This window comes from Manis pentadactyla, chromosome X (assembly GCF_030020395.1).
Source record: "Manis pentadactyla isolate mManPen7 chromosome X, mManPen7.hap1, whole genome shotgun sequence".
In the NCBI taxonomy this organism is placed as follows: Eukaryota; Metazoa; Chordata; class Mammalia; order Pholidota; family Manidae; genus Manis; species Manis pentadactyla.
The window spans coordinates 27,465,228-28,618,660 of NC_080038.1; the positions used below are offsets into that span (position 1 = coordinate 27,465,228).

General features: G+C 36.6%; 3 pseudogenes; 1 reads left to right on the forward strand and 2 right to left on the reverse strand.

The window, feature by feature from the left end:
• Positions 1-7,431: 7,431 nt before the first annotated feature.
• LOC118928573 (coiled-coil domain-containing protein 112-like) lies at positions 7,432-9,057 on the reverse strand (annotated as a pseudogene).
• Positions 9,058-259,992: 250,935 nt separating this feature from the next.
• On the reverse strand, positions 259,993-260,092 carry LOC118934034 (U6 spliceosomal RNA; annotated as a pseudogene).
• Positions 260,093-958,496: 698,404 nt separating this feature from the next.
• On the forward strand, positions 958,497-959,044 carry LOC130682005 (FAU ubiquitin-like and ribosomal protein S30; annotated as a pseudogene).
• The last annotated feature ends 194,389 nt before the right edge of the window (positions 959,045-1,153,433 follow it).

Below are 1,153,433 nucleotides of genomic sequence, written 5' to 3' on the forward strand. Positions count from 1 at the left end.
TAGAATATGAGCTTGTGGTAACTCCTAGTTAGGGGAGAGTGGTATGAAAATAACATGACTGAATTAATTTAGCTTATATCAGCTTCTCTGGCAGACTCTGCTTACGGATGCCCAGGAATGAAGTAACATGTGTGTCTGTTGGTCACTGGCTGGAGTTGGCAGACAGTCACAGCAGTGCTTATCTGGACTTTAACAATATACAGTTTTTACTCCCTTTCTCACTTTCTTAAACATTAGTTTTTCTCTGTATCCAATTAGGAGATAACTGTTCAGTTTTGGTTTTTTTTTTAGTTTTTAACATATTTTGACCCTTGCTAATGGCCTACAAAGTAGTGGTCAAAATTTAAGATTTTTTTATTGTAATTCCTTAATCTCATGGAGCCGCAGAGAGGAATTCTGAGCAAGTATCATTCTCATTAAGAATCAAGGGAACGATCTACTCTGAAAATCCAAATCAATGTCAAAGCCATTAATATTATGACCCCAAGGAAAATTAATCTCACTTTAAATAAGAGACGTGAGGAATATTTTAGGGAAACATCAGGGCAAAGCTAGACAAAATCAAGGTTAAACAAGGACAAGTCACAAGGTGAAAAAAGGTAATGCTGAGTTCCCCGAACAATGTTGTTAGCCTCAAGTTGCAGAGGCTGCCTGTTAAACTTGCTGGAAATGATTTTATCACCCAAAGGTTTAAATTTTTTGGGGGGGGTAGATGTTGGGTGAGAAAAATGAGGCAGATACAGCACTTACTATATGCCTCTAGGTAGCAGGCTATTTTGCATCATGTAAGACAAATATGAGCTCAGCCGGGCTCTTAAAAAACATTATTATGGATTAAGTAGTCACGGTTTCCATGTTCAGTTCCTTTATCTCTTTCATATGATACAAACTCACTTCAAGGGTGGTTGTGATCATTCATTTATTCATTCATTCATTATCTATGCATCCATTTAAAAATATTACTTCAAGGGTGGTTGTGATCATTCATTCACTCATTCATTCATCATCTATGCATCCATTTAAAAATATTACTTGTTTCTCATATGGCAAGCTCTGCTTTTAGTACTATGGATTCAGTAGTAAAAAAACATGGTCTCAAACATTTGGAGATAGTCTTAAGATACAGACACAGTGACACATTAAAATAAGGAATATTATGAGAAAGAAAATATAGAAACTATGATCACATGTAGTAGATGGAGCATTACTGGTAAAATTAAGGATATTAAGGGATACGTACAAAATGCAAGAAACCATCATTATGTCAAAGAAGGAGACAGTAAGTTGTCTGGTTAACACATCAGAACAGTTAGGACAAAAGCAGCAACATTGGCAAAGGCATATATGTTTGGGAATCATTAAAAGTTTAAACGGGTCTTGGGGTAAAACAAGATTGGAAATGAAACTGAGGAAATATCTTTAAAGATATATATGCCAGGCTAATGGCTTTGACTTCTGTATGCCCTGTTTATGGTATGCCAAGGAAAAAACTCAAAATCACAAGACAGAGAATATGGCATATGTTCTTAGAGCATTAATTTTTCTGGAAGGTACATAAAAATCATCAACAGACACATTGTGAAATATAACATGATATTCACATGCCTTATAAAGAAAAAAAATAAGGCAGATACATTTTTGACTGCTGGTAGAAACTTCTGGGCCCAAATTTATTCACCTCTATAATTACTGGATTTTTCTAATTTTTCTGCTTATTTACTGGCAGGGAGTTGTGGAAAGTTTTAGTCAAGCAATGCCATGTTAGGGTATTCAGCAAGACTGCAATTGATGAACATAAACAGGTTAATTTCCTAGCAACTTTCTTAGGAAATAGATCTTAAATGTTTATTTTATCACTAAAAAATTACTTGTTTATAGCCTCACTCTATGTATATTTAAGTTTCTCTCAGGAAAGTGACACTCACAAGAGATAAATCTGTAGTGGTATATGGCAGGATTTTTGGCACTCAGTTGTCTGCCAGGGAACAATGGGCCAGGTTAACACCTCATGGTCACATTCCTAGAGAGGAAATATGCATCCTTGTTCAGCTTTCATTCAGAAGATAGTAGGCCCTCTAATAAGGGATGTTTAAGTTAACTCCAAGGCAGTGAGATATAGGTAGCTAGGTAGGTAGGTAAACAAAGTAAATACATTAAATAAAAATTAAACAAAATCAAGAATTTTCAGGAAGAATTGCTTCCTTAAAATAGCCATAACTTACAGCATTGCTTGACTAAAAATAACAGGGAATTTTAACTGTGGCAAATCTAATGTACATAAATGCCTTTCAAAGGGTCTGATTTTCTTCAGCATCCAGGAGATGATAAAGAAGAGGTACCAGTACAGAAGAGGTTGTGACAGCCAACCTCTACAGATACCTTAGAAATGCTAAGAAATCCAGCAGTGTACCTTTCAGCCTGCTCTACCAGAATTCAAAATACCATATGAGCAATCAAGGGCTAGGTACAGCTTGCCTTCAGGATATAGAGCTAGAAAGAACTTGGGCAATACCCCTTAAAGAGTTTTCACATATATTCACATACAGATTTATTTTAATCACCATCCTATCTATTTATGTTTAATTCTTTTGTTATAAAATTAAAATAAATAGGTACAGAATTTAGGGAAAAAGGGCCTTTTCCAATTAAAATCAATATTTGTCAAAATAAAACCAGTGAATATAATGCATATATTTAAATAAATAATCTCCACTTTTAATTTTTGAGAAACTATAATTATTTTACTGGCATTTCATGGGAATGTTGTTTTCATGAAATGAAGTTATATTTGTAGTTATAAAGAAGTGATCTGCGTCGCAAAACAAATTTTGTTTCAAACTCTAATAACAGTATATTTTGCACACCCATGGGACAGGATACATTTTGCAAATAGCCAATTGTTTTTGCCCTTCGTTTGTTTCTTTACTCCACACAAATGTTTCCTTTACTCATTGAACTAGTGTCATTCATCAGATCAAATTTGGCCTCTGAATTACAAAAGTCTTTTGAAAGCCAGAGCAGAGAAAATCTTGAGAACCAAGTCGTCGTATTTTCAAGAGCCAAGTACTTTGCAACAGAAAGAACTAACCCTGGAAAGAAACTGGGCAAAAACATGTACACTAAATGACAGATTTGAAACAGATCAAAGAATATGCAAACTACCCTATCTTCACAGATTAGAGCAAGGTGGCGGGAGCTGAACAAAGAGCTCCTGAGAAGGGGCCCTGGTGTCATTTCATCCCAGAATGATGAAACCTCGGGGAGGTTTGGGGTGACTCGAGAGAAGAGAACTGTTTCATTCTCCAGGTGAAGTCTGGGAAAGGTTTCCCAATGAAGTTTTCCTTCCTCAATGGCAGTATATTTTGGAATATAATGATGGGAACACACATATAAAATAAGAGTGCCTGAGAGCAAAGAGCATTGATGGCCACAGAGAGCATCCCTAAATCTCCTGTATCATCCAAGAGGGGTGCAGGAATGTGTTCGAGGGAAGACACATGTTCCCCATTAGCAAAGTGGTATCGCACTGGGATCCCCATCACTCCACTTCTGTCTTAGTATTGATCACCCTCCTCCATAACCCATGGCTAGCTCTGGGGAGAAGGGAGGAGGGAGAAATCACCAAAGCGGCTGATTCAAAACGGAAAATGCCTGAGGGGGAAAAAAAAACATCCAAATAAAAAAAATGAATTATTGCAATTCACCTGGAAGTGACTAGAGTAAATTTTCTATCAGGTAGGAGAGGGCCTTGAACAGAGATTGTTATCTTACAGAAACATTTTTTAGCATAACAGCTTGCTCCCTTGGCAAATTTCACTATATACAGAGACTTGAAGATACACAGTGGTTGTTCCAGTCTTCCCTTTGTTCATGCAAATGCCCAAGCTATGCCTCTTTGTAAGGATTTTCTGATTTCTTGTTTAACCCTATCGAAACTCCCATTCACCTCTGCTCAGGAGCGACTACTGTGAAGTGATTATAATGTAATGATGAAAGTGATTCACACCAATTTATAATAAGGCTGAATCTGAAGTGAAATATAAAGAGAACAGATTTTAGAGCAGTGTGTCTACATACTTTGGATGTACAAATGGAAACACATACCCAATGCTGCTGGTTATAAGCTCTTTCATTTGCTATACCCACCCTCACACTCAAAGCATACAAAGGAAGAATCATGCTGCCTTCAACTTTGCCAGTGGTCCTTGGTAACCTTGAATAGAATTATGTTATGTTGATTATGCCTAACATTTTTTTATACTATGGCCCATCAGATATATGGTTATTCTCCTAGACTAATACAGCCACTACCTTAGAATCATACTCCCTACACAGATGAGTGGTTTGAATATATGAATATGTGGATCATAACCTTATCTGTAAAGAAAGAATAACAAAGGTAATACCTGCTTTAAAAAAATTTTTTTTTGAGGATTAAATGAGATGAAGTTAGAAAAATCAGCTCAGAAACCTTGATTCTCTATCTGTGGACATGTCTCCTTCATGCTCAGGATGTCAAATCTACATTTTTATTTGTTTATTTGTTTATTTTGGTATCATTACTCTACAATTACATGAGGAACATTATGTTTACTAGACTCCCCCCATCACCAAGTTCCCCCCATATTCCCCATTGCAGTCATAGTCCATCAGTGTAGTAAGATGTTGTAGAATCACTACTTGTCTTCTCTGTGTTGTACAGCCCTCCCCATGCCCCAACCACATTATTCATGCTAATCATAATGCCCCCTTTCTTTTTCAAATCTACATTTTTAATGGAACTAGATAAATAAATAGGGTAAAGTAGAATTAAGGAGTGTACAGCCCCAACATATGAGAAATGAGCTATGGGCTGTGATTTTGATGATGTAAACTATCATATGAGAAGGGGTAGACTATTAAAATATACCCAAGAAGAGCAATTTAAGAAAATATCAAGTATGTTCAAAGGATCTGAAGAAGAAGAAGAAATAGCTAAAGAGAGCTTTTGGACTTTGAAGGTGTGTTTTTATATTGATTCTTCTCCTGCAGAAAAATATACCATTGTAGTACTCATTTAGAAATGTAGTACTCATGTAGAAATCAGTACTTATTTTGATTTTGTGAAGCATCGTGAGATTAATCTGGCTCCTTTCTGCCCAACCCAGGCCCAGAGTGGTGAGGGTGGTGGGCTACTGCTTCAACACCTCACTCCAAAATTTCTACAGAACTCACTCAAAGAATGGTTAGATGAAGTAATTATCAGTAAAAGCTGTCAATGTGCACATTTTTCAAGAAGCAGCATAACCCTGCATTCATGAGTCGCTCGCCTAACTTCTCCCTCATCTTCTCTCACAATCTGAGATGTTGGGGATACTTAAAACATCTTGTTGTGGGGATTTCACAAACATTGCGAAGTGGTGGGAAAAAAAACATGGATGTAGGAGTAAAATCTTGGCTCCAGGAGTTTGCAGGTATATGACCTTGGTGAGTTATGTTGCCACTTTTACCGTGAATTTCCTGAAATGTAAAGTGGGGAAACTAATTCTTCCTATGGTGATTGTGAAAATAAATACAGCTTCCATCTCATATCAGGAACAGAATGGATGGTCAGGTTTTTTGTTTTCTGGTTTCTGTTTTCATGGACGTGCTGAGAGACTAAATTATATTAACTAAAATTGACTCAGTGTTTACCACATAATAGGACTTGATAAATGTTACTGAAATAAATGGAAGAACGCATGAACAATGAATAAAAGAAATGTAGAAGAATGTTTCTAACAGTTTGTCGTGGAATTCTCTCTTCAATCAATTCTGTTTTTGCCTTAATTGCTTATGCAGCAAAGCGGCCTTACCCAGATGATGGACTTTCATAACTCCTTTGTAAGCTTTTATGTGGCTTTCAAATAGTTGAAGTTTCCTAAGCACACCTTAGATTTTTTGGATGACCACTGTTTTATAATGGCTTTCAAATGATGTTCTAAAATGTTTCACTGAATTTTATTTACTACCTTGTAGGTATTCCTTAAATATGACACTGACTACTATTAAAATTAAGGAAAAGTTCCAATAAAAATAAGTCCTTTACTCAAGGATTACAAGTGTTGCTAGGCCACAGGTTTACTCGAGGTTTATAAATGTTCTTGTCTCATATATGACAAAAATGATGAGACATTTTTATTATAATGTAAAAGATGTATATGTAAGTGATATAGGTACCACAGCAATTTAAAGCAAGTCTTGGTGCCTTCTTTTGTACATGAAATTTGCTATGGTGCCATATCAACATTAAGGAATGCTGTGTCTGTGGAGAACACTTTTATACAGTGATCAGGAGACTGATGTGTCCCTGGGGAGACTGGAAAACAGGAGACATTCTACCAGAGTCATTCTATAACATACATGTAAGCAAAGAAAATGCACTAACCCTAATAAGCAACCCACTGATATACACACAAAATAATTCAAGCTTCCTTCATTAAAAATTTCCAGAAGTGTATATATTCTTTTAAAAATAGCTCAGGAGCTCCACCATTAAAACTGCGCTCACTTCCACTTCGGCTCTGTTGTCAATGCTGTGCCTGAGGCAGCTGCCAGAAATCACACAGATGTAACAGCTGTCACAGAAAGCGGAGGACTTTGGGAGCCCAAAACACCAGAGAGTCTACCTTTTAGATGGAATGCCAACTCAGACCAGGGCATGTGACTTAAACACTGGTGGGTCCGATAGGGATGTCTGTGAATGGGGGTATCTGTCTGTGAATGGGGGTATATGTGTGCACAACGGTATGTGTGCACATGCACATTTTGCTAGTCAGTAAGCATTTGATTGACACTTATTGTCACGATTAACTTTGCTATGCACCTTTGGATATATACTTGAATCAAAAACTGTTTCCAGTGTGTTAAACTAACATATGAAGCCCTGATGTACGATTTTTTTTTTGAAAGACACAAAGATTTTATAAATCTGCGAAGTCCAGAAAGACTGAAGGCAAAGTTGGCACAGTTAAAGGAAACCAAAAAGATGGTATCAGTAATACAAATAAGAGGGTATATATGAAGTGAGAGGCATATTTTTAAAATAAATATTCTCTATATAAAACAAAGCATGCTTCAAACGAATATAAAATATTTACTACACAAAAAGTAATAACTGACAAACCACCAACTTGTTAAACTTAGAAAAAGTACTAACTCATTTCATAACTAAAAAAAAAAAACTTATTTTGTAATTCAAGCAAATTACTTCCAAGTTATAAATGTTACAAAATTTGGGGTTAAAAATGTTACTCATTGCTACTCCCAATTTATTTTGTTATGCAATGACAAAAGCAAAATACCTTTGGAATGTTCCAGGTACTTAAATGAAATAATGTGTGTAACATACGTTTATTAAAAAAAACTTTTACATCAATAATAGGTCAACATACATATCAAAGTCCCTCTTAGGATAAACAGGAAATACTAGTACTAGTGCCACATGGAACTCAATACCTGTCAATTCACATACAACACAATAACCAATCTCACTAGTATAATATGTAAAAATCATGGTTACTCACTGTCTCCTTGTATGACTGAATACGCCAACATTCTCATCACCTGACTATCAATTTCATGATCTCATATTCTTTTCTAAACTTGTCTCCAGGTTGGAATAGCCCTATGTGGGACATGTAGAAGTGGCTCAGAGCCTATTAGTTCTATCTTTTTGGTCGTTCTTTCCAACCTTTGGTAGGTTTGTAAAGCCTAGAGGGATCTCTACTAACATTGTTTCCAACCTTTTCTTTTAATTTTGCCAGTCTCCTTTGTTTTTCTGCCTTTTCATCTTCCTTGGACTGTTTATCCAGAAATTTCAGTTCAAGTTTATGTAAACCTCTTGCTTGAAACCTGGAAATTTCATCAGCAGCAGTTTTCCTTTTTTCTGCCTTTTCCTTTATTTCCTTTTCAAGTCTCAAAAATTCTCCCTGTTCTTTCTTCTGCTGGGTGTAAATTTCTAGCAGCAATTTTAGTTTAAACTGGCATTGGCATGCTTTCTGCTGCTTTTTTCTCTTTCTCTTCTTCTTCTTTCAACCAGGAAGCATATTTCATTGACATTTCTAGACTTTCCTGTTTTTTCCAAGCTTCAACTGCCAATTTCTGCTTCTTTCTTTGTTCTTCCTTTTGCCTTTGATTATCTACTTAAACTTATTAAACTTATGAAGAAGCAAGCATAGGTGTGTTCTCAGCCTTTTGCTTTGACTTGAAAATTTCCTCCTTTTTTTGCTGTTTTTGGGTTTTCCAACTCTGAATAGACTCTTTTTTCCTTTCTTCTAGGGCCAGGAGATTGCATGCTGTTGAATTTCATTCTGGGTTCTTCCAGGAAGGTGTCCTAGAACTTCTCCCATAAATGTTGGCTTCCTTTTATGTTTGTTCCTCACCCTTACAAAATTCTGGTGATCATAATCATCCCAGCCGCCTTGTCACCCTCCTGTTTACTGAAGGAATTTTTCAAAATCTACCACTTCTTCTGGAAAAGAACTTGATGTTACTTTGCCAGCAGGAATTTTGCTTGACTTTGCTCTGAAAGTTTTCTCTGTTCCTGAATTACACAAAGCCCATGTGTCAGTTTTTTTGATATGACATTCAACTCATGATTAGTTGTTTTCTCTTCTTTCACAAGCTCTTCATATATCAACCTCTGCTCTTCCTTAAAAGTGTTAATTGCACTTTCAATTTCTTCCATCATTTCTCTGAGCTTTTCAACAAAATCACGTGTAGGCTTTACATCTTTTAACTGATGCTGAAGTTTCTTTACATTGTTATGTATTTTGGCCAATTGTTGCTGGATTTTTGCTCTTTCTGTTTTCCTGCTGTTAATCAATTTATTTTCCAATTCTTCCAACATACTATGCTCCATTCTGAAGTCACTTTTTTGGTTGTAGAAGTGACTGTGTTTACCTTTCTATGTTAGTAACTGTGTTGCAGCACCAGTGCTGCTCCCACACTGGTCCTGGTAGCCATGCCTGCCCCTGCCACAGGCCTGGCTACTGCGGTGGCAGCAGCCACCACCACGACAGTCATCAGGGCTGCCATGTTTCCCCTCCGAGCGGCTCGGGCTGCAGCGGCCACCCCGGCCTGGGGTTTCTGGCCGCAGGAGCTCCAGGCTCTGCCCCTGGTGTATGATTTTTACAGCTAGAGTTGGGGCTGTGTAAGAAGGCTACTACAAGATTCATCTCTTGGTCATAGAATGACCTGGTTTTCTAATTTAGAAAATAATCTCATATGTTGGGGAACTAAAATAATATGGTCATTAGAGCACAGACATAGAGGCCAAGCATCAAGTCAGCAAGTTGACATAATGTGTTACAAACTATTCATGTATTATGTTTTCAATTATTTTAAAAGAGTTACTTGATCAAAATGGAAAGGTTTTTTTAGGTAAACTCTTACATTCATAGCATTTATAACTGCAAGTAAATTTGGTGGTTATCTCCAATATCTGCTACATCCTCTCCTTTCTGTGCTCATTCATCCATTTGTCATAGGAGCAAAACAACTGTTCTCTGATTTTCTAGAATTCATGGGAATAATTTGATACTAATAACTCATAAAAAGTTTTTGATATACCTTTCTTTTCCACTAAAGCCTATCAAAATAAGAACAATATTTTCCTTGATTTGGTGTTTAGAAATCTTAAATCTTTGAACATGATTTGATAATTCACACATCATAGGGTTGGGATGTATAAATCTGATACAGTAGCTGGCATGTGCTAAATAGCATAAACTTACGCTTACAGTTGTTCATTGTGGTTATTACTTATTTTTTTTATTTTACACACACAAAAATAGAAAATGGAGAAGCTCAAAGGTTTATTCATGGTAATGACACTAAATAGGCAAAGTCAAGACCAGAAGCAAAATATTCTGGCTCTCAATCCAGTGCTCCTTCCAAAATCCAAAAACTCCTCTATAAATACCTTCAGGAACAAGAATGTCTAACCCTAAGTGAACAACAAAAAAAACTGGTTATTGAAGTTTTGTCATTAAAGAACTAATTTGTTTCATCTATCTGAATACATTAAATTTAAGTCTGATAAAGTTATAATAACTGTATGTTAGGTGATAAAACTTATGAATAATAATACATAAAACTTGCCATTAACAAACACTAGAGTTTTAAAGTAGCCTCCATAAATAGACATTGAGAAAGTAGAGAATTTGGTGGTCCAAGCAAGGGACTATACCCATCTGTGAGTTTTTGTTTTCATCCAAAAGGCACAGTGTCCTTTTCTCCTGTTTATAATTGAACTCAGATACCACACCCCCCACCATGATCATAGTGTCCAGTTTTAATGGTTGTTTAACAATTAACTGACTGCAGGAAGGAAAAACAAGGAAAAATGTAGAAGGGAAGAGAAATAGCCCTGTCAGACTGACTTTTGTATTCACTGGTCCTACAGAGGCCATAACCAGATCACCCCAACTACAATAAAAATGCTTCATTGTTCCTATTTTCTCTGTCAGAAGGGGTTTGGCTATATCCATGAAACTATTAATAATAAACCATCTAAGATATATGAAGGATCTCTGTATTATATGTAGAACAAACAATAAGTGGTGAAAATACAGAGACAATAAATAGTATTTCGACTTGAGTTTTTGAGAGTACATCCCCAAATAAGTTTGGTAATTCCCAAAGTATCCTCCCACTGCCTCCACCATCCACAGTCCCCAAACCACCCAGATCATCTGGAAAGCAGAGCAGCTATGTTATGGTTACACAGCCTTTTGTGAGACACCTAGGAACTTAACTGCCATAAGTTCCTAACAACTGATTCAGAGTTTGAAACTGCATGCGTGTTGGCTCAAGAAGGAATCCCAGAGGGAAATGTGAGGGAGGGAAACCTGACCGCCAGTTGTACCACGTCAGCCAGACTGGCCTCTCTCATCCCTGGGGAGGCACATGTGACATCCAGAGTGTCTCCATAACTGTATGGCTTTCCTTCGAATATGAGCATACAAAATTCTGTCACTGGGATTATAAGAAAAACTGGGAAAAGAAGAGTCCACCAGTCATCTGTGTCTTAAGTCATAGAGTCATGTGCACTGAAGTACAGTCACAAAGAGCTGAAGCAGGATCACAGAGTCATGTAACAACAGAGCTCAGTGGCACAAAAGTATTTTAAGCAGAGAGGTTTTGGCAAGTAGTCCAATATGAACACCATGCATAACTCTATCCTACACTAGGTGCAACAAATTTCTCCTGCCAAGACAATGAGAGCAATGAAGAATAAACATGCACAAATATAAGGACTCTTCACAGAGATGAGCTCCTATTTTAGCCTCTATATTTGCATCATTTACGACAGATCTTAAGAGGGCTCCTGTCCAAAGAACTGTGCATGTTGAGCCAATGATGACTGTTAACCTATCTCAGAAAAACAACATACAAGGTTTTATTATAACCAGAAATTTACGAATAAAAGATATATAAATTTTTTACATTTTAATAATAATAGGTTAGGCCTCTGAATTTAAGGGTTTCTCTCACCACGCACTGAGTAACAGGGCTGTAACGAGCTATAGTTCCAGTCTGGAGAATCCTGTTATTTTTGTCCTGGGCAACTCCTGAAAAAAGTTGTGCCAAGATGGCAACTGTTTTGGATGAAACATTTACAACTGGAAAAAGATCAAAGTCAACACCTTGAATGGAGCCCAGAATCTGATTGGTAACTGATCTGGATATAATTCACAGGTGTTACATGCTCCCTGCTTTTGGCACTTCCATCTGTTTTGCATCATTCTGACTCTGAATAGTTAGCACTTTAATCAGTTCATGCTAATCCAATATTCCAAATAGGACAGACACTGAGATCATAGGACTGAACTATTTGGCTTAAACAAACAAGACCATCACGTTTAGGGAATACATGCCTGAGTGGATATATCTGTATGATAATATGCAGAAATTGTCTTAGCCTTTTGACTTTTTTACAATGAAAAAATTTTGTACATCATACATGCAACATTACCTTTCAATCCCGGTGTTACAGAGCCTTGCCCCCAGATAGAATCTGTCTTCCAAATGGTAATCTGTGTTGTGTTTGAACCCAGGCCTAATTCATGTTTCAGGAAATCAAGGTTATAAAAAGATATTATCACTGCCCTTACGGGTGTGGAGTCTACTGTAGGATAAGAATGTGGAAAAAGATAGCGCATATATTCAAACCTATAAATATATGCAAGATAAAAGGTAATTGCTAATGTAGACCATCAGACAAAAAGTTATGGTGGTTCAAAGGAAAGAGAAAGGCTATAACATTGGTCTGGGAAAAGTGAAATGAAGATAGATTACATGTAAGAGGTTGTATTTAGCAGGGTCTTGAATGAGGGGTGATCATTTCAAGAGGTGGTAACTTTTTTAGAAGAGGTAATTTTTGTTTTAAAAGATAGAACTTTGGGAATGAAAATCTATTCTGAGGGAAGAACACAGATACACACACAATGTAAATCTATGATAGGTTTATGAACTAGAAACCTATCATAGTGTACTGGAGGGGTGTGAGTGTCGTTCATTTAAAGTAGAACAGAGAGAACGGTTGGTCAGGAAGAATCCAGAAGCATAAAGATAGAAGCTTACTTTGATGTTAAGGCACTATTAAAGCAAGAAAATTTTACTTAATATTATAGGCAATGGGGAGTCAATGAAGGTTGCTAAGCAGAAGATTTATACTATTAGATCTACTCTTTGAAAAGAGAGCTTTAATTCCAGTGAATATAATTAACAAGAATGGGAATTAATATAGGAAATTATCTGACTATAGAAGAGGCTTTGAAAGATTTTGAGGACATAATACAGGATGATGGCAGTGATTATGACAAGGAAGGAAGAAGACAGGGGAATACTAAGGGAGATTTTATAGACAGGCAACTGAATCAAAGACTGAAAGCAGAGGTGTAAGGAAATTAAGGTATGAAGGGGCCCATGGGCCACTATCTCGAGTCCTAACACCAATGAATACTAAAAAATTACTTCTTCTGACTGTAGTAATGATTAATTCTGTCATATATCTCCCAGGAATTCTGAACTAGAGGAGGCCCTTGTGATCAAGGAGGAAGGAGAGAGGTACCTCCCATCTCCCCCACCCCCAAACACACACACTGCTATCCAGGCTGTTGGAGAGTCATTGAATTGAGAAATTGCTAGGGAACAAAAAATGAAAGACATTTTGATAAAATGTAATTTTCAAATAGTTATAATGGCTACAAAAGAAGTCACAACCAACAGTGTCTGAAAATAAAAATATTGGAAATACATGATGAGAGTACAACATTTATATTACCAGTAACATGAGGTTGTACACATGTCAAAGTGAGAAAAAAAATTAGATGAAGATGAACTAACTGAATCATCATGTAAGTTATACCAAAATGTTCATAGTTTTCTTTTCTTTTTGATATTTATGGAAATTATGACTTTGATTATGCTAAAATAATATAAGCATTATACATGTCATAACTTACATATACTGCCCATGTACTCTTTACTGTGGCCTAACATTTACACCTGCATGTCTCTCTCTATCTCCTTAATGCTATGTTTATGGAAGAAAGAATAACTGTGCTCTTACCAGAAACAGGATCATGAATATGAACTTATTTTGGCAAAAAACAATAAATTCATTTTTGACTAAATTTGATGAACTATTTGGGGAGAAATAGGCCTGAGTTGTGAAAGATATCAGAGTCTGAGATTTAAATTAATTTACAGACAAAAATGGTTTAAATTACTATGTAAGATTGAAGACTAGAAGAATTCACAGGCCAGAACATTTGGTTGAGAAAATACCATTCTCAACATTTCACTGAAAGTAAAAGCTTTTGCAAATCAAACAGAAATCATTTTTAGACTTGATTCTGCAATTCTTGATTTTGATTTGATACTTTTTCTTATCAAATGTGCCTGTTTTTGCCTTATGGAATTTGGTGGCGAAACCATAATTCCAAGTAGCTTCTGATGGATATGTCACAATACAGTCTGGCTGTTCAGAAAACATCCTTTGATAGAAGCAATGGTCAAGAGCAAATCATGCAAAAGAAGTCATGTCTTGACTGAACAGTTACAGGGTAATTATTTACTGGCATCTTCTTACCTCTGAGACAGAATTATTTTCACACAAAAAGACCAAACCTTACTCTGGCAGGTAATGTTCTATGTATACCAGCAGTTCACAGTAACAGTCTAATGCGCACCGTATGAAGTTAGAGTACTATTGGACTTAAAATTTGCAAGTCACAAATTAGACAGGGATACATAGTTTAAGAATTGGTGATCTTGAAATGAAAGCCAAAGATTGTCAATTGGGTGAACATGCATGTGTGTCTGTGTGCTCTTTTTTTAAACTGCCAAAAACATAGTATAATTTAGAGGAATAGGGTTGAAGGCAAGGCACATGCAGGAAAATTGAGAGCACGCTGTGTAAGTAAAGAAGAATACAGGAGAATATGGTGGCAAGAGAAATATGACAACCTGCAGACAAACGAATTAACTGGATTATGAGGAAGAGGAGGCAGTAAAAGGGACATTCGTCCACCCATTCCTTTATTTATTCATTCAATATATATTTGTTGAGTATCTCTTGAGGGCTGGAGATTGTTTTAGGACTGTGGTTATAGCAGTGAACAAAACAAATTTCCTACTCTTAAGAAGCCTGAATTTTGGGATAGGTAGGGAGGCATATTACAAATAAAAGTGTAAGAGCTAAGTAGAGAGTGTGATGTTGGCTAGGGTGGTCAGAGAAAGCCTGCATGGGGAGTGATCTAAGTGACCTGAAAGGAAGCCATGCAAAGGTCTGTGGCAGGGAGAAGGGTGGTCATACAAGACAAAAGAAGAATTCTGTGCAAAAGCCATGAGGTAGGAATATGCTTGGCATAGTTGGTGAAGAAAAATGTAGAAGGAGACTGAGTCAGGAGGAAAATGCTGGAAATGAGACAAATCAGAGAACCAAAGGCCAGATGAGGCAGGCTTCACAGCCCAAGGATAAGAATTTGCATTTTGTTTTAAGGCTGACCACAAGCCATCACATAGACATAATCCAAGGTATGTCTTAAAAGAACGCTCTGGCTGCTGTGTGAATAACAGGCTGGAGAGGAGTGAAACTGGAAGCAGTAACATAAGTTAGGAGGCTACTGGAGTTACCCAAGTGAGAGTGATGGAGGACTGGACTAGGATAAGACAATGAGTGAAAGGTCTTAGAAGTGTGGTTCTCAACGTGTGGGCCAGCAGCAGCACCCGGAAAATGCTTACAACTCTCGGGCCCTGCCCCACCTGTTGACTCAGAGACACTGGGAGTGGGACCCAGCAATCTGTATGTTAATGAGCCCTTGTGGGTTATAGTATCCAAAGAAAGTGGAAGTTTGAGGATTACTGCTTTAGGAGTGAAGGCTCACCTAGGTCGGATAACAGCTCTGAGTAATTCCAGCACTTTTCTGTCACCAAACAAATTAAATTATATATATTTGTGAACTGTAAAAAAAAAGTCCTACCTAAGAAATCAAGGGATCTGTTTATTCAATGAGAACATTCAGAGCAATGTGAGTGGAGAAAAAATTAAAATATGGGCTGTGTCCACCAAAGTACACATTCTCAGTACCTAATGACTGAATTTCTTGCTCTAAATTCAGCTACATTCTGATTCATTTCTAACCAGTATGAGGCTACTTAGTCCAACCTTTAATTTCAGTTGCCAATATTCTTGCATGAAAAAAAGTACAGCTGAATTTAATGATCTCATTATCAGTGATAAACTATTACTTTGCAGATTTTCAGACAAGCCATGTCTCCAATTATTTAAGACACCTGTTTTACCATTGATGGGCATCTACATTAACAAAAACTGAAAACCCCAAATCAACATGAGTTGTACATAATGAATGGGTGCCACAGTCTACAAAGCAAAATTGAGAAGTGCCTAAAAACCTGAATATTTTGAGTTGCTATTTTAGATTGAAAGCATGATCAGTCACAACAGAGACTTGAAAAGCGAGAAGATTCTAGAAAGCTAACTCCCAAAAATAAATCCACTGGGGAAAGCCTGTGATTTGATGGTCTGCATTTCTACTTGTGATTATATTTAAAATATATTTCACAGAATCACTTTGCTGGAAGCAAAAACCTGAAGAAACAGAATTTAAAATGATTAATGTTAAAAGTTATTTTAAAACATGCATCGACATTCATACAATATATATCTATATATGTGTATGTCCATATACATGAAAAAGGACTATAGATATATATGAGACAAATTCTCCAAACTTCAAGCATAGTTCACCAGGATTTTTTTAAATCTGGAAAAACAAAACACATCATTCCATGACTAAAGACCACTCTAAAATTCATCAAATCATATTGAGGATTGAAGCCAAGTGTTTTAGATGTTCACTGAAGATAGAACAAAATGAACTGATGTCATTAGAGCATACATTCAAAACCACAAGGTGCCCAAGTTAACCAAATGGTGACTTCCATAAACACTGCAGTGAACATTCTAGCAAGAATGTCTGACCACATGGCATGTTCAGAGCTGAGGACACATGCTAAAGGGCTTAAACTGTAGGGTGGTTTTGCTCCTTAGTTATATCACACAAAATATAACAATACTGCAAGTCTTGGAGATCCAAGGTACAGCATGGTATGTATACTTAACACTGTATTGTTTATCTGGAATTTGCTAAGGCAGTTGATCTTGTTTTCTCACCACAAAACCCTAATTTGTGACTATGTGAGGTGATGGATAATTACCTTGTTTGTGTTAACCATTTCACAATGCATATGCGTATCAAAACATCATGCTGAACATATTTGATAAATATAATTTTTATTTGTCAATTAAACTTCAATAATGCTGGAAGAATATAAATATCTCTACTACCCAAAAAAATACAATTTTCTTCACTGGAATTCAGCACATTGGGATTTAAGTACAATGCCCATGGATAAGGAATACATTGCTGTGTAACTAAATAGCTTTACACTGGGGATATTGGTGACCCTCTGTGACAAGAAGCTGACAAGGAACAGGAAGGCTGGTTTTGCATTAGAACTTTCTGGCAGAAGACAGTGTTCAAAAGGTAGGATGGATTCATTTTATCACCACGGTAATGCAAACTCACAGTGTACCCAGAACACAGGGAAATAGACTCAATGGCTTAGAAGTTTCTGTTCACAAATATAATTTTCCCAAGAAAGAACTATAAGTCAGATAAAACACAACTGACATACGAACTTCACAGCTTAATCTTTCTTCACCACTCTCTTACCTAGAATTTTATAAGGCACCTGTATTACCAGTTTGCAAACATGGTCTCAAGACAGGTTCTCAACACACTGAGGGGTGTAGAGTAGGAGGGAAAGAGCTGGTGCCAGAAGCTCTGCTTAACCTGCAGCCACCAGGAAGTGACTGTCAAAATGTGGGTATCCCCATGGCATGTCCACTTCTAACACTGTTTTCCAGCAGAAAAAAAAATGTTGGAAAACCTCTAGGACCCAAATGGCCTACCATTTTCAGTTTTTCACAGATGTTACCATACTTTATCATCAATTTGGATTGTTTTTCTGAAAGACATTTGAAAATTCCCCATAATACATCAAATTAAGTATAAACAGTCTGGTCTAGAATTTTATATTCTATATTCCTTTTAGTTTGTCTTAAAAATTTTTATGTGGGCATATATCCATATTTATATCTTATTCTCTACTCAAACTTAAGCACCACTCATTGAACATACTCAGAGTTCTGTCCTTGTTTCTCCATTCATGCTTCTCATGCAATTGGTAATTGAAATAATGAATATATTTTGTGCAAAGCTTTATGCTCAATTTTTTTATTTTGGTATCATTAATCTATAATTACATGAGGAACATTATATTTACTAGACTCCCCCCATCACCAAGCCCCCCCTCCACAAACCCCATTAGAGTCACTGTCCGTCAGCATAGTAAGATGTTATAGAATCACCACTTGTCTTCTCTGTGTTGCACAGCCCTCCCCGTGCCCCCCCACATTATACATGCTAATCATAACGCTCCCTTTCTTCCCCCCCCTTTTCCCTCCCTTTATGCTCAATTTTTAAAGGAATTTAAAAAGAACATTAACTGAATAACTGCTATGAATCACATGGGAGTGGTACAAAAACACTGCTTAGAAAAGGATTAAAGTATTCATCTTAAGAGATGAGGAAACTTAGATTCAAACAGGTTACTTGCCAATATGTCAATATGTTAGTGGTCAATGGTCATATAATCAGAAAGTTTTAGAATCAAGATTTGATATTCAGTCTGAGACTGATGTCTCTGGATTCTTCCTCTTGTCCATGCTACCTATCCTATTTATTTCCAACAGTGTGCAGTTGCATACTGCAGTCTCCAGAGCAGAGATCATCTCAAATGCTTTTGGTTTACCTATCCACCAAGCACAATACCTGCCACATAACACAAACTCAAGCACTTTCTGTAATTTAACTGAAGATAAAATCTACTTAAGGAATTTAGTATCTTGCACAGCACATCTAGGTGAATAATAATAATGATATAAAACAGCACATGTTAAATGCCAAGAGAAATATAAACAGAATAATAAAAGATTGGAGGAGATAAGAAATTCTGACCTAGAGAATAGTCCAGACCAGTAGGGGGCACTGTTGACACCCCATTCAGATGGCCTCCTACTGTCTCTGGGCCTCCATGCCCCAGTTTCTACACGTTGTCGCTAAAGGCTCTCTTTTGCGACTTTCTTAGGATTGTTTTGGGCCCTGGATGAGTAGAACTAGAAATACTTGGGAGTTTTACATTCCCTACCTCCATGGGAGGCCTTTTACCAATGAGGGAATAATATAGAATGAAAGTGCAGTTCTTTTATTTGAGAACAGACAAGTCTCTCAAGTATCACTGATTTGTACTCAGGTCCTCATGGCATCAGTCTGAGCCTGGGACTTCACCTGAAATTACACTCTTTCTTAGTTTCTTTTTTTCCCTATCTTGATTGCCCAGCTTTGTAAGAAGGTAGAGAAGAATACCAAGTATATAAAAATACAGATTATTTTTGGTAAGAAAGCAGAAGTCTAATGTGTAGGTTGCCTAGGTTGTAATGGTAAATAAAATCAGAGAGAAGCTTAAAGAGATGGCAATTCAATGCTGAGGTAGTCTGAATGAGGCAATGAGGTCCTCATTGAGTAGATAAAGGGTGGCCATTGAAGGTCCCCATCCAAACCTGCCAATGAATAAAGTGAGCAAATCCTCTGTATTTCTGCTTCTCTCCTTCCTGTCCAGGAACACTCTAATTGTTCTTCTAGATCAGTTACCATGTTTCTGTATGATTCTTGATATTTCGCTTAGTGCCACAAACCTAAAGGCATTTTCCTTTCTCTATTAGTTACTTGTGCTCACTTTCCGTATAGAGAACTATCTTTCCTTATCATTCCTCACATACTTCTGTCCTTTCCCATTGTAGATGCAAGCTTCCCCACTGCAGTGTCAATTTCCAGTGACTGTATTTCTGAAACTTTGCCACTTCCTCCTCCACAGAATACTCAGTATTTGTTGAATTCAATTGAAAAATTAATTTAAAAACCTAGATTTCGTCACACATTACCGCCCCCCCACCATCAGCACTCTTTATGGCTGTAGAGTAGGAGAGCAGATGAACTCAGAAATCAGTCAGTTTCTTCACATTCTCAATACCTTATAGGCATCTATTTTGACATTCTTTGGAATTGCAAGGTCATTCACTCAATGGTTATCTCAATATCCTCTAAAATCTATAATACTCTGGGGGCAGGAAGCAGGAAGAAGTGGGGTAACAGAGAGAATATTTCACTGTTCTTTTCCCCATTAAAAAAAATCTAATTTGGGTTCTTCTCTAGTTAAAGGAATGATTAAAAAATAAGAGTGAAATAAATCAAATATGACTAGTTTTTAATTATTCTGTAGTATAATACAAGTGGTATTTGCAAAGTCTACAAAAATTTGTCAGTAAATTAGATGATAAATTCTGACAGAAATTCCATCTAGTTGCATTTAGATGACAAGTTGGCTAAATGTTGAAGTGACTACTTGGGGGTGTAAGGAGCAGACTTTCCTTACTTATGCTACCAATGGACTACACAGTGGTGTTTCTTTCACACAGTGAAAAGTATTTCATGGTCACCTTGATAGTGACTATTACAAGAAACATGTGACAGTTTTAAAATGACACTTTAAGTAGATTTAATGTAATACTTTTTCTTTTTTCCTCATTGCTTGATTGCTTTTCTGCCCTGCTATATTATTTTTATGCTAGGAAATTTAAATGTCATCTGTAAAACTTTAAGAGGACTCATTTTAGAAACAAGCATGTCCATCTCTATCACAAGACATATAATATATGAATTTGAAATCATCAGGAGTTCTGCTCTGTGAAAAAGTTCAATGAAATATATAACACTGATGATTGACCCAAAAGGCCTTAATATTTTCTTTTTATATGATTTCATGTAAAATATAGCTGAAAAATTATTTTAGTCATAGCACAAATATCTCATTCATGAAATCTCCTTTGGAAGATTTGAGTGGTGCGATCAAATATTCCATGTGCTCCTGTACATTTCCTCATTTTCCTGAAGTTATGTTGGGATCATGTGACTAGTTCTGTCCAAGGGTCTAAGCAGTTGTGATACTTGTATCTTCGAGGCTTAAATTATTAAAAGTTTGTGGGCCTCTTTCATTCCTCTTTTCCTGTGATGATTTAGAGACTAAGTACAACAAAATACATAACTAGAAGATGAAGAAGAGCCCACTCAAACCACAATCAGACAAATAACACTGGATTATATTAACTCAGTGAGTTTCAAGGCTTTGTCTATTTTGGCAGCTAGCATTATTTATCTTAAATAATATCCATTCCCTGACTACTTCATTTATAATGAACCTCCTCACCTTTCAAGTCAGGTTATCTTCCTTTTCTGCTTGATTTTCCCCACAGCACTTATCACCATCTAACATACTATAAATATCACTTATTTTATGTTAAATAACCCTCAACTGGATCAAAAGCTCCATAAAACAGGAGTGCATTTTTATTTCAGTTTAGTTTATTGATGTCCCCTAGTGACCTGAACTACACCTGGAATACAGTAGACACTCCATCGCTCTGTCACTGAAAGAAGTTACATAATTTCTCAACTCACAATTACACTTTATACCCTACAGCTGTGAAGATAAAATGAGAGCATATGTAAAACTTCTAGTCTCACAATCAGTATATATTCAATAAGAGTTCATGAATTCCAATTCCTATCAAAATTCCAAAGGCATTTTTTGCAGAAATTGAAAAAAAAATCTTAAATTTCATATGGAATCACAGAAGACCTTGAATAGGCAAACCAACCCTTAAACAAAAGAACAAAGCCAGAGGCATCACACTTCCTGATTTCAGATTAGGAGGAATTCTGATCTATACACCCTGACAAGTTAAGTATGCCCTATCAAGGGCACTCACCACTATTTATAGCATTGGCTGCTACAATTTATCAAGATACACACATGCATGCACACACACATACGGGTACACAAATATACACACGTCTGGGTGCATGTATGGATATATCGCATATAAATATACAAACATTAAAATGTAAGTATACATTTAAATATGACAGATAAAAGTAAAACTCATTTTTCTTGGTTTCATCTAAGAGACCTGGGATTTCAATTCCTAATGCTATAGAAGGATAAAGAAATGTAAAGGTGTGCTGAATAAATATTTGCCTTTCTCAGTTTAGGATAGAGGTGTGGGGAGGGCAGGGATAGGGAGAGAAAATTTTGATATTGTGGCAGGTACTGCTCTGCGTGCAAGTCATATACTCTGGAGTTATCTCTGTTCATTTGGTGTATCAAATGCAAGTAGCATTTTGCCACTCTTCTAGCAGATGTCACTGCCTGTCAAAAGATTTTTTCCTGAAGAATGACTCAACCCCAAAACAAAATCAGAGTAGTTCAACATTATCTGCAGTGATGCCTAAAATTCATTCCTTTATGCTAAAATACTCCCTGGGAATGTTTTTGCACCCCAGAAAGTTTCTTCCAGACTAAATATTAATATCAATAATGTATTTTAAAAGAAATAGCTCATAATGAGGTGAAAATACCAACAAAGTAAACTAAAATTATTAAACAGCATGGTGCTTTAAGAGGTTTGGAACTTCTGGAACAGAAATAAACTTTCTAAATTTGCTCAGAGCAAACAAGTGCACATATATATATATATACATATATATATATATATGTATATATATATATATGGTTTATTTTTGACTTCAACATATTTTACAAATTTGAAGACAGAAAACTCTACAGAGAACAAAAATAATCCAAACATTTATGAGTCGTGCATTTTATTTTGTGAAATGCCTTTAACTTCACATTGTTATTTACAGTTTATTTCAGGACATAAGAAATTAATGCATCTTCACTTTCACTTAACCACGGATGAAGGAAGTAGGAATACAAAACAATAGGAATAAATGAAAAGTGTATAGGTGAAGAGATGGTTTGGTGAAATTTCAGTAAAGATGTGTAGGCAGAGCAGAACATATCTTAACCAATAGCAATCCCTTGAATCTGGTCCACTTGATGGCTGCAGACAAAATAAGTTGAGGATCAGAGAGCCATATAACAAGTTGTATTTTTCATGGGTCTCCCAGTAATGTTTTTACGACCTCACTGTTACCCACAATAAAGGTCAAAGAGGAAAACATTTTACTATTCCTTTATTATGCAATACCCAGTAACTTTTCCTAAACAATTCATTTACTATGAAGACGAGAAACTGAGAACCACAAAGCCTCATATGACTGATTTTTTCGGAGATAATTGGCATACATTATATTAGTTTCAGCTGTACAGCATAATGACTCGTTATATATACAATATATGACTGAATTTTATAAGGCCATCGCCTTGTTTTGTTTTACCTGCTGAGTAGTTTCGAAGACAATATAACACCAGCAATCAAGCAGCCAGCTGGCCTCAAGCATTCATGCGCCCTAGATTTTCTGTGAAGGGATTATAGTGTCTGATTCCTGGTTTAGACATTATTTCCTCCCTCGTCATCAATGCTAAAACCAAAAATGTAAAATACCAAAATTCACAGATAAACTTGAGTCCTCATAAGAAAAAGAGAGATGGGAAATAAATACTGTCAGGAAACTGATGTAAACCGTTTTTGGTGTGTGTGCCTTTTAAAAATAAAAAATGACACTTTGGTGTGTCCTTTTCAACACTTTCTTCAATGGCAATTTCATTCTTCTTTACTGTATGCACTGAGGACATCCAAGAGCTTCTCTACCTTCATTTTAAGGATGGTTATTAAAATATAAAGGCATTTATCCTAATACATTTGCCTTTTTGTTAAATTGGCAGTTTTTAGCCCGTTTTCATCTCCCACCTATTTCTGACACATTAAGTGGACATACCAGAGGTTCTAGCAATTCTCATGGTCTTATGTTCATTAAAATAATTATGTCAATAAATGATACAAAATTGTGTCATGGGCATCAGAGTAAGAAGGTCCATTGCTTTTTGTGATATACAAAATACCTGGTGATAATTTTTTATTTTGCTATTCTGAGTAACTTGCTTTTAGGGTAGACTCAGTTTCAAATTTATGCCATTAAAAATAGTACACTGAAATAGATTTCAGCTATTCTAGGTTTGCACAATGGTAATTTATCTTTGATGCACCGTTAATGTACTGCATAGTCACAATATATCTTAGTTAACTCATGCAGGGGAAATGAAGAAAATATGAGAGACAAAGGGAGAAAGCCAAGATGGAGAGAGAAAAAAAGTAGGAGGGAAAGCACCCTGTATAATGCTGTTAAGCACACCCACCTTTCCACTCATTAGATATGTCTATGTCCCTAAGGAACCCAGAGAAAAGATCTGTAGTTATATTGAGGCTTTTTACCTTCAGCCCCACTCTTGGTTATGTGCATCTATGAGTATGAACGCCTTCTCATACTATAATTTAAGGTTGCTTAAGGATATTCAAACATGATTTTAGCTGTACTAGTTTTCCACTTTACTCTCCAAGTTCAGAATCTAATTTCTGCTCAAGATCTGACTCCAGTGTACTTTCTACTCTTAAAAAATATAATTACGCATTTTAGCAATAAAATGGATGTGTATGACTTCATGTTCTACTAGTACTACAGGGACGGATTGCAATTTTCTAATCAGTAACTTGGACAAAATGGCCTCATATTCTTCTTCTTGGGACAGAATAACAGATGTAAGCACCTGGTACAAGGCCTGACTCGGAACAAGGAAACAGAAATTTGCAGCTAAAATTATCATCTGCAAGTTCTATATTTCTTTTCCTCTTGTCTAGGACAGCACTGTATCTTTACATAAGTAGACAAAGCTTGCCTAATATAAAGGAAACACCTAAGCAGGCTGTATCTTTCAAACTCACTTGCTACAAACATGTATAAAAGTTAGAATATTATTTCCAACAATGTACTACTAGTGGAAATGATTCATATTTATTGAAGGTCTATTATGCTTAACCTCTGTAATAAGAGCTTTATATGCCATTTTGTTTAATCTTCATAGTAACTGTACATATAACTCATTATTGCCATTTTATAGAAGTTTCTGCGATTCAGAGAGCTTTAGTAGCACATCAAAGATCAGAATTGTTAAGTAGCAATTGAGGTTTGCCTGACTTTAAAACCAATGCTTTGTTGACAGCTAGTCTACAATAGTTGATTAAATACACAATACCACATGCAATGATTATGCATGAGCTTTACATTTGTGTCAGTGCCTCTTGGTGCCCTCTATCTATATTACTATTTGTAATATAAAATGCATTCTGTTCTGTTGAAAGTAGAATGTGGCAGCACTGCTGAAACATGATTTCCATTTTGCTGTTTCCCAGGTTGACTCATTTGTGACTTAACAGGTATTTCCCCACGAAAAACAAAGTAGGCCATGACATGTAAATAAACAAAAACAAAAACAAAATCCCTGTTAATGATTTCTGTATCCCTTCGAAGAGCTTACATGCATTCGGTTCGTGTACATCATCACTTCGGCAAAAACTAGCCAAACTTAGTCAAGGAATAACTGTGACTGTCATGTTGTACCTTCATTAAATACTACACATAGTAAAACAATCGTAAAGTTAATTTCCATTTTCCAGAAAGTTACTGCAAATGGTTTGTTACTTAAAAGGGACTGTAAATCCTCCTTATAGGACCACAGCAGATAAAAACCTTCCTACTCATTGAAGTTAGGTGAGATTGCCTAACTGCTTTGCCCAACCAAATGCAAGCAGAATTTATGTATATCACTTGGTATCTTCTCCTTCCTCTGCCACGGTACTCACGGAAGTACATGTCAGTTCTGGGGTGCATCCCTGAACCTTCACTTGGAGGGGAGCAGACCTCTACTGCTGCCAAGAGCCACACTGACCTGATATAATGGTGAAAAAAAGTATTATTGTAGGGTACTAACATTTGTTTATAATTTTCATGTAAATACCTGACACTCTAATTCATAAATAACGGATGCTCTTAAGGGAACAGGATACCAAATAAGCACTGAGAAATGATACTGTAACTACGTGAATCACATATTTTCCTAATCCTCCCACAAATACTTTTTCCTGCAGTTCTAAATTTGTACCAACAAATTTCTCAGGTGTGTTATGAATATTTAAAATCAAAAGAGATAGGGTTCTCAAATATTATAAATGTACACCTATGTCTGTGTGTTTATGTATGTAAATTATTTACCAAAGAAAAAGATTCAGATATTGAGTTTCTTAATAGTTTTATTGAGTGAAAAATAACACTAACAGAAACCAAACAAATGTTTCACCAAGATGTACTGTTAACCACTAGCTACTCTTACATAAACTTTATCACCTTAACTGACAAAAAGTAAATCAAAATACACTACAGTAAAACAAAGCACAGTGCATTCTGGATTCTGAATACTCACAACCTTGAATATTTAAAAGTCATTCCATGGTAGCACAGGACTTAACCGAAACTTTCATTTATAAGGATCACTTATCAATATGCTGAAATCTTTAAAAATCTTTTTGGACCAACCCTCAAACTACAAACAGCTTCAAATCCTAACTCACCCACATGTGGAGAAGGAAGGAAAAATATTCATGAGGAAATAAAGCTAGAATCTACTAGATAACCCTGTAATGGGTCCCTGATGATTACTTTCCTCACACTCATGATATTATGATCTCTCCTAATACATTCTACAAAAAATCATTTGCTATCAAAAGGAATCATTGCCTTGCTTCATCTGCCACCTCATAAGAATTAACTACAGTATGATGGTCCTATCATGGGCACCGAAGGAAACGACTTATTTCCTGCCATGCAGTTGATTTCACTGCTTGAGAAAATTTAAATCAACTAATTATCTCAGCCTTCAAAAATCCTTTATGACTGCATTAACAAATTAAAGTATTCCATTTCAAATGTCAAAATACATTTTAACATGCAACATTTAGTCAGGGAAATTTATTTTTTCTACATTAATAACTTGCCACCAATTCAGAAGTTAATTGAGAATGAATGAAATCTCTTCATTAAAAATACCAAGGAACAAAGTTAAGAGATTTTACTGTATCCTTCTTAAATGTTACTGATATTGGGTTGATGTTTGTATTTGATGGCAAAGTAGAGTGATTTTTGTTCAATTCTTATGTTCATTCCTTTTTCAGCACAGTTTATCTGCCAAATAGATGAGACCATGTATATCATAAAGTATTATGAAACCCTAAGACAAGCTCATTTTTTTTGGCCACATGACTGATTCTTTAATAACGTGACCCAAGAGTAGCTACTAGGAATTACTGTGAGACTGCAGAATTATTTCCTTATGTTTCCCTTTCCACTTATAAAAAACAGGTACTCTTAACATGGCCAAACACTCCTTGGGCCCCTGCCCCTCCTTCCTCCCTGCGCCCCCTCCCCCAAATGTGGTCTATTTTCTAAATGATAAGCACTTAGTTGCCATGGCAACAGGCTTTATATAAATATGTCTATAGAACACCTAGCCTAGTCTAGCATTTGCTAATAAGTATCAAATGAATAACAAAAGCAATATTCAGACAGTCATAGCTAAGAAAGGAAAATATATATTCCAAAACATATTCTACGAAGACACACCATAATTTAAGAGCAAACCCACATGAAGTATTCAATTGAACATTAATTCTCAGTAAATCAGAGCCTTGTTATTTTTGACTGCTATTATTTTTAGGTCTCTATAAATAAAAAAGAATGAGACTATATATCCCTACAGAACACAAAGGTGATAAATATAAAATCACAGGTGTCAATGTCTATTTATATCACTAAATCAATGAAGATATTAAGAGAAAATAAAGCAGTAATTTATAATAAAGCATAGCTCTACCTCTAAATGAAGAGAAGCTTTACTTTTAGTTGCAAAAATCAAAAGACAATAGTTTGCAAAACATCTTTGAAAGCAAACAAACCAGAGCTACTTCGAGTCAGCCTATATTTGGTGTGTCACATTTTTTAGAGTATTACTTATGTGATTAATGTAATGAACCACCAAGATCCTTCTTCAAGGAAGGACATTTTGCCCCAGCTGTCATCTATCATCCACTTCAGAGAATGCCTCTGCTGTAAAGGGACACATTTTTCAAGGTTACACCCTTCCTGGGTCAGCCCAATCCAATGACTGATAGAGGCAGGAGTGTAAACTACTGGCCTTCCCGGTCCAGTGTGCATTGATCCTGGCCCTCCAGAGCTCCCCCATGGGGAGAGCTGAGGCCCAATATCACAAACAACTGGAATTCCGCTTTGTTCTTCTCTGGCCTTATAGAGAGTTTGATCGTGAGGCCAGTCCTTAATAACCATTCTGCAAACTAAAATCCGCATATAGTTAGCTTCTGAAAGAATAAGGGAATTAGGAGAAGCATAATAAGGGAGTTGCAGGAACAATGCCATTATTGTCAATTACTAAAAAGGCAAAACAGAGTATTTGAATCCTTTAGGATCTGGCATTGCCAAATACTAAGTCGTGGCCATGAAGGAAAATCTCACTCATTCAGTCACACTGGAGTGGAAGACTTACCTAAGTTTGAAAGCCTGAAAGGGATAACAAAACCACCACAACAGGGAGTTAATGGGATGCTGGTCACAGGACAAGTGAAGCTGTCTGGGCCACCATGGTCTCCTTCTTGGTCTGAAGGAGCCAAGCTGCTGGGGCCAAGCAGCAAGGTGCACCTTGATTTTACTGGCATCTTTCTTTCCCTGCCAAGTCCTAACCCCTGGACAACTGGTCCTTTTGTCTGTTCCCTAACTTCCAAACACAGGCAGATACACCAGAGGTGTTGGCACATGGTGGAGGTGCAGGAGAAACCCACCTGGGCTTCATGCCCCACCCCTCGTGCTGGAGGCCCTGGGTGGTATCTGGAGAAGGCAACTTGCCCTGCTGCTGCTTGCAGGACTGATGCAAAGGTACATCTGCAGTACTTATGGTGAAAAAAAGACTACCGAGCAGCTTGCACAACAGACAACATCAGAAGCTGCCTTCTTGAAGAACTATCATTCAAAAGTGGTACTAAAAATGGGACCTTGACTCCACCACCTAATGCAGAAGTACTGAATAGCAGCTGTTGTGATCAAGAACATGCTTCTGGAGCCAGGACAGGCTTTGCTTTTGAAGAACGATACAAAAGTGACCCTCAATTTCACAAGAAATGCAACACCTTACGTTGTCCAACTGCTAATTTTTTAAACAACTTGTCAGACACAATACTTTCTCCCAGTGAAAGGACAAAAGGAATCGAGACTGTGGATCCATACCTGACATCAAGGCAGACATAGATGAAAAATACAGACTTGTCAGAGACAGCCAGATACATAGGCATAATGTAACCATTAAACTCCATTAAGTAACTATCCAGGAATACTTTTCAATAGCTTCAACAAAGAAGAAACACTGTAAGCAAGAAGAAACTTTCACAACACAACACTTCCAAGGCCAAAGCTTACTAGTTCCCTGGAAAATCCGTCTGCTTGTAAGAACATGTGTGGCACAAATGGAACTGGTCTGCTTGTAGCACAGGATGATGACTGATCATCTCCTATGAGAAGAGTTATAAAGCGACTATGAGAAAAGCATTCAATATCAACCTAAATAAGACCCAAGTTATAATTCTCATTTAGTGACATCAGAACTCTGTAGCAAAAATGTCACTCTTATCTTCAATAGAACTTGGAATAGACACAAGTTCCAGACTGTTTTTCCTACAAGGTATCCACTTAAAAACAACTCTACCTGACACTACAGATCTCAGTCTTCAAGCTTCCAGTGACATGAGAACCTGTCAAGCCCCCACTGGAAATTCTCATAAGTATAATCCTGAGGAAAATGTTCAAGTCACAAGGGCCTCATCTGTCAACATATTCAAAATCTGGATGGTTTCAGGTGTTTAAGTTTGAAGGTGACAAGTTTAGATCTGTGGAAGAATGTCAATCAGATGAAAATAACATGCTGAGTTCTACTGCCATTGGGGGTGCCCTTATAATCCTCATTGTCTTAATTGCTTTTCTCACTGGCAGGAATGAAAGTCATGCTGGGCATCAGACAATTGAGCATGGGAAATTACTTTCCACCATTGTACATCAATAGCAGTTGCAAGAAGTTATGTTCATTTTCCCTGAGTTTCAATTGATTACAGTGGAGGCATACTTCCTTGCAAACAGTTTTTCAAGTCCACTCTACCAAATGTGAAGTTCATCTTGCAACATTTACAATACACCAAAGGGTAACTATTGAAATAGTGGCATTAGTGTTACTAACTGGTTAAATATTAATATTTACCAAAGTAGAACTCTAAGTAAGGGTAAGAGTACTTGTCTAAATTGGCACCAACTCTTCTATTATTATTATCATTATTTTTAAAGATTCTGGTGTTTGCTTTCTGCCTTCTTTATTCAGATTTAAGCTTTACAAAAGGGAGAATCTTAGGTTCTAACACTTATAGTTGGTGAACGGCAACTAACTGCTATACTGACAAATTTCAGAGATTCAAAATAATAAAAGAAAGAAATATCGAGAACAAAAGTACTCCAAAAGATGAAAATTGGAAATGCTTAAATTAAGCTTTAAAAATCAGGACAGACATGGCCAATGTGGGGATGAACAGTGCAAAACTGTAGCATTACATAATCAATTCGACTTATCATTTGGCATTTTTCTGTTCTGCCACTTAAAAACTGGCACTTCAAAAAATATTTAAAATGAGTTACTTTTAGTTACTATTCTGTGAAGTTGATTTTCACTCTTGTTTTTGAAGTTCAGGGTGACCTTGTTTCTGTATTTGTGTACAGTATAGATTTCACCATACTGATTTATCTAAAGCTTGGTTGTGACTGTACACTTAAAAGGTCAGCTCATATGCAATGCTCTGTTTGCAATAATGCTTACAAAATTCTTTTGTTTGTCTTGAAACCACAACAAATGAATGTCAATTATCATTGATCTATGGGCCAGTCACCATACAGTGAAATTCACATTTATCATCTTGCCTTATTTCTTCATATGCTAAATATACTTCTTGTCATCTTAAAGATAAAGTAACTTATACATGCTTATATTGCAAGATTGTAAGGTGACCAGAGTTTGAATCCCTATCTCATTGACCTTAATGTTCAATATCTAGGTTTCTGCCACTTTGCACACTGCCTCTTTCAGCAACAGGAAATAATTTTAAATGAACATATACTTTTATTATTTCAAAATATATACCTAACTCTTCTTAAGTTAATGTAGCTCCTATTTTCTTGGCCAGCCACAGGACTGTTTTCTTAGATATACAAAGTCCCCACTAAGACAAGGTCCATGACTGACACTTCCTACTGGTCCTTCATCATGCACTGGACCATTTCTACTTACCTACACAATCTTTCCTCTTTGCCATATGCCTCAAGCCCAATACTGATTATGCACCACTTCAGGAGCATTTTCCTAGATATACTGAGCTCTGTGTATCTTACTGTCCTGCTGACTGAACCCTGGTTCACTGTCAATTTCACCGTCATATTCTCCCCACAAATAGTTTGTTTTTAGTGGACACAGAGGTGGTATAAGAGCAAAGCTAAGAGGCCCCGATGACATGTATGGCCCCCAAAACCTACAGTATCTTCTGTGTGATAGTCTGCAAGTAATGGAAAAAGAATGCTTCTTTTTGTTAAAAAGAGAGGTATTTTTTAAATAAAAATAATTTCTATTTTATTTTTATTTGTTTTATTTATTTATTTTTATATATTCAGGTCCATTATTCAGGCTGTAGACTGAAGAGCTATGCAGTTTAGGATTCTTCACAAATGTACGATGAAGGCAATGCTAATCAATAATACCAGAACCTATTGTCACCCTGCCAGCCTTCATACCTATCAATCAATGCATCATATCTTTCTCTCATGTCTTCTGTTACTACATCAGTGTTAGGGGTAAGGGTGGCAAAGAGTAGAGAGATCAAAGTAGCATTTGTGGCAGTAACTGGTTGTGTCACTGAAGGATGACTGTGTCTAAAATTCACTACTAACAACTGAGTTCTTTATCACTAAATTGATTTAATCTTGATTTAAAAGTTTCTGAAAAACAAAAAAAATCACTTGAATGAGAGGAAAAACTGTCATACACAGTAGTAAAAAAAATAGAACTTGGAAGGAGCCAAGATGGCGGCATGAGTATGGCAGCAGAAATCTCCTCCCAAAACCATATGTATTTTTGAAAATACAACAAATACAACTATTCATAAAAGAGAGACAAGAGGATACAGTACAACAGCCAGGCTACAACTACATCTGCAAGAACTCAGCATCTCACGAAAGGGGTAAGATACAAACTGTGGCCTGGTGGGACCCGAGTGCTCCTCCCACCCCAGCTCCCTAGTGAGATGAAAGGAGTCAGAGTGGGGAAGGAGTGGGAGCCTAGGACTGCTGAATAATCAGCCCTAGTCATCTGCCCTGGGAGCACAGACACACACTGCATCGTGTGCTGGATATTAGGGAAGCAGAAAAGTAAAATCTGCGAGTGGGTCCCCACAGCTGATTCCCCTGGGACAAAAGAAAAGAGGGTGCTTTTCAAAAGTCTTAAAGGGACAAGGGCTCAACAGCTGGAAGGAATCGTCCAGGGACACTCAGCCCAACAGGCTGGTAATCCTGAGGAACTTCAGGTGCCCCACCCCCTGGGCGGCAACACAGCTCTGAAGCCCTTCACGGCAATAAACAGTCTGCCATTCATTCCCCCTATGGCACAGCCCCACCATAGCGGCCGAGCAGCCAGAAAGTAGCTGCGCCCACAGTGGCAGAGCAGCTTGAGAGTGGTCATGGCCATAGCCGCCACCCAGAGTCTCCTCCCCACATGCAGCCACCCGGGCAAGACGCGGGGGCTGCCACCAGCATGCAGCTGCACAGCGCAGGCAGAGGAAGCCGGGGCAAGGTGCGAAGGGGTGCCATTCTAGCAAGAGAGCACATCCAGCACGACTGCCACTCCCCACAGGTCTCTGGGCTACGCTGACTGTGACCCCACCCATGGCTGCTCAGGGGATTAACCCGGAGGCTGCTCCCAGTGTGCGGGTGACCGACACAGGCAGCAGAGAGGGGCAGGGTGACCAGCAAGCAGGAAGGGACATTGTTCTCTCAGCTGACACACATGCAACCTGCCTACAACTACCTCTTTCACCATGAAAAGGCAGAAGAATTTGGTCCAGTCCAGAATTACAGAGATAACCCCTGAGAGAGGGCCTGGGAGACAGATATAACCAACCTTCCTGAAAAAGAATTCAAAATAAAGGTCATAACCATGCTGATGGATCTGCAGAAAAATATGCAAGAGCTAAAGGATCAAGTTGGGAGAATACAGAAATAAAACAATCTCTGTAAGGACTTAAAAGAAGACTGGATGAGGTGCAAGAGACAGTTAATGGAATAGAAATCAGAGAACAGGAATACAGAGAAGCTGAGGCAGAGAGAGATAAAAGGATCTCCAGGAATGAAAGAATATTAAGAGAACTGTGTGACCAATCCAAATGGAACAATATTTACATTATAGTGGTACCAGAAGAAGAGAGACAAAAAGGGATAGAAAGTATCTTTGAAGAAATAATTGCTGAAAAATTCCCCACGCTGGGGGAGGAAATATTCTCTCAGACCATGGAAGCCCACAGATATCCCAACACAAGGGACCCAAGGAGGTCAATAACAAGACACATAATAATTAAAACGGCAAAGACCAAAGACAAGGACAGAGTATTAAAGGCAGCCAGAGAGAGAAAAAAGATCACCTACAAAGGAAAAACCATCAGGATATCATAAGACTTCTAAACAGAAACCTTACAGGCCAGAAGAGAATGGCATGATATATTTAATGCAATGAAACAGAAGGGTATTGAACCAAGAATACTGCATCCAGTTCAATTATCATTTAAATATGAAGGAGGGATTAAACAATTCCCAGACAAGCAAAAGTTGAGGGAATTTGCCTCCCACCAACCACCTCTACAGGATATTTTAAAGGGAATGCTCTAGATGGAAGCACTCCTAAGGCCACACAGATGTCACCAGAGAAAATAAAATTGCATCAAAGAAAGCAGACCAACCAAATACTAACTAAAGGCAAAAAATAAAATTAACTATTCACAAAAGCAGTCAAAGGAAACACAAAAGAGTACAGAATAAAACACCTAACATATAAAGAATGGAGGAGGAAGACTAAGAAGGGAGAGAAATAAAGAATCACCAGACTGTGTTTATAATAGCTTAATAAGAGAGTTAAGTTAGATGGTTAGATAGTAAAGAAGCTACCCTTGAACCTTTGGTAATCACGAATCCAAAGCCTGCAATGACAATAATTACATAACTATCGATAATCACCCTAAATGTAAATGGACTAAATGCACCAATCAAAAGACACAGAGTAATAGAATGAATAAAAAAGCAAGACCCATCTATATGCTGCTTACAAGAGACTCACCTCAAACCCAAATACATACAGAGACTAAAAGTCAAGGGATGGAAAAAGACATTTCATGCAAACTATAGGGAGTAAAAAGCAGGTGTTGCAGTACTTGTATCAGGAAAAATAGACTTCAAAACAAAGAAAGCAACAAGAGATAAAGAAGGACATTACATAATGATAAGGGGACAGTCCACAAGAGGACATAAACACTATACCTATATATGCACCCAATACAGGAGCACCAACATATGTGAAAAAAATACTAAAAGAATTAAAGGAGGAAATAGAATGCAATGCATTCATCTAGGAGACTGCAACACACTGCTCACTCCAAAGGACAGATCCACCAGACAGAAAATAAGTAAGGACACAGAGGCACTGAACAACACACTAGAACAGATGGAACTAACACACGTTTACAGAACTCTACATCCAAAAGCAGCAGGATACACATTATTCTCAAGTGCATATGGAACATTTTCCAGAATAGACCACATAATAGGCGACAAAAAGACCCTCAGTAAATTCAAAAAGACTGAAATTCTACCAACCAACTTCTCAGACCACAAAGGTATAAAATGAGAAATAAATTGTACAAAGAAAACAAAAAGGCTCTCAAACACATGGAGGCTTAACAACATGCTCCTCAATAATCAATGGATCAATGACCAAATTAAAACAGAGATCAAGCAATATATGGAGACAAATGACAACAACAGCACAAAGTCCCAAAGTTTGTGGGATGCAGCGAAGGCAGTTCTAAGAGGAAAGTATACAGCAAACCAGGCCTATTTAAAGAAGGAAGAACAATACCAAATGAGTAGTCTAAAGTCACAATTATTGAAACTGGAAAAAGACGACAAATGTGGCCCAAAGTCAGCAGAAGGAGGGACATAATAAAGATCAGAGAACAAATAAATAAAATTAATAAGAATAAAACAATAGAAAAAAATTACTGAAACCAAGAGCTGGTTCTTTGAGAAAATTAAAAAAATAGATTAACCCCTAGCCAGACTTACTAAGAGAAAAAGAGAATTTACACACATAAATAGAATCAGAAATGAGAAAGGAAATATCATGACAGGCCCCACAGAAATACAAAGAATTATGAGAGAGTACTGTGAAAACCTACATGCTAACAAGCTGGAAAACCTAGAAGAAATGGAAAACTTCCTAGAAAAGTACAACCTTCCAAGACTGACCAAGGAAGAAACAGAAAATGAAACAGACCAATCATCAGCAATGAAATTAAAGTGGTAATCAAAAAACTACCCAAGAACAAAACCCCCAGGCCAGATGGATTTACTGCTGAATTTTTTCAGACATATACAGAAGATATAATACCCATTCTCTTTAAAGTTTTCCAAAAAACAGAAGATGAGGGAATACTTCCAAAATCATTCTATGAAGACAGCATCACTTTAAAATGCAAACCAGGCAAAGATGGCCCAAAAAAGAAAATTACAGAACAATATCCCTGATGAACATAGACACAAATATACTCAACAAAATATTAGCAAGCCAAATTCAAAAATACATCAAGAGGATCATAAACCATGACCTAGTGGGATTCATCTCAAAGATGCAAGGATGGTACAACATTGGAAAATCCATCAACATCATCCACGACATCAACATAAAGAAGGACAAAAACCACATGACCATCTCCATAGATGCTGAAAACGCATTCAACAAAATTCAACATCCATTCATGATAAAAACTCTTAACAAAAAGGGTATAGAGGGCAAGCACCTCAACATAATAAAGGCCATATATGACAAAGCCACAGACAACATCATACTTAACAGTGAGAATCTGAAAGCTTTTCCTCTAATATTGGGAACAAAACAGGGATGCCCACTCCCCCCACTGTTATTCAACATAGTTCTGGAGGTCCTAGCCATGGCAATCAGACAAAACAAAGAAATACAAGGCATCCAGATTGGTAAAGAAGAAGTCAAACTGTCACTGTTTACAGATGTTGTGATATTGTACATAAAAAACCCTAAAGACTCCACTCCAAAACTACTAGAGCTAATATCTGAATTCAGCAAAGTTGCAGGATACAAAATTAATACACAGAAATCTGTTGTTTTCCTATACACTAATAATGAACTAGCAGAAAGAGAAATCAGGAAAAAAATTCCATTCACAATTGCTTCCAAAAGAATAAAATACCTAGGAATAAACCTAACCAAGGAAGTGAAAGACCTATACCCTGAAAACTACAAGACACTCTTAAGAGAAAGTAAAGAGGACAGTAACAAATGGAAACTCATCCCATGCTCTTGGCTAGGAAGAATTAGTAGTGTCAAAATGGCCTTCCTGCCTATAGCAATCTACAGATTCATTGCAATCCCTATCAAATACCAACAGCATTCTTCAACAAACTGGAACAAATAGTTCTAAAATTCATATGGAACCACAAAAGACCTGAATAGCCAAAGCAGTCCTGAGAAGGAAGAATAAAGCAGAGGGGGATTTCACTTCCCAACGTCAAGCTCTACTACAAAGACACAGTAGTCAATGCAATTTGGTACTGGCACAAGAACAGACCCACAGACCAGTGGAACAGAATAGAGAGTCCAGATATTAACCCAAACATATATGGTCAATTAATATACAATAAAGGAGCCATGGACAAACAATGGAGAAATGACAGCCTCTTCAACAGTTGGTATTGGCAAAACTGGACAGCTACATGTAAGAGAATGAAACTGGATCATTGTATGACCCCATACACAAAAGTAAATTCAAAATGGATCAAAGACCTGAATATAAATTATGAAACCATTAAACTTTTAGAAAAAAACATAGGCAAAAATCTCTTGGACATAAACATGAGCAACTTCTTCATGAACATATCTCCCTGGGCAAGGGAAACAAAAGCAAAAGTGAACAAGTGGAACTATATCAAGCTGAAAAGCTTCTCTACAGCAAAGGACACCACCAATAGAACAAAAAAGCATCCTACATTATGGGAGAATATATTCATAAATGACATCCAATAAAGGGTTGACATACAAAATATATAAAGAGCTCATGCACCTCAACAAACAAAAAGCAAATAATACAATTAAAAATGGGCACAGGATCTGAACAGACACTTCTCCAAAGAAGAAATTCAGATGGCCAATAGACACATGAAAAGATGCTCCACATCGCTAATCGTCAGAGTAATGCAAATTAAAACCAGTGAGATATCACCACACAACAGTAAGGATGGCCACCATCCAAAAGACAAACAACAGCAAATGTTGGTGAGGTTGTGGAGAAAGGGGACCCAGAACACTGCTGGTGGGAATGTCAATTAGTTCAACCATTGTAGAAAGCAGTATGGAGGTTCCTCAGAAAGCTCAAAATAGAAACACCATTTGACCAAGGAATTCTACTCCTAGGAATTTACCCTAAGAATGCAGCAGCCCAGTTTGAAAAAGACTTATGCACCCCTATGTTTATTGCAGCACTTTTTACAACAGCCAAGAAAAGGAAGCAACCTAAGTGTCCATCAGTAGATGAATGGATAAAGAAGAGGTGGTACATATACACAATGGAATATTATTCAGCCATAAGAAGAAGACAAATCTTATCATTTGCAACAACATGGATGGAACTAGAAGGTATTAGGCTCAGGGAAATAAGCCAGGCGGAAAAAGACAAGTATCAAATGATTTCGCTCATCTGTGGAGTATAAGAACAAAGAAAAAAAAAAACACCGAAGGAACAAAACAGCAGTAGACTCACAGAACTCAAGAATGGACTAACAGTTACCAAAGGGAAAGGGACTGGGGACGGAGGATGGGTGGAAAGGGAGGGATAAGGGGAAAAAAAGGTGCATTATGATTAGCACACATAATGTAGCAGGGGATGCACGGGGAAGGCAGTATAGCACAGAGAAGACAAGTAGTGATTCTACAGCATCTTACTATGCTGATGGACAGTGACTGTAATGGGGTTTGTGGTGGGGACTTGATGATGGGGGGAGTCTAGTAAACATAGTATTACTCATGTAATTGTAGATTAATGATACAAAAATAAAAAAAGAGAAATTACATTTAGCCTTATGTGTAAATGCTTTACAATTTAGCTTTCTTCTGACTAACTTGTGTATTTTGCTTCCCCAAATACCTTATGATGGAAATAGTTTCTGAGTTTGTGTAGTAATTTATTTTATTAGACTTAATGCCTCTGCCATAAGGTAAATACTTACCTCTTTGCTTTTGTTTCTCATCTCTATGTAATCAAAAGAATTTGATCTCAATTGGGTGATGGTATCATGGGTGTATATATTGTGCAAGCTCATAAATTGTGCACATTAAATATGTACACGGTTTTGTGTATATCAGTTATACCTCAATAAAACTATGATTTTTTAATTTAAAAAGAGAACCTAGAGCTTACTGATGACTCTGGATGACAGAGAGCTTTGCCATGATGGCAGCACCACTGCGAGCATTCACTTAATGATTACTGGACACTTGCTGGACTGATTCATTTATTCAGAACTTGTACTGAGATTATCAGTTAGCTTCCAAGAACTATGTAAGGGAGGGAGGATGAGAGGGAAAACAGGCAAAATCTCTGTTTTCTTCTTTTTGAAGCTTATAGGACTCAAAGAAAAGATCCTAAGACTTTCCTTGGTACTCATTCCTAATGCCCAAAATGACCAGAGCTGGTAAGGTGTTTTGGACTCTTCACTAAGTGCCTATTCCAAAAACCAAGAATAGACAACAGCTCTGAGCATGCCTGAGCTTGTTTTGTTAATAAGTTGGCTAGCTGGATTTTATAACTGGTCTCATCTCTCTGGTTATGGGAGTCATTGTCTTATCTTTTTATAGAAGAAAAGGAATTTTCCTAAAATATGCTAATAGATGAGGGTGCTAAACAAATGACATTGCAGGACAAATGTGACTCACCATGTATTTCTAAGCAACACAAAGAGAAAAGGTGAAATGCTGCTAGTTATCCCCAGAATTTCACACAGTTTCTACCTTATACCTGAAAGGCTATTTTCAGAAATGAAATGACTTATGACGCTGGAGGGGCAAACTGAAGCCTTCATTTTATTCAGGCAAAGTTATGTTAGGCTCTCTGTTGCCACAGCAAGCTTACATGACTTTGCTCAGTCACTATTTCTAAAAAAAGAAATCAGTTTGGCTGTGAATGAGGTCCGCCCATGCCGTCCCCTGCCAGTTCCACCATGTTTACATCTACTCAGCTCGCATAGCTTAGAGCGTGACCTTGTGATGAACATGACGTCCAAGTAATTGTTTGAAAAGTAGACAATTCCTTCAAGAAACACTAGTTTACCAGTTACACTGATTTATTTTTTCTGAATTCATTTAGGGTCATAGATAAGTCAATCGGCTTTAGGCTCAGGTGCATATCTGAAATATCATTATTGCTATTCACATGTAATAAAATCAATTTCTAATGATAACTGAATAATACTGATTAAATTCTTGTACTTTCCAAACTAAAATCAGGTATATATGGAGGGTCACCAACTACTTTACACTCACAGACACTGCAGTCATCTTTTCTGATGCCTTTTGGTGAAGTATGTGCAATGCATTCCTAGGTAATCCTTTCTAAACTTGGGGGAGAATTTTCTCTACTAGATCTAGACCTTTTTTTTAAGAGATACTTCATTCATATTGAAAAAATGTGTACGTTCTGCCCAGCTTTACTGAAGTATGATTGACAAAAATTTTATATACGTAAGGTGTACAAAGTGATGTTTTTATACTTGTAATACATTGTGAAATGATTGCCACAATCAAGCTAATTAACATATATATTACCTCACTTAGTTACCCTTTTTTGTGTGGTGAGAACACTTGAGACCTACTCTCTTAGCAAACTTTAAGTATGTGATACATTATTATTAACTATAGGCACCATGCTCTATGTCATGTCTCCAGAACGTATTCATCTTACAACTGAAAGTTTGTACCCTTGACCATCTTCCCATATCACTCACTCTCAACCCCTGAAAACCAACATTCTACGCTCTGTTATTATGAGTTTGATGTTTTTAGGTTTCATATATAAGTGAGATCATGAAATAATCATCTTTGTCTGGCTTGTTTCACTCTAGGTTTATCCATGTTGTTGCAAAAGGAAGCATTTTTTCTTCTTTAATGCTGAAGAATATTATACTATATTTATATGGATAATTTTCTTTTTTCATCTGTCGGGGAACACTTGGGTTATTTCTACAATGTGTCTATTGAGAATAATGCTGCAATGAACATGGGAGTCCAGATAACTTTGCAAGATCCTGGTTTCTTATTCTAAATATTGGAGATTGTGATGAATAGGGTAGTGGAGACAGTGATTGCTAGCTGATCCCCAACAGTCAAGTGCTTTTTTCTTCTGGGTAGACTACATTTCTTTTTTGTACTTGCAGTTGGGTGTGGCTATAAGAGTTTTTGCCAGTGAAATGTGAGCAGGAGTAACGCATGCCCCTTTTGAGCCTGGCCCATAAGTATTCCAATGTGCCCTCCCCCATGTTCTCTTGTGCTTCTTCAGCTGGGACAGAGAAGCCCCAGCAGATGCGGCTTCCAGTGCTATTTTGCCACTTACCTCAATAGGGTTGTGATGAGGACCAAATATGGCTATGAATATTTAGTGTAATCCTTATATAGAATTAGTGGTCAATAAATGTTAGTTTCTGTATTAGTATTATAGTCTTTGGATGCTCTAGTAATCATGTGGGGTAGGAAAAATGTAAGAAACCCCATATAATTTAGCAGATAGTACAATTATGTCTGTTTTCCTGTAGACAGGGTATTAGGGTTGCTTATGCTAGCAGACTTTTTTCTTTCTACACAGTTTCTTTATTGATGAACCAGGATAATTTTAAGCCACATTAAATAATATTTAAAGTACCATAATTTGTGAACTACTAAGCTAGTGAAAAGCAGCTTAAAACTGCAAACGATATGAGAGAAGCTTGGTTACAAGGATTATGAGAATTCTAAACTGTGCTAGAACATCTTGCATTTCTACAACATTCTATAAAAGAGCCCCACAACTTCTTTTTCCCCTGTTTATCTGTACCTGATAAGAAAGTCTGGACCTTGAGGGTATTAGGCTAAGTGAAATAAGCCAAACAAAGAAGGACAGACACTGCATGGTATCACTTATATGGGGAATCTAAGAAAAAAAGAAAAAGAAAGTCAAACTCAGAAACAGAGTAGAAAAGGATTTGCCAGGGAATGAGGGGTCGGGGAAATAAGGAGAAGAGGGAAAGGGCACAAACTTTCAGCTATAAAATCAATCATATTTGAGGATCTAATGTCAATAAAACTAAAAAAAAAGAAAAACCCAAAGCTGTCAAAGTCCTCAGAAACAAGCAGTTTAAATAACTGGCGCAGCCAAGAGGAGCCTAAGGAGGCAGGACACGACACGGCGACTCACCTTGATGTGTGTCCTGGACGGGGTCCTGGGGCACAGAAAGGACGTCAGGTGAGAACTGAGGAAATCCGACCAGGTTATGGGCTGGAGTCAGTAATACTGCTTCAGTGTGGGTTCACTAAGGGTAAAATGTACCATACTGCTGTGAACATGTTACTAGCAGGGAAATTGTGTGCGGGATATGGGAGTATTATCTTCACAATTTTTCTGTAAATCTAAAACTGCTCTAAAATATAGAGTTTATTTAAGAAACATAAAAGAGTAGGTAATGATGAGAGATGGGAGACAACAGGATGCCCACTGACTGGGGGCGGCCATGGGGAACAGCTGGGAGGAAACCCTCCTTCCCTGTGGGGGGCACCATGGGAACAGACCTGGAGGAGAGGAGGAGGAGGGTGAGATCAGGGGGAACCTCCTTTAGGGGGTGCTGAGGAAGTTCCCCCACCTGTCTCTAACCACAGCATCTGGACTCCTGGGCTCCTTCCCCTGCCCTCCATGGATTTCCAAGGGTGGGGCTTTGTGATGTCAAGCCAGCCCATGGCTACCATTGGCTAGAGGACTGTCCTGCTGACCAATCAAGTGAAGGGTGTGGCTCCTCATTGTCTTGGGATGGTATAAATAGAGGGGTCAGGGAGCCCTACCTGGCTCTTGATGAAGACAGCAGATCAAGTCACCTATGCTGGGGAAACTGGAGGGAGCCATGAACATCAGGCTCCCAGCAACCAGCAGAGGAAGAGGAGGAGGGCGTCATGTCAACCCTTGGGTACATTAGGTCAGAAGGATTAAGTAAGACAATCCAAAATACTAGCTGATATGCTGCATTATTCACAGTAGGCAAGATATGGAAACAAATTAAATGTCCGTCAATAAATGAATAGATGAAGAAGATGTATATATTTACAACGTGACGCAGAGGAAGAGAAGGTCAGTTTACCCTGTTCATGTGCCTCTTCTTCCTTCCCATCCATCTCCCACCAAAGACTCTTACCCTGCCCTTGCCAGGCACAAAACCCCTCCTCAACCCACACCCATTCTCTGAACGTCCCCTTTCCCATCTATTTTCCATCCTCTCCCCCAAAACTAATGTCTTTCTGGGCTCGCCTTGTTTTTCCTACCAGCTGATAAAGATAGTGAAGAAGAAAAGTGAAGTCACACAAACCACTGAGATAAAGCATAAGGAAGTGAAAAAGTCCACCACAGTAAGTGCCTGGTACTACAGGCAGCGTAAAAAGAATAAGAAGCCAATGAATGAAGAAAGCCCTCAAGAGCCTTCCAGGCCATAATGCCCACCTGCTATGAACCGAGGCAGTGACCACATTCTTGCCTGAAACTACAAAGAGAAACTGTCCCTTAGGATGTTAAAATTTTACCAAGGGTCACTTGTGTGAAGACCAAATAAAGTACTCATGGTGGTGATGAAAACACCAGCACTTGCCAAAAGTAGTTGTGTGTCTTTGTTCTCTGATGATAGGGTGGGAAGGAAGGGAAGGGACAGGTGTGTGGGAAGGGGGAGAGGTGGAATCCTGCAAGTTTGGGGCCCAGACCAGCCAGCCCACAGTCAGCCAGTCATTGGGAATAAAGAGGAGGTGAGGACTGAGCACTGTGAGGACAAATTTCCTCCTTAATACTTTATCCCATTTACAGGGAAGAAAACAAATCCTACCATTTGCAACAACATGGATGGAGCTAGAGGGTATTATGCTCAGTGAAATAAGCCATGCAGAGAAAGACAAGTATCAAATGATTTCACTCATGTGTGGAGTAGAGAAACAAAAAAAAAACTGAAGGAACAATATAGCAGCAGACTCACAGAACCCAAGAATGGACTAACAGTTACCAAAGGGAAAGGGACTGGGAAGGATGGGTGGGAAGGGAGGGATAAGGGGGGGTGGGAGAAAGGGGGCATTATGATTAGCATGTATAATGTGGGTGTGGCTCGGAGAGGCTTTAAAACACAGAGAGGACAAGTAGTGATTCTATAGCATCTTATTACGCTGATGGACACTGACTGTCATGGGGTACGTCGGGGGGACTTGATAATGGGGGGAGTCTAGTAAACATAATGCTCCTCATGTAACTGTAGATTAATGATACCAAAAAAAATAGAACTTGGAAACCATCATGAAGACAACTATAAGTCTTTTCAACAAATCATATTGGGATAATGATATCCACATGCAAAAGAAGTGTACCTTTATCAGACATCATACACAAAAACCAACCCAAAATGGATCAAAGACATAAGTTTAAGAGCTAAAACTCCAAAACTCTTAAACAACAGGGGAAAGCTTCATAACATTGCATTTAACAATGATTTTTGGAAATGACACCAAAATCACCAGCAATAACAAAAAATAGATAAATTGGACTACATCCAAATTGCAAATTTTATGCATCAATGGATGCTGTCGACATAGTGAAAAGGTAACCTACACAATGGGAGAAAATATTTTCAAGTTATATATCAGGGGTTCACTGCCAGAAATACATAAAGAACTCAACACCACCAAAACACAAACAGCCCAACAACGCAATTTGAAAATGTGCAAAGGGCTTGAACAGACACTTATAGAAAGGAAGTACACAAATAGCCAATAAGCACAAGAAAAGACATTCAACAGAACTAATTATTAGAAAAGCAAAAAATCAATCCTACAACGAGACAGCAGTTTATACCTTTGAGGATGGTTATTAGGCTGTTATGTATATTTAAAACACACAGAAAATAAGCACTGTCAGGATGCTTGATACACTGGAGCTCTGGTATACTGTGGGTGGGAATGTAAATGGTGCAGCCACTATGGAAAACGATATGGTAGTTCCTCCAAAAATTTAACAGAATTAGCATATGATTAGGCAATTTCACTTCTAGATATATATCCAGAGGAATTGAAAGCGAAAGTTTCTTAAAAAGGTAACTGTACACCTTTGTTCAGCAGCATAGTTCACAAGAGCTAAATGTCGAAAGCAACCTAAATGTCTATTGATGGATGAATGGATAAACAAAGTGTGGCATATACACACAGTGTAACATTATTCAGCCTTAAGAGGAAGAAAATTCTTATTTATTTTAATATGGACAAACCTCAAAACATTATGCTTAAAGAAATAAGCCAGTCTCAAAATGAGAAATATTGCATGGTTCCACTTATATGAAGCATCCAGAGTACTGAAATTCTTAAAGACAAAAAGTAGAATGGTGGTTGCCAGAGTGTAGGGGGAGGAAGAAATGGAAATTATTGTTAACAGGGCACAGAGTTTCAGTTTGGGAAGATGAAAAAGTTCTGGAGATGGATTTTCTGGTAATGATGGTTGCACAACAACGTGAATGTGTTTATGGTCACTGACTGTACACTTAAAAATTATTAAAATAGTAAATTTTATATTATGCATATTTTACCAAAGTAAAAAGATAAGGATAAGATCAACATTTACATACTTAAAATTTATATTTTAAAACACTTGACTCACAGATGAAGAGGTGAAACACTGGAATTTACAATCCTACAGTTGACTTTTAAGCCAAGATTAGCATAAATCAACTAACTGACATTGAAAATGATTTAAAATGAACTACATTGAGACTTGTGTCAAAATATAATTTTATATGTATACATATCCCTAATAGCTAATAGCAAATACAATATTTCAATAATGATTCAAACATGTTTTGAATGTTAATGAGATTTGTGATGGGGGGCCACTCTCACCTTCCTGCTCAGACACACATGTGGAAAATAAAAGAACTTAATTTCTGAAGTTAGAAAAATCAGTGTGTAGTAGAATAGAGAATCCAGACAAAATGCAGGAGAAGAAACAGGAAGAGATAGAAGTAAATAGGGCAAAGCAAAAGAGAGAGAGAAAAAGAGGGAAGGAGTAAGAAGACATGGTGTCAAGTTACTGAATATATATTTCTGCATTGCAACTTCAGCCCTTTGACTCTACTGGCAGGCAAAATTATTTCATCTCCTGTTGTAGCTTCATCAATCTAAATTGCAGTGATGCTCACATATCAATTCTGATGATACCAATGTTTTGTGACACTTTAATTTAATTAGATAACCATAATTAAATTTTCCAAGTCATTAAATCACCTTTTACAAAGTATATTACTTTTATTTCAATTATTAATTCAATTTAATGAACATTTAAAGCTCTCTTTCCTGTATTTTTCTCTAAGCTATCATATGTGCTTCCTTACACCCCACCAGTTCTTTTTAATTTACAATCAGCAATAGATTCAGGACATAAATGCAGTAACCAAGTTCAGCGTCTCTTCCAACTTGTCCACGAAGAATGATCATACTGATGGAATAGATCTTAGAAAATATTTAAGACTAGAATGTATTTGGATATATAAGGCCAAAGATAAAGAATATAAATGTCATTTCTGGTGTCATGCATTTTGACTAAATAAACTTAATAATTTAATATCATCAATTTCAAATGTCAAAAGCAGGACAGGGAACAAGAGTCAGAAATAGCAAGGACTGCTGCTGCCACTCCCATAAGATTTACTAGAAGAAATGACAGGTGATTTTCAAAGGTTATCATAGAATGAGAAAGGTGCTTTTATAGGTGACACCAACTTCAGAAACCATAAAAAAGACTGATGTATTTAGGTAAATAAACAAACTGCTATTCTGCAGGAAACAATCCACAATAAGCAAAGGCAAAAGGACTGACTGGAAAAATTACATTTTTAACTCACTTGTGGCAAAACTGATCCATTTTTACCCACAGCCATTATGCCCTATCCTATCACATTAGTTTCACTATACATAAGGCTTCCAACCTAAAGGCCCTATTTCCCTGACTCTTGAGAATCTAGACATGGCTTCAAAGTTCTCTCCAATAGAGTTTGATTGACAGGGCGGCATATTTCCTTTGATCCTTGCCCTTAAAATAATTGTGGGTAGATGCCTCAAGACCTCCCCATTCTTTTTGATCTCTGGGGATAAGAACTAAAGCTGTTACCTTGGGCCCATAAATGGAAGCCATATGTTGATTCATGGATTCTGTGTCTTTAGTAGACTCATGAAAGAAAAAAAAATACTTCTAGTTCATTTAAACCACATTATTTCATGATATTCTTGATACCAGTAATGAAAGCTGTCCTCTAATAACACATTATTTTTAAATTTCCCTATTATGTAAAGATCCACAATTTAAAAAAAGTAAGATTATGCAATATAAAAATTATCAAAAGAAAGAGTTCCCAGGAAAGGAAATAAAAACAAAACTTAGAAACCTTAAGAATTGCTAAATCTTTCATAAAAATAAAGAATAAAAACTGAGATTCCATTGAAAGTGATTTTTCAACTAAAAGATCGGCAAATATCTGAAAGCTTGGTGACATACTATGTTCATGAGCATACAGGGGAAAAGGCACTCTCATGTATTATTGATTTAAGTATAAAAGCATAAACTACACACACACACACACACACACACACACACACACACACACACACATTCACTATGACCTGGCCAATTCACTTCTAGGGATTAATCATATAGATATACATGAACAAATTTGAGATGGCAGAAGTAATAGGTAATTTATTTCAGCACTGTTTGTATTAGCAAAAGATCAGAAGTGATCTAAATAACCATTGGTAAGAGATTGGTTAAATATGGTATGTATAGACAGTGAACTACTATACTGTCATAAGAAAGACTGAGTGAAAAAATTCCTTATGCACTATTATGGAGTGATCTCCAAGATATATTTAAAGAGAAAAAAAAGGTACAGTGTACATGATACTGTCTACTACACATGTAAAATTAGGAAAAATATTAATTTAGATGTGATTATATAGTCAGAATACTTAGGAAACTGGCAACAATTTCAACCTCTGGGGAAGGGAACTAGGTGATTGGTTGATAGTAGTAGTAGCCATAACAGCCATTGGTAACTTTTAAATTTTAACTCATGTGGCTTTTTTATTTATTCAAAAATAAAAATAAAAATCATAGAAGTAGTATAATTCTACTTAAATAAAACTTTATTCTATTTTTAATAAAATCAAATGTTTATACCATAAACCTACTGTTATCTATATTCCAAATGCTGAAGATGTAATATACCAAATATATGAACCAGAATGTTTTCCTTAGTAAAGTAAGCTAATTACTGGTGCAATATGCAACAAAAAGTAAAGCAATGAGAATGTATAATATTCTTAATGCATTGATTTAAGCACATTAAAATGGGAAAGAGAGCCTTTATAAGTTTCAAGAAACAAATGACTTTTTCAAGTGGGAGAGAATGAGAGTAAATACATGAAAATTCACATCACCTGTGTCCTCTGAGCTTTCTCATCCATATTTTACAATGTTGGCATATCGTCTTATTTGCAGGATTTAGAATTAAAACGGTTACTACTTATATTAATCTTATAATGTAAGTAAGTACATCTTGAAGTTCAGATTTACTTTATCATATTAATAAAGAATCAGCAAAGCCCCATGAAGAATATTTTTAAAAATTAAATATCCATATAACAATAGACATAACTTTGTCTTTAGGTGACATAGAAAATTCTCCAAATTAAACATGGGGTTTTTTAGTGTCTAATGCCTGGAAAATAGACAACAAAAACAGAAGTATTCTACACCTCAATGAGGGGATGGGGTGGGAATGAGTATATCCTACAATTTAATAAGGCAAAATTATTGCATCTTATGATCTTTCTCCATTTAAATGTCTTCAGTGGCAAAGGAAAATAAAGAAAACTCTTTCAAGCAATGAAACATTCTCAGGCCTCACCTCTGACCTACTGAGTGAGGAACTCTGGGAGTGCTACCCAGAAATCTGTTTTGACAAGACCTCCCAGGGACTGTGGTTTGACAACTACTGTTTTAATTTAAGAGTAGAAATCAGTACCAAATATCACCATGTCAATATTACTTTTTGGCTTCCGACCAAAGTTTTAAACATAAGATATGAATATAGACTATATATCTTTTACAAAGACTACTCATAATGGTTTTAAAAATAATTTGTCTATTTTATTTTATACTAAATTCTTTCACCACATCACACTGCTAGAAAGTATCAATAAAGACACACTGACCTCAAGAAAATTACCCATCAAGCCTCTATGTACTTATACTGCTACTTCTACAATTTATTGGTAAGACAAACTACAACTAAGTTACCCTATTTTGTATTTTTGTTCAAATTCTTGTGGACAGTAATCACCGTGGAGATGGTAATGAGGCATTCGAAAACACTGAGGCTTTCAGAAAGTACCTCAGTGTTTGTAACCCAGAGTTATATCCCACATCTGTCTTCTCATTAATAATAATTTGAATACACCATTTCTTCTGTTAGAAAAAAACAATTTACTTTCAACATGCCTTTCATAAAAAAGCATGAACAGTTTTCTTAAAAGTTTAAATCTCAAAGAATAATACCAACACATTACAGTGTGATACTTAAAATGGGCATGGGCATTTAAAGGAGATATTTACCAGATTCCCCCTGTTAAGACTAAAGTACTACAGACACATTCTCTCATTTCTTTGTCGGTATTTTCTATGTTACCTAACTGTCCCTCTCTCTTATCCTTCATATTCTTGTATTTTACACAGGATGATGTTCTTCTTACTATGTGAAATTCCTAATCCTTATGTCAACCCACTCCTAAATTATTCTAAATTATGTTAAATGCCTTCCTTAATCACAGGTTTGATCATGTTGCTCTTTAATTTTTAATTAGTTCCTAGTGATTTACTGAATTAAGTTAACACTTCTACTTTTAGATCTGGAATGGAATTTAAAGACTTTTTAGAGTGCTCTGCATCATTTTATAGAAAACTGAGAACCAGCTAGTTCGCAAAATTCCTGAGGATAACTCAACAAATTAGTGTTGAGGGCTGGCATCAGTCTCCTATTCTCACTGTGCAGTAACATCTTAAATTTGAATTCAAGACCTCAAAATTTCTTATTTCAACATAAGCATACCCTCCCATATTGCCTTTAGTGAACCTTCTGTATGGATTTATGGAATTATTTACTATTCCTTATACACACTGCAGGCTTACCTGACTGACACTCAGGCTCTTTGCTTAGAAATGCCTTGTTTTGTTTCTCTGGCTTAAAAAAATTTCTTCCAGAATTTAAGGACAAGCTCAGGTGTCACTTTCTCCAGTAACACATTCCAAATCCCCTCAATAATGAAGTGGTGACTTTCCTAAGACTTCTCATGACTCTCAAGAAAATGGTATGATGCTTTTTGTCTTACATGAAAGTACTTGATTCATATATACATTCCCTGATTTGACTACTCTTGAAAGAATTATGTGTGTCTGATCTGTATTTATATCTACCACAGAGCCTAACAGAATGCTTTAAACATGGTATTATTTAATGAGGATATAAACTAATGAATCAAAGAAACCTCCAATTTGATGGAGATAATTGACATAGCTATACTGTCCAAAAGTAAGAGGTTTTTATATACTTGTGTGGACTACTGGATAACCTTCAGATACAATGACTTTTTGAAAGAGTTGGAAAACTCTTCTAAAATAATGTGTTATCCAGAAAGCTCTTGCTATTTAAGCATAATTAAATAAATTTCAATAAGCACTATATCAAAGTATTATCAAAGAAACTTCAAGGCTTAAGGTCAACTAACTTTAGAGAATATTTAACTCTAGCCTTGCAGAACAATCTATGAATTAATTTTCCTTTAAATTACTAGCTGTTTTGTTGTATGGAAGTGAGAATGCTGATGGACATCACTGCAAAACACAGGATTACTGGTGACAAAGTTAACTCTTTATTCCAACTACTAATATGGATGCAGAATTCACATGTTTGCTGTAGTATAAAGACTCAAAATTCAAATGATACCCTGGTGCCTAAATAAAAATAAACTGAAGGAATATATTGCAACAAAGAACAAATTTAACTTCAACAAAATGTAGACTGAATTTATTAACTCAAATGGCCACGCCCAGAGTTAATATGAGAAGGCAGGTATAGGGATAGTGGAAGAATTTCTTGTAGTTTTTACCATCTACCACAACCTGCATTGCCTGTATAAACATCATATGCCTGTAATACTTGAAGAGTTTTGTGTTTCTGATGAAACTCAGACTTGCATAATAATAAAAACACCAGTTGAATCAAGACAGATTTGCTCAAAAGTATTCTTTTCTATATTACATTTCTTTTTATATTGTTTCCTGTATTTTTTCCTATTTCTCACCTTATACCTTTGATCTAGATGTCCACTAGTAATATTATCTCACCACTAGTAATATTATCCTCATCCCAGTAATACCAAATTACTAGAAAATAGCAGAACTGGTATATAGTATACAAAATGAAGGACAAAAGCACATGATCATCTCTAAAGATGCACAAAAAGCATTCAAAAAAATTCAACAATCTTCCATGACAAAAGCATGCAACAGAACAGGAAGACAAGGAAATTACCTCAGCGTAATAAAGGCCATATATGAAAAGCTTAAAGATAACATCCTACTTGACAGTGAAAAACTAAAAGCAGGAACAAGGCAAGGATAAGCACTCTCATCACTTCTATTCAGCATAATACTTGAAATCCTATCCTGAGCAATTAGGCAATAAATTGAAATAAAAAGCATCCAAATTGGAAAGGAAGAAGTAAAATGATCTCTGTTGGCAGATGACATCCTGTATGTAGAAACACCTAAGGTCCCATAAAAAACATTAAAACCAATTCAGTAAAGCTGCAGGATACAAAATCAACATACAAAATTGCATTTCTATACACAATGAATAATTCAAAAAGTAAATAAAACAATCACATTTATAATAGCATCAAAAATAATAAAATACTTAGGAATAAAATTAACCAAGGAGGTGAAAGACTTATACACTGAAAATGGCAAAACTTTGCCAAAAGAAATTAAAGAAGATACAATAACATCCCCTGTTCATGGATTGGAGGGCTTGATACCATTAAAATGTCCATACTATGCAAAGTAATTTACAGATTCAGTGCAATCCCTATCAAAATACTAACGGTATTTTTGACAAAGAAAACAAATCCTACAATATATGTGGAACTACAAAGAACCCTGAATAGCAGAAATAATCTTGAGAAAGAAGAAATCTGGAAGATTCACACTCTCTAATTTCAAAACATTACAAAGCTTCAGTAATCACAATGGTACAGTACACACATAGACACCAAAAAGAGCACAGAAACAAACCCACACATATCCATTAAACTAATCTTCAACAAGGGTGCCAAGAATACACAATGGGGAAAGATACTCTTAACTAAATGATGTTTGGAAAACTAGATATCCACATGTAACAGAATGAAAATGGACTCACAGCGTACACAAAAATCAACTCAAAATATTATTAAGGAATAAACGTACGACCTGAACCTATAAAACTCCTTGAAGAAAATCTTCACAACATTGGTCTTGGCAATGATTTCTTGGATATGACACCAAGAGCACAGACAGAAAAAGCAAAAATGCATGTGGGACTGCATCAACTTATAAAGTTTCTGCACAGCAAAAGTAGATCAACAGGTAAAAAGGCAACCTATGCAATGGAAGAAAATATTTGCAAACCATATATCTGAACAGGAAATAATTTCCATAATATATAAGGAACTTCTACAATCCAATAACAAAAAGGTAAATAATCTGATTAGAAAATGGGCAAAGGACTGAATAAACATTTCTCCTAAGATGCACAACTGGCAACCAAGTAAGTACATGAAAATTTTCTGAACAGCACTAATTGTCAGAGAAATGCAAATCAAAAATACAGTGAGATATCACCTCACTCCTGCTATAATGACTACTATCAAGAAATAGAAAACAAAAAGTATTGGTTAGGATGTGGAGAAAAGGAATCATTGTACACTGTTAGTATGAATGCAAAGTAGTATAGCTGCTATGGAAAACAGTATAGAAGTTTCTCAAAAAATGAAAATAGAACTGTCATATGATATAGCAATCCCACTTCTGGGTATTTGTCTTAAATAGGTAAAGTCAGGATTTTGAAGAGATACCTGTACTCTCATATCTATGGTACCATCATCCACAATAGACAAGAGGTGAAAAAAATTTACACGTCCATCAATAGATGTGTGGGTAAAGAAAATGTGGTATTCAAACACAATGGAATATTGCTCAGCCATAAATAGGAAATGCTACAACATGAACATTGAGGGAATTATGCTAAGTGAAATAAGCCAGTCAAGGAGAACAAATACTGTGTTGTACCACTTATAGCAGGTATCTAGTCAAGCTCACTGATGTAGAAAGACAAATGGTGGTTGCCACAGGCTGAAGGGAGGGGTACATGGGAATTGTTATTCAATGGGTACAAAGTTTCAGTCTTGGAAGATGAAAAGATTATAGAGATCTACTATACAACACTGTGCCTTTTGTTAACAAAACTATATTGTATACTCAAAAGTTTGATGAATGTAGATCTCATGCTATGTGTTTCTTCTTCCCTAATAAGTAAATCTGAAAAAAATTTCAGGAACTAGAACTCAGTAATTACCTTACTTGTAAAGATACTGTGTATATGTTGGAACTTCTAACATTTTGGTTAGTACAGTTTTAGCTCCTACACTAATAGCTTTCTTACTGAACAAGGACAAGCCTTTCTTCACAAATCCAAAACAAGCATTCTCTCCAGTTCACTGACACTTCAGTGAAGATGGCAAATAAATAAAATTCGGCACTAAAAAAAAAAATTAGATAGTGGGAGGCGGAGCCAACATGGCGGCATGAGTAGGACAGTGGGAATCTCCTCCCAAAAACATACATATTTTTGAAAATACAACAAATACAACTAATCCTAAAAGAGAGACCAGAAGACACAGGACACCAGCCAGACTACAACTACACCAGCGAGAACCCAGCACCTGGTGAAAGGGGTAAGATAAAAGCCCCGGCCTGCAAGACCTGAGCACCCCTCCCCCCAGCTCCCGGTGGGAGAAGAATAGGCAGACCTGGAGGGAGACGGAGCCCAAGACTGCTGAACACCCAGCCCCAGCCACCCCCACCAGAGCACAGACACAGTGTGTGCGTGGGGGGCCCTGGATACTAGGGAAACAGGGCAGCAAGACCTCTGAGCGGGTGCCCAAGCTGATGCCCCTGTGAAAAAGAAAAGCGGGGGCTTTTTGAAAGTCTTAAAGGGACAGGGACTTAACAGCTAGATGGAAACAACACAGGTCACAGTCCAGCAACTGGAAAATACAGGGAAAACCGGGCGCACTAACCCCCTGGGCAACAGCTCTGAGACCCCTCACGGAGGTAAACAGCCAAACAGCCCCCCTGTCCATTACCCCTCCGGGCGCTGCGAAAGCAGAGAAGCAGCCTAAGGAAGACCACACCCACAGAAAGGGAAATTCCTCCATTCTGGCCAGGCAAGACACAAAGACCCAGTTTACACGCAATTACCCAACAGAAGCCACTAGGGGTCGCAGTTGTCCCAGTAAAGAAAGGCCAGTAGCAAGTGAAAAGTTTGGCCCTCCCAGCCGACAGTCAATAGCACCTGTCAACATGAAAAGGCAAAAAAATATGATCCAGACAAGACTAACCCAGACAGCTTCGGCATCTGCTACATCTTCCACTGAGAAGGAACCTGGGGAGATAGATTTAGCCAGTCTTCCTGAAAAAGAATTCAAAACAAAAGTCATAACCATGCTGATGGACTTGCAGAGAAATATGCAAGAACTAAGGAAGGAGAATACAGAAATAAAACAAACTCTGGAAGGACTTCAAAACAGAATGGACGAGATGCAAGAGACCATTAATGGACTAGAAAACAGAGAACAGGAACGCAGAGAAGCTGATCCAGAGAGAGATAAAAGGATCTCCAGGAATGAAAGAATTTTAAGAGAGCTGAGTGACCAATCAACAAGGAATAATATATGCATTATAGGAATACCAGAAGGAGAAGATACAGAAAAAGGGATAGAAAGTGTCTTTGAAGAAATAATTGCCGAAAACTTCCCCAAACTAGGGGAAGAAATGGACTCTCAGACCACACAGGTACACAGAACGCCCATGACAAGGGATCCAAGGAGGGCAACACCAAGACACATAATAATTAAAATTGCAAAGATCAAAGACAGGAACAAAGTATTAAAGGCAGCCAGAGAGAAAACCCATCAGGCTATCATCAGACTTCTCAACAGAAACCCTACAGGCCAGAAGAGAATGGCATGATATACTTAATGCAATGAAACAGAAGGGCCTCGAACCAAGACTACTATATCCAGCACGAATATCATATAAATATGAAGGAGGGATTAAACAATTCCCAGACTAGCAAAAGTTGAGGGAATTTGCCTCCCACAAACCACCTCTTCAGGGCATCCTACAGGGACTGCTCTAGATGGGAGCACTCCTAAAAAGAGCACAGAAAAAAACACCCAACATATGAAGAAGGGAGGAGGAGGTATAAGAAGGGAAAGAAATAAAGAATCATCAGACCGCGTTTATAATAGCTCAACAAGCGAGTTAACTTAGACAGTAAGATAGTAAAGAAGCTAACCCTAAACCTTTGGTAACCACAAACTTAAAGCCTGCAATGGCAATAAATTCATACCTTTCAATAATCACACTAAATGTAAACAGACTGAATGCACCAATCAAAATACACAGAGTAATAGAATGGATAAAAAAGCAAGATCCTTCCACATGCTGCTTACAAGAGACTCACCTCAAACGCAAAGACATGCACAGACTTAAAGTCAAGGGATGGAAAAAGATATTTCATGCAAACAACAGAGAGAAGAAAGCAGGTGTTGCAATTCTGGTCTCAGACAAAACAGACTTAAAAATAAAGAAAGTAACAAAAGACAAAGAAGGACCTTACATAATGATAAAGGGCTCAGTCCATCAAGAGGATATAACCATTATAAATATATATGCACCCAATACAGGAGCACCAACATACCTGAAACAAATATTAATAGAACTAAAGGAGGAAATAGAATGCAATGCATTCATTCTAGGAGAATTGAACACACCACTCACTCCAAAGGACAGATCCACCAGAGAGAAAATAAGTAAGGACACAGAGGCACTGAACAACACACTAGAACAGATGTACCTAATTGACATCTACAGAACTCTACATCCAAAAGCAACAGGATACACATTCTTCTCAAGTGCACATGGAACATTCTCCAGAATAGACCACATACTAGGCCACAAAAAGAGCCTCAGTAAATTCCAAAAGATTGAAGTCCTACCAACCAACTTTTGAGACCACAAAGGCATAAAATTAGAAATAAACTTTACAAAGAAAGCAAAGAGGCTCACAAACACATGGAGGCTTAACAACACGCTCCTAAATAAACAATCGATCAATGACCAAATCAAGATGGAGATCCAGCAATATATGGCAACAAATGACAACAACAACACAAAGCCGCAACTACTGTGGAACACAGCAAAAGCAGTCTTAAGAGGAAAGTATATAGCAATCCAGGCATATTTTAAAAAGGAAGAACAATCCCAAATGAATGGTCTAATGTCACAATTATCAAAATTGGAAAAAGAAGACCAAATGAGGCCTAAGGTCAGCAGAAGGAGGGACATAATAAAGATCAGAGGAGAAATAAATAAAATTGAGAAGAATAAAACAATAGCAAAAATCAATGAAACCAAGAGCTGGTTCTTCGAGAAAATAAACAAAATAGATAAGCCTCTAGCCAGAATTATTAAGAGGAAAAGATAGTCAACACAAATCAACAGAATCAGAAACGAGAAAGGAAAAATCATGACAGACCCCACAGAAATACAAAGAATTATTAGAGAGTACTATGAAAACCTATATGCTAACAAGCTGGGAAACCTAGGAGAAATGGACAACTTCCTAGAAAAATACAACCTTCCAAGACTGACCCAGAAAGAAAAAGAAAATCTAAACAGACCAATTACCAGCAACGAAATTGAAGCAGTAATCAAAAAACTACCAAAGAACAAAACCCCTGGGCCAGATGGATTTAACTCGGAATTTTATCAGACATACAGGGAAGACATAATACCCATTCTCCTTAAAGTTTTCCAAAAAATAGAAGAGGAGGGGATACTCCCAAACTCATTCAATGAAGCTAACATCACCCTAATACCAAAACCAGGCAAAGACCCCACAAAAAGAGAAAACTACAGACCAATATCCCTGATGAATGTAGATGCAAAAATACTCAACAAAATATTAGCAAACCTAATTCAAAAACACATCAAAAGGATCGTACACCATGACCAAGTGGGATTCATCCCAGGGATGCAAGGATGGTAAAACATTCGAAAGTCCATCAACATCATCCACCACATCAACAAAAAGAAAGACAAAAACCACATGATCATCTCCATAGATGCTGAAAAAGCATTTGACAAAGTTCAACATCCATTCATGATAAAAACTCTCAGCAAAATGGGAATAGAGGGAAGGTACCTCAACATAATAAAGGCCATCTATGATAAACCTACAGCCAACATTATATTGAACAGCGAGAAGCTGAAAGCTTTTCCTCTGAGATCGGGAACTAGACAGGGATGCCCACTCTCCCCACTGTTATTTAACATAGTACTGGAGGTCCTAGCCACGGCAATCAGACAAAACAAAAACATACAAGGAATCCAGATTGGTAAAGAAGAAGTTAAACTGTCACTATTTGCAGATGACATGATACTGTACATAAAAAACCCTAAAGACTTCACTCCAAAACTACTAAAACTGACATCAGAATTCAGCAAAGTTGCAGGATACAAAATTAACACACAGAAGTCTGTGGCTTTCCTATACACTAACAATAAACTAATAGAAAGAGAAATCAGGAAGACAATTCCATTCACAATTGCATCAAAAAAAATAAAATACCTAGGAATAAACCTAACCAAAGAAGTGAAAGACTTATACTCTGAAAACTACAAGTCACTCTTAAGAGAAATTAAAGGGGACACTAACAGATGGAAACGCATCCCATGCTCGTGGCTAGGAAGAATTAATATCGTCAAAATGGCCATCCTGCCCAAAGCAATATACAGATTTGATGCAATCCCTATGAAACTACCATCAACATGCTTCAATGAACTGGAACAAATAGTTCAAAAATTCATATGGAAAAACCAAAGACCTCGAATAGCCAAAGCAATCCTGAGAAAGAAGAGTAAAGTAGGTGGGATCTCACTCCCCAACTTCAAACTCTACTATAAAGCCATAGTAATCAAGACAATTTGGTACTGGCACAAGAGCAGAGCCACAGACCAATGGAACCGACTAGAGAATCCAGACATCAACCCAGACATATATGGTCAATTAATATTTGATAAAGGAGCCATGGACATACAATGGCAAAATGACAGTCTCTTCAACAGATGGTGCTGGCAAAACTGGACAGCTACATGTAGGAGAATGAAACTGGACCATTGTCTAACCCCATATACAAAAGTAAGCTCAAAATGGATCAAAGACCTGAATGTAAGTCATGAAACCATTAAAGTCTTGGAAGAAAACATAGGCAAAAACCTCTTAGACTTAAACATGAGTGACCTCTTCTTGAACATATCTCCCCGGGCAAGGAAAACAACAGCAAAAATGAGTAAGTGGGACTATATTAAGCTGAAAAGCTTCTGTACAGCAAAAGACACCATCAATAGAACAAAAAGGATCCCTACAGTATGGGAGAATATATTTGAAAATGACACATCCGATAAAGGCTTGACGTCAAGAATATGTAAAGAGCTCACATGCCTCAACAAACAAAAAACAAATAACCCAATTAAAAAATGGGCAGAGGAACTGAACAGACAGTTCTCCAAAAAAGAAATACAGATGGCCAACAGACACATGAAAAGATGCTCCACATCACTAATTATCAGAGAAATGCAAATTAAAGCTACAATGAGGTATCACCTCACAACAGTAAGGACGGCTGCCGTCCAAAAAACAAACAACAACAAATGTTGGCGAGGCTGTGGAGAAAGGGGAACCCTCCTACACTGCTGGTGGGAATGTAAGTTAGTTCAACCATTGTGGAAAGCAGTATGGAGGTACATCAAAATGCTCAAAACAGGCCTACCATTTGATCCAGGAATTGCACTCCTAGGAATTTACCCTAAGAATGCAGCAATCAAGTATGAGAAAGATCAGTGCACCCCTATGTTTATCGCAGCACTATTTACAATAGCCAAGAATTGGAAGCAACCTAAATGTCCATCGATAGATGAATGGATAAAGAAGAGGTGGTACATATACACAATGGAATACTACTCAGCCATAAGAAAAGGGCAAATCCAACCATTTGCAGCAACATGGATGGAGCTGGAGGGTATTATGCTCAGTGAAACAAGCCAAGCGGAGAAAGAGAAATACCAAATGATTTCACTCATTTGTGGAGTATAAGAACAAAGGAAAAACTGAAGGAACAAAACAGCAGCAGAATCACAGAACTCAAGAATGGACTAACAGGTACCAAAGGGAAAGGGTAAGGAGGGATAAGGGGGGGGGAGAAAAAGGGGGGTATTAAGATTAGCATCCATAGGGGGGTGGGAGAAAGGGGAGGGCTGCACAACACAGAGAAGACAAGTAGTGATTCTACAACATTTTGCTATGCTGATGGACAGTGACTGTAAAGGAGTATATAGGGGGGCCCTGGTATAGGGGCGAGCCTAGTAAACAAAGTATTCATCATGTAAGTGTAGATTAATGATAAAAAAAAAAAGCAGTTCCTGTGTGGTGACCTCCAATGAGTTCTACACAAAGATATAAAGGGCATATAAAAGTGTAGGCTAAGTGTCTCTTTGTGTTCATACAGAGGATCAAAGCCTAATTTGGCTACCCCGAAAATGAACTAAGATACGATATGAAAAAGAACTTCCAACATCAGCACTCTCGGGAAGACTCATGCCAGAAGATGATCAGCAAAAAAACCCCAACAAAGATCCACCCACTGCTACAGGTGTAGATGCACTCATCCCACCAATTCCTGGACTTGCCATGGGAATGAAGAAATATATATCTAAGCTGGCCTGTGCATACAGTAAAACAACAAATTTGACTGGATCTATACTGTTGTTCGAACTCAACCAAGAATTAGGAGAAGTGCAAATTGTAGCACTCCAAAATCTTACAACTACAGACTATTTACTGTTAAAAGAACATATGGGATGTGAACAGTCCCCAGGAATGGGTTGTTTTAATTTGTCTGATTTCTCTCAGACTGTTCAAGGTCAGTTGGACAATATCCACCATATCATAGATAAGTTTTCACAAATGCCTAGGGTGCCTAACTGGTTTTCTTGGTTTCACTGGAGATGGCTGGTAATTACAGGTATGCTTTGGTTACGTAACTGTACTCCTATTATGTTAATGTGTGTGCGCAATTTAATTAGTAGTTTAAAACCTATACATGCTGAAGTTACTCTACAAGAAGATATGTCAAAGAAATAATCAATCTTCCCAGGTTTTCTTCCACCTGCTACTTCTATAGCTTTTCTTCTTCCTACCTAATTAAACCCTTAAATAGAATTCGTGCCACATATCAAATTTACCGAGTATCATAATTCTTCCAAGTGGTAAAGATACCTCAAGACAAATGCTGGGCATAGAAGCCACAGGGCATAAAATATGCAAAGAAGTAAAAAGCTAACCATTTCAAACAATAAGGCTTCTCTCTCACTTACCAACTTTACATTTCCCTGTATGGCCCTGGAAGATGACTGGTTAGCCAGAGACGGGTAAGATTCCTCAAGGGAGGAACAACATAAGACAGGCACAGTCGCAGGGGTCCATCAGGTGAGAAAATGGGGATCAACAGAGGTGAGGCTTAGAACCTCCACCACCACATTCTGAGAGAAATTTTCTGCATACGTGGATGTTTTATTGCCCTGGTCTAGCTTGGATTAACACGTAGTCTACAGGCACACACCTGATCATCTACATTTGCTCTCTTACAACACTGAGCTATGTTTTCTACCTTTATCTCGTATCTACCTACCACTTCAGCATTTTATTAAAAATAATAATAATAAAGAGAGAAATGTGGTATCCACATATAAATCAAGTATAAAAATCAAATGAATATTCATATTTGAACTGTTTTTAGTTCATAATGCATGAGCAAAACCGCAAGCTTCTGTGATGACTGCCCTTGTAATGTTCACCATGTAACTTATTCACTATGTAAGAATTTGTACTCCATGTAAGAACTTGTTCGTTATGCTTCAGAAGATTGGAGACTGACGAAAATTAGGCTTGGGGTGGATTAATGATTGTGCATTGAGCATTGACCCCCCTATACAGAATTTTATTGTTGTTAACAACCATTTGATCAATAAATATGAGAGATGCCCTCACAAAAAAAACAAAAACAAAAACAAAACACACACACACACAAATATATATATATATATATATATACATACATATATATATATATATATATATACACTTATAATTGTAAAATAAATAAGTAACTGGGATGTAATGTATAGCATAAAGAATATAGTCAAAATATTGTAACAACTTGGTATGGTGATAGCTGGTACCTAGAATTATCATGTATATAAATGTTGAATCACTGTGTTGTACACCTGAAACTAATGTAATACTGTGTGTCAACTACCCTTCAATAAAAAATAATTATCCAGAAAAAAAAAATTAGATAGTGGTAGGGGGAAGGAAACTATTTAAAGTGATACTCATTGGTGACCATAATAAAGAACATTAAGAACCACAACTTCACATAAAATGAATTGTGCATTCCTGCAGATGTCTAAGAGGTTTAATGGAAATGTTGATACTTCTTTCTCTTGAGGGACTCTTCAAATTATGGTAACTTCTTTTCTGCCTGTCTATAGAACTGGCAGGATCAGATGCTCATTCCAGAAAAGTCTTCACTTTCCAACAAAAACTACACGTCAGACTTTACACTTCACTTAAAGGGAATGCTATGTCATACGGTTTTGCTAATAAGAGTAGCACAAAATCAGTAACAATGGGGAGAGCATAAATTACTAAATTTTACTTTAGCCCTTCTATTCTTCCCTCTTATTGTGTCAGTATGTGTCATATTATTACTGGCATATAAACGGTAATGAATTTCCAGAGCAAAACATACTAAAATCTATTTGAAGTATAAAAGAATGAAATGGAGAAAAAAGCAATAAAGGAAAAGCTATGTAGTAGCAGGAATTGAACATGAATCCTTGAAAGTGCATGTATTTTCAGTATTTCTTCAGAATGTGCTTAATTTCACGTGGGGAGACAGTGTGGTGCATAATCTTGCCATTTCCTATGTGAAGTCTTGGTCAGTTCAACTAATCTTCATATATTCAGTTTCTACAGCACAAAATAGGGATATTATCAGCTAATTTATTATCTTGTGGTAAGGATTAGAAACTTTTGTGTATTAGCACACCTGGTGATATGTATTTGATATATACATAATTGAAAATGTATAATTTTGAATTAAAAGTATAACCATAACCATTATGATTTATTGTTTGTCTGAAGAGACTTTTGCCGATTAACAGTCTTTTCTTGTTTCCCCCATTACAGTGCTCTCTAAACCCTACAAGACACTTCTTTTTTGAGAAGCTAAAAGCCACCAACATTTAAAGCAAAGTTTATTGCTTCTATTGGCTGTCCTATAGCCTAACCCTCTCAGTCTTGGTTTGCAGCCATACATATTGTATTGCAGTAATCCTGCCTGACTCTAATGTTCTCCAACCTTTCTTTACTTCCAGGGATAGATAAAAGTTTTGTGGGGCCCAAAGTTCATGCAATTTTGGTGGCCATGTTTAAAAGGGTATCTACAAATTTCTGAATACAAAATTAATTTTGTGAGAATGTTTATTTACAATGTGAAAGGAAATCACAACAAATGTGAAAAACCTGATATGTACCACAAAAAAACAAACCCAGAAAAAAAATTTGTTTTAATTCACTGTTTGGAACATCTCTATAGCACTTTTTCCTACAGTTGTGTTTAGTTGTCTGTTCATATGACAAGAATTTTGTATCTTTTTAAGGTTAATAGCAGAAGTATTCAGTCTTTACTCTAGAATGTGATTGTTTTTCTTTTTTATGGATGGTATAAAAATGTGTTTTTTAGCTTTACATCTCATGCTGGTACTGTAATGTATAGTTTAGGATTTTTGTCAAATTTGAAAAACTTCTTTTAAATGAACTGTATGATTTTGGTGTATTTCAAGTTTTCTTGTTCCATAGTGATCCTAAATACTCTTTTACGTGATGCTTGCTAAGCATTTTGCTAACAATACCTCCCTGTGGTGGCATAACTCCTATTGATGATATCAAAAAACATTTTCAATCAAATCATCAAGAAATTTAGATTTAATAAATTGATATTTATATTATATTTATATATAAATATAACATTATAGTTATATCTAAATATAATTAATATAGCTATAATATATTAGTTATATTTAAACATAATTGCTATAGCTCACTCTTCTTCATTAATTGGCTCAAATATGAGAGCCTGTTCCTTATTTCTAATAGAAATATATCTCTGTTAATAAATTATTTTGATTTATGTGAATTTGTTACTTTTTGCTATTTTTTTGTTTTTTGATATCAACATTATTCCTATTGAGTTCTTGTCTCTTTATTGTTTTTGTTTCATCTTCCATTTGACATTTGCTTGAATTTTCTCTCATTGCTTCGATAAAATAATTAATATGACAAAAGAAGATACTCTTCATATACTCTAAATCAGAAATCTATTATTTTACCATTGTTTTCTCAAGAACTTCCAAAATGTTTTCAAAGTGCAGATAAAATAACATATTCCCAGTTTTTCTACTCTTTAGCCATATCTCCAATTATATGCATGCTCTCCAATATGATTGAAAGGGTACATGTGTGTATGAGGATTCATAATGGAAAGAAACATTCATGTTAATAACATACTAAAATGTCTTACTTTCGCATCTTTTATGAACACTTATAAGCAAAGGAACATTTTGCTAAGGCCCCTCTTTCAGTCCTTAATGCTGAAGGTTGGTTACTTAGCTTCAGGATAGAATTGCCCATATTGCTTCCATCTTTAAGACTTTAAACTTTGCCATATATCTTATATCCCAGGATAAAATGCCTTTCTGTTTTGTAAATCTCCTAAGCCTTCCTTCAGTCTTTCCCTTCACAGCCATACTTTCTGAACAGTAGTTCCCTCAGTCCACTGAAATCTCCCTCCTCATGCTATATATTAAGCTAAACATAGTGAGTTTAATAAAGATCTCCTACTTAGAAAACGCAATGTACTATTTTTCCTCTCATGTTACATGACAACACTTTAACATTGTTCCCTTGAGTTGGTTATTCTCTTCTTAAAACTTTATCTTCTTTTTTTTAATTTACTTCCCTGTTGCCTAATTTATATATTCTGGTTACTTTTTCTTGGTTCCCTTTACTGAGTTTTCTTCCTCTACTTTTCGTTAGATAGAAGTATGTCTTACAATTTTTGTCTTCATTTTCTCCTTTCCTCATGCAAAACTTTCCCCTAATAGATTTAATCCACATTCATTTCAACTGCCACCTACTTTTTGAGAAATCCTCAAATTATACATCTAGTCAAAACTATTTTCTCTGACCTGTATAGCCTCAGATATTGAATACTCAGAATATCCCCAAAGGAGTTAATTTCTTCTAAACTGCCACGTCCTCGTATAGTTTAAACCTCAGTGAACCACACCATCATTGAAGTATTTGTGTTTCCATAATGGCAATAATTTTCTTGTATCCTTTTTCTTCATCCATCTTTGTTTGGGAAGAGGAGTTCTCTATTTAAAGCATAAATATCCTTTCCTCCTGCTCAGCTACAAAAGGAATATGTTTGAGAAATTATGTTGGGACCCATTTCTTTCTTGTTATTTATGTGGATTAACTTTCACTCTTATATGTTGGGTGAAATAAAGTTTCAAGCAAAATCAGAGTAATATCTTTAAGCAAAAGGATACTTGCTAAAATAGCAAATATGCTTCTTCTCATCTACAGCCAGTTCTGAACTGTTGTAGGCTTTTACCAAATGCTTCCTGATCCATAATTGCTGCAATCATCTCAGGCCTTGCATAAAACCTGAGGACCTAGGAAATTAATCAAAGGTCAGTGCAATGTTGATATAGCATATAGAGGTCAAGTATCTAGCTTGCTTGCTGATTTGCCCAATTTCTTTTTTTTTTTTTTTTATGTATGAGGTCAGTCATCCTTGTGTCATTTATTTTTTTATTTTTATTTTTATTTTTTTTAGATAATTATTTTTTATTGAAGGGTAGTTGATGCACAGTATTACATTACATTAGTTTCAAGTGTACAACACAGTGATAAAACATTTATATACATAATTCTAGGTTCCAGCTATCACCCTACCAAGCTGTTACAATATCTTGACTATATTCCTTGTGTTATACATTACATCCTGGTTACTTATTTATTTTACCATTAGAAGTCTGTCCTTTTTTTTTTTTTTTTCTTTGTGAGGGCATCTCTCATATTTATTGATCAAATGGTTGTTAACAACAATAAAATTATGTATAGGGGAGTCAATGCTCAATGCACAATCATTAATCCACCCCAAGCCTAATTTTTGTCAGTCTCCAATCTTCTGAGGCATAACAAACAAGTTCTTACATGTAGAACAAATTCTTACATAATGAATAAGTTACATGGTGAACAGTACAAGGGCAGTCATCACAGAAACTTTTGGTTTTGCTCATGCATTATGAACTCTAAACAGTCAGTTCAAATATGAATACTCATTTGGTTTTTATACTTGATTTATATGTGGATACCACATTTCTCTCTTTATTATTATTATTTTTAATAAAATGCTGAAGTGGTATATAGATACGAGATAAAGGTAGAAAACATAGTTTAGTGTTGTAAGAGAGCAAATGTAGATGATCAGGTGTGTGCCTGTAGACTACGTGTTAATCTGAGCTAGACAAGGGCAATAAAACATCCACGTATGCAGAAGATTTCTCTCAGAACGGGGGGGTGAGGTTCTAAGCCTCACCTCTGTTGATCCCCAATTTCTCACCTGATGACCCCCTGCGACTGTGCCTGTCTTAGGTTGTTCCTCCCTTGAGGAACCTTACCCATCTCTGGCTAACCAGTCATCTTCCGGGGCCATACAGGGAAATGTGAAGTTGGTAAGTGAGAGAGAAGCCTTATTGTTTGAAATGGTTAGCTTTTTACTTCTTTGCATATTTATGCCCTGTAGCTTCTATGCCCAGCATTTGTCTTGAGGTATCTTTACCACTTGGAAGAATTATGATACTCGGTAAATTTGATATGAGGCACGAATTCTATTTAAGGGTTGTAATTAGGAAGGAAGAAGAAAAGCTATAGAAGTAGCAGGTGGAAGAAAACATGGGAAGATTGATTACTTCTTTGACATATCTTCTTGTAGAGTAACTTCAGCATGTATAGGTTTTAAGCTACTACTTAAATTGCGCACACACATTAACATAATAGGAGTATAGTTACATAACCAAAGCATATCTGTAATTACCAGCCATCTCCAGTGAAACCAAGAAAACCAGTTAGGCACCTTAGGCATTTGTGAAAACTTATCTATGATATGGTGGATATTGTCCAACTGAACTTGAACAGTCTGAGAGAAATCAGACAAATTAAAACAACCCATTCCTGGGGAATGTTCACATCCCTTATGTTCTTTTAACAGTAAATAGTCTGTAGTTGTAAGATTTTGGAGCGCTACAATTTGCACTTCTTCTAATTCTTGGTTGAGTTCCAACAGTACAGATCCAGTCAAATTTGTTGTTTTACTGTATGCACAGGCCAGCTTAGATATCGCCTTCATTCCCATGCAAGTCCAGGAGCTGGTGGGATGAGTGCATCTACAGCTGTAGCAGTGCGTGGATCTTTGTTGGGGTTTTTTGATGATCATCTTCTGGCATGAGTCTTCCAGAGACTGCTGATGTTGGAAGTTCTCTTTCATATCGTATCTTAGTTCATTTTCGGGGTAGCCCAATTAGGCTTTGACCTTCTGTATAAATGCAAACAGGCCCTTTGCCTACACTTTTATATGCCCTTTATACCCTTGTGTAGAACTCATTGGAGGTTACCACACAGGAACTGCCTTTTTTTGTTTGTTTTGTTTTGTTTTTGGTATCACTAATCTACACTTACATGACGAATATTATGTTTACTAGGCTCTCCCCTATACCAGGTCTCCCCTATAAACCTCTTTGCAGTCACTGTCAATCAGCATAGCAAAATGTTGTAGAATCACTACTTGTCTTCTCTGTGTTGTGCAGCCCTCCCCTTTCTCCCACCCCCCTATGGATGCTAATCTTAATACCCCCCTTTTTCTCCCCCCCCCTTATCCCTCCTTACCCTTTCCCTTTGGTACCTGTTAGTCCATTCTTGAGTTCTGTGATTCTGCTGCTGTTTTGTTCCTTCAGTTTTTCCTTTGTTCTTATACTCCACAAATGAGTGAAATCATTTGGTATTTCTCTTTCTCCGCTTGGCTTGTTTCACTGAGCATAATACCCTCCAGCTCCATCCATGTTGCTGCAAATGGTTGGATTTGCCCTTTTCTTATGGCTGAGTAGTATTCCATTGTGTATATGTACCACCTCTTCTTTATCCATTCATCTATCGATGGACATTTAGGTTGCTTCCAATTCTTGGCTATTGTAAATAGTGCTGCGATAAACATAGGGGTGCACTGATCTTTCTCATACTTGATTGCTGCATTCTTAGGGTAAATTCCTAGGAGTGCAATTCCTGGATCAAATGGTAGGCCTGTTTTGAGCATTTTGATGTACCTCCATACTGCTTTCCACAATGGTTGAACTAACTTACATTCCCACCAGCAGTGTAGGAGGGTTCCCCTTTCTCCACAGCCTCGCCAACATTTGTTGTTGTTTGTTTTTTGGACGGCAGCCGTCCTTACTGTTGTGAGGTGATACCTCATTGTAGCTTTAATTTGCATTTCTCTGATAATTAGTGATGTGGAGCATCTTTTCATGTGTCTGTTGGCCATCTGTATTTCTTTTTTGGAGAACTGTCTGTTCAGTTCCTCTGCCCATTTTTTAATTGGGTTATTTGTTTTTTGTTTGTTGAGGCATGTGAGCTCTTTACATATTCTTGACGTCAAGCCTTTATCGGATGTGTCATTTTCAAATATATTCTCCCATACTGTAGGGATCCTTTTTGTTCTATTGATGGTGTCTTTTGCTGTACAGAAGCTTTTCAGCTTAATATAGTCCCACTTACTCATTTTTGCTGTTGTTTTCCTTGCCCGGGGAGATATGTTCAAGAAGAGGTCACTCATGTTTAAGTCTAAGAGGTTTTTGCCTATGTTTTCTTCCAAGACTTTAATGGTTTCATGACTTACATTCAGGTCTTTGATCCATTTTGAGCTTACTTTTGTATATGGGGTTAGACAATGGTCCAGTTTCATTCTCCTACATGTAGCTGTCCAGTTTTGCCAGCACCATCTGTTGAAGAGACTGTCATTTTGCCATTGTATGTCCATGGCTCCTTTATCAAATATTAATTGACCATATATGTCTGGGTTGATGTCTGGATTCTCTAGTCGGTTCCATTGGTCTGTGGCTCTGCTCTTGTGCCAGTACCAAATTGTCTTGATTACTATGGCTTTATAGTAGAGTTTGAAGTTGGGGAGTGAGATCCCACCTACTTTACTCTTCTTTCTCAGGATTGCTTTGGCTATTCGGGGTCTTTGGTGTTTCCATATGAATTTTTGAACTATTTGTTCCAGTTCATTGAAGCATGTTGCTGGTAGTTTCATAGGGATTGCATCAAATCTGTATATTGCTTTGGGCAGGATGGCCATTTTGACGATATTAATTCTTCCTAGCCACGAGCATGGGATGAGTTTCCATCTGTTAGTGTCCCCTTTAATTTCTCTTAAGAGTGACTTGTAGTTTTCAGAGTATAAGTCTTTCACGTCTTTGGTTAGGTTTATTCCTAGGTATTTTATTTTTTTTGATGCAATTGTGAATGGAGTTGTTTTCCTGATTTCTCTTTCTGTTGGTTCACTATTAGTATATAGGAAAGCCACAGATTTCTGTGTGTTGATTTTGTATCCTGCAACTTTGCTGTATTCCGATATCAGTTCTAGTAGTTTTGGGGTGGAGTCTTTAGGGTTTTTTATGTACAGTATCATGTCATCTGCAAATAGTGACAGTTTAACTTCTTCTTTACCAATCTGGATTCCTTGTATGTTTTTGTTTTGTCTGATTGCCGTGGCTAGGACTTCCAATACTATGTTGAATAACAGTGGGAAAAGTGGGCATCCCTGTCTAGTTCCCGATCTCAGAGGAAATGCTTTCAGCTTCTCGCTGTTCAATATAATGTTGGCTGTGGGTTTATCATAGATGACCTTTATTATGTTGAGGTACTTGCCCTCTATTCCCATTTTGCTGAGAGTTTTTATCATGAATGGATGTTGAACTTTGTCAAATGCTTTTTCAGCATCTATGGAGATGATCATGTGGTTTTTGTCTTTCTTTTTGTTGATGTGGTGGATGATGTTGATGGACTTTCGAATGTTTTACCATCCTTGCATCCCTGGGATGAATCCCACTTGGTCATGGTGTATGATCCTTTTGATGTATTTTTGAATTCGGTTTGCTAATATTTTGTTGAGTATTTTTGCATCTATGTTCATCAGGGATATTGGTCTGTAGTTTTCTTTTTTGGTGGGATCTTTGCCTGGTTTTGGTATTAGGGTGATGTCAGCTTCATATAATGAGTTTGGGAGTGTCCCCTCCTCCTCTATTTTTTGGAAAACTTAAAGGAGAATGGGTATTATGTCTTCCCTGTATGTCTGATAAAATTCCGAGGTAAATCCATCTGGCCCGGGGGTTTTGTTCTTTGGTAGTTTTTTAATTACCGCTTCAATTTCGTTGCTGGTAATTGGTCTGTTTAGATTTTCTGTTTCTTTCTGGGTCAATCTTGGAAGGTTGTATTTTTCTAGGAAGTTGTCCATTTCTCCTAGGTTTCCCAGCTTGTTAGCATATAGGTTTTCATAGTATTCTCTAATTATTCTTTGTATTTCTGTGGGGTCCATCGTGATTTTTCCTTTCTCGTTTCTGATACTGTTGATTTGTGTTGACTCTCTTTTCTTCTTAATAAGTCTGGCTAGAGGCTTATCTATTTTGTTTATTTTCTTGAAGAACGAGCTCTTGGTTTCATTGATTTTTGCTATTGTTTTATTCTCCTCAATTTTATTTATTTCTTCTCTGATCTTTATTATGTCCTTCCTTCTGCTGACCTTAGGCCTCATCTGTTCTTCTTTTTCCAATTTCGATAATTGTGACATTAGACTATTCATTTGGGATTGCTCTTCCTTTTTTAAATATGCTTGGATTGCTATATACTTTCCTCTTAAGACTGCTTTTGCTGTGTCCCACAGAAGTTGGGGCTTAGTGTTGTTGTTGTCGTTTGTTTCCATATATTGCTGGATCTCCATTTTGATTTGGTCATTGATCCATTGATTATTTAGGAGCATGTTGTTAAGCCTCCATATGTTTGTGAGTCTCTTTGCTTTCTTTGTACAGTTTATTTCTAGTTTTATGCGTTTGTGGTCTGAAAAGTTGTTTGGTAGGATTTCAACCTTTTGGAACTTTCTGAGGCTCTTTTTGTGGCCTAGTATGTGGTCTCTTCTGGAGAATGTTCCATGTGCACTTGAGAAGAATGTATATCCTGTTGCTTTTGGTTGTAGAGTTCTATAGATGTCTATTAGGTCCATCTGCTCTACTGTGTTTTTCAGTGCTTCCATGTCCTTACTTATTTTCTGCCTGGTGGATCTATCCTTTGGGGTGAGTGGTGTGTTGAAGTCTCCTAGAATGAATGCATTTCAGTCTATATCCCCCTTTAGTTCTGTTAGTATTTGTTTCACATATGCTGGTGCTCCTGTGTTGGGTGCATATATATTTAGAATGGTTATATCCTCTTGTTGGACTGAGCCCTTTATCATTATGTAGTGTCCTTCTTTATCTCTTGTTACTTTCTTTGTTTTGAAGTCTATTTTGTCTGATATTAGTACTGCAACCCCTGCTTTCTTCTCACTGTTGTTTGCTTGAAATATGTTTTTCCATCCCTTGACTTTTAGTCTGTACATGTCTTTGGGTTTGAGGTGAGTTTCTTGTAAGCAGCATATAGATGGGTCTTGCTTTTTTATCCATTCTGTTACTCTGTGTCTTTTGATTGGTGCATTCAACCCATTAACATTTAGGGTGACTATTGAGAGATATCTACTTATTGCCATTGCAGGATTTAAATTCGTGGTTACCAAAGGTTCAAGGTTAGCCTCTTTAGTATCTTACTGCCTAACTTAGCTCGCTTATTGAGCTGTTATATACACTGTCTGGAGATTCTTTTCTTCTCTCCCTTCTTGTTCCTCCTCCTCGATTCTTCATATGTTGGGTGTTTTGTGCTGTGCTCTTTCTAGGATTGCTCCCATCTAGAGCAGTCCCTGTAAGATGTTCTGTAGAGTTGGTTTGTGGAAAGCAAATTCCCTCAGCTTTTGTTTGTCTGGGAATTGTTTAATCCCACCGTCATATTTGAATGATAGTCGTGCTGGATACAGTATCCTTGGTTCAAGGCCCTTCTGTTTCATTGTATTAAATATGTCATGCCATTCTCTTCTGGCCTGTAGTGTTTCTGTTGAGAAATCTGATGTTAGCCTGATGGGTTTCACTTTATAGGTGACCTTTTTCTCTCTAGCTGCCTTTAAAACTCTTTCCTTGTCCTTGATCTTTGCCATTTTAATTATTATGTGTCTTGGTGTTGTCCTCCTTGGATCCTTTCTGTTGGGGTTTCTGTGTATTTCCATGGTCTGTTCGATTATTTCCTCCCCCAGTTTGGGGAAGTTTTCAGCAATTATTTCTTCTAAGATACTTTTCATCTCTTTTCCTCTCTCTTCTTCTTCTGGGACCCCTATAATACAGATATTGTTCCTTTTGGATTGGTCACACAGTTCTCTTAATATTGTTTCATTCCTGGAGATCCTTTTGTCTCTCTCTATGTCAGCTTCTATGCGTTCCTGTTCTCTGATTTCAATTCCATCAATGGCCTCTTGCATTCTATCCATTCTGCTTATAAACCCTTCCAGAGTTTGTTTCATTTCTGTGATCCCCTTTCTGGCATCTGTGATCTCTTTCCGGACTTCATCCCATTTTTCTTGCGTATTTCTCTGCATCTCTGTCAGCATGTTTATGATTCTTATTTTGAATTCTTTTTCAGGAAGACTGGTTAGGTCTGTCTCCTTCTGTGGTGTTGTCTCTGTGATCTTTGTCTGCCTGTAGCTTTGCCTTTTCATGGTGATAGGAATAGTTTGCAGAACTGGGACAAGTGACGGCTGGAAGGACTTCCTTTCTTGTTGGTTTGTGGCCCTCCTCTCCTGGGAGAACAGCGACCTCTAGTGGCTTGTGCTGGGCAGCTGCGCTCAGACAGGGTTTCTGCTTCCTGCCCGGCTGCTATGGAGTTAATCTCCGCTGTTGCTGTGGGCGTGGCCTGGCTCGGGCAGCTGCTCCAAAGTGGTGGAGTCGCGTTGAAGAGGGAGCGGCCGGGAGGCTATTTATCTCCGTAAGGGGCCTCCCTGCTCCCTGCAGCCCAGGGGTTAGGGTGCCCAGAGATCCCCAGATTCCCTACCTCTGGATTAAGTGTCCCGCCCTGCCCCTTTAAGACTTCCAAAAAGCACCTGCCAAAACAAAACAATGACCACCAAAAAAAAAAAAAAAAAAGTTTTTTTTTTAATTAAAAAAAAAGGTGGTCGCTCGTTTTTCTTTATTCTCCGGCGTCAGCCTCAGGCATGTGCTCACCGGTCTTGCTGCCCTGTTTCCCTAGTATTGGGGTCCCTATACCTTTAAGACTACCAAAAAGCGCTTGCCAAAACAAAAAGAGAAAAAAAAAAATGGTCGCTCGCTTTTCTTATGTCCTCCGGCACCCGGCCTCCAGTGCCCGCTCACTGTTCTTTCTGCCCTGTTTTCCTAGTATCCAGGGCCCTGCATTTTGGCCCGGATGGCTGGGGCTGGGTGTTCGGCAGTCCTGGGCTCCGTCTCCCTCCCGCTCTGCCTGCTCTTCTCCCGCCGGGAGCTGGGGGGATGGGCGCTCGGCTCGCGCCGGTCCAGGGCTTGTATCTTACCCCCTTCGCGAGGCGCTGGGTTCTCTCAGGTGCAGATGTGGTCTGGGTATTGTCCTGTTTCCTCTGGTCTTTATTCTAGGAAGAGTTGTCTTTGTTATATTTTCATATATATATGTTGTTTTGGGAGGAGATTTCAGCTGCTCTACTCATGCCGCCATCTTCCGCCCCTCCCTGATTTGCCCAATTTCTTACAGGCTGTCACAGATCTTGCAGTGGGGGCTCACACAGGTAGATGGTCACCCTTAACACCCCATCTGGGGAAAATATGTCTCCATCAAACTACTATTGGGTGGAGTTCAGGCAATGTGGGAAGTTTTTATTGGTTGCAGCTGTATCTATCTTAGAATTTAACAGAAGCAGATGATGAGAATATAATGCCTCACTGAGAAGTGTATTTCTCAGGCAGGAAACAAATTGTTGTTCTTTAATGTTACTAAGATAACTTCCTAGTACCTCTCATGTTTGGAACCAGGGTCATACATACTAAAGCAAAAGGCAAGATGGATTTGCCATCTTGATCATTCAAAAGTAAAAATGTTAAATCTGTATATAAGTGTGTGTGTATGGCAGGGGAAATGGGAGGGGATGAGTGAGGGAGAGATAAAGGAAGTAAAAGCAATATTAATGAAATGAACGAAAAAAGAGAAAGGAAGATTTCAAAGTGGCTTTCTAATACCACTATACCATTCAACAATGCAATTTTTTCCAACTCTTTCAAATCTCTCTAAACATTTCTCTATTCAACACCATCTGCCACTGCTTAATTGAGGCTTCCACCATTACTTTGCCTTGACTGTTGAAAAATCTACTACCAAATATCATTGCTTTGAGTTTTTCCTATCTTTTTCAATCTATAACATTGCAATAAACTTCAACTTTCTAAAACACAAATGTATTTATACTAATCCCCATTTACAATTATTAAATCAATCCCTACCAACTTAAAAATATCCTAAAACTTTCATGTCCTGGCCCTTACATGAGATTAAATTAATGGAGAACATACAGGTTGTGTGGGTATAGACACTATTAGGTTTTGTGAGTGTGATAAATTACTTGTATAACTTAGGGACAAATATAAGAGTAGTACAATAAAATTGTTAGAAAAACACAAATATATATTTTGGTATGTATTTGGAAAGCTTCTTAATGTTTTAGACATAACCATTAGAAGAGCAAAAATAAGTTACTTAAATTTGCACTGGCAGAAGATATTTTATCTGTACAATGTAAGGCAGGAAATGAACAAAAATGAAACAAGTATAGTACATGAAAAAAATCAAGGGCAGAAATAAGTCAATTGAACAAAAAGAAAGCTGATATTTTATATGGCTAGAATATAAGCTTGGTTCCAGAAAATTTTAAGGATATTAAAAGAAAATAAAATTACAGTCTTACTTCACCTGTAAACATACAGATCATACCTTAGTTAGCCAAATCCAATGATAATATTTAAGAAACATATTTTCTAGTAGAGTTTTGCTCAGGAATACATCATAAAATCTATACTTGCAACTTTAGAAAATTTATAAATGTAATTCACCATATTAGATCTTAAATGAAAAACATAACAAATGAAGGAGAGCTTACTGAACTTGATAATTATATACCAACAGTCAAAAGCAAGAGCCATACTTAATGGACAAACTTGAGGTATATTCCCTTTAAAATCAGGAACAAGTTAAGGATAATACTCACTATTATTCTTTAACACAGTACTTGTGCCCCTGACCAGTGATATTAGACAGGAAAAAGAAGAAAAAAGAAACCTAAAGTTTAGAAGAAGAATCCATGAGTTTTGTACATGTTAAGGTAATCTACATAGAAAATAACAAAAAGCACAGGTGAGTCATTTCATTTGCTTCCTGGCTGAGATCCATTCTCCATTCTGCAGAGCAAGAGCTGCAGGTGGGGAACTGGGGACAACACAGCCACTGCCACAGGATATAAATTTTCCATAGCACAGAAAAGTGAAAATGGCATCTGCTAATGTTTGCTGGCTACCAAAATCACTCCAAATAGCTCTTCCATCCCAGGACTGTGAGGGAGATTACAACTACCGCTTACTTGGTCACTGAATTTACTCAGACAGCAATTCTGCACAGGAGAGCTCTGGGGACATAATTTCAGTCTCTGCTTCAAATGCCAAGCCCACCCGATGTTCTTAACCTTTTTCCATTGATTTTGCTTAATAAATTCCCAATTTGTTGTTATCCCTTTGATGAATCTACAGAGACATCATCTAATTGACTTTGGTAATTGTTACCCAATTAATAGATGTCTTTCCAGGGGAGAGCGTTCTCTGAACTGCTCTTGCCATCATTCAAAAAGTTCTCTGCAGCTACTATTGCGGATGACAGTATAAGCCACCCAAGGTAGAATGACCTAGGTGAACCTAGTCAATCCATGGAACGATTTGTTAGAGATACTAATATATTATTGATATAAGCAACTAATTTGGGAGTGGTTTCTTTCTATTTTACTGGAGTATAATTGACACATAACATTAGTTTCAGGGGGCTCAACATAATAACATTTATATGTACTGAAAAATGATCAACACAATAAAGTCTAGTTACCATCCATCACCATATAAAGCTACAAACTATTTTATTTTGTAATGAGAACTTTTAAGATTTACATTCTTGGCCACTTCTCAATATATACTATAAAATTATTGACTATAATCACCATGCTATACACTATATCCCCATGACTTATTTTATAACTAGAATTTTGTACCTCTTTACACATTTTTGTACCCCCAGCTCCCCTGAAAATAACCATTCTGTTCTCTGCATCTATGAACTTTGCTTCGTTCATTCGTTTTGTTTTTTATATTCCACATACAAGTGAAATCACACAGTACTTGCCTTTCTCCGACTTATCTGACTTAGCCTAACACCCTCAAAGTCCATCCGTGTTATTATAAATGACAAGATCTCATTCATTTTTTATGGCTGAGAAGAATTCCATTGTGTGTATATGTGTGTGTGTACACACACACATCTTCCTTATTCATTTATCCATAAATAGTCATTCAGGTTATTTCCTTATTTTTGGCTATTGTAAATAATGCTGCAATGTACATAAGGGTGCATATATCTTTTCAAACTAGTGTTTTTGTTTTCTTTGGGTAAATAGCCACAAGTGGTATTGCTGGACATTATGATGGCTCTATTTTTACCTTATTGAGGAACCTCCACACTGCTTTCCATAGCGGTTTCAACCAATTTACATCCCCTCCCCCAGTGCACGACAGGTCCTTTGTCTCCACATCCTCACTAACAGTTGTTACTTTGATACTAGCCTTTTAGATACTAGCCATTCTAACAGATCTAAGGTCATATCTCATTGTGGTTTTGATTGCATTTCCGTGAAGATTAGTGATGCTGAGCATCTTTTCATGTTACTGTTGGCTATATGTATATCTTCTTTGGAAAAATGTCTATTCAGTTCCTCCACCTATTTCTTAACTGGACTTTTTTTGTTGTTGTTTTGCTATTGAGTTGTATGGCTTCTTTATATTGTATTTGGGATATTAGCCCCTTATTGGATGTAGAATTTGCAAATATTTCCTCCCATTAAGTATGTTGCATTTTATTGATGGTTTGCTGTGCAATAGCCTTTAAGCTCTTAAATAAAATCATTTAACTTATTTAACTAACTTAAGTCATTGAAATTTTCATAGGGATTGCACTGGATCTGTAAATTGCTTGGATGTTATGAATATTTTAATAAATATTAATTGTTCCAATTCATGATTACAGAATATCTTTCTATTTCCTTGTGTGTCTTCTATTTATTTCTTCAATATCTTATATTTTTCAGAGTTCAGGTTTTTGGCCACGTGGTTAAATTTATTGCCATGTAGTTTATTATGTGTTTTGATGAAACTGTAAGTGGATTTTCTTAATTTCTCTTTCTGATAGTTCACTGTTAGTGATGAGAAATGCAACAGATTCTTTTATATTGATTTTATACACTGACTTTACTGAATTCATTTATCAGTCTTAAGCTTTTTTGTCAGAGTCTTTAGGGCTTTTTACATATAAAATGGCGTTGCCTGCAAATAGTGACAGTTTACTTCTTTTACAATTTGGATGCTTTTTATTCCCCTTTCTTGTCTAATTGCCCTGGCTAGGACTTCCAGTACTATGTTGAATAAGTGTGGTGAGAGTGGGCATCATTGTCTTGTTACTGATCACAGGGGAAAAGCTGTCAGCTTTACACCATTGAGTGTGATGTTAGCTTATTATGTTGAGGTACCTTCCCTCCATGTCCGCTATGTTCAGAGTTCGTTTCATAAAAATGTTGAGTTTTGTCCAGTGCTCTTTATGCATCTATTTAGATGGCCAAATGATTTTTATCCTTCATTTTGTTAATATGGTATATCACATGGATTGATTTGTGGATGTTGAACCACCTTTGCATCCCTGGAATAAATCCCATTTGTTTATGGTGTATGATTGCTTTACCATATTGCTGAACTTGGTTTGTTAATATTTGTTGAGGCTATTTGCATCTATGTTCATCAGGGATACTGGCCTGTAATTTTATTTTTTTATGATATCCTTTTCTGGTTTTAGTGTCAGGGTAATGCTGGTCTCATCAAACGGGTTTGCATGTGTTCCCTCCTCTTTAAATTTTTGGAAAAGTTTGGAAGGATAGGTATTAAATCTTTGGATGTTTGGTAGAGTTCATCAGTACAGTGAAGCCATTGAGTCCTACAATTTTGTTTGCTGTCAGGTTTTTGATTACCAATTCAGTCTCCTTACCAGTAAACAGTCTGCTCAGATTCTTGGAACACTGTATGTTCCTAGGGACTTTTCCATTCCTTCTAAGTTGTTCAATTTGTTAGTGTATAACTGTTCACAGCAATCTCTTATGATCCTCCATATTTCTGTGGTTTCAGTTATAACTTCTCTTTCATTTCTGATTGTGTTTACTTGAACCTTCTTTTTTCTTGGTGAGTCTAGCTAAAGTTTGCCAATTTTGTTTATCTTTTCAAAGAACTAGTTCTTAGTTTCATTGATACTGTATATTTCTATTTATTACTACTTTGATGTTTATTATTTCCTTCCTTCTACTAACTTTGGGCATTGTTGTTCTTTTCACACTTCCTTTAGGCAGAAAGCTAGATTGTGATTTTTCTTGTTTCTTGGGTAGGCCTGTATCACTGAATTTCCCTCTTAGAAGTATTTTTGCTGCATCCCATAGATTTTCATATGTTGTATTCACTTTTTTATTTGCTTCAAAGGAATTTTTTTGTTGTTGTTTTGCTATTGAGTTGTATGGCTTCTTTATATTGTATTTGGGATATTTGGGAAATTCCTTAAATTTCATCACTGACCCATTGGTGGGTGAGTAGCATGTTGTTTATTCTCCACATATTTGTGTTTGTTCCAGTCTTCTACTTGTAATGAATTTCTGGTTTTCTACCATTGTGGTCAGGAAAGATCCTTATCATGATTTCTATCTTAAATTTATTAATACCTTGTTTTGTAGGCCAACATATGATATATCTTAGAGAATGTTCCATGTGCACTTGAGAAGAAAGTGTATTCTGTTCCTCTGGTGGAATATTATGTATATACCTATTAAGTCTGTCTGGTCTAATGTTTTATTGAAAGACAATGCTTCCTTATCAGTTTTTCTGTCTGAATGATCTGTCCTTTGATGCAACTGGGGTATTAAAGTCCACCCCCACTCTCTCTCTCTCTCTCACACACACATACACACAATTATTGTATTGCTGTCAATTTCCCTCTTTAGCTATATTAATATTTGCTTTATATATTTAGGTGCACCTATGTTGACTGCATAAATATTTATAAATGTTGTCTCCTCTTGTTATACTGACTCCTTTATCATTATGTAATACTCTTCTTTATCTTTTATTATAGCCTTTGTTTTAACACATATTTCATCTGATATAAGAATAGCTACCCTAGGTATACCACCAAAATAATTATTTTGCACACACCTATTTTTAAAATACCTATGCTCATTTTTTTTGGGTGAATTACATAAATGTCCTTGAACATCTTTTCTAGAATAAAGAACGTCAACCCAAAAGATATTTATAATTTTGTTTTAAACAATACACTTGGAGCTGCCTATGGAATCAATCATATGAAGTGCCAGGATTCTTCAGAATAGTTACCATTTTATTCTCTATCCATCTTGTCTCATCCATTACAATAAAGGGCACAGTAACAGTTCTGTTCCCTTAAAAAGAAAAAGGAAAAAAAAGGAAGTCCTTCTTGACATCAGTCTCATATATATCTCCCTTTTATCTGTAGTTTTCAAGGCCTACGAACGTAATTTCCTATATGTACCTGCCCACCACTTTAAAGGGGCACACATAGGCTTTAACTGTCTATTAAATGTGAATGAACTCCATCTTGGCATAAAATAACTAATGCATGCTATGTTAATAATATATTTTTCCAACACTTTCAAATTCCTACAGATCTCAGTTTAAATCAGGTAGTATAGAATCAAAATACTGTTAAATCTGAAAATAATACTTGTTGAAATCATTTAAAATTCTATACAAATATTTTCTACAAGGAAATTTCTGATATGAAGAGTCTATTTTTGTTTTTATTTTGGTTTTTCTGACATTACATTTCTACTTTGACGTAAATAATGAGCTGGCAGCTGTGCTATGAGTTTGCTAGCAAGTTAGAGAGTGAGATACCTACTTTTTTTAAGAGTGGAAATTTTAGATCATTATTTGGAGTGCAGTTTCCAGTTTACTCTCTCATTTCTCTGAGTAGATAGCTTTGTTAATGAGAAGAAGATATGCTTTGGGATATCAGTGCCAAGTTAGCTATATCTGCACAAGAGTGAACAGTGGAAATTAAAGTATGGATAGAATATAATCAAATTATGTGACTCAAGCCTGCCAAAATATAATTATTATGAATCACCTAAGAATATGACAGCTTTCAAAATTCTATTTGAATACTGCTACAAAGGACCTATTCAAATTGAGAAAGAAAAGCTAAATTCAATGGCTGTCAACATAAGAAATACTGAGCAGGGAGAAAAACTTTATGGAAATGATAATACCCCTGTTGCTTAATAGCAGTCTACCTCTCCCTTATTTCCTAGTTCTATGCTGTATCATAATCAGTTTCTATAACAATAAGAATGACTGTATACATAGCAATGAATATGCTAAAAAAAAGGTTTTCTTAACTGGAAAAGTTAGGTATTATAAAACAGTGTCCATCATAGAGGAAATATGGCCTTCCTGTAATTTATTAATGTCAACCTTAATTGCTGGATATCTTTCATTGGGTTATATAATAATCCTCTACTTTTCTGCATGATATCTGCAAGACTTTGGCTTTAAAAACTCACATTTCAAGCATCAACATACTCAGAAATCCCAAGTCTGTGAGAAAATCCTATAGCACTAATCCTCCCAGAAACCCACTGAAAGCAGGATAGTACCCTTAGAATATTTTATCAAGCTCATTCATTAACTGATTATAAATCTTATTAATAGTTTTATAACTCCAGAGTATTGGTTATTCTTTGAAAGTAGATATCAAGTTAAAAAAAAACACTTATTTTAAACTGAAAAATGCTTTTAAAAAAGACCACAATTTTCACAAATAAAATTATGTGGTACTTCCAGAAATCTCAAAAAAAAATCCCTAAGAACCAAAAAATTTTATAGAACACACACACACACACACACACACACACACACACACACACACACCCTTTTAGACTTTGTCACTAAATCCCTAAAATCTAGATTATGCTGAGCAAGGAACACAGAGCAATTACCAAAGAAACATGTGAATTCACAAGAAAAATATTTTTTTCCCATATCAGTGATCCTTAGAGGGAGAAGTTCTCAAACACATGTATTTAAAAAATGATAAATGATTACTTGGTAATATTTAAGATATTAACATTTGATATGTAAAATGTTGATCAAATCTTCTTACCTAGATGGTGTATATAGAAAACAGGACAACAGACCCTAGTACCAACCTACAGATTCAGTTACATGGACACTCAAAAACATGGAAAACCATAAGCTCATAGTTTGAAGGGTAATTTAAATACATGTGATTTTTAAAGATAAAACACAGAACTTCAATTTAGTTTCGTGTTTTGTGCCCACCTTGTGATAGGCCCTGTAAATACTAAAGAGAATGTGCTCACTTGTACATTCCATGAGAGGTGCTCATGCAGAATAAAAAGATAAAGCACTGACAAATTTCAACTCTTTTGCTGTAAAATATTTAGAAAAATAATTTATTTTTGATATTTGCTTACTGAATACTAATGTTCCTAAGCTTGTACCTATGAAACCTAGATTTGAATTGGAAAAGACAAAAATCAATCCAAGATCATTGAAGAAAATGAATGATTAATTCATGAGTGATATAGTCAGTGTAATTTATGGTTAAGTGCTTGTTTTTCTTATATGGTTCAAAATTATACCAAAAATAGCTTCAGTAATGGAATTCCAGAAATCATGAATGACTCTAACATCAGGGAAAGAAAGGCATGACATTTTAAGGACAGCATTTTGAGAAAGAGTGTTACAAATACTTAAGCTGAATTAGCTTATTAAGTGGTCATTGGTTTATTATTTTAATTAAATTTATATTACGGTAACAATGAAATTTATTAGAATTTCTGTTATAATAATATTATAATCATTATAACTGAATATGCAATGCATGTGTATGTGTTCTCTGTAAAACACTCAGCCATCTAGGCATTTTTGAGAAAGCTTCTATTTTACTCATGTCAATCCAACTGAATCTGTTGCTATGTTCCCATCTGTTTCTAAATGTGGCCCCTACCAGCTACACAGTCCAGCCCCATTTGTTAGTTCATTGCACACCACTGAAAATATAACTTTTCCCTCATTCAAATATGCTAACATCTCATTTATATTACACAGTTTCATGTTCATTTTAACATAAGCTAGTGTAACTTGCACAGAAAACAAATAAAACATCAGGACTAGTAAGTTAACATTCATATCCATCCAGATACCTTTATATTCTTCATCTCTCTCGGCAGATACATAAATTATGTGAGATTCTTGAGGATATTCTCCTCATACATCCTCTCTGTTTCTAGTTTTCTTTGATCTCACTCTAGTTTACTATGAATACTCAAAACCTTCTAACTTTTATCAAAATCTTTAACTATCTCTTTCTCTCACTTTTACAAATCTAGGTTCTACTGAAAACACACATGTAAATGCAGGTTCAGGCTTTATCAATGGAAAAACCCATTCCAGCTTGACAACTTATAATACTCAGTAAAAGAACATCATCCCTAAAAGTTATTGTACTAAACCCCCCCCCCAGTATTAGCTTAGAATCATTATTTTCTCCTTTTTTTTTCTTCTGTTGCAAATATATGAATTAATTAATGTATTTATTCACTCATATGGCCTTCCTTGGTTAAGATAATTTAATTTGGTACATGCAGGCCATATATGGAAACTGATTCCTGAATTTTACTTCATATGTTCTTTTTTTTAATCTTTCTTTTTTTAAATTTTTTATTAAGGTATTATTGATATACACTCTTATGAAGGTTTCACATGGGAAAACAATGTGGTTGCTACATTTACCCATATTATCAAGCCCCACCCATACCCCAATGCAGTCGCTGTCCATCAGTGTAGTAAGATGTCACAGATTCACTCTTTGCCTTCTCTGTGCTGCACTGTTTTCCCCGTGACCCTCCACACCATGTGTACTAAACATAATACCCCTCAGTCCCCTTCTCCCTCCCTCCCCAACCCTCCCCTTTGGTAACATCTAGTCCCTTCTTGGAGTCTGTGAGTCTGCTGCTATTTTGTTCCTTCAGTTTTGCTTTGTTGTTACACTCAAATGAGGGAAATCATTTGGCACTTGTCTTTCTCTGCCTGGCTTATTTCACTGAGCATAATATCCTCCAGCTCCATCCATGTTGTTGCAAATGGTAGAATTTGTTTCTTTCTTATGGATGAATAGCATTCCATTGTGTATATGTACCACATCTTCTTTATCCATTCATCTACTGATGGACACTTAGGTTGCTTCCATATCTTGGCTATTGTAAATAGTGCTGCAATAAACATAGTGGTGCATATGTCTTTTTGAGTTTGAGAAGTTGTATTCTTTGGGTAAATTCCAAGGAGTGGGATTCCTGGGTCAAATGGTCTACTGCATATATTCTTGTTAGAGAAAGAGAAATTGCAATTTAATAATAACTTGATGAGCACCATTTGAGAACTATAAACTACCAATCACATAACGAGAATATGAGCATTATATTTTATAAATCAAAGACTTCTACTCTTGGCTTAGATGGAGTAACAGGAACTACACTGAAGCTCTCATCTGAAACAACTTAAAATCCACAAAATATCAGCTTTAATGGCATTAGACATCAGGCAACAAAGGTAAGTCATCTCTAGAAATGGGGAAAACTAACAAAGTAAGCCCTGTGATTTGCCCCAGCTTAGTACCTGGAGAGTTTTCAGGCTGTTGTACAAGGTTAAGACTACAAAAGGAGTCTGCCAACATGAAAAAAATTGGAGCTATAATTATCGAGAGGCCAAGAAGATTAGAACTGGCGGGGCACAGTACTGGAAATAAGAGAGCCTGCACAGAGGGAGAGCTCTGGAGATGTGCAGAGTCCTTTTTGAACATTCAGCTGAGTACTGATCAGTACAAACAATTAAGAAAAATAAGGAAGGCATGGGAAAGAACAACCCAAAAGGACTGGAGGAAATAATAACCCAAACTCACACAGAGCTAGTAATAGTTCATTTTGAGCAGAGTAGGAAACCTAATAAATCATGGAGCATCAAACAAAGTACTCAGTAGCATTGTTCATCAGCAGTGAGGCAAATTAGCCATTGACGAATGGCTTCTCTAGTATTATAAAACAACGATTAAAATTAATACCAAAAAGAATCAAACTCTTTAGAAGTAACTTAGCTGCAATCTGGAACAAAGTTCAAGAATATTTATGTGATGATAGAAATTTATATGAGTATTTATATGAATAAATCTAGCACCCAACAAGGTAAAAATTGCCATGCTTGTGAACAAATCAAAATTATTATTAGGTAAAGAACTGTGAAATAACAACACAAAATGAAGAGAAAAATTTATCAAAACTGGACCAGAAATAACAACAGTGATAAATTAGTCAAGGTGTTGAAGCTAAACATGTTAATTAGACATGAACATGTTTTCTCAAAAACCTAAACAAATTTTATTGATGAAGATTACAATGAATTAGATGAAAATTTTATTGAGATTAAAGGCAGAATAGAGCAGAAGAAAAAGTAATGAACTAAATTAATACTAAGAGAAGCTATCTAAAATGAAAAGATAAAAACTGAAAAAACATATGTCAGAAAATAAAACTGAAAAACATCTAAGAAGAGCATACCGCTGAGCTATAAGACAATTTATAACAAATTAATACACATGTATTTGACATTTCCAAAGGAGAGTAAGGGTAAAGGAAACAAAATATTTGAAAAAATAATAACCAAACTTTAAAACAAATGATGAATACTATAAATCAAAAAAATTCAAGAAAAGTCAACACAAGAAACTTGGAAAAAACTAAAACAAGGAACATCATAATCAGTGATAAACAGAAAAATTTTAAAACAGCTAAAAAATAAAAGAGACATTACAAGTAAAGGAACTAAGATAAGAACGATCACAGATTTAATTTTTCTGTCAGGAACAAAAGAAGGCAGTGAAGCAGTATCATTAAAGTACTGAAAGAAAATATTGTTATCTGTAATTCTATAACCAGTGAAAAGATTTTTGAAAAATAAAGGTGTACTAATATTACCAGATGCAATATTACCAGATATAAATCATGGTCTATACAAAAACAAAAAAAGAGAATGTTGGAAATAGTCACAAAATAAGTATTGATTATTTAAATACTTATATAATTGGTTCTTTAAAGCCAAAATAATGAATTGTGGTGTTTATAATATGTGTAAAATGTATGACCATGATAGCACAAAGACTGGGAAGAGAAGGATGGAAAGATAGTGTTCTAAGTTTCCTTTATTTCCTCCTTAGTTTCATATACTATATGTGAAGTGGTATAATATCACTTGAAAGTAACTGATATAATATAAAGGTGTATATTCTAAAGCCATAATGCAAGTGGTAAAATAACACAAGAAATTATAGTTAATAGCAAACAAAGTGAATTAAATCACACACAAAAAATAAATTGTCAAAAACAAGGAAGAAAAGGTAGAAAAAGGAAAAAAAACAAATGAGGCAAATAGAAAATAAATCCAAGATGACGAATTTAACTCAATCCTATCAATTATCATGTTAAATAGTAATGGTCTAAACAACCTAATAAAAAGAGACTATTGAATTGGATAAACTGTAAGACCTAACTACATGCTGCCAAAAATTAACCCATTTAAAATATAAAAAACACAAATAGGTTAGAAGTAAAAGGATGGAAATGGTGAAACTTGCTAACGCTCATCATAAGAAAGCTGGAGCACCTATATTAATATCAGACAAAATAAATTTCATAGCAAAGAATGTTACTTGGGATAAAAGCTGTTTTTTAATGATATACGGGACAATTCAGCAAGAAGACATACTACTACTAAATATGTATGCGATATATAACAGAGTCAAAATTAGTGACTCAAAAAGTATTCGAACTTCAAGGAGAAACGAAAAAATCCACAATTATAAACAGAGATTTTAACACTCTTCTCTATTTTATAGAACAAGTAGACAGGAAATCAGTTATTATATAAAAGTATTGACAAACATAATAATCAAATTAATCTAATTGACAATTGTAGAACATTCCATCTCATGATAGAATAATATGCATTCTTTTTAAATGAACACAGATGATGCAATGAAAAAAACCTATTCTGGCCCTTAAAAGAGTATCATCATATTTGAAAGGATTCAAGTCATACCAAGTATGTTTTCTGACCACAATGGAATTCAGTTAGAAGTCAGTTACAGAAAGGTGTCTTAAAAACCCCTAACTATAATACTTTTAAAAAACGCATGCAACAAATGAAAAACCAGAAAAATAAAATTATTTTTAACTGAATGAAAATCAAAACAAAACATAAAGCTCTGTGGGATGCAGCTGAGGAACCAATTACAGGGCAAATTTTTATGCTAAAAAGCATGAAATGCCTATATCAGTAATGAAGCAAGGTGCCAAACAACATCCTCAGTTTTTACCTTAATGAACAAACATGAGAACAAATTAAATCCAAACTCTGTCAAAGAATGAAAATAATAAGGCAGAGTGGAAATCAATGACATATATAGTAGAAAAGGGAGAAAAGCCACATAATAAAAATTTTGGTCATTAAAAACACATATGGATGGCAAGTAAGCACTCAAAAAAATGGTCTACAATGAAAATTAAAAACAGTGAGATACCATGATATACATTTTGCATAGTGAAAACAAAAACCAAACTGCTTATATTAAGTGTTGACAAGAATGTGGAATCACCAGAACTCTTATCTACTGCTGGTGTGAATTTAAAATGGTACAATCACTTCCAAGAGAAGTTGAAAGCACATACACCTACTCTATGACTAGCCATTGTGCTCTGAGTTATTTTCCCAAAAGTAGTAAATGTAGAAAGGGTACACAAAGACTTGAATACCAATGTTAATAGCAGCTTTATTTTAACAGCAAAAAAGTTTTTAAAACCCACCAAAAAGTCCAAACCCAAGTGTGTCCATCAACAGGCAAATGGATAATTAACATATTTATGTAATGGACTATTACTCAGCAACAATTTAAAAGCAATGAATTATTTATGTAGGCAACATTGATGGATCTCAAAATAATTATGCTGAATGAAAGAAACCAGATATTAAAAAGATATATACTATATGATTTCATTTACATAAAATTCTAGAAAGTAAAAATGTATAGTGACTGGAAAAACATCAGTGGCTGCCCAGGGATGGCATTGAAATGAAGTAGTTGGAAGGATTAGAAAAAGGGGGGAAAATTTTTAGAGAAGTGTTGAATGTTTTTATAATATTGATTGTGACAGTGGTTTGTCAGAAACACGTATTTGTTAAAATGAAACTGTACTATTTAAACATGTATAACAGTTTACTATATACCAGTAATACCTCGATAAATTTGTTGGAATTTTAAAAGCATCAATCAGTTGCACAACGATCTTTATATGTATACATCCGTAAGTAATACAAAGTATAACAAAGTGGGTCATGATCGGATAAATGTTATAGTAGCACCAAGAAATGGGGGAATTGATTGCTTTTGAAACTGTACATAGTCCCCACCATGTCTAGACAGTGCAATATAATTTAATGTAAAATGTCATAGAATTCAAAACACCAAAATTGTAGTCACTTGCTCTCAATTAACTAGCTAAGTAAACTTGGGTAGTTCATTTCTCCTCTCTAAGAATTTGTAAACTACAGGGCTTTTCTCAAGAAATGTTGAAGTTCTCCTAACTTTCCAGTTACATGTTTAAATCTGCACAAATAACTGAATTTCTGGTTGAGCTCTACCCCTCAGCTGATGTGTGATTGTGTCAATTACTGCCCATAAATTAAAAATAATGTTACCCTTCCAAAATGGCAAATTTTCTAAGGCTTGAAATACTCAGTGTGAGAGTAATAAAACAAGTAAGATTTACTACAATGACCTATTTCCAGGAAATCAGCACTCTTTCTGATATTCCTCACATTTCTTTGTTCTCACTCAAATAATTCTTCTTATCTGAGGCGTTTTGCTTCTTTGGATTTCCCCGAATGCTTTCTATTTGAAATGTTGCTTATGGGATGAGGTTTCAAGGTAAAATTTTTTCGCAACAGAGTCACTAACTGTTACTGTGAAGTTTGACCATCTGAGCATCTCTTGATCAAAAGTCCATAGTTGTAGATATTCAAAAGTTAACTGACAATTACGGCATTAAACATTTGAAAATTGCACACAACTCTGAGGTAAGTATTATTTAATCAACTGTGTAGAAGAAGAAACTGAAAGAATAGCCATTAAGTTATGCTACTATGATACCCTATACAACACTCACATTTTCTTTAAATTGAAATCAATTCTAGCACTGTACAGTTTTTCTCTTAAAAATATTATTTCATAAACTATAATAAGATAAAAGCTTATAGATTTTGATTCCTAGCCTTCACCTTACTATCACCATTATGTAAAGAAGAATTGATGCTGACCCTGAAGTCGAGTGTTAAAAATACATCTCTGCTGCACTGATGTTTCTTCTCTCTGTTTCTGAAATAACTGTTTAAACTCCCTCAGGGGATTACTCTAATGACCCATTAGCTTTTTATAAGTACTAAAAGAAGCAAAAAAGATGTTTGTGCAGGGAAGTATTTATCAGTTCCTAACACATTTCAATGAAAATATATCAGTGTTTAAATGATGTTGAACCTCCCTACACAGATATTCCATGTAGCTGCTATCATTCAAGATGATATCTACTATTGAGAGGACTTACCACAAAACTTGTACAATTCATAGTGTTAGAAATGTTTATTTTAAAATGCTTACCTAAAAGCAAACATGATTTTCAATTGGTGAGGTACAGAAAAGATGTGACATATCAAGCTTAGTGATAAAGAAATAAATTCCATTTTTGCCATTTTTGCTAATTGTAACAATTAAGCCTTCATGCAAATTTAAATCAACAGTCTCACAAATATCTGCATAATTTTTCACTGAAATACATATTCATCATCATGTTTGTAAGTTGTAAGCTTTGCAATTTTAAGTGTTGTAAAAATAATTTTTTATTGCAGAAGGTAGACATTGCAAAAAAAAATTAAGAGAAAATATAAAACACATTCTTACATCATAGGCAAATCTTACAAAAAAGTCAGTTGAAATTATAGAGAGAATAAAAACTGTCACAGAAAAACTATTGTAGATAAAAAAAACCATCACCCTTGAAACAACTATAACTTTAAACAAGAAATTTATTGAAACTTGAGGATTTCATTAATAAGACAGAATAAGACTTTACCACAATGGCTTCTCTGCAGAGACAAATAAAAAATGACAGTATACCGAAAGTACATACATGTAGGCATTGGAAAGTGGGCAGAGTTTCTGAGAATTTAGTGGACAGTACATGCTCAAAGGAGAGGGTTATATGAAATGCAAGTCCATTTTCATCAATTTTAGCCTAGAGCCAGGTGAAGGCATTCAATGCATAAGGTAGCAAAGTGCTGAAGCATTTCCCGTTTGACAAGCCAGAAAAGTGAAGATGGGGAACCTGTTGCTGAAGAATAATTGTGAGGGAATCCAGAAAAGGAAAGTGCTAATTCCTTCTACCCACAGTTCTACCTAACTCATAAGAGACACTTGCATGCATAGAAAAGACTAAAAACAGCTCATCTAAAGACAAAAGATCTGAACTAAGGCCAGAGTTGTCACTCAGAGATTCCAATTTAATTCCAACTAAGATAATTACTTGCTACAAGTAAAGAACCAACACTCACTTGAAAAAAAATAATAGAATCCAAAATTCTTAAAAGTTCATACCAATATATCCAGGATACAATACAAAATTAAGCAGAAATAACAGGAATCTAGGGATCTGGAACAAAGAGAAATTAAATTAAGCAAAGACCAGCTCAGAAATGACCCAGATGTTGAAGCCACAAACAAGGATTTTAAAGTGGTTATTATAATAATCCTCAATAAAGTAAAGCAAAATATGCTCACAATGAATGAAAAGATGGGAAAAACCATCAGAAAAATAGAAACAACAACTATGGAAATTCAGAAGTAAAGCACAAAATCTGACATTAAAAATAAATCAGTGGATTTATTGGACACATGGAAATAATGGGAAAGACTAAATGAACTTGAATAAAAATCAATAGAAATTACCCAATTGTACAGAAAACAGACATAAAGAGATTGAAAATAAATGAACAGAGCGTCAAAGACCTGTTAGGTAATCCAACTGACCCATGTATAATTGGAATCCCAGAAGACGGATGAAAAATCAAGGCAGGAAACAATCTGAAGGGATAATGTCCAAAAATTTCCCTAATGTGATTAAAGGTAGAAAATTATAAACGGAACATGTGAAAAGAACACCATTCACACTGTTGAAAGTTAGAGATAAGAACAAGTCTTGAATGCAGAAACAGAAAAACAGGCTATAACCTACGGGGCAATGACAATTCAATTAACAACTGACTTTTTCAAGAGACATTATAGAGGGCAGAGGAGAAGAGAATAGCACTTTTAAAATGCTAAAATATACAAATAACATGGTCCACCCAGAATTCTATATACAAGATGTTTGATAAAATATCCTTCAAGAGTCCCAGCAAAATAAAGACACTGTTGGATAATCAAATATTTAAAGAAATGAATAAATAAATGAGAGAATTTGTTGCCAGCAGACATACACTGTAAGAAATGCTAAAGAAATAATACCAGATGAAAACTCAGATACTTTGAAAGGAATGAAAAACACTGGAAATCATAAATATCTGGGGACATGCAAATGACTATTTGCTTTATTTTTTTCTCAATTTAAACATTATGCATATAACTGATTAAAGCAAACATTATGCCATCACATTGTGGGCTTTATAATGTATACAAATATAATACATATAAACACCCATAGTTGGGTCCAATAGTCAGTATTTTAAGTTTCGCAGTCCATAAGAACTCTGCTGCAACTACTCTGCCATTGTAGCACAAAAGCAGCCACAGATAATACATAAGTAGACAGTTTTGGCTGTGTTCCAATAAAACTTTATTTACAAAGCCAGCAGTTGAACAAGATCATTGTCAACTCTGGCATAAAGGTTGAGGGATATATGGACCTATAGGATTCCTAAGATACTACGATTTCTGTGAAGTGGTCAACTATTTACTGTAACAGGACAGTAAAATGTAAGATATTTATGTTAATTCTCAGGATAACTGCTTCAAAAATGAAAACACATATAATGAAGAAGCCATTAGGATTATTAAAAACATTTAAAATAATCCAAAAATGGGGGGAGGAAAGGAGGAACAGAAAATAAACAAACAAATGCAAGAAGGGAACACATAGGAAACAAATAATAAAATGGTAGACACCAAACCGTATACATAATTACATTTAATGTTAACAGGCTGCAAGAAAAGAGATTTTAAGAAAAGATTTAAAAACGAGACCTAACTTGCTGTTAAGAAATGCACATTAAATATAGCCAAAAATAAGTAGAAAGTAAAAGGACTGAAAATGATGTACCATAAAAATAGTGTATAAGAAGGCTTAAGTGACCATATTAATAACAAATAAAATAGATATCAAGATATAAAATACTACCAAAGATAATGAAGAATGTTTCATAATAATAAAGTGTCATGATACAGAAACACAATAATCATGAAGGCATATGCCTCTAATTGCCATTTCAAAATACATGGAGCAAAAGTTTATATAATTAACGAATAAGCAATAACTCAAAATCAGAGTTGAAGACTTTAACACCCCTTTCTCAGCAGCTGATAGAACTATGCTAAGTGAACTAAGCCAGACACAGAAAAATATTGCATGTCCTCACTTACATACGGAATTTTTTTAAAAAGTTGAACTCAGTAACAGAGAATGGTAGTTCCCAGAAGCCAGGGAGTGGAGGGCAGGGTAGGGGGGAAGAGATACTGACTAAAGGGTGAAAACTTAGGATTTAAAAAATTACTACCTGAATACATTCAAGAGACCTAATGGGCAGCATTGTGACTATAGATACGAATAATGTATTGCATACTTGAAATTTGTTAGAGTAAATCTCAAGTGTCCTTACCACAAACAGAAAAAGTAACTTCGGAAAATTATGGATATGCTAATTAGTTTTATTGTGGTAATCATTTCACAATATATTCATATACCAAACATAACACTCCACACCTTAAATATAATTTTTGTGAAAAATAAAATTGAAAATTAAAAAGATAACTTTAAAAGAACTGTGCAAAAATTCAACAGAGAAAACTAAGAAAAGAATTTACCAATTTGAGTTGATTGGTATTTACAGAACTCAAATATAGTAATATCAGAATATAAATCATTTTCATGTGCACATACTAAGTTACTGTGATAGACAATATGCTGAGCCATAAATCAAGTCCCAAATGTGATTACATTTTGAGGAATAAAATCATCCAGAGTGTATACTCTGACCATAACATAAAGATCAGTATAAATAACTAGAAAATCCTCCAAATATTTAGAAATCAAAAAATATATTTCTAAATATCAGACTGCTGAGAGAAGAAATCAAAAAGGAAATTATAAAATATGTTGAACTGAATGATAATAAAACACACAAAATTTGGGAGATGCAGCTTAAACAGTGCTTAGAAGAAAACTTATACCTTTAAATATTCATGTTAGAAAAGAAAGCAATTTAAAATTAATTGTCTGAATTTCCATTTTAAGAAATCAGAAAAAGAAAAGCAAACTAAACTAAAAATAAGTAGATATAAAACCTTAAGAGAGTGAAGAACAGCTTTCAATAGATCTGAAAAAGAAAAGCAGAAAAAATTAATAAAACCAGAAGCTGGTTTCTTTTAAAAGGTAAATAAAATTTATAACCTTATACCTGTAAAGAACACATCAAAGAGAGATACATCAGAAAATACCACTACCTGGAATTCAAGATGATACATCACTGCAGATCCTACAGAAAGAATTAAACAGGTAATAAAAGAAAATAATGAATACTATTATGCCCACAAATATGACAACCGGGATGAAATGAACAATTCCTTGAAATATATAATGACCAAACGATCCAAAAATAAGCAGAAAACTTAATCACCCTTATGCAGAATATTGGCATTGCAATTAAGAATGCTCTCATAAAAACCACCCAACAACCAAAAATCACTCTTGGTCCACATGAATTCACGTGCGATTTCCTCAAAACATTTAAGGAAGAAAAATTACCCATGCTAAACACTCTCTGGTAATACAAGAGGAAGATAAACTCCTCAACTAATTTTATCAAGCCAGCATTTCCTGATACCAAAAAAATGACAAAGATAAATTTCAAGGATAAATCCCTTGAAAAATATAAATGAATGGATAAAAAGAACACAGATGCAAAATACCCTAATAAAAATTTAGCAAAGTAAATCCAACAATGTGTAAAGATGCTATATCATGTTCAAACATGACATATGAAGCAGTGCAATGTTGGTGTACAACTGAGATCACATCCCAATTTTAAGAATGGAAAATGCTTCAAACACTTAGCAAAAAATGTATGCAAATGGACAATAAGCACAGGGAAAGGCCCTCAAAATCTTTATTCATCATGGACATAAAAATTGTCCATGAAGTGATAATGCTATACATTTTCAATAGCATGGCAAAAGTTAAAACTATTGATGACAGCAAGTACTAGTGAGAACGTGGAGCAAGTGGAACTCATATGTGGCTTGTGAGATTGCAAAGAGGTCAGCCACTTTAAAAAACAATAAGGCAGTATTGTATAAAGTAACTGAGACACTTACCAAGACCTAGAAATTCTACTCCTAGGTATTTTACTAAAACAAATGAAAATATGTGTCCACATATTATTTATTCATTTATTATTCAAATAGCCCAAACTGGAAACAACCAAAATCTCCATCATCTGGTAAACAGAATTGTAGTATAGCCACACAATAGAATATTATGCAGTGATGGAAAGGAATGACTCATTAACATTTGCAAGAACATGGATGATTTAGTGAGGGATATCAAACACAAAATACTACATATTATATGATGTTGTTCATATGAATTTCTAGAAAATCTATAGTGACATGAAAAGGATAAATGGCTGCTTGGGGCCAGTGGTTGGTGAAGGGAATTAGAGGGAAAAAAGAAACATTTTAATTTGATGAAAATCTTTGATATTTGAATTGTGGTGGTAGTTATGCACAATTACTATAATTTATTAAAGTTAACACTTAAAATAAGTGAATTCTGTGATATATAAACTATGCCTTAGTAAAACTAGAAAACGTTTTGAAGCCTCAAAGTGCTTTTGTTTGTGGTCCTAGATTCTCTATATACCAGTCTGAGTAACTGTGGATACTTTTGTCTTTTCAATTCCAAGCCTCTTCCCTTCCCTATTATAGTAACCTTATCAATTCTAGGGCTTCACAAAAAGCCTTCTCTAAATTTCTCTCTACCAAAAAACAAAAAAAAGGTGATTTGGATGCCCTCTGTTTATCCTTCTTAGATTTTATGACACAGTCCTAGAATCCTTGGTGTGTCTGTAATGTTCTCTCTCTGGGTTGTTAAATACTTAAAGAAGATGGATTATAAGCATCCAGTAGTACTGGTTAAATGAATGAATGCAGGAATGAATGAAATAATGAAGTAATTGAAATTTTTCAGTATTGTTCATACGATTTTTAGTTGTAGGTGGTTATATACACGCACTTTAAAATTTCTAACAATACATTGTGAAGTATAAATTATGTGAAGTACCTCCATGTTTTTTTCCCTTGCTTCTCCTGTTCCTAATTTTAAGTCTCAGGGAAGAACTCTGTTTAGTCTTAGGATTTTCTCCTCTTTAATAAATGTTATAACATCCAAAATTTGGAAACAGGACTGTGAAACCTACATAACTAAAAATTAGGTTCTATTTTAAGACAAATACCCAAACACACATACAACCCTCAGAAGTGACTAGAATAAAACTTCATAGTTAAGATCAATTTTTCTCCCAAACTAGTAACAAGTCATACTGTATCTTATCTGGAATATTATATGTAGGGAAATTAGACTTGCATTTATTTTAGAATTATCAATGTTATCAGACTGATTTTGAATTGATTATACAGTGAAATAAGTTAAATGCTAGTCAAAACTACTCAGAAAATAATACTTCATGGGTGTGCTGCAATATTGAAGAGAAAACTAGAAGAATTTGACCTCAGACCAGTTCTTTATCAAATTCCAGCTGCAAGTTACAAGGTGGGAAGGAAACTGACAGATTTTAGTGTAACACCACTTGTATGATCAAGATCCCATGTGATTTGGTGAAAAAAGAGAATTGAAAACACAGATACAAGGCTGGTACATGACCTTATGTTATAGACAGAATATTATTGTCTCCCCCAAATCCGTATGTTGAAACTTAATCCTCAATGAGAAGGTGTTTGGAAGTGGACCTTCAGGAGGTGATGCAAATATGAGGGTGGACCCTTCATGAATGAGATTACTGCCCTTGCAAAAGAGAACCCAGAGAGTTCCCTTGCCCATTTCTCCATGTGAGCATACAATGTTCTGACACCCAACAGTGAACCAGTAAGCAGGACCTCACCAGACACCAAATTTGCTGGAGCCTTGATCTTGGACTTCCCAGCCCCCAGAACTGTAAGAAATAAATTTCTGTTGTTTGTAAGTTGCTCTGTCTATGATATTTTGTTATGGCAGCCTAAATGTTCTATGAGATCTTATATAAAAACCAGGTGGAGAAAAATTTCTAACCATATGACACAAAAAGTACTGACACTGAGCAGAGGGTAATACTGCTGCTAAATCAAACCTCCCAACAACAGCAAACATCCTAGTCCTTTAGAGTGCCTACATCTGTAAGTTCCTGGACCATAGTCAATAGTGCCTAGGGCCTAACTGTGCCTGGTTATCCATCAATCCAGTAATTGCTTCCCCCAAGCATCTCCTACAGTCCACCTACACAGGGAAGCAGAACACTTCTGCATGGGAGGAAAAAATCTATGTCAGATACCTTACTTTTTCAAACAGAACACCAGTTCTGCCATGTGCATACCTAGGACCTAAATCACATTGCTCTCTTTCTAGTCAACAACACAGATAATCAGCACTTTGAGCTCTGTCAAGGATTTCAACCATAAATGACAGAATCCATGGCCTGCCAAATCTTGTTGGCAGCATCTGTTAGTTGTGGGAGATGTTTAACTATTTATTAAGTACCAATTAGGTACCCAGCCACATGTTGTGAGAAAGCATTAGGTATTATCAGGAATATAAAAACCCTGGGAAAAATAGAAATCCAAACTCACATTGTTGAAGGGCTGAGATGTTGAGAAAGATTTGGCTTATGGAAAAAGGACCCACTATTATCCTGTTAACAATTAGTTGTGAAGAAAAGTATTATTCAAGATGATAACTTGTTATTACAAAGTTTACTAGAAAAATTACAACAGGGATTCCCATATGCCTGTAATAATACTGTACCATGTTCTACAGTGATTTAGTGACCTTCATGTATAAGTTTCTTTTGGATATGATCTATTCATCATCCTATCCCTCTTTCTACCCATTGTATTGTATGAAACACTTGTAAAAATAAAACAAATATTCCCTTATTAGATTTTAATTGTCCTGAAAATATTCATTCAACAAATGTTTATTGATTAAATCTTATGTTCTGAGAATTCTGTTACATACTGGGTATGGAGTGATGAAATAAAAGCATAATCCTGTTTTCATACCATATACAGGTTAGTTGTGGAGATAGATAATGCACAATGGTGGTTAATGATGTGTCATAAATAAAAGAATTATATGATAAATAAGTAATTCAGACAATGTTTTCTTTGGAAGGGCACTTCTCAGGAGTTTGCCATTTAAAAGGAGTCAGTCATGGGTGCCAAAGCATAGCGGAACAGGAGGATAACTTAAAATGTCAGAAGAGGTACTTTTATAACTGTTAGATATTTTCTAACAGTTTTTAATGTATACATTTTTAATAATAAAAATTAGATATTTGCTAAGAAAAATATCTAAAATTGAAATTGATGTCTAGGCTACCTTTCTCGTATCTGAAGAAATGCAAAGTAAGGTTAAGAAGCATGAGAATGGAGACAGAAAGATGCCTGCATCATTGCCCACTCTTTCTCACTATTCAGTGTTTGGCATTCATAGGAATCTATGTTGGAATTTGCTACCACCAGATACATCTCATCTAGTAATATAGGTACCATGTGTGAATGGTGAAGCAAATGATTTTAGAAATCAAGTGTTTAATCTGGCATCTACTGCCATTTTAACAGGAGGATATGCTTATATATTAAGAAAACTAGTGGCTCCTTCCTACTTCTGACATATGGTTTACTTCTAACACTTGGCTTGATATGCCTACACCCAGTCTGTGGGTACTCTCCATGATCTTCCCTGTGTGGTAGCTGTTTGTGTATAAATACTCACTTTTCAAATAGATTGGAAGCCTCATGAAAGTAGGGGTTGGGTATTAATCCCATGAAAAAGGGCAGTGACTTATAGATAGCTGTTACTCCTTGGGTACTAGCTTCCTCTGAGGAAACCTGGTTAAGCATAGAAAAATTTCTACAGAAAACAAAGCTTTTGTATTTTTTTCTGTTATATAAAAAGGAAAATTGTAGCCTGGAAATAAAATATATCTAAGTTTCATTCTAAATGCTAAAAATTTAGTAGATTTTTTTCAAGGGAAGGGAAATTGGGCTTTATCCCTTTTTATTTGCTTTTCTGTTACCATTTCAGCAAATATAAAACTTACAGCTGGTTTCTCTTATCCTGTCAGAGTGATTTAGCTTTTCTCTGTGGATTTGACAAGAGGGAATATTCCTGTCTTGATTGCCATTAATAGCAATGTTACACATGTACATCAACTATGAATGAATCCCAAATGTTTTAAATAGGTCTATGTAAAGAAATGCTTGAAAGAAAGGATGAAAAGAGAGTGCTACCAAGGGAAGGGGAGCCACATTTTTATGCTATTAGGTTCTTAACCATCAATTGTTATTCAAGTTCCTTATGACTTAAAAAAAAAACACTTTAACACTAGTCCTGTGTGTATGAGCTATTAAGTGACAATCTCCTTAAGACTAGCTTTCTTTTCTTTTTAAAACAAGGATGTAAAAGACACTAAGAATGAAAATTTACATGACTACCTTTGATTAAGGAAAATCCAGTCTCTTACATCGAGTTTAATATTCACAATGAACGCTTACCACAGTTTATCTAACATGACATTCCCTATAATAACATGATGCTAAAATGACCAATGTTTAGTTTTAATATATTAATATATACCTCACATTCAAATACCATATTATAAACACAAATAATGATATGCTTTTTTATTAAACATAGTAGCACAGCAGAACATTTAGAAAAAATATGCTTGAATCTGATTGACATAATAGTTGAAATGATTCCCTCATCTACTTATCAAGGATGTAACTGTTAGACCATGCATCCAAGTTAGGCCATATATGGTCCTTCTTTCAAGCTGAAAAAGCATCTCATAGTTACTGCATCAGGTGGACCACTGTATGGAGAATGGAGGTCCCCATGGCCAGGATGCTCACCTGACCTTACTCTACTTGCCCACTGTGCATGTGCAATGATGTAATACTTGGCCTACTGTGTAGGCACATGCTTAGACATGTTGGCAACAAGCTGCTATTGTATAAAAGAGTGACTGCTAGGCGCTTATGTGCCGAGGTGGGCTGCAGAGGCAGATTGCAGAGGCAGACTTGCTGCATGTGAATGCAGATCCATGGATGTGGCGGGGATTCTAGTGCTTGACCTGCCACCACGAGAATAAAGCTTGGTATAAGACCTTTTAGCCACAATGTTCCATTGTTGTTACTAAGTCTCACTGAATACAGAGTGAACTTGCCTGGAGCTGAAACCCTCCAGCTCTATAATCACATAACTTCACCATATTTAGTAATTTTAGACAAGTTTAGTATGTTAGATTTCATACATTGCCTTCCAGAATATCAAGTTTTTTATTAAGGAATTTATAGTCACATTGTAGACCCTATGCCTCCCTGGTTACTTCGATTAGCCTTTCCAGTTCCTGCTCTAATGTGTTTTTTTCAGAGGTGATGTTAGAGCAGGTAGATATTCAGACATGAGCTGGAAGGGGGAATGGGGACTAGAACAGCTTATGAAGAACATGAAGAATGTAGATAATAAGCTGGCTGGTTTCAATAAGGATGAGAATTTGACCCAAACTTCACTTCAACATGTATTACACACTCATTAACACAGTGAAAAAGTCATACCCTGCCACACTATGACAATTCCAAGAATGTCCATATGAAGGTAGAAAAGGGCTAGCATCCAAATTCTAGGAAATTTCTACCCATTTCCCTGAAATAACATGAATATTCCACCCCTTATTTATCAACATTCATAAAAAGAGAATCCCCATGCTTAGTTGGAGCAATGCACTCTTCAGTTTCCTGCACTCTCTCTGAGTGCATACTCTCACTTAGCTCTTTGCTTGTAATAAACTTTTAAAGCTCAACAGCTTTTGTGTCTGTCTTGAATTCTTTCTCATGATGAGACTAAGAAACTTCTTCCAGCAACAGTGAGAGTATCTAGAGGCAGTATGTCCTTGTGGTCAATGGCACATCCTCAGATTCATGCAATCTAACTTCACAGCTGAAGTATTTAGTGAAGGGAATGATGGTTGTAAATGTTGTATCAAATTACCTACTGTCTTACACTGTTATTTCTATGATCTTAAGTGAAAAGTTGAATGTCATATAAATGAAAGCTGTAATCAGAATGTGTATTTTAAGAATGTATATTAACATGCATAAGATTTCTACTCAACATCATAGGAAAATGATTTGAAAAACTCAGATTTTAGATAATTTTTTTTGTAGATTTTGTTAAGCTTACTATTTATTAGAACCACTTTCATTTTAAAAGTTGATTTCTTGTTAGGAGAGATATAATATTTTACAATAAACTTTAATTTTCTACATGTTGCTATCGTTTAAGAAAAATCTAGATTATTTTCCAATAAGTAGAAAATGCTACCAATTCTCATTTCCCCAAAAGCTATTAGGTTTCCATTCCTCCATTTGCATAACAATCAGGTTTTTCAGACCACAAATATTTGAGGATTAATCATGCTAACAAAGGTTAAATGGAAATATGAGAAGAAAAATTTATATATATATTTTGTAAAAGCTAGCATGGGAGTTAACACCATCTAAATGAGGCAATACTCTTCTAACTTTATAAAATAATTCTTTTAATTTAATGGGAGCAATAAATATGTGTACATATGTTATATCTTTTACATGTTTGTAAATTTGTGAAATACCCAACAATAAAAAGTGATTAATTTTATGCCAGAGTTTATCATACAAAAAAACACACAATAAAGATGCTAAACACACAGCTGCTAATTCACATGACTCTTTCACCACTTTTTTAAACAATTTTTTTCTGTTTTGTTTTTGTTGGTAATAAACTATTACAGTAGAAAATGACTTTTTATTTCTCAATGATAATATTATGTCAACATGAAAATAAGACACAAGTAATGAAAAATTTTATAAGGGTTGCTCAGCAGTTCTAAAATTATCACATTTAATGTTCAACACACTAGGCCAGAAGTATCAGTATTGCCAAAAATTGATGTTAGTGACAATGACCGTGAAGATAGGAATGCCAACATGTACTAAAATTTTGCTATGTGTCAGGCACTATACTAAGCATACATGCATATCCTTGTCACCTCACCACCTCACCAAACTACATCAAGGTATGTAGTTTTATCAATCTCATGTTGTCGGTAAGGAAATTAAGGCTAAAAGATGTTAAGTAATTTGACTTTAGTAATTGAGTGTGTTAGCAATAGTATTTGAGCCAACAACCGTGACTTCTTAAGAATTCAAGAGTTTAACTAATGTCTTATAAGTTATGGTCCTTTGCCAACAATTGTTAGAGGGACACCCTGCAATGCCTGTTTGAAGACAACAACATCCAGGTGGTACAGCACATCCTTGGTCATGCTCACCTGCCCAAGGGTAAAACAATGAGAGTTATATGTTGTTTATTTTTTTCAACAACTGAGGGGCCTTGGCACATTTCCTCTGACTCTCTGATCTGCTCAAGCACCCTTCAAGGCACCAAGGAAAAGGTCAGTCTAAGCTGGAGGTGATTCCAGCCATTTGGCTATCTTAAAGCATAAGGCGATAAACATATTGTATCATGGCCATCACCCATTCATGGTTCTCTGTGCTTTGACACACTGGTTGTAAAGATTTACTCTAACATACAATAATTCAGTAATTATCATTTACCTACCAGACAGTGATGTCGATTATGTTAGTATCATAGATGCATACAAAGAAATTGTGTTCTACCAAATTCAGGATGTCGCTTCTGAATTTCTATAGCTCTCTCCTCCCTACAACATAATCTGGAATGATTATACATTGACATAAAATTTTTATATATGCTTGCCTTTTTTATAAAAAAGTACACTGTAATTTCTAAAGTCCAATGCCTGGGACCTCTAGATTTCATTCACATCTCCCACATATTTTAATAATCTTAATCACATCTTAATAATCTTGCTTGATCATTGTTCCTTGAGCTGTATTTAATGCTCCATCATTCACACCCAAGATGATATTAATGCTTCAGGATTTTTTCGTACTGGGAAGGAATGTACCCATATATATATATATAATTTACTCAACTTGTCTTAAAAAAAATAGCTCCCATTTTTAAGGTGATGGCCAGGATGTGGAAGTCTTATAATAGAGAATAGAATAAAGCCCACCTACCAACAGAAATGTACTTCTTCAACATGGATGTAAAAGCAGCTACCATGAGTTTGGCACTATAACTGGTACTAAAGGTAATAAGACAGCAGATGTATTCAGGAATCTGTAATCTCATTGGCGAGTTCTATATCACTTCAAGAGGAACAAATTACCCATACTATAGCATAAACCATATGCAAGTGCACCTACTTAACTATTTCTATGAAACACTTTATTTAAAACTTGTATTTTTACCTCATAGAACACAGCATATTTTCCTGAAATCTTTTTGTGTTTTATGTAGTAGTTGAATCATATCAGGGTGGAGCTGTCTGCTAAAAGTCAAAAGCTATGTCCCATCTTTTAGTTGAACCAAGTAACATAACATTCCAGAATTAGAGATCTTTAAAAAATTATTTTCTAAGCTTTGAAGTACATTTGATATACAAAAAGTTGTACACATTTTATACATGTTGATGACTTTGGACATACGTACACATTTGTGATAGCATCACCTAAGTCAAGAGACTATACATAACCATCACCTCCAAAAGTTTCCTTCTGTGTGTATTCATTCTGGTAAGGACACTTAACACGAGCTCTATCCTCTTACCATGGTTAAAAATGCATAATACGGAACTACAGGTACAGTGTTGTGCAGCAGATCTCTAGAACTTATTCATCTTTGCATAAATGAAACTTTATACCCATTGAGCACAATTCTCCATTTCCCCCACCTCCCAACTCCTGGCAACCAGCATTCTGTTCTCTGCTTCTATGACTTTGACTGTTTTAGATACCTCACATAAGTGGGCTCATGCACAACCTGTGCTTCTATTTCACTTAGCACAATGTTGTCTAAGTTTTCGAGGCTGCAATAAATGGCAGGATTTCTTTCTGCTTTCGAGGATTAACAATATACCATTATACTGATATAGCACATTTTCTTTATCCATTTTAATTGTCAAGAGACATTTGGGTTGTTTCCGTATCTTAGCAATTTTGAATAATGCTGTTATGAACATGGGGATTCAGATATCTCTTTGAGAACTTGATTTCAATTCCCCACTAAACTGGCCTTACAATAAATGCTAAAGAGTCTTCTTTAAGCAGAAAGGGACATAAACAGAAATTAAAGGCAAAATACATAATAAGATAGTATTAAAGGCAAATACATAATAAGGTAGTGAATCAGCCATTAAAAATGATAGGATGGAGGTTAAAAGATAAAAATAACAAAACTAATTGTAACTACAATAAGAAGTTAAAGGATACACAAGATAAAAAGATGTAAAATAAAATGTCAAGAACACCACGTGGTTGGGGAGTAGAAATGTAGCATTTTAGAATGTGTTTGAATTTAAATGATTATCACCTTAAAATAAATTGCTATATAAATGTAGGTCAATATACATGAACCTCATGATAACCACAAACAAAAACCTACGACAGTCATAAAAATAAAGACAACAGAACTAAAACACTAAAGAAAACCATCAAGCCACAAGGAAAAACACCAAGAGAAGAAGAAATGAACAGAAAAGAAATACAAAAACAAACAGAAATTAATAAAATGGCTCTAAGTATACACTTACCAATAAATACTTTAATATAAATGCACTAAATGCTTCAATCAAAATACACAGGGTGGCTAAATGGATAAAACAACAATAAAAAAACAAGGCCCATATACATGCAGCCTATAAGAACCTTACTTCAGATGTAAAAACACACAGACACTGAATGTAAAGGGATGAAAAAGATATCCCATGCAAATGGAAATTAAAAGGAAGCTGGAATAGCTATATTTGTATCAGACAAAATAGACTTTAAAATAAACATAATAACAAAAGACAAAGGTTACCTCATAATGATAAAGAGGTCAGTCCAAGAAGAGAATATAACATTCATAAAATGTAGCACCCACATTGGGTCACCTATATATAAGACAAATATTAACAGACATAAAGGAAGAAAGTAACGGTAACACAAAAATAGTAGGAGACTTAAATACTCCACTTACTTCAGTGGATAGCTAAATCATCCAGACAGAACATCAACAAGGAAATATCAGGCTTAAATGACACAAAAGACCAAATAGACATAATAGATATGTATAGAACATTATATCCAAAAACAGCAGAATAAACACTTTTTTCAAGTGCACATGGAACATTCCATAGGATAGATCACATGTTAGACCACAAAATAAGTCTCAATAAATTTAAGAAGACTGAAATCATACCATGCATCTTTTCTGACTACAATAGTTTGAAACCTGAGTTCAATTATAAGAAAAAAACACAAACATGAGGAAGCTAAATAGCATGCTACTAAACAAGCAATGGGTCAATGAAGAAATGAAATAGTAAATCAAGATACTTTGAGAATGATGAAAACAGAAACAAAATGACTCAAAATCTGTGGGGTGCAAGCAAAAGCAGTTCTAAGAAGGAAGTTTATAGCAATACAGGCCCACATTAAGAAATAAGAAAAATCTCACATAAACAACCTAATCCTACAGCTAATGGAACTAGAAAAAGAATAAACCCCAAAGTTAGTAGAAGAAAGGAAATAATAAAAATCAGACATGAAATAAATGAAAAACAAAGACACTAAAAGAAAGAGAAGATCAATAAAACTAAACGTTCATTATTTGAAAACATTAAAAAAAATCAATAAACCTCTAGCCAGACTCATGAAGAAAAAAAAAGAGCCCAAATAAATAAAATCACAAATCAAAGAGGAGAACTTACAATTGACACAGAAATACAAAGGATTTTAGGAAACTACTACCAACAATTATACGCCAACAAGTTTGAAAACCTAGAATAAATCAGTAATCTCCTAGAGACATATAATATTCCAAGGTGGAATCATGAATAAATAGAAAACAGAATAGACTGATTTCAAATAATGAAATTGAATCACTAACTTAAAAATTCCTCCCAGCAAAACAAAAGGCCAGGACCATATGGCTTTACAGATGAATTGTACCAAACATACAAAGATTTAATACCTAACCTTCTCTAATTATTTCAAAAAACAGAAGTTAGGAATAGCTTCAAACTTATTTTATGAGGTCAGCATTACCCCAATATGAAAACCAGAGATTCCACCAAAAAAGAAAATTATAGGTTAATATCCCTAATGAACATACATGCAAAATATTAGCAAACTGAATTCACCAATACATTAAAGGATCTCATACCATGATCAAACTGATTTCTTCTTGGGATGCAAGGATAGTTCAACATCTGCAAATCAATGTGATACACCACAATAACAAAATGAAAGATAAAAATCATTATGATTATCTCAATAGATCAGAAAAAGTATTTAACAGAATTGAACATCCATTTATGATAAAAATTTCAACAAAGTTGGTATAGAAAGAACATACCTCAACATAATAAAGGTCATGTCTGACAAACCCACAGCTTACACATATTCAAGGGTAAAAAGTTGAAAGCTTTTCTTCTAAGATCAGGAACAAGACAAGATGGCCACCCTCACTACTTTTATTCAATATAGTATTGTAAGTCCTAGCCACACCAATCAGGCAAGAAAAAGAAAGAAAAGGCATCCAAATTATAAAGCAAGAAGTAAAAATGTCACTATTTGGAGATGATGTTATACTGTATAAAGAAGATCCTAGAGACTGCACCAAAAAACTATTAGAACTAATAAATTCAGTAAAGTTGTGAGAAAAAATTAACATACAGAAATCAGTTGTATTTCTATATACAAATAATAAGCTATCATAAAGAGAAATTAAGAAAATAATTCCATTTATAATTCCATCAAAAAGTATAAAATACCTAGGAATAAATTTATCCAAAAAGGTGAAAAACCCATACTCTGAAAAGTGTAAGATGCTGATAAACAAAATTGAAGACAACACAAATAAATGGAAAGATATTCTATGTTTATGGATTGCAAGAATATTTTTTAAATGTTATTAAATATGTGTCGGTACATACAACTGAAAGCAATCTACAGATTCAATGAAATCTTCATCAAAATATTAATGGCATTTTTCACAAAACTAAAACAAAGGATCCTAAAATTTGTACGGAACTACAGACGACACCAAATAGCCAAAGCAATCTTGAGAAAGATGAACAAAACTGAAGGTATGACACCTCTTGATTTCAAACTATATTGCAAAGCTACAGTAATCAAAACAGTATAGTTTTGGTGGGAAAACAGGCACATAGGTCAATGGAATAGAATACAAAGCACAGAATAAAACCACACATACATGGTCAATCAATCTATGACAAAGGGGGCAAAACTATACAGTGGGGAAAAGATAGTCTCCTCAATAAATGGTGTTGGGAAAACTAGACTGCTACCGGCAAAAGAAATAAACTGGACCACTATGTTACAGCATAAAGAAAATGAAACTCAAAATGGATTAAAGAGAGGATTGGAGCCAAGATGGCGGCGTGAGTAGAGCAGCGGAAATCTCCTCCCAAAACAACATATATCTATGAAAATATAACAAAGACAACTCTTCCTAGAATAAAGACCAGAGGACACAGGACAACATCCAGACCACATCCACACCTGCCAGAACCCAGTGCCTCATAAAGGGGGTAGGATACAAGCCCCGACCCCGCGGGACCTGAGCGCCCCACCCCACAGCTCCCGGCAGGAGGAGAGGAGTCGGAGCGGGAGGGAGAGGGAGCCCAGGACTGCTGAACACCCAGTACCAGCTATCCGGGCCAGAGCGTAGACACAGTGCATGCGCGGTGGGCCCTGGATACTAGGGAAACAGGGCAGCAAGAACAGTGAGCTGGTACCGGAGGCCTGGCGCCAGAGGACATAAGAAAAACGAGCGGCCTTTTTTTTTTTATTCTGTTTTGTTTTGGCGAGCGCTTCTTGGAAGTCTTAAAGGGATAGGGACCCCAATACTAGGGAAACAGGGCAGCAAGACCGGTGAGCAGAGGCCTGAGGCTGGCGCCAGAGAATAAAGAAAAACGAGCAGCCTTTTTTTTTTTTTTTTAATTTAAATTTTTTTTGTGTGTGTGTGGTCGTTGTTTGGCGTTGGCAGGTGCTTTTTGGAAGACTTAAAGGGGCAGGGTGGGACACTTAAACCAGAGGTAGAGAATCCGGGAATCTCTGGGCACGCTAATTCCCTGGCCTGCAGGGAGCTCGGAGGACACTTACGGAGATAAATAGCCTCCAGGCCGCTCCCCTTCCAACATGACTCCACCATTTTGGAGTAGCGGCCCAAGCCAGGCCACGCCCACAGCAACAGCGGAGATAAACTCCATAGCAGCCGGGCAGGAAGCAGAAGCCTTGTCTGCCCACAGCTACCCAGCACAAGCCACTAGAGGTCGCTGTTCTCCCAGGAGAGGAGGGCCACAAACCAACAAGAAGGGAAGTTCTTCCAGCCGTCACTCGTCCCAGCTCTGCAAACTATTCCTATCACGATGAAAAGGCAAAACTACAGGCAGACAAAGATCACAGAGACAACACCAGAGAAGGAGACAGACCAAACCAGTCTTCCTGACAAAGAAGTCAAAATAAGAATCATAAACATGCTGACAGAGATGCAGAGAAATACGCAAGAGATGTGGGATGAAGTCCGGAGGGAGATCACAGATGCCAGAAAGGAGATCACAGAAATGAAACAAACTTTGGAAGGGTTTATAAGCAGAATGGATAGAATGCAAGAGGCCATTGATGGAATTGAAACCAGAGAACAGGAACATATAGAAGCTGACAGAGAGAGAGATAAAAGGATCTACAGGAATGAAACAATGTTAAGAGAACTGTGTGACCAATCCAAAAGGAACAATATCTGTATTATAGGGGTTCCAGAAGAAGAAGAGAGAGGAAAAGAGATGAAAAGTATCTTAGAAGAAATAATTGCTGAAAACTTCCCCAAACTGGGGGAGGAAATAATCGAACAGACCATGGAAATACACAGAAACCCCAACAGAAAGGATCCAAGGAGGACAACACCAAGACACATAATAATTAAAATGGCAAAGATCAAGGACAAGGAAAGAGTTTTAAAGGCAGCTAGAGAGAAAAAGGTCACCTATAAAGTGAAACCCATCAGGCTAACATCAGATTTCTCAACAGAAACACTACAGGCCAGAAGAGAATGGCATGACATATTTAATACAATGAAACAGAAGGGCCTTGAACCAAGGATACTGTATCCAGCACGACTATCATTCAAATATGACGGTGGGATTAAACAATTCCCAGACAAACAAAAGCTGAGGGAATTTGCTTCCCACAAACCACCGCTACAGAACATCTTACACGGACTGCTCTAGATGGGAGCACTCCTAGAAAGAGCACAGCACAAAACACCCAACATATGAAGAATCGAGGAGGAGGAATGAGAAGGGAGAGAAGAAAATAATCTCCAGACAGTGTATATAACAGCTCAATAAGTGAGCTAAGTTAGGCAGTAAGATACTAAAGAGGCTAACCTTGAACCTTTTGTAACGATGAATTTAAAGCCTGCAATGGCAATAAGTACATATATTTCAATAGTGACCCTAAATGTTAATTGACTGAATGCAACAATCAAAAGACACAGAGTAATAGAATGGATAAAAAAGCAAGACCCATCTACATGCTGCTTACAAGAAACTCACCTCAAACCCAAAGACATGTACAGACTAAAAGTCAAGGGGTGGAAAAACATATTTCAGGCAAACAACAGCGAGAAGAAAGCAGGAGTTGCAGTACTAATATCAGACAAAATAGACTTCAAAACAAAGAAAGTAACAAGAGGTAAAGAAGGACACTACATAATGATAAAGGGCTCAGTCCAACAAGAGGATATAACCATTCTAAATATATATGCACCCAACATAGGAGCCCCAGCATATGTGAAACAAATACTAACAGAAATAAGGGGGAAATAGACTGCAATGCATCATTCTAGGAGACTTCAACACACCACTAACCCCAAAGGATAGATCTAACATGGCAGAAAAAAAGTAAGGACACAGAAGCACTGAACAACACAGTAGAGCAGATGGACCTAATAGACATCTATAGAACTCTACAACCAAAAGCAACAGAATATACATTCTTCTCAAGTGCACATGGAACATTCTCCATAAGAGACCACATACTAGGCCATAAAAAGAGCCTCAGTAAATTACAAAAGATTGAAATCCTACCAACCAACTTTTCAGACCACAAAGGCATAAAACTAGAAATAAACTGTACAAAGAAAGAAAAAAAGGCTCACAAACACATGGAGGCTTAACAACATGCTCCTAAATAATCAATGGATCAATGACCAAATCAAAAAGGAGATCCAGCAATATATGGAAACAAACGACAACAACAACACTAAGCCCCAACTTCTGTGGGACGCAGCAAAAGCAGTCTTAAGAGGAAAGTATATAGTGATCCAGGCACACTTGAAGAAGGAAGAACAATCCCAAATGAATGGTCTAATGTCACAATTATCGAAATTGGGAAAAGAAGAACAAATGAGGCCTAAGGTCAGCAGAAGGAGGGACATAATAAAGATCAGAGGAGAAATAAATAAAATTGAGAAGAATAAATCAATAGAAAAAATCAATGAAACCAAGAGCTGGTTCTTCGAGAAAATAAACAAAATAGAAAACACTCTAGCCAGACTTATAAAGAGGAAAAGAGAGTCAACACAAATCAACAGTATCAGAAACGAGAAAGGAAAAATCACAACGGACCCCAGAGAAATACAAAGAATTATTAGAGAATACCATGAAAACCAATATGCTAACAACCTGGGAAACCTAGGAGAAATGGACAACTTCCTAGAAAAATACAACCTTCCAAGACTGACCCGGAAAGAAACAGAAAATCTAAACAGACCAATTACCAGCAACAAAATTGAAGTGGTAATCAAAAAACTACCAAAGAACAAAACCCCTGGGCCAGATGGATTTACCTCGGAATTTTATCAGACATACAGGGAAGACATAATACCCATTCTCCTTAAAGTTTTCCAAAAAATAGAGGAGGAGGGGATACTCCCAAACTCATTCTATGAAGCTAACATCACCCTAATACCAAAACGAGGCAAAGACCCCACCAAAAAAGAAAACTACAGACGAATATCCCTGATGAACATAGATGCAAAAATACTCAACAAAATATTAGCAAACCGAATTCAAAAATACATCAAAAGGATCATACACCATGACCAAGTGGGATTCATCCCAGGGATGCAAAGATGGTACAACATTCGAAAGTCCATCAACATCATCCACCACATCAAAAGAAAGAAAGACAAAAACCACATGATCATCTCCATAGATGCTGAAAAAGCATTTGACAAAGTTCAACATCCATTCATGATAAAAACTCTCAGCAAAATGGGAATAGAGGGCAAGTACCTCAACATAATAAAGGCCATCTATGAAAAACCCACAGCCAACATTATATTGAACAGCGAGAAGCTGAAAGCATTTCCTCTGAGATTGGGAACTACACAGGGATGCCCACTCTCCCCACTGTTATTTAACATAGTACTGGAGGTCCTAGCCACGGCAAACAGACAAAACAAAAACATACAAGGAATCCAGATTGGTAAAGAAGAAGTTAAACTATCACTATTTGCAGATGACATGATACTGTACATAAAAAACCCTAAAGACTCCACCCCAAAACTACTAGAACTGATATCGGAATACAGCAAAGTTGCAGGATACAAAATCAACACACAGAAATCTGTGGCTTTCCTATATACTAACAATGAACCAAGAGAAAGAGAAATCAGGAAAACGACTCCATTCACAATTGCTTCAAAAAAAATAAAATACCTAGGAATAAACCTAACCAAAGAAGTGAAAGACTTATACTCTGAAAACTACAAGTCACTCTTAAGAGAAATTAAAGGGGACACTAACAGATGGAAACTCATCCCATGCTCGTGGCTAGGAAGAATTAATATCGTCAAAATGGCTATCCTGCCCAAAGCAATATACAGACTTGATGCAATCCCTATGTAACTACCAGCAACATTCTTCAATAAACTGGAACAAATAATTCAAAAATTCATATGGAAACACCAAAGACCCTGAATAGCCAAAGCAATCCTGAGAAAGAATAATAAAGTAGGGGGGGATCTCACTCCCCAACTTCAAGCTCTACTATAAAGCCATAGTAATCAAGACAATTTGGTACTGGCACAAGAACAGAGCCACAGACTAATGGAACAGACTAGAGAATCCAGACATCAACCCAGACATATATGGTCAATTAATATTTGATAAAGGAGCCATGGACATACAATGGCAAAATGACAGTCTCTTCAACAGATGGTGCTGGCAAAACTGGACAGCTACATGTAGGAGAATGAAACTGGACCATTGTCTAACCCCATATACAAAAGTAAACTCAAAATGGATCAAAGACCTGAATGTAAGTCAAGAAACCATTAAACTCTTAGAAGAAAACTTAGGCAAAAACCTCTTAGACATAAACATGAGTGACCTCTTCTAGAACATATCTCCCCGGGCAAGGAAAACAACAGCAAAAATGAACAAGTGGGACTATATTAGCTGAAAAGCTTCTGTACAGCAAAAGACACCATCAATAGAACAAAAAGGAACCCTACAGTAGGGGAGAATATACTTGAAAATGACACATCCGATAAAGGCTTGACGTCCAGAATATATAAAGAGCTCACATGCCTCAACAAACAAAAAACAAATAACCCAATTAAAAAATGGGCAAAGGAACTGAACAGACGGTTCTCCAAAAAAGAAATACAGATGGCCAACAGACACATGAAAAGATGCTCCACATCGCTAATTATCAGAGAAATGCAAATTAAAACTACAATGAGGTATCACCTCACACCAGTAAGGATGGCTGCCATCCAAAAGACAAACAACAACAAATGTTGTCGAGGCTGTGGAGAAAGGGGAACCCTTCTACACTGCTGGTGGGAATGTAAATTAGTTCAACCATTGTGGAAAGCAGTATGGAGGTACATCAAAATGCTCAAACAGACTTACCATTTGACTCAGGAATTGCACTCCTAGGAATTTACCCTAAGAATGCAGCAATCACGTATGAGAAAGATCAGTGCACCCCTATGTTTATCGCAGCACTATTTACAATAGCCAAGAATTGGAAGCAACGTAAATGTCCATCGATAGATGAATGGATAAAGAAGATGTGGTACATATACACAATGGAATACTACTCAGCCTTAAGAAAAGGGCAAATCCTACCATTTGCAGCAACATGGATGGCGCTGGAGGGTAATATGCTCAGTGAAAGAAGCATAGAAAGAGAAATACCAAATGATTTCACTCATCTGTGGAATAAAAAAGCAAAGGAAAAACTGAAGGAACGAAACAGCAGCAGAATCACAGAACTCAAGAATGGACTAACAGGTACCAAAGGGAAAGTGACTTGGGAGGATGGGTGCGTAGGGAGGGATAAGAGGGAGGAGAAGAAGAGGGTATTAAGATTAGCATGCATGGGGGGTGGGAGAAAGGGGAGGGCTGTACAACACAGAGAAGGCAAGTAGTGATTCTACAACATTTGCTATGCTGATGGACAGTGACTGTAAAGGAGTTTATAGGGGGGACCTGGTATAGGGGAGAGCCTAGTAAACATAATATTCGTCATGTAAGTGTAGATTAATGATACCAAAAAAAAAAAAAGTCAGTTCCTGTGTGGAGACCTCCAAGGAGTCCTACACAAGGGTATAAAGGGCATATAAAAGTGTAGGCAAAGGGTCTGTTTGTGTTTATACAGAGGATCAAAGCCTAATTGGGCTACCCCAAAAATGAACTAAGATAAGATATGAAAAGGAACTTCCAACATCAGCACTCTCGGGAAGACTCATGCCAGAAGATGATCATCAAAAAACCCAAACAAAGATCCATGCACTGCTACAGCTGTAGATGCACTCATCCCACCAGTTCCTGGACTTGCCATGGGAATGAAGAAGGAGATATCTAATCTGGCCTGTGCATACAGTAAAACAACAAATTTGACTGGATCTATACTGTTGTTCGAACTCAACCAAGAATTAGGAGTAGTGCAAATTGTAGCACTCCAAAAGTCTTACAACTACAGACTATTTACTGTTAAAAGAACATATGGGATGTGAACAGTCCCCAGGAATGGGTTGTTTTAATTTGTCTGATTTCTCTCAGACTGTTCAAGGTCAGTTGGACAATATCCACCATATCATAGATAAGTTTTCACAAATGCCTAAGGTGCCTAACTGGTTTTCTTGGTTTCACTGGAGATGGCTGGTAATTACAGGTATGCTTTGGTTATGTGACTATACTCCTATAATGTTAATGTGTGTGCGCAATTTAATTAGTAGTTTAAAACCTATACATGCCTAAGTTACTCTACAAGAAGATATATCAAAAAAATAATCAATCTTCCCATGTTTTCTGCCGCCTGCTACTTCTATAGCTTTTCTTCTTCCTTCCTAATTACAACCCTTAAATAGAATTCGTGCCACATATCGAATTTACCGAGTATCATAATTCTTCCAAGTGGTAAAGATACCTCAAGACAAATGCTGGGCATAGAAGCCACAGGGAATAAATATGCAAAGAAGTAAAAAGCTAACCTTTTCAAACAATAAGGCTTCCCTCTCACTTACCAACTTTACATTTCCCTGTATGGCCCCGGAAGATGACTGGTTAGCCAGAGACGGGTAAGATTCCTCAAGGGAGGAACAACCTAAGACAGGCTCAGTCGCAGGGGGGCCATCAGGTGAGAAAATGGGGATCAGCAGAGGTGAGGCTTAGAACCTCCCCCCTCCTGTTCTGAGAGAAATCTTCTGCATACGTGGATGTTTTATTGCCCTTGTCTAGCTCAGATTAACACGTAGTCTACAGGCACACACCTGATCATCTATATTTGCTCTCTTACAACACTAAACTATGTTTTCTACCTTTATCTCGTATCTATATACCACTTCAGCATTTTATTAAAAATAATAATAATAAAGAGAGAAATGTGGTATCCACATATAAATCAAGTATAAAAATCAAATGAGTATTCATATTTGAACTGTTTATAGTTCATAATGCATGAGCAAAACCGAAAGTTTCTGTGATGACTGCCCTTGTACTGTTCACTATGTAACTTATTCACTATGTAAGAATTTGTACTCCATGTAAGAACTTGTTCGTTATGCTTCAGAAGATTGGAGACTGACGAAAATTAGGCTTGGGGTGGATTAATGATTGTGCATTGAGTATTGACTCCCCTATACAGAATTTTATTGTTGTTAACCATTTGATCAATAAATATGAGAGATGCCCTCACAACAACAACAACAACAAAAAAAAAGGTACACACTTCCAATTGTAAAATAAATAAGTAACCGGGATGTAATGTATAGCATAAGGAATATAGTCAAAATATTGTAACAACTTGGTATGGTGATAGCTGGTACCTAGAATTATCATGTATATAAATGTTGCATCACTGTGTTGTACACCTGAAACTAATGTAATGTAATACTGTGTGTCAACTACCCTTCAATAAAAAAAAAGTGGATTAAAGACTTGAACATATGACATGAAACCATAAAACTCCTAGAAGAAATCATAGGCAATAAGCTCCTTGGCATCAGTTTCAGCAATATTGTTTTGGACCAGTTTCCTCAGGCAAGGGCAACAAAAGCTAAAATAAACAAATGGGATTACATCAAACTAAAAAGCTTTAGTGCAGTGAATGAAACCATCAACAAAATGAAAAAGCAACCTACTGAGTGGGAAAAGGTATTTATAAATCACACATCCAATAAGGGGCTAATATCCCAAATACAACTTTATACATGTTGATATTAAAAAATTGATGAAAAAGTGGGTAGAGGACTTAAATAGAGATTATTCCAAAGATGACATACAGATGGCCAACAGGCACATGAAAAGATGCTCAACATGTCTAATCATCAGGGAGATGCCAATCAAAACAAAGTGAGATGTCACCTCACACCTGTCAGAATGGCTAATATCAAAAAGACAAGGGATAATGCATATTTGTGAGACTGTGAGGCATGTGTGTGAAGCTATGAGTGGGAATGCAAATTGGTGCAACCACTATGGAAAATAGTATGAAGGTTCTCCAAGCAGTTAAAAGCAGAACCACCATAAGATCCAGCAATTCTATTCCTGGGTATTTATCCAAAGAAAAGGAAAACACCAATTTGAAGAAATATATGCACCCATATGTTCACTGCAGCATTAGTTACAATAGCCAAGATATGGAAACAACTTAAGTGTCCATCAATAGATGAATGGATAAACAAGATGTGAGACCCCCCCACACACACAGGAATATTACTTGGCCCTTGCCATTTGTGACAACATGAATGGACCCAGACAGTATTATGCTAAGTGAAATAAGTCAGGCAGAGGAAGACAAACATCATATGATTTCACAGATACATGGAACCTAAGAAACAAAAAGCAGAATAGAAATAGACTCATAGGAAAAGGAAACAAACTGTCAGTTACCTGAAAGAGGAGTAGTTGGGGTGAAATAGGTGAAGGGAATTTAAGAAATACAATATTCCAGTTATGAAATAAATAAGTCATGGGTATGTAATATGTAACAGGGAATACAGTCAATAATATTTTAATAAGTTTGTATGGTGATTGTAACTAGACTCATCATCGGGATCATAAAAATACTGAATCACTATGATGTAAGACTGAAAGTAACAGGATATGTCAATTATATTTCAATTTAAAAAATGGGTATCATTTGACCTTTTATTTGACTTTTAGGTATTTATCCATCTTCTGTGTTCTTATCTAAACTTTTGAAGAGCATGTTTATGAATATAAGATAAAATGTGAATAGATCCAATGATTAGGAAAACCTGTATTAAGGAATTAAAATGTAACAGGCTATGCTTGGAACTAAATCTCTATTGAACAGAATTTTATGTTGAGGTACTTAAGAATTATTTTTAAACACCACCGTGTGTAATTCTGTAATATTATATACATCATTTTGGAGATGTAGATAACTGTATTGTTTGCATAATAATTTTCATTTAAAAGTACTGAACACTTATTGATTTACATTTCATAGAAAAAAAGAGATAGTTAAAATGGAAAAAAGAACCTCTATCCTGTTTTCTAATGTACCCACTGTACACTGCTATTGAGAATATAAATTGGTACAGCTAATATGAAAACATTATGAAGGTTCCTCAAAAATTTAAAAATAAAACTACTAACATATAACCCAGCAATCCCACATCTGGGTATATACAAAATAACTGAAATCAGAATTTCAAGATATGGTGGTTGGCACAGTGTAGGGGGTTTGGGGGATGGATGAAATATGTGAAGGGGGGAAAATTAGTAAGAATGCTTGATACTCTGATCTGGATGACAGTCACATGGGTGTCCATATACACGTGTCAAAATTCATTGAGCTGCATACTAAAATTTGTGCATTTTTTATATGTCAGTATATAAAATAGTAATAATAATTTTGAAAAGAGGCAGAAAAAAACAAAATTGATTATTGATCGGTGAAAAAAAGAATTTCAAGATAGCATCTTGAATTTTGAGAATTCCAAGGATAAAGATAACATCTTAAGAACTGCCAAAGACGCAAAACCTAGAGATAGAGGTTACTGATAAAGGAATACGAACTGGCCGATAATCAGTCTATAACCAGCATCATTGATTGCATGGTTTCTTGCAAAGCTCTTGCATCAATGACTTTGAAACTGGACTTTAGATACATATAATCTACCTATTAAATGTGAGAACAAAGTTAGGACATTTTCAGAAATTCAAAACCTGAAGAAAGTTATGTCTTAGGCATCCCCTTTGAAGAAGCTCCTGTGGCTATGCTGAGCAGTCAGAGGATGAAAACTAAGTACCTAGGGGAACACAGAATTCAATAAATGGTAGAATTCATTCGGTAACCAAGTGGTAAAAAATAATTATGATAATTCCAAGGTGATATCTCCATAGTAGGTATAGAGTTAGTAACTGCAAAAGAAAAAAGTATGTGGTACAGTCAACAGATGCAAGAAACCATGAAGGCCAATGACTTGCTGATATATTGATAAAAGCCCCACTATCCCATTGAGAGTATGGCAGGTTTTACAATGGGAAGGGAAGATTCCCTTGATTCAAAAAAATTTTCAACTAATCTTATGATATGGAATCATTCAGTAAGCCTTTATGAGGATTTGTTTTCTCTGATGTACACTGCCCTCACTTGAGTTGCCTTCTAGATTGATCCACATAATTCAAAGAGCAGTAAGCCATCTGAACCCAGCTGCTCTTCAATGTTACTGGTTTATGCCATTTTCATTCTGTCAGCAAGAACTATAGATCTGTACATTCTTTTAACTAGGTGTCCAACCTACCCAATCCCAAATTATCTTAGAAATGCTCACACAAACTGTTTACTTTTTTTCATTGTTGGTTTACCTCTAAGCTGTAGCTACTTTTGGAAAATGACCTCTACAATAAACATCATGACCTCCTTATAAAAAATAGTAGCAGCAAATTAAATGGATAGTCAAATATATCTAAGAACAATTTATTCAAGAAGATGCCTGAGATGGATTCTGTAATGGGCAGAGTGTGGATAAGAAGGCTAAGTTATTAGTGATATTATGAAACAAGATTCTTTCCCCTAATTTTGAAACAGGAAAAGCAATCCAGTGAGTTCAGGTAGGAGGAGTGGCATGATGAACAAGAACGTCATGGTTGAATTTTGACAAACACTAAAATGTGTCATCATTAACTGAAAAAAAAATCCACTGCAAATGGAAGTAAGGGGTGCTTTCTGTGAAGTGACACAAGGGTTTCAAGACTGGATATATGCACATAAAATTCAATTTTAGCACACTCTTTTACAATAAGCCATAGTTGTAAGGTAAAATTCATTTAACTAACTAAATTTTTCAAATCAACACAGATGTAATACATGGCCCATTTATATATTATTACAGAAATAAAAGTAAATCCCATTAACCCTGACAAAGAAAGTAAGGATAAAGGTGAAAGAAACTGAAAAAGAAGATACAAGAAGTGGATAGAGGGGGTAGGTTTGCTAATCTCTTCATTATTCATGGAGTAGAATCAAAAATCCTGATAAAAGTCATGAAATAAGAAAGCAATGTTTATGTTGTTTCTTTTTGCCAATTCCAAGGGAAAACAAAAAATCATAAATATAAAAGAAATGAGGTAGAATGAGAGGTGAAAGTAGTGTTAATTTTATCCTTACCGTTGTGGCATGGAGGCAATAGATATTGTCTACGTTAATAGAAAAAAACTGTAGCAAAGCTTAGCTATTAAAGTTAGAATGTTAATAACCAGAAATACTAAAACAAGAGACAGTTAAAACAGTAAAAACTGTCAGACTCTCTCATGTGGAGATAGAGTTGGGCAAGTTGGGGAGAAGACAGAATAATGGTTTTCTTATATTATGCATTTATTACTTAATTTTTTAATGTAAAAATAGAAAAGCATATGTGTTGTCCTATTTAACCTCCTAGGCAAAGCTAAATTAAATGTACTACTTGTGATCCTCTGTATCTTGAAGATGTCTTAGCCAATTTACATTATTATGCAAATAAAATTGCCTTCATAGAATATATATGCTTTCTCAAAAAGCTATAATGTCAGCAAAAATATGATGGCTCATGAAAAAAAGGAAAAAATTTGAAACGTGATTTTTTACAAAATTATCTTAATGTAAGAAATAGTATAACGGAAGTATTTTTCCATGATCAGATATACTTGGGAAATGAACACCAAAAGCTTTTTAATATTCTTAACCACCTTAAATACTATGGAGAAAAGAAGGCACCTGTGTTAAAAAGCCAAAAAGTATATCATGATCAGACATGTAGGAGACTGTCCTAACACTATAAAACATGCTATGCTTGCACACTATAACATATTTATCATTTGAAACTTACATACCTTTCCGTCCATTTCTAGATTCTTGGTTCTATCCCATTAACGTATTTGTCTATGCCAGCACACACACCTTACTGTTTTAACTGCAGTAGTTCTATAGCCTGATTTGATAATCTGGCAGATAAACTCAATTATCACAACCATCCCTATTTCTTTTTTAGTCCCATCATTCATTCATTTATTCATTCATTCATGCATGCATGCTACTCTTGCACACTTATCTTGACAGTTTTAAACACAACTTGCCAATTTCAATGAAATGCCTGCCTATTAAGCTTTTTAGTTTTTTCATCATTCATCCAACTTTTTATCCATCTTTACTGAGATATAACGGACAAACAGAAATTGTATATATTTTAGGTGTATGACTAGAAACTTTGATATACATATACATTATGAAATAATCACCACAATCAAGCTAATTAACATATCTGTAACCAAGCGAAAAAGTGGCATCTCTACCTCCACACTGTATTTGTTTCCTTCTTTGCTGCCTTAACCTTTGGGTGAAAAGGAAAAAAAAAAAACAGGAAAAGGGCTTCTGCTCAGCCCTGTAGCCCTGCACATAAGGCTTGTTGATCATCAAAAGGAATTTTGCTTACAGTTTGGGATTTCTGCAAATAGTCCCTTACCCGAAGCTCGCCTCCTCCAGGACATAGGGACATATGTATGAAAATGATGATCCCCCCCATCCAAAAGTTTTAGGAACATCGTGACCGACCTAGTTCAGCGAGAGTCAACTAACCAAGGACAGAGTTTCTCAGCTCTCCTTGGACCCTCGTGGGACCCCAGATGTCTGGAGCCCTTAGTCTCCCCCTAACCTGCTCCCTTTCCTGTTCCCCATTCCGTAGCATAAAAGAGGCTTGCAAACAATGCTCAGTTAAGATGTGCTTTAGGACATTAGTCTGCCATCTTCTTGGTCTGCTGGCTTTCCGAATAAAGTGACTTTCCTTGCCCCAACACCTTGTCTGTTGACTTACTGGCATGTTCACGCAATGAGTGGCATGAGCTTGGACTCGATAACGTGTCCTTGGACTTGATGACATATCTATCATCTCACAGTTATAATTTTTCTTCTGTGGTCAAACACTGAAGACTTACCTTCTTAGCAAATTTCAAGTATATAATATTAACTATGGTCACATTGTTGTACATTAGATCTCCAGAACTTACTCATTTTGCATAACTGAACTTCTGTGCCCCATGACTAACATCTTTTACTTTTCTCTTTTCCCCAGCCCCTGACAATCACCATTCTGTTCTTTACTTGCATGACTCTTTTAAATTCACATGCAAGTGACATCATGAAGTACTTGTTTTTCTGTATCTGGCTTATTTCACTTAGCATAATATTCTCCAGGTTTATCATTTCATTGTCAAAATGGCAGGATTTCCTTCCTTTTTAAATACTGAGTAATGCTTCATTAAGTATACACATTCTTTATCCATTTACCCATAATAATGGACATTTAGGTGTTGGGTGCATATATATTTAAAATTGTTGTATCTTCATGTTTAATTGATCCTCTATCACTATAATTACCTTGTCTCTAGAGATAGTTTTTGACTACAAGCATATTTTTATATTAGTCACTCCTGATTTCTTTTCATTACCATTTGCTTGGAAAACCTTTTTCCATCTTGTCAATCTCTGCCTATGAATATCTTTAATGTGAATCTCTTGCAGACAGCATATCACTGGATTGATTATCCATTAACCACTTTTGCGTTTTTATTGAGTTCAAACCATTTCCATTTAAATTACTGATATGTAAAGACTTATTATTGCCATTTTGTTAGTTGTTCTCAGTATGTTTTACAGTTATTTTGTCTCTCCTTTTCTTGCTGTTTTACCTTATTTGATGACTTTTTGTAGTGATTTGCTTTGAAATTTTCTGTATCTATTACATATTTTTTCTTTGTGGTAAACTCAAAGCTTGTACGAAATATAACCACCTGTTTTATGTTGATAACTTCGATCAGATACAAAAACTCTACTTTTACTTTCTCCCACCACACAATTTATGTCTCATAGTCACAATTTGCTTATTTTTATATCATATATCTACTAAATTTTTCTTTTATATTTACCTCATATTATGCACACACATTACAGTCTTACATTATTCTGCACTTGTCTATATATTTATCTTACTAGTGAGATTAATAATTTCTTAAATTTTCACATTGCTCTATAGCATATTTTTGTTTCAATTTGAAGAACTCCCTTCATTTCTTATAAGGCAGTTCCACAGTGGTTATGAACTCTGGGTTTTTATTTGCCTGGGAAAACTTTATGTCTCTTTTTATTTGAAATAGTTTTTGTCACATATAGAATTCTTGGTTGGAGATATTTTTCTTTCTGTCCTTGGAATATATCATCCCAGACTCCCCTGTCCTGCAAGTTTTCTGCTAAGAAATTTGCTAATTGTCTTATGGGGATTTCTATACTAGGACAAATCATTTTTCTCCTGCCACTTTCAAAATTTTTTCTTTGACCTTGCTTTTTTATAATGTGTGTCAGTGTAGTGTTCTTTTGGTTAACCCTATCTAGTTTTTTTTTGAGTTTCATGTATTGGAATGTCCATTTCCCTCCCAAGATGTGGGAAGTTTTTAGTCATTATTTTTTAAACAAGCTTTTTGCTCCTTTTTATCTCTTCTTCTGAGATTAACTATAATGTGCACATTGATTCTCTTTATGACATCATAAATCCTAGAGGGTTTTCTCCACCCTTTTCATTATTTTCTTTTTTCTCTGTTGACTCAATAATTTCAAATGACCTATGAATTTTCAGAATCATTCTTCTGAATGACTGAGTCTAATGCTGAAGCTAATTTTTTAATATCATTCATTGTATTTTTCAGCACCAGAATTTGTTTGGTTCATTTTTATGATTTTTTTATTTCTATTCTTCTTTTGTTCATATATTTTTTTCCTGATTTTGTTGAGCTGTTTCTCTATGGTTACTAAGTTTCTTTAAAGCAATACCTTGTCATATATATCGTTTACTAGATAGTTACTGGCATTTTCTCATGTTCCTTTGGTGGTGTCATGTTTCCTTGATTTTTTGTGTTCCTTGTAGGCTTGCATTGATGTCTGCACTTTTGAAGGGACAGTCATATCCTCCAGACTTTGTGGATTGGCTTCGGTGGGAAAAGGCTTTCACCTTTGCATGGGTGTGAGGGTGCTGGCTGGGTAGGGTACTGTGACTCTAGCTCAGGGGGTGGCACAGTGATGGTGAGTCCAGACAGCAGTCAGCCTCAATGAAGACTGTGGGGTCCTCAGTGGTAAAGGCTATGGTGCCTGTGACAGAAGCAGCAAGGGCTACTGGGGTCCTCAATAGTGAAGGCTACTGATATCCTCCTGCTACCCTTTTCCCCTGCTGGGGGAGCAACAGCCAGGGAAGCTGGGGCTGCAGGATCCATTTCCAAGATATTTTCTTTGATAATGTTAAATGCCTCAGTGGCCTGTGTTTTGCTTGCTTGTCTGTCTGTCTCTCTCTCTCTCTATGACGTATCGCCCCCACTGCCAGGTCCTCTCTATGTATCTTGGGCTTCTTACAATGTGTTGGTCTTAGACATGATTCTTACATGACAGCTGATTCCAAGAGTAAAGGTTTCAAAATACAGAAGTGTAAGGTTATGGTCTCATAAATCCTGGGCCCAGACACCGCCACAGCATCACTTTCACCATATTCTATTTTTAAAAGAAGTCTTGGTGCTCTTTTCACTTCAAGGGGATGATAGATCTCACATTTCAATGGGAAAATATTCAAATAATTTGGGTCATCATTAATCTAATGACAAGTTCTTAATGCTTCCAATATAAAATTCAACCTCTATATATGCCATTCGTCATTAGGCCATTGCTTACATTTCCGGGGCCAGTTCATGCAGCATTTACCCACCCAAACCTGCTGCGCATCCCCACCACACACACACTCCACTAATGATCTCTCCAAGGCACATTCCTATATATCTAGACTTCCCTGTTCCACTGGAGACAACAGCTGGCTAATAACAATTTCACCATTAGAGTTAATGCTTTTGCCAAGTGAGCTATGTTCAATGTTCAATTTAGGACCTATATATATATATATATATATATATATATATATATATATATATAAGAAAAACTATAGCATTTGTATAAAATCCCTTTAAAATCTACTAGCAAAGTTCAAGCTGTTAATACTGGCATCCAAAACAACAAATCAGGAATTATAGAATGGAGTTCCAGCTATTTCAATAGAGAAAAAGACAGACTCTGAAAAACACATAACCTTTACAAACGGGTATGATGCATCTTCAGGGTGCCATTTTGTAGTCATTGTGAACATGTGCACCTTCTGAATACACATGTGCAGAATACTAGAACAAGGCACATTGAAATAATCACCAAGAAGCATAGAGAGACCTAGTTAGTTTGAAATATGTTATTCATGAGCTATGAGGATGATAGTAAGTTTGTAGAACACTGTAAGCCTTGACACTACACAAAGCTTAGTGCTACCATATATGGAAATCTGCCATGGAATCCTCAATATTGAATATACAAATGCTAGCCCATGACTACACCTTAAGGAATGCTATGTTTCCTTTCTGTCCTTTGCCTTTATCACAATCTACATTGAAAGAGAAAAGGATCCTATACAACTCCAATATGCACAAGAATAATTCAGTGGTAGAATAAAAAGTTCCTGAAAACTGTAAGAACTTATGGGGTAGATTTATGATTTCATATGAATGCTCACACACTTCTAAGGGAAGTTAACCAGAACAACAAAAACCTTCTCTGGTTATGAGATTCCGTATTACATAAATTCTCCCTCAAAGAGTTTCTCTCTGCTGTGAAGATAGCTGTATAGTTATACACATACACTGCTGATCAGCAATTACCTACATGTGGATTAAGCAGATAAATCCAAACTCTGATCTGCTCCCAAGGTGCCCAAATTCTCTTGTCAAGGTATGTAGCTACAATGAAATGGTACTGCAGCTCAAATTCAAATTTTGAAAACTCTTATTTTCAACTATCTGCACCAATTCAGATACAGATAATCCAATTGATTGACAAACTACAAATTGACATTAATAGAATCAGAATAATTTCAAAGATTCTTAGCCCCACCACAAATATACCTCACAACTTTTGCAACATTTATTGAATTGTCCCAACAACTCAATAGAAAGGAAGAGCAGCATATCATTATTTTAATATATTCTCTAGGTGCATAACAAATCAAGCCATGGAATCAGATTCATCAAGTTCAAATACAACTTTTGTCTTTTACTGGCTAGGTGAAATAAGACAAATTATTTTATTTATCTATACCATAGTCTTTCAATTTTTAAATGTAGATCATAATATGCCAGGATTATATTTTGCATTAAAAAAGGCAATTCACATAGTGTCTAGTATCCACCAACAGTAACTATTTTATTAAAACTTTTATTATGTTTCAGTTACTTTTTGCCAATAATTGAACTTTCTCAGAAAAATCTAAGGTTATGTATTTTTTAGAATGGTGTCACTTTATTATATAAGAAATCCAAATACATTCTTTTTTAATACCTTAATTTTTGTCTGTATGACAGAATTTTTCTGTCTTATGAACATCATTTCTCTCATAATGTTCACCTACTCTTGATTCATTTAGCACTTACTTTGTGAAAGGTGGTGAAAATAATATAACATGAAGTACAAAAGTCCTTGCTCACAATGAATTAATTCCTAACATACACAAGTTGCCATTTCAAAGGAGACTGCTCTTAATCCTTACTTCCAACATGAAATAAGTTTTGTTATGAATACTTAACAGATGAGGAGACAGCCTCATACCTGTTGAGACTTGTCCATGATCTGATAGCTATTAATTATCAGAAATATTTGAGGTGAGTTACTCTAGCTCATTCTCATTCCATTTTACCTTTGATTCTGACTGTCTCAGCAGAGACAGCTAGCTGACCACACTTCCCCAAGATAAGGTCATTAACGGAAGGGAGCTTCTGAGTAAGGGGTTGGAAGTCTACCCCCTAATGATTGGGTGGGGCCACATGTCTTGTTCTGCCTTGTTAAATATTTTAAAGTAACATGTATTCCTCTTGATAAGGGACCTGGAGCCTTCCCCACACTTTCTCATCATCAGCAGCCTTGAAGGCCTTGTTAGGAAGGCAGATTATGAAATGGAAAAGTATAAATTCTGTAATAAATTGCACAAAATCAGAATGAATAATGACTCCCTCACTTTTTGGTTAAGACCACATTTTTTAATGTCTCTGGTGCTGGGGGCACATAGTTTGGGATGGGTTAGAAAACCAGGAGATTTCAAGAAAAGATGATAGGCACTCTAACAGAGTTGAAACTAGAGAGAACACAGAAAAAGATGGTGAAATCTGTGGATTCAGAAAAGGCTCTAGAAGAAAAAGGTAGAAGAATGGATAAACACTCAGGGAACAGCATTCAGACAGTGTATTCTGCAAAGCTGTGATAGTCCTGTTCTGAGCATGATGCTCTATTTGAACATGGTAACATTTATCTATTAATGTGTAACAAACCACACCAAAATCTAGTGGCTTAAAACAACAATCATTGATTAACTCATGTCTCTACAATTTAAGCAGAGCTTGATAGGAAAGTCTGATATCTGCTCTGTGTGGCATCAGCTGACGATGACTTGAACACTTCAAGATGACTCATTCCCATCGCTACCAAGTTTGTGCTGGCTATTGGCTGGTATACAGTTAAGTTGAAATCTTTGGTTCTTCTTCACCAAGGCCTCTCCAAGTACTCTATGATTCCTAAGAGTGATGACTGAGTTCTAAGGCCCAGGATAGCAAAAGAGAGAGCCAGTTGGAAGCTGAATCTTCTTCTATGATCTAGCCTGGGAAGTCATACAGCATCATTTCCACCATAGTCCATTAGTTGATGTAGTCATAAAGTCCCATACAAATTCAAAGAAAGAGAACATATACTGTATCTCTTAATGGAGGAGTGGCAAGGTACTGATCATATGCTATAAACACCAAATATGCAAAGATTGACAAAAATCTAAGAATGATGATGTAAATTATTATCTATCTGGAAAATCTGTTCTAATCCCAAAATGTCTTTTCAAATTGACAAAATGAGGCTAAGTATGTGTTTCAACCTGACTGTTCAGAATTAGGTTTATTACCTTTCACCTATACTACACGGGGTCGATAACTTCTTATATACCAATGTTGACTTTCCAGTTTGATTTGAAGCCTAGCCAGTTGCTTTGAGAAAGTTTTGGTAGATAGTCCTCAGCTTCCAAGAGGACAAAGTAAATATGAGCATTTAACCACTATGTCGAGTTAGAATTTATAGAGTAAGGAAGTTATAAGGCTTCTGAACACCTTAATAAAATATGATAACTTCTAAATATCCTCAAGAAAATCTATTATCCCTTTTGTTGAATTGTTTCAAATAAAACTAAACTAGAATCAAAGAGCAGATGCAATGGCCTTGATCTTTTTAGAGATTCATCTTTTACATCTTTAGCAAGTAATGTCATGGACACACTCCAGGGTCTGCAGATTTAAGGTTGTATAAGAGCTAGTCCCCTGCCTCTAAGGTTTATAGTTTGGGATGGACGGGAATCCAGATAATTGCAAGAGAATGTGGTAAGTACTGTGGTGCTGAATGGTGTTACAGAGGACAGACAAAGGAGTTGGTTAACTCTGGAGGTTTAGAAAAGGCTCTACAAAGAAGATACTTTGCTTGATCCTCAAAGAATGAATAGGATTTGCCAGGTAAAGAAGAGAGATGAACACTTAGTAGAGTAGCAGACATAAGTCACAGGCTGTATGCTGCACTGAATGTGTGTGATAATTAGCTAAATACATTACACGAAGCAATTTTATTAACATTACCATTTGTCATCAAATAGTAAAAGGGAATCCTTTTCCATGAGATTCTGAAACACTAACAGCTTTCCTGCCCAGGGATCCTGTTTGATCTCAGTTCTCTCTGTGGTCCTGGACATGCAAATAAGGCTGTGTGGTGACACCAATGATGTCCAAGAGTATTAATGCAGGTTTGCAACTTTAAGCATTTTGGACTGTGGAAATGAAATTGCATCAGGCAACTATAGAAAAAAGCAGTGCCATGGGAAGAGATAGATCCCTAATCCCCTGAAAAGATCTATTCTGTTATCAAGGGGAAACATATTGCCAATCGTGTTGTCAGGAGCTAATTACCTAGACAAAGGGAAAATGTACAGATACATAGATGTGTATTGACATGTGTGACAGACACATAGGTTCATATATACGGACGGCAACTGGTTAAATTGATTTTCCCTTTGATGTTTAAGAAAGGGAAACAAATGAAACCTGATGACATTCTAGTTACAGAATTAACATTATATAATATAGGGTGTAAGAGCACATGCCTTAGACTAACAGTTTTCAAGTTTGAGAGTATACCAAAATCACCTGGAGGGCTCATTAAAGTACAGACTTCTGGGGCTCACCCTGAGTATCTGTTTTAGTAGGTCTGGAGTGAGGCTCAAGAACATACATATTTTTTTAAAGTTCCAAGGAAATTTTGGTGCTGCTTGGATTTTAATCCTGAATGAGAATCTTGACTCTACTGCTGAACAGTTGTTAACTTGTGGGAAAGTTAATCAACTTCTCTGTGCCTCAGTTTCCTCATCGGTAAACTAAAGACAGAACAGTGTTCAGCCTCTACCTATATCCCCTCTGAACTGGCCTAGTTCATGCTGATGCCACTCTCTACATAAGGGCCTATGTTAGCACCCACAGTGCTGGTACAAAGTGCTAGCAAGTTAATGCCCAAGAAGCCACCCTCGGCCAATGATGGACAGAAGCTGGAAAATAATACCACAGCTCCCTGCTGCCTCAGGTAAGGGAACTCATAGGCGTGCATTCACCAACTGTTCTCAAAGTGTGGCCCCCAGACCAGCTGCAACACCATCACCTGGAAACTTCCCAGAAAAATAGCAGATCCAGTCCCAGACATATTGAATCAGATACTCTGAGGATGAGACCCCAGCTCTATGGTTTAATAAACTCTCCAGGGGATTCTGATTAACGCCAAACTTTATACCACATATATATTAATATAAATATGACTATATTGTTTTATTATATATATACATATTATAAAAATATAAATATATATTAAAATAAAAAGTGTTTAGAATAGTGCCTGGCATATGTTGAGATGCTAAAGATAAGTAAACTATAATTGTGACTGAGATTACTAATTGAAGTTTATTAATCAAACAAATAAAAACAGATTTAATATCTGAATGCTCTAAAAATTGAAAAAGAACCAAATAAGAATTGTCTCTGGTTTTTGAAAGTTAGGAAACACAACCAGTGGCTTCCTAAATACAGCTGACATTTGGGTAATTCGACGTAATAATTAACCACCTTACAATGAACCCCAAACTAGTGACATCTTTTCTGACAGAACAATGCCTTTCTGTCAGCTCTGGCTTGATGTCCCACACAGACAATTGCCAGAATTAAGATTCACCACTGGGAATGGTCTCCAGCAGGGGTCTAGCATCTCTTTCATGACCACAGATGATTCAAAGAAAATGTAGAGTCCATCAGAGGAACAAATCTTCCAAATTCAGAAATGGACTTCTGAATTTAGCAGCTTAAATAATACGGGGCGAATTGAGAATTGTATTTGGAAGTATAAAAGTAGCACAAGGAACTCATGTACCCCTTGAAACTAACTACCTTTGTCTATTAACATTTTGTCAAATTTGCATCATCTCCCTCTCCTTAGTAAATACACACTTGCACAATTAGTTTTATGGAACCGTGAGGGTCAAACTCATCAGGATCATTTACTTCCAAATTCTTGAAAATTTATCTTTCAAGAACAGGACATTCTTCTTACTTTTTAAACAAATACTTTCTAATACTTCTTGGTATTATCATGAAATTCATATATAAAACATCTGCCTACACATAAATGTAGGAAAAAAAACACTATATATAAAATTTAAAAAAAAACCCTCAAGTGTACTGTTACAGAAAAATATATTAAAACCTATGCTATAACCAGCAGTGACATTTTCAAAATCCGGAATTCCTGAGAAACATCTGGACTCAACAAAGCACATGCTTCTTTAACTATATGTAATCACTGAATTAGAAAATCCAGGAATATTAAGAGAGGGCAAAAGTGCTTTGTGTTGCTATATAAAACAAAGTTTGTGTCTATGTGCAGACATATATAAACAGGCTTCTCACCTACATGAATACCTGGCTGTAGGCCACTGCAAAGCTGTGTGGAATGAAAGGACAGGTCTCTACTGTGCAACCTGAGCTGTGCATTACAAGACACCTAGCATACCTAGCTTGCCTACTTATTTACCCCACAATTCCCCAGACACTTCTTGGAGAAGTACAACTCTCAACGACAGTAACTGACCAAAACAAAGCGGACTAGGCACAAAAGACATTTAAAGCTACATGCATTCATTTTTATTAAATAATAATGGCTTTCCTAAAATATTTCATTTATAAACTTTTTTATTCAACAAAACCAAAATTGTATTCATTGAACAAAAAACAAATTTAAAGCCTGAGAGCCTATCTTTTCATGATCCCTGGAACACTGGTAAGCTGTCAGCAGAAATTTTTTTCTAAGATTATAAGTACCAGTGATGAGCCTCCAGATGGAGCATTAATACAAAAGATTTAAGAACTGAAGTAGATCCTTTACGTTACCTTGATCTATTTGCTAAGATCATGCCACCTATTTTTGTGTGTCCAGAATCCCTTTAGAGAGTATTACTATAAAATGAAGGTAGAGATAGGTCTCCCTTTGTCCCTAGGTAAACCCTAATGTCAAAATAATAATGTGGCCATGCCAATATGAGCTATTATACATCAAACAGCTCAAATAATTTTCACTAGGACCTTAAGTCATGTGTACACTGAACTTAAATGACAGCTGTACATTTTCCTAAATTATAACTACATTCTCAGTGATCATGGGTAACAATTCAGTGTGTTGGCTTAAAGGCAAATATACCAATTATCTGAAATTAATTTTAGTTGAATGATGATGATTTTAGACAATGTTTTTCTCCCAAAAGTGCATTTTAAAAAGAAGTTTTGGAATGCAAAGTTACTCTACTGTAACTGTTTCTTTAAGTGAGAAACAATAAAAAATAATCCAGTCATGCAGTAGGTAATGTCTCAGTAATATGCTCTTACCTAAAAATATCAAGGGGGTAAATTGTCAAAGACAAAAATTACAAATGTCTACTTCCAAATTTAGCAACTAAATCCACAAGCACCTAATAGAATTGAAACAGCAATCTTAATTATGAAAGGGCAAAAGGTGCCTCTCTGACCTAATTTAGGTGTGACTAGAGCGTACAAATCATTCTCTGTAACTTACATACTATATAAAAATCACAAAATAGAAAAAATGATTCCAAGGTATTTCAAAATACTTTAAAGTATACAAATGTCAGTGGTATATTTAGCCACTGACCTCTATTCTTTCCAAGTTATGATCAGGAAAAGGAAGAAATTGCAAATGCAATGCATATTCTTTTTTCACAAAGGTTAGTATTTTGGATAAAAGAGAAAAAGAAGCCTTGGTTTTATGCCCAGTAGTACAAATGCCAATACTCGAGACATCATAGTTTAAAGCAATATAAAAGTAAAACACATGCTCTCAAGAAAATTTCCATAATAGAAATAGATGAAGTTTACCCAAATTCCTGCTTCGACTACCACAGGTATTTTTAAATGGTCATTTGGCTTCAAAATGTGTATCAACTCTACCAAAACATGAAATTCACACACATATCCTTTATCTGAAGAGTCTTTGTTCTATGTTTTTTCCATTACACATAAATAGGCATCCAATTTATGTATAAGTCTCTAAATTTTTCTGAATGGCACTCCCAGGAAAATCAAACTGTCCAGAAAACATCACCTTTAAGTACATGTATATGTGTGTGCATGTGTATAGTATGCATATACATATGTAGTATATATGTAAGTCTGCTCATACATATATACCTATATATAGAGAGAGAGACTAGAAAAAGCACAGGATAACTCAGTTTCTCCTCCATTCTATGCAGTGGCTTCCTTCATCAATGTCAAATGTGATTATATTTTGTGTCATGTTATCATTGGATAGATTGAGTGCAACAGCTTTTAGAGTGCAGGTTGTGATACAGCTGTCATATATCAACCAGAATCACATTTAAATTTACAACCTAGAACTGAAAGGTCTTTCAACCCTTTGAACTGAACATGGGAAGCAAAAGGTTTAGAATGCATTTTGACTTTTGAGAGTTGATGCATTTAATAAAGTTTTGTTAAAAGAAAATAGCTGTAAATAAACAACTTCTCTGTCACATGATTAAAAGACTATTTCTAAAGGGTCCATTTATGGCAGAATGTCATTTATCACTACAAACTATGAAGATCTTGTAGATAAAACTACTTATCCACCACAAAAAAAAACAATTTCTTAAAGTTTTATATTTAAAAACTACAAAGATTTATAAAACAGTCACAGTTATTTATGGCTATAATATTTCATTTCAGTTGTAAAGTAATTTGTTTAGTCTTGAAAGCAGAACTTAAAACATACTTGTTATTGGCAGACTCTTAAAATCATATTTAAATGTACAAGAATTATGAAGCAATATGCAAAATATGATATTTAAAAATATATCTAAAGAGAATATATGACATATAGAAGAAAACAAAACATCAATAGAATTTCTATATGGTAGTGAAACTACAGGCAATCTTTATTTTTTTTCCCCTTGCTTATCTGCATTTTCAAAGAAGTTTTCTACAATAAGCTATTACTTTGCTAACAGGAAAAAAGCAAAATATATAAATACCTATGAAAATGTATGGCCTCTGTCTGGATCTGTAAACCTGTTTAAATATATCTAGGGGACAATAACCCCACTAAAATTATTGGCAAAAAGGAGAGAACACTCAGCATCCAGTATGCTTTCCATTTTGTGTCTATATTATAGGAGAGACTCTCTTGCCCTTGCATTCTGAAAAAAAAATTTATAAAATAACAGGTTTAAAACAACAACAGCAAAAATCTCATTTGTTCTTTCCAGAGCTGATTCCTCAGTCTCTTTTCTCTATGACCACCTTAACTTACCCACCCCACCCCCCAAATAATAGACAACTTTCTCACCTTTGGATTTCTTGCTAGTAAGTTGCTGTCTTCATTTAGAACAGCAGGTGAGCTTTCTCACCCTTCAGGAGAAAGCAAAGCAACATATAAAACCAGAAGAAAAAGGAGAAATACTGCTGAAAGACCTCCCTTAGTACACGAAGTAGGAGATTAAGTTTTAGCAGTTTCCCAAAACTGGCTTCAGCATTCACCACTGGAATGTGGGAAAAATTGCAGTGAAGCTCTGTCTCCAGTACCATCATCTAAAGCGCCTCTAAAAGAAGTTACTATGATGATGGAAATGTTCGATGGCTGCTCCCCAATAAGATATTCATTAACACATGTGGCTATTGAACAACGATTACACGACTATGACTGAATTTTAAATTTTACATAATATTAATTAGTCTAACTATAAATCGCTGCATGGAACTAGTCTATTCAAAGTATTCAACTTAACACTTAACGCCCTTGATGCAAAGGAAGGAAGTTAGTTTTAGGGTAAAAGAGAGTAATAAGTAAAATGTTAGGATGCATTTTTTAGTTTTATTGCTATATACTTTGCATACCATAAAATCCATTAACCTGAATTGTGTAATTCAATGTTTTTTTGTATATTGCAAGAGATGTGCACTCATCACCACAATCTAATTTTAGAACATTTCATCATCTGAAAAAGAAACTGAACACATTAACAGTGACTCACTGCTCCTCTACCATGTTCCAGCACTAGGCAATTACTAATCCATTTCTATACAATATATTAATCCATTTTCTAATAATTGGCTTATTCTGGACATTTCACAGGGAATCATGGAATGTGCGTTCTTCTGTGACTGGCTTCTTTTACTTCGCATAATGTTTCTAAGGTTTATTCATGTTGTAGCATGCATCAGTATTTCATTATTTTTATGGCTAAAACATATTCCACTGTATGAATCCAACATATTTAATTTACCCATTTGCCAGTTGATGGGTTGTTGGGTTGTTCCCACTCTTTGGAATAACGCTGTGAACATTCCTGCACATATTTTGTGTGTACGTGTTTTCATTTATCTTGCGTATATACTAAGTGGGATTGATGGGTCATATGATAACTCAATGTTTAACATTTAAGTAACTACCAAACTGTTTTACAATGCAACTGCAATATTGTACATTCCCAACTGTAATATGTAAGGGTTCAAATTTTTCCACATGCTCATCAATACTTGTTTTATCTTTTGTAACAGCTTTCTTATTGGGTGTGAAGTGTTATTGCATAATGGTTTTGACTTGTAATTTTCTAGCACAAACGATGCTGAGCATCTTTTCATGTGCTTATCAGACCAATTTCCTTTAAAATAAACTTCCCTTCAAATCATTTACTCATTTTGTTTTTCCTTTTATTATTAATTTCTAAGAATTCTTTTACTATGGATACAAGCCCCTTATCAGACATACGTATTTTGCAAATGTACCCCCATTCTGTGGGTTCTCTTTCATTTTCTTGATGGTATAACTTGCAATATATTCAGATAAAGCCTAATTTATTTCATCTTTCATCACTCCTACTTTTGCTGTTTTATCTAAGAAACCATTGCCTAACCAAGGTTACAAAGATTTAATCTTATGTTTTATTCAGGTTTTTTATAGTTTCAGTTCTTACATTTAAGTCTAGTACCCATTTTGAGTTAAATTTTGTGTAAAAATCAACAGATCTAATGTCATTATTTTTCACATGGACAGTGTGTTTGGCATCATTTGTTAAAAAGATTATTCTTTTCCCCATCGAATTGTCTTGACACCTTTGTTGAAAACCACTTCATCATAAATATAATGGTTTACTTCTGGACTATCAATTGTATTTCATCCTTTTATATTGTCTATCCTTATGTCGGCACACAGTCCATGACAACTAGCTTTCTGGTAAGTTTTGAATTCAGGAAAAATAAGGCTTCCATCTTACTCTTCTCTTGCAAGATTGTTTTGGCTATTCTTGGTCCCTCTCTTGCTTTCCGTGTGGATCACTTTGTCAATTTCCTTAAGAAAAAAAAACCCTGGGATTTTGATAGAGAATGCATTGAACCTATCAATGAATTTGAGGAGTATTGTCACATTAAATTTTCTGATTTCACTTCTTGGTGCTACTATAAATGGACTTGTTCCTTAGTTTCATTTTCACTTTAATCATTACAAGTACATAAGACTGCAGTTAAATTTTGTGCATTCATATTATATCCTGCAACTTCAGTGAACTCACTTATTAGTTCTAACATATTTTTTGGTATGGATTCCTAAGGATTTTGCATGCACAACATCAAGACACCTGCAAACAGAGGTAGTACTTTCTTTTTTAATTTGGATGCCATTTTTTCCTTTTTCTTGCCCAAATGACATACCCCAAATCTCTAACACAATGTTGAATAGAAGTATTGATAGTAGACATCTTTCTCTAGTTCCAGATCTTTGGGAAAAAGAGCTGCGTCTTTAACCACGAAGTGTAATGTTAGCTGTGAGTTCTTTGTAGTGTGTAGTCTTCAAGTTCAGGAATTCCCTCGTATTCCCAGTTTGCTCAGTATTTTTTCTCACCAAGAATGGGTGTTGTATTTTCTTTTAAATGTTCTTTTAGTATTTATTAATAAGGTCACATGGTTTCATCCTTTATTCTATTAGTATGGTGTAGTACATCAATTGTTTTTTGGATGTGAAACCAACATAGCATTTCTTGGTAAATCTCACTAGATCATGGTAAATAAGACCTGGCTGAATTTGTTTTGCTAGTATTTTGTTTACAATTTCTACATCTGTGTCCATATGATCTATTAGGGTTTATAGTTTTCTTGTTATATCTTTGTCTGGTTTTGCTACCAGGGTAACACTGCCCTCATGGAATGATTTGGGAAGTGTTCTCTTCCTACATTTTTGGAAGATTTTACCCAAAATTTTTATGAAGTCATTTTGAAGATTTAGCCTCCCCAGCAAAGGCTGTTATCCAATTCTTCTAAATTATTTCCTTGAGTTTCAAATTGAGTTTTGAATTGCTGCTGGTAAATGACTGCCTGCTCAAGCAAATATTTGTATTTGGGAGTCAAGTTACAACACAAAGTAACGTAAACAGAGTTAATCTACCACCCTTCTGTAAAGTTGGAAATTCCTTTACTTCTGCCACACCAGGCATTTGAAGCCGGCAGGGGGTGGGTAATGTGGAAATAACAGACACCAGAACCAGACTCATTCTCTGAAAAGCTTTCTAAACAAGGAGACAAAAATTTTCACTTGTTGGTTTATTTGGTTTTTCTTTTATGTTTTACAAACCATCTTGAGAGATCTGATGGATCTTTTAATGGCTAAAGTTTAATCATCATAAAATAGGGTAAACAGCCAATATTCTCACCTTCTGACTGCTTAAAAGATATTAAAATCATTTAGGAAACTGATTTTGTGATATACTAAAGCCTTAGATCAATTAAGAAAAAAAGAAAACATGTAACAAAGCATTTTCAATCCGATATAAACTGATTTAAGACATGCATACAAGGTCCTTTGCATGTGTTTCACAAAGAAAGGACACAGAATCTTCTAATGGAAAGAGCAGAATGTAACCAGTAACAGACATCTCCTGTCACTGAAACAACAACATAATGTGACTAAATTTATGAGGAAATGGTTTTCAGGCACTGGACAATAACATGTGCAGGACTGTGATATGTCAGAAAAGGGAAACACAACGTAAGCAATAGAATAGCATCTCTTTGTATTTCTGTGTGGAAGCACGTTCCTGTCATGGGGCAGGATAATGCAGCCCAAGTAGTGCTGGGTGTGGCCAAGCAGAGGAGCCAGAGGTCTAAATTCTAAGCTGCTGGAATCTGTGCAGCATAGTAACAGAAAAGAAGGAAGTGTGGACAGAGACGCCTCAAAATTCTGCATGGGGATTCACCATCTTTCCATAGCCAGGAGTAGAGCTCTTCACTGTGAAACTAGGGGAGCCTTTGGAAAAATCACCTGCTGTTTGGCTGACAGCTGAGAAGTGATATAAGAAGTCATGTACTGCTAGGAATATTGGCTTCCAGATGAAGTAGAGAGGAAAAACTTCACTGAACACCTTAGGATGGATACCTTCCTCGATACCCCCAGAAAAGCCTTACCTTATCTTACCTTACCAGAACGCTCTATGACTAGTAAAAGGGCCAACGGCCTAGGACTAAGTTCAGGGCTTAAAAGAATATCAAGTTAATAAAGAATATAACCATATTTAATACCCCCAAAAGGAACCACCAGTAATTTAACTGCCTGAGAAAGTTCAATGCCCTTTAAAGGAGTATGACTTTCCACAAGGTATCACTCACAATGTCAGTCATACAATAACATTTTTTTTTAATTCAAAGCATGGAAAGAAGTAGCAAAATGTGGCCCACAGTCAAAATTTAGAAGAGAATATCAATGTCCCTATCAGGAATACAACTCATGCCTGAGTTTACACATGTAGGGTTTCTTCTTTCACCACAGTCCTATCTTTTCCTGCCATGTTCCTGACCATTTTTCAGCAGCTAGCTAAAGTATTATTTGACAAATAGCTATATTCTTTCATTAAATGCTCTTTATTCTGCTGAATCTTCAATAATATACTGCTCATCATACCTCAGAAGCATGTCACTTATTTAGGAAATTTGAAAGAGGATGGCACTGTTGGATTTTTCTCCAGTGGGAATCTTTGAAGCCTCTGATGAGGGCTGAAAAGAAGTTGGTATGCTTAATTCACATTCCTAATCTTGTCCTTTAATACATATTCCCCAACATGTTCAGTCTACTTATAATCATAGATCTCTGACTCAGCCATGTGTCTACTAATACCTATGTATCTTCTAACATCTTTATAGAGTAGGTCTTGTTTGATTAATTTGTGTTTTCTATTAATTAGTTGTCTATTACTAGTCCTTTAACTTACTAGCTCATTTTCTATTATTATTTTCTCCAATATACTGTCCCTTTTTTCATATTTGAGAAGTCCATGAGCATATAACAACTTTCTTTTCTATTTTCCATTTCTGAATTATCTTTAAACTCTTTATGTCAAGGAACATTTACTACCTCTAGGACTTTACAGTCTGTAGGTAGAACTTCAGCAATCAAACAGCAAGCCTAAAAGCTTTTTAATCAACTATTCGACTCTTTTTGATCCTGTTGTTCTGACAGCTGTATGGAAGGATAGTGTGTTTATTTTCTGCAGTAAATATCTATAATTTTAGTTACATCACAGAGAACATCAGATAAAATCCAAATTTCTTAGACTGGGAAGTTCATATTTCCATAATCTAAAATAAACCACATTTTCAAATGTCAGCTGCTTTCCAAATGCTATATCCTACCATAATAACACCCACTTTATCACCATACTCTACCTCTGATCATGCTATTTCCACATCATTGCTCTCTAGATTTCTAAGAATTTCAAGGATCAACTTAAATCTTGTTTCCTCCTGGAAGCCTTCCCTTCTGACATATAACTTTCTCCCATTTTCTCTCCATCCAAATTGCAATGAACTGTCCAGATTATTTTCCTGATCTAACCTCTAAGTTGATACTTACATACATAAAATGTAAATAAAATTCAATATATGAAATTTTCAACAAAATATAAAGAACAAGAACATGGATCATATCTCCTATTTCCTTACATCCTCTGTGAATAACAAGGTATATTACACCTAACGTCTCCTCACAACACACACACATACACATCCTGATAATAAAGTTAGTTATTAAGTGAAGTCAACGGAAAAGCGAAATATATGCTCAAGAAAAATTTAATTGATATGAGGTATGCCTAAAATTATTTCAATACAATGAGAAACTAAATCCTTCTAAAGATTTGCTTCACTATTTACCATATCCATAAACATAAAGTACCTACTTTCAACAATGTAACATGCTTTTCATTCTTTTCTCCTTTGTCTCCAATTTTTCAGTTATCCTCTCCTTTTTATAAAACTAAAAGAAAATTCAAAAGTTCAAAACTGTAATAATTAAGTGGTTAAAGCACACCGTAATCTGGTTCAACAAATTATATAAATGGAACAGCTCTGCAACTCTGGTGATTTGCTCCCTTTCTACACAGAAGCTAAAGGCTAGCTTTACAGTAATAAGCTTGATAGAACTTGTATATACTAATTGATAAAACTAAAACCTTTGTGCTCACTCTTTGTTCAACCGTTTTTCATGAGATGAAAAAATTTTTTTTTCTCTAATCCCTGATCTACTCCATCTCGGGAGCCTATCCAGGTTTCAAATCCTTTGTACTAAGTGTCAGTTTTGTCCCGTGTTCAGGAATCTCTTATCTGCTGCTTAAAACTAACTTATTTAGTTGCCTATTTGGGGGGAAAGAAGTATATCAATAAATGGAAAACAGTGGTTTTCAGTTTCCCATTGACAAGATAGAACTCAGTCATCATTTTGCATCACAGAGATTAAAAACAGACATAGGTAGTCAAGCCAGAACAATACACAGGAGCTCAATTTGATGTCCCCTGAGAACCAAGGAAAGTAGATGCATGCCTTCTCTCTGCTCAACGGTTTAGATCCAATCAAGACAAATTGTAGACTTACATGAAAAGACATGGTATAAAACAGCATATTTACTTTCACTCTTCAGATGCTTCTGATGCAGGGCTAACAGGAATATTAGTCACAATATACTTTGAAGTATCCTTTTAACAAACTCTTACAGTAACACACTAAGCCCTCTCAAAGAGGAAATTCTGCAGGTTCTGAAAAGCTAAGTTGAATTATGCCTTTCATGTTGAACTCCTCTTTTTTTTTTAAAGTGCACAACCCATTGTTAACATTCAATATTAAGTAATCATAAGTATTGCTCCACATCTCACAATATCCTTTCTCCATCAGCCCTAACCCACCCACAAGTTAAACCCCCACAGCATCATTTATGCCACTGGAAAAAAACAGACCTTTTATGTTTCTTTTATTCCACTTGGGTAAGATCTGAAAAATGTCCATGTGTTCTGCAAGCTTTCTTCAAGCCTCCTTTCAGTAAATTACCATAAAGGCCGAACCTGGATGAATCAATAGGCTTTACCCAACATATCAGAAGGGCTGAAATGGAGACAAATAAAAAAGCATTCCAAGTCATTAATAATAAATTCATCTGCAGTTAGTGACATCAGGCCAATGTGAGGAAGGACTGAACTTTGGGGCTAGTCAGCCCCTCAGCGAAGAACATTTCACTGCTGAAAGATACAATTTAAAGGACAATAAAATGTTTCCATCTGACCCCTAAAATAATTTTCCTCTTCACTTCATCAATTCATTAGGTTCAAACAAAAAATCTTCACGGTGTTCCCTGCCCCCAAACTTTTTGTTTTAGGCACTTTTGCCCAAAGGATAGCGACACTGTTTCCTTCATGGATTTCATCAGAGACGGTGATGCCAGTGAAGAAAGAATGAAGTTAGGGGAGATTCAGCATTTCAAAAGGAAGTGATGTGCTTTAGAAGTGGAGGGTGGAGGAATGATTTCAAACTGATAAAGCAAGCTGTAGGAATTCCTGAGTCAGAGATGGGTAATTAAATATATTTTTCCATGAATTGCAATTGCAAGTGTAATTGTCTCTCTGCTGCTAGTCACTCTTTCTACACTTGTCAGAAATTTCCATCAATGTTCTATTTAATACTGTGCGCACAAGCAGGAGGAGAGCCTGCATAGGCCTCGGGCAGATGGCATGCATGGACGCAGACCCAAGTTTATCAAATTCCCCTCAGATCCCCCAGTCTCACATGCTTCACTTCCATGTAATTTGTAAAACAAATAGAAGTCTTTCAGGTCTCTTTACTACTCATTGCTATTGTCTCCATAAATTTATCAGACTTGCCTTCTATGGCATATTTCTAGAGTCCCCGAAAAGATTCATTCACAATCTTTTTTTTTTTTCAAAATGCTCCTTCCCGAACTGTTTTTAACTGACTCTGGTTTGTTTCTATACCTAGCCCCTCACAGGGCATAGTTCTGCTACTGCTAAACTTTTCAATGTCTATTCTACATTATTATTATTCCTTCACCCTCACATAAAACATCTCTGAGAACTTGATCCTGTCCATGGCTCATTCTCCTTTTTATCTTTCAAACTCCTTGCGATTCCATCTTCATCTAGGTTTTGGGACCCTAAACTACAGACTTTCCAGCAATCCAAATCCTTCCATCAAAACAGAAAATTTCAACGTCCAGTTTATTCACTGTATCCATGTTCTCAACTCATTCAGGCCTCAATCCATTCAAATCTGTTACTCCACTGACACTGTCCTTGCTAAAGTCATCAGTTGCAGGCTCATTGCTTAATCTGATATCCGTGCTTTAGTTATTATCTAATCTAACTTCTCGGCACCATTTGTACTGCAGGCCACTCCTGGCTTCTTGAAACTCTCCCATCCGAGATTCTGAGACATCACTCTTCTGATTGCCCTCCTTTCCCTCGAACTCATCTTTTCATTTTCATTTGCTGACTTTTTTGCTCCTTATAAATCAGAATGCCTAAGCAATCCAGCCTCATATCTCATCTTTATTCAACCTATGAATTCCTTTTTTGTTTTAATTTCTACCCAAGGCATCAGCAATCACCTCTATGCTTACTGTTCCTAAAATACAACAGTCTTTACCTGTTTCTGAGCCTCAGACACATACAAGTATCCCCTGCTGTTCAAAATTTCACATTAGGGCACTGTGCTTCTAAAAAAGACCTACATTTGTGCCTGTTTCCACTAAGTGAAAGAAATTCAAGAGGATTTTCGCTTTTATGGCAAAAAGGTGGAAAACAAAAAGCGTTCAGCATTTGTTTCACAGTGAAACTTTTCTCGAGGCAGTATCTCCCCATCCCCTAGCTCCCAGCAGAGCAAGTGGCACCTCTGAGCATCTTCCCTGGGAACTACACTCAACATCAAGCCACCATGTGTTGAACTGTGAACATCTGTGCTTTATCTCAATTTATTTTGTGCATCTGTTAGCAAGATGTGCCCTAAGGTATTGGAAAAGCCTAAGACAGGTTGATTTTGGGGTCTGAGAATATTAAAAAAATTTTCCACATGAAATAATGGTAATTGCTTCATAGGGATGCTCAACTTTCAAATAGCAGGGGAAACCAGTAAAACTTTTCGAAAGGGTTCCTCCATTTGAAGGGATCATGGGAATATAGAAATCAACATATTCAAAACTGAATTTATCAACCCTGACTATTTTTGGGGTACAATTATTCTGGGAGTTGTAAACTCACTGAACCCTAACATCTTCTAGTATTAAAATGATATGGAAAGCGTTGGGAAAACATCATAGAAATTGGATTTACCCAGGATTATGTCTACATCATTTCTTAATCAATCGATTAGCACGTCTATTAAAAGGAAAGGCAGTTAGTTAAACGTAGGCCCTTTTATTAGTAAAACTGTTAGAGAGCCTGTAGCGATCCTCCTGCCCCAGCCTCCCGAGTAGCTGGGTCTATAGGCGCGCGCTAACCGATCGCTATGGTGTAAATGGGAATGAACAAAAAGCACAGACAACGAAGACAGACAAGACAATGGCTGCAGCAGCCCCGATGTGGCGCAGCTCCTTTATTTTTATACTGCCTTTCTCGGACCTCAGCCAAATGCTATACTTATCTTTTTCTGCTCTGGGGGAACAGGCCAGAGCATTCTGTTGATTTCTTTAGAATCTGCCCAGTAAGCAGGGGCGGTGTTTTCACACGCTCCCCAAGGCCGTCCTGTTTGCAGGGTAAGGCATCTTGGCTCGTTTGCAAGACCAAGATATGCTCTTGTGGGCAGGTAACTTCCAAGGACTGCACCAGTTGTTGCCAAGCCGGTGCTACAGGTGCTTCCCCGTTCTGCGTGCAGACATGGGGGAAGACAAAGGCCGTCCCCTTCAGAGCCCAACTACTAATAAACTTCTAATTCATTTAATTAAATATAAGTAATATTATGTCTAAATCATAAGAAACCATAGTCTTCTCATTCCCAGATCAATCAGCCCATATCTAGAATATGTTCAGATTTATTTTGGCTGCCATTTAAAAAGTGGATAGAGTGATCAATAGCCTAGCACATGAGCAGTTGAAGGGGTGGATATTAAAATACAAATATCTTAAACACTGGAAGGGTGGCTATATGTTGCATGATCATGAAGGCAGTTCTAACGGTAGGAGGGGATTACAGGTTACATAAAAAAAAACCTCTTTCACAGAGAGTGTTGCCTTCCACAATATCATAGTCTGCCTTATTATCTCCGAAGTTGCATCCCTTTGAGGTTGTTCAGACAGAGGCTAATCAGCATCTGGAAAGTTCACTGCAGAAGAACTTGCGTTTCTCTGTATGAGTCTGACTAAATGACTGTAATGTCATGTCACACACAGAGATTATGTTTTAAGCCTAAACATGAATCAATATCATTTTACTACTCTATTCCCTACCAATTTTAAACAAAATAGGCATACCAAACTGAACATTTTCCAGAGACTTTAAAAATGCTATCTTTCTAGGCTAAAAAATAAATGAGTTTGAACTAAATTTTAGCTACGATTCATGATATTTAACTTTCTTCACTACCATCTCCAACTTCCCTCACCAATACTTTGGATCAGCTAACAGTTCCTAAATCAGGATTGGTAATTCCCTTACTTTATTGGGAAAGGTAGAAAAATAATAGCTTCTAAAGCAAAAAGAAGTGCTTTTGCCTCTAGTCATTCACTTCACCAGCAATTCTAATATTTCATCAGTACCTATGAACAAAATAGAATGCTTAGAGAAGGCTAACCATTTAATCTGTTCCCTCTGCACTAAGGCTGAAATGGCTTATTTAACAATTGTAGCTTCTGGAAAAAGTAAAGTTACAGCCTCAAGTTACCAAACATTAACCATTTGGTGGTTTATCTTGGCTTTAATTCTTGTTTCTTAAGTACTGTATTCCCTGTACTGTGCACTGACCAGAAAATTCGACTTTGGGTTTTTACATTATTTTCCTTTGCTAATTCAATGTATCTTACATTTCAATGTCTTTGGTAAGAACAATGATAAATTTCAAAAAGAGAGGCATAAGTCTGTGACTGCGCCGCCCCCCCCGGCCAACTTGGCTTAAAACTAAAAGTTAAATATCTGACTGTATGAGTGATGGTTTCAAAAGACCTTCTTTTGCCATTTGCAAGATAAACCAACACGAATATTGTCACAGTTACTCTTACTGCTGATTTGAGTGGTAACTTGTAGCTACAGTACCTGCCAAACATTTTAGTTTCACCAACTCTCTTCTCTTCTAGTCTCTCTCTCTGTACTGTAGCCAGAGGGATATTTTCAATCCTGCCATCTGATCAGATCTCGCTGTGCTTAAAATGTTACAAAGCTTTGCAGCCCTCAAAGGAGCCACACAACCATGTATGGTTGTCCTACCCAACCAGCCTTACGTCATAGCTCCCTCTCCGCTCTTGCCTTATTGCTAGTCAATTCCTATTTCCTCCAATCACTAGTTCTTCTGTTTGCCCCCATCCTTCCCTGACACCCTCTCCCTCATTATATGCACTAAAACACTTTATCCTTCAGATAAACCTCACATAACTTCCTCAAAGAGGACTACACTGACCCCTGGTTTAGCTCAAATTTCCTTGCTATGAGCACTGATAAAACCTGGCCTCCTTTCTTTCAAAGTGCTTTTCTTGGATGTTATTCATGCATTCAACAGCAGAACTATTTAACTGGCACCTGTTTTATACACTAACAAAGTTTCTTACCAGTGACATCATTGGCGTTTGGGGCTCAATAATTCTCTATTGTGGGTGGCCATTCTGTGCAATGAAGGCTGTTTTGCAGCATCCCTGGCCTCTGTCCACTTGATTCTAGTAACACACTGCCTCTCCCCACCTCAAGTTTTGACAACCGTAATGTCTCCAGACACACTAGTGTATATTGGATTAGGCTGGGTATACTACCAAACCATGAATTCCATGACAATACTGACATGTTTTTGATCACCACGTTATCCCTGTGCCAATCATAGTTCTGAGTTTTAGTAGGGTGTACTTAATATTTTATAATGATAAATGTTGGGCCATAAAATTATTTTTATAGCAGAATCTGAAAAGATACTTTATCAAAAGATGAGAGCCATTTATTTATTTTATTTATTTATTTTAAAAGCTTTCAAATACTAAGGTAATTTATTTTAAAAGCTTTCAAATACTAAGGATCATATACATTATCATATACACAAAAAAGCAGCTAATTGAACTTTGCTTTAAGCACTTTTCAAGAAGCTAAGCATTTCCAAAATTGAGATATGATATGTAAAAATCCCTCTTTCAAACTACTCTACTACTACTTGGAAGAGGACCAAGTACTCAGGTTGATAAAGGTAAAATATTATACTTGCTTTCTTCATATTCTTTAACTCAATCTGATTCTAAAGTAGTAAGTTGAAACTTATTTTCTGCATGACTGAATACAGAGATTAAGTTTGGGCTACTAAAATTAGCAGCTGGTCTTGCCAGGGTTTAATGTTTTTAAACATTTAACCACTGAACAAAAGACTGATATTATGCTTCAAGGGAATTATGTCTTTATATATCTTCTGTTCTTTTCATTTAAAATAGAAGCTCAGCTAATGTCCATAAAAATATTAATACAAATTCAAATGGCAGAAACCAAAAGATAATGATATAAGAACAAGTTTAGCAGGCTATCTTTAATTCATCACACAATAACCAGAGACCTGTAGTGGTGTTCCTGGGTGTGTTATAATTAAGTTAATCATGGATATAATAGTTGTGATTTATTTGAATGCCTCCATTCAAACTATTCTCCCATGTCCTATATTCCTGTAAGAAATTTATCTGTTTTTAGACTTCTTTGCTATTCAGAATAGGATTATCACTCAGATGAGATAAGACACAGTTTCTGTAAAGGTTATATGAAGGATTCTGGGATCTGCATGGAAACTACATATTTTACTGTACACACTGATATGCACCTTTAAAAAGGTGATCTGAAGTTAGGGGACTGACATTCTCAGTGTGTGTGGCTATGAGTTTAGTAGGGTAGTGAAGCAAAAACAACAAAAGTTAGAAATTATTTTTTCTCTTCCCATTCTACCAGATTTCAATGCTTTAATATTTCTCTTTTGAATACTATTTAAAGTATGATGTGTAAGTATCAAATACTGACTTCTGATAAAACTTAAGATGTACACAATGACATTTGGAAAGGAAAGAATAAGGTAATTGGGTCAAAGGAAATCAAGCTGATTATCAAACAGATTTCTTTTTTTTGTTTTTTGAGAGGGCATCTCTCATATTTATTGATCAAATGGTTGTTAACAACAATAAAAATCTGTAAAGGGGACTCAATACACAATCATTAATCCACCCCAAGCCTAATTCTCATCAGTCTCCAATCTTCTGAAGCATAACAAACAAGTTCTTATATGGAGAACAAATTCTTACATAGTGAATATAAGTTCTTACATGGTGAACAGTACAAGGGCAGTCATCACAGAAACTTTTGGTTTTGATCACGCATCATGAACTATAAACAATCAGGTCAAATATGAATATTCCTTTGATTTTATACTTGATTTATATGTGAATCCCACATTTCTCCCTTATTATTATTATTACTATTATTTTTTTAAATAAAATGCTGAAGTGGCAGGTAGATGCAAGATAAAGGTAGAAAACATAGTTTAGTGCTGTAAGAAAGCAAATGTAGATGATCAGGTGTGTGCCTATAGACTAAGTATTAATCCAAGCTAGACAAGGGCAACAAAACATCCACGGATGCAGAAGATTTCTCTCAAAACAGGGGGGGTGAGGTTCTAAGCCTCACCTATGTTGATCCCCAATTTCTCACCTGATGCCCCCCCCGCGACTGTGCCTGTCTTAGGTTGTTCCTCCCTTGAGGAATCTTACCCGTCTCTGGCTAACCAGTCATCTTCCGGGGCCATACAGGGAAATGTAAAGTTGGTAAGTGAGAGAGAAGCAATACTGTCAAACAGATTTCTTAACCACAAGTCCACATTATAGTAGATACATCTATGAAAAACTATGTACAATACTTTGCTAGAATTGTTTTTACTAAGAAAATGCAGCTAAATATTGACAAAAGAGTTTTGAAATCACAAAAGATATATATATATATATATACATATATTAAAAATTACCATTAAAAACTCTTTTAGTAATGTATCATGTTGGGAACCAATTAAACCCAATTAAGGCACTACACTGGGGGCCAACATCTCACATTAAGTGTCACCAGAAAATTTTTCCTTCATGATAGGTGCACATAGTTATTTATTTAGTAGGGTACCAGAAAAACTAGTTAGTTTGGTCTTACGGGCCGTGCTGTGTATGACTCACACTCCAGAAAGTGAAGTATTTCCAATCTAAGATGCACATGGAAATTCAGTATTTTGAGGGAAAAGCAGATTCACTTTTCTTGCCTCAGTCAGCTTCCACCAGGTTTTGTGCTCAGAAATAAGAGGAGAATAAAAGGCCCTTAATAATATTTGTATCCTACCTCCAGCATTGTTCTATACTAAGCTTTTCATTTATCAAATGCATATTTTGCCTAACTCCAGAGTCACAGAAACACAGAAATGGGTTTATATTCATGTATATCCTCCAATCTAAACTTAAATTGGTGAACTCTATAAATTTACAAATCATTCACCAAGATCAGAGTTTAATATGAGGTTTATGATTTCAACCTTTTAAAACCTGGTTTCATAAAGTACAGAATTCCATTAGTTACAAGATTATAAAATACATAGGCCCTAAATTTATAGGATCTATTGTAAATTTTGATTTTCTTCCTCGCTTCCAATCTTTGCTCCCTGTAAATCCCACTCCACCCACCTCTTTCATTCAAGAACTTTTATATGCTCTTACCATCCATGGGTTCTCTTCTAAACGATGCCTTCTGGCTTTCTGCCTTTCACAATCTGATCCTACTTTACATACCATTACTTCTATACATGTAGTAGTTCAGCTCACTTATTCATCACCAATAAATATCATTTTATCTCTTGCATCTCCACAGTGTGCTTTGGTTCTGAATGGTTTACCCATCAATAATTTCACATCAACCCCTTATCCACTCTATTATAACCAAAGCAAGTCAAATGACCTCTAACTGTACCATAATACTTCCCTTTTCTTAGCTCATATGATGACAACTATTAATTCCTCTTCCTTTTATTAATAATCTATATTCCACTTAGAGCCAGGTATGTTTTATGTGTTCTTTTATGCAATCCTTAAAATGATGAAATTTAAAAATGACTGTTCTCATATTAGAAACATGAAAATTTAGGCCAGTATAAATAACTTACTCAAGGTCAAAATCACTAATGTAGAGGTGCTGTGACATGAACCACACACTCTGACCCTAAATATGTGCTCTTTCCATATATACCATGAGGTCTCACTGCCAATCTGTTCCTTCCATTTTGATTTATTAAATTTGCTTTGTTACTTGTTTTATTTAATCTCTGATCAGCTAGACTGACTGATCAAAGGAACTTTCTAATGTGTTCTAAGGAACATGGTTCCAAGAACATGGAAAGTGTTTTAAAAAATAACTGAACCATCAATCTCTAAAAAGAATATACCGAGTTTATGTCTTTTTTGCTTATTGTTCTGGCTACCAGTAGTAAAATACAGCAATTCATTAAGAAAAAATATAGAAGAAAATATTCATACAGAATTGGTTCTAAACCTTACTGTGATAAAAGTTCATTTTTTCCCCTCTAGGTCTCAAGTCCCTAATCAGTAAAATGAGCTTAATTCTAAAACCATTTCTACTTCTAAATTCTGGCCAAACTCCAGGGATTATTGGGCAGTTCAAATGAGATATATGTAAGTAAAATATTATAAATCCATAAAAAGCTATTATAAATTTTGATGTAGCTTTAGTATATGAAAAGAAATTAATTCATTTACAATATGTGCTAGTAAGAGGGGAACTTGAATTATTTCATGACTCTAGTTCCCAAAATGTGCCAGAAATCTGAAGAAGTGAAAGGTACTTTTATACTGAAATGACCTAAAAAATATGTCACAAATTAAAAGCCAAGCAAATACTACATACTGTTACCCATTTTTATTCTACGTATTAGAAAACACATTATACTAAATATTTGTAATTTTTTGCATTATTTTAACTATATAGCTTATGTTGCATTTGGCAATTGATAACATGTTGGCTTTTAACATTTCCAAATTATGTTTTTGTACTTGGTTTTTGTTTCTGTGTTTTACATTTTCAGAAATAATTTCCTGTGGATGAAAAAGTCCCAAATCTTCCTTGAAAGCTTGACTTTTCCCTTTGGTTGTACTTTGTTCATGAGAAAAAGAACTACTTATGGAAATGCAGTATTTCATATTTCAGTAATCAATCAAAAGCAATAAATACTGCACAACCAGCATCTTAATAATGCACTTAGGTATCTTATTAATCCCCATAACATTAAACCTCTTACCAGCTCTATTACTATTCTGCTCTTGGATGCATATGACTATTTCCAGTGACTTGATTTTATAAAGAGCTGTGTTCATGAAGGCAAGGGCAAAATTATACCTAAAGATGGGCTTTGTAGCTGCCTGTAAATGCATTTTAGGAATGTTTTATTATGTTCATGGGATATAGCATACATACACTGTTTCCACTGTAAAGACCTCACTACTTAAAAAAAAAACAAAGAACAAACTTGTAATTCAACATATACATTCACTTCTACTTCTCCACTTTGAAGTTGCCAAATTTGGCTAATATAAAGTTATCTGTAAATAAAATAAAGTACAATGCCCTATATAGATCCTGCAGAGATATTTCCAATGTTACATATAATTATATTTGACATTATTTAGATGTGATATAAGTTTACACATAGTATTCTACTGGAAACAAATGTAGGTAAACATAGCCACTCAGTGAACTGCAAATGGAATCTGTCAATATCGGGGAAGAAAAAAGGGAGTTACAATCAGTTCTGCTATAACACATTCTGAAAAAACAAATTTGTTTCAATGCAATTGATATATTCTGGAACAATATAAGCGGAACACAAATTACCTGCTGCATCTGTGCAATTTTGTCCATGAGAGCTACTGCGTGAACTCAGAAAATTGCATCTCACTGAGTGGAATGATGCAGCAGGACAAACACACACACGCATACCCCTCAAACACATACCAGCTACCTTGGGTTACCTCTATCCACATCTGGTATTCGAACTTTACTTCTGATTTCAGATAGCCTACCTTCTATCACTTCACAAGAACTAACAAAAGCAAACTTTTCCTATGCCCACTGCCACAAGTAAAAGTCAGGTCTTTTTCAAGGTAAAGTGCCTCATTCATTGTAGTATTTGTATATGTGTTAATCCTCTAACATGCATAAAAACTATGATACCATGTTCATTAGGTCCCTATGCATTTTTAAGTGACATTGACAGTATTTTTTATTGCTTTTTCTTAACTCCATTTTCCACAATCCCTGTGGTTTTTAATTCCATACTTTTTGCACAGTGCAATGACTTTTAGGACAACACATGTTATGTGATAAAACAGAACTGAAATAACCTGTGATGGTCTATATGGATCAGATAGAAAAAAAATGATAATTTCACAAAAGTATTAATTATCTATTATATGTGTATGGTACATACATGTAAATGATACAAGTTGATGCATAGAAATCCAGTGATACTCTGGTTTCAGGAAAGCATAGTTACAAAATGATCAAAAGAGAATGAATTACATTTACATTTCAGTCCACCAAATGTAGTAAAACTTTAATCTCCATACTATTAAACAAAAGCAACAAATGGAAACAGTTGAGGTATTGGCTTCTTTTTTAAAAATATAATTTGATTGTGATAAGAATACTTAATATAAGATCTATCCTCAATAAAATTTTAAATGTACTTCATCATTGAACAATGCTGTAAGTAGACTTCTAGAGCTTAGTCATCTGGTTTAACTGAAATTTTATTGCCAGTGATTAGTAAATCCCCATTTCCCCTTCTCCATACCCCTGACAACCACCATTCCACTCTTTGAGTCTATGAATTTGACTATTATACATACCTCATGTAAATAGAACCTTGTAATATTTGTCTTTCTCTGACTAGCTTATTTCACTTAACAAAATGTCCTCAAGATTCCCCCATGTTGTCACATATTGCAGTTTCCTTCTTTTTAAAGGCCAAATAATATTCCATTTTTTGTGTGTTCCACATTCTTCACGTATTCATCTTTCTGTGGGCAATTAGGTTGTTCCCACATCCTGGCTATAGTGAAAAGTGCTGCAACGGACACAGGAGTGCCAAAAGCTATTTGAGATCCTGATTTCAAGTCTTTTGGATATATACACTAAAAAGTGATTGCTAGATCTTATACTAGTTCTTTTAAATTTTTTTGCAATCTCCATATTGTTTTCCATAACAGCTGCACCATTTTGCAATCTCACAATATGCAAGGGTTCCAATTTCTCCACATCCTCGCCAACACTTGTCTTTCGACACTGCATACAGAGTTGGACCTAAACTTTACTGTGATGAAAGCTCATTTTTCCCCCTAGCATCATTTATGCCAAGATCCGTTTAAACACTCTCTATTTTGCTCTATTTACATTTCATTTACATTTCAGTCCACCAAATGTAGTAAAACTTTAATCTCCATACTATTAAACAAAAGCAACAAAGTCAAACAAAAGTCAAAACAAAAGTCAAACAAAAACAAAAGTCAAACTCTACTTGTCTGTCCTTGTATGAATAACATACAGTCTTGTTTACCACAGTTTTATATGCCATGTTATATTATACAAGCTCATCCTGTTTGTTTCTCTTCAAGAATGCCTTTGCTTTGCTAGGCCATTTACATCTTGCTATAACTTTTAGAATTGGCTAGCTAAATGGCAAAGCAAAGCATAATAGAACAAAACACCTATTGTGATTCTTATTTTGATTGTTTTACAATCAGTTTTTAGGAAATTTTCAGCTCTTCAATAATAAGCATTTCAATTCACCAGAAAAAGAGGTTTGTCCTCTTTTTATTCTTTAATTGCTCTCTAAAGTTTTGTTATTTCCTCTGTGATGGTTGTGTACATTTTTGCTAGTCTCTTCTAGGTACTTGATTCTGATGCTATTGTGAATGGTATCTTTCTTAAAAAATTCAGTTTTTAATATTCATTATTATTATACAATATACATTTTTAGAGATATCACACACAATTAAATTCACCCTTTTGAAGTGTACAAGTTAGTGACTTTTCATATATTCACAAAGGTGTACGAACACATCACTATGTCATTCCAGAACTTTTTGGCCACTTCAAAAAGAAATCATGTGCCCATTAATATTCACTTCCCATGTCCACCCACAGCTCCTGGAAACCACTACTCTACTTTCCGATTTTATAAATCTGTCTATTCTGGATATTTTATAATAGAAATTATATAATATATGGACCTTTATGTCTGGCTTCTTTCACTTAGAATTATGTTTTAAAGATTCATCCAAGTTGTAGCATGGGTCAGTACTTGTTTACTTTTTCTGGCTGAATATTCCATTGTATGAATATACTATATTTTGTTTATCCATTCATCGACCAATGACATTTGGACTATTTCCACTCTTTGGCTATTATGAACAATGGTATGAGCCTTCATGCAAAATTTGTGTGTGTGTGTGTGTGTGTGTGTGTGTGTGTGTGTGTGTGTGTGTTGTGTGTGTGCGCGCTTGCTTGCTTGCTTTTAATTCCCTTGAGTACTTCAGAGTGAAATTGCTGGGCCATATTGTAACCCTATTTTGAACTTTTTGGGAGCTGCAAAACTGTTTTCCACAGCAGCGGTGCCATTTTACATCCCCACCAGCAATTCATGAGGGTTCCAATTTTTCCATATCCACTCCAAATTTGTTAATGTGCGTGCTTTTTATTCTAGCCATTCTAGTCAGTATGGAGCAGGATCTCAATTTTATTTTGATTTGTATTTCCCTAATAGCTAATGATGTTGAGGATCTTTTATAGGCTATCCTTAAAGCTTCTTTGGAGAAATATTCAGTGTTGTCCCATTTTTAACTGCATTGTCTTTGTATTATTGAGATGTAAGAGTTCTTTAGTATTGTAGATCCTAGACTCTTATAAAATATATGATTTGCTAATATTTTCTTCTATTCTGTGGTTTGTATGTTCATTTTCTTATGAGCTTATTTTCAATCAAAATGTTTTCTATTTCAATGCACTCTTTTTTCTATGGCTATTTGTGGTTTTGGCATCATATCTAATAAACCACTGCCTAATCCAATGTAAGGAAGCTTTTTGTCTTTGTTTTCTCCTAAAAATATTATAATTTTAGTTCTTACATTTTAAGATAATTTTTGTAAATGGTGAGAGATAACATCTCAGCTTGATAATGTTGGCCTACCACTACTTGTTGAAAAGATTATTCATCCCCCATGAAATCTTGGAACTCATTTTTCAAAAAATCAATTGATCATGAATTTCTGGGTTTATTCTGAACTCTCAAATCTCTTCCATTAATCTGTATATCTACTCTTATGACAGTATAACACAGTCTTGATTACTCCAAGTTTGTGATAACTTTTGAAATCAGGAAATAAGTCTTCCAACTTGGCTATTCTTTTTTTAACACTCTTTTGGTTATACTGCATCACATGCATTTCCATATGAAATGTAGGATCAGACTGCTAATTTCTCCAAAAAATAAGACAGCTAGGGTTTTGATACAGAATGTGTGGAATCAGTAGATCAACTTTGGGAATATACTATCTTAAAAAGATTGGGTCTTCCAATTCATCATCAAGGGATATCCTTCCAAATACTTAGGGCTGGAAAGGGGATTCTCCCCTAGAGCCTCCAAAATAGAATGTACCCCCAAGGATACAAGAATTTTATTCCAGTTAGGCCCATTTTGGACTTCTATACTATAGAATTGTAAAATAAGGAAAAATTGTGTTTTATAAGCCATATGTGTTACGGTGTTTGTTCTACCAGTTATATAAATGTAATATACTTTCTGTTTCTAGTTTGAGGTTTGTTTTTTAATCATGAAAGGACGTCAGATTTTTTTCAAATACTGTTTGGGCATCTGTTGGGATGATCATGCTTTTTGACTCTTTATTCTTTTAATAAAGTGAATTATGTAATTGGTTCTCATATGGTGGATCAACTTTGCACTCCTGAAATAAATTGTACTTGATCATGGTGTATAAATCTTTTTTTATGTTTCCAGGCTTCAAATTTTTCTAGTATTTTCTGTAGGATGTTTGTACATTTACTTTTTTATGTATATATATATATAGCCACACCATGTCTTTGGGAAGGTATTCAATAGCTTATTGAAACTTATTCTATGGCCTCCTTGCAGTTACTATTAAGACAGCCTTTGTAATTCTTTATCCCAAATCTCTCATGCTATTATTTAAATCTGCTTTATTATTCATTGTGGCTATAACTTAGATGTAGTTCAAATGTATCACCTTATTTTGCTTTTCTATTGAAATATAATTAATATACATCATATTGGTTTCAGGTGTACAACATAGTGATTTGACAATTATATGTATTACTAAATGCTCACAATAAGTGCAATTATCATCTGTCATCATACAAAGATGTTACAATATCACTGACTATATTCCATATGCTGTACTTTCATCCCCATGACTATTTCATAACTGGAAGTTTGTAACTCTTTATCCCCTTCACCTATTTTGCCCATCCCTCCACCCCCTCCTCTTTGGCAACCACCAGTCTATTCTGTGTTTATGAGTCTGTTTTGTTCTGTTTAGATTCCATACTGTAAGTGAAAGCATATGGTATTTGTCTTTCACTGACTGACTTATTTCACTTAGCATAATACTCTCTAGGTCCATCCATGTTGTCATAAATGGTAAGATTTCATTTTTTATGGCTGAGTCATACTCCACTGTATATATGTAACACATCTTCTTCATCTATTCATGAACTATATTTACCAATTTAGGTACAATGACCATTGCTCATGCAATTTCAAGTCATGGTCTGGTTTCCTGGCGTGGGCCATGCTGCTCATGCTGTGTGACAAGGTCCAGGCATGAGGACGAATCCTGAAAACAGGAAACCTCATAGCTGGCCCCTGCTAATTCCCTCACTTATTTTTGCAGTTATGTTGTTGGTGATTGGGCTCATATATGGAAAATCTTATGTATTTAAGATTGATTCATCATCTTTAGTAAATAACATAACCCAAAATATTGATGAAAGCATCAATTCCAGAAATGAAAGCAGTGTTATGGGACCAACTGTTCCAGGCATACTCCCACAAAGAAGTGAGGCAGAACAGCCCAGGCCTCTCAAAACTAAATGCAGTTTGTTCCTCCTTTTGTAACAGTTCAAACATGACTAACCAGGATTTCTTTAGAATATTAGCAGAGAAGGAGTTATGGGAACCTGGGCCATGGAAAAACCCATTCTCCCAAGAAACTTATATGAAACAGCAAAGTAATAAAAAGAGATTAATAGTCCCCACTGCCCAGGGACCCCTTACGTTGCTTATAATATTAGAGGACACCTCTGGTATCCCCCTCGAAGAAAGAATTTATGGGTAAAATAGGAAGATTTACATTTATAAATATCCCATATATAAAAGTTTATTGATAAAATATTACTATATTAGTGGTAAGATAGTAAGAGCAGATTTAGCATTAATATATAAAAGATTAAAGAGGACTGCAAGGCTCTGGTGCCTGTGGACACAGGAGGAAAGATGTAAATATCTGAAACTGTGGAATGAATATTATGAAATAAGGTGTTTTTATTATATTTGTAGGAATGTTGAGGAATGTCAAAACTTATGGGTGAGAAGAGTACCATCCCTAGACTTTAGATGTAACCTAAATCCACATGTGTAGAATAAGATTTAATTACTAATATAACATTACACTTAATAACCAAAAGACATATAGCTTGAATTTTATATAACCTGTTTAAATTTTATATAGCCTTAGACACGTATCTTAAACTTTATATAATCTTACAGGCTTATAAGTAAAAATCATAGCCCACATGCTTAGCCCACACCCTGTCTCACGCCATTTCTTGTTTAGCACTTAGCACGTAGCTTACATGAATTACTAATCAAAATAGACTAGGGGAAAGTTAAAAATTAAATGTTAAATGGCTACTATTAGAAGAAATGATGATATTTACTTAAGGGTAATAAGCTAGAATTATGTAAATTGACAGGAAAAGGATTGTATTATTCATGAGTGAAGAAAAATGTTTAACATTATGTAAACCTTAAAAAGATATAAAAATAAAGACCCTGCCGCTTGATGTCAGGAGATGTTTCAACCTTGATCGGGTATTTAGTCTCCTCACTCATCTCCTCACTCGCTGACACTGTCCTTTCCTTCGTGACCCACACCTCGGCTGGAGCTGGGCTCCGGCAGTTTCCTTTCATTCAATTCTGGAGGACTTTCTGTAATATATTTTGTAGGACTGACCTACTAGCCATGAACTCTCCTGGTATTTGTTCGTCTGGGAATATATTAATTTCTCCCTCTTTTTGGAAGGGTAGTTTTGCTGAATATACATTTCTTGGTTGATTTTTTTTTGTCTATCACCATTTTGAATATATTATCCACTGCCTTCTGACCTTCATAGCTTTTGAAGAGACTAAGGACCTGTTGTATGTAAGAGGCACGTTCTCTCTAGTTGCCTTTTAGATGTGTCTATGTATGAATCTCCTTGAATTTATGTTAGTTGGAGTTTGTTGAGCTTCTTGGATGTCTAAATTGTTTCAAATTTGAATTTTTGGCCATTATCTCTTCAAATATTCTGTTTTTTGGCCTTTTTTTCTATCTCTTCTTCTGGACTGTCCAATATGCATATGTTAATATACTTGAGGGTGTCTCACATGTTTCTGAGAACCAGTTCATTTTTCTTCATTCTTTTTTCTTTCTGTTGCTCAGACTGGATAATCTCAATTCGTCTTCACGTTGGCTGATAATTTATTCTGCCCACTCAACGTGTTGAGCCTCTATAGCTGTTTTAAGTTAACATGAAAATTGACAGGAAGGCACAGTATTTCCTGTATACTTCCTGCCCTCACACTTGCATAGGGTCTCCCATTATCAACATCCCCCACCCAGGTGATACATTTGTTGCAACTGAAGAACCTCCACTGCCACATCATAATCACCCAAAGTCCATGGTTTACCTTAATGTTCACTCTTGCTGTAATACCTTCTCTGGGCTTGGACAAATGTATAATGATATGTCTTTATATGTTATAATACAGAGTATATTCAATATACTATCATACAGAGTATATTCACTGCCCTAAAAATCCTCTGTGCTCTGCCTATTCATTCCCTGCTCCCACCCCAGCCCCTGGCATCTAGTGAACTTTTTACTGTCTCCATAGTTTTACCATCTCCAGAATGTCCTATAGGTGAAATCACACAGTATGTGGCCTTCCTTAGGTTGGACAGGATGGCTCCAGGGGGCTGGAGTTGAATATTTCCCTTCTCCCACGTAGAAGTCTCAAGCTGAGTGGACTGGGTATTCCCCTTCTTTCAGGTCACTTAGGCTCTGGTTAAATAGCTTCCCCAGAGGGCAGGCCTTATTAAAAGGAACAATGAATCTCTGACATATGTCAGAATATATCTGCCTGCCAAAAGCAGGAAGGGAATTTTCTATGATATCTATTGTGGGAACTTGGTGGGGTTCTTGGAGGTAAATCCCACAAATAGTGGAGGCCTCCCTACAACTGGGTCCCCCTGGAGTTTTTAACTCTGAGTTGTCCACACTAAGCATTCACCAAATTCAATAATTACAGCTCAGGTGTTTGTCCTCCCACACTGGTTCCTATGGTAGTTTCCATTCATGAGTGACCACTCTAGTAAGCTGGGACTCCCTGTACTTGCTTGTATGTTTCATCAGTCTTGGGGGTCCTGGTTTTCCCTATATCCTCACTTCTTTTATGTACCCTAAGAGAATTGTTGGTTTTTTAGTCTCTTCAGTTTTTGACTGGATGTTAAAACGGAGTGGTGACTTCTAAACTCCTTACATGCAGAACTCTATATTTAATCTTTTTATATTACTTTACCATTTGAGAATTTCTCTGTCATCCTTTTTCATTTAACTTCTCTTTTTCCAATATTCTGTTGGGACACTGAGCTCATACTTTCCTTTAGTTCTTTAGACATGGTTTTCTTCAGCATTTGATGTATTTGACATATTTGAAATAGATGACTTAAAATTATCTTCTAGTAAGTCCAATACCTAGACTTCTTCAGAGATAGTTGGTGTTGGCCAATTTTTTTCCCTTCCTTGAACACAAACCATACATTCTTGGTTTTTTTTACATTTATTTTTTTGAAAAATGGATGTCTAAAATAATACAATGTAACAACTCTCAAAATTCTACTCCCTTCTCAAAGTTTGTTTTTAGTCTGTTATTATTGTGTTTGCTTGTTACATAACTTATTTCAACTAATTCTATAAAGCTTATATTCTCTGTTATATGTAGCCACTGAAGTCTCTGCTCAGTTAACTTTCTTACTGGACAGCTAATGATCAAAAAGAGATTTCCTTAAGTGCCTAAATCCAGTAAATCTTCCAATCTTTCCTGAGGGGATCTGTTTGCATGTTGGTGGCACCACAACTCAGCAAGGCAATGTGCAAATCTGTCTTGTCTTCACTTTCTGTCTTGGCAGAACCTCAAGTTCAGCAAGAGGTTAGAGATGTGCTCTAAGATCTTTCCTATGCTGTGTGTACAGTTCAGGACATGCACAAAGTTCTATGCACGTGCATGGCCTTCTTGATTTCCCATAAGAAATTGGAGCTTTTCCAAGCATCTTGCATATATCTTGCTTCCTGGATTTTACTTGCAAGCTTTTTGATTAACCTATTATTATCCTCAGCTCTTATCTTCTACAGGCAACTACAGTGTTAAGTAATTACCTCCTAATATTCTCAAGATTCATCCCCAGAAAAGGCTGTTCACACTATGTGGGCTTTGAATCAGGTCAAATAAAGACAGAGTTATGAGTGAGGTCTTCCATGGACCCACCAGACAGAGAAAATGGCAATTCTCTGGGAATGGGGCTTTGAAGGAACTCCCATCTTATTCTGCCCCCAGGTTGCTCATTTTAAGTTACCTCAGAAAAACAAGTGGGAGGTCACTGTTTCTACCAAAATACAGTCATTGTTCTTCAATAAACACCACCTAGATTGCTGAAAGCATTTGCTTAATTTCCAGAGTTCAGAAGTTTTTGATTCCGGGAGTGTTCTCCAAGTTCTCAGTGCTTTTATGGAGGAATGGATTTATGGGAGTGCTTATTTTCCATTTTTTGCTCAAATCACTCCGTAATTTTACTTTACCAATTTTTTTTAACCTTGCTAAGCTCTCTCATCACAAATTGGTTTGAAGATTATTTTGTTTCATAGGAATACAATGACAGAATTCACAAGTGAAGACAATTGTGTTATTCTTCCAATTCTATAACTTTCCTTTTTCAGCCTTGTTGCACTGATTGACTTCTGGTATCATGATAAATACAGGTTGTGATAATGCTCATCTTTCCCTTTATTCCCAATCTTACCAAGAAAGCTTTCGGTTTTGCCATAATCATTCATATAAGAATATTTCTTTTCTTATCCTAGGTTACTAAACAAATTTACCCTGAGTTGGCACTGAATTTATTATTTATTAGCGTCTTCTGAGATGATCATATGGTTTCCTTAAATTTGTTAATATTTGTAATTACCAAGTGTTAAATGCAGATCAAAAACCGTGGATGCAGTTTTCAGATGGCCAGCTATAGCAAATGATGAAGTCAGCAGGCAGTGACTTTGTCATTTAATATTTTCTTGTCAGAGAATGAATATCTGGGGATACTCAATTCCTATACGCTGCTGTGGATAACACTGAAACCACTAATCCAATTCAGTGTTTTCCACGGTCAGCCCTAGCAGGTGCATGGAATCAAATAATTCCAGGTGATTTTTATCAAGTTCTACCATTGGTCATATCCTTTGAAACCTTTGGTAACTGGAAATCATATCAGTAACACTAACATATTCAAATAAGCTCCACCTTTAGGTATATCCCAGGCGTGAGGAACATATATACTGTTGACAAACTGCCTAGGTTTGAATCCCAGATGTACCACTTAGTAGCTATGACTCTGGGCATAATAGCCCTTCTTTTCCCTGTATGTCAGTTTCCTCCACTGTAAAGATACTAATGATTTTATATGGTAAGTATATTAAGTGCTTGGAAAACACCCCCATAATAGGAAATGTTACAAAAGTATGATTTCTACAACTAACATAAATCTTCATTCTTATTTATTTAAGTTGAGCTACTGCTATTTAGATTGCTAGTATGCTAATGTCCATCATAAAAAATCAGAATTGGGAGTATTTTGAAATCATATCTCTGCACCCAACCTTTACTACAAGAGTTGTAACTGATGTCTTAATGAGAACTTCAGTTGATTATACAAACGTATTTCAGGGTTTTCTACCTTGTTTAAACCATACAGATTCACATTTTAATATTTCTTATATTTATAATTACATTGAAAATTAATTACAAGACAGCTTTAAAAATAAGATTTGATGTTTTGACTTTAAAGTGCTGATTTTTGGTGTCTTCCAAAGAATTCCCAGGTTATGAAGTAACTTTTCTCAAAATGCTACTGTAAATTATTTCCAAGTTAAATGATCCCTTCATAACTATAAACAAATGTAATGCCAGTCATACAGAAAAAGCAGAAACCAGAGGTGAATAGTACATTGCATAAATGATGCAGAAATCACACATGGCATTTTGAATCATGCCAAGAAGTTAAAGGACATCAGAAGCAACAACAAAGAGGATGAGAGCTTTCTAGAGGTGAGAGAACCTCTTGGAGGAACAGTCCCTCTGACTTTGAGTCACTGCATTATTTTGACTAACAGCAGCTAGTGACATAATATACCTGCCAAAGTTTCATTCAAGCTTGACAAGAAAAAACAGAATTGATTAAAATAGTAAGTGACACCATGGTAGCACTTGAAACAGCATTGATAAATGTACCATATTCATTAATTCATTTCTTTGTCCATCTGTTCTTTCATTCAAGAAATACTGTTAACAGGGAGAACCAAGATGGCAGCATGAGTAGAGAAGTGGAAATCTCCTCCCAAAACCATATATATTTTTGAAAATACAACAAATACAACTAATCCTAAAAGACAGACCAGAAGACACAGGACAACAGCCAGACTACATCCATACCTGCGAGAACCCAGCGCCTGGTGAAAGGGGTAAGATACAAGCCACAGCCAGGCGGGACCCGAGCGCCCCTCACCCCAGCTCCTGGCAGGATGAGAGGAGTCGGAGCGGAGAAGGAGAGGGAACCCAGGACTGCTAATCACCCAGCCCTAGCCATCCGCAACAGAGTGCAGACACATAGTGCGTGCGTGGGGTGCTGGAAACTAGGGAAACAGGACAGTAAGACCTGTGAGCAGGTCCCCGCAACCAGCGCCCCTGGGACAAAGAAAAGCGAGTGCTTTTTGAAAGTCTTAAAGGGACAGGGACCTCACAGCTGGATGGAAGTACCCTGGGACACTTAGCAGCTGTGAATCCCCAGGGAACTCTGGGCACCTGAACCCCCACAGTGAAGCTCAGAGGCCCCTCACTGGGATAAACAGCCTCCCGCCTGTTCCCCCTCTGACGCAGCTCCACCATATTGGAGCAGCAGCCTGAGGCAGGCCATGCCCACAGCAACTGCAGAGCTAAATAAATTCCATAGCAGCTGGGCAAGATCAGAAGCCCCGTCTGCACACAGCTGCCCAGTACAAGCCACTAGAGGTCGCTGTTCTCCCAGGAGAGGAGGGCCATAAACTGGCAAGAAGGGACTTTCTCTTACCCAACACACGCACCAGCTCCCCACAAATATATCTATCGCCATGAAAAGGCAGAAGAAATTAATACAGACCAAGATCACAGAGGCAAACCCTGAGAAGGAGATAGACCTAACCAGTCTTCCTGAAAAAGAATTAAAAATAAAGCTCATAACCATGCTGATGGAGCTGCAGAGAAATATGCAAGAGCTAAGGGATGAAGTCCGGAGGGAGATGACAGAAATGAAACAATCTCTGGAAGGATTTATAAACCGAAAGGATAAGATGCAAGAGGCCATTGATGGAATAGAAACCAGAGAACAGGAATGCATAGAAGCTGACACAGAGAGAGATAAAAGGATCTCCAGGAATGAAACAATATTAAGAGAACTGTGTGACCAATCCAAGAGGAACAATATCTGCATTATAGGGATACCAGAAGAAGAAGAGAGAGAAAAAGGAATAGAAAGAGTATTTGAAGAAATAATTGCTGAAAACTTCCCCAAACTGGGGGAGGAAATAATCAATCAGACCATGGAAGTATACAGAACTCCCAACAGAAAGGACCCAAGGAGGACAACACCAAGACACATAATAATTAAAATGGCAAAGATTAAGGACAAGGACAGAGTTTTAAAGGCAGCTAGAGAGAGGAAAAGGGTCACCTACAAAGGAAAACCCATCAGGCTATCATCAGACTTCTCAACAGAAACCTTACAGGCCAGAAGAGAATGGCATGATATATTTAATGCAATGAAAGAGAAGGGCCTTGAACCAAGAATACTGTATCCAGCATGACTATCATTTAAATATGAAGGAGGGATTAAACAATTCCCAGACAAGCAAAAGTTGAGGGAATTTGCCTCCCAAAAACCACTTTTACAGGGTATTCTAGAGGGACTGCTCTAGATGGGAGCACTCCTAAGACTAAATAGATGTCACCAGAGAAAATAAAATCACAGCAAAGAAAGCAGAGCAACCAAATACTAACTAAAGGCAAAAAATAAAATCAACTACCCACAAAAGCAGTTAAAGGAAGCACAAAAGAGCACAGAATAAAACAACCAACATATAAAGAACGGAGGAGGAGGAATAAGAAGGGAGAAAAATAAAGAATGACCAGACAGTGTTTAAAATAGCTCAATAAGTGAGTTAAGTTAGGCAGTAAGATACTAAAGAAGCTAACCTTGAACCTTTGGCAACCACGAATCTAAAGCCTGCAATGGCAATAAGTACATATCTTTCAATAATCACCCTAAATGTAAATGGACTGAATGCACCAATCAAAAGACACAGAATAATAGAATGGATAAAAAAGCAAGACCCATCTCTATGCTGCTTACAAGAGACTCACCTCAAACCCAAAGACTATAGGAACAAAGAAAGACTGAAGGAACAAAACAGCAGCAGAATCATAGAGCCTACGAATGGACTAACAGTTACTAAAGGGAAAGGGACTGGGGAGAAAGGGAGGGAAGGGAGGGATAAGGGTGGGGAAAAAGAAAGGGGACATTACGATTAGCATGTATAATGTGGGGGGGGCACGGGGAGGGCTGTGCAACACAGAGAAGACAAGTAGTGATTCTACAGCATCTTACTACGCTGATGGACAGTGACTGTAATGGGGTTTGTGGGGGGGATTTGGTGAAGGGGGGACCCTAGTAAACATAATATTCTTCATGTAATTGTAGATTAAGGACAACAAAATAAATAAATACATTTAAAAAAAGAAATACTGTTAAGCACCTGCTGTGCATTTGGTGTCAGAGATAGAAAAGGACTGATGTGCTTCCTTCCTCATGGAGAGGGATTAGGCAATAAACAAGCAAACAGCAAGGACACAGGATTTTAATGTGTTTAGTGATTTTAGTAAATACTAAGAAAAACTAATCTGAGTCATGTGACCAAAGAATAATAGTGGAGGCAGGCATATTTTAAGTAAGGCCCTCATGAAAAGCCCTCACTCACTGAGGAACTAACAAGGAAAGTATTTGAGCTGAAACTTGAAAGACAGAAGTTCAGAAGAGCTAGTACATATGGCTGGCACTCACGTCTTGCTTGAACCATCAGTGAATCATGACACATTTTCTGCAAATACTGGATGAACATTCATCACTCTCACTCACAACTCCCTGCTCCCAAATCCATACCATAGTCCTCTCTGAAGGGCCTCAATCTCTTACACCAATAATTTTATTTCACCAAATTCCTAATTCTATCTGCTCTTCATTTTCTTGCCCAGAAAAAAAAAAAACAAAACTCCTCTCCAGGAACATTTTCTCTCATGATGTTTTATGATCAAATCCTTACCTTTGCATTTAGAGGCAGCCACATTTCATTGGTGAAGACATGAGAAGTCCATCTACCCCAGGAAGATTCTTGAAATACTCTTAGTTCTCACACAATAATGCTAATTTTCCTTTTAGCCTCTCTGGTTCCCTTATTCACCAGTATCCTAAACTTGCACTTTATAAAGAACACAAATTCAAACTGGTTGCTCAGCCCTATTGTTAGTTATATTTTTGATATGCTCTGCATCCATCCCTCTATCTCAATGACATGTATTTACAAAATTTAAAAATCAAACTCATGCTGAAGACAGGATACTTGACTCTTCTAACTCTACTGCTCTTCAATCCCCAGCAGTGCCCCCTAGGACTCTCCAGAGGACCTCAATTTCTGTGAACACAGTTGCAAGCCACAACTCCATTTATAAATACCCCTTAGTTAAGAAAAAAAAACTTGCACTTCATAAGTGGACCATGTTTTCTTTTTTCAAACTCGCTCTTTTACGCAATTGGGCTTAATAAATGCTATTCAGGTAGTGTGTCCATCCATTAGTTTAGTAAAAATGCAAGATGTATCCTTAGGAAATATCCTACTGGATTTGCCAAAGGGATACTGTAGAGGACTTGTATATATTACTCCTACTTGAAGCCTCACAGATGAAGCTTAGAAAAGTTTTCTAAGTGCCCTTTAGGACTAGTGTTCTAATATCTTTAAGATGTGCCTGACTGCATCTCCTTTTGCTTTGCTTGCAACAAACTTTAAATATAAAAATCTCAAGCATGTACTTAAGTAGGCCTGTGTGTACGAATCGTATTTTCTCTTTTGAATTGCTTGATGACTTATGTCATTTACTTTACTAAAATAACATGTTATTATGTATCAGAGTTTTTATATATTCAAAAGTTATATATCAGAGACTGTGACGCTTACAACTTAAAACCATGTTTTTGGGGGGCATGACTTGGCTTTGAGGAAAACTTGGCAACAAATGAAATGCGCCAGCTCTCAAGATCTTCTGAATCTCACCATTATTTGGGCTAGTCCTCTAGCCAGCTCTCTCATCACTTTGCCCTTGCCCCCTCTGCCAGGCACTTGCATGGTGTTTCCTCCTTGGCAAAACAAATAATAAACTTGGAATTCCGACTTATGAAGTATCTGTGACTATGGGCTAAAATCTTGATTTTGCAACCCAATGAGTTTGCCAACTTACTAGCTTTATCAAAAACCTATTATTCCATAAATGCACCCCCACAATCTTCCCACTGAAGACATATCTCACAGTATCAACAGAATGTACTCAATTCAACACTTAAAAACAATAATCACAGATAATCATTTCCACTGGATTTGCTCAATGATTTGCCTCGTGTCAGATAATGTGTCCGCTTTCTTTCTTTCCCAGGAATTATGTAATGGTTTCTGCTTTCGGCTGGGCACCTTCCTTTGGTGGATTCCTTTTTTATAGGCATGGTTATCCAAGTTCCATCTCTGGCACTGCTTCCCTGCTTCTCCTACTGCCTACCTCCACAAAGGCCTCATTCTGGGTGACAGAAAGATTAGCGACCACAGAATTTGAGTCATTCCTTTGGTATAAAGAACCTCTGTGCTAGCGGGTGCATATAAACCTTCTCCGTCTGCACATATATTTTAAATAGCCAAAACCATATTTTCGTCTCATAAGAGTGTTTTTCTCACAAAACACTATTTTTAATGTTTAGAGCAAAAAATTTCCCCTTAAATAAATCTTGATATAGTATAAAGAAATGTTAGAATCTCTAACTTGGCTGTGACATATTCCTCTATGACATAATTGGGCCCCCCATGGCCCTGACAGTATACAGACGGCACACCACACAATGGGGTGAGTGCAGTGAGGAATACAGGCGGGCCCTAGCCAGGAAGGACTGTAAAACACATGGGGCCTAATACTACCAGAAAGCCCTTCTTCCCACCAGGCCTAAAGAGATAATGTGAAGGAACTGTAATTCTGGAGCTCAGTGAGAGCTGAGCTTTGGAAGCAGGGCCACACAAACGCAGTGTGCTGTACATAGAAAATTCAGCCAGTTACCCTGCAGGTCACCAGGGAGCGAGTTAGGGTAATAAACGCCTTTCTTTTCCGATGCTCTCCTCTCTTGCCAGCGATTTCCATTGGGTCAACACATCCGGAAGCCATAGTGAGAGGCTGGGTGACAGAGCCCACAGAGATCAGTCTCCCTGGTATTAAGTAAGCAGGGTGGAGAATGGCAGAGTGTAAAATTGAATGGGTAAGCAAAGAAAAATTGTATTGCCTAATAAATCAATTGTATCATCTGAGAAACAGTAGGAATAATGATTCCCCAAGTTGCTTGGCTTACGGGAATATTTAAGACAAAAATGCATGTTTAGGATGATAATTTCAAAACTCGAAAACACTTCACAATAATGCAGTGGTGAAACAATCTTGGAATTCAGAAAAGACAAACCAAATTAAATTAGGTTCCTTATTTTAAGTGTAACTTATTTTTTATAATGAAGAGCTTAAGAAACACTGAGACATTTTGAAAACCATGGTAGTAAAACAGTCTCCATTATTAGAGATTTGAATTGTTTCTAATTTCCAAATGTGTTAAGGAAGCAAAGAAGAACACTTGAGTGTCTTACTCTTGTTTTTGTGATTTGAATTCCTGGGCATTTGATACCTATTACTCTTTTCCAGTAAAGGCTGTACCTATTAACACCCTATTTTATAACAGAAAATTAGTATGATTCCTTTATTACACTGAGTTTCTTACTGTTTATATCCACATACACATAAATACACATATAATGTGCTTGGTGCATTTAACAATTTGTTTAGCAAAATTCTGTCACTCTTCTTAAACTATTTACCTGGGAAAAGTTTTATCTTATCTGTCTCAATTTTTATTATGTATTTTCAGGTTTATATAGTAAAACATTTTTCTCTCCTCATCCATTTGCAATTTATTTTGGTGTTAAAAAAAGGTCTAATAGAAAAATCTAATATTTTACCAATTAGCTAAATAAGTTTCTCAGTGTCACTGTTGAATTCTATTTTACTTTGATTTGTGAAATGTTCTTTATTACATTATAAAAGCATGGATTTGTGTCATTTTTATATTACAGATAAAGGAAGGAAAATCTTATTTTGACTTATTTTGCAATTAACTACAATGTATTGTGATCCTTCTAGACTGATTCTGTATTTGAGTCACTAAATAGCTGGGAAAGTCTGTGACCTTCACAAACAAAAAAATGATTAATTTTATGATTCTTTTTCAATTAAAATGAAACATTGCATTAACACTTTCTGGCTGTTATGAGGAAGTCTAAGACCTCCTTGATTTTTGTTCTGAAGTATATATCTTTTGTTGGTTTATTAATTTGTTCTAGTTAGCCATTTTCAGAAATCTAAAAATGTTAAATATAAGGATAGTTCTTCAAAAATTTATGAAACGCTTTTGGTAAAACTCAATTTTCCGGAGGCGGAGACAACATGGTGGCATGAGTAGGACAGTGGGAATCTCCTCCCAAAAACATGAATATTTTTGAAAATACAACAAATACAACTAATCCTAAAAGAGAGACCAGAAGACACAGGACAACAGCCAGACCACATCCACACCTGCGAGAGCCCAGCGCCTGGTGAAAGGGGTAAGATACAAGCCCCGGCCCGGCGGGACCCGAGCACACCTCCCCCCAGCTCCCGGTGGGAGGGAGAGGGAGCCCAGGACTGCTAAACACCCAGCCCCAGCCACCCGCACCAGAGCGCAGATACAGTGAATGCATGGAGGGCTGGAAACTAGGGAAACAGTGCAGCAAGACTTCTGAGTGGGTTCCGAAGCTGAGGCCCCTGTGACAAAGAAAAGGAAGTGCTTTTTGAAAGTCTTAAAGGGACATGGATGTCACAGCTGGATGGAAACAACACAGGTCACAGCCCAGTGGCTGGAAATTACAGGGAAAACCGGACGCAATAATCCCCTGGGCAACAGCTCTGAGAACTCTCACGGAGGTAAACAGCCAAACAGCCCCCTGTCCATTACCCATCTGGGCGCTGCAAAGCAGAGAAGCAGCCTAAGGCAGGCCATGCCCTCAGAAAGGGAGATTCCTCCATACCAGTCGGGCAAGACACAAAGACCCAGTCTACATGCAACTACCCAAAACAAGCCATTAGGGGTCGCAGTTGCCCCAGTAAAGAAAGGCCAGTAGCAAGTGAAAAGTTTGGCCCTCCCAGATGACAGTCAATAGCACCTGTCAACATGAAAAGGCAAAAAATATGATCCAGACAAGACTAGCCCAGATAGCTTCGGCATCTGCTACATCTTCCCCTGAGAAGGAACCTGGGGAGATAGATTTTACCAGTCTTCCTGAAAAAGAATTCAAAACAAAAGTCATAACCATGCTGATGGACTTGCAGAGAAATATGCAAGAACTAAGGAAGGAGAATACAGAAATAAAACAAGCTCTGGAAGGACATCAAAACAGAATGGACGAGATGCAAGAGACCATTAATGGACTAGAAAACAGAGAACAGGAACACAGAGAAGCTGATGCAGAGAGAGATAAAAGGATCTCCAGGAATGAAAGAATTCTAAGAGAGCTGAGTGACCAATCGAAACGGAACAATATCCGCATTACAGGAGTACTCGAAGAAGAAGATAGAGAAAAAGGGATAGAAAGTGTCTTTGAAGAAATAATTGCTGAAAACGTCCCCAAACTAGGGGAAGAAATGGCCTCTCAGACCACAGAGGTACACAGAACTCCCATGACAAGGGATCCAAGGAGGGCAACACCAAGACACATAATAATTAAAATGGCAAAGATCAAAGACAAGGACAGAGTATTAAAGGCAGCCAAAGAGAAAAGAAAGGTTACCTACAAAGGAAAACCCATCAGGCTATCATCAGACTTCTCAACAGAAACCCTACAGGCCATAAGAGAATGTCATGATATACTCAATGCAATGAAACAGAAGGGCCTCGAACCAAGACTACTGTATCCAGCACAATTATCATTTAAATATGAAGGAGGGATTAAACAATTCCCAGACAAGCAAAAGTTGAGGGAATTTGCCTCCCACAAACCACCTCTACAGGGCATCCTACAGGGACTGCTCTAGATGGGAGCACTCCTAACAAGACCACAGAACAAAACACAAAACATATGAAGAAGGGAGGAGGAGGAATAAGAAGGGAGAGAAATAAAGAATCATCAGACCATGTTTATAATAGCTCAACAAGCAAGTTAAGTTAGACAGTAAGATAGTAAAGAAGCTAACCCTGAACCTTTGGTAACCACAAACTTAAAGCCTGCAATGGCAATAAGTACGTACCTTTCAATAATCACCCTAAATGTAAATGGAATGAATGCACCAATCAAAAGACACAGAGTAATAGAATGGATAAAAAAGCAAGATCCGAGAGAGGCGGAGCCAACATGGCGGCGTGAGTAGGACAGTGGGAATCTTCTCCCAAAAACATATATACTTTTGAAAATACAACAAACACAACTAGCCCTAAAAGAGAGACCAGAAGACGCAGGACAGTGGCCAGACTGCAGCTACACCAGCGAGAACCCAGCGAATGGTGAAAGGGGTAAGATACAAGCCCCGGCCTGGCGGGACCCGAGCGCCCCTCCCCCCAGCTCCCGGCGGGAGAACAATAGGCAGAGCGGGAGAGAGACGGAGCCCAGGACTGCCGAACACCCAGCCCCAGCCATCCGGGCCAGAGCGCAGACACAGTATATGCCCAGGGGGCCCTGGATACTGGGGGAACAGGGAGTAAGACCTCTGAGCGGGTGCCGAAGCTGATGCCCCTGTGACAAAGAAAAGCAGGGGCTTTTTGAAAGTCTTAAAGGGACAGGGACTTAACAGCTTGACGGAAACAACCCAGGTCACAGTACAGCAGCTGGAAATTACAGGGAAAACCGGGTGCACTAACGCCCTGGGCAACAGCTCTGAGACCCCTCACGGAGGCAAACAGTCAAGCAGCCCCCCCATCCATCACCCCACCGGGCGCTGCGAAAGCAGAGAAGCAGCCTGAGACAAATTCCGCCCACAGAAAGGGAAATTTCTCCCTCCCGGCCAGGCAAGACACAAAGACCCACTCTACACACAATTACCCAACAAAAGTCACTAGGGGTCGCAGTTGCCCAAGTAAAGAAAGGCCAGTAGCAAGTGAAAAGTTTGGCCCTCCCATTGACAGTCAATAGCACCTGTCAACATGAAAAGGCAAAAAAATATGATCCAGACAAGACTAACCCAGACAGCTTCGGCATCTGCTACATCTTCCCCTGAGAAGGAATCTGGGGAGATAGATTTAGCCAGTCTACCTGAAAAAGAATTCAAAACAAAAGTCACAACCATGCTGATGGACTTGCAGAGAAATATGCAAGAACTAAGGAAGGAGAATTCAGAAATAAAACAAGCTCTGGAAGGACTTCAAAACAGAATGGACGAGATGCAAGAGACCATTAATGGACTAGAAAACAGAGAACAGGAACGCAGAGAAGCTGATGCAGAGAGAGATAAAAGGATCTCCAGGAATGAAAGAATTTTAAGAGAGCTGAGTGATCAATATAAAAGGAATAATATAAGAATCATAGGCATTCCAGAAGAAGTAGAGAGAGAAAAGGGGATAGAAAATGTCTTTGAAGAAATAATTGCTGAAAATTTCCCCAAACTAGGGGAAGAAATGGCCTCTCAGACCACAGAGGTACATAGAACTCCCATGACAAGGGATCCAAGGAGGGCAACACCAAGACACATAATAATTAAAATGGCAAAGATCAAAGACAAGGACAAAGTATTACAAGCAGCCAGAGAGAAAAAAAAGGTTACCTACAAAGGAAAACCCATCAGGCTATCATCAGACTTCTCAACAGAAACCCTACAGGCCAGAAGAGAATGGCATGATATACTTAATGCAATGAAACAGAAGGGCCTCGAACCAAGACTACTGTATCCAGCACGAATATCATTTAAATATGAAGGAGGGATTAAACAATTCCCAGACAAGCAAAAGTTGAGGGAATTTGCCTCCCACAAACCACCTCTACAGGGCATCCTACAGGGACTGCTCTAGATGGGAGCACTCCTAAAAAGAGCACACAACAAAACACCCAACATATGAAGAAGGGAGGAGGAGGAATAAGAAGGGAGAGAAATAAAGAATCATCAGATTGTGTTTATAATAGCTCAACAAGAGAGTTAAGTTAGACAGTAAGACAGTAAAGAAGCTAACCCTAAACCTTTGGTAACCACAAACTTAAAGCCTGCAATGGCAATAAATTCATACCTTTCAATAATCACCCTAAATGTAAATGGACTGGATGCACCAATCAAAAGACACAGAGTAATATAATGGATAAAAAAGCAAGATCCATCCATATGCTGCTTACAAGAGACTCACCTCAAACCCAAAGACGCGCACAGACTTAAAGTCAAGGGATGGAAAAAGATATTTCAAGCAAACAACAGAGAGAAGAAAGCAGGTGTTGCAATTCTGGTATCAGACAAAACAGACTTCAAAATAAAGAAAGTAACAAAAGACAAAGAAGGACATTACATAATGATAAAGGGCTCAGTCCATCAAGAGGATATAACCATTATAAATATATATGCACCCAATACAGGAGCACCAACATACCTGAAACAAATATTAACAGAACTAAAGGAGGAAATAGAATGCAATGCATTCATTCTAGGAGACTTCAACACACCACTCACTCCAAAGGACAGATCCACCAGACAGAAAATAAGTAAGGACACAGAGGCACTGAACAACACACTAGAACAGATGGACCTAATAGACATCTACAGAACTCTACATCCAAAAGCAACAGGATACACGTTCTTCTCAAGTGCACATGGAACATTCTCCAGAATAGACCACATACTAGGACACAAAAAGAGCCTCAGTAAATTCCAAAAGATTGAAATCCTACCAACCAACTTTTCAGACCACAAAGGCATTAAACTAGAAATAAACTGTTCAAAGAAAGCAAAAAGGCTCACAAACACATGGAGGCTAAACAACACGCTCCTAAATAATCAATGGATCAATGACCAAATCAAAATGGAGATCCAGCAATATATGGAAACAAATGACAACAACAACACTAAGCCCCAACTTCTGTGGGACGCAGCAAAAGCAGTCTTAAGAGGAAAGTATATAGCACTCCAAGCATATTTAAAAAAGGAAGAGCAATCCCAAATGAACGGTCTAATGTCACAACTATCAAAATTGGAAAAAGAAGAACAAATGAGGCCTAAGGTCAGCAGAAGGAGGGACATAATAAAGATCAGAGAAGAAATAAATAAAATTGAGAAGAATAAAACAATAGCAAAAATCAATGAAACCAAGAGCTGGTTCTTCGAGAAAATAAACAAAATAGATAAGCCTCTAGCCAGACTTATTAAGTGGAAAAGAGAGTCAACACAAATCAACAGTATCAGAAATGAGAAAGGAAAAATCACAACAGATCCCGCAGAAATACAAAGAATTATTAGAGAGTACTATGAAAACCTATATGCTAACAAGCTGGGAAACCTAGAAGAAATGGACAACTTCCTAGAAAAATACAACCTTCTAAGACTGACCCAAAAAGAAACAGAAAATCTAAACAGACCAATTACCAGCAACGAAATTGAAGCGGTAATCAAAAAACTACCAAAGAACAAAACCCCCGGGCCAGATGGATTTACCTCGGAATTTTATCAGACATACAGGGAAGACATCATACCCATTCTCCTTAAAGTTTTCCAAGAAATAGAAGAGGAGGGGATACTCCCAAACTCATTCTATGAAGCTAACATCACCCTAATACAAAAAACCAGGCAAAGACACCACCAAAAAAGAAAACTACAGACCAATATACCTGATGAAAGTAGACGCAAAAATACTCAACAAAATTTTAGCAAACCGAATTCAAAAATACATCAAAACCATCGTACACCATGATCAAGTGGGATTCATCCCAGGGATGCAAGGATGGCACAACATTCGAAAGTCCATCAATATCATCCACCACATCAACAAAAAGAAAGACAAAAACCACATGATCATCTCCATAGATGCTGAAAAAGCATTTGACAAAGTTCAACATCCATTCATGATAAAAACTCTCAGCAAAATGGGAATAGAGGGCAAGTACCTCAACATAATAAAGGCCATCTATGAAAAACCCACAGCCAACATTATATTGAATAGCGAGAAGCTGAAAGCATTTCCGCTGAGATCGGGAACTAGACAGGGATGCCCACTCTCCCCACTGTTATTTAACATTGTACTAGAGGTCCTAGCCACGGCAATCAGACAAAACAAAAAAATACAAGGAATCCAGATTGGCAAAGAAGAAGTCAAACTGTCACTATTTGCAAATGACATGATACTGTACATAAAAAACCCTAAAGACTCCACCCCAGAACTACTAGAACTGATATCGGAATACAGCAAAGTTGCAGGATACAAAATCAACACACAGAAATCTGTGGCTTTCCTATATACCAACAATGAACCAACAGAAAGAGAAATCAGGAAAACAACTCCATTCACAATTGCATCAAAAAAAATAAAATACCTAGGAATAAACCTAACCAAAGAAGTGAAAGACTTATATTCTGAAAACTACAAGTCACTCTTAAAAGAAATTAAAGGGGACACTAACAGATGGAAACGCATCCCATCCTCATGGCTAGGAAGAATTAATATCGTCAAAATGGCCATCCTGCCCAAAGCAATATACAGATTTGATGCAATCCCTATGAAACTACCAGCAACATTCTTCAATGAACTGGAACAAATAATTCAAAAATTCATATGGAACCACCAAAGACCCCGAATAGCCAAAGCAATCCTGAGAAAGAAGAATAAAGTAGGGGGGATCTCACTCCCCAACTTCAAGCTCTATTATAAAGCCATAGTAATCAAGACAATTTGGTACTGGCACAAGAACAGAGCCACAGACCAATGGAACAGACTAGACAATCCAGACATTAACTCAGACATATATGGTCAATTAATATTTGATAAAGGAGCCATGGACATACAATGGCGAAATGACAGTCTCTTCAACAGATAGTGCTGGCAAAACTGGACAGCTACATGTAGGAGAATGAAACTGGACCATTGTCTAACCCCATATACAAAAGTAAACTCAAAATGAATCAAAGACCTGAATGTAAGTCATGAAACCATTAAACTCTTGGAAGAAAACATAGGCACAAACCTCTTAGACATAAACATGAGTGACCTCTTCTTGAACATATCTCCCCGGGCAAGGAAAACAACAGCAAAAATGAACAAGTGGGAATATGTTAAGCTGAAAAGCTTCTGTACAGCAAAAGACACCATCAATAGAACAAAAAGGAACCCTACAGTATGGGAGAATATCTTTGAAAATGACACATCCGATAAAGGCTTGACGTCCAGAATATATAAAGAGCTCACACGCCTCAACAAACAAAAAACAAATAACCCAATTAAAAAATGGGCAAAGGAACTGAACAGACGGTTCTCCAAAAAAGAAATACAGATGGCCAACAGACACATGAAAAGATGCTCCACATCGCTAATTATCAGAGAAATGCAAATTAAAACTACAATGAGGTATCACCTCACACAAGTAAGGATGGCTGCCATCCAAAAGACAAACAACAACAAATGTTGGCGAGGCTGTGGAGAAAGGGGAATCCTCCTACACTGCTGGTGGGAATGTAAACTTGTTCAACCATTGTGGAAAGCAGTATGGAGGTACATCAAAATGCTCAAAACAGACTTACCATTTGACCCAGGAATTGCACTCCTAGGAATTTACCCTAAGAATGCAGCAATCAAGTATGAGAAAGATCAGTGCACCCCTATGTTTATCGCAGCACTATTTACAATAGCCAAGAATTGGAAGCAACCTAAATGTCCATCGATAGATGAATGGATAAAGAAGATGTGGTACATATACACAATGGAATACTACTCAGCCATAAGAAAAGGGCAAATCCAACCATTTGCAGCAACATGGATGGAGCTGGAGGGTATTTTGCTCAGTGAAACAAGCCAAGCAGAGAAAGAGAAATACCAAATGATTTCACTCATCTGTGGAATATAAGAACAAAGGAAAAACTGAAGGAACAAAACAGCAGCAGAATCACAGAACTCAAGAATGGACTAACAGGTACCAAAGGGAAAGGGACTGGGGAGGATGGGTGGGTAGGGAGGGATAAGGGGGGGAGAAGTAGGGGGGTATTAAGATTAGCATCCATAGCGGGGTGGGAGAAAGGGGAGGGCTGTACAACACAGAGAAGACAAGTAGTGATTCTACAACAGGTTGCTACGCTGATGGACAGTGACTGTAAAGGAGTATATAGGGGGGACCTGGTATAGGGGAGACCCTAGTAAACAAAGTATTCGTCATGTAAGTGTAGATTAATGATTAAAAAAAAAATGCAGTTCCTATGTGGTGACCTCTAATGAGTTCTACACAATGATATAAAGGACATATAAAAGTGTAGGCAAAGGGTCTGTTTGTGTTTATACAGAGGATCAAAGCCTAATTGGGCTACCCCGAAAATGAACTAAGACACGATATGAAAGAGAACTCCCAACATCAGCACTCTCTGGAAGACTCATGCCAGAAGATGATCATCAAAAAACCCCAACAAAGATCCACGCAATGCTACAGCTATAGATGCACTCATCCCACCAGCTCCTGGACTTGCCATGGGAATGAAGGAGATATCTAAGCTGGCCTGTGCATACAGTAAAACAACAAATTTGACTGGATCTATACTGTTGGAACTCAACCAAGAATTAGGAGAAGTGCAAATTGTAGCGCTCCAAAATCTTACAACTACAGACTATTTACTGTTAAAAGAACATATGGGATGTGAACAGTGCCCAGGAATGGGTTGTTTTAATTTGTCTGATTTTTCTCAAACTATTCAAATTCAGTTAGATAATAACCATCATATCATTGATAAGTTTTCACAAATGCCTAAGGTGCCTAACTGGTTTTCTTGGTTTCACTGGAGATGGCTGGTAATTACAGGTATGCTTTGGTTATGTAACTGTACTCCTATTATGTTAATGTGTGTGCGCAATTTAAGTAGTAGCTTAAAATCTATACATGCTGAAGTTACTCTACAAGAAGATATGTCAAAGAAATAATCAATCTTCCCATGTTTTCTGCCGCCTGCTACTTCTATAGCTTTTCTTCTTCCTTCCTAATTACAACGAATTCTTAAATAGAATTCGTGCCTCATATCAAATTTACCGAGTATCATAACTCCTCCAAGTGGTAAAGATACCTCAAGACAAATGCTGGGCATAGAAGCCACAGGGCATAAATATGCAAAGAAATAAAAAGCTAACCATTTCAAACAATAAGGCTTCTCTCTCACTTACCAACTTAACATTTCCCTGTATGGCCCCGGAAGATGACTGGTTAGCCAGAGACGGGTAAGATTCCTCAAGGGAGGAACAACCTAAGACAGGCACAGTCGCAGGGGGGTCATCAGGTGAGAAATTGGGGATCAACAGAGGGGAGGCTTAGAACCTCACCCCCCCTGTTCTGAGAGAAATCTTCTGCATATGTGGATGTTTTATTGCCCTTGTCTAGCTTGGATTAACACATAGTCTACAGGCACACACCTGATCATCTACATTTGCTCTCTTACAACACTAAACTATGTTTTCTACCTTTATGTTGTATCTACCTACCACTTCAGCATTTTATTAAAAATAATAAACAGAGAAATGTGGTATCCACATATAAATCAAGTATAAAAATCAAATGTGTATTAATATTTGAACTGACTGTTTATAGTTCATAATGCATGAGCAAAACCAAAAGTTTCTGTGATGACTGCCCTTGTACTGTTCACCATGTAACTTATTCACTATGTAAGAATTTGTTCTCCATGTAAGAACTTGTTCGTTATGCTTCAGAAGATTGGAGACTGACGAAAATTAGGCTTGGGGTGGATTAATGATTGTGCATTGAGCATTGACTCCCCTATACAGAATTTTATTGTTGTTAACAACCATTTGATCAATAAATATGAGAGATGCCCTAACAACAACAACCAAAAAAAAGTACACACTTCCAATTGTAAAATAAATAAGTAACCGGGATGTAATGTATAGCATAAGGAATATAGTCAAAATATTGTAACAACTTGGTATGGTGATAGCTGGTACCTAGAGTTATCATGTATATAAATGTTTAATCACTGTATTGTAAACCTGAAACTAATGTAATGTAATACTGTGTGTCAACTACCCTTCAATAAAAAATAATTATCTAAAAAAAAAAAAAAAAAAAAAAAAAAGCAAGACCCATCTATATGCTGCTTACAAGAGAGTCACCGCAAACCCAAAGACATGCACAGACTTAAAGTCAAGGGATGGAAAAAGATATTTCATGCAAACAACAGAGAGAAGAAAGCAGGTGTTGCAATTCTGGTATCAGACAAAACAGACTTCAAAATAAAGAAAGTAACAAAAGACAAAGAAGGACATTACATAATTATAAAGGCTCACTCCAACAAGAGGATATAACCATTATAAATATATATGCACCCAATACAGGAGCACCAACATATCTGAAACATCTATATACTAACATCTAAAATACTAACAGAACTAAAGGAGGAAATAGAATGCAATTCATTCATTCTAGGAGATTTCAACACACCACTCACTCCAAAGGACAGATCCACCAGAGAGAAAATAAGTAAGGACACAGAGGCACTGAACAACACACTAGAACAGATGTACCTAATAGACATCTACAGAACTCTACATCCAAAAGCAACAGGATACACATTCTTCTCAAGTGCACATGGAACATTCTCCAGAATAGACCACATACTAGGCCACAAAAAGAGCCTCAGAAAGTTCCAAAAGGTTGAAATCCTACCAACCAACTTTTCAGACCACAAAGGCATAAAATTAGAAATAAACTTTACAAAGAAAGCAAAAAGGCTCACAAACACATGTAGGCTTAACAACACGCTCCTAAATAATCAATCGATCAATGACCAAATCAAGATGGAGATCCAGCAATATATGGAAACAAATGACAACAACAACACAAAGCCCCAACTACTGTGGGACACAGCAAAAGCAGTCTTAAGAGGAAAGTATATAGCAATTCAGGCATATTTTAAAAAGGAAGAACAATCCCAAATGAATGGTCTAATGTCACAATTATCAAAATTGGAAAAAGAAGACCAAATGAGGCCTAAGGTCAGCAGAAGGAGGGACATAATAAAGATCAGAGGAGAAATAAATAAAATTGAGAAGAATAAAACAATAGCAAAAATCAATGAAACCAAGAGCTGGTTCATTGAGAAAATAAACAAAATAGATAAGCCTCTAGCCAGAATTATTAAGAGGAAAAGATTGTCAACACAAATCAACATAATCAGAAACGAGAAAGGAAAAATCACGACAGACCTCACAGAAATACAAAGAATTATTAGAGAGTACTATGAAAACCTATATGCTAACAAGCTGGGAAACCTAGGAGAAATGGACAACTTCCTAGAAAAATACAACCTTCTAAGACTGACCCAGAAAGAAACAGAAAATCTAAACAGACCAATTACCAGCAACGAAATTGAAGCAGTAATCAAAAAACTACCAAAGAACAAAACCACCGGGCCAGATGGATTTCCCTCGGAATTTTATCAGACATACAGGGAAGACATAATACCCATTCTCCTTAAAGTTTTCCAAAAAATAGAAGAGGAGGGGATACTCCCAAACTCATTCTATGAAGCTAACATCACCCTAATACCAAAACCAGACAAAGACCCCACCAAAAAAAAAAAACTACAGACCAATATCCCTGATGAACGTAGATGCAAAAATACTCAACAAAATATTAGATAACCGAATTCAAAAATACATCAAAAGGATCGTACACCATGACCAAGTGGGATTCATCCCAGGGATGCAAGGATGGCAAAACATTCAAAAGTCCATCGACATCATCCACCACATCAACAAAAAGAAAGACAAAAACCACATGATCATCTCCACAGATGCTGAAAAAGCATTTGACAAAATTCAACATCAATTCATCATAAAAACTCTCAGTAAAATGGGAATAGAGGGCAAGTACCTCAACATAATAAAGGTCATATATCATAAACCCATAGCCAACATTATATTGAACAGCGAGAAGCTGAAAGCTTTTCCTCTGAGTATGGGAACTAGACAGGGATGCCCACTCTCTCCACTGTTATTTAACATAGTACTGGAGGTCCTAGCCACGGCAATCAGACAAAACAAAAAAAATACAAGGAATCCAGATTGGTGAAGTAGAAGTTAAGCTGTCACTATTTGCAGATGACATGATACTGTACAAAGAAAACACTAAAGACTCCACCCCAAAACTACTAGAACTAATATCAGAATACAGCAAATTTGCAGGATACAAAATCAACATACAGAAATCTGTGGCTTTCCTATACACTAACAATGAACCAAAGAAAGAGAAATCAGGAAAACAACTAAATTCACAATTGCATCAAAAAAAATATAATACCTAGGAATAAACCTAACCAAAGAAGTGAAAGACTTACACTCTGGAAACTACAACTCACTCTTAAGGGAAATTAAAGGGGACACTAACAGATGGAAACTCATCCCATGCTCGTGGCTACGAAGAATTAATATCGTCAAAATGGCCATCCTGCCCAAAGCAATATACGGGTTTGATGCAATCCCTATCAAACTACCAGCAACATTCTTCAATGAACTGGAACAAATAATTCAAAAATTCATATGGAAACACCGACGACACCAAATAGCCAAAGCAATCCTGAGAAAGAAGAATAAAGTAGGGGGGATCTCACTCCCCAACTTCAAGCTCTACTATAAAGCCATAGTAATCAAGACAATTTGGTACTGGCACAAGAACAGAGTCACAGACCAATGGAACAGACTAGAGAATCCAGACATTAACCCTGACATATATGGTCAATTAATATTTGATAAAGGAGCCATGGACATACAATGGCGAAATGACAGTCTCTTCAACAGATGGTGCTGGCAAAACTGGACAGCTACATGTAGGAGAATGAAACTGGACCATTGTCTAACCCCATATACAAAAGTAAACTCAAAATGAATCAAAGACCTGAATGTAAGTCATGAAACTATTAAACTCTTGGAAAAAAACATAAGGCAAAAACTTCTTAGACATAAACATGAGTGACCTATTATTGAACATATCTCCCCGGGCAAGGAAAACAACAGCAAAAATGAACAAGTGGGACTATATTAAGCTGAAAAGCTTCTGTACAGCAAAAGACACCATCAATAGAACAAGAAGGATCCCTACAGTATGGGAGAATATATTTGAAAATGACACATCCGATAAAGGCTTGACGTCCAGAATATATAAAGAGCTCACACGCCTCAACAAACAAAAAACAAATAACCCAATTAAAAAATGGGCAGAGGAACTGAACAGACAGTTCTCCCAAAAAGAAATACAGATGGCCAACAGACACATGAAAAGATGCTCCACATCGCTAATTATCAGAGAAATGCAAATTAAAACTACAATGAGGTATCACCTCACATCAGTAAGGATGGCTGCCATCCAAAAGACAAACAACAACAAATGTTGGCGAGGCTGTGGAGAAAGGGGAACCCTCCTACACTGCTGGTGGGAATGTAAGTTAGTTCAACCATTGTGGAAAGCAGTATGGAGGTACATCAAAATGCTCAAAACAGACTTACCATTTGACCCAGGAATTGCACTCCTAGGAATTTACCCTAAAAATGCAGCAATCAAGTATGAGAAAGATCAGTGCACCCCTATGTTTATCGCAGCACTATTTACAATAGCCAAGAATTGGAAGCACCCTAAATGTCCATCGATAGATGAATGGATAAAGAAGATGTGGTACATAGACACAATGGAATACCACTCAGCCATAAGAAAAGGGCAAATCCAACCATTTGCAGCAACATGGATGGAGCTGGAGGGTATTATGCTTAGTGAAACAAGCCAAGCGGAGAAAGAGAAATACCAAATGATTTCACTTATTTGTGGAATATAAGAACAAAGGAAAAACTGAAGGAACAAAACAGCACCAGAATCACAGAACTCAAGAATGGACTAACAGGTACCAAAGGGAAAGGGACTGGGGAGGATGGGTGGGTAGGGAGGGATAAGGGTGGGGGAGAAGTAGGGGGGTATTAAGATTAACATGCATGGGGGGGTAGGAGAAAAGGGAGGGCTGTACAACACAGAGAAGGCAAGTAGTGATTCTACAACATTTTGCTATACTGATGGACAGTGACTGTAAAGGGGTTTATAGGGGAGACCTGGTATAGGGGAGAGCCTAGTGAACATAATATTCGCCATGTAAGTGTAGATTAGTGATACCAAAAACAAAACAAAACAAAACAAAAAAGGGCAGTTCCTGTGTGGTGACCTCCAATGAGTTCTACGCAAGGGTATAAAGGGCATATAAAAGTGTAGGCAAAGGGTCTGTTTGCGTTTATACAGAAGATCAAAGCCTAATTGGGCTACCCCAAAAATAAACTAAGATACCATATGAAAGAGAACTTCCAACATCAGCACTCTCTGGAAGACTCATGCCAGAAGATGGTCATCAAAAAACCCCAACAAAGATCCACACACTGCTACAGCTATAGATGCACTCATCCCACCAGCTCGTGGACTTCCCATGGGAATGAAGGAGATATCTAAGCTGGCCTGTGCATACAGTAAAACAACAAATTTGACTGGTTCTATACTGTTGGAACTCAACCAAGAATTAGGAGAAGTGCAAATTGTAGCGCTCCAAAATCTTACAACTACAGACTATTTACTGTTAAAAGAACATATGGGATGTGAACAGTGCCCAGGAATGGGTTGTTTTAATTTGTCTGATTTCTCTCAGAATGTTCAAGTTCTGTTGGACAATATCCACCATATCATAGATAAGTTTTCACAAATGCCTAAGGTGCCCAACTGGTTTTCTTGGTTTCACTGGAGATGACTGTTAATTACAGATATGGTTTGGTTATGTAACTATACTCCTATTATGTTAATGTGTGTGCGCAATTTAAGTAGTAGCTTAAAACCTATACATGCTGAAGTTACTCTACAAGAAGATATGTCAAAGAAATAATCAATCTTCCAATGTTTTCTTCTGCCTGCTACTTCTATAGCTTTTCTTCTTCCTTCCTAATTACAACCCTTAAATAGAATTTGTGCCTCATATCAAATTTACCGAGTATCATAATTCCTCCAAGTGGTAAAGATACCTCAAGACAAATGCTGGGCATAGAAGCCACAGGGCATAAATATGCAAAGAAGTAAAAAGCTAACCTTTTTGAACAATATGGCTTCTCTCTCACTTACCAACTTTACATTTCCCTGTATGGCCCCGGAAGATGACTGGTTAGCCAGAGACAGGTAAGATTCCTCAAGGGAGGAACAACCTAAGACAGGCACAGTCGCAGGGGGGCCATCAGGTGAGAAATTGGGGATCAACAGGGGTGAGGCTTAGAACCTCCACCCCCCTGTTCTGAGAGAAATCTTCTGCATCCGTGGATGTTTTATTGCCTTTGTCTAGCTTGGATTAACACATAGTCTACAGGCACACACCTGATCATCTACATTTGCTCTCTTACAACACTAAACTATGTTTTCTACCTTTATCTTGCATCTACCTACCACTTCAGCATTTTATTAAAAAGAAAAATAATAAAGAGAGAAATGTGGTATCCACATATAAATCAAGTACAAAAATCAAACGAATATTCATATTTGAACTGATTGTTTATAGTTTATAATGCATGAGCAAAACCGAAAGTTTCTGTGATGACTGCCCTTGTACTGTTCACCATGTAACTTATTCACTATGTAAGAATTTGTTCTCCCTGTAAGAACTTGTTTGTTATGCTTCAGAAGATTGGAGACTAACAAAAATTAGGCTTGGGGTGGATTAATGATTGTGCATTGAGCATTGACTCCCCTATACAGAATTTTATTGTCGTTAACAACCATTTGATTAATAAATATGAGAGATGCCCTCTCAGAAAAAAAAAAAAAACTACGGACTTCCAATTGTAACGTAAATAAGTAACCGGGATGTAATGTATAGCATAAGGAATATAGTCAAAATATTGTAACAACTTTGTATGGTGATAGCTGGTAGCTAGAATTATCATGTATATAAATGTTGAATCACTGTGTTGTACACCTGAAACTAATGTAATACTGTGTGTCAACTACCCTTCAATAAAAAATAATTATCTACAAAAAAAAAAACAAAACTCAATTTTCCTCTCTTCAATTGGTTGTGGTTTTGTCTTTGAGAAGCACAATTGTACAATGGAACATTTCTTATTTTTTTCCACATTATTTTGAGGTTTATATTCCTTTTTTGTCTACATTGTGAAAGGATTAGTTCCTCCATTCCACCCTCTACAGATTCAATTTTGTCTGGTGTTATTTTCTTATATGTACCCCAATGAAGTTCTTAATTCCAATATTACATTTTTAGCTTCCTTACAGTCTTTAATTTTATTGAAGTTTCTTTTACTCTCCACTTATATTTTATGTGATTGTATTCTATATCTCTATGTGACATTTTGAAATTTACTCATGGAACCAAGGTTTATATATCTTTTGAAAATAAATAGAAGATACACCCTTTTTACTTTTGAGTATTTAAAACATATTAACTTCCTAAATCTGAGACGTTTTCATGGACACCAGACTGCTTTCTTTCCTTCCCGTCGTCATCCTTCCCTGTGAAATAATGGACTATATCTAGACATACTGTTTGCCCTTGGTCCCAACTCAGTATCCAACAGTGTTGATATAACCCTATATTAAATTTGAAAGCTCAAATGTATGCGGATGTACATATCTCCTAGACCAACTAGGGTCTCAATAAGAGGTTTATCACCATGATTTTGTGGGCCTGAGATAGACTTGTCCTGACAGATCTCTATGAGACAGGGTAAGTGATTTCACACTGCGCCTTGTGGACCTGTATGCATGTTTAGAGATGTTCTGGAACTCCCCAAGGAACAAGTAGGGGCCTTAATTAGTGTGCTTCTGGGAATCCTGCTTCCACTTCAACCAGAGATGCTCCACTTTTAAAGTTTAAGTATTTAACTTAATGGAGGGTTTCATGAAAAAGTTCTACTACTTAAATCCAATGTCACATAGAGCAGTGCTGCTCAAATGATCACCGAGTAAGCTTGTGAAAATGCAGGCTCTGATTCGTTCTATCTGAGGTTCTGCATTTCTCACAAGCTCCTGGGTGAGCATGCCACTAGGTTTCTGTGGACCACACTTTAGTTACCTGAGCAGTCTGACAGTGTTTGCATAATCTCAGCTCCACCTGAACCAGTTGTTATATATCAAACACTATGCATGCCAGGATGTACTCTTCCCAGAGATCTCTGTGTCTCTGTTAACAGTATTTTCTGCAAGCAACCATGTGTTTTTAGAAAGCAACGTGTTGCAAGCTCTGTTGGAATCCTCTGGTGTTCCTTACTAGTATCTGAAGTTTTCTTGTTTTTTGTCTTTTTGTGATGATTTGCCACAGTGGTAGCTGTCCATCACCTCTTAACCAGACCTACTAAGTTTGGAGAACTTCACACATGAATTCCATCCCTCCAAGATTGAAGCAAATTACTTTATAGCCTCCTCTGAAGCTAGAGCATGGATGGCCATGTTAGAACAATCCCATTCAGACGCCATGTAGCAAGTCTCATTCTTAAGAGAGTAAGGGGAGGGAGCAGGTGCCATTTTCTGGTGAAGATAGTGCTTTCAGAAACAGATATGGGTGATGTCCGAGTAGGAGGCACCATCTATGCATTCGCAAGTATGAAAAGACCTGGGTTCAACTCTGGAGGCAGAAAGTTCTCTAATGAAGCAGACAGAAGCACAGAATTGTAATTTGGATATTGTTCCACCCAGCATATTCTCCAAGCCTGACCCTCTGCATTGCTCCCCTTGTAGTCAAGAATTCCTCTCTGGAAAATATTTAGATCCTTTCATTAACCCCTTTCCATTTCAACTAGCTAGCACGGTTTCTGTTGTGGACATAACCTATTAGGTTATTAATCCTAATAACCTAATAATCCTAATACAGTCTTTCCTAAGAAAAAAATATTTCATTTTTAAACCAAAACTAATTTGCTCTATTCAACAACAATAACAACCTAGTGTGATGTAAAACATGCATTTTGCCTTAAAAGGCATACTAATTTCATGAGAGAGGGAAGGGCACTATGAATGGATGAAGTTCTCCATGGTTAGTTTTCAAAAGTCTGTGAAAGATGATTAAAAACAAAAAACATGAGGAGCAGCAAAAATTACTTATTGTGATGAAAATAAGTAGATGTATTTCTGTGTTTAAAACTCATATGAGAGGAGTTTAGAGCATCTGCCACTCCATAGTGTCTTTTTCTGTGACAGGGTGTTCTGTGTTGTTAAGGGCATTAAGTCCAGTAAACATAGTAACTTCCTTTGTTTTACAATAATATGGGGGTTCTTCAATTCTAGTTCTAGCCTTTATCTGAAATTCTCAAAAAATAAAACTGTAGCATGTTTGCAGATCAACAGATTCCAACTGTCTATAACATTTCTAAAAGAATTCATAATGACTTTATATATAAAATGCATGCCATAGAAGTTTAATGAGCAAGCCAAATCATAAACATTTATTTTGTGCTATGGAAAATAAAGGAGCTTTAAGTCAATAAAAATGCAAAAAAAAAATAAGGCTTAAAATAATAATCTTCTTCAACATCTCTATTATACTTGCTGGTGCTTGTTTTTCCTCCCACAGAAGTAGGGAGAGCATTTGCCATGCCTTCAGATTTTCTTGAAATTGTATTATCTATAGCCAGTAATCAAAGGAAGGGAGAGTACAGTAGAATTATTTCTAAAGTACTGAACAATGATCTCCTGCAATTAAATGAAGGGATAGAAGATACCGATCTTCACATTTTACTCAGCTCAGACCTACCTTCAGTTTTCCTTAAATCATGTGTTAAAAAATGAGATAGAAAGAAATTACAGAGACTCATCCTCTCCTCTTTTTAAAGGTAGCAATCGGTAAAATCTCCAAATCACTGTTGCTCTTCTGAACACCTAAGATATTATTTAGAGCAAAATTCCTATTTTTTAAAGCTGTCACCTGCGTATCTGAGAGAATTATGCCCTATTTTAAACTAACACATAATTTAACCTCTCTCCAATAGGAAGAAAGAAATTACAGGAAAAATATTTAACCATCTGTGTGTGCCTGTTACAGCTATCTTTCTCAAAGTGAACTGTGATTTTTTTACTTGAACAAAAGGTTCACCTCCCATGCTAGGCTATTTCCTTATCTTAAGAAGTACACAATCTATAATCTAATGATCCCAGAACTGTTTTATCCATTTTCCTATAAGTCAAGGAACAGTAAAAATACAAGGTTTTATAAGCTATAAAGATAGATATGTGTATCATGCTTCCTATTCTGATATTTGGCCACTCCTTTTGAGAAATATTTCATGTATGACCCTTCCATTATGATGATGGCACTGTATGATAAATATGGTAACACAGCTTCCTCTGTGGATTACATCTATGGATGGTGCTATTAAGAAAGGTGTGTGCCTCCTGGACTATGGTACATCACTCATTTCCCTAGGGTCTCTCATGGCATGTATTCTTTGCCAAAGACACACGTTGAATTCTACCTTCAGATTGAAGACAGTTTGTCTAAAAATAGTCTCACCTAACTTAAGAAAAAAACGATATGCAGGGGGAAAAATGAGGAATTTGTCTCTACTGAGATCACATCTCAGTCTTCAGATATCCAGCAATAAGACAGAAAATCAAACACCAGAAAGAAAGGAAATGTTCATAGGGAGGGCTCAGAGTGAATTATTACTTACTTTTGTGGACATTTTAATGGGTGATTTGTCTTAACTCCTTAAACTAAATGCACTCACACGTAAAAGAATGTGAACATACTTCCTACTCCTTTGATTGATTTCTACTAGGATGCTGAGATCCGAAAAGAGACACAATAAACGCTCTCAAAATGTGCAGGAAAACTATAGTTGTGTGAAACTGTACTTCACAGAAAAGCTAATAAATATAGGTCTAAAATGTATACATACTTTGATCCCAAGTAAGAAATCCTTGTGTCATAATTCTCCCAAAATAATAAGCCACCAACTATAAGGACTCTTAATTTCTTACTAAGGTTCTGTAACAGGTAAAAACAGTTAAACTATGAAGTGGTACATCTAAAGGTTATTTCTCTAAGAATATTTTACTTACTAAAGAATTTCTACTAGCAGTTTATTAGGCTTATTTAATTCAGATTCTAAAGTATGTGAATAAAACGTTAAGCCAAATCATCAACTGTTTAATAGATTATTATTCTTAAAATAGATATACTTTTATGTTATTCATATAACTTCTAATTGTATAATTATGAATAAACTCAAATGTCATTTTTCTCCAGAAGTCTTAGTTTCCAATTAGGTGTGACTTTTTTTCCCCTGCCATTTTACTTTCTAACTTTAATGACATCTCACATTCTCTGTTGTAATATTTGTATTGTTATTCCCCTGCTAAACAATCAGCTACCTGAAAGCATTTCACAGATCTGATTCTTTATTGTATTTTTCTATCACCCACTTGTAGTAGCTTTCACCAATAGCCATGATTCATTACCCCTTCCCTGTACCAACACCCTTTGCTATGTAACTCTGCATTCTCCTCCAGTCCCCAGCAGGATAATCTGTGCCAATTGATCTTGTACCCAATGATGAGACTTGCTTCGACTAGTTAGTGTTATCTGACATGGTCAAAGCAGAAGCTTAAAAAAAAGTCACACATGGGGCTTGCTCTCTCTCGTGTCTCTCTGCCATTGACTTTTAAAACATGCCAGGGCTTGCTTGCTGGAGCATGAGAGGCACGTAGAGCAGAGCTATGTCACCTAAATCATCAAGGCAGCCTAGTTACAATGATAGCCAGCTGATCTTCAGATTTGTGAAAAAAACAGTCAAAACCAGCAGAGCTGTCCAACTGATCCCAACTTAGAAGTGCTAAAGCCTGCAGGCAAATGAGAAATAAATGTTTGCTTGAAGCCACCAAGTTTTAGGATGGTTGGTTACAAAGCCATAGGTAACATATTGTAGTATATGTTGTAAATGGTCCTGTGCTCAGAAAAATGTGTAATTAAAAATACTTTGTCTGGAAAACTTGTCTTAGAGAACAACACAGACACAATAACTGAGATGAGCCAACAGACCTAACCAAGATTGCATTAGACTGTGGTTTGAGTCAGCTGCCCGTACTGTATAATGTAGTGTATCTCAGGCAAATTCAACCACAGGGATATCCAAATGATCCATTCTGACCAGGATACTACAATACCATGGATATGCTCACTGATTTGTGGGTGGGTGAACAACCTAATAAGGGTCAGAGAGAAATTTTTTGAGACTTACTTTTATCTTTAAGGGTATACAAAAATTAGAAATATACAGATACTAAAAGTAATTTTTGCCACTTCAAGAAAGAGTACCAGTAAATTAGAGATACAAAATATGCCCTCAGATAGCTGTTAAGCCATTGAATAATATTCAATGTACAAATATGGATATAGTACAAGAGAGAATATGTACTATAGAGTTATATAATGGAAAGCATAAGAAATGACAACATACAAATAATCAGCATGAGTAAAGATGAGAGACAGAGACAAGGACTTTTAATTATATCATTTGAGGCACTGTATCCAGCCTTGACTGAATTCGGTTTTCAGTTTTGTGAATGAATACATCCCCTTCTTTTCATGAGCTAGCAAGTGGTGAATTTTACTGACCAAACAAATGGATGATTTTCATTAAAATGAACTGAGATCCTATTCTCTATTCTTTATACCATAACCAGTTGACAGTATATTACATACCAAGATACAGTGCAAAGGGCTGGTCCCTTGTCAATGTTTCAATTTCGATCCCTCACATCCATGATTAGAAGAGGGAGACATAGAACAGATAAATTGTGATGCAAAAGAAGAATTTGACAAAGGTAAAAGCACAGAGCTCAGCCCCAGGATTATAAAACTGACTGATGTGGGCCCATAAGGCACACATGAAATATTTCAAAACAATGACTTGACAATGTAGTTGAACAATAAAACACTATAAACCCATCCAGTAACTAAAGAGGAATACAAAGTTACATATTTTAAAGGATTTATTCTGTACAAGAGTATGACAGTAGTAGGTATTCAATCTAATGGGAGAGAAAAATAAAATATAACTTGATGTGGGCTATATAGTAGAAACACAAATACAATACAATACAATATAATTTATAATATAATATGATATAATAAATATCATATAATGTAATAAATACAATATCATCAGTAATATAAATTAATATAACATAATATAATAATATAATCTAATATATAATATAATGTAATTTAATGTAATGTAATATATAATATAATATATATAACTAATATAATATGATATATGATATAATATATATAATATAATTAATAAACTGTAATGTAATATAATATATATAATATGATATAATATAAAATAATATGCAATGGAATGGAATGGAATGGAATACAATATAATATAATGTAATATAATAAATATAATATAACAAAATAAATATAATAAATATAAAACAATATAATATAAAATAACATAAAATAATATAATATATAATATGATATGATATAATATAATATTAGAATAAAATATCCTATAAAATAATATAATGTAATATAAGTAATATAATATAGTATATATAATATAAAATATTATAATACAATATAATATAAAATATAATACAATATAATATTGGGTCCCAATACCCAGATCTTGATTTCTAATACCATTTTCTAATAAAAGGGATGAGGGTTTTGGAGAAATGGCTGATTATAGGTATGACTTGGGCAGGGAATATTTAAGATGAGCCTGGAAACAAAAAGTAAAGAGGTGTGCCCTCAAACACACACACACACACTCACACACACACAGATGTGGGCAGGTCAAAGGAGCACAGGAATCAACTAAAAGAGCTGACAATGGCCAAATCTTAACAAGTTTAGGCAACCAAAAATTTTAAAATGCATTGGATTATAGACATAAATATAAAACACACACCCATGAGTCCACAGTTATACACATGTTATTGAATAAATAAAAGTAGACAAATACTCCATTCAGAAGAATTCCAAATAATTTATGTAGATTATTTCACCTTTGAGGAGATGGACTCAATTTCCTTACTTCTTAAGTGTGGGCTGGTCACAGTAACTTCCTTCCAAAGAGTATGGTATGGAAAAGGGTAAAAAGACAAACTTTATAGTGGAAAAACCTGAAAAAACGCTATTTCACGGAGGTGATCAAGGACAATATCAACAGTGAGATGTCATGTTGATAGAATGTACCCTTGATATCATGTAATGAGAATGGCATTTTACCTCTGATAAACCCCACCTCACCCAAAAATATCATAAACCCCATCTCACTGTAAGAAAAACATGAGACTGATCCCAAATGAGGAGCATCCTACAAATCCCAGGACACTATCCCTGGAAATTGTTGATAAGTCTGAGAAAATGCCACAGCCAAGAGGAAGCTAAAGAAACATGACAAATAAATGTAATGTGATATCCTCCATGGCATTCTGGAACAAAGAAAGGACAACTGGGAAAAACTGAAGAAATATGAGTAAAATCTGTAATTTACTTAATAATAATGAATAGACAATTGGCTCATTATTTATGACAAATGTACCATAGGAATGTGAGACGTTAAGAGGGGAAATTGAATGTGAGGTAAAAAGGAACTGTCTAAACTATCTTTGCAAGTTTTCTATGAATCTAAAATTATTCTAAAATAAAATTACATATAAATACATAATGCCATGGGAGCTCAGAAGAAACAGTGTCCATCTGCCTGGGGAGGGATCAGGGTAAAGAAAAGCTATTCCTTTTCTCCTTTTTTTCTACTGCAAGGTTGCACCTTAGGTAAAACTTTCAGAGGTGGTAAACTTTGAGTTTGGTTTCTAAAGTGGAACTGGAGCTTGCTAGAGAGAGTGGGGCATTATAAGCAGAATGAATAGCAGGAATAGATGTTCAGAAGAAGGTGAGGACATGGGGTATTCAGACAAGGAGGGTAAATTCATGGCCACCAGATTGGTAAAGGCTACTATAAAGTCAGAAAAATTTTTACTAGAATAAAAAACTCTGCACGCTATGATAAGGGGTTTAGATTTTATCCTGAAGACAACAGACTCAATGGAGATATTGAAGGAGATATGGAGGCTATGCTTGTTTTAAGGACATTAGCCCTCCTAACACCAGTGGAGATGATGTGAGGAGTATTGGGAGGCTAGAATACATTTAAGGAGGCTTTTGTTGTTTTCTGAGTGGGAAATACACAGGATACACAGGAGTATCAATGGGCTAGATTTGGAACTCATGTCATGAATAGTACTAATAAGATTTGGTGGCAACCTGGATGCCAAAGGTGAGAGAAGACAAGAGCTCAAGAAGATTCTGAATTCCCCAGTTTGGTTTACCAGGTGGATTGACCTGCAGCTGTCTAAGGAAAATAAGGGACAGTAATAGTTTATGACAATAAGAGTAGAGAGCACAACAATTGGTAGATAGCCAGAAGGCTTACTTGATATGCATTTCAATTTTTCTCACCTATATTTGTATGCCTCCATATTAGATAGACCTTATTTTTATTCAATAAACATATGATTTCAATAAATAGTTTTTGAAGTGACCCCATTTGAAGAAAATAATCTTATCTTGCCCAAGAAAGTATGGACTTCCACGGAGGTCAAGAACTTTAGAATCTATGTGGTAGGACTTATGTAAGGGTTCCTTAATTACAAACATTATTCCTACCCAATGCACAGCCTACCTCACCTATATAGGCAGTACAGTATCTTCGTTCAATTCTAGACCTGATTAAGTATGTGAGTTACTATCATATCATTACTCGCTTGTAATTTAGCATTTGCTACTTTATTTGTCAGTGTCTCACATGTCTCATCTGGTAAATAGATCGACCTTCACAGGTTGTTGAGAGGATCACAGAACTGACAGGAACATACTAACTGCTCATTAAATATTAGCCATTTATTACTACTAGTATTAATCTTCCTTGAACTTTCTTTCATCAGGCAGAGATGAGAGTTGCAGAAGTAAAATGTTTCTAAAAACAAATTGACAGACTTCTGACTCAAGATGGCGGCATGAGTAGGCAGGCAGAAATCTCCTCCCAAAACCATATATATTTTTGAAAATACAACAAACACAACTATTTCTAAAAGAGAGACCAGAGGATATAGTACAACAGCCAGGCTACATCTACATCTGCGAGAACTCAGCATCTCATGAAGGGGGTAAGATACAAAGCTGTGACCTGGCAGGACCCGAGCACTCCCCCAACCCCAGCTCACCGAGGGGAGAAAAGGAGTCAGAGTGGGGAGGGAGTGGGAGCACAGGACTGCTAAATACCTAGCCCCATTCATCCACACCAGGAGCCCAGACACACATTGCATGGTGTGCTGGATATTAGAGAAATGGAAGAATAGGGTCCAAGAAAGAGGCTGCAAGTGGGTCCCCACAGCCGGCTCCCCTGGGACAAAAGAAAAGCAGGTGCTTTTTAAAAGTCTAAAAGGGAAAAGAGCTCAACAGCTGAACAGAATCCTCCCAGCACACTCAGCCCACCAGGCTGGTAATCTTGAGGAACTTTGGGCCTCCTAACATCCTGGGGGATAAAGCAGCCCAAAAGCCCCTCACGGGGATAAGCAACCTGCCATTCATTCCACACGGCCAGAACTACAAGTACACCGGCTGACCCTCCACAACTGCAGAGAAGCCAGAAAACAGCCTCACCCACAGCAACCACACAGAGTCTCCTCCCAGCACGCAGCTAAACGGCAGATGCAGCGGAAGCTGGAGCAAGCTCCGGAAGGCATGAAGGGGTGCCTATCTCACAGGAGAACACAACCAGCATGACTGCGACTCCCCACAGTGCTCTAGGCTAGCCTGAGGGCAGCCCCACCCATGGGAGCTCAGAAGATTTTCCCAGTCTGCTACCAGTGTGCAGGTAACTGGCACAGGCGGTGGAGAAGGGCAAGGTGAACAACAAACAGGAAGGGACTTTGTTCTCCCAGATGACACATGAGCCACTGGCCTGTGACCATTTCTATCACCATGAAAAGGCAGAAGAATCGGGTCCAGTGAAAAATCACACAGACAACCCCAGAGACAGAGCCTGGTGAGATAGATAAAACCAATCTTCCTCAAAAATAAATTCAAATAAAACTCATAACCATGCTGATGGACCTGCAGAGAAATATGCAAGAGCTAAGTGATGAAGTCAGGATGGAGATAACAGAAATGAAATAATCGATAGAGGGCTTAAGAGCAGACTGGATGAGGTGCAAGAGACTGTTAATGGAATAAAAATCAGAGCAAAGGAATACAGAGAAGCTGAGGCAGACAGAGATAAAAGGATCTCTAGGAATGAAATAATATTAAGAGGACTGTGTGACCAATCCGAGCAAAACATTATTCTCACTATAGGGATACCCGAAGAAGAGAGAGAACAAGGGATATAAAGTTTCTTTGAAGAAATAATTGCTGAAAGCTTCCCCAAGCAAGGGAAGGAAATAGTCTCTCAGACCATGGAAACCCACGGATCTCCCAACACAAGGGACCCAAGGAGGAAAACACCAACACATATAATAATTAAAATGGCAATGATCAAAGAAAAGGACAGAGTATTAAAAGCAGCCAGAGAGAGAAAAAAGATTACCTACAAAGGAAAACCCATCAGGCTATCCTCAGACTTCTCAACAGAAACCTGACAGGCAAGAATAGAATGATATGATATATTTAATGCAATGAAACAGAAGGTCCTTAAACAAACAATACTGTATCTAGCATGATTATTATTTAAATTTGATGGGGGGATTCAACAATTTCCAGACAAACAAAAGTTGAGGGAATTTTCCTCCCACAAAATATCTCTACAGGGTATTTTAAAGGGACTGCTCTAGATGGAAGCACTCTTAAGACTAAATAGATGTGACCAGAAAAAATAAAATCACAGCAAAGAAAGCAGACCAACAAATACTAACTAAAGGCAAAAGATAAAATCAGCTATCCACAAACACAGTCAAAGGGAACACAAAAGAGTACAGAATAAAACACCTAACATAAAGAATGAAGGAGGAAGAATAAGAAGGGAGAGAAATAATCATCACACTGTATTTATAATAGCTTAATAAGAGAGATAAGTTAGATGGTTAGATAGTAAAGAAGCTACCCTTGAACCTTTGGTAACCACAAACTTAAAGCCTGCAATGGCAATAAGTACATATCTTTCAATAATCACCTTAAATGTAAATGGACTAAATGCACCAATCAAAAGACACAGAGTAATAGAATGAATAAAAAAGCAAGACCCATCTATATGCTGCTTACAAGAGACCCACCTCAAACCCAAAGACATGCACAGACTAAAAGTCAAGGGATGGAAAAAGACATTTCATGCAAAAAACAGGGAGAAAAAATCAGGTGTTGCAGTACTTGTATCAGATAAAATAGACTTCAAAACAAAGAAAGTAATAAGAGATAAAGAAGGACATTACATAATGATAAAGAGATCAGTCCAACAAGAGGATATAACTATTATAAATATATATGGACCCAATAGAGAAACACCAAAACATGTGAAAGAAATACTAACAGAATTAAAGGAGGAAAGAGAATGCAATGCATTCGTTCTAGGAGACTTCAACACACCACTCACTCCAAAGGATAGATCCACGAGACAGAAAATAAGTAAGGACACAGAGGCACTGAACAACACACTAGAACAGATGGACCTAACACACATCTACAGAATTCTACACCCAAAAGCAGCAGGATACACAATCTTCTCAAGTGCATATGGAACATTTTCCAGAATAGACAACATACTAGGCCACAAAAAGAGCCTCAGTAAATTCAAAAAGATTGAAATTCTACCAACCAACTTCTCGGACCACAAAGTGATAAAACTAGAAATAAATTGTACAAAGAAAGCAAAAAGGCTCACAAACACATGGAGGCTTAACAACATGCCCCTAAATAATCAATGGATCAATGACCAAATTAAAACAGAGATCAAGCAATATATGGAGAAAAATGTCAACAACAGCACAAAGCCCCAACTTCTGTGGGACACAGCGAAGGCAGTTCTAAGAGGAAAGTATATAGGAATCCAGGCCTATTTAAAGAAGGAAGAACAATCCCAAATGAATAGTCTAAAGTAAAAATTATTGAAACTGTAAAAAGAAGAACAAATGAGGCTAAAAGTCAGCAGAAAAAGAGACATAATAAACATCAGAGAAGAAACAAATAAAATTGAGAAGAATAAAACAATAGAAAAAAATCAATGAAACCAAGAACTGGTTCTTTGAAAAAATAAAATAGATAAGCCCCTAGCCACACTTATTAAGAGAAAAAGAGAATCTACACACATCAACAGAATAAGAAATGAGAAAAGAGAAAATCACGATGGACCCCATAGAAGTACAAAAAATTATTAGAGAATACTATGAAAATCTATATGTCAACAAGCTGGAAAACCTACAAGAAATAGACAATTTCATAAAAAAATACAATCTTCCAAGACTGACTAAGGAAGAAACAGAAAATCTAAACAGACCAATTACCAGGAAAGAAATTGAAGCAATAATCAAAAAACTACCCAAGATCAAAACCCCTGGTCCAGAAGGATTCACCACTGAATTTTATCAGACGTACAGAGAAGACATAATACCCATTCTCCTTAAAGTTTTCCAAAAAATAGAAGAGCAGGGAATACTCCCAAACTCATTCTATGAAGCCAACATCACCCTAATACCAAAACCAGGCAAAGACCCCACCAAAAAAGAAAATTACAGACCAATATCCTTGATGAACAAAAATGTAAAAATACTCAACAAAATATTAGCAAACCAAATTCAAAAATACATCAAGAGGATCATGCACCATGATCAAGCGGGATTTATGTCAGGGATGCAAGGATAGTACATTGGAAAATCCATCAACATCATCCACCACTTCAATAAAAAGAAGGACAAAAACCACATGATCACTTCTATAGACGTTGAAAAAGCATTTGACAAAATTCAACATCCATTCGTGATAAAAACAAAATGGGTATACAGGGCAACTACCTCAACATAATAAAAGCCATATACGACAAACCCACAGCCAACATCATACTTAACAGCGAGAAGCTGAAAGATTTTCCTCTAAGATCGGGAACAAGACAGGGATGCCCACTCTCCCCACTGTTATTCAACATAGTACTGGAGGTCCTAGCCATGGCAATCAGACAAAACAAAGAAATACAAGGCATCCAGATTGGTAAAGAAGTCAAATGTCACTATATGCAGATGACATGATATTGTACATTAAAAAACCCTAAAGATTCCATTGCAAAACTACTAGAAGTAATATTTGAACTCAGCAAAATTGCAGGATACAAAATTAATACACAGAAATCTGTTGCTTTCCTATACACAAATGATGAACTAACAGAAAGAGAAATCAGGAAAACACTTCCATTCACAATTGCATCAAAAAGAATAAAATACCTAGGAATAAATCTAACTAAGGAAGTGAAAGACCTATACCCTGAAAACTACAAGACACTCTTAAGAGAAATTAAGGAGGACACTAACAAATGGAAACTCATCCCATGCTCTTGGCTAGGAAGAATTAATATTGTCAAAATAGCCATCCTGCCTAAAGCAATCTACAGATTCAATCCAATGCCTATTCTTCAATGAACTGGAGAAAACAGTTTTAAAATTCATATGGAACCACCAAAGACCCCGAATAACCAAAGAAATCCTGAGAAGGAAGTACAAAGCAGGGGGCATCTTGCTTCCCAACTTCAAGCTCTACTACAAAGCCACAGTAATCAAGACAATTTGGTACTGGCACAAGAACAGACCCAAAGACCAGTGGAACAGAATAGAGAGTCCAGATATTAACGCAAACATATACGGTCAATTAATATATGATAAAGGAGCCAAGGACACACAATGGGGAAATGACAGCCTCTTCAACAGCTGGTGTTGGCAAAACTGGACAGCTACATGTAAGAGAATGAAACTGGACCACTGTCTAACCTCATACACAAAAGTAAATTCAAAATGGATCAAAGGCCTGAATGCAAGCCATGAAACCATGAAACTCTTAGGAAAAAACATAGGCAAAAATCTCTTGGACATAAACATGAGTGACTTCTTCATGAACATATCTTCCCAGGCAAGGGAAACAAAAGCAAAAATGAACAGCTGGGACTATATCAAACTGAAAAAGCTTCTGTACAGCAAAGGACACCACGATTAGAACAAAAAGGCATCCTACACTACAGGAGAATATATTCATAAATGACAGATCCGATAAAGGATTGACATCCAAAATATATAAAGAGCTCATGCACCTCAGCAAACAAAAAGTAAATAATCCAATAAAAAAAAGGGCATAGAATCTGAACAGACAGTTCTCCAAAGAAGAAATTCAGATGGCCAACGGACACATGAAAAGATGCTCCACATCACTAGTCATCAGAGAAATGCAAATTAAAACCACAATGAGATATCCCCTCACACCAGTAAAAATCACCACCATCCAAAAGACAAATAACAACGAATGTTGGAGAGGATGTGGAGAAAAGGGAACCCTCCTACACTGCTGGTGGGAATATAAATTAGCTCAACCATTGTGGAAAGCAGTATGGAGATTCATCAAAAACTCAAAATAGAAATACCATTTGACCCAGGAATTGCACTCTTAGGAATTTCCCCTAAGAATGCATTTTCACAGTTTGAAAAAGACAGATGCACTTATAACAGCACTATTTACAATAGCCAAGAAATGGAAGCAACCTAAGTGTCCATCAGCAGATGAATGGATAAAGAAGAAGTGGTAAACATACACAATGGAGTATTATTCAGTCATAAGAAGAAGACAAATGCTATCATTGGCAACAACATGGATGGAGCTGGAGGGTATTATGCTCAGTGAAATAAGCCAGGCAGAGAAAGAAAAGTACCAAATGATTTCACTCATCTGTGGAACATAAGAACAAAGCAAAACCTGAAGGAACAAAACAGCAGCAGACTCACAGAACCCAAGAATGGACTAACACTTGCCAAATGGAAAGGGACTGTGGGGTGGGGGTGGTGAGGAGGGAGGGAGAAGGGGAATAAGGGGCACTACGATTAGCACACATAATGTAGGGGGGTGGCACGGGGAAGGCAGTATAGCACAGAGAAGACAAGTAGTGATTCTACAGCATCTTACTACACTGATGGACAGTGACTGTAATAGGGTATGTGGTGGGGACTTGATAATGGGGGGAATCTAGTAACCACAATATTGCTCATATAATTGTATATTAATGATACCAAAACAAAAATTTTAAAATTTGACATAACTTCATAAAATAAAATGCACTTCCAGATACATAGAATTGTGCCCTACTTTTCCAACAGCCCCATTTAGTACATAAGAGGGGTTGTACTACCTGCAATTTGTCGGCATAGAAAGTGAAGCTCAGAGTACCTAAGCTATTATTCTGAGGTTGAAAAGATAGTAAGTTACAAAGCCAGGCAGACCCCCTATACCTTCTGTGTCATTCTACCCAGAATTCCTTGTTAGAATTTTGCCTCTTTTAATAGTAACTGAAATACAGTAAATTGCATCATCGGTACTTGTTTAGGCAGATAGGCGTTCAGATTCTAGCTTTGCCATTTATTATCAAGATAACTTTGGAGAAGTAACTTATTTAAACTTCCATTATTTAATCTAAAAATGGGATAACATTTGCCTTTTAAGGTATGTAGACATTAAGACTGTGCATATTACTCACTTGGCAAGTTGTTGGCATACAGAAAGAATTCTTCACAATCTGTTTATTATTCTTATGTGAGCCTTCTGGTGTAACTCGTATCTCTATGGAAGGACACTAATAGATTTGCTGAAAAACGAGAGTTGCCTAGTCCTAAAAATGGAGTATTGTTACTCAATGCACCAGTATCCTTCACAGGAGTAATGCTGCATTCTCCAGTAGTCAACCAGGTATTCTGATTTAACTACAGTAAGTAATAATTGTTATTATCATTCTTACTGCATTTATTATATACAAGAAAAATTCTGGACAACTTATATCCAGGAAACTCACCATGAGCATTAAGATCACAAGCTGTACAGTACATGGCCTCCAATTTTATATTACAATGAAATAGCAGAAAAGCCTCTTTGGTTTATTAGCTTCCCAGTTTGTATCACTAGGCCTTTTGCCATCATCTCTTCCTCAACTATCTTACTCTTCCTAAATTATCTAAATTAGCTTAAAGTTTGCACTCTATGTATTATATTTCTTTTGGGATAATATTTACTACTTTTTTTGGTTCCAAAACACTAAAGACCCACAGAAGTGGGATTAATCTCATTCTTGTGACAACTGTTTATCAGAACACAAGTTAAAAAATTTAAAGCAAATGGCAGATAAGCACGTAGTATCTTTCCCTGCTTTGATTTATGAAAGATATATGGTGAGTACCTTTTATGTACCAGGTATTATGCTAAGATGCCTAAGACAGGTTTCTAATACACAAAGAGCTCACCATCTAGGTGGGTAGGCAGGAAAAAATAGTATAGAGTGTGACAAGCACCAAGAAAAATCAATTTAGTTTGCATAGGGAAAGGTTTCTCTATGTCACGCTAATGGATTTCGATATATTAGTGTGTTTCTGTTTGTTTTCATTATGTTTTAGAACTAGGACATGGCTTACATGACTGCAATGACTATCACAAGTGACACAATTAATTGTTCTTATTGTAAACAGAATGTGTCACCATTTTCATGAGTGCCTAATAAATGGCTGCTTTAAATACTTGAGCGCTTAATATGTGCTAGGTCCTGTTATTAGTGAACCATTATCTCACTGGATTCTTCCAACAGCTCTATGCGTTGTTCATCCTTAACATTTTCGTGTTACAGATAAATAAACACAGGGTTAGATTATCAAATCACTTGCTCAAACTCTTGTATCTGGAAGATTGAGGAGTCAGGATTTAAAATCAATAAGAGGTTAATATTCTGGGGGGAAAATAACCTTTTCTGAAAGGAGTTCATGCAAATGCAATAAATTAAGGATATTCCCAATGCTATGCTTTCTCAGCTCACAGCTGATTATATAGAAGACCCAGATGACCTTGGCTCTCCTTCCTTGTCCACCAATAGGGAAAAGGGATATGCCTCTTCCCAGGTCTCCTCCCTTCACCAACATAGGTCTAGTAACAGACATGGGAATAACATTTTGGCTGTATTATTTTTCTCTAATACTTCATTATCTAGACCAACATTTACCATGGATCTACTACAGATACTACTTTCACAGGATATTTATTAGTATATTTAAAAATAGAGCTCTATGGCTAAAACAAGCTCCGAAAATGCTGAGATATAACCAGTTTAACATGCCTCGTCCCTGCAATAATTTCTCAGAACCATTAATATACATTGTGAATTTCCAATAGAGGGGATATACAGTGTAACATTCCAAATTTACTTAACTAAGGAATTTTTATTTCTTCATGGATATTTAATGGACCTAGTGTTCTATGGGATGCATTTTGGGGGAGACCATTCTGGAAAAATTATATTCCATATAATTTAAGAACATAATAAGGATCACAGGAAGGAATCATATTTCTTTTTCTTTGGTATATTAGGTGTCTTTCTATAGGCCTTGTTGCTTAGCTACAAAGTAACCAGAAGAGCTTAATGAATCATCTGAAAATCAAGTTATCAATAAAATACATTATTACATTCTATTATTGGGATAGGCATTTGTCTTTTTTCATATTAGGAAGAAAGAGTCATATTTAAAACCTACAAGGTAACACAAGCTGCCTGCTAACTTGATTAAATAAGCATTAGAGCATATTTTGGGATTGCTTTATTGTAAATAATAGAATTGACAACCGTGTTACAGGATCTACAAGAACCTTTCCTGTAAAAGTGTCTCCCAAGAGGATCTCAAGTAGATACTTACCCAAATACCAAATAGCACACATTTTCTGAAAGGAGAGAAGCTATCAGAAGCTTCTATCTTGCATGCAAGATATGAATTATTTGTTTCCATTAACTTGTCAGCAGTGTTTCCCTTTTGAAAAATCTCTTCTGTTTCCTACATGAAGCATTCAGGTTTTTTTTTTTGACTAATTTGATCATTTTCTACCATCTTGTATCCCACCATAATTTCTTAGCTGGGTCCCTGACACAGAGTAGGTACTTAATAAATATGCATTGAAATAACATATTGATTCATACTTCTCCAAAATAAAACCACCACTAACTACTATTAACCAAAACGACTTTTCTGTTCTATTCTAGAAGCATACCATTCTCAATTTTCATACCTCCTAACGCCTACTGGAGTACATGTTCTCTCTTTACATTCAGTAACATCATTAATAATTGCTCTCAGCTTTGGCAGATAGTCATCAGAATGGCCAAATCTTTTCAAATACTTGTACTAGTAGCATTCTTTGTAACAACCAAGGACTTGAAACACAAGTATCCGTTAACTGGTGAATGGATAAGCACAATGGTGTATGACCACATGATGAGATACTATTAGGCATAAAAAGAAGGAAGCACAGATACATGCAACAACATGATGAAACTTGAAAACATCATGCTAAGTGAAGAAAGCCAGGCACAAAAGACCACCTATTTTATGGTACCACTTATGTGACACATTCAAAAAGTGGCAAATCTGTAAAGATAGAAAGTAGGTTAGTGCCTGCCTAGGAGTAGGGGTGGAAAAAGGGATCAACTGTAAATGGACATGAGGGATAGTAATGTGATGATGGAAATGTTTTAAAACTATTGTGGCAATGGTTGTATAAATTGATAAATTTACTAAAATCATTGAAGTGCATATATATACGAATGAATTTTATGGCACGTAAATCACACCTCAATAAAGTTGTTAAAAAGTATGAGTACCACTCTTTGGATTCAAGATGGTGGGATAAGAGTTGAGACAGTGAATTCCTCCCAAAACCACAAATAGTACAAAAATATAGTTAATTAATACAACTAACCCTAAGACAGCAAAAAGAAGGAAGGCTGCACTAGACTGCATACAGACCTCACGAACAGAGCAGACCTCACGAAACAGAGTAACATACGAAAGCACTAATCCGGCGGGACCCAAGCCTGTCCCCCACACCAGCTCACCAGTGGGAGGAAGAGAAATGGAGTGGGGAGGGGGTGGAAGCCTGGGACTGCTGAACACCTAGCCCTTGAGATCTGCTTTGTGAGCAGAAACCTATATTGTGTGGTGCTCTGGACGTTGGGAAGCTAGGACAGGCGGAGTGCTTGAGACTGACATTCTGGCTGTTTGTGGAGGACCAGATCCATGTCCAACCACTCTGTGTCAGAGGAAAGGCAGGCAGTCTGAGAGGCTTCCTAGCAGTGAGAAGGCTGCTGAAAGGCCAGGGTTTTCAGGGAGCTTGCTGCACGGGAGAAGGGAGAACTGGACAAGGTTGTCTGGGCACAATCTGCCCAGCTGGTTGGGAGCTTTGAGGAGCTTCAGGCACTCCATCCCCCTAGCTGCCTACTCAGCTCCGAGGCCCCCCACTGTGACACATAACCAGTTGTGCCTTCCTCCTAGCATGCTAGCACCGGTTCCCAAACCAGCAGGCACTGTGCTGGCATCAGGCCAGTCAGAGGGAGGCCCCACCAACAACAGCTAGTGATGGCAAAGCACAGAGGCTTACACCTGTGGGGTTGGCCCACTGTCTCTGACACTGGAGACGGACACCGCAGACGGGAATCAGGAAACAGATCTTTCCTCCCCCAAGGCACCAGCACCCCTATGTTTATTGCAGCACTATTTACAATAGCCAAGAAATGGAAGCAACCTAAGTGTCCATCAGTAGACAAATGGATAAAGAAGACGTGGTACATATACACAGTGGAATATTATTCAGCCATAAGAAGAAAACAAATCCTACCATTTGCAACAACATGGATGGAGCTAGAGCGTATTATGCTCAGTGAGATAAGCCAGGCAGAGAAAGACAAGTACCAAATGATTTCACTCATCTTTGGAGTATAAGAACAAAGCAAAACTGAAGGAACAAAACAGCAGCAGACTCACTGAACCCAAGAATGGACTAACAGTTACCAAAGAGAGAGGGACTGGGGAGGATGGGTGGGAAGGGAGGGATAAGGGTGGGGGGGTGGGGGGGAAGAAAGGGGGCATTATTATTAGCATGGATAATGGGGGGGCAAAGGGAGGGCTGTACAACACAGAGAAGACAAGTATTGACTCTATAGCATCTTACTATGCTGATGGACAGTGACTGTAATGGGGTATGTAGGGGGTCTTGGTGATGGCAGGAGTAGAGTAAACATAATGTTCCTCATGTAATTATAGATGAATGATACCAAAATAAAACAAACAAAAAACCAACCAACAAACAAAAATATTAAAAGCTATTTCTTGATACTCTCAAGATTGCAGCACCCTCAGTTTACCAACGAATTTTCAGGAATGTAACTGAGGTGGTGGGGCCTTGTACTACATGTGGACGTAATGGATCTTTCTGTTTCTGTGAGCTCCTTTGTGAGTGTTTTCATGCTCTGAGTAAGTGTGTCATAGGAATCTCCTCAAAGGATGTCCTCAGTGTGATGTCATACCTGTACACCCGGAAAAGACTAGACGTGGTTAAAATATTGCCTGCAGATATAAAACATGAGATGACAGCAGTGGAGAGTGACCCCCCTGAGTCCCCAGGGAAAGGGGTACTGCAGCTGAGAGGCTCCTGAAATAGACACAGAGTAGGACAGATTAGCCAAGCACTCTGCTATGACTGCAAATTATTTACCAGTTACTTACTGGGTGGAATCAGTAACTTTGTTAAGATAGATGAAGCCCTAGAACAGGAATATTCACACTGAAGCACCACTTACATTTTCCAGGTTTAAGAACGAGTTAAATTTGGCTCTTAAGTGCAGAAGCAGGGGGTACTCACACCTTCCCTAAATAGGTCTCCTATAATGGTTTTCAATCTAGGAAGGCCCTGTTTTCACTTTGATGGGATCTTTTTTTTTAACTGGGCTGGAAAGTGCTTTTTAACTAGGGAGGAAGGTCCAAAAGGTCACTTTTCTTCAAACTGATCATAAGTGCCAAGGAATCAATTTCATTATTCATTGCATCAGACTGTCCATGTATACTAGAGGATATTTTAGGGCAGTGGGTGCTCTGGCTTTGGGGAATTCAGGCAAGGCAATACTTCCACTGGTTATGTTGAGGCCTGTTTTCTTCTATTTTTTACTCAGTAACTCCCTGGCTGTTTTCATCAGCTTGCCCAGATGTGGGCCAGGAGGAGAAGAAATGAGGCTTAAAAGCTGTCCATATTCAAACATAAAGAATGGAGTCAAATTCATTATTATACACTGCCACCCCCACATATCACCCCTCCCCCAACTGAGGCACCCCCACAAGACACACACAGAAACACCAAGTCTTTCTTCCCTGCACATGGGATAAAGTTTTAAGGAGGAAATTTGTCCTCACAGTGCTCAGTCCTCCCCTCGTCCTTATTCTCAATGACCGGCTGACTGTGGGCTGCTGGTCTGGGCCCCAAACTTTCAGGATTCCACCTCTCCCCCTTCCCACACACCTGTCCCTTCCCTTCCTTCCCACCCTATTGTCAGAGAGCAAAGACACACAACTCCTTTTGGCAACTGCTGGTGTTTTCATCACCGACAGGAGTACTTTATTTGGTCTTCACACAAGTGACCATTGGTAAAGTTTTAACATCCTCTTAAGGGACCATTGTTTCTCTTTGTAGTTTCAGGCAAGAATGTGGTCACTGCCTCGGTTCGTAGCAGGCGGGCATTATGGCCTGGAAGGCTCTTGAGGGCTTTCTTCATTCTTTGGCTTCTTATTCTTTTTACGCTGCTTGTAGTACCAGGCACTTACTGTGGTGGGCTTTTTCTCTTCCTTATGCTTTATCTTGGTGGTTCGTGTGACTTCAGTTTTCTTCTTCACTATCTTTATCAGCTGGTAGGCAAAAAAAGGCGAGTCCAGAAAGACATTAGTTTTGGGGGAGAGGATGGAAAATAGATGGGAAAGGGACTTTCAGAGAATGCGTGTGGGTTGAGGAGGGGTTTTGTGCCAGGCAAGGGCAGGGTAAGAGTCTTTGGTGGGAGATGGATGGGAAAGAAGAGGAGGCACATGAACAGGGTAAACTGACCTTCTTTTCCTCTGCATCACTTTGTAAATACATACATCTTCTTCATCTATTCATTTATTGATGGACATTTAATTTGTTTCCATATCTTGCCTATTGTGAATAATGCAGCATATCACCTAGTATTTTGGATGTCTTACTTAATCCTTCTGAGCTAATGTACCCATATTTAAGTCTCAGCAGAGAAATCAATTGTCACACTTCCTTCAACACTTGGCTCTACTAGACACCTTCCCAGGTAGAATGTATGTGTATGTTTGGGGTTACTGGATATACTTCCAGAAGGTTCCTCTCCGCTGTACTCTCATATTTATAAACTTCTTTTCCCAGAGAACCTTAATCAAGTCAGTATCATCAGGGTTATGGACCTTCCCATGACAATGGCTGAATTAGTCCATTGGCTTTGTCACAAGGGTGCCAAAGATGTTTCTCTCTGGAAACCTGTGTGTGTGTGTGTGTGTGTGTGTGTGTGTGTGTGTGTGTGTGTGTGTATGACAGAGGTGTAAGTACCAGAAGCATTTTTGTAAGGTCACCCTAGGGAGTCATCTGCTTTTAGGAGTGTGACTCCAGCATCCCACATAGTAACCGTTATTCTTCAACCTGAGTCACCATCCAGTGGGCTTATATATTCAGCAGATGATCAGTCTTTTCCCTGAGCACTGTATAGAAAGGGGCCCAACAGCTGGTTGAGACAGAAGCAGTATTCACAAGGTAAGGGTCATTCCTCCGAGTTTAGTGTTCATTACCTTTTGTTTTAGAATGAAGACACATGATTCAATTAGACTCACAAATAGGTCCAGGTTGAGACACATGACCTATGACTGCTTTAAGGCTCCAGTCCAATCATCCTGTCACTACATGCTAATTTGCTAAACTGACTTATGTCAGTCAAATCTTTAGCAAGTAGTTGGTAGGACTCAAAAATGCAGCATAAAGTTCAAAGCCCAAGCTAGGCAGCAGACAGTAAATGAAAAAACATGCTTCCGAGCATGCAGTGGACCCAAGGAAGAAGCCAAAGCAAGAGAAGGAGCCCCCTCATGGTAGTGGGGAACTCCCTGATGTCCTATTCACAGGGCCAACTGTTGTGATCACTCCACAGAGACAGAATGGACCCTTCACCCAAGATTTGGTCTGGATGTCAAGATGAATGATACATGCATGAAGAAGGCATGAAAAAGTTTAAAATGAGGCCTTCTGGGAATAGCAGGACAGGCTCTCCAGCAGTTCAAGAATGGATTGAGAGAGCAGAGAAATGAGATTGGCTTGGCTTTTATGGCATGAAGGGGTGAAGCTGGAGTTTTCCCACATACAATTCAGAACTTCCTACTGGCTCCACAGAAAAGAGTGCCCAGGCTTTCTTATCAGGTACAGATAAACAGGGGAAAAAGAAGTTGTGGGGCTCTTTTATAGAATGTTGTTGTAGAAATGCAAGATGTTCTAGCACACTTTACAATTCTCATAATCTTTGTAACCAAGCTTCTCTCATATTGTTTTCAGTTTAAGCTGCTTTTCACTAGCTTAGTAGTTCACAAATTATGGTACTTTAAATATTATTTAACGTGGCTTAGAATTATCCTGGTTCATCAACAAAGAAACTGTGTAGAAAGAAAAAAGTCTGCTAGCATCAGCAAGCCTAACACCCTGTCTACAGGAAAACAGACATAATTGTACTATCTGCTGAATTATATGGGGTTTCTTACATTTTTCCTACCCCACATGATTTCTATAGCATCCAAAGACTCTAATACTAATACAGAAACTAACATTTATTGACCATTAATTCTATGTAGGAATTACACTAAACATTCATAGCCGTATTTGGTCCTCATCACAACCCTATTGAGGTAAGTGGCAAAATAACACTGAAAGCCGCATCTGCTGGGGCTTCTCCGTCCCAGCTGAAGAAGCAGAAGAGAACATGGGGGAGGGCACATTGGAATACTTATGGGCCAGGCTCAAAAGGGGCACGTGTTACTCCTGCTCACATTTCACTGGCAAAACTCTTATAGCCACACCCAACTGCAGGTACAAAAAAAAAAGAAATGTAGGCTACCCAGAAGAAAAGAAGCACTTGACTGTTGGGGATCAGCTAGCAATCTCTGTCTCCACTACCCTATTCATCACAATCCCCAATATGTAGAATAAAAAATAAGGATCTTGCAGAGATATCTGCACTATGTTCATTGCAGCATTATTCCCAATAGACAACTTGTAGAAATAACCCAAGTGTTCCCTGACAGATGAAAAAAAATTATACATATAAATATAGTGTAATATTCTTCAGCATTAAAGGAGAAAAAAATGCTTCCTTTTGCAACAACATGGATAAACCTAGAGTGAAGTAACCCAATTAAAAAATGGGCAGAGGATATGAACATACACTTCTCCAAAGAAGAAATTCAGATGGTCAACAGGCACATGAAAAGATGCTCCACATCGCTAATCATCTGGGAAATGCAAATTAAAACCACAATTAGATATCACCTCACACCAGTTAGGATGGCCAACATCCAAAAGACAAACAACAACAAATGTTGGCAAGGATGTGGAGAAAGGTAAACCCTCCTACACTGCTGGTGGGAATGTTAGTTCAACCTTTGTGGAAAGCAGTATGGAGGTTCCTCAAAAAACTAAAAATAGAAATACCATTGGACCCCGGAATCCCACTCCTTGGAATATACCCAAAGAATACAACTTCTCAGATTCAAAAAGACATATGCACCCCTATGTTTATCACAGCACTTTTTACAATAGCCAAGATATGGAAGCAACCTAAGTGTCCATCTGTAGATGAATGGATAAAGAAGATGCTGTACATATATACAATGGAATACTATTCAGCCATAAGAAAGAAAAAAATCCTATCATTTCCAACAACATGGATGGAGCTGGAGGACGTTATGCTCAGTGAAATAAGCCAGGCAGAGAAAGACAAATGCCAAATGATTTCTCTCATTTGTGGAGTATAACAATGAAGCAAAACTGAAGGAACAAAATGGCAGCAGACTCACAGACTCCAAGAATGAACTAGTGGTTACCAAAGGGTAGGGGTGTGGGAAGGTGGATGGGGAGGGAGGGAGAAGTGGACTGATGGACAGTGACTGCATTGGGGTATGGGTGGGGACTTGATAATATGGGTAAATGTAGTTACCACATTGTTTTTTCATGTGAAGCCTTCATAAGAGTGTATATCAATCATACCTTAATAAAAAATTAAAAACTATATATATATATACACATAGTACAAGCACTGCTTTTTATATATACATTTTTTAGAACCTGAAAATGAAATGTACAGATTTTTCACCACTCATATGATTTTTCTAATCAAGAAGAGATGAATGCAGTTGTCTTTTGTTTTTTTCCCTACGAATACATTTCTCACTTATCATAAAATGTTTTCCCACCTTACTTAAAAACTCTTAACTTAATATTAATAACTGCAATCATCTGAAGACTTTTCTGATAGTCTACGAATACGTTAAATAGATAAAATTTGAAATTTAATCAAAGGCTTAGAAGAATGAGTATCGAGACTTTTATCTTTAAAATAGTAATTCCATAAACTTGTAGATTAACACTACATTTTATAAGGGAATCATTTAAGCTCTCTTAGAGTACAATGTTGGGCTTACTTCTGTCTTTGAATGTCTGCTCTTTTCTTGTAGATGCTCATGAATCCTTCAGTTACAAAAAAAAAACCCCACTAAAATCCAAAAAGAATCAGTAAGAGAGAGGCTGAGATTATCAACTTTATTTTTCCAGTAAATACCAATGAATTCTAATGTAGAATAATGGGGTTGGCATGGCACAAGCTAATCTGTATTTCCCAATCTTCTACTTTAACTTGAACATACAGAAGAGTTAAACCTAGTAAATGTTTCTAACTATTATGTTCAAATTTTTTCCAAACCATTTATTGAAAAATAATTGCTAAATGGTTGCCATATATGGGTATATATAGCTAAATCTATTCTTTTTCACAACTAAAAGGCAGCCTACAAACAAGTGTAGTTCTCATGCCTCTTTCCTACTCAAAGCCCAGCCAAGTTCAATTCCAGTGACTTTTACATATAGTTCATGACCTTAAATAGCAATATTTTGTACACCACTTAGTTTACCATACTTTGCCTTACAATTTAAGGATCATAAATCGCATGCTTCATGAAATGTACTAGAAATACTCAGCAATCTTTAAAAACCACAATACCATTTTTTTTTCATTCTTTCCTTTTAATTTAGATGCCTAATAAGACATTTCAAAAGAATCTTAAGTCACTGCCATGGATTGGATGCCATGATGACGTATTGCATATGCTTTCTCCAGAAACTCATTTTACTGAATGATTAAAAGTTTATGTGAATGATATACCTGATAACCATTGAAAAATGAGAAACAGCACATTCTCAGTTTATAGTCTGTTATTGTAATGTAGGTGGGATATATACATTTGCAGCAACATTTCATGCTAGGTGATAGATGCATGGTTTTAAACTGTCCATTTAAATAGGCCATTTATGATCAGTCTATTTACTCAAAGTGGTACAATGACCCCCCCAAAATATGATCCATTGCCTTAAAGATAACATTAGGATCAGTAATATGATTTATATGCGCTTTATTTCTAAATTTGAGAAGAAATTTTCCAGGTACCAAGTCAACAGGTTATGATTTTTGGTTTAATTGTCAAACTAAGTATGTATTGAAAGCTTATGTGACCAAAGTTTCCAAAAGTCTTTTGACAAAGCAAATTGGCTCCAATTCAGAATTCCTGCTCTTTACACCAGTCCTTCTCAATCTTCAATATTCATAAATATCACCTGGCAATCTTCTCAAATGTCATATTCTGATTCAGTGCATTAGGACAAGGCCTGAGTCTGTACTTCTAATAAACTCCTTAGTGATGCCAAGGGTACCAGTCCAGACACCACACTCTGAGGAGAATGGGTCTGGGGTTACCATCATATTAAGGCAAGGTTTAAAAATTAGGAAAAAATTATACAGTCCATTATGACATAAATCTTAAGTATTGTGGGACAAGTAAAAGAAAGAAAAATGAACCAAACAACAGGAAAGAACACTGTCTGAAATGGCTGGAAAACCTTTAGGTCTTCAGCATCACTCTGCTGGACTATCTAATAACTCTTTTCTCTCTGCCCACCTTAGATCCATTCTACAAACTCTTTGTAAAGCAGGATGAAATTTGTACAGGGATCTGTGAACTCAGGTGGGGATAAAATTTACATCTTTATTTACATTTACCCCTCACTAACATTTCCTTCCATTATGAATGTAGACAACATACTTTTGTAATAACAGTGCCTGCAATTTTCTCAGTAGAGACATCATAAATGTAATAACATATTATGGACTACTTCACAATTACGACAGGCATTAAATCTGAGTGGCTACTGAGAAGGAAGAATAAAGCTGGGAAGATTATGCACCCCAACTTCAAGCTCTACTACAAAAGCACAGTAATCAAGACAATTTGGTACTGGTACATGAATAGACCCATAGAACATTGGAACAGACTAGACAGCATAGATATAAACCCAAGCATATATGGCCAATTAATATATGATAAAGGAGTCATGGACATACAATGGGGAAATGACAGCCTCTTCAACAACTATTGTTGGCAAAACTGGACAGCTACATGGAAGAGAATGAAACTGGATTATTGTCTAACCCTATACACAAAGTAAAATCAAAACAGATCAAAGACCTGACTGTAAGTCATGAAAGCATAAAACTCTTAGAAGAAAATAAAGGCAAAAATCTGTTGAATATAATCATGAGCCACTTTTTCCTAAACACATCTCCTCAGGCAAGAGAAACAAAATAAAAAATGAACAAATGGGACTACATCAAGCTAAAAATTTTCTGTACAGCAAAGGACACCATCAGCAGAACAAAAAGGCATCCTACAGTATGAGAGAATATATTTGTAAACAATATATTCGACAAGGGGTTAACATCCAAAATACATAAAACCTCACACATGTCAACACCCAAAAAGCCAATAACCCAATTAAAAAATGGGCAGAGGATATGAATAGACAAATCTCCAAAGAAGAAATTCAGATGGTCAACAGGCACATGAAAAGATGCTCTAAATCGCTAATTATCAGGGAAATGCAAATTAAAACCACAATGAGGTATCACCTCACACCAGTTAGGATGGCCAACATATAAAAGACTAGGAACAACAAATGCTGGCAAGGATGCAGAGAAAGGGGAATCCTCCTACACTGCTGGTGGGAATGTAAACTAGTTCAGCCACTGTGGAGAGCAATATGGAGGTTCCTCAAAAAACTAAAAATAGAAATACCATTTGATCTGAGAATTCTACTCCTAGGAATTTACCCAAAGAAAATAAGTTCTCATATTCAAAGACATATGCACCCCTATGTTTATTGCAGCACTATTTACAATAGCCAAGAAATGGAAGCAACCTACATGTTCATCAGTAGATAAATGGATAAAGATGTGGCACATATACACAATGGAATACTATTCAGCCAAAAGAAAGAAACAAACCCTACCATTTGCAACAACATAGTTGGAGGTAGAGGGTATTATGCTCAATGAAATAAGTCAGGCAGAAAAAGACAAATACCAAATTTTTTCCTCATTTGTGGAGTAGAACAATGAAGCAAAACTGGAAGAACAAAACAGCAGCAGACCCACAGACTCTAAGAAGGGAATAGTGGTTACTAAAGGGTAGAGGTGAGGGAGGGGTGATGGGGAGTGATGGAGAAGGGGATTGAAGGGTATTGTGATTAGTTCACATGGTATAGGGGAGGTCACGGGGAAGACAGTGTAGCACAGAGAAGATAAGTAGTGACTCTGGCATCTTACTGCACTGATGGACAGTGACTGCAAGGGGGTATGGGTGGGGTACTCGATAATATGGGTGAATGTAGTAACCACATTGTTTTTCATGTGAAAGCTTCATAAGAGTGTGTATAAATGATACCTCAATAATATAAAACAAAGCAAAACAAAAAAAGACTAAGCAAAACTGAAGGAACAAAATTTAAAAAAATCTGAGTGACTAGATCTAGTTATATAATACAAGTATATATATCATTCTATTACAAATTTGTTTTAATATTCTATTAACTGCATTATTGTATATGTTGTTTCTTTCATAGTCCTTTGCATTTTATTTTATTCATTTAAAAGCATTTTTCGCAGAAGAGAACCCTATGTGTTACCAGACTGCCAAAGGGATCCATGTCACAAACAACTATCTCAACCATAATATGCCTGCCTCTGCTTTATCCCTTCAAACTCTGATTATAATTCCCCCAGTAACAATCTGATTCTCCTCCCACCCCTTCTCAATTTGGGCTAAGTTTCTGCCCTTGATTTTCCCATAACACTCTCTATATATCTGCATCATTCTGTTCATAGCTTACCTTTGAAAATGTATGTCCTTGCATATATCTTTACTACATTTCCAAAGTGCCAAAACAGAAGGAAGCATGACTATTCTCCATGCATCTTCCACATATGGCACATAATAAGCACTTGGCACATTATTGTTCAGCACTGTGAGAAAGGAAATTCAACTTGATGTTTAACTCAAAGGATGCATAGGGATTGAATGTGATGGAAGGGAAGATTTAAAGTAAGGCAGGTCGTAACCAGGATGGTCTTTGCAATATATAAGTATCAAATCAACACTCTGCATACTTTAAACTTTATGTTTAAAGTTATATGTCATGTTATATGTCAATTATATGTCAATAAAGATCAACTATATGTTAGTATGTCAATAATATGTCAACTGTATCTCAATAAAACCAGAAAAGGTGAAGGAATAGAGAACAATGTTGAAACAGGTCTGCTTTAGAGATCAGTAGTATATTTGTGTATTGGAAAAGTACAGGCAAGATCTTGGACTCCACTGCAAAACACAAGGTCTTAAATCGGTTATGTGTGCTTTCCTGTCATAAAAGTTCCTTGATCTTCACTGATTCTAACCCAGGTAAAACACCAAAGACAACTCTCAATGAGTTCACTCATTTAATTGGAACAACTCACCTCTACGATGAGCTAGAAATGTGTTTTTGAGCAATTTGACAAATACAAGGTGGCTATAGCTTCATACTTTGTCCAGGTAACTGTTTAAAGTTCCCAGATCTTCTGAAAATACAAATGTTTACTAGAACTTGATTTATTATGATGACTCATTCAATTGGAAGACCTCCAACATCCTAAATGATTAATAATATATTCATGAACCTGGACAATCAGCTTCTTTGCAACCAAATGTGAAACTGGTTTTTAAAACTGCCATCTAACTGGACTTCCTGGTTCTTCCCTGGTTCCTTTTCATCTTTTCTCAATACAATGTTCAGGCTGATCTCATCCAACTCAAAAATCTACAGCAGTGCCTGGTGTCTACAGTAGACACTAAGTATATACTTTCTGCATAGACAAAGGAAGAACTCCTTGTGTGAAGGTGATATGTACATATAAAACACATTATTGGTTCTGTTTCTCTAGAGAATCCTGATGTGTTTCCTAAGACTCAGGACATATACACCACACCCTTACAATCCATCCTGATGCCAAATTAACCTTTCTAAAAAATTAATTATATAAATATGTTGAAAAAAATACAATGACTTCTTGAGAATTTCAGGATAAAGTGCTTAGCAAATAAAGCTATTGACAAATTTATTCAATACCCTGCCTCTGCTCCGACTCATCTGCCAAAATTCCCCACTAAACACTCCATACCCACATACATATTGCTCCACATATACATAATTGTAGCTACATGAAGACTGACTAGTATATTAAACATCCATTTCTTCTTCCAGAAATGCTATTTCCCCCTCGCCCTATAGTTAGAAAACTCTCTTTTGTATGTCTCATCAATACTCCTACTAAGTCTTTACAGAACTCTTTAAGCACTGCCATTATGAAGGTCATCCGTGCTTACCTCTATTAGAGCATTTAATACTCACTATTCTGAACTTGTTCATCTGTCTAGCATACTAGATAGTAATTCCCTCCATTTTAATCACCTGGCTCCTTTTCTTTTTTTTCAAATTCCCTAGACCTACTACAATTCCTGAGGTATAGAAACCAGGTTATGTTTATTGAATCAGTAAAGAAATACGTAAAATGATTCAGTTTTGAATACCAAGATATACAGGATAGCGAGGTAGAGTATATGATATATGCATTACTTCTTATCAGTGGAGGACACAGTAATGATTTAAGAGTAATTACCCATTCTGGAAAAAAGAAAGCCCTCCATAAACCATTTGTTGAGATAAAGGACCTTTTAATTAAATATTTTAACATAAATAGTAAATACATGAAAATATTAGTTTGAATGACTATTTTTTTTTAATTTTACAGTAGGGAAATCTTTCATTATAAAGACACCAAAAGGAAATTTCAAAAACCAAATGATGAATGGATTTTAAGTATATAAAAGTTGTATGCATCAGAAAGTAAAACAGAGGTATCATATACAAAAAATAAAGAATAAAGATTCATTATATAAATGCATATACATGATAAGTGAAACACATAACCATCTTATACAAAGGTCTCATAGAAATCAATTTTAAAAATACTGTTAGTAGAAAATAAGAGGAAGAAAATGGACAAATGATTTTTTTAAAAAATATAAATAGAAATATAAAAAGTATGCTCATTCTAAAGACCTTCTAAAGAACATGTGAATGTAATGAGGTATCAAATGTGCTGAAACATAAAATAATTATATCTAATGCAGGACAAAACAGAGAGAGAATGTAAAGACTGGCAAATAGCATTTAGAGTAAAATTTGGGAGTATTTGTCAAGTCTTAAAGATACGTGTTTTCTATGAACTCCACTCACAGAAATTTATCTTCGGCATGAGCTTAGAGATCACAAAGGTTTAGCATACTGATATTTATAATAAGGAAACTTTAAACAACTGACTTGTCCCACATTAGAATATTCATTAGATTATAATATATCTACCCAATGGAATATTATAAAGAGCAACACAGCACTGTAGCTGAGAGTCAAACAGACTTACATTTGATACCCAGCCATGCCACATAGCAGCTGTGGGCCTTTGTACACTTTTATTAACTTCTCAGATTTACTGGTACCATGTATGAAATAGAAAAATACTAGAATTTAATGTATAGGCTTGTTGAGATAAATAATTCAATGTATATAAACCACACAGCATAGTGTTTGCTGCATTTTAAGCATAACTGAATAATATTAATATTGATGAAGAATGCTTGTAACCTGGAAAAATATTTATACTTTAATATGGGAGAAAAGCATCATAAAATATAACCACATTCAATTTAAAAAGGAAAGAGAGACACGGAAGCAACCTAAATGTCCACTGAAAAATGTTTTTAAAAATGTGGTACATGTGTGTAGTATGTGTGTGTGTGTGTATATACAATGGAATATTATTCAGCCACAAAAAAGAATAAAATATTGCCATTTGTGACAATATGGATGGACCTTAAGGGCATTAATCTATGTGAAATAATTCCGACAAAAAAAGATAAATACCATATGATCTCATTTATATGTGGAATCAAAAAAAAAGTGAGCTCATGGATATACAGAGCATATTGGTGGTTACCTGGTGTGGGGGTAGGCAAAATGGATAAAGGGGTTCAAAAGGAACAAATATCCAGTTATAAAATAAGTTGTGGGGATGTACTGTACAATATGGTGACTATAGTTAATAATATTATATTATATATTTGAAAGTAGCTAGGAAAGTGAATTTTGAAAATTCTAATAACAATAAAAAATCTGTAACTGTACAGTGACAGATGATAACTGGACTTGCTGTAGTGATCATTTTGCAATATACTAAATCATTACACTGTATACCTAAAATTAATATGCAATGTCAAGTAATTTCAAATTAAAAAAAGGAAAGATATATATATATGTTAAAACCTTTAATACATTTCCTTGTTTAGTTATCTAAAATTTTTAAAAATAGTATGCTTTTTCATTAAGTATTAAAAATTATTAACATACTGTATTTCTTTTCTGTTTTCAACACAAAGACAAATCCAACCTTATCTCTCAAAAGCATATTTTATTAGATAAAACCATAGTGAACAGTTAAATTTTGAGTTCTACTTGTACAATTCATGTTCTAATATATCTTACAGTTGACATAAAAATTATATAAAGTGAAATCTATAAAATATGAAAATTCAGCTTGTTTGCTATCAGTGTATCTTTCAACATAAAAATAATAATTTAAACACACTGAGAGCAACTACTGTCTTTGTACAACAAAGGCAATTTTTGTTAACCAATGAAGAATCACAAGGCAAATAAAAAGAGAACCAAATAAATTTAGTATATGGATTTTGTAAAGATGCTTCTGATGGGCTTATCTCTAAGAAATTACCACTAGCAACTATTTTATCATATTACTGGTGAAAAACCAGTGAGATCTCCAAGGGAATTTTCTATGTTCAAGTACAGCATTATATTCCTCCCACTTCTTCAAAATAATTCAAGAATGTTGTGGTTACTGTAGGCCAAATCTCACTTAAAAATGAAGGAGAAAACAGAGAGCTGAGCAAACAGTTAAATATATTCTAAAAGGTATTCCATTTAATACTAAATCCAAAAGGTGTGTGGAGAATGGGTGCTGTATTCAAATAATTATGGGAATACCATTGTATACTATGTCTCTCTGAGTCCTGAGGTCAGATACTTTTTTGGTAAAGGACCAGACACCAAACATTTTCAGCTTTGCTGGTCATATGGCCTCTGTCACAACTTTCCAGCTCTGTCTATAAGTGTAACATGAAAGCAGCCACAGACTATACGTAAATGATTAGGCACTGCTGTGCTTCAATAATCCTTTATTTATAAAAACAGGTAGTTGGCTGGTTTTTGCTCACCCTTGCCAAAATATGCAAATCCCTGATGTAACCTCCTGAAAGAGTGGAAAGTTTAGAGGACAATCTTTAAATTTTCTTAAAAACAATGTTCCTAAACATACGTGAACATAAATCACCTTTTATTTCACCTAGGAACACATACCACAAAACAAGATCTAAAGTATTTAACAAACACATCCCCGTATGTGTGTGGTAGGGATAAGGGATTATACTGAGATTGAGTAGAAAGGGTAACTCACAACATGACTTTTCTCTGAAATTGCATTTAATAGGAAACTATTTCTAATAATATCAACTTTATTGCCTGAACAAGCAGTATTTAATTCAGTTCTTAAGTATTATTGTAAAAAATAAATACTTGCCTCTGATACTGCACTTTTTTATTTCCATGTGCTTACTCAGCAGTTCATAAACTTAAGTACAAAAAACTTGTTTTAAGTCATATATTTACATGTGACATAAAAGACATCTATTCCATTTATTTTCTTGCTCTAAAATCAGGGTCTAATTTTTCAAAAGTGATGTGTGGGACAGATTGGGTAAGTATAGATACCTCCACTCCTTTATCTACAGACTTACCCAGTGATTTCCTCAGGATCAAACAGTTGCATCTTAGAATATGATAGACAACGACCCCCTCCCTCCACATTTCAGGGCCTCTTCTACCTATCAAGTCCCTAATTTGATCTCTTGATACTTATATATCTTTTACCTTTGACCTAATTTCATTTAAATAAAGTGAATTGCCCTTGTAGGAACAATGTTTAAAGAAATGTTCATATTCCTCCTTGTTCTCTGAAATATTTTTTAAAAAATTTAGATGGCATTTTTTACTTAGCTTTACATAAATTTTTCAAAATCACTTTATTACAAACTATAGACATATACTGGCCTGTGGCTACACAAGTATATTAGAGTATCTCCCCAAACACTGCTCCCTAGGAGGAAATACCTAACTGGTTGATGCCTGATAACTAAAGCATTTTATCCAGCTGCTACCCATTTCAACTAAAGCAACATCAAAACTTTGGTCCAGCAGCAGGTATAATCCAGATATCTGAAACCATATGTCTAAATTCCTAAATGTCCAAATTCTTGTTGACATTAATCTCCAAAGTTAATATCCTCATTCTGTTTGATATCCTTCTCCCTAAATTCGGCATGCTTTTTCAAATGTGCTTGCTTCTTTCACAACTGGATCTTTTAAGCATAAGCTTTCTTTTCCTTCAAGCAATATGGCTCCTAAGAATACAAAACAGGGATTCTAGGAAAAAGATGGTGGAGTAAGAAGGCAAGGCAGAGACCTCCTCCCCAAATCATATAGAACATGAAAATACAGCAATTACAACTAAACCTGAGAAAGATCTGAAGACTGCACACTGACTTCCTACATCTGGGGAAGAGGAGAAAACCTCACAGAAAAGGGTAAAGTGGCAAAGCTGAAATCTGGCAGGATCCTAGCCCTCCCCCAACCCCAACCCACAAGTGGGAGGAAGAGGAATAGAGCAAGAAGGGAGTAGGAGCCTAGGACCACTGAACACCTGGCCCTGGAGATCTGCTCTGGAAGCACAAACCCACATTACATGGAGCTCTGCTGATTAATGGGGCTGGACAACAATGACAGGTGGAACACTTGGGGAGGCTGAGATTCCAGCTGCTTGTGGAGAACAGGTACACTCTACTGGACCCCCTGAGACAAAAGCAAAGCGAGCAGTTTGAAAGACTTACTAGCAGAATGAGGGACGCCAGAGAGGCAAGTGCGACACAGAGCTCTCTGCTCAGGAGAAAGGGCAGGTAGACAATACCTTCCCATCCTGCCCTCAGCCCAAGAGGTTAGGAACTCTCAGGAGCCCCAGATGCTCCATCCCCCTCACTGGCAACACATCCCTGAAGCTCCCCCCTGCAGAATGTGGCCTGTGGCCAGCTGGCAGTGAACTGAGACTTTGCTACTGGGTAGGCAGAAGGAGACCTTCGTAGCCAGCCCTGTTTCAAACCAGCCAGGGAACTGCCTGTGGGACTCAGCCCTGGGAGCTCCTTCCTCCCAGCAGGCACCTAAACTACTTGCCTGCAGCCGACAGCGGATGAAGGGTGGCTATGCCCATGGCAGCACCAGCAGCCCAGCATCAAGCTCCTCCCTGAGCATGGACTGCAGTTGGCCCACTTGACCCAGCAGTGGAGGCAAACTTTGCAGCCGGAAAGACAGAGGGAGATGCCCCCAGCATTCTCAATGCTGTTTCTACCTTTCTGGGGGAGTACTGTGGAAAAAGCCCCAAGAGCTCCCTCCTCCCAGCAGGCACTGGTCCCACCTGCCTGTGGCCTGTGCCACTGCTTCAGGCAGGGCAGAGGGTGACTCTGCCCACAGCAACTCCAGCAGCGCAGTCCCGAGTTTAATCCCTGCTAATATGATCAGCTGAAGGCCCACACAGGCTGCCTGAAATCAGATCACTACAGGCCAGACAGAAAGGCACTCCACCCACTGCATGCGAACAGCTGTGGCTAGCACACAGGAAAATGAAGTGCCTTGAACTTCTGGGCACTAGAGGGTGCCTCATCCATAAAGTGATTATTCCATATGAAACACTAAAAAATGAAGAGGCAGAGGAATATAGTATAAACAAAACTATAAGACAAAACACAAGAGGACTGAGTGAAACAGAAACCACCAGTCTTCTTGGCAAAATTTACAAAGAAAAGTCATTAACATGTTCACAGATCTACAGAAAAATATTCAAGATCTCAGGGAGGACCTCAACAAAATGACAGATGACCTCCAAAAGAGTCACTCAGACCTAAAGAATACAGCATGAAAAATACAATGGAGGGATTTAATAGAAGGCTTTCACAGATTGAAGAAGTTGTAAATGATCAGAAAATTAGGGGGCAAGCAAACAATGAAGCTGAAAAACAGAGAAAAAAGGATCTCTAGGAATGAAAGAAAAATGAGAGCAGTGTGACCAATCCAAATGGAACAATATTCACATAATAGGGGCACAAGAAGGAGAAGAGAGAGACAAAGGGATAGAAAGTCTCTTTGAGGATATAATTACTGAAAAGTTCCCCAAACTGGGGAAGGACATAGACACTCAGGTCATAGAAGCTCAGAAAGCACCTAACAAAAGGAACCCTAGGAAGACAACACCAAGACATATAATAATTAAAATGGCAAAGATCAAGAACAAGGAGAGAGTATTGAAAGCAGCCAGAGAGAAAAAAGATGAATTTTAAAGGTAACTCAACCAGGCTATCATCAGACTTTTTAGCAGAAACCTTACATGCCAGAATATATTAATATATATTTATATTAATGATATATTTAATGTAATGGAACAGAAGGACCTCAAAAAAAAACATCTACCTGGCAAGATTATCATTTAAATTTGAACCAGAAATAAAACAATTTTCAGATAAACAAACATTAAAGAATTCACCACCACTAAGCCAGTGGTACAGGATGTGTTAAAAAGACAGCTCTAGATGGAAATATTCCTAAGGCTAAATAGCTGTCACCAGAGAAAATAAACCCACAGTAAAGAAAGACCAAATAATTAACAAGCAAGTACAAAATTAAGTCAACTATTCACAAATCACTCAAAGAATACACAAAGAGTGCAGAATACCTAATATATAAAGTGTGAAGGAGGAAGAAGAAGTTGGGGGGGAGTACCATTAGATTGTGTTTGATATAGAGTAATCAGTGATTTAAGATAGATTCTTAGTAAGGAAGCTATCCTTGAACATTTGGTAACCACAAATCTAAAGCCTATAATGGCAATAAGTAGATTTTTATCAATAACAACCTTAAATGAATCCACAAATCAAAAGACAGAGAGTGGTAGAATGGATTTTTAAAAAGTCCCATCAATATGCTGCCTACAAGAGACTCATTTCAGACCAAAAGACATACACAGAATAAAAGTGAAGTGACGGAAAAAAATATTTCATGCAAGTGATAGGGATAAAACGGCAGGAGTAACAGTACTTCTATCAGACAAAATAGATTTCAAAACAAAGAAAGTAACAAGAGACATCCTTCTTAAAGTAGTCCAAAAAGTAGAAGAGGAGGGACTACTTCCAAACTCATTTTATGAGGCCAGTATCACTGTAATACCAAAACCAAAGACACCAAAAAAAAGAAAATTATAGACCAACATATCTGATGAACATAGATGCAAAAATCCTCAACAAAATATTAGCAAACTAAATTCAAAAATACATTAAAAAGATCACCCAATATCCATCAACTGGGATTTATTCCAGGGATGCAAGGATGGTACAATATTTGTAAATCAATCAATGTCATACATCACATCAACAAAAAAGACAAAAATCATATTATCTCAAAAGATGCTGAAAAAGCATTTGACAAAATTCAACACCCATTCAAGGTAAAAATTCTTAACAAAATGGGTATAGAGGGTATGTACCTCAACGTAATAAAGGACATATACAATGAACCCACAACCAACTTCATACTTAATAGCGAAAAGTTAAAAGCTTTTGCCCTAAGATCAAGAACAAGACAAGGATGCCCATTCTCCCCACTTTTATTCAACATAGTACTAGAGGTCCTAGCCACGGCAATCAGACAACACAAAGAGATAAAAGGCATCTAAACTGGGAAGGAAGAAGTTAAATTCTCACTATTTGCAAATGACATATTATACATAGAACACCATAAAGACTCCACCAAAAAAACTAATAGAACTAAAAACTGAATTTTTCAAAGTTTCAGGATACAAAATTAATTCACAGAAATTCACAGTTACATTCCTGTATACTAACAATGAATTAGGAGAAAGGGAAATTAGGAAAACAAGTCCATTTACAATTGCATCAAAAAGAATAAAATACCTAAGAATAAATGTAATCAAAACCAAGGAAGTAAAAGATCTTTACTCTGAAAACTGAAATACACTCATGAGAGAAATTAGGGTAGACAACAACAACAAAATCTATCCTGTGCTCATGGATAGGAAGACTTAATATTGTCAAAATGGCCATACTGCCTAAAGAAATTTACAGATTCAATGAAATTCCTATCAAAATACCAACAGCATTCTTCAATAAGCTAGAATAAATAGTTCTAGAATTCATATGGAACCACAAAAGACCCCGAATAGCCAAAGCAATCCTGAGAAGGAAGAACAAAGTTGGGGGATTATACTCCCTGACTTCAAGTTCTACTACAAAGCCATAATAACCAGAGCAATTTGGTACTGACACAAGAACAGACCCATAGGTCAATGGAACAGAATAGAGAGCCCAGATATAAACCCACACATATATGGCCAATTAATATATGATAAGGGAGCCTTGAAAAATAGCGGTGGAAAGGCAGCATCTTCAACAACTGGTGTTGGGAAAACTGGACAATTGCATGTAAGAGAATTAAACTGGATTATTGCCTAACTCCATAAACAAAAGTAAACTCAAAATGGATTAAAGACCTGAATGTAAGTCATGAAACTATAAAACTCTTATAAAAGTCATGAAAGGCAAAAACTCTTGAATATAAACATGAGCAACTTTTTTCTGAACACACCATTTCAGGCAAGGAAAAGAAAATCAGAAATAAACAAATGGGACTACATCAAACTAAAAATTTTCTGTACAGCAAAGGACACCAGCAGTAGAACAAAAAGCCATCCTACAGTATGGGAGAATATATTTACAAATATTTTACCTGATAAGGGGTTAACATCCAAAATATATAAAGAACTTATATACCTCAATATCTGAAAACCAAATTACCCTATTATAAAATGGGCAGAGGACCTGAACACTTCTCCAAAGAGGAAATACAGATGGCCAACAGGCACATGAAAAGATGCTCCACCTGGCTAGCCATCAGAGACATGCAAATTAAAACCTCAATGAGATATCACCTCACATCAGTTAGGATGGCCACTATCCAAAAAAACAAGAAACAAGAAATTCTGGAGAGGATGCAGAGAAAGGGGAACCCTACTACACTGCTGGTGGGAATGTAAATTGTTGCAACTGTTGTGGAAAGCAATACAGATGTTCCTCAAAAGCTATAAATAGAAATACCATTTGACCTAGGAATTCCACTTCTAGGAATTTACCTGAAGAAAACAAGATCCTTGGTTCAAAAAGACATATGCAGCCCTATGCTTATCATTGCATTATTTACAATAGCCAAGATATGGAAGCAACCTAAGGCAACCTAAGTGTCCATCAATAGATGAATGGATAAAGAAGTGGTACATATACGTAACAGAATATTATTCAGTCGTGAAAGAAAAGGTATCCTGCCATTTGCAACAACATAGATGGATCTAGAGGGTATTATGCTCAGTGAAATAAGCCAGGCAGAGAAAGACAAGTACCAAATGATTTCACTCATTTGTGGAGTATAACAACAAAGCAAAACTGACGGAACAAAATAGCAGTAGACTCACAGACACCAAGGAGGGACTAGTGGTTACCAAAGGGGAGGGGTTGGAAGGGAGGGGAGAAGGGGATTAAGGATCACAATAATTCTCAATCACAGTATAAGTAGGTCACAGGGATGGTGGTACAGCATGGAGAATACAATTAATGACTCTATAACATCTTAGTATGTTGGTTGACAGTGACCGCAATGGAGGGGGTGATAATATGGGTCTTTGTGGTGTATTTGAAACCATCATAAGATTGTATATCAATGATACTTTGATTAAAAAAGCCATCATCATAAAAAGAGACTACAAAAACAAGCAAAATGAATCTTTGCTTTGGAAATTAGGGTAATAGTTACCTTTGAGGGGAGGCAGTGATTGGAAGATAGCTCAAGTTCTAGGGTGCTGGAAATGATTTATCTTTTAATCTTGGTAGTGGTTACACACACATATATGCATAAAAATATTCATATGCATGCATACACATTTATATACATATATACTACATAGTATTTCGGGGTGCTTTTGCGGTGCTGGCCATGTTCTGTTTCTTGGTTACACAAGTGTGCTCAAATTGTGAAAATTAATTAAGCTGTACATATATGATATATAACATAGAAATGCTTTCCTTTTCTGTAAAAAAAAATAATAAAAATAATGCCTATTTCTAAAAAAAAGAATCAAAACAGAAAAACATCTTTCTGGTGCATCAAATTAACCAATTAGGACTTTTAAATAAAGAACTGTTACATATAAAGGGTTACTAGGGCTTGGAAGGGGGAAGGCAGAAACAAGAGAATATTCCTATGATGTTTGTCTATACATAGGAGAATTTTAGCTCACCCCAACTGAGAAGAACATGGGGATAACAGAATATGAGTAATAAGTTCTATCTTAGTTTGAAAAGGCCTAAAACAAGAATATGACAGTATGTAGCTTATTTAGAAAGTACAGGGAACACCAGCTGGGCAATGGATACAGAAAAGGAAACTAAGGAAGGATCTGATAATAAACAAGGACTCACAGTAGCTGAATTAATCCTGTGTGAAACACTGAAAAAGGTATAAAACTTACCTCTCTTATTTGCAACTGGAATTGTTAGGGAACTACGGAGGACCATTGGTTGAGATGTTCAGAGTGCTAATTTCCAAGCTTTTTTGGCTTGCTACATTTGGGGACAATCGTCTATGGGCCCAAGGGGAAGGAATGTGGTAGAGATGGAGATCCTGGCATGAGGGTACTGACTGACTTAAGAATGTGACAGGGAGGGGCAGCTTCCTAGAGGAATAAAACTTGAGAGTCAAATCTTGAAAGATGAGTAGAATGTTACTATGTGGACAAGAGGGGTAATCACTATATGGAAAAAAGGAATAGAAACATGTCAAAAGCAGGGGTTCATTATTTGCCTTAGTGTTTGGTACTGTGATTCCCCAGAAACTCTTCAGTTTGATAGATCTATATATGTGATAAGTCATACTGAACACTTGAGACATACAAACTCGAAATATTTCTACATTATTCATCTCTGCAGTGTAGAGAAGTGAGTGTGGCCTATTATTTTTAAAATAGCCTCTATCATATTCAAGGATTGTTAGACTTAATATTGTAAAGATGGCCATTCTCCCCAAACTGATCAAAAGATTCAATGCATTTCTGATCAACATCCTAGCAGGCAATTTTTTGTAAAAATTGACGAGTTCACTCTAAAATTTGTACAGAAAGGCAAGGGATCTACACTAGCTCAAGCAATTTTCAGGAAGAGTAATAAATTCGGGGGACATATGCTACCCAGTTTTAAGATTACAGTGTGACTGTAACCAAGGCAGTATGGCACTGGCATAAAGATACAGGTCAATAGAACAGAGTAGTGAGTCAAGAAACAGATCCACACATAGCCACTTGGTTTTCAAAAGACTTGTCAAGACAATTCAATGCCGAAAGAAAAGTCTTTTTGATAAACTATACTGAAATAGCTGGATATCCACGTAGAAGAAAATTAACATAGACTCTTGCCTTCAACCAAAAACAAAAATGCAAAAGTATTACAGGCCATGAAATTTCTAGAAGGGAACATAAGAAAAAATTGTATGACTATGGGCTAGGCAGAGATTCCTCAGATATGAAACCATAAAAAAAAAAAAACACAGGGAATTTTTTTAAATGACACATTTGTAATGCTATCCCAGATCATTCAGCCCCAACTGAGACAAGCCAGATATAACTGCACAACCAAGCAACATTAAAAAAAAAAAAGGCAGTAAATGCTTTGCTATTTTAAGCTACTAACTGTCAGGGTGGTTCTTTACACAGCAAACATAGATAGACAGCTATTTTAGTAAGAATTAAGGTTTTTAGCGATTATCTGATAACTGGTCACTCAGGCATGTGGAAAAGACAGTATGTATTTTACATGAAAAGCATCTTAATTAACCAATACTTCTGCCACATTGGCCCAACTCTTGGTTAGGGCATTGGATGTGTCAAACATCCTGTACAGCTAATTTGAAAAGGGAAATGTATCACTAGTTAATAAAATGTTATTGGAATGTCATGTATCTAATAACATCATTATTCTCCTCATAGCGTCTCCTATTTGTCCCGATGGAAAGGGACTTTGGACAAGTTACTTCCATTTTGTTCTGAACATCACCCTTATTGGAGAATTCTTCACAGTTCATGCTTTTTAGGTGTATACAGTTCTGAGATTCAACAAAATGCATTTGGGCCTATAACTTTCACAAAATTCAAAATGTAGAATATTTCCATCACCTCAAAATGTTCTCTATCCCTCTGTGCTACTTTTTAAGCCTACTTCCAGCTCTTAGCAACCATTGTACTGGTTTCTGTTCAAGTTTGTCTTTTCTAGAATGTTATATAAATTGATTCATACAGTATATAGCCTTTGAATCTGGATCCTTTCACTTGCCATAATGCTTTTTGGATTCATCTACATTACTGCTAAGTATCATTACGTTGTTCCTTTTTATTGCAGTAGACAAAGAAAATTACCCAAATATGTACAACTCTATGATTTAACACAGAGGTGACATATCTATGTAAACATCACTTTGGGACAAGAGAAATAGCACAGCAGAAGTTCCAGGGGTAGAGGGCACCTCAAACTCAACCATCTTCTTCTGAAAAGGTAACCAGGATGCTGGTATTTAAAACTGTGTTTGCCTTAGAGAATGACATGAGCAGAAAAGTGCACTAGGAGGCTCCAAGCTCTCATTCCTCCACAGAAACGTTAGAGGGTTTACACTATCAGATCTCAAACATTTTAAATTATTTATACACACAGAATGAAATATTATTCAGCCCATAAAAAGAATGAAGTTCTGATAAATGCTAAGTGAAATAAACCAGATGCAACAGGTCAAATAGTATATGATTCCACTCATATGAGTTCCCTAGAATAGGTGAATTCATATAGAAATAAAGCAGAATAGAAGTGACTAGAGGGTGAGTAGAAGGGTTATAGGGATTTATTGTTTAATGTATACAGAGCTTCTGTTTGGATGATGAAAAGTTGTAGAAATGGATAGTGGTGACTGTTGCATGACATTATGAATGCACTTAATGCCACTGAAGTGTATACTTAAAAATGGTTAAATTAGCAAATTTTATGTCATACATATTGTACCACAATAAAGTATCACAGTTGCATTGTATAAAGTGTATGTAAATTGAACCACACAGGTTATACTTTGTTGTGGCAGGGTTATTTTGTCACTGTTTGTATAGTTCATCCATGTCAGTACATGAAATTGTAATCCAGTCACTTTCTTCACTATATAGTATTCCACTCTGTGGATATAGCACTATTTACATATTTATTCTGTTGCTAATACACTTGGCTGTTTCTTGTTCAGGGCTACATAATGATGCTATGAAACTGTTTTAGCTTCCTAATAGGAGAAAATTTTTAACTTGCTTTTGTCGCTACAAATTGTAGATCAACAGGATAAAATGTCATAATAATTCTTGGGGAGTATCAAGACCATGTGAGAAACTTCAAAAGTGCCAAATGTATAGTCTATATATAGTACTACTTTAAATATTCCCAACTTACCTTCAGCATACACCTGCCTTTCATTAATTTTCAGCCTTGTTCATATCTGATTGGTGTAAGCATGTGAAAAAATGCAGATACCTTTATTAGATACTTGTTTTTGCCCCAAATACCACATACAGTGTTCTGAAAATTAGGTTCAAAGTTCAAGAGGAGGGAGGATATTTCACTCAGTTGAATCAAATTTTTCCTGTTTCAAAGTTAGGACAAGCACTGTATACTTCTAGAAGATATTTAAGTGTTATAATATAGATTTACATACATATATATGTATATACACACCCACAGTTTTATGTTCTGGTTCAGTATTAAATATATCTGCCTTGAAGTAAAAACTTTAAATCAGCATGTAATTTTTAGAATTCTTCTAAATTTTTATTTCAAGATTACATTCTAACAAGACAGGTTGCCAACGCAATTCTGTAAGACACATGTACAATGACAAATCGAATTTCCTTTCTTCCAAGTTGCTATGAAATTACCTCTCCAGAAGTAAGAAAGTACCAACTTCTTAGAAAACATTTTATTCAATTAAATTAGCTTTTGAACCTTATTGCCTCCACATTAGGCTAAATCTGCTAAGTTAACACTGGTATGTCTTTGCAAATACTTCAGTGATGATGGTTCGGATGAGATGTGTTGACTTTCAATACTAAAGTTACTCAACCTGGAATCCCAGATCTGCCTAGGATCCGTGGATACAGTAGGCGGGCCACAGCACCTTCCATCATCTGAGTAAGTTCACATGAATGGAGATGACTATATTAATTACCTGATAGAAAAGTTTAACCCAAGTAAACAAAAAGAAAGTTAACTCTACGTATTTGAAAATCAAGCTGGTTACTCAAGTGATGTTAGAAGTTTATACAGTATATCATATAGTACTAAATATATGAATATCCAGTTTAGGGGATGATTACCTTTTTTCACTACTAGTACAAAGAGGTAAAAAATGACTAAAACTAAATAGCTAGAACATAAGCTCTAATGACTCAAATGATAGAAATATACTACCAGTTTTTTAACCTTTTCAATTGGAATCAAACCTAATTTCAATACATTAATTACCTAGCACTTTTGAGTAAATCAAAGAGTTTCTAACATGGGAGAAATTTAAATTATCAACATATGATATTGCTGAATTCCCATGGTCATAAGATTAATTAATTTTAATATATAAAGTAGTCTTGCTATTCCTACCTTTGCAATACTTAAAAAGATATAAATGCAGTAGATTATTGGGCCTGAGCATTTGCTCAACCTACATTATAAGCAGCTATAGAAATGGCAATAAAGAACTTTCAATCTCAGAATAATGTTATTATTACCTTCTGCAACAATCTGATTTCAAACACTCAACCTACTGATAAATGTATTATTGTTGAAAACTGATTTATTGGCAAATATGAGTTGCTAAATAACTTATATAAAATCATTCTAGCACACTTGGAGACTCTATCAATTAAATACATCAGCTATTTATCCAAACTAAGATTTTGTGGCCTCTGAAAAGTGTATAAAATTGTCTGACAAATATACCTACAGGGCTCATGGTTGTGGACAAGAGATATTTAGTAATGGAAACAGCACATATCTTAGCAAATATTCCACACTCTCCACTTCAGCCATGGTTGTGTGTAAAACACATCTGCTTTCTTCTTGTCATGACTTATTACTAACTATATCCACTGGTTTGTCATTAATGAAGAAAAAATTGTACATAAAACTTACATTATGATAGACCTTGAGGCTTTTTTAATTTTCTTAACTTTTCTCAGCACCACAGCATTATTTCCAGCCTTCATAGTGCCTGATGTGGAGGGACCCGACAATGAAGCTTTCAAGGGCAATGGGATTATTGATTACTCTGCTAAATGACCCAGGAGTAACCTTTATTTCTTAAATTGTGTTAACAAGTTGTTACCTGTTATTTCCATTAATGTTAGTTTTCTGATGTCAAACTAATTTGAAAAATGTAGCTAACTCTAATGCTTGGACATTAACAGAGCCTATGAAATTCTCTTACAGTCTATAATAACATATAATTTTATTTAACATATGTATTCACAGACACATTTGATCTTAGGTTCCCCTTTTGTCAAATAGCTATTATCAGTTTTACAAAACACACTGGGGAATGCTAGTCTAGAGGGATTTTGTTTTTAGGTTATTGTCAAGTGTTGAAGACTATTAAGTACTGCAAAAATATTAAAAAAATAAAAGTATACCCTAATACTTAGTGGCATAAAATAATCTTCATATAAAGGTTAGCTAGGCTTGAGCTACTCTTGGCCAGAACCAGGTAAGTCAGCTATGTTCCAAATATCTCTCATCCTCTTTCAACTAATGGGTTAGCAGGGCTCAGTTCACTTCATGTTGATGGAAGAGGCATTAGGAAACAAATATCAAAGCATATCAAAGCCTGGGCTTGGAACTGGTGCACTTTTGCAGCTGATTCACTGTATTTCCAATGGAAGTCACATGGCTAAGTGCAAAGTCAGGGGAGCAGGGAAATATGTTCTGCCTTTAGGGAGGACCTGTAAAGTCACCTAAAAACGGTATGGGATTAATGGAGGGTGTAACATTAGGACTAATAATGTAATCTACCACAAGTCTTTTCCCTCATTTCAGGCTCTCAGCTGTCAATTCCTATTGGTGTCCTTGTTATTGCTTCTGGTATCCTTTTAATAAAATTTAGGCTGGAAAAATAAATCACAAATATGTATATAAAGTAAGAATAAACAGACTCTCAGCAGAGACTCCATGGTTGTTTTCTTATTAATAAAATCCATCACATGTAGTGGATTAACTTGGTAGCACCTATATTGGGCTGCCCAGGGTATCTATTTACTTCTGGTTCCTGACACCTAGAAAGGAGATGGTACATGAGGCTTCAGTTGAGATAAGTGGAACGTTTTTACTATCAACTTTTTTTTCCTTATTGGTCAGTTTTCTTTGCTTAATTTATTATTATTATTATTCCTTCTCTTCCTCCTCTTCTTCCTTAAAAGAGGCTAGCTCAAGAAAGAAATCGATTCATGGCAAATTTTAAGAACCATCAATGTAATTTGCTGATACAAAGCAGCTAACTCTGGAAACTACAAGAATATGGTATAATTTTTTTTTAATTATTCACTTTCTTCTCCATGTAGATGGAATTAAAATTCTCCACTCTACAGATTTTGGCCTGTTTTTGACAAGTAAGATTTCTTTCAGCCAACGGATGGTAAACAAACAATGTGAAACAACCTAACAGAAATGTTTACAGGCATTACAAGTTTCTACCCGTCTTCCTCTCGGTTCTCCACATGAAATGAGAAAATTCCAAATTAGTATGCCTTCAGTGTGGAGCCTGAGGTTAAAAGATATGCAGATAACTTGTCCCCAACCTCTGGTCTGAAATGAGTTGAGAAATAGGCATGTAATGAGAAAAACAAGTATCTGTTGTTACAGGTGACTAAGATTTTGAAGTTGTTTATTACATATCATAAGCTGCAAAACAAACTAATACTACAAGATCAACATATGAGTGTATGGGAATCTTAGACTGCAGCTGAGTGCTAAATGAGTACAGAACACCAACAAAACAGAGAAACCTTAGGAAACCAAAAGGAGCATATATCCCCCGAACCACTTTACCCTCAGTTTGGTGCCCTGCTTAGGTTTTTTGATCATCAGTCTTGCATTCAAAACTGAAATATGAACTAAGTGGATTATATATCAGGATTTCTGGGAAGTATCTTTTTAAAAATGCTTTTGCACCATTATACCAACAGAATCTAGATATATCTTAAAAAATTCCAGTGCTCTGGGTTTACACTCCTATTCTACCCTTCTTTCTCACAATTAGCAGCAGCCTAAAATAATTGCCAGGCTGGTTTGTGATACAGTGCTTACACAGTCTGGGATCTTCACGAACTGTATCTTAACAAATGATCGCCCATTCCACACTTGTAATCTTTTACATCTGAATTAAGTGAACTCTCTGGCCTCGATGCTCCCTCATTTTAAGAAACAAACAAAACATAAAACAGTAAACAAGCTTCCATTTGCCATGTACATTACTGCACTACCTGAAGGAAAACCTCCAGGGTACTTAGTTTTCAATTTTGGGCTCAATGAGGCCTAACCTATTTTTCTACCACATGAACTTTGATAAGCAGTACTAAGAAAAGGTTAAAGCACCTCAATTGTTAATTTATACATATTTAAGCATTTAAATAATACTGTATACATAGCTTAATATATTTTGCATTATATACTATCATTATTGGTGAGTAGATTAAGCTTGAAGGATCCTAATAGGTCGGTAGTTCTTAACCTGTAGGGATCAACCACCCTTTTAAAAATACAACAATATATCTTCTATTCCCCAGTCATGGCAAGAGTGATGGAGGAAAGAAGAGAATGTAAGAAAATGCCACATAGTCTTAAATTAGAGCTCAGGGGACACTTTGCTGACTATGTCCTGAGTAGGGTGAATATTACCCACCCCTTATTACAAAAGCCCAGCTCCTTAAATTACAATATGCCCCTGTGAAAAGGGACATTATTTTACCTGCTGGAATTCTCTTGTAAAATGTAGCAGAGAACATTTTAATTGAAAAACACACAGATTCATTACCTGTTTATCTAAAACCCACCCTTACAGTGCACAGAAAATTACTAGGCTACCAATCATTTCAGCTTTAATGCTAGGCACCAAATCCCATGTCCTAATTCATTGTATGTCTACATGAATATATGTTATTAGCTGCATAAATTATTTTGAACTGAATTATAGGAGATTATACTGCATTACTGCTCACATAGCTTGAAAGTATTGTTTGAATCATTATAATCCACTATATATAAGAAAATAATTTTAGATCTTTTACCAGCATAAGGCATTATTTAAAAAATTAAACTGTAAGAGTGTAAACATATGTTAATATTCTTTAAGCAAAGGCCTTTCAAATAAATTACATACTAATTTATTCTTCAGAAACTAAAGTCAGACTCAGAATCAAGAATATGTTGCTTGCGAACTGAAAGAATGTATCGTTAAGCATCACTTTGCAGATAGACAACAATGCATTTTAATTTTATAAAGTCAAAGTAATTTATGTGAATAAGTAAATCATTTGTGCCCAAAGTTACTTCGTGCAATCATGAGTGGAAAATTATCAATACAGCACATGTACTCATATCTACCTGAATGTGAATGGAGGCTTGCAAGAGAACAGCATAAGCTCATTGCAGCTTCACACATAAGAGACATGTGGTCTCATATAAGATATGTCACCAGAATATGGGGATAAAGGCATAAAATGTCTCTTGAAACTAAAGGGAGATTTGTCAACATAAAACGCATAAGCTTCGTCATCTACGGCGATGTAGATTTATACATAAATTGCTCCTGGAAAGACTTTTGATGTTTAATAATGTCACACGCATAATGTGTCAAAAAGTAGAATGGCTGTAGTGTTAAACATAAAAAATCTAAGTTATAGTCTCATTTTTGAGACTGCCTAGCTATAAGACATTAGGTTATTCAGTATCTGAGAGCCTGCTTCTTTAAGAAGGGAAATGACTTGAGAACTCTTGTGAATATTAACATGTGTTTAATCACAACATGATGGACACCAAAATCATGTCACAGACATGATGGGCTAGAAAATCAGATGTGATTTTCTAATGAGCAGCAAAGATGTAGGAAAATTAAAGGTTCCTGCTCTTTTAATTTTGGCTCTTATAACAGAGTACCTGGCTCACTCCTCCTGGGGTCTTCTATCCCCTGCCCAATACCCTGGTCCATTCAAACCTGTGCCCCCTCCCCCAGTCCCAGGAACTTCTGAAATGAGAATTTGAATCCTGGAACTTAGTTTGTAGTCCTGACATCAGTTACTACTAGCAGATCCCTAAATTCCCCGTCAACATGCTTTATCTAACTAGAAGCATGATCCCCTTTTACTCTTTTCTACAGAATTATCTGGATTCCCTTCATGTCTCTCACTATTCTCCATTCAGGAAAATGTGTTCTGTCCATCTAGATCCCTGGTAATTATTTATTGTAGGATGTGCCTCAGCACCTTTACCTCAAAAAAAAAATGGGAATTTCTAATCTCAGAGTCACACCTGAGTGTACGTACATTCAAAGATACCATGGGACTCTCTTGTCCCCTTCTGGCATGAGCCGGGAGCTCTGTTCTTTCACTGTATCTCTAAATAAAAGCCTCTACCTTGCTCTCCTAAAAAAAAAGATACCATGATTCATGCTTCATACTCAGCTATGATTTTGGAAACTGAGTTACACTTCAAGCTGTTTACCTATGTCATTATCTAAGAATGCAAGCTGTAAATATTCAAAGTTAAAGGATGAACCTTTTTAAGAAATAATCATTTTATCCTCCTTCTCTATGGGAGAAATATATTCCCTTGCCTCTTTGATATCAGGCTTTGCTATGTGACTTGCTTTGGCTGATGAAATATGAACACAAACTCTAAATGTCTTCTACAGTTTGGCTGTGTACCGTGTAATTGCTTCACTTGCTTTGGGAAGGGCATTACCGAAATATCTCCTATTTTCAGAAAGGGGAGTCCTGCGGAATGAAGATGAACACACACAACATGGAGTCAAGCCCCGCTAAGTTCAGCTGAGACCTAGCCTACACCCAGACCAATGAATGTTGTTGTAAACCATTGAGATTCCTGGTTAGTGTTATGCAGCATTATTACAGCAATGGCTAACTAAAACCTGAAGAAAACTGAAGATTCCAGAGGATCATTTAAGACTAACAATGACCAACCTGGAATATATAGTCAAGGACATCTTCTCATCCTGCTATTAATCTCTAACCTATATAACCTTTTATGCATGGAAACATCCGTAGCATAGAATAGACTCTGAATACCTATTTAAAAAGAAAAAAGAAAAGAAAAGCATGCAGGAGTAAAATTACCACCATCAGCAAAGCAAGTAACATTTACTTTGCAATTAACACTGTCAACTCTCAATGATGAGTTCTAAGACCTAACAAGTCAAAAACAGAATACCAACACTTTACTTCTCCATTAAATTATCTGTACAGATTTTGTGTGTGCGTACACAAGGTATTTCCCATAATATTTGTCTCACTAAGCTTCATGTTAAAAGAGCTTGTATTCTGCAAGCATAGACAAATAAGCATTAAATAGGCTATTACAATCGTATGATCAGAGGGATGTAAGTCATTTATGAATCATCTACTTCCTGCAATACACACATTGATCATAGTGTTGATTCTGCCAATTGGATTTCTTGAATTTCTCACACGTTACTTCAGATACCATATATAGACATATTTGCTACTTTTATTTCTTGTCTCTTACCAAGTTAATTTTAAAAAAGAAAAATATTTCAGTTACATCTTTTCTTCCCAATAACTTTTTTTCTGAATATAAAGGGGTAGATAGGTATGTTTTTAAAGATATAGGGTAATTAAAGATTTAGGAGCTTTTTTAGCATGGTGAATTCATTTAATGTTACGTTTTAATGTTTTGTTGAGATTTTAATTTTGAGAAGCCCCAACTATTACAGACATAAAATACAATGGATTATTAGTACAAGTATTTACCTATCAACACACCCAGAAGGTAATGCATAAGATGATAACTAAAAGACCAAGGAAACCACAGGAAAATGGAGAATTATTTCTTAGCTTCCTGAGAATCTCCTAAAGTTTGCAGGAATACAATGGCTAAAGGTTCCTAAAGTACAAAGGGAGATTATACATTTGATGAGTAAACTTGAAAGAGCCCATGTGTGTTTTCATACAAGTATTCACGAGTGGAAATGATTCTGTTTTTGGATCTGTGTATAAGCAAGCGTTAAGAAAATAAAGTTATTTCATGTAGTTCTAGAGAAAAATTTATGTTCATGGGCTAAAGAATACTTGCTTACTTAACCCAGTGGCAGATATACATATCTGGCAACCACAGCATTTATTACCATTGACACAGATACACACACACATACACACACACATACACATATGTATATACATGTCTGTACATGTATATACATATGTATATACATACATATACACATATGTGTGTATGTATATGTGTATGTACACACACATTTCCTCTCTTTTAGAATATAAGCTATAGGAGAGTAAGAACTTCTGTTTGGTTCAATGTTGTACACATTGTGCCCTCTAAAATGAAAGTATAACATCATTAAAATATAAAAAACAGAATGATCAAAATGTAACACTGGAAAAAAGGTAACTGAGGCACAGAGAGATAAAGATATTGGTGCACAAGCAGAATTAGAGTTATATTTAGGACACAAATTTAGGTTTCTTCAGTCTCAATAAATTCTAATTTTCCTTGTATTATACCAAAAATAAATGAAATGATAAAACTAGTATATAGTAAATGGTTTAAAAAATGATGTCAAGGGATTTATTGGACCACACATAAAAAGTAAATCAATATATTCATTATATTGAGTATAAGGCAGAAGAGATTGTTTTGAATGGGTGAGGCAAATGTGAATATCTAAGATACATATGTCAAAAAATACTTAACTTAAAATGTTAATTCAAGGGAAACGTATAAAATAAGAAAGTGCTATATTCTGATATGCCAATACTCAAAGTACTACATAAATGAGCATGGTAAATTAAGAAGCTTCAGAAGTTATCGATATTCTGTATCAACACATGATAAATAATCAACAATATTATGAATAGCTACTAGTATGGAACTTTAAGGCATAGAACTATAAAAAATACACCAAAACCGGAAGCTTTTAAGCAATAAGTATTTTTCTATATTGTGACAGCCTGTAGAAATCATTGAATTACTTTATTCATTAATATTTAGTGAGACAAAGTACTAGGTGCTAGCCCTCTTTATTCCAAAGAAGTATCATCTTGTGAGGAGGAATGAATGAATAAACAGATGATTCAGAGGCAAGAGCAATGAGGTCAGGGCTATTCCCAGGGTGGTATGAAGACCATGGAAAAGTCATTTAACTACAAAGAGGCAATGGGTATTTAGCAAAGATTCTTGGAAGGTTGGAGAACTGAACTGAGCCTTGAAGGAAAATACAAACAAGTGAAAGGCAATCCAGAGAGAGTTGGTGGTCATGGATACTCACGGAGGCATGAAAGAAGATGGTCATATTCGAGGGACTTGAAGCAGCATGGTATAGAGATCTGAAGTGGATAATGCTGAAACATGAGACTGAAGCAGTAGGCTAGGGTCAGTCCAAATTATCCACTATGCTAAGGAGTTCAAACATTATCCACAAATCAATGGTGAGCTGAAAAAACTTTAAGCAGAAAAGTGGCATGGCCATATATGTGTCTTAGGAAAACCTAGTGGAAATATGGTAGAGAGAAAGAGTGGAAAACAGTACTCAGTGAAGACCTGAACAAGGTAGGGTTAAAGAAAAAAAAGGTAGTGGGACAGACAAAAGTAATAACAGAAAAGAAAAAAACAACTAAAATTCTTCAGTAAAGTCATCAGAGTTGAAAGAGAGTAAGACATAAAGAGATGACTGCTTGGTGTCTTGAATGGACATCAAGGTAAGTAACGTTACCGTTTGATGAACTATGGAATATATGAGAAGGCAGGTTTGCAGAAGGGGCTCAGTTTATGAGAACTATTTATACAATATAAGGCTTTTAATGTCTGAAGTCATTCAATTAAAACATTCACTGGAATATCACAGTCCTGGATCTTAGATGAGATGAATCAGAATGGATTTATAGAATTGACTGTCAACAGAACTGGCAACTGAAAAGGAAGTGAATGATAAAAACTATGTAGAGTGAGAAGGGGAGTTAGATGAGAACCCTGAAAAATACCAGTATTTAAAAGAGATAAAAGACAAAAGGAGAAGCAACAAGAAGATAGAAGAAAACCAAGGGAGAATGGTTTTTCAAAGGAGTCAAGAGATAAATATTTTCAAGGACAGTTGTGTAGGAAACATAGGGTGCTTGCTAGAGTACATGTATTCATCTCTTCTCTTCTGGAAAACACATGATTTTCTTTGGAAAACTACTCCCTCTTATTCTCAGGCCAGATGTTTAGATAGTGTTGCCATTTAGCAACATACCTCTTGCTTCTGGGTGCATGCCTGATACACTTATGGCTATCTGAGAAACCTAGTCCTCCTGTCAGAATTATTGATTCAGGAATGGTGTGACTCAGCTACAGCCAATGGCAATGAGTTTTTATCTAAGAACTCTCTGATACAAGGTACTGTGGTGATTTTTTAACCATAAGTAGACCAGGCCATTTCTGGGAGCCACAAGATGGAGCCAAAGAGGATGGAAACAGGGCAAAGAGACCCTATGCCTTGCCCTGATGCTTCTGTTTTTATTATAGGGATCAATGAATTCTACTTTTGTAATTTATTCTGAGTTGTTTCTTTTTTTGTTACGTAAAAAAGAAATATACTACAGTATACAAGGGGCTGTTTAAGAGTGTCAAATACAAACAAAAATAAAAATTAATGCAGACAGACAGATTTAGCAACAAAGACATTACTTGTAAACTTAGCCAGAGATTTTTTTCATTGACTCTTGTGAATTAAAGAGATATGAATTACATCAAAACAACATATATTGTGCTACCAAAAAAGCCAGGAAATGGGACAATGGAAGTTTTATACAAGAATAGGATTCAAAGTTTATGTCTAGAAATTTAGAGTCTTAATCTCATAACTACAGCCTTCTTGAAAGAAAGGTTTCATCAGGTCTTAAATTTACATGCAGTATTCAACTATAAAATATGAATGGGAAGTATTCATATAAACGTGATCATTCCAATCTTGTGTTCACATTGTCTTCTACCACCAGAAATATTATTTTTTACTTTTTGAAAATTTAGGTACATGCAATAAAATGCACAAATCTTAGTATATAGCTCAATTAATTTTGACATGTGTATACACTCATGTAACCATCACCTAGATCAAGATGTAAAACATTCTATTTTTTTACCCCTTCACCTATTTCACCTATCTTCCCAACCACCCATCCCACGGCAACCACCTGTCTGTTCTGTGTGCTTATGAGTCTGTTTTGTTTGCTCCTTTGTTTACCTTCTGCATATAAGTGAAATCATACAGCATTTGTCTTTCTTTGACTTATTTCTCTTAGCATAATACCCTCTAATTACATACATGTTATTGTAAATTGCAATGTTTTGCTATTTTTTATGGCTGAGAAGCATTCTGTTGTGTGTGTATATACACATCTTCCTTATTCACTCATCTATCAATGGGCACAGGTTCCTTCCGTATCTTGGTTATTGTAAATAATACACAATTAATATAACAGTGCATATAGTTTTTCAAATTAGTGACTTTATTTTCTTTGGGCAAATTCCCAGAGTAGAATTGCTGGGTATTTCTATTTTTAGTTTTAAGAAACCTCCATACTGCTTTCCATAGTGGCTGTACCAATTTATTCCTAGTTATTTTGTTCTTTTTGATGGGATTGTCTTAATTTCTCCTTCCGCTACTTTGTTATTTGCATACAGGAATACAACAGATTTCCGTACATTGATTTTGTATCCTGCAACTTTATTGAAATCATTTATTAGTTCTAATTAGTTTTTTGGTGGAACCCTTAGGTTTCTATATGTAGTACCATGTCATCAGCAAATATTAACAGTTTTACTTCTTCATTACCAATCTGGATGTCTCTTATTTCTTTTCTTATCTGATTGCTGTGGCTAGGACTTCCAATTCACTATGTTGAATAAAAGTGGTGAGAGTGGGCATCCTTGTCTTGTTTCTTATCTTAGAGGAAAAGCTTTCATCTTTTTGCCATTGAGTATGATGTTAGCTGTGGGTTTGTTGTATATGACCTTTATTACATTGAGGTACATTCCCTCTATACCTACTTTATCATGAATGGATGCTGTTTTTAGGAATTTGTCCATGACCTCTCCTCTATAGGGCTATGCCTGCAGTGATTTGGGTGGGAAAGGGATGTCTGAGGACCTAGCTAGCATGCTTTCTCCCATTATCACTCCCACTACAACCAGATTCAAGAGCTACACTGAATGCATGAGCAGTACTAGACAAATTCTGTTTTTTCTCTGTCAAGTAGACTTTTAGAAGAAAAGGGAAAACTTATAGTTAACTATATAAAGCATTCCATTTAAATTCAACATGTGTTTAGAATATAAATTTTATAAAAGAAGTGAGTAAATTGAAAGTTTTTTAACAGCTAATTCTGAAATTCACTCTAATTTACTACCCATATGCTAAAGAAAAAAGATCAGATAAAATATATACCTTTACATAAATAAATGAACAGCCTAAAATTAAGGATACAGCCTAAAACTCAACCCTACAACTATCACAACTGGGAAAGTCATTAAGTGGCAGCTGGTGGCTGAAACTCTGCCAACCTGAATCTATCATTTATAATTTTTGTGCTATTAGTGGGAAAATTCTGTTCCCAATACATACATTCTCTAAATTACACTCAATTATTCCAACTTCTTGACCTTTAACAAAATTGGAAACTACTGTCTTTCTTAAGTCACCTGATGATTTTGATAATCTTTAGCAAGAGAGTATTAAGACCTCAGAGTTGTGACTTCAAAACCCCCAGTCAATGCAACTTAGTAACTTAGATTGCTAATTGAGAAAAGTTACTTAAGAATTGTTAGAATAGTATGTACTTTTTTCCTTTTCCAGACTTACTCTTACTATTATATAATTAATATACACCATAAGCAAACAGAACTGTTGAAGAGCTCAGTGTTTACAGCAAGTTATTAAGATTAATTATATCCAAAGCAATACTAAATACTAGCTTTAACTCTAAAGCTAGTAATTCAATTATATAAATACAGAGAAATGCCACAACTTAAGCATTTGTATTCACCAAAAAATATAGTCAAAAACATAATGAAATACATGTTCTTATTCTGAGACATTGCTACAATAAAATGTTGATTTAAATTGCCAAATAAAATCAGTATGATTAAATCTACAGTTTTAATTAATAAATTACCATCACAGAAATACTTAGTATTGTACCTCTAAAAAATGAACATGTATTACATATAAAGGATAATGGGAAAAAGGCAAAATTCACAAGCATATTCCCCCAATGACTTTTCTTCCATACACATCATTTTTTAGGGTAAAATGTGCATCATTAATTCATAAACAAAACATGCAAATAATTTCAGAATTTGTTTTCTTTTGGGTTTCTAAAAATAGCTTTACTGAAGTGTAACTGACATTCAAAAACCTTGGACATGATTAATATATACAATCTGATGAGTTTGGAGATATGCATACATAGTTGAAACTAATACCACAATCAAGGTAATAAACATATCCATCACCTCTAAAAGTTTCCTCCTGCCCTTTTTTTTATTTGCTTTTGTGGTAAGATTTAACATGAGTTCTACTTTCAAAGAATTTTTAACAGCTAACATCATACTCAATGGCAAAAAGATATCTATGGCCTCTTATTTTTTGGTGCAGCATCAGTCAGATTTTAAGGATGTATTTAGAAACATAAATCTGTTTTACTTAAAGTACCTATTAACACTTTCACTTACAGTATTTTGTACAATATTGAATTTTTAGCTATAGGTACTATGTTGTACATTAGATCTGTAGAATTCATTCATCTTGCATACCTGAAACTTTATACTTGTTGAACAGCAACATTCTACTTACCCCTACACTCAACTCCTGGCAAACACCATTTTACATTTCCCATTTCTAAAAATTTCACTATTTTAGATTTTTCATATAAGTAGAATAATTTAGCATATATCCTTCTATGATTGGTTTATTTCACTTAGCATAATGTCCACCAGGTTCATCCATGTTGTCACAAATGGCAGGATTTTCCTTTTCATGGCCAAATAATATTCCATTGCATGTATGAATGCCCATTTTCTTTACTCATCCATTAATGCATACTTAGGTTGTTTCTATATCTTGGCTATTGGAAATAATGCTGCAATGAACATGGGAGTAATGATGTTACTTTGAGATCCTGATTTTGATTATTTTTGGATATATACCCAGAAGTGGGATTGCTGGATCATACAGTTTTTTGAATTTTTTGAAGCACTTCCCTACTGTTTTCCTAACAGTTGTACCAATTTACATTCCCATCAACAATGCATGATGGTTCCAACTTCTCCACATCCTCATCAACACTTATCTTTTGTTTCTCAGATAAAAGCTACCCTAACACATATGAGGTGATAACTGTGGCTTTGATTTGAATTTCCCTGATGATTAGTAATGTTGAGCATCTTTTCATATACATCTTAGCCTCCTGTATATCTTGCTTGGATTCAGTACTAGCTCCATGAAAATCCTAAGGGCATTTTTTAAAACAGAAATAGAAAAAAAAAATCCTAAAATTCATATAGAATCACAAAATAACATAAATAGCCAAAATCAATCTTAAGAAAAAAACCCATCTTACTTCCTGACTTCAAAATATAGTACAAAGCTATAGTAATCAAAACAGTATGGTACTGGCATAATGATAACACATGGACTAATAGAACAAAATAGCCCAGAAATGAACCCATGAACATATGATTAGCTGATATTTGAATTACACACAGTGGGTAAAGAATAATATGTTCAACTGAAGTTTCTGGGAAAACTGGATATCCACATGCAAAAGAATGAATTTGAATCCATATCTTACAGAAAAATCAACTCAAAATGGATGAGAGAGTTAAATGAAAGCTCTGAAACTGTAAAACTCTAGAAGCAAACGAAGGGGAAAAGCTTCCTGACATTTGTCTTGTTATGATTTCCTGGATATAACAATACAAGCAACAAGAACAAAAAGACAAGTAGGACTATATCAAGTAAAAGGCTTTGGCACAGCAAAGGAAAAAATCACCAGAATGAAAAGGCGATTTATAAACCATACATTTAATAAAGAATTAATACCCAAAATATATAAGGAACTCCTACAATGCAATTGCAGAAAAACTAAACAAATAACCCAATTTTAAAAAACGGACAAAGGACTTTAATATTTTTGCAAAGCATTTGTTTTTAAAAATTGGTACTATAATACTGGTTACAAAAAGCTGTATTAACTCCTCACAGAAAGATATATTTGTTCCTCCTTGAACAGGAAAAAAAAACCCTGGAAACTGTAAAAATAGATTATGTGTAAAACACTCTCCATTTACCAAGCTATTTACACTTTACAAAATAGTCACTGTAGCATAACACAAGACACTAGGTTCTTTTTCATCACCTTTTTTCTTAAATTTTTAGTTTTGTTAAAACAAGTCCTATCTATGACATTGTTATAATTAGATCTTAATAATTGTTATACGATTGACTCTGTCATACTAATGGGCTGCTATTTTATTAGTAAATCCCCTTGAAAATTATTTTTAATTCATCAATTTATAGATCAAAGACTTGACACAAAACATAATTTGTCTCATATCTATGGCCTCTTATTTTTTGGTGCAGCATCAGTCAGATTTTAAGGATTTATTTAGAAACATAAACCTGTTTTTCTTAAAGTACCTATTAACACTTTCACTTACAGTATTTTGTACAAATAAAATAAGAAGTATTAGGACACTAAGTTATGACAAACTGGTGCATAGGTTTGGTACAGTTTGCCTTCCCTGTTCTCCTAATCTTATCCACTATTTGCCCCCACGATGAATTGTCATCTAGATAGAATTAGGTAATTCCACCAAGCCTTTCCAGTGGAATCCTGCTGGTTTTGAAAATTCTTAAGTCATTTAAACCAGTGTAGGCCATATTTTAGCCACACTATAATACTTTAATAGGTGTCCTATTAAAAGAATAAAGAAAACTTAAATAATACATTCATTAACTAAATTGTTAACTAGGAATATTCCAAAGGAAATGATAAAATCACCATAATTTTATCTGTGTTAATATATCCAATGCCAAGACAAATGAAGATACTATATTGCAACAATTAAGTGTGCAGGCTCTAGACACAGATTGAGTTGATAGCTATGGTCTACCACTTGTAAATGGCATGCCCTTGGAAAGTTATTTGCCACTGCGTGATTCAGTTTCCTTGAATGAATAACGAACATATACTATCCTGAGTATTAAGTGAGCTAAAACACAGAAGGTTTAGAATCATGGCAGAATGGTAGTAAATAATCTGGCTAATTATGATTAACTCATTAAGTCAAGGTATGACATTTGTAAGGTTAAACATAATCAGGTACTTGGGGTAAGCATTTAGTAATTTAGTTAAAATTTTAAAAAATAAACAATCATTAATGTGTATTGTATTAATGCTTAATACATGTATACTGTATTAATAGGTCCTGTAGAAGGTCACATGGTTAAATCAATAAATTGCATATAAATAATTTATTTTTGCAAAATAATCATATTCTGAGATATTACATGGTATTTATTTACTTGGTAATTTAAAAAATTCCAGTGACAAACCAATTTATATGTTTATAAATTCATAGTGAATAAGAGAGATGCAAATCTTTAAATTTCTATTTTTCCTTCATTTTTAGCTGTCCAAGCTATTAAAAAGCTTACCAAACAACTAAACAAAAAGCACTTAAACTAAAGGCTCAATCAAAACATGGTCAGCAAGAACAGCAATCCAATGTTGTAACACTAATTTTCTTCTGCATGTACTAAGTACCTTTTCTTATTAAGAAACTAGTAGCATTACAAGAATCTCATTCCCCTTGCAAGTGAGGGACATTTATCAGGGTAAATCACAGAACATCACCATTGTGATTTCACAGGAAAGAGTGAAAAGCAAAGGAAACTCATCAAAATACTTAAATGGGGCTAGTGTTCACCACAAATTCTATTTTCCTGTTAAAATTATTTCAGGACTCTCTGTCTTTCTCTGCTGCCCTCTCTTTGTCTCTCTGTCCCCCTGCTCTCCCTGCACTCTCTCCCTCTCTCTCTGCTCTCTGTCCCACTGCTCTCTGCTGCTCCCTCTCTCTCTCTCTCTCTCTCCCCACCTCCCTCTGGTGCAGCCAGTCTCTCCTTCAGATAATAAAGTCTCTTGCATGGGCCCATGTCTCCTGAGTCATTCTGGGTAAAGAGGGTCGCGGCAAGATTTCATTGGTGCCATGACTCGGATGAGGCTCTTCCATTGACTTTGCTCTTCCTCCGGGAACCTGAGCTGCTCTGGGAACCCTCACTGCCTGATCCTCCTCCACGGGCTCACCGTCCATTTACCAGGTCACTCGTCTTCTCGCCCAACACTGGCCTTCAATTTGGATTACCAACCCCTCTCCAAAGACGATGATCCTTATTGAACCTGGAAAATGCCATCGCCACTGCAGACCAAGGGCTCATCTGAGGACCACCCCCAATCAATACAAAAATGAACTTCATCACCCCTAATCATCAGGAAGCAGTTACTGAAGACTAACCTTCACCCCTTCTCAAATCCTCTACCACTTATAAAACAGAAAAGGGAGGAATGTAAGAATATAGTAATTTATCTCCATTTGCCCCATGGTCCCAAGCACATAAGCCAGTGAGAATTATGCCTGGCCTTGCCTGGGGCTGACTGGGCTTACCCCGCCTTATCTCTAAACATTCCAACCCTCCCCCAAAGCAACAGGCCGAGCGGATCCGCCACAATAAAAGGCACCACGCTGCTGCCCTCTCTCTTGGTCTGTCTCTCTGCTGCTCTCTTTCTGTCTCTCCCACTTGCTGCTCTCTCTCTCTGTGTGTCTCTGTCTCTCTCGCTGCCTCTCTTTGTCTGTCCCGCTGCTCTCTCTCTGCTGCTCCCTCTCTCTCTCTCTCTCTCTCCCCACCCCCCCCTCTGGGGTATCCACTCTCTCCTTCAGATAATAAAATCTCTTGCATGGGAAAAAAAAAATTATTTCAGGAATAAAATTAAAAATGAAAATTAAACCTTTCATATGTTGATGAAGTTGTTACCTCATATGACTTACCAAATGCAGCTTTTATTCTGTAAATTTTAACCTAACAAATACTAAACCTTCGATCTTGCAAGGTTCAATAGTGTAACGGGCAGATCAACTAGAGCATACAGCAAGAGACCTGGTGTATGAGACCTTGTTCCATAACTGACTGACTGTGCAAACTTGAGAAAATCATTTCAGGTCTCATTGCTTACTGTGAAACTGTCAAAAGAGTTTTAAAGACAAATGAGCATAATTCTTCAACAGAGGAGAGATCACGGTCATATAAACCTGTGGATGCTCAGATAAACATTAAAGAATTATGACATTGATCAAACTCAATTTAAAAATACAAACCAGCTTTTAATTTTCATATTTAGGGAAGCCAATATGAATTTCACTAAAATGGCAACAGTCAGAAATAACATGAACTAAGGATTATAATGTTACTATTGAATAACATTTGGGAAAATCTCTGATCATATAACAGACTTTCAAATGACCTGAATAAATTTCACCAAAGACTAAAGAAAACTTCATAAGATTTCAGAGGTGTCTTAACAGAGTTAGAAAATTTTCCTTCACGATATTGTCAGAAGCCAAATCAACATGTAAATTCAAGAATATACTCTAAAAATTTCAGAATAACCTGCTTCAGTTTGAAGGAAAAATCGATTATTCAGTATGATAGTTTTTCTGGAACAGATATAAATGCAATCAGTTTCCATGTGTCTTAAAATTGAAGCTGAGTCTAAGTAAAACACATTAAAGTTTTGAGAGGACACTTTGTGAACAGCGACAGCACAAAATCATAACAAGGACTCCCTAACAAATCACTGAAACGAATGAGGCAACAAGAGAAACTCTAAATGGAACTCTTGACAGGCAAATGTTCATAAACATACCATTTCTTAAATATTTTCATCTGTGAACCTTTCTTCTTTGGGTACTGATATTTGTTGTTGTTGTTGTTGTTATCATTAATCTACAATTACATGCAGAATATTATGTTTACTAGGCTCCCCCCTTCAACAAGTCCCCCCACAATCCCCATTACAGTCACTGTCCATCAGCGTAGTAAGATCCTGCAGAGTCACTACTTGTCTTCTCTGTGTTGTACAGCCCTCCCCTGCCCCCCCAACATTATACATGCTAATCGTAATGTCCCCTTTCTTTTTCCCTGTCCTTATCCCTTCTTTCCCACCCATCCTCCCCAGCCCCTTTCCCTTTGGTAACTGTTAGTCCATTCTTGGGTTCTGTGATTCTGCTGCTGTTTTGATCCTTCAGTTTTTCTTTGTTCTTATACTCCACATATGAGTGAAATCATTTGGTACTTGTCTCTCTCTGCCTGGCTTATTTCACTGAGCATAATACCCTCTAGCTCCATCCATGTTGTTGCAAATGGTAGGATTTGTTTTCTTCTTATGGCTGAATAATATTCCATTGTGTATATGTACCACCTCTTTATCCATTCATCTACTGATGGACACTTAGGTTGCTTCCATTCTTTGGCTATTGTAAATAGTGCTGCGATAAACACAGGGGTGCATATAATGTTTTTCAAACTGGGCTCCTGCATTCTTAGGGTAGATTCCTAGAAGTGGAATTCCTGGGTCAAATGGTATTTCTATTTTGAGCTTCTTAAGGAACCTCCATACTGTTTTCCACAATGGTTGAACTAATTTACATTCCCACCAGCAGTGTAGGTGGGTTCCCCTTTCTCCACAACCTCACCAACATTTTTTGCTGTTTGTCTTTTGGATGGTGGTGATCCTTACTGGTGTGAGGTGATATCTCGTTGTGGTTTTAATTTGCATTTCTCTGATGACTAGCGATGTGGAGTGTCTTTTCATGTGTCTGTTGGCTGTCTGAATTTCTTCTTTAGAGAACTGTCTGTTCAGTTCCTCTGCCCATTTTTTAATTGGATTATTTGTTTTTTGTTTGTTGAGGTGGGTGAGCTCTTTATATATTTTGGATGTCAAGCCTTTATCAGATCTGTCATTTATGAATATATTCTCCCATACTGTAGGATGCCTTTTTGTTCTATTGATGGTGTCCTTTGCTGTACACAAGCTTTTCAGCTTGATATAGTCCCACTTGTTCATTTTTGCTTTTGTTTTCCTTGCCCATGGAGATATGTTCATGAAGAAGTCGCTCATGTTTATGTCCAAAAATTTTTTGCCTATGTTTTTTCCTAAGAGTTTTATGGTTTCATGACTTACATTCAGGTCTTTGATCCATTTCGAATTTACTTTGTGTCTGGGGTCATACAATGATCCAGTTTCATTCTCTTACATGTAGCTGTCCAGTTTTGCCAACACCAACTGTTGAAGAGGCTGTCATTTCCCCATTGTATGTCCATGGCTCCTTTATCATATATTAATTGACCATATATGTTTGGGTTAATGTCTGGAGACTCTATTCTGTTCCACTGGTCTGTGGCTCTGTTCTTGTGCCAGTACCAAATTGTCTTGATTGCTGTGGCTTTGTAGTAGAGCTTGAAGTTGGGGAGTGTGATCCCCCCCCACTTTATTCTTCCTTCTCAGGATTGCTTTGGCTATTCGGGTTCTTTGGTGTTTCCATTTGAATTTTTGAACTATTTGTTCCAGTTCATTGAAGAATGCTGTTGGTAATTTGATAGGGATTGCATCAAATCTGTATATTGCTTTGGGCAGGATGGCCATTTTGACGATATTAATTCTTCCTAGCCAAGAGCATGGCATGAGTTTCCATTTGTTAGTGCCCTCTTTAATTTCTCTTAAGAGTATCTTATAGTTTTCAGGGTATAGGTTTTTCACTTCCTTGGTTAGATTTATTCCTAGGTATTTGATTGGTACTGATTTAATATGTGCATCACGTACAGAGGGTTTCAGAGTAGCAGCACCATATACGTGTATGCATTCATATGATTAGATTAAGTTTCCAATTTATTTGGCTATAGATAGAGAACCTCAGCAGAAGTTGGGTAACTATTCAGGTCAGCCCTAGATCTAGGCCTGGCTTCCTTTTGCCAAAGATCTCTAGTGAAGGAATTACTCATGGGAGACTTGCACTTGATCTGAGAAGCTATATGTATTGCTGCCCTTTTACCTTTGGGGCTGATATCAGAAATTATACCAAAAGTATATGTTCTGCTAATTTAGGACATATTTCCTAATACTGGTCCCTCATAGTATTTCAAATCAACTCAAAAAAGGTCATATCATCCATTAGGAGAAAATACAATCTGTGTCTGTGATGGGCTCAATTAGGAGTTTCCCCATAGCTTCCTACCACTCTGGAAAGAGTATTTTTCAACAGTCTATGGGGCTGGTCAGTTTGCTTATGGACAGTGCTATGGCATTTGAGTAAGCAGCCCCATAAAGGAGCCTTAAGCCCTGTGGACATGCTAACACACATTGCTGCCTCTCCTATATAAGTGTATGTGCAAACCAAAGAGGAATTATTGAATCCAGGATATGGCCAGCAGAGCAACATCCTGCTGCTAGCCCCAACTGCATTAAACCCTGGAGACTGTTGAGTGGACGTGGCCCTGGACATTTTGACGCATGGACCAGCAATGGCTGGCCCTTCTGGTACCTTGGGGAAAAGGCCTGGACGCTCTCGTGTGTGCTCCTGGAGTACCAGCATAGTGACTCCCAAAGATCACAGTAGTATACCCAAAAAGTCTGGGAGGTAAGAGCATCTTACAGGGAAGTTTTGTTTTATATTTATGGCCAATGCATGTACCTCCCATAGCCCTATGTTTTGCCCATCTGTAACTTGCACAGGGAGAGGGGTGAAAATCTGGTATACTAGACAGGGATGAGATCCCACTCTCCCACTGTCCTATAACAGGACCACTCTCTTGCATGCATCCTACCTGATAGACAAGGTTTGCCTATGCTGGTGTCATTAAAACATGTATCTTATCGTCCTTAAGGTTATTTTCATCTATGGTCCCTGTGGCCTGGACCTTCCCCACTGGCTGCTGCTGCCATAAGATTGCTCTGAGCACCCTAGCCATTCAGCTACTGACTGCCTGTGAAATGGGAGAGCTATGGACAAAATCTGCGTAGGACTTTGAACTTAGCTGAATCCTCCGGCTTGAGGATTATCATTATTTTATTGCTGTTGTTATGGTATGTAGTCTGGTTACAGTGCTCCAGTTTTCTTGCAGAGGGGCTACTGCAGAAGATGGGGAGTGAATAGATTGTGAGGCAAGATTTCTGTAGGGGTGGGCTGTGGGTAAAATTGCAATATTTCCAGAATCTCTCACCTGGCCTTAGTGCATCTCCATATCAATAGGTAATTACAGGGAGAGCTAGGGTATATCTGGACCGGAGAGTTAGGGTCAGGTCCTGTTTTGCAGCAGGGTCACAAGAGACATAGGCAAGTGGAAGTGGATGACTGATTGTAAGCAATGAATGGGTTTCTCCCACTTTATTTCTCCCTTTGACTGATTTCGGTTCAAAGGTATTTTGCCCCAGGCAGGGAAAATATTTTCCCCCTGAAGTTACAAGTGTGTACATAACTGATACTACAAATATGAATGTACATTATGTTACGTATACATCAGTCTATAGACAATGTTTTCATGTGCGTGGAGATTCTCAGTTCTTTGGATTCTTCTAGGGAATGTAAGGCTTACTCTCAGGAAGCTATAGGCCATCCATTAGTGGTATGTGGTAGGTGAGACTGGTAGGTTTGATCATATTCATTTCTTACTTCATGTAGATGTTTTTCAAAGCAATATGCTAAGCATAGTGAACACACACATATTTTTGCCAGGGAACCCCAATTTAATACATGCCAAAATAAGGACACACACAAGAATTGTAATAAGAGATATGGATGTACCAGCGAGAGGGTGAGGAAAAAAGAATCAGAGTCCAGACCTTGTTCTTGGAGTGAGCATCTACTGAGTTGATCTCAGGAAACTTGACTTTCTAAAGGTGATGTGATTTAAGCTCAAAGGTGAGGAAGATGGACAAGGTTATTTTGGTGCTTCTGAAAGATCAAGGCAGCCAAGGCATTACTGACAGCCACATACTATGTATGAAGGGTGACTACATTTTATTTTAGCGATAGTCTAACAAAAAACTGAGAAGTATACTTGAGCCAGAATTTTGTCAGTTGCTAGAAACTATTTCCTCACTGCATTCTTTTTTCAATCAAGAATCTATATTAATAATAAAGGAAGGGGGAACACCGATACCTACTAAAATGCCCTGGGGAATAATTGCAATTATAATGCAAGTGTCTAGTTCTATAAAACCCCCATATGCAATGCATAGTTCATGTGAAAAGCACCCCTACAATGAGCCTGCTGATGAGGAATGACCTAGGGAATGATGTGTTCAAAGATAATATTTGTAGTGGAAGATAAACAACGTCAGAAGCTAAGGCTCTTGGGTAAGAGGATTAATATTCCAAGCAGCACTCAGGCCTAGAAGATTCATTTCCTGATTCCAAGCACATTAATAGTGTTTTCTTCAAAAGTGGTCTAAAGAATATGTATGTTCAAGCATCTCCAGGGTACCTGTTAAACACACAGTTTCCTAGGCCAAACTGTCAGAGTTTCTGAACTTAGACCCAGAAAATGCCACTGTAACACACAAATGTGGTAATTTCAATGCATTCTAATATTAGAGTCACGGAATGAGAGAAACTCTTCCTCCACTGGTGCCACAGAGGGCAGTTCTATGCTAAAGCTATTTCAAAAAGTACACTATGAGAATCTGAATTAAATTTTAAAACACTAATTATGAGAAAGTTTCTGTGAATAACCTCTTGCAGTAGAGATGATAGAAAAAATGCCAGTAACATTAGAAACAGGCACTCCTATTTAGATACAAAACTTCAAACTTTTTGCAACCACTTAGGAAATCTACTTTTCAGCCTTTGCAGATATAGTTTAAGAACTAGGTTCAAATGTCACATCTGTAGACACCAGGAAGTTAAAAGACTATAGCAGACATTCTTGGTAGGTTACCCAGAAACTACATCAATCACTCCCCACCATGAACACCACCACCACTACTTCTTCTTTAATGAGAGCTGGAATTTGTTCAGGTAATACCAACTACTTCTGGAACAGAATCTATGCCTCTCTTTAACATCAAGTGTGAATCTTAATTAGTCCTTGCTGATTAAGGTAATTACATTCCCCTTATCAGTTATTAGGAAAGGGCATGTGATATATTTATAACAAATGAAGCACAAAAGAGTATCTGTGGGGGGACCTTCCGAGAACAGTCTCCTGTGCATTCTGGCCTCTAGACTGTTAGGTGAGGATATGATGCTTAAATCCGTAGCAATTATTTTGTAAACATGGGAAACAAGCCTAGGAACAAACAAAAAAACAATACTAAAAGTATTATAGAGAAAGAAGCAAAAGCATTAATGAGAAATACATGCTGAACAAAGAAAATAAAAGCATAGAGAAATCTGGAAAAGGACTCTAAGAATTTCATTGACATCAAAGGAGATTGTTAATTAGCACAATAGCCATGCCAATGTCATATCTGTAGTTTTCAAGTGATACTTTGGGGATTCTGCCAGCCGTGATTTATTTTCCTCCAATTCACACAGATTGGTACCTACTACCTTTGCCAGAGATCGTTAGACCGTATCCAGATAACTGACAAAAAGTGGGCCAATCAGATACTCTCCTCTGCGAAATTTTAAATGGGGCTAAGACTGCAACCAGTGTTTGTGCACTGCTGGACATGTAACATGCAAACATGAGAGCTGCAGAAATGACATTATTTTCCTGTTGTGGGACTTAACAAAGAAAACTGAAACACTGAAAAAAAGCATGTAGGTCGTGAGAAAGAGAAATGAGAAATGTACATACAGCTCAAGTAGTTTTGGGTTGGTTTCTATTTCATACATTCCTATAATTCTAACTAATACAGTTGTATATATTTATGCACATCAAAAAGATATGAGACAAGATATGGTTGATTTAGTTAGTTCAGTATGGTTTCAGTTCTCCTCAACCGGCCATTTAGTTTTCCCTATTAAGCACTGATTTTAAAAAGTCATTTTAAGCATTACATTGGAGACCTGACACTTGAGTTCATCTTCCTGCGGACTGAAATTAGTTGACCAGGCAATTTCTCCTTACAGTAAATGACAATTCCTGTTTGCTTGATCTAGCCCATGCATAGTATTTAGACTCAGAATGCAAATGTTTAGAGAGAAACTACTATGTGCAGGTTATGCATAAATCTTTGAACACATTTGCAAAATATCAAAGCCAAAATATGGAGATGGGATATTGGTAAAATGAAGGAATAAAAGTCTTTTGTATAAGAATCTTTTGACCATTTGTATGTGTGTGCATGTTAAAAAAAGATTTAAGTAGGTCTTTAAGTAGAAAGAATAATGCTAGAAGCTGCAAATAGAGACAGGAAAAACATCAAGATGACAGAGTAGTTGCTTCTAAGATCAAATTTTTGCAAACTCAATTTATTGCATTAAAATAGACTTTAGCTTTACTCAACATCAAGGAAGTAACACAATGTCCTCTATCAGCCCTTCATTTATCTCATTGGTTGAGAAAATTACTTATGAGACTCCTTTGGTTCTAGTTTGCATAAATTCTCAACTTTAAGGAAATATATTGAAGCTCCAGGTCCATGCCTGATCTACAAGTTAATGCCAGCCCCTTAGAATAAGAACATAACAAGAATGCAGAAGTAGTCAAGGATTTCATTCATGATATAAAACAAAGGAAAGGACACAAAATGCCCGCAAGAAAAATGTTTTGATTAAATAGAATGTGAAAAAGAGGCAATAGGCCCAACAAGGAGTCACATGTTAAGCCCCATGTCAGCAAACCCAGACTTAATCTAATTGAAGTTTCAGCTTCTCCCAGGAATGCAACCTATATCCAGTCACTCTGTAACGGCCTGGTCAGCACTAGTGAGATAATCTGCCTAACAGACCCCTGCCGACCCCTAAGAGAAGGTGACCTTGCCTGAAACAATCCACTCTTTGCTAGAAACTTCATTCCCTCCCCACCCCACCCCTGCTCCAGCTTCTGCCTATAAAAGCCTTTCATTTTGTATAGCTCTTCAGAGTTCCTTCCTATCTGCTAGATGGGATTCTGCCCGATTCATGAATCATTGAATAAAGCCATTAAGATCTTTAAAATTTACTCAGTTGAACTTTGCGTTTTAACAAGAGTAAAGTAGAAAAACAGAAAACCTAATAGAGTGAATGGAGAACAAGAGAGAAAATAAGTAGAGAATAATATGTTAGATCTTGATCTTGTAGCTTTTGAATATCTATCTGCAACTGAACAAATGACTACACTGTATATGCACTTATTTTTATTTCAAGATGAGAAAGTTGTTCTATTATTTATATCTTTAAGAAAAAAAGTTCAGAATATTCATATATGATGTTTTTGTTCTCTACAAAACAGTCCAACCACAGCAAATGTAAGTCTATGTTTTCCTTTTGTTATCTATCAATACAACTGTATATATAGAATGGCATTAACCAATGTGACATTAGCGATCCCTCATGTTTAATCACAAACATTTTAGTTCTACGATGTGTATGACAGAATTATACATGGAATGCTTCAGAGAATTAAATCTAATTTTAAGCTACATGATAGTTGGGTAAATATGCTGAATAATTTATGAAGCCACATTTAAAAAAAGAGCTGAATGAGTTCCCCGTCTTGATGGCTCAAAAGCCAAGATCAATGTACAAGCCAAGGGTAAACAGTTGTTCTTTCACATGCACACACCTTACCCTTAGTTGTATTCTGTACCTCTTCTACATTTTACCTGAAATTTTCTCTGGTTCTGAGCAACAGCTTTCCAATGATTATCCATATATTCCAGTATTTGATTTTAAGAGGCTTACATTTTTCATATAAGCTACCAGTTATCCTTTTTAATAGTTAGGGCCATTTGGGGCTTCCTAGAAAAATTTCAAAGAAGACACAGATTTACCTTGCAAGAAATTTGGATATTTCGTAGGCCTCATGTCAGTCAGCCACAAAGAAGAACTACAACACAGTAGAAATTACTTCGTAAGACTTGCATAGGTCAAAACAATTAAGAAAACAACTCCAAAACATCCTCCTCCCTGCAGTATTTCGAAATTTCACTCTAATTTCTACTTCTTCCCCCCACAGTCAGTTAGCCACCCACAGTACCTAACATGGCAGGTGGGAAAGGGAGAGACATCTGGAGAAGGAGTTGCAATAGCTCAGATTACAAAAACCCACACTTTGCCCTGAGGAAATTCCTTTCACCTTCTTGAGACAGGGACTGTGGGTGTAGTCAGAGTAGGGTGAGGGCCTCTGGGAAAAGCAGGGCGGAATATTTACAGTCAGAGCAATGTAACAATGGGCAAAGAAGTCCCCACTGAAACTCTGTTAAGCATTATGTAAAGTCAAGGTCACACTAATTCTCTAGAGAAAGATACCTAAGAAAATAGACATCTTCAATGAGATCAGTTAAAGGTCAAAAGACCAGGAGCAACTTGGCCTGGAATGTTTGAGTGATCTGCAAGGGTATCAGCATAACCCGTGACTCCGCTGTCAGCCCTGGCAATCAGACTATGACCCAGCCCAGCTTGAGGACAGGGCAGGTGATGCAGGTCCACACCCCTAAGTTTTTTTCATGTTCTCGAAAAATCCTCAACTGCCTATAAAACCCCCTAGACAACGCACCACTACGGGCTCTCTTGTCCCCTCCTGGCATGAGCCACGAGCTCTATTCTCTCACTTTATTTCTAAATAAAAGCCTGTACCTTGCTCTCCTACCTTGAGTGTTTGTGAAGCTCATTCTTCAGCTTTGTGAACAAGAACCCCGGCATCATTCTGATGAGCTCTAGAATCTTGAGACACCTGGTCTATGAGGTCATAATGATCAAGTCTTTAACCCATGTCTTTGTGTCTAGAATTCTTGCCCACCAGTGGGTCAGCTGATACATGCTCACCCATTTACTAGAATCTGCTGGGATGGGGAGAAAAATTTGCTTACGTAGTTTAAGAGCACAGGCTTCTATAACCTGAATTCGAATTCTCACTCTACGAATTACTAGCTGTGAGATCTTAAATGATTCACTTATTCTGTGCTCCAATTATTTCTCTGCAAACTGAGAAGAAAAACAAAAGCATTTCTATCATATAATATGTGAGGATCATGTAAGACAATATTGCTAAAGTGCTGTGAAAAGTACCGGACAAATTATGATGGAGACAATGTGAAAGCTATTTATAAGAAGGGAATGTAGGTTACCAAATGGTAAATCTGTTTGTTATACATCATGGATGCAGTGTCATTTAAAGAGCTTTCTGCTATTTTTAACTTTTAATTTAATGCGGAAAGACAGATACAGAAATCCATCTTTGGAGAGGTACTTCCCTTGTGCTGAGAGTATCACCTTGCTATCTCTTGATTAGACATTCAAGTTAAATTCCTATATACCAACACAGCAATGGCTCTGGACACTGGCCAAGTAGCCTAATATGGAACTACTTCCAATTGAACAGTTAAGTACATTTGTGGAAAATTATAAAGTATAAACTGGTTTGTTTCCATTGCTTGAAACCAGAAAAAGCTATTGTTTGTGTCTGTATCTGCAAAAAGCCAAGAGAAGCCCCAAATATCAAAAGGGAGAGTAGGAATCAGCAACAGGATAAGTACTAAAGACTAAGAGGAGACACCTCGGTGATGGGATATGCCAAATGACTTTAGCAGAACTGTCTTACATCTCATGCTACATGTTCCTACCCTGTGTTGCTATTACTCTGTTACTCTTGAATCTTCAGGAAACATTACAGAGTGGCATTAGCTTTAATGTGAGGAAAGAAAGGAGTCTGTGTCCAACCTTGAAGGAAAGCATTTTGGAGAGAAAACCCAGCAACCTGGAGATATACTCACAAGAAAGGAAAAACATGGTCAACAGTGAAGTTTGGAGCAGCAGACGGGAAAAAGGTTAACAAGCAGGAGGGATTTGTTAGAACCTGGCCATGTGTTAGAATGACAAAGGGTGAGTACTCTAGGAGGAAGGAGACTTCCTGCAATCATATGGCTAGGGTGCAAATGGATGGGGTCTTTTTAATTTGGATATTGGATGCAGGATGACCCCAAGGCTGGAAAACTTGAGGACACTGCATGAAAAATGGACAAAATGCAGACTGGAAGGTTAGTACATTTTTAATCTTGTTTGTAAATTTCCACACCACAGAAACCCAAGGTAACACATGGCAAATGCTACAAAGTTAAATGTGAATTGTACTCACATTATCCATAATTTGGGTTTCCCCTCACAACTGTCTTTCAGGGAATAAAAAAGTAATGAAGATAATGAAGAAACTTTTAGAAATTCACCCAAATGGGATAATATCATAGATCATAAAGTTTAGATTTCCCCATCATCTAATTAATCTTTCAAAGGAAACACAAAGAAAACAAGCATCAGAGGATCAAATGTGACTCTGACTAAAAAGTTGAAAACACTATAAACTCACTTTTGATTTAAACATGTCCAATTGAATACACATGTTTACCAGCTTACCCCAAACTCAATTACATGAGTAGCAAAGGAAAAAAACATGACAAATATGCAAAAGGACATGAAGACACAGAACAGAAAAAAAAGAAAACATAGTAAAATAAAATCTTGAGAAACAAAAAGCAATTTACCAGAATTACCAAGGATGAATAGAAAAAAAAAATGCTCCATTTGGCAAGGAGGCAGCATGGAAAAAATTAGAAGACAGCAAGAATCAAGCTAATTTGCACCAAAGAATTGTCAGGAATTGGAGGGAACCTGTACCTTGGAAATCATGGTCATGAATGGATGAGGCTGAAAAGATGACTGGGAGTATATTTTAAGATCAGCTCAGTCTCATATCCCTTTTCCAACTTCACCCACATCCTTTCAAGACAGGAGATAACTCCTCTGGAAGTGTTTATCCAGAGAGGATGTAGAGGCAGGAAACTGAGCACACTGGAGGGGAAGGTAGAGGTACTGAATTGAAAATGGGAGAACAATATAAATGCTACTGAATGGCGAACCAATCAGTCTCCTTTCCCAGTCAATGACCAGAACTCCAGGAGCCAGACTGACATCCACAAGCCTTATCCTCAAGCAGGAAACCAGGTTTCCCTCTGGGTAAACAGATGCTGCAACAGAAGAAACTCAACATACAGACATTTGGTGACCTTGTTGGGGAAATGGGTGAGACTACACCCAACACTCCACAGTAACACAGACCTGTTGACAAGACCTGTCCACATATATGGAGATGCTAATGAACATTTTTTGGTCTCTGTGTCTTAAGCCAGGTATTTTGAGGATACTCTCATCTTTAAAAAACAATCAAATCTCAAATCAAAAACAATACATATACTTGTAGTAGAAAAGCCTACAAACAAAATGTAAAAATCAAAGAGTGCTTTAAAATAATTTATAATACAAGCAGAGAGATTAAAAAGAAGGTATTGCACCACCATCCAAAAGACAAACAACAAATGTTGGTGAGATTGTGGAGAAAGGGGAACCCTCCTACACTGCTGGTAGGAATGTAAATTAGTTCAACCATTGTGGAAAGCAGTATGGAGGTTCCTCAAAATGCTCAAAATAGAAATACCATTTGACCCAGGAATTCCACTTCTAGGAATTTACCCTCAGAATGCAGCAGCCCAGGTTGAAAAAGACATATGCACCCCTATGTTTATCGCAGCACTATTTACAATAGCCAAGAAATGGAAGCAACCTAAGTGTCCATCAGTAGATGAATGGATAAAGAAGAGGTGGTACATATACACAATGGAATATTATTCAGCCATAAGAAGAAAACAAATCCTACCATTTGCAACAACATGGATGGAGCTAGAGGGTATTATGCTCAGTGAAATAAGCCAGGCAGAGAGAGGCAAGTACCAAATGATTTCACTCATATGTGGAGTATAAGAACAAAGAAAAACTGAAGGATCAAAACAGCAGCAGAATCACAGAACCCAAGAATGGACTAACAGTAACCACAGGGTAAGGGACTGGGGAGGATGGGTGGGAAGGGAGGGATAAGGGCAGCGAAAAAAGAAAGGGGGCATTATGATTAGCATGTATAATGTGGGGGGGGGCACGGGGAGGGCTGTGCAACACAGAGAAGACAAGTAGTCATTTTACATCATCTTACTATGCTGATGGACAGTGACTGTAAGGGGGACTGTGGGGGGGGGGACTTGGTGAAGGGGGGAGGCTAGTAAAGATAATGTTCTGCATGTGATTGTAGATTAATGATAAAATTTAAAAAAGCAGGTATTGCATAACATAAAAACAGCATGAGAATATGAAAAGAAATGTTAAGAAAGTTAAAATGCCTCTTGGAAATTACACACGTGATACCAAAAATACAAAAACAAAACCAATAGTGATATTCAGAGGTAAATATGAGGATGCCACTCAGGTTGTGACATCAAAAAACAGATGGAAAATAACTGACAAAGATAAGAAAATTAGAGCATACATGCAGGCATAAATACCCAATAATGGAAAATATAGGACAGGGAATTTACTAAAAGTTAATACAAGAAAATTACCATGAGCTTACCAAGAGCATAAGTTTGTAGACTGAAAGGGGTCCAGAGAAGAGTACAATGAATAGAAAGAGAGCCCCTTCAAGGCAGAAAATCATGACATTTCAGGACACTGGGAATAAAAGTTACAACCACAAAGAGAGAATCATAAATCCAATCCCTTTCTTCTCCTTTTGAAGTTATGGTCACTACCTCACTTCTATGCTTCCTTATAAAACAAAAGAGTAGGCATTAACTTTTTTAAAAAGTGGTCTTCCTAAGTTAGTGCCTGAAGATTAAGATAAATACAACATTTCTAACTCTCTGATTCCATAGAACCGCTACAATTCAGAATTTTGCAGTTATACCTCCCTAAAACAAAGTGACTCTTAATGGCCCATGACCAAAGTGATATTTTTACCTTGGTTCTTTCCCGCCACCTCTTACTCTGGGACAAAGCTGATACCAAATACATAAAAATTATATCAACTATTTTCTTCAGTGGGAGTATCTGCTCTGTTTTAACTGGCATTTTTACTGGACTAGTTTTGAAGTCTGCATATGTACACCTTTTTTCCGAATAACTGAGTATGAAAAGCTCACTAACTCAATTTGAGTTCATATATTTAATTTTTCTTTTATCAATTTAAGAAAATCACATTTGCCTCTCTCCTCAAAAGGTTCAAACCTATTTGATCTATTTTCCAAAATATGCCTGGCCCAGATGACCACTGATACCAATTCATCATTAATGTGAGAAACAGTGAGTCACAATTTGCTCAAGGAGCTTTATTCTATAGACCAAAATTTACTTAGACTTAGGCCAAGGTGGCACGAAAACAATTGTCTACAGTCAATTGCATTTAGTGAGAACTTCTGAAACCATTATACTCTGACCAAAGCATCTCAGGAAATTTCCTCATAAGCAGGACATAGCTTATTCAGCCATGGCAAGTCATTACTGTAAAGTTTTCCTTTTTAATATAAAGTAACAAACACACAAAAATTATAATGAAACAATCATTTAAACCATTATTTACCCATACACACAAGTGACAAGCTTTCACATTAAGTGAAAGATCTGACTTTATCAAAATAAAGCTTAAATAGAACTGTTCAGCTCAAGAAACCTATTTTCCAAACCCCACGTCTAGTGAATGGTCTGACAGTAGGAATAAACATTTAAAATTGAATTTATCCCAGAACATTTGGGAAGTGTGATTACCCTATCTGTAGCTATAAAGCAAGTTCACAGTTTCCCAAATAACTAGTCCTTTTTAATAGGGAAGATTTCAGCATGTCTAGAAAGTGTAAAGGGACCTGAAAAAAGAGAGATACACAGAACTCCTAGGTTCAAGGAGTTTCCTTATCATAAGCTCCAGATGTCTTCATTCTTAGTCCTGGGACTTGCTCATCTTTTTGTGCTATCACATCAGGATGAAGACGGGAACAAGTTTACAGAGAAAAGAAGTGCCAGTGTAATGACTCTGCAGCCAGATAATGCAGAGATAGCAAGGCATGCACACGGTGCAAAAGGACACATGTTGTCTAAAATAGGAATTCTAATCTCACAGGGCTTCCCTGTGTGTGAATTTAACCTTTAGAATTAGAATTGTTGAACCCCTGGAAATGAACTAATGCTTTGTGTAAACGACAGAAAACAGATGGGAGTGTGTTCCAAGCAGCACATTTCAATACAAAGACAGTTCCTTTACCTGCCAAAGCTGCTGTGCTGCCTCCAAGGATAAATCTGAGGGTAACAAATCCAGTGAAGCTACCCCACAATGCAGCTCAAGTGCAGAGACAAGTGCTTCTGTGATCCCCAAACATTCACATTATCACAGAAACAAGGAGCGAACAACTTGGTCTGACATAATAGATACTTTTTATTCTAAAAGTGTTAAAACTGGCTCTTCATGGTGCTACAAAAAGCTTTTAAATTGCTTCATTAACAGATTACAGATTTTTTCCAGTTTTTGGTGCTGACGGATTAGCAATAGGTAGCTGTTTCAAAAAATATCTTGAGTTCAATAATTTTTGTTCATTTTGGGATTTAGAAGGCAAATTTTTAGATAGCTGAAACAATAATGCATTATTGTGATATAATCTAAATTTAACATTTTATTGTGGTAAAATATACTTAACACAAATTTGACCATCTGAACTTTTAAAAAAATATGGAACACTGCATGAATTTGCATGTTACCCTTGCACAGAGGAAATGCTATTCTCTGTGTTATCCTAATTTTAGTGTATGTACTGATGAAGTAACCACTCTGCCACTTGTAAGCATACAATTCAGTGGTATTAAGTACTTTCATATTGGGTACTACCACTGCCATCCAGCTCCATAATTCTCTTCATTTGTAGAACTGAAACTCTATACCCGTTAAACAACTCTCCATTCCCTTGTTCCTCCAGCCTCTGGCAATCACCATTCTATTTTCTCTCTCTGATTTTGACTAGGGATATCATGCACATGGAATCATATAGTATTTATCTCTGTGACTGGCTTATTTCACTTCCCATCACATCCTCAAGGTTTATCCATCTTGTAGCATGTGTCAGAATATCCTTTCTTTTTAAGACTGAATAATATTCTATTGTATGCATTTATCACATTTTTCTTGTCCATTCATCCAAAAATGGCCACTGTGTTGGCATGTTTTAGATATTAAGAATAATGCTATCAACATGAATAATCCTAAACTTAAACGAATGCTTAATGCACTTTATTTTGTCAAGAGAGGTAGGTTCATGTTCAAAGTTAAAAACCAATCTATATTATACACTTTTAAAATCACGCAATTTTTAACAACCAGATATGGTAATTATATAACTATAGTTACACTGAGCACCTTCACTGGAGACATCTTAGCAGCAGAAGGGATGCAACCAAATAAATGTTCAAAACTGTGGGTTTACAAAGAAATACAAGGCATCCAGATTGGTAAAGAAGAACTCAAACTGTCACTATTTCCAGATGACATGATATTGTACATAAAAAACCCTAAAGTCTCCACTCCAAAACTACTAGAACTAATATCTGAATTCAGCAAAGTTGCAGGATACAAAACTAATACCCAGAAATCTGTGGCTTTCCTATAAACTAACAATGAACTAACAGAAAGAGAAATCAGGAAAACAATTCCATTCACAATAGCATCAAAAAGAATAAAATACCTAGGAATAAATCTAATCAAGGAAGTGAAAGACCTATACCCTGAAAACTACAAGACACTATTAAGAGAAAGTAAAGAGGACACTAACAAATGGAAACTCATCCCCCATGCTCTTGGCTAGGAAGAATTAATATCGTCAAAATGGCCATCCTGCCCAAAGCAATATACAGATTTGATGCAATCCCTATCAAATTACCAACAGCATTCTTCAATGAACTGGAACAAATAGTTCAAAAATTCAAATGGAAACACCAAAGACCCTGAGTAGCCAAAGCAATTCTGAGAAGGAAGAATAAAGTGGGGGATCTCGCTCCCCAACTTCAAGCTCTACTACAAAGCCACAGCAATCAAGACAATTTGGTGCTGGCACAAGAACAGAGCCACAGACCAGTGGAACAGAATAGAGTCTGCAGACATTAACCCAAACATATATGGTCAATTAATATATGATAAAGGAGCCATGGACATACAATGGGGAAATGACAGCCTCTTCAACAGTTGGTGTTGGCAAAACTGGACAGCTACATGTAAGAGAATGAAACTTGATCACTGCATGATCCCATACACAAAAGTAAATTCGAAATGGATCAAAGACCTGAATGTAAGTCATGAAACCATAAAACTCTTAGAAAAAAAACATAGGCAAAAAATTTCTGGACACAAACATGAGCGACTTCTTCATGAACATATCTCCATGGGCAAGGGAAACAAAAGCAAAAATGAACAAGTGGGACTATATCAAGCTGAAAAGCTTGTGTAAAGCAAAGGACACCATCAATAGAACAAAAAGGCATCCTACAGTATGGGAGAATATATTCATAAATGACAGATCTGATAAAGGCTTGACATCCAAAATATATAAAGAGCTCACCCACCTCAACAAACAAAAAACAAATAATCCAATTAAAAAATGGGCAGAGGAACTGATCAGACAGTTCTCCAAAGAAGAAATTCAGATGGCCAACAGACACATGAAAAGATGCTCCACACTGCTAGTCATCAGAGAAATGCAAATTAAAACCACAATGAGATATTCCCTCACACCAGTAAGGATCGCCACCATTCAAAAGACAAACAACAACAAATGTTGGCGAGAATGTGGAGAAAGGGGAACCCTCCTACACTGATGGTGGGAATGTAAATTAGTTCAACCATTGTGGAAAACAGTATGGAGGTTCCTCAAAATGCTCAAAATAGAAATACCATTTGACCCAGGAATTCCACTTCTAGGAATTTACCCTAAGAATGCAGCAGCCCAGGTTGAAAAAGACATATGTACCCCTATGTTTATCGCAGCACTATTTACAATAGCCAAGGAATGGAAGCAACCTAAGTGTCCATCAGTAGATGAATGGATAAAGAAGAGGTGGTACATATACACAATGGAATATTATTCAGCCATAAGAAGAAAACAAATCCTACCATTTGCAACAACATGGATGGAGCTAGAGGGTATTATGCTCAGTGAAATAAGCCAGGCGGAGAGAGACAAGTACCAAATGATTTCACTCATCTGTGGAATATAAGAACAAAGGAAAAACTGAAGAAACAAAACAGCAGCAGAATCACAGAACCCAAGAATGGACTAACAGTTACCAAAGGGAAAGGGACTGGGGAGGATGGGTAAGAAGGGAGGGATAAGTGGAGTGAAAAAAGAAAGGGGCTATTAAGATTAGCATGTATAATGTGGGGGGAGGCACGGGGAAGGTTGTGCAACACAGAGAAGACAAGTAGTGACTCTACAGCATCTTACTATGCTGATGAATAGTGACTGTAATGGGGTTTGTTGGGGGGACTTGGTGAAGGGGGGAGTCTAGTAAACATAATGTTCTTCATATAATTGTAGATTAATGATACCAAAAAAAAAACTGTGGGTTTATGTTTCTTGTGAAAGGGTGCGGTCAATAAATAAGGGAAATCGGGCCTAAGTTATTCACATCATGTGAGTCCCAAAACACACACACATGAAACACTAAAATTTGTACTAGCAAGAAAGGAGTAAGGAATAGAAAGGACACAGGATATTGTAGGTAGTGGGGATGGGACAATTTTATCCACATCACAAACGCTAAATTTTACCCTACGATTAATTGTATTGCCTTTCTCTGGACAACATGAGTCACACACTGAAATGGAACTGAAATAGGAGGTAACACTTTATAGCCACACATGTGCTGTTTTGATTTCCTTAATTGTCTAAAAATATTTCTTAAACACAAATTTTCTAAATCTTAAGGAAATCTAACATTGGTAGACATGCATGCAAACTTCATTTCCCCACTATTTTCAGGTTAAGCCAATATTTCAAGTTAGACATTTCTCCATTTTACTACTATAGAGTTACATAGTTCATGGACTAGCTTTTTGCCAGGTTTATTGAACCATTTTAGATAATTGTGGAAATTTGCTTCTAAAAATTACAACTCATTATCTGCTCTCTCCAGCACTCAACCAAAACCTGTAGTACTAATTTTAACCTCACATGCTATTTTAATAAAAACCCAACAGCAGGTGTTAGTGTAAGGGGCATATAGGTTTTGAATCAAAACACTTGATTGGCAATTACTACCATGATTCAGCACATTCAAAGATCCATAACTCCAAAAGTTTAAGAACCAGAGGAAAGTAAATATCAGAATTCATGCATCACGTTCAATATTTGTAAAGTAATGGTTTAATGATTAATGTAATAATTTTATGTACCAAAGACAGAAATGCTATTAACTGAAAGCAGGAGTCACAGGCTATGTGGCACATGCATGAAAGGATGTCACAGGGTCTGGCAATTTCCACTTTGCTCTCTCCATCCACCACAGCATTTCTGGGGGTTGCTGCTGGTTGAGCATTTCTAAATTCCCAGTAAATATTAATCTTTGAGATATGAGAATAAGAAATCAGAATTCCCTGGAATGTTCATAAACTTCTAAAACCATTAATTCCTCCCAACATATATTCCCAATGCTCTACATTCTCTACTCAGCAGGGACATATAAAACAGGATTAATAAATGCAAATATTAACTTTACAAAGAAACATAGCCAAGAGTGAATATTAAAACACTGGAAAATACCAGTGAATAATATTGAGTTATATTTCAATAGCTAATATTCAAATTTCCTAGCAAGGTTAATATCAACATCACTACACAGAATCATGTGTTGAAATTGCCAACTGAGAACTTAGTGGTTCCCAAATTCATTATTTTTTGGAACATGACTCATGGGGTTTCTGTAAAGTATATTACGCATATAAACTGTTAAAGCTTATTTTATTTGCAAGAATGATTCGACATTAGTGGAAGACAGACACACCCACACTTATACCATGGTAATAGCTGAAAGACTGCTAAAATTTCCACCATGCTTCTATGCATGTTCTGAGCCTGGTCCCCAGAAAGTTCTCCATTTGGTTACACATCTTTCAAATATGTACTGCTTTTATATTCATTTTTAAGTATTTGTTTTCTCAAGTGGGTTAGAATACATTTTTCTTGTGTTCCAAAACTCTTAATTTTTCTTGTGATTTGAGACTCAGGAAAACAAGCTTCTGAAAGAATGTTGGAGAAAATATCCCAGACGGAAATGTTATGGAAAAACCTGGACTGGATCACTGATGGAAGAACCAAGTGGTACTCGGAGGTCTTGGAGGATAGAGGTTTATTTCACACCAGCGGGCCCAGAGGGGAGTAATCTCCCAAGTTCTGAGCCCCAAGCACAAGCAAGGAGAGCAATATATACCATTTTTGATATGTGGCATTTCAGTGTGTGCAGCAAGCAGGGCGAAAGAGGAGCCCAGAGGAGTGAGAAAGAAGGGGAGGGGGATTGGGAGTATTCTGCTGACTTTGCCAAAAAATAGCTCAGAGGAGTGAGAAAAGTGGAGGGGGCTGAGGGTTTTCTGCTGACCTTGTTGGCCATGTTAAATATTTTCCTTATCAGAACCACTAAGAATCCTTTGTGACTTGGAGAATGTATGGGTATGTTCTTTACCTTACCAAAGTTTAAGGCCAGATCTAAAGGTAGACTTCAACTCATGGGGTTCTACTCTTGACATGGCTTTACTCTCCATCACAAATCACATGCCTTTAGGAGAAAGGAAGTTACATTTGAAACATAAACTTATTTTTAATTTCTTAATATTAAAGGAAAAATTCAATTATTTTTGTAAATTAGAACTACACATAGATCAGAGAAAAAAGACATTTTAGCACTTAAAACATCACTACCTTTACACCGTGCACCATTACTTCCAAACAATCTCCCCCAAAAGTTGTACTCTTTACACACACATTGCACATGTTGATTCATCACCAACTTTGGCGATAAATTTAGAAATGTATCAATTGTTTCTATACTGACATTTTCAGTGCAGACAAAAATTGATTTGTTGATAAATATTTACATGTATTCTAATGTGCCATTATAAAAAGATCTTCAGGAAGCCTTCCTATACCTGCAATCTTTTGTACTTTGCACACAACTTTTCAATGTTTGCTGACCATGCAATAAAAATTCAATTTAAGTACTTTTAATGAAGCAACACTTAGTAAATCTTTGTATTTTCTTGATTTTTATTCCTGCCATACTTATGATTATTATTTCTCAAATTAATCATTTTTTTGTGACAGAATTGTCTTATTTTAACTTTTGACAATTTATGTCTAAGTAATGAAAAAATATTTCATTTGGTAAAGTGTTGGATTACTTTACCTTTTAATGTCAATTTACTTTAATATGATTTAAAAATATGCTAATCTTTACATCATATTATATTTAGCAGTTAGGATTAACATTTAAAGATGAATATCATTTCTTAAAGTGATATTTCTACTTCTGGGTACTTCCTTCATCCTACTCTTTAATATTCATTATTGTAAAACTATATGACATGCAAGAATAACTTTACTTTTAGACAAAAGGCAGAGGGTCATATTTTTATGAAACAACACAAACCATAAATTACCTTATTTATTTAGGCAAGCAGGGCCAATGAAAGTTATTTATAACTGTAGATTAATCAGTAATAACATTTTTAAGATGTCTGAGCATATGCTTAATATGGCAGGTCTGGGCTGTCATGAAACTTTTATTGCCTATAAGAAATGCTAGTAGTTTTCCAGGATATAAACTTTTGCTTCCTAGAGAGTAGAGCACATTACAAAAACGTTTTCAATAGGACTTCATTTTCTGATGATGGCAATAATACAGATGTACACTCCCACTTTTTCTGCCCTAGGCCAGACACCTTTGATTATTACAGATGCTTCCTCTGAGAAAAATTTTCCACTGACTTTTAAAGTAGATTCTACCTAATTAAAATGCAGATCTTCTACTATTTAAAAATTTTAAAGATAGTGCTGCATAATGAGACAAATATATGCTTTGGGAAGTTGGGATGGGAAAGAATTGAAAAGGAGGAAGTTTAATAAGCCCCTATAGAGAGTGATATGGATTCTATATACAGGGCCTCGTGATAAAAAGAAACCTCCCAATCTAGAAAACACTCAATACAAAGACACTTTTAGGAAACAAGGGTCAATCCTAGGTCACTGAGGAAATACAAATGGCAAGAACCATGTGCCTTACAACATAATAGCATCCAAGTTTCCCTTTTCATCCATGTTGTAATAGGGATGAATAGGAATGTGTCTGACAGCAAAGCATACGATGGATTTTGTGTGGCTGTAGGACAGAACAGAAAATTAACCTTTTCAGGAAAGTCTATTTTCAATGTTTTGCCTCAGGCCTGAATTTATTTTGGAATACACAACTGATTTATTCATTTATTTTCTTTTTTCCAGGTTGGGTTCACTGGTAATCCAACTGGAACAGAGAGTTTAAGGTGTTCATTAAGGAGTGCCCTTGGGTTCAGCAACTATAGGGAGAAGAGAAAAAAGGCAGGAATGGAGAGAAATCCGCTATACTATCAGCCCAACAGCAGCTTCTGCCAACCCTCCAGGAAGCTCTGGAGCGACAATGGCCCTACGGAGCAGTCTCAGATTTGCCTGAGATGAAAAGGCCTTTACATTGCCTCATAGATCAGCCTCTGAAGGTGGTCAACCCAAGAGAGTGGCATAAACCCAATGTACTTCTCTGCCACTGAGGCAACCCCTGAAAGGCCTGGCCACTGAAGGTAAAGGCACTTCGTATAAAACGGCCTTTGATAAAGGGGGACTGTGACAACACATCACAGCATCTACCACATTGACTTTATCTTCCACAATACAGAAGATATTTCTTAAGTCCTCTCATAGTTAACATTTTTCCCCTCAGAGTAAAAATTTAAAAATGATAGGCAACATACATTCACACTTTTTCTAACTGGGCTCTACAGGATCATCAACTAGCTCACAGTGTCATTTAGGGGAATCTATTAGAGGACTCTTTTTTGTTGTTGTTGTTATCATTAATCTACAATTACATGCAGAACATTATGTTTACTAGGCTCCCCCTTCACCAAGTCCCTCCCACAATCCCCATGACAGTCACTGTCCATCAGCATAGTAAGATGTTGTAGAATCACTACTTATCTTCTCTGTGTTGTACAGCCCTCCCCTTGCCCCCCCACATTATACATGCTAATCATAATGACCCCTTTCTTTTTCCCTGTATTAGAGGACTCTTCTCATGTTTAATTTAGTTATATAATCCACAAACCCTAGCAAAATTATAACAATCAGTAATTATGATTTTCAGACTAATCTGGTGTAAGTCTGGGAAAAGGAAATCCCAGGGCAAAATATCCCTAAAAACCAAAATCAGTCAAAGGGAGAAATAAAGTTTAAAATCCATTTATTGCTTATAAAACTGCAGTCCAGCCCATCTCTCCCTCCTGCTCAAGCAGCCACAACACTGGCCCTCCCCCTCAGCTCTCAGGTACAGATAAGCCCTCTGTTGCCCAGGTAATTACCCATTGATATGGAGATGAACTTCTCCACCCCTGATGAAAGATGCAAATGCACTAAAGCCATACTTCTTTCCACCTCTGAATGCCTGTTTATATGCAGATGTACCAAAGCCAGGTGAGATATTCTGGAAATACTTCAATTTTACCCACAATCCACCCCTCCAGAAATCTCGCCTTACAATTTACTTGATCCCCCTCTTCCGACCAATCTAGTAACATGCAATAGCAGCAGCAATAGAATCTTGATAATCCTCAAGCCAGAGGATTCAGCCAGATTAAGTCCAAAGCTCGTCCATTCCAGCTATCACACAGCAGCTGCAGCCAGGGGGCTCATCCAGGACACAAAGACCGTAGAAGCAAATAACCATGATTGTCAGGGGCCAATTTGCTGTTACTACAGGAATACACAAAAGGCCAGCTTCCAGGCCTTTTCCCCAAAGTGCCAGAAGAGCCAGCCATTGCCGATCCATGTGTTGAAATGTCCAGAGCCACGTCCATTTTACTCCTAATTGCTGCACCCATCCTTGCAACACATGTCCAATAAAGCGAGTACCTCGACCGTTCTCAGTAACCAGCGACCAACCATAGGCTGCAGAGAGATGCTCTAGGCCCCTCTTGGTGATTTGCTGATCTGCACAACGTGCAGGGCACTCCTTCCGGGCTCAGCTGACTTCTTCAAAAGTGAAAGACAAGCCACACCGATGGGCCCACATTGTCTTTTGAGGTGTCTGTGCCACACCACTCCATGGCCTTTGGATCCAGTCTCGCACCCACCACGCGATGCAATAGGAGGTTATTACCTTGGTCGGCGCTGTTCCAGCGATGGGCTCTGTAGCCAGCAAGACGTGGTACACAGCAGCCAGTTGCTTCTCTATCAAGGTGACCCGGACCTCTGCTGTTTTCCATGGTTGTGGCCCGGCTCCGGCAGGCAACAAGAGCAGCAGCAGTGGCAGAAGCAGTAGCCTTAGGCTCGGGCCACAGGCCGGGGTAGACGTGGCCAGCAGTGGTGGTGGTGCCTCTACGACCACACGAGTGTAGACACATGTCCTTTGGCATGAGCGCCGCTTCTCCCCATCATTTCTAGGGGTGGCCCTCCCAAAAGTCACACCCATTATGACAGATTTTGGGTTCACAGGAACCCTGCCAACTTTCACCAATTGTAAGTCCAGGGAAAGGAAATCCAGGGGCAAAATACCCCTAAAAACCAAAATCAGTCAAAGGGAGAAATAAATTTAAAACCCGTTTATTGCTTATAAAACTGCAGTCCAGCCCATCTCTCTCTCCTGCTCAAGCAGCCACAACACTGCCCCTCCCCCCTCAGCTCTCAGGTACAGATAAGCCCTCTGTTGCCCAGGTAATTACCCACTGATATGGAGATGAACTTCTCCAACCCTGAGGAAAGATGCAAATGCACTAAAGCCGTACCTCTTTCCACTTCTGAACACCTGTTGATATGCAGATGTACCAAAGCCAGGCAAGATATTCTGGAAATATTTCAATTTTACCCACATCCGGTTTAAGTAAAAATTGAAGTTTCTGTACCTTTTCTCAGAACTTCCATGGACATCTTGAACACAACTTATCGGTTTTAATGTAAACATTGCCTAATATAGGAAGGATGAAGAATTAAGGAAATGGCAAGAGAGTGAATTGGAGACATTGATTTATTTTGGCTGAGAAATAATTACTATTACCAAATGGCAGTTAAATTTCCATTCTTAGGAACAAGAACACAAAATAAAAGTATGATGTATCCTGTATGTTAGCATATACTGCCTTATCTTTCTGTGTCTAATTAAAGTACACCCAAGATGCAGATTTTTAATTGCTTTATGACTTGATTTGTTCAGATGTCCACCAGTAATTTTTTTAATTGGTATTGTTTTGATTTAGTGAATAAAATGAGTTTTATGTCAATTTTAATCCAAATCTTTAAGAAATATATGTAATAAGACCATTACTCTGAACCAAACTGTAAGTGACTTAAAATATTAGAGAATAGCTACTCTATTATGAAACATGTATTTCTATAAAATGAAAAAATAAACATTTCTCACATTTGATTAGCTTCAATTAATTCATTTTCTCATGGGGTTCATTTTAAAAACACTTCAGAAGAGACTTTCATTTGTGATTCAAAACCAGCCTATTCCCAAACCTATAGTTACATAACCTCAGTACTCACCATGCATAAATTTGAGAGATGATGCATTTACATATTGTATGGTGATTAATATATTAACTAATAATTTAACATATTTTACTCATTACATGACTTAGGCCAAAGCAAATATTGTCAAGCTTGCTTAATTTTAAAATAAATCTCTACTTAATGTCACATATAGACAGGAGAAGAGATGTAATAAAGTTATTTCAGGAACAATGTGCCAATTACTTATATCACTTGCTTTATTTTTTACATTTACAAGTCAATTCTCAAATTCATATTGCTATCTTATTAAGATGTATGTAATGATCAAACTATCCTCCCATTCAAATCTCTCAGCAAACTCTATAGCGCCATCTCTTTATTGAGAACTTTTCTCTATCAGTCCTCCTTATGCACAGCTGTATCTGTGCCCTCAGTCAATGTTTGTTCCAATTCAACACCTCTGTTCAATATACTGCAGAGTTTAATCTTTGTCTCCTTAGTTAAATCCCAAGACTGGTATATGGTCCTTCTTATCTACTAAGTTTCATTTTGCAGTCTTTTAGATCTACATAAGTATGTCCTGCTATAGGGATCTCTGAGTGAACAGGAATTAACCCAGTCCCTATCTGTGTTTCAGAAGTGAAAACAAACCTTTCACAAGATTTAGATGATCCACATAATTATGTAACCAAGTCAGGGCAGAAACCACATTGACAAGACACAGCTTACAAAAAACATCTTTTCATGGGTGGGTGTGAGATCTCACCTCAGCTCTCTCCACCATATATTGCACAGTAGTTTGGAAGACTCTGGGGTCATGGGTAGCCCTTTTTTGAATCCTACCTTATGATTCTATTATGCCACCCACATCTGATTGAAGCAAATGTTATCAAAGAAAATATCATGATGTGATGATATGTTTGTATTACTGATCTACAAAATAGTATTATAAAATAGCATGCACTTTAGTTTATACTCATATGTATTATCACACTTAAGTATATACTATATATTATATAATACCACTTTTATCTTTTATACAGATGCATATAAATTATGCCTTTCATCTACACATATATGTGCATACATATGTAAATGCATACATGCATGTACAAACATGTCACAATGTTAACAGTGTAGAAGTGGGTTATTTATCTAAATTTTATTTTAGTTACATTCTATCAATTTTGTATAGGATATTCTCTACAAATCATTATAAAAACTAGATGCTATTTAAAAAAATCAGGATGCCCTTCTATAATGGGATGACTGTCATCAGAAACTAAGGCCTTATAACCTGTTGGAGAAAACATTAAACACTGTGGAAGGAAAGAGCATTTCAAATCAGATAGACAAGTGAGCTGGAATAGACCAATGGAATAATGGGTTGATGTATTCTAATTCGTACATACCTATAGTCTACTTTCTTTTCCTAAATTGAGTTCCGTGAAACAATCCACAAAAGGATTCTCAAAAAACAAAATGGTCCATGATTAATTAAGTTTGGAAAACTATAATCTCTTAAGCTTTATATCATGCACTTAAGAATAATAAAATTTCTCAGAAATTACACATTAAGATATGTGTTGACTTTGTTAAATCCATGTGTCCTAAACATATTTCATCATCAAATAGTATTAAAAGCACATGAAATAAATGTCCATGAAGTACAAGCTGGGAAACTATTCAAATTCAATAGCAGAGGAAAACTTAATGAAGAATTTAAGGACAAAGAACTTGATATATTGTGGTTGACAGTAAAATAGTTAAAATAATAAAATAATTTTAGCTGGTGGTATTTCTTTTTTTTTTTTTTTTTTTTTACTGTTAATGCAGTATTTCTTTTTTTTTTTTGAGAGGGCATCTCTCATATTTATTGATAAAATGGTTGTTAACAACAATAAAATTCTGTATAGGGGACTCAATGCACAATCATTAATCAACCCCAAGACGAATTCTCAACAGTCTCAATCTTCTGAAGCATAACGAACAAGTTCTTACATGGTGAACAAGTTCTTACATAGTGAATAAGTTCTTACATGGTGAACAGTGCAAGAGCAGTCATATCACAGAAACTTTCGGTTTTGATCACGCATCATGAACTATAAACAATCAAGTCAGATATGATTTTTCATTTGATTTTTATACTTGATTTATATGTGAATCCCACATTTCTCCCTTATTATTATTTTTTTAATAAAATGCTGAACTGGTAGATATGGTAGTATTTCTTTTGAAGAATTTAGCATTTGTGAAGAAATATTCTATAGTTATGTACCTTTAGTGGCTAAGTGCGTGCTTGGGGGTTTGGGGACAGAGGGAGGCTCTGCTACAGTCCTGGAAAAAGCAGAAAAGCAAGGGAATAACAGCTGGTATGGGCAAACAGCTCAACCAATAAATCGGGCCCATCTGTGATATCACCTGTTCATCTGTGACATCAAGTACACACGCAGACACATCATAAAAAAGTTATTGCATCAGATTAAATAGTGATTTAAAAGGAAAAGACAGAGACACAGAGAATTAATGATTAAGTTCCAGTTAACAAGTACTCATGTCTATAGATGTCTTCAGTCGTTTCAACTGCCTGGGCCTTCTCCTTTCAATGTACAGGCAAAGGATACATCAGAAAGGATTAAGGGACCACTCATATTAATGTCACAAGGTCATTTACTAGTAGGAGCGACTCCATTTCTAATAGCTCTGAACAGTCTTAGACCATCACAACTCCATGTTTTTCCCAACCAGTGATCACTAATTCCTTCCTTTTATATTACAGCACTGTTTCTCAAAGTGTGGTCCTTAGAACAGCAGGATAAGCAGCACTTGGGAACTTGTGAGAGATACAGGTTCTCAGGTTTCACTCCACAACTAATGAATCATAAACTGGGGTTGAAGAACAATGATCTGTGTCTTAACAAGGCCTCTAGAGAATTCTGAAGCACAGTCAAGTTTGAGAACCACTGCAGTAGAGACTGGGATCTATCCTGGATGTTTGTAATGACCATAGTAGATAGTTCTTGTATCAATTCACACACCTAATTTTAAATGAGCCAAAAAATTTTTAACATAGCAGTTAGGTTGTAAAATAAAGCACAAGCAGTCCAAAATCTATACAAGATTTATCTGAAAATTGAACTGAAAGTTGGTATAATGAAACTTGGAACATATTTCCCCATGGGCCTAATGCTACAAACTTGTGGGAAAGGAATGAGCTATTCCAAAGGAGTCTATTCATATTGTAATTCAATTGAACCACAGTATTGACAGCATTAAGTTTGTTCTGAGCAGAGTGACAATGAGATTTAAGAGGGAAATGGAAAGGTTAAGAGAGGAAGGAAATAGAAGAAATAGGAGAAGGAACAATAGTCACTCTCCTCTTTTTGGTGTAGTGATAACTACAGGAATAGTACACACACACACGATCAATTTTCTTTGACTACATTAAGACTATGCACATGGAGCTTTATTCTCTCCCCAAATCTCCTACATCATATGCAGAGTGCATATACTCTGCTTCTAAGCTCTAAAACTGGTGAGGCAAAAAACAACCTACTGGATTCAAGCAGGAAATATGAGTTAAGAAACATAATGAGTAGTGTTATATATTGCTCCAATATCACAGGGAATATTGGGGGTCCAAAAAATTAGACATACATGCTCAAAGGCATCCCCTCTCCTTTATTTGACACTGTATGCTGAATATTACCTTGGATGAATGGCAAAAAGAATGCAACTGAAGTTATTATTTCACATTTAGGTATGGATGACTAAGTTCATTATAATCATATGAAACACAGGAATCTTTAATAGTCACCACAGTGCAAACCACCTAGGAAGGGTCCTATGATAGTTAAAACCCAAAAGCTGAATTGGAAAAAACAAACAAAACAACAAAAAGGCCAGGGCTTCTCAAAACTAGGTGCTCATGCAATTTCCTGGTAGGTACTCAGTACCCAGGTCCAACCTCCAGTGAAAATAAGTCAGAGGCTCTGAATGAGGGGCCCGGGCAATCATACTTCAAAAAAAAAAAAAACACATTCCCTAGCTAGTTACATCACTTAATATAGAGAATTACTGCCTGGAGCATCAGACACTCCTGCCTCCAAATCCAGTCATGCATAATGATAATCCCCGCTTATCAGTTTCCTGAGGAGTCTGACCAATATTCTCTGAGATTATGTAACTATAGACATCCAGTGGCTTCCCCACCTGATCAAACTTGCTACCTATCTTTGTGCTCCTTGACTAAAATTCAGTTCCCCTTTAATCTTTAGCAAACTGACAGCATGGATTTAATCTTTGTTACTATTTGCTTTGAGTCAGAACTTCTTTAAATTAAGTATGTTCATGTAAAAGTATTATATTTGAAATACATTCAAGCCACAAAATAATGTCTCTTTTCCACTTCTACTCATTTTTGTGATGGATTGACAATGAAAGATAATTCCTCAGGACAGGTACATGATGACTACAGAACCCTCCTACCCTATATAATACACATTTTGACACGCTAACCCTTTCTTCTTACTTCAAATGATAGATATTACAGGAAGGGGCACTGGGAGCAGGGAAGCATGGAGAAGGGACAAAGCAGATGGGAGCATTTCACAGTGAAAACTGCTTCTCAAATGGACCAATTTTCAGTAACTATAACAGAACAGGTCCTGAAGGTGTTCACAAGAGGTTATTCCAGCCAGCCTTCTTAGATTAAAATATAGTGCTATATTGTCACCATGTACCTACTATCCTTGTCTTTGGGTATGCCTGCAGTTGCTATCATCTGTCAGAGGGAAATCATGCCCATTCTCAAAATAGCATGTCAGTTTTGTGAGATTAGACAGATCAGATTTCACTAGCAAACAGATTGAAAGGGTGACCGAATGTCCAGAAACTAGGGACACAGTCACAGCTGTTAAATCTTTAAGTCCACGTGCTATGATAGGCTTCACCTGTTTTAAGGGAACAAGAAGCGAGAGCTCATGCCCCAATCCTAACTTAAATTTATGACTGTATTAACAGGAGCATCTAAGGCCTTAAACAGCACTCTATGCATTACCATGACAGAAGGCTCAACAGGTAAGAAGTAAACAGGAAACCAGGCCCTATGACTGGATATCCTAATGTCATTTCCAGTATCCCCTTACTAAAATTCGTCAGAGGCTATGCAAGCTAAATATTCACAATCTTAACATCATTTGGACGTAAGGATAACCATGGAACAGTGCTTGATATGAGACATAAAGTGGCAGTTGGCTGGAGGGAATCTGGAAAAGATACAACTGGTGGCTGTCTTTTCCTTTCTTCTGGCCTCAAGTCATGCCAGAACAGTAGCTGTCATCTTGTAATCAGAAAGGGCCAAGAGAATCACAGTGACACCAGCCTTAATATCAACTGAGATGTCAAATTAATACCAGGAGCAGCCTACCTCCAGATACCTTGTTATGTAAAATGTGTTAAGGCCACAGTTAACTGGTTATTCTGTTACTTTCAGTGGAACGCATACCTGACATGCAGTATCAACATAATGGATTTTTTTTCAAGTTTGTATTTCTCTCATCATTAATATTTCCAGTGTTGTATTGGTAAATATTTAATAGCTAGCTCTCCCCACCCACCAAAGGAAAATAAAAAATCTGATTAGTAGCATTTACTGATTTCTGTGGTATAAATAATCCCACCATGGTAATAAGAGATCAACATGACATCACTGCATGTGGAGACAGGAAGAGATTCACACAACTGGCTCTCATGAGCAAATAAGCTTCAGTACATCACTGGGTATTTCCCTAACAACTAACTACATTTTCACAAAACTATTAGAGTTCATTAATGTTACTTTCAATTTCAATATAGAACAGAGTTTCTACAGAGAGGAAGGTAGAGATCAGAATTACTCAGTGTCAAAATAAATTGGCTAAATTTATTAAATTGGAAGCAGCTATCAACTTTATGCAAAACTTTAAGTAGAAACCTAGAAGTTGCACTCAGTCTCAAGCCAAATGTACTCCTTAATTCAATATGAACATTTCCAATTTTCCTCCTTGGAGGAAATAATAGAAGCTAATTCACTACTGTATCAGAGAAAATTTAAGTAGATTTGAAAACAACATCAGTGTAATGTTAAATAACTTGCATTAAAACACGGTTTAGCCCCCATCTGTTTTTATGGCTGTCTATAATCCAGAATGAGGATATGAGTTTCTCTAGTTTTCTTCTTCAGTCTCTTTTAGCAGTAGGGCTGCTGTCATACTAAATTACCCAACACAGTATAAAACTTACAATTTAGTACAGCACACTTTAGCAGCTGTTATCTATGAAAAGTACTCTGTACAATTTCCTTAGCAAGGCCTCTGTAGAGAAAAATCCTGACATATTAAAGCAAAGCAAAATCTTAACACTCAATTTTTTTCTTTTTCAAAGCACCAAAGCAGGTCTCGTACAAACATACACAACGAATTACCCAACTCCTTAAAAGATACGCATATGATTTTCCTGGGATGGATAAGTACAAGCTTCAGCATTATGGTGATGTTTTAGATATTAAATGGCCTAATAAAATATTTCCAATTGAAATAATTGGCAGTTCTGAAAGAATGATTATTCAAAATGTCTTCTGACTTTTAACTTTCTCCCTTGTAAAGTCCCCAATATTTTTGTCTAATTTGTTTCTTGGTTTATCCTGAGAATATCTAATTGTTGGTGGCATAGAACTATAAAGATATAATTTAAGAGTATTAGCTGAAACTAAAAAAAAAATAAGTTCAATTACATTGCATTCTTGTTTGATAAGGGTAGTTAGAATACTAAATAAGTCAAATGTATTTTAAAATAGTCATTCTGTCAAACTTTTATATACTATTCTTTATAATAGGCTCTTTTAACTACTATGATATATTGCACTGTGCCTATCCAAAGTTTTATATCACAATCTTCCCTAGTCAGAATTTGGAATAAAATATGGAGTCTGTCAATGCAAAACTGGACACGAGATCTTGTCAGAGCAAAACCCAAAGTCAAGCCAAAAATAATCTGTTTTATACCTTTTCTAAGCAAAAGTGCTTAGCTAATTTCCTTCTGAATACTTGAATTTATTTCAGTGTTTAAGAGGTTAAAAAAACCTTTCATGACAAATCCATACGTATACTTACTTAATTATTCATGTATTATTTTTTTCCAGTAAAACATCTAAAGAAGTGCCAGGAGATTCCAAATGAATACAAACCACACACAAAGAAGTCATAAAAGATATCAGAGCTAGTTAAATTTACATCTGGCTTAAAAAGATTAACAGCTGAGGGCTCTTATTTTACATGGTGCTATTTCTAATTATAGGAAAGTACACCCAATCAATAGGAGATCAAGTGCCAGAATTTGTGGTATCCAAACAAGAAAAGACAGTTGTAAATATGCTATATTGAAATGCCTTTAAGTGCTGAGATTTTACCTTTAAGATATATGTGAAATTTCTATCTGACAGTGAGGAGTACTCATTTTGTAACAACAAACAGTTTTCACACAAAGCATATGACTTCTCATGGTTCATAACTCACAGTATGATTACTGAGGTCATGGATGTGTACTGTAATCATATCAAAGTATTGTTTTTTTGTGCAAGTGAGTCAAAAATATGCAGCTGTGATGGGAAAAGTATTAAATGATACAGTCCATATTGTTGTGACTTCTTATCAAATTATGAACCAAGACTACTGTATAAAAACACAACCTTGTCTGGTAAATGTATGTTATAATAATTTCTGTGTTCAATTTTTAAAAGAAAGCCTTTCTTATTAAAGTATAAGAAACAATTGCCAATAGTGCCATTAAAATATAATTAAACATCTTATGCAAAGCTTGTTTTTATATCCTTTGAAACACTTTAATAAAACACTCTAAAATTCCCCTTGTCATTTAACTAGGTCTAGATACAAATATATGAGGAATAAAGTGGAGAGAGGGGACATTGCCAGTATAACAAGTCCTTAGGCTTGCTTTTGGCATTATTGTCAGCCCCACAGTGTTATGTTTTGCCATGAAGAGCAATTGGCTAAAAAAAACTTTATTAATAGCAACCTGCCCTTATGCTTCAGAATCAAAACAATATCAAAACCTAAGTTAATATAAAACAAAAATCCTAATTTCATAATAGGTGCAGAAACTAGAATATGCAAAGATTATTTTATATTTTATTTTATGGCCTCTAAACCCTTAAAGGGAAGGACCTACCAAAAAAAATAGAGGTAGATTTTGAAACTTAGGTAGCCTGTTGGACCTATCAGTCAACCCACTTGAACTTCTTAGAGTTCTAAGAAGAGCTTAATTTCACAAATATAATAAAAATAAAACCTTAAATCATTGCATTTTAAAAACTGACTCTCAAAAGTAGCATCTAATATGGAATCCACAGTTACACTAAGGAGGATTTTTTTTTTTTTTAAGAAATGGAGTTAAACTAGCCATTTCAAAAACACACAGATTCCTATGAACCTAATTTTGAGACTATACTTGTGGATGTTTCTTTCCTCTCTCAAGCACTGAAAAGTGTAGAAGGAGCATAATGATAAAATTACTTTGTAGAATTAATCCTTAAATCAACACATTTTCCCAAAGTAATACACTGTGACAGATTTATAGTAGATATCCTGCATATTTCAGATAATTGTAGCTACAAATTACTACTAAAATGTATGAACAATAACAATTTTAAAGCAATGTATAGAACTACCTAATGTATGTTTTAGGGTAACTAAAGCCAACTGTTTTATTGTAGGTGCTTAAAGTGCATTCCAGTTAAGAAAGTTTACCATTCTTTCCTTTAAAATCTGAGAAGCACGCTAGGTTATTAATAGGCTGAAGAAAAGAAAGGGTAGCTCTGAAATTGGAAATAACTGTTTCTCCCAGGCACTGCCAGAGGCACCATGATTTTCTGACTTAAAAAGCTATCATACCAGCTAAAACCGCCGGTGACGGGAAATCCTGCGCCGCCCACCTGCCATCTTTTGAACTCTTCGGTTTGTAGTTTACCTGACGCCTGTGTTTCTTACTCAGTTGTTTTCTGCTGTGGTATTTCCTTTAAACTCACTTCAGAAACACACTTGTGACTTTATATCCCTGTCCTCGTCAGCATGCCACAATGTGTGTAAAGAAATCTGCAATGGTCCTGTTATTTTGCTGTCCGCAATTTGGTGCATTTCCAAGGGCAAGATGAGCGGATTCAAGCAACTGAAACTTCATCCTTTGGGAAAGCTTAACAGCTGCTTCCATTTACAGCTTTAAAAACCTATCGTAGCTTACAAGTGTTCATATATGTAGGCCGGACTACCAAACACCAGAAGATTCATTACACATGAAATTTACACACAGGGGAGAGAAGCGCAGTACGGGTGCGCTGCGAAAACCTTAGACTTTTCATTCGTGCTGCTTTACTGATTTTCAACTCATAGTTACGCTCCGGACTCTCAAGCTTTCCTGTCACCCCTCTGACATTTTCCTTCAGCATAGCTATAAGGGAGATAAAACTTCTCAGATTTCTTAACTCTGCACTTGGCCACACCCTGACGGGGCGCGTCCTCCTCACACCACCCCATCCCTCCCTCCGCGAAGGCCATGGCAATATTGCTTTTAAATCCGTGTGCTCATTCCGTTTAATTTTAAAAACAAGCTACCATGCTATAATAAAGCCGATATCCGGTGGCTTTCTTTCAAAAAATAAAATGTCACCAAATGCCCACTTAGCCCAACAGGAAAACTAGAGTCTCTGCTCTCCCGGAGAGCGGCACCCCTCCTCCCTCGGACGCGCCCTGCGTGGTTCCCCGCCCTCCCCACGCGCGGGGGCGCGGTGGCAGTCCCCTGCTGCTCCTCCGCTCGGCGCCACAGCAACTTTCCGAAACCCTGCACTAACTTCCAGAGCACAGCCTCTGCGGAGAGTAGCAGGGTACGCTGAAATTAGCCCCCACCACCCCGCAAACACACACACCCTCAAAGGCAACCAGCGAGGTCCTACCAGCGCGGCTCCTGATGACGTCGGTGAATCCGTCCCCAGCGGCATCTTCCCGGGTCTGCTCCGAACCCCCCGGCTGAGCCATAGCCACACGCCACGTGCCCCGGCTCCCCCACGCCCCAAACTTTGGGAGGCGGGTGGGTCCGCGCGGTCCGCCTGATGCTCTCCGACGCAGGTAGCTCGATGGGGCGCTGGTGTGTCTGAGGGCGGGTTTCCTCCTCCCCAGGCCCTCAGCCAGGGAAATAGGGATGCGCGCGGGGCGGGGAGGGACGGGAGCTGGGAAACACAGGAACACCGACACCTGGGTTGGTTGAAAGGGGGTGTCGTCAAAATGCCCAGCCCCTGCTTGGAGAGGAGGAAACAGGTGCTGTTCCCAGCTCCTGACTCTAAAATAGAGTGGGTGAGACCTGGACGGTGAAAGCTGAGGAGGGACCCGATGGTCAATAAATCCACAAGCAAGTTGGAGACTCGCTTTTCCACGCTGCGCAGAATCGATGCAAAAACAGGAGCAATTAGGGCACCTCTTGCCAAACGCAGCACGAGGTCATGAATGATTTAGCATTGCCACTTATAAGATGATTACACTGAGGAGAAGGGTCACTTACTTTAGCCATCTGGGTCACTTACACGTGTGTACCCCACCTTTGTATCCTAACTTGAATGCACTGACCAGAACTGGGGAATACAAGCTAAGCATAATCATATTAGGAGATTTCACCAAAGCTACCCACCGTTCTTTCAGAGTGTATTCACTCTGCCTGCCTCCTCATCCCTTCCTCCCACCACTGAGGCTAGAATTAGATTGGACTATAAACAGCTCCTATGACTTTATTTTCTAAAAATTTCAGAAGTGACTTTCATTTAGTTAGTATCATTACTCCCCCACTCTCTCTCCACCCCTACACATATATAATTCATCCTGCACTTCTTCCTGCCCTAGCCCATTCACCCTAATTCCTGACCATCACCTACCGAAGAAAAATGAACTACAAGAACTTGGCAAGGGGCCTGGCAACAGCTAAGGATTTTCTTTTCCTGTTTTCTTCTTCATTTTCATTCAGAGCAGATTCTTATCCTTTTCTTAAACACTGATTCTCTACCATTGCTACACAGTGGAATCATCTGGGGAGCTTTACAAAACCCTGAAGCCTGGTTTCCACACCCAGAAATGATGATTCCTCCTCTGGGCACTTACCTGAGCATCAGGATAATAAAAAGCTCCCAGGTAATTACAATGGGCAATCAAGTTTGTGATAAAAAGGACTTCTAAACAGTCAATTGGGTGCCTTCATCAAGACAGTTTTACCAATAACCCTCTTCCATTCCCATTATAATGCCTTAGGTTAAAAACGAAACGTTTGCTGTCCCGTTTTCCATTGCCGGATGGGCCTTTTGCATGGCAGTGGATAAGTTATTTTGACAAAAATGTAGTAGTGAAGTTTAGCTCCAGAATTGCCTTAAAGAGTGACTCTCAGGATGGAGTCTCAACTAGGTACCTCTCAATTAGTTTCAGCCTGAGAAATTATACCTACTGAAAATCTATCACTGTTGTTTACAGGCAGACCTCTTAGGTTTTTCATCAAGTGGGAAATATTGAGAGTTAGCATAGCTCCTATTTCACAAAAGGATAAAAGTGTGAAAATTGTCCAGAATTTTTTTTTAAATCACAAAGGTTGTGGAATACTGTATGCATGATGGTACTGTAATCAGAACAGTATAGTATTGGTACAGGGACAGATAAAATGGCAGGACAGAATAGAATCCATAAACAGGTACAGCTAAAGGGAATGCACTAAATATGACATTCCAATTCAGTCATTACAAAATGGAATAGTAAAGGATGATGTTTTCCTAAAGTAAGACTCCTGAAACTTAGCTATATAAAAAATAAATACAGGTAGATTAATGGCCGACATATGTAAGAACTTACAGAAATAAAATCACCAGTATGTAAGGATTTTTTATTGAAGCCTTATTTATAAAAACACATTCACTGAAAACCACCTATCTGTCTTCCCTTGGGAACTCACTAAAGCAATTATACCAAACAGTGGGATATTATTCAGCTATTTAAAAAAAACTTATGATTTATACACAAATTATTATTGAGACAAACCAAGTCCAGTGTGATATTAAAAGAACAGTACATCACAACAAAGTTGGTTTTATTTGGGCAAGCAAAGATTCACTTTAACACTTGAAACACAATCACTGTGATTCATCACATTAAAAACAGGAAGCATAAAAATAAATTCAGAAAAAGTGTTGGAAAAATTAGCTCACACTCACAAGAAAATAAAAAATATAAAACCTCCTGGAAAACTCAGAATAGAAAGAAACTTCCTTACTCTGCTAAAATATACCTATAAATAATCTACAGCAAACACCATATTTAATTAATACAGTAGTGTAACAAGTCAAGAAAACAAAAGGTAAAAGATTTGGAAAGACAGAATGAAGCTGTGATTATTTACAGATTACATACATAGAAAATTCAGAGTCTTCAGATAAAATAATTAATAAGTGGATTTAGCATGATTTCTGGATGCCATAGTAATATCCAAAAATTAACTATATTTCTATAAATAATTAAAAAATAATATTTTTAAAAATGCCATCAATAAACATCGAATGCCTAAATAATATATAAAATATGTGCAAGATCTCTAAACAGAAACGTAATATAAATGAGTGGAATTAAAGAAAACCTACATGAGTGGAGAAATATAACATGCTCATGGCTTGGTAGAATCAATGTTAAAAAGATATAAATTCCCTCAAATTGGTCTGTAGAATCAATTAAATCCCATCAGGAGTGTGTGTGTGTGTGTTGTGCATGTATGCAATGGAGCAAAACTGAGAATACAGACTCACACATATATGATCACCTGGTTTATGACAAGGATGGCACTGCAGATCAGTAGGGAATGGAAAATCCTTTCAATAAATTGTGTGGGGTCAATTAGAGATTTTAGACTTAAATGTGAATAGTTAAAGGAAAAAACAACAAAATTGCTAGAAGATAACAGAATAGCTTCATAACCTTGGGACAGACATTTTTTAAACAGGAAAAAAGCACAAAGCTTAAAGGGAAAAGATTGACATCTTGATGTAAAACAAAAAATTCTATTTGTCAGAGGGTTTTCATAAGACTGATAAAGAACATCAGAGTGGGAAATGATATGCGTGTATGTAAAAAAAGAACTAGTATCTAGAAAGTATAAAGTGCTCATACAAATAAAAAAATACAATTTTAACAAAATGAATGAAACCGTAATAGATATTTTACCAAAAAGGATATCCAAATGGCCAATAAAGATATGAAAGCATGTCAAACATTGCCACTGTTATTAAAATGTATATCACAGCATGTTTATCACAGTATTACTTACAATAGCCAAACTATGGAAACAACTCAAATGTCCATCAATAGATGAATGAATAAAAAAGATGTGGTACATATGTACAACGGAATATTCGCCAGCCATAAAAATGAATGAAATTTTGCTATTTGGGACAAGACTGATGGACCTAGAGGGCATTAAGGTAAGTGAAATAAGTCAGACAAAGACAAATACCACATGATGTCACTTGTATATGGAATCTAAGAAAACAAAACAAATGAACAAATGAAAGAGAAATAGACTCACACAGAGAACAGACTGGTGGTTGCTATAGGGAAGGAAGATGGGAGATAGGTAAGATAGAGGAAGGGGGAAAATACTAGTGAAAATGTTTGATATCGTGATCTCAGTGATGGTTACATGAGTGTATACACATGTCAAAATTCATGGAGCTATTCACTAAGATTTGTGCATTTTACTGTTATGTACCTCATTTTCAAAAAATTTAAAAAACACATAAACCACAAAGCAAAACTACTACACACTCATAATGGCAACGATCAAAATCAAAACATAACAAAACTAAAAATACTAAATATTGATGGAAATGTGGTATGATTGGAATTCTCATATACACTGTTTATGGAAGTGAAAATCTACACAAATTCTTTGAAAAACCATTGGCAGCATATACTAAAACAAACATTATGCATACTGAATGACACTTAAAATTCCACCTTTAAATATGTGCTCAAAAACAATAATGGCAACAACAAAAATGTACCTGCACCAAAGATGGGAAAAGTATTTGCAGCATTTTCCATAATAGTCAAAATTAGAAACAACCCTTATTATCTATCCACAGTAAAACTGATAAAAAAAATATATGGTTATATTAATAAAAGTGAATGCTATACAGCAATGAAAACGAATGGATATCTGCTGTATGCAAGAATATGCATGGATTCTACAGATATAATTTGAGTGTAGGAGAGAAAACAGTGAACGTACATATCTGATTCTATTTACAAAGGGTTAAAAGTAGGTCAAACCGATTTATGTTGATAGAAGATAAAATTGGTTTTCTTTAGAGGGAAGTAATGATTGGGACTGTGTAATAGGAAAGCTTCTGGGATTTTGTAATGACTGTATCTTGTTCTAGGTGATAGAATACTTGTTCATTTTGTAAAAACTAAGCTGTGCATTTATGATTCATATATTTTATTTATGTCTATTTCCATGTGAGATATGTTTTTAAAAGTATGGGTTAAAATAACACATAAATATGTTTAAATACATCTGCGAAATATGTAGTTTAATATTTATAGTATCTCATTTAAAACCTCTATGAGTGTGTATACTGCTTTTATAAGAAACTAGAAAAACACACATATGAACAGACAAAAAGGAAATTACGACATTTAAAAAATGAAACAAGAGTTTGTGAACCTCTGAAATGCTTAAGCTTTGAAAAATTGAGAGAGTAGGTAGCTAGTCATATTGCTCATTATTTTATTCTACCACAGTCATCTTCAAAAGTTAGTTTGAAATCTGCCTGGAAACTGTCTGGTATAGATGATCAAGCAATGAAAAGAAAACCATTTCAATCTTCCTTATCCTAAACCCTTACTGTTGTGTTTGTTTCAACAAATATAAAAGACAGACTTCTTAGGATTTTCTTATTCCAAAACTATGAAGCTAGAGAGGCTAGCATACCTTCTCTGGAGGAGCCCAGTGACTTTCGGATGCCTGTTTAAGTGGCCCATAAAAATTTCAGATATTGTTCACTCAGGTTATTGTCCAAAGTAAAGTAATTCCATGGACCCCTGCTAACCTTTCAGTTACTCAACACCTGGAAGTTTTTGCAAGTAGAGATATAAAAATCATTCAAATAATATCATGTCAAAGGGTTTCAGACTATCAGCTAAGGCCATGCATGTTATGAACTGTCCAATGAATATGAATATGAATAATATAGTATGATTAAATTAAACGGAAACTCCACCACTCTAATAATGAGTAGATCATGACATCCAGAAGCTCTCAAATATGGCACATCTCTATTATACTAAAAATAAGCATTCCACATAGTTTCATGTAGTTTCCTATATCAGATAATGCTGAAATATATTTTAGATGTATGTTTTCTGCACTGTCATCACTTTTATATAGAAGTATCCATTGATTGCAAGAGATAACTTTCATGAATCCACATGGCTATTATTTGGTTTTGTTTTAACACAGATATTTTAGAAAGCACAATTTGAAATAAACATATTTTAGGGAAGCAGAGAAAGCATTTTTTCCCTAGGAGACTGGAAGTTTAGTTGATATTTTTAGATTCCTGTCATGGATTCTGCAAAATTTTCTAAGAAACATTTTCTACACAATCAAGGGTAATTTGAATAACCACACTTTCCCATTCTTGCCAAACTTTTTTTAAGGGATCTCTTTGAAATTTTTGACGACTAGAATGATCTAAATTTAAGCATTCTCTTACATTATGTCCTCAGATTGGAAGTATTTTAGGAGAAGAGGGAATATTGACTTGATTTTGAGGATCTATTGACACTAGAGATAAAATCTAAGTGTTAAACTCTGCTGTTCACTGTCTGAAGTGTTCCAATATCCTGGGCTGTTTGAGATCAGTTTCCTAGGTTGAATCTTTTAATGAGGTTAATTTTTCTCACCCTGGTTGTTACCATCTGAGTCCCAGAGGTGGAGGCTCTCATGAGCCTTTTAAAGTCTCTATAACCTGAAGCAGACACCATTTTTTGTTGGTGGTGTTCATATAAACTCAACACACACCTATATACTACAGGGAAAAGTACTATAGTTTTCAATAAGATTCCTCATCATAAATACTCAAAAAGCAGCAAATGACTGGGTTTCTTCAAAGAGTTTCTCAGTACCGCAGATAATGCGCCAAAGACGAAGTCCACCTCCTTGCCTCTGATTTGCAGCCACTAACACCTCAAATCCAATCTGACTGTAGCCCTCTGTGATCCTAAGGAAAGACCATTTCCTTGGGGGTTATAACACTAACACTTGTATCATTCATGACTGACATTTTAGAATAGTCTTGACACAGTTCATTTTATTGGGAAAATGAGGTAACTACATATATGACAAAGAGAGAAAAGAAACATTGGAAAATAATTACAAGTGTAGCAGAGGCTATTGATGCCTCATACATCCCCTTGGCATACACCATTCCCACATGTTCCCACAGTCCCTTACAGCAAGCATAGGCAACTTTCTGCTCAAGGGCAATCTCTGGCCTTTGGAGTATGCTAAGCTCTCTCTATATATACACATGTATTTTGCTAGGCCCATATTTAGAGAAGGCCATACACACCAGGGTGATAATGCCCTGGGAGCAGTCTGCAATCAACAACAGAGAGGAGTTGGTGGATACATACTGAAACTTCTCACCCCAAGATGAGGTAACTGTTCTTCACCATATCCCAAAGGTTCCCAGCCAAATGGAGAACCAGTTGTCCACAATGGAAACCTGCTATTAACACACACCATATTAGTTTCCTTTCTTTGTCTCTCTATCACTTCCCTATTTCCCTACTAGTGGTATCACCTCCTAATTAATCACTTGCATAGGTCTGCTTCCAGTTATAGCTTTGCCATTAATTTTCTATGTAACCTAGAGAAACTTCTGGATGTCATATATTTATTAAAAGACTGGAATACTACTTAGTAACTAATATCATAAACAGTTCTAAGATGATAATTTGATTATTTGGAGACCCGATTTTTTGCCAAAAATTATCAAATGTATAGTCATGCCTGATTAGATAATGAGGAGGAGTAAACCCATTCTGAGGTAGAGTTATAAGAGGGCTATTTTCAGAAGGGCAATATGTCAAGTAAAAGGCCACCCTAGCAGGCAACAGAAGGAAGCATACTAGTTTATTAGTGAAAATTTCAGACCAGATTAAAATTCCAAAAATTAAAGATGCAAATGGTAGTGGTCTCTTCAAAATGGTCTATACAAAGAAGAAATTTGACATAGGCCAAGTCAAAAAAGACCTGTTGATCATACATTTTTATCTAAGAAGGAGGCCAAAAGGAACAACCACCAGTTTCTTCTACCAATTGATTTACTTTGCAAAATATGCCTATGTTTTTGCCCAAATCTGCCTCTTAAGCACACTGGACCTCATTATTTCTTTATCTGCATGGCAGGTTGCATTTCCAAAGAATATAAAAGCAATATTGTCAGTCCTGCATGCTCTACCAGAACCCTGGAACCACCCAATCAAGAAGTATAGCCTTTTCCCCTTCGATTGAAATTGGGGAGGCCTCAGTGACTGCCTGGATGAATGTAATATGGCAGAAGTATGCTCAGTGACTTCCAAGGTTAGGTAATAAAAGGTGATCAAGCTTCTGCCCCGCTGTCTCTGTGGGGATGCTTATCCTTGGAACCCAGCACCCATACTGTGCAGAAGCCAAGCAGCCACATGGAAAGGCCATGTATGTGGCTGGCCACAATGTCATAAAAGTCCCAACTCACAGCCAGTGTCAACCATCAGACATATGAGTGAGAAGGGAGTGAGCCTTTAGATGACTGCAGCCCACAGCATTTGAGCTGTCCCTTATGATAGCATGTGGAAGAGATCAGCTGTTCATGTCAAACTCTGTCCAAGTTTGCAGATTCACAGCCAAAATAAATGCTACCATTGTTTTGAGCCACTGCATTTTGTGGTAGCTTATATGTAACAAAATATTGTCAAAACAATTGGTAAAGTGGGTACATTACCCACCTGAGATGTGAGGATGAATGAAAGAATGTATGTGAGAGCAGTTTGTTACATGTGAAATGCTACAAATACAAGGAATTGCCAATTAGTCTTTGCCTCTACAGAACTTAACAATACATAGACATATAAGTAATACACATAAATATGTGATGAGTGCCCTATGAATGGTTTAAAAGGTGCTATAACAAACTAAATAGAGATACATTCTGTACATGACAAAACTTCAGTATGAGAGTTTATACCATCAACATATGTTTCTATGCATTACATACGTATATTTGGATTTGTATTCAAATTGTCTACCTATATGTGATCTAAAACTAAACAAATTTGATGTGTGACAAAAAGTCAAGTCTTTCAGACACTGGGAAAATATCCTTTGCAAATCCATAGACAACTCATCCAGTCTCATGGTTTCAAATATGGTGATTTCCCAACTACAACATTTCCCCTGAAATCTAGACTTGTGATTGCACTGCCTATTCCATTTATCCATTTAGATCTTTAAAAGCCATTTCAATTTCTTGATTGTCCCCCCCTTACCTTACCTATCAACATGTTCTTCACCCATCTCAGTTAATATTTCCTTCATTTACCTAGTTGCTTAGGTGTAAAACTTAGGTGTCATCTATTTTTCTGTAACATCTCATGTCAATCCTGCTTCTCTCACATGCAAAATCAATCTATCAGCAGATCTTGTGAGCTTTACCTTCAAAATATGTCTCATATTGTGAGTTATTATGACTTCTATCACCCTACTCTAAGTCACCATCTTCTATCATCTGACCACTGCATTCACTTCAGAGTTGTTCTCTGTACTTCCACACTTGCTCCACTACAGACATGTTTCAGGCTATAACCAGAGTAATCTTTTAAAAATATTTAGCAGATCATATCACTTTCATTCTTAATTCTTCCAATGGCTTCTCATCACACTTGGATTGTAGTCCTGCTTCTTTGAGTTTATTTCCTACTACTCCCCTCCCTCACTCACATTGTTCTAGTAATGCCTATGTCTCATAAAATAGTCCAGCCTCAAATATTATGTGTTGCACTTTGCAATGACCTAAACCCCCAGAAAAAGACACAAATAATTCACCATATTAAGACTGAAGCTCTTTTTTCCAATATCTCATTCCAGCCAGCTTACTTCATTGCATGTGTGCTTAGGTGTATGTGTTCAATAATATATGTAATCTCATATATCCTAGGCACCTTGCTGAGTGCTAAGAATACAGCAACAAGTGAACATTCTTGCCCTCATGGATCATCCAGTCTTGTGGGAGAGGTACGAAAGCATTGATCAAATAATCACACAAACAGATACAAACTTGCAGCTATGTCAAGGTGAGATGTTGCTTCAGGTGCCTATAACAGCAGCACCTGGCTTTTTGGGGAAGATAGGGAGGGCTTCTTTGAGGAAGAAATTATTCATTTGAGATCTGCACACTAGAGCTAACTAACTGAAGTTAGCTCTCTTTTTCAGTCCTGTCTATCTGAGCCAATAGCCTATTTATGGTCCCCTCTGATTATAAAATACACATCCAAAGTCAATATGTCCAAAATATGTCTCTTGATCTCTCCTACCTACTTCCATCAGATCTGCTCTTCCAAGTGCCTTCTCCATCCCTGTAAATAACAACACCAATATTCCAGTTCCTCAGGCCACAAGATTTAATGTCATTCATTTATCCTTACTTTCTCTCTCACACCTTACCTATAAAATATAACTAGAATCCCACAACACATCCCCACTTTCAAAGATGTTTCCCTGATTCAAGCTGTCACCATCACTCCCCTGAATTATTTTATATACTCCTATATGTATGTTTTTGGGTTATGACCGATTAGTGAGTCATAAAATTAATTAATGACTTCATTGCCTTATACAGCAAAACAATATCGTAGGAAATAACAGAAAATATTGAACTGTACAATGTATAAAAAGTATTCTTCTGTAAAAAATTTCAGCTTCATTTATACATACATATGGACATATATAGATTTATGTCTATCTCTATATGCGCACATATGTGTATGTATATATCCTGAATCTCAATGTAAAATTTTCTTACTGTGTATCACTTCAAAAACTTTTAAAGGTATTATGAAATCTCCATTTCAACTCAGCCTCACTGCAGACTACTCTCAAAACATAAGAGTGATGTCCTCTAGAGTCAATACATTTTAATTAATTAATTAAACATAAGACAGATAAAAATATTTCTGTATTCAAAATATTTAATGGCCTCCTATTTCATCCTAAATAAAAGTCAAGTACAAACCCATACAATGGCCTGTAAGAGTCACATATTCAGGCTTTTCCTTCTCCCTCTCTCCCTAACCTAATGTACTCTCATTCTTGCTCACCCCAACCCAGTCACTCTTGCTGTTTTTGAAACACTCTCATCATATATCATCCTCAGGATTTCTGTACTTGCTCTCTTACCTGTCTGGAAGATGCTTCCATTTTCATAATTCCATGGCTTGCTCCCTCACCTCCTTCAGATATTTGCTCACTTTCTCATTCAGGCCATCCATGAGCTGCCTATTTAAAATTGCCATCACCCATCCTCACTGCCCAATATTTCATATCATCTTTGCATATTTTATTATTCTCCATAGAACTTTCAACCTCTGACATACTATCTTTCTATCTCCCCTGATCTACGATAGAATGTGAGCGCCATAAGGGTAAGGGTGTTTTGTCCATTCTGTACTCTGCACAATCCCCTGGGTCTAGACAGTCCCTATTACATAGACGTTAATCAATAAATTATTGAATTTATTGAAATTATTGAAAGGTAGGTGGGTGGATGGAAGGGTGGATGGATGAAAGAATTAATGAATGAATAAGTGAAAGGAAAATTATTCCATGGAGTGGGTGTGATGTACAAAATGGCTCTCTGGCTGGAGAGTGGGACAGACCGTGGAGCATGGCCTAGCCCATGGCCTTAAGAAAGAATAAAAGGCCAATGTAGCAAGGAGGAGGGCATGAGGTAAAGATTGAAACAGAGAGAGATGTGGCCAGAGAGGTATTCAAAAGCCAACCAAATGAGACCAAAGCACAAACCTAAGGAGGTTTGTCTATATCCTAAAAGCACTGGAAAGCAGTTGGAGGCCATTAAAATTAGGAAAGGGGTAGAGGAGCCAAGAACAAAGGACGGTGCCATGATCTGATCAGCATTTTAGAAAGAGAAATTTATTCATGAATATGCTTCAGGTATTCTAGTGAGATCCACTGTTCCTCTCATCAGTTTAATCTGAGCATTTTATCCTTCTTCTAATCACATTCCTGGATTGGTTCTTTTAGGTTTATAATGCATAGGCATTTGGAAACCCCTCACACTTATGCTTCCAGAAACCCTAGTACTATAAAGATCATGGTGCTAGTCCCAGAAGAGATATAGTATACTTCTGAGGTTCACTGTATACACCTTATTAAACATGAGACAGATGTTATGATTCGCAGTTACAAGTTTTTCATAGCTATTACGAAAGAGTATGGCATGCGTGAGGCCATACATGGCTTTGCCTCAGCAGTAACTTTGTTATCCAAGGAACTGTTACATTACCCAAATTTAAGTATGAAACTATTGGTCTTTTTCTAACAATTTAGTGCCTAAAAATACAAAAAGCGAGATAAGCATTGTACTTTGTAGAAAATCTTACTAAGTTTGACACATATAGACACACTATTAGCCTAGTGGAAGATAAGTAGGGCAAGTAAAAAACAAGCTATGCTGCTTTATCTTTATTGTATTAATGCAGCAATGAATTTAAGAGAAATCTGATAATACTGTAATTCAGAAAACTGCCCCTAATTAAAAGGGAAATTAGTGGGTAGAGTCTAATAAATGAGTGTTTAATATACTTTCTTCATACACAAGTAATTCTAATAATATTCTTTGGTATTTTTCAAGATACTACTGCGGACTTGCAGTTACTCTCAAATATTTCTGACTATAACCTACTATAGGAAATACATTTTACTTTACATACTACAGAGTACAAAACACAAACATGCATATGAATAAAATTGAACTAAGAGTCTCACAAAGCAATAATTACCCTTTTCTTTATAAAGCATGTGAATGTTTTCCTATGCAGTTATACCCTATCCTATCCTATTTCATTATAAAATAAATACTGGCTATGAACTACGAGACTGATTTTACAATCTACTAATGCATTTGCAACTCATAATTTGGTCAAACCTACAAAGTAATAGGTGCTGCCTGCAAAGATGGTGTTGGGAATTTTTTTTATAAACTCCACACAGCAAATATTGAATTAAAATATCAAAATGTCTGATTTATTTTACTGATGTGCAAATATTAAGGCAGATATTATTGATAATATTCATATTGCTATTATTTATATTGACATGTAAGTAGCTACCTAGCTGCTATTGAAGCAGTCCCATTCTCAGGTCACTCATGCTGTGTGCTGCTAAGGAAAGTCCGAAGGACTTTTCTTTCCAAAATTTTATTTGGAGCTGTATGAATCATGCTGTAATATCTATCTTGGCTCCAGAAATCCTTTAAATCTCTATTGCAATATTAAAAAATGTCTATTTCTAACTCTATTAAAGGTAATTAATCAGGGAAATCTCAAATACTAATTCCAAGCCTGCACTATCAGAAGGCTGAATAAATGTGCGTATAAGTCATGAATCTTCCTTCTGTGTATCTATGGTTACTACAATTTCCTCTTGCGTTGTAAAAGTTATTCAAGAAAAAGAGTTTAAAAATAGTAGTGTCTAAAGGTGACTGGTGAGGGTAATTGGTACAAATGGACAGCAGCCCAGAAGGATATTAACTGATTTGCCCCAGTAAGACCTCCTGCACATTATCTACAAATCCCTGGGTCCACCATCAGTGGGTCTAAGAGGGACAAAGGGACTATAGGCAGCTACACCAGTAAATGCAAAAGATCCTGAATAAATAGGCCACTGAAATCACCCAAGTCTTCAAACTTGGTGGATAAAGAATGTCTGTGGCTTCTGTTGTGTTAAAGGCACATTTTAGACCTAGGTATGTAACCTAAACATTATTTTAGATCCCAACAAACTGGGATAATATCTCTTTCTGCCAGGATACGAAATTGAAGGGGACGGCCTTTGTCTTCCCCCATGTCTGCACGCAGAACGGGGAAGCACCTGTAGCACCGGCTTGGCAACAACTGGTGCAGTCCTTGGAAGTTACCTGCCCACAAGAGCATATCTTGGTCTTGCAAACGAGCCAAGATGCCTTACCCTGCAAACAGGACGGCCTTGGGGAGCGTGTGAAAACACCGCCCCTGCTACCTGGGCAGATTCTAAGAAATCAACAGAATGCTCTGGCCTGTTCCCCCAGAGCAGAGAAAGATAAGTATAACATTTGGCTGAGGTCCGAGAAAGGCAGTATAAAAATAAAGGAGCTGCGCCACATCGGGGCTGCTGCAGCCATTGTCTGTCTGTCTTTGTTGTCTGTGCTTTTTGTTCATTCCCATTTACACCATAGCGATCGGTTAGCGCGCGCCTGTAGACCCAGCTACTCGGGAGGCTGGGGCAGGAGGATCGCTACAGAAATTTTACTACAAAGTTTTGGTGGTAGTGTTTTCTTAAACCTTTTTCATTAGATGATGAAAAGCTGCCATTTCAAAGCTTCAATGACTGCAGAGTCACAAGAATTAAAAGCTAATGGTTGCACTGTTTGGGAAACAAATATAAATATCTGAATGGATCTTTTAATTTCAAAATTCAAAGCCCCCATCCTCTTCAGAAAGAGAGACTTTTAAAATGCTTTTGTATAGGCAGAGATTAGGTTTTCTTTTCAGAAATGATTATTGGCTATGTATGGACTGAAAGTTCACTGTATGTGAATTTGTGCTTGTTCCCATGGAGTTCGATATAGCCTTGTTTGAGTTATTTATTTCCTCACATAGCACCAAACTGTAAATACAGGCTGTTGATGTCTGAAATCGGTATTAGCAGCAGTGGCCATCTAGGAAGGATGACTGTACCCGGATATCAATAACCTAAAGTAAGATAGCAGCAACACAGGGGTGTGGTGGACCCGAATTAACTAGAAGATAATTGCCGGGTGGGGGTGTGGGGAGGTGTGTATTAGTATCCTAGGGTTACCATAACAAATTGCCACAAACTAGATGGCTTAAAACAACAGAAAATTATCCTCTCACACTTCTGGAGGCCAGAAGTCTGAAATGAAGGGTCAGCAGGGCTATGTTCCCTCTGAAGCCCATACAAAGAATCCTTTCTTGCCCTCTTCCAGCTTCTGTTGACTGCCAGCAATCTTTGGTGTTCCTTGGTTTGCAGCTGAATCCCTCCAATCTCTGCCTCCATCGTCACATGGTGTTTTTCTCTGTGTGACTGTAAGTACAAATCTCTCTCTTCTTTTTAGGACACTAGTCACTGGAATAGGGCCCACCCTAATTGAGTATGGCTTCATATTAACTTGATTGCATCTGCAAAGACCTTATTTAGAAATAACTGCCCATTCACAAGTACTAGAGAGTAGGATTTGAACATACATTTTTGAGAAACAAAATAAAACCCCTAATGGTGGTGAGGTAAATTCCTATATGAATTTATCTTAAGATTAAAAAAGTAAATGGATTTATATACTTAATGGAAGTCTGATTTATTTATTCTTCCAATCTGCTGAGGCCTGGATATGCCAAATATACAGGTGTTCAATAATAGGATCCATGCACATTGATTCTTAGTGAGAAGTCACCAAATAATTGGGTAGTAAAGGTTGAATGAAAAGTATACACAATTCAAAAGTCATCATGTGAAACAGATAATAGCCTTGTTAATTTTACGATGTGACTTGGAAAAAAACTCAGATTTTGGAATTTGAGAAGCACTAGCATTCAGTTCAGATATTTTCCCTTTCCAGAATACAAAATAACAGGATTGCCTTTATATAAAAAGAAAGTACCAAGGATTAAATATTAACCACCCCCCTGAAGGTAATTCCAATGATGGGAATTCATCATTAGTGATTTTGTTCCAAAAAACTTAACATAATTCACATAACTGAATTATGTGAAGTATCTGTTGAACTGCTGTATGTCCAAGGCATAGTGCCATGGTGCCCTGGGGAGTTAAACAGTAGAGATTATTATTTTTATTTAAAGAAATCAAAGTTTGATAAAGAGGGAAGTAAAATGAGTTGATGGTTACTATTTCAGTAGTAAAGCTGGAACTAAAAGGTATATCTAAATTCAAATAATTGTTTTCGTATTTTAATAATTGTTCATCAGACATTATTTCATTAAAAGCCATCCTGAATTTTCATAAATTATTATACTCAATATTTAACATATTTAAATCATAATATTACAGTATTTAAATATGCTTATTATTTATAGCATTTAAGTCATAACAAATATGTATTAAAGTTATTTTGTAATAGGAAAAATCTTGATGACTTCATATTAAATAAGGTTTAATTAATCATTATCTTATACAGAGTAAAGTAAGAGCATATTTTGTGTTTAGTTAATAGTATTCTGACTTCTTGTTAAAGTTTCAGTAGGACTTTGATGAGCAGATCTTACAAATGACCTCCCCTCTAAGAGTTCCTAACAGCTAAATGCCATCAGTGGTGATGATAATACATAGCCAAGTTTAAAAATCTACTACTTTACTAATAGCAAGGCAACAACCCCATAACCTCTAATGCAGCACTTTTCTGGTAATCTTCATGGCAGCATATGCCTCCAGCTTAGAAACCAAAGTAAGGTTTCTTGTTACACAACCTTTTCAAATCTCACTGTGGAGTCAGTTCACTGGCCCAGGTCAGTTTAACCGTTAGGGATATAATACAGCTTGGGATACGGACAATGTACAGTGTAGAAGAAAGGCGGCACATGAGACTCAAGGGCCAATGATTCTTTGTACATTTCTGACCACTTATATTCTCCACTTTGAGGCAGCAAGGGACAAAAACAGTTGATAATCCAAGCCAATTTACAAAAGCCATCTGTGAGGGTTTTAAAACGTAGTCGCTATTCAATGCACTCCCTATCAAAATTCCAATGGCATTTTTCATTGAAGTAGAACACACAATATTAAAATTTATATGGAACTGCAGAAGAACCAGAACAGCCAAGGCAATCTTGAAAAAGAAGAATAAAGCTGGAGGTATCACATGACCTGATTTCAAACTGTATTACAAAACTATAGTAATCAAAACAGTACTGTATTGGCATAAAAATAGACACATAGATCAATAGAACAGAGAGTCCAGAAATAAACCCACACATATATGGTCACTTAATTCACAACAAAGGAGGCAAGATCATACAATGGGGAGAGGACAGTCTGTTCAATAAGTGATGTTCAGAAAACTGGACATCTATATGCAAAAGAATGAAAATGGACTACTATCTTACACCATATATAAAAACTAACTCAAAATAGGTTAACGATTTAAACATAAGACCTGAAACCATAAAATTCCTAGAAGAAAAGAGGCAGTAAGCAACTTGACATCAATCTTAGCAATGTTATTTTGGATTTGACACCAAAAGCAAAAGCAACAAAAACAAAAAATAAACATGCAGAACTACATCAAATTAAAAAGCTTCTGCACAGAAAAGGAAACCACCAACAAGATGAAAAGGTGACCTACAGAAAGGAAGAAGGTATTTGCAACTATACATATCATAAGGGGCCAATACCCTAATTATATGGGGAACTCATACAACTCAATAACAAAACAAACAAACAATCCAATTTAAAAAATGAGCAAAGGAACTGAATAGACATTTTTCCAAAGAAGACATACAAATGGCCAAGAAGTACATGAAAAGGTGTTCAACATCACTAATCATCACAGAAATTCAATCAAATTACAGTGCGATATCACTGCACACCTGTTAGAATGGTTATCATCAAAAAGACAAGAGATAAAGTGTGAAGAAAAGAGGCCCCTTGGGCATCATTGGTGGGAATGTAAATTGGTACAGCCACTATGGAAAACAGTATGGAGAGTCTTCAAAAAATTAAAGATAGAACTACCATATGATCCAATAATTGCACTCCTAAGAATTTACCTGAAGTAAACAAAATCCCTGAGTTGAAAAGATATCAGCACCGCATGTTCATTGAAGCACTATTTATAATAGCCAAGACACGGAAACAACCTAGGTGTCCATCAGTGGATGAATGTATAAAGAAAATGTAGTATGATATATAGTGGAATATTATTCAGCCATAAAAAGGAATGAAATCTTGCCATTTGTCAAATCTTTGCCAACATGGATGGACCTAAAGGGCATTATGCTAAGTGAAATGAGACAGAGAAAGACAAATATCATATGATCTTGCTTATATATGGAATTTGAAGAAAAAGAAAAAATGAGCTCATAGATAGAGAAAACAGACTGGTAGTTGCTGCAAGCAGGGGATGGGGATGGTGAATGAAATGTGTGAAAGTGGTCAAAAGGTGGAAACTTCCAGTTATAATATAAATAAGTCATGTGATATAATGTATAGCATTGATGACTATAGTTAATAATACTTTTGTACATTTGAAAGTACAGAATAGATCTTAAAAGTTCTCGCCACAAAAAGAAAACTGTAAGTATGTATGTTAATGGACATGAACTAGACTTATTGTAGTGATCAGTTTGCAATATATACAAATATCAAATCATTATGTTGTACACCTGAAACCAATATAATGTTATATGTCAATTATATCTCAATAAAAAAACATAGCCACAAATTACTTGACACCCTGTTCATTGAGAGGTGGGCTGTATGTGCTCTTCTCTTGAATGTAACTTGGCTTGGAAAGCTTCAACCAATACAGTCTGGTGATGCCGCACGACTGCTGATGACTAACTTGTAAAAGGCTATGCAAGTTCATCCTTATTTGCTGGAGCACTTGCTCTTGGAGCCTGGAGCCACCATGTAAGAAGTCAAAATACTCAGAGGTTGTCATGCCAGAGAAGATATGTCAAGGGATTCCAGTTGACAAATTCCACTGAGCCCAGCATTCTAACCCCCTCTATCAAGACCACAGACATGTAACTGAAGCCATCTCAGTAGACCACATCAAAAAATAAACATGCAGAACTACATCAAATTAAAAAGCTTCTGCACAGAAAAGGAAAACACCAACAAAATGAAAAGGTGACCTACAGAAAGGAAGAAGGTATTTGCAACTCTTCAGCTAAACACCACTGAAAGACATCTATAAACACCGTTGGCCCTATTTGAATTTCTGACACACAAATTTATGAGATAATAAAATGATTGTGATTTAATGCAGCAAGTTTTGATGCAGTTTGCTATGTAGCAATAGATAACCTAAACACCATTACTACAGAAAAATAAGCATTGTGCTTTGCATCATTCATTTTCATACATTTATATTCTTTTTACATAAATTTATATTCTTAACAGATATTTATTAAATGTGTTCTATATGCTATGTCTTTTCTCAGCCATAAAAATAAAATGGTAAAGAAAACACCAAAAATTCCTGTTCTTATATAGCTTATATTCTGAACAAGAAAGGCAAATGAAAAATATAAGACAATATATACAATACAGCAAGTGGTGTTAATTTCTAAGCATGAAGAAAAATAAAGCAGGATAATATAATGGAGAGTGCCTGAGGTGAGTTAGTATTTCATATAGTGTGGTCACAAATGACCTCTTTGATAAATTGGTATTTAAGCAGAGACCATAATGTAATGAAGTGAGAATGTGAGTTATATAAGTATCTGAGGAAAGAATATTACAGGTAAAGTGAACAGCCAATGCAGAGACCCTGAGATGAACCCATCCTTGGCCTATTTGATGACTAGGATGCTGAAGGATCTGTTTAATATCTTGGTTTGGTACACGTTTAAATGTGTGGGCATGTAGGCCATTACTAGAAAGTAGATAGAACATGGACAGTTTTTCCCTTCTTTATGGGATATTTCTGTAACATAACTAAAGGAGAATTATTATCTCTTCTTCCCAACACATATGACCATAGGTACTAAAAATGATATTTTTAAGTTCCTAATGAGTTACATAATATGAATAATTAATTCATGTATTACTATTAGAAACAGAGGCAGGAGCCTGAATCAAGAAACCAAGATATAAAATTAGAGTGAGGATAAAGTTGGAACATTTACATTCATTCAATATTCTTTCATACATCTATTCATACATACATCTACAGAGTGCTAATAAGCTCTTTGTTACTAATTTCTACAAGATTAGTAGAAAAGACAGACTATATGTCATTATCTAGTATGATTGGGCTAAAAAATACTGATAAGCAAAGCAAATCTATGGGTGGATGGAAACTGTGTCAGAGAAAATACTATGTGTTATTAAATTTTTATTTCAGTTTCCCCTTCTTGATAAGATCATATTTCCCATCCTCCTTAACAGCTAAGTTAGGTTCAAGTGTCACTACCAGGCCTGGGCATAAAACTGTCTGTATAATCCATCTACATTCTTTCTTCCATGTACCATGGCAGTCCTGGAAGTCATGTGCTTTAAAGGGTTTAACGACACTCTGGGAGGAACTTGGATCCGTACATCACCACTTTGAGTACCTCCCAGGTGAGCCCCTGAACACATATTGGTATGTGATATAAGGAAGTACAAAATCCTTGTTTTATTATACCACTGAGTGTTCAGGGTTTATTTGTAACTACACCAAAACCTAGCCTATTCTCAGTTGTGAAAGGGAGGGAGGGAAAGAGGAAGAGGGAGGAGAAAAAAAGAAAAAATACAAGATAAACTCAGCATAGGGGTGGGGAAAGAGATAGGGAAGATACTTTCTTGATTGAAAGTATAGATATGTTAGACATATGTCATTCTCTCATTCTAATCAAAAGGCCCCAAACACATAGTAACCACTGGCCAGAGTATTACCATTTGTACATATCAAGATGAACATCATAGATGTTCCTTGGGTTCATACTCATTTCTTCAAATTAACCCAATTATCAATTACAACCAAGTAGCTGGATTTGTCTATAGCTTTTGCTTTTAGGTATGTTCCAGCAACTCTTCATTGGTCCAACTCATACTTTAGTAAGTCTCAGAAGCATCATCTCTATCAAGAAACTTATACCTTCTTCATTTCAAGTCATTACATATCAGCAGCTATTGAGGCAGCTGTTATCCAGACTGTATAAACATTCTATGGAGGCCGAACTTCAGCACCTCAGTGATTCCAAACTGATTCTGTTCTAAACTCTCGGATTTTGATGAGCCTCTCCTTTTGCCTCCTTTATGTATACTAAAATGTTGACAAATCAGAGATCTAGATTCAACACAGGACTAAGGTAGTTATATAAATGAGACATAATTCCTGGTGAAATGACCACATCCTTACCATCAAAAATAGTAGAATTATTACATTTACTTTCTCTAGACGTGCCCAAACACTTTTACTGACTATAGTGAGTTTTGTTTTTATGTTGCTTCTTTATATGCAAAACAACTTTTTTTTAAATGACCGAATCAATGACGCCGGCCGCCTTCACTTCACTGTATTGGATCTATTTCTCAGTTTAACTTCCTAAGACTTAAGAGAGTATCCAAGGAATGTTTGTTATTTCCTAATAGGAGAAGAATATAGCAGACATTCCTTAAATGTTAAGTTCTGAAGAGTTGAACTGAGGTATGGACACATTACCTATATTCTAATGTTAATGTGTTTATCTTTTTTATTGTGTAACACACTAATGACTTACACAGAGGTTTTTGGACTTAGTGCTTCTGCCCAAGCCACTTTTATCACTGTGCATGGCTGACTGGACCCTACACATGGTACTAGTCCTGCTAGCACTGCAATGGAGAAGGACATTGTCAGAGCTCACAATATCCACGCTACATCTCAAAAGGCAGATGGGATTAATGGGTATGACTTTGTATCTTGGGAAAATATGAAAAAGGCAATAAATCTCCATTGTTTCCCTCTATGACTAGCTCAAGGCTCATGGATACTGGAAATTAAATAACTCTAGAGACAAAATGTGACATATGCAAGAAACCCAGCAAATCCAAGTCCCTTGACCTTGTCGAATGTTGGTTGTAGCTGTTCTGTGGAATTTTCATTCTCATGTTAATCCATCAATGCATTGTAGTGGGCAATAAAAGATGTTATAGGCAATCATAAAAATATGTAGTTGAGAGATGTGTGACACTGAAGTCAGAAATTTAATTTTCTGTGGGAAAAAATGGCAAGGAGACCCCACTGTGAAAGATTTAAATTAATATATTACAAAAATACATTAAATGTATACAAGACTGGTGACACAAGAATTGTGAGGAAAGTAAGCACTGAGAGAAGTGATTAAAACAGAAAGTGAAGGTATTTGAGATGAAAAGTGATCTAGGTCCCAAGAATTACAAACATGCATAATGCATTTTACCAAAGTTAAAGTAACTTGTCCTTTCTCCTTGAGATTAATCATTACAGTAGCCCTTGGGCACACAAATTAAAGTGAGATATAAATCAAATTGACCCAGCTACCACTCAGAAACTCTACAGGCATAAACAAACAGTCAGCCTCTACCAACATCTTACTGTATCTGAAGGTCCTGATTACTACCCACCATATGGAGACAGCACAGGAGACCACGAAGAACACAGGAGTATGGAATTCTGGTTTTAGAGCCATCAATAGTTTTATGAAATTGGGTAAACAATGAATCTTGCGGCCATTCAGTTTCCCCTTCATAAAGAATATATGAGTATCCATTCTTTCTTACTATGCAAGTAGATGCAAATGTCAAAGAAGGTATTTTTTTTAAAAGCACATCGAAAATTCGTACACAAGGCATTTGTGAAAAATTAGATTATATGCAGAGAAATGTGTTTACATGCATAGTGGTGTTCCTTTGTCTGAAAGAGAACTACTGGACATCAGTTGTAATATCATGTCTATAGATCTCAGGTGAATCCAGACCAGGTTTTAATCATTAGAAAATGAGCTAAAATGAATCACATAGGCTAAACATAAAGTGATATTCAACTTAATTGATTGTGAACGTAGGTACATATCTCTAACCCTTACTAGAAACTAATCAGACCTTTATTAGGACACTGGGATTTGAACTTACTTCCATGTTGTATAGAAAATTTATAGAAACCGAGCAAAATACAGATCATGAAACAAACAAAAAAGGATAACACCCAATATTTTAAAGAAAACAAGCTTGAGAAATTGAGCAGTATAGAAAGTCCAAGGTTTAGTTTCAGTTTCCAAGAACTAGGTGATTATTAGAAGGAGATTCATTGCAGTTCTTGTTATTAAATCATTTTCATTTTAACCATTCACATATACTCATGTGATTATGCTCACAGCACTGCACTGTGCCAGATGGATTTAACAACAATAAAACCAAATGCTAAATTAAATACAGCCTTTGCCAAGCAGCCATGCAGGCTTTTGCAGTTAGGTTGGGGAGAAGTGGACCAACACAGATAAGGCAGTTAAATAACAATGTTTCCTTTGCATCTATTGGAAAGTTCCAGTTTGACTTCAAGAAAAAGATAGTTAAGGAGATTGTTTGGAAAATAAACTCCCAGTAGTGTTTTGGACATTTAATCTCCAATGACATTTAACCCAGGATAGGCAAGTACCTGCCTTAGTTAAAACATGGAATATGGGATTTCTCTTTCAGCTTTATAAAAGCAGTTCTCTTTCTACTTTAATTCTTCTAAAACTTGTAGAAGAGAAATTAAATGTAACTTCTTGAAAAGGTAATGGTTCATATATTTATATAAGGACAAACCCATCTGTAGTGAGTGTGATTAAAAGTTGAAAACTAGCAAATATACTTTGTATTTTCTCTTTGTCTCATAGAATTTCCTCTCCAGTTGTCTCTCCATATATCTTCCCCATTTTTATTTACGGCAGAATTACTCTGCCAAACATACCCACACCAAAACTCAACTTCTCCCTTTCTTTCCCTTCATATCCCATACCCAAATGATTGGCTCAGTGACATTTTCTACCATTTTTCCACTTTTCCATCACCTCTTTTAATTTCTACCAATGCAATTCTGAATTCAATTACTTAAAATTTTTGCTTCCAATACTTCCCCCGAAACACAATTTACTTACAGACCATTGCCAAATTTACCTTCCTAAAATGTTGCCTTATCATGAAGGCTCTGCTTAAATATATTCAATGAATCCAATTGGTCACCAACATAGAATATGGGATTTCTCTTTCAGCTTTATAAAAGCAGCACCACCTGGTAGCTTGTTAGAACTACAACTTGTACAATCTTATCCAGAGCGAACTGAATCAGAAACTCTGGAGATGGAGCCCAGCAATATGGATTTCAACACGCCATCCAGGTGTTCATTTTTTTGTGTACTAATAGACCTCTATTTTTGGAGCACTTTTAGGTTTATGGAAAATGGATCAGAAAGTAGAGCGTCTCCATAGACCCCTTCCTCTCCCACACATTTTCCCCTATTAGCAACGACTTGCATTAGTGCGACACATCTGTTACAACTGATGAACCAATATTGATGCATTATTATTAAATAAGTCCATAGTTTACATTAGGGTTCACATTTTGTGTTGTACAATTGTACACATTTTAATAAATGCATAATGTCATATATCATCATTACAATAGTACACAGAATAGTTTCACTGTCCTAAAAATCCCCTGTGCATCTGTTCATCTCTCCCTCCTGCTGAGCACTTGGAAACCACTGAAAATTTTAGTGATTGATAGTTTTACCTTTTCTATAATGTCATATAGTAGGATTCATACAATATGTAGCCTTTCCAGACTAGCTTTTCCACTTAGTGATATGCTTGTAAGGTTCCTCTGTCCCTTTTTGTGGCTTGATAGCTCATTTATTTTTGTAGCTGAATAATATTCCATTGTATGGGTATACCACTGTTTTTCAATCTATGCACCTATTGAAGGGCATTTTGGTTGCGTCTAACTTTGGAAATTTTGGATAAAACTGCTATAAATATCCATGTGCATGTTTTTGTGAGAAATAAATTTTCATCTCATTTGGAAAAACATGTGGAAGCATGGTTACCAGATCATATGTTAAGTGTATCTTTAGCTTGTAATATGCTACCCATCTTCTGAAGCTATACCATTTTGCATTCCCACAAGCAATGAATGAGAGTTTCTGTTGCTCCTTGCCATCATGTGGTGGTTTCAGGTTTTTAGGTTGTAGTTATTCTAACAGGTATGTAGTAGTATCTCATTGTTTTGATCTTTAACTTCCTAATGACATGTGATGCCAAGCATCTTTTCATGTGCTTATTTGCCATCTGTAGATCTTCTTTTCTGAGGTGTCCGTTCACATATTTGCCATTTTTCAATTGGATTTTTTGTTTCTTATTGTTGAGTTTTAAGTGTTCACTGTATGTTCAGTATATGAGTACTTTCTCAGATATGTAATTTATAAGCATTTTCTTTCAATCTGTGGCTTGTCTTTTCATGCTTTTAGCATCTTTTACAAAGCATATGTTTCTTATTTTAATGAAGCACAACTTATTAATTGTATGAATGTACCTAAAAACTCATCACCAAACCCAAGGTCAACTAGATTTTCTCCTATTTACCTTATAAGAGCTTTACAGTTTTGTGTTTAACTTTTAGGCCTGTGATCCGTTTTGAGTTAATTCTTGTGAAAAGTGTAAGGTCTTCAAGTATGATGTTTCAGTCATCTGATTAAATGTATACCCATTGTATCCTACATGGTCATGCTGTATAACTATTTTTATACATTGAATTTAGTCACATATCTTGTCAAAAGTCAAAGGATTTCCAGAATAACACTACCTAAAAATGACGGGATGGGACATCCTTGCCTTGTCCCCCATCATAGGTTGATAGCATCTAGCTGCATTTGATTCTAAAATTTGTATGGAAAGCCAAATAGGTTCTCACCACTAGGAATGATGTTAGTTGTAGGTTTTTTGTAGATTTTTTTTTTTGTAGATTCCCTTTCTTCAATGTGGATGTCCAGTTGCCTCAGTACCATCTGTTGAAAAGACAACTTCCCTATTGAATTGCCTTTCCTCCTTTGTTAAAGATAAACTGAATATATTTGTTTGGGTGTATTTTGGGGTTCTCTACTCTGTTCTATTGGTTTAGTTTTCTATTCTTTGTCAATACCAACCTATGTTGATTAGTGTAGTTTTATAGTAAGTTTAGAAGTTGGGTAATGTCAGCTGTCCAACTTTGTTCTTTAGTGTTTTTGGGGCTATTCTGTATTTTCTTTTTTGCCTTTCCATATAAATTTTAAAATCAATGTGCTAGTATCTTCAAAGTAATTTGCTAGAATTTTTTATTGGCATTGCATTGAATCTATAGTTTGAATTGGAAAGAACTGTCAATTTGACAATATTGATTCTTCCCATCCATGATTATGCAATAGCTCTACAATTATTTGATATTCTTTGATTTTTTAAATCAGTTTTATAGCTTTCCTCATATGGATCTTATCCATATTTTGTTAGATTTATACATAAGTATTTCATTATCATTTTTCATCTTTTGCACTTATGTAAATAGTGTTGTATTTTATATTCAAATTATAATTTGTTACACTAATTCATTGCCAGTAATAGGAAAATGGTTGACTTCTGTATAGTGTCCTTGTATACTATAACTTTGCTATAATCACTTGTTAGTTTCAGGATATTCTTTGTTGCTGTTGTTTTAATCAATTGTTTTGGATTTTCTACATAGAGAATCATGTCCTCTGTGAAGAAAAGCAGCTTTATTTATTCATTCATTTCCAACTTGTATACCTTTTATATATTTTTTTCTTGGTATTATATTTCATTAGCTAGGACTTCCAGTATGATGCTCCATAGGAATGATGGGACAGGACATCCTTGCCTTGCTCTCCATAATTAAGTGGAATGCATTTACCTTCTCACAATTAGGAATGATGTTAGCTGTAGATTTTTTGTAGATCATTTGTGTTATCAAGTTGAAGAAGTTCTCTTCCATTCCTAATTGTTGAGGGTTTTTGTCATGAATGGGTGTTCAATTTTGTCAAATGCTTTTTCAGCATCTGTTGATATGATCACATAATTTTCCTTCTTTAGCCTGTTGATGTAATGGATTTCATTAATTGATTTTTGAATGTTGATCCATTCTTACATACGTGGAATAAATCCCACATTGTCATGGGGTATACTTATTTTTATACATTGATGTATTCTATTTGGTAATATTTTTTAAGGATCTTGTATGTATGTTTATGAGGGATATTGGTCTGTACTTTTCCTTTCTTGTGCTGTCTTTGTCTGTTTGGGCATTAGGTTAATGTTGGTCTCATAGAATGAGTTAGGGAGTATTTCTTTTTCTTCTATCCTCTGAAAGAGATCGTAATTGATATAATTTCTTCCTGAAATCTTTGAGAAAATTCATCAGTGAAACCATTTGGTCCTGTTGTTTTCTGTTTTACAAAGTTATTAATTATTGATTCAATTTCTTTAATAGATATAAGCTCATTCAGATTACTTCTCCCTGTGAGTTTTCATAGATTGCATCTTTCAAAGGATTGGTCCATCTCATCAAAATTATATTGGTGGATATACAGTTGCTCAGAATATTCCTTTGTCATTCTTTCAATATCCATGTGATTGGTAGTGACAGCCCCTCTTTTTGATATTAGTACTTTGTACCTTCTCTTTTTGTCTCGATTAGTCTGGGTAGAGTTTAATCAATCTTATTGATCTTTACAAATAATCGACTTTCTGTGAGCAGTGTCCCTGGGCTGTGCCCTTCACAAGTGTTGCTCAGCTTGCCTCCCATTTCCTTTGGTAATACGGGAAGGCTACAGGGGGCTAGAGTAGGGTACAGACATATGTCATTTTATTCTGTTTTGCTTTATTGTGTATTGACGGACATTGTATTTTTTACAAGTTGAAGGTTTAAGGCAATTACATGGAGCAAGTATATCAGCATCATTTTCCCAACAGCATTCATTCACTTTGTGTCTTGCTGTCACATTTTGGTAATTCACAGAATAGTTCAAACCTTTCTCTATTATACTTGTTCAGATGATCTGTGATCAGTGATGGCAACTTGCTGAAAGCTCAGATGATGGTTAGTATTTTTTTGCAATTAAATACTTTTTAAATTACCGTATGCACATTTTTAAAGACATAATGCTATTGCACACTTAATAGGCTATAGTATAGTGTAAACAAAACTTTTACGTGCACTGGGAAGCCAAAAAATTCATTTGACTCATGTTTTGTCATATTTGCTTTATTGCAGTGGTCTGGAACCAAACCCACAACATCTCTGAGGTCTGCCTGTATTTCTCTTCTACAGCTAGTGAAACTCAGGTCAGTCAGGCTCTGGTAAAATGTTTCCCTTGAGGGCAGGCCTTTGGTAGGGAGAAGTGTGTACCCAACACTAATATACCATAAGATTCCTAAGAGCAGGGACTCTATCTTAACTCATGTTTATTCTTAAGTCTATAACTGTTTTACTTACTTTTTATTTATCACTCTGCATATTTCAAGTACTTACTTTTATTCTTTCCCTGCTGGAAGCATGAGGGAATTTTTCTTTGCTCTTCTGAAGCTTTGTATATGTTGAATTCAGAACTAGAGGTCCTCCAAAAATATTTGAGGAAAAATCAAAATTGAGAACCACTGCCTTGCTGGATAAATTCTAAACTCTTTACCATGAATTCTAGGTTCTACTTAATCTGGCTCCACCAGGATTTTAATATTATTTTCTACACTATGCTCTTAATGCTATCCATGCAATTTGTTCTGTGTTCTACTTTTACTCTGATCTTTTCTCAGTCCCTCTTTTTGCTCTTGTCCTTCTTCCTTTGGACTGCAGTGCTCTTTTCTCGCTCCCCACTCTCTTCCCCTGTATACAGATATATGTGAGTCTATAATAACACACACACACACACACACACACACACACACACCTTGAAAGTATCAAGCATTCTAATTTTTCAACAAATATCTTCAAATGTTTGAGTGGCAGTAGAGGATGGAAGGGTAAATACAATCCTTTTGCTGCCCTCCAGTAATTTATTAACTATCAGGGGAGTTAAAAACCCTATACAATTGCATGCTTTACATTTCACAGGAGTAACAGTGTACTTACCCATGTAACATTCTGTGTCAGATGTACCTGTTAGAGAACAAAAATACCCTGCACTTTCTGATAATTTATTTCATTTTTGTAATTTGCAATGCAACCAATATCACTGAAAACTGAGTTACATAGCATTATATTTCATAATTTCACATAAACTCTAATTCCCAGAAAATAATTGCCTATGGTAAGAACATTTAACTTATCTCATGTAGCTTTCTTCTTAATTCTGTTTAAACATGTTTTGAAATTCTATCCTGGACTGCACTGATTTGTAAGCCTATATATTTTAGGGAAGCAGTTTGTGTCAGAAAAGAGAAGTAGCCAAATCAACTTACAGGTTGATAGTTTCTCTGGCAATGGTCAAGCAGGTATTTGATTTATCACTGCACTCAGCTGAAGCATGTTGCAGAAAGGAGATGTGTAAGTAATTCCACAAAGCAGCCAAGATGCCTCAAGATTCTGGTTTACCACATCACATGGTAACACACAGGAAGGTAGAATCACTTGCTTTCATTGCTCAGTGATTACATTTTCTTCTCCTTGAGGTTGGAGAGGCACAGACTTCAAGGGACAAACCTGAGGTCCTTCTTCAGCTATATCGGTCAGTATCACGATGGTTTGCTTATAATTGAAGCATTCATTCAAAAACACTGTGATGATAACTAGGCAAATGATTTGTCTTCCCAGATCAGAAGCAAAGAAAAGCCTTGAGTAGGAGGTAGTAAAGCTTCCAGTAGGGCTTTTGATGGTAATTACACCCGAAGCATCCTCTAAAGCAGTAGTCTCAACTTGAATGTGCATGGGTGTGATTTGGGACCTTGTTAAAATGCATTGTGATTCAGCACATCTGGGGAATGAACTGAGATTCTGCATTTCTATAAAGCTCCCAAGTAATGCTTCCATCTGCTAAAGTTTGAGTAGCAACACTAATATACCATAACATTCCCAAGAGCAGGGACTCTATCTTAAATCGTGTTTATTCTTAAGTCTATACCTGTTTTACTTACTTTTTATTTATCACTCTACATCTCCTGATTGACTGATTGACCTCATTGTTAAAAGAATAATTTAGTGTTATTTATCAAGACATATTCAATACTTAAAAATAAATTTTAAAAATATACATATATAAATGAGGAGAAAGATGAAGGTGTGAGAAGTGAGGCAGAGATCTCCCAAAACCATATATAATATGAAAATACAGCAAAAACAATTATTCCTAAAAGAGTGACCAGAAATAAGATTGTACCGGCCAGTCTACATCTGGGAAAAGAGGACAACTCAAGGAAAAGGGTAAAGTAATAAAGTTGCAACCTGGCAGGGACATGAGTACTTCCCCTACCTCAGCTCACTGGAGGGAGGAAGAGAATCAGAGGGAGAGAGCGTAGAAGTGCAGGAATGCTAAACACCCAGACCTAACAACCTACTCTGGGAGCAGAAACCCACATTGCATAATGCTCTGGAGATTATAAGGGTTGAAAACCAAAGTCAGAGACTGAGAATATAGCTGCTTCTGGTGAACAGGTTCCCACAACCAGATATTCTGGGACAAAAGAAAGGCAGGCACTTTGAAAGACTTGAGAACAGTGAGAGGGCTGCTAAAGGGGCAAGGATTCAGGAGAAGGAACAGGTGGACAAAATCATCCAGCACTCAAGCCAGCAGCTTGGGAACTTTCAGGAGCTTCAGGCTCTCCATCCCCCTGGTTGGCAACGTGGCCCTAAGGCCACACACAGAGATAAGCAGCTTGCCGCTCCTTTCTCCCCACTGGCACCTGCGAGAAAATCTGCTGCCCCCACCATTGCTCCATACCAGCTGGAGGGCAGCCCCACCTACAGCAACTAGAGCAGCTTAACGCAGAAGTTGTTCCCTGTGCATAGCTCACTGGCCCTGAAAGCGGAGGCAGGCACTGTGGTAGGAAAGCAGGAAAGAGCTCACTCTTTAGAGTAGGGCACTGGCACTGCTGGCCTGCAACCAGTGCCATTGTTCCAGGTACTGGGAAACTCCGAAAATCAGAGCTTCTGGGCACTAGAGGGCACTGCATAAAAAAACCTAATATTTCACACTATCCAATAAGATTATCAAAAGACAGAAGAACATTGTTCAATCCAAAATCTCTCAAACACTAGAAAGAAGGCTCAGTGAAACTGAAATCACCAATCTTCCTAAAAAAATATTTCAAACTGAAAGTCATAAACATGTTAATGGAGCTGCAGAAAAATATTCAAAAGCTAAGGGATGAATTGAGGAGGGAGAGAGACACCTTGTAAAATACTGAAGCTGAAATGTAACATACAATGAAGGGATTTAAAAGCAGATTAGATGAGGCAGAGGAGACAGTAAATGGAATAGAAATTAGAGAACAGGAATGCAAAGAAGCTGAGGCAGAGAGAGAAAAAAGGATCTCTAGGAATGAAAGAATATTAAGAGAAATGGGTGACAAATCCAAACAGAACAATATTTGTATTATAGGGGTACCAGAAGTAGAAGAAGAGAGAAAAAGGGATAGAAAGTGTATTTGAAGAAATAATTGATGAAAAATTCCCCAATCTGGGGAAGGAAATAATCTCTCAGGCCATGGAAGTGCACAGATCTCCCAACACAAGGGACCCAAGGAAGACAACACCAAGACATATAATAATTAAAATGGCAAAGATCAAGGGTAAGGACAGACTATTAAAAGCAGCCAGAGAGAGAAAAAAGATTCCTACAAAGGAAAACCCATCAGACTCTCATCAGACTTCTCAGCAGAAACCTTACAGGTCAGAAGGGAGTGGCATGATAGATTCAATGCAATGAAACAGAAGGGCCTCGAACTAAGAATATTCTACCCAGAAAGCCTGTCACTTAAATTTGAAGGAGAGATTATACAATTCCAAGGCAAGCAAAAGTTGAGGGAATTTACTTCCCACAAACCATCTCTACAGTGTATTTTAAAGGGACTGCTCTAGAAGGAAGTGCTCCTAAGGCTAAATAGCTGTCACAAAAGAAAATAAAACCATGGTAAAGGAAGTAGACCCATTAATTACTAACCAAATGCAAAATTAAATCAGCTACCAACAAAGTCAGTCAAGAGATAAACAAAAAGTACAGATTATGACACCTAACATACAAAGAGTGGAGCAAGAAGGAAAAGAACTGAGAAAAAAAAAAGAATCATTAGATTGTGTTCATAATAGTGTAATAAGTGACTTAAGTTAGACTGTTAGATAGCAAAGAAGTTGCCCTTGAACCTTTGGTAACAACGAATCCAAAACCTACAATGTAAATAAGTACATATATACTGATAATTACCCTAAATGTAAATGGTCTGAATTCAGCAATCAAAACACACAGAATTACAGAATGAATAAAAAAACAAGTCCCACCTATATGCTGCCTACAAGAGACTCACTTAAAACCCAAAGACTAAAAGTGAAGGGATGGAAAAAGATATTTCATGCAAACAATACACAGAAAAAAGCAGGAGTTGCAATGCTTATATCAGACAAAATAGATTTCAAAACAAAGAAAGTAACAAGAGACAAAGAAGGACATTATATAATGATAAAGGGGTCAGTCCAACAAGAGGATATAACCTTTATGAATATCTATGCACCCAAAATAGGAGCACCCAAATATGGGCAACAAATACTGACAGAATTAAAGGGGGAACAGGAATGCACTGAAATCATTTTAGGAGACTTCAACACACCACTCCAAAGGACAGATCAATCAGACAGAAAATAAGTAAGGAGACAGAAGCACTGAACAAATACATTATAAGAGATGAACCTAGCAGATATCTACAGAACACTCTATCCAAAAGGAGCAGGAAAAACCTTCTTCTCAAGTGTACATGGAACATTTTCCAGAATAGATCACATACTAGGTCACAAAAAGAGCCTCAGCAAAGTCAAAAGATTGAAATTGTACCAACCAACTTTCTCAGATCACAAAGGTATGAAACTATAAATAAATTGTACAAAGAAAACAAAAAGGCTCACAAACACATGAAGGATTAAAAACATGCTCCTAAATAATCAATGGATCAATGACCAAATGCAAACAGAGATCAAGCAATATATGGACACAAATGAAAACAATAGAACAATGCCTCAACTTCTGTGAGATGCAGTGAAGGCAGTTCTCAGAGGAAAGGATACACCAATTCAGGCCTATTTAAAGAAGGAAGGACAATCCCAAATGAACTGTCTAAACACACAATTCATGACACTGGAAAAACAACAAATGGGGCCCAAAATCAGAAGAAGGAAGGACATAATAAAGAACAGAGAAGATAAAAAACAGAGAAGAAATAAATAAAATTAAGAAGAATAAAACAGTTGAAAGAATTAATGAAACCAAGAACTGGTTCTTTTTTTTATTTTTTTATTTTTTGTTAAGGTATGATTGATATACAATCTTATGAAGGTTTCACATGAAAAAACAATGTGGTTACCACATTTACCCATATTATCACGTGCCCACCCACACCTCAATGCAGCCACTGACCATCAGTGCAGCAAGATGCCAGAGATCCACTATGTGCCTTCTCTGTGCTACACTGTTCTCGCTGTGGTCCCCCACACGATGTGTACTAAACGTAATACCCCTCAAACCCTTCCCCTTCCCTCCCCACCCACCTTCCCACACCCATCCCCTTTGGTAACCACTACTTCATTCTTGGAGTGTCCGAGTCTGCTGCTATTTTGTTCCTTCAGTTTTGCTTCATTGTTACACTCCACAAATGAGGGAAATCATTTGGCGTTTGTCTTTCTCCACCTGGCTTATTTCACTGAGCATAATGTCCTACAGCTCCATCCATGCTGTTGCAAATGGTAGAATTTGTTTCTTATTTCTGAATAGTGTTCCACTGTGTATATGTACCACCTCTTTATCCATTCATCTACTGAAGGACACTTAGGTTGCTTCCATATCTTGGCTATTGTAAAAAGTGATGTGATAAACACAGGGGTGCATATGTCTTTTTGAGTCTGAGAACTTGTATTCTTTGGGTAAATTCCAAGGAGTGGGATTTCCGGGTCAAATGGTATTTCTATTTTTAGTTTTTTGAGGAATGTCCTATTGCTTTCCACAATGGTTGAACTAGCTTACATTCCCACCAGCAGTGTAGGAGGGTTCCCCTTTCTCCACAACCTCGCCAGCATTTGCTGTTCTTAGTCTTTTCAATGCTGACCATCCTTACTGCTGTGAGGTGATATCTCATTGCCATTTTAATTTGCATTTCCCTGATGATTAGTAATGTGGAGCATCTTTTCATGTGTCTGTTGGCCATCTGAATTTCTTCTTTGGAGAACTGTCTCTTCATATCCTCTGCCCATTTGTTAATTGGGTTATTTGCTTTTTGGATGTTGAGGCATGTGAGTTCTTTATATATTTTGGATGTTATCCCTTTGTCGGATATGTCATTTACAAATACATTCTCCCATAAAGTAGGATGGCTTTTTGTTCTGATGATGGTGTCCTTTGCTGTACAGAAACTTTTTAGTTTGATGTAGTCCCATGAGTTCATTTTTGCTTTTGTTTCCCTTGCTTGAGGAGATGCATTCAGGAAGAGGTTGCTCATGCTTATATTCAGGAGGTGTTTGCCTATGTTGTCTTCTAAGAGTTTTATGGTTTCATGACTTATACTCAGGTCTTTAATCCATTCCTAGTTTACTTTTGTGTATGGGGTTAAACAATCCAGTTTCATTTTCTTGCATGTACCTGGGCAGTTTTGCCAACAGCAGCTGTTCAAGAGGCGGTCACTTCCCGATTGTATATACATGGTTCCTTTATCATATATTAATTGACTATATATGGTTTTGTTTATATCAGGGCTCTCTAGTCTCTTCTGTTGGTCTATGGGTCCGTCCTTGTGCCAGTACCAAATTGTCTTCATTACTGTGGCTTTGTAGTAGAGCTTGAAGTTGAGGAGCATAATGCCCCAAGCTTTATTCTTCCTTCTCAGTATTGCTTTGGCTATTTGAGGTCTTTTGTGGTTCCATATGAATTTTAGAAAGATTTTCTCCAGTTCATTGGAGAATCCTCTTGTTATTTTGATAGGAATTGCCTTGAATCTATAGATTGCTTTAGGCAGGATGGCCATTTTGACAATATTAATTCTTCCTATCCATGAGCACGGGGTGTTTCCATTTATTGGTATCTTCTTTAATTCATCTGAAGAGTGTCATAGTTTTCAGGGTATAGATCTTTCACATCCTTGGTTAGGTTTATTCCTAAGTATTTTATTCTTTTGGGGGCAACTGTGAATGGAATTGTTTTCCTGATTTCTCTTGCTGCTAGTTCATTGTCAGTGTAAAGGAATGCCACAGATTTCTGTGTACTAATTTTGTATCCTGCAAATTTGCTGAAATCAGATATTAGATCTAGTAGTTTTGGAGTAGATTCTTTAGGGTTTTTTATGAACAATATCATGTCATTTGCAAACAGGGACAGTTTGACTTCTTCTTTACCAATCTGGATGCCTTTTATTTCTTTGTGTTGTCTGATTGCCATGGCTAGGACCCCCAGAACTATGTTGAATAAAAGTGGGGAGAGTGGGCATCCTTGTCTTGGTCCTGATATTAAAGGAAAAGCTTTCAGCTTCTCGCTGTTAAATATGATGTTGGCTGTGGGTTTGTCATATATGGCCTTTATTATGTTGAGGTACTTGCCCTCTATACCCATTTTGTTTTTATCATGAATGGATGTTGAATTTTGTCAAATGCTTATTCAGCATCTCTGGAGATGATCATGTGGTGTTCATCCTTCTTTTTGTTAATGTGGTGGATGATGTTGATCAACTTTTGAATGTTGTACCATCCTTGCATCCTTGGAATAAATCCTACTTGATCATGATGGATGATCTTTTTGATGTATTTTTGAATTCGGTTTGCAAAAATTTTGTTGAGTATTTTTGCATCTATGTTCATCAGAAATATTGGCCTGTAGTTTTCTCTTTTCTTGGTGTCTTTGCCTGATTTGGTACTAGAGTGATGCTGGCCTCACAGAATGAGTTTGGACGTATTCCCTCTTCTACTCTTAGGAAAACTTCAAGGAGGATGGGTATTAGGTCTTCACTAAATGTTTGATAAAATTCAGCGGTGAAGCCATCTGGTCCAGGAGTTTTGTTCTTAGGTAGTTTTTTGATTACCAGTTCGATTTCATTGCTGGTAATTGGTCTGTTCAGATTTTCTGTTTCTTCCTCGGTCAGCCTTGGAAAGTTGTATTTTTCTAGAAAGCTGTCCATTTCTTCTAGGTTATCCAGTTTTTAGCATATAATTTTTCATAGTATTCTGTAATAATTCATTGTATTTCTGTGGTGTCCATAGTGATTTTTCGTTTCTCATTTCTGATTCTGTTGATGTGTATAGACTCTTTTTTTCTTGATAAGTCTGGCTAGGGATGTGTCTATTTTGTTTATTTTCTCAAAGAACCAGCTCTTGCTTTCATTCATTCTTTCTATTGTTTAATTCTTCTCAATTTTATTTATTTCTGCTCTAATCTTTATTATGCCCCTCATTCTACTGACTTTGGGCCTCATTTGTTCTTCTTTTTCTAGTTTCATTAATTCTGAGTTTAGACTGCTTATATGGGATTCCTCTTCTTTCCTGAGGTAGGCCTGTATTGCAATATACTTTCCTCTTCACACGGCCTTGGCTGCATCCCACAGATTTTGCCATGTTGAATTATTGTTGTAATTTGTCTCCATATATTGCTTGATCTCTGTTTATATTTGGTCATTGATCCATTGGTTATTTAGGAGCATGTTGAGAAGCCTCCACGTGTTTGTGGGATTTTTCATTTTCTTTACATGATTTATTTCTAGTTTCATACCTTTGTGGTCTGAGAAACAGGTTTGTACAATTTCAATCTTTTTTAATTTACTGCAGCTCTTTTTGTGGCCTAGCATATGATCTATTCTTGAAAATGTTCCATGTACACATGAGAAGAATGTGTATTCTGCTGCTTTTGGGTGTAGAGTTCTGTAGATGTCTGTTAGGTCCATCTGTTCTATGTGTTGTTCAATGCCTCTGTCTCCTTATTTATTTTCTGTTTGTTTGATCTGCCCTTCAGAGTGAATGGAGTGTTGAAGTCTCCTGGAATGAATGCATTGCATTCTATTTCCCCTTTTAACTCAGTTAGTATTTGTTTCACATATGTAGGTGCTCCTGTGTGGGGAGCATAGATATTTATAATGGTTATATCTTCTTGTTGGATTGACCCCTTTATCATTATTATATGTCCTTCTTTGTTTCTTGTGACTTTCTTTCTTTTGAAGTCTATTTTGTCTGATACAAGTACTGCATCTCCTGCTTTTTTCTTCCTATTAGTTGCATGAAATATCTTTTTCTATCCCTTCACTTTTAGTCTGTGTATGTCTTCTGCTTTAAAGTGATTCTCTTGTAGGCAGCATATAGGTGAGTCTTGTTTTTTAATCCATTCAGAGACTCTATGCATTTTGATTGGTGCACTTAGTCCATTTACATTTAGGTTGATTATCGATAGGTATGTACTTATTGCCATTGCAGACTTTAGATTTGTGGTTACCAGTGGTTCAAGGTTAACTTCTTACTATCTAAGAGTCTAACTTAACTCACTTAATATGCTATTACAAACACAATCTGAGGGTTCTTTTCTTTTTCTCCTCCTTTTCTTCCTCCTCCATTCTTTATATATTAGGTATCATATTCAATACTCTTTGTCTATCCCATGATTGACTTTGGGTATAGTTTATTTAATTTTGCATATGCTCAGTAATTAGCTATTCTACTTTCTTTACTGTGGTTTTATTACCTCTGATGACAGCTATTAAGCCTTAAGAACACTTCCATCTATAGCAGTCCATCCAAAATAGACTGTAGAGATGTTTTGTGGGAGGTAAATTCTCTCAGATTTTGCCCCTATCTGGAAATTGTTTAAACCCTCCTTCAAATTTAAGTGATAATCTTGCTGGATAAACTAATCTTGGTTCCAGGCCCTTCTGCTTCATTGCATTAAATACATCATGCCAGTCCCTTCTGGCCTGTAAGGTTTCTGCTGAGAAGTCTGATGTTAGCCTGACGAGTTTTCCTTTGTATGTGATCTTATTTCTCTCTCTGGCTGCTTTTAACAGTCTGTCCTTATCCTTGATCTTTGCTATTTTAATTACTATATGTCTTGATGTTGTCTTCCTTTGGTCCCTTGTGTTGGGAGATCTGTGCATCTCCATGGCCTTAGAGTCTATCTCCTTCCCCAGATTGGGGAAGTTTTCAGCAATTACCTCCTCAAAGACACTTTCTATTCCTTTCTCTCTCTTCTTCTTCTTCTGGTACCCCTATAATGTGAATATTGTTCAGGTTGGATTGGTCACACAGTTCTCTCAAAATTCTTTCATTCTTAGAGATCCTTTTTCCTCTCTGTGCCTCAGCTTCTTTTTATTCCTCTTCTCTAGTTTCTATTTCATTTATCGTCTCCTCCACCATATCCAGTCTGCTTTTAATACTCTTGATTGTGCTCTTCAATGTTTGGATCTCCAACCGGAATTCATTCCTGAGTTCTTGAATATCTTTCTGTACCTCCATTAACATGTGAATGACTTTAGTTTTGAACTCCCTTTCAGAAAGGGTCATGAGGTCCATGTCATCTTTCTCACGGGTTATATTAATTTTTCTCTGGACCGGGTTCCTTTGGCATTTCATATTTGTGTATGACACCCTCTAGTGTCCAGAAGCTCTACTCTCTGGAGCTGCTGAGCCCCTGAAGCAATGTTGGGGGTCCCAGGGGAGTGGTATTGGTACCTGGGGGAGGAGAGAGTTGTTTCCTGCTTCCTGGCTGCTATGCCTGTTTTCACTGCCTGAAAGAGTGGGCCAAGCACACAGATGTAACCTTTTGTTCCAGGGCAGCTGGATATGGACCCCTGCTTTCCACAAGAGGCTGGAATCTCAGTCTCTCCAGGAATTTTGCCTGTCTTTGCTTTCCAACCCTGTAATCACAAGAGTATCATGAAAGCACCATGAAACATAGGTTTGTGCTCCCAGCGCAGATGTCCGGAGCTAGGTATTCAGCAGTCCCAGGCCTCCACTCCCTTCCTGCTCAGTTTCTCTTCCTCCCACCAGTGAGCTGGGGTGGGGGAAGGGCTCTGATCCTGCGGAGCCATAGCTCTGGTACGTTACCCCATTTGGTGAGGTCTGCTCTTTTATCCAGGTGTATGCAGTCTGACGCATCCTCCTTCCTGTTGTTCTCTCAGGATAAGTTGTATTAAGTATATTTTCATATTATATGTGGTTTTAGGAGGAAAAGTCTGTCTTACCTCTCATGCCGCCATCTTTAATCCCTCCAAGAGCTGGTTCTTTGAGAAAATAAAGAAAATAGAAAAACCCCTAGCCAGAATTATCAAGAAAAAAAGAGAATCTACATACATAAACAGAATCAGAAATAAGAAAGGAAAAATCACTACAGACACCACTGAAATACAAAGAATTACTAGAGAATACTATGAAAAATTATATGCTAATATATTGGATAATCTAGAAGAAATGGTCATCTTTCTAGAAAAATACAACCTTCTGATCCTGACCTGGAAGAAACAGAAAATTTGAACAGAACAGTTACTAGCAATGAAATAGAACCAGTAAGGAAAAAAGTACACAAGAACAAATCTCCCATACCAAATGGTTTCACTGCTGAATTTTATCAGACATTTAGAGAAGATGTAATACCCACCATCCTTAAAGTTTTCCAAAAAGTAGAAAAGGAGGGAATACTTCCAAACTCATTCTATGAAGCCAGCATCACTCTTATACCAAAACCAGGCAAATACACCAGAAAAAAAAGAAAATTACAGACCAATATGCCTGATGAACATAGATGTAAAAATACACAACAAAATATTATCAAGCTGAATTCAAAAATACATTAAAAAATCATACATGATGATCAAGTGTGATTTATTCCAGGGATGCAAGGATGGAACAATATTAGAAAATACAATACATCATACATCACACTGATAAAAAGAAGGACAAAAATCACATGATCATCTCCATAGATGCTGAAAAAGGATTTGACAAAATTCAACATCCATTCATAATAAAAACTCTCAACAAAATGGGTAGAGAGCGCAAGTACCTCAACATAATAAAGGCCATATATGACAAATCCACAGCCAACATCATACTTAACAGCAAGAAGCTGAAAGTTTTTCCTCTAAGATTGGGAACAAGACAAGAATGCCCACTCCCTCCACTTTTATTCAACATAGTACTGGAGGTCCTAGCCATGGCAGTCAGACAACACAAAGAAATAAATGGTATCCAGATTGGTAAGGAAGAAGTTAAACTGACACTGTTTGCAGATGACATGATATTATACATAAGAAACCCTGAAGAATCCACTCCAAAAGTACTAGAACTAATATCTAAATTCAGCAAAGTAGCAGGATACAAAATAAATGCACAGAAATCTATATACTAATGATTAAGTAGCAGAAAGAGAAATCAGGAAAACAACTCCATTCACAATTGCAACAAAAAGCATAAAATACCTAGGAATAAATGTAACCAAGGATGTGAAAGACCTATACCCTGAGAACTACAAGAGACTCTTGAGAAAAATTATAGAGGACACTAATAAATGGAAATACATACCATGCTCTTGCATAGGAATAATTAGTATTGTCAAAATGGTCATCCTGCCTCAAGCAATCTACAGATTCAATGCAATCCCTATCAAAATACCAACAGCATTCTTCAACGAACTAGAAGAAAAGGTTCTAAAATTCATATGGAGCCACAAAGGCCCTGAAGAGCCAAAACAATCCTTAGAAGGAAGAATACAGCAGGGGTGATTATGTTCCCCAACTTCCAGCTCTACTACAAAGCCACAGTAATTAAGACAATTTGGTAGTGGCACAAGAACAGACCCATATATCGATGGACCAGAATAGAGAGCCCAGGTATAAACCGACACATTTATGGCCAATTAATATATGATGAAGGAGCCATTCACATACAATAGGTAAATGAGAGCCTCTTCAACAACTGTTGTTGGCAAAACTGGACAGCTACATGTATGAAAATGAAACTGGATTACTGTCTAACTCCATACACAAAAATAAACTCTAAATGGATCAAAGACCTGAATGTAAGTCATGAGACCATAAAACTCTTAGAAGAAAACAAAGGCAAAACTCCCTTGAATCTTAACATGAGCAACTTTTTCATGAACATATCTCCCCAGGCAAGGGAAACAAAAGCAAAAATGAACAAGTCAGACTATATCAAACTAAAAAGCTTCTGTACAGCAAAGGACACCATCAATAGAACAAAAAGGCATCCTACAGAATATATTCGTAAATGACATATCCAATAAGGGGTTCACATCCAAATTATATAAAGAGTTTACTCACCTCAATACCCAAAAAGCAAATAACCTGAATAAAAAATGGGCAGAGGATCTGAACAGACTCTTCCTCTTCTCTGAAGAAGAAATTCAGATGGCCAACAGACACATGAAAAGATGCTCCACATCACTAGTCATGAGAGAAATGCTAATTAAAACCATAATGAGATATCACCTCACACCAGTTAGGATGGCCACCATCCAAAAGACAAACAACAACAAATGTTGGTGAGGATGTGGAGAAAGGGGAACCCTCCTACACTGCTGGTGGGAATGTAAATTAGTTCAACCATTGGGGAAAGCAGTTTGGAGGTTCCTCAAAAAACTAAAATAGAAATACCATTTGACCCAGGAATTCCACTCCTAGGAATTTACCCTAAGAATGCAGCAGCCCAGGTTGAAAAAGACAGATGCACCCCTATGTTTATTGCAGCACTGTTTACAATAGCCAAGAAATGAAAGCAAACTAATTGTCCATCAATAGATGAATGGATAAAGAAGAGGTGGTACATATACACAATGGAATATTATTCAGCCATAAGAAGAAGACAAATCCTACCATTTGCAACAACATGGATGGAGCTAGAGGGTATTATGCTCAGTGAAATAAGCCAGGCGGAGAGAGACAAGTACCAAATGATTTCACTCATATGTGGAGTATAAGAACAAAGAAAAACTGAAGGATCAAAACAGCAGCAGACTCACAGAACCCCATAATGGACTAGCAGTTATCACAGGGAAAGGGGTTGGGGAGTGGGGTAAAGGGAGGGATAAGGGGAGTAAGGGGTATTTTGATTAGTGCACGCAATATGGGGGGGCACAGGAAAGGAAGTACAGCACAGAGAAGACAAGTAGTGACTCTGTAACATCTTACTATGCTGATGGACAGTGACTGTAATGGGGTATGTGGTGGGGACTTGATTATAGGGGTGAGTGTAGTAACCACAATGTTGCTCATGTGAAACCTGAGCAGAAGATTGTATATCAATGATATCTTGGTAAAAAATATATACATATACATATATGTGCATATATATATATATATATGTGTGTGTGTGTGTGTGTGTGTGTGTGTGTGTATGAATTAGGAAAAAAGGAAAAAAGAGTAAAATGAAGTAGCCAAGTTTAGTAAAATTCTGAATATAAGCCTAAAGTGAGGCTCCCAACTTGGTGACCACAGGTCCCAGTTTGTGGAGGACAGTCCTGGTTTATGCCTATTGCATCAATGTAATAATTGATACCACTATATATTCTAGATTAAATGAAAAACTACATGGATACCCCACTGTTAACACTTTTAAACAAATTTTTACCTGAAATAGTATAGACCTTACATTGACCATTGAACTGCTTAAAGCAGGAGGGAGAAAAGTCTTCATGCAAATACCCAAGCATTAGAAAGGTAAGATAAATATTGCATACTATTCTTAAAACATTTATTCATTTTATCACTATGAGTAATGGCAGTACATTAGATTTTAAACTATAGTTTTTATGTAGATGATTGCAATGAAAGTACTTAAAATTCATTTTTGTTATGTAACAATACAAATATCTTGATTTTTTAAATATAATATAAATGACTTATGTGGTGTTATATATAAAATCTTATCACTAGGAATCTTGATAACTGGTATTGCAGAGAGAAGATACCTAAAAGGTACTTTCAGTTTCTAAGATTGCACATCTAAATACATAGAATGACTATTAATCTTATACTCCCCAAAGGGACCCACAAAAATAATGAGGGACATTCTCTTAGATGGATGACATTTCACTTTGCAATTAAAGTAGGATAAGGAGGCCCTTCATCAAACTTTTATTTAGGGGAAAGGGGTGTCATGAAAGAACTTAAGGCCATAACTAATTAATAGTATGAAGTTACAAAGCAGAAAAAAAATCAAACTTCCATTGACTTCTGCAGATTTTAAGTAGCTTCATTGATTAGATCTTGATAGTGATGAGATTTCCTGGAAATACGTAAGAGAATTTATAATGTGCTTTGATCTTTACTCTTTTTATTGTTATTTATATGCATGATTGTTTTTGAAACTATATAAATTAAATATGTCTTATTTTAGCAAGCAGACTGTTTACAGTAAAAAAAATACATTTTGCAATTACTAAACCTCTATTGATTGCAAGGCCATTAAAAAATATCTTGTTTGCTAACCTAAGAGAAACTTCATTTTATAAAGAAATTTAATTCCAGAGTTTCTCTTTGTTCTGGCATAAACAGCTTTACTCTAAGATATCTTTCCCAAATCTGCTGGACTGGATTGGAAGCCTCTATGGTGGACTTCCTTCACACCCTATCCCTCTTCCAAAGCTCTTGTCACATTTTATTTTAATTACTTGTTTAAATGTATAACTTCCTCACAAATCTATTCATTCTATGAGGACAAGTGATGGATTTTCTTATGTTTTTGATACTCAGCATACAGCATTATACCTTGAATATAATAGGAGCTCAATAAATAAGTACATATGAGGGAAAAGTTGACAACGTTTTAGACATTATATATAGTAAAAACACAATTAAAAATAGAGTTTATTTTTTGTGATGCAGAAAGTGGTAGAGGAGAGCAAATTTCTTAACCTGGAGTAAATCTGATCTGGACCTGGTATTAAAATAATGATTAAGTCTACAAAAAAATTGCATTGCAACTGTGAAACTGCTTTAGTCTGCTTAACTGTATTATTCTCTGCTCCTTACAATTGCCTAACATTTTCTATCATTTCTTTTCATTGTTCATCCTCCTTTTTCAAGTCTCAGTTCAAATGTCATATCCTCAGAGGACATCTCTGACTGCTCTATTACTCTGTATTTCAACATCCTATTTATTATCTTTGTAGATAATATCACAAAGTCCAGTCATCTTATATATTGGTTTGCTATCTATTTCCCTCTTATTAGTTTAAATTAAACAAAGGTAGATAGTTGCCAGTTTACACCACCGTATCCTTAACATCTACCTGAATGCCTGACACAGTTACTGAAGGAATGAGTGAAGAGATGGATGGATGGATGGGTATGCAAATACAAACATATGTCATAGGAAGTTCAGGAACACAATGTTTATGAAAACATGGACAAAGTTAAAAAAAAAAGAGAGATGGAACTATTGTGTTTGCCACAAAATAACCCTTGATATATTTTCATTCTTGAGCCCATGATCTACTGTTTGAGTCTAAAACTTGTCAAATCCATCTTTTGGTAATCTAGGATCATATAGTATTCTAAAGGTAGATGGTTTTGAAAAGCTAGCTCTAATTTGAATGCAGTTTTGGCCTTGGTATTTTAAAGCCTACTTCTTGCTTTAAAAAGAATTTATCATTTAATCTGTTACTTCTTTAGAAATCACTTAACTATACACACTTCCTTAGTCAATTTCAAGATGTAAGGGATGTTGTTTGTATATATGTAAGAATATTTAACTTGATATTACAACTTAAGATTTATCAGAAAAAGTACTAAATCTGACAGATACTTTAAATTAGATAAGTGTTGTCCTTTGAAACAAATTTTCTATATTTTTATGTAGCCAGAAGACTTTATTTGGTAGGCCATAACAGCACTCATTTTAAATAATAGTTTGCCCACATGTATAATACTTTATATAAACACGTTTATTATCAGGGTTCTGGCAAAAAATAAATAGGTAGCTAAAAAGAGTTTAATAAAAAGAGACCCATTTTAAAGTTGTGGACAGGGTTTAGGGAAGCAGCAACTAGTAATACAGGACATGAGCAGAGGTCAACCTCCCAGGACAGAGTAATGAAAATATAGAGAATGGAGTAGAAGGGATAAATGGACAAATTGGGCACAGCAAAACAATAGATACGCAAATGCGTTCTAGAAATGCTTGATATTGATACCAAAGATAAATTTTGAGAAAAAAATCAGTACTTTTATTTTTATGTCTCTCTCCCTAAGAAAAATATGTTGTATCTAAAAAGAAAGTAGAGTTCGAAAAGAGAACAGGTACTCCTATACAAATCTCTTCCTGCTAACATCCTTTAACTTTGAGCGTGTTAAATACAAAAGTATAGATTAAGCCCAAGAATGATACAGTCTGTAATCCTGTAGTCAAAGAGATGACTCAGAATGGTCTTTCAGTGAAAGAAATACAGACAAAAATGCTAAATAGAGTTTGAGAACTTTTATGATGAGAAGTTAAATATGACTTGAAAAGTCTTTCCTACAGGTAAGTTTCCTGATTGATATGTTACATATGCAATTTGAATGTTAGGTAGGCATTTGGGGAGTTTTAACCTAGAGATACAGTAAAAGTATATAAAAAGTGGAGTACCTTAAAATCACAGCGGTTTCAAGGTAACTCCTAGCCCAGCGTATCTAGAAGGTTTCAACATTCTGTTCCTTTGTGTAAAGTCAACTAGCTGTTGAAGATGGTTTCTACATTATAAATCTTGTTCAGTTCACCTTTGTGGAATTCCCTCAAGCTTTTGAATAATTTTCCATACAATCAGGTGAAAGGATAGTAATAGTAATAATGCCCACTTAACCACCTTGAGTAAAATGTGTGGAAGCACAGCATTCATATAATGGACAAATAAGTAGATGATAAGATAGGCTCAAATCCCTTTAGTAGGGAACTGAGTGGAAAGGAAATTACTTATGAATTTTCTTTTCTTCCTTTTTCTCTTCCTTTCTTCCCTCCTTCTTTATGCTGTCTCTTTCTTTCACTCCCTCTTTCTCTTTTTCTCATGTTTTCTCTCTCTTTCTTTCCTCTTAAATAGAATATTATTCCTTTTCACTAGGCAATGCCCTGAATTCCTCTAGGAAATAATATTGACTCATGTTTGAAATATATATCCTACTATAACATTTGACACTGAAGTATAAGTCAAACTCACATCAAATAGTTGTAGAGTTCAAATTAATTGAAGTTGCATTACAGAAAGCTTCTAACCAGCTCATTTCACAGAAATTTGTGAAACAATTGTTTTGGAAATGGGTCTAATATTTGTAACATTTCAACTTACATATTTTCACTTCCCCTTAATTCATCTTCCTTTTTATCCACCTCCAAGGTTGAACCACAAAACTTATCCAATTGACCAATATGGTCAATTAGTAGATGACTAAGGAGGCAAGAATATACAATGGGGAAAAGAGAGTTCCTTCAATAAATGGTGTTTGGAAAACTGGACAGCCACATGCAAAAAAATGAAACCGGATCACTGTCTCATGCCATACTCAAAAACATACTCAAGCTGGATTAAATACCTCAATATATGAACTGAAACCATAAAATTCCTAGACGGAAACATAGGCAGTGCCCTCTTGAACACAGGCATTATCTCTATATGTGTCTGCAGGTAAGGGAAACAAAAGCAAAAATAAACAAATGGAACTACATCAAACTAAAAATCTTCTGCACAGCAGGGGAAATGATCAACAAAATGAAAGAGTAATGTTTTGAATGGGAGAATATATTTGCAAATGATATATCCAATATGGGGCTAATGTTCAAAATACATAAAGAACTCATGCAAAATGAAAAAAAAGACCAAATAAGTCAATTAAAAATTGGGCAGATGACCTGAGTGGATGTTTTTCCAAAGAAGACATGTAAATAGTCAAGAGACACATGAAAAGATACTCAATAACACTAAACATCGGGGAAATACAAATCAAAATGACAATGAGATATCACCTCACACTCTTCTCAGTGTGACTAATATCAACAAGAAAAGAAATAGCAAGTGCTGGCAAGGATGTGGAGAAAAGGGAACCCTCATTCATTGCTTGTGGAGTTGTAAATTGGTACAGCCACTACGAAAAGCAGTATGGAGGTTCCTCAAAAAACTAAAAATAGAAATACTATATGAACCAGCAATTCCACTTCTGGGAGTTTGCCCAAAGAAAACAAAATCACTATTTCAAAAAGATATATGCACCCTTATGTTTATCACACCATTATTTACAACAGTTAAGATATGGAAACAATCTAAACATCCATCAACAGATGAATAGATTTTTAAAATGTGGTACATATATACAATGGAACATTACTCAGCCACAAAAAGAATAAAATCCATTTGTAACATAATGGATGAACTTAGAGGGTATTATGCTAAGTGAAATAAGTCAAAGACAGAAAAATATATGATTTCACTTATATATGAAATCTAAAAACAAACCCAACCAACAAACAAACAAAACTGAAACAGACTCATAAACACAGAGAACAGATTGGTGGTTGCCATAGGGAGGTGAATGGGGAATGGGTGAAATAGGTGAAAGGGAAAAAATAATTAGTGAGAATGTTTGATATCTTGATCTGGGTGATGGTTACATGAGTGGATATGCATGTCAACATTCATCAAGGTGTACCCTAAGATTTGTGCATTTTATGGTATGTACCTCAATTTTTAAAAATTAAAAAAAAGTCACCCAAGGGAACAAGAGAATATATGCCATCAAGACTGAAGAGGTCAAATAGTAACTTCAAATCTAAAATTTGCCTCTTCTTTTAAAATTGGGGTAAAAATAGACTTTATGAAAAGAGAATAGATTTCTTATTCTCACAAACACACTTTAAACAAGTCAAAAGTCAGGCCTGGTAAACTAACTAGATCTACTAGAACTTCCATCATATAGTTAGACTATGCCTTCCAACATTAATGATGAGCCACTAAACTTGGTGGCTTCAGAAGAAAAGAAGAATATGGTATGAGAGGAGTCCTTACCATAAAGGAAAACAAGGGGAAAGCATGGAAAAGTCCACACTTTCCTCTTTGGATGTCAGTTAGAAAGAAAGGGAAGAGAAACAAAGGAGAGAAGGAGAGGACGCTAACAGTGAGCTACATATATTTTTGTCCTCCTCTCTCTGCCCAAGTCTCTGAAGAAATATGGCTCAGGATAGGGAAAAGAAAAATAGACATCCTCCTTTGTTAGACATTGCTGTATAGAGGGCCCCCTATTGCACCCTATTCTGGAGCCAACTTGGCCATTGGTTGAGGGTCTGTAGCAGAGTAAAAATTGTATCATTGTATCACAGAGCAGTCAGACAAAGAAAGAGCCTGACTAGGTAATCATGGAACATACTTTATTTGGGGAGGGAAGACAAAGGTAGGAAGAAGCAGGAATGAAGAAATTCCCACAAGCCTCCAAGTGAGTCAGGGAAGTCTCAGCTATTTGCCTGGCTGAAATATTGGGAGGGAATTTATCCCATATCCAAGGCTAATCAGAAATTAGGGGGTCTGGAACTCCAGGTGCTGTAAGATTAAGCCTTGTGTGTAACGTAATGGAAAGTGAATAGGGCCAAAATTGCCTGTGCTATGAAAAAAAGTGCTTCTATGTGTGGATGAAATCATGAGGAAGATTAAATAAGGAAGCCATGTTTTCCTTGCACTTCTGAGTGTAGTGATATTGCATTTATGACTCTACAACATGTCAGGGCTAGCCTGGAATGTCTAAGAATCTGGATGTAGCAAGAATTCATATGCACCACAGTTAGATGAAACTTTTAAACTAAAATTAGTGACAGAAACCATGTTGAGGCCTTGGCTATGCTTGGTTTCATCTGCAGAGTTGCATATGGATAGAAACAGTGGAAGAAAGGGTCATCCTTAAGAGTCTTCAGTTTTGAAAGGAGTGAACTCATGTTTCAGAAAGGCAAGTCCAATTCAAGCAGCAGAAGCTCTCCCATTAGTACAAGGTTTGAAGTAGATTAGATTTGTGCTTGGGAGGGAGAGCAGGGTATAATGTTTGCTTGAAAGTTTACAGAAAGCTGGAAAAACAGGTCTGAGCAGAGCTTATCTCTATAAGTGACCATTTTGTCTTCTAGCCAGAAAGCAGAAGAGAGAGACTATGCAATGACTCTTGGGGAAAGTAGGGATTGGCAGGGAATTATGTTGGTGGGGAAGCCTCCACTTACTGCTGCTGCCCTGATGACACAGACCCACTTGAGGCTCATTTTCAAACAAGGGACACTATCTGATATTTGAGATTAGATTAGATTAAGCATTAACGAAGCTGTGCTTCATCTGTCCATCTGAGTACCGTGAATTAGCTGGGCCCCAACGAGTTGTCATTAGTACCTTCCTTCTTCCACATATGGCACTTTTTTCATCGTGATCTTTTGTCCTACTTATTGTTGACTCTGATCCCAGTGTGAAGGCCAGAGTTTGAAACAGAGAGGATGTGGGAATATCACTGGAAAATATGACTGGAACTTAATCAATGATAATGGCTGAAGACGGAGTTTTTCCTAAGGATATGGCATGCCTTATGAAATCACTCAGGAAGATGTTGCAGGCAAAAAAGAGGGAGAGAGAAAAATAGGTTTGGATGATTTTCCAAAGCTTGGATCTGTAGGAATATCCAAGAAGTGCCAAGTAGCTGAAACCAACATCAGTAAAGAATTGCTTGAAACCTAAGTGGACAACTGAAGTTCCAAGAGGCACTCATCTCACTCAGTGGCCAAGGACCCAGAGGGGCTAAGGTACCAAAGCAGAGAACAGCTGAGGGCTAGTGTAGACAGCATGGAAACTGTAGCTGAAAGAAAACACTAAGTAGATTCTAATGGGGCCAAACTTTTTCTAAGAGGCAAAGAAGTATAGCAAATCTGAGTCTATTTTAGGCTAAGAATCTGAATAGCTGGATAGAGCCCAGGCAAGGGTGAGTCAAGGAGAGGAATTGCACTGCCGTGTTCAGTAAACCGTATCAGCCAAATCAAACTCTGGCCAGATTTTTGTTCCTTTAGGAACAGGCACTTTTTCTCAATGTACCGATTTCATTATTTTTGTCTTTTTCCTTTCTATTTTGATTATTTCATTTTTGCTTCATTTTTTGGATTAAGTTCTTTTTGCAAAAATGTCTCTACTTTTTAGCTAACCTGAAAAGAAATGAGGCATGTCCTCACATAAGGTAAGATGTTTGGAGAAAGTGAAGTGACAAGCAGATGCTACATTGGAAGAGGTAAGAGTAAATGGCATCTCTTTTCATAGATGGAGGGCCTGCGTTCAGATGCTACAATTTGCATTCATATATGAAGCAGGAATGTAGAGTTGGCCACCCATTATCTGATTTCAGATGTGACTAAGTCTTGTTTGCCTGGCACAATGTTTAAAAAATGAGATTTAAATATCTTCAGTAGGGCCATGCACTCCCTAGTCAGCCTTAGGTTCACCATTGACTGTACCTTAACACTGAATTCTATTTTTAATTGTCTATTTTCTACATGTTTCCTGTAGGGACTTCAATGTACAACTCTGAGAGTGGTAACAGTGTTATTACTACTCTTTTCCCCCACTAAAATGAAAGCTGCACAAGGGAAAAGCTTTCTTTCAGGTTTGTTCACTGCTGTACTTGAGCAAGTAGGACATTAGATATTCAGAACACATTTATTGAATGAATTAATTAATAATAGGGGACAATATCTTAGAATTAATTTCCAGTGGCTCCACTTCTAGCACTATAGACAAGATCCTTATATTACATCTCAGGAGCTGCTGTATTTTGAAAAATTTGATCCTAATGAATATAACATACTGCCTTTACTACTCACAAATATGCCCTCCTTACTTGTTTGTCAAGTAAAACAAAAGCCATGAGTTTTATAAAAGTGTACTAGGATTTTAATATTTTAATTAGGCATGGATATTATATGAAGCACAGTCAGAAAGTAATAATATCTGAAAGTTAGGATATTTAGGCCAAAGAGATATAAATAAGAATCTTTTAAAACTGAAAAGTAGAGTATAATGAATCAATTTCTCTGCTTGCAAGAGCAAATAGACATCGTACACAGCTGGATTAAAGAAATTGAATACCTGTCAACATGACCGATACTTTTGTCTGGTGAAATTAAACTGGTAAAATTATAGCACAGATTCAGGGTTTTATAATTATAAAGAACATTAGCAGTCGTTTAGTTTACTGTATATCCTTTTTTGTTTTGTCTGTTTCTATTCTTCTTTAAACTCTCACCCTTCCCTGTGGCTACAGATTACAATAAACTGTCCCTTGATCACTGGCATAACCATATGACACAGACCAGACTTGGTCACCCACACTCATCAACATGAATGCTGAGAAAGAGTCCCGATAATACAGTTTTAGTTTGCTGAATACTCTAGATGGCTTTGTACAGTTACATGAACTAATAAATTACCTTCTTTGTATAAGTTAACCATAGTTGATTTTCTATCATGTATAAGTAAAAGATTCCAGATTAGTGAGCAATATTAATAATACCTTAACTATACAGAAGACAAAATTGTGCTAAGAAAAGTTAAGGAAATTACCCCATACCACTCTACTAGTTAGTGAATGATCCAAGAATAGCCAGACAGCCTAATATGCAGTGTTCTTTATCTTTTAAACGTCCCTGATTCTTTTCTTGTCTCTATTTCTTCTTCCTTTGTGAAAATGTCAACTTTTGTACTATTTATGTGTTGGGATATTGATACTACTGGGTCCTTTTGCTTAAGCACAACTTCTGTCAGTTCTGCAACTTCATGACTCCTTAGTGTATTCAGTAGCGACAAATGTCTCCAACCATCTGTTTGAAGCTTATAATAGAAATGGGATTAATTTGCCTTTGGGAATTCATAATTTAGCTCCAGGAAACCCTACATGTCCTCTCCACTTGAAGCTTTATACCAACTCTCTCTTCTCATATATTTTCTATCCTTCTTTTTTATTCAGTTAGAATAGGAAAGTAGAGGACGTCCATAGCCATCACCAATATGACTTTGCCACTCTTCTATTTCCCTACTTCTGATTTTCCCATTTTTTTAATATTAACAGCTTCTTAGGAAAAAAACCTATAAATTACTTTTAGTCAAGTGTAACAGAGACTACTACTGGCCAATAAAATCAATTCCAGCATCCACAGTGTACAGCCCTGACATACAGCTGCCCAGAATAAGTCTATATTTGCATGCAACCATACAGGTGTGACCATATGAATAGTTTTCAACAAAGGAATTCAAATGGAGAAAAGAGGGCCACTACTGGGTCAAGGCTTTGGAAAAAGAAATGTGCTTCTTCCTTTCCTTTTTTCTCTTCCCATTAGCTGTTTATTTAAAATTATAAGGTGTACAGAGCTGTACTGTCTGATGCAGTAGCCATTAGCCATATGTGGCTATTTAAATATAAAACTAAATCTAAATACAATTAAAAATTACATTCCTCATTCATGCTAGCCACATTTCAAAATTTTAGTAGCTATAGTCTCATTACTGCAGACCCTGCTAGTGAGCAGCCCTGGCTCAGAAAATGTAGAAAGACAAAATGGAAAGAGCCTTGTTTATTGGATCTAAGGGAGGAAAGTCACCTAGCCATTGGACACTTATAAGAGTGTAAAATAAGCCTCTGGTTTGATCAAGTATGCATTTACATATTTTAGGATCCATACTTCCCAATACTTTGGCCTATTCTACTTAATATAGAAGCTGAATGATTATTTTTAAAACACTTTTAACATCTTGTCAGACATCTGGAACATCTCCTACCTCCTTTTGTATTTTGACTCTTTATAAATTCAGTATAAAAACAAAATAGCACATGCATTTTAAAGCAAAAGGTTCAAGAAATAGCATACTCAAGAAAAAACAGGCTAAAAGAAGTTTCTTGTGAAAATTCATTCACAGTGTAGGAGCAATAATGAAACTTCAGGTTTCTGCTAACTCCTGTTTTGCTTAGAAAATAATATCCTTAAAAGCATGAGGCCACGAAGGGCACAGTCTTTGGGCCTGAGTATTGGTTCTGCCAGTTGACATCTGTAAATTTTGTAGTTTTATGAGTATCCATGTATAGCAACGATTGAGAGAGTCAGAGAAGTTACGCAGATGGTAATCAATGTATAAGCTTAATTACTGATAAATGTGGGCTGCAGAATATGGATTAAGTGTGTGGCAATAATGAGCTTTTGATCCTCCTGACCACATCACTTTAGATCTTGACATAGCCCACTTAAGGAAAGGTTGAATTTTCAGGGAGTACTCACTCAGGATTGTTGCCTCTCCCTGAAGGTGGACCTTGAGAAAGAGGGCAGAAAGAGTGTGAATTCCTGAAGTTCAGGAATTTTGATAGATTAGCATCATACAATTTATAAATTTGAACTAAGGTCTATTTTTCCCAACATGATAGTTCATTTCCCAAATGTGGAGAGGCAAAAAAGTAGAGCAGAGGGCCAGAAGGATATAGGGAAAATTTCTCTTCAAGAAAACGCAAGAAAAAAGAGAAGGTTTTGTATTGTGAACCTGTCTATGAAAAAGGGAATTGGTAATAATACTTGGGATGGCTACGACTGTTAAAATGAGGCAATTTGTGTAAAGAATTTAACATAATGCCATATAAATAGCAAACTCTTACTAATTATATTATTAGTAACAAAAATGGTAATGCTTTTATAATTATTATCAGTATCACTTTCTGTCACCTCAACTCCCATAACTGGCAATTAATTATTTAGTAAACTTACTGGAAAAGTTATGGCATTTTATTTAGTCATAAATATTTCATTTTGCATTAAATAGAGGGTTTTTTTTTAACAAAGCCAGTTGGAAAGAGAACTATGCTAGATTTCTAAGAGAGGGCAATAATTAAATAAAGTTTAATGGAAACTCTTGGCATTCTGAGTATTTCATGTTCTTTACAGATTTGTCTGTGTGGTCCAGCACTTAAACAGTTACTTACACATATTAAGAGGAAAATTACAGATTTCAATAAAAAAAGAAAGGGTGTTGATCCTTTGAAATAAAAAAGTACAATAAGTGTATATTCTTATAATTAGCATTTGCAAATGGAAAACTATTAGGGAACATTGAGATTTAATGGATGGAATCATTCTTCCATCTGTTGAGTTGTACTGATCCATTAAATATTTCTTTAGTGTCAGTACATGACAGTATACTATGGTGCTGTTGGGAATACACAAGTTCAACATTGATTCTGTCTTGAAAAATATACAGCTGAATACAGAATATGTGTTTCAATATTATAATTCTGCATAGGAAGTAATGTCTCATAATAAAAAGCAAGGATGAGGGCTTTGAGAGCTCACAGGAAAAGTATTTTCAGTGATAGAGTTCAGAGAAGGTATTATTTTCACCGGGGGCATGGTTATGGTGCGAAGCGAAGCATCAAGGGAAACTCGAAGGAAGGAAATAGCATATGGACTAAGTAACTTTTGAACAGAAGTCATGGTGGCAGACTGTTCCATGCTGATGAAATACGTGGTGTAACTATGAGAACCACGCTGTTTCCATTTGGATAAACTGAGGATACATGAAGAAATCAGAAACAATACACAAGCTTGTAATAAAATAAGTGATTTGCCAAATAATTTATAGGTTTACTTGGTAAGATTATCAGAAAAATAACTGAAACTCATGTTATAATAGGTACAGATAAACTTTTCAAAACTAAAATGTTTAGGATTGACTTGAATTTTAAAAGTTTTGAACTGGTTTAACAAAGAAAGGTTATGAATGACTTGGATCTGGTTTCTGAAGAAGGGTTATATGTTAATAGTGAGGCAGCTTAAATGTGGTTACTTCTTCATAAACATACTGAAATAATAGTCAGTTACACAGATACATACTGAAGAAGAGAGAACCTTGCAGTGAAGATAAAACAGAAATGAGTTACATTGGTCTCTCACATAAGCACATAGGTTATTAAAAAATAGCTTGAAACATAGTAAATTCTATTGTCAAGTTTAAAATACATGAAGATTTGGAATACTATGTTCAGTTTCAAGTATGAATTTTAAAAAGCATATGAAAACCAAGAAAATTTATAAATAGTGAAAGAAGTCTCCAGTTTTTGTTCTTTTCTATTGGATAAATACAATAGACATTATAGGCAGGCACATGTATGCACATACACACAGATTCACAAAGTCACATATAAGCAGTATAGCACATACAAATTACTTATGTATGGAAATTTAAAAAACTAAACTCTTATAATTCCACTTGTTTGTTCTCTTTCTCTAAATGAAAGATTTCTACATTGAAAAATATTCCAGTAAGTTTCAGTAAGTCTATTGTATTTCAACTTTTTATAATTTGTATTCTGTTTAGCTTATCTACAATATTGAACCATGTTTAAAATATAACAAGAAGGAATGTCTATGTTTCCTCACTAGGCTGAACATATACTGAAATGAATAGTAAACAATGAATTCTATTAAGCAAAATAGAAGATATGCAAGCAGAATAAGCTGCAGTATTTTAATGGCTCTTCAAACACTTCCAATTAAATAGAGGCATGCTTTTTTTCCTTTGATGGCCTAGCCCCTCTCTTTCAAACCTTTTGTTCATCTTCCCTCTAAAGGGATTTTGAAAAGCATTTCAGTCACTGAACATTTATAATGTGATTTTTTTAAAATCTAAATCTAAGCATTTGCAAAAGATGTAATTTCTGGTATATTACATACATTGACATTTTAAAATAAAACTCTTACATCTGTATTTTAAAATATATCATCCAAATACCTAATGACCTAATACAACAACACTGTTGGGAAAATAATGCACAAGGCTCTTATTTCACAATCAGAAATTCTGTATTATTCATTTTCTCCTTGAAATTTCACTCCCTCCACATAATATCAGCATGATATTTTAGATTTCAAAGTCTTTTATTGATTACAGCAACTTATACTTTTGCAACAAAATAGTATTTATCTAAATTGACATTATTTCTATAAATGTCAAGTCATAACTAAGGTTCTAAATGCTAAATTTTCTGAAGTTTTGTTACAAATTTTAAATATTGATAGTAAATATTCAAAGTAATATTCATATTTTATAAATTTTGAGGAAAAAAAAATCAACCAACCTAAAGTGTAAAAACTTATTGAAAGTGTGCTCCTAAATGACATGGATGAATCATGTTTTTTGCTTCAGTTGGTTTTGGAATCTGTAGATGGATATTACTTATTGCTAGCATTAGTCAAAATATGGTATCAATTCTATTTCTTTTTTTCATTTTGTAGATGTAAGTACAGAGTAAACTTCATAAACTTAAATAGATGATAATCGAGTTATGTCATAGCAATATCTCTCAAGTCTTTGTATTCCTTCTAAGTTATTTGGTAACTAAATTATACCATCTTCTCTTTGGTTGAAAGCAAAGAATTGGAAATCAACTGAATTGCAAAACAACTTGATACCTAGTCATTAACAGTATTAATCTTCTCAGCATTGACAGCAGTATTATAAATTGTTCCACTGTCAAGCCTATAGGCATTTACAGCACTGGACAACCCTAATATGATAAGTAAAGTAAGAGAAGGGTGAGAGTGAACAGGAAGTGGGGAACCAAGGTGGTGCCTTGACTTTGATACTCTTCCTCACTCATATAAATTAGTTTTAGGACAGAGTACACGCAATAGTTAAGGATGTGGAAATTGCTGTTCTTAAAATTTATAGCAAAATCTATACCCCTATATTCTTTGAAAGTCCTTAGGTACTTCACAGATACCACTTTTTAAGTTATCTTTTCCAGTACCATCTGTGGGGAAAATGGAAATTCCTATTTCCAGGATCCTCACTTGACCCTAAAATACTTGATGATGTAATTGGCCTACTACTAAGCTCATGCTCCTACACCTGCTGGCAGTGAGCTATTATTGAGTGAGTCACTATGTAAAGAGCAGAGGTAGAGATGGAGGTGGACCACGGACCTGCAGACTGCTGGATGCAGACATGATTCCAGTGCTTGACCTACTGCTGTGAGAATAAAGCCGGGTATAAACCCTTTTACCCCAAGACTATTCTGTTGTCATTTCTCGCTCTCACTGAATCCATAGTAAACTTGCCCAGGGCTGAAACCCTCAAGCAAGACACCATCCCATATTTAGCTGTGTTTTCCCCTCACTTTTTTGATTGCTACAGACATGACTGGAATGGGAACAATAAAGTCAGGTGGGGGCACTTAACTGCCATAAACCAGATGGGTATGATTATCATATCATAGAGGGTAGGAGTGGCAACCATGGAGGTCTGACTGAACTTCAGAGATGGTTAATAGAGTATGAGTATCTGGTGGCAAAAATATATGGGCAACCAATTAAATACTACTTATTTTGTACTATTAAAATAAATACAATATCAAGATCCATTGTCTACTGCCAAAATATGAGCTAGTTTTCAGACTTGTGACACACTGACTGAAAATGAGTCATGACCTTCAGAAAGAAAGGAAAAAAAATCTTCCCTACCTTGGGAAGGAATGTACAGTAATGGTTACATTAGTTTTTCCCACAAAACAACTTACATCCATTTTCTCAGTTACAGTGGGAAGAAAAATACCCAAACATTTCAAGGAAGTTGACAATGATGGCGAAAGGCCCTAAGTATCATTATGCAACCCCCTCCATTAGAGTGAAGGTATATGGGAAATAGGTAATAAATAGTGTCCTGCCTGAGGTTTGGCTTACAAAGGGTGTGCTTTTGGGTCTATAAACTCACCTGGTGGTCACCTCCCTTGTACGTGAATGCATAAATGGAATCGACATACTTGGGAGATAGCACAGTTCCCATACTGGGTGCTTGACCTGCGGGAATAGGGCTAACATAGTAGAGAAAGCTTAGTGGAAGCCTCAGACACTGCTCTGCATCACCCAACATACTAAATCAAAACCAATCTTGGTGTGTGGCAGAAATTAACATCACCTTTCAAAATATAAAGGATTCAGAGTGGTTGTCTCTATAATATATCCATTTAATTTACCAGTCTGGCCCCTGAAGAAACTGCATGATAATAATGACAGACTGCCACAAACTCAACCAAACAGCAACATCATTTTCAGCCAGTATGTTAAGACCAGATAATGAGCCTCAGGCACATGGTTTGTGGCCAGTGATAGAGCAAATGCATTCTTTTCTAATAGTTTGCACTTATAAGGATTGAACAAAAATATTCATAGTTTTGCTCCAGGGTTATGTTAATTCATTTTCCACCTGTCATAATATAGTATAAAGAGAGCTGAACTATCTGGACATCCTGCAGAACATGACATTGATCCACTATGCTGTTTTACTAATAAGTCTAGATGAGCAAAAAGTGGCTCGCATGCAGAAAGCCTTGGTGATACGCATGTACTCAAGAGGGTAAATAATAAACTCAGTGAGGTTTCAGGGGCTTTCTACCCCACAAGCTTTCTGGGGGCATACTTGGATGTCTCCTCTAAAGTAAAAGAAAAATCATTGAATTTTTCACCTCCTGTCACACAAAATGAAGTACCACACTGGTGAGAATCTTTAGGCTCTGAGACAGCACATGCCAGCCCTGCAGATAGTGCTCTGGCCCTTCCTTACACTGAGTGTGACTGCAGCAGGCCCAGGTTGTGAAGGAAATAGCCCTGCCTCTTGTAAAATATGGTACCCCCTAGGATATTAGAGGTATTGGTATTGGTGGGGGAAAACAATGCCATGGGGAAATTATAACAAACTCCAGTGGAAGAATCACCTTGCAGGGCTTCTCCCACTGCTCAATCCTGCTTCTTCCTTCTCCCATACACAGGGCTTGATCATTCATAAAAACCATTCTCTCTGAACACTCTCTCAGGGTCTGCTTCTGGAGAATCCAACCTACAGCAGAAGGCAGAGAAATATAACTTCGTCTTTGCCAAGGGGAAAAAGAAAATGGTTTTATGAACACACAGCAAAGGCTGTACTGCTCCAAGTGTTCATTCTTATCCCCAACTTTTCAGGACCACCTCCCAGTGTATTTTGGGAAAACAGAGTTTGTCTCATCAGGTCTACTCTTGAGTCATTTGTCCCTTAACTCTTGCTCTGCTGTCTTCTGTTTTCCTTCATTGCTGGTACCTCTAGCAATAATGGTAATAGCTACCACTTAATAGATGTTTTCTATGTGACCGTACTTTCTAAATTCTTTGCATGAATTAACTTACACAATTTTCACAACAGCTCTATTATTACCCCCATTTTACAGATGAGGATACTGAGCACATTGAGTTGAGTAACTTGTTTGACAAGTTGAGTTATTTCTGACAAGCAAAAATCTGGGATTTGATTCCAAGTAGTTCATTAAAAGAGTCAATGTTCTCAACACTGTGTTTTCATTAACTAGAAGCATCTACAATCCATTATTGTCCTATTTTGGTCTATGCTAGGTGTTACCCTGGTCTTTCCTACAAAATGCCACTAACCAACCAGTGTTATCTGGGTTTTAATGAACATTTTGGGTATTACAGTGTGATTACTTACCTGGTACTAGGAACCTACAATGTCAGTCTTCAGTTTTCATAGATAATTAGCAACCTTAACATTCCACGGAAGTTCCCTTGTTGGCTGTGTCCATTCCTAAGTACCTAACTTCCTATTGTGATCTAAGATCTTCTTCTCTCACTGTAAATTAACCATCCTCGATATCACTACTCTCTACTTATGGACACCTTTCTCCTCAGTCACTCAAGATACAACTCTCCATTTCCTGTTATTTTCTAAAATATACCACTTTAACCCTTTCTTTGTGTGACTTTTTTTTTTATACAATATGCCACTGTTGGTTAAGAAGGAGAAGAGGTGTTCTTTTTTCACCAGGAAAAATCCAGCAAGATATTAGTCCAAATTAAAAGAATAACAAAGAAAACTTTCTCCCAAGAATACACTCCCCATTTTCCAAAAAGTTTTAGATACCTGAATTTAGTCTCTTTGTGAAGCTGTTTTCTCACACTCAATGTAGCAAATATGCATAAAAATATTCAACTAAACATACACATAAAATCTCACCCATATATGATTTTTTGTTTTTTCACTGTGTTTAATTTATATTACTATTAATTCATTTGGCCCTAACAGACTGTTGTAATTATTTTATCTTTATAAACATTTATTGCTTTAAAAGAAATATCTTATTCATTATTGTTCTTTTCCTAAATAACAGCAGCTTTTTGTACCCATTTATTCTGCCATATGAATACAAAATAATTTGTTAATTTAAAAAATCTGTTGCGGTTTCACATGAATAGCTCTATAATTCAATTCAAAGACAATAGACATTATGAAGAGTCTACTGCAGTCTTTTTACAATTTTTCTTGTGAAATATTCCTTATATAACTGAAGTACAAAAAGAATATTCGACTAAGAGAGCTGTTAAGAGTGTGGTTTGTGGATTCAAATACCCAAGATCCAAATTGCACTTGACTCTCCCTCAAGTGCAAGTTATATGACCTTATGCAAGTTACTTAACATGAATGAATTTTTCTTTCCTCATCTGTAAGACAGACTAATAACAGTACTGTAACTCCATGGGGGAAATATGTTCCCAGTCTGGGGCAAATAAACCTTTGAGGCTGAAATCAGTCAAAGGGAGAAATAAAGTGGGAGAAACCCATTTATTGCTTACAAGCAGTCGTCTACTCCTGCTCTCCCATGTCTCTCATGACCCCGCTGCCTAGGCCCCACCAAACATCCCCATTCTGGTGCGCATTCACTCTCCACCCTTTTTGTAATCCCCTTTTCATATGGAGAGGAACTACATCTGTCCACCCCTTGGAAACACCTATTGATATGGAGATGCACTAAGGCCAGGAGAGAGATTCTGGAAATATTATAATTTTACCCACAAATACCTATCTCATAAGGTTGTTGTTAAGAATTAAGTAAGGCAGTAAGTGTAACTCAGCATAATGCTTGCATGAGGTGTTTGGTAAACATTATTTATTATTATTATTAATTTCATCATCCTTAGGAAAAACACTAAAGTTGTTAAATTGTCTTATAAGTCCTTGACTAATCTCACCTGTGTCTTTTAATAAAACAAATGGGACTTTCTGTACAGTAGAAAAAGATCTATATTTGCATGCTAGGAGCAAATTTAAACTTTGTAGTTGCTTGAAAAGATTTTTGCTTCTGAAATACAGAATATAGGTTTGAAAAGAAAGAAAAATCTATGAGAAGAGCTTTTGACAGATTTTGACTTAGTTTCCTGACCACACTAGATCAAGCCAAAAATTTGGAAGAAATCCACTGTAAAGTTACATTTTAGAGGGTAAATTTCCTGAACTTAGATTAATTTCATTTTAAAGTCCTCTTGGATCTTTGCCTTTGGTAATATTATCTTGAATGGCATTTCTGTCTAATATTGGTGTTTATGATATTAATTTTTATTTGTTTCTAGGTCAGTCCTTGGATGAGGTACATTCCTGTGGCTTTTTGGGGACTAATCTCAAGTCATATGAATTTATTAACAAATTCACAATCTTAAGTAAATGACCCATTAGTTTAAGTGTTATAGTTAGTTATTTAATAAGTGTTGAGTATCATTAACCTGAAAAGACACATCTTAGAGAAGCACAAATTTCTCTCAGAATTAATATGGTATTTCCACAAAATGCTTCATTTCCTGGGATCTGATTCAGAAATGCATGCTATTCTAGCTCTATGATCAAATTAGACCATAAGTTACATGCTGGGCTGCTTTTTGTTGCTGTGGGTTGCTGGTAGGCTTTTATCTCACTGCTAATAGTAGCCTTGGAGGCTTCCCACGGTGTTCCTTCCGAAGGTTCCAGGCCATTGTTTTAAAAATATGTTTAGGTCTTTTATAGCAAATGGTTGTTAATGCATTGTTTGCAGAATAGAGGAGAAGTAGAACACTACAATCTATGCTGATGGAGAGCCATTTTCAGTTGCTGCTTTGCTATTAAGATGAAAAGATCTAAACAGTTTCTCAGAAAACTCAGTCCATTTTACTCAACTTATAGTCTCTGTGGGGTTTATAAAAACTTCTACAGAGGATAAAGTTCTGTGTTTTAAAGACTGAAAAGAAGTTATCTGTGGGATTATAAATGGTACTTATATGTATATTATATGTGTTTTTGCATTTATATATATACTTTTAAAAACGATGCAGTTTGTTATATCCTATTCAAATATTAATTCCTTTATGATTAATTGTAGTTACACACATGAGTTTATAGCTTAGAAAGTTAAAAATGGATGAATAATGCCCTACTAATTTATACATATATCAGAAGTATTAGATCATGGAGAAATATATTTAGAGCACTTTCTTGACTTAGCTAATAATTCAGTATGGATAAATTCTTGTAACCAAATGTATGAATTTTTTATATATCACTGTAGAATCATTTGAATTCTTTTGCACTGTATCTGCAAGAAGTATTCTGACAAAGATTATGATAACTAGGTTTAAATGGATAGTGTTTTATATGGAGCAAAAAAATTAGGAGAGAACATATAAATGATTACATCATTGATAACTTTAAGAAATGGCATAATCCATTTATTCATTTACTTAATCTTTTAAGCATACCTGTTATGTGTAAGGTACTGGGCATACCTAACAAAAGGGAAAATAAATCCAGAAGATTTTGATATCAGGAAAACTCAAGAAAAGCTAGTTAAGGAAGCATGGATTGATAAATGGTGTCAAATGCTGCTAAAACGTCAAGATTTCAAGTAAGAGAAAACTTGAAATATATGTATCATATGCATCCATAATTAGTCATTATAAGCTTGATGAAAGCTGTGGATTGAAGTATAAATGAAAGAAAATAAAATGTACCAGGGAATATTCACAATTTACTTAAGAAATGTGTCTATAGAGGAAGAAGAGAAATGAGACATTGGCTAGCAGACATAGGAGAAAGATATCTCAAGGCCCTGAGAGGTTTGTAGGATGGCAACAGAGGTGGAGGGCTTTGGTTTAATAGAAGGACACTATCTCAATCAGCAAGAGTGAATTCCAAGAGATGCATCAGTGAATCCCAAGATTTCAGATATAACACTCTTTTTCCCACTGTGTATTACTGTGGTCTTAATGGTTATCAAGGTCAATTACCTCAGCCAGTATAGTAAATCCTTCCTGCGTCTGCTGGTTTGTTGGCATAAAAATACCAAATGGTCAGGTATTAGTCACAGGTTTCAGTAAAAATTAATTCTCTGAATGAAATATTCTATGCCTCATTGCCCCTAGAAATCAGAATCTCTACCTCAGATTGGATTCTCAGCAGCAGAAGGTATTATCAGCTATGCTCATACTTTGGGGCTTATGCAAAGCTTCCGTCTTTATTTTCATGGTCAAGTACACACTGTAAACTGAAGGCCAAGGAGAGTAGGATGAATTATACTGTTTACCTTGTTTTTGAATAACTTTTCTGTGGTAGATTTTATCTGGCTAGAATGTATGTGAGATGGAAAAATCAACTTACTATGTAGTCCCTCCCAGATACATTCACGTTCTTCAAACCAGGATAAAATACTTCATTCTCCAACAGATGGTTAAATAATCCACCCAACACTTCCTGGGGACAATAGGTGTGGATTGTGAGACACTGATGGAGCAAAGGTTAGGGCCATGGGAGTCCGGGCTACTTGTTCATAGGTTTTCTTTTCTTTCTCAATCCAAGTCCAGAATGTAACATTTCCATCTTATAATGGATCATGATTGCAGTGCCTTATCTTATGCCTTAGTAGAAAGGGGATCAGAATTTTTATCTTTCTGTAAAGGGTCAGAGAGTAAAGATTTTAGATTTTGTGGGCCATAAGGTCTTGATTGCAACTACTCAACTGGTGTTGTAGAGTGAAAGCAGACATAGACAATAATGTAAATGAATGTATATGGTTGACTTCTAATAAAACTTTATTTGCATAAACAAATAAAAGGCTAGATTTGGCCCATGGGGCCATAGTTTGTCATGTGCGTTGTGAAGCAGGTAACACCCACCTTTGGATGGATAAATGAGATTGCTTAGTTATGGTTAGGTGCTACATCTTTCCTGTGGGCAATTTTTCAAATGGAGGTTAGTTCCCTGCTACAGAAGGTATAGAAATTATTCTAGAAATGTACTACATCTCTCTGATATAGGCCATCAAGGAAATATATATATCCATATACATCCAGCACTATTGGACCAGCTGGGTCATGTGGCCCAAGGGTAGGACAGCTTACAACTACATCCTTTACCTGCAGCAGAGTCCTCTTTTTCCCTGGATCCCATTCAAAATTAATAACCTTTCAGGTGATCAGAAAAAAATAGAGAAGTATTTCCAAATGTGATATGTATTGCCTCAAAAATCCAAATAGGCCCACCAAACACTGAGTTTCTTCAGTAGTAGTAAAATATGGGGAATTTAACTTATTTTTCCTTAGAGGGATGCTTTGGTATATCATAGAGTACTGAAATGCCTAAATATACCAAAGTGACTAGATACTGAATTTATGGGGGATGCACCTCTCACTCCATGGGATACATTTAACTGATTATGGAATATGGGGTCTATGTATTGAATGTTCACCAGATTTGATTACTATGATGATGATGTCATCAATATAGTGGACTTGCTTGATGTTTTATAGAATATTTCTCTTTTAAGAATCATCATGATACCACAAGGAAAGAAATTTACAGTTCAATATCCCCAAGGAATATAGTTGCAAAAATTTTCAACAAACTATTAGCAAACCAAATTCAACAACACATTAAAAGGATCACACAACATGATCAACTGAGATTTATTCCAGGGATGCAAGGATGGTTGAACAGCTGCAAATCAATCAACATGATATACCAGATTAACAAAAGGAAGGATAAAAATCATATGATCACAGGATATAGAAAAGCATTTGACAAAATTCAGCACCATTTATGATAAAACTGAACAAAGTATGTATATAGGGACTGTACCTCAACACAGAGGCCATACATGGTAAGCTCACAGCTAACATTATATTCAATGGTAAAAAGCTGAATTTTTTCCCTGTAAAATCAGGAAAAAGACTTTTATTCAATATAGTATTAAAAGTCCCATACAGAACAATAAGGGAAGAAAAATATATAAAAGGCATCCTAATTAGAAAAAGGAATAAAAACTATCACTATTTGCAATATTATATACAAAAAAACCCTAAATACTCCACCAAAAACCTGTTAGAATAAATTAATTCAGTATAGTTACAGCATACAAAATCAATATACAGAAATCTGTTGCGTTTCAATGTACTAATAATGAACTAACATAAAGAGAATTTAAGAAAGCAATTCCATTTATAGTTGCATTACAAGAATGAAATACCTAGGAATAAATTTAATCAAAGACATGAAAGACCTATATACTGAGAACTAGAAGACATTGGTGAAAAAAATTGAAAAAGACAAAAAAAGTGGGAAGATATGCCATGCTCATGAATTAGAAGAATTAATATTGTTAAAATGTCCATACTATGTTAAGAAATCCACAGATTCAATGTAATCCCTATCAAAATTCCAATATAGTTTTCACAGAACTAAAACAAACAATCCTAAAATTTGTATGGAATCTGCAAAAGACTCTGAATAGACAAAACAACCTTGAGAAATAAGAACAAAGCTGGAGGTATCACACCCCCTGATTCCAAACTATACTAAAAAGCTATAAGAATCAAAACAGTGTGCTACTGGCATGAAAACACACACATATATCAGTGGAACAGATAAAGAGCAGAGAAATATATCCACACATGTATAGTCAGTTAATTTACAACAGAGGAGGCAAGAATATACAGTGAGGAAAAGCCAATGTCTTCAATCAGTGGTGTTGGGAAAACTGGACAGCCACATGCAAAAGAATGAAAATGGACCACTGTCTTATACCACACACAAAAACTAATTCAAAATTGATTAAATAATTGAATGTAAGACATGAAATCATAGAACTCCTGGAAGAAAACATAGGTAGTAAGCTCTTTGACAGCAGTCTTGGTGATGTTTTTTGGGATTTGGCATTAAATGCAAAGGCAGCAAAAGCAAAGATAAACAAGTGGGACCATATCAAACCAAAAAGCTCTGCACAGCAAAAGAAAGCATCAACAAAATGAAAAAGAACATACTGAATGGGAGAAAATATTTGCAACTCACATATCTCATAATGGGTCAATAATAAAAATGTATAAAGAACTTGCATGACTCAATAGCGGAAAACCAGACATTTTTCCAAAGAAAACATGCCGATGGCCAACAGGTATGTGAAAAGATGCTCAACATCACTAATCATCAGGGAAATGCAAATCAAAACTACAGTGAGATATCACCTCACACCTGTTAGAATGGCTAATATCAAAAAGACAAGAAATAACAACTGTTTCCATGGATGTGGAGAAAAGGGAGCCCTCATGCACTGTTAGTGAGAATGTAAATTAGTGCAGTGACTATGGAGAGCAGTATGGAGGTTCCTCAAAAAGTTAAAAATAGAACTACCATATGATCCAGCAATTCCAGTTCTGGGTATTTATCTGAGGAAAACAAAAATACTAATTTATAAAGATATATGCACACCCATGCTCACAGAAGTCTTATTTACAACAGCCAAAATATTGTAACAACCTAAGTGTCCACTGATGGGTGAATTGGATAAAGAAAATGTGGTTGTGTGTGTGTGGAATGGAATATTATTCAGTCATTAAAAAAAAGGAAATCCTGTAATTTGTGACAACATGGATAGCCCTTGAAGAGATTATGCTAAGTGAAGTAAGTCACACAAAGAAAAGACAAATAGTATATGATCTCACTTGTACATGGGATCTAGAAAAACAGAAACAAAAAACAAACTCATAGATACAGAGAACAATTTGGTGTTTACGAGAGGCAGGGAGTAAGTGGTGTACCAAATGAGTGAATGTAGTCAAAAGGTACAAACTTCCAGTTATATAATAAACAAGTCATTGGGATGTAATGCACTGTCTGGTGACTATAGTTAATAATACTGTATTGCGTATTTGAGAGTTGCTAAGAGAACAGAAATTAAAAATTCTCATTACACATTACACAAAATAAATTCCGTGTCTATGTATGGTTAATGGTGCTAACTAGATTATTGTGGTGATCATTTTGCAATACATGCAAATAGTGAATCAGGTTGCACACCTGAAACTAATAATATGTTGTATATCAATTATACTTCAATAAAAAAAACTCATCATGCAATCACACCTCTATTTAAAGACTCAACTAGTTTCAATTGACTATATCTGATTTAATTTATCTCTTTATTTAGATGTTCAGCTCTTCATCATCTATCCCATGGGGACAGTTTGGTTTTTTTTTTTTTTTTGGTATCATTCATCTACAGTTACATGATGAACATTATGTTTACTAGGCTCCCCCCTTCACCAAGTCCCCAATGGGAACAGTATTCAACATGCTTCTTTGAATGCTTTAGCATGCAAACATAATTTTAAAAATGTTTGTTAGCCCTTTTTTAATCAAAATGTTCAGCTTTAAGCAGACTTTTTTTTAAGATAAAAAAGAGAGGGACAATATTCCTTATTTCTAGTTGATGGTAATTTCTCCCTAATCTCAACTGCCTAGACTATAAACTTCCCCAATAGTACTTCAAAATGTTGTTTTAACCTTCTGAAATAAAGTTTAATAGAAAGATCAGATGCACTGCAATATTCTTATAATAATGTTAAGAGTGCAGACATCCCTAAAGATCCCAATGGCTTGTAACAAAACCTCAGTTCGGATAGCTTCCCAATCCAATTTCAGAGCCTTATCCAACTTTACCACAGAAGTATTTCTTTTATGCTACAGAATAAAACCCTTGACTAAGGATTAATTTCCAATGGTCAGTACCTAAATTGGTCAATTTAGTTTTATTCATCTCGAAAACTATCCTTGTTCTGTGAAAATAACTAGGTGTCCTGGACCTTATTGATTTTCAATTCCCCCTAAAAATAGCACCAGCTTGGTTCTAAGGTGTTATGGGTTGAATTGTCTCCCCAAAAAGTGATGTTGGAGTCCTATTGCCCAGTACTTCACAATGTCACCTTATTTGGAGGCAGAACCTTTAAAGAGGTAATCAAGTTCAAATGAAGTCATTAGAGTAAGCCCTAATCCAGTGTGATGGGCGTCCTTCTAAAAAGGGGAACTTTGAAAGCAGAGACAAACACACACAGAGAACCCATGTGAAGATGAAGACGCAGACTGAGGTGGCGCTTCTACACGCCAGGGAACACGAACAATCGTGAGAAAACCGCCAAAAGCTAGGAGAGAAGCATGGAGCTGATTCTTCCTCCCTGTCCTCAGGTGCAAACAGCCCTGCTGACATCTTAATCTCAGATTTCTGGCCGCCAGAACTGTGAGAGAAAATGATCTCTCTGTTGAAGCCACTCAGTTTGTGACACTTTGTTACAGCAGCCCTAGAAAGCTAATATACAAGAAGTCTATTTCATTTTAGCAAATCTAGTGAAGGGAAAATATTATGTGCTAGTGGTGCTCAACAGGTTTCTTCATATGAATACTTGCCTGGGCAGAAAAAATGTAGGTCATTATAATGGCTGTGAGATCGCCTTTTAAACCACCAGCTAAGCATGGTATTTTCATTTAACACTAACTTTACTAAATGTTTTCTTATTTTATTCTGATATAAAAGCTTTAAAACCCTTTTTTTTTCTTCCCGAGCTACTACATTTTCTTCTTTGTCTGATGCAGCAATAAAGTGTGCTCTACAACCTATTAAAAACAGAGTCCGCTGGAATTTAGGTTTCATTCATCTCTGCTTTTCTTTTTTCACCAATACAAATACTGAATATTTCCAAAGCATAGGGATTCTTTTTTTCTCTGTACAAGCCCATCCCTTGATTCTTTTTAATCAAAAAGAGGTAGAAATTTCAGGATGCCAAGACCAGTTAAAGGCCTTTACAGAGTCTCTAACGTGAACCTAAGTTGTGAAAAACAATATTCAGATATTGTCTGGACTCCATAAATAGCGCCCCCTGCCGGTGGGAATCTTTAATAATCACAATAATTTTGATCCTCAGAGTGGCTTGCTGCACTGAATGACCAGGCGTCAGTGACGAAACGTTCTGGCGCAGAGACAACTTTCTGTAGAGAAAACACAGGACCTGTTTAACCAAAGGGTAGGAGTATTCTAACCCCTTTTTTAAAAATTAATTTTTATTAAGGTATGATTGGAATACACTCTTATGAAGATTTCACATGAAAAAGCAATGTGGTTACAACATTTACCCATATTATCAAGTCCCCACCCATACCCCAATGCAGTCACTGTCCGTCAGTGTAGAAAGATGCCACAGATCCACTCACTATGTGCTTTCTCTGTGCTATACTGTTCTCCCTGTGATCCCCCACACCATGTGTACTAAACATAATACTGCTCAATCCCCTTCTCCCTCCCTCCCCACCCGCCTTCCTATACCTGTCCCCTTTGGTATCCATTCTTGGAGTCTCTGAGTCTGCTGCTATTTTGTTCCTTCAGTTTTGCTTTGTTGTTATACTGCACAAATGAGGGAAATCATTTGGTATGTGTCTTTCTCCGTCTGGCTTATTTCACTGAGCATAATGTCCTCCAGCTCCATCCATGTTGTTGCAAATGGTAGGATTTGTTTCTTTCTTATGGCCGAATAGTATTCCATTGTGTATATGTACCACCTCTTCTTTATCCATTCATCTACTGATGGACACTTAGGTTGCTTCCATTTCTTGGCTATTGTAAAAAGTGCTGCGATAAACACAGGGGCGCATATGTCTTGAATCTGAGAAGTTGTATTCTTTGGGTAAATTCCAAGGAGTGGGATTCCTGGGTCAAATGGTATTTCTACTTTCAGTTTTTTGAGGAACCTCCATATTGCTTTCCGCAATGGTTGAACTAGCTTACATTCCCACCAGCAGTGTAGGAGGGTTCCCCTTTCTTGTTGTTCTTAGTCTTTTCGATGCTGGCCATCCTTACTGGTGTGAGGTGATATCTCATCATGGTTTTAATTTGCATTTCCCTTCTAACTCCTTTTTACTTACTTTTTTCTAAGGCAAGAGTCATGGATCCATGATTAAATTCAGTGACAGTTCCTTTTACCTTTTTGAGACACAGGAACCATAGATAATAAGGTTCTGGATTCCCAGACTAAGCAAGTAATTTGAAAATGTCAATTATTTTTACTCAGTCTAGAGGCAGCCTAATTTTCAAGAAATAACCCAGCAAATTTTATTAAGAATGGTTCTCATTTATTAATCCAATCTAGTATCACCTAAAGGATCATTATATGGAAATTCCAGGAATCTCAGGCCTGATTCAAGGAATACACATTAGAAAAAAAATAGCAGTTTACAAATTTTATTCAGTTATTTTTCTATAAAAACAGAATCATCTGAATGCCAATAGCTAAGACAAAAAGTATTCATATGAAGTAAAAAAAAATCTACATGTACATTTATGATATATATTTTGAAACAATTTAAAATTTTCTAGGTATTTTCCACTAACTTTTGACAAATTAACACTAATTTATGTCTTTTAGATTTTACTGTTTAAACTAGTTTACCTTTATTTAAAGTTTATTGTTTTCAAGACCCTGTTAGATTTGTTTGTCACCTCAAGAAGGCCTTTTCAGTTTGTGTCAGCTTGATGGTAAAAGTTCTTAAAGACTCTTTTAAATTATTTTTCTTTATCTCAGTAAGAAATATGAATAAGTCACTGTTTACCAAGTGCTTATGTGTGACTGTCACCTCTATTATCCTATGGGTTCCTTACAATATCAGTATACATAGGTTTCATTTTTATCCCCATTTGACAGATGAGAAAAATAAGACACAGGGCAGTTAGGCGATTTGTCCTAATATATATAGCAATGCTCCGGTAAGGGAAAGATACAAAGCCAAATCTGTATGGCTCCAATAACCAGGGAAATCCTGCCCCCGTGTTACTTGATAAATAACCTTAGGGAAGTTACTTTACTTCTTTAGTCATCAATTTCTTCATCTGTGAATGGGGTAGATGAATTGTGTTTAAGGTTGAATGAAACAAAGAAGACTTTAACACACTGCTTGATGCACAGCAAATGCTTACGAAATTTTAGCTATTATTTTCATGATTATTAAATCACCTAATTGTCTATTATCCTGGTTCCCTAAACCATTGACTCTATTCTTTGACTATGCTGAGAACCTCTCCACAGAGTAGTTGCTAAATGTGTCTGTGTTCAGCTGTTATATTTAACTACTATTAAGTGTTTCTCTTTGAGCTAGTTCCTAAGTAACTCCAGAATTCCTGCCCTCCCCTACTCTGTTAGTAGTTTTTTATGTTATGGTATTAAGATTGAAAATTAGCATTAAATAATTACATCTACTCACTTAAAGCAGTATGTAGACTAAAGCAACCACCATCTAATGCTTTAGCAGCCACACAGCTGAACTTTGTATTTTGCATTAATATTCATGGAGAAAGTCCCATTTTAATTATTTTCTTTTTATCTTCAGTTTAGTTCAGATAAAAGCATTTCCTTAATATTGCCTTTTATAACACTTCATTCAACAACACTTTTTTATCTGGTATTAGGACACACTTTTTCTTTCTTTTAAAATTCTAGTTCAATGGTAAGAGCTATGTGTATTTATTTAGTTATTTGGAATCAAAGAAAAGATTTCTAGTGAGTTATCAGTAAATGCCTTAGCTTTCATTTTATCTATGTAAGAAATTTTCTTGTACATTTCTTTCTTGTAATTTCTGCCTGAATTTTTCTCTAAAGAAAATCTGTCTAAAAATATCAAAATTTCCAGAAGTGTGTGAAGGAAAAAGGGAAAATATAAATTGCTGCAACCACTCTTGCCATAGCCCACACCATAGAAATATCCAGCAGAAGTAGTCTGTGTGCATACCACATACACATAATGCTATTTTACTTTTTATTATTTTGGCAAAGAAACACACAACATAAAATTTACCTTCCCAGCAATTTCCATGTGTACAGTACAATAATATCAGTTGCATGCACATTGCTGTTGCAAGATTCCCAACTCCCCCTCATCCTACATGAAGAAAACTCTACACCCACCAAGTAACAAATTGCCACCTCCCTCACCCCTCAGCCCCTGGGGTCAACCACCATTCTACTGTCCATGACTTTGAAAACTTTAGATGCCTCATATAAGTGCTGTCATGCAGTGTGTGTCTTGCTGTGACTAGCTATTTCACTTGGCATAAAATCCACAAGTTCCATCCATGTTGCGGCATATAAGATTTCTTTCCTTTCTAAGGCTGAATAATATTTCACTGATGTACATACTGCATTTTTTTTATTCATGCATCCATCAGTAGACATTCGGGTTACTTCCTTCTCTTGGCTACTGGGAATAATGCTGCAACGAACATGGGTGTACTAATATCTCTTTGATATTTTGCTTTCAGAGGTTTATGAAAAATACTCTTGTATTTCCTTTATAATTTTTTATAGTTCACATTCCTTTATACTTTCCTTTTTTAAATTACTAACCCATGATTTCTAATACACAAATCAATCTGATAAGGCAGATTTTTATCCTTACATATTTACTGGGAAACTATCCATTTTTTATGTTAACATATACGTAGCAACTATGTATATGGAGTTGTCTAAAAATATCAAAATTTCCAGAAGTGTGTGATATGTTGTATTTTTTAGCACTTTGGCATTTAAAATCAATTTAATAATATAGGTTTACAAATACATTTAACTGTACTTAGATTCACAATAATTCACCTGGCTTCAGTGTAAGTATTGTACTAATTATTTGAAGAGTGAATCAAAGCAAGAAGAATTAACGTTATCTAAATGATTGTAGAGAATCCTGTCTGAAACATTTTCTGGTGTAATAAGCCTTTGCCTATGCAGTTTTAAGGGAAGTGCAAATAATTTCACTGTTTACTTCTCCTGACTACTCCAAAAGTCACGTAAATGAGTTTGGAAGGAAATGGTAAAAACAAAAGAACAGCTAAAATTGAGTATGATTTTTTCTTAGGATCACTTAAATTCAATAAAGTTTACAAAAACACCATGCTATCAATGTAAGCCTGTAATCCCTCCCAACAAAACTGTGTTTCCCTGGCACCTTTTTAAGGCCTTTGCGCATTAGTTTATTCTCAGGACAGTGTCATTAGGCATATTTCTACCTTTGCAAGGGAATTAGCCTTACATTTTTGACATCTCCCAATCAGATAACCTTTCAGTTCTCTGGAGACTAGGGCAATTGACAATCAGATTCTGTTGTCCAAAGCATCTTCACATGAAAGACATTTAAACAAGCTTTCAAGTGGTTTGCCCAAGAGAAAAGGTTTCCTTGCAATTAGTAAGAACATTTACCATATTGCCATCTGTGCCTTCTGTCAGGTTTTTATGTATAGAGTTTGGGATAGGTATTTTTCATTTCTAATTTTATATTTTTACTATTTTATTGAATACAGATTTTATCACAATCAATGAATATTATCCATATAGCAAATAAAGAAGAAATTTTAACATCTTGATTGTTTATAATATACTTTAAATATTTATCACTTTATAAAAATCTGTCAGATGCACAAACATCCAAATTTGTTGCACAAGGGACAAGTTTAAATTAATTAAATTAACAAAAATTCAAACATATATATATAAAATAAAGACATCCAAGTTGGAAATTTTGGAATCTTTCATGTCATCTGAAGTTCATTTTTTGCTTTATAATTTGAACAGAGAATTATTTCAATGAAAATGATGGTGTACCAGATCTGACTTTTTTCCTAGGATTTGGAAGTAATTAATGTTTATTGAATAGCCATTTACATTATTTTAATACTTTTAATTTTTAAAACGCAAAGTGCCTGGTTCAAATTTTTTTGTGAATGGTTTTCTAATGCATGTTTTCCACACAGGATCCTTCAGACCACAGACACTGACATATACTCTTTCTGAAACATGGATATATGGGTTCAGCTTTTATGTAAAAGCGCTACTCATTGGAAACAAGAGGTCACATAGACAAAGTGCCCAAGACTTACTCAGTAGTAGTTCTTTAAGCCTAATAGCATAAATATACATCTCTACAGTATCTCACCTTCCAAAAAAACCTAAATTAAACTTTAATCACCTGAAGAATCATATTTGCAACCTTCTAATGTTAATCAATTTGTTTTCTTTAAAACATCCATTATAAAATAATCTACAGCATAGAAATAACTTCACACATCCATGGAAACTTGGTATTTGACAGAGTGGGCCACAGCCAATCGTTAAAGGACAGACAGGTTATTCAATAAATTATGCCAGAACAACTGGTTATTTAAATAAAAGAACTGCAATTGATTCCTTATCTCATATGATAAACAAAACTCAATTCCAGATATATTATGAATCAGTCATGAAAAGTAAGACTTGTAAATGTTTAATACATAATGATGAAGAATGTATCCTTCACTTCAAGGATTCTGAAACAAAACACACAAAAATATGTGGTGTGTGTGTGTGTATTTGTATTTATACATAAAAAATGTCAAAAGGTACTTTAAGAAATTGGAAATATAAACTGTAGACTTGAAGAACAGTTTTCAATATATATGATCCACAATGAATCACTACAGCAAATATTGAAGAAATTCTAGAAATAAAAAAATACATAAACAAAATGTGAAATGAAGTTGAATAGGTAATTCACAGAATAAGGAAAAGAAAAATGCCATACACACAAGAAAATAACATCAAACTTTCTAATAATCAGAGGTATGCAAATTAAAAGTACAATGAGATACTATTTCACACCTATTAAAATGGCAAAATTTAAAAGTCTAGTATCAGGTTTAGGCAAGGATGTGGAACAATAAGAAATCTTATAAAATATTTGCTGGGATATAAACTGAACAACTCTTTTGGGGGAAAAAATCTTGATATTACCCAGTAGATATAATACCAATAATTCCAATCTTAGATGTGTACCTTTATAAAACTTCCAATTTTAAAATAAATTTTGGTTTATGAACTAGAGTTAAGTCTAATAATTTGGGTGAAATTCTACAAACATATTTTTTTTGAAGTTGCAGAAGACTGCAAACCATATGATACTATTTAAATTTTTATTTTTCCCAATTATATTGTCTGAAGTTATGAAAACAAGATAATATCCGTGTGTGTGTGCATGCATGCATGCATGCATTCATGGATACAATACCTGTAAAAGATAAAGGCATGCATGGGAATACAAAACGAAAAACAGCCATTTAAGGTTAGTGATAGAATTCATAGTGCTTATTTCATGTTAAGGCTAGTTTAAGTGCTCTATATACATGTAATATTTCAATCTTTATCCAGTTCAATGAATTGAACACCATTACCATTTGCATTTTATAGATAAGGAAACTGAGGCACAAAAGTAGAACTAAGGTCACAGATAGAGTGGTGTTAGAACATACATTTGAACACAGGAATGCTGACTTCACACCACACTAGCAAGCACAGGGAGGGGAGATGAGATGAGAGGAGAGGTGAGGAAAAAGGCTGATACTTTCAGGAAGAAGAGCATAGGAGTTTCTTCTACAGGGTAATAGTGTTTTATGTCTTAAACTAGTTGGTGAGTATTTGGTAGTTTTCCAAGTATTTTTAGATTTGTTTCAATTATTTTTGAAAAATGTGCATGACTCATAAGTATACTGCTAATAAGTATATTCTTGACCTATTTTTACGAACAGAACACCCATGATATGATCACCTTGATTAAGAAACCGAGTATTACCAGCATCCCAGAAGCTTCCGGAAGCTCCCTTCCAGTCACTACTCCCCCAGAAATAACCACCATTTTCGAACTATTAAACCCATAGACTAGTTTTATCTGTTACTGAACATCATATAAATAGATTCATGCAGTTTCTGTTCTTTTGCGTCTAGATTCTTCAGGAACAAGAAAACAGTATTCTTTCATTTAAGAAGTATTTGTTGAGAGCTTTTTCTATGCCAGACACTTATATCCTGAGGCAGAGAAGTGAATTAAAATGTTGAAAATACCCTGCCCTTATGGAGCTTACACTTCAATGGGAGAAAGGAATAATAAACAAACGAATATGCTAAATATATAGATGTTGGAGCGTGATAAGTAAGAAACAGAAAATGAAGCATGGAAGGGTTTCCAGGAAGTGATATTATAGGAGTGAAATAAAGCTCATCCACATTGTTTGGTATTAAAGTAAGTTTTTCTGTTGCTGTGTGTTTTCTATTGTCTAGAAATACCACAACTTAGTTATCCATTCATCTTTGGTAGGCACCTGGGTAATTTCCAATTTGGGACTACTATGAATAGTGCTGCTGTGAACATTTTTGTACATTTCTTTTAGTGAACATATGCACACTATTACATATAGGGAGAGGAGTAGAATTGTGAGTGACAGGAAGTGCATATAGTCATCTTTAACAAATACAACCAGCTCTCAAATTCCTTGTACTAGTTTCAACCACCACCAACAGTATATGAAGGTTCTACTTGCTTTACATCCTCACCAACATTTGTTATATTTAAAATACTTTTCATTCTAGACATTGGTAAGTATATAGTGCCATGATATTTTTAACATCATAACTATAAAATATTTTAAAATAAAAGAAAAACTGATTAAGTCTGCCCAATTATTATATTATACTGCATGCACTTTTCTTGTGGATTTCTTAATTTTAGCAGAGAAGAGTTATATTTAGGTCCATGACAACTCATTCTGTTAGCTGGTGCTGAAAAAAAAAATCTTGATGCCAATTTTCAAGACTGGAGAAATTATTCAAATGGAAAATCCTTTCACCAATTCCTAGAGATGGAAATTGTTAGATGCTAGCTAGTATAACAAGGCATTTATCTGTCAAGTAGAGATCACCAATTCTGTCAGTTTCTTCATTTATTTACTATAACAATTTCTAAATGCACAGCTCTAGGAGTAGTTCTCTAATTGCCTTCTGGGCAATTGCACATTGATACTGTACTACCACCAAAAGCTGATTAATATAGGGAGAAAGAAGCATTGCACTGGGAATCTAAGGACTGCAAAAGAATGAAATTGGACCCCTGTCTTACACCATTCACAAATGTTAAGTCAAAATGGATAAAGATCTTAAATGTAAGACCTGAAACCATAAAACCCCTAAAATAAAACATAGGGAAAAAAATTCCTTGATATTCTTCTTGACGATTTTGGTTTTGTTAATTTTTTTCTTGACATGACACCAAAAGTGCAAGCAGCAAAAGCAGAAATATACAAGTTGGGACTACATCAAACCAAGAAGTTTACACACGGCAAAGGAAATAATTAACAAAATAAAGGACAACCTACAGAATGGGAGAGAAATATTTGCTAACCATGTATCTCATAAGGGGCTAATATCCAAAATACATAAGGAACTCACAGAACTCAATAACATAAAGACAAACAATTGGAAGCCTTAACCTGAATTGTGATGGTATTTGGAGTAGAGTGTTTGGGAGGTAATTAGATTTAGATGATGGTGTGAGGGTGGTGATTCCCAAGAAGGGATTTAGTATCCTTACTAGAAGAGGAAGAAACTAGAGTTGGGTCTCTTCCTGCCAAGTGAAGACATAGTAAGGAGGAGGCCTTCGGAAAGCCAAGAAGGCTCTCATCAGACACCGAATCCACTGGCACCTTGATCTTGGGCTTCTCAGCCTTTAGAACTGGATGAAGTAAATGTATGCTTAAGCTACCTAATCTGTGCTATTTTTTTGCAGCAGCCTGAGCTAAGAGAGTACCTATGGGAAACTAGCCCTAAAGAGTTAAACTGGACAGTGTAACAATAAAGGATTATTTTTAAAAATCAAGTAAAAATGGGCAGAGGAATTGAATACACATTTTTCCAAAGAGGACAGAGAAATGGCCAACTGGTACATGAAAAGGTGCTCCACACCACTAATCATCAGGGAAATTCAATCAAACTACAATGGGATGTCACTGCACACCTGTTAGAATGGCTAGTATCAAAAAGACAAGATAAAAAGTGTTGGCCAGGATATGGAGAAAAGGGAAACTCCATGCACTGTTGGTGGGCAAGTAGGTGCAACCACTATGGAAAACAGTATTGAGGTTTTTCAAAAAATTAAAACTAGAAGTACTTTGCAATCCAGCAATACCACTTCTGTGTGTATACATCTGAAGGAAGTGAAATCACTCTCTTAAAGAGATAGCTGCACCCCATGTTCACTGCATTATTTCAATATTATTTACAATAGCCAAGACATGGAAACAACCCAGGTGTCCATGTAAAAATGAATGAAGAAGATGTGGTATATATATCTATACACACACACACACACACACACACACACACATATACATATATATATATATACACACACACACACACACACCATGGCATATTACTCAGCCATTAAGTAAGGACATCTTGCCATTTGCAATGACATGGATGAACCTCAAGGGCATTATGCTAAGTGAAATAATGACAAAGATGGAGAAAGAGAAATACTGTATGATCTCACTTATATGTGGAATATAACAAAAAACAAAATCCTAGAAAGAGAATAGATTGATGGTTGCCAGGGATGGTGGGGTGCAAAAAATGGGTGAAAGTATTCAAAGGATTCAAACTTCCAGTTACAAGATTAATAAGTCCTGGGGATCTAAATTACATCATGAAGACTATAAGTAATAATACTGTATTGTATATACTTGAAAGTTGCTAAGAGAGTAGATCTTCAACGACCTCACCACCCACAAGAAAAAGGTAACTATGTGAAGTGATGGATGTTTTAACTAACCTTAATCATTTTGCAATATATATGTATATTAAATATCACATGGTATACCTTAAATTTACAGCATGTTATAAGAATATGACAATTATATTTCAATAAAGCTAGAAAAAAGATTCTATATATTATGTGTTCCATTATTAAAAATGTTACCAGGAGCAGCAAGCTGGGAGAAATTGGGAGATGCTGATCAAAGGGTACAAAATTGCAATCACCCAGGATGAATGTGTCTAGAGATCCAGTGTACAGCACGATGGCTAATAGTTAATAATACTGAACTGAATACTGGAAATTTACTAAGAGAGTGAACTTCAGGTGTTCTCATTCCACACAAAATAAATGATAACTAGGTAAGGAGATGATATGTTAATTAGTTTGACTATAGTAATCATTTCACTGTGTGTACAACAAACATTTTCAGTTGAAAATTAAAAATAAAAATAAATAAAAGCAATGTTCCACCTTAGGAGCAATAAAAACTATGACCCTGCATCTCTCATTGTCATACTTTATTCTAGACTATTTTGTATTGCATTTACTATGTGTGTGTGCAATATTTTTTCAATGCCATACATTTCTCCAGACTTATATTGGTGGAAAAATCATCTGGAATTTTAAATGACACTCTTCAAGGCATAGTGAATATATTCCAGATACATACTTTAGAGCATATAACTCAGGTGGACAAACTTTCCTTCTGTTTTTATAATTTATAGTTATCTATAAATGGATGCTTGAATGTCTATTGCTACCACACACATAAAAATTTCAAAGATGCCATTATTTGAAGAGTTACATTGTATCAGTGAATCAATGGCATCTACTGGCAACTACTTAAAGACTATCTTTCAGTCTTTGAAGAAAAATAAACAGCGATAGACATCTAACAAAGTGATGTACTGACTTAATCAAATCGGGCCTCTCTGTTTAACCAACAATAAAATTATTCATGGGCTTCTGTGGGCTGTACATAAGGCATTACTTTTGTTACCTCAGCATGGTTACCAATGTGATAACATATAAGAAACAACAAATGAGCAAATATTAAAGAGATAACACATTTTGGTGGTCTAGATTTTTTATCTGAGTGAAAAAACAAATTTTTTAAAGGACTCTTTTAAACAATGTCATTTTCCAATGTAGCCAATAGATTTAATAGTTAATTACTAATATCTTAAAGGTTTTGCATGATTGGTAAGATTATGGGTCTAATGAAATTAAGATTGCCGCTTTCATAATTGTATAGGTCAGCTCGCTTCCCACAGATGAACACACCATATTTTTTCATCACTATTAATGAGGATTATGTTCTACACAACACTGATTTCACTGGCTATCAATCAGAATTATGTTATAAAGAGTTTCCCTGGAAGACAAACAGATTTTTGTTTTGTTTTATTTTTACTGTAAACTTTGTGTTTACTTTTAATATGCTCACATGAACTGCAAATCTCTAAGTAAAGAATATAGTATGTAGTATTTCTCAACGATAGTATGATCGCAAAATCCTTTACCACCTTAACATTCGCCAGACTATTATGCTGCAAAATATACTCTGAGTATTCTACTGTATACCATGTAACAAAGCTTCTTGTAAAATGTGTTATTTTTTTGTTCAGATTCATATAACCAAGGTACGTAAGGGAAAATGCACGACTACCTTGTGTGTGCATATCTGGCTTACTACTTTAATCAAATAATACTTAGATGGAGGTTAACTGGACACATTTCATAAGACAACGGCTCTTTGGTGCCTTGCGATTGCTTGGTTTCCACCAAAATTTAGGTACTTGTAGTTTATTCGGAAGGACAAGGAATGCCAGCAGGAGCACAGATGTGAGACAGGGAAGGATAGGCAGCTGATCTTGGGTGTACTGTTACTCCAGCTACCACAATGGACAACTAGAGATGATCCCCTTCAGGGAAATCCTGGAAACCCTGGAAAACAAGAATATGCCTCCATATTATCCCAGCTCTGGGATGCTGGGGCTTTGGTATTTATACCCCCATACCAGTCAAGCATTTGTTAAGGGCTGCCTTGGTGGGCTGGAAGAGGGGTGTGGTAAGAGGCATTATTTCCTAGGTACTTCTCAGCAAACTAAGCTCTAGCAGTACTACCCAACACATGATCTGTTATCAGAAACATGTTTACCAGTTGTGGGAAAAACTTCCCAAAATGCAAGTGCATGTGGAGCACTGAATAGGTTGCAAAGCATTTTCTGATAATAGACTAATGGGAGTTTAGAACAAGATGGTAGTGGCATGCATTTCTAACTTCCCACTCAGATTAATTTTCAAAAAATGGGGAAGAAGGTCATGCAGAGGGGGAAAAGGTCATTAAAGCACTGGTAATTAAGGAAAAGTACATCAGTGGTCCAGAAATTTTTGAGAGAGTACTAAAAGATGGCAAATATATAGAATAGTATTGACTGAAGAAATCAGATTTCAATATATGTAAAAAGGCTGCTTATAGGCAAGACTGGTTCTGTCATAGCTGCAAGCTCAGAGTCAGTTCATACAGGAATGAAAGGAGGCCTTGAGGTATACATCAGGATGATTAATTAGGGAACTTGTTCGGAAAAGCTGTGTTTATTGCTCTTGCCCTCCTCTTTTATTTTTGCTAAGCACCTGTCAGAAAGCTGTAGGCTAAAGCAGTGGGTCTGAGAACTGAGGCTGGAGAAGAAAAGCAGAGCTCAGGTTGCCATTAGACAACCCAGAGAGGCATAGGTTCCATCTCAGCCAGAGGACACCCCCATGAGAAGCATCTTCTTTTTCCCTTCATTCAGCCACAACAGAGATTATGGCAAACAGATTAGGCAGGAAGACAGAGGTGCTCAAAGACAATGCTGAGCACACAAACAGGAGTTAGCAAATACTAGAAGTAAACAAACATCACAGAAAGTAAAATGTTAAAATCCGGCAAGAGTAGATTTAACACTCCCCACCTCCTCCAAAGGGGTGAAAGGCACTGAATAACTGAATCGTAGAATCAACTCTGCTTAGGAGTGAAATATCACATAATAATGAACCAAAGAATCCTTTGTCAAGGTAGGTTGAATGAGTACATGCTGGCAAGTGAAAGAGGAAAAACTGAGCATTGGCAAAACAGGTCCATATATACCAATATTTTTGTAGTTGGATTTCCAGAGGGAGATCTTACAGGAAATAGGAGGGGGGAAAAATCACTAAATTATGGAAGAAAATTTCCCAGGTTTGAAAAAAGGCCTGTACCTTAAGACTTAACTATCCAACAGCCAGTTGAATGGCAAGCAGGATGAATGAAAACTATCTACACTGAGACACATAGTGATGAAATATTAGAACAGTAAGACTAAAGATAAAATCTTTAAATAGTTCCATACAGAAAAAAGGAAAAAAAAACATACAGGGCCCCCACAAAAGAAAATTAATCACATTGTCATCAGACTTCTTATCTACAACATCACATACCAAAAACTGTAGACTGGGAATACTTGGTACTAAGCAAACATCAAGTAAAGCTCATGAACATTAAATCCAGTCAATTTAATAGGAAGGAACTGAAATTCATCAAATGCCTGGCGGATTTTAAATTCTGCAGTATAATTTAATCTCACTGGAATTCATGAGGTAGATAAGACATGGAGATATTACCAAAAGTAACAGAAACTATGGGCAGATTTATAATGCAAACTCTTATTTATCAGATGCCATAAGCTTTCACCCTATTCATTGCTATGTTCAACATACCTCACTATATCTAGAAATATTGACTCTTTGATGATTTCAGAACACAATTTAAAAGGCAAAAGGGTCAGTAAAAAGTACTAGGTGTCAGCAACTTCAAGAGGGCCCTTATCAATACTAATGATTTTTCAGCCTACCCAGCTCTGTGGGCCCTAAATGTATTTCACCTAGGATCTGAACTCACTTATAATAACCTAGCATTAGAAATCAAAATGACCTCACTTCAGAAACTGAGAGTCAATACTTTCCTAGGGTAAGGATGGGGAAATGAATAATTATCTTATGCCCCACACTTTAATAATACCAAAACTATGACTAGAATCCAGTCTTTTGTTTCTCACAATGGACAACTGCAGGGAGATTCTCATTTTTAGAGAGAAAGAGCCACAAGGAGATTTAGAAGAAAAAATGACACATGTGCTGTTATGAAAAATAACTTTGTAAAAATTACACAAGCCCCAGAGCGTGCTGTCATGACAATTCTAGACTGAAATCTGAGATTAAAATAACACAGTTATATCAGAGATGACATGGTTCAGATTTCAAATTTGTAGATGTCGAATTTTCCATGCTTGCACTAATATCATATATTAAAGTATAATGCATCTTCTACACTTACTGATACATATAGTTGTACTCAATACAAGAAAAAGAAATGGAAAAGCATTTCTATAAACACAATAAAACAACAAAAGCAACACAGAAACTACAGTAGTTATAATAGCAGGGATTGATGTTCCCCAGAGAAGCAGGGTCAATGTGAGTGCCATAACACTGGAGCTGATACAAATAACATGGCTTGGAGGCAGTGACAATCCAGGATGCATAAAAGGAAGCATGAAAGGAATTCTCACTGAAAAGTGAGTGCTTAAGCCTGAAACTGCAACTATCTAAATAAGACCAATGCCATTGGGTGAAACACCCCAATAGAAGATAACACTTACATTGGAATATTAGAGTAATTTGTACAGGCCTAAAAGTAAATACATTTAATACCCTCAATAAGCAAAGGCATAATGTCCATTATGTTAGTTAGAAATTTTTAAAAGGAAGTCATGAAACAATAAATGAACAGTTATGAAGATAAACAAATTTGTCACTTTGAAAAGAAATTGTGTTAAAATGAAGTAAAAATCTTAGCACAGGCTTTTACCTAAATGAACACAGGATGATCACCTAAATGAACACAGCAAAAGAATAAGTGAGTAGGCTAAAAGGTCAGGTAGCAGTTATCTGAAACAGATCAAAAAATTTAAAAAAGGAAAACCATAGAAGAAAAGTTTGGAGACATACATAGATCCAGCAGTCCCAACATTTCTCTATTAAGATTTCTGAATGAGAGGTTTGAATAATGTTGGGTTGAATATATTTGAAGACTTAATGCATGAAAATTTCCCAGAATTGGAAGTATACATGGATCCTCACACTGGAAGAACCCATTGAGTATAGAGCAGGACAAATGAAAAATGAAACTTGCCTAGAATCTTGTAGTTTAAATTCAGATCAAGGAGAAGGATAAATTCCTAGAGCTAACCAGCAGTAGAGATTCCCAAATTCCCCTACAGAATTCTCTTAAACATCCTCAACAAATGTATCAATATTTACCATACACAACTAAGAAATGTTGGGCTTTTAATACACGTCAAAGCTTACGTTGGTGCTCTTACTCTTTTTTTTCAGTGTAGAAAGTAATGTTTAAACACTTTAATCACATTTAGGTTTCCTTTGGATTATTACCTTAAAATTGCTGTAGCAATTAAAGAATGAGTGACTGGGATCTTGTGTCATAAATTTGAAGATTATTGCTACAAGTGTTTAACAGTAATTAATTTTAATAAATGAGGAGCATTGTCTAAATATATTCTGAATCCTTATAGTTTAGCTGCTCAGTTATATTAAATTGTATGAGTTATTGATGGGAGAAAAATTTCATAAATAAACAGGAAAACCAGGACAATGTTCCCATCAGAACTCTGATACTATTTTTCTCCTTCCTTTAAACTACATTCTTTCATTTGGTAAAATGTTTCATGTTTATAGTTTATGAAATGTCTCTCTATCTGTATATATATATATATATATATGTATGTGTATATATAATTTTTTTTTGAGAGGGCATCTCTCATATTTATTGATCAAATGGTTGTTAACAACAATAAAATTCTGTATAGGGGACTCAATGCACAATCATTAATCAACCCCAAGCCTGATTCTCAACAGTCTCCAATCTTCTGAAGCGTAACGAACAAGTTCTTACATGGTGAACAAGTTCTTACATAGTGAACAGTGCAAGGGCAGTCATATCACAGAAACTTACAGTTTTGATCACACATCATGAACTATAAACAATCAAGTCAGATATGATTATTCATTTGATTTTTATACTTGATTTATATGTGAATCCCACATTTCTCCCTTATTTATTTATTTATTTTAATAAAATGCTGAAGTGGTAGGTAGATGCAAGATAAAGATAGAAAACATAATTTAGTGCTGTAAGAGGGCAATTGTAGATGATCAGGTCTGTGCCTATAGACTAAGTATTAATCTAAGCAGACAAGGGCAACAAAACATCCACGGATGCAGAAGATTTCTCTCAAAGCAGTGGGGGTGAGGTTCTAAGCCTCACCTCTGTTGATCCCCAATTTCTCACCTGATGGCCCCCCTGCGACTGTGCCTGTTTTAGGTTGTTCCTCCCTTGAGGAATCTTACCCGTCTCTGGCTAACCAGTCATCTTCCGGGGCCATACAGGGAGATGTAAAGTTGGTCAGTGAGAGAGAAGCCTTATTGTTTGAAAAGGTTAGCTTTTTACTTCTTTGCATATTTATGCCCTGTAGCTTCTATGCCCAGCATTTGTCTTGAGGTATCTTTACCACTTGGAAGAATTATGATACTTGGCAAATTTATATATGAGGCACGAATTCTACTAAAGGGTTGTAATTAGGAAGGAAGAAGAAAAGCTTTAGAAGTAGCAGATGGAAGAAAACATGGGAAGATTGATTATTTCTTTGACATAACTTCTTGTAGAGTAACATAAGCATGTATAGGTTTTAACAAACTACTAATTAAATTGCGCTGTGTATATATAATTTATATGTATATTTGAATATATAAAGCCACCTCCACAGTTACTGATTTATATAATTATGTCATGTATTTCAAATGATTTTATCTATGGTTTTCAATAGTTGATATCGACATTGAATTTCAAAATGCTGGAGATTTTACATTCAACTTAATGGAATATCCTAGCAGAGGTCAATGGGATGATCTATTTATAAATACATATTTTAATCAACTATTACATATACTAGTTTACATAGAATTATGTCCTTTGAAATTTATATAACTGCTTTCAAAGGTGACTAACATGAATTTTCTTTACTTAAAATATCTTTGTAAGACATCTCTCTTCTTTATCATACATTGAACCAACCAAAATGAAGTTAACCACTCCAGTAAAAAGATGTACATTAACATCTAAGCTGAATATGTAAAATAAAATGCCTTCTATCTCTGGAAAGTTTAAAGACTGAGAAGATTTGTTGAAGAAATATGGATAGTGTTTAAATAGTTTTATTCTTCCCCATATCTGAACATCCAGCCACCTTATTTACCATGAGATTTTTCTGCTGTTTTAATGCACAAAAGATTAATATTAAGGTAAAAAAACAAATTACCTAACCAAAACAACCCCACAATATAAGAATTGTGCATCTCCTCCTCAGAAGTGGGAGAAGAGAGATATTATATAAGGCACTAGAAATATACTTGTGTATATAGCCATGTGATGCTCAAGGGCAGCAAACATGCTTTAATGAAATTACTACCCTTGATACCTGCGGCAGAATACCTGTCACATGATAGGCACATCATAAAATTTTGTGGCACAGTTGAATAAACTGCCTATATAAACCAAGCCTTAAAGGAAACTTCACAGATATTACACTAACACAATTGATAATAAAAGTCCAAATAAGATTTTATGGGCTTGATTATCTTATAATACTTTAAAGTATTGGAGTAAAAGACATGAGGGCCGTTCTACAAAATTTTTCGTCTGCCTACTTCAAAAACTCAATGTCATGAAAGACAGAAGACAGAGGAGCTCTTTCCAATTAAGGGAAACTTAAGAAACATACATAAATGCACGTGATTTGGATCCTGACCCAGGGGAAAAAAAAGATTGTTTTCAGGTTCTTTTGCTATAATGAACATGAGGTCAATTGATGAAATTTTTAAAAGTCTAGAGATTAGTTAAGAGTAGTACTGTACCAATGTTAATTTTCTGATTTAGATAAGGTACTATGGTTGTATGAGAGAATGTCCTCATTTTTTAAAGGAAATACTGAGATATTTAGAAATACAGAGGCATCATGTCCACAAGAGATTGAGAAGAAGAGGATGTGGCAATATATTAACATTTGACGAATTTAACTGAAGGGTATATAAGAATTCTTTGTACTATTCTTGCAGCATTTCTGTAAGTCTGAACTTATTTTTTCCAAATAATCTAATATTCTTTTTTAGTCATTTTATGATTTTTTTATTCAAGTATAATTGGCATACAACATTATATGAGTTTTAGGAATGCAACATAATGATTAGATATTTGTATACCTTGCAAAATGATCACCACCGTAGACCTAGTTGTCATCTGTTACTGTACAAAGTAAAAAACATTTTTTTCTTGTCATAAGAACTTTTAGGATTTACTCTCTTGGTGACTTCCAAGTGTGTATTACAGTATTATTGACTATACTCGCTAGCTTAACATTACATCCTGATGACTTATTTACTTTATAATTAGAAGTTTGTACCTTTTGACCCACTTCATCTATTTCACCCAACCCCCCCCCAGAAAACACCCTTTAGTTCTCTGTATCTTTTGAGTTTTCTTTTGTTTTATTTGTTTTGTTTTTTTAGATTACACATATAAGTGAACTCATGTGGTATTTGTCTTTGACTTATTTCACTTAGCATAATTCCCTCAAAATCCATCAATGTTATTACAAATGACAATATTTCATTTGTTTTTACAGCTGAGTAGAACTCCACTGTATACATATATGCACATATTCTTTATCCATTCACCCATCAGTGGACACTTAGGTTGTTTCCATATGTTGGCTATTGTAAATAATGTAATGAACATAAAAGTGCATATACCTTTTAAAATCGGTATTTTTTTCTTCAAATAAATATCAAGTAATGGAATTGCTAGATCATATGGTAGTTCTGTTCTTAAATTTTAGAGGAACCTTATACTGTTTTCCACAGTGGCTGCACCAGTTTACATTCCCACCAACAATGCACAAGGGTTCCCTTTTCTCTACATCCTTGTCAATATTTGTTACTTCTTGCCTTTTTGACTAGCTATTCTAACAGATGTGAGGTGGTTTCTCATTGTGGTTTTTTATTTAAATTCCCTGATGTTTAGTGATGTTGAGAATCTTTTCATGTGCCTGTTGGTCATGTTGGCCATCTGTACGACTTTTTTGGAAAAATGTCTATTCATGACCTCTGCCTATTTTTTAATCAGATTATTTTTCTTTCTGTTATTTTATTTTTTTGCTATTGAGATGGATGAATTCTTTATGTATTTGTTATATTAACCCCTTATTGGACATATGAATACCAAAAATTTTCTCCAACTCAGTAGGTTGCCTTTTCATTTTGTTGATTTTTTCCTTTGCTGTGCATAAACTTTTTAGTTTGATGTAGTCCTATTTGTTTATTTTTGCTTTTGTTTTCTTTGCTTTTTGAGTCAGGCCCATAAACTCATAGACACCACTGATGTTCAGGAGCTTAATGCCTATGTTTTCTTCTCTTAGTTTTATGGTTTCAGGTCTTAGACTCAATTCTTTAATCCATTTAGAGTTAATTTGTGTGTATGGTGTAAGATAGTAGTCTAGATTCATTCTTTTGCATGGAGCTGCCCAATTTTCCCAAAACCATTTATTGAAGAGATTGTCCTTTCCCCATGGTACATCATTGCCCCTTTGTTGTAAATTAATTGACCATATATGTGTGGCTTTATTTCTGGGTTCTAAATTCCATTCCTTTGGTCTGTTTCTCTGTTTTTATGCAAATTCCATACTGTTGTGACTACTATAGCTTTGTATTACAGCTTGAAATCAGGGAGCATGATGCCTCCATCTTTATTCTATTTCAAGATTGCATTGTCTATTTGGGGTCTTTTTGTAGTTCCACACACATTTTAGGATTTTTCTAGTTCTTTAAAAAAAATGTTATTGGAACTATGATAGGGATTGGAATGAATCTGCAGATTGCTTTAGGCAGTATAGACATTTAAAAATATTAATTATTCCAATCCATAAGCAGAGTATATCTTTCCATTTTTTGTTGTCTTCTTTAATTTCTTTCACCAATGTGCTTTTCCTGCATCTATTCATATAATATTATTTTTATCCTTCATTTTGTTAATGTGGTGTATCATGTTGGTTTGTTGAGGAACTGTTCAGTTAATTTTCAGGTCTTTTTCAAAAAAGAATTTTTCCATATGTAGCTACATATTTGGTGTGTCCATGGGAGAAAGAGAGTTCAGGATCTTCCCATGCCACCATCTTGAACACCTCCCCCCCTCCACCAAATCATTTTGTGATCTTGACAGGTTATACTAAAAGCATATACTTGACAGAGAACCTATTATTAAGATATTCAGTTATTTTTAAGGAGTCTTTCAGAATTTTAGTGTGTAAAGAGGAAAAATACACAGAAGTAAAAAATGACAATGCTCACATATATAATTCAAAAAATAATAATAGCAGAAAGCAATTGTAGTTTTGAGATACATGTTTCTCATTTTCCCATCTCCAATAACAGGAAAAAATGTTTATAGTTTTAGGGCAAGAAATGTCCTACTATTTTCAATGAACAAATGTCCTGGAAGGATGAAATAAGGTGCAAACTAAAAATACATTTCCAAAATGGCAATAATATATAGCTGAATTCAATAAATTGGGGAGGAAGGAAACAACAGAAAGAATGCATGGAAGGTTTTCAAAGTAACTGTCTGTGCTGTAGAACAAATCTGTAGCTATTGCTTTTCCCCTTAATGCTGTGGTATTCTTTCAGTGGGTCTTCAAGGGGAAGAAATGTCTGTTTGCCAGTTTCTGTGTTCTCATCAGCTGTTCAGACAGTTAAAGGATTTAAGTTGTAAAGGCTGAGGTTTGGGCAATCATGCAGTCTGCCTCTGAGACACAAGTAAGCGTCTTACCAGACTATTTGTAAATTTATTTAAAACTGGCATTTATAAATTTATTTAAAACTGGTACAGACAGGGAGGAAATATAATTTTCTTGCTTATATAAAAAAATTATCGATAAACCAAATACCCAAGAGGGTTGCTGGTATTTTTCTTTACCACTCCCATTTTTTCTTGCTACTACAACTCCCTGAATACTCAAAACTCAGAATTTGATGAAGTAGAAAAACATCAGGTAAATTTAATGAAAGTTTTAAAAAACAAACACAAATAGTTTAGCATAGTACATGTATTAAGTTCTCACATGGTCCCTACAGATTAAATGACTTTCCACCTTTTAAAAATCAAATAATAGAATGATGGTTGCCAGGGGATACAAGGAGGAGGATTTGAGGAGTTGTTGTTCAATGAGTAAAAGGTTTTAGACATCTACTGTAAAACAGTGCCTACAATTGATAATACAATTCAGTTCACCATATCTTGATAAAAGGATAGTTTTCATGTTAAGTATTCTTACCACAAAGGAAAAAAGTAAAGCAAGGGAATCTTTTGGAGGTGATGATGTGGTTTTTACCCTGATTGTGGTGATGATATCAAGAGTATATGCATAGGTCTAAACTCAACAAAATATGTAAATTAAAATTATGCCTTTGTTATATATTAAATACGTCTCAAGCTGGAAAAAAAGCAAAAAAATATCCAATTCATTCCTATTATCCATTGCTTCTATGAATTTGATGATTTTAGATATCTCCATGTAAGTTGAATCATATAGTATTGATCTAGTATTTATTCTTCTGTGACTGACTTATTTCACTTAGCATACTGTCTTCCAAGTCCAACCATTTGCAACAGATAGTAAGATTTCCTTCTTCTTTAAGGCTAAATAAGATTACATTGTATGTATATACCACATTTTCGTTATCCATTCATATGTCAATAGGCATTTAGGTTGTTTCTGTTTTGGCTATTGTGAATAATGCTGCAATGAACATAGAAGTATGCATATGTTTAAGATCCTGATTTCAGTTATTTTGGACAGAAACCCAGGAGCTCAATTATTGATCACATGGTAGTCCTGTTTTTAATTTATCAAGGAATCTCTATGCTGTTTTTGGTAATGGTTGCACCATTATACATTCCTAGCAACAGTGTACAAGGGTTCCAATTTGTTTATATTCTCATCAGAACTCATCTTTTATTTTTTTGTTAGTAACCATTCCTATAGGTGTGAGGTGATCTATGCTGAGGTACTTAATTTCATTTCGCTGATAATTAATGATGTTTAGCACCTTTTCATATACTTGATGGCCACTTGTATATCTTCTTTGAAGAAATGTCTTTTTTTCAAGTTCTTTGCCATTTTTAAAATTTTTTAAATTTGCTTTTGGGTTGTAGGAATTCCTTATATATTTTAGAAATTAACCCCTTATCAGATGTATGGTTTTAAAAAATACGTTTCCCATTCCATAGGCTGCCTTTTAACTCTTGATAGTTTACTTTTCTTTGTAAAAACTTTTTAGTTTGATCTAGTCCCACCTGTCTAATTCTGAAACATATGAAATTAAGACTAGAAAAACAATAAAAAAGATAAATGAAACAGTCGTTTTTCTAAAAAAGATAAAACTGACAAACCACTAGCTAGATTAACTAAGAAAAAATAGAAGATTCAAATAAATAAAATTAAAGGTGAAAGAGAAAATATTACAATTGTTGCCACAGAAATAAAGAATCCTAAGAGACTACTATGAAAATTACATACCAAAAAATTGGATAATCTAGAAGAAATAGATTAATTCCTAGAAACATACAACTTATCAAGCCTGAATCTTGAAAACATAGGAAATCTAAACACATTAATAATGAGTAAGGGGACTGAAGCACTAATCATAACTTAAGAGAATCCCAACACCAGATGGTTTTACTGGTGGAGTCTACCAAACATTTAAAGAAGAATTAATGCCAATCCTTAAGCTTTTCCCAAAAGAGTAAAGAAGAGACACCTATTCCAAATTCATTGTTATGAAGTGAGCTTTACTCAGGTACTAAAGCCAGACAAGGATGCTATAAGAAAGAAAATTGGAGGGCAATAACTCTGATGAATACAGAGGTAGCAATCCTGAACAAAATTCTAGTAAACCAAATTCAACAGCACATTAAAGCAAACATATACCATGATCAAGTGGGATTTATCCCTGGAATGAAAGACTGATTCAACAAATACAAACTGATTAATGTGATACACCACATTAACAACATGAAGGATAAAAATTATATTATCATCTTAATAAATACAGATAAAGCATTTATCAGAATCCAACAGCCTTTCACGATGAAAATTTTAAACAAATTGTGTATAGGAGAACATATCCCAATATAATAAGAGCCATACATGACAAGCCCACAGCTAATATCATACTCATTGGTGAAAAGCTGAAAGCTTTTCCTGTAAGATCAGGATCAGGACAAGGATGTCCACTACTGTGCCTTCTAATCAGTTAGTACTAGAAGTCCTAGCCAGAGCAATTAGGAAAAAGGAAGAAATAACTGGCATCCAAATTAGAAAGAGAGAAATGAAATTGTTTTGTACTTTCAGATTACATGATTTCATATATAGAAAACTCTAAAGACTCTACCACAGTATTAGATATGGTATTAGAACTAATACTATTAGAACTAATAAATTCAGTAGAGTTGCAGGATTCAAAATCAACATACAAAGATCAATTGCATTTACACGCACTAATAAACTATCTGAAAAGAAAATTAATAAAACAATTTCATTCACAATAGCTTCAAAAAGAATAAAATACTTAGAAATAAACAACAGAAAGGTGAAATATTTGTACATTGAAAACTACAATATATTGATGGAAGAAATCAAAGAAGACACGAATAAATTGAAAGACGTCCCATTTTCATAGACTGGAAGAATTAATATTGTTAAAATGTCCATCCTATCCAAAGTAATGGACAGAATGAATGCTATTCCCATCAAAATCCCAATGGAATATGCATAAAATAGAAAAACAATCTTGAACTTCATGTAAAACAACAAAACACCCCACAATAGCCAAAATGATCTTGGAAAAGAACAAAACTGGAAGCATAACACTTCAAGGTTTCAAAATATATTACAAAACTATAGTAATTAAAGCAGTATGATACTGACATAAAGACAGACAAATAACAGAAAGGAACAGAATAGAAAGCCCAGAAATAAACCCACACATAGACAGGGAATTGATCTTTGACAAAGGTTGCAAGAATACACAATGGAGAAAGCACTCTTCAGCAGTGTTGTTGGGAAAATTGTATATCTACATTAAAATATTAAATTGGACCCTTATCTTACACCATACACAAAAATCAACTCAAAATGAATTAAAGGCTTATACTTAAAACTATAAAACTAGAGGAAAGCATAGGGGCATAGAGGAAAATGTTCATAACATTGTTCTTGGCAATGACTTCATGGATATGACATCAAAAACACACAGGTAATGAAAGACAAAATGAATTAGAATTTGTAGAACACATTTAACTCTGTCAAGATCTTGCAACAAAAGTATACATTAACAGGTTATTAAAGATAAAAATTCAGGAGAATATGGGACTTTATGAAAAAGTGTGAAAACGAATAGGAGCCCTTAAAAGTTATTTTACTATTTTGTGTTCTGTAGAAGCTTACATTACAACTTGATAAATGAGAAGAAAAAATATTACTTCTATTTTTCTAAATAGATATACGTTATACTTGAGAATGGCTGTAGTCCACTTGTTCTAAAGACTTGCTTTGTGATTTAACATGCAAATAGACCATACATTTGAAAAATTAAAATAAGCTAAATCATTACATTATTGTATAAATAACACACCATGTGAATATTTAAAGTATTGTTTCTTAGTTACAAGGATAGCAGGTAAGGCATATACCATATTGTTCTGAGTAAATGTGGTAGAAAATTACTTTCAAGCAGTCCATGTAATCCACCCTGAGCTCCTTTGTCTGAGTTTATTCAAAGAGTAAATAAACAAATAAAACCCCCTCAAATCTCAAGTTATGCATATATTTGTTAATGATTTTGAACAATTAAGATCTAGTTGACCAAAACAGATCATCTGTACTCTATTACCTGAAATATTACACAGGAAAATCATTTCAAAGGTAAATAAAAAACTACTAAGCATTTTCAAAATGTGATTAAAAAGCTAAATAACAACCCAAATTATTTCCTTGAAAAGTTATATATACTCTAAATTAAGCAACATCATTCACCAGAACACAAAGATTTTTATAAGCAGGTTGTCTTCCTCTAAGAATGAGCTAGACAGTAAACAAACTTGATTTCTGTCTTTTTTTGTGTGGGGGTGTGGATGGGGGTGGTGGTAACAAGGAGGGGAGTTAACTTAATTTACAGTAATGTAACAGTCCTCTATTATTTCTGCTTTAATGGAGTGATTTTAGACTTCAAATTATGTGTAAGATCTTCCATACTGTTCTGATGTCTATGATTTTCTATAAAACATTTCACCAGAGACTGTCATACTACACATTTACTAATTAGTTCAAGCTCCAATTCCAAGGGCAGTCACTCCTAGGAGAAAATCCATACTGAAGGGTGGCCTATCTGGCATTTTATCCAAAAAGTCACACCCCAGAGCTGTACACCATCAGCATGTCTGTTAAATGTTATCTCAATCAATACCAGGCATTTTGTTAAATCCTGTTCTGAATGTCAAAATTGGCTTTCAATGGGGGGAAGTAAATTTTTGATGAAATGTGGTTTGTTTAAAATTGTTTTGAGATATCCCACTGTTAATACAAATAGGACATAAGAATGCAGCAAGGCCCATAGCAGTAAGAGATTGTGCATGAGACATGATCTCTAAATAGCCTTATACCCAACCAAGAAGACTGTGGTTACCTAAGAGTAATCCTGCCTCTGAAATTTTTATAAATCTTTCCCAAATGAACCCTTTATGAATTGGCTGTAATTTTTTTTTAAATGTATTATTTGTTTAATATCTGTGTATATGAGGGATTCTGTTTGAGACACCTTTTCACTGTCACCTAGTAAAGAAATCCTCACCCACATCCAACTTCTTTGGTGGCTATAGTTATGTACCAAAAATAACTAAGAGCCACCACACATGACCAAATTGGTTTAGGTCACGTTGCAACAAATGGAAACTCTAAATTTGTCTGTGCTATCAAATGACTGTGGTCTGCCTGAGAGATGTTATTTTAGCATTTCTTAAATCAAATGGAGACCAGTTAAGAGAGCATAAACTCTTACCTGCAGTGATTAGATATGTTTATCCTTGGGGACCTTACTTTTTATTACTACCCCTAACTTATCAGATTCTCAGCACATATACATCCTTTCTGAGGGCAGAGTCTATAGGAAGGTGTATCTAATACCTCTTTTCTACCTCCTGCTACTTCAGTAAAGACAATACAATATGAAGGAAGAGAGTTAGGTGAGGAAAGTTCAGGGAGAGAGCAAGTATCCACAACAGTTACCTGTTTACAAACTACTTTGTTATTAAACTGCCTCTAGCTTCTATCTGGAATATTGCCTATCAGTCTTTTGCTGTGACAAAGACTTTTACTTAGGCATCTGTGTTGAGAAGCTGGAGCTGGAGTATTGAATTAGGAATATGTAGATTATGACCTGTTGAATGAGGGGGCACAAGCCACCCACACGGAGTAAGCACGTCGCTCCCTCAGTATTTGCGCTCCCATCTGGGCGAGTGAGATCCACAGGATGGCTCTGATTGAAGACACCGTTTCAATACATACACACAAAAGAAACAGAGTTGCAAGATTAATTATTACTTACACATCCCAGAAATGGGGAGGAGGGGTGTGCAAGGGCCAGAGGAGGGTAGTCCTCCCTCCCAGGTTACTAGCAAGCAGGAGATAGAGAGTAGGGCACAAGTCGCTATTATTATAAGGTGGTTGGGGCAGAGGTCACTAACTTTTTGTGGGCTTAATTCTAAGTGGCTATTTTAAAAGGTACCCCAAGAAAAGCAAGGTGGGGACATATGGTGGGCATCCTAAACTCTAGTCCTTATCCAAATGTCCAGACTCTGGGTATGAGCAGGGTTATCAAACTGTAATGGCAAAGGCAGCAAGTCAGAAAAACAAAGCTGTTTTTCTCAAAAGTTTTTTTCTCATCACAGCATCATCATGACCTACTATGGTCTGAATGTTGGTATCCCCCACAAGTTCATATGTTGAAATCCTATGTCCCGATATGATGGCATTAGGAGGGGCCTTTGGGGGAGCTTAGTCATGAGGGTGGAGGTCTCATGAATGAGATTAGTGCCATGATAAAAGGGGCTCCACAGAGTCCCCTTGCCCCTTTAGTCACGTGAGAACACAAGGAGTCTGTGACTGGGAGGAGACCACCCTCCAGAACTGTAAGAAGTACATTTTTATTACCTTAGAAATATCTCTCCAGGCCCTCTCTTGGGGGTTGTCTGGGTAATTCTGGACTGGACCAAATTCTACTGCCTTTTCATGGCAATAGAGTCAGTTGCAGGCAGGTGGTGTGTGTGTCAGCTGGGAGAACAAAGTCCCTTCCTGCTTGTTGGATGCCTTGCCCTTCTCTGCTGCCTGTGTCGGTTACCCGCACACTGGGAGCAGCATCCGGGTCAATCCCCTGAGCCACTGCGGGCCAGGCAGCCACCAGGGCAGCCCAAAGCCCTGCCGGGAGAGGCAGGAGCACTGGGTGTGCTCTTCTGCGAGAACGGTGCCCCTCCATGCCTTGCCCCGGCCTCCTCTGCCTGTTCTGTGCAGCTGCGCACCAGCAGCGACCTCTGGGTCAGGCCCAGGTGGCTGCATGCCAGAAGGAGCCTCTGGGTGGCTGCTGTGGGCAGGGCCTCTCTCCAGCTGCTCAGCCATTGTGGAGGGGCTGCACTGGCCAGGGGGAATTAATAGGGCACTGCTTATCACTGTGAGGGGCTTCAGAACTGCATTGCCATGCAGGGGGCTCGGGTGCCTGAAGTTCCTCAGGATTCCCAGCCTGCTGGGCTGAGTATACCAGGATGATTCCATCCAGCTGTGAAGCCCCTGTCCCTTTAAGACTTTCAAATAGCACTTGCTTTTCTTTTGTCCCAGGGAAGCCGGCTGTGGTGACCCGCTTGCAGAGTTTTACTCATCTGTTTCCCTAATATCCAGCGCACCGTGCAATGTGTATCTGCGCTCCCGGTGCGGATCACTAGGGCTGGGTATTCAGCAGTCCTGCGCTTCCCCTCCCTCCCGGCTCCAGCTTCTCTCCTTCCCCCGGTGAGCTGGGGTGGGGGGGAGCGCTCAGGTCCTGCTGGGCCGCGGTTTGTATCTTACCCCCTTCGTGAGATGCTGAGTTCTCACAGATGTAGATGTAGCCTGGCTGTTGTACTGTATCCTCTGGTCTCTCTTTTAGGAATAGTCATATTTGTTGTATTTTCAAAAATATATATGGTTTTGGGAGGAGATTTCCGCTGCCCTACTCACGCCGCCATCTTGGCTCCTCCCCTCATAATATTTTTAAGTGATAAAAATACATGGAAGAAATGATTCTAAATCCTTCCAAAGGTGTGGGGTAACTATTTGGTGAACATCCTTTAATCATATCTTTATGCTGATACATACTTAGAAGGACTGAGAGACAAATATATTTATATATAGAAAAACAGATAATTTTACAGGAAAGATATTTATATGCTATATAAAAATCACATTAGATTTCCTTGAATTTAATAAAAGAACAAAGAAAGTGATATGAACATGAACCTGAAAAAAAATTAATGAACTTCAGATAAACATTTCATTATACTTTGGGATATTCCTCCAATTAAGTTTAAGAAAATGTGATTATCAGTAAGATTCACTCATGGCTTTTAAAGAGGTAGGTTTTTAACTTATACATCTTTAATAATGAGGATATTTATTTTTCCTTTTTGTTTATGATAAATTTATGCTTTTAACTGCAATTTTAGTTTCTTCAGAGTTCTATCTTAAAGTGGAATTAATTCATATCACCAGGCATTTTTGTCTCCTCCACTTCTCCATCCACAAGTTCTTTTTTTTATAATTTTTCCATCAAGTGGATTTCATTGTACTGTAAATTTTTTACTATGGAAAACTTGCTTTTTGTCTCTACTTTTGAAAGACAATTTGGGTGAATAAAATATTTTAAGAACATATTTTACTTATTTCAGAACACTGAGGAGATGTGTACATTTTTATTCAGGTTTCAGTATAGCTATGGACATTTCTATGGTTCACTTTGTTATCCCCTCTGTCAGCGATTTTGCTTTTTATACTTAGGTTGCAGTAGAATGTCTTCTTTATCCTTGAAATTCAATAACTTAACAGTATGTGCCTTGATGTCGATTGTTCTGAATGAGCTTTCCTGATATATGATCTGCAGATTCAATTCTTCCTTCATTTCAATTAAATTTTCCTGTATTATACTTCTCTTTGCCTTTTTTGTTTCATAGATAGAGATCTTTTCTTTAGGGATGCCAATTATCCTTATACTGGCTCATCTATGACTGGTGACCAATTATTCTCTCTAATTAGTTTATTCATTCTCCCCCTCTCTCCCCCTTTCTCTCTCTCCATTCTCTGAGGATATACAAAGGCTTTTCTCCTATTGATGGAAATTACTTTCATCTAGGTCTGTTATCTCTGCATTTTCTCATTTATTCATTAGTTTTGTAGTAGTGCTTTGGTTTTCAATTTGTTTCTTTGGCCCTCCAGTCAGTATTTTATCATATTCTCAGAATTTATCATTTCATCTTTCAACTTTTGTTCAATTACTTTCATTTGAAATATGACAGCTTTACTTGTCATGTTTTCACAAGGGCTATGCTAATAATTTACTGTATCATTCCAATTTCAGGATTTATAGGATAAATAAACAAGGAATAATAACAAAAAAAGCTGAAATTTATCAAGTGGGTGCCAGGCATTGAGAAAAGTGATTTACATGCATTAATATATTTAATTCTCACAGTAACACTACATAGAAAGACTATTCTTCTTCTCTATCTACAAAATGAAGAAAATAGAACTAAGAGTTTAAATAATTTGCCCAAATGTATTAAATAGCAAAAGATAGAACTAGATACTAGCAGATAGATTCTAGCAATTTATCATAATGTTATGCATATTTACTGAGTCCCATTCTTCCTCTTCATTAATTATCCAATGAATGGGATATTTAAGAATTTCAATATTTGGCAAAACAGATTTTCTCTGTGATACCAATCTACTTTTTGAAGATAAGGAGATCAAGAAACTTAAATCCAGGGTGAAGAGAGGGGCAAACTCAGGAAAATAATGAGATTTAGAGGAATGCAGTGAAGGTGATATGCTGAAGAAAGCATTTGGGAGAGTTTCATTTATATTATCATAACACCAGGGGAACATCATTTTATGCATTTGAGATCTATTATTATGCTTGTTTGTTATTTTTCTAATATCCATGTCTCTATTTTCTGTCCCTGGGAGTATCACCAGAATATCTCAAAAGAGCTGTGTCTGTGTTGCATAAAAAGGAGACCAGTGAGTGTGTAAGCATGTGGGGTGTGTTTGTGTGTGTTTAGGAGATACCTGTGAAACTGTTCACTGTGGCCTACTGCCCACATGAAAGAGAATACTCAATTAGTAACCACTGGTAGTAACAATGAAAACTGAAGCAGGTGATACCAGCACTGGAAACATAAATAAATGCATTATTAGAATAGGATAGATTAGACTAGACTAGGGAAAAAAAACTGTGAGCAAGCATCGGCATGAAAATCCAGCCTTTTAAGTATAATTTAAGACTTAATCAACTTAGATCCTTTTTCATTATTTGTGCTCAACCCCTACTGACTTCCTGCAACTTAGAAGAGTGGTGCAAAGTAGGGGAATTGGACCAGTGAGGGGTTTAACAATGAAATATGAAGTCTGGGACATCCTGATTTGAAATTTGGGTGAGTTTTTTTGTCTTCATATTCAGATAGCACTTCAACTGACATTTAATTTCCATAGGCTGTGAAACAGTCTGAGGATTGCATTAAAAATAAAAGCCTGTAGCCTTAAAAACAAACAAAAACCCTTTTTTTCCTGAGGAAAGATGTAGGCTAATTACAGAAAACTGATACATCTGTGAATCTCTAACAAAAACCCAGCTCATGCCTTGGTGTCTATCTGTCCCTTCTTAGATCCTTCATCTTTTTTCTGTGGTTCTTATGACATATACCTTAGGCTATCACAAGAAAAACTAAGATGATTTTTTTGAACCTTAAGTGGCATAGGACTTAGAGCAAGAGAATGTTCCAATTACTATATTCACAGATATTCTGGTATCTTCAACAATATGAGTTCTTCCTGGCAAAAGAAAATGATGACCTTATGTCTTGCCAATGGGTTTCAGCCCCAGACAACTTCACTATGGATTCAATGTGACCAAAGAAATGATGGGGTGAACACAATTCTTGGGGTGAAAGGGTTTATACCCAACTTCATTTCCACAGTGGCAGGTCAATCACTAAAATTCTGTTCACTCAGAGCAAGTCTGCATGCAGCAAGCCAGTCTCTGGGCCTCTCTGTCCACACCTCTATCCTCTGGGCCTCTCTGCCCACACAGCCATCCTCTGGGTCTCTCTGCACAGTCATCCTGCACAGCTGTCCTCTGGGCCTCTGTCCTCGACACTGCCACCACTCCAGCCCCAGCTCTGCTCTCCTGCAGCCTTGCAGCCAGGCCACCGTGTCACCCAGAGCACTGGGAGAAGCACTTTGTTTAGAGTCAGTAACAACGTATTGCCCACACATGTGTAGTGATAGGGCCAGGTGAGAATCCTGGCCACAGGAACCTTCACTTTATCCACAATGGGCCTTCCATTTTATCCTTGTTCCTAGCTGTCCTTATATGTCTCAGCTTTGCCATTCTGGGTGAGGTAAAACCAGAGCAGGAGCTGTGGTGCCCTGAAAGGCTGGAGGTGCTGGTTGCTCATGCCTCTCTTCCTTTCCTTGTGAAGAAAACTTTCAAGCTGAGAAGTCCCTGCTTGTTGCTGAACAGGGTCAACTTACGGGATCAGATAATGCAGGAAAATGAAGCTGTTATCCTTTTTTTTTTTTGATTATTCACAAGTTTTTTTGTTCTACTGTGTTGCTAAAATTTCTTAATAGGAGTCTAGAGTGCTCCCAGATCTGCTTTTGTTTGTGGATAGTTGTCTAATTGTTGAGGTTTGTGGGGGGACGAAGAGTCAGGGGTCTCTACATTGCCATTTTGTTCTGCTGTAATAGCATTTTTAAAAGAGTATTTACAAGATGTTTTTGGTTTTCTAAGATTTGTCAAATGTCATGATCAAGCTTTTATTAGTGCTGCAACTGATTTTCAACACTTTTCCCCAGAAATGTGTAAAATAAAGATCATAAGGATTAAAATTAAATTCTTAAAAAATAAGGATTACTGACATGGTACCATGCCAACTGTTTGGTGGGTCACTGACCCCTTTTGGGGCAGAGTTGTGGCAAGATTTAAGGGCCTCTGGTCAGATTTAAACAGTTAGAGTATATCATGTGACAGGCCATTTGCCACTGGCATCCCCAGGAAACAATGAAGCACATGGATTGGCCCAGGTATGATGGCTAGAAGCAAAGCCTGCCTCTGATATGGCCCAATGGTTACATCAATGTTTCTTGCATGCAGGGCAGAAGACAATGTGGCCTGTAGCCCATTGGTGGGACCTGCCTTTGACCTTCGAAGAAGTCATCAGAACCCAGCAGGAGTACATTGTATGCTCTAAAATGGACTTATATTGAGTCCCACAGCAACATGTGACAATAGCTAAGGGGCTGATTCTCTTTGTCAGGTGGCAGATAGAGCATATTGGGCGTCTGGCCATATCAGAAGGGTACCTATATGTCTTGACTGGTGAAGATAAAACTACTGGACTGCACGTTGTGCAGACCAGCAAATGACCAAAAGAGGCCTGGGGAGTCTCTTTGCAGCCTATAGCCAACCGCAGGTGATTGAGAGTGATCAAGGCACCCACTTTACTAGACATGCACTACAAGAATGGATGCAACAACTGGGGATAAAGTAGAAGTTTTATGTATCATATAATCCTACCAGGGAAGACATGATAGAAAGGTACAATGGTTTGTTAGAATCTGGCTTATAGTCAGACACTAATAGTCTATGGGGATGGTCAGTCTACTTATGGACAGTGCTACACTGTTTGAATGATAAGCCTTGGAAGGGGGCATTGAGCCCTGTAGACAAGTTAATACACATTAGCTGCCTCCCCTATACACCTGCAAGTACAGACCAGAATAATAGACTGCTACCACCACTGAATGCAATAAACCCTGGAGGCTCCATTCAGTGGATGTGGCCTTGGACTTTTCAACACATGGGCCAGTGATGGCTGGCCCTCTGGGCACCTTGGGGACAAGGCCTGGAGGCTAGCTCTTATGTATTCCTGGAGTAATGGTAGACTGTCCCCCAAAGATTACGGTACAGTATCCTAATCTTTGGTGGGAGTTTTATTTTATCTTTATGGCCAGTGCACGCACTTCTATAACACTATACATAGAACCCTTGGTAACCCCCACAGGGAGAGAGGTAAAAGTATGATATACTAGACCCAGACGGGACCTCTTTCCTGCTGTGGTATTCTTACAGGGCCACTCTCTTGCATGAATCCTACCTGATGGAAAATATTTGCCTATGTTAGTACCATTAAAATGTGTGTTTTATTGCCCTTTAAATTAATCTCCTCTAATGTCTTTGTGGAGTGGGCATACATCCTAGCAAAAACTGCTACTTGCTGGTTATGCACAGAGTTCTTTATCAGCACTGCTACTGGCTTCCTGCGGAAGTGTGAATCATGAACTGGGACTGGTTTGAATACAGCTGGGATAACCACTCGATGGCAACTGATCTCCTTTGGCTTAAGGATGACAATTATTATTATAATTTTTGTTGTTACAAGTTCCCAGCTTTCTCATACATAGACCATAGCACAAGATTGATTTCGACTGTGGAAAGTGTGAGTCATGAAGTCATCTGAGTAGAAATAGTTTGAATACAAGCTGGAATGACGACTTGGCAGCAATCGATCTCCTCAGGCTTGAGGATTATTATAATTTTTGCTGTTATCTGTATCATAATTTTTGTTATCTGTATGTTGATATTCTCTGTTGCTGTTACGAACTCTGGCTACAATGCTCCTGCTTTCTCACACAGGGATCATCATGGAAGACTGAGGGCATGTAGACTGTGAGGCAAGAATCCTGAAGGGGTAGTGTATAGGGGAAATGGAAGTTATTGTGGCCAGGATCCTCAACTGACCCTAAACTACTTGTTTATATAATTGCCCTACTGCTAGGCTAATGCTTACATACCCATTGGCAATGAGCCACTATTGTCAGTGTTACTATGTAAACAGCTCCATCCAGTGCTCTTGCCAGAGGCAGAGACTGTGAATGTGAATGCCCCAGAGGCAGACGTGATTAGAGCACTCAACCTTCTACCATGAGAATAAAGCTTGGTATAAACCCTTTTACCCCTAATGTTCTGTTGTTGCTATTCCACCTCACTGAATCCAAAGTGTAATTGCCTGGGGGCAATTCCCCTTAGGCAAGACTCTGCAACTGGCCACTGCCACCTCATAGACACCTGCAGCTGTCCCGCATAGCTCAGTGTGTGCATACCACTAGCCCAAGCCACTGCCATTACCTGTACTGGTCCCTAGGTGCAGGACCTTGAGGTGCCACTTGGGGCCAAAACAGGCCTGGTAGCCACTGTAGACCCCCTGCTGCACTTGCTATAGACCACAAAGTTGTTGATTAAGTGAAACTCAGCAGTCTTAGCCATAGGGACATCACATCCAAAACAGACTAGGTGCCACCATGTACCCCCACACTTGGCACTCTGCACCACTAGACCAGGTATCACAGTATACTCCAGTGTAGCCACACCCTCAGGTTAAAGTCAGTCTATAAAGTCTAGAAGAAGTGACTGTCTCTTTAAATGTGCAGACACATACGCAAGCCTACAGAGATTATAAAGAGTCGGGGAAATTTGACTCCACCAAAGAAATACAGTAAATTGCAGTACCTTATCCCAAAGAAATAGAGGTCCATAAATTGCCTGGCAAAGTACTCAACATAATTGTCTAAAGATGCTGAGAGAACTACAATAGAATACAGATAAATGATTTTACCACATAAGGGAGACAATACAAGAACAAAATGAGAAATTCAACAAAGAGAAAGAAAACACAGAAAGATCCAAACAGAAATTATGGAGCTGAAAAATACAATGACTGAACTGAGAAATTCAATAGACAGTCTTAACAGCAGATTTGAACAAGCATAAGAAAGAATCAGTGAGCTAGAAGACATCAATAGAAATTATCCAAGCAGAGAAGCAAAAAAATAAAAATAAATAGGAATAAAGCCTATAAAACATATGGGACACCTTCAAAGACAAGTAATGTACTTATCTTTGGAGTCCTAGAAGGGGAAGAGAAGGCAAAAGGGGCAGAGAGCTTATTTAAAAAAAATAATGGCTGAGAAATTGACAAAACTGGGGAGAGATTTGCACATTCAACTTCATGAAACTAAGGAGTCACCTTAAAATTTCAATTGAAAACCATCTTTTCCAAGATACATAATAAAACTGTCTAAAAGCAAAGACAGAAAATTCTAAAAATAGCAAGAGAAAAAAATTATCGCATGCAAGGGAACCTCTTAAGGCTCTAAGTAGATTTCTCAACAAAGGCTTTGTAAGACAGGAGAGAATGGCATGATACACCCAAAGTGCTGAAAGAAAGAAAATGACAACCAAGAACACTTTACCCAGCAAAGTAGTCCTTCAGGAACAAAGGTGAGATAAATATATTCCCCAGCAAACAAAAACTAAAGGAATTGATCACAATTAAACCTATCTAACAAGAAATACTGAAAAGAGTTCTATCTGAAATGGAAGGATGTTAATTAGTAAAATAAAAACATACAATATACTGGTAAAACTAAGCATAGAGTCAGATTCAGAATACTCTAGTACTGTAATATGGTGATCTGTTAACTAATTCAATATAAAGATCAAAGGATGAAAGTATTAAAAATAGCCATAACTACAACAATTTATGAAAGGAAACACAATATAAAGATGTCAATGGTGACATCAAAAATACAAAAGGGGGCCTAAAAGTGATCAAAGTTAATTTGTATAAATTATATATTTAAGATGTTTTATGTAATCCCCATGGTAACCACAAAGCAAAAACCTACAGTGGATTCACAAAAGATAAAGAGCAGGAAATCAAAGCACACCACTATAGAAAATAAGTTTACACAGGAAGGCAGCAAGAGAGAAAGAAAGGAACAGGGGAAGTACAAAGCAACTAGAAAACAGTGAGATGGCAGTAGTAAGTAGTAAGTAGTAAGATAGTAGTAACTCCTTACCTATCAATATTTACTCTAAATATAAATGAATTGAATATTCCAATTTAAACACACAGAGTGGCTGGATGAATATTGCATGCAAGATGACATCAAAGGACAACAGAGATAGCTTTATTTATATCAGACAAAATATACTTTAAGCCAAAAATAGTAACAATAAACAAATATGATCATTATATAATAAGGTGGTCAATTCATCAAGAAGATTTAATTATCATAAATATATATGCACCCAACATCAGAGCACCTAAATATATTAGGCAAATACTAACAGATCTGAAGGGAGAAAGACAATACAGTAATAGTATAGAAATTCGATACCATATCTGCACAATGGATAGATCATCCAGATAGAAAATCAGAAAGGAAATATTGGACTTGGACCATACTTTATACCCAGTGGATCTACCAGATATATACAGAACATCCAATCCAACATCAGCAGAATACACATTCTTCTCAAGTGTACATAAATATACTCCAGGAGAGATTATATTATAGGTCATAAAACAAGTCTTAGCAAATTTAAGAAGACTAAAATCTTCTATACCAAGTATCATCTCCTACAACAATGGTATTAAACCAGAAATTAATAACATGAGGAAAGCTGGAGAATTCACAAATATGTTGAAACACAGTCCTGAACAACCAAGGGTCAAAGAAGAAATCAGAAGATAAATAAGATTTATTTTAAGTTATGAGATTTGTATTTCATTCTGTAGTCCAATCTTACAGCTGTGCAAGTTGGAACAAATTATAAAATATATAAAATCTTAGTTGTTTATTGGAAACAATTGAGAGGATAATATAATTATTAACATTTACTAAGGACACACTAACTTAGTGATTGTGATTTACATAAATCAAAGCCTCAGTTCTTGGGCATACAAAATGACAACTAATTTTTAACACTTACCGAACATGTATCATGTTCAATGTGGTTTAAAAATATTACCTTTATATATATTTTACAAGTAACTCACTGTGTTGCTTTAAGATAGAAACAAAATAAAAATACGATATGCAAATATGTTTTACAAGCTTAGTTGATGTATTTTCTTTTAACTTCAGAAGATAACATAGAATAAAGGAAATTTATAGATTAAAAGTAGTGAAACACCCTCCAAACCTAGCTGAATTATATTACAACGCTCTCATTGCCTTAATAGGAAAGACTTCTGTCTCATTGATGTCACAACTGTATGTGGCTAAAGCTGTGTCCACATTGTGCTTGGCTGTACTGTGGCCTCTTAGTTACCCTGTGATGTCTTTTCAGGTCAAAGAGAGAAGAGAGGGTGGAAAGGCAAACCAGATAATTAACCACCTTAGCCCCAAAGTCTCTTGCTCACGTTCCGTTGGCCAAAATGAGTCATCTGACCTATTTAACTGCAGGAGAGGTTGGCAATTGCAAATGTGTATGGATCAAGAGATTACCAACAGTAGTCTGATGTACCAGCCAAAATCATTATTAGGAGATTTCAATTTTTGAAATTACAGTTTCAAAGTGATAAGGAAGCATTTTGGCTTGCATTTAAGAGGTGTGCCACCTGACTCAGTATTTTAGCATAGGGAGTTTTTTACGTAGTATATTTTGAAGTTGTTATAATCATGATTATATTACAGTCTTCTGAGAGCAATTTTTGACTAGACAAATTTGATATTAATCACTCACAAGTGAGCTGCATAAAAATGAAACTGCATCAATATGAGTCTCAAAAATTATAAGAAGCATGGAACAGAACAAAATGTGAGCACAAAAAAGGACTGCATGTTCTAAACTATCTAGAGATAAGGTCAGACATACCAATATCTACTTGGACATGGAAATAATACACATACTGCTTAAAAATTAAACAATATTTAGAACACATGCTATATGAAGAATCCCTTGGGAAGTATAACTTTCAAAATACATCAAAATGATGTGCAATAAAGGGCACTGACATTTGCATCTGCCTGTCACCAAGTGCACAAGGATTTTTTACCAAGACTAAAACTATGCTTGGTCATGAAACAAATTTTAATACTTTGAATTCTTAGGGTACATGTTCTCTGATCAAAGTGGAATTAAATTACAAATCAATAAAAATAAGATGTCTAGAAAATATGTAATTTTTTATTAAACAGCTACTTCCTTAACTATTCAAGGAAGAAAATACAGGAAAAAAATAGGAAAACACCTCTAAGTGAATTACAATGAAAGGACAAGTTAAAATTGTGGGATGAAGGCAAAAAAAAAAGCACCAAGAGGGAAATTTATAGCCTTGAATATCAGTTTTATTTTATTATTATTTTTTTTTTTGAATATCAGTTTTAGAAAAGACAAGTTTTATCTAAATGATAAAGATGGCATTGAGGCTGAATGTAATAGAAAGAAGGAAATAATAAAGATAAGAGAAAAAGTCAATTACATAGAAAGTTGCTAGCAATGTAAATGTTTAGAGATCCAAAATTTAGTTCTCTAAAAATTCAAATAAAATTCATAAAAACAGAAGAACATTTCAAGAAAAAAAGAGGAAAAAACATAACCAATAACAAGAAAAAATGAGGCCACTACCTTTTTCAGTGTTCTCATCATGCACTTGATTGTCTGAACTGCATTCAGTTCAGGGACCTGGCAAAAGGTGGATGGGGTAAAAATAAAAGAAGAGAGGTTATATGTTGATAACTATTCAAGTTGGGTAATAAGTGCATTGGGTTCTTCATACTAGTTGCTCAACTTTTCTGTATATTTGAAATTTTTCATATTAAAATGATTCAGAAGCAATAAATAAAAGATCTGAAAATAGATACCAGTACAGACTATAACAAATTAAAATGATAATAAGTAAATATTACAACCTTATGCCAAAAAATTTGTCAACTTAGATATAAATTGGAGAAATTTAAAATACACAATTCACCAAAACTGACATGACAAGAAATATAAAACCTTAATAGCCTTTATGTATTAAATAAATCATATCTAAATAAAAATATGTATTCTCACAAGGAAAATTACAGTCCCAAATGTATTCATTGGTTATATATATTATTTAAGGCAGAAGTAATACAAATCTTAGAAACTGTCAGAAAACAGCAAAGGCAAAATCACTCTTGTACACTCTTTTACAATGCACTCATTATAAAAGATCAAATAAGCCTGGTAATGAATTCTAACAAAGACATTAAAAGAAAATAAAATTACGAAGTTTTATCCCTTATGATCATACATGAACATGCCATTAACTTAGCATTCATAGAAAAAACCCAGCAATTAAAAACAGAAGATAATATGATAAAACAAAGTGAACGTTTCAATACATATGTAAAGCATATGACACATTTCAACTCTTGTTCATGGCAAAAACTCTCAGAATTAGTCATAGATGGAAACTTATTTGATTTGAATAATAACAATTATGAAAAACACACAACTAATATATTTAATAATAGATTTTTCAATATTTTCTTCCTAAGAATGGCAACAAGACATTGCCATTGGCATCTTTGACTCTGGCATCTTTCAGAATACTTTCTTTATATTTGATTTTGAGTTCCTGTAATTTGAAAATGATTTGCCTATGTTCAGTTTTTTTGGTATTTATTTTGCTTGGTGCATCTGAGCTTCCCAGATCTGTGATTTGGTGCCTGATATTAATTAGAATAAATTCTGATTCATTTCTGTTTCAAACTATTTCCTCTGTTCCTTTCTTAATTTCTTCTCCTGGTGGTATGCCCATTTGTGTATGTCACACCTTTGTTGTTGCCTCACAGTCCTTGAATATTCTGGCCTTTTTTTTGTCTTCATTCTCTATGCTTTTCAGTTTTCAAAGTCTCTGTTGCTTTATCTTCAATATTAGATGTTCTTTCCTGACTTTTGTCCAGTCTACCAATAAGCCCGTCAAAGGCATTCTTCACTTCTGTTACAGGTTTTTAAAAAATTTCTAGCATTTATTTTTGGTTTTCTTAGAATTTCCACCTCTCTGCTTACACTGCTCATCTGTTCTTATATCCATCAGAGACCTTAGCAAATTAGTCACAATTGTTTTAAATTCCTGCTCTGATAATTCCAACATACCTGCCATGTCTGGTTCTGATGCTTGTACTCTTTCTTTAAATTGTATTTTTTGCTTTTTAGTATCCTTTGCAATTTTTTCTTGATGGCTGAACGTGATACAAAGGGGAAAAGGAACTGCTATAAATGGGCCTTCAGTTAATTGGCAGTGAGGTGTGGGGGCATGGAAACATTTTATAGTCCAATGATTAGGTCTCAGTGTTTTAGTGATTCTATGCCTCTGGACTGTGAACTTCACAACAGTCTCTCAGTATTTTTTCTCCCACTCAAGGTTAGGACAGGATCCCCAGAGTGGACTGCAGTTCAGTGTTTCCCTTTATCAGGTCAGTTGGGCTCTGATATCCCAACAAGTTATTCTCTGATGAACTAGTTTCCCTTGAAAGCAGGCCTTTTTAAGAAGAACAGAGTGCTCTGGCATATTTTAAATTATTTTCCCCTCCCCCTGCCAGAAGTAGGAGGGGATAATTCTCTGGTATTTTCTATGGCAACCAGCTCAAGCTCCTAGACATAAAACTCATAATATTGTGGGGCCCCCTTACAACTGGGTCCTCCTGGAGATTTTAACTCACAGAGTTGTCCACACTGAACCCCCAGCAATATTTCAGTAATAGTCCAGGCTTTCGTACCCCCATGGTATTTTCTGTTTTAGTCTGTGCTCTGGTAAGCTGTGACTCCCTCTATTTGCCTCTCTGTCTCTCCATACTTGTAGGCAGAAGTTTGCCCTGTGTCTTCCTCTCATTTATGGATCCAAGAAGAGTTTTCGATTTCTTATCTGTTCAGCTTTTACTTGTTAGGGTGGAATGGTGATTTCCAAGCTCCTTACATGTGAAACAGGAAACCCTCCCCTTGTTTTTATGTAAGTTTAAAATATAGGAAAAGGCATAATTCTTTATGGTTAAAATATTATGATAGTGGAGAGGGTTTCTTATGTATGATCAGTGGCATTGATATTTTTGCAACCCCTTTAGTTATAACCTACTTTGAAGCAGGGGGATGGGTAAGTACAAAACATTTATTTTATGAAAGGTATTAAGAGTCTTATTTTAAATCTGTTTGCTCCTTAACAATAACAAATTGCACATTCCATTTACAAATAATATCCAGTTAAATATCAACCACAACCACTCCTAATTATAATGGCTTCAACAAATATCAATACCAAATAACAATAGCAAAGTAAACTAAAGTATTTTTATCTGAATTTTAAAAAGTGATTCAAATTCATCTATGTTTTATCAAATCAAACTACAACTAGACAGTAGAGATTCTGGGTACTACAAAAGTATTTTGATCTAATATTTCACTGTCTATATTGTGGTTCTTAGTTTAAATGTCCTTTGAATTTGGTTATTTAAAAAGTGGGAAAACACAAAGATTTTAAACTGGTGGTGCTGCCTTAGCTAAGGAGTACAGTGTGTTTCTCCAGATAGTATCTTTAAGCATCAGCTAGCAATAGCTTTTTTATTTGTATCACAATTAAAAGGAATTTCTTGAATTGGAATTTTAAGAAAAGCCATGAAAATGTACTGTTTCAGAAAAGCAATGGAAGAGAATAATCCTGAAGAAACTTTTCATATTGTAATTCCTGATATGCATTGCACATTAGACATATCCCCCTTTCTTTCCCTTTCCTTTCTTTGACGTGGAGAAAGTAATGGTACATGTTTTTTGAGATTTTCTGTTCTCCTTTGATCACTATAAAAGATGCTAAAGTTAGGTCATCATTATGAGAATCAGCTATACTTGAAGTTCAATTATTTAACCAGATTAATTTTTTTTTTGCCAAGAAACAACTCAGATTGAGCCATTCAACTAACTAGCATTAATAAAACGATTCTATAAGCCTAATTGGTACATTGCTCACTTTCAAGAAAAAAAAAGTACACTTGGAGGGCTCTTTATGTGACTTTTTTTTGTTACATGATTCATAGAAAGCACCTATGAAATTTAGTACATGGGACACATAGGTGTATAGTATAATTACAGCCTTATTTACTTACTTATATTTGAAGAATAACATTCATTTTTAGTGAAACTGTTTTTTGTTGAAATAAGATTCATTTCAGATGTCATTTTGCAAACTATCTGTTTAAGTATTTAATTTTTTTCCCTAAAATTAGTGGAATTCCTTACTCTAACTACTTTTTAACTACACATTTTCTTGACATAACTAGGCACAACCTTCTAACAATTTTTACCCCTTAACCATTGTATAAATGCAATAAAACTACTTTTGTTCTAGAGGAAACATAAACTTTCCCCAGTGAATGTCTTTTACCATATACACATGAAAACTACTTTCCTTGACAGACTTAACAACTGTTAATGTATTAGTATTTAGTACCTAACTCCAGTGGACAAATTAGGAAAGCAAGCTCCTTTCTTGTTCTGTATCAATATAAATAATTATTTCTAATGTAAATGTAGCTAGAATGTTGTTCAATCCACACTGCAAGTCAAATTTTATCTTGGAGACATATATAGTCAAATATGTATTTTGCTTCTCAACAAGTGTCACATGTTCAGAAAAAGAGTTATTTTTAACTTTTTAAAATAAAACTAGTTTCACAGACCAAATAATATTCTATCTGAACCTAAAGTTATCAAATTCAATTGTCCTCAAACCTACTCTGTGCACACACATAAGCAAACATACTCACAGACTACTTATTTGTATCTGACGCATTTTTTCTTCCAAATTGTTATAGATACGGAGAATTTTTCAGAAAGGAAAGTAAAATTCTGAATTAGGAGTTTTAGAAAAAGCTCTGTCACCCACCTCTCTGCCCACCTCACATTAACTCAACTATGGTTTGGGGAATGTAAACATTAGAGAAACTGATTTCATATAAAAACATCAACAGCATGTCAACCACCCAAACAACACAAGTAGATCATTTCCAAGCATTTACTTATCTCCTCCAATCAATCATGCAACCAATAAAGTTTCTGAAATGCCCACTTAGCAATTAGGAAAAACAGAAGGGAGAACATCAGGTATCTTTTTATCTCCCTATGGTAGGCAGGCAGAACAACCTTGTCTCCTAAAAAAAAAAGTTCATGCCTTAATCCCCAGAACCTGTAAATATGTTACCATAATTGGCAAAAGGGATTTTAAAGCCTTTAAGGACCTTGAGATGGGAAGATAATTCTGGATTATTTTAGTGGGTCCAATGTAATTACATGAGACCTTAAAAAAAAAAAGGAAGATGAAGGAAGGGGACCACCAGCCAAGGAATATGGGAAGTTTCTCAAAGCTGGGAACGACCTTCATATGACAACCAACAAGGAAAAGAGGAACTCAATCCTATAATCGCATGGAATTGAATTCTGCCAACAAACTGAATGAACAAGGAAATTGATTCTCCCTTCGAACTGCCAGTAAAGAATGCAGCCCTGTTGAGACATAGATTTCAGCCTGATGAGAGCTGCATCAGACTTCCAAGTTACAGAACCATAAGATAATAAACTGTGTTGTTTTAAGTCTCTAAGTTTGTGGCAGCAAGAGAAAACACTCTACTTACAAATAATTTCTGCAAAAGACTGTCATTCGGGTGAATTTATTTTAAAACAATAAAGGACTTATAAGTTTTCACTGAAGATTCTTAAATAAGTTCTATAATTTTAGGACATTCTGGAATTCTATTTTTTTACAAAATGATTTCTTTCTTACTTAAACAAACGAAATTCATTTTATCTTGTAGTCTAGGTCATCCTAGATTTGAAACATGGTTCCATTTCTCAGCTGTATTTATTAGGCTACCCTGTAATTGCAAAAAAGCATAGAAAATGAATTGCTCCTATTTCTGTGCCACTTTAACTAGATGCTCTATGTGCAAAACCAAACAGTAATTCTTCAGATTTATTTTTATAACTTAGATTTTCCCTTCCCAATCTTTGCCAAATTACAGTGGGAATGGAGGTAATTTTTTCATAAGCAACAGGGTGTCTGTAACATTGATTATCAAGTGGTTCTGAAATTTTCAGGCCTCACACTTTGTTCTCACAAGACTTTGAGCATCATTAACTATTATATTCATTCATCATTGAGAGAAGAATCTACTTTTTCCCTTTAAAAAAATTACAACCTACCATTTCCTTGTCTGTTACTGCAGCAATGACTCAGGGTATAAAGCAATGACTTAGAGTCAGTTTAAACAATCACTTTCTTTTTGCAAAAAAAAATCTAAAAGGCAATCAAAGTTGAGAAAAAGAAGTAGAAGTATTTCAGTTAGCTGTTTTATGCTCTATCCTTGATTGAGAACTTGCTCCAAAGGTAATGGGCCTTTTACTGTCTCAACTTTTGTCAAGTGAAAACAGTTATGATGAGTATAATTTTTCCTTTTCTTTTCTTTTCTTTTTTGAATTTTAATATTATTCTTAACTCAGATCATTTACATTAATTTTTTAAATCACAAACTTTTGTTTACCTGGCTTCCTAAATTTGTTAGTACTTGAATTAATTTGCCTTTTTATCTCCTAAAGCACTGAGTTTACTGAATGACAAAATGTCCTCAATAGAATTAATTCAGGATACAGTTGATTAGAGACAGCTTCATAAGAAATATGGATTGACAGGCCATCACTCTGAGCAGGAGAAATAATGGCAAAACAAGGGTAAGAGGCTTTGTAGGGACACCCAGGAAATAATCCCATTCTTTGTTGAGGACTGTAAAAGAGTACAATTACTACCTCTTGAGGGCAAAGGGAGCAACATGATAGAAACTCCTAGAATGCTAAATTGTCCAAAAGGTATCTGAAAAACAAAATAGTTTTTTTCTGAATAGAAGAAGAGTGGTAGAAAAGAGCTCTGACATTTATTCAGCAGTTTCTATAGGCCCAGCACTGTGAAACTAATTTTTGTTATCTCTCTAAATTCTAACAGTAGTCTAGGATATAATATTATCTCCATTTTATTGTAAAATAAACCAAGTTTCACAGAAATAGAGTCACATGGACAGTATAAATAGCAGGACTTAAATTTAGGACTGTCTCATTCAATGTGTCTGCACGTTTTCTATTATACTGGGAGATTCGACCTTCTGTCAACATTTAAAATATTCTTGAGTGAACTATGACTTTGTAGAATAGCATGAAAGATGGCTGAACTTGTTCTCCATTTGACTTACTCAACACTGAAATTCTTAATTCTCTTTTAAGAGTCTCTTTTAAAATCAAATATTATTTTTAACTTGATGCCATTTTTATATGTGATTATTTTAATCACTTTGACTATTTTTATGACATACTGAATCTACACATGGAAGGACTAGCATTGCGTTAAGATTTTCTGCATCACTGATATTGATCTTTAAATTTTGAATGATTACACCTTTGCTAAGTATGCTTTTCTTAATTGCAGAATTTCCCTAATTGGATATATCTCCAGATCTAATTATTTCATTTAATTATTATATGATAGGAACTAATGAACTTCACATCATCACAAGTTTTCAAATTTGAATTGTATATATGCTTATGTTAGATGCTGGACAAAGTGACCAATAAGTAAAAGTCTGATATATTCATCATTAAAAACGAGCATGTTTTAAATTCCTAACTAGTTAAACAACTGAAAATGAAAAAGGGAAAACAATTTTGATCAGTTTAAGCTATCAAAATACTAAAATAAAAACAAAATGTCTACTGGTCATTACTATTGAAATGGTGATAGTTTAGATTGTTAACACTGAAGCAGAGAGTTTGAAATGTACATATTTTTGAAAATCAATAGTTTGTACCTTAAAAAAAGTCATAGCCATTGATGCATGAACTCAAAGTCTAGACCTAAATAAATGAAGAGATATTCCGGCAAAATTTATATGATATTGATAGTGGAATAACTAATATTTTTAAATATACAGACACAGTGATTAAAGTAAAGGGACGGTCAGTATATTTTGTCATAAAATGGATATTGTATAGGCATTAAAAATTGCAGTTAAAATATTTATATTACTTAACATGATCTTAATATTAGAGAAAATAGACAATACAGGGAAGATAATCTAAAAGAAAAATTACTAGGAAAAAATTCTTAAAAATGTTAATGTGAATTAACTCAGAAATGACAGCTTATGAGTGATTTTTAAATTTTGTTTATAATTTTTAGAACTTCCTACAATGAACATTGTTTGCCAAAGCAAAAAGCTCATTGTCAATTAGGCAAGCCATTTTGCTTTTAACTCCTATAGACACAAAAGATATTGATTCATACCTTTTCTCCCACATAGTACCCTCTGATTTCCTTTAGAACTTTGAAATTACTTCTTATTAGGCCCAATCAATGACATAATTCAAGTTGGGTTTAGATACATTACTTTCCAATTTTGGTATGAGAGTTAATTTTCTGTGTCAATATGACTGGCCACAGGATAAGAGAATATACAATGAGTAGAAGAGTAAGTTTTAGTTACAAGTACCAGCTACAACCACATGACCAATTACAGGCAGGACTGAAATTGTCATGAGTTATTTTCTTCTTATTTTGCTATGAATACTTTTGTGTGTTTGTCTTCTTTCCACCTTTCGTTTTCTTTCTTTTCTTAATCCCTTATCATGTAACATAAGATATATTGATTTCATGTCATAGTATTTAAGTATTGTTAATTTTACATAACAGTATTTAAATTATGGTGAGATAGGGCTGGGAAATGGGACAAGGGTCATATCATTGTAAAATCTACTTAGCCTACAAAAAGGCCCAGTTTACTCTTTGATGTAATCTATATGCTGTTCTTCCTTTTCTTCCAGCCTCTTAATCAATTAAGTAACTTTGTGACCAGGACAAGAGATAGACCTCTGCAGTGTAAATAAACCTACTTGGGTAAAGAATGCTGAGATCAAGACCAACACAGTCACCTAAATGACTCTATTCTTAAGACAAAACTTCAAAGGAATTATTAATCATCTGTATACATCATGTTTTATATCAACCCCTACCCAAAAGACTCTATAACACCCCAAACCCTAAATCCTTAAGCATGCTTCCTCTCTGCAGTCTCCCGCACTCCTGAGTGTGTACTGACTTATCAAATAAACTTTCTTGCTGCCTAAGCCTATTGCCCTTCATCTCTGAGCTCTTTTTCATGATAAAGACAAAAACTCACTGACCTTCACCTGTGGTACAAAGTGTTTTTGTCACTTTGCTATTTCATTCAGCTTTCTAGTCTTAACTCAATTATTTTTCTCTCTCCTGTTTTAGTTCAGATCAGTAGGTAAGTAGGAGTTCTCAGAACATAATCTCACTTCACCCAGTGCTCTGTGGCTCCTCCAAATTCTAGGGCGGTAGGGATATAATTCCCACACAGGGCCAATCAAGCAGACACTGGACACCAGGTGACCCTGGATTTAGGAGTTGCCAAGAGAATTGCCTTACACTGAGCAGGAGTTCAGTGTACTTCCCTTTTCTCCCTTTCTTCTTCCTTGCTCTCTACTGCCTGCATGGCTGCTGACATCCACTACTACTCTTGCTTTAATGAATTCCTTCCTTGCTGGCACTTGTTCAACCTGATTGTGAATTCTTCTCCGATCAGTGTCAAAAGCCCTCCTTCATCAGGGTTGAGGTTTCACCCAGTACACAGGGAGAAACCTCCTCAGATACAGGTGCCTGGCAATAATGGTATATGACACAGAAGTGTAAACATCACTCAAGGACTTTACCTCTTCTGGGGAAAGGGTAAATAAATTTTCAGTTGTGGTAGGCAGAAAAATAGATATGAGTGGGGTGGAGAGAGAATAAAGGCAGTAAAGCACAATAAGTGGGCCTCTGAGAGTTAACCAGGTAAAACCAGCGAGCCAGAAAGGACTCACAGTGTCAGTGAGTTAATTAGTTGAAGTTCCAAAGGCCAGGAGAAACTTCGAATGTCTGGATATTCCCCAGATAAAGAAAAATATCGGAGCACAGGCAATGTCTTCATTGTATCAGTTAGATCACGCCATTGTAAAATCTACTTCGCCTGCTAAAAGGCCCAGCTTAGTCTTTAGCTTAACCTGTATGCTGTTTTTTCCTTTTCCTCCAGCTCCTAATCAAGTAACATAACCAGGGCAGGAGACAGACCTCAGAAATGTACCTAAACCTAGGTGGACAAAGATCCAGGAACACAGTCACCTAAATAACCCTATTCTTAAGACAAAACTTCAAAGGAATTATGAATCACCTTTCATATTTCAACAAGTGCTGACCCTTACCCTTAAGTGCACTAAATCCTTAAGTGTGCCTAAGTGTGCCTCCTCTCTGAGTTTGCCTGCACTTGCCTTTCAAGTGTGTCACTTACTCTGTCCTTCTTCAGATAAGTAGAGAGGGGCTACTGAGAGCACTGATTTGAGCTTGAGAAGACTACAGCTATACGATCATGGTCCTTAGTAGCCTGCCTGAAAATCTTTTTTCTTTGCCTTTGGGAAGTTCTCAGAACATAATCTCACTCCAGCCAATGCTCTGCGGCTTCCCCAAATCCAGGGGTGGTAGGGATTTAGTTCCCATGCCATGCAGATTCAAGCAGACACTGGATGCCAGGTGACATTGGCTTTAGGAGTTGGCAGGGGATGTGCCCTATGCCGAGTGGGCATTCAATGAGCTTCTCCTTCCTCTCTGCTTTATTCGAGTGAACCTCTGTTTGTCTACCTTAACTCTGACCTGCTCCTTCCTTGGAGTGTATTCAAATAAAACTTTCATTCCACTTCACTACTGTGTCTCTGCCTTTCAATTTGTTGCAGTGGAGAGAAGAACCACAGAGAATAAAGTCAACCCCTAACAGTTGTATTTAGGATAGCTGTATCATGTTAGGCAGAACTATGACCTCATTATGGTCTTTGCATGGAGAGTAACTATGGTTTAAGGAGATGCATATCTAAACTATATCTTAACCAAGTTTAAGGGTGCTAAAAATGCTGACAAGGGGTGGGCTTGTGATGGTTAATTTTATGTGTCAATTTGATTGGTCACAGTGCTCAGATAAAACTTTATTTCTGGGTGTGTCTGAGAGTGATTCAGGATTACATTAGCATACAAATTAGTGGGCTCAGTGAAGTTAATTGCCCTCTCCAGTGTGGTTGGACATCATCCAGTCCCTTGAGGGTCTGAATAGAACAAAAAGCTGATGAAGAAGGCCTTCCTTCCTTCCCCCCTGCCACCTCCTGCCCCCACATCACTCTACTGGGCCATCTCATCTCATATCTAGGATCCTAGTATTATAAGATCTTTCTGAGTTTCAGGAACTTCACACAGGGCCCCCTTAGAACCAGAGATTAGCTGAAACTATTCCCTTACATTTAACTTCAGGTTCTGCACAGCCCTCACCTATTTCCAACCCTTTAAAAGCCCCTCAATCCAAACAGCATGTTGAAGATGGTCTTGGGACATGAGTCAACCTAGGCTACTGGCTTCCTGAACAAGTAACTTTTCCTTTTCACCAACACTTCTCTCATGTCTTAGCCTTTTGAGCTACAGGCAGCTGAACTTGGATTTAGAGTCAGGCTCTGGCCTGGGTTACACTAGGAATGGGATTTACACCACTGATTCTCCTGTTTCTCCTGTTTCTCAGCCATTTGGACTATGGCTGAATTACACCATCAGCTTTCCAAGGTCTCCAGCTTGCATATGGCAGATTGTGTGGATTTATAGCCTCCATAATTGCATGACCAATTCCTTATATCCTGCTGGTTCCGTTACTCTGGAAGAAACTAACTAATATACTTGGTTTTGAGATAATGTAATTTTTTGTTTGCAGGTCATTTTAAAAATCACCTATATCAATGTGTAATTCACATACAACATATTTCACCAATTTTAAGTGTTCACTTTCATAAGTTTTATCAAAATGTGATTTTATTTGTGCTTGCTGTTTTTATGTGCCAAGTTTAGAGTTAGAGTGTGAATAACCACCTCCACTATCATCACAAGTACACCACTGAGGCCCTCAAAATCCCAGATTAGAAATAATTTGTTTCCTCCTCCATTCTCCTCTCAACTTCCTTGAAATGTATGAGAGTCTCTCTGAGGTTCCCTAAGTTGTATGAAGTACAAGTCCTATTTTTTCACTAGTCATCCCTGCAGATATAACTTGATAAATGTACTCTCCACATCAAAGCTGAAGATCTACAGGTGTCATAAGAAGTTTATTTGAAAGGAACCAGTGTGTCCAGCAACCTGGAAACCTGGGAGCCTAATAAGCTAAAGGGCATAGATAGCCAGTAATATTTTCCCAGAGGTGACAGCCACACTACAGGTAATAAAATGGATCTGCAGTGTTCAATTATTTTGAGGTTCTCTGATGTCAGTCTACATTTGACTGGTATCCTCATAACCAGCCTCCAACCCTCATAAAATCTTTGTGTGGTCAAGCATGGAGGGGTAGTAAAGACAAATCAGAAACTAAGAAGCCAAAGTTAGAAACCAGAAGTCACTATGAAGATAGAAACTTTTTTGGAATTTCAGAAATTTTCAGGAAAGTTTGGGGCTTATGTGGAGTACTGAATGGGAATTGAAGCAATTTTACTGAGATAGCAAGAGGGAGATTTGAAAAATGGGTCTGTTAGTAGTCTGACAATTTGTGAAAAGGCCTGGAGCAGAGGTTATATAAGTATTTTGCTGAAACTTTAAAAAATGAAACCATAGAGATTGAAAATAGAACATACAATAAAATTGAAGCAGAAAAATATCTAGTTAGAAACTTTAGCAAGAAATAATAGTTTGCATAGAAAAATCACCAAGAAGAATTGGATTCAGCACAACAGGACAAAATCACAAGGTTTTCTCAGTGTACAAGATATATCAGGAGAAAAAAGTGGAAGGGAGGGTGGATTAAGGCCAATAAAACAGAACTATTTTTGAAGCTGAAGTCTTAAAGAGAGTTTATTTATAAAGATCTTTACTATAGCAATATATTTAATGTAATATCTGTGAGGGTCCCCTAAACTATTTTCTGAAATTCAACTACTACATTGTAATCAATGCTACTTTTAAGGAATAAGCTTAAATTTCCTCTTCTGTAAACTGGGAATAATAGTGTGTTTGCACAGAGGAATTTTATGAGGACTAAGGGCTTTAATGCATGTAAAATCCTTAACACAGTGCCTGAGAGATTAAATGCTAAATAAATTAATGTGGATCTTCTGCAGTTTTGCTCTTCTTTTTGTTATTATTATTAGTGGTCTCATTTACCACAAAAGTCCCCTTTGAAATTTACATTAGGATGTTATTAATAATCTGTGGGTGGCAAACAATTAAAGGACCAGGCAAAGCACTGCCTGGGGCTGTAAATGGAAATCACCAATTTTACACTCCCTCCTCTGTCTTCTACACTTCTACCAAGGTGAGATCTCTGTATCTCATCATGGGGTCCTAGAATGTTTCAACTGGAATAAAATTTAAAAAGAATCCAGGGCAAGGCCAAAATCTCAGGAATCAGTAAACCTGTCCTATAGGGCTTGGGTGGCAGGTCTAAAGTCAATTAGTAACAAATCTGGGACTCAGGAATTAAAAACTCCAATGTTTGAGTGAACTTCAACAACTAACTACTCAATCAGATATGTTGCTCAAGGAGGAGGAGGTTTCCTGCCCAGGGCAAGTTCACTATGAATCTGACCAGACCAACTAAAGACAACAAAAAGTTGGGGGTTAAAAGGGCTCATACCACATTTATTTTCACAGCAGTAAATTGAACACTAGACTCCCATCTGCCCCATCTCAGTCTCTGTTCTGGCTCTAGCCACACACAGCCCAGGGGCTGTCTCCTGCTTAATAGCATGGCACTCTCTTCCCAGGACTCTGCGGGTGGCTCCTGCTTAGCAGCATGCTGTTACATGGCTTCTCTCTCCTGCTTCTTCTCTCCACTCCCTAAGGTCTTCCCTTCTCTGCTCTCACAGCTCTCTCCTTCCCCACTCCTAGCACAGGGAGGCACTCTGTGGGTGGGTCTCCATGATAACTGGCTGAATCCAATCAATTAAGTTCAAGCACTTGTGTGTTTCCTCTCCATCCCTCCCCTGCTCTGGTACTCCCATGACTGACAGCCCACTGGTAAACATCCTGACACCTATAGGTATGCAAACAGGCTTTATGTATACAATAGGTTATATTAAAGCTAGGTGATAATCCTGGTTGTAAATTTCCATTTTCAAAACAGGTGACCAGATAAAATTTCTGGGAATTCAAGGATGCCTGTAGCTTTGAGGAAATATTGGTGCCTACAAATAAGGTTGTAGCCTCCAGGTGCCTTACTTTCTTGACACAAAAAGTTCTTCCTGAACCTGAAACCACAAAGAACAAGAAATCCTACATATAAAATACACATTTGTAACACTTTCTAAATCATTGCCTCTCTTCTTGCTACTTTCTGCTTTCTCCCAGTTGTCAGGCCCACACTGGCAGTACTTAAATGATACTCCATTACTTACATTTTTTAAGTATTTTTATCTCAATTTTCAGGTTGCTGATTAATACAGTACTTTTTGTTAAAGGAAATACTGATACACAGATATCCATCTTCAGTCTTATTCCACTAATAATCAACTAAATTATTTGAATCAGATGGGTTTTTAAAACTATTTTAAACTAATGATTAATTAACATTTAAAAAATTCAATCTATTACTGGTTAAAAAGAATTCCAAATGTATAAACTGTTGTTTTAACATAATTCATTTTTTTCTTGCATTCCATGTTTCTGATGTTAATTTTCATAAAAGGGAGTGACCTCCCATGTTATTTCAACTTGATTCACTTAGCAGAGAAGAAGTGACAAATAAGCTGTCCAAAAGCTTTGTTTCTATGGAAACAGTTTCTCCCACTTCAGACCCAAGATGAATGGGGAAGATTTGTGGTTTTAATATTAATATTCATAAATGGCAAGTTGGATGCTTCTGCTTCTTCTCACTCTTCTTCCAGTGATATTTAGGGGATGTGAGCCATATGAAATGACACTGAGGGTTTGAGAGGGAAATAATTCATTGAATGTAGAAAAGGGCCTGATGTGTTAGTGTAGGCAGTTAGTTAGATATAAGCAGGAGAAATGGGCCAGCCCAGGATCAAGGGAGACTCCACCCTGACCAACCTCTAAACCCTCCTTAGTTCCCAGTTCCACAGTCAAGGACACTTAGTTTATCAGGAGGCTCAGGATGACAGGGGCTTTCCTGATTACCCTACATGTGCAAGGTCCAAAGATCTTGTCTGAAAGTAACCCCACTTCATCAAAATAGCATCTAAATCTAATTAGTATTGCAGTTTTTTTCTCCACCCCTACTGATTGCTTCGCTTAAGTACTTATGGGTAAGGTGCCTGCACACTGAGATAAAGGTTATATAACCTAGAGCTGTCAATCGACCTGTCAATCAAAGGATGTAAAACTCAGGACAGGACTTCCTGCCATCTTAAGAAAAAATAAAAGACAACCCTAAACCTAATAAAGGGGCTGCTTCTGGTTTCCAGACAGCTTACTCTCCTGTCTCAAGAGCAAATTTTTCACTTTAACCCAGTAAATTCTGCACTGCTTTTTCTTGAGATCTGGTCTCTCAACTGAATTCTTTCCTTCAAGAAGACAAGAATTGGGAAAACACAATGTGTTCAACTGGTAACAGATGAAAATATGGCATATTAACATGTACATTTTAAAATATATTTATTTCAATTTTACATGCATTAGTATATACTATATTTTTATACTGAAAATTGATCACAGAAAATGAGATCTGAGAATGTGAATGCGATTCTGGCTTACCAAATTCTCAAAAAGAGACTTTGAAATAGTGTTTCATGAAGGCGGTCTCCCAAATAATGCTGAAGATAGTAAAGGTAATTTTGGATGAGTCATCATATCTGGTAAGTGGCTACAAGGTTTTGGAAATTAATGTTCACTGCTAGGTAGTGGCAGTGAATCAGAGCCCAGATGATTACAATTTTCCATATATTTTATACTGGAAATATTGAGTGGGGCAAAGTGAAAATATAAGGTAGATGCATGAATTAATCAGTATTTACACAGGTATACACACATAGAAACAATCACACATTTTTCAGATCTTTCCACATCTTAGTATCAGAAAACCAAGATAAATATATACAAAGATCTCATCAATGAGTAATACAGCATATTAATATATAATAACTTCTATCTAAAATTTTTTAAAACAAAAATGATTTCTCTTTAAGTAGAAAGTGTAGGCATGGAAAACTTTGCCCTTTCTCAATTCTACGCTGGTGTAATAATTAAATTGACATAAGACAGACTGACAGGAGAAAGACAAATTTTGTATGCACAGGAGCCCTAAAGACACGAGACCCAAAGGCAGCCAGGCATTTGAGGCTTTAATGACATCCTGAGCAAGGAATGGGACAGTGGTCTGGGGCTTCAGATTGGCAGAAGACAATTCACAGTAAGATAAGAGCAGGTGTTTAGTTAGCAGATGTTTGCGATGTCATGCAGGTAATTCTTTCAGATAAAGCTATCTCTGGTAATAGCTCACTTTCTGGGCCAGACCCCCTATCTAAATTCTTTTAGGCAGTTAAGGAAGAGGTAAAAAGGCTTTTCCTGAATTAGTTGGGTCTTAATTTTCTTCAGCTCTAAATTACCCACATGCCAAAGTCGCACAGTTTGGGGTGGTCTATACAAGAGTATGGTATTTACTTGTTACTTTCAACTAGCCCTTTCTTGAGCAAATAAAACAGAACAAAGATTACATTCTCACTGTGTTTTCAGGGTAGCCCAAATGCTAAACAAATAAAGGGAAAATCAATAACTTAGTGAAATAGCATTTTATTGTTCACTGAAACAATAGCCCAACATGTGTGATTGTGGTCAGGTGACACAGGGATTCCTGGACTCGAAAATAAATCTGGGGTAATAGAGACAGCTTTTCTTAACTATCTTAGTCTGGAAGTAACACGTGACATTTTTGCTCTTGTTCTTTTGGTGAGAACTAAATGCATGACCCTAGTAGTTGCAAGGGGCTGGGAATTATAATCTAGTTGTATGCCCAGGAAGACCAAGAAAACCCAAGTATTATTTAATACAGTCTCTGTTATATTCACAAAGGCAATAACAGAGTTCGCAGTCTTTTATTTTTTTGGTTTTGTCATTTAATGCTCATTAAAATAGCAAATGTGTTTTATATTCAGAGAAATGTGACAATAAAAACAAAACATTACAAAGAAAATGCATACTTGTTATACATAATATTTTCTCCTTTAACACTTGCATTGTAAGGTAAAAAGTCAACTTTTGAAATTATGTAATTCTACTTATATGGCAGTCATAAGGTTTGTCACAGTAGAAACCTGGACATTTGGGACTGAATTAAATCGTTGGTCTTAGGTCCAAAAAGTCAAAACAAAACAACATATGAAATAGTATTTGGAAATATTGACTCTGTTGTCTTAACAGAACCAGCTCCCTACTCTCTCGCTGCCCTCTACATACTGGACAGCATGTAGCATGTGTTTTTCCAGCTTCATTCATCTTATATAATTTCACACAAACTATTACAAGAATGTCTTTTCTAATTATACAGGGCTGTTCTATTCTCCTGAAATAGTTTCTTCATCCTTACTGGCAGGATTTTCTGCCAATCAGACCTCCTGAACATGCTTAATTGCTCAAATGATGCTGCTTCAGAACTAAAGGTTGAGTGTGGAAGGATGCTACCTCTTCATGCTACAGGGTTATTAGACCATTAACCTCTGAGCTGAAATGATTACCTCTGCTTGACTAGGATGGCTGACATTTCCACTCTATGACTTACTTTGCATCAGAGACAGCCTGGGACACTACCAAATACCACCAATGAGAAACTAGTGGTGCATTGCCTAAATGAACTAGAAATGCCTCACAGTGGTCCTATCACATTTTTTTATCTGCGCACATTGACCAGCATATTCCATAAAGTCCTATTGGAGGCTTTCTTTGGAACCAGGTTTGGGAGTCAGAAGAAAAACAATTTAAGATTTTTGAATTCTCAGAAGAAGGATCATTTCTCATAACTGTCTCTCAATTTTTACCCTTCAACTCAGAAAACACATTCAACATTTTCTTGGACCACATTCATCTAGTCTTCAACCTAATTCAGAAAATCCAAAATTATGCATGGTCCTTAGAACCATGAAGTAGGTATTTGAGGAAAAACAGTAACAACCACAAAAATAACAATTGTTTGCCTGGCCCTTTCAATAACTACAGGAGTACCTGTTGTAGCAGTCATTTGATTTGTGCTCATGTCTGGTATACTTTAAACAGTTATCTTGGCATTGACTGAAGTGCTGAATGTCCCTCCTAAGAGGAACTTGTCTCCTCTGACTCCTTCCGCCTACTGTGGCTTTGTTCATAGAGTTCTACTTTTTCCCCAAAGTAAATGCTGAGTATTGGTAATGTTGCATGGCACTAAATACACTGTATTGACAGTTTACATTTGAAAGGATTCACCGTGAAGATATCCTCTGAATTGAGCAGTAGTACTCCTCTTAGCACGAGAATTTCAGTCAGTAAATTAACTGCAACATCTCTCTTTCAGACATACTCTCTGGAAAATTCAGTAATCTTTTCCCCATGAATCCTTGTGATAAGGAGCAGCTCCTCATCCTCAAGGACTTCCTCAATATATAGGTTATATGTTTGGCAGTAACATCAAGTCCGCTAAAATCCTCAAAGGCTTTTACATAGCCTTTGCTTCAAGGATTCCAAAATAGCTTAAGAATACTGGTTGGTTGTGTTTCCTTTCATTTTGAGTTAGTTTTAGATCTTAAAACCAAGCTGTAGATCAAGATAATGCCTATAATTTTGGTATGCTTGTTTTGGTTTTGCTCTTGTTTCTTGTGCTGAATACATTTTGGTGCAGTTTAATACTGTGGAAAAGAAGAAAGAAATGTTCTTTGTGGGGAGTGGGTATTAAAAGCTCTGTTTTGCACATTCCTTGAGAGATATAATAAGCATCCAAGTTGAAACACCTAGTACGCCATTTGAGATACAAGTCTGGAACTCAAAACTAAGTGCTTTGCATGAGTTACAAATATGGAGTCATAAGAATGCAAATGATATTTAAACCATTGGTATTGGATGAGATCACCTGAGTTGAGATGGAAAACAGAGGAGAAAGTAGGAAAACAACCTGTGGAATTATTTCAGTATTTAGAGTTTGAATAAAAGACGCACAGATGCCACAGAATAAAGCATGACTAGTAATATACAAGTAAATGTGGTAGCAAAAATGCTAAAGGAAGGATATTTATAAAAAAGGAGACGGTAAATTATAACAATGTTAGCTAAGAGATAGAAAGGAGGTGTTAGTGACTTTGCACAGAGCAGCTTCAGTAGAATGGTGGTATCAGAAGCCCTACCAGACTGGGTGACTAAAGTGGAACTTCACGCGCGCGCGCACACACACACACACACACACACACACACACACACACACAAATTCCAGTTGAATTAAAGCTTTGTCTAAAACCACAAGACAGATATAAATGACAGAGGACACAACTCACAATGATTTATTAAGAAAGTGATCTTAAAACACTGAAAATAGCACAAAAGTATGGGTGTATGTCCTCGAGCATTATCTAACAGGACTCCCCAGATATCATTTAGTTCTCCAGGTAAATGTACCTTTGTAATGTTTTGTGAAGTTAAAGATTAAATTTGTGGATTTTTATCTACAAATCTGATAGAGGTGCAACTGATTGCTGTCTGGCAGAAGCAAGACAATGTACTTGTATTGTCCTGTAGGACATTAACTAATTTTGTATGGAACAGCAATCACATTTGAAAAGTTTTTCTGAAGTGCCAACAAATACTCCGTTCCTCAAATGTTCTTTAATCCGGCTTTATCATTCTGCTGATTAACACTTTAATGAGTTCAGTAAGTTTTTGACATGTGTTGATTTACATTTGTTTGATGTATTAGTTTGCCTGGGCTGCCATAACAAAATACCAAAGACTGCAAGGCTTAAACGACTGAAACTATTTTCTCAAGTTTTGGAGGCTACAAGTCAAGATCAAGGTGCTGGCAAGTCTGACTTCTTTTGAGGCTTCTCTCTTTGGACGGCAGATGGCTACCTTCTTGCTGGATCCTCACAGGGCCTTTCCTCTGGGCACACACGTCTCCGGTGCCCCTCTGCATGTCCTACTTTCCTCTTCTCACCAGTCAGATTGGATTGGGGCCACCCTAATACCTTCATTTTACCTTAATCACCTCTTGAAATACAGTCACATTTTGAGGTACTGGGGAGTGAGGGCTGTAATATATTAATTTTGGAAGAACATAGTTCAGCCTCTCACCTTGGTCTAGAAACATAACCTTCCCTTTTGTCAAAGGATTACCTTGGAGAAATTCATTTAAACAATGAGTGATTATTATAGGGAATTCCTCATCTTCAGAAAAACTTATTTTATATGGTACAGAACCTCCCTTTTATGGCCCTCTCTTTCTTTAAACTAGCTGTGGTAACCCTTATCAATTAGAGGGCAGTACATTCACTGGCAATTTATCTAATTAGTCTCCAGAGTGAAAATGTACAGAACGCTCATATGCCTCTCCAAACACGACACATTTTAAGCACAACTTTGCTCCATATTTTTTCTTTTTTTTTTAGTACATTAGGTCTATGCTATGAAATTTTCTCAAAACACAAATTAAGAATATTTTGCAGCCCCAATCCTTGAAAACAGTATTTTGCCTTACCTGCCAGATCCCTAAGTATCTTTAAACAGGAAATATTTTAAAGCCCTCTTTATCTCTTCTCCATATTATAGCCTAGGTAATATATTTCAAATTAAAACTTTTCAAATATCTAATCCCCCAAACTCCTACTTCCTTAAGAGTCCCCTCCCCAACACAGTCATATCTTGCACTGTCCCCCTAGTAACCTAAAATATAGAAAATGACTCCTCCTTAGAAGCATGGTACCTGCCTGTCTTTCCAGACTTATTTCTCAATACTTCTGTTTCATAATTTAAGCACTAGCAAAAGCAATGTTAATGCCTCTCTTCTAGTTTGCCATCTCTACTCACCTTTCCCTATTTTCTAAGATCAAGTGTCCTTCTTTACCTCTGTTGCATTCTATGAATGCATCTATTATTTCACTCTTTTTATTTTATTGTGATTATTGATACCTGCACAATAGTTTACTGCAGTAGGGCCTATGTTATAGACATCTTTGCATCACAAATTTCAAGCTCTGACAATTCACTTAAGTGATATTTTTCTTCCAAATTCACAGTATTTTGACAAGTTCATGTATATTTTTCTACATATACACAGCCTAATATACTATCCAAGTGCTCATAATTTACAATGGCTAAGATCATAGTGAATATATCAAATTGAGTCTCTTTTTTATTTTCTTTGTATAAGGTAACTTTGTCCTAATATTTGGAAAGAGAGAACTGACTTTAGTGAATAGGAAAAGAAAAATTTAGTGCCTTTTCCCCCCATTAACCTCCTGCTGGTGGTTGGCATTGTGTGTACAATATATTTACTCCCTCTGTTTTCCTGATGCTGGGCTTTGCCTATCAGAGCTTTTTAGAATTTATATTAAAGAATGATTCTATTTACTTCCTGTACTAGCAACCTAATATATCTTATCTTGTCAGGTGCTGAGCATGGAGTAGGTTGTATTTCTAAACACATTACTATTGAATTCTGGCTTCTTTGAACTTTTTCTATAACATTCTAAATCTGCCCTCTTTATTGCTCTTGTATTTTTGCTTATACCTTTGTATTATAGCTGGATCCTCATTTAGCTTTTTTCTTTGCTAAAGCTCCTCTTGACATTGGTAGCTTAGAGAAATACCATAAAGCTAGATTTATATTTTTTCATTTATAAACTCATCCTATCTGTATTATAACTGTTTGATTCTATTACTTTTTGACTGATGATAACAGACAGGAGAGAAACACACAATCAGTTTTGCAACATGAATAACCAACTCAAAGTCAATGGTTTAAAATAATTGTTTATTATTAGAATCCCCTGGGGGGTCATCTGGTTTAGGTTAGACCCAGATGGGTGCCTCTGCAGCTCGGGTCCCTGTGTATCTGCAGGTTGGCTGTACACTGTACTTCAGGCTGGGAGCCAAGAAGCTTCATTGCAAAGCTCAGTTCTATGTGCCTTGAATCCAAGAACTCGGAGCAATCCTAGCTAAATCAACCCTACCTGGTCCAACTGAAGACTATTGGCTTGGATCCTCTGAGAAACAGACAATAAGATGGTATTAGACATGCAAGAGATTTACTGTGATAAATACTTCTGAAGGATAAAGGAGAATGGGAACAGGACTAGATGGGGAGGGACTTCAAACTTCAGTATAGGTCTGTCTCCTGTGAAAGGGGAGATATACGGAAGGAGGATATGGTAGAAAGAGCCTCAGACTGCAGTGTTGCTTTGAGAAAATGTAGACCAGATGATGGATGGGGTGTCCCAGAACATAGATGCCAATTAGAGGAGTCCCCTGTTGGGCAAGAGCTAAAAGAGTGAACTCTTTTATACCTATTGTGTTTAGTCACTGGCTTGGATGAGCTTGAGGAGAGTATAGTCTTCACAAGAATGTAGAGGTAAATCCAAAGAGTGTGCCAGCTGGAGCTTTTCAGCGAATTACTCTTCTCCTGTCAAGATCTTTTGAAGGGAAATTTGAATGACATGACTTAATGGTTGCTACTAAGACTCTTTCCAGAGAATGAATATTACAATTTCTTCTAATCAAGCAAGTATAGACTAATTTATCTATTTTATTCTGTATTATCTGGAGTGTAAACTTACATTTTTTGATGAATAAAACCCAAGAGAAAGAGAATAACAAATTTTTTTTCTTGGAGAACCACTGAATGAATATCTTTACTGTATGTGTTCTTGATTAGTAAGTTAGAAACAAACAACCCACAACAGAAAACACAACACTGAAGAACAATGCTAGAAGACTGGCATTACCTAACTTTAAGACCTACTATAAACCTATACTAGTCAAGAGAGTGTGGTATTGGAAAAGAATAGACACATATATCAATGAAACAATAAAGATTCCATAACTAAACCCACCAATAATAGTCAGCTGATCTTTGACAAAAGAGTAAAAACAACTCTATGGAGTAAGGATAGTCTTTTCAACAAATGGTACTAAAATAGAGAGAAAATCTAGGTGACCTTGGGTTTGGTGATGAGTTTTTAGATACCACACTGAAAGCATGGTCCATAGAAGAAAACAATTTGGTAAGTTGCACTTCATTGAAATTAAAATGTTCACCTTTGCAAAAAATGCTGTTTGAAAATGAAAAGGTAGGCTACTGACTTTGAGAAAATCTTTGCAAAACTTTTATCTCATTAAGGATTTGTAGCCAAACTATGCAATGAACTCTTAAAACTCAGCAATAAGCAAACAAGTCAATTAAAAAATGGCAAAAGATCTGAACAGACACCTTACCAGATAAGTTAAACAAGCAAGTATGTACATGAAAATATACTCAACATCATTTGTTGTTAGGGAATTGCAAATTAAAAACTGAGATAACAGTGTTTATTAGAGTGGCTAAAATTTAAAAAAGAATAAAAAACTGATAAAACCAAATGCTGGTGAGTTTGTGGAGCAACAGAAGCTCTCATTCAGTGCTGGTGGGAAGGAACACAGAATGGTATAGCCACTCTGGAATACAGTTTGACAGTTTTTTACAAAGCTAAATACAGCCTTACCACACACTCCAACAACCACACTCCTAGGTATTTATCAAAAAGTTTTGAGTTCAAAATTTTTGTCCACAAAAAAGCTTTCACAAGAATGTATACCGCACCTTTATTCATAATTACCAAAAACTGGAAGCAACAAAGATGTCTCTCAATGGATAACTGAACAAAACTATGGTACATACATACAGCAGAGTGTTATACAGCATTAAAAGGAATTGGGCTATCAAGTCATATAAAACATGGAGGAAGCTCAAAGGTTATTGCTGATTAAAAAGTTTGAAAGGGCTACACACTGTATAATTCCAAACATAAAATATTCTGGGAAAGATATAAGTATATAGAAAAAATAATCAGCAGTTGCCAGGGGTTCAAAAGGACTAGGGAAGGAAGAACAGGAGAAACACAGGAGGTATTCACAGCACTGAAACTGTTCTGTGATAGAACTATTCTGTTTGACACTGTGATGGTGTATACATGACATTACACGTTTGTCAAAACTCAGAGAATTTGTACAACACAAAGATTAAATCCTAATGTAAGCTATGTTTTTTATTTAATAATAGTGCATGAATATTGGTTCATTTAAATAAATGCACCACACTAATTCAAGATGTTAATAATAGTGGAAAAGGTGGGGAGACAGTTAATTCTTTGTACTAACTGCTCACATTTTTCTATGAAACAAAAAATTCTATCAAAATACCTAAATTCTGAAAAAAAAAAAACCCTAAATTCTGTTAATCTAAAACAACAACAATCTCAGCCTCCATGTATTCATGTTGTAGCGATCTTTGTTTTTCCTTTGACAGATTTTAGAAAGAAAGAATTTGTCTTCCTGATTCTGCCTCTTGCTAGTTACACAATCTTGGCCACTTCTCTGAACCTCAGTTTTCTCATATGTGAAAGGGATTAACAATACCAAGTACATTATACAGTGAAAATACTTGGTTGGAGAAGCATGTGCATGGGATTCTCAATACATGCCAATTTCCTCTTCATTTTTCAAATACTCTTCCTCCTTTTACTAAATGGGAACAACCTGATCCAAATGGCCCTTGCATGCTTTCTCTTTGCATTATGGTTATTCAATCACCCACTCCCATTTCCCCATCATCACACATATTTCTCTATTTTATTCGCCTATTTCCTATTTCTTCAAGTCCCACAGCACAATTTAGAAAATAGCTAGAGGGCTCACAGTAAGGTAGAGGTGAATTGTTCAGCATTATATAAAGAATTCTTTTTGTTGAATTGTTGAGGTAGTGACTGTACCCTATTCTGAGCACCATGAGAAGTCCTAAAAATAATCGTGAATAAAACATGATTCTTGTTTTTAACTCAGTTAGAAAGAGGAGATGTATGTGAAGAAACCATACTTGATACAGTTATCAACACCTCAGTGTGAATTCATTTTAGACACTTTTCTCAGACTATATTGAAGAGGAAGAAGGCTTCAGCATAAGAATGCTGGAATTAGGTTGGGAGAAACGTCCCTTAAAGGGGGTTTGGGGACTAGAGAATTGGGTTTAGTAGCACTAAATAGTACTCTACTTACTTTGAAGCTATATTACCTGAAAGTAAACACTCTCCCCACAAAAATCCCATTTTTTTATTGTACTGCAAATGTAATTATCAAACATTTTTATCAGTGGAAATCAGGAAGAAGGAATTATTTAAGTGCATTAAGCATTGACAAGTATTTGGGTTTTTAATCATTTCATGTTGTTTCTAAGAAACTCGTTCCAGTCGTATTGCTCTACAAAATTAACATTCCTAGAGTTTATTTGGGCTTTATGTTTCTCTTGCATGGATGAATTTTGAATAAGGAGTGGAAGGAAAAGTTAATGATACTGTTTTGTTTTACCTTTCCCTGACTTACTGCTTATAATCAAACTGTATGACATCACAATTTGTGAGGCTAAAATTCATTTTCATTTCATTCACTTTTTTACTAATTTTACTAAGAAACTGTATGGTTCCACAATTGTTTCGTTTATTTTTATCCATTAGAGTGAAAAGTCACAGAACATTTCCTAGATTAATGCCACCTGTAGAATTTCAAAGTAAAAAGATCTTCAAGGGCGATTTACTTACCTGCATTTTCAATATTCTAAATACATTTTTCATAAAATTTATATTCATTCATTACATAACTTAATTAATTCAATAAACAATATTAAGGTAATATCCACAATTCTAGGTATGTACACCCCCAAGTTCCTGAAGTCTTCTTCCAATATTGACTCTTCTTCTGGGTAATATACTATAAAACTAGATCATCCACATAAAATTCTGATCCTACCCTCCAAATGATCCCAGCCCTCCTTTTTTTTAATATAGCAAACTTTTTTCATGTTGTTTTATATTATTCCACAAAGATGCCAGAAAAAAAATCTACAAATTCCATGAAATTAAATCTCCCTTCCAGAGGTGTTTATTAAGCATCAGGTTGGCATTTATGACATTAAAATTCCTGAAAGATATCACAGAATTGAAATCACCTTGAAAGTATTACCAGCAGCACACCTTTTTCCAAAGCGAAACTTTTCATCACCTTTATGTCCACTGAGTTTTTATTGTTTTTCACTGTCTTAAACCCTTAGTGTTTTAAATAGTAGTTCTGTCTTTGAAGATAAAAATAACTTATTTCAGTACAGAGACTTTTACAAAGAACAGTACAGTGAATGTTATTGTTAGGTATTAAGCCAGCATCTAGACAAACAGTCTCACACGGAATTATGGGTACGCTTATAAATCTATTACACTTCAGAGATTAACTGAGTACTCACTAGTGGGTACAGCTAGGAAGGATATATTATGAAGAATAAAACTCACAGCAGAATTTAGATTTCCTGCAGTGAATATATCAGCAATGAAATATAGAAATGACTTTACCAACAGTAGTAGTAAACTTTGGGTGGGAAGAAAATCAACTGTGCACCAAATGCCTCAGGGGAACATTAGTAGCATCATTACAGGTGCCAGATACTCACTCTTACATAAGTTGCACATATTGGAAATTCATGGGCTTGTGTGACCTCCAAGTTTCCAAATACTAACTTGTATCTGGTAAAGTGATTACCATAATAATACTTGCCTTGGCCCTAGGGATAGTCCTTCTTTCAGGGTTACAGTAGAACCCTTTTATTAATAATGATAATTGACTTAAATGGAAGTAGTCAATAGGGAAAGATGACATTAGCCTAAATTATTTTGAAGATAGGGAATTAAGCTTGTCATTGTGTTATTAAAAAAAAAGTGATATCCAGCTGGTAAGGTCTTGTGTCATTGGGTTACAAATTTCACTGCAGGGTAGAGAACACTGTTGGGTGACCTGCCATTTAAGACTACCAGTATTTATCTATAGTCCATCTACGTCTTTTTTCTTATTAACATTTTCTTTGGTGAAAATGATGCTTGCTACTGACTAGATCATCCACATAAAGAAGGCATTTAATCATGGAAGAGTCATATTATGTAAAAGTGGTGTGTTAAAAGTATTCCAACAGGTTTGTTTTCTGCTTGTCACCCCTCTTTTCTAATTACTGATGGCTATTTTCAAGATTCTGTTATTTCTACTTTCTTTGTTCTCAAAATCACTCTATTTTTAAATATTCTCTCTGGTTTTATATTAAAATCCATTATATTTCAGGCAACTAATTGAAGATCAAGTCAAGTAAGAAATTTGCGAAAACAAAAACTCCTCATCAAGTGACTCCTGGGCTGGGCAGGCCTCACTTCAGAATGCCATTTGTGCTTCGTCCATTTAAGAGAACCTGACCAACATCTGTATTAGGCCTTTGCTATTTAGGTGGTCATACTTTTTACTGGACAGCCCATTCCAGTCCAAGGACGCCTATACCATAAAGACTGAAAAATACCTGGTAAGAAATGTTTTCCTCTGTTAACATTTTGAACTGTGTGATGTAATAGAAAGTGAAGATTTAAGAGGTATATGATGTAGGGTAAAAGACAGTTATCACTATGACATGCTATGTGCTATGTGGTATTTGAAATAACAAGAGAGCAAAACTTCAGAGGAGGCAAAGGAGCCATTTGATTGCAAAAGAAAGCATAGAGAAACACTTAAAATGAAGCAGAGATGCCAATGGGGAAAAGACAGCCAAGCTGGTTCCTGATGAAACCAGCTTCGGCTGTTGGCATCAGTCATCATTGATCCTTCTCCCTTTTGGCCTACATCTAGCCCATATACTTCAAAATATTTATGGAATCTGAAATGGTCTCACAGCATCCAAATGACTGCTGTGGTCCAAGCACCGTCATCTCTGTGGCTTATGGAACAGCCTTCTTGTTGCCCTGCTTCTGCCTTAGTCCCATTAAAGTCTTTTCCAGCAGCAGCCATAGAGATCTTTATAAATGTGGAGCGATGATGTCATTTCTCTGTTCAGTAGCCTACAGTGGTTTCCCAGGTCACTCAGGGTAAAAGTAACAATGCTTACAAAGGTTTGCAAAGGCCTATGTGACCTGTCTCATGCCTACTCTTGCCTCCTGTGACCTCATCCTCTATCCCTCTAGCCTGCCTATCCCCCCTTATTCCAGTACATTGGTCTCCCGGTGCTTCTAGGAGTCTCACCAGTACTCCCTGTCCCCTTCACCTTGTTATCGTTTTTATAGCATTTTTTTGCAACCTGATGCAGCATATGTTAATTTCTTGTTTGTGGTCTGTCATCTCCCAGTAGAATAGGAGCTCCATGATGGTTTGTGACCACCCCCCTTCCAACTGGATCCCTAGTGCCTAAAAGAGTAATGGGTCCTTCTAAACCACCCGATAAATATTTGTTGGATTAATTAATACATAAAAATTAGATATATGATTAGGATCACAGAATTTCACATAGAAGAAATGTATGATGATTAGAAATGAATAGGACAAGAAAAGAAAACATGAATAAACAGAGGGAGAAAGTGCATTAAAAATGAAATGTGCATTTACATCTTCACAATGACAACTACTCTTTGGCATTGTTTGTCTAGAGATTCAATGCAAACATCAGGAGAAAAGAGCAAAACATGTGAGGATTAAAAGGATTTAATAAAGATGAATATTTAAAGTGCAATAGACTAATCTTTGTTTTTATTAGGATTTTTGATATAAATTCAGGAAAGAAGAAAACAATTGAAATGGAGGAAGCAAAGGGGAATGTATGACAGGTAAAGTTTTCATGATTAAGCAAATATGTTTTCCTAGTTTTACCACCTATCACTTCCTAATTCATAATTCAATTTCAACTCCTCTATGAATATTTTAAGTTGTAAGCAGTTTTGACAAATTATGACTGAGGAAATACACACTATAATATTTGCACATTATTGGGAGAAAATAAATATTTGAGCAAAATAGAGTATTGCTTTTTGAATAATTTTCTTAGAATATAGTCTTACCACTGCAAATGTAAACACCGCTCTAGATGAACTGATATATTACTTCTATGTGTGATGTCTAAGATTCTAGCGTTTTTAATACTTATACGCCTGTTCTAAAATATTTGACCTGAAGGAGTATATATTAAAAACAGATTCTAAAATGAAGTTTAGGATAAAGTGACCACAAAATATATTACTATATAATTTTTCATATATTTTCTAGCTATTGAGAAGAACTCATAGCAATCAATTTTTGTCTCTTCTTTTGCCTTCTCATTCATTATTTTTTTAATAAATACTTTTTGAGTGCTTATACTCTACCAATATACTGGAAACAAAAATTCAAAATCCCTGCCCTCAAGACATACCACCCAGGCTTTTCTTTTCTTTTTTATGCCCTCCTTTCTGCCTCTCTCCTTAAATTATACAAGCAATACAGGAGTACCCCATTCCTCCCCCTTTCTTCTTTCTCTCCTTTCTTCTTCCATTTGTTCCTCCTTCCTTCCCTTCCTTCCACCCCTTTTTTCCACAGGTAATAAAGGAATACATGCATACAAAAGTGTAAAGAGTGAAATATAAATGCCTCTCTTTGCCCTTCTTCTTGTGCTGCACTGCTTAGGGAGTCACATTTATCTAGATTTGTGAGAATTTGTCCACTTAAATTTCCATCCGTTTATTTACACATGGATGCACAGACACCCATATATGTTTTGTTCCACATATATTAAAAGAATTTATAAGGGTTTTATTCCCTAACAACATAAACTCCATTCTTTTAAATAACTACAAAGCATTACACAGAGAAGGTATAACCCAATTTGTTTAATTGCTCTCCTATGATGGGTGTGTTGGATCTACTCGTTTATTTAGGCTATACAGTCACTGCTCCAATGACTGTCTTGAATGCGGATTACAGGGCATATATGTAGGATTTCCATTAAATAAATTCTTAGAAGTAGAATTGGGGGAAAAAAAGGGTTGGCTTTTTATATTTTGATATGTACTAGTAAATTACATTCAAAAATGGTTAATAAATTTACTCTAGTAACAGATATTCATGTGTCCATTTTCTCACATGCCTAACATCTAATATTACTGATCTTATTATGATTATGAAAAATTTTAACTTGCAGTGCTCAAACATGCTTATAATGAGGTGCATATTTCCTCATATTTGTTGGCCATTTATATTTTCTATTTTCTGACTTGCCTGTTTGTATATTTTGCTGCCCACTTTTTTATTGAGTTGTGTCATTTTTTATGGAATATGTAGCCAACCCTCATGTTTTCTGGATGTAAATCACTGTTTATGAAATGACTTACAATTTTTTCCCACACTGTATTTTTCCACTGGGCATTACGGTATATATTAAAATAATTTACCATTTTCATTTAGCTCCTTCTGTTATGTATATACGAAGGCCTTTCTCACATCGAGATTTAATTTTTTCAACTATTGTTATTTTTTAAGTAGTGTAGCTCTTTAGTTCATCTGGAATTTATTTCTATATATGATATGACATAGGTCTAAGTTAATTGTGTTGTTTAATGTACAGTTAATTGCACTGGCAACCATTTATTGATTCAGAGGACAGTATGTTCTTTACCACTGATTAGAAATGTACTGCTCTAGGGAGGGATTAAAGATGGCAGTGTGAGAGGTGAAACAGAGGCTTCCTCCTAAAATCACATATAATACGAAAATATAATTAATACAACTAATCCTTAGAGAGCAACAAGAAAGAGGACTTCACCAGACTGCATACACCTGGAGAAAAGAGCAAACCTCATGGAACAGGGCACCAGCACCACTCCCCTGTGACCCCTAACATTGCTTCAGGTGCTGAGAAGCTCCAGAGAGTAGAGTTTCTGAACACTAGAGGGCGCCATATACAAATATGAAATGCCAAAGGAACCCGGTCCAGAGTAAAATTAGTAATACAACTCCTGAGAAAGATTTAAATGATATGGATCTTGTGACTCTTCCTGAAAGGGAGTTCAAAATAAAAATAATCAACATGCTAATGGAGGTACGGAAAGACATCCAAGAACTCAGGAATGAATTCAGGTCGGAGATCCAATCGTTGAATAGCATGACAGAGGGTATTAAAAGGAGGCTGGATATGGTGGAGGGGGCAATAAATAAAATAGAAACTAGAGAAGAGGAATACAAAGAAGCTGAGGCACAGAGAGGAAAAAGGATCCCTAAGAATGAAAGAATATTGAGAGAACTGTGTGACCAATCCAAATGGAACAATATTCATATTAGAGGGGTACCAGAAGAAGAAGAGAGAGAAAAAGGGATAGAAAGTGTCTTTGAGGAGGTAATTGCTGAAAAATGCCCCAATCTGGGGAAGGAGATAGTCTCTCAGGCCATGGAAGTGCACAGATCTCCCAAAATAAGGGGCCCAGAGAAGACAACATCAAGATATATAATAATTAAAATGGCAAAGATTAAGGATAAAGACAGACTTTTAAAAGCAGCTAGAGAGAGAAAAAAGATCACATACAAAGGAAAACCCATCAGTATATAATCAGATTTTTCAACAGAAACCTTGCAAGGCAGAAGGGAGTGGCATGATATACTTAATGCAATGAAGCAGAAGGGACTCAAACCAAGAATACTCTACCTGGAAAAGTTATCATTTAAATTTGAAGGAGGGATTAAACAATTTCCAGATAAGCAAAGGTAAGAGAATTTACCTCCTACAAACCATCTCTACAGTCTATTTTGGAGGGACTGCTATAGATGGAAGTGTTCCTAAGGTTTAATAGCTGTCAGTAGAGGTAATAAAACCACAGTAAAGGAGGGGGCGGAAGATGGCGGCGTGAGTAGAGCAGTAGAAATCTCCTCCAAAAACAACATATATATCTATAAAAATATAACAAAGACAACCCTTCCTAGAATAAAGACCAGAGGACACAGGACAATATCCAGACCACATCCGCACCTGAGAGAACCCAGCGCCTCGCGAAGGGGGTAAGATACAAGCCCCGACCCGGAGGGAGCCGAGCGCCCATCCCCCCAGCTCCCTGCGGGAGAAGAGTAAGCAGAGCGGAAGGGAGACAGAGCCCAGGACTGCCGAACACCCAGCCCCCGCCATTCGGACCAGAGTGCAGTCACAGTACGGGCCCAGGGGGCCCTGGATGCTCAGGAAACAGGGCAGAAAGAACAGTGAGCGGGCACTGGAGGCCGGGTGCCGGAGGACATAAGTAAAGCGCGCGACCATTTTTTTTTTTTTTTTTGCTTTTTTGCTGTTTTGTTTTGGTGAGTGCTTTTTGGAAGTCTTAAAGGGATAGGGACCCCAATACTAGGGAGACAGGGCAGCAAGAACAGTGAGCAGGCACTGGTGGCCTGGCGCAGGAGGACACCAGAAAAGCGAGCGCCCATTTTTTTTTTTTTTTCTGTTTTGTTTTGGTAAGCGCTTTTTGGTAGTCTTAAAGGGATAGGGACCCCAATACTAGGAAGACAGGGCAGCAGGACCGGTGAGCAGAGGCCTGAGGCTGGCACCGGAGAATAAAGAAAAACGAGCGAACAGCTTTTTTTTTTAATTAAAAAAATCTTTTCTTTTTTTGGTGGCCATTGTTTGTTTTGGCGGGTGCTTTTTGGAAGTCTTAAAGGGGCAGGGCGGGACACTTAATCCAGAGGTAGGGAATCCAGGGATCTCTGGGCACCCTAACCCCTGGGCTCCAGGAAGCAGGGAGGCCCCTTACGGAGATAAATAGCCTCCCAGCTGCTCCTGATCCAACGAGACTCTACCACTTTGGAGTAGCTGCCCGAGCCAGGCCACGCCCACAGCAACAGCAGAGATTAACTCCATAGCAGCCGGGCAGGAAGCAGAAACCCTGTCTGCGCGCAGCTGCGCAGCACAAGCCTCTAGAGGTCGCTGTTCTCCCAGGAGAGGAGGGCCACAAACCAACAAGAAAGGGAGTCCTTCCAGCCGTCACTCATCCCAGCTCTGCAGATTATTCCTATCACCATGAAAAGGCAAAGCTACAGGCAGACAAAGATCACAGAGACAACACCAGAGAAGGAGACAGACCTAACCAGTCTTCCTGAAAAAGAATTCAAAATAAGAATCATAAACATGCTGACAGAGATGCAGAGAAATACGCAAGAGAAATGGGATGAAGTCCAGAGGGAGATCACAGATGCCAGAAAGGAGATCGCAGAAATGAAACAAACTCTGGAAGGGTTTATAAGCAGAATGGATAGAATGCAAGAGGCCATTGATGGAATTGAAATCAGAGAACAGGAACGCATAGAAGCTGACAGAGAGAGAGACAAAAGGATCTCCAGGAATGAAACAATATTAAGAGAACTGTGTGACCAATCCAAAAGGAACAATATCCGTATTATAGGGGTTCCAGAAGAAGAAGAGAGAGGAAAAGAGATGGAAAGTATCTTAGAAGAAATAATTGCTGAAAACTTCCCCAAACTGGGGGAGGAAATAATCGAACAGACCACAGAAATACACAGAACACCCAACAGAAAGGACACAAGGAGGACAACACCAAGACACATAATAATTAAAATGGCAAAGATCAAGGACAAGGAAAGAGTTTTAAAGGCAGCTAGAGAGAAAAAGGTCACCTATAAAGGGAAACCTATCAGGCTAACATCATATTTCTCAACAGAAACCCTACAGGCTAGAAGAGAATGGCATGATATATTTAATACAAAGAAACAGAAGGGTCTTGAACCAAGGATACTGTATCCAGCATGACTATCATTCAAATATGACGGTGGGATTAAACAATTCCCAGACAAACAAAAGTTGAGGGAATTTGCTTTCCACAAACCACCTCTACAGAACATCTTACAGGGACTGCTCTAGATGGGAGCACTCCTAAAAAGAGCACAGCACAAAACACCCAACATATGAAGAATCGAGGAGGAGGAACAAGAAGGGAGAGAAGAAAAGAATCTCCACATAGTGTATATAACAGCTCAATAAGCGAGCTAAGTTAGGCAGTAAGATACTAAAGAGGCTAACGTTGAACCTTTGGTAACCACGAATTTAAAGCCTGCAATGGCAATAAGTACATATCTTTCAATAGTCACCCTAAATGTTAATGGGTTCAATGCACCAATCAAAAGACACAGAGTAACAGAATGGATAAAAAAGCAAGACCCATCTATATGCTGCTTACAAGAAACTCACCTCAAACCCAAAGACATGCACAGACTAAAAGTCAAGGGATGGAAAAACATATTTCAAGCAAACAACAGTGAGAAGAAAGCAGGGGTTGCAGTACTAATATCAGACAAAATAGACTTCAAAACAAAGAAAGTAACAAGAGATAAAGAAGGACACTACATAATGATAAAGGGCTCAGTCAAACAAGAGGATATAACCATTATAACTATATATGCACCCAACACAGGAGCACCAGCATATGTGAAACAAATACTAATAGAACTAAAGGGGGATATAGACTGAAATGCATTCATTCTAGGAGACTTCAACACACCACTCACCCCAAAGGATAGATCCACCGGGCAGAAAATAAGTAAGGACATGGAAGCACTGAACAACACAGTAGAGCAGATGGACCTAATAGACATCTATAGAACTCTACATCCAAAAGCAACAGGATATACATTCTTCTCAAGTGCACATGGAACATTCTCCAGAATAGACCACATACTAGGCCACAAAAAGAGCCTCAGAAAATTCCAAAGATTGAAATCCTACCAACCAACTTTTCAGACCACAAAGGCATAAAACTAGAAATAAACTGTACAAAGAAAGCAAAGAGGCTCACAAACACATGGAGGCTTAACAACACGCTCCTAAATAATCAATGGATCAATGACCAAATCAAAATGGAGATCCAGTAATATATGGAAACAAATGACAACAACAACACTAAGCCCCAACTTCTGTGGGACACAGCAAAAGCAGTCTTAAGAGGAAAGTATATAGCAATCCAAGCGTATTTAAAAAAGGAAGAGCAATCCCAAATGAATGGTCTAATGTCACAATTATCGAAATTGGAAAAAGAAAAACAGATGAGGCCTAAGGACAGCAGAAGGAGGGACATAATAAAGATCAGAGAAGAAATAAATAAAATTGAGGAGAATAAAACAATAGCAAAAATCAATGAAACCAAGAGCTGGTTCTTCGAGAAAATAAACAAAATAGATAAGCCTCTAGCCAGACTTATTAAGAGGAAAATAGAGTCAACACAAATAAACAGTATCCGAAACAAGAAAGGAAAAATCACGACGGACCCCACAGAAATACAAAGAATTATTAGAGAATACTATGAAAACCTATATGCTAACAAGCTGGGAAAAATAGGAGAAATGGACAACTTCCTAGAAAAATACAACCTTCCAAGATAGACCCAGAAAGAAACAGAAAATCTAAACAGACCAATTACCAGCAACGAAATTGAAGCGGTAATCAAAAAACTACCAAAGAACAAAACCCCCGGGCCAGATGGATTGACTTCAGAATTTTATCAGACATACAGGGAAGACATAATACCCATTCTTAAAGTTTTCCAAAAAGTAGAGGAGGAGAGGATACTCCCAAACTCATTCTATGAAGCTAACATCACCCTAATACCAAAACCAGGCAAAGACACCACCAAAAAAGAAAACTACAGACCAATAACCCTGATGAACGTAGATGCAAAAATACTCAACAAAATATTAGCAAACCGAATTCAAAAATACATCAAAAGGATCATACACCATGACCAAGTGGGATTCATCCCAGGGATGCAAGGATGGTACAACATTCGAAAGTCCATCAACATCATCCACCACATCAACAAAAAGAAAGACAAAAACCACATGATCATCTCCATAGATGCTGAAAAAGCATTTGACAAAGTTCAACATCCATTAATGATAAAACCTCTCTGCAAAATGGGAATAGAGGGCAAGTACCTCAACATAATAAAGCCATCTATGATAAACCCACAGCCAACAGTATATTGAACAGCGAGAAGCTGAAAGCATTTCCTCTGAGATCGGGAACTAGACAGGGATGCCCATTCTCTCCACTGTTATTTAACATAGTACTGGAGGTCCTAGCCACGGCAATCAGACAAAACAAAGAAATACAAGGAATCCAGATTGGTAAAGAAGAAGTTAAACTGTCACTATTTGCAGATGACATGATACTGTACATAAAAAACCCTAAAGACTCCACCCCAACACTACTAGAACTGATATCAGAATACAGCAAAGTTGCAGGATACAAAATCAACACACAGAAATCTGTGGCTTTCCTATACACTAACAATAAACCAACAGAAAGAGAAATCAGGAAAACAACTCCATTCACAATTGCATCAAAAAAAATAAAATACCTAGGAATAAACCTAACCAAGGAAGTCAAAGACTTATACTCTGAAAACTACAAGTCACTCTTAAGAGAAATTAAAGGGGACACTAACAGATGGAAACGCATCACATGCTCGTGGCTAGGAAGAATTAATATCGTCAAAATGGCCATCCTGCCCAAAGCAATATACAGATTTGATGCAATCCCTATGAAACTACCAGCAACATTCTTCAATGAACTGGAACAAATAGTTCAAAAATTCATATGGAAACACCAAAGACCCCGAATAGCAAAAGCAATCCTGAGAAAGAAGAATAAAGTAGGGAGGATCTCACTCCCCAACTTCAACCTCTACTATAAAGCCATAGTAATCAAGACAATTTGGTACTGGCACAAGAGCAGAGCCACAGACCAATGGAACAGAATAGAAAATCCAGACATTAACCCAGACATATATGGTCAATTAATATTTGATAAAGGAGCCATGGACATACAATGGCGAAATGACAGTCTCTTCAACAGATGGTGCTGGCAAAACTGGACAGCTACATGAGGGAGAATGAAACTGGACCATTGTCTAACCCCATATACAAAAGTAAACTCAAAATGGATCAAAGACCTGAATGTAAGTCATGAAACCATTAAACTCTTAGAAGAAAACATAGGCAAAAACCTCTTAGACATAAACATGAGTGACCTCTTCTTGAACATATCTCCCCGGGCAAGGAAAACAACAACAAAAATGAGTAAGTGGGACTATATTAAGCTGAAAAGCTTCTGTACAGCAAAAGACACCATCAATAGAACAAAAAGGAACCCTACAGTATGGGAGAATATCTTTGAAAATGACACATCCGATAAAGGCTTGACGTCCAGAATATATAAAGAGCTCACATGCCTCAACAAACAAAAAACAAATAACCCAATTAAAAAATGGGCAGAGGAACTGAACAGAAAGTTCTCCAAAAAAGAAATACAGATGGCCAACAGACACATGAAAAGATGCTCCACATCACTAATTATCAGAGAAATGCAAATTAAAACTACAATGAGGTACACCTCACACCAGTAAGGATTGCTGCCATCCAAAAGACAAACAACAACAAATGTTGGCGAGGCTGTGGAGAAAGGGGAACCCTCCTACACTGCTGGTGGGAATGTAAGTTAGTTCAACCATTGTGGAAAGCAGTATGGAGGTACATCAAAATGCTCAAAACAGACTTACCATTTGACCCAGGAATTGCACTCCTAGGAATTTACCCTAAAAATGCAGCAATCAAGTATGAGAAAGATCAGTGCACCCCTATGTTTATCGCAGCACTATTTACAATAGCCAAGAATTGGAAGCAACCTAAATGTACATTGCTAGATGAATGGATAAAGAAGATGTGGTACATATACACAATGGAATACTACTCAGTCATAAGAAAAGGGCAAATCCAACCATTTGCAGCAACATGGATGGAGCTGGAGGGTATTATGCTCAGTGAAACAAGCCAAGCGGAGAAAGAGAAATACCAAATGATTTCTCTTATCTGTGGAATATAAGAAAAAAGGAAAAACTGAAGGAACAAAACAGCAGCAGAATCACAGAACTCAAGAATGGACTAACAGGTACCAAAGGGAAAGGGACTGGGGAGGATGGGTGGGTAGGGAGGGATACGGGGGGGAGAAGTAGGGGGGTATTAAGATCAGCATTCATGGGGGTGTAGGAGAAAAGGGAGGGCTGTACAACACAGAGAAGGCATGTAGTGATTCTACAACATTTTGCTATGCTGTTGGACAGTGACTGTAAAGGGGTTTATAGGGGAGACCTGGTATAGGGGAGAGCCTAGTAAACATAATATTCATCATGTAAGTGTAGATAAGTGATACCAAAAACAAAATAAAACAAAACAAAAGGGCAGTTCCTGTGTGGTAACCTCCAATGAGTTCTACACAAGGGTATAAAGGGCATATAAAAGTGTAGGCATAGGGTCTGTTTGCGTTTATACAGAAGATCAAAGCCTAATTGGGCTACCCCGAAAATGAACTATGATATGATATGAAAGAGAACTTCCAACATCAGCACTCTCTGGAAGACTCATGCCAGAAGATGATCATCAAAAAACCCCAACAAAGATCCACGCACTGCTACAGCTGTAGATGCACTCATCCCACCAGCTCCTGGACTTGCCATGGGAATGAAGGAGATATCTAAGCTGGCCTGTGCATACAGTAAAACAACAAATTTGACGGGATCTATACTGTTGGAACTCAACCAAGAATTAGGAGAAGTGCAAATTGTAGCGCTCCAAAATCTTACAACTACAGACTATTTACTGTTAAAAGAACATAAGGGATGTGAACATTCCCCAGGAATGGGTTGTTTTAATTTGTCTGATTTCTCTCAGACTGTTCAAGTTCAGTTGGACAATATCCACCATATCATAGATAAGTTTTCACAAATGCCTAAGGTGCCCAACTGGTTTTCTTGGTTTCACTGGAGATGGTTGGTGATTAGAGATATGCTTTGGTTATGTAACTATACTCCTATTATGTTAATGTATGTGCACAACTTAATTAGTAGTTTAAAACCTATACATGCTGAAGTTACTCTACAAGAAGATATGTCAAAGAAATAATCAATCTTCCCATGTTTTCTTCTGCCTGCTACTTCTATAGCTTTTCTTCTTCCTTCCTAATTACAACCCTTAAATAGAATTCGTGCCTCATATCAAATTTACCGAGTATCATAATTCTTCCAAGTGGTAAAGATACCTCAAGACAAATGCTGGGCATAGAAGCCACAGGGCATAAATATGCAAAGAAGTAAAAAGTGAACCATTTCAAACAATAAGGCTTCTCTCTCACTTACCAACTTTACATTTCCCTGTATGGCCCCGGAAGATGACTGGTTAGCCAGAGACGGGTAAGATTCCTCAAGGGAGGAACAACCTAAGACAGGCACAGTCGCAGGGGGCCATGTGGTGAGAAAATGGGGATCATTAGAGGTGAGGCTTAGAACCTCACCCCCCCGTTCTGAGAGATATCTTCTGCATACATGGATGTTTTATTGCCCTTGTCTAGCTTGGATTAACACATAGTCTACAGGCACACACCTGATCATCTACATTTGCTCTCTTACAACACTAAACTTTGTTTTCTACCTTTATCTTGTATCTACCTACCACTTCAGCATTTTATTAAAAATAATAATAATAAGGAGAGAAATGTGGTATTTACATATAAATCAAGTATAAAAACCAAATGAGTATTCATATTGGAACTGTTTATAGTTCATAATGCATGAGCAAAACCAAAAGTTTCTGTGATGAGTGACCTTGTACTGTTCACTATGTAACTTATTCATTATGTAAGAATTTGTTCTCCATGTAAGAACTTGTTCGTTATGCCTCAGAAGATTGGAGACTGACGAAAATTAGGCTTGGGGTGGATTAATGATTGTGCATTGAGCATTGACTCCCCTATACAGAATTTTATTGTCGTTAACAACCATTTGATTAATAAATATGAGAGATGCCCTCACAGAAAAAAAAAAAAAAGAGGACAGACTTACAATGGTAAAATAAATAAGTAACCGGGATGTAATGTATAGCATAAGGAGTATAGTCAAGATATTGTAACAGCTTCGTATGGTGATAGCTGGAACCTAGAATTATGTATATAAATGTTTTATCATTTGTGTTGTACACCTGAAACTAATGTAATGTAATACTGTGTGTCAACTACCCTTCAATAAAAAATAATTATCTAAAAAAATAAAATAAAATAAAATAAAACCACAGTAAAGAAAGTAGAACAGCTAATTATTAAGCAAATGCAAAATTAAATTAACTATCCCCAAAGTCAATCAAAGGACAGACAAAGAGTACAGAATATGATACCTAATATATAGAGAATGGAGGAGGAAGAAAAAGGAGGAGAAAAAGAAAAGAACCCTTAGACTGAGTTTGTAGTAGCATATTAAGTGAGTTAAGTTAGACTCTTAAATAGTAAGGAAGTTAACCTTGAACCTTTGGTAACCTCGAATCTAAAGTCTGTAATGTCAAATAAGTACATACCTATCGATAATCACCCTTATGTAAATGGACTGAATGCACCAATCAAGAGAAATAGAGTCACTGAATGGATTAAAAAGCAAGACCCATCTATATGCTGCCTACAAGAAGATTCACTTTAAACCCAAAGACATCTACAGAACTCTACACCCAAAAGCAGCAGAATACACATTCTTCTCAAGTGCACATGGAATATTTTCAGGAGTAGATCATACACTAGGCCCCAAAAAGAGCCTCAATAAATTTAAAAAGATTGAAATTGTAGCAGCCAGTTTCTCAGACCACAAAGGTATGAAACCTGAAATAAATTATGCAAAGAAAACAAAGCATCACACAAACACATGGAGGCTTCACAACATGCTTCTAAATAACCAATGGATCAATGACCAAATAAAAACAGAGACCAAGCAATATATGGAGACAAATGACAACAATAATTCAACACCACAAAAATCTGTGGGACACAGCCAAGGCCATGCAAAGAGGAAAGTATATCGCAATACAGGCCTACTTCAGGAAAGGAGAACAATCCCATATAAGCAGTATAAACTCACAATTAATGAAACTAGAAAAAAGAAGAACAAATGAGGCCCAAAGTCAATAGAAAGAGGGACATAATAAAGATAAGAGCATAAATAAATAAAATCAAGAAGAATAAAACAATAGAAAGAATCAATGAAAGCAAGAGCTGGTTCTTCAAGAAAATAAACAAAATAGAAAAAACCCTAGCCAGACTTGTTAAGAAAAAAAGAGGATCAACACACATAGAATCAGAAATGGAAAGAAAAAATTACTATGGTCACCACAGAAATACAAAGAATTATTAGAGTATACAATGAAAAATTATATGCTAACAAACTGGATAACCTAGAAGAAATGGACAACTTTCTAGAAAAATACAACCTTCCAAGGCTGACCAAGGAAGAAACAAAATCTGAACAGACCGATTACCAGCAATGAAATTGAACTGGTAATAAAAAAACTACCTAAGAACAAAACTCCTGGACCAGATGGCTTCACCCCTGAATTTTCTCAAACATTTAGTGAAGACCTAATACTCATCCTCCCTGAAGTTTTCCAAAGAGTAGAAGAAGGGGGAATACTTCCAAACTCTTTCTATGAGGCCAGCATCACTCTAATACCAAAACCAGGCAAAGAAACCACAAAAAAAGAAAATTAAAGACCAATATCCCTGATGAATATAGATGTAAAAATACTCAACAAAGTATTAGCAAACCGAATTAAAAAATACAGCAAAAAGATCATCCTTCATGATCAAGTAGGATTTATCCCAGGGATGCAAGGATGGTACAACATTTGAAAATCCATCAGCATCATCCACCACATCCACAAAAAGAAGGACAAAAACCACATGATCATCTCCATAGATGCTGAAGAAGCATTCGGCAAAATTCAACATTCACTCATGATAAAAACCCTCAACAAAATGGGTGTAGAGGGCAAGTACTTCAATATAATAAAGGCCATATACGCAAAATCACAGCCAACATCATACTTAACAGCAAGAAGCTGAAAGTTTTTCCTTTAAGATCAGGAAAAAGACAAGGATACCCACTTTCCCCACTTCAATTCAACATAGGACTGGACGTCCTAGCCAGTACAGTCAAACAACACAAAGAAATAAAAGGCATCCAGACTGGCAAGGAAGAAGTTAAACTGTCCCTGTTTGCAGATGACATGATATTGCAGATAAAAATCCCTAAAGAATCCACTCCAAAACTACTAGATCTAATATCTGAATTCAGCAAATTTGCAGGATACAAAATTAATACGCAGAAATCTGTGGCATTCTTATACACTAAAAATGAACTAGCAGAAAGAGAAATCAGGAAAATAATTCCATTCAGAGTTGCATCAAAAAGAATAAAATACCTAGGAATAAACCTAACCAAGGAAATGAAAGACTTATACCATGAAAACTACAAGACACTCTTAAGAGAAATTAAAGAGGACACTAATAAATGGAAACTCATCCTATGCTCTTGGCTAGGAAGAATTAATATTGTCAAAATGGCCATCCTGCCAAAAGCAATCTATAGATTCAATGCAATTCCTATCAAAATACCAACAGCATTCTTCAATGAACTAGAGAAAATTATTCTAAAATTCATATGGAACCACAAAAGACCTCGAATAGCCAAACCAATTCTGAGAAGGAAGAATAAAGCTTGGGGCATTATGCTCCCCAACTTCAAGCTCTACTACAAAGCCACAGTAATCAAGACAATTTGGTACTGGTACAAGAACAGACCCATAGACCAATGAAAAAGACTAGAGAGCCCTGATGTAAACCCAACCATACATGGTCAATTAATATATGATAAAGGAGCCATGGATATACAATGGGGAAATGACAACCTCTTCAACAGCTGGTGTTGGAAAAACTGGACAGCTACATACAAGAAAATGAAACTGGATTATTGTTTAATGCTATACACAAAAGTAAACTCGAAATTAATCAAAGCCTTGAATGTAAGTCATGAAACCATAAAACTCTTAGAAGACAACATAGGCAAACATCTCCTGAATATAAGCATGAGCAACTTCTTCCTGAAAGCATCTCCTCAAGCAAGGGAAGCAAAAGCAAAAATGAACTCATGAGACTACATCAAACAAAAAAGTTTCTGTATGGCAAAGGACACCATCAACAGAACAAAAAGGCATCCTACAACGTATGGGAGAATATATTTGTCAATGACATATCCAACAAGGGGTTAACATCCCAAGTATATAAAGAACTTACACTCCTCAACACCCAAAAAGCAAATAACCCAATTAACAAATGGGCAGAGGATATGAAAAGACAGTTCTTCAAAGAAGAAATACAGATGGCCAACAGACAGATGAAAAGATGCTCCACATCACTAATCATCAGGGAAATGCAAATTAAAACCACAATGAGATACCACCTCACACCAGTAAGTATGGCTAGCATCGAAAAGACTAAGAACAACAAATGCTGGCGAGGATGTGGAGAAAGGGAAACCCTCCTCCACTGCTGGTGGGAATGTAAGCTAGTTCAACCATTGTGGAAAGCAATATGGAGGTTCCTCAAAAAACTAAAAGTAGAAATACCATTTGACCCGGGAATCCCACTCCTTGGAATTCACCCAAAGAATACAACTTCTCAGATTCAAAAAGACATATGCACCCCTATGTTTATCGCAGAACTTTTTACAATAGCCAAGGTATAGAAGCACCTTAAGTGTCCATCAGTAGATGAATGGATAAAGAAGATGTGCTACAGATACACAATGGAATACTATTCAGCCATAAGAAAGAAACAAATCCTACCATTTGCAACAACATGGATGGAGCTGGAGGATATTATGCTCAGTGAAATAAGCCAGGCAGAAGAAAACAAATGCCAAATGATTTCCCTCATTTGTGGAGTATAACCACAAAGCAAAACTGAAGGAACAAGATAGCAGCAGACTCAGAGACTCCAAGAATGAACTAGTGGTTACCAAAGGGGAAGGGTGTGGGAGGGAGAAGGGGATTGAGGGGTATTATGTTTAGTACACATGGTGTGGGGGATCACGGGGAGAACAGTGTAGCACAGAGAAGGCACACAGTTGACCTGTGGCATCTTACTACACTGATGGACAGTTACTGCATTGGGTTATAGGTGGAGATTTGATAATATGGGTAAATGTAGTAACCACATTGTGTTTTCATGTGAAACCTTCATAAGAGTCTATATCAATCATACCTTAATAGAAAAAAAATAAAAACTACAAAAAAAAAACAAAAAAACAAAAAAAGAAATATACTGCTCTATTCTAGACCACAGTCACTGCCATGATTAGAGGCTGCAACCCTGGCCTAGGAAATTTATATTTGTGGAGCTCTAAAGTGTGATTTTCCTCATTATTGAAACCTGTTTTTCTAGATTTATTTTACAATTTGCATGGTGGTCACTTTACCTAATTTAAGTTTAACCTGGAAAAATCTAGTGACTACAGAGATATACATTTTTCCCCTTTAGAATATGCCTAGTTTAAAGATCACAACACTATTTATTTTAGGTAATATTTATTTTAGTTACATCTTTATGGAGATATGTTGGTTTGACGATTCTTTTTATAGAGTACTAGATATTTTCAGGGTCAAAAACTCAGCTCTGCACTTAACTGTTGAAACATTACTTGGCAAATACTGCAAAGGCTTTTGACCAAAGCATGCAAAATCTACCTTGAAAATTCATGTTTTTCCGATTAACCCTGCTTTTGTTGCTTTAGTATTGACTGAAAGTAACATCTTCCTACAAGAAAGAGTAAATTTATATCTACCAAGACAATATGATTAAACATCTGACTGTTACATACAGAAACATTTCTCTTAAAAATGTAAATTGGTATTTTTAAGTGCTTTGTTTTCTAAACATTGATAAGTATTTTAGATACTTTTTCTGCATGATTTTTAACTATTTCCTTTACTCCTACTAGTAAAATCTGAAAACACAGTGTACCCAAAGTATACAATATGTTTTTGAGACAAGTTTATATATTTGATATGGTAGGAAAATTATAGATGTAGAATCACTGCTTCTAGTTTTATTAACTCTATTTATTGAAACATGAGATTGTCTTGGTATCTACAAAGAATTAGTGGGGATTTGCTTTAGAAGGAGATTATAGTGTATTACACATTAGCGATAGTATATCTTTCTTTATACTTTATAAAACAGTACACATAATACTTTCTAATCCTCATTCCATAGCAACAAGAAGTTACAAGGAGTATACTGGATTAAGTATTTTAATCTCACATATTGAATAGTCCACCTCTTCATTTCCAATTTATTTGACTGTCAGAAGAAGGAAATGGGGTAACAAATATTATTCCAATAGGGTTAAGAAATTTAATCAATTGGAAATTTAAGATATTTTTCCTTTCTCTATACTTCCTTCTTTAAAAATAATTATTTCCTTCTTAAATTGAAAATGAAATAAGTCTATCTTGATAAATTCAGATTATAGAGACATGAAGTTTCATTTTCATACTTTACACATGTCATACACACATACATATGCATACAGTCTTTTTACGAGACTATTAACATTTAGATTGTTTATAAACTAAATAGTCCATTCTTTTATCCCTAGAATTTTTGTTACTTTAAATGTCAAAAGGGACTTTACATATGTCATTAATATTATGGACTTAAAGTTAGGGAGATTATACTAGATTATTCATGAGGGCCTAGTATAGGCACAGGAGCCGTTAAAAGCAAAGAACTTCCCCTGGCTGGAGACAGAAGAGAGATGAAAATGACACAACAGTCAGGGAGACTCCAATTGTGAGAACTGACGTGCCTCAGCTGGCTTTGGTAAGAGCTCAGCCAGCCAACACCTTAGCTTCAGCTTTGTGAAACCTGTAATGGAGAAACAAGCTGAGCCATACTAGACTTCTGACCTACAGAACTGTGAAATAATAAATTTGTGTCATGACAGTATTATTCATATTATTATTTTAACACATTATATCATTCTATTTATATGTCTATATTACATTATTAAATCATATTATGCCAAGTACCCTATTTTTTTCTTACATTTAAATAATGTTATGTAAAACATATCCAAAACAATATTAAACTTAAGCCTTTATTTCAACGTTCAGATTATGAAGGAATGGTCTGGCTTAGAGAAAAGACAGATTTTTTTTTTATATAGAACTTTAGTTTTAGCAATAGGGTCAGAGGTCTTCTGGTTTGGGAATAATTACTTAAAAGTGGGTCTCAAAAGAGGGAGGAACTGATCTTGTGAATAAGCAGCTAAAGGCAGGACAATTTGTGTTTTATCAAGAACAAGGGGCTAGAACAGTTAGGGGCAAAAACACATGAGAGCCAGAGTGGAAAATTTCCATCCTTTGTGGCCTCTTAACTACATTCTACTTGTCAAGCAATTAGATGCTCCTTTTCAGTTCATTTTCTACTTAGGCAAAGCTTACCCCCATAAACAGCAATATTTTTGTACTTATTTTAAATATTTGTGATAGCAAGCCTCCTAAATGTTAACATCAAGTTCCTAAAAAGACTTTTTTTCTTAAGGAAAGAAGTCAAAATTATTGATTGAATTTCAATAATGACCTACAACAATAATGCCCTCTAGGGATATAGGATATTTATTTATAGGTTAAAATGAAGAAAGAGAGAGAAAAAGGGAGGGAGAGAGAGAAAAAGAGAGGAAAAAAGGAAAGAAGGAAGGAAGGAAAAAGAAAGGAGGGAGAGGGAAAGAAAAATAAATATACATAAATATACATTTAGAAAAATATATGTAGATGGGTTTCATTTTTTACATTTTTTAAATTTAATATTTTTATTTTTCAATTTTTTAATTAAAAATTTTTTCCTTTGTAAGTTTTAAATTAAATTTTGTATTTTGTATTTCTACCTGTGCTATCTACTGTTGCCTGCTTATTTTTCTATCACCCCTTTTTTATAATTATTATGCACATTACAATATACTATCAGACTTGGAATGCATAAATTATTGAGCAAAATTCTCCTACCACTTTCTCCAAATCCTCATACTTTGAAGGTAATTACTGCTTTATATATATATATATATATATTTTTTCCATTTTGGTATCATTAATCTACAAATACAGAAATAACATTATGTTTACTAGGTTCCCCCCTTCACCAAGTCCCCCCACATACCCCTTCACAGCCACTGTCCATCTGCGTAGTAAGATGCTGTAGAATCACTACTTGTCTTCTCTGTGTTGCGCAGCCCTCCCCGTGCCCCCCATGCACTATACATGCTAATCTTAATGCCCTCTTTCTTTTTTTCCCGCCCTTATCCCTCCCTTCCCACCCATCCTCCCCAGTCCCTTTCCCTTTGGTAACTATTAGTCCATTCTTGGGTTCTGTGCTTCTGCTGCTGTTTTGTTCCTTCAGTTTTCTTTTGTTCTTATACTCCACATATGAGTGAAATCATTTGGTACTTGTCTTTCTCCAACTGGCTTATTTCACTGAGCATAATACCCTCTAGCTCCATCCATGTTGTTGTGAATGGTAGGATCTATTTTTTTCTTATGGCTGCATAATATTCCATTGTGTATATGTACCACCTCTTCTTTATCCATTCATCTACTGATGGACATTTAGATTGCTTCCATATCTTGGCTATTCTAAATAGTGCAGCAATAAACATAGGGGTACATCTGTCTTTTTCAAACTGGGCTGCTGCATTCTTAGGGTAAATTCCTAGAAGTGGAATTCCTGGGTCAAATCGTATTTCTATTTTGAGCATTTTGAGGAACCTCCATACTGCTTTCCAAAATGGTTGAACTAGTTTACATTCCCACCAGCAGTGTAGCAGTGTTCCCCTTTCTCCACAACCTCACCAACGTTTGTTGTTGTTTGTCTTTTCGATGATGGTGATCCTTACTGGTGTGAGGTGATTTCTCATTGTGGTTTTAATTTGCATTTCTCTGATGATTAGCAATGTGGAGCATCTTTTCATGTGCCTTTTGGCCATATGGATTTCTTCTTTAGAGAACTGTCTATTCAGCTCCTCTGCCCATTTTTTAATTGGATTATTTGCTTTTCGTTTGTTGAGGCATGTGAGCTCTTTATATACTTTGGATGTCAATCCTTTATCGGATCTGTCATTTATGAATATGTTCTCCCATACTGTAGGATACTTTTTTGTTCTACTGATGGTGTCCTTTGCTGTACAGAGGCTTTTTAGCTTGATATAGTCCCACTTGTTCATTTTTGCCTTTGATTCCCTTGCCTGGGGAGATATGTTCATGAAGAAGTCACTCATGTTTATGTCCATGAGATTTTTGCCTATGTTTTTTCTAAGAGTTTTATGGCTTCATGACTTACATTCAGGTCTTTGATCCATTTGGAGTTTACTTTTGTGTATGGGGATAGACAGTGATCCAGTTTCATTCTCTTACATGAAGCTGTCCAATTTTGCCAGCACCATCTGTTGAAGAGACTGTCATTTCTCCATTGTATGTCCTTGACTCCTTTATCATATATTAATTGGCCATATATGTTTGGAATCTCTATTCTGTTCCACTGGTCTGTGGCTCTGTTCTTGTGCCAGTACCAAATTGTCTTGATTACTGTGGCTTTGTAGTAGAGCTTCAAGTTGGGGAGCGAGATCCCCACCACTTTATTCTTCCTTCTCAGGATTGCTTTGGCTATTTGGGGTCTTTGACGGTTCCATATGAATTTTAGAACTATTTGTTCCAGTTCATTGAAGAATGCTGTTGGTAATTTCATAGGGATTGCATTGAATCTGTATATTGCTTTGGGCAGGATGGCCATTTTGACGATATTAATTCTTCCTAGCCACGAGCATGGGATGAGTTTCCATTTGTTACTGACCTTTTAATTTCTCTTAGAGAGTGTCTTATAGTTTTCAGGGTATAGGTTTTTCCCTTCCTTGGTTAGGTTTATTCCTAGGTATTTTATTCTTTTTGACGCTATTGTGAATGGAATTGTTTACCTGATTTCTCTTTCTATTGGTTCATTGTCAGTGTATAGGAAAGCTACAGATATCTGTGTGTTAATTTTGTATCCTGCAACTTTGCAGTATTCCGATATCAGTTCTAGTAGTTTTGGAGTGGAGTCTTTAGGGTTTTTTATGTACAATATCATGTCATCATCAAATAGTGACAGTTTGACCTCCTCTTTACAAATCCGGATTCCTTGTATTTCTTTGTTTTGTCTGATTGCCGTGGCTAGGACCTCCAGTACTATGTTAAATAACAGTGGGGAGAGTGGGCAGCCCTGTCTAGTTCCCGATCTCAGAGGAAAAGCTTTCAGCTTCTTGCTGTTCAGTATAATGTTGGCTGTGGGTTTATCGTATATGGCCTTTATTATGTTGAGGTTCTTGCCCTCTATTCCCATTTTGCTGAGAGTTTTTGTTATGAATAGATGTTGAATTTTGTCGAATGCTTTTCCAGCATCTACAGAGATGATCATGTGGTTTTTGTCTTTCTTTTTGTTGATGTGGTGGATGATGTTGCTGGATTTTCAAATGTTGTACTATCCTTGCATCCCTGAGATGAATCCCACTTGGTCATGGTGCATGCTCCTCTTGATGTATTTTTGAATTCAGTTTGCTAATATTTTGTTGAGTATTTTTGCTTCTACGTTCATCAGGGATATTGGTCTGTAGTTTTCTTTTTTGGTGGGGTCTTTGCCAGGTGTTGATATAAGGGTGATGTTGGCTTCATAGAATGAGTTTGGGAGTATTCCCTCCTCTTCTATTTTTTGGAAAACTTTAAGGAGAGTGGGTGTTATGTCTTCTCTGTATGTCTGATAAAATTCCGAGGTAAATCCATCTGGCCCGGGGGTTTTGTTCTTGGGTAGTGTTTTGATTACCGATTCAATTTCGTTGCTGGTAATTGGTCTGTTTAGATTTTCTGTTTCTTTCTGGGTCAGTCTTAGAAGGTTGCATTTTTCTAGGAAGTTGTCCATTTCTCCTAGGTTTTCCAGCTTGTTAGCCTATAGGTTTTCATAGTATTCTCTAATAATTCTTTGTATTTCTGTGGGGTCTGTCATGATTTTTCCTTTCTTGTTTCTTATTCTGTTGATGTGTGTTGATTCTCTTTTTCTCTTAATAAGTCTGGCTAGAGGCTTATCTATTTTGTTTATTCTCTCAAAGAACCCACTCTTGGTTTCATTGATTTTTTCTATTGTTTTATTCTTCTCAATTTTATTCATTTCTTCTCTTATCTTTATTATGTCCCTCCTTCTGCTGACCTTAGGCCTCATTTGTTCTTCTTTTTTCCAAGTTCGATAATTGTGACATTAGACTATTCATTTGGGATTGTTCTTCCTTCTTTAAATATGCCTGGATTGCTATATACTTTCCTCTTAAGACTGCTTTCGCTGCATCCCACAGTAGTTAGGGCTTTGTGTTGTTGTTGTCATTTGTTTCCATATATTTCTGGATCTCCATTTTAATTTGGTCATTGATCCATTGATTATTTAGGAACATGTTGTTAAGACTCCATGTGATTGTGAGCCTTTCTGCTTTCGTTGTACAATTTATTTCTAGTTTTATACCTTTGTGGTTTGAAAGTTGGCTGGTACGATTTCAACCTTTTGGAATTTACTGAGGTTCTTTTTTTGGCCTAGTACGTGGTCTATTCTGGAGAATGTTCCATGTGCACTTGAGAAGAATGTGTATCCTGTTGCTTTTGGATGTAGAGTTCTATAGATGTCTATTAGGTCCATCTGTTCTAGCTTGTTGTTCAGTGCCTCTGTGTCCTTACTTATTTTCTGTCTGGTGGATCTGTCCTTTGAAGTGAGTGGTTTGTTAAAGTCTCCCAAAATGAATGCATTGCATTCTATTTCCTCCTTTATTTCTGTTAGTATTTGTTTCACATATATTGGTGCTCCTGTATTGGGTGCATATATGTTTATAATGGTTATATCCTCTTGTTGGACTGAGCCCTTTTTCATTATGTAATGTCCTTCTTTATCTCTTGTTACTTTCTTTGTTTTGAAGTCTGTTTTGTCTGATACTAGTATTGCAACACCTGTTTTTTTCTCTCTGTTGTTTGCATGAAATATCTTTCTCCATCCCGTGACTTTTAATCTGTGCATGTCTTTGGGTTTGAAGTGAGTCTCTTGTAAGCAACATATAGATGGGTCTTGCTTTTCTATCCATTCTATTACTCTGTGTCTTTTGATTGGTGCATTCAGTCCATTTACATTTAGGGTGATGATTGAAAGATATGTACTTATTGCAATTGCAGGCTTTCATTTGTGGTTATCAAAGGTTCAAGGTTAGCTTGTTTACTATCTTACTGTCTGACCTCCCTCGCTTATTAAGCTGTTATAAACATAGTCTGATGATTATTTCTTTCCCTTCTTTTTCCTTCTCCTCCATTCTTCATATGTTGGGTGTTTTGTTCTGTGCTCTTTTTAGGGGTGCTCCCATCTAGAGCAGTCCCTCTAAGTTACCCTGTAGAGGTGGTTTGTGGGAGGCAAATTCCCTCAACTTTTGCTTGTCTGGGAATTTTTTAATCCCTCCTTCATATTTAATTGTAATCTTGCTGGATACAGTATCCTTGGTTCAAGGCCCTTCTGTTTCATTGCATTAAATATATCATGCCATTCTCTTCTGGCCTATAAGTTTTCTGTTGAGAAGTATGATGATAGCCTGATGGGTTTTCCTTTGTAGGTGACCGTTTTTCTCTCTCTGGCTGGCTTTAATACTCTGTCCTTGTCCTTGACCTTTGTCATTTTAATTATTATGTATCTTGGTGTTGTCCTCTTTGGATCCTGTCTCTCGGGAGTTCTGTTTGCCTCCGTAGTCTGAGCAACTATTTCCTCTCCCAGTTTGGGGAAGTTCTCAGTAATTATTTCTTCAAAGACACTTTCTATCCCTTTTTCTCTATCTTCTTCCTCTGGTACCCCTATAATGTGGATATTTTTCCTTTTGGATTGGTCACACAGTTCTTTAAATATTGTTTCATTCCTGGAGATCCTTTTATCTCTCTCTGCATCAGCTTCTATGCGTTCCTGTTCTCTGGTTTCTATTCCATCAATGGCCTCTTGCATCTTATCCATTCTGCTTATAAATCCTTCCAGAGTTTGTTTCACTTCTGTAGTCTCCCTCCGGACATCTGTGATCTCCCTCTGGATATCTGTGATCTCCTTCCGGACTTCATCCCTTTGCTCTTGCATATTTCTCTGCAGCTCTGTCAGCATGTTTATGATTTTTATTTTAAATTCTTTCTCAGGGAGACTGGTTAGGTCTGCCTCTGCAGATCCTTTCTCCGGTGTAACTATCTTGGACTGGACCAGATTTTTTTGCCTTTTCATGGTGGTAGCAGTGGCTGTAGGCAGGTTGTGGGTGTGTCAGCTGGGAGAAGAAAGTCCTTTCCTGCTTGCTGGATGCCTTGACCTTCTCCGCTCCCTGTGATGGTTACCCGCACTCCAGGAGCAGCCACCGCGTTAGTCCCTTAAGCTGCTGTGGGTGGGGTGTCTGTCAGAGCAGCACGGAGCCCTGCAGGAAGTGGCAGGCATGCCAGGTGCGCTCCTCCGTGCTAGCGGCGACTCTGCCGGGCAGCTGTGTGGCAACAGCGGCCTTTGGGTCTGGCCCGGGCAGCTGTGCGTTGGGCTGGGATTCCGATCATTTGCTGGGAGCACGCCTGCTCCCTCTGGCTCCACTGCAGGTGTGCACGGGGCTCTTCTGCGCAGGCTTCTACCAGACTCCTCTGGTTTCACAGAAACAGCCCGGGCTGTTCAGTCGCACCGCTGCGGGCTAGCACAGCCTCTCCTGCAGTGCACGGTTCTGCTCTCGGTCCCTTCTGGCGCTGCCATCCCTGGCACATGCTGCCACTCTCCTGCTACTGGGCCGGTGTGTCAGGGTCCATGCCAGTTGGAGGAATGACTGGCAGGCTTCTTATTGCCATGAGGGGCTTCAGAGCTGCACTGCCTCCCCGGGGTTTAGGGCGCCTAAGTTTCCCCGGTATTCCCAGATGCCGGGACAACTTCATCCAGCTATGGGGTCCCTGTCTCTTTAAGACTTGCAGAAAGCACTCGCTTTTCTTTTTGTCTCAGGGGCGCTGGTTGCGGGGACCTGCCCACAGGTTTTGCTTTTCCGTTTCTCTAATATCCAGCACCCTGTGCACCTTGTGTCTGCGTTCCGGGTGCGGATTTCTAGAGCTGGTTGTTTAGCAGTCCTGGGCTTTCACTCCCTCTCCGTTCTGACTCCTTTCTTCCCGCTGGGTTTTGGGGTGGGGGAGCGTTCAGGTCCCACCTGGCCATGGCTTGTATCTTACCCCCTTCATGTGATGTTGAGTTCTCGCAGATGTAGATGTATCATGGCTGTTGTACTGCATCCACTGGTGTCTCTTTTAGGAATAGTTGTATTTATTGTATTTTTATAAATATATATGTTTTGGGCAGGAGATTTCCTCTGAACTACTCACACCACCATCTTCCCATGATCCCTGGTAATTACTTCTAAGAGTTTGCTATGCAACCTTCCAAATATATCCTATGAATATTCAGATACATATAAGTTAAAGCAAAGATAAGCATGAAATATGTGTGTGTTTTAAATACAAATTAAATCATGTAATTCCTAGAATTCTGCATTAAAAATAACTTATGAAATCATTTGGGGTATTTTCCTGTGTCAGTATAAAGAGATATATTATATTCTTTAACATTCTCATTTGTATTGTAAGCATACCTGTATCTAGCAGCCCCTTTCCACCGTCTAATTTAGTCTGCCTTTGTAAATCGTTCTGTACTGTATTTAGACACTGGATGTGGAGATTACTTAAAATATTCTCATATGAATAAGGTGGCTGAGCCTTTGGAGTTTATCTCAAATATGGACTCCTCAGAGTTGTCATCACCGACCACTGTTTATAACATTGCAGTTTCTAACACACACTGCCACCTCTATGACAGTCTGTGTATTTCCTTTACAGTAATTGGGACAACATGGAATTATCATATTTTCTGTTCTATATTGTCACTAAATCTTCATCAGTCAAAATACTTGTGTGTTCTCTTTGCTGTACTTTCCAGTGGTAGGACACCTTGGTGACATACAGTAGATATTAAGTAAGTATTGATTGAATGATTGAATGGATCAATGAATGAATAACTGGTTGAGTCCCTACTGTATGAGCTTAACTCACAAACTGTTTTTCCTTATTTACCTGTTCTGTCACATTGTGGAAAGTTGAGAATACCAATTTAGTCAACTCTAAGAACATAACCAACAGTGAATATAAACTAGAGGACCTGGACTCCTAGGAGTAATTTCATGAAAGGTAAACTACAAATGAGGTGAAGCTTGCAAAAAACTGCTAAGAGTAAGAAATAGGGCTTTAGAATTATTTTCAGAGCAAGACTCACGACAATAAAAATCACAATTTAATTTATTGGGAGTATACGGGGCAATGTTATGAGGTGACAGAAAAATGTATAATGTCTCAGCTTCTATTTTGCTTCCATTTTTTTTTTCTGTCAGAATGAAAGAGCATTAGACTGGAGGGGATAGAACAAATATCACCATGAAAAAAACTGAACTTTGAAAACAAGAAAAAGGACATGAATACCGTATCCAGGATGAGTTGTGTTATAATCCAGAAGATGGGGTATTGGCATGGGAATCCCTAAACATCAATTTTAACACTAGGACATGGGTACAGGTAACTGAGTTGAAAGATTATCTAAGGAAGCACAAATAGGAAAGGGTAGGTGGAGAAGGGAGAAGGGCAATCAAAGGCACGTTAATGAGCGGCTTATACCACACTTACACTCATAACCAATTCTATCACACTAGCTGAAGTTGCCATCAAAGCATCAGCAGCTTTTCAAGTTCCCCAGGTTATTCCAGTATGCAGCCAAGTTTAAGAGCCATTGTTTCAATCATTACTATTTAAAGCGTGCTCCTTAGAGCAGCATCAGCAACAGCAGCAGATGGGAAATATGAGAATGCAGAATCTTGGGTCTGCCTCAGACCTGCAGAATCAGAATCTTAACCCTAACAGGATTCCCGTACTTATTCATATGAACGTTCAAGTTTGAGAAACATTAAAGCACATTTCAGAAAAGTCAGTTGTTCAAGAGAGTAACTTGATGTAGTATCAATTAATGATTTAACTGGGCAAATTGAAAATGTGCTCCAGGGAACACAAACTCCATAATATAAAAAGGTGTTCAAAATGCCGAGTTAAGTTTGTGAAAAGCTGTCTGCTAAATTATAACCCTGCTTGATTTTCCTACTCAAGAAGAGTACACTAAAGACTCTGAAGAGTCTCTCACTGAGAAGTCTATTAAAAATTGTTCAACCTATGTTTCCCAGACACATTCCAAAACAGAACCTATTTGAGACTAAAACCAGTTAATATTCTCTGGCACCAGGTTTTTAGTTCTCACTTTACAAAACTCTAGGCTCATTTCATTACATCAATAAATTTACAATGTCTAGAAGCATACATGATTAACATGTTCATTAATATAATTAATTATAAACATACTGATGCCCCTTACTAGATATTATTTATGAGGTAATCAATAATGATAATAGTAGTTACTATACAGAGCATCTCCTATAGATTTAAGTCACTGAGGCCTATAAATAATTTATCTTAGCACAACAAATTAAGTAGACATTATGCTCACTTAATAGATGGTGCTAAAACTTCTCTGAATACTAGAAAATAGAAATCGATTTTTATTTGGAAAATGGAAAAATACATGGAATTTTTCACAGCAAGGAGAGAAATCAGCCTTCTGTTCATAGATGGGAAACATCTTCATGAAAATCCAGGAAATTCAACAGCACTCAAATTTAAAACTGCTCTGGCATTTGACACCTTTGAGTTGTTTATATTTTAGCAGGCCCCACATGTGGGTACCCCAGTAGCACTATGGAGCACATGTTAACTGCTCTGTTCATTAACTAGCAAAAACATTACTAATGGTAACTTGATTCATCTTCTAATCATGGTAAATTCCTGATGATCCTCACTCAGCCATATAACCTCATCTGCAACAAGGAAAAATTATCTAAAGGCTGATGTGAGAATTAAGTAATAAGTTTTTCAAGGAAGTTTTATTCCACAGTTTTTTACCAGTTGTATATTAAATACTGTACTAATGTAAGCTTACAGTGCTAAAGAATGAAAAGATAGTGTGCAGACCAAACTATTAAGGCCCTTATATAGGAAGGCACTTAACAGGTATTCCACAATCATTTACTTTTTTCTGCTTGTCTTCAAAGTTCCAGACAAGATAAAAAATCTCACATGATCTCAAGCCCAGATGCACTTTGAAATCTTCAGCAGGGCTTTCAAATTAAAAGCTGTAACCGAGCCTACCACAAATCGTTACATTTGAATCTCTGGGGTAGCACCTGGACATCAGTATTTTTTAAAGGCTTCTCACGTGATGCTAAAGAGCAGCTAAGATGGAAAACTGGAGTAGTAAATATACTGTTAGGTAGAAGTATCAAATGAGAAAGCAGCGGTTGGGTGAAAAATAGGAGATGAAAACCCACAGGAGAATAAACAGGAACAGCACTCAGAGACGGCTGAGAAAGTAAAAAATGAAAGTATAATCTATGACATTAGATTCTAATTTTAATAGAAGCTAGGCATTAAGACACTATAGGGGAAATCTATAAACATTTCTAAACTATAACTCCATGAGAACTGACCTACATCAGTGGTTTTCAAACCGTTTCATAACTGAATCGGCTGGGGGACACTGTAAAAAGCCCGATACCCAGGTTGCACTCCAGGCAAATGAATCAGCATTTCTGCTGTTGGTCCCTTTCATACTGGGGTATTAGTACTTTTAAAGCTTCACAAGTGATTCCAGTGTGCAGTACTGAATTCTACATGTTCAGATTCTCTCAAAGTCTAAAATGATAAGATTCTTCTGCTATATAATTTTCACCTTTGCTATAAAACGTTATGGCATCCAATATATATTTTATCATACAATGTTTTGTAGATGAATTTCTAGAGAATTTCTAGGACTTTAATTCCTTGAATACTTACAATTCCTCTGAATAAGTGGTACGTGTTCTCATGCTGATTATGAGAGCTACATCTTTATGTCGTCCTTGGTCTTCCTTGCCCAAAAGTCAAAAGTCAAAATTTACACATATTCACAGCAAATCTAAAACACTTTAATTATTTTGGATATTTTAATTTCTCCTTTCCTTGGACCAAGTATTCAGTATTCTCTGTATTCTTATTGTATACGGGTTTTGCTTGAAGCCCCCTCAGAGCACTAGAGAGATGTGACATAGAAGTAAACTTTATAAATGGAATTCACTGCCTCTCATTCATTTTTCATGTTTCTTCTAGGCTATGTGTAATTATGCCCAAGCCTCAGTCACTCTGTGGTTTTCATCCTGAACCTCAGCAGGGGCCATTTTTTTTCTCCTCAGGAAACCTTGCCATTTGAGTAGGAAAATGCCTCCTTTCCAGGCAAAGCTATCAGAGAAACATCCCTTTCTTTCTCATCCATCTTTGCATGAAAGAAATGTCCACTGGCAGAAAGTTCCCTACATCAAAATGATTAGAAATCAAACTGTAATTGTAAACTTCTGTCTTTCTTACTTTACTGAACATCTACAGAGGTTATATAATTTTTTGCAGGTTAACCGTAGTTTCCAGCTATGATCTCCTGAGATTTCCTGTTCAATGTCAGCCTCTGCTGTTCTTAAGGATCAGATACGTCATCTTTTCATTGTCCTGAGATCCATTCCTATCTTCCCCTGCTCTGTCCTGCATAACCAGGCATTAACCATTGAAGACTACATTTCTCAGGTTCCCTTGCCAAAAGGATTCCTGGTAGATTTGACCAATAAGAGGTACTGGAGAGAGATTGGGAGAAAGGAGGAGAAAAAGAAGTCAGAGTATTTCCACTCCCTTTTTCTGATTAGGCAGAATTACTGTGAAGTTGTTGCTTCTGCAACATGTTTCCTCTGTGATTCCAGCTTTCAAAGAAAGGCTCTTTATTCATGGTCTTCGCTATACCTGTCGGCCCCAGCTGTGTTATTTTACCAATACTTCTTACCTTACCCCTTTATTTTTTATTTTTAAATTATTTTCCAGCTTTACTGAGATAGAATTCACATATGTTTGCATAAGTTTAAAGTGCAGTACTATAATTTGATATACTTATATATTGCAAAATGATTGTCATGTTAAGGTTAGTTAACACATCCATCATCTCACAGTTAACTTTTTTTTTATGATGAGAACTTATACGATCTACTCTCTTCGTAACTTTCAAGTACACAATACAGTATTGTTCACTATAATCACTATGCTATACATTAGATTCCCAGGACTTATTTATTTTAAAACTCGAAGTTTGTAACCTTTGACCACCTTCACACATTTCTCTCAACCCATCCCCCACCCCTGGCAACCACAGTCTAGGTATGTCTCTTGCATTTACTGACTTCCAGAATTAATAGGAGTAGAAAAATGTAAACACTGCATGAAGTAATAGCTAAGCATGGCTAGTAATAGTTAGGCATTATGGTTAAGAATCATTGATGAAATATGTAATTTATAATGTCTGCTGCTGATGTATAAGCAATTTTGTTCAATCACTACTAGGAATTAGTTCACTTCCCATGCTACATGCATATTTTCCATTTCATTTGGATAAACACTTATGTATGCAATGGTCTCATGAGTTATAATTTTCATTTATCTTGTACAAGAATGAACATCAGTGCGTGGTTCTGATAACTGGTTTGTCTTGCAATGTTTTACCTCTCTTTCCTTCTGAACTAATGTGTTCATGAGAATAGGGCAGATTAGGGAGAGTACAAGTTTAAGAATTAGTTTCACTGAATGAAAATGGGCACTGTGAGTAGTTAGAAAGTATCATTGATTTTTCTCAGCATGATGATTGGTACAGAATCTATTCTGGAGTTCCTTTTTCATCAAAAAGGACTTAAGGTAGACTTAGATAAAATTATAGTATTAGGAGAAACCTCCACAGAGAGGAAAGCATTAGAACATAGGTTTTCACAATGTTATTAAATGTACTCTGGCCATATATGTAATGGGATTTATATTAGCAGGAGGATTTTCTTTTATCTTTTTAATTTTGAGTTTCAATCAATGGCTTTATTTTTATTTCTTTTTTCAAAATATTAGAGTTAGCAAAGAAGGTGTAGGGGAGTACAATCTGCCACCCCAACATGTGTCTCTTTGGCATGTGGATTATTTTAGGATGACTTCTTTCAAGAAACAGAAGGCTCAGGAGAACCTCTGACTTTACCCCTAAATGCCTCAATGAGTCTAGACAGAGGGACCTGCTCCAGGAAAGGAGTTATCAACAAAGATAACTACAGTACAACTTGAACTAGGTGTGGTAGACAGGAAAGAACCTAGCAAAGTCTGTTTAATAAATTCCTCTCTGTGTTCCATTGTTTCTGGATAGCCCAGCAAACATTTGTTTACCAAACATTTACTCATTTTCATCTTCCTGTGAATTGTCTTCCTACCCTTTGAAGTCCCAGACCCCTTTATAGACCCCCTTTTCCTTGGCTCAGGATGTCATATAAGCCTCAATTGCCTGACTTCCTGGGAGACTCATATTCTGATGAAGTCCCCAGTATGCACTAAATCAGAATTTTTCCTGCTAATATGTTTCATATCAATTTAATTCTTAGACCAGCCAAATGAACCTTGAAGAGCAGAGAAAATTTTTTCCTCCCTAACAAAGGTTATAAGTAACAAGCCTAATACTTGGAAAAATAAGGACAAGGGTGAGAAGTTACTCAAGGCAAACTAATTAGATTTTGTACACTTAACTTATTTATTAGTAAGGAGATGAGTCACCCTCTCTTGCCTGTCACTTTGACTTCATGTTTAGCTTGGGAAGAAATTCTTAAAATGACCATTTTAGAGTGCAAATAAACAAAACATACTGCAACATTGACATATTTCCACTTTTGTAAAATTCTATTTCTGGAAACTGAATTTATTTTTTATCAATTAAGGTAAAATTTGTCTTTGTTTCTGTGTATAAAATCATTGAAAAATATCATTTGTTTCAAGTACCCTGAAGTACTGAAGTCTATTCAACTCAACTATGTCTAGCAGTTCCTGACTTGCTTGCTTACAACTTCTTACTAAAATACTTACAAGAACATAGGAAAAAATAAAAAAGAAGAAAGAGGAAGGTGTGGGTAAATTGCAATATTTCCAGAATCTCTTGCCTGGCCTTAGTGCATCTCCATATCAGTAGGTGTTTCCAAGGGGTGGAGAGAAGTAGTCCATCTCCATATTAGTAGGTGATTACAAGGGTGGAGGATCAAGGGTATATCTGGACCAGAGAGGTTGTTTTTGCAGCCGAGTCATGAGAGACACGGGAGAGCAGGAGTAGACAACTGCTTGTAAGCAATAAACGGGTTTCTCCCACTTTATTTCTCCCTTTGACTGATTTTGGCTTCAAAGGTAATTTGCCCTCAGCTGGGAACTTATCCCCTCACCCGGAGTTACAGAAAGGAAAGGAAGGAAAGGGAAGGGAGAAAGAAAAGGAAAGAACAAAGTAGGTGGTTTCAGAAGAAATACTGTCTAACATCAAGGACTATGAAACAAATATAGTGGTGTTAAAAGAAATTAGGGAGCTACAATGGCCTCTCTCTCTTCATTGTTTTCTTTGGCTTCAGTGAACAATCAGAAAACGATGTAGTTATTTATCTACAACAGTTAGTATCTGAGGCATAATGGGCTAGCTAACTCAGCTTCTTGTAATTCACCATAAACACAGTAGTTCAGGAAGCCAGATCATGGACATGGACGGGTGATGACTGAAGGGAAGCAGAATATAGCACCTCAAAATATGCCCATTTGGCATGATGTTTACCTTGTGCTGTTTATTTTTAAGAAACTTCAGACACAGGAGAAACTCTGAAAAACTGAGTAGAAGTTACCCCTTTACAATAGACACTTATATGTACAAGGAAAATCTCCATTTGTAAGGATATCTCCTTCAATGTACCTGGAAGAGAAGGAAGACTCAATCTTTAGAAACTCTTATCAGTGTAAAAACAATAATTCAAATCTGCATAACAATTTTACCCTTGTTTACTCTGCTTTTCCCAGTCACCTCCCATAACTTACTCTCCACCCACTACATCTTCTTTTCTCTTTAGTTGGAGATGCTATTTAAAGTGGTGGCTCAGGCCATTTGGGGAGTCACTCCGTTTTCCTGAGTCTCTCCCATGTATTGTACAGGTGGTCTACATGCTATTAAACTTTTGTTTGTTTTTCTCCCATTGATCTTTCTTTATAACAGGGGTCTCAGTCAAGAACCCAGAAAAGCAGAGGGAAAATTATTTCTACTCCCCACATGATCAACATTCTGGGAAGTGTAGTTTCTCACAAATGAAGTGCTAATGCAGGGGTATAATTTGGAAGGGTTCCTGCAGCAGAGTATTCTCCATGAGTCTGGAGTATTAGGAAATGGAAAGAATTAACCTTCAAATCTTTGTTCCCCGTTCTCAATGAATCTTTGTTGGGTATTTTTAATTGAAATAACAATTTGTCTTTAAACTCATATCTGAAATGGAGATGCTTTCAGCTCCTGAATTGACAATAAGAGATGGAAAAAAAAAATGAAACAAGCATCCTATGGAAATGAAGCCTTTATCTGCAGTCTTGGAGAAAGAATACATCTTCTGTTTTTTTGTTTTTGTTTTGTTTTTCTAGAAGAAAAGGGAAAAGATTTGAAGAAATCTGCAAAGTGTTCTTAAAAAAACTGCAAGGGCACATGACATCTAAAAAACTAAAACAGCAAATCATTAAGCAATAACAATGTGGTGAGCCACATGACTTGTATGTAAGAAAAAAAACACAATATGCTTAGGTTTCATTCTTTTTCTTAAAGTTTCTCTATCTTGAAGAAAAACCTTGTTTTTCCTTCACATAAGTAATTTTATTTTTTCCCATTTCTATTAAATACAACATCAACCCAATGTAGTCTTTTTGAAATTTTATGGTAAAAAAAAATGTCCTCTAATCGCTATGAATAAATTCTCCTATTTCCCCCGACAATAATCTGACTTCAGATTTTTTAATCTCAATCTCTGAAGAAACAAACAAAAAAGTAAATCCACTGAATTCTACGTTAAAAGTTGCACCTTGTACTTATATACACAGTTATAGCATACTTCAAACTGACAGGGCCATAAAAAGACATTCTGAAACATGTGGTAACAAAATATCACACTCCAGAACTTTTGCTCCATGAGCAAATCTAAGATTTGCCTTAATATATCAAAAATGAAACCTTAAAAATTATATGGTGAGTATTGATAGCATTTTTGGCTATAAATATATGAAATTAATATGGTTAGAAAATTGATTACAAAAAGCAAAAACAAAAATCTTAAAAGGAAAGGGTTGTACAATTATAAAAGTGTATAATAGTGAACTGGTTGAAGTTCAAAAATAAATTACCAAAGATTGGGCTTTGGTCAGGTGGTGACAGGGAAACAGGTGTGTTAAATTTTCTATTATGTGTTAGAGGGACAGAGATTTTCAAATGATGTTTGAATACATGTCTGGACACTTAAGGTGCTCAATATATATTTTAGATAAACAAATGTATAACCAAAGGAGAATGAAAATGGCAAGGGACAAATGAACAAAAGGGCATATATAATTACTGAAATAAAGCTAAATTAAGGAATAAAAATGACAGGTTGCACTCCCTTATCCAAATTTAAAGAATACTATTATTTATTTAAAGGACAAAATCATAATATATTATAAGAAGAACACACACACACACACACACACACACACACACATACACTTCAAAAGAAAAGGACAGATGAAGTTATGCACTTGAAAATAAATAACAATCAGTTGCAGCAATATTGATACCAAGAAACATAAATTTTGATCAATATTAAATAAGAAAATAGTGATCTTTTCTTATTCTTTAACAGTACCGTCCAGAAAGATGGCATTTCATTAGTAAGTCTTCAAGCAGATATTAATGTAAAATAATAACAACAAAAGCAAAAAAATCTAGAAGTCCTTTTTTAGGGAGATACATGTTTTTAGGGGATTTATAAAATATCTCTCAACATTTAACATATCAGGAAAATTTAAGAAGTGACACATCAAGATTTCTTGGGATTATGATAGATCTATCTAAAAAAATAAACCTCTGAAGAAAATAAACCATTTTAAGCTTTCTCCAAACATTTATAAAAACTTTTACACTATAAATTGTATAAGCCATAATCTCTAACCAGAATTCTTTAAAATTTAAAATATGTAGTAGCTTAAAACATCAATCAAAAATGAAAAAAACAAATTAGAAACTGGAATACAAAGTACTTTTCTGCAGTCAGATAAAAAAGTAATCAGAATCTGTAGATTCTCAAAAAATAATGGAAAATTATCCTAGAAAATAACGGAAAAATTTTCATTTCTAAAGTTTTGATAATAATAATAACAATAACTGAGGAAAACAATATATCTAAATTAAGTAAGTTAAAGAAATTCCAAAGAAAGTAAAAATGCAAGAATTTATTGCTGTTGTTTCCCCTTATCAAAGAAATTAATAAGCTACAAAATATGAGGTTAAAACTTTTCGGCAGAAAGACAGCTATGAGTGGGATGAAGAGAGGGTAGGGCCCACCAAGAACTCCAGGAGTTAATCAGCTAAAGCCAGAGAGCCAGAAAGGATTCACAGAGTTAATGCCCTTTGCAATGTGAGTTCATTCCACATGCTCTGAATCTGGACTAACCTTGAGACTTGCTCCAACTAATGCAGGTGAGATAGGGCATAGACATGGGACAAGCATCATTATTAATTTTCCTAAGAATGCTGAGAACAGGAGGGATCAAAATATGCCTTCTATACTCTCTTTTTATCTTAAGGCTAAGATTCTATTTTAAAAGCAGAGAGTTAAGAAGTTAGATTCCTAACATATGCTTTGGTTATCAGCCAACAACCTATCTTTAAGGCAAGACAAGCAGTCTTAACTGATAAGTTCCCGATGCTTGGGGGTAGCTACTATCTTGGAGAAGAACAGGAAGTTTATCCTACAGAATTATCTAGAGGAAAGACTATGGATAATGACATATTGTCTCTCACCAGAGATAGACATCATGAGACCACATGACAAGCCTATGCCCCCTGACCCTTTACTTTTATCCCATTCTTGAAAGCCTTAAAAGACAGAATCCTAAGCCCTTAAGTGCGCCTCCTCTGTGAGGTTGTCTGCACTCACCTTTCTTGGAGTATGTATTTTTAAAAGACTTCTTACTGTTCAACTTACTATGTTTTTTCTCTGTGCTCTTCCAGTGGTGTCTTTGTCACTTTGCTATTTCATTCTATTTTCTAAACTTTAAGCATAAGTCTTCACTCTGTCTCTGTTCTACCCCAGATAAGTAGGGAGGGGCTGCTGAGAGCTCTGATTTGATCTTGTGAATTCCTGTCATTGAGCTTCCGCTTCCTCTCTGCTTTATTCAAGTAAAGCTCTCTGTGTCTACCTTGACTCTGGCCCACTCCTCCTTTGGAGTTTATTCGAATAAAACTTCCATTCTGCTTCAATACTATGTCTCTGCCCTTCAATTCTTTGTTGCAGCAGGAACAAGAACTGAGGAGAAAAAACTCAACTCCCTTAACAAAACTACTGAATTAATCTCAATCTTAGTATGGTTATTTTCAAAAGATAAACAAAGAAAAACAAAATAGAAAAACGTATAAATCTAAACCAAGAAAAAAAGAAAGCAATCATAAATACAATTAGGAATGAGAAAGGCAATATAGACATGTTTACAACTATTTATGTAAGAAGATTTGTTACATTAATAAAAAAAGATCACTGCAGAAATCATGGAATTAGCTAAATAATGAGGTAGAAAACTTGGAAGGAATGGAAAAATAGTTATCAAATAATCACCTCTAAAATTAATTGTTGAATGGATGTTTTTGGTGAATATTTTAAAGTTTCATAGAAAAAAAAATTACCTCACTTAAAAATAGTTCAGAAGCAGAAAAAGATGAAAGATACCTACTTTTGTGTTTTGTAAAATTGGTAAAGCTGAGAATCATAAAACAAATCAAGAAAACTAATGACCAAACACATTTACAAACATAGTTTTTTAAAGCCTTAGTAAGTCATTACAATTGTTAAAAAAGAAAAAAAACTACATTGCAATGTAATGAATGAAATTGTATTAATATTGTTTATTGTATTTAAAAATTATAATGTGATAATAGGTTTCCTGGAAAGAGAACAGTCCCATAAATACCAAAAACTGCATTTGAGGAAATCCATCCCTTAATTTTCTTTTTTTAGGCTCTGCAAAAATATTTTATTGGGTATTTATGAGAAAAGGGTTCCATGTTCAAAAACAAGTTTGGGAATATACAGTGGAGGGTATAGAGGGCGTATCTTGATCCCTCAGTTTATTCTGGGGCCTGCCTTTCCTGGTCCCTTGGCCAACCGTGTAACCCTTGCTGGACTAATCGCAGTACTGGTGGCATTAATGATAATTTCAATGGCAAGCACAAGACCCACATGTGTCTAGTTAAAGCCCTTCTATGCAGGCACATGCAGATTTACCAATCAGAGAATGCAAATCTACATATGTCAGTGGTCCTTTTTATACTTAACAGAGAAATTCCCTTTGTAAATTGAAGCCAACATACAAACATAAACAGAAAAAAAATAAGAAAATGACAGCCCTTGATGATGTAAAATTTGCTCTTCAATCCAGACATCCCACAATTTGTCCTATGAACTACCTGATAAAACACATTCTTTCTTTAGAAAATCTGAGTAGAGATTGTATTATTTAAAAATTTTTTTAAGGCTCTGCATATTAGAACTTCTCTGTCATGTAACATTACAGAGAGTTTTTGAGGTTAATTTGCATCACAAATCACCAAGAAGGCTGGCCAAATTAATTTAATTGTGGAACTTCTTTCTTTTTTTCTGAGAACGCATGCTAGAGAACACTACCTCATACCTAAAACAGGCAAGCTTGCTCTCTTTGTCTGTTTCCCTTTATACTTGCCTTTCTACTCTTTTGCTCAGAATAAGCCAGTCTCATTTACAATCTATGCATGTCTGTATTGTTGCATTCTGAAACTATATCTTTGTTGAAGATATGGTGAAGAAAATAAATCTAAATGTCAATTTTGCAAGCACTTGTCTTGCCTCACTGATTTTTACTTAGCATAGGGCAGGGTTTCAGTTGCCCAGCAATGAGATAGTATGAATCTATTACTTTGCACCTTAAAAAGAAAAAAAATTCTTCTAAACATAATCATGGATAGCCATTTTAAAGCGTTAGTTGACATTATATTGAAAGTCAGAAAAGATGGCAAAGATGAATGGCATTACTCATTTTGGAAAATATTAAGAGGAAGATTTGTTCTAAAGCAATAATATTTCAATAGTCATGAAAAATGTATTAAAAACAACATAATTTTCATTTTGGGTACATGATATGCCCTGTTATTCTAAAATAATCACTAGAAATAACTGATAAATAATGAGCATGTCAACAAATGAATAGGTTTAAGGTAAAAAGAAGATACTAGAAGTAGTGTATGTTTACAATTATAAAATTCTTAAATGTTTTTAGTTAACATAGCAATAAAACCAGAACTATACATGAATAAATAAATAATATGTAAGATACATTTAAAGATAAAAATCTTTATTAGGACTGAAGAAAAAGATATGATTTGGAAAGAAATATATTACTCAATATGATTACATATACATATGTGCATATATATTCTTATAAATTATATGTATCTTATAATTAATTGCAATTCCAAAATAAAGTTCAGTGTATTATTATTATTATCAATTTGAAAGTTGGCCACATGATTCTGAAGCTCACCTTCATGAGAATAAATGGGTGAAAATAGGTAACATTTTGCAAATGAAGAGTGACGTTTCACTTTCTGGTATTAAGCTACATGGTAAACTATAATATTTAAATATGTAATTCTGACATAGAACAAACTGGAAAAGAGAAGAGCTGGTGCAAATGCAGTTGTTTGCTATTCTAAAAACATTAAGATATGATAAAGATAGCATAAAGAAGTGATGAAGAAGAAATGGACTAGACAATAATTGTCAGAGGTTGGTTTCTCCTGAAATGGATGCCTAAACAGTGTTTGGGGTGAAAGATGTTTATTACAGATCTGTGTCTGTGAAGGGAAGGAGGAGGAAACAGAATAGGACAGGGAGAAGTCAAACTGTGATGGAGATGTGACCATACTCAGCTATCCCAGCAGGAAGCTCTGGAGTGACTGACAACTACCCATGGTTTCCTAAGTTGGGCAGAGATGGCGACGCCTTTATACCAGACATGGGTTGCTTAGGAAAGAGGCATCCATTGGTTAAGGCAGCTCCCAGCAACTAACGCAGACCCTGAAGCATCTGAGACTGGGAGGCTGCCTGTTGACAACATACCCAGCAGAAGGGCAACAAAGACTTCCTTTAAGTGGGTTCTGAGAGGTGCCTCTCCATGACTGCCACCAAGTGATTAAAAACATTGATTTTTTAAAACCAATTAATAATAGACTAACATCTTTCCCCAAAACAAATACCAAACAAATTTAAAACATTTAATATAAAATGAAATTCTTAATTAGAGAAGAATGTTGGTGACTCCACTCCTTTGATTTACAACTGAAATATTTCATCCCAGTTTTAGGAAGGGATATCTAGCAATATTTGTAACAATGGAAGACATCACAAGGAAAGTAACTAATACATATATGTAAGTCTGGGATATCTTCTAATTCTGTTTTCAGCAATATGGAAATCCCTATTACAAAACATCCAGAAATTGTGCATTTCTGAAGGAAATGAAAACTAGTGAGCATGAAGAGAGTAAAATGGCTTCACTGGGTGGTTTTGTGGACTTTATTAATCCAACAGGAAAAGAAATTATCCCAGGGTCCATAGGAATTGCAATGGAAAGCAGTAAGTAAAGCCAGAGTTTTAAAGACCATTCATTCAATAAAAGTAGGTCTAAAGACTTCCCTCTCTCATAAGAAAATGACAAAGAAGCTTCTCTGTCTTGGCTCGACTCAGAGTCCAGGGGGGTGAGGGGCTAAATTTTTTCTGATTGAAGTTAAAATCACAAGGCTACTCACAAAAGAGCTGGGAGTTCAATTTTTCACTATTTAAATGATTCGAGAACTCCCAATCCAAAGAAGAGAGAATAAAATGATTCTAGGCTGTAGATACTGCTGAGGCACCAGGAAGCAATCACAAAACTTTTCAGAGCAATCTGCTCTCAGCCCAAGTATTTAAAATTAACAAGCAAGTACTAAATTTTTAACATGGATAAAACTCAAGAACACAATATTGCATGAAACACAGAAGTACAAAATTAGAGAAATAAATAATTTACATACAAATTGAAAGCAAGCAAATCAATTGCTTGGGGATAAGTATCTACTTAAGCATAGCATAAAATCATGCTGAGGACTGTGTACTACGATTTCTAGATGGTTTGCTCTGAAAAGGGAAGTAGTAGGAAGAGAAATGAGTTTGGAGAGGGAGACTGAGGAGTTTCAAATCTATCATGTTTTATTTCTTTAAAAACACTTATAGCAAATATGGTAAAAATATGGCTGCAGTTTTGTTTGGATCTTTTTCCTCTTATTGTTTTGAGTGCATGGTGGAAAATGTACTTTTCAGGAATAGAAAAATTCCCATATTATTTCCTTCAAAATTATCTCTGTGTCCTTCTTCTGGAACTTCCTAATTAAGTGAATAGAGAGGATTGATAGGTTAATAACTTAGAATAGTGCCTGCACATTTTAAGTGTTATATTTGTTATAGTTACTATCTTTATTGCTCTTTTATTTTTAAATAATGCCAGTCTTTACATTTGTGATTTCTCATAGTGTTTTTATGCTTACAAAAGCCTTCTACACCAAAAATGTGAAAACACCTTTATTTTCTTAGTGGCTTGAAAAATACAAGCACCATTATTCCTTTAATGCCACATGCTTGCCATGCTTGAATTCTTCATATGAATCCTATTTTGGGCTAGCTGGAATACACCTTTGAGTAATGATGCCAGAAAAGATACAAACTGTTGTTTTTTTCCCTGTGAACTACTACACATCTGAGAACTTGTCTGTCTTGTTCACAAGACAAGCTATTATAGAATATTTGGATCACAATATTTGCCCTCAGGTCTGTATTTATGTCTTCATTGTCATTATGTGTGTATCAGTTAGGACATATTTGTTGACTATAAAAGGGATTAAAATAACAGATAAAAATGTCCATGAACTAAAGGAAAATTAAGCTTTCCAGTTGAAAGTACTCCAAAAGTTCTGAGTTGACAGAAAATCTTGTAAACTTTCAGATGGTAAGTAGGTAACTTATAAAAATATATCAGGAGTGTAGATATAACAGATTCAATATCAGAAAAAGTGAAATTTAAAGCCAAATACACAAAATATAACAAAAAAAGATATTTTGTTATTATAAAAAAGATGATCACATATAACAGTAATAGACTTTTATGTGACAAATGATATAACTGTGAAATAGAGAAGAAAAAGTTCTCCCAGAAATAAAAGAAGCATTTGACAAATCTCCATTATGGTTGTAGTCTTTATTACACTCCTTATAAAATTTGAAATATCAAGTATACAAAATGTAAGCAAAGACATCAAGATATGAATGCAATGAATAAAGCCAACTGAAGATTTATTCATTCAATAAAAATATATTGAAGAAAAAAAGATGGTGGCATAAAATATGAGGCAGAAAGTTCCTCCTAAAGCCACAGGTAAAAAAGCAAATACAACTAATCTTGAGAATGACCTGAGGAATACAACAGACAGCCTACATCTGGGAAAAGAGCAGATCTCGCAGAAAAGGGTAAAGTAGCACAGCCGAGATCTGGCAGGACCCAAGCCTTCCCCCTACTTTAGCTCACAGGCAGGAGGAAGAGAAACAGAGCAAGGAGAGAAGAGAAGCCCAGGACTGCTAAACACCAACCCCTGGAGATGTGCTATGGGAGAACAAACCCATATTACATGGTGGTCTGGAGATTAGAGGGGTTGGAAAGCAAAGACAGGCAGAACCCTCAGAGACATCAAGATTCCAGCCACTTGCGGAGAACAAGTGCCCAGAACTAGCCGCTCAGGGACAAAAGAAAGGTAGGCACTTTGAAAGACTTCCGAACAGTGAGAGCAGTGCTAAAGGGGCAAGGATTGCACATGCTTGCTGCTCAGGAGAAAGGACAGCTGGACAAAATTGTGTGGGCACACTCTGCCCAGCAGGTTGGGAACTTTTAGGAGCTTCAGATGCTCCATCCCACTGGCTGGCAATGCAGTGCTAAGACATTCCACTGAGATACGGAGCCAATGGCTGCCGGTGCTACATGCCTGAGGCCCTGCTGTAGCTCCAGGTGCTGGGCAGCTCAAGACTAGAGCTTTTGGGCCTCCTACACAAAGTTATTATTTTATAGAATCATTAGAAAAATTAAGTGGCAAAAGAACCTGGTACAAACCAGAATCCCTCAAACACCAGAAAGAGGACTAAGTGAAACTGAAATCACCAATCTTCTTGATAAAGATTTCAAAATAAAAATGATAAACATGCACATGGAGCTACAAAAAAATATTCAAGGTATCAGAGAGGACTTCAAGAAAGAGATACAAACATTGAAAAATACAGTATCTGAAATGAAACACACAACAGAGGAATTTAAAAGCAGATTAGATGAGGTAGAGGAGATGGTAAATGAAACAGAACTTAGAGAAGAGGAAAACAAAGAAGCTAATGCACAGAAAGAAAAAAGGATCTCTACGAATGAAAGAATAATAAGAGAACTGCATGACCAATCCAAATGTAAAAATATTCGCATTATAGGGATACCAGAAGAAGAAGAGACAGAGAAGGGATAGAAAATCGCTTAGAGGAAATAATTGCTGAAAACTTCCCCAGCCTGGGGAAGGAAATAGTCTCTCAGGTCATTAAAGGACAGAGATCTCCCAACACAATGGACCCTAGGAAGAAAACAACAAGTTATATAATAATTAAAATGGCAAAGACAAACAACAAGGACAGAGTATTAAAAGAAGCCAGAGAGAGAAAAAAGATCATGTATGAAAGAAAGCCCATCAGGCTGTCAGCACACTTCTCAGCAGAAAGCTTACAAGCCAGAAGGGACTGGCATGATATATTTAATGCAATGAAACATAAGGGCCTCCAACCAAGAATAATCTACCAAGCAAGATTATCATTTAAATTTGAAGCATGGATTAACAAATTTACAGGAAGCCAAAAGTGGCAGGAATTTACCTCCCACAAACTGTCTCTACAGTGTATTTTAAAGGGGCTCTAGATGGAAGTGCTCCTAAGACTAAATAGCTGTCACCAGAGAAAATAAAACAACAGTAAAGGAAGTAGACCAATAAAATTCTAAGAAAATTCAAAAGTAAATAACCACAAAGTCGGTCAATGGGTACACAGAAAGTACAAAATATGACATCTAATATATAAAGAGTAGAGGAAGAAGAAAAAACTGAACTTTAGATTGTGTTTGAAATGGTAAAATAAGCAAGTTAAATTAGACTATTGGATAGTAAAAAAGCTGTCCTTGAACCATTGGTAACCACAAATCTAAAGCCTGCAATGGCAATAAGTACACATCTATAGATAATCACCCTAAATCTAAATGGACTGAATGCACCAATCAAAAGACAGAGTTACAGAATGGATAAAAAAAAGACCCATCTATCATGATTAGTCCACATGGTGTGTGTGGGGGCATGCGGAAAACAGTGTAGCACAGAGAAGATAAGCAGGGACTCTGTGACATCTACATCTTACTACACTGATGGACAGTGACTGCAATGGGTTATGGGGGGGGACTCAATAATAAAGGGTGAATGTAGTAATCACATTGTTTTTCTTGTGAAACTTTCATAACAGTGTATATCAATGATACCTTAAATAAATGAATAAATAAATAACAAAAAACAAGACCAATCTACATGCTGCCTACAAGAGACTCACTTCAAACCCAAAGACATACACAGACTAAGAATGAAGGGATGGAAAAAGATATTTCAGGCAAATAATAGGGAGAAAAAAGCATGTAATGCAGTACTTGTATCAGACAAAATAGACTTCAAAACAAAGAAAGTCACAAGAGACAAAGAAGAACATTACATAATGATAAAGGGGTCAGTCTAACAAGAGGACATAACTATTATAAATATCTATGCAGCCAACACAGGATAACCTACATATGTGAAACAACTACTAACAGAATTAAAGGGGGAAATAGAATGCAATGCATTCATTTTAGGAGACTTCAACACACCACTCACTCCAAAGGACAGACCAACAAAAGGAAAATAAGTAAGGAGACAGAGGCACCAAACAACACATTAGAACAGATGGACCTAACAGATATCTACAGAACACTCCACCTAAAAGCAACAGGATACACATTCTTCTCAAGTGCACATGGAACATATTAAAGAATAAACCACATACTAGGCCACAAAAATAGCCTCAGTAAATCTAGAAGAACTGAAATTGTGCCAGCCAGCTTCTCAGACCACAAAGGTATGAAACTAGAAATTATGCAAAGAAAACAAAAAGCCCCAAAACACATGGAAGCTTAACAACATGTTCCTAAATAATCAATGAATCAATGACCAAATTAAAACAGAGATCAAGCAATATACAGAGACAAATGAAAATAACAACTCAACACCCCAAAACCTGGGGGACGAGCGAAGGCCGTACTAAGAAGAAAGTATATTGCAATACATGCTTACCTCAAGACAGAGGAATGATCCCAAATGAACAGTCAAACTAACAATTAATGAAACTAGAAAAATAAGAAAAAATGAGGCCCAAAATCAGTAAATGGAGGACATAATAAGGATTAGAGCAGATATTAAATAAAATTGAGAAGAATAAAACAATAGGAGGAATCAATGAAACCAGGAGCTGGTTCTTCAAGAAAATAAACAAAATAGATAAACCCCTAGCCAGACTTATCAAGGAAAAAATACAGTGTACCTACATAAACAGAATCAGAAATGAGAAAGGAAAAATCACTATGGACACCACAGAAATACAAAGAATTAAAGGAGACTACTATGAAAAATTATATCTTAACAAATTGGATAACCTAAAAGAAAAGGAAAACTTTCTAGAAAGATAGAACCTTCTAAGACTGACCCAGGAAGAAACATAAAATCTAAACAGATGAATTACCAGCAGTGAAACTGAATTGGTAATCTAAAACAACCTAAGAACAAAACTCTTGGATCAGTTGGCTTCACTGCTGAATTTTTTCAAACATTTAGAGAAGAACTAATACCCATCCTCCTTAAAGATTTTCAAAGATAGTAGAGGAGGGAATACTTCCAAACTCATTCTATTAGGCCAGCATCACACTAATACCAAAACCAGGCAAAGACACCACATACACACACACACACACACACACACACACACAAATTGCAGACAAATATTCCTGATGAACAGAGATACAAAAATCCTCAACAAAATATTAGCAAATTGAATTTAAAAATACATCAAAATGATCATCCTTCATGATCAAGTGGGAATTCATTCCAGGGTTGCAAGGATGGTACAATATTTGAAAATCCATAAACATCATACAACACATCAAGAAAAAGTAAGACAAAAACCACATGATCATCTCCATAGATGCCAAAAAAGTATTCAACAAAATGGGTATAGAGGGCAAGTACCTCAACATAATAAAGGCGATATATGACAAATCCACAGTCAACATCATACTTAACAGAGAAAAGCTGAAGGCTCTTCCTCTAAGGTTGGGAACAAGACAGAGGTGCCCACTCTCCCCATTTTTATTCAATGTAGTACTGGAGGTCCTAGCCATGGCAACTAGACAACACAAATAAATAAAAGGCATCCATATTCATAAACATGTTAAACTGTCACTGTTTGCAGATGACATGATATTGTACATAAAAAACCTTACATAATCTACCCCAAAACTACTAGAACTAGTAACTGAAATCAGAAAAGTTAAGATACAAAATTAATACACAGAAACCTGTTGCATTTCTATACACTAACAATGAACTAGCAGAAAGATAAATCGTGAAAACAATTCCATTTACAATTGCATCAAAAAGAACAAAATACCTAGGAATAAACCTAACCAAGGAACTGAAAGACCTATACTCTGAAATCTACAAGACACTCATTAGAGAAATTAAAGAAGACACCAATAAATGGAAATACATCCCATGCTCATCAATAGCAACAAATAATATTGTCAAAATGGCCATCCTGCCTAAAAAAATCTAGAAATTCAATGCAAACCCTATCAAAATTCCAAGAGCATTCTTCAACAAACTAGAAAAAATAGCTCTGAATTCATATGGAACCACAGAAGACCCCAAATGGCCAAAGCAATCATGAGAAGGAAGAACAAAGCTGGGGGGATTATGCTCCCCAACTTCAAGCTCTACTACAAAGCCACAGTAATTAAGACAATTTTGTACTGGCACAAGGACAGACCCACAGAGCATGGAGCAGATTAGAGAGCACAGATATAAACACAAGCATACATGGTCAATTAATATGTGATAAAGGAGCAATGGACATACAATGGGGAAATGACAGCTTCTTTAACAGATGGTGTTGACAAAACTGGACAGCTCCATGCAAGAGAATGAAACTGGATTATTTTCTAACCCCATACACAAAGTAAAATCAAAGTGGATCAAAGAAATGAAAGTAAGTCATGAAACCAAAAACTCTTACAAGAAAACATAGGCAAAAATCTTTTGAGTATAATCATGAGCAACTTTTTCCTGAACACATCTCCTCGGTTAAGGGAAACAAAAGCAAAAATGAACAAATGGGACTACATCAAACTAAAAAGCTTCTGTACTGCAAAGGACACCATCAGTTGAACAAAAAGACATCATTCATTATGGGGGAATATATTCAGAAATGACATATCCAATAAGGGGTTCACATCCAAAATATATAAAGATCTCACATGCCTCAACACCCAGAAAGCAAATAACCAGATTAAATAATGGACAAAGGATATGAAGAGACAGTTCTCCATAGAGAAATTCAGATGACCAACAGACACGTGAAAATATGCTCCACATCACTAATCATCAGGGAAATGCAAATTAAAACCACAATGAAATATCACCTCACACCAATAATGATGGCCAGCATTGAAAAGACTATGAACAACAAATGCTGGCAAGGATGCAAAGAAAGGGGAACCCTCCTACACTGCTGGTGGGGATGTAAATTAGTTTCAACCATTGTGGAAAGCAATATGGAGGTTCCTCCAAAAACTAAACATAGAAATATCATTTGACCCAGTAATTTCACTCCTAGGGATTTATCTGAAGAAAACAGTATCCCAGACTCAAAAAGACATATGTTCCCCTATGTTTTTTGCAGTACTATTTACAATAGCCAAGAAATGGAAGCAACCTAAGTGTCCATCAGTAGATGAATGGATAAAGAAGATGTGGTACATATACACAGTGGAATACTATTTAGCCATAAGAAGAAAACAAATCCTATCATTTGCAACAAAATGGATGGAGCTAGAGGGTATTATACTTAGTGAAATAAACTAGGCGGAGAAAGACAAGTATCAAATTATTTCATTTATTTGTGGAGTACAACAACAAAGCAAAACTGAAGGAACAAAACAGTGGCAGACTCACAGAACCCAGAATGGACTGACAGTTACCAAAGGGAATGGGCTGGGGAGGGTGGGTTGGGAGGGAGGGAGAAGGGGATTAATGGGCATTATGATTAGCACACATAATTTGGGGGTGGCACGGGGAAGGCAGTAAAGCACAGAGAAGACAAGTAGTGACTCTATAGCATCTTACTATGATGATGGACAGTGACTGCAAAGGGGTGTGGGGGGCAGTAATTGATAATATAGGTTAATGTTGTAACCACAATGTTGCTCATGTGAAACCTTCATAAGATTGTATATCAACGATACCTTAATAAAAAATATATATTGAGTGACTACTCTGAAGAATGAGGATAAAATTTGGTGACTAAAACTGAGAAGGTTGTTGCTCTCATGATGCTTACATTCAAACTGGAAAGAGAGAAAATAATGAAGTAAAAAAAATGATATTTAAAGCTTGGCATAAGACCTATGATAAAGCTATTAAGGGTGATATAATGCAGAGTAACATGCCCTTAGGCAGAAATTGGATGGAAAGCTAGTGTCATGAGGAAATCAAGGAATCGGTGCAAGGGTAGTCTTTAGTTCTCAGCCCCTTCATCCATCACTTCAGCTGCACAGAGGTGCTTGACACAATGCTCTCAGTTCTCAGTGTGGCCCCACTTCCTATGACAGATCAAGATAGGGATACAAAGGCCCCACCAATTCGGCTCACTGCAAGACCTCTTTGATTGCAGACATAGTCTCCCAAGTACCACATGAGAATGGCTGAGGTGTCAAGGTTGTATCAGCTCTATTTCTCTTTCTGCTCAACCCTGCCTTTTTCTCCTCCTTTCTACTAGTGATAATAGCAAGGGTATTCCATAATAAACATACTGCACACTAAACTTCATCTCAGAGTTTGCATTCAAGAGAACACAACCTGTGAATTAGGCAGGAGATAGTCCATATGCACCTTACTAGGCCATTGTAGTAAGTTTGGTTTTATTCAGACTTCAGTGGAATTCAATGGAGTTTTGTAAGCATACTTTTCACATGTTCATGAACTATTCACCAATACGGATCATATATGTGGGCATAAAGACTACCTTCATAAGTTCCAAAAATTACATTTAGTATATATCACATTCTCTTACTTTAGTCAAATAATCAGTGGGTATTTGGGTGGATGGTAGATGGTCTGCTGCCTGTAGAATACAACTGAGGGGCTGTGCTAACCAATTATTTCTATTGCCTCCACAATATCTTTTAATTTCTTAAGCTTTTCACTTTCATGAATCATTCTTGATACAAAAGCGATTACTGAGTGCTAGTTTCATGAAATTTCTAGATTCTCATTTAGGCATTTATTCAAGAAGAACTTGGTTATTATCTTTTAATGTTTCAGACACAATGCTAGAGGCTGGAGATCAAGTGATGAAAATGACTGTCTGGACCCGTCTAGGAAAGTGAATGAAAAATATTATCTAGAATCCTCTCTGTTCCTGCCTCCCTCCCTAATCCTCCCTTTATCCTTCCCTCTTTTCCTCTCTTGCTGCAGATCTATATCAGAAATCCCATTCAGTTCAGCACATATTTATTGACCGGATCTTAAGTACCAGGAGGCAATGACCTATATGTTCAGAATACATCTCTGGTCTTATGCCTTTAGAAAGAGATATTTCCTTTCAAAATTCCATGAGGTTTTGTACATCAGACCTGTAGACATTTTCCATAGGTCTGGTGGGTTTTCTGTTTACTGCTTCTAGAGGAAGTTGAGCTGTATTGATTTTGTTCTTGTTATGAGTACTTCTCTGGGAGGAAATAACTCTTCCCCTGATTTTCTGTGGCCACTTGCTCCTAGAGGAACACCTACAGCAGACTCACCTTTATACTAGCTTGATGAGAATGCGTGTGTGTGTGTGTGTGTGTGTGTGTGTGTGTGTGTGTGTGTGTGTACATCAGGCTAATAATGAGCCCTTTGCCCTCTGAAAAATGGGATATTAGTAAAGTTTTGTTAAGATCTCCTCCACCAATACTCAGGCTCTGAAATCAGAAACACAATGTTCACATAAACATTAGGATATAAATAAATATGAATAAAGTCCAATAAACTGCAGTAGGGTGATTCAAAATGGAAATCCTAGCTACATTAAGTATCTATTTAATTTTTTTCCTCATTAGAAGTCTTTGGTAATTCTATAAATACACTGAAATCACCATCTTCTTGGAATCCTCATAGTTCTCTATGAATTAAACAGGGTACTTTTACAACCCCTGAAGCACTGACGCTATTGATATTTGAAACGAGGTGCCACCCTACACGTGACATAGATGATAGGTAGATATGTAGATAGATTTGAATTTAGTCTTAGATGACATAAGATGGTCAGCATTTGCACCCAAAAATTTACAGAGACACACTGGTTTTCTTGGGTAAAAAGGAATATGACCATGGTTGCCAAACTTTTCTACACAATGGCATCACCTGGATCTTTAAAAATACTGGCTTAAACTAAATTATGTTTTCTACCTTTATCTTGCATCTACCTACTACTTCAGCATTTTATTTAAAAATAATAATAATAATAATAAGGGAGAAATGTGGGATTCACATATAAATCAAGTATAAAAATCAAACAAATAATCATATCTGACTTGTTTATAGTATGATGCGTGATCAAAACTGAAAGTTTCTGTGATATGACTGCCCTGGCACTGTTCACCATGTAAGAACTTGTTCACCATGTAAGAACTTGTTTGTTATGCTTCAGAAGATTGGAGACTGTTGAGAATTAGGCTTGGGGTTGATTAATGATTGTGCATTGAGTCCCCTATACAGAATTTTATTGTTGTAAACAACCATTTGATCAATAAATATGAGAGATGCCCTCTCAAAAAAAAATACTGGCTTAAAAATAATCCAATTAAAAAATGGGCAGAGGAGCTGAATAGACAGTTCTCTAAAGAAGAAATTCAGGTGGCCAACAGACACATGAAAAGATGCTCCACATCACTTGTCATCAGAGAAATGCAAATTAAAACCACAATGAGATATCACCTCACACCAGTAAGGATCACCATCATCGAAAAGACAAACAACAACAAATGTTGGAGAGGTTGTGGAGAAAGGGGAACCCTCCTACACTGCTGGTGGGAATGTAAATTAGTTCAACCATTGTGGAAAGCAGTATGGAGGTTCCTCAAAATGCTCAAAATAGAAATACGATTTGACCCAGGAATTCCACTTCTAGGAATTTACCCTAAGAATGCAGCAGCCCAGTTTGAAAAAGACATATGCACCCCAATGTTTATCACAGCACTATTTACAGTAGCCAAGAAATGGAAGCAACCTAAGTGTCCATCAGTAGATGAATGGATAAAGAAGAGGTGGTACATATACACAATGAAATATTATTCAGCCATAAGAAGAAAACAAACCCTACCATTCACAACAACATGGATGGAGCTAGAGGGTATTACGCTCAGTGAAATAAGCCAAGCAGAGAAAGACAAGTACCAAATGATTTCACTCATATGTGGAGTAAAAGAAGAAAGGAAAACTGAAGGAACAAAACAGCAGCAGAATCACAGAACCCAAGAATGGACTAACAGTTACCAAAAGGAAAGGGACTGGGAAGGATGGGTGGGAAGGGAGGGACAAGGGCGGGGAAAAAGAAAGGGGGCATTACGATTAGCATGTATAGTGTGTGTGGGGGGCACGGGGAGGGCTGTGTAACACAGAGAAGACAAGTAGTGATTTTACAGCATCTTACTACGCTGATGGACAGTGACTGTGAAGAGGTATGTGGGGGGACTTGGTGAAGGGGGGAGCCTAGTAAACATAATGTTCTTCATGTAATTGTAGATTAATGATACCAAAATAAAAAATATATATACGGGCTTTAAGAAAAAAGAAAAAGCCTGGCTTTTGTGACCTGGGCACACCCCATGAAAACCTCTGAATAAAGGTCATAAACCTCCTTCCACAGATCAGAGGAAAATATATTTAAATGTTTGGCAAGTTGGGGTGATACTCTTCAAAACATGATTATGAAAAGGGACACTGGTCATTCTTAAGAAGAAATTTACTACAAGATACGGGCCTGGGTTTCTGAGCAATGTTTGGTATGGAGGCCAGCTGGGAAAACCTTGCTGGATCCTTTTCATGCCTAGACTTCTTTGTACCTCATGTGAACTCCATGAAAAATGCCTGAATGCCTTTTGAAAGTTCAAAAGGATATTACAAGTAAAGGACTACATCAACTGGGGCCCTGCCAGTTTTGCTGTGGGGTCCTGGTGATTGAGCATAACTAAGCATGTTCTATTGTAACTAGTCAAATCACTTCCATTGTGGAAAATCAGCAGAGATAAGGGGGCGTGTGGTGTGAGTAGCTTGGTCAGAACCTCATCTTCATGTGGTACCAGGGCTTCAACCCTTTGATCGACAACTGTTGAAGACTGGCATGATGCAGGAGCTAAGACAACTGAAACCTACAGGGGGAATCTTTAGGAGGTCAGTCACTGCAGAATTCAGCCTCATCCATTGGTACACTTCAGTCAGGTAGAAGCAAGTGCCTGAAAGAGAGTGGGCAAGTGTAAGCAAACTTGGGGATCCTTTGAAAGGGACCCTTAAAAAGGGAAAACCTTGTAAAAGGCTGGATTTCTTGCTAAATCAGCATGTCAGCACTTGGCCCATTTATTTTGGCTATTTGATACTGGTGTGACCTTATTGAGTCATAAGATTTGTTGAGTAATCGACCTGTATTTTTTATTTGTCATCCTGTGCTGTGAGTCTTTGTCTTACTCATCTACCATCCTCACTAGTTAGAATAAAACTAGTAAACCCGAACTTAAAGCATTTAAGAACACTGACTCTGAACTCTGGCAGCTTAGATTCTAATCTTGACTCAGTCCCTTAAAAAAGGTGTGACTTTAGGTTTCTTAATCTATAAAACAGGATTACAGATGATAAAATAAGAAGCATAACAGTACTTGACAAATATGGTTGCTGTTAAATTTAACTGAAATATTACTAATGATGTGTTTTGTATTTATCCTCACACACAGATTAACAGCTATTAAGTATCATTTATTTTACTTTTATATTTCGTGCAATGGACAGTACAATATAGTATATATGATAGGTATTTAGTAAGTATTTATTTAAGAAGAACTGTATTCTCATGTAATGAATCTGAGATTTATGTATGATTTAGCTAGGTCTAGGAAAGGAATATATTTTGAAACGAAAGTCTTTTTAAACCCGGATTATTTTTACTCTAAGAAGGAGAATTTTTCTAGAAGTATTTGAAACAGTATGATAGAAGAGTATATATTAGTTGGAAAACACTGAGATTTGTAGCCAAAAAGCATACAGCAGTTTCAAAATGTCCGGAAAACTTACTGCCCCGTACATTTGGAACTAAGCTAACCAGCAGGCTGAGACAATATATTTATACGTACTTCAATACAGGCACACTGGTATCCCCTGCACCTTGAGTAGATTTTTTTTCCTCTTAGTCTTTGATAGTTTAGAGGGAAAAGAAAATAACTTCACAGTGTCGTTTTATAGTTTTATTGCTTAGGTATTTCATTCGACTTCTTCAGGCTCAGCTTCCAAAGATTCATTCATCTAAATCAGCCTTAGGCTTTACTTATCTCCAATCCCCCCAAATCATGTTCAGATGGATGGCATAAAGCAGTGATCTCACTTTAAATTTACTTAACCTTCCGTTTCCAAAGTTACAATGTTTTTTTCTTTTTTCATTCAGCTCAAGCAATCACAAATTTTAAGTTTCTTTGAGTTTGCTCTTCAGTGGAAGCCTCCAGGATGCACTTAGAAAAATCCATTACAAGTAAGAGTGGCAAGCAAATATAACACATTTCCTCAGCATTCGTGTGTCGATATCCTGAGGCTTACCTTGGTGAACCATCCATGACATTCAAATTTTTTAAATTGCTGATCACCTCAAATGTGACTTCCATTCACTTTTAGGTTATATTTTCTCTTTTAAATGGGCCTATAGCTAACGCTCATGAATTTTTATCAACTCACACATCAGTTCTAATTCCTGTATTTCTTAGAAATCTCAATCAGAATTTAACTGATTAATTAATGAGTTAAAGAAGTGTTTTAAATAATTTTATGCTTGAATGCTTAATTTTATGAAAATATAAGCATCACTTGAAGCATACAAGGACATATGCAGTAAAAAATATTTCTGTACAGTGAAATATGAAATATTTTTCTTTATGCTTAATAACAAAGGATACTTCAGGTGGCAAAAAAGATCAAATAATGAGACTCAAAACAGTTTCCTAATCTAGCTGTAAATTTTGTAAGACAAGGAAACAGTAAAGATGTGTCCTCCCAAACAGTACGAATAAGCTTAAAAATACTTCTTTGTGAAATGAATTATTTTGTACAGACGAGATGTTGGTTTGGTCCATAAAAAAGACATACTTTTTTCAGCTGTTTCTTGTCATCTCTGCTATTTAAAAAAATTTAAGAGGAAGCATCTGAAATGTGGCATTTTGCCTTTGTTAACATCATATAGCAATATTCTCCAGTCCTATATTTATTTGGATTAAGCAGCCAGAAATTTGTATGTCTACCTATGCATTCTTGCTATTAACAAGTAGAAGATTAAGCTTTTAATATCTATTGGAAGCCTTTCAGTGAAAAAAAGAAGTGAAGTTGAGTTACAGCCAAAATGGAATAGTAGTTAACTGCATAAATTGGTAGCCAGGAATCAAGAGATTATGATAACCTTGAGACACAATGGAAACCCCAGGACTGTGCCTACTGTCACAGAATAAACTAGCAGGAAAAAGCAGTTGGAAGTTGAACCAGTCGTGATGATACAAACTAAAGAAAGAAGGAACAAGCTTTTCCATGGCAACTTTCCCATTCTTTCCCATTATTGCTGTTCCTTTAAGAGATTGCTCTTCTGGAAATTGCTACTAAAAAAGCAATGTGTTAATGGTAGACAAGCAGTGACTTAGAAGATCTGAGTCTTAATTGCCACATTCTGGTCATTCCATGTCTAAATTACTAATTTGTAAAATTATGTAATTGCACCAGTACAATCTTCCTTAATAAATTGTGATAAGGAATAAATGACATGGTATGTATGGAGATTCCTTACAAATTATAAATTGCTATAAGCATACGAGGAATTATCATTCTGCCTGCAGCTTTTCCCAATATTGAATCTTAGGAATTTTCAACTTGTTAAGTTCAGGCAAGTAATTGAGTGTCAATCAAATACACTAGGAAATTGTGACCTTTTTGTAAATGCTTCTATCATGATCCCTACTTGTAGTTGGTGTCCCTCAAACTCCTTGTGGGATTGGCTATGTCACTTACTTTGGCAAATGTGATGTGAGTGGACATGACAAAAGCAGAGGCTTGGAATATTCTTTTACACTGGGTGTTGCCTTTGGGATCTTTTGTCACCACCATGAAAAGAGCCCAGATAGTCTACTGGTCTCTGAAGGATCAGGATCATATGCAGCCAACCTCAACCCAATCTGAGGCCTGGAGCCAAGCTCAGATGAAACCAGACTCAATTAGCTGGGTGCCAAACCATTTTCACATGTGTAAGTGAGAAGTAATGCTTGTTTTTAGAAGCCACAGAGCAGGATGGTTTGTCAAGCACAATTATTGGTAAATATAGCTTATTCATGGGCTTATGGAGTCAATAGACAGAAAAATCCAAATGAGGCACACTCGAGAGATTTAAAAAGATCACTGAACATCTAAATTTCTACTAGCAGGAAACAGACTCATGAAACTTCTTTAGTCTAAGAAGGCATATTTTTCAATGACCTCTTCAGGGCAGATGAAGAAAGATGATGGAAGAGGAGGAATCTTGGTGGATAAAAGTTACAGAGAACAATGGACTGAGAAGCCATTCCCAGGCAGTATACAGGGCCCAGTTAACATTCTTGTCCCCAAGTAGAACGATTTAGCAACATTTGCTCAGCAGGATTTCAGAATTCCTATAGACCAGCTAATGTAAACTGTTGATTACCAGATGGGGGAGGGGTTGAGGGGCAAGCAAAATATTTGAGGGGGATTAAGAGGTACAAACTTCCAGTTATAAAATAAGTAAGTGATGGGGATGTAATGTACAGCATAGAGAATACAGTCAATAATATTGTAATAACTTTGTATGGCTACAGATGGTATCTACAGTTATCGTGGGGATCATTTCATAATGGAGAGAAGTATCAAATCACTATGATATACACCAAAAACTAACAGGATATTGTATGTCAATTATACTCCAATAAAGGAAAAAAAAAAGAGAAATGTGGAGTAGGCCTTAACCTTATCTTGATTGGAACCAAGCTTAATGAAGTCCAGTCTAGATCAGATGAACCCTCCACCACAACAAACCTCAGTTGCATGAGTGAAATTTAAATGTTTATAATCCACTGCATTTTGGATTAGTAGTTTTACAGCACTATTAAGAAAACAGCTAACTGACAGAAACATCATTGCTAGATGAAACTTTTGTAAATCCAAAGGAATCTAATGGATTTCAAGTTAGCCTATAGTATGAAATTTATTTATGAAAATTTGTCCATGCTTGTATCATACCAAGTACTGGTGTGAAGCATGTACCTGTTTTAATTCAAAAGAGAAAGGCATGTGTCAGAAATGGCATATTTTTGCATTGGGCTTTTTGAGTTCTGTCGCCTTACCATTGTGACTTCTTAGTCCTTCTAATGACATAATTTGCCTTCCAGTGACAAAAATATTGGGTTTTTAAAAATATGATAAAGGACAATATTGTGAACTGTATGAAGAAATAGGCATCACAGAGCCATTATTGCCATGTTAGAACAAGCCAAAAAAAAATTAAGTGTAGCTTCTATATAATAAGTAATATCAATTTTATGGGGTTAATGGGCTGAAGTAAAATAGACATTACATTTCTTAAACTAGATAATTCAAATGAACTTCAGTGCTCTCAGCAAAAAACATGATTTTAGGAATGGAGGTATTTTTCAAAGGGCCTAAAAATATATCTAAGAAAAATAACAGAATTTTTCTGTAGACTATGTAATCAATATAAAGAAATATTAAAAAACATATTTGCTGACTTTCTTAAAATCTAGCTATTATTTGCAATTTATCTTAACATTAACACTGTACTCTGATGCAAAATATATTAGTGGTAGCTGATACTTTATTTATGCAAAATATATAATTTTAATAGACTTTTTATAATTTTGATTAATAGCAAAGTTAGGAAATCAAAGTCAGGTCATAAGTAGAATCAAAAAGGTTTCCTGTGCAAATTACGACATTATAAACATTTCCATTTGTCATAGTTATTTACCTTTTAAATGTTAGTGTAAAATGAATGGAAAGTAAACACATTCTCTAAACTTTCATAAATAAATGTCCCTTTGCTAATATGGGAAAAAACTGTACCGTCTAACTGATTTCAGAACCTTCATCAACTTGCAAATTCTGCATATGATATACAGATCAAAACCAAAGTCAAAACAACAAAAAAGCCCAAACCTGATAATTTTACATTTGGAACACCTCTTGAACATTAACAATTAAGTATAAAATTAGCTGAACCATACAGATTTATTAAATTGATAGCTTCATCAAACATTTTCTGAAATTTGATAGCACTCTATTAAAAACACACATCAGAACAAATAATTATAGGTAAAAAATTAACATTAATAAATAATAATAAAGAGGCATGTGATAATTATGCATGCACAGCCAATTTGGGACAATACTGCTATGTAAAACTTGACACAAAATTAACTACCTTTAAAAAGTATCCAAAAATCTTAAGAATCGGGAAAGAAGACAGTCAAAAAGAGCTTAGGTTTACTTAGTTTTTTAATCATCAGTTTAAAAACACATCAATTTTAATAGAAGTTTATAGCAATACTAATGGGTTTAAGATGTTCCATTCCTTTTGTCCAATCATCGTCTAATTATTTGGATCCAAGCATAAGTATGACCAAATTATCCACTGTTTAATTCTTCAAATATCCATCTAAAAGAAATTATGTGGTTGGACTTTGTAAATTTTCAGTTAATAATTACTTGTCTGAACCCCTGGAGTTGAACTGTACTCCACTGGAAGGATGTGAACAGATCCCATCTACATGTAAGACCTGTCCAGACATGAAAGGCAAGAGGGGTTTGAAGATACCACTTCAAGTGAGTTATAACAGGCCTCGATCAATGCACTCTGTCACTGAAATGAAATTTAACTAAATCACCAGTTACTAGGCAACCAGGTATATATTTTCATTTATCAGTGATAAGTATAATATATTTTTATATCTTCCAATAAGAATAGTTGCTTTGGTAAAGAGAAAGCCATTATTTATTTGGTAGATTGCTTCCTAGCAGAACTAACCAAACCACCAGCTACCAAGAAAACTTAAATGTTTGTTCTATTTTTTCCTGCTTTTCCAGATAATATGAACTTCCTGCCTAGAAAAAAATCATATTGCTGTGAGAAGAATTACCATTGGCATAAAAATTTTCATTTTTTTATCTTCCAAAATAAACCTAGATAGCAGACAAGAATTTTGGAAGCCAAAAATTTCATTTTTAAGGCAGGGGCTTGCTTACATAACAGGAACTTGCCAATCAAAAGCCTTATATTTGAAAACCCTTGAGTTTGTGCCACTTCAAAAGATTGCAACAAAAGCTTAGACTAGGTAATCTTTAGGAAGATTTTGGAAGAGGGTCCCTGCACTGGAGAGAGTAGTTGATGCAGCAAGACTAAGTAGGACAGCAGGAGCTGGCAGGGAGGGAATATGATCTGGTGGAGAAGAAGGACAGGAGATTAGGTGCAGGAAGACTATGGAGCACTACTGTTTATAATACCAGGGAGCCGCACAAATGTGAAATGGTGCTTGTAGACTCTTATGTTATCATGGGTCTTTGATCCAGGCTCATTTATAAAGAGTGGCCATGTTCACTGCTTTTATCACTACTGAGAGCTATCGATGACAGTCCTCTGCATCACTTAAAGATTTGCCTGCTGAAATCAGAATGACTCATGAGTGATTGACTTGCTCCTCCCTGTCTCATCTGCCTATATGGACAAATCTCTTTCAGTAACATGGTCATAGTCATGAGGCTCCCAAAACAGAGGGCAGGATCCTAGATATCCAAACTAGGAATGGACATAGTTATGACTGTTAACCAGGGAAACCATTTCCAAACTTTCCTGCCCTTATATTTGTATGAGTGCAAAGCAGTGGTAATAGTTTACTACTACTCCAATTACAGTTACTTGTTTTATGTGTTACCAAACAAGTGAATGATTCATTTGGTAACTGCGCAGGATAAAGGAGAGAATGGACACTCATCTGTAGTAATAGATTGTTTTTAGATGGAGTCATGAATCTTGAAAGACTAATGAGAATTTTCTGGTCTTGAGCCAGAATATTGGTTTGGGTAGATATACCTAACAGAAAAAAAGCACTTATATGTGAGAAAACATAACTAGTCATTATGGATAAATTAAGGGATCAGTGATGAAGGTTTGTGGAAAGAATACTGGAGAAATGGAGACTGTCTACTATACCATCAAGGAGCTTGTATCTAACTCTATGCTAAGTCTATTAGATTTTATCTTATAGGTCAAAGAATGCCACTGAGGAATTGTAAAGAAGTGAGTAAAATAAGATTTCCATTTTAGAAAGATCACTGTGGCAAGATCAAGGATATATCGACAGAAGGAAGACTTTTGAAATGTTATAGCCCTTGAGTCTTGGTTGAATTTTGAGTAGAACAAAGAGACACAATCCTTTTGGATATACTTGTAATTAATCATTGGGAAAATCCTGCAATCAGTATTTTTAATATTTGCAATAACTTACATTCTACATTCTATTTTTATTAGTATCATCTTTTCATTATATGTATTGTGGTCTTCTTTTTGTCAACCTTTAATTTTTGTGAAACATAAATCCTTAAGTCTTATATCTTGTATATACCCAGCCATAGACTAACAAGCAGGAGGAGAGGAAGATAATATTTATTGACCTTTAATAGGTACTCTGCTTAGTACTTTTAATTTATAGCTGCCTAAGTGATAGTAGGCAAGAAATAGTTATAACAGGAACAAAAGCTCACCTGCTCTAGCCAGAGATAAACGGTTACTGGTTTTGTACAGAATATATGGTGGTGTTTACTTCTCAGCTCCAAGGAATTATATATTTCATTTTAGACTATGATCAGAAAATAACCTTTTCCTGTCAGAGGATGTTCAAAATTCCTTCAGATGGCACAGCACATGAAAAATGCTTTTTGTTTGGTGAACTAGTGAATATAGCACATGTATGTAAGACAACCTGTTCTTAAAATAGAAAAGAAAAAACATTTACAGAGTCACATGGGGAAAAACATACCAGGAATAATCATTTGTTAGCAGAGGGCAGAATAACATAGAACTAGAATATCCTTGAAGAAGAGTCATCAAAAAAACGTTTGAAAAAGACAAGAAACAAGGATCAACACTGTATCATAAAAGAATCTCAACTTTTAGTTATATTAGGTCAAGGACTTTCAGTTTCTTCTTAGTGAGGGGTAATAGTGAAGGTCAATAAGAAGGTATCCACTCTTGCTGTTGCTAAATAAAGACAGATTAATGTATTTCTCTTTAATGGAGGTTTTGTTAGTCCCAGTAAATCCTTTGTTGTCTCTATAAATGTTTTAGTTAAAAATACCATGCCAATACTGTCCTAAATAGATAACTAGACTGGTTGATCCTCTGGTCTTTTAATTAAGATTTTGATTCCCACAAAGAGGTATGGTAAAATCATATCCCTCACAGATTTTTTTACTTAATAAAGCAGATTATTTGATATTCCACTTAATTCACATGAGCATTCTGTAAGATGAAACTTTTATCCAGAACTTTGCCCCAAGTCATTGTACCATTTTACACTGCCAAAAATAGTGTAAGAAATTTCTGGTTGTTCCACTTTCTTTTTAGAAGAAAAAGACTCCACCAGCCGTCTTTTTAATTTTAGTCACTTTGGTAGGTATCTGGGGATATCTCGTTTTGGTTTAAATTTGAATTTCCCTAATAATAATTTCCAAAATGATCTATAGTGACTCATGATATTGAACATATTCTCCTCCATTTACTCATAAAAAATTTTGTAAGTTTCACTTTTACATTTAAACTTTACATTTTGGGGTGGGTGGGAAGGGTGGGAGAAGGGGATTGAGGGGTATTATGTTTAGTACACATGGTATGGGGGGTCACAGGGAAAGCAGTGTAGCACAGAGAAGGCAAATAGTGAATCTGTGTCATCTTACTGCACTGATGGACAGTGACTGCATTGGGGTACGGGGTGGGGACTTGATAATATGGATAAATGTAATAACCACATTGTTTTTTCACGTGAAACCTTCATAAGAGTATATATCAATAATACCTTAATAAAAATTTTTTTTAATTTACATTTTGCATCTCAAATTAATACACCCATACACACACAGAGGGATATGACATGAGGGAGGGGCTAAGTTAGAAATTTTTTTACATATTATGTCCAGGTGTGTCAGCAAGATATATTTCACTATTTCAATATAGGATTGCTTGGTGCTTTTGTCAAAAAATCAAGTAACCACATGCATGCAGGTCTTTTTCTAGGCTCTCAATTCTGTTTCATTGAAAAATTTCTCCCTTTATGTCAAAACCATACTATTTTAATTACTATAATTTATAATATGTCTTGTCAAGTAGTGTTAAGTTCTGCAAATTTTTTTTCCTATTACTTTTTTTAATATTTATTTATTTTTATTTTTCTGAAGAACATTATGTTTACTAGGCTCTCCCCTACCCCAAGTCTCCCCTACAAACCCCATTACAGTCACTGTCCATCAGCATAGCAAGACGCTGTAGAATCACTACTTGTCTTCTCTGTGTTGCACAGCCCTCCCCTTTCCCCCACCCCCAACATTATACATGCAAATCATAATACCCCCTTTCTTCTTCCCTGCCCTTATCCCTCCCTACCCTCCCATTCTCCCAGTCTCTTTCCCTTTGGTAACTGTTAGTCCATTCTTGGGTTCTGTGATTCTGCTGCTGTTTTGTTCCTTCAGTTTTTCTTTTGTTCTTACACTCCACATATGAGGGAAATCATTTGATACTTGTCTTTTTCCACCTGGCTTATTTCACTGAGCATAATACCCTCTAGCTCCATCCATGTTGTTGCAAATGGTAGGATCTGTTTTCTTCTTATGGCTGTATAATATTCCATTGAGTATATGTACCACATCTTCTTTATCCATTCCTCTACTGATGGACACTTAGTATCCCATACTGTAGGATACCTTTTTCTTCTATTGATAGTGTCCTTTGCTGTACAGAAGCTTTTCAGCTTGATATAGTCCCACTTGTTCATTTTTGCTTTTGTTTTCCTAGCCGGGGGAGATATATTCATGAAGAAGTTGCTAATGTTCATATCCAAGAGATTTTTGCCTATGTTTTTTTCTAAGAGTTTTATGGTTTCATGACTTACATTCAGGTCTTTGATCCATTTTGAATTTACTTTTGTGTATGGGGTTAGACAGTGATCCAGTTTCATTCTCTTACATGTAGCTGTCCAGTTCTGCCAGCACCATCTGTTGAGGAGACTGTCATTTCCCCATTGTATGTCCATGACTCATTTATCGAATATTAATTGACCATATATGTTTGGGTTAATGTCTGGAGTCTCTAATCTGTTCCACTGGTCTGTGGCTCTGCTCTTGTGCCAGTACCAAATTGTCTTGATTACTATGGCTTTGTAGTAGAGCTTGAAGTTGGGGAGTGAGATCCCCGCCACTTTATTCTTCTTTCTCAGGATTGCTTTGCTATTCGGGGTCTCTGGTGTTTCCATATTAATTTTTGAACTATTTGTTCCAGTTCTTTGAAGAATGTTGTTGGTAATTTGATAGGGATTGTATCAAATCTGTATATTGCTTTGGGCAGAATGGCCATTTTGGCAATATTAATTCTTCCTAGCCAGGAGCATGGGATGAGTTTCCATTTGTTAGTGTCCTCATTAACTTCTCTTAAGAGTGTCTTTTAGTTTTCAGGGTATAGGTCTTTCACTTCTTTGGTTAGGTTTATTCCTAGGTATTTTATTCTTTTTGATGCAATTGTGAATGGAATTGTTTTCCTGATTTCTCTTTCTATTGGCTCATTGTTAGTGTATAGGAAAGCCACAGACTTCTGTGTGTTAATTTTGTATCCTGCAACTTTGTTGTATTCCGATATCAGTTCTTGTAGTTTTGGAGTGGACTCTTTAGGGTTCTTTATGTACAATATCATATCATCAGCAAATAGTGACAGTTTAACTTCTTGTTTACAAATCCGGATTCCTTGTATTTCTTTGTTTTGTCTGATTGCCGTGGCTAGGACCTCCAGTACTATGTTAAATAACAGTGGGGAGAGTGGGCATCCCTGTCTTGTTCCCAATCTCAGAGGAAAAGCTTTCAGCTTCTCGCTGTTCAGTATGATGTTGGCTGTGGGTTTATCATATATGGCCTTTATTATGTTGAGGACCTTGCCCTCTATACCCATTTTGCTGAGAGTTTTTTTCATGAATGGATGTTGAATTTTGTCAAATGCTTTTTCAGCATCTATGAAGATGATCATGTGGTTTTTGTCTTTCTTTTTGTTGATGTGGTGGATGATGTTGATGGATTTTTGAATGTTGTACCATCCTTGCATCCCTGGTCTGAATCCCACTTAGTCGTGGTGTATGATCCTTTTGATATATTTTTGAATTCGGTTTGCTAATATTTTATTCAGTATTTTTGCATCTACGTTCATCAGGGATATTGGTCTGTAATTTTCTTTTTGGTGGGGTCTTTGCCTGGTTTTGGTATTAGGGTGATGTTGGCTTCATAGAATGAGTTTGGGAGTATTCCCTCCTCTTCTATTTTTTGGAAAACTTTTAGGAAAATGGGTATTATGTCTTCTTTGTATGTTTGATAAAATTCTGAGGTAAATCCATCTGGCCCAGGTGTTTTGATCTTGGGCAGTTTTTTGATTACTGCTTCAATTTCTTTGCTGGTAATTGGTCTGTTTAGATTTTGTGTTTCGTCCTTGGTGAGTCTTGGAAGGTTGTATTTTTCTAGGAAGTTGTCCATTTCTCTAGGTTTTCCAGCTTGTTAGCATATAGGTTTTCATAGTAGTCTCTAATAATTCTTTGTATTTCTGTTGGGTTCATCGTGATGTTTCCTTTCTCATTTCTGATTCTATCAATGTGTGTTGATTCTCTTTTTCTCTTAATAAGTCTGGCTAGAGGCTTATCTGTTTTGTTTATTTTCTCAAAGAACCAGCTCTTGGTTTCATTGATTTTTTCTATTGTTTTATTCTTCTCAATTTTGTTTATTTCTTCTCTGATCTTTATTATGCCCCTCCTTCTGCTGACTTTAGGTCTCATTTGTTCTTCTTTTTCCAATTTTGATAACTGTGACGTTAGGCTATTCATTTGGGCTTGTTCTTCCTTCTTCAAATATGCCTGGATTGCTATATACTTTCCTCTTAAGACTGCTTTCGCTGCATCCCACAGTACTTGGGGCTTTGTGTTGTTGCTGTCATTTGTTTCCATATATTGCTGGATCTCCATTTTAATTTGGTCATTGATCCATTGACTATTTAGAAGTGTGTTGTTAAGCCTCCATGTGTTTGTGAGCCTTTTTGCTTTCTTAGTACAATTTATTTCTAGTTTTATACCTTTGTGGTCTGATAAGTTGATTGGTAGAATTTCAATCTTTTTGAATTTACTGAGGCTCTTTTTGTGGCCTAGTATGTGGTCTATTCTGGAGAATGTTCCATGTGCACTTGAGAAGAATGTGTATCCTATTGCTTTTGGGTGTATAGTTCTATAGATGTCTATTAGGTCCATCTGTTCTAATGTGTTGTGCAGTGCCTCTGTGTCCTTACTTATCTTCTGTCCAGTGGATCTGTCCTTTGGAGTGAATGGTGTGTTGAAGTCTCCTAAAATGAATGCATTGCATTCTATTTCCTCCTTTAGTTCTGTTAGTATTTGTTTCACATATGCTGGTGCTCCTGTGTTGGGTGCATATATATTTACAATGGTTATATCCTCTTGTTGGGCTGAGCCCTTTATCATTATGTAATGTCCTTCTTTATCTCTTGTTACTTTCTTTGTTTTGAAGTCTATTTTGTCTGATACTAGTACTGCAACTCCTGCTTTTTTCTCCCTATTGTTTGCATGAAATATCTTTTTCCATCCCTTGACTTTTAGTCTGTGCATGTCTTTGCATTTGAGGTGAGTCTCTTGTAAGCAGCATATAGATGGGTCTTGTTTTTTTATCCATTCAGTGACTCTATGTCTTTTGATTGATGCATTCAGTCCATTTACATTTAGGGTGATTATCGATAGGTATGTACTTATCACCATTTCAGGCTTTAGATTCGTGGTTACCAAAGGTTCCAGGTTACTTTCCTTACTATCTCAGAGTCTAACTTAACGCACTTAGTATGCTGTTACAAACACAATCTTAAGGTTCTTTTCTATTTCTTCTCCTTTTTCTTCCTCCTTCTTTCTTTATATATTAGGTATCAGATTCTATACTTTTTCTCTATCCCTTGATTGGCTTTGGGGATAGTCATTTTAATTTTGCATTTGCCTCACAATCAGCTGCTCCACCCTCCCTATCATAATTTTCCTACCTCTGGTGACAGCTATCCACCCCTAGGAACACTTCCATCTATAGCAGTCCCTGCAAAATAGACTGCAGAGATGGTTTGTGGGAGGTAAACTCTCTCAGATTTTGCTTATCTGGAAATTGTTTAATCCCTCCTTCAAATTTAAATGATATTCTCGCTGGATAAAGTAATCTTGGTTCCAGGCCCTTCTGCTTCTTGGCATTTAATACATCATGCCACTCCCTTCTGGCCTGTAAGGTTTCTGCTGAGAAGTCTGTTGCTAGTCTGATGGGCTTTCCTTTGTATGTGATCTTATTTCTGCCTCTGGCTGCTTTTAGCAGTCTGTCCTTATCCTTGAGCTTTCCCATTTTAATTATTATATATCTTAGTGTTGTCTTCCTTGGGTCCCTTGTATAGGGGGATCTGTGGATCTCATGGCCTCAGAGACTATGTCCTTCCCCAGATTGGGGAAGTTTTCAGCAACTACCTCCTCAAAGACACTTTCTATCCGTTTTTCTCTCTTCTTCTTCTTCTGGTATCCCTATAATGTGAATATTGTTCCATTTGGATTGGTCACACAGTTATCTCAATATTCTTTCATTTTTAGAGATCCTTTTTTCTCTCTGTGCCTCGGCTTCTTTGTATTCCTCTTTTCTAGTTTCTATTTCATTTATTGTCTCCTCCACCATATCCAACCTGCTTTTAATACCCTCCATTGTGTTCTTTAATGATTGGATCTCTGACCTGAATTCATTCCTGAGTTCTTGGATGTCTTTCTGTACCTCCATTACAATGTTGATGATTTTTATTTTGAATTCCCTTTCAGGAAGAGTCATGAGGTCCATATCATTTAAATCTTTCTCAGGAGTTGTATTAACAATTTTACTCTGGACAAGGTTCCTTTGGCATTTCATGTTTGTATATGGCGCCCTCTAGTGTCCAGAAGCTCTATACTGGAGCTGCTGAGCCCCTGAAGCAATGTCGGGGGTTGCAGGAGAGCGGTACTGGTGCCTGGGGGGAAGAAAGAGCTGTTCTCCGCCTCCTGGCTCCTGTGCCTGTCTCCATTGCCTGAGCCAGTGGGCCGTGCACACAGGTATAAGTTTTTGTCCCAGAGCAGCCAGATATGGATCCCTGCTTTCCACAAGCAGCCGGAATCCCAGTCTGCCCAGGAACTCTGCCTGTATTAACTTTCCAACCCAGTAGTCATGCGAGTCTCATGAAAGCACCATGAAATGTAGGTTTGTGCTCCCAGAGCAGATCTCCGGAGCTAGGTATTCAGCAGTCCCAAGCCTTCCACTCCCTCCCTGCTCCGTTTGTCTTCCTCCCACTGGTGAGCTGGGGTTGGGGAGGGGCTCGGGTCCCGCAGAGCCACAGCTCTGGTATGTTACCCGGTTTGGTGAGGTCTGCTCTTTTCTCTAGGTGTGTGCAGTCTGACGCCGTCCTCTTTCCTGTTGCTCTCTCAGGATTAGTTGCGCCAATTAAATTTTCTAATTGTATCCAGTTTTAGGAGTAAGCCTCTGTCTCTCCTCTCACGCCGCCATCTTTAATCCATCTTTCCTATAACTTTTGATACTGTCATAAGTTTTCAAATTTTATCCTCCATTATGCACAACTATCTACTAGAAATATTTAAGACAGTAATTAACATTTAAAACATTTTTTTAAAATGAACTATTTTTACAATTTAAACCATAATGAGCTATCACCTCAAAACAGTAAGGATTGCCACCATCCAAAAGACAAACAACAACAAATGTTGGTGAGGATGTGGAGAAAGGGGAACCCTCCTACACTGCTGGTGGGAATGTAAATTAGTTCAACCACTGTGGAAAGCAGTATGGAGGTTCCTCAAAATGCTCAAAATAGAAATACCATTTGACCCAGGAATTGCACTCCTAGGAATTTACCCTAAGAATGCAGCAGCCCAGTTTGAAAAAGACATATGCACCCCAACGTTTATCACAGCACTATTTACAGTAGCCAAGAAATGGAAGCAACCTAAATGTCCATCAGTAGATGAATGGATAAAGAAGATGTAGTACATATACACAATGGAATATTATTCAGCCATAAGAAGAAAACAAATCCTACCATTTGCAACAACATGGATGGAGCTAGAGGGTATTATGCTCAGTGAAATAACCAGGTGGAGAAAGACAAGTACCAAATGATTTCACTCATCTATGGAGTGTAAGAACAAAGAAAAAACTGAAGGAGCAAAACAGCAGCAGACTCATAGAACGCAAGAATGGACTAACAGTTACCAAAGGGAAAGGGACCGGGAGGATGGGTGGGAAGGGAGGGAGAAGGTGGTGGGGGAAGAAAGGGGGCATTACAATTAGCATGCATAATGTGTGTGGGGGGGCATGGGGAAGGCTGTATAGCATGGAGAGGACAGGTAGTGATTCTACAGCATCTTACTACACTGATGGACAGTGACTGCAATGGGGTTTGTGGGGGGGACTTGGTGATGGGGGGAGCCTAGTAAACGTAATGTTCCTCATGTAACTGTAGATTAATGAAGCAAAAGAATTAACTCTTTATAAATTATATTTTAGATCTTGAAACCAAAAGACCTGAGAAGAGCATCCCTTGATGTTTCCAGTTTTGTTGTTATTGTTTTTCATTTTTATTTTATAGTTGAGAAAACAAAGTAAGGAATTTGCTGACAGAACAGAGGACAAATAAAAGGATGGGGGGAAGGAATGGGTTTGTCTCCCACTGAGACCCAAAGGATTTTTTTTTTTGCCCCTTTGAGGAAAGGACTTATAGGATAAATGACTAGAAAATACTTCGAAAGATTCAGGACACAATCAAGGTTACTTTAGGTCCAAAAAGGAAGATATTCAGTCTGCCTCTTTGTTAATATAATGTTTTTCCCAACAGAAGGGCAAATTTATTTTAATGATAATAGTGTGTGTTCAAAGGGATATGGGAGAATAGGCTTCCTCATGCACTGCTGGGGACATAGTAAATGAATGAATTCTTTTGGGAAGCCAGTTAACAATATGCTACAAAAATCTTAAGGTACAAATCATTTGACCCAATAATCCCTTTTATGAAACTTTATTTAAAGAAATACCTATACATGTACACAAATATTTCCATCACTGTAATGTCTATAATACTAAAGATAGAGAGAAAGCCCCTGTTATCAGCTGAATTGTGTCCCCAAAACAACTGTGTTGAAGCTCTAACGTGCAGTACCTCAGAATGTGACCTTATTTGGAAATAGGGTCATTTAAGTTTTGTTAAGATGAGATCATACTCAAGCAGGAATGGGCCCCTAATCCAGTATGACCAGAATCCTTATAAGACAGGAGAACACCTTATGAACACAGGCATGGACAGGGAGAAGATAATGTAGAGACACACACAGAAAAGACAGCCATGTGACTGGAATCATGGATCTACAAGCTAAAGAACACCAAAGATTGCCAGCAAACAACAGAAGCTTGAAAAGGCAGGGCAAGATTCTCCCTTATAGCTCTCAAGGAGAGCATGGCTATGATGACACCTTGATTTCCCACTTCCAGCCTCCACACTGTGAGGCAGAAAATTTCTGTTGTTTAAATAGAAGACTTAAGAGATATAATTGGTGCTTGTATTTATTAGAACTAATGCCAAATTTCACAGGTGTCACTTCTGACATTGTTGAGGATGACTGCCTGTACTGTTTATTTCACTTCTGTTTTATTCTCTGCCTTTGTCTCCTAATTCTATTATAAATTCCATTCTTATTTTTAAGAAGTAATCATCTAGCAATGCCATTGTGGCTAAATGGGACATTTTTCTTTTTAATAGGAATTCTATTCATTTATTTTTTCCTATCAACATTTTCTTTCTCAAATCTTAATTCCTTTGTTTAATCACTATATAGTTACATGTATTTTATATGTCAGTTTAGCCTGGTTCTTTGTGCTTTACAATATAAGTTAATTTATTTTGGTCCTCAATCTATTGTGTTCTAAGGAGAGGAAAGTTAAAAACTATACTGTAGAATATTTGGGAAGTAGTGCATGAAAATATAGGAGCTAAATGATAACACTGATTTTATGGAAACACAATGAAAAAGAAATTAACATTTGTGTTATCTATGCTATGTTAATGGGAGAATTTCATAGGAACCTCAGTTCTACCCATGTTTTAGGGATTGTTAAAACATTAAACAAATGTATCATAAAAAATGGCCTTTTAATTTTTCAGCCACTGCCATACTGTCTCTTAGATGCAGTTAAAGGTAAACTGATATTTTAAATCAAGAATTTCATTCAGTAAATATAGGTGCCAATATAATTAACACACTTATTTTCTAATAATCTAGACATCATTGAGCTTGAAAAACTTGGTTCTAAATGAGATTGTCATAACTGTGTGATTTCTTTTCTTTACATTATAGAAAGGCAGATTATTTATTTTTTCATCAGTGAGAACTGTGAATCAATGAACAAGTGTAAGGGTATATTTCTTTTTTTTCCTCCCCCAACATCAACATTTATGAGATTGTTTTTAGAATGTCTGGTCCTTGGAATTATCATCATTATAGTTTATAAGATTTTATTAATAGATTTATTAACATTTTCAAAAAACAATTTCAATGTTTTTGATGAGCAATGGATTGATTTAAAAGACTGCCATAAACATACACCCATACACACCCAGAGGAAAACACACATACATGCACACACACACTGATAGCAGTATAGTTGGCTAAGGACACCATATGTTCTGGAACTGAGGAAGACAGAGCAAGAGTAAAGCAGTACTTCATTGCAGTTTCCCTTGGCCCTTAGATTCCCTAAAGAAGACATGTGATTGTGTGGGATAATATCCACCAAGGGGTATGTCCTACTTAGAGTAGCTATTTCTTGCTGTCTCATTCAGAAATAAATGAAGATAATACCCATGATATGAAATATTAACAGACTTTGGGACCTGGGACCTCTCTGTTCTCCAGCCAAACTTAGCATCAGCAAGACTATATTCCCTAGGAAGGAGGAAGACAGCAAAATATCCAGATATGCAGCCACACTCTCCAGTGAAATGTCAGGCAATATTAACCAGAAGTCTCCAAACAATACATCTTTTAGGATTCCAATATTCCAGAGATGCAATTCTCCTCCAATATATTTAGTGATACAACAACTTAATAGTATATTTCTTCCTTCAATTTTAGGGTGACATCAAAACATGAGTAATTTGGGAAAATGTTATGAGAGCAAAAATATCTTGACTGAGATCTCAGAACTAATATTTGTACTGGACATTTCTTTCAGTGAAAGGAGCATTAAATCAAGTAACAGAAAAGCAGATGAAGAAATTTGAGAATTTGAGATCACATAAAAGAGCTTCATTTGTTGCTCCCACTTTGAATAATTACCTAAGTGAAAGTAGTAAGCTTAAGTAATGTCTCTCCTTAAATCATATATCATGGTGTTTTAAAAAATATATTCACAATTTTTGACACTGTTCTTCAAGAGGTGAAGCATTATTCCCCTCTTTGTGAGTGTGGCTTACTTTGCACTCTGTTCTAATGACAAGGAAACATCACAACAGACTGTGACTTCCAAACTTAGGTTATTAAAAGAAAATGGCTTCCATTTAATTTCTATCTCCTTTCAATCTCTCTCTCTCTGTTTCTCACTCTCACTCCTTCTCTAGTTCTTAACACTTGCCCTCAAAGAAATTGCTATTTATGAGCAGCCCTATGGATAGACTATGTGCCAAGGAACTGAGATCTCCAGTCAACTCCCAGCAAGGAACTAAGTCTGTCAGCAACCACGTGAGTCTGGAAGTGGATTCCCCAGCTTTCATTGAGCCTGGAGATGGCCTCAGCCTGGCCAGAAATGACTATAAGCTCATAAGAAACAATAATCCAGAAATACCTATCTAAGCCAATCCCTCAGAAACTGTATGAGATAAAAAATATTGGTTGTTTAAAGTGTTAAATTTTGGGATAAGTCATTTTGCAACAATAACTAGTGTGTGTGTGTGTGGTGTGTGTGTGTGTGTGTGTGTGTTTGTGGAGAGAGAGGAAGGCGGGGAGAAGGGACAGAGACAGAGAGGGTGGGAGAGGGAGAGAGAAAGGAAGAGAGAGGAATATTTTTGGAAACTAAAAAGTATATATTGATGAAAAGATAATTTAGACAGGGAAAATTCTAAAAATACAATACATAATAATATCTATGTCTATTTTAATCCAGTAGATGAGAGACTGTTATAGAAAAAATAGTGTACCTATTACATAAATATCCCTAATGACAAACTCACAATTCTATAATAAAATGATTCTGTATGGTTACCTATGAAAGATGTTTCACAGCTGAAACATCCAGATGGAAAAGGTGAAATTAGCATAATTATAATACTGCCGGCCTTAGAAAGCATATCATTCAATCCACTCACTTTTTTTTAATTAGGTGAAGAGATTAAGAAACATTCATGGTTTCCCCTCTAATTATTCACTGTTTTTGGACTAAGTAACAATTCTCTTACACTCACACAAATACATTTTTTAACTATTTTTAGATTAATAAGTGAATAGAAGTCAAGAACATTTTCTTTTTAAACAATATACTTATAAAATACCTTGAATGTAAGATACACCGAAAATATTTTCCATTTCATATTTTATGTCTTTAACAAAGCTTCTAATTTCCTAAGTATCACCATATTCTATGTATGTAGCTCACATAGGAACTTGTAATATACGCTCCAAGTTTACACACACACACACACACACACACACCAAATAATCTTGTTTGGACCAAAGCACACAAATACTGCTATTGTAGATAAGGAAGAGTGATATGATTTGAAGATACAAGTTTTAATACTGTCACAATAAAGCATCTCATTACAAAGTAGAAATCATCTGTTTTATTAACAGGATTTTTGGCTCCTGTTAGTACGTAGAATTTGTATAAAGGTGTTTCTTTTCATTAAAGTCTATGTGATCAGTAAATTATAAGGTTTTAAAAGATTAAATACACATTAATATATCCCATCACTTCCTAAGTTATTTCAAATTTTGCAAACGTATATAATCAAGGTGCTAACAAACAGGTAATCTTTATTTGAATTCCACAAAGAGAAACTCAATTTTTATCATTATGGCTCATTGTTGCAATTAGCTAATACCCCTTATTTGACAAATCACAAATTTGATGGACACTAATTGCTCCAAAGTAGATTGTATGGTCTATCATGTCATTAAGAGTTCAGTACATTTCTCTTAATGAACTAGAATCCCTAGTAAAAAAAACACACACACATTAATTACATTTGCTAATGACAACAAACTGAAGCATGGAATCAGTATCAGTGACTACAGAGACTTACAACAGACTTAGCAAATTCAGAACAAGGAGAATTTTACTGGTATATGTACCTATATATTATGTTTTTCCTCTTTGATAGAGTCTAATTTCACTTGACTGCAAGACACAATATTAACTTTATCATGTGGGAATTCATGAATTTGGGGAAATCTCTCTTTATAATTATTTTTCACTTGGTATTCATGCTTTTCTGTTTACTTTCCTTGAATGCTCCTTTTGTCCTTTTTGTGGCTTTCCATTCTTTCCCTCTTACCACTAGCACTGTAGGTATTTATAAAAGGTATTTGTGGCTATCTCCTAGGGGAGGAGAAAGTCTTTCCAAACTCAGACTCATATACTCTAATACCCCTCCCATTTCCAGATTACTGTGTTAGCCTATGTTCTATATCTTGGCTTTGATTCTTCATGTTGATGCCTCACGTGGACTTTCTTACTGGATATCAATTAGTCTTGTCCCTGATACTGTTTGTGCATTCATTCATACATTCACTCAGGACCTATTATTATTATTTCCACTCAATTGACATCTATTTATTAATTCCTGTGATGTATCTGGTACAGTACAAACCCAGAAGACCAATGTCAGTGAATGGGGTGGAAATAATCATTACTTTCATTGCACTGTAGCAAGAAGGAGTTATTTTACAAAAATAATTCTTTAATTTAAATGGTAATGTGTGCTCTGAAGGAAAACAGCAGAGAAAACTAAGATTATAATGTTGGGGTAATAACCAAAGTCTACAAAGGAAGAAAAATCTTCACTATAGAAACAGTATTTAGGCAAAAACAATTGTAAGTAGTAGGAGTTAACCACAGATAGGAAGTAAGAAAAGAGAAGAAATCTAGCAAAGGAATCAGTATATTAGAATTCCCAGGCAAGCGCAAACCTGTTGGAGAAACTAAAAATTGGTAATCTGTCTGGGAGGGAAAGAACACTAAGAAGTGAGGCTGAGGAATTGGACAGAAGTAAGATCCTGCAGTGATTTGTAGGCAATGGTATAGATTTTGGATTTGGTTCTAAGTACATTAAGTTAATAGAAGGCTAGATCAGTACAAAACAATGTAGTTGGTAATTTAGATTTCTTTCATGGTTTGCCTTTAAGCTGCGATCTCAGGAAACTGCAATTTTAATGAGGATCTTAAATATAAAACTAGCTAAATGGCTCTCAGGATCCAAACTTCAGTCAGTTGTTTTAGTACTTATTTGTTTGAAAATAAAGATCTAATATTTACTAAATGAGCCTCAAGCAATGTTGCTTATAGCAAGGTTACTGTAAGTATTTAATTCATTTTATTCAAAGTTATAAAAATAAATGGATAACATAGTTAATCATAAGAAACTTGAAGCTTTCCCATTAAGGTCAGGTTGAAGGAAAGGACGGAATGTTCCCTATCACCACTCATTTTCAATATTGTACTGGAAGTTTTATCTAATGCAATAGGAAAATGAAATAAAAAATGTACACATTGGGAAGTAAAAAATAAATGTGCTCACAAATTACATCTTCTATGTAAAAAATACGAAATAACTGACAGAAAACCTCCTGGAACTAATAAGTGATTATAGCAAAGTTTTATGATACAAAGTTAATAAGCAAAAGTCAATTCATTTCCTTTATACCAGCAATGACCCAGGAGATTTTGAAATTTAAAGCACAATACCATTCATATTACACCCATAAAAATAGAAATACATATGTTTAAATCTAACAAAATATGTACAAGATCTATATAAGAAAAATTACAAAACTCTAAGAACAGAATGAAAAAATAGTTTAATGAATATGAAGAGATACTCCATGTTCATGGATAGAAAGACTCAATAGTATCAAGATAACAGTTCTTCTCAGCTTAGTCTACAGATTCAGTGTGACTCCAATCTCTATACATAGGCAGTTATTTTGGGGATATCCACAAACTAATTTTAATGTTTATATGAAGATGCAAAAGATTCAGAATAGCCAAAACAAAGTTGGAGGACTGACTACCTGATTTCAAGATATACTATGTAGCTATAGCAATCAGGACAGTATGTTAAGGGCAAGGAATAGATATATAGATAAATGGAATAGAATAGAGAACCCAGAAATAGGCCTACATACATATAGTCAACTGATCCTGATGAAGGAGCAAAGGCAAAACACATAATGGAGTAAACATAGCCTTCTCAACAAATGGTGCTGGAAAAACTAGAAATATGTATGTAAAAAAAAAAAAGACTGTAGACACTGACTTTACATCCAAATTTCACTTCACACAACTTAACTCAAAGTAGATCATAAACCTAAATGTAAAATGCAAAACTATAAAAGTCTTAGAAAATAACAAAGGAGAAAATCCACATGACCTTGGGTCCCACGATGATTTTTTAGATACAACACCACAGACATGATCCATAAAAGAAATAATCAATAAACTTTGCTTCATTAAAATTAAAAATTAAAAATGCTCTGTGAAAGACAGTATCAAGAAAAGTAGAAGACAACCCACAGAACGGGAGCAAACACAAGAGACACATACGATAAAGAACTGCAATAAAAAATATACACAGAACACTTAAAACTCAGTGGTAGAAAAAACTCAATTAAAAAATGGGCAAAAGACCTTAATAGACTCCTCATCAAAGAAGATACACAGATGGAAAATAAGCTTATGAAAAGATTCTCCATATCATATGTCACTGGGGAAATGCAAATCAAAACAACAAGATACCACTACATACCTAGAAGAATACCAAAAACTCAGAACACTGACAACACCAATTGTTCAGGATGTGGAGCAATAGGAACTTTTATTCACTGTGGGTAGGAACACAAAATGGTACAGCTGTTTTGGAAGACAGTTTGGTGTTTTCTTATACAACTCAACACACTTTTGATGATCCTTGATACCCCCAAATTTGAAAACTTATGACAACACAAAAACCTGGAGATAGTTGTTTATGGTAGGATGATTCATAATTGCCAAAACAAGGAAGCAACAAAGATGTGCTTCATTAGGTGAATAGATATATCATCTGTGCTACATCCAGACAATAGGATACTACTGAGTGATAAAATGGAATGAGCTAAAAGATTCCCTCCAAAAATTGTTAGAAGTAATCAACAAATTTGGAAAAGTTTCAGGATGAACATACAGAAATCAGTTATATTTCTATACAATAACAACAAAACATCTGAAAGAGAAATTAAGAAAACAATCCCATTTGCAATAGCATCAAAAACAATAAGACACATAGGAACAAATTTAACAAAAGGGTGAGTGATCGGTACACTGACAACTACAAGACTTTGATGAAAGAAACTGAAGAAGAAATAAACACATGGAAAGATACCTGTATTCATGGATTGGAAGACTGGAAATTGTTAAAATGTCCACATTACCCAAAGTCATCTATAGATTCAATGCAATCCCTATCAAAATTCCAATGGCATTTTTCACTAAAATAGAAAAAAACAATTGCAAAATTTGTGTGGAGTCCCAAAAGACCTCGATTGCCAAAGAAATCCTGAGAAAGAAGAATTAAGCCAGAGGCAAGGCACGCTCTGGTTTAAAAGCATATTACAAAGCTACAGTCATCTAAACTGCATGGTACTGGCACAAAAACAGACACACAGACCAATGGAATAGAACTGAAAGCCCAGAAATAAATGCTCATATATACAGTTAACTAATATATGATAAGGGAGCCAAAAATACTCAATGAAGAAAGGATAGTTTCTTCTTTAAATGATAATCGTGAAACTGGATAACCACATGTAGAAGAATGACATTGGACCTCTAACATCACTCAAAAAAATTAATGCAAAAAATGATTAAAAACTTAAACATAAGACCCAAAACAATAAAACTCCAACAGAAAACATAGAGGAAAAGCTGCTTGGCATTGGTCTTGGCAATGATTTTCTGGATATGACACCAGAAGGACAAGAAATAAAGCAAAAATATAAGTGAGACTACATCAAAGTAAAAAGCTTCTGCACAATGAAAGAAATGATAGACAAAATGAAAAGGCAATTTACAAAATGGGAGAAAATGTTTGCAAATCATGTATCTGATAAAGGGTTAACACAAAAAAATATATAGAACTCATACAACTCAATAACAAATATAAATAACCTGATTATAAATGAAAAAGGACCTGAACAGTCTTTTTTCCAAAGAATACAAATAAATAGTCAACAGACACCTGAAAAGATGCTCAACATCACTAATCATCAGGGAAATGCAATTTAAAACTACAATAAGATATCACCTCACACCTATTAGAATGGTTATTATCAAAAAGACAACACATAACAAGTGTTCATGGGAATATAAATTGGTGCAGCCACTGTGGATAACACCATGGAAATTCTTCAAAACATTAAAAATAGAACAATAATATTATACAGCACTCCCCTTCTGATTGTATATTCAAAAGGAAATTAAAACAGGATCTTGAAAAGATAGGTGGACTCCAGGTTCACTGCGCCATTATTCACAATAGTCAAGATATGAAAACAACTTTATTTCCCATCAAAAGATGAGTGGATGAAGATGTGGTATATATTTACAAAAGAATATTATTCAGCCAAGAGAAAGAAGGAATCCCTGTCATTTGCAACAACTTTGTTGAAACCTGAAGGCTTGATGCTAAGTGAAATAGGTCAGACAGAGAAAGGCAAACACTATGTGACATTACTTATATGTGGAATCTAAAAAAGCTGAACTCAAAGAGTAGAGAGGTTGTCACCCAGGGTGGGGGAATGGAGGAAATTGGGGGATATTGGTCAAAGGGTACAAACCTCCATTTAAAACATTTGTAAATCCTGGGGATCTAACATACAGCATGGTGATTATACTTACTAATACTGCAATTACATACTTGAAAGTTGCTAGGAAAGTAGATCTAAAAAGGTCTTACCAGAAAGAAGAAATGGTAATTATATGATGGAATAGAAGTATTAGATAATGGTATGGTGTTAATTATTTTGCAACATATATCAAATCAACCCGTTATACACCTTAAAATTGTACAATGTAATAAGTCAATTATATCTCAGTAAAGCTGGAAAAATTAAAGAATAAATTTTAATTATAGTGTGAGAGGTGAAACAGAGGCTTCCTCCTAAAACCGCATATAATACGAAAATATAATTAATACAACTAATCCTGAAAGAGCAACAGGAAAGGACTGCGCAAGATGGCATACATCCGGAGAAAAGAGCAGACCTCACAGAACAGGGTAACATACCAAAGCTGTGGCGTGGCAGAACCCAAGCCCTTCCCCCACCCCAGCTCACCGGCGGGAGGAAGAGAAATGGAGCAGGAAGAGAGTGGAGGCCTGGGAATGCCAAATGCCTAACTCTGGAGTTCTGCTCTGGGAACACAGACCTACATTTCAAGGTGCTTGTACGGTACTCTCATGATTAGGGGGTTGGAAAGCTAAGACAAGCAGAATTCCTGGAGAGACTGAGATTCCAGCCACTTGTGGAAAGCAGGGATCCATACCTGGCAGCACTGGGACAAAAGAAAGGAGGGCAGTCTGAGAGACTTCCTAACAAGGAAGCCCTTAGCAAGAGGGCTGCTAAAGGGGCAAGAATTGTACAGAGCTTACTGCTCAGGAGAAAGGACAGGTAGACAAAATTGTCCGGGTGTACTCTACCCAGCAGGTTGGGAGCTTTCACAATCTTCAGGTGCTCCAGCTCCCTGGCTTGCTACACAGCTCCAAGGACCCCTCTGTGATACACAGCCTACGGCACCTTTCTCCTGGCCAGCCTCACCTGGCTCGCAAACTGGCAAAACCTACCCTGGCAATAGGCCAGCCAGAGGTAAGATTTGTCTACAGCAACTACAAACGCAAAGCATAGAGGCTTATACCTATGTGCTCGGCCCACCTACTCTGGCAGTGGAGAAAGGCACAGCAGCAAGGAAGCAGGAAACAGCTCTTCCCTCCCCACAGGCACCAATACCACTCCCTGCAATACCCGACATTGCTTCAGGGGCTGAGCAGCTCCAGAGAGTAGAGCTTCTGGACACTAGAGGGAATCATACACAAATATGAAATGCCAAAGGAACCTGGTTCAGAGTAAAATTATTAATACAACTCCTGATAAAGATTTAAATGACATCAACCTCATGAATCTTCCTGAGAGAGAGTTCAAAATAAAAATCATTGACATGCTTATGGAGGTACAGAAAGATATTCAATAACTCAGTAATGAATTCCGGTCAGAGATCAAATCATTGAAGAGCACAATGGAAGGTATTAGAAGCAGATTGGATATAGTGGAGGAGATGATAAATGAAATAGAAATGAGAGAAAAGGAATACAAAGAAGCTGAGGCATGGAGAGAAAAAAGGATCTCTAAGAATGAAAGAATATTGAGAGAACTGGATGACCAATCAAAATGGAACAATATTCACATTAGAGGAGTAACAGAAGAAGAAGAGAGAAAAAAAGGGATAGAAAGTGTCTTTGAGGAGGTAATTGCTAAAAACTTCCCCAATCTGGGGAAGGAGATAGTCTCTCAGGCAATGGAGATGCACAGATCTCCCAACACAAGGGACTCAAGGAAGCCAACACCAAGACATATAGTAATTAAAATGGCAAAAATGAAGGATAAGGACAAACTATTAAAAACAGCCAGAGAAAGAAATAACATCACATACAAAGGAAAGAGCCCATCAGGCTATCATCAGACTTCTCAGCAGAAACCTTACAGGTCAGAAGGGAGGGGCATGATGTATTTAATGCAATGAAGCAGAAGGGCCTGGAACCAAGATTAGTTTATCCCACAAGATTATCATTTAAATTTGAAGGAGGGATTAAACAATTTCCAGATAAGCAAAAGCTGAGAGAATTTACCTCCCACAAACCACCTCTACAGTACATTTTGTAGGGACTGCTATAGATGGAAGTATTCCTAAGGTTTAATAGCTGTCACCAGAGATAACAATACGACAGTAAAGAAAGTAGAACAGCTAATTACTAAGCAAATGCAAAATTAAATTAACTATCCCCAAAGTCAATCAAGGAATAGACAAAGAGTACAGAATATGATATCTAATATATATAGAAAGGAAGAGGAAGAAAAAGGAGGAGAAAAAGAAAGAACCTTTAGATTATGTTTGTAATAGCATATTAAGTGAGTTGTGTTAAGTTAGACTCTTAGATAGTAAGGAAGTTAACCTTGAACCTTTGATAATCACAGATCTAAAGCCTGCAATGGCAATAACTACATCCTATCGGTAATCACCCTAAATGTAAATGGACTGAATGCACCAATCAAAAGTCATAGAGCCACTGAATGGATAAAAAACAAGACCCATCTATATGCTGCCTACAAGCGACTCACTTTAAAGCCAAAGACATACAAGACTAAAAGTGAAGGGATGGAAAAAAACATTTCATGCAAGCAATAGTGAGAAAAAAAGCAGGAGTTGCAGTACTTGGATCAGACAAAATAGACTTCAAAAGAAAGAAAGTCACAAGAGACAAAGAAGGACATTACATAATAAAAGGGTCAATCCAACAAGAAGATATAAATATCTATGTGCCCAACACAGGAACACCTACATATGTGAAAAAATACTCACAGAAATAAAAGGGGAAATAGAATGCAATACATTCATTCTAGGAGACTTCAAGACTCCACTGACTCTCCAGGACAGATCAACCAGACAGAAAATAAGTAGGGAGACAGAGGAACTGAACAACACATTAGAAAAGATGGACCTAAAAGACATCTACAGAACTCTACACCCAAAAGCAGCAGAATACACATTCTTCTCAAGTGCACATGGAATATTTTCAAGAATAGATCATACACTAGGCCACAAAAAGAGTCTTGGTAAGTTCAAAAAGATTGAAATTGTACCAACTAGTTTCTCAGACAATGAAGGTATGAAACAAGAAATAAATTACGCAAAGAAAATGAAAAATCCCACAAGCACATGGAGGCTTCACAACATGCCCCTAAATAACCAATGGATCAATGACCAAATAAAAACAGAGATCAAGAAATATATGGAGACAAATGAGAACAATAATTCAACACCACAAAATCTGTGGGACGCAGCGAAGGCCATGCTAAAACGGAAGTATATTGCATACAGGCCTACCTCAGGAAAGAAGAACAATCCTATAAGAGCAGTCTAAACTCACAATTAAAGAAACTAGAAAGAGAAGAACAAATGAGGCCCAAAGTCAGTAGAAGGAAGGACATAATAAAGATTAGAGCATAAATAAATAAAATCAGGAAGAATAAAACAACAGAAAAAAATCAATGAAAGCAAGAGCTGGTTCTTTGAGAAAATAAACAAAATAGATATACCCCTAGCCAGACTTATCAAGAAAAAAAGAGAGTCTACTCACATAAACAGGATTAGAAATGAGAAAGGAAAAATCACTACAGACACCACACAAATACAAAGAATAATGAGAGAATACTATTAGAAATTACATGCTAACAAACTGGTTAACCTAGAAGAAATGGACAACTTTCTAGAAAAATACAACCTTCCAAGGCTGACCAAGGAAGAAACAAAATCTGAACAGACCAATTACAAGCAATGAAATTGAACTGGAAATCAAAAACCTACCTAGGAACAAAACTCCTGGACCAGATGGCTTCACAATTGAATTTTATCAAACATTTAGTGAAGAACTAACACCCATCCTCCTCAAAGTTTTCCAAAGAGTAGAAGAAGAGGGAATACCTCCAAACTCATTCTATGCAGCCAGCATCACTCTAATACCAAAACCAGGCAATAACCAAACAAAAAAAGTAAATTACAGACAAATATCCCTGATGAACATAGATGCAAAAATACTCAACAAAATATTATCAAACGCAATTCAAAAATACATCAAAAAGATAATCCATCATGATCAAGTGGGATTCATCCCAGGGATGCAAGGATGGTACAACATTTGAAAATCCATCAACATCATCCATCACATCAACAAAAAGGACAAAAACCACATGATCATCTCCAAAGATGCTGAAAAAGCATTTGACAAAATTCAACATCCATTCATGATAAAAACTCTCAACAAAATCGTACACAGGGCAAGTACCTCAACATAATAAAGGCCATATATGACAAACCCACAGCCAACATTATACTTAACAGCAAGAAGCTGAAAGCTTTTCACCTAAGATTGGGAACAAGACAAGGATTCCCACTCTCCCCACTTCTATTCAACATAGTACTGGAGGTCCTGTCCACGGCAATCAAAACAAAGAATACAAGGCATCCAGATTGGTAAAGAGGAAGTCAAACTGTCATTATTTGCAGATGACATGATATTGTACATAAAAAGCCCTAAAGAATCCACTCCAAAACTAATAGATCTAATACCTGAATTCAGCAAAGTTGCAGGATATAGAATTAATACACAGAAATCTGTGGCATTCCTACACACTAACAATGAACTAGCAGAAAGAGAAATCAGGAAAACAATACCATTCACAGTTGCATCAAAAAGAATAAAATACCTAGGAATAAACCTAACCAAGGAAGTGAAAGACCTATACTCTGAAAACTACAAGACACCCATGAGAGAAATTTAAGAATATTCCAATAAATGGAAACACATTTCATGCTCATGGACAGTAAGAACTGATAATGTCAAAATGGCCCTTCTGCCTAAAGCAATCTACAGATTCAATGCAATTCCTATCAAAATACCAACAGCTTTCTTCAACAAACTAGAGAAAATCATCCTAAAATTCATATGGAACCACAAAAGACCCTGAATAGTCAAAGCAGTCCTGAGAAGGAGGAATACAGCTGGAAGAATTATGCTCCCCAACTTCAAGCTCTACTACAAAGCCACAGTAATCAAGACAATTTGGTACTGGCACAAAAAACAGACCCATAGACCAATGGAACAGACTAGAGAGCCCTGATATAAACCCAACCATATATGGTTAATTAATATATGATAAAGGAGCCATGGACATACAATGGGGAAATGACAGCCTCTTTAACAGCTGGTGTTGGCAAAACTGGACAGCTACATGCAAGAGAATTACTGTTTAACCCCATACAGAAAAGTAAACTCCAAATGGATCAAAGACCTGAATGCAAGTCCTGAAACCATAAAACTTTTAGAAGACAACATAGGTAAAGATCTCCTGAATATAATCATGAGCAACTTCTTCCTGAACACATCTCATCAAGCAAGGGGAAAAAAAGCAAAAATGAACTCATGGGACAACATCAAAGTTAAAAGTTTCTGTATGGCAAAGGACACCATCAGCAGAACAAAAAGGCATCCTACAGTATGGGAGAATATATTTGTAAATGACATATCTGACAAGGGGTTAGCAAATAACCTGATTAACAAATGGGCAGAGGATATGAAGAGACAGTTCTCCAAAGAAGAAATTCAGATGGCCAAGAGACACATGAAAAGATGCTACACATCACTAATCATCAGGGAAATGCAAATTAAAATCACTATGATATCACCTCACATCAGTAAGGATGGCCAGCATCGAAAAGACTAAGAACAACAAATGCTGGTAAGGATGCGGAGAAAGGGGAACCATCCTACAGTGCTGGTGGTAATATAAGCTAGTTCAACCATTGTGGAAATCAATATGGAGGTTCCTCAAAAAACTAAAAAAAGAAATACCATTTGACCCAGGAATTCCACTCCTTCGAATTTACCCAAAGAATACAACTTCTCAGATTCAAAAGGACAGATGCACCCCTATGTTTATCACAGCACTTTTTACAATAGCCAAGGTATGGAAGCAAACTAAGTGTCCATCAGTAGATGATTGGATAAAGAAGAGGTGGTACATATACACAATGGAATACTATTCAGCCATAAGAAAGAAACAAATCCTACCATTTGCGACAACATGAATGGAGCTTGATGACATTATGCTCAGTGAAATAAGCCAGACGGAGAAAGACATTTACCAAATGATTTCCCTCATTTGTGGAGTATAACAATGAAGCAAAACTGAAGAAACAAAACAGCAGCAGACTCAGAGACTCCAAGAATGAACTAGTGGTTACCAAAGGGGAGGGGTGTGGGAGGGAGGGTGGGGAGGGTGGGAGAAGGGGATTGAGGGGTATTATGTTTAGTACACATGGTGTGGGGGATCATGGGGAGAACAGTGTAGCACAGAGAAGGCATATAGTGAATCTGTGGCATCTTGCTGCACTGATGGACAGTGACTGCATTGGGGTGTGGGTGGGGACTTGATAACATGGGTAAATGTAGTAACCACACTGTTTTTTCATCTGAAACCTTCATAAGAGTGTATAGCTGTAACACCTTTTTAAAAAATTAAGAAAAAAACGAAATACAGCTCAGTATCAAAATGGTCAAGAGAGTTGAACAAGTACTTTCCAAATCAGGATATTTAAATAACTGATAAACATATGAGATGATGCTCTATGTCAGCAGTTATCAGGGAAATGAATATTAAAAATATTGACCCTGAGGTGATTATGCTAAGTGAAATAAGGCATCTAGAGAAAGACAAATACTTAGATGTGAAATCTAAAAAGCAGAACTCATACTGACAGAGTAGAATGGTGGTTACAGATGTCGGGTAGCTAGGCACACATGAGAGGGTCCCACCCTGTCCTGGCCCAGGTCCTCTTCCTCCACCTACCAATGGCAGAACATGCCCCAAGCCCCTCCTGTTTATGGTTCAGTCTCCTGCCTTATCAAGGTGAAACAAGATGTAAAAAACGCAATGGGGCTTCCAGACCACCAACACAGCTTGGCTGCAGGCAAACTAAGACCCAGGAGGTGACCTGGAGTCATCTCACAGTTCATTATACCATAACTGTCATAAACATATATTGCAGTTTTGGCCTCCACACCCCCTCCCCACCATCCTGTGGGCTTTTCTTGAGTATTTATGGGTAAGTACACAAATTTAGAGGAAATAACAACCAAACCTAAACCTAATAGTGGGGCTGCGTCTAGTTTTCAGACAGCCAGCTCTCTTTTTTGAGAGAGAATTCCTGAGAGTGTACTTCCACTTTGCTTAATGAAGTCCTGATGCTTAAGACTGTTCTAAACCTGTCTCTTGTTTGAACTTTTTCCTTCAAGAAGACAAAGAACTGAGGTCTAAACTAATTGGTAACCAGAGGGGCTGGGGTGGAGGGGCTGGGGAGATGCTGTATAAGGGTACAAAATTCCAAGTAGTAGATAAATGTTATGCAGATCTAATGCATAGTATAATGATTATGGTCAACAATCTGTATTATAAATTTCAAAATTGCTGAGAGACTAGATCTTAATTTTTCTTACCACAAAAAAGAAATGATAATTATGTGACATGATAAGAGATATAAGCCAATGCTACAGTGGTAATCATTGCAATATATAATTGTATCAAAACAACACATTGTACACCTTAAACTTAGAAATGTTTTATGTCAATTATAACTTAATAACATAAATAACAAACTTTTAAAATAATATTGCCATTCTTTATCAGTTTACATATTCTCATAGCTGGTTAGTATACCATAGTCCACCATCTGGCTCTCTAAGACTCATGCCTGATGCATGCAAAATGCATTCATCCCATGCCAAGTTCCCCAAAGATCTCATCCCATTATAGCATCAGTTTATAATCCAAAATTTCACGGGCAATCTTAACCCAAAAGTCACATATCCATAATCTAAATAATCTCAGTCAGTTATAGGTGAGGCTCAGGGTGCACTCCATCTTGAAACACAATTCTTCCCCATCTGTGGACTTGAAAAACTAAGTCTTATCTCCAAATACAATGGCAAGACAGTCATAGGATAATGATTATAGACATTCTGTTTCAGAATGGTAGAAAATTTAAGGAAAAAGGAGTCAATAGTTCCAAATACTTTCAAAATTCATCCAGGCAAACTCCATTCGTTTTCAAGATCTTGGAATGATCTGTGTTTCTCAACTCTGTTCTTGGTGCCCATTGTCTGGGCTTATCCACTAATATTTCCTTAAAAAGTGCGTTTCTATTTCTGGCTTTTGCTGAAATGGCTAGGGGTTCATTACCCTCAATCTTTCTAGATACTCTATGCTTTGACTGGTGGTTCTGTGAGTGACACCTTGAATCTTATAAAAGAGCTTTTTGCATGAAAATACTATGACTTTTAGATCTTTCTGAGGTATTAGCAAAAGACTGTCAGCCACACCAAGGGTTTTCTTTTCAGAACCAGCTTTCCTGACAGTTGTTAAAAAAGGAAACAAGTCCAAAATAGAGTCGTTTTTCCTCCACAATAGCAAACCAAAATTTAATTGCAGTTTCAATCCATGCCAGAAATGTAACCTTTGAACAGTCAATCTGAAATTTCCTCATTAGCACCAGTGAAGTAACCTGTATGATAAAACCCCTACTGTTCCCTTCCCCCCAAAAAGATGTCCTGGACCAAAACAATTCTTTCTTTTCTTTTGCTAATAACTTCTTTGTTGCCCCCTCACCTCCTTCCTATTTTGTACAGCTCTTTGGAGCATCTCTCTATTTGCTCTCTATTAGATGGGATGCTGCCCTATTCATGAATTGCTTAATAAAGGCAGTTAGATTTTCAAATTTACTTGGTCAAATTTTTTTCTCCACAGACTTGGTGGCAGCATCAGGATCTGTAATGAATTTCTGATTGCCTTTGGGGACAATGGGAAAAATAACTGTGCTGCCTGAGAACCCCCTTTTGAGTTCACTGTCTTTATCACCATTTCTGAGGGACACTGACAAGTTCCTCTCAGTTGAGCCCTTCTCTTTTTGCGTTGAGTTACCAATTTAACTGGCTTTCCAGTCCAGGGTTAATGGGTCAGGCTAGACGGAGAGGAGGCTCTAAGAGAACACCAGCAATCCTTATTCCTTGGTTCAATCCACAATTCCGCATTGGATTCCCTTCTTCAGTTCCAGTCCCCAGTCTCCGTTAATGGAGTCTGGTTTAGTCCACACTGGGAATTGCTGGGGGTGCACACATGGCCTTCCTGGCCAGTCCATAGTTAATGTTTAAACCTTACTTCTTACGTTTGTCCCTGGATTCCATGCTGCGAACTGCTGACAGTTTAGTCTGTAATTTCCCGTTTGTTTGGAATCTTTCCCCATATTCCATGCTGGGAACTATTGGTGGCAGTTTAGGTTCTCCATTTGTTTGGAATCAGTCTGACGTCCCCATTCTTTCAGACCTGCTGGTCCAATCCTGTCCCAAGTGTCTAGTTTATTAGTTACTGCTGATGTCCACAGTTCTGTTTCCTTGGTTACTGTTGGTTTCTGTTAATGTGCACATGTGAAAAAAGCCCTTGCTAAAAGGGAATCTCAGAAGCTAAAGAGCTTAGGTTTGAGTTTTGCTCTAAGAAACTCAAAGGCCTAGCTAAAGAAATGGGGTCATTTATATCCAAAAAGTTCAGTACACCATTTCTGGCATACCTGCTTATTTTATGTATAAGAATTATAGTGCCAGAAATTGCAGCTATCTAGCAAGATGGCAAAATTTTACTAAAAAAAAAACCCTAGAATTAAAATGGTTATTAAGGGGAATTTTCCAATTACACAAAATTATTCATTTAAGAAATGTACTTGAGAACAAGGGATCCCAAGTTGAACAAACAGAATTGGATGATTACTTTAATTGGAATACAGAAGCTTGCAAAAGGCTTCAAGAATCCAAAACAGCTTCATTAAAATACTCATTACAAAAGTTAATGAAAAATTAAAGACACAAGAGGTATCTAAAATAAGACAATGGGGCTTACATGACCCCTACTGCTCCTTTCTCACCTGAGTACTCACTTTGCACTAATTCTTTGTTTGAAGTGCTTTTCTACTCTGAAGAGACTGTTAGATATTAGACAGTTACCATTTAAAATATAACTACCCGACTTTGAAGACAAACCCATTGTGGGTAAAATTGCAGTATTTCCAGAATCTCTTGCCTGGCTTTAGTGCATCTGCGTACCTGTAGGTGTTTCCAAGGGGTGGAGAGAAGTAGTCCATCTCCGTATCAATAGGTATTACAAGGGCGAACAAGGGCTTATCTGGACTGGAGGTTGGGTGTAGCTCTCTTCTTCTGCAGCCAGGTGGAGAGAGATGCAGGATGACTGTTTGTAAGAAATAAATGGGTTTCTCCCACTTTATTTCTCCCTTTGACTGATTTCGGTTTCAAAGGTATTTTGCCCCAGGATTTTCCCCCCAGAATTACACCCGCTCAGGTATTCTTTAGCCCTTGGTGAATGACTGAACTAAAGACTATAGTTAAAGAATTTCCTAAACCTAGAGAGGAACTCCAAGTTTTTTTGAAGAATTTATGGCCATTATTGGGGCCATTATTCTTAACCTGACTCCAGGTTAACAGATATTTATCAGCTTGTGCACATGTTGGTAGGACAAGGGGAAACCCAAAAACAGATGCAGGAATCAAGATGGCAAAATCCTGAGGATTATGTTTGGGATCCTCAACCAGATAAGGCTCAAACAAGAGCAACTGAACTTTTATAACCTATTTCTAGAATTTTTCTGGTCCATGCTGATTGGTTCATTATCCAAACAAAAGAAAGATGAATCTATGTCAGACTTTAAAGCATGTTTGGAAGTCCTCTTCTTACGGCATTCAGGGTTCCATACAATAATAAGGTTACCCAGCCTTTTCTAGCTGCCCTCTTTGTAAAGGGTTATCTCCTGAGATTAGTGGATTGATAAAAAGACATAAAATAGGATAGGAGACCATGGGCCTGACTGAACTTGTGAATATAGTTGAGCATTTTGATAGCACTCTGAAGCAAGATCACAAACAAAAATCTGTCAAGCTAATGGCTTTACAGCTACAACAACTCCAAGGTCTAGGCTTACCATATTATACCCTCCTAGAGGTCTATTATCAAAATACTGGCCCAGAAATCAATGTTTCAAATATAATTAACTGAGACACTGGAAAAGAGACTGTCCTCAAAGCTCCTATGCAAATTCTTCTTGAATGCCTTCGGATCTACCTTCCGAGGAGGACCACTATATGGGCTCACCCACAGTTGACAGGACTGCAAGGGATTTTCCAGTAAACTATTACCAGCAGTTATCTTACACAGTCAAAGGGAAACTAAAATTAAAATTAATGGGTTGCTTCAATACTGCCAGAAATACTTACTTTTTGTCTGGCTTGAAACCTCACAAGATGTTTAAAAGGATTTAATAACTTCATGATAAAAATTTTGGCCAAATTGGAAGCTGATATTCAGAGCCTGAGAGGAATTCTTTTAGGCTTTCTTCCCTAAGCTAAAATAAAACTATGTACCCAGAGGGAAAGAAGCAAATTTGAGAAAATTTAACTGGAATTGTGGGTCAGGCTCTTTATCATTCAGGCTGCAATCCAGTTATTTGGGAATCTGGAAACAATTGTCTTTGTCTTGCAAATCTCTGCAGGGCCAAAGGTGTAGCTCTAGAAGTTCAAGGTTAGCCCGCCTTTTTTATCAATCCCTCAAACCTCCCCTATTTCTCTCAAAATGCTTGAAAAGATCAAGACATTGGAAACAGAATTGTCCTGTGCTTAATCTGTGCCTTTGTGATGTAAATTTTCTATCCTCATCTTCTCCATGACCTGAGAGCCATTCTTTGAAATGCAAACTTTAGAGACAAGTTTCTCATCAGAAGGAAAAAAAGAGAGAAAGAAAAGAGAGAGAAGGAGAGGGGTAAGTATTTGTAAATTGGGCCTATAATGGCCTCTCCACAAATATTAATGAAAAACAAAAGCTTCCATTTGTTGTTTCCTCTTCAATTTCACTTAAGAGAACCTATAGTTTTCAGGGTATAGGTCTTTAACTTCCTTGGTTAGGTTTATTCCTAGGTATTTTATTCTTTTTGATGCAATTGTGAATGGAATTGTTTTCCTGATTTCTCTCTCTGCTAGTTCATTGTTAGTGTATAGGAAAGCCACAGATATCTGTCTGTTGATTTTGTATCCTGCAACTTTGCTGTATTCCGATATCAGTTCTAGTAGTTTTGGAGTGGAGTCTTTAGGGTTTTTTATGTACAATATCATGTCATCTGCAAATAGTGACAGTTTAACTTCTTCTTTACCAATCTGGATTCCTTGTATGTCTTTGTTTTGTCTAATTGCTGTGGCTAGGACCTCCAGTAGTATGTTGAATAACAGTGGGGAGAGTGGGCATTCCTGTCTTGTTCCTGATCTCAGAGGAAAAGCTTTCAGCTTCTCACTGTTCAGTATGATGTTGGCTGTGGGTTTATCATCTATGGCCTTTATTATGTTGAGGTACTTGCCCTCTGTGCCCATTTTGTTGAGAGTTTTTATCATGAATGGATGTTGAATTTTGTCGAATGATTTTTCAGCATCTATGGAGATGATCATGTGGTTTTTGTCCTTCTTTTTGACAAGTACCAAATGATTTCACACATATGTGGAGTATAAGAACAAAGAAAAACTGAAGGAACAAAACAGCAGCAGAATCACAGAACCCAAGAATGGTCTAACAGTTACCAAAGGGAAAGGGACTGGGGAGGATGGGTGGGAAGGGAGGGATAAGGGCAGGGAAAAAGAAAGGGGGCATTATGATTAGCATGTATAATGTGGGGGGAGCATGGGGAGGGCTGTGCAACACAGAGAAGACAAGTAGTGATTCTATAGCATCTTACTACGCTGATGGACAGTGACTGTAATGGAGTTTGTGGGGGGGACTTGGTGAAGGGGGGAGCCTAGTAAACATAATGTTCTTCATGTAATTGTAGATTAATGATACAAAAAAGAAAAACAAAAGCTATAAGATCTCTGTTTGCATCTGTCTGTGTGTTTGTGTCTATATGTGTTCTAACATGGGTTTTTTTTCTACTCTGGATGCTATTACTAAAATTAATTTGCAAAAGAGCTCTATTTAGTTGGTTTGAAAGCATATATTGTAACTACTAGACTTCCCTGGCCTAAGATACTGCCTTTTGTCTTGTTATTGTTCACAGTAACCCCTTTGGGAAACATAAACTCACTCAACATGAGAGTCACAGGCAGAGTAAGATCTACTGGTATTAAACCTTCTGCTGGTCCTGTGTTGTCTCATGCTGGCACGAAGGGCTACTATAAGTCTCTAATGTCTTATATTCAAGCTTATTATCAACAGATTAAAGAAGCCTTACTAGATACCAATTCAAAGGATCCTGTTGGTTACAGTGTAGGGCCTGGTAACTGAGTATACTGGAAACTTCATCAGAGGAAGACAGCCCTCAAGCCCCATTGGGAGGAACCTTACTAAGTGCTCCTGACCACTGACACTGTTACAAACCTAGAAGGTATTGAGTCTTGGGTACACATCTCAGAATTAAAGAAGGCTCTACCTGATACCTAGTCCTGTGCAAACACTGGAGACTTCCAAATCAAAGTGACAAGGAAGAGAAGTAGCTGACATCAAGGCAGACTGCTTCTACCCGAAACAGATCAAGGTATCATACTTTAACTAAGCAAGAGACCCCTTCTCCTTCTTTTCTGTTTCCTTTACTCTGGCATTGGCCTGGGAAGATAATACACTCATTTGTATTTCCTAGGCCATTGCTAAGAGCTGTAACCTTTGGAATTTAGAAAAAACTTTTATTTCATGTTAGGAGAAAATCTAAATGCACCCTTAACTTTCACAAGTGAAATAAGACATTTCATTGGTCGAATCCCCTGAATTTATATTGTCAAGTTAGAAAGGACTTAGCAGGAGGCTTTTATGATTCAATAGTCACTCTTTTTGACAGGTCACTACTTCCCTGGTTAGAGATAAATCTAAACTTGGCTATGACAGGGAACCTTTCCTTAATTCTTGAAATTAATATGAAATCTGCTGCTAAAGCAACAGCATCCTGATAAAGATCCTTAGACTCTTTAGCCAAAGTTGTTCTTAATAATAGGATATTCCTTGATTATCTTTCAGCTGGGCATGGAGGTATCTACGCCATGGCCAATATCACCTGCTCTACCTGGAAAACACTTACAGGGAGGTTAAAACTCAGTTATATAAGATTACCATTTTGCTTGAAGGGGTGACTCCTTCAATGGGGTCTTTCTATGACTTATTTGATTTTGACTGACTTAGGTCCTGGGGACTGTGGTTCCAAACTACATTCCAAACATTAGAAATTATCCTGTTTATAATCTCCCTGGCACATTTTATCCTCTCAAAAGCTTTAAATGCATGTTTGCAGCCATTAACCACAAAGTGGATCTCTCCCTGAGACTGGAATGTCAGAGGAGAAGCAAAGAGAATTACCAATTTAAGGACTGTGAGCCTAGAGTATGTGTATCACAGGGATTAAGCAAGAACATCATGACATGAATATCACAGAGAGGATCAGTAAAAAACCACAAGACTACAGAGAGTGGTGCTAATACCTTAACTTTTTTAAATCACACCTCGCAGGCTGAGAATTTAATCAAATAAGGGGGAGAGGCATTGCTAAAAAAAATAAGAGAAAAAACAAGCCCCAAATGGAGTCATTTTACCCCACAGTAGCAAACCAAGACTTAATTACAGCTTCAACCTATTCCAGGAATGTAACCTTTTAATATAGTCAATCTGAAATTTCCTGGTCAGCACTAGTGAAGTAATCTGCAGGATAAAATCCCTGCTGTTCCTTCCCCCCAAAAGAAGATGTCCTTGGCCTGAAACAATCCTTTCTTTTCTTTTGCTAATAACTTCCTTCCCCGACCCTCCTTCCTATAAAAGCCTTGTATTTTGTACAGCTCCTCAGAGCCTCTCTTGCTAGATGGGATGCTGCCCTATTCATGAATTGCTTAATAAAGCCAATGAGATCTGCAAATTTACATGATTGAATTTTGCTTTTTAACACAGTGAATTTCCTAACTTAGTGTGTTTTTTTTAGTCAGGACAGGCTGAGAATTCCCCAAATCTTCAAGACTTGTTTTCTTTTTTGCTTAACAGCTCTTTCAATTTCTCTCTTCCCTCTAGCATTTTACTATAAACAGTGAAAACAAAATGGCTGTGCCTTCAACACTTTGCTTGGAAATCTCCACAGCTATCCAGGTTCATTTTTTATTATTTCAACTTTTCACATAACAAAAGGACACAATTCTTCTAAGACTTCTGCCACTTTTAACATGAATCCCCTTTCCTCCAGTTTATATTAATGATATCCTCACTTCTGAACTTCTGCTGACAACATTCTCCAGGCACATATTTTTACAAAGAGTATGTGAGCCCTTACTCACCGGGAGTGTCCTTGAAGTCCAGATATCTATTAACAGTCTGTTCAAGGCAATCGAAGGTTTTCTTTTTTTTTTCACATGCTCCTCAGCGTTCTTCCAACCTCCACCTACTTGCATTTCCAAAGCCAATTCAACATTTTTAGTTATTGGTTACAGCAGCATCCTACTTCTAGTACCAAAATCTGTACTTGTTTCCTAATGCAGTCACAAATTGCTCCAAACTTAGTATCTCCAAACATAGATTTATTATTTTATACTTCTGCCACTTCTGGAAATTGCCTGCATTTTTTGGCTTCCTTCCTCTACCTCTGAGTCCCTCATGCTTCCAATATCTCTTCTGTCTTCTTCCATCAACACATCTGACATATGTTTTCCTTTTCCACTTTTAAGGACCCAGGCAATTATACTGGGTCCACCTGGACAATCCAGGATAATTTCCTTGTCTCAAGGTCTGCTGATTAGTAACCAGTTTAGTTAGGGTTCTCCAGAGCAACCAAAACAATAGGATTTATAAAGATACACAACAGGAAATTCATTATAGGAATTGGCTCACACAATTATGGAGGCTGAGATATGCCATGATCTGCCATCTAAAATGGAGAATCAGGAAAGCAAGTGGTATAATTTAGTCTGAGTCCAAGTCCTGGAGTCTGAAGGAAGCCTGAGAAACTGTGATATCCAAGGATAGAAAAAAATGGCTGTCTTAGCTCAAGAAGAGAGAAATAATTTTACTTTCTTCTTCCTTTTTGTTTCTTTTGAGCCCTCAACAGATTGCATGATGCCTGCCCACATTGGTAAGTAGATATCTTCTTTTCTCAGTCTACTGATTCAAATGCTAAGGTCTTCCAGAAACATTTTCACAGACATGCCCAGAAAGAAAGCTTTTCCATCTATCTGGCTTCCCTCAGCCCAGTCAAGTTGAAACCTAATATGAACATAATGAAATATATAAAAGTCTTCATTCCATGTGCAACCTTAATTTCCTTTTGCCGTGTAACATTAATATATTCATAAGCATAAAGCCAAGAGGTAAACATTTTTAGAGGAAGCAGTAGTCTTCCCTACACTTCAAAACAGTTTTTAAAATGAGATTCAGCTTGATATTATTTTTCATATATTTATAAAATCCTAAACACTCAACTGAACTCAGCTAAAATTAGTTCAAAAGCAGCTGTGACATAGTTGGCTTCTACAGTTTTAGTACTGGTCTCCTAACCTACGTACTTGGTCACTGTCTATTCACCCTTCCTGGAGACAGAGAAGTTAAAGAACATTTCTCCCCTTCCCAGCCTCAATAGCTTTGTCTCCTACAGGCAGGTCCAGTTAAACTAAAAGAACTGATATCTGGCCAACAGGTATCAGTATCTGTGATGTACTGCCCACTGACATTTTTCCTGGGCTTCTTCCTCCATCTGATGAGGGTGAAACAGAGAAAGCTAAGCTCTAAGCTTTGACATAACAAGGACAGTACATGTCATGTTTATTAGTATTCATTCTTAGGAGGGGATAATATGCAATATAAACCTATGGAGCAGAAAAAGTCTTGGGATTGATTGTAACATAAATGTAATTTATGACTGTCCAAACAAGATGCAGTATTCTGATCAAAACGAAATCTTCAGTTTCCAAAATTTTAAATTACTTATATATACAAAGTAATGACTAATCTTCTGTAATGTAATTGATGCTGAATACTCAAAAACTATTCAGTATGGCAGGCAGTATTTTCTATCCTTCGTGCTTTTTATTAATAGGAATTTAGTAATGTTTCAATATTTTTTTTAAAACTACTTCATAATCCTCTGTAATCCTTTGTAAATCAAAGTAGGTATCCTAGAATGTTTGTTCAACTTATTTTTAAATATGTAAATGTATTCTTAAATTTTTAAGTCTGTTTCTCAAAATGATTTCAAAATCTCTAGTCAGAGTATTCAATGAGTGCAGCACAAAACAGTTCATATTTTGAAGGTATAAGCATATTAAAATTGAAAATGAAGCTTATAAACTTAGGGGCATTGTTTCCTACTAAAGCAAATAGGAACTGAACAAATAAAATAGTGAAGATGTGAATGTTGTCCATGAAATAATCTGAAATTCTGTAGTAATGATGTGAAGTATTTCAACTTGTGGAATTGTTAGGCAGAAAGACAAGATATGAGTGGATGGAGGGAGAATAAGACCAGTAAAGCTCACTAAAAGGGACTCAAAGAGTTAACCAGATAAAACCAGAGAGCCAGAAAGGACTCATAGAGTTAATGAGTTAATAAATTCAAGTTTCAAAGACCAAGAGTGACGTGGATTGTCCAGATATTCCCCAGATAAAGAAAAGTATCAGAGCGCAGCCCATGTCTTCATTGTACCAATTAGATCATACCATAGTAAAATCTACTTAGACTGAAAAAAGGCCCATCTTATTCTTTAACTTAATCTATATGCTATTGTTCTTCTTCTTCCAACCCCTTAATCAACTAACTTTGTAACCAGGACAGGAGATGGACCTCTGAAGTGCAAATAAACCTATGTGGATAAAGAATGCTGAGATCTGACCAACACAGTCACCTAAATAACCCTAATCTTAAGACAAAACTTCAAAGGAATTCTGAATCACCTGTATACATTATGCCTTATGCTGACTCCTACCCAAAAAGGCCCTATAAAACCCCAAATCCTAAACCCTTAAGTGTGCCTCCATTCTGAAATTGACCGGACTCCCCTTTCTTCAAGTGTGTCACTCTGCTCTACACTAGATAAGTAGAGAGGGGCCACTGAGAGCTCTGATTTGGGCTTGCAAACTCCTGTCGCCTGGGTGACCCAGACGTAACTGCAGCAGTTGTATGGTCAAGTTCCTTAGTAGCCTGACTGAAAATCTCCTTTCTTTTCTCTGGGAAGTTCCCAGAACACACTCTCACTCCATCCAGTGCTCTGTGGCTCCCCAAGATCCTGGTGTGGTAGGGACTTAGTTCCTATGCTGTGCAGATCAAGTGGACACTGGACGTTAAGTGATCTTGGCTTTAGGAGTTGGCAACGGATTTGTCCAATGCTGATCAGGAGTTCAATAAGCTTTCCTTTCTTGCCTTTGTCTACCTCGACTCTGGCCCACTTCTCCCTTGGTATGTGTTTAAATAAAACTTACACTCTGTGTCGCTTTGCTACTGTGTCCTTGCCTTTCAATTCTTTGTTGCAGTAGGGAAAAGAACTGAGGAGAATAAACTCAGCTGGTTACAGAATGAATCCTTTAATCAGCTATTTCTTAATTGGTTACATTTATATTCTGTACTGCAATAAAAAGAAATCTGAGAAGTTTGTAGTATCCAAATCTGGAAACCTTCAAAATAATTATAGACACAAATTATTTGGCTTTTATTTGTAAAAATATTTTTAAAGAAAGATATTCTAAGTTGAAGCAAAAATCCAGTAACTATGAAAATATTGAGGCAGAAATGCTTATATATTTAACTGTAAAATAAAATTGTGAAAATCCTTTATTTAGCAGAATTTACTTTGAGCTTAACAGATACTGTGGCACCTATTGTTATGTTTAACTGATGAGAATATTATACACTCCAGGGAATAATCAATTAAAAGTAAAAATATATTTAATTGCCAATGATAAAATGCAATTTTTAAGATATGACAAGAAATGTTATGAAAAAATCAAAATTATGTGACCATATAAAAATAAAAATTTTCAGAAACACTAGTGGTATATCAGAAATTAAAACTAACTGAATAAAACATTCAACATTATGATTTAAATATATTTAACTGCATTGTTGTAATATTCAAATGCATTAAAAATATTTTCATTTTAGGAACAAATATCTATAAATAATTTTACTTTTGAAAATTTGTTTAAATAAAAATTTTATGCCCAGTCACATAATAAAACTGCTTTTCTTATTGATAATTTTAAATTAAAAAATGTATTTATAGCTTCCATTCATTTCAAAAGTATCCTACTTGTGGATAATAAATCATATGATCAACATACTTACATTACTACTGAGTGACATCTTTTGTGGTCCAACAAAATAATGGTAGAAAAAGCCATTCATAATGTTAGTAGGGACTGGGTTTGACCCCTGACAAACTGTGAACTTACATAATCTCCAGACCCCATATTAGAACTACCTAGCACTGTAAATACTGTATTGGTTGACTCTATGAAGCTATCCACAACTGATTATACTCCCAGCATTTATTTTGGTTTAACAGAGAGTTCTATGAGGGTAGAATTTAACATTACTTCTTCATCATTGCTATTGCTTTTCATCTTATGAGCACTATCAGTGAACAGCATAAACTTGATCTGCTGACCCTGAAGCTGGCATATCGTTACGTTGTGATGACTGGCCTCTTCTGCCACAGGTCAGATAATTTAGTCATTGAATGTCCTTCCTTGGAAGCAGTATACATTCTGTTTCAAGGATATTGAAAGCAGTATTCCAGCATCCTAGTGATGCTCTTAGGAGCAAAGCCTTGACTTCAGATGGAGAAGTTGGGTATCAGAGTGCTCTGTGGACAGACCTAGTCTAGAAAAGCTGGCTTCCCACTTAGCTTAAGGTTTCTCCAGGATGGATGGTAAATAGAAGTTTTTACCAAGAATTTCCAGAATTTCCTACCTGGCCTGAGTCCATTTACATGCCAAAGGATGGTTACCACAGCAGAGCCTCTGGTCAATCCAGAGCAAGGGGTGGAAAGAAAACAACCATTCTCTCCCCTCCTACGTTGCTGATACCTAATTGGTCTGCTGCCAGTCAGTCGCTACAGATCTGCCTATGGAGTTCCTGCCAGAAGGGAAAGCCAGGGAAAGGAGAGCACACTCTCTGGCTGGAAGGTATTGCAGGGTGCAAGGCCTGGCTAGCAAACCCAAGCAAGCTGTGAGAAATCCATTTCTCACAGTTGTTGACCACCTACTAACCCAACCTATTTAACCAGATTCAAAGGGAACTTTTCCTGGGTGGGGAACCCTCCTTCCCTCTGGAGCTACAGATGGGTATTGCTGAGTGACACTCACAGCTGGAAAGACCACTGATCCATAAAACAAACCCTATCAAGCTCTGTAAACAGGTACATGTGAAAAGATTATTTTGAACATTACCAATTGTTAATATTTGCTGCAATTCATGGCTTCTTCTGCTTGAAAGACAAGTGACCATATCTAAATATATAAATAAGCACTTGGTGGTGTTGCCATTGAAAAAAAAATAAAATAAGAAAACAAATGGAAAGCCACAACCACATTGTACTTAGAAAACAAACTACCAGAGACTAGAGCTTCTGGGCACTAGAGGGCCCCACACAGAAATACGAAACATCAAAGGAACCTGGTTCACACCAAAATCTCACAAACCCCAGAGAAAGGGCCAAATGAAACTAAACTCACCCACCAATCCTCCTGAAAAAGAGTTGAAAATAAAAATCATAAACATGCTCATGGAGGTAGACAAAAATATTCAAGAACTCAGGGACGAATTTAGAATGGAGATTCAATCATTAAGAAATTCCATATCAGAAACAAAACATACAATGGAGGGCTTTGAAAGCAGATTAGATGTAGTAGAAGAAACAGTAAATGGAATAGAAATTAGAGAAGAGGAATACAAAGAGCTGAGGCACAGAGAGAAAAAAGGATCTCTAAGAATGAAAGAATACTGAGAGAACTGTGTGACCAATACAAATGGAACAATATTTGCATTATAGGGGTACCAGAAGAAGAAGAGAAAGAAAAAGGGATAGAAAGTGTCATTGAGGAGGTAATTGCTGAAAACTTCCCAAATCTGGGGAAGGAGATAGTCTCTCAGGCCATGGAGGTGCACAGATCTCCCAACACAAGGAACCAAAGGAAGACAACACCAAGACATAATAATTAGAATTGCAAAGTAAAGGATAAGGACAGACTTTTAAAAGCAGCTAGAGAGAGAAAAAAGATCACATACAAAGGAAAACCCATCACGCTATCATCAGACTTCTCAACAGAAACTGTACAGGACAGAAGGGAGGGTCATGATATATTTAATGTAATGAAACAGAAGGGCTTCGAACCAAGAATACTCTACCTGGCAAGGTTATCATTTAAATTTGAAGGTGAGATTGAAAAATTTTCACATAAGCAAAAGCTGAGAGACTTCACCTCCCACAAACTCTGGTACACTTTGGAGGGACTGCTATAGATGGAAGTATTCCTAAGGTTAAATAGCTGTTACCAGGGGAAATAAAACCACAGCACATTAGAAAAATTAATTACTAAGCAGATGCAAAATCAAATCAACTACACCCAAAGTCAATCAAGGGATAGACAAAGAGTGCAGAATATGATATCTAACATATAAAGAATGGAGGAGGAAAAAGAAAGTATCTTTAGGTTGTGCTTGCAATGGCATGCTAAGTGAGTTAAATTATACTATTAGATAGTAAGGGAATTACCCTTGAACCTTTGGTAACCATGAATCCAAAGCCTGCAATGGCAGTAAGTATACACCTATTGATAATCACTCTAAATGTAAATGGTCTGAATGTACCAATCAAAAGACATAGAGTCACTGACTGGATAAAAAACAAGACTGTTTATGTGCTGTCTACGAGAGACTCACTTCAACCCCAAAGACATACACAGACTGAAAGTAAAGGGATGAAAAAAGATATTTAATGCAACTAATAGGAAGAAAAAAGTAGGACTTGTAGTACTTGTATCAGACAAACAAGACTTCAAAACAAAGAAAGTAACAAGAGACAAAGGACATTACATAATGATAAAGGGGTCAGTCCAAGAAGAGTTTATAAATATTATAAATATATATGCATCCAACACAGGATCACCTACATATGTGAAACAAATACTAACAGAATTAAAGGGGGAAATAAAATGCAATGCATTCATTTTAGGAGACTTCAACACACCATGCACACCAAAGGACAGATTAACCAGAAAGAAAATAAGTAAGGACACAGAGACAATGAACAAAGTATTAGAACAACAGATCATATACTAGGCCACAAAAAGAGCCTCAGTAAATTCAAAAATATTGAAATTGTACCAACCAGCTTCTCAAATCACAAAGGTATGAAACTGGAAATAAATTACACAAAGAAAATGAAAAAGCCCACAAACACATGGAGACTTAATAACATGCTCCTAAATAATCAATGAATCAATGACAAAACAAAAACGGTGATCAAGCAATATATGGACACAAATGACAACAATAATCCACACTGCAAAATCTGTGGGATGCAGTGAAGGCTGTGTTAAGAGGGAAGTATATTGTAATACAGGCCTACCTCAGGAAAGAAGAACAATCCCAAATGAACAGTCTAAACTCACAATTAACAAAACTAGAAAAAGAAGAACAAATGAGGCCCAAAGTCAGTAGAAGGAGGGACATAATAAATATTAGAGCAGAAATAAATAAAATCAAGAAGAATAAAACAATAGAAAGAATCAATGAAGGCAGGAGCTGATTCCTCAAGAAAATAAACAAAATAGATAAAACCCTAGCCAGACTTATCAATACAAAAAGAGAGACTACACACATAAACAGAATTAGAAAGGAGAAAGGAAAAATCACTATGGACACCACAGAAATACAAAGAATTATTAGAGAATACTATGAAAAATTATATGCTAACAAACTGGATAACCTAGAAGAAATGGACAACTTTCTAGAAAAATACAACCTTCCAAGGCTGACCAAGGAAGAAACAGAAAATCTGAATAGACCAAATACCAGCAATGAAATTGAATTGGTAATAAAAAAACTACATAAGAACAAAACCCCTGGAGCAGAAGGTTTCATTGCTGAATTTAATCATACATTTAGTGAAGACCTAATACCCATCCTCCTTATTTTCCAAAAAGTAGAAGAGGAGGGAATACTCCCAAACTGATTCTACGAGGCCAATATCACTCTAATACCAAAACCAGGCAAAGACACCATAAAAAAAAGAAAATTACAGACCAATATCCCTGATGAACGTAGATGCAAAAATAGTCAACAAAATATTAAAAAACCAGATTCAAAATACATAAAAAAGATCATCCATCATGATCAAGTGGGATTCATCCCAGGGATGCAAGAATGGTACAACATTCGAAAATCCATCAACATCATTCACCACATCAACAAAAAGAAGGACAAAAACCACATGATCATCTCCATAGATGCTGAAAAAGCATTCAACAAAATTCAACATCCATTCATGATAAAAACCCGCAACAAAATGGATATAGAGCGTAAGTACCTCAACATAATAAAGGCCATATATGAAAAACCCACAGCTAACATCATACTGAACAGCGAGAAGCTGAAAGCTTTTCCTCTAAGATCGGGAACAAGACAAGGATGCTCACTCCCCCACTTTCATTCAACATAATTCTGGAGATCCTAGCCATGGAAATCAGAAAACACAAAGAAATAAAAGGCATTCAGATTGGCAAGGAAGAAGTTAAACTGTCCCTGTTTACAGATGACATGACATTGTACATAAAAAGCCCTAAAGAATTCACTCCAGAACTACTAGATCTAATATCTGAATTCAGCAAAGTTGCAGGATACAAAATTAACACAGAGAAATCTGTTGCTTCCTACACACTAATGATGAACTAGCAGAAAGAGAAGTCAGGAAAACAATTCCATTCACAATTGCATCAAAAAGAATAAAATACCTAGGAATAAACCTAACCAAGGAAGTGAAAGACCTGTACATTGAAAACTATAAGACACTCATGAAAGAAATTAAGGAAGATACAAATAAATGGAAATATATCCCACGCTCATGGATAGGAAGAATTAATATTGTCAAAATGGCCATCCTACCTAAAGCAATCTACAGATTCAATGTAATTCCAATCAAAATACCAATAGTATTTTTCAATGAACAAGAGAAAATTGTCCTAAAATTCATATGGAACCACAAAAGACCCCAAATAGCCAAAGCAATCCTGAGAAGGAAGAATAAAGTGGGGGGGATTATGGTCCCTATCTTCAAGCTTTACTACAAAGCCACAGCAATCAAGACAATTTAGTACTGGCACAAGAACAGACCCACAGACCAGTGGAACAGACTAGAGAGCACAGATATAAACCCAAGCATATATGGTCAATTAATATACAATAAAGGAACCATGGATATACAATGGGGAAATGACAGCCTCTTCAACAGCTGGTGTTGGCAAAACTGGACAGCTACATGCAAGAGAATGAAACTGGATTATTTTCTAACCCCATACACAAAAGTAAAATCAAAATGGATCAAAGACCTGAATGTAAGTTATGAAACCATAAAACTCTTAAAAGAAAACACAGGCAAAAATCTCTTGAATATAAACATGAACAACTTTTTCCTGAATGCATCTCCTTAGGCAAGGGAAACAAAATAAAAAATGAACAAATGGGACTACATCATGATAAAAAGCTTCTGTACAGCAAAGGACACCAACAGCAGAACAAAAAGGCATCCTACAGTATGGGAGAATATATTTGCAAATGACATATCCAACAAGGGGTTAACTTCTAAAATATATAAATAACTCACACGCCTCAACACCCAAAAAGCAAATAATCTAATTAAAAAATGGGCAGAGGAGGTGAACAGACACTTCTCCAAAGAAGAAATTCAGATGGCCAATAGGCACATGAAAAAAAGCTACACATCATTAATTATCAGGGAAATACAAATTAAAACCACAATGTGATATCACCTCACACCAGTCAGGATGGCCAAAATAAAAAAGACTGGTAACAACAATTGCTGGCAAGGATGCGGAGAAAGGGGAATCCTCCTACACTACTAGTGAGAATGTAAATTAGTTCAACCATTGTGGAAAGCAGTATGGAGGGTCCTCAAAAAACTGAAAATAGAAATACCATTTTACCCAGGAATTCCACTTCTAGGAATTTACCCTAAGAATGCAGCAGCCCAGTTTGAAAAAGACATATGCACCCCTATGTTTATCGCAGCACTATTTACAATAGCCAAGAAGTGGAAGCAACGTAAGTGTCCATCAGTAGATGAATGGATAAAGAAGAGGTGGTACATATACACAATGGAATATTATTCAGCCATAAGAAGAAAACAAATCCTACCATTTGCAACAACATGGATGGAGCTAGAGGGTATTATGCTCAGTGAAATAAGCCAGGTGGAAAAAGACAAGTATCAAATGATTTCACTCATCTGTGGAGTATAAGAACAAAGAAAAAACTGAAGGAACAAAACAGCAGCAGAATCACAGAACCCAAGAATGGACAAACAGTTGCCAAAGGGAAAGGGTAAGGGACTGGGGTCAGGTGGGAAGGGTGGGAGAAGGGGAATAAGGGACATTACGATCAGCACACATAGTGTAGGTGAGGGGCACAGGGAAGGGAGTATAGCACAGAGAAGACAAGTAGTTACTCTGTAGCATCTTACTACGCTGATGGACAGTGACTCTAATGGGGATGATAATGGGACTGTAATGGGGACTTGACAATGAGGGGAATCTAGTTACCACAATGTTGCTCATGTAATTGTAGTATTAATGATACCAAAAAAAAAAGAAAGAAAACATGAACTTTGACTGAAGGCTTCAATTATGATAAGCCTACTCAAACTCTACATGTCCCTACAATATTGAACTTAATGTTTTCCGTATAGCCCTGTAGGACACACTGTCCTGTTGAACTGACTTGACAAGTGCTATGTTTGGGCTATATATTACAATCTACTCCTACACTAAGCTACCTGGGAGCTGTCTGACACCAAGACCCATTTTGAACCTTTAAATACTTTTTTATGGTAAAGTTATGGTCAGCTTGGAATCTCATTTACACCAGATGAAAGGGATTGACTTATTTGATAACTTGAGCTTTTCAGTGTCTTTTCTGCTAGGAGCAAAACCAGTATTGGTGTAGCATCTACATAAAGCTAAAGTCTTTATAATTCCAAGCCTAAATAACTGTATTACATAAATTCATAGACTGAGGATTCATGGTCTGGTTAGATGACCTCTTAACTTAGTCCTAAACCTGATATCCTATGAATCTTAGACTTACAGTTCACCAGCTCCTAATACTGGCTTCTTGACCATCATCAGTAAACATCTTTAAGTTCTAAGATAAAGATCCAAGATAAGCTTCAGTTTAGTTCAGGCATTCATAAAAAGTCAGCAATTCTGAAAGGAAACCTTCTTGGTGAAATAAAGATCATCCATGTTACCTAGTGTTTTTCAGATACTACCATTGTTGCACCCCACTCTGTCCCTGAAGAACCCTCTTATTCATCCTGAATGTTCAACTTTCTGGATACAAAACCCTCCCTGGACTTTGTGGCTTGCTGGGAAAGATTTTCCCTGGAAGATTCTGCCTCTCATCTTCAGTATGTGACAAATTATTTAATATCTCCAATGAGGACATTTAGAGGACATCTTGTCTTTTGTCACTTATCCAACTGACAAGAGACATGGGACTTTTATGAGATACATGTTTATCTCAACTTCTTTTTCCATATCTATTACCAAGGTTGTTGGTATTCTTCAAGAAGACAAAAAAATAAAATAAAATAAGGCCTCAGGAAATCAACAATTCACTTCAATTATTTAGAGGAATTCTATGTCAAATGTCCTATTCCATTTCACTGATAATAATAAGCCAACAAGTTTAAGAAGTGATTAATCCATCTGATTATAAATGTAATACTCAAGTTGCTGAGATTTATTTTTTGTCAGGGTTCAAAAGCAAGAATGATTCTGCAATAGCCTATTATTTTATTAGCATATATATTTTACTTGATGCTAAACAGAATAGGCTTAAGGGGTTTATTTATTTATTTTTGTATACTGAAATTTGCAGCTCTAATGGATGCTTGAGGGGACACTCAGTTCTTGCATAAATTTTTTTAGCATTTTTCATCAGTTGACACATAGCTTTGACCAGATGCCTTTTATGTAGTGAGCTCAGTGTTGTGTGAAGGGCAGTGCACGGTGGGATCATGGTGCACTTGAAAGCCACAGGAAAGCACTTTATTCCTTTTCTACAAGTTTATCTGAAAGACAGAACTAAATGATACATGTAGGTGATCTAAACAAAAGCCATATTATCATCAAAGTAAATTTTAATCTTCAAAAAAAAAAGTTATCCATTGATCTAATATCTTTGTCACCTCTATGAATCTTAACTGACAATAACAGCATTATATTCTTTTATTGTATTAAAAATTAACAGTATGGGAGCTGGTTTGTTATACTTAAAAAAACTTTACATTTTAAAAATTATTGCTTCTATTATAATCTGTTCCAATAACATTTCTTGTTGAAATTTCTATTAGAAGCAAAATTTTACCTATGTGGAGTTTCTGGATGTCATTCAGAATTAAAGTAATATTTTCTGCATTTATTTGGCAGTTGCTTTTTTTTTTTATTGATATTACAGTGTGATTCCTTGGAGCAATTGCTATGCAAAACACTTTCAATTCTAGAAGGCCCATAATACTACACAGCAGGACGGCTAAAACAACTAAGGAACTTGAGAAGTCAATACAGGTGCCCCACACGTTTCGAAAGTTCACGGTAAGCCACTTTGCTTTTACTAAAGAGCTACATTAGTAACCATTCTTCGTAACTGAATGAAATCTGAAGAGGATTTCTGCTTTTATGACAAAAGGCAAAAAGCAAAGAGAGTGTTTGGTGGTGGTTTTGCAGCAAGCCATTAGAGAGATAGCAGCACACCCCGAGGAGGTAGAGCGGCCCTGCCAAGCTCCTTCCCCAGGTACTCAGCATCTCAGCATCAAGCCACCATAGCTTTGAACTGTGTGTGCATCTGTGTTTCACCTCCATTTATTTGATGCATGCATTAGCAAGACATGTTCTAAGGTATCAGAAAAGTCTCAGGAAGGTTATTTTTTGGTCTGGGAATGCTCAAAAATGTTTCCATATAAATTAATGGTAATCGCCTCTTTTTGGGCCATTTTGGCTTCACAGGAACACTCTACTTTTAGATAGCAGGGGGAGTCCTGTACATTAAATTAGAAATAAAAATGCAGAAAATAAAAACAAACTTAAGAACACTGAAGAAACAACATTCGCATCATGTACTTTATGGTACGACACAACGTAAGAGATAGCTTGTGGTTTGTAAAAGACAGTGATTAGAGGATTTATGATCTCTAGATTTTAAACCAAGGAAAAAGATATTTTCTTTTTTTGGGGGGATTGCCGTAAAGTTTCTTTTTTGCTTTGTATTATGCTTTAATGCCTTATCAAATGTCAGTATAAGTCGTCTGAGTAATATAATCAGCAATACCTAATTGGAAATATAATTTTACCATGTTAATATGGTAAAAGATTCATTCAATTCAGGAAATTCTCGGGTCTGTTGTTTACAAAATATGGAAACATAGAATCATAATTGTGTAACTTAAGGTCATGAAAGGCATCTGGTCTCCATCTCCAGCATATAAAGTGATTTAATTTGGTCACTGAAGAGTTGCATTCCCTATCGTCTTGGAAGTATCACATTTTTTGTTATTAAAAGATGAAAAATATATTCCTTTTTGTATAAGCAATCACTATTTTATAAAAATACTTTTTAAAAGACATTATTCTTTTCTGAATAATCAATGTTATTAAGAATATTTTGAAAGGTCACTTTTAAAATTCTATTTTATTTAAATAAATAGCCTCTTCCTGGATGTCGAGTAATTTAAATACTTGAAATTTTGAAAATAAGTGATTTATTTCTCTACCAATGAAGTGTATGGCTTTTCCAATTTTCTTAAAATAATAATAGAATAATTACTTTGAAATCTGTTTTTTTTTGTTTGCCTTGGGCAAAATTGACAAGTTTTAATGAAAAGTAGAATAAATTCAAATAGATCATTTGGATAACTCTCCTCACCAAAGAGGGAAAGAGAAAACAAAAGAAGCAGATAAACAAAAAGACAAGCACACTTTCCTCAAATCTTTTTTTCTTTTTCATTCTGGCTGCATATAAAGTATATAATAAAGACATGAGACAGATATTTACATATATACCAATGTTTATCTGTAAAATAAGTTCTGTACTTTAAAGAAGCCATCTTTGAAGGCTCTGCACCCTTTTAAAGAACATTCCTATGTTCAAAAAACTGTTTAATTTCCTAACATCAGGAGGCAAAGTTTTGTATACCTTAGGTTATTTCTATGAATGAGACTCATTTCAGGAAATGAGAGTTAATAACTACTGAGCAACTTCCAAAGAATGTATTCCTGGCTTCCCTCAGTATGTTCAAAAAAGAAATTTCACAAATTATTTTGAGAATAGAATCTTTGTTGGACTAACTGTAAAGTTCTGCAAGGTGGTCATTTAAAGCCTTTCAGAGTAAATTTTTCACATATTTGTTTTAAAAAGGAAACTAACTTAAAAAATCTACTATACTATGAAGATATTCTCATTTTTGAAGCTGATTATTTTTGCAACAAACCACACTTCATATTTCAATATTGAATATTTCCATTTCCATCGGTGATTATTTTCCACATGAGAAATATGATTTCTTACAATTAATTAAGGTTATCTTTTAAAGATTAACTTTTTTTCAGTAAATAAATAGGAGAGTAAGGCTATTTAAAGATTTTACTGATGATCATGGCATTCAATTTACTATTTTCACCCCAAACTGAAAAGCCCAGCACTTATTATCAACATACATTTTGTATTATTCACCTGATTCCTCCCTGAATGGAGATCACATGCTGAATATAAAAAGGCAATATAAAAATAGTAATGGAGCTTACCAGACCCGGTGAGAAACTATTTCGCACAACTGTGTCACTGGAAACTACGCGTTCCCTCTCAGGTCCCCCAGGCCAAAAGTGGCTTTGCTAGGTATCCCGCATTTGTCACCATCTTACTTCCATTTAAACTGGGAATCCTTGGTAAAATAAATCAGAAATTTAAGCTAATGTAATAGAACAAGTATGTGTCTATAATTTTTATGCTCATCTACAGTCTTCTACTCCACATGTTTAGTGGATTATATTCTAGGGAGACAGCATCCTTCCAATGTTGCTCCTCCTTATTAAGGTTTGAGGGGAAGCTCAGACATGACTATGATAGTGTGAGGAGTGAGTGATAAAGTGGAATTTTCTGGTGCCTCACTTCTCCACCTTCCCTTTACTTTGAAGTCTCTGCAGCTGTAGGTCCTTCAGCACTTCACTGACATCATTTGTAAGAAATAGTAACTGATCCACCCAACAGAAATATTAGTTCACAATCAAAAACAATGAAATACTCAAGGAATAATATTATGCTGAAAGAAAAACAACAGAAAACTGCCAAAGGTGTATAGATGACCTTTCTAAGTGAGCAAGATAAATGTAGGAAAAGAAATGAGGGAACATATTAGCAAAATAAAAGAATAATAAGAACTTCCAATGAAAGAACAAAGGGTAAATATTCATATGAAAATGTAATACATGACAGAAGATAAACATTAACATGTACAGAGCTTAAAAACACTTTAAAATCAGGCTGAGAAATTTCCCCAGAAGGAATGAGAAAAAGAAAAAAGAAAAAATTATAGAAGTTAAAAACATATGGAAGAAAGTAAAAATTCCAAAATCCAAATAATAGGAATCCTGGTTAAAGAAAAACAAAAAAATGGAGGAATAGAAATAGTTGAAGAAATAGTGGATATATATTTCATAAAATATAATTGTATCCTTGGATTAAGTAGACTTATGGTATGTGAAGTATATCTGAAAAAAGCTGTTAAAAAAAGAAACTGAAACATTTTCCTGTTATCTGAAACAGGAGATGTGTCCACCAGCAAAAGAGACTAAGCAAGAGGGTTAAGGTACTCAAACCCTCCACAAAGGGCCTCCAAATCCTGCCAAATAGTACTATCTTCTTTTTCAGCGTCCTTTTTGTATCCCTATATCTTTCACATAAATTCGGTGAGGCTATGAAATCAATCTATATTGTAATATAATAACCTACAGAAATAGATTTTGTGCATGATTTTTTGCCTGTGCTAGTCTGAACTCTTTGAGTTAAGACCTTTTGGTGACTAATGATAATGGTGTCATGAGCTGGGAATTTAAAACTCTGAATTTATAATTTTCTTAAGGTCTTCATCACAGGTGAAAACTGCCAGTTTTCCCCCACCGTACCTGTATTCCTTGAATTTATTCATCAAGATCTATCACAGAAGACCTATGATCCATCAAAGTAGATAAGAGAGAACTGGCACTCAAACTAGTAATTATGACAACTTCACATTAGAGCGTAGCAAAAATTCTAAGTAAACAGAGACATAAATTAGGATTATCAGCAGGTATCCAGGCCTTTTTGAAATAAAAAAAAAGTTCTCATTTTTCTGGGTAACAGCTCCATGTATCACCCAATTGTCTTTCAGACAATCTCCAGGTAAAAGACCATTAAATCAGCCAGGGATAGGGAATGGGTTGGATTTGAACACCAGAAAGCTGGGCTTCTTTTGGAAACCAGATGAAGTTAGGAATACTGCTCAAGGAAAGTCTCCTGTATTCCTCTGAGAAAGTATACTCCCTTTTATGATGCTGAACTTGATCCAAGAGCAGGGAGGGCACAAGGTTAATAAAAATTTCCTTAAGCAGAAGTGTTTTAGTTGTTGGTGTAAGTTATTTCAGTTTGGTGACTCCACACCTGAGTCAAATGGGGAAGTTTGATAGCAAGAATTGATGTTACCTTGCACAATCCATGTCATCAGCATCAGTGTTCCACTTGCTAGTGACTCTGGAGACCAAGATAAGTTATGCCGAAAATTGCTGCATTTGCTTCTGCCCTAAGTTGGCACTTAACATCTGATAAGAATTAATACCTTGAGAAACATTGGAAAGTTAATCTTTTACTCTGTGTCAGTGTATGATTTTGCTTCCTAAGCAATCTGCAACACATATGATACCCTGATCCTAAAATTTCACATATATTATCCATTGAAGTGCTTACTCAGAACTTTGTGTATATTAACAAATTTGATTTTCATAAAATCCATTCACAATGAGTTCAAGCAAACATTTATAACTGTTTGTCTTTTGTAGAGAGCCAAGTGTCACTCTTTGCCAGCTGTTAACCTCAGGCCAGACCAATATAATTAGTTTGGGTAATTACTTCTAGTTTTCAGGAATAATTGAAATTATTGTATTCTTACTTCACTCTGGAGTTAAACTGATGCATTCTTCTTGTGTGAGAACTTAGGACCTTTAAGTCTACCTACTCAAAATATGTTCCATACTAATGAAATATATTTTTTCATCTTCCTTCTCTATAGAAAACCTTAATGATCAAAATGCTCCAAAGCACACTTAACTCAAACACACTCAAGTATATTACTCACATTGAGGTCATTAGTTCTAAATATTTCTGGTTTTATAAGGTTTACCTGTATACTGGGATAGTTTCTCTCTTCCACACATGTGAACATTGGTTTAAGAAATGCATGGATAGTGATGGATGTCCCTGAGAGCCTCAAGTGTTGTCAAGGTCTCTCAGAGTCTGAACATGAGCTCATGCAAGCAACTCAAATGCCAATCTAAACTTCAAATAGTCTCCCAAATCAGTAAGTGCCTAATCAGCATTTAACCATAGATTTATAAGGAATGTTTTTCCCTCATTATTCTTGAAATGGTATACAAAACTATTTAATAATAGCGACATTAGTGTCACACATAACTGAGTTTTCTAGTGTCTTCTATTTATTAGCTGTATTGCCTTGGGCTACTTACTTAATCTTTAAGCTCCTGATTTTTCATTTGTATAATTGGAATAATGCCTCGTATTATTTATTGATTAAAGAAAATAATAAATATAACAGTAATCTAAACAACAAAAGCATCCAAGAAAACAATTCAAAAACAATTATGAACATCCCTTATAGAAAATAGTGCTGCATAATTGAAGGATGGCTGTTTTACTGTGAAGTGCTTGGAGATGGAATTATCTATAGGATTCCCAGACTGGTGATACTGTGATGATACAATCTATGTGACAAAATCTACAGAAAAGGTGGTACAGATCATAAAAGCTACTTTAACATCAAAGCACTCTCTCTGAAGGCATATGATTTTTAAAAAATATTTTTTTTCTAATTAGTAATGTTACGGAAAATACTGGAAAGCCTGGACTGGATCACTGATGGAAGAAACAAGCGGCACTCAGAGGTCTGGGAATGTTGAGGCTTTATTAAACAGCGGTGGGCTCAGAGGGGAGTAATCTCCCAAAAGTCTGAGCCCCGAACAAAGACAAAGGGAGCAATATTTATCTTTCTGCTTCTGTATCTGTAACATTCCTAAGTGCATAAAAAGCGAGCAGGCAAGGGGGAGGGAGTTTAGGGAGTAAGTGCCTGGCAGAGTGGGGAGTGAAGGGGAGGGGGAAGTTAAGGGAGTTTCTGTTGTCTTTGCTAAGAAGAGCAGCAGAAGGGAGCCACCTGGACTAGACTGCTGTCCTTGTAGGTTTTTCCCTATCACTAAGTGCTCTTAAATGTTTAATGGCAAATACTATGTATGTCTACACACACACACACACACACACACACACACACACACACACACACACACATATACACACAGACCTATGTTTAAATCTGTGGGCTATTTTGAAGTTAAAATATCAATCCCATAAAAAGTATTTTAATTTGGAAAACATGGAGTCCAGATATTTAGGGAAAATTATGTCCTATTTAATGATAAGTATCATTAAATAACAGGAGGCTTGGGGAAATAAATTCAAATAACCAATACTACAGCAATTGATTCTTGTTAATTTGAGAAAGGAAGTTGTATATTCTCTAAGCAAGCCAATTACAGCTATTGTGTTTACTTCAAGAAAGCCCATTGAAATAATTCATATACATTTGTTTATTGATTTCTAGACTACTCTTACCATTACTGAGGTAGAAACAACAGAATAGTCTGTTATACATCATAGAAACCAAATTTGGAAAATAAAGGTGCTTATTAAATAAACATGCTATGTCACATTCACTGTAACACCAAATTTAATGCAGTTTCATTTAAAAAAAATCTCAAGATGCTTATGGAACTTGACTAGTGGATTCTAAACTACATAAGGGTAGAATAAACATCCAAAACTAGCTACAGTCAATTTGTTGATGCAGAATAAGGAATAACACTACCTTACAATTAGTAAGAATTATTATTAAGTTGTAATAATTAAAACTATGTACCATTAGCACAAGGGTTGTAACACTTGGTCAAAAGAACAAAATAAAGAGCCTGGAAGCAGATCCAATAGCAACACGGGAACTCAGAATATTGAGACAGGGACTGTGGGTGTAGTCAGAGTAGGGTGAGAGCCTCTGGAAAAAGCAAGGCAGGATATTTACAGTCAAAGCAATATAACAATACAAAGTCCCTATCGAAACTCTGTGTTCAGCATTATGCAAAGTCAAGGTCACACTAGTTCTCTAGGGTAAAGATACTAGACTAGGAATACAGACATCTTCATTGAGATCAGTTAAAGGTCAAAAGGCCAGGAGCAACTTGGCCTGGAATGTTTGAGTGTTCCGCAAATAAAGAAGGGTATCTCAGCATAACCCGTGACTTCACTGTAAACAGCCCTACCAAACAGACAACAACCCAGCCCACCTTGAGGGCAGGGCAGGTGGTACAAGTCCACACCCCTATGCCTTTTTTTTCATATCCCCCAAAATCTTCAATTGCCTATAAATCCTCTAGACAACGGACCAACCCGGGCTGGCTCTCTTGTCCCATCCTGGCACGAGCCAGCTCTTTCCTCTCACTTTATTTCTAAATAAAAGCCTCTCCTACCTTGGGTGTGTGCTAAGTTCATTCTTCGACTCTGCAAACAAGAACCCCAGCATCAATATGATGAAAGTTACATGGAAATCACTGGAAAAATTATGGTTACTTCAAACGATGATGATAAAAATGACTATACATGGTAAGGAATAACAGGGTTTTACTTCCCACTATACACAAAAGTAAATTCCAGATGCATCAATGACTTAAATGAGGAAAAGTCAATTTTAAAACTATTGAAAAACGCACAAGACTTGATAACAGAGTATTTGGGGTAAAGTTTTAACTCTGCAGGTATCAACTATGAAATATTAGGAAATTTCTCAGCTCATTGAGCCTGACTTCAGCCAGTGGGAAAATACATTTACTTCTGTAACTTTGGGTTGGGGGTGGGTGGGTGGCAGGAGGTATCTTCCCAGCCCGAGGCAAAATACCTTAGAACTAAAGTCAGTCAAAGACAGAAATAAAGTGGGAGAAACCTGTTTATTTCTTACAAGCAGTCATCCACTTCTGCTCACCCATGTCTCTTGAGACCCAGCTGCAAAAAAAAGGGGCCCCACCCAGTCTCTCAGGTCCAGATATGCCCTCGATCCCCCTGTAATTACCTTTTGATATGGAGGTGGCCTACTTCTCTCCACCCCTTGGAAACATCTATTGATAAGGAGATGCACTAAGGCCAAGGGAGAGATTCTGGAAATACTGCAATTTTACCCACAGCTTCATTTATCTAGAATTTTAGTAAGACATGATACAAAATTTATGGCTGCTACTTTGAGACAACACAAATATCCTCTTGCCCATCACTATTTCACCTTCGTTTATAATTCATTAATGATTTTCTAATTTCATATTTTTTCTTATATTTAGAATTGAAGAGCTATTTTTAGTAAGAAAGAATGTCCCTTTTCACCATTCATTTATTCATTCATTTGTTCATTTATTTACTCATTCGTGTTTGTATATAACTGTATAATGTTTACTTTATTCAGTGTGCCATCAGTTTCACAATCATAATTAATTTCAATGCTGTTAGGAGAATTTCCCGGAAGGATGTAAAAGAAACATCTTCCCCCCAAATTATGAGGGAACCAACAGGCCTAAGCATGAGTTGTACAAGTCCAGATTGGTGAGTCAATTAGTTTTATTAAGGGGTTACTTACAGAGAAGTGGATGACATTGGCAGGTGCTCTAACTGAAGTTGCCATGCCCCAACCCATTAGGCTAGCTTTTATCAAGGAATGGGGAGGGGTGTTACCTGCAGGAATGCAACCATTGTATGCAGAAAAGCAGGTAAGAGTGGAGTTCCTTCTTCCTTTGATTTTTCCTTTAGATACAAAACAGCGCTACATTCCTTGTGCCTTGACTTAGCGCTATGGAACAGGCAGGAACTCTTCCCTGTTCCTGGAGCTACAGTGCAGGAGTGCAGTCCAGCAACTTGTTCTAAAAATGGTGCCTACAAACAAAATGGCATTGCTCTGGCTAGGTTTCAGAAGATCACCTATGCTACAAATTCATGTTTTGCTTCAGATTTGGACAGTAGGATCCCCTTTAAGGTGGTTCCCAATGAGATTTCAGGAATTCCTTACTTTATGAAACAGAAATAAATTCCAGGCTCATATTTTACTTTCCTTTCTCAACCATAGCATCAGCCCTACCTCTAAGTAGCCCTGGTAACTTGGAGCATGGAATTTAGAGATCAAGATCTGGGAGCTGGATATGTTTATTGCTAACAGTGTGTCATTGCTTTTGGGCTCCCTCAGTGAACAGAAATAATAAGTATAAATTTATATATCTTCAGGGAAGGCAGTATAGCACAGAGAAGACAAGTAGTGACTATAGCATGTTACTATGCTGATGGACAGTGAGTGTAATAGGTTCTGTGGTGGGGACTTGATAATGGGGGGAATCTAGTAACCACAATGTTGCTCATGTAAGTGTATATTAATGATACCAAAATAAAAATTTAAAAATTTAAACAATTAAAAAAAATTTATGTATCTTTTTGTTTTATATATGTGTGTGTGTGTGTGTGTGTGTATTTCTCAATGTATATTTTTTTCTATGTATATATCTATATGTACATCTATATAAAATTAAGTGAGTATGTACTGGTCCCTTCAACTGTAATCTCACAGCACAGAGCATATTCTAGTCTTCCCTCTTTCCATGTAGGTACATCACTTCACTAATAGTAAGAATCCTAGCTCCCATTATGTTCTATATATTGATGAATTTATCAAGGATGAAATACACATAAATTAGTTTAAGAATAGATAACTCATGCAACTGTGAAAAGAATACTTACCAACTACTAACTACAATATGATAATTTTTAAGTTTATTAGATAAATTTTACATAGTCCAATGAATATAAATTCACAAATTCACAACATACACATGAACTTCGACAAATTTATGCAATTATTTATAATCCCAGAAAATTTATTCCATTCATCTTCATATAATCTCTATAAGATTCTTCTGATTTTTGTCACAATATTTTTTATTATTCTAAAATTTCATGTAATTGGAAAATGCAATATGTACTTTTCAGGCCCAGCTTAATTTTCTTAGCATAATGTCTGCTAGTTTCATGTACAGTGGTGTATGTATACATAGCTCATTTAATTTTAAATGCTGAGTAGAGTTTAGGAATTTTCCTGTTAATGGCCATTTGGGTTGCTTCCCGTTTCTGGCCATTATGAATAAAGTTACTATGAACATTTGCACATAATTCTTTTTATCGACATATGTTTTGGTTCTCTTGGATAAATATGAGGTGCAGATTTGTGGGCACACGTGGGCATACTAAATATATTAATTTTTTTCATTAAGATATGATGTTAGCTGTGGGCTATTTATAAATGGTCTTTATTGTGTTGAGGTAGTTTCCTTGTATTTCCAGATTGTTGAGTGTTTTCATCCAGAAAGTTTAAATTTTGTCAAATATTTCTTCTGCATTAATTGAAATGATCATGTTTTCATCTTTCATTCTGTTAATATAGTGAGTTACATTGATTGATTTTTGTATGTTGAACCATCCTTCCATTTCAGAAATAAATCTAATTGGTAAGGGTGTATGATTATTTTATATGTTGTTGAAATTAGTTTTGCTATTATTTTGTTGAGGATTTTTACATCATTCACCAGGAATATTAGTCTGTAGTTCTCTTTTCTTGTAGTGTCTTTGGCTTTGGTATCAAGGTAATGCTGACCTCATAGAATGAGCTTGAACTGTTCCCCCCACTTCAATTGTTTCAAAGAGGCTTGGGAGGATTCATGTTAATTCTTTTAATGTTTGGCAGGATTTTCTGGTGAAGCTATCTGCTCCTGAACTTTTCTCTGTTGGGAGGTACATTCTATAGGTTTTGAAAAATGTATAACATAAGGACACATATCCACCTTTACAGTATCATACAGAAGAGTTTCCCTGCTCTAAAATTCCCCTGTGATCCTACTATTTATCCCTCTTTTCCTCCTCAACTCCAATCTCTAGCAACCACTCTTAGTTTCACTGTCTCCATAGCTTGGCCTTTTCTAGAATGCCATATAATTGAAAACATACAGTATGTAGCCTTCCTCCACTTATCAATATGTATTTAAGGTTTCTCCTTGTCTTTTTCATGGCTTGAGAGCTTATTTCTTTTCCTCACTAAACACTATTCCTTTGTATGGATGCACAATAGTTTGTTTATTCATTCACCTATTGAAGGACATATTGGTTGCTTATAAATTTTGAAAAGTATTAATAAGGCTGCTATAAACATTCATGTGCAGGCTTTTGTGTGGACATAAGTTTTAAACTGATTTGAGTAAATACCTTGGAATATGATTATTGGATATCATAAGATACACTTAGTTTTGTAATAAACTGAAGAAACACCTTCCAAGGTGACTGTAAGCATTTTGCATTCCTATCAGCAATGGATGTGACTTCCTCTTGTTCCACATCTTCACCAGTATCTTGTGTTGACAGTTTTTTGGAACTCAGATGTGTGGTGGTATTTCATTGTTGATTTGAACTGTATTTCCTTACTGACATATGATGTTTATTTTCCATCTGTTTCACTTCCTTTAACAAGGTGTCCGTTCTGGTTTTTTTGCCCATTTTTAAATTGGAAAGTGTGTGTTCTCATTGTCAAGTTTTCTGTGTTAATTGTTAACTTTGAATATAGGTACTTTGTCAGATGAGTAATTCAAAAATATTTTCTTCCCATGTAAACCTGTCTTTTCCTTAACAGTGTTATTTGTAGAGCAAGATGTGTTAGTTTTAATGAAGTTCACACTATCAATCATTTCATGTACGGATTGTGCTTTTGTGTTGAATCTAAAAAGCTGTTATCAAGTTGAATGTCACCTATATTTTATCATCTAGAAATTTTATAGTTTTGCATTTATATTATCTCTAATCTGTTCTGAATTAATTTTTATGAAAGATATAAACATGTTGAGCACTTTTTTCATATGCTTCATCATTACCATTTGAATATCTTTGTGACATGTATGTAGAGGTCTCTCAGCCTTTTTTATTGTTTTCTTTGTCTTTTTATTATGTAGTTTTAACAGCTTTTTATATATTCTAGATACAAGAACTTTGTCAGATATATGTTTTGCTAATTTTTTAATGCATTGTTTGCCTATTCATTTATTAATATCTTTTGATAAGAAAAAATTAATGCATTCTAATTTGTTCTTTTATCACTTTTCCTGTCCTCTCTGAGAAACGTTTGCCTCCCTCAGGATAACAAAGACATTCTCTTATTATTTCTTCTAAAGTTTTAACTTTAGCATCTAGGTGTTATGATTCATTTCAAGTTAATTTTTCTGCAGAGTAGCACTTCAGGTTTCATTTTTGCCCTATATGAATACCTTGCCTTGCCAGAACCATTTGTCAGAAAGCCTTTGCTTTCCCCATTTTATTGTTTTGCTTCCTGACTTGAAAATGAATTGTCAGTATAACAGTGGGTTTATTTCTGTACTCTTCTGTTGCATTAAAATCTTCTATGCCTTTATGTTAATATTGTACTGCCTTGATTATTGTAGCTTTGATGCCACATATTATGAAGTCTTGCATCATTGTTACCCTTTCAAAATATGATTTTGGCTATTCTAAATCCTTTAAATTTTCACATAAATTTTAAAATCAGTTTCTCAATTTATATTCATAAAAGCTTTCTCATTGACCCTAGGCAACCAGTAGTCTGTCTATAATATTTTTCTTTTGAAGAATATTATATAAATAGAATCATATACTATGTAACTTTCGGGATTGACTTTTTTCATTCAGCATAATTTCCTTACAATATATCCAAGGTGCTGCACATACCAATAGTTACTTTTTATTGCTTAGTAGTATTGCATGTTATGAATATACCATAGTTTGTATAACCATAAACCAATTGAAGGGCATTTGATTTTTTTTTTTTTGCAGTTTTTGGCTAGGTAGATTTTGTAGTTTTTGTTTTTTTCACTTTGAGTACAGTATTCAGTAAATTACATGAGATAATCAACACTATTATAAAATAGGCTTTGTGTGAGATAATTTTGCCCAGCTGTAGGCTAATGTGAATGTACTGAGCACATTTAAGGTAGGCTAGGTTAAGCTATGATGCTTGATAGGCTAGGTGTATCAAATGAATTTTAACTTATGATATTTTCAACTTACAAATGGGTTTTATTGGGATGTAACTCCACTGTAAGTCACACAATATTTGTATGTCCTATAGACAAGTTCTGTATCACATGTGCGGTTTGAGAGTATTTTCTACTGGTCCGTGGTATATTTTTTCATTCCCTTAAATATGACTTTCACAGAAGAAATATTTTAAATTTCAATGAACTCCAATTTAGGTATTGTTAAATAATGGATTGTGTTTCTGTCATGTGTAAAGACTAAACGAAGCTGAGATATCCCAGTGTTTTTCTAGGTTATCTTCTAAACATTCTACCATTTTACATTTTACGTATGAATCTATTTTCTATTTTGAGTTAATTTTTGTATAAGATATGGGGTCTAGGATAAGATTTATTTTCCCACCTGTGGACATCCAGAATGCTCCAGCCACCATTGGTTGAAAAGATTATTTATTCATCCTCCATTGAACTGATTTTTTTGTCTCTGTCAAAAATGAATGAGCCATACTTTTTGGGGGCTATTTTTAGGTTTTATGTTCCATTCAATTGATCTCTGTGTATATCCTTTTGCCAATACCACACAGTCTTGATTACAATAGCTATAAAATAAATTTTAGATTAATAAAAACAAAAATAAATAAATAAATAAATTTTAGAATCATGTGGGCTTATCTCTTTCATTTCTTTTCCAAAATATTTTTGTCCATTCTAGTCGCTTTGTTTTACATACGAAGTTTAGAATGTTGCTATATCTACAAAGAATCTTGCTTGGGATTTGATAGAAATCCATTAAAGCTGGATATCATTTTGGGGAGAACTGACATCTTTACTGTGTTGAGTCTTCTAATCCATGTTCACAGTATGTCTCTCCATTTAAGTAGATTTTTGATTTGTCAGTCTTTTGTGGTTTTCAACATACAAGCACTGTATATGTTACATAAAATTTACACTAAGTATTTATTTTAGGGATTATAAATCATATAGTAATTTATTTTAGGGATTATAAATCATATAGTAATTTTAACTTCAGTGGTCACATAGTCATTGCTAGTATATAGAAATAAAATTCATTTTTATATGTTGATCTTGTATCCTGCAGTGTGCTAAATTCACTTCTAAGAGTGAGTTCTGCAGATTTATATTGTGCGTTGATTCTTTGGAATTCTCCTTGTAGATTATGTCATCTGCAAATAAGGCAGTTTTATTTCTTCTTCTTGAAATCTGTATAACCTTTTATTTCCTTATTGAACTACCTAAAATTTTCAGTCCTTTTGAGAATTAGTGGTGAGAGCAGCACACTTGCCTTGTTCCCCTTCTCAGGGGAAATGGATTCAGTCTTTCACCAGTAAGTATGACACTAGCTACAGCACTTTTGGAGATGTTCTTTATCAAGTTGAGGAATGTACCCTATATTCCTACTTTTTTTTTAATTTATAAAAACTGTTGAATTTGTCAGATACTTTTTCTGTATCAATTGACATTGCCATCTGATTTTTCATCTTTTGCCTATTAATAAGGTACATTATATTGACTGATTTTAAAATATTGAACCAGTCTTACATCCTTGATAAAATCCTTTTCACCATGCTGTATTCTCTTTTTTAATACTTCTGATTTACATTTGATAATACTTTGTTTGTTTTTTGCATTGATACTCATGAGTGTTATTAGTACATAGATTTGTTTTGTTAAATTTTGTCTTTATCTGGTTTTGGTATCAGGGTAATACTAGCTTCATAAAATGTGTTGGGAAGTGCTCTTTTGTCTTGTATTTTGTGGAAATGATGGTATAGAATTGGTGATAATTCTTTCAAGAAATTTTTTTATTGAGATATAATTGACATATAACATTATGTAAGTTTAAGGTGTATAATGTGGTTTGATTTATTTATGTATTGCAATATGAAAACCACTGTGGTATTAGCTAACACCTCTGTCATGTCGCATAGTTATATCTTTTTGTGGTGAGAACTTATCTAGACCTTAGCAATTCTGAAGTTAATAATATCATATTATTAATTATAATCACTATGCTGTGCATTAGATCTCTAGAATTTATTCATCTCCTGGTTGCCAGTTTATACTCATAAACAACGTCTCCCTATTTCCCCTACTCCATCATACCACACCCCTTGACCCTGGTGCCTGTCATCCACTTTGTTTTTACAAATTTGGATTTTTTTAGATTCCACACATAAGTGGTACCATACAGTATTTGTATTTCTCTGTCTGACTTATCTCTTAGCATAATGCCTTCAATGGTGATAGTTATTTTATAGATGTCTGTAGAATTCTCCAGTAAAACCATCTTGGCTTGAGCATTTGTTTTGATTCATGATTTTTAAATTAATAATTAAATTTTCCAAATAGCTATTATATATTCCAATCATCTATTTCATGGTGAGTCAGCTGTGGTAATTTGTATTTTTAAAAGAATTGATCCATTCATTTATGTTGTCAAATTTATACCTGCAGATTTGCTCATATCTTACAATATTTTTGATGTCTTCAGGGTCTGTAATGATATCCCATTCCATTCCTGATAATGGTAATTTATGTATCCTTTCATTTTATCAATTTAGCTAAAGATTTGTAAACTCAGCAATCTATTCAAAGAATCATTTTTTATTTTATTTCATTAATTTCTGCTATTATCTTTATTGTTTCTTTTCTTCTGCTTGCTTGTTAAGAATTTCCTTGGCTGAGAGCTTAGATTATTGATTTGAGACTTTTATTCTATTCTCCAATGCAAGCACTTAGTGTTATAGATTTCCCCCTCAGTACAACACTATGTCCAAAAAATTTTGATAGGTGGTATTTTACTTTTCACTCAATTTGGTGTATTTTTTAATTTCCCTTAACACTTTATCATAGATTGTTTAGAAGTGTGCTGTTTATTTTCCAAGTATTTGGAATTTTTACTGTTATTTATCTATTATTGATATCTAGTTTGATTCCACTGTGGCCATACACCACAGTCTGTATTATTTCCATTAGTTTAATTTTATTGAGGTCTCTGTTATGGCCCAGGATATCTTCAATTTTGGTATATGTTTCATGATACTTGTAAAGAATATGTGTTTTGCAGTTGCAGGGTGGAATGTGCCATAAACGTAGAGTAGATCTTTTCAGTTGATGGTGTTTTTGTGTTCTTCTATCATTGCTGATTTTATGTTTATTTAACCAATCCATTGTTGACACAGGGTTGTTAAAATCCAGAATTATAATTTTGGATTTGTTTATTTGTTCTTTCTGTTCCATTTGTTTTTGATTCATATATTTTACAGTTCTGTTATTTGTTGTACACATTTGCAAAATTGCTATGTCTTCTTGGTGGCTGACCTTTATATCATTATGTAATGACCCACACTTATTTCTCATATTTTTTTGTCATAAGGCTACTTTTCTGATATTAATAGAGCTATTCATTCACTAGTTTTTGGTTAATGTTTGCATAGCATACCATTTTCCATTCTTTACTTTCAACCTACCTATATACATTTGATTTGAAATGAGATCATTATAGTTAGGAGATGGTTGGGTTATTTTTGAAATTCAGTTTGCCAATCTCTGTCTTTTAATGGCATATTAGACTACTATATTTAATATAATTATTGTCATGTTAGGCTTAAATCTGCCATTTTATTTTTCATTTTCTGTTTGTTTTCTACTTCCTTTCCTCCTGTCTTCCTGTGGGTTTACTGAACATTTCTTTTTGTTTTCTTTTAGAATTCTAGTTTGATTCATCCATTTTTTTGAGTGCATATACTTGAACAACATTTTTTTGTGTGTGTGATGGCTGTAGATATTACATTATTTATATATTCTTCATCAATTTCCTGGTGTTGACATTCTTTAAGTTTTAGTGAAATGCAGACATTGAAATTATTCCTGGGTGGACTTCTGCTTCTGAAAAGCTGCAGTAAATATATAAGACATACTATTCCCTTTTCTTCCCATCAAGTACAACTAAAAGCCCAGACGTTATATAGAAAACAAACATAAGAAAAAATAATAGTTGGAGAAAAGAAGGCAGATTATCTAGGGGCCTTGGGGTCTGTGATGGGCTGAACTATATCTGCCCCAAATACATATGTTGAATCACTAACCCCAAATGTGACATTACCAGTTGATAGAGCCTTTATGGAGATAATTATGGTTAAATGAGGTCATAAGGATGGGACCCTAATCTGATAGGACTGTGGCCTTGAAGAGGACATTCCTTGTCTCTCAGTCTCTCTTTCTCTCTCTCTACCATATGAAGGCATAGAAAGATAGAAGCTATATACAAGCCAGGAAGAGATATCTCATGAGACCCTAACCACACTGGCACTCTGACCTCAGACTCCCAGCCTTCAGAACTATAAGAAAATTAATTTCTGTTGTTTGAGCCATTCAGTCTATAGTATTTTTTATGACAGCCTGAACTAATGCAGGGCCTGAGTAACGACATGGTGAAAAGAATCTTGGAACATCAGGTAGAACAGAAAGAGGAGAAATATGGTAAAGAAAATAAAATAGATTTTCCTTTCCTTGTTGTTTTCTAAATTAAGTTTGTGGATAGAACAAAAATTATAACAGTGTCTAATGTGGCTCTCACTATATGTAGAGAAAATATTTGATAGTTATATTACATATGATGTATTATAGCCTTTACTTAAAAAATAACAGCTTTATTAAAATATGATTCACATACCTTATGTTGGAGAAATAGAATTAAAAATAAAATCTGATAACCCAAAAAATTCTCTACATAAGTAGAAGAGAGAGAAAACTTTTATTAATCATTAATAAATGGATAATCATTAAACTAGGATGTGATGCACATCACAGGCAATCTGCTAAGAAAATTGGAAGGACAGAAAAATTTTACCATTTTATATAGTCAAGCAGATATATTCTATTACATACATTTTCTGAAGATAAATGATATTCCATAAGTAAAAGAACATGACATCACCATTTGTCACCAAAGATTTATCCTAAGTTAATCTTGTAATTGGAGTAACCATCTGTTTTTGTTAAATGCCTTTAAAAAGGAAAATAAACTATTCATCTCTTTATAATCAGAGGTAGGTTTGCAACTTGGAGTTTGTAAATTAAATAAAATTTAATCATTTTATTAATTTAATAAAATAAATATTTTAATTTAAAATATTAAAAAATAATATTTTGTGCCATAGATATACAACATTTTTATATTTATTAGGATGAAGCTAAAGTTAGACTCAATCCTCCAACAGAAAATAGGAGATACAGGTGCTATCTTCTGTAATTATTATATTTCAAAAAGATGGCTGCCAGGTTTTGAGAAAAAAAAGTGGTAGAGAGAATTTACAGTTATAAGTTTTGTTGGTGTCTTAAAGTTCTGAGAAAAGGGGGAGGGAAAAGTCTCTTTTCCTTTTTGTACCAGGAGGAATTAAAGTTTATTTTTCTTTTTCATTTTGTTTGCCATGTACATCTGATTCACCCATTTAAAGTGTACAATTTGATAGGTTTTAGTATATTCAGAGTAATAGTCACCGTAATCAAGTTAGAACATTTTCATCTTCCAAAACAGTTCCCCATCAGCAGTCATTCTCTATTTCCCTGACACTCCCCCTCCCAGGCCTAGCTGACCACTAATCTACTTACTGCTACTATAGATTTGCATATTCTAGACATTTCATATAAAATAAGTCATACAATATGTGATATTTTATAACTGGTTTCTTTCATTCAGCATAATGTTTTCAAGGTTCATCCTGGTTGTGACATGTCAGTACTTCTTTCCTTTTATTGCTGAATAATATTTTGTGGCATAGATATACAACATTTTTATATTTATTGTCAGTTGATGGTAATTTGGGCTACTTCCAATTTTTAACTATTAGGAATAATGCTGCTATGAGCATTTATGTACTAGTTTTTGTGTACTTATCTTTTCATTTTTTGGATATATGCATGGAAGTAGAATTTGGGGTTCATATGATAACTATCTTTCTGAGGAACTGTCAAACTGTTTTACAAAGTGGCTGCACCATTTCATATTCTCATCCACAATATATGAAAGTTCCAATTTCTTCATATTCTTTTAAATACTTATTATTATCTTTTTCATTTTATCCATCCTAGTGGACAATAAGTTCTATTTTATTATGGCTTTGATTTGCATTCCTCTGGTGATTAATGATGTTGAACGTCTTTCCATGTACTTATTGGTCATTTGTATATCTTCATTTGAATATTATATATTCAGATCATTTGTCAATTTTAATTATGTGTCATTATATATTTTACTTTTAAGATTTCCTTGTGTATTCTAGATTCAAGTCTTTTATCAAGACTTGTTAGGAGAATATGTTTTTAAAATATTAGTAAAGTTAAGCTTTTACTAATCATTACTAAAAATGATTTTCTCATTGCAAGAGAAGGCATTAAAAATAGTGGAACAAAATTTCAGTAGATACAAAGAAAACAAAAAGTAAGGTGTAGATGTAAACAACAAAAAGTAATGTAGATGTAAATCTGACAAGATGAATAATAACATTAAAGATGAATGGATTAAGCACTCCAATCAAAAAGCAGTGGTTGTCAGACTACATGAAAGAAATATAACATGATCAAGTGTATGCTCTTTACAGGAGACATTTTTTATTCAAAGATACAAATAAATTGATAGTAAATAATAGAAAAAAGATATAAGATATAAAAAGTAACCATAAGAAATCTTGATTGACTATACTAATATCAGAGAAATAGATTTTAAAACAAAACATTACTAGAGATGAAAAGAAACATTTTATAATGAAAAAACAGTCAACCCATCAGTTAGATATGACAATCATAAAAATATCTGCACCTAGAGAGCTCCAAAATTGTGAAGCAAAAACAGAATTTAAGGGAGAAAAGATTTTCCACAAGAAAAGCTGAGACTTCAATATTCTACTTCCAAAAATGGATAGAAAAACTACACAAAAGACCAACAAGAATAAAGAACACAAACAATACTCTAAATGAAGAATACCTAAACAAACATATATAGAACACTCTCCCTAACAACAACAGAACATACAATCTTCTCAAGTGTACATGGCATATTTCCCAGGATAAACCATGTTCTAGGCCATAAAACAAGCTTTAATAAATCCAGAAGTATTGTAATCACAAAGTAAGTTCTCTGAACTGGAGTGTTTTCCACCACCAACAACCGATTCTCCATGGAGTGTTTTCCACCACCAACAACCGATTCTCCAACCCCAACTTGGTGCCCAACAATTCAATTCAATTGACACTATCTACCTGCAGTTAGCATCAGATCCCACAAGATCACTACCACTTCAGATGCCAGTTAAAAGTCTTGAGCCACCTATACTTCTGACTGAATGACTACAAATTGGGGTACCCACTACCCACTCCTCAGGTTTGATAATCAATTTGCTAGAATGGCTCACAGAACTCAGGGAAACACTTATGTTTACTGGTTTATTATGAAGGATACAATTCAGTAAAGGCCAAATAGGAGAAAGATGTACAGGGCAGGGTATGGGGTTAGGGAAATGGAGTTTCTAGGTCATCTCTGGCCATGCCACCCTCTCAGCTCCACTATGAGTTCACCAGTCCAGAAGTTCTCTGAATTTCACTGAGTTCATAGAACTCAATCTCCAGCCTCACCTACCCCCTTCCCAGAGGTCAGTGAATGGAACTGAAAGTTCCAGCCCTCTAATCGATTGGTCTTTCCAGTAACAAGCCTCATCTTGAGTCTCTATTTAGGGGCCTATACTATGTCATCTCGATAGCATTAACTCTGGTGTGATCAAGTGGCTCATTCTAAGTAACAAAAGTCACTTTTATCATTCATGAAATTACAACAGTTTTAGGTTTCACTCCAGGGCAAGGACCAAGGCAACATATATTCTTATATTATATCACCAACCACAATGGAATGAAATTGCATATCAGTAACAGAAAAGAATTTTAGAAATTCACAAATATGTGGACATTAACACACTCCTAAATAACTGGTGGGAGAAAGACAAAATCATAAGGAAAATTTGAAAATAATTTGAGATGAATTATAATTATTGAACTACTAATTTAAACATTTCACACAAAGATATGCCATAGCCTGGATGGCTTCATGATGCTTAACTATTTAAACAAAAAAATTTTTAAACATTTAAACAAGAATTTATACCAATTCTTCACAAAATCTTCCAAATGAAAGTGAAAAGACTTCTCAACTGATGCTAAGAGACCAGTATTATCCTGATCACAAATCTGGACAAAGACACCACAAGAGAAGCAAACAACAGACCAATGTACCTTATGAATATAAATGCAAAAATTTTCAACAAAATACCAGCAAACCAAATCCAGCAGTATATATTAAGGATTATACACTATAGCCAAGTGGATTTTATCCTAGGAATTTAAAGGTAATTTAACATCTGTATATAAATTAGTGTAATAAAACAGAATAAAGGGCAAAAGCTACATAATCATCTCAGTAGATACATGATACTTTTTTTAAAAATTGAACACCCCTTTTAATAAAAACACTCAGCAAACTAGGAATAGTAGGGAATTTTTTCGATCTGTTAAAGGGTATATATGAAGAACCCATACCTAACATCTGTATCCAGATTTGCTACAATAAAGTATAATCCATATATAAGGAAAAAAAGCAGCAACAGAAATTGCCTGTGACAGGGCCCAAATGTTGGATTTAACAATGGTGACTTCAAAGCAGCCATTATAAATACATTCAAAGTAGTAAAGGAAATCATACACAAAAAAACTAAAGGAAATTTTGTCAATAGTATCTCATCAAATAGAGAATATCAATAAATGATAGAGATCATTAGAAAAGAACCAAATGGAAATTCATGTGTTATAAGAAAAAAAATGAAATTAAAAATTCCCTAGAGTCTCAACAGTAGACTTGAACTGGCAAGAGAAAAAGTAAGTGACCCTGACCATAGACTGATAGAACTTTAGTTTTTTTGTGTATGATTTCCTTTACTACTTTGAATGTATGTATAATGGCTGCTTTGAAGTCACCATTGTTAAATCCAACATTTGGGCCCTGTCACAGGCAATTTCTGTTGCTGCTTTTTTTCCTTATATATGGATTATACTTTTCTTTGCCTTTCAATTTTTTTTGGATGCCTGTAATTTTTTTTTTTGCAAAGCAGGGCATGTCAAATAATATATTGTAGCAAATCTGGATACTCAGTCCCCTCCCCAGGTCTTGTTAAGTTCTTTTGTTTAGTGACTTCACTGGATTTTTAGTGATGTTCATTTCCCCTATACTGTGAAGTTTCTGCTGTTATTCTTTAGAAGGTTCAGCCGCGGGAAGGCCCAGAGCAACCTTGGCATGACAGTGTTTTCTTTGCAGGGCTCTCACTGACTCTTTCCTGAGCCCTGTATCTTATCACACCCAATTGTTAGACTCTACTAATTGCCAGTTGATTGCTCTATGATGGTTAATTTTATATGTGAACTTGACTAGGTCATTAAGTGGCCAGATATTTGGTCCAACAGTATTATAGTTGTTTCTATAAGGACTTTTTTTGATGGGATTAACATTTAAATTGGCAGACTGAGTAAAGCCTTCCCTAATGTGGGTGGACCTCATCCAATCAGTTGAAGGCTAGAATAGAAAAAAAGACTGATCTTCCTCCATGTTAGAATTCTTTTCTATCTGATGGCAGTCAAACTGGGTTATCAGCTTTTTCTTGACTTCATACTTGAAATGAAACATCAGCACTTCCTGGGTGTCCAGGCAGCTGGCCTTTGAACTGGAACTAACACATCGGCTCCCCTGGGTCTCCAGCTTGCTGACTCACCCTGCAGATCTTAGGGATTGTTAGCCTCCGTAATTGCATGAGCCAATTTTTCATGATAAATCTCTTTGTTCATATCCTACTGGTTGTTTGTCTGGAGAACCATGAGTAATACACACAGTATTGTTTTCAAAAATGCCCTATGGTACAAATTGTTTAACAATCTGATGTAATTAAATCTGAGTCTCTTTGCAGGGGTAACTTCTGTAGTAAATTTTAAATTTTTATTGACTCCAAGAGAACTTTCTTTAGTTGGTTTTTTTTTTTCTTGGTTCTAGCTAATAGATTTCTTGGCCTATAGTTAAACTTGGTTCGCTCACGGAGGTATCAGTCTCCTCTTAATTGCTTACCACTCAAATATGGATTCTTTCTGAGTTAATTTCTAGGTTTGAAGTTCTCCATACTCCCTTCCAAATAAACTCAAGTACCTTTGGGGAGAACTTTAGATCTCTCTGTTTTTATGTCCCACCTCTTTCCCTGGGCAAATCAATGAGCCATGGCTCTGGAGCTAGGGCAATGACAGTCACATGTTTTTCTTGGAGTGGCACCCCTGCTTCACGAACAGGATGCTAGGCAGAAACAGAAGACATTGGTCTTCTCAAGTCACTTCTCCTGGTACAGTACCTCTGCCTTACAAGTGAGCTAGGGCAAGGGCGCTCTGGGCCCCAGTATTCTCAGCTTGCCATACCCAGGGTATAGTCTTTGACCTATAAGGGTGGTTAGGAGAAGGAAGGGAGATCTTGGCCACACTAACTTAGAATTTCATCACTAAATTATGGAGCTTTGGAGGATGAGAAATACTGATGGCCTGGCATGCCAGGAAGATACCATAGCACTTGACAAGACAGCTGGGGAAAAGGGAGTCCTGTTTTTGTGGCCCTACCACTCAGATGGAGTTTCTATTAGGCTGAGCTGGGAGGGAAGGTTAGGAGCAGGTTGTGGCTCAACTGATACAGACTCTCACTCTTCCTACTGAGATTTAGTAAATTTTCTTGAATAAACGTGTCTTTATTTAACGCATGTCCTTAAACTTTTCTTTCAGCATTTAAAATGAATCGATGACTTGTTTTCCGGATTTCACTGGTTCTGATGATAATCAAAAAGCATTCAGAGTGTTATTCCCTTGTGCATAATGTTTTGATTTACTCTGGCTACTTTTGGAATTTTCTCTTTCCCTTTGGTTTTTTGTAGTTTGGCAGTGATGTGCCTATTTATTTAATTATTTGTCTTCTCCTATTTGGATTTCACTGTTCCTCATGGATCTATAAATTCATGTTTTTCATTAAATTTGGGGAACTTTTAGCAATGACCTCAGCAATCATTTATTCTGCTCCATTTTCTTTCTCTTTTCTTGTAGGGATTCGAATATACATATGTTAGACCACTTAAAATTATCCCATGTTTTACTAAAGTTCAGTTCATTTATTTATCAGTATTAAAAAAAATAAACTGGATAATTTCCATTGATATGTATTCAAGTGCACTGATACTCTCTTCTATTTCCATCCAGCCCATCTAATATAATTTTCACTATAGATTTTGGAGGTTTCAGTTCAACATTTTCTATTTAGACCATTTTCATAGTTCAGTTTCTATATTCCCACATCTGTTTATTCAAAATGACTTAAAAAAATCTGCATACATATTTATAACAGCTATTTTGTGGTCCAGCACAATAAATGAAACTTTTGCCTCATTTCAAATTTTGGATTTTGACTATTATTTTGGAAATGGGTCATTTCTTTGCATACCTACTGATTTCTTATTGTATTCTATGTATTTTGGATTTTGTATGCTTAAAGCCTGGAGTTTGGTTTATTCCCTAAGAGATGACTAAAAATTAGTTCTGGCAATCATTTAATTTACTAGTAGGTCAGTTTGAAGCTTTTAAAGCTTGCTTTTAAGCTTATTAGAGGTGGTCTAGTGTACTGTTTCTCTGTGGCTTTAGTAACTCAACTTCTAAGGTGTGGTTTTTCTAGAGTAATCGCTTGAAGGCTGCCAGTGTCACTGAGGTCTCTAAAATCCAGCATGACAGAACTTCTGTGTCTTCTAGCACTGTGTGATTTAGGGAATAGCACTGTATTTCCAGTAATTTCACAACTTTCTAACAATTGTTCTCTGCTAGGCCTCATAGAGTCTCACACCTTGCAAGTGTATCTCAGATTCTTCCTAGTGACTAAAATGAATCTATATGCAAATTTCTGGAGTTTCTTCGCTGTACTTCTCTCTTCTCTCTAATACCCTAACACAAACATTAGTTGCCCCAACAGGCATGAACACTGATCTCTCGTATCAAAGTTGAATGTGACACTGTGCTCTAGTTCCTCACTGGAGTCTGAAAATTGTCCTGCAGCAGAAGGCCATGAAGACTGTAAATCTCTTCTTTGTACCAGAGTTGGAAAATAATTGTCTCATATATTTTTCCCAGTTATATAATGGTTTCTAATCAGAAGTATTGCCCAGTATGAATTGCCTAATCATGGCCAGTTTGAGGTTTCATCACTTAGTTTTATGTTCTTCATAGCACTTATCCCTGACATGGTCATATTAATTTCCTTTTTATATTTCTTTTGTATTTCCAATCTTTAGAGATCAGAGTAGTTTCTGACACATCATAAGCATCCAATAGTCAAATTCTGATGCATTAATGAACAAATGAATTAAGTTATCTGTATTAATGGACTACCTATCTCCCTCAGATAGATAGCATCCTTCTTCAGAGGAGTGACTGTGTTTTTGTCTCATTATTACCAGTGCCAAGCACAGTGACTGGCCCTTAGAGGATGTTCATTATAATCCACTATGGGCCACTATTACTGTGTCATATAGAATATATTTAGTGCCCTAAAAGTCCACTGTGCTCCACCTATTAACACCAACCTGCTGACCCCAGCAACCACAGATACATTTACTATCTCCATAGTTTTGCCATTTCCAAAATGTCATATAGTTGGAATCATACAGTATGTAGTCTTTTCAGATTGGCTTCTTTCACTCAGCAATATGCATCTAAGATTCTTTCTTGTCTTTTCATGGCTTGATAGCTCACATCTTTATATCACTGAATAATATTCCATTGTACAGATGTATCACAGTTGTTTTTTGTTACTCCATTCATGTACTGAAGGGCATTTGTTGCTTCCAAGTGTTGGCAAATATAAACAAAATGCTATAAACTTTTATGTGAAGGTTTTGCGTGGACATAAGTTTTCAACTCTTTTCAGTAAAGACCAAGGAGTGTGACTGCTGGATCACATGGTAAGAGTACATTTAGTTTTTGTAAGAAATTCTCAAACTTCCTTCTAAAGTAGCTGTAACATTTTGAATTCCCACCAGGAATGAATGAAAGTTTCTATTGCTCCACATCTTTGCTAGCTTTAGTATTGTCAGTGTTTTGGATTTCAGACATTCTAATACGTGTGCTGTGACAGGTCCTTGTTGTTTTAATTAGCAATTCCTTAATGACATATTATGTTGAGCCTCTTTTCATGTTTATGTTCCATCTGTATATCTCTTTTTTCGTGAGGTGTCTGTTCATATTCTTTCCCCTTATTTTATTTTATTTATTTATTTATTATTTTATTCTAATTTTGTTATCATTAATCTACAATTACATGAAGAACATTATGCTTACTAGACTCCCCCCTTCAACAAGTACCCCCCCACACACCCCATTACAGTCACTGTCCATCAGCGTGGAATCACTACTTGTCTTCCCTGTGTTGCACAGCCCTCCCCATGCCCCGCCTACATGCTAATTATACATACTAATCGTAATACCCCCTTGCTTTTTCTCCGCCCTTGTCCCTCCCTTCCCACCCATCCTCCCCAGTCCCTTTCCCTTTGGTAACTGTTAGTCCATTCTTGGGTTCTGTGATTCTGCTGCTATTTTGTTCCTTCAGTTTTTCTTTATTCTTATACTCCACAAATGAGTGTAATCATTTGGTACTTGTCTTTCTCCACCTGACTTATTTCACTGAGCATAATACCCTCTAGCTCCATCCATGTTGTTGCAAATGGTAGGATTTGTTTTCTTATTATGGCTGAATAATATTCCATTGTGTATATGTACCACCTCTTCTTTATCCATTCATCTACTGATGGACACTTAGGTTGCTTCCATTTTTGTGATAAACATAGGGGTGCATCTGTCTTTTTCAAACTGGGCTACTGCATTCTTATCTTTGCCCCTTTTTTTATTGGGTAGTTTTCTTATTGTTTAGTTTTAAGTGTACATTGTATATTCTGGATGGAAGTACTTTGCTAGATATGTCATTCACAAACATTTTCTCCTACTTCGTAGCTATCCTTTCATTTTATTAAGTGTGTTTATAGAATAAGAAGTTGTTAATTTTGATGAAGTCCAACTTTTATATCTTTTTCTTTCATGGATCTTGTTTTTGGTGGTGTATCTAAAATGTCATCACCCAACTCAAGGTCAAAACTATATTTTTATAGACTTTTGATTTTGCTTTTTGCCATACTCATTGTTTTCAATCGAAAAATGGCTTTTTAGCCCCTAAATCTTATGGAAAATTTTTTTAAATTTGCTATTTTAAAAGTCAAATGCTATTTTACCAATGCTGAAGTTAAGCTAATAGTAGTATTTTAATTTATGTTCTTTAAAAAGTTAACTAATCAAGGCTGCCTTTCTTTACTTTCACTATTTGAAAACAATGTGACCAAATTCAACAAAACTGTAAAAAACTGTAAACATTTCTCATATCCTAAAAGATACTGACAGAAGTTCTAAATCTTTTTAAGTTGATGCCCTATTATGAGATTTAAAATTCATTAAATTTGATTACCAAATATTTAACACAAAAATAACTTTTTTGAAATAACATTGAAATTCATTCTCATACCTTCTTCATTTTCAGTGTTATGACTAATCTTCTATGAGAAACATAAATTAACTAAATAGCTTGAGATTAAATAGCTTCATATATGTTCTCCCCTGTGTTTGGAATCCCAGTCTCAATTTATAGCACTAACAAGTGCTTTCATCTTCACAGTCCATAAGGGGATTTGCAAATTACAAATGAAATACTTGAGCACCTGCTGAAGAACAGCTATCTCAAGCATGTTAAAGGTACAGCAGGCTGGCAAGAAAGTTTTACATGAGAGTGCCATGAAATTATAGTAAAAACCTCTCAAATTTTAGGAATATATGTTTAATCATTTAAAATAGGATGTCCTCAGAATGGAGTTGGATATTTAAGAGATGATCACCCTAGTAAAGTGTCAGAGGATTTGTTTTTGGAGAGAAGTGCTTAAATCATTACTGTGGCAAACATTTATAAGGCAAATGTTACATATTTCTCTTCCAAATCATGAACAAAGTACCATTTAAAAAAAATCCTCACTAATATTTACTTCAAATGGTACAAAGATATTCAGGTCGATGCATTCCACAGGGATGTACTATGCCATACCTACACATGCATATTCTTTTTCTGCTTTTGCCAAGATAAATGATTAGGAGCCAAGAAAGCTAGTTTTGGAAATACTAACTTACCAAGATTTTAGATTATACTGACCTATTTTCATCGTATAGATCAGTGGGTATAGAAAACTTCAGAGAAAGAAGAATGTGTCTAGTACAATTTAGTCTCTTTCTGAACTGGAAAGACCTGACATCCAAATGTCCTACACATACCCAAGGCCTGCTTATCACTGTTCCCTCTCCTGAACCACCTTCAGGGGAGATGGTTGGCACAGGAATTCTCTACTGGAACTTTTCCTCCAAAACTCCCACAACCTCCTCTTTTTATTCCCATCAGAGAAACTGCATACATGGCTCTTGTATGTTCAAAGATCATCCTCAAGTTACCATATCTGAGTCTGAATTAGGAGGTAATTTTGCTTTGCTTTAATATCATATAAGTTTGCTTTGGCTTAATTGTGGTTACATGTTTTCTGATGACCTTCAATCCGCAGTCTGCTTTAGTACTTACTCCAAGTGCTAGTTTTGAAATTACCCATTATCTTGGTTGCCTTACTGTATAGGAAACATGCCATACTCTTTTGGGTAGGCCTAGAATGGCCTATATTGGCATGACCTAGTAGACCAGGTAAAGTCCATGGCTTATCTACCAAAGTTCTGAGTGTTGACACATCAGAATTTACCATCACTTTACTCCTTGCACCTGTCAGGAGAGATTGTACTGCTCATCTCATGAAGTCCCCATCCTTTCCAGAGACTGAATTTTCATGCCAAGATTTGCACTGGACTGCTTGACCCAGTTCCTGTTCTATTCCTATAGGTGTAACTGAGTATCTGCCTGTCTCATTTTGTCATGGGACAGAATGTAGGATTCTGGCAAGGAATGTGATATTAAATTATGAAACTTTTATCTAACTTGTGACCTTCTTAAAAACTACAAAAAACAAACATTTCTGAAGAGATTATCTGCATTATTTGAATTTCCTCATTAAATTTTGAAAACTTTCCATAGAACTGTATCTCAAATATAGTCAATAGCTCTTGAAATGGTGGCATTTTATATGGCTGAAGTAAATGAATACATAAGGAAATAGTTTTGGCTATATCATAACATAACATTAACTACTTACTCATTTTGAGTTTACATTTGGTGGCTCTTCAGGTTAATTTTTCCACCTTCCATGTGACTCAAAGTCCAGCCAGCACTTTTGTCATCAGTAACAGCAATCTTCTCAATACTTTTCTATTATTTTGATTGTCCCTTGGCCTCCTCACAGTCAGTACTCCTTTGAATAAATGATATTTCAATCCATTTGGAGTGCATTTAGTTTTTTACTATGGTGTACAAAATTATATTCCCCCTCTGTACCTAAGTGTTCTTAATCTCTCTCTCAGGTCTATGCATCTTTTTTGAGATTCAGTAATGCTCTCAGCAATACTCTTTGTAAGGCTAAAGCAAATAAGTATAGTTGACTAGTATTTTAATATACATATAATTCAGTTCTTCCTCTTGGCTTAATTATTCTTAGTCTGGTGATAAGGTCAAAGCCATTTATGCACTTGTGGTTTTCTATACATACATAGTAATATATGTTGCATATTACATAGATAATATACAATTATTGATATGTACATATATACAGTCGATCTTCACTATTCATTGATTCATATTTGCAAATTTGTCCACTCACTAAAATGTATGTATAACCCCAAAATCAATACCTGCAGAGATTCCGTGGTCATGTGTGGACATATGCAAAGCAGTGAAAAAATGTGAATAACCAATGTGCATCTTCCCAGCTGAGATCAAACAAGGCAACATTCTGCCTTATTGCAGCTCTCATACTATAAACAAGTATCCTTTTTATGGTCTATTTTGTGCCACCTTGTCCTTACTTTGTTTTTTGCTTGTTATTTTGTTGTTTAAAATGGCCCCCAAGCATAGCACTAAAGTGTTGTCTAGTGTTCATAAGTGTAAGAAGGCTGTGACGTGCATTATGGATAAAACATTTTAGATAAGGTTTGTTCAAGCATGAGTTGTAGAGCTGTTTGTTGTGAGTTTGGTGTTAATGAATGAACAATGCATATTAAAGTATTTTATCTAATGTAAATACACAGAAACACACATAAAACAGGGTTATTTACTGATTGATTGATGAAAATGCTGGAAACTAACTCTTATTTTTGCCTAGGAGCAATGGTTTTGTATTCACTAATTCAGTGTTTGCAAAGATCTTATAGAACATAACTACCATGAAAAATGAAAAGAGACCGTATGTACAGGGAGAATGAGACAAGTACTTTTGTCTTGGTTCATATGAGTTGCTTTGGATTCACCAGAGAAAAACACAGCAAATCTGTTTTCTACCTATGCAGTAAAGGAGAATGGAAATGTATAGAAACTTTCCTTTCCTTACAGCTCTCTAGTCCCACTCTTTCCGACAACTAGTGAATAGAATTTCTATTTTAGAAAAATTAAGAGAAAATAAATTGTTTCAGCCCTGAGGTAGGGAAGAAGACTAAAATTTTGAGTTTAAGGGCTCAAGCTTGGGTGTGGTTTCCATGACACACATGGGAAGAAGACTGCAGTGGAAGGGGATTTGCACCCAGGTTACACACAACAACCTCAGATGTGGACAGATATCCAATGTGATAATGGATGCATGCCTGAGATCTGAATATGAAACATGAGTGGATTCAAAGGAAAAGAGTCCCATGGTCAAGTGTGACAAGAAACTAGTGGAGCTACTTGCCACTGAGCAGAGAACTAATGATAATGGGCAAATCAGCTGAACACGAGAGGCAGGTCTCCCTCCATATTTTTAACTTTGGTTGTATTACTTTACATTCTGCTCAAGTTCTCAAGGACTTCTGCATGGCACTAGTGGGTTCTAGATTTACTAGGTTCAGAAAAATAAAAACATATAATATCTATTTTCTTGGAAAATTACAGAGGAAAATTATACTCATATATACTTGTGTTTCCATTTGCCACTTAGCTTCTTGTTTTTCAAGTTTATTTTTGCCATTTTTCCTTTTGTCTCATCAACTTGTAAAGCCAATAAACTGGAAGATTCTCTTGTTGAAACTATAGAGCATGAGAGCATCTAATAAAGCCTTCATAACTATCACAGCTCAAGTGAAGTCTATGCACTCTTAATATTCCATGTAGAACAGTGTAAAATCAAACACTTTAGATCTCATCCCCTCCAATAAAAATTACATAGCGATGATATGTTTCTTGTGATTTTTTTCCCCCCTTCAATTAGGATCAGCCTATTTCCTGTGTAATTTATTTTTTCATGTGACTGCTTGATATCTTTAGAGACAAGCAGATGCTGCACAGTTTCAGCTAATGAACTCTTCCTACTGCTTGGGTGTGAATGATTAATGTACAATTTCTTACACCTATGACACAGCTTAAAAAACATGATCTCTTTGATCCCTATCAGATCTACCAAAATAGAATAGCAATGTTTTATTCTTTTATTACAATATTTATTTAGTAACTACTAAATACAAAGTACTGTAGCATACAGGATAGTTTATTTTCCATAGGGGAAATATTTTTATTTCCAAGAAATATTTTATTTTCTATAGGGGAAATATTTTATATTAAGTCATATTGGTTTAGAAATAGGAAAATATATTTTATATTTTACTCCTAATTGAATAATCTCTATTCATTTTATATTTTAATGAGTTTGAAATAAATCTAAATAGGAAAAGATATCTTTAACTATGAATATTAAAAAGAACAGTAATAATTATTGAAAAATCATAAAACATCTTTTAGTACAAATCATTAAAATGAACTTATATCCCACCCCTTCAAGTTCATAAGTCACACACACACACACACAAACCAGGTATGAATTCTAAAGAAAGCAAAATCTTTAACAAACATTTGTGTTTCCTTATTGAACTATATTCACCCAAATGAGAATACTAATTTTTGCTACAGACTATTTGCTTTATCAAAATTCTTCCAAAATGGATGGCCCTGTATTACCTTTATGGATATTTAAAATACATTGGAGGTGAAAACCCCATGGAAATCAGTGCACATTTAAAATTTAATTTCCCCAAAGGCTTGTTTATTTCCTAAGTACCCATGAACTGTTGTTTTTTTTAAAGCACTGTTATCTAAGATGTCTTAATTGAGAGTAGGAAATAAGACACTAATTGTTCAATAGGCAAGTTTTGCAGAATCTTCCCTCTTTGACTTTAAAAATACCTTAAAATATCTTGAGGAATATTAGAAGTAATGCATTATAATAGATTTCCTCAGTTTAATTATTTCATTCACTGTAAAAATAATCTTTTCTAATGCCAGTAGTGTGTATTTAGTGCCATGATAACCTTAAACATACAGTAGAGCCATTTTATTTTAATTCTTCAACTTATGGGAACATAGGCAATAGGATATCCATCAATATTGAGACAAGCCAAACCACAAGACTTAGTGCCAGTTCTTCAGAGATTCGTTTCTCTTGGTAAGTTGAGATAAACACATTGTGCTTTTCTATTGGGAAACAAGCAAGACTATACTAAGCAATCCTTCAAGGGGACCAAAGACCGTATTGTTACGAAATTTTACTCTTATGGTGAGGGGCAAATATTTTAAAATATTTTACATAAGCAAACTTCTGACATACATACAAAATGTATTAAATTTATGATGCATTAACAATGTAATGAATAAACTTAACCCTTGCAAGTCAGGTCTAAACATTTTACTTACTGTCTTAGTTTTTGAAGATGATGGTAATTAGGAAGTATAAATTAGTGTTACTTTATTATCTGATAAAGAAAGCATATTTATATGTATATAAACAAATACATCTAAAAATGGAAATAAATCCCTCTCTATAAAATGTCAATCAAATCGTATTTGACTATTATTGATTTGTATATTAAGAGGATCTTTAGAAATAAATAACTCTCCAACAGCTAGAGCTGGGAAATGCTCAAATAACTGACCTAAAATACAATTTTTCACGTATATAAACATTATGTAAGGAAAAAGTAGATATTTGTGGTGACTTACAAAGTATAATATACTAATATTTGCTTAAAAATGTATTTTGCTTCTTTTCCCTTCTTTTTAGTTAAATTTATTGATGTATTTATAGTGGTCAGGAAGGGATTGTGACATATACACATAGAATGGAGAATCAATGTTTTAAAAATGTATTAAAGTGAAATTATGAATCATTTTATGTTTCTTCATAATTGTTCTCTAACATTATTTTTATTTAGTTGTATGAATAAAAAATTAATACTCATTTACATGAATTTATGTATACATTTATATGCTGCTTAAGCAGCACAAAAGATTATTCAAAAATAAACATGGAAACTATAGCCAACAGTCCAATACTATATTTTAAAATATTCTGAATGTACATATTTATATATGATGGGTATATATATATTATATATATGCATATATATGTATGTGTAATGTATATAAAATATAAATGTGTGTATATACATATATAACAAGCTAAACGTGGTGTTATTCATAAAACACATTGCCTAAATAAATGCCTTAATCTGTTCAATTGTGTTAAAACTATAACTACACATAAAATTAGCAATTATTTCAGCAAATTCATTTTGTATTTATTTTGTGACTGTGCTAGGGCAATTTAGGTTGCACAGAACAGTTGGAATTCCATTTGTGAAATGGCCACCTCTTTGAGCAAATTTGTTCTGCATAGCACTTTCAGGAGTAGGTAAATGCTGGTGCATTGGTTAAGATGCAAAACTAGCTACTTTATCCAAGAGAATGCAAAAATGTTACCTGGGCTTCTCAGAACTGCATTTTAAGTGTACTCAACGGACTTTCCTTTGAGAAATCAAAAAACCTCTCCTCAAAACCTCCCAGGCACTAATGCCTCTGAACTTGGCACATTATTAAACATTCGTGTGTAAATTTTATATACTTTTATTCAAATGGATTTGACCATTAGGAAATCCTATTTAACCAATATATCAATTTAAATCTGCAGAACAATGTCTTCAGGCTCTCTAAAATATTGTAACTAGTTAAATTGGTCAGTTGTCTAAATATAAAATAAAGTTTCTATAATGACAACAAATTAAAACTGTTCAACAATGAAATCATGTTTGTTTTTTTAGGAGTTAAAGCAGTAATAACCTTGTCACTTGTATTCAAGCAGAACTTGAATGATTGTCTACAAGGCATCCATTGATTGGTTATTAATAATATCATTTCTAATTATATGATTATATAATTATACAGCAAGGCAGATTATAAACATAACTAACTTTCTTGGATTAAAATAAAAACTCTGAGCTTCAAAATGGGTACTAGTCTTTATTGTAGTATAAAATAGGCAAACTATAGTCACTGTCATTATCCCTATTTTGGGAAGGAAGTTCTCTCTATTGCTTTCATGATGATTGTGACTACTCTCATCTCTCAAAAAAAAAATCAAAATAACTTACTTGAAAGAGATACTCATTCTTATTTTTTGTAGGTTTCTTGGTAATATAAACTACAGTCTATGTGCTCCTGTCCTTCTTCCACTCCATGATCCCCATTCCTTCTGAAAGAGTTTTAATGAAGATGAGCATTGATCCTTATAATAGGTCATGTCTTCACTCAGCAGTGTTTTGATGGTTATGTTGACCTGCATGAGGAAAAATATGTTAGATGGGTTTGGATTTGACAAGATAAACAGAAAGCAGCTTCTTGAGGCCTCTAAACATGGTAGTAGCCTATTAAATATTGTTTGAGCTAGGAAATTTTGGCCACTGTATTTGAGTAGATATAAGTAGTGACAAACTGAAGGTAAAAATCAACCATGGCCAGCTGTTGTTTAAGCTCAAACAAAAACTGACAGCCAAGAAAGAACAATGAGTGATTTACTTACTATCTTTTATAACATATTATTTTGTAGACAGCTTTATTTCTGTGTCTAGTTTAACTGTTTCCTATATATTAGTTGAATTTTTTTCCACTTTGATTTAAATGGTACATGTCTTTAATTAATGCAAAAATGTGATAATGAATCATGGGTCCATTGAAGAAAAGAAGAAAAGGAATATGAGCAAAAACACACTGACTTTTTATAATCAGCTTATGTAACCAAATCTACAGTTAACTAGAGGCACTGAAAAAAATTCAGCCAACAGGCTTGGTGAGAAATGCATGTTCTTGCCTCACCTATCATTTGCTTGCTGCTCATGGGTTGTTTTAAGGAAAATAGGCAGTATTATAGCATGGGGGATTTGGTATGAAAATGTAGAACTCTTACTTGTTTCCTTATTATAAAAGAAATACAAAAGATTTAAATGGAGAAAGTGGGAGGTTGATAATTCTGATGGCTCCTCTTCTCAGTTTAGGACCTCAGAAAATTATTTTGAAATGCTCTCGATCTAAGGTAGTCATTCCAAAGAGTTGTCTCTGAATTAGCAGCATATCGGCATCACCGAAGAACTTGTTAGAATAGCAAATTCTCCTTAGCCATCCATCGGCTGAATAAGAATCTCTGAGATAGGCCCAGGAATCTGTCCTAATAAGGCCTCCAGATGATTCCTTTGCACACTTAAATTTGAGAATCACGGGGCGGAGCCAAGATGGCGGCATGAGTAGAGCAGCGGGAATCTCCTCCCAAAACCACATATATTTTTGAAAATACAACAAAGAAAACTCTTCCTAAAAGAGAGACCAGAAGACACAGGACAACATCCAGACCACATCCACACCTGCAAGCCCCAGCCCAGCGGGACCAGAGCGCCCCACACCCCAGCTCCTGGCAGGAGGAAAGGAGTTGGAGTGGGGAAGGAGAGGGAGCACAGGACTGCTAAATAGCCAGCTCCAGCCATCTGCACCAGAGCGCAGAAACAGTGCATGGGTGGGGTGCTGGAAACTAGGGAAAAAGGACAGTAAGACCTATGAGCGGGTCCCTGCAGACGTTACACTCGGGACAAAGAAAAGCGAGTGCTTTTTGGAAGTCTTAAAGGGACAGGGACCACACGGCCGGATGGAAGCATCCTGAGACACTTAGTGTAGCAGCAGGGAATCTGGGGATCTCTGGGTACTCTAACCCCCTGAGCAGCAGGTAGCACGGAGGCCCATCACGGAGATAAATAGCCTCCCGGCCATTCCCCCTCCAACACGGCTCCAACATATCGGAGTAGCAGCCCAAGGCAGGCCATGCACACAGCAACAGCAGAGATAAACTCCATAGCAGCCGGGCAGGAATCAGAAGCCCTTTCTGCATGCAGTTGCCCAGCACAAGCCACTAGAGGTCGCTGTTCTCCCAGGAGAGGAAAGCCACAAACCAACAAGAAGGAAAGTTCTTCCAGCTGTCACTCGTGCCAGTTCTGCAAACTATTCCTATCACCATGAAAGGCAAAATTACAGACAAACCAAGATACAGAGACACCAGAGAAGGAGACAGACCTAACCAGTCTTCCTGACAAAGAATTCAAAATAGAAATCATAAACGTGCTGACAGAGAAGCAGAGAAATATGCAAGAGAAATGGGATGAAGTCCAAAGGGAGATTACAGATGCCAGGAAAGAGATTACAGAAGTGAAACAAACTCTGGAATGATTTATAAGCAGAATGGATAAGATACAAAAGGCCATTGATGGAATAGAAATCAGAGAACAGGAACGCCTAGAAGCTGACATAGAGAGAGATAAAAGGATATCCAGGAATGAAACAATATTAAGAGAACTGTGTGACCAATCGAAAAAGAACAATATCTGTATTATAGGGGTACCAGAGGAAGAAGAGAGAGAGAAAAAGGGATAGAAAGTGTCTTTGAAGAAATAATTGCTGAAAACTTCCCCAAACTGGGGGAGGAAATAATCGAACAGTCCACGGAAATACACAGAACTCCCAACAGAAAGAACCCAAGGAGGACAACACCAAGGCACATAATAATTAAAATGACAAAGATCAAGGACAAGGAAAGAGTTTTAAAGGCAGCTAGAGAGAAAAAGGTCACCTATAAAGGAAAACCCACCAGGCTATCATCAGACTTCTTGACAGAAACCTTACAGGCCAGAAGAGAATGGCATGATATATTTAATGCAATGAAACAGAAGGGCCTTAAACCAAGGATACTGCATCCAGCATGATTATCATTTAAATATGATGGAGGGATTAAACAATTCCCAGACAAGCAAAAGTTGAGGGAATTTGCTTCCCACAAACCACCTCTACAGGGTATTTTAGAGGGACTGTTCTAGACGGGAGCACTCCTAAGACTAAACAGATGTCGCCAGAGAAAATAAAATCACACCAAAGAAAGAAGAACAACCAAATACTAACTAAAGGCAAAAAATAAAATCAACTACGCACTAAAAGCAGTTAAAGGAAACACAAAAGAGCACAGAATAAAACAACCAACATATAAAGAATGGAGGAGGAGGAATAAGAAGGGAGAGAAGAAAAGAAACTTCAGACAGTGTATATAACAGCTAAATAAGTGAGCAAAGTTAGGCAGTAAGATACTAAAGAACCTAAATTGAACCTTTGGTAACCACAAATCTAAAGCCTGCAATGGCAATAAGTACATATCTCTCAATAGTCACCCTAAATGTAAATGGATGGAATGCACCAATCAAAAGACACAGAGTAACAGAATGGATAAAAAAAGCAAGACCCATCTATATGCTGCTTACAAGAAACTCACCTCAAACGCAAAGACATGCACAGACTAAAAGTCAAGGGATGGAAAAACATATTTCAGGCAAAAAACAGAGAGAAGAAAGCAGGGGTTGCAGTACTAGTATCAGAAAAAATAGACTTCAAAACAAAGAAAGTAACAAGAGATAAATAAGGACATTACATAATGAAAAAGGGATAAGTCCAACAAGAGGATATAACCATTATAACTATATATGCACCCAACACAGGAGCACCAGCATATGTGAAACAAATACTAACAGAACGAAAACAGGAAATAGAATGCAATGCATTCATTTTAGGAGACTTCAACACACCACTCACCCTAAAGGATAGATCCACTGGGCAGAAAATAAGTAAGGACACGGAAGCACTGAACAACACAGTAGAGCAGATGGACCTAATAGACATCTACAGAACTCTACATCCAAAAGGAACAGGATACACATTCTTCTCAAGTTCACATGGAACATTCTCCAGAATAGACCATATACTAGGCCACAAAAAGAGCCTCAGTAAATCCCAAAAGATTGAAATTCTACCAACCAACTTTTCAGACCACAAAGGTACAAAACTAGAAATAAATTATATAAAGAAAACAAAAAGGCTCACAAACACATGGAAGCTTAACAACATGCTCCTAAATAATCAATGGATCAATGAACAAATTAAAATAGAGATCAAGGAATATATGGAAACAAATGACAACAACAACAACACAAAGCCCCAACTTCTGTGGGACACAGTGAAAGCAGTCTTAAGAGGAAAGCATATAGCGATCCAGGCACACTTAAAGAAAGAAGAACAATCCCAAATAAATAGTCTAACATCACAATTATCGAAACTGGAAAAAGAAGAACAAATGAGGCCTAAAGTCAGCAGAAGGAGGGACATAATAAAGATTAGAGAAGAAATAAACAGAATTGAGAAGAATAAAACAATAGAAAAAATCAATGAAACCAAAAGCTGGATCTTTGAGAAAATAAACAAAATAGATAAGCCTCTAGCCAAACTTATTAAGAGAAAAAGAGAATCAACACACATCAACAGAAATGAGAATGGAAGAATCACAACGGACTCCACAGAAATACAAAGAACTATTAAAGACTACTATGAAAACCTATATGCCAACAAGTTGGAAAACCTAGAAGGAATAGACAACTTCCTAGAAAAATACAACCTTAAAAGACTGACCAAGGAAGAAACACAAAAGTTAAACAAATCAATTATGAGCAAAGAAATTGAAACGGTAATCAAAAAACTACCCAAGAACACAACCCCAAGGCCGGATGGATTTAACTCTGAATTTTATCAGACATACAGAGAAGACATAATACCTATTCTCCTTACAGTTTTCCAAAAAATAGAAGAGGAGGGAATACTCCCAAACATATTATATGAAGCCAACATCACCGTAACACCAAAACCAGGCAAAGATCCCACCAAAAAAGAAAATTACGGACCAATATCTCTGATGAATGTAGATGCTAAAATACTCAGTAAAATATTAGCAAACCGAATTCAAAAATATATCAAAAGGATCATACACCATGACCAAGTGGGATTCATCAGGAATGCAAGGATGGTACAACATTCGAAAATCCATCAACATCACCCACTACGTCAAAAAAAGAAGGACAAAAACCACATGATCATCTCCATAGATGCTGAAAAACATTTGACAAAATTCAACATCCATTCATGATAAAAACACTCACCAAAATGGGTATGAGGGCAAGTACCTCAACATAATAAAGGCCATCTATGATAAACCCACAGCAAACATACTGAACAGCAAGAAGCTGAAAGCTTTTCCTCTGAGATTGGGAACAAGACAGGGATGCCCACTCTCCCCACTGTTATTTAACATAGTACTGGAGGTCCTAGCCACTGCAATTAGACAAAACAAAGAAATACAAGGAATCCAGATTGGTAAAGAAGAAGTTAAACTGTCACTATTTGCACATGACATGATATTGTACATAAAAAACCCTAAGGACTCCACTCCAAAACTACTAGAACTGACATCGGAATACAGCAAAGTGGCAGGATACAAAATTAACACACAGAAATCTGTGGCTTTCCTATACACTAACAATGAAACAATAGAAAGAGAAATTAGGAAAACAACTCCATTCACAATTGCATCAAAAAGAATAAAATACCTAGGAATAAACCTAACCAAAGAAGTGAAAGACCTATACCCTGAAAACTACAAGACACTCTTAAGAGAAATTAAAGGGGACACTAACAAATGGAAACTCATCCCATGCTCATGGCTAGGAGGAATTAATATCGTCAAAATGGCCATTCTGCCCAAAGCAATATACATATTTGATGAAATCCCTAACAAATTACCAGGAACGTTCTTCAACGAACTGGAACAAATAGTTCAAAAATTTATATGGAAACACTAAAGACCCCGAATAGCCAAGCAATCCTGAGAAGGAAGAATAAAGTGAGGGGAATCTAACTTCCCAACTTCAAGCTCTACTACAAAGCCATAGTAATCAAGACAATTTGGTACTGGCACAAGAACAGAGCCACAGACCAGTGGAACAGAATAGAGACTCCAAACATTAACCCAAACATATATGGTCAATTAATATTTGATAAAGGAGCCATGGACATACAATGGCGAAATGACAGTCTCTTCAACTGATGGTGCTGGCAAAACTGGACAGCTACATGTAGGAGAATGAAACTGGACCATTGTCTAACCCCATATACAAAAGTAAACTCAAAATGGATCAAAGACCTGAATGTAAGCCATGAAACCATTAAACTCTTGGAAGAAAACATAGGCAAAAACCTCTTAGACATAAACATGAGTGACCTCTTCTTGAACATATCTCCCCGGGCAAGGAAAACAACAGCAAAAACGAGTAAGTGGGACTATATTAAGCTGAAAAGCTTCTGTACAGCAAAAGACACCATCAATAGAACAAGAAGGATCCCTACAGTATGGGAGAATATATTTGAAAATGACACATCTGATAAAGGCTTGACGTCCAGAATATATAAGGAGCTCACATGCCTCAACAAACAAAAAACAAATAATCCAATTTAAAAATGGGCAGAGGAACTGAACAGACAGTTCTCCAAAAAAGAAATTCAGATGGCCAACAGACACATGAAAAGATGCTCCACATTGCTAATTATCAGAGAAATGCAAATTAAAACCACAGTGAGATATTACCTCACACCAGTAAGGATGGCTACCATCCAAAAGACAAAGAACAACAAATGTTGGTGAGGTTGTGGAGAAAGGGGAACCCTCCTACACTGCTGGTGGGAATGTAAATTAGTTCAACCATTGTGGAAAGCGGTATGGAGGTTCCTCAAAATGCTCAAAATAGACTTACCATTTGACCCAGGAATTCCACTCCTAGGAATTTACCCTATGAATGCAGCACTCCAGTGTGTAAAAGACAGATGCACCCCTATGTTTATCGCAGCACTATTTACAATAGCCAAGAAATGGAAGCAACCTAAGTGTCCATCAGTAGATGAATGGATAAAGAAGAAGTGGTACATATACACAATGGAATATTATTCAGCCATAATAAGAAAACAAATCCTACCATTTGCAACAACATGGATGGAGCTAGAGGGTATTATGCTCAGTGAAATAAACCAAGCGGAGAAAGAGAAATACCAAACGCTTTCACTCATCTGTGGAGTATAAGAACAAAGGAAAAACTGAAGGAACAAAGCAGCAGCAGAATCACCGAACCGAAGAATGGACTAACAGGTACCAAAGGGAAAGGGACTGGGGAGGATGGGTGGGTAGGGAGGGATAAAGAGGGGGAAGAAGAAAGGGGATATTATGATTAGCATGCATAATGTGGGGGGTGGGAGAAAGGGGAGGGCTGGGCAACACAGTGAAGAAAAGTAGTGATTCTACAACATTTTGCTATGCTGATGGACAGTGACTGTAATGGGGTTTGTGGGGGGGACTTGGTATAGGGGAGAGCCTAATAAGCATAATATTCTTCATGTAACTGTAGATTAATGATAACAAAAAAAAGAGAAAGAAAGAAAAGGGTGATTACTCCCTGATAGGATAAAACTAACTGCAAATCAACGATTAATGCATGCTTTACATATCCTTAATTTTGATCTTTCAAAGGGTGTCAGATGATCAGCTATGGAAGTACATTTTTATGATAATATTCCTTTCTCTGAAAAAAAAAAGCAGTTCCTGTGTGGTGATCTCAATAGGTTCTTCACAATGGTATAAAGGTCATATCAAAGTGTGGGCAAAGGGTTTGTTTGTGTTTATACAGAGGATCAAAGCCTAATTTGGCTACACAGAAAATGAATTAAGATACGATATGAAGAAGAACTTCCAACATCAACATCCTCTGGAAGAGTCATTCCAGAAGATGAACATCAAAAAACTTCAACAAAGATCTTGGCGCTGCTGCAGTTGTTGCTGCAGTCATCCCGCGGTTCCTGGACTTGCCATTGGAATGAAGAAGGAGATATCTAAGCTCGCCTGTGCATACAGTAAAACAACAAATTTGACTGGATCTATACTGTCGGAACTCAACCAAGAATTAGGAGAAGTGCAAGTTGCAGTGCTCCAAAATCGTGCGACTATAGACTATCTACTGTTAAAAGAACACATGGGATGTGAACAGTTCCCAGGAATGTGATGTTTTAATTTGTCTGATTTTTCTCAAACTATTCAAATTCAGTTAGACAATACCCATCATATCATTGATAAGTTTTCACAAATGCCTAGGGTACCTAACTGGTTTTCTTGGTTTCACTGGATATGGCTGGTAATTGTAGGTCTGCTTTTGTTATATAGCTATATTCCTATTGTGTTAATGTATGTGTGCAATTTAATTAGTACTTTAAAACCTATAGATGCTATGTTTCTCTACAAGAAGATATGTCAAAGAAATAATCAATCTTCCCATGTTTTCTTCCGTCTGCTACTTCTATAGCTTTTCTTCTTCCTTCCTAATTACAACCCCTTAGTAGAATTAGTACCTCATATCAAAAATTACCGAGTATTGTAATTCTTCCAAGTGGTAAAGACACCTCAAGACAAATGCTGGGCATAGAAGCCACAGGGCATAAATCTGCAAAGAAGTAAAAAGCTAACCTTTTCAAACAATATTGCTTCTCTCTCACTTACCAACTTTACATTTCCCTGTATGGTCCTGGAAGATGACTGGTTAGCCAAAGACAGGTAAGATTCCTCAAGGGAGGAACAACCTAAGACAGGCACAGTTCCAGGGGGGCCATCAGGAGAGAAATTGGGGACCAACAGAGGGGAGACTTAGAACCTCACCCCCCCTGTTTTGAGAGAAATCTTCTGCATCCGTGGATATATTGTTGCCCTTGTCTAGCTTGGATTAATACTTAGTCTATAGGCACACACCGGATCATCTACATTTGCCCTCTTACATCACTAAATTATGTTTTCTACCTTTATCTTGCATCTACCTACCACTTCAGCATTTTATTAAAAATAATAATAATAATAATAAGGGAGAAATGTGGGATTCACATATAAATCAAGTATAAAAATCAAATGAATAATCATATCTGACTTGATTGTTTATGGTTCATGATGCGTGATCAAAACCGAAAGTTTCTGTCATACGACTGCCCTTGCACTGTTCACCATGTAAGAACTTATTCACTATGTAAGACCTCATTCACCATGTAAGAACTTGTTTGTTATGCTTCAGAAGATTGGAGACTGTTGAGATATAGGCTTGGGGTTGATTAATGACTGTGCATTGAGTCCCCTATACAGAATTTTATTGTTGTTAACAACCATATGATCAATAAATATGAGAGATGCCCTCTCAAAAAAAATTTTAGAATCACTTTTAAGGTAACCAAGCAAATGCTTCTTAAGGGTTTAGCTTTTCAGGGATCTGAGCACAATAAATTAGCATCAAACCTTACTCTAAAAGAGTGAGTCTCCTTATGACTACTTTCATCCATTTCCCCCCACCGCTTATCCCCTACCTCATCATGGGGGACCAATGATATTGTGTTTCTAAGAGTTCAGTTTTTTTAATTCCACATATAAGTAACATCATATAGTATTTGACTTTCTCTGTCTGACTTATTCCACTTAGCATAATGCTAACAATACTGTATTGTATACTGAAATTTGTGAAGAGAGTAGACCTCAAAATTTCTCATCACACAAAAAGAACTATTTGAGGTGATGAATGTATTCATTATTGTGGTAATCATATTGCAGTACATACATATATCATTATATTGTACAACTTAAACTTACGCAATGTTATTTGTCAATAAAGCCTGAAAAAAATAAGCGTGAGCGTCCTGAGCAGAGCAGTGAACTGCTGGGTGAACTCTGCTGTTTGCCATCACTATAATTATTTTCAAACAGTTCTCAGCTATTTATTGACTAAGGATGCATTCTAGATTTTTCACCATTTATGGCACAGGTTTAAAGAATTACTACTCATATCATCAGAAGTTAGAGTAATTTCTGAAGGATTAAACATTCAGTCACTATTGTGGAGAGCCAGTTTGAGACAAAAGATCCAGATGATGGGCATCATAGGGTACTGTGGGTAAAATTGCAGTATTTCGAGAATCTCTAGCCTGGCCTTAGTGCATCTCCATATCAATAGGTGCTTCCCAGGGGTGGAGAGAAGTAGTTCATCTCCATATCAAAAGGTAATTACAAGGTGGAGAGAGGGTATATCTGGACCTGAGAGGTTGGGTGGGGTCTCTTCTTCTGCAGCCAGATCGGGGAGAGACACAGGTGAGCAGAAGTGGATGACTTCTTGTAAGAAATAAACGGCTTTTTCCCACTTTATTTCTCCCTTTGACTGATTTTGGTTTCAAAGGTATTTGGCACTAGGATTTTCACCCCAGAGTTACAGGGACCCATTCATTTTTATTATTCCCTTCATTTGGTTTTCTTTCTCTATATATTTAACCTGACATACAGGAGGGTAATTCAATAGATAAGTACTACAGAAATTATACACACAATCTGAGTACTTTTGATAAGGAAGTGTACACGTTAATAAAGTAACTACTCTTTTCTTACTGTATCTTCAGTTGGTAAAACAATATACTTACTGTAATTCCATGTACAGGATGTATTTAATATATCTGTTCTCCGTGTACTATGTACCCAGCTATCAAATGTAGCCAGGCATGGAGTCTTATAATTGGTTTTCAAACTCGTTTGAAACTATCTCTTTCCATCCACTTTTTTTTTCCAGAAGTGTTCCTACACTTCCTTCAACCTTTTAAATAAATCGACCAAAATCATTTTTGAACATCTTTCTGAAACTGATTTGGCAGCTCAATGCAAGTGTGATCAGGACAAAAGGATAACACACAAAGAGCAAACCATACACAGCGAAATCAGAGTGAGAAAGATCTGTATGTGGTAACTGCATTTTTATGTAACTGCAAAAAGGAAAAAAATGTGATTTTTTTCTTACCCCTAAATTTTTATTCTCATGAAAACTATAGAAATTATTGGTTCCTCATTACAAAGAATAAAGTCCTGCATAGAAGAGATTCTTTATAATTACCAGGGGGATGATTTTCGGCAGGTCTCTGTTAATTATTTCACTTTGGCCACGCTGAATCTTTTTATCATTACTAAGACGCTTTAATACATTAGCCTGACTTTTTTGAATAAATTTGACATGTACCATTGTGCAAGCTTAAGATATATATAATGTTACTTTGATACATTTATATATTGTGATACGATTGCCAATGTAGTGATATTTATCACGTTACATAATTATAGCACAATATTGTTGTCTCTATTCATTATACTGTGCATTTGATCTGTATGGCTTATTTACTATCTGTTATAAGTCTGTACCCTTAAACACCATCAACTCTTATTCTCCCCCCAGTCTCCTGGTAACCACCATTTTACTCTCCAGTTTTTATACATTTAACTATGCTATATCACACATAAGTGATAGCAAACAATACTTGTCTTTGTCTGTCTTACTTATCTTGCTTAATGTAATGTGCTCAAGGTGCATCCATGCTGACACACATGTATTCCTCAGTATTTCTGCCTTTCTGCCCTTCATTTACTTTCCTCTTATGAAATAAAAAGTAAAAAACAAAAACAAAACACACATTTCTTTACTATCCTCGGCAAGCATTGTTACTATTATAAAAATCAAAGAAATAAGCAATAAGTAATAAACATACTTATATATGAATAGAAGTACACATACACACACACATACATACACATACATACTTGCCTTAAATCTCTAGTACAAGAAAGCAGATTCTATTTAATATGGTCTCTATGAAACTGGAAAACTCGGCTTATGTGGCAACTTTAATAAGCTCTGTGCTTGAAACACTAACAGCATAAATGGCTTGCAAGTGAAATTGAATATGTTACCTATGCACAAGAAAATATATTTTTGTTGGATGACCAATGAGCTGACTAGGCATGTGTTGGGGGCATGTGTAAAGCACAGCACCACCCAAAATAATAAAATATTAGGATATTATGTGGTATTTGAAATATTTTAAAATACCAATTTAGTCATCAATTTAAGGTTAGATATTTTTGGATACATGTAAATTTATTTTATGGTTCAATGTTTTTATACCTCTTAGTGGCACATTGGCTATAGGGAGAATGGTTGGAAAATGATAGCCTTTTAGTGCTTAATCCCAAACCTATCAGTCTACCTCTAAGCAGAACCTGACCATGAGTTTATTCTGCTCTACTTCTATATTCCATGAACTCATTTTCCAGAGACAAACAAATCAGATAAACAGAATAAGCTAAAGTTGGGAAATAAAAATGGAAATATATTTTACATTTAACATGTTGAATTTCTACTTATCAAAAAATCTGAATCGACTATGACACAAAGGTATTTTGTCATTACAGACAGCTACTTCTAAAGGATTTACACCAGTATGTGAATCCTTTAACTTTTTGTCATGTTTGTGAAGTTTTCAGTTTGTGGATTCATTGGCTTATATCTTTGCTGTTACAAATTTACAAATAGAAAGCTACTACTAGAGTCTGAGATAGGTCACCTAATTCATCTCAGATAAATTTGAATTAAAGGAATAATAGTAATAGCTAATATTTATTGAGTTATTTCTATGGTCTAGTCAGGGCACTATTTTCTTACAGTATTTTATTTGACTTTTGAGGCAGTCCTATATGCTCATGAAGAAACCAGTATGAAGAGTTCATATAATGTATACAATAAAGAAGAGTTGCAACTGAGATTTTTATTGATGTAGACTAGCTTCAGGATACATAGATTTCAAGTATGGGATTTTTCAAAGGAAATCTAATTAAGCATTCTATTTTCAACTTGTAAATATAAACATACTTATTTTGGCTGACATTTTACCTATTATAATATTATGTAGGAGATTTTCCTGGACACTGCCCTGCTTTTCTCAGAGTGAAAGGTGACCTATGTCCAGAAAGAACTTTAAGAAACTACTAACACAATAATACCTAACTCAAATGTCACCTTATTGGCAAATTGTACTTTTCACACATGGCTATAATAATAAGTATCTTATCCTACATGCTCTTCTTAAAATTTGCAGTTGACATTCCTCTATCAAGTAGTAGGGATTATGTTTCTTCCCATGAATCTAGGCTATTAGAACTGCCTTGATCAACAGAATCTGGCAAAAGTGATGATGCATGGCTTGCAAGTCATAAAAGGGTATGTGGCTTTCTCTTTCTCTTCCATCTCCCTTCCTCCACACCTCGAGAACCCTGAACCAATATACCAATATGTAAAAATTTCAGCTGCCCTGAAACCTTTGTGTTGCAAAGATCTCTAGGAGAAATTACACAGAGATAGAGACAGCTGAGGAGCCCCATCTTTTCCAGCCCCAGCTATTCCAGTTATGCCAACCTGGGCACTAAACGGAAAAGAGTTAAGAAGTTTCCATAACGACTCTAGTCACAGTCACAGCCACTCTCTGACTTCAACTTTTTGAGATACCCTGAACAAGAACCACCCTACTTAGCATCTCTTGAATTCCTGATAATTATTGTTCTAAACCACTAAGCTTACAGAACATTTGTCACAGAGCATTACATAACTGGAATAATCCCCTTCACAAATCCTCCACAAATGCCTCCATTACTACATGGCATTTTATCACTCAGACAGCATTTTCCCCACGTTGATTTCCTAAAGACAGTGCCAGTTTGGAATGCATGTATAGCCTGATGATACTAGATGGACATGTAATGCTGGTGGAAAAACAAAACAGAACTGACAGAAAATTTAGAGCTTAGAAGGGCACCATAACTGCACAGAATTTGTACAAGTCTAAAGATGAATGCTTTCTATAGCACTGCATGAAGAAGCTTGATAAGACAATTTTAGAGAAAGGTTAGACTCTGAGGGCTGACCAGAATCCTTGCAGGAGAGAGACTGGATAAGGGAAATGCATGGGGAAAACTACAGAAAATCTGCTGAATCAATTCTATTTGGTACCAAGGCAGTTACGTTTTTGTTCTCAAAAATAAATAAAAGATGCAGTTCTGGTCTAAGACTGGAGTGAGAAGTGTAAGTTTAGGAAAGCCCCCTCTCCCCACTTTCCCTACTGTTCTATGAGGACAACTGTTCACTGCTTCACCCCAAGTATGTCTGGCCTTGAGCAACCTGAAAACACAGTGTGTTGTACCCATGAGAAAGGAGCTAGATAAGGGCCTTGAAGGCCAGACACCTGGCCGTGAAGGCCACACTCCTGAGCATCTTCAATACTTCTATAACCATGAATTAGCACTATAGCAATATAAGAAGCACAGAGTTATGTAGAATAAAGTGGCCTCTTTTGAGCACCCTCCATGATGACTCCCACTGCCTTCTTTGCTCTTCACGTTGCCCCAAAACCTCAACAGCAACCCCGGGGCCCCAACAGTAAGTAGAAATAATCACAAAGCTGGAATCTTTTGATAACTTATAATGCAAAATACTAGGTTAATATTAACTGAGGAAAACATACACAGATGAGGAAACTCAAGTCCAGAGATACTAATTTGCTTGAGTTGATGCAGGGTCAGACCCTGCCTTAACTTCTGAATACTGACTCATAGCCCTGGAACTGTCTTTGAGAAACTAACTTAGTAGATTGTCTTTCTGTGTTAGCTTGAATTGGGAACAGAACTTTAGGAGTGAGTCAAGCCAAAGTTTTGAGTGTGAGCTTAACTTTAGAAGCCAAAGTAACAGACACAACCAAATCTGGAAAGAAGGGGGAGAATAATTCATGAAAAACTAAGATTCAGAAACTAGCCTGGAGTGGGAGTAGGGTATAATCCAGTGACGGGGGAGTCACTACAAACCCATCGGCATTCTCCAAGCTCATGTACACATACTGATAAGTATGTACTTGGTGTATCAGCTAGCTGAAAGATAAATGATCAAGGGAATCATCAAAGAACTATTACGTGTATGTGTGTGTGTATGTATATAGTTACACTATTTTCTACTCTGCTGTATTTTACAAGATTTATCAATGGCAAGTGCTATAACTAGGTTAATATAAAAACAATAGATGAAGCCAGAATAAATGGTCATAATACCAATGCCATGGTGACTCTTGATATACGGTTTAACCAACCTTACAAGTGCTACAAAAACATGGGTTCCAGTTATAACTCTGAATGAGGCAAAAACAAACAAAAACTACACAAAGTAAACAATATATTCTTTTCAAGACCTCATGTCTGTTCAGTGTTGGAGTAACTGCTCATGAATGGAGAGGAACAGAAGCGGGATTATGGATAAAGAAGTAAATAAAATGAAACAAGAAAGAGAACATGCAAGAAAAAATAATGTTTTGTAAAGAACTGAAGTATATGCTTACTCAACTGAGGAATTAAGGTCCAAAAGAAAGAAAGAGTAAGGATTAGGCAGAAATACATGATCTTTTAATTTTTTCTGAAAAAATCTAACCAGGATGAATTCAAGATGTGCTCATTACTCTAAGCATTTTTTTTTTATATATTTTAGGGCCTTTCTTAAAGAAAACAAAAGGGACATTGACAGGACAAAGGAGTATAATCAAGCATTTTTTTTTCCTGATAAGTAAATCTGCAGTTGATTAATTTTAAAAAGGCAAAAATAAAACCTAACAGGTGTTATTAGAATAAATCAGCAATTTTTAATGATTTTTGTGTCAATGGGGAACAAAGGGAAAACAAATGGAGAAAGTGCATATGGAACAAATGTTTCATCAAATCTTTTTACAAACTCGTATCCCACTGCTCTATTCATTGTCCACATTCAAATCTAAACACATTATCTAAGGGCTTTGTCTCCATGACATCAAAACTCTACTTATTCATTAAAAAAAAACAATCAGTATGACCAGGTGAGGGTCACAAAGATCGTACTGTCCATCTGCCTGAATGTATAAATGTGTATTCATATGTGTGTGACCTCCACTGGAGTTTTGAACTTGACCTTCCAAACCCAGTATATTTTTTGATTTGCATTCGATGCCGTGCAATACCCACAAAGAATCTCACTGATAATTTGCAACTTTTGTGAATGCAGTGTTAAATTAATTTTCTAATATTTGTTATCTATTAAATTAAATTTGCATTCTTCTCTGACTAGGTTTCCATCAAAAGCATAAACTTGAAGAGAGGCTTGCTGACTTGTTACCTCTGTTGATGACAGAAGATCAAAACTGCCAATGAATCATAACCTTTTAGGCTTTTAGGATTACTTTTTGCCATCACAGTCTTTTCTTCCTGAATCAGCAGAGGAAATAAAAGTACTCTTCAATCATTTTATCAATAAAAACACAGAGGTCACTTTGGAACCAAAAGACGACCACAGTAATGTCTCTACTAGGAATCCTCAAACAATGAGACAGACATCTATCATGATTCAAAACAGCACTGTAAAGTAGATAATCCATCTCAATGTTGTATGTTTTTATATATAGATTAGCAAAGTTAGGTGTAAAAAGTAAATGGACACATTCAGTTTTAAGTACATTACTACTTTGAGGAAAAAGAAAACATTTCTATCTAACGATTATTTTTGCTTGATTGAATAATACTAGTTATTCCCTCTATTAATTTTTTAAATTCACTATTTTCCCTCTATTAATGTTTTAAATTTACTATTTTCCCTCCTTTCAATCTATACTACCATTTCTCTTTTTCAGTCTACACTCCACCCATGATATATGCATATATACATATATTTGAAGTAATGTATCCTAGATGAGTATGTAGTTTATTGCTTCACTCAGCAATAATTTTTAATGTTGCTGAACATACATTTATTTCACTGCACCTAACCACTGTGTAGTATGCATCCTTATTTTGTTATCTCTTTTCCTATAGATGGATACTAAGTTTTCATAATGCTCTACTACTACTGGCAATACAGTAATGAACATACACATACATGTTCCTGCATTAATCTATGCTTTAACTTCTCTTGGATATAGTTAGGATGAGATTGATGTAATGTGCTGGATGACCATGTATCCCAGTTTACCCAGAATAAGTCCAGTGTATGCCAATTTTTCTAAGATAGTTATAAAATGTCACCTTTTGTATGACAAATGATAAATCCATCCTAAACATGGGCATACGTAATACTTTACAAAATGCTCTTCAGATTATTTTGTATTCCTTCCTGCAGAACATGTGGGTTCCTATTTTAACACATTTTATCAAGATTTAGCATTAGCTGACTTTCAGATTTTTGCAACTCTGATAGCTCTAAGTGGTCCCTCTTTGCTATGTTAATTTGCAATTTTTTTCTAATTGCCACTGATATTTGATTGCACTTTTATTTATTTAGTTTACAGCCTTTAAGAATTTTCCATTTATAAGTTAACTACTTATTTTTTAAGCCCATTTTATATTGAATGTTCCATACTTTTTATAGCCCACATATTACTCACCTTTCAGTTTTAGGTATCATATATACTTTTCCTCAGTGTTTCACATCTACAAACATTGGATGTGACAACCCTTGTTGAACAGAAATCTGTAATTTTCAATATATTCAATCAAGTTCATCAAAATGTTGACTATTTTCTGCCTTTTGGAATATTACTTAAGAAGGTCATCCCCATCCCAAGGTCTCAAAATCATTCTCACAATTTCTTTTATGGATTGAATATTTTTACTTTTCATATTCAGATCTTTAGTTCATCTAAAGCTCACTTTAAAATAGTGGTACGAGTAGAGGTGAAATAATTTTCTCTGCATATGTTGGTCCAGGATTCCAAAACCAATTGCCACTGCAATAGTTCCACACCAATTTGCAGAGGCCCCTTTATAATATATTAATTTCCCAGAGGTACATGACTGCTTCTGAGCTTCCTGTTCCATCCCATTGCTCTATTTGTATATTCACACACCAAAGTCGCATTGTTTGGTTTTGTTTTGTATTTTGCTATGACTTTGTAGACTAGTGTAATATATATTGTGGAGAGCCTCTACTCTCTGAACTTTTAATTTTTTCCCATAGAACATATTTATGGGCACCCAGCTTTTCAGATAAATCCTATAATAGGTATTTTAACTGTATCCAAACACCATCTATTAATATAGCCATGGCATGGGAGATGGTCTTATATTGGGCACCTTTGCTAAATAAATCAACTCTCTTGATCGTGCCAATAGCTATTGATTTTGTTCAGGTTTCTATATAGATAATCACAGTACGTGAGAAAACAACAGGTTTTTTTCTTTCTCTTTCAATTCTTGTAATTCTGTTCTCTATCCAGAAGTGAAAGCAGGAATTCTTTTCAAAACTGAAAGGGACTACGTTTAAAGATTTAGTTGTTCCTTCATTTGTTTCAATATAATTTTTTTAATACATCGTTGAGTTTGTGTTTTATGATAGCTTTTATTGTGGTGGTGAGCAAATTTCTTTTTGATCATAGTTGTCATTTAAATTAATAAATACTTCTCTATTGGCTTATGCATACTAATCTTATGTTAACCTTTGTCTTTTCTTACATGTACCAGTTTCCAAGTAACTTAAAATTTCAACCCTAATTGTTGACATACCCATTTCTCCTCATATTTTATCAGTTTTGTAAAATTTAAGGCTTATTATTATTTGCATTTATTCATAATTGCTTTAATTTCTTACTTCTATTCTAAATGCCATTTTGCAAATCATCCTGCATTTACATAACCCTTCCCAACATTTAATTTCACAGGTTGTCAGCAATGCAGGTTCCTGAGGATTCAAAGGTGGACATCAGATTATCAGTTTTCTCCATTATACCAAAATGAATTGAATTTCCACTCATCCACCTGCTTCTCAGCTTTCAAAACTGTGTTGCTGTTTTCTTTTCTTCTATGCTATCCTGGGCTTTTTATATCTTTAAAAGTTATTTACTATTTCTTCTTAATCTTTAGCAGAATGTCAGGAGGAAGAAACATTATACATTTGTTCAACTTTCTTTGTTTTAGTCCATTCAGGAGACTACAACAAATTACTTTAGACTGGGTGGCCTAGAGATAACAGAAATTAATTTCTCATAGTTCTGGAGGCAGAAGGTCTGAGACCAGGGTACGAGCATGGCTGGGTTCTACCGAGCTCTCCTCCTTGTTGCAGACCATCTACTTCTTGCATCCTCACATGGCAGAAAGAGAGCTAGGCAGATTTGGTCTATTCTTACAAGGACACTAATTCCATCCCTAAGAGCTCCACCATCAGGAGCTAATTACCTTCCAAAGGCCACCCTCCCAATACACTCACATTGGGATTAGGGTTTCAACGTGAATCTGGGAGGAGGGGATAGAAGCATTCAGTCTACAGCACTCTTTTACCCGGGAAGCCCCCATCATTGTTTTCATCCAAAAGTTCACCTCTTGTCATCTCTAATGTTTTCCCATTCTTCCTGGTCTTCAAATGTGCTGATATTAAAACTTCTAATTTCATCCTATGTGTCTTTTTTTCCTTTTTTCTGTTCCCATTTTTATCCCTTACTTTTATGGCTCCTGGGAGATATCCTTGAAATCTTATTTCAATTTCTGACGTAACTTTCAACTGCATCAAGTCTGCTACCTCTCCCACTTTGGAGGATTTTTCTTGTTATTTTTATTGCAAATTATCGATGGTGGCTGTTGTTTTTTATAATGCTCTCTGCTTCAAGTTTCCCATAAACTTCCATGTTTCTTTGAACTCATTAGTTACACTTATTTTAACTCATATTCTCTCTGGTCTATTGAATCTTCTATTTCTGTTTTTATTGTCTTTAATAATTCTGGGTTCCCCATTATCTACTATTTTGTTTTATTTGTTTTATGTGTGGGTTTTTTTTCCCTCTACTTGTGTATATTATCCTTCAGTATTTCTACCTTGTCTGATAATGTAATGTATAACTTCAGGGAAGTTTAATGGCATACACCCGAACTTGTGACCCTCCTAGTGAGTTTAAGAAGGCAGGCATTCCCTCCTGGGCTGCTGTTATGCTTCAGACATCATAATCAGAAATAAATATTTCAGGAAAAATGATAATGATTGCAAGCTAATTTATCTTATCTCCTGCAAACGGTCCCTTTCATCACAGATAGATGTATAGGTAGAGTTGTATAGAGAGGGTGTTGTTTATGTGAAGGAGATTTGGAAAATTATAGTTTTGAATGCAAAAATCCTTGTGAGAGTATCCATCTCCTAGTGTCTGTCTTATTTAGAGATTTTATAGGAACTAGGATAATTTCTTATTGTTTTAACAAATTTTGTTGGTTTACTTTTTTTCATCTTGATGATCAAAGAAGTACATTCTCATTGTGGAAAACTTGGAAAATTTGAAATGCTTAAAGAAGAAAACAAAATGCCCATGGAAACCAAACACAGAGATTTTGTAATTGAATAATATACTATATTATACTTGAAATGATGCAGATACATTTGAGTACTTGCCCATGTCATCATATTTCTTCAAAACTACATATGCAGTTATCAGTGTAAGAGCCATAGTTTAAAAACAATTACATGTCATTTAATAATTATATTACTGGTGGGAATATAAGTTGTTTCCAAATTTTTATTATTATAGTTAATGTTGTAGTAATACTTGCATATATAAACCTCCAGCGATGGTTTTATTATTTTCTTGGGAGACATTCCCAAAACTGATGTAGTATTAAAGTGTATGAGTTGTTTTATAGGCCTTTGATATACCAAGCCCAGAGACACTCTTGCCCTTCTATATGAATTATAGAAATTGTTAATCAATCATGGCATTTTATTTCCAAATAAACCTTGGAGTCTATTCAGAATACTTCCCAACACAGAAAACCACTCACTTGAAGTAAAACATCTGAAAATTATTTTTAGTCTATATTGTAAACTGAGGATCTCAACTGAGGTTTTACAAAATAGTCATCAATTTTCCAAATGTTTTACTAATTAATCAATTTTCTACCCCCATTTCTTGGTATTTCTGTAAGAATTATTAAGTTCTTATAAATGTTCAGCAACATCCCTTTTTGGACTCTATATTGTGACTGATTGATTTTTCTAGTAAACCTTGCATAAATGATCCATTACTTCAAATAATGCAGCTTTACAGTTCTTTTAAGTGTTGATTTTGCCATATTTTTGTTAAACCTCTTCTGTCTTGACTGACTGATTATTTTTTCTTGCAAAAACTTTGGAGATGTAAGAACTATTAAAGAGTGGAAATGTCAATGTGTGGGTAAAAATCTATATATTTTTGCCACAATAATCGTTCTTATTTGGGGATTTAAAATATAAATAGAATTAAAATACTCAAAAAACAGTATGAAGAAGGCAGGGCTTGGATTTTTGGAGTTAAAAGTTAAAAATGCCATCTAAAATGGCAAAATTTTAAATTTGTTTTACAATTTGATGAGTCCAGGATGCATACAGAAATCCCTAGGGTTACAAATAAAATATTTTTTAATTACTCTAAAATAACAAAAATGACACAGAGAGAAAAGGGAATACAAAACAGGTAAAACGAATAGAAAACAAATAAGGGTGGCCCATTACAACAAGGTGAAGGGGGAAGTCTAGGCAACCCACTTTGTCTCCATGGATACTACTCTGTTGAGGGGAGAACACACCACATTACCACCAGGCAAGGTTGGAGATCTAGGTTTCTTATTTGACGACTGCTAATGCTGTGGGTAGGGAAAGAGATGTTCTGTTATTACTGGGCAGGGGTGGAAGTTGTGGACCATCATCTACTGCTACTACTATGGCAGGGAAGAAGAGTGGCACCTTCTTACTGCTGGGTGAGGGTGGAATTCCGGCTCCCCAATCAGTGGTATTTTGACACCACTCCAGCAGTGAGATGGAAAGGGATTCTTCTTACTGCTGGGTAGCAAGTGCAAGTCTAGGCTCCCCAGGTGACCATGAGGTTGGGCTAGGAACTGTTTCTCATCACCTCTGGGCAGTGATGAAACTCCAGACCCCAACTTAGCCTCTTCTAAACCATCCTGGTGGTGAGATAGGGGGATATCTTGTCACTGTCGGGTGGATGTGGATGTTCAGGCTCCATGCTCAGCCTTTGCTGACAATAACAGGAGAGGCCAAATGGTATTTGGCTGAAGTACGACAGGTGCTGTCAAAAATATTTCTGTCTTGTTAGGATTTCCATTTCCATCGGTAAGAGAAAGCAAGCATCTCTTGGTGCTTTTTAAATAAAATAAGTGTTCACTGGCCTTCCGTGGATGTGTACTTCCCCAGCACCTCATCCAGAATATATAGGCAGCAAAAGAAAACCCAGGAAATGTGCCATTATGTCATTACTTAAATCCCAAGGTTTCTAGCTAGCCCACCTTCCTCGTCTTTCAGAGTCTTCTTATGTTTTATATATAATGGCTAGGGGACATTTTAGCCGTACAAAGCAGGAGGAATAGGGAAAAATGTGTCTACTCCACCTTGTTCTGAACTGGACAACCATAAACTTTTGTTTTTTTTTAACATCAAGTATTTATTTTTCCACTTTGTTCAGAAAATGGTATCTGTGACTTCCCCATTTTTTTAATATAGTGAAATTTGTTCCCTCATTTATACATTTTTTTCCAAATCTTATTAGTACTTCCATTATAGCTTGCTTATTGTTTTTCCATGTTTTATAATATATCTTAGTGAGCTTTGTGGTTTATCTTTTTACTCTGGATTTCCATAATTTTTTGTCACTTAATATTTTAGACTTTTTCTTTTAATATACTTTATTATGTAAGTAATTCACAAGTGTATATTCTTGTTTAAAAAACCTAAACATTATGGAGACATACAGAGCAAAATAGAAATGTCCACCTTTACTCTACCTATATTTATACATGTAAACATTTTACAATTTTTGCAGTTTAATCAAATATAATCATTCTTTACGTTCCACTACCTTTTTAATGTTTTTCCTGAATAAATTCCTGTGTCAAAACAAAGAAATTCAACCTTTTAAAATTCTGTATTATAACACAATGGAATATTATTCAGCCATAAGAAGAAAAATCCTACCATTTGCAACAACATGGATGGAGCTAGAGGGTATTATGCTCAGTGAAATAAGCCAGGTGGAGAAAGACAAGTACCAAATGATTTCACTCATATGTGGAGTATAAGAACAAAGAAAAACTGAAGGAACAAAACAGCAGCAGAATCACAGAACCCAAGAATGGACTAACAGTTACCAAAGGGACAGGGACTGGGGAGAATGGGTGGGAAGGGAGGGATAAGGGTGGGGAAAAAGAAAGGGGGCCTCACGATTAGCATGCATAATGTGGGGGGGGGCATAGGGAGGGCTGTGCAACACAGAGAAGACAAGTAGTGATTCTACAGCATTTTACTACACTGATGGACAGTGACTGTAATGGGGTTTGTCGGGGGGACTTGGTGAAGGGGGGAGTCTAGTAAACGTAATGTTCATGTAATTGCAGATTAATGATAACAAAATGAATTTAAAAAAATTCTATATCATAGTTCAAATTACCATGATGCATTTAATAACTATTCATGTTTCTAGTTATTAATAGTTATGATCTTCTAAAATAACACCTCTTATATATCATTGAAATTAAATTCAATATTATTATATAAAAGGGAAATGTATATTGGTTTGTATAACTGAAATGTCCAAAAACTGCCACTGATCTCAGGCATGGCAGGGTGCAGTCTTAGATAATCTTAACAAGGTCTTCACCTATTAGTGTTCTCTTCATTGACATGCTATGCTCATTCTCAGACATGGTCGGAAAGACAACCCTTTAAAGCCTTCAGTCCACATCCTCTCATCACTCCTACTCAATAAAAATATATAGAGTTTCACGGAAGGTCTTTATGTTGCTTTAACTTGGTTATATGCTACCTTGTGTTAGAAGGCCTGGGTCACAATCATCAACATCCCTCTAGGACCACATGGACTAGGGAAATAGTGCTTAAGAATGGATTGCTGATAGACAAAAGTGTAAAATACTTTATCAGCAGAGTATTTTTGTAAAATGGTTAAATTGATTCCTTGAAGTAAAAATGCTGATAAGTAATATTAACATTTCAAATTTTGATATATTTTGTCAATTGACTTTCCCCAAATGCTTTATCCATTTCCATTTCCATCAATAATATAAAAGAACATACAATTCTCTATGTTTGCAAACACCGCACACACTGAATTTTTTTTAATGTGCTCATCTACTGGATGAAATCGATATGGCTTTGTTGTTTAACTTTATTTTTCAGATTACAAGTGACATTGAACATACGTATAATGATACTTTAACATTCTATTTCTGTAGTCTTTTAATTTTGCTATTTCTATGTTTATGTCTATGCTATGATTATATAAAAGAGTATTTCTTCTTGAGGAAGATGCAAATCAGATTTTTTAAAAAATTACTCCATTAACCTTAGAGTATCAATTTTAGAAATTTGTTCTTACTCTTTATCTCTGTGGAAAAGCTCTCTTTTCAGTATTCCTAGTTAGATATTTTCACTTGCATTGCTCATCCATGAGTAAGGAGGGATTTATACAGTCCAGTATACACTGCTGTATTTTGCTTGTAGAATCTTATACTCAGGTCTAAAACTGAGTAGTGTGTTTCTAATAGTGATTTTATACATATATAAATATATATGTATGTGCACATATATAATGCAGTTCTGTGGGTTTGTGGTAGGCTTGTTTCTCCCATGGATAGTTAGTTTCCTGATTCTTTGAGAGGTGGAATGCATATAAATATAATTGCCTGTATGCACTATAATCAGAGATCTTCCTATCTTTTCTTTTCCCTCCAATGTACTTGTGGGAATTGTATCTCCCAGGATATAATACATCATGGGGAATATTTCCTCTTCTACTTCTTCTGGTATTTATTAAAAAAAAGTTCACATCAATCCCTTTTTCTAACTGTGGGTAAAATTGCAATATTTCCAGAATCTCTCGCCTGGATTTACTGCATCTCCATATAAAAAGGTGTTTCCAAGGGGTGGAGAGAAGTAGATCATCTCCATATCAATGGGTAATTACAAGGGCAAGGAGAGGATATCTGGACTGGAGAGGTTGGGTGGGGCCTCTTCTTCCACAGCTGGGTGGTGAGAGACATGGGAGAGCAGAAGTGGACTGCTTGTAAGAAATAAACAGGTTTCTCCCACTTTACTTCTCCCTTTGACTGATTTTGGTTTCAAAGGTATTTTGCTCCGGGATGTCCCTCCCGGAGTTACACTAACAAATGTGCTTTCCTATAGGAAGGTCATATTTTGGTAATGCACTGCTGGAGGTAATATGGCTGTTATACTCTTAAAAAATTTAACAAAATTATAACCAAGATAGGTGCCACCATGTTGATGTACCTTCCACATGTAAATATATTCTCATATATACACAATGAAAATATATTCTCAACATGTTTAGAGATAAGTCTGAGTACTATGGAAGAAATGAGAAGACCTGCAAAGCATAATTCAGCCCCTCTTTTATTATCCTCAATAATTGTTTTCTATCCCCCCAATTTTTATGATTGATTCATCCAAACAAAAGCACTGCAAAATCAACTAAAATCAGCTTTTCCAGAGAGCAGTTTATTAACTATCAATTATTCCTTGAACCTAGAGCTTGAAGACAGCTTATTCTTTGTCAATCTCTATCCTAATAACCTATCAGAATATTCTGAAAGATGTTTGGATAAATTGGAAAGTTTCCATATCCTTACATTCCAATATTTGAATGCTAATAAAACATGGTCATTACAGAAACCCACCCAGCTATCTTACTCTAGTCCATATCTGCATAACAGACAGTGAAAAACTGAAGCCAGACAACAGAAGCAGAAAACATATTTGTATTAGTTACCACATCAGTGATTTAAAAAAAAATAAAAGCAGCAAGAAATATTTTTATAAATGAAGTATTATACAAAATCCCAATACATAATACAGATTAAAGAAGAAATTTTGTTATAATTTGGGATGGGGGTGGGTCAAGCATTAGTTATGCTGACCTTATTTCCCAACCTTTCATTCCATTCTTATTCAAAATCATTTAAATCTTTCAATTTAGATAATTTCACTCCTTTCAAATTGTATTTAACATCATTATCCCCATAACACACTTTTACCAGTCTCTCTCCATCTCACCCACCTTGTACAGTCTCACAGAACAACCTTCATAAAGGACAGATATTGACCCCTTCTCCTAATCATTATATAAGTATTATATTGTCTAAAAAAAAATAAGGATAAAATCCACAGTATCTCATCAGAGATTTTCAAAAAGTGAATTCCCAAGTTTTTAGCCAAATTGGCTACCTGTTGTTGGCTGAAAATGTCTCCATATTTTACAATGTCCATGCTTTTGCTTTTGTTCTATATTCTGATTGGAATGGCATTCTTCTCTCTGATTTACTTCAGTTATTAGTTCCAATGTGCCTTTTAAGGCATACTTTAAATGGCACAGACTCCAAAATACCTTCCTCATTTCTTTCCTTCTCAAATTGAATATATACTCTTCTTCAAATACTTTTCCTGATCCGTGCTTTCTTCTCCTGCTTAGAGAACCCCAGTTTATCATGAGAAGTCATTTTTCCCCCTCTGACTCTAGATGGCCTGACAACAGATGCCCAGACCTGATCAACAAAGGCATAATATAACCCTGATTACAGTAACTACCTCTTCAGTGAATACATAAAGAAATCAGTCTTAATAGATTAAATTTGGAATGAAAACAATTCCACAGTTTAAACCACCAGTTATAGCAGGACCAGTTCCTTGGTTTCAGAGCCAAAGAAAAAGGGATAAATACAAGAAGTGGTAAAACCTGTGCTCCCATCACATACTTGGATGTGTGTTCCTGTATCACAGCCTTTGCTACATGTATGTAATCACCTGTTTACTGGTCAGTCCCCTGGATTGTGGGCTCTTTGATGGCAGGGACCATGCTTTATTGTCATTGTCATTCTTGTGCCTGACATAGTGCTTGATATTTACTGGGTATTTAATAAATGTTTGTCGAATAAAGAAATAACATTTTGTTTACACATCAAAAAAAAAAGATTAAATTTGGGAATGAAGTATTAAGAAGACAGACTCTGTCTTTAGGCTCCAGTTTCTGAGAGGAAAGAATATTAGCTTGGTCCTCTTACCAGCTACATCTTCATTTTGAGGAAGGAGACAGCTGATGGTTGCAAAGGGAGCTAGCACAGAAGACAGCAGCTCTTAGGAATAGAGAATGTGAGAACAAGTATTGAGGATATATTTTGGGCTTCAGACATCCCTGAAATCTCTATTTCTAAATTTTTGGGTTTCTGCATCATTCAGATTTGCCTTTTGTTTAATCAATTTTGGTTGGTTTTCTAGCACCAGCAAATTATATAATTCTTAATGATTTTCTCATGTAGTACTTTGTATTTATTTTTGGGGATACTACTTTAATTTAAATGGGCATTATGGTCAAATCTGCATATATTTCCTTTCCTATTGCCTTATATTTATACACCTCACCTTAGCATCCCTCCATCCATACTCATTTTCTATTAAACTTTTTATCAGAAATCATCTCTATTAATCCATATAAAATCTTGCAAACATCCTAAAGCATAGCAGACAATAAACTGATGCTGTAATTTTTAAAAACTGAAGCTAATCCATGTGCTTTTTAGTATGTACAGATAAACTAAAACAGCAACCATACTTTTAAGTGAAATATTTTAATAAGAATAAAAGAGACATTGATGACACAGGAGCCATTTTTCTAGTATTGTCCATGAAAAGAAGAAAAATGTGTTATTTCTGGGACTCTGAAAGTTTGTTTTTTAAAGATTTATCAGCAGATGGCAGAGTGAGAAGTGAGGTAGGAATGTCCTCCCAAAACCACATATAATACAGAAATAGAGAAAATACAACTATTCTTAAAAGAATGACCAGAAATAAGATTGCACGAGCCAGGCTACATCTGGGAGAAGAGAACATCTTGTGGAAAAGGGTAAAGTAATAATGCCCTGACCCAGTGGGACCTGAGCCCTACCCCACCCCACCTCACTGGAGTGAGAAAGATAATCAGAGCAGGAAGGGAGTAGAAACACAAGACTGCTAAATACCCAGCCCTATAAATCTACTCCAGAAGCACAAACCTATATTGCATGGTACTCTGGAGACTACAGAGGTTGAAAATCAAAGTCAGAGACTGAGATACCAGCATTTTGTGGTGAAGAGGTTCCCACAACCGGCAGCTCTGGGACAAAAGAAAGGTGGGGGCTTTGAAAGACTTCTCAACAGGGAGAAGGCTGAGAAAGAGGCAAGGATTCAGGAGAAGGAACAGGTGGACAAAATCATCCCACCACATTCAGCCCAGCAGGTTGGGAACTTTCAGGACCTTCAGGTGCTCCATTCCACTGGCTGGAAGAGCAGCCATGAGGACCCGCACCATGATAAGCAGCAGGCCACTCATTCCTTGCCACCTGCACCTGGGAGCAAACCTGCTGTACCCACCATCACTCCAGACCAGCAGGAAAACAGCCCTGACTATAGTAACTACAGCGGCATAATGCAGAGGCTGCTCCCACTGCGTGGCTCACCGGTCCTGACAGTGGAGGCAGGAACTGTGGCCAAAAAGCAGGAAAGGGCTCTGTCCTCCCTGCAGGCATGGGCTCTGCTTACCCGTGACCCCCACCATAGCTCCAGGCCAGCTGGAGGGCAGGCCCACCTACAGCAGGTTAGGGGATAAATGCAGAGGCAGCTCCCTGCACACAGCTCACTGGCCCTGACAGTGGAGGCTGGCTCTGAATCCAGGAAGCAGTAAGAGCTCTGTCCTTAGGGTAGGAATGGGTAACGCTGGCCTGAGACCACTGCCATCACTCCAGATACTGGGCAGCTATGAAAAGCAGAGCTTATGGGCATTAGAGGGTGCTGCCTAAATAAACCTAATTATTTATCACTATCCAATAGGATTATGAAAAGGCAGAAGAACCTTGTTCAATCCAAAATTCCTCAAACACCAGAAAGAGGGCTCAGTGAAACTGGAATAACCAATATTCCTGAAAAATAATTCAAAATAAAAGTCATAAGCATGCTAATAGAGCTACAGAAAAATATTTAAGAACTAAGGGATGAATTCAAGAGGGAGATAGACACCTTAAAAATACAGTAGCTGAAATGAAACACAAAATGGAGGGATATAAAAGGACAGTAGATGAGGTATAAGAGATGGTAAATGGAATAGAAATTAGAGAACAGGAATACAAAGAAGCTGAGGCAGACAGAAAAAAAAGGATCTCTAGGAATGAAAGAACATTAAGAAAATTGTGTGAGGAATCCAAACGGAAAATATTCACATTATAGAGGTACCAGAAGAAGAAGAGAGAAAAGGGGGTAGAAAGCGTCCTTCAAGAAATAATTGCTGAAAACTTCCCAAATCTGGGGAAGGAAATAGTCTCTCAGGCCATTGAGGTCCACAGATCTCCCAACACAAGGGACCCAAGGAGGATAACACCTAGACATATAATAATTAAAATGGCAAAGATCAAGGAAGACAACAGAGTATTGAAAGCAGTCATAGAGAAAAAAGATCACCTACAAAGGAAAACCCATCAGGCTATCATTACACTACTCAACTGAAACCTTATAGGCCAGAAGGGAGTGGCATGATATATTCAATGCAATGAAACAGAAGAGCCTTAAACCAAGAATATTCTACACAGCAAGATTATCATTTAAATTTGATTGAGTGATTAAACAATTCCCAGATAAGCAAAAGTTGAGGGAACTTACCTCTCACAAACCATCTCTACAGAGGATTTTAAAGGGACTGCTCTAGATGGAAGGGCTCCAAAGGCTAAATAGCTCTGACCAGAGAAAATAAAAACACAGTGGAATACTGGAAGGAAGTTGACCAATTAAATACTAACAAAATGCAAAAGTAAATGAGCTACCCAGAAAGTCAGTCAAGGGAATACACAAGGAGAACAGAATATGACACCTAACCTATAAAGAGAGAAGGAAGAAGAAAAAGAAGAGGTAAAAAAAAAGAATCTTCACATTGTGTTTATAACAGCATAGTAAGTGAGTTAAGTTAGACTCTTAGATAGTAAGGAAGCTTCCCTTGAACCTTTGGTAACCAAGAATCTAAAGCCTGCAATGGCAATAAATACATATCTATTGATAATCAACCCAAATGTAAATGGACTGAATGCACCAATCAAAAGACACAGAGTTATAGAATGGATAAAAAAACAATACCCATCTATATGCTGCCTACAAGAGACACACTTCAACTAGAAAGATACATAGACTAAAATTCAAGGGACAGAAAAAGATATTTCATGCAAACAATAGGGAGAAAAAAGTAGAAGTTGCAATACATGTATCAGATCAAATAGACTTCAAAACAAAGAAAGTAACAAGACACAATGAAAAACATTATATGATGATAAAGGGGTCAGTTCAAAAGAAGATATAACCATTATAAATATCTATGCACCCAACATAGAAGCACCCAAATATGTACCACAAATACAAACAGAATTAAAGGGGGAAATAGAATGCAGTACATTCATTTTAGGAGAATTCAACACACTACTCACTCAAAAGGAGAGATCAACCAGACAGAAAATAAGTAAAGAGACAGAGGCACTGAACAACACACAAGAACAGATGGACCTAACAGACATCTAGAGAACACTCCACCCAAAAGCAGGAGGATATACATTCTTCTCAAGAGCACACACAATATTTTCCAGAATAGATCACATACTAGGTCACATAAAGAGCCTTAGCATATTTAAAAAGATTGAAATTGTACCAACAAACTTCTCAAATCACAGAGGTATGAAACTATAAATTGTACAAAGAAAATAAAAAAGGTTCACAAACACAAGGAGACTTAACAACATGCTCCTAAATAATCAATGAATCAATGACCAAATTAAAACAGAAATCAAGCAATATATGGAGATAAATGAAATCAACAGCTCAATGCCCCAACATCTGTGGGATGCAGTGAAGGCAGTTCTAAGAGTAATGTATATAGCAATTCAGGCCTATTTAAAGAAGGAAGAACAATCCCAAGGGAACAGTCTAAATGGACAATTATTGAAACTGGAAAAAGAAGAACAAATGAGGACCAAAGTCAGTAGAAGGACGGACATAATAAAGACTAAAATAGAAATAAATTAAATTGAGAAGAATAAAACAAAAGAAAAAAATCAATGAAACCAAGAGGTGGTCCTTTGAGAAAATAAACAAAATAGATAAAACCCTAGCCAGACTTATTAAGAGAAAAAGAGAATCTACACACATAAACAGAATCAGAAATGAGAACAGAAAAATCACGATGGACACCACAGAAATACAAAGAATTATTAGAGAATACTATGAAAATCCATATGCTGACAAACAGGATAACCTAGAAGAAACGGACAACTTTCTATAAAAATCCAACCTTCCTATACTGACCAATGAAGAAACAGAAAATCTAAACAGAATAATTACCAACAATGAAATTGAATCAGTAATCAAAAAAACTACCCAAGAACAAAACCCCTAGCCAGACGGATTTACCACTGAATTTTATCAGTCATTTAGAGAAGACATAATACCCATTCTCCTTATAGTTTTCCAAAATACAGAAGAGGAGAGAATATTTCCAAACTCATTCTATGAAGACAGCATCATTCTGATACCAAAACCAGGCAAAGACACCACAAAAAAAGAAAACTACAGAACAATATCCCTGATGAACATAGATGCAAAAATACTCAACAAAATATTATCAAATTGAATTCAAAAATACATCAACAGAATCATACATAATGACCATGTGGGATACATCCCAGGGATGCAAGGATGGTACAACATTTGAAAATCCATCAACATCATCCACTACATCAATAAAAAGGACAAAAATCACATGATTATCTCCACAGATTATGAAAAAGCATTCAACAAAACTCAATATGCATTCATTATAAAAACTCTCAACAAAATGGGTATAGAGGATAAGTACCTCAACATAATAAAGTACATATATGACAAACCCACAGCCAACATCATACTTAACAGTGAGAAGCTGAAAACATTTCCTCTAAGAACAGGAGCAAGACAAAGACACCAACTCTCTCCACTTTTATTCAACATAGTCCTGGAGGCACGAACTGTAGCAATCAGACAACAGAGATAAATAAAAGGCATCCAGATTGGTAAGGAAGAAGTTAAACTGTCACTGTTTGCAGATGACATGATATTGTACATAAAAAACCCTTAAGTGTCCACTCCAAAAGTACTAGAACTAATATCTAGAATTCAGCAAATTTCCTGGATACAAAATTAATACACAGATGTCTCTTGCATTCCTATACACTAATGATGAACTACCAGAAAGAGAAATCAGGAAAACAAATCCGTTCACAGTTGCACCAAAAAGAATAAAATACCTATGAATAAACCTAATCAAGGAAGTGAAAGACTTATACTCTGAAAACTACAAGACACTCATGAGAGAAATTTTAAAAATACTAATAAATGGAAACATATCCCATGCTCTTGGATAGGAAGAATTAATATTGTCAAAATGGCCATCCTGTTTAAAGCAATCTACAGATTCAATGCAATCCCTATCAAAATACCAATAGCATTCTTCAGCGAACTAGAGCAAATAGTTCTAAAATTCATATGGAACCACAAAAGACCCCGAATAGCCAAAGCAATCCTGAGAAGGAAGAATAATATGTGGGAAATCAATGTGCTTCACTCTCAATTTTGCTATAAATCTAAAACTGCTCTAAAAATAAGGTGATCAAAAATTTACACACGATCTTCCTTCAATTTAAAAATAGTATATGAAAGGTGTGAAAGAGTAAAAAAAAAAGGAAACTTTTTCATGTAAACCAAAGAAATTCTCACTGAAAGGAAGAGAATCCATCAAACCCAAGGAAATTTTGAATTTTAATTTTCTTCTACCAAAGCCCTCTACAAATCTCAGAAAGTTGTAAACTGTGTGTGAACAACTTTAAGGATAGATATAGTGAACTCACTCCCTGATTCATCATTCAGTTCAATATGGATATTGCTAATGTGAAGTACTTTCTTATGTTAAATCAAAATTATTCTAACTTATTTCTGCTCAGTGTTTTTGATTACACCTTTGATAAACTAATTGTTTTGTTTCAAATCCCTACAGAGGTGGCTTATCTTGACCTGTGGCCCAGGTTGTGTGTGTATTTCCCTCTAAAAATATGGTTCACAATTTCATCTCTGGGAACGACTGGAGCTGATGAGAAAAAAATCAGCTTGAGTGCTCTCAAGTTTTAATTTCTACTAATACACTATAAAATATATACGTCTAAAATCGTGTGCCTATTTCATGTTTGTTTCATATTTATCTAAACAGAATCTAGATAGAAAAAAATACTTTTTTATTTTTTAAAGGTTTTTGAAGAATGAACTAAGATAAAATACATTTTGAGATTAGAAGTTAGATTTATTGAATTACTGGGAACATTTAGGGATAGTCAATTACATGTTTTAAATTTTTTATGTGTTTAAGAATGTTTTAAATTATTATTACTAAAAAATAAGTATTTTGCAAGGCTAATTTGTTAATATGAAGGAATATGACACATTGTGAAGGATATGGTATAATTAAAAAATATAAAGTTTAATGATTATTACTGTAAATTATTATCAAATTTTAGCATCACATTTAAATATACATTTTAATTAAGCTCACTGCATATTTGTCATTTAAAGTAATTGAGAAACTAATTTCATTTAAAAAGCATTTAATTATGATCATACAATAAATATAGCCCATTCTTGTTATCATGACTGAACTCTTAAATGGAAAGTATGTAGATCAACTCAGAAATCTTACAGTCAGTAATACCGACTGTAATAATTTACAGTTAGCAATACCCTTGTATGGTGACATGATAACTACACTTACTGTGGTGAACATTTTATAATATACATAATTAGTGAATCACTATGTTGTATACCTGAAACTAAGATAGTACTGTATGTCAACTATACTTCAAGTTAAAAGTTTAAAAGAAAATATTTAAAACAATTTTATTCATTGCTGATGATTACCAAAACAAAATTTGTTACAATATCATCTGTTTATTTTCTCTTTAAAATATTTTGAAGTCTGTTCCATTTTGTCTGCAGTGATTTTGTACTACCTTAAACTCTTTTTTTTCTTTTTCAAAATTTCATAGTGTTCTCAATCTGCAAGACTGTTTATCAAAGTATAAAATTATTGTGTGCAAATAGGCCTAAGAGGGAAAAAGCAATCAAGATTTAGAATGGTCAGAAATGAAGGAGTATTTGAGGTCTCACAGAAGATACATGACAGAGAAACAGAGGAAGTCCCAGAACATTCTTCCTGTAAGAGAAACTAAAACACAAGAACATCTTCAGACGTTCTTATGTTCAGGAGTACTGACACATTGAAATGAATGTGATTAAACACAGCTCCTGCCTAAAATAACATACATATTTGATGTTTAAGAAAACTCTGAAAATATGTTTTGTTTAGGCAATTACATATATATATATATATATATATATATATACACACACACACACACACACACATATGTATATGTATATATATATATATATCAGATTATTTTAAGGTGTATCTCCTTTAATTTTAAAATTTCCTTAAATTTTAACTATAAAAACAAATATATCTACATTTCTTGAAAGTCCAAAACATATAGCTCACTTTCAGTCTATAGAGCCTGGCATAAAAACTGACATCTAAGCAAGCACCGTCCAATACAACTTTTGTTTTCTACTATGCACACACTAGAGTAGCTAAACTAAAAAGACTTTCAACTTCTAATGTTGGCAAGGATTTATAGCAACATCTATATATTGTTGGTTGGAGTATAAAATTATAAACCAGTTTAAAACTCAGTCTGGCAGTTTGTCATAAAGTTAAATATATACCTACACTATGACCAAGCAATTCCACTTCTAGATATTTCCCCAAGAGAAATAAAAACGTGTCCACCAAAACATATGTTTGAGAATCTTCAGAGCTACTTTATTTTCAGGAGCTATATTACCTTTCTAAAACACAGACATGATTACTTTCTCAAAAACCCACTGCTTATCAGTTTACTAAGAAGAGTAATCAAAGTTTACATCTTTATGGTTTTATTGCCCATGAGATTGCAATGATCTTTTTTTCAAAATAGTATATACAATGAAATCAAGGTTCCTTTACAGTAATTATATAAAAAAATAAAGAGCTTGGATATGACTAACCAACACTGATGACTGTCCTCTTACATGAGGACTATCTCCCTGGGGAGGGGTGGGGTTGTGTTAATGCCCAAATAATAGATAATAATATTAATAATATTATTTAATATATTATTAAATATAATATATTATTTTTAGTAATGGAAAATCTTCAAAGAAGAAACTGAGGAGTAATAAATGAACAAACAAATAAAAACCAGGGAAAATAAGCAAACCTATAAAATTTTAAGATTCATGTGAATTAGCATAACTTTATATCTTCATTTATCAATAAAAACAAATTATTTAGAAGTAAGTTATATTTTTATAGGTCTTTTTGGTAACAGAATTTAGTATTCAAAATAGAACTATGTATTTTTCTTTTAATTTTAATTTTGAGTAGTTTTAATAAAGTTGGTGAATACTCATTTATAGCCAATGTTCTATCTGACTCATTATGACACTTGGATTGAATGAAGTATTCCTGTTCTCCAGGAAAGAAGTCATAATTGTATCCTGCTGACCATTTGCATTTATATTCCATGATACTAGTAAAACATCAGATACTGCTTTGTTAGCATGGATGACATTTTTGGGTCAGTGGTAGACCAGGAAACAGCAATCATTATTATGGATTTGGAACCGACAGAGATGGACAAAGCAGTCAGTTGACTGAAGATAAAAATGTTCACTGTATTATTAATGCAGTTATTTGAGATTCCATTTAAATTGGAGAGCAAAAAACTGGTCTTTACAGTCTAAGGTGGATTATCTATTGTCAGAGCATTCTTGGCATGAAGATTTTCTTTTGCTTCTCGCATGCAGCTATAGGAGTTATCAATGCCAAATCACTTTAATCTAGGCAGGTATTTGTATACTTCAAAGCTGAATTTCAATCACTGTGTGAGTTTTTTTTCTATTTTACCCTTATTGATAGAGTGTAGTACTTTAGGACACCAACCTAAAGGAATGTTTACTAAGGTATCTTCATCTCAGTGTATTTTATATTTTCATTTCTATCTTCCCAGCCCCATGAACCAAACAAATACTCCTATTAAACATCTCAACTCCTTAGCTGTCAATTCAGGAATCAGCAATTGCCTTGAGAAGAAAAGTGACATGAAATACTATGGTCACACGTCTTGATTTCCCTTGAAACACAGTCCTGAAAATGCTTATACCTTACTAGCTCACTGGTATTCTCAACAATAAAAAAAAGTTTGTCTAACTTTTCTAGTAGTTCTCAGTTGATGGTTAGTAAAACAATCTATTCCATGACTGTCCTTACATAAGTTTTTGATAAAATAATCCAGCTATGTTTATTCAGCAATGTTCGTGTAAATAAACTGAACAGTCCTACCACAAGTGTAGGCTATGGTGTTTGCAGTAAAGAGACAAAAAAATGATAAAAATCTGTGGTTTAAAAGTAGCATCCTAGTGACTATGTGGAAAATAGATTACATTGGAGATAAATTGGAAGTCAGGATAGCAGTGAGTAAGTACACAAAAGATGATAAGTATGAATTGGAGCTGAAGTAGAAATGGGATAGGGACTTGTTTTCAGTTGTCTTAAAAATAGAACCAACTATACAAAGGAGCCAAGATGGCGGCGTGAGTATGGCAGTGGAAATCTCCTCCCAAAGTCATATGTATTTTTGAAAATACAACAAATAAAACTACACCTAACAGAGAGACCAGAGGATACAGTACAACAGCCAGGCTACATCGACATCTGTGAGAACATGACATCTCACAAAGGGGATAAGATACAAGCTGCAGCCTGGCAAGACCCTAGCATTACCCCCACCCCAGCTCCATGGCAGGAGGAAAGGAGTCAGAGCGGGGAGGTAGTGGAAGCGCAGGACCGCTGAATACCCAGCCCTAGTGATCTGCAATGGGAGCACAGACACACATTGCATGGTGCACTGGATATTAGGGAAATGAAAAAGGAAAATCTGCAAGCAGGTCCCCACAGCTGGCTCCCCTGGGACAAAAGAAAAGTGAGTGCTTTTTTGAAAGTCTTAAAGGGACAGGGGCCTCACAGCTGGACGGAATGGTCCCAGCACACTCAGCTCAGCAGTTGGGAATCCGGGGGAACTCCAGGCATGCTAACCCCCTTGGAAGAAGCACAGCTCTGAAGCCCTTCATGGGAATAAACAGCCTCCTTTCCATTCACCCTCCAGCACGACCCTGCCATAGCAGGGGAGCAGCCTGAGAGCAGCCATGCCCACAGCAGCTGGCCATGTAGAGCCTCCTCCGCAGCTGCCCGGGCCAGACTCAGAGGCCTGCCGGCACGTGGCAGCCCAGCAGAGACAGAGGAAGCCAGACACAGTGCAGAGGGGTGCCGTTCTCGTAGGAGAGGACACCCCGCATGCCTGCCTCCCACCGCAGAGCTCTGGGATGCCCTGAGGGATGCTCCTGGTGTGCAGGGAAGGACACAGGCAGTGGACAAGGGCAGGGTGACCAGCAAGCATGAAGGGACTTTGTTCTCCCAGCTGACACACGTGCTACCTGCCTGTGACTACCTCTATTGCCATGAAAAGGCAGAAGAATTTGGTCTAGTCCACAATCACACAGACAACCCCTGAGAGGGGCACTGGGGAGATAGATTTAACCAATCTTCCTGAAAAAGATTTCAAAATAAGGGTTATAACCATGCTGATGGACCTGCAGAGAAATATGCAAGAGCTAAAGGATCAGGTTGGGAGGGAGAATACAGAAATAAAACAATCTCTGGAAGGACTTAGAGCAGGCTGGATGAGGTGCAAGAGGCCATTAATGAAATAGAAATCAGAGAACAGGAATACAGAGAAGCTGAGGCAGAGAAAGATAACAGGATCTCCAGGAATGAAAGAATATTAAGAGAACTGTGTGACCAATCCAAACGGAACAATATTCGCATTATAGGGGTACCAGAAGAAGAGAGAGAGAAAGGGATAGAAAGTGTCCTTGAAGAAATAATGGCTGAAAACTTCCCCAAACTGGGGAAGGAAATAGTCTCTCAGATCATGGAAGCCCATGGATGTCTCAACACAATGGATCCAAGGAGGAAAACACCAAGACATATAATAATTAAAATGGCAAAGCTCAAGGACAAAGACAGAGTGTTAAAGGCAGCCAGAGAGGGAAAAAAGGTTACCTACAAAGGAAAACCCATCAGGCTATCATCAGACTTCTCAACAGAAACCTTACAGGCCAGAAGAGAATGGCATGATATATGTAATGTAATGAAACAGAAGGGCCTAGAATCAAGAATACTGTATCCAGCATGATAATCATTTAAATATGAAGGAGGGATTGAACAATTCCCAGACAAGCAAAAGTTGACGGACATTGCTTCCCACAAACCACCTCTACAGGATATTTTAAAGGGACTGCTCTATATGGAGGTACACCTAAGGCTAAATAGATGTCACCAGAGAAAATAAAGTCACAGCAAAGAAATCAGAACAACCAAAGACTAACTAAAGGCAAAAAATAAAATCAACTATGCACAAAAGCAGTCAAAGGAAACACAAAAGAGTACAGAATAAAACACCTAACATATAAAGAATGGAGGAGGAGGAATAAGAGAGAAATAAAGAATCACTAGACTGTGTTTATAATAGCTTAATAAGTGACTTAAGTTAGACGGTTAGATAGTAAAGAAGTTACCCTTGAAGCATTGGTAATGACGAATCTAAAGCCTGCAATGGCAATAAGCACATATCCTTCAATAATCACCCTAAATGTAAATGGACTGAATGTACCAATCAAAAGACACAGAGTAATAGAATGGATAAAAAAGCAAGACCCATCTATATGCTGCTTACAAGAGACCCACCTCAAACCCAAAGACATACATAGTCTAAAAGTCAAGGGATGGAAAAAGATATTTCATGCAAACAACAAGGAGAAAAAAGCAGGTGTTGCACTACTAGTATCAGACAAAAGAGACTTCAAAACAAAGAAAGTAACAAGAGCTAAAGAAGGACATAACATAATGATGAAGGGGTCAGTCCAACAAGAGGATATAACCATTATAAATATGTATGCACCCAACACAGGAACACCAACACATGTGAAAGAAATACTAACAGAATTAAAGGAGGAAATAGAATGAAATCCATTCATTCTAGGAGACTTCAACACATCAATCACTTCAAAGGACAGATCCAACAGACAAAAATAAGTAAGGACACAGAGACACTGAACAACACACTAGAACAGATGAGCCAAATAGACATCTACAGAGCTCTACACCCCAAAGCAGCAGGACACACATTCTTCTCAAGTGCCCAAGGAACATTTTCCAGAACAGACCACATACTAGGCCATGAAAAGAGTTTCAGTAAATTCAAAAACATTAAATTCTACCAACCAACTTCTCAGATGACAAAGGTATAAAACTAGAAATAAATTGTACAAAGAAAACAAAAAGGCTCACAAACACATGGAGGCTTAACAACATGCTCCTAAATAATCAATGGATCAATGACCAAATTAAAATAGATTTCAAGCAATATATGGAGACAAATGACAATAACAGCACAAAGCCCCAAAGTTTGTGGGATACAGCGAAGGAAGTTCTAAGAGGAAATTATATAGCAATCCAGGACTATTTAAAGAAGGAAGAACAATCCCAAATGAATAGTCTAAAGTCACAATTATTGAGATGGGAAAAAGAAGAACAAATGAGGCCCAAAGCCAGCAGAAGGAGGGACATAATGAAACACAGAGAAGAAATAAATAAAATTAAGAAGAATAAAACAATAGAAAAAAATGAATGAAACCAAGAGCTGGCTCTTTGTGAAAATAAACATAATAGAGAAGCCCCTACCCAGACTTATTAAGAGAAAAAGAGATTCTACACATATAAACAGAATCAGAAAAGAGAAAGGAAACATCACAATGGACCCCACAGAATTACAAAGAATTATTAGAGAATACTATGAGAATCTATATGCTAACAAGTTGGAAAACCTAGGAGAAATGGGCAACTTCCTAGAAAAATACAACCTTCCAACACTGACCAAGGAAGAAATAGAAAATCTAAACAGACCAATTACCAGCAACGAAACTGAATCGGTAATCAAAAAACTATCCAAGAACAAAACCCCCTGGCCAGATGGATTCACTTCTGAACATTATCAGACATACAGAGAAGACATAATACCCATTCTCCTTAAAGTTTTCCAAAAAATAGAAGAGGAGGGAATACTTCCAAACTCATTCTATGAAGCAAGAATCACTCTAATACCAAAACCAGGCAAAGACCCCACCAAAAAAGAAAACTATAGACCAATATCCCTGATGAACGTAGATGCAAAAATACTCAAGAAAACATTAGCAAGCTGAATTTAAAAATACATCAAGAATATCATTAACCAGGATCAAGTGGGAGTCATCTCAGGGATGCAAGGATGATACAACATTCGAAAATCTATCAACATCATCCACCACATCAACAAAAAGAAGGACAAAAACCACATGATCATCTCCATAGATGCTGAAAAAGCATTTCACAAAATTCAACATCCATTCATGATAAAAACTCTCAACAAAATGGGTATAGAGGGCAAGTACCTCAACATAATAAAGGACGCATAAGACAAACCCACAGCTAACATCATACTTAACAGCAAGAAGCTGAAAGCCTTTCCTCTAAGATCGGGAACAAGACAGAGATGCCCAGTCTCCCCACCATTATTCAAAATAGTACTGGACGTCCTAACCACAGCAATTAGACAAAACAAAGAAATACAAAGCATCCAGATTGATAAAGAGGAAGTCAAACTGTCACTATTTGCAGATGACATGATATTGTACATAAACTCTAAAGACTCCACTCCAAAACTACTAGAACAAATATCTGAATTCAGCAAAGTTGCAGGATACAAAATTAATACACAGAAATATGTTGCTTTCCTGCACACTAATGATGAACTAGCAGAAAGTGAAATCAGGAAAACAATTCTATTCACAATTGCATCAAAAAGAATAAAATACCTAGGAATAAACCTAACCAAGGAAGTGAAAGACCTGTACCCTTAAAACTACAAGACAATCTTAAGAGAAATTAAAGAGGACACTAACAAATGGAAACTCATCCCATGCTCTTGGGTAGGAAGAATTAATATTGTCAAACTGGCCATCCTGCCTAAAGCAATTTTCAGATACAATGCAATCCCTATCAAAATACCAACAGCATTCTTCAACAAACCGGAACAAATAGTTTTAAAATTCATATGGAGACACATGAAAAGATGCTCCACATCGCTAGTCATCAGACAAATGCAAAATAAAACCACAATGAGATATCACACCTTTCACTAGTAAAGATCGCCACCATCCAAAAGACAGACAACAACAAATGTTGGCAAGGTTATGGAGAAAGGGGAACCCTCCTACACTGCTGGTGGGAATGTAAATTAGTTCAACCATTGTGGAAAGCACTATGGAGGTTCCTCAAAAAGCTCAAAATAGAAATACCATTTAACCCAGGAATTCCACTCCTAGGAATTACCCTAAGAATGCAGCACCCCAGTCTGAAAAAGACAGATGCACCCCTATGTTTATGGCAGCACTATTTACAGTAGCCAAGAAATGGAAGCAACCTCAGTGTCCATCAGTAAATGAATGAATAAAGAAGAGGTGGTACATATATACAATGGAATATTATTCAGCCATAAGAAGAAAACAAATCCTACCATTTGCAACAACATGGATGGAGCTAGAATGTATTATACTCAGTGAAATAAGCCAGGCGGAGAAAGACAAGAATCAAATGATTTCACTCATCTGTGAAGTATAAGAACAAAGAAAAAACTGAAGTAATAAAACAGCAGCAGAATCACAGAACCCAAGAAAGGACTAACAGTTATCAAAGGGAAAGGGACTGGGGAGGATGGGTGGGAAGGGAGGCATAAGGGTGGGGGGTGGAGAAAAAAGGGGGCATTATGATTAGCATGTATAATGAGGGGGGGCCCAGGGAGGGCTGTACAACACAGAGAAGACAAGTAGTGACTCTATAGCATTTTACTACGCTGATGGACGGCCACTGTAATGGGGTATGTGGGGGGGACTTGGTGATGGGGGAAGTCTATTAAACATAACATTCCTCATGTAATTGTAGATTAATGATACCAAAATAAAACAAACAAACAAAAATGTTAAAAGCTATTTCTTGATACTCTCAGGATTGCAGGACCCTCAGTTTACCAACTAATTTTCAGGAACTTAAGTGAGGTGGTGGGGCCTTGTATTTACATGTGGACGCAATGGATCTTTCTGTTTCTGTGAGCTCCTTCATGAGTGTTTTCATGCTCTGAGTAAGTGTGTCATAGGAATCTCCTCAAAGGATGTCCTCAGTGTGATGTCATACCTGTACACCCGGAAAAGACTAGACGTGGTTAAAATATTGCCTGCAGATATAAAACATGAGATGACAGCAGTGGAGAGTGACCCCCCTGAGTCCCCAGGGAAAGGGGTACTGCAGCTGAGAGGCTGCTGAAATAGACACAGAGTAGGACAGATTAGCCAAGTACTTTGCTATGACTGCAAATTATTTACCAGTTACTTACTGGGTGGAATCAGTAACTTTGATAATATAGACGAAGCCCTAGAACAGGAATATTCACAATGAAGCACCACTTACATTTTCCAGGTTTAAGAACAAGTCAAATTTGGTTCTTAAGTGCAGAAGCAGGGTATACTCACACCTTCCCAAAATAGGTCTCCTGTAATGGTTTTCTACATAGGAAGGCCCTGTTTTCACTTTGATTGGGTCTTTTTTTTTTAAGCTGGGCTGGAAAGTGCTTTTTAACTAGGGAGCAAGGTCCAAAAGGTCACTTTTCTTCAAGCTGATCATAAGCGCCAAGGAATGCATTTCATTAGTCATTGCATCAGATTGTCCATGTGTACTAGAGGATATTTTAGGGCAGTGGGTGCTCTGGCTATGGGGAATTTAGGTAAGATAATACTTCCACTGGTTAAGTTGAGGCCTATCTGTTTTCTTCTATTTTTTATTCAGTAACTCCCTGGCTGTTTTCATCAGCTTGCCCAGATGTGGGCCAGGAGGAGAAGAAATGAGGCTTAAAAGCTGTCCCTATTCAAACATAAAAATTGGAGTCAAATTCATTATTATACACTGCCACCCCCACATATCACCCCTCCCCCCAACTGAGGCACCCCCACAAGACACACACAGAAACACCAAGTCTTTTTCTTCCCTGCAAGTGGGATAAAGTACTAAGGAGGAAATTTGTCCTCACAGTGCTCAGTCCTCCCCTCGTCCTTATTCCCAATGACTGGCTGACTGTGGGCTGGCTGGTCTGGGCCCCAAACTTGCAGGATTCCACCTCTCCCCCTTCCCACACACCTGTCCCTTCCCTTCCTTCCCACCCTACTGTCAGAGAACAAAGACACACAACTCCTTTTGGCAACTGCTGGTATCTTCATCACCGGCACGAGTACTTCATTTGGTCTTCACACAAGTGACCATTGGTAAAGTTTTAACATCCTAAGGGACCGTTTCTCTTTGTAGTTTCAGGCAAGAATGTGGTCACTGCCTTGGTTCATAGCAGGCCGGCATTATGGCCTGGAAGGCTCTTGAGGGCTTTCTTCATTCTTTGGCTTCTTATTCTTTTTGCGCTGCTTGTAGTACCAGGCACTTACCGTGGTGGACTTTTCCACTTCCTTATGCTTTCTCTCGGTGGTTCGTGTGACTTCAGTTTTCTTCTTCACTATCTTTATCAGCTGGTAGGAAAAAACAGGCTAGCCCAGAAAGACATTAGTTTTGGGGGAGAGGATGGAAAATAGATGGGAAAGGGGACTTTCAGACAATGGGTGTGGGTTGAGGAGGGGTTTTGTGTCAGGCAAGGACAGGGTAAGAGTCTTTGGTGGGAGATGGATGGGAAAGAAGAGGAGGCACATGAACAGGGTAAACTGACCTTTTCTTCCTCTGCGTCACGTTGTAAATATATACATCTTCTTCATGTATTCATTTATTGATGGACATTTAATTTGTTTCCATGTCTTGCCTACTGTGAATAATGCAGCGTATCACCTAGTATTTTGGATGTCTTACTTAATACTTCTGAGCTAATGTACCCAAGGGTTGACATGACACCCTCCTCCTCTTCCTCTGTTGTTCGTGGCTCCCGCCAGTTTCCGCAGCATAGGTGACAAGATCTGCCATCTTTCATCAATAGACCCCTCTATTTGTACCCTCCCAAGACAATGAGGAGCCACACCCTTCACCTGATTGGTCAGCAGGACAGTCCTCCAGCCAATGGTAGCCACGGGCTGGCTTGACATCACAAAGCCCCACCCTTGGAAACCCCTAGCGGGCAGGGGAAGGAACACAGGAGTCCAGATGTTGTGGTTAGAGATGGGGGAACTTCCTCAGCACCCGCTAAAGGGAGGCTCCCCACCTGCGCACTCCAGGTCTGTTCCCATGGTGCACATGGCAGGGAAGGAGTGTTTCTTCCCAGTCGTTCCCCATGGCCGCCCCCAGTCAGTGGGCATCCTGTTGTCTCCCATCTCTCATCATTACCTACTCTTTTATGTTTCTTAAATAAACTCTTCATTTTAGAACAGTTTTAGATTTACAGAAAACTCGTGAAGATAATACTCCCATATCCCACACACAATTTCCCTGCTAGTAACATGTTCACAGCAGTATGGTACATTTTACCCTTAGTGAACCCACACTGAAGCAGTATTACTGACTCCAGCCCATAACCTGGTCGGATTTCCTCAGTTCTCACCTGACGTCCTTTCTGTGCCCCAGGACCCCGTCCAGGACACACATCAAGGTGAGTCGTCGTGTCGTGTCCTGCCTCCTTAGGCTCCTCTTGGCTGCGCCAGTTTTTTAGACTACTTGTTTCTGAGGACATCAACAGCTTTGGGTTTTCCTTTTTTTTAGTTTTATTGACATTAGATCCTCAAATATGATTGATTTTATAGCTGAAAGTTTGTACCCTTCCCCTCTTCTCCTTATTTCTCCGACCCCTCATTCCCTGGCAAACACCTTTCTACTCTCTGTTTCTGAGTTTGACTTTCTTTTTCTTTGCTTTTTAGATTCATCATATAAGTGATACATACCATGCAGTGGTTGTCCTTCTTTCTTTGGTTTATTTCACTCAGCCTAATACCTCAAGGTCCATCCATGTTATCACAAAAGGCAGGATGTCCTTCGTTCTCATGGCTGAATAATCTAGTACATTGTAAATGCATTTGATGTTTACTGAAAAGGGACATTTGACTGTGTCCTAAAGTGTTTTAACTTTGACATTGATATTAACCCCTCACACCAAACCAAAGGTTTCTTTACACTTCTTCCTTAATAACAGTGCTGGTCAACATCACAAAGTTTAAACCTTTCCCCGGTTTCTGAGTCTTCTCAAGCAGGCAGCAGTTGATCTCACATTTCCTTGAGGATTGTTTGAGGCGTGTCAGCATTTAGTCTCTGACCTCAGGCTTCTGAAGAAGTTTCTATCAGCTGTTCTAGACGTAAAGCCTCAACAGAGCCTTTGCTTCCTTGTCAGTCAGTATGGGCCTTCCTACCTTAAAATGGAGCTAGGAATGGGGTCCAAGAACTCCAGGCACCAAGGGAACGTTTGCTTTTCAATACCAAGAAATAATCAGTTGTCTATAGCACGCCCACCCCAAGAAGACAAGGTCTTTAGCATACTTTATACTCTCATTTTCCTTACTGCCTCCTAGGAGGGAGTACGGCTAAAAGCAGTACTGGCCTCCTGGCCTGAGGTTCTGCTGGATCAAGTCAACAAAGCCGAATTCTTGGGGAATCACTCCCCCTTTTCTAGACTTCAAAATATTTTTGGTTGTTTACTCTGTGCCATTTGCTTCCAGGACTTCAACTTAATAATTGACTTAATTTCATAATCATATTCCCAGAAATTATTGAGACAATATATTTTCTTGGTCACTGTGGTTAGCACCAAGTCCTCTCCCTTCTTGCATGTATTTCTCATTATTAGTGAAAAAAACATGTATTTTTTTCCCCTAAAGTGTGGCATAATTCTCAGTTTTTTCACATCTCAACAAAGCTTCTCTCAGGTTCCTAAGGTTCCTGAGAACATGTAGCTGCAAAAGTCCACACAGGAGGGTGTCCTGTCACACCTAAACTTACTGCATCACCACCTTTTTATATGTGGGTCTTGATGTCATTTGGGAAGAACTCACCAAAATATGTATCCACATTTTGAACTAAGCTCAGCATCAAAAACTTCCCATCCTTATCAACGTGAAAAATAAAGGTGAGCCCAGGTGCTTATGCAATGTCTGCCCTTAATTTCCTACTAGGGGAGAAAGTCCATAGAAATGATTTAATATCTAGACTTACATGGTCCTGATAGTTTGTCTGAGAATTACAATCATAAACATTTTATACAACTTATTTCTTGATCACTTTATGTTGTCCTTTGACCACCGTCATGGATATTTGGCCCTTTGTAGACTCCACTGGTTCTAGGGGACCATAATAACTTTTTAATGTTCACATTTTAAGGGATCAGTGGGGGTGATTTTTATGCTGACTCCTGTGTCACAACCCGTATGTTTGAAAGTGTTGTTCCTTATAAGAACAGGATGTTCCAAGCTGATTCTGAAGTATGCTACTCTAAGGACCCCAGTTTCTTTTTACTGAAAAATTGAGAGACTAAACTCAGGATGCTAGGAGCGGAAATTTTTTTTTATATAAGTGCTTGGTGTAGAACAGGTTTACATGGCTACTATCCATTTTTGTGATGAATCAAAGGATTGCTTTCTTCAAAAATACACCACAAGTTCACTTTATTGCTTCTAAAGAGCTTGTTCCTTTTTACCTAGTTACATGAGGGCTTACTAATCCAATTTTTCACTTGTGTTTTATGCTACCAATTTTTCCCCCTTTCTTACTAACTTCATTATACCATGCTGTGTGTAATGAAGCCACACTATGTATTCCAATTACAGCATTGCCAGCTCCACTCCCAATGTAGCAGTCTTCATTTTTATCCCTCTTGGCCTGTATTTCTTTACAATGGCCATGTATGTACATCTCCAGATAATCTCCATCAGTATTACTCAAACCCCAGTAATCTGCAAGGAACAATCTCCACCTCTCTAGGGAATTTAAAAGTGTAGGACATAAGTAGCTCAAATAGAAATCAGGCAGTTGTCCAAAAGTAATCATTAATGTTTTGTTTTTAAGGGAACGAGGGTTTTTTTTGTTGTTGCAGGCAGCTTTTATGATGAACTCTGCTTTCCTAAAGTCCTTTAGATAAATATACTTATTACCTCAGTAATATACCAGTTCATCTTTGCAAACAACATTAAGAATAACAGAAAATGTAGCCAAATGTATATAGTGACATTTTCTAATGGTTTCTTATAAAAACAAGGACAAAACAGCTACTTAAAGTTTTCATGCACATCAAATACCAATATGGATTAAGATGTCCCATCTCTGTAAACCCAGTTTTGAGTTTAGTGGTAACATAATGATTTCCACAGAAAAGATATACAAAGTTACTTTCTTCCAGGCTACTTTGTTGATACGGTCGGTATCGCTTGCCTATTGTGGTATAACAAACCACTTCAAAATTCAGTGGCTTAAGTCAATAACTCTTTATTATAATAAGCCTATGACTTAGCTGATGATTTCTTCTCACCTTCTCATGTGTCTGCAGTCAGCTATGGGTAAGTCAGGAAGCTCTGTTGATCTTGGCTGGACTCTCGCACATATTTAGGGATAACCACACTCCCATTCACATGGTCTTTCAACCTCCATCAGACTATCCCAGTCATGTTCCCATAGCATGGCAGAGGTCCAAGTAGGAGAGTAGAAGTGTGCAAGACCTCTTGAGGCCTAGAATAGTGCACTATCACTTCTGCCACATTCAGGTGGCCAGTGTAAGCCACACTGACTCAAGGTGTGGGGAAATAAACTCTACCCTTTAATGGGAAGAAATGTAAAGTCACACTGCAGAAAGTTTGGATATAGAGAGTCCATCAGTGGTGGCTGTGAGTCAGGCAGGCATACAGCTGTGCTGCCCTAGGATGGCCTCAGCTGGGACAGCTGCAGTCAGTTCCACATGCTTTCTTGTTTGGCAGCAGGTTTGTTCTCATGACATGGCAGCGAACCAAGAGAAGATTTAGAAGGGACCAAGCCTCTTGAGGCCTAGAGATGGAACTGGCACATCATCACTTCTGCCACATTCTATGGACCAAAGCAAATTACAGAGGGCAATAGTCTGAACGCATAGCTCCAAAATCCATATGCTGAAACCTAATCCCCAATGTGAGGGTATTTGAAGGTGGGGCCTTTGGGAAGTAATTAGGTCGTAAGGTTGGTGCCTTCATGAATGAATGATTCCATTTCAGATAATATTTTCAAATAGAACCCCTGAGTTATTGAAAATTATCTCTGCCCTGATGTCAGCAAGATGGCAAACTAGGAGGTCTCGATGCTCATCCCTCCCACAAAAACAACAAAAACAATGAATAAACAACTACATGTCAATGAGAATGGCTGTAAGAGAGCTCGAGAATACAATGAGGAAGTACAATAAAGAAGCTGAAAACGAGGAGCAGAACAACCACAAGATGAAATGAAAACAACAAAAGGTTAACAGTAAGGTCTCCTGAATAGTTACCTTAAATGTAAACAAATTCAACCTACCAAGTAAAAGTCATAAAATGGCTGAATGGATAAACATGATCTAGTGATAAGCTGTCTATGAAAGACTCACATTAGAATTAAATACACATAGAGGCTGAGAGTGAAGGAATGAAAAATGGTATTTCATGCAAATGATAACCATAAGAAAGCAGAAGTGACTATATTTATAGCAGAGAAAATAACTATGTCTAACACTATCTCTAGAGACAAAGGTCATTATTTAATGATAAAAAGGTCAGTTCAACAGGAGGATGTAACTATTATAAATATATATGCACCTAACATTAGAGAACCTAAATATGTAAAGTAAATGTTGATCGATCTGAAGATAGAAATTGACAGCAATAAGTAATAGTAAGGCACTTAAACATCCTCACCTACAGTAATGGGTAGAAAATCCAGACAGAAAAACCAGGAAAGAAACGGCTGACCTGAACAACACCATAGACCAAATGGGCTCATCTGACATATACAGACCTTCCCATCAGTAGCAGAAGAATACATTTCTGCCCTGGGTGGAATGGATTATGGACCTGTAGACTGCTGGATGCAGATGTGATTCTAGTGCTTGACCTAATGCCATAAGAATAAAGCCAGGTATAAACCCTTTTATCTCAAGAATGTTTTGTTGTTATTTCTTGGTCTCACGGAATCCATAGTGAACTTGCCTGGAGTTGAAACTCACAGGCAAGACAATATCTGTACTCTCATGTTCATTTCAGCATCAACCACAATAGCCAAGAGATGGAAACAAATGGGTAAAGAAAATGTGATATGTTACTGAGCTCACAATTCTTTTATTTGGCCATTGTGCTGGGCTTAGCTGGGCAGTTTTACTGCTAATCTTGGCAGGGATCACTCATGCATGTAGCTGTAGTGAATGGTCTTACATGTCTAGAGGTTGGCTGAGTGTCATCTCAGATGACAAGAGTGATAGAAGAATACCCTGGACTTACTTACATGGTAGTCAGGAGTTTCAGGTGTAGCAAGACAGCAAGCCTTGATGTGCAAGTGCCTTTCAAGCCTCTGCTCGTAATATATTTGCTCATATCCTACTGGCCAAAGCGAGCCATATGGCCAACCCAGAGGGAAGGAGTGAAGATACAGACTCCACTTCTTGACAAGAAGTTCTGCGATATCACATTGCAAGAGCAAGTGTGCAGAAAAGGGCATAATGTATGGCCATTTTTATAATTTACCACATTCCTCCTCTCATTTCATCCCCTACTCCTGCCGCCATCACTTACTCCATTCCAGCCAAGCATACCTCCCTGCTTTTCCTCAGAAATGGAAGGTATATGCCCTCACTCTAAGGCCTCTTTACATACTTATTGTTTTGCCTGAAATATTCTTCCACTGGATATCCACATAGCTAGTTCCTTTGGTTCCTTCACGTTGTGGGATGGCAGTCTGACTGCCCTCAGCTTGGCAATTCTGGTCTTGGCTGGGATCACTCATGTGTATGTGATAATCTGGCAGGTCAGTTGGGTGCTAGGAAGGCTTCAGCTGTAACGGTTTGTGTCTGCCACATTACTTCTCACCCAACAGCAGTCTACACTAGGCTTGTTCACATAGTAATCAGAAGGTTGGTTCCAAGTGAGGGTGGAAAGAAGCACTCAAGGCTTCTTGAGACAGAGCTTGGAAATAATGCAGTGTTACTTCCACCACATTCCATTGGCCAAAGCAAGTCACAAGGGCAAGTCAGATTCAAGGGCTGGGGAAATAGATTCCACTCCTCAATAGGATGAGCTTCAAAGTCATATTGTAAAGTGGCATTGATTCATGAAGGAGAATAAATGCAAGCAATACACCATAGTGTGCCATTTTTCAGTATCTTGCTTCAAAGCAATCGTCTTCAGCTCAGGGAAGTACATCTCCCATTACTCCTTTAATTATATTTTCCCATCTCTAGCTTCTTCTTCAACATTTGCAACTTCTATTAGACAGATACTGACTCCTGTGGATAAAGTGAAGGTTCCCATGGCCAGGATCCTCACCTGAACCTAAACTACTTGATGATGTAACTGGCCTGCTGCTAGGCTACTGCATCCAAATCCATAGGCAATAAGTTGTTATTGACTGAGTCATTATATTAAGAGTTCTGCCCAGTGCTCTGGGTGGAGGCAGAGACAAAGGAGGATTACAGACCTACAGACTGTTGGATGCAGACATAATTCTAGTGCTCAACCTATCACTGAGAGAAGAACAAGCCAGGTAATAAACCATTTCACCCCAAGAATGTTCCATTGTCATTCCTCAGTCACACTGAATCCATAGTGAACTTGCCTGGGGCTGAAACGCATTGGCAAAACAATTGCTGACATCGGCAGGATTCATTGTTAACCATGGAAAACAACAGGCTGCCCTTCTGTGTGGGGGTAAGTGTATATGAACTACTTCTTCATGAACATATCTCCCAGGCAAGGGAAACAAAAGCAAAAATGAATAAGTGGGACTACAGCAAGCTGAAAACTTCTGTACAGCAAAGGTCACCACCAATAGAACAAAAAGGCATCCTACACTATGGGAGAATATATTCATAAATGACAGATCCGATAAAGGGTTGACATCCAAAATATATAAAGAGCTCATGCACCTCAACAAACCAAAAGCAAAGAATCCAATTAAAAAAATGGTCAGAGGAGCTGAACAGACACTTCTCCAAAGAAAAAATTCACATGGCCAACTGACACATGGAAAGATGCTCCACATTGCTAGTCATCCAAGAAATGCAAGTTAAAACCACAATGAGATATCACCTCACACCAGTAAGGATCGCCACCATCCAAAAGACAAACAACAACAAATGTTGGCAAGGTTTTAGAGAAAGGGGATCCCTCCTACACTGCTGGTGGGAATGTAAATTAGTTCAACCATTGTGGAAAGAAGTATGGAGGTTCCTCATAAAGCTCAAAATAGAAATGCCATTTGACCCAGGAATTCCACTTCTAGGAATTTACCCTAAGAATGCAGCAGCCCAGTTTGAAAAAGACAGATATAACCCTATGTTATTGCAGCACTATTTACAATAGCCAAGAAATGGAAGCAACCTCAGTGCCCATCAGTAGATGAATGGATAAAGAAGAGGTGGTACATATACACAATGGAATATTATTCAGCCATAAGAAGAAAACAAATCCTACCATTTGCAACAACATGGATGGAGCTAGAGGGCATTATGCTCAGTGAAATAAGCCAGGCAGAGAAAGACAGTATCAAATAATTTCCCTCATTTGTGGAGTATAAGAACAAAGAAAAACTGAAGGAACAAAACAGCAGCAGAATCACAGAACCCAAGAATAGACTAACAGTTACCAAAGGGAAAGGCACTGGGGAGGATGGGTGGTAAGGGAGGGATATGGGGGGAAAAAAGAAAGGGGGCCTTACAATTAGCATGTATAATGAGTGGGGGCCCAGGGAGGCCTGTACAACACAGAGAAGACAAGTAGTGACTCTATAGCATCTTACTATGCTGATTGACAGACACCGTAATGGGGTATGTAGGGGGGACTTGGTGATGGGGGGAGTCTAGTAAACATAATGTTGCTCATGTAATTGTAGATTAATGATACCCAAAATATAAAAAGAAAATAGAACAAACTGGTGACTGTGTAAGAGATCAAGTTTTATGTCAGTCTTTACCTTGTGGTCATAAAATGACCCTAAGCTTGAAAAATTGAGTACATGGTGACGCAGTTTACTGATACAAGAACATAAGTAGGAAAAATAGTGTTTTTCAGAGAAGATAATGTGTTGGATTTTAAACTTGTTGACTTTCTTCTAAATAGATCTTCTAAAAATGGAGAAACCTGGGGTAGGAAGACAAGTTAACAAAGCATTACAATGGTGTAGGCTCCAATTTTCTAATGACCCTTTCAAATTGAAGTTCAATGTAATGCCATAAACATTTAGTAAGGATCTGTGTGCCAAATACTGTGCTAAGTTCTAGGAGATATAATTCATGTTTTCAAAATATTGTTTAAGAGTAGGGAGGTTTGGAGATACATTTAAACAAAAAATTGTAATAAATTCACATTTTCTGATTACTAATTTAGTGCTGTTTCCACTATACTATGAGATGCATGGATGGAAATTGGCAGGTAGATTTCATAGACACTATAAAAGTAAAATCAACATTTTTGACTACTAAAAGGTCATAGGGAAGAAGTTAAGGCCTGCTTAGAGAAAGAGAGTACTAATAAAGAATAATTTTGAGAGAATATGAATATAAGAATATGATCTCAGTGCAATAGAAAAGTAGAGGAAAAGATGTGGTATATTCTGTTACAACCCAGCAACTTTCAAAGGTCTGAATGAACTTCTACATGGCATTAATCACAGAAAATGGGACATCTATATCTAGAGCTCAGGAAACCATGATTATTTTGTACAGTGCTATACAAAGCATTTTATACAATGCTTACTTATCTTGTTTTGTGTGCTATAAAAACTTATGCAGTTTATTTTGCACCTTTTGGCAAACATATCACACTGTTCCATTTCACACAAAAAAGAAAAGAAAAAGAAAACATTGAGTTTCTTTCAAAGAAATAGCTGACAAGTTAATCATTAAATTATTTGGGCATGTAAAATTTGGGTTTCTGAATCTGACTGAAAGACATGCAACATTTCTATGTTAAATTTTCAATTGTTGTTTTTCACCAATATGCTTATTTTTAAAGATAATGAAACATTATACCTCTAAGTCCTTGATCAGCCCAACAGCCATGAAATTAACTGACTTCTAAAGTATGCCAAATTTCTCAATCTCATTTTTTTTTTTAAAATTAAGAAGTCTTCAAAGATGAGACTGCATGTAATAGAAGCTTTTAAAAATAGACATGAAACAATAGATATATGAAACAAAAGCTATCACTGGGTGTGAAGAGGTAAGTTTGTATCACACATATGGAATATAATACCACATTTATGGTAGGAGGAATGCCCTGATGTGCTAATTGCTCTACATTTATCCCACTCCCCATATGCTCAGAAAACACCAGTGAAAGATGAAAAACTATCTTTTGGACATTTTGCAACTTCATCAATTCTCTGGAGTGTCTGGCTTGTACATCCTGTCAATCAATTATTAGAGAGTTTACTGCCTACAAAAATGGACACATTTTGGCATTTCAATTTTTAACCACTATTTCCAGTCTGCCACTGTCTATGATGAAATGTTTCCTGAGCTCACACTATAAGGTATTTCCTAATGCCACTTGCCAAAGTCATCTCAAATCATTCTGAGGTGACTTGGTCACAAACACTGACATGGGAGAATTAAATATAAAATTCATTTCATTTCTAGCAGTAGAAATTATAAGTATCAGTAGGGTAGTTTTATGCACTCCAACTAGTATTTTAGAAAAGCCACTCTAGATTACATGAAACAGTCAGTAAATGAATTCACATTTTCCTTTTAGTTCTATGTAGTTGATTTATACCCACAAAGTCTTCCCATGCCCTGGGGAATAATGTTAGTACAGATTTATGTTAGTACAGCTGCATGCTTCTAGCTTTGGCTTTCGAGTCATTTTTAGAGTCCAGTTGCCAGACTGATACAAAGAGGTATAATTAAAGCTAAATTGTCTCCTGGGAAAATAAGGAGAACTACTTTCCAGAGGTTGGTATTAGAGACAGTGGTAGAAGATATTGGAAGAAATTAGAGGGAGAGAGATTGTATCTCTACCTATGTACAATCTATTTAGCAGTTTGAATTTAAAAATGAAATATATTGCTGTTTCACATGGTCAATATTCATCATGAGACATTTTCACACAAGTTGAATTACACCCTATTTTCACTCATTATTTTTATCTCCATCGCCATGCATATCGCCTATCACTTAGTAAGGATCCAAAAATATTTTTAATCAAAGAATGGGTGACTTAACTGAATAAATGACTAACAATGAATGAGTGAATTTGTAGAAGGGATTTCTATAAGGAGAAGACAATGGCAAGAGGTAAGCTTTCATGGTCTCATAGAGTTGTGAGGTCTATGAGTCAACACATGTGTTTGGGAGATCCATTGGTAAAATCTGGCAATAGGAATGTGGGTTCCAAAGCAATAATGCTTCTACTGAGAGCTTCATCGAGTTAGCCCTAGACTGGGTATAAAATACAGGACACGTGGGAAGAGAAATACAGTTGTAGGACAAGGATAAAAACGGAACTGTCACAATGGTGACAAAAATTAGATAACTTGACCCAGAGACTAACATTACTTTTACACTCTTTGTCAGCAACAAGATATCCAAGACCATGCTGAGAAATGAAGCTGAAAGCAATACTAGAACAATGGCAGTGAAGCCAGGAGGGGTTTTTCCCCTATGTAAAGATTACTCTGCTGGGCCTGGATGAATAGTGCTTTCTCCCTCATACAGAAAATTAATTCTAACAGGGAACTAAAGTTTGAAGTAATATTGAACACTAGAAATTGTCAGATTCTTGTTCCACATCCTCATTTGTCAGAAAGGACCTCACCTTGGGACATGAACAAAAAAGAACCTCACCACCATCTGAAATGAACATTATATAAGCTGTCACTCCCAAATTGCATGTATAGATAGACCTGAAAAAAACTGGGAAATCAACTCACAACAACAATGTCACTTAGCGAGTCTGACATTCTAAATGCTTCCTGCCTAAAGAGACCTAGCAGCAAATCTGTTCAGAACATAACTAGGAGTCTTGACAAAGAACACCCACACCACAAATAAAATGAAACTCCTATCTAAAACCATAATGAAATAAACATGTATGTCCCATATTTGCAAACACCAATATGTTTTTTCTCTTTAAAACCATAGGTAGTCACTAGCATTTTGAGAGTGCTCTATTGTATTGGAAATTATTTTCTGTAACCAAACTAATCTCTGGTTCCCTGGTTATTTAAATTTCTAGTGCTTTGATCTATGTTTTTCAGAAATAAATTTTGCTGTTTTCACACTGTGATCCTATACTGATAAACACGATATGTTATTTCATGCTCATAGTGACCCTGTAATGCCATTACTCCTATTTTATGCATGTGGAAACAAGAAAAGAATGACTAGATCAAGTAGGTAATAGGTGGCAGGAACCTCTACCTATGGTGAAGAACGATAAATAAGGACCAGTTTTACCTACTTGCCTGAAGCCTATGCAAAATAGGCAAAATACATAAATCTACATTTTTAAGACATGGTTTAATTAGGGAAGGAAGGATACTGATCCCACTGAGATGGAAATGAAACACTGTGAGCTCTATGATTGCCCCAAAGTACTGCCTTGAGAGACTTTCGGAGAAGAAGGCAGGCAGAGTTCAGCAGACTCACTGAGGTGAGCAAATGGAGATGCGGGTCTGGGGAGAACAAGGCAGCTACAGTTCACATGACAGAGTAAGAGAGAAAAGCAAAAGCTTCACAAAGAGACAATTCTACAGATTTGCATTGATTCATCTGAGCCAAGTATCCTCAAATCAATGCTCAAGTATTTACCCCAGTACTAATTAGGGCACGTGTGTGAGGAAACAGTTAGACATAAGGCCTAACCCCTTATCAGATATATTGCTTTTGAGTATATGAGCCTAGAAATAAACCACCACTTATACAGTCAATTAATCTATGACAAAGGAGACAAGAATAATATAAATGGGCAAAAAGACAATCTATTCAATAATTGGTTTTGGAAAAACTGGACAGTTACACGCAAAAGAATGAAACTGGATCACTTTCTTACGCCATACACAAAATAAACTGAAAATGGATTGAAGACATAAGTGTAAGACCTGAACGGTACCTGGTGCTCACACTGTGCCTAATGTGATGTAACCTTTCCTCTGTGCTTCTATGGAGAAGGAAAAGGAGAAAGAAAGAGTTCTGACGGCTTTTCCTCTTCTTTTCAGGACCATGATCTTATTGAATTCGGATGCTATTCTTATGACCATTTTTAGCATCAGTGATCTTCCGAAAGGGCCTAACTCCAAATGCAGTCACATTGGGTGTCACTGCTTCAACATATGAATACAAGGAAGGACAATTCAGTCCATAACAATGAGGAATACTTAATGATAGACTGAGCAATGTGCTCTGGACCTGACTGGACACCTTAAAAGCAGAAACTGAAAGGACCAAACTGTTCCCAGGAAATTTAACTGAGCCCCAAAACAAAGCTCAAGAATATTCCTAGAGATACACAAAACGCAGAATCCAGGAAGATAAAATTCACAGTATCTGGCATCCAAAAAAATAAAATAAAACATCAGCAGGCATACAAAGAAGCAGGAAAACACAACTCAAAATGACACGGTAAATCATAATGAAGAGATAAATCAATCAAAACCAGTCCATTACTGCGTGACATCAGTGAAAAGAGTGGAGCAAGCAACTTAAAGGGTCTGTCATTCCACAGAAACACCAAAAATGCAGTCATAAAAAGAGAAGGAAAGCCTGCCTTTTGTGACAACATGGATTAGATCTTGAGGGCATTATGCAAAGTGAATTACTTACATGCAATATTTTAAAAAGCTGAACTCATAGAAATAGAGAATAGAATGATGGTAGCCTGGGGCTAGGGTTGGGGGAATGAGAAGTAGCTGATGAAAGTGTACAAACTCTCACCTATGAGTAAATTCTGAGGATCTAATGTACAGCATAGAGACTATAATCAATACTATATCATATACTTGAAAGTTAAGAGAGTAGATATTAAATATTATCACCACACACACAAAAATAGTGATCATATGGGAGGATGGAGGCGCTAACTAACCTTACTCAGCTCCTCTGTCCATTTTGTAATCAGATTATTTGCTCTTTTGGTGCTAAGTTGTATGAGTTCTGATTAGAGGATACTAACCCCTTATCAGATATATTGCTTTTGAGTATATGAACCTAGAAATAAACCAGCACTTATACAGTCAATTAATCTATGACAAAGGAGACAAGAATAATATAAATGGGCAAAAAGACAATCTATTCAATAAATGGTTTTGGAAAAACTGGACAGTTACACACAAAAGAATGAAACTGGATCACTTTCTTACGCCATACACAAAATAAACTGAAAATGGATTGAAGACATAAATGTAAGACCTGAAACCATGAAACACCTAAAAGAAAACATAGCCAGTAAACTCTTGGACATGAGCCTTGGAGATTTTTTTTTTGTAGATGTCTCCCCAGGCAAGAGAAACAAAAGTAAAATTAAACAAGTGGAACTGTATGAAACCAAAAAGCTTCTGCGCAGCAAAGGAAACCATCAACAAGATGAAAAGTCAACCTAATTTTAGTTTTTAAACAAAATTAACTTTGCTTTTTAAACAAATTACTTTTAAACAAAATTCGTAACAATATATTGTGAGGTTTATATCCATAAACGACATGCATAGTAACAATTGCATAATGGTTAATATGGGAGAAATGGATACATACTATTATAACTTTTTGTGCTCTATGTGAAACGAATTCTACCACATTAATGTAGAATGATAACTAATGATGATAAGTGGCAGCATCCACCTAAATCCCCATGATAAAGAATATTAGCCTGCTTTCCTCCTATTATATTAGAAGTAACTTTAACTTCAGAGCTATTCCACCTCCCCTACTGCCAAATTTTTCTCTCTGATTAAGAGTGATCTACAATCTCCAGGTTGTCACATGGCTAACTAGGCAATCAATAGAAATTACAGTTTGGTTTCTTCTTCCCTAGCTTAATGGAGGGACTCTGAAGAACAATTTCTCACTGTCTATGACTAACCAAATAATGCAAAAAAATAACTCCCCACAAAGGCCAGACCCAGCCTGCAGTGTATACGGAAGAAAGGCAATAACCCAATTAATCCAATAAAACAGTAGAATTACATATGATCCAGTTTAGGGAGCTTTTGCCTTTTATTCAAAGGGATCAGTCTCTAGTGACAGAATAGTTTGGTCGATAACAAGGAAAGGTAGGAGACTTGCACTGCTCTTCACAAGGCCATTTGTATTCTTCTAATTTTCCATTTATTATAGTAACGCTTAATGTCACACTTGAATGGCAGTAAAATGCAAAAATGCATTATTTTTAGTAGACCCTTCACTTCCACTTCACATCACCACAAAACATTTCCTTTATAGGCCTGAAGGTATAAAAATGCTTTGAAATCCCTCCCAAATAGAAACTTGTGTTGTCAAATCAGCACATCATTTTTTGCCTGTGCCCACACATTTAATTCCTTGCTTTTTTGTTGGTTGGTTTGGTGTACCTCCCCTACTGGATTTCAGTTTAATTTCAAGTCTAGTAAGACCCAGACACTAGAAATAGGCTTAAATGTTTATACTTAATTGTCATTCTGGAAAGATAAATGCCATTTACTGATTCTGTTTTCTAACAACCTTGACAGCTTTAAGGATGGGACAAATTATTGGTTTCCAAAAATCCTTCATTTTTGTCTGTGTGTTTGACCACAAAAGCTTTTGCTTTCTGCTAATAATAGAGAAGTGTATCTACAGTAAAAGAGCTATTAAGAAGTTTGGTCAGTATTTTCAGCCTAGGGGATATCTTACATACTATTGTATTTATATTGTATTATACTCACCATGAACACTTGTGAAATGGAAAAAAAATTGAAATGGTTTCAATTGCTTCTAAATGACATTTACAAGCAGGATAAGACTTAGAAACTTTCACCTCTGCAAAGAAATTAAACATAAAATTCCAAGCTTAGATGGTGTAGGAATTGGCACCAGAAACACAGGCTGAATGAAAATAAGAATTTTATGAGATTAAATACAGTTTTCCCAATTGTGTTAAACAATAATATCTCAATTGCAGTAATCTATTGATAGCAGAAATTAACTATATTGAAAGATATTGAAGCATATATATTAGCACTAGTAAAAAATACTGCATGGCTGGAATTTCTGCACAGTTCTTCATTTTTCTGCAGTTTTATATTGCATTCTTCATTTTAGTTTATCTGTTAAATCTTATTCTTCATTCATTATATTCCATTTGTATATCATATATCAATTTAGATGCTAACAACTCTTCCTTCCCTCTTTTGTTTCATAGCTCACACCCTCAGATGTGAACCAGTATGAAATCTAACTTGAAGCTTTCAGCTTTCTTCCCATGCTATTTAATAAACCATTGTCTTAAACGAGGATATCTATTTAGAATTCAGTAAGAAACAAAGTTGAAAAGAGAATGTACAAAACTCCCGGGCCAGATGGATTTACCGCAGAGTTTTATCAAACACACAGAGAAGACATAATACCCATTCTCCTTGAAGTTTTCCAAAAAATAGAAGAAGAGGGAATACTTCCAGACTCATTCTATGAAGCCAGCATCACCCTAATACCAAAACCAGGCAAAGACCCCACCAAAAAAGAAAATTACACACCAATATCCCTGATGAATGTAGATGCAAAAATACTCAACAAAATATTAGCAAACCGAATTCAAAAATACATCAAGAGGATCATACACCATGATCGAGTGGGATTCATCTCAGGGATGCAAGGATGGTACAACATTTGAAAATCCATCATCATAATCCACCACATAAACAAAAAGAATGACAAAATCACATGATCATCTCCATAGATGCTGAAAAAGCATTCAACAAAATTCAACATCCTTTCATGATAAAAACTCTCAGCAAAATGGGTATACAGGACAAGTACCTCAACATAATAAAGGCCATATATGAAAAACCCACAGCCAACATCATACTGAACAGCAAGAAGCTGAAAGCACTTCCTCTAAGACTGGGAACAAGACAGGGATGCCCACTCTCCCCACTGTTATTCAACGTAGTACTGGAGGTCCTAGCCACGGCAATTAGACAAAACAAAGATATACAAGGAATCCAGATTGGTAAAGAAGAAGTCAAACTGTCACTATTTGCAGATGACATGATATAGTACATAAAAAACCCTAAAGACTCCACTCCAAAACTACTAGAACTGGTATCGGAATACAGCAAAGTTGCAGGATACAAAATTAATACACAGAAATCTGAGGCTTTCCTATACACTAACAATGAACTAATAGAAAGAGAAACCAGGAAAACAATTCTATTCACAATTGCATCAAAAAGAATAAAATAACTAGGAATAAACCTAACCAAGGAAGTGAAAGACCTATACACCGAAAACTACAAGACATTCTTAAGAGAAATTAAAGAGGACACTAACAAATGGAAACTCATCCCATGCTCTTGGCTAGGAAGAATTAATATTGTCAAAATGGCCATCCTGCCCAAAGCAATATACAGATTTAATGCAATCCCCATCAAATTACCAATAGCATTCTTCAACGAACTGGAACAAACAGTTCTAAAATTCATGTGGAACCACCAAAGACCCCGAATAGCCAAGGCAATCCTGAGAAGGAAGAATAAAGTGGGAGGGATCTTGCTCCCCAACTTCAAGCTCTACTACAAAGCCACAGTAATCAAGACAATTTGGTACTGGCACAAGAACAGACCCACAGAGCAGTGGAACAGAATAGAGTCTCCAAACATTAACCCAAACATATATGGTCAAGTAATATACGATAAAGGAGCCATGGACATACAATGGGGAAATGACAGCCTCTTCAACAGCTGGTGTTGGCAAAACTGAACAGCTACATGTAAGAGAATGAAACTGGATCATTATCTAACTGCATACACAAAAGTAAATTCAAAATGGATCAAAGACCTGAATGTAAGCCATGAAATCTTAAAACTCTTAGAAAAAAACATAGGCAAAAATCTCTTGGACATAAACATGAGTGACTTCATGAACATATCTCCCCGGGCAAGGGAAACAAAAGCAAAAATTAAGAAGTGGGACTATATCAAGCTAAAAAGCTTCTGTACAGCAAAGGACACCATCAACAGAACAAAAAGGCATCCTACAGTAGAGGAGAATATATTCATAAATAACAGATCCAATAAAGGGCTGACATCCAAAATATATAAAGAGCTCACACACCTCAACAAACAAAAAGTGAACAATCCAATTAAAAAATGGGCAGAGGAGCTGAACAGACAGTTCTCCAAAGAAGAAATTCAGATGGCCAACAGACACATGAAAAGATGCTCCACATCGCTAGTCATCAGAGAAATGCAAATTAAAACCACAATGAGATATCACCTCACACCAGTAAGGATGGCCACCATCCAAAAGACAAACAACAACAAATGTTGGCGAGGTTGTGGAGAAAAGGGAACCCTCCTACACTGCTGGTGGGAATGTAAACTAGTTCAACCATTGTTAAAAACAGTATGGAAGCTCCTCAAAAAGCTCAAAATAGAAATACCATTTGACCTAGGAATTCCACTTCTAGGAATTTACCCTAAGAATGCAGTAGCCCAGTTTGAAAACGACAGATGCACCCCTATGTTTATCGCAGCACTATTTACAATAGCCAAGAAATGGAAACAACCTAAGTGTCCATCAGTAGATAAATGGATAAAGAAGTGGTACATATACACAATGGAATATTATTCAGCCATAAGAAGAAAACAAATCCTATCATTTGCAGCAACATGGATGGAGCTAGAGGGTATTATGCTCAGGGAAATAAGCCAGGTGGAGAAAGACAAGTACCAAATGATTTTACTCATCTGTGGAGTATAAGAACAAAGGAAAAACTGAAGGAACAAAACAGCAGCAGAATCACAGAATCCAAGAAAGACTAACAGTTACCAAAGGGAAAGGGACTGGGGAGGATGGGTGGGAAGGGAGGGAGAAGGTGGGGGAAGTAGAAAGGGGGCCTTACGATTAGCATGTATAATTGGGGTGGGGGCACAGGGAGGGCTGTGCCATACAGAGAAGACAAGTAGTGATTTTATAGCATCTCACTATGCTGGTGCATTGTGACTAATGGGGTATGTGGGGGGGGGCCTGGTGAACGGGGGAGTCTAGTAAACATAATGTTCCTCATGTAATTGTAGATTAATGATACCAAAATAAAAATAAAAAGAGAATGTAACCTATATAGTTGATCTGTATAGTGGATTCTCCTCTGAAAACAATGACTTCCAAGGCCTATATATTCAAAATATTACCCTCTTATATTTTTTAAAGAAAAATACTCCAGGAGGAGGGGCGGAAGATGGCGGCGTGAGTAGAGCAGCGGAAATCTCCTCCCAAAACAACATATATCTATGAAAATATAACAAAGACAACCCTTCCTAGAATAAAGACCAGAGGACACAGGACAATATCCAGACCACATCCGCACCTGAGAGAACCCAGCGCCTCGCGAAGGGGGTAAGATACAAGCCCCGGCCCCGCGGGAGCCGAGCGCCCCTCCCCCCAGCTCCCGGCGGGAGAAGAGCAGGCAGAGCGGGAGGGAGACGGAGCCCAGGACTGCCGAGCACCCAGCCCCAGCCATCCGGGCCAGAGTGCAGGGTGCTCGATACTAGGAAAACAGGGCAGCAAGAACAGTGAGCAGGCACTGGAGGCTGGGCGACAGAGGACATAAGAAAAGCGCGCGACCATTTTTTTTTGCTTTTTTGCTGTTTTGTTTTGGCGAGCGCTTTTTGGAAGTCTTAAAGGGATAGGGACCCTAATACTAGGGAAACAGGGCAGAAAGACCGACTGGTGAGCAGAGGCCTGAGGCTGGCACCGGAGAATAAAGAAAAACGAACAACCACCTTTTTTTTTAATTAAAAACTTTTTTTTTTTTTTTTAAATTAAAAAAAATTTTTTTTTCTTTTTTTTTGGTGGCCGTTGTTTTGTTTTGGCGGGTGCTTTTTGGAAGTCTTAAAGGGGCAGGGCGGGACACTTAGTCCAGAGGTAGGGAATCCGGGATCTCTGAGCACCCTAACCCCTGGGCTGCAGGGAGCAGGGAGGCCCCTTACGGAGATAAATAGCCTCCCAGCAGCTCCTGCTCCAACGCGACTCCACCATATTGGAGTAGCTGCCCGAGCTAGGCCACGCCCACAGCAACAGCGGAGATTAACTCCATAGCAGCCGGGCAGGAAGCAGAAGCCCTGTCTGCGTGCAGCTGCGCAGCACAAGCCACTAGAGGTCGCTGTTCTCCCAGGAGAGGAGGGCCACAAACCAACAAGAAAGGAAGTCCTTCAAGCCATCACTCGTCCCAGTTCTGCAGTCTATTCCTATCATCATGAAAAGGCAAAGCTACAGGCAGACAAAGATCACAGAGACAACACCAGAGAAGGAGACAGACCTAACCAGTCTTCCTGAAAAAGAATTCAAAATAAGAATCATAAACATGCTGACAGAGATGCAGAGAAATACGCAAGAGAAATGGGATGAAGTCCGGAAGGAGATCACAGATGCCAGAAAGGAGATCGCAGAAATGAAACAAACTCTGGAAGGGTTTATAAGCAGAATGGATAGAATGCAAGAGGCCATTGATGGAATTGAAATCAGAGAACAGGAACGCATAGAAGCTGACATAGAGAGAGACAAAAGGATCTCCAGGAATGAAACAATATTAAGAGAACTGTGTGACCAATCCAAAAGGAACAATATCCGTATTATAGGGGTCCCAGAAGAAGAAGAGAGAGGAAAAGAGATGGAAAGTATCTTAGAAGAAATAATTGCTGAAAACTTCCCCACACTGGGGGAGGAAGTAATCGAACAGACCACGGAAATACACAGAACCCCCAACAGAAAGGATCCAAGAAGGGCAACACCAAGACATATAATAATTCAAATGGCAAAGATCAAGGACAAGGAAAGAGTGTTAAAGGCAGCTAGAGAGAAAAAGGTCACCTATAAAGGGAAACCCATCAGGCTAACGTCAGATTTCTCAACAGAAACCCTACAGGCCAGAAGAGAATGGCATGATATATTTAATACAATGAAACAGAAGGGCCTTGAACCAAGGATACTGTATCCAGCACGACTATCATTCAAATATGGTGGTGGGATTAAACAATTCCCAGACAAACAAAAGCTGAGGGAATTTGCTTTCCACAAACCAACTCTACAGAACATCTTACAGGGACTGCTCTAGATGGGAGCACTCCTAGAAAGAGCACAGCACAAAACACCCAACATATGAAGAATCGAGGAGGAGGAACAAGAAGGGAGAGAAGAAAAGAATCTCCAGACAGTGTATATAACAGCTCAATAAGCGAGCTAAGTTAGGCAGTAAGATACTAAAGAGGCTAACCTTGAACCTTTGGTAACCACGAATTTAAAGCCTGCAATGGCAATAAGTACATATCTTTCAATAGTCACCCTAAATGTTAATGGATTGAATGCACCATTCAAAAGACACAGAGTAACAGAATGGATAAAAAAGCAAGACCCATCTATATGCTGCTTACAAGAAACTCACCTCAAACCCAAAGACATGTACAGACTAAAAGTCAAGGGATGGAAAAACATATTTCAAGCAAACAACAGTGAGAAGAAAGCAGGGGTTGCAGTACTAATATCAGACAAAATAGACTTCAAAACAAAGAAAGTAACAAGAGATAAAGAAGGACACTACATAATGATAAAGGGCTCAGTCAAACAAGAGGATATAACCATTCTAAATATATATGCACCCAACACAGGAGCACCAGCATATGTGAAACAAATACTAACAGAACTAAAGGGGGATATAGACTGCAATGCATTCATTCTAGGAGACTTCAACACACCACTCACCCCAAAGGATAGATCCACTGGGCAGAAAATAAGTAAGGACACGGAAGCACTGAACAACACAGTAGAGCAGATGGACCTAATAGACATCTATAGAACTCTACATCCAAAAGCAGCGGGATATACATTCTTCTCAAGTGCACATGGAACATTCTCCAGAATAGACCACATACTAGGCCACAAAAAGAGCCGCAGAAAATTCCAAAAGATTGAAATCCTACCAACCAACTTTTCAGACCACAAAGGCATAAAACTAGAAATAAACTGTACAAAGAAAGCAAAGAGGCTCACAAACACATGGAGGCTTAACAACACGCTCCTAAATAATCAATGGATCAATGACCAAATCAAAATGGAGATCCAGCAATATATGGAAACAAATGACAACAACAACACTAAGCCCCAACTTCTGTGGGACACAGCAAAAGCAGTCTTAAGAGGAAAGTATATAGCAATTCAAGCGTATTTAAAAAAGGAAGAGCAATCCCAAATGAATGGTCTAATGTCACAATTATCGAAATTGGAAAAAGAAGAACAGATGAGGCCTAAGGTCAGCAGAAGGAGGGACATAATAAAGATCAGAGAAGAAATAAATAAAATTGAGAAGAATAAAACAATAGCAAAAATCAATGAAACCAAGAGCTGGTTCTTCGAGAAAATAAACAAAATAGATAAGCCTCTAGCCAGACTTATTAAGAAGAAAAGAGAGTCAACACAAATCAACAGTATCAGAAATGAGAAAGGAACAATCACGACGGACCCCACGGAAATGCAAAGAATTATTGGAGAATACTATGAAAACCTATATGCTAACAAGCTGGGAAACCTAGGAGAAATGGACAACTTCCTAGAAAAATATAACCTTCCAAGATTGACCCAGGAAGAAACAGAAAATCTAAACAGACCAATTACCAGCAACGAAATTGAAGAGGTAATCAAAAAACTACCAAAGAACAAAACCCCCGGGCCAGATGGATTTACCTCGGAATTTTATCAGACATACAGGGAAGACATAATACCCATTCTCCTTAAAGTTTTCCAAAAAATAGAGGAGGAGGGGATACTCCCAAACTCATTCTATGAAGCTAACATCAACCTAATACCAAAACCAGGCAAAGACCCCACCAAAAAAGAAAACTACAGACCAATATCCCTGATGAACATAGATGCAAAAATACTCAACAAAATATTAGCAAACCGAATTCAAAAATACATCAGAAGGATCATACACCATGACCAAGTGGGATTCATCCCAGGGATGCAAGGATGGTACAACATTCGAAAGTCCATCAACATCATCCACCACATCAACAAAAAGAAAGACAAAAACCACATGATCATCTCCATAGATGCTGAAAAAGCATTTGACAAAGTTCAACATCCATTCATGTTAAAAACTCTCAGCAAAATGGGAATAGAGGGCAAGTACCTCAACATAATAAAGGCCATCTATGATAAACCCACAGCCAACATTATATTGAACAGCGAGAAGCTGAAAGCATTTCCTCTGAGATCGGGAACTAGACAGGGATGCCCACTCTCTCCACTGTTATTTAACATAGTACTGGAGGTCCTAGCCATGGCAATCAGACAAAATAAAGAAATACATGGAATCCAGATTGGTAAAGAAGAAGTTAAACTGTCACTATTTGCAGATGACATGATACTGTACATAAAAAACCCTAAAGACTCCACCCCAAAACTACTAGAACTGATATCGGAATACAGCAAAGTTGCAGGATACAAAATCAACACACAGAAATCTGTGGCTTTCCTATATACTAACAATGAACCAACAGAAAGAGAAATCAGGAAAACAACTCCATTCACAATTGCTTAAAAAAAAATAAAATACCTAGGAATAAACCTAACCAAAGAAGTGAAAGACTTATACTCTGAAAACTACAAGTCACTCTTAAGAGAAATTAAAGGGGACACTAACAGATGGAAACTCATCCCATGCTCGTGGCTAGGAAGAATTAATATTGTTAAAATGGCCATCCTGCCCAAAGCAATATACAGATTTGATGCAATCCCTATGAAACTACCAGCAACATTCTTCAATGAACTGGAACAAATAATTCAAAAATTCATATGGAAACACCAAAGACCCCGAATAGCCAAAGCAATCCTGAGAAAGAAGAATAAAGTAGGGGGGATCTCACTCCCCAACTTCAAGCTCTACTATAAAGCCATAGTAATCAAGACAATTTGGTACTGGCACAAGAACAGAGCCACAGACCAGTGGAACAGACTATAGAATCCAGACATTAACCCAGACATATATGGTCAATTAATATTTGATAAAGGAGCCATGGACATACAATGGCGAAATGACAGTCTCTTCAACAGGTGGTGCTGGCAAAACTGGACAGCTACATGTAGGAGAATGAAACTGGACCATTGTCTAACCCCATATACAAAAGTAAACTCAAAATGGATCAAAGACCTGAATGTAAGCCATGAAACCATTAAACTCTTGGAAGAAAACATAGGCGAAAACCTCTTAGACATAAACATGAGTGACCTCTTCTTGAACATATCTCCCCGGGCAAGGAAAACAACAGCAAAAATGAGTAAGTGGGACTATATTAAGCTGAAAAGCTTCTGTACAGCAAAAGACACCATCAATAGAACAAGAAGGATCCCTACAGTATGGGAGAATATATTTGAAAATGACACATCTGATAAAGGCTTGACGTCCAGAATATATAAGGAGCTCACATGCCTCAACAAACAAAAAACAAATAACCCAATTAAAAAATGGGCAGAGGAACTGAACAGACAGTTCTCCAAAAAAGAAATACAGATGGCCAACAGACACATGAAAAGATGCTCCACATCGCTAATTATCAGAGAAATGCAAATTAAAACTACAATGAGGTATCACCTCACACCAGTAAGGATGGCTGCCATCCAAAAGACAAACAACAACAAATGTTGGCGAGGCTGTGGAGAAAGGGGAACCCTCCTACACTGCTGGTGGGAATGTGAGTTAGTTCAACCATTGTGGAAAGCAGTATGGAGGTATATCAAAATGCTCAGAACAGACTTACCATTTGACCCAGGAATTCCACTCCTAGGAATTTACCCTAAGAATGCAGCAATCAAGTTTGAGAAAGACAGATGCACCCCTATGTTTATTGCAGCACTATTTACAATAGCCAAGAATTGGAAGCAACCTAAATGTCCATCAATAGATGAATGGATAAAGAAGATGTGGTACATATACACAATGGAATACTACTCAGCCATAAGAAAAGGGCAAATCCAATCATTTGCAGAAACATGGATGGAGCTGGAGGGTATTATGCTCAGTGAAACAAGCCAAGCGGAGAAAGAGAAATACCAAATGATTTCACTTATCTGTGGAATATAAGAACAAAGGAAAAACTGAAGGAACAAAACAGCACCAGAAACACAGAACTCAACAATGGACTAACAGGTACCAAAGGGAAAGGGACTGGGGAGGATGGGTGGGTAGGGAGGGATAAGGGGGGGAGAAGTAGGGGGGTATTAAGATTAACATGCATGGGGGGGTAGGAGAAAAGGGAGGGCTGTACAACACAGAGAAGGCAAGTAGTGATTCTACAACATTTTGCTATGCTGATGGACAGTGACTGTAAAGGGGTTTATAGGGGGGACCTGGTATAGGAGAGAGCCTAGTAAACATAATATTCGTCATGTAAGTGTAGATTAGTGATACCAAAAACAAAGCAAAAAAAAAAAAAAAGGCAGTTCCTGTGTGGTAACCTCCAACGAGTTCTACACAAGGGTATAAAGGGCATATAAAAGTGTAGGCAAAGGGTCTGTTTGTGTTTATACAGAGGATCAAAGCCTAATTGGGCTACCCCGAAAATGAACTAAGATACGATATGAAAAAGAACTTCCAACATCTGCACTCTCTGGAAGACTCATGCCAGAAGATGATCATCAAAAAACCCCAACAAAGATCCACGCACTGCTACAGCTGTAGATGCACTCATCCCACCAGTTCCTGGACTTGCCATGGGAATGAGGAAGGAGATATCTAAGCTGGCCTGTGCATACAGTAAAACAACAAATTTGACTGGATCTATACTGTTGGAACTCAACCAAGAATTTGGAGAAGTGCAAATTGTAGCGCTCCAAACTCTTACAACTACAGACTATTTACTGTTAAAAGAACATATGGCATGTGAACAGTCCCCAGGAATGGGTTGTTTTAATTTGTCTGATTTCTCTCAGACTGTTCAAGTTCAGTTGGACAATATCCACCATATCATAGATAAGTTTTCACAAATGCCTAAGGTGCCTTAATGGTTTTCTTGGTTTCACTGGAGATGGCTGGTAATTACAGATATGCTTTGGTTATGTAACTATACTCCTATTATGTTAATGTGTGTGCGCTATTTAAGTAGTAGCTTAAAACCTATATATGCTGAAGTTACTCTACAAGAAGATTTGTCAAAGAAATAATCAATCTTCCCATGTTTTCTTCCGCCTGCTACTTCTATAGCTTTTCTTCTTCCTTCCTAATTACAACCCTTAAATAGAATTCGTGCCTCATATCAAATTTACCGAGTATCATAACTCCTCCAAGTGGTAAAGATACCTCAAGACAAATGCTGGGCATAGAAGCCACAGGGCATAAATATGCAAAGAAGTAAAAAGCTAACCTTTTCAAACAATAAGGCTTCCCTCTCACTTACCAACTTCACATTTCCCTGTATGGCCCCGGAAGATGACTGGTTAGCCAGAGACGGGTAAGATTCCTCAAGGGAGGGACAACCTAAGACAGGCACAGTCGCAGGGGAGACATCAGGTGAGAAATTGGGGATCAACAGAGGTGAGGCTTAGAACCTCACCCCACCGTTCTCAGAGAAATCTTCTGCATACGTGGATGTTTTATTGCCCTGGTCTAGCTTGGATTAACACATAGTCTACAGGCACACACCTGATCATCTACATTTACTCTCTTACAACACTAAACTATGTTTTCTACCTTTATCTTGTATCTACCTACCACTTCAGCATTTTATTAAAAATAATAATAGTAAAGAGAGAAATGTGGTATCCACATATAAATCAAGTATAAAAACCAAATGAGTATTCATATTTGAACTGATTGTTTAGAGTTTATAATGCATGAGCAAAACCGAAAGTTTCTGTGATGACTGCCCTTGTACTGTTCACTATGTAACTTATTCATTATGTAAGAATTTGTTCTACATGTAAGAACTTGTTTGTTATGCCTCAGAAGATTGGAGACTGACGAAAATTAGGCTTGGTGTGGATTAATGATTGTGCATTGAGCACTGACTCCCCTATACAGAATTTTATTGTCGTTAACAACCATTTGATCAATAAATATGAGAGATGCCCTCACAAAAAAAAAAAAAAAAAAAAAAAAAAGGACAGACTTCCAATGGTAAAATAAATAAGTAACCGGGATGTAATGTATAGCATAAGGAATATAGTCAAGATATTGTAACAGCTTGGTAGGGTGATAGCTGGAACCTAGAATTATGTATATAAATGTTCTACCACTGTGTTGTACACTTGAAACTAATGTAATGTAATACTGTGCGTCAACTACCCTTCAATAAAAAATAATTATTTAAAAAAAAAAAAAAAAGAAAAATACTCCAAGTTTCATCAGTGTTAGCCATCCTTTATTATATCCACACAGAACTTTTATTCTATACATTCTTGAGAATTTCATATAGTAAGAAATACTTTTTATATACACATACATGCACACACACATTTATTTCTGTAAATGGAAAAATGTTTTATAAAATGATACCCATACTCTGGTCAAAGAACTTTGATACTTTCTTCTATTCTCCTTTATTTCTTTATTTACTCATTTGCTATTTCATCTTTTTAAAAATTACGCTTACTATAACCCACTAGATTTCATTACAGAATACATTAGTGGGTCCTGTAGTTGAAAACTCATTTAATGAGTACTTTAAAAAATAGTCCAGATTAATAAAAGGAATGAAGGAATGAAATTTATATGGACAATTATTTTCTGTGGAAATATATGCAAATTCTACATATTCTCACTAATTAACTTGCTGATAAAATTCTGCCTTCTTAATTCACAGACAATTGCTGTTGACTTCTGTATGCATGCTCTAGTGAAATATGGTCAGAAATACATTTTCATTGAAATGGACTCAATTTCAGTGTTTTTTTCAAGTTGAGCAACTAGTACTGCGGTTACTTCTATTACAACTGTGTGTGTGCTATCTAATGTTGCTGGTAGGAAAATTTCACCAGAACAATTTGGTTTGATAAGGGTTTGAAATTGTCCCACCTGTGACATTATGGGACTCTGTGTCTAGGAATAATTGACTGAGTTAGTGGCTGTGTCAAGAGTTGCAAGAAACTTCTAAAAGTTCTGGCTGGTAAGAGAAATGTAAAAAGCATTTCTATACTTGAATCTATACTCAGTGTTTCAGAAAAGACCATAAATGGAATGTAATTGTTAAGGTTCTTAAATTCTGACTGTATGAAGAGCTCTTGTGAATTACTGCATTATCATTTATCTATTAATCTTTTAAAACTACAATAATTTCAGTCTTTACAGGACATATTCAAAGTATTTCATATTGCTAGAAATTTTTAATAGATTTTCACTGAAAACCTTCCTGTACAATTTCTGTATCATCTGGACTTGTTTCATTTTATTCCTTTTTTTGTTTCAGGGAGAATGACAAAGCTAGTTATTGAGGGTTAGGAAAAGAGAGACAGAGTCACCTTTAGAGTGGGTCAGTATCCATTTTTAACAATTTTAACTAAAGTTTGGTATAGGAAAATAGGGATACAAAAACTGCTTTAGAACTGTTGGGTAATTTACTAAGGTATACATTCATCCTAATTAATTCAACTGAATGCAGATTATCACTGATATATTGCTTATCGCCATGGGCCTTACCATCAGTCATGATCATCAGCTATTTGCTAATCAGCTCTGGAGTGTTAAAGATAAATTGGAACATCTTTGATTTGTGATGTATTGAAACGTACAAAAAATATTGATCTCTTGCCAATTCATGTCTAGTTTGTCATTCGCCATTCCTCACTTGTAGAATTACTGCTTTCTACATATCTCTTAACAATCAGAACTTTTAGAAGTTTTATTAATGGCTCTCAAGCTAATCAATAGTTAAGTATGGTTCTTAACCAATAGTCTTTTTACTTCTTTTCATGAAACCTTTTCATCCTCTGTGCCTAATATAAAATAATATTATGCACAAAAAGACTATATACATCTATAGAGAAGCTCCAAAATGTCAGGATGTTTTAGAATTATAAATTTCTCAGCAAACATGATAAATATCTATTCTGTTCAAAGCACTGTACTTGGTGTTGTGAAGAATCAGGGCTAAGTAAGACATAGCTGTTACCTTCAAATACTCATGGTTTATAGCAACTATGAGTTCAAGTACTAACTGTAATTTCCTAGCGATGTGACCACAGTTATGTTTTTTAAACTGCTGGTTATTACTCATTTATAACTGGGGAATCAGTTTAGTGTGTCACAATCAACTTAAAAAATAAAAGGGCAGAAACAGAATAAGACAGAAAAAATTCAGAGGATACCGCAAGCAGAAGTAAATTTGCTTTGTGACACTCTAGTTCCATATATGTATTTCATATATATATATGTATATGAGTGCATATGCATATTGGATTGGGAAATGTACTTTATACTCTGCATCACAGTCAAAAAGCTGTAAGTTTGAAAAACAGAATCAAATTAAATTTTTTCTCACTCAGAGCTTCATATTATTTATAAAATGTAAATAAAAATAATAGCAAATAGACTGACTCATAGACACTGAGAAATGACTGGTGGTTACCTTGAGCTAGGGGCTGGAGTGGGTGGGTAAAATAGGTGAAGGGGATACAGAGGCACTAAATCTCAATCATATACTAATTAGTCACAGGGATGAAAATATAACATGGAGAATATAGTCAATAGTTCTGCAACATCATTTTATATTGACAGACAGTAACTACACTCCTTGGGGTGAGCATGTAGTAATGCAGATAACTGTTGAATCACTATGTTGTATACTTGAAGCCAATGTAATACTGTATATCAACTATACTTCAATAAAAAATAACAGCAAATAATATGCATGTACCTACTGTGTTAAGCCCTTTTTATAGAGTAACTTATTTAATCCTTACAAGAACAGCAGTTATACCCATTTGACATATGAGTTACATACTTGCCAGGGGTAAAATTGAAAATCTAAGAGTCCAAGGTTAGAAACCAATATGCCTATGTAAGTAGAGGACCTAATTTATAAAACTAATATAAAGAGTAAATGATATGAAAAGTGTAAGTTTATAGTGATAAAAAAGTAAGATATTATTATTTAGATTAAAAAGTACAAATTAATTTCAAGTCCCAGCATAAAATTAACATTTTGCCCCAAGAATGATATTGATATTTATTTACCTTAATCTGAAACAAACTATTTTCCATATATACTTATAAGTTTAGCTAATCTTTGTTAAGTTCCTTATTGACAATACCATTTAAATTAGTTCAGGAATTTTTCAACATCTATAAATTTAATTATAATAGCCTGCATTTAAAACACCTAGATAACAGTTCATAGCATTCACTGATTTTTAAATTATATCTGATCTTTCAAAAAGCATGCTTCTTCTATGTGGTATAGGTAAATATTACCAATAAGCATTCAAACTGGTAGCCAATCTCCACATATTAACCACATTTTCATTGTGAGTCACATAACTAATGTGGTATATTTGAAAAATTCTATGTGATTAATCCTCTATCTAAAATTATTTTGACAAGTAATTATATTTTAGATGTATTTTAAATATTAATCTCACTCAGATTGAAGAGTGAATGTCAAAAGTGAAACAAATCCTTTTCATTCCTAAACTGACTTACAGTAATAAGAAGTCAAAAGTGGACTCAGAAGTTAAAATTTAATAATACATTTTACATTTAGACATATATGGCTTCAAGAAGGAATGGGCATCAATTTCTTTAAGAGGAAAAATAAATGGAGACATTAAAAACTTTTATGCTCTCCAAAAGAAAATGATACTGTTTAAGAATGATAATTTCATAATCACAAATAGTAATACAATAAGATTACTTATACAGTACATTTTCCTTTAAGTAGCTGGTCATTTCAATTCTTCTGCATGCAAACCTTTAAGCATATAACCATGGGTTCTTATCAGCTTTCCTCAAGTCTTTATACTTGCCATATTTCATATCATTTCCTTGCAGGAAGTTCCCTTTGAAGTTTGTCTCTTTTCTATGCATGGTATACATGAGAAAAGAGATAATACAAAATACATCTGTAAATCATGAATTTGCCATTCATTTTAATATCAATATATCCTGTATCAGGTATAAAAACTTCCACATAAATATTTCTGAGTTTTCAATGTAATGACAAAATTCATTGAGAAAAAATTCTCATGATAGGCAGTAACAACATCTACTTGTTTCCACTTTAAAAATAGCATCACCTTATTTCATTTTTTGATTTGAATAATAATAAGATAGTCATTAGGAGAGACTTTCATGGAATTTCATGGACAAACTTAAGACAGTACGGTAAAGAGAGAGGAAATACAGACCACTACTGTTTGCTAAATGTATAACATAGTCAACTAATTTTCCCATAATAGTTTTGACTTTTCACAAAGGTAGTTTACACATTTTCAAGTGTTTCCCAAAGCATTATCCACAAAGCATCTACACCAGATTCATGTGCAGCATTTGGTAAAACCTACTTCAGTTCTACTAAATCAGACTCTGTGAAGGTTACTATAGGGAATCTCTAATTATTATACTCTTTTAGCATTAAATTTATTCCCAGAACTCTAAGAACCATGGATTTTACCCAAGAACAGAATCAGAACCCTGAAGAGATATATTTAGAGCAAGATTCTGCTTTTTAGAGAGAGTTTTGGAGAACTTCAGTAAAGTTCTGGTTGTCACAGTGGTTGGGATACACCACTGGCCTTGAGCAGCTAAGCCCAGAGATGCTCGACGCTCTAAGATGTACAGACAAGCCTTCACTATGCATAACTTGTCCCCATCCTGCACAAACCTAGAGTATTATACTTGGCATTCAGGAAAGTGAAAAATATATTAATAAGCATCTGATCATAGAACCTCATTGTTTCTCATATGAACAAATATTTATGTGGTTTTAAAAGACTGAATTTCCCTAGAATCACTAGTATATAAACTGAAAGTTGTACATTCTTTTGTTCAGAATTTGATCAAATTATTTGCTATTTCAGAAAATTGTATCACTCATAGTGATGTTGCTCACTTATTTAAGTTGCCAATACCGCACACCTCTCTCAGTGGGCATTCATAGCTGTTGCATTTATGGTGATTCCCTCTATAGGTGAAGACATGTAACTGTGTCATCATATCTTCTAATGGGATGTAGGTTATCCATCTAAGGAACATCATAATTTGTTTTTCTTGTATCTAACCCAATGGTCTCAATTGGGGGCAATTTCTCCCCCAGAATAAATTTGATGATAACTGGATAAATGTTTGGTTGTCACAACATGGGGGGTAGGGTACAACTGGCACCTTGTAGGTAAAGACCAGGGTTGCTGTGAACATTCACAATGCACAAGCTGGCCTCTTGCAACAAAGAATTATCCAGTCCAATATGTCAATAGTGCCAAGGCTGGAAGGTCCAACTATAACCATTCTGTTTTTCTATAATATATTTGCCCAAAAAGAGAATTTTTTAAATGGTCCACTTTGAGGCCTCCTCCCTCAATGCAGGCTTGAACTAAATTTAACAGAAGCTTATCCATAATTTATTTGAAAAGTTGTTTTTTAAAATGCTAATTAAAGTAATTAACCCCGAAGAAGCTGAATTAAAAAGAGATAAAAGATATTGTAGAGTTGTATAGCTTCTAGATATCCCTATTATTTTTATGTTAAGGGTGAGATAAGAGACCATTAAAAAATGTTTGTAAGTAGGGCTAAGGCTATAAAGGGAGTTGATAAACAAAAAATTATAATAAGCCAGGTGAGGGGAAAAGAACTGGGAAGTGACGGAAATGAAGAGATGAAGATACATAAGGTATAAAAGAAGAGAAATTGTTGAAATTTCTCAAGCAAGTACATATGGGAGGATTTGAAAATAATGTCAACATTCTGAGTTTTATATTGGTGGCAACAGTACTATAAGATTAAAGAGGAAGGAGTTGGTATCCTCTTTTGATCAAATTTAAATAGTTATCCAAAATAACACATAAAACAAAACATTTGCCCTCATTTTAAATATCCACGCTAAAATCTTCTCATTGATGTCAAGAAGACTACATTTCTATCTACAGGTTGGTTTTAAGTGAGGAGGCCAGCATCACACAAGCCTCCCAAAGAGTGGAGATATGAAGAGAGATAAATATAGCAGCCTTTTTCTGGGGTTATAAAAATATTCATATACTATTCAACATAAAAATAAAGTTGGTCAAGTTTAAAAATTAAGGGAACAGCAAAGTATAAATTGGGAAATTGCTTAGACATTCTTCTGAGAAGAAAATTACCTTCCTAGAACTTCTTTCAGTTTAGCTTACTCAGACATACAAGTATTCTCTGCTAATTGCAAATGCTAATTGCAAATGCACATATTATAGTAGTCAATTCCCAAGTTGTACACTACATTTATTTTGATCTTCAGTGATTTCCTACAGCTGTAATAGCATGCAGTTAGCATTTATGTTGACATCTACTGGACCATAAATCTACTGTTTTTCAATACTGAGCCACAGGGATGGGGGCTCCAAGATGGCAGCAAAGGAAGATCCTGAGCTTACCTCCTCCCACAGACACACCAAATCTACAGCTACATATGGATCATTTCACTCTGAAAAAGACCTGAAAACTAGACAAACTGCTCTTCCCCAACAAAAGATAAAAGGACTACATAGAAAAAGGTAGGAAAGGCAGAGATTAAAAAAAAAAAGCCACACTCATGGTGTAGCAACATACAACAGGGAGGCATCTATGGGGAGAAGACAGGTACTTCTGGAGGAGTGAGAGGTTGGTGCCACACATTGGGCACCCTTGCCCCTGGGATCTGTACTGGAAAGATGAGCCCACAGTATGTACTGCTTGGAAAACCAACAGGGCAGACATCTAGGGGTCCCAAAGTGCTATAGGAAATTGAGATTCCCATTTCTCAGAGCTCACATGGGGTCTTACTTGCCCCAAGACCCAGTAAAAAATCAACAGATTGAAAAGCACCTAGACTATATGTGAGAAGGTTCATTTGTTAATCTTGACACTGGCTGGAAGGGTGGGGACAGTTGAGGTACTCCCTGGAGGTGGAGGTGATGGCAGATGCCACTGTTGCATGTCTGCACAGCCTGCTACCACAGGCAGGTAAGCTTGGATGCAGCACTCTCCTGCCACCTTGACGGGATGGGTGGGGACAAGCATTCATGGCACTGGCTGAGACAGGAGAGCACAGCTGGTTGCAGTGCTCCCTCTGCTCCTCAGCTGGGTCAGGCAAGTGAGAACAGTTGAGCTCTCCTGTCCTCTTCCTAACTAAAGTCTATGAGTAAAAGCAGTTGTGACACTCCTCTGGTCCCCAGCTTGGGCTGGTGAGTACGAGTAGTCATGTCACACTCCTGCTCCCAGCCTAAAGCTGGTATGCACACGTACACGAGGCTCTCTCCTGCTGCACTGCTGAAGCCCACAGGCATGCACAGAGAAGACATTTCCCCACTGACTTTCTGAAGCCAGTGAGCAGAACCTTCCACTATACTCTCCCGCTGCCCTGCTAAAGCCAGAGTTCATGTAACCCTCACAGAGGATACCTCTTGATTACCTGGCCCTGGTAGCCAAGAAGGCTAGTGTTCCAGAGCTCCATGGGACTGTAACAACTGGAAAGACAGCTCTTGGTAGGCCACTACCTCTATAACACTATGCAGGCAGAAGACTGGAACACAACCCCAGTCTTCCTGTGAAAAAGGCCCATTTATTTAGCCTGAGCTTTCAGCCTGAGTGATAGACTTTAGGTTTCCCAGACATCTAGAGGGCAAAGAGGGGCTAGCAGGGAATGTAAGCAGGGAATGTAACACTACCCTTCCATACTCCCTTGGCTACTACAGCTTGATGAGACTTCCTAGAAAGGAGCTCATACACTCATCCAGAGCCACAGCTTTTTCAATCATTGCCCAGGGGACATCTCCAGATCTCCTGGTCTGGAGGCTAACAGGGATTACAATGGTGGCTCACAGGACTGTGTATATATATATAGTATATAAAGTATATATATATACATACTTTAAAAGCTGCTAACTGATGGTCCAGCTTCCAATCAACCTGAAACTAGGTGTTACATGAGATTCCTCCTCTTGGATCACTAACAGGTCTTGGCATACTCTCAACAACAGAGACCTACCAAGAATAAACCAGGCTGTTGAGATAATCAAAAAGGTTTGAAAAACAACCAAAAGCTAGGGCAAGGTTGAATGAGAAGGATCATCATAACCTATACAAGGCCACTCCTTCTAGACTGGGAGGGGTAGCTATCTCATGATACATGGAAACAAATACACAGTGTCAAGCAAAATGAGGAAAGAGAAAAATATGTTCCAAACAAAATAATAAGGCCTTAAGGATATGTACAGAGTAATCTATTTGATAAGATTTCAAAGTAATGGTCATAAAGATGCTCACTGACCTTGGTAAAAGAATGGATGACCACAGTGAGAACTTCAACAAAGAGACAGAAAACATAAGAAGGTACCAAACAGAAGTCACAGAGCTGAAGAATACATGAACTGAAAAATATACCTGAGGTGTTCAAAAGCAGACTGGATGAAGCAGAAGAACAGATCAGTGAGCTGGAAGATAAAACAATGAAACTCAACCTGAGTGAAACAGACATCTGAGTCCAGGGAGCCCAGAGAGTCCCAGATAAAATAAACCCAAGATATCTGCATCAAGACACATTATAATTTATATATTAAAAGTTAAAGATAAAGAGAGAATCTTAAAAGCAGCAAGAGAACAATTGTTACATACAAGGGAACTCCATCATGCTATCAGTAGATTTCTAAGCAGAAATTTTGAAGGCCAGAAGGGAGTAGCATGATATTTCAAGTGCTGAAAGGAAAAAAACTTCCAACCAAAAATACTCTACTTAGCAAGATTATCATTAAGAAATGAAGGAAATACAAAGTTCCCAGACAAACAAAAGCTGAAGGAGTTCATCACTACTAAACCAGCTCTACAAGAAATATTGAAGGGACTTCTTTAAGATGAAAAGAAACGGTACTAATTAATAACAAGAAAATATACAAAAGTAAAAATATCTCACTAGAAAAGATAAATATATAGTAAATGTAGTGGATTAAATACTTTTAAAGCTCCTAAGAAGGTTAAAAGACAAAAGTAATAAAACTAGCTAAAACTAAAATAATTAGGGATATATAAAATAAAAAGATGTAAAAAGTGACATCAAAATATAAACATGAGTGAGAGGAGCAAAATGTAGAGTTTTGAAATGTGTTAAAATTTAAGTTGCTATCAACTTAGTCTGTTATATACATAGGATGAGATATGTGAACTTTACCATAACCACATGGCAAAAACAGTAAATATGCAAAAGAAAATGAGAAAGGAACCTAAACATAATACTAAAGGAAGTCATTAAAACCTAAGGGAAGAAAGAAAGAGAAAAGCACAGACGAACTACAAAAACAACCAGAAAACAATTAACAAACTGGGAATAAGTACATACCTATCAATAATTAATGTAAATGGAATAAATGTTCCATTCAAAAGATATAAAGTGGCTGAATGGATAAAAAAACAAGACCCATCTACACACTACATACAAGAGACTTACTTTAGAAATAAGGACACACACAGACTGAAAGTGAAGGAATAGAAAAAGATATTCCATGGTAGTGTAAATGAAAAGAAAGCTGGTATGGCTATACTCATAGAAGATTAATAGACTTTAAAACATAAGCTATAATAAAAGACAAAAAGGGGCACTACATTGTAATAAGGGGTCAATACAGTAAGAAAACAAAACATTTATAAATATGTGTACCCAACATAGCATCACCAAAATATATAAAGCAAATATTTACAGACCTAAAAAGGGAGAAACTGACAACAATATAATAATAGGAGGGGATTTTAACACCCCACTTACATCAATGGATAGATTACCCTGACAGAAAATCAATTAGGAAACATTAGCCTTAAATAAAACATTGGACCAGGTGAACTTAATAGATATGTACAAAAAGCAGCAGAATACACATTCTTCTCAAGTGCACATGGGCCATCCTCCAGGATAGATCATGTTAGGCCTCAAAACAAGTCTCAATAAAGTCAAGAAGACTGAAACCATATCAACTATCTTTTCTGACCACAATGGAATGAGACTAAAACTCAATTACAAGAAGAAAACAAAAAACTACAAATACATGGAGACTAAACAATGAGTTACTGAACTGGGTCATAAAAGAAATCTAAGAAGACATTAAAAACACACCTAGAGAAAAATGAAAGCAGTAATATGACCTACCAAAATCTGCAGGATGCAGCAAAAGCAATTCTAAGAAGGAAGCTCATAGCAATACAGATCTACCAGAAAAACAAAAGAAATCTCAAATAAACAATTTAAGTTTACACCTGAACTAGAAAAAGAAGAATAAATGATGCCTACAGTTAGTAAAAGAAAGGAAATAACTTGGTGAAGGGGGGAGCCTAGTAAACATAATGTTCTTCATGTAATTGTAGATTAATGATACCAAAATAAAAAAATTAAAAAAAGAAAGGAAATAATAAAGATCAGAGCAGAAATAAGTGAAATAGAGACTATAAAGACAGTAGAAAAGATCAATGAAACTAACAGCTGGTTCCTTGAAAAGACACACAAAACTGACAAAACTTTAGCTAGACTCAGCAAGAAGAGAAGAGAGGGCTCAAATAAATAAAATCAGAAATAGAAGGGGAGAATTTACAACTGTTTCCACAGAAATAGAAAGAATCATAGGAGAATGTTATACACCAAAAAATTGGACAACCTAGAAATAATGGGTAAATTCCTGGAGATTTATAATCTTCCAAACTGGATCATGAATAGAAAATCTGAATAGACTGATGACTACTAAGAAGTTGGAATCAGTAATCAGAAACCTTCCATCAAACATCTGTTAGAGGATCAGATGGCTTCACTGGCAAATTTTATTAACTTTCAAAGAAGATTTAATACACAACCTTTTGAAACTCTTCCAAAATCTTGAAGAGTAGGGAACACTTCCAAACTCATTCTATGAGGTAAGTATTACCCTGGTACAAAAACCACACAAGGACACTACAAAAAAAAACAGAACAAAACAAAAACTGCAGGCCAATATCCCTGATGAATATAGATGCAAAAAGCCTCAACAAAATATTAGCAAAACAAATTCAACAATACATTAAAAGGATCACACAATGAAGGATCAATGAAATGGATAAAGGGAATCAAGAAGTATAAACTTCCTGTTATAAAATAAGTAAATCATGAGGATGCAATGTACAGAATGCAAAGTACAGTCAGTAACATATCAACATTGTAAGGTGACATGGCAACTAGACTTGTGGTGACGATTTCACAATGTATACAAATGAAAAATCACTATACTGAACGCCTGAAACCAATACAATATTGTATATTAAGTATACATAAAAAATACTGAAAGACAGGTAATGTAGTTCAAATAATAAGGATTCTTTTAACACACAAGGAACACACAAACACACAAATCTATCATCATGGCCTAAATTGTTCACTGATCATTGCTGAACTTATGTTCCTATATCAGTTTTTAAGTACACTGGGGATATATAAAAATCTTATTATATGAATAACTTCTTGGGTTTCAAAATCAGAGCTTTTGTGCCAGATCATGTGATACATTCCCATTCCAGATTCCATACCAAGACTGCAAGGAGAATCATGATACCTCAATCCAGAAAATTCTGGCATTTAATTTCAGGAAAGCTGAGAGTATAATTAGCAAGATAAAATGAATAGAGCTATGGTAACTGAATGTAATGGATGATCCTGGATTCAATCCTGGATTGCAAAACAATTACTGTAAATTATGTGACTGGCACAATTATGGATATGAATTCTAATTTGATAATATTATATCAATTTGAAATTTCCTGACATTGATCATGTGGTATGGTTATTTAATAGAACCCCCTAGACCTTAGGGATGTACACTGAACTATTTAGGAATAAAGGATCTTGATATTTGTGATTTACTCTCACGTGATATGTTAGAGTTCTGCAGAGAAATGGAACCAATAGGAAATATATATATATGCAAATATAAATAAATTAATCATATATATATATATGAATAAAGATATTTATTATGAATAATTAGCTCAAACCATTACACCACTACAGAGACTGAGAAGTTCCACAATCTGCCATCTACAAGCTGAAGACCCAGAAAGCTGGTGGTATAATTACAGCCTGAGTGTGAAGGTAAACCAGAAGAGCTAGCAATGTAAATCCCAGTCCAAGAACAGGAGAAAACCAATGCCCCAGCTCAAGAAGGCAGGAAGGAAATGGGTGAATTCCTCCTTCCTAAGATTTTTTATTCTATTCAAAGCCTCAGTGGATTGGATGATGTCCACCCACACTGGGGAGAACAATCTGAGTCCAGCAATTCAAAGGCTAAGTTCATCTGGCAACACTGTCACAGACACACCCAGAAATAATGTTTAATCTGTGCGGTCCTTGGACTGGTAAACTGACACATAAAATTAACTACCACAAATGGTTAGTGATAATAATTTTATTACCATTATTATTATTGTTATTAAATATGATACTAAAAATAGTATACATAGTGAATAGTGTGGTGCTTCACCCAGGCCTTGTCTTCAGTGTCAAGGGATGCTTCCCCTAGTTTCCAGGAATCTGAGCTTCCAACTCACACAGCTGTGTAACTCACTGGGTATTGACTTTAGCAGTAGGGAAATACCATGTCCAAAATTAGACCCCCTCTCAGGAAGCACCACTTAGACAATGACTGGTTAATGTGGTGAATAAAAATGGCCTAGCTTCCCACCCATCCCTGATGACAGGGCTGAAGGCCCATCCAGCTCCAAGCTCTTTATAATATCAACTGAGCCTTCAGCTGCAATGGCCTTGTGGATCCCTTTGTCTCTCTACCCAGTCGTTCATTCTACACTCCCTTGCAGAAACATCTTCCTAACAGGGGCATTTCCAAAAAGCATGGCCTGGCAAGTCTTCTGCCCATAGTTATCATTACCATGGTCTGCCTTATGGGAATAATGTCTAAGATAATTAGTACCAAGTATGGTCCTAGCAGGCAAACTCTAAACAAGGATTGTAGGGTATGCTACTCCCTGGCTAGCAGACAAACAGATTCAAACACTACTAGCAGGAGGAATATGGATATTATGGTTATCCCCTGACATGCTGCAGAACTATGACTGTTAAAATTTTCACCAGTGACAAACATAAATGGGGTATCTGTAGAAAAGAACATCCTGATAGGTGGAATATATTTGCTGCTGAAGAGAAAAAATTTCTATCAATATTATAAAACCAAGCAGCTTCTGCTGTGCACCAATGACTCCTGGAAGAGAGATAACAACAGGCTTAGAGAGACTAATCACCAATTCAAAGAAAAATGTGAAAATAAGAGGCTATCATTAACAGTATTTAAGAAACGTTAATTTATTGCAGCCAAAGAACAGGTAGAGCAGAGGACCAGGTTCTAGACTTAATTCTATGAATCGTGCATCTTCAAAGGTTGAATTCTCAACCTCAGCAGGTTTCCTATTGCCAAGGTCAGAATCATAGAAAAGATGGGAATACCATGTGAGCGTGAAAATTGTTCTCTCCCTTGTTAGAAATGAGTGCAGCCCCCTTTTAATTAAAGACCATACAAAGACAAACATGCCCCTCCCTAATGTACTTCCCTTGCCATCTCCTTTCCTGGAAACCACAATATAGCAAGAGTCAAATTCTAACATAACATGTCAAGACATGTGCTCAGGTTTATGAAGAAAAGAAAGGAACTGTATGTTGAAGGAGCTGACTAATATATACAGGAAGGAGCAAGGAGAATGTGTATGGACTGGATGCTGAGGGTTTTAGATCAAGGAGGCAGAACATAAGGTTGGTTAATGCACAATTTATAGATATGTAAACTCTCCCCTGTGATACAGGATTCTGTTACCCTAGCAAGAACTCCCAGGGGAGGTATTAACATGCTGCACAGATGGCTCTTGGAATCTTGGAACAAGTGAAGGGCCACAATAAACAAAGTAGAAATGCCTGAAGTGCTTGACAGAAGTGGGACAATGAACCAAAAGGTTCAGACAAGTGGGCATGCTAGATGAATATATTAATGCTAGAAAACCCACTAGATGGCTATGTTTCAAGGGAAAGCCTGGAGTACACTCCATTTACCAAAGAGATAAAGAATGCATCAGTAGGAGGGGCAAGAACATCACTGAGAAGGTCACTATCAGCTTTCCTCCGAAGGGCAGAGCGATGACAGAAGAAGATTCTGTTACAGAAATGGGCTTCTAAATAGCAATGGTGAAGATAGGAATCCAAGATATCAGAGGTTAGGTTGACATTCCTATAAGTTGCAAGTAGGCACAGTTATTCTAATGAATAACAACGTCAAAGTGGCTCCCAAGTTAGCTAAGGAGGTGTTTAATAGAATAGGGCATTCCTAATGTGAAGATACATAGACAGCAAACAAGATTATCGGTTATACATACACAATCAAATGAAATTCAAGATGGCTTACCTGGAGGCCGAGGCCAACTGACCTTCAAAAACAGCAGTCAGTCTCTTGCAATTTCTGGAGCGAAACCAATTCTCAGATTTGGTACTCACAGCTGAGGAAGAGACTGTGTCCCTGTGTGAAATGACCTTGCACCACCCTAACTGTATTTATTAGCAGTGTCCCCAGCCTTTTCCTAATGTTAACTATGACCATGTGGTAAGCTAATTGTGCTTTGGGGAAAGAAACATTCCAAGACCTTTCAAGGATGGTTGGAAACAGGGACCCAAAGTGTTAACATTGGACAACTCTGTGTCATCATTTACTGCTTAATGAATCACCCAAAAACTCAATGGCTTAAAACAACAATCATCATTTTTTATCTCATGGTTTCTCTGGGTAAGGAGTTTGCAAGCAGTTTAGGTGAGTGGTTGGGCTCAGGGTTTCCCATGATGTTTCAGAGAAGAAGTTGGCTGGGTATATGATCATTTCAAGGCATAACTGGATCTGGAGGATTCACTTATAAGGGGAGTAACTCCACTGGCTGGCATGTTGCCACTGGGTGTTTGTGGAAGGCCTCAGATATTTCCCATGGGGATTTATGACAAGACTGCTTGAGTGTCCTTATGACATACAGGCTGGCTTTACACAGAGTGAGTGATTCAAGTGAGCGAGGTGGAAGTGGGGATGCCTCTTATGACCTGTTCTCAGAATCACACCTCATCACTTCCATGATGTTTTTTATAAGAAACAAATCATTAAGTCAGGCCCACATTCAAAGGCAGAGGAATTAGAGTGCACATTTTGAAGGAGTATCAAACAGTAAGTGCACGTGTATTTTAAATGCCATGGTACTGTTTGAAGAGGGGCACTATGAGAGCTAGGTAATTAAAGGAGTTAATGGACTCACTTGGTGGTCATTTCCCTGATTCTCTAGTGTACAACTGAAATTAACTTACTTGGGAGATGGGAGAAATCACATATTGCTTCCCTGATATACTGTGAGACCTCTTATAGTAAGAAAGTTAAAGTGGAAGCCTCTGAGAAGATCAATCATATCAGCCAATATGATCAACCAAAAACACCTCATCCAGATCAAGATGGCAGCGTGAATAGGGAGGCAGAAATCTCCTCCCAAAACCATATGTATTTTTGAAAATACAGCAAATACAACTACTCCTAAAACAGAGACCAGAAGATACAGTACAATAGCCAGGCTACATCTACATCTGTGAGAACTCAACATCTCACAAAGGGGGTGAGATACAAAGCCATGACCCGGCGGGACCCGAGCACTCCCCCCACCCCAGCTTACCAATGGGAAGAAAGGAGTCAGAGTGGGGAGGGAGTGGAAGCACAAGACTGCTAAATAACCAGCCCTAGTAATCTGCACCGGGAGCACAGACACACATCGCATGGTGTACTGGATATTAGAGAAACAGAAAAGTAAAATTGAGACTGAGACTGAGAACAGGTCACCACAGCTGGGTACCCTGGGACAAAAGAAAAGTGGGCACTTTAAAAGTCTTAAAGGGACAAGCGTTTAACAGATGGACAAAATCCTCCCAGCACGCTCAGCCCAGTAGGGTGAGAATCTTGAGGAATTTCAGGCACACTAATCCCCTGGGTGGAAACGCAGCTCCAAAGCACCTCACGGCAATAAGCAACCTCCCGCTCATTTCCCCCCACCGGCACTGCAAGCAAATCGGCTGACTCACCACTGCTGCAGAACAGCCAGGGAGCATCCTCGCCCACAGCAACCACACAGAGTCTTCTCCCAGTGCGCAGCTACCAGGCCAGACCCAGAGGCTGCCGCCAGCACACAGCTGGCTGGCACAGGCAGAGGAAGCTGGAGCAAGATATGAAATGCATAAAGGGGCACCGTTCTTACAGTAGAACACATCCGGCATGTCTGTGAGCCCACGCAGTGCCCTAGGCTATCCCGAGGGCCACACTACCCATGACAGATGAGGGCATAAACCAAGAGACTGCTCCCTGTGTGCAGGTAACAGACACAGGCAGCAGAGAAGGGCAAGGGCACCAGCAAGCAGGAAGGGAGTTTGTTCTCCCAGGTGATGCATGCGTCAACTGCTGGCGATTGCCATTGAAAGGCAGAGGAATCTGGTCCAGTCAAAAATCACTCAAACAACCCCAGAGAGAGGGCCTGGTGAGATAGATATAACCAATTTTCCTGAAAAAGAATTAAAAATAAAAGTCATAACCATGCTGATGGAGCTGCATAGAAATATGCAAGAGCTAAGGGATGAAGTCCAGAGGGAGATAACAGAAATGAAACAATCAGTAGAAGGACTTAAGAGCAGACTGGATGAGGTGCAAAAGACTGTTAATGGAATAGAAATCAGAGAACAGGAATACAGAGAAGCTAAGGCAGAGAGAGATAAAAGGATCTCTAGGAATGGAAGAATATTAAGAGAACTGTGTGACCAATCCAAATGGAACAATATTTGCATTATAGGGGTACCAGAAGAAGAAGAGAAAGAAAAAGGGACAGAAAGTATCTTTGAAGAAATAATTGGTGAAAACTTCCCCAAGCTGGGGAAGGAAATAGTCTCTCAGACCACAGAAGCCCACAGATCTCCCAACAAATGGAATCCAAGGAGGACAATACCAAGACATATAATAATTAAAATGGCAAAGATCAAAGACAAGGACAGGGTATTAAAGGCAGAGAGAGACAGAAAAAAGATCACCTACAAAGGAAAACCAATCAGGCTATCATCAGACTTCTCAACAGAAACCTTACAGACAAGAAGACAATGGCATGATATATTTAATACAATGAAACAGAAGGGCCTTGGACCAAGAATACTGTATCCAGCACGACTATCATTTAAATTTGAGGGAGGGATTAAACAATTTCCAGATAAGCAAAAGTTGAGGGAATTTGCCTCCCACAAACCACCTCTACAGGATATTTTAAAGGGACTGCTCTAGATGGAAGTACTCCTAAGGCCTTATAGATGCCACCAGAGAAAATAAAAATCACAGCAAAGAAAGCAGACAAATCAAATACTAAATAAAGGCAAAAAATAGATTCAACTATCCACAAAAGCAGTCAAACGAAACATAAAAGAGTACAGAATAAAATACCTAATATATAAAGAGTGGAGATGGAAGAATAAGAAGGGAGAGAAATAAAGAATCATCAGACTGTGTTTATAATAGCATAATAAGTGACTTAAAGTTAGATGGTTAAATAGTAAAGAAGCTACCCTTGAACCTTTGGTAACCATGAATCCAAAGCCTGCAATGGCAATAAGTACATATCTATCAATAATCACACTAAATGTAAATGGACTGAAGGCACCAATCAAAAGACACAGAGTAATAGAATGGATAAAAAAGCAAGACCCATCTATATGCTGCTTACAAGAGACTCACCTCAAACCCAACAACAAACACAGACTAAAAGTGAAGGGATGGAAAAAGATACATAATGCAAATAATAGAGAGAAAAAAGCAGGTGTTGCAGTACTTGTATCAGACAAAATAAACTTCAAAACAAAGAAGTAACAATAGATAAAGAAGGACTTACATAATGATAAAGGGCTCAGTCCAATAAGGTGATATAACCATTATAAATATATATGCACCCAATATAGGAGCACTGACATGTGAAGCAAATACTAACAGAATTAAAGCAGGAAATAGAATGCAATGCATTCATTTTAGGAGACTTCAACAAACCACTCACTCCAAAGGACAAATCAACCAGATAGAAAATAAGTAAGGACACAGAGGCACTGAACAACACACTAGAACAGATGGACCTAACAGACATCTACAGAACTATACACCCAAAAGCAGCAGGATACATATTGTTCTCAAATGCCCATGGAACATTTTCCAGAATAGACCACATACTAGGCCACAAAAAGAGGTTCAGTAAATTCAAAAATATTGAACTTCTACCAACCAACTTCTCAGATCACAAAGGTATAAAACTAGAAACAAATTGTACAAAGAAAACAAGAAGGCACAGAAACACATGGAAGCTTAGCAACATGCTCCTAAATAATGAATGGATCAACGACCAAATTAAAAGAGATCAAGCCATATATGGAAATAAATGACAACAACAGCACAAAGCCCCAACTTCTGTGGGACACAGCAAAGGCAGTTCCAAGAGGAAAGTATATAGTAATCCAGGTCAATTTAAAGAAGGAAGAACAATCACAAATGAATAGTCTAAAGTCACAATTATTGAAACTGGAACAAGAAGAACAAATGAGGCCCAAAGTCAGTAAAAGGAGGGACATAATAAAGAGCAGAGAAGAAATAAATAAAATTGAGAAGAATAAAACAATAGAAAAAAATCAATGTAACCAAGAGCTGCTTCTTTGAGAAAATAAACAAAATAGATAAACCCCTAGGCAGAGTTTTTAAGAGAAAAAGAGAATCTACACACATAAACAGAATCAGAAATGAGAAAGGAAATATCATGATGGACAACACAGAAATACAAAGAATTATTAGAGAATACTATGAAAATCTCTATGCTAACAAGCTGGATAACCTAGAAGAAATGGACAACTTTCTAGAAAAATACAACCTCCCAAGATTGACCCAGGAAGAAACAGAAAATCTAAACAGACAAATTACCAGCAACAAAATTTAATCAGTTATCAAAAAAATACTCAAGAACAATATCCACAGGCCAGATGGATTCACCGCTGAATTTTATCAGACATATAGAGACGACATAATACCCATTCTACTTGAAGTTTTCCCAAACACAGAAGAGGTAGAAATTCTTCCAAACTCATTCTACAAAGCCAGCATCACACTAATACCAAAACCAGGCAAAGACCCCACCAAAAAAGAAAATTACAGACCAATAGACCAGATGAACATAGAGCAAAAATACTCAACAAAATATTAGCGAACTGAAATAAAAAACACATCAAGAAGATCATACACTGTGATCAAGTGGGATTCATCTCAGGGATGCAAGGATGATATAACATTCAAAAATCCATCAACATCATCCACCATATCAACAAAAAGAAGGACAAAAACCACATGATCATCTCCATAGACGCTGAAAAAGCATTCGACAAAATTCAACATCCATTCATGATAAAAACTCTCAACAAAATGGGTATAGAGGGCAAGTATCTCGACATAATAAAGGACACATAAGACAAACCCACAGCCAACATCATACTTAACAGTGAGAAGCTGAAAGCTTTTCACCCGGGGAACAAGACAGGGATGCCCACTCCCCCCACTTATATTCAACATAGTACTAGATGTCCTAGCCATGGCAATCAGACAAAACAAAGAAATACAAGGCATCCAGATAGGTCAAGAAAAAGTCAAACTGTAACTATTTTCAGATGCCATGATATTGTACATAAAGAACCCTAAAGACTCCACTCCAAAACTACTAGAACTAATATCTGAATTCAGCAAAGTTACAGGATACAAAATTAATACACAGAAATCTGTTGCTTTCCTATACACTAGTGATGAACTAGCAGAAAGAGAAATCAGGAAAACAATTCTATTCACAATTGCACCAAAAAGAATAAAATACCTAGGAATAAACCTAACCAAGGAAGGGAAATACCTATAACCTGAAAACTACAAGACACTCTTATAAAGAGGACACTAATAAATGGAAATTCATCTCATGCTTTTGGGCAGGAAGAATTAATATTGTCAAAATGGCCATCCTGCCCAAAGCAATCTACAGATTCAATGCAATCCATATCAAAATATCAACAGTATTCTTCAACGAACTAGATCAAAGAGTTCTAAAATTCAAATGGAACCACAAAAGACCTTGAAGAGCCAGAGCAATACTGAGAAGGAAGAGTAAACCAGGGGGAATATCCCTTCCCAACTTCAAGCTCTACTCCAAAGCCACAGTAATAAAGACAATTTGGTAGTGGCACAAGAACAGACCCACAGATCAGTGGAACGGAATAGAGAGTCCAGATATTAACCCAAGCATATATGTTCAATTAATATATGATAAAGGAGCCATGGATATGCAATGGGGAAATGACTGCCTCTTCAACAGCTGGTGTTGGCAAAACTTAACAGCTGCATGTAAGAGAATGAAACTGGGTAATTGTCTAACCCCATACACAAAAGTAAATTCAAAATGGATCAAAGACCTGAATGTAAGTCATGAAACCATAAAGCTCTTAGAAAAAAGCATGGGCAAAAATCTCTTGGATATAAATATGAGCAACTTCTTCATGAACATATCACCCTGGGCAAGGGAGAGAAATGCAAAAATGAACACGTGGGACTGTATTAAGCTGAAAAGCTTCTGTACAGCAAAGGACACCATCAGTAGAACAAAAAGACATCCTACAGTACGGTAGAATATATTCATAAATGACATATCTGATAAAGGGTTGACATCCAAAATATATAAAGAGCTCACGCACCTCAACAAACAAAAAGCAAATAACCTATTTAACAAATGGGCAGAGGATCTGAACAGATACTTCTCCAAAGAAGAAATTCAGATGGCCAACAGACACATGAAAAGATGCTCCACATCACTAATCATCAGAGAAATGCAAATTACAACCACAACGAGATATCACACCTCACAGCAGTAAGGATGGCCACCATCCAAAAGACAAACAACAACAAATATTGGCAAGGATCTGGAGAAAGGGGAACCCTCCTACACTGCTGTAGGGAATATAAATTAGTTCAACCATTGTGGAAAACAGTGTGGAGGTTCCTCAAAAAATTCAAAATTGGAATACCATTTGACCCAGGGATTCCACTTCTAGGAATTTACCCTAAGAATGCAGGAGCCCAGTTTGAAAAAAACAAATGCATCCCTATGTTTATCGCAGCACTATTTACAATAGCCAAGAAATGGAAGCAACCTAAGTGTCCATCAGTAGATGAATGGATAAAGGAGATGTGGTACATATACACAATAGAGTATTATTTGGCCATAAGAAGAAAACAAATCCTACCATTTGCAACAACATGGATGGAGCTAGAGGGTATTATGCTCAGTGAAATAAGCCAGGCAGAGAGGGACAGGTATCAAATGATTTCACTCATATGTGGAGTATAAGAACAAAGCAAAACCTGAAGGAACAAAACAGCAGCAGATTCACAGAACTCAAGAATGGACCAAGTTACCAAAGGGAAAGGGACTGGGGAGGATGTGTGGGAAGGGAGGGAGAAGCGGGAAAAGGGGGCATTACGATTAGCATACATAATGTAGGGGGGAGCACAGGAAGGGCTGTACAACACAGAGAAGACAAGCAGTGATTCTATAGCATAGTACTGTGCTGATGGACAGTGACTGTAATGGGCTATGTGGTGGGGCCTTGATAATGTGGGGAGTCTAGTAACCATAATGTTGCTCATGTAATTGTAGATTAATGATACCTAAGCAAACAAACAAACAGACAAATAAATAAACAAACAAAAATGCCTCATTGTAGGTAAAATGGCAAAAATTAGTGGCACACTGAAAGACAACCAACATAGCCCCTACAAATACTGGGCAGACTGTGAATTAAAGCAAATAACAGAGCCAGTTGTAGCTGTTGGGCTATACATTGCATCTTTGCTAGAGGAGATTATCACAGCATCAAATATGTGTTATGGGGCTCTTATGTTCTTTGGCAAATATGTTCTTTCTATCCCTATCAGAAAGCCAGCTCAGAAACAGTTCATATTCAGTTGAGATTAGCATGAGTTTACAATAATGGTCTTGCCCCAGGCATTAGCTTTATGGGGTTTCCTTAAGTAATAATATGTAGACTGAAGAGACATGGACCATATGAGTATTCTGCGAATCATTGCCTTAGTCCAATATATTAGGTATCATTTGCCCAGGTACTCTTTCCCAAGGGTATGTGGTATACCATGTCTAGAAATAAAATACTCTGTAAATGTGCAGACAGTGGTGACGGCCTTGGATCTGCAGAGAGGAAGTATGCAAAACCACACTCAGTCTGAAGGTCCTGGCTCCCAGCAGCTTAGCATTTCTAGCAGATGACACAGTAAGAGTATTGTTGAACTTTTAGCTATGACCCCTGCCTTATCACCTTTGCTAAAGAGAGTAATCACCATACTGGCAAGGGTAATTACCCTGAAAACTGGGAGGAAACAGGATTGTTGGTACAAAGTTGGGTGCTCAGGTGATTTACTGGAGGTCTCTTGATGTTTCCAGGCCCAATTTTAACTGTAAATAGGCAAGTACTACAGCCATGTCTGAGAATGGCATAACTAGTGGCTCACGCCCCTCAAATATAGAGGTCTAGGTCACCAAAGCATGCAAGTCTGCCTGTGGAGAGTGAGGAAAATCTACAACGTATGGTGGAAGGGGAAGATGTTATATTAGTTATGACCTCAGGGCCAACAACAGCATTCATGGATGTAGTTCATCTCATTAAACTTCCTCCTGTAAATGTCTCCCAGAATTGTGTCTGTAGAATTATGGAGAGCTAGGCCTGCATAGAGTAAATATGAATTGAAAAACACATGGATCTGTGCACTGCAAGGGCAAGGGGTAGACTGCAGGAGATGCTGTTGGGTCCCCCACCCAGAACTACTTTACCAGACTAGTACACCTCGGCTGTGGTGAGCGTTGGCTAACTACTGTGTTACACTTTCACCTTTTGCTAGAGAATTGCCCTTGGCTGGTGGGAGGTAACCTTTCATCTGAAAGATTATGCCCCTTTCTCATCCCCTCCCCCTTGCACACAGCTAGTGATTAACTGACACAAGGATACATAAAGCTGGCCTCCTTGTCACCAGGCAGGAAAACCCTGTGGTATAATTAATGTTCCAGAGCTCCTCCATCACCCCACTTTAGTGGATCTGGTGAACCCAGATTTTAGGTGAGACTGCATCCTCTCCGCTGTTTCCTGTTCATTATCCTGCTTCTTTAATTCCCCTTGGGAGTATTTCCTCAAGAGGCCGTCCTCAGTAAAACATGTACACCTGAAACCCTGCCTCAGTTTATGTTTATGAGGAACACTAAATAACACACCTAATATTTGGTGGGCACTCAACATTTTTGTTTCTTGGTTTGTTTGATTTGGCAAAACATGAATGAATGAATCTGACATAACATTAAAAAAAAGATACGAAAGGAAACACTGTGAATATGGAGTAGAAATGGCTTTCTTTTTAGTTCTAGAAAAATGTAAGTTGGAGCAAGCTCATTAGATAATATGTTCAGAGAAAGTAGAAAGATTTTTTAATCTTATTTAAAGAGTCAGGGCAAGAAGTAGAATGACAAAATTGTGAAAATCTGAGAAATTAAGTTCTATTTAATTGGTGTAGACTGAGGGAATAGCACAGTTTATTATTCTTCAATACGGGCTGGGGGCACTATGATTACAAATATTAATCATTAAGAGAACAAGACATTTTAATGAATTTATAATAAAGTTGTAAATTTGAGTAGTATTGGATCATATTATGTTTAAAGAACCATATGCAAAAGATTTACATTTTCTGATTAATTTGGATTTTTCCTTTACTTTTGTTTATATATATTTTTTAGAATCATTACATTTTGAAATTTGAAGGGACTTTAAGAATCATCAAAATCCAGCATCTCATTTCATGGATAAGAAAAAAAATCTAGAAAAATAATTCTCTATTGTAGGGAAGCCTACCCCTCTACCCTCCCCCCCTGGCCCTGACTTTCCCTACTGTTCTATGAGGACTGCTGTCTGTTGCTTCACCCCAGATATGTCTTGCCTTGTATGGAGCCAGAGATGTCTGGCCTTGTCCATGAAACCTTGAAAACACAGCGTGTTGTACCCATGAGTGAGGAGCCAGATAAGGGCCTTGAAGGCCAGACTCCTGGCCGGAAGGCCACACGCATGCACGTGTTCAATACTTATGCAACCATGAGTCAGCACTATAGCCGTATTAAAAGTACAGCTTTATGCAGAACAAAATGGCTTCTTTTGAGCACCCTCCATGACGACTCCCACCTCCTTCTTTGCTCTTCATGTCGCCCCAGAACCTCAACAGCAACCCCCAGACCCCAACAACTATTTCTCTCCAAATCCACATAAATGTCTTGTAATCCATGCTCTTTCCATCCACAATGTTATTTGAAAAATCTCATATGATCTATATATAAATTGATTTTAACAACAAGGCCTCCAAATTACACATTTTGTGTCCATGGGCATCCACTATTTAATACACTCTAAGATCTGTCAGACTCTCTTTCAATAGCAAGTATATATTTGGCTTCTTCAGATCATTGAATTATGTAACAATTTAATTTTGGCCAGTTGTTTCTCCCACTGAAGATCAGGCCAAAGGTAATAATAGATATGGCTCTTCTTCAAAGAAAGCAGATGCCTAGGATGTGGCAGTATTTTGCTTTAGAAGGGTTAAGAATAATTACTCATTGAATGTTTCATCAAATTATCTGCAAGACATAAAATCAAGAATAAATGGCTTTTAGTAATTTTAACTTGTAAATATATGAAAATATTTACCCTCAGCCCTGGTACATCTCTAGGTCTGAGTTCTGGAATTATGCTAATTAACCGATTTATGTTGTTTACCAAATACATGCTCTGAATTATCACATAATAAATAATTTGTAGGCCTTGATTCCAATGCTAAACTGTTGATTTACAGAGATTTAAACAAATTGATGTATTTATTTAGAAGACAATAAATTGTTTTATCTTCTCTTTTTAAATTCTTTTTTGTTTCTTATATATGTATCAGGCACCCAGAAAATGATGCAAAAATATTTTGTTATAAATTAAGGACATAACAGATTTTACTATAACACCTGATACAACAGATATATTCAAAGCAGTGAAGAGGGAAAAGAAACTCTTATACTACAAGCACCTTAAAATAACACTTACTATCTCACAATTTCTGCAGATCAGAAATTCAGGTGTTGCTTAGCTCGGGGTCTCATAAGGATGCAATGAAGGTGCTGGTCAGGCTGCCTTCTCATTTGGATGTTGGGTTGTTCTCTCAAGCTCATTCTTGTGATAGAAAAATTCAGTTCTTGTCAGTTCAGGGCTGAGTTTCCCATTTGCTTTTTAGCTGGAGGCTGCTCTTTGACCCTTGCATGTGGCCTCCTCCATCTTCAAAGCCAGTAACAACATATCAAATCCTTCTCATGCCTGGAAATCTCTCTGACCTCCTCCTTAACTCCAGCTGGAGAAAACTACTTTAACAAGGAACTTTAGGTGAGGCCTAACCAGATAATCCCCATATCGTAAAGGCAACTGCCTCTAATTATATCAAGAAAATCCCTTCACAGAAGTACTTGATTTAGGGTTAAACTGAACAACTTGGAAATGGGAACCTTGTGGGGAACATTTTTAGAATTCTGCCTATCACAAGTTCACTTTTCAATAGGAAATATGTGTTTGGATAGTTTGGTATGTGTTGCCTGGGTGCATGTGAGAGAGTGTTGATGATGGATGAATGTAGCACACAGGAGCTCATGGAAGAGCAGCTTTTTAAGTCTTGGCAAAGAAGCTGACAACCGAGATCTCTCTATGTGTATATATGTGCGTGTGTGTACTTAGTTGCTTGAAACTAGCTATAAAGGGAAAGTTTTATTTTTTTAAATCAAAGTATATTTGATATACAATTTTATAGTGATTTCCAGAAGTGACTGTGGTTACCATGGGGGAGGGGCTGGAGGGGGTGGGTGGGGAGGGTGAGGTGGATAATGGGATACAAAAATTCTTAATCATAATATAAGATGGTCACAGGGATGGTACGACAGCATGGAGAATACAGCCAATGATTCTGTAACATCTTCCTGAGTTGACAGATAGTAACTGCACTAGTGGGGGTGAGGAGAACTCTATATTTTTAAGAAAGGGGTGGGGGACTATCTGAGATCCATCACTGTTTTTAGCACCCCCGCCAATAGATTATCAACTATTAGTGAAACATCTAGTGAAAAAGAAAGGAGCCCTGTGTCGGGAGTCCACATAACACGTACTGCACTTCTTTCTATCCTGCAGACTTCTAATGGGTAGTAAAGGACACTTTTGGTGACAACATATGACTCAAACAATAAATAAACTTGATCTGATTAGAAAGAAGTATATTAGAATGATATAATAGAATGGATTTAGTGACAGTCTGTGAAAGACTCATGAGTCAAATATATTTGAACTTACAGTTTTACTCACCAACTGTATAATAGGGTGGCAAACACTTCTAATTGAAAAACCTGGAGGGCAACCATTATGGTTAGGAAGCATGTGTTGCACAATTCTGTGAATTGCCATTAATTTAAGAAGTCCATGTGAATGACATTTCTAGATTTTCATAGGACCCAACTTTCCTAACTATGTGCGGTGGCCTTGTAAGTCAAGATGGAGTTTGGCATTTTTCAGAAATGGCAAATAAAATTATAAATGGAATGGAGGGGTTTTCCTAAAGAGAAAAGGCAAAAAAAAAAACAAAACAAAAAACAACTCTAGAAAGCTGAAGTCTGACAATGATTTGATGTAGAAAATCATCTGAGTTGTGGTTAGAATACTAAACTTGCCATTAGTCACCAACTTTCAGAATATTTAGAAATAGAGGTTTAACCATGAAGACAAATAGACATTCATTTAAGGCAAATACAGAGTTGGGAGGATCAAACAAAATTGATTTCCATGTCCAGTAGAACTATTACTGAAGATTTCATAATTTTTCTACCTTTTACTATATTGTATATTCAGTCCCACAGTCTAGTCTTTGGAGTCTATGCTAGAGTTAAACCTCTTGCTAATATGAATGGCAATTCTTGAATTCACTCTAAATTTCAAATTACTATAGAGAATAATGCCAAGGAGGGTTACCTCATTTCATATTCTCAATAGTATTGTAAACCACAGGTTATTAAAAGGGCACTGACAATCTCAGGCATGAAGAAGATCATACCAGAGATAGACTTCGACCTAAACTGTCAGAGAAATAAGGGTGTAGGACATTTTACACATAGATAAAGCAAAAGCAACACCATGAATGTGTATGTGCCAAGAATTGCTCTAGTTTTGACAAATACAAATTTATGTATTTAATTGGGATAGTGGTAATGGTGAGGGAGAATGCCAAAAGTACATGCTCATTTAAATGCTGCTATTTTTTATCTTTCTAAAAGTTCAGCTATTGTGTAATTTTGTTAAAAGACACATAAAACACTTTAATAATGTTTTGATTATGCACACATAAACCAGAGATGATGTTTTGTATGTGATGACAATGAATCAATAGGTAAATCCTACTAATTATGCTGAAGAGTCTCCTTTATGACCATTTTGCAAGCAGTGAAAGATGCTAAAGGCTGAACCAATAATCCAGAAGAGCAGTAAAAGGAATAAACCATCCTAGGTCCCAAGCCTATAGGCTGAGTTATCATATTTATCTCCTCTCTCAAAGTTTGAAGGATTCTGGTTGGAGAAGATGGGTAATCTAGGAAGAACTCCCAGAACGAGAAGCTGGCAAGAAGGCAAGGGCCTCTGGAGACTTGTTTTCTAAGATAAAGTCATAAGGGTGTGAACGATCATGCACTGTATCTTCTGGAAAGGAGCAGCGTTCAAAGGGAAGGAGTTTTCCTTTGAGAACAGCAGTTTAATTTCACTCATGGAAATAAGAAATCTATGTTTAGTGCAGTCTGTGGAGAAGAAGAGATTATGTTTATTAATAGAGACAAGTGAATTAGTCTAGACAAGGGCATCAACAACACCCTTCTGCTGGTCCCTGAAGTCGTGTAAGACATATAGTGTTTGTTTTGAGGATAGGGTTATTTGCACCTGGAGAAGGCAGTTTTAGGGTGGAAAATTATCTAGTTAAAACTTATCAGCAATGTGCATTTACCTGGAGATGAAGAGGTGAGGCTCTTTTGTTGGGTAAAAATAGTTCATTTATACACATATCAGGCAAATATTCACTTCTGAAGCAGTAAAGATCCAGGCAACAAAGATTCTCTATTCTGCACAATGATCTGTAGTGGTTCTCAAATTTGGTGTGCCTGAGACAAACATGGACAGTTTGTGAATAATCTGCACAATCTGGCAATCTGACTCATTCATAGGGATTGGGACCAGCTATCTCATTTTAAAAAACTGGTGTGATAATTTTCATTCATGTAAAAATCTTTAAAAATTCAAATAAAAGTTTATCTTCATTATTTAGAAAATGAATTTCCTGAAACCCTTAAAGTGTTTCCTTTTTGACACATAAATGCCTCTTTTTCTCTTTGATGTTGTGTAAGGTTAAGACTGAAGAGTGATCTTTCATGTGGAGGAAGCAAGTTGGCTTCTACAGTGTTGTGTCAAACCAAAAATTAAGGACAGAGAGATTCATTTAGGAAATGTGTAGCGTTCCTTGGCCAATGCACTTGGGAAGCACACAGTTTTAAGTTGGCTGTTGTTGTCTTTGTTGTTATTTATGGTAGCAGTGTTGATATCCCAACCCTTCAGTAAGGTTTCACAGATTGTTAAACTTTACAGCTCTGCTTTGGGAAATAAAATTCTGAACATGTGTCCGTGGATAGAGAAAAGCAAAGCAAAGAAGCAATAACAGACCACAGAAAACCATTATAAGGGCAAGGCGGGATCTGCAACATAGGGAATTAGGGATCCAAGAAGTGATAATCTAAAATCAGGACTTCTTTGTGGAACATACAAGAATACCTTTGGGATTTCTACTAAAAAATTGCAGAGATAATCTAGTAAAAGTCTGAAATTCCACAGTCAAGTAGTATGATGGCTGATACTACTATTCATGCATTCCATGGAGTTGTAATTTTTGAAGGCTGGTGAAATCAGGAAAATATGCATGACATTTGTAGTGACTTGGGGTGATGATAATCAGCAAGGTGGGAGATAAACTGTGTAGGGAAACATAATGAAAATGTCACAACTTCAGTTTAGGATCTCATCGATTCTATAAGGAAGCAAAACTTGCACTTTTAGGAAATGCACTTGGCTTTTGGGACCACTACATCAATATGACCTTCCATTCCCTCAACCTGGCCATTGGCAGTATAACACCAGCAGCTTCAAAGTCAGGGCAGTGACAATCCAGATTATTGCTAAGTGCAAGAATATGGCAATAACTGGCTTGAATTTTTTTCCAAAACAGAAGTGTATGTTCTCTACCTCTATTGAAATGTTGACATGGGCCTTCCCCATTTGTCATTGAAAGAAACTACTTTTCTTTTCAGAGAAGTCCTTTTTGAATAAACAGCTTCAGGAAGTACACAAAGATAATTGTGGATAGAGAAGAGAAAAATACTTACCCAGCCAGCTCAAACCAAACTAATGAGATGATAAAAAACTCAGGCTCCTCATATTCATTCATTCATCTTTTCATTCTTTGAAATTTGTTTGCATGCTCTGTGCTGGGCACTAAGATTCTGCAAAACTTTTCTCCTATGACTCTACCCCTGCCATGCTGTTATCTAGTTCTACCCTCATGGGTACCTCCTGCTTGGACTTTGGATTTTGCCCATGAACACCACTCTTATATATTCAACACACTCTTCAATATTTGCACTTGGACATCTAACAGGCATCTTTCATTCAGCAAAACCAAAGTTTAACTCTTCATCATCTCCCTCTTAAACTGCTCCTCTCACAGCCCTCCCCATATCAGTTAACAGTGATTTTGTATTAGTTTTTCAGCCCTAAAATCTTGGAGTCATCCTTGACTCCTCTTTCTCTGAAACAATTGTTTCAATTCTGTCAGAAAGCCTTATTACCATCCCTGAACTAAGGCACCACCATCATTCTCCTGGATTATTCTGATTGCCTCCCAATAGTGCATATATGCATGTATGTGTTCAAATCATTCAACCAATACTCGCGATGATACATATTTTCCATCCTGTAAAACAGTTAAAATCACCAACAACTGTCTACTATTTCATGCAATGATCAATCGGTTCTATTTCACCTAATATTCAAATTGTATATAACAACATAGGAAGATTCTAAATTCCATTACAAACTATTCAAATTATATATAATGCCATGTAAAAATTCAAGAATAAGAAATTTAAGTAGTTATTTTTGCTTCCACCTTTTTTTTTACAACCTACTCCTACTCTCAATACATAGTTGAGCTGTTGAAAGCTTAAGAAGCTACCTCTCTAGTAAAAATCTACCTGTAGTTTGTCATCTCACTCAGATGAAGACAAAATCCATGCAAGGTTTTATAAAACAGAGTTTAGATTCTACATGTCTGTTGTGTCATATCCAATGGCTCTCCCCTTACTCCAACCACACTGGGCTCCTTGCTGAACTACATCAACCAGGGACATCCTCGCCTCTGGGCTTTTGTACTTCTGGTTTCCTCTGTCAAGAACTCTCTTCCCTTAGTTAAAAATGGCTTGCCCCTTTATTTCCTTAGAGTTTTTCTGAAATGTCACCATCTCAGAAACGCTTTTGTGAAAGCTCTCTTCTAAATGTAATGCCTTCTCGATTTCTGCCTGTTTGCTCTTTTCACTGTAGCACTTACTATAATACATTATATTTTTTATTTATGTAATTTTACTATCTACCCTGTCTCCCCTGGAATGCAAGCTTCTCATGGATTTGTTTTGTTCATTGCTATAACCCTATACCCTATACCTTAACTGCTCCTGACATATATTTTTTGTTCAATATATATTTCTGGATGAAGTCAATGAATTAATTCAACCTTGAGCACTTATTTTTCTGTATATCACGGTCATAATTGCTGTGAAAATCTTAGGAAGGAAGTCCAGTGGAATTTAATGAAAGTGGGATATTGCCAAGTCATGTTTTATTTCCTTTCTTTTATATTTGCCATTGGGTGAATCTAGAATCTGTGTGATTGATGCTTTATTAACGAGAAACAAAATTGGTGCCACTGATTTCTTTTACAAAGTAAACTTTATAAAGATGCATTATCAATTTTCTTCCCTGTTTAGAAGTTTCTTTAACTTAATACACAAAATTGTACAAATTGAAGCTGTCAAGAATTTTACAGAGCTGTCTGGGCTGGTTTGAAGCAGTTTCCCCTCATCACTCCTTGACTCTTTTTCCACCATTTAACTCACATGGCAAATTGAACAAAAGAGCAGCTGGAGCTACAACCTGTAGATGTTTCATTAGTGTCTTCATTATTCAGAGGCACTCATTTATAATACTCCAGACAGAGTCCTTCCTATGATACATAAAGATGGTTGGCTACATCTGATAAGTTAATATACTCAGATACTGTCATTTTCTCCTGAATTTCTTTTTCACCCTTAGCATGGGACAGCATTTTGTACATTTTATTTTTTGATATAAAGACAGGATAGTGGTGGGCAGGGTATAACTGCAAGCTTTCCATATAACAATTCAAAAAATTTTCAAGGTTTTGGTATTGCTGAAATATTAAGGATATTAATCTACCACCTCACTATGGCATCAAGCTATTGATTGTCGAAATTTTCATTTGTTCATGCTTAAAAGTTACTAATGCAAGCCTAATGCCCTACCTGATCATTTGCAATTACTTTCCATATTTCTGTTTACATATTCATTTTGATGTTTCATTCCTTTAAATGTCTATACACATTAACATTTAGACTATTCACCTGACTTTTATAATACAGAAATAGCTTTTAAAAGAACAATGGAACAGATGTTATTTCATTTATTTACTGACATTTCCATGAGGCTTTGAATATTGCTTTTTGGTTTGAATTTTTCCTTCACAGCTTCTTAGAGGCATGAAACTACCTGTTTCCCATGATTAGATATTATTTTATAGGAAACAAAAATCAATAAACTAATTTATTACATCTTATATCCTATAAAACCAAGAGATTTTATGTACTATAAGGTTTTCTGCATTTCTACTGCACTTTTGTGTGCTTTATAAATGGGAATACAAATACTTTATTTCTCTTATAGCACTTACCTCAATTACGTGTTCACTTACATGTCTGTCTCTTTTTCTCTCTCTTGCTTAGGAGTATGTTTGATCTTACAACTTCCTCTTGCAGGTTCTTAATAAGTTATATTGTAGTTAGTGAATATGAGTACTCTATTTTGTGTTAAATAGTTTTCTTTATAAATCTTATGTTAGGTTTTAACATTTATAGGTATTTTTGTTCTGTGGTATATACACTTATTTGCTTTATCTTGTCCCCTTGGTTGCTAGATTCAAACTCTGTTTTTTCACTTCAAACATACTACAGAATTATTAAACATCTTTCCATAATCTATTGTATTATAATGACCTATACTGCATGTTTTGGTTCATGTAATGAAGTACATCTTTAAGTTATGACCAGAAAAATTCCAGATTGTCAGCCTGCTAGCAGGGAAAAACACTTATAACTTGTGCATTTTAAAATATTTTCCTGGCTACGAGTTATTATCATTTTTTTTCCCTGAGTTTAAGTGCCTGAAAGAGAGACAAATTATGCCAAATACTTTTTTGAGATGTTATTTTTTTAACCTTATGAATAAGAAGAGACTTTAAATTTCTCACAGAGGGTAAAACACAAATGTGATTTATGTGCATTATAATCTTTCATAACTCTGGAAAGAAAATACACTGTTATGCATTTATAAGTGCCTAGAGGTTTAGTGCAACAATATCTTTAAAGTCAACATGAGTGGATGGAAAGAAAATATTATATGCTTTGTTAATATTCCGGTCACTGACACCAACCTAAGTATATTCAGTAGGGTAAATGTGCTTAAAATTTTATTTTGGGAAAAAAGGAATAGAAAATATAACTACATAGACACCAAAAGTTGTTGAAAAAGACATACTTGATTGCTTTTAAACAAAAATCATGGTGAATTAGTGATTTTATTACAAATCATTACTCACTTGGCCATTCTTCCTCCAACATTCCCCAGAGGTACAAAGGAAATGGCAAGGGAAAATAATGTGCCATTCTATTATGGCTTATCTTGAAACCTAAACCCAAATGCAAAAACTCTTGGTCAGGGTGAGTTAAAATCTTAAGAGGCTACTTTTTCTAGATGTATACATTCATCCATTTCTTTTCTTTGCTTCTGCTAATTTGATTCACTTAACAATAAAGCTCACAATTGACCAGGGGCTGTAGCTTATTTATAACAGGTTACCAATGAAGACAGACTGGATGGTGATTCTACTTTCTGCCCTGAACTTCCTTGAATCTGTGAATACCGACTTCTAGAAGGGATTTCTGCTTCATACAGGATGGAAAATCCATTTGTTTCTTGTTCAAGGCCTCTGCCTTTTTGGCTAACACCCCTCAATACTACATTGTGGGTGTTTCTCATACTGAGAAACATAGAAAAAGAAAGAAATGATTTGTTAAGGAAACCCATAGATCATTTGCCTGCCTACTATCAACAGGCTAAGTTTCATGCCATTCCCTCTCCATACTCCAACCACATCACAAAATGATTAGGTATTACCATAGGAGTTATGGTGTTACCCACTTAACCTTTAATAAATCTTATCTTCTCTTTAACTACCCTCAGTGTCATAACCCAATTACTTCTCTAGCTTTTCCCTCATAGCATAAGCCACTATCATCTAAAATTGCTACATTTTGAAACTCATCAACCAGTATCTGAAATATCACGTACCAAAGTTCCTCATCTTACTTCAAATTTGCTTATATCATCTTCAATAGCATTATGTAGTCATCACAGAAAATGGAAGTGTTCGTTTTATATTTTTATTTACTCCATGTTAGTAAATTTGAATAATCGCTTTCTTTTCTAAATCTAGACAACTCTCTTCCTTGACTAAACTTCCCTACCCAAATAAAACTTTTACTCTTATATATTTGTTTATATATAAGCAAATCTTACATATTTGCTGCCTCTCACTGTAAGGCTATACTTCCTTTACCCATTAAGATCAGGCTTCACCTTGTGATTTGGTTTGGCTAATGAAATGTGGGCAGTGACATTGTCACTAAGAATATATTTAATATATTCTAATTTTTTTCTGTAGCAGGATTATACTTCCCTTCCCTATTGATAACAGGCCTGACCATGTGATTTACTTTGGCCAACGAAATGTGGGCAGTGACATGTGCCATTCTTTTAGTTTGCTATTTTGTTGTTTGCTTTTATCTTTTCTCTATTTCCACCAGTCATAAGAAACTTTGTCTGCTGGTTTAAAATGTGCTAGCTTCTAAGACCACACTTTTCTATAAAGCATTCACTTTTTTTCCTTTAGCTCAAGCTACTTAGTAGATTTCCTTCTCCATTTCTGAAAGGAAATTGTTCTCTAAGGAACATATTTTTCTTCATTTAATAGAGTCTACAGTTTCTCTAGAGAAAAGAATGACAAACTCTTTTAATTGTAACTTTATCCACATGAATCCCAAAAGGTTATATTCCTAGTATATGCTCCCTTTAGTGATTTTTCTGGAGAGTTCTGTTATTTCAGTTTTAAAATTTTTATCTCCATTTAAAAATTTTTATTTTCCATTTCCAACCTTCTCCCCTGACTCATAGGAAGTCACTATGTTTCACGTAGTTTTTGCTTCTTTTCTTACAAAATATGCATTATATTTAAAGTGAAAGTAATTATATTATACAAAACTGTTATTGTAAAGTAGATCTCATTCGGTTTTTTTTCCTTATTTGCATGGGCTATATTATTGTTTAAAATATTTGCTGCCCCTCACAGTAAGGTTATACTTTCTGTCTCCATTGATAGCAGACTTGACCATATGACTTCCTTTTTGGCCAATGAAGTGTGGGCAGTGACATGAATCATTCTTTTTGTTTGCTCTTTGGTTTGGTTATTTGCTTTTTACTTGTCTCTACTTTTACACTAGTCATAATAAGTTTTGTCTGCTGGCATGAAAGTTAAACTTTGTATTTTTTCATTGCTTCTGTCTTAACACCAAATGCATTTTAATTACCCCTATACATAGTTTAAACACATACATTTTCCTACAAAAAAACAAGTATTTACATAAATTTCTTGTTTATTTAGTCTCAATTACTTTCATTCTTATCAAGTGTATATTGTACAAAATGACTTCTCCATTATTAAAGATACACATTTTTCTTTTCTTCAGTCCAAGAGTTTTCAAGAAAACAAAACAATTAACAATCTACTGTATAACTCTTATTTTTAGTACCTTTTGTTGCAACACATTTATTTATCCACTGGTCAGTATATATCCTCCACACATGCATTCAAAATGAATCTTTGTGTGGCAAATTATCTGAGGTACCTCTCATACTTGATCTTCACATCTGAAGGAAAGTTTGGCTGGATACAAAATAGGAGTTTCAAATTATTTCCCATCAATTAAAAAATAATATTCAATTGTATGCTATCATCTTACATTGTCTGGGGATTCTGATTCCTATTTGGTATGTTGGTAGGTCACCTATATTTTCTTGTAGAAGTTTTAAACTCCTAATACCTATTTTTTTTCTTGAGAGGGCATCTCTCATATTTATTGATCATATGGTTGTTAACAACAATAAAATTCTGTATAGAGGACTCAATGCACAATCATTAATCAACCCCAAGCCCAATTCTCAACAGTCTCCAATCTTCTGAGACATAACGAACAAGTTTTTACATGGTGAACAAGTTCTTACATAGTGAATAAGTTCTTACATGGTGAACAGTGCAAGGGCAGTCATCACAGAAACTTTTGGTTTTGATCACGCATCATGAACTATAAACAATCAGGTCAATTATGATTATTCGTTTGATTTTTATACTTGATTTATATGTGAATCCCACATTTCTCCCTTATTATTATTATTATTATTTTTTAATAAAATGCTGAAGTGGTAGGTAGATGCAAGATAAAGGTAGAAAACATAGTTTAGTGCTGTAAGAGGGCAAATGTAGATGATCAGGTGTGTGCCTATAGACTAAGTATTAATCCAAGCTAGACAAGGGCAACAAAACATCCACGGATACAGAAGATTTCTCTCAAAACAGGGGGGGTGAGGTTCTAAGCCTCATCTCTGTTGACCCCCAATTTCTCACCTGGTGGCCCCCCTGCGACTGTGCCTGTGTTAGGTTGTTCCTCCCTTGAGGAATCTTACCTGTCTCTGGCTAACCAGTCATCTTACGGGGCCATACAGGGAGATGTAAAGTTGGTAAGTGAGAGAGAAGCCTTATTGTTTGAAAAGGTTAGCTTTTTACTTCTTTGCAGATTTATGCCCTGTGGCTTCTATGCCCAGCATTTGTCTTGAGGTATCTTTACCACTTGGAGGACTTATGATACTCGGTTAATCCGATATGAGGCACGAATTCTATTTAAGGGTTGTAAAGAAGAAAAGCTGTAGAAGTAGCAGGCGGAAGAAAACATGGGAAGATTGATTATTTCTTTGACATATCTTCTTGTAGAGTTACTTCAGCATGTATAGGTTTTAAACTACTAATTAAATTGCGCACACACATTAACATAATAGGAGTATAGTTATGTAACCAAAGCAGACCTATAATTACCAGCCATCTTCAGTGAAACCAAGAAAACCAGTTAGGCACCTTAGGCATTTGTGAAAACTTATCTATGATGTAGTGGATATTGTCCAACTGAACTTGAACAGTCTGAGAGAAATCAGACAAATTAAAACAATCTTGGGTAGTTTTTTGATTACCGTTTCAATTTCTTTGCTCGTAATTGGTTTGTTTAACTTTTGTGTTTCTTCCATGGTCAGTCTTGGAAGGTTGTATTTTTCTAGGAAGTTGTCCATTTCTTCTAGGTTTTCCAGCTTGTTGGCATATACGTTTTCATAGTAGTCTTTAATAATTCTTTGTATTTCTGTGGAGTCTGTCGTGATTTTTCCGTTCTCATTTCTGATTCTGTTGATTTGTGTTGATTCTCTTTTTCTCTTAATAAGTTTGGCTAGAGGCTTATCTATTTTGTTTATTTTCTCAAAGAACCAGCTCTTGGTTTCATTGATTTTTGCTATTGTTTGATTCTTCTCAATGTTGTTTATTTCTTCTCTGATCTTTATTATGTCCCTCCTTCTGCTGACTTTAGGCCTCATTTGTTCTTCTTTTTCCAGTTTCGATAATTGTGATGTTAGAGTATTCATTTGGGATTCTTCTTCCTTCTTGAAGTGTGCCTGGGTCGCTGTATACTTTCCTCTTAAGATTGCTTTCGCTGCGTCCCACAGAAGTTGGGGCTTTGTGTTGTTGTTGTCATTTGTTTCCATATATTCCTTGATCTCTATTTTAATTTGTTCATTGATCCATTGATTATTTAGGTGCATGTTGTTAAGCCTCCATGTGTTTGTGATCCTTTTCATTTTCTTTGTAGAATTTATTTCTAGTTTTATGCCTTTGTTGTCTGAAATGTTGGTTGGTAGAATTTCAATCTTTTGGAATTTACTGAGGCTCTTTTTGTGAGCTAGTATATGGTCTATTCTGGAGAATGTTCCATGTGCACTTGAGAAGAATGTGTATCCTGTTGCTTTTGGATGTAGAGTTCTACAGATGTCTATTAGGTCCATCTGTTCTACTGTGTTGTTCAGTGCCTCCGTGTCCTTACTTATTTTCTGCCTGCTGGATCTATCCTTTGGGGTGAGTAGCGTGTTGAAGTCTCCTAAAACAAATGCATTGCAGTCTATTTCCCCCTTTAGTTCTGTTAGTATTTGTTTCACATATGCTGGTGCTCCTGTGTTGGGTGCATATATATTTAGAATGGTTATATCCTCTTGTTGGACTGAGCCCTTTATCATTATGTAATGTCCTTCTTTATCTCGTTACTTTCTTTGTTTTGAAGTCTATTTTGTCTGATACTAGTACTGCAACCCCTGCTTTCTTCTCTCTGTTGTTTGCCTGAAATATGTTTTTCCATCCCTTGACTTTTAGTCTGTGCATGTCTTTGCGTTTGAGGTGAGTTTCTTGTAAGCAGCATATAGATGGGTCTTGCTTTTTTATCCATTCTATTACTCTGTGTCTTTTGATTGGTGCATTCAGTCCATTTACATTTAGGGTGACTATTGAAAGATATGTACTTATTGCCATTGCAGGCTTTAGATTCGTGGTTACCAAAGGTTCAAGGTTAGCCTCTTTAGTATCTCACTGCCTAAATTAACTCGCTTATTGAGCTGTTATATACACTGTCTGGAGATTCTTTTCTTCTCTCCCTTCTTATTCCTCCTCCTCCATTCTTTATATGTTGGTTGTTTTGTTCTGTGCTCTTTTGTGTTTCCTTTAACTGCTTTTAGTGGGTAGTTGATTTTATTTTTTGCCTTTAGTTAGTATTTGGAGTATTTGGTTGGTCTTCTTTCTTTGGTGTGATTTTATTTTGTCTGGTGACATCTGTTTAGTCTTAGGAGTGCTCCCGTCTAGAACAGTCCCTCTAAAATACCCTGTAGAGGTGGTTTGTGGGAAGCAAATTCCCTCAACTTTTGCTTGTCTGGGAATTGTTTAATCCCTCCATCATATTTAAATGATAATCATGCTGGATGCAGTATCCTTGGTTCAAGGCCCTTCTGTTTCATTGCATTAAATATATCATGCCATTCTCTTCTGGCCTGTAAGGTTTCTGTCAAGAAGTCTGATGATAACCTGGTGGGTTTTCCTTTATAGGTGACCTTTTTCTCTCTAGCTGCCTTTAAAACTCTTTCCTTGTCCTTGATCTTTGTCATTTTAATTATTATGTGCCTTGGTGTTGTCCTCCTTGGGTCCTTTCTGTTGGGAGTTCTGTGTATTTCCGTAGACTGTTCGATTATTTCCTCCCCCAGTTTGGGGAAGTTTTCAGCAATTATTTCTTCAAAGACACTTTTTATCCCTTTTTCTCTCTTCTTCTTTTGGTACCCCTATAATACGGATATTGTTCCTTTTGGATTGGTCACACAGTTCTCTTAATATTGTTTCATTCCTGGATATCCTTTTATCTCTCTCTATGTCAGCTTCTATGCGTTCCTGTTGTCTGGTTTCTATTCCATCAATGGCCTCTTGCATCTTACCAATTCTGGTTATAAATCCTTCCAGAGTTTGTTTCACTTCTGTAATCTCCTTCCAGGCGTCTGTAATCTCCCTCTGGACTTCATCCCTTAGCTCTTTTATATTTCTCTGCATCTCCATCAGCATGTTTATGATTTTTATTTTGAATTCTTTTTCAGAAAGACTGGTTAGGTCTGCCTCCTTCTCAGGTGTTGACTCTGTGATCTTGGTCTGCCTGTAATTTTGCCTTTTCATGGTGATTGAGATAGTTTGCAGAGCTGGCACAAGTGACAGCTGGAAGAACTTTCCTTCTTGTTGGTTTGTGGCCCTCCTCTCCTGTGAGAACAGTGACCTCTTGTGGCTTGTGCTGGGCAGCTGCGCGCAGACAGGGCTTCTGATTCCTGCCTGGCTGCTATGGAGTTTATCTCCGCTTTTGCTGTGGGCGTGGCCTGGTGTGGGCTGTTACTCCAAAATGGTGGAGCCGCGTTGGAGGGGGAACGGCCGGGAGGCTATTTATCTCTGTGAGGGGCCTCCGTGCTCCCTGCTGCCCAGGGGATTAGAGTGCCCAGAGTTCCCCCGATTCCCTGCTGCTAGACTAAGTGTCCCAGGACACTTCCGCCCAGTTTTGTGGTCCCTTTCCCTTTAAGACTTCCAAAAAGCACTCGCCAAAAAAAAGAAAAAGAAAATTAAATAATTTAAAAAAAAAAGCCGCTCACTTTTCTTTGTCCCCGGGTGCCAGCCTCAGGGAACCGCTCACAGGTCTTGCTGTCCAGTTTCCCTAGTATCCAGGACCCCATGCATGCACTGTGTCTGCGCTCTGGCCCGGATGGCTGGGGCTGGGTGTTTAGCAGTCCTGGGCTCCCTCTCCCTCCCTGCTCTGACTCCTCTCCTCCTGCCAGGAGCTGGGGTGAGGGGCGCTTGGGTCCCACCGGGCTGGGGCTTGCAGGTGTGGATGTGGTCTGGATGTTGTCCTGTGTCCTCTGGTCTCTATTCTAGGAAGAGTTGTCTTTGTTATATTTTCATAAATATATGTGGTTTTGGGAGGAGATTTCCTCTGCTCTACTCATGCCGCCATCTTGGCTCCACCCCCATAATACCTATTTTTATCAATATCTAAAAAAGATTTAATATTGTTAAATTAGCCATACTACTCAAAGCAATATATAGTTTCAATGCAATCCCTGCCAAAATACCAATGACATTTTTTATACAACTAGAGCAAATAATCTTGAATTTTGTAAAAAGCCCTAAAGAGGAAAAAAAGATGATGGCATGAGAAGTGAGGCAGAAATCTCCTCCCAAAATCACATATAATAGGAAAATAGAGCAAATACAACTATTCATAAAACAATGACAAGAAATAAGATTGCACCAGCCAGTCTACATCTGGGAAAAGAGAATGGAAAATTAAATCACGGAAAATCTACATCACAGAAAAGGGTAATGTAACAAAGCTGTGACCCGATGTGACCTGAGCAGTCCCCCCACTCCAGCTCACCAGCAGGAGGAAGAGAAACAGAGGAGGGAGGAAGTAAAAGTCCAGGACTCCTAAATACCGAGGTTTAGAAATCTACTCTGGGAGCACAAACCCACATTGAAAGGTACTCTGGAGATTAGAGGGGTTGAAAAGCAAAGTCAGAGACTGAGATTCCAGCTGCTTGTGGAGAACAGTTGCCCACAACCAGCAGCTCTGGGACAAAAGAAAGGAAGACACTTTGAAAATTCCCAAAAGTGAGAGGGCTGTTAAAGGGGCAAGGATTACACAGAGCTTGCTGCTAAGGAGAAGAAACAGGTGGACAAAACTGACTCAGCACACTCAGTCAAGGAGGCTGGGAACTTGCAGGAGCTTTAGGTGCTCCAATCCCCTGGCTAGACATGCAGGCCTGAGGCCTCCCACCGTGATAAGCAGCCTGCCATTCCTTCATCCTCATGGGCACCTGGGTGCAAACCTGCTGCCCCACCATTGCACCAGGCCAGCTGGAGGGCAGCCACACACATGCCAACTACACAGGTTTAACACAGAAGCTGCTCCCTGAATGTGCGTCTAAGTGGCCCTGACAGCCTTGGCACGGCTTCCACGGAGTAGGAAAGTGCTCTGTCTTCCTGGCAGGCACTGGCCCGGCTAGCCTGTGAACCCCACCTCTATTCGAGGCCAGCCAGAGGGCAGCCCCGCCTATGGTTAAGCAGATTAAAGCAGAGGCTGCTCCCCGTGCAGGGATCACTAACCCTGACAGTGGAGGCAGGCACTGTGACCAGGAAGCAGGAGAGAGCTCTCTCTTTCAGATAGGCACCAGCACAACTCACCTGTGACCCCCATCTTCACTCCAGGACACCAGGAGGGCAGCCCCGCCTATGGCACCTTAGGGGCTTAACGCAGAGAGTACTCCCTTCACATGCTCACTGGCCCTGACAATGGAGGCAGGCACTATAGCTGGGAAGCAGGAAAGAGCACTCTCTGTAGGATAGGCATGGGAACTGCTAGCCTGTGACCACTCCCTTTGCTCCAAGTGCTAGACAACTCTGAAGAGCAGAGCTTCTGGGAACTAGAGGGCAGAGCATACAAAAGCCTAATGTTTCTCATTATCCAATAGGATTATCAAAAGGCAGAAGAAACCTGTACAATCCAAAATCCATCAAACACCAGAAAGAGGGCTCAGTGAAACTGAAATCCCCAACCTTCCTGAAATAGAATTCAAAATAAAACTCATAAGCATGCTAATGGGATATAGAAAAATATTCAAGAGCTAAGGGACAAATTCAGGAGTGAGACAGATACCTTAAAAAATACAGTAGCTGAAATGAAATATACAGTGGAGGGATTTAAAAGCAGACTAGATGAAGAAGAGGAGAAGGTAAATGGAATAGAAATTAGAGAAAGGGACTACAAAGAAGCTGAGGCAGAGAGACAAAAGAGGATCTCTGAAATGAAAGAATATTAAGAGAACTGTGTGATGAATCCAAACTGAACAGTGTTTGCTTTATAAGGGTACCAGAAGATGAAGAGAAAGAGGAATAGAAAGTGTCTGTGAAGAAATAATTGCTGACAACTTCCCCAATCTGGGGAAGGAAATAGTCTCTCAGGCGATGGATGTGCACATATCTCACAACACAAGGGACCTAAGGAAGACAACACCAAGTCATATAATAATTGAAGTGGCAAAGATCAAGGACAAGGACAGAGTATTAAAAGCAGCCAGAGAGAGAAAAATGATCACCTACAAACGAAAACCCATCAGGCTATCATAAGAGTTCTCAGTAGAAACCTTACAGGCTAGAAGGGAGTGGCATGATATATTCAATGCAATGAAACAGAAGGGCCTCAAACGAAGAATACTCTACCAAGAAAGATTATTATTTAAATTTGAAGGAGGGATTAAACAATTTCCAGATAAGTAAAAGTTGAGGGACTACACCTCCCACAAACCATCTCTACAGTGCATTTTAAAGGGATTGCTCTAGATGGACGTGCTCCTAAGGCTAAATAGCTCTCACCAGAGAAAATAAAAACACAGTAAAGGAAGCAGACCAATTAATTACTAACAAAATGCAAAATTAAATCAGCTACACACACAGTCAGTCAAGGGATACACAAGGACTACAGAATATGACATCTAACACATAAAGAGTGGAGATGGAAGAAAAAGAAGGAAGAAAAAAAAGAATCATCACATTGTGTTTCTAAAAGCATAATAAGTGAGGTAAGTTGGACTGTTAGATAGTAAAGAAACTGCCCTTGAACCTTTGGTAACCACCAATCCAAAGACTGCAATGGTAATAAGTACTCATCTATCAACAATCACTCTAAATGTAAATGAACTGAATACACTAATGAAAACAAAGACTTACAGAATGGATAAAAAAGCAAAATCCATTTATATGCCACCTACAAGAGACACACTTCAAACCCAAAGAAATATATAGACTAAAAGTGAAGGAATGGAAAAAGATATTTCATGCAAACAATAGGGAGAAAAAAGGAGGAGTTGCAATACTTGTATCAGACAAAATAGAATTCAAAACAAAGAAAGTAACAAGAGACAAAGAAGGACATTATATAATGATAAAGGAGTCAGTCCAATAAGAGGATATACCCATTATAAATATCTATGCACCCAACATAGGACCACATAAATATAAATATTTGCAAAAATTACCAACAGAATTAAAGGGGGAAATAGAATGCAGTGCATTCATTTTAGGATACTTCAACACACCACTCACTCCAAAGGACAGATACACCAGACAGAAAATAAGTAAAGACACAGAGGCACTGAACAACACATTAGAAGAGATGGACCTAACAGACATCTACAGAACACTCCACCCAAAAGCAGCATGATACACATTATTCCAAGTGCACATGGAACTTTTTCCAGATTATATCACATACTGGCCACAAAAAGAGGCTCAGTAAATTAAAAAATATTGAAATTTCACCAACCAATTTCTCAGATCACAAAGGTATGCAACTAGAAATAAATTGTGCAAAGAACACAAAAAGGCCCAGAAAAACATGGAGACTTATCAACATGCTTATAAATAATCAATGGATCAAAGACCAAATTAAAGCAGAGGTCAAGCAATATATGGAGATGAGTGAAAACAACAGCTCAAAGCCTCAACTTCTATGGGAGGCAGCATACGCAGTTCTAAAAGGAAAGTATATAGCAATTTAGGCCTATTTACAGAAGGAAGAACAATCCCAAATGAACAGTCTAAATTCACAATTTATGAAACTGGAAAAAGAAGAACAAATGAGGCCCAAAGTTAGTAGAAGGAGGGACATAATAAAGTTCGGAGAAGAAATAAACAAAATTGAGAAGAATAAAACAATAGAAAAAAATCAATGAAACCAAGAGCTGGTTCTTTGAGAAAATAAACAAAATAGATGAGCCGCTAGCCAAACTCAGTAAGAGAAAAAGAGAATCAACACACATCAACAGAATCAAAAACGAGAAAGGAAAAATCATGACAGACTCCACAGAAATACAAAGAATTATTAGAGACTACTATGAAAACCTATATGCTAACAAGCTGGAGTGGACAACTTCCTAGAAAAATACAACCTTCCAAGACTGACCAAGGAAGAAACACAAAATTTAAACAAACCAACTACGAGCAAAGAAATTGAAGCAGTAATCAAAAAACTACCCAAGAACAAAACCCCCGGGCCAGATGGATTTACCTTGGAATTTTATCAGACATACAGAGAAGACATAATACCCATTCTCCTTAAAGTTTTCCAATAGAAATAGAAGAGGAGGGAATACTCCCAAACTCATTCTATGAAGCCAACATCACCCTAATACTAAAACCAGGCAAAGACCCCACGAAAAAAGAAAATTACAGACCAATATCCCTGATGAACGTAGATGCAAAAATGGTAGGGAAGGGAGGGATAAGGGCGGGGAAGAAGAAAGGGGGTATTACGATCAACATGTTTAATGTAGGGGGGAGGAATGGGGAGGGCTGTACAACACAGAGAAGACAAGTAGTGATTCTACAACATCTTACTACGCTGATGGACAGTGACTGTAATGGAGTTTGTGGGGGGGACTTGGTGAAGGGGAGACCCTAGTAAACATAATGTTCTTCATGTAATTGTAGATTAATGATAACAAAATTTTTAAAAAAGGAAGAAAAAAAATATATGTACAGTACACATGTGTCATATATACTATGAAGTTAGAATATATACATAGAAAAAACTTAAAGCTTATATGCAGAAATGAAAATTGTGTTTAGCTGGTGGGGTCATAATTGATTTTCTTTATCTTTTAAAAAAATTGTCTTTGCTATTGAAGCCTTCAAATTAAGCATTTAAAGACTTTTATAAAGAAGCAATTGATTGCAATTGACTCTGGGATTTGGGACTGAGAAGCTATAGTTGGGATGAGGGATGATTTTTTATGGGGGATATATATTTATTTTATAGTACTGAACATTTAAATTTTAACTAAGTGCATCAGGAGACAGAGCATAATTAGCATTGGGAGGTTATAAAATAATTAGATGAAAAGCAGAAATACAGCATAACTCTATACACATAGTAAGTTGAAATAGTAATGTTTTATCTTTGTCAATTTTCATGCTCTGCTGATAATTTCTTCAATATTTTTCATTTTAAAACATATGCTTTCTTCTGTGATATCAGTCTAAAAATGTGTTACATGCATGTCTATATTGTGCTTGCTCTAAAAACAATGAAGTCAGTAGAATAGAGGGCATTAACAATGTAAGAACTCCATCCATGATTTTCAAGTCAGAAGTATGCTATATCTAAAGAAATGTTCCACTCCTTTTACCATTTAAGACAAGACAACATAAAAGACAAATAGTTTGCTTAAAGGGAAATACAGTCCTTCACTAACTTCAAGCCTTGTGAGCGTTTTCATTTTCCCTTGAATGTCAGGTTAATAGCCAGGTGCCAGAGAACAAATTCTATACAACATACCAGATTAATAGGTGCCTAATGTAGTAATATTTTTAAAAAAATCAAGACTAGTGTATTAGGGTTCTCCACAGAACAGAACTAGTAGTGTGTGTGTGTGTGTGTGTGTGGTGTGTGTGGAGAAAGAGGTTTCAAGAAATTGAAATACACAATTGTAGGGGCTAGCAAGTCTGAAAACTATAGGGCAGGGTGGCAGGCTGGAAGCTTTCAGGTAGGAATTGATGTTGTGGTTTTGAGGCAGAATTTTCTTCTTAGGGAAAGCTCAATTTTGCTTTTAAGAACTTCCAACTAACTTCATGTGGCTTCCCCACTGTATATATATATATAATTAAGAATAATCTCTTTTGTCTAAAGTCAGTTTGTTATAGATGTTAACCACAACTACAAAATACCTTCACGGTGGCACAAAAGATTAGTGTCTGAATAACGGTACTATAACCTAGTCAATGTGATGCATAAAACTAACCAACAGTTTGTCCTTTGTCAACTTGGAACAAAATAAATATCTCCTTAATCGCACTTAATCTACAAATAAACACAATAACAATGCCATATTTCTACCTAACATGAAACAACTACCTTGTGTGCATACAAGAATGTGCTAAGCCTGTCCCCAGAGATGTAGTGAAATCTTTGGGTGATGTTCATTTTTTCTCCATGGTATCATGTAACTTAAATGCTGTTGTGTAAATTTAGTTATTATGAATATTTCTCATGTTAGATGATAGGTGGTTAAGAAAGGGAAGATAATGGAATATTTGTTGTATATAGTATACATATGTATATACATTATGGATGCAAACACACAAGCATATTTAAAACAAAATAAGGAAGAAATACTCGATTACAATTACAGTCTTCATTTCCTCAACTGGTCAATGTTCACAGCTGGTATTTATATCTACTTTCTTTTACTACTCATTCCAGATTTCCTTTGCACTGAGCAAGCCCCACAGCCAGTAATGGTTCTTTGCCTAATGGGGTGCCCCAAACCTTCATTAATAAAGTGTCTGGGTTATTAGTCCTGCCTGATTCAGGTTGTTGTTGTTTTCCATTTGACTATAATCACAGGGCATGGTAATACTAAGAGATGCCCTAAGGGATTTCCTATATTCCAGACATACTCTTCTTTACCTCTGTCATGTGGGAACTATCCAATTTCCCCTTGCTAATGAGGACAAATCAACTCAGCCAGTATAGTGATTATTTTCTTTGCCCATTTATTTGGAGACACAAGGAGCCCAAATTGGCTATTAGCAGTCTTAACTTCCCATTCAATGGACTCAGTGTCCCTGAGTGTAAGCATTCCTATCTTTGGAATTAAGACCTCCAAGCCAACAGAGCCTCAAGTGGGAACAGGAAATAATATTTTTGCTGGTGCATCATTAGAGGTAATAGTAAGTGGTGTTAGTCCTGTTTCCAGCCCTTAATTCCTGGGCTCCTAAATCCTCGCTATCAGAGAAACAGTACAGGTTATTAGATGCTGATTTAGAACATATAGAGACTTCTGGAGAAAATTACCTTAGGCCTTCAAATTTGCACCTTTCTAACCCTATAGCTGAACTTTGAAAAGGCCATTCTACCATTCCACCCAGCCAGCTGTTTTAGAATTATGAGGAACATAGTAAAACCAGTGAATTCCTTGAGCATGGGCCCATGACTGCACTTCATTTGCTGTGAAGTGAGTTCCTTAATGAAAAACAATGCAATATGGAACACCATGTAATGGATAAGGCATTCTATAAGTTTACAGATAGTAATTTTGGCAGAAGCATTGTGTGAAAGGAAGGCAAATCCATATTCAGTGTGTCTATTCCAGTAAGAACAAAGTGCTGCCTCTTCTATGATGAAAATGGTCCATTGTAATCAACCTGCCACCGGGTAGCTCGGTGACCACCCTGAGAAATGGTGCTGGAATATGTGCCATTGTGTGGTCCCTGCGGCTGGCATGCTGGGTGCTCAGCAGTGGCTATGGCCAGGTTAGCCTTGGTGGGTGGAAGTCCGTGTTTTTAAACTCTTGGATAACCTTCATTCCTGCCACCTGGTCACTTTGCCCATGAGCCAATTCGGCTATAACTGCAATCGCTGGGGAAAGAGTCCGACTGGTATCTACAGAACAGGTTGTCCTATCCACTTGATTACTGAAATCCTTCTCTGCTAAGGTCACCTTTTGGTGAGCACTCACATGGCATACACAGATTTTCATACTTTTTACCCTTTCAGAGACGCAGAGACGTCTAACCACATGCCTCTTTCCCAAATTTACTTGTCACCAGTTTTTGAATCACCAATTTTCCTTCCAAGTTATTGACCATTCTGCAAACCATTGGCCACAGCCCATAAACGGTATATAGTCACAAATCTGGCCATTTTTCCTTCTAAGCAAAAGTAACCACTGCCCACTGGAAGGATTTCCTTATGCCACTGTCCTTTAGCCCTGTCCCAGAAAAGGGCTTTAATGCTATAGTAGGACCATCTTGGCCCAAATTTCCTCTTCATCAGTCAACTGATACCAATGATCTCCCCATAAGTAAATAAGTACAGGAGGGAGAGAGAAACCAGCACAGCAGGAGTGGGAACTATGGTCATTTGGGCCATGTCTTCTTGTGACTTGTGTGTGCCTTCAGGACTCGCTTAGGTCTAGTCTTGTATATGTCACTTCCACTTGATGACGGAGTGATGATGGGCAGCTCAGGTCACATGGGAACTTAGTGACCTCTGGCTAAGTGTTCAGTCTCTACAAGCCGAGTAGCAAGCCAAAAGCTGTTTCTCAAAAGACGAGTAGTTATCTGAGGAGGGAAGGGCTTTATTTCGAATTCATAAGGATCTGTGCTGTGATTCGTCTGTAAGGGCCTACCAAAGCCTCCAGGTATCATCTCTGTCTTCGACTAAAACTTCAAGCAGCATTGACTCTGTTGAATCATGTGGCCCATGTGCAAGAGCTGCTTGCATGGCAGCTTTGACCTGTTGGAGACCTTCTCTTTTTCAGTCCCCCACTCAAAACTAGCAGCCTTTTGGCCACTCAGAAAAGAGGGTGGACTAGTACAACCAAATGAAGAATGTGTTGCCTCTAAAATCCAGAGGCCCATTTGGTATTGGGCCTTTTTTTCCTAGGTGTGACCAGATGCAACAAGTTATCTTTCCCTTTAGAAGGGATATCTCAATATGCCCAGATCCACTAGACAGCTAGAAATTTCACTGAGGTAGAAGATCCCTGAATCTTTGTTGATTTATTTCCTACCATTTGGCAGAGTTTGGCTGGAGTTGTCACTGCTACTTATTCAATAGGTCCAATCAGTGGAATGTCATCAATGTAATGGACCAGTGTGATGATGTCTTGTGGAAGGGAAAAGTAAGTCTCTGTGGACTACGTTATGACATCGGCTTGGGGAGTCATAATATCTCTGAGTTAGAAAAGTGAAAGTTTATTGTTGGCTTACCAGCTGAAAGCAGAGTGCTTTTGATGGTCTTTACTAAAAGGTTTAGAGCAAAAAGCATTTGTCAAGGTACCAGGAATATGGTAATTTGCTCAAGTAATGAAACCACATCTGGAACAGTAGCTTCAATTGCAGTCATCACCTGGTTATCTTCATAATAATCTACTGTTGTTCTCCAACATCCATCTGTTTTCTACATAGGCCAAATAGGCAAATTTAATGGGAATGGAATGGGAATCCTCCCCCTTTGCATCCTTCTAGTCCTTGATGGTGGCACTAATCTTTGCCATCTCTCCAGGAATCAGGTATTGCTTTCAGTTTACTGTGTTCCTTGATAGAAGCAGTTCCAGTTGTTCCACCTGGCCATTCCTACTAACGTATCTCTCATTCCACAGGTCAGGAAAGTAATATTTGAATTCTGTCAGTTTTGAGTCTGTTCCAATTATGCATTCCTGATGTGTGGAAATAACCATAGGATGGGTTTGGGGACCCACTGGACCCACTGTGAGAGGGACCTCCATAAGCATCTGATGGGTGGAGTATTCAGTAAAAAATCTAACCTCCTTTTCCTCAAAGCACAGTTTCTCTGGTAAAAGGCTGCATGTCCTTTTGGGGAAAGCTGGGAAAAAGATTAACAGTGTACATTTCTGGTAGCATAGCATGATGCTTCTACGAGGGGACCCAACCTCCTGTTCATTCAGAGTTCTGTGTAAACTGGCTCAACTCTGGGAATTGATTGAGGGTCATGGTATCGGTTTCAGTGACTCAAGTAAGACTTCTGTTCATTCTACCTAGAACTCTTCTGTGTATACAGATCAAGTAAGAATTCTGTAGATGACTCACCTGTTTCTCTTCTAGAGTTGCCATGATAACTAGCCAATGCCGTAGGCCTTTGTGAGTTAAGACTATTCTGACTACTGCTTTGACTCTCTTTTCCATTATAAGTGTGCACAACCATCTTTGGCAAATAAATGCTACCACTTTGTGCCTGGCACAGTGGGATATAATTACCATCACTGCATATAAGAATCTCAGTTAACGTGCAGCAGTTTCTGCTGTAATTTCTGACCTACGGAGAACAGTGAACACAGAGTTCTTCAAGGATGCTGTGGCTCGCTCCATAAATTTTTTTCAGTTGTGGTGAAATGTGTTTCCCCTGAACCTTCCCTGGGTGGGTGACCATTTCTTACATGATAAAACCAGGCTAACATTCCACTCTCCCTAAGCCTTTAGATACCTACCTCTGCGGTAAACCAGTGAAATGCTGGCATTCAAATTCATATTTTGTAGGCACCTTTTGGTCCATGTTTCAGCCAACCAACTAAATAAACTGTTAGAGTTCTTTTTAACCCCACGAGATAAAATACTGAATCCAAAATCCCTCTTTAATGGGCCCATATTAATAAATTTGGCCTGACCCAACTTTGTTTCTTCCACTCCTAGCCCACACCCTTTATCTTCATTATTCACATGTATTCCTATATTTCTGTCTATATAAATTGGAAAAATCATGTTTTTTTTTGGAGCACACTTTCTCATGGATCAAATGTTTGGCTTTACCTTCACCTTTCAAGTCCTACTTGAAATAAGTCTATTTATAGGTCTAGGAACAAGGGCAGTTAGTAGCGTGGGTCCAGAGGAGTATCAGTAGTGTCTTACAAAGCAATTACCTTGTAGGAAGATGGGGTTACAGATGCTCAGGCAAAGCAAGGGTATAAAAGTCTGCCTTTGTTAATAAAGAAGGTTTAAAAGAACTTAGGAATTTTGATGACCCCAGTTTTATATGGGATCTGCCTATTTGTGCCCATTCCAATATTCAAGGTCCTGCTCTTTCCTAATGTATGATCTAATTTTAACAGAAGACACCATGAAAGTTTGGTAATTCAATTTGTGTTGAACCCTGCCACTCATAGGATGAGACCCTGTGGGCTTGGTTTTCAGCAATGTGAGCCCAGTAGTTGCGGGAGATGAAGGTTTCTGAAATGGACTGAATTCTGTCTTCCCCCAAATTCATTATGTTGAAGCTCCACCCCCCAATGTGACTACGTTTGGGAACAGGTCTGTTGGGGGCAATTAAAATTAAAACAACGTCACAAGCATGGGGAGCTGAAGTGATAGGACTGGTGGCTTTATAAGAAGAGGGAGAGAGAGAGATGTGGTTTTCCTTCCATAACACCTGTCAACAGAAGACCATGTGAAGTGTGGTGGTGGTCTGCAAGCCAAGAAGAGAGCCCTTACCAGAAGCCTAACCTTGCTGGACCTGTATCTCAGACTTCCCAGTCTCAAGAACTCAGGAAATAAATGTCAGTTATTTAAAGTCCAGCCTGAATGGATTAAGATGCTACCTGAGATAGCAAATACACTTTTAGCTCATTTGCAAGGTGCTTGAACTTGGAAATTTAAGCCTGGTACTCATCCTTTTCATTTCGCACTTTCTTTACTTGCAGTTAGGAGTAAGAAGCCAATCTCATTATACTAATTCATTTGACAAAAATGTTCTAAGGTATCGAATTAATGGTAACCAAGAAACTTGCCTTTTTTAAGTATTTGATATGAAATATCCAATAGTAATATTGTACATATTTCTATCACCACATTACACCACTGAGTATTAGCATTTAACACTGGAAATAGTCATTAGTGCTTTAAATCTAATCAGATTTAAGCATCACTTCCAGAAATCCCAAAACTAATTTCCTAAACTAGCCTTGAGGATTCTGATCCTTTAGAACTACTCTCGGTACTAAAATCTGTATCAGTCAAGGTTTCCAAAGAAACTAAACTGAGGTGATAGATGTAGATATACATGTCTATACATACATCAGATAGATGATAAATAGACAGACAGACAGAGATACAGATATAGGTAAGTTTGTTTCAGTGAATTGGTTACAGTTGTGCAGGCTGGAAAATCTGAAAAACTTAGGGCAGGACTGTAGTAGGCTGGACACCCTCAAGCAGGAGTTGATGCAGTTTGAGATAGAATTTCTTCTTCTTTGGGGAAACTTTGTTTTTGCTTTTACAATCTTCATGGTGATTGGATGAAGCACATTTACAATACCAAGAATACTCTCCTTAAAGTCTTACTGCCTGTAGACCACACATCATCCACCATGTCATCACCACATCTACAAAATACCTTCACAACAGTGTCTGTATTCACATTTGATTAACTCTGCACTATAGCTCTATCATGTTGATAATGAAACCATCATAAGTAATAAGTGATAACGGATTGGATTTGCACTGAGAGTTGCCTCACTCACTGAAGTCTCTTTCTGTACCTTGTCAATAATTTGTAAAAACTTATCTAACAGACTGTATTTAACTGTTTTTTCTCTAGTCAAAACTATATATAGTGCACCATGTGTGTTGCTTAATGGAGGCATGGCAGAATCTTCATTTTCTAAGGACACACTATAAAATTCCCCTGCTTAATAATAAGGTTCTATGTGGGAAAACATTTTTTAAAATAAAAAATATTTAGGAATAAAAATATTCATACTAATTTACAAAATGATTCCATATCCAGGTAATCTTCCTCTTTTAATACAAACATCTCTGCCCCCCCCAAAACTGTATGAGCATTACTCTTAGTAGTGCCTCATAAACTGTTCTGTTTGTAAAGCTCATTTGCATTGCCTGTTGGTGTTTCAGTGTATGAAAATTCCATTATATATTTGCCCATTCTGTTATTGAAGGACATTTAAGATGGTATCCATTTCAGGCTATTATAAACAGGCATTACTGTGCATGCCTTTTGGTCAATACGTGCATGCTTTTCATTTGTGTGTATGTGTAGGAATTGCTAGACAAGTGGTATGCTTGTATTACTTAACGGATTCCTAAAGTGGTTCTGTTTATTTAAACTTCCAACAGTACATGAGTACTTCATTTGCACTGCATCCTTGCAAGAACTTGGTATTATTCTTACTTTGTTATTTTAGGCCATTTTGGGAGGTGTGTAGTTCTGTCTCATTGAAAATTAATTTGCATTTTCTGATAACTAATGAGGTTGATTGCCAATCCTTAGGTTTATTAGCTATTGGGAGAATTCATATTATATATATAGATTTATAAGCCAATATAGGTATATACACCCATAACTATATATACACATATGTACATATACTATATAGAAACATGCATTTACATATATATGTACATGTCTGCATATATATATATACATATATATATACACTATTAGGTGAGGTGTCTCTTCATTATTTTGCTGTTTTGAAATTCAAAATTTATGACATCATATGACTGAATGTTCTAATCCAAGGACCTGGTATATTTATTAAGATATATCTAATTTTTCAGAATGTTTTATAGTTCCGTATAGAATTTTTCACTTCCTATACTGTGAAACTAGATATTTCATTCACTCATTCATTCAAAGAATTTATCTGTAGAAACTTGTCAACTTTAGACACACACAGCAAGGTATACCTTCTTAGTTTCCAAACATTTTTCTTTATCACCTGCTTTATTGCATTGCCTGGGATCTACTATGGTATTTAGTAGAAGTGATGATATAAGGCAGTCTGTTCAATTTCAAATTTTAAATATTTTGAACACTTTACCAGGAAGTATGATAACTAATACAGGCAGTTGGTAGATAATAATCAGATTACAAAAGTTCCATTTCTAACAGATTTTCCTTCTACTTGACATTTTTCTTTTGAGTGGTGCAAAAGTATTATTTATTTCTTTATTTTTTGTTATCATTAATCTACAATTACATGAAGAACATTATGTTTACTGGGGTTCCCCCTTCACCAAGTCCCCCCCACAAACTCCATTACAGTCACTGTCCAGCAGCGTGGTAAGATGTTGTAGAATCACGGCTTTTCTTCTCTGTGTTGCACAGCCCTCCCCATACCCGCGACCCACATTATACATGCTAATCGTAATGCCCCCTATCTTTTTCCCCACCCTTATCCCTCCCTTCCCTCCCATTCTCACCAGTCCCTTTCCCTTTGGTAACTGTTAGTCCATTCTTGGGTTCTGTGATTCTGCTGTTGTTTTGTTCCTTCAGTTTTTTCTTTGTTCTTATATTCCACTTATGAGTGAAATCATTTGGTATTTGTCTTTCTCCACCTGGCTTATTTCACTGAGCATAATACCCTCTAGCTCCATCCATGTTGTTGCAAATGGTAGGATTTGTTTTCTTCTTATGGCTGAATAATATTCCATTGTGCATATGTACCACCTCTTCTTTATCCTTCATCTACTGATGGACACTTAGGTTGCTTCCATTTCTTGGCTATTGTAAATAGTGCTGTGATAAACATAGGGATGCATCTGTCTTTTTCAAACTGGGCTACTGCATTCATAGGGTAAATTCCTAAAAGTGCATTTCCTGGGTCAAATGGTATTTCTATTTTGAGCTTTTTGAGGAAACTCCATACTGCTTTTCTTCGCTATTTCTATACGTAGTGAAATGGTAACATGATTTGTTTTCTTCCTTTAATATGGGGAATAACATTGATACCTATAATAAAATCAATTATGCATTAGTTTTTAAATATCATTGTATTTGATTTATGAATGTTGTGTTTATGATTTGGCACCTGCTCATGAGGAAAAAAAATAGCATGAGTCAGAATTTTTCTTTTTTGTAATGTCCTGTGTCAGATTTTAAAATAAAGATAATACTACACCTATCCAATAACATAATTATTCTTTCATTTTCTTGTCTGAGTTTATTTGAAAGCCATAATATTCCTGATGACATATATATATAAAAGAATTTACTTGTGAAATTTTGTGGGCATATGGTTTACTTTGTGAGAAGTTTTTTTAAAAAAAACTGATCACTGGACATAAAAATATGAATTATGTTATTTGTGTTTTTCTAGGAAATGGTCCATTCCCTTATTAATTTTTAAATGTATTAGCATCAAGCATAAAATATTTTTACTTTCTTATATGGACAATCTTTAGTGCTGTGCTTTCTCTTTATTGATACTGTGTGAATTATACATAATTTACTCATCAGTTTAGTCATAAGTTTGTCAATTTTGTTATTCTTTTCAAAGAATCAATATTTGGCACTATTAATTTTTCAAGCTATTTTATTGTGATAAAATACACAAAATATAGAATTTATCATTTTTCTGTCTTTAAGTGCATAGTTCTTTGGTATTAAATACATTCATAATGTTGTAAACCATCGCCACCATCTATCTTCAGAAATATCATCTTGTCAAACTTAAACTCTACAGGTATTAACAGTAATTCTCTATTCTGTACTCCACCCAGGCCCAAAGAACCATCATTCTACTTTCTGTCTCTACGATTTTAACTACTCTACATACCTCATATAAGTGGCCTCATACAGTATTACTCTTTATGTGATTGGCTTGTTTCATGTAACAGATATTCTCAAGGTTCATTCATGTTCTCGCATATTGTGAAATTTTCTCCCTTTTTGAAGTTGTTTAATATGCCCTTATAGGTATACACCACATTTTGCTTATCCATCTGTCTCTTGATGGATATTTGTATTGTTTCCTCATTTTAGTTAATGTGAATAATGCTGATATGAACATGCATGTACAAATATTTCAAGGCCCTGCTTTTAGTTCTTTCAGGTATATACCCAGCAATGGAATTACCAGATCATATGGTAGTTCTATTTTGAGGTTTTTGAGGAATCACTGTACTGTTTTCCACACTAGCTATACCATTTTCCCTTTCCACCAACAGTGCACACACATTCACACTTCTTCCCAGTCTCACCAACACTTGTTTTCTTTTTTGCTGTTGTTTATTTTTTGACAGTAGCCATCCTATTGGGTGTACAGAGGTATCTCACAAAAGTGTAGTTTTGATTTACACTTGTCTGATGATTAGTGATGTTGAGAATCTTTTCATGTGCTTATTACACATTTGTATGTCTTTGGAGAAATGTCTGCTCAGGTCCTTCGCCTAATTTTTAATCAGATTATTTGGAATGTTGTTGTTGATGAGATGTATGAGTTCTTTTATATTCTTGATATTAATCCCTTATCAGATATATGATTTGCAAATATTTCCCCATTCTGTAGCTAGCCTTTTTTACTCTGTCAAATGTGTGCTTTTAGGCACAGAAGTTTTTAAGTTTGATGTTAGTATAATTTGTGTTGCCTGTGCATTTGTTGTCATAACCAAGAAATCATTGACAAATCTAATGCTGGGAATCTTTCCCACTGTGTTTTCTTTTAAGACTTTTATAGTTTTATGTCTTAAATTCAGATGTTGATCCATTTTCAGTTAACTTTTTGTATGGTATAAGGTAAGTGGATATCCAATTTCTCCAATACCATTTTTGGCAAAGACTATGTTTTCTCCCATTTTAAGTCCCTGGCACCCTGGTCTAAAATCATTTGAAGTTGTATGTGAGAGTTTATTTCTGTTCCCTGTGTCATACCCCACTGGTCGATATGTCCGTTTTTATGCGAATACTAAACTTTTTCTGTATGTTTTCATTTTTTTAAACTAAGGTATCATTGATACACAATCACATGAGCAACACGGTGGTTATTAGGTTCTCCCCATTATCAAGTTGAAACCACATGCCCCATTACAGCCACTGTCCATCAGTGTAGTAAGATACTATAGAGTCAGTACTTGTCTTCTCTGTGATATACTTCCTACCCCATGCCCCCCTTTATTATGTGTGCTAATCATAATACCCCTTAATCCACATATGCCTCCCTTCCCACCCACCCTCTCCAGTCCCTTTCCCTTTGGTAACTGCTAGTCCATTCTTGGGTTCTGTGAGTCTGCTGCTATTTTGTTCCCTCAGCTTTTGCTTTGTTGTTATACTACACAGATGAGTGAAAACATTTGGTACTTGTCTTTCTCCACCTGGCTTATTTCACTGAGCATAATACCCTCTAGCTCCATCCATGTTGTTGCAAATGATAGGATTTGTTTTCTTCTTATGGCTGAATAATATTGGATTGTGTACATGTACCACATCTTCTTTATCCACTCATCTACTGATGGACACTTAGGTTGCTTCCATTTTTTGGCTATTGTAAATAGTGCTGTGATAAACATAGGGGTGCATATGTCTTTTTCAAACTGGGCTGATGCATTCTTAGGGTAAGTTCCAAGAAGTGAAATTCCTAGGTCAAATGGTATGTCTACATTGAGCTTTTTGAGGAACCTCCATATTGCTTTCCACAATGGCTGAACTAATTTACATTCCCACCAGCAGTGTAGGAGGGTACCGCTTTCTCCACAACATCACCAACATTTGTTGTTGTTTGTCTTTTGGATGGTAACCATCCTTACTGGTGTGAGGTGATATCTCCTTGTGGTTTTAATTTGCATTTCTCTGATAACTAACGATGTGGAGCATCTTTTCATGTGTCTGTTGGCCATCTGAATTTCTTCTTTGGAGAACTGTCTGCTCATTTCCTTTGCCTACTTTTTTAATTGGATTATTTTTTTGTTTGTTGAGGTGTGTGAGCTCTTTATATATTTTGGATGTCAAGCCTTTATCAGATCTGTCGTTTACGAATATCTTCTCCCATACTGTAGGGTACCTTTGTTCTACTGATGGTGTCCTTTGCTATACAGAAGCTTTTCAGCTTAATATAGTCCCACTTGTTTATTTTTGCTTTTGTTTTCCTTGCCTGGGGAGATATGTTCGTGAAGAATTCACTCATGTTTATGTTAAAGAGATTTTTGCCTATGTTTTTTTCTAAGAGTTTTATGGTTTCATGACTTACATTCAGGTCTTTGATCCATTTTGAATTTACTCTTGTGTATGGTGTTAGACAGTGATCCAGTTTCATTCTCTTATACGGAGCTGTCCAGTTTTGCCAGCACCATCTGTTGAAGACACTGTATTTCCCCATTGTATGTCCATGGCTCTTTTATCATATATTAATGGACCATATATGTTTCAGTTAATGTCTGGAGTCTCTAATCTGTTCCACTGGACTGTGGCTCTTTTCTTGTGCCAGTACCAAATTGTCTTGATTACCATGGCTTTGTAGTAGAGCTTGAAGTTGGGGAGCGAGATCTCCCCCACTTTATTCTTCCTTCTCAGGATTGCTTTGGCTATTTGGGGTCTTTGGTGTCTCCATATGAATTTTTGAACTATTTTGTTCCAGTTTGTTGAAGAATGTTCTTGGTAATTTGATAGGGATTGCATCAAATCTGTATATTGCTTTGGGCATGATGGCCATTTTGATGATATTAATTCTTCCTAGCCAAGAGCATGGAATGAGTTTCCATTTGTTAGTGTCCTCTTTAATTTCTCTTAAGAGTGTCTTATGGTTTTCAGGGTATAGGTCTTTCACTTCCTTGGTTAAGTTTATTCTTCAGTATTTTATTCTTTTTGATGCAATTGTGAATGGAGTTGTTTTCCTGATTTCTCTTTCTATTGGTTCATTGTTAGTGTATAGGAAAGCCACAGATTTCTGTGTGTTAATTTTATATCCTGCAACTTTGCTGTATTCCGATATCAGTTCTAGTAGTTTTGGAGTGGAGTCTTTAGTGTTTTTTATGTACAATATCATGTCATCTGCAAATAGTGACAGTTTAACTTCTTTACCAATCTGGATTCCTTGTATTTCTTTGTTCTGTCTAATTGCTGTGGCTAGGACCTCCAGTACTATGTTAAATAACAGTGGGGAGAGTGGGCATCCCTGTCTTGTTCCCATTCTCAGAGGAAAAGCTTTCAACTTCTCACTGTTCAGTATGATGTTAGCTTTGGGTTTATCATATATGGCCTTTATTATGTTGAGGTACTTGCCCCCTATACCCATTTTATTGAGAGTTTTTATCATGAATGGATGCTGAATCTTGTCAAAATCTTTTTCAGCATCTATGGAGATGATCATGTGGTTTTTGCCCTTTTTGTTGATATGGTGGATGATGTTGATGGACTTTCGAATGTTGTACCATCCTTGCATCCCTGGGATTAATCCCACTTTGTCGTGGTGTATGATCCTTTTGATGTATTTTTGAATTCGGTTTGCTAATATTTTGTTGGGTATGTTTGCATCTACATTCATCAGGGATATTGGTCTGTAATTTTCTTTTTTGGTGGGGTCTTTGCTTGGTTTTGGTATTAGGGTGATGTTGGCTTCATAGAATGAGTTTGGGAGTATTCCCTCCTCTTCTATTTCTATTGGAAAACTTTAAGGAGAATGGGTATTATGTCTTCTCTGTATGTCTGATAAAATTCCAAGGTAAATCCTTCTGGCCTGGGGTTTTTTTTCTTGGGTAGTTTTTTGATTACTGCTTCAATTGGTTTGTTTAAATTTTGTGTTTCTTCCTTGGTCAGTCTTGGAAGGTTGTATTTTTCTAGGAAGTTGTCCATTTCTTCTAGGTTTTCCAGCTTCTTGGCATATAGGTTTTCATAGTATTCTCTAAATTTCTTTGTATTTCTGTGGAGTCTGTTGTGATTTTTCCTTTCTTGTTTTTGATTCTGTTGATGTGTGTTGATTCTCTTTTTCTCTTACTGAGTTTGGCTAGCGGCTCATCTATTTTGTTTATTTTCTCAAAGAACCAGCCCTTGGTTTCATTGATTTTTTCTATTGTTTTATTCTTCTCAATTTTGTTTATTTCTTCTCCGAACTTTATTATGTCCCTCCTTCTACTAACTTTGGGCCTCATTTGTTCTTCTTTTTCCAGTTTCATAAATTGTGAATTTAGACTGTTCATTTGGGATTGTTCTTCCTTCTGTAAATAAGCCTATATTGCTATATACTTTCCTTTGAGAACCGCATATGCTGCCTCCCATAGAAGTTGTGGCGTTGAGCTGTTGTTTCCACTCATCTCCATATATTGCTTGACCTCTGTTTTAATTTGGTCATTGATCCATTGATTGTTTAGAAGCATGCTGGTAAGTCTCCACGTGTTTGTGAGCCTTTTTGTTTTCTTTGTACAATTTAGTTCTAGTTTTATACCTTTGTGGTCTGAAAAGTTGGTTGGTAGAATTTCAATCTTTTGGAATTTACTGAGGCTCTTTTTGTGGCTTAGTATGTGGTCTCTTCTGGAGAATGTTCCATGTGCACTTGAGAAGAATGTGTATCCTGTTGCTTCTGGATGTAGCGTTCTAGAGATGTCTGTTAGGTCCATCTGTTCTAGTGTGTTGTTCAGTGCCTCTGTGTCCTTACCTATTTTCTGTCTGGTGGATCTATCGTTTGGAGTGAGTGGTGTGTTGACGTCTCCTAAAATGAATGCATTGCATTCTATTTCCTCCTTTACTTCTGTTAGTATTTGTTCCACATATGCTGGTGCTCCTGTGTTGGGTGCATATGTATTTAGAATGGTTATATCCTCTTGTTGGACTGAGCCCTTTATCATTATGTGATGTCCTTCTATATGTCTTGTTACTTTGTTTTGAAGTCTATTTTGTCTGATACTAGTAGTGCAACACCTGCTTTTTTCTGCCTGTTGTTTGCATGAAATATGTTTTTCCATCCCTTGACTTTTAGTCTGTACATGTCTTTGGGTTTGAGGTGAGTCTCTTGTAGGCAGCATATAGATGGGTCTTCCTTTTTAATCCATTCTGTTACTCTGTCTTTTGTTTGGTGCATTCAGTCCATTTACATTTAGGGTCACTATTGAAAGATATGTCCTTATGGCCATTGCAGGCTTTAAATTCCTGGTTACCAAAGGTTCGAGTTTAGTTTCTTTAGTATCTTACTGTCTAACTTAACTCACTTATTGAGCTGTTATAAAAACTGTCTGATGATGCTTTACTTCTCTCCTTTCTTATTCCTCCTCCTCCATTCTTTATATGTTGGTTGTTTTATTCTGTGCTCTTTTGTGTTTCCTTTAACTACTTTTGTGGGTAGTTGATTTTATTTTTTGCCTTTAGTTAGTATTTGGTTAGTCTGCTTTCTTTGCTGTGATTTTATTTTCTCTGGTGACATCTGTTTGGTCTTAAGAGTGCTCCCATCTAGAGCAGTCCCTCTAAAATACCCTGTAGAGGTGGTTTGTGGGAGGCAAATTCCCTGAACTTTTGCTTATCTGGGAATTGTTTAATCTCTCCTTCATATTTAAATGATAATCGTGCTGGATACAGTATTCTTCATTCAAGGCCCTTCTGTTTCATTGCATTCAATATATCATGCCATTCTCTTCTGGCCTGTAAGGTTTCTGTTGAGAAGTCTGATGATAGCCTGATGGGTTTTCCTTTGTAGGTGACCTTTTTCCTCTCTCTAGCTGCCTTTAAAACTCTGTCCTTGTCCTTGATCTTTGCCATTTTAATTATTATGTTTCTTGGTGTTGTCCTCCTTGGGTCCCTTCTGTTGGGAGTTCTGTGTATTTCTGTGGTCTGATCGATTATTTCCTCCCCCATTTTGGGAAGTTTTCAGCAATTATTTCTTCAAAGACACTTTCTATCCCTTTTTCTCTCTCTTCTTCTTCTGGTACCCCTATAATGCGGATTTTATTCCTTTTGGATTGGTCACACAGTTCTTTTAATATTGTTTCATTACTGGAGATTCTTTTATCTCTCTCTGCATCAGCTTCTACGTGTTACTGTCCCTGGTTTCTGTTCCATCAATGGCCTTTTGCATCTTATCCATCCTGCTTATAAATCCTACCAGAGATTGTTTCATTTCTGTAATCTCCCTCCAGACGTCATCCCTAAGCTCTTGCATATTTCTCTGCAGCTCTGTCTGCATGGTTATGACCTTTATTTTGAATTCTTTTTCAGGAACATTGGTTATGTCTATCTCCTTCTCAGGGTTTGACTCTGTGATTTTCGTGGGTATCAAATCCTTCTGCCTTTTCACGGCAATGGAGATAGTTGTGTGGAGCTAGTGCTGTGTGTTTTCTGGGAGAACATCACTTCTTGCTAGTTTGTGGCCTTCATCTCCTGGGAGAACAGCGACCTCTAGCAGCTTGTGCTGGGCAGGTGCACACAGATGGGGCCTCTAATTCTTGCCTGCCACTGTGGAGTTAAGCTCCGTGGTTGCTGTGGGAGTGGCCTGCCTCGGGCTGCTGCTCCAATATGGCAGAGCCGCATTGGAGGGGAAATGGCCAGGAGACTGTTTATCTCCATGAGGGGCCTCCGAGCTGCGCTGCTGCCCAGGGGCTTAGGGCTCCCGGAGTTGCCCGGGATTACCAGCTGCTCGGCTACGTGTACTGGGATGCTTCCGTCCAGCTGTGGGGTCACTGTCCCTTTAAGACTTTCAAAAAGCACTTGCTTTTTTCTTTTTCCCAGGGGCACCTGCTGTGGAGACCTGGTCACAGGTCTTACTGTCCTGTTTCCCTAGTATCCAGCACACCAAGCACTGTGTGTCTGCGCTCTGGTGCGGATGGCTGGGGCTGGGTGTTCAGCAGTCCTGGGCTCCCTCTCCCTCCCCACTCCGACTCCTCTCCTCTTGCCAGGAGCTGGGGTGAGGGGCGCTCGGGTCCTGCTGGACCGCAGCTTCTATCTTACCCCCTTCACGAGGTGCTGGGTTCTCACAGGTGTAGATGCAGTCTGGCTGTTGTCCTGTGTCTTCTGGTCTCTCTTTTAGGAATAGTTGTATTTGTTGTATTTTCAAAAATATATATGGTTTTGGGAGGAGATTTCTGCTGCTCTACATCAGCTCCCATCTTGGCTCTGCCTCACTGTAGATATTTTTTGAATCTACATACTCCATAATTGTTATATTGAAGCCTGCATTGAAACAAGAGATTAAGTTGGAGTTGAGAATCTGGGTCATATTCAGTAAAGGGGAGAGAGTTACCCCATGCAAAATCATTTTATTGAATCTTTTGAGCAAAATCTATAATGTTCATGTAAAATAATTTGCTAAGCCATATGCCTATTAATGGTTCTTTCCAATTCAATGCAATTTATATTATGCTGTATCATAGACAGGAATAGCTTATGTCTACCCTTATTAGAAACCTAAACACAATGTTTTAAACACGCAAAAAGAAGCCTGAGGTGGTCAATCCAGGGCTAATCTTGTTTTCTAAGGAGCTATCAGTGATTATCTCTCTGCCTTTTGTCCTTTTTTACATGGCACCCATATTCAAGATCATAAGATAGCTGCAGGAATGCCAGCCACCATGACTAATAGCAGACAAAGGCTACCAGCAATTTCTTGAGAGATTTCCACATTTATAACTTGTGTGCTTATGTGTTTTATATACAATTATAATTATGTACGTAGTCATAGCTCTGGGAGCACATACATATCTGAAAAACTAACAGATATATATGAGTTGGGGTATAAATATACATACATATATATAATTTAACTAAAAATTAAGTGTGTGTGTGTGTGTCTGTGTGTATAAATATAATTAAAGGACGGGCCTCAAGGAAGTTTGCAAGAAAGTAGGAGTGGTCAAATTAGCCTAGGAAGCCACTTACCCCATTCAGTATAAGCCTTTGATGATAGCAGCCATGTGCATCCCAGTAGACTGGAGATGATACCTACCTTTGAAGCACTAGAAACAGTGCTGAGTCCCTTTAGACTTGTACATTAAGCAAAGATGCCCAATAACTGAAGTTTTAGAAACCTGCTAGGAATATCTTCCATGAGAAGCATTTGTACTGTAACTGTTATTATGTTGTAAGGACAATTAATCAGGGGCTTTTGGGAGATCTTAGAGTAATGAAGTCCAATAAAAAATATTCAGCTAATAATCTATCTGGTTATCCAGACATAGGTGAATATAATTCAGAACAAGGACAATGGCAAGGAAGAAAGAAAGAAAAGGATATAATTAAGAGAAACTACAAGGAAAGAATCTTGCAACTTTTAATAGCCTGTATATAGGGAACAAATTACATACATCAAAAATGACTTCAATATGTCCAGCCTTGATTGCCTGAGAAAAATGTCACCCTTCCTGAGCAATAATATACCAGCATTTATATTTGCAATTTTTTTCAGGAAAATAATTCTTAAATGTAAAGGATTAATACACATTAACTTCTTATATTGCCCACAGGTTATGCATTTAATATATTTAATATTTAAAATGATGCTTACATCTTAAAGATGATGAATCCCTACTGAGTTATACCATCTATCTACTTTCAGCTTTCTCTAGATGCTAAGACTTACCTTGCCAACTATTTTATTCTTTGTTGCTAGAGTAAGACAACCACATCTAGAAGTCTTAAAAGGCCAAGCACGTAGGTTTTAAGACATTCAGATTTCTAAGACATGTCAAAGCTACTGTTCTCAGTTTCTTTATCAAAAATAGCATCATGGTGAATGATTTCAAACCTCTAACTGATGATTTTTCCTGTTGTTTGTGTAAGAATGCTTTATGCAGTAAGTGAATTCCTCTAAAAGCCCATAGGAGAAGCCATCTTAGTTTGATAGTTTCATTTTATTCCATAAGATGAGTGATTTGTGAGTGAACTGAGGAAATTCTACAGAATCATTTTTAAAACTGTTGCATAAAAATGTCTCATTGTGTAGATCACCACATACCTTCGAACAGCTATTGATACTCAGGAAATGGCAAAGGGAGCTATTTTATCACTATTTCAGTCTCTCTGAAGTTTGAAGTTAAAAATATTTTTGGTCTCTTGGCAATTGATAATTAATTAGCTTTTGGCAAAAGGAAAAAAACCCTTACAAATTTTAAGGAATCCCAAATTTATTTAAACATTTCTGGATTTTATTTGAACTTTTTATACATATAAATTTTTGAAAAAGTGAAATTTTCACTTTTGAGGTGGTAATTCTTAAACTGTAAGTCCTAAATAGTGTTTTAAGTAATGCCTACCTCACACAAACAAGGTTATCAGAACAGATCAGTTGAAAATTTCCTGTGGCATATGAAAAAAACTTATTAACAGCCACCTTAAAGAAGCAAGCACTATTAAATAAAAGAACAGAATCACCCAAAAAGGATAGGATTAATCATACATGAACTGTACAGTCACATAGTTGAAAGACGCAGCCTTGAAAAATGCAAACGGAACTCCATTTAAACACAATGGATTTTTATAATATGCTATTTTGTTTCAAAATGTATATATGTGTTCTGTAATTCATAAAGCATTTAGATGACTGCTCATAATTTTCCAATGGAGAAAAATTATTTTTAAGGGATCATGCCACTTTTTGATTATTTGCTTTAGTTTTGACATCTCATTTTTTTTCAGTCTGAAAATATGGCTTATAATTCTGTTTGGAAGAATGCATTTAATTTTTTGTTAGTACCCAAGTTCAAAGTTTGCACCCAAGTTCATTTGTAAGTTCTATACAAATGAAATGGATTAATATATATTCTCTCTTATAAAGGGTAAAAATTTACCTTCTTAAAGAGGGTAATCCCTTCCTTTCACTCTTTCCACTCATAAAATAATTTTGATGTGTTGTTTACATCCCAAGAAACCATACACTTTTTGGGTTAAACAAGTATATTAAAATATTTTACTATGATGTTTCCAGTTTTGTGGTATTGTCTAGGAGTTTTTGCCTTATGTATTTTATTGTTCTTTTGTTTGATGCATAAAATTATGAGTTTTATATTCTCTGTTGATCATTGTTTTACTGTAGAAAATCTGTATTAGTTGTATATGCTGCTATAACAAATTACTACAAACTTAATGGCTTAAAATGATTAACACTTATTATCTCATAGTTTCATAGATTAGAAATCTAACATGGGTCTCACTGGATTTAAATGAACTGCATTTCTTCCTGGAGACTCTAAGGGAGAATCAGTTTCTTTGACATTTCTAGCTTCCAGAGGTCCCCCACATTCCTTGGTTCACAGTCCTCTTCCTTCACCTTCAAAGCCCGCAGTGTTACAACTCTGCCCCTTCTGTTGTCACATCTCCCTCTGACTACAGCCAGGAAAGGGTTTCTGCTTTTAAAGACTCATGTGATTAAACTGGGCCATTCCAGATAACCCAACATAATCTCTTCTTCTCCAGACCCTTACCTCAGTGAAATTTCCAAACTCACTTTTTTACTTAAAGTTAACATATTCACAAGTTGCACAGATGTGAACATCCACATTTGGGGGTGGGGAAAATTCTCCCTTTTTGTCAAAATTAATCGTTTTGCTTCTAGTATTGAATGTTGCCTTTTATGACATGAATATTTCCTCTTCTGATTGATTTTTGTTTTGTGAATCATTTATCATCTATTTCTAACATATCTGTGTTACCATTCTAAAGTGATTTTTTGGAGTACTAAATATTTGCTTGAATATATACTTCACTTTGATTTCTGGCATTTAGGATTAATTAGTCTGTTCTAATTTATTGTGCTAATTTACATAATTAATTTTATTTCTTTCATTTTATTTTAGGTATACTAACAATTTTTTGTTCTATTAATACAAGAGAAAGACAGTCACCTCCTAAATGTCCTGACTAGGATCAATTTTGTTTTTTAGGATAAATATCTTTGGGGGCTAACTATAATTTCATGATGACAAAGTTTCTTTAAGGTAGTTTCTTTCAGCATAAGTAGCAACTTAAACTGCCTAGAGATCCTGCAACTTTGGGCCTCTATAATAGGTGGGAAGCTAAACTCTTGGTCCGAGACTTTAGAGGAGGAACAGGAGTTATTACAAACAATGTACTCTAAGACCTACTGTCTTTTGTAGAAAACTCTCCACAAAATAATCTAAAACATTTCTACAAGCATTACCATGAAGCATATTTTAGTTAAGACCCTCCAGTCAAGGAGGTGAGAGCAAAAACAGATTGAGAACATGAATTTCCTTTCTACATTCACTCTTTAGCCAACCCAAATCAGGTATCTGTCCCAACATTTTTGGGTAAATACAATGGGCATTTTCTGTGCTTTTGTTAAATGTGTTTTGTTTCATTTAAAATTGCTAACTGTCTCTACCTTCTTGAAAGTCCTTCTTCACTTGTACCTCACAGTATTACTTTTCTCTTTGTACCTGTTTTTCTGTCATTTCTGTATACTCCTTATTTTTATTTTTTCCAGATTAATTAGATATGATTGACAAATCAAGTGCATACAAGTAAAGTGTACAATGTGCTGTTTTGATATAAATAGGCCTTGTGTAATGATTACCATAATCAAATTAACTTATATGTCCATCACCTCACATAGTTACCATTGTGTGTGTGTGTGAGATGAGAACACTTAAGATCTATTCTCTTAGCAAATTTCAAATACAAATACATTATTATTAACAGTAGTTAAATATATATATAAAGATTAGAACAGTGATAAAAGAAATAGAGAACAGGGGAGGGGCGGAAGATGGCGGCGTGAGTAGAGCAGCGGAAATCTCCTCCCAAAACAACATATATCTATGAAAATATAACAAAGACAACCCTTCCTAGAATAAAGACCAGAGGACACAGGACAATATCCAGACCACATCCGCACCTGAGAGAACCGAGCACCTCGCGAAGGGGGTAAGATACAAGCCCCGGCCCGGCGGAAGCAGAGCGCCCCTCCCCCCAGCTCCCGGCAGGAGAAGAATAGGCAGAGCGGGAGGGAGACGGAGCCGAGGGCTGCTGAACAACCAGCCCCCGCCATGCGGGCCAGAGTGCAGGGCCCTCGATACTAGGAAAACAGGGCAGCAAGAACAGTGAGCGGGCACTGGAGGCCGGGTGCCGGAGGACATAAGAAAAGCGTGCGACCATTTTTTTTTTTTGCTTTTTTGCTGTTTTGTTTTAGCGAGCGCTTTTTGGAAGTCTTAAAGGGATAGGGACCCCAATACTAGGGAAACAGGGCAGAAAGACCGGTGAGCAGAGGCCTGAGGCTGGCACTAGAGAATAAAGAAAAACGAACGACCACCTTTTTTTTTTAATTAAAAAAAATTTTTTTTTAATTAAAAAAAATTTTTTTTTTCTTGTTTTTTTTTGTGGTCGTTGCTTTGTTTTGGCGGGTGCTTTTTGGAAGTATTAAAGGGGCAGGGCGGGTCACTTAATCCAGAGGTAGGGAATCCAGGATCTCTGGGCACCCTAACCCCTGGGCTGCAGGGAGCAGGGAGGCCCCTTACGGAGATAAATAGCCTCCCAGCAGCTCCTGCTCCAACGCGACTCCACCATTTTGGAGTAGCTGCCTGGGCCAGGCCACGCCCACAGCAACAGCGGAGATTAACTCCATAGCTGCCGGGCAGGAAGCAGAAACCCTGTCTGCGCGCAGCTGCGCAGCACAAGCCACTAGAGGCCGCTGTTCTCCCAGGACAGGAGGGCCACAAACCAACAAGAAAGGAAGTCCTTCCAGCCGTCACTCGTCCCAGTTCTGCAGACTATTCCTATCACCATGAAAAGGCAAAGCTACAGGCAGACAAAGATCACAGAGACAACACCAGAGAAGGAGACAGACCTAACCAGTCTTCCTGACAAAGAATTCAAAATAAGAATCATAAACATGCTGACAGAGATGCAGAGAAATACGCAAGAAAAATGGGATGAAGTCCGGAAAGAGATCACAGATGCCAGAAAGGAGATCGCAGAAATGAAACAAACTCTGGAAGGGTTTATAAGCAGAATGGATAGAATGCAAGAGGCCATTGATGGAATTGAAATCAGAGAACAGGAACGCATAGAAGCTGACATAGAGAGAGACAAAAGGATCTCCAGGAATGAAACAATATTAAGAGAACTGTGTGACCAATCTAAAAGGAACAATATCCGTATTATAGGGGTCCCAGAAGAAGAAGAGAGAGGAAAAGAGATGGAAAGTATCTTAGAAGAAATAATTGCTGAAAACTTCCCCACACTGGGGGAGGAAGTAATCAAACAGACCACGGAAATACACAGAACGCCCAACAGAAAGGATCCAAGAAGGGCAACACCAAGACACATAATAATTAAAATGGCAAAGATCAAGGACAAGGAAAGAGTGTTAAAGGCAGCTAGAGAGAAAAAGGTCACCTATAAAGGGAAACCCATCAGGCTAACGTCAGATTTCTCAACAGAAACCCTACAGGCCAGGAGAGAATGGCATGATATATTTAATACAATGAAACAGAAGGGCCTTGAACCAAGGATACTGTATCCAGCACGACTATCATTCAAATATGACGGTGGGATTAAACAATTCCCAGACAAACAAAAGCTGAGGGAATTTGCTTTCCACAAACCACCTCTACAGAACATCTTACAGGGACTGCTCTAGATGGGAGCACTCCTAGAAGGAGCACAGCACAAAACACCCAACATATGAAGAATCGAGGAGGAGGAACAAGAAGGGAGAGAAGAAAAGAATCTCCAGACAGTGTATATAACAGCTCAATAAGCGAGCTAAGTAAGGCAGTAAGATACTAAAGAGGCTAACCTTGAACCTTTGGTAACCACGAATTTAAAGCCTGCAATGGCAATAAGTACATATCTTTCAGTAGTCACCCTGAATGTTAATGGGTTGAATGCACCAATCAAAAGACACAGAGTAACAGAATGGATAAAAAAGCAAGACCCATCTATATGCTGCTTACAAGAAACTCACCTCAAACCCAAAGACATGTACAGACTAAAAGTCAAGGGATGGAAAAACATATTTCAAGCAAACAACAGTGAGAAGAAAGCAGGGGTTGCAGTACTAATATCAGACAAAATAGACTTCAAAACAAAGAAAGTAACAAGAGATAAAGAAGGACACTACATAATGATAAAGGGCTCAGTCAAACAAGAGGATATAACCATTCTAAATATATATGCACCCAACACAGGAGCACCAGCATATGTGAAACAAATACTAACAGAACTAAAGGGGGATATAGACTGCAATGCATTCATTCTAGGAGACTTCAACACACCACTCACCCCAAAGGATAGGTCCACTGGGCAGAAAATAAGTAAGGACACGGAAGCACTGAACAACACAGTAGAGCAGATGGACCTAATAGACATCTATAGAACTCTACATCCAAAAGCAGCGGGACATACATTCTTCTCAAGTGCACATGGAACATTCTCCAGAATAGACCACATACTAGGCCACAAAAAGAGCCTCAGAAAATTCCAAAAGATTGAAATCCTACCAACCAACTTTTCAGACCACAAAGGCATAAAACTAGAAATAAACTGTACAAAGAAAGCAAAGAGGCTCACAAACACATGGAGGCTTAACAACACACTCCTAAATAATCAATGGATCAATGACCAAATCAAAATGGAGATCCAGCAATATATGGAAACAAATGACAACAACAACACTAAGCCCCAACTTCTGTGGGACACAGCAAAAGCAGTCTTAAGAGGAAAGTATATAGCAATCCAAGCATATTTAAAAAAGGAAGAGCAATCCCAAATGAATGGTCTAATGTCACAATTATCGAAATTGGAAAAAGAAGAACAGATGAGGCCTAAGGTCAGCAGAAGGAGGGACATAATAAAGATCAGAGAAGAAATAAATAAAATTGAGAAGAATAAAACAATAGCAAAAATCAATGAAACCAAGAGCTGGTTCTTCGAGAAAATAAACAAAATAGATAAGCCTCTAGCCAGACTTATTAAGAAGAAAAGAGAGTCAACACAAATCAACAGTATCAGAAACGAGAAAGGAAAAATCACGACGGACCCCACGGAAATGCAAAGAGTTATTGGAGAATACTATGAAAACCTATATGCTAACAAGCTGGGAAACCTAGGAGAAATGGACAACTTCCTAGAAAAATATAACCTTCCGAGATTGACCCAGGAAGAAACAGAAAATCTAAACAGACCAATTACCAGCAACGAAATTGAAGAGGTAATCAAAAAACTACCAAAGAACAAAACCCCCGGGCCAGATGGATTTACCTCGGAATTTTGTCAGACATACAGGGAAGACATAATACCCATTCTCTTTAAAGTTTTCCAAAAAATAGAGGAGGAGGGGATACTCCCAAACTCATTCTATGAAGCTAACATCACCCTAATACCAAAACCAGGCAAAGACCCCACCAAAAAAGAAAACTACAGACCAATATCCCTGATGAACGTAGATGCAAAAATACTTAACAAAATATTAGCAAACCGAATTCAAAAATACATCAAAACCATCGTACACCATGAACAAGTGGGATTCATCCCAGGGATGCAAGGATGGTACAACATTCGAAAGTCCATCAACATCATCCACCACATCAACAAAAAGAAAGACAAAAACCACATGATCATCTCCATAGATGCTGAAAAAGCATTTGACAAAGTTCAACATCCATTCATGTTAAAAACTCTCAGCAAAATGGGAATAGAGGGCAAGTACCTCAACATAATAAAGGCCATCTATGATAAACCCACAGCCAACATTATATTGAACAGCGAGAAGCTGAAAGCATTTCCTCTGAGATCGGGAACTAGACAGGGATGCCCACTCTCTCCACTGTTATTTAACATAGTACTGGAGGTCCTAGCCACGGCAATCAGACAAAATAAAGAAATACAAGGAATCCAGATTGGTAAAGAAGAAGTTAAACTGTCACTATTTGCAGATGACATGATACTGTACATAAAAAACCCTAAAGACTCCACCCCAAAACTACTAGAACTGATATCGGAATACAGCAAAGTTGCAGGATACAAAATCAACACACAGAAATCTGTGGCTTTCCTATATACTAACAATGAACCAACAGAAAGAGAAATCAGGAAAACAACTCCATTCACAATTGCATCAAAAAAAATAAAATACCTAGGAATAAACCTAACCAAAGAAGTGAAAGACTTATACTCTGAAAACTACAAGTCACTCTTAAGAGAAATTAAAGGGGACACTAACAGATGGAAACTCATCCCATGCTCGTGGCTAGGAAGAATTAATATCGTCAAAATGGCCATCCTGCCCAAAGCAATATACAGATTTGATGCAATCCCTATGAAACTACCAGCAACATTCTTCAATGAACTGGAACAAATAATTCAAAAATTCATATGGAAACACAAAAGACCCCGAATAGCCAAAGCAATCCTGAGAAAGAAGAATAAAGTAGGGGGGATCTCACTCCCCAACTTCAAGCTCTACTATAAAGCCATAGTAATCAAGACAATTTGGTACTGGCACAAGAGCAGAGCCACAGACCAATGGAACAGACTAGAGAATCCAGACATTAACCCAGACATATATGGTCAATTAATATTTGATAAAGGAGCCATGGACATACAATGGCGAAATGACAGTCTCTTCAACAGGTGGTGCTGGCAAAACTGGACAGCTACATGTAGGAGAATGAAACTGGACCATTGTCTAACCCCATATACAAAAGTAAACTCAAAATGGATCAAAGACCTGAATGTAAGCCATGAAACCATTAAACTCTTGGAAGAAAACATAGGCAAAAACCTCTTAGACATAAACATGAGTGACCTCTTCTTGAACATATCTCCCCGGGCAAGGAAAACAACAGCAAAAATGAGTAAGTGGGACTATATTAAGCTGAAAAGCTTCTGTACAGCAAAAGACACCATCAATAGAACAAGAAGGATCCCTACAGTATGGGAGAATATATTTGAAAATGACACATCCGATAAAGGCTTGACGTCCAGAATATATAAGGAGCTCTCACGCCTCAACAAACAAAAAACAAATAACCCAATTAAAAAATGGGCAGAGGAACTGAACAGACAGTTCTCCAAAAAAGAAATACAGATGGCCAACAGACACATGAAAAGATGCTCCACATCGCTAATTATCAGAGAAATGCAAATTAAAACTACAATGAGGTATCACCTCACACCAGTAAGGATGGCTGCCATCCAAAAGACAAACAACAACAAATGTTGGCGAGGCTGTGGAGAAAGGGGAACCCTCCTACACTGCTGGTGGGAATGTAAGTTAGTTCAACCATTGTGGAAAGCAGTATGGAGGTACATCAAAATGCTCAAAACAGACTTACCATTTGACCCAGGAATTGCACTCCTAGGAATTTACCCTAAGAACGCAGCAATCAAGTTTGAGAAAGACAGATGCACCCCTATGTTTATTGCAGCACTATTTACAATAGCCAAGAATTGGAAGCAACCTAAATGTCCATCAATAGATGAATGGATAAAGAAGATGTGGTACATATACACAATGGAATACTACTCAGCCATAAGAAAAGGGCAAATCCAATCATTTGCAGCAACATGGATGGAGCTGGAGGGTATCATGCTCAGTGAAACAAGCCAAGCGGAGAAAGAGAAATACCAAATGATTTCACTTATCTGTGGAATATAAGAACAAAGGAAAAACTGAAGGAACAAAATAGCAGCAGAATCACAGAACTCAAGAATGGACTAACAGGTACCAAAGGGAAAGGGACTGGGGAGGATGGGTGGGTAGGGAGGGATAAGGGGGGGAGAAGTAAGGGGGTATTAAGATTAACATGCATGGGGGGGTAGGAGAAAAGGGAGGGCTGTACAACACAGAGAAGGCAAGTAGTGATTCTAAAACATTTTGCTATGCTGATGGACAGTGACTGTAAAGGGGTTTATAGGGGAGACCTGGTATAGGGGAGAGCCTAGTAAACATAATATTCGTCATGTAAGTGTAGATTAGTGATAGCAAAAAAAAAAAAAAAAAAAGGGCAGTTCCTGTGTGGTAACCTCCAAGGGTTAACTACACAAGGGTATAAAGGGCATATAAAAGTGTAGGCAAAGGGTCTGTTTGTGTTTATACAGAGGATCAAAGCCTAATTGGGCTACCCCGAAAATGAACTAAGATACGATATGAAAAAGAACTTCCAACATCAGCACTCTCGGGAAGACTCATGCCAGAAGATGATCATCAAAAAACCCCAACAAAGATCCACGCACTGCTACAGCTGTAGATGCACTCATCCCACCAGTTCCTGGACTTGCCATGGGAATGAGGAAGGAGATATCTAAGCTGGCCTGTGCATACTGTAAAACAACAAAATTGGACTGGATCTATACTGTTGGAACTCAACCAAGAATTTGGAGAAGTGCAAATTGTAGCGCTCCAAAGTCTTACAACTACAAACTATTTACTGTTAAAAGAACATATGGCATGTGAACAGTCCCCAGGAATGGGTTGTTTTAATTTGTCTGATTTCTCTCAGACTGTTCAAGTTCAGTTGGACAATATCCACCATATCATAGATAAGTTTTCACAAATGCCTAAGGTGCCTAACTGGTTTTCTTGGTTTCACTGCAGATGGCTGGTAATTACAGATATGCTTTGGTTATGTAACTATACTCCTATTATGTTAATGTGTGTGTGCAATTTAAGTAGTAGCTTAAAACCTATACATGCTGAAGTTACTCTACAAGAAGATATATCAAAGAAATAATCAATCTTCCCATGTTTTCTTCCGCCTGCTACTTCTATAGCTTTTCTTCTTCCTTCCTAATTACAACCCTTAAATAGAATTCGTGCCTCATATCAAATTTACCAAGTATCATAATTCTTCCAAGTGGTAAAGATACCTCAAGACAAATGCTGGGCATAGAAGCCACAGGGCATAAATATGCAAAGAAGTAAAAAGCTAACTTTTTCAAACAATAAGGCTTCTCTCTCACTTACCAACTTCACACTTCCCTGTATGGCCCCGGAAGATGACTGGTTAGCCAGAGACGGGTAAGATTCCTCAAGGGAGGAACAACCTAAGACAGGCACAGTCGCAGGGGGGCCATCAGGTGAGAAATTGGGGATCAACAGAGGTGAGGCTTAGAACCTCACCCCCCCGTTCTGAGAGAAATCTTCTGCATACGTGGATGTTTTATTGCCCTGGTCTAGCTTGGATTAACACATAGTCTACAGGCACACACCTGATCATCTACATGTGCTCTCTTACAACACTAAACTATGTTTTCTACCTTTATCTTGTATCTACCTACCACTTCAGCATTTTATTAAAAATAATAATAATAAAGAGAGAAATGTGGTATCCACATATAAATCAAGTATAAAAACCAAATGAGTATTCATATTTGAACTGACTGTTTATAGTTCATAATGCATGAGCAAAACCGAAAGTTTCTGTGATGACTGCCCTTGTACTGTTCACTATGTAACTTATTCATTATGTAAGAATTTGTTCTACATGTAAAAACTTGTTTGTTATGCCTCAGAAGATTGGAGACTGACAAAAATTAGTCTTGGGGTGGAATAATGATTGTGCATTGAGCATTGACTCCCCTATACAGAATTTTATTGTCGTTAACAACCATTTGATCAATAAATATGAGAGATGCCCTCACAAAAAAAAAAAAAAAAGAAGGACAGACTTCCAATGGTAAAATAAATTAGTAACCGGGATGTAATGTATAGCATAAGGAATATAGTCAAGATATTGTAACAGCCTGGTAGGGTGATAGCTGGAACCTAGAATTATGTATATAAATGTTCTACCACTGTGTTGTACACTTGAAACTCATGTAATGTAATACTGTGTGTCAACTACCCTTCAATAAAAAATAATTGTTAAAAAAAAAAAAAAAAAGAAATAGAGAACATAAGAACAATAGAGAAAATCAATGAAACTCAAAGTTGGTTTTTCAGAAATATCAACAAAGTTGAAAAATGTTTAGTTAGATGGACTAAGAAAAAAAGAAAGAAGACTCTAATAACTGAAATTAGAAATGAGGGTCAGGACATTACTACTAGTTCTACAGAAATAAAAATGACTATGAGAAAGCTCTATGAACAACTGTACACCAACAAATTGTACATCATGGATGAAATGAACAAATTCCTAGAAAGACAAACTAGCATTACTAAATTATGAAGAAACAGAAAATCTAAAACCTACAACAAGGATTCCGAAACAGTTATAAGAAATCTCCCAATAAAGAAAAGCCCTGCATCTGATGGCTTTACTAGCAAATTATACCCAACATTTTAAGAATTAGTAACAGTCTTTCTCAAACTTCTCCAAAAAATTGAAGATTAGAGAACATTTCCTAACTCATTCTATGAGGCCAGCATTACCCTGATACCAAAGTAGAAAAAGATACTAGAAGTTAACTACAGACCAATATCCCTTATGAACACTGATGCAAAAGTACTAAAAAATTCTAGCAAACAGAATTCAGCAGCATATTGAAAGGATTAAACACCATACATAAGTGGGATTTATTTCTGGAAGGCAAGGATAGTTCAACATACAAAGATTAATCAATGTAACATGCCACATCAACAGAAGGAAAAAAAATGTCATCTCAATTCATGTACAAAAGGCATTTGACAAAATTCAATACCCCTTTATGATAAAAACAGCAACAAGCTAGGAATACAAGGAAACTACCTCAACATAATAAAAAGCACTATATGAAAAACTCACAGTGACTATCATATTCAAAGGTGAAAGACTGAAAGTTTTCAACTATGATCCAGAACAAGGCAAGGATACCTGCTCTTACTACTTCTATGCAACACAGTACTGAAAGTTCTAGCCAGAGCAATTAGGCAAAAAAAATAAATAAGTAAAATACATACATATTGGAAAGGAAGTAGTAAAATAACTCTGTTTGTAGATATATTATATGTAGAAAAACCCTGAAGTCCACAAAAAAATGGTTAGAATAAATGAATTCAGCAAAGTAGCAGGATACCAAGTCAACAAATACAATGGATGAACCCTGAAAACATTATGCTAACCAAAAGAATCAAGACACAAAAGGTTTCATATTGTATGATTCCATTATATGAACTTTCCTGAATTGGTAACTCCATAAAGATAGAAAGCAGATTAGTGGTTGTCAGCAGTGGTTGTCACCCAAGGGACTGGGTGAAATGAGGAGTGACTAATTAATGGTTGTGGGAATTCCTTTTAGGGCAATAAAAGTATTTTAAATCTGGATAAAGGAGGTGGTTGCAAACCACGATTGTACTAAATGCCCCTGAATTGTATAATTTAAAATAGTTTCATGTTATTGAATTTCACCTATATTAAAAAAATTTAAAAAGTGAAGGAGAAATAAAGTCTCCCTCACACGAACAAAAACTGAGGGATTTTGTCACCAGTAGACCTGCCTAGGTTAAAAAAAAATTCTTTAAAGAAAAGGAATAGGATACAGATCAGAAACTCAAATCTATGTATAAAAGAAAAAGCACTAGAGAAAGAATATATGATGATAAAATAAATTTTTCACTTTGATTATCCTTATTTAATATATAACTGTTCAAAATAGGTATAGAAACAATATATTGAGTAATAAAAGGTAATAGGTAAGTCAAATGAATGACAGCAGTGTTTTAAGTGATGAGAGGGAGTTATTTAAAATACTATTATAAGGTATCTGCATTACCCATGAAGCAATGGAGTATTATTTGAAAGAGGACTTTAGTTACTTGTAAATGCATATACAGAAACCACAAAAAATCTTCAAAAGAAGTATAATTGACATGCTAAGCAAGGAGAAAAAATGGAATTATTAAAATGCTCAATTAAAATCAGAAAAACAAAAACAGAGTGGGAAACAAAAAGATACAAAGGCAATAGAAAATAGTTACACATATGGTGCATATTAACTCAACTATATCAAGAATCACTGTAAACAGCAGTGTTTTAGATATACCAATTAAAAAACAGAGACTGAGATACTGGATACAAAGATAAGACCCAACTAACTACATGTTGCCTACAAGAAACCCACTTTAAATATACAGATGCAACTTTATTAAAAGTAAAGGGGTATAGGGAGATATATGAATACTTACTGAACTAGGAAATAAGTAGACATGTCAGTACTGGTGAATTTCCCAAAGCCCAAATGAAGCAAAAAAGCTTGCATAGCTATAGTAATTATAACAAGGAAAAATATCAAGGATAAAAAGAGAGATTCTACAATGATAAACTGGTCATTTTCCCTAAATGACATAATTTAGCAGTCCTAATGTGCATGTGCTTAACAGGAGAATGTCAAAATGAGTGAGGTAAGACTGATAGAACTGCAGGGAAAAATAGATGAATCCACTACTATAGTTGGAGACTTCAGCGCCCATCTATCAGTAATTGACAGAACCAGCAGGCAGAAAATCATTGAGGTTACAGTTGAACAGAACAGCACCATCAATCAACTGGATCTAATTGACATTTATAAATCACTTCAACAACAAGAGAATACATATTCTTCTCAAGCTCACATAGAACATTCAACAAAATAGATCACCTTCTGGATTATAAAACACACCTTAACAAATTTTGAAAATAGAAATCATATAAACTGTGTTCTCAAACCACAATGGAATTAAGCTAATAAAACCCATAAAGTTAGCTGAGAAAATCCCCAAACAATTGGAGAGTAATCAATACACTTCTAAATAGCATGTGGATCCAAAGAAGCTCCACAAGAAATTTTAAAAATAATTGGATGAAATGAAAGTGAAAATACTACCCATCAAAATTTGTGTGATTTGGTTAACATAGGGCTTGAGGGGAAATTTATATCTTTGGATACATATATTAGAAGGAAAGAATGCATATGTAAAAGAAGAAACACTCAAATTCAGTGATCCAAGCTTCCACCTGAGTGAAGTAGAGGAAGAAGAGCAATGTAAGCCTAAAGCAAGGAGAACAAAAAGAATTAGAGCAGAAATGATTGAAACTGTAAACAGGAAATCAATAGGGAAAATCAATGAAACAAAAAGCTGGTTCTTTAAACAGATTTCGTGAAATTGAAAAAATTCCAGCCAGGCTAAGTCAGAGTGAGGGGGAAAAATATGCACATTCCTAACATCAGAAAGGAAAGGGAGGGCATTGGTACTGAGCCCAAATTATTAAAAGGATAATAAAATAATATTCTGAACTGTATGCCCACAAATTTGATAACCTAGATGAAATGGACCAATTCCTTGAATGATACAAACTATCCCAATGCAAAGTAGGAGAAATACATAATCTGAATAAGCCTGTATCTATTAAATAAATTCAATTGATAATTAATTACCTTCCAAACCATAAATCACTAGGTCCAGATAGTTTCACTGGCAAAGTCTACCATACATTTAAGGAAGAAATTTTATCAGTATTTTACAATTTCTTCCAGCCAAGGGAAGCAGAGAGAATCCTTTCTAACTCATTCTATGAGGCCAGCATTGCCCTAATACCAAAACCAGGTTAAAACATTATAAAAAGGGAAAACTGCAGACCAATATCTCTAGTGAACACAGATGTAAAAATCCTCAATATAGTATTAGCAAACTGACTCCATGAATGTATAAAATAAATAATATGGAATGGCCAAGTGGGATTTATTCCAGATATACGTGGCTGGTTCAATATTCAAAAATCAATTAACATAATTAAACCATCACATCAACAAAAAGCTTATCCCACTGAAGGCAAAAAATCAATACTAATCTTTACTAGTAAATTATGACACATGTTGTGGACCAAAAACAACTGTGAATTCCCTCCCCCTCTCCCTACTCAAATGAAATTGTTCTATTATTTCTCCATCATTGTATAATGAGTATATTGGGGGCAGGTACTTTGCATTTTCTATGTAGAGGAGCCACATCTACACCTAATAAATAAGTGTCAAATCCAAACCTTATTTACTTCAATGTAGATTTGGTAACTAGATGAGAGTGTGGGCATTTCTCAGTTGAGAGAGTATAAATGTACTGACAAAAGGAAAGAGAAAACTTTTAACATGTATATATTGGGGAAATGCACCTGAATAAATACTGAACTAGGAAATAAGTAGACATGTCACTACTGGTGACTTTCCCAAAAGCCCATCAGCTTCTCTTCTTTAGCTTATAGAAATCCAGTTTGTGCAAGTGACAATGCATCATTCTTCAAGCCTGAAGGAACCCATGACTGACCCAAACCAAGCAAAATAATCCCTTTGCTATTTTGTGAATGATTCTTTTTAGGAGTGGGAAGGTAACCCATTTATGACTATAGCCACAATGTAAAGGATAATGGAGATTTGGGAAAAATTTATACTCCTTTTAACTTTAGTTGAAAATTATTTTATGAGAAGATACTTGGAGATGTTTCAGTCAATTTTGGACCATGAGAGTATAAAACTGAGAATAAATAATAAGCTGAGCATGGCTTATTGGGTATATAGAGGAAAAAAACTAGCTATTTGCTCCCATTGCTGAATCACTTAGCCAAATCTGGAAACATCCAAATTTCTTGTTATGCAATAAAAAATTAAATGTCCTTATAGCAGAGTTTTATTTCCTTATTAATTAAGGTATACTTACTTTGCTATAACAAAGAGAACTATGGATACAGTTGCTCAGGCCAGATGAAGTTTTTTAATTTTTTTATTTTGGTATCATTAATATGCAATTACATGAGCAACATTGTGGTTACTAGATTCCCCCATTATCAAGTCCCCGCCAAGTACCCCATTACAGTCACTGTCCATTAGCATAGTAAGATGGTATAGAGTCACTACTTGTCTTCTCAGTGCTATACTGCCTTCCCTGTGCACCCCCCATATGTTATGTGTGTTAATCACAATGCCCCTTTTTCCCTTATCCCTCCTTTTCCACCCACCTTCCCCAGTCCCTTTCCCTTTGGTAACTGTTAGTCCATTCTTGGGTTCTGTGAATCTGTTGCTGTTTTGTTCCTTCGGTTTTTGCTTTGTTCTTATGCTCCACAGATGAGTGAAATCATTTGGTATTTGTCTTTCTCCGCCTGGCTTATTTCACTGAGCATAATACACTCTAGCTCCATCCATGTTGTTGCAAATGGAGGATTTGTTTCCTTCTTATAGCTGAATAATATTCCATTGTGTATCTGTACCACATCTTCTTTATCCATTCATCTACTGATGGACACTTAGGTTGCCTCCATATCTTGGTTCAGTGAAATAAGCCAGACGGAGAAAGCAAGTATCAAATGATTTCACTCATTCTGGAGTATAACAACAAAGCAAAAACTGAAGGAACAAAACAGCAGCAGACTCACAGAACCCAAGAATGGACTAATGGTTACCAAAAGGAAGGGACTGGAGACGGTGGGTAGGAAGGGAGGGATAAGGGGATTAAGGGGCATTATGATTAGCACACATAATATAGGGGGGACACGGGGAAGGAAGTACAGCACAGAGAAGACAAGTAGTGAACATATAGCATCTTACTATGCTGATGGACAGTGACTGTAATGACATATGTGGAGGGGACTTGATAATAGGGGGAATGTAGTAAGGACAATGTTGCTGATGTGAAACCTGAGCATAAAATTGTATATCAATGATACTTTAATTAAAAAAATGTTAAGCATTCAAAGATTGAAATAAAAAAAAACAAGCAGTACTGTGCAATGCCTTGTAGAACTGCAAATAAAATGGGACAGGCCAGAGTGAAATATTCTAAACTTCAAAACACGAGATTATGGCAGAACTTTTATTCTTATTGAAATTTTTATTAGTATTTTGGTCTACCTAGGCACCTCATTAAAAGCTACCAGCAAGTAAGAATTCACACAGTGAAAATCTTAGCCTCATATAACAAGCCATAGCATAATCTTATGGATGCTCACAGCTATAAAGAGAATAGTATTTCAAAGCAATATCAAAGTATATATGCACCAAAGAGATATATTACAGACACTATGATGAAATAGAAGTTTCACTTAGAACAATAAGAGCAGTGAGTGATAATCTCTTAAAAGTTCCAATAATTGTAAAATTTTTAGTTCTATTTTCCAGTCTGATATTTTGCAATAAATACAAAAATATTATTTACAAAATATTTTAAGGCATTTTATTTTCATCATAAAATCAATAAATGGAGAAAATGTTAAGTTGAATTGTATTCTAAAAGTGCACATAAAAAGAAAAAGCCAGCAATGCCTAGCCCCATAGGACTTTGCATTTAAATAGAAATATGGTTATAAAAAAGCATTATAATAGCAGTTTAAAGGCACTGAATCTGAAGGCAGGCCTAAAAGAACACCAATAGTAATATAGCAAGAATATTGCATATGTCTGAAAGCACATTAAAATGATAATGAAAATGAGACCTATTTTCTATGAAGTGTTTATACTTCAACATCCTGGTCAACACTAGGAAACAGTATAATTGATTTTACACTCTTTCCATCCTTCTGTTTTAAACTTGAAGATTCCACAGTGGTATTTTAACTACTTTTGGCAAATTTTCCTCCAGCTTCCTCTTGAAATCTTTGAAAAAAAATATTGAAGGATTCTCCGTGTTTGTGTTTGTATGCCTGTATCAATATCAGCAGCTATACATAATATGTGTATACATATATATTTAGAGGTATAGTACATATACCATATACATATCAATGAAATATTTAGTATATTGCGTGTATATACTATATTGATCAATGTTACCTGATAAACAATGCTTTTGAGCAACTCTGGCCCTTTGTAAAATAGACTGACATTAATACAAACATGGTGTGTATGTAAAAACACTATAGTTAGTGTGGTCAGTGATTTTTTATTATTTATATGATTCAGCATTTTCTTAAAGGTCTAGACCAGATGTTCACACCCAGCATAATAAATTAAGAAGTAATTAGTAATTCTAATATTCTGATTATTAATTCATAATAAATTAAGTAATTAGTAATTCTAATATTTTGATTATCACAAGGTGATGATTTAATAATTGTTGATGACAGTAAAGCACCATAATTAGTTTCTGGATTTATACAAGTTAACTGGTTTTCCTAAGACCATATACTTAAGTTCTGTGAAGGATATTTTTGAAAAACTACTAAAATTATGTAACAAAATAATATAGTTATTATTAATTATAATGCTTTCAATAACTGTAAACTTCAAGAGAGAGGAATAGCATTGCCCTGATCAACTCTGCAGTCACATATTACATAAACCTATAAGGACCTGTAAGTGGGACACGAGTGCTTAAAGAGCAGATCATATTCCCCTTTATCACCAACCTCTACGTTACTTGCTGAGGATGTATTTCTCACACTGGGAATTAGAGAAACTTTAAGGAAGACTTATTTACATGTAACTTCTCTTCTGATTGACAAACGTGCTTTTCTTGCCTTGAGAATAATTCACTGTGATTAGAATTCTGCCAAAAAAGGAAAGCAAAGGGAAGATAGCAGGTACAATGCATATATTTTATGAAGTACAAAGAAATGAAGAATGGGGGACAATTCTTTTGAAATAAAGACTTAAATGATGAACAAATGGCTGGTTATTCAGAATAACAGTTGTACACCAAACTGTAGCTTTGTAATGAACAATTTTAGAGTAAATGAAGCTGGAGTGGGGTTACTAGACTATCTGGATGAGTGGAGAGAACAACTCCTCTCAAGAAGCTGAATTTTATATGCAACTTTCAGGATATTATCACAATTGTCTACTAATTTATTGATGTTTCATTTGCATGGCAAATGTGTAGAATTTTTGAAAAAGTACGAAAGACTACTATGTTCAATCTAATTCAACAAGCATTCATGGATCCACTTACGTATTCAAGGTGCTATAAAGAATACAAAAGAGATAATGAAAACTGCCCCAGCCCTCAAGCCACTTTTAAACTACTGGGGATGACACATGGCACCATTAAATAAGTAATTAACTGCTGAAACAACTGGAGCAAATATTGAGTACTACAGAATTTCAGACTAAAGAGATATTATAAGTGACCTGAACGATTAGGAAGTCTTCTTGAAAGAAGAAGGCAGTTTTGATGTCACTGACAGAAATTTTTAAAAATTTATATCCAATCAACATATTTTTCACAATATATGTAGTATATATGAGATTCTGTGCTATATGGTGCAGAACATATAAAAATGACAGAACCAGGTTCCCAAAGATTTTATAATCCAGCAGAATAAGATGAGCTTACAAACAACTGTGATATAAGGCAGAATGTTGTATGTTGCAAATGAAAAAAAAAATGTATGTATATACAATAAAGTATAACAAAGCTCAGAGAAGGGAGTTATCACAAGAAAAAGATTCAGAAAAATGACAGGCACTTCAAACATACTCAAAAGAAAGGTTAGGGTTTTTGCTATCTGAAACAGAGAAGCACCTCCACTAGTGAGCAACAATACGAACAAAAGCTCCAGAGGCAGGGAAAGCATAGGATCCATTTGACATAAAGTAAACAAACAGTGGTAAATAAATATAGAAAATGGAATGAATTATCATACTGAGCATTGGCCTGAAAGTCAGCAGCACTATTCTTACTTCTCTAGACAGTGAAGAGCCACTGAAGTTTTCAGCAGGGAGTAAGTTGATTACAGCTATGACTTAGAAACATTAATGGACCAGTAGTTTTAAGGGTAAAATGAAAAGGAGGAATGTGGGAAGTAATGGGATTAATAGCTTTTACCTCAAGTAGTTTAATGTGCTGTTTTTAGGTACATACACAGTAATGAGTGTTAGGTCTTCGACCCTTGACTGATTTATCATTAGGTAATGTCCTTCTTTATTCCTGATAATTTTCCTTGCTCTAAAGTTGACTCTGTCTGAAACTAATATAGCTCCTCCAGCTTTCTTTTGTTAAGTGTGCATGGTATATCTTTCTACATACCTTTATTTTTTATCCCTATGTGTGTTTATATTTAAAGTAGATTTCTTATAGACAACATATAGTTGGTTTTGTTTTTGACACACTCTGTTAATGTATGTCTTTTAAGTGGTGTTTTAGACCACTGATATTTCGTGTGATTATTGATATAGTTGAATTATTATCTATCGTGATTGTTTCTGTTTTCTGTTTACCTTGTTCTTTGTTCTTATGTTATCTTCAACTCTTCGTGGTTTGAACTGAGCATTTCATATGATTCTACTTTCTCTCTTTCTTAGCATATTAATCATACTTCTTATATTATTTTTTTTCTAGTTGCCTTACAGTTTGCAATATACATTTACAACTGATCCAAGTCCACTTTCAAATAACACAATGCTGCCTCCCAGAAAGTACAGGTACCCTATAATAACAAAGCATTCCTAATTCCTTCCATCCCTTGTATCATTGCTATTATTCATTTCACTTATACATAAGCTATTCTCATTGAATGCACTGTTGATATTTTTATTTTGAGCAAATTATTATTTGTTGATCAATTACAAGTTTTTATTTTACCATCTTATTCCTTCTGTTATGTACTTCCTTTCTTTATGTAAATGCAAGTTTCTGATCTATATGATTTTCCTTCTCTCTGAAGATATTCTTTTGATATTTTTTGCAAGGCAACTCTACTAGAAACAAAGTCCCTTAATTTTTATATGTTTGAGAAAGTCTTTATTTCTCATCACTTCTGAAGGGTAATTTCACAGGATTCAGAATTCTTGGCTGGTGCACCTTTTTTCTCTCAACACTTTAAATATTCCATTCCACCCTTTCTTGCTTGCCTGGCTTCTCAGAAGAAATGAGATGTAATTATTTTCTTTGCTCCACTAGAGGTAAGTCCCCCCAACCCCGACCCCAGTATATTTCAAGAGCTACTTTTCCTCTCCCCTGCTAGGAGGATGAGGGGATAGCTCTCTGATCTTCACTGTGAGAACACTGTAAAGCTTCAGAGGTAAAATTCACAAGAGTGTGGGCATATGTCCTAAGACTGGACCCTCCCTGTAGTTTTTAACTCTCAGACTTCTCCACACTGAGTCTCAAGCAATTCATCATTACAGTTTATGTTTGCCTTCCTTGATATTGGTTCTCATGGAAATTGTTGCTCACGGATTTCTGTTCCTTGTGGTTCTTTGCATCCATCTGTTTGAATTTCCATTTTGTGGGCAGCAGTTTGGCCTGTGACTTCAATTCCCTGATGGATCTAAGAGGAGGTATTATTTTCAGTTTATTCATTTTTTTTTACTTGTTGGTATGGAGTGAAAATTATAAGCTCCTTACATGCTAGACTCAAAACTGGAAGTCTGAAAGCTTTTATAATCATAAGCTAAGGAAAGAAAATATGACAATTTAAGTTAAGATGATGAAGTGTGAATAGAGAGATCAATAAATTGGGTAAAAAGGGCAATTTAGATAAAAAAACTATAGACAATATCAGATATGAAGCATATCATAAATTGCAGAATATCAATTACATGTCCTTTGAGCCACATAATTGCAGGTCTAATTCATACTATGTATACATTTGATTCTTACCACAGTAATTTATCAACATAATACAATTACAATCAAAGTCCCTACAGAATAAATTTTTTCATGAAAATGGTTCTAAATCTATTGGGAATAATAAATATGTGATATTATTATGTCAAATATTAAAAATGAGTAACAGATAAATTTCTCTATGCAATATTGTTACAATTCAAAGGTATACATTTTGAAGTAGACTGATACTGGTGAGAGAATAAATGGAGTTCTCAATATACCAAAACAGAAAAGGAATAGTCTTTATATAAATAAGATTTTAATAAATGATAAATTTTGCATCATTAGTATTTGAAAAATGTAAAAGCCATGTCTGGGTTATTTGGAGGAAATGAGATTATTATTTCAACATACTGAAATAAATATTAGACGAATGAAAGAACCAGTTGTAAACGATTTTTTAAATGATTACATCTTAGAAGAAAGAAATTCTAAGTATAAATATTATGAAATTTATAATTTTATATGGAAAATTATATAAAAAGAAAATAACTAAATATATATGAAAATGAAAAATAAAGCAATAGAAAAACAAAGTGGCTGAAAATACACATACATATATATTCAACCTATATACCTATATACTTACATATCTTCAATAAACATATAAATATATGCATATTATAAAATCATACTAGCATCTTGCCAATCAATGAGAAATGAAAATACCAAAGAATAATCACTACAAAGTTAATACTCAAATGGAAAAGACAAAAGTTATGATAAAAGCATACTGAACCTTGAAATAAAAAGCAACAGACATGAGTGATCAATACTTTTCTGATAACTGAGTATGAATGAGAAAGCATAGCTAACATGCCAGAGAGCTGAAGGCTGAAACCCAAGTGATTTCCAAGGAAGACGTGAATGAAGACTAAACTTAGGAAGACTCAGATCAAAAGCACAAGAAGACTTGAGGATGTGAGCATGACAGGGTGAGTTTAAAATCTTTTATCCAGAACAGTTAACAAGGCAGGTCGTCACTTACAGCCAGGAGGGCCATGTAGCCACACCTTTTTCCTATTATAGCCAAAGGACATTTATTTGGGGAGAAATTGAACCCAAAATCCCCGAACTGAAAAAACATTAGTTTAAGTGGATAGAATTTGATGACAGAAATTTTATTTAAGTCCTAAATACACGAATAAAAATCAGAGACTGTTAATGAGTGGATACAAAAGAAAATCTGACTAAAATCTGACTACACATTGTCTTCAAGAAACCACACTCTAATTATAAAGACACAGGCAGAAAAAAGCCAAGGAATGGAGAAAGATGCACCATGCTAATATAATCAAAGATAAGCTGAAAAAGCAATATTAATCTCAGACAAATCAGACTTCTGAACAAGGAAAATTATCAGTGGTAAAGTAGAGCATTACATAATCATATAACCATCGATTCCCTAAGAAGACATAATAATCCTTAATGTGTATAAACCTAACAAAAGAGCATCAAAATACGTGTGGAAAAACTAATAGAACTGCAACTGTTGCTGATCCCCTCTATTGCTTTTGTCATTTCATTCATTGAATTCCTCAGTTATAGAATTTCTGGTTTGTTTCTTTTATGATTTTTAACTCTGTTAAACTTCTTGTTTTGTTTCAGCTTTTGATTTCCTGATTTTGATCTATTGTCTTTCAGTGTTTCCTTAGAGCTCATTGAGCTCCCTTTAAACAACTATTTTGAATTCTTTTTGAGCCAATTGTAGATCTTCATTTCTACATTTGTCTACATTCTTCATCTGTGATTGATTACTAGAAAATTATTGTGTGCCTTTGGTGGTGTCATATTGCCTTGATTTTTCATGTTCCTTGAAGTCTTTTGTTGATGTCCTCAAATTTGAAGAGGCATTTACCTCCTCCAGTCTTCACTAACTAGCTTCAGGAAAGAATTTCTGTCAGCCCTCTTAGGGATTTTGAGGCTTTCTTAGAACTTTATGCCTGCTCTACATTTCTTGTGCCTCTTGGGGATGGGGGAATTCTTCCGATTGTACGTCTTCCTTTGATTCTGCAAAGCAGGCCAAGTTTGCAGCTTTCTGTTTGTTTTCCCTAGGGTGGTTCTGAATGCTCAAATGTGTGTGCTTTCTCTCAGTCCCACGAACTGGGCTAGCTTTCTGCACATGATCACCAGCTATCTGCAAAGGCCGCCCTCACTGCCCTCAGGAGTGTGTATAAGGAGCAAGCCATGGCAGAGGGGTGGGGTGATGCCTGCAAAGTGATGGGTATGTCTGTGGGCCACTTGGTGTGATTCACAGGGAGGCATCCCCACTGGCTCAGGGGTGGGCTCTCTCATGAAGTCTGTGAAAGCAGTTAGTAGGATCTGTGTTCCTTGGTCACTCCCAAACCCTGCCTGCTGTTTTCCAAGACCTTCTCTTCCCCTCAGTGAGGCAGCTTGCTTCAGTATTCTGGGTGCGGTAAGATAGTAGTTGGCCTCTTTGGCAGCATCCCACATAGCTGGAGAAGCTGAGCACTCACTCTCCTACTCACACGTCACCTGTGGGAGAAATCATGGGCCAAGAGGGTCTCTTATGGCACTGAGCTATGCTTGGGGAGTCAGTGATGTGGGTAAAGTGAAACTGTTCTCCTTACCCCCTTTAATGCATCTAATCTCAGATTTGTTTTTTCCTTCAATGGTGCATAGGAACTTCTTTGCTGGACTCCTGGATGTCCACAAAAGTACTTTTACCCATGGATGCTGGTCTAAATTGGTGTTTGGGGGTAAGTAAGATGGTGGAAAAGCCCTATTGCACCATTTTGCTGATGTCAATCTCAATATAGTGAATATTAATGGTTCTCAAATCTAGATAGGTGTGTGACATGGTGTCAGGTCATTTTCAGTATGTCTGAATTAATTCAAAATTGAATGTTAATATTAAAATTTTTATAATATGAGTTTTATAAATAATTAATAAGTACATAAATAAAAGTTGTTTTTGGAAACAATTCAAATATCCACCTATAGCGTACAGGTAAAATAAACGAAAGTTTGTGCAAACATTGCAATATTGTGCATCTGTAAAACAAAAAAAAAGGAAGACAGAAAAAGGAGACCTTTATGTAGTAATGTGGAAAAATACCCAAAAATATATTGTTAATGTAAAAAGCGAGGTGTAAAACAGTGTATGTAATAGCTAAAATGTGGAAATAACTCAAATATTCATCAGTAAATGAATGGATAAGCAAACTGTAGTATATATGTACAATGGAACATTATTCAGCCTTAAAAAGAAAGGAAACTGGGACATGCTACAACATGGATGAACCTTGAGGACATTATGCTAAGTGAAATAAGCCAGTCACAAAAAAACAAATACTGTATGATTCTACTTATATGGGGCCCTAGAACAGTCAAAATCACAAAGAGGGAAAGTAGAATGGTGGTTGCCAAGGGCTTGGGGGAGAGAGAAATGAGGAGTTACTGTTTAATTGGTATAGACTTTCTGTTTCAACATGAAAAGGGTTCTAGATGTTGGTGATGGTTGCACAATATTATGAATATACTTAATGCCTTGGAACTATACCCTTAAATATGGTTACAATGGTAAATTGTATGTGTATTTGCCACAATTTTTTAAATTGAGAAAAAGAATTGCACGATTGGGAACAAAAAAGGAATTTTAAGGTAACTTACCATTCTCTGGTTGTTCTGAACTTATTTCCTGGAAACTAGCTTTTAAAAATGAAGAGGTAGACCTGAACTAAGTATACAAACCAGAGGCAACTATTTCTAAATGTAGAAAAGAATAAACTCACTTATTGAAAGATAGCTCTGAATGGAACTGAAAATTTTATAAAGTAGTAACTGGGAATTACCTTACAGAAATGTATGTTAAGAAGCACTTCTCAGCTAATGTTAAAAGGATCAGTTTCCTGATTTATACATTTTACTGTTGGAATTCTTGGTACAACAAACACTGGTATTGTGACATATTCCTGGAACAGCATGGGTCTCTGAAATCAGACTCCTCAGGTTCAAATCTTAACTTTACTGCTTACAAAATCTGTAAATTTAGGTAAATTCCTTAACTTCTCTGTGCCTCAATTTCCTCTTCTGTAAAATGGAGATAATATTGTTACTTGCTTCCTATGGTTGCTGTGTGTATTAACAGAGATGATACCGGTAAAAAAGAAAAAAACCCAAGTGTCTCCATCTTTGTTAAAAAGAGAAAATAAAAGAAATATGTGCTTTTTTTTTAAAAAAAAGGTATTTTTAAAATAGTTTATATTAAATTTTTACTAAATATCTCTAAGAACTTGGATTATAGTCTATTTTAATTTCCTTATGTATTTCTGTATTTTTTAAATCTTTTCTTTTAAATTTTTTCTTGCTCTTATATAAAAATAAACTTTAAAAATAGAAAGGACAAACATACTTTATAAAAGGCATGAGTAGAAGGGAGCAAGAGGTTAGCTGAGGGAGAGTCAGTGGGATTGATGTGTTTTGTAACTGAGAGGACATAATCTTAGTATCTTGCTATCTCTTAAGCTAAAATGTTTGTGATGCTAATAGCACAGTTTCTGCTAATATATATTGCAATTCTATTGAAGGTTTGTTGAACCATTATCTATTTCTGGTTAACAATTAACTATCTCAGGACATTAAATGTGAATATTCTTAGAATCAGAGATGTTGGGAGGCCCTAAAGATCAACTAGTTCAAATCTCCTTTTACAGATTAGAAAAACTGAGCTCCAAAGTGATTAAATTACTTTAGGCCATAGAAGTAATAATGGCCGAGTTGTGACTAGAATTAAATTCTGCAGATCACTTTTTCACAAGAGTATCGTACTCACTAGGTACTAATTTATTTTCCCTTTAGTAACGAAAAATCAGCAGAGAAAACCAAGAACAAAAGGAAATAGCCAAAAGGCTTATAAATGCACAATTTAAAAATCATGAATATCTTTATATGAGTGATATTTTCCAGTATAGTTGTGAAAATTAAAATTAAATGCACCCTACATCAATAAGGCATACTTTATAAGCTTGTCCTATTTTATCACAATTCAAAGGGTGAAAGTATCATCTTTACTATGAAAAACATCCAGTATATATTAATCTAGATCCCAATAGGACACAGATGTCACATTCAAATGGGGAAACTGTGGATAGTGCACGGAAGAGACTATGGACAGGGAAGGAAACGGGCAGAGTCAGAGGAAACCAAACAGCAGTGGTGAAGATCCCTGGTGGTAGGAGCACTAGAAAAACATACCTACCCTAAACCTAAAGAGGAAAAGAAAAGTAGTGCTTACCAGGAAAAGCTGTAGTTGGTTGCTTCTGTAGCTACACATATAGGAGGATTCCAAACAAAATCATCTGTGCCCTTCTTCAGAGGGGCACAGCCATTGACAGCCCAGAAGAGTGGGAGCCAGAGAAATAAATACCATAAATTCATTTTCTTACTGTCTTCCAATTTTCTGCCAGGACCACTAGATGACTGAAACCAATTAGACCTCAAAGGACAAAAGAGGTCATTTATGTCACTTTTAGGGGTAAAAAAAATAGGAAGAGATTAGATCTGGAGCAATAATCTACCACACCATTGTTAAAGGTCAAGCAGTCAAAAAGAAGAGACAGACATGGAAGAGAACACAGCAAGGACAAGCTGCAAATTACTGGTAAATTCTTTACCCATTTGTCACCACATTTAAGCATGATGATCTTAAGAGAGTAACACCCTCCTCAATTTTGTACAAGTTCATCTTTTGGACAACTCTAACTTGGAGCTATAGAGAAAAAACAATTTCGTGATTATAGTTGCAAGGTTAACCAAGTTAAAAATAGAATGAACAATCCAGTACCGATATTTTAATTTGAAAAGTCTCCTAGATATCTAAATCACTAGTACTTCAAAACTGTAGTCAAGGAAAAGGTCTTTCTGGACATTTTGGAATTATTAGTGTGTAGTTATTAATTAAAACTATAAGGATATTGAATTTATGTGCCCCAAAGAAGTAGGTATACACAGGGAAAAGAGGAGGTACAAACAAATCTAAAACATTCCAAAGTGAAGAAGTAGAATAATAAGGAAGAACCAGGACAGGAAATTGAAAATAGCCAAGTTTAGGAGAAGGATCAGGGGAGTGGGGCATCATAGAAACAGTGAAGAAAGCATTTAATTTGGGAAAGATTGACCATCTGTATAAAAGTAAGATAAAGACAAATAATAATTAATTAGCATTCATAATGCACAGATAATCTTCATAAAAACTTTGGTGGAATAGTAGGGTCAGATGCTTGATTGGAGTGGGTTTCAATAGGAATTTGGCAAAATATACAGGATCCAATGCCTATAAATCTTCAAGTAATTTTCTTGCAAAGTTGAACAGAGAAATTTCAAGGTAATTAAATGGAAAGTGAGGTCATTTTTGTAGTGGGAAAAATTAGAATACGTATGATGGTGAAAAGGATCCAGTGGGCAAAAATGATGCAGGAGACACTATGCAGTGCTATTCTTGAGTAAGAGAAAGTAGATAAACTGCATAAAAATATTTTTTGAATCTAGACAGGATCATGGAGAGTTCATCTAACATAACAAGGGAGAAGACAGTATATACAAGAGCAGTTCAGGTGGTAGATAAAGTGATGGGAGATTGCAGTAGCTACCACTAGATTCCATCTATTTTTGTCAGTATAATGGAAAGCAAGATCATCACCGCTAGGTAGAGCTAGGGGAGGTACTGGAGATTTGAAGAGAGGAGTTATAAAATAGTTACCTAGTAAATGGAGGAATAAAGGAGTTCTGAGGCAGCAGTACTGCATCACTTGAGATTACTAGACAGTTGGCCGTATTCGTGTGTGCTTATGTCAGGCTTCTCTAATAGGATCCATTGATCTACGTGTCTATCCCTCTGCTAATCCAGAGTCTTACTTACTGTAACTATATTGTAGACTCAAATATTTTATTTTTAATTTTCCCTAAAGCAGAAAATAGATTCTATATTAATTCAAATAGGAGAAAATAAGACTTACTCAAAATGGTAGACCCCTTCCAATTCTACAATGGTTTCTTTGCCAGTTTTGGTATCAGACATTACTGATTTCCTATCTGAATGCTCACACATTTTCCGACATATGGTTGACCACTTCACTCTTAACTTAAATATTTATCTTTACATGGTACTATGCATTTGTGTGTTTTTTTGTTATTTGTTTTCTGTGGGATTTTTTGGTAGAAAATTATTTTTTATTGAAGGGTAGTTGACACACAGTATTACATTACATTAGTTTCAGGTGTACAACATAGAGATTCAACATTTACATACATGGCAATTCTAGGTATCAGCTATCATCATACCAAGCTGTTACAATATCTTGACTATATTCCTTATGCTATACATTACATCCTGGTTACTTATTTATTTTACCATTGGAAGTGTGCACTTTTTTTTTATGTGAGGGCATCTCTCATATTAATTGATCAAATGGTTGTTAACAACAATAAAATTCTGTATAGGGGAGTCAATGCTCAATGCACAATCATTAATCCACCCCAAGCCTAATTTTCGTCAGTCTCCAATCTTCTGAGGCATAACAAACAAGTTCTTACATGGAGAACAAATTCTTACATAGTGAATAAGTTACATAGTGAACAGTACAAGGGCAGTCATCACAGAAACTTTCGGTTTTGCTCATGCATTATGAACTATAAACAGTCAGTTCAAATATGAATACTCATTTGATTTTTATACTTGATTTATATGTGGATACCGCATTTCTCTCTTTATTATTATTATTTTTAATGAAATGCTGAAGTGGTAGGTAGATACAAGATAAAGGTAGAAAACATAGTTTAGTGTTGTAAGAGAGCAAATGTAGATGATCAGGTGTGTGCCTGTAGACTATGTGTTAATCCAAGCTAGACAAGGGCAACAAAACATCCACGTATGCAGAAGATTTCTCTCAGAACAGGGGGGGTGAGGTTCTAAGCCTCACCTCTGTTGATCCCCAATTTCTCACCTGATGGCCCCCCTGCGACTGTGCCTGTCTTAGGTTGTTCCTCCCTTGAGGAATCTTACCCGTCTCTGGCTAACCAGTCATCTTCCGGGGCCATACAGGGAAATGTGAAGTTGGTAAGTGAGAGAGAAGCCTTATTGTTTGAAATGGTTAGCTTTTTATTTCTTTGCATATTTATGCCCTGTAGCTTCTATGCCCAGCATTTGTCTTCAGGTATCTTTACCACTTGGAAGAATTATGATACTTGGTAAATTTGATATGAGGCACGAATTCTATTTAAGGGTTGTAATTAGGAAGGAAGAAGAAAAGCTATAGAAGTAGCAGGCGGAAGAGAACCTGGGAAGATTGATTATTTCTTTGACATATCTTCTTGTGGAGTAACTTCAGCATGTATAGGTTTTAAGCTACTACTTAAATTGCGCACACACATAAACATAATAGGAGTATAGTTACATAACCAAAGCATATCTGTAATTACCAGCCATCTCCAGTGAAACCAAGAAAACCAGTTAGGCACCTTAGGCATTTGTGAAAACTTATCTGTGGTATGGTGGATATTGTCCAACTGAACTTGAACAGTCTGAGAGAAATCAGACAAATTAAAACAACCCATTCCTGGGGAATGTTCACATCCCTTATGTTCTTTTAACAGTAAATAGTCTGTAGTTGTAAGATTTTGGAGCGCTACAATTTGCACTTCTCCTAATTCTTGGTTGAGTTCCAACAGTATAGATCCAGTCAAATTTATTGTTTTACTGTATGCACAGGCCAGCTTAGATATCTCCTTCATCATTCCCATGGCAAGTCCAGGAACTGGTGGGATGAGTGCATCTACAGCTGTAGCAGTGCGTGGATCTTTGTTGGGGTTTTTTGATGATCATCTTCTGGCATGAGTCTTCCCGAGAGTGCTGATGTTGGAAGTTCTTTTTCATATCGTATCTTAGTTCATTTTCGGGGTAGCCCAATTAGGCTTTGATCCTCTGTATAAACACAAACAGACCCTTTGCCTACACTTTTATATGCCCTTTATACCCTTGTGTAGAACTCTTTGGAGGTTACCACACAGGAACTGCCCTTTTTTTTTTTCTTGGTATCACTAATCTACACTTACATGATGAATAATATGTTTACTAGGCTCTCCCCTATACCAGGTCCCCCCTATAAAGCCCTTTACAGTCACTGTCCATCAGCATAGCAAAACGTTGTAGAATCACTACTTGCCTTCTCTGTGTTATACATCCCTCCCTTTTCTCCTACCTCCCCATGCATGCTAATCTTAATACCCCCTTACTTCTCCACCCACCTTATCCCTCCATACCCACCCATCCTCCCCAGTCCCTTTCCCTTTGGTACGTGTTAGTCCATTCTTGAGTTCTGTGATTCTGCTGCTGTTTTGTTCCTTCAGTTTTTCCTTTGTTCTTATATTCCACAGATAAGTGAAATCATTTGGTATTTCTCTTTCTCTGCTTGGCTTGTTTCACTGACCATAATACCCTCCAGCTCCATCCATGTTGCTGCAAATGGTTGGATTTGCCTTTTTCTTATGGCTAAGTAGTATTCCATTGTGTATATTTACCACCTCTTCTTTATCCATTCATCTATCGATGGACATTTAGGTTGCTTCCAGTTCTTGGCTATTGTAAATAGTACTGCGATAAACATAGGGGTGCATTGGTCTTTCTCCTACTTGATTGCTGCGTTCTTAGGGTAAATTCCTAGGAGTGCAATTCCTGGGTCAAATGGTAAGTCTGTTCTGAGCATTTTGATGTACCTCCATACTGCTTTCCACAATGGTTGAACTAACTTACATTCCCACCAGCAGTGTAGGAGGGTTCCCCTTTCTCCACAGCCTCGCCAACATTTGTTGTTGTTTGTCTTTTGGATGGCAGCCATCCTTACTGGTGTGAGGTGATACCACATTGAAGATTTAATTTGAATTTCTCTGATAATTAGCGATGTGGAGCATCTTTCCATGTGTCTGTTGGCCATCTGTATTTCTTTTTTGGTGAACCATCTGTTCAGTTCCTCTGCCCATTTTTTAATTGGGTTATTTGTTTTTTGTTTGTTGAGGCGTGTGAGCTCTTTATATATTCTGGACGTCAAGCCTTTATCGGATCTGTCATTTACAAATATATTCTCCCATACTGTAGGGTTCCTTTTTGTTCTACTGATGGTGTCTTTTGCTGTACAGAAGCTTTTCAGCTTAATATAGTCCCACTTGTTCATTTTTGCTGTTGTTTTCCTTGCCTGGGGAGATATGCTCAAGAAGAGGTCACTCATGTTTATGTCTAAGAGGTTTTTGCCTATGTTTTTTTCTAAGAGTTTTATGGTTTCATGACTTACATTCAGGTCTTTGATCCATTTTGAATTAACTTTTGTGTATGGGGTTAGACAATGGTCCAGTTTCATTCTCCTACATGTAGCTGTCCAGTTTTGCCAGCACCATCTGTTGAAGAGACTGTCATTTCGCCATTGTATGTCCATGGCTCCTTTATCAAATATTAATTGACCATATATGTCTGGGTTAATGTCTGGATTCTCTAGTCTGTTCCATTGGTCTGTGGCTCTGTTCTTGTGCCAGTACCAAATTGTCTTGATTACTATGGCTTTATAATAGAGCTTGAAGTTGGGGAGTGAGCTCCCCCCTACTTTATTCTTCTTTCTCAGGATTGCTTTGGCTATTCGGGGTCTTTGGTATTTCCATATGAATTTTTGAACTATTTGTTCCAGTTCATTAAAGAATGTTGCTGGTAGTTTCATAGGGATTGCATCAAATCTGTATATTGCTTTGGGCATGATGGCCATTTTGACGATATTAATTCTTCCTAGCCACAAGCATGGGATGAGTTTCCATCTGTTAGTGTCCCATTTAATTTCTCTTAAGAGTGACTTGTAGTTTTCAGAGTATAAGTCTTTCACTTCTTTGGTTAGGTTTATTCCTAGGTATTTTATTTTTTTTGATGCAATTGTGAATGGAGTTGTTTTCCTGATTTCTCTTTCTGTTGGTTCATTGTTAGTGTATAGGAAAGCCACAGATTTCTGTGTGTTGATTTTGTACCCTGCAACATTTCTGTATTCCAATATCAGTTCTAGTAGTTTTGGGGTGGAATCTTTGGGGTTTTTCATGTACAGTATCATGTCATCTGCAAATAGTGACAGTTTAACTTCTTCTTTACCAATCTGGATTCCTTGTATTTTTTTGTTTTGTCTGATTGCCGTGGCTAGGACCTCCAGTACTATGTTAAATAACAGTGGAGAGAGTGGGCATCCCTGTCTAGTTCCCGATCTCAGAGGAAATGCTTTCAGCTATTCGCTGTTCAATATAATGTTGGCTGTGGGTTTATCATAGATGGCCTTTATTATGTTGAGGTACTTGCCCTCTATTCCCATTTTGCTGAGAGTTTTTATCATGAATGGATGTTGAACTTTTTCAAATGCTTTTTCAGCATCTATGAAGATGATCATGTGGTTTTTGTCCTTCTTTTTGTTGATGTGGTGGATGATGTTGATGGACTTTTTGAATGTTGTACCATCCTTGCATCCCTTGGGATGAATCCCACTTTGTCATGGTGTATGATCCTTTTGATGTATTTTTGAATTCGGTTTGCTAATATTTTGTTGAGTATTTTTGCATCTACGTTCATCAGGGATATTGGTCTGTAGTTTTCTTTTTTGGTGGGGTCTTTGCCTGGTTTTGGTATTAGGGTGATGTTAGCTTCACAGAATGAGTTTGGGAGTATCCCCTCCTCTTCTGTTTCTTGGAAAACTTTAAGGAGAATGGGTATTATGTCTTCCCTGTATGTCTGATAAAATTCCGAGGTAAATCCATCTGGCCCGGGGGTTTTGTTCTTTGGTAGTTTTTTGATTACCGCTTCAATTTCATTGCTGGTAATTGGTCTGTTTAGATTTTCTGTTTCTTTCGGGGTCAATCTTGGAAGGTCCTACGTTTCTATGAAGTTGTCCATTTCTTCTAGGTTTCCCAGCTTGTTAGCATATAGGTTTTCATAGTATTCTCTAATAATTCTTTGTATTTCTGTGGGGTCCGTCGTGATTTTTCCTTTCTCATTTCTGATACTGTTGATTTGTGTTGACTCTCTTTTCTTCTTAATAAGTCTGGCTAGAGGCTTATCTATTTTGTTTATTTTCTCGAAGAACCAGCTCTTGGTTTCATTGATTTTTGCTATTGTTTTATTCTTCTCAATTTTATTTATTTCTTCTCTGATCTTTATTATGTCCCTCCTTCTGCTGACCTTAGGCCTCATCTGCTCTTCTTTTTCCAATTTCGATAATTGTGACATTAGACCATTCATTTGGGATTCTTCTTCCTTTTTTAAATATGCTTGGATTGCTATATACTTTCTTCTTAAGACTGCTTTTGCTGTGTCCCACAGAAGTTGGGGCTTAGTGTTGTTGTTGTCATTTGTTTCCATATATTGCTGGATCTCCATTTTGATTTGGTCATTGATCCATTGATTATTAAGGAGCGTATTGTTAAGCCTCCATGTGTTTGTGAGCCTCTTTGCTTCCTCTGTACAGTTTATTTCTAGTTTTATGCCTTTGTGGTCTGAAAAGTTGGTTGGTAGGATTTCAATCTTTTGGAATTTTCTGAGGCTCTTTTTGTGGCCTACTATGTGGTCTATTCTGGAGAATGTTCCATGTGCACTTGAGAAGAATGTATATCCCGCTGCTTTTGGATGTAGAGTTCTATAGATGTCTATTAGGTCCATCTGCTCTACTGTGTTGTTCAGTGCTTCCGTGTCCTTACTTATTTTCTCCCCGGTGGATCTATTCTTTGGGGTGAGTGGTGTGTTGAAGTCTCCTAGAATGAAAGCATTGCAGTCTATTTCCCCCTTTAGTTCTGTTAGTATTTGTTTCACATATGCTGGTGCTCCTGTGTTGGGTGCATATATATTTAGAATGGTTATATCCTCTTGTTGGACTGAGCCCTTTATCATTATGTAGTGTCCTTCTTTATCTCTTGTTACGTTCTTTGTTTTGAAGTCTATTTTGTCTGTTATTAGTACTGCCACCCCTGTTTTCTTCTCGCTGTTGTTTGCTTGAAATATGTTTTTCCATCCCTTGACTTTTAGTCTGTATATGTCTTTGGGTTTGAGGTGAGTTTCTTGTAAGCAGCATATAGATGGGTCTTGCTTTTTTATCCATTCTGTTACTCTGTGTCTTTTGATTGGTGCATTCAACCCATTAACATTTAGGGTGACTATTGAAAGATATGTACTTATTGCCATTGCAGGCTTTAAATTCGTGGTTACCAAAGGTTCAAGGTTAGCCTCTTTAGTATCTTACTGCCTAACTTAGCTCGCTTATTGAGCTGTTATATACACTGTCTGGAGATTCTTTACTTCTCTCCCTTCTTGTTCCTCCTCCTCGATTTTTCATATGTTGTGTGTTTTGTGCTGTGCTCTTTTTAGGAGTGCTCCCATCTAGAGCAGTCCCTGTAAGATGTTCTGTAGAGGTGGTTTGTGGAAAGCAAATTCCCTCAGGTTTTGTTTGTCTGGGAATTGTTTAATCCCACCGTCATATTTGAATGATAGTCGTGCTGGATACAGTATCCTTGGTTCAAGGCCCTTCTGTTTCATTGTATTAAATATATCATGCCATTCTCTTCTGGCCTGTAGGGTTTCTGTTGAGAAGTCTGATGTTAGCCTGATGGGTTTCCCTTTATAGGTGACCTTTTTCTCTCTAGCTGCCTTTAAAACTCTTTCCTTGTCCTTGATCTTTGCCATTTTAATTATTATGTGTCTTGGTGTTGTCCTCCTTGGATCCTTTCTGTTGGGGGTTCTGTGTATTTCCATGGTCTGTTCGATTATTTCCTCCCCCAGTGTGGGGAAGTTTTCAGCAATTATTTCTTCTAAGATACTTTCCATCCCTTTTCTTCTCTCTTCTTCTTCTGGTACCCCTATAATATGGATATTGTTCCTTTTCAATTGGTCACACAGTTCTTTTAACATTGTTTCATTCCTGGAGATCCTTTTGTCTCTCTCTATGTCAGCTTCTATGCGTTCCTGTTCTCTGGTTTCAATTCCATCAATGGCCTTTTGCATCCTATCCATTCTGCTTATAAACCCTTCCAGAGTTTGTTACATTTCTGTGATCTCCTTTCTGGCATCTGTGATCTCCCTCCGGACTTCATCCCATATCTCTTGCGTATTTCTCTGCATCTCTGTCAGCATGTTTATGATTTTTATTTTGAATTCTTTTTCAGGAAGACTGGTTAGGTCTGTCTCCTTCTCTGGTGTTGTCTCTGTGATCTTTGTCTGCCTGTAGCTTTGCCTTTTCATGGTGATAGGAATAGTTTGCAGAGCTGGGACGAGTGACGGCTGGAAGAACTTCCCTTCTTGTTGGTTTGTGGCCCTCCTCTCCTGGGAGAACAGCGACCTCTAGTGGCTTTTGCTGGACAGCTGGGTGCAGACAGGGTTTCTGCTCCTGCCTGGCTGCTATGGAGTTTATCTCCGCTGTTGCTGTGGGCGTGGCCTGGCTCGGGCAGCTGCTCCAAATTGGTGGAGTCGCGTTTGGAGAGGGTGTGGCTGGTAGGCTATTTATCTCCATAAGGGGCCTCCCTGCTCCCTGCAGCCCAGGGGTTAGGGTGCCCAGAGATCCTCGGATTCCCTATCTCTGGATTAAGTGTCCCGCCCTGCCCCTTTAAGACTTCCAAAAAGCGCCCACCAAAACAAAACAATGACCACCAAAAAAAAAAAAAAAAAAAAAAAAATTTGTAATTAAAAAAAATTTTTTTTAATTAAAAAAAAAAAAGGGTGGCCGCTCGTTTTTCTTTATTCTCCGGCGCCAGCCTCAGGCATCTGCTCACCATTCTTGCTGCCCTGTTTCCCTGGTATTGGGGTCCCTATCCCTTTAAGACTTCCAAAAAGCGCTCGCCAAAACAAAACAGCAAAAAAAAAAAAAAAAAGTGGTCATTCGCTCTTCTGGTGTCCTCCGGCACCAGGCCTCCTGTGCCCGCTCACTGTTCTTACTGCCCTGTTTCCCTAGTATTGGGGTCCCTATCCATTTAAGACTTCCAAAAAGCGCTCGCCAGAACAAAACAGCAAAAAAAAATTGGTCGCTCAATTTTCTTATGCCCTCTGTCGCCCAGCCTCCAGTGCCTGCTCACTGTTCTTGCTGCCCTGTTTTCCTAGTATCGAGGGCCCTGCACTCTGGCCCGGATGGCTGGGGCTGGGTGTTCAGCAGTCCTGGGCTCCGTCTCCCTCCCGCTCTGCCTATTCTTCTCCCGCTGGGAGTTGGGGGGATGGGCGCTCGGCTCCCGTCGGGCCAGGGCTTGTATCTTAACCCCTTCCCGAGGTGCTGGGTTCTCTTAGGTGCGGATGTGGTCTGGATACTGTCCTGTGTCCTCTGGTCTTTATTCTACGAAGGGTTGTCTTTGTTATATTTTCATAGATATATGTGGTTTTGGGAGGAGATTTCCGCTGCTCTACTCACGCCGCCATCTTCTGTCTTTCTCATTACTATGCTTTTGAAACATACTTCTTAGTATTCATTTGAATATAGTGTTACAGAAATGGAATAAAATGATAAATCTCCTGTTAAGAGTCCAATGAGACACAGGTGTCCTCTAGCCTGCTAGAGTCACCTTGAACTTTAAGACTGAAATAAAATTTGTTATATTTCACACAGTATAAAATCCAGGGTCCATGTCATTTTTCAAGATCCTTAGATATCTTTCTTCTTCCTCACCTCTGGCTTCATTTTCTTGCTTTCTTGATCCTGAATCTCAACTTTCTATCTCACCTTTCATGCAAGGTATCCTTCCGTACACTAAAGTCCAAACTATCTTCTTCCTGGACAAATTTGGTAGCTCAAATCATTATGCAGCATAATTTTGTTCTTTTAATGGGCTTCCAGAGAGTGCCCAAAAGACTTCCTCTATTGGTTCACAGCAGTCTATCAAGGTATTTTCTTGAGCAAAGGGCCACACATCTTAGAGTGAAATTATGCTGAGATATTAGTGGGCAAATATGTGTGTCAGCTGTGACTTTAAATACTATTTTCCTCAGCTACATCTGTATTATAATGTCTTGATTCTGTTATACCCTTGATCATAAAATACAGAATTAATGATAGCGTTACTTGGGCAAAAGAACAAAAGCCTGATATCAGAATTACTTTTCTTACACTGATTATAAAACATGCTTGAATTACGTGTTTTTCTGTATATCATTTTAGAGCATGTTTATTACAGAAATTACTTGCATATTTTAATATAAGTTCATATTTTGATATGACAATTTTGTAAGGTAGATGCCATCTCCATTTTACAAATGAGGATCCTAAAACTAAGTGATACTAAGTAAAGTGCCCATGTTCTCTCAACCTGAAGCTGAGATAAATTTGGCATATGTAATTTCACTCCAATTTCTGAAATCTTTCTACTACACTATTAGAGTAATTTAGAAAATGTCAGATAGGTAAAAGCCAAAGAAAAACATTTAGATTAGCTAAAAACAAAGTGATGAGAGCATTTATAGAGTGGTTGGGAAATGTAATGTCAAGATGTGGCACAGGAACTAAACAATGCTATTATCTCTGGGAATTTTCAAGGAAATGTTTCACTGAGAGTGGAAGGCAGAAAATGCTTGACTATGAAAAGGAAAAGCTAAAGTGAGTATTCTGGGATGACCATTGTATCTAAAAGATGTAACTCATGCTGCATTCTGTAATATTCTTAATTAAAATGGTATATTTATACAGGACCATATATCATCATTTTATAGATTTTCACATTGATGCTCTTGTATGTAATCCAAGCACTACTGGAGTGGTGCATCATTATGAAATTGGTGTATTTTATTCTGTTCCATTTATAATCACTCAAGGACATAGCAAGAAGAGGCACGTTGATAGAGTGTACTTTTAGGCCTCTGGGAGAAAAATACATTAGTATAAAAAGTCACAAGCTATATTGGATGAGTTTCTTTATGATGCTGATGTTGAGACTTTGCCTCTATCTAAAACTTTCTTTGATATTATTGTAGTTTGAAAATATGTTTACAATATTTGAAAAAGAAAATCAGCTGCTTAAAAGTCATCCTCTCGTGGTGATCTCTAAAAGTCTTTCACTTCTACAGTCCAGTGTTTCTGAATTATTGAATTCGAAAATACAATTTCCAACTAAAGGCAAAAATCCTGAAGCACAGAGAAAGTAGACTATTCAACTGTTATTGAATATAGAAAAGCCCAAACCAAATAATGAAAACTGTTTGATTGATTATGGCTAGGGGTTCTAGAAGAGGCCCTACTGCTTGCCCTTTGCATTGGGAGTTAAACACAGAACAACGAGTTAGTTCATCCAAAGCTAGGAGAAGCTATGAGGATGTCCCACCTGACTGCCATCTCAGGACTCTGAGAGCACTTCAGTCAAGCTTGATCACTTTGCCTCTACTGGCTTCTTGCCTAAACACTCTGTTAACATGTATCAGCTTAGTAAGAGTTTCACATTAAGCTCACCCAGGATACTAAGAAAATTTAGAAAACATTCATGTGACTTTTCAAAATCTAGACAGTTATTTGGAAAATAGTTTAATATGTACCCATACTTCATCTAAATTAATTTTAATTATAGAAATGCATATTTTTCTCTTGAACTCGGCTGCTTTAACAAACAATACCAAACAATGAATGGAGGCGGCGGGGGCGGATCCATCATGATGAGTGGCAGAATAAAGACCTAAGAGGCTGTTCAGATGTCCTATATTTAATGAGTCCAAAGAAGCGGTCTATAGACAGGCCCTATTGCCATCTGCTATTAATGGCTACAAAAGACTACATTTGGTGTTGGGACATAGTACCATTCTCCCACAAGTTAGAAGTTTATAGTTTAGTAGATCCTAACTTTTAAATCATAATAACCATAAGCTTCTTAAAAAGTTGTATTTCACAAATCAAAACTTTTTAATTACAATTACACTCTTTGAACATAAAAGTATAAAGTAACATAAAATGAAACAATTTTTCAGTGGACACAAATCAATTTTTCACCACATGGATGTTGGACAAAAAGGGGAGATATAAGACCAAAAGCTATTCAAAACTTTTCAATGCCAACTAATAAATTAAGGACTAAGTATTGCACTGTGTTCAGCTTTAAGCTGCTCATAGATGTCCCAAGTAGATTCAGACAAAGATATGTTGTTCCTTCAAGCTGCTATCCTTTATTATCCACTGATCATTTCATTATAAGAAAGCTTGAATAGAATGTGGAAAAAGGTTGATAAGGAAGACTACTAGGAAAAGGAATTCAACTCTGGCCCCACATTTGCAGAAGCTCAATAGAATAAATGCATGCAACGGACCATATGTGCCCTCCTCGGAAGGCATACTAGTGACCATACACTGTCATGTGAGCATAGTGGCAAATACAAATTTTCCCATTTGTAACACTACTAGGAAAGTTATTCTCTGGCATCCCTTATTGATGGGCACCTCCTGTTAATTGCCCTACTGGTCTCCTCTGTATCCACAACTGGTTGCATTCTTGTACCCAAATAATCCGCTGTAACCACTGTGGCTACCTCATGCTTAGTTTTGAGAGGTTTTTTACAGTTCAGAGCAGTATCACAGTTAGTGGAGTTTCTGATATCAATCACTTCAATGCTGAAAGGATATAGGAAAGAGAACAGATATGCAGAAGGGCAATACGCGAAGGGCAATACGCAAAGAGAAAGTGGACCATCCTTAGTTCTGAAGAGGTCTAATGCAGGGATATAGTTAGGAATTCAAGGGGACTAAGTGTGAAAAATGTTAATGCGACAAAATCTGCAAATTAATGATGGAGCTTCTTCATCAATTTCTGATTTGTTGAGTCTTCACTGCCTTGTTCTATCTGGGGAAATGCTGACTTTTACCTCTGGATACAGGAAGTCTTCCTTTTAGGCAGAGAAGAAAGGTCAAGAGCTGTAGTTCAAACTAGCCAACTTAGAAAAGACAACACAAAAAGGAGAACAGGGTTATGAGTGCATTTTACTTTTATAATGCCTGTTTCTCCCAAGGGACAATAAGTTTGATGAAAACATGGACAGCATTACTTTTGTTCAGCATTATAGCCCCAGGATTTTGCAGAGTGCTTGGCACTCAGTAATTTATCAATAAATATATGTTGAGTGATTGAATCAATGTTATCTGAGCAAAAATGATGACCACAAAGCAAATGTGACTAGCTTAATACTTTGGGGAAATATTAGTTTTGATAAAATCCAAACCCTGTAAGTGTTTTTCAAAGGAATATTTGAAAAACAGACAAAAAACACTCAAGGATGGTAGAGATTAGCTTGTACAGGTTGGGTTCTTGGGAGGTAAACTCTTAAGCTGATATCTGAGTGCAGTATGTTTACTGGGGAGTAACCTCTAGGAAAATGAAAGAAGATAGGGAAGGGGTTTGATGCAGTCTCAAGAAGGCCTCAGCTGGTCCCATGGGGACTTCTCTTGCTACAAAGAGACTTGGCTGAAATCAGGAGAAGGAACTTGGACTTTATACCCCCCCCCCTGCACTGACGAGTAAGTAGATGTGGTTTGCCCCAGGAAGGGTGGGCCTGTGGCCTACAGCAAAACAGCATACCGCAGCACAGGGCGAAGCTTTGAAAAAGACAATACTGAAGACTGTCAGCAGCCAGCAATCTCAGCAGCTGGGAGAATGAGGGAGTCCATCCTGAGGAAAGGATCTGGACTCTGCCTGATAGCATCCACTACAGTAAGGAAGGATAGGGTTCACAGAGAGCTTCTGAAAGCTAGGTCCTGAGTATAAAAATTATACCATCAAATAATGACAAGAGAGCAAAGGCACAGTAGCATGAACAGTAATGATGTGTTTAAGGAAGTGCAAGTATAAATTATATATAATACTTGCTATTTATAATAATAATTATATGATGATGATAGGAGTAAAGAGTATTTAGGAAGTTCTAACCATGTATCAGGGGCCATGTAATTATTTTACATATGGAGTCAAGTATTTTTTATGCTATCCTGGCCAAAAATTACTCATTAGTGCCATTATCTTTCCTTCTTCTGGCCAGATTTCTAAAGGGGAAGAGGCGTTTTTTTAAATCTATATATGTTCTCAGTATTTCTTTTGTTGTAAAAAAAAAATCTAATAAATGAAGTGGAAATAATGAGAAAATGTTTGATATGGAGGACAGATTAGTGGTTTCTGGCAAGGGAGTGGAGTCAGGGGGAAGGTGGATCGTGATTATCAAAAGTCAATGTAAAGAATTCTTGTGATAATGTAACTGTTTAGCGTCTTGACTGTAGTGGCAGATACAGAAAAACCTACACATACGATAAAACTGTATAAAACCAAATAAACACACACGCAAACACACATACATATGGACACAAGTAAAACTGAGGAAACCTAAATAAGTTGGATGGAATGTAGCAATACCAATATACTGGTTATAATATTGTACTAGTTTTGCAAAATGTTACCATCAGGGGAAAATGGATAAAGAGTACATGAAATCTCTGTAATTTCTTACAACTGCATGTGAATTGACAATTATCTCCATACAAGTTTCCATTGAAAAATGAAAAAAAATAATATGAGTGGACATTTTTCAGGATTAAGTTCCATTTGAGTTCATATTGTTGCCTGCTGAAATAATTCAGGGGCAAACTGAAACTAGTGTTGTTGGAAGCACTAAAGTATTACCTAGAAAGCTTCCTTTTATCTTGCCTGCTTCTTCTAGCTACTAAATACAACAGATTGCTACTTGTCTTCTGCCACCAATTCTACAAGCAACTAATAGTGACCACTGTACTTGAGAATACATGATGACTGGACAGAATGCAGAATTTAGGTAGGACTCTATTGAGGTGCGGTGGAAAATACAGAGTACTTTTAAGAATAAAAATAACAACGGCATATATATACTGAACATTTATGTGTCCTGCATTTTGCTATTTATTAACTATCTAATCTTCAAAACAATACCTCAAGGTAGCTCTTATTGCCATTTTACAGAGAGATTAAATAAATTCTCAAGTCAGAGATAATAAGAGGCAGAACTGAAATTCATATTCAGATCTATTCCTAAGCTCCAGATTATTATTTCTATAGTACATCAAGACCAAGGTTCAGCAGATCCTTGAACACAGGTTTAAACTGCGTGGGTCCACTTATATATGGATTTTTTTTCAATAAATATATTGGAAACTTTTTGGAGATTTGTGACGATTTGAAAAAAAATTCTCTAGATTACATTATTGTAAAAATACAGTATATAATACAATTAACATAGAAAACAGATGTTAATCAAACTGTTTATAATCAGTAAGGCTATTAGTAGGCTTATTAGTAGTTAAGTTTCCAGGGAGTCAAAAGTTATACATGACATTTAAACCGCACATGGAGGTTAACTCCCCTAACCCCCATGTTGTTCAAAGGTCGACTGTATAACTTAGAGAAAGCTCAGAATTTGGAGTATAGGACAAAGGGTGAAAGACTATGTAGGGTGAAGGACTATGTCTTAGCTGTATGGTCTGTGAATCCAGGTAGACATACTGAAGACTTAGGGAAAAGTCACAGAGTTAAGGATCTGGGCAGTAATTTAGAGACCAACTGTTCATGCATTTTAACCACTCTCTCCAAGGGAGAACATTACATTCAGATCTCTAGGAAATGTTGAAACATAGCTATCATTGAAAATATATATTTTTCTTTCCACAGCTTTTCTCTGTTGGAACTTTAAAATAAATATATCTTTTATCTCATATGAATTACAGCTTATGGTTGTAAATTGAGAGCATTGTGGAAGCCTAGCCAGGACTAGCCTTAAAAAACCATTGTTGCCTATTTTCTCCCCAAAAGAAGGGTTGACTCTTCTGAAGATAATCTACTATGGAAATTAGGCCTGCAGATGCAGTATGAGAATCATATTTCAGTATATATACAAACAAGGCATCAAAATAATTACCTTTTTTCATTCTTTCTGTTCACACCTCTTCTACCTCCCTCATTTTTATTCCCCTCCTGTTTTCTGTTTCTTAAAATATCTTTTAATTGCCATTCTCTTCCATAATTGGTTCTTCTTTCCTTTTGTTCTAGTCCCTATCACTCAACAATACTGTCTGTTCTTAAATGTAAATATAATCCATGTTTATCACTTTTTCTCCATTGTGAAATGAGAACTAAGCCCATGCGCACATCTCTCCCTTGCCTCTCAAACACCATTTCCCTCTGTCTAGGCACGAAGCAACTACAACAACTTAGATTTGGATGTATTCTTACTTAGTATATGTTCAGGTAATAATAATTAATCATGATCAGTTCTTTCTTCAGCTCTTAAGTATGTTTCTTATAAACTGCACCTTTAAGTTTATCTTTAAACATATCTCACCCCTTTACCCAATTTCATATTGTACATTCTAGTTTATTGTACAGCATGGGCTATTTTTGTTTTACAAACTCAAAATTGTCTTCCTCTCAGCTGTTCTCAGTAATTGCCTATTCTCTTCATGTGGGCCTATCCAAACTTAGCCTAACAGAGGTCTTGGCTGGACACCATCCAAGAGGCACAGGCCAGCATCCTGCTGTGCTGATTATAGATGTTCTCATACTTAATGAAAGGTATACCTGTTTATCCTGACAGCAGTGAGATAACTAGCTGAAGGCTCTAGAGAACCTGAGGCAGAAAAACTGTATCTCCCTGGATATGAATTTCACCAATTTAACTAAAAAAAAGTTGTAATTAGAAGCATTTTTTTCATCCATATAAATATGTGATAAAAGCATCTTTTTTGGTATAATTAACTTTAATGTGTTTCTTTCTTGGTTATTCTAGATGTACTTAAGCTGCTGCATTAGTTCATATTCCTGTCTCTTTTAAAGATTTGACGAATCTGGATGGAAATCTTCCCCAGGTACTTCAAAGCCCAAATTTATTCAAAATAATCAAAAAAACATACTAAAAGTATATTCAAAAGGAGAGAAGCAATTGAAGATTGCAATGAAACCTAGTTTATAATTATTTATTTAAAGGTCATTTTCATCTGATTTCCCCAGTGCCTAACAGAAAACAGAGCCCTTCAAATCCCAGCAATAATTATAAAGAAGGACAAAGTGCACTGAAGTTCTTGATATTGGGTACTGTAGGGAACCATTCTGCCTTCAGAGACACATTTTTTTCCATATATAAATTCACAAAAAGATCTTTCAATTCATTTGAACTCATTTCAGTTGCCACTTTTAATAGTCTCTCAGCTATATTTAACAGTTTAGAAATCTATTTGCCCTGACTTTGTCCATTGTGACAATTATTAATAATTTTTTATTTAACAGTTTCTAAGCCCCAGAGATACTGAGTATATCATGTGAACACATTCAAAACATATTTTCTCATACAACAGATGCTTCATAACCTCAAAAATAAGCAACCTATGTTCTTAAAGTAATTATAAGTGGAAGCCATATACTTTTCTATGGCAAATAAACTTATTAACACCAAAATAAGTACTGGGCACAGGCCAAAAAATTAATAAATTTACAAAAATGTGGGTAGAAGTTGCTAGAATTTTTCTACAATCATAAAAGATCAAAGAAAAAATAATTACCACAGAGCTTTATATCTAAAAGCACTTTATTACTTTGAGTAGAAGCTTCAAACTTTAGAGTTGCAATAAAACTTGCAGCAAAGATTTCTAACTTTTTCAAGAGTCAAGACTCTTTGGAGCATCTGATTAATGCTATGAGCCCTCTATTCAGAAAAATGTACACATGAAACACACTTCAACTTTTGCTTAACTATATAGGTAGTTTCAAGAAAATCTGAAGATCTCTTAAAGATCATATATTCCAGGATAAAACACCTTCCTTAGATGTAGCCAGTCCATACATTTTATAAAATGCATGAATTGACTTTATAACACATAAATGATGATCTGATCTTCCTTGAATATCTTTAGTGCCAGGGAAGTCACTACTCTACACAGATTTGGTTTTTTGGATTACTATTATTGTTTTTTTAAAGAAGTCCTACCTTCTATTAAACTGAATTGGGGTTCTTTTAAGATTCTGTGAACTGTCAGTTAGTTCTGAAATCTATAGCTATGCAGAATAAATCCCTTTTTACATGATTGCCTTTATACAGAACATACAGCTATAATAGCCTTACATTTTCTCCTATCCAGGCCAAATATACCCAAAACCTTCAATCGATCCTCATAAAACCTGGTTTTGCAGTCCCTAAAAATTCTGATTGCTCTCCTCTGGGTATTCCAATTTGATAATGTCATCCTTAAAAATATAGCAACCAAAGATAAATGCATGTATGATTTGCTCAAAGAAGAGTCAGTTTTCCGTACTGTATGGAACTAAAACATTCAAGTGGGAAATCAGTCACATCTTTCTCCCAAACCCCAGTTCTTAAGGATGGATGAAATTAGGAAGGACCAAACATAGTAACTAAAATTAGGATCTCACCTACATAATTATCAAGAACTTTGAGGCAGAAGAACATAATATTATTAGCTTCCTACTCTCTCCTTAACGTTTTATCCATGAAATCTCAGGGAGACAGGATAAGAATATCATTGTAGCTAAGAAAAATGTTAAAAAAAATAAATTACATTGTACCCTAAGCAAATAAAAACTGTATTAATTTAAGTGAGTAGTCTACATGGAATTTTGAAGAGAAAGTAAAGAATTTTCTAGTTTATTTAGATACTGGATCTGGGGTGTAGGAAAATAGTATAGGAATGGCCTAGATGAAATGTCTCTCAAGGTTAACCTTATTATTTTCTGATTTGCTGTTTACCAAGATACTTTGTTTATTCATTTGATTTCTCAAAGGCCCTATTACTGGAAAAGAGAGACCCTGGATCGAAAATGTAAGCATTCCAGTCACTGAAATCTAAGACCCACCCACCTAACCACCACCACTGTTATTTAATTCAGTTACAATGATGACTCATACTAAGTTTGAGTCCATTAAAAAATTGAAGAATTTTACCCCTTTTATTAGGTTGTCTCTTTTTCATATTGAATTTTTCAGTTGAATCTTGGATATAAGGACAGAACATTACCATCAGTTTGTGACTGAAGTTCTTCTGGAAACAGAAAATGTCAATCGAATTGCTTGGACATAAAGTTAATAGTATACCTGCTAGTAATTCTAGTACACAAATAATTGATGGTGCTGGTAGATGAGGTTGAGATCTCTTCTATTACCTAAAATTATTGAGAACCTCCCTCTGCTTTCATCATTCAAAAAGTCAATTATTATGCTCTTTAAAATCAATGACAAGTCTACTGAACAAGACAAGACTGAGCAAGACCAACAGAGATACTGGCATAATTTGATAAGGGACTATTAGGGACCACTGGCCTTTGTATTAGTTTCCAGACACTGCTACAGCAAATTAGTGGCTTGTCTCTTTAGTTTTACAGATCTACAAATTGAGAACTGGACAAGAAGAGCTGTACTTAAGAAACCACATCCAGAGGTCTATCTATTCCTAAACCCAATTTTTATGATGTGATTTTGGACTTTGAAATGATGTTGTAATGGCGTTAAGACTTTTGTAGACTTTAAGAGGGAATTAGTGTATTTTGCATGTGGATGATGTGAATAATTGGAGAGCACTGGGCAATGTCCAAGATATCCCCCAGTGATCCCCACCTCCTGGTATTTTTGTCCTTGTGCCTGATGAATCCCTTACCTCTGGAGTGTTGGCTAGATTGAGTAACTTGCTCCTAACAAAAAGAATGTGACAGAGATGACAGTATATAATTTCCCAGTTTATGTTACAAAACAACTGTGGCTTCCATCCCTGCTCTTTCTCTCTTTTATTTTGGGGAAAACAAACTGCTGTGTGGTGTGGAACCCTATGGAGAAGGCCACATGCCAATAAACTGAGGGGTCTGCCCAAACTGAAGGTCTGCCAAAGCTATGTAAGCTTGGAAGCAGTTCTTCCTCTAGTAATGTTTCACATGGGACCACAGCCCTGGCCAACATCTTAACCACAGTCTCATGAGAAACCCTGAGGCAGAGGCATCAGGCTAAGCTGTGTCTAGATTCCTGAGTCACACGAAGTGTGCAATAAAAAAGGTTTCTTGTCTTAAGATCCTAAACTTTAAGTTACTTTGTTACACAATGATAGAGGATTCTGATACTATGGAATAATTAGTTTAAGGACTAATAGCTAAATTTGGAATACTTTTACAAATGGAAAATCTTAACCATTAAATGCTGCTTTTATTTCCCCCATATTTTTATGTTAAATGAAAAATCCTGTTCTCAAATACTGAGGCACCATAATGTTAATCTCATGAACCAACAGTATATATAAATTAATTATCAGTGTACTTAGTTTATTTTCCTATAACTAATGTAACTTAAATTTAACATTGGATTAAAAATATATTTATATCCATTATTCATGTGCAGAATGCCTTAAATCAACATGGTCCCTGCTAACTAGTAGCTGCTCATTGAGAAGTGTCTGTTACAAGGGGTCCTGACTAAATGCCCTTAACCTGATCTTATTTAACATTTTCATTCATTCACAATATGGAAAAGAGAATAATAGCATTTAATTAGACTTTGAAGTAAAAGGAAATTGAGAAACCATGTGGAAAACTACTGAAGACAGAAACAGTATAAAGAGACTAAGGTTACCAAGCTGGCAGGAAATGAAATGATGGTTAATAAAACATAAATGTGAACTCATAGATAAGAAAATTAGGTATTTTTTAAAGAATTTATTTATTCATTAACTTTTGGGGGACAAAGTTCTGTGGTAAATACTAGAATAAGGGGAACAAAATACAGGTCCTATCCTGGACACCATGATCTACTGACCAGATCACTGGCTACAGAGCCCTAACTAAAATTCCAGTGCACTACTGTAAGATGCCTAGAAATGACTCAGACTCCACTAGCCCACGTCAGATATTGTACACCAGTACCTCTATTATTCGCAAAGACTGACTACATTAATTGGACCATTTCAGTTTTAATCCACGCATGTTCTATCATGATCTAGAGTAGAAATAAACATCATAAAGGATAAATATTACTAGATACCACCTGACTCAAAGCCTCACAATTCTAATATCTCAAGAAATCGTAAATATTGCAAATCTGGTAATAAGCTATTAATGTCACTGAATAGATAAAACATCTTTGAACAGAAAGTTTCCCTAGCATATTTTCTTACACTGAAATGAAAAGACAGATCTTTGATGAGGAAAATTTCATCCATTATTTATTTCTTTTTGTTTTTTTTTTAAGCTTAGGCCTCCATAAAGCTCCATTTTCAAACTTTTGTACAAGAAAAACAAAACTACATACTTGTGAGATTCAGGAATTTCTTGATTATGTGTAATTAGAAAAAAACACGATAAATTTGATAACACTGATATCATACTAAATATTAAAGACATCTAATTAAAGTATGTGTCTTTATGAGAATAGCCTTAATGCTGTCATTTTGGGCTATATCTCAAAGTAATATAATTCACTGAAGTGATGAACTAAGTAATCATTGTAAGTAAAACATGCAAGTAAACTTAACATGACAACAACAGGTTTTGAACACTAAAACCTATTCCTCCCACAGTCTGCCCATCTCATAGAATGTGAATTTCTATGCTACCAGTTCTCAAAACAAAATAGAGGTATTCTTGACTCTTCTCCTTCCCTAATAACTCACATCAAACACATCAGCAAACACTGTTGGTTTTATTTACAAAAATCTTAAAAAATGCAACCAATTTTCATATCTGCAAGTGCTATCACATTACCCAGAGGTGCCTTATCTATCTTGCTCCATTTTATCCCTTTTGGATGTTTTTAATTGCCACATAGCTGTCATTCCTTTTCTACCCTTGCCTTATATTGATTCTCCCCAGTACTAGTCTTTTACAATCATACTCTGATCTATCCATTACTCTGCATAAAATCTTTCAATGTCTTATCAAATGGCAAAATTCAGAGTCATTACCATGACCCATAAAGCTCTCCAGGATCTGCACCTCCACCTTCCCTCAACCCTGTGACCTCATCTCACCTTATTTTGTTCTTCAATCAGTCACCAGGCCCCAGACACATATTTCTTCCAGTTCACTCTGCATATTGTCATCACAGGGCTTTTGCAACCATTGTTCCCTTGCCAGGAATGATTTTCCTTCAGGTACTTTTGTGACTGTTTCCATAGACCCTTTTATGGCTCCACTCAAATGTAGCATTACCATAAAGGGATTTCCTCAATACCCTATGGAAAATAGAAAACTATACCCCATTCCTGTTAAGCTGCTTCATCTTTTTTCATATCACTTGTCATTATCTGTCATATTATAAATGCACTTCTTCATTTGCTTAATATCTAGTCACCTCACAATAGTGTATGCACCTGGAGAGGAAGGATAACATATATCATCTGTTTTGTTCACTGCTATTTTCCTAGTACCCAGAATGACATTTTAGATGCTTCTACAATATTGATAAATATATGGTTCAATATTAAAGTACGTGGCAGATGCAAGGAGTAAGTTAGCTGATCACCCCCAATTTCAAAACCTTTGTAATTCACCCCAATGTTTACACTGAGGGCAAGATCTCCCCAGGACTGCTTGTAGTCAATGACTAAGCACAGCAAAGGGCCTAAATCATGCCCAAAGCTTGGACCATTCCTGCCCAGTGCATAACTCCTTTAGTGGGCAAAATGAAGATCTGAAATACAATCTAGGGATATTCAGAGTTAATCATCCTTCATACTATCTCTTCTGAAAATTGGTGTCAAACCCAATCCATGGTCTATGTCTCTCCCTTCCTACCCCTGCTTTCTTGCTACTTCTTCCTTCACAGGCATTTCCCCCAATAAAACTTTTATTTCTGTTTCTATCTTGGTGTCTGACTTTGGGGAGGAATGGAACTGACAGAGGTTACAATTATGAATTTATTTATTTTTTAGAAATCAGAATTATGCATATTTTGTTTGAAAGATTTTTAGTTAAAGAAAAAAATGAGGTAAAGGAAAAAAGACCAATGGTCTGATCAGTGTATGATTTTAAAAGATTGGTACTGGAGAGAATAGATAGAGGGCAAGGGTAGAAAAATGAATGAAATATGAAGCAGGAATTAAACAATTTCCAGATAAGCAAAAGTTGAGGGAATTTAACTACCACAAACCATCTCCATAGTGTATTTTAAAGGAATTGGCACTAGATGGAAGTACTCCTACAGCTAAATAGCTGTCACAGGAAAAAAGAACACAACAGTAAAAGAAGTAGACCAATTAATTACTAAGCAGATGCAAAATTATAAACTACCCACAAAGTCAGTCAAGGGATACATAAAGAGTACAGAATATGATACCTAATATATAAAGAGTGGAAGAGGAAGAAAAAGAAGGGATAAAAAAATAACCTTTAGATTCTGTTTGAAATAATCTAATAAGTGAGTTAAGTTAGACTATTAGATAGTAAAGAAGCTGACACTGAACTTTAGGCAACCACAAATCTAGAGCCTGCAATGGCAGTAGGTACATTATTTATCGATAATCACCCTAATGAAAATGGACTGAATGCACCAATCAAAAGACATAGAGTTACAGAATGGGTTAAAAATACAAGACCCATCTATATGCTGCCTACAAGAAAATCACTTCAAACCCAAAGACATACACAGACTAAAAGTGAAGGGATGGAAAAAGATATTTCATGCAAATAATAGGGAAAATAAAGTAGGAGTTGCAATACTTGTATCAGACAAAATAGACTTCAAAACAAAGAAAGTAAGAAGAGACAAAGAAGGACATTACATAATGATAAAGGAGTCAGTCCACCAGGAGGATATAACCATTATAAATATCTATGCATGTAATATAGAAGCACCCAAATATGTACAACAAATGATAACAGAATTAAAGGGGAAATAGAATGCAATGCATTCATTTTAGAAGACTTCAGCACACCATTCACTCCAAAGGACAGATCAACTGGACAGAAAATAAGTAAGGGGAGACAGAGGCACTGAACAACATAAGAGAATAGAAGGACCCAACAGACATCTACAGAATGCTCCACCCAAAAGCAACAGGCTGCACATTCTTCTCAAGTGCACATGGAACATATTCCAAAATAAATCACATTTTAGGCCACAAAATGAGCCTCAGTAAATTCAAAAGGACTGAAATTGTGCCAACCAGTTTCTCAGACCACAAAGATATTAAACTAGAAATAAATTGTGCAAAGAAAACAAAAAAGCCAACAAACATATGGAGGCTTAACAACATGCTCCTAAATATTCAATGGATCAATGACCAAAGAAAAACAGAGATCAAGAAATATATGGAGACAAATGAAAACAACAGCTCAACACCCCAAAACCTGTGGGACACAGTGAAAGCAGTTCTAAGAGGAAAGTGTATTGCAATACAGGCTTATCTCAAGAAAGAACAATTACAAAAAAACAGCCTAAATTCACGATTAATGAAGCCAGAAAAAGAACAAATGAGGCCCAAAGTCAGTGGAAGGAGGGACATAATAAAGATCAGAGAATAAATATATAAAATTGAGATAAAACAATGGAAAGAATTAAATGAAACAAGGAGCTGATTTTTTGAGAAAATGAACAAAGTAGATAACCCTGTGAAGAAAAAGAGAGAATCTACACAAATAAACAGAGTCAGAAATGAGAAAGGAAAAAATCACTAAGGACATGACAGAAATACAAAGAATTATTAGAGAATACTATAAAAATTATGTTAACAAATTGGATAACCTCAAAGAAATGGACAACTTTCTAGAAAAATACAACCTTCCAGGAATGACCCAGGAAGTAACAGAAAATCTGATCAGACCAATTACGAGGAATGAAACTGAATTGGTAATCAAAAAACTACCTAAGAACAAAATTCTTCACAGATGAATTTTATCATACAATAAAAGACCTAATACCCATCCTCAATAAAGTTTTCCAAAACATAGAAGAGGAGGGAATACTTCCAATTTCATTCTCTGATGCCAGCATCACTCTAATACCAAAACCAGGCTAATATACCACAAAAAAAGAAAATCACAGACCAATATCCTTGATGAACACAGATACAAAAATACTCAACAGTATTAGCAAACCAAATTCAAAAATACAACAAAAAGATCATCCATCATGATCAAGTGTGATTTTTCAGAGATGCAAGGATGGTACAATATTTGAAAATCAATAAGCATCATACACCACATCAACAAAAGAAGGACATAAACCACATGATCATCTCCATAGATGCTGAAAAGGCATTTGACAAAATTCAACATCCATTAATGATAAATACTCTCAACAAAATAGGCATAGAGGGCAAGTACCTCAACCTAATAAAGGCCATATATGACAAACCCACAGCCAACATCATACTTAACTGCGTGAAGCTGAAAGCTTTTCCTCTATGATTGGGAACAAGACAAGGAAGCCTCTCTCCCCACTTTTCTTCAACATAGTAGTAGAAGTTCTGGCCATGGCATCAGACAACTCAAAGAAAAAAAAACATCCAGATTGATAAGGAAGAAGTTAAACTGTCACTGTTCACAGATGACATGATATTGTACATAAAAAACCCTAAAGAACCACCCCAAAAGGCTATTAGAACTAATATCTGAATTCAGCAAGGGTGAAGGATACAACATTAATGCACAAAAATCTGTTGCATTCCTACTTGTTAATGAGAACTAGCAGAAAGAGAAATCAGGAAAACAATTCTATTCACAATTGCATCAAAAAGAAAAAAATATGCAGGAATAAACCTGACCAAGGAGATGAAAGACCTGTACTCTAAAATCTATAAGACACTCTTGAGAGAAATTAAAGAAGACACCAATAAATGGAAATACATCCCATGCTCATGGATAGGAACAATTAATATTGTCAAAATGGCCATCCTGCCAGAGCAATCCACAGATTCAATGCAATCCCTATCAAAATACCAATAACATTCTTCAATGAACCAGAACAAATAGTTCTAAAATTCATAGGAAAACACAAAAGACCCCAAATAGCCAAAGCAATCCTGAGAAGGAAGAATAAAGTGGGGGGATTACACTCCCCAACTTCAAGCTCTACTACAAAGCCACAGTAATCATGACAATTTGGTACTGGCACAAGAACAGACCCATAGATCAAAGGAACAGAACAGAGAGCCCAGATATAAACCCACACATATATGGCCAATTAATATATGATAAAGGAGCCATGGATATACAATGGGGACATGACAGCCTCTTCAACAACTGGTAATGGCAAAACTGGACAGCTACATGTAAGAGAATGAAACTGGATCACTGTCTAACTCCATACACAAAAGTAAACTCGAAATGGATCAAAGACCTGAATGTAAGTCATGAAACCATAAAATATAGGTAAAAATCTCTTGATTATAAACATGAGCAATTTTTTGATGAACACATCTCCTTGGGCAAGGGAAACAAATGCAAAATGAATGAATGGGACTACCTCAAACTAAAAAGCTTCTGTACAGTGAAGGACAGTGTCAGCAGAACAAAAAGTCATCCTACAGTATGGGAGAATATAGTTGTAAACAACATAGCCTATATAACATCCAAAATACACAAAAAGCTCACATGCCTCAACACCCAAAAAGCAAATAATCTGATTAAAAAATGGACAGAGGATCTGAACAGACACTTTTCCAAAGAAGAAATTCAGATGGCCAACAGGCACATGAAAAAGTGCTCCACATTGCTAATCATCAGGGAAATGAAAATTAAAATCACAATGAGATATCACCTCACACCAGTTAAGATGACCAACATCCAAAAGACAAGGAAAAACAGACGCTGATGAGGATGTGGAGAAAGGGGAACCCTCCTCCACTGTCAGTGGGAACATAAATTAGTTCAACCATTGTGGAAAGCCATATGGAGGTTCCTCAAACCACTAAAACTATGAATACCATTTGAACGAGGAATTATACACCTAGGAATTTACCCGAAAAAAACAAGATCTCTAATTCAAAGACATATGCACCCCTATGTTTATCACAGCACTATTTATAATAGCCAAGAAAAGGAAGCAACCAAAGTGTCCATCAGTAGATGAATGGATAAAGAAGATGTGGTACATATACACAATGGAATATTATTCAGCCATAAGAAGAAAACAAATACTACCATTTGCAACAACATGCATGGAGCTAGAGGGTATTATGCTCAGTGAAATAAGTCAGACGGAGAAAGACAAGTACCAATAGTTTTCACTCAATTGTGGAGTATAAAAACAAAAGCAAAACTGAAGGACAAAACAGCAGACTCACCAACTCCAAGAAGGGACTAGCGGTTACCAAAGGGGAGGGGTAGGGGAAGTGGGTGGGGAGGGAGGGAGAAGGTGGTTAAGGGGCATTATGGTTAGTGCATCTAATGTAGGTGGGTCACAGGGAAGGAAGTATAGCATCTCACTATGCTGATGGACAGTGACTGCAGTGGGGTGTGTGGGAAGACTTGATAATATGGGTGAATGTTGTAACTACAATGTTGCTCATGTGAATTCTTCAGAAGATCATATATCAGTGTCATCTTAATAAAAGAAAAAAAGGAATGACAGCTAGGTGGCAATTAAAATCACCCAAAAGGGATAAAATGGAGTAAGATGGATAAGATACCTTCAGCTAATGTGATAGCATTGGCAGGGATAAGAATTGTGTGCATGAGAGAGAGGGAGAAAGAGGAGAGGGAGAGGGAAAGATAGGAAGAGGAGAGGGAGGAAGACAGAAAGAAAGAGAGGCATCTCTGTCTCCCTCAGGGACTTGGACTTGTCTTGGTGTAGCAGTTGCCGGAATCTGTGGCTAGAAGGAGGAAGATCCAGGTACTCTGTGTAAGAGAGCATTGAGAATGACAACAAAGAAACCTGAACCAGTCATCAGCCAAAGGTGTGAACAACAACAACACAGCAGAAATCAAACTATAATGGCTAAATTGGGGGAGATTTAGAAATTGAAATGGGGGTAAAAGGCAAGACTAGTATAAAGTGAGATGGCCCAGTAATTTTCTACAAAATGAACCACAGAACAGAGGCTGATTTTGCATTGTGTTCTAGGGCGTTTTGTGGGTAAATAAAGCACATTCACATTACAACATATTTCATCAAACATGGATGTAGATAATAAAATTCAAAACACATCTTCAAGTAACGTAGTGCTTATTTTAACCATTTGCATCTCTGTTATTATTTTAGTCTCTGTGCTGGTATGTTACAGAGTAAAAGCAATGCTCATAAAACAGAGTACTGGGATTCCTAAGGATTACTGGGAAAATTCCAAGAGCATCCCAGAGACCAAAAAGACATGGCTTCGAGCACCTACATGATGGTACTGAACAAAGTACCCGACAGAGAACCACATGCATAAAATTTTCAGTGCCCTTTCTGGACTCCACTCTCAATTAAGATTCTCTTTTATATATGGCAATGCAGTTAATGGCCACTGCATCATGTGCATACAAGCAAGCTAAATCACACATTAGTTTGACAGCTACAATGCAATAGTAGTATGGGCCATGCCACCTTAGAAAAAAGGGAGGATTTAAGTTGAAATCTGAAAAATATCAACATAACTTATAAGCAATATTGGAAGAATGTACTTTTTCAGAGTGAATGGGACATGGAAGACGTTTTTGTCCGGATAATCAATTTTAATTAGTTAATTAATTTGAAAATATTTCTGGACACATACTGGTGATCTAGGGATGTCAAAAAAAACAGACCCTTGCCCTTGTTAACTGACACTCATTATACATTTCAAAATATCTCCCCATGATTCTGATATTGCACCAGCTAAATTGGGACCTTAACTCAAGATTATGTGGCCATTTTTTTCAAATGCATTTAGGTATAGGGAGGAAAAATCACATATAAACACTGGCTAGAATAACTGTACAATATAAAAATACATTCTATCAATTTGGATTATTCAAGACAAAAAGGTAGTCTACCAGTAAAATGCTGTTGGAAGGAGAGTTCTGCAGAAAATGCTTCTATTTCCTTTAGAACAAACAGGTTAGTGTCAAACATGTTAAAGGCAAAATATTCAGGGTGTGGCAATATCTGACAGGCAATAGCCTAAATAAGAGTAACATGGAGAATGAGATCTATTATCTACCACAGTTGTGTAATTCTAAATGCCATTTAGAGCCTGCTAGTGTGCATCTCCTAGTAGGTCGTTGCTGTTCTCTTCATTTGTCAGTGTAAACTCTTTCAGTGTTACTTAAAATCTCTCAGGGCTGCAAACTATTAATCTTTGGGAAAACTTGCTACAAAGACTTCCCTTTAAGAGATGGAAATGTTTAATGTTTTTAGCATGAGTCCGGCATTACTACATGAGAGTTCATCACAGAGCTTTTGAAGCATTGGATCAAACTTCACAGATAAGCAATGGGTCCCTCTTGCACAGCAAGTCAAAGAGAAAAGGGCATGTGTAGAAGCAGTAAAAGAGTTGGTAATGGTGATTGATGTTTCACTGCACATAAGATCTTCCGTCCTTTTCTACCATGAAAAACCCTCAGAGAAAGTATTAGCTTGTCTCTCTTAACTAAATTGGGCAAACATTTTGTTAGTTTGGGTTCTTTCAAAGCAAAGGCTGAGATGAAGATTTGAACAGGTGAGGTGATCTAAGGAAACAAAACGAATGAGGAAGATATAGCGAAAAAATGGGAAAAGTTTAAAAAAGGGTGTGATAATAGTACTTTTTTCTGAGAGCAAGAGGGGTTTAATCAAAAGGATCGTCTGTGATACCATGTAGAACATACCTTGGGATTACCTCACCAGGAGATGGGGGGACTGGGCCAGATGAAGTAGTGGCAGTGCATTTATTCTTTGGTTTCATCCTTCATTCATTGAGAGTTGTATGAAAAGAGGTCCATGGGCTTAGATATGATAAGCTTGCAACTGATCAGGCTCCATATTCCCACAGAAATCCTTCAGACAGAGAAGAAAAAAGATAGATGCAAGTGCTTCAAGTGAGAACTTTCGGTATAGAACTTTCTCAGCTACAACCTTACTCAGGTAGTCAACAAAATACTGGGAGGACAAGGACAGTATCTTACATATATTTTTTGTGACTTTTTTTCCAAAAGTGTATTTAGAAATATAAATACCTATATGCCAATAAAATAAAGTAATGAAGAACACATATTTTGGGGGAAAAAGATATCTGTTTCTCTCTTCTATTAATTATTCTAGTTGAGTCCAAGCTAACAATGAAATGATATTTTGCCTGGTAGGGGGAGGGAACGCATCTAGACAAAGAACCTGAGTTACACATATAGGCATAACACAACACAATCAAGTAAATAGCACAGTAAAGGGAGTCAAATGATTTTTTTGGTTTCCTAGCACAAAATATATATATATATATATATATATATATATATATATATATATATATATATATATACACACTGTACTGTACTCTATTAAGTATGCAACAGCGTTTTGTCCAAAAAAATATATCTTAATTAAGAACACCTTATTACTAAAAAATGTTAACCATTGCCTAAACTTCCAGCAAGTCATAATCTTTTTGACGGTGGAGGGTCTTGCCTCATGGTGATGGTGGCTGCCTGATCAGGGTGGTGGCTGCTGAAGGATGGGGTAAAAACTGCAATTTCTTAAACTAAGACAACAATGACATTTGCTGCTTTGATTAAGTCTTCCTTTCACAAATGATTTCCCTGCAGCATGCAAAGCTGTTTGACAGCATTTTACCCACACAAGAGCTTTTTTTGAAATTGGAGTCAATCCTCTCAAACCCTGCCACTGCCTTATCAACTAAATTTATGTAATAACTTTTGTTGCCCTTTCAGCATTCTTCGCAGCATCTTCACCAGGAACAGATTCCATCTTAAGAAACCACTTTCTTTGCAATCCAGAAGAAGCAACTCCTCATCCATTCATGTTTCATCATGAGATGCAGGAATCCAGTCACATCTTCAGGCTCCATTTTTAATTCTAGTTCTTTTGCTATTTCCACCACATCTGCATTTATTTACTTCCTCCGCCGATGTCTTGAACTTCTCAAAGTTTTCCATGAGGGTTGGAATCAACTTCTTCCAAACTCCTGTTAATGTTGACATTTTGAACTCTTCCCATGAATCGTGAATGTTCTTAATGCATCTATAGTAATGAATCCTTTCCAGAAGGTTTCCAATTTACTTTGTTGATATCCACCACAGGAATCACTATCTATGGCAGCTAAAGGCTTACAAAATACATTTCTTATTATGAGACTAGAAAATCGAAGTTACTCCTTCATCCATGGCAGTAGAATGGATGTTGTGTTGACAGACATAAAAACATTACTCTCATTGTCCACCTTCACCTGAGCTCTTGGGTGACCAAGTGCATTGTCAATGAATAATAACAGTTTGAAAGGAATCTTAATGGTGGGCTTCAACTATTCAGTAAACCATGTTGTAAACAGATGTGCTATAGTGCAGGCTTTGTTGCTCCACTGATAGAGCACAAGCAGAGTAGATTTAGCATCATTCTCAAAGGCCCTAGGATTTTGGGGATGGTAAATAAACAGTGGCTTCAGTTTAAAGTCACCAGCTGCCTTACTCCCTAACAAGGGAGTCAGCCTGTCCTTGGAAAGTTTGAAGCCAGACATTGACTTTTCCTCTCTAGATATGGAAGTCCTAGGTAGCACCTCCTTTCAGTGGAAGGCTGTTTTTTTCTACATGAAAAATCTAGTCTTTATTGTAGCCTCCATTATTAATTATCTTAGCTAGACCTTCTGGATAATTTGCTGCAGCTTCTGTATCAGTGCTTGCTACTTTATCTTGCATTTTATGTTATGGAGATGGCTTCTGTCTTAAATGTCATGAACCAATCTCTGCTAGTTACCAAATTTTATTCTGCTGCTTCCTCACCTCTTTCACCCTTCATAGAATTGAAGAGAGTTAGGGCCTTTCTGTGAATTATGTTTTGGCTTAAGGGAATGTTGTGGCTGGTTTGGTCATCTATCCAGATCACTAATACTTTCTCCATCTCAGCAGTAAGGCTTTTTCATGTTCTTATCATCAACATGTTCACTGTAGAGGCACTTTTCATTTCCCTCAAGAACTTTTCCTTTGCATTCACAACTTGGCTAAGTGTCCCAAGAGGCCTAGCTTTGGCTTATCTTGGTTTTCTATGCTCCTTCTCACTAACCCTAATCATTTCTAACTTCAGATTTAAAGTGAGAGATGTGTGGGTCTTCCTTTCACTTGAACACTTAAGAGGCCATTGGAGGGTGATTAATTCGCCAAATTTCAGTGTTGCTGTGTCTCAGGGAATAGGGAGTCCCAAGGAGAGGAAGAGAGATGGGAATGGCAAGTCAGCAGAGCAGGCAGAACACATACAATATTCATCAATTAAGTATCATCAAAGATCACTGATCACAGATCACCATTACAAATATAATAATAATGAAAAAGTTTGGAATATTGTATTACCAGAATGTGTCACAGAGACATGAAGTGAATAAAACTGTTAGAAAAATGGAGTCAACAGACTTGCTTGATGCAAGGTTGCACAAACCTTCAATTTGTAAAAAACTAAATATCTGCAAAGCACAAAACGGTAAATGCAATACACGAGATATGACTGTATATAACTAAATGGCTCTTTCTCAATAGAATTCTTTTACAGCATTTTGATACTGATCATATTCTTCATTTTAGAAATCACTGCCTGATCTGCTCTTTTATATCTTTATAGACTTTATTAGGAGTTTGAAACTTCAATATAAAAATATTTCATTTAATGATAGGAATATGGAAATTCTAGAGTGTTACAGAAATGATTTATGTATCAAGTCATGTTAACACAACTCACTTAAAATTTAGAAATTAGCAGTTTTAGAGGAGATTCACTCTAGACTTCATATTTCTTTGATCTGATTATAAAACACTTAGGTATGTATACAGATATCTCTCTCTCTCTCTCTCTCTCTCTCTCTCTCTCTCTCTCACACACACACACACACACACACACACACATACCCCTCCCACAGACACAAGATTGTATCCTTGAACTCAGTATTAACAAGATAAGGTGATCAAGAAAACACAATCCATGCTGTAAAAAGTCCAGTGAAAGGATTTTCTTAAACCTAGAAATTAAGGAATTTCTGAATAGCTCAAAACTTAGTAGTAAATAGGCAAACCTTTTGAATATTTACTAAATTGAATTCATAAAATATATTTCTGATGTTGATAACAGCAGAAATTCTGAATACAACTTTTCTGAATTTTAATTAGTAAAAAACTTTAAGGCTTCTGAGTGTAATATTAGTTGTATACAGTTAAGAAAAGTTAAGGAAAATAGTTTTTTTTTTAGGTTCAATACATTTTGTTGAATTGGTTGTAAATTGCTAAAATTAGGGACCTTTACAAGTTAGATGATTAGAGAATTGTGTTGGGTTTCCACAGGATGTGTGAAATGGCAAGAGCCAATTTTATAGGTGAACTGTTTATATTATCATCTTACATCTAATTATATACACAAAATATTTCATTGCAATTATCTACAGCTTTCATGTTACAAATTTAGGTGGGTTTTTTTTTTTGCCTTTATAAAAAAGTATTTCCTTTTCCTTGCTGTTAGCATGTTTGAAAATAAAGATGGCTATAGAAAAGTTTAATCTCACCATTTCTGACAACATGGAGGGACATAAAGGGGTTTATGTTAAGTGAAATAGGTCATAAGGGGAAAGACAAATATCCTATGGTTTCACTTATATGTGGAATCTTAAAAACAAAACAAATGAACAAACAAAATATAAATAAACTCATAAACACAGAGAACAGACTAGTGGTTACCATAGGAGAGGTGGGTGAGGGAATGGGCAAATAGGTGAAGGGGATAGAGGTGCAGAAAAATAAGTTAACAAAAAGTAAAAATGAATAAAGATGGCTGTAGAATAAAAACTTTTTAAAGGTGTCTATTAGATGTGGGGAACCACAAATATGACTAGATATCAAAATAGGTAAAGAACAAATCTAAAATGCCAAAGCAATTTTGCATGTTGTATCAATAAGAAAACAGTTGTATCAATAAGAAAACAGTAAGAAATGTTGTACATCAATAAGAAAATGTATCAATAAGAACCATCATATGATTCAACCTACAAAAGACTTACTAGCAAAATGATGTGACTTACAATTGGTTTATGTTAATTTTAGTTAAAAGTTAAATAAAGTTTGAAGTTTGGTATTGCCACCAGCATTTATTATAAATATATATGAAAATGATCTTACTGGACCTCTAAATATATTGAGAGTTCTGCAGGCTAGGTTGTGTTATCTCTGAGAATCTGGACTCAGTACAAATCATTGTTTTAACAATTCCAAGTAGATCCATTAAGGTCACTTATGAATCAAATTGGCTGGGTAAGTTTAAAAATATGTGGGTTCTGTGCATGCAAACTTAAGGCAGCCAGTTTGCACATTCAATCCAATGAAGAAACCATCTGAAAACATGAAGAGAAAATTTTCTGAAAGAAAAAGACTCAATCCATCTTACCAGTGTTTCACAATTATTTCTGAAATTATTTCATTAAAAGAGGAGGTTAAAGTATGCATATGTAAGCTGTATATGTGTATGTGTGTGGATGAGGAATAAGTGATTTTGATTACTCTGGATATCTTAATAACCAGGAGATGATACAAAAAATTGAAATTTTCCTAAGTGATGAGTCTGTTGTTTTAATTTTTTTTTTTGCTATTAGAAGATTTCCAAGATGGGAAGTACTTTTATATCTTTAGTATTGTTTTCTTTAGGTGGAAAGATAGAGTGTTTTGTACTTTATCTCATTTATTTTAAAAAAATTTAAAAATACTCATCAAAGTAGTTTCAAATTAACTGGGTTCAATGAAACAATGAGATAGCTGTTTACTTGAGAGAAGGAATGATACAGAATAGGAAAAATGAGTTTCACCATAAGATAGAGCAGGACGTAGATACTGGATTGGCTAGTATTAGATATGTATTATTAAACAATTTACATAGAACATTTGTCTCTATTTTTCATATTTACAAGAATAATTATGCCTAACTTGTAACATTATAAAAAGATCAAATAAAGTAATGCATATTGATTCCTAGCCTATAACATATGTTCAATAATCACAAGTTGTAAATCCTAATCCATTTGATTGTTCACCTATTCAACAGCATGGACTGATGGATTTTTATTTTCTTTAATCAATTATAAGCCATAAATGCTATCATTTATTTTGCTGTTCACATCTTTCCAGGTTAGGCTCCTGTGTTCTTTTGACATATCCATATTGTTTTTGAGCATTTGCTAATCTCTGGTGCAAACAGATGTTTCAGACTCATCTTGTATTTTTCCTACCACAGGGCTGGAAGAATGAGTAATTTCTACTAGGAGCTCTGGTTTCTTTTAGTGATGGGTATTTGGAAACCAAGATCAAGGCACTAGGTATGCTCATTACTCCTGGTATGTCACTGCTTTTTGGCCCTCTTAACAGTTTAAGTTTCTATTGATACTTTCAATTCCAGTTCAGTACTAAAAGGTACATTCTAGTCTTCCTATTTTCACATTGGCAAGCAACCCCATTCTCCAGTAATGAGAAACCTACATCCCATTATCTTCAATATATTTACTCAAGTATAGAATACACAGAAAGTAATTTCAGAATTGTTAAGCCCAGGTTATTGCTGATAGTAACCGTACTAATTATAGTTCAATATTTGTTTTTAAATACAAATTTATTTTTAAATACAGTGAAATGTACAAATCTTCATGGTATCATTTAATGAGTTTTGACAAATGCATGTAATTGCAAAACCCACAAATGTAATAAAATACAGAATATTTTTATCACTCCAGAATATTCCCTCATGCCCTTTCCCAGCCAACTCCCCTTCCCAGAAAAACAATAAATTTCATGATTGCTTTCATCATAGATTAATCTGTACTAGAACTTCACATAAATGGAATAATACAGTATGTACTATTTTATTACTAGTTTCTTTCATTCAGCATGATGTCTGTGAGTTTCATTCCTATTGTGGAAGGAATGAATAATTTTTTCCTTTTTATTGCTGAATCTTATTTCTCGTATCAATACACCATAAGTGGAGTTTATCCATTTTCACACTGATGGAAAATTGGGTTGTTTATAAAGTTTTATTAATTAGGAATAAAGTTGTGATGCACTCTCCTATACACACCTTTTACAAATTTATGTACGTGTGTATATATATATACATATATAATTTTTATATAATATATATAATATATATATTTTTTTTCCTATTGGGTAAATACGTACATTGAAACCTCTGGCACCTGGGTTGTGGGTATGTTTAATTTTATAAGAAACTGTAAAAGAATATACTAAGGTGGTAATACTATTTTATTCTCCCACCAGCAATGTATGAATGTTCTGGTTGCTTCATAGGGCTGTAATTGTCATTGAAATGGAGGCTTCGTATCAATTCGGCAAGAATCGACATCTTAAAAATAATGTCTTCCAATCTTTGAAATGTTACATATTCCCATATAATTGGGTCATCTGTAATATTTTTCAGCAACACTTTGTATTTTTCAGTATAGCAGTGTTTTGGAGCTCTCACTGCTGCTACAGAGAAATACGATTTATTTTTATATACTGACCTAGTAAAACTGTGACTATGCTAAATTCACTTACAATCATTGCTTTATAGATTTCTTAGGACTTTTTCTGTAGATAATCATACTGTTAATAGAGCCAGTTTTACATCTTCCTATACAAGTTTTATATTTTTATTTATTTGTCCTTGCCTTATTTTGCTAGCTTAAGCCTCCAGAGAATGTTGAATAAAAGTGTTCAAGTGAATATCTTTTATTTTGGAGCTTAGGAGGAATGCGTTCAATATTTCATCATTCAATATAATTTCAGATGAAGTTTTTTCATACAGACCTTATATTAGAGTAGGAAAGTTTTCTTCTATTCCTAGTTCTTGCAAATTTTTATCATAAATGAGTGTTGAAGTTTTTTTAAAAGCTTTCGTTCTGTATTTATTTAATAACCAAGTGCTTTTCTGCTTAATTTTGCCATTATATGATTTGCTTGATTTCTGAATGTTAAACAAAACCTGCATTCCCGGGGTGAACCTGACTTGGTCATGAAGCATATAATACTAGATTAGATTTCCTTGTTTTTAAGCAGTTTTGCTTCTAGGTGAATAAGGGATATTGCTATACAACTTTTCTGTTGTAGGATCTTTGTCTGGTTGTATTACAGGGTTATGCTGGCCTCATAAAACAAGTTGATACATTTTTCCGCTTTCCCTATTTTTTTGAAACAGTTCTGTAAGACTGGTATTATTTTCTTTTTAAGTGATTCATAGAATATGAAACCACACGGGCCTAAATTTATTTTGTTTTTGGTAAGAAATTCAACCTATTTTATAAATATAGGATAAGGCACGCTTGATCTTAATTCCCTGTCACCTTTTGAAAATTGTAGTTTTGACAAATTTGTCATTTTCATCTAAGTTGTCAAATTTATTGTCATGTTTTTCAAAAGGATTCCTTTGTTTCCCTGTGTTGTCCATAGGTGATGTAGTTATGTCACTTTTCTGTCTGCTATTGGCAAACTATGCTGTACTTTTTCTCTTGATTATTCTAACAATTTAACAGTTTGATTGCTTTTAAAACACACTTCTGGTTGTACTAAATTTTCTCCATTTTTGTCTGTGTTCTATATTATTTATTTTTACTTTATTTTTATTTCTGTTTTTCTTGCTTTAGATTTACTCTCCAATCAACTTCTTGAAATGGAAATTAAACCACTGGTAGGAATACATTCCTTTCAATGTAAGTACTCAAAGCTACAACTTTCCATGTAATTTCTGCTTTAGTTGTTCCACAGCAAAAGCAGATATGCTCTATTCTTATTGTCTCTTAGCTTGAAGTATTTTATGTCTTCTAAAATTCACTCTTTAACATATGGGAATGTAAAAATGTCTGATTAATTTCCAATTATTTTTAACCTTTATATTTTTCTCTTATTTCTTTGAATTAAATTTCCCTGGGGCGAGTAGTCATATTTTGTAATACTGAACTATTTTAAAATTTATTGAACATTCTATGTGAACCTTAAAAAGAATGTATATTTTAAATTACTGATCACAGTGGACTACCAAAAGCAATATGGATGAGTTGATTGACAATGGTTTTATCTCTTCTATATTCCTACTGATAATTTTCATTTCTGTGGGGTCTAGGTGTTTTACCAATCACTGATCAAAGTATATTAAAACTCTAAATTTGTGGATATGTTAGATTCTTCCATTGTGTCACTTTTTTGGTTAATGTCATTGTCAACCATTACAGTGGCTAGCAGTCCAAAATCAGATTGTTGCAGTGTTGAATCTTTCTGAGACATCTGAGGAAGAATTTGTCCCAGGACTTTCCCCTACCTTCTGGGGATGGCCAACAATCATTACCCTTTTTGGCTGGTAGACTCAGTACTCCATTCTCCACCTCCATCTTCACATAATGGGCTCCCTCAGTCTCTGTAACTTCACATGGCCATCATCTTAAGGACCCCAGTCATACTGGATTAAGCGACCATCCTACTCCAGTATCACCTGCATGCTAACACAACTAATTGTACCTTCAAAGACTCTGTTTCCAAGTAAGATCACATTCGGATATACTGGGAGTTGAACTTCAAAATATTTTATTTTTTGTTGTGGGGGTGTGGCACATTATTTTTTAAACATTATTTTTAAAAATGCCTTATATTCTTTCACTTAGAATATACGCTTTTGTAATTTTTATGTTTTTCTAACGAACTGATTGTTAAGAAATATCAATCTTTCTTGAAATAGACTGAAATATCAATCTAATGGTCTTACTATTTTTCTTGATATATTTTTATTTGTATCTATCACTTTGCTATTTATTTTCAATTTATCTTGCCTGTTCTGTTTCATTTCCCCCGTCTGCCATATGATTATTTGAATATTTTTCTAAATCCATAATAATTCACTTAATGGCATCTTAGCAATGCCCCCTTTGCATTATTGTTTCTTTTTAATTTTTTATTAAGGTATTATTGACATATACTCTTAAGAAGGTTTCAAATGAAAAAACAATGTGGCTACTACATTTACCCATATTGTCAAGTCCCCACCCATACCCCAATGCAGTCACTGTCCATCATTGCAGCAAGATGCCACAGATCCATTATGTGCCTTCTCTGTGCTACACTGTTTTCCCCTTGACACCACACACCATGTGTACTAAACAAAATACCCCTCAATCTCCTTCTCCTTCCCTCCTCACCACCCCTCCCACATCCCTCCCCTTTGGTAACCACTAGTTCCTTCTTGGAGTCTCCGAGTCTGCTGCCATTTGTTCCTTCAGTTTTTGCTTCATTGTTACACTCGGCAAATGAGGGAAATCATTTGACATTTGTCTTTCTCTGTGTGGCTTATTTCACTGAGCATAATGTCCTCCAGCTCCATCCATGTTGTTGCAAATGGTAGGATTTGTTTCTTTCTTATGGCTGAATAGTATTCCATTGTGTGTATGTACCACCTCTTCTTTAGCCATTCATCTACTGATGGACACTTAGGTTGCTTCCATATTTTGGCTATTGTAAAAAGTGCTGTGATAAACATAGGGGTGCATATGTCTTTTTGAATCTGAGAAGTTGTATTCTTTGGGTAAATTCCAAGGAGTGGGATTCCGGGGTCAAATGGTATTTCTGTTTCTAGTTTTTTGAGAAACCTCCATATTGCTTTCCACAATGGGTGAACTAGCTTACATTCCCACCAGAAGTGTAGGAGGGTTCCCCTTTCTCCTCATCCTGGCCAGAATATGCTGTTTCCAGTCTTTTCCATGCTGGCCATCCTTACTGGTGTGAGGTGATACCTCATTGTGGTTTTAATTTGCATTTCCCTGATGATTAGTGATGTGGATCATCTTTTCATGTGGCTGTTGGCCATCTGAATTTCTTCTTAAGAGAACCGTCTCTTCATTTCATCTGCCCATTTGTTAATCACGTTATTTGCTTTTTGGGTGTTGAGGCATGTAAGTTCTTTATATATTTTGGATGTTAACCCCTTGTCAGATATGTCAGTTACAAATATATTCTCCCATACTGTAGGATCCATTTTTGTTCTGTTGATGGTGTCCTTTGTTGTACAGAAATTTTAGTTTGATGTAGTCCCATGAGTTCATTTTTGCTTTTGTTTTCCTTGCTCAAGGAGATGCATTCAGGAAGAAGTTGCTCATGTTTATATTCAGTAAATTTTCGCTTATGTTGTCTTCTAAGAGTTTTATGGTTTCATGACTTACATTCAGGTCTTTGATCCATTTCAAGTTTACTCTTGTGTATGGGGTTAAACAATAATCCAGTTTCATTCTCTTGCATGTAGCTGTCCAGTTTTGCCAACACCAGCTGTTGAAGAGGTTGTCATTTCCTCATGGTACCTTTATCATATATTAATTGACCATATATGGCTTTGTTTATATCAGGGCTCTCTAGTCTTTTCCATTGGTCTATGGGTCTGTTCTTGTGCCAGTACCAAATTGTCTTGATTACTGTGGCTTTGTAGTAGAGCTTGAAGTTGGGGAGCACACTCCCGCCAGCTTTATTCTTCCTTCTCAGGATGGCTTTGGCTATTCGGGGTCTTTTGTGGATCCATATGAATTGTAGAACAATTTGCTCTAGTTTGTTGAAGAATGCTGTTGGTATTTTGATAGGAATTTCTTTGAATCTGTAGATTGCTTTAGGCAGGATGGCCGCTTTGACAATATTAATTCTTCCTATCCATGAGCATGGGATATGTTTACATTTATTGGTAATTTCTTTAATTTCTTTCATGAGTGTCTTTTAGTTTTCAGGGTATAAGTCTTTCACTTCTTTGGTTAGGTTTATTCCTAGATATTTTATTCTTTTTGATGCAATTGTGAGTGGAATTGTTTTCCTGATTTTTCTCTCTGCTAGTTCATTGGTAGTGTATAGGAATACCACAGATTTTTGCATATTAATTTTATATCCTGAAACTTTGTTGAATTCAGATATTAGATCTAGTAATTTTGGAGTGGATTCTGTAGAGATTTTTATGTACAATATCATGTCATCTGCAAACAGGGACAGTTTAACCTCTTTCTTGCCTATCTGATGCCTTTTCTTTCTTTGTGTTGTCTGCTGTGGCTAGAACCTCCAGTAGTATGTTGAATAGAAGTGGGGTGAGTGGGCATCCCTGTCTTTTTCCCAATTTTAAAGGAAAAGCTTTCAGCATCTCACTGTTAGGTATAATGTTGGCTGTGGGTTTTTCTTAAGTGGCCTTTATTATGTTGAGGTACTTGCCCTCTATACCCATTTGTTGAGAGAGTTTTTATCATGAATGGATGTTGAATTTTCTCAAATGCTGTTTCAGCATTGATGGAGATGATCATGTGGTTTTTGTCCAACTTCTTGTTGATGTGGTGGATGATGTTGATGGATTTTCATATTGTACCATTCTTGCATCCCTGGAATAAATCCTACTTGATCATGATGGATGAACATTTTGATGTATTTTTTAATTCGGTTTGCTAATATTTTGTTGAGTATTTTTGCATCTATGTTCATCAGGGACATTGGTCTGTAATTTTCTTTTTTTTTGGTACCTTTGTCTGGTTTTCGTATTAGAGTGATGCTGCCCTCATAGAATGAGTTTGTAGGTATTCCCTCTTCTTCTACTCTTTGGACAAATTTAAGGAGAATGGGTATTAGGTCTTCACTCAATGTTTGATAAAATTCAGCAGTGAAGCCATCTAGTCAAGGCATTTGTTCTTAGGTAAGTTTTTGATTACCAGTTCACTTTCCTTGCTGGTAACTGGTCTGCTCAGATTTTCTGTTTCTTTCTGGGTCAGCCTTGGAAGGTTTTATTTTTCAAAAAAGTTGTCCATTTCTTCTAGATTATCCAGTTTGTTAGCATATAATTTTTCATAGTATTCTCTAATAATTTTTTGTATTTCTGTGGTGTCCATAGTGATTTTTCCTTTCTCATTTCTGATTCTGTTTATGTGAATAGACTCTCTTTTTTTCTTGGTAAGTCTGGCTAAGGGTTTATCTATTTTGTTTATTTTCTCGAAGAACCAGCTCTTGCTTTCATTGATTCTTTCTACTGTTTTATTCTTCCTGATATTATTTATTTCTGCTCTAATCTTTATTATGTCCCTCCTTCTCCTGACTATGGGCCTCATTTGTTCTTCTTTTTCTAGTTTCATTAATGTGATTTTAGACTGCTTATATGGGACTGTTCTTCTTTCCTGAGGTAGGCCTGTATTGCAATATGTTTTCCTCTCAGCACGGCCTTCACTACAACCCACAGATTTTGCAGTGTTGAATTATGGTCGTCATTTGTCTCCATATATTGCTTGATCTCTGTTTCTATTTGGTCATTGATCCACTGATTATTTAGGAGTATGTTGTGAAGCCTACATGTGTTTGTGGGAGTTTTCATTTTTTTGCATAATTTATTTCTAGTTTCATACCTTTCGGATCTGAGAAACTGGATGGTACAATTTCAATCTTTTTGAATTTGCCGAGGCTCTTTTTGAGGCCTAGTATATGATCTATTCTTGAAAATGTTCCATGTGAACTTGAGAAGAATGTGTAATCTGCTCTTTTGGGTGTAGACTTCTGTAGATGTCTGTTAGGTCTGTCTGTTCTAATGTGTTGTTCAGTGCCTCTGTCTCCTTACTTATTTTCTTTCTGGTTGATCTGTCCTTCAGAGTGAGTGATGTGTTGAAGTCACCTACAATGAATGCATTGCATTCTATTTCCCCCTTAATTCTGTTAGTATTTGTTTCACATATGTAGGTGCTCCTGTGTTGGGCGCATAGATATTTATATCTTCTTGTTGGGTGCATAGATATTTATGTCCTATTGTTGGATTGACCCTTTTATTATCTAATGTCCTTCTGTCTCTTGTGACTTTCTTTTGAAGTCTATTTTCTCTGATACAAGTACTGTAACTTCTGCTTTTTTCTCTGTATTAGTTGCATGAAATATCTTTTTCCATCCTTTCACTTTTAGTCTGTGTATGTCCTTGGGTTGAAAGTGAGTCTCTTGTAGGCATTATGTAGATGGGTCTGTTTGTTTCTTCCATTCAGTGACTCTATGTCTTTTGATTGGTGCATTCAGTCCATTTACGTTTAGGGTGATTATCGATAGGTGTGTACTTATTGCCATTGCAGGCTTTAGATTCGTGGTTACCAAAGGTTCAAGGTTGACTTTCTTACTATCTAAGGGTGTAACTTAACTTACTTTATATGCCATTACAAACACAATCTACAGGTTCTTTTCTTTTTCTCCTCCTTTTTCCTCCTCCTCCATTCTTTTATATATTACATATCATATTCTGTACTTTGTCCATCCCTTGATTGACCTTGGTATTAGTTAATTTAATTTTGCATTTGCTTAGTAATTAGCTGTTCTACATTCTTTACTGTGGTTTTATTACCTCTGGTGACAGCTATTAAACCTTACACTTCCATCTATAGCAGTCCCTCCAAAATAGACTGTAGAGATGGTTTGTGGGAGGTAAATTCTCTCAGTTTTTGCTTATCTGGAAATTGTTTAATCCCTCCTTCAAATTTAAATGATAGTCTTGCCAGATAAACTAATCTTGGTTCCAAGCCCTTCTGCTTCATGGCATTAAATACATTATGCCACTCCCATCTGGCCTGTAAGGTTTCTGCTGAGAAATCTGATGACCGCCTGATGGGCTTTCCCTTGTATGTGATCTTATTTCTTTCTCTGGCTGCTTTTAGTAGTCTGTCCTTATCCTTGATCTTTGCCATTTTACTAACTATATGTCTTGTTATCTTCCTTGGGTCCCTTATGTTGGGTGATCTGTGCATCTCCATGGCCTGAAAGACTATCTCCTTCCCCAGATTGGGGAATTTTTCAGCAATTGCCTCCTCAAAGACACTTTCTATCCCTTTGTCTTTCTCTTCTTCTTCTGGTACCCCTATCATGCAAATATTGTTCCACTTGGATTGGTTACACAGTTCTCTCAATATTCTTTCATTCTTACAGATCCTTTTTTCTCTCTATACCTTTGTATTCCTCTTCTCTAGTTTCTATTTCATTTATCATCTCCTCCACTGTATCCAGTCTCCTTTTAATACCCTCCATTGCGCTCTTTAATGATTGGATCTGCAACCAGAATTCATTCCTGAGTTCTTGAATATCTTTTTGTACCTCATTGAGGATGTTAATTATTTTTATTTTGAACTCTCTTTCAGGAAGATTCATGAGGTTGATGCCATCTTTCTCAGGAGTTGTATTAATACAACTAATCCTGTTACTTCGAACCAGGTTCCTTTGGCATTACATATTTGTATATGGCGACCCCTAGAGTCCAGAAGCTCTACTCTCTGGAGCTACTCACCCTCTGAAGCAATGTCAAGGGTCTCAGGGGAGTGGTATTGGTGCCTTGGGGGAGGAAAGAGCTGTTTCCTGCTTACTGGCCACTATGCTTTTCTCCACTGCCTGAACCATTGGGCCAAGCACACAGGTATAAGCCTCTATGCTTTGCGTTTGTAGTTGCTGTAGACAAATCTTCCCTCTGGCTGGCCTAACGCTAGGGTAGGGTTTTCCAGTTTGTGAGCCAGGTGGGTCTGGCCGGGAGAAAGGCACGGTAGGATGTGTATCATGGAGGGGTTCCTTGGAGCTGTGTAGCCAGCCAGGGAGCTAGAGCGCCTGAAAATCATGAAAGCTCCCAACCATCTGGGCAGAGTGCACCCAGACAATTTTGTCTACCTGTCCTTTCTCCTGAGCAGTAAGCTCTGTGCAATCCTTGCCCCTTTAGCAGCCCTCTTGCTAAGGGGTTCCTTGTTAGGAAGTCTCTCAGACTGCCCACCTTTCTTTTGTCCCAGAGTTGCCAGATATGGATCCCTGCTTTCTACAAGCTGCTGGAATCTCAGTCTCCTCAGGAATTCTGCCTGTCTTAGCTTTCCAATCCCCTATCATGAGAGTATCATGAAAGCACCATGAAATGTAGGTTTGGGCTCCCAGAGCAGATCTCTGGAGTTAGGTATTTAGCAGTTCCAGCCCTCAATTCCCACCCTGCTCCATTTCTCTTCCTCCCACTGGTGAGCTGGGGTAGGGGAAGGGCTAAGGTCATGCTGGGCCACAGCTTTGGTATGTTACCCTGTTCCGTGAGGTCTGCTCTTTTCTCCAGGTGTATGCAGTATGGTGCAGTCCTCTTTCCTGTTGCTTTTTCAGGTTTAGTTGTATTAATTATATTTTGTATTATATGTGGTTTTAGGAAGAAGCCTCTGTCTCCCCCTTGCATTATTGTTTTTTATTGTATTTTCCCTATGGATTAATATATTCTTCTAGTTAGAAAGTTCTCTCAGTCAGTAGTTTACCACTTTCATCAAATTCAAGATTTTCCCCATCACATTTAGCCCCAGCCATTCTACATGCTATTATTATAGTTTGTATTACATCGACATACATTATAAATCTCACAATATTGTATTTTTCCCCTGGTGTTATATATATTTAAATTAATTTCAGCAAAAAAAAAACACTAAATACTAGTCTACATTTCTTTGTATATCTAATATATTGATGTTCTTTTTTCTTCCTGATGTTGCAGCTGGTACAATTTCCTTTTACCCTAAAGAACATCCTTTTCAAACTGTTATATTCTATTAATATAAATATGTTCTGCTACTAACAAATTCTCTTAGTCTTCATTTATCATAAGGTATATATTTTGGTGGCTTTTTAATTAGATATACAATTACATGTTGACTTTTTTCTTACTTTAGCACTTTTAAATATGTGATTCCTTTGATTTCTAACCTGTTGTTTCTGGTGAGAAATCAGACAACCTGTACCTAACTCTGATTTTCTTATTTATTAAGCCTCAGGTTTGATAAGACTCTTCAATTTGTCACTGTATGTTTTTCACAAAATTTGTAAGTTTTCAACTATTGATTCTTCATCTATTTCTCTAGCCCATTCTCTTTCTTCTCTTCTTTGGGTAATGCAAACATTTATGTTAAACTCTTTGATACTGTCCTACATGTCACTGAGGCAGTATCCATTACTTTTCAATTGTTTATTCTTCATTTTCTTCAGATTTTATTATTTCTGTGACTCTGTCCTTAAATTCACTGACCTTATCTTCTGTTGTCTCATTTTTCCTGTTAATCTTATCCAGAAAATTTTTTTTTGGTATAATATACTTTTAGATGTAGAATTTCCATTTATTTTTCTATATCTACTTACTTATTTTTCTATGCTTATTCTCTCATTTTGGTCATTTTTCCTTAAAATACAAAATGCATATGTAATAGCTGTATTAGGAGTCCTAATCTGATTATAAATATGAGTTACCTCATAGTCTGTGTCTATTAGCTTTATTCTTTGACTCTTCACTCTGGGTCACAGTTTCCATTTTTTTGCTTGGCCTGTGAAAAGTACATTGTGGATACTGTGATTTCTTCTTCCTCTGATTAGTGGTGATTTTGTCTTTTGTTTTAAAAGGCTATTAAGTCTGTCTTCTTTGTGGCAGGCAGTATCTGAAATGTCTTCTCAGTTCCTTAAGCCTTCTATTTTTTGCTTTTCTCTACAATCCTTGGCACATTTTGCTGTTCTCTCTTCTGTGGTTCCTTTTGTTTCCCATCATATTCTAGATGTTCTTGCAGCCCTGACCTCCATCCATTCTCTGACTGCTTGTGCCAATAAAGTTATAGCTTTATTTCTTGAGTTTTACTGACTCCATGTTGTCTGTGAGCTGTTTAAACTCAAATGCTAACTAGTGCAAGTCCCTTCTTTTAAGTGTGGATTGCTTTCAGTTTCTGAGTTTCTGCCCACATTTGATCGCTCTCCCTTACCTTTAACTAGTGTTTTTGTTTCCTTTACTGTTTGTCCAGAGTTTGTAGGTGTTATCTGTGAGAGGAGTAATATGATGTAAGTTATTCCACTTTTGCTGGAAATGGACCTTATTTATTTTTTCAACAAACATTTATATGCCATTTATTATGTGTCAGATACTTTTTTGCTTTAGTTTCAAGAAATTGTTTCTTTTGCTTTATAAATATTAACAGATTAAGTCATAATAATACACAAGATACTGTTATTTTTTCCATTTTATCAATGAGATAAAGGATATATATATCATGTTTATTTAACTTTCCCAGGTCTACACAGTTGTTAAGTGTTAGAGGCAGGATTTGCCCCTGACAGTCTAGCTGCTATGGTCTGCTACATTAAAAATAAAGAGCCAATGGTTTGGTCTAACACAAACATCAATTTCTAAAATTGCTGGGATTCATAAATTTACATCCAATGTGCCATATGGAAAAATAGCAAAACTATAAATACAATGAATACATAGTCCTGAAAGAGTCTAAGAATTACAGTTATTATTGTCTTTTTCCAATTTTTGATAGCAGTTCCAGAATAAGTGGGTCACATGTGAAGAGAAGGAAGTAGATTTCTGATTTGGAAAATAAGCAATTATTTCTAGTAAGCAATGCTACTGAGAAGAATGAATCAGAATATGGCTGAGAAAAAAAATTAAGGAAAGGAGAAGCAGGTTTGACATAGTGAAGATGACAAAGACATCTAGGAGAGGAGGGGCATACTACTCAAACTGATGATAAATAAGTGAAAGAGAAGGCAATGATAAGTCAGAGAATATATATAAGGAGAAAACATTCTGACAGATGTTATTTTTAGAAGTTAAATTTCAGAAATGTGAAATAATTGTGCAAACTTTAAAGCTCTCTGGAGGAAAAGTGTTATATAAGTGTGACTTATTTTACTTCTTGCTATGAGGCAGAATATTACATGAAAAAATTCCTTCAGCAGGATGGAAATTTTTTAAATAGGATATGGAGGTCATATTAGCATTTCACATCAAACTTTGGATGAATCAGCTACTTAGAGAAAATAAAATCCAAAACTCCAAAATAGGTTTTTAAGGATTTACTCTGTAAAATTTTGAATCATAAATGTGATGGTTGTGAGAATATCAATATCTCTCCTAACCCATAGGAAGATATACATAATGTACAATTTGAAATTTTCCAGTTGAAATTTACAAATTCAAATTTTCTCTCTAAATATAACACATTTATCTCATTTGTGTTAAATCTGCATCTTTATGGGCTGGCAATTAAAGTATGACTTAAAGCTACATTGATATTTTGTTATTATATGGAAAATAATATTTTGAAGAATTAAATCTTTCTAATTCACCTTTTCTGAATATGAATACATTGTTACAAATATTATTTTATCACATATGCATTCTATAATTGTAGTGATTTTGTTTTTTAAATATTTATGTCTATATAATTGCAAAGGCTAATCATGTAGGGAGAGCATATTCCCAGGTTACCAGAAAATCATGACTTATCCTTGAGGTTCATCTGGTTTGTCATTCAAACCAGATTTTCCATTTCTTAACACAGTACAGTTTTTGCTTAAAATTTTTTTTAAATTTATGGAAAGGTTCCAAAAATAGCACAAAGAGTACCTAAATATCCTTCACTCAGCAAACTCAAATGGTAACATCTTACAAAACCTTACTACAGCATCAGAAAATTAACACTGATACAATACTACTAACTACTCTAAGATGTTAGTTACTTTTTTGCAGTTTTTCACTTTTGTCTCCTTTCTAGTCTAGATTCTAATTCAGGGTCACATGCATCAGTTTATCAGGTCTGCTTAAATGCCACTAATATATGATAGTTCGTAGTCTTACTTTGTCTTTCAAGACCATTACACTTCGGAAGATTACTAACCAGTATTAAATCAAGATGAGAAATTTTTGGCCCGAATACAATGGTGGTAACTTTGCCCTGGCAAGTGCATCATTTCTAGAGATACAAAATATCAATATATATTATTATTTGTTATGTTAACTTCAGTCTCTTAGTTTAGGATGTGTAAGGCATTTTTTTTCTTTGTAGTTACTCTTTGCCCCCCTTTGTCCTTAATAAGTATATTTTATGGAGATACTTTGAGATACTTTGAGGCTGTATAAATATCTGTTCTTTCACCCACTAATTCTAGTAACCATCAGTGCTCTGGCTTCTAAGAATTATTATTGTGGTGTTTACTTAATTATTATTTTCTACTTCTATCATTTTTGTCTACACTTTTTAACTGGAATTAAGAGCTTGAATAAGTTGGCTCCTGTGTACCTTTCATCATGTACCCTGTTCAGGCAGCTATAAGAAAGAATAAAGAATAATAAAAAGTGGCTTACAAATAGTATAAGTTTATTGTTTACAGTTTCAGAAACTCAAAGTCCCAAATGAGGGTGTCAGCATGGCTTAATTCTGGTGAGGGCCCTCTTATAAGTTGCAAACTGCTACCTTATCATTATATCCTTACATGGCAGAAAGAGGTGTTATCAAAATTCCAGGAAATGACTTAGTTTGCGTTCCCACTACCAATGTATGAGAGTACTTGTTTCCCCACAGTGTCAACAACAGAATGTGTTACCATACTTTTCAACTTTTCCCAATTTGATGGTGAGAATGTATCTTTGTGATGTTTTAATTTGCATTTTAAATTATGAATTCAAACATTTTTCCATAGTTGAAGAACCATTTTCACATTATTTTTGTGAGTTGTTTGTTCACTAATACATAATATAAAATATAACATGCTGAATATAAGATGTTATACTATATATATACTATATGGAATTATTTTTGAAAATAGTTTTTTTGATAGAGCCGTTTTTCAGCACTACTGTAAGCTATTATGTCTATTTGTAAAGTTTCATAATTTTGAATATTTTAACAATTCCTTTCACCCTCTAAAATTGTTTTGCTATGTTCAATGAATTTTATGGTGTATCACTTATCAGAACCTATTTTCTATGTGTGTACCAGGTAAAAAAAAAACAATCAGTACCATGAGAATTCTAAAGATTATCTAAATGAGAGTATTCTACAAGCACACAAATTCAGATTTGGGAGTTGAATATATTTTCTACCAAATTTAAACACCAAAATTCTGACTTCTTGGAATTTAACCTAAGAAAACAAAACCACTAATTCAAAAAGTTATAGGCACTTCTATGTTTCTGGCAGCATTATTTACAATAGCCAAGATATGGAAGTAACTAAATGTCCATTGATAGATGAATGGATAAAGAAGATGTGATACAAACATGCAATGGAATATTATTCAGCCATAAAAAAGGAATGAACTCTTGCAATTTGCAATAACATGGATGGACCTAGAGGGCATTATGCTAAGTGGAGTAAGTCAGAGAAAGACAAATACCATATGATTTTACTTAATTGTGAAATCTAAAAAAAAAAACAAATGAATGAACAAAACAGAAAGAGCCTCATAGTTACAGAGAACAGACTGGTAGTTGCCATATGGGAGGTGGGTAGGGGGATGGGTAAAATAGGTGAAGGGGGAAAAAATTAGTAAGAATGCTTGATATCTTAAGCTGGGTGATAGTTATGTGAGTGCATACACATGACAAAATTCATCAAGGTGCACACTAAGATTTGTGCATTTTATTGCTTGTAATTCAATATAAAAATTAACAAAATATTAAACATCAAGCTATACTTCCTATTTCTTTGAAATAAAAAACAAGCAACCAGACAGAAGGGGAGTTAAAGTAGAATTGAAAAGAACATCAATTCTGAAGTCAAGAAAATAATAGGTTTAGCTTTCTTCTGTAATTCTAATTTTCTGTAACCTTTCTCACTGTGAAATCTCTTACTTTAAAAATAGAAATAAGAATACCTTCCTACTATTGCTATTTTGAAGATTAACAAGACATAATGTATAAAACACTTTACACATAGTAAATATTCAGTACTTGTTGAGACCCTTGATTCTTCTCACTGGCTCCAATTGATTACACAGTTGACCCTTGAGCAACATGGATGTTAGGGGCACTGACTCCCTGTGAAGCCAAAAATCCACATATAACTTTGGACTTCCCCAGAAACTGAACTACTAATAGCCTACTGTTGCCTGGAAGCTTTACTGATAACATATACTGTGGATTAACACATATTTTGTATGTTATATGCATTACATATACTGTGTTCTTACAATAAAGTAAGATAGAGAAAAGAAAATGTTTCTCAAATTGTTGAAAATCTCCAAAAAAATTTCTAATATATTTATTCAAAAAATCTGCATATAAATGCACCTGTGCAGTTCAAACCTTTGTTGTTCAAGAGTCACCATATATATATATATATAATTTATATATATGTATGTGAAATTTGGAAATAGACCTACATATGTATTTTTTCATTTTAACAATAATTTACTTACAGTGTTGAGGGTCTCTAAAAGCAGCTCAATGATTTGCTAGAAGGACTCAAAGGACTCAGAAAAGCCATTATACTTATTGTTATGGTTTATTACAGTGAAAGGACAGAAATTAAATTCAGCAAAAGGAAAAGGCACATAGAATGGAGTCCAGGAGAAACTAGGAGCAAGCTTCCTGCTGTCTTTTCCCCTTGTTATCCCACAGACAGCACTTATTTCTCTCAACAACGTGTAACAACAAGTGTTAGAAAACAGAGCTCCAGAGCCTTGATGTCCAGGATTCCTACTGAGATTCAGTCACACAGACTGCATGAAGAGCCATGTAACATCTACATGACTTACTTCAGCTACCCAGGCTCTAGCTTCCAACATACAAATGCAGATGCTGACATAAGCCATGTGACATGTCACAAGACCTCAAGCATACAAAGACACTCTTATTTTTGGTATCATTAATGTACAATTACATGAGCAACATTATGGTTACTAGACTCCCTCTATTATCAAATCCCCATCACATACCCCATTACAGTCACTGTCCATCAGCATAGTAACATGCTATAGAGTAACTACTTGTCTTCTCTGTGTTGTACTGCCTTCCCCGTGCTCCCATCCCTGCTACATTATGTCTGCTAATCGTAATGCCCCTTTTCCCCCCTTATCCCTCCCTTCCCACCCATCCTCGCCAGTCCCTTTCCCTTTCAAAGACACTCTTATCAGACAGGACACTGAGGGCTCAGATTACCTCCCAGGAGCTATGCTGAAGGCCAGTCCTGAAGACCTTGGGTGTGTGCAGAATTTAGGCAGTTTAGCAATGCTGAGTTAACCCTTTCATGCACACTTATTATAGCCATTAACCATTTATCATTTATTGTATATAATTTATTATATACATTTAATGTATACCTATTATGTAGTGAAGGGGATAGGGAGTTCAATGGATTTGATTCATGCCATGCATGCTCCAGTGGATGGCTATAGGATTCTCACATGTTTGCTCAGCGGTGAAGAATTAGTTGGGTTAGGTTAGGCCTGAATGAATGAAGGCTAAGTGTTTGAATTCAGGAGAAAGTATGCATGCCAGGTAAATAGAATTCAAATAGTTGAGAAAATGAAACCTTACAAAGAAAAACTTTAAATTGGCTACACAGAAAAATAATTTATCTACTTTTCTTCAGATTTTGTATATTGACTCTAAGAAACTATGATCAATAAAATTCTAATTTCTTTTGTACTTAGTAGATCCATAGCTAACATTTCTAAGTCTACAAAAGTATATAAATAGCAGGCATCACATAGGGGGAAAGAAAACAGTTTTTCCCAATCAGCATCATTTAGCTGGTTAGGTTTCAGTTCAACATATCCGGCAGAAAAGGGAGGATTCATTAACATCTGACATTCTGTGAGCATATGTACAATAAAAACACTGATGTTATTGGAGAGCTGTGTCATAATTCTAAGGTTTAATTGGATTCTAGTATTTTACAAATATTAAAGATGACACTCATTAGATGCTACACTAGATTAAACATGAAAATTATTATACTCATTTTAGTACAATTTTAATGCTATAAATGCCAAAAGGATTAACTGGATGTGTGGATAAGTCACTGCTGATGTTCTTTCAGACAAAATTCACATCGATTTTTTCAGAGACTGAAATTATATGTGCTTTCAGATATAAACGAGATAACTGAATCCATGGACATTCTCATTTCCTGGAGACTGAATCAACCCAAAGTGATAATGTTTAGGAATTTACCATTTGTATTTCTACCCATGAAGAATGAAATTTTAGTATTTCAAATAAAACAAATATTAGAGAATTATACCTGGACCTGGACAATTACCTCATACATATTAGATTTCCAATAACTGTTCCAACTGATTCCTCTGTAAAGAGTGCTTATTACAACCCAAAATCGAACAGTCATCTAATTTGAGTATATTCTCTTACTACAGATTATTCATTTTTAGAAACTTAAGATTGTTTTCAATTGTGACAGTTGTATCCTCTGATCAAATCAAACTTTAATAAACATTCATTCCAATTTTTTTTCCTACCATGACATTAGTCAGTCTTTTAATTAGGTTATGCACCTTACCTGCAAATCTGTATGTAATGGTTCATTTAGCAGAAATCAGAGCACTTCTTACTTCTTAATTCCTTTAATGCTATGGACATTTTTTCTTTTCTAATAAATCATCAACTTGACTATTTCTGTTTGTAAAGAAAAAATTTGTTTTTATCACAAATTAACATACTTAGAAATGATACTTGTATGTATGTGTGTGTACATGTGTGTGAACTGTGTATGTCCTATGGACACAACAAACATTGAACACCTGCTATGTGTAAGGCATTGTGTTTAGGGCCATGCCTCTGGTGTTACTAAAGTGACACTGCAATTGTTCAGACTCCAATTTTTGTACCTACAAACTATGAAATGAAGTTCCATAAAACAAGTCTTAATGGTAAAATGATCTTGAGCGTGCAAATTTTTTGGTCAATATTCCAAGAGAAAAATTATGCTCCCCTTGAATGACAATATAACATGTTGGTCAAGAGCTGGGCTACCTGGCTTCAAATCCTGGCTCTCCCAATTTCCAACTTCAAGAAAAAGTAGCTAAATTAATGCCAAATTAAACAAATTAAATTTCTCTTTTATGCCAAATTAAAATTCTCTTTTGCAAATTTTAAGTTCTTCAACCACTTTAATTCTAGTTACCATGCATCCCCGTCTGCCCATGCATCCTCTTGGTGAACTATGGCAAAGTATGTACATATAAATATATGTAATTCACTCAGCTCAGCAGAGTGGGCTCACATTATTGACTATTTAATTTAATTTAATTAATCTGCTTGATTATAATAAACATTTCACCAAATAATATCTTGCATTTCAAACTATGTTCATTTTGTCTCATTTTTTATTGGTGATATCCATAAATAATTCACAAGAAAGCTCTCTTTTCATCATTTAATAACTTTATAGGGCTGAAGCACCAGGAAAATGGAGGAAGATTTTAAAGTCTGGTTTCCAGACAGCAGAGGGCAGTTTATGCTGATAACCTAAAAACCAGGGGTACAGGGCAGGGGAGCAGGTGGAGGTTCAAAGAAAAACAAAACGTAACAAAAATATCAAAAGCAAATGGAAACTCTGCTGTGACTCTTATTCACATTGAAGTTGTTGAATAGATGTGCATAATTACTATACTACTTTAGATAAAGGAATAGTAAATATAGGATACAAGCAGGGCCACTCCATCCTTTCATCTATGAAAGACACAGCTAGTCAACTGTGGCAAATTTAACACTTTATCTAAATGAAGACATAGATCATCCTCTATACATTCCTCCACACATCTGCTTCAGAGTGTTGGTCTTAGGAGTACAGAATCTAGAACCACACTCTCTAATCTGAGTCCTTAATAGCCCAGTTACTTAACATCTTTGTGCTTCGGTGTTCTCTTTGATAATAATAATAGAAAATAGCAATAATACTTCCAAGGATTGTTTTGAACCTTAAATTAGAAGAGATAGAAAAAGCTATATAAATGCCATTCTTTTAATTATCATTACCCCCAAATGATTGGATTTAACAATAAAATGAATCAAATTTTCAGGTTAAAATATGCTAGGTAAATAAACGACAATAGAAGGCTAGCATGTGTGTAACACTTAATTTTTGCCATGCAAAATGGCCAACCAAAATCTATTTTTTCATTTAAAGGTAAGCTTCAACTATATGGAAACATCATTAAACTGAGACAGTTAAATGAAGTGTTTTCTATATTACCTTTCAAAGATGTACTTAATATTTTGGGGGGGCTGTGTTTTCTTTCAGGTAAATGGAGTTTATTTAGTAAATCACTATTGCCAAAGTCTGTAGCTTTGTACCTCCCTTTAAATCTTCCACACTGGTCCTTGCCCTCAGATTTCCTTGGTACCCTTTGGTTTACTACTGTATTCCTACCATTTGGATGCTTTATTGATCTCTTCTGGATAATTATATTTAATGAGGAGAGAAAGAATCATTTGTTGTTTTACCTTAGAGTCCCATTGTTTTTCATGTATTTTTGGGTGAATACTTGGGACAAAAAACCTCTAGTGAAACAAAATTTAAGACTATAGAAAATATTATTTTCTAGTAATATCCTATTTTTTTCATTTTTCAAAGAATTAGGGTATACAAAGAAAACAAGTTCTCAGACTCAAAAAGACATATGCAACCCTATGTTTATTGCAGCACTATTTACAATAGCCAAGATACGGAAGCAACCTAAGTGTCCATCAGTAGATGAATGGATAAAGAAAATGTGGTAAATATACACAATGGAATATTATTCAGCCGTAAGAAGAAAACAAATCATACCATTTGCAAGAAATGGATGGAGCCAGAGGGTATTATGCTCAGTGAAATAAGCCAGGCAGAGAAAGACAAGTACCAAATGATTTCACTCATTTGTGGGGTATAACTACAAAGCAAAACTGAAGGAACAAAACAGCAGCAGACTCACAGAACCTAAGAATGGACTAGCGGTGACCAAAGGGGATGGTGTGGGGAGGCAGGGAGAAGGGGATTAAGGGGCATTATGATAAGCAATCACAATAGAGGTAGGTCATTGGAAAGACAGTGTAGCACAGAGAAGACAAGTAATGACTCTAAAGCATCTTATTATGCTGATGGACAGTGACTGCAATGGGCTGTGGGTGGGACTTGATAATATGGGTGAATGTTGAAACCACAATGTTGCTCATGTGAAACCTTCATAAGATTGTATACCAATGACAACTTAGTTAAAAAAAAGGTAATACAAATTAAAAAAAAGAATTGGGGCATAAATTTTGACTTTTTTCCTAAACATAAGCATATTTGTTAATATTATACAGTACACCGGACTAATTTTAATTATAATGTGTTTTCTGACCATGAGTCACCAAGTCATTATGTTAATGATTATATACAATCTGAGCACATACTTAATTTTTATATTTATAATTTTAGCACTATTGCATGTCATTCCAGTGACCCAAATCTCACAAAAACAGGATAACTAAATAAATTAACAGTCTGCATCAATAATCTATTTCTGCATTAAAATAAAAGAAGTGGCTTAAAACAATAATGATTTGTTATTGCTAGTGAGTCTACATATGGTTGAGTTGCTAGTTTCATTTACCTGGGACAGGCATGACTGACATTGAATGATTTGTTCTTATGTCTTTAGCAAATGAGTTGGCCAGAGGGTGATTCTTATAGGATGGTGTCTCACTCACTTGTCTGGTTATTAGAAGGATAGGTATTGGTGGGGCCAACAAGGGTGGCTTGGCCACTCATTCAACAGGTTAGGCTGGGTTTGATAACTTGATAATGACAAGTTTCCAAGAGACTGAGTAGAAGGTTGCCATGTGTGTTGAGTTTTATATTCATAGCTGGCACAATGTTACTCTTGCTGCATTCTACTTATCAGAGAAATCACAAGAACACCCTTGATCCACACAGTAGGAAACAGACTTTTTCTCTTGATGGGATGAGCTACAAAGTCACATTTCAAAAGGGCATGGGTAATTGGAGAATAATTTCAGCCATAATTGTGAACAATCCACGATATTCTCTTACAGTTCTTTGATTATTTGGGTATTTACCTTTATATACGTATAAAAACTCTGCAATGAGTGAATATTAAGACACGTGAATTCAAAGAACTACCTCTTTGATGGGAAAAAAATTACCTGTTTTTTATTCATACATAAAGCTCATTATGGATCAGATTTTTATCACCTAGTAAAGTCAGTATAATTCTTAATTAAAACCACTTAGTTACCAAGTAGCTGCTTAGAAATGAAAGAACAAATTTAAAAAGTTTCCTGGTGAATATATAAATAAGAAAAAATGAATGACAACATTTTATCCATTCATGACATTTTCTTTTTGCAATGCTATTGTATTCATTGAACTAAATACTCCTGGATAATAAAGACATTATAGGTGCACTTTAAATTAAACACTGTGGGAAGCTTTCTAAATTATTTGTCATATCTCTTCCATGCTTATTTACTATTCTACATATTTCAAATACTTGTGTTCATCTAAATATCCACAATACTAAGAGATACCCAAATTTTACCTAATTGGAACACTTACATAACTTAAATATTAGTAGAGTAAATTCAGCTATATTCAAACATATTCTAATAATCTCCAGGGACACTTTATGAATACAGAAGTCTCTTGTGTAAAGTACACACTACATGTCCAGCTGACAATCCAGGTCAGCTGTCTTCCATGTGTTGGCTCAGCTTTCCAGAATGCATGAATATTATGACACCTCCATGTATGTCATGAAAGAGTAAAAAGCAGGCTAACAAACCAAGTTAAAGTTCTCAACTGCTTTCATCTGAAACTCATGTATGTTTTTTCCACTCACTACTTTTATTAGCCAAAGTAAGTCATGTGATCTTTCTCATCTTCAAAGGGGAGTAGAGCCATGCAATCCTTCAGTATGCCGAGAAAGAGAATCACTGGAAATATTGGTGGGCTGTAGTAATGTTCCTCACTGTAACTGTGATTAATTTGAACAATTTAAAAAATCACTTTTTAAGTAAGAAATTCACAGAGACTTGGATTCCCTATGAATGTAAAAGAAAAGTGAAATACAAATGAGGTTTTTCTGCCTTAATGGAGAAAATACAAGTTTATAGCTTTCAGGCAAAGATACTAATTTAAGCAGAATTACTGGGGCTGTAGTTATTAAATAAATATCCTAGAATTACAAACTTCTTAAAGGTGAAGGTTTAAAAACTTTAGCAACCATCTTGTCTCAGGGTGTCTTAAATATTTTTGTTAGATGTATGAAAAACTTTAAGCAGAGAAAGCTTTGAGATGCAGAAAAGTGTCCTTTTATATCTGTAGAGAGCGACTGTTTTCTCCTTTTGTGGAGATTTCTTCCACAGAAAACCAAAAAGGCCTTTTGTTTTTAAAGTTAAGAAGTGGATTTAGAAAGAAAGAAGGCTAGCAAGGGATGTGCAAATTTCTATAATATAAAAATAAAAGGGTCAGAAGGGGATTATTAACAAATAGGTCATAGACCACATAATTTTTTGCATTTACACCAACTATATGGTGTACATTAAGTGTTCCAATGATCCCGTTTTCCTTTGAGCATCTTGCTCACTGGCTGCGACAATGCCTAAATGTGGAATTTTTTTTTTTATGTTTTCATTTTGCTCACAGAATGTCTATATATGATACGTGCCAGTCAACTGGGAGGGGTAACATCTTAATACTTCAATACCCAGAAATACAGTACAATTCTGGTATTCATTTAGCAATGTGTCAGAGAGAAGGAAAGATGTGGATGGGGGCTATCATAAATCATTCAGTGTTCATATGACAGCAAAAGAAAAACGGTTATATATGATAAGAAATGATAGTGCTAATCAAGGGTAGATGGGGTTGACACACACATAAAACATATACTTCAACATTTTGCTTAAAATCGACCCTGGTCATTTCATTTCAGGTTACTATATTTTACTCCAGCCAAACTTCACTCCTCTAGATTTAAGAGTAATATGCCCTTAACTATGAAAATGCCAGAGCATACAGAAGTAATGTAACTACATGAGGTTTGGAATGTAGAGTATTTTGTCTTCATCCATTTATGTTGGTAACACCACTTCATTAAGACTGAACAAGAGCTATAGAAACGATACCCTGGCTTATTTATACTTTGGCTTATTTTTTTTAATCATATTTATTATAGAGGACTAGGTTGTTATACAATACTTTTTAAGTGTACCTCACTGAAATGAACTTGGCCCAGGAAGAAATGGGTGTTTGTGTCAGAAAATATTTAACTAATACATAAAATCTAGGCTCTGTGACTTTCATTGTCCTATCTTCTCTGATCTCATATACTAATTTTTGTACTTTGATAACAAGTTTCAATGGAAGACTAGTATAATTGCATGGAAGCTCTGGGGAGTCAGAATGCAACATCACCACACTCAGTCAGTCTGACCCAAAACTCAGCACAGTAATAGACTTCCCATATGCAGGTCAGATGACAGGCTGGTACTGCCAGAGCTGCCGTATTTTAGAAAGTTGTAAAGTGAGGCTCTTTGTGCTTGACAATATTAAGATATCATATTGTTTTTCACCTCAGGTTAGGTTGTAGGCCCTGAGAAAATTCAAACTTGAAAATTTTTGTTATTGTTCATGGAAAAGCTAGTTATGCTCTGCTAGAAATTGACTATATTTAAGCAATGGATAACACATTCCATTGCTTAATTCCAAAGAGAATTTTGGCTCATTTGTTAAGATGCAAAATTATCCTGTACATGTTATTGCTGATCTTCAGCATAAATGTGTGTGTCTCAAGTGTCTAATACTCTACATTCTTAGAAGTAAGGAATGTGACATGTGCTAATATCTGACAATGAGAGGGGGGGTTACTCTGAAAGGCCATCTGTGTGCTAGCAGGAATCAAACTATTTCATTTTCATTACTCTTAATGTACTAAAATTCAGGAATACATACACACACACACACACACACACACACACACACACACATTTTTTAATTACACTGATTTCATGATCTAGAGTGCCAGACAACCCCGCCTATTAGCCTTATGCTTATTCATGTTTTTTGAGTGTGCTTCTCACACTGCCAGCCATTTTGCAAACAGGCTTTATTTGTCAAAATACAGACATGGGAGGTAGAGACTGATATTCATCATGTGCTGAAAAAATTGCTGAACATGGACATTTTATTGAAAGCATCTGCAACACCACCTTGAAATATTTTTTTAAATGTATATTAGGAAGTCATAAAGAATTGCTTCAAGTTTATTAATTGATTCATTTTCCTCAAGTACACTTGGGTCCTCTCTCAGAACAGAAAGAGAAAAAAGAAATCTCTTTGACACTAGCTCTCATCTGATTCCCTGGAGCTAGCTTTGCAAAAAACTGCTAGTTCTGACTGTTTACTGCATGAGTTTACAAAACTAGTACTTTTTTAAACAGATACTGTATGCCAAGCTCTATATTATACCCTGGAGATACAGCAGTAAACAAGGCAGGTAAAATCAGGGAATCAAATGTTACTAAAATCTAGTGACTCTGCAAGATAATCTATAACACACACACACACACATACGTGGCATAAAACCACAAAACAGCAAAGCGTCACCTAAACTGGTGAGTCCAAGTTCAGCACTACCCACCAAAAAATATCCTGGCTATTTGAAATGAGGCAAGAAATAACTCTGTAAGTAAAGAAATTTGAGTGGTGGAGGTGACCTAGAGAAGCTCTCAGCCTGGAATAATACAACTTGCACAAACGGGGAAACATAAATAAGAAGATGCTGTCGGTATGCTCAACCAGCACGATGAAATAAAAAGTGCGGCAGAAATAAAGACAATCTTAGTCACTCAGTACTGTAGATTTTGACACTACACTAGTGAAAGGTATTAGTAATTAGCAACAGAAGCAGCGAAATACAGATGACAATTAAGATTACTCTATTTTTTCATATTTGTATATACAATTGATTCAAGCCTAATACCTCTAAATCTATAGAAAAATCACTTGCCTCCCCCAGACTTATGCAAATATCCTAGGACTTTTTATTCTCATGGTAAATTCTTATTCTCAGTATTTCCCACTAGCAAACTCTAGATCTCACATTTTACTGCTATTGTCTTCCCTTTGCTATACAATGTGCAGATGTACAACTCAGCCTGTATTCCTTGATTACCAAAAAAAAAAAATCACTTGCTTACATTATCTGTGTATGTAGCATATTTTACAGAAAGTTTAAGGTCATGAAGATTTATATCAAACAGTATCTTAAACTTAGATATTAATTTGTTTGCAATTTTTTTTAAACAGCTTTGACAGGTATTTTCCCCAATGCCCACTTTTCTCAGAACATAGGATCAAAAAAGAGCTTTGTGTCTTCAAAGGAAAGCTAGACATTGCGTAATCACACACTTCTGGATTTTCTGATCCTATAGGGTGGCTCCGCTTTTACTAGTCTTTGAGTTCTTTTACACCTTAGTTTTGAAAACAGTTCTAAATACAAACGATTCTTGCCCATAGATAAAAAAAGAATTTTGTCCAGTAGAAATGCAACTGATCTCTCCCACTATAAACCACCACTTTTAATCTTACTGTAAATGGTTTTCCATATTACTTACTGCTTATATATGTGTGGTTCTTTCAATTCTCTTTTGAGCTAGTTGTAACATCTTACTGATTTCCTTATTAATGAGTTAAATATCTTTGATATGTGCTCATTTTTTATCTGTATGAGAGTCATGCTTAGAGAGTCAAGTCCTCTGGAGCTTAACCTTTAATAAGCTCCAGAATAATTTGCTGAATTCTTCCTGTCCCTTCAAGAAAACTCTTCTCTCCCTGCTCCTCCATTTTCAGGAGTCCTTGTGCTTACTATCAAAGACTCAATTACCCTTAGTCCCCTTTGTGTGTACAGGGACACATTACTGCTCATCCTTTGACAAAAGGCCATAATATCTGGGCTTTAACTTTCAACATCAGAAAAGAATTTGAAAAAAATCGCAAAATTTTCTCTCTCCCCCAATAGTCTCTGTAATTTGAAAAGAGCAATATAGATTTTTACTTCCTATGGATATGGATTATGCCATGATTGTTAGAAATCAGAATTGGCAACCATGCAGTTTGATTTTTTTTTTTTACTCTGCTATATACCTATAATGTATACTGAAGTTTAAGCTATTAGGTATTTATATAAGATTCAATCCACAGAGTACAATTAGTACTTCTTAACTATTGTTTTCATTACTTTTATGATTTCTAGAATTAAAAGAATCTCTGTCATTATTAAGATGTCCTTTGGCCAGGGTGCCCACAAATACTTTTCTCTTATGGAAGCTCTTTACAGGATGACTCACAATCAGTCTGATTCCAGGCATTAAGAAATCTGACTATGAAGTTGAGGTCTGTATCATTCTCATAGTCTTGAAAAGTTACAGATTAATCTTAACTCTACAGGTTTGGACATTATTCATCTATGGTTAGGTCAAATTTTAGAGAGTGTGCATACTCATAAGAAGGAACAACTAACAGAATGGCTGAAATCACATCTGAATTGGAAACTCCTTATTTTATGCAATTATAATCACCAGTATATCTGGATCCATCACTCTTCACTCTGGATAACAGTAACAGAAAAATAGGATGAAAAAATGGAAGATGCTAACACATATTTAGCTTTTATAGACATCCCCTTTTTTTAAGTAGTTTACTATTAAATAAAAGTTAAAAGTATATAAAGATGTGAACATGCAGATAATGTTAAGAGTAATAGTCTCTTAAGACAAAGACGTATATACCTTCCTGGCTCCATCAAATATATTAAAAGGGAAAATATACACAATATTGGCTCAAGAACAACTGCAACAAATTTATTTATCCAGTTCTCAAACCACATATATGCCTTAAGTCTTGAATTAGCACAAAAAGTGTTCCTTTAAGAAACACAGCTATTGCTGTCTCATAGACACTGAAAAGTTACTAGTGGTTACCATGCGGGAAGGTTTGGGTGGGTGGGTGAAAGGAATAAAGAGGCACAAAATCTCAATTATAATATAAATTAGTCATGGTGATAAAAGTATATCATAGAGAATATAGTTAATAGTTCTGAAACATCTTTCTGTGTTGACAGATAATTGGGGTGAGTATTTAATAATGTATATGGTTGTCAAATCACTGTTATATACTTGAAACCAATATAATATTGTATAACAAATATACTTAAATTATAAAAATATTTTAGAAAGAAAAAGAGCTATTGCTTAGAAAACCTAAGAAAAAAACCCATTATTCAAGTTATAAAACCTACAATTACATTTATCTTTTAAAAATTCACAAAGAAAATTGTCCCAGTGTCAATAAAAATGAGAAACTGAGATTGAAAAGTTATATTATCATAGTAAAAAATGAACTGAATATAAATTATACTGATTCAAGATTCTATTAATGCAAAAATATGTAATTGGGTCATTATTATTTATAAAATACAACACCAAATGAAACATTTAGCTTAAAATACTGTATCCTCACAGCATACAGTGAACTGGGAACTAACTTTTCAATTCTTTTCATCAGTATAAACAGAAAAAACAAATAAAAAGCAAACAGGAAGTCAAGAGGAAGAAATGAACGGCCCATGGACTGGGTCACTATATGTGCAGTGTGTGACACAGCTGACTCAATAATTCCATCTTCAAAATCTGCATTATTGGTCACAGCTGGAGTAATCATGCAATAAACTTCACAAATCATAAAGACAGCCAAATAGACATATGGGTCAGGAGGTGGCCCACTCAGTTTGCATATGTGAATATGATCAGAATGAAGAGAAGTTGGCAACAATAAAAGAAATTACCTAGTAATGTAGATCAAAGCAGATAATTAGCCTGCATAATTCAGACTTACACATGGACTACAGAATATAGACTATGACTTTCCACAAAAGTCCAGCTAACCCTGTTTTGTCAATGTACATTGATATTACAAAAGGATTTTCCTACAGAGGGACAACTTGGAAGTTTCCGAAAGTTTGACTGTCTAAGTCATAACATCTCTTAGACCAGGACTGATCATTGTACTTTTCTTCTAAACTGTTAGAATGGAAAGCATTCCATTTTCCTATCCTCAATCCTATCACACACACACACGTATACCCATAATATTCCTACTCTTTGGTACTATCTTAGAGAAGAAAACCAGGCCGAGAACCATTTGTTTTGGACAGCCACATGTGCCAAAATGAATTTTCTCTTTGTTGGGTCTGTATGAAAATCAGTATACTTTTTTTAAATCAATTAAGTTTGCATCAAGAAAATACACATATCTAGGGAAATTCTGGAAAGATGGCAGGAGTTGACTGATAATCTCCTTCCACACTCAAGTGGCAACTACATATAATAAAACTCACTCAGAAAATGATCTGAAGACTGGCAGAACAGACCTTCCACAGCTAATGCCAAAGTCCACATAGAGCCCTTCCCCAACCCCAGCCCACAAGCAAGAGGGAGTGGGGTATGGAAGGGTGATGGGATAAAACCCCACACCTGGCATGCCTGGCTCTGAGGATCTCCACCAGGAAGACAAGCTCCCATAATGTCTGGCTTTGAAAATCAGGAGGGCCAGACTCCAGGAGCTTTGAAAAATCAGTGGGGCTTAACTCCAAAAGAGCTAAGGTCTATAAGAGGCCAAGTTATTACTTTTGGAAGACCAATATGCTGTGTCCATCAGTCTGAAACCCAATGCTGAAGCAGCAGTTTGAAAGGAAATGTATTGATTAACTTTGGGACCTTTGCCAAAGGAGCAGAGTTCTGCAGAGCTTTCCCCAGGGGAGGAGGGGCTGGTAGTACTAGTTTTCTGAACCTCCCTCTGCCTAGCTAGCTGATGCTTTCAGGACAAAGTTCTGACACTCTTCACCTACCATACCAGCATGATTTGCCCCACCCAACCCATAAAGGCCAGCAGGCATCCCTCCAAAGTGAGGAGTGCCCAGGAGAAGGGCAGAGGTAGCTTCACCCACCAGGACACCTGCAGGAGCTGCAGCAGAGCCTTTTAGCCAGCTGTACCAAGAGTGAGGCTTACAAACCAGGGCAACCACTGTAGTCACATCAGTCATTGCTGACAACCGGGTAGATGACCAGCCTCACCCACCAGCTCACTAATAGTACTTGGAGCCCAGTCACTCTAGGAGGGTACATGCAGCCCACACAGGCAACAACCTTGGACCACCTGGCTCTGGTGACGAGGAGGTATTGCCCTTCTGGATACCAGCACACACATTAAGTATAAGGTCACTGCTTTCAAGACCAGGATATAGAACCGACCTATCTAATACACAGAAATAAACACAGAGAGCCAGACAAAATGAGAAGGCAGAGGAATACATTCCGAATGAAATAACAAGACAAAATGTCAGAAAAATGGCTAAATGAAGTGGAGCTAAGAAATCTGATGAAGAGTTAAGAGCAATGCCATAAAGACATTCACTGGACAGGAGAGAGGAGTGGATGAACTCAATGGGAACTTAAACACAGAGAAAAAAACATTAAAAAAGAACTAGTCAGCTGAAGAATACAGTAACAGAAATGAAAAATTAAGGGGATAAATTGACATTCCCACCGGTTCCCACTTCGCCACATCCTCACCAACACTTATTTCTTGTCTTCTGGATAGTAGTCATCCTGACTGGTATAAGGTGATATCTCATTGTGGTTTTGATTTGCAATAAATAAAATGATCATAGATATGGGCATGTTTTCATGTGCCTCTTGGCCATCTATATTTCTTCTTTGGAGAAGTGTTTGTTCAGGTCCTCTGTCCATTTTTAAACGGGTTTTCTTTTTCTCTTTTTTTTTCTGGTGTTGAGGCATATGAGATCTTTATATATTTTGGATGTTAACTCCTTATTGGATAAACCATTTACGAATATATTCTCCCATACTGTAGGATGCCGTTTTATTCTACTGATGGTGTCCTTTGCTGTACAGAAGCTTTTTAGTTTGATGTAGTCCCAATTGTTGAAACTACTGTAAGACTGTGCATAATAAAAATCAATCAATAAATAAAATAAACTACAGGAAAACAACAACAAATCAGAGGATACAGAAGAACAGATCAGCTATCTAGAATGCAGGACAATAAAAAGCAACCGAGCTGAACAGCAGAAAGAAAAAAATAATTTTAAAAAATGGAAACATGGGAGGGATCAGAAGATGGCAGCATGAGTAGAGCAGCGGAAATCCCCTCCCAAAACCACATATATCTATGAAAATATAACAAAGACAACTCTCCCTAGAATAAAGACCAGAGGACGCAGGACAATATCCAGACCACATACGCACCTGAAAGAAACCAGCGCCATGAGAAGGGGGTAAGAAACAAGCCCCGGCCCAGCGGGAGAGGAGCGCCCATCCCCCCAACTCCCGACGGGAGAAGAATAGGCAGCGCGGAAGGGACAAGGAGCCCAGGACTGCCGAACACCCAGCCCCAGCCATCCGGGCCAGAGTGCAGACACAGTGCGTGCGAAGGGGGCCCTGAATACTAGGGAATCAGGGCAGCAAGAACAGTGAGCGGGCACCGGAGCCCGGGCAATGGAGGACATAAAAAAAGCGAGCGACCAATCTTTTTTTTTTTTTTTTTTTTTTGGCGAGCACTTTCTGGAAGTCTGAAAGGGATAGGGACCCCAATACTAGGGAAACAGGGCAGCAAGACCGGTGAGCAGATGCCTGAGGCTGGTGCCGGAGAATAAAGAAAAACGAGTGGTCACATTTTTTTTTTAATTTAAACATTTTCTTTTTTTTTGTGGTCATTGTTTTGTATTGGCGGGTGCTTTTTGGAAGTCTTAAAGGGGCAGGGCGGGACACTTAATCCAGAGGTAGGAAATCCGGGTATCTCTGGGCACCCTAACCTCTGGGCTGCAGGGAGCAGGGAGGCCCCTTACGGAGATAAATAGCATCCCAGCCACTCCCCCTCCAACGGACTCCAACACTTTCGAGCAGCTGCCCGAGCCAGGCCACGCCCACAGCAACAGCAGAAATAAACTCCATAGCAGCTGGGTAGGAAGCAGAAACCCTGTCTGTGCGCAGCTGCCCAGCACAAGCCACTGGAGGTCGCTGTTCTCCCAGGAGAGGAGGGCCACAAACCAACAAGAAGGGAAGTTCTTCCAGCCGGCACTCATTCCAGCTCTGCAAACTATTCCTAACACCATGAAAAGGCAAAGCTACAGGCAGACAAAGATCACAGAGACAACACCAGAGAAGGAGACAGACCTAACCAGTCTTCCTGAAAAAGAATTCAAAATAAGAATCATAAACATGCTGATGGAGATGCAGAGAAATATGCAAGAGAAATGGGATGAAGTCCGGAGGGAGATCACAGATGCCAGAAAGTAGATCACAGAAATGAAACAAACTCTGGAAGGGTTTATAAGCAGAATGGATAGGACGCAAGAGGCCATTGATGGAATTGAAACCAGAGAACAGGAACACATAGAAGCTGACATAGAGAGAGATAAAAGGATCTCCAGGAATGAAACAATATTAAGAGAACTGTGTGACCAATCCAAAAGGAACAATATCCGTATTATAGGGGTTCCAGAAGAAGAAGGGAGAGGAAAAGAGATGGAAAGTATCTTAGAAGAAATAATTGCTGAAAACTTCCCCAAACTGGGGGAGGAAATAATCAAACAGACCACGGAAATACACAGAACCCCCAACAGAAAGGATCCAAGGAGGATAACACCAAGACACATAATAATTAAAATGGCAAAGATCAAGGACAAGGAAAGAGTTTTAAAGGCAGCTAGAGAGAAAAAGGTCACCTATAAAGGAAAACCCATCAGGCTAACATCAGACTTCTCGACAGAAACCCTACAGGCCAGAAGAGAATGGCATGATATATTTAATACAATGAAACAGAAGGGCCTTGAACCAAGGATACTGTATCCAGCACGACTATCATTCAAATATGACGGTGGGATTAAACAATTCCCAGACAAACAAAAGCTGAGGGAATTTGCTTTCCACAAACCACCTCTACAGAACATCTTACAGGGACTGCTCTAGATGGGAGCACTCCTAGAAAGAGCACAGCACAAAACACCCAACATATGAAGAATCGAGGAGGAGGAACAAGAATGGAGAGAAGAAAAGAATCTCCAGACAGTGTATATAACAGCTCAATAAGCGAGCTAAGTTAGGCAGTAAGATACTAAAGAGGCTAACCTTGAACCTTTGGTAACCACGAATTTAAAGCCTGCAATGGCAATAAGTACATATCTTACAATAGTCACCCTAAATGTTAATGGGCTGAATGCACCAATCAAAAGACACAGAGTAACAGAATGGATAAAAAAGCAAGACCCATCTATATGCTGCTTACAAGAAACTCACCTCAAACCCAAAGACATGTACAGACAAAAAGTCAAGGGATGGAAAAACATATTTCAAGCAAACAACAGAGAAAAGAAAGCAGGGGTTGCAGTACTAATATCAGACAAAATAGACTTCAAAACAAAGAAAGTAACAAAAGATAAAGTAGGACACTACGTAATGATAAAGGGCTCAGTCCAACAAGAGGATATAACCATTCTAAATATATATGCACCCAACACAGGAGCTCCAGCATATGTGAAACAAATACTAACAGAACTAAAGGGGAAAATACACTGCAATGCATCCATTCTAGGAGACTTCAACACACCACTCACCCTAAAGGATAGATCCACCAGGCAGAAAATAAGTAAGGACACGGAAGTACTGAACAACACAGTAGAGCAGATGGACCTAATAGACATCTACAGAACTCTACATCCAAAAGCAACAGGATACACATTCTTCTCAAGTGCACATGGAACATTCTCCAGCATAGACCACATACTAGGCCACAAAAAGAGCCTCAGAAAATTCCAAAAGATTGAAATCCTATCAATCAACTTTTTAGACCACAAAGGTATAAAACTAGAAATAAACTGTACAAATAAAGCAAAGAGGCTCACAAACACATGGAGGCTTAACAACACGCTCCTAAATAATCAATGGATCAATGACCAAATCAAAATGGAGATCCAGCAATATATGGAAAAAAATGACAACAACACTAAGCCCCAACTTCTGTGGGACACAGCAAAAGCAGTCTTAAGAGGAAAGTATATAGCAATCCAACCATATTTAAAAAAGGAAGAACAAGCCCAAATGAACGGTCTAATATCACAATTATCGAAATGGGAAAAAGAAGAACAAATGAGGCCTAAGGTCAGCAGAAGGAGGGACATAATAAAGATCAGAGAAGAAATAAATAAAATTGAGAAGAATAAAACAATAGCAAAAATCAATGAAAACAAGAGCTGGTTCTTCGAGAAAATAAACAAAATACATAAGCCTCTAGCCAGACTTATTAAGAAGAAAAGAGAGTCAACACAAATCAACAGTATCAGAAACGAGAAAGGAAAAATCACGACGGACCCCAGAGAAACACAAAGAATTATTAGAGAATACTATGAAAACCTATATGCTAACAAGCTGGGAAACCTAGGAGAAATGGACAACTTCCTAGAAAAATACAACCTTACAAGACTGACCCAGAAAGAAACAGAAAATCTAAACAGACCAATTACCAGCAACGAAATTGAAGCGGTAATCAAAAAACTACCAAAGAACAAAACCCCCGGGCCAGATGGATTTACCTCGGAATTTTATCAGACATACAGGGAAGACATAATACCCATTCTCCTTAAAGTTTTCCAAAAAATAGAGGAGGAGGGGATACTCCCAAACTCATTCTATGAAGCTAACAACACCCTAATACCAAAATCAGGCAAAGACCCCACTAAAAAAGAGAACTACAGACCAATATCCCTGATGAACACAGATGCAAAAATACTCAAAAAAATATTAGCAAACCGAATTCAAAAATACATCAAAAGGATCATACACCATGACCAAGTGGGATTCATCCCAGGGATGCAAGCATGGTACAACATTCGAAAGTCCATCAACATCATCCACCACATCAACAAAAAGAAAGACAAAAACCACATGATCATCTCCATAGATGCTGAAAAAGCATTTGACAAAGTTCAACATCCATTCATGTTAAAAACTCTCAGCAAAATGGGAATAGAGGGCAAGTACCTCAACATAATAAAGGCCATCTATGATAAACCCACAGCCAACATTATATAGAACAGCGAGAAGCTGAAAGCATTTCCTCTGAGATCGGGAACTAGACAGGGATGCCCACTCTCCCCACTGTTATTTAACATAGTACTGGAGGTCCTAGCCACGGCAATCAGACAAAACAAAGAAATACAAGGAATCCAGATTGGTAAAGAAGAAGTTAAACTGTCACTATTTGCAGATGACATGATACTGTACATAAAAAACCCCAAAGACTCAACCCCAAAACTACTAGAACTGATATTGGAATACAGAAAAGTCGCAGGGTACAAAATCAACGCACAGAAATCTGTGGCTTTCCTATACACTAAAAATGAAACAACAGAAAGAGAAATAAGGAAAACAACTCCATTCACAATTGCAACAAAAAAGTAAAATACCTAGGAATAAACCTAACCAAAGAAGTGAAAGACTTATACTCTGAAAACTACAAGTCACTCTTAAGAGAAATTAAAGGGGACACTAACAGATGGAAACTCATCCCATGCTCTTGGCTAGGAAGAATTAATATTGTCAAAATGGCCATCCTGCCCAAAGCAATATACAGATTTGATGCAATCCCTATGAAACTACCAGCAACATTCTTCAATGAACTATAACAAATAATTCAAAAATTCATATGTACACTCCAAAGACCCCGAATAGCCAAAGCAATCCTGAGAAAGAAGAATAAAGTAGGGGGGAGCTAACTCCCCAACTTCAAGCTCTACTATAAAGCCATAGTAATCAAGACAATTTGGTACTGGCACAAGAGCAGAGCCACAGACCAATGGAACAGACTAGACAATCCAGACATTAACCCAGACATATATGGTCAATTAATATTTGATAAAGGAGCCATGGACATACAATGGCGAAATGACAGTCTCTTCAACAGATGGTGCTGGCAAAACTGGACAGCTACATGTAGGAGAATGAAACTGGACCATTGTCTAACCCCATATACAAAAGTAAACTCAAAGTGGATCAAAGACCTGAATGTAAGTCATGAAACCATTAAACTCTTGGAAGAAAACATAGGCAAAAACCTCTTAGACATAAACATCAGTGACCTCTTCTTGAACATATCTCCCCGGGCAAGGAAAACAACAGCAAACATGAATAAGTGGGACTCTATTAAGCTGAAAAGCTTCTATACAGCAAAAGACACTATCAATAGAACAAAAAGGAACCCTACAGTATGGGAGAATATATTTGAAAATGACAGATCCGATAAAGGCTTGACGTCCAGAATATATAAAGAGCTCACACGCCTCAACAAACAAAAAACAAATAACCCAATTAAAAAATGGGCAGAGGAACTGAACAGACAGTTCTCCAATAAAGAAATACAGATGGCCAACAGACACATGAAAAGATGCTCCACATCGCTAATTATCAGGGAAATGCAAATTAAAACTACAATGAGGTATCACCTCACACCAGTAAGGATGGCTGCCATCCAAAAGACAAACAACAACAAATGTTGGCGAGGCTGTGGAGAAAGGGGAAACCTCCTACACTGCTGGTGGGAATGTAAACTTGTTCAACCATTGTGGAAAGCAGTATGGAGGTACATCAAAATGCTCAAAACAGACTTACCATTTGACCCAGGAATTGCACTCCTAGGAATTTACCCTAAGAATACAGCAATCAAGTATGAGAAAGATCAGTGCACCCCTATGTTTATCGCAGCACTATTTACAATAGCCAAAAATTGGAAGCAACCTAAATGTCCATTGATAGATGAATGGATAAAGAAGATGTGGTACATATACACAATGGAATACTACTCAGCCATAAGAAAAGGGCAAATCCTACCATTTGCAGCAACATGGATGGAGCTGGAGGGTATTATGCTCAGTGAAACAAGCCAAGCAGAGAAAGAGAAATACCAAATGATTTCACTCATCTGTGGAATATAAGAACAAAGGAAAAACTGAAGGAACAAAACAGCAGCAGAATCACAGAACTCAAGAATGGACTAACAGGTACCAAAGGGAAAGGGACTGGAGAGGATGGGTGGGTAGGGATGGATAAGGGGGGGTGGGAGAAGTAGGGGGTATTAAGAGTAGCATGCATGGGGGGGTGGAAGAAAGGGGAGGGCTGTACAACACAGAGAAGGCAAGTAGTGATTCTACAACGTTTTGCTATGCTGATGGACAGTGACTGTAAAGGGGTTTATAGGGGGGACCTGGTATAGGGGAGAGCCTAGTAAACATAATATTCGTCATGTAAGTGTAAATTAATGATACCAAAAAAAAAAAAGGCAGTTCCTGTGTGGTAACCTCCAAGGGTTAACTACACAAGGGTATAAAGGGCATATAAAAGTGTAGGCAAACGGTCTGTTTGTGTTTATATAGAGGATCAAAGCCTAATTGGGCTACCCCGAAAATGAACTAAGATACGATATGAAAAAGAACTTCCAACATCAGCACTTTCGGGAAGACTCATGCCAGAAGATGATCATCAAAAAACCCCAACAAAGATCCATGCACTGCTACAGCTGTAGATGCACTCATCCCACCAGTTCCTGGACTTGCCATGGGAATGAAGAAGGAGATACCTAAGCTGGCCTGTGCATACAGTAAAACAACAAAGTTGACTGGATCTATACTGTTGGAACTCAATCAAGAATTAGGAGAAGTGCAAATTGTAGCGCTCCAAAATCTTACAACTACAGACTATTTACTGTTAAAAGAACATAAGGGATGTGAACATTCCCCAGGAATGGGTTGTTTTAATTTGTCTGATTTCTCTCAGACTCTTCAAGTTCAGTTGGACAATATCCACTATATCACTGATAAGTTTTCACAAATGCCTAAGGTGCCTAACTGGTTTTCTTGGTTTCACTGGAGATGGCTGGTAATTACAGGTATGCTTTGGTTATGTAACTATACTCCTATTATGTTAATGTGTGTGCGCAATTTAAGTAGTAGCTTAAAACCTATACATGCTGAAGTTACTCTACAAGAAGATATGTCAAAGAAATAATCAATCTTCCCAGGTTCTCTTCCGCCTGCTACTTCTATAGCTTTTCTTCTTCCTTCCTAATTACAACCCTTAAATAGAATTCGTGCCTCATATCAAATTTACCGAGTATCATAATTCTTCCAAGTGGTAAAGATACCTGAAGACAAATGCTGGGCATAGAAGCTACAGGGCATAAATATGCAAAGAAGTAAAAAGCTAACCATTTCAAACAATAAGGCTTCCCTCTCACTTACCAACTTTACATTTCCCTGTACAGCCCTGGAAGATGACTGGTTAGCCAGAGACGGGTAAGATTCCTCAAGGGAGGAACAACCTAAGACAGGCACAGTCGCAGGGGGGTCATCAGGTGAGAAATTGGGGATCAACAGAGGTGAGGCTTAGAACCTCACCCCCCCTGTTCTGAGAGAAATCTTCTGCATACGTGGATGTTTTATTGCCCTTGTCTAGCTTGGATTAACACAAAGTCTACAGGCACACATCTGATCATCTACATTTGCTCTCTTACAACACTAAACTCTGTTTTCTACCTTTATCTTGTATCTACCTACCACTTCAGCATTTTATTAAAAATAATAATAATAAAGAGAGAAATGCGGTATCCACATATAAATCAAGTATTAAAATCAAGTGAGTATTCATATTTGAACTGACTGTTTATGGTTCATAATGCATGAGCAAAACCGAAAGTTTCTGTGATGACTGCCCTTGTACTGTTCACCATGTAACTTATTCACTATGTAAGAATTTGTTACCCATGTAAGAACTTGTTTGTTATGCTTCAGAAGATGGGAGACTGACGAAAATTAGGCTTGGGGTGGATTAATGATTGTGCATTGAGCGTTGACTCCCCTATACAGAATTTTATTGTTGTTAACAACCATTTGATCAATAAATATGAGAGATGCCCTCACAAAATAAAAAAGTGCACACTTCCAATTGTAAAATAAATAAGTAACCAGGATGTAATGTATAGCATAAGGAATATAGTCAAAATATTGTAACAACTTGGTATGGTGATAGCTGGTACCTAGAATTATCATGTATATAAATGTTGAATCACTATGTTGTACACCTGAAACTAATGTAATGTAATACTGTGTGTCAACTACCCTTCAATAAAAAATAATTATCTACAAAAAAAAAAAAAAAAAAGGAAAGATGTTAAGAGAGGTCTGCAACAACTTCAAGCAAAACAACATTCGCACAGCATGGGCTCCAGAAGGAGAAGAGAGGGAGAAAGGGGAAGAAAACTTATTTGAAGAAATAATAGCTTAAAACTTCCATAACCTGTAGAAGCAAACAGATATCCAGGTCCAAGAAGCACAGAGAACCCCTAAGAAGATGAACCAGAGGAGGTTCACATTAAGCCATATAAAAATTAAAAGGGCAAAGATTAAAGATAGAAAAATTGTAAAAGCATCAGGAGAAAACCCAGACAGTTACAAACAAGTGAAACTGCATAAGGCTATCAACTGATTTTACAGAAAAGACTGCCGGGCAGAAGGGAGTGGCATGATATGTTTAAAGTGCTAAAAGTAGATACCTATAACCATGAACACTCTACCTGACACGGTTATATCATTGAGAATTCAAAGAGAGAGAAAGAGTTTTCTAGACAAACAAAAGTTAAAGGGGTTGATCACCACTAAACAAGAATTACAAGAAATGCTAAAGTGATGTCTTTAAAATACCATAATGAGAAGCAAGAAAATTAGGAAAGGGAAAAACTTTCACTGGTAAAAACAAACATACAGCAAATGCTGCAGGTCAATTACTTATAAAGCTAGCATCAGTTTCAAAGTTTTAAGAGCTAAAATCAATTAAATACACAGAAATTAGTCAAGATACAGAGAATTTAAAAAATGTCAATTATGACATACTATACATAATAAAAAGTAGTACTTTTAGAATGTGTCCAAACACAATTAACCATCAACCTAATACACACTGCTATATATATATTTATTCCAGGGATGAAAGCATAACTCAACACCAGCAAAACAGTTAGTGTATTACACCACATTAACAAAAGGAAGGATGAAAGCCATATGATCATCTCAATAGATGCTGAAAAAGCATTTGACAAAATCCAACATCCATACATGATAAAAACTCTCAACAAAATGGCTATAGAGGGAACATACCTCAACATAATAAAGGCCATATATGACAGACCAAAAGCTAGTATCATACTCAATTTTCCTCTAAGATCAGGAGCAAGACAAGGATGCCTACCCTCACCACCAGTATTCTACATAGTACTTGAAGTCCTAGCCATAGCAGACAAGAAAAAGGCATCCAAATTGGTAAGGAAGAAGTAAAAGTGTCACTATTTACAGATGACATGGTACTATATGTTGAAAAACCTAAAGACTCCATTAAAAAACTATTAGAACTAATAAATGGATTCAATAAAGTTGCAGTATACAAAATCAATATAGAGAGATCTGTTGCACTCCTATAATACTAATAATTAACTAGCAAAAAAAGAAATTAAGAAAACAGTCTCATGTATAATAATTGTATCAAAAGGAATAAAATACCTAGGAACAGACTTACCCCAAGAGGTGAAAGCCCTATACTCTGAAAATTATAGACATTGATGAGAGAAATTGAAGATGGCAAAAATAAATGGGTATACTATACTCATGGATTGGAAGATTAATATTGTTAAAATGTCCATACTACTCAAAGCAATCTACAGATTCAATGCTCTCCCTATAAAAATACTAATGGCATTTTTTAAAATAGAACTAGAAAAATAATCCTAAAATTTGTATGGAACCACATAGAACTCCAAATAGCCAAAGCAATCTTGAGAAAGAACAAAGCTGGATGTATCACGCTCCCTCATTTCAACCTAAACTACAAAGCTATAGTAATCAAAACACTATGGTACTGGCACAAAAATAGACACATAGATCAATGGAACAAAATAGAAAGCTCAGAAATAAACCTATGTTTATATAGCCAATTAATGTATGACAAAGAAGACAGGAACGTACAAGGGGGAAAAGACAGTCTCTTAATAAATGGTACTGTGAAAGCTGGACAGTTATATGCAAAAGAATGAAACTGGACTCTCTTATACTATACACAAAAATAAACTCAAAATGCATTAAAGACTTATATACAAGACCTGAAACCATATAACTCCTAAAGGAAAACAGGCAATAAATTCTTACACATTGGCCTTAGCAACTTGTTTTCCAGATACATCTCCCCAGACAATAGAAACAAAAGCAAAAATAAGTGGAACTACATCAAACTAAAAAGCTTCTGCACAGCAAAGGAAACCAACAACAAACTAAAAAGACATCCTACTAAATAGGAAAATATATTCACAGATAATATACATAATATGGGGTTAATGTAAAAAATAGGAACTCATATAACTCAGTAACATAAAACTAAATAATTTAATTAAAAAATGAACAGAGTAACTGAATAGACATTTTTCCAAAGACAACGCACAGATGGCCAAGAGACACATGAGAAGATGCTCAGCATCACTAATCATCAAGGAAATGCAAATCAAAATCACAGTAAGATATCATCACACAGCATTCAGACGAGTTAACATCAAAAAGACAAGAAATAACAAGTGTTGGTGAGGAGAAAAGGAAACCTTTGTACACTGTTGGTATGAAGGTAAATTAGTGCAGCCACTGTGGAAAGCAGTGTGGATTATCATCAAAACTTAGAAATACCATAGGACCTAGCTCTGGGCATTTACCCAAAGAAAACAAAAACATTAATTTGAGAAGATAAACACATTCCTACATTACATTTACTGCAACATAATTTACCGCAGTCAAGACATGGATGCTACATAATTGTCCATCAGTAGATAAATGGATAAAGAAGACAGGGTACATATACACATGGAGTATTACCCAGACATAAAAACTAATGCAATATTTCCATTTGCAACAACATAAATGGACCTAGAGGGTATTATGCTAAGTGAAATCAGTCAGACAAAGACAAATACCATATGATTTCACTTATATGTGGAATTTAAAAAATTAAACTATTGAAAGAAGAAATTCAGATGGCCAACAGACACATGAAAAGATGCTCCACATCGCTAGCCATCAGAGAAATGCAAATTAAAACCACAATGAGATATCACCTCACACCAATAAGGATCACCACCATCCAAAAGACAAACAACAACAAATGTTAGCGAGGTTGTGGAGAAAGGGGAACCCTCCTACACTGCTGGTCTGCTGGTGGGATTGTACATATTAGTTCAACCATTGTGGAAAGCGGTATGGAGGTTCCTCAAAAAGCTCAAAATAGAAATACCATTTGACCCAGGAATTCCACTTCTAGGAATTTACCCTAAGCATACAGCAGCCCAGTTTGAAAAAGACAGATGCACCCCTATGTTTATGGCAGCACTATTTACAGTAACCAAGATATGGAAGCAACTTTAGTGTCCATCAGTAGATGAATGGATAAAGAAGAGGTGGTATATATACACAATGGAATATTATTTAGCCATAAGAAGAAAACAAATCCTACCATTTGCAACAACATGGATGGAGCTAGAGGGTATTATGCTCAATGAAATAAGCCAGGTGGAGAAAGACAAGTACCAAATGATTTCACTCATACGTGGAGTATAAGAACAAGGAAAAAACTGAAGGAACAAAACAGAAGCAGAAACACAGAACCCAAGAATGGACTAACAGTTACCAAAGGATAAAGGACTGGGGAGGAGGGGTGGGAAGGGAGGGATAAGGGGGGGGAGAAAGGGGCATTACAATTAGCATATATAATGGGGGGGCACGGGGAGGGCTGTGCAACACAGAGAAGACAAGTCGTGATTCTACAGCATCTTACTACACTGATGGACAGTGATTGTAATGGGGTATGTGGGGGGGACTTGGTGAAGAGGGGAGTCTAGTAAACATAGTGTTCCTCATGTAATTGTAGATTAATGATACCAAAAAAAAAAAAACAATTGAACAAACAAACAAAAACCCAGAAACAGACTCACGAATACAGAGAACAAACTGTTGTTTGCCAGAGGGGGGTGGGGTGGGGGGGTGGGAAGATGCGCAAAATAGATGAAGGAGATCCAGAGGTACAAACTTCCAGTTCTAAAATAAATAAGTTGCAGGGATGAAAGGTATACCATAAGGAATAAGTCAATAATACTGTGATGATGTTGTATGGTGACAGATGGTAACTACATTTATTGTGAAGAGCATTTTATAATGTATATAAATGTTGAATCACTATGTTGAACACCTGAAACTGTTATATTATGTCAACTAGACTTCAATATAAATAAAGTACACAGATCTTAAGTGAGTAGATTGATGAGTTTTGACAACAGCTTATAGTACATGGGTGTAATCCATACAGCTACCAACATATTGAGAATGTTGATTTTAGCACAGGCTCTGTGTCTTATAAACAGATACAGCTAAAGAAATCTCCCACCCATTTCTGTTTCAGGGAACAACTTACTACAAAAAAAACAACCTTCCCTATTTGACTTGATTAAGAGTCAGGAATGCTCCCCTTGTTTACCTGTATGACAAGGCCAAACACAGACTATCCAAATGCCCATTCTTTACCTCATACATGATTCATTGAACTCTTTTGCCCACACCGATCAATCAGAACCAAATATATTAAGCAAAATATGGTTAAGTTTTCTCCTTCCTTAAGCCCCTGAATTTTGACCCAACCTCACCCTGAAACAGCATACAGCCCCTCCTTAATGGCCTCTTCTGAAAATAGGCTGACTTCCAGGCAAATCATCTGATCTACTGTCCAATTACACCACTCTCTCATTCCACTTGCCCCACCTCGTTATTTATAGCCTGAGCCTTGTTTACTCCTCCTGATAAAAGAAAAACCCTTTCTACTTAATCTTTGATATGATTGCAGATCTTATGGGCTGAGGATTCTCCCTCCTGCAGTAGTTCCCTCCTCTTATTGCAATAAGTTCTTTCAAATAGTTTCTCCTTACCAAAGTCTGCATTTGTTCTTGCTTGACAGTTTTTGGTGCCATGACTCCTGTGGAGACTGGGCCTCACCTACAGACTCCCACCATCTCTGCCCAAATAATAGCACCTTTTGAGTCCTTTGAACTCCTTTTTTGTTCAGCAGTTCAACTAACCTTTGATGAGTTCTACTCTCAAACCAGTGTTCTGGATGTACTGTATGTTGTAACGTAGTTACTTTGATTCATTACGACAAAGAAACTTTTCTTAGCCCCTTCTATGTGGGCTCTTCTGGTTTTTCTTTCACACTCCATCTTGTGGACCATGTAAGGGGAGTTCATTGGCACAGGTGGGGAGGATTGAGTGGGGATTTTCTCTGACCATAGAGTTGTGCAAGCAAATTAATCAAGCAGAACTGTTTACCATCTCAGTTAAGATCTCATCTCTGATTTAATTTTCTAATCCCATGGGTGAATCTAACAAGCAGTTGATCACCTTTCTCTCCTCTCACTGACTATATGCTTCACCATTATGGCACTAATTCATTTAAGTATCTCAAAATACAGCATGATTTCACTAAGGTTAATCTGGAACTGCAATGACTTTCTGGGGTTCTTGGGATTCTCTTGGGAGTCCTCCAAATGTACTCATTTCTGGGGGTCCTTTGAATCCTGGGAACCCCATACTCCCTCTAAACACTTTATTCTTCATTGTATGAGGAAGCTCAATAATAACTTTCTCAGTCTAAGCTTAAGTGGGCCATTTAGCAATATCAGCTTCTCTTATCTGAGGCTATTGGGTCCCTGAAGGAGAATCTGCCAAATTCAACTGTTGCTCTCTCACCCACTCCATACTCAAAGGTATTCAAACCTTCCTCAATTCCCTTTCCTTCTTCTTTATCTTCTCCAACCCTTTTTCTTCTTCTTCACCTCCAGATCTAAACTCTCCTTGTATTTATCTGCCTTTCCCTGAATGTAACACTACTTTGTCAGCCCTCTCATTTCCTACAGTTATTCAAGACCTTGATCCTTCTTCCTTAGTGCTGGGTTCCCAAGGACCAGAAGATGCAGCATCTCAGTTGCCACTCCTCCAACAAGTCATATTTAAGCCTTGTTTTCAGGCTGACTTACATGTTATTGTAAAGTACTTCCATTATCCAGAAAAGAGCAGGGATGAATTTTCTAAAAAATTTAAGTTAGCATATATATTTTCTGGAAATATTTTCCAGAGCTTCCTGATCTGTGCCAATTAGTCTAACTTCTCAGAGAACCTGAAGCTATCTCATATCATGGTATGGCCTTAAGGTCAGATGTGTCAAAATTAACAAAGACTTACAATTACACCAAAATATACCCCACACCCTATCACAGAGATAAGGAAATAAAAGAAAAATGTTCTAGATTCCATTTTCATCTAACAGCAGCTAGTCAAAGATTTAGGAGTGCAGACAGCAAGGAGACGGATCAGTCTCCAACCATAGGCACTGCTTAGAAAACATCTGGAAGGATTATTCAGGTCTAATCCTAAATGACCACATGACACTCATTTTTGTCACCAGTTTTATTAATGAGCCCCATGCTGAACTGAGAGAACATACTAAAAAATATTGCATTAATTAGAAAAATGCCCTTCTTTCTGAGATCCATGCTTTACCAAAATCTCACAAGCCAATAAAACTAAATCCACACTATTTACTTAGGGCTTTCCAACTGAAACCAATTAAGGGTAATCATATGAAGAACTTCAAGCCATCCTCAGTTTCCCTCAACCTCCCATAGATCATAACACCTGTAGATACTGTAAGGAAAAGGAATATTGGACTAAAGATTAACCAAAAAGAAAAAGAATCCCTGGCTCAATAGCTCCCCCAAAGGATCTGCTTCTGTCTGTCCCCAAACACCCTTAAACATTGGAGAAAATAATAATCCCAGCCAGTGGGCACCTAACCACCTTTCTGGTTGCCACCTATTCTACCCTGCACACTTGTTAATTCACCACCATGATCCGTCAGATTAAATAATTTACCACATGATTTGCCCCTTTCTAAACTTTCTATATCTCTTTGGATTTCCTGATACCCAACATAGATTTCTGTTAATTTCACAATTCCTATTAATCTGTTAGGCAGATATTATTTTCTAATTGGATCATTAACATGTATGTTCTCCTGAAGGACTAACTCTTGAATCGGCCCTTACTCAGCTTTGCCCCCTAACAGCATTGATATGTCACCCCAACTTCCTTGCTCTCCTCATACTTTCCCAATCTCTTGACAGGCCCTGCATTGAGAATATATTCATTTATATCCTTGAGTCCCTTTGGGATTGAGGATCAACAGACACAGGATATATTTGGAAAGCAGAGCCCTTGAAAATAGAAAAAGATACCACTATGTCCCTCTCTAAACCACCCCAGTATCCTTTAAAAAACACAGAGCAATCAAAAGTTACAGACCTATTATTTTAGAACTTCTTAACAAAGGACACCTGGTCCCTAGTCCAACTTATGCAACACCCTTATTCTCCCTGTCAAAAATTCTAACAAAAACAAAAAAGAATATGAATTAATTCAACACCTGTGGGCCATAAATAAAATAGCAAACTTAGATTCTCTGTAGACCCAAATTTAATAACCTTCTTACATCTATGCTCCCTGATACCATTACTTCAGTCCTGTTGACTTATGTTCCAGCTTCTTCAATATATTCCTCCAGTATGATTCCTATTCACCTTCACCTTGAAAAATCAACAATGTGCATGTACTGTTACGTCTCAGGAGTTTGAGGAAGCCTCTACTCATCTTTCCTCAGGCAATAAATGCAAATTTAAAGGATTTGGTTTTCCCATGTAATTCAACACTAATGTATTGTGTAGATGACCTTATTCTTTGCTCCAGTAAAATTGATAGTTCATTGACAGACATCCAATACCCATTAAAAGCTTTGGCATGAAAGGGGCATAAGATTTTGAGAAACAAAAGGAAACATTGCAGTCCTCAACCTCATTATCTAGAACACAATTATTTGCTCTGAGAGAAAAACTTTGTCCCCAGAATGTACCAATACCATTCTCATTTGACCTTTACTTAAAATGAACAGATAACTTCTGGACTTTCTGGGATGGATTGGCTATTGTAGGATGTTGATCCCTAATATCTCTAGTATAGCCTACTCTTTATATGAAAACAGAAACAGTGCCTGAACCCATACAGTGTGTCTCAATATCTGAACAGCATGTGAATCCTTAAACATCTCCCTTTCCTCTGCCTCCAACTTGGGGTTCCCAAATTCCTTGACCTTTTCTCCATTTGTTTGTGAGAGAAAAGGACATGCTTTAGGCATCTCAGAAACATAAGGGGAATTAAAGGCACATTGGATACTTTATCATCATTCTAGATCTGTGCTCAAATCACAACTGAAGTGCTAGGTCATATTTTAAATATTCATGTTACCCCATGTTGCCCAAAACTTTCTCGTTACTGAAAATATGCAAAATTTTTCAACCTCTCCTCTTATCTCTTGTGAGATCCTTTTGCTTTCTATTGTTAATATTACCTTCTCATATTTTCATCCAGTGTTACAAAAATGTTAATCCCACTAACTTTCCCCTTCTGAATGAAGAGCAATTACATGACTACATTGCAGCCACCCAAACTTTAACCATTCTCCACCCTGGTGTTGATGAAATTCCTCTTATAGATGCAGATCTCATTCTCTTTGCTGACGGTTCCTACCTCTGCATATCAGAAGGTGTTTTCAAGTAGGATATGCCATTACAGATTTCTAAAATTCTGTAGAAAGAAGCCTCTACCCAACACAAAAATCAACTCAAGCAGCAAAATATGTGGCTCTTGCAAGAGCCTGCACTTAAGCTTAAGATAGGAGAGTTAATGTCTACAGAGAGAGTAGATATGCTTTTGGAGTAGTACATACATTTGGTACATACATAGAAAGCCAAGAGATTTATGACTGCAACTAGAACAATTAAAAATGGGAAACAGGTAATTGACCTTCTAAAGGCTTTATTATTACCACAAGGGATGATTATACTCAACACCAATGCTCATAGAATAATAAAACACCTAAGACAAGGGGAAACTTATTCGCTTATAATATGTAAGTTAGCAGTTTATACATCTGTCCCAATCCCATTGCAATCAGACAAGATATTATTTATTCCACTTACTACCTGATCCTCTAATCAAAGAAATCAAAATCTCTTATTATAAGGCTTCAGAAGATGAAAAGTTCAATTGGAAACACTCAGATGAGATTCTGAGACACCCAGAAGACCATTTCACTATCCTCAATTCCTTGCTAGAAATTTATGCTAAGAGATAACCCATCATGTGAAAAAAAAATTAGCCCCTAATATTGATGGGTAAATTTCACTCCTTACCTGGAACAATGGTACTCTCTTGCCCCATCTGCTAAAAAACATAATTTTAGCAAAGGCATAAGGGGAGGTCAAGGAAATGAGATACCTTTAATGGGACTCTTTCTCCACTAAATTTTGTATTTTATTCAACTCCATAAATTTCATGGCTCTGAATATTTTCTTACCATTATTTGCATGTTATCTCACTGGCTAGAAGCTTTCCCATGTAAATAGGTCACTGTTACTACTGTTGCTACACTTGCATAGAAAGAATTTTCCCCACCTACGGAATTCCACTTGCTTTCTCAACTGAACAGGGAATTGATTTCACTGGCAAAATCAACCTAGAAATCTAAGTTCCTACTTTGTCCCCCAAATTAAATTGAACTTACCATCCCCAGTCATCTGAAATGATTGAATGCACAGACTATTAAAACTAAAATTTGTAAAACTCTCAGAGGAACTCAATCTTTCATAGTCTGAGGTTTTGACTTTGGTTCTGATTACTCTCTGGTCCTCTCCTACTAGACCTCATTCTTATTCCCCTATGAAATAATTATTGGCCGGCCTGTAAGAATTCCATACTCAACATGGGCAATAGAAGAATTCAATCTAATTAACTCAGACATTCTAAAAAACTTTGACTCATTAACTATATCTACATTTATCACTAACAAGTTAGGGCTGCTTTTCCTCCAGTCACCAAAACTACTTCACAATCTGGAAATTGGAGACTTACCCTATGGAAATGACATCACCAAAATACTAACCTTGAAATCCTCTTGTAGGGCACCCATATAATCTTCCTCACCATTAACACGCCAACTAAACATCAGGGGATCCAACCTTGCTTCCACATCTCACAATTAAAAAGATACAAGAGCTACATGGGACGGAAATCTACTACACCTGGAGATCTTAAACTGTGGCTCTTCCATGAGTCCCAGAAACAGAAGAACTTCATGAAGTAAACAGTTTTTCCAAGAACTGCAGATCAAACAGATAACATCTCAAGGTGGACTGATTCTACCCAAGATGTCAGAACAAGACCTCTCAATATTTGTCTGTTTTCTATCTTCACCATTCTCATTTTCATTCTTTGCTGCATCTTTCTTCTCTATCACCTCCAAATTCATCCTTGGTATCCAATTAATCCTCCCCACAACAAACACAGTCTTCCATGATGAGTCTCTACTTGTATTATTTTCTCACTCTCTCCCTTACCCAAGCTGTTCCTTTTCTGGTAATTTCTCCGTTCTTCCTGGGACCCCCAAAATTATGGCATTCTTTCACCCCACTTAGATTTCTAACCATAACCTTAGCTGTGATTGTTGATTGTACACTCCTTTCCCATTAGACTTTTCCATCTTTCCATAAGTACTCCTTTGTGTACTTGGAAACAATAGTATAGACAAGATCTTCTATCTTTATATTCTTTTTGAAATCACACTGTTGGTGATCACGTTGTTTACACTGTTCTTATGCAGTTTGGAATCACACTTGTAAACTAAAAGAGGGCCCTGGTATTTTTTTCAGCTTTATTGAGGTATAACTGACAAATAGGAATTGCATATATTTAAGGTGTACAACATGATGATTTGCAATCAAGCTAATTAACATATCCATCACCTCACATAGTTATCATTTTTATTTTGCAGGCAATGAGGGAAGAACACTGAAGATCTACCCTCTTAGCAAAATTCAAGTATACAAAACAGTATTGTTAACTACAGTCTGTTCAATAGATCTCCAGAATGTGTCCATCTTGTGCAACTCACACTCTATAATGTTTGACCAGCACCTCCTTTTCTGCTCTCCCCACCCCTGGAAACCACCATTCTATTCTCTGCTTCTATAAGTTTGACTATTTTAGATTCCACATCTAAGTGAGATCATGTAGTATTTGTCTTTCTGTCTGGTTTATTTCACTTAGGATAATGCCCTTCAGGTTCATCCATGTTGTTGCAAATGGCAGGATTTCCTCCTTCTTTAAGACTGAATAACATCCCATTGTGTACATCTCTATCTATCTATCTATCTATCTATCTGTATCTATCTACACACACCATATTTCCTTTATCCATCCAGTGACTGGCATTTAGGTTGTTATATATCTTGGTCACTGTGAATAATGCTGTGATGAAGATGGAAGTGCAGGTATCTTATCAAGATCCCAATTTAATTTACTTTGTATATATACTCAGAAGTGAAATTGCTAAGTTATATGGTAGCTCTATTTTTAAATTCTTCAAGAATCTCCATACTGTTTTCCATAATGGATGCACAAATTTGCACCCCACCAACACTGTAGAAGTGCTCCCCCTTTCTCCACATCCTGGCCAGAACTCATTACCTTTTTTGTCTTTTTGATTATAGCCATTGTAATAGGTATGAGGTGATATCTCATTGAGGTTTGATTTGCATTTCCTTGACAATTAGTGACATTGAGCACCTTTTCATAAACCTGCTTGCCATTTGTATATCTTCTTTGAGAAATGTCTACTCAGGTTCTTTGCCCATTTTTTAAATGAGTTTTTTGTTGCTGCTTTTTGCTATTGAGTTTTATGTGTTCCTTACATATTTTGGATATTAACCCCTTATCACATATGTATTTCAAACACTTTCTACCATTTTGAAGTTATATACAAATAATCATTGTTAAAACGAGTATCAAGATTTTCCCTTATATTTTTTTAGTAGTTTTACAATTGCAGGTCTCACATTTAACTCTTTAATTCATTTTGAGTTAATTTTTATACATGGTATCAGATAAGGATCCAATACCATTCTTCCATATGTGGATACCCAGTTTTCCCAACACCATTCACTGAAGAAACTGTACTTTTCCCTTGGAACACTGTAAAATATCATTAGACTGTATATAAGGGAACTTATTTCTGAAGATGACCCTGATATTTTAAATATCCCTGTCTCTTTAACTCATGGAAGCTTTTCTTTCTATAGCAATTTCACTGAGTCCTTTTGTTGTTGGTAAATCCAATCCAGGGAGGTCTCCCTGCATGCTAGGTGAGACCTCAACCTGTAAGAGGGTTCTTGACAGTGACCAAGAAAAAATTCATAAGTAGGTAGAGCAGATACAAGAAAAGAGTAGTTTAATACAGTGTAACTATACATTCAAGGAAGGAGTGTGGGCATGCTTGATAGGTGAGCAGCAGAGTAGTTTAGTAAAGCAAAAGTTCACACTCAAAGAGGGAGTTCAGGCATGCTCCAGAGATGAGCAGTGCAGTGAAGTTTGGGTTGGGTGGTCTTTAACTGGAGTTTAAGCAGGGGCTGGAATATTCATAAGATAAATGGGGTTTTATCAGAATAGGGAGAGGATCAGAAAAGGGTGATGCCCTCTTTTTGTCCTTAGATGGTCTGCCCCAGAAGGTCATGGTGCCAGGGGTGTGATTTTTAGTATGCTAATAAGCACATAATGAGCTTTGGTTAACTGCAGGTTATTTCTGTCTCCCATCCCCAATCTAGTTGGTTTGAACTGGTTATTTCTCTAGAATCTAGCTGGTTTGTTTTCATTTAACCTGTTTTGCCAGCTGGTCACAATAAGTGGCCTCAAGCTTTTCTTGATTTGCCCAGGGCTTAGCTCTTTTCCTGAACTATACAGCCTATGTCACTTTTGTTAGGAGGTACTACTGCTCAATCAGCTGTCAAGTCCTAGCATCCACTGCCCTTTTCAGTTTTACACATGCACCAGAGTTCTGACACTCTTCTTCAGAAAATGATGACCCTCTTCCCTCTATTCCTAGACTTGTTTACAATTCGATGCCCTTTTCCTCAAAACCCACATCTCCAGATCCACCCTTAGAAGGAACAAAATCCCAACCTTCCTCTCTGGAGGTTGAGAAAACTGGAGCATTATTTATTAATTATTTTTACTGTCTCTGCACAGCCCCCAGTAATATTTTGCCTGTAGAAACCAAGTTTATTGGTATCTACCTGCTGATTGAACCTAATAGTTATTATAAAGACAATCTGACTAGCTTTACCAGATGTTTAACCACACTGTCTTTTCTCTCATCATAACCCATCTGTTACCTCTGACTTAAGCTTTTCTGGTCCCAAGAGAACTAAGCTATCTATGACCTTTGTTACAGTCAAAAGCTCAGGTGTAAGATTCCACATCTAAAAGAGACTGTGACTCTCCCTTTTCATCAGCTGTGAAGAGTCCCTGGAATGCAAAGCCAATGATCTGTGAATAAACTAGAGGACTTAGTGGTTACTGAGAACCATGCATGGGCGACTTTCTTGCCAAAGCCTCCTTTGGGTAGGCCGCTTAGGTAGTATGTCAAAAGTCGAAGATCTTTCAAGTTTTGTTCTATGAGGTAATGAGAATTGTGTACAATCTCACTAAAACCATTGATATCATCACCTTAAAACGGACTCAAAGGAACATTCCTTCACAACCATTTGGCATGGTACATGATTCTGTCTTCCCAAGGGGTCATTTGTATGAGGGTCAGAAGTTCCTATGGTCTCTGAAACAACTCCTTATAGTAATCGTTCTCCTCCCTTTATTGTAATAATCCTTTCAAATGAAGAATCTGCTTGTCTAAGCCTGGATTTGTTTTTATTTGACCATACAAAACATTTCCTACATCCCAGAACATCCCTCATTTCCTTCCCAGTCAATCCCTTTCCTGTCCTTTAAATAAGCAAATTTTATTCTGATTTTTTTCACCATAGATGTTTCACCTAGAAATTTTTTTATAATTTATTTCAGTGGCATAATGAAGTACGTACTTTTTTTATCTAACTCCTTTTACTTAGCATAACTTGGGCTTTCTTAACAAGCAGCACTACTGATGTTTTGGGACAGATAATTCTTTGTTCTGGGCACATCCTGTGCATTGTACCATGTTCAGCGACTTCCCTGGCCTCTTCCTACTAAATGCCAGTGATGCAGGGTTCTTGTTTGCGGAGTTGAACAATGAACTTCACAAACACTCAGAGTAGGAGAGTAAGTGAGAGGCTTTTATTTAGAGATAAAGTAAGAGGAAAGAGCTCCTGGCTCACTCCAGGAGGGGACAAGAGAGTCCAGGCGGTGCATTATCCAGGGTATTTATAGGCATTTGCGAGACAAAGGGCTCGGGATGCAGACCTGCCAGATGGTCCCAAAACATTTATTTTTTAAGAGATACCAAGTTTCTTATCAGTGGGTTATTTTGAAAAGTTAGCTTAACACAAGGAATTTACTGCTCAGATTCTTTCCCAGGATAGCCACTTTTTGATCTGGGAGCATATCAATTAAGACTGCCTGCCTTGTTTCCAAGATGACCTGAGTTATTGTTTGTTTGATTAAAATGTAATCTTAGCTTTAAGATAGAATTTTTCCTAAATAAACTGGGCCTTTGAGCAGCCTAAAGTAAATCTTACAATGGTATGTTTTTGACACAGTGAAAACATAGGCTATACTGAGATACTTTTCTTTATCTGCAGAGTATTCAAACTTCTCGGCCACATTGCTCCTGGCTTTTTAGTTTTAACTAATCTCAGTGAAGAATGCTTATATTCCTAGTCTTATATTTTTACTTTAGAGAATTAATGTGACTCTTGCTTTGCTTAATTGTTTAACATGGAGGTTTTGGTAGGGGTCTTTCTCCAGATGCCCTCACCCTACTCTGTCTAAACCCACGGTCCCTGTCTCACCAGTAACATAGCACACTGTCCCCTATGGCAATAACCAAAAATGTCTTAAAGTATTGCCAGTGTCCTCGGGGATGGACAGAGCAAAATTACCTCAAGTTGCAACCATCAACTTATCATTTGAGGTTTTCCCATTGACGGTGTGAGCACTAATAGTTCATTCCTTTTTAATGTTCCCTAGTGTTCTATTTGATGAGTAAACCCACTTAAAAAGAAAAACTTATAGTCTCCTTTTGGCAGACATTTGTATCCAGATTTTGGCTGTCTTGAGTAAAGCTGCTGTGATCAGACTTTAAGAACTGTTTCTATACAGTTGCTTTTACTTTTCTGCAGAAACACCAAGAAGTAGGCCATGAATAACTTGATGAGAAACTGCCAGACCACTTTCTAAAGAGGTTAAACCATTTTATACTGCCTCCCAAGGTATGATAAATTCAGTTGCTCATATCATTACCAACATTCAGAGTGGTCAGTTGTCTTACCATTCTATGGTGTATGTAATGGTATCTTTAAAGTTGCATGAAGACTAATGATGCAGAGCAGAATTTTTTATCCCTATTGGTTATTCACACATCCTTTTTTGAAGTGCATTCGCAAGTTGTTTCAACCTTTTAACCTTTAATAAATGGGTTTATCATCTTGGTATTGAGTTTTAGAAGTCAATTGTATACTCTGTCATGTATGTATTTTGCAAATATTTCTCAGTCTGTAGCATGTATAATATTTGTTCTCAGAGTATTTTTATTGAGCAATAGTTTTGATTTCTTTATGAAGTCCATTTTATGAATATTTTCTGGTTAGTGCTTTCTGCAGGTGATTTGGCTCCTCTAAAGTTGTGTGGACATTCTCCAATTTTCTCATCTAGAAATTTCATATTATCACGTCTGTGATCTGTATCAAAAATTTTTTGTTGTTTCTGGTTTAAGGTTTATTTTTTTCCATATGCAGGACCAGTTGTTCCATCACTATTTGTTGAAAATATCCTCTTTCATTCAAATGCTTTGTAGCCTGTTTTTAATCAAATAATCTTATAATTACAAGTCTTTTTCTGAACTCTGTTATTCCATTGTGTATCTTTATGCTAATGCCACACATCCTTGATTTTAGTTCTATAGTAAATATTGAAATAAAGTAATCTAAGTCCTCCAATTCCATTCTTTTTCATGACTGATTTTGCTATTCGAATAGCAAAAACTTTGCACTTCCTTATAAATTTTAGCCTAAGCTGTCTGTGTTTTTTTTTAAATGGGCAAAGCACAGAAGACTTTTAGAGCAGTAAAACTATTCTTTATGATATTCTAGCGGTAGATACACATCATTATATATTTGTAAAAACCCATAGAATATAGGAGACTAAGAGTGAACCCTAATTTACACTATGAACTTTGAGTGATTATAATTTGTCAGTGTAGGTTCATCAGTTGTAAAAAATGTACCACTTGGTGGAGAATGTTGAAAACAGAGGATGTTGTGCATATACTGGGGTGGAGATAAATAAGAACTCTACTTTCTGATAAATTTTTCTGTGAACCTAAAACTGTCCCCCACCAAAGTCTATGTTTTGAAAAAAAAAAAAGCACTAGGAAATGACTTTCCTATTACTCTGTGTATAGCTGTTATTATCATTTTATAATTAAACTGTAATTATGATGTAAGTTCAATGCTTAGAATGTAGCATGATAATTGTCATGTGTGTATATGTACTGAGGAAAGACATTTATCATCAGCAGGCTTATGTTAGGCTTACGCTTTTGGTCGTTTTTTGTTGCTGCTGGGTTTTTTTGTCTGTTTTGTTTGTTTTGTATTGAGATGGATGTTTTCTTAAACATTCTGGTCTTATTGCCTACTAGTTAGGAATTTGGCCTCATCCAAACAGAGACTGGCCTTTGTCCCTAGCTCCTGAAAAGTAACCTCTTAAACTTTGGAAGTTTCCAAAACACTGGAGTGTCCATTTTATTCACATGGGCATATAGGACCATAGCTGAAGAAAGGAAAAAAAAAACCTTGTTGGAGTTTTGATTGGAATTGCACTTAATCAATAGATCAAGTTGGCGAAAAGATTTTATATCTTATTAATGCTGAGTCTTTCAACCTATTTAACTTAAGATTTAAACATATTATACTTGTTAATGCTATTGGAAATATTTTATTTTTTTTCCAAATTTTTGTTGATATAATATATAAAATGTTCCCGATGTTTTGTATAATGAATATGGATTCTGCAACCTTGATAAATTTACTAATTAAATTTAGTGTTGATTTAGAATTTACTATGTATATAATTATGTTATCTGTTAGAAAAAAAAAAGTCTTACTTCTTCCTTTTCCATGTATTTACCTTCAAAATCTTTTTCATCTCTTACTGCCCTGACCAGAACTTCTATTACAATGTTGAATAGAAATTGAGGTAAAAGACATCGATTTTGTATTTCTAATCGTATTGGTAAGACATTTAATATTTTACCATTAAGTAAAATGTTAGCTGGGGTTTTTTCATTTGTGTTAAAACAGACTGAGAAAATTCCCTTCTATTCCTAGTTTTTAATGATAGTTTATTTTTTTAATTATGAATGAATGTTAAATTTTGTTAAATGCTTTCTCCTCATTAAAGATCTCTTGTGACATTTCTTATTTTATGTGATTAGTAAATTTAATAATTGATTTTTGAATGTTAAAGCAACCTTGCATTCCTAGGATAAACCTATCTTGTTTGTGACATATTATAATTTGGTTATTACTAGATTTAACTCACTAATATTTTATTAGGGGATTTTGATCTGTCTTCATGAGGAATATCAGCCAGTTTCCTTTCCATGTAGTACTTTTCTGGTTTGGGGATCAGAGTCATAATGGCTTCATGAAGTTATTTCTGAAGTATTTCCTACTTTTTGAAATATTTTGAGTAATATTGATATTGTTTCTTCTTGATATGAGAGAATTCACTGGAAAATTCACATAAATTTGGAATTTACTCTGAGTAAATTTTTGAATATTCAATTTCTTCACATAGATCTAGAGCTATGGAGATTTTATATTTCTTACATCAGTTTGATAATTTATGACTATAAAAATTGCCCAATTTACTTTGAACTTATTGTAATAAAATTTTTAATAATATGACTTTACCTTTAATGCCAATTTAGATGCTCACCTTTTCTAATATTAGAAATTACTGTTTTTATTTCTTTATGACTCTTGATTGGGGTTTATCTAGGTATTAATATATCAAATAGTGAGATTTTGTTTTGTTCTTATTGACTTTTCTATTTACATACTTTATGGATTTATCTTATTATATTATTGTATGTATGATCTTTCCTGTGCTATCTAGTTTAATTTTCTCTTCTTTTTCTAACTTCTTAAGGTAACAACTTATACCATAACAACATATAAGGCAACAACTCTTAACAGTTTCCTTTCTTGTTGGTATATAGTCTCTCAAATTAGAGCTATGTCAATAGCCTTGAATGATTTTCTTTTTCTGCTCTGCTGAAATAGTCCATCTTTCTAAAGTCCTTGGGCTCCACTTCTGTGGACTGCATTCTAGAAACTGTCTGCTGTTTGAGGATCACAGACTTACTCTGCCTCTTGTCCAACAGTTTAAAAAAGCCATTTTATATATTTTATTCAATTGAAGGGTTAGTGCAATATTATTTTCTTCATCACAGCCAGAAGAAAATTCCTATTAAGACTGTCTTTAGTAGGTTTTCTACATTCCCTAATAAGTCATTTCAGGACCTTAATAGAAAGACAATTAGGTACAATGGCTACACCAGTAAATGATGATGATTGGAGTCTTTCCTGTAAGTTTTAAGATATTTCTGAAAGTAATTTTTATAATTTACTTCATGTATAAGATTTATAGGAGTAGGTTTACAAACTTTAAATACTTGTGAATAACTGAATGTATAATTACACACTGGTTCTTTTTCAATATAATTAGCATTTACTTTTTCTCCAGAGTTTAAACTGCAGTCCTTCCCATGAACTTACTACCTGTCTCTCCTCCTATATTTTTTCTTCTTAGCAGTTTTCATTGTATACCATCTTACCTAGTGAACCTGTTCATCTTATTAATTATTTGTCTTCTTCACTTGTATGGAAGCACCCACAGGATAGATATTTATCTGTTTTGTTTACTGCTAACTGTCATCTGCTTAGAACAGAGCCTGGAAAATCTATTGATTTGCATAAGTGAGTGAATAAATGGGTAAATGAATTTATGCCACTTGCTCCTCCACACATTACCATTTGCGCTTTTCACATTAGCTAGCATCAATAATAAATTATTTTAAAATCAGCCTGCAGTATCACCTGAAAATGGAACCTCCTATGGAATCCAGTCAAGACTGAAGCCCAGTATCAACTATTTGACTCAGATGATTAAGTTTCATAGAAATTAAGATGATTCTCTGGCTCTTTATGAGATAAGAATACTGCGGAGGCGGAGCCAACATGGCGGCGTGAGTAGGACAGTGGGAATCTCCTCCAAAAAACATATACTTTTGAAAATACAACAAACACAACTAGCCCTAAAAGAGAGACCAGAAGACGCAGGACAGTGGCCAGACTGCAGCTACACCAGCGGGAACCGAGCGACTGGTGAAAGGGGTAAGATACAAGCCCCGGCCCGGCGGGACCTGAGCGTCCCTCCCCCCAGCTCCCGGCGGGAGAACAATAGGCAGAGCGGGAGGGAGACGGAGCCCAGGACTGCCGAAGACCCAGCCCCAGCCATCCGGGCCAGAGCGCAGACACAGTGCGGGGGCGGGGGGCCCTGGATACTGGGGAGACAGGGCAACAAGACCTCTGAACGGGTGCCGCAGCTGATGCCCCTGTGACAAAGAAAAGCAGGGGCTTTTTGAAAGTCTTAAAGGGACAGGGACTTAACAGCTTGATGGAAACAACACAGGTCATAGTCCAGCAGCTGGAAATTACTGGGAAAACAGGGCGCACTAACCCCCTGGGCAACAGCTCTGAGACCCCTCACGGAGGTAAACAGCCAAATACCCCCCCATCCATCACCGCTCCAGGCGCTGCCAAAGCAGAGAAGCAGCCTGAGACAAACTCCGCCCACAGAAAGGGAAATTCCTCCCTTCCCGCCAGGCAAGACACAAAGACCCACTCTACACGCAATTACCCAACACAAGCCACTAGGGGTCACAGTTGTCCCAGTAAAGAAAGGCCAGTAGCAAGTGAAAATTTTGGCCCTCCCAGCTGACAGTCAATAGCACCTGTCACCATGAAAAGGCAAAAAAATATGATCCAGACAAGACTAACCCAGACAGCTTCAGCATCTGCTACATCTTCCCCTGAGAAGGAATCTGGGGAGATAGATTTAGCCACTCTTCCTGAAAAAGAATTCAAAACAAAAGTCATAACCATGCTGATGGACTTGCAGAGAAATATGCAAGAACTAAAGAAGGAGAATACAGAAATAAAACAAGCTCCGGAAGGACTTCAAAACAGAATGGATGAGATGCTAGAGACCATTAATGGACTAGAAAACAGAGAACAGGAATGCAGAGAAGCTGATGCAGAGAGAGATAAAACGATATCCAGGAATGAAAGAATTCTAAGAGAGCTGAGTGACCAATCTAAAAGGAACAATATAAGAATTATAGGTATACCAGAAGAAGTAGAGAGAGAAAAAGGGATAGAAAATGTCTTTGAAGAAATAATTGCCGAAAACTTCCCCAAACTAGGGGAAGAAATGGCCTCTCAGACCACAGAGGTACACAGAATTCCCATGACAAGGGATCCGAGGAGGGCAACAACAAGACACATAATAATTAAAATGGCAAAGATCAAAGACAAGGACAAAGTATTAAAGGCAGCCAGAGAGAAAAAAAAGGTTACCTACAAAGGAAAACACATCAGGCTATCATCAGACTTCTCAACAGAAACCCTACAGGCCAGAAGAGAATGGCATGATATATTTAATGCAATGAAACAGAAGGGCCTCAAACCAAGACTACTGTATCCAGCAAGAATATCATTTAATATGAAGGAGGGATTAAACAATTCCCAGACAAGCAAAAGTTGAGGGAATTTGCCTCCCACAAACCACCTCTACAGGGCATCCTACAGGAACTACTCTAGATGGGAGCACTCCTAAAAAGAGCACAGAACAAAACACCCAACATATGAAGAAGGGAGGGGGAGGAATAAGAAGGGAGAGAAATAAAGAATCATCAGACCATGTTTATAATAGCTCAACAAGCGAGTTAAGGTAGACAGTAAGATAGTAAAGAAGCTAACCCTAAACCTTTGGTAACCACAAACTTAAAGTCTGCAATGGCAATAAATTCATACCTTTAAATAATCACACTACATGTAAATAGACTGAATGCACCAATCAAAAGACACAGAGTAATAGAATGGATAAAAAAGCAAGATCCATCCATATGCTGCTTACAAGAGACTCACCTCAAACCCAAAGATACGCACAGACTTAAAGTCAAGGGATGGAAAAAGATATTTCAAGCAAACAACAGAGAGAAGAAAGCAGGTGATGCAATTCTGGTATCAGTAAAAACAGACTTCAAAATAAAGAAAGTAACAAAAGACAAAGAAGGACATTACATAATGATAAAGGGCTCAGTCCATCAAGAGAATATAACCATTATAAATATATATGCACCCAATACAGGAGCACCAACATACCTGAAACAAATATTAACAGAACTAAAGGAGGAAATAGAATGCAATGCATTCATTCTAGGAGACTTCAACACACCACTCACTCCAAAGGACAGATCCACCAGACAGAAAATAAGTAAGGACACAGAGGCACTGAACAACAAGCTAGAACAGATGGACCTAATAGACATCTACAGAACTCTACATCCAAAAGCAACAGGATACACATTCTTCTCAAGTGCACATGGAACATTCTCCAGAATAGACCACATACTAGGACACAAAAAGAGCCTCAGTAAATTCCAAAAGATTGAAATCCTACCAACCAACTTTTCAGACCACAAAGGCATTAAACTAGAAATAAACTGTTCAAAGAAAACAAAAAGGCTCACAAACACATGGAGGCTTAACAACACGCTCCTAAATAATCAATGGATCAATGACCTAATCAAAATGGAGATCCAGCAATATATGGAAACAAATGACAACAACAACACTAAGCGCCAACTTCTGTGGGACACAGCAAAAGCAGTCTTAAGAGGAAAGTATATAGCACTCCAAGCATATTTAGAAAAGGAAGAACAAGCCCAAGTGAACGGTCTAATGTCACAATTATCGAAATTGGAAAAAGAAGAACAAATGAGGCCTAAGGTCAGCAGAAGGAGGGACATAATAAAGATCAGAGAAGAAATAAATAAAATTGAGAAGAATAAAACAATAGCAAAAATCAATGAAACCAAGAGCTGGTTCTTCGAGATAATAAACAAAATAGATAAGCCTCTAGCAAGACTTATTAAGAGGAAAAGAGACTCAACACAAATCAACAGTATCAGAAACGAGAAAGGAAAAATCACAATGGAACCAGCAGAAATACAAAGAATTATTAGAGACTACTATGAAAACCTATATGCTAACAAGCTGGAAAACCTAGGAGAAATGGACAACTTCCTAGAAAAATACAACCTTTCAAGACTGACCCAAAAAGAAACAGAAAATCTAAACAGACCAATTACCAGCAACGAAATTGAAGCGGTAATCAAAAAACTACCAAAGAACAAAACCCCCGGGCCAGATGGATTTACCTCGGAATTTTGTCAGACATACAGGGAAGACATAATACCCGTTCTCGTTAAAGTTTTCCAAGAAATAGAAGAGGAGGGGATACTCCCAAACTCATTCTATGAAGCTAACATCAACCTAATACCAAAACCAGGCAAAGACACCACCAAAAAAGAAAACTAAAGACCAATATCCCTGATGAACACAGATGCAAAAATACTCAACAAAATATTAGCAAACCGAATTCAAAAATACATCAAAAGGATCATACACCATGACCAAGTGGGATTCATCCCAGGGATGCAAGCATGGTACAACATTCGAAAGTCCATCAACATCATCCACCACATTAACAAAAAGAAAGACAAAAACCACATGATCATCTCCATAGATGCTGAAAAAGCATTTGACAAAGTTCAACATCCATTCATGATAAAAACTCTCAGCAAAATGGGAATAGAGGGCAAGTACCTCAACATAATAAAGGCCATCTATGAAAAACCCACAGCCAACATTATATTGAACAACGAGAAGCTGAAAGCACTTCCTCTGAGATTGGGAACTAGACAGGGATGCCCACTCTCTCCACTGTTATTTAACATAGTACTGGAGGTCCTAGCCATGGCAACCAGACAAAACAAAAAAATACAAGGAATCCAGATAGGTAAAGAAGCAGTTAAACTGTCACTATTTGCAGATGACATGATACTGTACATAAAAAACCCTAAAGACTCCACCCCAGAACTACTAGAACTGATATTGGAATACAGCAAAGTTGCAGGACACCAAATCAACACACAGAAATCTGTGGCTTTCCTATACACCAACAATAAACCAACAGAAAGAGAAATCAGGAAAACAACTCCATTCACAATTGCAACAAAAAAAATAAAATACCTAGGAATAAACCTAACCAAAGAAGTGAAAGACTTCTACTCTGAAAACTACAAGTCACTCTTAAAAGAAATTAAAGGGGACACTAACAGATGGAAATGCATCCCATGCTCATGGCTAGGAAGAATTAATATCGTCAAAATGGCCATCCTGCCCAAAGCAATATACAGATTTGATGCAATCCTTATGAAACTACCAGCAACATTCTTCAATGAACTGGAACAAATTATTCAAAAATTCATATGGAACCACCAAAGACCCCGAATAGCCAAAGCAATCCTGAGAAAGAAGAATAAAGTGGGAGGGATATCACTCCCCAACTTCAAGCTCTATTATAAAGCCATAGTAATCAAGACAATTTGGTACTGGCACAAGAACAGAGCCACAGACCAATGGAACAGACTAGAGAATCCAGACATTAACCCAGACATATATGGTCAATTAATATTTGATAAAGGAGCCATGGACATACAATGGCGAAATGACAGTCTCTTCAACAGATGGTGCTGGCAAAACTGGACAGCTACATGTAGGAGAATGAAACTGGACCATTGTCTAACCCCATATACAAAAGTAAACTCAAAATGGATCAAAGACCTGAATGTAAGTCATGAAACCATTAAACTCTTGGAAGAAAACATAGGCAAAAACCTCTTAGACATAAACATGAGTGACCTCTTCTTGAACATGTCTCCTCGGGCAAGGAAAGCAACAGCAAAAATGAACAAGTGGGACTATATTAAGCTGAAAAGCTTCTGTACAGCAAAAGACACCATCAATAGAACAAAAAGGAACCCTACAGTATGGGAGAATATATTTGAAAATGACAAATCCGATAAAGGCTTGACGTCCAGAATATATAAAGAGCTCACACGCCTCAACAAACAAAAAACAAATAACCCAATTAAAAAATGGGCAGAGGAACTGAACAGACGGTTCTCCAAAAAAGAAATACAGATGGCCAACAGACACATGAAAAGATGCTCCACATCACTAATTATCAGAGAAATGCAAATTAAATCTACAATGAGGTATCACCTCAGACCAGTAAGGATGGCTGCCATCCAAAAGACAAACAACAACAAATGTTGGCGAGGCTGTGGAGAAAGGGGAACCCTCCTACACTGCTGGTGGAAATGTAAATTAGTTCAACCATTGTGGAAAGCAGTATGGAGGTACATCAAAATGCTCAAAACAGACATACCATTTGACCCAGGAATTGCACTCCTAGGAATTTACCCTAAGAATGCAGCAATCAAGTATGAGAAAGACCAATGTACCCCTATGTTTATCGCAGCACTATTTACAATAGCCAAGAATTGGAAGCAACCTAAATGTCCATCGATATATGAATGGATAAAGAAGATGTGGTACATATACACAATGGAATACTACTCAGCCATAAGAATAGGGAAAATCCAACCATTTGCAGCAACATGGATGGAGCTGGAGGGTATTATGCACAGTGAAACAAGCCAAGCAGAGAAAGAGAAATACCAAATGATTTCACTCATCTGTGGAGTATAAGAACAAAGGAAAAACTGAAGGAACAAAACAGCAGCAGAATCACAGAACTCAAGAATGGACTAACAGGTACCAAAGGAAAAGGGACTGGGGAGGATGGGTGGGTAGGGAGGGATAAGGGGGGGGAGAAAAAGAGGGTATTAGGATTAGAATCCATAGGGGGGTGGGAGAAAGGGGAGGGCTGTACAACACAGAGAAGACAAGTAGTGTTTCTACAACATTTTGCTATGCTGATGGACAGTGACTGTAAAGGAGTATATAGGAGGGACCTGGTATAGGGGAGAGCCTAGTAAACAAAGTATTCATCACGTAAGTGTAGATTAATGATAAAAAAAAAAAAAAGCAGTTCCTGTGTGGTGACCTCCAATGAGTTCTACACAATGATATAAAGGGCATATAAAAGTGTAGGCAAAGGGTCTGTTTGTGTTTATATAGAGGATCAAAGCCTAATTGGGCTACCCCGAAAATGAACTAAGATACGATATGAAAAAGAACTTCCAACATCAGCACTCTCGGGAAGACTCATGACAGAAGATGATCAGCAAAAAAAACCCCAACAAAGATCCATGCACTGCTACAGGTGTAGATGCACTCATCCCACCAGTTCCTGGATTTGCCATGGGAATGAGGAAGGAGATATCTAAGCTGGCCTGTGCATACAGTAAAACAAAAAATCGGACTGGATCTATACTGTTGGAACTCAACCAAGAATTAGGAGAAGTGCAAATTGTAGCACTCCAAAATCTTACAACCACAGACTATTTCCTGTTAAAAGAACATATGGGATATGAACAGTCCCCAGGAATGGGTTGTTTTAATTTATCTGAATTCTCTCAGACTGTTCAAGTTCAGTTGGACAATATCCACCATATCATAGATAAGTTTTCACAAATGCCTAAGGTGCCTAACTGGTTTTCTTGGTTTCACTGGAGATGGCTGGTAATTACAGGTATGCTTTGGTTACATAACTGTACTCCTATTATGTTAATGTGTGTGCACAATTTAATTAGTAGTTCAAAACCTATCCATGCTGAAGTTACTCTACAAGAAGATATGTCAAAGAAATAATCAATCTTCCCATGTTTTCTTCCGCCTGCTACGTCTATAGCTTTTCTTCTTCCTTCCTAATTACAACCCTTAAATAGAATTCGTGCCACATGTCGAATTTACCGAGTATCATAATTCTTCCAAGTGGTAAAAACACCTCAAGACAAATGCTGGGCATAGAAGACACAGGGCATAAATATGCGAAGAAGTAAAAAGCTAACCTTTTCAAACAATAAGGCTTCTCTCTCACTTACCAACTTAACATTTCCCTGTATGGCCCCGGAAGATGACTGGTTAGCCAGAGACAGGTAAGATTCCTCAAGGGAGGAACACCCTAAGACAGGCACAGTCGCAGGGGGCCATCTGGTGAGAAAATGGGGAGCAGCAGAGGTGAGGCTTAGAACCTCCCCCCTCATGTTCTGAGAGAAATCTTCTGCATACATGGATGTTTACTGCCCTCGTCTAGCTCGGATTAACACATAGTCTACAGGCACACACCTGATCATCTACATTTGCTCTCTTACAACACTAAACTATGTTTTCTACCTTTATCTCGTATCTACCTACCACTTCAGCATTTTATTAAAAATAATAATAATAAAGAGAGAAATGTGGTATCCACATATAAATCAAGTATAAAAATCAAATGAATATTCATATTTGAACTGTTTTTAGTTCATAATGCATGAGTAAAACCAAAAGCTCTGTGATGACTGCCCTTGTACTGTTTACCATGTAACTTATTCACTATGTAAGAATTTGTACTCCATGTAAGATCTTTTTCGTTATGCATCAGAAGATTGGAGAGTGATGAAAATTAGGCTTGGGGTGGATTAATGATTGTGCACTGAGTATTGACCCCCCTATATAGAATTTTATTGTTGTTAACAACCATTTGATCAATAAATATGAGAGATTCCCTCACAAAAGAAAAAAAAAAAAGAATACAGAATTGATCCAATCATTTTGGTATATGGGTCCTATGATAAAACAAATCCTCAACATAGCACACATGCAATTATCCAAAGTGAATATTCTTAATGAGACTTTTATGAAGATCCAACTTGTTCTGCCTTAATTTTTCTCTAAACCAAGAACCCAGAGTTTCAGCTTGACTTTAACCTTGCAATCCTAACTGTGAAGAGTTTAGACTCCATCCCTTAAAAACTTTATTATCTGTAGTGACCCTAGTTGGTTACCCCCATCATTTTCTTCACCAGGTTGAAACAGTGATACCTGTTACACTCAGCCCATATAAGCACACAGAAAATTATAGATTAGAGTGAGTTTATCAAAAATGTTTTAATAGTATTTCTTACATTGTTAACTATTAAATGAATTATGGAATTTCTTTTTGGAACCATTTTTGTCAATCTTCCTAATGTTACATCAGGATTATACCTCACTGGTAAATAGAGAACAGTACCCTCCAAAATTTCATTTTATCTTTTGTGGTATGTTTTCAAATGTAAAACCTCTACTAAAATACTGAAATAATAATATAGTCTGTGATTCTGAATTTGTGGCCTGATATGAATATTGAATTATTTACTCATTCTAATGTCTTTGCATACACACAATAGACTTGAATAGGTGAACAGCCACATACAAATATCAGTGTTCCTATTAAAGCACTGCTGTCTCCAAAGAGAAAGAAAACACATGCCCACAATTAGAGCCATTTTGGGTAATTCTAATTTTCTGACATTTCAACTTTAAAACAATCATATAATTTTGAGCGATAGTATAGATATTAGGGACCCTGTCAAGATGCAAAGAGAACTGCATAGCTAGATGTATTCTCATCAAAGTATCAGTCAGAGTCTTCATCGTAAATAAATACTGCCACTGCCTGTAACACTTTATTTTCCACAATACTCAAGGAATTAAAGTTGAGAAGGTAACAGTCTCTTCTCTTCAGTAGTCACTGTAACTACTTCTTTATATAAATATAGACCACAAATAAATAATAATAAAGTCATGAAACCAAATAATGGGGGACTCATGAAGCAGCGAAAAATCCCCACAGACATTAAGCAGCAAAAAAATGAAATATTTATCTTAATTATTTCCCTTTTAATCATACTGAAATGCCTATTCGTTTTATTAACAATAACCATGTGAAATTTAAACTCAAAGTAACAGGGTATATAAAAACTAACAAGAGGAATTATGTTAAAATCGTACCACTGAGTGGGCTTTCAATGAATACAGATCACTGATGATAAAATATCAATAGTCATGCAAGATTAAAATACTTTGAGAATATGATACATTTCTGTACAGCAAAGAAAAATCACACTGAACATAGATATTTCCACAAAATAATAAAAGAACACATTAGAGATTGCTTATCATCATTTTTATAGATTATATGTTTGATTCAGCAGGTTATTTGAATTTTATTAAAATATAGTATTAAACTATAAATCAAAAGATAAGATCACTCTTTGGATTGAAACTCCTATCATCAACCCCACAAATAACTTCCCCATATGCTTGTCATATTGATATCTCAAATTTCTAAAAATGAACTCATTATTTTTCTAAAACATGTGTTCCTGCAATCACATTTTTAAAATATTGATCCATACCTTTATCATATGCCTAGTAGAATTCAGACATAAAGTGGTGTCATAGGGAAACAAATTGGAGTCCAATATCATTAAGCCAGTGAATTAAGTCTGAGGGGTAACTAAAATGTAGTGTCCAACATGACTATGGGGAATTGGGAATAAGATGACTGGGGATTAAATACCTAGGAATACATCTAACAAAGCAAGTGAAAGACCTATACTCTGAAAACTACAAGATACTCATGAGAGAAATTAAAGAAGATACCAATAAATGGAAATACATCCCATGCTCATCCCATGCTCATGGATAGGAAGAAATAATATTGTCAAAATGGCCATCCTGCCTAAAGCAATCTACAGATTCAATGCAATCCCTATCAAAATACCAACAGCATTCTTCAACAAACTAGAGCAAATAGTTCTAAAATTCATGTGGAACCACAAAAGACCCCAAATAGCCAAAGCAATCCTAATAAGGAAGCATAAAGTTGGAGGGATTACCCCGCTCACTTCAAGCTGTACTACAAAGGCAGAGTAATCAAGAAAATTTGGTACTGGCACAAGAACAGAACCATAGACCAATGGAACAGACAAGAGAACCCAGATATAAACCCAAGCATATAGGGTCAATTAATGTATGATAAAGAAGCCATGGACATACAATGGGGAAATGACAGCCTCTTCAACAGTTGGTGTTAGAAAAACTGTACAGCTACATGCAAGTGAATGAAATTGGATTATGGTCTAATCCCATATACAAAAGTAAACTCAAAATAGATCAAAGACCTGAATGTAAGTCATGAAGCCATAAAACTCTTAAAAAAATATAGGCAAAAATCTCTTGAATTTTTTCCTTAACACATTTCCTCAGGCAAGGGAAACAAAATAAAAAATGAACAAATGGGACTACATCATGCTAAAAAGCTTCTGTACAGCAAAGGACACCAACAGTAGAACAAAAAGGCATCCTATAGTATGGGAGAATACATCTGTAAGTGACATATCTGAAAAGGGGTTAACATCCAAAATATATAAAGAACACCCAAAAAGCAAATAACCCTATTAAAAAAATGGGCAGAGGATATGAACAGACAATTCTCCAAAGAAGAAATTCAGATGGCCAACAGGCACATGAAAGGATGCTCCACATCGCTAATTATCAGGAAAATGCAAATTAAACCCACAATGAGATATCACCTCACACCAGTTAGGATGGCCAACATAGAAAAGACTAGGAACAACAAATGCTGATGAGGATGTGGAGAAAGGGGAACCCTCCTACAATGCTGGTGGAAATGTAAACTAGTTCAACCGTTGTGGAAAGCACTATGGAGGTTTCTCAAAAAACTAAAAATTGAAGTAACATTTGACCCAGGAATTCTACTCCTAGGAACTTACCCTAAGAATGTAGAATCCCAGTTTCAAAAAGACATATGCAGGGGCGGAGCCAACATGGCGGCGTGAGTAGGACAGTGGGAATCTCCTCCCAAAAACATATATACTTTTGAAAACACAACAAACACAACTAGCCCTAAAAGAGAGACCAGAAGACGCAGGACAGTGGCCAGACTGCAGCTACACCAGCGAGAACCCAGCGACTGGTGAAAGGGGTAAGATACAAGCCCCGGCCCGGCGGGAACCGAGCGCCCCGCCCCCCAGCTCCCGGCGGGAGAACAATAGGCAGAGCGGGAGGGAGACGGAGCCCAGGACTGCCGAACACCCAGACCCAGCCATCCGGGCCAGAGCGCAGACACAGTACATGCCCAGGGGGCCCTGGATACTGGGGGAACAGGGAGTAAGACCTCTGAGCGGGTGCTGAAGCTGAAGCCCCTGTGACAAAGAAAAGCGGGGGCTTTTTGAAAGTCTTAAAGGGACAGGGACTTAACAGCTTGACGGAAACAACCCAGGTCACAGTACAGCAGCTGGAAATTACAGGGAAAACCGGGTGCACTAACCCCCTGGGCAACAGCTCTGAGACCCCTCACGGAGGCAAACAGTCAAGCAGCCCCCCCATCCATTACCCCACCGGGCACTGCGAAAGCAGAGAAGCAGCCTGAGACAAATTCCGCCCACAGAAAGGGAAATTTCTCCCTTCCGGCCAGGCAAGACACAAAGACCCACTCTACACGCAATTACCCAACACAAGCCACTAGGGGTCGCAGTTGTCCCAGTAAAGAAAGGCCAGTAGCAAGTGAAAATTTTGGCCCTCCCAGCTGACAGTCAATAGCACCTGTCAACATGAAAAGGCAAAAAAATATGATCCAGACAAGATTAACCCAGACAGCTTCAGCATCTGCTACATCTTCCCCTGAGAAGGAATCTGGGGAGATAGATTTAGCCAGTCTTCCTGAAAAAGAATTCAAAACAAAAGTCATAACCATGCTGATGGACTTGCAGAGAAATATGCAAGAACTAAGGAAGGAGAATTCAGAAATAAAACAAGCTCTGGAAGGACTTCAAAACAGAATGGACGAGATGCAAGAGACCATTAATGGACTAGAAAACAGAGAACAGGAACGCAGAGAAGCTGATGCAGAGAGAGATAAAAGGATCTCCAGGAATGAAAGAATTTTAAGAGAGCTGAGTGACCAATATAAAAGGAATAATATAAGAATCATAGGCATTCCAGAAGAAGTAGAGAGAGAAAAGGGGATAGAAAATGTCTTTGAAGAAATAATTGCTGAAAATTTCCCCAAACTAGGGGAAGAAATGGCCTCTCAGACCACAGAGGTACACAGAACTCCCATGACAAGGGATACAAGGAGGGCAACACCAAGGCACATAATAATTAAAATGGCAATGATCAAAGACAAGGACAAAGTATTACAAGCAGCCAGAGAGAAAAAAAAGGTTACCTACAAAGGAAAACCCATCAGGCTATCATCAGACTTCTCAACAGAAACCTCACAGGCCAGAAGAGAATAGCATGATATATTTAATGCAATGAAACAGAAGGGCCTTGAACCAAGGATACTGTATCCAGCACGATTATCATTTAAATATGAAGGAGGGATTAAACAATTCCTAGACAAGCAAAAGTTGAGGGAATTTGCCTCCCACAAACCACCTCTACAGGGCATCCTACAGGGACTACTCTAGATGGGAGCACTCCTAAAAAGAGCACACAACAAAACACCCAACATATGAAGAAGGGAGGAGGAGGAATAAGAAGGGAGAGAAATAAAGAATCATCAGATTGTGTTTATAATAGCTCAACAAGCGAGTTAAGTTAGACAGTAAGACAGTAAAGAAGCTAACCCTAAACCTTTGGTAACAACAAACTTAAAGCCTGCAATGGCAATAAATTCATACCTTTCAATAATCACCCTAAATGTAAATGGACTGAATGCACCAATCAAAAGACACAGAGTAATAGAATGGATAAAAAAGCAAGATCCATCCATATGCTGCTTACAAGAGACTCACCTCAAACCCAAAGACGCGCACAGACTTAAAGTCAAGGGATGGAAAAAGATATTTCAAGCAAACAACAGAGAGAAGAAAGCAGGTGTTGCAATTCTGGTATCAGACAAAACAGACTTCAAAATAAAGAAAGTAACAAAAGACAAAGAAGGACATTACATAATGATAAAGGGCTCAGTCCATCAAGAGGATATAACCATTATAAATATATATGCACCCAATACAGGAGCACCAACATACCTGAAACAAATATTAACAGAACTAAAGGAGGAAATAGAATGCAATGCATTCATTCTAGGAGACTTCAACACACCACTCACTCCAAAGGACAGATCCACCAGACAGAAAATAAGTAAGGACACAGAGGCACTGAACAACACACTAGAACAGATGGACCTAATAGACATCTACAGAACTCTACATCCAAAAGCAACAGGATACACGTTCTTCTCAAGTGCACATGGAACATTCTCCAGAATAGACCACATACTAGGACACAAAAAGAGCCTCAGTAAATTCCAAAAGATTGAAATCCTACCAACCAACTTTTCAGACCACAAAGGCATTAAACTAGAAATAAACTGTTCAAAGAAAGCAAAAAGGCTCACAAACACATGGAGGCTAAACAACACGCTCCTAAATAATCAATGGATCAATGACCAAATCAAAATGGAGATCCAGCAATATATGGAAACAAATGACAACAAACAACACTAAGCCCCAACTTCTGTGGGACACAGCAAAAGCAGTCTTAAGAGGAAAGTATATAGCACTCCAAGCATATTTAAAAAAGGAAGAGCAATCCCAAATGAACGGTCTAATGTCACAACTATCAAAATTGGAAAAAGAAGAACAAATGAGGCCTAAGGTCAGCAGAAGGAGGGACATAATAAAGATCAGAGAAGAAATAAATAAAATTGAGAAGAATAAAACAATAGCAAAAATCAATGAAACCAAGAGCTGGTTCTTCGAGAAAATAAACAAAATAGATAAGCCTCTAGCAAGGCTTATTAAGAGGAAAAGAGACTCAACACAAATCAACAGTATCAGAAATGAGAAAGGAAAAATCACGACAGATCCCGCAGAAATACAAAGAATTATTAGAGACTACTATGAAAACCTATATGCTAACAAGCTGGGAAACCTAGGAGAAATGGACAACTTCCTAGAAAAATACAACCTTCCAAGACTGACCCAAAAAGAAACAGAAAATCTAAACAGACCAATTACCAGCAACGAAATTGAAGCGGTAATCAAAAAACTACCAAAGAACAAAACCCCCGGGCCAGATGGATTTACCTCGGAATTTTATCAGACATACAGGGAAGACATAATACCCATTCTCCTTAAAGTTTTCCAAGAAATAGAAGAGGAGGGGATACTCCCAAACTCATTCTATGAAGCTAACATCACCCTAATACCAAAACCAGGCAAAGACACCACCAAAAAAGAAAACTACAGACCAATATCCCTGATGAACGTAGACGCAAAAATACTCAACAAAATATTAGCAAACCGAATTCAAAAATACATCAAAAGGATCATACACCATGACCAAGTGGGATTCATCCCAGGGATGCAAGCATGGTACAACATTCGAAAGTCCATCAACATCATCCACCACATCAACAAAAAGAAAGACAAAAACCACATGATCATCTCCATAGATGCTGAAAAAGCATTTGACAAAGTTCAACATCCATTCATGATAAAAACTCTCAGCAAAATGGGAATAGAGGGCAAGTACCTCAACATAATAAAGGCCATCTATGAAAAACCCACAGCCAACATTATATTGAATAGCGAGAAGCTGAAAGCATTTCCGCTGAGATCGGGAACTAGACAGGGATGCCCACTCTCCCCACTGTTATTTAACATTGTACTAGAGGTCCTAGCCACGGCAATCAGACAAAACAAAAAAATACAAGGAATCCAGATTGGCAAAGAAGAAGTCAAACTGTCACTATTTGCAGATGACATGATACTGTACATAAAAAACCCTAAAGACTCCACCCCAGAACTACTAGAACTGATATTGGAATACAGCAAAGTTGCAGGATACAAAATCAACACACAGAAATCTGTGGCTTTCCTATATACCAACAATGAACCAACAGAAAGAGAAATCAGGAAAACAACTCCATTCACAATTGCATCAAAAAAAATAAAACACCTAGGAATAAACCTAACCAAAGAAGTGAAAGACTTATATTCTGAAAACTACAAGTCACTCTTAAAAGAAATTAAAGGGGACACTAACAGATGGAAACGCATCCCATGCTCGTGGCTAGGAAGAATTAATATCGTCAAAATGGCCATCCTGCCCAAAGCAATATACAGATTTGATGCAATCCCTATGAAACTACCAGCAACATTCTTCAATGAACTGGAACAAATTATTCAAAAATTCATATGGAACCACCAAAGACCCCGAATAGCCAAAGCAATCCTGAGAAAGAAGAATAAAGTAGGGGGGATCTCACTCCCCAACTTCAAGCTCTATTATAAAGCCATAGTAATCAAGACAATTTGGTACTGGCACAAGAACAGAGCCACAGACCAATGGAACAGACTAGAGAATCCAGACATTAACTCAGACATATATGGTCAATTAATATTTGATAAAGGAGCCATGGACATACAATGGCGAAATGACAGTCTCTTCAACAGATGGTGCTGGCAAAACTGGACAGCTACATGTAGGAGAATGAAACTGGACCATCGTCTAACCCCATATACAAAAGTAAACTCAAAATGGATCAAAGACCTGAATGTAAGTCATGAAACCATTAAACTCTTGGAAGAAAACATAGGCAAAAACCTCTTAGACATAAACATGAGTGACCTCTTCTTGAACATATCTCCCCGGGCAAGGAAAACAACAGCAAAAATGAACAAGTGGGACTATATTAAGCTGAAAAGCTTCTTTACAGCAAAAGACACCATCAATAGAACAAAAAGGAACCCTACAGTATGGGAGAATATCTTTGAAAATGACACATCCGATAAAGGCTTGACGTCCAGAATATATAAGGAGCTCACACGCCTCAACAAACAAAAAACAAATAACCCAATTAAAAAATGGGCAGAGGAACTGAACAGACGGTTCTCCAAAAAAGAAATACAGATGGCCAACAGACACATGAAAAGATGCTCCACATCGCTAATTATCAGAGAAATGCAAATTAAAACTACAATGAGGTATCACCTCAGACCAGTAAGGATGGCTGCCATCCAAAAGACAAACAACAACAAATGTTGGCGAGGCTGTGGAGAAAGGGGAACCCTCCTACACTGCTGGTGGGAATGTAAACTTGTTCAACCATTGTGGAAAGCAGTATGGAGGTACATCAAAATGCTCAAAACAGACTTACCATTTGACCCAGGAATTCCACTCCTAGGAATTTACCCTAAGAATGCAGCAATCAAGTATGAGAAAGACCAATGTACCCCTATGTTTATCGCAGCACTATTTACAATAGCCAAGAATTGGAAGCAACCTAAATGTCCATCGATAGATGAATGGATAAAGAAGATGTGGTACATATACACAATGGAATACTACTCAGCCATAAGAAAAGGGTAAATCCAACCAATTGCAGCAACATGGATGGAGCTGGAGGGTATTTTGCTCAGTGAAACAAGCCAAGCAGAGAAAGAGAAATACCAAATGATTTCACTCATCTGTGGAATATAAGAACAAAGGAAAAACTGAAGGAACAAAACAGCAGCAGAATCACAGAACTCAAGAATGGACTAACAGGTACCAAAGGGAAAGGGACTGGGGAGGATGGGTGGGTAGGGAGGGATAAGGGGGGGAGAAGTAGGGGGGTATTTAGATTAGCATCCATAGTGGGGTGGGAGAAAGGGGAGGGCTGTACAACACAGAGAAGACAAGTAGTGATTCTACAACAGGTTGCTACGCTGATGGACAGTGACTGTAAAGGAGTATATAGGGGGGACCTGGTATAGGGGAGAGCCTAGTAAACAAAGTATTCGTCATGTAAGTGTAGATTAATGATTAAAAAAAAATGCAGTTCCTATGTGGTGACCTCTAATGAGTTCTACACAATGATATAAAGGACATATAAAAGTGTAGGCAAAGGGTCTGTTTGTGTTTATACAGAGGATCAAAGCCTAATTTGGCTACCCCAAAAATGAACTAAGATACGATATGAAAAAGAACTTCCAACATCAGCACTCTCGGGAAGACTCATGACAGAAGATGATCAGAAAAAAAAAAAAAAAAAAAAACTTCAACAAAGATCCACGCACTGTCACAGGTGTAGATGCACTCATCCCACCAGTTCCTGGACTTGCCATGGGAAAGATGAAGGAGTTATCTAAGCTGGCCTGTGCATGCAGGAAAACAAAAATTGGACTGGATCTATACTGTTGGAACTCAACCAAGAATTAGGAGAAGTGCAAATTGTAGCACTCCAAAATCTTACAACCACAGACTATTTATCGTTAAAAGAACATATGGGATATGAACAGTCCCCAGGAATGGGGTGTTCTAGTTTATCTGAATTCTCTCAGACTGTTTAATTTCAGTCGGACAATATCCACCATATCATAGATAAGTTTTCACAAATGCCTAAGGTGCCTTAATGGTTTTCTTGGTTTCACTGGAGATGGCTGGTAATTACAGGTATGCTTTGGTTAGGTAACTATATTCCTATTATGTTAATGTGTGTGCACAATTTAATTAGTCGTTTAAAACCTATCCATGCTGAAGTTACTCTACAAGAAGATATGTCAAAGAAATAATCAATCTTCCCAGGTTTTCTTCTGCCTGCTACTACTGTAGCTTTTCTTCTTCCTACCTAATCACAACCCTTAAATAGAATTCGTGCCACATGTCGAATTTACCGAGTATCATAACTCTTCCAAGTGGTAAAGACACCTCAAGACAAATGCTGGGCATAGAAGCCACAGGGCATAAATATGCAAAGAAGTAAAAAGCTAACCTTTTCAAACGATAAGGCTTCTCTCTCACTTACCAACTTTACATTTCCCTGTATGGCCCCGGAAGATGACTGGTTAGCCAGAGACGGGTAAGATTCCTCAAAGGAGGAACAACCTAAGACAGGCACAGTCGCAGGGGGCCATCTGGTGAGAAAATTGGGAGCAGCAGAGGTGAGGCTTAGAACCTCCCCCCTCATGTTCTGAGAGAAATCTTCTGCATACATGGATGTTTATTGCCCTCGTCTAGCGCGGATTAACACATAGTCTACAGGCACACACCTGATCATCTACATTTGCTCTCTTACAACACTAAACTCTGTTTTCTACCTTTATCTCGTATCTACCTACCACTTCAGCATTTTATTAAAAATAATAATAATAGAGAAATGTGGTTTCCACATATAAATCAGGTTTAAAAATCAAATGAATATTCATATTTGAACTGACTGGTTATAGTTCATAATGCATGAACAATACCGAAAGCTTCTGTGATGACTGCCCTTGCACTGTTCACCATGTAACTTATTCACTATGTAAGAATTTGTACTCCATGTAAGAATTTGTTCGTTATGCATCAGAAGATTGGAGACTGACGAAAATTGGGCTTGGGGTGGATTAATGATTGTGCATTGAGTATTGACCCCCCTATACAGAGATTTGTTGTGGTTAACAACTATTTGATCAATAAATATGAGAGATGCCCTCACAATATATATATATATATATATATATATATATATATATATATAAACACAATTCCAATTGTAAAATAAATAAGTAACCGGGATGTAATGTATAGCATAAGGAATATAGTCAAAATATTGTAACAACTTGGTATGGTGATACCTGGTACCTAGAAATATCATGTATATAAATGTTGAGTCACTGTGTTGTACACCTGAAACTAATGTAATGCAATGCTGTTGTCAACTACCCTTCAAAAATAAATAAATAAATAAATAAATAAATAAAAGACATATGCACCCCTATTTTTATTTCAGCACTATTTACAAGAGCCAAGATATGGAAGCAACCTAAGTGTCCATAGGTAGATGAATGGATACAGAAGAGGTGGTACATATACACAATGGATTATTATTCAGCCATAAGAAGAAAATAAACTCTACCATTTGCAACAACATGAATGGAGCTAGAGGGTATTATGCTCAGTGAAATAAGTCAGGTGGAGAAAGACAACTACCAAATGATTTCACTCATCAGTGGAGCATAAGAACAAAGCAAAAACTGAAGGAACACAACAGCAGCAGATTCACAGAACCCAAGAATGGACTAACAGTTACCAAATGGAAAGGGACAGGGGAGGATGGGTGGGTGGAAAGGGAGGATGGGTGGGTGGAAAGGGAGAGATAAGGGGGAAAAAGGGGCATTATAATTGGCACACATAATGTGGGGGGGTGCATGGGGAAGGCAGTACAACACAGAGAAGACAAGTAGTGATTCTATAGCATCTTACTATGCTGATGGACAGTGACTGTAATGGGGTATCTTGTGGGGTCTTGATATGGGGGAAATCTAGTAACCACAATGTTGCCCATGTGATTTTATATTAATGATAGCAAAAAAAAAAAAAGATGACTGGGGATCAAAAAACCAGGAATACAATAGTGAGCAATTATTCAGACAGTCAAGGGAGGAAAACAGAGTATATGAATATCAAGGACCTGTAGTGCTTGTGGTACATTTTTACATATTAAAATATGGTACAGTTTTTAAAAGATCCTGCTTCTGGAGAAAATGACAACACATTTTCATTTAAATAACTGCTGATTCCTTCTAATTCTGCCTTCACAAATATCTTTAATCCATTCCTTTCTCCTCATTTCTACTGCCAATGTCTCACATCTCATCTCCCCTTCTTTGTCTGATACAGCAGTCTTTTACCAATGTTCTGCTCTTTCAGTGTTTCCCCATTCTAGAGTATCCCGCATACAGCTAACAAATTTAGATTGTATCCCCTTCCCACAAACTTGCAATGGCTTTCCCAAACTACAGAATAAAGACCATATTCCTTAGAGTGAAAATGCATGTTCTCTTTCATTTGAGGCCAAATTCCTTTTTCTTCTTCATCCCCCTCCTCCAGCGTAACCAGACAACACATTACCCAACAAGCATGCCGAAAAGTGTTATCCGGTTCGTTGTCTCTTGTCTTGATTTCCACTGTACCTTGCTTACAAGGATCACTCTTCAACAACCTTGAGAGCAAGAACTGAGTCCTAGTTATCCTTATATTCCCAACATAGCCTAGCCTTGTTTAGCTGGAAGCTCAGCAAATGCATTGAAATAAGAGTTCTTTGGAAAGAACAATTTTTATGATGTGTGACAGCTCAGACCAAGGTATTGTCTCAGAATAATGAATCTCCTTTGAGTAAGTTACGTGCTAGCCTTTAGTCCTATCCAACTCCATGCCCAGGACAAAATGATATGCAACCTAATAATGAATTAGACAAAAAAGAAAAAAAAGATTTGAGTAATAGCTTACAAAGCAATGAATACTACCAAACTAAGTAACAAAGGGAATTTTTTTATTATTATTCTTGAAAGGAGAAGGACAGGTATCAGCGTGACACTGAAAATCTTCTTAGGAAAAAATAAAGATCCAGAAAAGTATGTGACTCACTGCTGAGAGGTTAAATTGTTAGAGGTCTAAAATTACCTGTGACTTTTTATATTTATGAATTTAATATATAGATTATATTCCATATATTATTCATATGAATTTTCTTAATAGTCAAATGATTAGGTATTATAAAACACTCTAATGTGTTTCCCTGATGATCAACATAAAAACTTAAGAAAACACAGATGATTAAAATTTAACTGCTTTAACAAAGTACAAACCAGATAGATAATCCTTTTATTTTCCTGGGAAATATTATATAGATTTCAGCCAGAACCAGGGATAAATTGGGTAAGAAGACTGTCATCACATTCTCTAAGTCCTAATTCTGAATGTCAGCCCTCTTTCTAACGTGCATCCGTGAACAAGCTGTGACATCTTAAAAATCAAAGCTAAGCAGAAACAAAAACGTTGAAGGATCTAACTATGGCAGTCTCTGGGAATCCTTGAGAAGTAAATTGAAGCTATCATAGGAGCACAGGAGGCCTGAAAACCAAACAACCAGCACAGGGCACAGATGGAGCTATAAGGGAATAATGTAAATAGCTGTCAGAGACCCGAGAAAAGGCTTTTATAGAAACTAAAATTCAGGTAGTGCTCACTATAGGTTTAATCATCTTAATATAAGCAACATAGCATCACAAAGATCAACAAGGAAAAGAATTCTTAGAAAAATAATAAGCAAACTCCTCGAGCATGGGAATATGCATAAAAGGCAAAAAAAGAAAAAGCACACACAACAGCAAAAGCTGAAAAAATCATTAAAATAAATTATAACTTTAATCTATGAACAGGTTTTTTGGGGAACACATGCTTGACCAGAAAAAAATGAAAATGCATTGTATATTTATAATACAGACGCACGAAATGGTCATGGTTTTGTGTACATAAGAAATCAATACGATGCTGTCACCAACTGTGATAGATGTGTTGGTCCCCAAATGGAGATTCTGTTGCCTTGGCATAACACCAAGTTTCAGATTTGAAGAAGTTCACAGTGGTCTTTGAAGATATGTTTACACAGTCCAGGGAAGCAACAGAGTGGCCATGCAATAGGAACACACAATGCTGAACCTTTTTCAAAGCTTGTAGTCCTTGGAAAATGTGCGTTAAATCACCATGAAAGATCACTATAGCTGAATAAACCATCAGCCCTTTCTCCTTAAAATTCCAGTGTCTCAAAGCAAACTCACTGAAATGATGGGAAAATAACACAATCAGTGTAAAACTCAGAAGAACAGGCCTCTCTGTCCGCAAGATGCCATGGATGACGAAGTGATGACCAAGGCCAGAAGATGCTGGGTGCTAATGTTCTGTCTTAGCCTCACAATCTGCTCTGTCTAATGGTGTTTTTTGTGAGAACTAATTGTTTTGTATTTCTGAAAGCCAGTAGCTTGTCTTGACAGTTCCCCTTAGAGAAGGCATCTAATCCTCTTAAGAATGGACCCCTGGGATCCTTCATCCTCAGCTATGTTACCTATTCACAACATGTTCCCCTGTACTACACCCGGAGTCTCCTCTGTGACTCTGCAGTGTTTCTGACCACTTCAGATAGCTACAGATTTCTCAGTGGGTAGATAGCTTAGTGTTTCTTTCAACTGCTAAGAGAAAATGTACACCATATCCCCTGGTACCATTCTAGTATGAGACTCAATGAATCAGGTTCTTAAGAAACATAATAAAACCCCTTAAAATCACATTAAGAAAGAAAATATGAATGGTTACCACTAGCGTTACAACCTTCATTGCCCCCAAATACCTTGTGCCCAGAGACACTCTTGTCTCACAGAATAATGCTTTAATTGACAGTTGTTTCTATTTATAAAAGGAATTCATGTTTATTGTAGATAATTTGAAAAAAAAATCTTAAAGAGATTCAAGAAGCAATTTCAAAGAAGAAAATATAAATTAACAATATTATCATCCACTCATCTCCACTACTAAATGTTGGTGTAGTCCTTCCACTTTCTGTGTGTGTGTGCACTCACTTATCTGAGATCCTGTAGTATTTACACTTTTTTATCTGCATTTGCTTAAGGAATGTTTTATCATGAGTATTTTTTTGTGTCTAAAAAGAATCAGGAAATTGTGCTAAAGTGTTATTTTTGATGGTTAATACAGTTTTTGAACAACATATTGTATGAGAACTTCAGCTTTCACCATTTAAGTATTACGCATACATTACTTAAAATTGATCATTGCATGCATCTGAGGAAATTTATCTTTCCAGTCATTTATGTATTCACCATAGCTTTAGTGAGTTTCCTCTATCAGGCTTTCTGGTATAAGCACTGGTAATGCAATAGTGAATGAAAAAAGTCACAATCCTCATAGTTAACGGAAGGGAAAGAAGTATACATACTAAACTGACATTAAATTAATAAACACAGGCTTTCATCATGAGAAAAATTCTCAGAAGATATCACCATAATGCTGTGATAGAAAATCATGGGGATGGGGAGTGGGGAAAAGGGCTTGGGTAGGAAAATCTTCCTATTTTAGGATATGGCAATTAAGCTGAGATGCAAAGCATGCAAAAGAGCCAGCCAAGCAAGATCCTGGGGCAGAACATTTCAACTGTGAGAGCTCATGTGCAGACGCTCCATTAGGTCAGATTCCAGAGAAGCAGAGCCTGAGATGGGTATTTAGAGACACATAATTTATTGAGAGATTGCTCTTTAGGGAAACCCCTAAAGGAGGGAAGCAGAATAGGGAAAGAGCGAAAGCTGAGTGAGGTTGCACTCTTAGGTAAAGTCTAGCCTCGGTCCCATCTATAGGAGAAGGGCTCTAGAGCATAAACTCTGTAGCGCTTTCCCTTCCATGAGTAAGGGGCTGACCATTTGTACCTGTATAACAGTGCAGCAGTCACTCATTGGCTGAAAGTTGTATTGCAGGCCTGGGAAAGATGTAATTTCCCAGGCAGGACAGCTCCTATCAGTCAAGGTTGATTTTCCAAATAAAAGAGGCAGCTGTAAGCCTACATTCACAGCAGTGGAGGAATGGACGGCCAGACCACCACAACTACTTGAGGCACTAAGGTAAGAGAGAGATCAGACCCTTTAGGGACTACAGTAGTGCTAGTGCATGGTGTAGGTAACTACTGTTCCATTACCAGATCAGGCCAACTTTAGTGGCATAAAGCAACAACCATTTTATTATTTTTGTGAATTCTATGTGTAATGCGCACAGCAGAAATGATTTACCTGGGACCATAGCTGGAAGGAATCAAGTATGGAGAGAGTCAGTTGACTGGGACCTGGAAGTATCTGGAGCCTTCTTTACTTGCCCATCTGATGACTGGGCTGAATAATTTTTAAGGCTGTGTTCAGCTGGAACTGTCAACAAAGCACTAACCTGTGGTCTCTCCATGTGACTTGAGTTTTCTAAAAAGCCTGCAAATGACTTCTGAGAGGGAAAGTCCTGAGAAGGCCTCCAGAGAGCAAATATTCCAAGCTTCGGAGCTCTTCCTATTCTAGCCTTGAAGGTCACATAGCATTACTTCGTTATACCTTATTGACTGAAGAAATCACAAACACATCCACATTCCAGCGGACTGGACATAGATCCCTCCTTCAGTGAGAAGAGTGTCAAAGAATTTTTGGCCATTTCTTAAGGGCATAAATGGGGAGTAAGCAAGAGGCAGAGTGGTTTAATATGATTTACAGAGGCAGGCAGAAGGGCACATGGTGGGGAGAGTACTGCAGCTTTAAAATTCCTATTTTGCAATTTCTAAGTTCAGATGTACTGAAATGCTCAAGTGGAGATATGAAGTATGCAGTTGGATATATGTGACCAGGGTTCAAAAGAAAGGTCTAATCAGGAGATATGAGTGATTAGTTATATAGAGATCATTAAATATGTAATTATTTATTAAGAAGATACTTATATTTAGAGTCACTTAATGTATATTAACTTAACTTCCTTACAGAAATGTGATATAAATTTATACCTTCACCAGAATTACAGCAGAATGCCAGATGCAGACATCTTGGTTTTATTTCGATTCAGGACAAACATTCACATTTCTTAAGGTCAGGCATCCTGGGACTGTTGCTGAACAATCGGACCCTTTTGTAAATCTTCAGACTTGGTTTTCTACGTCACTATACAAAGTTCCCAATTCCTTTTCCAATATTATTCCATTAATAACAGCAGCATATCTAATCATATCGACTTTCAGGTGTCTGTGATATTCTAAAGTTCTAAAGCTTGTTTTGCAATAGAAAAGCTCGAATGGGACAACTGTCACTTAAGGAACTAGAGATGAAAAGGTATTGAAAGGGCATCATGAGCTACATCTAGTAGAAGGATAACGTGCCAGTGGCAACACCAAATATTTAAGTCTTAAAAATGTAGTTGTGAGCTCAAAAAAATGTCCTGGATTCAAAGCAAATGGACCTGTGAAGTGATCTTGAAGATCTACAGCTCCTAACTGAGTTACTCTGGCCCCTGTAGTGCACTGTCTGGGGAGTTTGGGTTGTTAGAACTCAGGTGGGGTGGCAGGTAGTGGGTAGAGGCCAGGAATCCTGCTGAGCATTCTATAATCTACAGGACAGCCCCCTACAATAAACATGTAACCAGTCCAAAATACTCATAGTTCTGAGGTCAAAAAACCCTGCTATCTATTGACTGTAGAGTTCAAACTTCACTTTGCATGGATTATCCTGAGTGCCCAGGGGGTCTTCCCAATACATTTTTATGATGTTGATCCACGATGAGAAGGCAAATATAAAGAGGAATAGACAAAGTCGTCAACTTCAAATAAGCAAAAAAAGGCAACTAGAAACCCACAGAATTGGAGGACAGGCAGATCTTGAAATGAAACTGAGACAGTCATTAGTGTCCAGGAATTAGAAGTGGTGCTTGAAGCAAACTATGATAGGAATATGCAATACAGCATCAGATCAGAAGAGATCAGAGGACAAGGATAATGAATCAGTCTAACAGTGAATGAAATTAAAGAGGCTTCTGAAAGGGGCCAGACAGCACTGAAGCATTAAGTATTAGACATAAATTGGAACAAATAAAAGAGAAGACTCCAGCTGGGTACTGTAGCATGTCTTCATATAAAACTACTTCTTTGCTCCAGCACATGAAAAAGGAAATTATTTGTTAACATCATTTAGATATAAACAATTCTGTTCAAAGAATTGACATTGGACAGCATTTTGGAGACAGCTGTAATTCTCAAATTAAATGAAAGGACCCTTGGGCTCGATTATAGTTGTTCAATTGTCTCAGTATATTTGCAATGACAAATACACACACACATATGCCATACCTCTGCATTAACTAGGGCAATAGGAATAACACAAATGTCATAACTAGGGAAATAACTGTGATATTCACATCAACACGACTGAAACACAACATCATGTAAATGCTAAAGAATCATTTGTAAAAAAAAAAAAAAAAGAATCATTTGTAATTTAAACTAGACAAGATACTAAAAAGAGAAATGGTAAGCTGGTAGATTCTCCCCTATGCTTTTGCTACACTAAAAAGTCTGAGAGAATGATGGCAAGCAGGCATGAGATAATCAAAATGCTAACGAAAAATAACCAGAAGGCTTCCTGGGTCCTTATTTAAACCTACCATCATATTCTGAAAAACCAAAAAGAAGCACATGTAATGATAAACTTTATAATGTGTTGATAATACTCATGATAAACCTCAAATTTTCATGAAGTTCTCATAATGAACTCTCCTTAATAAATGTACTTTCAGTTTAGTTTTCAGATGTGGGCGGGAATAGTGATCATCTTGTGAGCTTAGAAATCTGTGCTTTGTGGTTAACTGCATATATAGTCTCAGTAGGAGTAGCTAATTTTTCCAACATCCAAACTGTCTTTGGCTAAAATAACTGAGAAACAGTATACAGATAACTATAAAAATGTGGCAATCAGTGAAACTACGGGTCCACCAAAACTACTTGTATACTGGCTGGTTGAGGCAGAGATGACTATAATCAACTCCTACCTTACTGCATAGTATACATAAAGTTTTAATTCCAGCTCTGACTACCCTTTCCTGTTGTCACTCATGTCTCTAACAGAGGCTAAATTGTTCAACTTGATTGTCTTACTATAACGTAAATTCAAATTATCTAAAATCTAGCCATTTACAGAAACAAGCTTCTCTTCTGACAGACAGCTAGCTATATTCTTTCTATTACTGAATCCATCACTACTCTGTTTACTCAGGATTGAAACTCAAAATCCTTCTTTGGCTTATCTTATATGTGAAAGTGTTTGGTAAATTTGAAACCCTATAAATATAATGCATTTTACTTAGATACAGTAGAAACAGGCATGGGCCTAATAAGTTTCTCCTTTTAATATCTCTTTAATTCATTATTTTTGTTCCATTTTCTCTGCCTCTACCCAAGTATGGGTAAATAATATTTTACCCGAAATTAATTCAACTTCCCAATTGGTTTCCCTGCCTCAAGCCTCCTCCCAGCCATTTTATCTTTCACATTGATTTAAAAAGTATTCTGCTGAACACCTACGAACCGTGGCTGAAAATCCTTAACTAAGTGTTCAAATGCCCCTCTTAGTCTGGCCTTAGTCTACCTTTCCAGCTTCATCTCCCATTACAGTCTTCCAAGATGTTTGGTGCCTAAGTGAACCCAAAAGATAGCATTGCTCATGTTCACCTTCCTCCTGAAATGACCCTTTTCCTCTCTACATACAAACCTTACCCATCCTTAAAAACCTTGCCAAAGTTTACTTGCTCTTTATGCTAGCTGAAATAATAACACATTACCAGTCAGAAGGCAGTTAAATATTCACATGGAGAAGCAATTTAGTCAACTTAACTGATGTATTGAGTTTATGAAGTTACCATGAAAACTCACAAGGAATGTGTAATTAAAGTGTTGGTGCTAGAATTTTTTAAATGGATGTGGTTAACCAACCAATAAGTAGTCTGAAACACTACAATGAATGCATATTTAATAAAAAGAGACAAGAAATGATGTACTATAGTTCGATGCAGGTTACAAGCACAATGCTATACTTATCAAGGCAATGCTTAATTGTCATCAAAGACACTGAAAGTTGCCAAATGTACCAAAAGCAAAATGGCAAGTTAGTCAATGAAATAGAAAAAGACTTACATGTAAATGGTTTGTAAATGAAATACATCCATTTAATTATTCGGTTCAGAGTTAGATTTTTGTCCATAATTTCAGTTGTGAAACTAAATCATACTTTACCAGTCTGTCCTTTTCATTGTTCTTTTCTCCTAAGCTTTTTAAATTGAAGTCTAGTTGATACACAATATCATATTGGTTTCAATTATGCAACACAGTAGTTCACAGTAACCACATTATTAAATCCTCACCTTTATTAGTGCAGTTACTATCTGTCAAAATAGGAAGATGTTACAGGATCATTAGCTGTATTTTCCATGCTGTACTACCACCCCTGTGAATAACTGATATTATGATTGAGAATTTTTGTACTCTTTTATCCCCCTCACCCTGCCCACCCACAAACCCCAACCCATCCCCCATGGTAACCACCAGTCACTTCAAGGCATCTCCTTCTCATTCTTAAATATCTTACCTAGGCCAATGCTAGCATTAATAGCTAGAAAGAACAAGAGTAAGGAAGAGAGTTTTTGTTTATATACAGTCAATATTTAGCTTGAAAGAGAGAAAGAGAAACAGGGTAGATTTAATATCCCCCAAACCTCTCTACTAAGTAATGAACAGATCTTTTTATATGCTCTCACATTAACCCAGGTCCAAATTTCTTCTAGTAGGTAGATATGAAATATCCTAGATGTTAAGATTTATGGATAAAACGGTAACATATTGTATTACTACTGTAGAATAATTCTTTCTCAGTAATATTCCTGAGTCACAATTTGGGGTATCATTATCATGCCTGCATCCAAACTTGCCAGGAAAAGTATACTTCTATTGTGTTAAGCCATCTAATATCGGGATTTTTTTTTTTTACACCTGCCTGACTTACTGCAGCAGGGATATAGCCAGTGTCAGCCAATCAGACATTTATCTCATGTTTCCGGAAGCTCCTGACAACCACCTGAACATCATTCATAAAACCATTAACTACCCATTCCCTGGACCTGAGCAATGTAGATGTTTTAGAAGGAAAGTGTATGGCATCATAGCTGAGGTGAAGAATTAATACCTGAATGGGAAGAGTTTAGGAAGCCATGGAGTGTCCCAACTGAACAGCCCTTCACTCATCCTTCTATTCAGGAGAAGCAGAATCATGAACATGCTTTCATCTGAAGTGTAATAGCATTGCTTCACATTACATGTACGGTACTACTGACAGTGCCTGGATGCCTTGGTTGATCAAGCCCAGCTACCTGAAAATAACATCTGCAAGTTATTGAACTAGGCAGGTTCCTAAGTAAATTTTAAATTATCTCACCAGGAAAAGTATACTTCTATTGTGTGTATTTTTATATGCTCCCGCATTAATACAACTATGCTCCACAAATACAACTATGATATATGTAAACTGTTTTTTTTCTTCCCAAATTAAGAGATGAAGCAACAAAGTAGTATGCCTGAAGTTATAAAACTATAAAGAGACAGTGTTGGAATTTGAATCCAGGTATCTGGATACTAGAAGCTATGCCCTTAACTATTCTAAAATGCCCCAGCATAAAACATACATGTGAGTGGACGTATCTGATAGCAACATCCGACTTATGCAGGGAAATATTCCATCAAGATGCACATGGAGAAAGGGAAAAGGATGGCAGCATGACAAGTGAGGCAGAAATCTCCTGCCAAAACCACATATAACATGAAAATACAGCAAATACTACTAATCCTGAAAGAGTGACCACAAAGAAGACTGCAACAGATAGCTTACATCTGAGGAAAAGAGAAGAGCTCACAGAAAAGGGTAAGGTAGCAAAGCCACCATCCAGTGGGACCCAAGCCATGCCCCCACCCCAGCTCACCACCACGAGAAAGAGAAATGGAGCAGGGAGTGGAAAGTGGTTAGAAGCCCAGGACTACGAAATACCCACGCCTAGAGATCTACTCTCAGAACACAAACCCATATTACATGGTGTTCTGGAGATTAGAGGCGTGGGAAAGCAAAGACTGGCGGAACACTCGGAGAGACTCATTCCAGGCACTTGCAGATAACAGGTACCCACAACCAGCAACTCCAAGATAAAAGAAAGGTAGACGCTTTGAAAGACTTCCCAACAGTGAGAGGGCTGCTGAAGGAGCAAGGATCACAAAGAGCATGTGGCCCAGGAGTAAGGACATATGGACAAAATTGTCCAGGCACACTCAGCCCAGCAGTATGGGAACTTTCAGTCACTTCAGGCACGCCATCTCCCTAGCTGGCAATGCAGCCCTGGAGGGCCCCCACCACAATATGCAGCCTGCCACTCAGTCCTCCCAACTGGCACTGACTCACAAAGTTGCTGCTCCTGCCATGGCACCAGGCCAGCCAGAGGGCAGCCCCACCTGTGGCAGCTACAAGGTCAGAACACAGAGACTGCTCCCTGCATGCTCAGCCCACTGGCCCTGGCAGTGGAGGCAGGCACTGTGGCCGGGAAGCAGGAAAGACATCTTTCCTCTGGGCAGATGCTGGTGCCGCTTGCCTGTGACACCAGCAATCATTCCAGGAGCTGGCCAGCTCCAGAGAGTAGAGCTCCTAGGCACTAGAGGGAGCACCCTAGACAAAGTTGTTATTCCATATTATTCAGTAGGAATATGAAGCAGTAAAAGAAACCTCATTCAACCCAAATTCCTGGAAACACCAGAAGGTGGGATTAGTGAAACTGAAATCACCAATATTCTCAATAAACATTTCAAAATAAAAATCATAAACATGCTCACAGAGCTATAGAATAATATTAAAGAACACAGGGACAACTTCAAGAAAGAGAGAGAAACTTTGAAAAATAAAATATCTGAAATGAAACATACAATGGAGGGATTTAAAAGCAGAATAGATAAGGTAGAGGAGACAGTAAATGGAATAGAAATTAGAGAACAGGAATACAAAGAAGCTAAGGCAGAGAGAGAAAAAAGATCTCTAGGAATGAAAGAATAATAAGACAATTCTGCTACAATGTGAATAATACTCACATTATAGGGGTACTAGAAAAAGAAGAGAGTGAAAAAGGGATAGAAAGTGTATTTGACGAAATATCTGCTGAAAAAGTACCCAAACTGGGGAAGGAAATAGTCTCTCGGCATGGAAGTGCAGAGATATTCCAACACAAGGGACCCAAGGAAGACAACACCAAAACATATAATAATTAAAATGGCAAAGATCAAGGATAAGGGCAGAGTATTAAAAGCAGCCAGAGAGAGAAAAAAGATCACCTACAAAGGAAAACCCATCAGGCTATCATCAGACTTCACAGCAGAAACCATATAGGCCAGAAGGGAGTGGCATGATATATTCAAATCAATGAAACAGAAGGGACTCAAATCAAGAATATTCTACCCAGCAAGATTATCATTTAAATTTGAAGCAGGAGAGGGTATTATGCTCAGTGAAATAAACCAGGCGGAGAAAGACAAGTACCAAATGCTTTCCCTCATTTGTGGAGTATAACAATGAAGAAAAACTGAAGGAACAAAACAGCAGCAGACTCACAGACAACAAGAAGGGACTAGAGGATACCAAAGGGGAGGGGTGGGAGTGGGTGGGTGGGGAATGAAGGAGAAAAGGGATTGAGGGGTATTATGATTGGTACACATGATGTATGTGGTCGGGGGGTCATGGGGAAGATAGTGTAGCAAAGAGAAGACAAGAAGTGACTCTGTAGCATCTTACTTCACTCATGGACAGTGACTGCAATGGTATAGGAGGGAGACATGATAATATGGGTTAATGTAGTAACCACAATGTTTTTCATATGAAACCTACATAAGAAAGTATACCAATGATACCTTAATAAAAAAATTTGGAGCAGGGATTAAATAATTTCCACATGAGCAAAAGTTGAATCTACACAAACTGAATCTACAGTGTATTTAAAAGGGACTGCTCTAAATGGAAGAGCTTGTTAGGCTAAATAGCTGTTCCCAGAGGAAAAAAAAACCACAGTAAGGGAAGTAGACCAATTAATTATTAAGCAAATGCAAAATTAAATCACCTATGCAAAATAGTCAATCAAAGGATACATAAAGAGTATAGAATATGAGACCAAACACACAAAGAGTGAAGTAGGAAGAAAAAGAAGGGAGAAAAAAGAGAACCTTTACACTGTGTTTGTAATAGTGTAAAAAGTGAATTAACTTAGACTGTTAGGTAGTAAAGAAGCTGCCTTGAACCTCTGGTAACAATGAATCCAAGCCTGCAACAGCAATAAATACATATCTACTGATAACCACCCTAAATGTAAATGGACTGAATGAACCAATCAAAAGACATAGAGTTACTCAATGGGACAAAAAAATGAGACCCATCTATATGCTGCTAACAAGAGACCCACCTCAAACCCAAAGACATGCAAAGACTAAAAGTCAAGGGGTGGAAAAAGATATTCCATGCAAACAACAGGGAGAAAAAAGCAGTAGTTGCAGTACTTGTCTCAGATAAAATAGACTGCAAGACAAACAAAGTAACAAGAGACAAAGAAGGACATTACATAATGATAAAGGGGTCAGTCCAACAAGAGAATATAACCATTATAAATATCTATGCACACAACATAGAAGCACCCAAATATGTGCAACAAATACTAACAGAATAAAAGGGAGAAACAAAATGCAATGGATTCATTTTATGAGACTTCAACACAACACTCACTGCAAAACACAGATCAACCAGTAGAACAAAAAGGCATCCTACAGAATGGGAGAATATATTCATAAATGACAGATCTGAAAAGGGGTTGACATGCAAAATATACAAAGACCTCATGCACCGCAAAAAACAAAAAGAAAATAATCGAATTAAAAAATGGGCAGAGTAGTTGAACAGTTCTCCAAAGAAGAAATTCAGAGGGCCAACAGACACATGAAAAGATGCTCGACATTGCTAGTCATCACAGAAATGCAAATTAAAACCACAATGAGATATCCCCTCACACCAGTGAGGATCACCACCACCCAAAGGACAAACAACAACAAATGTTGGTGAGATTATGGAGAAAGGGAAACCCTCCTACACTGCTGGTGGGAATGTAAACTAGTTCAACCATTGTGGAAAGCAGTATGGAGGTTCCTCAAAAAGCTCAAAATAGAAATACCATTTGACGCAGGAATTCCACTTCTAGGAATTTACCCTAAGAATGCAGCAGCCCAGTTTGAAAAAGACAGATGTAACCCTATGTTTATCGCAGCACTATTTACAATAGCCAAGAGATGGAAGCAACCTAAGTGTCCATCAGTAGATGAATGGATAAAGAAGATGTGGTACATATACACAATGGAATATTATTCAACCATAAGAAGAAAAAAAATCCTACCATTTGCAACAACATGGATGGAGCTACAGGGTATTATGCTCAGTGAAATAAGCCAGGCGGAGAAAGACAAGTACAAAATGATTTCACTCATAAGTGGAGTATAAGAACAAAGAGAAAACTGAAGGAACAAAACAGCAGCAGAATCACAGAACCCAAGAATGGACTAACAATTACCAAATGGAAAGGGACTGGGGAGGATGGGTGGGCAGAAAGGGAGAGATAACGGGGGAAAAGGGGCATTACGATTAGCACACATAATGTGTGTGTGGGGGGTGCACAGGGAACGCAGTACAACACAGAGAAGACAAGTAATGAGTCTGTAGCATCTTACTAAGCTGATGGACAGTGACTGTAATGGGGTATGTGGTGGGGACTTGATAATGGGGGAATCTAGTAGCCACAATGTTGCCCATGTGATTTTATATTAATGGTACCAAAAAAAAAAAAGACAGATCAACCAGTCAGAAAATAAGTACAGAGATAGAAGCACTGAACAACACATTAGAACAGATGAAAGAAAGAGACATCTACAGAACACTCCACCCAAAAGCAACAAGATACACATTTTTCTCAAGTGCACATGGAATATTTTCCAGAATAGATCATATACTAGGCCACAAAAAGACCCTCAGCAAATTCAAAAAGGTTGAAATGCTACCAACCAACATCTCAGGTCAAAAAGGTATGAAACTACACTATGTAAGAACTTGTTCACCATGTAAGAACTTGTTCGTTATGCTTCAGAAGATTGGAGACTGTTGAGAATTAGGCTTGGGGTTGATTAATGATTGTGCATTGAGTCCCCTATACAGAATTTTATTGTTGTTAACAACCATTTGATCAATAAATATGAGAGATGCACTCTCAAAAAAAAAAAGGTATGAAACTAGAAATTGTGCAAAGAAAACAAAAAGGCCCACAAAAACATGGAAGCTTAATAACATGCTCCTAAATAATCAATGGATCAATGACAAAATTAAAACAGAGATCAAGCAATATATGGAGACAAATGAAAACAACAGCTCAACTACCCAACTTCTTTGGGATGCAACAAAGACAGTTCTAAGAGGAAAGTATATAGCAGTACAGGCCTATCTCAAGAAAGAAGAACAATCTGAAACGAAGAGTCTAAACTCACAATTAATGAAACTAGAAAGAGAACAAATGGAGCCCAAAGACAGTAGAAAGAGGGACATAATAAAGATCAGAGAATAAATAAATAAAATTGAGAAGAATAAAACAATAGAAAGAATCAATGAAAGCAAGAGCTGGTTCTTCAAGAAAATAAGCAAAATAGATAAATCCTTAGCAGACTTATCAAGAAAAAAAGAGTCTACACACATAAACAGAATCAGAAATGAGAAAGGAAAAATCACTACGGACACCACAGAAATACAAAGAATTACTAGAGAATACTATGAAAAATTATATGCTAACAAACTGGATAACCTAGAAAAAATGGACAACTGTCTGGAAAAATACAACCTTCCAAGGCTGACCAAGGAAGAAACAGAAAATCGGAACAGACCAATTACCAGCAATGAAATTGAACTGGTAATCAAAAAAGTACCAAAGAACAAAATTCCTGAACCAGATGGCTTCACTACTGAATTTTATCAAAGATTTATTGAGGAACTAATACCTATCCTCCTTAAAGTTTTCCAAAGAGTAGAAGAAGAGGGAATACTTCCAAACTCATTCTATGAGGCCAGCATCAGTCTAATATACAAACCAGGCATACACACCACAAAAAAAGAAAATGACAGACCAATATCCCTGATGAACATAGATGCAAAAATATTCAACAAAATATTAGCAAATCGAATTCAAAAATACATCAAAAAGATCATCCATCATGATCAAGTAGGATTTATTCCAGGATAGAAGGATGGTACAACATTCAAAAATCTATCAACATCATCCACCACATCAACAAAAAGGACAAAAACCACATGATCATCTCCAAAGATGCTGAAAAAGCATTTGACAAAGTTCAACATCCATTCATGATAAAAACTGTCAACAAAATGGGTATGGAGGGCAAGTACCTCAACATAATAAAGGCCATATATGACAAACCCACAGCCAACATCATACTTAACAGTGAGAAGCTGAAAGCTTTTCCTTTAAGATTGGGAACAAGACAAGGATGCCCACTTTCCCCACTTCTATTCAACATAGTACTGGAGGTCCTAGCCACGGCAATCAGAGAACACAAAGAAATAAAAGGCATCCAGATTGGCAAGAAAGAAGTCAAACTGTCCCTCAGATGACATGATATTGTACATAAAAAACCCTAAAGAATCCACTCAAAAACTACTAGATCTAATATCTGAATTCAGCAAAATGGCAGGATATAAAATTAATACACAGAAATCTCTGGCATTCCTATACACTAACAATGAACTAGCAGAAAGAGAAATCAGGGAAACAATTCCTTTCACAATTGCATCAAAAATAAATAAAATACCAAGGAATAAACCTAATCAAGGAAGTGAAAGACCTATATCCTGAAAACTACAAGACACTCATGAGAGAAATTAAAGAAGACACCAATAAATGGAAACACATTCCATGCTCATAGATAGGAAAAATTAATATTGTCAAAATGGCCATACTGCCTAAATCAATCTATAAAGTCAATGCAATTCCTATCAAAATACCAACAGCATTCTTCAACGAACTAGCAAAAATCATCCTAAATTCACATGGAATCACAAAAGACCTCAAATAGCCAAAGCAATCCAGAAAAGGAAGAATAAACCTGGCGGGATTATGCTCCCCAACTTCAAGCTCTACTACAAAGCCACAGTAATCAAGACAATTTGGTACTGGCACAGGAACAGACCCATAGACCAATGGAACAGACTAGAGAGTCCTGATATAAACCCAACCATATATGGTCAAGTAATATATATTATAAAGGAGGCATGGACATACCATGGGGAAATGACAGCCTCTTCAACAGCTGGTGTTGGCAAAATTGGACAGCTACATGCAAGAGAATGAAACTGAATTATTGTTTAACCCCATACACAAAAGTAAACTCAAAATGGATTAAAGACTTGAATGCAAGTCCTGAAACCATAAAACTCTTAGAAGACAACATAGGCAAACATCTCCTGAATTATAAGCATGAGCAACTTTTTCCAGAACACATCTTCTTGAGTTAGGGATACAAAAGCAAAAATGAACTCATGGGACTACATCAAACTAAATATATTTAGGGAGAATATATTTGTAACTGACATATCTGACAAGGGGTTAATATCCAAAATATGTAAAGAACTTACACTCCTCAACACCCAAAAAGCAAATAACCCAATTAACAAATGGGCAGAGTATATGAAGAGACAGTTCTCCAAAGAAGAAATTTAGATGGCCAACAGACACATGAAAAGATGCTCCACATCACTAATCATCAGGGAAATGCAAATTAAAACTACAATTAGATATGATCTCACACCAGTAAGGATGGCCAGCATCAAAAAGACTAAGAACAACAAATGCTGGCGAGGATGCGGAGAAAGGGAAACCCTCCTCCACTGCTGGTGGGAATGTAAGCTAGTTCAACCATTGTGGAAAGCAGTATGGAGGTTCCTGAAAAAACTAGAAATAGAAATACCATTTGACCCGGGAATCCCACCCCTTGGAATTTACCCAAAGAATACAACTTCTCAGATTCAAAAAGACATATGCACCCCTATGTTTATCACAGCACTTTTTACAATAGCCAAAATATGGAAGCAACCTAAGTGTCCATCAGTAGATGAATGGCTAAAGAAGAGGTGGTACATATACACAATGGAATACTATTCAGCCATAAGAAAGAAACAAATCCTACCATTTGCAACAACATGGATGGAGCTGGAGGACATTATGCTCAGTGAAATAAGCCACACAGAGAAAGACAAATGTCAAATGATTTCCCTCATTTGTCGAGTGTAACAGTGAAGCAAAAACTGAAGGAACAAATGGCAGCAGACTCGGAGACTCCAAGAAGGAACTAGTGGTTACCAAAGGGGAGGGATGTGGGACGGGTGGTGAGGAGGGAAGGAGAAGGAGATTGAGGGGTATTTTGTTTAGTACACATGGTGTGTGGTGTCAAGGGGAAAACAGTGTAGCACAGAGAAGGCACATAATGGATCTGTGGCATCTTGCTGCACTGATGGACAGTGACTGCACTGGGGTATGGGTGGGGATTTGATAATATGGGTAAATGTAGTAACCACATTGTTTTTTCATGTGAAACCTTCATAAGAGTGTACATCAATCATATCTTAATATAAAATTAAAATAAATAAATAAAAATAAAAAATAAAGTATATACAGTATGCTATATTTATATAAGGACAAGTATAAGGATCTCTACATGTCTGTGTATGTATTCGTGTGTTCCACATTTATTTGCCAAAAGAGTAAGTAAGTTCACAGACCAAGAAACATTATTACCTATGGTGTAATAGAGTAGGTGGAGAATGCAATGTGAAAATGATTCCTTACCTATACTTTTGTATCACATAAGATGTACTACATATTCAAAATATATTAGGTAAAACTTTAAATTAGATTTAACATTACAAAGACAGGGGAAAAGAACCTCTGAGAAAAATTACTGAATCAGATTCAGTCTTGTCAGAACATCTTTGTGATGTAACCCAAAGTTTCTGTCATCCTGTGCTCCAGACTTTTATGGAAGCCCAGGGTTCTTAACCTCTAATTATATCATCCTCCCTCCTCTGAAAACGAATCATCTTAAGAATTCCAAGTCTTCATTTGTATGCATGCCAGAGCTGCAACCACATTCCAGGAACTAAATATTGTTCACCTCAAACACATCTCTCTGATTTCAAATAGATGTCTCAAACACCACTATTTGGGCCATACTACTTAAAGAAGGAAAGATTCCATGCATTGGATATCCAATTTGTGATTACTTTACAAAGAAGCTGGTCCTGGTACTATTTTTGAAAAGGGACTACTGGTAAACAAAGCTGACTTTGAGATGCAGAAACCCTAATTTCAGTGTGCTCAGATGTTGTAACTGTAAAGCCCAGCTATCTTACACTGAAGTAATGAAATGAGAAAATGAAATCCTTACAGATGATACAGACATTCTTTTTGAAGATAAATAATCACCACATGCAGTGTGTTTAATCTAATTAAAACTACTGAGCACATGGCTTATCATGTTTGTCAAAGCACCAAGGGAAAGTAGAACCTCCCATTATTAGGACTCCCCTAGCCACAAAACTTTACAGCAATTAATCAGTAATTAGAATTCACCAAGTTAATTAAGCAGTTACATCAAGCAGTTGCCTTTATATAACAGTGTCTAACTAGAAAAGCAGAGTCACCCTAAGGGTAATCTTTAACATTTAGGGGTAAAACATCCAAATATGTATCACAGAGGGAGATGCCATCTTTCAAGTAATGTCCACCTTCCATGCTGCAATCCAGAGGAAATTAATATCCTGCTTCTAAGAAACATTTACCAATCCCACGGTATTGAGATCTATCAATGCATCTCCTTGCATTATGTCATACCAAGGGCCAAACTACATACACGTACCTATTGAAGACAATTATGATTCATCCATGTCATATTATTCCTGTGGAATTCATGTATAAAATAATTGCTACTCTTCTCCACTCATAATCCACAGCTGCCTATGACTTACTGCTTTCACTCTTGACCTTCTGTACAACATTAAAATCTGTACTATCTCTCTAATCAGAAACTAGAGGAGCTACAGGACATCTATTAATGTATGCAGGAAATACCTTATTTACAAAGAATCAGTACAAAACCTGACCTAATACACACCAGTCACAAAGGGAAATTCCTGTGTCCTAATATATTAATACCATCCATCCCTTCCAAACTTGGAACAAGTAATTAGATCATTCAAGTTTATAAAAGTAATCAGATAAATCCCATAGTTTCTTTAATTTCTGCCAGCTATTCCTATCCATAGAGCTCTATCCACCCTCCATCTTATTCCTCAGCATTCAGCACCAACAACCCCATATCTGATGAAGGACAAGAAGCCATCATAAATAAACATGGAGTGACATCACTGAATTCATAACCAACTAGTTCAATATATGGAACAACGGAGAAGGCATAGATCAACAGTCTGGTCAAGGTTTTCAATAGAGGGACTACCTGTACCACTCTGACTACACTGAAGGAGTTTGAGGGAGTGAAGTTCTCAGCTCTATTTCTGACTTCTTCAAGCTATTAGAAACCCTTTCCGTACCAAGCTTCTGACAAGCATGATTCCAACACACTTTCACCCTTCTGCATTTTTCGGTTAATCTCTATCCAAATCTAAACTCCTGCCCCTAGTGATCTTGATCACTTAGAATCATTGTTCATTTTTGACTTTTCGTTATCTCTGAACTGACATAACACAACCTAGAGAAGAATGCATACTGCAGAAAGAAACAGAAGCTGTATCTCAATTTTTGTGCCAGGAAAGACCTCAGTAAGTATGCTCCTGAGTGCAAAGATAGATACTGAGCAAGGTGAATGTTCCCTGCTATGTTCTTTCCTATTTATCATATTTCAAGTGACATGAAAATGGAAATAAAAAATGCAATCTACATGTAGTTCTCAGGACCAGATTCCCGTAGATATCAAAATACAAATTTGTTATTCAAAAAATAACATTTCTTTCATTGAAGACATCCGATGTGTAGATGAAAATTTCAGCTTTACTTAAAGATTTGATGAACTACTCATATTGTAAATGTAAAATTTTAAATATCTTCAACACACATATATACAAACACATATGCACTTAAAGAAATGAAAATTTCTAATAATGATTATATAAAGTCCACACCTACAATACACTGTGTGTTAAATTTTGAGGTCCAATGATGATAGTAACATATGATCATGAATGTCTTTAAGAAAAAAATGTGCACAAATACATCCTAAATCCTTTCATCATTTTATCTGTAATGAATAGGTGAAAAGACAACATACAAAAATTCCAATATTAGCAGGTATTGAGAAGTTTTTCTCCTAGTTGGTTTTCCTAAGTGTTTTAAGTTAATAGGGTTCTTAAAATGATTTTGTTATGATACACTCATACTGTCTATAACTGTCAGTATCCTCCACACTTTAGTATTAAAGAAAGTCAAATAAAAAAGTGTATGAGTTAAGATGCTGTGTTCTCGATAATTGCTCCACAGTGAGAATTATGTAGGCCTACAAGTACGGATTCTAATAAGTGGAGAGCAGCATAAGAGAAAAAGATAATTTTTCAGGACCGTAGGGGGCCCATAATTCCTTAACTCTATTGAACTTTTTTTCTTTTTGGTTTTATTTCAGCATGTATTATTTTATAGCATAACATATATATTTCATAAGATAGTCTGACAAATAGTTCTTAAGCAAACATTCATGAAACCACCATTCAAGTGAAAAATAGTATCACTAATCAGCCCTAAAGTCCCCATTTAGCCCTTCCTGATCTGAACAACTTCCTCAACTTATCCTGATATTTTGGTAATCATTTCCTTTTATCATTATCATTTTGCAACCAGTGATGCATCTCTGATACTTTCTTTTCCTGATAATAAAGTATAATGTGTGTGTTGTTTTGTGTCTTTTTCTCACAATAATTTGTTGCTAAGATTCATCAAGTGGTGTGTATCTATGATCCATGTATTTTCACCAAAGAATATCCTCCATTTCCATTGTGTTCATCCATTCTAGTATCAGAGTGTTTGGGATGTTTCCAGTTGTTAGCTATCAAATTCAATGTTATGAATATTCTGTCTATGTGTGTCTAGTACATATGTGCACATAGGTCTCTAGGGCAATGCTGTCTAACGTAACTCTCTGCCCTGGTTGGAATGTTCTATTTGGACTATCCAACAGAGTAGCCAGTAGCCACTTGTGGTTACTGTACATTTCAAATGTGGCTAGTGAAACTAGGGGACTGAATATTTTATTTTATTTCATTAAAATCAGAATTACATTTAAATGGACACATGTGAGTAGTGGCTACTATTGAGTAGCACAGCACACATGAACTTGACCATTATGTTAGCATTAATGACCACAAGATTTGAGGGGTACAATAACTATTTCTGACTGCACTGGAGAGTTTACAGAAAGAAAATGAAAATTCAGGTCTTTAAACACTCCCTTTAAGTCACAGATGAACAGACAGCTTATATGGCAGCCTTATAAACAATCTCTTACTTCTTATAATATCAAATGTCTTTGAAAATAGGACCCAGAATTAACTGCGTTACATATAGGATTACAATGAGAGTTTAATTCACAGGTTGTCAAATTTCTAATGTGGAACTTATAGCATCAGTTGAAAAGGAGTGGCACTGTAAGAAATGGAATGTGGCTGTCTAGAGAAATATGATGAAAAAGATATGAGACAAACTTCCAAGTCTCTCTGATGTTCCTTTGCTGTAAAAAACAGACCCTCCTTCTTCATCTGATGAGACCAGGCTTCACTTATGTTAAGGTAATATAACAACATTAACTGAGACAACTGTCTTGCAAACAGATGCAGTCTGTTCAAGTCCCACCACAACTACCCTTAGTAACTTCAGAATTGTAAATAGAGTTAGACATTGGCCTATTCTGCAGGACAAGTGCAAAGTCAGACTCAGGAAGAAATAATCTGTACTCCAGAAGTATTTCAGAAATATGGGAAAAATTCATGTGAGAACAGATTCTATAGGAATCTTTGGTCTGAGCCAAAAATGGTATTAAAATTACTAGACCAGGCTGAATTTACTTCTATAGATGCACCTACCAAAGTTTAGGGATTAAATATGTTAAAGTGAATCAGAAGTGGCTTTAAGAATTTACCTGATTGGTTAATTGAAACTTGGACTTGCAATGGCTTACATTCAATGAACTTGAGATATTAGAACTTTCACAGCACCCTGCAGAAGAAGAAATACTAGAGTTTTACAGAGATAGGGATGTTGTAGTGGTCTGATGGTTATCCTGCATATCCACCCCAAATCCTGTAACCTTTGAGAGGGCCCCAGAAGACATGCCCTTCACCAAGGCATTGTGAAATACCTTTGGGTGGGAGCACCAACTTCCTGAAAATGTTCTGTGGTAGCTTTCTCCTGTATAGCAGTGTAGAGAGAAGAAGATTTCACCATTGAATGAGTCTCCCTATTTCAGTGTGGGAGGATGGTGTCCTAGAATGACAAAGGCCACGTGTTAAACCATCAGAGACAAGGTGGATACACTGAACAAAACAGGCAGCAGGAACAAAATCGTAATTGCAGTATTTTGACCTATGGGATCTTTGGCAATAGCTTGTCATCAAAGATATTTTATAGATGGGCAGTCTATGAAAACACTACTTCACTTCTGTAACAGAAAAATATGTAGGTCTTGCAGCCAGAAACCTGAGCTGACAAACTGGAAAGTCACTCAGTTTCTAGAGTTAAGGTAGTTCACAGACTTACTTACAGTGCTTTGACTGATGAAAGGGCCAGGCCTCCTTGAGAAAAAGCCCTGCAAAACTGTGAATCTTTCTTCAAGTCTCCCCCAAAGTGATCTATAGCCATTTACAAAGGTTATTTTACACTGGAAAAGGGAAATATCCCTACTTTTCATGGATTACTAGACAGTGATCTAAACGAACAATCATTTCTGGAGATAAATGCCACACTGGTCTATTAATCGAAGTGCAAACATGGCAGTCAAGTGATAAACAGCAGAATTGGCCGAAGTCTGTCTCCCTTAGGACCAGTGGAGCAAACCCTCCCCTGTGGTTATTTTTCCAGTTCTTGATGTGTAATTATCTTCTTGAACCATGGGTGACAGACTAGGAAGGGCTCAATGCAGGCCTCTGAATTCCTTTTCCTACCAGGAAAATAAACTAAAAGCAATTCTGATTCCCACAGGAAACTACTGAGATGAGTCCTACCATCAATGACATGAAAAATGCACATTCAATTTAACTCACTTGTTTAGCCTGTGCATGTCTTGGAGACTGACTGTGAATTATTGTAAACTTAATCAGATGGTTATTTAATTATAGCTGCTATTACAGCTGTGGTATCTTTACTGGAACAAATCAACACAACCCTGGCAAGAGTACGTAAGTATTGATCTGACAAATGCTTTTATCTCTATATCAATTTGCAAGGAACAGCAGCAGAAGTTCATTTTCACTGCTTTGTTTCAGGGCACATCAATATGCCTAGTTTCTGCTTATAGGAAGGTTAACAGAGATGTTCATAATGATATGCCTCGGAAAATCAAAGGAGTCCTCTATATTGGTTAACATCAGGATGATCAGACCTGATGAATAGGAATTAGCAAGATACTGTATGGTAAAGTACCTGGACTTTGGGGACACGCCTCTGAGCCAATAACCAAATAACGGAATTACTCCACTGGCTGAGGAGGTTGTTCCATATTATCAAGAAATAATGGGGTTCCTGCTACATGATGGGGAAGCACAGGCTATGTCTGCAACCCAGGGGATTCTTTGGGGTTCTCTATTACTTTCTTGTGCAAGAGTAAATGTTAACAGAAAATCAGAGCAACAACAGTAACAAAAAAAAACCCCTGCAGAACAAATGAGGATTCAGATCATTTACTCATGAAATTTTGGGTCATCCTGCTAGGTTAATAATCCAGATTAATTAAAGTGCTTGTTTAGGACAAAGATAATATGCAACTGTGTAAAAGAAGTAAATGATAATTATCAACTCGCCTTATGATCATTTAAAAATGACATATACATCAGATATGCATTATTTTTTCTTGACTCTTACATGTATGAATATATGTACATATTATTTATTTTTTCATTCCTTATTCTTTTAAATCACTATTTTATATAAGGATTTGGGGTAACATTAGAATTTAGTCTTCCAGTTCCAGACCACTCAGATGAGACTGTAAATGAACTGGCAAAGGATTTAACACTGTATAAAGATACATTATCTGTTGGGGCTTAGTATCTCCTCTCTTAGGAAAAAAGATGTGAGTGCCTTTGTACAAAGGATTGGCATTTTATTAGCAGAAGCATGAAGAAGTTCATACTGCTGTTTCAGGGAAGTCCAACTATGCGGTGTGGCTTCCAAGTTACTGCTGCATAGCCAAAGGAGAGGACTGTGGCAGTTATTTATACACCATATCTCAATCCAAATCAACCCCTGAATGATGTTGTACGTGATGCTGGAGAGAGGACTGTGCAAAAAGCACTCACCTCCTGCCAGCAAGGGCACCCCAAGAAGTTGGAAGGTGGGAGGAGGCAAGAAAGGATGCCCTTCTTAATGTTTGCCTGCTATTCCTGTCAATGTCATCTCAGCATAACCATTTGCTTTGTCAGTTGCACTTACTTCCAGATAACACATACATTCTGTGTTCCCAGAACCAAAGGCATTGTATTCTACCAGTGATGTTCAATAAATGCTGTTGAAAAAGAAATGAATAAACAAATGAATGTCAGAGTTGAAAGTAACTGAATATATTATTTAGTCCAACCCCTTTATTACTCAGAAATTCTTGAGAAATATATTTGGTTATATCAAGTAACCATGAGAAAAACAAAGAACATTGAAGAACAACAAAATTTAAGCATAATAAATACCAAGTTCTAGAAATCTTCCATTTTTAAAAAAATCCATATTAAATTAAATACGTCTAATGTAAATGTAGTAGCTAGGGAAGAGTTAAAGGCAAATTTCTTAAATGTAGCGAGCAGTTATGGAAACACAGATACATTTTCACTTAAGTGAAAATCATGAAAATGCTGTGAAGAAAAAGATAGTTGAATTATGAGGAAAAGATTTGTGGAAACAGTTTGAAATACATTTCCCGTCCACCTAAAAACACTGAATTTTTATAATACATCTCATGAAATAGTGTTACTTACAGAAGTTACATGGGTTAACTAGATTTCTAGACATTATTGTCCTGCACATATTTTTACCACAGCAATTAAGAATGAGAAGCTTCAATAGGAAGACACATGCAAACTACAACTGATGCATTTTATGTAATTAAGACAGAAGCCTATATTTTAAGTACTGAGCAATTATAGAGGAGAAAATTGTTCCATGGTCCAGAAACACTTAGAGCACACCAGTGTGGTATTGACTAGAAATAGACAGAGCACTGAATGAATTGGGTTAGAGACAGATCCAGGAGTTCAATACCTCATATGCCTTGACCTTCAGTGTAATGATGCATAATGTAGGCATGCTATTTACTGTACTGACTGAGGAACCTAACAAAATGCAGATTCTTATTCAGTAGATTCTACATTTCTAACAAACTCTTGAGTTAAGTGGATGAAGATATGAGACTGTGTCTTACCAGTTTTTGTCATCATGATATATAGCACTATGTCCAGGAAATGAGAGAGAGTACAATAGGAAGGAGAGAAGTTTCAATAGGGAAGATACAATAAGATAAAATGATAGATAAATTTGATAGATAAAATGCACAACATGGATAATATTAGTGATGAATAATACTGATGAATGAAAAAGGAATTTATTACTTTACCAGACAGGAAGTGCTTTCTAAAGCTAAAATAAGTAGATTTTGGGATACCTGCTGGCCTGGGTAGCTTTTTCAGATCATTTCAAGCTTTAGGACACTGAGAGGAGGGGATTCTGAAATGCTTAATTATCACCTAACTTACTCCTCTGGTTGTGGTCGAACAGACATCTGATCCAAGTCAGGGCACATAGTTTCTGTCTTCTGTTAATTTGCAGACAGAATTGCTTTTAAGTTATGTGTGAGCATTAGGCATAGGTCATGTAACCTTGGGGAGTTAGAGAGTGACCTCATTTGCATTTCATCATGATGAGTTTTGGTCAAGAGAAGAAAAGGAAGGCAGGGTTCAAAGAGAGGGGGAACAAAACAGACACAAACAGAAAGAGAACAGGAAAAGCCCCAAAGAGAGCAAACTAGTGATGGTGAAATGAAGGGACCTTGGTCACAGAACACTATTCACATTCTGGTTCGAGTTCAGGTGAGGCTGTTTTTTATGCTTTGATTTTCTTAAAGCACCCTTTATTTTTCACCTCACTTTAACTCAAAAGTGACTTTCTTTCTCTTTTTTTTAACCAAATAATCCTATAACAAGGAAGCTAAAATTCTGCCATTCTCTTTCCTCAATGAAGAAACTGAGGCCAGGAGATCTTATGACCTTCTTCTTCCCTGAGATCCTATGTCTGAGAAGTTTAACCACTCCTCAGATCCCCAGTCAAGAAAAATAAGGTCATTCTAAAAAAAAATGTGTACTCCCACACAGTGAATTCATATTACAGAATTTATACTGGAGAAAATAAGTGAACTATGGGGAAAAACCCCACAATATATAATAGCAGGAGAATGGTTATTTAAATTATAGTATAGGAATCCCATTAATTTTATGTAGGCATTAAAATGCCTTTTATAATATTAGGTAACAATATTGCCATTTCTGTGACAAAAAGTTTAATTCATAAAACAGGAAACTACTATTTATTAAAGATATTGCAACCTAATAAAATTTATATTTGTATAGGGGTAACAATGAAATGGATCAGATCTTTTGCTAATAATTTATTTACTTTTGGTTAGTGGAACATTGGGAAATTGTTATAAAATTGGTCATTGCTATCATTAATATGAAAATATTAAGGTATGAAATAAATATAAGTTATGAGTGAATTTATATTGAAATACATGTAAAACATGATCTTAGGGAAATACTAAATATTCCTATTTTCCACAATGTCACTACCCAGCAAACATTTTGGGGTGTCAATCTTATGAACATAAATAGTGAAACTTATTATGGAAGTAATGTTAGTCACTACCAGTGGTTAAACTTTTTGAGGAAAAATTGAAAATAAAATAAAATTTTATTTAGTCTACAGTTTATAAAAATAAATTATATCATTTAATGCAAAAACCATTTGTATAATAGACAATGTGCCTAGAACTATGGGAAATATAAAACATAATATTTATACCCCAGAAATGTATAGTCAAATGGGGAGAATAAATATAAAATAATTTAACATAACATATTAGGTGAAATAAGATTTATGCATAAAGGACACAATTCCATTCCTTGGGAGTTTTGAATAACTTTCCTTAACATCTGCCCCATTGTCTGACTAATAACTAAACTGTCCTTTCTCTTTTAAAACGTGGTTTTCCTTTCATCATATTTTCACAACATTTATGTATTCATCACAGAGATTTCTTTCTACAAAATGTATCCCATTGGCCCATTGAGGTATCCTACTAACTCTCATTCCAGCAACCATGCTGTTCAAATGACTGTGACTGATTATGAGGCTTAATTAACTTGTCAAGGGAAAGATAGTAATTTTCAGTCCATTTTCACTTTACCATATGGCCAAAAAAGAAAAGCTCATCTCCAGCAGACACTCACACAAACATGTGCTACATCATAAAATGGTGATATTCAAACTTAACCTCTGGAACTTGGAATGAGGGCTCCAAATACATAATAATAAGCATCAGAGTTTTCTTTTATGTTGTATGGACTTTCATCATGTCAGTACTTGAGTAGCAGTAATATGTAGAAATAGATGTTACTTGTTGATTATCCAATAAATGGATGCCTGTGCAGCATCCATTTCCCCTCCCTATTCCTATGAAAGTTCCAATTCTGTTTAGGTATCAAGTGGGTAACATGCTTCTCATATGGCACAGAAGGGACCACACTCCCAGGATAACTGGTTGAAGAGTAACCCCACACTTTTAGCCAGTGTTAATTTCAGAAACGGATATGTAATGTGATTTAGAACATTGAGACACAAAGGAGAGTTTTGCTGGGATGTTCTGGCAAAGTTCTTCTATGATCTTTTGATTTTTTTTTTTTCACAGAAGCACCTCTCCCTTTTCTTTTTCTCTGGTGGTCATTAGATATGAGGCCTGAGTCTGAGTAAGCCATCTTGCTCCGAATCTGTGAATGAAGCCAACCATTTATTTGTAGAGAAGAGAGCCAGGAGGATCTCTGAGAAAGGAATCACCTTTTGACAAGCTAATTGACAAACCTGAAGACTGCTTATGTGTTATGAGGCAACACATTTGATCATGTTAAAGATAGAATGGCTTGGGTTTTTGTTGTCTGATGCAAGTCTATTTATTCATTCACACTTATTTACTGAGCAATTACTATGAGTTAGGACATGTTCTAAGTGTTGGGCAATACAAATAGTGAAAAACAAAAACAAAAATAAACCCTTCTGCTTTCATGGAGAACACATTCTTTCAGAATGTAATGGCATCATTCTACCTGATAAGATGCATATAAAAGTGATTTTGAAAAAAAATCATGATTTGAAAAAAGTCTCAGGTCACAGATGAACTCCAAAGTGTAAAGCTTCTTTATTTTATATGTGAAGAAAGAATACTACATGGTTATTGCTCAAGCTGTTGTGGTCTCAAGTTCCCATACATGTCTATGGAATCCTGGGTCTATTCTCTGGAGGTGGGAATCCAGAAATGCCCCCAGATGCAATCTTCAACCAATGAGAGATGGGAGTTTGTGACTATCCCTCAGGGGAAAAATTCCAAGGTTTATTCTCCCACAGCTTTAACTTGCTCAGAAATGTACCCTTTACAGTTCTTCTTCCAACTTCTTGGTTTTACTTCCATTCCATCACCATATTTACTGGGATCAAATCCCAAATAAACCTCTTGCACTCAAACCCTTATCTAAGATTCCATATTTGGGAGAACCCAAACTAAGATAATAGTCAGTTTCTGACATACTCCCCTCCATGCTACTTCTTGAAGTTTGGGCTTTAGCTGTCCCTACAAAATACCAAAATACCAGCGTAAAAACAAGAAAAGACAATCCTGATGTCTTATCTTTCTGGCACCAAACATCATCAGTGACTAAAGAGAACTACTGTGTTTAGACACCTCTCTCATTTTAAGCAATCGTGTACTATTTTCTTTGTACATCCTTCTCTAAACTTTTTCTTGTAAGCATTTTCTATCTTCCAAATGAGTTTCTGAGTTTCTTTTTATAAACTGAATTTATCTTATTCCATTGAGCTTTTCCTATTCATAAATAACCAATGAAGTTCTTAATATCCTGGGCTTCAAAAATATTCTGAATCTCATAATGCGTGATCAAAACCGAAAGTTTCTGTGATGACTGCCCTTGCACTGTTCACCATGTAAGAACTTATTCACTATGTAAGAACTTGTTCACCATGTAAGAACTTGTTCGTTATGCTTCAGAAGATTGGAGACTGATGAGAATTAGGCTTGGGGTGGATTAATGATTGTGCATTGAGTCCCCTATACAGAATCTTATTGTTGTTAACAACCATTTGATCAATAAATTTGAGAGATGCCCTCTCAAAAAAAAAATATTCTGAATCTATTTCTTCTTCTCCTTATGTTCTCTAGCCTTCACATTCTTTTATGTTGTTGGACTGAACCAATTATTTGATTTGGCTTCCTCTTTTCCTGCCGTTCTTTCTTCCTTCCTCATTTCCTCCCTCCCTCCTTCCTTTCTTTTTTACTTTCTGTCTGCCTTTCCTTCCTTCCTTCATTCATCCTCCCATCTTCCTCTTCTCCGTTTTTTTTTTTTTTCTTCATTTTCAGCCAGTGTCCTGGGTCTCTCTTAAATATCCACATTACTCATTAGGCCTGTTCTATTTTCTGTGACTGGTTATTCTGATTTGTTTCTCTGTCCAAGATATGTAGCATAGACTGGGGACTGCAGAGAAGGCTGCCGAGCACAGAGAGCACAGAGAGTAGTGTGTTGTGATGATTACATGACTATAGTTTTCATAATGGATATATGTACTTGTACTAATGCCCATTCAAACTAACAGCCCAATGCCAGAAAAAAAAAATTGAAATCAACCTTCCTGTGGGGACTTCTTCTTTTTTGGTTTGCTTGTTTGTTTTTAACCAAAAGACATAAATCAAACCTATTTCTGTAACTGTTGGAGATTTTTTGTAGGGGGTGTTGGGTAGTTTTATTAAAATCCTGGTCATATAAATACACATATTTTCCTTCCCTGTATCTTATGGACCATGAAATTTTTAAAGCACACCAACGCCAACTACTTTTTTTTTTTGATATTTCACTCCTCCTGTCTTTTTCCATACTAGATGGAGCTGACATAACTCACTGAGAATATTCACTAAATGTAAAGCTTTTTTTTTATCAGAAATACTGATATTCTTTATGTTCTCTGAGCAAATTGTACACCATACAAATTTAGTAATTGTGAAGTTGAGCTGAATTTAAACAGGGTAGGTTCTATGGTAAATTGAGAATAATTTTGGTATGCATGTTCATGGGTGCCTGTGTGTACAAATCCATGCATCCATGAATGATCCCAGGCATGTGTGTTGAGAGCAGAACACGAGGTCAGGAAGGGTCTTAAGAGAAGCCAACCTTCTCTAGTATTTAGATTAAATTGGGTGTACATTAAGAGGTAGTATTTTCCCTAGTTATACGAGCTAATCCTGGGTAAACTCCATGATTTTTGACCAAACAGGGAACACCAACCTTACTTTTCTTAATTACTAATCTCTGTTATTTCTATCAAAGGGTCAAAGATGAAAGGCTTGAAGAGCTTTCAATGTCAAATTCACCATTTTTAAATAAGTTATTGGAATGGCCCAGAGAATCAAGATACTATTTATAGAACCCAAACAAGTACCTATGTCTCCCAAAAGGTTTTTACCTCCATACAAACAAAACCTAAGAGCCTAGGTTAAAGTGACTTGGAAAGTTGGTGATATTCTTAGTTGGTATTCTAATGCACTACATGGCCTGACCTAGGAAGAAATCAGCCCTAGTACTGAAAGAAATGTTAATGGTGGTAGGTCTCAAGCTTTATGATTCATGAGGCCCAGGGCCTGCAGATGGTATGTGAAATTCAGCAAATGATGCTCATCTTCATGTTAGTAGGTCTTTCATCTTAGCTGCATGCCTTAGGAACTGAGGAATAAATAGGCCTGTTGCCTAAAGCCCTTGAAGTTTAGTCATGTGTAAACCTGGATAAATTCTACCAATTCTGATTAGTCTCCTCCTTTGGACTATTAATTTGGATCCTATGTGAGTAAACCACTAGCTCCACTTACATGCATTACTCTGAAGTATGAATATTTCCAAATCAACTCCAATTAATTCTAGCCCTGCCTGTGGCTATCAAACATGGTTCTTTCCTCAAGCCAGACCCTTGACTCTAACCTGGAGTCATAACTCAGTGCCTTTCAATCAGGTCCACTTAACCAAGGGCTATGGAGAAAACCATATAATTGAGTCTTGTTTATTTTAGTTCAATTTGCAGGAAATTGTCTATACCATCTAGTGGTTTCTACCCTTATCCTTGCTTCATCTTACTGTGTTCTGACTTCCAAAGCTATCACATGATACGTATTTTGTGTTTGAAATCCCGTATTTTGTAATGGTATAGCTGACTGAGATACAGGTCTGGTTTAACATACCACCTGTCATAGACATCAGAAAAGTTCTATGTAATACTAGATGGAAATATCCAACAGTAACAGTCCAGTTTTGTGCAGGAAATAACAAGTCCCTCCCCTTATCACAGGCCCCCAAACCTCAAAGAATAATGGGAGCATCACTGTATAAATGGATGCTGTTTAATGTCCAGTGCTCAGTTCTTACATATTTTATCAATGAAGAAAAATGACAGCAGTGAAACCACCAAAGAGAAATTTAATTTGCTTGAACATCAGAGCAGGCTTTAAAAAGCAGGATGAAAGTTTTCAAAGCTATTGCTATTTCTCAGCTTCCCATATTACTGTGGAAAAACTGCTGGCAAATACCATGTCAAAAGGTCATTCAACTTTTTAGAAGATACTTGTTTGAAAATTCTTATTTCTCTCCATCCCTATGGATTCCTTAATCTTAAATCTTTTTGTGTCTGCAATGAATTTTAGTATAAAAGAATGGCTTTTAGTTGAAATAAGTCAAATATATTCAGAAAGGGCCACTGAAATACCAAGAATTTTTCTATCTTGCTTTTCTTGCTTTTGAGAATATGAGTAGGAAAAAAATGTTTATAATAAATGCAGACACTTTCAATTGTTAACCAATAGCCTTCTGAAAAAATCAGTGTATTATGAAATACAGATGTCCAAATATGTGATACACATTTAATCAAAATGCTTGATCTATTTCAAATGCCACATAATTCTTATATTTCCCTCACAACCAGTTGTTCATGCTACTACCTCATAAACTTATTATATTTCATTCATTCCCACTGAGACTCTGTTAATTCTGGATCCATATGCACTGGGAGTGTTGTGATTTTATTATTTTATCTCATTATATATTATATAATTACATGTTTCCAACTCGAAAGTAATTTTTAAGTGAATCATACCATTGATCTCTATGAAGTAATGAAACAAGTTAGATTAGCATCTGAAATTTTGATTCATAATGTGCTGCTAGCACAGAAATAATTTTTGTATAATGCAACTCTCAACTAATTGATGAGGTCAATATCAGTTTTAATTCAGTAAAATGACAATTATTTCTCTTTTTACATGCATCATCAGTTGTTCTGGTCTGTTTACTTTTATCCAGTTGTTTTAGATATATGCAAGCACAGCCTGAAAAACTTATTTGGAATGCATTATCAATTTGATATTTTCTGTAATAATCACTATTACCTCATTTATCTCACATGAATAATCCTTTTAAACTGAACAGTATCTAAGTGTAATAAAAATATAACTTTAGAGATGGTTTTAAATAATGACCTAAAATTAAATGGAACTACATTATTTGAATGCAATTGGCCTGAAATTAATCAACAGCAATTTTCACTGTAAATAAGGCCAAGTGTTGAAAAAGGTTTTTTAAAAATCATTATCTGACTTGGTCTTTATACCTATTTATACTCTCTGACTTCTAGCATACTCTCAACAGGTTCCTTCCCACACCACATTAACGATTTTTTTTTCTTGCTAACGTTTCTTATTAGTACTTCTGATTCCTTCTTCGTATCATACAGGCTTATCTCACTTGTACTCGGTGTATGATTTTTGACACAGTGCACTTTTTTGCCATCCTTAAAATCTCCGCCTCCACTGACATCTAGAGCACCACAGTTATTTTCCATTTACCTCAGACCACTCCTTTTTGTTCTGCCTTATTGTTCCTGCATTAGTTATCTATTGCTGCATAATACTACTACCATAAACTTAACAAGTTAAAACAACACACAGTTACTATTTCACAGTTTCTCTGGGTCAGGAGTCTGTGCACAGCTTAGCTGGGTCTTCTACTTCAGTGTATGAAAATGCTGGAATTAAGGTGCTACTAGGCCTACTGTCTTATGGGAGGCTTGACTGGGGAAACATTTGCTTCCAAGCTCTTACGCAGAATTCAGTGTGTAACTAATGAACTTTATTTTGCCAGCTGGAGACCGCCCTCAATTTCTGGCCACATCATCCTGCCCAACATGAACACTTCAAAACTGGGCAGGGAGTCTCTTACCAAATGGGGCATTCCAATCTATGTAACAATCTTACGCAATGTAATCACATAAATTTGGTTGCTTTTGGTTAGAAGCAAGTCATAGGTCCTGCCCTTACTCTAAGGGGAGAGTGGCAGGCAAGGGCATGAATACCAGGAAGTGGGGATCATGGGAGCCACATTAAAGACTGCCCACCATAGTGCCTGCTTCTCCTGTCTCCTGTTCCCCAAGACATTGTTTGACCTTCTCTTTATATAGCCAACAACAGACTAAAAAGTCAGCTGCCCATTGGAGAGCCCATAGATAGTCCAAACCAAACATATGCACAATCAACTCCTCGCTTTTCAATCTTTTCCTCCTACAACATGCTTGATCTTTATTGTGTTTGTCTTAATTATCTCAGGGAATGGCATCACCAACTACTCTGTTAAATGAAACTGGAGTCATCTTCGTCTCTTTTCACTGTACCTGACATCTTCTTTCTATGCCCATTGCCAGTGTCTTCCATGGATGTCTTCAATAGCTCACTAATAGGAAATCAATACCACAGGCAGATGGTATGGTTATATATTTAGAGTGCCAAGACAATCAACTGAAAAATATTACAAAAAGTAAATTCAGTAATATGGATGGATAACATATTTACATGCGGATATCAATAGATTTTCCATATACCAACAATAAACAGTTGGAAGATATAATGGAAGAACAGACCCCAAATGCAATAACAACAAGAACTAAAATTAGAGTTAAGTGCAATGTAAGACTTACATAAAGAAAAATATAAAATTCTATCAAAGGACAAAATGAGCCTTGAAAAAAGGAAACCCTCTGTTCTTGGATAAGAAAGATCTGCATAAAAACGTATCAATTTTTCTCTTGATAATCTAAAATTTTAATAATATCCAAATTAAACATATTCAAAGATTTTGTTGAAAACTCAATCCTTCAATTAATTTGTTAAAATAAGTTTTAGAATAGCTAGGAAAACATGAAAAGTAGAAGCAATGAGAAAATACAGTAACATTAAAAAACTAGATAATTACAGTGGTGTGGTACTGGACAAAAATTTCATTTAATGTGATACACTTTGAATTTTTTATCAGAAAGTTATTGATTATTTAATAATGGGTGATTATTCAACTAGATTCATAAGTGAAAAATAAAATGTTCACATATACCATATCATTCATAAGGATAATTTTTAAGTGTATCAAGGGTTTAAATGTAAAGAATAAGGCCATAACAGTACTAGAATAAACACTGGAGAATCCCTGTACATCCTTGGAATTAGGAAGACCTTCCAAACTATGACTATGCTTTAAGGGAAACGCTTTGAAGGAATATTGTATGTTCTAAAGGAAAGATTGATAATTGAAGAAAAAGTTATTTTAAAAAATAAAAACGACATGGACACCATAGGTAAAGTCAAAATACAATTGACATTAAAAAAATATATGCACCTCTATGTTCATAACAGCACAGTTTACAATACCAATTAGGTTACTGGCTGTGCAAGACATACTTACACAGTGTGGGTAGAGTGTATACTGGAACAGACCTAATGTAGGGTACCTGGCAATATTTATAATAGTCACAAATATATTTCATGGTAACGCTCCAACCCCTTATATTAGTACACAAAGCATGGCAGGATACGGGCTTAGTTTACCTCATTTGTACCATCACCCTTCATGCCCTTTAACAAAAATTCTCATCTCATATACTTTCATACTTTTATAGATGCTATTATGTCTGAAGGGAAATTCCTTCTCAAATTGCTTACTTTCCCTTTTACTTAAATACTATTCTCCCTTCAAATCTCCAAGTCAAGAGATATCTTCTCCAGAAATCTTACCTTGATGCCCTCAGGAGGATTCACTCTCTGCAATCTTCCAGAACACATTATGTATATGTCCAACAAATAATTTACTAGACTTTTCTGAACCAGGAGGAACCAGAGATTATTCTCTCTCTGCAATCTTCCAGAACACATTATGTATATGTCCAACAAATAATTTACTAGACTTTTCTGAAAATACTGACTTTTGTATCCCCAATCCCTAGCACACTCTATGACACAGAGGTGAAAGTCAGTGTGAGCTTAATTCATGAACTAATGAGCACTATTTTTTGACCCCCAAATGGCCCACATTGCCATGAAATAATCTCAAACATCCGTATTATTCACACAAACCTTTGAGCAAAATCATAATATGATGAGCAGAAAATAATTCACTTTCTAGGGTTCTTTTGGCAATGACTATACAGTCAAATCAATTACTTCAAGGAATAACCCTGCAAAACCTGACACTAAGCATTTAAATTAAAAATCTGATTGGCCAAAGACCTCCAGGAACAAGACTGCAGCCAGAAAAAATCAGATTTATTGCCTCATGCAGTGAAGAAGGACACTTCAGAGGGTGAAAGCATCTTTTTTTAGGATTGGGTTCCTGCTGAAGGATTATGGGAGTTCAGTTCTAGATTGGATACTGTTTCTGATGTGGGATTAGATGAAGTGGGGAGTGACTAGGGATTGGATGCTGTCATAAAGGAGTAATGGCTTACCAATGGGGAATTCCCAGTCATATATGGGAATAGCAGAGCAAAGCTGGTCCATCATTGATAAGGAATCACTCAAAGAGGGAGTTCTTTCAACATTTCACAGCTACTACGTGACCCTGGGAGAAACCACGATGTCTATAATTTTTGCACCTGCCTTTACCTGCATCTATCCTCCTGGACTGATTTACTACTACAGGGCTTTTTTTTCCTTTTTCAGTCTGATATGGTTTTTGCTCTTTCAGTCCTGGACATGTTCTTGCTCTTGCAACAGTCTTGGCAGATTAGAATGCTAGGAATATCACACAGGCTTTGAAGTTTTAAACATAGCTCTTCCAATGTCTAGTTTGGGGACTTAACAAAAGTTAAATTTCCCATACCCCAATTATCTCATATGCAAAATTTCATATTAATATTTGCCTCAGTTATTATGTAAGGATTAAACTATCTTGCCTTGATATAATAGTTATTAAATCATAGCCATTATTATAAAATTTCAAAACAGCTATCAGTGAGAATCAGATTATAACTGGACTAACTGTTATTTTCCAAAGACAGATTTTTTTTATAGCATCAAAGAAACTCTGTCACTGAATTTGAAGGGGTAAAAGATTTGTTGGGACCAGCAACCAAGTAGAATGTAACTTTGAAGGTCAGAACAAAAAGTTCAAATTCAGTCTGTGAGATTGTTGGAAGATAAGGAGCAATGTGCACTCTGGGAGAAGTTTCAAATGCCATCCCAGCTTGCCTGAGAAATGTGACTATTATATTTTTGTCAAATTTGGCACCATTCACCTGTCTCACATCAGAGCATTATCTGAAAAGAATAGGCTTTTCCAAAGTGCCAAGTTGTCAAAATGTTTCAATCCCCTTAACAAAACTTGTATTTATTTAGCTCCATGGTACCTCAGTATCTGAAATAAGGCCCTTTACTGCATAAAAAGATTATGCATAGAAAGGAGGAAAACAATTTGTCGCAAGAATGTGATAATAATAATAATAATAATAAACCACAACAATCCCCAGCTTTGATTAAACTTCATAGCTTTCTCTATGAATATGACAATTTTTGTCTCTTTAAGTTGATGAAATAAAATAATCACTTCCACTACAGAAGCCTAGGCTTCAGCTAGTGTCATTAATTTTTGGCTCTTTCTTTTACATGTTTCACTCCTTTTCTAGAAATAAGACTCACAATAGGAAAATATAAAATTCCTGAGAAAAATGTAATGACATTTTGGCTCCAAGCCAACTTTTAAGATTTACCGAGTCCTGATTCATTTAAATTGATGGAATCCATGATGTGAAGTGTGACTGATGCACTCTCACCTCAAAGGAATTCCCTTCTTAGGAGCTTACTTTCTTTTATCTAGCTTGAAGCTTCCATTGTACCTTCTTTCTGCTCTATTATTGTCAAACAACTACAGAACCTATTTATTAGTAGTGGTAAAAATTTATAGACTATTTTTTCAGTTAAAAAGACCGACCAGTGGCCTATAAAATGTGATCAGAATTTAGGGCATAAATTCATATGGTTTAAAAATCATACCCTAGAAGAAATTAATTAAATTCTCATAGACTTTAAATAGCTGTTTTATAGTCTAATTAACACTTTATATAATGTGCCAAGTCAATCATTTAGGGTTATATTAACAGAAAATCAAAATGTTCTTTTTCTGTGAATTCTACTCTGATTGAAATGGAATTTGGCCAACCTCTCTACATATATAGGTCATTATAGTAGTGGAATAAAAAAGTTAAATAGAAAAACTCCTTACCTACCAAGGAAAAGCTGAGGAGTGGAGCTATTTAATGGTGTCACACAAGATACTTCTTAGTGTCCTTGCTTCTACTCAAAAGGGAATATGTTTTCAGCTTTGACCCAAATCAAGAAGAGACTGCATTTTTTGTCAACAGGAGATTAAAATGACCTTCTCAATCAAGAGCAGAACACAGCACAAAGATATGAAGTGCTTGAGAGGTGAGTGGCCAAGCTGCATGGAACTCAGGCATTGCAGCGTTGGAAGGAAGAGCAGGCAGGAAGCAGTCGAGCCAATTGTTCTGCACAGGACATAAAGCCTCCTTAGTAATATTACAGATGAATAACATACTTAAAAGAAAATTTTGAACAAGTATATAGGGACTAAGTAATATATTTCTGTAAATAAAATCCCTGAAACAAGAAAGTGATGAGGCAGAGAAGACAGATGCAGAACAAGAGAAACAGGACAAAGAAGAAAATTTTAGTCTGGCCTGCAAAAGATAACCACTGGTTTAGTTCTACTGGTAAGAGGCTCCCATCATTTCTTTCAAGAGGCAAGACTAGAGAGGTATTACCTGAGTACTCACATAAACATATATATACACACACACAAGTTGAATATACTGATTTACATATATATGTATATATAAAATACAACATATCATTTATATAAAATTCTCTCTATATATGTATAGTATATACAAAAATGTAAAAATTTATGTATTACATACAAGGTACATTACTTTTAAGTATATGTGTGTATTCTATACTATTAAATTATATCTCTAATATGTTATATTAGAGATATTATTAATACTAACATTACTATTAATATATATACAGTATGGAAATTTACATATACATAATTCCATGGTAGGGGTTCAAATACTCTATTAATATGTATGCTATCCTTCTGAAATCTCGGTTCAAAATCACTTCGTGTTTTTAGTTAGAGGGATAGAGAGATCAACTGATGGCTCTCTACTGACATATTGAAAACTACTAAAATACTATTCTTAATATTAGTGCACATAATCTGAAATAAATAAGAGCAAATTTAGTAAGCAAAGCTTGTGTCTGTCAGGTATGGCCTAATCAAGTTATTATTTGAAAGTATATATTCAGTAAAATTTGTATTTTGAAAATCATATAGAAAATTGAATTAAATTAAGTACTTCTAATCCAGCTCTAATTGTAACTAATGAGTTTGAGTAATTCACATAAATTCTCTTTCCCCTTTTTCCTTCATTTCTAAGACAGGGATTAAACTCAATGATAACGTATTACAAACCACTTAATGATAAATGATAAAAGTATCTATACTCACAGGTTTTACTTCAATCAAATTGTGCAACAAAATTTCAAATATTTAAAATAGTTGTAACACTGTAGTATTAAGGAAAGCTATTTCTCTGTCATTATCGTAACTTCTATGGGGTATGGTCATACCACTGTGATAATTAAATAGTTCAGTATTCTAGAAAGTGGTGTATTCTTTTGCCTTTCTACCAGCTCTTCCCTCTGCTAATATAATCTTTCATCTACTCTTTGCTCAGCTACCATTTATCATCCAGACTTTTGGTTTGAAATCACTTTTTGAAAGGAAGCTTTCCCTGACCTCCTAAGCTGAATGTTGTCATGCAACTGAGTTCAGAACCAAGAGATATATGGTATCTAGGAGTGACCCATTAGAACCACCCCTCACCTCTCCCAATCACTGGTTGGATGTGGACATCCAAGGCATTTGGGGAAGGTACATGTTGAATACATCAGAGGCTTCATCAATCTGTCCCCAAATCACTGCCTGGAGCAGAGCAATCCCTCTGCAGGCCCACTGCCCTTAGGGCTTATATAGGCAGGAAATGATCTCCTATTATGCTCAGCTACTGGGGTTTGAGGGTTTGTCTTCTATAACAGCTAGTATTACCTTAAGAAATACAGAATACAGACCCTATCATGCCATTATATTGGCTCTTTATTCATCTACACTCCCACTAGCCTATTAACTCCATGGAATTCATGCCAGCATAATTTGTTCAGCATTAAATATTCAGAGGCTAACATGGAAACTACCATACATGTCACAAAAAAATTAAAAGAAAACAAATGAATAATTAGGGATATAAGTATGTTTTTATAAGAATCCCTCTTGCTACAGCATGCCTTACATGAAAACACCAATCACACTGAACAAGACAATGCTATTTTCTCCGTGTGCCATATTTTGAAGCACTGTTGGCACAGAATTATATTAGACAATTTAATTAACAAAGTACTCAGCATCGAACAATATTAAGACTGTAGTTCATACATAAAACTGACAAGTTCTTTTCTGTTGGCACCATGTTTCAAGTCCTTTTCAATACATGTCCTTTTCAATACATGTTTCTTCAACGAACAATAACTGTGACTGTGAGGACATTTTCCCTTCTGGCCCCAGCTTATTTGCATGGTCTCCTGACAGTAACCATTTTGCTGCTCAAGTACAGTGGGGCTGTCTACTTTCTATTTCTCTGTGGATTTTGGTTAACCTTCTTTCAGTTTCTTATCATGCATTCATAACTTCAGTCACTCCTCAAATATTTATTTAGCACCTATTACATGTTGGCATTGGGTTACACATTGTGGATAAATCAGTGAATCAGACATTCAATCTCCCTGCCCTGACGTAGCCCTGATTACCTTATAATCAGAAAAGAAATCACGTATTTGCAGTTTACTGTGACAAGTACTGTAATAGAGGGGAAGTGAAAAATTAAAATGCAAAGGATTATAGGGTTTTCTGGACAAGATAAAAGCCTAAACATCTCTGTGGTCCCCTCTTCCAACTTCAATCCAACTGCAAACTACCGTTAACATACTGAGTAGTTACTGGAGCCTACAGACAGACAGGTGGAGACCAGTGGGTGAGGAATTGGTCTGGTGTTCTGCTAAGGTCTGATCCAAAACAGTGCTGGCAAAAGACTTCCTGTCTAGGTGAGACCAGGGTCTGTGAATGACTACAAGAAAGCCTTAGAAGAAAATAGGATACCACAACCAGTTGGTACAAGTAGCGGTCAGAACCTATGCATACATAAATGGAATGGCGATGCTGGCTGCTGTGAATGTTTCTCACAGACCTACTTGTCTTTCATGAATGCTGAAAACCATCTCAAGGGAGTGAAGAAAGTGGTGTGAGTTCTCACTGTCACTGAATTAGAAAACCTTGTCTGTGTATACAAAAATAGGCAGCAGAGAGGCATCCTTCTGGGGATTCTATGGGGAATTTTTTGTGCCTTAGGGTACTGCTGGCCAGCTAGTTAGAGACTGCTAACTCTTCACCATTCTACAGAGCACTTCTGCTTCAAGTACAACCAGGGCAGGAGGTAGGCGAAGATGATCATTTAAAGGAGACCGACCTGCAGCACACAATCCTGAAACCAAACAAACACACAAACAACAACCAAAAAAGATTTTTAAACTTAAAAATTCAGCAAGGGAATTTTTGACCAAGGAAAGCTACACTACCTAGATATCAATCAACGGCTTCAAAAATCAAGACAAAACATACTTCAAAATACAGATATAAAAAAATAAGATGGCAATTCCAAGACAGAAAAAATTTAAGAGCACCAGGTAGCGGGGATGGAAACCCAAGATAGGAATACAAAGAGTTCCAGGATGACAGGACAGAAATGTTGGAAAAGAGGGGATGATGAAACAATAGCAAAATATTTCCCTTAAGTAAACAAAGATTGAGTCTGAATATTGAACGGACTTACTGAATTCCAGTTAGGCTTGATGAGAAAAGATACTCACTTAAGCATACCCTGGTAAAATTCCTGAACTCAAGGGATAATAAGAACTACCTAACAAAATCTAGCAAAGAGTGGCACACAAAAACTCCTACAAAGGAAAACTCTAAAGCAAGCATCTGATACTTGGACTTAGAAGAGCCACCTATAAGCTACCAAGCAAAGAGATGAAAATTCCCAAATTTTATACGTGAAGATGTAACTCACCTACCAAAATGATTTTTTAAAAGCTAAGAGCAAATAGCATCCACACACTCTAAATGAGGAAAATGCTTATTTAAAAAAACAATTATTGAATCAAAACAGAGAAAATGAAGATGGGAAAGATGACTAAAAGAGGAAATAAAGAGGAATGAAAGAGGAGATAGAAAATTTTTCATTCTTTTCACTCTATACATATATATATGTAATACATACACATGTATACATATAGATAATGCATAATACAGTGTAATATAAATGAAAAATGAGTAATATTTAAGTCAAATAATCACACTTAAAAAAGATCAGTAACAGCTGAAATTTAGAATGTTTAATTAATTAAACCTAGGAGTTGAAGAGCTAGTAAAAGTTAAAAGTTTTAAAGGACATCTTTTTTAAATTTTTTATTTAATTTAAATTTTTTATTTCAACCCAAAGATTTTATTTTACTTATGTATTGAGAATCTATCTTCTATAAAAGCTAGTATTACCCTAATAAATACAGCAAACAGACCCTATTGTGCCTTTGTAGGCGGTTTATTTATCTCTACTCCCACTAGTCTATTTGAGTTTATACCATTTCTGATTTGTTCAGCACTGAATCTTCCAGATCTGACATGGGAACTACCACACTTGTCACAAAAAAAAATTTTAAAGAAGATAAATGAGTAACTCGGGATATCTCTTATGGCCTTACATATGAGAACGCCAGTTACATTGAACAAGACAATGTTTTTTTCTCCCACGTTTTTATTTCAGCACAAAGAGTATGCTTTTTAGATTTTACTGATGCACAATTACTGATGAAGGAGTGAATATTTTAGGCAAACCATGGTACAGACACACCACGAGCATTATGTGGCCATTAAATATAAGTAAAAGCTATCCCAATTGCCTTGGATGAAGTTCCAAAATTTATTGTTTAGTCAAAAGACAAGATGCAGAGTTGCATATATAGAATCAATCCTTTATATGTTTGAGTATGTGGTGCATAACTATGTATATGATTATATGAGCACTGAGAAGAATTTGAAAGTATAACACTTTCAAATGCTTATACTGGTTACCTTCTTGGAGTGGCAAAGAGTCTGGAGAAAAAGGGGAAGAGGGAACACAAAAAAGAAAAGAAAATTATTTTTTTAATGTACTTGATTTAAAAAACCATGTATTATGTGAGCCCATTTTAGTGAAAATAATATATATATGCATATATGTGTGTGTATATATGTGTATGCTATACACAGAGACATATGAAAGGATAGTTATGAAAACTAGTGGAAGTTTGAGGTAGTGAGTTTCAGAGTACATACTTTCTTCTACATTCACATACATATATTTATAAATATCAAAAAGCTGTCTTCATAGTGAAAATTTCAAATGAATAGTATTACCATAATTATTCTTTTTTGAGATAAAACATGGCATCAGTAACTAGACTAACAGATTTACATACATCTTATTTAATTGGCACAAAATTCCTATAATTTTTTATTACCATATGGCAGTTAAGGAATCAGAGTTTCATGAAAGGTTTTCTCTCTCACAAAGGTGATGGAGCTAGTGGGAAGAATCCAGGTCTGTCTCCCTCAAAAGACTTAACTTTTGAATACTTGTCAGTACTATCTATTTCTGCCCCCCATCCCACTGCTCTCCTTACCCTCCTAGGAACACTTTCATCCCTCCTCTCTCTGACAATGTCCTGTAAAATGGAATGGCTTTATGCCAAGAGATTGTCTTTACAGAATTTGTGCACTAACGCCTCTTGCTCCTACTGCCTCTGCATTACGGGATTTGCTTTCTGACTTACTATGACTATCACCTTCACATGCTTACATTTTCAGGAGCATTTCACTGCTTTTTTACTTTGCATACTGAAGTTTTTTTTTTTTAGAGGGCACCTCTCATATTTATTGATCAAATGGTTGTTAACAACAATAAAATTCTGTATAGTGGACTCAATGCACAATCATTAATCAACCCCAAGCCTAACTCTCAACACTCTCCAATCTTCTGAAGCATAACGAACAAGTTCTTACATGGAGTACAAATTCTTACATGTTGAATTAAGTTCTTACATGGTGAACAGTGCGAGGGCAGTCATATCACAGAAACTTTCGGTTTTGATCACGCATCATGAACTATAAACAATCAAGTCAGATATGATTATTCATTTGATTTTTATACTTGATTTATATGTGAATCCCACATTTCTCCCTTATTTTTTTTTAAATAAAATGCTGAAGTGGTAGGTAGATGCAAGATAAAGATAGAAAGCATAATTTAGTGCTGTAAGAGGGCAAGTGTAGATGATCAGGTCTGTGCCTATAGACTAAGTATTAATCCAAGCTAGACAAGGGCAACAAAACATCCACGGATGCAGAAGATTTCTCTCAGAACAGGGGGGGTGAGGTTCTAAGCCTCACCTCTGTTGATCCCCAATTTCTCACCTGATGGCCCCCCTGCGACTGTGCCTGTCTTAGGTTGTTCCTCCCTTGAGGAATCTTACCTGTCTCTGGATCATACTAAAGTTTTTTTGTAATTTTTGTTAGTGTCAGTATGTGTGAATATAACCAATGAAAACAAATGCCAGCAAAAATTTTTCTCACTTTTAAGGTAACCTTTCAGATTTTTCAAGATGCTTGAAAGTGACCTCAGAAGCCTTAACATTTACTGCACCTGCTTCTCATAACCAGACTGAGAAATTGCTTTATTGCGGGGGGTGGGGAGGAGGGTTTGAAGAGTCCTATTTCTTAGGAAACAATCCTCAATGTTAACTTCTGTTATCAACCAGAATTTTTAATTGTTGTCTTCCTTGGAACATTAACTGAAGTCAGGACGGTTATTCAAAAAGCACTAAGCTCTTCTACAGAAGATCTTCAATAATCATTAATACCTATTGATTGCTCACCAGGTTTGATGTTGTTACAAGATAAAGCCTCATGATGATTTCAGCTTCAACTGAGGTAGTAAGACCTTTACAAAAACCTGGTAGAGGCATCATTTTTTTCTCTTAAATTAGATGTGACTGCAATTGCTTTATTTTGATTGGCTACCAATAAAATCCACTATTACATACTAAATACTGCATTTATCAGATAATAGCAGTGATTTGTTTGGTGATCAAATTAATTCATATAGAAAAGTACTATCTTAGAGAATTGATGCTACTGATAGGTGACATATGCCCTGCCCCAAGGAATATAATGTCCCCATTGAATGAAGATTATTACAGATAAAACGTTTAAGTACAAGTGTCCCTCATACCAACTCTTACTATCAAAATATTTGCTCTAATGAGTTACAAAATATTTACCCAAAATTCAAATGCTTGAATTTAAATGTACACATGTACTTTTTTTATGAGGAATCCAGGAAAGAGATATAAAGTGTACTGCAGTCTTCTCTCAGCTGTTCCCCTAATAGAATCAAGTCTCATATCCAAGTTGTTTGAACTTCTTGTGTGCTGTGATTTTTATCATCATCACCCTTTCCCTGAGCATTTACTCTTTCAGGGGTGCCAGTGTTTACTTCTGGCAACAGTCTGAGGACAGTACTAACCCAGGTACACATCAGATAGTGGGAAAGTAAAACAATGCTTCCCAGGCCATGACATTCCTAACTGAATGTGTTCAATACCTGCAGAATCTCAAACAGTGCTCAAGTAAGGCCACTCAGTGACCATTATCTGGAATAAGACAGAGAGACAAGGGCACTCTGCAAACACGAAAGAAACTAGATACCTCCATTTTCTCGCGAACATGAGTGACTGCTGCTTCTTTATCAATGTCAACTAGAGTCTTGCTTTAATCTTCCCCTCTTTTAGTTAAGTATGTGTGTGTCTGTGTGTATAATTATTTATATGAGATAATATTTTATACTAATAAATGTATTTCTTGGGGTGCAGTCCCTTTGCTGTAGCAAGCATAAACCTAACTTTGTCTGCAGGTGTGTTCTTGGTGATAGGTGATGTTCAGTCAGTTAATATCTTTTATATATTATTGCATTCTTTGCCTTATAGTATTTATTTATTGAGCTACAGAAGTAAAATGCAATTTATATCGACTACTGTGAAGTATTGCAGCAATATATGCATAAGGATACACATAAATGAGTACATTAAGTTATATACTTAAGGAGTAGGTGTTATAAGAGATTCCTATTATGAAGAACTTCTTTATGGATTGTGTTATTGGAGAATTGTCTTCATGAGCTGGGAACACACTCTTGTTTCCCATTCAAAATGCTAAAATACAAACCACACTGTCCGAACTCACACTATTATGGATAAGGACTGGATATTATGTTAGAGCCCCTTGACTGGGATGCAAGAGGAGGGAAATGACACCATGCATTTTTGACATTTTCTTCTCTTTCAGTATCTGCAGTTGAATCCTGTGTTACACACACAAACAGAAATCAACCTTACTATACATGATGTTCTGAATGGGCAATTATTTAGGTGCACCATGAGTGAGGGGGGTGAAGAGTAGAAAAGGAACATTTTTGTTTTGCACTTCCGTGCCAGAAATGATAAAAATAGGATCTCATCCAGACCATGTAACAATCTGAGAAAGCAGGAATCACTGACCCATTTTACAGCAAGAATTAGTAAGAATTCCAGAAGCTTCAAATTCAGAAGCTTTTATATCTGTCACTATGGCATGTTTCAATCACAGTTAAGTAATTGTGGGCTGGTAACCTACGTCTCCAGTATTTCAGATTGTAGCTGGAATGTAAACCGAAAGTGATCAAAATGTGAACATTTTCAGGACTGTACCTTAATCCTTAAAGTCTAAACAAAATGCTCTTAATACAAAGTGAATATAAAAGAAAAGGTGGTATTTCATGAAAACCAGACATAAAAATGACTAAAATAAATATGCTGAATAAATGTGGTTAATAGAAAGGAATAGCTCAAAGTTTCATAGCTATTTGTAACCAATTTTGTTCCTCATGCTGTATCTGTATATAAGAGAGCATTCCTGAAAAAAAGGTATACAGCATTTATTTATTTATATATATATATAATATTTAATTTTAATATATAGCATTATATAGTTATAAACTAGTTTTTCAAAATGGCAGAGGTGTCTTCTCCATCACTTTTTCCTATCTGAGATCCCTTCTCTTTTCTGAATGACTGCTATCAGGGATGTCTTTCCACATTAGGAGACTAAGTTCCTATCCACAGGATGAAATCATACCTTGCAGACCTCAGCAGAATAATCATGATCTCAATGTAACCAATTAATAATCATGAAATACCTGTATTTGCATAAGAGATACACACAGGAAGCAACCAGTGGTTTTCATTAAGTTCCTGTGTTTCCTCACGGCCCAACATTTGCAACTATCACTCCGCAGATCCTATCACATCATTAACCACAGCTCCTCTCTCTTTGCATTTACTTAAGTCCTATTTGTAATGAACAAATCTCTTAGCCTTTAATACACTCCTGTTGTTCTTTTTGCTGCTGTAAATATGTATCTTTCTTCTGTCTGTTTCTATGTATTCTACACTTTTGTGCACTTACATTATACTGCTGAGTGGGGGATGTTTTCGTCTCGTCTCAATATTTCAGGCCTTTTATATTTTGCTCTTTGCCCAGAGAGCTGTGGATTACAGTGACCTAGGTCCTGTTATTCTGCTCTACACTGAAACATGCTCATGTGTGTCAGCCATGCTACCGTTACCATAAAGAAAAAACCTCAAGCCTCAGTTGCAGAAAACAACAAATATGTACATCTCACTTTCACTACATGTCCACTGTGGGCTGTCAGAGGGGCTCTGCTCATCACCAAATGACCCATAGTGATGGTTCAGTCTTGGTTTTTAGATGTGGTTGGCTTCTGTGCCACAGGGAATGTGGCATACCTGACTTCCTGTCACAAACCATTGGCCAAAATTTGTTACATAGCCCCACCCATCAAAATGGCACCGAGCAATGCGATCCTACCTTATAGTGGGTAAGCAGAGACCTATATAGTCAACAAAGAGCATTAATGACTACTACACTAAAAATGTGTAAATGAAAACAGTAACAGTTCTGAATTGCCTACTCTTATACTTTTCATGCAAGTGTTCTATTGGTCCTGGCAAGGAGAGCAGTGTTGGCTGGTTTGTTTTGTTTTTGACTCAACATGTTTGTTTTTAATATGCTTTATTTTTTGGAGCAGTCGTAGGTACAGACATATTAAGCAGAAGCTACAGAGATTTCCCAGATACCCTCCTGCCCCCACACATGCATAGCCTCCCTTTTTATCAACATCCTCACCAGAGTAGTACATTTGCTACAACTGATGAGCCTACATTGACAAATCATTATTATCCCAAGTCCACAGATTACATTAGGCTTCATTCTTGGTGTTGTACATTCTATGGATTTGGAAAAGTGCATAATGACATGTATCCATCATTATGGTATCATACAGAATAATTTAACTGCCCTAAAAACCCTCCGTGCTCTTCCTATGCATCCCTTCTTTCCCCTAACCCCTCAAATTACTGATCTTCCCACTGTCCCCCCAGTTTTGCTTTTCCCAGAATGTCATATAGTTGGTATCATACAGCATTTAGCCTTTTCATTTTGGCTTCCCTCACTCACTGACATGCATTTAGGTTTCCTCTATATATGTTCATTACTTTATAGCTCCTTAATTCTGAGTAGTATTTCATTGTCTGGATCTAGCAGTTTACTTATTCTTTCACCTACCAAAAGACATCTCAGTTGCTTCCAAGTTTGGACAATTACGAGTAAAGCTGCCAAAAACATCTATGTGCAGGTTTTTGTGTAGGCAGAAGTTTTCAGCTCTTTGGGGTAAATACCAAGGAGTGTGACTGCTTGACTGTAGGGTAAGAGTATGCCTAGTTTTGCAAGAAACTGCCAAATTTTCTTCCAAAGTGGTTACACCAATTTGCATCCCCACAGGACTAATATTTACTGAATAGATACTATGTGCTGTGCCTTGTTCTTGGTTATACCACAGAATCTTACTGAATTTACTATCAGTCATTAACAGTAACTATTTCAAGAAGCAGAAACAGAAGAACCCAGTTTTACAGAAGCAGGACAAGGGTGCCCAAGTACACAGTGCCTTCAAGCTTCCCCTTTATCCTTGTATTGCAGGCATAGTTCCATTCGGCATTATCCACCTGCCTTGGTTTGCGTACTTTTCTTCTGACACCTTTCTTTAACCCCCAGAGTTAAGTACCCCAACCTCAGAAGCTGGGCCACTTAGCTCCCCTTCTTATTTATGGTAGTATCAGACTCAAAGGACCCTAGACTAGTCATTAAATGGGTCAATACCAGGTAACACATGATATCAATCTTATATTGTTATATATCCTCTTTTTGGACTCTTGCTTTATCTTTAAATCAGAGCCTTTACACTTTCTGGATCTTTTCTGCCTATATTGTTCTTGGTGCCTAAATCCTTGTTTGGATATTGCTAGTTATTTCAGTTTCTCATAAATAGAAGATACTTCTTTCAGAGTCCCAGTCCCCCTGCCTTTGAGCATGCTCACTAGTATGCTGATTGCCCAAATGCCCAGGCTTTGTCCTATGGCCTTCATTTGACTATTCTCTTCACTTCGGGCTCTATTCCTGTTGGTTCCTTCAGTCTCAAACCCTGGAGGTCCCTAACTGTTTTGTACACTAAGGACAACAGGCAAATTTTTCGGATACAGAGAAATTGATGCAGTGAGTCCTACCTCACCATTAAGTGACTAATTGTCCCACAGAATGACAATCACCATGCAAAGCCAGGAAATAACAAGCCATCACATCATATTCCTTCACTGACCTATTAATGTGATGAATTATGTTCACTGAACATTAAACCATCCTAGCATTTATGAACAAATCTTTTTGGCTCATGTTCTGAATTTTAATTTTTGGTAGCATGTGACTTGTAAGGTTTTGTCACCACATTAAGATTTCCCCACACATACTGAAAATAAAATTTTTTTTTCCTCTTCCTTTTGGTGATATTTGTAAAGTTTGGGAAGCTTTTTTCCCACCTTCTAGATAAGAAGAGGAAAACTTGGCAGGGAACATGCCTCCAACCTTGTTTTATTTACCCTGACAATGTACTATGTAGTGCAATAAGCTCATGGAATGGCTCTTGCTCTGATATGTCTGGCTCTAGGAAACACAGGGAGTATAGGAAACAAAGTATACCAAAGGAATCACAACTTTGAGAAAATATCAGGAAGATAAAATGGTAGCAATGGTAGATAAAATGATTTCAAACCTGACCCATCATAGAATTTCTTGTAAGATTAGAGACGGAGTAAAGAAAAGGCCAGGGAAGAGCTTAGGATTCCCACAGACCTTTATCTACCATACAGTTAGCTGGAAAACCAGGCACACTTCTTCAGACCCCAGAATATTGGAAAGCTATGAATACTACCTACAGGTACATCTCAGATAGACATCGCTATTAGCTGTTTTGAGTCTTAGTACTCCAATGGAATTAATTTTCAGCTGGTCATTCAGGACTCGGCTGGAGAGCAGAAGTATTAGTAGCTTTCTCCTAGACCTGATTCCATAGTGTGTAAGTTAGGGTGGGTTAATTTATGAACAAGTAGATACAAAAAGTTTAATGGCTCAGACACACACTATGAGTTTACTTTTACTCATGCAAATCATCCAAGGCAGTTCAGCAGAATGCTTCTCAAATTCGCAAAGTGAAAATTTAATGTGCTTTGTTGTTGTTTTTAATGACCAATATCATGCTCTCATTTCAATCTGCACTACATAATCACTTTTGAGACTTTAACATAGACAGACTGAACTTTCTTCCCAGAGACTCAAAATGCTAACACCAGCATTTTTGGTTCTCATGTAGAAAATGATAACATAGCATAGTAAGCAATGGCATGGTACTTTGAATTATGTTGGTGAAGTTAATAACAGTTTTAAAGAACGGCCTCTCGCTCAGCCTCAGCACACAGGTATTTCTCAGACTCTTTAATAGTGCTGAATATAATGATCAGCATATGAAATACTATGGAACATATAATTTACATGCTCTCTATTTATTGGAATTTGTAGGTTAGATTCCTCTGGGCAAATGAAACAAAAATATTCTATAGGAATACAAATATGCACTGTCACTGAGTTTAGATTAAATGGGGCATAAGGACCCTTGAGTGATTTTTCATTTACTATTGGATTAGTGAGACCAAATAAGCCTAGGAACACAGCCCCATCTAAGTAGATGCATGCTCATTCTACCTGATAGCTCCCTTCCCATAAATAAGAGAGGTTCGATACTGAAATAACTGGAAATAGTACTGGCGTGTTGTTTTGCAGGCAATATCTTATTGATGTGGGCTGATGTGAGGAGGAAAGAATAGCACAAAAGTGTGAAGGTGACTCAAAATGCCATGTTCATATTATTTTCTATAAATAAGAAAGATAACATGCCTCATCATCAGTATAGCTGAGGGAATCAGTTTTTTACCCTCGTGTCAAGCTATATTATTTCACATTTATACTATTGTTATGAATATGAACTCTGAAGGCTCCAGTGGAGAGTCACAGTGATTTCAAAGATATGCATCTTCTCCTATACAAGACATTCAATTTTTCTTCCTTTAATGGCTGTTGATGCTAAAATACAAAATGCAGCCTGATAAATATCTAACCCACTAAAATATGATTCCACTTATGCAGAATGACTTGGATGGTACTGCTTACTTTTTAATACGATATCTCCTTCAGGAAATAAAAGACACGCTGGCATTGCATACCATGTCATTTTCTATTATACCTATTCAGTGAATTTATCATCTTTCCATGAATATGAAAGTTAAGCAACAAAACAGAGTAACTAAAGACTTTTACATTTTTGTAGTTTCTTCTCTAACTTTCTGGGGTTGAGGTGGCATCACAACCTGGCAATCTGCCATTAGAGAAAGACTTTTGCTAGCAAGAAACCTTGTTTAGGATTGTGTTGAACAATGAGCCCACAGGTTTTAGGTAAAGATGGGAAGGATGACATTTCCTGGATATTTTCCCTCTTCTTTAACCTTTAAGAAATACTTTCTTTTCTTATCTTGGCTATTGCCATTACCTCCTGGAGTACCCCTCTCACCTTACCAAATTCTTTCACTCTGTTCATCACATAGCAACTGAAGTCAACTTGGAGAAAGAAAAAAAAAATCGGACAACTGTTTTAAATTGTTTCAATTGCTTCCCATTTCCCTTTAGGAAAAAAGTCCAGGTTTTTCAGTATGACCCACAAGGGACCACTTGACCTGTCCTCTATCTACTCTCCAACTTCTCCATCAGCTGTTTTTACCATCAGCCATTATTCAGGCAACCATAAACGCCAGCTTACCTGGATGGTCCTGGTGTACTTCTGTTGTACAAGTAGTCCTTCTAGTTTATTATTCTGCCTATTTATAATTTATTACTCCAGTATTTGTTTTGATGTGCAAACTCCCTGATTTGTGCTTTCAAGAGCTCCTTCAGGCTGGCTTCTGTGTCATTTGGAAAAGTCCCCAACATTTTGGGAGCATTTCTATTTTTTCATTTTGTAACAAAATAGTTGTAGTAATAGTTGTACTGAAATAGGCCATTATGTGTTTGACAGACATTCCATTGCACCTCCAGCTTCTGCCATGGTGTCATCTAGTAGCAAGTGACATACATGTGTAGGTCAAATAGTTCTCACATCTACATGTGGTCAAATCTGAAGACAGACTGCCAAGAACCGATTTCTCTTTCCCCGAATCTTTAGTTTCAACATAATTAATACCTCCCCTTTAAAGCAGGGCTCCTACTGACAACCTGGTGGGAACTCAGACTAAACTAAACAGTAACAGGTAGCTGCTTGCCATCTACAGTTCTGGTGGGAGAAACGTTTAACACTGCCACCCTGCCTACCATTCAGGTTCTCTGGCTCATGCTATGGCTTGACTACCAGGCAGCCATTTGACAGTTCAGGGGAAAACTTGGAGAATTATAAGTTAAGGATATGTGACTATCTGTAGAAACTCGAGGTTTAGCTATCTTGTCATAGATTATCTAAAAGGTACTCTAAATGCTTTTACTATAACAGTTTTGTTCATTTATTGTATGCAATAAATGTATAATTATTCATTTATACTTGGTAATGCTCTTTTTATTTTATTTTATCTATTTATTTTTGCAATAAACCCATTAGACAGCAATTCCCTAAAAAGAAAGAGAAAAATAGAAAAAAAAACACTGAAAATTTTCCTACTGAATTTCCATTTTTCAAGAGAGTCGATTTTTTTGCACAGGTAAGTAGCATAAAATGATTGCTGACACTCAGTATCCATGAAGATGATATCACTGAGTTCATGAAAATCACAACACACATATAAAATAACAATCTGTTGAAGAGCATCTGCAACTACTTCAAATGTGAGAAATCATTTTGAGAAGACAGTGCCCAAAGGTGATGATTTAATATGTACAGCTGCAGAAGTTGTGACAAAATAACACTGTAAAAAAAATGACTTTTTATTTAGATAAAATGACTGCTGATCTAAATTAATTTCATTAATTTTTAATTCTAATTTTTCTTGTGCATGTAAAAAAAAATCAGTTCCTCTGTTGGCTCCCTTAGCAAAAGGAATTTACATGCAGTTAAAGAATGCCAATTTTATTTAGGCATTTTCAGATACTTCAGAAAGAAATCACATAAAGTTATTAAAGTCAGTAATGGTTCAATTTTGTCATCCAATTTATAAGAAGTAAAATAAAACCTTTGTAAGTTCAGTCTGTCAAAGGTGAAACATCTGACATTGCTATGAATGCTCATAGCATTGAGCATTTTTTTTTAAGGTTTAATATTGAAGATAGAATTATTTGGGGGAGTACAAGTTTAATGCAACACAGTATCATAGTAAAAAAATGTTTGGTTTAAATTAAGAAAACTATGTAATACAAATATTCTTAAAATTGTGGTTCACATAATTCATATTCAACCAATCTAAAGGGAAAGTATGTATAGTAATCAAACTAAAAAATGGGTTGAAGTTAATGTTGATTACAAAAAAAAACATCTTCTGTTTGGCTGTACATGTTTTCTCATTTCTGCCTGTCTTCATATGAATTTTAGAAATGTTTAACCATTTGAAGGACCATTTTGTTAATTATCCTGAGTCCTACAATTTTATTCGATTTTTTAAATAAGCAATTTTTCTTTTATCTTAGTTTCATTTTATTGATATTTAGCTGGAGATTGTTAATTAAAAAGTTTTTTTTTAAGTATGGCCCTAAATTAGCATTCTTTCAAGATTTTATTGAGTAGCAATCACACAGAAAACAAGACTTAAAAAAACAGAAAACATTAAAAATCATACCTTGAGAAGTGAGCAAAAAACTGAAAAATATTACATGATAAGAACACATGAGTATAAAAGACTTAATTTAAAAATTCTATAACTGTGATGGACAGTGACTGTAATGGGGTATGTGGTAGGACTTGATGATGGGGGGAGTCTAGTAACCATAATGTTGCTCATGTAATTTTACATTAATGATACAAAACAAAAATTCCAAGTAATAAAATTATATTTTTGCTTCTAAAGAAAAAAATTCTATAACTGTACTTGTCATTATCTTACCTTATTAAAAGATCTTCTGATGGAGTACCTATTTCTACCTGGTGATATTTATATTCTGTACTGAATGGAATTAAGAACACATTTTTTTAAGCATCTAAACTTGGTGAAACATTCAAAAGATTCATAAACAGAGAGGAATTATTTGACAAGTTAATTTTAAAAATAACTGTAGAGTAAATATTTAAGGCTGATGCGTCTATATATTTTAACAAAAAAATAGCACTGATACTATATATCATTTTGTACAATTTGCTCTGAACTTATCAGATACTTCACCCCTCCACAAGAAAATAGTATGTTTAACAGAGGAGAGTCAATGAAGGTTATCCAAAAAAATTGAGTTTATTAACCATAAAGTAAACTCAACTCTGAAGATGGAAAGTGGTTTTATGAAGATTTTTAAAATAACAATATCATATTGAACACAAATATTTTTCAGATGTCAGATCAAGTATATTAGAGATAAAATATATAAATATACCAACAGTACTTTGCTTATGGTATTTTTAATGTTCATACAGCATTACAAAATTTAAGAATTTTAAGTACACAATTATCTAATGTTTATTAGAATTTACCTTTTCAGATCAATTTGTATAGCTTACATAGGTAATTGTACTATACATAGTACAGTTGTAATGATTACATAGGTCTATTACTATAATTAAGCCAATTTCCCATTAATTATCAAAGGTGATCAAATTTGGATGATAAATCAGCCTATGCTTCACCGGTGGGCTCAATATCATCCTATATATCAAAAGTTATCATGTGGCACATGAAACACAGTATTAAGAATTCAGGTTTGTTTCTAGGAATTGAGCCTCCAGCCACTCTTATGGATCACAGTTTTGAGGTATTAGCCCCAGTTGTAGTGGTGAGTGGTTGCCTCCTTTCCTGTGGCCAAGCCCTCATTTTGACTCCATTACAGTAGGTGAGCCTCCGTTTTATCACTTTATTTCTAGGTATTCACCTGGGTACCTTTGCTTGGGTGCCCTGGCAACTTGGGTATTCTCCTTCTCTTAGCCACAGAGTCTCAGGGTCTGGTCATGGATTACTGGACCTCTGCTCCTGCAGCCTGACCTCACTGATGATGCCACACCCATTTCTAACTACTTGTCACTATGTTCCCCTAACGCTTCAAAAATCTCTTCTACTTGCTCCCTTCTGTTAACTTTGCTTCCAAGTTAGTCTGGTCACCAGGTCTGTTTCCCACCACTACTATGCATGACCTTGTCTTGAGAAAGCCACAGGTTGACTGGAAAAATACTTTGAAGCAGTAAGGAACTTTATTTTTTACAGCATCTTTATTAAGAGCTTTGGACTCAGTTCACTCTCCCCTAAAAAGGCATAGTCCTGACACATGTGTTTTTTAATTAAAATCTAGATCTAATATTAATTTTTCCCTTTGGTAAATATGGAGTATTTTATTTTGTAAGATAGTTCACCATTAAGCAGAAGGCCTTGCTTTAAATTTTTAGAATATTACCTTACTGTCTATGTCATAATGGACAAGCCAATTAATATCTATCTCTAAGTGTTATTATATACCTCTTTTATAAAATGGGTATTTCGTGAGTATCAAATAAAACACGTGTGAACATCTTTGAAAAATGCAAAGCATGACATTTAATAGGCTTGTATTAGGTGTGAGATCTATTACTATGATTGTTTTTGGTCTAATGAACCAAAAAAACTCATCTCAGAATGAATTTGACTATTAGGTACATGTATACTACCCTTTGGTTCCTGCCTTCCCATGCTCTTTATGCAATAATGGTAAAGAGAAGCAAGCTTTCACAAACTACTGGTGTTTGAAAGTGGAGCACTGCAGTATTCTATTGTTTTAATAATGCCTATCTTGCCGGAAACATTAAGAAAACAATTTCAATCTCCTAGTCAAATGCCATTTTCTGTCAAGCTGAACTTATCACGCCACCTAGTGTTGTAGTTCTGAATAGCAGCGCTCTCACAGCAAACTAAATCAGCTAACTTGGCTTTCATTTGGAGTAAAATTTTCTCCATGTTATCACAATTCTGTGTTTTCTTGACTGGTTTTGATACTGTTTCAGGTTAAATATAAATTGAAGATGTCCAACCTTTCAGAGAGAAGTATTCAACACTATGTTGGATGTGACTAAAATATCATATGTTTAGTACTTTGATAACACAGAACAAAAAATAATAAGGAAATAGTCTAAATTCTCCCTCCAAAAGTCAGCAGTTGATATGCATAGAACTGCACTGTCAAGTGCTTTCATGAGTACCAATTAAATATCCTAAGTCATCCCTGTGTTTATTTTTTTACAATGCAAACATTTCCTATTATTACCTTTCAGAAGTTTATGCAAGTATGAGCATCAAATATCAAACCAACCAAATCGGCTATTTTTGAGCATGATTTTCCCTAAAATCAAGGATTTCTTTGGTAAAAAAGGTGGGGAAACTAAACATAAAAGTAAGAGATGAGATAGAACAAAACAGGAAAACAATAAGGTGGTAAGACTGTGATGATAATCAAAGTAGCATGTAAAGAAATCATGGCCAAGAGAAATAAAATCTAAGACAAGGACAGAAGCAGTTATAATGACATCTCTACCAGTAAAGACATGTTTTCCTAGAAGAGCTTCCTCTATGAGAAACAAAAACAATAGAGGAAACATTGTGATAACCGAACAGAAAAAGTCAGGGAATAGTTATGTTGAACCTGTGAGATACAGCCTTGGAACTCTGGAGCCTGAAACAACATAGCATTAAAGTTAGTCGGTCAGGAAGTATTCAACTAACACAGGAGAGGGGTTAGACAATTCTTTATAAAGATTTCCTACACTAATACTTATTAATTTGTCTCATCACCATTTCATGTAAAAGTGAGTAACTTAAGACAGTATTGTCTATTGGTGGTACCCTAATTGAACCTAGGCATTCTGACTCAAAGATGAACTTAAATTATCATGTCACTTGCCCCTGACTCCGCCATGTATGTGTTTTAATTTTTTTTGTTGTTTTTTTTCTTTTGTAGGATGTAGAAGTCTAGGGGTATTGAATTTGCCAACCTCCTTTACATATGTGCTAGGTAGCTCAGTTTTAGCTAGTGTCCTGCCTGTAAAATACTGTAAGATTTGTTTTAAACAGAGGAATCTATGTTATAAATGGAGGAGTAAGTCCCCCTTGTGGGGTCCTTAAGTATCTCTCCAACATGGCCACAGAAATTACACTGGGAGAGGCATGTGAAATCAAAGGATTTATTATATCACAGGCCCTAGAGACCAGCACAGCACCCCACACAGGGTGCCTAGTGGAATGAGCTCCAAGGGAGCAGCCTCAACCAAGCAGTTGCTGGGGAGCCAAGGGAGAGTGAGGAATAGTGGACAAGTGCAAGGGTCAGGGTGGACTGCACAAGCAAAAGGTGTGAAGGGATTTCACTGCTCAGTTTTCTTTGGTGGTCACAGGCAGGGGACAGCAAGAAGGGGAACATGGGGCAGAAACCTGACGAATCACACTGTTGCACCTTGTCACCTGGATGATGTGCTCACAGCCTGTTTGTGGAAATGCTGGAGCAACAGGAAAATAGAAAATTCTAAAATTTACAACAGAGTATCATGTTTTTTTTGTAATTCCATAGTTCAATAATAAACAGTTTTTAAAAACTTTGTGCAATGAATGTTGTTGCTCAGTAAATATCTATTGAGTGAATGAATGGTTAATGAAAGAAATACTCTTCATTTTCAACACTGCTTCCCTAATGAAGGACTTTGTCTCTTTCACACCTGGAATCCTGACTTTCATATGTAATGCAACAAATACCCCTTAATATAAATACTCCCGTAATATTATCATGATTTACACAAAGAAAATCAATGTTCCAGTTACCATCTCAAAACTTACAACACTGGTCTTAAAAACAAATGTATTATTTTCCATCAAGGGTCTGTGAGTTAACTGGTCTCAGCTGGGTGGTGTTTACTTGGGCCCTCATATGTTTGCTGGACAAGGGCTGAAACTGAAACAATATGAAGCCTCAAGAAGGCTTGATGGCCAAGATGGCTCACCCAACATGACTGGCAGTTATTGTAAACGGTCAGTGGAGAATACAGCTCATACTGTGAACTCCAGTACCTCCATGTGGCCTCGCCACATGGCTCAGGTTTTTCACATCATCATAACGAGAGGAGAATACCAAGAGCATACTCTTCAAGAAGACAAGAAGTAAAAGAAGGTCTAGGTCTGTAATTTGGTATATCATAATTTTTGTAATATTCTAGTGGTCAATGCAGTCACAGAACCTTCCCAGGTTCAAGGGGAAAAATAGATTCGAACTCTCGAAGGGAAGGAAGGGGATCACAGAAACCACAGTCAGCTAAATTGGCTTATATCAACAACTGTAAAAGACTAATAACAGACATCTTTTCTTATTACTGCTATTATTATAATTCCTAAATTTCTCACCGATTATCAAATATTCACATAATGCTATGTCCTAATTTTGTACATGGAAATTAAGGATGAAAATAGTTTTGCAACTTGGTAAAAGTCATACAGTAAGGTGGGGCGGAAGATGGCGGCGTGAGTAGAGCAGCGGAAATCTCCTCCCAAAACAACATATATCTATGAAAATATAACAAAGACAACCCTTCCTAGAATAAAGACCAGAGGACACAGGACAATATCCAGACCACATCCGGACCTGAGAGAACCCAGCGCCTCGCGAAGGGGGTAAGATACAAGCCCCGGCCCCGCGGGAGCCGAGCGCCCCTCCCCCCAGCTCCCGGCGGGAGAAGAGCAGGCAGAGCGGGAGGGAGACGGAGCCCAGGACTGCCGAACACCCAGCCCCCGCCATCCGGGACAGAGTGCAGGGCCCTCGATACTGGGAAAACAGGGCAGCAAGAACAGTGAGCAGGCACTGGAGGCTGGGCGACAGAGGACATAAGAAAAGCGCGCGACCATTTTTTTTTTTGCTTTTTTGCTGCTTTGTTTTGGCGAGCGCTTTTTGGAAGTCTTAAAGGGACAGGGACCCCAATACTAGGGAAACAGGGCAGAAAGACCAGTGAGCAGAGGCCTGAGGCTGGCACCGGAGAATAAAGAAAAACGAACGACCACCTTTTTTTTTTTTAATTAAAAAAATTTTTTTTTTTTTATTAAAAAAATTTTTTTTTCTTGTTTTTTTTTGTGGTCGTTGTTTTGTTTTGGCGGGTGCTTTTTGGAAGTCTTAAAGGGGCAGGGCGGGCCACTTAATCCAGAGGTAGGGAATCCGGGATCTCTGGGCACCCTAACCCCTGGGCTGCAGGGAGCAGGGAGGCCCCTTACGGAGATAAAGAGCCTCCCAGCAGCTCCTGCTCCAACGCGACTCCACCATTTTGGAGTAGCTGCCCGAGCCAGGCCACGCCCACAGCAACAGCGGAGATTAACTCCATAGCAGCCGGGCAGGAAGCAGAAACCCTGTCTGCGTGCAGCTGCGCAGCACAAGCCACTAGAGGCCGCTGTTCTCCCAGGACAGGAGGGCCACAAACCAACAAGAAAGGAAGTCCTTCCAGCCGTCACTCGTCCCAGTTCTGCAGACTATTCCTATCACCATGAAAAGGCAAAGCTACAGGCAGACAAAGATCACAGAGACAACACCAGAGAAGGAGACAGACCTAACCAGTCTTCCTGACAAAGAATTCAAAATAAGAATCATAAACATGCTGACAGAGATGCAGAGAAACACGCAAGAAAAATGGGATGAAGTCCGGAAAGAGATCACAGATGCCAGAAAGGAGATCGCAGAAATGAAACAAACTCTGGAAGGGTTTATAAGCAGAATGGATAGAATGCAAGAGGCCATTGATGGAATTGAAATCAGAGAACAGGAACGCATAGAAGCTGACATAGAGAGAGACAAAAGGATCTCCAGGAATGAAACAATATTAAGAGAACTGTGTGACCAATCTAAAAGGAGCAATATCCGTATTATAGGGGTCCCAGAAGAAGAAGAGAGAGGCAAAGAGATGGAAAGTATCTTAGAAGAAATAATTGCTGAAAACTTCCCCACACTGGGGGAGGAAGTAATCAAACAGACCACGGAAATACACAGAACCCCCAACAGAAAGGATCCAAGAAGGGCAACACCAAGACACATAATAATTAAAATGGCAAAGATCAAGGACAAGGAAAGAGTGTTAAAGGCAGCTAGAGAGAAAAAGGTCACCTATAAAGGGAAACCCATCAGGCTAACGTCAGATTTCTCAACAGAAACCCTACAGGCCAGAAGAGAATGGCATGATATATTTAATACAATGAAACAGAAGGGCCTTGAACCAAGGATACTGTATCCAGCACGACTATCATTCAAATATGACGGTGGGATTAAACAATTCCCAGACAAACAAAAGCTGAGGGAATTTGCTTTCCACAAACCACCTCTACAGAACATCTTACAGGGACTGCTCTAGATGGGAGCACTCCTAGAAAGAGCACAGCACAAAACACCCAACATATGAAGAATCGAGGAGGAGGAACAAGAAGGGAGAGAAGAAAAGAATCTCCAGACAGTGTATATAACAGCTCAATAAGCGAGCTAAGTTAGGCAGTAAGATACTAAAGAGGCTAACCTTGAACCTTTGGTAACCACGAATTTAAAGCCTGCAATGGCAATAAGTACATATCTTTCAATAGTCACCCTAAATGTTAATGGGTTGAATGCACCAATCAAAAGACACAGAGTAACAGAATGGATAAAAAAGCAAGACCCATCTATATGCTGCTTACAAGAAACTCACCTCAAACCCAAAGACATGTACAGACTAAAAGTCAAGGGATGGAAAAACATATTTCAAGCAAACAACAGTGAGAAGAAAGCAGGGGTTGCAGTACTAATATCAGACAAAATAGACTTCAAAACAAAGAAAGTAACAAGAGATAAAGAAGGACACTACATAATGATAAAGGGCTCAGTCAAACAAGAGGATATAACCATTCTAAATATATATGCACCCAACACAGGAGCACCAGCATATGTGAAACAAATACTAACAGAACTAAAGGGGGATATAGACTGCAATGCATTCATTCTAGGAGACTTCAACACACCACTCACCCCAAAGGATAGATCCACTGGGCAGAAAATAAGTAAGGACACGGAAGCACTGAACAACACAGTAGAGCAGATGGACCTAATAGACATCTATAGAACTCTACATCCAAAAGCAGCGGGATATACATTCTTCTCAAGTGCACATGGAACATTCTCCAGAATAGACCACATACTAGGCCACAAAAAGAGCCTCAGAAAATTCCAAAAGATTGAAATCCTACCAACCAACTTTTCAGACCACAAAGGCATAAAACTAGAAATAAACTGTACAAAGAAAGCAAAGAGGCTCACGAACACATGGAGGCTTAACAACACGCTCCTAAATAATCAATGGATCAATGACCAAATCAAAATGGAGATCCAGCAATATATGGAAACAAATGACAACAACAACACTAAGCCCCAACTTCTGTGGGACACAGCAAAAGCAGTCTTAAGAGGAAAGTATATAGCAATCCAAGCATATTTAAAAAAGGAAGAGCAATCCCAAATGAATGGTCTAATGTCACAATTATCGAAATTGGAAAAAGAAGAACAGATGAGGCCTAAGGTCAGCAGAAGGAGGGACATAATAAAGATCAGAGAAGAAATAAATAAAATTGAGAAGAATAAAACAATAGCAAAAATCAATGAAACCAAGAGCTGGTTCTTCGAGAAAATAAACAAAATAGATAAGCCTCTAGCCAGACTTATTAAGAAGAAAAGAGAGTCAACACAAATCAACAGTATCAGAAACGAGAAAGGAAAAATCACGACGGACCCCACGGAAATGCAAAGAATTATTGGAGAATACTATGAAAACCTATATGCTAACAAGCTGGGAAACCTAGGAGAAATGGACAACTTCCTAGAAAAATATAACCTTCCAAGATTGACCCAGGAAGAAACAGAAAATCTAAACAGACCAATTACCAGCAACGAAATTGAAGAGGTAATCAAAAAACTACCAAAGAACAAATCCCCCGGGCCAGATGGATTTACCTCGGAATTTTATCAGACATACAGGGAAGACATAATACCCATTCTCCTTAAAGTTTTCCAAAAAATAGAGGAGGAGGGGATACTCCCAAACTCATTCTATGAAGCTAACATCACCCTAATACCAAAACCAGGCAAAGACCCCACCAAAAAAGAAAACTACAGACCAATATCCCTGATGAACGTAGATGCAAAAATACTCAACAAAATATTAGCAAACCGAATTCAAAAATACATCAAAAGGATCATACACCATGACCAAGTGGATTTCATCCCAGGGATGCAAGGATGGTACAACATTCGAAAGTCCATCAACATCATCCACCACATCAACAAAAAGAAAGACAAAAACCACATGATCATCTCCATAGATGCTGAAAAAGCATTTGACAAAGTTCAACATCCATTCATGTTAAAAACTCTCAGCAAAATGGGAATAGAGGGCAAGTACCTCAACATAATAAAGGCCATCTATGATAAACCCACAGCCAACATTATATTGAACAGCGAGAAGCTGAAAGCATTTCCTCTGAGATCGGGAACTAGACAGGGATGCCCACTCTCTCCACTGTTATTTAACATAGTACTGGAGGTCCTAGCCACGGCAATCAGACAAAATAAAGAAATACAAGGAATCCAGATTGGTAAAGAAGAAGTTAAACTGTCACTATTTGCAGATGACATGATACTGTACATAAAAAACCCTAAAGACTCCACCCCAAAACTACTAGAACTGATATCGGAATACAGCAAAGTTGCAGGATACAAAATCAACACACAGAAATCTGTGGCTTTCCTATATACTAACAATGAACCAACAGAAAGAGAAATCAGGAAAACAACTCCATTCACAATTGCATCAAAAAAAATAAAATACCTAGGAATAAACCTAACCAAAGAAGTGAAAGACTTATACTCTGAAAACTACAAGTCACTCTTAAGAGAAATTAAAGGGGACACTAACAGATGGAAACTCATCCCATGCTCGTGGCTAGGAAGAATTAATATCGTTAAAATGGCCATCCTGCCCAAAGCAATATACAGATTTGATGCAATCCCTATGAAACTACCAGCAACATTCTTCAATGAACTGGAACAAATAATTCAAAAATTCATATGGAAACACCAAAGACCCCGAATAGCCAAAGCAATCCTGAGAAAGAAGAATAAAGTAGGGGGGATCTCACTCCCCAATTTCAAGCTCTACTATAAAGCCATAGTAATCAAGACAATTTGGTACTGGCACAAGAACAGAGCCACAGACCAATGGAACAGACTAGAGAATCCAGACATTAACCCAGACATATATGGTCAATTAATATTTGATAAAGGAGCCATGGACATACAATGGCGAAATGACAGTCTCTTCAACAGGTGGTGCTGGCAAAACTGGACAGCTACATGTAGGAGAATGAAACTGGACCATTGTCTAACCCCATATACAAAAGTAAACTCAAAATGGATCAAAGACCTGAATGTAAGTCATGAAACCATTAAACTCTTGGAAGAAAACATAGGCGAAAACCTCTTAGACATAAACATGAGTGACCTCTTCTTGAACATATCTCCCCGGGCAAGGAAAACAACAGCAAAAATGAACAAGTGGGACTATATTAAGCTGAAAAGCTTCTGTACAGCAAAAGACACCATCAATAGAACAAGAAGGATCCCTACAGTATGGGAGAATATATTTGAAAATGACACATCCGATAAAGGCTTGACGTCCAGAATATATAAGGAGCTCTCACGCCTCAACAAACAAAAAACAAATAACCCAATTAAAAAATGGGCAGAGGAACTGAACAGACAGTTCTCCAAAAAAGAAATACAGATGGCCAACAGACACATGAAAAGATGCTCCACATCGCTAATTATCAGAGAAATGCAAATTAAAACTACAATGAGGTATCACCTCACACCAGTAAGGATGGCTGCCATCCAAAAGACAAACAACAACAAATGTTGGCGAGGCTGTGGAGAAAGGGGAACCCTCCTACACTGCTGGTGGGAATGTAAGTTAGTTCAACCATTGTGGAAAGCAGTATGGAGGTACATCAAAATGCTCAAAACAGACTTACCATTTGACCCAGGAATTCCACTCCTAGGAATTTACCCTAAGAATGCAGCAATCAAGTTTGAGAAAGACAGATGCACCCCTATGTTTATTGCAGCACTATTTACAATAGCCAAGAATTGGAAGCAACCTAAATGTCCATCAATAGATGAATGGATAAAGAAGATGTGGTACATATACACAATGGAATACTACTCAGCTATAAGAAAAGGGCAAATCCAATCATTTGCAGCAACATGGATGGAGCTGGAGGGTATTATGCTCAGTGAAACAAGCCAAGCGGAGAAAGAGAAATACCAAATGATTTCACTTATCTGTGGAATATAAGAACAAAGGAAAAACTGAAGGAACAAAACAGCAGCAGAATCACAGAACTCAAGAATGGACTAACAGGTACCAAAGGGAAAGGGACTGGGGAGGATGGGTGGGTAGGGAGGGATAAGGGGGGGAGAAGTAGGGGGGTATTAAGATTAACATGAATGGGGGGGTAGGAGAAAAGGGAGGGCTGTACAACACAGAGAAGGCAAGTAGTGATTCTACAACATTTAGCTATGCTGATGGACAGTGACTGTAAAGGGGTTTATAGGGGAGACCTGGTATAGGGGAGAGCCTAGTAAACATAATATTCGTCATGTAAGTGTAGATTAGTGATAGCAAAAAAAAAAAAAAAAAAAAGGGCAGTTCCTGTGTGGTAACCTCCAACGAGTTCTACACAAGGGTATAAAGGGCATATAAAAGTGTAGGCAAAGGGTCTGTTTGTGTTTATACAGAGGATCAAAGCCTAATTGGGCTACCCCGAAAATGAACTAAGATACGATATGAAAAAGAACTTCCAACATCTGCACCCTCTGGAAGACTCATGCCAGAAGATGATCATCAAAAAACCCCAACAAAGATCCACGCACTGCTACAGCTGTAGATGCACTCATCCCACCAGTTCCTGGACCTGCCATGGGAATGAGGAAGGAGATATCTAAGCTGGCCTGTGCATATAGTAAAACAACAAAATTGGACTGGATCTATACTGTTGGAACTCAACCAAGAATTTGGAGAAGTGCAAATTGTAGCGCTCCAAAGTCTTACAACTACAAACTATTTATTGTTAAAAGAACATATGGCATGTGAACAGTCCCCAGGAATGGGTTGTTTTAATTTGTCTGATTTCTCTCAGACTGTTCAAGTTCATTTGGACAATATCCACCATATCATAGATAAGTTTTCACAAATGCCTAAGGTGCCTAACTGGTTTTCTTGGTTTCACTGCAGATGGCTGGTAATTACAGATATGCTTTGGTTATGTAACTATACTCCTATTATGTTAATGTGTGTGTGCAATTTAAGTAGTAGCTTAAAACCTATACATGCTGAAGTTACTCTACAAGAAGATATATCAAAGAAATAATCAATCTTCCCAAGTTTTCTTCCGCCTGCTACTTCTATAGCTTTTCTTCTTCCTTCCTAATTACAACCCTTAAATAGAATTCGTGCCTCATATCAAATTTACCGAGTATCATGATTCTTCCAAGTGGTAAAGATACCTCAAGACAAATGCTGGGCATAGAAGCCACAGGGCATAAATATGCAAAGAAGTAAAAAGCTAACTTTTTCAAACAATAAGGCTTCTCTCTCACTTACCAACTTCACATTTCCCTGTATGGCCCCGGAAGATGACTGGTTAGCCAGAGACGGGTAAGATTCCTCAAGGGAGGAACAACCTAAGACAGGCACAGTCGCAGGGGGGCCATCAGGTGAGAAATTGGGGATCAACAGAGGTGAGGCTTAGAACCTCACCCCCCCCGTTCTGAGAGAAATCTTCTGCATACGTGGATGTTTTATTGCCCTGGTCTAGCTTGGATTAACACATAGTCTACAGGCACACACCTGATCATCTACATGTGCTCTCTTACAACACTAAACTATGTTTTCTACCTTTATCTTGTATCTACCTACCACTTCAGCATTTTATTAAAAATAATAATAATAAAGAGAGAAATGTGGTATCCACATATAAATCAAGTATAAAAACCAAATGAATATTCATATTTGAACTGACTGTTTATAGTTCATAATGCATGAGCAAAACCGAAAGTTTCTGTGATGACTGCCCTTGTACTGTTCACTATGTAACTTATTCATTATGTAAGAATTTGTTCTACATGTAAAAACTTGTTTGTTATGCCTCAGAAGATTGGAGACTGACAAAAATTAGGCTTGGGGTGGAATAATGATTGTGCATTGAGCATTGACTCCCCTATACAGAATTTTATTGTCGTTAACAACCATTTGATCAATAAATATGAGAGATGCCCTCACAAAAAAAAAAAAAAAAGGACAGACTTCCAATGGTAAAATAAATTAGTAACCGGGATGTAATGTATAGCATAAGGAATATAGTCAAGATATTGTAACAGCCTGGTAGGGTGATAGCTGGAACCTAGAATTATGTATATAAATGTTCTACCACTGTGTTGTACACTTGAAACTCATGTAATGTAATACTGTGTGTCAACTACCCTTCAATAAAAAATAATTATTAAAAAAAAAAAAAAAAAAGTCATACAGTAAGAACTCAAACACAGATATGTCTCTACCAATTTATTTCATTCTCCTTTCACTCCACCATGAGATTTACTGACTCCCTCTGCCCACTCACATCACAGAGGAATTCCTGTGTTTCTAACGGTCCATAATCTGCCATATTCCTGCCCATGCAATCTTACATCTCTCTGCTTCTTCTACGCCCTTCTTCCTATAATGCCTTTGTGCCCCTTGCCTGGGATGCCCCCACCTCACCCCTCCAATTTAAATCCTACGAAACTTTCAATGCTCTCTTCATAGACCATCTATCTTTTCTCTGAATAGTTCCCTATATACAGCAGCCCATACTAAGTGGGTACATAGTACCCACTTGCGGAGTTAAAGACTATCTTTCATGTAATTACTTATGGACTTGTTTTCACATGTGTTACTTTTATCTTTCCAACTGTACTGTAAAATTTTTGAGGCAGTGATCTGTGACACCAAGCCTAACATTCCTTCTGAATTCCTTGTAACTCCCACCCTCTAAGACAGGGACACCAGAGAATGGGCAATAAGCTACACGATGGTACTTCAGTCATGCTAGAGTCAATTGGGCCCTCCATTCAAAAATTATCAATGGAAATGCTAGTCTGAAGTAACTGGCTTGACCATGGTAAAGTCAAGCATAGGATGCAGACCATATACTCAGGCAAATTTTGGGCTGTGTTCACCCCTGAGCCTTTTCAACAAATTAGGAACCTCTAGAGAACAAAGTAGCCCAGCATCAGCGTGGCTACACAGCTAGTGGCTGCATGCTGTGATTTCTAAATTTCCATTACAGAGCATTCTCCTTTCTGCTAGGTAGAGATAGAAATGCCTTTGACAGGATAAATCATTCCACAATTAAGAATGAAGCTTAAGGTACAAATTCACTAAAATTATAAGATCTTTTCCACAGCAGATTCTGACCTGTGTTATAAAAGATAGAAAGATAAGAAATCCCTGAGCATATGGTAGGGAAGCATGTTTCTCAAGAAAGGAAAATGATAAAATGAGGAGGCCTGCCTACCTCTTTGCCTGGGGTCATACTTTCTAATGTTTCCAGTTTTCCAAAGGAAAAAAGAGGGTGTCCTAGGGCAGAAGTCTTCTGAGAGTCAAATATAGAAATTCCCCCAATAGCCAGTGAGGTCCCAGCCATCAGCCATCCCCTTCCACATCCTTTATACATACACATACCCACTCTCTGGAGGTTTGTAAAGTGCAGGCTGATGGTTTATGAAATGCTGGCTCCCAATGGTAAGCACTGGGAAGACGTTACAGCAGGATGGTATTTTACATTATCCTTCCCTGTACCACCTTCCTTATCCCATGTGATTACTAAATGCTTTACTGAGTCAAATTTTCAAGTCAAAGTGTAAATCAGTCAGGAGTCTTAAACAACAAAATGAGATATCAAGCCCCCCCCCCCATGGTGTTAAGTCCTCAGGTGGAGATTTAGGGAAGGAGTTTAGGAGGCAGGCTAAGGAATATAGCCACGCAGCTTGTCTTACCAGTAACTTTGTTTCCCTTCCTGTCAGGGACAGGCTGCCCACTGAATCTTAATAGGCCAACATGAAAGCACTAACGGGAATGATAAAAATCTCACTTCTGAGGGTCAGATGATTTCTGGTTACCAGAGGCACAATTTTCTGTCTCCAATTGGCCAGGTATTTGACATCTGCTGGGGTGCAAAAAAATGACTTTATAATGGAGAACTGACTAAACGTTTGGGGTTTATTTTGTCTTGAGAGTAATTATTGCTATAATGGACTTGCCCCTTTTTTGCCTGCCACACTGAAAAATTTATTTCAAAACTATTTAAAAAAATGTTTCATGGAGTAAGACATGTGGTTCTGCAAAGAAAATTATAGGTTTTGAAATAATCTTTCTTGGCAACCCTGTCTATTCCAATTCTAAAATACTTTTAGAATTAATTGAAACACTCTGAATATTTATGAACTATTTAAGGAGTCCAATATAGCTTCTTCCAGAAAAACCATGTCCATGATCCTTGGGAGTTCTCTATCTTCATCCTTATCCTACAACATGGCAGTGACTGGGATGCCACATATAACTTTGAAGCTTGTAACACATCACTGCCTGAGTGAGTGAGAGCACAGAGGGGTAGATGATAATGGTTTTTCCTACTGAAGTCTCAGTGGTGGAAGGGAGACCCTGGTGCCTGCCCTGTCTTTTGGTCCCATCCTACCCAGCTCCTCTGAGTCTTTGGCTTACAGAGCTGGAATGACTGCCGATGTAGCCTCTGCACTCTGTTCAAGGAGAGAGAGAGAGGGACTGCTATCACCGCATGCGCTGTGCATGCATCCGCCCAAATCCATCTGGAGTGCTCACAGGGAGAAGCACTGTGGGCTCTTTCCCTGGCAAAGGAGGTAAAGAGGCCTGATTTGTCTCCTCCCACCACAGCCACAAACAGCTAGGCAGCAGCTAAGGCAGTCACAGCCACAAGTCAGGCAATGAGTGAATTATATTCTTCATTGCCTATATCAGAAGTTGAACACATTGCTCACAAAAGGAAGTTCTTCTTGTCACCTGTATCATGCATCCCCACCCACTGTTCCCAGTTTTGGAGAGTATGAGCTAAATAACTGGATGGTTCACCCAATCCCATCTCTACTTGCTCTCCAGATAAGATGAACAAGCCTCAGAGAGAACAGTGAAAGACTCGACTGTTCAAAAAGCCTCTTTTTGCAAATGAAACAAATACACTTTTAAAATCCGTGTACTATCTTAATGAATTCTACCCATATTAATTCGGCCACTACCTCATATGTAAAAGAAACCCAAAATATTTTAAATGTATCTATGATACAGCCAAATACACAAAAATAAGCACTGTATTAATTTTAAGACAGAGTTGCCTAAATAATGGAAATATAGGTATCTTCCCACCACCTAGTTGATTATGCATTTAGTCAGTACTGGGGAGCATAAGAAATCCCAGGCTTTTCAGCCATATTTATATGAAGAGTCATGTAAGATGCTTACTTTTAACTTTTTTAAACAGTTAAAAATATAAAATTTGAAGTTCTCTTATCATAGGATCACTCATTCTAGAACTTGCTTAAAATGTTCAAATTGAAATATAGAGGCAAAACGACATAGTCAATCTAAGTTAAAGAAGTATCACTTCTGATGTGTTCCTGAAAATAATTGCATTTATTGGCAGGTGTTATTTTTTTGTGTGAAATCTCCTTGTACTTACTTTTTACTTTTCAAGTGAGATATTGAAATAAAACAAAGAGGCTGGGAACCAAACGTTAATACCAATCTGAAATGCACATGTAAAACGATAGCAAAAATGTGCCTTATTCCACAGCTGAGTCCAGCAAGAAGGGTGAAATGCAGTACACCCAGAATAAATCTCAAAGATGATAGTATTAAACATAAATTAAACTGAGCTTCTGAAAAGGAAAACCTACATATTATAGGAAGACCAGTAATTACTAAGTTCAGTGCATGTACCCAAGATACCAAATTAACTTACTAGTACCTCTCTCATTCTTTTTCTAGAGGCTGGTCATTTCTTTATCCAGTTCTCCTGCCCTAAACTATGTGTAAAAATCATCAAAACAGAGCACTGAAAAGTAAATAAGAGAACTACTATTTTCAAGGGATGTCCAGCAACCGTTTGAACCAATCTCATACTGATATTACTAGATCTATTTGTGGTTTTCGTTTAAGAATGAAATAGTCTTAGAACATTTTCTAAGTATAGAGTCAGTTTTAGACTGAGCTAGATAGAAAAAGCCACTTACTAAGCTCTGTTGAAGATATCAGAATTGTTCCCTTCTTCAGATTTTGGACTGTGATTCCAATAAGGCATCAATACAATCAACTGTACTCTGTTTTTATGGCTTTCAGGACCTCTGAATTACCATTCTAAAAATGAGCAGAAAGTACTAGCACAATGAGGCACACATTTCAGAAATTATGGGCCTGGAGAAAGCAATTGAGCCTTGAAAGCCCACGTAAGAAACAATATTTTAGGAATCATAACTACTTTATATTTAAGAGTAATATTGCCAATAAATAAACTAGTGAAGACTCTACTGCAAAATGCACTAGCGAGAAAGATTATTAAGCCATATTTTATTTTATTTTATTTTTACTTTTCTCTTGGTGTTCTCAGACTATAATGCTTAATTTGAGGCATTAAAATGTTATGGTTAGTTTAGAATCATATTAACATTTAAATACCATATATATGTGGTCTAAAATGTACTCTTTGAACTATTATTTATTCAATAACTTTTTATATATTCAAACTGATATTTAATGCAATAAAAATGGATGGCATTCAGTTATCAATCTTTTTTAATACATCATTACTCACCATTTTGAAAGAAATGGTTTTTCAACATTCTTTACATTTTTGCACTTGTGTTATGCTTTAATCTCTTATAGTGATTTCAAAATAGATCCATTTAACTGTTAGCCAAAAGGAACGAATTGTCGAAATTAAACCACACTATGGTTTGCTGAGTCTAGTAAAGACAGCAAATCTCACTTTGCTGCAAAGATTCTGGTTCCATCCAAAAGACAAAGGGGAAAACTAATAATGCAGAAATCTCAAGATTGCTAGTATTTAAATTATTTTCAAGATTTAGATGAGCTTTTGTCATCAGATTATTTCTCAACATAATCTTACAGTAGAGTTGAATTAAAATAGACTTAGTCAACAGATGTGATTAACTCTCAGGATAAACACAGCCTAGAATGATTAGGTAACTGAAAGTAATTACTTAACCCAAATTTTTATTATCACATGACAAATTCAGAAAATGCAAATGCAGATCCAAACAAAAATACAAACTGACAAAATGGAATAGAATAGAGTGACCAGATATCTGTGTTTTATATTATAAAGTTGTTGAGTCAGAGATCCATGACTTCTAGTCTTTTGGAGTTCACCAGGTTTTATAGCATTAGCTAATGTTTCCATATTGGTGAAGGGGAATAATTGCTGATCTTTCTATTAAAATTTTTCAGAAATTGTGTTATTCCTATTAAAAGGGTTTAAATGAACCCCAGTTTCCCTTGCCTTGACACAAAACCTTTTTTCTCTTCCCTTACCTACTCCCCTCCAGCCTTCTTTTGCTATTTTCTCCTCTTCTAAACCTTCAGAAACTGCAATGCTTGTGAAAGCAGCTATGGAAAGACTTGTTCTGAAAGTTGCAAGGAGGGAATTGCACCAACTATCCTAAGCAAGAGGCATAGGAAACCATTCCTACCTTGAGTTTTGCAGTAGTTAAAGAGAACTGCATTCTGTGAGGTAACCCTTCTGGACCCCAAGCCCTATAAAACTCCAATCCTGTTTCAACTTGGGCAGTCACCTGTTCTTAAGGTGCTCCATGATACACATCAGTTGAATAAAGACTTTAACCTCTACTTGAGTAACTGCCCCACCTCCACATCCCCTCACTCTGTAGTCATTCCACCCTTTCCTTACTCTTCTCTGCTCCCTTCCCCTTAACAAGTATTTATTTAGAAAATAAAAACTATTCACACTATTGTTTGTTTATATTTTTCAATTAAGACTTTCTATTGACATACCTAAGAATATAAATGTTTGAAATACAAACAATAATAAAATTATTATCCCAGTTCCATAATTCCACCCTATTTGGATGAATGAGTACTGACTGAGGAGGAAACGTAACATCACTCAAGAGAATGATCTAATGTGTGCCCTTCAATCTAACTGGTTATCATTGTACTGTGAAGGAACACCTTGGTTTCATTTTACATCAACAGACTAAACTCTTAATTAAAAAAATCCTCCTATAAGATCATGACAAATAGTAGGTGCACAATAAACATTTACTACATGGAAGAACAATATGTGTCTGATACTAAACCTTTACTCTCAGAATGATCATGAGGGAGGAAATGCTGATGGTCTGGGTGGAAAAGCTGGCCAAGGACAGGAGCTAGTGGTCAAAAGTTTCCTTTTCTACTCCTTGTGGTAGCTATTTGGACTTTCCTCTGAAATACCAATAAGCAATTTACCATTAATGTGCTCATTTATTCTTTTGTTATTCTAATATTTAAAGATCTATTATATACTGGACATGCTATTGGGAACCCTAGGAAGTGAAATGATGAATAAGATATAGCTTTTAAAATAAGGACCTGCCTTAGGTTCAGTTCTTCTGAAAGAGACCTTGAGATGTGGACTGCTGCACAGGTCATTTATTAAAGCTTTGCTCACAGGGGAATCTAGAAAGGGAGTGGGAGAAGCAGAATATGAAATTGGAAGAACCCAACTGGAATATGATCTCAAGTCCCAGTAGAGAACAGACAGAGCCCAATACTACCAGATAGCTCTGGACTGTAAATTTACCTCAGATTTGCTCCTCACAACCTCCTCACAGGAAAAGGAGCTGGAGAATACCATAATCCGAAATCTGTCAGGGACTGACAGGGCTGGAGGGCAGTGATTTTTCCAGTCACTTCTTTCTCGCTGAACAAAACCATTTCAGCAGCATTGTTTCCAAAGAAGAGCTAAGGGGACTGCCTATTAAGAGGGCCCTGTCCCCAACCCTGAACAAAAAGTGGATCTGGATAACACACTGAAACATAATGAGTCATAAGAAATACATATTTAGTCATTCATCTGTATTTGGTCTTCATCCACAGGTCCAGAAAACACTGCAGAGGCTTAAAGGTGAAATGGGTGTTTTGTCATGTTAAGGAGAGACTGGTGGACCCCACCCAAGGGCCGGAGCTAGAGGACGAATCAGCCATGGCCAACGGTTGTAGTCAATCATGACTATGCAATGAAGCCCTCACAAAAGCCCCTGAGAAGAGCTTATCGTTCCCTTGTCTTCTATGCTTGGGAAACCAGAACGTCTCCAAGTGCCACTGAGCCAGGCCCCAAGCTCCACGAGGAAAGAAGCTCCTTTATTTGGGACCTTGCCCTGTGTCTGTCTTCATCTGGCTGTTAACTTGTAACCTTCACAGCATCCTCTATTACACTGGTAAATATAAGTGTTTTCCTGAGTCCTGTGAGCCAGTCTAGCAAATCAATGGAACCCAAGGGAAAGGTCTTGGGAGCCTCCAGTCTGTAGCCGGTCAGAAGCACAGGGACAGCCTGGGGCTTGCGGCCAGTGTCTGGAGGTGGGGTGTGGAGGGCAGTCTTGTAGGACGGAGCCCTTAACCAGGGAATCTGGTGCTGTCCTCTAGGCAGATAGCATCAGAATTGAATTGAGTTCTCCAACACCCTGCTGGTGTTTGAGAATTCCTTGGTGTTATGTGGCAGAAAACCTCCTCTCACACACATACACACATTAGAATAGGGTCTGGGCACATGAAAGATGTTATACTACTATTACTGCTGTGTACAATACTATTATTGTTGTTGTATATGAAAAAACACATTGCAGGCACCAACATTTTCCCTTTTAGGCAAACACAATCATGTAGCTGTAAGGAAAATGCAGAATTATGGCAAAAAAAAAAAAAAAAGAAAAAAGAGTGGTATGCATACCATAAAAGAGTTATAGACAACAGACTACAGAACTCCAGTGGAGGAAAAAACCAGCTACAAGTGGATTTCTGGAAAAACATCATGAACAAGATAATATTCGAAGTGGGCTTTGACTATTGGGTACATTTTGATATAATGGGAAGAAGTTTATGCACTGAGACCAGTGTTCTATTCACATAGAAAAGAAACATTAGAAAGCATGTCTGGGTAAAATCAGATTTGGCCAGTTTCATTAGAGCACAAAGAACCTGTGAAGGATGAATAGGAAGCTAGGCTCTAACAGTTGGGGAAAGACCAAGCAGAACCTTGAATCCCAGAATCAAAAATGCACACAATAAATGGCAGGCATCAGGAGGAAGCCATTGAAGGGCTGATTACAGAAGTGGCATGATAATTCCCAAACCTAATTTTGCAATCTCAGGGTGTGTCTTTTTCAGGAAACATTTGAGAATTCTTAACAAAAGTAAATCTGATTTTCTTCATTTTTTGTCTCGGAAATAAATATCGATTCCATATACCATTTTTCTACTGCACCAAAGACTAGATATCTCTGATGTAATTATACAACCAAAGAGTATCTCAACTCCCACACTTATTTGTTGGGTTTCAGTCATTGGAAGTTCTCACTTTTCAACTGAGTGAGTGACTTCTGGGCTTCTAAACAAAACCCCCGAAATGAACCCAGCATAAGCAGCCACAGGGCTACTGAAAAAAGCTACAGTCTTTTGGCCCTCTGTCCTCACTGGCAGCTAGCATGTGTCAAACATAGCTGGTTCACCACTACGGCAATTGACAGGTGGACAGCGTTGACTTTTACAGTGCACACACTGCAGTAGGACCATTCCTTGTTACCCAACAGTAACCTTGTTTATTAATGTCCTGACACAGGACATTTCACTCAGGCTTCAGTAAGGAAACTTTAGAGGAAGTGTGACGTTGCCAAGAAATCGATAGCTGTCACTCAATTCATAAAATAAATGCAGTATTTATACTGTAGTATAAAATAAATGCCAGAAGCAAAAGACAGTTTATGACCAAAGACAGTTTAGAAGGTTTCAGATCATTTCATTAAATCAAGAGTAGCCTTAGCACGGACACTGACTTCCATGAAGATGATAATAGAAACAACCTAACTTGACAGAGCACTTTACTTTGTGGCAGGTAGCAATATATATGAGAAAGATCCTATTTATTTTTTAATAGGCAAGGAAACTGAGAATCCAAGAGCACAAATCTAGTATGCGTTACAGCCAGGATTTGAACCCAGATATTCTTTCCCTCCAGAAACTGTGTTTAGATATTGCTATAGACTGAATGTGTGTGTCCCCTGGAAAACTGGTATGTTGAAATCCTAAGCCCTAATGTGATGGTAGTAGGAGATGGGGCCTTTGGTAGTTGATTAGATGATGAGTGTAGAGCCCTTATAATGGGATTAGGGCCCTTACAAAAAAGGCTCTAGAGAGATCCTCCACTCCTTCCACCCTTCTACCATGTGAGGATACAGTGAAAAGATGGCTGTCTTTGAACCAGGAAGCGAGGTCTCACCAGACACTGAATCTTTTTTTTTTTTTATGAAGGTCATTTATTTTTATTTATTTTAGGATAGAAGAGGCTTGGGTATTTTAAATAGTGAGAGCAAAGACCTGGATGAGATGGATAACTGCTAGAGTGAGACCTGCAGGAGGCAGGAGGGGGAAGGATTCAGGGCCTGGGAGGAAGGCCGGTCACATGGAAGCACAGACACTGAATCTTGATTTTAAATTTCCCAGGCTCCAGAACTGTGGCAAATAAATCTGTTGCTTTTAAGTCAGCCCATCTAAGCTATTTTTGTTATAGTGAACTAAGATAAGAATTGGTACGGAGAAGTAGGGTGCTGTTGTAACAAATACCTAAAAATGTGGGACTGCCTTTGGAAGTGGGTAATGGGTATAGGTTGGAAGAACTTTGAAGTTTATGCTAGGACGTCTACATTGCCATAAATGGACCTTAAAAGGCAATTCTGGTGAGAGCCCAGAGAGAAAAGAGAGCTGTACAGAAAACCTCAATATTCTTAGAAAATACATAAATAATCCTGAACAGAATATTAATAGAAATATGGATGATAAAGGTCATCCTGATGGGGTTTCAGATGGAAATGAGGAATATGTGATTGGAAACTGGAGAAAAGGTGATTGATCCTTGATATAAAGTCACAAAGAACTTAGCTGAATTGTGTTCATGTTCTATTGTTTTGTGGAAAGTAGAACTTGGGAACGATGAAATTGGATATTTAGCTGAAGCCATTTCTAAACAAAGTGTAAAGGTGCTGTGTGGCAGCTCCTGACTGCTTATAGTAAAATGCCAGAAGTGAGAAATGACCTAAAGATGGAATTGTTAAGCAAAAGAAGAAGCAGAACTCAATGATCTGGAAAATTCTCAGTGTATCGGTACTGTAAAAAAATGAGAAAGCATGTTCAGAGGAGAATAGGATGTGGCCGAGTGGCAGAAGGAGATTAGTATGGATCAGTCATGTTAATAGAAGCTGGAAGCTATTATCCAAAACAATGAAAGAGTGACTCTGAATGCAATTCAGAGTTCATCGAGCTGCCACTCCTATCACAGGCCCAGAGCGGAAGAGTTTGGGGGCCTGCAGGAACTTGGTGCACGCTGCCTGGCACCACATCACATCCCAGGCTCCGGGCCCCATACTGTAGCCCTATGGTCTTTGGTTGTCTCAGGTATGGCTCCAGCAGGTCTAGAACAGTGCAAGCTGTAGTGTCCACCCCTCCAGAGGGCACAGGCAGCAAATTTTGGTGGTGTTCATGTGGTACTGTCTCTATTAGTACACAGAGGATAGGAGCTGTGGGGTCTTGGCTGTTCCCACAGAGACTTCAAAGGAGGAGACCACACCGAGTCACAGACTTGGACCACCTGCCCAGGAAGGCCTTGTGAATATTTGATTTCGCAGTTGGACAGCAATTAGCCCGAGGATGAATCCTACCCATATCTGATTTATATGATATTTAGATGAGATTTTTAATTTTATACTTTTGAGTTGATGCTGGAATGAGTTAAGCCTTTTAGGGCTGTTGAAATGTAATGAATGTATTTTGCATGTGATAAGTACCTGAATTTGGGGAGGCTATGAGCAGAATGCTACGGACTGAATATTTGGGACCCTCCAAAATTCCCCTTAAAACTCTAAACCCTAATGTGGTGGTATTAGGAGGTAGGGCCCTTGGTAGGTGATTATGTCAATGAGAGTGGATTCCTCATGAACAGGATTACTGCCCTTACAATAGAGCCTGGAGATCACCTTTCCACCTTCTGTCACGTAAGGAAACAGCAAAAAGTAAGGCCATCTATGAACGAAGAAGCAGGCTCACCAGACAATGAGTCTCTTGCTGCCTTGATCTTTGACTGCCCAGCCTCCAGAACTGTGAGAAGTAAATTCCTGTTGTTTATAAACCACTCAAAGATACTTTGTTATAGCAGCTAGAACAGACTAAGACAGATGTATTGTTAAGCGTCATATCCTGAGAATACTTGAGAAGGCTTTTTGTTTTTACCTAAAACTGCACGCTTCTGATATGGCAATAAGATGACCCTCTGTAAACACTAACTAGTGCCTTTTTAAGTGACAGAGACTATTTTTTTACTCTGAACACAGTGATATGCCCACCTCAGTGAAAGGAATTCTGGAATTCTTGCAGTGTTATAGCTCCTATGTATCTCTCAGGCATCTTTCAGTGATATGGATGGTGTTCCAGTAGAGAAAACACAGAGAAACTGTATGGAAAATACCAAAATGCCCTCTGGTCTTTTCAAGCAAAAGTGATTTTGAAGGGCCACATTACTGAGTCAAAAGCTTTGGAAAGTATGAGGGACAGTATGGGTGAACAATCTGGCCTACAGGACAAGGGAAGGGGAGGAGGGCACACTGAGTAAGTAATGCATGGGGTCTGGGGACTCCTGGCCGGGCAGGAATGCTTTTACACTCAGCCACAGAGGGGTTCTGAACAAACTTGGAAATTGTGAATGAATGATGGAACATAAGTGGGTTTGTCAGAGATATCAGGAAAAAAGGAAAAGGGGAAATACTTTCATTATAGAATTAGTAAAGACCGAAGAGATGAGAGTGAGGACCAGGCTGCAGGGAAGTCAAACTTGCACAATGACTCTGTATTTCACTTAGAGTAAATGTCAGAGTCCTTATTATGACATATAGAGCACAAGATATTAGTGCTTATTCTTTTTCTCTCTGATTTTATCCCCCTACTGCCTCCAACCTTGCTCCTTTTACTCTAGCCACACTGGCTTTGCTATCCATGCACACTGAGCATGCTCCTATCTGATGACTTTACATTGGCTGTTTCTTTTATCTAGGAAATGGAGAAAAAAAAATACTGAGTGGCTCCTCCCCCAGTTATATCCATGGCTAATAGCCTTACCTCCCCTGTCCTTGACCAAATTATATTTCTTGATGAAATCTACTTTACAATCTTATTTAAAATTGCAACCTGTCCTTGTCACATGTCCCAGTTCTTTACACTCACAAAAAGTCACTAGAACAGTTAATTTAGATATTTCTCCTTTACTCAGGAGTGTGGAAGAACTGTGTTCCATGCTTATTAAGTTCAGTTTGCCCATCTGATTTACTTTGGCTAATGAAATATGGGTATAAATGACATGTATCACGCTGGATAGAAGTCTGAGGAGGAGCACTTAATTTGATGAAGTAGGAAAGTGTTCCTACCCCACTGCCACAGGAACCAGCCACACACCAGATAATGGAGTGAGAATTAAAATATATGTTGGTAAGGACATTAAGATTTGAAGTAGTTATATCAGCAAAACCTAACGTCTTCTGACAGGTATACTACTATGTGTTTTTTCTTTTTCACTATAGACCGTAATACTTTTGAACATACCATACACAATTTACTGCAATAGTAAGTGAAGTAGTAATAAGCAGATTAATAGACAGAAAGTCATAAGCTTTAAGCCCCCTACAAGAATATAAACTCAGGATAAAAAGGGAACTTTCCTGTTTTGTTTCACATTGTGTCTCAAACCCTTAGAACACCATACGTGATATAGAGTAGAGCCTCAACAAGTGTTTGGGGGAATGACTCTATTAACCAATGGTATGGCTGAAAAGATTGTTAGGATGCACAGGGCATGGAATTACTAGGAGCACTAAGGATAAATTAGAGTTGTTTTAGTGAGATGACAGCTTTGGAATTCGCTAAAGAATGGATTCGTTTCAATGGAGAGGAGCTGGTTTCCATACTTTAAGCAACAAGGCTATTGTAGCTATACATGGGTGATCCAGGGTCAGGAGCCCTTTGAGAAATGTGAGGGATAGAGCTTTAGGCTGCGATTGTATAGACATGTAGAAGAACCCTTAAGCCAAATGTTTATCCTTGTATGAAAATTATTAATTTATGGAGTTCATTAGATTAAATATGAAAGACAACCTAAAATATGCTAATCTCGTGTAACAAAAAAAATGTTTTTAATGCAGTATGCTTTCATATAACATACATTGCCCTGCCCAAAAGCTTGGTCTGAGATAGGTTCAAGGAAATTGAAATTTCCATAGTCATGTTCATTCTTTGTATTACTAAGAGTGAAATCCTGGGGTTGGCGACCTTTTGCTTAGCATACACAGTAACTGCTTTCTTTCTTATGCAAAGTAGTCCCACAAAATATCCTAGGGTATAGATGGAAAGCTAAGTTACTTGAAGAATCTAGTAGACTTTAAAATCTGTTCTTGTCAAACCTAAGGTGTCAGGTTTGGAGAGCCTTAGAACAACCAAAAGAGAAAAGGGGAGGCAGCTGAATACAGTGGAAGGGGAAAAAATGGCCACTGAGATGTATCGGTAGCAGAAATAGTCAGGAGACTTAGACAACAATGATTTCTTACTTTTAAATAAGTAAATTCCTATTCCATGCTATTCTGGATTCTCCATCACCACCAAGTCTGTTCCACATAACAGTGTATGTTGGTGCTGCTCTGGGATAAGGAGGCTGGTCAAAGTTGTGGACTAACATGAGTGGAACGAGGGTCAGTACTGGTAGGAGAACAAGCAGGAAACAAGTCTTCGGAGTGAACAGAAATTCAGTGTAAAGGACAACGTCAAGTCCGTGAGACTCTACAAAAATCCTAGACAAGATTCTGAACTTCCAAATTCAGGCTAAAAAATATAGTAGAGGGTTGTTGCCTCCATCAAATCTCTAGTAAATGATTTATTGACCTATTTTTAAAATTAGGAAAAGATGATTTTTATACTGATAGTTGTGCCATGTACACAGTGTGACTTACACGAATACATAGAAGCTCAAAGTCAGGTGTCAACAACAGAACAAAAATTGTAAGCCCTCTTTTTCCCATCCATTTAAATTTATCTCAGTAGGAGTACACATTATTAACAAATTTCAAGTGTTTCAGGAGGGTTCTCTGGGAAGCAGATCCTAAAACATATATTGCTTGTGTGAGAGGTTTACTAGGAAGTGCTCCCAGGCAACATCTGTGGAAGGGAATGAAGTATGCAGGAGTGGGGAAGGTGGGCTATAATGCAGTCACAACCAAGGCCACAGCCAAGCCCATGGAGAAATCTGGGGTGACCCTTCAGAGTTGTCATGCATTACAGTAAGGAGCCTGGGCATTTCTACCCTAGCAATGACTAGTCATTATGTGCAGACCCTCTAATCTTGAATGAAGCAAGACTCTCTATCAAAGGGTAATTTCCAAAAAAGACTGAGATCCTACAGCTGTCAGCAGGCAGCCTACCCACTAAGAAGCTGGGAAGTGGGGAGAAATCCTTTAAGCAGGATTCTGGGCAATGAAGAACAACGTTCACTATAGTACCATTGTAAAAATCCTATATATACATTACCTAGTATCATACAACATAATGCAATGTACTTAACAAGAGTAAATTGCAAAATAATCAATAGATTCATAATACTGATTACTGTTCTAATAGCTTTTTATAAAATAAATCTTAGGGCTCTGTATTTTAGTATATAAGGTTCTTACTCATTCTTTTAAACAATTGCTTAGTATTCCATAGTACTGATATACCATAAATTTAGTTAACTCTAGTTGTTTAAGTTTGTGTACATGTGAGGGCTCCTTGAGCATACCTTCCTAGAAATGGCATTTCTGTATCAATGATATGGACATTTTAAATTGCAGTACATGATGGTAACCCGCCTTGAAAGAATGAAAGGCCAATTTACATGTTCTCAAAAAGTATATGATAATTTGTATTTCCCCACAGCTTTTCCAAGACTGAATGGTGTTCTTTTTTACTTCTCAATGTAATAGAAAATAAAAAATAGTGCGTCATTGATGTTTTAACATGAAGCACCCAATTCATTGTGTAATTAGACTTAATTTCATATTATTGTATATTACAATTTGATGTTCCTGAGAATTGCCTGCTCATAGCATGTTCCTATCTGTATTTTGGATGGTTCAACTATTCTTTTCTTGATACACAGGCTTTACTTAAAACTGTTAACTAATCTTTGACTTCCTTCTAACCAATAGTTTATATTTTAATTTTTATTTATAGAATTGTACGTCATGAGAATTTTTTTAAAAACAACAATATTGTAAGCTAAATAATCCAACAATAGTAAATAATAAATAGTATTTTTTCTCCTTAACAAAGTTTGGAATGAATCCCCTAACAGAGTACTTACAGCAATACAGGGTCTAAGCAAGTAAGAAAGAAATCATGTTGGGTATTTCAAATAGAAGGGCTTTAATATGTGGAGTTGTTTATAAACATGTTGCCTTAGATTTAACTTTTCATTAGATGGTGGAAAAGGCAGAAAATAATCAACAGAAGGCCTCTCTCTTTGGACTCCTCAATATCACTGTGTCAGGCACACCTTGGGCCAGTCCCCCAAAATACTGTTCAATAAATTGTTCATCTTTAATTTCCTCTCAATCCTGCTTTTGTACTCTCCATTTCACTTACAGTATCAAACTATTTCTTTCCCCTCAAACAAAAGGTCTCTAGCAGTTTCTTTCTGCCCTGAAGTCTTTCAATCACAGAAAGAAACAATAAAAAACCCATTTGTTTTGTGAAGTTACCGGTAAGATGATGAGTCAGCTCTTGCCAACACAGCAATCTTTTAAAGAACCACAGTAAAAAGAAATTACTTAAACCCCCAAATTAATTTCTTGGGGAGGAAATTGGGAAACTGTGCATGGGGTGGGGATGGAGGGCAGGACAGACAACATATATGTTTGGGAGATAAGTACTTTAAATCATTCCATGTATATGTGTCATCTGCCCTTCCCACCAATACATAAAATTCAGAAAGTCAACCCACGAATGTAGGTAACTTTCCTTTTCTCTTGTAAATTCCTTTTTTCCACTTGGAAAAAAGCAGGGTGTATACAGATACAAGAAGTAATGTTTTCCAGGAAGATGTAGAGTAGTTTCAGCAGAAGAAAGCCATAGGAGTATGTTTAATGTTAAACATGGAAGTTAAATGTTAAAGTCAAGCTCTTAATTTCAACTGTCAGACCTTTATGACCATAGTAGGGATTCACACACCTTTTAAGTTGCAGTCTGCACATGGACCAAGCATGAAGATTTGACAAAACAAACACCAGGATCCCTCTCAAATTTTAACATTCTGGGGATTGTGATCCTGGCTTTCTTCATCCCTAAGTAGTACAGTCACTCTACTCAGAACCGGACAACACTTCTCCCACTGCTTTAGAGAATTAAAGAGATATCAACTTAATGGGAAATGTTTTAATAGGTAAATCTAGATTATTGGAGTGCACAAAGTCACCCAGTGATCTTACAAAAAGAAAGACAACAGCTTGCCCCCCTCACTTCCATATTCTGACAGTAAATTTCAGCATGGTCCTCGACACCTGCGATTTCAACAAACTTACTGGTTAATTCTGACGCCTACCAAAATTTGAGAACCACTGGTTAGACCTTACCATTTATATGTAATTTCTAAGCTACACATTGGTCTGATTTCCACATCAAAGGGTTAGACAGACTTAAGTGATTTCCCCTCTATAATTTTGCTCCCACATAGTCTTCCTCTCACAGCATAAATCTATTTGTTAGGTAAACTTTGCACTACTAGCAAATTATTCCTTTCAAGGTGGTAGACCCTTTGCAAATTGTTAGCTGCTTTGGACATAATTTTGTGGTTTTTAAAACTCAGGGTGTGAAGTACACTTTGCAAATATCTCTGAAAAAGGTTCTTCAGAAGTTGAGAAGTGCTGTGTGGGAGGCTGAGAGCACAGTGAGCGCAGAAGGGGTGCTGTCCACAGCATTCATTATGCCAGAATAATGATAGTGATTAGCATTGATCGTGGGCTTTAAAACACTGGAATTTAAGATCTAACATGCTTCCCCGATAAAATGTACGATGCATTTTTGATGCTAATATTGAATATATTCTTACTTCTGCATCTTTCATTGTCACTTCATTTACAAAGAGGTATTCCTCTTCCTGAATGAACCTAAGTAACCCATCTCTGAATTCAATCCCATCCAAGCCTAAATCTTAGAACTCTGTCCCAAGTATTCTAGCACCACCACCACCCTTGCATCTCTCCCTTGTTTATGATCATTTCTCTCTACTTGCAGATATGTGCTGGTCTTCTCATCCTTTGAAAGGACAAAATGAGTCTTACCTGCATCTGACACTTCCTCTATTCTTCCTCTATGCTAATACTCTCCATTCTTCTCCTTCCTTTCCTGGACAAACATTTCAGAGGGAAGTCTATTAATTCCTTCATGACTCACTTCCTCTATAGCATGTTTCCTATTTCATGTTTTTTCCTCAGTACAAAAAATGTGCAAAATGTTCTCTTTCTCACCCCTTTCCTCTTTTCCTCTTTGTCTCTCTTGATGTAGACAGATATAGATATAGATACAGATATACTGATACATATAACATATATCACATGCATATGTATATACGTATAGGTAGACAGCTATTAATATATCTAATGAGTAAACACAACGCCCTTACCTCATTCTTCACATACCTTGCGTTTCTGTTAAATGCGTCACTGTCCACCCACCTACTCTGATCAGTGAGGATAAGATATGGTACACTAGCAAATAAGCTAAAATGTGTGCAGTTGCAACTAACTGCAAAACTTTAATGGCTTAAAACAGGTGATTTGTTTCTTTCTCATGAAATAAGACCCCCATGATTTAATTGGAGAATGAGGGAGGAAGGCTCTGGCATCTCACTCAGGGAATCAAAATGGAGAAGCCACCATCATGAATACTGCCATTTGCCAAATTAGGTGGAAAAAATATCTCTAAAGTGCTCACACTAGTTAATTGCTCCAGCCTAGAGGTGACATATGCCAAGTCCACTCATACATCATTGGCCAAAATTACATGTCCCACCACTCGACAGAAAGTCCAAGAAATGAAATATCCTATGTGCTGAGAAAGTAGAGAGCCGGAAATATCTGGTGACCTATATAATTAATCCCATGCATTAAAAAAAAATTTTTTCTCCCTTTGGCTTTTCTAACGCTTAATTCTCACATTTTCTGTCTAGTCTACTCTTCTTCCTTCTCACACAGCCCCCCAAAACTGTAGCAGCCTTGTCTTTTGCTCTCTCTGCACTACCACTCCTACAGACCTCACCAACTTTCATGTATTTAATTATCTCTTCTAGGTTAATGATTCCTTAAATCCATATTGTCCAATCTCCCTTCCACTACTTCTCAATAGCTCAACAGTCAGTAAGGGCAGGTGAAGTAGATGCTGGAAAATTACTTCACTTTACAATGGAGTCACATTATGAAGAGCTGCTCTACAGAGGATTATAAGATCAATAAGCAAAGACTTGAGAATGTTCTTCACTGGGAACGTAATAGGAAATGTCAGTTTGGAATACAAGGAGATGGGTGGACACACTCCTGTCTTCAACTTTTCAAATAATATATTATGTCATGTCTGATCAAGGAAGATTTTGATTCGAATCCAGCAAATATATTTTAGCATATACTGTATACCAGACCTTTGAAAATATCCACATTATCTTCTTTAATCCTCATAGCAATAAAAAAATCTAAGGCTTTGTATTAATATAGGTATTTAATATTAAGAGTATAAGATTAATCTTAGAACAAAGTAGAAATACTTTAGAATTATCTACCACAGTTAAGTTGATAATTATTGTAAAGACAGGATGGTTTGAAAAAACCAAGATTTCTAATCATAGACATCCCAATGGGTGCCTGCTTTCTTTGGTCTAATTTGATGTTTCTCATGCTTTGGCATTAAAATTGCTACTCAGGATTATAAACACGATACCATGAATACTTTGTTTTATGAATTATTTAAGGAATTTTCAAACTTAGTTTTTACTACTTGTGATTTTTCCACCCCCATCTCTATAAATTAGCATGCAAATCCATCATATGAATATGTTATACTTCCTGTAATGACAACTAGAATCCCCACTTCAATATAGTGACATTGATTTATAAAATTTTTCTAAACTTCCATACAAGATAGTACCATTTTGATATCAGATGCAATATAATTTAAAAAATCCATTACCTCCTCAAGTATTTTTCTACTCTCACCAGTAGCCTAAGATAAGTCCTATAAAACACAGAAATATTTAAAAAGAGGCAAAGTGACAGCTAATATACCATAAACAAGGGGAGTCCATCTGTACAGAACACCAAATATGACTTTCTGTCTGACACATTCCCATTACTCAGCCCTTCTGCCAATGCAAATTACTAGTTTCATTCTGAGGAATCAGTGTCAAGAACCCAGAAGCTTTGCCTCTGTGCCTTCTTGTGCCTCTGATCTATTTTACCACCATTTGCACAATTAGTCCATCTGAGTACTATTTTGCTCTCTGTACTCCTAGACCTATTGCACCAGTTCCAAAAGGAGGCTAAAAGATCGTTCATGGAGTCAGGAACTCTATCAATTTTTGAAGAGAAAGTACGTCTGGTTCTAAATTGATCATTATGGCAGCTATAGATGAGGAGACTGAACCCAAACGTGCATTCACATTGTAAACTGGCTTTTGACAATGTAAAGGGATTCCATCAGGAAAACTCAGCAAAATTTTGACCTCTCCATTTTCAGTTGTAAATGCATACAATTTTCAGTGAAGTATTTACATGGATAAAATTGTAGTCCCTGAAGAATATGCTCTTCATATGTTGAAGTCCACAGAAATGGCTGCCTTAAGAACATAGCAAATTTTGTAGCCTGAATCATGAATTATCTTGCTTTCTAGTTTCCTCTCATGCTGTACTATGCTTACCTATACTCACTGATCCTTTTATTTCTGTCTATTAACTTCACTTCTGTGGTTTTCCTCCATCCTGACAGTATTTTGATTATCTCCTAGCTCCCAAGCTTTGGCTAGATCACTTCGGTTCTCAGCTCTCTCCTCTGGTGTAACACTTCCATGGTTGAGTCCACGAGTAACGGCATCCCTGTTTAAAACTTCTGATACATAATGGCTTACGTAGGGCCATTAAAGGTAACTCCACTTAGCACAATTCAGCCATGTGGGTGAAGAGTCAGAGTAATTAGTCTTCATTAATATTCCTTCAATTTACCTTCTACATTATGGTTGAAGCTTATCATTAAATGCAGTTTTCCAGCATTTCATACTATTGAAGCTTATATTTTTGGTATTATGTCATTAAAAAGCATAAGTAAGTAATACTCCATCAGCTTTAATACTGTGATGAAAACTGTCTCAGTAAAGGTTGTGGTTAAAAAGTGTAGAAACATAAGAATTAGAGTTAGATACATTTGGATGGATTTAAATTCCAGATCTACTACTTACTAAGTCTGTGCTTTAATTTCATCATCTGTAAAAAGAGAATACTAAAAACTACCTCCCATGATTATTATAAGGACTCATTAAAAATATTTGGGAAGTACTGTATGCAGTTGTGCAGTGAAAGCCTGTCATGTAGTATTTACAAAATTGGACGGCAAGTCACTCTACTGAAGTATCAACATCAGTTAAAGAAATTGCTTCACTGCCTAAGGGTAAGTGACTCTCTGATACCTAAACCTGGAAATCACTTATTATTACTAGAATATGGCTGAAGATTGGTTCCTTTTACAGAGATGAATCAGTTAGAGAAAGAAGAGTTGGTAAACTTGTTCCCTGCCATCTATTAACAATTGTACTATAGTGAACCTTTGTAACAGAAGTCATTTTTTATCAACTCTGTGTGGTCTTGGCGAAAGTAGTTTATTACTATTTGAGGCTTACACTACAGACCAAAGGTATAAATAGTGGGAAAGACACTATTATAGCTTGACTCTATTGTATTCTCAAGAGGTAATTAGAATATTGACTTCATTTCTGGCCTGACTCACTGCCCAATGAATGTGATACAGCTGCGATTTTAAGAAAAAAGTATATACATATATATAAAATCATACACATAAAATTTCATATTTTTGTCAGTAATAAACCAATTTTTATTATTGTAAAATAAATTAAATTGAAATTTTTTAATTTACTTCAAGGAATGAAGAGCACTATGAGGGCAAAGAAGGATCAGGGGGCTGGCTAGAGTAAGAATAAAAGAACTGGGTTTCAAAGCCAGGAATGAGAATTTAGTTAAGTCTATCTTTATGTTGTATTTATTTTTAAAATCTAAGAAATAAGAAGGGCAGTAAAACACATTTCTAGCAGTTAAATGGTAAGACAAAACTTAAGAGCAAAGACTAAGCACATGCTATTGAATTTATCTGTTGTGATCCTTTATGCACCCACAGTTCTCAATTTTTAATGGGTCTTCTAAGGCATCATGGGAAATTTCAGAAAACTAATGAAGGCATCAAGAAATTAAGCAAAGCTATACCTAATTTACAGTCTTCTTGGCCATATGACCTTTTATTTTGTTTTGCTTTGCTGTAATGTGTATGATATCCCATTTGGTGCAGCCACAGGTGCTCACCTTTACCTCCTACTGTGGAATTTGTAGCCTCTGACTCCATCCTCCTCCCACTAACTTCCTTCCTCCTCAGTGTTCACCATGAGACCTCTGCCTGCCTTCACCATTCTCAATCTTATTTTGTTTTGTTGTGTTTTTGACTAATGCGTGAAGGTAGAGAGAGAGTAAGAGTGTTATAACCTAAGGACAGAAGTGAATTATAGTACAACTGTGCTGCCTCTGGAGCTATCCCTCCTGTCCCCAACTGAAGGTTTCCACTATTAGGGATATGTGATTTTAAAAAGTAGGGAGGACATACACAAAAGTAAATTCGAAATGGATCAAAGACCTGAATGTAAGTCATGAAACCATAAAACTCTTAGAAAAAAACACAGGCAAAAATCTCTTGGACATAAACATGAGGGACTTCTTCATGAACATATCTCCCCAGGCAAGGGAAACAAAAGCAAAAATGAACAAGTGGGACTATATCAAGCTGAAAAGCTTCTGTACAGCAAAGGACACCACCAATAGAACAAAAAGGGATCCTACAGTATGGGAGAATAAATGACAGATCCGATAAAGGGTTGACATCCAAAATATATAAAGAGCTCATGCACCTCAACAAACAAAAAGCAAATAAGCCAATTAAAAAATGGGCAGAGGAGCTGAACACACAATTCTCCAAAGAAGAAATTCAGATGGCCAACAGACACATGAAAAGATGCTCCACATCACTAATCATCAGAGAAATGCAAATTAAAACCACAATGAGATATCACCTCACACCAGTAAGGATCACCACCATCCACAAGACAAACAACAGCAAATGTTGGCAAAGTTGTGGAGAAAGGGGAACCCTCCTACACTGCTGGTGGGAATGTAAACTAGTTCAACCACTGTGGAAAGCAGTATGGAGGTTTCTCAAAAAGCTCAAAATAGAAATACCATTTGACCCAGGAATTCCACTTCTAGGAATTTACCCTAAGAATGCAGCAGCCCAGTTTGAAAAAGACAGACACACCACTATGTTTATCACAGCACTATTTACAATAGCCAAGAAATGGAAGGAACCTAAGTGTCCATCAGTAGATGAATGGATAAAGAAGAGGTGGTACATATACACAATGGAATATTATTCAGCCATAAGAAGAAAATAAATCCTACCATTTGCAACAACATGGATGGACCTAGAGGGTATTATGCTCAGTGACATAAGCCAGGCGGAGAAAGACAAGTACCAAATGATTTCACTCATATGTGGAGTATAAGAACAAAGAAAAACTGAAGGAACAAAACAGCAGCAGAATCACGGAACCCAAGAATGGACTAAGTTACCAAAGGGAAAGGGACTGGGGAGGATGGGTGGGAAGGAAGGGATAAGGGTGGGAAAAAAGAAAGGGGTCATTATGATTAGCATGTATAATGTGGTGGGGGGCAAGGGGAGGGCTGTGAGACACAGAGAAGACAAGTAGTGATTCTATAGCATCTTACTATGCTGATGGACAGTGACTGTAATGGGGTTTGTAGGGGGCGACTTGGTGATGTGGGATTCTAGTAAACATAATATTCCTTATGTAATTGTAGATTAATGATACCAAAATAAAATAAATAAGTAAATAAAGTAGGGAGGAATAGTCAAAGGAAGATGTAAACAGATATGAGGAAGAAAAGGGAAGTTGTCTTTATAATACTCTCTCTCAAGTCTCTCTTTCCCATATTGTGACATCCCTCTTTTCTTTCCTGGTTTTTCCTACTCAGACAACCCTATTCTAGATTCCTTTTCCTCTCATTCATGAAGCCCACTTTGATCTCTCCCAATTCTTGTCCTTGTCTTGCTATAAGCCAATCTCAGGGCCATCCCCCAACACAGGTTTTTATTAATAGACCATGAATAATAAGTTTGGTAAAATTTGAAGTGATAAAAAATACCCTTGGGGACTGCATATATAGTATTGATTTCCTTGCTACATTATATGGCTACATGAAAATGGTTGAGCTCTCTGAAATAATGATAGTGCACTATACAAATGCATGGCATTACTTTTACCATACCAATCTTTTTGCTTTCAAGTATAGGTAGAGCTCAGAAATAACAGGTGTCTATATTCAGCTAAGCAGATTTCCATAACTACACACATACCAGGATACTGAAAGTTCTAGAGGAAATTCTGAATATGTATAAAACTGTAACAAATGGGGAAAAAATGTATTAATCCCTTCAAGCTAAAAATTGTCCTGTTTTTATCTATAGGATCTTTTTGACAAAAAGACAATATGAAAATCCATGAATTCTGAAAATTAAAAACCTAACATTTCATAGCATCTCCCAAACACAGTTATGAGCTTTGTCCACTGAGCAGCAGAGCTACAGCAGAGTTAGTGATTAGTTCAATCTTCAAATCAACACATTTTCATGAAGTGCTTTTTCTGGATAGTGAACTGTACTCATTTCTATATGAGATACACAAATGCATAAACAACAGTCCTTATATAACTTTACTGTCTAGTTAGGAGAGATGTCATGTAGTCAAATGAACTCAAATATAAAGGTCAAACAAATCATAAAATGTGTACTGTAGAAATTTAGAGTAGGAACAAATCACTTTTAGAGGAAATGATCTGTGAAGTTTATAAGATGCTGAAGACATTTGAGCTGGACATTAAAATAAGGTTCTACTTGGCCAAAAACTAAAAGGTAATAATAATAACAAAAAATCATGATGGATGGTTTTCATTTTTGGACCACATTCTATATACCAAGTACCATTTTGAATACTTTATCTATCTTATTTCATTTAATATTCAATACAACCCAATGGGTTAGGTTCTATCTTTATATTTACTTGAGAGATGAGGAAATTACGGCTTAGAGAAATAAAGCAACTGTAAAGACTACAAAGAAAATAAATGGTAAGACTGTAGTATGAAAATGGGCTATTTTCAGTCAGTTTTCCTAGCTGTGTGGGATGTTGCCAAAGAGGCTGATTTCTCCTTTGCCACATCTGGAATACTAAATCATGAGCTACATGCCTGGGGAGTTGGAGAAGGCTGGGAGAATAGCAGATAGGACTCTCAGAGAGCATTAAAAGTATGTGAATCCTACTAAATGCATCTTAGAGCTTCTGGGGATGCCTTACTCACACAATCCCCTGTCTGGACTATGGGCATAGCCAGTGATCTGTGTGTTTCACCTGCACACACTCCACTCTCTGGCTGCCTCCCTGGGTGCACTCCCAGTGGTTCTACATTGGGAAGAAAGAAAGCTCTTGAATAAACAAAGAAAAAAGATTTCAAGTAAACAATCTAACTTTACCTCAAGGAACTAGAAAAAGTAGAGAAAACTAAGCCTAAAGTTAGCAGAAGGAAGGAAAAAGCAAAGAGAGAAATATATAAAATAGAAACCAAAAAAAAAGTGAGATAAAAAAATAACACTAACAGCTGAGGTTATTTTAAAGGTAAACCAAACCGACAAAATTTAGCTAGACAATAAAAAATATAAAGATTCAAATATATAAAATCAAAAATGAAAGGAGAAACCCTACAACTGATACCACAAAAATACAAAGCATCATAAAAGACTATGAATTACATGCTAATGAATTGGATCACCTGGAAGATGGAAAAAAAACATAGAAATATACAACCTACCAAGACTGAATCATGAAGAAACAGAAAGTCTGAGCAGACCAATAAATAGTAAGAATGAGTAAGATAACAAAAATCTCCCAACAAAGAAATCTAGGAACACAGGGTTTTCCTAGTGAATTCTACCAAACACTTAATGCATAAATATCAATCCTTCTCAAACTCTTCCATAGAACCAAAGAGGAGGGAACGTTCTCAAACTCATTTTGAGAGGCCAGGATTATACTTTTTAGAAGCCAGATAAGGACACTACAGGAAAAGAAAACTAAAGGCCAATATCTCTAATAATGAACATAGATGTAAAAATTCTCAACGAAGTACTAGAAAATTGAAGTCAACAGCACATGTAAAGAATAAAATACCATGATCAAGTGGGATTTATTCCTGGGATGTAAGGATGTTTAAACATATACAAATCAATAAATGTGATACACCACATTAATAGTAAGAAAAATTTTTTTAATCATATGATCATCTCATTAGATGCAGAAAAAGCATTTGAAAAAGTACAACACAGTTTCATGATAAAGGCTCCAATGAACTGCATACAGAAGAAGCAACCTCAATGAAATAAAAGGCCACATAAGCCCACAGCTAATATCATATTCAATAGTAAAAGGCTAAAAGCTTTTCCCCTAAAATCAAGAATAAAATAAGGGTGTCCAATCTCACCACTCTTATTCAACATTGGACTGGAAGTCCTAGTCAGAGCAATCAGGAAAGAAAAATAAATAAAAAGCATCCAAGTAAGAAAAAAAGAAGTAAAATTGTCTTTGCATCATATGACCTTACATATATATAATCCTAAAGACTCCATCAAAAAACTAGTAGAACTAATGAACAAATTCAGTAAAGTTTCAGGATACAAAATCAACATACAGAAATCAATTGTATTGTTTATATACTAACAATATAGTATATAAAACGGAAATAAAATAATCCCATTTACAATAGAATCAAAAACAACAAAATACTTATGAATATATATTTAAACAAGGAGGCGAGAGGCCTGTACAGTGAAAATGCTAAGATGCTGATTAAAGAAACTGAGGAAAACAAATAAATGGAAAGATATCCTCTGTCCATGAATCACAAGAATTCACATTGTTAAAATGTTCCCACTACCCAAAGCTACCTATAGAGTCAATGCAAACCTTATCAAAATTCCAGGGGCATTTATCAACAGAAATATTTTTAAAAATCATAAAATTTGTATAGATCCACAAAAAATCCCAAATAGTCAAGCCAATTCTGAGAAAGAACAAAGCTGGAGGCATCACACTTCTTAATATCAAAATATACTACAAGCTACAATAATCAAAACATTACCACAGTCATATAAAAATAGACACACAGACCAATGGAAGACAGTGAAGAGCCCAGAAATAAACTTTCACATATATACTGTACTAATACTTGACAAAGAGCCAAGAATACTCAATGGGAGAAAGATACTCTTTTAAATAAATGGTGTTGGGAAAACTGGACAACCACATGTAGAAAAATGAAAGTGAACCTCTACCTTATACCACACACAAAAATTAATTTGAAATGGATTAAATACTTAAATGTCAGAACTGAAGCTGTAAAACTCTTAGAAGAACACATAGGGGAAAAGCTCCTTGACAATGATTTTTTTGATATGACACAAAATACACAACAGAAGCAAAATAAATAAGCTAGACTACATCAAACTAAAAAGCTTCTGCACAGCAAAATAAATAATTAACAAAGTGAAAAATGCAACCTATAGAATGGGAGAAATTATTGCAAATCAAATATTGGCATCTATGTAATAACAGGTTAATATCTAAAATGTAAGGAAGAAGGATTCTGAGAGGATAGTGGAGTAGAGAGAGCCTGAATCCACCTTCTCCCCCTACACACAGAATCTATACCTACACGCAGAATATTTCACCTTGAAGAATAACAGAGACTGAAATGAACACTTTCTATATGAGAGACAGAAAAATCAAATTTTATAAAACCCCAAATGGCAGGAGAGACAGAGACACAGTAACTGCAGGAACCCCATCCATGCCCAGCACAGTCACCAGCAGAGGGGAGGAGGAGGGATATCACTGAGAAAGCCAGGCATGGACTCCCTGCCCTGGAGTGCAGGAAAAAGCCTTGTGGTTTTAAGTGCAACTAGACCATAAGTGAAAGAACCTAAGTTTCATAACTAAACATCCACTGCTTAGCAAGGAAACCATTGGAGGCAATCCGGAATTGGAGGAGCTGGCCGGCACCATTGTTTGTGCTCCTTGTGCACATCTTACTGTTGCTGAGAGTAGAATCTGGGCAAATCTAGTAGTCTGTCTTATTGCCTGCTATTTTCCACTGACCCAGCCCCCATTAGCAGTATAGGAAAGATCCCTGGCTCTCAGGGAAGGTGCATAAAGCTGTGGGTTGGTGCCACCGAGGCAATTCCCAAGAGCACAGTGGGGAATGTATGTGACAGGCCTGACCCCAGGTTGTGCTTGGGACCCAGCAGGCTCTGACTCAGGAATTCCCTGAACATCAGTGTGTAAGCTCACTAGAGCTTTAAGAACCAGCTGGAGCTGAAGCAGGAATTTCCCAGAGCAGCCAAAAGCTCACAGGGGCTGCAGAGGAACACACATGTGCACAGTGCCTGCTGCAAGCCACCAGTGGGACCAGCAGGTACCAATACAAAATTCCCCCGATGACCCCAGAGTGCATAAGGATCTTGAGGAAATGCACACGCATACAGTGCCTGATGCTAGCCACCAGAGGGACCAGCAGGCAGCAATATGAGAATTCTGGGGAGTAGCCCAGTGTGCACAGGTGACACAGGAGAACATGCATGCACACAGTGCCTGATCCTGGCCACCAGCAGGGTCCACATGTGCCTACACAGGAATTTTTGGGAGCAGCCCAGAGTGCACATGATCCAAGGAGGATGGAGCCTGACCATGCCACCAGCAAGACCTGGTGGGTACCCAAAACAGGAATTCCCTAGAGCAGTCCCAAGTGGCCCAGAATGTGCACTGGTATACTGGTGAGGAGGCACAGGGAACTCAGCTGGCACCAATCTGGGAGTTACCTGGAGTGTGTCCCAACCCACCGCTGGCCCACCACCCTCCCTCAGCCAGTGCAGAACCCATAGATTTCCAACCAGAAGCCCCTCCAAATGCAACCCAGGACTATGCCCTAGGAGCACCAGGACGAGAAAAACTCCATCTCAGGCTTACTTGGACTACAGCTTGCCAAAACCACAAGGCACAGGCAATCTATACAGGGGATTCTCCCATACAAGTCCGATCCTTCAAGACTGGGAGAGCAAGCCCTTTCAACTAATGCATAGAACCAAGCACAGAAAGTCATACAAAATGAGGAGACAGAGGAATATGATCCAAATGACAAAACAAGAACACTCCCCCAAAAAATAAATGAAGCAGAGTTAACCAACCTACTTGATAAAGTGTTTAAAGCAATAGTTATAAAGATCCTCACTAGACTTGAGAAAACGATTGCAGAACTCAAGGTGGGCCTCAAGAAAGACAGAAAGTGTAAAAAAGAACTAATCAGAGATGAAGAATTCAATAGATGAAATGAAAAATACACTGGAGGGAATGAACAGCAGACTAGAGGATGTAGAGGAATGGATCACTGACTTGGAAGATAGAGTAAATGAAAGCACTCAAGATGAGCAGCAGAAGGAGAAAGAATTAAAAGAAATTACAATAGGGTAGGAGAGCTCTGGGACCACATCAAATATCCTAACATCTGCATTACAGGAGTCCCAGAAGGAGAAAAGAGAGAGAAAGGAGAAAATTTATTCAAAGAGATAATAGCTGAAAACTTCCCTAACCTGGGGAAAGAAACAGTCTACCAGGTCCAGGAAGCACAAAGACCTCTTAACAAGATGAACCCAAGGAACTCCACAGTAAGACACATCATCATCAAAATGTCAAAGGTGAAAGAAAGACAAAGAGAGACTCTTAAAAGCAGCAAGAGAAAAGCAACAAATTACATATGAGGGGAAACCCCATAAGGTTATCAGCTGATTTTTCTGCAGAAACTCTATAGGCCAGAGGTGAATGGTTTAATATATTCAAGGTGCTGAATGGAAAAAAACCTCCATCCAAGAATAGTCTACACAGCAAGGTTATCATTCAGAAATGAAAGAGATATAAAGAGCCTCACAAATAAACATAAGTTAAAAGAGCTCACCACTACCTAACCAGCCTTACAAGAAATGTTAAAGGGACTACTTTAGAGGAAAAGACCCTAAATAGAGGCAAGAAATTTTAAGAAATGGGAAATTTCCCACTGGCAAATCAAATATATAGCAGAGGTAATAGATCAGTCACTTGAAAGATAGTATGAAAGTCAAAAAGACAAAAGTAACAAAAGCAATTACATACAAAAACTGGTTAAGGGAATCACTTAATAAAAAGGTGTAAAAGAAGATATTCTATACATAAAATGGGGAAGAAGGGGAGTAAGAAATGTAGTGCTGTTAGAATGTATTAGAACTTAAGTGACTATTGTTTTATTACAGATTCTTGTATTGATAAAATATCATATAAAAACCACTTGGTAACCACAAACCAAAAACCTATAATAAATACACAAAAAGGAAAGAGAGGAGAACGCAACCATAACACAAAAGAAAGGCATAAAATGGAAGAGAAGAGAACGAGAGAGGAAGAAATGGTCAGAGAAGAAAAACAAAAACAACAAGGACACATGTATCAAAACAGATATAAGTACATACATATCAATAATTACTTTAAATGTAAATGACCTAAATGCTTCAATAAAAAGACACTGGGTGGCTGAACAGATTTTTTTTTTAAAGTCTCTTTTCTGCCTGCAAGAGACTTCAAACCTAAAGACACAGACAGACAGAAACTGAAGGGATGGAAAAAGATATACCATGCAAATAGGGATTTAAAAAAAGCTGGAGTTGCAATACTTATATCAAACAAAATAGACTTCAAAACAAAGAAAGTAACAAGTCACAAATAAGGACATTAAATGATGATAATTGGATAATTCCAACAAGAGGATGTAACAATCATAAACATCTATGCAACCAACACAGGGGCACCTAAATACATAAGCCAAACATTAACAAACCTAAAGGGAGAAACTGACAGCAACAAAATAATAGCATGGGACTCTAACACCCCACTTACGTTAATGGATAGATAATCCAGACAGAATGTGAGAAAAGGAAACAGAAGTGTTGAATGGCACATTACAACAGATGGACTTAACAGATATTTACAGAACATTCTACCCAAAGCAACAGAACACACATTTTTCTCAAGTGCACATGGAAAATTCTCCAAAATAAATCTCAACAAACTTAAGACTGAAATTGTATCAAGCATCTTCACAGACCATACTGGTATGAAACCAGAAATCAACTATAGGAAAAAAATGGAAAACACAAACACATGGAAGTTAAACAACATGCTTCTAAATAATCAATGTATTAAGGAACAGATCAAAGAGGATATCAAACAATACATGGAGACAAATGAAAACAGAAGCACAACAGTTCAAAATATGTGGAATGCAGAAAAGCAGTTCTATGAGTTATGATGGATGATCATTTTGATGAATTTTTGAATTCAGTTTGTCATTTTTTGTTGAGAATTTTTGCATCTATGTTCATCAAAATGATCATCCATCATAACCAAGTGGGATTTATTCCAGGGATGCAACAATGGTGTAATATCCACAAATTAATCAATGTGATACACCACATTAACAAAAGGAAGAATAAAAACCAGACAATCATCTCAATTTATTATGTTGAGGTATGTTGCTCTATACCCACTTTGTTGAGAGTTTTTATCATGAATGGATGTTGAATTTTGTCAAATGCTTTTTCAACATACAGAAATCTGTTGCATTCCTATATACTAACAACAAACTAGTGAAAAGAAAAATCAAGAAAACAATTCCATTTACAACTGCATCAAAAAGAGTAAAATACATAGGAATAAACTTATCCAAGTATGTGAAAGACCTGAACTCTGAAAACTGTAAGATGCTGATGAGAGAAACTGAAGAAGACACAAATTAATGGAAATCTATCCCATGATTATGGATAGGAAGAATTAATATTGTCAAAGTGGCCATCCTGCCCAAAGCAATTTACAGATTCAATGAAATCCCTATCAAAATACCAACAGCATTCTTCAAAGAACTAGAGCAAATAATCCTAAAATTTATATAGAAACACAAAAGACCCCAAATTGCCAAAGCAGTCTTGAGAAAGAAGAACAAAGCCGGGGTGATCACACTCCCTGACTTCAAGCTATACTACAAAGCTACAGTAATCGAAGCAGTTTGGTACTGGCACAAGAACAGACCCATAGATCAGTGGAACAGAATAGAGCCCAGAAATAAACCCACACATATATGGCCAATTAATATATGATAAAGGAGTCATGAATGTACAACGGGGAAAAGACTGTTTCTTCAATAAATGGTGTTGTGAAAACTGGACACCTATATGCAAGAAAATGAAACTGGATCACTGTCTTAAACCATATACAAAATAAACTCTAAATGGATTAAACAGTTAAATAAAAGACATGAAACCATGAAACTCTCAGAAGAAAATATAGGAAAGAATCTCATTAACATCAGCATGAGAAATTTCTTTCTGGATAACTCTACCCAGACAAGGGAAATAAAAGCAAAAAATAAGCAAGTGGGACTACATCTAACTAAAAAGCTTCCATACAGCAGAGGACACTCTCTACAAAACAAAAGGCAACCTACCACATGGGAGACTGTATTTCCAAATAATATATCTTATAAGGGACTAATATTCAAAATATATAAAGAACTCATACGATTCCACACCAAATAAAAACAAATAACCCAATTAAAAAATGGGTAGAGGACCTGAACAGACATTTTTCCAAAGAAGACATACAGATGGCCACAGGCACATGAAAAGATATTCAACATCACTAATCACTAGGGAAATGCAAATCAAAGCCACAATGAGGTATCACCTCAAACCATTCAGAATGGCTACTATCCAAAAGACAAGAAATAACAAGTGTTGCTGAGGATGTGGAGGAAGGGGAACCCTCCTACACTGCTGATGGCAATGTAAATCGGTGCAGCCACTGCAGAAAACAATATGGAGTTTCCTCAAAAGACTAAAAATAGGAATACCATACGACCCAGAAATTTTACTTCTGGGAATTTACCCAAAGAAACCAAAATCACTAATTTGAAAACATATATGCACTGCTATGTTCATTGCAGCATTATTTACAACAGCAAAGATATGGAAGCAACCCAAGTGCCACTGATAGATGAATGGATAAAGAAGATTTGGTACATATACACAATGGACTATTACTCAGCCATAAAAAGGAAATATTGCCATTTGTGACAACATGGATAAACTAGAGGAAATGAAATCACTCTTCCAAGGAGATAATTGCACTCCCATATTCATTTCAGCATTACGCACAGTGGCCAAGATATGGAAACAACCTAAGTTCCCATCTCTAGATAGGTGGATATAGAAGATTATTCAGTCATGAGAAAAAAGGAAATCCTGCCATTTGCAACAACATGGATGGAGCCTGAGGGCATTATGTTAAGTAAAATGAATCAGAAAGATAAATACTATATTGCATCACGTATTTGTGGAATCTAAAAATGCCAAATTCAGAGAAACAGGGAATACAATGGTAGTTGCCAGTGGCTGGAGGACTAGGTACTGTTGGCCAAAAGGGTACAAACTTCCAGTTAGCAGATGAGTAAGTTCCAGGATCTAATGTACAGCATGGTGATTATCTTTAACAATGCTGTACTATATACCTGAAACTTGCTATGAGAATATATCTTAATGTTCTCACGACAAAAAAGAAAATAATTATGTGAGGTGACAGAGGTGCTAACTAGCACTTCTGCTGTAATCATTTCACAATATAAAATACATCAACAGATTGTACACCTTCAACTTACACAATGTTATCAATTATATCTCAATGAAGCTGGAAAAAATTTTAAGAATAACAGGCTGTTGTAAAACATTCAAGCAAATGTGTTGGTTCTGGCCTGCTTTTCCTTAGATTCATTCATTGCTGCTTCCTGGCTCTGTAGTTTATTTCACATGATAGTAGACTCCTGACCAATTACTTTTGATCAGATGCAGCCAACAAGAGGCACTGATAATATATGTGAGTTTAGGGAGAAGCTAAGAGATTGATCCCCTTCTCTATCTACTTTGGGAAGCTCCTCATGAACCAACTGTGTAACCTCCATGCTCCAACTCCTGTAGGACAGAACTGTTGTGTTCCAACACAGATCAGTTAACCTGGTCCTGGGCTCCTTTATAACCTTCTTGATTTTGTCTTTCCAGTATAGGGGTCTCGTAGATTCATGTTCGTGATAATCACTGCATTATGTCACTAGACCTTCTTTACCAGCACTATATTAAATTTCTCATTTGCAAAGACTTGAATGATTTCTGCTTTGTTATACATGGGCAGATACAATATAATAAAATTTCCAAATATTAAAAAAATGTTAGAAAAGACAAAATCTCAAACCTGGGAATTATTAGCTACATTTAGAAAGGCAATATAACATTAATATTGGAGAAGAAAATTCAGGAATTGGAAGATAAAACTGATGACTTTGGAAGGTGCAAGACTGTGGAGGAGTTTCAATGGAAAATGGAGTGATTCATCATTTGAAAAAGGCCATCTGGTCTGTGACTAAAATTAGGGAGACCTGCAAGAAGGTTATCTTAAAACAGCATAACCTATGGGAGTAGAAGAAACACTTGAGAAACTTTATAAGAATCAAAGTAATTGTCTGCTGATTAGGCATAGGTCAGGAATAATGAGAAAGAGAAGTTAGAAGGTAAACTCAGTTAATGTTCTCAAAAATGTAGCTCTAATAAAGATGAAATAAGTAGAAATAATAATTTATTGGTACAGCGTGAGAGCCAGCAGGATAGCTTCCCCAATTAGAAATATGTCTTTATTGATTCTAGTCATTACCCACTCAAGGATTAACAAATCTACATTTATTAGACTATTTCCACCCAGAGATTGAGAAATATCAATTAGTTAAATGTAATCACTACTTTACTTCTATGAGATTTTTAAAAACATACTTTGAGAACAAGTAATGGAAGACTGATACAACACTAAAACACCGAAGTGAATGACCTAACTAGATCCATTTCTTCTCTCTCTCAATGTAAAGGGGGAAAAAAAGGACAAAAAAATGGGCAGAAGCTAATATTTACTCACTAATCATTGCAGTGTTTTCATATATTTATCTCATTTAATTCTCACAAAACCATGTGACATGAGGAAAACAGTATTTACCCTATTGTGCAACTCTCTTTACAAGGTAATATTATCAACCAATTGCAGAGCTGACTTTTGAATCTAAGTTTGTTGAAATGCAAAAAACAAACTCTGCTCACTAATACAAGGTGCTTGGAATGAGCAGACCAGTGAGCAGGAAAACTGGAGCAATCATGAACTGTTGGCAACTTCTGCTGATCTAGAAGCTTCTATCTAGATTCAAAGGTCCTTACTTTGTTAAAGCATCAAATTACAGGTGGTCTCCTTCTTAAACATCCAATACTTGCAAGAGCGCTTCAGAATTCGGGTGATGGTATTTTTCCAATGATTAACTATTAGTACTGTTTCCAAACTTTAACTGTAGGAAGTCCATGCTTTTGTTGGAAGCAAAGTTAAATTTTGATGTTATTGTTTACAATGATGCAACTTGGTCGCCCTCTGGAGGCTATTCTCAGGTCTGAACAGCAGATCTTTATTTTGAGGAAAAAAGTCACCTTATCATTTTAAACATGTGGAAATTATGTATATGTGTTATACTTTTTTAAAAGTTTCCAAAACAATGAGTTAAAAATGCTCAAAATATTTTTTATATGTTTCCTTTAGTATCTTATGGAACAGTGTATTTTGAATTCCTATCTGCCATTTGGAAATGGAGATGGTCATCACTCCCCTTTTATCATGGAATATTGATATTGGGACTAAAACTGCCATTTTTTTTGCCCTATTAGGAGCACATGGACAATTAGTCCTATATATTGAATTTTAGCATGTAATACAATACTATATACTCAATTAGTACCTAGATCTTCTGCCCTAAGTAAAGAAACCCATCTCTAAATTTCCAGATTTTTATTTTTTTTCTTCCAGAAATAACACACCCAAACTTACAAACATCCTTATAAACAGAATGGTGCAAAGGATAAAAACAATTATCTCCCTAGTTCATTATTTTTCAGTTTTCTTGTGGAAGATGCATTATTCCAGTTAGTTGAAAATTATGCAAGCAAAGTGTTTGCCATGTATTGGTGACAGCTGCCATGATTTAGCTATAAATCTTCTATGCAAAGCAAGCAGTTATGAGTTGCTGCTATAAACCTGTGATTCTTTGATTTAAATGAATTTAATTCTTTAAATAACTTAGCAGTAGAGAACACAGATTCAGCCAGTACTTGAGGTATATTATACAACCAGAGATTAGAGGAAAGCCAAGAGGAGATTTGGGCCGGAAATCAAGTTTCAAAGATGGAAGTAAATCCTAAGAACAGGTCAAGTAACCACAAAACAAAATCTCACCATCACATCTATGGATTTAGAAATAACTTCTGAATATTTTTTTTTACTATAGTCATAAATGATGGATTCTATTGGGAGTGTGTTGAAGAAAGAGAAAGGTGATGAAGGAAGATATCAAACATAGACAAACATTTTTTAAACAGATTTATTGATGTATAACTGTCATGCAGAAATGGCACATATTTAATGCATATAATTTGAACTTTAGACATGCACACACCCACAAAAACACCAACATAATCAAGGTAATAGACACATCACCTCCAAAAGCTTCCTTGTGTCCCTTTTTTCATGTGTGTGGTAAGAACATTTAACATGAGATTTACCCTCTTAACTGATTTTTAAGTGCACCAGACAGTATGTTAACTATAGGCACAATGTTGTACATACAGCAAACCTCTAGTACTTATTCATCTTGCATAACTGAAAATTTGTACCTTTTGAACAACAGCAACTCATTTCTCCCTTCTCCCAGCTCCTGGAAACCATCATTCTATTCTCTGCTTCTATGAGTCTGATTAGTTTAGATTACTTCATATAAGTGTATTAGGCTGACTACCTTAGCATATTGTCCTCCAGGTTCACCCATGTTGCCACAAATGGCAGGACTTTCTTCATAAGGCTAACTCATATTCCATCATAAATATATACCATATTTTTTATCCATTCATCTGTCAGTGGACATTTCTTAGATATGGTACCAAAAGCACAAGCCACAAAAGCAAAAATAGACAAGTGGAACTACATCAAACTAAAAGGCTTCTGCACAGCAAAGGGAATAACCAACAGAATGGAAAAGCAACCTATGGAGTGGGAGAAAATATTTGCACATCATATATCTGATAAGGGGTTAATGTCCAAATTTTATAAGGAACTCCCACAACTCAATAGCCAAGAAAAACCAAAATAACTAAATTTTCTAAATTGTCAAAGGACAGAAACATTTCTACAAAGAAGACTTATAGATGGCTGACAGATATATGAAAAGGTGCTGAACATCACTAATCACCAAGGAAATCGCCAATGCAGCAAGTCAAAATCACAATGAGATTATCACCTCATGCCTATTAAGATGGCTAGTATCAAAAACAAAAATACAGAACACAAAAATCAAAAGTAACAAGCTGTGGTGAGGATATGGAGAAACTAGAACTCCTATACACAGTTGGTGGGAATGTAAAATGGTGCATTTGCTTGGAAAAAAGTATGCAATTTTCTCAAAAAATTAAAAATAGAAATACCATATGATCCAGCAATACCACATCTGGGGCTATATATCTTAAAGAACTGAAATTAGGATCTGAAAGAGACTGCACTCCCGTGTTCACTGAAGCACTATTTACAATTGCCAAGATGCAGAAAAACACTTTTAAGAATGATTTGAAAAACTGCAGCTTTAAACAAGAGGAGATAGGATAGTAATTAGTGATAGAAGTTGGGTGGAGAAATGATGTTTGATTTTGCTTGTCTTTTTTGTTCTATTTTTCTTTATTACTATTTTCTTTCCCTATTTAGAAAATACTAGAATGTTTAAAAGCTAATGGAAAATATCCAGATGAAAGAAGATATTCAACAATGTAAGGATCCTGACAGGGTGGAAGGTGATGCAATCCAAATGAGGAATAAGGGAATTGTATTTCATAGGAATGGAGCTTCTGTTCTCTTAAATTACCAAAGGAGATAAAAATGGGAGCAGATGTAGGAATTCTATTATGTTCATTAACAGGGAAGTTCCCCTCTCATGTCTTTTATTTCTTTTCTGTGAATTAGCAAAGATTGACTCCTGATATTATAGCAAGTTGTGGGGACATGGTCACTGAAAGACAGTGCAGGAGGACAGAAAGACACATTGTAGGGAGTGGGAGAATGAGTGGTCCAGACTAATGTAACAGAATTACAGGACATTATTGAAGGACTGTTTAGGTTAGTGATCATGAATTTACAAAGGAAACGATCTGAACTATTATGTACTTTACTCAGGGAGTCTTTGAAAGCTGGAGATCAAAAAAAGGCCAAGCAGTGGTTTGGGTTTATCCAGGATTAGGTATAATTAAAAGACAATGAAGCAAGGGAATGTGAAGTGTGGACAAACACACTGCTAGATAATGGACACTGGAATCTGAGAGAATAAGGGAAGATGCAAAGGCAGCATTAGGATAAATCAAAGGAGTAAACAGGCCTGTTTCAGAGTAAAATCATGGTAGGGAAGTATTTGAACAATTAAACTTGAATGTGAGAAGTTATGTTAGAAAGGTAATGAGTTAATAGCCATGCTTGTGTTAATTTTGGAAGTGGAATAGTATGGTGCAATGTTTTAAAGAGCATTTCTCAATCTTTCTCCTGCTTTGATTTTTACTGTAGCTGATCTCCTCTATAAAATCTGAAAACTGGATTCCCCATATCCACTGACAACTAGCTTCCCATTAGTTTTGAACAAAGGCAGGACTGGTGAGAGATCGGAATAGAGAAGAATACAGAATGTCCTCTTTCATTGAATGGTATATATAGCTGAAGCTTTGTCTCCTTCAATTCATGCCTGAGAGCTTCTCCCACCATATTCCCAGCATCCACAAGCAGCTTCTGTATTCATTCCAGTTCTGCTTATGAGACTCCTTCTTGCCAAACTCTAGGGTGCTCCCCTATTCCATTACTCTTTAGCTTTTATAACTTTTAAAACAGGATTGTATTAAAATCTACTTTCCAGATTTCCTGAAGCAGATTTTCTGTCCTGTTTGAACTCTGACTGAGTAGTCCTAGGAAACAGACCCTCTAGATGAAACTCTGGAATCAGCTATTCATCTGCTTGAGCTTGAATGTAGTAGTGACTTTACCGCCAATGTGAAGAAGACAAGTGCTTCTTCCAAGCAGTGCAACATGATTATTTAAATTACCACTACTGTTTACTTTGGATAGATTGCCAATTGAAGAGAATACTTTTAGAGGTCCAGTAGCTGCTGCTTTTGTCTATTATGATAGTAATAACTACAAGCACTGCAGGGACTGTTAGCTGCTTCTGATAGCACCAGAGAGCTTACAAAATGAAAATGATGCAGGTGTTTAAACTCTCAGAAAAAGGCATAGGAAGACAGAGAAAGCCACTCTCAGGGCCTTAGAAGTTTCTCACATATTAATAGGCACAGAACAGACATGGCTAAGGATCGAGCTTCCAATCTAAAAGTGTAGGTTACAGAATTAAAATTCAAGTTCAGTACACACCTGTGCTGAGTCTTGCATTCTAGTACTAGGACACTGATCAGGAAGAATTGGGTATCTAATATAAGGATAAGGATAAACTGAGTATTTAGGATAAGTAAAGGTAGACAGAATCAAATTAATATAAAAACTTTTAACCCAAGTTAAAGTTACCTTTCTTTCTCCCTGTTTGAGGAAACTAGCCTTTCCTTGCTTAACATCTCTCTAAAGACCTCATCTGAAGTGGATAATTTTCAAGGAAATTTTTACTTGTCTCATGGCCCACCTACATCAGCACTTACGGCATCCTGACCTACAATAATCATCATCAGATTCCAGCAGGCCCCAGGAGGAAAATGAATTGTCCACCCTGGCAGGAGTTAGCAAATACACCAAAAGAAATGCAGTATCATACTAATTTGTACCTACAGAAACCTGTAGAATATGTGTGGGGCATATATTTTATGAGCATCAGACTGAAGAAGATAGAACATACAGTTTGAAGGGGTTGAATTTATTATGGAGAATGTATCTGAGATTTCAGATTTAAACTATTAGCTAGAGTTCATGGAATTAGCTCTTTCACAATTGAAAAAATATATATAGGAAAGGCCAAGTGGAAGCTGCTGGAAATGCCTCTCCAAATGAAAACAATAGCAAAAAATAGCAATAGCAAGTAGCTGAAGAATTTGCAGAGACTAAAATAACCATGCAGATGGTCATCTCCATCATCTGCCCCATTTAAATAATCTGTTTGGCTTGTGAAAAAGGCAAATGGATCATGGACAATGACTTTTCATTATCATAAAATAATGAGATGGCAATTAGAATCTAAGTTTATGGGTTTGTTTGTTTTTTTCTGGACCAACCCAAAACATCTCTAACTCTTGATACACAGCTATTGATCAGGCAAATACTTTTTTGTTTCCACATCGAACAGCAAGGATGATGAGGCAGTTTACTTTTGCCTGGTAGAGACTGTGGGACCCCTGGAAGGTTAACTTGACCCCCTGCCTCCATTTTGTGTCTTCCATTTTGAATAACTATGTCCCCTACTTGACTCCCTGCCTCCATTTTGTGTCTTCCATTTTGAATAACTATGCCCCCTACGTGACCCCCCTGCCTCCATTTTGTGTCTTCCATCTTGAATAACTATGTCCCCTACTTGACCCCCTGCCTCCATTTTGTGTCTTCCATCTTGAATAACTATGTCCCCTACTTGACCCCCTGCCTCCATTTTGTGTCTTCCATTTTGAATAACTATGTCCCCTACATGACCCCCTGCATCCATTTTGTTCTGTGTCCTCCATCTTGAGTAAGAAGTTTCCCGCTCAAGCCACGCCCATTCCCACGGAAGCCATGCCCAGCAACCTGTGCAACAAGACCATGACCCTCCTCAGTCAATCAGCTAAGGTCACAATAAACCACCCCCCTTGGAAAGCCCCTACTTGCTTTCCAAAAGTATAAAAGCAAAAAGGGAACTTTCTTCAGGGTCTCAGACCGAGTCCTGTGTTTTGACAGGCCACTGAGACCCTAGTTCGAACTAGCAATAAAGACCTGTTTTGCTCTTACATCTCGTGACTGAGGCTGGTGACTGCAGCTCCACACGGGGGACTCAAGGAAATGGGGCACAACAAGACAAGCACACTTAAACTGTGTCTGTCTTACTCAAATGCTATGTCCATTCTCCTTATGCCTATAACATTATAGTCTAGAGGGAGACTAATCATCTGGATGTCACAAAAACATTATGATAATCCACTGTATTAATGAGATTATGGTAACTGGGTGTGATGACAAAAATGTAGGAAATACTTGAGTTGTGTTAGTAAGATACATAGATGTCAAAGAGTAAGAGATAACCTTCATTAATATTCAGGGTATCAAATATATCATAGTCTCAGTATGATAATGCACACAAACAGAAACCAATCTCCAGAAATCACTGAAGTTCATGTTGAGTTGCCTTAAAGGTGGAGGCATCACATGACACACAGCACACAGCACACAGCTGGGCTATCAAAACATTTTTTAATACATTGGTTTTCCCAAATCCCATTCCTGATAATTATTGTCCTTTTCTTTTAATTCTTCTCTCCTCATGATTCCTTTGTGGTTCCCCATCCTTCTTATTCATCTGCCCTCTCTCATCCTTTCTCATAAAGAATAGCCTGGACTATTTTATATCAGACCCTCTCCCCTATCCAGCCCCCACACCTCCCACCCCCAACAACAAAGGCCTTGTGCTAGTTAAAAAAGTAAATACCTCTCCTCCTTAGAATACTGAAAGGGGAAATGTTATAGGCAAATAGTGTATCCTGACAATTTAAATACTCTCTATGCATCACATAAATATAGCATATCTTAAATAAATTCACATATGCAGTAACAGTACAAATTCAAAATATTCACAAGCTACCAGAGTACCAAATTCTACATGACATGCCAAATCACAACCCTATACTATCTGTGCTATAATTTATAATTAAAATCATGTCTTATCACAGGCCTTAAAAAACAGCATTTTGGTAACTACAAAAGAAAAAATTATAAATTAATCTGCACCAAAATTTAAAATTTCTGCACTTTTACAGACACCATTAAAAAAGTGAAAAAAGCAAGCCACAGACAGGAGAAAATATTCGTGAAACATATGTATCTGACAGATAACAGTGTCCAGAATCAGTATGAGATACTCTTACAGTTCAACAACGAAGTAGTTGGGGGAAGTACACTGCCCTGTGTAATTGACTTTGGAATGTATCAAACACGTAACAGGGATTCATGGAAGGACAGAAATATGTATAGATGGCTAAACATGTAATAGAGTACAGAAAACTGTACCATGCAAGTGATGGGTATAATAAGAGTGTTCATTATAAAATTACTTCAACTTTGCTGTATGGTTTAAACTTTTCATAATAAATTGTTGGAAAAGTAGCTTTTTATTAAATGCACAGAATTAGTTTTCAGGCTGCATTTCAAAAAGCTAATATGAAGCAAGAGAATACTGTCATTGTATCCTTTTTTAAAAATGTGTGAGTGGCTTTTAGATTTTTCCAAAATATATAAAAAGCAGTCTTTCCAGCACCTGCAGACAGAGCAGATGCTACCATGACCTCTACCTGGTAAAATATATTTGACAGTTTGTTATACCTCTTCTCACCCTTGAAATAACTCTAGAGGAAATTTTTGCCAGTGGTTTGTCTTTAAATCACATAGTAAAAAGAAATCATCTACCTGTCCATCTCCTTTGGAAGAGCTGCAAGGCAAATTTCAGACATCATGGAGATGACATTACTACAAAGTATGTATCTTCTTCTCTGTAGGGTACAATAAGATAACATTATAATAAAAAGAAATATATAAATCCATCTGATTTCCAAAAAAATCAACAACTGCTCCCCATATTTTGTAACTGAGAACACAAAGAGAGAGGCTTCAAAATGTTTAATATTTTTCTGATCAAATTTTCCCTACTCAGAAATGAAAAAAAAGAAGTCAGCTAGATTTGATCTGTAGTATGTTTTTATGTTTGTGTTGAGACTCAATATTTTCAGTCTATTGAATGCCTTAATTCAACCAAAATCTCATAAAAGGAAATAAGAAAAGACAGAGAAAGAACAGTGTAAAGTAGAACCAGGGAAAAATATAAATGGGAGCGACGGATTAAGTGAACCAGAGGGAGAAAAAATGGATTTCTAGAATGAGCCTGCATATGGCCAGTCAGATCAGTGGACCCTGTAAGGGACTAAAAGACAGTTGTTTTGTTTCTTCATCCATAGTTGAGGCTGTTTGACAGAAAGTAATCTACCATGACCTTTAGAACCATTCTATTATATGTTAGCAACGTAGTTGTTAACCCATTGCAAGAAGAGTGATATTTCCAACAGAGCTGCAAATAACTAGTTTAGAAAGCCCCATGGAAAAAGAAATACATTTCCTGTTGTAAGATCACTGTGGTTATGTACAGTGCCAGTGCCTGGTGCTTGCACATAGCTATTTGATGCTGAGGATGCTGACTTTCCTTGCTGTCAAGTCCACATTATAACTGGTGAAAGCTGGTTAAAATAAACATCAAGGGACATCTTGATGGGTAAAAGGAATTCATAAAGGGGCAGCATGTGGTCTGAGACCTATGAGTCCAATTGGAAAAAATAAATTCTGCCAGCTTTTCTTCAGTGTTAGAGGTGGGGCTTCATTCCTATAAATTTCTGAGAATTATTTTCTTGCTTAAAAATTCCTGCCATGTAAAGTCTTCAAAGGGAATATTTATACTGTAGAATAGGAAGAAAAAGAAGTAACTGGCAGAAGCAGTCTCCCTTAATTTCAATCTGCACAGTCTGCTCTAAGTGTAGACACTAGTGTGAATTAAAGCATTCAGAAATGGTTTTTAGTTAATTACTATGTGGCATGCATTGCTCTAAGCACTCAAGAAATAGGTGAACATTTGTTTGAGTCACTGGCAAGTTCAAGTGTCACTCTTAGTATCATCATCTAGTCAATCGTGACCTTTGAGTTATGCAGTACAAAAACATACAGCCATGCATGGTGGCCTTGCCAGGTAGTAAGGACAGAGCAATGAACAATATAGACAAGAACCCTGTGCTCATGGAATTTGCTATATATTCTCTAGCTTGGATAAAGGGAGGATAAATGAGAAAATTAAACATAAGTTACAGATAATTATGAGTCATAAATCTAATAAAAGACAGTATGCATTATAAAGCAGCATGGATCAGAGAAAAGGGTAGTTTTATTATAAATATGATGGAGAAAGATTTCTCCAAGGAATGAATCTATGCACTGAAACTGAATAATTGGGATCCAACCATATAGAGTTTTACACGAAGAACAAACCAGGCAAAGGAAACAGCAATTGCAAAGGTCTTGGGCTAAGAATGAGGTTGAAATATTCATACTCCAATAATCGACAGGCTACAATAGAGTAAAAGGGAAGAAAGTTGAAAAAATCGAAAATAGAATTGTTATGAACTGAATGAGTGTGTGTCCCCTCCAAATTTCTTATGTTTATAGCCTAACCCCCAATGTGATGGTATTAGGCAGGGGGGCTTTCGGGATATAATTAGCTCATGAGTGTGGAGCCCTCATGAATGGGATTAGTGCCTATATAAAAGAGATCCCAGATAACTCTCTCCCCACATCCACCATGTGTGCTAGAAAATGGCTGTCTTTGAAACATGAAGTAGGCTCTCACCAGAAACTGAATTGGCCAGCACCTTGATCTTGGACTTCCCAGCCTCCAGGACTGTAAGAAATAAATATATGTTGTTAGGGCATTTCTTTTATTGAGATATAATTTATGCATAACATTGTGTAAGTTTAAGACATAGAGTCTGGTGATTTGGTACAGTTATAAATTACAATATGATTGATGCCCTCCCCAGCACTAACACCCTTATAATGTAACATAATTCTTTTTTGTGGTAAGAATTAAGAGGTAATCTCTAAGCAACTTTGAAGTTTATAATACAGTTTTGTTGACTATAGTCACTATGATGTGCTTCAGTTCAAGACTTACTCATCTATTTACTTAACAAGTTTGTAACCTATGATCCCATCTTCCCAATTCCCCCACCCCTAGTGCCTGGTATCCACCATTCTACTCTCTGCTGTTACAGTTTGACTTTTTCAGATGCCACATATAAATGATAGAAGACAAATAGAAAGACAGTCTATGGTATTTTTGTCATAGCAGCCTGGACAGACTACAACTGGAGTATTTAGGAGATACTGTATCATGTAGGCTTTGTAGTCACTACTGAGAAATTTGGATTTTATTTAATAACAGTATAATAACACAATGGAGAACTGGGGTTGGGAGGCTTAAACATGGGAGAAAATGATCTAATTAATGGTTTGTCTATTTTTATATGTTTTATTACGTATGAGGAACTTCCTGTTGACAAACAGACGTTCAAAGAGAACAGCTGGAAGGCTACTGTAATAGTCCAGGTAAAGGACAGCAGTAGCTTAGACGAGGGTGGCCGAAGTAGACAGAGGTGAATTAACCAGCAATTAATGGAGAAAGAGATTTTCAGTAACTAACCCCCATACATATATGTAACTTATGTAAAATATGCTATTTGACAGTGTAGCTCCTGAGGATGCATAATATCTATGAAGGAACACTAAAATATTAACGGACTAATAATTCAAGCAACAGAGATTTACTGAATGGGTGTGTTTTGGTGTGTGTGTGTGTGTGTGTAGTTCTCAACTGTTCTAGTTCATGGAAAGGCAATTATAAAAATAAAACCTCTGTGTTAGAATACTGTCCAGCAGAAAGTAGAGGTATCATGCACTTTGTAAGTTATATCTATTTAAAGAGAGCCTAATATAATAGGAAAATAAACTAGACCTGGAATCAAGAGACCTGAGTTTAAATCTCAGCTTAATTACCAGAATAGTAAATTTGGGCAAGCTGTCCACATTTGATCAATTTCAGGTTCCTTATTTACAAATAGTAGGCTGGATCGAATGATCTCTAGGATCTCTCCCAGCATTAGATGTCAATTATTCTCCAACACCATGTTGGTACTCTCATTAAACTGGAGTGAATTTTGTATGTTTGGGCAAATGTGTTTGGTCAAGGAGTGGCTCTTTTTTTTTTCTTTTAAATAAAATTAAATAATACTGTAAGCACCTATCCCATTAGGCTAAGATGAAATTCCACACCAGTTTGTCATCCTTTGAAAATCCACCTTTTTCCTTGGATCACATGAACATTCTGGATGCTTAAAATAACCCTCGAAAATATAAAGGCTCTGTGTTCTTGTCCACAAGTACACATATATCTTGTTGAACTTTCACAATGGTTTAAATCTGCTGACTCTACTGCCTCACTGATAACTTTAGATAACAAGAAAGCGAAGCCCATATTACTTGCATGCTCTACATAATCATTGTTTCTGAAATCCTGCTATATTGTTGGAGATATGCCATTATGTTCACACTGCCACAGTGGAGTGCTAAGTTTTCTGCTATATGCAGATATGTCCCTTTTTCTAGCCTCAGAGACTCTATCCCTCTTCCTTTGTATAGTCTCAAAGGCTCTCCTGCTTTTCCCACCCTCCTCTATCTGTCTAGGTCACCTACCATTATCCTTCCAGAGTATTTGTTTGTCTAAAAACACAGGAAAAAGCTATCAATTCCAGGAAACATCAGCTTTTCACCCTAATACAAATCTCCCCTGAAGCAATTTAGAGCAAATTTTGACTCCTGTCTTGAAGTGGTTGTAGTACTCACTGGGGAAAACAAGCGCATCATTTAGCACTTCAATAAATTATACTGCCATAATTACAAAACTTAGTTCTTCAAGAAAACAGATTCATATGTCAACAAAACCCTTGTGTTGGAGCTTCCTCAGTCTCTAATAGCCTCAGTGTCTTTAGCAGAACAATCATCTGATATCTAACCCTCACCAAGCACACTTTGGAAAGTTCACTCTGCAGCCCATTAGATCTCCCTTGAAATAAGTTGTAAGAGACTCCAAGAAGAAAATGTTCATCCAAATTTTCACTTGGAACCTGTCATTTCAAAGATCTAATTCCTGAATACCACTTTAGATCTTTCTCAATCACTAGAGAGTATATCATCCAAAAGTCACATGAAATCTCTTATGTTCATTCTATGTTGCCATATTTAACAACCTATGTATTCTTAAATAACACACACACACCCATATATATACTCCACATGTACACATCCCTTCAATTCATGTATTTTTTAAACTTGCATATTCCTTTTGTGCTTGCTATTTTTTAAATCCACATTGTTATTATGATCCACCATGCTAATACACACAAAAACATTTCATTCAATTTAGCTACTATATAACATTACTTTTGAGATTGTACCATAATTTCTCAATTTCCTTTGAGATGGACATTTAGGTAATGTCCATTTTTTTTTTTTATAAACAATGCTACATTAAGATTCCAATGTGCATAGCTCCTAGCTTGCATATGTAACCATTTCCTTGATGATAGAGAGGCTGATCTTTCTAAGTTTCTTGGCTGTCCAGATTTATTCTCTTTTTTCTTTGCCCATTTGTCTACTCTCTTATAGAAATTTTTCAACTTCAGATTTTGGAAAGGATTCTTAGATATAATATGACAAGCGTGAACACAAAATTAAAAGAATATGGACTTAATCAACATTAAAAACCACAAAAAAAGTAAAATTTTTAGCTTAAAGAACACCATCAAGAAAGTGAAGATAACCCACAGAATGGGAAAAAATTCTTGCAAATCATCCATTTAATAAAAGACTTGTGTCCAAATGTATAGAGAACTCTTGTGGAGGGGCGTGAGGGGGAGTAAAAAGAACTCTTACAACTCAGTAATGAAAAGACAAACAACCCATTAAAAAATGAACAAAGGATCTGAATAGACATTTCTTTAAGGAAGATATGCAAATCGAAAATAAGCACATAAAAAGATGCTCCAAACTGTTTGTCATCTGAGAAATGCATTATCAAAATCACAATGAGATACCACTTCATACCTTCAAAGATGGCTAGAATCAAAAAGTCAGATAGTAACAGTGGTTGGTAAGAATGTGGCAAAACTGGAATGCTCATACATTACTGGTGGGAATGTAAAATCGTGTAGGTGCTTTGAAAACCATCTAACAGGTCTTCCAACAATTAAACATAAAATTACCACATGACCAGTAATTCCACTCCTAGATATTTACCCAAGAGAAATGAAAACATCGGTCCAAATAACAACTTACACAATAATATTCCTAGCAACATTTTTCATAACAGCTAGAAACAATCCAAATGCCCATCAACTTACAAATGGATAAACAAATGTGCTACAGCCATACAGTGAAATATTACTTGGCCATAAAAGGAATGAAGGACTGATGAGTACTACCACGTAGACAAATCTTCAAAATATTATGCTAATTAAAGAGTCACAAAAGACCACATATTGTATGATTCTATTTATATGAAATGTCTAGAATAGTGAAATTGTTAGAGACAGAAAACACATTAGTGGTTGTTTTTGAGCTTGTGGGGGCTGGAATATATGGAAAGTGATACCTAAGGAGCATACATTTATTTTTGAGGTGATAAAAGTGTTTTAAATTGACTGTGGTGATGGTTGCACTTATCTGTGAATATACAAAAAAAACAGTGAATTATATATTCCAAATAGATGAACTGTATGTAAATTCTATCTCAATAAAAAGCAGGAACTAAATAAATAGAGAGGATCAAGAAACCCCAATTTTATTTCTTTGAAGATATAAGTAATGGCATTTCTTTATGTTCATAGAAGAGGAAGGCACAAATAATATTATGAAATAAGAAGTATTAGGCAGAAAGACAGACATGAGTTGGGTGGAGAGAGAATAAAGCCAGTAAAGCCCACTAAAAGGGACTCGAAGAGTTAACTAGATAAAACCAGAGAGCCAGAAAGGACTCACAGAGTTTATTAATCAATTAGTTGAAGTTTCAAAGGCCTGGAGTGACTTGGAATGTCCAAATATTCCTCAGTTGAAAAACAATTCCCCAGATAAGGAAAAGTCAATCAAGGACTTCTCTGTCCTACGTTTTCCGTTTTTTTTAACACCATCTCAAATGAATAAGCTTACTAACTTTGATGTTATGATATCATGATATAAGATTGCCTACTATGGTATACCATGAACCATTCTTCTCTGATGATTCAATCATACTGAAAATCTGTACACATTCTAGGGTTCTACAGTTGTAGTTCTCCTTTTCTACAGCTCCTACCCTGCTCATGGAGAACAGAATTTTTCACTCACAACTTGTAACTTCTCTTAAAACTTCCCCTCCCTTCCTAGGTTACTTGAGATTCTGTAAATTCAAATATGCCCATAGAGTCGAGTCAGATCTTACCCTTAAGGTGCTAAGAACAGGAGAAAATATTTTTTTAAAAGGGAGTAAAGTCAAAATTAACCTTGAAAACCTCTTAAATCAATCATAATGGAGTGTCCATTAAATAATCTGAATCAGTTTCTCTAAAGCTTCTTTTAGCAATTTCCTTTGCCTATGCTCTCAATTAATTATTCAATGAATTATTTGAGAATGGCAGAGAATCATGAATTCCTAAACAATGCATTCTTCTTCTCAGGTAACTAATGGCTATCTTTTCACCACTTTCAAGCCAGGTTTCCAATGCAGCTGGAACCAAATGCTGTATCAGGTGTAATGTCCCCACCAGTTTTACCATACTTTCAGGGACATTTCCTCCTTCTTCATAAACAATGTAATTTCCCTTTTAACATGCATTCTGGATAGTGCAAATATATAAACCACCTTCCCTAAACTTTTTCCCTGTCTTCATCCTATGCCCAATAACATCTAGTGAATTTTCCTGTGGGAAACTAATAAACTGACAAGAAAACATTCACATAGGCATTTATGTTAAATCATGTATACTCAAGCTTGACAACCAGTGCCTCCATGCCAAGATTGCTATTTTTCTCATGTTACCCTCCTGCTGAAATCGAGTGTTCATGACATCAATCTATAGAAGCTGTAAGCACACCTCTTTCTCAGCAACACTCCTGAAATAGTTTAGATGAGTGGTGGAGTGTTTCTTCATTGATTCTGTATTATTCCTAGATGGAGACACAGCCATTATGTTATGTCACAGTACAATAATTTCAGGGAAATGCACTGCAAGTATGTAAATCCTTATAGATTTTAATGTCTGGAAGAACAAGAAAGTGTGTCTACTAGAAGAAAGCCCTACTTTACACTACAAAACCCTACTTTACAATAGTGGATGGCACAGACGGTTCTTTCCTCTTTTCCATTTAATATTCCTACAGGTTTTAGCTGATAATATCCATCTCTGTAGGTTCCCCTTAACTTTCTTCCTCTTTCATTGTGATCTTGGTTTCTTTAGCTCTCTTCCTGACTTGATTATCAAGTCAAATATTTTCCTTTCATATCCCTTCTCAGCGACCTAGATATGTGGGTAGGCTGGCTGTAGGAGAGGTCAGGTACCTTGAAGGTCTTATGGAAATGTTTAGATTTTTCAGTTAAATATCTACAACCAAAATTACTCCTGTGATTGTTGATAGCCTTTACTTGGTATTATAATAATAAAACCTTTCTCTTTTCTCAACTAAGTTAAGGTCCTCTTTTAGGAAGGGGAAATAAGAAGAAGAAAAAAAGAAGGTGGAGGAAGTCAGTCTTGTTCTACTGCATAAAATTAGATAGAAGAGAACCATATGACACTTTTTCTTAAGAAAGTGGTGATATAGTATTCTAATGAGAAGAGGAATTTAAAAAAGTATTTTTGATACAGGGAATTTACCACCATATTCATGTTATCTACTTCTTCTCTTGCATTGTTGAGACCTAAAGATTTTGAGGCACTGTTTCCATGGAAGCTCTTGAACTACCAGATAGTAAGAGAAAATGTAGACCTTTCCTCCAAAGTCTAAAGCCAGTTTTTTTTACCAGAAGCATAATTTAAAGATTCTATGCTTCAAAAAATCAAATCCATTTATAGTCTCTGGCTTTTAAACAATCCTTCAGTTTCATTATTATTCATTTACGAAGATGATTTTTTTAAGTCCATGAAGCTATATTTTCCACCTAAACTATGTTTCATTAAAATAAAAGTAGGGAGGGTACTAAATGAGCCAAGATCCTCTCCTATTCTATCATATATGTCATTAAAACTAATTTAGGTAACCACAATGGTATGTTTATTACCAGACTATGTGTCTGTTAGAAAATGTACATTACAGGACCAAGCTATCATATGTGGTTTGATTGAGAAATTCAAACTTATGAAGTAAAAACATAAATAAAAATATTTAATTTTTTTAATGGTGCTATGAGGGATATTTAACACCACTGAAGTCTAAACCAGAAACATTTCAATTAACTCTAAGTTTAAAGAATTCATTTAAGGAAATATACAGATGTTTCACATGCTGTTATTATTGTTACTATTATTGTTTGGAGGATATTTGTTTAAGGCAACAACTATAAGTACCACAAAGCTCCCCACATGCTATCCTCTAAGTTCCTGTTCTGTTTGATTATAAACCTGAATTTATAATAAAAAAAGAAAAGGAGTAAAAGGGAAGAAACTAGTCCTCTAACTATAGGCATAACTGGCTGTACATTAGTAGCTATGGTATGATCCTGGTCTTGTCCTTCTGCTATCAGTGGCCTCTGCTAACATGGAATAGGTTCACTCTGTGGCTTCAGCATGAGCTGAGTTTATGGTTCATACTAATTCTTGCCTCTTTTACCCCAGCAGATACCCAAGTGGAAGCTATGTTTACCTTACCCACTGCTACCAGTAATCCCCTCCACCTCATTCTCTGGGTTACTGCTCCTTCACACTGAGTCCTCTTTCAAGCTCTTTCTAAGAGTGGCAGTGAACTGGAGGACTGGTACTTCTATCGCCTCTTATCCAGAAACACTCTTCTGCCCCATCAAATTTTCTATTAATCTCACCCACTGATTTATTTATTTTAATCCCAAACACTAAAGCCATTATATCTAGAGTTAAATTTAGTTCTTTTTTATATCTTCCATATTTCTATGTAACTTTTGAATATATAGGGTACAATTATAATAACCATTTTTATTTCTTTGCCTTCTAATTCTAACAGTTGTGTCAGTCCTGGGTCACTTTCAAGTGTATTCTCCTCATTATAGCCTATCTTTTTTGTCTCTTTGTATACCTGGTAATCTTTGGTTGAATACCAAAAATTATCAGTTTTACCTTGTGGTGATGATGAATATTTTTGTACAGGCATACCTACCTCAGAGCTACTGCAGGTTCAGTTCCAGACCACCACAATAAAGCAAATAGCACAGGTGAGTCAAATGAATTTTTTGCTTTCCCAGTGCATATAAAACTTATGTTTACACCATACATATTCTATTATGTGTGCAATAGCAGTATGTCTAAAAAATAACATATTTAATTAAAAATAACATATTTTAAAAATACTTTATTGCTAAAAAATGCTATCTTCTGAGCTTTCAGGAAGTCATAACCACTGACCACAGATCACCATAATGAATCTAATAATAATGGAAAAGTTTGAAATATCAAAAGAATTATCAAAATGTGACACAGAGACATGAAGTAAACAAATGCTGTTGGAAAAATGGCACCAATAAACTTGCTTGACACAGGGTTGCCATAAACTTTCAATTTGTAAAAATCGCAGTATCGGTGAAGCACAATAAAGTGCAACAAAACTAGGTATGCCTGTATTTCTACAAATACTGAGTTTTGTTCTGGACCACAGTTAACCTACTTGGAGGGTCTTCATCTTTCGGGGTCTTGCCTTTAAGATTTGTTTTTCTCCAAAAAATTTCATTAATTCTTTTATATCTATTTTTTAGATGATGAAAATAAAATTCCCAGAGAATATGTAAAAGCCATGCACCTGGATGTGGTAAATTCTCAAAAATTACCCTTAAATAATTTGAATTCACATCCTTGTGATTCAAAGACACTGTGGTGCTACTCTTCATAATTTTCCTGTTTTTAATTAACTCACTTTTTAGCCAGATGAAGAGTCCCTCAAATTTATCTTCCATATTAAATTTGAATATTGGGCTAAACAACAAAATATGGTAATTTTCTTACCTCCAACTCTATAACAATTTACTATTTAATCTAGGCTTTCCACTTAACATGAACTATGTATGTTTATATGTAAGAATACGCAACTAAAAATCTGTTCCTATATTTTATGTTAGGAAAACATTTTCACTCCACCTGAAATAGCCAGATACATTCTAAAATATTTATTTGCAGTAAAATCTTGAATACATACTTTCCATTAATAATTAATAAAGCCAAGAACTGACTACACCACCGATAAGTAGTATGAGTTTGAGGTTCCTGACTCAGAGATGATGTTAACTTTTATGTTTATATTTCATTTAGTTTAATTCAGAAAAAAGTTTTCATTTTCTTTTTGTAACTAGAAAAATCCCTATTCTGTATTCAAAACAGCAACAGTAAGGACAGAGGCCTACTTTATACAAAGCTAGAAATTATAAAATAACAACACACACCATATACACGTGTGTATATGTATACATGTATGTATATGTGTGTGTGTGCGCACATGCGCACGTGTATTCCTTATTGTTGTTTCCAAAATATTATTATAAAGGGAAATATGCCTTATGTGGTATTTCTTCATGAATAAACTCTAATACTCACTCCTCATTTTTGTCACCCAGTATATGAACCCGTACCTATGTTATGGAAATCTCCATCTTATGAGGAAGAACCTGTCTCTCATTATAGAGAAACTAACAATGTCAGCTACTTGATCTCTGAGCATCCCTTAAAGGTATGGGCTAGTATATGACCTTGACTGTACCAGTTATATCCACTCTGGAGATTGAACTGGATGCTACTAAGAAAAATAATGATTAGAATCTATTCTGGAAATGGGAAACAGAAACTAGTTTCAGTATCAAAAGGAAGCGTATCAGTGATTCCTATGACATTTAGCATCTCACGTCATTGACATTTATAGCTCAAGCTGCAATGTCTCTACCCAGGTATTCCAGCAATAGTTTGTTCCCTATACCTATTCTATAGTGTGATCCCTTGGCATAAATTTAAGCTTTTAAACTCTAATCTAAGGTTTGTGAAACTTCCGGAGGTTCTATAAACTGCCCAATCTCTTTGTAATAGTTTATTTTCTACTTCAGCAAGAATAAGCCATGGTTTTTCCAACATAAAAATTGATACTAGGAGAGACCAGAGACAACAGATCATTAGGCAAATAGGGAAAATTGCCACTTATCTAGCTTGGTTGCCACCAAATGCAACAGATCTCCACTTGGCAATAAGGAACACAACTGTGGTATCCCATGGCACAAAATGAGAAAGTAATTCAAAAAAATTAACCTTGGAGTTTCCTGGGATTTAGTGCACATTAATGACCTGACCAGAGAGAATCAAGTAGTAACTCACTTATAAAAGTATGAAGGTCATGATTACTCCAAGTCTATAGGGTAGCATGATTGCTTCTAAAGGCACGAGAAGATTATCCTTTATCCATTGTATATTCTTGGCTCCCTTGTCAAAGATCAATTTACTATATATACTTGGGTTTATTTCTGCATTCTGTGTCCTGTTCCATTGGCCTATATGATGCAGGTCTATATGATTCTCCCTAGTCAGGTCACTAATGGGCACTAAATCCCAGAACACTCCACAGATAATTTTCTTTTTGCCAGCACCATACCATTTTGAGTACCATAGCTCTGCAACATATTTTGAAATCAAAAAGTGTGATGCCTTCAGCTTTGTTCCTCTTTCTCATAATTCACAAAGGTGTTAGGAAAACTAGATATCCACACACAAAAGAATAAAATTGGGCCTTTATCTCACACCATACACAAAAATCAATTCAAAATGGATTAAAAAGTTAAACATAAGACCTGAAACTGTAAAACTACTAGGAGAAAGCATAGGGGAAAAACTCCTTGACCTTGATCTTGGCAATGATTTCTTGGATATAACCCCAAAAGCAAAGGTAACAAGGGCAAAAACAGGAACATGGAAGTAGATCAAACTAAAAACTTCTGCTAAGCAAAGGAAAGAACCAACAAAACAAAAAGCAACCTATGAAATGGGAGAGTATTTAGAAATCATGTGTCTGAGAAGGGGTTAATATCCAAAACACATGAGGAACTCATGTGACTTAATAGCCAGAAAACAAATAGCCCAATTTAAAAATGGGCAAAGGACTTGAATAGACATTTATCCAAAGAAGACATATAAATGAACAAATATATGAAATGATGTTCAACATCACTAATCATCAGTGAATTATAAATCTAAACTACAATGAGATGTCATCTCAAACCTGGCATGATGGCTATTATAAAAAGAACAGGTAGTAAGTGTTGGTGAGGGTGGGAACTCCTGTATACTATTGGTGGGAATGTAAAATTGTGCAGCTACTATGGTAAACAATATGGAGTGCCTCAAAAAATAATAATAAAAATAGAATTACCTCATGATCCAGCAATCCCACCTGTGGATATATATCCCAAAGATTTGAAATCAAGATCTCAAAAAGATATCTGCACTCTCATGTTCATTGTAGCATTATTCACAATAGCCAGATATGCAAGAAACTAAATTTTCAAAGGATGAATGGATAAAGAAAATGTGGTATACACATAAAATGGAACATTATTCAGACTTAAAAAAATAAGGGAATTCTGCCATACACAAGACAGATATACCTGGACGACCTTATGCTAAGTGAAATGAGCCAGTCACAGAAGGACAAATTTTACACAATTTTACTTATATGAGATACCCACAATAGTCGAACTCATAGAAACAGAGTAGAATGATAGCTGCCTGGGACTGGAAGGAGAGGGAATTGGGGAGTTGTTGAACAGGTATAAGTTTCAGTTCATTCAAGATGAGTAAGTTCTAGAGGTCTGCTGTACAATATATAATCCCTCTATTCAACACTACTATATTATACACTTAAAGCTTTGTTGAGAGTAGATTGCATATTGTTTTCTTCCACAATTTTTTCATAAATTAGTAAAATTAATTAAAAAATAAATAAAGACACTGATATATACCAATAATATGAGAAGGTCATGCTCAAGTCTTAAATTTGCAGCTCAAGGCAAATACTGTTGACTTCCTGTAAATTTTGTAAAAGTCTTATTTCTTGCATCCACAGATTAAGATAGGAAAACACTCAATGTTTAATAAGGAAGATTGCCTCATTATGAGAGCTTAGCTGGCAACAGGGCACTGATTGAAAAATTCTATAGTAGGATGAGAATATAGTGGTATGTTCTAATAAGGAATAGCTGAATTTTCAACCCTTAGCCACTCTTCTCAGGAGAAGCAGTCCATTTTTACAGTACATATTGAGATTATTTTTCACCATAATTGGAGGTATGTAATAACTTTGCCAAGAAGAGTTACCTAGATAATGGTAGCCAATTTTTCCCATCCCAACCTCTTCATCCTTCACTGTATTGTTTCTTGGTATCTCCAATGCCACTACTGTCCACTGTTCAGAGTGGAGACTTGTGACGATGAGATGATAAATGGCATTGTGACTGAAGTCTGCCTCATAGTAGTGCTAGTAGGACCCCAAAATTCTATGAATATTCCATTAGTTTCTTGGTATACCATGAAAGAGATATCAATCAGAAGCACCATCTTGGCTGCACACCTCAGGGAATAATGTTTATTATTAGGAAGGACCTGCTTGACGCCCCAAGAGCTTCCTCTATTTACTATATGTCAAAAGCATGACTACATCCCTAAGAGAATCACAGTGATTAGTTTCACCATCAAAGATTTGACAGATTCAGAGTTGGTGATTTCTACCATACTTCTTTTTAAATTTTCAGTTTATCTACTGTAGAAATCAAAGTATTCAGGAGTGTAATGAAGGATTGTTATACATTTGATCAGCTAGAGGCAGCAAATCAAGGCCATTGTTCTGTATGTGGTGTCCTCACTAGAATACATCAATAAGGTTCTAAGGAATGTGCTTTACTCTCTAAGGAATCAACAGCTATTGACTATGCATGTGCTTTTATTTTTTCACTCTAAAAATCTGTTAACATCAGAACAATCTGCCTGCAATTCACAAGGCAACAGCATTATTTCACTGCCTTGCCTCAGTTTATTCACATTCTAGGTCACAGCTTAGCTCATAAAGACCTTCACCTTCTGAAATTGCACTCATCCTCTATTTTGATGACATCATGATCAGAAAACCTACAGATCAGTAAATAGACTTTATCCTAAATATCTTGGCAAAATCCCTGTGAGCTATAAGTCAAGATATAAATAGCACGAACTAAGTCCATTCCCTATGTTTTAGAAATCCTCCACTTCATGAGGCAAATTGATCTTCCACTATGGAACCTAAAGATCCCAAGTCCTTGTTTTCTCAGCCTGCTTTGAAATTAGGGCAGTAGCACAGGAACCGAATTCTATCAGTTGGATGCACATGCCCCAGATTTCGAATTAGAAGCTGCCAGTGAGTGAAAAGCAGCAATTGCAGAATCTATTCTGGTCACACAAAAGAATAGTAGTGGAAGCAGCTTCACTTTCCAGAAGCAGCAGCATCTAATGTTCTGTGTTTGTGCGCTCAGCATTACAGTCTGCAGAGTAATCAAGTACCCTAGCAATAAGAGCAATCATCTCTTTACAGAACAGACTGCAAAATGAGTGTAGACACTTCTCCCGGACACTGGTTTCGGCTCATGGTTCTCTGGACTCTCCAAGCAATTTTATGCGCTACTCTATATCATTACAATAAATTAATTTTCTTCTTAAAGTTATCAAAGTGAAATCATGTTGCTTAAAATTAAGAGTTCTTTCTGATTCACTCAATAATAATTTAGTGAGCATCTTCAGCTGATCTTATCAGACCCTATAGGAAGCCAGATCAATAGGACACATACTCTGTTAGTGAATATGCTTGTAGGGAAAATATGACGGGTTTTACAGTACATACAAGAAACTATAACAGAATAGCTAAAACCATTTTTTTCCTCTGCTCATTGTGATTTCTTCTTTAATTTGTAGATTGTTTAAATAAAATGTTTAATTTCTCAACATTTGATATATTTTTAAATCACTTTTGAAACTGATTTCTAATTTAACATCTTAATGGTCAAACAACATTGTTTTTATACTTCAATCTTTGAAATATGTTGAGACTTGCTTTATGTGCAACCATATATGAATTTTGTAATACAGTGTATATGTACTTGAAAAAAGTGTGATTTCTGTCATTGTTAAGCAGCGTGTTTTGTATACAGGTACCCCCTACTTTTTAAAAGTTCACATTTTCCACTTCACTTTTACAAAAGACCTGTATTAGTACCTGTTTTCGCTAACTGAAAGAAATCCAAAGAGGATTTTTGCTTTTAGAAAAAAAGGTGAAAAACAAAACAGCATTCATTTGTTTTGCAGTGAGTTGTCCTAGAGACACTGGCAATGTTCAAAAAATGTTCCATTAAAAGTTGACGGTAATTGCTTCTTCGCTGTACAGCATGTTGCCTTACAAAAGTCTTCATAGGAACACAGTGGAGACCTGTATTTCAATTTGATCAAGTTGGTTATTTGTGTTAAAATCTACACATTTTTGGCTTATTGTTCTACTTACTAGTGAGAAAGTGTGTTAAAATTTCACACTATGATTGTGGATTTACCTATATATATTCTTTTTTTCTGTCAATTTTTGCTATGTGAATTTTTAGGAACATGATTATTTGTATAGAATTTTAGATTTATTACATGGTTTTGAAATATTGATCTTCGAATCATTATGGAATGTGAAACAAATTCTATACTCTGATTCTATTCATCTGAATTAATAAGAATTTTAAAGGGTTGCTGAACATAAGGTTAATATTTTCAAAATTCAATTATATTTGTATAGATCAATAGCAAACAGGAAATTACATTCAGAAAATAATGTTTGACAGTATCATCTAAAAAGTGAAATATATCAGAATAAATCAGATGAGAAATATGAAGATCTCTCTATATAAAATTGTGAAACATTACTGACAATAACTATAGAATAGCTAATTAAATTATGGAATGTACTATGCTTAGACTAAGGGACTTGACTTATTAAAGAAATCACTACTCCACAAATTAATCTCAGTTTCAATGTAACCAAGACCCATTAGTTTGTTTTCGTTTTTGTGTTTGGTTGTTTTTTTGTGTGTGCATTTGTTTGCTTGTTTTGTTTTTTGTTTATTTGTGGAAATCAAAAATGGTTTTAGAAGCACTGGGAAAGCTGTCCCCCTACAACTTAAAATTGCTACTCTCTTCTTCACTGATGCCTGAAATCTCACATTTAGATATGCAATCTGTGACTTTATGGGTTTATGAAAAGAGCGAAAGTACAAATAAAGTAGCACTGATTTTATATTTTGCAAATTTTTTTTTACCTCTTGTTCCCCTTCATATATTTTGTCTATCCCCCCACCCTGCTCCCTTCTGGGAACCACCAATTTGTTCTGTATTTACGAGTCTGTTTCTGGGTTTTGTTTTGTTTTTTAGATTCTACATATAAGTGAAATCATATGGTATTTATAATTCTCTGTCTGACTTATTTCACTTAGCATAATACCTTCTAAATCCATCCATGTGTCACAAATGGCAAGAATTCATTCATTTTTAAGGCTACATAATAGTCCATTATATATATATATGCCACTTCTTCTTTATCCATTAATCTAACATTGGACACTTAGGTTGCTTCCATATCTTGCCTATTGCAAATACTGCTGCAATAAACACAGGAGTACCTACATATTTTTGAATTAGTGTCATCATTTCCTTTGGATACATACCCACCACAAGTGGAATTACTGGATCGTTTTGCATTTCTACTTTGAATTTTTTGATGAACCTCCATGTTGTTTTCCATAGTGGTTATACCAGTTTACATTCCCACCAAGAGTGCACAAGGGTTCCCTTTTTTCCACATCCTCACCAACACTTATTTTTGTATTTTGTAAATTTATTGGGTTACATAGAAACTTTTCTTGAAATATGGGATATGCTATTTAAAAAATCTGGATACCACTGACTGATGCATAAAGAATATTTTGAAATGTAGTGGTAAATAAGGTAATAATAATAACAATATCTAATGTACACTGAGCATTTAATTAAATACCAAGCACTGTTGAAAGCTTAAGATGCACTAACTCATTTCATGCTAACATCAATCCAATGATCATTATCTCCATATTATAGACGTAGAAACCAAGGCACAGAACAATTAAATAACTTCCCCAATTAGTATACGAAGGAACCATAATCAAAATCATGTTGTTTAACTGCAGTATGCTTACTCTTATCCACAACCATAATTCATTTTCTTGGAACCACCTGAGGATAGGGTAATGGACACTCTTGAAAACCAAAGAGACAAAGCAGACTAAAAGGAGTTTCTGATCAGAAAAGCAGCAATACAAAAATAGCATTAAAAAATATTCATCTGGTAATGAATACTGAATAAATTAAATAATATCAGAACCTAGGTTTAGATATTAAGGTTCATTTATTCACTGAGATAGTCACCATTCTTTCTGCTTAGGTAACATTAATGAGCAAAGCAAATATATAAACTTTGGTCCTCTTAGTCTGGTGGACTGAAAGACTAGTTATCTGGACTTAACTTAAGGGCATGGCCTAGGAGAGTAGCAATGAGTCTGCAGAGTAAAGAATAAGTAGAAAAATATTCAAATAACTTTTTATATCTAAAGACTGTAGAGGAGGTAGAAGGGTGAAACTTCAGAAAATGGATTAGATTTGGGGAAAAAATGATTCTGAATAGAGGAATAGTAACATATCCACCTGTAAATATTTAGAAGGCAGTTAGCAATATAATGCTGAAGCATCAGTGAGAGTTAACTGTATAAATAACAGAACCATTTGCCACTGAAATAATATCCAACCCAATGGCAGATTTTAGTTAGAACTATAAGGTTAATGTACTTCTTATGTAGAAGAACCATCAGGCAAAATATAGAAGTTTGATGAATTCCCAAAACAATGCAATGGGAAGAATCAAAAAGAAGCACACAGGGTAACAAACTGATTTGTTGAAGATATAAGAACAGTCACACAATTTAAAGGACAAGATATTAGTCAACAGTGAGCAGCAAAATATCAAAAACAATTAAGATTTAAAAGTAACTGAAACAGAAGAAAAACCTTTGAATTTGAGAATTATAAAGCCATTTACTGATGGTGAAAAGAAAATATTGGGAGAATGTAGAATGAAGACAGGGTGAAGAGAGAATGTAGACAGTGCACACGTCACTTGTTTTACACATATAGCAAAAGGAAGGGGAGGAGTGAACTATTAGGAAGAAGGGCATCCTTCTCTTTGGTAGTAATGTTATCAAGAACACTAAAGGATTTTGAAATCACAAATGAGCTGATGGTTAGGGAGAAGTTTACTAAGCTTTTTAAAAACTGTGTTTCAGCTCTTTCTCAACTCTATCTTCATGGTAGTGGCAGCAGTGGCCACAGTTCAGTCACTGACATACAGCTCTTTGTCCACACCCAGGAGCTATACACACTTGAGGTGACCAGCCAGGAGACAGTCACTCTGATCAAGGCTCATGTAAGTCTTGCTAGAGGGCATTGCCCCAGAAGACCAAGTTGTGTTCCTGGTAGGTACACCCCTAGAGGATGAGGCTACTCTGGTCAAGTGTGGGGTGTAGGCTCTGACTATTCTGGAAGCAGCTGACTACATGCTTGGAGGTAAAAGTTCATGGTTCCTTGGCCCACCCTGGAAAAGTAAGAGACATGACTCCCAAGGTGGTCAAACAGGAGAAAAAGGAGAAAACAGGCTGGGCCATTCAGTGAATGCAGTACAACCACCCCTTCATCAAAGTTGTGCCCACCTTTGGTAAGAAGGGCCCCAATGCCAACTCTTAAATCCTTTGTAATCCTGACTTTCTCTAATAAAGCCACTTAGCCCAGTCCAAAAAGAAAGTTGTGCTTAAAGTAGCTTATGGATATCCCAACTAATTCCTTAGTCTTTCCACTACTATATGCTACTTGCAAATGAGTAATAATAACCTGCCACTTGTTTCTAACAATGCTTGCTTATTTCCCCAGCAGTTTTCTCTTAATCTATTATCTTTTACTTCCTCGACTTAGCCTTGTTATGCTGGAGGAAGGAAAAACAAGGACATGCAAACAGAACAGAGAGATGCCATAGGGGGAGAACAGACCAGACCCCAAGGTCCGTGCCTTATATGGAAAGGAGACAGCTCTTCCTGAATTCCATCCTTCTGATGTGCCAACTAAGACCCGGATGTCAGCCTTCTCCCTCTTGGAAGGAAAAAAGTTTCTAGTTGTCTATTATGTCACCTTTAGCCAGTCATACCTCTCCACAACCCCTAGAATAGCTTGCCCACTCCTCCCCCTCCTAATCCCTTATAAGCCCCCACCTCCCTGACCAGGTGTGACTTCCCCGGCCTGTAGTACCCAAACTGTGGAACATCACCCGGGAGTGGCATTCAAAGAAACTACCTGGCCCTTTGTTGCTTCTCTTCACCTGCTTATTTCAGCTAAAATTTATCTTACAAGCCTTACAATAACATTTTAGTGCAGGGGAATGTAACAATGTTCGACTCATTTGTAATTCCACCTTTTTGATCACTTTCCCACATGAAACTCAGTTAGGATTAATTAAACAGAAAGAAGAGTAACAAATAAGAAAGCCTTCTTTTAAAAAGATAAAATTCCTCTGTTCTGAAAGACAGAAATGAATCAGCGACTCCACTCCAAAACTACTAGAACAAATATCTGAATTCAGTAAAGTTGCAGGATCCAGAATTAAGACACAAAAATCTGCTGCTCTCCTGCACACTAATGATGAACTAGCAGAAAGAGAAATCAGGAAAACAATTCCATTTACAATTGCATCAAAAAGAATAAAATACCTAGGAATAAACCTAACCAAGGAAGGGAAAGACCTATACCCTGAAAACTACAACACCCTCTTAAAAGAAATTAATGAGGACACTAACAAATGGAAATTCATCCCATGCTCTTGGATAGGAATAATTAATATGGACAAAATGGCCATCCTGCTTAAAGCAATACACAGATTCAATGCAATCTCTATCAAAATACCAACAGCATTTTTCAAAGAACTGGAACAAATAGTTCTAAAATTCATATGGAATCAGAAAAGACCCCAAACAGCCAAAGCAATCCTGAGAAGGAAGAATAAAGCAGGGGGGATCTCGCTTCCCAACTTCAAGCTCTACTACAAAGCCACAGTAATCAAGACAATTTGGTACTGGCACAAGAACAGACCCATAGACTAGTGGAACAGAATAGAGAGTCCAGATATTAACCCAAGCATATATGGTCAATTAATATACGATAAAGGAGCCAAGGATATACAATGCGGAAATGACAGCCTCTTCAACAGCTGGTGTTGGCAAAACTGGACAGCTACATGTGAGAGAATGAACTGGATCATTGTCTAACCACATACGCAAAAGTAAATTTAAAATGGTTCAAAGACCTGAATGTAAGTCATGAAACCATAAAATTCCTAGAGAAAAACATAGGCAAAAATCACTTGGACATAAACATGAGCAACTTCTTCATGAACATATCTCCCCGGGCAAGGGAAACAAAAGCAAAAATGAACAAGTGGGACTATATCAAGCTGAAAAGCTTCTGTACAGCAAAGAACACCATCAATAGAACAAAAAGGCATCCTACAGTATGGGAGAATATATTCATAAATGACATATCTGATAAAGGGTTGACATCCAAAATACATAAAGAGTTCACTCACCTCAACAAACAAAAAGCAAATAATCCAATTAAAATATGGGTAGAGGATCTGAACAGACACTTCTCCAAAGAAGAAATTCAGATGGCCAACAGACACATGAAAAGATGCTCCACATCACTAATCAGAAAAATGCAAATTAAAACCACAATGAGATATCACCTCACACCAGTAAGGATGGCTGCCATCCAAAAGACAAACAACAACAAATGTTGGTGAGGCTGTGGAGAAAGGGGAACCCTCCTACACTGCTGGTGGGAATGTAAACTTGTTCAACCATTGTGGAAAGCAGTATGGAGGTACATCAAAATGCTCAAAACAGACTTACCATTTGACCCAGGAATTGCACTCCTAGGAATTTACCCTAAGAATGCAGCAATCAAGTATGAGAAAGACCAATGTACCCCTATGTTTATCGCAGCACTATTTACAATAGCCAAGAATTGGAAGCAACCTAAGTGTCCATCAGTAGATGAATGGATAAAGAAGAGGTGGTACATATACATAATGGAATATTACTCAGCCATAAGAAGAAAACAAATCCTACCATTTGCAACAACATGGATGGAGCTAGAGGGTATTATGCTCGGTAAAATAAGCCAGGCAGAGAATGACAAGTATCAAATGATTTCACTCATCTGTGGAGTATAAGAACAAAGCAAAAACAGAAAGAACAAAACAGCAGCAGACTCACAGAACCCAAGAATGGACTAACAGTTACCAAAGGGAAAGGGACCAGGGAGGATGGGTGGGAAAGGAGGGATAAGGGGGAAAAGGCGGCATTATGATAAGCACACATAACATGTGGGGGGGCACGGGGAAGTCAGTACAACAAAGAGAAGTAGTGATTCTATAGCATCTTACTATGCTGATGGACAGTGACTGTAATGGGGTATGTGGTGGGGCCTTGATAATGGGGTGAGTCTAGTAACCATAATGTTGCTCATGTAATTGTACATTAATGATACCAAAAGAAAAAAAAAGAACACTAATGATTGTTGGGATTTCCTGTATCAAGAGTACAAATTCATGCTGAAATTTTCATAGAACTGCTAGTTTTGATTGAGGAATGGTAACCATCAAGTTTATAACATTTCCCCTGGTGAAGAAAATAACTGCAGTAAAAGATAACAAATACACTCACATGTCTACAAAGGAGATGGGGTGGTCTAGTGATTCTGTTCTCAACCAAAGACTTGCAGAGATTCAGTTCAGAGGGGGAAGATTGATTTTCTGGCTTAAGTTAAATGAGGCATTGAACAAATGTCAAAAGCATGACATAGACTTAGATTCTTCACTGTCACACCAATAAAGTTACCAATCTTCCATCTGTTTTGGAACAAATGCAAGAAACCCTGCTGTGGGCCCTGAACAAAACAGTGACTGTGAATTTACACAGCTCCTTAAACTTGTAAACTGTATACTGCAAGTGAATTTATACCCCATGATTAAAGAGACACATGTACACAGAGGTGTTTTCTATCAGCTATAGCTGTATTTTTTAAAAGAAGTATTGTTTTTCACTCTGGAATTTAGATACAATGCCTTATACTTGAAAGATGTTTAAATATTAACACTTACTTATTAAGATTGATATTATATTAGAAAGCCTGAAATTATAGTATTAAGGTAACAATTTTGAAAAGTTAAAGGAATACATCAATATCATTCCACAGTAAACTTCCAGGACTGGAGAGGGCAAATACAAAATATGGCATGAAATTCAAAAGACATGTGAAACTTGTTTTTAAAAGACCACTCTATTGAAATTAAGTTGACATGTAAAAAGCTGTACATATTTAGTGTATACAACTCAATGAATTTGAAGATAGGTATAAACCCATGAAACTATCACTACCAACAAGGCCATATACATCCACCCACCTCCCAAAGTGTTCCCCTGCCCTCTTAATTATAATTTTTTGGGTGTAATAAGAACACTTAACATGAAATCTACCCTCTTTAAAAATTTTAACTATACAATACAGTATTATTAGCTGTAGGCACTATGCTATATAGATCTCCAGAATTTGTCTTACATAACTGAAACTTTGTATCCTTAACCATGACCTCATTTTGCCTCCCACCAGCCCCTAGCAACTACCACTCTGTTCTGCTTCTATGAAGTTGACCCTTCTCAGTTCTATATACAAGTGAGATCATCCATTGTTTGTCTTTATGTGAAATATTTGTTCTACCTCTGGATCAGTGAAGGTAACAGTCTATTGTACATAATATAAGACTGAAATATGGACAGAAATGAAAGGACAAAACTTTTTAACTAATACAACAAAATATTATTCTGGTTGAAACCCATTTACAAATACTACTGTGCATTTCAACTGGATGAGATGGACTCATATCAATATTGTTCCCATTGGTTCTCTTATCTAAGACTATGAAAATGTTACCATGTGTAAGAAACACACGAGTTGAGAGTTGGGAGACTTCTTAAAGTACATATTCCTGGCCTCCCTCTATTTCCAAAGACTCTTAACTAGTTAGTATAAGTTAGGAACCAGGAATCTGCACTTTATGAACTCTGTTGGAGACTCTGACCTGATGTACTAATTCCTCACACAATACTTTAAGAAATTCTGCCGTAAGTAGGGAGATTTTTAGGTTCTGGTTTACATAGAATACACTTGCTTTATACTTATTGTCCTGTGTAGGTATTAATAGTATCTCTTTTTTTTTTCTGCAGAAGTTTTCCTGGCTTGGAGATCCACTATGTAGGATCATCTTAGTCTCAGGACACAAGGACATCTATAGGTTACCCACAAGTGTTAAGGTTCTGTTGAGTTTAGGCCAGCTCAGAAACCACAGCAGTAGCTGAGGTTCTGGAGGGCATAGGGCTAAAACAACCTGATGCCATTACAGACGTATCTAACCTTCCAGGAGCACCTAAAATAATGCAGCTTTCTCCTTCAAATCCATTGTGCCAAAGAGACCTCAGTAAACCACTGAAAATTGCTTAAACTGGTCTCATCAGCATCTACCCACACTCCTGGAATTTGACTTGATCTGAGTTAGCCTTTCTTATGTGAAAAAAATCACAGAAGTCATTTGAATCACAGTATTACATTCTTGTTTTCTCACCTGTTTTCATCACATCTTTAGTTTTTTTCTGCCTTATGAGACGAATTCTTACACACAGGAACCAGGGAATAATTTGGTTTCACCATCCCAGCAATCTTCATCCTGATCCCAGGAAATCCATGAATGCTGTGGAATTAGTGCAGTGAGTATGTTAGTCCATTATCTGTTCCTATCATTATTATGATAAATTCATTGTACTGTTTCAATATGTATTTATTTGTCATAAATACATAATATTGTTAAAATATTTTCAGAAGATTTTGTGACTAATAACTGTATCTGATAAGTCCCATTTTGCCAAATACTAGGAAAAAATATAAGCACATAATCATTTAAATTCTCACTAAACAGCTCAACGTCCCATCTTATTATTGCAAGAATGCCTTTCTCTTCTCTCTAAGCATTATGATAAAGCCAACAAGCTACCAGGGCACTTTGAGTCGTATCAAATGGTAAATAATGGGTGGCTCTCACCCACTGCTCAAGTAGAAATAGATATGACAGGAACATTCTGTGACCACCACTGGCAATTGGTTGTCCAAGGGAAGATGTATATTCCAGTGAACATCTGGGAGATCCAAAAACATCCTTTGCCTTAAGGCTGTTTTCTCTATCATCCCTGACCAGGTCTCGTAAGTTTGCTGAAGTCCAGCCTCAGTGAGAGTGTGATCAGCCATGAGATATCCCGCTCCAAAACCGATGTTGGGATCCAAAGCTTTAGCTCTTTAATGAATTCACACAACCCTTTCACTAGAGCGTAATCCTTTTCCCTAGGAGATCTAAGATGGGTCACTTTCTATGACTTCACTAAACCATTACTCCCATTCTTCCTGTATTACCACTAAAAGGATACCAAGTGAAGCCTTTATCGTCTGATACATACTAGCTGGCTGTTTACCAAGCCCAGTGCCCTTTTCACCTGTGTGCACAGCAGGATTACATTTATCTGTTTCCCATCAATGTAGGTTTGGCAATGTAACTGTTTTGGCAAATGGAGCATCAGAAGACATGATGTATGCCACTTGTTCTATGTGGTCCTATATCTCCTCTCTTTCTGTTTGTGCTGTCTAGATATTGATACCCAAGGTGAACCTAGAATTCATATTTTAAAGATAAGGAAGCCCTTGGATTGAAGGAGACTGGATCCTGAATCACCAGATATAGGTGACTATGTGATCAAAAACACCCACTTTCCTTATTATGTGAATGAAGAACAGATTTTATTGTTTTAAATTGCTGAAATTTTGGCACTTAACTGTTACACATCTATTACTATTTTAACTAACATACAATCTTCAGAGATTTTACTTTAAAGATATTGGACAGGCACAACCATGCTCATTATAAACAAGTTTTCTGAACATTGGATCTTGTGGAAAAGAAGTGTTTATAATTTCAGAACTCTCTCTCCAAGAAGTCTACTAATCATCATAAGAAAATCTGTCATACCCTCTCCAAAATCCTTCAAATTCTGTCAGTCACCAGCATGTCTTGGGGAAAAAAATCAATTCATACCAGTACCCTAATACATACAAATTTATTCAAAGATTTTACTGAAATCATTGTATTATTTTAATGAACATATGCTAAAAATTTAACTACTCTCTTATAGAGGATGCCATTTTAAAACTTAAAAACATTGAAAAATGATCCTTGTTCTCAAAATACAAGAATCCCTGAAACCCACAGATTTTTAGAATATATTTTATGCTAATATAATCACAGTATTTTAAAACTTTAATTTTGCATAGTCATATTCTTGGTAGCACCTTCTTTTCTTCCCTGCTTCCAATGGAGCCCCTGAGGGATCACTAAGGAGACATTTGTTTCAGCTGAGTACAGTCTGAAATGGTAATGGTAAGTAGAAAGATAGACATGAGCAGCTGGGGAAGATAAAGTTAAGGTTCAAGGAAAAAACCGCCCACTTCTAGATCCCACGGGAAAGACAACAAACACTTTGCAAGGAGATAACTTCATTGCCTATGGGGACCAGGCCAAACTGGTCCCAACCAGGTCCCAATTCAGGCACAACTAAACAAAACTTAAGAGCAGCTCAAACCACATCTCTAAGATAATCTCATTAAAATAAAATTATGGTTTTGCTCCCCCACCCCATGGGCTTTCCAGTGTGCATTTTGGGAAGACATGTGCACCAGGAGGAATGGTGTATAACTAGGGCTGTCAATCAAATGACCCCCACCCTGTCAATCAAACAGCTGCCTCCCAGCTAGGACATGATAAATAGACCGTCCCCTAAAAGTTCAGGGCCTTTGTCTACCTTGACTCTGGCCTTCTTCCCCTGTACTATATTCAAATAAAACTTTCACCTGCTTTGCTATTATGTCTCTGCCTTTCAATTCTTTGTTTCAGCAGGGACAAGACACTAAGAGAACAAACTTGACCCTTAACAATAACAGTCATAGTAGTTAATGCAACTCTTATTTGGCGCTAGACACTAACTATCCTGAGCACCAAACATATCTAAACATACTTAATGTCTTCCAAAACTGCATGAGGAAAGTACTATTACTATCTCCACTGTAGATGAAAGAAAGAGAAGCACAAGGTCAGACAACCATCAAGTATCAGGCATGAGTTGCAAACCCAGACCCTCTGACTGCACGGTCTGTGTTCTTGCCCATTTAGAGGATGTTACTTCTTCAGTTTCAAAGTCATTATGCACTGTAAACATATTATATCTAAGTAGAAAACAAGGACAAGAGATTCAGTGACTTTCCCAAAGTCACAGTGCAATATTGTTAGGCAGGAAAATATGTATGAGTGGGGTGGAAAGAAAAAAAGACCAGGAAAGTCCACTAAAAAGACCCAGAGTTAATCAATTAAAGCTCAAAAAGCCAGGAGCAACTGGGCTCGGAATGTGTGAATGTTCCCCAGATAAAGGAAGGTACCTCAGCATAGCCCATGTCTTACTATGTTAATCATACAGTCCCAGCTTAGATTTTACCTTTACCTATATGCTGTTTTTCTTCTCCTTATGGCCCTAATCAAGTAGTTTGTAACCTAGGTAACTAATTTAGCATGCAGGCCCAGCCATAAACAACACAGTAAAAGGCAGATGGGATTCCATCTTAAAGACTGCATTTTAATACTGAAAAAGTTAAGAAGTAAGATTCTTAACTTACTCTTCAGCAAACAGACAATAACTCAGCCCACCTTGTGGGCTGGGCAGGCAGCCTTGTTTGATATGCTCCCAGACCAAGACTGGAGGGAGCAGGAAGTTGCTTGTGTTAAGTTAATTCTAAGTATTCAAAGACCACTTAACAGGTCTGCACCTCCAGGCCTTAGTCACATTCCTGAAGAATCCTTAAAAGGGGGAACCCCCAACCTTTTGGGGCGCTCCTCTCTCTGAAGACGCCCGCACTTTCTGAGTGCGAAACTTTAACTTTTCCCAACCTTTCAGTGTGTACCTTTTAATCTTTAACTTTCTCTCTCCAACTTTTCAGGGTGCCTCTCCTCACTGAAGTGGCCTGTACTTTTTCTCTCTTTAAGTAACTTTAAATAAAACTTTTACTCTGCTTCACTACTGTGCCTCTACGCTTCAATTCTTTGCCGTGGTGGAGACAAAGACCAAGGAAAATACACAACGCTCCCCCAACAATGTGATAGCAGAATTACATTGTGATGAGAGAGATAGAAGTCACTTTGCCAGAGAAAATTAAGAACAGGAGTGGTTTTCAGAGATACACACACACACACACACACACACACACACACACACAAGAACTAACAAATAATTTAAAAATCCTCAAAAGTACAAACTTTCTGACATGACTGATCTGAAAGAGAACCTCTGCTTTCCTAAAGTTATTAAATGACTTGCATTTGAAATATCAAAATGTTAGATAGAAAGATAGACATGAGGAGCTGGGGAAGAGGAAGATAAGGTTCAAGGAAAAAAACTTCCCAAACCCTGCCTAGTGAGGGGGTCCCACATGAAGACAACAAAGGCTTTGCAGGGAGATAACTTTCTTGCCTATCAGGACCAGGCCAAACTGGTCCCAATCTGATCCCAATGTGGGCACAATCAAATAAAACTAACTGCCCCAAACACGCCTCATCATAGGAAAGGACTATATAGATGGACCCGTCAACCAAATAACCTCATCTTGTCAAAGAGGCGCCTCCTATCCAGAATGAAATCCACAGGCCTCCTGCCTAAAGATCAGGGCCTTTGTCTACCATGACTCTGGCCCACTCCTCTTTTGGAGTATATTCAAATAAAACTTTCCCTCAGCCTTGCTGTTGTGTCTCTCTGCCTTTCAATTCTTTGTTCTGGTGGGGACAAAGACGAAGGAGAACGAACTCAACCCATAACATATTCATTAAATTTGTACCTGATTTGTTTTCTTTTTTCTCTTGTTCTCCCTTTAATTCACTTAAGGATCCCCACGTTAAACTTTATTTTTTTTTACCTACTTCCTTATTTTACCCTTTTTTGCCCATCTTTGCTAACGTTCTGCCTCACTGATAGAACTTAAGAATGCAGACTTTTGAAAGCTTGTTTGTAGGTCCTCTGTGACAGTTTTACCTCCAAATTATTACCAGTTTGATTTCAGTACCTTTTCTCTTCCTCCAGCCTTCAGGACAGCCAAAAGAACAAACATCATTTAAAATATATGCTTTTGACACTAGGTGGAGCTCAGAGCACATATAACATTCTGTGCTCAAGTGCGAGTCTCTCCCACATATACAGGAGTTAGACATACTACTAAACTTTTATTTGACTTTCTCCTGTTAATCTCTTTTATTATAGGAGTCCTCAGCCAAGACCTAGAAGAGTAGAGGGAAAATTCTTCATTCCCCATAAATGTTACCATTTTCAACCTCAACACACTTACTTACACACTAGCTGCAGATGTGGAGGTCCCCCAATAAGTTACACCAAAGGGAACTCTAAATGTATTATTTTCAAACATACTTAGGTCTTACTCTGTGCTACTCAGGAATGCCTAGCAGTAGAAACTTCCTTCTGAATCCATATTGGACCTCCATATAGTTCTATATTTCAACCTTCATCTCAAAATGTAAGTTCAGTCATTTTTGAAAGAAATAATCCTTCTAGACATTGTTACTATTCATTGATTTTCAAATGTATCTCCAAGATGTCCTAAAGTTTCATATTGGTACCTCACAAACAGCTATGAGAAGTTAGGACAAGGCCTAATGCTTCCAGGACAAATTTCAACTCTGTATTTCCAAGTTTTGTATAGTGGGATTCTGTATGTTTTCAAGGGTAAAAAAGTTATGAAAACACACCACTATAGGTAGATACTACAGTGAGTTGAATAATGTCCCCCCAAAATTCATGTCCATCCAGAACTTTCGATTGTGACCTTATTTGGAAACAGGTCATTGTAGATGTAATTAGTTAAGGATCTTGAGATGAAATCATCCTGGAATTAGGGTAGGTACTAAATCCATAATTAGTATCTTTATAGGTAGGTTTAGATGCAGACACTGAGAAGTCACAGACACAGTAAAAAAGGCCATGTGAAGATGAAGGATGAGACTCACAAACTTTTGCTGCCACAAACCAAGGGACACCAAGTATTTCAGGCAACCACCAGAAGCTATGAGAGAGTCACAGAATGGTTTCTCTGAGCTTCCAGAAGGAGCCAACCCTGCCAACATGCTGATTTTAGACTTCTGATCTTTTGAATTATGAGAAACTAAATTGCTATTGTTTCAAGCCACCAAGTTTGTGGTAAGTTGTGGAAGACTGTAGGTCCAGAGGGAAGGGGATATCCCCACCCAGGACAAGTTCCAGTGAAACTGAAGTAAGTCAAGGGAAGGGAAAGGGCAGGCTGGGAGAAAGGCATTTATTTCTTACAGCTCACTTGGGTTCGCTAGCCTGCCCCAGCTCTGTCTGTCCCCTATGGCCAAGGTGCATGCTCTGCTCCCCCTGCCTGTCCCTTCCAGCAGGAATTCCATGGGCAGGTCTGCAGTGACTGATGGGCACCAGACCAATTAGGTACCAGAAATAGAGGGGAGGACAGAATGGCCATTTTCTCTTGACCCCTTGCCCTGGATCAACGACCCAGAGGCTCTGCCATGGTAAACATCCATTGGTATGTAAATAGACCAAGGTCAAGTGGGAAACTCTGGGTGAAAACTTGCATTTACCCTACACAGCCCTAGGAAATTAATACAGATACCAAGAACAATTTGATTTCAAATTCAACTCATGAACTCAGCAGCAGAACTAGTAAACACATTTTACAAAATCCTCAAACCTACAAGCACTGCAGGTAAATATCACCCCCAATAAAGAGTATCCCAGAATGATTATACCATAGCTTCCTTCGGCATTCTTTCCAATATTTCTTCTTCTGTCATTGTTGATGCTTAGGTATTGCAGGATCAAGGTGACTCATGCCTGGTGCTACCAATAACAGCTCATAAATGGTCCCATTCTTGCCTGCCAGAGACCTTTCAGGAGTGAAATAAGAGCAAAGAGTTATGGGAAGGGCTAGCAGTGATCGTCATCTCTACATCCAAGCACTTCCTAAAAGATATAATAGCCCAAGATATGTGGAATGAAGCACATACAAGGGGGAGTATTCATAGTCAACAAGGTTGGAGGGATGGGATAAAAACTACCTGTGAAAGACTTTAATATCACTTAAGCCATAGATATCATTGACTAAGTCAGGAAGGAAGGAGAAAATGGTACATTGTGGGCTTATTTGACAGTCTATGGAGCCCATGCAAAACTAGATAAAAGGATGCTGTCAGGACTGTACAATCTCATAAGCACTGTGATATTAAAGACATATAACAGGGTGTTAGAAATATGATTGCATAAACCGAAAGTTTCTGTGATGACTGCCCTTGTACTGTTCACTATGTAACTTATTCATTATGTAAGAATTTGTTCTACATGTAAGAACTTGTTTGTTATGCCTCAGAAGATTGGAGACTGACAAAAATTAGGCTTGGGGTGGAATAATGATTGTGCATTGAGCATTGACTCCCCTATACAGAATTTTATTGTCGTTAACAACCATTTGATCAATAAATATGAGAGATGCCCTCACAAAAAAAAAAAAAAAAAAAAAAAGGTCAGACTTCCAATGGTAAAATAAATTAGTAACCGGGATGTAATGTATAGCATAAGGAATATAGTCAAGATATTGTAACAGCCTGGTAGGGTGATAGCTGGAACCTAGAATTATGTATATAAATGTTCTACCACTGTGTTGTACACTTGAAACTCATGTAATGTAATACTGTGTGTCAACTACCCTTCAATAAAAAATAATTATTAAAAAAAAAAAAAAAAAAAAAAGAAATATGGTTGCATTATTGCTACAAATATACTTTAATATTTGAAAAGGGTATAGAATTCAAAAATGTATAAAATACAGTTTGCCACCTCCTGAAATTTTAAGAGGGAAAGGACAGATACTACCTAGTCCACAGTTTTCTCTACTCAGAAGAACTTCTCTCCACCCCCAACACGGCCTTCTTTCCTTTGACCACAATCATGTTCTCATGTTCTCTAGTTTCAATGTACATGTTAGTGACTCATTTCTCACCTTAACCATTAAAAATCCTATTAGTGAAAAACAGAATCAAATGATAAACTGAATATTTTTGCGAGTTATATTACAGAAGGCTAACTGTCTATGTATATAAATCGAAAAGAAAAGAATAACCTAATTAAAAAGAATGGATGAAGGACAGGGCAAAATAAATCACAGGAAAGAAAGTACAAATAGCACATGTGCATTTGAAAAGATGTTCAACCTCATTCATAATAAAATGAATAAAAATTAAAAAAAAAAATCCTATTAGTGGTATCTTTATCTTTCATTTCTCTTATTTTTAATGAGAATATCCAATTACAGATGTATCCTGAATATTTGTTAGTTAAAAATTATAAATGAATATGTATATATATGTATGCTATATACCATTTGTAGCACATATATTACATAATTGTGAATTGGGGCCAAACTTCGTAGCCATAATTCAAGCTGCTGCTTCACATAAACTGAACTTGCAGCTTTACCTAAGCAGTCGTCCATTAAATAATCCATATGCTCTAAAGAAACAGGTTTATTGCCTAACTTACTTTGCATTTCCTTTATTATTCTGTCTTTCACATTCTGTAGCTCCACCTGCTATAGTTCTCACCTTTTGCTAAGTATTCAATGTTTGTTTGTTTTAAAGTTTACACCTTTCTCTGATCATCCAAGATACAATAAGTCACTTCTTTAATAAATTCCAGCATTTGCCTATAATTCATTTTATACTATACGTTTCAATGAATTATAATTATTTTTGAAATGATGAAATCATAAAACATTCTATATAGAACTTAGGGAATGGATTTCTCGACATTATCCATTGCTTGCTTGAAGAAAACAATCACTAGGGAGGGTGTTACTGAAAATATAGATTCCTGCATGCTTCTCCAAGTCTACCTAATCACAATCTTCAGAGACTGGGTGTCTGTACTTTTAACAATGCTCCAGGTAAATTCATAACCACTCAAATTTGAGAAGCATTGGTTCAATCTATTACCCTCATGCAATAGATGAGGTAACTAATGCCCTGCCTGAAGACCAGCACCATCCCAGAGAGCACATGGGTAGTAAGAGGCAGAGTCAAAACCAGAGCTAAGATGACATGCTCTCCCCATGGCATACCTATCCCATCCGGAATTATAAGCCTTACAGAGATGAACTGGATTTCACTTCATGCCCCTACTGCCTGTGGTATTTTGCATAACATATTGCACATAACAACTTGAGAAATGTGTGGTGAATTAATATTAGGGATGTAGACTACAGATTCTATGTCAATAACTCCCAAACAGGTTATTAAAAATAATATTATTTGGGGGACTTGATGAAGGGGGAAGCCTGGTAAACATAATGTCCTTCATGTAATTGTAGATTAATGATACCAAAATAAAAAATAATAATAATAATATTACTTGACCCAAGTACTTTTATAACTGAAAATACCACACTTAAAAAGACAGAAATGAAAGAATACACATTTTGAATAAACACTGGCACTTTACTTTAGAAAATTCTTTCCCAGTGTTCTCTTGCTGCTTGTCAGGAACTATAAAATATTCTAATTTCAACTTGATGACTAGGAAATGCAATGTCAAAGTTCCCTTGGGTATTGAGTCTATTAACCTGACAGGGAGATAAATAACAGACAGAAGAGAAAAGTTTAGTCGCACTATAAACACAGGAGGGAGCTATGACATTTGAAAAGATGGAGCAAACAGAAGGGTGAGGGTTAAAAAACGGCATTGTGGCCGTCAGAGCATATTGTTTTAGGAAATAATGAACACTTCTGATTTTCCATCCTGTGATATAGGATTATTTCATTCACAATTAAGCCTCTGGGTTTTTGTAGCAATGTTCTTTAGAAACAACAACAATTGTACCTTCTTGGCATCAGCATTTTATTCCATCTTTGCTATGTACCTATACTTGTTTTGATCTGACAAGCTTAATGCCATTTGATAGGATGAATGCAGACCATTTTCTAATGCTTCAAGGGCACTCATCCATTTTGCAAGGAATTTCTATCCCTTTCTAATACTTCTTTTTTGCTTTAGATAACAGAACAAAGATGAATATATTATAAGGTCTGAAATCTTGTCAGAAGGAAAAAAACATTAATTTCAAACTATTTGAATCCTAAGATGTAGACAGAAAGCTATATAAAACATCACAAGACATTTTAGTTAAAAATAAAAGTAACTACCATTCAAAAATACTTACCACATAGTAGTCATACATGGTCTAAGTATTTCATTTAGTGAGCACAATATTTAACAGCCACAATATTGCAATCAGAGAGGTACTTTTCTCTCAGCTTTTCAGATTAGGAAACTGAAATTTAGAAACTTAAATTTGTCAAAATGATATGTCAATACACAGATAAGTCTTGATTCAAATCCTGATCTCACTCCAAACACTAATCAATAACCTCTCTCCTCGAAGCATGTTAGAACTACAAAGTATCTGGCCCATCAAAACCTAAAACCTTCATTTTAACAAGTCCCCTGACACAACCCAATAGCAAAAAAAAAAAGTCTGATTAAAAAATGGGCAGAGGAATTGAAAAGACATTTTTTCAGAGAAGACATAGATGGCCAACAGCTATGTGAAAAGATGCTCAACATCACTGATCAACAGGGAAATTCAAATCAAAACCACAATGAAGTATCACCTCACACCCATTAGAATTGCTAGTATCTAAAAGACAAGAATTGAGTATTGGCAAGGATGTAGAGAAAAATAAAGTCATGAACCTCTGGTAGGAATGTAAATTGGTATGTCTACTATGGAAGTTTCTCAAAAAATTAAAAATTGAACTACCATGTGGTCCAGCAATCCCACTTCTAGTCATCCAAAGAAAATGAAAACACTACTCACAAAAATGTATGCATCCAATGTACACACACAATGGAGTATTACTCAGCCACAGAAAGAATGAAATCTTGCCATTTGTGATAGCATGGATGGATGTTGAAGGTATTTGCTAAGTAAAATAAGCGAGACAAAAACAAATACCACATTGCCTCACTTACATATAGAATCTATTAAAAAAAAAACAAAGCTCATAGATACAGAGAACAGATTGGTGGTTGTAAGAGGCGGGAGGTAGAAGATGGACGAAATGGGTGACCTGGGTATCTCCCATATATATAGGAGTTAGACATGCTATTAAATTTTTGTTTTTCTCCTGTTACTCTCTTATATCAATTTAATTTTAAACCATACAAAGAACATAGAAGGGAAGAAGGGGAAATTTTTCTGCCTTTACAACTGAAATTGTTCTATTGCTTCCTTAGGAAAACAGATTCCAAGATCCTCCAATATTGCTTAATCTGTCATTCATCCCTCTGGGGATTGATTGAGAAAAGCAAGCCATGGAGTTTGAGAATTATCAAACTCATGTAATAAGAAAGGGCTATTGCTCTTAGCCTCTTCCTTCTGAAGTAGGGCAGAGACATGGCACAAGCATCATGATTAACTTCTCCTGCCTATGATGAAAAGCACTGAGATATAAACAGTATAGTAAGAACAGGAGAGACGCCATCTTAAGGCTAAGATTTCATTTTAAATACCAGGGAGTTAGGATGTAAGATTCCTAACATATTCTTTAGTTATCAGCCAACAACCTATCTCAGAGCAGGGCAAGTAGTCCTAAATGATATGTCCCCACTGCTTTAGGGTAACCACTATCATAGAGAAGAACCAGATCAATAAATTCCTTGTGTTAAGTGTAACTTACAGAATTATCTGGAGGACTGACTGTGGATGAGGACATAGTGTTCTTCACTAGAGAGACACATCATGAGACCCCATGACAAGCCTACACCCCCCCCACCTCACTGTCCTTTGCCCCTCCTTGAAAGCCTTAAGACAGAATCTCCAGCCTCTCAGTGCACCTCCTGAGGTTGCCCACACTTTTTCTTTCAAGCGCATACTTTTAAATAAAGCTTTCTCACTGCTCAACTTAATTGGATTTTGTCTCTGTGTTTTTCAGTGGTAAGTGTCTTTGTTTCTTTGCTATTTCATTCTATTTCCAAGTCTTCACTTAGTGTCCACTTTACCCCTTATAAGTAGGGAGGGAATGCTGAGAGCTCTGATTTGGGCCTGCAAGTTTCTGTCACCTAGGTGACCCAGACAGAACTGCAGCTGTGTAATCTGCTCTCAAGTAGCCTGCCTTCCTTTGGGAAGAAAAATCTCCCTTGGGAAGTTCTCCAAACATAATCTCACTCCATCCTGTGCTCTGTGACTCCCCCAAATCATGGGGTGGTAGGGGCTAATTCCCATGCTATGCAGACTCAAGTGGACATGGAATGCCAGGTGATCCTAGTTTTAGGAGTTGGCAAGGGAATCTGCCCTAGGCCAAGGAGTTCAGTGAACTTTCCCTCTACACTTTCCTGTTCTCAGCCACCTGCAAGGAGCTACCATTTCCTGCTTCTCTCTCTTTCATGAATCCCTTCCTTACCTACAGTTGTCTGACCTGCTGGAGAATTTTTTCTCGTTCAGAGTCAGCAACCCTTCCCTGTCCGAGTTGAGATTTCACCTGTTACACAGGGAGAGACCTCCCCAGACGCAGCTGTTTGGGAACACTTATAATATGCTATTCTCCAACCCCATGGGAGAGCTTGGTTATAATAATGCTCTCCAAGAATATAAAGAAATAAATAGAAATTCTGGAAAGAATGAACGGATTCTAGGGAGACATGCCCCACAGGCCTTAGGAAATTTCTTAATGGAAATGAGGAGCTGAAGAAAGCAAGAGTTTAAAATCATCCTCCAAACTATAAATTCTCTGGGTGTTTATTAGGGTATGTTTCAAATAGCCACGTCTGGCTCTGATTTATATTTGTTTTTGAAATGCACTAAAATACATACTTAATGAACCAATAAGATCCTTTCAATGAAAGATGTTTACTGAAAAGAATATCTTTTTAATGTCAATACAACCTTAGTTCTAACTAATCATGAAAAATGGAAAACAGTTAACATTATAGTTACTAAGATTTTTTTCTTTCGTATTATTTTAAGAAGCTAGAATCCAACTGTTTTCTGTAGGGTCTCTCATCCAACGTTACTTTCCATTCTCTCCCCTTTCTTGTTGCCATTTCTTCCTGACCACACTTTTTTACCTGCTTTCGAGATCTTTTGATGCCAAGTGGCACAGAGGTTTTTTATTCAGCACTCCTGAGCTCTTCTTGATGGGTATTTATAATGAGGGCATAAGTCAAACTTACAATGCTGTGCTCATCACAGTCACTGCAATGAAGTTTGGAACTTAGCTGAAAGAGGTAATAAATACATTTGGTTCAGCTGACCTGGAAGCATGAACAAATTTTAAGAAACTACTTTTCAGTCCACGAAAAGGAAAAGTCACAAGGTCAGTCACTTCTATTGCCCAGAATGTTTTATTTATTTATTTTCTAAAATCAGGTAAGAGAACAGTGTTTCAAGAAAATGAGTAAAACATTTTTCATCTGGAAATAAAAATCATTTTATAATGCAATGTTACCTTCTTTGTTTTTTCATTGTTTATATTATAGGGTATTCACTGGCAGAAAAAGTCTTCAGTAACCTTCAATTCACTTCCTGATTAAAAATATTAGAAGCTGCCTGTAATATAAAATATAAAACAGTTCAAGTCTAATAATGATGCAGCATCTGAGACATAAAAGAGTCAAGTACTTCTCCCATAATCATACCACTGATTGTTGAATCAGGCATAACAATGCAGATGTCAGCTCCATGCTATTTTGATGATACTATGAACTAAAATAATGGCTCAAGTATTGCTTTACACATAGCTTCTCATGAAAAGAGAAGTGGGACAACATAAGGAAAATGGGAAACATGAAACGAAAAAATTCAACCCGTTTTTCTGCCTTAGTGAATGAGATGTAAATTTCTTTCCAGTAAAGATCTTGAGGGATGATGACAAAAAAATACATCATAAATTGTAGTTCAAAACCAAGTACAAGACCAAAATCAACTCTGGCCACAGAGCTGACCCTTATTAGAAGCATTCATCTTACTGACCAACAGGAGCAGTAAAGCAAGGACTAAGTTTTTATTTAGATACAAGGATTACCTTAGAAAGTACAAACCTGAATAGAATCAGAAGGATTCTGAGAAGGACCCTCAAGATCATATTATAATGCCACTCACCAAATTTAAACTGAACATTTTCTTTACTCAGCAATTCTTTAAAACCACAAACCCACTTAACTTAGAGGTAGACAATTCAGTTAAGAATATCAGACGTCAATGAGGTTAAAAAAAAAAAAAAGAATGAAAATATTCTTCAAAATCCCTCTTGCAAAATGAAGCACTTATTTTATCAAGCAGGGGAGCACAAGGGTTACTTATGTCCTCTTATTGTATATATTTTAATGTAAAACAGATATGTGCCTGTCTAAAGGTATTCATGACCCTAAGAAGGTAGGACTAACATAAAGGATATGCTAATCATTCTCTGTTCACACATTCTGCTTTATTTCCTGCTCTTCTCTAATTGTTCTATGCTTGGAAGATTGCCCCATTCAACCTGCATCTCCCAAGCTCTCTTCGCTTCATTTTGAGTACAGCCAAAGAGGAACATGAACCAGACATAAGTGAGGAGAAGAAGGGTGGGAGACATCTCCTCTATTCCTTCCTGGCTCTAGAGCCACATCTAGGGCAATGTCTGAATCCCTCAATGACTAGCTTTCCCATTTTGCAGGCCCACTTCCAAGGTGCTCGCTCGTTCTCACAAATTTTGGTAACAGTTTTTCCAACTACTTATCCTTTGGCTCTAGAGGCAGTGAAAGCTTCATGCTGTTGCTCCTCTCTGAATAACAACCGTCTTTTGTTTTGTTAAACAGCCTGAGGTGTAATTGTTCACATATAGTGTATACAATTTATAGTTAATATATACATTTATATTTATATATAACTGCATATATTTAATGTGGACATTAAAACTACATGTATATAATGTTTATAAGGTAATATTTAATATATACTTAATATATATTTAACACATATTATTTGATGACTTTGTACATTTGCATACAGCTGTGAAATCATCACCACGATCAAAGTAGTAGACATATCCATTACCTCCAAAAGTTTCCTTCAGTCTCTGGGCTTTTTGGTTTAGTTTATTTTGTTTTATGATATGAAAACTTACCACCTGATCTACCCTCTTATATTTCTAAGTGCACAACACAGTACTGTTAACTATAAGCACCGTGTTGTACAGCACATCTCCAGAATTTATTCATTCTGCATAACTGAAATTTATATCTGTTCAGCTCTCCTCTTCCTCCTTCCTCCAGCCCCTAGGAACCATCATTTTATTCTCTGCTTCTGTGAGTTTGACTGTTTAAAATAATTCATATAAGTGAACTATTTCCAGTATTTATCCCTCTGTGACAGGCTTATTTGACTTAACATAATACCCTCCAGATTCATTCATGTTGTTGTAAATGACAGCATTTCCTTCTTTTTTAAGCCTGAATAATATTCTACTGTGAGACATTCAGTTTTTTCATGACTGAAGGACCTGCACTGAAGCAAATCACAGCCCTGTCCTAAGACAGTAGCTTCCACCCAATTTATGTTGACTATTGGAGTTTGAGGATGGCAACAAGACAGTAAGATAAGGGAGCTTTGACTGGGGAAGACTTACTGGCCTCACAGACAGGACTAGGAGTTGAAAAGACCTTGACTGGGTCACCATGTTCCAGGATTGTGTACTGGGCTTTTAGGCTGTATTACTTATTAGTTACTAAACTCAGAGGTTATTGGCTTTAGAACTCTGGTTTACAAACTCTAAAATCATAAGAAATTTGAGCAATTTGGGGATGAAACTCAAAAAATGAAGTTATTGAGTTACACTTGTAAACATTGCTTTAAAATGGATTGTAGTTACTTATACATATTGATCAGCACATTTTCTCTCAGGAGACAAATCTATTTGGGAAGCCACCTACAATATATGGTACAGTATTCTAGTGGCTTGGGTTTCTAATGCCTTATATCCATGAAAGAGGTTGAGAGCAGACACAAAGTATATTTAACAAATTCATCTTAATCCTTTCATGGAATAGAAAATAAGAAACACGGCATCTAAAACAGGTCTGTAAATAGAAGAAATTGAAGTCTATAAATATTTGTGCAAGATAAAGAAATAAGAATATTGAGGAAAGAGGATAAATTCCATAGGAGAAGTTTCCATTAGACTTCAAATTATTTGATTTGCAAGGACAAAGTTGATGCTAAACTTAGAAATTCTCAAACCAGATCACAAAATAAATGACCCTGTTTACTACAACAGGTGGTAAAATTTGTTAAGAATTATTGCCCCAAATCAGAGACAGTGAAAAGAGACAGTAAAACTGGAATGTGTTTCCTTGACTTTCAAATCAGGGATATAACCCTTAGATAACAAACCTCTAACACTTTGGAAGTTATTCTTTACTTGATCCAAATCATACCAGTGATGACCATTTTAAATGAGTAAATTGCTGCCAGAGAATTGAATCCAACACAGCCCACAAACTATCATTTTGAAAAGGCCTTTTAGTATTTTAATCTTCGTTAAGTTTCAATAAATTTGAGTTTTTGTTGAAGTTTTAAAAATGAACATTTCAACAATTTTATAAGTAATGCTTTATAGCTGGGATAGAACACAAACATCAACTGGTGTAACTCTCTCATATAAGAGAGTTTAAAACCTGAGCCTAGGAATTGACTGTCTCAAGTATTGCAGCTTATTTATAGTGAGGCCAGGACAGGAATCTAAGGCCCCAAAAGCTGGTTCAATGCTCTCTCCTCTGACATAAATCAAACCTGATTTTCATGAAGAATACATGACTTGTTCTTATAAAACTAATTTATAGAAAGGCATAGAGTCCTTTAAATAGACAAAAGTCCATATAATTTTTAACATATGACATGTATGCCATTATTTTTGTGAATTGGGACAAAATATCCATCAATTCACTTTTACTTTGGAATGGTTCCTCTTCAGGAACTCATTAATTAAGAGCTAACATCTTTTTTATTGAGAAAGTGATAAAGGAGCTTGGACAACTAAAATAAGGCATATTATGTTTCTTTATTAGGATACCACATAATTCTTTTAAAATTTGAAAGAATTCAAAGAAAGTAAAGGGGTACATGAAGAACTGGACACCTAATTTATCTACTGCAAAACCATTAGCAAAAATATCACCTGGAGTGTTGTGTAAAATAGAAAATATACCTAATGAACTAAAAAATCTCACTAGGAATAAATTTTCAAAGAGTTAAAATATGTATGATAACATATGAGAAGATTAGATGAACTAAAGAAGGAATTCTTCAGTTTCAGAACAGAAAGTAGACAAATGAGTGCCTAGGACAGCCTTTGTAGCCAAGAAAAAAGAATGGAAGGTACACAATGGCCTCAGAGCAAAGAAAAAACCTGGACAGTAAAAAACACAGTATCAGGATAAAGAAGTAAAGGGTATAGCTACCTGATCCTTTTTCAAAATCTCAGAAAGACCTTGGAGCATTCTTCGCTAAGTTTTTTTGTTAAGCAACTCATATCAGCCTCACAGGTGGGCCAAGGCAGATAAGGACTCATCATGGAAAGAAATGTAGGTGTGGTTCAATGGAGTAAGAATTATAAGCAACCTAATACAGAAGACAGGATTTGTGCTATTAGAGGCATGATGAGCTCAGACTAAAAGGGACAGAATGGTTCAGAATGATAAGAATTTTTGGTATCCTCAACCTTGTGCACACAGGAAGCACACTAAGAAAGCTAATCAGTTACAAACATGGACCATTTATTTTAAGGAAGATAGGATGACTCGTAACAGGCTGAACTAAGATACAAGAAGACCAACTGGTGACTCTGGGAATGGGACTGGGCTCTACTAAAGACCTGGATGCATGTACCTAGTTGAATTTTATAACTACTGTGGAAAATTCCTCCTCCTGAATAGAATTGTCAATTAAGACTATTCCATGCTTATATCAATATTGTACATTAGATGTGAGGAGGGCACATAACTTATCTCTTTATTTCACATTTCTTCTGATTAAGAGGAATAAAACTCAAGGAACTGCACCTGAAGAGGCTGTTCTTCACCTAGACCTAATTAAGATGGACTAAGATGGTGGTAGTCTTGGAAGGGGGTGAATGTATTTTTTATGTGAGAGGAATTTAAGTATCTGTTCAGAAGACTATGGCAGATTAAGATGGCAGCAAATCCTTCACACTTTCTTCATTAGGAGATTCTCTTTCCCTCCCTTTGAACCTGGCCTGGCCTATAGTTGCTTTGACCAATGGAATATCCTGGAAGTGATGCAGAACCAATATTATATACTGGCCTGGGCCTAGACTTTAAGAGGACCAGTGCTTCTACCATGGTCTCTTATAAATCTGAGCCACTATGTAAGAAATCTGCGAGGCTGGTTACATGGAGTATCTCTGGAAAATTAGGAGAGCAGGGTAGGAGCCAGCCAACACCCAGTACTTCTTCCAAAGAAGCCATCTGAGTCACCCTAGCTAATACAAATGATATAATGGAGAAGAAACTACTGTCCTCTGAATTCTGGTGCCTTAGAATTATGAGATAAAATACTGACAAATTGTTATAGTTTTAGCCACTAAGTTTTGATGTAGGTTGTTATGCAATAATGGATAACCAAAGCACATATATAAATTTATAGTGTCCAGAATATGTTGTGGCTTGCAAAGAGGACAAAATATTCACTGAAGGTGAGAAATTATTTTTAAAATATTATTTTCTACTCCGTATCAATTTCAAGCTCATTTGTTGGAGTGCAATGGACAGGATTAATGAGAAAAGATGTCTTCTCAACAACTGATAACATAATTATTAATTGTAAAACTTTTAAAATAAAGCCACAGAAAATGAAACTTACTCCACCAGATAGTTTAATGGGTCAGTTAAGGAGAAAGCAAAAAATTCTAATTATCTGGGTTATATTCAGTTATATACTTTGCTTTCACTGATCACAACATTTTTGCCTCATTCAATTATTTTTCAAGCAGAAAAGGGGACCCATATTGAGTTTCAGATTAAAGTTCACATCCTGCAAGTGGCTCTCATTCTGTTAGCATTATCGAATCATACGATCTGTTCTCGATTTGTTTCCTTTTTTTATTTTTGTATCTAAGTAAACAAATATTTCTAGCCTATGTGAATCAGCATTGCAATGTAATCAAAGATAATTATATTTATATGTATATAGTTTTATCTGTAATTACAATTGGGTGTTCAGCTGTATGCTGAAAAAGTCACATATGTTGTTATAGTCATGAAAATCCATATTAAAAAAAAGGTATTGAGTTCTCAAGTGGTCTCTGCTCAGGAGATGGGCGGGGCCACAAGGATCATACTACTGTCTCTCAGTATTCTACTGCGCAAGGCAACTGACACAAAGACGAGCCTCAAGAAGAGCAAACCCAGCGAAGCCGTTGCGCAGTGTGAGGGAACCGGCAGCCTCCTCAGTATTCTACTGCGCAAGGCAACTGACACAAAGAGGAGGAGCCTCGAGCAAACCCAGCGAAACCGTTGCCGCGGTGTGAGGGAACCGGCAGCCTCCTCAGTATTCTACTGCGCAAGGCAACTGACACAAAGAGGAGGAGCCTCAAGTAGAGCAAACCCAGCGAAGCCGTTGCGCAGTGTGAGGGAACCGGCAGCCTCCTCAGTATTCTACTGCGCAAGGCAACTGACACAAAGAGGAGGAGCCTCAAGTAGAGCAGACCCAGCGAAACCGTTGCCGCGGTGTGAGGGAACCGGCAGCCTCCTCAGTATTCTACTGCGCAAGGCAACTGACAAAGAGGAAGAGCCTCAAGTAGAGCAGACCCAGCGAAGCCGTTGCCGCGGTGTGAGGGAACCGGCAGCCTCCTCAGTATTCTACTGCTCAAGGCAACTGACACAAAGAGGAGGAGCCTCAAGTAGAGCAAACCCAGCGAAGCCGTCGCCGAGGTGTGAGGGAACTGGCAATCTTCCCACATTGCCGATTTCTCTCAGCACTCAGTTCGCCGGTCCCCAGCTGAGCTTTCTTTCAAAAGCCATGAGTTACAACCGCCCTCCTCCCAAGGTAGACAGCATGATCTCTCTGAAGGTGAACAATCTGAATTACAAAACCTCACCCACCACCTTGTGGAGAGTCTTCGGGAAGTACGGGTCGGTCGGCGATGTGTACATCCCACGGAACCGCCTTACTAAAAAACCTCAGGGCTTTGCCTTTGTCCGATTCTACAGCAAGTGCCATGCTGTGACCGCCGCGAATGCCGTACAAGGGATCATACTGGATGGCCGTAAACTGAGAGTGCAGATGGCGTTCTACGGTCGGGCCCGAGGTCCCCAACATGGCCGCAGCTCCTGGAGAAGGCCTACCAGCCGGGAGAAACATTACAGCTGTCACCCAAAACGTGAATACCTGTCAAATAGTAGGAAGCAGAGGCGAAGCCAAAGCCGGGGCCGAAGCCCAGTCCGAAGCCAAAGCCTGGTCCGGGACCGGAACCAGAGCCGAAGCCCAAGCCAGAACCAGAGCCCAAGACAGACCCGGAGCCGGAGCTCGAGCCAGAGCCGGAGCTCGAGCCAGAGCCGGAGCTCGAGCCGGAGCCGGAGCTCGAGCCAGACCCAGAGCCGGAGCTCGAGCCAGAGCCAGAGCTCAAGCCAGACCCAGAGCCGGAGCTCGAGCCAGAGCCAGAGTTCGAGCCAGAGCTCGAGCCAGAGCCAAAGCTCGAGCCAGACCCAGAGCCGGAGCTCGAGCCAGAGCCGATGCCGGAGCCGGAGCCGATACCAGAGCCGGAGCCGATACCAGAGCCGATACCTGAGCCGGAGCCGGAGGAGCCGGGGCCCGAGCCGATACTGGAGTCGGAGCCGATACCGGAGTCGGAGTCGGAGTCGATACCGGAGTCGGAGTCGGAGTCGGAGCCGATACCGGAGTCGGAGCCGATACCGGAGTCGGAGCCGAAGCCAATGCCAGAGCCGTTACCAGAGACGGAGCCGCCACCAGAGCCGCCACCGATACCGATCCGGATCTCGGTATGCATCTCGCTTCAGCCATGTGAAGTCACCACCTTGCTCTTATGGTAGATCTCCACCAACTTCTACATCCAGCTCTACCCAAAGATCCAAGTCCAACTACTCTTCAGTGTCCAGATCTCCCTCCCCATGCAGTTCCAGGTCAAGATCCAGAAGCCTTCCACCAAAAACCAAGTACAAGTTCAGACTGCCATTGAGGAATCCCTCCAAGTCTCCAAAAGAAGGAGTGGCGCCCTACTAGGATAATGAGCCAGCAGCAAGCAACCTCACTGAGGACTGGGCTGAGTGGAGAAAAGCAACATACTCAGTTAATTAAAGGGTCCTTGGAACAAGTCACTACCTGTTTGAAAAGTTATTCTTAAACATGTTGTCTAACTTTTTGTTTTAGATTTTGCTCCAAGGGGTAAACATTTTGTTGCTATTATTCAAATATCTTTAAAGTTAGTGAAGTCAAGTTAATATTGGTTTGGATATCTGGGGTAAACTTTCATCTTTATATACTTATATGACTTTTTGGTTGAAAGTAAACAGTTTATTAATCTAATGCAGGGCCTCCTGACTTAAAATATGTGCAGCCTTTTCTTGTTGAGTTGTCAAAACCTATAGTGATTGACTCATTGCCATTTTTCTTTTAAATGTTCTACTAAAGTTGTTGCAAATTTATATCAGTTTAAATGGTAATCTAGATAAGAACTAGTATAAAGACATTGGTAAAATTATTTGTTTTAAAGGATTATTATTTATCAAACATACCTCTAACCCCTTATGTATTTTTGTGCACTTGACACAATTGTGTAACAGTTAAATATGCTGGTTAGCTGTTATGGTGGTGGTGTTTTGGCTATTTCATGTTTTCACCTGATTGCTCCTATGTAAGGATGATGTGTTATGCTAAAGCAAATGGCTATTCAATTTATTAAAAATCTGATAATTGCAAAAAAGAAAAAGGATCTGACACATGCACTTCCAGTCACCCAAGCCTTGCATATGTAACAAGAGCATACAGTGCACACATCTAGCAGATGATAAATACACCTTTTTCCTCTCAACCCCAAAGTGTTAAATCTGATCATCTTTATTCAAGTTTGTTAAGCAAATGAAAAGTTAAGCAAATGACTTGTAGTTTTTATAAGTACCAAATAACATGCTGTATCTTTCAGTTATGCATATGCTGTAATGTAACTACTTTCTGAAATTTAATTAAAACATTTTTCCTGGTGTTTCAAAAAATTAAAATTTGTGTTCTCTTTTATAAAACTGTGAAACAAAAAGATAATGAGGTCATCCATCTCAAATGTCATAACTAGAAGTATCAAGACAACTGAGTCACAGCCTTCAAAGATCCAAGGTGTAAATATTTTAATTTAGCAAGCTAAAATCCAAGTCACACACACCTGTTACTCTGCATGGCTTTGATCCCCAAGCTTGTCATAACGTTACCCTGGCTATGCTTTGAATCTTCTTGAATTGCTTTCTATGGCTCAATATTCCATTTCAACTTACTAGCTTTGAATCACTGCCCTGGGAGATAGTTATTCCTAGCTTGACTTCAGAATTTGGACCTCATGTAATATTACCTTGCTTCTCCTTTAGCCCAGCATAGTACTATCTCTAGCCCCACTCATCCTTTCTTCTTTACTTCATAGTTGCCAATCCAGCAATCTGGTTCCAGAATTATTTTCAATTCCCACTGCCCAATCCTCTTTGAGCAGCTGACTAAATCAAACTTTGAGAAATACATTCGGCTTTCTTACAAGAGAGTTTAAGAAATTGGAGTCTAGGGAGATTGGGCAAATAATGGCTTAATGATTAGACTTCAACCTGGATCTCTGAATTCTCAACCCAATCCTCTTCCTATATATTGAATTGCTTCAGTATATTGCCTTTAAATACACTGAATTGAAATGATGTTTGGGAACATCAATTGTGATGTTTGGTGACATATTTTTTAAAAAAACTTTAAAGTAGACAATAACTATAATAACTCAATGTTTGGGGTGAAGTATATTTACATTACACAGGAATTTTCAAAACAAGTGAAATAGACCTATTACTAGTATCCAGAAACTACATTTATGCCAATGGTTATTAATCTAACCAAACATCTGCTTAAACTTTTTAAACACACCACACATATACGGGTGCCTTCAAACAAGCACACACCTATTCACACTAATTAAGACTTTGCTAAATTTAGGAATCCTAAAAATCCCACCACTTGGTGAAGGGGGGAGCCGAGTAAACATAATGTTCCTAATGTAATTCTAGATTAATGATACCAAAATTAAAAAAAAAAATCCCACCAAGGAGCTAATTGGTCACAACATTACCTCACTCTTTATTGTATCAGTGAAAAACATTTTAATTTCCACCAGGACCATTTTGTTTTCTTGATACAAACCAAACGTTCAGTGATACTTCAAACTTCAGGATAATTTTTCTTCATTTGAGAATTATGAGTATTACCACACCAAGGTATTAGAATACATTGTGTAGTATAAGAAACAAAAAATAGGGACATTTTGAAAAGACCTCATGGTAAGAGTAGGAAATCTAACAATACCATATTCCATAACCACATTTAATAATTGAATGACAATGATTTTTCATTTCTTTCAACTTTATTACAAAATTTACCTACTACTTATTAAACAAATGACAGGAAATAAATCTGTTTTCCTATTTTTTCATAAAAGATTAAACCAAATTAAAGCTGAATTATATAAACATGCTGACTTTATAGAATGGATAATAGTAGCAAATAAATTTTGTGGCGGATTTATTAAAAATTACTTTCTGACATTTAATTAGATCACTGATCACACTGCTCTCCTGTTAGAACTATTAGAACCCTCCCAATTATAAGTAAGAGAAATCCTTCACATGCTTACGTTAAAAAAATGAAATACATTGGCATACAAATCTAAAAATCCTAAAGTATATCTAGCTTCAGGTATTTCTCAAATTTTTTCTCAGGCATTTGGCTTTTTTTCCATTGTTGTTTTCCTTCTCTCTTGATGTTGAACTTCCTCATTCTCATGTACACAAGACAGCCACAAGCACCCTAATTTTACATCCTACCAGCTTAGCAACCACAGTGGAAAATGAATGACCATTTTCAGTAGTTCCAGCCAGTATCTCAGATTCAACTCTTAAATACACTTTTGGTCACATGCCTGCACCAAACCAGTTATCATAACCAGCAATTTGAGGATGTCGACTGGGCATGGCTGCATCATGTTTCCTTTCCTTTTGCTACAGCAATGAACTCAGCTAAGCCTACGCAGCAGGATGAAGACTGAGGAACTGGCTTTTCCCTCAGGAAAACCAGGGTGCTATTATCATGTGTGATAAATGGATGCTGAGCAGGCAGAAACAAAATCCACTGCTGCTTCTCAAAAAGTAACAAAACATCTTAATCAGTACCTTATTTCTTACAGGAAAATAATCAAACCCAATCTATGATCTGTGTCAAATATTCCTTCTGGGATTAATTTCACATTTCCATCCCAACCCCATCACTGTGGCCACAGTTGCCCAAACAAACCAAGGTCTTCCAAGTCTACTCCTTATGTCTGACATACACTCTCTTTACCAACACATACTGGTATGCCACTTTCCACCTGTAGAAACTCGTAATTTTTCAGATGTAGATGTTGTTATCTCTGTGAAATATTTCCAACTTCCATTATCATCATCACACAGTTCTCTGTACTCACACAATACCATACACATAAATCTCTTATAGCATATAATATACTGTATTTTGGTAGTTTCTATGTGGTATTTCCCCTACCTGGAGTGTGAACTACTTGGGAGTACACACCACTGCAACCAACATGACTCAGTTTATGTTAGATGGATTAATTATTAAATTGAGTTGAATAATGTCTCAAATCCAGTAGCCAAATCATATTCTTATATGAACAATTTGAATGAAAGATTACCAAGCCAAGTGTTAAATGGGGATGGAATATTAAGGAGTCCAGAAACTCTAAGAGGTCTCCTTCAGATAGCATTGCAAATGAGCATCATTTTCACCAAGCCATCTTGGCTGCACTAACATGCCCAGAACAAAATCAGCCAAGTCAGTACTCATTACAGTAGGCAAAATAACTATTATGGTTCTACTTAAAAAGTGCCTGAGATGTTCTGGTTAGTTTCGTTTAAGTAGCATTTATAATATTTAAGACAGAAATGAAACTGGACACATTTGTGGAGAACTCCTTAAAGAATTCTCTGGGTGAACAGAAAACCTGCCAAAGCTTTTTTTGTTTCTCTTTTGGTTTTCTTAGCAGAAGCTTGAGGGTTTGTATAATGCATGATGAAGCCATTAAGGGTTAAAAGGAGAGGATCCAACTAGAGATTTGGCTATGGGCCTGGAGAATCATCAAAAACTGCTGCCTTTCTTAGTGAGTGCTACGATTTGAGGAACTAACTCATGAGGAGAGAAGACAGACTTCCCTGGGTGTCTGAAAAAGAGAATTGTTGCATTTAACTAACATGACTTTGACATGGCACTTTGAAAAAGGCAGTCATATGTAATTTGACATACAAATAACTAAAGCATATCAGAGAAGCCTCCTGAAAGCCTGGAATAGGCTCATGTGGGTAAAAGGAGGTGGAACACTTGGTACACAATAAGCCTTGGCAATATTTGCTGTTTTTATTTGGGGGGGGGGGGTAACTGAAGTATCATTGATACACAATTTTACGTTGGTTTCAAATACACAACAGAGTGGTTCAGCAGTTACCCACATTATTAAATCCTCACCCCCTCTACTGCCGTTACTATCTGTCAACATAGAAAGATATTACAGAATCACTGACTACATTCTCCACGCTGTACTACCATCCCTGTTACCAACTCCTATTGTGATTGCGAATTATGGTGCCTCTTTATCCCCCTCACTATCCCACCCACCCCAACTCCTCCCCCTTGGTAGCCACAAGTCACTCTTCACAGTGTCTATGACCACTAGTCACTTCTCAGTGTCTATGCCTTTACTGCTGTTTTGTTCCTTCTATTTTGCCTTGTTTTTATTTCCCACAAATAAGTGAAATCATACGGTATTTGTCACTGAGCATAAAATAACACCCTCCTACCTGGAATCCAGAACCTATTTGGTAATAATGGGCACCTAGGCAACAAAACCTAACAAGCCCTGGGCTAGAGGTGGGTCTCCACCACAGAGTCATCAGAAGCTGCAGCACTGTGAAAGGAGAGGTAGGAAGGATCTGACTGAGGTGCATCCCGACACCCAACTGAAAACAGAGAGTGAAAAAAACTAAATTCCAGTTACACTGTGTTGTAAGAGGCAGGTAGTTTTCCACTTGTTCACCAAGATCCCAACAATGAAGATGATTCTGAGGACCAGCAGAAAACTCATACGGGCCAACTGGTTCAGGAGGAAGATTTCTATGAGTTTGTAAGTAACCTGAGTGAAGAAGATTACAAAGTTATGAGGGAAAACAATTTGCTAGGCACTTCAGTTCATAAAAGAAAACCCACCGCAGCACTCAGGCGAAAACAAAGGTACATTTCATTTTGTGGAGGAGGGCGGGGGGCAGGAATCAGATGAGGTGGTTAAGAAACTTCGTAATAGTAAATGTCAACCAAAGATTATGAAGAAGTGGTACAAATTAACTTGATATCAACTTCCTTTTCTTTAAAAATCTGGCATTTACTTGATTTCTGGTGAGAAATGTCAAGGTAGGTTTTCTTCCTGATTCACATTTGGGCTGTTTTCATTGGGAAACAGTGTGAAATAGCTTCTTGATATTTGTCTTGGTTTTCCACCTCAATTGAGAGTTCCTCCTACTTCCTGAATTATTTTTTCTATGTAGACGTAACTTCCTCACCAGAAAAAAAAGAAATATTTCATACTCTGATCAAGTGGTTCTTAACTGGGGGCAATGTTGCCCCCTACACTCCCTACCCAGGAGACATTTGACAATGTCTGGAGATATTTTTGGTTGTCACGTGTAGAGGGGTGGGTGTTACTGGAAACTAGTTGGCAGAGGCCAGGGATGCTGCTAAACATCCCACAATGCACAGCACAGCTCTCAAAACAAAGAAATGTTCAGCACCACTATGTGAATAGTACTAAGGTTGAGCAACCCTGCTTTAACATCAGGTCTGGTGCTTCTCTCCTAGTATAGGGCAGAAAATTTTACTAAGGAAAAGAATACTGAAATAGTTTGGTTCTTGAAAATGGTTTTGTATGTACTATGCTAGGGCCAGTCTTTTCATTTGATCTGACCTTCAATTTGACATCAGTGCAAAATCTTGGTACCATTAAGAAATAGTCAAATACTTTTAAACCTATAAACCTTGTTTATATTTGGGCAATGGCTACAATATTCTTTTATTTTTTAAAAACTTTATATATTATCAAAAGCACTTAATTCAAGAACCTAGAATAAGTAATGTTGTAGACTAATGAGAATTAGACAACAATGCAAACTGAACTAAAATACTAGCATTGTACCTTAACTGGCATTTACCTTGTTTAATTGCATTAGTGTTTTGACAGTAGAGTGAAAAAAATGTTGTTTCTTGACATTCCTCCCACAGTGGTGCACAAGGCTGTGTATATGATAAAATACAGACTTCCACCAGATTTCTTTCAAAAGTTTTCTAAATCATCTAGGATTAGCTTGCTCTTTTCAGATGGAATTGAAACTTTCCTGCCTTTATTTGTAAATCTAGACAGTATGGTTTAGAAAACATTAACTCTATAAATGTGAAATCTGTTTAAAACATCCGAGTATTTAACTTCTCGTTTTTTCTGTTTTTGAAAAGAAGTTTCAGAGTGCTATTTTGTGATGGCTCTATTTTGGTTTTACATTTCTGCTCCCCCACCCCATTTTGTTAATAGATACAGTCTTCCAATGATGAGAAGAGTGATGACTCTTTAATAGAATGGCTTATCTCTTCAGAACAAACTCAGACTGTGAGAAGTGGGCACAGTGAAAACTAGCTTCAGGGACGAGGGAGCCAGATTATTCCCACCAGGAACAATTTTGTACTCAATTTAAAAATAACTGTTACAAATAATGTGAATGATGGGAGCCCAAATCCAGAGAATGAATATGAACTATGCACAAGATTTTCCCAAGAAATTTTGGAAAACAGACCAAGTCAAATGGAAAATCTATGATCTGAATCATCATTTGCAAGACCATCTCGATCAGAAGGGAGCACAAATGAAGCAGTAGTACAACTCCCACCTACCAGAGGTCAGCAAAGAAGAAGCAGCGGGAGCCCAGACCATCAGAGAACCAAAGCAAGAACTGAAAGTATGTCAACTCCAAATTCACTGAGAGAACTTTTTGGAAGACATCATGAGAGTGTATTATCTCAGACTTCTGAGCAGCCTCTGGTAAATGAGACTGAGAGTCCTCAAGCTGAAGAAACACCAAGAGAGCAAATACCTGATTGTGAGTTGTCAAAGAGGGGTCTTTTAGACAGCTTAGCTTATAGAGCTCAGTTAACATCTGAGACACCAAATGTCAACTTAGAAAATGAAGAAGGAAGACTCAGGCATATATTTTCACATTCTGAGCAGGAAGATGCAAGAGCTCATGTCGGTACCATCAGAAGTCCTGGTCACAGAATTTTAAATACTGGTTTAAATGATACTGCATCTGGTGCAAATCAGAGCAGGTCCATGACAGGATTTAGTTATTCAAGGAACCTTACAGACAGTGGCAGTGATTTAGAGCCTCGTGTCTCACGATCAGTTCCAGACATGGAAAGGCCTCTGTCACCATATGCAAGAGAGAGCTCTGAGTATACTAGTAGTTACAGTTTCAGTTCATAACAGAAATGGGATTCCTCTTTGACCTCTACAATAATTTGTACTTCAAGCTCTAGTTGTGTGCCTATAAGTGATTCCAGCCCTATGTCCAGTTTTGGCTCCAGTGATGCAAATTCAGAAACTAGTTCAGTGATGTTTGATGACAGTGATGAAACCAGGCCCAACAGAGCCCTTCAAACAGAGCAGACAGATGACCCAACAACATTTGAAAAAAGTAACTATTGGCTGTCCATTGATCTGGCACAGTTCATTTTATATGATGATGACGAATCTAGAGGACTACCTAAAGCACAGATTGACAACTTGCCTGTAAGATCTTTCAGGAAGAACTACACAGAGACATCCTGTTGTAGTTCCACTTCAGATTACAAAGAAGGCACCAAATTTCGTATCTTACCTTGCTCCCACAGTTTTCATATCTACTGCATCGATCGCTGGTTAGCTGAAAAATGCACATGTCCTGTTTGCCGCAGGGAAGGAGCAGATGCTGGTGAGAGAAGAAATTCTAACTGGGATCTGAATTCTCAGCTATATGAACTATTGTAGTGATGGAGAAACAATAATCTGCCTTATGTCCACTTTTGAGAAGATGCTTAAATATAACATCAGATTTGCATCTAATCTAAATCTGAATCTAAATTTAACACTGGAACTAAATCATAGGTTCCTGAAGGAATTATTGGACTTTCCCCCAATTTCTGTTCCAGAATAAAAGGAAGTATGTAAAAGCAAGCAAGTTTCTCCTATCTAACTATAAAAATGAATTTCAAGAAGTAAGCCAGGCGGAGAAAGACAAGTACCAAATGATTTCACTCATCTGTGGAGCATAAGAACAAAGCGAAAACTGAAGGAACAAAACAGCAGCCGACTCACAGAACCCAAGAATGGACTAACAGTTACCAAAGGGAAAGGGGCAGGGGATGGTGGGTGGGAAGGCAGAGAGAAGGGGAATAAGGGGAATAAGGGGAATTAGGAATAGCACACATAATCTAGTGGGGGTCACGGGGAAGGCAGTATAGCACAGAGAAGACAAGTAGTGACTCTACAGCATTTTATTATGCTGATGGACAGTGACTGTAATGGGGTATGTGGTTGAGACTTTATAATGGGGGGAATCTAGTAACCACAATGTTGCTCATGTGATTGTTTGATTATGTTTGATTATTGTCTGACTAATGATACCAAAATCAAGAAGAAAAAAGAATATGATTCTAAGGCAAGTTTATTAAAAAAACTGAATTTCACACCACAGGGGTCACTCAATTTCAGTAGAAACTTGGCAGGTACGCTGGAGTGGGATGATCCTGATTCCATGAGAGAAATGTCTTAATATGATATCAATCCAGATAGAGCCTAGCAGTCTTACCTAGTCATGTAAATCCCACTCATCTTTTAGCCCTGTCCTACATTAGATATGCATGCAAAGAAACAGGAACACAACTAAAATAACTAAGAAGCAATCTGAGAGTTTACTAGAGTCACTCACATAAGGAAGCCAATGTTACATTCATAGTCTGCTATAAAAAACTTTGAAAACCATCTCTCCTTATCTCCTTCCCCACCAGTTTATGCCACCCCCTAACACTACCATAAAGTTTCTCCCATTCCCTACTACCCAATTTATCATTGAGGGTCCTGGCCAAAAATGGATGGCACATTTGAAAAAGATGATGGAATAGAATTTAAAGAAGAGACTACTTAATACAGTATATGTAGCTAATGAAGGGAAACCAAAAAATGACAAAGTACCCTGAGGCTAGCAACTGTGAGAAGCCAGTATTAACACCACTAGGCCTGAAAAGCATACCAGGATAGTAGTTCCTGCAACCCAGAATATGCTGTGGTTGTAGTAGCAGGCCTCCCAACAAGAACTGTGACCTTACATAGACAAATGGCAGCCAGTGCCAACCTAAAGCTCGGGAGGTGGGGATCGTGGAAACAAATAGCCTTACCTTTCTTTCCTCCTGACTTCTAATCTGTCAATAGTTCACACCAGCCAAAACCAACATGGAAACATGAGCAAGAGAGACCAGCTGACGAAGCTGATGAAGCTGATAAAGGTCAGCCTCCTGGAATCACAGAGCAGGGTAAAGAAGGTTGGTGATTGGATTCAAAGAACAAATCAGAGACCATCTACTACAACCAGCACTGACAACTCTCTTCAAACCCAGTCTTGCCCCTGCCCCTCGCCTTCCATTGTACTCTTTGACTCAGCTCTTTAACAACCCTCTCTTTTAATTGCCTTTCATCCACTCAGATCTTTCACAATAAAGGGGAGAACAACTACATTTCACCTTCAGAAGTGATGGGATGACAAACCCTTTGAACTTAATTACCTTTCTCTTAAACCTGTCACACTCTGGTTTGCTGTGATTGTAAACAACTAAGGAAAATGGTGGTAAACGTATTCTTTAGATTTTGCTTCATGAGTACATTCAAGGTTCAGTTCCTTTTTATATATTCATATAACTATTTAAACATCCTTATTTCTTACAAAGGGTTTTATGGTTTACATATGACTCTTAATATTTATGTAAATGATCCAAAGTACCCAATTGCCGCTTGGAGCACCCCAAGTTGCTCTGAAAATCTGAAAGCCTGTGGGTAAAACTCTGAGTTCAAAAATGTACCTACCACATTCAGTTCTAATTATCCCCAGTAAAAGTATCACCCCAAATCATGACTATTTAAAATAAAATTTTACATCATGTTTCATTTCCAGTTCAAACATAGTGAAGGATTTTTCTCCTAATGCAACCTGAAAACTTTTTTGGTTCAGATGTGAGTACACTCTGTTATACCCAAAGCAATATTCATGTATTCTGTGCAATGTGCGACCTATATAAATGTGGACAGTGTTACGTGTACACCTGCACTAAAAATTTAGACTCAGAATCATCACCTACCCTTATTTCCTGTGTGAACTGCTGGCAGCCACAGTGATTCTGCAAAACTGTAAAACATAAATGGGAAGTGGTAGTGAAGTCTTCTAATACATATTTGAGCTAGCATATTTTTCACACAGAGCATATTTACATGGCCAGAAATGAAGGCTTAGATCAAGTCTTTAAAATTCACATTCTGTAAGTTATTTGGGTATTCTGATTTTGATTAAGTATTTCTCATACTAGATCTAGTTCATTTAAAGCAAGTAGAATAATTATAACAGTACTTGGCTTTCTTGCTATTCTAACAGGTTCCAATCTTCCAAAAGGATGGTAATTACCTAATTAGTGCTTTAATTCAATATGCCTTCTGTGGCAGACAGAGTTCTAAGATGACCCGTGTCATAGCCCCCACTCCTGAGTATAGGACTTGTGAATGTGACAGAATATCTTTCCCATTATTAAGTTATGATATATGGCACTGTTGATTGGGAGATTAGCCAGAGCAGGCCTAACCTAATCAGGTAAGCCCTTAAGCGGCACAGAGAGGAATTCCAGTACAAATAAGATGGTTTATACTCCCCTCTCCCTGCTCCCCCTCTATAAGCACAGCTATATATCCCAGAAAAAAAAAACATGAGACAGCCAAAGGAGAACTCTGAAAGGTCTAAAGAAGAAAGTGAATTGGCTAAGGTCCTTCAGAATGGATGATCAATTTCCTAGCAGGGTATTATGGTCCCTTCCCATCAAAAACAGGTAGCCCAGGCCCAGCATTTCACCAAATCAAATGGGAGTCCCACTGAAGACACCAGGTGAGCCCTGAAGAAGCTGCATGGAGGGACAATTAGAAGCCCTGCTGACAGTAAGTGACCAGGGAAAGTGGTCTCCTTCCCCACCTAGACATACAGGTGGCCAAATTTGGTGACAAGGGTACCAGCAAAAGTGATCTCACCACATCAAGCTTTCATCTGGAAAATACTCTCCTCCTCAGCTGGGCCTGAGACTACTCTCTCCTACTCAGAGACACCAGGCAACTTACTGGTACGAGCAACAGGATTCCCACCACAAAAAGCTCTCTACCTGGTAAACACCCTGCATCCCTTACAGTCAGAGGATCCTGCCACAACAGGCGCGTGGCCCCGAAAGTGCTCTTCATCCAAGTGGACCAGATTCCCTTCCCCTACCTAGAATCACCAGCCATGACAGGGGAAGCTTCTTCTGCCCTCTTAAGCATGTGGGAACCAGTGTTAACCTCACCTGCACAAGATAAATCATATAGACCAAAGGAGTACCAAAAAGGCTCTGAAAATCAGACTTTCATGGAACCACAGTCCGCAAACATAAAGAAGGAACTGTGTGGCAAACCTAAGTAGAGTGGATGGCTGCTAAACATTTTTTAAATATTTTTTTTAAATAGGAACCAAAGAATCCTAATAGCCAGAATGTTCAATAGATTTAAAGTATCACCCTTCATACCAAGAGCCACTTATGTGACAACCTGGATGAAAATTGACAAATGATGCCAGTCCCAAGATGAAATAGATGATATAATTACCTGACAAGGGTTTTAAGACTGATTTCAGGCTTTTAAGACTTTGAACAGAGAACGCAGTCACCCCCATGCCAGTATTCCAACCTATAGAACTGTGAGCTAATGAACGGATATTGTTTTAAGCCACCACATTTGTGCTAATTTCTTACACAGCAAGAGAAAACCAATGCAACTTCTCATTTAGGATCCCTGCTGTGCCCAGAAAAAGATTCTAAGGAGTCCTAGATAAGTAAACGGCTCAATGTCTTGGATTTAGGCCGACTATGACATCTTCTCGGTCCTGCAGAAAACACAATTCTTGACCTTCGAGCACCATTTTTTTTTTTTACTTTTTATTTTTAACTCAAGTATAGTTGACACACTATTATGTTGGTTTCAGATGTGTAATATAGTGAATTGATGATTATATACATTATAAAATGCTCACCATCATTAAGTGTAGTTACCATCTATCACCATACACAGGTATATTTATTGACTATATTTCCTATGCTGTACTTTCCATTCCCATAACTTATTTTACAATTGGAAGTTTGTACCTCTGAGCACCATTGAGCACTATTCCTCGCTAGAATGGAATACCTACTTAATTGCTGCTATTAAACCACCAAGATGACAATATCCTTTCAGTTTGAAGCACCACCACTATCTTATCACCCTAACTTTACTTCCCATCAGCCTATCCCACTCTCCTGGGGTATTCTGCTTATATCACAAACCTAAATTAATACCCTAACTTTCAAACTATGAAGCCACTTATTTTTGTCTCAAAGTGATTGCTGTATTATATTGTTCTCTCAAATCACATTCTTCTACATCTGCCCTGCAAAATATCAGAAGTTGGGAAGATTTATACCTGAGTTTTCCAAACTCTACCTTGTCTTTGTTTTCTACATTATAATCTATCAGTTTAAATAGAGCATCAATCATACTTCTGTGAGCATAAATATTTCATCCTTAAGAATTTTCTCCATATATGTTTTCTAGTTCCTTTTTGTAATTATTTTTTGGGCCTATTTCCTAAATAAATAAATAAAGCTTATCTGAATAATAAACTATTTAAAACACAGCCATTGGATGGGTCTCTGATAGCAATATAAAGTATATACGTATTTTTTGGCTAACCATAAAAATAAGTTGTGCTCTCAATCTTTCATGAAGAATTAAATATAAAGATTTTTCTGTATGTACAAACCAGCTCAAGCACTTAACAATATGAACATCCAAACAGTGCATGTACTGGAAATTTCACAAAGAAATGTGCTATTTTTGTTAAATAATACTGTCACCAATTTGCTTTGATATCTCAGTCAGTACCTTCTTTACAGTAATTAATCAAACATTTTACATTTTTTCATTACATGAGAGATGAATGTGTAGTCTCTTCTATGAGAAGTTTTCTGGTATGAGAATTTTGAATAGAAAACTGAACTGTATTTCTTTTCTGTGATTTCATTTAAAATCGGAATATTCTTCCCCACCCTAATTCAGGCCTTTTCACTATGAAATCAGAGGATCTATTGTGTGTGACTTTTGAAACTTTCCATCTTTACTCACTAAGCCAGCAGATGTATAAACATATGGTGACACTCTATGTGACAGATGCCCTGATAGATGAATACCCTGACACCTTTAAGATACAGGGTATAATGGAATGATCTAGGAGGAACTATTTGTACTAGTAAGTCTAAAATTCCCAAAATCTGATTTATATATCTTATAGAACTAGCAGTAATTAGCCAATGAAGTGAAGTCATGAATTTTATTCTAAGCAAAATAAATATTACATGCAATAAAGGTACATAACAAAGCATTGAAAATTCAGGTATCAGGAAGCAGTACATTGCGGTAGTGTACTCTGGGACAGAAGAGGAAGAGATATGAGTACATTAGCAGAACATGAAATGATGAGGTCAAAGAGGTGACAGGTGGCCTTATATACCATGCTGAAGAGTTGAACTAGATCCTCTAACCAATACACAGTTGACATGATTTTTAGTAATAGGAATAAAACTGTTGAATTTTAGAAGAGTCATACCAGCAGGGATGTACACTGATGGAGTTATGACATAAACTGGATGAAAAAAGCATTAAACCCTGAATTATGGTGTGGCAGTTGAGGTGTGGATATATGCAGATTCAAGTAGCATTAAAGCAGCAGAATCAAATTTGATGGCTACTTGGATAATTTTTAAATGTCCTCAGATTTCCAGTTTAGGTGACTGAATGTATGGTGGGAGGTTCCATTGATAAAAGAAATGCAACATGACTGGCTTGTGATGGTAGAGAGATGGATGACAATTCAGCAGGTATCTCTGAGATTTGAGATGTCAGAGTCATATTTCAGTGGCAGTGTTTATCTAGCTATCATAGAATATTAACTAAGCTTCTGAAATTAAAACAAAGATATTAACTGAAGTCAAAGTAGTACTACAAGATACTGCCTATAAAAATATGAACAGTAGTAACAGAGAAAGGAGATGGACAGAATGAATCCCTTGGAACAAGACCATTATAAAGTAGACAAATGTTAAGGAATAGCAAAGATAATTGATTGAGGCAGAAAAAAGGGAAGTGAACAGTTAATCATAAAAGTATGATGGGACACAAGCCAAGAACACAGAACAATTCCAGAAGAGAATGCCAAGAGTCCATTTGAAGAAGTTTCAGGAGCTCAAAAGCACATTTTAAAAAAATTAAAGTATTCTATTTACTAACATGATTTTAAATAGAAGACTAGTACTCTAGCATCTGGCTAATGAACAGAATTTATTAGAAATTAGAATACTGTTGAATATTCAAAAAATTTACATATTTTTTGTGATGGTCAAATGCTCAAAAACATTAAGACCATTGATATGTAATGCCAAAACCTCAAAATGTTGTAGTGATTTACATTCTTTCCATCAATTTGTCAGTTACCAAGTAGTAAATTATTGCACACACTGTCTTTTCTCATTATAAACAAACAGTGAGGTAAACAATTCTTTGTCAAAAGAAAAGAGAAGAAAAAGTCCTATGTCAAATGATAGGTGATACGAGTGAGGCTAAACTAATTTATCATATCACCACTGGAATTGGGGAGTTGTCTGGTTATATTTGCCATCTTTTTAAATGAGATTTTTTCTTATTTTGTATGAAATCATGCAAATTTAAAATATATGTTTTATATATTATATATGCATTCAAAATATAATACATATGTACTATTACTACCTTGTCATAGGGCTTGTTCATATGTTGTGCGGTTTGTCACCTGCCTTTCTAAATTCATGATTTTGTTGAGGGTTACAGGTAGTAAGGTATAATGTTAAGTCTATCATTTTTTTCATTATTTCTTCCATTTCTCATTACATAACAGGTTTAGAAATCAGATAAATAGCATGTTTACTTTCAATGTGTGTTCATTTAACTCTTTAATCCTTCTGAAAGGTATGCACTGATTTTCCTATAAACTTTCCCTAGTTAACATTGCATAGTATTGACTCATACTAGCACCCTCTTAGTGCTTCTAAATAGGAATTCCACCAATGTTTCAACATTAAATGTAAAATTGCTTGTTTATTTAAAGAAGATACTCTTCATCATATTTACAAAAAAAAAAGAAAGTGCTAATCATTTCCAACGTAAAACATGGAATTGATAATGAATTTTGCAAAATGACTTCTGAGAATATAATGAGACTGGTTAAATTTTCAGTAGTAGTATATTTACCACCCTGAATGAATGAACATTGTCTGGAATTATTTTTCTAGACTTTGGGCTTGGTCTCCGAATTTAATTCTTATATTTACATTTAAGGTACCAATATGAGAATTATGTTCCTTCTGTAACATAAATTTGAAGCTTTTTCAAACATCTCAGGAATAATTAACATTACTTGAGAGTACTCTGTTCTTTGGACATTATGAATTTCTTGCCCATTAAAGAAAATACATCATTCAGTGTGTTTTTCATGGCTCTATTTTTTATTCCTTTTTCAGTTTCTTTCATGGTGATTTAACCATTGATGGCTACTATTTTAGGAACTAATGGCATTTCATATTTTTCCCACAAGATGAAACATTTCAAAATTGTTTTCAAATTAGTAATTATCAATTTATACACAGAACTGTGTTTAAACAAGTGTGTTAAAAATCTGTCCTCAAACAAGTGATGAATGAGTACGTTACAGTCACTAAAAATCAAATACAAATAAATTAGTCTTTCCTAAGTTTACCTTCATCTCCATTTTTGGTTCCATTTCTCCCAGTATTGGCAAAGTGAATCACTATTACCACTGTGGCATATATTCATCTAAAATGAAGATAGCTCTTTTTCAGTATATATAAACAGGTTTTTCTTTTTTTTTAACTGTGGCATAAAATTCCATATTACAGGTATAGCATATACTATTTATTCCATTACTAATGGGTATTTTAATGGATATTTATGCTGCTTCAGACATTTGTTTTGAAATCTGAAATCATATATATAAAATTTCCATTACCTTTCTCTTTTGAAATTACTTTTTGTAGCATGATTTCCACTTGTAATGGATATAATATTTACTCATAATTCTCCAACATGCATTTTACAACTTCTTTCCTATTACAAAACTTATTCCTATTTCATGCAGAACTTATTTTTCCATTTTTAATATTTATCTTATTCTCTCTTATGTCACACCTTTCTCAAATATCCCAACAAATATTTATGGAACACCTACGCTAGGTAAGGTAGAACTCTTGATGCTGGGAATATTGTAGTGAAAAATTACAAAAGCCTTGCTTTCTAGGAGTGTACATTCTTACTAACATTAGTAATATTTTATTTTCTATTCACATTCAAGAATGAGGACTATGAGCTCTGTGTGCATAGTTAGGATTTGGCTTCTGAAAGGCTTAATTTCCCCATGAATACATGGAGATCTGCCACTATAATGAAGACCTACAATTTTGAAATTCAAAGAATGAGGCTTTGATCTGGGACAGTAACAATCATACTGGCCACTGTAGTTCACCCTGGAGACAGTCTTTTCATTTCTTTAAAGAAAATACTCCTTTTCAAAAAGAATAATTGGTAAATGAGAGGCTAAATGCGTTCCTGCAAAGTATTTTTCTCAAGAGCGAAAAAGTATGTATAGGTGGAGTGACTGTGCTCCACACAGACTTTAAGTCTACCTCTCCCTCTTGCCAACCTGAGTTACTCAGGATTTCTGCTGAGCACACACACAACCCCCAAGCTGAAGCCCGCTACTTGCATATTCTAGTAGGAGGCTTCCTTTTCTTTCAGATTTCATCATTACTGACGGGTTCTTGAGAAGCAAAGGTAATGGCTGTCTGTGCTCAAGCTTACAAGCATCTTCAACCAGAGCCTATTTTCTTTTGAATTTCTAAATCCAAAACAAATTAATTTACAAATTCAGCAATAGAAATAGTTCCTATTTAAACTTGAAAGAGTATATACTGATCACTTCACTTCTGCAAGAAAGTCAGTGTCTTGAAATCTTATACAACTGTTGCCATGGTTATTGTATTAATCAACAGTTGCATTTGATAGAAATCCTTAGTAACCACTTTAAAGGTAAAAAGAATTTATTGGCTTAAAATACTCCAAAGTTTGGGAATACTGACAGCTTCAGACTCAGGTAGGTGTGGGGCACAAAGGATGTGAATAGAAAATGCTTTCTCTGCCTTGGATGTTTTTCTCGCTGCAGTTTTTTGTTTTGCTTTGATTTGATTTGCTTTTTGGGAAAGCTTTCTCTTAGGGGTGGCAAGGATTGAGGACCAATAGCAACTCTGCTTTTATTTATTACCATTTACTGAACCCAGCCAAAGAGAGAACCTTTATACAAACAACTGACTCAGCTTGGGGTTTCTGTTCAAACCTTAGCTCTAAGGGGAGCCAAGCTGGCGAGGTCTTGGTCATATGCCTAACACCTGACTATTGGCAGTGGGATCTCTAAGCCAAACTAATGGAAATGTGGGTAATTCAGTAGAAGTAGTAATGAATGTCCTCTACCTCTAACAAATATGGTTCTCTTTCACACTCTTCTTGAAGCAATTCTGGAAAGTGATGTATTTCATCCAGGGTTTTAGATTTTTATGGCATTTTTATGGCATATTTACACCCAACACATCATTCTAAAATTAATGTTTTTCTCTTCTTTTACTGTTTTCTTCCAGTTCTTATATTTTATACTTTGGCTTTCTCTCTTTTTCCTTTATATTAGATAATCTCTATATTAGGTTTTGATCAGAAAAGTAGAACCAATATAATGATATAAAGCATTTTATTGTAGGGATTAAACCTTCTGTGATAGTGGAGATTGGTTAAGCATTCTATGTAAGTTGATTAACAGTACCTCAAAGTCTGGTCCTGAAGGCAGCAGGGCTCACAGTCAGGAATGGGAGATGATTTGAAGCGGCAAAATCAAGGACAAGCTGGAATATGCAAAGATGGACTGTAATCCAACTAGCAAAATAAATTGAACACCACATTAAAAGGATTATACAACATGACCAAGTGGGATTTATTCCTGAAATGCAAGGATAGTTAAACATATGACAAGCAATCAATGCAATACACCACATTAACAGAATGAAGGACAAAAACTATATGACCATCACAAGTGATGCAGAAAAAAAGCGTAAAAAAAAATGTGCTCATTGGTGTTCAAAACTCCATACATTTAAATAGCATCAGAGATCACTGAAGTTGAAAATCATTAACAAAATAGATCAGAGAAAATTAGGAGCTAAACAAAAATGTAAATGACAAAGGAATGAGGGATTAAATAGAAAATCCACATTTTAATGGTATTTTTAGAAGACTAGAGTGAATATAATAATTACTTGAAGAAATACTTGGTGAGTATTTTCCAGAGAAGTTACAAATAAATTCTTAGATTGAAAAAGTACATGCACTCACCAGTAAAATAAATAAAAACAAATATACAACTATACTGTATACCAGATACCTCATCTTGAGGTAGAGCAGGGACACGGGACAAGCATTAATTTGTCCTGCCTATGATCAAAAAATGCCATGATATAAATAGTTTAATAAGAACAAGAGGGACTCCACCTTAAGGCTAAGATTCCATTTTAAAAACCAGGGAGTTAGGAGGCAAGATTCCTAACATATTTTATGGTAATCAGTCAATAACCTACCCTATCTGCTTGCCCTGCCATCCTAAATGGTATGTTTCCACTGTTTGAGGGTAACCACTATCTTGAAGAACAGGATCAATAAATAATTTTTGTTAAGTTTATCTTACAGAATATCTAGAGGACTGACTATGGACGATGACATAATGTCTCTAATTGAAGACAAACACCATGAGACCACATGTCAAGCCTACGCACCCCCTGGCTTTTGCCCTATTCTTTAAAGCCTTAAAAGACAGAATCCTAAGCCTTTAAGCATGCCTCTCTCTGAGGCTACCCACACACCCCCCTCTTTGAGTGTGTACTTCGCCTTAAGTAAAGACTTCTTGGGGCCCATCTTATTGCATTTTGTATCTGTGCTCTTCCAAGCCTTTGTGAGATTATTAAGAAACCCCTTTTCCCAGCAGTAAGTGTCTTTGTTACTTAGCTATTTCATTCAATTTTCTCGACTTAAGCACTAGTCTTCTCTTTCTCTGTTTGACTTCAGATAAGTAGGGAAGGACTACTGAGATCTCTGACTTGGCTTGCAAGTTCCTGTTGCCTGGGTGACCTGGACAGGACTGTAGCTATATGATCATGCTCTTTAGTAGCCTGCCCGAAAATCTCCTTTCTTTGCTCTGGGAAGCTCTCAGAACATGATCTCACGCTATCCAGTACTATGCAGTTCCCCCCAAATCCTGAGGGGGTAGGGGCTTAGTTCCCATGCATGCGGATTCAAGCGGACACTGGACACCAGGTGACCCTGGTTATAGGAGGTGGCAAGGAATTAGCCCTATGCCAAGTAGGAGTTCAATGAGCCTCCCTTTCCTCCTTCTGTTCTTCCTTGCTCTCTGCTGCCTGCACAGGTGCTGCCATTCACTATTACTCTCATTTGAATGAATTCCTTCCTTACCTTGTCCAACAGAGAGAGACATCCCTGGACACAGCCACCTGACAACAATCTCAGCCTTCTCTTCCTCTGTTCCACATTAAAAGAATGTGCAAATATGGTAGACTACTTACATACACAACCTGACAGTGTCTCCCTATACATGCTCCCCCCACCCCCAAATCTACCCCTAACTTCTCCTCACTTCAGCAGGTGAAGATACTGCCAGAGCAACCCTCTTAGTGCCCCCACATACTGAGCCCATGGATAAAGTCTTTCTCCTTGCTTCACACTCCTTCCCCATGATTTTGAGATAGAGGTTATAGGACATCTAAGGGTCAAGTCTAAGCTTCACCATAGATTCTGTTATTGGATTACCCTCCTTCACTGAAGCTGCTCCAGGGAAGCGTGAGGAGTGCTCCCCACCCGGACAAGTTCCCTATGAATTCAGTGAGACAGAATAAAGGCCACGGCAATAAGTTTGGGGTCAAAAGGGGCTTTTTAATTCTCATGGCAATAGGTCTCAGTCTCTCACCCACTCCAACTTCCCTCCACCTGCCTCTGTTCTTTCCTTGTTCTCCCACCACACTTCCCTCCTCTGCTCTCCAAGCTCCCTGCTCCCATGCTTGGGCTTAATTCTCCAGGAGCACAGAGGCTCCCTGGCTCTCTCCCCACTCTCCTGGAGGCCCAGTACTCGCCTGCCCCTAGCACTGGGAGGACTTCTGTGGGTGGGTTTACGGTGCTTGGCAGATGCCTGACCAACTATGTACCAGGAACTGAGGAGAGGAGAGAACGGGTGTTCCCTCTACACTCCTCCCCTAAGCTGGTACTCCCGTGACTGACCAGCCTCTCTGTCCCTGGTAAATATCACACTGACATGCAAAGAGCCTCTTATATGTATATACAATGAGTGCTATTAAAGCTAGTGGGAATTCTGGTCAGAAATTATCATTTTATCCACACCTGCTTCACAGTGTTTGCCCTACAATCTCTTTCACTTGGACTGTACTCTTTAATCAAATAATAGCACAGAAGTCCTTGGATTAAAGCTCTGCTTTCTGGGAAACCAAGGCTAAAAACAGCTGGGGAAAAACAGCACATTAATGACAAAGAGGACAATCTAAAACATAAACTGAAGAAATATAAAATACCAAATATGAAGGCAATTAGATTGGTAGCAATCTTCTCATCACTAGCATCAGATTGCAGAAAATAACTGAAAAATACTCTCCTTAAAGTGCTAATGGAGAAAACACTCTTAATCTAGAATACAATACTCAACCAACCATACTAAAAAATGAAAGAAATGACATTTTCATTTCACCTTCACAAAGGAGATTTAAACCTACAGTCCCTACTAGTAGAACTTCTAAGGAATTAGTTTCTTACTAAAGGGAATTAAACCCACAGTGAAGGAGTAGAATTTTAAAAAGCAAGACTAGGCAAATAAATGTAGGTAAACCAAAGAAGGACAAATTGTTAAACATCATGTAATTGTGTGCTTAATTTGGGGGCCTAGTAAAAAATAAAGTACAACTACAATCTAGACAATAATTGCATGGTAGATGAAATAAAATACAATCCAAACAAATGTTTTAAATTTTTTTTTCCCTCCGGGACGGGGTAAAAATATTAAACATAAGACTATAATCATTCAAGTAAGACTACTGGTACTTTACTAAAAACTGAGAACTAAAATAGATATCCTATAAATCTATATAAGAGAATAAAAATGAATTTAAAATGCACATTACCAAAGGAAATATATTGCTTATACAAAATCAAAATGCAAAAAACTACAATATTGCTTCTAACTGGAAACAAATGTCTTGATTTATAAAAATATGGATGCTACAGGGAAGACAGTGTAGCTCTCAGAAGACAAATGGTGACTCTGTGGCATCTTACTACACTGATGGACAATGACTGCAATGGGGTATGGGGGAGACTCAATAATAAGGGTGAATGTAGTAACCACATTGTTTTTCTTGTGAAACCTTCATAAGAGTGCATATCAATGATACCTTAATAAAAAAATAAAAAAATACAGATGCTGGAGTACAAACTTTAGGCAGTGTGCGACTGATGAGAAAGGGGAATTCCATGGAATTTGATGGCTTTCCAGTATATCGCTAATATTTTATTTCTAAAACAAAAATATACCAATCAAATATGGAAAAATCACAACTTGAATCTGAATTTCACATAGAGACTAGTGAGTGTTCTTTTTGTCAGTTCCTTTGAAGGTTAGATGTAGAGTCAGCATATGACCCAAAGTTCTGTTCCTAGGTATATAACCAAAAAATTAAAAACCGTGTCACACACAAAAAATTATACACAAATGTATATAGTAGCATTAGTCATAATAAAAAAATAAAATACTATATGTGTATGCACTGGAATACTTACTTGGCAAAAAAAGAAATGAAGTATTAATACATGCTACAACATGGGTGAGCCTTGAAAACATCTTAAGTGAAATAAGCCACAAAAGACCACATATTTTATTTTATGATTAAATTTACATGAAATGTCCAAAATAGGCATATCTATAGACAAAAACATAGATTTATGGTTGCCCAGGGCTGAGGGAGCTAGGGGAAACAGGGAATAGCTACCAACAGGTATGGTGTTTCTTTTAGGGACAATGACGATGCCTTACACTTGATTGCACAACTGTGCGAATATACAAAGCCAATGAGGTAATCACTTTAAATGAGTTAATTCTATGGTATGAAATATATCAAAATAAAGCTGTTACTTTTTTAAAAAAAGAGGAGTATATTCTACATCAGGGTAAGAATGCAGTGGACAGGCTAGAAGGAAGAGAGGCCCTAAGAAGAATAGTATGTTTTTTCAGATGGGACACATTGAAAAATCTGATCTACACAAATGTAAGCAAAGTAACATGTATCAGTCTTATATTTTTGAAGAGATTAAAGAGGTTTCTTCTTTGAGAAATGAGAAATGGATTTTTCTTCAGTACTTTTCACTATACAAAATACTGCATTATAGGAAAGAATCTGTACCTCTTGTGATAGCTGAAACTTCCCTTTTAATTATTTAATTTCTAAAATTCACAAAGTTTTTGTGATAATTGCATTATACTTGCAATGTTACAGTGGCTGATTCTCTTCTCCTATAAAGTTGCACTTTACACAACATAGCATCTTGGCTGTGCTTTCTTTTACAAGTCCAAAAATAAACCTAAAATTTTAGAAATGTTCTTTTCAAATGATTATTCAAGAAATAAAATATGAACTTTGTTGATATTTCAGCAAGAACTTCCAATGTTTCCATAGTGAAAATTAAGGGTGAAATTTGATGAAACTAAAGTTCAGAGAAGAGGAACAAAACGATTCAAGCCTGGAATGCTTTATGAAGAAATATTAAACAAGGGAGACTAAATTTGGAAACTGGAAAAGCAGACGACTAAGTGGAAGCATAATTACATACAAATACTTGATAAACGCCAAAGGAGAGAGAAGTGACACACAGAAGCCAACAATATAGGGAAATGATTAACAATGTCATGTTGATGAAAAAAAGGAAAATTAAAATTAAAACTACAAGGGGAAGCTAGTGGAATAATCTAATATTAAAAATTTATGCTAGATTACAAGTAGCAAAAATGTCTTTATTGTGTGTTATTGTACAGGACCAAAGTTGTGGTAACAATTACCTTTAAGACACAAGATCAGCATATTCCCTATTATTTTAAGAAGGAAAAAAATGGGGCAATTAAGCAGTGATGGGCATTCTGTATCAATAATCACTTTTCAGAAATAGGGCTTTGGGAAATGTTAAACAACCTCAGAAGACTCTTTTTCAATACCCATATCTCTTAATATTGACTTCCATGGCCAGAGTAAGATAGATAATTGTAAGATGTTGATTTTCATACAGTAAGGCAATCTCTTTCATTTAAGAGTGATGTGAGCTCTGGAAGCATTACTTGGAACACATTATGCTTATTCATCACATTCCACTTAATAAGTGTAATAATGGGTATGTGTAATTTCTGTTATACATCTATCTTTCCACACACAGATAAGGTATATGCCATATGATAAAGTAGGAAGACACTGAGCTTTCAAAGGTGTTTGAAAATCAGGTGTTTTCTTGGTCATTAACCTTAGGCAATTTGCTAATCATCTTTATATGAAAATATCACTTTGGTCATCAGAGAAATGCAAATTAAAACCACAATGAGATTTATCACCTCACACCAGTTAGGATGGTCACCATCCAAAAGACAAACAACAACAAATGTTGGCGAGGTTGTGGAGAAGGGGAACCCTCCTACACTGCTGGTGGGAATGTAAACTAGTTCAACCATTGTGGAAAGCAGTATGGAGGTTCCTCAAAAAGCTCAAAATAGAAATACCATTTGACCCAGGAATTCCACTTCTAGGAATTTACCCTAAGAATGCAGCAGCCCAATTTGAAAAAGACAGATGCACCCCTATGTTTATTGCAGCACTATTTACAATAGCCAAGAAATGGAAGCAACCTAAGTGTCCATTAGTAGATGAATGGATAAAGAAGATTTGGTACATATACACAATGGATTACTCAGCCATAAGAAGAAAACAAATCCTACCATTTGCAACAACATGGATGGAGCTAGAGGGTATTAAGCCCAGTGAAATAAGCCAGGTGGAGAAAGACAAGTACCAAATGATTTCACTCATCTGTGGAGTGTTAGAACAAAGAAAAAACTGAAGGAACAAAACAGCAGCAGAATCACAGAACCCAAGAATGGACTAACAGTTACCAAAGGGAAAGGGACTGGGGAGGATGGGTGGGAAGGGAGGGATAAGGGGTGGGAGAAAGGGGGCATTAAGATTAGCATGTATAATGTGGGGGGGGGGCACGGGGAGGGCTGTGCAACATAAAGAAGTCAAGTAGTGATTCTATAGCATCTTACCACGCTGATGGTCAGTGACTGTAATGGGGTTTGTTGGGGGGACTTGGTGATGGGGGGTGTCTAGTAAACATAATGTTCCTCACGTAATTGTAGATTAATGATACCAAAAAAAAAAATCACTTTGTCCTTTATCTTAAGTGGAGATGTTCTGCCTATGCTTCATACAGCAGGGAATAATAATGATAATAGTAATAGTAATAACAACAGGCAGTTACAAACAACAATCACTAATCTAGACCATGTTCCCACAGAATGATTGACACCTGAATTTTTATTCCTCTGCTTCATACTTTAGCTCCTGACACCAATCTTAAATCATTGTGGTTGTACTGATACATTTAATTCTACTTCATCAATTTGCAATCTTAACTTGCCTCACTCAAAACTAACTCAGAAAGGATGTACTTAAAGGATGAAGTCTGAAGTGAATCTTTGGAATAATTCATATGCAAAAACATAGATCTGGCAAAAAACTGATGGAAATTTTAATACGGGGAAAACTTACTGTTTGTATCTTTAATTGCAATAGTTTGAGGATTCAGCACATTGCCTATACAAAATGGGAACTTAACAAATGTGTACTGAATGAATGAATGAATGAAAAAATGGATTTTAAGACAAGACACAAGTTGTAGCCATGGTTGAAGAACTGACATCTAATCTGTAATTTGTATAGTAGAGTATTATTAGCTATAGCAAAAGAAAGCTATGTTATATCAAAATTGTAAAACATTTAACACTGTATGCTAACGCATTTGGTATTTATTTTGTGGACTTTAACGTAAGCAAATACCATGAATATTAGGGGGAAAAAAGAAAAATAGAATGGTATGGGTTTTAAGAGGACTCTGTTTCAGTAATGTGGTTTGAGCTACAGTTTCTAATGATAGAGGTCAGCAAGAACATAATAAGGTATTTGATGGTTAAGAATTCTTTGGTGACCTATGAAAAGGCAGATTCACAAATTAGTGAAGACAAAGCAAGAAAGAATATATTATATTTTCTGTTCTGGCCAAGACAGAGTAACAGGGATCAGATTTATCCTCTGCAACACCTTTAAAAATGGGAGGGAAATAAAACAATAGTTTGTAAGACACTGACTGCACTTCAGGTAGCAGAGACTGATCCCTGAGAAACAGAAAGTAAGTAAGGTGAACCCTGAGATTGTTCCACACTGAGTTTCCAGACTACGCTCAAGGAAATGGAACCCAGGCAGTGGCCAGCAGTTTAAGTTGAAGAGATGGAGCTAAGAGACTCTAGAGAACAAGTCAGGTAGCGTTCTCAAGACAGCACCACAGAGGAGAATAATGCACAGAGGAAACTCTAGAATCTTGCACACACTCACCCCTACACTAACTGTTTGGTGATTATTCATCAACTTGTGTGTGTGAGTATAACCAGAGGCCAGGGAAGGAACCACCTAAATGGGTTACCGATGACCATGTCTGACAGTCACACAGGGCCTGAAATAGTAACTCTTCCTGTCAGCCAGACTGTAAAACCTCAATATTCACAAGGTACTGGATAATGTACATGATAGAGTCTTGTTCTCAGTAGTGGGGAATATTTAACCACACAGCATAACAACATAAAATTACTCAGCCTTATAACATAACAGGGGACTGCGGTTTCTACCAAATCTTTAAAATGATCCAAAGGATCAAGCCATTTCCAAGAAAGTTAATAGTATCTCATAAAAAAGGTACAAAATTACCAAGCACCCAAAAACATAAAATTTACAATGCCTGGCATATGTAAATAATCAGGGATGCAAAGAGGCAGTAATCTCCCCTCTAATGAAGAAATGAAAGCCAATTCATAATGAACACAGATGTCAGAATAAGCAGAAATGAACATAAATAATTCTTATAACTACACACAAAATGTTTAAAAAATTAACTCGTAACATGAAACATATTTTTTCAAAAATCCTAAATCAAACTTCCAGAAATGAAAATGTCAAAGTGTAAGATGAAGAAAACACATTGGATGGCATCCATAACATATTGGACACTGCATAAAATCAGTGTACTTGAAGACTAAGCAAGAAATATCAACCAAGATAAAACACAAATAAAAAGGAAAAAATTTTTAACTTAGCTTAAAACAGGCTTACCTCAGGAAAGAACAATCCCTATGAACAGTCTTAACTCACAATTAATGAAACTAGAAAAAAGCGTTTGACAAAATTCAACATTCATTCATGATAAAAACTCACAACAAAATGGGCATAGAGGGCAAGTACCTCAACATAATAAAGGCCATATATGACAAACCCACAGCCAACATCATACTTAACAGTGAGAAAATGAAAGCTTTTCCTTTAAGATAGGGAACAAGACAAGGATGCCCACTCTCCCCACTTTTATTCAACATAATTCTGGAGGTCCTCGCCATGGCAATCAGACAACACAAAGATATATAAAAGGCATACAGATTGGTAAGGAAGAAGTTAAACTGTCACTGTTTACAGATGACATGATATTGTACATAAAAAACTGTAAAGAATATACCCCAAAACTATTAGAACTAATAAATGAATTCATCAAAGTTGCAGGATGCAAAATCAGTACACAGAAATCTGTTGCATTCCTATATACTAATGATGAACTAGCAGAAAGAGAAATCAGGAAAACAATTCCATTCACAATTGCATAAAAAAGAATACAATACCTAGGAATAAACCTAACCAAGGAAGTGAAAGGCCTAAACCCTGAAAACTACAAGACACTATTAAGAGAAATTAAGGAGTTCACCAATAAATGGAAATTCATCCCATGCTCTTGGATAGGAAGAATTAATATTGTCAAAATAGCCATCCTGCATAAAGCAATCAACAGATTCAATGCGATCCTTAACAAAATACTACAGAATTCTTCAATGAACTAGAGCAAATAGTTCTAAAGTTCATGGAACCATAAAAGATCCCGAATAGCCAAAGCAATCCTGAGAATGTAGAATAAAGCTGGGGAATTATGCTCCCTGACTTCAAGCTCTACTACAAAGCCACGGTAGTCAAGACAATTTGGTACCACCACAAGATCAGACCCACAGATCAATGGAACAAACTAGAGAGTCCAGGTATTAACCCAAGCATATATGGTCAATTATTATATGAAAAAGAAGCCATGGATATACAATGGGGAAATGACAGCCTCTTCAACAACTGGTGTTGGCAAAACTGGAAAGCTACATGCAAGAGAATGAAATTGGATTACTGTCTAACCCCACAAACAAAGTAAACTCAAAATGGATCAAATACCTGAATGTAAGTCACAAAACCATAAAACATAGGCAAAAATCTCTTTAATATAAACAGAACAACTTTTTCCTGAACACTTCTCCTTAGGCAAGGGAAACAAAACCAAAAATGAACAAATGGGACTACATCAAGCTAAAAGCTTCTGTACAGCAAAGGACGCCATCAGCAGAACAAAAAGGCATCCTACAGTATGGGAGAATATATTTGTAAATGACTTATCTGACAAGGGGTTAACATCCAAAATATATAAAGAACTCGCACACCTCAACACCCAAAAAGTAAATAACCTGTTTAAAAAATGGGCAGAGGATATGAACAGACAATTCTCCAAAGAAGAAATTCAGATGGCCAACAGGCACATGAAAAGATGCTCCACATCGCTAATTATCAGGAAAATGCAAATTAAACCCACAATGAGATATCACCTCACACCAGTTAGGATGGCCAACATAGAAAAGACTAGGAACAACAAATGCTGACATGGATGTGGAGAAACGGGAACCCTCCTACACTGCTGGTGGAAATGTAAACTAGTTCAACCATTGTGGAAAGCAATGAGGTTCCTCAAAAAACTAAAAATAGAAATACCATTTGACCTGGGAATTCCACTCCTAGGAATTTACCCAAAGAAACCGAGATCTCAGATTGAATAAGACATATGCACCCCTATGTTTATTGCAGCACTATTTTCAATAGCCAAGATATGGAAGCAACCTAAGTGTCTATCAGTAGATGAATGGATAAAGAGGTGGTACATATACACAATGGAATACTATTCAGCCATAAGAAAGAAACAAATCCTACAATTTGCAACAACATAGATGGAGCTAGAGGGTATTATGCTCAGTGAAATAAGCCAGGCAGAGAAAGACAAGTACCAAACAATTTTCCTCGTTTGTGGATAACAACAAAGCAAAACTGAAGGAACAAAATAGCAGCAGACTCACAGACTCCAAAAAGGGACTAGTGGTTACCAAAGGGGAGAGGTGGGGGAGGGTGAGTGGGGAGCAAGGGAGAAGGGGATTGGGGGGCATTATTAGTTCACATGGTGTGTGAGGGTGTCATGGGGAAGACAGTGTAGCACCAAGAAGACAAGTAGTGACGCTGTCACATCTTACTACACTGATGGACAGTGACTGCAATGGGGTGTGTGGGGGGAATCGATAATGTGGGTGAATGTAGCAACCGCATTGTTTTTTTGTGAAACCTTCATAAGAGTGTAATCAATGATACTTAATAAAAAAAATAAAAACTAAAGGAAAAACAAGGGAAATTAATTTTCATTTCTGACAGAAAGATTATTCTTTCTATATGAAAGAATATTAAAAGCACAGCCTTTGGAGCTAGGCAGAAATGAGTTCATACTGCAGTACTGCCATGTTCTTATCCTGTGGCTATAGGCAAGATACTTCACAGGATGTCATGTATTCTCAAACCTGGAATAATATTACATATTTCACCTGGGATTTTACAGATTAAGTGAGGTGTGAATGCTTACTAAGTCTTAGTGGTCAATTAAATTTTCCTCTTCATCACCTGGTAGTAAGGGATGTTGTGCTAAACCAGAAATACCACTTTGCTTTAAACCCCCAAAGTGTAAAGAGGAAACTTAAGGAAACATCAGAAAAAGCTTGACTAATGTCTCTAATTTTAATGTTTAGACCCAAAGTGTGTGATAAAGGAACTACTGAAACAAATTCAAATATTCTACCAATATACCTTCTAACCCATTCAGTCATATGTTAAATAAAATTATTCTAGACTTCATAGAAACTATTGAGAAATAAAATTGCTCCCAAGCACCATGGGGAAGTACATTTTTATGTAACATAATTTTTCAGGTCAATGAGAACTGTGTGACATGTGTCTTATTGAACACCGGAAGATAAATGGTATGAGAAATATGCCCCTTGCTAATGTTCAAAAACTCACATTTTAGGCATTTGCTTAGGGATGAAAAAACTTAACCACAGTCTTATGCCACTGTAATTTAAAAACGGATCACTTAACTTTCTCATTTCCAATTCTTCCTGATGGTGAGTAAGGAGGTAAATAAGCATGTGTGAATATCATAAATTACATATTTATGCATTAGTGACTCTACATCAAAATACAGACTAAAAATCATTCCTTTTAAGGGTAATTCTGATCTAAATGTATATGGAAACATGTCCATTCTATAGCATCAGACAGAGTTCCATCTGACTTCTTCCAGCCTGAAAACAGATTCTTATCCAGAGAAAATAATAGGTTAGATCATGTAATACAATAAAATAGTTACATTTGTTAGCTTTCAGAAACCGGTACCTATATATACATGGCTGTTGAAGAGTTCCTTATAACAACACAATACCTACATCAAAGACAGCCATGAAAGGTTTAATTTCTCAATAAACACTTGGAAAAAGAGGGCTAGTTCTCATATAATTAACAAATTTGGCATGAGAAGGTCAGAGTGAATATTATAGTAGGTACTGGCAGGATGGGGTAAGGATGGAAAGGTGTCAGAGCAACTGCCTAAATACCAGAGGAAAAAAAATAGTAGAATTATTTATTGGTCCCTAAATTTGTAATTTAGATTTGGTCCCTTGTGGGCTCTAGCTTGTAAAACAAATATTTGTTAAAAAAGAATGTTTAAGAAGAACTGCTTAAAAAGAACCAGTTCCTAATCTCCCAATCTTTTATCATGTGAGTGGCTGACAGCTACATGTGGTTCTAATTATACCAATTATACATTTTTTATTAGACTTAGTTTCTTGTGTCCAGGGGTAAGGAACTAACATCCAAAAATCACTCAGACAAGACATGGAAACCATCTAAGTGTCCACTGATGGATGAATGGACATGGACAATGCGATATATACATACATACATATATATACACATATATATATATGTATGTATATATATATCATATATATTATATATGCATGTACATACATATCTGACTTCTTTATATGTATAAATAAAGGAATATTATTCAGCCATAAAAAAGAAGGAACTCCTGCAATTTGTGACAACATAGATGGACTTTGGGGGCATTAACCTAAGTGAAATAAGAAGAGAGAAATACAAATACTGTATGTTTTCACTAATCTTCAGAATCTAAAGACACCAAACTCATAGAAACAGAGAGTACAACGGTGATTATCAGGGGCTGAAGGGTGGTAGAAATGGGAGATGTCAGTCAAAGGGTATAAGCTTTCAGTTATAAGATCTGTAAGTCCAATGGACACAGCATGACTATAGTTAACATGAGTACGGAAAGCTGCTAAGAGAGTAGATCTTAAATGATCTTACCACACACAAAAAACTGTAATAATGTGAGTTGATGCATGTATTAAGTAATCTAACTGTGGTAATCATTTCATAATATATGTATATCAAATCATTACATTATACACCTTAAACTTACACATTATATGTCAATTTTATCTCAATAAAGCTAGGAAAAAAATCTTTTAATTTAAAAAAATTAAAATCACCCAAATCTACTATATGTTGCGTATTTGCAATCTTCCCTTCATTTTCTTAAAAAAAAACACAAATTCAGCATTATGAACTATCAAAATTTTCACAATACAGTACAGAAGATCACTACCAGTATTTAGTGGATCTGTATCCAGTGGAATAAAATAATTCTATAAGATCTACTACTGATTACATCATTATTATTGAGTCTCCAGGAGAGAAAAGTCTGTAATGGAAACACAGACAAGATCTAAGGTTTCTTTTTTTGTTGTTGTTACAGAGACAAGACAGATCATCTTGAAATTAAATAGCAATTCAAAAAATTAATACAAGAAATGTCAAAGGGTATATAAATGTAGCTTTTTATAAGCTACTTTTTGAAGTTTAGTTCCTCTGTCTCAGAGTAATCTTTGGGGTTTACTGATTCCAAAAGCTATTCACATGTCGGAAATGTACGACCTACTGACACTTCTAGCAGAAAGAATATGAGACTTCAGTGACTAGCAGGAAAAAGAAAAAAAATTAGATGAAAAAGAAAAGAAGTATTATATTCCCCTTCAAATTTCTAACATAAGAATCTAAAGTTAAAAAATTGAGTTTTAAATAATGAACAGAACTACTTTTTCAAGGTCAGCCATTTTTAAATAATTGCTACAACACATTGATTGAAACCAATGAGCTATGTGTAATGTTAGTAAAATTGTAATGGCATAAACTAATTTTGTGCTTATAATATCTGGTATTCTTAGTCCCATTTTTCTGATGAGTAAATCACCATACACAGGTTCACACAGATTGGAACATGCAGAGCCAGGCTTTCAACTAAAGACTATTTGACAAAGAACCCCAACTCTTTTGTCACCTCTGAAAAAGGAATAAAGAATGCACATTGCATTCATTCTGTACCCATGTATCTTAGTGAAGTAGCAGTATACTGAGAATATAGATAATAAATTATCTCAATTACTAAGGCTGCTATTCTATCACAAAGTTATTATTTATAACTTTAGGCCAACTATCAGAATATTCACTGCTATAATTAAAATACAATATAAAAGGAGAACTTTAGTTTATAGGTATATCAGGTCATACAATGTAGGTGTAGGGTTACATCTCAAATTTAGGTATTGATTTTCACCTTTTCAGTATTACAGTTCATAAAATGACAGCATGCAATTCAAAATATTTTAGTTATAGGCTATAGTTTTCAAGAGGCAAACAGCTTGGGAATATGTCTCATTTAACTGTTCTTTAGCATAATGTATCCCCTATGGCTCATTTTCCTACTTAATGATCAACATTAGCAATATGTCTTCTTAATGTGATTCTGAAATTTGCAATTTGCAAGATGATGACAGCAGAAGATAGCCACAGGCTTTACACTTATTTATTTTTGTTTGCCTTTTCTTAAGTAAAGCCATTTTACCAATAGTTGACAAAATTTATTATTTAGAACAAGTATCTTATTTATTTACTCCTGAGTAATAAAAGGAAAAAAATTCATGAAGTTCATAAAACTCCATTATCTAATTAACTGTATTTCAATAATGTTCCAAAGATTTACATATAAAGAGACTTTCAAACACTCAACCATGAGTTAAACTCAAATGAACAGCTGCAACCCCAAAATCGATTACGTTGAATATATTTCTAATGTTTCTGAGAATGTTTGTCCACCCCACTGGGGAAAAAAGTTGCTGCTATAAACAAATGCTTTTTTTCCTGTAATTTGGCCACAAAAAAGGCAATATCCAACACAGCTTACTTTATTACAAAGATACAGGCAGTCGATATGTACGTTAACTAGTTCTACTAGCTTTGTAGAAACAAAGCTATTTCTATGGTCCACTGTTGATCTGATTATAATATATTTTATACAAGAAATAATCTTACACAGTGCCTTTTTTAGACCCTGTCAACAGTTATTCTCCATACACACAGATCTTGATTGAATACAGTTTTCCTATTAGAAGTAAAGAGGAAAGCTGAAATAAACTTCATCAAGTCTCTCAGTAGTCATTGAGTTCCCCTCATTTGTATCATTACAATCATCTAGAACCAAAAAAAAAAACCAACCAAACTTCCAAACTGTCACCAAAATAAAAATGTAGAAAATTAGTTTTGAAATCCGGGAGAAGGAAATGGAAGGGACATGGAGAGAATAAATGATATTCCCTTACTCTTTTAAGTGCTTCTTAATGTGTTTCGTTAATACAAAGATTTTAAAAATTTATAGAAATATATCACACTAAATTTAAGAAAATTTCATTGTAAAAAATAAATATCCAATGCCATATATCCTAAAGTGGCATTGTTACATTTCTTAAACTGACCTGTGCCATAATATATTCCTTAGTTTATAAATATTTTTAGTAAAAGAAATCTGAAAATTTCTGAGTACAGCAGCTTCTTAGAGTTTCCCAATACCCATCAATTTATTAAATACTATTTATAATAATGTATTTAAGAAGTAAGTTTAGTATTTGTCAAATGCAGGGCTTCCTAAACTCATGTGACCTCAGAACAGATTCTTTTTTCAAATAATACCTATTAAAAGTGGAACATGCTTGGGAAAAAAAATCAACTATGAAAATCTTATCTGCATTTACAGTTTAGTTTAAGCAAGTAATATAAATTAATATTACATGTATATATTACAAGTTAATAACTAAAATACTATTTCTGGAATTTAAATCTTCAGTATATGAACTAATCACACAATAGATCAGACAAAGGGAAATAAAACCTAGGAAATATTACAGAATGTTAAGCAAAAGGTAAAGTGATTATATGAGAGATAATTAAGAAATGTGATTAAGTCCAACACAATACTAAGAGAGGTCCTAAAAGCAGAGAACATAAGAAATCATCAAAGAGACATAGTAAAACAACATCCCTGAGCTGAAGAAATATCCAAGTTGTTAGATCAAAATAGGTCCATGGAGTAAAGCACTGAGTTCAGGGGATAAAAAAAAGAATCCATCCTGAAACACATGATGAGGAAATCTCAACATCTCAACATCTCAAGGAAAAGTGTTTTTTGAAAGACCTCACAGCAGAAACAGAAAATACCTACAAAGAAGAAAGAATCATATATGCATCCAACCCTTTACCAAAGCGGGATACTATAGGATAATGCCTTATGAAAACTATCTTGCACCAACAATTTACATCCAGTCAGATAGTCAACTGTTAAAAAGACAAATATGCAAATACTAAGGAAGTTTTCCTATGATGAACTCATATTTTTAAAAATTCTCTAAATGCTTTCACAAAATGATTTTTTTAAAGAAGGATATGAGAATTTCAAATAATGACACAGTATGATCTATAAGAAAAGAAAGATCTGAAGAAATAAAAATTAATGCACTAGACCTTGAAAACTGCCCAATTACATTCACACTGAACCCACTTTAGCGATCTTCTGCCTGAACCAGCCCTCACTGAGTTTACCACCTGTGATGGTTAATTTTCTGTGTCAACTTGACTAGGCTACAGTGCCTGGTTGTTTGGTCAAGATGTTGCTAATTATTAAGGTATTTTTTTTAGATGGATTAACATTTTAAATCAGTAGACTTCGAGTAAAACAGACTTACCCACCATGGTGTACACAGTGTATGTGGCATCATACAATCAAGGGAAGGCCTTAAGAGCAGAGACAGAAGTCCTCCCAAGAACTATGCCTCCAGCCTGCAATACAGAATTCTGTTTGGGTTTCCAGTCTTTGGACTCAAGACTGCAACATCAACTTTTGCCTAAATTTCCAACCTGCTGACCTGCCCTGCAGATTTCTCACTTGCCAGCCACCACAATCACATAAGCCAATTACTTAAAATAAATTTATCTCTCTCTTTCTCCTCTCTCTCTCTCTATATATATATATATATGTGTGTGTGTAGATAGATAGATATACATAATATGTATCCTATTATATACATACATATCCTATTACATAGAGTATGAATCCTGTTATATATAATATACATATTATATAAAATATCTATGTATCTATATACCTAATAACCCTAATATCTAATAACCCTTATAAACTGTCCATTCTGAACGTTTTTCTACAAGGCACATTGTAAGCATCTTTTCTTATAATGAAATACACTGCTATTTTACCACTGCTATACCCACATTTTTCTTAGCAAGGTATGAAACTTAAATAAGTTATAAGCAATACAAAGACTTAGAGATTGCACCAAACAGCACAGATTCCTGGCTGACTATCAAAATCATTTTTGGCACTTCTTAGAAGTATTCATGCCAAAGTTCTATCCCAGACCTGCTGAATCAGAATTTCCTCAATTGATTTTGATTCCCAGCCAAGGGCTGAAATACCTGGGTATAACTATACATTTGAACACAGAATCTCAGACAGGATATAGTCCAAGACCACTTTTTTAAATCGAGAACTTCAGGCTAAGGGATAACAAGTGACTTACTCAAATTCACAATAAGAATGAACAATATCAAGCTAATTTTTTTTTCACATTTCCAGAGAGTTCATTTTATTTTCCTATATAACTTCCAGAAAAAGAATATGATGGATGTTCCTGTTTAGCATATGCATATTTTATTATCTGATCCACAGCTCCAATTCACTAACACTGATTGATTATAATATTTAGGACATGATCAAGCAGAGGCAGGTCTATTTTATAAGGTGGCTCATGGTGGGTACACATGAAATTCTCTGGTATATAGTTAGAAGACCTTGCAAATTGCTAAAATATTGGTCATTTACTATGTTTTTAAAGTAATAAAACTTTGAGGACATGAAACGTTACTACATATGCCTACTAATTTAATCAAAAGGCTGACCTCACTTTTCTATTGATGGACCTTGGATAGATGCATTTAAAGAGCTATCATAAACCTTTGCTTATTTTCTAGTAGTAGCCAGCAAAAAATTTCCAGAATATCACTTCATATTATGGATATGAAAGATGTAGAATAAGCAATAATTTCAGTTCTCTACTAGTGCTGGCTCAATTTTACTCTATGGCTTCTAATGCAACATTTGTATGTTTAAAGAATTAAAGAATTTAATTTTAAAGAATTAAAAATCCACAGAATACACACACACACACACACACAATCAGCTAAACTGCATGTACCCACTAATGTCTACTTTACCTGGCTAATGTCCAATACTGGAAGGGCAGGCAAAAATATTAAATATTATTATTTATATATTATACCACTCTAACTCAAATTATGAAATATAGGCTATTAATTTTATGTTAATCACATCTCTTTAGAATAATTTATCATATAAATTCACACCACAAAATCCACATTAAGGTCCAAATTTTAGTTAACATTAACACTAGCTATCAAAACTAATATGTACACACAAATGTATACATTCAATACACACACGCACCATGGTTTTCTAAGATACTATTGAACCTTTTGTTTTTGCACTCAATCCTGATATAGGTATATAAGAAAAGTTTAGAAAATTTAAAAGTGGGAGAAAATTAATTATTCATGTCAAATTATGAAGAATAATGGTCAGTATTATAGTAACAAGGAATCATAGGCCAATTTTATAAGGACTATGCTTTTTTCCTAACTTGTTTGGAAAAAATTACACACACGCACAAACACATATATATGTATACACATACACATACACACCCTATATATACTATATAAAACCATATTACAGTCAACAGTTTCAAATTCACAAAAGATGAATTGTTTTATGAATACAGCTCTAATATCATATTATTACCTGTTCTTTTTCTCTCACTCTAACAGCAGTCCTCTGAAAGAAGACAATCTAAGGGATGCTCTGCATCAGACAGGTATGAAAGTTTTATAAAACCAAGTGTCCCATATAAACATTTACTCCAATAAACTGATTTATTCAGAATGTAACCTAACCAAATATACTTAATAACACAGCTTGGAAACTCAACACCATGGTTTATAAAACAGTGTCTCTGGGAGAAAAGGAAGCAGACTTTTGGTTCTGTATAAATTCTTATTATTCTTATTTCCATTGCCTCCTCCTACATTTGTAACAACTGAAAAAACTATGTTTTTTTTTCATTTTGTAGCTACATTCTATGTGGATGAACTGATTAACTGAAATACTTAAATTAATGTAATCAATATATTTATTAATCAGTGATACAGAAATTGAATTTTATAATTTGAGTAATTATTCATTTATATTCATTTACCTTTATTCATTTATAAGCTATAGTCTTTATTCTAAAAACTAGGGATTGTTAATGTGGAAAAGTAAAAAGACAAGAGGGAAGGGCCACGTAGGGAAAACTGCCTTTCTCTGCAGCCCAACTGAGGAATACCGTTAAGGACCAAAGTGATAATAATAGAGGAATAAAATCATTGATAATTGATAGAGATATGGTAAAATAGAGAGGAAAGCAATGGTAAATAAATTATTTTGAACATGGAACTAACATTTCCAGTATTATTACTGTTTTTAGTCTTTAATATAAGACAGGAGAAACGCTAAGTAAGCAGTCTTAATAGCTGCATATACAAGGTAAGAATACTCCCCGACACCAGGGGGTGCTCTCAGCCGGGCTTTCTCCTTCTACTCCAGGCAAGGGACTTAACCACACAGACAGTCAAAGGGAAGAATGTTATCCTCCCAGAATTCTTTTCAGTAGTTGTCTTGCCTTCAATTTCCAGTTTCAATCGCCTCTTCCTTTTGAAATGGAAGATCTTTGGCTTCACCAAAGCCACCAGTCACACCATACCACAATGCATTTTCATGTCCTGTAAAGTAATGCTAGGTTTTGCCTTTGCACTCACAGTAACTTTGTATGTGTGTACTCACATGCACGTGCACACACATGCTGTATAAAGTCATATTATTGCCAATGGTTTCAAAGAATCAGCAGTTTTCTGGCAGGAGAAAATAAAAGGATACATTACTAATGGAGAATCAAGTTATACAGATGACAGCATTTAGCAGAATATTAATGAGCCTTTCTTCATGGGTTGTTGTCATGTTAAGAAATTGTAATTTAACAGCACCATCTGTTAAGATGCAAAATGTTAATAATCTCTCCTACCTACAGAATATATCCCAATCCATTGACTCACATGGAAGTGAGGTTTAAAATCATTTTGGCAGAAAGCTATTAAATATAGGGCATTTTCTAGAAATACAAAATTCCCTAACTAGGATTAACTGACTTTAAATATTTGGAGATGTTTCTGGAAAATGGCAAGAGCCTTCAAGAAAATAAGTCAAAAGGACATTGTTTATTTTTCATGTATGAACCAGAAGTAAAGAATGAAAAGCTCAGAGAAAAGATAATAAACATGAATAATACTCATTTTGTAAATAAAAATTTTCACTTTTATAAGTTGTGTTTTTCACTGGGTTTAAACTTTAGGTGGGTGAGGTAATTATCATATTTTTTGAAAAAGGAAATTATCAAATAAGCCTTTGAGAGTGTGGTAAAAATGTTCAGAAAATTTTGAAGTAGAAGAAAATTAATTGTCAAATTATGAATAATAATGATCACATTAAATAAAGCTTATATTAACACTCTGGGTTAATATTATAGTAATGTATAGAATCATAGCCAAATTTTATGAAGATAATGCTTTATTCCTAACTTGTTTGGAAAAACTTACACTTGATTTTAGTGAAACAAAATATCTACAGCTTCAATCAAGACATTCTGGAACTTCAGGGTGTGATAATAAATGGCATTTAAAATGGCATCTTCAGAAGATCTGAAGAAGGAACTCTCATGTTCTACCACTCCTAGTCAATTGCAGACCCCAACAGGAAGAACTGTACTTTGCATTCTTCAGCAGGAAGAAACTTACCTTACTACCCCAGCAGGAGAAAAGAAAATTTCTCCTAGCCCAGCAACAGCAACAGCCAATGAGAAACTGCCATACTCAGGCACTGAGAAGTTTGAACTCTTGCTCTCCTCCAATGGACTTTTCTCCAGTCCCTCCCCAATTTCCTCCTTTCCTCAATAAAAGTGAGCCCCTCTCCTTTGTTCTTTAGAATTGCCTAGTTTGCTTGTCCCAAATCGTGATTATTCTGCTATTACCAAATAAGCTCACCTTGTTGATACAATGACTGGCTGTTTTATTTTTAAGGTTGACATGGTTAACTAACACAATTCCACCAAATATATTTTCCCTAAACATAATTGCTATATAGGAAAAGGTATGAGAACTTCAGCAATTTCTATATCTAAGACAATAGAAGTAAAGATTTCAAACAAAAAATTATTGAATATGAATGAATACTTCAAAGTGAATATATTAACATATTCTATTGATTATCAGCTCATTAGCAACTAATTTTGTATTGGTCATACATACATTCTGTCTGTGAACAGAATGAACTGAAATAGACTCTCGGACCCCTGAGATTAAAGTCAATGTCTGTTGTAATCATTCAGCATTTAACACAAAGCTGGACATATATTAGGTCCTAAATAGTTATTGATTAGATATATGGTGTGTTCATGCCATTCTAACTCAGTATTCTCTATCTGTATTTGAGAATTCTATGAATCTATTCTTGTGTTAACACCTAAATGAAAAATTACTGGAAGCATTACTGGAAAAATTACTGGAAGCATTGATCTCTTCGCAGCTCACTATGGACATAGAGTCCACATTTGCATGTGTGCTTTGAATCATGTTGAGTATGATTGCAGCTAGACTGGCATGTCCTAGTGTAAAAAAAGACAACTGTCTCATATCCATCTTTATGGTTATGTTGACTTATTTTACCAGCTGTGAAGACTAAAATTTCCTTTTGAAGTTATGACTGGGAAATGAACAATAGTTTGGTAGAATGAAACTTCAGCACCTTCAGTAGTTAAGGTTATTGGGACTTTTAATGGTAGTTCATGAAATCAATAAACTGCATCCGAATACAGTAACACCTTACTTTCCACAAGTTAATAAAAAATAACACAGACAGACAATGTTTAAATGATGCTTTCCAGTACCTGAAGGAAAACTTACATAATGAATCATCATACGAACTAAAGTCTATCAGTCATCTCAGTAAAGAAGAGTGGTGAAGAACTGAGATGTTTCATGTTTATTGGGGCATATAGGCATGTCACACTCAGAGGAAAACTTATATCTCAGCAGTTAGATCTAGTCTCAGTGTTTAAGACAAAAAGCATAATCTAATACATAATTGGAATTTCTTATTAGTTTTATAGTCTTTATTTGTATATATTTATAAACTATTAGTTTTACAGTTATAAAAGCACACCTTTAAGCACACAGATTTTTATACCTAGTTTTATGTTTATGCATATTAAAGTAAAATTATTAGAGTAATTTGCCACCATTGGGCATCTTTGATTTCTTTTCCTTCTAAAGGAAACAATTTAAATACATATTCAACATCCACTCTCACTCTTTGTTTTAATTTGGAGAAATAGTAGAACTGAAGCTTTTAATAGTCCTCTCAATCATTTAATTTATATTTTTTGAGCCCCTACTATGTAAATAATTTAAATTGTTTAACTTTATGCTAATTTAGCATTAAGTTAAACAATCTTTGTCTTTGTCTTAACAGGGGTCATAGCCCAGACAAACTTTTCAAACTACTGAGAGAGGAATCCAGTTCTGAGTGTCCCTCTCTGCTTTTTACAAGATGAGTGCTTGAGCATGTTAGATACTTTCTAATTCACATGTTCTCTGAGAAATATGGGTGATAGTAATAAAATTTAGCTCAGAGAGTATCTATAATAATGAGATAATGCAGTGAACCACCCAGAAAAAGATAATATTGACTTTGGATTGATAAATGATAGTGATTTCAGATTGATATATCACTTTTCACTACCCCTCATTAGATGATTTATTTTTACATATGCATGTATGGTTGTGTGTCACACACACACACAGAGTAAGATAGGCCACCAATTACTGCTATTTATGGTCTGCTTCCTTAGGAATATATCAAGCTTACTGCAAGATAAAAAGAAGGGACTATGGAACACTGAATAGCACTTGGCTGTTAAAAAAACGCAAATATGAGTTTACACAACAAGTATAAAAAAATACCTAGTGTATACCTAGTGTATAATCAGTGCTTAATAGAAATACACTGAATCAATCAATAAGAACTAATCGCTGACATTCATTCAGAATGTACTATTAATTCTGTAATATTTTTAAATGATAAAGGGAACTGAAAGTCAAAACAGTTTTCACAGATTATAGCACTAGAATTTTCATTTGCTGACTCTGCACTTACTATGAATAATAATATGATGGTTAATTTTATATGTCAACTTGACTAGGCCAGGGGTTACCCAGATATTTAGTCAAATATTCTGTGTACTTGTGAGGGTGTTTTTACATGAGATTAACATTTGAAAACAGTAGAGCTCATAAAGCAGATCGCCTTCCCTAATGTGGATGAACATCATGCAATCATTTGAAGGTATGAATAGAACAAAAAGCTGACTCTCCGGGAAAAGGGAACTCCTTCTGCCTGACTGCCTTTGAGCTGGGACATAGGTTTTTTTTCCCTGCCTTCAACTTCAACTTCCTGGGTCTCCAACCTGCCTGTCTTTGGACTGGATTTACACCACTGGCTCTACTGGGTCTTATGTTCGCCAACACCAATGGCTCTAACTGGGTCTTAAGTTTGCCAGCTGCTGATTTGGGGACCTGTGAGCATTCGTAATCACATAAGCAAATTCCTTTCTGTGTATATATCCCTCCTACTAGTTCTGTTTCTGTGGAGAACCCTAACTAATGCAATACAAACGCTGACCACAAACATTTCAAAGAAACCTTTATCTTATAGCCTTATATTCAGATTTTTTAAAAACATGACCTGCTCTCAAGTTTTCTCATTCTTTATTTGTATTTAGTTTTATAGTCCTCATTAAAGAAAAACTAAATGAATGCTTTTGATTATACACATGCATATTTCCATCATGGAAATTTGAGGTACCAGCCCATGATTCATTGACATCCCTGAGAAAAGTTGGTTTTCAAGTCCTAAATATGTTAGTTATAATATATATATTTACTTCCCTAGGAAGTAATCATGAGGGTTGAAATATATGAGAAACACCACTATTTCCCCTTAGTACATAAATAACCATTAATAGTATTTTTATTTTAAATATTTGAAGAATAAAATTGTAGGGATAAATTATTAAATAATCTTGGGACATAATGAGAAAATGTTCTACAAAATCAAGACCTCTTCCATTTAAATATATTCCTACAGTGAAATCTACAATGGAATCTCCCAAGGAAATGTGAAAGTCTGTAAATATATTAAGCAAATATAGAATACAATTTTATCTCATTGCGAAACTGATCATTACCTCTTTTCCAACTTTAGGGTATGACTCTATTATTAAAATCAACTTACCAAGTAGATATTGCTATTATTTTATTTATGTAGAGAATCAACAATTAAATGCCTCTAAAACCGCTTAGGTAAGTTTACATTGTACCATTTGATATTTAATCCTTTGCTTTCTTCATAAACACTGATTATAAAACAGCATAAACTTACAGAGAGAAATAGAGACCAATAAAAGGTGCATTAATCAAAGCCATGGGGTTAAACCTCTACATGAAAATAGGCATTTTATCCTAACTTTATCTGAGAGCACCTATAATATTCTATCACTCTACCTTGTACCTTGAGAACAGAGGCCACCTTTGATTCTTCTGTATAGCTCCAGAATTTTAAACACATTATCTGACACATATTTGGAGGATATAAATGTAAAATGATTGAATTAATGTAAAAATAAATTATAAATACCTAAATTGCTCTTATGTCTTCCACTATAATACCCTTAAATTCTAAGAATATATTTTGTCTTTTTTATTTCTATATACATGCATAACATTTCGTATGTGTTTACTTGAGACAATAAGGGGGAAAAATGGCAGTTTTTCATTTGTTTCGGTGTGCTTCTCCACTAGAATACAAACCCCATGGGAAGAGACTTTGTCTCCCTTTCTTAGCAAAGTAGGCCCAAATCTCAGACCAGCACCTGGGCCATATTAGGTAATCAATAAATATTTGTTGAATTAATTAATAAGAAGCAATTTGATATCTGATATTCCCTACCACTGTGGCTCATTCCATAGAACATAATTGAGGAATTAAAAAACAAAAAAGCCTTGATGAGTGGCAGTGAAAATACAAATGAGGTTGGAGGGGATGAATACACCCCTGTAGCTGGCAGTGCTTTCTCTAAGAATGCACCTAAACCTTTCATTTCCTGCCAGAGAAAAGAGAGGTCTGTACCTAGCAAGAGGAAGGAAATTGGCAAGACAGATCAAAGGGGCAAGGAAATACAGGATGTCTGCAGAGATCCCTGAAACTGTCCATTCTGGGGTCCAGGTAGGGCAGAAGGAATGTTTCTAGAATTTTGTTGAAAGATTGAGATGAGAGAGAAGAACAAGTTCAAAACGAGTGAAAGATGGAGAGGTGGGAAGATTTACTGAGACTCTAGGGGTGATACTGAGACAGGGACTGTGAGTGTAGTCAGAGTAGGGTGAGGGCCTCCAGAAAAAGCAAGGCAAGATAGTTACAGTCAGAACAGTGTAACATTATGCAAGGAAATCCTCTACCAAAACTCAGTGTTAAACATTAAGCTCTAGATCATTCTTCAATGAGATCAGTTAATATTCCCCAAATAAAGGAAAGTGTCTCAGCATAGCCCATATTTTTATTATGCTAATCATTTATAATCATGTGTAAAATTCACTTTAGCATGCTAACTGGGACTTAATGTCTCATCAAGGATGAACATTCAAGACCACTTTTAACAAGTCCACACCCCTAAGCCCTTTATCAGTTCCCAAAAATCCTAAACTGCCTATAAATCCCCTAGACAACGCACCACCCCGGGCTCTCTTGTCCCACCAGGAGCTCTGTCTTCTTACTCTATCTTTAAATAAAAGCCTCTCCCTGGCCCTCCTACCTTGAGTGTTTGCTAAGTTCATTCTTTGACTCCGCAAACAAGAACCCCAACATCAGTACTCTGCTGTCAGAGAAGTGTGAACTTAACATGAACAGAAAGAGAAAACGAAGGTCACCAAAGTCAGTGAAGTCCAGGAACTGAGTGAGGAGGCTATTAGAGTGTCATTAGTATGGATGCTAAGTCACTGAGTATAGATGCCACCCAAATAAAACTGTGTGGTATCAAGTATTAGCAATGCAACCACAAAAGCACTATAGTTAATGAAGCAGTCTCATTAGGACAATATTTAAATAAGTTGCTGAAAGAAAACATGCAAGTGATTAACTCAAAACAGTTGCACTTATACTCATGAACATTAAAAACTATTATACAGGCCAGATGCTCAACAGTGTCACCCTGTCTCACCCAGGCTCTTATAAAACCTAGAACACAGTGCTTGTGCCCGTCCCCACCACCCTGCCCTGACCCCTCCAGCTTCTCTGCACCGTCCATCCCCACTCCTTCCCTGACCCTGACCCCTCCAAAATTGATCCTCAGTCTCCGTCCCTGCAACCCCACCTGTCTTCCCACTGGGTTTCAGCCCCAGACAAGTTCACTATGGATTCAATATGATCAAAGAAATTACAGTAGAACATTCTTGGGGTGAAAAGCTTTATACCCAACTTTATTTCCACAGTGGCAGGTCAATCACTAAAATCCCGTTCACTCAGAGCAAGTCTGCATGCAGCAAGACAGTCTCTGCCTCTGGGCCTCTCTCTGCCTGCGCAGCCGTCCTCTGGGCCTCTGTGCTCAGTGCTGCCACCACTCCAGCCTCTGCTCTGCTCTCATGCAGCCTTGCAGCCGTGCCACCGCCTCACCCAGAGCACTGGGCAGGGCTCTTTATATAGAGTCAATAATGACACATTGCCCACACATGTGTAGTGACCTAGCCAACCAGGGCCAGGTGAGAATCCTGGCCACAGGAACCTTCATTTTATCCACATATACATATACATATAATACATATACACACACATATATATAGTATTCATTTTACTAGTGGGATTTTTTGTTTTGTTTTTCAGTTTTTGTTTACTCTAGGAATTTTAAGTCTTTAACGTGAAAAAAAAACATTGTGAATTTATAACATGGGGATAAAATATTCAGTATTTCTCAAACAGTCTGTTCATGGAATCCTTTTTCTACCAAATCTCACGGTACAGTATTAAAAAAATAAAAATTTCTGTAAACAAAGTTAAAAGACTCACTGTGGGCGAAATGACAGTCTCTTCAACAGATGGTGCTGGCAAAACTGGACAGCTACATGTAGGAGAATGAAACTGGACCATCGTCTAACCCCATATACAAAAGTAAACTCAAAATGGATCAAAGACCTGAATGTAAGTCATGAAACCATTAAACTCTTGGAAGAAAACATAGGCACAAACCTCTTAGACATAAACATGAGTGACCTCTTCTTGAACATATCTCCCCGGGCAAGGAAAACAACAGCAAAAATGAACAAGTGGGACTATATTAAGCTGAAAAGCTTCTGTACAGCAAAAGACACCATCAATAGAACAAAAAGGAACCCTACAGTATGGGAGAATATCTTTGAAAATGACACATCCGATAAAGGCTTGACGTCCAGAATATATAAAGAGCTCACACGCCTCAACAAACAAAAAACAAATAACCCAATTAAAAAATGGGCAAAGGAACTGAACAGACGGTTCTCCAAAAAAGAAATACAGATGGCCAACAGACACATGAAAAGATGCTCCACATCGCTAATTATCAGAGAAATGCAAATTAAAACTACAATGAGGTATCACCTCACACCAGTAAGGATGGCTGCCATCCAAAAGACAAACAACAACAAATGTTGGCGAGGCTGTGGAGAAAGGGGAACCCTCCTACACTGCTGGTGGGAATGTAAACTTGTTCAACCATTGTGGAAAGCAGTATGGAGGTACATCAAAATGCTCAAAACAGACCTACCATTTGACCCAGGAATTGCACTCCTAGGAATTTACCCTAAGAATGCAGCAATCAAGTATGAGAAAGATCAGTGCACCCCTATGTTTATCGCAGCACTATTTACAATAGCCAAGAATTGGAAGCAACCTAAATGTCCATCGATAGATGAATGGATAAAGAAGATGTGGTACATATACACAATGGAATACTACTCAGCCATAAGAAAAGGGCAAATCCAACCATTTGCAGCAACATGGATGGAGCTGGAGGGTATTTTGCTCAGTGAAACAAGCCAAGCAGAGAAAGAGAAATACCAAATGATTTCACTCATCTGTGGAATATAAGAACAAAGGAAAAACTGAAGGAACAAAACAGCAGCAGAATCACAGAACTCAAGAATGGACTAACAGGTACCAAAGGGAAAGGGACTGGGGAGGATGGGTGGGTAGGGAGGGATAAGGGGGGGAGAAGTAGGGGGGTATTAAGATTAGCATCCATAGCGGGGTGGGAGAAAGGGGAGGGCTGTACAACACAGAGAAGACAAGTAGTGATTCTACAACAGGTTGCTACGCTGATGGACAGTGACTGTAAAGGAGTATATAGGGGGGACCTGGTATAGAGGAGAGCCTAGTAAACAAAGTATTCGTCATGTAAGTGTAGATTAATGATTAAAAAAAAAAAAATGCAGTTCCTATGTGGTGACCTCTAATGAGTTCTACACAATGATATAAAGGACATATAAAAGTGTAGGCAAAGGGTCTGTTTGTGTTTATACAGAGGATCAAAGCCTAATTTGACTACCCTGAAAATGAACTAAGATACGATATGAAAGAGAACTTCCAACATCAGCACTCTCGGGAAGACTCATGCCAGAAGATGATCATCAAAAAACCCCAACAAAGATCCACGCACTGCTACAGCTGTAGATGCACTCATCCCACCAGCTCCTGGACTTGCCATGGGAATGAAGGAGATATCTAAGCTGGCCTGTGCATACAGTAAAACAACAAATTTGACTGGATCTATACTGTTGGAACTCAACCAAGAATTAGGAGAAGTGCAAATTGTAGCGCTCCAAAATCTTACAACTACAGACTATTTACTGTTAAAAGAACATATGGGATGTGAACAGTGCCCAGGAATGGGTTGTTCTAATTTGTCTGATTTTTCTCAAACTATTCAAATTCAGTTAGATAATAACCATCATATCATTGATAAGTTTTCACAAATGCCTAGGGTGCCTAACTGGTTTTCTTGGTTTCACTGGAGATGGCTGGTAATTACAGGTATGCTTTGGTTATGTAACTATACTCCTATTATGTTAATGTGTGTGCGCAATTTAAGTAGTAGCTTAAAATCTATACATGCTGAAGTTACTCTACAAGAAGATATGTCAAAGAAATAATCAATCTTCCCATGTTTTCTCCCGCCTGCTACTTCTATAGCTTTTCTTCTTCCTTCCTAATTACAACGAATTCTTAAATAGAATTCGTGCCTCATATCAAATTTACCGAGTATCATAACTCCTCCAAGTGGTAAAGATACCTCAAGACAAATGCTGGGCATAGAAGCCACAGGGCATAAATATGCAAAGAAATAAAAAGCTAACCATTTCAAACACTAAGGCTTCTCTCTCACTTACCAACTTAACATTTCCCTGTATGGCCCCGGAAGATGACTGGTTAGCCAGAGACGGGTAAGATTCCTCAAGGGAGGAACAACCTAAGACAGGCACAGTCGCAGGGGGGTCATCAGGTGAGAAATTGGGGCTCAACAGAGGTGAGGCTTAGAACCTCAACCCCCCGTTCTGAGAGAAATCTTCTGCATATGTGGATGTTTTATTGCCCTTGTCTAGCTTGGATTAACACATAGTCTACAGGCACACACCTGATCATCTACATTTGCTCTCTTACAACACTAAACCATGTTTTCTACCTTTATGTTGTATCTACCTACCACTTCAGCATTTTATTAAAAATAATAAAGAGAGAAATGTGGTATCCACATATAAATCAAGTATAAAAATCAAATGTGTATTCATATTTGAACTGACTGTTTATAGTTCATAATGCATGAGCAAAACCAAAAGTTTCTGTGATGACTGCCCTTGTACTGTTCACCATGTAACTTATTCACTATGTAAGAATTTGTTCTCCATGTAAGAACTTGTTTGTTATGCCTCAGAAGATTGGAGACTGACGAAAATTAGGCTTGGGGTGGATTAATGATTGTGCATTGAGCATTGACTCCCCTATACAGAATTTTATTGTTGTTAACAACCATTTGATCAATAAATATGAGAGATGCCCTAACAACAACAACCAAAAAAAAGTACACACTTCCAATTGTAAAATAAATAAGTAACCGGGATGTAATGTATAGCATAAGGAATATAGTCAAAATGTGGTAACAACTTGGTATGGTGATAGCTGGTACCTAGAATTATCATGTATATAAATGTTGAATCACTGTGTTGTACACCTGAAACTAATGTAATGTAATACTGTGTGTCAACTACCCTTCAATAAAAAATAAATAAATAAATAAATAAATAAATAAATGTAAAGAAATCAAAGCTCAGAAAACAAACAAACAAAAAAAAACAAAAAAAAAAGACTCACTGTGTGCTGTTCCAGAAAGACATACCTGGCTGCTGAACCTCACTCACTTTCACTAAGAAGTTATTATAAAAAAACTGGAACCTTTGCTGACGTTTCCAGCCCAGTAAGTTTTAGGGCATTAAGTATAACACAGGGTCCTCATCATGAAAGTGGGTACATACCACACACATCCATTTTGTTTCCTGACAGATACCTCCCAACACTGTATTTTCTCATGGTACTCTAATTTCCCTATCCAAATAAATGGCTTCTGGTAAAAATAACATTGATATTTCTCCAGTACTTAGAGTTACGGGAAAGCTTGAGCTGCTAAGTAGCTTATATTCTTCACCTCCCTCTACCTATATATTCATCTCACTAACAGCAGAATTCTTCATTTGATCTTCCAGACTAGACTGCTGAATTTTGGTCAATAATATACCTTTTGATCAAAAGTAGTCAGTGCCTTCCTTCACTTTTTGGAAATTAGACATGCGTTTCACCAAAGTATGCTAAAATTCCAAAAAATTCAGACATAGAACTATGAGAAAAAAATAAGGTATATATGCTAGAGAAAAAATAAGGCATATATGCAAGAAAACATTTATAACAAGTAATGTGCTTAATGTGCAGCATCTTACTCTTCCATCTTTTTCCTCCAAAAGAGATCATGAACACTATCTACATCATTATTCAATTTTGGATGAGCACCCCATTGCAGTGCATTCCTCTTTAGGTTCAAGAGAGGACCTGTCTAGTTTCTCTCCAGCCCTAAAATACATGATGCAACTCTATAAATTGAAACTGCATTATTCACAAACAACAGTGGGCATGGGGTGATACCTAAATGTGAACTCTTGCAGATTTTCTAATTTAAATGTGACCCACAGAAACTCTCAGGTATTAATTCTCACGACACCTCCAATGACATTGATAAGATGCCTATTTTATTCTCAGTCAGATCAACATAATACAAATTACTGTTTTCTCAATGTGGGAAATATTCTATCATTTTAATAAATGATTATGTTATGCTAGAAAACAACAAGGTGATTAAAGTAAGCTTCTCAACAAGAACAGTAGTTCAGTGTGGTCCATTTTATTAACCACAACTTTCATTCTGTCGACTGCTTGGCTGCTTAATTTGACTCAACAGGCATTTATTCTGAATAAATGAGTTTGTTCTGGGGAATCAAAGTTAAATAAGACATAGGCTTGTCCCAGTTAAACCAAATATATTAGCATTTTGCCAATTTTCTAACAGTAAAATACAAGCCCAATATGAGATTATTTTAATAACCAATTAAATCAAGAGTACAGGTAGACAGTGTTTTCATTTATCACTCACCACTTTATCTTTATAGAGATATGCTACACAATCACTCCTCAAACTCAAAAATGGGAATGCAGCAATTTTAATAAGGTATGACAAAGAATGTAGGCCAGCTCTTCTTCCTCTCAGAACAGTAGACCTAAATGAATCCAAAGCATCTTCGTAATGGCAATCGTCTGGATAACGGTATCAAAACAATGTGTCAAATAATTTCCTCTTCCTGACAAATGAGGCATATTACCTGAAGAGAACAGAAATTTGAGGCAAAGCAATAATACAACATAATTCAGAAATTAAAGTTATTCATTTGTTTACATATTTTATGCTATTGTTGCTTGGAAACAGAGGAGGCACTTGGTATATTTTACTAGTATGTCTCACACAGGAGTCTTCTAAGGGACTGGTTTAAAACATCTTTTCAAAACTAGAAAAAAAGTTATTTCTACTATAGATCTGAATCTCTAAGAAATCTACAGGTAGAGGTAGCCTAAAAAAAATGACAGCATCTGTAACAGCAGCTCTTTATATAAGAAATACACATATTTGTTGAAGGCTTTTACAGCCTCACTACTTGCATTCATTAATAAAATCAGCTTACACTTATTTAGAGTTTGCCAAGCATCAGGCATCAGCTTTAGACATTTACAGGAATTACCTCATTTCTGCTTCACAACAACACAAGAATTTGTGCTAATGTTATCCCCATTTTACAGATGATCACAGTGAAATCAAGATAAATCATTAATTCCCTAATGTCCCACAGCTAGTAAGAGGTGTAACTTAAATCTAAACACATGTAGGTGAACTTGAAGACCTGGACACTTAGCCATTAGTCTATATGGTAATGAGTAAATGGGAAGGTTACAACCTCTATGCATTATGATAATGTAACAAAGTTGGCTATGAGAAGTTAGTACGGGAGAGATCCTACAAACAAAATTTAACAGAAATCTTCAGTCAGGCAGGACACACCTATATAATACATTCAATTAGCTGAGCATGAGTAATACAAACTGACACAGCCCATGGTCTGAAAAGTCAGGTATTTCTGAAATTATTATAAGAAGGACAATAAATTTGGAAATAGAGCCTTCTGCTTTGTTTTAACATTAACTGCTCAGGTCCAAAACAGTGAACCTTAGCTCTGATTGGGCAGAAGTCAGCCGCTAGGATCTTTTGAAGAAATTCACTGAAGATGTGAAGTAAAAATAGAAAGATTAAATGTAAACAAGAAGGGATTATTTTAAGTGGCTAGCAGAGTTAGCATATTTAACCAATCAATACAATGTTTAGTAAGAAATACAGATTAAATGAGTGAGCATTGATTTTCCAATCCAACATTCTGTGATTAGTAACAGAATATGATTACCCTTTTCTACCAATCTGAATCTCTTATTTTGAGAAAAGCTTTCCACTCCCTTTCACTACTCAACAGGGCTTTAATAAAGCACTAGAAAATGACACCTCTTTTTTCTGTATTCACCCAATGTTTGCTTTTCTGGTTCTAAATATCATAGAAAGAGTGGGAATGGCAGGTCCCAGAAGTTATTATTAGCCAATGAATTAGGAGAGGATGAATTTATGATAGAATATATACACAAGCTAAGTGTCTTCTCTAAGAATGTACCTAAACCTTTTGTTTTCTGCCAGAAAAAAAGAAGTCTATACATACTTAAAAGAAGGAAACCGGCAAGCCAAGGGAAAGGGCAAGCAAATCGAGGCTGTCAGTGAAGAAATCACTGAACTTCTCCATTTTGGGGTCCAGGCAGGGAAGAAGGAATGTGTTTCTAGGACTGTTGCTGGAAGATTGAGAGATCCGAAAGAGTAAGAAGAGTGAAGACGTAATTCAAAAAGATGCAGAGGTAGAAAGATTTATTGAGACTCTGGAGATGATGCTCTGCTGTCAGAGAAGTGTGAACTTGATCATGAACAGAAAGAGAAAAGTGAAGGACACTGGAGTCAGTGAAGTCTAGCAACAACATGGACTGTTTTCTGTTTATCTAGTTGATCTTCTTTGTGCCATGAATTCCACACCTGTAGGATGCCAGGATCTTAAGATAACAACAACAAAAATCATTGACCACATTTCTATACTACTTTACAATGTGATGCCAGGGTGGTCAGTTTTTCTTATTTTCACCTCACAGAGCCCTTTCTTACTATAATTATAAATATATATACATAACACAATTTAACAGAAATCTCAATCAAGCAGGACACACCTATATAACACGTTCAATTAGTTAAGCATCAGTAATACAAACTAACAAACATATATGTTATTTAAATAAAGCAAGGAGTTCAGGGATTGGGCCACACTTGCCTTCAAATGGCTGCCATGAAGTCATTTGGTGAACAAATACATACTTTTCTTTTGAGTGGTTATTAAGTCCACCAAGCTACAGAAGGGCAGGTGCCAGAATGGGAAATAATCAAGCTGCCATAGTCAAGCTGCCACACGTCAGTGGCTCTGAGTAGTGATAAGGAAGTAATGTGTGTGCATTCAGATCTGCTTCTAGCACCACATCCTCTCTGCTAGCTGTGTCAGCATCTCTTTCCCTAGCTGTACAAAGATCCCCAAGTGCTACTGATACCTTTTTCTTTTTTAAAGGGTCATTGGTTTATGGGAAAAAAATCTACCTATGCTCATCAAACTGAGTTGGTTTGTGCATTAAAGCTACAAAATGTGCAAATTTATATCATTGCTCTTATTTTATAATAACATACTTGTGTATATCATTTTTTTGGAAGATACTGATACACTTCATTTAAAATATAAATTAGAATCTAAGGCTCAGAGTGGGAGCTAAAGTCATTATTAGAGTTTGAAGAATGGGATGATGTTTGCAAAATCCTAGTTATTTACCACTGGACTTCATGTTCAAAAGATGCCTCTTCTGATGGTGATTATAACCTTTGTGTGTAGGTGTGATTGAGAAGCAAATATGTGATCAGAATATTAAAGTGATCACTTAACTTATTTACTAACACAGTCGAAGTTCTGTTCTATTACCAATTGTGTGTTATTACAATAATTTTCCTTAAATAGAGAATTATTTATTATGCATTTCTAAGAGATTTCATTTCTTTTATTTATTGTTTATGAAGGAATACTCAAAGGTCCAAAGAATTCTCATATCTAGATTGTGAATATATCAGAAGTAAAATCTCCCTCCCCCCAGCTAAGTTCTTCAATACAAAGTTGACAAATGATTTCCTTGAAGCAGCAAACTTCCAGGCTGATCAAATCACTACTGCTTTTATGAGTCAGAGCATAATTTTTGAAGGGTGTTTCAGTGTTATCTTTTGGATTTTCTTAAACCTTTCCTCATTATAGTTCCTCCAATTCGGTTTGTCGAGCTAGAGCTCTTTCTAGCCATGTCTTCCTTTTAACGTATGTGTTGCTAATAGTGAAAATGATTGCTCAACCACCTCAACCAAAACAGAAGTAAATTATATTCCTGCAGCCCTAATGACCAGGCCAAAGTGAAAATTTGCTCTATTTCTGTGGTTTATAATGCCCAGAAGACATTTTTTCAAATGTCTCATGTAATCATCTGCCTCTAGAAACTAATGCCAACACGTTGTCCCTGTCTCAGAAAGATTGCAAGCCTGTTGGAGAGGGAAGTCATGATTGTGATCAATACTCAAGTTGATCCGGCAGCTATTGTAGTTCCACTTTAGGTCCTAGTTCTAGTAACTTGATTTCTTCTTGGGATCAAGTTCTCACTTTATTACTAAAGTTTCCTATCTGGACTCTGTTATTAGTCCTGATTGTGGTATGCAGTATAGCACATTCATGACTTCAGGTTGGAAGTCTGATTTTCTCGTGCCCCCATCCTTGCCACCTGAAATTTAATTCTGAACTTCAAACTCCATGACCTAGGGCTGGCTTCCTGTTTCCTTGCATCTCTTGACAAGTAATAATAGCCTGTCTGCTCACCACATCTCAATATATTGCTCTCCAGCAGGACCCTGTTTTTTGTGCCCTGTCTGCCAGTTATGTCATCTTTACTGTAGCTCCTCAGGCTGACCAAGTTACTTGTCAGTTTCTCTCAAGATAAGTGACTTCTTGTCTGGCTCGACTATTTCACCTCAACAGCCACTTTTCCTCTAGAGAGTACACCTCGTTCCAGATCCAAACTCTCTAGGACTGGCCCCTGTCTTGCAATCAAACCTTCTGTGAAGAGCTGTTTTCAACAAAGAAAACTGAACTCTTCCATGCTAACGAACACTATCTGTTCCAAGATCTCTCTGAAGATGGCTATCACAACATTTAATATTATATACTAGATATTTGTTCAGAACTTTCTGCAAATCTTTTATTCTCTCTGAAAGTTACATTCATATCAGCAAATCCACTAGACATAAGAGCTATAAAACCTTAGATAAAATATGCATGTTCTTTAAAAACCTCATTTTACTACATGTAAAATATATCAGAAAAAGTATAGCAACATTTCTGTTTAATCTATTAAAACATACTACCTATTTAAGTGAATCATAAGTTTGTCATCTAAAAGATAACAATTTAAACATCACAAATGTAAACCAGTGTCTCCATTAATATGATATTCAAATTAGTAGAGGAACAGCAAAGACAAAGAAAAACCATCAGAATTACAAAGGAAAAAGTGTAACCTTCTGCTTGTTTCTTTCAACATCAATAGATTTTAAAAGCTGGAGTTTAATTCATGTATTCAGCTTGTGCTTGAAAATATTTTTATCTAGAAAAATGAAGCCTTTTTTTTCACATTAATTCCCTTAATCTATGTCAGCTTCACTTATAATCTAACCTGATGAAGACATGTTACTTCCTAAAACATACCTCACATTATCCTCTCAAAATTTATCTATTAACAACATTTGACCTAAGACATGGGAGGTAAATGCATAATAATAAGATGTGCCCAGAAGCACATCTTCGTTTTTGAAACAGTAATTTTTCAGGTGACACTAAGAAAACGGTATCAAATAAAATATAAATCTTCAACAAAAGCCCCCTAATATCCAAGAACACACTCAAAATCAATGGTGACTCTCCAAGAGGCAGTATATCAAGGATTTTAAGAATTTGAGTCAGTCAGAAATGGGTAAACATCCTGATTATACATTACATTTGCTGTACTTTGCCAAGTCTTTCCTCCATTACATCATTTGTCTACATAATCATATTTTAAAAAATATACTGAATGAGCTAATTTATATAAACTGCTTAGCACTGTGCCTAGCATGTGGAACATGTTTCACAAACAATAGCTAGTATTATTATCATCTTATAATCAATAATAACTATATTTCTATAGTTCTTGACCTTTATTTTCATTTAATTTGTATAATAATATTCTGCAATGCCTTTGATGAAACTCACAACATTTTATCATAGACTATGTGTAGAGATTTTTAATGTTTAATCAGGCTGTGGTATTTTGCTTTTGCAAAGGGGTGTATTGAGATATGCGGAAAAGACAAATGAGAACATTAAAAAAGTGCATTTTAAGTAGTTTATTTCTTGACAATATATTCAGAGCAGAGGAAAATCTATTCTTTCACATGTATTCTTTTGAAACCTCTTGCCCAGAGAAGCTGCAGGATCATTTATCATTTCCTACCATTTCTACATCCATCACATTTTCCCTCTGCTTTCCGTATGACCTCCTTAGCTTTTCTGATTATAGTAGCAAGCAGAACTAATCATGAATAAATTCAAGTACAAAGGAGAAGCACAGTGGCCAGATGTGACCTTAGGACCACAGCCCATGGCCCTCAGGGTATTCTTATCTGTCATAAGAAAGAGCTTATTGCAGCCCAGCTGTGCTCAAGGCTAGGATGGGCAAGATCTGCCTGCTCTGGCAGGCATCTCTAGGTGTTGATTACTTAGCATTTATCAAATGTCTCCTGTGCTGTCTCTGTCAAAACAAACAGGGCTCTGCTTTGGAAAACCTTGTGTCTTAATGAGGCCAAAAAGAAAACAGGCAGAGTACACATACACAGAAGATGATGGATATAGATTTAAGTATTTTATGGTAAGGAAAGTAAACAAAGAGAGTATGATCCTCCTTTTTCTCTGCTGTAGTACGTAATGGCATTGGTCTTGTTGAGTTAACAGTGGAGAGAAATTCAAGATAATGTGGTGGTAAGAACTATTGTAAACACGTCCCCATCCATTCTTTTATCAGAAGCCGCCTTTTTAGTTTTCATTGTCTCTGTAAGTCAGAAAACTTGCATTATATCTATTTAATGTTGCCAGAATTGTGCTTTCTTTGGGGTGGAGTTTCAAAATAAAGTACAGTCTCTGCTTTCACAAACCTAAGAACTCCTGACCTTCAGGGAGAAGCAACACATACACTTGAAACAACCAGCAAACAATCCTAATATAAACATTAAATCCTATGTGTTATCGAACAGACAATAAGGGCAGAATGGGATTGGAAATGAGATAAATCGGAGAAGACTAGTTTAAAAAATTGTTGATTCAATTAAATTTAAGTAAAGTTTTAGTGTCAAATCTAAAACATAGTTTATATAGAGCTGTTTCCTTTATATTTATTTTTTTCTTTAAGCTGAAAAATTGTGAGATAATATTCAAGATTTGCAAATGCTACTTAATCATGAGGTCAATTCTCTTCATAAAGTAATAAAAAGAAAAGAGAAAAAGATGACATTTGCACAGATTAATGCACTATCCTGTTCCGTTTGACAAAATTATAAAGGTGGTGACTGACTGAGGATCCATAGAAAACCCCAGAATTTAAGGATTAGACAGAGAAAAAGGATCCAGAAGATAAAGCAAAGATAGAGTGGTCATAATGGTCAAGGAAGAAACCAGGAGCACAAAGGCCTAGGATATTAATTTTCCATTGCTTTTTTAAAAGTATTTTTTCTTTTGTTGTAAGAGCATTTAACATAAGATCTACTCTCTTAGAGAATTTTTATGCATGTAAGTACTGTGTAATGAATTACAAGAAACTTAGCAGCTTTAAAACAATACCCATTTATTCCATCACAGCTATGTTGGTCAGAAGTCTGGGCACAAGGTCTCATGGTGTAAAATCAAAGTATCAGCCAGGTTAGTCTATTATCTGGATACTCTAGGGAAGAATCTGTGTCCAAACCCATTCAAGTTAGCAGAATTCAGTTCCCTATTGTAGATCTGAGGTCCACATTTTCTTGCAAGCTGTTGGCCAGGGGCCTCTCAGCAACTTAAGGCTGTCCCCATTTCTTCACACATATTCCTCTACTCTCCACCCCATCTTTAAACCAGCAATGGTGAGTCAATTCTTCATCACATTTCAAACCTCTCTGACTTCCTCTTCTGCAACCAGTGGGAGAAAACTTTACTTTTAAAAGGCTCCCTTGAATGGGTCAGGCCCATCTGCATAATCTCAATATTTTAAGGGCAACTGATTTGGGACTTTGATTTTATCAGCAAGATCCCTTCACAACAGATCCTCCATCAGTGTTTGACTAATCAAGGAGGAGAATTCTTGGCGTGGAAGCATCTTGTTAATTTTTCCTACCATATCCAATAACCAAAGGAAAAAGATTTTTAAGAACAAATGAATAAACTGAGTGTAAACAACCATGGCAGGCTAAAGGAGGTTAAGTACTAAATAAAAGACACTACGTTGTTAACCTGGTAAAGCATGGCACCTTTTGAGTGAACTAATTTGGCTGAGTGATGGAATTGAAGAGGCTACTGTTAAGACTGATGAAATTGCAAGGAAATGAAGACTAAAGGGATGGTCAGAAAGCATAAACACTAAATATAGCATAGTTAAGGAACAGAAATCAACTCCTTGACACACTGAAAGTAATGATGAAGAACTCAAAAGATGAATACAAAATCTTTAAAAGCACTTAGAAAAGATAATTACTAAAGAGAAATGAGAAACTCACAAAACAAAACAAATAATAAAATAAAAACTCAACAACAATAATGGAGGATAGTATTACTTTTAAATTGTTGAGAAAAAATATTATCAACTTGATAGTGTGTGACTAAAGCTGTCTCAACAAGGTGGGGGGGGGACCACTTTAAAATACATGAAAATGGAAAGATTTTACCATAAAAAAGCCTACAGTGAAGGGACTTCTAAAAGGTCTACTTAGTAAGGAGATACTTAACAGTGAGAAAAAAGATTAAAATGTAGGCATATCCAATAAGTATTTTCTGTATAAAATAGCAATATAACAAAAATAGCAACAATAAGTCTACTGTTGAAGCTCAAAAAGGGGCAGATATAACATACTTAACACTGTTAACATGTCAAAACTGGAATGATAAAAGTTAAGAGTTCTAGCATCTTTGGAATTGGTCAGTAGGTTTTTTAATCATTAATTTAAACTGTATTAAATAAATATTCAGGACAAAACATCAAGTGTAACCAGTAAAAGAAAATTGTATACATTCAAAACCAACAGAAAGAAATAGAGTATGTGAAAGCAAACAAACAGAGCTTAACCAATCTCCAAATAAACAAAGCAAAAACCAAGAAGAGAGAAAAACAGCAGCTCAGAGAAACTGAAATAAATAGAAAAGGAAAAACCAATGTATAGAAATGAGTCAGGCATTATCTGTATTTATTATATCTGTTGTCACGTATAATTTATATGGTTAGAAACCCACACACCAGCCATGCCTGGAGTGGTGTTTATTGGGGGAAACCCATGGAAATAGGAGCAATAACAGGGTGTGCATGTCCTCTGCTACCCACTGAATTCTAGAGCAATGAAGAGATATTTCAAGGTAGGTCTCAGACGTTCGAAGAAGGTCCTTACAAATGAGCTGTGGATATTTTAAGTATCATTAATCCAACGGGAAGTATTAGTCTTTCCATGGGACAATGATCAGAAGCCAGGCTGCAACAGCAATTTGACAAGGCAGAACCTTGGCTTTAGCCCTGCCCTGAATCTCAGCATTCATGGAAAATGGGTAGCATCATCTCCTCCTTCTGGTTCAAGCCATGTGATTGTAGCCATTATGATATGTCAACACAGCAACAAGATTTGACATGTTCCCTTCTTATGATCAGGAGCTGGGGTCCAAACTTAAATATGTACCAGGAATCTTAGTCACCAGGCCATAAACTCATCTCCACAGAGCTTTATAAAAGCGTATGAACTCAACTCTTTTGTTTCTGAGGACCAACCTGCAGGAGACCCATCTGGGATGAATTAACCCTTATCTCTCAATAATATATGAACTAAGCTTATTAAGACACAAGTTTTCAGGTTTATATAAAAATACCAAATTTCAGCTATTTGCTCTATTTGTATTATAAAATATAAATTGTATTATAAAATTAAATATTAAATAGATACACCTAAAACTCAAGGTCAAGTAAAGACTGAAATCAAAATAATAAATATATACTAGGCAAGCACTAATGAAATTACAGTTGAGTCAGTTATACTAACATTAAAAAAAGACCTAAGCAGGATAGATTTAGTATATATTAAATATGTACACTATATAGAGCAAAGTGTCAGTTCTCTAAGAAGATACTAGAATGCTTATTTTTGTATAAGGTAAAATACTCTTACAATATGTGAAGCAAAATTGGCCAAAACTGCAAGCTGAAATAGACAATACCAGCAACATGGTAGGAGACTTCAATACAAGTCAAACAGACAAAATAGTAATACATAGAAAATCTCAATATCCAAATGTGAACATTCTTTAGTTAGTGGTCATATGCAGAACTCATCAGCAACAAATGGAGAGTAACTTTTAAGTATATACTGAACATTTAGAGAAATGGCCGCCTAATCCATAAAGCCAATCTCAAAAAATCCTGAAGAAGTGCTATCATACAGAATACTTTTAAATAACTCATTAATCAAAAAAGAAATCATAAGATTTTTAAAAAACACAACTACCCAATAATAAAACACTGCATATCAAAAGACACATTATAAACCAAGAGACTTTTAAAAATATGTATCTAAGTACTGAAACACAACTATACTAGTATTAAAACAAAATATGAGTGAATTCCTTTATTTTCTAGGAAAGAGTAAAAAATGCCTTGCGATTCAAAATCTAGAAGCAAAAAGGATTCTTGATAATTCTGATTATATTAAAATGTGCATGGTATGAATTTAAAAAAGGAAGGACTGGAGGGATAAGGACAAATAACAAAGCTGGGTAAAATATGTGTATCACATATCACATACAGAGGATAAATATTGCTATTACATAAGACATTCTAAAAAATAAGAGAAAGTCCAAGAACTTTAGGAAAGAAACAGGTAAATGATATGGGAACAGTTCACAGCAAAAGAACCAGCAATGGCCTTTAATCATATGAAGTCACCACACAATATAATAACAAATACATAAAGAAAACTACACTGAGGTATCATTTCTAACCTTGGCAAAAACACTTTAACAACATACTCTGCTGCTAAAACTATTAGAAAACCACCACTTTCATACATTGCCAGTGTAAATGCAAAACCCATACCCACCTCTTAGAACTTGGTATTAGTAAATTATTTAATCAGCAAAATTACACATCCTACCCTTTGACCCACAAATCCCACTTCTAGAAATCTATCCCTCAGATAAACAGAAATATGAAGTGACAAATGCACAAGGCTATTGCCTACAATTTGCAAAAGCAATACAGCTGTAAAAAAGAAAGAGCCAATGAAATACATTACCACTTTTTGGTTACCTTCCGAGTAGCAAGTGTGGAAATTCATACACACATTCATACACATATACACATATATTTGCTAATATTTTCAAAAAGAAACAGTGGAGGGATAAACCAAAAATTATTCAAAAGAAATAGTAAACTTTAGATGGAAAGAAGACAAGAAAGGTGGTTGGAAAAACACGAATAAAACCTAGTTATTTTATAATGTACCTTGTTTTACAGTTTTGACTTTAGAACCTTGTTCATGTTTTATATATTTGAAAAACATTAAAAAAAAAAGTGAAGCAATCCCTAAAATAAAATTTAAAAAATAAACTGACTCTCACTAATGCTACTTTACATCAAATTGGTGGCGTAATGGTAAGGATATTTATCTCAGTGAATTTAAAAATATAATTTTGACGGTGTATACACCTAAATGGGACCAAAAATAAAGATCACTAAACCTTCACTTGCAGCTAGCAGTCCTGTTATGAAGATTTTATTTAAATGCTTCTATAATTTAAACTACCATAAACATACCTACTCCACACAAAGTGAACTAAAGCATGTAAGTAATTAGACTAATACCATTAGGAACCAAGATTTTCATTACAGAAGACAAGACAGCAAACAAGTAAGTTAAATAAATCTTGTGATTGCCATTCCAATTTGGAAAATCAGTATTGTGAGCCCAGAATTTATTTACTTTTTCAGAGACTTTAATTTCTGTCAACTTTTTATTTTCATATTCTTTTGAACAGCCTGAGGAAGAACAGCTTGAGACCACTCAGTGGCTGCTCCTTACCCATTCAGTGGCGTGAGCAGTGGGAGCTGCCGACAGGTCTTCAGCTGGCGACCGCCCAACCGGAACAGAGGGTACCTGCGCGCCTCTACACAGATCTGTCTGTGACCTCTAGTAACAGCAAACTGAGGAGTTGGAAACATCATTTACCCTGAAATGATGGTTTTTCAGCAGCGGCGGGCTCTTCCTTTCAATCTCTTCAGTGTATTAGTGGAAAGGCCGCAAAACTTGCCACGTGCTGGGGAGATGGTACCGCACATGGGCAGAAACTCCGAGCGCAACCTCTGCCACCAGGCTCCGAGTGGGCCTCCTTGTTGTATGAGGTGGCCATGTCCGCATAGCACAAAGCAGAATCTGTATTACACAGAACAGTACGATGGTACGCAGGTTAACTTAAGACGTCTCTGTGAGAGGCTAGTAGTCAACTCTGGGATCAGCAATTATCAGAAGTCGCGTCTCCCGGAGGGCTGCCTGCACTTGGTTAGTGAACGAACCAGGAGCCGCCAGCAACTGAGGTGGCCTCCGGGGGCAGCTTCAACTTTAAGAACAACCTGACGTCAGCTGGATTTTCAGTGGCAACAATGAGGGAAGCTACTAGCAAAAGCTTCTCCCAGGTACTCTTTAAGCTTTTATGATGTAGATGCTACCATCATTTTTCCTTTTGTAGAAGTATTGTTCCATTTGAAAGTCAAGGTTGGTACCACCTAACTAGATTCCGGCTTCAGGGAGTCTGAGGACGTCTTTTTCCATTTTCAGGACCGTAAGGGCTCCAGACATTGTGAAACTTTCCCTTTGTGACAGCAACCCAGGACAACGCCGTATGGACACCTCTCTGGGTAGCACAGGAAGGTAGAATTTATTTTTCTTTTTCTAAAATAAATAAAATATATGCCTCTTAGCTGTCCATTAAAATTCCTGAGAAACTGTGACGACCCAGTTGGAAATGCAAACCTACCACCCGGATTTAATTTCCTACTATTGAGACAGGGACCATGGGTGTAGTCAGAATAGGGTGAGGGACTCCGGAAAAAGCAAGGCAGGATATTTGCAGTCAGAGCAGTGTAACTACTTGCAAGGAACCCCCCCTACTAAAACTCAGTGTTAAATCTTCAGCTCTAGAGTCATTCTTCAGTGAGATCAGTTAATATATCCCAGATAAAAAAAGAGTAGTACATGTTTATTTTATGCTAATTATTTATAACCATGTATAAGATTCACTTTAACATGCTAAAAGGCCCAGGCCTATGTGCTGTCTTTCATCATGCAGATCTAATGAGGTTATTTTGCAAAATGGGCAAACTAATTTAGCATGCAAGCCCAGTTACAACAGTAAAATGCAAGAAGGATTCCACCTTAAAGACAAGATTGCACTTAACTTACTCTTTAGCAAACAATGCCTCAGCCCACCTTGGGGTCAGGCTGAGCAGGTGGCCTTGTTTCATATGCCCCCAGACCAAGACGCTGGTATCTCAGGGAGGAATCAACAGAGCAGGACTTGTATCAAGTTACTTGTAAATATCCTAGGACCACTTAGTAAGTCCACACCCCTAAGCTTTTTTCATGTTCTCGAAAAAATCCTCATCTGTCTATAAAACCCCTAGACAACGCACCACCCCAGACTCTCTTGTCCCCTCCTGTCGTGAGCCGGGAGCTCTGCCCTTAAACTTTATTTCTAAATAAAAGCCTGTTCCTTGCTCTCCTACCTTGAGTGTTTGTGAAGCTCATTCTTCAGCTTCGTGAACAAGAATCCCGGCATCACTATTATTTACCACCAAAAGAAACTATCAGGGCTCCTTGAAGATATATCTGATTCCATTGTGTAACCAGCAATACCCAAGATGAGCCTGGTCATCTGGTCATTTCTGAAATCCTCTATCTAAATTCTCTCATAGACTATAAAAGGACACTGGAGGCAACTTGAAGGGACTCCCATTAGCCTAAGATGGGACAAGTTGAGCTTCAAAAAGAAGAATGAATACTGAAATGTATTAAATATATTAAAATCGATAATAACATTTAATATAATTATACTTAATTCTTCAATGTTCATCTCTTGAGATTTTACTCAGGCCACCAGCTCATTACTCAGAAAATTCATACACAGGTAAAATATTAGGAATTACACAGCACCACTTATATTAATGCCAAAATACAAAAGAATAAAATAAAACAAATCAATTAGACATCTAGATCTAAGTAACAGTTACATGAAATTTTGACAAATAGCAAAAATCATATGAGAATTTCAAACACACAAAATAGAACAGTAAATGAACAATAAACCAAAAGAATATAGAAGTTAGGAGATAATAAATATAAGATCAGGTGTTTATGAAATTCAAAACAAGTACACAATGGAAAGAATCAACAAGACATGGGCTATTTTAAAAAGATAAAACATACACTGGCAAAACTCATTAGGAATAGCAACACATAAATAATATAAAGGAGGAAAAAAGGGGGAAGATATAAGTAGAGATAAAATGGAGATTACAAGGAAAAAACAATGAAGAATTTTATGATAATCTTGAAAATTTAGATGAAATAGTCAATTTCCTAGAAAAAAATGTTATAAAAATTAACTTAAAAACATTGTCTTACAACAAATAAATTGAATCAGTAAAATGTAAAATGACAAACACCAGGCTTAAGTGGTTTTCAGGCAAATTTTACCAAATTGCAAAGAAAAGACAGATCTGATCTTACAAACACATTTCCAGAGAACAGAGAAAAGAAAGAAGGAGATTACTCCCGAATACACTGAATGTTGAGAATATAACCTCAATAGCAAAACCTGAACATGGTAGACTGAGAAAGAGAAATTGGAGACCAAAATATGTATCAACATACAGGCAAAGATCCTAGACACAATATTAGCAAATGAAGCTCAGCAATGAATAAAAAGCATAATACATCATGACTGACTGGGCTTTTTAGAACTTTTCAAGTTTAAGTTGCATTTTTATAACAGTACTTTCGCTGCCATGTTGAGAAGAGATTGACATGGGAGAAGAGGCAGAAGGTGGGAGAGCAGTTAAGAGCAGTGTTGCCAAACAAAATTTTTATTGGCTAAATCTGGCAACTCTAGTTAAGAAGTTACTGCAATAATTGAGACGAAATGTGTTGTTCCCTTATAACAGGATAGTGGAAGACAGATGGAGAGCAGTGATCACATTCTGGAAACATTTTGATGTTAAATTCACGGGCTTTTTTGGTGGTTTGGATATGGGTTATTTTCTATCCTGTCATCACTTGCCCTACACTGTTCTAAGGCCATTATCCTCCCATACTGCAGTCCTGAAACTGCCTCCTAATTGCTCTGTTACCTCCAGCCCTGTCCCCCTAACTTCCAAATTCCAGTCTAAGTAATATTTCTAAAAGCGAAAATTTGATTATTCACTACCTAAGTCCCTCCACTGACTTACTTTTGCCCTTTGGATAATGGCTAACTCCTAAAAATAGATGACATTCACTCTGCAAGGCCATCATTTCCACTATGCAACCTCCACCTTCCGTCTAGCTAAATCCTATTCATTCTCTAGTTATTAACTGATTGTGGCATTTTCAGGATGACCATCACTAAGGTTTTCTTCCATTGCACTGGTTTCCATAAAATTGTAGTTTCTCCTACCATAACATTCATCAAGCTATTTTATAATCATTTATTTAACTGGATCTTTTCTCAACTGGCTTTAAATTGGGGGAGGAGAAAATGTAAGTACCTTGTTTATTATTATGTCCCTAGACCTTAAAGAATGTTTGACACTGAGTACATAATCAACAAATATTTTAAATGAATGATTAATAATATAGCTAATTATAATTTGTATTTCATATTACACAAAGATTATTGAGACTTTCAAAACAATAAATGGTGTACTTAATAAGTGCACAATAGTGCCACTAATTAGTATATTTGCTAAAAATAACTCCATAGATTTGGGTTTTTTCTTTGACTTAAAACATAAATTTGTATATGTCGCAGAATTATGACAAGTGTACATTTTGACATTTTACTCTTAAAATAATTACTTTGATCTCTGATTAAGTAGAACTTACTTCTACAATATGTAAATAAAATGAGCCTTTATTTCTATATATTTTATTCCATTACCTGTCAATGAGATGACTGAAAAGACTAGACACATTAAAGACATTTCTTTCTCTTACTGTAACCAAAAGCGCAAGACAGTGAAGTAACTCTAAAATGGAAGTCAGTGACACGTAAGAATTATAAAAGAAAAGGGGACATATTTAAAATCTGGGTGAAGGATTAATAATCCAAATGTGCGTGCCATAGATAAACTTCACATTTTAAAAAAAGATTAAAAAACTGTTGTGCCCGAAGTCACGAATCCCAGGAAACCACCAAGGAGCCAACACGGATGCAAAAGCTAAGAGCCTTTATTCGAGCCAGCCGAGCTCAATCTCACACCTACGCCAAGGCAGTGGCCAGGTGCCAGAGAAAGAGAGGGAGTTTCCAAAGAGCAAAGGTTTTATGGGTTTCTAGGGCGGTTTGTGAGGTGATGGTCGTGGCCCTGGCTGATTGGCTGGGCCTCGGGGTAGTTGGTGGGGTGATAGGTTGTGGCTTTGGTCAATTGGCAGGGTCTAGGGGTGGTGGGTGTACTTCTTGCTGACTGGAGGAGAGAGAGAGACCAAGCTCCGATTGGCTGAAATAAGATCCGGGTCCCGATTGGCTGAAATAGAATCCGGGTCCCAGTTGGCTGAGGTAGAAGTTGGGTCCTGATTGGCTGAGGTAGAATCCAGGAGCTTGCCCTTTCAATAACATTAAACTGGAACTATTGTGAACCCACAGGCTTTTTAAAAGTGATATCTTTTCTAGTTCTTGCTAGAATCTGACCTAGCATTGATCTCATCCTATCTACCAGACTACTCATGTGGAAAAATCTGATATACAGCCCCCAGTGCCCAGGATTTACTTTCTAATACCTTTTCTCTTACTTTGTAAGAAAGAACTAGCACTTCTTGGATAATAGCTGATCCTGTGACCTGAAACATATATAATGCTGCCCAAACGGGAGGAGGATTTCAAAGATGACTGGGATAGTGCAAAGACAAATTAGCCCAGTTAAAAAGGATTCTCATTTCTAAGTATTGACAATATATGCTTAATAGAGAAAATAATACTGTAATTATTTGGAACAAGTTGAGTCTGAATAAAAGCATGACTGTTTAATTATAATCAAAAAATAAAGTATAAAGTTTAACAAGAAAGTTATAATTAAACAAAAGGTGGTATAGTAATGTTTATTTAGCTTATTAGTTAATTTTAATAGGGGAGTGTAATGTATATGATATCATGTTTTCTGTAAAGTAATTACCTTTCTATGAAGAGTAAGTTTGTACCTTTCTCAGTACTTTTTACATAAGCCAAAATGTTTAAGAAAATTATGATCCTGAAGAATCAAATTGATTTTAACTGATGGTCACCTACCATATATAGGAAGAAAGAAATTTCAACTGGTTTTTGAAAGATGAGGACTGAACCAATTTTATTTCTCATTGATCAGGACATGAAATCTCTGAATGACAACGCTAAATACAGTAAGATGATGATGAGGCTTACTTGTCTCCAATAATATAACAGACCATGTCAACATACAATATTTAATTGGCAGCAGGTTATAGAGAGCATTGAACAAGTGAAAGTGAAAAAATAGATTACTTTGGGGAAGCTGAACAGGTTATAGGATACCAAACTTAAGTGAAAGACTTAAGTTTGACATAACTACTAAGCTTTACTATTAAAATAATGGGGCCAGAAGCTCCGATTTGAATTATCTTAAAGGGCATAACTATATCCCTTACTCCATTCAAGATGTAATTAGCTGACATCCAGAAGCCAAAACTTTGACTGGTCTCCTTGACATTTGCATTGTTTCCAACCTAAATACCAAGATGGTCATAGCTGTAAACTTCTTAAGTCTGCTTGGTGAGACTGAATTACTGTATCATAAGAATAACTTCCTAAAAGTGAAAACACTTTTACAAGTGTATAACAGTTTTAAATACTTGAATATAATTACACCAAATTTCATTCAGAATGTCTGTGATTATACCATAAATAATAGTGTATGAGGGTGATTTTCCCACAGTATGCTTATAGTGGAGGCCCTTCATTGCCTCCCCAATGCCTGTTCTCTTTCTTTACTAACAGAAAGCACATTTCATTCCAGAAAGCAATGTGTCCAGCTCAAACCTGCATTTCCCAGTGCCACTGTACCTATGAGTGAACGACGAGATGAAGCATATATCAGGTAGGTCTTGCAGATACTCTCCATCCTTCCTCATTTCCATGCCTGGAAGCAGGACATGAGGTTAGGGCTACAGCAGGAATCCTGGAACTGGAGTAGAACTTGAGAATCAAACTCAGTTGCTAAAGATGATGATAATCTTGGAACTACCAATGCAACCCTGGACTGCATGTGCATGTAAACTGACTAGTTTAACTAATATTTGGAAGGAAAATGAATGTTTGATCAATCTGAATGTTGGTGGCAAAGTAATACCACCTAATAACTTATTTCCATGCTAGCAATTTTTCATTTGAATTCATTACATAGAAGCCAAAGCCTACAAGAAGTTAGAATTTAATTTTTATGCATATTTAATTATTCCTCTACACTAACTGCCTTAGATTATCTCTTTCTCAATAGAAAAAAGTGTTGCACTTCTCTTACCAATGTAGTCACAGCACATATCCTAAAACAAAACTCCTATGGCTGCAAAAATTAAACGTATGCAATAATTTTATGGGGATTATTTAATTAGTTAAAAGGCATAGCTCACTGATTCAAAGGAGAAAAAAATGTTTCTCTTTATAACTTATTTTGTTTTCTGAAGGGTTTTAGTATAATAGGAATATGAATAATATTTTAACCATTTCAGAGTTTTTAAAAGTGGATTTTTTTATGGATTGGATGTAGATGAAATTTTTTATACTTTATGTGATTAACAGAATGTGAGAGGGCCTATAAAAATACACAAGAGAAGTACTAAAATCAAGAGAAAAAAATTTACGAATGGTTGAATTTGTAAAGTAATAATGACCTGAGGTAGCAGTTTCTATCTTTATTAAACATTAAATTTTGTTAAAGCAAAATAAAAACAAAAAGGTCATATGAATCTAATTATGTAATAAAAGAAAACTTTAAATCAGAAATGCTTTGACCTGTTTAAAAATGTCTTATATTATCGTAGTGTTTAATGGACTTAGATAAGTCCCTTTCAAAATCTCTGACCTCATGAAGTTTATAATTTAGTACGGAAAAGAGAAAATTAACAAATTTTATAAGATATAGAAATATGTGTAAGATACAATATGTTTTATGTTGATAATTGCTGAGAAGAAAAGTGTTAAGGACTGTAGGTTGGGGTGGCGGAGTATGAGTGTTCAGATTAAGATAACAAAGGACCTTATACTCATCTAGGTGAGATGACAAAATACTTTCTCACCTCCAAGCAATTTTGCCTGCAGACAAAGTCAGCATTTTTCTTACAAACAGCTTTGAATTAGTTTACACGCCTTAGCAAATGGGCGATGAAGACTCCAGAGTTACATACTATAAAATACAATATGCACAGTTTTCACAGGAAATTTATAAGTGCAAGTGTATTTAGTGATCCACGCTTGGCAGAAGAAAATTTCAGTATTGCTCCTGTGGGGAAAAAAAATTCTGATTTTGGGCAACACCATTTCAAAATGGCCTGCCAGGTTTGAGTCAGTTGCTAAATGCACATTGAAATAACTATACGAATTGCTGCATTGCTTCATTAGTATTCACAGTATGACCTTTGGAAAATATCTACCAAAACCAATTTCCGTTTTGGCAGATTTACTATTATTCTGTCATTTCTGGAAGTAATTGGAAAATAGGATCAGTTATTTCTAGAGACAATGTCTGGTTCATGATATTAAGATCATTTACTCTGAATTCAGAATGCCTGTCGTCCTCTTTGCCACCACAGAAGGATACACATCTAATTGATCCAAAATCTGCATCAGAAAATTTAAATATAACTCAAGGTAAAAGGAGACTAGACTATAGCCTTATTTTCGACTCTTACCATACTGAAACCTTGCATCATTGCCCGTATGAATTCTTATATTTATATTAAAATGAGAATGTTTATAAACATAAATGCCTTATATGGATCAAAGTATTACTTTCAAAAAGTTAAAAACTTTTAATTTGTAGTAATTTACACAGATATAAAATTAACATAACTCAAATATTTTATTCAACTCATTAATTAGTAAGGAAACCACTAAGATACACTGGCTCCAAGAGCACTTGATGAACAGAGGTTTATAAAGTCTATCAAGAAAGCCACCTAAGATTTTTTAGAGTAGGACTGCTACTCCAGATTCCAACTTTTCTGACTTTTTTTTCCAGTTTTAACAATTTCCTTAACAATCTCCCCGTCTTATTTCAGACTGGGATAACAAATTCAATAGAGTGGGTGGCTTAAGCACCAAACATTTATTTCTCACAGTTTTGGAGGTTTGGGAAGTCCAAGATCTCTTCCTGGTTTGCCAATGTTCATATTCTTTCTGTGTCCTCACATGGCAAAGAGAAAGATCATCTCTCTCCTGTCTCTTTTTATAAAGGCACTAATTCCAATCATGAGGACTCCGCATTCATGACCTAGTTGCCTACCAAATGTCCCATCGTCAAATACCATCATAATGGGGATTAGGGTTTCAACATATGAGTTCTGGTGGGATATAAATATTCAGTCAGTAGCATTCCCTAGTTTGGTTATACATAATCTCTAAATATTGATCAGGAAAAAAGATTGGCCTCATTATAGTTTAGACTGATTATTTTCACAGGTGCAATAAGAAGTGTTAACTAATCATATAACCTTCCTTGATCATGTAGCATTTAACAGATACTGAAGCAAAGCTGTTAGCTTCTATTTGTAAATGGTATTAAAGAACCCATGGTGGGATCATGTAAACAACTCTATAAAGTCAAGGTTAATAAGCCAAGGCAAAGAAATCCTCTCCCTTAAATTTCATTATAGTACCTGTAGAATTAGTAAACTTATCTCTCCTCAAGGTCCCCAAAATATGCTAAGGTTCCTGGCCTGCCAGGAAATGACTTTACCTCTTGTGAGGCTGGAGCTCTGTATGCCAGGTACCAGGCCAGTTTTCTGAGGGAGTTTTGTGTTTTGCATTGGTGCCTTTGTTTTTTAATGGTGGGCTTGCTGTACCCAATTAAAAGAGATTCATTCCCAAATATAAGACTGTAGTATGTTTTTGGTTGTGCAATCAGCTTTTCCAATTTGAGGTAAAAAACACATTCTTATTGAAATAATAAAAATAACTTATTACCACAAAAGTGAGAAAACTCTTTAAAAACATTTCCAAATTATGAGAATTAATTGAGAATTAGACTCCATTTTAAAATGTTTCATTTCCCTTTCCAAAAGTATAATATTCTAGATTGAGGGTAAGAAAACTGGAAGATAAAGTGATTCCTTGTATATATATCAGTAAATGGAGCATTAAAACAACATCAATAATATTCTAAACAATCACTATTAAATTTTTCTCATCCATTTATTCACTCCTGTTCTATTAATTCTTGTTCTCCTGGACTTTGGATCAGCAGTCTGCTTTCATGAAGTCATCTTCCTTTGAAATAAAGTCCTAGAAAGCCTGATTCAGTCCTCTGGTACAGTTGGAAAGATTTCTAAGCAATGCCACCTTAAAAATCTTTAGTCTATTTATTGATGTATCAATAGTTAACACACTTAATAGAGTCCTTTCCTTGTGACACCGAAACTAACCTTCTTTGTTGAAGACATTATTTCTAACCTTTGAGTCTTCAAATAAGAATCAGAGGAAAGCAAATTTCACCTATGAATGAGATTAAATGACTGTTGTTAATTTATTGCAGTAATCAAGACTATCAAAATGGAAGACAGCCATTAGTGTACAACACATAACTATTTCGTAATATTTTAATCCATTTTCCCTTGAGGATAAGGACTGAATATTGTGAATGGTGAGCACATTGGCAAATACTCAGGGCCTTGCTGTGAAGTGTAAAATCTCTTAAATTTTTATATTAAAAGCATTTTACATGCAAAATTAACCTAGGTAAGGATGAGCCTCTCTTATTTTTTAAATTATTCTTCTCATTCATCTCTTACAATAGTATTGGCCTAATTAATAAATATGGAGCAGATCAAATAAACCCAAATTATTTATAGTATCTTTTTTTTTTCTTAATAAAGAGAAAGAAGAATTCTTTGTGATTTTCTAGGGCCCATTGGGAACTTTCAAAGACACTTTCAGGTGTAAAAATATCTTTTTTTTTTAAATTAAGGGTCTAGTCTTAGGAAGACAAAATCAAAACAGTTTTCAAAGGAGATTTAGGTACTTGATTAAGATAGGATAATAAGCACCTGAGAAATAATCTCTGCTTTTCTATTTAATCAAAGTGGCTATATAATATTTTTAAATAAATATAGAAGAATGTTACATTGTTGTAAGAATTTTAGATCTTCTAAAAATAAGGACCTTTGTTCTTTTATTTTTAATAATTCATCAAAAAGTTTAGCAAACCATGGCCCATAAGCCTCGTCATGTCTTCATGGTTATAGTTATTAAGCTATTAAGCTAAGAATAATTTTCAGACTTTTCAGTGTTTGAAAAAAAAATTAAAGTAGGAATAACATTTTGAGATATGTGAAAATTATATGAAACTTCAATGCTCATAAATAAAGTTTTATTGAACACAGCCACATTAATCATTTATAATGTTGGGAAAGAAAAATTTTCCTCAACCCTTCAAGGGTCTTTTGGCTGGTCTAGGAATTAAATTGACATGAGACAGATTAACAGGAGAAAATAAAATTTAATTATGTACTTACAGGGGCTCCATAAGAATATAAGGCCCAGAGGCAGCCAGGCAATTGAGGTTTATATGCATTCTGAACTAAGGAGAAAAGAATAAGGGGCTTGGGACTTCAAAAGGAAGGAAGACAATTCACAGGTAGATGAAAAACAGTAAATGTCTGGTAAAGAAATGTTTACCACACAGAAACAGTGGGACACAGAGAGGAATTTTAATGAACAGACTTTGCTAGGTTTCTTCTTTTAACAAGCAGACTTTGTAGGTCTACTACACTTAGTTCATATTATACTGTAGTTATCTCTGGTGATAGCTCTGTTCCTGGAGTAGGTGTTCTACCTAAATTCTTTTAGACAGTTGGGGAGAGGCAAAAAAGAAGGAACTTCTTGAGGCTTCTCTTCCTTAAATGTAATCAGCCTAAAATAATCCACATGCCAAAGAGACACATTTTGGGGTGACAAATTTTGCTCCCCTACACATATTGTCTATGACTGCTTTCCTGCTATAGTGACAAAATGATAGATCTTATACTCCTTATAGTCTGCAAAGTCGTAAATATTTACCATCTGGCCCTTTACAGAAAAAAAAGAATTGCTAATTCAGTTCTAGAATTCAATGAAGTCAACACAAGGCACTGAAAATTTTTCAGATGAGATACTAAATTTCTGCTCCTTGAGCAGATTATTCCTTTCTTTTCCTAATCTTTGCTAAAACTTAAAACTTCAAGATCAATTGTCATTTTTAACAGGATAAAACCAAATAAAAGATTCACAAGCTCCTTCTTTATAAATTATCTTGTGAATAAGCCCATCAACACTGAACAAAATTTGTCAAAATGTTAATACATTTCGATGCTTTTTTCAGCTCCATTATTTTCAGTTATTATAAATCAAGACTAAATTTCCTTCCTGTACAAATTCTGCAACTTTCTATATCTATCCAGGTTCTGTCTTTTATTATCCTCTTTCACATTTCAGAAGAGACACCTTATTTTACAAACTACTCTAATTTTTTTTTTATAAAACATATTGCATTACCTTGCATATGCAGTGTGTTTTTCTGCTATTATTGATTTGGTATAGTCTCAGTTACCCACAGTAACTATCCTTTAACCAGTTTAACTTATTTTTCACAAAGAAAATGTCTACCATACAAAACAATTAAGAGATGATCAAAGCTCTTGAGTCCATATAAGAATCTCAGAAATTATGTACAGACATCCATCCTACTTTGTGCATAATTACCATTGACATAAAAACTCCAGAATTATGAAAAAGTTTTAATTTTTTCAATCCTAAACAATGTATAGAAATAAATTTGCCTATCTGATCAGTAAGCCAATACAAAAAATTTATGAAGCTCAGAATTATTAGTCTCTTAATTTAAAAAAATCTACATATAATAAGAAAACAAAACACATTATGTCATATTTAACACTTTAAGAAATTAGAGAAACACCATATAACTGGGTTGAAACAAGTCTAATTTGTACAAAGATTCATTCTGAGTATGTGCACTTGGATTCTTACATAAACGTCATCAGTTTCTGTAAGAAAAGTTTTTTTTCTCTTAAAAAGCTAGCACATTTAAAGTTTCAGTTTATTTTCTGAAAATCTTTGAAACTGCTAGATAAAAAGGCATTTTAAATCTCTAATAATCTGTTAAAGTAAAGCTCCATTAACTTTGGAGACTATAACCTAATTCATTAATACCCTCCAGAGATGGGAAAATATTTCAAATCACAAAAGGCTTTTCTCACTAGACACTCCAGCACTGAGAGAACTTAGTTTCATCAAAAATAAACATAGAAACATAAATAAGCAACTTTTCAGATGTCAAGACTGTTTTCAATGCAATGCTAAGTTGCTACAGGGTGACTTTTGTGACAGTATTACTAAGAAAATAATTGTCAAACCTTTTTTTTAACTTCCATGGAGTGGGACAAACAGATGTGAAAAGGTTCCCACCACTGGGTTCTGTAGAACTGGGGACTGAGGAGCTAAAACCCTGGCTGCAGCTCAAGAAGAGTCACAGATAACATCTTTTGGGAAACACCTTATAACATTGGACTGAAAGGAAGCAAAATATGCCACCCCAAAATAGGCCTCTGACATATTGATTATTTAAGAAACATTTACATTTATAGGCGAAATCTCCATTTGTATGGGAATCTCCTTCTTTGTATCAAAAAGAGGAGGATAATCCTCAGAAAGTCTTATCAATGCAGAAAGCAATGACTTAAATCTGCATAACAAATTTACCCTTGCTCACTGTGCTTTGCCTCATCACCCCTCTAACTGGCTTCCCATCCCCAACATCTTCTGTTTTTAGCTGGAGAGGATATTAAAGGTAGTGGTTTGGACCATTTCAGGGTGTTACTCAGTTTTTCTCCGTCTCTCCCATATACTCAGGAGATATATATGTTATTAAACTTTAGTTTGTTTTTCTCTTATTAGTCTACCTTTTTCTTATGGGGGATTCTCAGCCAAGAATCTAGAAGGATAGGGGGAAAATAATTTTTCCTCCCCCACAAGGACACTGAAGTTTCACTCAGAGGCAACACCTGTAATCTTCTATTCAGCAGTTCCTGTGGAATTCCCACTGATTTCCATTTTTATTCCACTGATGCTTCCCTGGCTGATTTGAGAGGTTACTTCTCTCTTACTTCTGGCATTTTAGCCTCAAGTACAAAAGCCATGATAAATGTGTTTGAGATAGAGAATCACGATGGATCTCTCTACCAAAAAAGCTTGTAGAGCTGAAAGAAGATACTCCTCACATTTACTTGCTTAAATTTACTAATGAGGATTCTGTGAAGGAAATGACTCTTAATCAGTACAAGACTGATCTAGAAGCAAGACTTCAGTACCAAGTTCAGCCTTTCTTGTGATCTTTAAAGACAGGTGCTGCTAGGTTATTTGTCAAGAATGGTTGGCTTCAAGAATGAGAGAAAATAGAATTTATTAAATTAAAATTTTCCAAGTCATGTGTAAAGCTGCTATTACTAAAAGGTAAAAAACAAAGGGATCTTTTAAAATTTCTTAACAAGTTTGTCTTAGGAAATTACTTTAGCCTCTCATCAATTTCATATTTGTTAAAAAAATCTTTGATTACAAATCTAAAGATTATGAGACATTTCATGTATATTTCCCATCCAAAGATTCATGGGTGGTCTGAAAATAGAACTGAACTTAAAGTCAACTACTAACTCTACACAGAGCAATTGTTATGTATATGAGTCACTTAATTTTTATACAAAATAAACATACATGTATATTCTATAGGTAATATTCAGTAAGAATGGATGGTGTAGCTCTGGGAGAAAGGCAGTTCCCTGCCCAGGGCAAGTTCCTTATGAATCTGATAAAACCAAAGGAAGACAAGGAGAGGGGCTGGTTTGGGGGAAAGGGTTTTTATTGCTGAAAGCTCAGTTTCTCACTTGGATCTGCTCCCCAGCCCAGCTCCCTGCATCTCTGTTGCCACAGCTCACGCTCACTTCCAGCACCACCCTTTCCTGGAGGAACTCCATGGGCTGGTCCCTGGTGACAGGCGGGCACCAGACCAATTACATACCAGGAATGGAGGGGTAGAGAGAATGGGCATTTTCTCGCCACCTCTTGCCCCTGCTACCCTCTGCGTTGGACCATTGATATGCAAATAGGCCAAGGCAAGGCGGGAAATTCTGGGTGAAAATTTACATTTACCCCACAGATGGTATATAATTTATCTCTCTTTTCAGTAGTCAAAAACTAAATCTAACAAGATATTAATGAAATGAATGGAACATGTCAAACATCACTAAAATGTTTTCTCATATTTTGCTCTACATATAACTTAGACTAATTTCTTCTGATTTAGCTATGCAATCTTATTACTACATTTTTACCATCCTGTTTGGCAATGTATCAGAAATGTCATATATTATATTATTTTAAGCTCACCTAGAAAAAGGAGCATAAGTCACATGGAATATGTTTGGCTAAGAAATACAATGTTGAATAAGTGAATTTTTTTGCTCATCATTAGGATCTGGTTGCAAAAGTTGGTTTGATTCCTAGTATTACCAAACTTAATCTCTTTATGCAAGATATAAATAAATTGAATAATAATAATGGTAAGAAATCCTTCTGCTTTTCTAAAAAAAAATGAATAATGATATTTATGTTCCTTTTCCTGGGGCAAATAAGCCAATGAAAATTAGGAATTAAATTTTAGTGAAATAAGCTAAGAGCAGCTTCCATGCTTATGTAAAATGCCTAAGATAAATCCAACAAGAGATGTATGAAATGCATATCAGGAATATTATGAAAATTTACTGAAAGACATAAACAAATGAAGTTAATGGATAAGAGGGTTCATTGTCAGCTATTCAATTGTCTAAAATGCAATTCAAACAAATATCCCAGAAGTGTGTTTCATAGATCCTGAAACCTTGAGCTTGTGGTAACTGAAAATAAAATATATAGGAAATGGCAAATGAAATAGTCAAGCCTCTCCTAAAAAAGAAAACAGAAGTTGGAAGAAGGCACAGAGTCTGCCAGAAAATAAGACAGTACCAATCTGTAGTAATTTTAAAGTGCTGTACTAAAATAGTGGTAGACAAATGGAGATGGATGCAACCATTTGATAATGTCTTATTTTATACATTGGGGGTTGGGCAGGTAGAGGTGGTATCACAGGTGTTCATTTTATTATGCTTCATAATGATGTATGTTACACATATTTTTTTCTATTGTGTATTATTTATCTATGCTGCACATTACCCAAATCTTAGTTGGGCAAAAATCTGGGAGCAACTTATCACAGTAATCTGCCTTAAGGTCTCTCATGAGGTTCAGTCAGATGTGAGCCAGGGCTGCTGTTGTCTTAAGAACTGACTATAGCTAGAGAATCTACTTCATCATGTCTCATTCATTTGGCTAGTGCAATGCTGGCTATTTGCAGGAAGACTCAGTTCTTCCCTACTGTGCCTATCTTACTGTGCTTGAGTTTTCTTACCATGCGTCAGTTGGCTTCTCCCAGAAGAAGTGATCCAAGAGAAAGCAAGGTGGAAAATGCAGTGCCTTTTAATGACCTAGCTCTGGAAGTCACGCACTATCAGATACCTGTTCAATATGGGAAGAAACTACACAAGGGCATAAATATCCAAAATGTGGTACACTGGAGGCCATCTTGGATGTTGGTTTTCACAGTATGTTTCATATATTATATTTTGAAAGTTAAATAAAACTTTCCTGAGTGACATAAGGAAGACCAACTGTTGTTTCATATATTTTATCTCCCCAATTTTGCTCTGAGCACCCTGAAAGAATATAACTTACATAATTATTTATAGAGCCATAACTTCACCCACAAGGAAAAATGCCACAGCACTTATGTACAATATTTATTTACTGAATAACTTTTATAAAATAAATTTACCTACAATTGTTGGTAACCTTGGTAAAATAGAAAGAGCCTGATATCTTACATGGCTATATTTTGACATAATATGACAGAGACAAATTTCTATTTTTGGGGGGATTTGTACATATTTCTTTCTGCATAACAGTCAATCATTTGAGGAATACTTTGGTTATTTTGTTAGGCAGGAAGCTAGGCATTAGCAGGAGGAGGGGCTGGACAACCACAGGTGTCTCCAACCAGTAAGAAGACAACTGCTGAGCTGTTAGCATGGATCACCCCACCTCAAACCCCTTGCAAACCACATAAAAAGAAGTCCTCCCTGAACACGTGGGGAGGTGGGGGGAGCTGTCAGACATTAGATCAGGGCACACTTTGATTCAGAGCATAATAAACCTGCTTGCTTTTGCTTGCTTTCTTGACTTCGGTTTCACTTTGTCCACCTTCCGTGTGATACTGAACCTAACTCTTCTAAACAATTCCATCCATAATCTACATATATACATTACACTACATAAGAAAAAATGATAGTGTGACATTATTAAGCAAATTATCTTTGTATCTAGACTCTAACAGATTCATTCTTTAAAAGGATGTTGCAATTAAAAGTACACTGTTATTGTATATAGAGAGGGTATGTATATTTAACAACTTGCTATATTTATTTCAAAAACAGTAAATTTAATATTATTTTTCCTTCAAAATAGGGATACAAATATTAAGAGTTAGTATAGTTAATGGAATGTTGCATACCCCCATATATCCTGTGTATCAGAGAAGCTTTACTGAAACTATGTAGTTCAATATTGCACTTGGAGCCAGTGTCTTTATTATAACACAAGAACTTTTCTATGCTGTTATAGGAGTTTTCATGTACAACAATTCATGAATTCCTTAGGTAGCCACTTCAATTCAGTAAATAAATTTATTGAATTAATGCTTGATGCTTTACATGATTTCAGTTGTCTTAAATTTATTAAGACTTGTTTTATGCCCTATCATATGATCTATCCTGGAGAATGTTCCATGTGCATTTGAGAAGGATGTGTATGTTGCTGTTGGATGGAATGTTCTATACGTGCCTATATGTCCATTTGATTTAAAGTATAGTTCAAGTCCAATGTTTCTTCACTGATTTTCTTTCTGGATCACATATCCATCATTGAATGTGGGGTATTGAAGTCTCCTACCATTATGATGCTGTTGTCTGTTTCTTTCTTCAGATCTGTTAGTATTTGCTTAATATAGCTAGGCGCTCTGATGTTGGGTACATATGTCTGATTATGTTTTCCTGATGAATGACCCGTTTATCATTATATGATGACTGGCTTCATCTCTTGTTAGCATTTTTGGCTTAAAATCTATTTTGTCTGATATAAGTATAGTTCTCCTGCTCTTTAGGTTTCTGTTTTCTTGAAATATCTTTCCATCCCTTTTCTGTAAGCCTATGTGGGTCCTTGAAGCAGAAGTGAATTTCTTACAGACAGCATATAATTGGGTCTTGGGTTTTATCCATCTAGCCACTTTATGTCTTTTGATCATGGAATTCAATCCATTTGCATTTAGAGTAATTACTGTTAGATAAGGGCTTCTAATGCCATCTTACTGCTTTCTGGCCGCTTAGTAGTTCTCTTGTTCCTTTTTTCCTCTTTTACTGCCTTCCTTTGTGAATTGATTTTCTATATTGGTATACTTTGATTTCCTTTACTTTATCATTTGTGAATGTACTGTAGATTTTTGCTTTGTGGTTACCATAAGGATTACATAAAACATCTTAAAGATATAACAGTCTTTTATGCTGGTAACAACTAAACTTCAATTGCCTACAAAAACTCTATCATGTACTTACCCTGCTTATTTTTTTGAAATATGTTTGATATATAACGATGTGTAAGTTTAAGGTACACAACATATTGACTTGATACATTTATATATTACAATATGATTGTCATTTTAGCATTAGCTAGCACTTCATCACATCACATAATTGTGATGGAACTAATTAAGAGCTTGTCTTTTAGCAAATTTGATGTTTATAATAAAATATTGTTGTCTATAATCAAACTGTAATGTGCATTAGATTTCCAGGACTTATTTGCCTACTAGTTTCAAAGTCATAACCCTTAACATCTATCTTTTTCCCTCAGCCCCAAGTACCTGGCATCACCGCTTTACTCTGTTTTGACAAATAGAAGATTTTTTTAGATTCTATGTATAAATGATCTCATACCGTATTTGTCTTTCTCTCTCTGACATATCTCACTTAGCATAATGTCTTCAAGGTCCATCCATGCTATTCCAAGTGGCAAGATTCCTTCTTTCTCATGGCTGCATAGTATTTCATTATATGTATATAGACCACTTTATCCATTCATCTGTTGACAGGCATTTAGGTCATTTCTGTATCTTGGGTATTGTGAGTAATGCTGCAGTAAACATGAGAGTGAAATAACTCCTCAATATCCTGTTTACATTTCCTTTGGGTATATTCCAAGAAGTGAAATTGCTGGATCATATGTTAGATATGTACTTAATTTTTTGAGGAACCTTCATATTGTTTCCCATAATGGCTGAACAAATTTCCATTCCTACCAACAGTGTATAAATGTTGTCTTTTCTCTACATCCTCATTAACACTTGTTATCTCTTGTCTTCTTGTTGATAGTTATTCTAACAGGTGTGAGGTGATATGTCACTGTGGTTTTGATTTGCAATTATCTGGTGAGTAGTGATGCTGAGCATCTTTTTGTGTACCTGTTGGCCATTTGGATGTCTTCTATGGAAAAATGTCTATTTAGTTCCTCTACCTATATTTTAATTGGGTTCTCACTTTTTTTGTTATTGAGTTATGTAAGTTCTTTATATACTGTGGATATTAATCCCTCATATATAACTCAATAAAAAAAAAAAAACAAAGAATCCAATTTGAAAACTGGTGAGGAACTAAATAGACCAGTGTTGAGGAGCATCTTCATCATTTATACTTCAAGGAGTTGTAAGGTATCAGGCCTTGAGTTTAAGCCTTTGATCTGTTTCAAGTTAATTTTTGTGAGTTGTGTGAGATAGGGGCCCAGTGTGATTTTTCTGCACATGTTTATCCATTTTTCCCAGTGCCACTTGTTTAAGACACTATCCTTTCCCCATTCTTGGCTCCTTTGTCAAATATTAGTTGACTGTATATATAGGAGTTTAAATTTGGTCTCTTTCTTCTGTTCCATTGGTCTACATGTTCGTTTTTACTCCAGTACCTTATTGTGTTGTTTAGTATAACTTTATAGTATAGTTTGAAATCAGGAAGTGTGATGCCTCCAACTTGCTTTGGGTATTCAGAGTCTTTTGTGATTCCATACAAATTTAGGATGTTTTTTCTATTTCTATGATGTTTATTTTATATCTATAATTTCACAATTTACCTTTTTTACTCTGTGTTGATTAACAAATATAGCTATAGTGATTTTTAATACTTTTGTCCTTTAGCCCTTATGCTAGAGATAAGTGATTAAATTTTTTTTTAATTTTTTATTAAGGTATTATTAATATACACTCTTACAAAGGTTTCACATGAAAAAACAATGTGATTACTGCATTTACCCATATTATCAAGTCCCCATCCATACCCCAATGCAGTCGATAAGTGGTTAATATTCCACCATATTACAGTATTATTCTGAATTTGATTATATTCTTACCTTTACCAGTGTATTGTATATTTTCATGTTCCTAATTAGCATATTTTCATTTCAGCTTGAAGAATTCCATTTGGCATTTCTTGTAAGGTGGGTCTACTGGTGATGAACTCCCTTAGCTTTTGTTTGTCTAGAAAAGTCTTTATTTTGCCTTCATTTCTGAAGGAAAGCTTTGACAGTCAAATACTCTTGGTTGGCTGGGTTTTTTTCTGTCAGCATTTTGAATATCTCATCCCATTCTCTCTCCTGACCTTCAAGGTTTCTGCTGAGAAACCCACTGAAAGCCTTATGGGGATCCCCTTAGTTTTTTTCTCTTGCTACTTTCAATTCTCTCTTTGATTTTTGACAGTTTTATTATAATGTTTCTTGGAAAGGATCCTTTCAAGCTGATTTGTTTTTGTTGACCTATGAGCTTTATGAACTTGGATATTCAAATCTCTCCCCAAATTTTGGAAGTTCTCTGTCATTATTTCTTTTTTTTTTTTATTTTATTTTTATTTTTATTTATTTATTTTTTTTTTATTGAAGGGTAGTTGACAACAGCATTGCATTACATTAGTTTCAGGTGTACAACACAGCGACTCAACATTTATATACATGATATTTCTAGGTACCAGGTATCACCATACCAAGTTGTTACAATATTTTGACTATATTCCTTATGCTATACATTACATCCCATTATTTCTTTAAATAAGCTTTACACCCTCTTCTCCCTCTCTTCCTGTGGAACTCCAGTAATTCATAAATTGGTCCTTTTGATGGTATTGCATGTATCTTTTTTCTTTGTTTTCCTCTAAATGGATAAATTCAAAGTTCCTGTCTTTTGAGTCCCAGACTCTTTCTTCTGCCTTATCTGTTCTCATGTTGAGCTTTCTATTGCATTTTTCACTTCTCTCATTGTATTCTTCAGCTCCAGAATTTCTGTTTTGTTCTTTTATATGATTTTTATTTCTGCTTAACTTGTCATTTTGGGTATTGTCTCTCTGTGTTTTCTTGTAGTTCATTGAGTTCTCTTAAAACAGTTATTTTGAATTCTTTGTCAGGTAAATCACAGATCTCTGTCTTTGGGGTCAGTTACTGTAAAATTATTGTAATCTTTGGTGGTGTCATGTTACCTAGATTTTTTATGATCTTTGAAATTTTGTGTTGCTCTCTGTATTTGGAGTAGCCATCACCTCAAGTCTTTATTAACTGCCTTTGGGAGAGAGATAACTTCTGTCAGCCTTAGTAGAGATTCTGAGGCTGTAACAGATTTTCTAGAAGTACATTAGCCCCAAGCTTCTTGCTCCTTCTTGTGGCAGTATTCTTAAACTTGTATACTTTCTCTGGGTCCTGCAAGGTGCAGGATAAGTGCTGACAGCCTGTCTAATGTTTTCTTAAAGGTGGAGCTAAAACTCACATTTATGGTCTTTCCCTGGTCTGCAGATTTAGGCCAGCTTTCTACATTTGCTCTTTAGCTATTTGTCAAAGCTTGCTCTTGACACTGCTATCATTAGTGTGCACAAGAAGCCAGTCACAGGATGGGGTGGTTTGTGGGTGAGGCATGCAGAGTCCTGGGGGTGACTGTGGGCCACCTGGGTGGATCTGCAAGTGAGATAGTCGCAGCTGCTCATGGGCAGGTTACTTGATGGAGTCAGTAATGCAGGTACTAGGATCTGTGTGCCTTAAAGGTCCTCTAAGAGTCCTATCCCCCTCTCGCAGCTTTTTCCCATATAGTTCACAATTCAGTACTCTGAAAAGTATCAGAGAAATGAACTGCTTTGTCAGCATTCGCACACCACTGGCGAAACCAGTTGCTCATTCACACTCTTTTCCCTGAGGGAGAAATCACAGGCCAAGATCTCTGTTGGCTATAACCTGTACCACCTTCAGGTAGGAGTGATGCAGGTAAAGTGAAGCTGTTCCTCTTACCCCTCCAAGACATCCAAACTCATATTTTTTGTTCCAGTAGTATGCTGGAACTTCTCTGGAAACATGAACTTCCACAGAAATTCTCTCATCCATGGGAGATTGTCTAAAAGTGTTTTCTGGAGAGACCTGGACTGTGGCTGAGAGAGGCTGGAGCTATTTCATGGGCCACTAAGGGTCCACAGCTGTGACTGAGATCTCTCTTCCTGTTACCCAACACACAGGAGAGCTAACCCCTTCCCAGGTTCCTTGGCATATGGTGCTGGATCCCACAGCTCCCACAGAGGCACTTTGGTCCAAGGATGGATGGTGAAGTTTTGGTGCTGGATGAAAGACAGATGGTTTAGCATAAGCTGTTTTTTAGAATTCTGCGTGCCATGTCGGAGACACTTAATAAAATATTGCTAAAGATGAATCTAAATTTCAGAAGGTTGCAGAAGTTTTCAATTTGTAAAATCAAAAGCCAGTGTGTACATATATCTAAATGCATTGCAACACATTAATATGTAAATTATTCTCAGTGCAGAAGTAAACGAAAATTGCCTTAAGTTGAAGAGATTTTTATTTGTTCTTCTGCATTTTGTCCTCTTTTTCTTCTGAAATAATGTACATTTCAAGCATCATTTCAATTTCCAAAATTGTTGTTCTTTATAAATTAAGTACATAGGCATGTTTCCCTTGGCATGGTAGATGTTTTTCCAAATAATGGAAACCTTAAGCTTTTGTAAAGCCACTGCTTTAAATAAAACAAAAGAAATTATTTAAAACCATTATGCCAGTGTTAGTAAATGAAAATATCATCCTCTCATATATCTCATGTAAATAGAAGATTTTAAAATGACTTATACTGAAAATTCAAGAACATGGATGGTGTATTTTTCATCTGTATATGCCCAATGGCTCCTAGCAGAGTACTGCTCACATAGATGATGCATAATAAATTCCACAGAGTCAGAGAATATAGGGAAAGCAGGACATACTAAAATGATTGAAGAAAAGGAGAAAATTTGATTTGCTTAAGGATACTCTATATTTAACTATTTTTCAATCTTTCAAAAGATGATATAGCTGACCCTTGAATGACATTGGGGTTAAGGGCACTGACCTACCATCCAGTCAAAAATCCACATATAACTTTTGACTCCCCAAAAACTAATAGCCTACCGATGATTGGAAGCCTTACCAATAACATGAACATTCGATCAATATATGTGTTGTATGTTATATATATATTATGTACTGTATTCTTACAATAAAGTGAGTTAAGGAAAAGAAAAAAAAATTTGTCAGCTCTCACAGATCTCCAGAACATTTCCCAATATGTTTCGTGAAAAAAACCCGCATATAAGTAGACCTGTGCAGTCCAAACCTGTGTTGATTAAGGGTCAACTGTGTAATGAAATCTCCTTACCTTGTCCTATGTAATAAATGAAAAGAATAACTATTGTCTCTGTGGTAAGCATGCCCTGCATTGAAAAATATAACAGTTCTCTAGGATTCAAGGAACTTGAGATCTGATCAAGGAAAAGGGTATTGCCTAGAAGGTTGCAGTAGCACACACAAGCTTTATGAGGCAGTGATTTGACAGGTTTGCATTCAGAGGAAGTCCCTCATAGTAGGAGACTGTCCAGAGGTTACTGGCAATGTCCTTGCTCCGAAGAAGAGGAGGACATGAGATCTCCCAGGAGAGAGAATGCTCAGAAAGGGTGCCTAAATATCTAGTGATGTCACTCAGCAGCACAACAGGAAGTCTCCGGGTCAGAGAGTTCCATGGGCAGCAGCAGCTTGGGGTCTTTTAACTAGAAGGCTTACCTTACCTACAGTAGACAGATGTTGGCTGTGATCATGTTGTGTGAGATGTAGCCGTACTCTAAAAGGTTGCAAATCTGCTTGTTATTGTAATACGTACATGTATTAAATAAACATATTGTACACCTTCAATTTACACTGTGTATATATATACATTGAGAATATGGCAATTTAAAAAATAATTGGGATGTAGAAATATTTGAGCTTGACTTCAGTGGGCTTTTGAGCTAACAGATCTCAGCCTATAGTGAAGAAATAAACAATACACAGAAGCTATCTTTGGCTTGTTTATATAACATTAGATGTTATCTATTACCTTAGAAGAGCCATACCATAGGAGATGCCAGGTACAGAGAATCAATTAGTACCCAAAATCATACAGGCCTTTTTCATCCAGTAAAGCTACGTTAAATGGCTTGAATTTTTTCATGTTGATTATGTTTTATAAACTAGTTTATTTCCTGTATGAAGTGAGAAAAATTAAAATATGGCCATGGGGGTCAAATGATGAAGTAGTAATTTAGAAGTAACAATTTCGGTTTTATGGTTTTATATATATATATATATATATGTATATATATTTTGGTATCATTAATCTTCAATTACATGAGGAAGATTATGTTTACTAGGGTCCCCCCTTCACCAAGCCCCCCCACATATCCCATTACACTCACTGTCCATCAGTGTAGTAAGATGCTGTAGAATCACCACTTGTCTTCTTTGTGTTGCACAGCCCACCCTGTGCCCCCACACACATTATACATGCTACTCGTAATGCCCCCTTTCTTTTTTCCCCCCCTTATCCCTCCCTTCCCACCCATCCTCCCCAGTCCCTTTCCCTTTGGTAACTGTTAGTCCATTCTTGGGTTCTGTGATTCTGCTGCTGTTTTGTTCCTTCAGTTTTTTCCTTGTTCTTATACTCCACAGATGAGTGAAATCATTTGGTACTTGTCTTTCTCTGCCTGGTTTATTTCACTGAGCATAATACCCTCTAGCTCCATCCATGTTGTTGCAAATGGTAGGATTTGTTTTCTTCTTATGGCTGAACAATATTCCATTGTGTATATGTACCCCATTTCTTTATCCATTCATCTACTGATGGACACTTAGGTTGTTTCCATTTCTTGGCTATTGTAAATAGTGCTGCGATAAACACAGGGGTGCATATGTCTTTTTCAAACTAGGCTGCTGCATTCTTAGGGTAAATTCCTAGAAGTGGAATTCCTGGGTCAAATGGTATTTCTATTTTGAGCTTTTTGAAGAACCTCCATACTGCTTTCCACAATGGTTGAACTAGTTTACATTCCCACCAGCAGTGTAGGAGGGTTCCCCTTTCTCCACAACCTTGTCAACATTTGTTGTTGTTTGTCTTTGGGATGGTGGCGATCCTTACTGGTGTGAGGTGATAGCTCATTATGGTTTTAATTTGCATTTCTCTGATAACTAGCGATGTGGAGCATCTTTTCATGTGTCTCTTGGCTATCTGAATTTCTTCTTTGGAGAACTGTCTGGTCAGCTCCTCTGCCCATTTTTTAATTGGATTGTTTGATTTTTGTTTGTTGAGGTGCGTGAGCTCTTTATATATTTTGGATGTCAACCTTTATCGGATCTGTCATTTATGAATATATTCTCCCATTCTGTAGGATACCTTTTTGTTCTATTGATGGTGTCCTTTGCTGTACAGAAGTTTTTCAGCTTGATATAGTCCCACTTGTTCATTTTTGCCTTTGTTTCCCTTGCCCGGGGAGATATGTTCATGAAGAAGTCACTCATGTTTATGTCCAAGAGATTTTTTTCCCTGTTTTTTTCTGAGAGTTTTATGGTTTCATGGCTTACATTCAGGTCTTTGATCCATTTCAAATTTACTTTTGTATATGGGGTTAGACAATATCCAGTTTCATTCTCTTACATGTAGCTGTCCAGTTTTGCCAACACCAGCTGTTAAAGAGGCTGTCATTTCCCCATTGTATGTCCATTGGTTATATTTTTGTATGTGTCTTTTTTCACAGAAAGAGAGAGGGAGGAAGGGAAAAGGGATTATTATCTTAAAAAATTTAGAAACATTCCTACTATGAAGATTTTGCTGGGAAACAGAACTGGGAGATATATTTTAAAAGGATGAAATTAAAAAACTAAGCTACATTAGAAATAGATAACACCAAAGATTTAATACAGTCAAAATAAAGAAGTACTAGGCTAGCCTATTTAAATTAGAAGCACAGATGTGTGGGGGTGGAAGATAAAGTCGAAAGATCTCAAGAGAGAGAGAAATATTCTAGCAAATATTTACTGTAAGCTGGCACTATGCAGAACTTGCATTGTACTAAGAGGAGCACAGTTTAATGGACTCGTTCAGTGAAGTGTGCTGAGGCACTAACAGGAGTAGATAGTGCAAACCACACAATGTTAAAGCAGTATAACAAATCAATCAATCAAAAATACCATAAGTAAATATAAAAATGTCTCTTCTTTCTGTAGGATTCAGTGAATCTAGTAAGGCTTTAAATTACAATTCAAAAATAAGCCAGTACATGAAAGCCTAGGTTATGTGAGTTGTAATTGCTGCCCTTCAGTGCACTGAAATGAGCCCTTAGTGGGCAAGAAGTAGTCACTTCTACTTTCAGAATGAGTCAATTTTGAAATTATATGTATAGTTTATATGCAGGGACATCATCTAGCTCTGTAAGTATAGCAGGTTGGAAGATTCTAACTTATTCAAAATAATTATGTGAGGGGAAATTAATACCAAAACCTTTCAAGCTGAATTTTTTAAGTGGTTATTTTTATAATATTCAAAAGAATATTATTTTTAAAGCTCTCCTTTTGGAGATAAGATTCTGGAGAATCTGAGGAAGATGAAGGGTTAAGATGCGTATCCACTCATTCTGTGTCAAATATAAGTGAGCTCACTTTTGAAGTGATTGGATTTTTTGTCGGTAATATGTGTTTAAGTAACATTCCCAGTGTTTACTCTCCTGCTCATAGACTAAACTCAGCATCAACAGTTTGATTTCATCGAGATCCAATTTTGTTTTAATTGAAATATATTTTGTAAGAAGTTAGTAATCCATTGAAGTTGCAATTTACTAAATGATACCCTTGTGATTTGAAGAGTCAGCATAGCTTCCCCAAGTATCTGATACACTGCTCTGATGAAACCAATTGAGCATGTGTGTAGAATTCTAGAAATTGTATGCCTATGTAGTCTAATCAGTTTCTTGTAAAAGTCCTTTTAATAAAGAAATGAATCAAAATCCAAGACTTTTATGTGAAAAGAGACATTTCTGCCAATTTTAAAAATGGGAGAGAAATATGCATTAACAATGCATAATTGTATACATTATATATATAATATGTGTTATATTGTATATATAAGTGTGCATACATATTATGTATTGTAATAAGTAAAATATTTGGTCTTTGTCCCTTTTTCCTGGCACAGAGCTCCTAAAACCTTTGGAATTTCCTAATGATACAGTGGTAGGAACATCTTTTGTTCGTTCTAGTGAGGCAACTCAGCGGGCCCCTAAATAGTTCCAGAATGGGGACTGGTCCCAGAAAGATAAGCCTTGAATAGAATCTTGTAAATTCAGCCCGTTCCCCTACAACCTCCAGGGAGTGGAGAGGCCCTAAAGATTGATTTAACCACCAGTGGACACAGTCATGCCTATGTAATGAATCTTCCATAGAAACCCCTAAATGACGAATTTCAGGGAGCTTCTAAATTGGTGAACTCATCTATGTTCTGGGAGAATGCTGCACCCCAGCTCCATGTGACAGAGGCTCCTGCTTTCAGGACCTTCTAGGCCTGGCACTATATACATGTGTGGCAGCTCATCTTTATCCTTTACAACAAACTGTAATCATAAGTGTAACTTTTTCTTGAATTATGTAAGTCATTCTAGCAAATTATTGAACTTGAGGGCGGTTGTCAGAATCCCCAACTTAGTAGCCAAATTAGACAGAAATATGAATAACCTGGGAGCCTGATACTTGTGCCTGGCATAGGAAGTGGGGCAGTCTTACGGAATTGAGCCCTTACACTTGTGGAACCTGATATGAACACCAGGTACTGTCAGAATTGAATTCAATTGAATTGCAGTACACCTACATGTTCTGTATCTATAAATGCATTAAAATATTTTAAAGCATGTAGACCTGAGACTTAAGGCCCAAAAGTTGGAATTTGAGATTTAATGGTCCTAAAACTCACACTAAAATAATTAAATTGTTCTGTGCTCTTAGTAGTTAATTTAGATACCTTGCCTTGGGATGAAATAGAATCAGAATATTAGAACTGGAAGAATCTGAGAAGGACATTTAGAATAACCTGACTATTTCACAGATGAAGATACTCAAATCAAAAAGGTTAAATGACTTGTTCAACTTCATATAGCTAGAATCATCAAAACTGAAACTATAACTGAATTAACTCTCAATCTAAAGTTATTTTTCACTATTCTATGATGATTTCCATTAAGATGTATAATATATTTTAGAATAGTACAGGTTCCATACTTAAAAATCTGTTAAAAACAAGTATAATATCTAAATTGATGCATAAAATCAACCAAAAAGTCTCTCAGTGAAGATGACAGACCGAGTATGCATTCCTTTTTCCTTTTCCTCTTAAAACCCCATTAATTGACAGTAAAGGAATAGAAAAATAGAAAAACCCCAAAGAAAGAAAGAATGGAATAAAAGGGATTTTCATGAGTTTCCTGCAAGATTGGATGCCATGGGCTAATGAAGCAAGGTAGGAAAAACAAAAATCTAGAATATGCATGGACGGTCTTGTAGCCAAAGAGGGATTTGATCTCCCAAAAAGAACCTGAGATAATTAACTCAGAAAGTGAATGTTTTACTTATACAGGATAAAGTGCCAACATTTGAAAGGCCAGAAATATTAATTAGCAGAAAGATTTTAAAAATTAAGTCTTCTTTTACTGCTTTCTGCCTTCCTCATGGAGTATGAGAAATAAATTAGGCAGGTGTACAGATGCAAAAACTCTTGAGTACCAAAAATAGTTAATTAAAATTGACACAAAGCATTGACTACCACAAAAAAGGGATGATTGCTCTCTCAGTCCATTCAATTGCTTTCAGGAAGATGTGGAGTAAACATGGAGAGAATTAACTAATAATAATAATACAACTGAGTTCTTTGCATTGAAAAAGTAATTTCTTTGTAATGTGGTAGATACAACTATCTCATTAAGGTGATTTTTGTCATTAGGTGATTCTATGAAGGTTTACTTACTCTTCATTTAATTTTTAATTTACTAAAACCAACATTATTTCCTGTACCTGTGTTAAATAATACTGAAACCAGACATATTTTTTCCTCTATTTTAAATAATTTTGATACCAGGGGTAAGTACCCTAGCTCTTGCACCAACAAATACTCACTCTTCAAAGGTAAAACTATAAGCCAACTAAAAAGCTTTTTTATCAAGACTACTTCAAGCCCTCACCCCTGTGCCTACCAATTGGAAGCTACTATGTTGTAAACCTTGCCCACTCCCAGTCAGTTTCCTATATTGCAAGGCCTGTCTTAAAATCATCTATCCTGGGCCCTAAAAACCTATAAATATCCTTTCCTACTTTCCCCACTGTGAAACATTACTGATCTTCTATCAAGATGCTCTCCTTTACTGAGGTATATCTAATAAGCACACTTGCTTGATCAACAGGTTATTTCTGGTGGTCTTTTGGCAGTTGATCTTTGTCAGAATGCTAAACCAAAGTCTTCCAATATGTTGTCAGTCAGTGAATAAATGTTTATTATGTGCTTGACATATGGTAGAGATACTACTAGGATTTAAGGTACTTGATCATAAATGTGACCTCTCAAGCTAGCATCCTAGAATCAATCATTTCCAGACATGGACATATTTTTTTTTTGCATGATAGTTTTTTATCTTTAAAAAAAATTTTTTTATTAAAGTATTATTGGTATACACTCTTCTGAAGGTTGCACATGAAAACAATGTGGTTACTGCACTCACCCATACCACCAAGTCCCCACCCATACCCCAATGCAGAAACCGTCCATCAGTGTATCAAGATGCCACAGATTCACTACTTGCCCTCTCTGTACCACACTGTCTTCCCCACGATCCCCCACACCATGTGCACCATACATAATACCCCTCAATCCCCTTCTCCCTCCCCACCTGCCCTCCCACACCCCTCCCCCCTGGTAACCACTAGTTCCTTCTTGGAGTCTCGGAGTCTGCTGCTATTTTGTCCCTTCAGTTTTTCTTCGTTGTTATACTCCACAAATGAGGGAAATCATCTGGCACTTGTCTATCTCCGCCTGGCTTATTTCACTGAGCATAATGTCCTCCATCTCCATCCATGTTGTTGCAAATGGTAGAATTTGTTTCTTTCTTATGGTGGAATAGTATTCCATTGTGTATATGTACCACCTCTTCTTTATCCATTCATCTACTGCTGGACACTTAGGTTGCTTCCATATCTTGGCTATCGTAAAAAGTGCTGCGATAAACATAGGGGTGCATATGTCTTTTTGAATCTGAGAAGTTGTATTCCTCGGGTAAATTCCAAGGAGTGGGATTCCGGGGTCAAATGATATTTCTATTTTTAATTTTTTTAAGGAACCGCCATATTGCTTACCACAATGGTTGAACTAGCTTACATTCCCACCAGCAGTGTAGGAGGGTTCCCCTTTCTCCTCATCCTCGCCAGCATTTGTTGTTCTTAGTCTTTTCGATGCTGACCATCCTTACTGCTGTGAGGTGATATCTCATTGTGGTTTTAATTTGCATTTCTCTGATGATTAGTGATGTGGAGCATCTTTTCATGTGTCTGTTGGCCATCTGAATTTCTTCTTTGGAGAACTGTCTCTTCATATCCCCTGCCCATTTGTTAATTGGGTTATTTGCTCTTTGGGTGTTGAGGCGTGTAAGTTCTTTGTATATTTTGTATGTTAACCCTTCATCAGATATGTCATTTACAAATATATTCACCCATAGTGTAGAATGCCTTTTTGTTCTGTTGATGGTGTCCTTTGCTGTACAGAAACTTCTCAGTTTGATGTAGTCCCATGAGTTCATTTTTTATTTTGTTTCCCTTGCTCGAGGAGATGCGTTCAGGAAGAAGTTCCTCATGCTTATATTTAGGAGATTTTTGCCTATGTTGTCTTCTAAGAGTTTTATGGTTTCATGACTTACATTCAAGTCTTTGATCCATTTCGAGTTTACTTTTGTGTGTGGGTTAAACAATAATCCAGTTTCATTCTCTTGCCTGTAGCTGTCCAGTTTTGCCAACACCAGCTGTTGAAGAGGCTGTCATTTCCCCATTGTATGTCCGTGGCTCCTTTATCAGATATTAATTGACCATATATGGTTGGGTTTATATCAGGGCTGTCCAGTCTGTTCAATTGGGCTATGGGTCTCTTCTTGTGCCAGTACCAAATAGTCTTGATTACTGTGGCTTTGTAGTAGAGCTTGAAGTTAGGGAGCATAATCCCCCCAGCTTTATTCTTCCTTCTTAGGATTGCTTTGGCTATTTGGGGTCTTTCGTGGTTCCATATAAATTTTAGAATGATTTTCTCTAGTTCGTTGAAGAATGCTTTTGGTATTTTGATAGGAATTGCATTGAATCTGTAGATTGCTTTAGGCAGGTTGGCCATTTTGGCAATAGTAATTCTGCCTATCTATGAGCATGGGATGTGTTTTCATTTATTGGTATCTTCTTTAATTTCTCTCATGAGTGTCTTGTAGTTTTCAGAGTATAGGTCTTTCACTTCCTTGGTTAGGTTTATTCCTAGATATTTTATTCTTTTTGATGCAACTGTGAATGCAATTGTTTTCCTGATTTCTCTCTCTGCTAGTTCATTGTTAGTGTAAAGGAATGCCACAGATTTCTGTGTATTAATTTTGTATGCTACAACTTTGCTGAATTCAGATATTAGATCTAGCAGTTTTGGAGTGGATTCTTTAGGGTTTTTTATGTACAATATCATGTCACCTGCAAACAAGGACAGTTTAACTTCTTCCTTGACAATCTGGATGCCTTTTATTTCTTTGTGTTCAGACATGGGCATCTTATTAATCAAGTGTTATTATCCTTTTTTTCTTTGATGCTGGACCTGACTCTGACCTAGAGGTGTAACTTAGAACTTGGAAATAATTGACCAGATATCAGAGGAAGTTTGGGCAATTAGCTCAGCTTGAAGTTTTTCAGTTTGTATTCAAAATCTGTTTGCTTTTCTCCAAATCAGAATATAATGGTACTAATTCAGAAGACTAGGACATATAATATTAGATATTTTGTAGTCATGGAGATATGTATCTGCTGATTCACCCAGTTCAGTCTGGTATGTAATGTTGAGATGATTAGCTAAATTTTGAATGTAGCCTGAAGCTATAGAATAGAGCATATTCCATTGGTCCATAACAGATAATTCAATCTCCTTACTATTAACTTTCAACCAATTTCTCAAATCTCCATAGGGTAAGTCCACATTTCAGGCCTGTCTGAGTCTGAATTTTCACTGTAGTTCCAGAAATAGTGTAGCCTCCTAAGAATACTGCAATACAAAGCTGAGATGATTGGAATTATTTTTTTAAAAAATACTCTGCTGCCCTGCACCAGTGATAATTTGCCCAGCACCAAAACGGACAACCAGATCTCAATATTAGGTTTGAAATTATTCCTATGACTTATCCTAATCAGAATAAGCAGACTAAATAGTTGCTTGAAGAATACAACTAAATGTTGCTCAAACTAGTGTGATAGTTTTCTAAAGAAATTAACAGTTGTTTTAAAGCATTGAAGGCTCTTGAGACAAAACAGTGTTTATCCCTCTCCTTGCCAAAAAAAGAAAAGTATCTGGATAGGGATGTGAGAAAGGAATTGGGGTAGAAAAGAAGATTTCTTGAATAATACTTCTTTGAAAACTTCCATGTCATTCTATGAATATGTCTATGTAACTCCACTGGAGGAATTGAATACTTTTAATTAAATTATATCTCTAGGTTTCTTACATCTTGTTAACTACATTCATATGCATTACTCATGATCTCAGTTACTTTGTTACAATTGTAAACTATTATCCTGATTTTATAAATGAGAAAGACACAGAGAAGTTATGTAAGTTGCCTTACATTTATATCACAGAACTCGTTTGAGATGGAGCCATTTCTGAAACAAGGTTATTCTAATACCAAATCTGGCATTCCTTATTCATGTCAAGGAATGGGAAACCATTTCCTGAGTTAGATATAGAAAAATAATGTGGTGATGCCTAAGTGTCTAGAATTTAAATTAGTGGAAACTAGGGACAAAGTAAAAGAGCTACAATTTATTGAGTTATGTTCTACTACCATGCTAGTATAGAAGAGAATTCTAATGTTCACCTTTTTTAGGAGTTTTCAAATACCACCTAATTTAATCTTCACTTCAAATCTTCAACATAGATATCCATGATCATTTTTACCTTGGCTTCAGCCCTGGCTCCTTGTGCTCATCCTGCTTTTCCCCCTAATGCTTGCTTGTGAGAAAACACAGAGGGTCACTGCGGTATCTTCAATCTTAGAAATGTGAAGAAGCAATGGAGTATTCAAAAAGTACGATAATTGAGCAGAAGTAAAAATAGATTAACCACAATTTAAGATACCAAAGTGAAAGATATGAATTTGAACCAAAACTCTCCTCATATACAAAGAGGACTATCATGATTATTATCAGAGATTTTCAACAGGTAATATCAGAGTCTTGTCAGGCTAGAGTACAGAATTCTTTGCCGTTGAGTCCCAAGATACTTTATTCCATTATCTTTAAAATTACAATATTTATATCCATTATTTCACAGCTTTTCCTTCAAGTGCATTAGTGCCAGCCCATAAAAGGCCAATTTGGGATATTCTGTCATTACTGTAGATCCCATAGGCAGGCACACATCTGATGTAAATACAAATATTTCATATGCTCTCACACAAAATCTAAAATAAACATTTGATGGACCCTTGTGTCCAGGATGATATTTTCAACCAAAGAAAATTACAATTATTGAAAGAGACAGTGAACTAGAAGGAGAAACTATCCTCATATATATGTTTTCTATGCATGTCTTGATCAGCTATTTGTTGCTAGACTTATACTAGACTTAGTGTACTCCTAGGACCTAGGAAACAAAAGAGCCTGCAGAGAAAAACAAAATCTCTCTGTCAAGCCAGAATGATGTGGATATGAATCGGACACATCAAAAACTGTTGAACCTAATCAATAAGCCTTCTGAAGTAGATGATCTCAAAAATAGCCACAGAAGGCTGCAGTGGGAGCTGATGAGTAAAATGTTTCCCTGTGAAATAAGTTCAGTCTTCGCTGTATCTTTCCTAATGTTTACCAGCCTTTTGCATAGAGAATGTGTCCCCTAAGAAGAAAATAGTTCTTGTGCATTGATTAAGCAATGAGAGTCTGTGGTAATAGTGCTAAAAATGCACTGCATTTATGAAAAGGAGAAATTTGGCGTTCTCAAACACAAAATCTCTGTCTGGGCATGTGAATGGGAGAGAGAGTAAAAAAGAGAGAAAGAAGGAAAAGAGAAAAAAAAATGAACGTAGAAAGAAATACAGACAGTCCGTGACTTCCCATAGCTCAACTTACAAAGCTAACTTCCCATAGCTCAATTTTTCTGCTAGAAAGGAGAAACTGTAAGATGGTGCAAAAGCAATGGCATTCAGTAGAAACAGTACTTCGAATTTTGAATTTGATCTTTTCCTGGGCTGTGATATACAGCACAGTACTCTCAGGTGATGCTGGGCACTGAAACAACAAATACACTTACAACCCTTCTGTACCCATACAACTATTTTGTTTTTCACTTTCAGTGCAGTATTCAATAAATTACATGAGATATTCAACACTTTACTATAGAATAGGCTTGGTGTTAGGTGATTTTGCCCTACTGTAGGCTAATGGAAATGTTTCGAGCATGTTTAAGGTGGGCTAGGCTAAGCTATGATGTAAGGTAGGTTAGAAGTATTAAATGCATTTTTGACTTAACAGTACTTTCAACTTATGATGAGTTTTTGGGTTGTAACCCCGTTGTGAGTGCAGAAATATCTGTATTGAAAAGGCAGACTGGCTTAGAAAGTTTTATAATTTGCCTAAGTCTCCTACTGTGTCAGTGGTAGAATCAAATCTGAATTCAGGTCTGACGCCAAAGTCACTAACCCCTTCTGCCTCTAGAGTTTTTATCACCAATATAATTTCCATAGCAAATTATTCCTTGTATTGCTCCCTATCCTTGAACTTATAATTTTTTCCTTAGGTCTGTGCAATTCTATGCATTCTACAAAATCATTATTATCTCAAATATTTATCTACATGCCAGATAAGTAGACTTCCTTTGTTTTACATGAGCAACATGTCCTTAAAGTCTAAATGTCTTTTTAAATAATCCCTAAAATCATAAACCTCTAAATTATTTTTGTTACTCAAATTATTTGGTATTAATATGCTGTATTCTATAAGGCTTCCAATCACTCATAACAGAGACTTAAAATCATTGATAATCTACTAAATGCTTATTGAAATTCAATTAGTAATTGAAATAATGCTTCACCAGTTTGCAAAAATTAATTAACTCATCCATTACAATGACATTAAAATGTGTTTTACATTGTAACTAGCATCAGTAAAGTAAGGAGTGAGATTTTTCATCTGTTATGAGGAAAATAACATGAATTTTAATATCAGTGCAATGCAAATATTAGTATCTTAAGTCTGTTCATGGTGTTTATTAAATGTCCCCAACACTAAATTTATTGTTTCTATTTAATTTTGCTCATAATTCCCTGACAGATGTTAAATATAGTACGTTATTCAAAAAGTGGTTTTCTGTACTTGAATACTTGAAGATATATATATTAATTTATTCACTCATCCATTAACTCAACACTTTACTTACTATACTTCTTTGTGCTGGAATCTCTTTGTGGTGCTGGGTTTATAGTAATGAATCAAACAGACTCAAGTCTTGCCCTTTTGACTCTAACCAAATAAACAAATAAATACTTATCTTTCGGTAAGGGCCATAAAGAATAACCAAGCAATGCATAGGAATCTGGGTGCCTTTCACTATCCTTAATAACTGATGGCAAATTAGATTAGACAAATGCACAACAGACTTTATTTTGGAGCAGCATCCTCGAGGTGATCTGTTGAGCAGTTTCTTGATCATGGAGAGGTTTAAGAGGCCCCAGGAGTGAAGTTGAGAAGACTGGGCAGCAGAGGACCATTCAGGAAGCTTAGAATAGAGGCTCTTTACTAACCCTAGTAGAATTTCCTTTTAACCAAAGGATAGCATTCTATGTGGTATCCAAAATTTTATTCATATAAAATGTAGAGTCATACAAGTAGTGATTTTACAGCATCTTACTACACTGATGGACAGTGACTGTAAAGGGGTATGTAGGGGGGGACTTGGTGAAGGGGGGAGCCTAGTAAACATAATGTCCTTCATGTAATTGTAGATTAATGATACCAAAATAAATTTTAAAAAGTAGAATCATAGTATTGTGAGTTTAAAAGAAGAGTATGTTTTTCTACAATGAAGGAAACATCAACAAAATGAAAATACAACCCACTGACTAAGAAAAAATATTTGTAAATGATATATCCTACAGTGGGCTAATATCCAAATATGTAAAGAACTCATACAATTTAACACCGAAAACCAAATAATCTGACTTCTAAAAATGGACAGAAAAACAGAATAAACATTTTTCCAAAGGCAGATAGATGGCCATTAGGCACATGAAAAGATGCTCAACATTACTAATTATTAGGGAAATAAAATCAAAACCACAGTGAGATATTACCTCACACCTGTCAGGACGGATGATATCAAAAAGACAATAAATACAAAGTGTTGGGAGGATGTGGAGAAAGGGAACTCTTGTGCACTATTTTTGGGAATGTAAAATAGCATAGCCACTATAGAAAGCATTATGGAGGTTCCTCAAAAAACTAAAAATAGAAATGCCATACGACCCAGTAATTCCACTTCTGGGTATTTACCTGAAGAAAGCAAAATCACTAACTTGAAAAGATATTTGCATTCCTATTCTTATTGTAGTATCATTTGCAAAAGTGAAAATATGGAAGCAACCTAAGTGTGTGGTAGATGAATGGATGAAGAAATTGTGCATCAGGGAAATGCAAATTAAAACCATAATGAGATATCACCTCACACCAGTTAGGATGGCCAACATTCAAAAGACAGGAAACAACAGATGCTGGAGAGGATGTGGAGAAAGGGGAAGCCTCCTGCACTGTTGGTAGGAATGTAAATTAGTTCAACCATTGAGGAAAGTAATATGGAGGTTCCTCAAAAAGCTAAAAATAGAAATACTATTTGACCCAGTAATTCCACTCCTAGGAATTTACCCAAAGAAAACAATATCCCTCATTCAAAAAGACATACACACCTCTATATTTATCGCAGCACTATTTACAGTAGCTAATGTATGAAAGCAACCCAAGTGTCCATCAGTAGATGAATGGATAAAGAAGAGGTGGTACACATACAAATGGAATATTATTCAGCCATAAAAAGAAAAGAAATCCTACCATTTGAAACAACATGGATGGAACTAAAGGGTATTATGCTCAGTGAAATAAGCCAGGCAGAGAAAGACAGGTACCAAGTGATATCACTGATCTGCGGAGTATAACAACAAAGCAGAACAGAAGGAACAAAACAGCAGTACAATCACAGAGTCTGAGAAGGGACTGGCAGTTATCAAAGGAAAGGGGTTGAGGAGGGTGGGTGGGGAGGGAGAATGGGATTAAGGGGCACTATAATTAGCAGTCACAATATAGGTAGGTCCTGGGAAGGCAGTAGAGCAAGGAGGAGACAAGTAATGACTCTATAGCATCTTACTATGCTTATCAACAGTGACTGCAATGGGGTGAGGGTGGCCTTGATAATATTGGTGAATGCTGAAACCACAATTTGTTCATGTGAAACCTTCATAAGATTGTATTTCAATCATACCTTAATTTAAAAATAAATAAATAAGTTGAAAAAAGAAAGAAATTGTGATATATCTATCCACCAGAATATTACTCAGCTATAAAAAAGAATGAAATCTTGCCATTTATGACAACATGGATAGACTTAGAGGGCATTATGCTAAGTGTAATAAGTCAGAGAAAGAAAAATACCATGTGATTTCACTTATCTGTGGAATCTAAAAAACAAATCCAAGAAACAAAACAGGAACAGACTCATAAATACAGAGAAGAGACTGGTCATTCCCATAGGGGAGAGAAGTGCGTGGATGGGTGAAATAGGTGAAGGGGATAAAGAGATATGAACTTCCAATGATAAAATAGTCATGGGGATGAAAACTACAACATAGGGAATACAGCCAATAGTATTCAAATAACTTTGTATGCTGGCAGATGGTAACTAATTGTGGTGAGCATTTCAAAATGTATATAATTGTCAGATCACTATATTGTGCACCTGAAATTAGTGTAATATTGTATTCTCAACCATGCTTCAATACATTTTTTTTAAACAGTACTTTCTCAAACAGCTTGATATGTCAAAAGCACAAAAGTGAAGAGAATAAAGCTTATACTTTATCCAAGTGACTGTACACTGAACTCAGAAGTTCCCAAAAAGTCAGGTAATTATCAGTTCCTAATCCTTTCACTCCCTCCATTCCCAAGACAAGAAATGTTCCTAGTTATATTTAAGAACAGGTTATGGACAAATCACAGAGGTTGGGGGTGGCCATCAGCAGTCATGCTATACCCAGAACACATTGAGTTTTACCCTATTTCAATGATTTAATATCTGAAATATATTTTAACATAGGATATCTATTCATGTTGCAACAAAGATTACCTTCATGTGACTTCTCTTTGTTTCTAACAGTATTTTTAGGAGCAACACATTATAAAGACAGTTCAAATGTATTTTCTTAGTCTTCTTTTGCCCAGGTTAACTGCTCTCTGTTCTTTCAACACATTTCCTGTATGACCTGGCTTTTTATCTCAGCTGCCTGCTCTTTCTACTATATTCTCCTTACTATTAATGATATATATAATATATTTATATAAACAATATATTATTTATATAAATTAGTATTTATATAAAGTTCCTGATCCAGGTACTGTTCTAAGAGGTTTATGTATATTAACTTGTTTAATATCACAGAAATCCTATGAAGTAGATTCTATTGCTATCTACACATTATAGAAGAAAAAATGAGGCCAAGTGAGGTTAAATAAATTGCTCAAGTCAACACAGCAGTCAGATCTAGGAAACAAACCCAGCAGACCAGCTCTGTAGTCTGTGCTTTGATAAAATGTCCAGAATCATATTCTAATATATAAAATCTTAATTATTTTTAAGTTATATGATCATGGCAGCCTAGCCAGAGAACGATCTGATATGTAAGTAGTGTGACTAGCATGAGTCTGTTCTTACTTATACCTGGCTGCTCTAGAGAAATAGGTCTCAAAGTTGCATGGCCATCAAAAAGGAACAGACTACTTAATAATCATTATTGCAACCAGCATAGATCAGTAATTCTCAAATTTAAGTATGTATCAGAATCACTTTAAGAAATTATTAACACCACAGATTGCTTGTCTCCATTTCCATTCCCTACAGTTTCTCATTAAGTAGGTCTGGAGTGGGGCCAGAAAATTTGCATTTTAAAAAGTTGGCAGGTAATGCTGATGTTGCTGTCTGCAAACTACACTTTGAGAAGTCCTGCCCTAGAATATTCGATATTACACTCCTAATATGTCAGCTTCACATACTGCAGGCCTGTGCATGCCTAGACAATATGAGTGTTCCAGGGAACAATTCATCAATGAAGAACTGCACATTATAAAATGATTATGGAACAGAAGGCTGTTTTAAAACTTGTTTGATTCATAAGATCTTTGCATGTAGTAAAATACCTAACATTGGATGGCTTATAGTCAAAGAGCTGTAACTCTAATGTGCATCACAGCTAGTAGGACTTGAGGGAGGAAGTAGAATTATTTCTCTGGGCTATACTGTGATAGTCATGTTGATATTAGATACCAAAGTTATTTTAGTTCAAGTATTATCCATGAATTTATCGCATCATGGTTGACCTGGGTCATAGTGACCTTAACTAGAGAACACACACAAAGCATCCATGAGTGAGACAGATTTAAGCATGAGGAGACCAAGTGAATGCATTATATTAATGCAACCCACTATGCATTAAACCTTAATCAACCTTGTTCATAAAGCAGTACTATGGCCATAGCACTACTACAGAATTTTGACTAGCTCCCTGACTGCGCGTGGTCCTTGGCTTCCTATTATTTTCTGAGACAAACACAAACACATATTTGCCTTACTAGCATGTAAAGCAGTAAATCTACTGTTAGCATCATCCAACACAACTAAGTAGATTTACTGCTTCACATGCTACCAAGACAAATGTGTGTTTGTGTGTGTGTGAGTGTGTGTATCTTTTGATTCTAGCCATTCTGACTAGTGTGAGCTAATACCTCATTGTGGTTTTGATCTGCATTTCCCTGAAGATTAGTGATGTTGAGCATCTTTTCATGTGTCTGTTGGCCATCCATATGTCACCTTTGGAAAAATGTCTATTCAGGTCCTCTGCTCAGTTTTTAATTGGATTACTTGGTTTTGGGTGTTGAGTTGTATGAGCTCTTTATATATTCTAGATATTAGCCCCTTACAGGATATATAATTTGCAAATATTTTCTTCCATATGGTAAGTTGCCTTTTTGTACCATACTATTGCGATTGCTGTTGCTTTGTAGTATAGTTTGAAATCAGGCAGTGTGATACCCCCACCTTTGTTTTTCTTTCTCAAGATTGCTTTCACTAAGATGTTTGTCTTTTTCTAATTAATTCATAGCAGTTCTTTATTCAACTCAATTGCCAGTTGTATATATGACAAATGTATTTTCCTATTGTATGGCATATCTTTTCATTCTTTATATGTCTTTTAATAAATGAAATGTCTTAATTTTAGTATTTTCAAATTTATTAATCCTGTTTCTGAATGATTGAGTAGGTGTGTTTTATTTAAGATATATTTCCTACCCAGAACTCTGAAAGGTCTTCTACTGCATTATCTTTTAAAAACTTTATTATTTTGCACTTATCATTAAGATCACTAATCTTTGTGGAATTGACTTTTGTATATTATGTGAAGTAGCAGTCCAATTTGTTTGATAAGGATAACCAATTTTATTGAGATGACTGTTCTTTGCCGCATTTATGCAAGTTCTATGTCTGTTATGAATCAAGTGGCCATACATACAAGAGTCATTTTGGGTCTTTCTAGTCTGTTCCCTTCATTGATTAGTCTATCACTGTGTCCAAAATACTCAAAAACTATGTTTGATAGTTATGTTTCCAAAATTACTTATCTTCATGTGTCTTTTCTTCCAAATACAATGGAGAAATAGCCTATAAAAGTCCATAAAAATTCTGCAGGCATTGTGACCAGAATTGCTTTGGCTATTTGGGGTCTTTGGTGTTTCCATATGAATTTTTGAACTATTTGTTCCAGTTCGTTGAAGAATGTTGCTGGTAATTTGATAGGGATTGCATCAAATCTGTATATTGCTTTGGGCCAGATGGCCATTTTGATGATATTAATTCTTCCTAGCCAAGATCATGGGATGAGTTTCCATTTGTTAGTGTCCCCTTTAATTTCTCTTAAGAGTGTCTTGTAGTTTTCAGGGTATAGGTCTTTCACTTCTTTGGTTAGGTTTATTCCTAAGTATTTTATTCTTTTTGATGCAATTGTGAATAGAGTTGTTTTCCTGATTTCTCTGTCTATTGGTTCATTGTTAGTGTATAGGAAAGCCACAGATTTCTGTGTGTTAATTTTGTATCCTGCAACTTTGGTGTATTCCGATATCAGTTCTAGTAGTGTTGTTGTGGAGTCTTTAGGGTTTTTTATGTACAATATCATGCCATCTGCAAATAATGACAGTTTGACTTCTTCTTTACCAATCTGGATTCCTTGTATTTCTTTGTTTTGTCTAATTGCTGTGGCTAGGACCTCTAGTACTATGCTGAATAACAGTGGTCACCCCCCCTGTTTTGAGAGAAATCTTCTGCATCCGTGGATGTTTTGTTGCCCTTGTCTGCTTGGATTAATACTTAGTCTATAGGCACAGACCTGATCATCTACACTTGCCTTCTTACAGCACTAACTTATGCTTTCTATCTTTATCTTGCATCTGCCTACCACTTCAGCATTTTATTTAAAAAAAAAGGGAGAAATGTGGGATTCACATATAAATCAAGTATAAAAATCAAATGAATAATCATATCTGACTTGACTGTTTATAGTTCATGATGTGTGATCAAAACCAAAAGTTTCTGTGATATGACTGCCCTTGCACTGTTCACCATGTAAGAACTTATTCACCATGTAAGAACTTGTTCGTTATGCTTCAGAAGATTGGAGACTGTTGAGAGTTAGGCTTGGGGTTGATTAATGATTATGCATTGAGTCCCCTATACAGAATTTTATTGTTGTTAACAACCATTTGATGAATAAGTATGAGAGGTGCCCTCTCAAAAAAAAAATTACATTAGACTGTCTTATTGTGTCTTCTATGATTTTCATCTTTTTTTCCATGCTAAATTATTGATTTATTCTGCTGAACTATTTTTCAGTTCACTCATTCTCTCTTCTCCTCAACTGTTTCTAATTTATTTTAGGTATTTAATTGTCAGTGAGTTTTAATCTCATTTAATCTTCCTAATAACCTTTTAAGTTGTTTCTAGGATTATCCTCATTATAGATAGATAGATGATTGATAGATAGATAGATAGATAAATAGATAGGATTATCCTCATTATAGATAGATAGATGATAGATAGATAGATAGATAGATAGATAGATAGATAGATAGATAGATAGATAGATAGATAGATGATGGATGGATGGATGCAGGAACCATGTTTCATTGATCATGGGATTTGCCTCAGTTCATATATCTAATAAATGGCCAAACCAGCATTACCATCAGCTGCTAAGATTCCAGACTTGGAAAGAAACATGCAAAATGCTAATGGAAGTTTAAAGTGAGGCTCAGGTCATGACTTTGCTAATTGTTTTATCCTTAATGAAAATATTGCCAATGACATCACCAACTAAAACTAATATATGGCACCAACATATAAAATGTCAATATTTTAATTGCTTCACATTTACATATTGTACATTATGTATGTATTTATTTATAGTTTATACATTTTATCTATCTGTATGGATAGCTGAAAGTACCTTATTTCTTTCTAGGCCTGATATGAGGAAGTCACCAAAGTTTATGCTAAAAATTATGTTGGCTTTATTTTAGCCAAAATTTCATCCACTGTTAATCCAAAAAGGAGAGAAAAACTAGTAAAATCCAGAGCTTGATATACATATGCTTTTGAAGAAAAGAAGAGGAAGAGGAAAAAGAGGGAAGGCGGGGAGGAGAAGGAAGGAGGAAAAAACAAATTGGCAAACTTACTAAGAAAACCCAAAAGGAACCTAAAGAACATTTGGTATAAACTTCCTGTATATTTTTCCACTTTGTAGATAGACCAGTAGCTTATATTCCTCCTGATACAACAGATGAGAAGAGAGACACAGGCACATCTAAAATCAGAAGAGGGAAAGAATTTGTAAGTCCTTCCCTATATAGCTCACTAAATTAGCAAATATTGGCACTTCAGCCAAAACATGCTAAATAATAGATAAGCAAAATACTTCTGATAATATAACACATCCCATGTTTTTTGCTTTTCTGAAACTCACTGTAGATGTGAATTTTCAGTACTCTAAGAATTTCTTAAACATTTTCAGCGTATTAAATATTGTTATAAAGCACTTAATTAAAATATCATTATACCTATTTGGAGAGTCAAAGCATATGTCTCATATTGTTAGCAATATAGAGTGGACTCGTACTATAATGGACAAAGCCCTGTAAGCAGGAGTATTTATCCTTATTTTCCAATATCTGAATTAGGTCAGTTTTATAGAACAGTGCACATTTAGTGAGTGCAGTTGCCTCTTATTAGGTAATTTTATCTTTGCTCCCACCAAGATCAAAATGGAAATGTCATTTTGAAGGGACCATTACTGCACATTTATAATAACTGATTATAAAATGCTATATTAAGCAATGTCATTGTTTGGTTCTTGTTTTAAAATGAGCATTTATTGTTTACAACTGAGTATCCTCTAAATAAGAATCAATCATTAATAGGTCGCACATACAAACAACTTATATTTGTTAATAGAAAATTTTGGAATTATGAATGTCAATTAATTGAAATTTTTAACATACAGGAGGTTGCAGTAATAGAAAAATGTGTATTTCTAATCAAAGGGTGGAAAAGGAAAGAAAGAAAAATTACAAAGGTAGGTGTTATTAGAATACTAAAAATAAAAATCCAATCTCAATAATTACATTTTTCAACATTAGTACTATAATAATAAGTAAATGAGAACAAATAACACTTTTGAGAATAGTTGGAAAAAGTTCTGCATTGTGACTTTATAAAATGAAAATTGATCAAGTTCATATCCACAGTGTGCACCAGTATTTTATAACTGATTTTAATATGACATGTTCTTATCTTGCTAATCTCTTTCCCTCCCTTCATCCTGCCAATGAATTTGAAAGCAGAATTTTCAGTGTAAATTCACATATCTTCCAAATTTGATATTGTTCATGCTTTCAAATTAAACTCTAATCTAAAAATATGAAATCAACTTCTGCAACTATAATTAGTTAAATATCTGCAGAAAAATTCAAGTGAGTATTTGTACACAAGTACGAATGAAACATATGATTTTAAGTACTAAAGTTTGTTTGGGACCTATTGTTAATTTGAAATAAAAGTGGAAATAATTCCTATACCATTCACTCAAAAGACATCATGTCAAAATGGAAATATGCATTACTGTAACTGGAATGTGAAGTAGATTTTTCTGTTTCCCATCATGATTGTAGTATGGGCAGAGAGACTGGAGGAGAAAAGAAGTTATTTTAAGGGAAAATAGGGTATGCCACATGTCACCAAAACATCCAACTATCTGAATGTCTTATGACTTACTGACATTTTCCATTTGGAAACACTGGGTATGTACACTCCATAGTAACACTTTATCTGTTGTAATGTAGGGCTTCATGCTTAGGTATTGCATAAAGAAAATCTTAATTTTTAAATTTCTTGGAGATAACTAACTGAATTTAAACATAAATTTTGAGGCACAAAAAAGATAGCTGTACAAACCTTTTACAAGCAAGAAAGAAAATGAAAGATTCATTTATGAAGCAGCATCTGGATAAATATCATTACAGGAAATTCCATAGGTTTTTAAAAGTTCACGTAAAAACTACCCACTCTGAATGCTATGGAATCCTCTGTTTTCTATGTATTATTATCAAAGTCTAGGCCAATATGCACAAGTCAGTTCGAGTCAATAGTAGAAGACAATTGATTATTCTCATACTTTTAAAACTAACTATTGGTTTGAGCAATTTAGCTCACGCTTGATTTTCCAAGAGTGGTGTATGAATAGGCACAGCCAAATAAGAGCTTAAAAGTGTTGCATTCTGATGTCAGAATTTATTTTGATTGCATTCTGTTCGATTTTAATAGCCTGCAGCTGTGTGGAATATAAGGCCTGCCTTCCCCTTTCCAAAAAACAAACTGTACATGGTAGAAGGTAATTTCCTTTAGTCTCACTTGGAACCACCAAGTAAGAATATAAAATCATAGCATTTGGCCCCAGCTTCCCTCCACTGACTCATTTCTATAGGAACAATAAATTTGCCAGAGGAACAGTATGAAAAAAGTCATCAGATTCTCAAAACGGTGGATTACTGAGGTTACTGTGGCAACCATTTTTAAAAAACGCATTGCAGTACAATTCAACCTGAAAGAAGATACTCAAGGTGCTGAAGCCTATTGATTGTTTTGGAGCTGCGAGACTTTACCTACCCCCTCTGGGCTATTATTGTGAAGTCATATCTAAGAAAAGAGTGGCAACCCTAGATATACATTTAAGCTAAGCATCCAACAGTTTAAGTAGTATATGTATTATGTAGGAAAAAGATTTGAAAATGAAATCTAAGTTTTAAAACTGGTTTAAAAACGTTGATAAAAGCTTACATTAACTAATTCTTTTTAGCTGATTCTCTCCAGCTTCTCTTGGCTGTTGGAAAAACATGTTTGGGTACTAAACATTGTTCTTCTTTCTGCTTCAGTTTCCCGCTCAGATTGGGGAAATCATGTCTATAAGAATTAGCTTTCAAGATAACGAAGTCATCAGTAAGCTGGCCAAAAATGAGCCTTAAACAAGATGAGTTTTTTTTTCTTCTGCATGGCTAACTGTATTGCCCTAGACAAATGATTTAATCTCTCTGTTCTTTATTTTCCAATTTACCAGTAGGAGTAGTCCAGGGAATAAGGGTGAGAAGAGAGCATGCTTTAAGACTTCCAGTTGTACATAATAAAGTAGGAGAATTTTTGCTACATATCCTCTTCTCAGATCTCTCCAAAAGGAAAATGTAAAGAAGCACATGGGGAATAAACAATATAACAAATAATTTCCTCAGCCCTATGTGACCAAGAGTAAGAAGTCAGAACTGAAGCAATGCTGGGGGTTACCAGTGCCACCTCAGACCTATTAAAAGGACCAACATCCTGAAAGGCCCAACCACTGTTTCAGTTTATGGCCAATTGATTTTCAACAAAGATGCCGATGCAATGCAGTGAGGAAAGGATAGTCTTTTCAAGAGATGATCTTGACCTGAAACTAATGTAATGTTACATGTCCACTATACTTCAACTTAAAAAAAGAAAAAAAGAAATGATGCTGGGACAAGTAAAAAAAAAAAAGAACATTTAGATTCTTATCTCATACCATACACAAAATCAACTCAAAGTGGCTCATAGACCTACATGTATGAGATAAAAGTCAAATTTTTAGCATTTTTTTATAGTAGTGGAAAAAGAACCACATGAGATCTATCCTCTTAATAAATTTTTAACTGTATAGTGCAGTATTGTTAACTATAAACACAATATCATTCAATAGAACTCGAACTTTTTCATCTTGAATAGCTGAAACTTTATACACATTGAACAGCAACTCCCCATTTCCTTCTACCCCTGGCACCCACCAGTCTACTTTCCATTTCTTTCGAGTTTTACTATTTTAAATACCTCACATTATGCAGGATTTGTGCTTCTGTGACTGGTTTATCTCACTTAGTATATGTTTTAATGATGAGTCCAACCTATTTCAAAGATATGTAATCTTTTCTCTTCCCCCAACCCTCTTTTCAGATACCTTTTAGACCCATTACCTCTTCATGGTAGAAAGCACATATATAATCTTAAATTTAACAATTCTGCTAATCTATTTTAATCTCTCTTCCTCCATTAAATTCAAGTAAATTAAACAAAAGCTTGTATTAGCTAGAAATGTTTTCCTGACTAACCAGGGTTTAAACCATAAGGACATTCTTTGTTTTCTTAACCAGAAACCTGGATGTAGGCAATTAGCTATAGAAGTTGTTTGGCAGCCCAAAAAATCAGAAAGGATCATGGCTTTTCCATCTTTCCAGTCTACCATCCTCACTATGTGTAGGTTTGCCACTTTACAGCCACATATGGCTGCCGCAATTCTAGACATCAGGTTCTCATGACAGCATCTCAAAACAGAAAATAAGGTGTAAGAGTAAAAGGCCTTCTCCTGTGAGAAGACAAAAATCTTATCTAGAAGACAAAACTCTTTCTCAAAAGGCTTATAGAAATATTATCTTGGATATCATTATCCAAAAGTTTATCCTGGTTGCAAGGGACAGTAGAAAATCAGTATCTAGCATTCTTTCATGTGGGCACAAAAAATGCCAGGGTTTTTACAGGAAGGAATAAAGGGTGAACAGATGTTAGGCAAATGAGAATGTTTGCAAGAAATGCTTTTAATTCAAAAGAGCATTTTTTATGATACTGTAGTTCTAAAGTTGTATGTGTCTAAATTTTTACCAAAATCCACTTAGAAACACAAGCAATAATATTTAGCAAGTGCTGGTGATGTTCATTTCAGAATGGTTGTTTGGGATTTTTTTGCTTCCATCTTCATACAATGATTGAATCATTTTTAAGAATATATCAATTTTATATTAATAAACCAATTATTCTTTAAAAACCTTTAAAATAATCCTGTGAAAATTAAGATGCTTTCAATGACACTGTTGTTACTAGTAACAAATCAATATGTAAAGGCACTGAAGAAATCAGTTTTTAATGTACGGCATACTGATTTCCCTAAGGTCATGTAGATAAAATTATTGTAACAGAGGTAGGCTGAGGACAAAGAAATCTAACATACTATAATAAAGGTGAGTTATCTTACATTTTTTAGAAATTATTGCAGAGACCTGATTTTTTGTAAATTTTTACTAGGCCAGAAAATACAAAAATTCAGGGCTTAATATTGTTTTATATATGTGTGTGTATACACATACCTATAATAAATACAGATTTCATTCAAACTCTATAAATCCAGTATAAATAAGACTAAACATCATATATAACAGTAATATAGTGCTAAACTCATAGAAGACATATATATTATTCAATAAATGTTGATTTCTTTGCTTTTTGTGCAGATGGTAATGCAGTATATACTATCTCATCCCCACATCATAATTTTATTCAATTGACTAGACAGAACATCCAGCAGGCCATCCCATGAATGAGTAATTTCATGAACACTTTTCGTCAAAGAGCTTCTTTATAAGAGCCCTTAATATGCACCAGTAATTGGTCATAACATTCCTGCTAATTAAAGATGTTTCCTAACTTCACCGAGACATTAAAAAATTAGCCAACACCCAATTCCTGATTTTATACAATCCCTTCTTCTTTCTCTTTTCCCCCCAAACAGGTGGAGGAAGAGAGAAGATCAGTAACTACCAGGCATAATTGATATTTGTGCCATCACTGAGTATTTAAAACAGGAGTACTACAAATAAAATTTAGGGAACACTGTTAACATGGAGATATAGTCAAGCCCAGTACTCTAGTGGCTATAATAAAACTATGGCTTCCCTTGTACTTATATGTCTTATTGTAGCCAGTGGGTCCAGAGAGGGTATTACTCGTCCTCATGACAGTACTTAGCACGAAGCCTCTATTTTTACCTCTGTGGTTCTAATGCATACCAGTTTACAATATCGTACATCCAGAAATGAAGAAACCAAGAGACTTCTTCAAGATAATAATGCTTATTTACATTTGACTCTAGACCTCTAAATGTCCAAAGTCTGCCTTGTTCTCTAAAAGAACATGATTCTGTAATGGCACATCTTGGTTTCCACAACTTTTATTCACTGCTGTCCTTTCTCTTAAAAAGGGGTGGCAAGAGACAGAGAGAGACAATTAAAAACCAAAGAAAAACTGATGGCTCTTACAAATGAGAATACATATGGTTGCATACTTAGAATTTTTTTTTCTTCTCCATTTTATGTCTTTTTTAGTATTAGAACAATCTACTTGAACTGTTTGGAAACTATTGGAATTTGAAAAATATATTTGAAATTCTTTCAGTTTGAGCTTCAAGGTCACAGGATTAAGCTGTATTCCTCACTTAGTTTCTAAGGAAAAATGACTGTATTGTTTGCAGCCATATGTTTGTCAGCTCATTAGTATCACTCACTTTTTTTTGCTTTCTCTTCGTTCATTCATATGTATTTTTCCCCTCAAACTATTAAAGAAAAATAGAAGTATAAAAGGCATCGTGGCATCTATGTGGAAAATCAGTTTATAAAATTCCATTCTCTGTACTCATATGACACACAAGTCATCCCCTATTTCCCTGGAGACATGTACTACTTCCAGTTAAATTAACATTTTTCCTGTAAGAGTCTTATGTTTATTAAAACTATGCTAGTTTTCCCCATTCTTAAACTATTTATATTTAAATTCTCATTTCTAGGGCTTCAATTTATTAAAAAACTTGATTTGGGTTAAAAAGTGACCCCAAATATATTTCTAAATTAAAGTTCAGAGATCCATAATTTTTGAAAGAAAAAAAAGTATTAAGTAAACAAAATATATTGTTCTTGTTAAAAAACAAAATTCCCAAGTTATTTTTATGCTTTAAGAAGAATCTAGCTGTATTAGTTATCTATTATTTTGTAACAAATTACTCCAAAATTTAGCAGCTAAAAACAACAAAGTTTATGATCTCATAGTTTCTGTGGGTCAGGAATGTGAAAGGAGTTTAGCTTATTGCTTAAAGTCTCTTATGGTGATGTTATAGTACATAGACAGACGTGGGTAGGGAAGGGGGAGGGGACCTCAGCCAATGTTTACATTTGGCTAAATGCTGGTTTATATTCTACACATTCCGTGCAAGCTGTTCTCTTGGAATGTGGAGTGAGGGTGTTGATGATAGATAGATAGATGATAGATAGATAGATAGATAGATAGATAGATAGATAGATAGATAGATAGATAGATAGATAATAGATAGATAGGTGATAGATATAACAGACTGGCCAAAACTGGCTAGTTCCACCATGGAGAAGAAATTGACCCAAACTTCACCCCAAAATCCATTAACATAGTAAAAATCATGTCCCTCCATCATTAGCATAGTGAAAATCACACCTCCCTGTGCCATGACAGCTCCTTTAGGGACCAAATTAGCCAAGCCTGAACCCGGAAAAGATTCCGCCTCTTCCATCTGAAACCTAGCCCCACTTAGTGAATATTCATTTCTCTTTATACAAAAAAGGCTTCCTGTTAGTCCCTTGGTGCAGCCTCCTCTGGGTCAGCGCACATCCCAAGTCTCCGGTGTGTACTCTTGTGGTTCTCTGAGCTTTTATTCTCCAAACTCTTAAAGCTCAATGACTTTTGTATCCGTTCTTGAATTCTTCCTTGCAACAAGACTGTTGTGTGTGTGTGTGGGGGGGGGAGTTGGGTTTATTTTCCTCAGTTTTTGTCCCCTCCACAACAAAGAATTGAAGGACGGAGACACAGTAGTGAAACAGAGTAAAAGTTTTATTTGTATACACTCCAAGGGAGGAGTGGGCCAGCTTCAAGGTACAAAAAGGCAGATTTACTTGAACAAAGCAGAGAGGAAGGAGAAACAGAGGGAGGAAAGGGAAGCTCATTGAACTACTGCTAAGCATTGGGCAAATCCCTTGCCAACTCCTAAAGCCAGTGTCACCTGGCATCCAGTGTCCGCTTGAATCCGCACAACATGGGAACTAAGTCCCTATCATCCCAGGATTTGGGGATGCTGCAGAGCACTGGGTGGAGTGAGTGTATGTTCTGAGAACTTCCCAAAGGCAAAGAAAAGAAATTTTCAGGCAGGCTACTCAGGAGCATGATCATACAGCTACAGTCCTGTCTGGGTCACCCAGGCAGTGGGAACTTGCCCAAATCTGAGCTGTCAGTAGCCCCTCCCTACTTACCTAAAGTAAGACAGAGAGAGTGACACACTCCAAGAAAGGCAAGTGTGGGCAACCTCAGAGAGGAGGCATGCTTAAGGGTATAGGGTCTGGGGTTTTAAAGAGCTTTTGGGGAGTAAGGGTCAACAAAGGCATGATGTATACAGGTGACTCATAATTATTTTGGGGTTTTGTCTTAAGCATAAGGTTATTTAGGTGACTGTGTTAGTTTCGAACTTAGCATTCTTTGTCCACACAGGTTTATTTACACTTTGGAGGTCTGTCTCCTGCCCTGATTACAAAGTTACTTGATTAGGGGCTGGAGGAAGAGGGAAAAACAGCATATAGTTAAAGAATAAGCTGGGCCTTTTAGCAGGCTAAGTGGATTTTACAATGGCATGATCTAATTAATACACTGAAGACATGGGTTTGCACTTGGATACTTTTCTTTATCTGGGTATATCAGACATTCCAACTTGCTCCTGGCCTTTGGAGCTTCAACTGATTAACTCATTAACTCTGTGAGTCCTTTCTGGCTGTCTAGTTCTATGTAGTTAACTCTTTGAGTCCCTTTTAGTGGGCTTTACTGGCCTATTCTCCCTTTACCCACTCACGTCTATTTTTCTGCCTAACAGGACCTATGTCTGTCAACAAGGCTATATAGTTAAGCTTTTGTTACTTTAGCTGGGGCTGCCCATCTGCAGTGTGAAATGATGTGAGGCTAGGGATCTACATCCAAATCCACTTATGTTAATGTTTGTAGGCCTCAGTCCTCTAGGTAGGTCTACCTATAGGACTTCCTCACAACATGATGGCTGGCCTCCTTCAGGTTGAGCAATATAGGAGAAAGTGAGAGAGAACACCCAAGACAAAAGCTGTCATCTTTTTATAACCTAATACCAGAAGTCACATTTTATCACTTCTGCTATACTGTATTTATTAGAAGCAAGTCATTTAGTCCAGCAGAGTCTCAATGGGAGTGGATTACACAAAATTGTAAATACCAGGAGTCAGGAATTACTGGTAACCAATTTAGAGGCTACGCACCACACTAACATACAAACAAAATAATTTTGTGCTTTCCTCTCCAGATTCACAAAATTCCCTAATGAAGTAAAAATAGTATATTTTTCTTCTTGTACTTTGAGTTTATATTGTTGGGAAATTATGCACATTTGATATCATTGAGCTGTAACTAAGAAGAAGTTTCTACAAAATTCCATTTATTTTTTAAAGCATGAAGGCTGTTTGGAATCTTAGGAAGAGATAGAGGTAATGGAGGTAAAGATGGAGAGAAAGAGATAGAGTATGTATACATTTATCAGCATAGATATATCGATATCAAGAAAGATAATGTATTACTGTATCATTAGGAATGGCAGGAAACAGATTGTATACTCAAAAATATTTAACTGGAAGATAGATTTTAAAAAGGTCTATTTACAGAGATGTGGACAGAGTTAAGAGATTTAACAAGGGACTAGTGAGAGAGGAAAGCCATTATGGCCTGTGGGGCAGAAGAGGCAACTGGAGGGAAAGGTGTTACCTTGGTAAAAGGAACCTTGGAAGAGGAAGTGACCTTTAATATGCATATGAAACAACTGGGGACCCTATTTAAATGCATATTCTGATCAGCAAAGCTGGAGTGAGCCAGAGATTTTGTGTTTCTAACAAGCTCCCAGGTAGTGCAGATGTTGGTGGTCCAAGGATCACTATGGAAATGACAAGGGCCTAGCTACCCACTTCCACAGAACCTCAAGGAGGGAGGGAAGAAGTGGAAAGATTGAACACACCAGTCTCTCTTTCCTCTCTGCTCACCTTCCAGAATCACCACCCATTGTCTAAATACAGCCAAAAGTCAAAGGCAAAGCGGACTAGGTAACATAGAAGAGTCTTCCTAGTGTGCAGAGCAGAGCAAGAAGAGCCACATGATATATAGGGCCTTGAATAGTCTCCTCACACATGTGTACATCCAGACTCAGATAAACACTGGAGAAGCCACCTCTGTAGTTCTCCTGGGTTCTCTCTCTGTTCAGCTCTTTCTTCTCAGGCTATCTGTCCTATGAACTCTTGCTAGTTTGGTTTCCCTAGATTCTCATCTTTGTCACTTCAACTCATGAAGTCTGCTGGGCTCCACCTATGTTTACCTCCCTAAACTGCCTTTTTGTTATTTCCAGGGTTTTTTCCCCAAGATTTCCTATTTTGAGATATTTCCAATATATGGGTTATTTCTAATACACAGTTGACCCTTGAACAACATGGGTTTGAACTTCACAGGTCCACTTATATGTAAATTTTTTTCAATATATATATTGGAAAAATTGGAGAATACTTGCAACAATTTTCTCTAGTTTATAATAAGAGTACAGTATTCTTACATATACATAACATACAAAATGGATGTTAATTGTGTTATAGACAAAGCTTCTGGTCAACAGCAGGCTATTGTTAAGTTTTTGGGGAGTCAAAAGTTATATGCCAATTTTCAACTACACAGGGGTAGGTGCCCCTAATGCCTGCATTGTTCAAGGGTCAGCTGTTTTTTTCATTATTTCAGGCAGGAGAGTAAGTCCACTCTCGTTACTCCATCTTGGTCAGTAGTAGAAGTCCCTTGTGTGAATTATTCGTAATGATTTATTTTTAATTAGGGGCATTCAGTGACAGAATCATATTTTTCATATACAGATTGAGTCTAAGGGTACTTTTAAGGAAGATAAGGGTAAGAGGTTGGATAAAGGGTTGTCTTTTGATACTTAAAAGGCAAAATTATATTAGTATTCCAGTTTTTTAGTTTAAAATCAGCAGTGGTAGACTTGTATCAATAATTGAACTCCCAAGTTGGTACATTCCAATTCCAGAATCACTTCCTTAGTAGCTTTGCAAATTGTTAACACTTGTGTAAGGATATTTTATGACCCATATTGGTCCAAGTTAAGAATTTAAGATATATATATACATACAATAAATGAAGAAAATGCAATTTAGAGTTAGGTTTTAAAAAAGTGAAAAAGAAATCATGTAATATAGCAGAAGTATGATATAAGAAATACAAAATTTCACATTGTATAGTGGTCAAAGTAGTGGTTACCTTAAGTGAGTGTTCCTCCAGTAGGAGGGGGTTCCCCTTTCTGGACAAGTTGACTATGAATTTGGTGAGACCGAATAAAGACAAGAACAAGTTGCAGGGGGTTAAAAGGGCTCATTCCATGTTTATTCTCACAGCAGTCACTTAACTATGTGTAAGTGGCAAAGACAGCTGTCTCTCCTGGCTCCAGCATGGAGCTCATTGGCTCCCCTCCTGCTGCCTCCTCTCCCCACCCGCTAAGCTCTCTGCTCACACCACTCTCCTCTGTTCTCTCCCATTCTCCTCAGTTCCCTGCCTCTCCTCTAGCACTGAGAGGAACTCTGAGCAGATCTCTATGGTAACTGGCAGGCGCCAGACCAGTTACATACCAGGAACTGAGGGGAGGAGAGAATGGGGGTTTCCTCTGCACCCCTTCCCTGTATCAGTACTCCCGTGGCTGAGCAACCACTCTCTCCCTGCTGTCCACAGATATGCAAATAGGCTCTTTGTGTACATAGTAGGCGCTATTAAGGCCAGGCAAGTATCCTGGTCATAATTTCCGTTTTCTCTACAGCAGGGCACTGAAAGGATATGGATGCAACATGCTGAAAACATTCTCTATTTTGAACTGGGTGATGAATTCATGGATACAAAAACTCATATAACATAACAATTCATCAATCTGTGCACTTAAGATTTGTGTACTTTATTGTATGTAATTTGTATCTCATTAAAAAATAATTAAAAATTATTCGACTCTTGTGTATTTGCCACAAGATGGAACTGAAATTTATCTTGGAGCTTCCTAGCAGTCAATAAACAAAAAAAGGACATCTATTTAATTTCAAAAACGACAGTGTAGATAAGATTAAAAGAAACATTGTATCATAATTATCTGCAACCTAGTTCTTCAAGATATTTAGAAGGCTATAACCAATTGTAGAGAAACACCTGCTTTTGATTACCTCTGTTCTGGGAGGGGAGGGAGAAGAAAGGAGGTACTGAGTGTAGATTAAATTACATATTGGGGAAGAAAAATTTTCCTCTACCCCTTGGGGTTCTTCTATCTGGTCTAATACTCAAATTGACATGAGACAGATTAACAGGAGGCAAGACCAAAGTTTAATTATATACCTACAGGAAGCCTTAGACATGAGTTCCAGAGACAAGTCAGGGAGAATGAGGTACATATGTCATTCTGAACCAAGGAGAAAGTGGTAGCAGGCTGAGACCTCACAGGAAAAAGGAAGCAATTCGTAGGAATATGAAAAGAGTAAACGTTTGGTAAACAAAATACTTGATGGGCCACACAACAACAATGGGGCACAGAGAGGAATTTTAACAGACTTTGTCACATTTCTTGCTGTTCGGCACCCCTCGTTTACATTATAATATAGCTAGCTATGGTGCTAGCTCTCCTCCTTGAGTAGTTCCTCCATCTAAATTTGATCTAAATACAGTTGGAGGGTAGGGGTAATGTCAAAATATCTTCCTACGTCTTTTGTGCCTTGGTGGTTTTCAGCTCAAAATAATCTGCATGTCACAATGGAACATCTTGGGGTGGCCTGCCTTGGTCCCTACACAGGTTTTATGTATTTTAGACAAAGACACAGATCTTTGAGGAACTGACAGGATAAAGAAAATTTAGGTTTGGGAGCTTCAATTAATAAGGAATTCTAAATAGGAATTGGGCTTAGGTAGTAAATTATTTAAAAAGTAACAAGGTTTGTTTATATAGGCTTCTTTGGCCTTGAATTCCTTGTCTCTGACAATAAGGATGTCTCTCTACCTCCAGGAGCAGGGAAGATGCCTTTCACATGAGAAATTTATTTCCTGGTATCAAGGGGAGGGGGACAGAGGGAGGTCAGATCCCTCCTGCTCCTGCTGTTTCTCCAGTTGTTTCAAAGTAATCAATATGCCAAAGTGGCACATTTTGGGGCAGCCTGCTCCTGGTCCCTACATATATAAATAATACATAAAGTTAATTAACCAGACTCACTTAATATTATTTCTTGTACCTGTCATAAGCACACTCTAAAACCATGTTCTAATTATGATGTGGGAAATAAAGGGTTAACACTGTCCTGGGAGAAAACAGGAAATGATTCATCCAGTTATTGTAGAATGTACTGAACATTCCACAAAAATTCCTTTCCCCTTTCTGAGAGTCATACCTTGAATCACAGGGTTCATGAACAACTGTGTAAGGCTTCCTGTAATTTCCTGTGATATTATATACCATGTTACACATTCATGAAACCTCCCTTATCATTTGTAACCTAATAAGGTAGAGAAAGTGTTGTTAAGTAATCAGAAGTGTCTTGGCCTCTGTTGAATCACCTATTCACACAGGCAGAAGAAATAGCTCAAAAATTGGAAAACACAATTAAAATAGGTTGGCCTGGAGGATTTATAAAGCTATAAAAAATTATGATCTCTTGGAATAAATGTAAAAATCTGTACGTGTGTCAGCAACAAAAACACAATCCTCAAAGCAATGCAAATAAGGCACCAAGAAGAAAACATCAAAACTATTGCTTACTCACTTATTTTCTTTTCAAAGTTGAGATAATAAAATAAATTTATGGCTAAATTAAACCATCTAACTAATTTTAGACAGTGTTCACAGCAGCAAGGGCTGGTTTCCATAAGTAAATATTCTTGGATGGGGTAGGAAGAAGCAGGTAAAAACCAGAAGGAAATTGATTTATTCTAGCATTTTCTCCCTCCCTGAGATAATTTTGCTGTTCTGTGGCCTCCTGGACTGAAATTTCATTAATTTGTAATAAATTCATATTTCCCCCCCAGAGTTAGATCTGGCAGTAGTTGGCTGGATCTCTGAACCTGAAATCTATCTTCATGGGTGTGACCCTTGGGCAGGCTGTCCCTGGAGATGGTGGGGAGATGATACCCAGAAACTCCCCTATGGATGGTGGGGAGGCCCCAGTGACTGCAGCGATGGATGGTGTGGCTTCACCTGGGAGCCATCTTCCAATTGGGGAGCCCCTACTGAGGAATTTGTCTAGGGTAAAGCACCTGCTAGAAAGGGGGAGCCTTCCCCAGAATTGGGGAAGGGTGGAGATACCTGAAGCTGTGAAATTAACATTCTGTGACATAGAAGATGCTTGGAGGCCCTGAGTGGCCATGTACCAGCCAGTGTTGTGGGATGTTTGTTTCTCAAGATAGTGGAAAAGGGATATCGAGTAGAGAGACACACTTTGGTGTTGCTTGGAGGAGCCAGGCGCTGACCTACAGGATACCCTTAAGAAAGAGAGACAGTTATTGAGATGACATGTCACACTCCTGGAAGATACATTAGCAGCAAGGGAGGAGGCAGCAGGAGAATTGGTGTTGCAGGAGGCTGTGGGGGTGGGGGAGGAAAGGCAGGTGCCTTCAGCCTTGGAGATGGTAGAGGAGATGTCAGGAGAGGGTGAGGGGATGGGGCCAAAGTCCAATCTGTTGCTGAGGCCACTGCCTGAGTCACCAACCTCCCCTGTATTAAAGGCCCACCTGGTTGTAATTAAGAAAATAAAAATGCAACAACCACAGCCTCCCCAGTGGGAGGAGCAGCCCCTTCCCCAGGCTGTAGAGCACTCCATGCTCCAGCCCTATACCCAGGATGAGCTGGTGGACATGAGCATCTGGTTTCAGCAGAAGCCATCAGAACCCCTGCCTATGTGGCTTTTGCGTCTCTGGGATATAGAGATGGAAAACATTGTTTTGTCAGTTCTGAAATGGGTAGACATGCTTCCCTGAAGACTCATCCTTCCCTCCGTCAGCAGTTGCATAAAGTGCCTGTCACACGTCAGGGAATCAGGTGCTTCTGGATTGGCTGGCAGCAGCCATTAAGGCAGTTTGGCCTCATCAGGGTGATTTACCATACTTACCCACTAGCTGGAAAACGTATGTTGTGGACCTTGCTAATATTTTCTTCTCTATTGACATAGCACAGGAAAGCCAGAAACAGTTTGCCCTCACATGGGAAGGCTGGCAGTGGATATTCACTGTCCTTCCACAGGGATACCTCCACAGTCCCACCGTCTCTCACGGACTTGTAGCCCAGGACTTGGCCACGTGGAAGAAACCACAGATGGTGTGGCTGTATCACTACATTGATGATATCATGCTGACATCTGATTCTCTTGCAGACTTAGAAGGGGCAGTTCCTAGACTGCTGCAACATCTATAGGAGAAAGGATGGGCTGTGAACAGCACCAAGGTTCAGGGGCCTGGTTTGTCTGTAAAGTTCTTGGGGGTTGTCTGGTCACGTAAAATTAAAATTATCCCAGAAGCAGTCATAGACAATGTCCAGGCTTTCCATACCCCTACCACTGTGGCAGTATTACAAGAGTTTTTGGGTTTTTGGGGCTCCTGGAGAGTTTATCCCACACTTGGCACAAATTCTGAAGCCCTTACACTGGTTGGCATGAAAGGGCATCAGGTGGGACTGGGATGAGACATGTGCAGCTGCTTTTACCACTGCTAAGCAAGCAGTCAAGGCCACACAGGCCTTGAGCGTAATGGACTCATCAAGGCCCTGTGAGCTGGATGTTCATGTAACTGAAGATGGTTATGGATGGGGCCTTTGGCAGCAGCTTGAATGGATGTGCCTAACTATTGGATTCTGGTTACAACTATGGAAAGGAGCAGAGGTACAGTACACTTTGATAGAAAAGCAACTGGCTGCTGTGTACCACACCTTGCTGCCTACAAAGCCCATGACCGGAACAACTCCAACTAAGGTAAAACACCTATCCCATCACAGGGTTGGTGCAAAACTGGGCCAGAGCGTGGCATGGCACAGACACCTACACTGGCCAAATGGGATGCATACTTACAGCAGTGTGGTGCCCTCTCTACTAGCCCCTTAAGTGGAGAACTCCAACTCTTTTTGGGGCCAGTGACTTATACCACTGGAAAGTAGGAAGAACTTGCTTTTGAGCCATTGGTAACCAAGAGTCTATATCAGGAAGGAAAAGCCCCTATACCTGAAGATGCTTGGTATACAGGCAGCCCCAGTCCTGGGCAGCCCCTGAAGTGGAGGACTATGGCTTTCCATCCTAAGACAGACAATATGGCTGGAGGATGGAGAGTGGAAGAGCAGCCACTGGGCTGAGTTGTGGGCAGTATGGCTCGTGATCACCCAGGAGCCCTCCCCTATAGGTGTCTGCACTGACAGCTGGGCCATCTATCGGGGCTTGACCCTGTGGCTACTGACATGGTACCATGCCAACTGGATGGTTGGTCCCTGGCCACTTTGGGGCAAGAGTTGTGGCAAGGCCTATGGGCCTCTGGTCAGAATAAGAGTTACCGTATATCATGTGACTGGCCATTTGCCTTTGGCATCCCCAGGGAATGAAGGAGCAGACACACTGGCCCAGGTGCGCTGGCTAGAAGAAAAGCCTGCCTCTGATGTGGCCCAATGGCTACACCAGTGTTTGTTGCACGCGGGGCAAAAGACACTGAAGGCTGTAGCCCATTGGTGGGGCTTGCTATTAACCTTTGAAGAAGTCAGCAGAGCCTGGAAGGACTGCCTTGTGTGCTCTAAGAGGGACTTACACCGAGTCTCACTGCAACATGGGATATTAGTAAAGAGGCCGATACCCCTTGTCAGGTAGCAGATAGACTACTGGGCCTCTGCCCATATCAGAAGGATATCAGTATGCCATGACTTGTGTGGACACAGCTACTGGCCTGTTGGTTGCTTTTCCTGCACATCATTCAGACCAGCAAACCAGCAAAAGGGGCCTAGAACATCTCTTTGCAGCCTATGGCTGGCCACAGGTGATTGAGAGTGATCAAGGCACCCATTTTACTAGACATGTGTTACAAGAATGGGTACAGCAATTAGAAATTAAGTAGAAGTTTCATGTACCATGTAACCCTACCGGGACAGGCATAATAGAGAGGCACAACGATTTGTTGACATCTGGCTTGAAGTTGGACACCAGGCCTGTGGGGCTGAACAGTTCGCTTATGGACAGTGCTATAGCATTTGAATGAGAAGCCCCAAAAAGGAACCTTGAGCCCTGTGGACATACTCACACACATTGCTGCCTCTCCTATACAACCATATGTGCAAACCAAAGAGGAGTTATTGAAGCCAGGACATGGCCAGCAGAGCAACATCCTGCTGCTAACTCCAACTGCTTCAAACCCTGGAGGCTCTGTTGAGTGGATGTGGCCCTGGACATTTTGACATTTAGACCAGTGATAGCTGGAACTTCTGGCACCTTGGCTAAAAGGCCTGAAAGCTGGCCTCCTGTGCATTCCTGAAGTAACATCAGAATGGCTCCCAAAGATCATAGCAGTGTACCCAAAACATCCAGGAGGTAAGAGCATCTTATGGGGAAGTTTTGTTTTATCTTTAACGCCACTGCATGTACCTCCCGTAGCCCTATATATTGACCCATCTGTAACTCTCACCTGGATGGGGGTTAAAGTCTGGTATACTAGAATGGGATGAGATCCCATTTCTGCCACTGTCCTATCACAGGACCACTCTCTTGCATGCATCCTACCTGATGGACAAGATTTGCTTATGCTGGTGTCATTAAAACATGTATCTTATTACCCTTAAGGTTATTTTCTTCTACAAATCCCTGTGACCTGGATGTGCCCCCTGGCTGCAGCTGCCACGTGATGATTGCTCTGAGCTCCCTACCTGTTCAGCTACTGACTGCCAGTGGAATGCGCGAGCGATGGACTAAATCTGCATAGGACTTTGAACCTAGCTGAATCCTCTGGCTTGAGGATTATCATGATTTTATTGCTGTTGCTACTGTAAGTCATTAGTCTGGTTACAATGCTCCAGTTTTCTCACCCAGGGACCATTGCGGAAGATGGGGAGTGAGTAGATTGTGAGGCAAGATTTCTGGTGGGGTGGGCAAATTTGGGTAAAATTGCAGTATTTTCAGAATCTCCTGCCTGGCCTTAGTTAATATCAATAGGTGTTTCCACGAGGTGGAGAGAAGTAGTCCATCTCTATATCCATAGATGATTACATGCAGAAGCAGGGTATACCTGGACTGGAGAGGTTGGGTGGGGTCCCTTTTTGCAGACAAGTCGTGAGAAATACAGGCAGGCAGAAGTGGACGGCTGCTTGTAAACAATATACGGGTTTCTCCCACTTTATTTCTACCTTTGACTGATTTCATTTTCAAAGGTAATTTGCCCCAGGCTGGGAAAATATTTTCCCCCTGGAGTTACAGTGAAAATATCCTTTTTCCTTCCAAAAGAACATTTTTACAAAGCTACTCAAAATAATTGCAATCATTGGGATGTTTTACCCTTAAGCAAAATTTATGACAAGCAGAGATGCAATAACATAATAATAAAAAGCATTGTAGTACATTACTGCAGGCTAAATCACAATGTTCTTCTTGTAGAATTTAACCTTAAATACAAACTCTACCTCAGGCACTAAATCATCCTTTTGTTCCATTGGCATTTAGTATCATACCCTAACCAGGCTGAATTAGTCTGCAGTTTGTCATGTAACATAGCCTCAAACAATCTCTCCAAAAATTACAACTTAAGCAATAGTTTTAGATTCATGGGCTCAGTTTTAACATAAATTAGAAGAGTTGTTGGGATGATTACTTCCAAGTTTTTCTCTTTATTGAAATATATTATTTCATGCCATCAGTTATAGCCAAAAGGTATCTTTTGTCGAATTAAATGGATCTTAACAAGCCCTTTCATTTTACCGCCCATTATTTCTATTTTTTTCCTCTGAGAGAGGTGTTTACATTCTTCTTTCCTTTTTAAGACAGTCTTATATATTTGTAAGTTATATTGTCTAACATTTATTTTTTTTCTCTTTAAAAGAGTATGCTAAGTGGTCATGAATGTATACAGGTTTATTCATTTTTTGGAAATAATTTTTCCTCTGTTCTTCACATAGAATCCAAATGAACTGTAGTTGGAGTTTTGCATGTGCATCAGACAGGGAATTTACCCTTGTAAAGGTAGGAACAAAAGTGTTTTAAACAGCTTAGCAGAGGTTCATTTTCACCATGCCTTTTTAAAATAAGTGCTGTTGACCAGAAAAGCATATAAACAAAAACATTTTCTTGTAAAAATGATGTGTTTGCTCTGATACTCCACTTACTTCTGAAGAGAAACATTTGGATACTCCTGGGCAACTTACAGGATAAAGTAGTTTGGAAATACCTAGATATGTGATTTACTAAAAAGAAGGAAATGATAGATCCCTGCTCTGAGTACAGCCGATCACTCATCATTTTGGTGTCACAACTCAGGAAATATTTTAGGACATAATCTTGATTGGAAGAAAGTGTTCTACCTCATCATCTGCCTTTGAGTTTCCATGAAAGTGTTTGCTACTCCCATCATTACTGGTCTACAGGCTGATGTTCCTTCCTACAGTTTATATATATATATATATATATCCTTAATATATCACTTTTATACTTTTACTAAGTCGTTTAAAAGCCTTTCTTGCTCTTATACCAGTCATTGCCAGATGAAGTTCTGTCAAATAACAAAACTAAAACAACGTAGTGATGAGCTTGATGTCTTTTATCCAAGGGAAAGCAATACATGAATGAGGGAGTACAGTGCCTCACCAGCAAAGGAACACAATTTCTGAGGGATTTGGGGGAAAGAATGGGTTTTATAGTGTGTTAGAAGACACAGCATGGAAATAGGGCATGATTGGTTAGGAGGTTGGAGATTTCCGTAGAAGGCCAGCAGGTCCTATTTTCTAGGGTAAGGTAAGCCAGCTAAAGCTGAGTTAGAGGATTGTGTTAGGATTCCTGGGCAGGCATAGCCTGTGAGTCCTGATTTAGGTTTAGATTTTGACATGGGTCAGGCCACTGGAGCGGCCTCCAGTGGGTCCTCATATACAAATCAACATAATCAATCCAAACTTCTAAAACTGCATCCCAAGTTCCTTGGCAGCCTAGTTTTCCAACTTTTTCTTTCACTAATCTGCAGTGGCAACCCTTAGGTACATCTACACCAATGTTTTCCTAATACCTTTCCTATTCCCTTGTAAGAGTCATTACCTTTAAAACACTTGTACTCTGACTCTTTCGTGAAGCCTTTTTTTGGCTTCTCCACCCTATGTTGGTTTTGTAACACTTCTAAGAATATATGCTAAATATTTATTTGGTATCTAATATCATACTACTTGTAATAGCTTAGCATTAACAAATTTGAGTGCCTATCTTGTATCAGATTACTTACTTTTATTTTGTCATGGTCTGTCACTTAAATTCTATGTTGTCATTTCATTTCCTCATATTTTCCTTCCATATAGAGAATCAATCTCTAGATTCCTTGAGAATAAGTAATAGAATTTTGTAGTATCCAAACCATTTAATCCAAATGCAGTTGTTACAGGGTGAGTTGGTTCTTGGTCCTTGTCATCACTGCAACAAAGAACTGAAAGGCAGAGACAATAGCGAAGCAGAGTGAAAGTTTTATTTGAATACACTCCAGGGGAGAAGTGGGCCAGAATCAAGGTAGACAAAGGCCCCGACCCATTAGTCAGGAAGCCTATGTATTGCATTCTGGTTAGGAGGTGCCTCTAACTGACAAGGTGGGATTATTTGATTAAAAGTCCATCTATGTAGCTGTCCCTCTCAGTGAGCATGTCCTTCCCCCATGCTGAGGTGTGATCTGGGAAGTTCTTAGTTCCGTTGGATTGTGCCCTCACTGGGATCTGGTTGGGAAGGAAGTTACCTCCCTGCAAAGCCTTTGTTGTCTTCACATGGGACCCCCTAAATGGGCAGGGTTTGGGTGGCTTTTTCTTCTAGCCTTCTCTGGGGGGCTTTTTCTTTGAACTTTAGCTCCCCTTTTACCGCTGCTCATGTCTATCTTTCTACCTAACATTCCTAACACAATGAATGAGAAAGTTAAGATTCATGTCCTGTGCTATTTATATTCCAGTGGGAAAGTAAATAAAAATATACAGAATTAACTCCACAATTATTATTTAATTGCAATTGTAATAGATGTTCTACAGCATAAAAGTGCAATATGAGTATTCTTTCAATCTGCATATTTTCATTGTAAGGGAGGGAGAAAAATTTTCCCTTTACCATTCTAGGTTATTTGCTGAGACTCCTTATAATAAAAGAGATTAACAAGAGAAAAACCAACAGAAGTTTAATAACCTGTATACTTTCTGTATACATGAAAAATACCCAGAAAACTGAGTAACTCCCTGAAATGGTCCAAGACACAGCATTAAATACCATCTTGACCTAAAGAGAAAAGAAAACGATGGGGGGTAGAGAAGCAAGTTTTGGGAGTTTAACACACAAAGCACAGTAAACGTGGGTAAGGTTGGTATGTAAATTTAAGTCTTTGCTTTCTCCATTGGTTAAGTTTCTAAAGATTTAGAGTCATCTTTCTCTTCCTGGTGCTTCTCTTCCTGCCTCCTCCCCTTTAAAGTGCCAGGCACCTATCCCACTCTTTAGCTCAGGATGGCATATAAATCTCATTTTACCTTTCTGTCTTTGAAATCTCATGTATGTGATGTTCCCATACACATAAAATTAAATTGGATTTTCTCCTATTAATTTGTCTCATGTCAATTTAATCCTTCAATCAGCAATAAAAACTTTGAAGGGTAGAGGAAAACTTTTTCTCCCCAGTGCTTTAAACTAGTCATTTCCCCTCTTGGATTCTCAGTTTCCTATTACATAACAAAATGAGTATTAATTCTACTCTACCAACTTACCAGTTGGCTATGAAGACAAATTCAGTAATAAAGGTATAATCACTAAGATCTGTACATTTTATTGTATCTACCTCAATATAAGAAAATAATAAAAGTGCATGACATTTATTCAACAAAAGCTGACATCCAAAGAAAAAATAACTTTATTTGCAATGAAATGACATTTCATAAACTTTACAAATAATGACATGAATAGCAACAATATTTATTGAGCATCTACTAAGCACTAATACTGTTGTTTACACTACAAATACAGCAACACATTAAAAGGGGAAAATTTCCGCTCTTATGGTACTTACCCTCAGTAGTAAAACCAAACCAAAAATAAGTAAGCAAAACAATAATAAAAATAAGTCGGAGAATAAGTGCTACAGAGAAAATTAAAGCAGAGTGCTCGGACAGGAGTGACTTCTTCAATTTTAAACAGGTTTCTGTGGGAAGGATTCACAGAGGGAAGATAAAGGAGGGAGCTCTGTGGATAGCTAGAGGAGGATTATTCCAAGCAGAGGAGGCATGCAGGGCAAAGACCCTGAGGTAAGAATTTCCCTGGCATTCTTAAAAAACACTGATGAGGCCAATTGGCTAAAGTGGTGGGAGTTCTGGGAATAGTAGAACATTAGATCAAAACTAACCACAAGCCAAAGGTTAGAGGACCTTAGAAACCTCTATAAAGATTTAGCTTTTACTCTGATTAAACTGGAAACCCATTGAAGAGTTTCAGCAGATGAGTTGAAATAATCTGACTTAATTTTAGGAATTCACTCAATTTACATATTATTATTTTACTCAACACATTGTTACCATTATAAATCCCTTGTGAAATAAAGCACAGTACATAAAAACAAAACATGATATAATGATAATTAATATGCTAGAAATCTACTATGTTCCTATAGAGAGAGTACATGACTGTGTTTTTTTTTAAATTTTTTATTAAGGTATTATTGATATAGACTCTTACGAAGGTTTCACATGAAAAAACAATGTGGTTACTACATTCACCCACATTATCAAGTCCCCCACCCATACCCCAAAGCAGTCACTGTCCATCAGTGCAGCAAGATGCCACAGATCCACTATTTGTCTTCTCTGTGCTACACTGTTCTCCCTGTGACCCCCCACACCATGTGTACTAAACATAATACCCCTCAATCCCCTTCTCCCTCCCCACCCGCCCTCCCACACGCCTCCCCTTTTGTAACCACTAGTTCTTTCTTGGAGTCTCTGAGTCTGCTGCTATTTTGTTTCTTCAGTTTTTCTTTGTTGTTATACTCCACAAATGAGGAAAATCATTTGGTACTTGTCTTTCTCACTGAGCATAATGTCCTCCTGCTCCATCCATGTTGTTGCAAATGCTAGGATTTGTTTCTTTCTTATGGCTGAATAGTATTCCATTGTGTATATGTACCACCTCCTCTTTATCCATTCATCTGCTAATGGACACTTAGGTTGCTTCCATATCTTGGCTATTGTAAAAAGTGCTGCGATAAACATAGGGGTGTATATGTCTTTTTGAATCTGAGAAGTTGTATCCTTTGGGTAAATTCCAAGGAGTGGGAATCCCAGGTCAAATGGTATTTCTATTTTGAGTTTTTTGAGGAACCTCCATACTGCTTTCCACAATGGTTGAACTAATTTACATTCCCACCAGCAGTGTAGGAGGGTTCCCTTTTCTCCACAACCTTGCCAACATTTGTTGTTGTTTGTCTTTTGGATGTTGGCCATCCTTACTGGTGTGAGGTGATACCTCATTGTGGTTTTAATTTGCATTTCTCTGATGAGAAGTGATGTGGAGCATCTTTTCATGTGCCTGTTGGCCATCTGGATTTCTTTGAAGAACTGTCTCTTCATATCCTCTGCCCATTTGTTAATCAGGTTATTTGCTTTTTGGGTGTTGAGGCATCTAAGTTCTTTATATATTTTGGATGTTAACCCCTTGTTGGATATGTCATTTACAAATATATTCTCCCATACTGTAGAACGCCTTTTTGTTCTATTGATGGTGTCCTTTGCCATACAGAAACTTTTTAGTTTAATGTAGTCCCATGAGTTCATTTTTGCTTTCGTTTCCTACATAGCTGTGTTTTCAAACAGGATTTGAACCTCTCTGACAGCACAGCCAATTCCTTGACCACTAAAACAGAGTCTGATGAAGTGAGAAAACAGACACAGTTTGTAAGTGGTCTGCCTGTATTTTTAATAATGTTTATTGAAAGTCAGTACATAGATCCAGTTTTCCAAGATACACATTTTCATTGGTATTTATACTGCTCACTAACTTAGAGAAGGAAAAAGTTTTCCCTCTACCCTTCTGGGTTCTTGCTAAAACCACCCTCCCCCCAACCCATACACACACAATAAAAGGCAGATTAACAGAAGAAAAGCAAACCAAAGCTTAGTAACATGTCTACCTCCTGCATACATGGGAGATATACAGGAAATCTGAGTAACTCTCTGAAATGGCACACGCCTTCACCTTAAATACAATCTCCAGTTAAAGTTACAAGACAATGTAGGGGTGAGGGAGCCAGTTACGGGAAGTTATCTGGAAAAACACAGTAAACAAAAGTATGGTTGTTATACAGATTCAAGTTTTGCCTTCTTCACTGATAAGTTTCTAGAGATTTCTTCATCTTCCTCTTCCTGATGCAGAGAGGGAGACACACAAATGGAGAGTTACCTTATAAATATAAAGTGTCTCCTACAAAAGTGTAACTTCTGAGGTTTTCAGAGCTTCTCCTGTGTCTGCTATTTCATAAAATTATCACCTCAAAATATCCTCATGCTGAAGTGGCGTATTTTGGGCTGCCAAATTCTGCTCCCCTTCACTAACACTCTAATATTTTCTCTAAAGGTGAAAAAGATATTTTCCTTTAGATGAAAATTTAAGGAATACAGCAATAGTCTCTTCTTTCATGCTTAAAACCTAGTCATTTTTCAAATCCAGTTGTGAGCCTTAACTCCCCAGGAGACTATTCCATACTGTCAGCCTTCAATATCTTTCTCTTTTATAAACTATGAACTTAAAGTGGTGCCATACAGATTTACACTTAACTGTTCTCTAATAGAATTATTTCTGTTCAGTGTATCTTCCCAAATAACTGTTTCCTAAAAGTAAAAACTATGTCTTTGGTCTATTTTGCACTGTATACAACATTTTGAGTCCACAAATTATCTGTTGATAAGAGTACTTGATAGTCTAAGAAATTATTCAGATGAGTTGTAAAAATTGATGGCTCTTGAGGGCAAATTTCAATAAAGTACCTAAGCATTGCAGTATAATCTCACATAACATTTTTCAAGCATTCCAAGAGTAATTGTGGTGTTATTTTAACTTTGTTAAACATACTATTTGAATTACAAAGCTTTCTCAATGTGCAAAGAATATTTTAGGGCCTTTACATTTCGATGTAAATTATCAGAAATTCATGAACTTCTGATGTTCATGATCCATATTTTGCCATTGTACTTGCAAAGAGCAGTAATTTTCACAATAGCAGGGAGGGTTGTCTTTGCTGGAACCAAATGAAAAAATATTGATTTGAAGACCCCTAAAGAAAATTTTCAAAGCAGAGTGTGAATAGTATTGGAAACTTGTCAGAGCCATGTTTCAAGTTTATACTAAAAAACAAACACCATTTCCTAGACCACAGTGAGGGAATGAATAAAAGTTGTATGCATTGTATATCATTTTTATTTTGAAGTAAGCTAAGTGCAAAAAGTAGTGTAAAGTATAAAACATGATTTTTAATTATATTCTTGCAAATGTAAATACAAAGAAGAGAGTTGATACAAAATTAAACTCCCAGCTTTAATAACCTTTCTTTTCATGATTTTATGTCTGAAATATAGGTGTCAAGGAGCATATGATATTTCATAGTTAAGTCTGTATGCAGCTTTACTTAACTACCAATGAGAAATGATAGGCCTCGCTGAACTTGATATTCAAATTATCTTTTTAAAATTCTCAATGTCTTCCATCAGTTATTATGTGCAGACAATTATATTGAAGAGGTTAGCAAGCAACTGAGATATCAGTTAACCCAAATAAAATAAAATAAATGCTCGGTCAGTATATATAATAAAGTCTTAGATAAGTAATTTTTTGAGGCCCTAATTTCCACTTATGAACTTAAACATTTTAATCTGAAAAAAATGGAACAAATTAAGTGGGAACTTATATTTCTTTTCTTTTTTGTATATGTATTTTATTTATTTATTTATTTATTTATTTTTGTGTCATTACCACACAATTACAAGAGCAACACTGTGGCTAGTAGGATCTCCCCATTATCAAGTCCCTACCACATACCCCATTACAGTGACTGTCCATCAGTGTAGTAAGATGCTATAGAGTCACTACTTGTCTTCTCTGTACTATACTGCCTTCCCTGTGCCCCCAACACACATTATGTGTGCTAATCGTAATGCCCCTTTTTCCCCCTTGTCCCTCCCTTCCCACCCATCCTCCCTGGTCCCTTTCCCTTTTGTAACTGTTAGTCCATTCTTGGGTTCTGTGAGTCTGCTGCTGTTTAGTTCCTTCAGTTTTTTCTTTGCTCTTATACTCCACAGATGAGTGAAATCATTTGATACTTGTCTTTCTCCACCTGGCTTATTTCACTGAGCATAATACCCTCTAGTGCCATTAATGTTGTTATAAATGGTAAGATTTGTTTTCTTCTTATGGCTGAATAATATTCCATTGTGTATATGTACCAGCTCTTCTTTATCCATTCATCTACAGATGGCACTTAGGTTGCTTCCATTTCTTGACTATTGTAAGTAGTGCTGCAATAAACATACGGGTGCATGTGTCTTTTTCAAACTGGGCTGCTGCATTCTCAGGGTAAATTTCTAGGAGTGGAATTCCTGGGTCAAATTGTATTTCTAATTTTAGTTTCTTGAGGAACCTCCATACTGCTTTCCACAACGTTTGAACTAATTTACATTCCCACCAACAATGTAGGAGGGTTCCCCTTTCTCCACATCCTCACCAGCATGTGTTGTTGTTTGCCTTTTGGATGGTGGCCATCCTAACTGGTGTGAGGTGATATCTCATTGTGGTTTTACTTTGCATTTCCCTGATAATTAGTGATGTGGGGCATCTTTTCATGTGCCTGTTGGCCATCTGAGTTTCTTCTTTGGAGAAGTGTCTGTTCAGATATGCTGTCCATTTCTTAAATGGATTATTTTCTTTTTGTTTGTTGACGTGCATGAGCTCTTTATATAAATCATATGTCGATAGAATTAAAGATGGTGGTGTGAGAGGAGAGACAAAGGCTTCCTCCTAAAACTGGATACAATTAGAAAATATAGTTGGCACAATTAATTCTGAGAGAGCAACAGGAAAGAGGATGGCGTCAGACTGCACACACCTGGAGAAAAGAGCAGACCTCACCGAACGGGATAACGTACCAGAGCTGTGGCTTCGCGGGACCCGAGCCTTTCCCCCACCCCAGCTCACCGGCGGGAGGAAGAGAAATGGAGCAGGGAGGGAGTGGAAGGCTTGGGACTGCTGAATACCTAGCTCCAGAGATCTGCGCTGGGAGCACAAACCTACATTTCATGGTGCTTTCATGACACTCGCATGACTACTGGGTTGGAAAGTTAATACAGGCAGAGTTCCTGGAGAGACTGGGATTCTGGCCACTTGTGGAAAGCAGGGATGCATATCTGGCTGCTCTGGGACAAAAACTTATACCTGTGTGCCAGACCCACTAGCTCAGGCAGTAGAGACAGGCACAGCAGCCGGGAGGCAGGGAACAGATCATTCCTCCCCCCAGGCACCAGTACCACTCCCCTGTGACCCCTGACATTGTTTCAGGGGCTGAGCAGCTCCAGTGACTACAGCTTCTGGACACTAGAGGGCGCCATATACAAACATGAAACGTCAAAGAAACTTGTCCAGAGTAAAATTATTAATACAACTCCCGAGAAAGATTTAAATGATATGGACCTTGCGACTCTTCCTGAAAGGGAGTTCAAAATAAAAATCATCAACATTCTAACGGAGGTATGGAAAGACATCCAAGAACGCAGGAATGAATGCAGGTCGGAGATCCAATCATTGAAGAACACGATGAAGGGTATTAAAAGCAGGATGGATACGGTGGAGGAGACAGTAAATGAAATAGAAACTAGAGAAGAGGAATACAAAGAAGCAGAGGCACAGAGAGAAAAAGGATCTCTAAAAATGAAAGAATATTGAGAGAACTCTGTGACCAATCCAAGCAGAACAATATTTTGATTATAGGGTTACCAGAAGAAGGAGAGACAGAGAAAGGGATAGAAAGTGTCTTTGATGAGGTAGTTGCTGAAAATTTCCCCAGTCTGGGGAAGAACATAGTCTCTCAGGCTCCCAACATACAGATCTCCCAACACAAGGGACCCAAGGTAGGCAACACCAAGACACATAGTAATTAAAATGGGAAAGATGAAGGATAAGGACAGACTTCTCAAAGCAGCCAGAGAAGAAATAAGATCACATACAAAGGAAAGCCCATCAGGCTAACATCAGACTTCTCAGCACACACCTTACAGGCCAGAAGGGAGTGGCATGATGTATTTAATGCCATGAAGCAGAAGGGCCTGGAACCAAGATTACTTTATCCGGCGAGATTATCATTTAAATTTGAAGGAGGGATTTAAAAATTCCAGAGAGGCAAAAGCTGAGAAAATTTACCTCACACAAAACATCTCTACAGTCTATTTTGGAGGGACTGCTATAGATGGAAGTTTTCCTAAGGTTGAATAGCTGTCACCAGAGCTAATAAAACCACAGTAAAGAAAGTAGAACAGCTAATTAGGAAGCAAATGCAAAATTAAATTAACTATCCTCAAAGTCAATCAAGGGATAGATAAAAAGTACAGAATTTGATACCTAATATATAAAGAATGAAGGAGGAAGAAAAAGGAGGAGAAATAAAAAAGAACCTTTAGATTTTGTTAGTAACAGCATACTAAGAGAGTTAAGTTAGACTCTTAGATAGTAAGGAAAGTAACCTGGAACCATTGGTAACCATGAATCTAAAGCCTGAAATGGCAATAAGTACATACCTATCAATAATCACCCTAAATGTAAATGGACTGAATGCACCAATCAAAAGACATATAGTCACTGAATGGATAAAAAAACAAGACCCATCCATATGCTGCTTACAAGAGACTCACCTTAAACCCAAAAACATGCACAGACTAAAAGTCAAGGAATGGAAAAAGATATTTCATGCAAACAATAGGGATAAAAAAGCAGGTGTTGCAGTACTAGTATCAGACAAAATAGACTTCAAAACAAAGAAAATAACAAGAGATAAAGAAGGACATTACATAATGATAAAGGGCTCAGTCCAACAAGAGGATATAACCATTCTAAATATATATGTACCCAACACAGGAGCACCAGCATATGTGAAACAAATACTAACAGAACTAAAAGAGGAAAAAGAATGCAATGCATTCATTTTAGGAGACTTCAACACACCATTCACTCCAAAGGACAGATCCACCAGACAGAAAATAAGTAAGGGCACAGAGGCACTGAACAACACAATAGAACAGATGGACCTAATAGACATCTATAGAACTCTACACCCAAAAGCAACAGGATACACATTCTTCTCAAGTTCACATGGAACATTCTCCAGAATAGACAACATAATAGGTCACAAAAAGAGCCTCAGTAAATTCAAAAAGATTAATATTCTACCAACAAACTTTTCAGACCACAAAGGTATAAAACTAGAAATAAATTGTACAAAGAAAGCAAAAAGGCTCACAAACATATGGAGGTTTAACATCATGCTCCTAAATGGTCAATGGATCAATGACAAAATTAAAATGGAGATCCAGCAATATATGGAAATAAATGACAACAACAACACAAAGCCCCAACTTCTGTGGGATGCAGCGAAAGCAGTCATAAGAGGAAAGTATAAAGCAATCCAGGCATATTTAAAGAAGGAAGAGCAATCCCAAATGAACGGTCTAATGTCACAATCTTCAAAATTAGAAAAAGAAGAACAAATGAGGTGTAAAGTCAGTAGAAGCAGGGACATAATAAAGATCAGAGAAGAAATAAATAAAATTGAGAAGAATAAAACAATAGAAAAAATCAATGAAACCAAGAGCTGGTTCTTTGAGAAAATAAACAAAAAAGATAAAATAGGTCAGCCTCTAGCCAGACTTTTTAAGAGAAAAATAGAATCAACACATATCAACAGAATCAGAAACGAGAAAGGAAAAATCACAATGGACCCAACATAAATAAAAAGAATTATTAGAGACTACTATGAAAACCTATATGCTAAGAATCTGGAAAACCTAGAAGAAATGGACAACTTTCTAGAAAAATACAACCTTCCAAGACTGACCAAGGAAGAAACACAAAATCTAAACAAATCAATTACCAGCAAAGAAATTGAAGCAGTAATCAAAAAACTACCCAAGAACAAAACCCCCGGGCCAGATGGATTTACCTGGCAATTTTATCAGACATACAGAAAAGATATAATTCCCATTCTCCTTAAAGTTTTCCAAAAAATAGAAGAGGAGGGAATACTTCCAAGCTCATTCTATGAAGCCAGCATCACTCTAATACCAAAACCAGGCAAAGACCCCACCAAAAAAGAAAATTACAGACCAATATCCCTGATGAACACAGATGCAAAAATACTCAACAAAATATTAGCAAACTGATTTCAAAAATACATCAATAGGATCACATACCATGACCAAGTGGGATTCATCCCAGGGATGCAAAGATGGTACAACTTCCGAAAATCCATCAAAATCATCCACCACATGAACAAAAAGAAGGACAAAAACCACAGGATCATCGCCATAGATGCTGAAAAAGCATTCGACAAAATTCAACATCCATTCATGATAAAAACTCTCAACAAAATGGTTATAGAGGGCAGGTACCTCAACATAATAAAGGCCATATATGATAAACCCACAGCCAACATCATACTGAACAGTGAAAAGCTGAAAAATTTTCCTCTGAGATTGGGAACAAGACAGGAATGCCCACTCTCCCCACTGTTATTCAACATAGTAATGGAGGTCCTAGCCAAGGCAATTAGACAAAACAAAAAAATACAAGGAATCCAAATTGGTAAAGAAGAAGTCAAACTGTCACTATTTGCAGATGACATGATATTGTACATAAAAAACCCTAAAGACTCCACTCCAAAACTACTAGAACTGATATTGGAATACAGCAAAGTTGCAGGATACAAAATTAACACACAGAAATCTGTGGCTTTCCTATACACTAACAATGAACCAATAGAAAGTGAAATCAGGAAAGCAATTCCATTCACAATTGCATCAAAAAGAATAAAATACTTAGGAATAAACCTTACCAAGGAAGTGAAAGACCTATACCCTGAAAACTATAAGACACTCTTAAGAGAAATTAAAGAGGACACTAACAAATGGAAACTCATCCTATGCTCTTGGTTAGGAAGAATTAATATAGTCAAAATGGCCATCCTGCCCAAAGCAATATACAGATTTGATGCAATCCCTATCAAATTACCAACAACAGTCTTCAACGAACTAGAACAAATAGTTCAAAATTCATATGGAAACACCAAAGACCCCGAATAGCCAAAACAATCCTGAGAAGGAAAAATAAAGTTGGAGGGATCTTGCTCCCCAACTTCAAGCTCTACTACAAAGCCACAGTAATCAAGACAGTTTGATACTGGCACAAGAACAGAGCCACAGACCCACGGAACAGAATAGAGACCCCAGATATTTACCCAAACATTTATGGTCAATTAATATAAGATGAAGGAGCCATGGATATACAATGGGGATATGACAGTCTCTTCAACAGATGGTGCTGGCAAAAGTGAACAGCTACATGTAAGAGAATGAAACTGGATCACTGTCTAACCCCATACACAAAAGTAAATTTGAAATGGATCGAAGACCTGAATGTAAGTCATGAAACCATAAAACTCCTAGAGAAAAACATAGGCAAAAATCTCTTGGACATAAACATGAGCAACTTCTTCATGAACATATCTCCCCGGGCAAGGGAAATAAAAGCAAAAATGAACAAGTGGGACTGCATCAACCTGAAAAGCTTCTGTACAGCAAAGGACACCATCAATAGAACAAAAAGGTATCTCACAGTATGGGAGAATATATTCATAAATGACAGATCTGATAAAGGCTTGACATCCAAAATATATAAAGAGCTCATGCACCTCAACAAACAAAAAGCAAATAATCCAATTAAAAAATGGGGAGAAGAGCTGAACAGACAGTTCTCCAAAGTAGAAATTCAGATGGCCAACAGACACACGAAAAGATGCTCCACATTGCTTTTCATCAGAGAAATGCAAATTAAAACCACAATGAGATATCACCTCACACCAGTAAGGATCACCACCATCCAAAAGACAAACAACAACAAATGTTGGCAAGGTTGCAGAGAAAAGGGAACCCTCCTACACTGCTGGTGGGAATGTAAATTAGTTCAACCATTGTGGAAAGCAGTATGGAGATTCCTCAAAAAGCTCAAAATAGAAATACCATTTGACCCAGGAATTCCACTTCTAGGAATTTACCCTAAGAATGCAGGATCCCAGTTTCAAAATGATGTATGCACCTCTATGTTTATCACAGCACTATTTACAATAGCCAAGAAATGGAAGTAACCAAAATGTCCATCAGTAGATGAATGGATAAAGAAGAGCTGGTACATATACACAATGGAATATTATTCAGCCATAAGAAAAAAACAGATCCTACCATTTGCAACAACATGGATGGAGATAGAGGGTATTATGCTCAGTGAAATAAGCCAGGCTGAGTAAGACAAGTACCAAATGATTTCACTCATATGTGGAGTATAAGAACAAAGAAAAACTGAAGGAACAAAACAGCAGCAGAATCACAGAACCCAAGAAACGACTAATGGTTACCAAAGGGAATGGGACTGGGCAGGAGGGGTGGGAAGGGAGGGATAAGGGTAGGGAAAAAGAAAGGGGGCCTTACGATTAGTATGTATAATGTGGGGGTCATAGGGAGGGCTGTGCAACACAGAGAAGACAAGTAGTGATTCTACAGCATCTTACTACGCTGATCGACAGTGACTATAATGGGGTTTTTGGGGGGTGACTTGGTGAAGGGGATCGTCTAGTAACCATAATGTTCTTCATGTAATTGTAGATTAATGATAATAAAATGAAGTAAAAAAAAAATAAGATGTCATCCCCTTATCGGATATGTCATTTATGAATATATTCTCCCATACTGTGGATGCCTTTTTGTTCTACTGATGGTGTCCTTTACTGTATAGAAGCTTTTTAGTTTGATATCATCCCACTTGTTCATTTTTGCTTTTATTTCCCTTGTCCATGGAGATATGCTCATGAAGAAGTTGATCATATTTATATTCAAGAGAGTTTTGCCTATGATTTCTTCTAAGAGTTCTCTGGTTTCATGACTTACATTCAGGTCTTTGATCCATTTCAAGTTTACGTTTGTGTATGGGGTTAGACACTAATCCAGTTTCATTCTCTTACATGTAGCTGTCCAGTTTTTCCAACACCAGCTGTTGAAGAGGCTTTCATTTCTCCATTGTATATCAATGTTTCCTTTCTCGAATGTTAATTGACGATATATCCTTGGATTAATATCTGGACTCTCTATTCTGTTCCACTGGTCTATGGATCTGTTGTGCCAGTACCAAATTGTCTTGATTACTGTGGCTTTGTAGTACAGCTTGAAGTTGGGGAGCTTAATACCCCCTGCTTCATTCTTCCTTCTCAAGATTGCTTTGACTGTTCAGGGTCTTTTGTGGTTCCATATGAATTTTAGAACTATTTGTTCCAGTTCATTGAAAAATGCTGTCGGTATTTTGGTAGGGATTGCATTGAATCTGTGTATAACTTTGGGCTGGATGGCCATTTTGACAATATTAATTTTTCCTAGCCAAGAGCGTAGGATAAATTTCCATTTATTAGTGTCCTCTTTTATTTCTCTCAAGAGTGTCATGTAGTTTTCAGTGAATAGGTCTTTCACTTTCTTGCTTAGGTTTATTCCTAGGTATTTTTTCTTTTTGATGCAATTGTGAATATAATGGTTTTCCTGATTTCTGTTTCTGCTAGTTATTTGTTAGTGTATAGGAATGCAAGAGATTTCTGTTTATTAAGTTTGTATCCTGCAACTTTGCTGAATTCAGATATTAATTCTAATAGTTTTGGAGTGGATTCTTTAGGGTTTTTTATGTACAATATCATGTCATCTGCAAACAGTGACAGTTTGACTTCTTCCTTACTAATCTGGATGCCTTTTATTTTTTTGTTTTGTCTGGTTGGCATGGCTAGGACCTTCAGTACTATGTTGAATAAAAGCAGGGAGAGTGGGCATCCATGTCTTGTTCCTGATCTTAGAGGAAAAGCTTTCAGCTTCTTGCTTTTAAGTATGATGTTGGCTGTGGGTTTGTCATATATGGCCTTTATTATGTTCAGGTACTTGACCTCAATACCCATTTTGTTGAGTTTTTATCAAGAATGATATTGAATTTTGTCAAATTCTTTTTCAGCATCTATGACGATGATCATGTGGTTTTTGTCTTTCTTTTTGTTCATTTGGTGGAAGATGTTGATATATTTTTGAATGTTGTACCAGCCTTGCATCCCTGAGATGAATCCCACTTGATCATGGTGTATGATCCTCTTGATGTATTTTTGAATTCAGTTTGCTAATATTTTTTTGAGTATTTTTGCATCTATGTTCATCAGGGATATTGGTCTGTAATTTTCTTTTTTGGTGGGGTCTTTGCCTGGTTTTGGTATTAGAGTGATGCTGGCTTTATAGAATGAGTTTGGAAGTATTCCCTCCTCTTCTCTTTTTCGGAAACCTTTAAGGAGAATGGGTATTATGTCTTCTCTAATTTGGCAGTAAATCCATCTGGTCCAGAGGTTTCATTCTTGGGTATTTTTTTTGATTACCAATTCAATTTCATTGCTGGTAATTTGTCTGTTTAGATTTACTGTTTCTTTCTGGGTCAGTCTTGGAAGGTTGTATTTTTCTAGAAAGTTGTCCATTTCTTCTAGGTTATTCAGTTTATTAGCATATGGATTTTCATAGTATTCTCTAATAATTCTTGGTATTTCTGTGGGGTCTGTAGTGATTTTTCTTTTCCCATTTCTTATTCTGTTTATTCTCTTTTTCTCTTAATAAGTCTGCCTAGGGGTTTATCTATTTTGTTTATTTTCTGAAAGATCCAGCTTTTGGTTTCATTAATTTTTTCTTTTGTTTTATTCTTCTCAATTTTGTTTATTTCTTATCTGATCTTTATTATGTCCCTCCTTCTGCTGACTTTGGGCTTCATTTGTTCTTCTTTTTCCAATTTCAATAATTGTGACTTTAGACTATTCATTTGGGATTGTTCTTCCTTCTTTAAATTGGCCTGGATTGCTATATACTTTCCTCTTAGAACTGCCTTCGCTGCATCCCACAGAAGTTGGGGTGTTGTACTGTTGTTTTCATTTGTCTCTATATTGCTTGATCTCTGTTTTAATTTGGTCACTGATCCATTGATTATTTAGGAGCATGTTGTTAAGCCTCCATGTGTTTGTGAGCATTTATGCTTTCTTTGTATAATTTATTTCTACTTTTATACCTTTGTGATCTGAGAAGTTGGTTGGTAGAATTTCAGTCTTTTTGAATTTACTGAGGCTCTTTTTGTTTCCTAGTATGTGGTCCAGTCTGGAAAATGTTCCATGTGCACTTGAGAAGAATGTGTATTCAACTGCTTTTTTGTGTAGTGTTCTGTAGATGTCTGTTAGGTCCATCTGTTCTAATGTGTTGTTCAGTGCCTCTGTGTCCTTACTTATTTTCTGTCTGGTTGATCTGTTCTTTGGAGTGAATGGTGTGTTGAAGTCTCTTAAAATGAATGCATTGCATTCTATTTCCTCCTTTAATTCTGTTAGTATTTGTTTCACATATATACATGCTCCTGTGTTGGGTACCTAGATATTTATAATGGTTATATCCTCTTGTTGGACTGAGCCCTTTATCATTATGTAATGTCCTTCTTTGTCTCTTGTGACTTTCTTTGTTTTGAAGTCTATTTTGTCTGATACAAGTACTGCAGGATGTGCTTTTTTTCCCTATTGTTTGCATGAAGTATCTTTTCCATACCTTCAGTTTTAGTGTATGTATATCTTTGGGTTTGAAGTGAGTATCTTGCAGGCAGCGTATAGATGGGTATTGCTTTTTTATCCATTCTATTACTCTGTGTCTTTTGATTGGTGCCTTCAGTCCATTTATATTTAGGGTGATTATTGATATGTATTTATCGCCATTGCAGGATTTGGATTCATGGTTACTGAAGGTTCAAGGGCAGCTTTTTTGCTATTTAACCGTCTACCTTAACTCACTTATTACGCTATTATAAACACAGTCTGATAATGCTTTATTCTCTCCCTTCTTTTTCTTCCTTCTCCACTCTTTATATATTAGGTGCTTTATTCTGTCCTCTTTGTGTTTCCTTTGACTGATTTTGTCGATAGCTGATTTTACTTTGCCTTTAGTTATTATTTGGTTGGTCTACTTTCTTTGCTGTGGTTTTATTTTCTCTGGTGACAGCTATTTAGCCTTAAGCATAGTTCCATCTAAAGCAGTCCCTTTAAAATACCTTTACATTGTAGAGATGGTTTTTGGGAAGTATATTCCCTCAACTTTTTCTTAGCTGGGAATTGTTTAATCCCTCCCTGAAATTTAATTGATAATCTTTCTGGATATTGTATTCTTGGTTCAAGGCCCTTCTGTTTCATTCCATTGAATATATCATGCCATTCCCTTCTAGCCTGTAAGGTTTCTGTGAGAATTCTGTTGATAGCCTGATGGGTTTTCTTTTGTACATGATCTTTTTTCTCTCTCTGGCTTCTTTTAATACTTTGTCCTTGTCTTTGATCTTTGCCATTTTAATTATTATATGTCTTGGAGTTTTCTGCCTTGGGTCCCTTGTGTTGGGAGATCTGTCAACTTCCATTGTCTAAGAGACTATTTCCTTCCCCAGATTGGGGAGGTTTTCAGCAAATATTTCTTCAAAGACACTTTGTATCCCTTTTTCTCTCTTTTCTTCTTCTGGTACTGCTATAATGTGAATATTGTTCCATTTGGATTGGTCACACAGTTCTCTTAATATTCTTTCATTCCTAGAGATCCTTTTTTCTCTGTCTGCCTCAGCTTCTCTGTATTCCTGTTCTCTGATTTCTATTCTATTAATAGTCTATTCCACCTCATATAGTCTGCTCTTAAGTTCTTCCAGTGTTTGTTTCATTTCCATTATCTCCCTCCTGTATTTATCCCTTAGCTCTTGAATATTTCTGTGTAGCTCCATCAGCATGCTTGTGACTTTTATTTTGAATTCTTTTTCAGGGAGATTTGTGATTTCAGTTTCACCAAGCCCTCTCTCTGGTGTTTGAGGGATTTTGGCCTGAACAACTTTCTTCTGTGTTTTCATGTCGATGGAAGTGGTTACCGGCAAGTGGTATGTGTGTTAGCTGGGATAACAAAGTCCCTTCCTGCTTACTCATCGCCTTGCCTGTCTCCACTGTCTGTGCTGATTAACCGCACACAGAGAGCAACCCCTGGGTTAATCCCCTAAGCTGCCATGCGTGGGGCGGCCTTCAAGATGGCCTAGGGCAATGGCGGGGTCACAGGCCAGCAGCGCATGTTCTGCCTCATGAGCAAAGCCCTGTTTTGCCTCCCAGTCTCCTCGCCCGCCTCCGCTGTCTGTGCCAGTCAACCGCACACAGAGAGCATCCTCTGGGTTATTTCCCTAAGCAGCCATGTGCAGGGCAGCCCTCAGAATTGCCTAGGACACTGGTGGGGGTTGTAGATGAGCAGTGCATGTTCTGCCATGATAATGGAGCCCCTTCATGCCTTCCAGACTCTGCACCCTTCTCCACTGTCTGTGCCAGTCTACTTCACACAGTGAGCAGCCTCTGGGTTAATCCACTATGTTGTCATGGTTGGGGTGGCTCTCATAATGGCTTAGGGCACTGGCAGGGGTTGCAGGTGAACAGCGTGTGTTTTGCCATGAGAACAGAGCCCCCTCATGCCTTCCAGACTCTGTGCCTGTCTCCACTGTCTGTGCCAGTCAACTGTGCACAGAGAGTAGCTTCTGTGTTAATGCCCTGAGCTGCTGTGGGTGGGGCGGTCCTCGGGATGGCCTAGGGTATTGGCAGGGGTCACAGGTAAGCAGCGCATGTTCTGTTGTGAGAACAAAGCCCTTTTGTGCCTCCCAGACTCTGCACCGGTGTCTGAGCCGGTATCCACTCTTTTTGCCGGTCAGCTGCACACAGGGAGTAGCCTCTGGGTCTAGGCCACTTAGCTGCTTGCAGGGAAAAGCCTCTGTGCTGAGTTGTGTGGTTGCTGTGTGTAGGGCTGCTCCCCGGCTGTTCCGCAGCAATGTCAGGTCAGCCAGTTTGCTTGCAGTGCTGGCAGTAGGGAAGGAATGGCAGGCTACTTATCACTGCGAGGGGCTTCAGAGCTGCATTTACACCCAGGGGGTTAAGGCGCCTGAAGTTCCTTAAAGTTCCCAGCCTGCTGGGCTGAGTGTGCCAGGATGATTTCGTCCACCTGTTAAACCTTTGTCCCTTTAATACTTTTAAAGCACCTGTTTTTCTTTTGTCCCAGGGCAGCTGGCTGTGGGAACCTTTTCGCAGTCTTAATCTCGAACCTTACTTTTCCACTCCCCCAATATCCAGTGCACCATGCAATGTGTGTCTGTGCTCCCAGGGCAGACCACCAGGGCTGGTTATTTAGCAGTCCTTGCTTCCACTCCCTCCCAACTGTGATTCCCTTCCTTCTGCTGGTGAACTGGGGTGGGGGGAGTGCTCGAGTCCTGCCGGGTCACAGCTTTGTGTCCTACCCTTTCTGTGAGATGTTTGGCTCTCGCAGATGTAGCCTGGTTTGTGTACTGTATCTTCTGGTCACTCTTTTAGGAATAGTTGTATTCACTGTATTTTCAAAATAAATATGATTTGGGGAGGAGTTTCCCACCACCCTACTCATGCTGCCATCTTGAGAATCTCCTGGGGAAGTTACATTTCTAAAGAAAAAACTTACCAATGAGAAAGCCATAACTCATTACTTCTTTCAAAGAAGCTAAGCAATGATTTTTAACATTACCAACAGAATTAGATGTGTAAAATGCATATTTTCTAACTTTGAAATTAAATTCTAATCTTTCCTAATTAGTTTACAAAGGCCAATGCAACATCTAAGTATTTATCAAGTGTTTAACTGAATATCTTTAAAGTTTTGGTCTTTCTTTTTTCCCTGTGTAAAAGGCATTTGTTTTTCCTTGTTTGCCAGAGAAGAAATTTCAGCACCCAATTGTGCCTTTGGTTACACTGAAATCTACATAGTCATTCAAGAATCCAAGCCAAACAATTACATTATGAATTTGTTCTATGAAAATGTAGAGTCAGATTAACCCAAATATATCTGGCCAATTAATATATGATAAAGGAGCCATGGACATACAATGGGGAAAAGACAGCCTCTTCAACAGATGGTGCTGGCAAAACTGGACAGCTACATGTAAGAGAATGAAACTGGATCACTGTCTAACCCCATACACAAAAGTAAACTCCAAATGGATCAAAGACCTGAATGTAAGTCATGAAACCATAAAACTCTTAGAAAAAAACATAGGCAAAAATCTCATGGACATAAACATGAGTGACTTCTTCATGAACATATCTCCCCGGGCAAGGGAAACAAAGGCAAAAATGAACAAGTGGGACTATATCAAGCTCAAAAGCTTCTGTACAGCAAAGGACACCATCAATAGAACAAAAAGGTATCCTACAGTATGGGAGAACATATTCATAAATGACAGATCCGGTAAAGGATTGACATCCAAAATATATAAAGAGCTCACATGCCTCAACAAACAAAAAGCAAATAATTCAATTAAAAAATGGGCAGAGGAGCTAAATAGACAGTTCTCTAAAGAAGAAATCCAGATGGCCAACAGGCACATGAAAAGATGCTCTACATCGCTAATCATCAGAGAAATGCAAATTAAAACCACAATGAGATATCACCTCACACCAGTAAGGATCGCCATCATCGAAAAGACAAACAACAACAAATGTTGGTGAGGTTGTGGAGAAAGGGGAACCCTCCTACACTGCTGGTGGGAATGTAAACTAGTTCAACCATTGTGGAAAGCAGTGTGGAGGTTCCTCAGAATGCTCAAAATAGAAATACCATTTGACCCAGGAGTTCCACTTCTAGGAATTTACCCTAAGAATGCAGGATCCCAGTTTCAAAATGATGTATGCACCTCTATGTTTATCACAGCACTATTTACAATAGCCAAGAAATGGAAGCAACCTAAGTGTCCATGAGTAGATGAATGGATAAAGAAGAGGTGGTACATATACACAATGGAATATTACTCAGCCATAAGGAAAAAACAGATCCTACCATTCGCAACAACATGGATGGAGCTAGAGAGTATTATGCTCAATGAAATAAGCCAGGCGGAGAAGGACAAGTACCAAATGATTTCACTCATATGTGGAGTATAAGAACAAAGGAAAACTGAAGGAACAAAACAGCAGCAGAATCAAAGAACCTAAGAATGGTCTAATAGTTAACAAAGGGAAACGGAATGGGGACGATGGGTGGGAAGGGAAGGATAAGGGGTGGGGAAAGGAAGTGGGCATTACAATTAGCATGTATAGTGCATGGGGGGCACGGGGAGGGCTGTGCAACACCGAGAAGACAAGTAGTGATTTTACAGAATCTTACTATGCAGATGGACAGTGACTGTGAAGGGGTTTGTGGGGGGGACTTGGTGAAGGGGGGAACCTAGTAAACATAATGTTCTTTCTGTAATTATAAATTAGTGATACCAAAAAAAAAAAAATGGACAGCTATACTGTCACGGATAGTTGTTTAGATGGTTTTAGCTGTCCTTTAGCCATGATTATATATGCCTCTCAAATGCAAATGTGGTTTCTGTAAAAGTTTCAGGACAGGAGATTCATTGCTCAACATGTTTTATCAAATATTGAATATTCTGTTTTAATTTTAAAAAAAAGAAAATGTAGAGTCAGTCATTTGCTTTTGAGAAGAATGAGGAAACTAAGCATTATGTAGCTAATATATTTTGGGTTGAGTTTGTTCTCCTCAGTTCTTGTCCCCGCCAAAACAAAGTATTGAAAGGCAGAAACACAATAGCAAAGCACAGGGAAAGTTTTATTTGAATACAGTCCAAGGGAGGAGTGGGCCAGAGTCAAGGTAGACAAAGGCCTCCATCTATTAGGTGGAAGGCCTTTTTATTACATTTGTCTAGGTGGTGCCTCTTTGATTGACAAGGTGAGGTCATTTGATTGACATGTCCATTTGTATAGTCACCCCTCTCAGTGTGCATACCCTTTCCCAGAATGCACACAGAAAAACCCCTGGCAGGACAAAACTGTATTTTTGTTTTAATGAGATTATAATGAGGTATAGTATCAGCAGTTCTTAGTTTTGTTCAATTTCACCCACATTGGATCTGGTTGGGACCAGTTTGGCATGGTCCTAATAGGCAAAGAAGTTATCTCCCTGCCAAGCCTTTGTAGTCTTCACTGGGATCCCCTACCTGGGAAGGATGTGGATATTTTTTTTCCTTGAACCTTATCTTCTCCTTCCCCAGCTGCTCATATCTCTCTTTCTACCTAACGGATTGGTTTACTAAGATTTCTGTAAATGTATGCTGTAATCATCTTTTTAAGCTTTGAGAAGAATGTAACACAAAAGTTAAGACTCTACAGCAGAAAATAAAAAGTCACAGAACCTATGCAAATATGATGTATGACAGAATAATAGAAACAACCACAGCCATAACACCAACACTAGTGACAATTAATACACACAATACTATGGTAGTTGTTAGTATTTGCCAGGTTGTATGATTTGAATTTTCCATGTGTGGCTCCAGGTGGACCAGGTTTCCCACTCTGCGCAGGTTCTCAGTGAACTTGTTGAGACCAAGTAAAGACAAGGGCACATTGAGGGTATTAAAAGGGGTTCATACCATGTTTATTCTCACAGCAGTCACCCAGCTATGTATAAGTGGCAAAGACAGCTCTGTCTCTCCTGGCTCTCGTGCTGCTCCCACCTGCTTCCCAGCACAGACTTAATCCTCTCTTAGTACTGGGGTTCCCCAGCTTCTCTCTGCCAGCCTCCCTTTTCTCCTTGATCTCCCTCCAGGCTTCCCTTCTCTGCTCTCTCCTGTACTTTCCTCCCTGCCCCTGGCACTGGGAGGAATCCTGTGGGCAGGTCTCTTTGGTGAATGGTGGATGCCTGACCAACATGCCAGGAACTGAAGAGAGGGGAGAATGGGTGTTTCTTGTCCACCTCTACTCTGGGTGAGTACTCCCATGACTGAGCAGCTGCTGTGTCCCTGGTAAACATTCTGCTGCCCATAGATATGCAAAGCAGGCTCCTTATGTACACAGTGGGCAATATTAAGGCCAGGCCAGGAATTCTGGCATAGATTTCCATTTTCTCTACACCATGCAATGCTCATATGCTCTTCACAACACTCTATAAGGGAGGCACTTTTTTTATTCTAATGGAGGTAAATAAGTTGCTCAAAGTCATATAATTAGCAGTTGTGTATTAAAACCCATATTCTAAATCCTAAATTCCTAATGACTATGACTCATAAACAGAACACTGCAGAGTGCCTGAAACACAGTAAGGACTTCAGAATATTAACTGAAATTGATTAAATGCTGCTTTTATGAATTAGTCCATTAAAAAAGAAAGAACATCTTAGTCTATTGAGTATTTTCCTATTATATGCAGATGGCCTGGCCTAGTTAATTTAAATCACTCCCATCATTTTTGTTTGTTTTATGGTTCCAGAATTGTCATGTAATTAATTCCTGTTTAACTTGGGGAAGATGACAAAAAATGGAGAAGGGCTAGAATGTATTCTGAAAATGGGTTCATTTATTTAAATATGTTTTAAACACTTTCTTAAGTCCTGTATTGGGCAATAGTGATTTAACTTCTTTAATTCAGAAAGGGTCCTTCCTTTCTCAGAGTTCACAGTGGAGTGTTTCTTCCAGATAAAATCTAATGTACGCAGTCCCTTTCTAGGAAAACTGTTGTTAAAGCACAGTCTACTTCCTTTGCTTAAAATGCCCTTCATTTCTTTTCATCCTAGTGGATACCTACTCATTTGTTCACCCTTCAAGAATTTGCCTAAATGTTAATTTCTCTAAAGAGACTTGCTAATGATAACCATCCACTTCCAAGTAGTATAATTTCATAATATACATCAGCCATTTTATAGCATAAAATATTAGGATTATTGTTTTCTTTTTGAAGGTAAGAGTCATTGTTACCACTTAAAATCATGACTCAGATTTTGTAGGTGCTTTCCTTTGTTTAGAAACAAACTTTGAAACAAGAAATCCTGTGTAAGTGATTTATTAAGGTAGTGCTTCCAAACCACAGGAAACTGGTAAGGGACTGGGGCAAGCATATCAGGCTAAGAAAGGAAGTAAGGATATGATTTCAGGGAAATTCCTGTAGAAGGTAAGACTTAAGTCTGATCCCATAGGGTAAATCTCGAGTGAAAGTTAAGCCTCAGGGTTATCTTGACCCAAGAAGAGGAAACTGGTTTTCATGTACCACCAGTTGCAGGAACCAAAAGCAGGCTGTCCCAGAATGTGCCATTGTGACATGCAGATTATTTAAGCTGAAAACCACCAAGACCAAAAAGACTCAGGAAGATAGACATCACCACCTCCCCCCCCAACTGTATTTAGAATTTAGGTGGAGGAACTACTCCAGTAGGAGAGCTATCACCATAGCTAGCTATATTATAATGTAAACTAGAGGGTGACAGACAGGAAGGGATGTGACAAAGTCTGTTAAAATTCCCCTCTGCACCCCATTGTTTCTGTGTGGCCCATCAAGTATTCTGTTTACCAAACATTTACTCTTTTCATATTCCTATGAATTGCTTCCCTTTTCCCTTAAAGTCTCAGCCCCAACCCTTTCTCCTTGGTTCAGGATAACATATGTACATAATTCTCCCCAACTGTCTTTGGAACTCATGTCTAAGGCTTCCTGTAGGTGCATAATTAAACTTTGTTTTTTCCTCCCATTAATCTACCTTATGCTAATATGATTCCTAGACCAGCTAGAAGAACCTTGAGTGGTAGAGGAAATTTCTTCCTCCCCAACACAGACAGACTATAAATCCCCAGGCACTTGCAGCTCTGTGTGAACTAAAGCAAAGAGGCAGTGGTAGCCCAAAGACAATAAGATGGAAAAGACCCAAAGTTACTGGCTGTTGGAGACAAAAGCACACCAAAAGATACACAGGTACAGGTATACATGGTAAGGAGAAATGTAAGGGAACTGGGCGCAGCAATGATATCTTCAGCTTCAGTGCACATTTGTTCCATGAGTTTAAGAATGAATGATCCATTTTTGATGCAGGCCAAGGCTGTCTACTTGGAATAGGTTGCATGAAGAATGAGTGGACTAGGATTCAGGGTTAGGTTGGATGAGAAAACAGGCCTTGCTAATTAGACTATTGACATTGACCTCTAACCTGCTTCCCTTATTCAATTTCTATCACATAATCTTCAACTGTCTCCAACTGTGCACTCCAACTGTGCACTGCCAGCTAGAATGGGTGCTACAAAGGAACAGGTATGTAAGGAGGAACAGTGTCTGGCACAAGCTGATATAGAAAGCTGGGATTCACAATCTGGGTACATGGCCAGACATTCTGAGATTCTTTTTCTCCAAAAGAAACAAAAATTACTTTGAATATAAGTTGAATTTAGAGCCATTTATTTTCACTCTTTTCTAGTTTGTTGTACAGTTCTCAGATTTATGTTAGCCATAGAACTTCCTGTCAAAGGAGATGCATATCCAAACTGTGACTATCCATTTTAGCCCAACAGGTTTTTATTCTCCAGGGCCTTAACAATAGGAACACGATGGTAAAAATGTTATACTCACAATGTAATACTCACAAAGCCTCTTACACCTCTCAATTCCTTCCTACCATAAAGCATACCCGAAATATTATAGTTCCTTTCTCATACTCAGCAAACTTGCATTATAGTAATTTGTTACCTAAGATTTTGACTGTGAGTAAATAGTGATACTTTAGAACATGCAGATCTGGGCCTGAATCTTGCCTCTGCTATGTATTGGAAGGATCATATTACAGAAGCCATTTCACCTAAGCTTTAGTTTCTTTGTGTATAAAATTAAAATAATAATAATTTCTAACTAACAACATTATATGAGCATTAAATGGGACAGTGTGAACTCCTACCTGCAGTGTTTAACAAATAGGAAACAGCCCATAGATGGCAGCACATTACCAGCAGTCAAGCCTTTCACTTTTTTTTTTTTTTTTTTTAAACAGGGGGAGCTTTATCCTTCAAGCCTTAGTAATCTATGCACAATGGTCTACATACTTTTCTACAGAACAGGGTACTAATTGGATTTTCCAGTTTACCTAGTATTGTCAATTCAGGGTCTCCAGGAAGTAGGTGCCAAGATGGAGTAAGAAGTGCTAAGAGATTTATTGGGATGTGACAAAGATTCTCCTTGACCAAACTGTCGATAGGCTCCTCTGAACCCTCTTTTCAACTAGGCCTGGCCCTTGGGCCTTGTCTTTGGCCTACTCAGGCCACTTTTAATAAGAATCCTGCTAAGTCAGTTTAGTGACAACCCCCTCACCCTTGTTATCTGATCACCCTGGCCTGCTTTCATTAAATATCCAGTTATCAAGAAAAACCCTATCCTTGATGTCTCCTCTTAGTAATTTTCCATCCACTGATTCCCCTCTGTCTTGCCTGAGGGTTTCAGCCCTGCAAAAGTTCACTATGGATTCAGTGAGACCAATAAATGACAGCATAACGTTGTTCAGGTAAAAGGCTTTATACCTGGCTTTATTCTTCTGGTGGTAGGTCAATCCCTAGGATTCCATCTGTATCCAGCAGTCTGCAGGTCCATAATCCACCTCCGTCTCTGGGCACTGGGCAGAGCTCTTTATATAGTGACTCAGTCAGTAATAGCTCATTGCCTATGGGTGTGGAAGCAGTGGCCTAGCATTAGGCCTATTACATCATCAAATAGTTTAGGGTCAGGTGAGGATCCTGGACATAGAACTTCCATTTTCCCCACACCCTTATTCTGCTCTTTGGCTCTAAGTCCCCAACTGTCTCTACTGTATTCAAAGTTCAGCCCAATCTGGCTCCTCTATTCTGATAGTAGCAACATCTATCACAAACATCCTAAAAAAAATCTCTTTAAGGGAGATCTCAGCAGCTGGCACACCTAGCCAGGCACTTATGCTCTGTTTTCAGGTGACAGTGTAATATAATTAAAAGCAATGCATTTTGAGTCTATACCTTACTAGCTGTATGACCACAAGAAAGCAACTGAGATTCTCTAGAGAAATTCTCTAAACTCCCTTTAGAGAAAATAGCCAGCAGCTTTTCCAGGATAGTCATGCAATCTGTGATTTTTCATTATAGTCCCAGGCCATGGATTCTAACGATGGAATAATATATTGCCAGTGACTTCTCTCCTCCTTTGTCCATTTCCAGGGACTGACTTTTTCACCTGTTTATAAAACCTTGCTATACTCATTGTAAAAGCAATTGCTCTTTTTGTTCTTTCTCTATTTCCCCATGTTTAGTTTATGCTAATACTAATGGCTAAAAAGTTGTATTAGTCAGGATGATTTATGTTATGGTGCCGTAGCAAACACCCTGAGTATCTTACTGGCTCAGTCATTACACATGCCCATCAAGGGTTAGATGTATCTCTGTTCTACACTGAGGAAGCAGCCTCCACTTGAAATAGTGTTGGTCATTGTGGTCAAGGGAATAAGAACATATGATGAGCCACATATTCAGTCCTCAGATTTGTGCTAAAGAGTGACATACATCATTTGGTCAAAGCAAACCATCTGATTAATCTTATGTTCAGCAGAGCAGAATACATAATCCTCTTCTAGGATTAGTCAATAATAAAAGCTATCACATAGCTCCAGTTTCACACCTTCAACCTAGAATCTGAATGTCATTTTTTTCTTACCATGTATGCTCTGGTATTAGTACTTCAGTTTGTATAGTCTATAGAAACTAAGAAATTAACTGCATGTATCTCTGTTAAGAACTCCTTAGGAAACTACTTACTTGAGCTCTGTCATTTGTTTGCCTTTTTGTCTCTGCAGCACTTTAGCAAATATATTCTAAAGATATTGTGGGCTTTGTATGAAGTGCATTAATCATTCATACCATTTTGATTGGCTTCTCTTCTTTTTGCAGTGTACTGCAACCAAACTAGGTCACTACTATAAGATTTATTACAAAATTATCTTACAGACAATTGATTTTTCTTCTTCTAAAATCTTACTGTGATACATTAGCCTATGAGTTTTTACTGCTCTTTTTTTAGGAGGAAAAAAATAGCACTCTTTCTGTCCTAATTCTATGACAATCAGCTACTGTAAAAGGAAATCCTTTACTGTAAAAGGAAATTACAGAGGTGATGGATGATTTTATATTCTAATATCTCCCTAGTCATAAAAAATGTGAGATAAGTTGATAAGGCCACTGGGTTAGTTCAGAACATTGACTGGTCCCAGGAACTATTGGTCTTGGTACTGGTGCTATTTTAGTTAGAAGTATACTAAAATTTTGAATGTATGGTATTGTGAGGTTGTATCTCTTCCTGGACTGGCCACTCCCCACTTTTCATTAGAATGAGCTTTTAATTCCATGGTAATCTTAAATATAGAATGCCTGTTTATTGAAGTAGTAAAGGGTTTTAAAATTCCAAAAATTAATTTATATCATGTAATGCATTTTTTCTATTAATGTGTTTCATTAACAAATAGAAACTTTGATATACAAATAAAGTATTTAACTTATTAAGAAGATATTTGAAAGATTTATATGATAATTTCCTTATTTAATACTAACTGTTATCTCCTGATATTTTAAATTTGGAAACCTGGCTTTCTAATTCTGGCTTTTATTGTATCTTCTATGACAACTATAACCACAGTTCCCAAACTGTGCACCAAGGCACCCCAGAACACAAAGACATGTTTTAAATTTTCAAAGGAAGTCCAGCAACACCTGTCAAACACAGCATGAGCTACTAGGGCAAAGTAGTTCACAGTTTCAACATTAGATCATATGAAATTCCCTTTGATTGTGTTGTATCTTTGTGAAGCCGGATTTTGGCATTTGCTATGATAAAAAGCAAGTACTGTGTACAAAATCAGTGCTGGACAAGAAATGAGGGTGATGGTATATAAACTGATTCTAAGGTTTGAGGTGTGCCATGTCCAAGAGGCAAATACAGCTTGTGGCTATTTAAGAATGAAATAAAATAAAGGTTCTATTTTTTTTCAATTTATATGTATTATATTTCCCAAATGCCTACTAAATCATTAGCTCACACATACACACAAAAGTAGAAGTAGGTCCATCAAATTATTTGGACCTAACAACTCAATAAACAGAACTCTTACACATTTATTTTGGCCTAGGGTCCCACATGAAAATATTACTGAGACACTAAGATCATGCTGGTGTGAGAAAGTTTAGGAACCTTTGAACTATATATTATCTCCAGTATAATAATTGAATAAGACAAGGGATGTTATGGTGGCAAAATTGTTTTCAGTTCATTCAAAATTATAGATGATGTGGAGGTATGAATTTATACAAGATAGTGTTGTGCTGGATACCTTACATCCTCCATGAACCTAAAAAGGAGACTTTTGTTGTATCTTAACCCCATCAAATAATGTAACGATACATGTCGGATAACAAAAATATTCATACACATTCATGAGTTCCAGTTTATTAATGCTTGTTTGATCAGTTCTTTAAAATATGTTATTTTGATCAGGGTAGTAGACATTGATGATTGTTTTCCCTGGAATCTACCTGCTTACCATCACACACACACACACGCACACACAGAGGAGGCAGTCAGGTCATTTGGGTTGGGCTGGCCATTGCCACCTTACCCCACTGAATAAGAACTAGGAAGCCTGTGACCCGGATTGTGTTGGCAGCCATCGTGAAAGAGTTAGGGGAGCTGACCCCAGGAAAAGGCCAAACCCATAAAGGCTGAGTGGAGACACAGAAAGAAATTTGCCTTTGGTGATATTTTTATTCTGTTGAATTGATTTTAACTTGAAGCCATCCACATCAATCTACAACATAAACACTTTGGAATTTTCTGAAAATTGAGCCAATATGTGTCATCTTTATTAAAGTTTTGTTGTTACTTGCAACCAAAAATATTCTGATACTGACATTTTACTGTTTTTTAACTGCAAATAAGAAAGTCTTTAGAAAAGACTGCTGAAACTCAAATCAAGAATTTTTCTTTGATTGTCATTCAAATGATAATAGAAAGTGAGAACGATTTCACATTTCCATGAAAAAATTGTCACATTTATTTAGTGTCACGTAAATACCATGTATGTGTTTGTGAGTTTATAAATATGTAGACTTACTAGAGAAAAACACAAAATTTATTGAGTTTCTATCATATACCAGACAAGATGATCATATTTTAAATATATTTTAGCATACTGTTGTCTATTAAATACATGCCCTCCAACTGCGCAAATCTTTGTTGGGTAGATAAAAATATTTTTAAACAATTATTTAAATATTCTCAATTTAAAATTTCCCTATTACAAATATGTGCTAGAAAACAAGTTATGATTATCTAAATCAGTGATTCTCAACCATGGCTGCACATGCCCATGACCATCCTGGAATACATGGATTTATTTTTCTGTATTAAGGTCCAGGCATTATTAACAACTCTTCTCGTTATTCTTAATTGGAGTTAGGATTGAGTAACTCCATGTTATTTGATATTACTCAGAGAATCTAACTTTGTTCACACAACCTCCTTTTTCTTTCATCTCTGCCAGCTTTCTGACCTAGGAATAATCAGCGAGCTGCTGTTACCTGTTTTGATTCAGTGTATAGAAAGTCAAACTGTAGCTGCATGTTGGATTTTGTCACGAACTGATGCTAAAACATCAACTGTATTCTTTCTTTCTACATCTTCTTTCGTCATTCACCAACCATCACGCACCTTCTGTGCATTTTCTGCCTTTTTAAGAGTCAGTGTTTAACAGAACACCAGGTTACTTCTATAGCTGGGTTGAAAGACCTCAGTAAGAAATCTATTGAGAGGTGTTAGAATGGACTTGGGCATAGTAGACCTTAATTTAGGTAACTTTCCTTGCTATGTGCATGAAGTAACAGTGATTGGACGATTGCTCTCTCCCATGTTTCCTCCCAGGCTCTTAAAATGTAAGCATTACTAATCAAAAGCAGGTAAATTAGTTTCCATGAAACTGCTGGTGTTTATTCTCCAACACATTACCACAGAAGGTCTGTTGCAAATGTAACATCTGTTTTTCACTAGAAGAGAAGGTAGGAGAACCATGACTGTTTGTAACTCAGATTATTGCCATGTTCTTTTGTTTTTGTCTTAATAATGCTTTCTCACTAGCTTTCCCAAATTGCAGGAATCTCTAGAAGTGAAATAAATTTTGGAGTCATAAGTATTATAACTAAAAGCCTTCGAAATAATTTGACTCCTAATTCTTTGAGATTCAGTAGAGATTTTTCTAGATAAGGTGGAAACAGGATATACTCCCATTTTCTTGTGACCTGAAACATACACAATAGTACCAGCTGCTTCCGTTTTCTTGCATTGAACAATGTCTTCACATATTGCTGATAGAGAACAGCCTCTGGGGCTTATTAAAGTCATTTGTAAATTGTTAAAGGCAAATATCACACTTGAGTGTACATTTCCTAGAATGTATTGTCATTAGGAGTTAGGCTTATTAAGTCATTTCCTGTTACATCAATGCGATTCCTGGGTCTTATTATGAGTATTGTTAAAAGATAGCATAACAAAGTAACTGAATCATAATCTTCCTGGTTCCTTCAGTAATTGGCAGAACAATTGTGAAATGTAAATAAAATGTAGAGTTTCATAGAACCAATATCTAGAATATTGGCTACATTTATTTAGTCCTTGATGAAATCATAAAAGATCCAGCTAAAACCCTATTTTATGTGATATAAAATGCTGCTAGACCCAGAATAGAACTTTTCCCTATTATTTTGTGGCATCAATGCAGCTATCTGATATAAGTGATAATAAAGAAAAAAACAAAAGCCTTCCCTCATCATTTTCTACCTTCTGAAAGGCTTTATCTGATTTGAACAGAAAAACATTTCTTGGAGAAAGAACTACAGACAAATAGAAAAATCTACACTCAAAAGACTCAGTTAAAATGGCATCTGCAGCCAGCAAGTTTGCTCTTCCCATCTGACAGTCAGAATTCAACTCTTGTCATCAGCATTCAGTTGTACTGCATTTGCAGCAACGCAAACAACAATAAGCAAATGGAAAAGCAAAGGAAACATATTGCTCAGAACCAGATTTCTGAATCAATTACCATGCAATCAGAGGAATCAAAAGCCAATTTCCCTCAATAAAGAAAAAGTGGATATGTAACTTTTATAGTCTATGATTCTTTCACTGGAGAAGCAAAGAGATTGTTAATGTGATTATACATGTGAAGGTTACTATTGTCTTTAACACAGGCTTACAACATTTTTAGTGTTCAGAGAAAATATTAAAGGGAAAGACTAATTTTTTTCTTTAATAAACAAAAACTATAGCACCTTAGTATAACAAAAAACTAAAGATGATTATAGGTTACACTTTCTGTCAGGAATTTAGAAGGCCTTCTAAATTGGACTTCAGGTATTTATGTTGTTATGGGTTATAGGAAAAGCGTAATGCAAACAAAGTACAAAGAATTTTGAATATGCAAATATATTACCAATGTTATTAAGAGTCCAACTGAGATGCTTAACATAGTATGTTCTTAAATTGGTACCAAAGATATCATGAAACTTTTGAGCAAATGTAGAGCAATTCCCCTCATTTTACAGATAAATTCAACTCAGGTCAAATGACTTTCACAAAATGCACAGCAGTTAGCAAAATAATGAGAACGAGAACCCAGGGCTCTCAGTTGAGTGATGTTTGCCACTATAGGACACCATGCACAGAGAATCTGAATTGTCACACATTATATATTAATTAATATATATAACATATTATATATATGTGTGTGTATATATATACATACACACACTATATATATATATATTTATATTAAATGCAGGAAAGCATAAAAGTGAGAATGAGAATCACCCAGTCACCAGTGTGATTTTGTTGTATTTCCTTCCAAAATTTTTACCTCAGAAAGGTAGAGCGCATCTTCCTTCACCTTTTAAAATAAACTTAACTGAGGTATAATTTAGAAACAATAGAATACACTGATTTTATGTGAGAGTGTCATCATGTAACTACATGATGTAACTACCTGTATATAACTACTATCCATTCAGGATAGAGTATTTCCATCACACCAGAACAGTTCCTTTATGCATATTTGCAGTCAATTCCTATGACTCTTCATGCCCCAGGCAACATCTTCTTCTTCTTATCTACATAAACTAGTTTCACCTATTCTCAAATATCACATAAATGGTATCATACAGTGTGTACTCTTTTATGTTTGGCTTCTTCCACTCAGCAACATACTTTGGAGATTTATTCATGTTGTTGCATATGGCAGAAGTTTGTTCCTTTTTATTGCTGAGAGGTATTCCATTGTATGGCTATAGCACACTTTTCATGCATTCACTATTGATGAACATTTCAGTTGGTGTATATTCCAGTTATATCCATTTAAGGGCTATTATGAATAAGATGTGATGAACATTCGTAAGCATGCATCTTTTTATATGAACTGTTCTTCATCTGGGGTTTGTCTGGTATTTTCCTCATGATGATTAGATGCCAATTTGCAGCCTTCGCAGGGTATCACATCTTATCCATCTGTCCAACATTGGTAATGTTAATTTTTATCACTCTGTCAAATGTTTTCCAATTTCTCCAGTGTATAATTACTGCTTTTTCTTTCCTTAAAACGCATAAGCAGTCTGTGAGGAGGTACCTCAAGTTTGATTTATTACTCTTCTCTTTTTTGTACCATGCTTTTGGTGATGTATCTGAGAAATCTCTGCCTAACCCAGGGTCACAAATATTTTTCTTGTGTTTTCTTTTATCACCCTCTTTTTGAAGGATATTTGCAATGAATATAGAATTCTGAATCGTTAGGACTTTTTTCTTCTCTTTTTCTTCCAGGATTTTAAAGATTTCTGTAATGTTATGGCATCCATTACTTCTGGTAAGCTGTCAATCACCATTTGCATTGTTTCTCCTGTTAGTCCACTTGGGCTTTACCTCCCTGTGCTGCATTCTGAAAAGTGCCCCCAAACAGAAAGCCAGATTGAAAAGTGGTTTACCACTGTGTGTTTCCCTTCTCTTATATATCAAAGTTTTGAACTGCTCAATGCCCATAGTTGCCTCAAATAATTTGTCAGCTATTACAGTATTTCATGATAAGAGGGTCTGATACCAGTTATTCCATCATGCTATATGAAGAATTCTAACACTCTTAGTCTTCTTACTTTTTCTCCAATCCACAAACGAAACAATCAATAATATATTTTTGAAAACCTACTATAAGACTGTGCTTGTTATTAAAGATGCAAAGACATGGTACAAACCCTTAACAAGTTTATAATTTTGTAGGCTTATCTTGAAGGATAAAACAAAAGGATAGAAAGTATTGAAGGTTTCTACAAATTGTTGTTGCAAGTCAAATATATCAAGATTTCCAGTCACGGGCTGATGAACTTTGTAATTAATGCATGATTTCAAACCTCACTGTTGCTCAACATTGCCTTCTATTATCCTCAGTTGAAATCCTCATCCATTTCCCACAGTAATAATTCCAAGTTTCTCTCTCTAATGCTGGAACAATTAAGGGCATGCATCCTTAATATGGATCCAGTAGTGAATATGATTTAACACCTTCACAACTGTCTTCTTGTTGGGAGCCACACAAAGACAACAAGATGGCCACAGTTCATGAGGTTCCTGCTTCACTTCCTGGAGATTAGCTGCGAGCCCGCGCGCGCCAAGAGATACTCTTCTCCCCCTCCTTCCCCATTATCATATACCAATCAGAATGTAACTCGCTGCGCCATCCCTGCTATGCAGCCAATCCCCTGCTTACAAGTATCCTATGGCCCACTCTGCCCCTGAACACTGGTGTATATCTACCCCCGTCTTACAATAAAATTTGAGGGCTTGATCAGAATACTGTCTTGCCTTCGCTCTTCTCTCGCCCCCATTTTCTTTCAGGTCGGATCCCCCTCGTCCCCACAAATAACTAGGTCCCGCTGGACGGGACAAGTGGCGCCCAACGTGGGGCTCGAGGCGCGGATCCTTCGCAGGCGGACCCCCGAGTAAGATATCGTCTGGCCAGACCCCTTCTTGATGAAACAATAGGAGACGCCTTTCGCCGCTCACGGAGGTCGTCGTCCCTGGTGAGTACCGGCCGCCTTACAAGAAAATGGGAACTAAATTAAGTAAAGAAGCGGTCTTCATAAGAGACCTAAAAAGTTCACTTAGGGAGAGAGGAGTTCGAGTTAAAAAGAAAGACTTGGTAAAGTTTTTTATTTTTGTTGATGAAGTCTGTCCGTGGTTTATCATTAATGGCCCCGAAATTCATCCTAAAAAATGGCAGAAAGTAGGTAGAGATTTAAATGATTATCTTATCAAAAACGGCCCTGACTCTGTTCCTGTTTCAGTATTTTCCTATTGGGGTCTTATCAGAGATATTGTTGAAAATACTGACCCTGATAAACGTCAACTCTTGTCAGTGGCAGAATATTGCCTCCGCCCCCTATCTCGGGCGGCCTCAAAATCGTCTCTTTCGAGTGATCCCCCTGCCCCAAAATCAGCTAAATCCCCCTCCCCTAGCCCGACACCATCTTTGCTCGGTGCCCTCCATGATACCCCTCCCAAATGTTGCATTTATCCGCCTCTCCCTCGAGATTCGGACTTTGTCGATACACAAAAGGTTTTTCCAGTCGTGACTAAGAGCCAAAATGGCGAGCCTTTAGATCCGGGAGACGCGGCTGAACTAGAAGACGAAGCGGCCAAGTATCACAACCCAGATTGGCCCCTTGCCGCCCCGTCGCTTAACCCCCCTTCTTACACACCCCCAGTTTTGAAAAGAGCCTCTTACACTCCCTCTATTCAGCCTCCCAATGTTTGCGCCCCGGCCTTTTTGCCCCCGTCGGCCCCTCCGCTACCCCCTCCGGCTCCCGGTCCTGTTAGCCCCCCTACCAGCACTGAAGACCTAATAGCACAGATAGTAGAACAAAGAATAACTTGCCATCTCCAAAAATTAGTTGTCTCCCAACCAGTTCGTCCCGCATTATATTCGCAAAGAGGCCTCTCTAAGAAACCGCTTACAGCCACAAAACCTAAAAAACAACCTAAAAAACTGCTCTTTCCTGTTCTTACCCGGGCCTCCGCCCGCTCTGGCCCCACCTCCACAACACATAGTCCGGAAGAGGGCGATCTTGAAAGCGACGGCGAAGACGCCCCTGCTGCTCAGGAAATAGAAAGTGAGGGAGAGGAGCAGGCTGAGCCAGAGCCGGCCGAGCCTGCTGATGGCCCTAGAGAATTTCACAAAATCCATTTCAAAAGCTTAAAAGAGCTGAACGCGGCCGTTAAAGCTTATGGCCCCAATGCCCCTTTTACCCTTTCTGTTCTTGATTCGCTGTCTCGAGGAGGACATTTACTCCCAGGTGAATGGCTGCGTATAGTCCAGGCTGTGCTTACCCGTGGTCAGTTTTTAACTTGGAAGGCAGATTTTGCTGACCGCTGTCAGACCATCGCTGCTGCCAATGTAAAAGACCCTCATTCCCCAACAGCGTCCTGGACTTTTGATAAGCTTACGGGACAGGGCAGATATATCTCTGAAACCAAGCAGCAGCGCCTTCCCCTTGGTCTTTTATCTCAAGTGAAAGATGCCGCTTTGGGCGCTTGGATATCACTCCCTGCTTCCGGGACTGCTAACACTCCTCTAACTAAGATCACTCAAAGCTCGCAAGAAGACTATAGCGAATTTGTTAGCAGACTGTTAGAGGCCGCCGAAAGGACCCTTGGTTCCGCGGCTGCCAATGATAAGATTGTAAAACAGCTAGCCTATGAAAACGCCAATTCGGCATGTCGAGCCGTCCTCCGCGGTAAGACTCGAGACAAAACTCTTGATGAAATGCTGAGAATGTGTAGAGATGTCGATCCTTTTACATCCAAAGTCCAAGCCCTTTTAGCTGTAGGTGCCGCTGTTCAAACTCCCCCGGCTTCTTATCCTCCTTCCTTCCCCAGGGGCGCACCGCCTATGCGTAACTGCTTTAAATGTGGACAGCCAGGCCATTTCGCTCGCCAATGCCCTACCACAGCTCCTCCTCCTAGAGTTGGGTCAGTCCCCGGTATTTGCCCTCGCTGCCATAAGGGGCGGCACTGGGCCAAAGAGTGCCGTAACAATCCAACAAATCCTTTTTACAGTACCACAAATCCTTTCACCCCCCCTTTTCAGGGAAACGGGCTGAGGGGCCAGCCCCGGGCCCCCCAGCCAATTCCATTTCAGCCGGCCTCGGGGAACAGCCTAGCTGTAGCACTCCCGCCCTCTATCGGGCCACACCCGGGAGTGCAGGACTTGACCTCTGTGCCTCCTCCTCAACAATATTAACGCCTGAAGAGGGAATTACAATTATTTCCACAGGAATTTATGGCCCACCTCCCAAAGATACTTATTTTCTAATTTTAGGGCGAGCTTCCACCACAATAAACGGCCTTATTGTCCACCCTTCCTTAGTTGACAATGACTATACTGGAGAAATAAAAATTCTTGCTAGTGCCCCCCAGTGCCCTGTCAGCATTATGAAAGGTCAGCGCCTTGCGCAGGCGCTCCCCCTCCCTTTAAGTACATCTCACCCTGCTATTCATAAGCAGCGAGGCTCCTCTACCCCAGGTTCTTCAGACTTATATTGGATCCAAGCTATTACTAAAGAACGCCCCACTCTTAAACTTAAGATCCAAGGAAAAGTATTTGAAGGAATTTTAGATTCGGGGGCCGACTCTACGGTCATATCTCAGGCTTCATGGCCCTCCAGCTGGCCCTTACACGCTTCCTTGACCCATCTACAAGGAATTGGGCAGTCAAGAAACACCTTACAGAGCTCACAGTTATTAAACTGGGAAGATGAGGAAGGAAATACCGGATTCATTCAACCCTTCGTAGTTCCTGGGTTGCCGGTAAATCTTTGGGGAAGAGATATCCTTTCTCAAATGAAGGTCATCATGTGTAGCCCTAATGAAGTTGTAACACAGCAGATGCTTTCACAGGGTTACCTCCCTGGTCAGGGGTTGGGCAAACTAAAACAGGGAGATCCCAACCCGATACTGGCCACGCCTAAGATAGACCGCTCAGGTTTAGGGTTTGAAAAACATTTTTCGTAAGGGCCGTTGCTCCTCCTGCACTCCAGGCAGACAAGATTACTTGGAAAAGTGATGTTCCTGTCTGGATCGATCAATGGCCCCTTACCACTACAAAATTAAATGCAGCCATAGAGTTAGTGCAGGAACAGCTGGCTGCTGGACATATTGAACCTTCTACATCCCCTTGGAACACCCCAATCTTTGTAATCCAAAAGAAATCAGGCAAGTGGAGGCTCCTACAAGACCTCAGGGCAGTTAATAAGACTATGGTCTCTATGGGCGCATTACAACCGGGAATTCCCTCTCCAATAGCCATCCCTAAAGGGTATGTCAAATTAGTAATTGATCTAAAAGATTGCTTTTTCTCCATACCTTTGCATCCTGATGATTGCAAACGTTTTGCCTTTAGTATACCCATTACCAATTGTGTAGGGCCTTCTCCCCGGTTTCAGTGGAGAGTTCTCCCACAAGGAATGGCCAACAGCCCCACTCTTTGCCAAAAGTTTGTAGCCCAGACTATAGACCCCTTTAGGTTGCTCTTCCCCACTTTGTATATTATCCATTATATGGATGATATTCTTCTTGCCAGTCCTGACCAGCAACAGCTCTATGCGGCCAGTCAACAGCTAGTCACTGCCCTCCGAGATCGAGGACTACAAATTTCCCCAGAAAAAGTCCAGGTCCACCCCCCCCAACTTTTTTTAGGCTTTGAATTATTTTCTAATAAAATCCTCACTCAAAAAATTCAGTTAAAGAGAAGCTCCTTAAACACTCTTAATGATTTTCAGCGTCTGCTAGGAGACATCAACTGGCTCAGGCCTTATTTAAAGCTGACCACCGGAGAGTTAAAGCCCTTGTTTGATGTCCTACGTGGAGACCCTGATCCTTCCTCCCCCCGCTCGCTTTCATCAGAAGCACAAAGGGCATTAATCATTGTAGAGCGGGCTATTTCTGAACAGACCATTAGCTACTTCTCTCCACATCTAAGTTTGTGGCTGCTCATTTTCCCTACCCCCTTCTCCCCTACAGGAGTCCTTTGGCAAAACCATCCACTATTTTGGGTTCATTTGCCAGCCTCCCCCCCTAGAGTCTTAGCTACCTATCCTCAATTAGTTGCTGCCCTCTTACGTTTAGGCCGAGAGGCAGCTCTCAAGTTGTTTGGGAGAGACCCTGAAGTTATAACCCTCCCATACAATACATCTCAATTACAATGGCTTATTCAACATGATGATGATTGGGCAATTAGCTGCACCTCCTTCCAGGGGACAATAGACAATCATTACCCTGCAGACAGATTAGTCCAGTTCCTTCAAAAGACCCCGGTTGTCTTTCCCAAGAGGACTAAAACCACGCCAATTGCTGGGGCCGTATTGGTGTTCTCTGATGGGTCCTCCTCCGGTATAGCCGCTTTCAGTATTAATGGGCAAGTTACTCGAATACAGACAGACCTCTCTTCTGCACAACTTGTTGAACTAACTGCAATAATCAAAGTTTTTGAGCTTTTAATAGATGCCCCCTTTAACCTTTACACTGACAGTGCCTATGTAGCAACCTCTGTTCCCCTATTAGAGACAGTGCCTTACATACGTCCCTCTACAAATGCTTCCCCCCTATTCGCAAAATTGCAAAAATTAATTCTAAACCGCGATGCCCCTTTTTTCATCGGGCACATACGCGCTCACACTGGCCTTCCAGGGCCGCTTGCCAAAGGCAATGACAGAGTTGATCTGGCGACTCAATTAGTAGCCTCTGTCACGTCAGACTCACCCTTGGCTGCAGCCCAACGGGCTCATGAACTACATCATCTCAATGCTCATACTCTTAGACTCAAATTTTCAATCACCCGAGAACAGGCCCGCCAAATAGTTCGGCAATGTCAAGGATGTCTAACTCTCCTCCCAGAGCCTCATAACGGAATCAACCCCCGGGGGTTGGTTCCAGGAGAGATATGGCAAATGGATGTCACTCATTACCCTCCCTTTGGTAAATTAAAATATATCCATGTGTCTATTGACACATGTAGTGGTTTCCTATGTGCATCCTTGCAAACGGGAGAGGCAACTAAAAATGTTATTACCCATGTTCTCTCATGCCTGGCATATCTACCACCACCTAAAATCTTAAAAACTGACAATGGGCCTGGATACGCCAGCTCTAGCTTTAAACAGTTCTGTGCGCAGTTAGGTATTAAGCACATAACAGGAATTCCCTATAATCCCCAAGGCCAAGGCATTGTTGAAAGAGCCCACTTAACCCTTAAAAACATGTTATTCAAACTTCAGTCGGGGGGAGAAGTACTCTATCCGAAAACAGGTAATGCAAAGACACTCCTAAATCATGCACTGTTTGTTCTTAATTTCCTTACTTATGACTCCGCGGGTAAAACCGCTGCTGATCGCCTTTGGCATCCCTCCACGGCAGATAATTATGCACAGGCTATGTGGAGAGATCCGATGACCAACACATGGCACGGGCCTGACCCTGTGCTCATATGGGGGAAAGGACATGCTTGTATATATGATGCTAAGGCACAAAATGCCCGATGGCTCCCAGATAGGCTCATTAAACTCCTAGACACAAATAGAGGCAAAAACAATAATAATTCCAGCCCAGGGCATGTTAACCCCTGAGAAGCCTTCCCTTTCTGTTTAATTTCAGGAAGCAAGGCCAAAAGACCTCTCAGTGTCTCACCAGTTCCAAGCAAGAGACCTAGTCTCTGTGAAGAAGCACCAGGCAAGAAACCTTGAGCCACAGTAGAAGAGACCTTTCACTATCCTCCTGACCACTCCCACAGATATAGAAGAAAACGACATCTCTTCCTAGAGATACGCTCCACATCTAGAGGAAAAACCCCCCGTCAGACGCAGACTGGCGATTAACTCAGACTAATAATCCTCTTAAAGGTTCGCTTGTATAGTATTGATCATGTCACTAACAATTCTCATTCTCCTGACCCAGTTACGTCCCACCTTCCAGAACCCTAACCCCCATGAACCCAAAGTGCTGACATGGCAAGTTTTTTCTCAGACAGGAGAGGCAGTGTGGTCTGTTTCTAAGACTGCCCCCCCCAAGACCTGGTGGCCGTCCCTGCACCCTGATGTTTGCGCCCTAGTTGCTGGATTAGAGACCTGGGACATACCTAATATACCTTGGAGACAGGCCCACATAATTCGACCACCCGACCACGATTATTCTGCAGCCCAGAGCCAAGTTTCCTATGGTGACAGCGGGTGTAGTTATCCTAGAGCACGCCACAGATTAAAAACCACTTCCTTCTATGTCTGCCCCCGTGACGGACGAACCCATCAGCAAGCCCGGCAGTGTGGGGGCTTAGAATCCTTTTACTGTAGCTCTTGGGGCTGTGAAACTACGGGTAATGTTTATTGGAACCCCGTGTCCAGTTGGGACCTCCTTACCGTAGTCCGGAACCGCACATCCCCCAACTGTGAGCAGACAGGGCTATGTAACCCCTTAAATATCACTTTCAGTGATAAAGGGCGCCAATATGATTGGGTCACCGGACGACAGTGGGGGCTCAGATACTATAAATCTGGATATGATAAAGGCCTCGTATTTACTATCAAGCTCAAAGTCGAGACCCTTCCAGCTGCCCCAGTAGGACCCAACGCTGTCTTGCGAGACCAGCCGCGTCTCCCAGCCCCACCCGCGCCGACCCTAGCCCCACCTGCAGACGCTGCCACCCCTTCCTTCGCCTCCACTCTTAACCGACCCACCTTCCTTCCTAGCACCGGACAGCGCCTTCTCAACCTCCTTGAAGGAGCTTTCCGAGTTCTAAATACCACCAACCCAAATACTACCAAATCCTGTTGGTTATGCTTTTCCTCTTCACCTCCTTACTATGAAGGACTAGGATTGTTAGGCAATTTTAACAATACGACCAGCCACGAAGCCTGTAGCTGGGGCATGCAGAAGTTAACCCTGACTGAGGTAACTGGAAAAGCTACATGTTTAGGAACAATTCCCTCAACCCATAAGAGTCTGTGTAATAACACCATACCCATAGTTACCTCGAGTGAATCTAGATATCTAGTCCCTCCCCGTCAAGGATGGTGGGCTTGTAACACTGGACTAACACCGTGTGTTTCCACCTCTGTTTTCAATTTCTCCCATGATTTCTGTGTTATGGTTCAACTAGTGCCGAGACTTATATATCATGATGATCCCTCATTTGTCACTGAGTTCGACCCTAAAAATAGGTACAAGAGAGAATTAGTCTCGTTGACCCTAGCCACATTAGTGGGAGTAGGAATTGCAGCAGGAGTAGGAACAGGGACAGCTGCCATCATCCAGGGGAACCAAAACTATGAAGGGCTGAGAACCGCCATTGACGACGATCTAAAAACCATAGAACAATCTATTACCAAACTTGAAGAATCTCTGACTTCCCTTTCTGAAGTCGTCTTACAGAATAGACGGGGGCTAGATCTACTGCTCCTAAAAGATGGAGGACTGTGTGCAGCTTTAAGAGAAGAATGCTGTTTTTATGCAGACCACTCCGGAATAATAAGAGATTCAATGTCAAAGCTTAGAGAAAGGCTAGACCAGAGAAAGAGAGAGCGAGAAGCTAGCCAAGGTCCCTTTGAGTCCTGGTTCACTAAGTCCCCATGGCTCACAACTCTGATCCCCACCATCCTTGGACCCTTAGCAGGACTCCTCCTTTTAGTGTCTTTTGGCCCTTGGGCCTTAAGAAAACTAACAGCCTTTATTCGAGAGCAGGTTGACCAGCTCGTCAAGCCAGCAGTTGCTGTTCATTATCACAGACTTACAGCCTGTGATGAAGGATCCGACACCGAACCAACCAATGCTCCCGGCCTCCAGTTCTCAACTTTACAGGCGCCTCAACCATGGTACCATCGATTCTGGCACCGTAATTAATGTGGCCCATATGCTGGTCGGCCAGAACCAAGCATACCCCTAACTGTGAGGGTATGGGCATCGAGATGAGTGCGAGACAAAGTACCGCAAGGGAGGGTTCTTCCTAGAACCTCTCTGGTCCTCCCTGAGAATACGCCTGGCTTGCATAGAGGTTGGTATCCATATGTACATAAAGCCTTGATATATTAAGATCAATTTGGCTTTCAGCTCTGCCTCTCCTCCCTAAAAGATACCGAGAGCATTTGCGAAATGTTACCCTGCTGGAGGAGCCAGGCCTCTATTCCCTCACTCGATTAAGGCCCACCTTTCTGAAATAAATAGAAAGGGAGGAGATGTTGGGAGCCACACAAAGACAACAAGATGGCCACAGTTCATGAGGTTCCTGCTTCACTTCCTGGAGATTAGCTGCGAGCCCGCGCGCGCCAAGAGATACTCTTCTCCCCCTCCTTCCCCATTATCATATACCAATCAGAATGTAACTCGCTGCGCCATCCCTGCTATGCAGCCAATCCCCTGCTTACAAGTATCCTATGGCCCACTCTGCCCCTGAACACTGGTGTATATCTACCCCCGTCTTACAATAAAATTTGAGGGCTTGATCAGAATACTGTCTTGCCTTCGCTCTTCTCTCGCCCCCATTTTCTTTCAGGTCGGATCCCCCTCGTCCCCACAAATAACTAGGTCCCGCTGGACGGGACATCTTCTCTTGAGCAAATTCAGCCCAAATGTGTATATTCAGATCTGCGTGAAACTGACCAATCAGGACCATTCTCCAGTTCATAAACAGCACTAGAAGGAATGTGCGTATTTGCTATTTGGTTGAAGTCCTGCTGGAAGGAGCTTCAGAATTTGTTGATACTTGTGTTCTTTCTGCTTTAGTCTTTGAAAAGCTGTTTGAGCTTGGAAATAATTCTTGAACACCTATATGACCTTGGTAACAAAGATTTTAAAGGAATTAACACCTGTATTTATGGCTTTCATCATTCAAAGAGAGTAATGAGGAAATTACTTTATGCCAGGTCTTTATTCCACATATGTTCGCCCCAAGGGGGCAGGGCACAAACATGTGTAAGACTCATTTTACATCCATGAGGAGTGCACAGTTTACCCTGGAGAAGGACACCTTAACAAATCTTATGAATGTACTT